At 44.7% G+C, this 1153433-nt stretch overlaps 3 protein-coding genes across 9 annotated transcripts in view; all 3 read right to left on the bottom strand.

Annotated features, from left to right (window-relative positions):
• Positions 1 to 7839, bottom strand: part of STXBP5 (syntaxin binding protein 5) — a 533536-nt gene extending 525697 nt beyond the window's left edge. For 5 of the 6 annotated variants that reach the window (XM_077283076.1, XM_077283078.1, XM_077283079.1 and 2 more), the window contains exon 1: positions 7032 to 7827. In XM_077283076.1, coding sequence (XP_077139191.1) covers positions 7032 to 7178 — 147 coding nt within the window. In that variant the 5' untranslated portion in view covers positions 7179 to 7827. Of the gene's footprint in view, positions 1 to 7031 lie in introns of all 6 variants that reach the window. The other variant, XM_077283080.1, reaches the window with a different exon arrangement.
• A 514194-nt stretch (positions 7840 to 522033) lies between these two features.
• ADGB (androglobin) lies at positions 522034 to 1031627 on the bottom strand. 2 transcript variants are annotated; one of them, XM_077283074.1, is made up of 36 exons: positions 1031459 to 1031627; positions 960503 to 960665; positions 959054 to 959146; positions 946394 to 946465; positions 946065 to 946268; positions 945088 to 945227; positions 933294 to 933380; positions 915851 to 916041; positions 913566 to 913688; positions 868733 to 868827; positions 867119 to 867293; positions 827338 to 827425; positions 825934 to 826072; positions 808060 to 808090; positions 805395 to 805542; positions 786802 to 786871; positions 780763 to 780871; positions 778487 to 778622; positions 776993 to 777107; positions 763656 to 763829; positions 737836 to 737971; positions 736021 to 736152; positions 718546 to 718639; positions 714375 to 714506; positions 711739 to 711892; positions 707814 to 708001; positions 706152 to 706336; positions 701691 to 701851; positions 694391 to 694526; positions 597676 to 597869; positions 585815 to 585979; positions 585594 to 585699; positions 568905 to 568970; positions 551810 to 551906; positions 537007 to 537190; positions 522050 to 522378 (listed from the first exon to the last, which is right to left on the bottom strand). In XM_077283074.1, exons 1-36 carry the CDS (start codon positions 1031530 to 1031532, stop codon positions 522190 to 522192), a joined length of 4746 nt encoding a protein of 1581 aa, XP_077139189.1. In that variant the 5' UTR covers positions 1031533 to 1031627; the 3' UTR covers positions 522050 to 522189. The 2 variants fall into 2 exon arrangements, with proteins under 2 accessions (XP_077139190.1, XP_077139189.1); XM_077283075.1 differs by lacking the exon at positions 568905 to 568970 and having other exon boundaries at positions 522034 to 522378; positions 1031459 to 1031626.
• A 14040-nt stretch (positions 1031628 to 1045667) lies between these two features.
• Positions 1045668 to 1153205, bottom strand: RAB32 (RAB32, member RAS oncogene family). The gene is made up of 3 exons (XM_077283073.1): positions 1152698 to 1153205; positions 1052363 to 1052643; positions 1045668 to 1046886 (listed from the first exon to the last, which is right to left on the bottom strand). The coding sequence occupies exons 1-3, from the start codon at positions 1152924 to 1152926 to the stop codon at positions 1046737 to 1046739; spliced, it is 660 nt and encodes a 219-aa protein (XP_077139188.1). The 5' UTR covers positions 1152927 to 1153205; the 3' UTR covers positions 1045668 to 1046736.
• Between the last annotated feature and the right edge of the window lie 228 nt (positions 1153206 to 1153433).

The following is a 1153433-nucleotide window of genomic DNA, read 5'->3' as shown; positions in this document are numbered from 1 at the left end:
ATCCTGTCCCTAGTGCTTGCTTTCTGCACATGGATCCAATTACAATGTACAGTTTTGTCGGCCTGTAACACATTTACTCCTGGAGTATCTCATTTACTGCTGTACAGGTATCAGATAACACAATATTGTGATGCAGGAGTTCATCAGGCAGCTCTCCACCTCCACATAACTACCTCCTATCTATGCTAGTGTGTGTTCTGCTCAACGAGGAGTGACAACTTATTGCAGATTTTCAGAGACATTTGGACTCCAAGGGTGTGCTGCATTTTTGGTTCAACAACAGATGTTTATAAAAAGCACATTAAAATTCAAGAATAACCACTAGAAAAAAAATCCCATTAATGAGAGCTTTACAGCGTTCAAAGTTCAGCAGAGTGAACGCCACCAATACAAAAATGTTTTGCTGGTACAGTGTGCACAGTCCCAAAGGGAGCGATAACGTGTGACACTAGAGACAACTGTAGACCGGCCACAAATGTCAGGATTTGCTACACAACTCGGTTTTTCATACATGGATACAATAATGCAGCCAGACTCCAAACCATGCGGCCTGTGGATTTAGTAGCAGTTGGCAGGTTTCTTATTAAGCACTATTCAAGAGTTTTTCTGGTGTCTTTTATCCCTTTGTTAGGGATCACATATATAAGTGTAACACATGTACAAGTGCTTCTCACTAAATTAGAATATCAAAAAGTTAATTTCAGTTCTTCAATACAAGTGAAACTCATTATATAGAGTCATTACAGAGTTCAAGCCTTAATTTTTGTTAATGTTGATGATTATGGCTTATAGCCAATGAAAACCCAAAAGTCATTATCTCAGTAAATTAGAATACTTTATACCAGCAGCCTGAAAAATGATTCTAAAATCAGAAATGTTGACCTACTGAAATGTATATTCAGTAAATGCACTCAATAATTGGACGGCGCTCCTTTTGCCTCAATTACTGCATCAATGCGGTGTGGCACGGAGGCGATCAGCCTGTAGCACTGCTGAGGTGTTATGGAAGCCCAGGTTGCTTTGATACCAGACTTCAGCTCGTTTGTATTGTTGGGTCTGATGTCTCATCTTCCTCTTGATAATACCACATAGATTCTCTATGGGGATAAGGTCAGGTGAGTTTGCTGGCCAATCAAGCACAGTGATACTGTTGTTTTTAAATCAGGTATTGTTACTTTTGGCAGTGTGGACAGGTGCCAAGTCCTGCTGGAGAATGAAATTCTCATTACCAAAAAGCTTGTCGGCAAAGGGAAGCATGCAGTGATCTAAAATTTCCTGGTAGATGGCTGTGCTGACTTTGGTCTTGAAGTGATGAGCGAGTATACTCGTTGCTCAGGTGGTCTTCGAGTATTTGTGAGTGCTCGGAGATTTAGTTTTTGTTGATGCAACTGCATGATTTACGGCTACTAGCCAGCCTGAGTCTAGCTGTCTAGCAGCCGCAAATCATGCAGCTGCGACAACAAAAACTAAATCTCCGAGCACACACAAATACTCGGAGACCACACGAGCAACGAGTATACTCACTCCTCACTAGTCTTAATAAAACACAGTGGACCTACACAAGCAGACGACATGGCTCTCGAAACCAAAACAGATTGTGGAAACTTCACACTAGACCTCAAGCAGCTTGGATTGTGTGCCTCTCTACTCTTCCCCCAGACTCTGGGACCTTGATTTTCAAATGAAATACAAAATTTATTTTCATCTGAAAACATCTTGGACCTCTGAGTAACAGTCCAGTTCTTTTTCTCCTTGGCCCAGGTAAGACACTTCTGGCGTTGTCTATTGGTCATGAGTAGCTTGACACAAGAAATGTGACGCTTGTAGCCCATGTCCTGGATTAAGCCATAATCATCAACATTAACAGAAATAACACTTGAAATAGATCACTGTTTCTAATGACTACCCTATTTTTCGGACTATAAGACGCACTTTTTCCTTATAGTGCGAACACAGGCTTACCGGGGGATTGCAGCAGTGGTGTAGCAGTGGCACCGCCGGCGGCAGAAATGTGATGATGCTGCGGCGGTGGGCGGTAGAGAGGGCACCTGAGCAGGGTCCCTTCCACAGGATCACGGCAGAAGAAATGTGGCGACGCCACAGCCCGGTGTCCACGGTGAGCAGAGCGGAGTGCATCACCGGTCATCTTCCTGAAGTTGTGGGCCGCCAGAGGCTTCAGGAAAATGGCCGCCGGAGGCCACGTGTGATCTCAAAATGGCCGCCGAGATCTCAATCTACGCCTCCGGCGGCCATTTTCCTCCGGAGATGCACTCGGCTCTGCTCATCGTGGACACCGGGCCGCGGCATCGCCACATTTCTGCCACCGGCATCCTGAGGAAGGGACCCTGCTCCATGCCGACACCGGACTAGAAGCATCGCACCCCGGGACTGCAGCATTGCCCCACTTCTGCTGCAGCCAGCTTCCTGAGGAAGGGACCCTGCCTTCTGTGAACCCACAGTACCAAGGCCGGCCAACAGGTAACATACCTTAAATTCATACAATAAGACGGACCCCCATCTTATAAAAATCTTTTTTTCTGCTTTTTTCCATCCCAAAATTTGGGAGCATCTTATGGTCCTGTGAGTCTTATAGTCCAAAAAATACGGTATATTTTATATGAGTTTCACTTTTTGCATTGATGAACTGAAATTAATTAACTTTTTGATGATATTCTACTTTTGTGAGAAGCATCCATAGGTGCACTGTACACATGACTACATTCTGAAAGTACCATCCACACTCCCGCTGAACTGCAAATGGTCAGTAACACTGAGTTGGTTACATCCAGACACTTCCATAAATGAATACAGCTCTGGCAAAAATTAAGAGACCACCACATCAAAACCCGGTCATGGGCAGCCCAATCTCCAGACCTGAACACCATTGAAAACCTCTGGAATGTAATCAAGAGGATGATGGATAGTCACAAGCCATCAAACAAAGAAGAACTGCTTACATTTTTGCCACAGGAGCAGTGTGAAAGACTGGTGGAAAGCATGCCAAGACGCATGAAAGCTGTGATTAAAAATCATGGTTATTGCACAAAATATTGATTTCTGAACTCTTCCTGAGTTAAAACATTAGTATTGTTGTTTCTAAATGATTATGAGCTTGTTTTCTTTGCATTATTTGGAGGTTTTAAATCACTGGGTTTTTTTTGTTTTTTTAATTTTGACCACTTTTCTTTGACAGAACAAAATACAAAATATATTGCTTGGAAATTCGGAGACATGTCAGAAGTTTATAGAATAAAAGAACAATTTACATTTTACTCAAAAATAAACCTATAAAGAGAAAAATCAGACAAACTGAACATTTTGCAGCGTTCTCTTAATTTTTTCCAGAAGCTGTATATGGTGGTCTTAGATTTGTGTGGCCCAGTCACTGCATTTGCCATCAACTTTTAATGTAAGAAAGCCACAATTATAAACAGGATATAGCAGTCCTGTTGGCTAAAGATGAACCATATTACATTTCTATGTCTCCTCAACCAGAAGAGTGGACATTTTAGCCCCGCTGGTCACACACATAGATGTGATCAGTCACAGCAGCCATTTTTGATAGGTTCACACACTATTGCATACTCATGGTATTCAATTTTTAAAATTGGATGGAGATTGTCTAGTAAGTTGGTGTACACGTCTTTATGGTGGGAGTACGATCTCAAGGTGCTCATTATATCACTGATGGATTGGAAGTTATAATTAGGCGTCATTCACATCAGGATTTTTTTTTTTTGGACACAAAAAGGTAAACATTTGTGTGTGCTGGTTCTTATTTGTATCCATTTTTGGTTCACGTGTCAGTTTTAACCATCAGAATAACATCTTTTAATAATGCACAAAAAGAAACCAACACCTAGCTTCTCCTACCCATTAGACATTAATAAACAGCACGATACACATACAATGATGGTGAAGATCTCCGTACACATCACATACATGGTGACAGTGTCACATGGAGGAGACTGCTACCTGTTTTTTTTTGTTTTGTTTTTTTTACATCAATTCACTTGAAGTTGAAAGTTTGATCGACAAATAAGATGGAAAAAAAGAAAAAAAAATGTCCCCATTTATTATTTTGCAATCATTCTGAAAACATGATGACAACATGACCATAGACTTTGATGGGTGCGTTTTCTATTTGTGAAAAAAATGGATAAAACACATAGGAGAAGACAGATCTTAATCAGGCCTTTCACTGAAGGAATAAGGGACGTACTGAAACATTACAACAGGCCTCACTTGGAGCCATTGTAACAAATATATTACAGAATTAACTTCTCAAAAAAGCCCTAAATTCATGTATTATGTATATCCCTCCCTCTACCATTGTAAGCAGTTTACATAATGAAGCCGGGCAGTCACTGAGTATTTCTATACCCCCTATGTTCTCTCCAGGCAGCACCTGCAGAATCCAGGTAGCCTTTCTGGGAACCTGTGAGGAGAGCTAGCACAGGGGCTCTTGTGATGGCTGTCACATCTTTACGACAGCCCTCGGCTCCATCCATTTACAGAATGGATGACCCCTTTTGTCACGGTGACGGCTGCTGTTAATGGTTATAGCATCCCAATGGGAGCTGGAGAAGACATGCATCTACTGACCTCCATTACCATGACTCAACTGTAAAAGGCAGCCGTGATGTTATGGCTGCCTTGGTTACCAGGCTCCTCGGATCTGTCAGTCCATTGATTAGATATACAGACAGATGCCCTGCACTGGAGGATCAGCTGTGTACACATTGCATTAGGGGCTCGAGACTGTCCAGACCCGATCTGCTTCACTGCTATATACATCAGTATCAAACAACCACAGCATGCAATATTACAGCTCTCACAAGTCTCCTCAGTAGAAACCACCGTAAGGTCATCAGCCAGAAGCCATCATTATATCAGCTGTGCCATCAGCCTGGCCTACCAGCACAGATGCCCATCTCCACCCTCGTTATACCTGACCAGACCAGATAAAGCGTCTACTACAGCTGCCTACACAACTGGCAGGAAAGCATCCGAGGACTGGGAACAACATCACCACAAATCCAGGGTACAACCTGGCAAGGGGTGAAAGGACATGTCCTGAGACTGGCAGGAGGATGGAGGACCAATGACTAAACATATCAACAAGAGCCAGCCTGACAACAGCTGACATTATGGCCATCACTAGGGGGAAATTGGCAGGAGGAGGAGGAGTGAGGGGGAGGCATTGACAAGGTGGGGGGAGCCTGATCTCAGCAAATACAGCCCAAAAAGAATTGTAAATGGTGCAGAGCTTTCCCATATGCCCTTCAAGCCACCCGAGGACAAGACCAGCACAAAATGCCACAAAGGACGATCAGATATTGGATATAGGGCGAAGAACACAGGACAGACAAGTGTCTACAGACAGACGCACACAGCTCACCTCATGCAATCAATATACATATTTATATTTTTATATTAGACATACAAGCAGAGTGCGTCACATATATATATATATTACACATCACAGACACATATATACACAGTGTGCTGCATCCTCATCCAGGGGTTGACGTCCAATGAGGCCCCTGTGCAGGAATATTGGTTTATCATAACGCACCTCTTTGTGTCTGTGAAAGAAGTTGCTTATCACTTTGAAGGTGGAAGTGGCCCCTTTACACCTGCACTAATGATATGTCTGCGCCAAAAGTATACAGTGAGCTTCCCCCTTATACCCTCACTGACCACTGATGTGGGGGCCACCATACACGGGCTGGCTATCACGCTGTGGGCCATCTGGGGAGCAATGTGGGGTCCCTCATGACTGATCATCCCAAGATGGGGTGGGGGAGGGCTCAAGGGGCACTCAGGTCTGGGCGGCTCCTGACTGGGCACCCCGAGGTGAAGGCGTGGGTGGCTTAATGGGCACCCAGAGGTGGTGGTGGGGAGTCGTGACACAGGCTGGCTATCAGGGGGGCGGGGTGGCATCCTGACTGGGCATCCCGAGGTGAGGGCAAGGGAGCAGCATCCTGACTGGGCACCCCGAGGTGAAAGCAGCATCCTGACTGGGCACCCCGAGGTGCGGGCAGCATCCTGACTGGGCACCCTGAGGTGAAGGTGGTGGGCGGCTTAATGGGCACCCAGAGGTGGTGGTGGGGAGTCCGTGACACAGGCTGGCTATCAGGCTGTGGGCTGTCTGGGGAGCAATGACTGAGCACCCAATAGTGGGGGGGCGGGGGGCATCCTGAGGTGAGGGCAAGGGGGCAGCATCCTGACTGGGCACCCCCGAGGTGAGAGCAGCATCCTGACTGGGCACCCCAAGGTGAGGGCAGCATCCTGACTGGGCACCCCGAGGTGAGGGCAGCATCCTGACTGGGCACCCCGAGGTGAGGGCAGCATCCTGACTGGGCACCCCGAGGTGAGGGCAGCATCCTGACTGGGCACCCCGAGGTGAGGGCAGCATCCTGACTGGGCACCCCGAGGTGAGGGCAGCATCCTGACTGGGCACCCCGAGGTGAGGGCAGCATCCTGACTGGGCACCCCGAGGTGAGGGCAGCATCCTGACTGGGCACCCCGAGGTGAGGGCAGCATCCTGACTGGGCACCCCGAGGTGAGGGCAGCATCCTGACTGGGCACCCCGAGGTGAGGGCAGCATCCTGACTGGGCACCCCGAGGTGAGGGCAGCATCCTGACTGGGCACCCCGAGGTGAGGGCAGCATCCTGACTGGGCACCCCGAGGTGAGGGCAGCATCCTGACTGGGCACCCCGAGGTGAGGGCAGCATCCTGACTGGCCACCCCGAGGTGAGGGCAGCATCCTGACTGGCCACCCCGAGGTGGGACGGCTCAATGGGTACCTGGAGGTAAGGGCAGGGTGCGTCCTGACTGGCAACCTAGAGGTAGAGGGTTGTGGGGGGGGGGGGACGGCTCAATGGGCACCCAGTTGTCGGGGCCTCCTGACTGGGCACCCCGAGGATGATGATGGAGGACAGTGCAGCGTGGCTGATGTGACACGGGGAGGGCCTCCTGCAGATGATGACAATGCCAGCAATAAATGGGGCTCATCACTATTCACCTTGCAGAGCTGGAAGTGCTCGGACTGGAGCGTCTCCTGGATGTCCACCTCCCTGGTCCCGGGCTGGGAGGAAGCAGTGGATGACGAGGAGGAGGACGCGGCCGTCAGCCCGTCCAGCACCTTCCTGAATTCCTTAAATTTCCACATGGTCACCGCTTCCCTTCTCTGCCTGTGGTTCCAGCACCTCCTCCTCCTCCAGATCCCTCTCTCCGCTCACCCCCCACCTTTCCTCCTCCTCCCTTCTTCCTCTGCTCGGTGTGCTGCTGTGGCTGATGGGCGCCCCACACACAGGAGGGTCCTGGCCCTGGGGCTGCAGGTGCTGAGTGTGACGGTGAGGAGGGGGCTGCTCCTGATGATTATCGGCCTCTCCACACGACACAACCCCGGAGTGAGCCGTACACCGGGAGCCTGGCGGGAAGAGGAAAGAATCCACTGGTGCCGGTCATGTAGAGATCCCGGGAGTGGGCAGAGGTGCCAGCCTCGGTGCTTGTGTACGAGGATCCCTGTCTCCTGCCTGTGCTGCACTGGAAGTGACAGCCGCTGCCGCCAGCAGCTCTTCCCGCCCCTTCCTTCCTCTCTTCTCCGGCTACTCCCCTCCCCTTCCCTCACGGTCACATTTTCCTGTTTGTCAGCGCTGCTGCCTCCATATTAGCGCCAGTCCCCGCTGTCCTCCGTGTAATGCACTGCTCCAGTGAGGTGCCGGCGGTGCTGCCTGTGCGCGGTGATCGCTGCAGCTCCGCGTCCCCGGTGTGATGAGCTGCACCTGCCGCCTGTGCACCCGCCCCGCCCTCCTGTCAGTGCAGAGCGCGCCCCCTCCGACTCCCCGCCCACCCCTGCCATGTCCACTCCGTCACCTGCGGCTCCTGCGCTCCTCCCCCGTCTATCGTTACCACAGCCCTTCTCTGTGTCACACAGCCCTTCTCTGTGTAATGCCACTGCCCTGCTCCATGTAGTAACACAGCCCGGCTCCGTGTCACACAGCCCTGCTCCATGTAGTAACACAGCCCTGCTCCATGTAGTAACACAGCCCGGCTCCATGTAGTAACACAGCCCGGCTCCATGTAGTAACAGCCCGGCTCCATGTAGTAACACAGCCCTGCTCCGTGTCACACAGCCCTGCTCCATGTAGTAACACAGCCCGGCTCCATGTAGTAACACAGCCCGGCTCCATGTAGTAACACAGCCCGGCTCCATGTAGTAACACAGCCCTGCTCCGTGTCACACAGCCCTGCTCCATGTAGTAACACAGCCCTGCTCCATGTAGTAACACAGCCCGGCTCCATGTAGTAACACAGCCCTGCTCCATGTAGTAACACAGCCCTGCTCCATGTAGTAACACAGCCCGGCTCCGTGTCACACTGCCCTGCTCCGTGTAGTAACACAGCCCTGCTCCATGTAGTAACACAGCCCTGCTCCATGTAGTAACACAGCCCTGCTCCATGTAGTAACACAGCCCTGCTCCATGTAGTAACAGCCCGGCTCCGTGTCACACAGCCCTGCTCCATGTAGTAACACAGCCCGGCTCCGTGTCACACAGCCCTGCTCCATGTAGTAACACAGCCCGGCTCCGTGTCACACAGCCCTGCTCCATGTAGTAACACAGCCCTGCTCCATGTAGTAACACAGCCCGGCTCCGTGTCACACAGCCCTGCTCCGTGTAGTAACAGCCCTGCTTCATGTAGTAACACAGCCCTGCTCCATGTAGTAACACAGCCCTGCTCCATGTAGTAACACAGCCCTGCTCCATGTAGTAACACAGCCCGGCTCCGTGTCACACAGCCCTGCTCCATGTAGTAACACAGCCCTACTCCGTGTAGTAACAGCCCTTCTCCTTGTAGTGCCACAGCCCTTCTCTGTGTAGTGCCACAGCCCTGCTTTGTGTAGTAACACAGCTCTGCTCCGTGTGCCCTGCTTCGTGTAGTAACACAGCCCTGCTCCATGTAGTAACACAGCCCTGCTCCATGTAGTAACACAGCCCGGCTCCGTGTCACACAGCCCTGCTCCATGTAGTAACACAGCCCTACTCCGTGTAGTAACAGCCCTTCTCCTTGTAGTGCCACAGCCCTGCTTTGTGTAGTAACACAGCTCTGCTCCGTGTGCCCTGCTTCGTGTAGTAACACAGCTCTGCTTCGTGTAGTAACACAGCTCTGCTCCGTGTAGTAACACAGTCCTGCTCCGTGTGCCCTGCTTCGTGTAGTAACACAGCCCTGCTTCATGTAGTAACACAGCCCTGCTTCGTGTAGTAACACAGCCCTGCTTCATGTAGTAACACAGCTCTGCTTCGTGTAGAGCCACAGCTCTGCTCCGTGTAGTAACACAGCCCTGCTCCATGTAGTAACACAGCTCTGCTCCGTGTCACACAGCCCTGCTCCGTGTAGTAACACAGCCCTGCTTCGTGTAGTAACACAGCTCTGCTCCGTGTAGAGCCACATCCCTGCTCCGTGTAGTGCTACAGCCTTGCTTTGTGTAGAACCACAGCCCTGCTCCGTGTAGTAACAGCTCTGCTCCGTGTAGTGCCACAGCCCTTCTCTCTGTAGTGCCACAGCCCTGCTTCATATAGTGCCACAGCCCTGCTCCGTGTAGTGCCACAGCCCTGCTCCGTGTAGTGCCACAGCCCTGCTCCGTGTAGTGCCACAGCCCTGCTTTGTATAGTGCCACAGCCCTGCTTCATATAGTGCCACAGCCCTGCTCCGTGTAGTAACACAGCCCTTCTCCGTGTAGTGCCACAGCCCTGCTTCGTGTAGTGCCACAGCCTTTCTCCGTGTATTACCACAGCCCTGCTTCGTGTAGTGCCACAGCCCTGCTTCGTGTACTGCCATAGCCCTTCTCTGTGTAGTGCCACAGCCCTGCTTCATATAGTGCCACAGCCCTGCTCCGTGTAGTGCCACAGCCCTGCTTCGTGTAGTGCCACAGCCCTGCTTCGTGTAGTGCCACAGCCCTGCTTTGTATAGTGCCACAGCCCTGCTTCATATAGTGCCACAGCCCTGCTCCGTGTAGTGCCACAGCCCTTCTCCGTGTAGTGCCACAGCCCTGCTTCGTGTAGTGCCACAGCCTTTCTCTGTGTAGTACCACAGCCCTGCTTCGTGTAGTGTCACAGCCTTTTTCCTTGTAGTACCACAGCCCTGATTCGTGTAGTGCCACAGCCCTGCTCCATGTCACACAGCCCTGCTCCGAGTAGTGCCACAGCCCTGCTTCGTGTAGTACCACAGCCCTGCTTCGTGTAGTGCCACAGCCTTTCTCCTTGTAGTACCACAGCCCTGATTCGTGTAGTGCCACAGCCCTGCTCCATGTCACACAGCCCTGCTCCGTGTAGTGGGACAGCCTTGCTCTGGGTCACACAGCCCTGTTCCATGTAATACCCTGTGTTGTGGCCCTGAACAATGATTCGCTCATCGCTTCCACAGTGCAATTGCTAGTTGGCTTGAGCCATTTCCTCCCTTGTGGGTGCAGCATAGCTGCACTGGCACAATTGTTATTAAATGTAATACAACCACAACCACTGAAAATTTAAAAAATGGCAGACCCAGGGGCGTAACTATAATATAGTTGCAGGGGTTGCTATCGCACCCGGGCTCCGGAGACTAGAGCGCCCAAAAGTTCCCTTCGGTCCATATGAAAAGACTATTAATATTAACCCCTTCCCGACCTGTGACACAGCATATGCGTCATAAAAGTTGGTGCCAATCCGAACTGTGATGCATATGCTGCGTCACAGAATGATCGCGTTCCTGCAGGTCGGGTGAAAGGGTTAACTCAAATTTCACCCGACCCGCAGGAACAGGGGGAGCCGCACATCAGCCCCCCCCCCCCCCCCCCCTACCGTGGCTACGATCGCTCTGATTGGCTGTTGAAAGTGAAACAGCCAATCAGCAATTTGTAATATTTCACCAATGAAACTTGGTGAAATATTACAATCCAGCCATGGCCGATGCTGCAATATCATAGGCCACGGCTGGAGACCGCGATCTGTCCCTGCCACCGACTGACGGCGACGCAGTGCGTTTTTCCTGCGGATTTTTCAAAAACGGTGCGGAAAAATCCACACACGAATCTGCAATGTGGGCACATACCGTTAGGGTTAGAATTAGAGTTAGGGTTGGGGTTGGAATTAGGGTTAAGATTAGGGTTAGGGGTGTGTTGGGGTTAGGGTTAGGCTTGTGGTTAGGGTTATGGTTAGGGTTGGGATTAGGGTTAGGGGTGTGTTGGGGTTAGGGTTAGGGGTGTGTTGGGGTGAGGGTTGTGATTAGGGTTATGGTTAGGGTTGGGATTAGGGTGTTGTGAATTTACTTTTTGCTCCCTCTAGTGGTTACTAGTTTTTTGACTCTGGTTTTTCTGTCATTCCTTTTATCCGCACCTGGGTCGTTAGTTAAGGGTGTTGCTATTTAAGCTCCCTGGACCTTCAGTTCAATGCCTGGCAACGTAGTTATCAGAGCTAGTCTGCTGTGCTCTTGTCTACTGATCCTGGTTCCAGTTATATCAGCTAAGTCCGCTTTTTGCTTTTTGCTATTTTGTTTTGGTTTTGTATTTTTGTCCAGCTTGTTCCAAATATATATCCTGACCTTTGCTGGAAGCTCTAGGGGGCTGGTGTTCTCCCCCCGGACCGTTAGACGGTTCGGGGGTTCTTGAATTTCCAGTGTGGATTTTGATAGGGTTTTTGTTGACCATATAAGTTACCTTTCTTTATTCTGCTATCAGTAAGCGGGCCTCTCTGTGCTAAACCTGGTTCATTTCTGTGTTTGTCATTTCCTCTTACCTCACCGTTATTATTTGTGGGGGGCTTCTATCCAGCTTTGGGGTCCCCTTCTCTGGAGGCAAGAAAGGTCTTTTGTTTTCCTCTACTAGGGGTAGCTAGATTCTCCGGCTGGAGCGTGTCATCTAGAATCAACGTAGGAATGATCCCCGGCTACTTCTAGTGTTGGCGTTAGGAGTAGATATATGGTCAACCCAGCTACCACTGCCCTATGAGCGGCATTTTTGTATTCTGCAGACTTCCACGTTCCTCTGAGACCCTCGCCATTGGGGTCATAACAGTTTGCCAGGCCAGTATTAAATGTTTAATGCATTGCAGAAGAGGGATTATAAGAAAGAAGATTCTGAGTTTTTTTTTTTTCTTCTTCCCCTTTACCTCAGAGTGGCTATGCTTGCTGCAGACATGAATGTCCAGACCTTGATTACAAGTGTGGACCAGCTGGCTACTCGTGTGCAGGGCATACAAGACTATGTTATCAGTAATCCTAGGTCAGAACCTAAAATACCGATTCCTGAACTGTTTTCCGGAGACAGGTTTAAGTTTAGGAATTTTGTGAATAATTGTAAATTGTTTTTGTCCCTGAGACCCTGTTCATCTGGAGACTCTGCTCAGCAAGTAAAAATTGTTATTTCGTTCTTACGGGGCGACCCTCAGGATTGGGCTTTTTTGCTGGCGCCAGGAGATCCGGCATTGGCTGATATTAATGCGTTTTTTCTGGCGCTCGGTTTACTTTATGAGGAACCCAATCTTGAGATTCAGGCAGAAAAGGCCTTGCTGGCTATGTCTCAGGGGCAGGACGAGGCTGAAGTGTACTGCCAAAAATTTCGGAAATGGTCCGTGCTGACACATTGGAACGAGTGTGCACTGGCCGCTAATTTTAGAAATGGCCTTTCTGAAGCCATTAAGAATGTTATGGTGGGTTTTCCCATTCCCACAGGTCTGAATGATACTATGGCACTGGCTATTCAAATTGACCGGCGGTTGCGGGAGCGCAAAACCGCAAATTCCCTCATGGTGTTGTCTGAACAGACACCTAATTCGGTGCAATGTGATAGAAAAATCGCAAATTCCCTCATGGTGTTGTCTGAACAGACACCTGATTTAATGCAATGTGATAGAATCCTGACTAGAAATGAGCGGAAAATTCATAGACGCCGGAATGGCTTGTGCTACTACTGTGGTGATTCTACACATATTATCTCAGCATGCTCTAAACGTATAGCTAAGGTTGTTAGTCCTGTCACCGTTGGTAATTTGCAACCTAAATTTATTCTGTCTGTAACTTTGATTTGCTCACTGTCGTCTTTTCCTGTCATGGCGTTTGTAGATTCAGGTGCTGCCCTGAGTCTTATGGATCTGTCATTTGCTAAGCACTGTGGTTTTACTCTTGAACCATTAGAAAATCCTATTCCTCTAAGGGGTATTGATGCTACGCCATTGGCAGCAAATAAACCGCAGTATTGGACACAGGTTACCATGTGCATGACTCCTGAACACCGCGAGGTGATACGTTTCCTGGTTTTACATAAAATGCATGATTTGGTTGTTTTAGGGCTGCCATGGTTACAGACCCATAATCCAGTCCTGGACTGGAAGGCTATGTCAGTCTCAAGTTGGGGCTGTCGTGGTATTCATGGGGATTCCCTGCCTGTGTCTATTGCTTCTTCTACGCCTTCGGAAGTTCCGGAGTATTTGTCTGATTATCAGGATGTCTTCAGTGAGTCTGAGTCCAGTGCACTGCCTCCTCATAGGGACTGTGACTGTGCTATAGATTTGATCCCAGGCAGTAAATTTCCTAAGGGAAGACTGTTTAATCTGTCGGTACCTGAACATACCGCTATGCGTTCATATATCAAGGAGTCTCTAGAGAAAGGACATATTCGTCCGTCTTCTTCCCCTCTTGGTGCGGGATTCTTTTTTGTGGCAAAAAAGGACGGATCTTTGAGACCTTGTATTGATTATCGGCTTTTAAATAAGATCACTGTCAAATTTCAGTATCCTTTACCGCTGTTGTCTGACTTGTTTGCCCGGATTAAAGGTGCCAAGTGGTTCACCAAGATAGATCTTCGTGGTGCGTACAACCTTGTGCGCATTAAGCAAGGTGATGAATGGAAAACCGCATTCAATACGCCCGAAGGTCATTTTGAGTACTTGGTGATGCCTTTTGGGCTCTCCAATGCGCCTTCAGTTTTTCAGTCCTTTATGCATGACATTTTCCGGAAGTATCTGGATAAATTTTTGATTGTTTATCTGGATGATATTTTGGTTTTTTCTGATAATTGGGATTCGCATGTGGAGCAGGTCAGGTTGGTCTTTAAAATTTTGCGTGAAAATTCTTTGTTTGTCAAGGGCTCAAAGTGTCTCTTTGGTGTACAGAAGGTTCCCTTTTTGGGGTTCATTTTTTCCCCTTCTGCTGTGGAGATGGACCCAGTCAAGGTCCGAGCTATTCTTGATTGGACTCAGCCCTCGTCAGTTAAGAGTCTACAGAAGTTCTTGGGTTTCGCTAACTTCTACCATCGTTTTATCGCTAATTTTTCTAGCATTGTGAAACCTTTGACGGATATGACCAAGAAGGGCTCCGATGTAGCTAACTGGGCTCCTGCTGCCGTGGAGGCTTTCCAGGAGTTGAAACGCCGGTTTACTTCGGCGCCTGTTTTGTGCCAGCCCGATGTCTCACTTCCCTTTCAGGTTGAGGTGGATGCTTCAGAGATTGGAGCAGGGGCCGTTTTGTCGCAGAGAGGCCCTGGTTGCTCTGTTATGAAACCTTGTGCCTTTTTCTCTAGGAAGTTTTCGCCTGCCGAGCGAAATTATGATGTGGGCAATCGGGAGTTGTTGGCCATGAAATGGGCATTTGAGGAGTGGCGTCATTGGCTCGAGGGTGCTAAGCATCGTGTGGTGGTCTTGACTGATCACAAAAATCTGATGTATCTCGAGTCTGCTAAATGCCTTAATCCGAGACAGGCCCGCTGGTCATTGTTTTTCTCCCGCTTTGATTTTGTTGTCTCGTATTTACCAGGTTCAAAGAATGTGAAGGCCGATGCTCTTTCTAGGAGCTTTGTGCCTGATGCTCCTGGAGTCGCTGATCCTGTTGGTATTCTTAAAGATGGAGTTATCTTGTCAGCTATTTCTCCGGATCTGCGACGTGTGTTGCAGAGATTTCAGGCTGATAGGCCTGAGTCTTGTCCACCTGACAGACTGTTTGTCCCGGATAAGTGGACCAGCAGAGTCATTTCCGAGGTTCATTCCTCGGTGTTGGCAGGTCACCCGGGAATTTTTGGCACCAGAGATCTGGTGGCCAGGTCCTTTTGGTGGCCTTCCTTGTCAAGGGATGTGCGGTCATTTGTGCAGTCCTGTGGGACTTGTGCTCGAGCTAAGCCTTGCTGTTCTCGTGCCAGCGGTTTGCTCTTGCCCTTGCCTGTCCCGAAGAGACCTTGGACACATATCTCCATGGATTTCATTTCTGATCTTCCGCTATCCCAGGGCATGTCCGTTATCTGGGTGATATGTGATCGCTTCTCCAAGATGGTCCATTTGGTTCCTTTGCCTAAGCTGCCTTCCTCTTCCGATCTGGTTCCTGTGTTTTTCCAGAACGTGGTTCGTTTGCACGGCATCCCTGAGAATATTGTGTCAGACAGAGGATCCCAGTTCGTTTCCAGATTCTGGCGATCCTTTTGTAGTAGGATGGGCATTGATTTGTCGTTTTCGTCTGCTTTCCATCCTCAGACTAATGGACAGACGGAGCGAACCAATCAGACTTTGGAGGCTTATTTGAGGTGTTTTGTCTCTGCTGATCAGGACGATTGGGTGACATTCTTGCCGTTGGCTGAGTTTGCCCTTAATAATCGGGCTAGTTCCGCCACCTTGGTTTCGCCTTTTTTCTGCAACTCTGGTTTCCATCCTCGCTTTTCTTCGGGTCATGTGGAGCCTTCTGACTGTCCTGGGGTGGATTCTGTGGTGGATAGGTTGCAGCGGATCTGGAATCATGTGGTGGACAACTTGAAGTTGTCACAGGAGAGGGCTCAGCGCTTTGCCAACCGCCGCCGCGGTGTGGGTCCCCGACTACGCGTTGGGGATTTGGTATGGCTTTCTTCCCGCTTTGTTCCTATGAAGGTCTCCTCTCCCAAATTTAAACCTCGTTTTATTGGGCCTTACAAGATATTGGAAATCCTTAATCCTGTATCTTTTCGTCTGGATCTTCCTGTGTCGTTTGCTATTCACAATGTATTTCATAGGTCCTTGTTGCGGCGGTACATTGTGCCTATAGTTCCTTCTGCTGAGCCTCCTGCTCCGGTGTTGGTTGAGGGCGAGTTGGAGTATGTGGTGGAGAAGATCTTGGATTCTCGCCTCTCCAGGCGGAGGCTTCAGTACCTGGTCAAGTGGAAGGGCTATGGTCAGGAGGATAATTCCTGGGTGGTCGCCTCTGATGTTCATGCGGCCGATTTAGTTCGTGCCTTTCATGCCGCTCATCCTGATCGCCCTGGTGGTCGTGGTGAGGGTTCGGTGACCCCTCACTAAGGGGGGGGTACTGTTGTGAATTTACTTTTTGCTCCCTCTAGTGGTTACTAGTTTTTTGACTCTGGTTTTTCTGTCATTCCTTTTATCCGCACCTGGGTCGTTAGTTAAGGGTGTTGCTATTTAAGCTCCCTGGACCTTCAGTTCAATGCCTGGCAACGTAGTTATCAGAGCTAGTCTGCTGTGCTCTTGTCTACTGATCCTTGTTCCAGTTATATCAGCTAAGTCCGCTTTTTGCTTTTTGCTATTTTGTTTTGGTTTTGTATTTTTGTCCAGCTTGTTCCAAATATATATCCTGACCTTTGCTGGAAGCTCTAGGGGGCTGGTTTTCTGCCCCCGGACCGTTAGACGGTTCGGGGGTTCTTGAATTTCCAGTGTGGATTTTGATAGGGTTTTTGTTGACCATATAAGTTACCTTTCTTTATTCTGCTATCAGTAAGCGGGCCTCTCTGTGCTAAACCTGGTTCATTTCTGTGTTTGTCATTTCCTCTTACCTCACCGTTATTATTTGTGGGGGGCTTCTATCCAGCTTTGGGGTCCCCTTCTCTGGAGGCAAGAAAGGTCTTTTGTTTTCCTCTACTAGGGGTAGCTAGATTCTCCGGCTGGAGCGTGTCATCTAGAATCAACGTAGGAATGATCCCCGGCTACTTCTAGTGTTGGCGTTAGGAGTAGATATATGGTCAACCCAGCTACCACTGCCCTATGAGCGGGATTTTTGTATTCTGCAGACTTCCACGTTCCTCTGAGACCCTCGCCATTGGGGTCATAACATAGGGTTAGGGGCGTGTTGTGGTTAGTGTTTAGGTTAGAACTGAGGGGATTCCACTGTTTAGGCACATCAGGGGGTCCAATCTTGCGTTCAAAAAGTCAAATGGTGCTGCCTCCCTTCCGAGCCCCAACGTGCGCCCAAACAGTGGTTTACTCAAATAAATGGGGCATAAGCATACTCAGGAAAAATTGCACAACAACTTTGGGGGTCTCATTTCTCCTGTTACCCTTGGGAAAATAAAAAATTGGGGGCTAAAATTTTATTTTTGTGGGACAAAAATTATTTTTTATTTTCACGGCTCTGCGTTATAAACTTCTGTGAAGCACTTGGGGGTAAAAAGTGCTCACCACACATCTAGATAAGTTCCTTGGGGGGTCTAGTTTCCAAAATGGGGTCACTTTTGGGGGAGATCCAATGTTTAGGAACACAGGGGCTCTCCAAACGCGACATGGTGTCCGCTAATGATTGGAGCTAATTTTCATTCAAAAAGTCATATGACGCTCCTTCCCTTCCGAGCCTTGCTGTGCGCCCAAACAGTGGTTTACCCCCACACATGAGGTATCAGTGTACTCAGGAGAAACTGGCCAACAAATTTTAGAATCCATTTTATCCTGTTGCCCATGTGAAAATGAAAAAATTGAGGCTAAAAGAAATTTTTTGTGAAAAAGAAAGTACTTTTTTATTTTTTACGGATCAATTTGTGAAGTACCTGGGGGTTCAAAGTGCTCACTATGCATCTAGATAAGTTCCTTGGGGGGTCTAGTTTCTAAAATGGGTTCATTTTTGGAGGAGCTCCAATCTTTAGGCACACAGGGGCTCTCCAAACGCGACATGGTGTCCGCTAAAGATTAGAGCCAATTTTTCATTCAAAAAGTCAAATGGCGCTCCTTCCCTTCCGAGCCCTGTCGTGCGCCGAAACAGTGGTTCCCCCACATATGTGGTTTCAGCGCATTCAGGACAAATTGGACAACTTTTGGGGTCCACTTTCTCCTTTTACCCTTGGGAAAATAAAAAGATAGTTGCTAAAAGATCATTTATGTGACTAAAAAGTTAAATGTTCATTGTTTCCTTCCATGTTCCTTCTGCTGTGAAGCACCTGAAGGGTTAATAAACTTCTTGAATGTGGTTTTGAGCACCTTGAGGGGTGCAGTTTTTAGAATGGTGTCACTTTTGGGTATTTTCAGCCATACAGATCCCTCAAACTGACTTCAAATGTGAGGTGGTCCCTGAAAAAAATGGTTTTGTAAATTTTGTTGTAAAAATGAGAAATCGCTGGTCAAATTTTAACCCTTAGAACTTCCTAGCAAAAAAAAAATGTTTCCAAGATTGTGCTGATGTAAAGTAGACATGTGGGAAATGTTATTTATTAACTATATTGTGTCACATAACTCTCTGGTTTAACAGAATAAAAATTAAAAATTTTAAAATTGTGAAATTTTCAAAATTTTCCCCAAATTTCCGATTTTTTCACAAGTAAGCACAAAAATTATGGACCTAAATTTACTACTAACATGAAGCCCAATACGTCAACGAAAAAACAATTTCAGAAACCCTAGGATCCGTTGAAGCGTTCCTGAATTATTACCTCATAAAGGGACACTGGTCAGACTCAGAATTGCAAAAAATGGCCAGGTCATTAAGGTCAAAATAGGCTGGGTCATGAAGGGGTTAAACATCTGCCATAGTTGGGGCTCTGTTGGAGATTTTGTATTGGGCCTGCGAGCTGCAAGTTTCGCCACTGGCCAGACCTAGTTAATCATAAGGGCTTGCTCAGATGAGTGTTTCGGTTCGTGTGCAAAGCTAGTAGTACCGGCAGCACAGGGACTAATGGAAATCCATCTAGTTGTTCATGTGAACAGTTTAGTTAGATTGTTAGTGGATGGTAGCCCTGATTAAAAAAAGTTTTTTTGTGGTGACCAAGGTGTTTGTCTCTATCTATGGGGTTGGAACATACACGATTGTATCTGATGGCTTGGCTGTAGACAATAGAGTTTTTATGTGTTTTGGATGGAAACTGTCCCATTTAAGGTATCTTGGACAGTCGATTGGCTTCTGATACAGGGATGTCTCTATTTCATTGTTCTGTAGCTTAATGATGGTGTCCGAAAAGTTAATTTCATTGCTGGAGTAGTTGAGTGTTAAGTAGATGGTGGGATGAAGTTGATTAAACTGTTCGTGGAACGTCTTAAGCTGTTGCTCAGACTCCGTCCAGATAATTAAAATATCACCAATGTAGCGTAGTAGGCCAGAGGCCTGATGGGACATGAGGACAAAAACTTGCTTTCAAGCTTGGCCATGAAAAGATTTGCATACTGTGGAGCCACTTTACTTCCCATAGCTGTACCAGTCTCCTGTAGATAAATCTTGTCAAATTCAAAGTAATTGTGGGCGAGGATGAATTTTGTGAGTTTCACCACAGAATCAGCATCATTCCATGTGTTGTGTTTTCCATGAAGAATTTGCAGTCATTTCATCATTCCTGGTGTGGGATATTGGAGTACAAAGATTCCACATCCATGGTGGCCAGGATGGCATCAGGTTATCAGCTCTTAAGGATTCGTCAGGCAGAAAAGATACCAACTCTTATTTTACAGAGTATAAATAACTTTTCCTAGAATAAAACTTTCCTATAACATACTATGAAATGGCAACTACCCTTTACGGGTATACTATCTTTTAAGACCTTCTTCAATCAAAGTGCAAAAACTTCAGCTTTACTTTCACTAGAATTCTCAACACTAGCTGCATATTTTATCTTGCATATAAAACACTATTTACGTCCCTTACAGGGTAACTTCTCTGATTGCATTAAACACTATCACTTCTATAAAGTGCAACAATATTTAAAGGTGCAAACATTTTTCAAGTCATTCAATATTATAACAGCAGCAACGATGCTGGGGGCCCGTCATAAACCCCCAACGTAGGTCTTGTAAGGGTGGGCTACAAGGCGTAACATCCAGACCCGGTGTCCAGCCTCTCCAGACGTTTTTTCTTCAGGTCACTGTAAAACAAATCAACTTATAAGGCAAACATTAGCAACAGTTTCATTAAAGGTTCCACGTAAAACCAGTATTAAGCACCTAGAGAGGTGCCAACTATATACAATGGTGAGTTTGTGGACCATTCACCGTCCATGGCCTCAGTGTCTTTAACCCCTTAACGACCGCCGATACGCCTTTTAACGGCGGCCGCTAAGGGTACTTAAACCACAGCGCCGTTAATTAACGGCGCTGTGGAAAAAGTGAATAGCGCCCCCCAGAGTCGGATTTTCTCTGGGGTCTCGGTTGCCGAGGGTAGCCGAGACCCCAGAGAACATGATTCGGGGGGTTTTTACCGACCCCCGAGTTGCGATCGCCGGTAATTAACCGTTTACCGGCGGTCGCAACAAAAAACAAACAAACGCGATTTGCCGTTTAATTTCTCTGTCCTCCGATGTGATCGCACATCGGAGGACAGAGAAATGTGGTCCCCGATGGCCCCCAATAGCCCCCCAATACTTACCTACCTCCCCCGGTGCTCCTCGTGTCTCCCCATGGGCGCCGCCATCTTTTTTTCCGGGAAAAAATGGCGGGCGCACGCGCACTGCGCCCGCCGCCCGGCACCCGGATGTTCTTTGGGGTCTCGGCTGCCGGGGGTAGCCGAGACCCCAAAGAACATGATCGGGGTCGGTTTGCACCGACCCCTGCTTTGCGATCGCCGGTAATTAACAGTTTACCGGCGACCGCAAAAAAAAAAAAAAAAAAAGCGATCAGAAATCTCTGTCCTCTGATGTGATCGCACATCAGAGGACAGAGAAATAGGGGGATTCGGGGACCCTATCATACTCACCCGGGGTCCCTGGGTCCTCTTCTGTCTTCTCCTGCCAGCCGGCTTTTTCATCATGGCGGGCGCATGCGCAGTGCGCCCGCCATCTGCTGCCATCTGCAGGCCGGCAGGAGAAGACAAGTTGGGGCTAAAATTAGGGTTAGGGTTAGGGTTAGGGTTAGAGTTAGGGTTAGGGTTAGGGTTAGGGTTAGAGTTAGGGTTAGGGTTAGAGTTAGGGTTAGGGTTAGGGTTAGGGTTAGAGTTAGGGTTAGGGTTAGAGTTAGGGTTAGGGTTGGGGCTAAATTTAGGGTTAGGGTTAGGGCTAGGGTTAGGGTTAGGCTACTTTCACACTAGCGTTTTTTGGCTTCCGTCGCAATGCGTCGTTGGAGAAAAAACGCATCCTGCAAAAGTGCTAGCAGGATGCGTTTTTTCTCCATTGGCTTGCATTAGCGACGCATTGTGACGGATTGCCACATGTCGCATCCATCGTGCGACGGATGCGTCGTGCTTCGGCGGACCGTCGACACAAAAAAAACTACATGTAACTTTTTTGTGCGACGTGTCCGCCATTTCCGACCGCGCATGCGTGGCCGGAACTCCGCCCCCGCCTCCCCGCACCTCACAATGGGGCAGCGGATGCGTTGAAAAAACAGCATCCGCTGCACCCGTTGTGCGGCGCTTACAACGCTAGCCTCGGTACGTCGGCCCGACACACTGCGATGGGCCGAGTACGACGCTAGTGTGAAAGTAGCCTTAGGCTTCTTTCACACTTGCGTCGGTACGGGGCGGTCGCAATGCGTCGGCCCGATGTACCGACGCACGTTGTGAAAATTGTGCACAACGTGGGCAGCGGATGCAGTTTTTCAATGCATCCGCTGCCCAGTCTATGTCCTGGGGAGGAGGGGGCAGAGTTACGGCCACGCATCCGCGGAAATGGCGGACGCGACGTACAAAAAAAATGTTACATTGAACTTTTTTTGTGACGACGGGGGCTAAAGTTATGGTTAGGGTTGGGGCTAAAGTTAGGGTTGGGGCTAAAGTTAGGGTTAGAGTTGGGATTAGGGTTAGGGTTTGGATTAGGGTTGGGATTAGTGTTACGTTTGGGATTAGGGTTGGGATTAGGGTTAGGGTTGGGATTAGGGTTAGGGGTGTGTTGGATTTAGGGTTTTGATTAGGGTTATGGTTAGGGTTGAGATTAGGGCTGTTTTGGGGTTAGGGTTGTGATTATCGTTAGGGTTGTGATTAGGATTATGGATTGGGTTGAGATTAGGGTTAGGGGTGTGTTGGGGTTAGGGTTGGAGTTAGAATTGGGGGGTTTCCACTGTTTAGGTACATCAGGGGGTCTCCAAACACGACAGCCAATTTTGCGCTAAAAAAGTCAAATGGTACTCCCTCCCTTCTGAGCTCTGCCGTGCGCCCAAACAGTGGTTTACCCCCACATATGGGGCATCAGCGTACTCAGGATAAATTGGACAACAACTTTTGGGGTCCAATTTCTCCTGTTACCCTTGTGAAAATAAAAACTTGGGGGCTAAAAATCTTTTTTGTTGGAAAAAAATATATTTTTTTATTTTCACTACTCTGCATTATAAATTTCTGTGAAGCACTTGAGCTTTCAAAGTTCTCATCACATATCTAGATAAGTTCCTTAGGGGGTCTAGTTTCCAAAATTTGGTCACTTGTGGGGGTTTCTACTGTTTAGGTACATTAGGGGTCTGCAAACGCAACATAACGCCCGCAGACAATTCTATCAAAGTCTGCATTCCAAAATGGCGCTCCTTCCCTTCCGAGCTCTGCCGTGCGCCCAAACAGTGGTTTACCCCCACATATGGGGTACCAGCATACTCAGGACAAATTGGACAACAACTTTTGGGGTCCAATTTCTCTTGTTACCCTTGTGAAAATAAAAATTTGGGGGCTAAAAAAATCTTTTTTGTGGGAAAAAAAATATTTTTTATTTTCACTACTCTGCATTATAAACTTCTGTGAAGCACTTGGGCATTCAAAGTTCTCACCACATATCTAGATAAGTTCCTTGGGGGGTCTATTTTCCAAAATGGGGTCACTTGTAGGGGGTTTCTACTGTTTAGGTACATTAGTGGTCTGCAAACGCAACATAACGCCCGCAGACAATTCTATCAAAGTCTGCATTCCAAAATGGCGCTCCTTCCCTTCTGAGCTCTGCCGTGCGCCCAAACAGTGGTTTACCCCCACATATGGGGTACCAGCATACTCAGGACAAATTGGACAACAACTTTTGGGGTCCAATTTCTCTTGTTACCCTTGTGAAAATAAAAATTTGGGGGCTAAAAAAATCTTTTTTGTGGGAAAAAAAATATTTTTTATTTTCACTACTCTGCATTATAAACTTCTGTGAAGCACTTGGGCATTCAAAGTTCTCACCACATATCTAGATAAGTTCCTTGGGGGGTCTATTTTCCAAAATGGGGTCACTTGTTGGGGGTTTCTACTGTTTAGGTACATTAGGGGTCTGCAAAGGCAACATAACGCCCGCAGACAATTCTATCAAAGTCTGCATTCCAAAATGGCACTCCTTCCCTTCCGAGCTCTGCCGTGCGCCCAAACAGTGGTTTACCCCCACATATGGGGTACCAGCATACTCAGGACAAATTGGACAACAACTTTTGGGGTCCAATTTCTCTTGTTACCCTTGTGAAAATAAAAACTTGGGGGCTAAAAATCTTTATTGTTAAAAAATATATATTTTTTATTTTCACGACTCTGCATTATAAACTTCTGTGATGCACTTGGGCATTCAAAGTTCTCACTACACATCTAGATAAGTTCCATGGGGGGTCTAGTTTCCAAAATGGGGTCACTTTTGGGGGGTTTCTGCTGTTTAGGCACATCAGGGGCTCTCCAAACGCGACATGGCGTCCGATCTCAATTCCAGTCAATTTTGCATTGAAAAGTCAAATGGCGCTCCTTTGCTTCCGAGCTCAGCCATGCGCCCAAACAGTGGTTTACCCCCACATATGGGGTGTCGGCGTACTCAAGACAAATTGTACAACAGCTTCTGGGGTCCATTTTCTCCTATTACCCTTGGTAAAATAAAAATTTGGAGGCAAAAAGATCATTTTTGTAGAAAAAATTTGATTTTTTTATTTTCACGGCTCTACGTTATAAACTTCTGTGAAGCACCTGGGGGTTTAAAGTGCTCACCACACATCTAGATAAGTTCCTTAAGGGGTCTAGTTTCCAAAATGGTGTCATATGTGGGGGGTCTCTACTGTTTAGGCACATCAGCGGCTCTCCAAACGTGACATGGCGTCCGATCTCAATTCCAGCCAATTCTACATTGAAAAAGTAAAACGACACTCCTTCTCTTCCAAGCTCTGCGGTGCGCCCAAACAGTGGTTTACCCCCATATATGGGGTATCGACGTACTCAGGAGAAATTGTACAACAACTTTTGTGGTCTAATTTCTCCTGTTACCATGTTAAAATAAAAATTTGGGGGCAAAAAGATTATTTTTGTAGAAAAAATGAGATTTTTTATTTTCACGGCTCTACGTTATAAACTTCTGTGAAGCACTTGGGGGTTCAAAGTGCTCACCACACATCTAGATAAGTTCCTTAAGGGGTCTAGTTTCCAAAATGGTATCACTTGTGGGGGGTTTCCACTGTTTAGGCACATCAGGGACTCTCCAAACGCGACATGGCATCCGATCTCAATTCCAGCCAATTCTGCATTGAAAAAGTCAAACGGTGCTCCTTCACTTCCAAGCTCTGCGGTGCGCCCAAACAGTGGTTTACCTCCACATATGGGGTATCGACGTACTCAGGAGAAATTGCACAACAACTTTTGTGGTCTAATTTCTCCTGTTACCCTTGTGAAAATAAGAATTTGTGGGCGAAAAAATCATTTTTGTGAAAACAAATGCGATTTTTTATTTTCACGGCTCTACGTTATAAACTTCTGTGAAGCACTTGGGGGTTCAAAGTGCTCACCACACATCTAGATAAGTTCCTTGGGGGGTCTAGTTTCCAAAATGGTGTCACTTGTGGGGGGTTTCCACTGTTTAGGCACATTAGGGGCTCTCCAAACGCGACATGGCGTCCGATCTCAATTCCAGCCAATTCTGCATTGAAACAGTCAAACGGTGCTCCTTCACTTCCAAGCTCTGCGGTGCGCCCAAACAGTGGTTTACCTCCACATATGGGGTATCGGCGTACTCAGGAAAAATTGCACAACAAAATTTGTGGTTAAATTTCTGTTTTTACACTTGTGAAAATTAAAAAAAATGGTTCTGAAGTAAAATGTTTGCAAAAAAAAGTAAAATGTTCATTTTTTTCTTCCACATTGTTTTAGTTCCTGTGAAGTACGTAAAGGGTTAATAAACTTCTTGAATGTGGTTTTGAGCAGCTTGAGGGGTGCAGTTTTTAGAATGGTGTCACACTTGGTTATTTTCTATCATATAGACCCCTCAAAATCACTTCAAAGGTGATGTGGTCCCTAAAAAAAACATGGTGTTGTAAAAATGAGAAATTGCTGGTCAACTTTTAACCCTTATAACTCCCTAACAAAAAAAAAAATTGTTTCCAAAATTGTGCTGATGTAAAGTAGACATGTGAGAAATGTTATTTATTAACTATTTTTTGTGACATATCTCTCTGATTGAAGGGCATAAAAATACAAAGTTTGAAAATTGCAAAATTTTAAAAATTTTCGCCATATTTCCATTTTTTTTCATAAATAATCGCAAGTAATATCGAAGAAATGTTACCACTAACTTGAAGTACAACATGTCACGAAAAAACAATCTCAGAATCAGCGGGATCCGATAAAGCGTTCCAGAGTTATAACCTCATAAAGTGACACTGGTCAGAATTGTAAAAATTGGCTCGGTCATTAAGTACCAAATTGGCTCTGTCACTAAGGGGTTAAACAAATAAATGAACTGTTAACGGAAACCTGGCCATGTTAAATGAAACTGTTAAGCTTTTAACTATTCTCAGTCATGTTTTCTTTCAGTACTAATTTACTGCTGCTTCCATGGGCACACTTGAACATTACCGTCTCCTTGATGAGAGTGCAGACGTATACCACGTATGACATACAGCTGATCAGTACCCACGATGGGAACCTCGGTGCTCTTTGAATGTAGTTCTGCTGTAGTTTGTGTAGCCTTGGAACACATGGTAGTTAATTCTCTGCTGGGAGCAGGTGCAAGGGTTACCTTGCCATGTAATGATGCTGGTGACTTAGGTGTGGTTACTGGCGGTGGCTCTGGGTCACTTGCGGGTGACCTGGGTCCTGCTCGCTTTGGGGCATATTTGTGTACATGCAGTGCGTACCACCCTTTTTCTCCCCAGTGCCTGGTGTAAGTTATGCAGTCTCCGGGGTAGAGGTCCCTATCCGGGTGTCCCTCTAATAGATGGGGTTCTACATCACGCCTTGTGACGAATACCTCCAGCTGCAGGCCAGGTTCTTTAATAAAGCCTCAGCCGGACTTGAAGCGAAATGCTACTACAGTACCATGTCTCCGTGGGCCCCTGTACTCATGATTTATCCTCCTGGCCTGAGCTTTAGCCTGCAAATCTCTCTCTTTTGCGGCCCTGCGTCGGAGGTCCCGCTCTCGGTCCTCCTGCTCCTGTTTGAGCGCTTGTTGCCAGCAGTATTCTTTCTTGCTGATAACCTCTAGACGTTCTCCCCCAGCCTGGGCCTCCCCTTGGAACCCCATCAAGTTGGTGCCGGAGTGTTCCCACCAGAAGGTCACCCATTCTCCGTGTTCTTCCTGGGCCTCTCTCGTTGGCTGCAATGGGACTTCAGAGGTATGCACGATCTCCGAGGACTGCTCCTAATCAATCATTCTGCACACCTGGCCGGGAGGTAGGGGTGGCGGAGCATCTACGGGCCCTATCAGGGTGTCCTCGGCTACCGGGGCAGGGTGGGTCTTCTTACCTGTCACTGCGGTTTCTCCGGTGCTGGACTCCTCCGTCGCAGGCTGGGATCCCGGAAGCTGGCTCCACTGCTGCTCCCATGCTTTTGCGGTTGCGCGGAACCACGACTGCCGGAGCTGACAGCACAGCTCTTCCACTTCTGCTCCAAGAACCTCCAGGTTCATCGCTGATGGCAGGTGTTCTCCTTTCTTCCATTGGCTGGGGCAGCTTCCTGCTTCCTCCCCTTCCTTCGGGTGACCTCCGCTCGCCATCTTGCCAGCTGGGTTTTGGGTCGCATCTTCCTGCTATTCCTTCCACGTCCTCTTCCGTGGGCGGTTCTTTCTCTTCTCTTCCCTGCCATCCCAGACTAGCAGGCGGACTTCTCCTACTGATGGACAGATCTCTTGGACATAGTTATATTGATGAGGGGCCACCATAACTTTTGCGCCATTCCTCCAGGCTCCGCCCACGACAACATGTCCCACTCCTCCTGCACACCACATGGTGCTGTAATGGCGGCGGTTTTGGTGGCAATTCACAGTTCACAGTCTCACAGTTAAGCACAGTCTCTTAGGCACACAAGACTGACTTCAAAGGGTCGGTCAATCCTGTTTGTGACGCCAAGTTGAGTCGCCCGCCAGGGCCGTGGGGTACTCAGTACCGGGTCCAGTACTTAAAGGGGATGTCATGGTGGCGATGACCCGGTCCGTGGCCCTGTGCTCCCAAGTTAAAGGGAATGTCCTTAAAGGGGTTTTGAATAATGTTTGTGTTCGTGACGCCACCTGTGGTATTCTGTCAGTGGGGACCGTCACTGTTTAAAGGGGTCCTCTGGGGTGATGTTATGGTAGCTAAGATGGTATAACTTCCCACAGGTGAAGATGGGTCTCCAGGGCTCCCGGTGTGTAGATGAAGATGGTGGGTGGTGCGGTAAGAAATGGAGGACACAGGTTTGCAGTCTCTTTACCTGGTTTACTGAAGACTTCAGGCAGCCGCAGTCGAGGGCACCAGATCACGGGTACAGGCAGTGTCCAGCCTGCTTGGAAGTGAGCTCAGAGTCCCTTTTACCAGGTGGAATTGAAAGCCTTCCTACCAGCGCTGTGGTGTAGTCCCTTGCTTCCTGTGGCTTCTGTCAAGGTCCTCACTGTTCTCTCTGTCCTCCATAAAGGTGGGACACTAACCCGTATGACATTTGGCTCGAGCCTTTTTACAGGGTCTCTATCACGACCCGGGCTCTATGTGCCACTGTGTCTCCTGGGTATTATGGCGGACAGGTGATGTGTAGTCCAGCTGTTCTGCCGGTTTCTGCTGTGCCTCTTAGAGTCCGACAGAACCTCGGTCTTCTGGCTACCGGAATCTGCGCTCTGTAGAGAGGTAGCCCAGTTTCAGCTGTCCTCCCCAATTGTCACTCTCCTGTGCTTCGCTCTCCTGCACGCTCCCTACAAGTTGTTCTTCCTTCTGTGTTATCTCTGTCCAGGAGCTGCAGCACCCTCGTGGCTGCATGGCCCCTCTGCTTCTTTCTCCTCTCTGCCTCAGACTGCTCTAGTCTGCTGTCTGGCACTCTCTGATTCACTGACTACTTTACCTCCAGATCAGAATATATATATAGGGGAGCCACCCATAAGCTGGATCAGAGCTCCCCCTTCTGGCCTGGAGTGTGAACATGTTGTATGTTTGTGGCTACCTGATAAAGAAGATCCTCCTTCGCTTCCAAGCGTGACATCACTCTCCCCATGAAGAAAGCAATGTCACTGTGGCAGCCTAGGACCCTGGGGTGTCACATATTTAATTATTTGTACTAAATGTCCAACTGGGGGTCTGTATGTGGGGGAGACAGGGAAAAAACTTAGAACAAGAATGAATTCTCATCGCCACACAATAAGAGAAAAAAGAATGGACCTACCGGTAGCAAAACATTTTTGTATCTCTGGTCATAGCATCATGGACATGAAATTACTTGTTTTAAAAGGAAATTTCAAATCTCAGAGAGACAGAAGAATCTGTGAGTATAAACTCATGAGAACCTTTCACACACTCAGTGCAGGAATGAATGTTTCGCATAGAACCAGACCCATTCAGAGGACCATAAAACATTAAGACTTCCTTATCTATGAACTGTTCCAATATCTATGTCTATCTCACATAATGACAATTCTGCTTCACCTCACTTGTCTTATCTATTGCCTTCTTTCTCTCTGTGCTGTGTTGTGTATAAGTATGTGATTCTTCAGAATGTGAGATAGTTTTTGCCTGATGAAGGGACCTGCGTAGTCTCGAAAGCTTGCAATTTGTTACCATCTTCTCAGTTAGCCATTAAAAGGTATCAACAACTGAGGACTCTCACGTCTAAATATTTCTTCATATCTATGTCATGTTTTTTTCATGGATCCATTACAATTATTAACATAGAAACTGTTCGGCCTTTTGTTATTTATGAAATTGTTTATAATTGTTCATACCAGAAAACCTCTGGTTGTACAATCATGCCTATCCTTAAGAAAAATCCCTCGAACCAACCACTATGTCCAGCTATCGCTGCTCCCATTCACTTCCAAAGTCCCGAACCAGCAGGTCCACACTGAACTTTCCTCCCACCTCTCATCTAGCTTGCTCTTTGACAAGCTACAATATGGTTTCCGTACCCATCATTCCTGTAACGCCGCTGGGTTTATACCTTGTTTCTTCAGCGTTACTTTTGCATGTCTCTGCTTTAACCCTTGCTCCTCTCTCCCTAATTTGCAGGGATACTGTAGTCTGTTACCTCCTATGGGTGTGGCTCAGTTCCTTGTACTGCTGCATAGCTGTACATGTGCTGTGATGTCTTTGCCCTGCTGCATGACCACCCGCATGTGCTGTCCCTGGTTGCGGCTGTGGAAGCTGTCCGCAGCTTGCAAGGTCCTCTGCAGCTGGCGCACGACTTTCCACGTGTGTTCAGGCTAGCAGTCACTGCCAGGTGCCCTAAGCCAAAGTTCCTGTGCTATCTGTGCTGTAATGGTTTCTGTTTGTGCTTAGGGTGCGCGCGGCCACACCTACCCTGCTTTTATCAGGGTTTGAGTGTGCACCTGTGTTGCTTTCCTCAGTCTATCGCTGAGGGTCAGCTTCTACAGTATATAAACTCCCTCTTTCCTGTTGGGCGTTGCCAGAGCATTGCATTGTGTTTCTGTGTCTTGCCTTGTGAGTTAGGTATCCAGCTCCCGTTCTGTCTGCAGTATGTTCTGGGAGAGCTGATACCTGTCTTCTGCCTGTTCTGGGGGCAGAGTACCCAGATCCGCCTATCCTGGAGGCTGCATATCCAGATCTGTTTGTGTTTTGTTTTTCCGCCTATCCTGGAGGCTGCATATCCAGATCCGTTTGTGTTCTGTTTTTCCGCCTAATACTGGGGGCAGAGTACCCAGACCCACCTATCCTGGAGGCTGCATATCCAGTACCTGATCCTGTCTGAACTGTGTCCATTGTGTTATGTTCCTGAAGTCCTTTTGTGTCTGTAACCCCGCACCCAGTGACTGAACTTTCAGGGCTTATCTTTTAAAGATGGAGTCCAGTGTTCTTGCTGAGCTCTTACTATGCTGTGCTCAGCCTTCCATGCGGTGCTAACCCCGTCTGGCCCAGTTCCAGTCTGGCGGTGCTTGCACCATCACGCTTGAGTTCCATCCTAGGTCCGATGCCCAGAGCCTGACGGCCGTAGCTAGGAACCGGATGACCACCGCTACCTGGTCCTGTACCATCCGTGTCCCAGCCGATGACCTGGGCTTCCACGCCAGTGTCCCAGATGTCTATCCGGTATTCCTGATGTCCAGTCTGTGTCTGATGTCCTGATGTCCTTCCTGTGTCCGATGACCTGATGCCCTGGGCTGCCACGCCAGTGTCCAGCCGATGACCTGGGCTGCCACGCCAGTGTCCCTGATGTCTATCCGGTATTCCTGATGTCCAGCCTGTGTCTGATGTCCTTCCTGTGTGCTGTGTCCGATGACCCGATGCCCTGGGCTGCCACGTCAGTGTCCCAGCCGATGACCTGGATGCCACGCCAGTGTCCCAGATGTCTATCCGGTATTCCTGATGTCCAGCCTGTGTCTGATGTCCTGATGTCCTTCCTGTGTCCGATGTCCTGATGCCCTGGGCTGCCACGCCAGTGTCCCAGCCGATGACCTGGGCTGCCACGCCAGTGTCCCAGATGTCTATCCTGTGTCAGATGACCTGATGTCCTGCCTGTGTCCAATGTCCTGATGTCCAGCCTGTGTCTGATGTCCTGATGTCCTGCCTGTGACCCGATGTTCCACCGGTTCCCTGGGGTCCCCCCTGTGATGATGTCTGTTCCGGGTCTGTGTCTGATGTTCTCCTGCTGAGCCTGTGCTGCGCCTGAGGCCTGAGAGAGAGGCCATCCTAGTAAGCCCGTGCCAGATGACCCTGGACTGCATCAACCCGTGATGACCCTTGCCATCATCAGAAGTCCGTCTGAGGTCGGTACCAAAGTTGCAATGAAGGACAGCATCAAATCCGGGTGAAATATCCAAAAAGAAGTTCCTTTATTATGCCAAGTAAAATGTGACGTTTCGACCAAATAGGTCTTTTTCAAGCATACATAACATCAATAATGGCGGACTTATATAGGAAGTGGAATACATAGGAAAGACAGCTCACAGACACACAACTGTGTCCATGGCTACTGTCAACCAATCCCTGTGACTGTCCTATTTAACACACCATTATCTAACAAATGAGGTTTCACATATCACCTTAAAACCCCACATGCTCAGCTCACACCAATAAGCACCGTATATATACTCTCCAATCAAAATACTTTAATCATGGTATCACATGTATTTAATGTGCCAATCACATGAGCCATCCCATATTGTGTTTGTAAACAACCCACAGGACCAATAGATGAGCGGCCAAGCAGCCACGCCAATCACCACATGTTCAATCACCAATGAAAAATTGCGAAGTAGTCACAATCTTACCGTCATCAAAGGGAGGCGTCTCATGCTGAACGCTCAGCGCTCGGGCACGCAGGCGCACAAACACCCCCGTCACGCCGGCATGTGAAAGCACCGGCCGGAGGGTAGTACACGCCCATGTCCCATGCGCCACTGCGTCCAGGTGTCACAATTGCGCATGCGCATGGACGCCTAAGTCTTTTGCAGAATGACATCTGGGTATCGCAATTACGCAAGCGCATGGATAAGTACTAACTAAACCAAATGACACTAATACAGTGACGGAGGTCAGTGAATGCCCATCCGTACGTCACCGCCTCAAAGCGCAACCATATCCATGGAAGTAAATGTACGCCACCATATTTAATTCATATGCAAGTAGCGAAATTCAAATAGTAAAACTTCCCATAAATCAACTATCTACATGCAAAGGACGGCTCAATATAGGGAAATATTGGCTAAACAATTTTATATCTCTTTTATATTAATCTTATTATAACTGTGCCATTAACAGGCACAGCATAAACCTACACACACCAGGTCCATACTGGAAAAAGGAAAAGTATGTACAAAAAATCAAAAAGACAAGTCACCCAACCAAATCCAGGATACATAATCCTCTTGTGTCTTGATCCTCTTATATGTACAAAATCTGAAATGGAAAAGCACACACATTTAAAATCAATTAAAAAACATTTATACTCAAGAAAGACCATAGGAAAAACTCAGGAATTATCATCAGACACATACTTGCAAGTTATACTCTATATTAAGACCCCTGGGCTGCAATGAGCCCAATGTGGAGATCCACTTCAATTCTTTCTGCTTTAACAACCTAACTCGATCTCCACCCCTCCTAAGTACTGGTACACTATCAATAACCCTGAATCTTAATTGGCTAGCAGTATGTTTATTCTCACAAAAATGTTTAAGGATGGTAACTCCAGCATCTTTGTCCTAATTGTACTCTTGTGTTTCCCCTTTGATTTCCATTGTCGTCTCCCCCACATATGTCAACCCACAAGGGCAAACTATCATATAGACAACAAAACTAGAAGTACAGGTGTATCTCTCTCTAATTACAATTTTTTTACCGGTAAGTGGATGATGAAAAAAATCACCCTTTAACATGTTACCACAACAGGCACATCCCAGGCAGGGAAAATTCCCCATCCTTGGAGGACCAAGAGTTTTCTGTATGGAAACTTTCTCCGAAAGTATATCGGAATGGACTAGTTTGTCTTTCAAGTTGCGTCCTCGTTTATAGGAAAAAATAGGGGCCTGATTAAACTCTACAGTATTGGGAAAACCTTTACTAAGCAAATGCCAATGTCTCATAAAGATTGTATTGACTTGTTTGCTAGCTGTACTGAATGTAGATACAAAAGGAATGCGTTTGTCCTCATTCCTAACTTTTTTTAGTCCTAACATCAAATTGTGTCAAATCCTTTACTTTATTCTTGCAATGCATTACATTTTTGCTAGGGTAACCCCTGTCAATACATTTTTTACACATACCCTCTAATCTAGGGTTCAGTAGGGCGTCATCAGATACTATTCTATGAACTCTGATCATTTGACTCCAGGGTAATGATTCAACCATATTTCTGGGGTGATGACTATCAAAACGCTAAAGACTGTTCCTGTCTGTATTTTTCACAAACAAGTCTGTTTTCAAAAGCGACCCTTCTTTATAAACCATTGTGTCCAAAAATTGAACCCTTTCAGTAGAATATGTCAAGGTAAAATCCAGCTCAGTATAGATAGTATTCAATTCTTCATGGAATTCAAGGAGCTTACTCTCACCACCATCCCAAATCACAAAGATGTTGTCAATGTAGCACCACCAGGCCCGGACATGGGGCCAAAACCTTGACCTATACACGTGCCGGTCTTCGAGTACCGCCATATAGATGTTAGCATATGTGGGGGCCACATTGGACCCCATGGCGGTGCCCCTCAGCTGCAAGTAGTAATCATCCCCAAAGAGGAAATAATTCCTCCTGAGGATGAACTCAAACAGCATGAGGACCAGCCGTGTACAGTCCGTCCCCATGTCCGAGCCCGACAGCACCACATCAACGGCCTCCAAACCCATGTTGTGCTCAATCGACGTGTATAGGGACACTGTTGTGAATTCCGTTCTCGGACTCCCTCCTGTGGTCACGAATGGTACTTCGGTGAGTTCTGTTCTTGGACTCCCTCTAGTGGCTTTGAGTGGAACTGCTGGTCCTTGAGGTTGGCTTTCTCAGCTGCCCTCGTTTATGGCTAGGCTGGCTTTTCTATTTAACTCCACTCAGATCGTTACTTCATGCCAGCTGTCAATGTCTCAGTATTGGTTCAGATCTCTCTTGGACTTCTCAGGTGACCTGTTGACTCCAGCAGAAGCTAAGTTCCTGCTAGTTCATTGTTGTTACTGCTAATTCTAGTCCAGCTTGCTATCATGATATTTCCTTGCTAGCTGGAAGCTCTGGGGGTGCAGAGTTGCACCTCCACACCGTGAGTCGGTGTGGAGGTCTTTTTGCATACTCTGCGTGGTTTTTGTAGTTTTTTGTGCTGACCGCATAGTTCCCTTTTCTATCCTCTGACTATTTAGTGAAGACTGGCCTCCTTTGCTAAAACCTGTTTCATTCCTGTGTTTGTGACTTTCCTCTAAATTCACCGTCAATATATGTGGGGGCTGCCTTTTCCTTTGGGGAATTTCTCTGAGGCAAGGTAAGGCTTCCATTTTTATCTTTAGGGGTAGTTAGCTCTTAGGCTGTGAAGAGGCGTCTAGGGAGAGTTAGGTACGCTCCACGGCTATTTCTAGTGTGTGTGATAGGAGTAGGGTTTGCGGTCAGCAGAGTTTCCACTTCCCCAGAGCTTGTCCCGATTCCTAGTTTAACCATCAGGTCATTCCGGGTGCACCTAACCACCAGGTCCATAACAGTACAGCTGGCCCACAAAGTGTTAATGCATCTCAAAAGAGGGATAAGAGAAGTTCTGAACCCATTTTGTTTTCTTTGCAGTGTGTTTTGTCTCTCTTTTCCCCTTAACCTCTGGGTGGTTCAGGACTCAGGTGTAAATATGGATATACAAGGTCTTTCCTCTTGTGTGGATCAACTCACTGCAAGGGTACAAAGCATTCAAGATTATGTAGTTCAGAATCCGATGTTAGAGCCTAGAATTGCAATGCCTGATTTGTTTTCTGGGAATAGATCTAAGTTTCTGAATTTCAAAAATAATTGTAGACTGTTTCTTGCTTTGAAACCCCGCTCCTCTGGTGACCTCATTCAGCAAGTAAAAATTATTATTTCTTTGTTACGTGGCGACCCTCAAGACTGGGCATCCTCCCTTGCGCCAGGAGATCCTGTGTTGTGAACTCTGTTTTCGGGCTCCCTCTTGTGGTCACAGGTGGTATTGTGTGAGTTTTATTTTTGGGCTCCCCCTGGTGGCTTTGTTTGTTATCTTTCGGGTCTGTGGCTGGATCAGCTGCCTCGTTATTCACTAGGGAGGTTCCTATTTAGCTCTGCTTCACCTCCACTTGTTGCCGGCTGTCAATGTATTCAGTGCTATTCTGATTACTCCTGACTATCTTCGTTTTCTGTCTCTTCATGAGAAGCTAAGTTCTGTTTGATTATTTTTTGGCCATCTGTCTGCAATATGATTTCTGTTTATGATGAGTTTAGTCCAGCTTGCTAATATGTGATTTCTTGCTGCTGGTAAGCTCTGGGGTACGGAGTTGCTTCCCCCGCACCGTTAGTTGGTGCAGGGGCTCGAGCAATCTCTGCGTGGATATTTTGAATAGGGTTTTTTGTTGACCGCACAGTTCCCTTCCTATTTTCTGCTATCTAGTGTTAGTGGGCCTCATTTGCTAAATCTATTTCATCTCTGCGTATGTGCTTTCCCCTTAACTCACCGTTAATATTTGTGGGGGGCTTTTCTATATCTTTGTGGTCATTTCTCTGAGGCAAGTGAGGACTTACTTTCTCTCTAGGAATAGTCAGTTTCTCAGGCCGTGACGAGACGTCTAGGATTTCCAGGTAACGTTCCACGGCTACCTATAGTTGTGTGCGGATAGGATCAGGTTGCGGTCAATCCAGTTACCACTTCCCCAGAGCTAGTCGTTGGTTCAGTTTCTTAGCTAGTCAGATTTGCGATCCTTGCCACTAGGATCATAACAATCCTGCATTGCTTAATGTAGATGCGTTTTTTCTGGCACTTGGATTGCTTTATGACGAACCGAATTCAGTGGATCAGGCAGAGAAAATCTTGCTGGCTTTGTGTCAGGGTCAGGATGAAGCGGAGGTATATTGCCAGAAGTTTAGAAAATGGTCTGTGCTTACTCAATGGAATGAGTGTGCCCTGGCAGCAATTTTTAGAAAGGGTCTTTCTGAAACCCTTAAGGATGTTATGGTGGGGTTCCCCACGCCTGCTGGTTTGAATGATTCAATGTCCTTGGCCATTCAAATTGATCGGCGTTTGCGCGAGCGCAATGTTGTGCACCATTTGGCGGTGTCCTCTGAGCGGAGGCCTGAGCCTATGCAATGTGATAGGACTTTGATCAGAGCTGAACGGCAAGAACACAGGCATCAGAATGGGCTGTGTTTTTACTGTGGTGACTCCAGTCATGCTATCTCTGATTGCCTTAAGCGCACTAAGCGATTTGCTAGGTCTGTCACCATTGGTACTGTACAGCCTAAATTTCTTTTGTCTGTTACTCTGATTTGCTCTTTGTCGTCCTACTCAGTTATGGCATTTGTGGATTCGGGTGCTGCCCTGAATTTGATGGACTTGGAGTTTGCCAGGCGCTGCAGTTTTCCCTTGGAGCCTTTGCTCTGGGTTGGCCAGAAATACGTCACCATCATAGGCCTCCCTGCACTCCTTCCACAAGTCCTGATCGTGGATAACTCCGATGAAATTTGCGTCAGATAGAATGGTCTTGGATGGGGCTCCAGGTACAGAATCCGCAGCATGGATTCAGGATAAAGCATCAGCCTTCCCATTACGAGAACCTGGACGGTACGAGATAACAAAGTTAAATTGATTTAAAAATAAGTTCCAATGAGCCTGATGAGGAGAAAGACATCTAGCGGATCTAAGGAATTCTAAATTGGAATGGTCAGTTAGCACTATGATCTGTTGTGCAGCTCCTTGCAGATGATGCCTCCATTCTTTGAAAGCCGCAATAATAGCCAGCAATTCCTTGTCTCCCACGTCGTAATTCTTCTCTGCTGAGGTTAGTCTATGGGAAAAGAAAGCACAAGGATGTAGCAGACCCTTCTCTCCAGTTCTTTGGGAGAGAATAGACCCCAAAGCATTATCAGAAGCGTCCACCTCCACAATTAAAGAAAGTGTTGGATCTGGGGGTATTAACAGCGGTGCTGATGTGAAACAGATCTTAAGCTGAGCAAAAGCTTCTTGAGCCCGTGATGACCACTTAAAGGGCTTTTCCTTCTTTGTCAAGGAAGTAATGGGACGGACAATATCAGAAAAATTTCGAATGAAGCGTCTGTAGAAGTTTGCAAAACCAATAAAACGTTGGACCTCCTTAACGTTCTTGGGTACCGGCCAGTCAAGGATAGCCTGAATCTTACCAGATTCCATGTTCAGCCCCTGGGGACAGATGATATAACCTAAGAACTGTATCTCAGAACGATGGAACTCACATTTCTCTGGCTTAATATATAGATGGTTCTCTTTCAGACGTCTTAAAACAGTTTTGACATGTTCTTCATGTTCCTGTAGAGAGTCAGAAAAGATTAGCATATCATCCAAATAGAACACTACAAACTGGTCCAACAAATCTCTGAAAATGTCATTAGCAAGGTGTTGAAACGTTGCAGGGGCGTTACAAAGCCCGAAGGGCATCACAAGAGATTTAAAGTGTCCATACCGGCATCTGAATGCTGTCTTCCACTCATCCCCTGGACGAATACGCACCAAATTACAAGCCCCACGAAGATCCAGTTTAGAGAACACCTTAGCATGGTGGACTCTTTCCAGTAATTTGGGAATCAGAGGCAAAGGGTAACAGTTTAGTACGGTTACCTTATTGAGGTCCCGATAGTCAACACAGGGTCTCAGGGTCCCATCCTTCTTTGCAAAAAAGATAGGTGCCCCTGCTGGTGAGGAAGAAGGACGTATGAAGCCTTTGGTCAGATTTTCATCAATATACTCCTTGTCAGGACTCTGAACATTTTTTACCTTTTGTGCATTACTGCCCTTTTCCAACATGGCGTCTTTGGTCTCATGTGCACTTGTCTTCCTACTATAAAACTCCACCTCAGCCTCCAGTCTGTGCTAGATTATTCTGCTTTGCATATAGCTCCTGATTACTCCCTGGCCTTGCACCTGCACCTGCTCCTGTGAACCTGTGTTGGAGATCCTGCCACTCTGAGTTCCTGCTGCATACACCAGTGTTCAGTAATCCTCCTTCATCTGCTGCTCGTGTTACTTCCATTTGCATTTGCTGGACATGTAAGCTGTTTCTGCTCTGCAAAACCTGAGACATTTAACCAGGCCTCCCTGGTTGAGCTAAGATATGATTTGAACTGCCTAATAGCATATCTATCTGTGTCTGGACTAAGTCAAGGATCTATTCGTGTCAAGTTTCCTCAAGAATAACTGTGCTTCATAGACTTTCGGTTTGTTTGCATCTACCTCTGAAGTTTCCTATTGACTGCTAAGCTGCGTTTATTATTTGCACCAAGTGTTGTGGACTTGAGTTTCTCTCTGCACCTGCTTGAATCACCGTGTGATAATATAAACTTTACCACTTATAAAACTGTGTCCTGTTGTCTTGTTCCACGCAAAGAGTCTCCTGAATTATCCCCTATAATTATTACACTCCTTTAAGGCTTGAAGCTCAGGTGCCGCCAAAGGATATATGTTACCAAAAGGAATAGCTGCCCCAGGAAGAAACTCAATGGGACAGTCATAATGCCTCTGTGGAGGAAGCTAGTCTGCATTCTTCTTGTCACAAATGTCAGAGAACTCTTTATATGCTGGAGGCAAAGAAAATACCTGTACATGTGGTTCCATAGCCGTGGACTCAGGGACAGCTTCTGTTAATGCTGAGTTGCTCCTTGTTGGAAAGATAATCTCCTTTGTCTCCCAGTTGATAATTGGGTTCTGAGAACGCAACCAAGGAATGCCTAAAATCACAGGAAAATGAGAAGAAATTAGCAAGAAAGAAAGTTGCTCCTGATGATTAATCTCCAACAAAATTTCAAGGGGTAAGGTCTCCTGATCCACAGGCCCAGAGATTAAAGGTGACCCATCCACTGTTTCCATGGTAATTGGAGAGGCTCTTTGCTGAATTTCAATACCATGTTCCTTGGCAAATGCGATATCCATGAAATTGCCACCTGCACCAGAGTCAATCATAGCTGCACTGGAAATCCACTGTCCTGAACACAGGATCTTAATAGGGAGAGAACAGTGAGAGTTCTTTTCCTTAAGCTCCTTGGGGGGTGAAGTTATAGAAAGTGAATAGAATACAGCGTTTAAAGGAAGGCAACATTCAGAGATGTCAGATTCATCATCACAGTTGTCATACTCCCCTACTGCTGCTAGCACCTTGTTAGGCCGTCTAGGACACTTAAAACAATTGATCAAGAAGTGGTCAGACTGGCCGTAATAGAAACATAGACTTTCACGAAGGCGATGCTCCCGGCGCTCATTGATCTCGCGCCTCTGAACGGAATCAATTTGCATGGGCACCTCCTCCACCTCCCGAGATGTTTTACCTGCAGGCTCTTTGGAATGAAGGGAAAAGTTAGAAATACGGTTATATGCAGCAAACTTCTCCTGCCTACGCTCAGTAAGGCGAATGTCAATGCGCACACAATGCTGTATAAATGTCTCTAGCTCTTGTGGTGACTCAGAGCAAGCTAGTTCATCTTTTACAATACTAGACAGACCCCTTTTAAAAATAGGCAATTGTGCATAACTGTCCCAATTGGTATCTACCGCTAATCTCCTGAATTCAGTAGCATACTCAATAACAGAACATTTTGCCTGGCGTAAAGACAATAAAGCAAATTCAGTGGTTGCACAGCGATTAGGATCATCAAACATTAATGCCATAGCGGCCAAGAAATCATCCAAGTTATTTAACCGTGGGTCATGAGACTCAATCATCGGATTCGCCCAGGCGAGCGCTCGTGCGATCAGCAGCATTATTACACACAATACTTTGGATCTATCATTAGAAGAGAGGACGGGAAGAAAAACATTAGACTCGAACAAAGAAGACCCAGGAAAACATACTCAGAAGGGAGGTAAGAACATTTCTAAAACAATCCACAGCGAGGAGATTGGAACAAAACAAAATCCTCTAAACTGCATGCTCGCAAATGCCAGAAGCCTGACAAACAAGATGGAAGAACTAGAAGCAGAAATATCTACAGGTAACTTTGACATAGTGGGAATAACCGAGACATGGTTAGATGAAAGCTATGACTGGGCAGTTAACTTACAGGGTTACAGTCTGTTTAGAAAGGATCGTAAAAATCGGAGAGGAGGAGGGGTTTGTCTCTATGTAAAGTCTTGTCTAAAGTCCACTTTAAGGGAGGATATTAGCGAAGGTAATGAGGATGTCGAGTCCATATGGGTCGAAATTCATGGAGGGAAAAATGGTTACAAAATTCTCATTGGGGTCTGTTACAAACCCCCAAATATAACAGAAATCATGGAAAGTCTACTTCTAAAGCAGATAGATGAAGCTGCAACCCATAATGAGGTCCTGGTTATGGGGGACTTTAACTACCCGGATATTAACTGGGAAACAGAAACCTGTGAAACCCATAAAGGCAACAGGTTTCTGCTAATAACCAAGAAAAATTATCTTTCACAATTGGTGCAGAATCCAACCAGAGGAGCAGCACTTTTAGACCTAATACTATCTAATAGACCTGACAGAATAACAAATCTGCAGGTGGTCGGGCATCTAGGAAATAGCGACCACAATATTGTACAGTTTCACCTGTCTTTCACTAGGGGGACTTGTCAGGGAGTCACAAAAACACTGAACTTTAGGAAGGCAAAGTTTGACCAGCTTAGAGATGCCCTTAATTTGGTAGACTGGGACAATATCCTCAGAAATAAGAATACAGATAATAAATGGAAAATGTTTAAGAACATCCTAAATAGGCACTGTAAGCGGTTTATACCTTGTGGGAATAAAAGGACTAGAAATAGGAAAAACCCAATGTGGCTAAACAAAGAAGTAAGATAGGCAATTAAGAGTAAAAAGAAAGCATTTGCACTACTAAAGCAGGATGGCACCATTGAAGCTCTAAAAAACTATAGGGAGAAAAATACTTTATCTAAAAAACTAATTAAAGCTGCCAAAAAGGAAGCAGAGAAGCACATTGCTAAGGAGAGTAAAACTAATCCCAAACTGTTCTTCAACTATATCAATAGTAAAAGAATAAAAACTGAAAATGTAGGCCCCTTAAAAAATAGTGAGGAAAGAATGGTTGTAGATGATGAGGAAAAGGCTAACATATTAAACACCTTCTTCTCCACGGTATTCACGGTGGAAAATGAAATGCTAGGTGAAATCCCAAGAAACAATGAAAACCCTATATTAAGGGTCACCAATCTAACCCAAGAAGAGGTGCGAAACCGGCTAAATAAGATTAAAATAGATAAATCTCCGGGTCCGGATGGCATACACCCACGAGTACTAAGAGAACTAAGTAATGTAATAGATAAACCATTATTTCTTATTTTTAGGGACTCTATAGCGACGGGGTCTGTTCCGCAGGACTGGCGCATAGCAAATGTGGTGCCAATATTCAAAAAGGGCTCTAAAAGTGAACCTGGAAATTATAGGCCAGTAAGTCTAACCTCTACTGTTGGTAAAATATTTGAAGGGTTTCTGAAGGATGTTATTCTGGATTATCTCAATGAGAATAACTGTTTAACTCCATATCAGCATGGGTTTATGAGAAATCGCTCATGTCAAACCAATCTAATCAGTTTTTATGAAGAGGTAAGCTATAGGCTGGACCACGGTGAGTCATTGGACGTGGTATATCTCGATTTTTCCAAAGCGTTTGATACCGTGCCGCACAAGAGGTTGGTACACAAAATGAGAATGCTTGGTCTGGGGGAAAATGTGTGTAAATGGGTTAGTAACTGGCTTAGTGATAGAAAGCAGAGGGTGGTTATAAATGGTATAGTCTCTAACTGGGTCGCTGTGACCAGTGGGGTACCGCAGGGGTCGGTATTGGGACCTGTTCTCTTCAACATATTCATTAATGATCTGGTAGAAGGTTTACACAGTAAAATATTGATATTTGCAGATGATACAAAACTATGTAAAGCAGTTAATACAAGAGAAGATAGTATTCTGCTACAGATGGATCTGGATAAGTTGGAAACTTGGGCTGAAAGGTGGCAGATGAGGTTTAACAATGATAAATGTAAGGTTATACACATGGGAAGAAGGAATCAATATCACCATTACACACTGAACGGGAAACCACTGGGTAAATCTGACAGGGAGAAGGACTTGGGGATCCTAGTTAATGATAAACGTACCTGGAGCAGCCAGTGCCAGGCAGCAGCTGCCAAGGCAAACAGGATCATGGGGTGCATTAAAAGAGGTCTGGATACACATGATGAGAGCATTATACTGCCTCTGTACAAATCCCTAGTTAGACCGCACATGGAGTACTGTGTCCAGTTTTGGGCACCGGTGCTCAGGAAGGATATAATGGAACTAGAGAGAGTACAAAGGAGGGCAACAAAGTTAATAAAGGGGATGGGAGAACTACAATACCCAGATAGATTAGCGAAATTAGGATTATTTAGTCTAGAAAAAAGACGACTGAGGGGCGATCTAATAACCATGTATAAGTATATAAGGGGACAATACAAATATCTCGCTGAGGATCTGTTTATACCAAGGAAGGTGACGGGCACAAGGGGGCATTCTTTGCGTCTGGAGGAGAGAAGGTTTTTCCACCAACATAGAAGAGGATTCTTTACTGTTAGGGCAGTGAGAATCTGGAATTGCTTGCCTGAGGAGGTGGTGATGGCGAACTCAGTCGAGGGGTTCAAGAGAGGCCTGGATGTCTTCCTGGAGCAGAACAATATTGTATCATACAATTATTAGGTTCTGTAGAAGGATGTAGATCTGGGGATTTATTATGATAAAATATATGAATATAGGCTGAACTGGATGGACAAATGTCTTTTTTCGGCCTTACTAACTATGTTACTATGTTACTATGTTAGAAAAACAGTCAGCATGCACATCAAAATATAGCATACATTGATTCACAAAGCCACGAAATTTGTCACGATCACCATTAAATCTGAATGGGGGCAACTTAGGTGGGCTAGCTGGTGGCGGTTGCCCAGAGGGAAAAGTCGCTTGTGCAGCTATTTGCGTGCTTATGTCCTGAAAAGCCCGTCCATACTGGGACTCTATGCCAGCAAGTTTGTTTTCCTGGGCTGCCATGAGGGTGCTTAAGTCCTGCAAAGTCTGTCCAAACACTTATTGATTGTGTTCAAAGCTTCCAAACTTCTTTTGCAGACCTTTCACATCATTCTGCAGTGATCTAATTATGGAAAACACCTGCTCTAGTCTGCTTTCTGCATTCATTGTTCCAGCAGTCTCCTTTTTTTTTTAGGCTAGAGTATCCTGTAATAATTATAGGGGATAACTCAGGAGACTCTTTGCTTGGAACAAGACAACCACAGGACACAGCTCTAAGTGGTAAAGTCTATATTATCACACGGTGATTCAAACCGGTGCAGAGAGAAACTCAAGTCCACAACACTTGGAGTAAATATTATATGCAGCTTAGTAGTCTATAGGAAACTTCAGAGGAAAATGCAATCACGCAGAAAGTCTATGAATCACAATTATTCTTGAGGATACTTGACACGAATAAGTCCTTGCTTAGTCCAAAACACAGATAGATATGCTTATAAGGCAGTTCAAATAATATCTTAGCTCAACCAGGGAGGCCTGGGTAATAGTCTCAGGTTCTTGCAGAGCAGAAACAGCTTACATGTCCAGCAAATGCAGATGGAAGAAAACACGAGCAGCAGATGAAGGAGGATTACTGGAACTGGTGTATGAAGCAGGAACTCAGAGCAGAGTAGCAGGATAACCCCACAGGTTCACAGGAGCAGGTATATAGCCAGGGAGTCATCAGAGATCAGGAGCTGGATGCAAGGCAGAATACTCTAGCACAGACTGAAGGCTGGGGTGGAGTTTCATAGCAGGAAGACACAGCGCACATGAGACCAAAGACACCATCTTGGAAAAGGGTAGCAATGCACAAAAGGTAATAAAAAATGTTCAGAGTCCTGACAGACAAACTAGTCCATTCCGATATAGGTTCGGAGAAGGTTTCCATACAGAAAACTCTTGGTCCTCCAAGGATGGGGAATTTTCCCTGCCTGGGATGTGCCTGTTGTGGTAACATGTTAAAGGGTGATTTTTTTCATCATCCACATACCGGTAAAAAAATTGTAATTAGAGAGAGATACACCTGTACTTCTAGTTTTGTTGTCTATATAATAGTTTGCCCTTGTGGATTGACATATGTGGGGGAGACGACAATGGAAATCAAAGCACGTATTGGGAAACACAAGAGTACAATTAGGACAAAGATGCTGGAGTTACCCATCCCTAAATATTTTTGTGAGAATAAACATACTGCTAGCCAATTAAGATTCAGGGTTATTGATAGTGTACCAGTACTTAGGAGGGGTGGAGATCGAGTTAGGTTGTTAAAGCAGAAAGAATTGAAGTGGATCTCCAGATTGGGCTCATTGCAGTCCAGGGGACTTAATATAGAGTATAACTTGCAAGTATGTGTCTGATGATAATTCCTGAGTTTTTCCTATGGTCTTTCTTGAGTATAAATATGTTTTTTTAATTGATTTTAAATGTGTGTGCTTTTCCATTTCAGATTTTGTACATATAAGAGGATCAAGACACAAGAGGATTATGTATCCTGGATTTGGTTGGGTGACTTGTCTTTTTGATTTTTTTGACATACTTTTTCCTTTTTCCATTATGGACCTGGTGTGTGTAGGTTTATGCTGTGCCTGTTAATGGCACAGTTATAATAAGATTAATATAAAAGAGATCTAAAATTGTTTAGCCAATATTTCCCTATATTGAGCCGTCCTTTGCATGTAGATAGTTGATTTATGGGAAGTTTTACTATTTGAATTTCGCTACTTGCGTATGAATTAAATATGGTGGCGTACATTTACTTCCATGGATATGGTTGCGCTTTGAGGCGGTGGCGTACGGATGGGCATTCACTGACCTCCGTCACTGTATTGGTGTCATTTGGTTTAGTTAGTACTTATCCATGCGCTTGCGCAATTGCAATACCCAGATGTGATTCTGCAAGAGACTTAGGCTTCAATGCGCGTGCGCAATTGTGACACCTGGACGAATTGGCGCATGGGACATGGGCGTGTACTACCCTCCGGCCGGCGCCTTCACATGACAGCGTGCCAGGGGTTTTTGTGCGCCTGCATGCCCGAGCGCTGAGCTTTCAGGATGAGACGCCTCCCTTTGATGGCGGGTAAGATTGTGAATACTTCGCAATTTTTCATTGGTGATTGAACATGTGCACTCTTTGGCGTGGCTGCTTGGCCGCTCATCTATTGGTCCTGTGGGTTGTTTACAAACACAATATGGGATGTCTCATGTGATTGGCACATTAAATACATGTGATACCATGATTAAAGTATTTTGATTGGAGAGTATATATATGGTGCTTATTGGTGTGAGCTGAGCATGTGGGGTTTTAAGCTGATATGTGAAACCTCATTTGTTGGATAGTGGTGTGTTAAATAGGACAGTCACAGGGATTGGTTGACAGTTGCCATGGACACAGTTGTGTGTCTGTGAGCTGTCTTACCTATAAGAAATCTGAGTATTTTTAATGGATTATATGTATAAGTTATAATGTGTGATATGTATATGATATGACTTATATATAGATGTATTTATGTGGTGATTTTGCACTATGTTTAATGTATGGGTGGGCTTTGTGTGGGGATTGGTTGCTGGTATTCCACTTCCCATATAAGTCCGCCATTATTGATATTATGTATGCTTGAAAAAGACCTATTTGGTCGAAACGTCGCATTTTACTTGGCATAATAAAGGAACTTCTTTTTGGATATTTCACCCGGATTTGATGCTGTCCTTCATTGCAACTTTGGTATGTACATTCTCCATATGGTCCAGTGGAATTAGGACTTACATCACCATATCTGATGTGCTGTCGGCATTTCTCTTAATTTTTGGACTGTGTTTGGGCCTACATTGACGTGCATCGGATATATGATGACTGAAATTGTTGTGAATCCAGAAATGGGTGAACTTAATGTTGCCACTACCTTCTCTTATACAGAAGCTCATGCCATACGGATAATCTCAGGTGCACAGAATGATGTTGCGTTTCTTAGTACCCCTTCAAGCGATATGCTGAGGAAGAAATTTGAAAGTGAAAAGAGGAGACTCATTTCGTTTGAACTGCATGCAATGACATTGACTGAGTATTATAAAGCACGTAGAATACCTCTTGGGCTGTGGCCCCATCTGCGTCCCACATTGATGGCTGATAATACGCAATTCTGTGCAAAATTTGAATCAATTACAAATAAGTACTGTTTTGATTTAATGCTTCTTAATATTGAATTTCTACGGATAGAAGCAGAGACTATTAAGAAAAATATCAGCGATTTGGAACAACAATCGGCCACACAGCTGACAGCACAGGATATGAGTTCCTGTAAGACCTTACTGAAAGAAAATCTGGTGAAATTCCGTAAGGATATTGAAAGTACGAAAATGACTAAATGGTTCCGTGACACTGAAGATTATAAAAATGGTCGTGTTTTTTCATGGCAGTCAGGACAACACTCATCTTTTTTTTAAAGTAAGAAGAATAAGAGTTTCCAAGCCCGGAGAAGAAAGCGAGTGACGGAGAGGAATCAACAATTTGGCTTCACTACAGGAGAATCAGATTCAACAGATGATTCAAACATGGGAGCTGCAGTGTCGACACATTTTTCAGGGAGGGGTCCGATCGAGAATGCCACCCAAAAAGGAGGAATCGGAGAGGTGGTAGAAAACACAAGAGGAAAAAGACCAATACAAGAACAGAGGATGACACGCAACACCACGCTGAAGATGAAGAACGTAGAGGAGAAACAGAGGATCAACAAGTAACGGATAGAACATTGGTGGTAAATATATCGTCTACTGTATTGACTGAGTTTGAAATGAGAGTATTAGAGAAAGGACTGTCATTCTGCCCAACCAATCAACCAGACTGGTTTGAACTTGAGACTGATCTTTTTTTCTTTCTTTAGGAGATGTTGTTTGACTTCCTTTTTTTCAGATAAAAAACATGATAATCTGAATCTATCTAATGATACTGTGACAGGTTTTTCCCTCCAGGGGGTAGGTTTATATAATAAGAGCAATTTTCAACCTCCCATTAGAAATCATTTTGTGGAGGCTTATGTGCAATTGATGGAGAGGGATTTTGAAATGTTGAGAAAGAAATTCAATAGTCGTGATCAGCATAATTCAACATCTGAGGAAAAGAAGGCAATAGATAGTCTTTCTAGGAACACTGCCATCACTATAACATCTGCCGACAAAGGTGGTGCGGTGGTTGTGATGGACAGTGTTAAATATAAGGCAGAGATATTACGCCAATTGGCTGATGAAGAGGTGTACTGTAAATTGTCTAGTGATCCCACAAACCGTTTCCAAAGAGAATTACAGCTTCTTGTCGGTGATGCCTTGATTGAGGGCATCATCGACTTGAAGCTTTCGAAATACCTTATGGTTGATTGTCCTGTTGAACCTCTGATGTATATCTTACCTAAAATACATAAGGATTGTTTGAATCCCCCAGGACGCCCTATTGTGTCCGGCAGAGGCTCCATTTTTAACAAAGTGGCCATTTTTCTTGATAAAGTACTTCGTAAATTCACAATGTCAGCTCGGTCCTATATTAAGGACACTAATGATTTCTTGGACAAAAATGAATGCATAACTGACTTCTGATACTTTATTAGTATCGTTTGATGTGGTGTCCCTATACACGTCCATTGAGCACACCAGGGGTTTGGAGGCCGTTGATGTGGTGCTCTTGGGCTCGGACATGGGGAGGGATTTGATTAAACCATATTTCTGGGGTGATGACTATCAAAACGCAAAAGACTGTTCCTGTCTGTATTTTTCACAAACAAGTCTGTTTTCAAAAGCATGAAGAATCAAGAATAGGTTGCCAACATTCCCTCCCCTTTTTGCTTTCTGTGATGTTGGTGTCACCCTCCCAGATTGAGCCCCCCTGTCTCGCCAGTGAAAGCTCTGCTTCTTTGCTCTTAGGAGACGCTGTGCTGAATAGGAGTTCATTGTTGCTAATGGAGATTTGTCTTCCTGTGCTGTGTGCTTAAGCTAAGTGTTTGGAGAAAAGTTGTGGAGGTGTTCTGTACTACGTGTGCGTTTATTTCCTGGTCCCTGTTCCAGTTTAGCTTATTACTCCCTGTCCCTATCCTACTCCCTATTGTTGGTTTGTACTTTTGTATGATAGAGGGTTTCTTTTATCCCTCTTTTATCTTTTGTGTTTTGTTCACATTACATTTTTGTCACATTTTTGATTAACAGGAGCATAATAAGGTCGGAGGTTCGAGCCTCTCTACCATCAAGAGTACCTCCGGGATAGGAATAGTTAGGGTCCCAGTTCCAGGGACAGTTTGAGACCTCCATCCCCTACCTAAGACCATCACAGCGTGATATTTTCACTGGCCACCCATTTTTTATCTTGGTATGGACCCCATTGTAGTCCTTGCTAAACAATTGCATGGCTTGTCGCTTGAACTGTCAGACCTGAAATCTAGGGTCTTACAGCAGCAGACCATTGGTCTGGCCGGCAGTCAGGTGAACCGTAACCTAAGGTGGGCCTCCCAGGTAGGTTTTCTGGGGGATGGGATAAATTTATGGTGTTCCATAAAGCCTGCAAGCTATATTTTAGGTTTCATCCTTGTTCATCTTGGATCGAGGAACAACGGGTTGGGATTGTTATTTCTCTTCTTCCAGGAGATCCTCAATCCTGGGCCTTTTTACTTCTGTCAGACTCACTGTCTCTCCGGTCAGTTGATGTTTTTCTTTGAGGCTCTAGTCCTTGTGTAACATGATATGGATTGTGTCTCCCTTACTGAGTCTAAGCTACGCAAGCTCCAGTAGGGAGACTGATCGGTAGAGGAATTTTCTGCTCAGAGTTTCATAGATGGGCCACTGACACCCGGTGGAACAATCCTGCTTTTGGGAGTCAGTTTTGTCAGGGCCTGTCTGAAAGACTAAAAGATGCACTAGCGCTTTACGAGACTCTTGAGTCATTAGAGGCCACCAATCCTATGATAGTGTCACAAGTTTGTCATGCCAACCTGGGAAATCTGAGGGTAGAAGATCACTGTATTGTGAATCGCAGATCTTAAATATAGCCTGTGTGTTTGGATCCCATATTAAATTAATTTGGTTTCCTTTGATGCTGTACAGGTTAATGACCCTTGCTATGCTGGTCAAAAACATGCAGTTCTATTTTAGCTGCTTCTGATCTGGCCATTAACTCTCCCTATAAAACCTGGCCCTGATCCTGTCTTGCAAGTGAAAGCTCTGCTTCCTTGCTCTGGATAGAAGCTCATTGTTGATATTGGAGATTCATGTTTCTGTGCAGTGTGCTTAAGCTAAGTGAAGAGAAGTTGTTGTGGAAGTGTTGTGGTATGTGTGTGTTTATCTCCTGGTCCCTGTTCCCGTTTAGTTTATTCCTTCCTGTCCCTATCCTTCTCCTTATTGTTGGTTTGTGCTTTTGCATGATAGAGGGTTTCTGTTATCTTTGTTTTGTTCTGTGTGTCTTGTTCACATTACATTTCTGTCCCAGGCTCCATGGGGTGGTGGAAAGCGCAGACCATGGATTAACACTAGCATAGTAAGGTCGGAGGTTTGGGCCTCTCTACCATCAAGAGTACCCCCTGTTCCAGGAATAGTTTAAGGCACCCCCCTCTTCACTAAGACCATCACAGCATGACAGACTGGCAGAAACCGGAGGTGGTAAAGTGGAGCGAGTATTGTTAAGGACACTGCTTGGGCACCAAGGGTACTAGCCAGGGTGGGTAACCAATCTCTGCACGAATACCTGTCTGACTTCTGGATGTGTTTTCAGAGCAGGGGTGTCAAGAACTTCATCCCCATCGCCATTATGATTGCACTGTTAATTTTATACCGGGGCCAAGCTGCCTAAAAGAAAGGCTATATAATATCTCTGGTCCAGAGAGGCAGGCCATGGAGGACTATACCGCTGAAAGTCTGGCAAAAGGGCATATCAGACTTTCTTCATCTCCTGTTGCAGCAGGATTTTTCTTTGTCAAGAAAATAGATGGGGGATTATGCCCATGCCTAGATTTTTGCAAACTTAATCGGATCATGGTCCAGGATCCATTTTCTCTCCCTCTCATCCTGGACCTCTTTAACCAGATCGTAGGAACCAAATGGTTTTCTAAATTGGATCTCAGGAGGCTTATAATCTTATTTGAGTTAAGGAGGGAGATGAGTGAAAAACAGCCTTCAATACACCCGAGAGACACTATGAAAACATTGTGATGCAATTTGGGTTGACTAATGCTCCTGCCGTCTTTCAGCACTTTGTACATGACATTTTTAGTTACCCGGCAGGAAGATTTGTTGTGATCTATCTTCTATCTTGATGATGCATTGATTTATTCGCCTGACCTCGAGTCACATTAGGTACATGTCAGGCAGGTCTTATACTGTAGATACTCAGAGACAATAAATTATTTATGAAACTAGAGAAATGTATGTTCTCAGTTCAGGAGATCTCTTTTCTGGGTTATTTTTTATCATCCACCTGTTTTCGCATGGATCCGGCGAAAGTCAGGGCATTACTGGATTGGAAGTGTCCTGAAGACTTAAAGCCCTTACAAAGGTGTTGGGATTCGGGTATCCTAAGATGACACCTGTACCTTTATACTCAAGTGCCATCCCGCTCCACCACTCGCCATCCGAACTCCTGGACTACGCTAAAGGTGCTGGAGTCAGCTTCCTCCCATCTACCTGGGATCTGACTTCCCTCACCAGAGCCATCTTCATATCTCATACCCGATGTCTGCCGGTCAGCTCCATCATATCTTTTATATCTGTTTTTCCATTTGTCCCACTGGGACAGCTGCCACGTGTCTGGGGTCTAACTGGAGGTAGCACCTGTGTCCCCCAGGTATTCCATTCTTGTCCTGTTCGAAGGATCTTACTACTGATACCTGGGGCTCACTAGTTACGCCCCCTTTCGGAGCCCCCCTCCACTCAAAAATTAAAAAAGACGAATGTGAACTTCATCACCTGTGCCTTCCATTCATTACACTATGACATCGATAATAGGGAACTCTTGGTAATTAAGTGGGCTTTTGAAGAATGGGGACATTTTCTGGAGGGGCAGTTCATCCAGTCATAGTAATCACTGGTCATAAAAATCTTTTATATTTAGAGTCTACTAATCATCTGACACCTAGACAGGCAATATGGCTGTTGTACTTCACCAGATTTAACTTTTTTGTGACATATAGGCTGATGAATAAGAATATTAAGGGTACCGTCACACAGTGCAATTTTGATCGCTACAACGGCACGATTCGTGACGTTCCAGCGATGCATTTACGATATCGCTATGTCTGACACGCTACTGCGATCCGGATCCCCGCTGAGAATCGTACGTCGTAGCAGATCGTTTGAAACTTTCTTTCGTCGTCTAGTGTCCCGCTGTGGCGGCATGATTGCATTGTGTGACACAGGTTGTATACGATGTGCGCACAGTAACCAACGGCTTCTACATCGCAAATACGTCATGAAATTATCGCTCCAGCGCCGTGTATTGCAACGTGTGACCGCAGTATACGACGCTGGAGCGATACTTATACGACGCTGCAACGTCACGAATCGTGCCGTCGTAGCGATGAAAATGGCACTGTGTGACGGTACCCTAAGTCAAATGCCTTATCTCATTGTTTTCCTGGAGTTGGACATAATTGTGAACTGTCCCTATGCTACAGAAAGGGGTGGTTATCACATCTATATCTTCTTGTCTTGAGAAGGAGGTGATAAAGGCTCAGGGGGATGCCTCTACTGCCTGTCCATTAGATAACCTGTTTGTACCATTGAATCTCCATCTTACAGTTTTAATTGAACGTCATGATTCAGGCTTGGCTGGACACTCTGTTAGTAAAACCACCACAGATCTAATTACTCCGTGTTTTTGGTGGTGTGGGATACACTATGTTTGGGAGTATGTAGCTGCCTGCAGTGTTTGTGCACCTTCTAAGACCCCTCATACTTGTCCATCTGGGTCTCTCTAACCATTGGCGATTCCCAGTAGACCTTGGACTTATTTATCTGTAGATTTCATCACTGATCTACCCGCATCTGCAGGTAATACAGCTATTTTGGTGGTGGTGGACAGATTCAGCAAGATGTCTCATTTCATTGCGCTACCCGTTTTACCCAACGCCAAGACCTTGGTGCAAATTTTTATCAAAGGAATTGTGAAAATACATGGGATTCTTACCGATATTGTTTCTGATGGGGGGTGCAATTTATTTACAAATTTTGGAAAGCGTTTTGCGTTCCTTTGAGGATCAATCTGTTGTTTTCTTCAGCCCTTCATCCACAGTCTAATGGGCAAAGGGAACTTATCTTTGGTGACTTATCTTCGGTGTTTAACTGTGAATAACAGTTGTTATGAGTCTACTGGTATGTACTCGTTCTTCGGGGCATATGGGTTTCATCCTCAGTTCTGCTCTTTTACTAGGAATCATTCTTCAGGAATACCTGAAGAGGAACATTTTTTTTCATCTGTTACTTCACTGTGGCAAGAAGTTCTGAATAATTTGAAGATGATGGGGTCCTAATATAAGTGTGTGGCTGATGTTCAGTGGGTCCAGACCTGTGTGTTGGTGATTTGGTGTGATTGTCCTCGAGGAATATTAAGTTAAAGGTTCCTTCTTGGAAACTGCGAACTGGGTTCATTGGTCCTTATAAGATTGTTGCCATCATCAATCCTGTAGCATTCTGTCTTACTTTGCCACCCACTTTAGGATTCATAATGTGTTTCACCCGTCTCTTCTCAAAAAATACATTGCGTCCTCTGAGCCATCACCACCAGCTCCATCCCCGTTCATTGTTGATGGGAACTTGGAATTTCAGATTGCTGAGATAATTGATTCTCACTTGGTTCGTCGGTCTCTTCAATATCTGGTATACTGGAAGGGTTACGGTCCTGAAGCGAGAATGTAGGTACAAGCATTTGATGTCCATGTGGTCAGGTTAATTTTTTTTTTTTTCACACAGCACACCATGGAAGACCCTGCCCTGAGCTTTGCACTGATTAAAAGCACTTCACCTTCATATTAAACATTACAGGTGCCTGCTAGCAGTGCAGGGGTTAATATTTTCAGTTGAGAGCTCCTGGAGCTTTCCTGCTTTAACCCCTATACCCCAAAGGGTGGTTTGCACGTTAATGACCAGGCCAATTTTTACAATTCTGACCACTGTCATTTATGAGGTAATAACTTTGGAACGCTTCCATGGATCCCGGTGATTCTGAGAATGTTTTCTCATGATATATTGTACTTCATGACAGTGGTAAAATTCCTTTGATATGACTTGCGTTTATTTGTGAAAAAAAATCGCAAATTTGGTGAAAATTTTGCAATTTTCCAGCTTTGAATTTTCAGGCCCTTAAATCACAGAGATACAGTATGTCACTCAAAATACTTAATAAGTATCATTTTAAAACAAAAAAAAACATTTAACTTGTTTTCACAAATAAATTTAATTCAGATCCAATTTTTTTATTTTACCAAGGGTAACTAGAGAAATTGGACCCCAAAAGTTGTTGTGCAATTTGTTCTGAGAACGATGATATCCCATATGTGCAGGTAAACCACTGTTTCGTGCATGGCAGAGCTCAGAAGGGAAGGAGCACCGTTTGACTTTTCAATGCAAAATTAGCTGGAATTGAGATTGGATGCCATGTCGCGTTTGGAGAGCCCCTGATGTGCCTAAACAGTGGAAAACCCCCAACAGTGACACCAATTTGGAAACTAGTGTGGCGCCCCTGAGGTCTGGTTGCCACAGAGGTACTGCACCTCATCCAGAGGTGTGGGACTCTGCTCTTGGGTAAGGAGGGGGCACAAACCAGGATTCCATACCAGCATCCAACACCACAACACTCCAGTCAGGGCAAGACACCTTAGTGGACCACCGTCTAAACTCAGAACAATACCGTTCAGCAGTGAGTTTACTTTGGGAGAGACCCATGATCACGTTCTCTGCCACCCTGATCGGTCTGGTTCACCATAAATCAGTCCTAAAGCCTCAAAGAACTTATCTACTGATGTTCGTGCATGGGCAGTAGCAGGTAAAAAAAACGCCCAGTCCACCACGCCCTTCACGCCACACACCTGCGGCGGCCTAATACATACTTAACCTCGATACAGACCAGGGAAACCATACTCCCTTGCTCACATGGGCTTACACCCATCAAAAACACCACTTACTATACGTAACTGATGAAGGTCAGACTAACGACCGAAACGTTTCGTTGCTGATAAATAAATTCGCTTTCACTATATAAGTTGAGTGCCAGGTTTTCTTATACAACATCCTTTTCTGACTAACTCAAATCTTGCCACGTCATAACGGTTAGCTCCTCCCCATAACATGTGACTTTCCAAGAAGCAGTCATTAGTTGACTGCACTATCAATACTCCTTCCCATAAAACTCACTAAAACCTTTACTGATGTTGTCCCTATAAGAAAATTCACAATTAAGTAAGACAAGCAAATAAATGGGAATAACATAGGAAAAACCACATACATTGAAAATGCAGAAATAACGTAATAACAAAAATACTTCTATCTCAGAAACTTTAAGTGATATAGCAAAACTAAGCATATTTTTGGAATCAGCACATCAAACTCCGTAAAACAGACATACTGTATTACCTTTGCTGATGATTTTTTTGTGTTGACCAGTGTAATTTTTTGGGAACACTGTGTGTTTTCTACACTGCGTGCAGAATTATTAGGCAAGTTGCATTTTTGATCGCATGACACTTTTTATACATGTTGTCCTACTCCAAGCTGTTCAGGCTTAAGAGCCAACTACCAATTAAGTAAATCAGGTGATTTGCATCTCTGTAATGAGGAGGGGTGTTGTCTAATGACATCAACACCCTATATAAGGTGTGCTTAATTATTAGGCAACTTCCTTTCCTTTGGTAAAATGGGTCAGAAGAGAGATTTGACGGGCTCTGAAAAGTCCAAAATTGTGAGATGTCTTGCAGACCTATGCAGCAGTCTTGAAATTGCCAAACTTTTGAAGCTTGAGCACCAAACAATCAAGCTATTCATGGCCAATAGCCAACAGGGTCACAAGAAGCGTGTTGGGCAAAAAAGGCGCAAAATAACTGCCCATGAATTGAGGAAAATCAAGCGTGAAGCTGACAAGATGCCATTTGTCACCAGTTTTGCCATATATCAGAGCTGCAACGTTACTGGAGTATCAAAAAGCACAAGGTGTGCGATACTCAGGGACATGGTTAAGGTAAGGAAGGCTGAAAAACGACCACTTTTGAAAAAGAAGCGTAAGATGAAACGTCAAGACTGGGCCAAGAAATATCTTAAGACTGACTTTTCAAAGGTTTTATGGACTGATGAAATGAGAGTGACTCTTGATGGGCCAGATGGATGGGCCAGAGGCTGGATCAGTAAAGGGCAGAGAGCTCCACTCCGACTCAGACGCCAGCAAGTTGGAGGTGGGGTACTGGTATGGGCTGGTATCATCAAAGATGAACTTGTGGGACCTTTTCGGGTTGAGGATGGAGTAAAGATCAACTCCCAGACCTACTGCCAGGTTCTGGAAGACAACTTCTTCAAGCAGTGGTACAGGAAGAAGTCAGTATAGTTCAAGGAAAACATGATTTTCATGCAGGACAATGCTCCATCACATGCCTCCAACTACTCCACAGCGTGGCTGGCCAGTAAAGGTCTCAAAGAAGAAAAAAGAATGACATGGCCCCCTTGTTCACCTGATCTGAACCCCATAGAGAACCTGTGGTCCCTCATAAAATGTGAGATCTACAGGGAGGGAAAACAGTCCACCTCTAGGAACAGTGTCTGGGAGGCTGTGGTGGCTGCTGCACCCGATGTTGATTGTAAACAGATCAAGCAACTGACAGAATCTATGGATGGAAGGCTGTTGAGTGTCATTATAAAGAAAGGTGGCTATATTGGTCACTAATTTTTTTTGGATTTTGTTTTTGCATGTCAGAAATGTTTATTTCTATGTTTTGTGCAGTTATATTGATTTACCTGGTGAAAATAAACAAGTGAGATGTTAATATATTTGGTTTTTATTAAGTTGCCTAATAATTCTGCACAGTAATAGTTACCTGCACAAACAGATATCCTCCTAAGATAGCCAAATCTAAAAAAAAAACACTCCAACTTTCAAAAATATTAAGCTCTGATATTTATGGGTCTTTTGGGTTGATTGAGAATATAGTTGTTGATCAATAATAAAAATAATCCTCTAAAATATAGCTAGCCTAATAATTCTGCACGCAGTGTAGTTGTGCTGCAAATAAATAATTGGTATCAGCCATCTTGCTGCCATTTACCGGCCAAAGAAAGAAATAAGTTTTCAGGACCGCTGTGCGTTTTCTAGTATTGCTGCAAATGAATAATTGGCATCAGCCATCTTGTTGAAATTTATAAACCAAAGAAATACATTTTCAGTACCGCTATTTCATTTCTAGTAGTGTTGTAAAAAAATGATTGGCATCAGCCATCTTGTTGCCATTTATAGGCCAAAGAAATAATTTTTCAGTATGGCTGTGTGTTTTCTAGTAGTGATGCAAATAAATAATTGGCATCAGCCATCTTGTTGCCATTTCTAAGCCAAATAAATAATTTTTCAGGACCGCTGTGTGTTTTCTAGTAGTGTTGCAAACAAATAATTGGCATTAGCCATCTAGTTGCCATTTATTAGACAAATAAATAATTTTTCAGTATAGCTGTGTGTTTTCTAGTAGTGATGCAAATAAATAATTGGCATCAGCCATCTCGTTGCCATTTATAGGCCAAATAAATACTCAGGACCACTATGTGTTTTCTAGTAGTACCCTAGTAACCCTAGGGATCCTAACCCTAACCCTAACCCTAGGGATCCTAACCCTAACCCTTAGGGTTAGGGTTAGGATCCTAACCCTTAGGGTTAGGATCCCTAGGGTTAGCGTTAGGGTTAGGATCCCTAGGGTTATAGTTAGAGTTAGGGTTAGGGGTAGGGATAGGGTTAGGGTTTGGATCCCTAGGGTTATAGTTAGGGTTAGGGGTTGGGTTAGGGGTAGGGTTAGGGTTAGGGTTTGGATCCCTTTATCACCTTGATGGTGGGGGGTGGCTTATCAGTGACCTGGTGACCAGGACATTCTTCTAATAAAAAGCTACCCCTAACCCTAACCATAGGGATCCTAACCCTAACCCTAACCCTAGCTAATTCTATTAATAGTGGGTTTTCTAGTTGATTTTGATGATTGGCAGCTGTCACACACTTCTCAGCATGCGTTTCAAAAACCCGAACGCAGGAAAAAACGCACGTAAACGCGTCAAAATGCCGCGTTTTTTTTCTGCATGCAAAAAACACATGCGTCTAAAAAACGCAGCGTTTGCATGCGTTTACATGCGTTTTTTCACCACTTGCGATTTTTTAAAAAACGCTGCAGATCAAAACGCAAGTGTGAAAGCAGCCTAAGCCAAATAATTTTTCAGGACTGCTGTGTGTTTTCTAGTAGTACTTTCTAGTAGTGTTGCAAATAAATAATTGACATCAGCCATCTTTTTGTCATTTATTGACCAAACAAATAATTTTTCTGGACCGATGTGTGTTTTCTAGTACTTTTGAAAATAAATAAATATACTCTTCCGCCTTCTTTTTGCGAATAATGTACAGAAAAAATACTTCAAAAAATGAGGACAGCATCAAATAGAGAACGTGGATGTGGCCGTTGTGGTGATGGTGTAGCTGATGCAGGGAGAGGACGAGGTTGTTCTGCACCTGCTACATGCCCAAATTCAGCACCTTCTCATGGTGCACATAGGCAACAGGATGTTATGCGTCCCTTCATAGGTCCAAATACTGCTGTACGAATGGTGAGGCCACAATATGTTGAAAAGGTGTTAAATTGAATGACTGAGAGTGACTCCAGTTTCTGCTCAATATCTTCCACCCTGTATACTGCATAATGTGCACGATTGGCACCTGAGGACTATGGTCTTCCGGCTTCCAATTCACCCCCTTGCAAATCAGCCAAGCAGTCTGAGCGCCCAGTTATGATGCAGTCTATTCTGCTTTTTGTTGACTCCACTGGTTTGGGTTCTGTGACCCATCCACCTGGCCCTGTCCAGAAGTGAAAGAGACTGAGTGCACTGATGCTCAACCACTTGTTATGTTGGAGGATGAGTATGTGGGAGAGCTAGTGCACATGGGCAGTGGAACATGTCAGATGATGACAAAACTCAGTTGAAAACTGCAGCGTCTTTCTGCAGTGTGCAGACAGGCAAGGAGGGCAGTGTTGAATAGACAGTGGAAGATCATTCAGGATGATGATGGGATCCTAGCCCTCACATGGAGCAGAGGCCATCCGAGTGACGTGTGCAGTTCGGAGAAAGAGGAAGTGGCCATGCTGCCCCAGCAACACAGCAAAAGAGGGAGCAGGGTGCAAAGGCAGACCCTAGCCAGAACATCAGCTGTTACTGACCACTGCGCCATTTAAATCAGCACACCAAAGACAGCCCCAAAGACGTCCCTGGAGTGGCGTTTCTGGAGTGGCGTTTCTTCAGGGAATGTGCTGATGAGAATCAACGGATGCTTTGCATGCTGTGTTGTTGGAATGCCCGCCAGGGCCGTGGGGTACTCGATACTGGGTCCGGGATGTGTCACGGCAGTGACAACCCGGTCCGTGGCCCTGGGCGCCTATGTTAAAGGGACGGTCTTTAAAGGGGTTAGTTGAATAATAAAAGTTTGTGACGCCACCTGTGGTATTCGGTCAGGGGTGAACGACACTGCTTAAAGGGGTCCACTGGGGTGATGTTATGGCAGCAGAGATGGTATGGCTTTCCACAGGTGAAGCTGGGTCCCCAGAGCTCCCGGTGTAATAGATGAAGATGGTGATACGTGGTGTAGTAAGAAACGGAGGACACAGGTTTGCAGTCTCTTTACCTCTTTACTTGGTTCAAGGCAGCCACAGTCCAGGGTATCGGATCACAGATGCTGGTGTGGTCCGGCCGGCTTGGAAGAGAATTGGGAATAACTCTAAGCCTTCCTTCTAGCGCTGTGGTGTTGTAGTCCCTTGCTGCCTTAGGCCTCACACAAGATCCTCACGTTTTCTCTCTGTCTCCCTTGTTGGTAAGACACTACCCGTACGACAGGTAGCTTGAGCCTTTTTACAGGATCTCTATCACGACCCGGGCTTTATTTTTTACTGTGTCCTCAGGTGTCAATGGTGGACAGGAAACTTGCAATCAGCTGTCCGCCGGTTTCTGCCTTGGGGCATGAAGTTACCCCCACAACCTCGGTCTTCTGGCTACCGGTATCTGCGCTCAGCATGGAGGAAGCCCAATTGCAGCTTCTCTCTTTTGCCCTTTACTCTCCTTTGCTTCTTCTCCCTCTCAGTCTCCTACAGACTGCTCTGCTTTCTTTTCCCTTTCTAGGAGCTGCAGAATCACTCGTCTCCACGGCCCCAGCATTCCTATCTGTCTCCTCGCTCTCCTCTCACCAACTGTCTAACTCCAAAACAAGCAAAAAAAGACAAACAAGACCCTATCCACGCTGGCAATGTGGGTAGAACCAATAGGATGCACCTTAAGAGGTGCCAACTATTTACAGTAAAGTTTTTGGGCAATTCCCCGTCCATTACTCCATTGTCGTTTAAAAGATTTTCAATTAGCATAACTAAACATTTTTAAATAGGTAACAACAATTATTGACATCTTATATTTTAGTCCCTGTAATGGGCTGGTATCTGACCTCTGGTACTATGGGTAGATCTACGCAGTACAGGGATTGATAGTGACCTGCCAAGATTCACTATTCTTCCTACTGCTGGTGTAGTGCACTCTCTCATGGCTACACTTCTAGTGACTCTACATAGCACAGGTATACTTGATCTCTGTCGGCATGACAGATTCACCGATAGCAGGGGGTGGATTCTCTTGTTCCACTGCTGGTGTGGTATCTGCAGCTTGAGCCCATTGGTGTTCAGGTGGGTCCTGAGTCACATTTCTTTCTGGCATGACTAATTGGGGAAAAGTCAAGACAGGCACTATGGAGGCTTGGTTCACTTGTGTCCAGGACTGGGGAAAGTCTCCAAGAATGGTATGGATTTTCTTTTCTTCTTCTTGTTCCTTAGGTTGAAAGATATCTTGTTTGTTTCCAGTTTTTTTTAACAGATTAGAGCATACCTTCAGATGATCTCTTGACACCGCTGTTGAGGTTTCTCCTCCATCTTGACTTATGAGGCACACCTTGGTGTTATCAAAGTTTGACGGTAAGACGGTGTATGGTTCCATCTCCCACTGATCATCAAGTTTGTGGACTCTTCTTTTTCGCTTTAGGACTTGTTCTCTAAGTGACAAGGGAATTGCAGGGGCATGTTGATTATAGTTTCTCTCTTGCCTCTGTCTTGTTTGAGACAAACTTCTTTCTACAGACTCTTGCACTTTGCAGTATCGCTGTTGCCGCTCTGTATCCCAGTCTGCATCTGGTGATGTGACTTCAGGTGTTAAGACTTCCATGTCCAAGTCAATAGGTAGTTTGCCAGGTCTGGCTCTCACTAGGTAGGCTGGAGTGCAGTTGGTAGAATTCACCGGGATATGATTGTACAGATCTACCAAGTCTGGCAACTTCTCTGGCCATAAACTTCTTTCTTTCTTTCTTCCAGGGGCAAAGTCTTCAGTAAGTCAATTACCACCTGATTCATCTTCTCACACATACGGTTTGTCTGTGGATGGTATGGCATTGTTCTGATTTTTTTTGCATCAGTACAGATTACAGAACTCCTGGAACACTTCTGCTTCAAAGGATGGGCCTTGGTCGGTGAGTACCCTTTCAGGGTAACCATGTGGTCGACAAAAGTGTAGTTGGAATGCCTTGGCTGCCGTCTTCGCTGTTTGTTCCTTGACAGGCATGACTACCAGGAATCTGGAGTAATGGTCCACTATGGTCAAGGCATAGACATAGCCTGACCAACTTGGGGTTAGCTTCATGTGGTCTAAGGCCTCAAGTGGCTGTTTCTTGACTATGGGATGTAGGGGAGCCCTCTGGCTGTTGCGATCCTTTCTGCGCAGGTTGCATGGGCCACACTCTTGGCACCACTTTTCAATGGCTCTTCTCATGCCACTCCAGTAGAATCTCTCACAAAGTAGGACTTCCAACTTCTTCCATCCGAAGTGTCCCGCTCCATCTTGGTACACTTCTAAGACCATTGGTGCATTCCGCTTCGGGACTACCACTTGCTAGATCAGTTCATGGGTGCGTGAGTTGATTTTCCTCCGACACAGCTTTCCCTCGTAAATGAACAACCTGCCCTTCTCCTTCCACAACTGTTGCGTTTCCTGTGGAGCATCTGGGCCAGGGTGTGAATCAGCCTGTGTCAGCAGCTCTTTTACCAGGTGGACTGCTGGGTTTCTATCTTGTGTCTTGTGGGAATGTTGGGCCGCAACTGGGCAATGGAAGGCTGGTAACTCGATTTCTTCGAGTACGTCTGGATCTCCTCCCTCTTCTGGTGAATTGGGCATCCAGGACAGTGCATCAGCATTTGCGTTCTTGTGTCCCGCTCGGTAGTTGATAGTAAACTCGCAGTTGGACAACCGAGCCATCCATCGTTGTTCCAATGCACCTAACTTTGCTGTCTCCAGGTGAGTTAGCGGATTGTTGTCCGTGAAGACGGTGAACTTTGCTGAAGCGAGGTAGTGCTTGAATCGCTCTGTTACTGCCCAGACTATGGCGAGGAACTCCAGCTTAAAGGAACTGTAGTTGCCGGGGTTCCTTTCAGTGGGACGAAGCTTCCTGCTGGCGTAGGCAATCACTCTTTCTCTGCCTTTCTGTACTTGGGACAGCACAGCTCCTAATCCCATGTTGCTGGAATCTGTGTAGAGCACAAACGGTTGGTCATAGTCAGCGAAGACCAGTACTTAATCTCCCATGAGAGCCAACTTCAACCAAGTGAAGGATCCTTCTAGCCTGTCATTCCACTCAAACGGAGGACCCCTGTTCTTGGTCTTCTTGGATTGGCTGTTATGATCCGGTGACCCTGGAGCCGCATGAGACGTTCTCTGGAGTAGGTGGAACCTGTACTGACCGCAATCCCTGAACTGACACCGCAACTAGAAGTAGCCGTGGGATGTACCTAACATGTCCTAGACACCTCGACACAGCCGGAGGACTAAATACCCCTATAGATGGAAAAGGGAATTCTATCTTGCCTCACAGCAGAACCCCAAAGGATAGGCAGCCCCCCACAAATATTGACTGTGAGTATAAGAGGAAGGACATACGCAGGCAGAAAGCAGGATTTAGCAAAAGAGGCACTTCTAGCTAAATAGAAAAGGATAGGACAGAATTCTAAGCGGTCAGTATTAAAACCCTAAAAATATCCACAGCAGAAAATACTAAATATTCTACATCTAACTAAAGACATAGAATGTATATCTGCCTCTCCAGAGAATCCAGCATGACTGAAAAATCCAAACAAAGTCTAAGCTGGACAAAAACACAATGAATTGCACTGAGATGTAAAGCACACTGCAAGTGTGCTACAGAGACCAAGAAAACAGACACTTATCTTAGCTGAATTGACAGCAGGGCATGAGGAGCCAGACAGAGATGCAATCCCTCCAAGTACAGTGGACAACTGGCAGGGAATCAAGCATCCTGCACACCTAAATACCTAGCAGAGCTGCAATCAGCAGAAACACCTGCCCTGGATTACAACCCAGAGACAACTGCACTACCACCAAGAACCACCGGAGGGAGCCCAAGAGCAGAATTCACAACAGTACCCCCCCTTGAAGAGGGGTCACCGAACCCTCACCAGAGCCCCCAGGCCGCTCAGGAGGAGCCAGATGAAAGGCACGGACCAAATCAGCAGCATGGACATCAGAGGCAAAAACCCAAGAATTATCCTCCTGGCCGTAACCCTTCCATTTGACAAGGTACTGAAGCTTCCATCTCGAAAAACGAGAATCCAAAATCTTCTCAACCACATACTCCAACTCCCCATCAACCAACACAGGAGCTGGAGGATCAAAAGAGGGAAGAACGGGCACCACATATTTCTGCAATAAAATCTATGGAAAACATTATGGATGGCAAAAGAGGCCGGAAGGGCCAAACGAAAAGAAACCGGATTGATAATCTCAGAAATCCTATAAGGACCAATAAACCAAGGCTTAAACTTAGGGGAAGAAACCTTCATAGGAACATGACGGGAAGACAACCAGACCAAGTCCCCAACCCGAAGCCGGGAACCAACACACCGACGACGATTAGCAAAACGTTGCGCCTCCTCCTGAGACAACACCAAATTGTCCACCACATGAGCCCAAATTTGCTGCAACCTGTCAACCACAGAATCCACACCAGGACAATCAGAAGGCTCAACCTGCCCTGAAGAAAAACGAGGATGAAAACCAAAATTACAAAAGAAGGGCGAAACCAAGGTAGCCGAACTAGCCCGATTATTAAGGGCAAACTCGGCCAATGGCAAGAAAGCTACCCAATCATCCTGATCAGCAGACACGAAGCATCTCAAATAAGTTTCCAAAGTCTGATTAGTTCGCTCGGTTTGGCCATTTGTCTGAGGATGAAATGCAGAAGAAAAAGACAAATCAATGCCCAGCCTAGCACAAAAGGCTCGCCAAAACCTAGAAACAAACTGGGAGCCTCTGTCGGACACAATATTCTCCGGAATACCATGCAAACAAACCACATGCTGAAAAAACAATGGAACCAAATCAGAAGAGGAAGGCAATTTAGGCAAAGGCACCAAATGAACCATCATAGAAAACCGGTCACAAACCACCCAGATAACCGACATCCTCTGGGAAACCAGAAGGTCTGAAATAAAATCCATAGAAATATGCGTCCAAGGCCTCTCAGGGACCGGCAAAGGCAAAAGCAACCCACTAGCGCGGGAACAACAAGGCTTAGCCCGCACACAAGTCGCACAGGACTGCACAAAAGAACGCACATCCCGCGACAAAGAAGGCCACCAAAAAGACCTACCAACCAAATCTCTGGTACCAAAAATACCAGGATGACCAGCCAACACAGAACAATGAACCTCTGAAATCACTCTACTAGTCCATTTATCAGGAACGAACAGTTTCCCCACTGGACAGCGGTCAGGTTTGTCAGCCTGAAATTCCTGAAGAACCCGTCGCAAATCAGGGGAGATGGCAGAAAGGACCACCCCTTCTGTTAGAATGCCGATCGGTTCAAGGACCTCCGGAGAATCAGGCAAAAAGCTCCTAGAGAGGGCATCAGCCTTAACATTCTTAGAACCCGGAAGATACGAGACCACGAAATCAAAACGGGAGAAAAACAAAGACCATCGAGCCTGTCTAGGATTCAGCCACTTGGCAGACTCGAGGTAAATCAGATTTTTATGATCGGTCAAGACCACAATACGGTGCTTGGCTCCCTCAAGCCAATGTCGCCATTCCTCGAACGCCCACTTCATAGCCAACAATTCCCGATTGCCGACATCATAATTACGTTCAGCAGGCGAAAACTTTCGGGAAAAGAAGGCACATGGCCTCATCAAGGAACCATCAGAATTCCTCTGAGACAAAACGGCCCCTGCCCCAATCTCAGAAGCGTCAACCTCAACCTGAAATGGAAGATAAACATCTGGCTGACGCAACACCGGGGCAGAAGTAAATCGGCGTTTAAGCTCCTGAAAGGCAGAGACAGCCGCAGAGGACCAATTCGTCACATCAGCGCCCTTTTTCGTCAAATCGGTCAGGGGTTTAACCACACTGGAGAGGTTAGCAATGAAACGGCGATAAAAATTAGCAAAGCCCAAAAATTTCTGAAGACTCTTCACGGACGTGGGCTGAATCCAATCATGAATGGCCTGAACCTTAACCGGATCCATCTCTATAGATGAGGGAGAAAAAATAAAGCCCAAAAAAGAAACCTTCTGCACTCCAAAGAGACACTTAGACCCCTTCACAAATAAAGCATTATCACGAAGGATCTGAAATACCATCCTGACCTGTTTCACATGAGACTCCCAATCATCGGAAAAAATCAAAATGTCATCCAAATATACAATCATGAATTTATCAAGATAATTCCGGAAAATATCATGCATGAAGGACTGAAAAACAGATGGAGCATTAGAGAGCCCGAAAGGCATCACAAGGTATTCAAAATGGCCCTCGGGCGTATTAAACGCAGTTTTCCATTCGTCACCCTGCTTAATACGAACAAGATTATATGCCCCTCGAAGGTCAATCTTAGTAAACCAACTAGCCCCCTTAATCCTAGCAAACAAATCGGAAAGCAAAGGCAAAGGGTATTGAAATTTGACCGTAATCTTATTCAAGAGGCGATAATCAATACAGGGTCTCAAGGAGCCATCCTTCTTGGCAACAAAAAAAAATCCCGCTCCCAATGGTGAAGAAGATAGCCGAATATGCCCTTTCTCCAAAGACTCCTTAATATAACTCCGCATGGTGGTATGTTCAGGCACAGACAGATTGAAAAGTCAGCCCTTAGGAAACTTACAACCTGGAATGAAGTCAATAGCACAATCAAAGTCCCTATGCGGTGGAAGGGAACTGGACTTGGGCTCATCGAACACATCCTGAAAATCAGACAAGAACTCTGGAATTTCAGAAGGGGGGGAAGAGGAGATTGACATCAAAGGAACGTCACCATGAACTCCCTGACAACCCCAACTAGTCACAGACATAGATTTCTAATCCAACACAGGATTATGTACCTGCAACCATGGAAACCCCAGCACAATAGCATCATGCAAATTATGCAACACCAGAAAGCGACAATCCTCCCGATGGGCTGGTGCCATGCACATGGTCACCTGTGTCCAAAACTGGGGTTTATTTTTAGCCAAAGGTGAAGCATCAATGCCCCTTAAAGAAATAGGGTTCTCCAAAGACTGCAAGGGGAAACCACAACGTCTAGCAAATTCAAGGTCCATTAAGTTCAAAGCGGCGCCAGAATCTACAAACGCCATGACAGAAAATGACGACAATGAGCAGATCAATGTCACAGATAACAGAAATTTAGGTTGTACGGTACCAATGGTAACTGAACTAGCGATCCTCTTAGTACGCTTAGGGCAGAACAAAATAACATGAGAAGCATCACCACAGTAAAAACACAACCCATTCTGACATCTGAATCCCCGTTGTTCCGCTCCAGACAGAATCCTATCACACTGCATAGGCTCAGGTGTCTGTTCTGAGGACAACGCCACAGCGCACACAGCTCTGCGCTCACGCAGGCGCCGATCAATCTGAATGGCCAGAGACATAGAATCGCTCAGACCAATAGGCGTGGGAAACCCCACCATAACATCTTTAACAGATTCAGAAAGACCCTTTCTGAAAATTGCCGCCAAAGCATCCTCATTCCACTTAGTCAGCACAGACCATTTTCTAAATTTCTGATAATACAATTCTGCCGCTTCTTGACCCTGAAACAGGGTCAACAAGGTCTTCTCAGCATGATCCACAGCATTTGGTTCATCATACAATAACCCTAGAGCCTGAAAAAAGGCTTCTACATTAAGCAAGGCAGGATTCCCAGATTCCAGGGAAAATGCCCAATCCTGAGGATCGCCACGCAGCAGGGAGATGACAATTTTAACCTGCTGAATGGGATCACCAGAAGAACGAGGTTTCAGAGCAAAAAACAGTTTACAGTTATTTTTAAAACTCAAAAATTTAGACCTGTCCCCAAAAAATAAATCAGGAGTAGGAATCCTAGGCTCTAAAACCGGAGTCTGAACAATATAATCGGAAATACCCTGTACCCTAGCAGCCAATTGGTCTACACGAGAAGCTAATCCCTGAACATCCATGCTAGCACACAGCTCTTCAGTCACCCAGAGGAAAAGAGGGAAGGAAAGACAAAACAGACTACAGATAAAAAAAATAGCTCAACACCTTTCTTCCCTTCTTCTGAGATGCATTTAACTCATTGTTGGCCAGTTGTACTGTTATGATCCGGTGACCCTGGAGCCGCATGAGACGTTCTCTGGAGTAGGTGGAACCTGTACTGACCGCAATCCCTGAACTGACACCGCAACTACAAGTAGCCGTGGGATGTACCTAACACGTCCTAGACACCTCGACACAGCCGGAGGACTAAATACCCCTATAGATGGAAAAGGGAATTCTATCTTGCCTCACAGCAGAACCCCAAAGGATAGGCAGCCCCCCACAAATATTGACTGTGAGTATAAGAGGAAGGACATACGCAGGCAGAAAGCAGGATTTAGCAAAAGAGGCACCTCTAGCTAAATAGAAAAGGATAGGACAGAATTCTAAGCGGTCAGTATTAAAACCCTAAAAATATCCACAGCAGAAAATACTAAATATTCTACATCTAACTAAAGACATAGAATGTATATCTGCCTCTCCAGAGAATCCAGCATGACTGAAAAATCCAAACAAAGTCTAAGCTGGACAAAAACACAATGAATTGCACTGAGATGTAAAGCACACTGCAAGTGTGCTACAGAGACCAAGAAAACAGACACTTATCTTAGCTGAATTGACAGCAGGGCATGAGGAGCCAGACAGATGCAATCCCTCCAAGTACAATGGACAACTGGCAGGGAATCAAGCATCCTGCACACCTAAATACCTAGCAGAGCTGCAATCAGCAGAAACACCTGCCCTGGATTACAACCCAGAGACAACTGCACTACCACCAAGAACCACCGGAGGGAGCCCAAGAGCAGAATTCACAAAAATTGGCCCACTAATAGGTCTTGCAGGGGTGTGGCTTTCTTAGTGAATTCCTTGATAAATCTTCGGTAGTAGCCTACCAACCTGAGGAACTTCAAGACTTCGTGGATGTTGCTGGGTTTTGTCCAGTCCCTGATCATGGTGACTTTGTCAGGGTCTGGTGTCACACCTTCGGCGCTTACCACATAGCCCAGGTACTGCACTTTGGGCTATAACAAATGGCACTTGGACGGCTTTACTTTCAGGCCAAAGTTAGACAGAGCTTCTGAGATCTAAGGTGGAGAAATAGTTAGCAGATTTCAAAGCAGCTAATGACTCTTCAATTCTGGGTAATGGGTTGGCATCCTTACGTGTAATGCTGTTAATCTGCCTGTACTCCACACACATCCTTATTGTACCATCCTTCTTTCTAATGAGGACTAATGGAGCTACCCGGGGGCTACAACTGTCTTTGATTACCCCAGCCTCCTTCATCTCTCGTAACATACTCTTGGCACATTGGTAGTGAGCTGGAGGTACAGGCCTAACAGTGACTAGTTTAGCAAGTGTGGCATATCTGGGTAAATGGACTTCTTTCTCCCCACAATTAAGGACATGTACAGGTACCTACCCTCCCCTTGCGGACATCAACCACCCCTCTGGCTGTCAGGATGGTGGGCCTACTCTTGGAATACACAGGTTCTTCCAGGGCCTGGTAGTCTTTACCTCTGAGGCCTATTGCTGCCCAACACCAGATTAACATTTCACTCCTGGGGGGTTTTGCAATGGGGATCGGATCACTCACTGTGACACTGGCAACTTCTCCACCAGACAGTTCTACCTGTTGTCTGTGCATCGGGGCTCTGATTTCTTTCTGTAGGCTACTCACTGGAGCCAGCAGTTTCAGCCACCTGTTGTAAGAAGCCAATAACCTTGCCAAGACAGTTTTCTATGACATTAGTACCTAAGGTCATCATTGGGTTTTATTCTCGCCGATCAATATCTACAATCACCTGTCCTTGGGTTTTCAATTCTACCTGTCCCACCTTAATGGTCACCTCCTTATACCCCACTTGTGGCAAAGGCTGGCCATTGCTGGCTACTATTGTCAGGTCATTATCTGGGCCACAAGAAATATCAGAGTCAGCCCAGTACTGCTTGTACAGAATGTAAGGAATAGTCATCACCTGAGAGCCAGAGTCCAGTAAAGCGTTCATCGGGATGCCGTCGATCACATTGGGGGGACCGGTCGTCCTCCGACGTACTTGATGCCCCAGCTTTGTGGGCCTCCTGGTCATCTTACTCCTGGGGGTTGGCCCTCTGCCCCAGGGGTCACTCGTTTAAATGGCAGAACCTTGTGATGTGCCCCACCTGGTAGCAGCAGCGACAAATGTGTTGTCCATCCTGATTATAGCGGTCATTGTCTCTTCCTCTGGTCGATGGGATCCACTTCTGCCATCGCCAGGGGACGTCATCTTGACTGGAAGCCAGCTGGATCTTTCCTTTTGGGGACTCTTGTAGGGACTGCATGGTTTTGGATAGTGCAGCTACACTTATGGTCAGTTTCTGAACCTGGAGGCGCAGTCCTGTGGAGAGGGTCATCATTTGATGTCTGTGGGTCAGCCTCAACAGAGATGTAATGGAAGGATGCTGCTTCCTCATGGTAGTTGATTGCTGGACGCCTAGGGGACGCTATGCAGCTGGGATTAGGATCATGCAGCACCCGGATGGCCCTGTCCTTGAATTGTGCAAAGTCCAGTTCAGGGTTTTGCAGGGCCAGGATGCGTTCGGTGGGTGCCAGACAAAAGTCCTTTAAAAAATTGCTCCTTTAACAGTTTGTCCCCATCCTGCACGCTGTTCAGGTCAACTTGTTTAACAGCTCGCAGTGCCTCCTGGAGATTGAGGGCATAGTCCCTTATATTGTCCTGCGCCCGTTGTTTGCACCTGAAAAACCTCATCTTTATTTCTGCAGTAGTGCGGGTGTCAAAATTATTTTTCAGTTTGGCTAATATTTGCCCAACAGTTCCTTTTTCAATATCTGGCCAGGATTTTACTTCTTTTTGTGCTGCACCAATTAATTGGCTAGTTAGGATGCTGACTTTTTGTTGTTCCAACAGGGGGTACACCTGAAATAAGCAGCAGTCTTTCTTTAAAGTCACTGAGGGTGTGGTACTCCCCTGAATATTGTGGTAACCAGACGGCTCCTGGTATATAGAGCATGGATAATGGCTTTATGGGAGCTGTAGCTGCGGGTGTTCCAGCCGATTTATAAGCACTGCGGCCACCGCGGGTCTGGTGGCATCATGGGGGCTGAGGCTGCGTCTGCCGCCGGCGCTGCTTCTCCACCCGGGCTGGACATATCCCTTCCCCCATGCTAACCTCAGCCAGGCCGTCGTCTGGTTACTGTCATCTGCAGCTGTCTCGCCGGTGCTCTGTTCGGTGCTCCTTCCGGTTCTCTTGTCGGAGCTTCCGGCTTCTTCTCTTGCACAAGGCTGAGCATAGAGTTCAGCACCCTTTGCGCTCTTTCTTCAGGATCCACCCATGATGGCACGCCCCTCTTCTCCTGCACTCCTCACGGCGCTCTTTATGGCGACTGTTTTTGGCGGCAATTATGAACATTTTATCGCGCGCACTGTGTGACGCAGTTATGGAGATGTTTTGATGGCTATGTTTTAAAAGCTCATTAAAGTCTCTGGCACACGATTTAATAAAATCTCTCTTTTAAGTACAGTCTCTTAGATGCACAACACCCAGTTTGCTGGGTCGGTCTGATCCTGTTCGTGACGCCAAAATGGAACACCTGTCAGTGCCGTGGGGTACTCGGTATTGGGTCACGGTGGCGGTGACCTGGTCCATGGCCCTGGGTGCCCATGTTAAATGGACAGTCTTTAAAGGGGTTAGTTGAATAATAAAAGTTTGTAACGCCACCTGTGGTATTCAGTCAGGGGTGACAGACACTGCTTAAAGGGGTCCACTGGGGTGATGTTATGGCAGCAGAGATGGTATGGCTTCCCACAGGTGAAGCTGGGTCCCCAGGGCTCCCTGTGTAATAGATGAAGATGGTGATAGGTGGTGTAGTAAGAAAGGGAGGACACAGGTTTGCAGTCTCTTTACCTCTTTACTTGGTTCAAGGCAGCCACAGTCCAGGGTATCGGATCACGGATGATGGTGTGGTCTGGCCGGCTTGGAATCGATGTGGGAATCCCTCTAACCAGGTGGGGTTGGAAGCCTTTCTTCTAGCGCTGTGGTGTTGTAGTCCCTTGCTGCCTTAGGCCTCACACAAGGTCCTCATGTTTTTTCTCTGTCCCCTTTGTTGGTAAGACACTACCCGTACGACAGGTAGCTCAAGCCTTTTTACAGGATCTCTATCACGACCCAGGCTTTATTTGCTTCTGTGTCCTCAGGTGTCAATGGTGGACAGGAAACTTGCAATCAGCTGTCTGCCTTGGGGCATGAAGTTACCTCCACAACCTTGGTCTTCTGGCTAATCTGCGCTCAGCATGGAGTAAGCCCATTCGCAGCTTCTCTCTCCGGCTCTTCATTTTCCTTCCTTCTTCTCCCTCTCAGTCTCCTACAGACTGCTCTGCTTTCTTTTCCCTTCCTAGGAGATGCAGAATCACTTGTTTCCATGGCTCCAGCTTTCCTTCCTCTCTTCTCGCTCTCCTCTCACCAACTGTCTAACTCCAACTGCCCAGCAACTTACTCCTCCTCCCAACCAGAGAGAGAGGCTCCCCTGAAGTCGGGTGTAGAGCTCCCCCTTCTGGCCTTGAGTCAGGACAGTATTTTATGTTCTGAATACCTGTCAAAGGTGTTATGATCCTGATGGCAAGGATCACTAAAACTGACCTGCTAAGTAAAAGGACAAGCTCTGGGGATGTGGGAGCTGTACTGACCACAACCCTGATCCTATCCACACATACTATAGGCAGCCGTGGAGCGTTTCCTAAAATCCTAGACGCCTCTTCACAGCCTGAGAAACTAGCTACCCCTAGAGAGAAAACAAAGCCTCACTTGCCTCAGAGAAAATACCCCAAAGTTTAGACAGCCCCCCACAAATAATAACGGTGAGTTAAGGGGAAACCACAAACGTAGAAATGAAAACAGATTTAGCAAATGAGGCCTGCTAACTCTAAATAGTCAGAAGATAGCAAGGAATCTGTGCGGTCAGTATTAAAATGCTATAAAAAATAATCCACGCAGAGATTACAAGAACCCCCACACCGACTCACGATGTGAGGGGCGCAACTCTGCACCCCAGAACTTCCAGCAAGCAAGAAAATCACATATAAGCAAGCTGGACTAAACTCATCATATACTGAGAAACATTTTCAAGGAAATAATGAGCAAACATGAACTAGCAAGACTTAGCTTCTCCAGAAGGAGAGAGGTCACAAGCGAAGTCCAGAGAGATCAGAACCAGTACTGAATACAACGAAAGCAGGCAACCAGTAAAGGTCCAGGTGAATTAAATAGGAACCAGAATAGCAGGAAACGAGACAGCTGAGCCACCTACAAACCAGCCGTATCGCTAAAGGCCACAAGAGGGAGCCTGAGAATGGAATTCACAACAGTACCCCCCCTTGAGGAGGGGTCACCGAACCCTCACCAGAGCCCCCAGGCCGATCAGGACGAGCCAAATGAAAGGCACGAACCAAATCGGCCGCATGGACATCAGAGGCGACAACCCAGGAATTATCCTCCTGACCATAGCCCTTCCATTTGACTAAGTACTGAAGCTTCCGTCTTGAAACACTAGAATCCAAGATCTTCTCCACCACATACTCCAATTCTCCCTCGACCAAGACCGGAGCAGGAGGATCAACAGAAGGAACCACTGGCACCACATACCTCCACAACAAAGACCTATGGAACACATTATGAATGGCAAACGATGCTGGGAGGTCCAAACGAAATGACACAGGGTTGAGGATTTCGAGAATCTTATAAGGACCGATGAACCGAGGCTTGAACTTAGGAGAGGAAACCTTCATAGGAACATAACGAGATGACAACCATACCAAATCCCCCACACGAAGTCGGGGACCCACACAGCGACGGCGGTTGGCAAAGCGCTGAGCCTTCTCTTGTGACAGCGTCAAATTGTCCACCACGTGGTTCCAAATCTGCTGCAACCTATCTACCACAGAATCCACCCCAGGACAGTCAGAAGGCTCAACCTGACCTGAGGAAAAACGAGGATGAAAACCAGAATTGCAAAAAAAGGCGAAACCAAAGTAGCAGAACTAGCCCGATTATTGAGGGCGAACTCAGCCAAAGGCAAAAAAGTCACCCAATCATCCTGATCAGCAGAAACAAAACATCTCAGATAAGTTTCCAAGGTCTGATTAGTTCGTTCGGTTTGGCCATTCGTCTGAGGATGGAAGGCCGACGAAAAAGATAATTCAATGCCCATCTTAGCACAAAAGGACCGCCAAAATCTGGACACAAACTGGGATCCTCTGTCAGACACAATGTTCTCCGGAATACCATGCAAACGAACCACATTCTGAAAAAACAGTGGAACCAAATCGGAGGAGGAAGGCAGCTTAGGCAAGGGCACCAAATGGGACCATTTTAGAAAAACGATCACAAACTACCCAGATGACAGACATTCTCTGAGAGACTGGAAGATCCGAAATAAAATCCATGGAAATATGCGTCCAGGGCCTCCTCGGGACAGGCAAGGGCAAAAGCAATCCACTGGCACGAGAACAGCAAGGCTTGGCCCGAGCACAAATCCCACTGGACTGCACAAAGGAACGCACATCCCACGACAAAGAAGGCCACCAAAAGGACCTAGCCACCAAATCCCTGGTACCAAAAATCCCAGGATGACCCGCCAACACCGAAGAATGAACCTCGGAAATGACTCTACTGGTCCATCTATCCGGGACAAACAGTCTCTCCGGTGGACAACGGTCAGGTCTATTGGCCTGAAATTCCTGCAGCACCCGTCGCAAGTCAGGGGAGATGGCAGACAAAATCACCCCCTCTCTGAGGATACCAGCCGGTTCCGAAACTCCCGGAGAGTCAGGCACAAAACTCCTAGAAAGGGCATCAGCCTTCACGTTCTTCGAACCCGGAAGGTATGAAACCACAAAATTGAAACAAGAGAAAAACAGCGACCAACGAGCCTGTCTAGGATTTAGCCGCTTGGCAGACTCGAGATAAGTCAAATTCTTGTGATCCGTCAAGACCACCACACGATGCTTGGCTCCCTCAAGCCAATGTCGCCACTCCTCAAATGCCCACTTCATTGCCAACAACTCCCGATTACCAACATCATAATTCCGCTCGGCAGGCGAAAACTTTCTTGAAAAGAAAGCACATGGTCTCATCACAGAGCCATCAGAGCTTCTCTGCGACAAGACAGCCCCTGCTCCAATCTCAGAAGCATTAACCTCGACCTGGAAAGGAAGAGAGACATCCAGCTGACGCAAAACAGGAGCCGAAGAAAACCGACGTTTCAGCTCCTGAAAGGCCTCCACGGCCACAGGAGACCAATTCGTCACATCAGAACCCTTCTTGGTCAAATCCGTCAAAGGCTTAACCACACTAGAAAAATTAGTGATGAAGCGACGGTAAAAATTAGCAAAACCCAAGAACTTCTGAAGACTCTTCACCGATAAAGGTTGAGTCCAGTCATGAATAGCCTGGACCTTGACTGGATCCATCTCAATAGTAGAAGGAGAAAAAATAAAGCCCAAAAAGGAAAACTTCTGGACTCCAAAGAGACATTTAGAGCCCTTCACAAACAAGGCATTGGCTCGCAGGACCTGAAATACCATCCTGACCTGCTTCACATGAGATTCCCAGTCATCAGAAAAGACCAAAATATCATCCAGGTACACAATCATAAATCTATCCAGATACTCTCGGAAGATGTCGTGAATGAAGGACTGGAACACAGAAGGGGCATTAGAAAGCCCAAAAGGCATCACCAAGTACTCAAAATGGCCTTCGGGCGTATTAAATGCTGTTTTCCATTCATCGCCCTGCTTTATACGCACAAGATTATACGCTCCACGAAGATCTATCTTGGTGAACCAACTGGCACCCCTAATCCGAGCAAACAAATCGGACAACAGTGGCAAAGGATACTGAAATTTGACCGTGATGTTATTTAGAAGGCGATAATCTATACAGGGTCTCAGAGAACCATCCTTCTTGGCCACAAAAATGAACCCCGCACCCAAAGGGGACGAGGACGGGCGAATATGCCCCTTCTCCAAAGACTCCTTTATATAACTCCGCATAGCGGCATGTTCTGGTACAGATAAATTAAAAAGTCGTCCCTTAGGGAACTTACTACCAGGAATCAAATTTATAGCGCAATCACAATCCCTATGAGGAGGTAGGGCACTGGATTTGGGCTCATCAAATACATCCTGGTAGTCCGACAAAAATTCAGGGACTTCAGAAGGAGAAGAAGAAGCAATTGACACCAAAGGAGCATCGCCATGAATCCCCTGGCAACCCCAACTTGACACAGACATTGCTTTCCAATCCAGGACTGGATTATAAGCCTGCAGCCATGGCAGACCCAACACGACAACGTCATGCAAATTATACAACACAAGAAAGCGAATCACCTCCTGATGTGCAGGAGTCATGCACATGGTCACTTGAGTCCAGTACTGAGGTTTATTCTTGGTCAATGGAGTAGCATCAATTCCCTTTAGTGGAATAGGGAATTGCAAAGGCTCCAAGATAAAACCACAGCGCCTGGCAAAAGACAAATCCATCAAATTCAGGGCAGCACCTGAATCCACAAAAGCCATAACTGAGTAGGATGACAGAGAGCAAATCAAAGTAACAGACAAAATGAATTTAGGCTGTACAGTACCAATGGTGACAGACTTAGCGAAGTTTTTTGTGCGCTTAGAGCATGCTGAGATAACATGAGCAGAATCACCACAGTAAAAGCACAACCCATTCTGACGTCTGTGATTTTGCCATTCAATTCTGGTCAGAATCCTGTCACATTGCATAGACTCAGGCTTCTGTTCAGAAAATACCGCCAGATGGTGCACAGGTTTGCGCTCTCGCAAACGCCGATCAACCTGAATGGCCAAAGACATTGACTCATTCAGACCCGCAGGCGTGGGGAACCCCACCATAACATCCTTAAGGGCTTCAGAAAGACCCTTTCTGAAAATCGCTGCCAGGGCACACTCATTCCACTGAGTGAGCACAGACCATTTTCTAAACTTCTGACAGTAAACCTCTGTTTTATCCTGACCCTGAGAAAGAGACAGCAAAACCTTTTCTGCTTGGTCTACCAGATTTGGTTCCTCATAGAGCAATCCGAGCGCCAGAAAAAACGCATCCACATTTAGCAATGCAGGATCTCCCGGCGCCAGAGAGAATGCCCAGTCTTGAGGGTCACCACGCAACAAAGAAATAATAATTTTAACTTGCTGAACAGGGTCACCAGAGGAACGAGGTCTCAGAGAAAGAAATAACTTGCAATTATTTTTAAAGTTCAAAAACCTAGATCGATCTCCAGAGAATAACTCAGGAATCGGTATTTTAGGCTCGGACATAGGACTGTGAATTACATAGTCCTGAATGCTTTGTACCCTTGCAGAGAGATGATCCACACTAGAGGACCGACTCTGAATGTCCATATCTGCAGCTGAATTCTGAACCACCCAGAGATTAAGGGGAGGAGAGAAGCAAAACACACTGCAGAGAAAAAAAAATGAACTCAGGATTTCTCTTATCCCTCTTCTGCGATGCATTAACACTTTAAAGGCCTGCTGTACTGTTATGATCCTGATGGCAAGGATCACTAAAGCTGACCTGCTAAGTAAAAGGACAAGCTCTGGGGATGTGGGAGCTGTACTGACCGCAACCCTGATCCTATCCACACACACCATAGGCAGCCGTGGAGCGTTTCCTAAAATCCTAGACGCCTCTTCACAGCCTGAGAAACTAGCTACCCCTAGAGAGAAAACAAAGCCTCACTTGCCTCAGAGAAAATACCCCAAAGTTTAGACAGCCCCCCACAAATAATAACGGTGAGTTAAGGGGAAACCACAAACGTAGAAATGAAAACAGATTTAGTAAATGAGGCCTGCTAACTCTAAATAGTCAGAAGATAGCAAGGAATCTGTGCGGTTAGTATTAAAATGCTATCAAAAATAATCCACGCAGAGATTACAAGAACCCCCACACCGACTCACGATGTGAGGGGCGCAACTCTGCACCCCAGAACTTCCAGCAAGCAAGAAAATCACATATAAGTAAGCTGGACTAAACTCATCATATACTGAGAAACATTTTCAAGGAAATAATGAGCAAACATGAACTAGCAAGACTTAGCTTCTCCAGGAGGAGACAGGTCACAAGCGAAGTCCAGAGAGATCAGAACCAGTACTGAATACAACGACAGCAGGCAACCAGTGAAGGTCCAGGTGAATTAAATAGGAACCAGAATAGCAGGAAACGAGACAGCTGAGCCACCTACAAACCAGCCGTATCGCTAAAGGCCACAAGAGGGAGCCCAAGAACAGAACTCACACAGTACCACTCATGACCACAGGAGGGAGCCTGAGAACGGAATTCACAACACAAAGGGATCCTTCATTGCTTACAAGCGTGACATCACTCTCCCCATGAGGAAAGCAATACCACTGCAACAACTGGTTACCTGGGGTGTTACACCGTCAGACCCTGAAGCAAGGCATAAATCTTCTGAATCTGAGCAGCACCCGTATAATGAGGCATCTGAATTCCAAGCACAAGGTGCAGTGGAGTTCACACCTTAAAAAGCATGACAGATCTGAGCCTCCTCCTACTCCCTCTTCTGCTGTAGTGTCAGCTTTTTCCTCATGCTCATGATCAACAGGGCCACCAGCCTCCACGCAAAGAAAGGATGTGACAGCATCATCACCACCACCAATGTCACCGAGCATCTCCATACCGTCCTATCGAAGTGTTCAGCTTTCCATCCCCCAAACCCTTGAGAAAAACTGGGAATACCCCCCTAGCCACCCACAAACCCTGGTCCTAAATGACAGCATTTCCAAATTACTGACCTTTAAAATGCTGCCATTATGGTTGGTGGAGATTGATAGTTTAAAAAACTGATGGCGGTGGATGTCCCACAGTATGTTGCTCCCAGCTGCCACTACTATTCCAGGTGTGCAATTTCAGCCTTGCACACAAATGTTGTGCACTGCGCAACATCATCACTGGCAATCACCATCACCAATGTGTAGACCAATAAGCATGACCAGGAACATTACATCTCCTTAACTGCCCACTGGATAAATATAGCGGGCAGTTAGGGAGATGTTATGCTCCTGGCTATGCATACTGGTTCATGTATTGGTGGTTATATGGACCATGCCAGTGATGGTTTTGCATAGTGCACACCTTATTTTGTCCGCAACATGTGTGTGCAAGGCTGAGATGGCACAGAGGCAGAAGGTGTTCTAGCTCATGTCCTACCACCACCTATGATTGCTGGACATCTATCTGTCCAGGTTGCCTCTTCTGTCCCTGGTTGTGCTTACTGGTCCATGTATTGATGATTATATGGACCGTGCCAGTGATGATGTTGCGTAGTACACACCTTATTTTGTCCACAACATGTGTGTGTAAGGCTGAGATGCACAGAGGCAGAAGGTGTTCTAACTCATATCCTACCACCACCTATGATTGCTGGATGTCTACCTGTCATCTGGTTACAGTAAGACCTGCACTGCCAACTTCAGCACAGCCAGGGGGAAATGACAGCAGGCTGTTCTTAAACTCCCCTGTTTGGGGGACAAATCCCACCTTTCATATGCTGGAGAGATACAAGCAGCAGCAGATAATAGTGAATTTTCAGTTGCATCATGCGTGGTTGAGTTGCACTGCAGAACAACGCCATTTCCCTACCAATGGGATATGGGCCGTGTAGTGCTGCACCACCAATATGGCCAGAGCTGATGACGCCATCATCAGCGTTACTATACCACTTAAATGCCTGTTGGAAAAAAAAATGAAGGCCATGATGGATGAGATGGTGGCACAGGAGGCAGGACCATTTCACACTGTTTTCAGGCTTGTCGTCCACACATGACTCGGAGAGTGGGTTACTGCCCCAACAGCGGCCAGGTACCCAATTGTACATCCTGGGGACAGTTTGGAAGGATGAGGAGGACGAAGATGAACATAGTCCCCAACTGGACTGCAACCTCCATGGCAGCATATACAGCTCTGGCAAAAATTAAGAGACCACTGCAAAATATTCACTTTGTCTGATTTTTCTCTTTATTGGTATATTTTTGAGTAAAATGTAAATTGTTCTTTTAGTCTACAAACTTCTGACAACATGTTTCTGAATATCCAAGCAATAAATTTTGTATTTTTGTCTGAAAAAGAAAAATGGTCAAAATAAAAAAAAAACCAATGCTTACAGACCTCAAATAATGTAAAGAAAACAAGTTCATAATCATTTAGAAATTACAGTACTAATGGTTTAACTCAGGAAGAGTTCAGAAATCAATATTTTGTGGAATAACCATGATATTTAATCACAGCTTTCATGCGTCTTGGCATGCTTGACACCAGTTTTTCACACTGCTTTTGGTGCAAAAATGTAAGCATTTCTTCTTTGTTTGATGCATTGTGACTATCCATCATCCTCTTGATTACATTCCAGAGGTTTTCAATGGGGTTCAGGTCTGGGGATTCAGCTGCCCATGACAGGGTTTTAATGTGGTGGTCTCTTAATTTTTGCCAGAGCTGTAGAAGTGAGTTTTCTTGTAGGAAATACAATTCATACAGATAAACAATTTATTAAGATTTCTTGGAAAAAATGAAGCATTTACTTTGACCTTATCAACTGTTTCTAGACTTTTGAAGATAAATTATAGTAAGTTACAAGAAAAAGCATAATCTCATTGAACCTTTATTGTATTAGGTACCAATTTAATTCTTTATAAGAACACAGTTGCCTTATTCAAAATAGTGTTCATACATTTGTCACAAATGTAGAACAGGAACAAAATAAGTATGAACTTCAAAGAAACTGATTATTATAAAAGCCTACATTTTCTTTCCACACAGCAGTTACTCCTACTAATCAGCAGGAATTACATTTCAGCCCACATGGCAGTTAAAAAAACCAAAACAAACCCTTTCACAGAGCCTCAAAACAAGAAATGAGATGTAAAGCTCTTTTTCCATGATCTTACCCTTATATAATATTTCTAAACACTCTTTTTCGGTGATTGCTTTGTATCTCTGTTCATACTGCACCCACACACACACAAATGATATACAATTTGAAAGGTAAACTTGCCCCCTTCAGCAAGAAAATAGCCAAACAAACCATACATCCACGATGTGATCACAAAATACAGTTTAAACATTAATTTTCATAAACCTGCAGTAAGGAAAAATGACCTGCAGATGGCACCACACTACCCCAAAGGACACTACCACAAAGCTGCTCACAGACTTCACAAACAAATCCTAACATTTGCCTTTGGGGCTTTCCAGCTTGCCGAACTCCTTGCCCAGCCGATTTCAGGCACATTGGAGGATTGCACACTTCATTGCAGGTTAGTCACATATGCAAACACATTTGTCAACATGCACTGCCTATTCAATTGCACAGTCACATATGCAAACACATTTGTTAGCATGCACTGTCTATTCAATTGCACACTTGCTCCGTTTATTCTCCACTGACACAGACAAATGATACACCATTTCAAAGTCAAATTACTTGTAGGTGGCATTTGCCTTGGGGTCTTTCCAGCTTGCCGAAGTGCTTGCCCAGCCTATTTCAGGCAAATTCAAGGATTGCACACTTCACTGCAGGTGAGTCACATATGGAAACACATTTGTAAATATGCACTGCTTTTTCAGTGATTACTTCGCCCCAGACACACAAATGGTGAGTGACATATGCAAACACATTTGTAAACCTTGCACTGCTTTTTCGGTAATTACTTCGCCCCACACACACAAATAATACGCCATTTGAAAGGTAAACTTTCCCCCTTCAGCAAGAAAAGACACAAACCACACATTCACAATTTGATCAATAAATACAGTTTAAACATTAATTTTCAGAAACCTGCAGAAAAAAACAATAACCTGCAGGTGGCACCACAACCTCAAGACATTTTTTTGCCTCTATTTAGCAAACCAATTTATTGTACTGTATTACCAATCTACATACACAAATACCTCTCTGTGTTCATCATCTCATTAAATACATTAACATTTGACCAGCTTGATTTTCCTGAAATTGCCTGCGCCCACGACAACCAATGTGCGAAAATTTCGCACTGGCCAACTAGTCTTCATCTACAGTGCCTTGCGAAAGTATTTGGCCCCCTGGAACTTTTCAACCTTTTCCCACATATCAGGCTTCAAAGATAAAGATACCAAATGTAAATTTTTGGTGAAGAATCAACAAGTGGAATACTATTGTGAAGTTGAACTAAATTTATTGGTTATTTTAAATTTTTGTGGAAATTCTAAAACTGAAAAGTGGAGCGTGCAATATTATTCGCCCCTTTATTTTCAGTGCAGCAAACTCACTCCAGAAGTTCATCGTGGATCTCTGAATGATCCAATGTTGTTCTAAATGCCTAATGATGATCAATATAATCCACCTGTGTGTAATCAAGTCTCCGTATAAATGCACCTGCTCTGTGATAGTCTCAGGATTTTGTTTGAAGCACAGAGAGAATCATGAAGACCAAGGAACACAACAGGCAGGTCCGTGATACTGTTGTAGAGAAGTTTAAAGCCGGATTTGGATACAAAATGATTTCCAAAACTTTAAACATCCCAAGGAGCACTGTGCAAGCGATCATATTGAAATGGAAGGAGTATCATACTACTGCAAATCTCCCTCTAAACTTTCATCTCAAACAAGGAGAAGACTGATCAGAGATGCAGCCAAGAGGCCCATGATCACTCTGGATGAACTGCAGAAATCTACAGCTGAGGTGGGACAGTCTGTCCATAGGTCAACAATCAGTCATACTCTGCACAAATCTGGCCTTTATGGAAGAGTGGAAAGAAGAAAGCCATTTCTCAAAGATATCCATAAAAAGTGTCTTTAAAGATTGCAACAAGCCACCTGGGAGACACACCAAACATGTGGAAGAAGGTGCTCTGGTCAGATGAAACTAAAATCGAATTTTTTGGCAACAATGCCAAACGATATGGTTAGCATAAAGGCCACACAGCTCATCACCCTAAACACACCATTCCCACTGTCAAGCATGGTGGTGGCAGCATCATGGTTTGCGCCTGCTTTTCTTCAGCAGGGACAGGGAAGATGGTTAAAATTGATGGAAGGATGGATTGAGCCAAATACAGGACAATTCTTGAAGAAAATCTGTTGGAGTCTGCAAAAGACCTGAGACTGGGACGCAGATTTGTCTTCCAACAAGACAATGATCCCAAACATAAAGCAAAATCTACAATGGAATGGTTCACAAATAAACGTATCCAGGTGTTAGAATGGCCAAGTCAAAGACCAGCCCTCAATCCAATCAAGAATCTGTGGAAAGAGCTGAAAACTGCTGTTCACAAACGATCTCAATCAAACCTCTCTGAGCTCAAGCTGTTTGCCAAGGAAGAATGGGCAAAAATTTCAGTCTCTCGATGTACAAAACTGATAGAGACATACCCCAAGCGACTTGCAGCTGTAATTGCAGCAAAAGGTGGAGAACAAAGTATTAAGTTAAAGGGGCTGAATAATATTGAACCCCCCACTTTTCAGTTTTTGATTTTCCGCAAAAATTTAAAATAACCAATAAATTTAGTTTAACTTCACAATTGTGTTCCACATGTTGTTGATTCTTCACCAAAAATTAACATTTGTTATCTTTATGTTTGAAGCATGATATGTGGGAAAAGGTTGAAAAGTTCCAGGGAGCCGAATACTTTCGCAAGACACTGTATTTCTTTTACTTTATTGCTAAAGTAAAAAGGGGTCAGTAAAAATATACAAAGGCTGTCAATGTCAATGCACATGACTGAATTGTTATGTGTCAGGGACATAAACATTTTTCAAATGGCAAATCATTTTACATCTGCTTTCATAATGGCAGTGGGGTGTGGTATGCATATCAGTTTGTCTTATATGTAATGGTCATTATCGAATAATCTAAGATAAGCATGGTGCAAATATATTGGTGATCCCTGACTTTAGATTCAGTAGACTGAGCAATTTCTCTAAGTTATAAAATGATGTATGTTGAATGTAAACACACAGCTCAGATCATCTTTGGCTGCCTCTTTTACATGATAGAAGCAGTCTGGAACTGGAACTTGGAAAGCTACTAAAATAAATTGTAAACTGTTCACAATATTTATGGTGAATATAAAAAGTGTACACACCCCTGTTAAAATAGTAAAAGTAAAAAAAGTCTTACCGAGAAGAATCATTTCAGGCTGCCTTTTGGTTGGTGGTTTTGAGTCATATGGAAGGTGCGTATAGATGCAAGGTACCGAGGGATCCATTGGTGTGTTTGTTGGGATATGTGGATGAGATTGGAGTGGATAACACCCAGAAGATAGCAGTTGCCAGATTGTTGTATATGGCCCGAAAGGTAATAGCACAAAACTGGATTAAGGTTGAACCGCCTACAAGAAGAGAATTTCTCCAATATGTGAAGCAGCGTCTGACATTGGAAAAAGGGATCTATAAGAAAAGAGAGAAAATAGAAATGTTTGATAAGCTGTGGTCTCCGTGGCTAGAAATGGGATAGGTAGGTATGTGGGATGGGAGAGTCTAAGACCTGACTTGGCAAGAAGAAACTAAGAGGTCTGCGGTCCTACATGGGATGACATCCATTCAGTATTATTGTGGGTGGTGATATTGGGAGAGATGGGCTGTCTTCTTGGGCAGGGGTGGGAAAAGTTGGGAATGATGGGGTTTGGTTAAGGCGGAAAGTTTGTATTGAAAACATGAATATAAAATGTAATTTGTGCTGATATTCTTAATAAAAATTAACTTGAGTTAAAAAAAAAGAATCATTTCAGAACTTTATCCACATTCAATGTCATTTTTTTATTTTCTTTTTAACTCCCCTTTAACACGTACAATTGCCTCTCACTAAATTAGAATATCATCAAAAAGTTAATTTATTTAAGTTATTCAATACAAAATATTCAATATTATATAGAGTCATTACAAGCAGTGTGATCTATTACAAGTATTTATTTCTGTTAATGTTGATGATTATGGCTAATGGATAACTATAACTATGGATAATTAGCCAATGAAAACGCGAAAGTCATTATCTCAGTAAACACAAGCTTGAAAATTATTTTAAAATCCAAAATGTTGGCCTACTGAAATGTATGTTCAGTAAATGTACGCAGTACTTGGTCGGGACTCCTTTTTCATCAATTACTGCATCAATGTGGCATAGTATGGAGGCGATTAGCCTGTGGCATTGCTGGGGTGTTATGGAAGCCCAGGTTGCTTTGATAGCAGCCTTTAACTCATCTGCATTGTTAGGTCTGGTGTTTCTCATCTTCCTCTTTCCAATACCCCATAGAGAATTATGGGGTTAAGGTCAGGCAAGTTTGCTGGCCAATCAAGTACAGTGATACTATTGTTTTTAAATCAGATATTAGTTCTTTTGGGAGTGTGGACAGGTGCCAGGTGTCGAGTTCCCGCCGTTGCACAGGGGGAATCTCAAACCATGTCCGCTGGGGTCTCCCATCCTCCTCGAGCTGCAGTGGAGTTTGCTCAGCAGAGACATCAATCTCAGCGCCTGGCTCACGCAGATACTGTGCATTTGGTTACAGCTGCCTTTCCAGGCTCAGCCTTTGTAACCAGCATTGATCAGCGGCGAGCAGACATTCCAGGGACTAAGTCCTGCTTGCCTTCTACTGAGCATGCCCACGGAACGACCTCTCATTGGAGGTCCGGGGTCACATGCTCAGGTCCTCTGATTGGATCACTAGGAAGGTCCTGGAAGGCTACAGCTATAAAAGGTTTGCATAGCAGTATAAAACTGAAATTGTGTGTGTGTGGATGTATGACTGAATCTGGTGAAAGCTCCTTAATCATTCCCATCCCTAGTGTTGTTGAAAGTACTTGGGTGATTGAGCTACCTAGCACCAGACTATACCATCCAGCACTAGGCACAAGCTACAGCGTCTATTAGCAGCGACTGCCAGTGCAGCGCCGTGCGCAATCAGTGCGCTTTCCTGACCCTAGTTAGGGTGGTTAGTGGCATCCGCCAGAACGGCGCTGTACGCACTCAGTGCGGTAAATGTTTTAGTTAGTCCTGTCCTCACAACCGGTCAGTCTTGGGTGGGAATTCCTGCTTGGACTCAGCATCTGACTCAGGTCATCCTCAGGCATGGGCTCAAAATCCACAGAGGGTCAGAGCGAGTCCAAACACCAGTTTAGTGGGGGTGATTCTTAGGGATCCCACTAGCATCTTTCAGCTGCACCCTCTGACTGCTAACAGGGCGCAGCGTATATTTGGTGACTCTGTGAAGCAACAGAGGTCGCTTTCATTCACACTGGGTGAGGTCTAAACCTATGTGTGAGCAAGCGTCCATCCGCCATTACTCAGCAGCAGGTTCCATCTCTGCATGGTGGACCCCGGGCTGCGAATGCACCTCTTAGCTCCCTTTATATTATTTGGTGCGTTGCGCTAGCCCTAACATTATACTAGCGATTTCCTCTCTATCAAGTCCCACTTTACTAGCGCTCCCATTCTACATCGCCCTGATGTAGATAAACCGTTTATAATGGAGGTGGATGCCTCATCCGTAGGTGCTGGAGCAGTCCTATTCCAAAAGGATGCTCAAGGTCGGAAGCATCCTTGCTTCTTTTCTCTAAGACCTTAACACCAACTGAGAGGAATTATTCCATCCAGGACAGCGAGTTGCTTGCTATGAAGTTAGCCTTTTCGGAGTGCAGACACCTCCTGGAGGGGGCTCGTTTTCCCTTCCAAGTGTACACCGACCACAAAAATTTGGTTTATTTACAGACAGCCCAGAGGCTAAACTCTCGCCAGGCTAGATGGTCCTTGTTCTTCTCCCGCTTCCACTTCACCATCCATTATCTATCCGGGGAGAAGAACATCCGTGCCGATGCTCTCTCCCGCTCCGTAGTGTCATCAGTGGAGGAGGAGCCTCGTCTAATTGTTCCCTCAGAGAGCCTGAGAACTGTGGCACCGGTCTCCTTAGAGTCTGTGCCTCCGGGCAAGACTTTTGTTCCACCTACTTTGCGACCAGAGGTTCTCTCTTGGGCTCACTCATCCAGGGTGGGTGGAAATTTTGGGACCAAGAGGGCATCTGAGCTCCTGGCGAGGACGTACTGGTGGCTGCATGTGGCCTGTGATGTCGGAGACTATATTCGGGCGTGTGTCTGCTGCGCCAAGAATCGGTCTCCTCGGCAATGGCCTACTGGGCTACTTTATCCCCTGCCGGTGGTGGACAGGCCCTGGGAAATGGTCAGGATGGAATTTCTGGTGGGCTTACCCAATTCTCATAGCTGCACCATTATCTGGGTAGTCACAGACTATTCTTCCAAAATGGTGCACTTGGTGCATCTTCCACGGTTACCTTCTGCACGGGCCTTGTTGGCATTGTTCATTAAGCATATTTTTCGCCTACACGGTATGCCTGACAAAATTGTAAGTGGCCGGGGTCCCCAGTTTGTGTCTCGGTTCTGGAGAGAGCTCTGTCCTTTACTCAGCATTGAGCTGAATCTCTCTTCAGCATATCATCCCAAGACGAATGGGTTGATAGAGAGGGCCAACCAGACTCTGGTCACATACCTGCGACATTTTGTCTCCGCCAGGCAGGATGACTGGACATCTTTGCTATCTTGGGTGGAATTTACATTGAACAACGCCATAGCCAACTTCAGACCCCATTCCTCCTTAACTATGGCCAGCATGTCCCTGTGCCCATACCCGTGTAATCCACGATTCTAGGGTGGCAGACTGGGCGGTGGAGGCATGTGACATTTGGAACCACACACAGGATGCCATCCGGGCCTCCAAGGAGAGAATGAGGGTTTTTGCCGATGCACACCGGCGCCCCGCTCTGACTTAGTGTGGCTCTCCACCCGTAACATCAGGCTGCGAGTTGAGTCCACTAAGTTTGTGCTTCGATACATAGGCCCCTTCAAGATCCTGGAACAAGTTAATCCTGTGGTTTACCGGTTGGCTCTTCTTCCACGCCTAGGTATCATCGTCACCTTTCATGTGTCCCTCCTAAAACCTGTTCACATGTCCTGGTTTTCTGAGTCATTTGCTGGGACATCTGTTGTGAACTCTGTTTTCAGGCTCCCTCTTGTGGTCACTGGTGGTATGGTGTGACTTTTGCTTTGGGCTCCCCCTGGTGGCTTGGTTTGTTATCCTGCTGGTCTCTGGCTATCAGCTGGTTCGTTATCCTCTGGGAGGTTCCTATATAGCTCTGTTTTACTTTCACTTGTTGCCGGCTGTCGATGTAATCAGTGCTACTCAGATTCCTTCTGACTACCTTGCTCCCAGTCCATCCAGGACAAGCTAAGTTTTGTTTGCTCATTTTTTGATCAGCAGTGTTTATCATGTTTTCTTGTCCAGCTTGCTAAAATGTGATTCCCTCACTTGCTGGATGCTCTAGTGGACTGAGTTTCTCCCCACACATCATTAGTTGGTGCATGGGTTCTTGAAATCTCAGGATGGATATTTTGTAAGGGTTTTTTATTGATCGCATAGACCTCTGCTCTATTTTCTGCTTTCTAGTACTAGTGGGCCTCTTTTGCTGAATCTGATTTCATCCCTACGTATGTGCCTTCTTCTTACTTCACCGTTAATATTTGTTGGGGGCTTCTAAATCTTTGGGGATTATTTCTCTGGAGGCAAGCGAGGTCTTTCTTTCTCGTTAGGGGTAGCTAGTTCCTCAGGCTGGCTCGAGACGTCTAGGAATTTTTTAGGCACGTTCACCGGCTACCTCTAGTTGTGTTGGATAGGTTCAGATTTGCGATCAGTCCAGTTACCATCTCCCTAGAGCTTGTCCTTAGTTTATTCACTTGCTGGTCTATTCGTGATCCTCAGCCACTAAGGATCATAACAGTACAGCCGGCCTGTAAAGTGTTAATTGCATGGCAGAAGCAGGAGAAAAGAAGCCTTGAGAAATTTTTTTGTTGTTGTTGTTGTTGCCGTGTGTCTAGCTGCTGTGGCTAGTTTCTCTCCTCCTCTTAATCTTGGTGTGGCTCTGAGTTCAGCTGCTGACATGGATGTCCAGAGCTTGGCTTCCAGTCTGGATCATCTTGCTGCTAGGGTTCAAAGTATTCAGGATTTTGTTGTTCACAGTCCTATGTCAGAGCCTAGAATACCTATTCCGGAGTTGTTTTCTGGAGATAGATCTAGGTTCCTGAATTTTAGGAACAATTGTAAGTTGTTTCTTTCTTTGAAACCTCGTTCCTCTGGTGATGCCGTTCAGCAAGTTAAGATTATCATTTCCTTTTTGCGCGGTGACCCTCAAGATTGGGCCTTCGCATTGGCGCCAGGGGATCCTGCATTGCTTAGTGTAGATGCGTTTTTTTTAGCCCTTGGATTGCTCTATGAGGAACCTAATCTTGAGAACCAGGCTGAAAAAACGTTATTGGCCCTCTCGCAGGGGCAAGATGAAGCAGAGGTGTACTGCCAGAAATTTCGGAAATGGTCTGTGCTTACTCAGTGGAATGAGTGTGCCCTGGCTGCAAATTTCAGAGAAGGTCTTTCTGAAGCCATTAAGAATGTCATGGTGGGGTTCCCTACGCCTGCAGGTCTGAATGAGTCAATGACTCTGGCCATTCAGATTGATCGGCGTTTGCGGGAGCGCAAACCTGTGCACCATTTGGCGGTGTCTTCTGAACAGACACCTGAATCTATGCAATGTGACAGAATTCTGACCAGAAGTGAACGGCAAAATTATAGACGGCAAAATGGGTTGTGCTTTTACTGTGGTGACTCAGCTCATGTTATCTCAGCATGCTCTAAGCGCAAAAAAAAAGGTTGATAAATCTGTCACCATTGGTACTTTACAGCCTAAGTTCATTTTGTCTGTTACCCTGATTTGTTCCCTGTCATCTTACCCGGTTAATGCTTTTGTAGATTCAGGTGCCGCCCTGAGTCTGATGGATTGGTCATTTGCCAGGCGCTGTGGTTTTGATTTGGAGCCTTTAAAATTCCCTATTCCACTAAGGGGAATTGATTCTACACCTTTGGCTACGAATAGACCTCAGTACTGGACACAAGTGACCATGTGCATGACTCCTGTTCATCAGGAGGTGATTCGCTTTCTTGTACTGCATAATTTGCATGATGTCGTCGTGTTGGGTCTACCATGGTTGCAGACTCATAATCCAGTCCTGGATTGGAAAGCTATGTCGGTGTCAAGTTGGGGTTGTCAGGGAATTCATGGTGACGCTCCTGTGGTGTCAATTGCTTCATCCACTCCTTCTGAAGTCCCTACGTTTTTGTCAGACTACCAGGATGTATTTGAGGAGCCCAAACTCAATTCTCTACCTCCTCATAGGGACTGTGATTGTGCTATAAATTTGATTCCTGGTAGTAAGTTTCCTAAGGGACGACTTTTCAATTTATCTGTGCTGGAGCATGCTGCCATGCGGAGTTATATAAAGGAGTCTTTAGAGAAGGGACATATTCGCCCGTCCTCATCCCCTCTTGGTGCAGGATTCTTTTTTGTGGCTAAAAAGGATGGTTCCCTGAGACCCTGTATTGATTATCGCCTTTTGAATAAAATCACGGTCAAATTTCAGTATCCTTTGCCATTGTTAACTGATTTGTTTGCTCGCATTAGGGGGTCTAGTTGGTTCACCAAGATAGATCTTCGTGGTGCGTATAACCTTGTGCGTATAAAACAGGGTGATGAATGGAAAACTGCATTTAATACGCCTGAAGGCCATTTTGAGTACTTGGTGATGCCTTTTGGACTTTCTAATGCTCCTTCAGTCTTTCAGTCCTTTATGCATGACATCTTCCGTGAGTATCTGGATAAGTTTATGATTGTGTATCTGGATGATATTCTGTTTTTTTCGGATGATTGGGAGTCTCATGTTAAGCAGGTCAGGATGGTCTTTCAGGTCCTGCGTGACAATGCTTTATTTGTGAAGGGCTCAAAATGTCTTTTTGGAGTCCAGAAGATTTCTTTTTTGGGTTTCATTTTTTCTCCTTCTACTATTGAGATGGACCCAGTCAAGGTTCAGGCTATTCATGACTGGACGCAGCCTACATCTGTTAAGAGTCTTCAGAAGTTCTTGGGTTTTGCTAATTTTTACCGTCGCTTCATAGCTAATTTTTCTGGCATTGTTAAGCCTTTGACGGATTTGACCAAGAAGGGTTGTGATGTGACTAATTGGTCTTCTGCGGCTGTGGAGGCCTTTCGGGAGCTGAAGCGTCGGTTTTCTTCGGCTCCGGTCTTATGTCAGCCAGATGTCTCACTTTCCTTCCAGGTGGAGGTTGATGCTTCCGAGATTGGAGCGGGGGCTGTTTTGTCGCAGAGAAGCCCCGATGGCTCTGTGATGAAGCCATGTGCTTTCTTTTCAAGAAAGCTTTCGCCTGCCGAGCGGAATTATGATGTCGGTAATCGGGAGCTGTTGGCTATGAAGTGGGCATTTGAGGAGTGGCGACATTGGCTCGAGGGAGCTAAACATCGTGTGGTGGTCTTGACTGATCACAAGAATTTGATTTATCTCGAGTCGGCCAAGCGGCTGAATCCCAGACAGGCTCGTTGGTCGTTGTTTTTCTCTCGTTTTGATTTCATGGTCTCGTACCTGCCGGGTTCGAAGAATGTGAAGGCTGATGCTCTTTCTAGGAGTTTTGTGCCTGACTCTCCTGGAGATTCAGAGCCGGCTGGTATCCTTAGAGAAGGGGTGATTTTGTCTGCCATCTCCCCAGATTTGCGACGTGTGCTGCAAAAGTTTCAGGCGGATAGACCTGACCGCTGTCCACTGGAGAGACTGTTTGTCCCGGATAGATGGACCAACAGAGTCATCTCCGAGGTTCATTCTTCGGTGTTGGCGGGCCATCCTGGAATATTTGGTACCAGAGACTTGGTGGCCAGGTCTTTTTGGTGGCCTTCCTTGTCGCGGGATGTGCGTTCCTTTGTGCAGTCTTGTGGAATTTGTGCTCGGGCGAAGCCTTGCTGTTCTCGTGCCAGTGGTTTGCTGTTACCTTTGCCTGTCCCGAAGAGGCCTTGGACGCACATTTCCATGGATTTTATTTCAGATCTCCCTGTCTCTCAGAGAATGTCTGTCATCTGGGTGGTGTGTGATCGTTTTTCTAAGATGGTCCATTTGGTGCCCTTGCCTAAGTTGCCTTCCTCCTCCGAGTTGGTTCCACTGTTTTTTCAAAATGTGGTTCGTTTGCACGGGATTCCTGAGAACATTGTTTCTGACAGAGGATCCCAGTTTGTGTCTAGATTTTGGCGGACCTTTTGTGCTAAGTTGGGCATTGAATTGTCTTTTTCGTTGGCCTTCCATCCTCAGACGAATGGCCAAACCGAGCGAACTAATCAGACCTTGGAGACTTATTTAAGATGTTTTGTTTCTGCTGACCAGGACGACTGGGTTACTTTTTTGCCGTTGGCCGAGTTTGCCCTTAATAATCGGGCTAGTTCTGCTACTTTGGTTTCTCCTTTTTTTTGTAATTCGGGGTTTCATCCTCGTTTTTCCTCGGGTCAGGTGGAGCCTTCTGACTGTCCTGGAGTGGATGTTGTGGTGGATAGGTTGCATCAGATTTGGAATCATGTGGTGGACAATTTGAAGTTGTCACAAGAGAAGGCTCAGCTCTTTGCCAACCGCCGTCGCTGTGTGGGTCCCCGACTTCGCGTTGGGGACTTGGTGTGGTTGTCTTCTCACTTCGTTCCTATGAAGGTCTCCTCTCCTAAGTTCAAGCCTCGGTTTATCGGTCCTTATGAGATTCTGGAAGTCCTTGGCCCTGTGTCATTCCGTCTGGACCTCCCGGCATCATTTGCTATTCATAATGTGTTCCATCGCTCGTTGTTGCGGAGGTATGTGGTACCTGTGGTTCCTCCGGTTGAGCCTCCTGCCCCGGTGCTGGTTGAGGGCGAATTGGAATACGTGGTGGAGAAGATCTTGGATTCTCGTGTTTCTAGACGGAGGCTCCAGTATTTGGTCAAGTGGAAGGGCTATGGTCAGGAGGATAATTCTTGGGTTGTCGCCTCTGATGTTCATGCGGCCGATTTGGTTTGTGCCTTCCATGTGGCTCATCCTGATCGCCCTGGGGGTTTTAATTAGGGTTCGGTGACCCCTCCTTAAGGGGGGGTACTGTTGTGAACTCTGTTTTCAGGCTCCCTCTTGTGGTCACTGGTGGTATGGTGTGACTTTTGCTTTGGGCTCCCCCTGGTGGCTTGGTTTGTTATCCTGCTGGTCTCTGGCTATCAGCTGGTTCGTTATCCTCTGGGAGGTTCCTATATAGCTCTGTTTTACTTTCACTTGTTGCCGGCTGTCGATGTAATCAGTGCTACTCAGATTCTTTCTGACTACCTTGCTCCCAGTCCATCCAGGACAAGCTAAGTTTTGTTTGCTCATTTTTTGATCAGCAGTGTTTATCATGTTTTCTTGTCCAGCTTGCTAAAATGTGATTCCCTCGCTTGCTGGATGCTCTAGTGGACTGAGTTTCTCCCCACACACCATTAGTTGGTACGTGGGTTCTTGAAATCTCAGGATGGATATTTTGTAAGGGTTTTTTATTGATCGCATAGACCCCTGCTCTATTTTCTGCTTTCTAGTACTAGTGGGCCTCTTTTGCTGAACCTGATTTCATCCCTACGTATGTGCCTTCTTCTTACTTCACCGTTAATATTTGTTGGGGGCTTCTAAATCTTTGGGGATTATTTCTCTGGAGGCAAGCAAGGTCTTTCTTTCTCGTTAGGGGTAGCTAGTTCCTCAGGCTGGCTCGAGACGTCTAGGAATTTTTTAGGCACGTTCACCGGCTACCTCTAGTTGTGTTGGATAGGTTCAGATTTGCGATCAGTCCAGTTACCATCTCCCTAGAGCTTGTCCTTAGTTTATTCACTTGCTGGTCTATTTGTGATCCTCAGCCACTAAGGATCATAACAGACATCGTCCACAGATGATTACGAGGTGAACGCTATCATTGTTTGTAAGGTGGTACGTGGCAAAAAATTCTATCTAGTGGATTGGAAGGGTCATGGCCCAGAGGACAGGTCCTGGGAGCCTATTGAGCACATTTAGGCTCCTCAGCTCATTGCTGCCTTCGAGCATAGTGAGGCCCAAGGAGGGGGGTAATGTTAGGTGTTGAGTTCCCGCCGCTGCACGGGGAATCTCGAACCATTTCCACTGCGGTCTCTCCTGCTTTTCTTCTACTGAGCATGCCCACGGGACGACCTCTCATTGGAGGTCGGGGGTCACATGCTCAGGTCCTGTAGCAGCTACGATTGGATCACTAGGAAGATCCTGGAAGTCTACAGCTATAAAAGGTACGCATGGCCGCCCGACCATGCGATAGTATAAAACTGAAATTGTGTGTGTGGATGTATGACTGAATCTGGTGAAAGCTCCTTAATCATTCCCATCCCTAGTGTTGTTGAAAGTACTTGGGTGATTGAGCTACCTAGTGCCAGACTGGGCCATCCAGCACTAGGCACAAGCTACAGCGTCTATTAGCAGCGACTGCCAGTGCAGCGCCATGTGCAATCAGTGCGCTTTGCTGACCCTAGTTAGGGTGATTAGTGGCATCCACCAGAGCGGCGTCCTCAGGCGCGGGCTCAAAAGCCACCGAGGGTCAGAGAGAGTCCAATCACCAGTTTAGTGGTGTTGATTCATAGGTATCCCACTAGCGTCTTTCAGCTGCACCCTATGACTGCTAACAGGTCAGCGTATATTTGGCGACTCTGTGAAGCAACAGAGTTTGCTTCCTTTCACACTGGGTGAGGTCTAAACCCACGTGTGAGCAAGCGTCCATCCGCCATTACTCAGCAGCAGGTTCCATCTCTGCACGGTGGACCCCGGGCTGCGAACACACCTCTTATCTCCCTTTATATTATTTGGTGAGTTCCGCTAGCCCTAACACCAGGTCCTGATAGAGAATGAAATTCCTATCTCCAAAAAGCTTGTCGGTAGGGGGAAGCATGAAATGCTCTAAAATTTCCTGGCAGATGGCTGCCCTGACTTTTGTCTTGATAAAACACAGTGGACCCACACCAGCAGATGACATGGCTCTCCAAACCATCACTGATTGTGTAAACTTCACACTAGACCTCAAGCAGCTTGGATTGTGTACCTCTCCACTCTTCCTCCAGACTCTGGGACCTTGATTTCTTAATGAAATGCAAAATTTACTTTCAACTGAAAACACCACCTTGAACAAACAAGTCCAGTTCTTTTTCTCCTTGACCCAGGTAAGACGCTTCTGGCATTGTCAATTGGTCATGTGTGGCTTGAAACAAGGAATAAGACACTTGTAGCCCATTTCCTGGATATGTCTGTGTGTGGTGGCTCTTAAAGCAATAACTCCAGCAGCAGTCCACTCCTTGTGAATCTCCCCCAGATTTTTGAATGGTCTTTTCTTAACAATCCTTTCAAGGTTGCGGTTATCCCGGTTGCTTGTGCACCTTTTTTTAACCCCTTCATGACCCAGCCTATTTTGGCCTTAATGACCTTGCCGTTTTTTGCAATTCTGACCAGTGTCCCTTTATGAGGTAATAACTCAGGAACGCTTCAACGGATCCTAGCGATTCTGAGATTGTTTTTTCGTGACATATTGGGCTTCATGTTAGTGGTAAATTTAGGTCGATAATTTCTGAGTTTATTTGTGAAAAAAACGGAAATTTGGCAAAAAATTTGAAAATTTCGCAATTTTTACATTTTGAATTTTTATTCTGTTAAACCAGAGAGTTATGTGACACAAAATAGTTAATAAATAACGTTTCCCACATGTCTACTTTACATCAGCACAATTTTGGAAACAATTTTTTTTTTTGCTAGGAAGTTATAAGGGTTAAAATTTGACCAGTGATTTCTCATTTTTACAACAAAATTTACAAAACCATTTTTTTTAGGGACCACCTCACATTTGAAGTCATTTTGAGGGTTCTATATGGCTGAAAATACCAAAAAGTGACACCATTCTAAAAACTGCACCCCTCAAGGTGCTCAAAACCACATTCAAGAAGTTTATTAACCCTTCAGGTGTTTCACAGCAGCAGAAGCAACATGGAAGTAAAAAATGAACATTTAACTTTTTAGTCACAAAAATGATCTTTTAGCAACAATTTTTTTATTTTCCCAGCGGTAAAAGGAGAAACTGGACCACGGACGTTGTTGTCCAATTTGTCCTGAGTACGCTGATACCTCATATGTGGGGGTAAACCACTGTTTGGGCGCACGGCAGGGCTCGGAAGGGAAGGAGCGCCATTTGACTTTTTGAATGAAAAATTGGCTCCAATCTTTAGCGGACACCATGTCACGTTTGGAGAGCCCCCGTGTGCCTAAACATTGGAGCTCCCCCACAAGTGACCCCATTTTGGAAACTAGACCCCCCAAGGAACTTATCTAGAAGCATAGTGAGCACTTTAAACCCCCAGGTGCTTCACAAATTGATCCGTAAAAATGAAAAAGTACTTTTTTTTCACAAAAAAATTATTTTAGTCTCAATTTTTTCATTTTCACATGGGCAACAGGATAAAATGGATCCTAAATTTTGTTGGGCAATTTCTCCTGAGTACACCAATACCTCACATGTGGGGGTAAACCACTGTTTGGGCACATGGTAAGGCTCGGAAGGGAAGGAGCGCCATTTGACTTTTTGAATGAAAAATTATCTCCATCGTTAGCGGACACCATGTCGCGTTTGGAAAGCCCCTGTGTGCCTAAACATTGGAGCTCCTCCACAAGTGACCCCATTTTGGAAACTAGACCCCCCAAGGAACTCATCTAGAGGCATAGTGAGCACTTTAAACCCCCAGGTGCTTCACAAATTGATCCGCAAAAATGAAAAAGTACTTTTTTTTCACACAAAATTTCTTTTAGCCTCAATTCTTTCATTTTCACATGGGCAACAGGATAAAATGGATCCTAAAATTTGTTGGGCAATTTCTCCTGAGTATGCCGATACCTCATATGTGGGGGTAAACCACTTTTTGGGTGCACGGCAAGGCTCGGAAGGGGAGGCGTGCCATTTGACTTTTTGAATGGAAAATTAGCTCCAATCGTTAGCGGACACCATGTCGCGTTTGGAGAGCCCCTGTGTGCCTAAACATTGGAGCTCCCCTACAAGTGACCCCATTTTGGAAACTAGACCCCCCAAGGAACTAATCTAGATGCATAGTGAGCACTTATAACCCCCAGGTGCTTCACAGAAGTTTATAACGCAGAGCCGTGAAAATAAAAAAATAATTTTTCTTTCCTCAAAAATGATTTTTAGCCCAGAATTTTTTATTTTCCCAAGGGTAATAGGAGAAATTGGACCCCAAATTTTGTTGTCCAGTTTGTCCTGAGTACGGTGATACCCCATATGTGGGGGTAAACCACTGTTTGGGCGCACGGCAGGGCTCGGAAGGGAAGGCACGCCATTTGGCTTTTTGAATGGAAAATTAGCTCCAATCATTAGCGGACACCATGTCGCGTTTGGAGAGCCCCTGTGTGCCTAAACATTGGAGCTCCCGCACAAGTGACCCCATTTTGGAAACTAGACCTCCCAAGGAACTAATCTAGATGTGTGGTGAGCACTTTGAACCCCCAAGTGCTTCACAGAAGTTTATAACGCAGAGCCGTGAAAATAAAAAATGTGTTTCCTTTCCTCAAAAATATTTTTTAGCCCAGAATTTTTTTATTTTTGCAAGAGTAACAGGAGAAATTGGACCCCAAAAGTTGTTGTCCAGTTTCTGCTGAGTACGCTGATACCCCATATGTGGGGGTAAACCACTGTTTTGGCACACGTCGGGGTTCGGAAGGGAAGTAGTGACGTTTTGAAATGCAGACTTTGATGGAATGCTCTGCGGGCATCAGGTTGCGTTTGCAGAGCCCCTGATGTGCCTAAACAGTAGGAACTCCCCACAATTGACTCCATTTTGGAAACTAGACCCCCAAGGGAACTTATCTAGATGTGTGGTGAGCACTTTGAACCCCCAAATGCTTCACAGAAGTTTATAACGCAGAGCCGTGAAAATAATAAATGTGTTTCCTTTCCTCAAAAATATTTTTTTAGCCCAGAATTTTTTATTTTTGCAAGAGTAACAGGAGAAATTGGACCCCAAAAGTTGTTGTCCAGTTTCTCCTGAGTACGCTGATACCCCATATGTGGGGGTAAACCACTGTTTGGGCACATGCCGGGGCTCGGAAGGGAAGTAGTGATGTTTTGGAATGCAGACTTTGATGGAATGGTCTGCGGGCATCATGTTACGTTTGCAGAGCCCCTGATATGCCTAAACAGTAGAAACCCCCCACAAGTGACCCCATTTTGGAAACTAGACCCCCCAAGGAACTTATCTAGATGTGTGGTGAGCACGTTCAACCCCCAAGTGCTTCACAGAAGTTTACAACGCAGAGCCGTGAAAATAAAAAATCATTTTTCTTTCCTCAAAAAAGATGTTTTAGCAAGCAATTTTTTATTTTCACAAGGGTAACAGGAGAATTTGGACCCCAATATTTGTTGCCCAGTTTGTTGTGAGTATGCTGATACCCCATATGTGAGGGTAAACCACTGTTTGGGCGCACGTCAGGGCTCGGAAGGGAAGTAGTGACATTTGAAATGCAGACTTTGATGGAATGGTCTGCGGGCGTCACATTGCATTTGCAGAGCCCCTGATGTGCCTAAACAGTAGAAACACCCCACAAGTGACCCCATTTTGGAAACTAGACCCCCGAAGGAACTTATCTAGATGTGTGGTGAGCACTTTCAACCCCCAAGTGCTTCACAGAAGTTTATAACGCAGAGCCGTGAAAATAAAAAATAATTGTTCTTTCCTCAAAAATTATGTTTTAGCAAGTAATTTTTTATTTTTGCAAGGGTAACAGGAGAAATTGGACCCCAACAGTTGTTGCCCAGTTTGTCCTGAGTACGCTGGTACCCCAAATGTGGGGGTAAACCACTGTTTGGGCGCACGTCGGGGCTTGGAAGGGAGGGAGCACCATTTGACTTTTTGAATGCAAGATTGGCTGGAATCAATGGTGGCGCCATGTTGCGTTTGGAGACCCCTGATGTGCCTAAACAGTGGAAACCCCTCAATTCTAACTTCAACACTAACCCCAACACACCCCTAATCCTAATCCCAACTGTAGCCGTAACCCTAATCACAACCCTAACCACAACACACCCCTAACCACAACCCTAACCGCAACACACCCGTAACCCTAATTCCAACCCTAATCCTAACCCTAATCCCAACCGTAGCCCTAATCCCAACCCTAACCACAACTGTAACCCCAACACACCCCTAACCCTATCCGTAACCCTAACCACAAGCCTAATCTTAACCCTATTTCAAACCCTAGCCCTAATTCCAACCCTAACTCTAATTCCAACCCTAACCCTAAGGCTATGTGCCCACGTTGCGGATTCGTGTGAGATTTTTCCGCACGATTTTTGAAAAATCTGCAGGTAAAAGGCACTGCGTTTTACCTGCGGATTTACAGCAGATTTCCAGTGTTTTTTTGTGCGGATTTCACCTGCGGATTCCTATTGAGGAACAGGTGTAAAACGCTGCGGAATCCGCACAAAGAATTGACATGCTGCGGAAAATACAACGCAGCGTTTCTGCACGGAATTTTCCGCACCATGGGCACAGCGGATTTGGTTTTCCTTAGGTGTACATGGTACTGTAAACCTGATGGAAAACTGCTTCGAATTCGCAGCGGCCAATCCGCTGCGGATCCGCGGCCAATCCGCTGCGGATCCGCGGCCAATCCGCTGCGGATCCGCGGCCAATCCGCTGCGGATCCGCGGCCAATCCGCTGCCGATCCGCTGCCAATCCGCGGCCGATCCGCTGCCGATCCGCTGCCGATCCGCGGCCGATCCGCGGCGGATCCGCTGCCGATCCGCTGCGGATCCGCGGCCGATCCGCTCTGTGTGCACATGCCATAACCCTACCCCTAACCCTACCCGTAACCCTAACCCTACCCCTAACCCTACCCCTAGTTCTAACCCTACCCCTAACCCTACCCCTAGTTCTAACCCTAATTCTAACCCTAACCCTAGTGGAAAAAAAAAAAAAAATTCTTTATTTTATTATTGTCCCTATGGGGGTGATAAAGGGGGGGGGGGTTATTTATTTTTTTTTTTATTTTGATCGCTGTGATAGAACCTACCACAGCGATCAAAATGTACCTGTAAGGAATCTGCCGACTGGCAGATTCGGCGGGCGCACTGAGCATGCGCCCGCCATTTTCCAAGATGGCGGCGCCCAGCGAGGAGACGGCCGGACACCGGGAGGATCGGTAAGTATGAAGGGGTGGTGGGGGGGTGGATCGGAGCACGGGGGGGGGGGGAACGGAGCACAGGGGGGGTGGGTCTGAGCAAGGAGGGAGCGGACAGGAGGACGGGGGAGCCGGCAGGCGGACGGAGGGGACCGGACCCCATAACGGAGGACGGGGGGGCGATCGGTGGGCGTGGGGGGGGACACTTCAGTATTTCCAGCCATGGCCGATGATATTGCAGCATCGGCCATGGCTGGATTGTAATATTTCACCAGTTTTTTAGGTGAAATATTACAAATCGCTCTGATTGGCAGTTTCACTTTCAACAGCCAATCAGAGCGATCGTAGCCACGGGGGGGTGAAGCCACCCCCCCTGGGCTGAAGTACCACTCCCCCTGTCTCTGCAGATCGGGTAAAATAGGAGTTAACCCCTTCACCCGATCTGCAGGGACACGATCATTCCATGACGCCACATAGGCGTCATGGGTCGGATTGGCACGGGTTTTCATGACGCCTACGTGACGTCATGGGTCGGGAAGGGGTTAACCACACTTTTTCCTCTCAACTTTCCATTAATATGCTTGGATACAGCACTCTGTGACTAGCCAGCTTCTTTAGCAATGACCTTTTGTGGCTTACTCTCCTTGTGGAGCGTGTCAATTACTGCCTTCTGGACATCTGTCAAGTCAGCAGTCTTCCCCATGATTGTGGAGCCTACTGAAACAGACTAAGGGACCTTTTTAAACACTTAGGAAGCCTTTGCAGATGTTTTTTGTTATTCTAATTTACTGAGATAAAAACTTTTGGGTTTTCGTTGGCTGTAATCCATGATAATCAACATTAACATAAATAAACACTTGAAATAGATCACTCTGTTTGTAATGACTCTATATAATATATTTGTATTGGAGAACTGGAAAAATATAACTTTTTGATGATATTCTAATTTAGTGACAAGCACTTGTACGTTATGTCCCTGACTTTGGCACGGACTCACATGCCGAGCCTGCATTTGCCTGGAAAATGATGGCTGATTTAATTAGCCATCATGGACATTTAACAGTTGCGGGGATAGTAGAGCTGTTAAATCTTAACCTGTTAAATGCCACTGTCAATCTCTGACAGTGGCACTTAACACGCACGTCATTCCACCCGCCCGTAAGATGATCTGGGGATGCCAATGGGTTGCCAGTCTGCTGATGACTCCCGTGCCTGTCATTACAAATCTGTTGTGAAAGCTAGCTTGTAGCTGGCGTTCATAGGAGATTGTGCTTTTCACTATACATAGCAGTGTATAGTTTTTAAAAATATGAAAAAAATAAAAATACACCAAAATTCAACTTATTCCCCTATTGTCCCTTTAAAAATAAAACAATGAAAAAAATAAATAAAAGTACACATATTTGGTATTCCAGCATTCGTAAAAGCCCGATCAATCAAAATATAAAGTAAATTAATATGTTCGGTAAACAGCGTAATGAGAAAAAAATCAAAATGCCAGAATTACGGTTTTTGGCCATTGCAATAAAATGCAATAAGAGGCGATCAAAACATCATATCTAACTCAAAATGGTATCAGTGAAAACATCAGTTCATGATGCAAAAAATAAGCCCTCACACAGCACTATATCCTGAAAAAGGAAAAAACATTACGGGTCTAAGAAAATCATATTGCCAGGTCAGTTTTACCATATATGGTAAATAAAAAACCCAAAACACAATTGTTTAATTGCACTTTTTTTACTATTTCAATGCATTTGGAATTTTTTTCCTTCTTTCCAGTGCATCACATAATAAAATTAATGGTGTCATTCAAAAGTACAATTCATCTCGCAAAAAAAAGTACAGCTACATTGACTAAAAAATAAAAAGCTATGGCTCTTGGAAGAAGGGGAGGAAAAATCTAAAACAAAAAAAAAATGAAAATTTGCCTGGGTGCAAAGGGGTTAACCGTGAAGGTCAACTAGAATCTGAACAAGTACAGCGGTGACCAAAAGTTATTATTTTTTTTTTAAATTGTGATGTCTTCTGTCTGGTTGTTGTGATGCCATTTTCCTGGTGATTTTAGTAAACCGGAAACAAATTGTTGTCAGCTATAAAGATGAAATTGGTGTTTGACATTGTTTTATCCCTTTATGTTATAGTTTTCAACATTTGCTGGGTGAAACGTTTTGCATATTTTGTAATGGGTAGTCGAATTTCACATAACTTTTTTTGTTTCTGTGTTTTTTGGTTAAAATATGGCAAAGACAAAGCCAAATTTATCACAAGATGTCAGGAAGCTTATTATTCTGAGAGTGAAGTCAGGCAAAAGCCAAAAAGAGGAAGCTATGGAATTCAACTGCTCTTAGGGTTAAGTGTCACTTATAATAAAGAAAGAAAAAAGGCTATGGAACAGCTGACAAACATACAAGCAAACAACCAAGGAAAAATTCATCCAAAGTAGATAACATTATTAAGAAATATTAACGAAGACTATCGAGTCAAGAACTATGGGGTGCATTATACTATGGGAAGTGAATTGTACCAAATGGATGACAATGGCGGAGCATTATACTATATGGAGCACTATGAGGAATGCATTATACTATTTGGAAGACTGAGGAGTGTATTATACTATATGGAGGACTGTGGCAGTACATTTTACTATATGGAGGACTGAGGAGTATATTACACTATATGGAGGACCGAGGAGTGGATTATACTATATGGAGGAATTGCAGTGTATTTTAATATATGGAGGATTATGAGGAGTGTATTATACTATATGGAGGACTATGGGGAGTGCATTATACTATATGGAGGACTGAGGAGTGTATTATACTATATGGAGGACTGAGGAGTGTATTACAATATATGGTGGACTGAGGAGTGTATTATACTATATGGAGGACTGAGGAGTGTATTATACTATATGGAGGACTGAGGAGTGTATTACAATATATGGTGGACTGAGGAGTGTATTATACTATATGGAGGACTGAGGAGTGTATTATACTATATGGAGGACTGAGGAGTGTATTATACTATATGGTAATGCAGCACAGACGCCATGGAATGTAATGCAGCACAGCTCCCATAGAATATAATGCAGTACAGCCCCCATAGAATGTAATGGATCACAGCCCCCATCGAATGTAATGCAGCACAGCCCCCATAGAATGTAATGCAGCACAACCCCCATAGAATGTAATTCAGCACAGCCCCCATAGAATGTAATGCAACCAGCCCCAATAGAATGTAATGCAGCCAGTCCCCATAGAATGTAATGCAGCCAGCCCCCATAGAATGTAATGCAGCACAGCCCCCATAGAATGTAATGCAGCCAGCCCCCATAGAATGTAATGCAGCCAGCCCCCATAGAATGTAATGCAGCCAGTCCCCATAGAAGGTAATGCAGCCAGCCCCCATAGAATGTAATGCAGCACAGCCCCCATAGAATGTAATGCAGCCAACCCCGATAGAATGTAATGCAGCCAGCCCCCATAGAATGTAATGCATCCAGCCCCCCATAGAATGTAATAAATCCCCCCATAGAATGTAATGCAGCCCCCCAATAGCCCCACATTCCAGTTATCACTCATTGATATGGGGGCTGGCTGCATTACATTCTATAGGGGCTGGATGCATTACATTCTATGGGGGATGGCTGCATTACATTCTATGGGGGGGCTGTATTACATTCTATGGGGGAGGGCTGTATTACATTCTATGAGGGGGCTGTATTACATTCTATGGGCGCTACATTATATTCTATGGGGGTTCTATTATATTCTATGGGGAGGTAGGCTGTATTACATTCTATGGGGTGCTGTATTACATTCTATGGGGTGCTGTATTATATTCTATGGAGGGGCTACATTATATTCTATGGGGGCTGCATTATGCTCTATGATGGGGCTACCATATATTATATGTGCAGGGGCTGCATTATACTATATGAGGGGCTGCATTATATTCTCTGGGGTTACATTATACTGGGGGGCTGCAATATATTCTGTGGGGTGGCTGCATTATACTCTGGGGTGGCATCATTATACTATATGTGGGCTGCATTATACTGTATCGAGGACTATAGGGAATACATTATACTATATGAAGAACTATGGGGTGCATTATACTATGGAAAGTGAATTGTACTACATGGATGACAATGGCAGGGCATTATACTATTTGGAGCACTATGAGGAATGTATTATACTATTTGGAGGACTGAGGAGTGTATTATACTATATGGAGGACTGAGGAGTGTATTACACTATATGGAGGAATTGCAGTGTATTTTAATATATGGAGGACTATGAGGAGTGTATTATACTATATGGAGGACTATGGGGAGTGTATTATACTGTATGGAGGACTGAGCAGTGTATTATACTATATGGAGGACTGAGGAGTGTATTATACTATATGGAGGACTGAGGAGTGTATTATACTATATGGAGGACTAAGGCGTGTATTATACTATATGGAGGACTGAGGTGCACATTATAATATATGGAGGACTATGAGGTGTGTTATACTAAACAAGCAAAATGCTGCCTATTCATCGAGTGATTGGATTGTTTATGTGGGAACAGAAATCCTTGTTCTCAGCAGCACATCGCCGGTGTAAACTGTAGATGTGCTGCTGATAACATGATACTGTATGGGGACAGATTGATCTAATTGTGATTGTTCTGTTCTCTTCATTCTTTCTCATTTGGTGTAAAGAGACCGGGAAACAAGCGAACGACTTCAGTATTGTCGATCACACTCATTTAGCGGCCTGAGATTAGCACATGTAAATACAGCAGAGAGAGGAAGACCAGGCAAGGATGATGACAGTTGCAGTTAGCACCCGGAGCCTGGGAATAGCGCTAACTCTACTGCTTTTCCCAGCCGCCAGAGCATTTAATTCTGGTATGTGTAATGATTTTTAGGGTTGATGTCAGCTGCATAATGTCAGCTGCTATCAATCCTTGGTGTAAGTAATGGAGAGGTGTCTATCATACACCCCCACTACTAGCCCAGACCTGGTGAGATCCAGCGACTCTGAAGAGCGGTGACGGTAGTAACAGTACCGCTCTTCAGAGTCGCCAAGCTCAGCGCAAGACCCGGAATATCTAAAGAGCGGTGACATTACTGATGTCACCACTCTTCAGAGTCACAGTGTCTCGTGCTGCGCAGCAGAACCAAAAAAGTGGCTGTAGGCAACATTTATGGAGTATCAGAATGAGGTTCCATAGCCTTTGGTCGTCTCATCCCTTCATTATCTACGAGATCCAGTTATGTAGGTAAAGTAGCGTTTTTTCTTGGTACTGCAACTAAAAGCAATAAATAGGACTGAGCTGAAATGCTGGATACAGCTGTGATTATATGTTATATAGTCGTGTTACACTCCCCTCACTTCTTGTAACCTACAAGTGTGCAAAGATATTATACAGTCACCATGTGACAAGTGGGCCTGTGTAACTTCAAATGCCAGGGCTGAATTTTAGTCCCAGTCCGGCCCTGCTAGCTGGCCATGTGGTGTGTGACACATAAGCAGACCCATCTTGTTTCATTTATGAAGGATGGACTCTTAAAATCACAGAGCCTATTTTTACTGGTGCATCAGGCGGCATTAATCTTCTTAAAGGGCCATTATTAAACTGTGGGTCTCCTAAGCTGTTGTAGCCTGGGCTGTGAGTGGATGGGCTGCCAAGAATTACGACGCACCACAATACCCCTTTAATAAGATGTCCAGGGGGACTCCTTAAAAAGTGTTTAATTGAATTCAAGGCCTGCCCTGCTAGCAATTAATATGCACCCCATTACACCTTTGAACCCACATACTGGATTTGGCCAGGAAAATCCACTTCACAATATGCATTTTGTACTCTCGTACTCCTTTGTTTTACACACTGGCAGCAAGGCCAGCCCTGCTGCATAGTCATATGCACCCCATTACACCTTGGAACCCACATACTGGATGGGCCCAGGAAAATCCACTTCACAATATGCATTTTGTACTCCCGTACTCCTTTGTTTTACACATTGGCAGCAAGGCCAGCCCTGCTGCATAATCATATGCACCCCATTACTCCTTGGAACCCACATATTGGATGGGCCCTGGAAAATCCACTTCACATTATGCATTTTGTACTCCTTTACTCCTTTGTTTTACACATTGGCAGCAAGGCCAGCCCTGCTGCATAGTCATATTCACCCCATTACACCTTGGAACCCACATACTGGATGGGCCCAGGAAAATCCACTTCACAATATGCATTTTGTACTCCCGTACTCCTTTGTTTTACACATTGGCAGCAAGGCCAGCCCTGCTGCATAATCATATGCACCCCATTACTCCTTGGAACCCACATATTGGATGGGCCCTGGAAAATCCACTTCACATTATGCGTTTTATACTCCTTTACTCCTTTGTTTTACACATTGGCAGCAAGGCCAGCCCTGCTGCATAGTCATGTGCACCCCATTACGCCTTGGAATCCACATACTGGATTGGCCCAGGAAAATCCACTTCACAATATGCATTTTGTACTCCCATACTCCTTTGTTTTACACATTGGCAGCAAGGCCTGCCCTGCTGCATAGTCATATGCACCCTATTACGCCTTGGAACCCACATACTGGATGGGCCCAGGAAAATCCACTTCACAATATGCACTTTGTACTCCTGTACCCCTTTGTTTTACACATTGACAGCAAGGCCAGCCCTGCTGCATAATCATATACACCCCATTACACCTTGGAACCCACATACTGGATGGGCCCAGGAAAATCCACTTCACATTATGCATTTTGTACTCCCATACTCCTTTGTTTTACACATTGGCAGCAAGGCCAGCCCTGCTGCATAGTCAGTCATATGCACCCCATTACGCCTTGGAACCCACATACTGGATGAGCCCAGGAAAATCCACTTCACAATATGCATTTTGTACTCCCGTACTCCTTTATTTTACACATTGGCAGCAAGGGCAGCCCTGCTGCATAGTCATATGCACCCCATCACGCCTTGGAACCCACATACTGGATGGGCCCAGGAAAATCCACTTCACAATATGCATTTTGTACTCCCGTACTCCTTTGTTTTACACATTGGCAGCAAGGCCAGCCATGCTGCATAGTCAGTCATATGCACCCCAATACACCTTGGAACCCACATACTGGATGGGCCCATGAAAATCCACTCTATTTTTTAATGGTATGATGGTTCCCTCTTTGCATAATTACTTACAGGAGAATTTGGCAATTTTATTTTCCATGTTTTTAACACTAAGGTTCAGATACGGCTTTAAAAAAGGCTAATACTTACAATACAACGCAATTTTATTGCAAACTACAAAATTCAAGGAATAGTATGATTCAATAGTGTAAGTGCGTACACTTTTGTATATGTTAACATACAAAGGATAATAAGCACATATAAGGATTAAATAAATATAGTGATTACGTATATATGAAGATTAACTACATACTTAGATCATCACCAAGAGGCCTTTAAACATCATCCTTCTGGAATATCAGAGAAGCAACACCAAGACAGAAAGACAGAGAACCCCTGGGAGATTACCTACACTGCATCGGCATCCCCAATTATGCAGGTATCGGCACACTGTACATGTACAGGTACCCCAGTTTTGGCATCTGTCTTAGTCATGTCTCTCTGGTTTTATATAGTGATTTACACTATGTAGTAACTCTAGTTTCACCCAGACCTTCAAGTGGCCACTTTTCAAGGTTGGATGAAACTGAGATATCATGGAGTCATCAGACGAGGGGCCATAAACCCCTAGAAAATAAAAGCCATAAGGATTTAGATCAAACCACCACAGGCATAGTTTCAATAAACCTTAATGTTTTACAATGACAAACAGCAAACATATAGAGGCTTAGAACTGTTTATGAAGTGAATAAACAAACATTTATCAAGATTGTGTCACTATGAGCATTGTCTGTCATATCTGTAAATCTTTTACAAGAAATGCAGCTATGTGATTGTCTGAATGCATTTGGTATACAGTATTTCAATCTAGTTTACAAATCGCCATTTGTATATTTGCCATTTGTACATTTGAGGCAGCCAAAGTTATGGCTCTCAAGGAGATAATCTAATATAGTGGACAAAGCTGTATTTTTAATGAACTACTGAGCCAAACTAACAGCATTGCTTTATCAAATTTATTTGAAGTGTATTGTGTCCAATGTGAGCAACCAGGCAACACAAAAAGGAGCTTTTTAAGGGAGCTCTTTAAGGTACACAAAAGTTATGAAGTCTTTGCCAACAAGAATGTGGTTTCACCAATGTGCGGTACCTTTTTTAAAAATATACTATTGCCATCACAGCCCCCCTTGCCCAAACTTCACCGGCCTATAAAAGTACAAAGCACGTTCACCCTGGTGATCTAGTGGCAGTTAAAGAAGAGACATTGCAGGAGACAGAGTTAAGAATTAGGCTCAATGTAGTGGTGTGTGTCTCTGAGACTTGTAATGCAGTGCATGATCTGCCAAACAATTCCCCAATGGGGGTACCTTTTTAAAAAATAGACTAGCGCCATCGCAGGCCCCTTGCCCAAACTTCACCGGCCTATAACAGTACAGAGCACGTTCACCCTGATGATCTAGTTGCAGGTAAAGGACACATTGCAGGAGACAGACTTAAGAAGTAGGCCCAATGTAATGTAATGCCCAATTCCCCAATGTGGGGTCCTGTTTTTACTAAATAAAATAGTGCCATCATAGCCCCCGTGCCCAAAATTCACCATACAGGGCACGCTCACCCTGGTGATCTAGTGGCAGCTGTTATGATCTGGTGGTTTAGGAGCAACATGGGACGTGCTCTGGAGGTGGTGGTACCTGTACTGACCGCAGTTCCTGAGCTTAACACAACACTAGAAGTAGCCGTGGGATGTTCATGTCACTCCCTAGACACCTCGTCACAGCCGGAGGACTAACTACTCCTAAAGATAGAAACAGGAAAGCTATCTTGCCTCAGAGAAAATTCCCAAAGGACAGACAGCCCCCCACAAATATTGACTGTGAGTGGAGAGGGAAATGACATACACAGAATGAAACCAGGATGTAGCAAAGGAGGCCAGACTAACTAGATAGATAGAACAGGAAGGAATACTGTGCGGTCAGTATTAAAAACTAGAAAAATCCACCACAGAGTTTACAAAAATCTCCACACCTGACTAAAGGTGTGGTGGGTAAATCTGCTTCCCAGAGCTTCCAGCTTAACTGAATAAATCCATACTGACAAGCTGGACAGAAAAAAACATAGAAAGTGCAGAACGATTAAGTCCACGACAAGTGGACTGCAAAAAGAACAAGAAAGGACTTATCTTTGCTGAACTGGTCAGAATATCAGAGAAATCCAAGAAGAGATGTGAATCCAACCAGGAGCCATTGACAACTGGCCCAGGCTGAAGGATAGAACCAGGCTAAATAGCCGAGCCAGAAAGACAATCAGTGGAAGCAGCTGCTGACTACTAAATCCAAGGAGCAGCAGTACCACTTAAAACCACCGGAGGGAGCCCAAGAGCAGAACTCGCAAAATTGCCACTTACAACCACCGGAGGGAGCCCAAGAGCGGAATTCACAACAGTACCCCCCCTTGAGGAGGGGTCACCGAACCCTCAACAGAGCCCCCAGGCCGATCAGGACGAGCCAAGTGAAAAGCATGAACCAAATCGGCGGCATGGACATCGGAGGCAACAACCCAAGAATTATCCTCCTGGCCATAACCCTTCCACTTCACAAGATACTGAAGCCTCCGCCTCGAAAAACAAGAATCCAAAATTTTCTCCACCACATATTCCAACTCCCCATCAACCAACACCGGGGCAGGAGGATCAACAGAGGGAACAACGGGCACCACATATCTCCGCAACAAAGATCTATGGAAAACATTATGGATGGCAAAAGAGGCTGGAAGGGCCAAACGAACAGATACCGGATTGATAATCTCAGAAATCTTATAAGGACCAATAAACCAAGGCTTGAACTTAGGGGAAGAAACCTTCATAGGAACATGACGAGAAGATAACCAGACTAAATCCCCCACCCGAAGCCGGGGACCAACACACCGACGGCGGTTAGCAAAACGTTGAGCCTTTTCCTGAGACAACGTCAAATTGTCTACCACATGAGTCCAAATCTGCTATAACCTGTCCATTACAGAATCCACACCAGGACAATCAGACGGCTCAACCTGCCCCGAAGAAAAACGAGGATGAAAACCAAAATTACAAAAGAAAGGCGAAACCAAAGGAGCCGAACTAGCCCGATTATTAAGGGCAAACTCGGCCAACGGCAAGAAAGCCACCCAATCATCCTGATCAGCAGACACAAAGCATCTCAAATAGGTTTCTAAGGTCTGATTAGTTCGCTCAGTTTGGCCATTTGTCTGTGGATGAAATGCCGAAGAAAAAGACAAATCAATGCCCATCCTAGCACAAAAGGCCCGCCAAAACCTAGAAACAAACTGGGAACCTCTGTCAGACACAATATTCTCCGGAATGCCATGCAAACGAACCACATGCTGAAAAAACAATAGAACCAAGTCAGAGGAGGAAGGCAATTTAGGCAAAGGTGCCAAATGGACCATTTTAGAGAACCGGTCACAAACCACCCAGATAACAGACATCTTCTGGGAAACAGGAAGATCCAAAATAAAATCCATGGAAATATGCGTCCAGGGCCTCTCAGGGACTGGCAAAGGCAAAAGCAACCCACTAGCGTGGGAACAGCAAGGCTTGGCCCGGGCACAAGTCCCACAGGACTGCACAAAAGAACGCACATCCCGCGACAAGGAAGGCCACCAAAAGGACCTAGCAACCAAATCTCTGGTACCAAAAATCCCAGGATGACCAGCCAACACCGAACAATGAACCTCAGAAATTACCTTACTTGTCCATCTATCAGGAACAAACAGCTTCCCCACTGGACAGCGGTCAGGTTTATCAGCCTGAAATTCCTGAAGCACCCGCCGTAAATCAGGGGAGATGGCAGAAAGAATCACCCCTTCCTTAAGAATGCCAACCAGCTCAAGGACTCCAGGAGAATCAGGCAAAAAACTCCTAGAGAGGGCATCAGCCTTAACATTCTTAGATCCCGGAAGATACGAGACCACAAAATCAAAATGGGAGAAAAACAGGGACCATCGAGCCTGTCTAGGGTTCAGCCGCTTGGCCGACTCGAGGTAAATCAGATTCTTATGATCGGTCAAGACCACAACACGGTGCTTGGCTCCCTCAAGCCAATGTCGCCACTCCTCAAATGCCCACTTCATGGCCAACAACTCCTGATTGCCGACATCATAATTGCGCTCCGCAGGCGAAAACTTTCTGGAAAAAAGGCACACGGTTTCATCAAAGAACCATCAGAACTCCTCTGAGACAAAACGGCCCCTGCCCCAATCTCAGAAGCGTCAACCTCAACCTGAAAAGGAAGAGAAACATCCGGCTGACGCAACACAGGGGCAGAAGTAAATCGGCGTTTAAGCTCCTGAAAGGCAGAGACAGCCGCAGAGGACCAATTCGTCACATCAGCGCCTTTCTTCGTCAAATCGGTCAGGGGCTTAACCACACTGGAAAAGTTGGCAATGAAACGGCGATAAAAATTAGCAAAGCCCAAAAATTTCTGAAGACTCTTCACAGATGTGGGTTGAATCCAGTCATGAATGGCTTGGACCTTAACAGGATCCATTTCTATAGACGAGGGAGAAAAAATAAAACCCAAAAAAGAGACCTTCTGAACTCCAAATAGGCACTTAGACCCCTTCACAAATAAAGCATTATCACGAAGGATCTGGAATACCATCCTGACCTGCTTCACATGAGACTCCCAATCGTCGGAAAAAATCAAAATATCATCCAAATACACAATCATGAATTTATCAAGATAATTGCGGAAAATATCATGCATGAAGGACTGAAAAACAGATGGAGCATTAGAGAGCCCGAAAGGCATCACAAGGTATTCAAAATGGCCTTCGGGCGTTTTAAATGCAGTTTTCCATTCATCACCCTGTTTAATACGAACAAGATTATATGCCCCTCGAAGGTCAATCTTAGTAAACCAACTAGCCCCCTTGATCCGAGCAAACAAATCAGAAAGCAAAGGTAAAGGGTATTGGAATTTGACCGTGATCTTATTAGGAAGGCGATAATCAATACAGGGTCTCAAGGAGCCATCCTTCTTGGCAACAAAAAAGAATCACGCTCCCAATGGTGACGAAGACGGCCGAATATGCCCCTTCTCTAAAGACTCCTTAACATAACTCCGCATGGCGGCATGCTCTGGCACAGACAGATTGAAAAGTCGGCCCTTAGGGAACTTACAGCCAGGAATCAAGTTAATAGCACAATCACAGTCCCTATGTGGAGGAAGGGAACTGGACTTGGGCTCATCAAAAACATTCTGGAAATCCGACAAAAACTCAGGAACTTCAGAAGAGGGGGAAGAGGAAATTGACATCAAAGGAATGTCACTATGAACCCCTTGACAACCCCAACTAGTCACAGACATAGATTTCCAATCCAGCACCGGATTATGTCCCTGTAACCATGGAAAACCCAGTACAACAACATCATGCAAATTATGCAACACCAGAAAACGGCAATCTTCCTGATGTGCTGGAGCCATGCACATGGTCAGCTGAGTCCAATACTGAGATTTATCCTTGGCCAACGGCATAGCATCAATGCCCCTCAAAGGAATTGGGCTCTGCAAAGGCTGCAAGGAAAAACCACAGCGCCTGGCGAAATCCAAGTCCATTAAGTTCAGGGCAGCACCTGAATCCACAAATGCCATGACAGAAAAGGACGATAATGAGCAAATCAGGGTCACAGATAAGAGAAATCTTAGTACGCTTAGGGCAATCAGAAATAACATGAGCAGAATCACCACAGTAAAAACACAACCTATTCTGGCGTCTGAATCCCTGCCGTTCTGCTCTAGTCAAAATCCTATCACATTGCATAGGCTCAGGACTCTGCTCAGAGGATACTGCCATATGATGCACAACTCTGCGCTCGCACAGGCGCCGATCAATCTGAATGGCTAGAGACATAGATTCGCTCAAACCAGCAGGCGTGGGGAACCCCACCATAACATCTTTAAGGGCTTCAGAAAGACCCTTTCTGAAAATTGCTGCCAGAGCCTCCTCATTCCATTTAGTGAGCACAGACCATTTCCTAAATTTCTGGCAGTATAATTCTGCCGCTTCCTGACCCTGACACAGGGCCAACAAGGTCTTTTCTGCATGATCCACAGAATTAGGTTCGTCATACAACAATCCGAGCGCTTGAAAAAATGCGTCTACATTAAGCAATGCCGGATCCCCTGATTCAAGGGAGAATGCCCAGTCCTGAGGGTCACCACGCAGCAGAGAGATGACAATTTTAACCTGCTGAATGGGATCACCAGAGGAACGGGGTTTCAAGGCAAAAAACTATTTGCAGTTATTTTTAAAGTTCAAAAACTTGGATCTGTCCCCAAAAAACAAATCAGGAGTTGGAATTCTAGGTTCTAAAGCCGGAGTCTGGACAACATAATCTTGGATACTCTGTACTCTTGCAGCAAGTTGATCCACATGAGAAAACAAACCCTGAACATACATGCCAGCGCCAAAATCCTGAACCACCCAGAGATTAAGAGGAAAAAAAAGACAAAACAGACTGCAGAAAAAAAAATGGCTCAGAACTTTTTTTTCCTTCTTTTGAGATGCATTTATTTCATTTTCGGCCAGTTGTACTGTTATGATCTGGTGGTTTAGGAGCAACATGGGACGTGCTCTGGAGGATGTGGTACCTGTACTGACCGCAGTTCCTGAGCTTAACACAACACTAGAAGTAGCCGTGGGATGTTCCTGTCACTCCCTAGACACCTCGTCACAGCCGGAGGACTAACTACTCCTAAAGATAGAAACAGGAAAGCTATCTTGCCTCAGAGAAAATTCCCAAAGGACAGACAGCCCCCCACAAATATTGACTGTGAGTGGAGAGGGAAATGACATACACAGAATGAAACCAGGATGTAGCAAAGGAGGCCAGTCTAACTAGATAGATAGAACAGGAAGGAATACTGTGCGGTCAGTATTAAAAACTAGAAAAATCCACCACAGAGTTTACAAAAATCTCCACACCTGACTAAAGGTGTGGAGGGTAAATCTGCTTCCCAGAGCTTCCAGCTTAACTGAATAAATCCATACTGACAAGCTGGACAGAAAAAAACATAGAAAGTGCAGAACGATTAAGTCCACGACAAGTGGACTGCAAAAGAACAAGCAAGGACTTATCTTTGCTGAACTGGTCAGAATATCAGAGAAATCCAAGAAGAGATGTGAATCCAACCAGGAACCATTGACAACTGGCCCAGGCTGAAGGATAGAACCAGGCTAAATAGCCGAGCCAGAAAGACAATCAGTGGAAGCAGCTGCTGACTACTAAATCCAAGGAGCAGCAGTACCACTTAAAACCACCGGAGGGAGCCCAAGAGCAGAACTCGCAAAAATGCCACTTACAACCACCGGAGGGAGCCCAAGAGCGGAATTCACAACAGGCAGCTAAAGAAGAGACATTGCAGGAGACAGAGTTAAGAATTAGGCCCAATGTGTCATGGTTTGTCTGGGTCGGTTCTTCTAGGGATAATTCCTGTAGCCTCACATTGATCCTGGGTGGACTTTTTATAGCCTCCATCTGGGAGTTTCCTTTGTCAGTGATACTTCCGCCCTTGGCTAAGTGTATTGACCCCTGACTGTGTTTTGTGCTGTGTGCTCGTTTGCTTGATCCCTTGGCTTTTTGACTCGGTCTGTTCTCTGGATACTGTTTGTTGGATTCCGTTTCTGTACTGTCTTTGTCCTTTTGGTATTGACCTCTGCTTGGCCGATACTATCCTTTCTGTCTAGTCCCTTGGTACTGTTACGCTATCCCGTGCTCTGACCCTGGCCTGATCTGTTTATGTATCTGTCTGTTCCCCTTGGTAGCTTTGTTCTTTAGTTACCTTTCTAGGAGTTTTCCTTCAGCTCCTAGCTCCCTGGAGCTTAGGCCATGCCCTCCAGCAGTCAGGTGATTCAGGTCCTGTCAGGCCTGAAGCAATCTCTCTCCAGCCTCACTTGCCCTGCTGTCATGGGGGAACTGGGCAGACTAAGGTTGGTTACCCGGGCCCCTGCGATATCCCTCAGGCTAGGGAAACCCTGTCTGTCCCTTTCCCAGAAGTTACACTAAAGGTGTGCATGTCTGGGCTGCCAGGCCTGACCCTGACTCCTGTTTCAGCCCTAAGCTGAAACCACCACCCGCCACCCAGTGAAGAGACCACACACCAATCCCCACAGAAAGCACAGACAGGGAAAACTGAAAAACGCACCACGCCGCAGACACACAGGAATACACTATAATGTGCACAGGGCAAAACAAACACAAATAGGAAGGATGAATATGACAAAGGATTATACACCACCAGATACGATATTCCTGCAACAAGACCACCACTCCAGACCGGAATCACCAGGCATAAAGCACAAGCTATAATCGGCGACGCCCAAAGTCCAGCGCGACTATTTAAAGACCGTGGGCGTGACCCAGCCTCCAACCTGATTACCAGCTAGATTAACCCCGAGCAAGCTGGATAAAATCTAGCCGACACCACTGAGCGTGTAGTGGACGTAAGTGGAATTACTGCTGTCTGTTGGATGCCCTAGTGTGAACAGCGTCCGACATGACAGTACCCCGCCTTCTGCGAGGGACCCCAGGGCCCTCACGACTTATAGGACCCGGCTTGTCCGGATGGCGGTGGTGAAACATACCGACCAGCCGGTCTCATGTATGTCCAAGGCTGGTACCCAGGACCTCTCTTCCAGCCCATAACCACGCCAGTGTACCAGGTACTGTAATGTGCGGTGCACTACACGAGAGTCAACCACCTTGGAGACTTCAAACTCCAAATTGCCATCCACCAAGACAGGAGGTGGCATAGGCACCGTGTCCACAGAACTCACCACCTTTTTTAATAAAGATCTGTGGAACACGTTGTGTATTTTATATACCGTAGGGAGCGCCAAACGGTAGGCTACCGGGTTAATGATGGCGGCAACCCTAAATGGACCAATAAACCTTGGACCCAATTTCAAGGATGGAATCTTGAGTTTTATGTTTTTTGTGGACAACCACACCCAGTCACCCACACTCAGGTCCGGACATGTCACACGTTTACTGTCAGTCACTCGTTTGTACCTTGCACCTATGCTTAGCAAGCACTGTTTCACTCTCCTCCAAACGGATGACAGTTGTGCTCCTAACTGGTCCTCCTCCGGGACGCCAGTAGAGCCCCCCTGACGCAGAGTACAAAACTGAGGATGGAGCCCATAAACACAAAAGAACGGGGACTCCCCAGACGATTCCTGACGGTGATTATTTATAGCAAACTCAGCCAAAGGAAGGAACGTCGACCACTCCTCCTGATTGTCAGAAACAAAACAGCGTAAGTACTGCTCCAAATTCTGGTTGATACGCTCGGTCTGACCATTTGACTGAGGATGAAACGCAGAAGAATGCGACAACTTGATCCCCAGCCGTGAGCAAAAAGCTTTCCAAAATTTTGCCAGAAACTGAGTACCCCTATCAGACACGATGTCAGACGGGACCCCGTGAAGTCTGACCACCTCCTGCACAAAAACCTGAGCCAGAGTCTTAGCGTTAGGCAACGAAGGCAAAGACACAAAGTGCGACATCTTTGAGAACCGATCAACAACCACCAGAATGACCATGTTCCCAGCAGAGGAGGGCAAATCTGTGATAAAATCCATGGAAATCTCCATCCATGGCCTACTTGGTACCCCGAGAGGATGTAGTGTGCCAGCAGGACGAGAGCGGGACATCTTAGCCCTAGCGCACGTGGTACATGCTGATACATATGAGACCACGTCCTGTCGGATTTTGGGCCACCAAAACCGACGTGACACCAACTCCAAGGTACCCCTAACCACTGGATGGCCAGCCAGGACAGCATCATGATGCTCACCCAACACCTTTAGGTGAAGATGGAGTGGTACAAACGATTTGTTAATGGGAAGCTCTGGTGGTACCTCCACCTGAGCTTCGGCACTCTCAGCCTCAACCTCGGTAGTGAGAGCCGAGACCACTACACCCTTTTGGAGGATGGGTACCGGATCTTCCCGAGGTTCTCCCCCCGGAAAACACCTGGACAAAGCATCCACCTTAGTGTTCTTAGACCTCGGTCGGTACGTAACAAAAAAGTTGAACCGTGTGAAAACCAATGCCCAGCGAGCCTGCCTGAGGGACAGACGCTTGGCTGACTCCAAATACAGCAGATTTTTATGGTCGGTGATAGCTGTAACCTGATGGACCGAGCCCTCCAAAAAGTGTCGCCACTCCTCAAAAGCCAACTTGATAGCCAACAACTCCCTGTTGCCGATATCGTAATTACGTTCGGCAGATGACAACTTCTTGGAAAAGTAGGCGCAAGGACGCAACTCTGTTATGAACTGGTGGCCTAGGAGCAACATGAGACGTACTCTAGAGAAGGTGGTATCTATACTGACCGCGGACCCTGAACTTAACACCGCAACTAGAAGTAGCCGTGGGATGTACCTACTGATCCTAGACACCTCGACACAGCCGGAGAACTAACTAACCCTATAGATAGAAAAGGGAAAGCTATCTCGCCTCAGAGAAAATCCCCAAAGGATAGGCAGCCCCCCACAAATATTGACTGTGAGAGGAGAGGAAAAAACATACACAGGATGAAAACAGGATTTAGCAAAGGAGGCCAATATAGCTAGATAGAAAAGATAGGACGGAGTACTATGCGGTCAGTAATAAAATACTATGAGATATCCACCACAGAAAGTACAAAAACTTCACATCTAACTAAAGACATGAAGGGTATATCTGCCTCTCCAGAGATTCCAGCTGGACTGCATAAATCCTTACACAGATTAAGCTGGACAGGAAAAAACATGAAATGCACTGAACAATAAGGCCCACAAAATGTGGGCTGCAAAACAAGCAGGACTTATCTTGGTGAAAAGACCAGGAAGCAAGAGAGACCATGAAGAGATGTGAATCCTCCAGATACGATGGACAACTGGCACTCATTAAAGGGTGAAGCCAGACTAAATAGCCCAGTCCAGAGTGAACACACCTGATAACTGCTGTGAAGGACAGACAGCAGCGCTACCACTGATAACCACCGGAGGGAGCCCAAGAACAGAATTCACAACACAACTCGCCCAAGGATGAGCCTTGTGACAGCACCAACCCCACTCCAACCTCAGACGCATCGACTTCCACGGTAAATGGTTTTGATATGTCCGGTTGCACCAGAATGGGGGCCAAAGCAAAACTGTTCTTCAGAAATGCAAATGCGCGCACAGCAGCCTGAGGCCAGGCAGAGAAATTGGTACCCTTTTTCGTCATGTCAGTAAGCGGTTTAGCAATGGTGGAAAAATCTTTGATAAACTTTCTATAATAGTTGGAAAACCCAAGGAACCGCTGGAGTGCTTTTAGGTTATCAGGCTGTTCCCAATGCAGCACCGCTTGCACCTTAGCAGCGTCCATTTTAAACCCTGAAGCAGACACAATATAACCCAAGAAAGGCAACTCCTGAACCGAAAATACACATTTCTCAAGTTTTGCATAGAGCTTATTTTCCCTGAGAAGCTGTAATACCTGCCTCACATGCTCTAAATGAGTATCACGTCGCATGAATAAATGAGAATGTCATCTAGGTACACAATAATGAATTTCCCCAGAACATGCGAGAATACATCATTTATGAAATGTTGAAAAACTGCAGACGTGTTTGTCAACCCAAATCGCATCACCAAATTTTCAAAATGACCATCAGGAGTATTAAAAGCCGTCTTCCACTCATCACCTTGACGGACTCTAATGAGGTTGTAAGCCCCCCGGAGGTCAAGCTTGGAAAACCACTTAGCACCAGCCACCTGGTTGAACAAATCAGGAATCAGTGGCATAGGGTATGGATCACGAACCGTAATCTGGTTTAACTCCCTGAAATCTAGACACGGGCGTAGTCCACCATGTTTCTTTTTAATAAAGAAGAACCACACTGCCACCGGCGAGGACGAAGGCCTGATGTGCCCTTTGCTCAGACTCTCAGCAATTTAATCTTTTAAAGCTTGCCTCTCGGGACCAGTGATGTTGAACATCCTTGCTTTCGGCAATTTAGCCCCTGGTTTAAACCTAATAGTACAGTCATAGGGGCGATGTGATGGCAATTCTGAGCAACTCTTCTCTGAGAACACATCCGCGAAATCCAGCAGTGGCTCAGGAATGCTTGGAGTCACAGCGGACACACATGTGGCCAGGCAATTCTCCTGGCAAAATCCACTCCACTGAATTATGGCCTGAGTTTTCCAGTCAATAACCGGGTTGTGCATAGATAACCATGGAAAACCTAGAACCATTTGTGCAGGAAGATTACTGAACACCCTACATGTAACCTGCTCAGAATGTAGGACCCCAATGTGGAGTTTAACCTCAGCCACAAACTCAGAAATCTCCCCCTGTGGGAGAGGGGTAGCATTGATGGTGACCACCCGGATAGGATGAGGCAATTTTTCGACCTTGAACCCGGCCGTGCGCGCAAACTCCTCATCAATGAGATTAGTGGCTGAACCACTATCCACAAAAACAGTGATTGGCAGCTCTCTGCCAGCGACCATAACTCTGGCAGGGAGCATACATTGAGAGACCACCATGGAGGATATGCCTAAGCTCAAATTGGCCTCCTCCACACCCTCTGAGCTTAGTAGATTTCCGCCGTTGCGCTTTTTTTTTAGAAAACAGAGGACAAGCATTTACATAATGCCCCTTTTTACCAAAGCAAAAACAGAGTCCCTGCTTCCTGAGCGAGGGGGCTTGATGACGTGACACCCCTGCGATTTATATTGGCTCCGTGGGCTCACCTGCAGCAACCTCACGTGCACCTACAACCTCCCACATAGGCGGCGTCTCTAATGCCCCCTGACGCAAACGGTGATCAATGCGGACAACAAGACTCATGGCAGACTCTAGAGAAGCAGGAGTCTCATACATCAGAAGGGCTTGTGTCATGTCGGACGCTGTTCAGACCAGGTCGTTCGACAGACAGCGGTAATTCCGCTTTCGACCACTATTTGCTCATTGGCGTCGGCTAGGTTTTGTCCAGCTGTTCCAGGGTTAATTTACCTGATCCTCGGATTGGAAGCTGGGCCATGCCCATGGCCTTTAAATAGTTCTCCGGATCATTGGGCGTTGCCGATTATAGCTTCTGTCTTGCGTTGTTATCTCGGTCTGGAGTGGAGAGCTGGTTGTTGGAGAATCGTTGCTGGTGGTGTATTTTCCTTTGTCTTATTTACTCCTTCCTATATTTGTGTTTATTTTGCCCTGCACATTTATAGTGTATTCCTGAGTGACTGCGGCGTGGTGTATATTTTCCTTTATCCTTGTCTGTGCTAACTGTGGGTATTGGGGTATTACATTCACTGGGTGGAGGGCGAAGGTTTTCAGCTTAGGGTTGTAACAGGAGGCAGGGTGAGGTTCGAGGCCTGGACATGCACACCATCAGTGTAAACTTCAGGTAGAGGGTCAGTCAGCATTTCCCTAGTCTGGGGGAAATTGCAGGGGCCCGGGTTATTAGCTCTCACCCACCTAGTCTCCCCATGACATTATAATCGGCCCAACAACAAAAAAAAAAAAAGGGGGTTCTTTTTTTTGTGTGTTTTGTCATGGATCCCATGACTTCCATAACCCGCCAGTTGGAGGCGCTGTCCCTACAGGTCACGGAGTTGAGGGGGGCAGTACAGCAACAGGGACTAGCAGTATCTAATGTGCAAGCTAGAGTGACAGAAAGAGTTGCTGAGCCTAAATTTCCTTTGCCTGAAAAATTTGCTGGGGAACGCAGTAAATTTGTTTCTTTTCGTGAAGCTTGCAAACTATATTTCCGTATGCGCCCAATCTCCTCGGGTAATGAGGCTCAGCGTGTGGGCCTGGTGTTGTCATTGTTAAGCGGGGATCCCCAAGCATGGGCGTTTTCTTTGCCATCTGATTCTACTGCATTTGACTCTGTGGAGAGTTTTTTTTCTTCTCTTGGGAAAATCTATGATGAACCTGACAGAATGGCTCTGGTAGAATGTAAGATATGCTCCATTCGCCAGGGGGAGCGAGTAGCAGAGGATTACTGTTCTGAATTCCGCCACTGGGCGATCGATACCCAATGGAATGATCCAGCATTGCGGAGTCAGTTTATTCATGGGGTTTCTGGAAGTGTTAAAAAAGCCCTTCTGATGTACGAGACTCCTGCTTCTCTAGATTCCGCTATGAGTCTGGTTGTCCGCATTGATCGCCGTCTGCATCAGGGGGAGCATGAGACACCGCCTGTGGGTGAAGGTTTAGGTTCACGTGAGGTTGCTGCAGGTGAGCCCATGGAGCCTATGCAAATCGCAGGGGTGTCACATGTAAAGCGTCGAGTCCCAGAGATCAGGAAGCAGGGAGCCTGTTTTTACTGTGGTAAAATTGGTTATTTTATTAACATCTGTCCTCTGCTGTCTAAGAAAAACGCAACGGCGGAAAACTTCTAAGCTCAGATGGTGTGGAGGAGACCAATCTGAGCTTATGTATATCCTCCATTGTGGTTTCTCAATGCATGCTCCTTGCTGTTTTTATCGCTGGCAGTGAGCTGCCAATTACTGTTTTTGTGGATAGTGGTTCAGCCACAAATCTCATTGATGAGGAGTTTGCACGCACAGCAGGTTTTAGGTTTTAGGATTGAAAAACTGTCTCATCCTATCCGTGTGGTCACCATCAATGCTGCTCCTCTCTCTCAGGGGGAGATTACTGAATTTGTGGCTGAGGTGAAACTCCACATTGGGGTTCTACATTCCAAGCGGGTTACATGTAAGGTGCTCAGGAATCTAACTGCTCAGGTGGTTTTGGGTTTTCCTTGGTTGTCCGTGCACAACCCGGTAATTGACTGTAAAACTCAGGACATAATTCAGTGGAGCGAGTTCTGCCAGGAGAATTGCCTGGCTACATGTGTGGCTGGGGTGACTTCAAGCGTTCCGGAGTCACTTCTCGATTTTGTGGATGTGTTCTCTGAAAAGGGTTGCTCAGAGTTGCCGCCACATCGTCCCTATGACTGTTCTATCAGGTTTAAACCAGGGGCCAAGTTGACTAAAGCAAGGATGTTTAACATCTCCGGTCCGGAGAGACAAGCGTTAAAAGATTATATTGCTGAAAGCTTGAGCAAAGGACACATCAGGCCGTCATCCTCGCCGGTGGCAGCAGGGTTCTTCTTCGTGAAGAAGAAAGATGGCGGATTACGCCCGTGTTTGGATTTCAGGGAGTTGAACCAGATTACGGTTCGTGATCCATACCCGATGCCACTGATACCAGATTTGTTCAACCAGGTGGCTGGTGCTAAGTGGTTTACCAAGCTTGACCTCAGGGGGGCGTACAACCTCATAAGAGTCCGTCAAGGTGATGAGTGGAAGACAGCTTTTAATACCCCTGAGGGTCATTTTGAAAGTTTGGTGATGCCTTTTGGGTTGACTAACGCACCTGAAGTGTTCCAACATTTCATCAATGATGTGTTCTCGCATGTTTTGGGGAAATTCGTTATCGTGTACCTAGATGACATCCTCATATATTCTTGTGACCGTGATGCTCATTTAGATCATGTCAGGCAGGTGTTACAGCTTCTCAGAGAGAATAAGCTGTATGCTAAACTTGAGAAATGTGTATTTTCTGTTCAAGAGTTGCCTTTCTTGGGTTATATTGTGTCTGCTTCTGGTTTTAAAATGGATGCCGCTAAGGTGCAAGCGGTGCTGCATTGGGAACGTCCTGATAACCTCAAAGCACTTCAGCGGTTCCTTGGGTTTTCTAACTACTATAGGAAATTTATCAAGGATTTTTCCATCATTGCTAAACTGCTAACTGACATGACTAAAAAGGGTACCAATTTCTCCGTTTGGCCTGAGGCTGCTGTGCGCGCATTTGAATTTCTTAAGAACAGTTTTGTTTCAGCCCCCATTCTTGTGCAGCCAGACGTATCAAAACCCTTTGTTGTGGAAGTCGATGTGTCTGAGGTTGGTGTGGGGGCGGTACTATCTCAAGGCTCATCTTTGAGTGGTTTGCGTCCGTGCGCCTATTTCTCCAAGAAACTGTCGTCCGCCGAATGTAACTACGATATCAGCAACAGGGAGTTGCTGGCAATCAAGTTGGCCTTTGAGGAATGGCGACACTTCTTGGAGGGGTCGGTACATTAGGTTACTGTTATTACCGATCATAAGAATCTGCTGTATTTGGAGTCAGCCAAGCGTCTGTCCCCCAGGCAGGCTCACTGGGCATTGTTTTTCACGCGGTTCAATTTTGTTGTCACTTACAGGCTGGGGTCTAAAAACACTAAGGCGGATGCTCTGTCAAGGTGTTTTCCGGGGGGTGAGCCTCGGGAGGGTCCAGTACCCATCCTCCAAAAGGGTGTTGTGGTTTTGTCTCTCACTACCGAGGTTGAGGCTGAGATTGCCGAGGCTCAGGAGGAGGTACCATCTGAGCTTCCCATCAACAAATCTTTTGTACCGCTTCATCTCCACCTAAAGGTTTTGGCGAAGCATCATGATGCTGTCCTGGCTGGTCACCCAGGGGTTAGAGGTACCTTGGAGGTGGTGTCACGTCGGTTTTGGTGGCCCAAGATCCGACAGGATGTGTGTTGTGAATTCTGCTCTTGGGTTCCCCCCGGTGGTTGCTGGTGGTAATGCAGTTGTCCCTGGGTTGCAATCCTGGTCAGGTGTTCCTGCTGATTGCATCTCTGACTGGGGTATTTAGGTGTGCAGGATTCCTTAGCCCGTGCCAGTTGTCCATTGTTCTTGGAGGTTATGCATCTCTGTCTGGTTCCTCCTGCCCTGCTGCCAAATCAGTCAAGATAAGTGTCTGGTTTTGTTTCTGCTGCACACATGCGGTGTGCTTTATAATTCAGTGCTATTCATTGTTTTTTCTTGTCCAGCTTAGACTGTGTTTGGATATTTTCACCCAAGTTGGATTCTCAGGAGATGCAGAGATACATTCGGTTGTCTTTAGTTAGATGGTGGAATTTTTGTATTATCTGCTGTGGATATTTTTAGGGTTTTAATACTGACCGCTTAGTTTTCTGTCCTATCCTTTCCTATTTAGTTAGCATGGCCTCTTTTGCTAAATCCTGATGTCTGCCTGCGTTTGTCTTTCCTCTTATACTCACAGTCAATATTTGTGGGGGGCTGCCTATCCTTTGGGGTTCTGCTCTGAGGCAAGTTAGAATTCCAATTTCCATCTATAGGGGTATTTAGTCCTCCGGCTGTGTCGAGGTGTCTAGGATGTGTTAGGTACACCCCACGGCTACTTCTAGTTGCGGTGTCAGTTTAGGGTTTGCGGTCAGTACAGGTTCCACCTTCTCCTGAGAAAGTCTCATGCGGCTCCAAGGTCACCGGATCATAACAGTACAACTGGCCAACAATGAGTTAAATGCATCTCAGAAGAAGGGAAGAAAGGTGTTGAGCCATTTTTTTTCTGTAGTCTGCTTGGTCTCTTCTTCCCTCTTTTTCTCTGGGTGGCTGAGGAGTCTTGTGCTAGCATGGATGTTCAGGGATTAGCTTCTCGTGCGGACCAGCTTGCTGCTAGGGTACAGGATATTTCTGATTATATTGCTCAGACTCCAGTTTTGGAGCCTAGGATTCCTACTCCTGATTTGTTTTTTGGGGACAGGTCCAAGTTTTTGAGTTTTAAAAACAACTGTAAACTGTTTTTTGCTCTGAAACCTCGATCCTCTGGTGATTCCATTCAGCAGGTTAAAATTGTCATCTCCCTGCTGCGTGGCAATCCTCAGGATTGGGCATTTTCCCTGGAATCTGGGAATCCGGCCTTGCTTAATGTAGACGCCTTTTTTCAGGCTTTAGGATTATTATATGATGAGCCAAATTCGGTGGATCAAGCAGAGAAGACCTTGTTGGCCCTGGTTCAGGGTCAAGAAGCAGCAGAGTTGTATTGTCAGAAATTTAGAAAATGGTTTGTGTTGACTAAATGGAATGATGATGCTTTGGCGGCAATTTTCAGAAAGGGTCTTTCTGAATCCGTCAAAGATGTTATGGTGGGGTTTCCCACGCCTTTCGGTCTGAATGATTCTATGTCTCTGGCCATTCAGATTGATCGGCGCTTGCGGGAGTGGAGAACTGTGTGCGCTGTGGCGTTGTCCTCAGAGCAGGTGCCTAAGCCAATGCAGTGTGATAGGATTCGGTCTAGAACGGAACAACATGGATTCAGACGTCAGAATAGGTTGTGTTTTTATTGTGGCGATGCTTCTCATGTCATTTCAGTCTGCCCTTTGCGTACAAAGAGGATCGCTACTTCATTTACCATCAGTACTGTACAACCTAAATTTCTGTTATCTGTGTCCTTGATATGCTCATTGTCATCATTTTCTGTCATGGCGTTTGTGGATTCAGGCGCCGCCTTGAACTTAATGGACTTTGAGTTTGCCAGGCGTTGTGGTTTTCCTTTGCAGTCTTTGCAGAACCCTATTCCTTTAAGGGGCATTGATGCTACACCTTTGGCTAAAAATAAGCCCCAGTTCTGGACACAGGTGACCATGTGCATGGCGCCAGCCCATCAGGAAGATTGTCGATTTCTGGTGTTGCATAATTTGCATGATGCTATCGTGCTGGGTTTTCCGTGGTTGCAGGTACATAATCCTGTGTTGGATTGGAAGTCTATGTCTGTGACTAGTTGGGGATGTCAGGGGGTTCATAATGATGTTCCTTTGATGTCAATCTCCTCTTCTCCCTCTTCTGAAATTCCAGAGTTTTTGTCTGACTTTCACGATGTATTTGATGAGCCCAGGTCCAGTTCCCTCCCACCGCATAGGGACTGTGATTGTGCGATTGACTTGATTCCAGGATGTAAGTTTCCTAAGGGCCGGCTTTTCAACCTGTCTGTGCCTGAACATACCGCCATGCGGAGTTATGTTAAGGAGTCTTTGGAGAAAGGGCATATTCGGCCATCTTCTTCACCGTTGGGAGCGGGTTTTTTTTTTGTTGCTAAGAAGGATGGCTCCTTGAGACCCTGTATTGATTATCGCCTCTTGAATAAGATCACGGTCGTTTCAATACCCTTTACCTCTGCTTTCCGATTTGTTTGCTAGGATTAAGGGGGCTAGTTGGTTTACGAAGATTGACCTTCGGGGGGCATATAATCTTGTTCGTATTAAGCAGGGTGATGAATGGAAAACTGCGTTTAATACGCCCAAAGGCCATTTTGAATTCCTTGTGATGCCATTCGGGCTCTCTAATGCTCCATCTGTTTTTCAGTCCTTCATGCACAATATCTTCCGGACTTATCTTGATAAATTCATGATTGTATATTTGGATGACATTTTAATTTTGTCCGATGATTGGGAGTCCCATGTGGAACAGGTCAGGATGGTATTTCAGATCCTTCGCGATAATGCCTTGTTTGTGAAGGGGTCTAAGTGTCTCTTTGGAGTGTTAGAAGGTTTCTTTTTTGGGCTTCATTTTTTCTCCCTCATCTATAGAGATGGATCCGGTTAAGGTTCAGGCCATTCATGATTGTATTCAACCCACATCCGTGAAGAGCCTTCAGAAATTTTTGGGCTTTGCTAATTTTTATCGCCTTTTCATTGCTAACTTCTCCAGTGTGGTTAAACCCTTGACCGATTTGACGAAGAAAGGCGCTGATGTGACGAATTGGTCCTCTGTGGCTGTCTCTGCCTTTCAGGAGCTTAAACGCCGATTTACTTCTGCCCCGATGTTGCGTCAACCGGATGTTTCTCTTCCGTTTCAGGTTGAGGTTGACGCTTCTGAGATTGGGGCAGGGGCCGTTTTGTCTCAGAGGGAACCTGTTAGTTCCTTGATGAAACCGTGTGCATTCATTTCCCATAAATTTTCGCCTGCTGAATGCAATTATGATGTCGGCAATCGGGAGTTGTTGGCTATGAAGTGGGCATTTGAGGAGTGGCGACATTGGCTTGAGGGAGCTAAGCACCGTATTGTGGTCTTGACTGATCATAAAAATCTGTTTTACCTCGAGTCTGCCAAGCGGCTGAATCCTAGACAGGCTCGATGGTCCTTGTTTTTTTCCCGTTTTGATTTCGTGGTCTCTTATCTTCCGGGTTCTAAGAACATTAAGGCTGATGCCCTCTCTAGGAGTTTTTTTCCCGATTCTCCTGAGGTCCTTGAACCGGTCGCAATTCTGAAAGAAGGGGTGGTTCTTTCTGCCATTTCCCCTGATTCACGACGGGTTCTTCAGGAATTTCAGGCTGACAAACCTGACCGCTGTCCAGCGGGGAAACTGTTTGTTCCTGATAGATGGACTAGTAGAGTGATTTCTGAGGTTCATTGTTCTGTGTTGGCTGGCCATCCTGGTATTTTTGGTACCAGAGATTTGGTGGGTAGGTCCTTTTGGTGGCCTTCTTTGTCACGTGATGTGCGTTCTTTTGTGCAGTCCTGTGGGACTTGTGCGCGGGCCAAGCCTTGTTGTTCCCGTGCTAGCGGGTTGCTTTTGCCTTTGCCGGTCCCTGAGAGGCCTTGGACGCATATTTCTATGGATTTTATTTCTGATCTTCCGGTTTCCCAGAGGATGTCTGTTATCTGGGTTGTTTGTGACCGGTTCTCTAAGATGGTTCATTTGGTGCCTTTGCCTAAATTGCCTTCCTCTTCTGATTTGGTTTTGTTGTTTTTTCAGCATGTGGTTCGTTTGCATGGTATTCCGGAGAATATTGTGTCTGACAGAGGGTCCCAGTTTGTTTCTAGGTTTTGGCGGGCCTTTTGTGCTAGGCTGGGCATTGATTTGTCTTTTTCTTCCGCATTTCATCCTCAGACAAATGGCCAGACCGAGCGAACTAATCAGACTTTGGAAACTTATTTGAGATGCTTTGTGTCTGCTGATCAGGATGATTGGGTGGCTTTCTTGCCATTGGCCGAGTTTGCCCTTAATAATCGGGCTAGTTCGGCTACCTTGGTTTCGCCCTTCTTTTGTAATTTTGGTTTTCATCCTCGTTTTTCTTCGGGGCAGGTTGAGCCTTCGGACTGTCCTGGTGTGGATTCTGTGGTTGACAGGCTGCAGCAGATTTGGGCTCATGTGGTGGACTATTTGGTGTTGTCCCAGGAGGAGGCTCAACGTTTTGCTAATCGTCGTCGGTGTGTTGGTTCCCGGCTTCGTGTGGGGGATCTCGTTTGGTTGTCTTCCTGTCATGTTCCTATGAAGGTTTCTTCCCCTAAGTTTAAGCCCTGGTTTATTGGTCCTTATAGGATTTCTGAGATTATTAATCCGGTGTCTTTTCGATTGGCCCTTCCGGCCTCTTTTGCTATCCATAATGTCTTCCATAGATCTTTATTGCGGAAATATGTGGTGCCCGTTGTTCCCTCTGTTGATCCTCAGGCCCCTGTGTTGGTTGATGGGGAGTTGGAGTATGTGGTTGAGAAAATTTTGGATTCTCACTTTTCGAGGCGGAGGCTTCAGTACCTTGTCAAATGGAAGGGTTATGGCCAGGAGGATAATTCTTGGGTTTTTGCCTCTGATGTCCATGCTGCTGATTTGGTCTGTGCCTTTCATCTGGCTCGTCCTGATCGGCCTGGGGGCTCTGGTGAGGGTTCGGTGACCCCTCCTCAAGGGGGGGTACTGTTGTGAATTCTGCTCTTGGGTTCCCCCCGGTGGTTGCTGGTGGTAATGCAGTTGTCCCTGGGTTGCAATCCTGGTCAGGTGTTCCTGCTGATTGCAGCTCTGACTGGGGTATTTAGGTGTGCAGGATTCATAAGCCCGTGCCAGTTGTCCATTGTTCTTGGAGGTTATGCATCTCTGTCTGGTTCCTCCTGCCCTGCTGCCAAATCAGTCAAGATAAGTGTCTGGTTTTGTTTCTGCTGCACACATGCGGTGTGCTTTATAATTCAGTGCTATTCATTGTTTTTTCTTGTCCAGCTTAGACTGTGTTTGGATATTTTCACTCAAGTTGGATTCTCAGGAGATGCAGAGATACATTCTGTTGTCTTTAGTTAGATGGTGGAATTTTTGTATTATCTGCTGTGGATATTTTTAGGGTTTTAATACTGACCGCTTAGTTTTCTGTCCTATCATTTCCTATTTAGCTAGCATGGCCTCTTTTGCTAAATCCTGATTTCTGCCTGCGTTTGTCTTTCCTCTTATACTCACAGTCAATATTTGTGGGGGGCTGCCTATCCTTTGGGGTTCTGCTCTGAGGCAAGTTAGAATTCCCATTTCCATCTATAGGGGTATTTAGTCCTCCGGCTGTGTCGAGGTGTCTAGGATGTGTTAGGTACACCCCGCTGCTACTTCTAGTTGCGGTGTCAGTTTAGGGTTTGCGGTCAGTACAGGTTCCACCTTCTCCTGAGAAAGTCTCATGCGGCTCCAAGGTCACCGGATCATAACAGATGTGGTCTCATACGTGTCAGCTTGTACCACGTGCGCTAGGGCTAAGACGCCCCGCTCCCGTCCTGTTGGCACACTACTTCCTCTTGAAGTATCTAGTAAGCCATGGATGGAAATCTCCATGGATTTTATCACTGATTCGCCCTCATCAACTGGGAACACGGTCATCTTGGTGATTGTTGATCGGTTTTCAAAAATGTCGCACTTTGTGCCTTTGCCTTCATTGCCTAACGCTAAGACTCTGGCTCAGGTATTTGTGCAGGAGGTGGTTAGACTTCATGGGGTTCCATCTGACATCATGTCTGATAGGGGGTCTCAGTTTGTGGCAAAATTTTGGAGAGCATTTTGCTCACGCCTGGGGATCAAGTTGTCTCATTCTTTGGCGTTCCATCCTCAGTCAAATGGTCAGACTGAGCGTATGAACCAAAATTTGGAACAGTACTTACGCTGCTTTGTCTCTGATAACCAGGAGGAGTGGTCTATTTTTCTTCCTTTGGCTGAGTTTGCCATCAATAATGACTGCCAGGAGTCGTCTGGGGAGTCTCCGTTTTTTTGTGTTTATGGGCTACATCCTCAATTTTGTACCTTGAGTCAGAGGGGCTCTTCCGGCGTTCCGGAGGAGGATCAGTTAGGAGCACAATTATCATCAGTCTGGAGGAGAGTTAAACAGCGTCTGTTGAGTGTGGGTGCTAGGTACAAACGTGTGGCTGACAGTAGGCGTGTGCCAGGTCCGGACCTGAGTGTGGATGACTGGGTGTGGTTATCCACAAAAAGCATAAGACTCAAAATACCATCCCTTAAATTGGGTCCATGGTTTATTGGTCCATTTAGGGTCACCGCCGTCATTAACCCAGTAGCGTACCGATTGGAGCTCCCTACAGTGTATAAGATACACAACGTGTTCCACAGGTCTCTTCTAAAGAAAGTGGTGGGTTCTGTGGACGCGGCGCCTATGCCACCTCCAGGCTTGGTGGATGGTAATTTGGAGTTTGAAGTCTCCAAGGTGGTTGACTCTCGTGTAGTGCATCGTACTTTACAGTACTTGGTACACTGGCGTGGTTATGGGCCTGAGGAGAGGTCCTGGGTACCAGCCTCGGATATTCATGCGGATCGGCTGGTCAGGTTTTTTCATCGTTGCCATCCAGACAAGCCGGGTCCTATAAGCCGTGAGGGCCCTGGGGTCCCTTGTAGAAGGCGGGGTACTGTCATGTCGGATGCTGTTCAGACCAGGTCGTTCGACAGACAGCGGTAATTCCGCTTTCGACCACTATTTGCTCATTGGCGTCGGCTAGGTTTTGTCCAGCTGTTCCAGGGTTAATTTACCTGATCCTCGGATTGGAAGCTGGGCCATGCCCATGGCCTTTAAATAGTTCTCCGGATCATTGGGCGTCGCCGATTATAGCTTCTGTCTTGCGTTGTTATCTCGGTCTGGAGTGGAGAGCTGGTTGTTGGAGAATCGTTGCTGGTGGTGTATTTTCCTTTGTCTTATTTACTCCTTCCTATATTTGTGTTTATTTTGCCCTGCACATTTATAGTGTATTCCTCAGTGACTGCGGCGTGGTGTATATTTTCCTTTATCCTTGTCTGTGCTAACTGTGGGTATTGGGGTATTACATTCACTGGGTGGAGGGCGAAGGTTTTCAGCTTAGGGTTGTAACAGGAGGCAGGGTGAGGTTCGAGGCCTGGACATGCACACCATCAGTGTAAACTTCAGGTAGAGGGTCAGTCAGCATTTTCCTAGTCTGAGGGAAATTGTAGGGGCCCGGGTTATTAGCTCTCACCCACCTAGTCTCCCCGTGACAGCTTGTTTAACCCTTCTTGAAACCCCACATACAAACTGACTTAGCAGCGCCGGGTCATTCCATTGTGTGTCCACCGCCCAGCAGCGAAATTCAGCACAGTAATCCTCCGCCATTCACTCCCCCTGGCAGAGAGCGCATATCTTAGATTCTGCTAGAGCCAATCTGTCAGGATCATCAAACATGAGTCCAAGAGCAGAAAAAAAACTCTCTACTGAGTTAAATGCAGCTGAATCAGAAGGTAATGAAAACGCCCATGCTTGGGGGTCTCCGTTCAGTAATGACAAAACCAAGCCCACACGCTGAGCCTCATTACCTGAGGAAAGTGGGCGCATATACAATACAATTTGCAAGCTTCACGGAAAACAACAAATTTACTGCGTTCCCCAGCAAACCTCTCAGGTAAAGGGATTTTTGGCTCTGCAACTCTACCTGCAGTTTCCACTTGCACATTAGATACCACAAGACCCTGTTGCTGAACTGCCCCTTCAATTTAGTGACCTGTAAGAACAGCGCCCTCAACTGGTGGTTTGTGGAAGTCATGGGATCCATGACATACAAAAAAAAAAATATATATATTTTTTTTTTGGGGCCGATTATAATGTCACGGGGGAACTGGGTAGACTAAGGTTGATTACCCGGGCCCCTGTGATATCCCTCAGGCTAGGGAAACCCTGTCTGTCCCTTTCCCAGAAGTTACACTAAAGGTGTGCATGTCTGGGCCGCCAGGCCTGACCCTGACTCCTGTTTCAGCCCTAAGCTGAAACCACCACCCGCCACCCAGTGAAGAGACCACACACCAATCCCCACAGAAAGCACAGACAGGGAAAACTGAAAAACGCACCACGCCGCAGACACACAGGAATACACTATAATGTGCACAGGGCAAAACAAATACAAATAGGAAGGAGGAATATGACAAAGGATTATACACCACCAGATACGATATTCCTGCAACAAGACCACCACTCCAGACCGGAATCACCAGGCATAAAGCACAAGCTATAATCGGCGACGCCCAAAGTCCAGGGCGACTATTTAAAGGCCGTGGGCGTGACCCAGCCTCCAACCTGATTACCAGCTAGATTAACCCCGAGCAAGCTGGATAAAATCTAGCCGACGCAACTGAGCGTGTAGTGGACTTAAGTGGAATTACGAAAAAATAATTACATTTATGCCATCAAAATTTTCGATTAGCTTCGGATTTTACATTTTCACACTGGGAAATGGCTGATAATGTAACAAAATTTGTCCCACAGTTTCTGCTGAATGTGGAAATGCCCCATCTGTGGCTGCACAGTACTGCTTAGCAAAATCAATGAGACTCGGGAGGTCCAGAGCGCTATTTTCCTCCTGAAGTGCAGACTAAATAGCTTGCTAAATAGTTTGTGGACTCCATATGCAAAGCCCCTAAGTTCTAGAATAGCAGAATTCCCCCTCAATTGACCCCATTTTGGAAGTTATACTACTTTGAGAATTTATCTACAGGTGACAATTTTGTAGCGCCCTGTATGTTGTGGTGCCCAGCTCATGCTTCTGGAGACATGCACCTGTAAATTAGACGGGCTGTCATCGCTATAGAAATGCCAAACCTGAGGACGCTAAATGTGGTTTAGGCACACTGGGGCTCAGGAGGGAGGGGAGCATTTGAATTTGGAAGTGCAGAATTTCCTGAATTTATTTGGGGGGGGCGACGACCTATAGCCCTTTTCCACAGCGTTTGTACTACCAGTAACATGGAAGCCCCTTATATTTCTGTTAACAGATGATGGAGCTGAGCGGGAACTTGTTTTTTTTGTGGATTTAGTTGAAGCTTTTGTTAGGAACATTTTACATAACATTTGGAATCATATTTATCTGGTACTGAACGCTGAGCATTTACTTTGAAGTTTCCATCTAAATCTCTGAGTGACGTGATTCAGAAGAAACCCCCAGGGATCTATTCATTATAATGCAGTGGCATAGTTACTCTGGTCTCTGTCTGGCCTCTGTTTAGTGTTTTCCTTCTTTTCAGAAGTGCACAAAACTGTGGTGGACTGTGCTTTTATTCACATCTAAAATGACCAACACTGCCGGATCATAAGTGGCCAGACGGTGACTACAGTTCCTCCATCTGCCTTATAAGGAATCTTCCATTGGCTGTTCCGTCTGAATTACGTATTTCAGAGATTTACACGGAAAACCCGATGTAAGCGCTCAGCGAAGAGCACAGGATAAATGTGAGCCAAGCCTTACTGCGTTCTTTGGGAGACAGGTGAAGAATTGGTTTTATTTATTTTTACTCTGTTCCTTGTGCGGTATAAGTGATCAGTCGACTTTATTCTTCGGGTCGCTGCAATTACAACAATACCAGATTTATGTCGGGTTTTAATGTGTGGCTGCTGTCACACACTTAAAGACTCTTTTTATTGTAAAAACAAATTTTAGCATCGCCATATTTTGATAGCTATAATTTTTCCATATTTCGGCTGACAGAGTCATGTGAGGGTTTGATATTTGTGGGACAAATTGATGTTTTTATTGGTACCATCTTTGGGCACATGACTTTTTTGATCACTTTCTATTCTGATTTTCGGAAGGCAGAATGAATAAAAACCAGCAATTCAGGAAATTCGTTTTTATGCAGTTCCGCATAAAAATTGATAAGGCAGTTTTAGGCTATGTGCCCACATTGAAACAGAAAAAAATGGAGTAAAACAGTCCCAAACAACATACTTAAAAAGCAAATACAAAATGTATTATTCAAATACAAATAAATACCAACAACATATGTATATCTGCTGTATGCAGTATACTCGTATATCAAACAGGAGAGTAGAACAGAGGAAACATGACGGTACGTCAGGTTACATGTGGTTTAGCAGAAATTCATTCCTAAAAGATGCACAAAGTATATAACTATATCAATAGGTCCAGGAAATAGCCAGGAGCTCAACAGAGCATCAATAACATATCAAACTATTCCCATAAAAAGTGACCATAGAGCGCATAATCGCACTTTCAATTGTGCATGCTTGCCCATGAATCAAAGGGAAATCCGACCACACTTCACCTGACTGCCCCGGACGCGCGTTTCGCGGTGAGCTTTTTCAACAGACCCCTGTCTTCCAGATGTGCCTTTTCTGGGGTGGCTGGGGGCAGATGTTTTTAGCCAGGGGGGGTCCTATAAACATGGTCCCTCTCTAGGCTATTACTATCTGCCCTCAGTCACTGGCTTTCCCACTCTGGCAGAGAAAATTGCGCGGGAGCCCACGGCAATTTTTTCCGGGATTTAACCCTTTAATTTAATAGCTAGAGACCCCAAATTTTACAAAGAGACACTTCTTACATTAGTAAAGAGGAATATGTAATAAAAGAAGGGATATGAGATGGTTTACTGTATGCAATCAATGTCTCATATCCTGTCGGGTTTGTGAAGGAGAGAGCAAAAGCCGGCAATTGAATTACCGGCTTTTCTGCTATCTAGCGCTGAATTAAATATAAATATATATATATATATGTGTGTGTCTCACTAACATATATATATACCTATACTATGTGTAGACATTTATTCTGCCTATTCTATTCTATTCTATTCTGTCAGTGTGATTTTACTGTACACCGCACTGAATTACCGGCTTTTCACTAACACCGCTGCGTATTTCTCGCAAGTCACACGCATGGTCCGTGTGTAATCTGTAATTTTCTCGCCCCCATAGACTTTCATTGGCAGATTTTTTGCGCAATACGCTGACAAACGCAGCATGCTGCGATTGTCTACGGCCGTAACATACCGTATATTACGGATGCGTATTATACAGCAGATAGGAGCTGCCCCATAGAGAATCATTGGGCCATGTGCAATGCGTATTTTCTGGACGTATTTTCTGCGCTCATACGTCCATAAAACTCGCTAGTGTGACGCCGGCCTCATAGCACCATATATGTATGGCGATTTTCGGTGCATGTCAGGAAGAGGTTAAAAAACTGAATACTCCATTGATGGAAGGATTATGACTGTTACTGAAAAGTAGAGCAACTAGATTGGACACTGATATACAGAAATGTATTGATTGTTTGGTTATTATTCTCACTTTAACAGATGAAAAGTGAGATGGGAAATTGTTATTTATTTATTTAGTTGCATAATAATTCTGCACACTAATAGTTGCCCAATAATTCTGGACACATAGATCTTCTACGAATGACAAAACCTAATTTTTCCTTTGAATTGACAAACAGCCATATAGATGTTCAATAATAAAATTAATTATCAAAAATGCAAATTGCCTAATAATTGGGCACACACTGTATGAATAGCAAGACGTCTTTTCACAGAAATTAATAGATTCTTTTGCGCTTTTTGTGAGTCTTTTACTGGCGATGTTCAGAGATCAGCTAAAAAATTTGTGGGGAAAAAATTACCGTATATACTCGAGTATAAGCCGAGATTTTCAGCCCAAATTTTTGGGCTGAAAGTGCCCCCTCGGCTTATACTCGAGTCACGGTCTGTGGCTGGGTCGGCGGGTGAGGGGGAGAGGGCGCTGAGGCATACTTACCTAGTCCCGGCGTTCCTGACGCTCCCCCTGCCCGTCCCACGGTCTCCGGGTGCAGCAGCTCTTCCCCTGTTCAGCGGTCACGTGGGACCGCTCATTAGAGAAATGAATAGGCTGCTCCACCTCCCATAGGGGCGGAGCCGCCTATTCATTTCTCTAATGAAGCGGTGCCGGTGACCGCTGACAGAGGAAGAGGCTGCGGCACCCGGAGACCAGCTGTCCGGGAGAAGGAGCCAGGGACGCCGGGAGCAGGTAAGTATCGCATATTTACCTTCCCTCGTTCCACACGCCGGGCGTCGCGCCATCTTCCCGGCGTCTCTCTCTGCTCACTGACTGTGCAGGTCAGAGGGCGCGATGACGCATATAGTGTGCGCGCCGCCCTCTGCCTGATCAGTCAGTGCGGAGAGACGCCGGGACGGGACGCTGAGGAGCTGCAAGCAAGAGGGGTGAGTATGTATGTCTTTTATTATTTTTATTGCAGCAGCAGCACAGCTATGGGGCAATAATGGATGGTGCAGAGCACTATATGGCACAGCTATGGGGCAATAATGGTGCAGAGCACTATATGGCACAGCTATGGGGCAATAATGGTGCAGAGCACTATATGGCACAGCTATGGGGCAATTATGAACGGTGCAGAGCACTATATGGCACAGCTATGGGGCAATAATGGTGCAGAGCACTATATGGCACAGCTATGGGGAAATAATGAACGGTGCAGAGCACTATATGGCACAGCTATGGGGCAATTATGAACGGTGCAGAGCACTATATGGCACAGCTATGGGGCAATAATGGTGCAGAGCACTATATGGCACAGCTATGGGGCAATAATGAATGGTGCAGAGCACTGTATGGCACAGCTATGGGACAATAATGGTGCAGAGCACTATATGGCACAGCTATGAGGCAATTATGAACGGTGCAGAGCACTATATGGCACAGCTATGGGGCAATTATGAACGGTGCAGAGCACTATATGGCACAGCTATGGGGCCATAATGAACGGTATGGAGCATCTATTTTTATTTTTGAAATTCACCGGTAGCTGCTGCATTTTCCACCCTAGGCTTATACTCGAGTCAATAAGTTTTCCCAGTTTTTTGTGGCAAAATTAGGGGGGTCGGCTTATACTCGAGTATATACGGTATGTAGTGTGAACATACCCATACTGTGTGGGGAAGTGTGAGGGGAAAGTAATGCTCTACTCTTATTTTTCTTAACTAGAGAGAATAAACACTGACTGGTCTCAGCATGGATTATCACTTAGTTGAGCGCTTCTGCTATTTCTAGAGCTGCACACCTGCGCACTCTTATTGCAGACAGCCTGTTGCATGTTGTGGCTATTTTGTGAGCAGTTTTAGGCTATGTGCGCACGTTGTGGATTGGCCTTAGGAATTTCTGGTGCGGATTCTGCCTCTCTTGGCAGAAAACGCAGCTGCAGATTTGTCGCGTTTTTGGTGCGGTTTTGCTGTGGATTTTTTGCGGATTTTCAGCGTTTTTTACCTCTGTGGATTTCTATAATGGAATGGGTACAAATACGCTGCAGATCCGCAAAAAAGAAGTGACATGCTACTTCTTTTAATCCGCAACGTTTCCGCACCTAATTTTCCGCACCGTCTGCACAGCGTTTTTTTTTCTCATTGATTTACATTGTACTGTAAATCAATTGCGGATCTGCAGGAAATCCGCAACGTGTGCACATACCCTTAGGCTACTTTCACACATCAGGTTTTTTCATTCCGGCTGATTACGGCTCTTTTGTGAAAAAATGGAACCGGCAAAAATAAAAAACGGAACCGGTTTTTCCCCATTGACTTGTATTAGCGTCGGATTGCGCCGCATGGCCCAGCTTTCCTTCCGTTTTTTTCCGGATCCGGAGAAAATTTCAACTCCAGCGTCTGGAAAAAACATCTACAGTAAAGTTTTTTGTCTGCGGCGAAAAAGCCAGAAGGGCCGGATCCGGCTCTTCCGTCTTTTCGATACAATGCATTACTATGGACGCCGGAATGTGCCGGATCCAGATCCGGCGGCCTGATCCGGTTTATTAATCCCTCTGTCTAGCTCTCTCTCTGTCTAGCTCTCTCTCAGTCTACATATATTAATGTATTTCACCATCTTTCATTTTTGTAGGAAGCTACTGCTGCAGCAGAAGAGGTGCTTCCAGAAGAAGACCGAAGGGGTGGAGAAAGACCTGGAGCGGGATCACAATTGGTATGTTTCTTTCATGCATCGCAGAACCACAAACCACACACTACACCCAACACATAAAAACAAAAGATCCTTACAGAAAGAACAATGCACACAACACATAGAAACAGATCATTGGACATATCACACAACATAAACAGAATGATCATTATAGATATAAAAATGTACACAACACATAAAAAGGCTAACTACAAGCACATCATTTTTATGTTATTTTTCTTCTAGAGTTCGGATTCTGGTGCTTGATCCAGAGGTCCTCCAAGTGGCTCCCAGGGTCGTCGGTGTGAGAGTCGTGGCGGCCGTCATCGTGTAAACAGCATTTTTTTTTTCTTTTCTTTATGTTGTTTTGAATCTAATTTTTTTTTTTTGTCCTTTTTTATAACAGGCTTCACAGCGTGCTCCTGATTCGGACGGTGAGGAGGTCGGCCTCAATATTGACCTCCTCATCGATCTGATCCGAGACAGGGAGCCGCTGAGGAACATGGGTGACCGCCACCATGCTCATGTCATAGTGACCCGTCGGCTCTGGGAGCAAGTATGCCAACAGCTAGTAGAGAACTGGGAGGACCTTGATGTTCGGGCCCAGAATCAAGAATGTAAGAATACACAGTTCAGTTATGTTGATGCATTCTAAGTGTTGTATCTTAACCAATTTGTGTTTCTCCTTTTTTACAGGTGAGAGGATTGTGAAACGGTGGCAGTCTATCAGGGATCGCTTTAAGAAGGAGATCAACAAAGAGATGCGGGCCCCGAGTGGTTCTGGAGGACGCAGGAGCAGATACAAATATGCCCAAGCCCTGTCGTTCCTCAGGACAACGATGGTGACCCGAAGGTAAATATTACCCACAACATTTAATAACCAATGTTTTACATATCTAACCCTCTTTTGCTGTTTCAGCCAAGGCCATGCAATATCAGTATATTAATTATATTTTTTTCTCTTTGTTCCACAGCACTGTCGGGAGCACTTGGGAGCCTGCAGCTGAGTTGAACCCTTCTGGGGCGATCCCTCAGGAGTCCGCCACCGAGGGACACTTCGACAGCCCCAGCCCCTCTGCACCTTCCCACTCTGCACCTTCCCAGCCTTCCCACCCATCTGATCCCTCGGTCCCATCCACCAGCGCTGGAGCATCCTGGCCGGTTCCATTGCATGAATCTGCTGGTGAGGATATAGCTTTTCCTGTACCCCACCCCTCTGCTGCTGCCACCTCTAGTACACCTGTGGCTTCGGGGCGCCAGTGGCAGAGGGGTCAGGTACAGAGCTATGCGCCCGAGTTCTTGCACCTGAACGCATCCTTCCAGAACGGTCTCAAAGCTTTGTCAGAGCAAATGGCTGCAGGTTTCAATTTAATAAATAAAAGCATACTCGAGTTGCATACACTTCTGCTAATGATGCGTTCAGAGGCAAGTCAGTCACTGAACCACACTTATTTCCCGTCGGTACTCGAGCAAATGGAGAAGCTATCTACTGATTAGCAGATGCAAGTAATGGAAGCCTGCCAGTCTACTCTAGCGCTCATTGCCTCCAAAGCCACCACACTTGCCACCCCTCCTACACCTGCCCCCCCTTCAATCACTGTCCTTAACTACAGCCACTACCATCCTCCTGACCCGTACCAGCAACCTGCGCGTGCCCCGTCCCAGCAACCTCACCATTACCCACATCGTGCCCGTACCCCGTCCCACCATCCAGACCAATACCAGCATCCTGTCCGTGTCCCGTCCCACCGTCCAGACAACTACCAGCGCCCCGCCCATGCACCTTCCCACCATCCAGACCAGTATGAACATCCCTCCCCATACCAGTTCCCAACAACATCTTCTGCGTCTCCTCTCACTGCCCACTTCCACCAGCCTCCTTCACCCATCATGTCCCAACCCTCTTCTCCACCCATCACCGCTTCTGCCTCCCAATCATCCCAAACCATCAGCTACACCCCTCCATCATACCAAATTCCTAACCCAACTCCCAGTTTCTTGTCCACCCGTTCACTTGCTTTCTCCACCCCTTCTCCACTACCTATTGATCCTTCCCCACCACCACATTCCTCTCTCCACACTCCCACTGTCGAAATGTCCCTATCTGACAGCCCCTCCAGCACTATCTCCACCCCGACTTATTCAAACCTTTACGTTTTTGGCGCAGCCAAATAAAGTTTATTTTTGTGTTGCCAAAGAGAAGTTTATTTTTGTTTTGTTAAAAAATGTTGTAATAAAACTATGTTTTTAAAGCAAATTTGTATTTTCTTTATAAGGTATAGTTAACACTTGGGTTAAACATGGTTTATTGGTTAGAGGTAAAATACTTTGGGTAGAACCCAAACAGGTACACAACTTTGGTAAAAGAAGGTAATATACTTTGTGTAGAACCCAAACAGGTACACAACTTGGGTAATTAAAGGTGTAATACTTTGGTGTGAACCAGGGCCGTATTTAGAGTTTCTGCTGCCCTGGGCACTTTTCGTGCTGCCTCCCCCATTGGTGAGTATGACTAATGCAGACACTGTCGGCAGTGACTTAGGCTACTTTCATATCAGTGATTTTTACCATTTGCGGCAGATCCGGCAGTTTTTCTGCATCTGCCACGTAACGCATCACTTACGGCAACACTGCGTTCGGTCTCATTCATTCCCTGTGGGACTTGCGGACATGTGTGGCACTTGCAGTTTTGCAGCAATCCAGTAAAAGCGGTACTTGCAGCAACGAAAAAAAACGCTGGTAGCTGTGTTTTTTTGTCTCATCGTAAGTGCAAAACCGCAAGTGCTGCACATGTTCGCAAGTCCCATAGGGTATGATTAAGGTGTCCAAATCTATGTATATGCCCATGTAGCTCTTTCAAAGACAATTCCAACAATATTTTTACATGTTCAGTCCATTCATCTGAAATCGGTTTGCATACCTATGCAAATGAGGGAGTAGATCTGTTACTCCAGCTCTATACCCCCTCAGTGCCGTATTATATAGTATATAACACAGACACGTAGTATATAGCACAGCCACATAGTATATAGGAGCCACGTAGTATATAGGAGCCACATAGTATATAGCAGCCACGTAGTATATAACAGCCCACGTAATATATAGCACAGCCCACGTAGTATATAGCACAGCCCATGCAGTATATAACACAGTCCACGTGATATATAGCACAGCCAAGTAGTATATAGCACAGCCCATGCAGTATATAACACAGCCCACGTAATATATAACACAGCCCACGTAGTATATAGCACAGCCACGCAGTATATAGCACAGCCACGTAGTATATAGGAGCCACCTAGTATATAGCAGCCACGTAGTATATAGCACAGCCACGCAGTATATACCACAGCCCACGCAGTATATAACAGCCCACGTAGTATATAACACAGCCCACGTAGTATATAACACAGCCCACGTACTATATAGCAGTGTGGGCACCATATACCTGTTAAAAAAAAGAATTAAAATAAAAAATAGTTATGTACTCACCCTCCGGCGTCCACCAAAGCTGTCCTGATGCGCACGACCCTGCCGCCAGCTTCTGTTCCCAGTGATGCATTGCGAAATTACCCACATGACTTAGCGGTCTCGTGACCGCCAAGTCCTCTGGGTAATTTCGCAATGCATCACTGGGAACAGAAGCTGGCGGCAGCATCGCACGCATCGGTGGACTACAGAAGGTGAGAATAGCATGATTTTTAAATTTTTTAATATTATATATTTTTACTATTGATGCTGCATAGGCAAAATCAATAGTAAACAGTTTGTCCGGGATGGGGTGACACACTGGCACTGACAGCTCTGCACACACATATAGCTCCACACACACACATACAGCACCCCACAGACACACACATACATACAGCTTCACACACACACACACACACACACAGCGCCGCACACACACACACAGCTCCACACGCATGCAGTGCCACACACACACATACAGCTCTGCACGCACACACATACAGCTCCAAACACACATACAGCACCACACAGCCACACACATACATACAGCTCCACGCACACACACACACATACAGCTCCGCACACAAACACACACAGCTCCGCACACACAGCCCCACACACACATACAGTTCCGCGCACACACACAGCTCTGCGCACACACACGCATACAGCTCCGCTACCTGCACACACACACACACACACACACACATACAGCTTCACACACATACAGCTCCACACACACACACACATACAGCACCGCACAGACACATACATACAGCTCCGCGCACGCACACACACACACATACAGCACTGCACAGACACACGCATACATACAGCTCTGCACACACACATACAGTGACACACACACAAGCACTGGCAATGTTTGCTCCCAGGACCCAGATAGAGTGAGTGGGGGTGTATTATACCCCACCCCCACCACTCACTCTCTGGGTCCATCTGCCGGGAGCAAAGATCAAACAAACATCAAACATTTAAGGGCTGCTGTGTTTTCACTGCTCCTCCAGCCTCAGGCACTACAGGCAGAAATGAGGCTGAGGAATGTGAGGGAAGGGGTGAGGACCATGAGTTGAGTCATGGAAAGAGCCATGCAGCAGGCAGCGCGCGGGCAGGAGCCAGGAGGGAGATCATTACAGACAGAGACAGTACACTACTTACAGTGTATGTACTGCTCTACTGCGGGTCCTCCAGGCCAGCAATGAGTGAGTCCAGGACAGGACCCAGGGTCGGGACACAGGGCGCCACCGCTCCACCTCAGCAGTCACAGTCATATTCCGGCCGGGCACTAGTGAGGCTGTGAGCAGGGGCGTCACTGTGTCTCAGCAGGGGGAGTAGGGAGAGTCGGCACCAGCACCACGTGTTCTGGCTGCCGCTCTGCTGCCCCCTGTATTCAGGAAGGGACACACAGGACTAGTATATATATAAAAAAACCTTGCTCAGGTGCCGCCCCCCGCCTGTTCCTGTCCTAGGCACGTGCCCTCAAGTGCCTAGTGGCAAATACGGCTCTGGTGTGAACACAAACAGGTACACAACTTGGGTGCAGTATGGTAAAATACGGTTACAAGGTCAAAGACAAATTGTTCGAACTCTCTCATCCTGCCAGTCTATTCTACCTTACGGTAAAATAAAGTATTCTGCGAATTGGTCCCTAATTCGGGAAACTGCCACAGAACTTCTATACGTAATGTTGTTATAATCAGCCAAGGTGGTTTCTTCAGAGTGGTCCTCAATGGAAATCTGTTCCTTGGATATCACATAATTGTGCAGGACAGCACATGCTTTCACCACCTCGTCAACAGTGTCTGTCTTCAAGTTTATAGATGTCAGTAGAACTCTCCATTTGGCGGTCAAAATCCCAAAAGCGGACTCCACCATTCTCCGTGCACGTGTGAGGCGGTAGTTAAAAATTCTTTTAGTTTCGGTTAATCCATGACTGGAGTAGGGTTTCAGCAGATGTTCTGACAGCTGGAAGGCTTCATCCCCAACACAAACAAATGGCATTGGTGGCCCAGAGGATGGAGGCAGTGGTCTTGGGGGGGTTATTGAAAGGTGTTTCCATACAAATGACGCCCCATTGCAGACAGTTTGAAAACTTGGGAATCATTTGAGCAGCCATACGCCCCAATATCCACCGCTACAAATTTGTAATCTGCATCGGCAATGGCCATCAGCACAATGGAAAAGTACTTTTTGTAGTTAAAATATTCTGATCCAGAACCAGCTGGTTTCACGATATGGATAAGTTTCACATCCACCGCGCCCAAGCAATTGGTAAACTGACATGCTGGAATTTCTCAGCTACTTCCAACCATCTCTCCATTGTGGAATGTGGCATAAAACCATTATGCAAAGAGTCCCACAGTGCACGGCAAGTGAGTGTGTTTTACAATTCCGGAGATGGTGGAAATTCCCAGCCTGAACTGGAAATGTAGTGATGAAAGGGATTCTCCAGTAGCAAGGAATCTGTGAACAAAAGCAAGGCAGAAATTACTACAAAATCAAATTACAATCAATGAAGCTGTGCTACAGGAGTACATACAATAAAAATGGCTTACCGAAGAGTGACCATCAGACGCTCGGCCGGTGAAATAGAGAATCGGCAATATGTATCACTCCTTCGGATGAGATGTTCAATTCGGTCTCCTCATAGCTCCATGTGCAATGTAGAAAACACCCCATGTGTCATTCTCTGCGGTGATGGGGTGGATCCACAAATGGCGTCGGCGCAGACGCATGATGCGTTGTCTCTCTCGCTTTCAAGCGATTCGCCGCCACAATGAAATCCACATTGTTCTGCTGAATATTCGCAATAACAACATCCATCTTTCTCTCCAAACACTTGCTCCTCTCCAACCTGTCACTGATGGGCTGTAGGAAGACTGTATATATATAGTTTTCAGGGGGCCAATCACATTTTGGAGCCTCCCAGAGGCATTCTTAAAAACCGGATCCGGATCCGTCAAAAACCAGATGGAAAAACGGACGAAACGGATGCCAACCGGATGGGACAGATCCGTTTTACCGCTTGATCCGGACATCAGATCCGGCAGAAAACCGGATCCATCCTATCCGGTTTTCACAAATTACGCCAGATCCGGCACTGCGGCGCAACTCCGGAATCGGCATGGTACGAAAAACCTGATGTGTGAAAGTAGCCTTACTCTGTTGGCAGAAAGCTCATCAGCATGCTGTGCTGGGATTATAGAATTTAATTTTTACAACACCATGTCAGAGCCTAATGTTTAGGTAGTTGAATGGTCAAAAGTTTTGTAGACTGTGATAGTGAAAAAGAGCTCAATAAAAAGCAGCCATTAAAGGGAATCAGACACTTCGGAAAGCTCTATTGACAGCCGTGTATCAAAGGGCCGTGGTGTGAGACTCTCAGTGTTGTGAGCAGTGCTGTGAGTGGTGACTGTAGTTGCTCCGTTCATTCCACTATGAGTGAAAGTCGGTGGCTTCCAAGAGGAAATAACATAATTTTCATCCAGCACACGCACTTTCAGTAAGATGCCTGTGAAGCATTGTAATGCTATTTACCTGAAGATTACTTCTATATCTACAGGCAAATAACGTTTTCAGAGGTGATAGCTGTTAACCCTTTCACGACATGCTCCGTACTAGTCCAGCGCATGCCGTGTCTCCCCCTTTGATGTGGCTCCGGCGCTGAGCCCACATCAAAGTCGCAACATGTCAGCTGTTTTGTACAGCTGACATGTGCGCGCAATAGTGGCAGGTGGAATCGCGATCCATCTGCCGCTATTAACTAGTTAAATGCCACTGTCAAACGCTGACAGCAGCATTTAACTACGGCTTCCGGCCATCGGGCCGGAAATGCGCGCATCGCCGACCCTCGTCACATGATCGGGGGTCAACGATGCGTCAGCATGAAAACCTGAGGTCTCCTTCAGACCTCTATGGTTGTTGATGCCGGCTTGCTGTGAGCGCCACTCTGTGGTCGGCGCTCATAGCAAGCCTGTAATTCAGCTACATAGGAGTGATCTGATGATCGCTGGTATGTAGCAGAGCCGATCAGGCTATGCCAGCTTCTAGCCTCCCATGGAGGCTATTGAAGCAATGCAAAAGTAAAAAAAAAAATGTTTTAAAAAATATGAAAAAAATAAAAAAAATATAACAGTTTAAATCACCCCCTTTCGCCCCATTCAAAATAATACAATAAAAAAATCAAACATACACTTTTTTGGCATCACCGTGTTCAGAATTGCCTGATCTATCAATTAAAAAAAAGGATTAACCTGATGTCTAAACGGCGTTGCGAGAAAAAAAAATTCAAATGCCAGAATTACGTTTTTTTGGTCTCCGCGACATTGCATTGAAATGCAATAATGGGCGATCAAAAGAACGTATCTGCACAAAAACGTCAGCTTGGCACGCAAAAAATAAGCCCTCACCTGACCCGAGATCCCGAAAAATGGAAACGCTACTGGTATCGGTATTTTTTTTTTTAGCAAAGTTTGGAATTTTTTCTCACCACTTAGATAAAAAATAACCTAGACATTTTTGGTGTCTATGAACTCGTAATCATGTTGAAAATCACAGTGGCAGGTCAGTTTTAGCATTTAGTGAACCTAGCAAAAAAGCCAAACAAAATACAAGTGTGGGATTGCAATTTTTTGGCAATTTCACCACACTTGGAATTTTTTTCCCATTTTCTAGTACAAGACATGGTACAACCAATGGTGTCGTTCAAAAGTACAACTCGTCCCACAAAAAATAAGCCCTCATATGGCCATATTGACAGAAAAATAAAAAAGTTATGGCTCTGGGAAGGAGGGGAGCGAAAAACGAAAACACAAAAACGAAAAAGGGCTGCGTCTTGAAGGGGGTAAGCTCCATTTCCCTTCTACTGGCTGGATATATTACCTATACAAATTCCATTCCTACCATACTATTCATTAATGCAAGTGGTCATAGCTAAGATTTTTATGGTAAATCAGCAATCCTAATAAGGGGGAGAAAGGCTCCTCAGGGTAATTACTTTATGCTTTCTCCAGCCTTGCATGACAAATTACAAAATACTTGTCATGTCTGTGCCGAAAGCGTTGGTATTTTGCTATGCATTGTGCAAAACTCTAATGTCTCAGTGTATGGAATAGAATAAAAATACAATACTACATCATGTGTCAGAATAAGAAATGGCAAAATTTTTCAAAAAGCAAGCTTGTTGGGCTGCAGCACATCATAATGAGAACTGACTGACAGCACTCATAAAGAACACATCAATATAACTAGCTAAGGAACTGGGAGATCTCTATAGTGCTTGATTTAGTTGCTGGAAAAGTATGTACTGTAAGTAATGTAATATGTGAAATTTGCTCAAGTGCACATATCGGTGTATGATTAGGTAATTATTCCAAAGCTTTGAATAGCTCTTAAACCTCTCTTGGCACAACAAAGTAGTCTATTTTTACCTTGCTAGAGAGATGCTGCCAGTTGAGTTCATTTTCTGTGAAGAAGCTATTTATGCTTATAAGGTTTTCTATAAGAAGTTATAATGGGCAATTATATATAGATTTTTGTGGGTTCCTAAAAATAAAAACAGGTCCCTAGTTTAAAAACAAAATTAGATTTCTTTTCATCTTTTACATGTATATACAAAATTTAAATACACAACCAAGGACAGAAATTTCTAAGGGTCACCTACATATTGCATCTTACCTGCATGCGTAGTGGCGACTCAAGCTTTTTTTTCCAAATTCTCCAAAAATACTCAATTAGGACACAAGCGTGCTCGTATAATACCTCATCACATTTGTGATTCAATTTACATGAATTGTTAAAAAATAGAGCAACAGAAATAGGGAGAGAAAGCCCTAAAACGTTGACAAATTCTCCAGAGTGTGTTCTTAAGTGGAATCACTGAAGATGGTTGAAGTAGTCTGCAAATAAGGCCGGGATCACACATGAGCGAGATACGTCCTAGTCTCGCATTGTAATCCCCGACCCTGCCGCCTGCACTCCGGAGTGGAGCGTGCAGCCGCATAGCAATACATGGAGCCGCACGCTCCACTCCGGAGTGCAGGCGGCAGGGCCGGGGATTACAATGCGAGACTAGGATGTATCTCGCTCATGTGTGATCCTGGCCTAATACAGAGACTAAATTGACAGGGGGGAGGAATATAAAGGAGAGTACCATCATCAGTGCTAGTAGATCTGAATAACTAGGAATTACATAGTTAAATTAAGATGATATTCATTAGCAATCTAATATTCAAGTAAATGGTACATACAACATTAGATCAATAATTTAGACCTTTTTCAGATAGACGGATTGCATTTAAAAAAAGCTGTAGTGGTGAGGCACAGAAGAGTTGTCCTGAGTGTGATGAATAAGCAATGAGCCAGAAGTAAAACTACACTCTGTGCACAATTATTAGATAATTTGTATTTTTGAATATAAATTTTATTATTGAACAACTACAGTGCTGTCGCTCAATTCAAACGTTTAATAAACATGAAACCTGAATATTTAAGAATGTAAGAGTGAGGTTTCATCTTTCTTAGGCCGGGGTCACACTAGCAATGAATACGGACAAGTGCTATGCGATAGAACATTGTATAGCACTTGGACCAGTGTCCATCTATGGGGCAGCTCACTTCAGCATTTTTTTTTTCTCGTCCGTTTTCAAAGTGTGAGTGAAATCGCAGCATGCTACGATTGACACTCAGCCGAGTCTCTGCTCACTCACACCGATATAAGCCTATGGGTGCGAGTGAGACAACGCACATCACTGAGAAATCATCCGAGTGATGTGCGATATACTCTGACCCAGGCAATGGAGGAGATGGAGAAATTCATCTCTCCGCCTCCTCCGTACTTGTGCTCTGATCCTCTCTGTGTGAGAGGCTCGGAGCACAGACGCATGACCCTCAACTCCCGCTCGCAGCAGAGCAGGAGCCGAGGGTCATTAGCATATTGCATCCCATGCTCTTGCATCACATGCCATACACTAGTGTGACCCCGGCCTTAGGAGAACATCTGTGTGTGAATTTTCATTGGACGACTATTAGGCTGCCGTCACACTAGCAGTATTTGGTCAGTATTTTACATCAGTGTTTGTAAGCCAAAACCAGGAGTGGAACAATTAGAGGAAAAGTATAACAGAAACATATGCTCCACTTCTGCATTTATCACCCACTCCTGGTTTTGGCTTACAAATACTGAGGTAAAATACTGACCAAATACTGCTAGTGTGACGGCAGCCTAAGTGTGCAGAACTATTATCCACTAAATGAAAAACGTGTATGAAAAGTGTATGTGTGACAGAGCTGAGTTTGTGTTTGTGTGGTAGAACGAGTGAGCGTATAGTAGGGCTTAACGTGTGTATGGCAGAGGTGAGTGAGTCTATAGCAGAGATGACTGTTTTGTGCATAGAAGAGCTGAGTGTCTGTGCATGTAACAGAACTGAGTGTGTGCGTATATATAGCAGAGCTGAGTGTGTGCGTATATATAGCAGAGCTGAGTGTGTGTGGATAGTTTATATTTCTGTGTGTTTTCACCGTGGGGGGAATCATACTATGTGATTTGGTGCATCATACTGTTTGGTGGGCAGTGTCGAGGCATTATATTATGCGTGACGAACTTAAGGGGCATCTTACTGTATAAGGAGCACTGTTGGGCACATGAAAGTAGTAAGATATTGTGTGATAACCCTAATGAGCTTCACTAGGAATAATATTTCTGTTTGGGCAAAAAGGACTGGTTGATGTTAGGGTACTGTTTAAGCAAAAAATAAAAATTACTGTGGTGTAGTATATGTCCCTCTTTCTTTATTTTTAGATGTTGGGAGGTTTGTATGGTATGTGTATATGTTTTTGATGATGTAGCTGAGTTGATTGTGTTGTGGCTGAGCAATATGTGTTTGATGATGTAGTTTAGCTGCATGTGTTATAGCTGAGCTCTGTGTGTCTTGATGATGTAACTGAGCTGTGTGTGTTGTAGCTGAGCTCTGTATGTTTTGATAATGTAGCTAAGTATTGATACTGAGCTGAATGTGCATTGAAGCTGAGCTCTGTCTATGTGTACTGTACATGCAGCAACGTTGTGTATATGTCTGCATTGCAGAGAGAACATAAATATAATACACACGCATCAGAGTAACACTAAAAATAAATCTATAGAATCTGTTTGTGCGTTAAAATAATTGGTATTAACCCCTCCACTTCTTAACAATGACAGGGAAGCTTTTATTACAGAAAATATTTTTTTTCTGCAGTCTAAACTTGGGGTGCATCTAATAGTAAGGTGAGTCCTATAGTCCAAAAAATATGGTAATAATTTCTAACAGATACGATAGTACTATTAAATGGCTGGGCTACAAGAGATAGTTTTAATTGACCACTTGTGGGTGTTTGGAACTGACTAACCAGGAGTGCATTAACCCCTTAACGACCGCCGATACGCCTTTTAACGGCAGCAGTTAAGGGTACTTAAACCACAGCGCCGTTAATTAACGGCGCTGTGGAAAAAGTGAATAGTGCCCCCCAGAGTCGGATTTTCTCTGGGGTCTCGGTTGCCGAGGGTAGCCGAGACCCCAGAGAACATGATTCGGAGGGTTTTTACCGACCCCCGAGTTGCGATCGCCAGTAATTAACCGTTTACCGGCGGTCGCAAAAAAAAAACAACACGATTTGCCATTTAATTTCTCTGTCCTCCGATGTGATCGCACATCGGAGGACAGAGAAATGGGGTCTCCGATAGCCCCCCAATACTCACCTATCTCCCCCGGTGCTCCTCGTGGCTCCCGATGAGCGCCGCCATCTTTTTCCGGGGAAAAAATGGCAGGCGCATGCGCAGTGCGCCCGCCGCCCAGCACCCGGAAGATCTTTGGGGTCTCGGCTGCCGAGACCCCAAAGAACCGACCCCTGTTTTGCGATTGCCGGTAATTAACTGTTTACCGGCGACCGCAAAAAAAAAAAGAAAAAAAGCGATGTCATTCTCTGTCCTCTGATGTGATCGCACATCAGAGGACAGAGAAATAGGGGGATTCGGGGAACCTGTTATACTTACCGGTGTCCCTAGGTGCTCCTGCTTCTTCTGCTGGCCGCCGGCTTCTTGCTTCGGTAAGAAAATGGTGGGCGCATGCGCAATGCGCCCACCATGATCTGCCGGCCGGCAGAGGAAGATTCTTCCACTTGTTTTATTTTGGTCACTGTGAGATCCTATCACAGTGATCAAAATAAAAAAAATAGTAAATAACCCCCCCTTTATCACCCCCTTAGTAAGGAAAAAATAATAAAATTTAAAAAATGTATGAATTTCTATTTTCCAATTAGGGTTAGGGGTAGGGTTAGGGGTAGGGTTAGGGGTAGGGGTAGGGTTAGGGGTAGGGTTAGGGGTAGGGGTAGGGGTAGGGGTAGGGGTAGGGTTAGGATGTGTGCACACGTAGAATGGTTCTTTGATAAATCTGCTGGGCCAAAACGCTGCGTTTTTCCTGCGGATTTATCGCGGATGTACTGCGGTTTTTGTACGGATTCTCCTGCGGTTTTACACCTGCGGTTTTCTATTATAGAGCAGGTGTAAAACCGCTGCGGAATCCGCAGAAAGAATTGACATGCTGCGGAATTTAAACCGCTGCGTTTTCCGCAACATGGGCACAGCGTTTTATGTTTCCCATAGGTTTACATTGTACTGTAAACTCATGGGAAACTGCTGCGGACCCGCAGCTGCAGAAACGCTGCGGATCCGCAGTAAAATCCGCAACGTGTGCACATAGCCTTAGGGTTAGGGCTAGGGACAGGGCTTGGGTTAGGGTTAGGGTTAGAGCTAGGATTAGGGTTAGAGCTAGGGTTAGGGTTGGGGCTAAAGTTAGGGTTAGAGTTGGGATTAGGGTTTGGATTAGGGTTGGCATTAGGGTTACATTTGGGATTAGGGTTAGGTTTGGGATTAGGGTTAAGGCTAGGGTTGGGATTAGGGATAGGGGTGTATTGGGATTAGGGTTAGGTTTTGAGGTTAGGGTTGAGATTAGGATTAGGGGTGTGTTGGGATTAGGCTTTTGATTAGGGTTATGGTTAGCCTTTGGATTAGGGTTAGGGGTGTTTTGGGGGTTAGGGATGTGATTAGGATTATGGATCGGGTTGGGATTAGGGTTAGGGGTGTGTTGGGGTTAGGGTTGGAGTTAGAATTGGGGGTTTCCACTGTTTAGGTACATCAGGGGTCTCTAAACGCCACAGCCAATTTTGCGCTCAAAAAGTCAAATGGTGCTCCCTCCCTTCTGAGCTCTGCTGTGCGCCCAAACAGTGGTTTACCCCCACATATGGGGCATCAACGTACTCGGGATAAATTGGACAACAACTTCTGGGGTCCAATTTCTCCTGTTGCCCTTGTGAAAATAAAAACTTGGGGGCTGAAAAATCTTTTTTGTGGAAAAATTTTTTTTTTGATTTTCACGACTCTGCATTATAAACTTCTGTGAAGCACTTGGGCATTCAAAGTTCTCACCACAGATCTAGATAAGTTCCTTGGGGGGTCTAGTTTCTAAAATGGGGTCACTTGTGGGGGGTTTCTACTGTTTAGGTACATCAGGGGCTCTGCAAATGTAACATAACGCCCACAGACCATTCTATCAAAGTCTGCATTCCAAAACGGTGCTCCTTCCCTTCCGAGCTCAGCCATGCGCCCAAACAGTGGTCCCCCCACATATGGGGTATCAGTGTACTCAGGACAAATTGGACAACAACTTTTGGGGTCCAATTCCTCTTGTTACCCTTGTGAAAATAAAAATTTGGGGGTTAAAAAAATCTTTTTTGTGGAAAAAATATATTTTTTTATTTTCACGACTCTGCATTATAAACTTCTGTGAAGCACTTGGGCATTCAAAGTTCTCACAACACATCTAGATAAGTTCCCTGGGGGGTCTAGTTTCCAAAATGAGGTCACTTGTGGGGGGTTTCTACTGTTTAGGTACATCGGGGCTCTGCAAACGAAACATAATGCCCGCAGACCATTCTATCAAAGTCTGCATTCCAAAACGGCGCTCCTTCCCTTCCGAGCTCTGCCATGCGCCCAAACAGTGGTTTATCCCCCACATATAGGGTATCAGCCTACTCAGCATAAATTGCACAATGAATTTTGGGGTCCAATTTCTCCTGTTACCCTTGTGAAAGTAAAAATTTGGGGGTGAAAAAATCATTTTTGTGGAAAAAATATGATTTTTTTTATTTTCATGGCTCTACATTATAAACTTTTGTGAAGCAGTTGGGGGTTCATGGTGCTCACCACACATCTAGATAAGCTCTTTGGGGGGTCTAGTTTCCAAAATGGGGTCACTTGTGGGGGGTTTCTACTGTTTAGGTACATCAGGAGCTCTGCAAATGCAACATGACACCCGCAGACCATCCCATTAAAGTCTGCATTCCAAGCGGCGCTCCTTCCCTTCCGAGCCCTGATGGGTGCCCAAACAGTGCCCCCCCCACATATGGGGTATCAGCGTACTCAGGACAAACTGGTCAACAGATTTTGGGGTCCAATGTCTCCTGTTAGCCTTGAGAAAATAAAAAATTGCAGGCTAAAAAAATCGTTTTTGAGGGAAAAAAAAGGATTTTTTATTTTCACGGCTCTACGTTATAAATTTCTGTGAAGCACTTGGGGGTTTAAAGTGCTCACCACACATCTAGATAAGTTCCTTAAGGGTAGAAGAAGTTACAAAAGAACAACCCCCCAAAAATTGTAAAAAGCTATATATAATTAATCATATATATAAAATGACATAAGCTCACCCGGGTGTCTTTTGAATAAAGCAAAAAGTCGAAACCACTTAAACTAAGAACCAAAACCAAACACCAAAGCAACGGATGCACCGAGAAGACCAAATTGGATCAATTATATTCCTTTATTAATTTAATACCTAGCAGCGATACAAAATATAAAAAATATTTAATATTAAAATACAAAAATTGCAATATCTCATACAAAAAAAGTGTGCAGTACGGATGGCATATAGCAGTAAATATACGGATACCCACATGCACACTGAAATCACATATGTATCTGTGCAAGGTAAATGTTCCCCCTTCCCCCCCGTATAGGGGTATAATAATTCCCTGGGAGATAAGTGAATGCATTCAAGACCTGAAATTACGTCACGGCTTGCTGTGATTGGTCGCGTCGCGGTCACATGGGCGGCACGCAACCAATCACAAGCCGTGACGTAATTTTAAAATGCGCGCGTTTCCTGCCTCCCATGACGTCACGGCTTGTGATTGGTCGTGTCGCCCATGTGACCGCGACGCGACCAATCACAAGCCGGAATGTAATTTTAAAATCCTGAATGCCTAGAATTAGGCATTGAGGACCTGAAAATTACGTCACAGCTTGCTGTGATTGGTCGCGTCGCGGCCACATGGGCGGCACGCGAACAATCACAAGCCGTGACATCACGGAAGGAAGTAAACGCGCGCATTTTAAGCAAAGAACGCTGCTGGTTCCCTCGGTGAGGTCCAGGCTGCGTCGGAGAGGTGAGTATAGCAATATTTTTTATTTTAATTCTTTATTTTACACATTAATATGGATCCCAGGGCCTGAAGGAGAGTTTCCTCTCCTTCAGACCCTGGGAACCATCAGGGATACCGTCCGATACTTGAGTCCCATTGACTTGTATTGGTATCGGGTATCGGTATCGGATTAGATCCGATACTTTGCCGGTATCGGCCGATACTTTCCGATACCGATACTTTCAAGTATCGGACAGTATCGCTCAACACTAGTCATACAGTATTAGTATGTTTCCATAGTTACCATGGACAGCAAAATGCTCCAGTACTTTATTCAATTTTAGTGCGAAAAAAATTGTTGTAATAGCAGAAAAATGTAGCAAATTCTTTTCTTTTACAACTGTTAAAATAATGCTGAATTTACTATTTTGGTAAAAGAATTAATAGTATAAATAATAATAATAATAAAAATAATAATAATAATAATAATTATTATTATTATATGGAGACTTTTTAACCAAAAAAAGTATAAAAGTAATATATTCAAGTTATTTAAGTTATATCTCTCCTTCTATCTCTATCAAACCACCCTGAGCATAAGAAATGAGCTGTAACATAAGGTTGTACAGTGACATGTAAAAGTTTGGGCACCCCTGGTCAAAATTGCTGTTATTGTAAACAATTAATCACGCTAAAGATGAAATTATCTCTAAAAGGCCTAAAGTTAAAGATGACACATTTCCTTTGTATTTTAGCAAAAGAAGAAATATTGTCATTTTTTTTACATTTAAAAAATTGCAAAAAGGAAAATGGGCAGATGCAAAAGTTTGGGCACCCTTGTAGATTTGTGTGCTCAGATAACTTTGACCAAGTTTTTAGACCTTAATTTGCCTGTTAGGATTATGGCTTGTTCACTATCATCATTATGAAAGGACAGGTGATACAAATTTCTCATCTTTCTAAAAACTCAGTCTTCTCTAATCTTGTGCCAAAAAACAACAGCCATTGGTTCTTCTAAACAGCTGCCTATCACTCTGAAAATGAATATGGTGAAGACCCGCAAAGAAGGAGAAGACCATAAGAAGATAGCAAAGCGCTTTCAAGTGGCCCTTTCACGAGTTTGATATGTAATTAAGAAATGGCAGTTAATAGGAACAGTGAAGGACAAGATAAGGTCTGGAAGACCAAGCAATATTTTAGTGAGAGCTGCTTGTAGGATTGTTAGGCAAATCAGAACCCCGGTTGACTGTAAAATACCTTCAGATAGATTTAGCAGACACTGGAGTTGTGGTACATTGTTCTACTGTTCAGAGACACCTGCAGAAATATGGTCTTCATGGAAGAGTCATTGGAAGAAAACCTCTCCTACGTCCTCACCATAAAATTCAGCATCAGAATTATGCAAAGGAACATCTAAACAAGCTTAATATATTTTGGAAACAAGTCATGTTTACCGATGAGGTTAAAGTAGAACTCTTTGGTCATAATCATCAAAGGTATGTGTGGAGAAAAAAGGGCACATAAATACAGGAAAAAACATCTTGCCTAGAGATAATTTTATCTTCATCTTGCTTAACTGTTCACAATAACAGTAATTTTGTCCAAACTTTTACATGCAACTGTATATGTTGGTAGAAGTATAAATCTATGAAATGGCCACAGTGTGACTGTGCTCTTGCACAATACATGTATACTAACTTATTCAACGGCTTATTTATTTGGTTTTGCTGTAGTTTTTTTGTACTTTGTACAAACAGGAGAGTGATCACACTTTTATTTTTTATCAAAATAGTGTTAAACAAGTACCCTATATTATTTACATGTACTATTACAATTTACTCACTTACTTACTAAAGGGCACATGCTAATTTTTTCTTAAGAAATAAATGTTGCAGTAATTTAGGTCTCTTAACAATCTGCGATATCTTGAAATAAATCCAGTGTGCTACCTGCAATTAAATGTGACTAATACATAGCAGAGAACACTCATTTCTTACTGTAATTCTAAATTAAAAACTTGAATTACACAAATACCCGAGATTGTAAATGTGTCACAAAGGTAAGCTTCAATCCTCTATGCCAACATTTTACCAACCTAAGCACCAAAAATATACATAAAGTCCTGTAGAAAAACACCGACAGAAAAAGAGGTCTACAATTTAAGTAGTTTTGCTACTATTTTAATTTTTGATAGTGCTATAAAGTCATAATTATATGTATGGTAATTTTTTCCTCGCACGCTCTATGTACTTTACGGTAGTGTTTAAAAGTTTGGGAACCCACTAGAATTTTCCATATTGCTGCATAAATTGGACCTACATCAGATATTCATACATAAAACTAAATAAAGAGATACAAATCTAAAAGAGGCAAAAATAAAAAAACTGTCTTTTTTAACTGAAAAAAGATCCAATATCACATGTCTGTGAGTGGCAAAATTATGTAAACCATTAGGATTAGCAGATAATTGGAAGGTAAAATTAGAATCTAATGTTTTCGATGCATTGGATGACAATCAGGTGTGAGTGGAAGAAATGTTTTATTTAAAGAGCTGGAATTTAGCAAAGTCTTCGAGTGCAAGGTAGGATTGCAAGGAGAAAGCCATTGCTCTCTGAAAAGAATATTTCTGCCTGTTTGCAGTTTGTTAAAGATCACCAGGACCATCCAGGAGCATTGTTTTGTGGACAAATGAGACCAACATGGAGCTTTTTTTTTTTTTTTTTAAATCTGTGTATTACAGCATAAAAACCCCATACCATCTGTTAAATCTGTTAAAGATGTTGGTAGTAGTATCATAGTTTGCTACAGCTAGGTCAGGATGGCATGGGATCATTGATGGAACAATGCATTCTGAGTTATACAAGCAATTGTCAGGACATCGTTCCATGAGCTGAATCTCAAGAGAACATGGGTCATGCAACAAGACAAATGACCCAAAGCACTAAGGCTAGTTTCACACTAGCGTTTACCTGATCTGCGGCAGGCTGCGGACTTCCTCTGTGAAGCCCCGCCCTCGGCCGCACCTCCGCCGCTAGCTCCGCCTACTTCTGCATGCGGCCCTGTAGCATTTTTTTTTCACATCGTCAAAATGACTCATGCGGCAGCATCCGCATACAGCCGCACGACCTGCGCACTAATGCTTTTCGGCTTTGCCCGCAGTTGGGCAAAGCATACTGCGCGTGCGCAAGGCAAGATTGCCTTGCGCAGGCGTATTCTACGGAGGACAGCGAATCAACTTCAAGCCAATATTGCAGCCAGCGTGCAGCCAGCAGGAAAGGAAGAGGTGAATAAAACACCCGAAAACATCACCATCGGACCGAAAAAAGGTCCAGCTAAATTCAGGTGACAGGTTCCCTTTAAATGATTAATACAATATTTGTCATCTTGATTTGGCCATTAGCCCACATTTAATAAGTCTGTGGACAGTTTAGCAGGTTATTTTGTGGTTAAACTCAGAGCAATTTACAAGTAATGCAGTGGTCTCAGCACATGCCTGTAGTAAGCTAAGTAGTGTAGCAATAGAACAAAATTTAGAACAATGACACTTTACCACCTATGGTGCCAGAGCTGTGAGCAGCACAGATGTTCCACAAGTTACCATTTTTAAATAGCGGCTCTTTTATGGTATCAGGGAGCAATCTTTCCATGCCTGTATAACATCCTGTGGCTGAAACAATTAAAAAATGATCAGTGACTTGGAAACATCTGTATGCGTTATCTAATGTGTCTTCAGTTGATTTTGTACATGAGTTAAGATGTGACAGTAAAAGTAAAAAAAAAAGTAGGTAAACTATTACAAATATTTAGACCCCAATTCATCATTGTCTCTGCACCTGTTTTTTGTTTAGTCTTACCTTTTTTGTCTGCACCCAATTTATTATTCTATTTGCGCCTTTTTTTTTTAAAGTATATTTTGTATGTGCTCGCTTGTTTTTTTAAATTTTGTTTTACATTTTATGGATAGAGTCTAGCAATTCCAGATATTTTAGCCTAATTCATCAATTGCGTCTTTATAAAAAGAATCAAAATTTTGCACAATATCATTCCAGTCCCCCTAGTGTATTTTTTAGTAAGACAGTATTTTGGCTCAATTTCTTTTACTTTTGTCTCTAATGTGCAACGTTTGGCCACAAAAATCTCAAAAACAATTCAAGACGGGAAGATAACTCATTTTTGACTTTGTGTCAAATTCATGAATCAGTTTCACAATTTTGATAAATTTTGTGTAAAAAATGTAAACTAATACCACAAGACAAAAAAGAAAAGTAACTTAAAAAGAAAGTGCAAATTATAAATCGGGGTAAGAGAATACTGAACAATTAACTCTTCTAAACTATAGCATTTTTGTATAAGAGCTGGGACTTCATCCAGAAGTTTGCTAGCACTTCTATCATGGGTAGAACAAACCAGCATCAATTTCTTGACCATGGAATGAAAACGTATGTCCCCATTCATCAAAACTTTTACACCAGAACTCTAGCTTAAAAAGCTTTAAAAAGTCGAAAAAATATTGGGACAACTTCAGCCTGCGCTAAAATCTTATGACTTTTGGCATTCTCAAGCCGTTTTTGACCAACTCTGACAATATGGGCTGAACTGTGGTGGGATGAGGGCATCGCCAATGCCGCTCTTCCAATTCATAATGAGTGTCACCGTTCAATACTCCACAAAAGTTACTCCAGATTCCTAAGATTGCTGACAAGGTGCACACCCCTTAACAGATGATCCTGATTAATTAAGAGTTGTACACCTCTTAATGAATCAGGAGCCTCGCACTCCACCACACTCCCTTCTCAAGATCGGCGTGAAGATCACCAGTCTTCATAAATCGGGGCTTTCATTTTTCTTGCAAACATTAGACAACTTATATTCGTTCAAACAACATTAAACTGCTTCACGACCATCAACTGTAAATTTAACAGCAAAAAGTCTACACTTAGGTAGAAAGAGCAAATGAGCTTAGGTAGAAAATAAAAGCATTTTTAGCCCCTTTTCATCTTTGTGTTATTCCCCACAAATGTAGTAAATGTAAATTAAATAACTGCAGCGCCACAGTTTTTATTCTTTAGATATGGGTTCATATATTATGGCCACAACTGAAGTACTTCCGCCATACTGCCATAAATGGCGACATGCTGATACATGTGGCTTTCAAAGTGATTGCACCTAAAAGCAGTTTGATGGCTAATGGCCAAGTAGTAATCTGTTGTTTAGCTGCCCAACAGCTTAGCTGCAATCGATCTGAAAATATCAGTGGTTCAGCTCACCTTAGCCATTCAGACAGAACATGTAAACTCAATCTGTTTATGCATTGTATCTTTAAAAATTAGGCAGAAATATAAATTATAGATGTAGCTCACAACCATGCATGTATTAAATAAAATGGGAGCTAGCAGGATTATTTTATTGTCCCATGCGGGAGTGAACATATTTTACCCTGCAGAAAAATATTTAGCATCAAATTTCAGCATTTTTTTTTTTACTTTACACCATGACAACTAACTACATAACTCTGATTCTTGTTAAACTAAAGACTTGCCAAGCAAAACAGACATCCATTCCTTATACAAAAGAGGAAACAGAAATTGAATGCTTAGTCATGCAACTGTTAAGCAGTTTTCATACTTTTTCATATCATAAATCATATATCAGTGCATATTATATTGGTAGTGTTGGATAAATTGATGCTACAATTACTATGAATTGACAGAGTGCCTGAGTCATTGTGAACATTTTCCAGAACATGATGAAATATATAACTGTTGTGATGGTTAAATACTTCTAAATAAGAAGCTCCTCTATTAGGAGCTGCATGAATCATCAATCCTAACAAAAAATGCTTAGACGTAAGCTGACAAAAGTTTTAGTGGTCATTGAAAGTATTTGGAATTTTAATATGCTATCATTGTTATTGCTATTGTCCAAGAAGAATCTAATATATGAAGTTAAAAAGGATAATATGGGAAAACACGTTGGCTTGTTGTTATCGTAAAATATATTTTTTATGCACACTTGTCAAACTAAGCATAACATTAGAGTAATTAAACATGTGTAAGTATATATGTAAGGAAAAATTCCAACATCAGCTGAATAACATTGGTTTAAGTCTGCCATCCATTTGACTCACACTATACAAAGGGCATAACCTCTTTCACTGTTGTTACTGGAGCTCAGAACCATGGGGTGGGGGGGGTCCAGAGGGTGTCATTCCTGACATCTTGCCCTGGTGAGTCTAAGCTTCAAAGCTTGAACAGATTTTCTATTTACTGTATTAAGAGAGGTAGTTTGCAGAAACAAGGTATTTACTAGGAATTGTGCTCATCCATAATTAGGCCATGGTCCAGTTATAGACAAACAATTTCAATATTACAATCTAGCCCATCCTGGAAACTTGAGCTCAGGAGGATCAGGCATATAAAAGATGGGTTACACTATGGAAAGTTTTTCGTATGTGGGGGTCAGTTTCTGATGGATGTTATCCAAAATCCATTTCTCCTTCCCTCAAGGAAACAGAAGAATGACTTTAGGTGGAAACGTTTAGGCATTTGTTGTGAACTGTGTTTCTGGGCTCCCTCTGGTGGTCACTAACGGTATTGTGTTAGGCATGTCTTGTTGCAGGCCTGAGCTCCATCTGTATCGTTAAGCAGCGGGTGTTCCCTATTTAAGTCTCTTCTGGACTCAGTCTCTTGCCTGGCATCGTTGTATCCAGACCTATATGGTCTCCTCCGGATTCCTTTCAGTCTGTCTCATGCAAGAAAAGCTAAGTCCGTTTTGTACTTTTGATCATTTGCATTTTCCAGTATTTTTGTCCAGCTTGCTTACATTTGATTTTCTGGCTCCCTGGAAGCTCTAGGGGGCTGATATTCTCCCCCCGCACCATCAGTCGGTGTGGGGGTTCTTGAATATTCAGCGTGGATGTTTTTGTAGGGTTTTCTGCTGACCGCATAGTCCACTATCTATTTTCTGCCTATCTAGACTAGTGGGCCTCACTTTGCTGAATCTAGTTCATCTCTACGTTTGTGTTTTCCTCTTGCCTCACCGTTATTATCTGTTGGGGGCTTTCTATCTCTTTGGGGTTCAATTTCTCTGGAGGCAAGTGAGGTCTTATTTTCCCTCTAGGGGTAGTCAGTTCTCCGGCTGGCTCGAGACGTCTAGAACCAACGTAGGCACGTTCACCGGCTGCTTTTAGTTGTGTGTGTTAGGATCAGGTATGCGGTTAGCCCAGTTTCCACCTCCCTAGAGCAGTATTTAGGTTTTTGCTATCTTGCCGGAATATCAGAGATCCTCTACCACTGGGATCATAACAGTATGCCAGGCCTAAAAGAAAATGTTTAATGCATCGCAGAAGCGGGATTAAAAAGAAGTTCTGAGTTTTTTGGGTTTTTTTTTGCTGCAGTTTGCCTAGCTTCTTCCATCCCCTTTTACTCTGAGTGGTTGGAGTTCTGCTGCAGACATGAATGTCCAGACTCTGACTTCTAGTGTGGATCAGCTTGCTGCTAGGGTGCAAAGCATTCAGGATTTTGTTATCCATAACCCTATGTCTGAACCTAAAATACCTATTCCTGAGCCGTTTTTTGGAGATAGATCTAAGTTCCTGAATTTTAGGAATAATTGCAGATTGTTTCTGTCTCTGAAACCTCGTTCCTCTGGTGATTCCGCTCAGCAAGTTAAGATTGTTATTTCCTTCTTGCGCGGCGACCCTCAAGATTGGGCCTTCTCTCTGGCGCCAGGAGATCCTGCATTGATAAATGTTGATGCGTTTTTTCTGGCACTTGGTTTGCTTTATGAGGAGCCTAATCTTGAAAATCAGGCTGAAAAGATGTTGCTGGCTATCTCTCAGGGTCAGGACGAAGCTGAGGTGTATTGTCAGAAATTTCGGAAATGGTCCGTGCTTACTCAATGGAATGAGTGTGCTCTGGCCGCAAATTTCAGAAATGGTCTTTCTGAAGCCATTAAAGATGTGATGGTGGGGTTTCCTATCCCTACAGGTCTGAATGATTCAATGGCTCTGGCCATTCAAATTTATCGACGTTTGCGGGAGCGCAAATCTGTTAATCCTTTGGCGGTGCTGTCTGAACGGTCACCTGATTCTATGCAATGTGACAGAATTCTGACCAGAGCCGAGCGACAAAATCATAGACGTCAAAATGGGTTGTGTTTTTACTGTGGTGATTCAACACATGTTATCTCAGCATGCTCTAAACGCTTAAAAATTTTTTTTAATCCTGTCGCTATTGGTACTTTTCAGCCTAAGTTTATTCTGTCTGTGACTTTAATTTGTTCATTATCTTCTTACTCAGTTATGGCTTTTGTGGATTCTGGTGCTGCTTTAAGTCTGATGGATTTGTTGTTTGCCAAGCGCTGTGGTTTTGTCCTGGAGCCTTTGGAAAATCCTATTCCTCTTAGAGGAATTGATTCTACGCCATTGGCAGAGAATAAACCTCAGTATTGGACGCAAGTGACCATGTGCATGACTCCTGTACATCAGGAGGTGATTCGTTTTCTGGTACTGCATAAAATGCATGATGTTGTCGTTTTGGGTCTGCCATGGTTACAGGCCCATAATCCAGTTTTAGATTGGAAAGCTATGACTGTGTCTAGTTGGGGGTGTCAGGGGATTCATGGCGATTCTCCATTGGTGTCTATTGCTTCTTCTACTCCTTCTGAGATCCCTGAGTTTTTGTCAGACTTTCAGGATGTATTTAATGAGGCCAGTTCCAGTGCCCTTCCCCCTCATAGGGACTGCGATTGTGCTATAGATTTGATTCCTGGTAGTAAATTTCCTAAGGGACGACTCTTTAATTTATCTGTGCCAGAGCATGCCGCGATGCGGAGCTATATAAAGGAGTCTTTGGAGAAGGGACATATTCGCCCATCCTCTTCTCCCCTTGGTGCAGGATTCTTTTTTGTGGGCAAGAAAGACGGGTCTTTGAGACCTTGTATAGATTATCGTCTTCTAAATAAGATCACGGTTAAATTTCAGTATCCTTTGCCATTGTTGTCTGATTTGTTTGCTCGGATTAAGGGTGCCAGTTGGTTCACCTAGATCTTCGTGGTGCGTATAACCTTGTGCGTATAAAGCAGGGAGATGAATGGAAAACGGCATTTAATACGCCCGAGGGTCATTTTGAGTACCTGGTGATGCCTTTTGGACTATCTAATGCCCCTTCTGTGTTTCAGTCCTTCATGCATGACATCTTCCGGAAATATCTGGATAAATTTATGATTATTTATCTGGATGATATTTGGTTTTTTCTGATGATTGGGAGTCCCATGTGAACCAGGTCAGGATGGTGTTTCAGGTTCTGCGTGAAAACGCTCTATTTGTGAAGGGCTCAAAGTGTATCTTTGGGGTACAGAAGGTTTCTTTTTTGGGTTTTATTTTTTCCCCTTCAACTGTGGAGATGGACCCAGTCAAGGTCCGTGCCATTCATGACTGGACTCAGCCCACGTCTGTTAAGAGCCTGCAGAAGTTCTTGGGCTTTGCTAATTTTTACCGTCGTTTTATCGCTAACTTTTCTAGCGTGGTTAAACCTTTGACGGATGTGACCAAGAAGGGTTCTGATGTTGCTAATTGGTCTCCTGCGGCCGTGGAGGCCTTTCGGGAGCTGAAGCGTCGGTTTACTTCAGCGCCAGTCTTGTGCCAGCCGGATGTCTCTCTTCCCTTCCAGGTTGAAGTTGATGCTTCTGAGATTGGTGCAGGGGCCGTTTTGTCGCAAAAAAGTTCTGATGGCTCCGTGATGAAGCCATGCGCCTTCTTTTCAAGAAAATTTTCGCCTGCTGAGCGGAACTATGATGTTGGTAATCGGGAGTTATTGGCTATGAAGTGGGCATTTGAGGAGTGGCGTCATTGGCTCGAGGGAGCTAGACATCGTGTGGTGGTCTTGACTGATCATAAAAATCTAATTTACCTCGAGTCTGCCAAGCACCTGAATCCTAGACAGGCTCGTTGGTCGTTGTTTTTCTCCCATTTTGACTTTGTGGTCTCGTTCCTGCCTGGTTCAAAGAACGTGAAGGCTGATGCACTTTCTAGGAGTTTTGTGCCTGACTCTCCGGGAGTCTCGGAGCCGGCTGGTATTCTCAGAGAGGGAGTGATTTTGTCTGCCATTTCCCCAGATTTGCGACGAGTGCTGCAGAAGTTTCAGGCTGATAGACCTGATCGTTGCCCACCGGAGAGACTGTTTGTCCCTGACAGATGGACCAGCAGAGTTATTTCTGAGGTTCATTCTTCAGTGTTGGCGGGGCATCCTGGGATTTTCGGTACCAGAGATTTGGTGGCTAGGTCCTTTTGGTGGCCTTCCTTGTCGCGGGATGTGCGTTCCTTTGTGCAGTCCTGTGGGATTTGTGCTCGGGCTAAGCCTTGTTGTTCTCGTGCCAGCGGGTTGCTTTTGCCCTTGCCTATCCCGAAGAGGCCTTGGACGCACATTTCCATGGATTTCATTTCGGATCTTCCGGTATCTCGGAAGATGTCTGTCATCTGGGTGGTGTGCGACCGTTTCTCTAAAATGGTCCATTTGGTGCCCTTGCCTAAGCTGCCTTCTTCCTCTGATTTGGTTCCTTTGTTCTTTCAGAATGTGGTTCGTTTGCACGGCATCCCTGAGAATATTGTGTCTGACAGAGGATCCCAGTTTGTATCCAGATTCTGGCGATCCTTTTGTGCTAAGATGGGTATTGATTTGTCCTTTTCGTCGGCTTTTCATCCTCAGACTAATGGCCAGACCGAGCGAACTAATCAGACGTTGGAGACCTATTTGAGATGTTTTGTTTCTGCTGATCAGGACGATTGGGTTACCTTTTTGCCACTGGCCGAGTTTGCCCTTAATAATCGGGCTAGTTCTGCCACTTTGGTTTCGCCCTTTTTCTGCAACTCTGGTTTTCATCCTCGTTTCTCCTCGGGCCAGGTTGAACCTTCTGACTGTCCTGGGGTTGATCCTGTGGTGGATAGGTTGCAGCGGATTTGGAACCATGTGGTGGACAATTTGAAATTGTCACAAGACAAGGCCCAGCGTTTTGCCAACCGCCGCCGCGGTGTGGGTCCCCGACTTCGTGTTGGGGATTTGGTTTGGTTGTCTTCTCGGCATGTTCCTTTGAAGGTCTCCTCTCCTAAGTTCAAGCCTCGCTTTATCGGTCCTTATAAGATTTTGGAAATCCTTAACCCGGTGTATTTCCGCTTGGACCTTCCAGCGTCATTCGCCATTCATAATGTGTTCCATAGGTCCTTGTTGCGGCGGTACGTGGTGCCTGTGGTTCCTGCTGTTGAGCCTCCTGCCCCGGTTTTGGTTGAGGGCGAGTTGGAGTACGTGGTGGAGAAGATTTTGGATTCTCGTATCTCTAGACGGAAACTCCAGTATTTAGTTAAGTGGAAAGGCTATGGTCAGGAGGATAATTCCTGGGTTGTCGCCTCTGATGTTCATGCGGCTGATTTGGTTCATGCCTTTCACGCTGCTCATCCTGATCGCCCTGGGGGTCTTGGTGAGGGTTCGGTGACCCCTCCTCAAGGGGGGGGTACTGTTGTGAACTGTGTTTCTGGGCTCCCTCTGGTGGTCACTAACGGTATTGTGTTAGGCATGTCTTGTTGCAGGCCTGAGCTCCAGCTGTATCGTTAAGCAGCGGGTGTTCCCTATTTAAGTCTCTTCTGGACTCAGTCTCTTGCCTGGCATCGTTGTATCCAGACCTATATGGTCTCCTCCGGATTCCTTTCAGTCTGTCTCACGCAAGAAAAGCTAAGTCCGTTTTGTACTTTTGATCATTTGCATTTTCCAGTATTTTTGTCCAGCTTGCTTACATTTGATTTTCTGGCTCGCTGGAAGCTCTAGGGGGTTGATATTCTCCCCCCGCACCGTCAGTCGGTGTGGGGGTTCTTGAATATTCAGCGTGGATGTTTTTGTAGGGTTTTCTGCTGACCGCATAGTCCACTATCTATTTTCTGCCTATCTAGACTAGTGGGCCTCACTTTGCTGAATCTAGTTAATCTCTATGTTTGTGTTTTCCTCTTGCCTCACCGTTATTATCTGTTGGGGGCTTTCTATCTCTTTGGGGTTCAATTTCTCTGGAGGCAAGTGAGGTCTTATTTTCCCTCTAGGGGTAGTCAGTTCTCCGGCTGGCTCGAGACGTCTAGAACCAACGTAGGCACGTTCACCGGCTGCTTTTAGTTGTGTGTGTTAGGATCAGGTATGCGGTTAGCCCAGTTTCCACCTCCCTAGAGCAGTATTTAGGTTTTTGCTATCTTGCCGGAATATCAGAGATCCTCTACCACTGGGATCATAACAGGCATTTTTCTTACTCCTTCATTTTTATTTCATAACTGTTTTGCATATTTGTGTGTCACTTTATTTTCCAATTTATGCCTTTTCTTGCAAGGAATGTATTTTTCTTATTAAAGTTTAAACTATAATTAGTTTGGTCCTTGTATGCTCTAATACATCCAAAGCCTATCAGAGAGTTTGTGGCGATTTGACTGTCAAACAGTGGTATGTATTTCATGGACTGATCACTCCATGTGTTTGAGTGGTGGCGGCGCTTTGTGCATCCGAGGTGTGTAGACTGTGGTGACTTGTGATTTATACTCACTCTGTGACCTATAACAGGTTTTTTAGGCAATTTTTATTACTGCACAAATCGGTATGGCTATCATACCACGCATACTGTACTCTAGCTAGAATATACTCTAAGAAGTAAGTACACAAGTACACCCCTAGTGTGCTACTAGTATTCACAGATCGGAACTGCCTTTCTAGCTGCACGGCCAAGCGCTTGTGCAGCTTATAAACTCCATCCTGGCACAGAGATGTTCACATTGGTCAGTGGAGTGGAGAAAGACCTGGGATAATGTCACAATCATGTGACTTGAGGGGGTGGGGCTTGTGTGCAGAGGCTAGCAAAGAAATTGAATCAGACCATCTCCTGATGTAGTTAGTGCTCTCTGAACCTCGGGAATTCTGGGAGACAGTTGCAGTTCTAGTCAGTATATAACCTCCCTGTAATATCACTGTCACATAGACTGGACATGCTGGGAATTGAGTTCTCCACACGCCTCCTCTCTCCCTGTTAAACCTACAGAGCCTAGGGAAATGTCTGCAATACAGTTCCAGAACTGAATATCATGCATCAGAGTTTGTCTTCAACTTGTATTTTTTTTCATGTGAGGCTGGACTGAATTTATGTATGCACTGGCAGAGGCTGTCTTGGCAGGCTTTAGTTTTGTACTTCACAAAAAAGTGCCGATAGCTTTTGCTATGGTCTCCTGAAAATTGTCTGCATGGAGAATAACTGGAGATTCTTGGCATTTCTGGACAATGTACTGTCAGTCTTCTGCAGGTATCAGAAAGTACTTCAGTCAAATTCTACCAATATTGTTGACATGGCTACATTGACTGAATCTGTGATGTCAAAACTATAATTTTTGCTTGACGATCCAATCTTGAGAGTTTGGACATCAACACTCGCAGAAAGTATTACTGTACTCCCATGTGATTTGAGACAGCTGAAGGGCGTTGATCTGACTTCTGGATCTGGTTGCGGCTCTGGGTCATCACAATCAAAAATAAGTGACACAATCTCTATGTTACTGATAAGAGGGACTTAACCACCATATTCCTGGATGTGAAGAAGGGCCTCATAACTTTCTTAAGCAAAAGTCTAGATGAAAAGATGATTGACATTTTTAAACCATTTTGCGATCTGTCCAAGGATGCAGATTTAAAGGCTGTCTTTAATACCACTGGTGATCTCGATTTATCAGTAATAGACCTTGAGTATCGAGATCTTAATGGTTTGCAAAATATAGACATTCTCCACAGTAACAGACTTGCAGATAAAGTAAAATATTTTGCCTCTTCAGCGAACTACAAAAATCTAGCAACTCTTTTTTGTCTTATCCATGTAACTAAGCCTCACAGTGCAGATGAGAATGGCTCGTGAGCTCAGATGCCTCCTTGAACAGCACAAAATGTGCCACAATAAGTACTGAAATGGAGAATCTTTCTTTCTTTGTTCACTACAACATGCTACCTCTGGCTGAATGGAATCCTCAGGAAGCAGTAGTGTTCTGGCTCCGGATGTGTGAACGACGTGCCAGCGGTCATCCAAAGCTGTTACAACAAGGGTACTTCACTGGCATATTTAGCCATCCTGAGAAATGTCAAAGAGACAGCCCACAGGAGGATAATGCCACAAAATCAAAGAAAAAGACATTCTAAGATATTGTTGGCTGTTATGAGTTAATTTTGCATAATTATGCCACAATTGTTTACATTACTTAAACTCCTTTTCTGTAATTGTAACTGTAACTTATACAATGCAAGTTTCCATGAATGCAAGGCTATTGATCTCAACTTGGTATTTGTAGTTCTCTTTTAATTTTTATTACTGCATATTTTTGGTTTATTACTGCACAAATTGTGTATTATTGCTCACTAAAAATACTCTGAGTGGTTGTGTAAAAGATTGAGTGAGAGGAGATAAATTAACCTGTGTAGATGCACGCCACATCACGTGCTGAGAAGTGTGTACATGACATTATGACATAGCTTTAAATCAGGTGCAGACAAAGACAGAAGACTTCTCCTGTGCAAAAACAATATATGGGCCCATGCAGTCCAAGAACTCATCATAATGCACAATTCGTCCTGCTTTGGAGGTGAAAGTAGGCCTTCTTACCTCCTGAGCACCTGTGTGGCTGCACAATTTGCACCAATGGTACAGTTAGGTCCAGAAATATTTGGATTGTGACTAGGGATGAGCGAATATACTCGTTACTGGAGATTTCCAGAACACGCTCGGGTGTCCTCCGAGTATTTTTTACTGCTCGGAGATTTAGTTTTCTTCGCCTCAGCTGAATGATTTACAGCTATTAGCCAGCTTGATTACATGTGGGGATTCCCTAGCAACCAGGCAACCCCTACATGTACTTATGCTGGCTAACAGATGTAAATCATTCAGCAGCAGCAATGAAAACTAAATCTCCGAGCACTAAAAAATACTCGGGGGTCATCCGAGCGTGCTTGGGAAATCTCGAGTAACGAGTATATTCGCTCATCACTAATAGTGAGTAAATCTTTGTGATTTGGGCTCTGCATGCCTCTAATTTTTATTTAAAATGAAACAATTAAGATGGAATTGAACTGTAGACTTTCAGGTTTAATTAAAGGGGTTGAACAAAGCCATCCTGTGAAACATTTAGGAATTTCAACCATTTCATGGGCTCAAAAGTAATTGGACAAATTAACTTTAAATTAAATAAAAGGTTCATTTGTAAAGATTCCTTTGCATGCAATGACTGCCTGAAGTCTTGTGGTGCTTTGCCAAGCCTTTACTTCAGTTGTTGCTTGTCTGTGGGTATTTCTACCTTACATTTTGAAAAAAAGTGACTTATACCCTACTGTAATTAAGTAAATAAATTGTATCAGTACATATACACTGAAGAGCAAAAGGGTAACAATGTTTTGAACTTTTGACTTTCAGGCCACATATCTCACCATCCACTACTTCTTTGAACGTGAGACTACCATTATTTTATAGACAATGATCTTGGCTATCTGATAGATAAATTTGACTTGCAACTATTTAGCATATGATTAGTTATGCAGATTCTGGTCATGTCACTGTATTGTTACTGTTTTGCCCCTAAAAATATATTTTTTTTTGCTGCATACTGGTTGACTCGCTTGGGTATGTATACAGATTTGTATTCAACTCTACCCACTAGTGTTTTATTGGGTTGAGGTCTGGGGACTGTGGAAGCCAATACAGCACCTCTACTTCATTGCCATTGAATTATTTCTGCAGCAATCTCAACTTCTGCTTCGGGTCATTGTCTTGCTGTCCTTTTCACACCCATATTACTCGAGTGAACCAAGTCTTGCAGGATGCTCACATAAAGCTCAGCATTGAGACCATCATCGATCATGGTGAAGTATCCAATGCTCTTGGCTGTGAAACAACCCCACATCATCAGGCTTCCTCCACCTAACTTGACAGTTTCTTCTATTTATCTATCTGTTAGCCCATTTTTCCACTTGCACCCATCAAAGCCTAGTCCATTGACTTTTGTCTCATTATGCCAAATCACCCGTTTCCAGTCTCCTACTGTCCTCTTTTCATACTTATTTGCAAACTCAAGCTGACGCTTCCTATGACGATATTGAATTTGAGGCTTCTTCGCCTTTTTTCAAGCCACCATTCCAGATTTTTGTAACATGCATCGCACGGTGCTTGAGTGGATATCTGTGATCTCACTATTACAAAGCATACGAGTCCCTTCAAATGCCGTGTTTGTTGATCTATTACTGATAGACCTTGTGATAAATCAACTAGTTGACGCCGTTCTCTTTTGAATGGATGGACAGACTTCATTTTTGTATTCTTCCTACTGTAATTGCACTTGTGACAAGTAGAAACTGCACTGATTATTAAAAGTCATCCAGCAAGGAGATTTGAAAGTTGTTTTCTGGTTCTGCACGAGGAAGCAGTGTAAGGGTACCGTCTCACATTGGCACTTTGATCGCTACGACGGTACGATCCATAAGATATCGCTGTGTCTGACACGCAGCGGTGATCAGGGACCCTGCTGAGAATCGTACGTCGTAGCAGATCGTTTGAAACTTTATTTCGTCGCTGGATCTCCCGCTGTCATCGCTGGATCGGTGTGTGTGACACCGATCCAGCGATGCGTTTGCTTGTAACCAGGGTAAACATCGGGTTACTAAGTGCAGGGCCACGCTTAGTAACCCGATGTTTACCCTGGTTACCATCGTAAATGTAAAAAAAACCAAACAGTACATACTTACATTCCAGTGTCCGTCAGGTCCCTGGCCGTCTGCTTCCCTGCACTGACTGTGAGCGCCGGCCGTAAAGTGAAAGCAGAGCACAGCGGTGATGTCACCGCTCTGCTTTGGCCGGCGCTTACACAGGATGCAGGAGGAGTGCAGGGAAGCGGACGCCGGGCACCGGAATGTGAGTATGTGTTTTTTTTATTTTACGTTTACGCTGGTAACCAGGGTAAACATCGGGTTACTAAGCACGGCCCTGCGCTTAGTAACCCGATGTTTACCCTGGTTACCCGGGGACTTCGGCATCGTTGGTCGCTGGAGAGCCGTCTGTGTGACAGCTCTCCAGCGACCACACAACGACTTACCAACGATCACGGCCAGGTCGTATCGCTGGTCGTGATCGTTGGTAAATCATTTTGTGTAACGGTACTGTTGTGAACTCTATTTCTGGGCTCCCTCTTGTGGCCACAAGTGGTACTGTGTGAGTGCTGTCTTTCTGCAGGTTTGTGACTGGCATCAGCTGTCTCGTTATCTGTTGGCTGGTTTTCTATTTAAGCTCACTTGGACTCTCAGTCTATGCCTGCTGTCGTTGTATTCAGTGCTATTCTGATTGCTCCTGTCTACATCCGTTTTCAGTCTCTCCATGAGAAGCTAAGTTCTGTTTGCTTATTCTTGCTCATCTATGTTCAATATGTTTCCTAGAATATTATGAGTTTTTGTCGGACTACCAGGATGTATTTGATGAGCCCAGATCCGGTGCCCTGCCTCCTCACAGGGATTGTGATTGTGCTATCAATTTGATTCCTGGTAGTAAGTTCCCTAAGGGACGACTTTTTAATTTGTCTGTACCAGAACATGCCGCAATGCGGAGTTATATAAAGGAGTCTTTAGAGAAGGGACATATTCGCCCGTCCTCCTCCCCTCTTGGTGCAGGATTCTTTTTTGTGGCCAAGAAGGATGGTTCTCTGAGACCTTGTATAAATTATCGTCTTCTAAATAAAATCACGGTCAAATTTCAGTATCCTTTGCCATTATTATCTGATCTGTTTGCTTGGATTAAGGGGTCCAGTTGGTTCACCAAGATAGATCTTCGTGGTGCGTATAACCTTGTGCGTATTAAGCAGGGGGATGAATGGAAAACAGCATTTAATACGCCCGAGGGCCATTTTGAGTACTTGGTGATGCCTTTTGGACTCTCTAATGCTCCTTCTGTGTACCAGTCCTTCATGCATGACATCTTCCGAGAATATCTGGATAAATTTATGATTGTGTATCTGGATGACATTTTGGTCTTTTCTAAGGACTGGGAGTCCCATGTGAAGCAGGTCAGGATGGTATTTCAGGTCCTGCGTGCTAATGCCTTATTTGTGAAGGGCTCAAAATGTCTCTTCGGAGTACAGAAGGTTTCCTTTTTGGGTTTTATTTTTTCTCCTTCTACTATTGAGATGGACCCAGTCAAGGTCCAGGCTATTCATGACTGGACTCAGCCTACATCTGTTAAGAGTCTTCAGAAGTTCTTGGGTTTTGCTAATTTTTACCGTCGCTTCATCGCTAATTTTTCTGGCGTGGTTAAGCCCTTGACGGATTTGACCAAGAAAGGTTCTGATGTGACTAATTGGTCTCCTGCGGCAGTGGAAGCCTTTCGGGAGCTGAAACGCCGGTTTTCTTCAGCTCCAGTATTATGTCAGCCTGATATCTCTCTTCCTTTCCAGGTCGAGGTGGATGCTTCTGAGATTGGAGCAGGGGCTGTTTTGTCGCAGAGAAGCTCTGATGGCTCTGTGATGAAGCCTTGTGCCTTCTTTTCAAGAAAGTTTTCGCCTGCCGAGTGGAATTATGATGTTGGTAATCGGGAATTGTTGGCTATGAAGTGGGCATTTGAGGAGTGGCAACATTGGCTCGAGGGAGCTAGGCATCGTGTGGTGGTCTTAACTGATCACAAAAATCTGATTTATCTCGAGTCTGCCAAGCGCATGAATCCTAGACAGGCTCGTTGGTCGTTGTTTTTCTCCCGTTTCGATTTCGTGGTCTCGTACCTGCCTGGTTCGAAGAACGTGAAGGCTGATGCCCTTTCTAGGAGTTTTGTGCCTGACTCTCCGGGAGTTTCAGAGCCGGCTGGTATCCTCAAAGAGGGAGTGATTTTGTCTGCCATTTCCCCAGATTTGCGACGAGTGCTGCAGAAATTTCAGGCTGATAGACCTGACCGTTGCCCACCAGAGAGACTGTTTGTCCCAGATAGATGGACCAGCAGAGTTATTTCCGAGGTTCATTCTTCGGTGTTGGCAGGTCATCCTGGGATTTTTGGTACCAGAGATTTGGTGGCTAGGTCCTTCTGGTGGCCTTCCTTGTCGCGGGATGTGCGTTCCTTTGTGCAGTCCTGTGGGATTTGTGCTCGGGCTAAGCCTTGCTGTTCTCGTGCTAGCGGTTTGCTTTTGCCTTTGCCTGTCCCAAAGAGGCCTTGGACGCACATTTCCATGGATTTTATTTCAGATCTTCCAGTATCTCAGAGAATGTCTGTCATCTGGGTGGTGTGTGATCATTTTTCCAAAATGGTCCATTTGGTGCCCTTGCCTAAGTTGCCTTCCTCCTCCGATTTGGTTCCTTTATTTTTTCAGAATGTGGTTCGCTTGCACGGCATCCCTGAAAATATTGTGTCTGACAGAGGATCCCAGTTTGTGTCCAGATTTTGGCGGATTTTTTGTGCTAAGATGGGCATTGATTTGTCTTTTTCGTCGGCCTTCCATCCTCAGACGAATGGCCAAACCGAGCGAACTAATCAGACGTTGGAAACTTATTTAAGATGTTTTGTTTCTGCTGATCAGGATGATTGGGTGACTTTTTTGCCATTGGCCGAGTTTGCCCTTAATAATCGGGCTAGTTCTGCTACTTTGGTTTCGCCTTTTTTCTGCAATTCTGGTTTTCATCCTCGTTTTTCCTCGGGTCAGGTTGAGCCTTCTGACTGTCCAGGGGTGGATTCTGTGGTGGATAGGTTGCAGCAGATTTGGAACCATGTGGTGGACAATTTGAAGTTGTCACAGGAGAAGGCTCAGCGCTTTGCCAACCGCCGTCGCGGTGTTGGTCCCCGACTTCGTGTTGGGGATTTGGTATGGCTGTCTTTTCGGTATGTTCCTATGAAGGTTTCCTCTCCTAAATTCAAGCCTCGCTTCATCAGTCCTTATAAGATTTTGGAAATCCTTAACCCGGTGTCTTTTCGTTTGGATCTCCCAGCATCGTTTGCCATTCATAATGTGTTCCATAGGTCTTTGTTGCGGAGGTATGTGGTGCCTGTGGTTCCTTCTGTTGAGCCTCCTGCTCCGGTGCTGGTTGAGGGCGATTTGGAGTACGTGGTGGAGAAGATCTTGGATTCTCGTATTTCCAGATGGAGGCTTCAGTATTTAGTTAAGTGGAAGGGCTATGGTCAGGAGGATAATTCCTGGGTTGTCGCCTCTGATGTTCATGCGGCCGATTTGGTTCGTGCCTTCCATGCGGCTCATCCTGATCGCCCTGGGGGTCTTGATGAGGGTTCGGTGACCCCTCCTCAAGGGGGGTACTGTTGTGAACTCTATTTCTGGGCTCCCTCTTGTGGTCACAAGTGGTACTGTGTGAGTGCTGTCTTTCTGCAGGTTTGTGACTGGCATCAGCTGTCTCGTTATCTGTGGGCTGATTTTCTATTTAAGCATACTTGGACTCTCAGTCTATGCCTGCTGTCATTGTATTCAGTGCTATTCTGATTGCTCCTGTCTACATCCGTTATCAGTCTCTCCATGAGAAGCTAAGTTCTGTTTGCTTATTCTTGCTCATCTATGTGCAGCGCCCCAGAGTCCTGGTCGTTGCAGTACTGTGGCTCCACCGCTAAGGGGGGCTATGGTACGTCTGATGGCACTGAAGGAGTTCATCTGACCAGGTATCACAGACACCAATACATTTCACAGTCTGGCCTCCAGGGGTAGCTAAGGGTACTATTCATTAGGCCACTCCTCACAGTCTGGTAAAACTGGGGGTTAGGCAGGAAGTTAGAGAGAACGCTGACTAGGTTGGAACCAGGCAACACCTTGTGGCAGAGGGTGTTGTAGGGGAAGATTCGGTAGGGACCCTGTCAGGGTTGGGATCCTGACAGAGGCCTGGCAATCAGAGAGAAAGCTACGGGACCGCGCCTGCACTTCATAGCGGCGGTGCCCTAAGAAAGGACAAGAAGCGAGATTTAGTGTGCTGAGTGAGAAACGAGATCAAAGCAAGAAGGAGAATACCAGTAGGAGTCGTGCTGTAAGATCGAGGCAACATCCTACTGAGGTGCAAACAACCGGCGTCCGGAACGCCAAGGAGGTACAGAGCTCTAAGCCATACTTCAAACCAACGGCAGGACAGTCAGTCACAGGCAGGCTGTCTCACCTAAATCACCTACGCAGACATAGGGGGCAACCTTTGGAGAGGGGCGACTCTAGGGTCCCGGAAGAGCTCCGAGCCTACCCGTCATACGGGTGCGTCCCAACCATAACACCAGGGAGGGACGGAGGATTAGCAGAAGATCATCTAATCGAGTTGTGAGGGAACACGAGAAACAGACACAACAGTTGTGGGGACTATCCCGTAAGCTCAGCAGGGGAGGACCACAACACATAGCGCTAGTAGGAAGGCACAGATTTCCACCTGCAAAGGGAACTCTGGAGGTGCCATCGGACCGGCCGGACTTGCGCAGCCTGGTTAACCGTATTCCGGATTGAGGACTTTGAGACCTTCAGTAAAGAGGTAAAGAGACTGCAACCTGGTGTCCTCGTTATTAACTGCGACCGGCACTACACCGCACTACCAACACCATTTACACCTATTATTTATTTGGAGCGCCCCTCAGCAGGGTCACGGACCGGGCCTAGCCACCGTGACAACCCCAGAGCAGAGACTCAGAGGCCCGGTACCGGGTACCCCTCGGCCCTGCGGCAGTGGGGGCGCTGCAAAACTTGGCATCACGAACAGGATCTACTTAAGCCTGAAGAATCGGGTCATGTGTGCCTTGGAACTGTGATTTACTGTGCTTGGACTGTACTTTATTGCAAAGACTGTGTGTTGTCGCTTGCCGCCAAAAAGTTCCCGCCAAAAGTCGCCGCCATTGCAGCGCCACAGGGAGCGCAGAGGGAGAAGAAGGGCGTGCCATGGGAGGAGACTACCAGAGCGGCGCCAGAAGTGGCGACCGCCCCCTCCGACTCCTGCTGCGAGAGGACGACCTACCCAGCAGCAGAGGAGAACCGCCCCCTGATTTGCAACGGCGGGAACGAGGTGAAGAAGGAGCCCGACCTCGGAGAAATAGCGGAGCCAGGTGCATGCGTTGCCACCAAATGCCAGACAGCGACGATGAGCAGCAAGTGCCCGAGCAACGGCTAGGTGATCCCGGCTTGCCCTCACCCATCAGAGGCGGACTCACGTCCACCGCCGGTGAAGGACCTGAACTCCTTGGAGCCGCCAGTGGAAGAGCCGAGCCTACCTATCCCAGCCACGGAGCCATGGAGGGCGGAGCCACATCAAGAGGCCACTCCGGAAGAGTCGCGGTCCGGGCTGCAGCCGATTCCAGTGTCCTCGTCAACGGAACAGATCGACATCGGTGGAATCACATCAGGCGCAGGTATGGACGGCACCCCTACTCTCCCGACCGATCCGGCTCCCCTGACCGATCCTGCTCCTGTGACCACTCCTCACCCCAGCAACAATAACCATTTCCTCTCAGTGGAGCGGGTAGTCCTCACCCCCGACGAGATGGGGAAGCTGGTACCTCCACTACCGACCAAGATGGGGGAACCCATAGATGTAGACCCGGACGGGGTGATCCTCCAGTGGGACACCCTCTGGAACGAGCCGTATGGAGCTCCGGGGGAGAGCCTCACCCTTGCTGTGCTCACTTGGGAACAGTATAGACAATGTCTGATCCAACACTGGAAAAACCGAGATGGAACAGAACAATCTGATATGCCGAAGACGCAACTCAGGAAGCCTGCGCACAACAGGAACGACGTGGTAAAGCGGGGGACTGTGCTAGCCTTCCACCCGAAGAGGGGCTGGGGCTCCATACAGGAACCGGGACTACCAACTGACGTCTTCATTACTAGCTACAACGTAAAAACTCCCTGCTGCAGTCGAGATGGTGACCCATTGCAACGGGGGGGTTCAGGTGACCTACACTCGCCGCCGGAATGCACAAGGATGGTGCGCTCGGAACGTCCACCGATGTGAACCTGAGGGAGCGTCACCTGTTGCAGTGGCCCCGATTGATCCAGATTTGACAGATCTGGTTACTATCACCACCGTCCGCCTTGTAGCAGCCGCCGAGCTTGCAAGCAGGGTTAGCCTTCAAATCCAGACACCGGCTGATCTGATGGCACCTGAGAGACCAACTACCAGCACAGGTGCTGCCTCGGTCGGGGATCAAAGACCACCCCCTGCTCAGCCACCATCAGAGTAAGCAAAAATGCTTTAATGATTGTAAATAGTTCATTGTTTTCCTCCACTGTTTTGCTGCTAAAACCCATCTAGGGTTATTCTTAAAGGGATCCCTTTGTTGACCCGGGATCCCTATTGTTTCTTATTTTTGTTTGTTTTCTACTTTTTGCACAAGTTATCCAGAACTGCTGAATCATGAACAATGCATGATACAAACTCCTTGTATATAGTTTGCACCTTCTTAAAGGTGCTCTCTACTGGTTTTATATAAAAGACGGACTCTTTGCGAAGATACGGTTCTTGGAACTTGTACTGGAGTCCTTGCTGCATACGGACTTGCAGCTTGAGAAGTTGCACTACCTCATAGAGACTTGGTCCCCTCTTAAAGGGGATGTTCACATCCTGCACTTATGAACAGTGTTGCCTTAAGATGGTTGAATGGCAATAATGTCCTGAAAAGAAAGTATTGATGATGTTGATATGTGAAAGTTAAATGTAACCAATTAGTTGATTGTAAGAAATGTTCAATAATGTTAATAGAGGAATGAGGACAGGAAGTGAACCCGTAGGGGTTAGTAGTGAGTCCTCCTAGGAGCCATATAGAGATGGCTCAGTGCTCTTAAACTGAAAGAAAAATGATATGTTCTATACTGTGTATAGTAGTGGAAGGACAGTAGGCTCGGGCGGAAAGGAGCGGTCCTGTAACAGAAAGGAGAGGCAGTAGGTCTGGAGCGGTTAGGACAGGCGGTCCTGCAGATTTGAAGAAGGAGAATGCATAAAAGTTAATTAGCCTTATATGTGATATAAGAAGGTCTTTAGTGGATTTAGCGAGTACGTCCTTAAAGGCAATGTTAAATTATTGTTCAAAATTTTGCACTTAGTAGAATACCCGGTTGGGAAAGAAAAGTTATTTATAGTCAAGTTATTTAAAAGTATTTAACCATGTTTGTAACGTTCAAGTGTCCTCACCTCCCATAAAGGGAAGCTCTGTTAAAAAGTTGACTTGTACTTGCATTTTCAAAATTGTATGTCTTTTTGCTGACATGTATTGTTGTTTTCTTCCCAGTCCAGGAGTACTGGATTTAACCGGGGGGGGGGGGAGTGCAGCGCCCCAGAGTCCTGGTCGTTGCAGTACTGTGGCTCCGCCGCTAAGGGGGGCTATGGTACGTCTGATGGCACTGAAGGAGTTCATCTGACCAGGTATCACAGACACCAATACATTTCACAGTCTGGCCTCCAGGGGGAGCTAAGGGTACTATTCATTAGGCCACTCCTCACAGTCTGGTAAAACTGGGGGTTAGGCAGGAAGTTAGAGAGAACGCTGACTGGGTTGGAACCAGGCAACACCTTGTGGCAGAGGGTGTTGTAGGGGAAGATTCGGTAGGGTCCCTGTCAGGGGTGGGATCCTGACAGAGGCCTGGCAATCAGAGAGAAAGCTACGGGACCGCGCCTGCACTTCATAGCGGCGGTGCCCTAAGAAAGGACAAGAAGCGAGATTTATTGTGCTGAGTGAGAAACGAGATCAAAGCAAGAAGGAGAATACCAGTAGGAGTCGTGCTGTAAGATCGAGGCAACATCCTACTGAGGTGCAAACAACCGGCGGCCGGAACGCCGAGGAGGTACAGAGCTCTAAACCATACTTCAAACCAACGGCAGGACAGTCAGTCACAGGCAGGCTGTCTCACCTAAATCACCTACGCCGACATAGGGGGCAACCTTTGGAGAGGGGCGACTCTAGGGTCCCGGAAGAGCTCCGAGCCTACCCGTCATACGGGTGCGTCCCAACCATAATACCAGGGAGGGACGGAGGATTAGCAGAAGATCATCTAATCGAGTTGTGAGGGAACACGAGAAACAGACACAACAGTTGTGGGGACTATCCCGTAAGCTCAGCAGGGGAGGACCACAACACATAGCGCTAGTAGGAAGGCACAGATTTCCACCTGCAAAGGGAACTCTGGAGGTGCCATCGGACCGGCCGGACTTGCGCAGCCTGGTTAACCGTATTCCGGATTGAGGACTTTGAGACCTTCAGTAAAGAGGTAAAGAGACTGCAACCTGGTGTCCTCGTTATTAACTGCGACCGGCACTACACCGCACTACCAACACCATTTACACCTATTATTTATTTGGAGCGCCCCTCAGCAGGGTCACGGACCGGGCCTAGCCACCGTGACAACCCCAGAGCAGAGACTCAGAGGCCCGGTACCGGGTACCCCTCGGCCCCGCGGCAGTGGGGGCGCTGCAAAACTTGGCGTCACGAACAGGATCTACTTAAGCCTGAAGAATTGGGTCATGTGTGCCTTGGAACTGTGATTTACTGTGCTTGGACTGTACTTTATTGCAAAGACTGTGTGTTGTCGCTTGCCGCCAAAAAGTTCCCGCCAAAAGTCGCCGCCATTGCAGCGCCACAGGGAGCGCAGAGGGAGAAGAAGGGCGTGCCATGGGAGGAGACTACCAGAGCGGCGCCAGAAGTGGCGACCGCCCCCTCCGACTCCTGCTGCGAGAGGACGACCTACCCAGCAGCAGAGGAGAACCGCCCCCTGATTTGCAACGGCGGGAACGAGGTGAAGAAGGAGCCCGACCTCGGAGAAATAGTGGAGCCAGGTGCATGCGTTGCCACCGAATGCCAGACAGCGACGATGAGCAGCAAGTGCCCGAGTAACGGCGAGGTGATCCCGGCTTGCCCTCACCCATCAGAGGCGGACTCGCGTCCACCGCCGGTGAAGGACCTGAACTCCTTGGAGCCGCCAGTGGAGGAGCCGAGCCTACCTATCCCAGCCACGGAGCCATGGAGGGTGGAGCCACATCAAGAGGCCACTCCGGAAGAGTCGCGGTCCGGGCTGCAGCCGATTCCAGTGTCCTCGTCAACGGAACAGATCGACATCGGTGGAATCACATCAGGCGCAGGTATGGAAGGCACCCCTACTCTCCCGACCGATCCGGCTCCCCTGACTGATCCCGCTCCTGTGACCACTCCTCACCCCAGCAACAATAACCGTTTCCTCTCAGTGGAGCGGGTAGTCCTCACCCCCGACGAGATGGGGAAGCTGGTACCTCCTCTACCGACCAAGATGGGGGAACCCATAGATGTAGACCCGGACGGGGTGATCCTCCGGTGGGACACCCTCTGGAACGAGCCGTATGGAGCTCCGGGGGAGAGCCTCACCCTTGCTGTGCTCACTTGGGAACAGTATAGACAATGTCTGATCCAACACTGGAAAAACCGAGATGGAACAGAACAATCTGATATGCCGAAGACGCAACGCAGGAAGCCTGCGCACAACAGGAACGACGTGGTAAAGCGGGGGACTGTGCTAGCCTTCCACCCGAAGAGGGGCTGGGGCTCCATACAGGAACCGGGACTACCAACTGATGTCTTCGTTACTAGCTACAACGTAAAAACTCCCTGCTGCAGTCGAGATGGTGACCCATTGCAAAGGGGGGATCAGGTGACCTACACTCGCCGCCGGAATGCACAAGGATGGTGCGCTCGGAACGTCCACCGGTGTGAACCTGAGGGAGCGTCACCTGTTGCCGTGGCCCCGATTGATCCAGATTTGACAGATCTGGTTACTATCACCACCGTCCGCCTTGTAGCAGCCGCCGAGCTTGCAAGCAGGGTTAGCCTTCAAATCCAGACACCGGCTGATCTGATGGCACCTGAGAGACCAACTACCAGCACAGGTGCTGCCTCGGTCGGGGATCGAAGACCACCCCCTGCTCAGCCACCATCAGAGTAAGCAAAAATGCTTTAATGATTGTAAATAGTTCATTGTTTTCCTCCACTGTTTTGCTGCTAAAACCCATCTAGGGTTATTCTTAAAGGGATCCCTTTGTTGACCCGGGATCCCTATTGTTTCTTATTTTTGTTTGTTTTCTACTTTTTGCACAAGTTATCCAGAACTGCTGAATCATGAACAATGCATGATACAAACTCCTTGTATATAGTTTGCACCTTCTTAAAGGTGCTCTCTACTGGTTTTATATAAAAGACGGACTCTATGCGAAGATACGGTTCTTGGAACTTGTACTGGAGTCCTTGCTGCATGCGGACTTGCAGCTTGAGAAGTTGCACTACCTCATAGAGACTTGGTCCCCTCTTAAAGGGGATGTTCACATCCTGCACTTATGAACATTGTTGCCTTAAGATGGTTGAATGGCAATAATGTCCTGAAAAGAAAGTATTGATGATGTTGATATGTGAAAGTTAAATGTAACCAATTAGTTGATTGTAAGAAATGTTCAATAATGTTAATAGAGGAATGAGGACAGGAAGTGAACCCATAGGGGTTAGTAGTGAGTCCTCCTAGGAGCCATATAGAGATGGCTCAGTGCTCTTAAACTGAAAGAAAAATGATATGTTCTATACTGTGTATAGTAGTGGAAGGACAGTAGGCTCGGGCGGAAAGGAGTGGTCCTGTAACAGAAAGGAGAGGCAGTAGGTCTGGAGCGGTTAGGACAGGCGGTCCTGCAGATTTGAAGAAGGAGAATGCATAAAAGTTAATTAGCCTTATATGTGATATAAGAAGGTCTTTAGTGGATTTAGCGAGTACGTCCTTAAAGGCAATGTTAAATTATTGTTCAAAATTTTGCACTTAGTAGAATACCCGGTTGGGAAAGAAAAGTTATTTATAGTCAAGTTATTTAAAAGTATTTAACCATGTTTGTAACGTTCAAGTGTCCTCACCTCCCATAAAGGGAAGCTCTGTTAAAAAGTTGACTTGTACTTGCATTTTCAAAATTGTATGTCTTTTTGCTGACATGTATTGTTGTTTTCTTCCCAGTCCAGGAGTACTGGATTTAACCGGGGGGGAGTGCAGCGCCCCAGAGTCCTGGTCGTTGCAGTACTGTGGCTCCGCCGCTAAGGGGGGCTATGGTACGTCTGATGGCACTGAAGGAGTTCATCTGACCAGGTATCACAGACACCAATACATTTCACAGTCTGGCCTCCAGGGGGAGCTAAGGGTACTATTCATTAGGCCACTCCTCACAGTCTGGTAAAACTGGGGGTTAGGCAAGAAGTTAGAGAGAACGCTGACTGGGTTGGAACCAGGCAACACCTTGTGGCAGAGGGTGTTGTAGGGGAAGATTCGGTAGGGTCCCTGTCAGGGGTGGGATCCTGACAGAGGCCTGGCAATCAGAGAGAAAGCTACGGGACCGTGCCTGCACTTCATAGCGGCGGTGCCCTAAGAAAGGACAAGAAGCGAGATTTTTTTGTGCTGAGTGAGAAACGAGATCAAAGCAAGAAGGAGAATACCAGTAGGAGTCGTGCTGTAAGATCGAGGCAACATCCTACTGAGGTGCAAACAACCGGCGGCCGGAACGCCGAGGAGGTACAGAGCTCTAAGCCATACTTCAAACCAACGGCAGGACAGTCAGTCACAGGCGGGCTGTCTCACCTAAATCACCTACGCAGACATAGGGGGCAACCTTTGGAGAGGGGCGACTCTAGGGTCCCGGAAGAGCTCCGAGCCTACCCGTCATACGGGTGCGTCCCAACCATAACACCAGGGAGGGATGGAGGATTAGCAGAAGATCATCTAATCGAGTTGTGAGGGAACACGAGAAACAGACACAACAGTTGTGGGGACTATCCCGTAAGCTCAGCAGGGGAGGACCACAACACATAGCGCTAGTAGGAAGGCACAGATTTCCACCTGCAAAGGGAACTCTGGAGGTGCCATCGGACCGGTCGGACTTGCGCAGCCTGGTTAACCGTATTCCGGATTGAGGACTTTGAGACCTTCAGTAAAGAGGTAAAGAGACTGCAACCTGGTGTCCTCGTTATTAACTGCGACCGGCACTACACCGCACTACCAACACCATTTACACCTATTATTTATTTGGAGCGCCCCTCAGCAGGGTCACGGACCGGGCCTAGCCACCGTGACAACCCCAGAGCAGAGACTCAGAGGCCCGGTAGCGGGTACCCCTCGGCCCCGCGGCAGTGGGGGCGCTGCAAAACTTGGCGTCACGAACAGGATCTACTTAAGCCTGAAGAATCGGGTCATGTGTGCCTTGGAACTGTGATTTACTGTGCTTGGACTGTACTTTATTGCAAAGACTGTGTGTTGTCGCTTGCCGCCAAAAAGTTCCCGCCAAAAGTCGCCGCCATTGCAGCGCCACAGGGAACGCAGAGGGAGAAGAAGGGCGTGCCATGGGAGGAGACTACCAGAGCGGCGCCAGAAGTGGCGACCGCCCCCTCCGACTCCTGCTGCGAGAGGACGACCTACCCAGCAGCAGAGGAGAACCGCCCCCTGATTTGCAACGGCGGCGGGAACGAGGTGAAGAAGGAGCCCGACCTCGGAGAAATAGCGGAGCCAGGTGCATGCGTTGCCACCGAATGCCAGACAGCGACGATGAGCAGCAAGTGCCCGAGTAACGGCGAGGTGATCCCGGCTTGCCCTCACCCATCAGAGGCGGACTCGCGTCCACCGCCGGTGAAGGACCTGAACTCCTTGGAGCCGCCAGTGGAGGAGCCGAGCCTACCTATCCCAGCCACGGAGCCATGGAGGGCGGAGCCACATCAAGAGGCCACTCCGGAAGAGTCGCGGTCCGGGCTGCAGCCGATTCCAGTGTCCTCGTCAACGGAACAGATCGACATCGGTGGAATCACATCAGGCGCAGGTATGGAAGGCACCCCTACTCTCCCGACCGATCCGGCTCCCCTGACCGATCCCGCTCCTGTGACCACTCCTCACCCCAGCAACAATAACCGTTTCCTCTCAGTGGAGCGGGTAGTCCTCACCCCCGACGAGATGGGGAAGCTGGTACCTCCTCTACCGACCAAGATGGGGGAACCCATAGATGTAGACCCGGACGGGGTGATCCTCCGGTGGGATACCCTCTGGAACGAGCCGTATGGAGCTTCGGGGGAGAGCCTCACCCTTGCTGTGCTCACTTGGGAACAGTATAGACAATGTCTGATCCAACACTGGAAAAACCGAGATGGAACAGAACAATCTGATATGCCGAAGACGCAACGCAGGAAGCCTGCGCACAACAGGAACGACGTGGTAAAGCGGGGGACTGTGCTAGCCTTCCACCCGAAGAGGGGCTGGGGCTCCATACAGGAAACGGGACTACCAACTGACGTCTTCGTTACTAGCTACAACGTAAAAACTCCCTGCTGCAGTCGAGATGGTGACCCATTGCAAAGGGGGGATCAGGTGACCTACACTCGCCGCCGGAATGCACAAGGATGGTGCGCTCGGAACGTCCACCGGTGTGAACCTGAGGGAGCGTCACCTGTTGCCGTGGCCCCGATTGATCCAGATTTGACAGATCTCGTTACTATCACCACCGTCCGCCTTGTAGCAGCCGCCGAGCTTGCAAGCAGGGTTAGCCTTCAAATCCAGACACCGGCTGATCTGATGGCACCTGAGAGACCAACTACCAGCACAGGTGCTGCCTCGGTCGGGGATCGAAGACCACCCCCTGCTCAGCCACCATCAGAGTAAGCAAAAATGCTTTAATGATTGTAAATAGTTCATTGTTTTCCTCCACTGTTTTGCTGCTAAAACCCATCTAGGGTTATTCTTAAAGGGATCCCTTTGTTGACCCGGGATCCCTATTGTTTCTTATTTTTGTTTGTTTTCTACTTTTTGCACAAGTTATCCAGAACTGCTGAATCATGAACAATGCATGATACAAACTCCTTGTATATAGTTTGCACCTTCTTAAAGGTGCTCTCTACTGGTTTTATATAAAAGACGGACTCTTTGCGAAGATACGGTTCTTGGAACTTGTACTGGAGTCCTTGCTGCATATGGACTTGCAGCTTGAGAAGTTGCACTACCTCATAGAGACTTGGTCCCCTCTTAAAGGGGATGTTCACATCCTGCACTTATGAACAGTGTTGCCTTAAGATGGTTGAATGGCAATAATGTCCTGAAAAGAAAGTATTGATGATGTTGATATGTGAAAGTTAAATGTAACCAATTAGTTGATTGTAAGAAATGTTCAATAATGTTAATAGAGGAATGAGGACAGGAAGTGAACCCGTAGGGGTTAGTAGTGAGTCCTCCTAGGAGCCATATAGAGATGGCTCAGTGCTCTTAAACTGAAAGAAAAATGATATGTTCTATACTGTGTATAGTAGTGGAAGGACAGTAGGCTCGGGTGGAAAGGAGCGGTCCTGTAACAGAAAGGAGAGGCAGTAGGTCTGGAGCGGTTAGGACAGGCGGTCCTGCAGATTTGAAGAAGGAGAATGCATAAAAGTTAATTAGCCTTATATGTGATATAAGAAGGTCTTTAGTGGATTTAGCGAGTACGTCCTTAAAGGCAATGTTAAATTATTGTTCAAAATTTTGCACTTAGTAGAATACCCGGTTGGGAAAGAAAAGTTATTTATAGTCAAGTTATTTAAAAGTATTTAACCATGTTTGTAACGTTCAAGTGTCCTCACCTCCCATAAAGGGAAGCTCTGTTAAAAAGTTGACTTGTACTTGCATTTTCAAAATTGTATGTCTTTTTGCTGACATGTATTGTTGTTTTCTTCCCAGTCCAGGAGTACTGGATTTAACCGGGGGGGAGTGCAGCGCCCCAGAGTCCTGGTCGTTGCAGTACTGTGGCTCCGCCGCTAAGGGGGGCTATGGTACGTCTGATGGCACTGAAGGAGTTCATCTGACCAGGTATCACAGACACCAATACATTTCACAGTCTGGCCTCCAGGGGGAGCTAAGGGTACTATTCATTAGGCCACTCCTCACAGTCTGGTAAAACTGGGGGTTAGGCAAGAAGTTAGAGAGAACGCTGACTGGGTTGGAACCAGGCAACACCTTGTGGCAGAGGGTGTTGTAGGGGAAGATTCGGTAGGGTCCCTGTCAGGGGTGGGATCCTGACAGAGGCCTGGCAATCAGAGAGAAAGCTACGGGACCGCGCCTGCACTTCATAGCGGCGGTGCCCTAAGAAAGGACAAGAAGCGAGATTTATTGTGCTGAGTGAGAAACGAGATCAAAGCAAGAAGGAGAATACCAGTAGGAGTCGTGCTGTAAGATCGAGGCAACATCCTACTGAGGTGCAAACAACCGGCGGCCGGAACGCCGAGGAGGTACAGAGCTCTAAGCCATACTTCAAACCAACGGCAGGACAGTCAGTCACAGGCGGGCTGTCTCACCTAAATCACCTACGCAGACATAGGGGGCAACCTTTGGAGAGGGGCGACTCTAGGGTCCCGGAAGAGCTCCGAGCCTACCCGTCATACGGGTGCGTCCCAACCATAACACCAGGGAGGGACGGAGGACTAGCAGAAGATCATCTAATCGAGTTGTGAGGGAACACGAGAAACAGACACAACAGTTGTGGGGACTATCCCGTAAGCTCAGCAGGGGAGGACCACAACACATAGCGCTAGTAGGAAGGCACAGATTTCCACCTGCAAAGGGAACTCTGGAGGTGCCATCGGACCGGCCGGACTTGCGCAGCCTGGTTAACCGTATTCCAGATTGAGGACTTTGAGACCTTCAGTAAAGAGGTAAAGAGACTGCAACCTGGTGTCCTCGTTATTAACTGCGACCGGCACTACACCGCACTACCAACACCATTTACACCTATTATTTATTTGGAGCGCCCCTCAGCAGGGTCACGGACCGGGCCTAGCCACCGTGACAACCCCAGAGCAGAGACTCAGAGGCCCGGTACCGGGTACCCCTCGGCCCTGCGGCAGTGGGGGCGCTGCATATGTTCAATGTGTTTCCTAGAATATTATGAGTTTTGCCCAGCTTGCTAATATGTGATTTCTCTGCTTGCTGGTAGCTCTGGGGTGCTGAGTTGCTCCCCCCACATCGTTAGTTGGTGTGGGTGTTCTCGCATTCTCTGCGTGGATATTTTTGTATAGGGTTTTTTACTGACCGCACAGATCCCTTGCTATTTCCTGCTATCTAGTGTTAGCGGGCCTCATTTGCTTAACCTGTTTCATCTCTGCGTTTGTCTTTTCCTCTTAACTCACCGTTATTATTTGTGGGGGGCTGTTCTATATCTTTGGGGTTATTTCTCTGAGGCAAGTGAGGTCTTACATTATCTCTAGGGGTAGTCAGTTTCTCAGGCCGTGAAGAGACGTCTAGGATTTCAGGAAACGTTCCACGGCTACCTTTAGTGTGTTTGGTTAGGATCAGGTTTGCGGTCAGTCCAGTTACCACATCCCCAGAGCTTGTCCTATTATCTCTGACTTAGCTGGTTAGATTTGTGATCCTAAGCCACTGGGATCATAACACGGTACCCTTAGAGAAGGTCTCCTGTCAGACTGAACTAAGATAAGCTGCCAAGACCAGTTCTTTCAGGGAAGTGACTGCTGAAAGCATAGAGGCAGTCAGAAGCTATCTTTAGTGCCTCAAGATAAGAGAATGAGAGAGCTGACAGTGGACTCATTCACCTTTCTCCCTCCTCTTCGCTGCAGGAGAAGGTATAGTGCTACTCTGTATAAAGACACTATGTGTGAAGACTAGAGAAATTGCCTGTGAAGAGGTTTTCATACAGTTAGGTCCATATATATTTGGACAGAGACAACATTTTTCTAATTTTGGTTATAGACTTTACCACAATGAATTTTAAACAAAACAATTCAGATGTAGTTGAAGTTCAGACTTTCAGCTTTCATTTGAGGGTATCCACATTAAAATTGGATGAAGGGTTTAGGAGTTTCAGATCCTTAACATGTACTACCCTGTTTTTAAAGGGACCAAAAGTAATTGGACAGAATCAATAATTTTAAATAAAATGTTCATTTCTAGTACTTGGTTGAAAACCCTTTGTTGGCAATGACTGCCTGAAGTCTTGAACTCATGGACATCACCAGACGCTGTGTTTCCTCCTTTTTGATGCTCTGCCAGGCCTTGACTGCGGTGGTCTTCAGTTGCTGTTTGTTTGTGGGCCTTTCTGTCTGAAGTTTAGTCTTAACAAGTGAAATGCATGCTCAATTGGGTTGAGATCGGGTGACTGACTTGGCCATTCAAAATATTCCACTTCTTTGCTTTAAAAAACTCCTGGATTGCTTTGGCTTTATGTTTTGGGTCATTGTCCATCTGTAGTATGAAACGATGACCAATCAGTTTTGCTGCAGTTGGCTGGATCTGAGCACACAGTATGTCTCTGAATACCTTAGAATTAATTTGGCTGCTTCTGTCCTGTGTCACATCATCAATAAACACTAGTGACCCAGTGCCACTGGCAGCCATTTATGCCCAAGCCATCATACTGCCTCCGCCATGTTTTACAGATGATGTGGTATGCTTTGGATCATGAGCTGTACCACACCTTCGCCATACTTTTCTCTTTCCATCATTCTGGTAGAGGTTGATCTTGGTTTAATCTGTCCAAAGAATGTTCTTCCAGAACTGTGTTGGCTTTTTTAGATGTTTTTTAGCAAAGTCCAGTCTAGACTTTTTATTCTTGATGCTTATGAGTGGCTTGCACCGTGCAGTGAACCCTCTGTATTTACTTTCATGCAGTCTTCTCTTTATGGTAGATTTGGATATTGATACGCCGACCTCCTGGAGAGTGTTGTTCACTTGGTTGGCTGTTGTGAAGGGGTTTCTCTTCACCATGGAGATTATTCTGCGATCATCCACCACTGTTATCTTCCGTGGGCGCCCAGGTCTTTTTGCATTGATGAGTTCACCAGTGCTTTCTTTCTTTCTCAGGATGTACCAAACTGTAGATTTTGCCACTCCTAATATTGTAGCAATTCCTCAGATGGGATTTTTCTGTTTTCGCGGCTTAAGGATGGCTTGCTTCACCTGCAGGGAGAGCTCCTTTGACCGCATGTATACGTCACAGCAAAACCTTCCAAATGCAAGTACCACACCTCAAATCAACTCCAGGCCTTTTATCTGCTTAATTGAGAATGACATAACGAAGGGATTGCCCACACCTGTCCATGAAATAGCCTTGGAGTCAATTGTCCAATTACTTTTGGTCCCTTTAAAAACAGGGTGGCCCATGTTAAGGAACTGAAACTTCTAAACCCTTCATCCAATTTTAATGTGGATACCCTCAAATGAAAGCTGAAAGTCTGAACTTCAACTGCATCTGAATTGTTTTGTTTAAAATTCATTGTGGTAATGTCTATAACCAAAATTAGAAAAATGTTGTCTCTGTCCAAATATATATGGACCTAACTGTATATGTTAGCTGGAAGCACTGTATAAAGAGAAGTGATTCTGTGTGATGGAAAGAAGCTTAATTAAAACCTTATAATTAACCTCTGCCTGGAAACTGTTACCTCACATGATTGTGAAAGATTCTGGTTAATGGTCACCCTAAATAAAATCCCTTCAAGATTACCAAGAACTCATGTTCCTTTGTCCTGCTTCCATATACTGAGTGGCGGACATACAACATTGGTGGCCTGTATGGGGAATCCTAAGAGGGAATAAGACTGTATTGAGCAGAGGCATAGATATTAAAACATACAGCAGCACAGCACCTCAACTCTTCTCTGCTATATAAATTAAGGGGGACCAGCACAACAGCAGAACAAAGCAGCTATGGATGTGGAAATACAGATTAACATTGTCAGTGAGTTGCTTATTCAGTTAACATATGAAGAACTGAGTGCAGTAGCTGGACATGAAATATTGTCAGAAGAACAGATCTCTAAGGCACGCACCCGCAGACATCTCTTAACAGCCATTAATGAACAGATGAATGAGCTGGGAGAGAGAAGATGAAGACATCATGAGAACACTACTTCAAGAATTAACTCAGTTTATTACTGCATTGAGGATGAAGGATGGAGGGCAGTGCCAATCATCAAGAGCGGGAAACTACTTACACAGCCAGAGCTAGAGGAAGTGAAAGAATATCTGCAAGACCTAATTAACAGAGGTTAGGTAAAAAAATCTAAGTCGCTCTACTCCTCTCCTATTGTCTGTGTCGGGAAGAAGGACAGCTTGTTGAGGCTTTGTAGAGATAACTGGGAACTAAACAGGAAGTCAATCCCTGATCTACACCTGATACTAAAGATTTAGGACATGCTGGATAGTTTGTTAGGAAGTGCCTGGTTCTCTGTCCTTGACCAGGGTAAGGTGTACCACCAAGGTTTTGGAAGAATCCAGTAGACTCTTGACAGCATTCATCACTCCATGGGGATTGTATGAGTGATTCCGTATATCATTTGGGCTCAATCCTGCCCCGGCAGAATTCTAGAGGAGCATGGAAGCATGTCTAGAGGGGTTAAGGGTTAATATCTGCCAGACATACCTAGATGACAATGTGGTACACAGCAAGACCTTCGCCAAGCATGTTGAACATGTGAAGCCCATACTCCATCAGCAACATGGAGTCACGCTAACCCCCCAAAAGTGTGAACTGTTTAAGAGACAAGTTCGATTCCTGGGAAAAATCATGTCCATAGATTGATACACCATGGACCTAGCGGAATTCGCCCTGGTAATGGTTTTAAAAGATAAGAATCTATCTACCGTGAGTGAAGTGAGGAAGATCCTAGGATTCCTCTACTAATACAGAACTTACATCCAGAACTTTTCCCGGTTTGCCAATCAATTATACCACTTCTTAGGGGGAAACAACAAATTCAGCAAATTCATTGGAGAAGAGAAGAACACAGGCAGGATTCAGCCCAAAGTAAGAAACACCATTTCTGCTCAGCAACCAATTATCTGGACGTTGGGGCACCAGGACATATTGGAAAAACTAGTGAATTACCTTATAAAACCACCCATAGTGGGATATTATGACTTCAACCAACCATTTGTCCTTCATTGTGATGCTTCTACAGTGGGACTTGGAGCTGACCTGTATCAGCATCAAAATGACAAATTTAGACTCATTGGCTATGGTTCCAGAACACTGACAGACGCTGAGAAGAATTACCATCTACATTCTGAAAAACTAGAGTTCCTGGCATTGAAATGGGCTATCTGTAAATTATTTAGAGATTATATCTACCTCCCTGGTTGTGAAGCCCTGAACGATGTGTGAAAACAACAGTCCCATGCAGCTCCCTCGGTTCCACCGGGCTGAGTAGTATCCCACCACTGCCACCATAATGTGGAGAGACAGGGGGTCAGTGGACGCCCTGGTCCCCTAGACGAAACTGCATGGATCAGGGATCGTCCTACCGAATGCCCGCTCTTCTTTTAATGTGGGCATAGCGCTACTCAGACAACTCCGGGTGAGGGTAAAACAGTGTTACACACGAAGAAAAAAGTATCACTCCCAGAGATGCACACCACGTATAAGAATAAGAGGCATGATACTGAATAAGATCATGCCTCTTATTCTTATACGTGGTGTGCATCTCTGGGAGTGATACTTTTTTCTTCGTGTGTACTACTAGTGATTCATCACTCAATTGCACCCCGTATTGTATTTTCATATTGTGGATATAATGTGCTCATATTGGTGTGGTGCGCCTTGGTTTTTTTGCTTACTCATTTAGGGTAAAACAGTGTGGCAATACTTTATTGAACCACAAAACAGGCAGATAACCCATAGAACAGTCCCAGCACAGTACCCAAGATGGTGCACATTACAGAGTCTCACCCTTCCACTGACTCACCAAGTTAATAGCAGCTGTTACTTCAGATCTTCCAAATACCAATTACCCCACCTGTAGCGCGCACACAGAGTGGAGGTAACAAGCATAGGAAGATGACAGTCCATCCAGGTACAAGGCCAATTGACCAGAGGGTCACAACCTGGCTACTCCAAACATCTCCATGGAGCCAGACGACCAGCAGGTCCCAATCCTGGCTTTTTCCAAACGTATCCATGGATTTGCAATGGTCATTTGAGAAGATCTGAATTTTTCCAACCGGGGCTGAGGTCCCTTTGGTTGGCAGCCTGTAGAAGATAAGTCTGTGTCCCTCGTGACGGAGCCATAATGTCTTGGCTGCTGTCATGTCTCTGGTCCTTTGGATATTTGGATGTCTTGGCTGAATCACTTTATCTCCTTACAGCGGTCTATAACCTCTTTTTATAGTTAGCAATTGTCCTTCATCCAGTATTCACAAATAAAAGGGGAAGAATGGAGATCTATTTACATAGTTTTTCCCTCATCTATTTTAAAAGTCAACAAACTAGCTGGCCTAGACAATGCGTAATTAGCATATCAGCAAACATCACTAGTCATCAAGGATGAGAGCACAATATGGTAGCTTGTTGTGAGAAGAATAATCACTTAACTTTCATATACAGACTGGCCACTAGATGGCAGCAAAGCACATTTATGAGTCGTTGGCATACAATGCAATGTATTACATTTTCTAACTTACAGTACCCAAACTAATTCTGACACACTGGAACAAATCTACTGCCACACAACAACTGCCTCATTCAGCAGCAGTAGAACGGGTACTAGGATACCACACACACATGCCCCCTTTAACATTTTTTCTACTTAAATACATGTAGTAATAATTTAAACCAGGGGGCATATACAGTTAGGTCAAAAAATATTTTGACAGTGACACAAGTTTTGGCATTTTAGCTGTTTATATACAGCAATTTTCCTGAAGCCCAACTGTTAGGATATTAAGCAGAGGGGTGGACACTTCCACAAGTTCAGTATGCTCTTGTTCCAGGCATTATTCAGTTTTTACTTTAAATATGGATAACTTCTGAAAATCTTCTTATGGCCTTAAATATCACTAATTTAGTAGTTGGCAGGGGTCAAAGGCAAAAACAAGCTCCCTCTAATAGCTCTATATACTATAGGATCTATAGTAGGAGGTTATCTTTATAATAAATGATATACAGGTTTATATTTGTATTCATGTATTATTAATGTCCTTGCTAGTGAGTAGTTTGATCTTCACCATCATGAATATATTAATAAACTGCAATGACTCCAGGTGGCTATGTTTTTAAAATATGCCACAAAAAGAAAAGGATGGATTTTTATAACATATTATGTTAGATAACATTACATTTTGGGACAAATTAAAAAAGTATGTTCTGTTTCTCCTGGCACTCATTAGCTTACTTAGCTCTAGGTAACAATTTGTAACAATCAAGGAACATATCCTTATAGTCAATAAGATAATTAATGGCAGAAAACTATTCATTAGCATTAAGAAGTCTTTAGATTGAAAGTATTGCAGTATTGTTGGGAAACTATTTAATTACATCTAGGAAGGTATTAGTGTTAAAAAGTCATTCATTTTCTTTAACAGGGTGCCATTCACTACCACAGAGAGCAACAATGTATAAGCATATTATTTGTTAGGTGGCTATTATGCTACTACATAGCTTACACTGTCTGTAACTGCTTATTTATTCACACTTTCAGATTTTAGTCTAAAGCCTTAGAATGGTCAAAATTAATTATAAATCAATTTTCACATTATCAACAGAATTTGGCATTGTCCTCCAAATTTTAACAGTGATTTCTTCCCTCAATCTGTCAAATTGTAAAATTTATATTTAGTAATTTATTTTATTTCATAGTCCTTCTGCTATTTCAACTCACTTTTTCTACTCTTGAGTAGACATGAGCGAATATCGTCGGCTCCCTGCTTATTTTACTCCCTAATAGAGCTTACCGAATCACTGCAGCGGGAACCCGGATACCTGGATCGCTCATGATAATCAGGTGTTCGCCGCTGCAGCTGCATGTGTCGTGGCTGTGACAGTCACAACATACAGGCTCTCCATACATGTGTTATGACTGTCACACAGCCAGGACATATGCAGCTGTGGCGCCGAACAGCTGATTATTGGGAGCACTCCTGGTATCCGGGTTCTCGATGAAGCTTTTTCGTTAAGTGATCTAGCTTGCCGAATAAGGAGGGAGCCAATGATGTTCGCTCATCTCTACTGATGTGAAGCCAACCAGTATCATTTGTTACTACTTTGCTGGAGTGTTAGGACCTGCATCCCTACTAGCATATATATAAAAAAGAGACAAAAATAACACTAAAGAAAGATCACTCAAAAGATAAAGGACAGAGTTCCTCTTTGTCCTGGAGCAATTTTATTAACAGTGAATATGATACTAGACATCCCTTCTAAGATACTTTTTTCCAAGCAGACAATGTAGTGAGAAAATAAATTATTTAACATTTGACCAGATCCTGAATGGTATATGGAAACTAACTGATGATTTGATATTTTATACTGAGCAACTACAACCAATACTTCTATTTCCCTACATTGCAAATGCTCTTCTTCAAGTCAAACTTCCTATATTCCAGCCAATTCACAAAATTCATTCCACGCTATTCCTATTGGTTAATCGTACTAGAAGAAACTATAGAAACGTGACACCAATATAAAAAATTTTTTACCAGTCCCCATTGGTAAATATACGCTTATAGTATTAAAACACATGGTACATCGATGTTAGTCAAAGAATATTTCTTGTACCAAAAAAGAGGACTATATTGCATCATATCATCAACTAGATAAACATAACAACAAAACAGATGACAGAAGATGCCATTAAAGTATAAAAAGTAATGCTTTATTGATTAAAACATAATAGACCATGCTGTTTAGAGATGACTATATAAATAACAGGGCTGAGTAGTCACAAGAACGATGACAGTGGACAGACTGGGGAAGGATCCCAAAGGAAAGTATGCAAAAATGAATAGATACGTACCAATATAGTTAGCTGCTACCCCTGCGGAAGCAGCACTCATATATCTATTGCCAACAGGTCACTAGGGCTGCAGCACCATGTCCACCAATAGAGACAATCGGATATATTATCCACAGGGAAAGTATAAATACCCGCACAATTAAACTGCCTCAGCGTGCGCTGACCGCGCCGCCACCCGCATAACCATTAAGTAATAAATAGCATAGCCAATAATGAAACAAGTAGATGGCAATGAGGCTTACATACCGCAGTGAGGGGATCCTCCACGAGCCTGTCCAACGCCCCAACGCGCGTTTCGGCACAAACACCTTCGTCAGGGGGCAGCGCACGCTGAGGCAGTTTAATTGTGCGGGTATTTATACTTTCCCTGTGGATAATATATCCGATTGTCTCTATTGGTGGACATGGTGCTGCAGCCCTAGTGACCTGTTGGCAATAGATATATGAGTGCTGCTTCCGCAGGGGTAGCAGTCCCCATTGGTGTAGGCAGTGACAGTATATCCTCTGGCATCTCTTCCGACAAAAGCTCACAAACCTTGTGCCAAAGGCAACTAAAAAAAGTCAAAACTTATGCTGTTTCTACTGGGTACATGACAGGAGCCAAATTAAAGTGGTGGTCCACTACAATATATTTTGTGCACATCGATTTAAAAGATTTAAATAAGTATTTTTCCAAATACATTCTATTTTTTTTATTTGCCTGTCAGAGGTGCTATCTCTGCTCGCTCAGTGCCAATCATGAGACAACTGGCGGCAGCTGCCAGAGATATCCAGTGGTGTCACGTCAACTTCCCGACTCTGGAATTTGAGGTTGCATCACCAAGGCATGAACCAGTCTCACACAGACTGTAGCTATTCCCTCGTCAAGGGCTTTTATTTTTGGATGGTAGTGGGGCAGTTCGCTCCCGCCGGGCTGGGTTTTACATGTGGCCTTTTGGAAGTCCATTGAACAGCAAGGTGGATTGCTGCTGAGTGGAAAAAGAAAAAAATAAATCTCTTTAACTCTTCAGCTTAGTGAGTGTGAATGAGCTAAGTGTGACCTGAGCGTAAGTGTGAACGGCGGTAAGTGTGTGACTTGTGATTCAGTGACTTTGGATTCAGGGAGTTTCCAAGGGAGGAATTACTGAATTGCTATCTGTATTTTATTAATACTTTGTATTTATTTTTTATTTAATGTTTCTGTCTGGTGGAATCCCCATTGGAAATGTGCTCCACTATTATTAATGCCATCCAGTGCACATCTTGCCACATGTATGCAATCCTTGATCAGCCCGTCGAGGGTGCATACTGCCGTGCGAGATGTGAGCAGTTGTACATTTGGAAGCCCAGATTCTGGATCTAAATTTGCAGCTGGCAACACTGAGATCCATTGAAAATATGGAAAGGAGTCTTCTGCTCACTGAGCAGAAGCTCAATGGGATAGATGAGGGGGGATGGCAGGATGGATCTGCAGGACAGTGGAGCAGCAAGCTGGGTGACAGTTAGAAGGCCAGGTAGAGGGAAGAGTGCCAGGGAGGCTAGTCCTGATATGGCACACCCCAATACGTTTGCTAAGTTGGCAGATGAGGGGGGTGCCAGTACAGGGGTAGCACTGCTGCAGCCAGGCATGTCCTCTGAAAGCCGGAGGAGTGACTGCTACAGTAAGGAGGGAAATAGGAGAGCAGTGTAGGCCAGACAGGTGCTGGTAGTGGGGGACTATTGTTTGGGGAACAGATAGGGCAATCTGTCACAAAGACAGAGATCGTCGAACGGTGTGCTGCCTACCTGGTGCTCGAGTCCGACACATCGCTGATCGGGTTGACAGATTACTGGGAGGGGCTGGTGACAACCCAGAGGTCATGGTGCACATTGGCACAAATGACAAAGTTAGAGGTAGGTGGAAGGTCCTTAAAGATGATTTCAGGGAATTAGCCTGCAAGCTGAAAGCAAGGACCTCCAACGTGGTATTTTCCGAAATACTGCCTGTACCACGTGTCACGCCAGAGAGGCAATGGGAGATTAGGGAGGTTAATAAGTGGCTCAAGAATTGGTGTAGGAAGGAGGGGTTTGGGTTCCTGCAGAACTGGGCCGACTTCTTAGTTGGCTACAGGTTCTACGCTAGGGACGGGCTACACCTCAATGGGGAAGGTGCAGCTGTGCTGGGGAGAAAATGGCTAGAAGGTTGGAGGAGTGTTTAAACTAGGGATTGGGGTGAGGGTTTTCATTTTATAGGAGGGGAATACAGTACAGATAGAGACCTGGGCACAAATAAGGAAGTTGGGGGTGGCATGGGGGGTGGGGTTAGAACAATTAATAATTTAAGAAAGAATAGAGGTACAGAGAGATACAGAAAGTGCATGTATACTAATTAGAATTAATGTAGTTGGAGCATAATTATGACATGGTGGGGATATCTGAAACATGGCTGGATGAGAGCCATGACTGGGCTGTTAACTTACAGGGCTATAGTCTGTTCAGAAATGACCGAACGGATTAGCGAGGGTGAGGCGTCTCTCTATATGTAAAATCATCCTTAAAACCCATCCTGCGTGATAATATAGGTGAATCTAATGATAATGCAGAGTCCCTGTGGGTGGAGATAAGGGGAGGGGGGAAAAATAATAAATTACTGATAGGGGTTTGTTATAAGTCTCCAAAAATAATGGAAGCAACGGAGAATATCCTCGTAAAGCAAATAGATGAAGCTGCGACTCAAGGAGTCATTATTATGGGGGACTTCAAATACCCTGAAAAAGATTGGGGAACAGAAACCTGCAGTTCCAGCAAAGGTAATCAGTTTTTGACAACTATGAGAGACAACTGCCTTTTACAAGTGGTTCAGAACCCAACAAGAAGGGGGCACTGCTAGACCTAATATTAACCGACAGGCCAGACTGCATAGCAAATATAAGGGTTGGGGGTCACTTGGGGAATAGTGATCACAAAATAATAAGTTTTCATGTCTCCTTTAATAAGATGTGTAGTAGAGGGGTTACAAGGACACTAAACTTCAGGAGGGCAAATTTCCAACGCATGAGAGATGATCTTGGTGCAATTAACTGGGACGATATCCTGAGACATAAAAATGCATAAAGAAAATGGGAGACATTCATTAGCATCCTGGATAGGACCTGTGCACAGTATATACCATATGGGAATAAACATACTAGAAATAGGAGGAAACCAATATGGCTAAATAGAGCTGTAAGGGGCGCAATAAGTGACAAAAAGAAAGCATTTAGAGAATTAAAGGAAGTAGGTAGTGATGAGGCATTAAATAAATACTGAAAATTAAATAAATTGTATAAAAAGCAAATCAAGGCAGCAAAAATTGAGACAGAGAGACTCATTGCCAGAGAGAGTAAAAATAATACCAAAATATTCTTTAACTACGTAAAGTAAACTTAAAAATTATAATGTTGGCCCCCTTAAAAATAGTCTGGGTGAAATGGTGGATGAGGATGAGGAAAAAGCCAATATGCTAAATGACTTTTTTTCATCAGTATTTACACAAGAAAATCCCATGGCAGACAATATGATCAGTGATAACAAAAATTCCCCATTAAGTGTCACCTGCTTAACCCAGCAGGAAGTACAGCGGCGTCTAAAAATCTCTAAAATTGACAAATCTCCGGGCCCGGATGGGACAACCCCCCCCCCGAGTACTGCAGGAATTAAGTACAGTCATTGATAGACCATTATTTTTAATTTTTTAAAGACTCCATAATAACAGGGTCTGTACCACAGGACTGGCGTATAGCAAATGTGGTGCCAATATTCAAAAAGGGGACAAAAACTGAACTCGGAAATTATAGGCCAGTAAGCTTAACCTCTACTGTGGGTAAAATCCTGGAGGGCATTCTAAGGGATGCTATGCTGGAGTATCTGAGGAGGAATTACTCCATTAAGTGGGTTAAGAGCTGGCTCAGGGATAGGAAACAAAGGGTGGTTATTAAAGGAGCACACTCAGACTGGGTCGCGGTTAGCAGTGGGGTACCACAGGGGTCAGTATTGGGCCCTCTTCTTTTTAACATATTTATTAATGACCTTGTAGGGGGCATACAGAGTAGAATTTCAATATTTGCAGATGACACTAAACTCTGCAGGGTAATCAATACAGAGGAGGACAATTTTATATTACAGGATGATTTATGTAAACTAGAAGCTTGGGCTGATAAATGGCAAATGAGCTTTAATGGGGATAAATGTAAGGTCATGCACTGGGGTAGAAGTAATACAAAGTATAACTATGTGCTTAATTCTAAAACTCTGGGCAAAACCATCAATGAAAAAGACCTGGGTGTATGGGTGGATGACAAACTCACATTTAGTGGCCAGTGTCAGGCAGCTGCTACAAAGGCAAATAAATTAATGGGATGCATTAAAAGAGGCATAGATGCTATTGAGGAGAACATAATTTTACCTCTATACAAGTCACTAGGATACTGTGTACAGTTCTGGTCTCCGATGTATAAGAAAGACATAGCTGAACTAGAGCAGGTGCAGAGAAGAGCGACCAAGGTTATTAGAGACTGGGGGGTCTGTAATACCAAGATAAGTTACTACACTTCGGGCTATTTAGTTTGGAAAAACGAAGGCTAAGGGGTGATCTTATTTTAATGTATAAATATATGAGGGGACAGTACAAAGACCTTTCTGATGATCTTTTTAATCATAGACCTGAGACAGGGATAAGGGGGCATCCTCTACGTCTGGAGGAAAGAAGGTTTAAGCATAATAACAGACGCGGATTCTTTACTGTAAGAGCAGTGAGACTATGGAACTCTCTGGTGTATGATGTTGTAATGAGAGATTCATTACTTAAATTTAAGAGGCGACTGGATGCCTTTCTTGAAAAGTATAATGTTATTGGTTATATATACTAGATTCCTTGATAGGGAACTAGTCTGATTGCCGTATGTGGAGTCGGGAAGGAATTTTTTTCCCCAATATGGAGCTTACTCTTTGCCACATGGGTTTTTTTTTTCCTTCCTCTGGATCATCATGTTAGGGCATGTTAGGATATAGGTTGAACTAGATGGACTTAAAGTCTTCCTTCAACCTTAATAACTATTACTATTACTATTACTAACACCACGGCACTACATATGGTGGAGAATGTGGGCGGTGTGAACTGAGGCATACCCAAAGCCCACTGCATATCGGTTATTAGGCCTGCAACGCTGCAGCACAAGCCTGCCAACAAGATGGAGAAGCTTTTGAAGCAGTTGGTCCTCACGCAGCAGCAGCAGGTGTAGTTTCAGCGGCAACAAGAGCAATGGCAGCAGGAGTCTCAGCAAGAGAAGCACAAAAAATAGCCTGTTGATGCAGCGTATAGTGGCTATGTGAGATGTGGCCCCACCAGCGACCTCAATCCATTCAGAGGCCTGGTACAAAGTCTGGTCAGCACTGAGGAAGATGGGTCCTGAGGACGACATGGAAGCCTTCCTCACCATCTTTGAGCGCACTGCAGAGTGGGAGAGCTTGGCATTTTCGCAATGGGCTGAAGTGGTGGCCCCCTTCCTGATGGGAGATGCCCAGAAAGCCAACTTGGACCTCAGTCGGGATGATGCCCTGGACTATGTGAAATGGAAAAGTGAGATCCTTGCCTGACTTGGGGTTAACACATATGTATGTGCACAAAGGGTATTGCAATGATCTTTTGTGGAGACTTGACCTGGCAGGTCTAAGGCATATGACTTGTTGCAGCTGGTAAAAAGATGGCTTCAGCCTGAGCCTTATTCTGGGTGCGGAACCTGAAGATCCCGAGTCACCAGCCTAGGGGCAGAGTATAACCCTAATAGGTTTCCCCTAGAGGTATTGGCAGGAGAGGTTGAGGAGACCACGACAATCCCCAAGCTGTAAGTGTCCCCTGATACGTTTGGGTCAGTGCAACTCCAGGATTCCACCCTGGCACGGGCACTAGGTGGAAAAAAATGGAGTGGCTCAGCATCCTGGTGCAGAAACGGTTTTTCCCCACATGGCTGTCAACCAAGACTTATTGTATAGGGTTGAGGTTGATGAAATGCGAGATGAAGTAGTAGAATAGCTTGTGGTGCCCCAGTCGTACCATTAGGCCATGCTAGAGATGACACACACACACATGCTGGGAGGACACTTAGGCTACTTTCACACTAGCGTCGGGCTCGGCCCGTCGCTGTGCATCGGGCCGACGTTCCCGACGCTAGCGTTGTCTCCGCCGCACAATGGGGGCAGCGGATGCATTTTTCCAGCGCATCTGCTGCCCCATTGTGAGGTGCGGGGAAGTGCGGGGAGGTGGGGGCGGAGGTCCGGCCGCGCATGCGCGGTCGGAAAAAGCGGACCCGGACCGTTGTGAGCAAAAAACGTTACATGTAGCGTTTTTTGCTCCCGACGGTCCGCCACTGCACGACGCATCCGTCGCACGACGGGTGCGACGTGTGGCAATCCTTCACAATGCGTCGCTTCATGTTAATCAATGGTAAAAAAAAACTTTTGCAGGATGCGTTTTTTCGGCAAAACTACGCATTGTGACGGATTGCAGTTAACGCTAGTGTGAAAGTAGCCTTAGGGGTAAATAAAACCCAAGAACGCATACTGCAGCAGTTCTTTTGGCCCAGAGTGTATGCGGAGGTACAATGGTATTGTGAGTCATGTCCCAAGTGGCAACTAGCCACACCCAGTGCGATGTTCCGGAGTCCATTGGTGCCTCTACCCATCATAGAGGTACCCATTGAGTAGATAGCAATGGATTTGGTGGACCCTATAGTGAAATCGCAGGCATCCAAGGGGGTTGCTGGATGTAGCCAAGGAGATATGGGTACAGGAGCCAACTTTGCATAAGAATGTCATTGAGCACGTGGCAAACATGCAGGACTGGATTTCGGCAGGCCAGCCCATAATAAAGGAGCATCTGATGGATGCCCGGCAGTGGAGAGCCGCACGTATAATAAAAGAGCCATGTTCAGAACCTTTAAAGAAGGGGACCGGTTGTTGGTACTAGTGTCCACCACAGAGAGCAAGCTCATGGCCAAGTGGCAAGGGCCATATGAGATATGGGGAAAGTAGGAAAAGTGAATTATAGAGTGTACCAGCCTGGGAAAAGAAAACCAGAAGAACTGTACCATGTAAACCTGCTAAAAGCCTGGAAGGATCGGGAATGTTTGGTCATAGAGGCGACTCCAGTTGTACCAATGGGGAATCCTCTGCCACTGGTCAAGGATGGGGTCTGGGTTGAGGTTAACATAAATGACACTCTCACAAAACAGCAACGATGAGAGGCTCGGGCTCTGGTGCAACGGAATACGGATGTTTTCTCAGAGCTCCCAGGGGCTGACCTCGGTGATTCAGCATGACATTGTCACCGAGCCTCGGGTAAGGGTACGGATGAAACCATACCAAGTGCCAAAAGCCCAGACGCAAGCCATCACAGCAGAAGTGAAGCAAATGCTCCAGTTAGGAGTCATCGAGGAATCCCGGAGTGAGTGTGCTAGCCCCATTGTGCTAATTCCAAAGCCAGATGGGTGGTTACGCTTTTGTAATGACTTCAGGAGATTGAATGAGGTATCAAAGTTTGACCTCTACCCCATGCCCAGGGTGGACGAGCTAATTGAGAGACTGGGTGAGGCCCTGAACTTCACCACGCTCAATCTCACCAAAGGTTACTGGCAGGTCCCACTGAAAGAATCGGTGAAAGAAAAGACCGCCTTTATAACACCAGAGGGCCTCTATCACTATATCGTCTTGCCTTTTGGATTACATGGGGCTCCATCCACATTCAAGAGGCTGATGGACATAGTATTAGAGCCTCATCGGAAGTACGTGTTGGCATATTTAGATGGCATTGTCATCTTTAGTCCCAACTGGAATACCCACCTGTCCCATTTACAAGCAGTGCTGGATTCTCTCAGAATTGCTGGGTTAACAGTGAACCCAAGAAAATGTGCTGTGGGACTCAGGGAAGCAAAGGTACTTAGGATATGTGATTGGCTGCGGGGTTATCAAACACAAAGGTTTTGAGGCCATCCAAACAAGGTTTGGATAAACAAGGTTGAGGCCATCCAAAACTGGCCCAAGCTGTTTAGTACCAAACAGGTGAGGGCGTTCCTCAGCATTATTGGGTACTACCATCAGTTTATACCTAATTTTGCTGGGAGATCGGCACCCCGAACTGATTAAAAGGTAAGAAATCGGGTATGGTCCAGTGGAATCCTCAAGCAGAGGAAGCATTCCAGTCCCTGAAGTCGGCATTGTGCGGACAGCTGGTCCTCATCAGCACCAACTTCAAGGGAACATTTTTTGTGCAGACAGATGCCTCAGAGGTAGGTCTAGGAGCAATGCTGTCACAACAGGTGAACGGGGATGAACACCCAATCACCTACTTGAGCAGGAAACTTACTCCGGCAGAGAAAAATTATAGCATAGTGGAAAATGAGTACCTAGCGATTAAGTGGGCCTTGGAGTCCCTACGCTACTATTTGCTCGGGCATCAGTTTCGTTTGATAACTGACTACTCACCTCACCCCTCATCTGGATGAGCAATGCAAAAGAGAGGAATGCTCAGGTCACCAGATGATTCCTGTCCCTACAAAATGTTAGTTTCTCAGTGGAACATTGGGTGGGGAAGTCACAGAGAAATGTGGATGCCCTGTCACGGGCCCCTGTAAAATGACAAATGTTCAACCCCACAAGTTTGAACAGAGGGGGCGTATGTGAGGCAGTGACAGGTATTATATGCAAGGGTTGCTGTTGTGAATTTGCTTTTTGCTCCCTCTAGTGGTTACTAGTTTTTTGACTCTGGTTTTTCTGTCATTCCTTTTATCCGCACCTGGGTCGTTAGTTAGGGGTGTTGCTATAAAAGCTCCCTAGACCTTCAGTTCAATGCCTGGCAACGTAGTTATCAGAGCTAGTCTGCTGTGCTCTTGTCTACTGATCCTGGTTCCAGTTATATCAGCTAAGTCTGCCTTTTGCTTTTTGCTATTTGTTTTGGTTTTGTATTTTTGTCCAGCTTGTTCCAAATCTATATCCTGACCTTTGCTGGAAGCTCTAGGGGGCTGGTGTTCTCCCCCCGGACCGTTAGACGGTTCGGGGGTTCTTGAATTTCCAGTGTGGATTTTGATAGGGTTTTTGTTGACCATATAAGTTACCTTTCTTTATTCTGCTATCAGTAAGCGGGCCTCTCTGTGCTAAACCTGGTTCATTTCTGTGTTTGTCATTTCCTCTTACCTCACCGTTATTATTTGTGGGGGGCTTCTATCCAGCTTTGGGGTCCCCTTCTCTGGAGGCAAGAAAGGTCTTTTGTTTTCCTCTACTAGGGGTAGCTAGATTCTCCGGCTGGAGCGTGTCATCTAGAATCAACGTAGGAATGATCCCCGGCTACTTCTAGTGTTGGCGTTAGGAGTAGATATATGGTCAACCCAGTTACCACTGCCCTATGAGCTGGATTTTTGTATTCTGCAGACTTCCACGTACCTCTGAGACCCTCGCCATTGGGGTCATAACAGTTTGCCAGGCCTGTATTAAATGTTTAATGCGTTGCAGAAGAGGGATTATAAGAAAGAAGATTCTGAGTTTTTTTTTTTTTTTTTCTTCTTCCCCTTTACCTCAGAGTGGCTATGCTTGCTGCAGACATGAATGTCCAGACCTTGATTACAAGTGTGGACCAGCTGGCTACTCGTGTGCAGGGCATACAAGACTATGTTATCAGAAATCCTAGGTCAGAACCTAAAATACCGATTCCTGAACTGTTTTCCGGAGACAGGTTTAAGTTTAGGAATTTTGTGAATAATTGTAAATTGTTTTTGTCCCTGAGACCCTGTTCATCTGGAGACTCTGCTCAGCAAGTAAAAATAGTTATTTCGTTCTTACGGGGCGACCCTCAGGATTGGGCTTTTTCGCTGGCGCCAGGAGATCCGGCATTGGCTGATATTGATGCGTTTTTTCTGGCGCTCGGTTTACTTTATGAGGAACCCAATCTTGAGATTCAGGCAGAAAAGGCCTTGCTGGCTATGTCTCAGGGGCAGGACGAGGCTGAAGTGTATTGCCAAAAATTTCGGAAATGGTCCGTGCTGACACATTGGAACGAGTGTGCACTGGCCGCTAATTTTAGAAATGGCCTTTCTGAAGCCATTAAGAATGTTATGGTGGGTTTTCCCATTCCCACAGGTCTCAATGATACTATGGCACTGGCTATTCAAATTGACCGGCGGTTGCGGGAGCGCAAAACCGCAAATTCCCTCATGGTGTTGTCTGAACAGACACCTAATTCGGTGCAATGTGATAGAAAAACCGCAAATTCCCTCATGGTGTTGTCTGAACAGACACCTGATTTAATGCAATGTGATAGAATCCTGACTAGAAATGAGCGGAAAATTCATAGACGCCGGAATGGCTTGTGCTACTACTGTGGTGATTCTACACATGTTATCTCAGCATGCTCTAAACGTATAGCTAAGGTTGTTAGTCCTGTCACCGTTGGTAATTTGCAACCTAAATTTATTCTGTCTGTAACTTTGATTTGCTCACTGTCGTCTTATCCTGTCATGGCGTTTGTAGATTCAGGTGCTGCCCTGAGTCTTATGGATCTGTCATTTGCTAAGCACTGTGGTTTTACTCTTGAACCATTAGAAAATCCTATTCCTCTTAGGGGTATTGATGCTACGCCATTGGCAGCAAATAAACCGCAGTATTGGACACAGGTTATCATGTGCATGACTCCTGAACACCGCGAGGTGATACGTTTCCTGGTTTTACATAAAATGCATGATTTGGTTGTTTTAGGGCTGCCATGGTTACAGACCCATAATCCAGTCCTGGACTGGAAGGCTATGTCAGTCTCAAGTTGGGGCTGTCGTGGTATTCATGGGGATTCCCTGCCTGTGTCTATTGCTTCTTCTACGCCTTCGGAAGTTCCGGAGTATTTGTCTGATTATCAGGATGTCTTCAGTGAGTCTGAGTCCAGTGCACTGCCTCCTCATAGGGACTGTGACTGTGCTATAGATTTGATCCCAGGCAGTAAGTTTCCTAAGGGAAGACTGTTTAATCTGTCGGTACCTGAACATACCGCTATGCGTTCATATATCAAGGAGTCTCTGGAGAAAGGACATATTCGTCCGTCTTCTTCCCCCCTTGGTGCGGGATTCTTTTTTGTGGCAAAAAAGGACGGATCTTTGAGACCTTGTATTGATTATCGGCTTTTAAATAAGATCACTGTCAAATTTCAGTATCCTTTACCGCTGTTGTCTGACTTGTTTGCCCGGATTAAAGGTGCCAAGTGGTTCACCAAGATAGACCTTCGTGGTGCGTACAACCTTGTGCGCATTAAGCAAGGTGATGAATGGAAAACCGCATTCAATACGCCCGAAGGTCATTTTGAGTACTTGGTGATGCCTTTTGGGCTCTCCAATGCGCCTTCAGTTTTTCAGTCCTTTATGCATGACATTTTCCGGAAGTATCTGGATAAATTTTTGATTGTTTATCTGGATGATATTTTGGTTTTTTCTGATGATTGGGATTCGCATGTGGAGCAGGTCAGGTTGGTCTTTAAAATTTTGCGTGAAAATTCTTTGTTTGTCAAGGGCTCAAAGTGTCTCTTTGGTGTACAGAAGGTTCCCTTTTTGGGGTTCATTTTTTCCCCTTCTGCTGTGGAGATGGACCCAGTCAAGGTCCGAGCTATTCTTGATTGGACTCAGCCCTCGTCGGTTAAGAGTCTTCAGAAGTTCTTGGGTTTCGCTAACTTCTACCGTCGTTTTATCGCTAATTTTTCTAGCATTGTGAAACCGTTGACGGATATGACCAAGAAGGGCTCCGATGTAGCTAACTGGGCTCCTGCTGCCGTGGAGGCTTTCCAGGAGTTGAAGCGCCGGTTTACTTCGGCGCCTGTTTTGTGCCAGCCCGATGTCTCACTTCCCTTTCAGGTTGAGGTGGATGCTTCAGAGATTGGAGCAGGGGCCGTTTTGTCGCAGAGAGGCCCTGGTTGCTCTGTTATGAAACCTTGTGCCTTTTTCTCCAGGAAGTTTTCGCCTGCCGAGCGAAATTATGATGTGGGCAATCGGGAGTTGTTGGCCATGAAATGGGCATTTGAGGAGTGGCGTCATTGGCTCGAGGGTGCTAAGCATCGTGTGGTGGTCTTGACTGATCACAAAAATCTGATGTATCTCGAGTCTGCTAAACGCCTTAATCCGAGACAGGCCCGCTGGTCATTGTTTTTCTCCCGCTTTGATTTTGTTGTCTCGTATTTACCAGGTTCAAAGAATGTGAAGGCCGATGCTCTTTCTAGGAGCTTTGTGCCTGATGCTCCTGGAGTCGCTGATCCTGTTGGTATTCTTAAAGATGGAGTTATCTTGTCAGCTATTTCTCCGGATCTGCGACGTGTGTTGCAGAGATTTCAGGCTGATAGGCCTGAGTCTTGTCCACCTGACAGACTGTTTGTCCCGGATAAATGGACCAGCAGAGTCATTTCCGAGGTTCATTCCTCGGTGTTGGCAGGTCACCCGGGAATTTTTGGCACCAGAGATCTGGTGGCCAGGTCCTTTTGGTGGCCTTCCTTGTCAAGGGATGTGCGGTCATTTGTGCAGTCCTGTGGGACTTGTGCTCGAGCTAAGCCTTGCTGTTCTCGTGCCAGCGGTTTGCTCTTGCCCTTGCCTGTCCCGAAGAGACCTTGGACACATATCTCCATGGATTTCATTTCTGATCTTCCGCTATCTCAGGGCATGTCCGTTATCTGGGTGATATGTGATCGCTTCTCCAAGATGGTCCATTTGGTTCCTTTGCCTAAGCTGCCTTCCTCTTCCGATCTGGTTCCTGTGTTTTTCCAGAACGTGGTTCGTTTGCACGGCATCCCTGAGAATATTGTGTCAGACAGAGGATCCCAGTTCGTTTCTAGGTTCTGGCGATCCTTTTGTAGTAGGATGGGCATTGATTTGTCGTTTTCATCTGCTTTCCATCCTCAGACTAATGGACAGACGGAGCGAACCAATCAGACTTTGGAGGCTTATTTGAGGTGTTTTGTCTCTGCTGATCAGGACGATTGGGTGACATTCTTGCCGTTGGCTGAGTTTGCCCTTAATAATCGGGCTAGTTCCGCCACCTTGGTTTCGCCTTTTTTCTGCAACTCTGGTTTCCATCCTCGCTTTTCTTCGGGTCATGTGGAGCCTTCTGACTGTCCTGGGGTGGATTCTGTGGTAGATAGGTTGCAGCGGATCTGGAATCATGTGGTGGACAACTTGAAGTTGTCACAGGAGAGGGCTCAGCGCTTTGCCAACCGCCGCCGCGGTGTGGGTCCCCGACTACGCGTTGGGGATTTGGTATGGCTTTCTTCCCGCTTTGTTCCTATGAAGGTCTCCTCTCCCAAATTTAAACCTCGTTTTATTGGGCCTTACAAGATATTGGAAATCCTTAATCCTGTATCTTTTCGTCTGGATCTTCCTGTGTCGTTTGCTATTCACAATGTATTTCATAGGTCCTTGTTGCGGCGGTACATTGTGCCTGTAGTTCCTTCTGCTGAGCCTCCTGCTCCGGTGTTGGTTGAGGGCGAGTTGGAGTACGTGGTGGAGAAGATCTTGGATTCTCGCCTCTCCAGGCGGAGGCTTAAGTACCTGGTCAAGTGGAAGGGCTATGGTCAGGAGGATAATTCCTGGGTGGTCGCCTCTGATGTTCATGCGGCCGATTTAGTTCGTGCCTTTCATGCCGCTCATCCTGATCGCCCTGGTGGTCGTGGTGAGGGTTCGGTGACCCCTCACTAAGGGGGGGGTACTGTTGTGAATTTGCTTTTTGCTCCCTCTAGTGGTTACTAGTTTTTTGACTCTGGTTTTTCTGTCATTCCTTTTATCCGCACCTGGGTCGTTAGTTAGGGGTGTTGCTATATAAGCTCCCTAGACCTTCAGTTCAATGCCTGGCAACGTAGTTATCAGAGCTAGTCTGCTGTGCTCTTGTCTACTGATCCTGGTTCCAGTTATATCAGCTAAGTCTGCCTTTTGCTTTTTGCTATTTGTTTTGGTTTTGTATTTTTGTCCAGCTTGTTCCAAATCTATATCCTGACCTTTGCTGGAAGCTCTAGGGGGCTGGTGTTCTCCCCCCGGACCGTTAGACGGTTCGGGGGTTCTTGAATTTCCAGTGTGGATTTTGATAGGGTTTTTGTTGACCATATAAGTTACCTTTCTTTATTCTGCTATCAGTAAGCGGGCCTCTCTGTGCTAAACCTGGTTCATTTCTGTGTTTGTCATTTCCTCTTACCTCACCGTTATTATTTGTGGGGGGCTTCTATCCAGCTTTGGGGTCCCCTTCTCTGGAGGCAAGAAAGGTCTTTTGTTTTCCTCTACTAGGGGTAGCTAGATTCTCCGGCTGGAGCGTGTCATCTAGAATCAACGTAGGAATGATCCCCGGCTACTTCTAGTGTTGGCGTTAGGAGTAGATATATGGTCAACCCAGTTACCACTGCCCTATGAGCTGGATTTTTGTATTCTGCAGACTTCCACGTACCTCTGAGACCCTCGCCATTGGGGTCATAACAGGTTGCTATGTATCTCCCAGGATACGCATAGAAGATAATTAAACCACTGGAGTGCATTGCAGTCACAGGCATAGCTGTGGCTGCAGTGCAAAATAAAAGTAAGTGCGGACCTGGTCAAGCTATTTGACCAAGGCAATGTTTAGGAAAACCCGTTAAGGGCTTTTATTTTTGGAGCGAACTACAGGATGGTAGTGGGGTAGTTTGCTCCTTCCGGTCCAAGTTTTACAAGTGTATATATATATTTGTCGCCATAAAAGGAGGGGGTTCCAGACTAATTTTTTGCACAGGGACCCCAAGCTGTCAGTATCCGCCCCTGAAAGAACATAAGCAACAGAAGGATAAACTCTAGCTGATCTTTCACTGACTGGCTTAAACTACAGCTGTATGACTTCACACCCAAATGAGACTTTCACCAGCTGGAAATAAAAGCTGGGGAAAAGTATAAAAAGTCACCTAGGTCTATTTGCAACCTATTTAACTATGCAACACCACAAAGGTGAGAGGGCAGACATTTGAGTAAATAAAAACACCTGTAAGGCTAGTTTCACACTAGCGTTTTGAGGAGCTGCGGATTCTCTCCGTGAAGCCCCGCCCTTGGCCGCACCTCCGCCTCTAGCTCCGCCTACTTCTGCATGTGGCCTGCATGCAGCCTGCGTACCTATCTTTAACATTAGGTACGCAGGTCATGCCGCTTTATGCGGATGCTTCCGAATGCGTTGTTTTGACGATGCGGCGACCAGCGTAGAACGCAGCTTGTAGCAATTTTTTTATTCTCCGCATCATGAAAACGACGCATGCAGAAGCATCCGCATACAGCGGCACGACATGCGTACCTAATGTTAGATAGGTACGCAGGCCGCATGCAGAAGTAGGCAGAGCTTGCGGACTAGGGCGGGGCTTCACGGAGGAAGTCCACAGCCCTCCGCAGCTCCTCAAAACGCTAGTGTGAAACTAGCCTAACCCTAAAAAAGACTGAAGCAAAGATAACAGAAACTTAACAGGAAGAGAAAAGGTGTATCTGCTGTTGCTCAGCAGACAGAGAAACTGGCCAAAAAGCACAGACTCATGGGTTCAAACCCAGATGCATGAGATCAGTACTGCATCTGGTGCACATCAGAATTGCTTAATTTTAAGGTCCTTCCGTGAGTATGCAAATCATTGAAGCGCAGAAATAGAGAGAAAGGTGCAGCTGTAAAGCAATGCTAAATTCTATCAGACAGATCAGTACCAGAAAGAAACAAATGTGCAGCTATGAACAGCTGCATAATCCCCTTGACGATCAGGTAGAACACTTTATGGGCGCTCTGCTCAATCAGTAAGAGATGTTGACGTTTTCACAATTTTTTTGGCTCCAAAAATCATGTCTATTAGTATGAAAAATAAAGTAATTGCAAATCCTTTAAATTTCTCTGGAGGAGTGAATTATCCCCATTAGATGTCTTCAGCTCTATTCACTTAAATGGTTTAGATTAGTTTATTAGATTTTTGTGGGAAATACCCATTCTGTTCTGGATGATTGAATAGAATGTGATTAGAAAGAAAATGTTTGTAAATTATGGTACATATGTTGATCTTATTGTCAAGAAAACAGAGAAAATCTCTCTGTCCGATCTGTATAAAATATTCATAAAACAAACACTAGATGGGCAAACTGCTAGCATGTCTACATGGGAGCTATTTGTCATAACGTCAATATTTATAGTTTCTTACAATACTTTTGACACTTTTAGGACTAATAAAAATGATCAATAACACTCATTACAATGAGCTATCCTCCCAAAGACTCATTTGTCTGCCTGCTCTTAACATCAGATTTTTGTGTATTGGCGGCTAAGCAATTTTATATAAAGCTTTTTGCTATACAATAAGAGAGTTTCATACTCATTACAGAGTATTACATTAGTATTAAACACATTTTTTTGTGAAATATCATGTCTTTTCCCATTTAAAAATATTCTCTTTTTGTGCTGCTTTTTATCTAAGTTTATGTTAGCTTTCTGAGCTACTTTATAGATGTGTTATAATTCACCATGGTTCATTTCTGGTTGTCTAATTTGTTCATAAAAAAATTACCAGCCCATAATATATTACCCACCACAAGTTGTATCCTATTTTAAATGAATGTATTACTGGAAGTGTCTATGTTTTTACTGTTTAGCATTGAAGGGAAAAATAAGAGTAAAACTTAAAAGTAGAAAAGGGTAACTTAACTACAGAAAGATTGAATTTGCCTCTTTATCTTGTGTAATGTCGCTGTGTTCACACCGTGCAGTAATGAGGCAGTGACCCAGAAAAGTTCATAACAAATGTATTTAATGTCCAAACAGCTCACAAAATGAACAGCACACGGAATCCTACGGGTTGCAACCGGGTGTCAAAGCAGTCTGTATCCAAGACTGGTTGCCGAGGGCGACTTCGCTACCGTATCACTCTGCAGGGTGCCAGACGTTCGCTGCTCTTGACTCTGCGTTACCCCACACGAGCTGGATGCTGCCATACACACGCATGCATGTATATATATTACATAGTCTCCTTTATTATTATTGCATACCGTCCTGTCTTGTTAGATATATAATGTAATGACGGCTGATGGAGCATGGGAAAGCTTCTTTTCTAATGGAGGAGCTGATGGACTGGTCTTCTGGTCACCGGCTCATCCATCAGCAGTCATTTTATATCTAACAAGAGGGGGGACTATGCAATAAAAGAGGGCGCTGTGAATAACAAAAGCAACAAGAATACACTATGTAAGACACAGAACTGTACATAACAGCAGAGGAAGCTATATAATAAGGGTCGGCACCATATATAACCATGAAGGATGATACGTAATAAGGGACGGTGTTATACATAATAAAAGAGGAAACTATGTAACTAAAGACACCGCTATACATAATAAGCTTTTAACCATATACTAAGGGACTCTGCTATACATACTATGTGAGTACACTATATACTAAGGGACTGTGCTATACATAATAAGTGAGTACACTAAATACTAAGGGACTGTGTACAGTGTCGGTGTGCTGCGAGCTTTTACAGATGCATTGATCAAGTCCTATTCTAATCCTAAAAATCGAATCAGAACAGAACATTCTCTGACCCTCACAGATCTCATTCTCCGATCCATGATTTTCATATATGTGTGAATGGACCTATAAAACTCTGTGAGTCCGTGTGCCATCGATAAAAAAAACCTGTAAGCACACGGATATTTCACACAAATATGTGAGACTGTAGAATAAGGGATTTTACAAAAAAACATTATCACTCCTCGTCACACAGTGCAGATACAGAATAATATTTACATCCTGGCACTTACTGATGACATCTTGACTGATTAGAGCAGCTTTCTCCTGTTTCTGGTCAGACCTTCATGTCGACATTTCCCACCAGAACTCATCTTGTCATGATGATCATTGCAACCCTGAAAATAACAAGCCCTGAAAATAACAAGGTCACATACATTACAGTATTTACATACATGTGTATACCCCTGAATACAGATATGTACCCCATCCACTATGCTGTAGCATCTGGCTGCTGTGGGTTGGAAGTTGTGTCCAACCTGCAGCATTTACTGATTGTGTGCACATACCCTTACAGAGAAAACATAGTTTTAAGAACTGGTATATGCCTTCAGGGACAGACGTGTCTAGTTTGGTTACTGGTTGGCTTCTCACCATGCCACTCCAGTTGATTGACAAATCTCTCCCCCACATGAATACATAGGGAGAGACGTGTCAATCAACTAAAGTGGAGTAGGGATAAGCTTTCCTAGGGTGAAGCTGGATTAGTCTCATCTCTTTCAATATTTCCTGTCTAGATCTTTAAATTATGTTTTCTTCGAAATTCCAGAGCACCTCAGAGAGAAACATACCTAGCTACAATCATACAGGCACTGATTCATGATGCTCATGGTTTGTGCGAGATGAATTGACTGACAGGTTCAGCTTTACTCTTGAGGTCCAACCAATGTGTTCTCCACCAATTCCAAGAATTGGGGTCTATAATGCCCCATTAGAATTGAATGGCGGCTGCTTTACTCAGCTGTCTCTGGCAGTGCCCCACTCTCATGATTAGTGGGAGACCCAGCAATTATAGAAAACTTTTGTGCTCCCTGGTCTTTTTGACATCTTACAATAATTATACACTTCTAGAATGAACCCCCAATTTTACCCTTATATTCTAGACAATAATGTAATAAAGTTTTATTCCCCATTGAGTGACAAAAATGGAGCAACTATCTTAGACTACTAAATTTTGTGATCTTACCCACTCCATTTCCTTAGAGGAAACGTTTAATTAGTTTGACACCTTTTGGAGACATGGGGGTTTGGCGGGTGCTCCGGTCCACTAGCTGAAACCGCAGGGACCGGGGATCATTCCATCGAACTCCCGCTCTCCCTTTAAAGGGAACCTGTCACCCCCAAAATGGAAGTTGAGCTAAGCCCACCGGCATCAGGGGCTTATCTATAGCATTCTGAAATGCTGTAGATTAGCCCCCGATGTGTCCTGAAAGATGAGAAAAAGAGGTTATATTATACTCACCCAGGGGCGTTCCAGCTGCGGTCCGGTCCCATGGGCGTCGTGGTCTGGGGCCTCCCATCTTCATAGGATGACGTCCTCTTCTTGACCTTCACGCTGTGGCTTCGGCGCAGGCGTACTTTTTCTGATCTGTTGAGGGCAGAGCAAAGTACTGCAGTGTGCAGGCGCTGGATCTCTCTGAGCTTTCCCGGCGCCTGCGCACTGCAGTACTTTGCTCTGCCCTCTACAGGGCAGACAAAGTACACCTGCGCCGGAGCTGCGGCATGAAGACAAGAATAGGATGTGATCGTAAGAAGATGGGAGGCTGTAATAATTGTAGGGGATAACTCAGGAGACTCTTTGCGTGGAACAAGACAACTACAGGACACAGTTTTATAAGTGGTAAAGTCTATATTATCACACGGTGATTCAAACAGGTGCAGAGAGAAACTCAAGTCCACAACACTTGGTGCAAATATCAAATGCAGCTCAGCAGTCTATAGGAAACTTCAGAGGAAAATGCAATCACGCAGAAAGTCTATGAAGCACAATTACTCTTGAGGATACTTGACATGAATAAGTCCTTGCTTAGTCCAAAACACAGATAGATATGCTTATAAGGCAGTTCAAATAATATCTTAGCTCAACCAGGGAGGTCTGGGTAATAGTCTCAGGTTCTTGCAGAACAGAAACAGCTTACATGTCCAGCAAATGCAGATGGAAGTAAACATGAGCAGCAGATGAAGGAGGATTACTGGAACTGGTGTATGCAGCAGGAACTCAGAGCAGAGTAGCAGGATAACCCCACAGGTTCACATGAGCAGGTATATAGCAAGGGAGTCACCAGAGGTCAGGAGCTGGATGTAAGGCAGAATACTCTAGCACAGACTGAAGGCTGGGGTTGAGTTTTATAGCAGGAAGACACAGTGCACATGAGACCAAAGACGCCATCTTGGAAAAGGGCAGTAATGCACAAAAAGGTAATAAAAAATGTTCAGAGTCCTGATATTACTCCCTCCTTAGAAGCGGCCTCAGGGAATCTCTGATGAAAATGAGAAATCTTCTGTTGGGCATTGATGTTTTCCACAGGTTCCCAAGAGTCTTCCTCATTCGGAACCCCATGCAAAAGAAATACATTCTGTATAACCAAGTTCACTGTATCTTTAACTGAGGGGAGGCCGGTGCACGGAACAAAATGAGCAGCTTTAGTCAGGCGATCAACTACCACCATGATTGTATTCATGCCCCCCGATGTAGGCAGCTCCACAATAAAGTCCATTGATATAGACCCCCAAGGGCGGGACGGAACAGGTAATGGTTGTAGAAGACCCGTAGGTGCCACATGAGGAGTCTTGTAACAAGCACATACCTCATAAGAGAGAACATAGTTCTTGGTATCCTTCAGGCAAGTTGGCCACCAGAAGAATCAGCTCAAGAACTCTTGTGTCTTCTGTACCCCCCTGTGACCAGCCAACTTGGAGTCATGTACCAACTTGAGGATCTGCAGACGGATGACCTCAGGGATGTAGATACGTCGATCTCTGAACCACATGCCAACCTTAAAGACAAGATTAATATCCACAGGTGGGTTGGCCAGAAATACATCACCATCATAGGCCTCCCTACACTCCTTCCACAAGTCCTGATCGTGGGTAACTCAGATGAAATTGGCATCAGATAGAATGGTCTTGGATGGGGCTCCAGGTACGGAATCCGCAGCATGGATTCGGGATAAAGCATCAGCATTCCCATTACGAGAACCTGGACGGTACGAGATAACAAAATTAAATTGATTTAAAAATAAGTTCCAACGAGCCTGACGAGGAGAAAGACATCTAGCGGATCTAAGTAACTCTAAATTGCGATGGTGAGTTAGTACTATGATCTGTTGTGCAGCTCCTTGCAGATGATGCCTCCATTCTTTGAAAGCCGCAATAATAGCCAGCAATTCCTTGTCTCCCACATCGTAATTCTTCTCTGCTGAGGTTAGTCTATGGGAAAAGAAAGCACAAGGATGTAGCAGACCCTTCTCTCCAGTTCTTTGGGAGAGAATAGTCCCCAAAGCATTATCAGAAGCGTCCACCTCCACAATGAAAGAAAGTCTTGGATCTGGGTGTATCAACAGCAGTGCTGATGTGAAACAGATCTTAAGCCGATCAAAAGCTTTGATGACCACTTAAAGGGCTTTTCCTTCTTTGTCAAGGAAGTAATGGGACGGCTATCTTGGAAAATGGCAGTATGCAATGCACAAAAAGGTAATAAAAAATGTTCAGAGTCCTGACAGAGGCCCTGAACCGGACCGTGACACCCACCGGAGCGGGACCGCCCCTGGGTGAGTATAATCTAACCTCTTTTTCTCATCTTTCAGGTTATCTACAGCGTTCCAGAATGCCCCTGATGCCGGTTGGCTTAGCTCAACTTCCATTTTGGAGGTGACAGGTTCCCTTTAACATGGGCATAACGCTATTCAGACAACACAGGGTGAGGATAAAACAGTGTGACAATACTTTATTGAACCACAAAACAGGCAGATAACACATGGAACAGTCCCAGCAAAATACCCCAAGATGGGGCACATTACAGAGTTTCACCCTTCCGCTGACTTGCCGGGATAAGAACAGCTCTTACTTCAATGCTTCCAGGGTTGACTACCCCAGCTGTTACATGCACACATAGAGTAGGTAAAGACAAGCTTAGGAAGAAATCAGTTCATTGAGGTACAAGGCCAATTGACCGGAGGGTCACAACCTGGCTTCTCCGAACATCTCCATAGTGCCAAGTGACCAGATGGTCCAAACCTGGTTTCTCCAAATGTATCCATGGTGCAAGGTGACCGGATGGTTGCAACCTGGTTTGCCCAAATGTATCCATGGTGCCAGGTGACTTGATGGTTCTAATATGGTTTCTAGATTCCAGGTGACTGGATGTTCCCAATCTGTTTTTAGCAAACATCTCCATGGAGTCAGGTGACCGGTGGGTCTCAATCCTGGCTTTCACAAATGTATCCATGGTTCTGCGATGGTCAATGGAGCAGATCTGTATTCTTCCAGCTGGGGCCGAGGTCCCATAAGCTGGCATCCTGTAAAATGATAAATCTTTGTCCCCTGTGATGGAGCCATGAGGTTTTGGCTGCTGCCCTGTCTCTGGTTCTTTGGATGTTTGGATGTCTTGGCTGACTCTCTTTATATTCTTATGGAGGTATATAACCTCCTTTTGTAGTTAGCAACTGTCCTTCATGCAGTATTCACAAATAAAAAGAATGGAGAACTATTTGCATAATTTTTCCTCCTCTATTTTAAAAGTCAACAAACTAGCTGGCCTACACAATGCGTAATTAGCATATCAGCAAACATCACTACTCATCCAGGATAAGAGCACAATATGTTACATCAAATGTCAACTTACATTTACAAGTCAATATTACAAGCTTACACAAGCAAAAGTCTGTTTTCTTGACTAACCAGAAAGAAATACATACATTCAAAAGTCAACATATAGATAACAGTCTATTCATGGCTTGTTAAAAATAGACGTCTGGTTAATTAAGATAAAATGCTGTATTATCACACACTCTTTCCATGAATTTTCTGTTTTCTAAAAACTCTTTATAGCCCAATTATAGTCTAATTAAAAATATTAAGCTTTGAAGCTTAGAGAAGGGAGGCCAGACAGTGTCCAAAGGCATTCAACTTCATTGAAATGAACAGCTCCATCAGGGCTCTGTCGGGGTTTCGGTCTGAAGCCTATTTTATACGGATTATGGCTGTAATTCTATATATCAGGAGAAAAAAAGATGTAGTAAAAAAATAAAAGTGGATGTCAGTGAAACAATTTCTGAATGTATGAATGTCTGTAACTACTATAATTTCTATACACCAGCAGAAAAGATCTGTAGTAAAAAAAAAAAGTACCACAGTACATTTACTCTAAAACTAAGAAACTAATCTGAATGAAATTTTCTAAGTTGACGTAGGAAAAACAATTACTGAACGCCCACAACTAACTGATGGTAACTGTTAATATGTGTTTGCAAAAATTACTGTATTTACTGCAGTAAATTTTTTTACTACAGATTTTCTTGTCCCTAAATTTAACTCTTTCAACTAATCTAAATTATATGTTGATGTTGTATTTTATCTACACTGTATTGAAAAAAATCGTGGAACAAAATTCTAACAAAGACTCTGATCGGTGATGGAAAATATTTATCAAAGCACAGCGGCTGAAGGTTGATGACACAAAGATGTTGCACATAAAATTTCAAAAATGTGATAAGAATGTAAAATCCTGCACCAAAAATTTAACAGGGATAGCGATCAGTGATCAAACTGCAGATTGTAAACAGGGAGGTGCTGCGAAAGTTTAAAAATCAAAAAGTGACAGAAAAAAACATTTTGGGTCACAAGTGAGCAAGTATGCCAATTAGAGGTGTGCATAACTAATCAGTACTCAGTGGCCACAGGATGTATGCATAGAGGTGACACAAAGAATAAAAATGTAAAAAAAAAATGTGTTTAAAACTGAGCACAAATGAGCACAAATGCTATCAGTGACTTACACCACCGATCAGTAGTGATGAGTGGACCCGTGGATGTTCGGGTTAGTCAAATCTCAGTGAAAAGTTTGTTTTGGGACCAAAATTGACCTCAAACTTGACCCTGAATCCAAAACCAATAGATGACAATGGAGACCTGAACTTCAGTGCTTTAAAATGGCTGTTTTTTTAAATTAATTAATTTTTTGGTGGTACTCAGAAAAGTTTCAGTGTAATAATCTGCTTGCCACACTCTCTGTATACAGGCATTGTAGTACTCTGCAGTTTATGGGGTTGGAAACAATGAAGACAGCATAAAATAGGGGATGTGGCCATGTTCCTGTTGGTGGTGATGTAGCTGTTACAGGGAGAGAGAGGGCATGGTCGATCTATGTCTGCTAGGTTCCCAAATGAAACACCTTCCTCTGCTGCAAGCAGGCAACAGGACGTTCTGTGTAATTTATTAGGCCTGAGTACCACTGGATCAATGGTGAGGCCAGAACAAGTAGATGTGGTTTTAGATTGGTAGGCTGAGAGTAGCATTATTCGCTTTGCTTTGTCTTCCACCCGATCCCCTTTGCAAATAAAGCAAGCAGTCTGAGCCCCTAGGCATGCAACAGTCACATCTGCTTTTTTATGACTCTGATGGCTGTGGTTCTGAGGCCATCCACCTGGCCCTACCTCACAATTTGCATAGATTGAGTGCATTGATACCCAACCACTTGTTCTGTTGGAAGATTACATGGGAGGGGTAGTGCAAATGGTTAACGGCCCACCGTAACACATCTCCCATGATATTGATGATGAAACACAGATGCCAACAGCTGCAGCTCTCTGCTGTGTGGTGGAGGGCAGAGGTGAAGAGTGGGTGGAACATCATGCGGGGAATTAGTATTATTTATTTTTATAGTAACCTTGATTCCATGGTGCTGTACATGAAGAGGGTTTACATAAAAACACAAATAGAAATTACAATTGTAATAGTGACAGACAGGTACAGAGGGAGAGGACTCTACCCTTGTGGCCATACATTCTACAGCTTAATGGGGAAGGAGATAGTAGGTTCGGGGGTTGTAGCAGTTCTGTTGTTGGTGAGGTGGCAGCGTTGTCATTGCAGGATGTAAGCTGTTCTGAAGACATGGGATTTCAAGTTCTGCTTGAAAGTTATGAATTTAGGGGATAATCAGTATTGTTGGGCCAATGAATTCTGCAGGATGGGGGATACTTGAAAGAAATCTTGCAGGAGACTAGATGAGGAACATACGATTGTGGAGGAGAGGAGGTCTTCGGAGGACAAGAGATTCCATGGTTGGATATATCAGAAGATAAGTTCATAGTTACAGTGTATATTGGGCAGACAGATTATGGACAGCTTTGTAGGTCAATGATATTAGCTTGACGTGGATACATTGTGGAATTGGGAGACAATGATTGGATTTGCAGAGGGGAGAAGAGGAGGAGTAGCGAGGACAGAAGTGGATTAGTAGGGCAGCAGAGTTACAGACAAACAGGAGAGGTGTGATTATACAATGGGGGGTGATGAGGTCCTAGACCCCAAATGGAGTCAAGGACAACCGAGTGACTTGGGCAGTTTGGAGAAAGAGATGTTGGTCACACTCCCTCAGCTATATAACAAACAAGGGAGCAGGGTGCAAAAGTACCGCTCCTGGTTCCTAGCCATTAAGTTGGCTGAAACTGCACACGATGGCTGTCCCTTAGCTTTTTCAATATTGCCTTCTCCTCTTACTCCGCTTCCACCACCATCTAATCATCCAGTCAGAAAGTGAGAGCAGCGTATGGAATTGAAATGGCTACTGTCCAATCTCTTCAAGACTTGTGTTGTAAGTTAGTCTTGCAGAGGAAAAATCAGATAAGCCACCACACTACTTTGATGGCTTAAACTTTGATAAGTCCACTGGGTTAATGTAGTGGCGGCTGGGGCTTAGGTGGAAAGTGTTTTGGCGCATGTCCTTACACCATTGAGTATTGATGGATCTTTCTCTGTCCATGTTGCTTCCTCTTCCTCCACTGCCTCCTCATCCGCCTCCTCATCTTGTCAACATAACACCTGCATGACCAACTTCAGCATAGCCAGGGGGAAAAAACAGCAGGCTGTTCTGAAACTCTTCTGTTTGGGGAAAAAAATCCCACACCACGCAGGAATTGTGGATCTGCCTCTTCATACAGTCAACTTAACACCTGCATAACCAACTTCAGAGCAGCCAGGGGGAAACTCCAGTAGGTTTTTTTGAAAATCATATGTCTGTGGGAAAGTCCTACATCATGCAGGAGCTGTGAATAGGGATCAAAATAACAGACAGATATATAGTTGGTGCTGATAAACCTCAAGCCCGGCCTGGTGATGTGTGATAACAGGCGACATCTCATAGCAGCTCTGGGCATAGCAGGTTTGATGCATATCCCTTGCCTGCCACATGTACTGAATTTGGTGGTGAACAGTTTCCTTAAAAATTACAGAGATATGTCAGAGCTGCTGCTGAAAGTGTGGGCCATCTGTGCGAGCTTTTGGCTTTCTCACCCTGATGCTGCTCGCCTGTCTGTGCTGCAGCTTCACTTCTGCCATTCCGCTCACTGCTTCATATGCAGCATACCCCACCTTGCATATGCTGGAAAGACTGTGAGAGCAGCAGCACATGATAGTGAACTTTGAGCTACAGCACGTAAAAGTGAGTTGCTCTGCATAACACCACCAATGAGTAGGCCTCCATATGGTATGTGTGTGTTCTGTGTTGTGCTGCTTTGAGTACTCCACGAACATTGCCAGCACTGATGATGCGATCATCAGCATTACTATCCCACTTCTATGTCTCCTAGAAAAACAAAGCTTCAGGCAATGATTTATGAGGTGGTGGAGAAAGAGGAGGAACAGGGACCATTCACACCATTATCATACTTCTGCACATGTCTTGGAGGATGGGTTCCTGTACCAAAAGCGGCCAGATATACAAATGTCCAGCCAGGGGATAATTTTGGAGGATGAGTAGGAGTATGGTGAGGAGGATGAGATACAACTGTGTTTACAACATTGTGGCACTCAAACCAGATCACGGGATCACTGAAGTGTGGCTGGGGGAATACAGAGGATATAGACTATACAGAGGACCCACACGATACACCTCCCACCAAGAACAGCTTGTTGTTGCCTCTGGGCAGCCTGGTACACATGAGGCTATGCATGATGCTGTGTCTGCACGACTGCTTAGGTGCCCAGATTGGGCATTAGGTACCCAGCGTGCCATCTTTACTTCCATCACTTGAGCGACATCAGAAAATGCAGGAATACAAGCGCACACTAGTAGATGCACTGCTGAAGGCGTCCTCCCCTGACTGAGGGGGCTCGGTAAAAATCATAAGGCAGAGGAGGATTTAGTCACCATATGGACATTTTTGGAGGAAAAAAGTGTGTCTTATAATCCAAAAAAATACGGTATTTCTTTGGCCTAGAAATGGCAAGGAGATGGCTGACTCTAATCATTTATTTACCAGACTACTAAAAAGCACACAGTGGCTTAAAGGCACAGAACTCCCACAGGCGGGGGGATGCAGAGTACACTCAGCAGCTTAAAGGCGCAGCACTCCCACTGTTTCGGGGCTGAGTACACACAGCCGTTTAAAGGCACAGTACTCCCACAGGCTTGGGGGGCAAAGTAAACACAGACGCTTAAAGGCACAGTTCTCCTACAGGCAAAAGGTGCAGAGTACACAAGGCAGCTAACCCCTTCATGACATGTGCCATACATGCACCAATGTTGGGTCACCCCATTGATGATGTATACTCCGACGCTAAGTCCACATCTTTTCCAGCAAAAGAAATTTGTTACTATTCATTATTGTCGCAACAAAAGCCTTGTTTTTTATTGGCTCCAATAAAGACTTTGTAATTTTACCTGCTGAAGCAGGATCTTTTTCTACACACACACAATCAGAATCTGTTTCTCACTCCAGCTGCGTCCAATCCCTACCCTAATAAGAGCAGTAAGGCAGGTACTCATGATTCGGCCTTTATACAAGCTGGGTCACATGGTGTTCCAGCCAATCACTGAAAAGTGTAAAGGAAATGATACATGGTTTTCTAAATATTTAAAAAATATAAATCTGAAAATTGTGACCTGAATTTGTATTCAGTCCCCTTGTAGACTGATACCCATAAATAAAATCCTGAGTTAAATTGTCACTGTAAGTCAAATAATTAGTAAACTGAGTCCACCTGTGTGTAATTTCTTCTGAGTATAATTACACCTGTTCTGTAAAGGCCTCAGAAGTTTGTTTAAACAGAAAAATGTCAGCTGATACATGTTGCCTAAACCCTGGCTGCCCCTAAAAATAGGACATGCTCTGAGTCTCAGGCCATGTTCACACATTCAGTATTTGAACAGTATTTTACATCAGTATTTTTAAGCCAAAACCAGGAGTGGAAGGAAAAGTATAATAGAAACATGTTGTCACAGGGAGAAATAAAGTGCACAACAACATAACTATGGGGAGAGAAAGAGGAAGCCCAGACACTAGGGAGGGAGGGAGTGGAGACCACTTTGCACACTGTCTGCCCTAAACGTCCCTAGGTTCTGCACCTATCACCGAGCAGGAATTTAATCCCTGCCTGACTCTAGCGATAGGCCCTGGATATGGAGGGGACGGAGTGAGCACTAGTCAGCCCCCACTACACCTAAAGACAAAGAGGGTGGACGAACGAAGCTTGAGAAGACCATTAAGATGTCACGCCAGCAATCATCCAAGGGTACTCTGAGAAGATCCTAACCGAATGCTAGTACTTCCAACAAGACAGAGGGAGATTTGAGCTAACACCAGCACCATGCTGCAGCAATTGAATTTATTTAAACCTAAAGCACAGGTGTGTAATTAGCAACAAAAGGTGGAGGTAACTGTTGAGTCCTAGAGGGAGAAGGATATCGATTCATAACAGAGATGCAAAAATCAAGAAGGCTCTTGAGCTAATCGCAAAGACCTTCTACAGCCAGATCCAGGATTACTGTCTGTCACATCTGACAGCTGCCAGCTTGTCCTTAGAATCAGTGAGGGAGTCAACCCCACTGGGACCGAGGCATAAGGTAGGAACCCGAGCCGCCACCAGACAGCTCATACAAGAATTCCATGAGGTGAACTATGGGCCCACCCAAATGGGCTGTGGAAACGCAGCCGCCATAGAGGAAGACCCTGGTCCAGAGAAGTTTTCAGAGCAGCCATGGTGATGGAAGGGACCACCATCTCCCAATTCTTGGGCTGCTTTTTTGGAGCAGAGGAGGAAGGCTCGAGCCATGCCCTCATCGGACAGCTGGGCAAGTGGTCTCTTTTGTGGCAGAGTTGGAGGAAGCTGCTGTAAGTTGTCAATTGCAGCTTACCTCTGTGTCCCATCTTGAATAATGACTGTTCATGACGGTTTTCAGTTAAATCACATAAAGGTACTGTTCCTTTTCCCTTTTGGCCAGAGGAGGCTGAACTTTTAATGAGTGTTTTAAATACCGTTTTTCTTTGTTTTGTTGTGCCTTTTTCTGCTGGAATAGTGGAAGCTGGCACTCTCAGGATTGTACCACTCTGGACTGTGTCGCAACTGGAGGCTATTGATGTGTTGGCCCAAGGGCCTTATTGATACAAATGGACATGGACACTTTGTTCTGGGATCCTTACCGAGAAGGACCAGTATTACTAAAGAGGTTAATAGAATATGGACTGTCACATCTGCTGTTCCAGGGCCCTTAACTGGGAAGGGCCAGTTCTAAGAAGGAGACATCGAGAACAACTTGCCATCTGTTGTTTATAAAGTTTATGATGTTTATAATGCCTTGTCTCTACACTTATGTTTCTTTTAAAGTCTGACATGGTCAGGGACGTCCATAATTAAAGTGTGGGGAATGTAACGGTGGTGGAAGCTCATGGATTGCTCCCAGACATCCAAGGGTTAAATGTATTTTTATGCAGAGCAGAAGTAAGTGGAAAGCAGCACATACTTTGCAGCACACGAGGACTGAGAAGCACCTTGCCTTTAGGATGCCAGAGTGAGTGGGGACCGAAGCTCGCCCACAACTACCTTGTTTGGGTATCAGTAACACAATAAATTATATCATGCTCCCCCTGTACTACAAGTCCACTGCCTCAGAATAACCCTCGACTCTGCCCTGTCCTCCAAACAGCACATCCATGTTCTTTCCACATCCTGCCACCTCTAACTAAAAAACATTTCCAGAATCCATCCTTTCCTCCACCCTGAATCTACAAAAATGTTACTGCATGCCTTCATCATCTCCAGCCTCGACTACTGCAAAATCCTCCACTGTGGCCTCCCTGCTTGCATTCTCTCACCTCTCCAGTCAATCCTTAACTCTGCTGCATGACTAATCCATCGCTCGCCTCCCTATTCTTTGGCCTCTCCCCTCTGCAAATCCCTTCATTGGCTCCCAATTCCACAACGTATCCAATTCAAATTATTATCATTGACCTACAAAGCCATCGATAATCTATCTCCTCCATATATCTCTGAACTAATCTCCCGTTGCCTTCCAACATGTGATCTCCGGTCATCTCAAGACCTTCTTCTCTAATCCACACTTATGCGTTCCTCACCCAATCGCCTCAAAGATTTCACCCGAGCCTCCCTCATACTCTGGAACTCTGTGCCCCCATATGTCTGATTATCCACCAGTTTTGGAACTTTCAGACAGAACTTAAAAGAATATCTCTTCAAGCAAGCTGTCAGCCTGCAATAACACTGATGCCACCTCACCACCACTGGAACTGACGCACCCCCCAACCTACTGTCACCATCCCCATTATCGGTAGACTTTAAGTGTAACACCCCAGGCAAGGAAGGTGCCCACTTGTGGGAAGCCATACCATCCCTGCTGCCATAACATCACCCCAGTGGACCCCTTTAAGCAGCGTCAGACATCTCTGTCCGAATACCACAGGTGGCATCATGACCAAACTTTATTCTTTATTTTACAACCCCTATAAAGTCCTTCCCTTTTACTTTACCAGGGACACGGACCGGGTCACTGCCACCGTAACCACCCCTTTAACGCCCACCAGACAGAATGCTGTAGATAAGCCCCTAATGGAGCTGGCTGCAGCTTATATGCGAAAAATGAGGTGACAGATTCCCTTTAAGTATCTTATATTCTTTATTTTCTTTTTGTTATTCTCATGATTTGCCCTTAACCACATGAGATAACATTTAACAGCAACCTCCCATCAAGAACATTACCTTTTTATTTTGATCATATGCAAAAACAATATACTAAATATGAGTTTATCTCTCCCTTCATATTTATGTATTTACTATTTAAGTGATTATATATTTTTAATAAATGCTAACAAATATTATACATATGTTGTGAAAGAAAAAAGAGAAAAGAAAGGAAAGCAGATCATACTAGACAAAAATGAATCACAGTGTTGAAGGTTCTCACTTGAGCCTGTAGTATAAGAGAAAGCACAACGTTGAGGAAAACTGTGGTTAATCCTGATGGCTGCTGTTCCTTTCACTGGACACAATTGAAATCCAGATAGAATTCAAGGAAGGGATATAAACATTAGAGACATCAGACACTCCTGATCAAAACAGCTCTGACTGAGGCCTGTTTCACACGTCAGTGGCTCCGGTACGTGTGGTGACAGTTTTCTCTCGTACCGGAGACACTGACTCACATAGACACATTATAATAAATGTGTCTCTGCACATGTCAGCGTGTTTTCACGGACCGTGTGTCCGTTTGAAAAACACGGAGACATGTCCATGTTCATGGGAGCGCACGGATCACACAGACCCATTAAAGTCAATGGGTCAGTGTAAACATGTACTGCGCACGGATGCTGTCCGTGTGCCGACTGAGTACCACACGGACCATGCAGGAGACCTCCCTATGGGAGGTGGAGCCGCATATTCATCACTGTAATGAGCGGCACCACATGACCGCTCATACAGGACAAGCTGCTGGCACTGAGAGGAAGCATCACGGGAGCTGGGTGAGTATTTTAATGCCAGCGGGCGGGCGAGCGCACAGTGGGTGGGAGGCGGCAGGTGTTTTATTTTAAACACAAAAATAATAAAAAAATTGATTTTTCATTCCTTCTCTCCAGCGAACACTGCTGGAGAGAAGGAATGAATGGCGGCTTCAGCACCACACGCTGGGGGGACAGCGCTTACTGTAGCACTGTCTCCTGCACGGTCCGTGTGGTACTCAGTCGGCACACAGGCGGCACATGGCTGCCGCACGTGTGCCACACTGATGTGCCACGTGAGCACACGGACACATGGACACGGATAACTCTGATACCGATTTTTCCGGTACCGGAATTATCTGGACATGTGAGACTGGCCTTAAGGAAAGTGTTACCCACCACTATTCCACATGTGAAAAGCATTTATGACCTGGTAATGGAGGTCCTAAATCAGGTGACTGTCTGGAGATCCCTTTACTTGACAAGTCTACAATAAGGTCTTCAGAAACCGTTTTTAGACTTTAGACATGCTTGTTTGCAGAGTCAAGATATTGAGAGCCCTACTCTCTTCTTATGTTTAACGCCTCCAAATGTTTATACGTTAAAATCCCTTTTGGAGGGTGCTGTATGTAAATGTGGGAGTAATTTCTGTAACAATAGTCTTCACTTTCACCGCACAGAGCACTCCCAGAAGTAAAACCACGCTTATAGTTATCTTGTCTCTTTTCACAATCTTTCACATTGTAATCTTCAGCTTAATTACATACTTTCTTCAGTATTTAATGGCTGCACTTAAATGAAATACTCTCGTTCTATAGTGACATTGTCAAACATTCTTGAAATATGCCTATAATTAAATTAATCATCAAAAATACAAATTGCCCAATGCAAATTGTGCACACAGTGTATAATTATTGAACAGCTACAGCGCATTGGTCAATCCAAAAGGTTAATAGACCTCAAATCTGGATATTTATGAAAGTAAAAGTGAGGTTTTGTCTATTTTAGGATAATGTCTAAGTGTACATCATTATTGGGCATCTATTAGTGTGCAGTTTTCCATCTCAATTATTTATTTTCATCTGTTAAATTGAATAATAACCAAACAACTCAAAATATGTAAAATAAATTTTAGACCTTTTTTAAAAAAGATATCTTTGATCAATATAGTCACCTTTCTTTGCAAAAACAGACATAAGCCTTCCATCCATGGAGTCTGTCAGTTTCTTAATCTGTTGACAACGGTAGCATAGCAATTGAGGAGGGGGCTGTCGCCCCGGGCCCTGTCATATGAAGGGGCCCACCTGGAGCCTCAGCCGCTCCTGTCATCAGGCAGCACTGTGGGAGAGCGCGGCAAATTGCCTGCTCCCCTATCTTGAGACTCTGCACACTGGCTAGTACAGTGGCAGATTCTGGTGTAGTGTGCTGCTGGAGCTGAGCTGATTAGTTTCTGACAGGCTGGCCTATCAGTGCTACAGTCAGCTCCGCTCCCTGCCTGCTCTGGTTCATGCATGCTGAACCTCCCCTGGGTCCTAGTGACCACCCTTGATTTCCCTCAGACACTGCCTGGGCCTGGCCTCATCTCGTGCTCTTTGCTCGTCTGCAGCACTTGGATCAGAAATCACCAGTACCATCTATTAACTATCTTCCTGCAAACGTCATCTGCTAGTGGCCAGAATTTATTAGGTTAATTAAATTCAGGTATGTCAAGGTCACTGTGGGGGTGTATGTGAGAGGATGAGGGCAGGGTGGGAACTGAACGGGTGGTGGAGAAGGACAAGGCCCCACCTTATTATTATAATTATTATTACAGTGTTTAGCGTTCTGCACTACATTGCAGTAAAAGATACATAACCATAGAAAAGAAACGATCAAACACCCAAGACTATTAGATGAAAAGTAATATTTTATTAAATATACATACAACAAGGTATACAGGGAAGGCCAGGGGGGGAAAGATTGAAAACACTCAGGTCACAGTGTGCAACATGAAACGGCCAGGGGTGCAGGCATGTGGACCATGCAGCAATATAGCTAATCAATAACTAGGTTCCAACAAAGGACTCCTACATAGTGCCATAGCAGGAAAGTAAAGAATATATAAAAGACACAAAATCCATTTACTAAAGACCAGGTGCACCATAATCAATAGCTACTATATATGGAAAACATATATTTACCTGCAAGGGCACAATGGATAATCACGGTCCACCGCGCGCACCCACCCCAACGCACGTTTCGGCGTATGAGCCTTTTTCAAGGGGTGATGGGTAAGGGGAAATGGGAACCTTAAAATAGCAAACGCCCGCCAATCACCGCTCAGAGTATCAGCTGAATCACATCCCGACAATCAAAAAGATACTGGAAAGGTGACGTAGTAGAAGCACACATTGAAATCATCATAGCCGCTCACGTTTCCCTGTGCCGCCATTAGCACATGTTAAGGTATCACCGCTGTAGTCTTATCCCATCATCAGCTACACTCGAATTGTACCCGCCCACCTATAGTGACGCGACTATCATCATGGGAACCAAAAGACGCCGAGCAGTGCCGGCGTACCACGTGAGGGAGGAGGAGGCCAATGGACCTACCAATCGCTACCAATGCCCGCCCACCTCGAGTGACGCGTACGTAGCCGAGGCAACCAGGGATGCCGAGCGGCGCCGGCGTCAACAAGCCGGGAGGGAGGAAACCACCTCACTCCACAACATGCAAGACGCCGGAAGCCGGACGGCGGGCCAGGCGCCGCAGCGCGCACGCGTCAAGGTGGCAGGCAGTGGGGGCGAAGTCATGACAGCGGCAGCACAGGAATATGTGAGAAAAAGGAAAAATCACCAACAAATAATTATCAATACTATAAAATTGCCTAACTGCTCCCTTGCAATCACACATATTCCAGGTAAAATAGCATGTTACAAATAATCGTGTTAGCATGTATAAAAGAGAACGACAACACAGTATGGATATACAAGATGATAAAAAATAAATCCAGATGTTCTTGTGGTCACATATGTTCAATCCACGTGACATCACATCCTTCCAGCATAGACCAGAATATCCAGATATTGTCAGCAATAAATAACTGAGAGGCCGAGAGTCGGATGATTGCTAAATAAAACAAATATATATACAAAGGTTAAAACCAATGAACCGCCTAAGTATGCACACAACAGGAGAAAGAATATACAACATGAATTCAGGCCCGGAGAGAGAAGACTACCTCATAAGAAAGAAACAAAACTAATAGTCTCATTTAGCCCCTTGGGCTGGACAGTGTCCAAAGCCCAAATCCACCTCGTTTCGCAACGGGCCAATTTCTGGCTCAAATTGCCTCCACGGATTCCAGGAATGATGGTATCGATACCCCTAACCCTAAGCAGGGAACTGTCACAGTCATGGTGAAGTTTAAAATGGCGTGGTATCGTCCTGAGCGTGGTCATGTCATCATGGCCGGCCGCCTCCTGTATCCCCAACACATGTTCGCGCACCCGCACCTTAAATTGGCGAGTAGTCATGCCGACATAGATGAGATTACAGGGGCACGTAGCAAAATACACCACATACCGTGAGGTACATGTAATGCGTCTCCTGATCTCATATGTCCTAGTGCCAGCAGAATTAAAGAAGGTACGGGTGCGCTCAACATTCGGGCAGGCGACGCACCGACCACAAGGAACACAGCCACACACAGGACGACCCCCATCAAGAAACGTAGATTTAACTTCACCCTGGTAGTGACTGTGCACAAGATGGTCTCTTAAATTACGTGAACGTCTCACCGTAATGCTCGGGACATCGGGCAGTAGTTGGTTCAACACTGGATCAGTTTGCAAGATCGGCCATGCCTTTTGGAGACAACTCCGCATCCGCGAAAATTGAGCGTGGTAGTTCGTGATAAACCTGATCTTTTGGTTACTCTTAGGGGTTTTATTCTTGTAAAGCAACGATTGCCTAGTTGAGTGTAAAGCTCTATTATATGCTCTCTTTATGGAGCGTCCACTATATCCCCTTTCACGAAATCTCACGCTCAACTCATGGGCTTTACATTTGAAATCACTCTCGTCAGAACAAATCCTGCGAAGACGCAGGAATTGTCCGACCAGTATAGAGTTGATGAGAGGCTTGGGGTGGGCAGAGGAGGCATGCAGCAACATATTAGATGAGGTTTCCTTTCTAAAGATGGTGGTTTGTAAGGTATCCTCCAAATCCCTCCATACCTTGACATCAAGGAAATCAATACTAGTGATATCATAATGATAGGTGATGTGAATATTCCTATCATTATGATTAACTGCCTCCATGAATTCTGATAATTGAATCTGATTCCCCTGCCAGATCAGGAAGATGTCATCGATGTACCGCACCCAAAATGGGATACGGTCCATCCACATCCCCTGATCTGACAGGGGGAGGTCCCTCTCCCACAGCCCCAGGAACAAATTAGCATATGCCGGGGCAAAAGCCGCACCCATAGCAGTGCCCTGGAGCTGTAGGAAGAAGGACCCCTTAAAAATGAAAAAGCTATGAGTAAGAGCAAACTGGAGGAGTTCCATAATCAGGTGGATGATCCCCATATGTAAATTGGACATATCCAGAAAAAATTTAGTTGCGGCCAGACCATCGTCATGTTTGATATTTGTGTACAGGGATTCAACATCACCTGTTACAAGTATGGTTTCTGGCCCAATATGGAGACCATCCACCCTCTTAAGGAACTCACCAGTATCTAATAAAAATGAAGGGAGGCTTTCAACAAGAGGTTGAAGTTTGGAATCTAACCATAGATTAACCTTCTCAAGATAATTGCCTGAACCCGAGATGATCGGACGCCCCGGGGGAGCCTCACAGTTCTTGTGTATCTTTGGTAACAGATACATGGTGGAAATAGTGGGTTCGTCCACCAATAGTGCCAAAGCCAGCTCTTTTGTAATGACCTCATTACTAACAGCAGTTTTGATGATTTTCTTAAGCTGCTCAGAAAAGGACGACAGAGGATTGAATGTCAACCGCCTGTAGCATGTCTTATTCCCCAATTGGCGGAAAGCCTCAGTTTCATAGGACGATTTAGGCCAAATGACAATATTGCCGCCTTTATCAGCTGGCTTTAGCACTATGTCCGGAAGCTCCCGCAAGGCCTCCAATCTCTCACGTTCAGTACGGGTAAGGTTGTCTCTACCAATACCTCTAGGAATCCTATCAAATTCCCTTGTAACAACTTGCACAAATAGATCAATTGCTGCACAAGTAGATAGCGGAGGAAATTTCTTAGACTTGACTCTGATGGATGGCGGGATCTTACCTCCTTCCCCAGTATGATGCTCCAAAGCCAATTCCTCAAGATCTTGCAGTGCTATTTGTTCCTTCTCTGTAGGAAACAAAGATTGCAAATGGGGATCAAAGAAGTGTCTTTTAAATAACAATGTTCTAGCGAACAGGTGTAAGTCCTTGATCGCTGTGAACATGTCAAATCTTGATTTTGGCGAGAAGGTAAGACCCCTACCCAACAAAGTCAAGTCAGTATCGGTAAGTGGATGGGAACTAAGATTGATTACCTGGTTGTTATTCTTTTTTCGTTCAGGTGATCATGACATTGTCAAACAATCTTGAAATATGCCTATAATTAAATTAATCATCAAAAATACAAATTGCCCAATGCAAATTGTGCACACAGTGTATAATTATTGAACAGCTACAGCGCATTGGTCAATCCAAAAGGTTAATAGACCTCAAATCTGAATATTTATGAAAGTAAAAGTGAGGTTTTGTCTATTTTAGGATAATGTCTAAGTGTACATCATTATTGGGCATCTATTAGTGTGCAGTTTTCCATCTCAATTATTTATTTTCATCTGTTAAATTGAATAATAACCAAACAACTCAAAATATGTAAAATAAATTTTAGACCTTTTTTAAAAAAGATATCTTTGATCAATATAGTCACCTTTCTTTGCAAAAACAGACATAAGCCTTCCATCCATGGAGTCTGTCAGTTTCTTAATCTGTTGACAACGGTAGCATAGCAATTGAGGAGGGGGCTGTCGCCCCGGGCCCTGTCATATGAAGGGGCCCACCTGGAGCCTCAGCCGCTCCTGTCATCAGGCAGCACTGTGGGAGAGCGCGGCAAATTGCCTGCTCCCCTATCTTGAGACTCTGCACACTGGCTAGTACAGTGGCAGATTCTGGTGTAGTGTGCTGCTGGAGCTGAGCTGATTAGTTTCTGACAGGCTGGCCTATCAGTGCTACAGTCAGCTCCGCTCCCTGCCTGCTCTGGTTCATGCATGCTGAACCTCCCCTGGGTCCTAGTGACCACCCTTGATTTCCCTCAGACACTGCCTGGGCCTGGCCTCATCTCGTGCTCTTTGCTCGTCTGCAGCACTTGGATCAGAAATCACCAGTACCATCTATTAACTATCTTCCTGCAAACGTCATCTGATAGTGGCCAGAATTTATTAGGTTAATTAAATTCAGGTATGTCAAGGTCACTGTGGGGGTGTATGTGAGAGGATGAGGGCAGGGTGGGAACTGAACGGGTGGTGGAGAAGGACAAGGCCCCACCTTATTATTATAATTATTATTACAGTGTTTAGCGTTCTGCACTACATTGCAGTAAAAGATGCTGTTTGGGGAGGAGGTAGGGGGCTTATTATTCTTACAGCCGGGGTCTTATTATAAGCCCAGCCTGTTAGTATAACAAGCCCCCATACAGTAACCATAACATGAGCTGTGTTATACTTATTATTGTTATAGCGTTATTAAAGGGAGCCTGACATGTGATACAGGCTCATGGGTTGTGCAGTGCACTGGCTGTAGTGTCTCAGCCGGGCATGTTTATATCTGTAAAGCTGTGGCGTTTCAGAGAAATACATACCTTTAACAGCTGCTGAGGAGCGAGCTGCGCTGTGCAATAGTCCTACAGACTGGTCCCCGGCGGCTTCTCCCCGCCCGCTGACAGTGACTGACAGCTCTCTGCTATACACGCACATAGGAAGACACTTGTCAGTCACTGTCAGTGGGCGGGGAGAAGCCGCCAGGGACCTGTCTATAGGACTAGTGCACAGCGCTGCTTGGTCCCATTGGTCACATGTGTCCACTCACACTTCGTCAGGATCCTGAAGTAGGTGGAGTATATGATGTTTTTATTTCAGTTAAAACTTGTAGTGTGACATTTGGGGCATCATAAACATTGTAGGTACTATTGTAGGGGCACTCATATTGTGTGGGTCCTCATAAAGTGTAGGGGCTATTATACAGTGTGGGGACTACTCTTGGGGCCAGTATACAGTTTGGGAGCTAATTAATTAGAGGGCCATTATACAGCTTGTGGGTTAGTATCGTGACTACTGTGAGGGACTCTCATACAGTGTGGGAGCAAATATAAAGTGTGGGGACTACTGTGAGGCCATTATAGAGTGTGAGAGCTTATGTGAGGACCATCATACAGTGTGAAGACTACTGTGGAGGCTAATATAAAGTATGAGGGCAATTTATAGCATTGGGGCTACTGCGGGAGCCATTAAGCAGTGTGGAGGCAATTATATAGTGATATAGTGTGGGTGTCACTGTAGGGGCCATTATACCCTTTTTAGGACTACTGTGGGGGTCATTATATTGTATTTTGAAGGAGATGTGGGCACATTATACTGTAAATAGGGTAGCTGTGGGCCCCTCACACTGTGCATTGGGGAGTTGTGGACCCATCTTGCTATGTGTAGGGCAGCTGTGAGCCCCTCATACTGTGCATATAAGAGCTGTAGACCCATCCTGCGATGTATAGGGCAGCTGTGGGCCCCTCATACTGTGCATTGAAGAGCTGTGGACCAGTCATACTGTGTGTAGTAAAGCTGTGTGTCCCTCATAATGTGTATTGGGGAGCTGTACATGGGGGAACTCAGGGTACATTATTAAATGTTAAATAGGCACTTAAGAATCATTATTGTTATAGGGGCACTCAAAGTTTTGTGCCTGTCAAAGGTGGCATTATTTCTTTCTACGGAATAAATGTGAACACTCTTTTCACAGTGGCACATGGGCATAGTGGTGCCATTACTATGTATGGTAGTAAGAGGAGCCCTGTTTCTGTACAGCAGGTGCATTCATAGGGACACATACAACAGAAACGGTTCAGTATTGGGGTATCATTAGAATTAGGAGTTTTTGCAGGCAGGGAATAGATGGGAATGGTGCTGTAAACGTGAGAACTCATATATGTCTTTGTTATAATATCTGCAGACAAGTCTTGGCTGGAGAAGTGGTTGTGTTGGTCTGTTCCAGATGGTAAAGAAGGGAAAAGTGAGGAACTCCATCAGAAAGAACGTCAGCTGTAAGTCACTATCTGTAACTGTACTGTAATCTCCTATAGGTTCTGCAGTAGTGGTATCTACCAAACCATATAGGGGTAATATCAGTCCTTTTTTATAGAGATTTATTTTCAGTAATACCATGGTCATCGGCTGAGGTTCCCCTATGAACACAATTAGGGTGTGCCATGATAGCAGCAATCGGGTTACCTGGATAGGAGCCCACTCAGATGGTTCGCCCTCCCTGAGCTAAACCCCTTGCTATGTCAGTGGTTGATGATAAACTTTTTTGGGCAGCACCAACCCCAGTCAGACACTGTTCAGGGATGTGTACTGTTTTCCTACACTGTAAATCAATTTGTTTAACAAATGCCTACAATTTCTCAGTAGGGTTTAGGTCAGGTGAAGAAGTACAGTACGCCATGTCATACTTCAGTGGATGCGATGGACCATTGTCCTGCAGATAAATCACTGTTTTCTTGAAAGATGTAGACTTTTTCCTGTTCTTCTACATGTTGAAATTGTCTTCTTAAAATTGGCAGTACGTTGGGGAGTTGATTTTGAGTCCATATTTAACCATAAAAGGTCCAACTATCTAATCTTTAATAATACCAGCCCATAGCAGTACATCATCTGCACCTTGCTGGATTCTCAGTTAAAGTAATGGTTTGTGCCCTTTACTAATCCTATCATGAGCCCATCCATCAGGTCTGTCAAGAGTCACTCTCATCTCATCAGTCCATAACACTTTTGAAAAATTTGTCTTCAGATATTTCTTTGCTTGGTCTAGATGTTTCACCTTCTGTGTCTTGTTCAGTGGTGTTCGGGTTTCAGCCTCCTGTACCTTGGCAATGTCTCTGAGCATTGAGCACCTTGTACTTCTGGGCACTCCAGGGAGGTTGCAGTTCTGTAAGATGACAGCACTGGGGGATAATGGGTTCCTGGTCGCTGCACGTTTGATTCTTCTCAAATCTTTGGCAGTTAATTTTTTTCAACATGTTTTTTTCAACCTTGCTCACTATTTGCAACAAAAGTTATGATATTTCTGTGACTGATCACGCAACAATATCTCAACGTCCTTCATCTCTTGATCAGACTTACTTTGGTGCAGCATTTCGGACAGGTCCCTTCTTCACATACATCATTGCACAAAGAGGAAACAGCGGTTGATGTTGGATCAGGAGCTTGCAGCTTCCCACCATGCTTTGGGGCAGGGTTAGATGCTTCTGAAAGTTGTGAATTGTGACAAGCTGGTGTTGGATGCGTAGCTGTAACATGTTTGTCGCTGCAGCATTCTGTGCACTTAATGACAGCCTTAGCAATGTGGACTGAGGAGGCACAACACTTGTAACATATCCCAAGCTCTTTGAGAGTATCTCTGCTCACTTACAGTACAGACCAAAAGTTTGGACACACCTTCTCATTTAAAGATTTTTCTGTATTTTCATGACTATGAAAATTGTACATTCACACTGAAGGCATCAAAACTATAAATTAACACATGTGGAATTATATACTTAACAAAAAAGTGTGAAACAACTGAAAATATGTCTTATATTCTAGGATCTTCCATGTAGCCACCTTTTGCTTTGATGACTGCTTTGCACACTCTTGGCATTCTCTTGTTGAGCTTCAAGAGGTAGTCACCGGGAATGGTTTTCACTTCACAGGTGTGCCCTGTCAGGTTTAATAAGTGGGATTTCTTGCCTTATAAATGGGGTTGGGACCATCAGTTGTGTTGTGCAGAAGTCTGGTGGATACACAGCTGATAGTCATACTGAATAGACTGTTAGAATTTGTATTATGGCAAGAAAAAAGCAGCTAAGTAAAGAAAAACAAGTGGCCATCATTACTTTAAGAAATGATGGTCAGTCAGTCCGAAAAATTGGGAAAACTTTGAAAGTGTCTCCAAGTGCAGTAGCAAAAACCATCAAGCGCTACAAAGAAACTGGCTCACATGAGGACCGCCCCAGGAAAGGAAGACCAAGAGTCACCTCTGCTTCTGAGGATAAGTTTATCCGAGTCACCAGCCTCAGAAATCACAGGTTAACAGCAGCTCAGATTAGAGACCAGGTCAATGCCACACAGAGTTCTAGCAGCAGACACATCTCTACAACAACTGTTAAGAGGAGACTTTGTGCAGCAGGCCTTCATGGTAAAATAGCTGCTAGGAAACCACTGCTAAGGACAGGCAACAAGCAGAAGAGACTTGTTTGGGCTAAAGAACACAAGGAATGGACATTAGACCAGTGGGAATCTGTGCTTTGGTCTGATGAGTCCAATTTTGAGATCTTTGGTTCCAACCACTGTGTCTTTGTGCGATGCAGAAAAGGTGAATGGATGGACTCTTCATGCCTGGTTCCCACCGTGAAGCATGGAGGAGGAGGTGTGATGGTGTGGGAGTGCTTTGCTGGTGACACTGTTGGGGATTTATTCAAAATTGAAGGCATACTGAACCAGCATGGCTACCACAGAATTTTGCAGCGGCATGTTGTTCCATCCGGTTTGCGTTTAGTTGGACCATCATTTATTTTTCAACAGGACAATGACCTCAAACACACCTCCAGGCTGTGTAAGTTCTCTTGGAACTCCTTTGAGACTGTTGGAAGACCATTCCCGGTGACTACCTCTTGAAGCTCATCAAGAGAATGCTAAGAGTGTGCAAAGCAGTCATGAAAGCAAAAGGTGGCTACTTTGAAGAACCTAGAATGTAAGACATAATTTCAGTTGTTTCACACTTTTTTGTTAAGTATATAATTCCACATGTGTTAATTCATAGTTTTGATGCCTTCAGTGTGAATGTACAATTTTCATAGTTATGAAAATACAGAAAAAACTTTAAATGAGAATCTGTGTCCAAACTTTTGGTCTGTACTGTACAAAGTCTTTGCCCTGAGTCCACACATTCCTTAAGTGGGGGAGGCCTTTATTGAGTAGGGCACATATGGCTGGTGTGCATATCTTTAGAAGCAAGAGCATTTGGCTTAGTGAAGAAGTGTGCATTAAAGGGAACCTGTCACCTGAATTTGGCGGGTCCTTTTTTGGGTCATATGGGCTGTGTTTTCGGGTCTTTTATTAACCCCTTTCTTTCCTGCTGGCCGCACGCTGGTCGCGAAATTGACTTGACGTTGATTCGCTTTCCTCCCTAGTTAACGCGTGCGCAAAGCAATCTTGCCTTGCGCACGTGCAGTATGCTTTGCCCAACTGTGGGCAAAGCCAAAAACCATTAGTGCGCATGCGCCGGCGCACTATGTCCCGGAAGTATTTTGCTGTGTTCCGGGACATAGTGCGCCGGCGCATGCGAACTAATAGTTTTTGGCTTTGCCCGCAGTTGGGCACGCGTTAACTAGGGAGGAAAGCGAATCAACATCAAGTCAATTTTGCGACCAGCGTGCGGCCAGTAGGAAAGAAAGGGGTTAATAAAAGACCCGAAAACACCGCCCATATGACCCGAAAAAGGACCCACCAAATTCAGGTGACAGGTTCCCTTTAAGTGGAATGTCAGTCTTCCTAACAGGCACTCTGCCCTTAACTCTCTATGTTAGGTGGTAGTGTTATCATTGGTGGAAAGTGCAAGACTCCTGCTATCTGTCTCCTTAAATCCATGTTCCAGCTCCTCCCTACTCCTAATTGTACATTTGGAAAGGAATGATTCCAGCGAGACAATGTGAGGAAGGTAAAATAAAAATCGACAATTATTGATTCATTTTGATGCATACCATATCTAACTGTATTTTTGGCGCACTCTTTCGGCGCCTTTTCCGTGTGCGTGGCGTCCTGCTCTGAGCATTTGTGCTCTTCCCATGGCCGCAGAGTTCTGATCAGTAGGGTTGAGCGACTTTCATTTTTTTAAGATCGAGTCGGGTTTTGCGAAACCCGACTTTGTCCAAAGTCGAGTCGAGTGCAGTCGGCCGATTATCGCTAAAAGTCGGGGATCGACCGAAACACGAAATCCAATGCGTCAATGGGGAAGCATAGTCGGCAGTGAGTGGAGGCCAGGAAAACACCTACAGTGCCCATTTTAATGCCAAAAACATCCATTCTTGTTTCTGAAGCTTGTCAATCTTAATTAACTTTATAATAATAGTTGGGCATTGGAAATTGGGGGTCATTTGGCAAAAGTTGTGGGGGGTAGGGCTGGTTCAAGGTTTTAGTGGGCCCAGGAAACGTGGACTACGTCACGGCGGTGGAGCAGTAAGAGGTAAGTATGTCAAGTTTGCAAGTGCTGTGATCCTAAGCAAGCAGGGGGGGCCCACTCGTTGGCATTGGCACTGGCACAGGGCCCCTCAAAGTACAGCGGTGTGTTTGCACGGCGGGGGCGCCTCCCACCAGCAGCGACACTTTTGCGTACTCTGAGGGGCCCTGTGCCAGTGACGTCGCCAACGAGTATGCCCCCCCACCTGATGAAGGAACCTGCACTTTCATCTGCACCTTCCTCTTTGTCCCTGTGTAAGGTGGTATAACATACGGGAAGGGGAACCTTACTTTCAGCAGGGTCAGATTCTGGCTGTGTAGAGTGCAAGGGGAATGTAGTGGTCTAGGTCAATGTACCAGCAGACTCATCTAGCAGTGGCTGGGCAATGGGCAGGATGAGGAGGAAACACAGATATAGGGCCAAAGAATAAAGTAGGCTAAATGCAGTTCAAAATTGGTAACAGGACTAAACAGGCGGCATTGCTTTGTTCAGTGGAGTAGCAAACCCGGGAGCAGCAGACACTGTTTTAAGGGCCCAACCACACTAGTAGGCCAAATGCAGTTTAATATCTGCTACTATAGGCCAAAAGCCTAAAGACTGAAGCTAAGCTTTATACAGTGGAGGACAACACCATGGAGCGGCAGACACCGTTAGTAGGCCGTAACCACCAATTTTTTTTAAAAAAGCACTTAATGAGAGCCAGAAGGTTGAAGCTCAGATTTATTCAGTTGAGGACAACACCAGGGAGCGGCAAATAGAGTTATTAGGCCCCAACCACCAATTTTTGTAAAAAAGCACTTAATGAGAGCCAGAAGGTTGAAGCTCAGATTTATTCAGTTGAGGACAACACCAGATAGCGGCAAATAGAGTTATTAGGCCCCAACCACCAATTTTTTTAAAAAAAGCACTTAATGAGAGCCAGAAGGTTGAAGCTCAGATTTATTCAGTTGAGGACAACACCAGGGAGCGGCAAACAGAGTTATTAGGCCCCAACCACCAATTTTTTTTAAAAAAAGCACTTAATGAGAGCCAGAAGGTTGAAGCTCAGATTTATTCAGTTGAGGACAACACCAGGGAGCGGCAGAGTTATTAGGCCCCAACCACCAATTTTTTTTAAAAAAGCACTTAATGAGAGCCAGAAGGTTGAAGCTCAGACAAGGCAACCTGGAGGAGAACACCAAGGAGGAGGAGAACAACACCAGGGAGCAGCAAACAGAGTTATTAGGCCCCTACCACCAATTTTTTTAAAAAAAGCACTTAATGAGAGCCAGAAGGTTGAAGCTCAGACAAGGCAACCTGGAGGAGAACACCAAGGAGGAGGAGAACACTCAGGAGGAGGACAACACCAGGGAGCGGCAAACAGAGTTATTAGGCCCCAACCACCAATTTTTTTTAAAAAAGCACTTAATGAGAGCCAGAAGGTTGAAGCTCAGATTTATTCAGTTGAGGACAACACCAGGGAGCGGCAAACAGAGTTATTAGGCCCCAACCACCAATTTTTTTTAAAAAAGCACTTAATGAGAGCCAGAAGGTTGAAGCTCAGATTTATTCAGTTGAGGACAACACCAGGGAGCGGCACACAGAGTTATTAGGCCCCAACCACCAATTTTTTTTAAAAAAGCACTTAATGAGAGCCAGAAGGTTGAAGCTCAGACAAGGCAACCTGGAGGAGAACACCAAGGAGGAGCAGAACACTCAGGAGGAGGACAACACCAGGGAGCGGCAAATAGAGTTATTAGGCCCCAACCACCAATTTTTTTAAAAAAAGCACTTAATGAGAGCCAGAAGGTTGAAGCTCAGATTTAGACAGTGGAGGAAAATTTGAATTAGGGACTGCAGACAAACTTAGTAGGCTGTCCCCTGTGGACCATGCATCCACCACATTAACCCATTGCGCCGTAATGGACACGTAACCTTCCGTGGCCATGCCTACAGGTCCATGCGTCTGTTGTCAGGTGCACCTTTGTACTCACAGATTGCCAGAGTGCATGGACAATGGAGGTGGTGCTGGTGGAGGGCTGGGATGGCTTTTCTTGCAAAAGAAGTGTCGACTGGGTAGCTCGTAGCGTGGGACAGCGTAGTTCATCATGGCTTTTTTAATATTACATAAAATAAAGAAATAGGCTCTATGCACTTTAAAATAGGTTCCAGGGGTACACGGGCAGCATTGGTGTGGTCAGCGGAGGAGGAGGATTGCAAGGAGGGACCGCAGACAGGCTTACTAGGCCTAAAATAACTAAAAATTGGCTCAAGGCAGTTTTAAATCGGTTACATGGATACACAGGCAGCATTGTGGTCAGCGGAGGAGGAGGATTGCAAGGAGGGACCGCATACAGGCTTACTAGGCCTAAAATAACTAAAAATAGGCTCAAGGCAGTTTTAAATCGGTTACATGGATACACAGGAAGCATTGTGGTCAGGGGAGGAGGAGGATTGCAAGGAGGGACCGCAGACAGGCTTACTAGGCCTAAAATAAATAAAAATAGGCTCAAGGCAGTTTTAAATCGGTTACATGGATACACAGGCAGCATTGTGGTCAGCGGAGGAGGAGGATTGCAAGGAGGGACCGCAGACAGGCGTAGTACGCCTACAATTTCAAAAAGTGGCTCTATGCTCTTTAAAATAGGTTCCAGGGGTACACGGGCAGCATTGGTGTGGTCAGCGGAGGAGGAGGATTGCAAGGAGGGACCGCAGACAGGCGTAGTACGCCTAAAATAACTAAAAGTAGGCTCAAGGCAGTTTTACATCGGTTACATGGATACACAGGCAGCATTGTGGTCAGCGGAGGAGGAGGATTGCAAGGAGAGACCGCAGACAGGCTTACTAGGCCTAAAATAAATAAAAATAGGCTCAAGGCAGTTTTAAATAGGTTACATGGATACACAGGCAGCATTGTGGTCAGCGGAGGAGGAGGATTGCAAGGAGGGACCGCAGACAGGCTTACTAGGCCTAAAATAACTAAAAATAGGCTCAAGGCAGTTTTAAATCGGTTACATGGATACACAGGCAGCATTGTGGTCAGCGGAGGAGGAGGATTGCAAGGAGGGACCGCAGACAGGCTTACTAGGCCTAAAATAAATATAAATAGGCTCAAGGCAGTTTTAAATCGGTTACATGGATATGCAGCGCTCCAGAGTCCTGGTCGTTGCAGTACTGTGGCTCCGCCACTCTGGGGAGCTATGGTGCGTCTGATGGCACTGAAGGAGTTCATCTGATCAGGTATCACAGACACCAATACATTTCACAGTCGGGCCTCCGGGGGGAGCTAAGGGTTCTATTCACTAGGCCACTCCCCACCATAGTGGGTAAACTGGGGGTCAGGCAGGAAGTTAGATGAGAAAGCTGACTGGGTTGGAACCAGGCAACACCTTGTGGCAGAGGATGTTGTGGGGGAAGATACAGTAGGGTCTCTGTCAGGGGTGGGATCCTGACAGAGGCTTGGCAACTTGAACGAACGTAACGGGACCGCGCCTGCTCCGGGTAGCGGCGGTGCCCAAGGAAGGATTAGAAGCGAGATAGATTGTGCTGAGTGAGAAACGAGATCACGCAAAAGGAGAAACACCAGTAGGAGTCGTGCTGTAAAACCGAAGCAACATCCTACTGAGGCGCACTACCGGTGGCCGGAACGCCGAGGGAGTATCATAACATTCAGCTTCAAGCAATACTCCAAACAGCGGCAGGACAGTCAGTCTAAGGCGGGCTGTCTAACTTCAATCACCTATGCAGTCTTGGGGGGCAACTTGTGGAGAGGGGCGACTCTAGGGTCCCGGAAGAGCTCCGAGCCTACCCGTCAAATGGGTGCCGTCCCAACCAGAACATCAGGGAGGGACGGAGGATTAGCAGAACATCATCTAATCGAGTTGTGAGGGAACTTAAGAAACAGACACAACAGTTGTGGGGGACTTTCCGTAAGCACAGCAGGGAAGGACCACAACACATAGCGCTAGAAGGAAGGCACCGATTTCCACCTGTGAAGAGAACTCTGGAGGTGCCATTGGACCGGCCGGACTTGCGCAGCCTGGTGAACCGTGTTCCGGACTGAGGACCCAGAGATCTTCAGTAAAGAGGTAAAGAGACTGCAACCTGGTGTCCTCGTTATTTATTGCACCACACCACTACAGCATCACTAATATCATTCATCCATCACATCCTTCACTACGCACCCCACGGCAGGGTCACGGACCGGGGCCTAGCCGCCGTTACAACCCCTGAGCAGAGACTCACAGGCCCGGTACCGGGTACCCCTCGGCCCTGCGGCAGTGGGGGCGCTACAACTTGGCGTCACGAACAGGATCTACTTAAGCCTGAAGAATCAGGTCATGTGTGCCTTGGAACTGTGATTACTAGTGTTTGGACTGTACTTTATTGTAAAGACTGTGCTGCGCCATTTACCGCCAAAATCCGCCACCATTACAGCGCTGAGGAGAGCGCAGGAAGAGAAGAGGGGCGTGGAGTAGGCGTGGACAAACTGAAGAGCGCGAAGGACAATGGCCGCCCAGTCTAAATATTTCTGTGTCCTGCGGACGTGTCCGTCAACAGCCGAAGTCCGCCTCCTGATCCTGTTTGGAGGGTGGAGACCATGGAGACGGGGCCGCCCACGAAAGAGACCGCGGGAAGAGGACATTGGAGAAGGAGAAAAGATGGCGACACCGAGAACACCGCGTGGGACTGACCCGATCCAGCCTGAGGCTGCGCCACTCGACATAGCCCCAGACGCGCCAACGTTGCGGGGATTGACCCTCACGGGGCCACCGATGGGCCAACCCCCCTTGCCACTGTCTGAGGAGTGTGTGGCCGCAGCCGAGGCCCGACAAATAGCATGCCGCTTGGAGGCTGATGCCCGCGTGCTCGCTCGGCTGGGTTGGCCCACGGAGATCCGTCTGTCTCCAGTGTCCCCGACTCCTCCCAACCCGGCCGCGACTGAAGGTACGCTGCAAGCAGAGGGCATGAGGATCTTGCTGGAGGCCGAACACCTGCGGCACCTGATGACGGCGTGGCGGAGCCGGCCCCAGCCTGCAGTTCAGATTGATCTGACCAGCGTTGCGGAGATCCCATCGTCCCACTGGGGTGTAGTGGTCTCCTTTAACCCCCGATATGGAAGAGGGGTTATACAGGAGATCGGGGAGCCGCTACAAATTCACGTGGACCGAGAGGAGGTGGAACATTGCGGTGGGAGGTTCGCTCGCGACCTGGAGCCGGGTGATGCCGTAACTTATACCAGGTGGAGGAGAGCAACAGGTGAAGCTGGCTGGATGGCGCGGGGCATCCAGTGGTGTGTCGCGCTCCAGGCCGCCGCTGCAAACCCCGAAGATGAACCTCCCGCTGAAAAGACAACGGAACCTGACCTTGCGGAGCAGCGGGGGACCCGGACCCACCATGTACCCTGGGGGCGTGTCGGATCCTCGGTAAAAAGAACATCCCGGCGAGGGGTCCTGTCGTTGTTGGGGCGGGACCCGATCCTTGAACCAGCAGGACGACCCGTTGGTCTGGTGAGGCCTGGGAGGAAGCCACCTTCCTCCCCGAAGAACAAGTAAGCATGACCGCTTTAAATATGTAAATAGTTCTTTGACTGTTTGTTGGTTTCCTGTTTTGCTGCAAAACCCGTCCAGGGTTAACTCTCAAAGGGATCCTTCTGTTGATCCGGGATCCCTATTGTTTTGTTTTTTTCATTTTTCTGAAGTTTTTGCACAAGTTTATAGTTGAAAAGAACTGCTGAAATCATGAACAGTGCATGATGCGAACTTTTTGTATATAGTTTGCACCTTATTAAAGGTGCTCCCTACTGGTTTTACTTAAAGAAGGACTCTTTGTGAAGATACCACACTGGAACCTTTACTGAGTATGGACTGGTAGCTTGAGAAGACACGCTACCTCATAGAGACTTGGTCCTCTCTTAAAGGGGATGTTCATTTGTCGCACTTAAACGATGATATTGCTTTAAGACAGGTAGCAATAATGTTTTGACGAAAGAAAGTGATGATAAGGTTTACATGAGAAAGTTATATGTATCCAACTAGTTAATTGTGAAGAAATGCTGATAATGTTCCCTGAAAGAAAGTGAAAGCTAGAAGAAGGATGCAGTGGGCCCGTAGGGGTAGACATAGTGTCCTGCATACGTGTTAGTAAGAAGGTAATGAGAAGGTTTAATGTTATGTAAAGAAAATGTTTGATAATGTTGATAGACAATGGGGATAGAAGGTGAACCCTGAGTCCTCCTAGGAGTCATGTAGAGATGGCTCGGTGCTCTTAAACTGAAGGTAATGTTATGCTCTATACTGTGTATAGTAGTTGAAAAGGCAGTAGGCCCGGGCTGAACGGGGCGGTCCTGTAACAGAAAGGAGAGGCAGTAGGTCTGGTGCCGTTAGGACAGGCGGTCCTGCAGATTTTAAGAAGGAGAATGCAAAAGTTAAACTGCCTTATAATGTGATTATAAGAAGGTCTTTAGTGGATGCAGAGTGTATGTCCTTAAAGGCAATGTTAAATTATTGTTCAACAATTTTGCACTTAGTAGAATACCCGGTTGGGTAAAAAGAAAGTTAATTGTAGCATGTTGCTATGATATTTAACTATGTTTGTAACGTTCAAGTGTTCTCACCTCCCATAAAGGGAAGCCTGTTTAAATATGCTTACTGTTATTGCACTCAACAAAACTGTATGTCTTTTTGCTAACTTGTATTGTTGTTTTCTTCCCAGTCCCGGAGTACTGTGTTTAACCAGGGGGGAGTGCAGCGCCCCAGAGTCCTGGTCGTTGCAGTACTGTGGCTCCGCCACTATGGGGAGCTATGGTGCGTCTGATGGCACTGAAGGAGTTCATCTGATCAGGTATCACAGACACCAATACATTTCACAGTCGGGCCTCCGGGGGGAGCTAAGGGTTCTATTCACTAGGCCACTCCCCACCATAGTGGGTAAACTGGGGGTCAGGCAGGAAGTTAGATGAGAAAGCTGACTGGGTTGGAACCAGGCAACACCTTGTGGCAGAGGATGTTGTGGGGGAAGATACAGTAGGGTCTCTGTCAGGGGTGGGATCCTGACAGAGGCTTGGCAACTTGAACGAACGTAACGGGACCGCGCCTGCTCCGGGTAGCGGCGGTGCCCAAGGAAGGATTAGAAGCGAGATAGATTGTACTGAGTGAGAAACGAGATCACGCAAAAGGAGAAACACCAGTAGGAGTCGTGCTGTAAAACCGAAGCAACATCCTACTGAGGCGCACTACCGGTGGCCGGAACGCCGAGGGAGTATCATAACATTCAGCTTCAAGCAATACTCCAAACAGCGGCAGGACAGTCAGTCTAAGGCGGGCTGTCTAACTTCAATCACCTATGCAGTCTTGGGGGGCAACTTGTGGAGAGGGGCGACTCTAGGGTCCCGGAAGAGCTCCGAGCCTACCCGTCAAACGGGTGCCGTCCCAACCAGAACATCAGGGAGGGACGGAGGATTAGCAGAAGATCATCTAATCGAGTTGTGAGGGAACTTAAGAAACAGACACAACAGTTGTGGGGGACTTTCCGTAAGCACAGCAGGGAAGGACCACAACACATAGCGCTAGAAGGAAGGCACCGATTTCCACCTGTGAAGAGAACTCTGGAGGTGCCATTGGACCGGCCGGACTTGCGCAGCCTGGTGAACCGTGCTCCGGACTGAGGACCCAGAGATCTTCAGTAAAGAGGTAAGGAGACTGCAACCTGGTGTCCTCGTTATTTATTGCACCACACCACTACAGCATCACTAATATCATTCATCCATCACATCCTTCACTACGCGCCCCACGGCAGGGTCACGGACCGGGGCCTAACCGCCGTGACAACCCCTGAGCAGAGACTCACAGGCCTGGTACCGGGTACCCCTCGGCCCTGCGGCAGTGGGGGCGCTACAGATACACAGGCAGCATTGTGGTCAGCGGAGGAGGAGGATTGCAAGGAGGGACCGCAGACAGGCTTACTAGGCCTAAAATAAATAAAAATAGGCTCAAGGCAGTTTTAAATCGGTTACATGGATACACAGGCAGCATTGTGGTCAGCGGAGGAGGAGGATTGCAAGGAGGGACCGCAGACAGGCTTACTAGGCCTAAAATAAATAAAAATAGGCTCTATGCAGTTTTAAATAGGTTACATGGGTACACAGGCAGCATTGTTGTGGTAAGTGGAGGAGGATTGCAAGGAGGGACCGCAGACAGGCTTACTAGGCCTAAAATAAATAAAAATAGGCTCAAGGCACTTAGAGTTATCTCGCAGGGGTACACAGGCAGCATTGGTGTGGTCAGCGGAGGACGATTGCAAGGAGTGTCTGACACAGTTAGTACTCACAAAAAATAAATAGATGTTAATGTCTCGCCAAAAAAAAAAAAAAATTGTGGCATACTTAGGTACAGGGGTGGGCTCATCTGCTGAGTTTCTGACATAGTAATTTGGCAGTAAGTAATTACTGGTGTCAATATAGGACACTGACCCAGACTATTTTAACTAGCATCATAGATGTCAACAAATTGGTATTATCAGTGCCAGGCATTGAATGATGTCAGCGCATAGACTAAACATTGGTGGAGCTGTGAGAGATAATTTTGCACGTGGTAGAGCACAGTTTGAGCTGGGGGGGTGAACTCTCTTGTGGCTGGCGGTACCGTCCCAGGGCCCCTCATGTTACAACGGTGTGTCTGACGTTGGGTGCGCGCCACCACCGCCAGAGACACTTTATTGTACTATGAGGGACCCAGTGGGAGTGCCGTCGACCAAACGTGGGCACACCCACCTCTTCAGACAAACGGCACTCTAACGGGTGCTTGCGCCAAGTGGCGAGACCACGGCCCCGTGGGGGGAGTTTTCCCATTGAGGGAGGTGTAAACATGTCGTATGCTGGACAAAAAGCTGCTGCAAATTAAGAGATTGGAACAATCAGTAAGACCAGTCCACAAGCAAGACCTTTTTATAGGAAAGCTAGGTGTCAGCCGGGAAAGGTGGGGCAAAATAATTTGAAATCCAGGAGTGGTTCATTTTAATGAAGGTTAGATCATCCACATTTTGGGTAGCCAGACGAGTCCTTTTTTCGGTTAATTTTGAACCAGCAGCACTGAATACTCTTTCTGATAGCACACTTGCTGCTGGGCAAGCAAGCTCCTGCAATGCATATTCTGCCAATTCAGGCCAGGTGTCTAATTTGGATGCCCAGTAATCAAATGGGAATGACGGTTGAGGGAGAACATCGATAAGGGATGAAAAATAGTTAGTAACCATACTGGACAAATGTTGTCTCCTGTCACTTTGAATAGATGCTGCAGTACCTGTCCTGTCTGCGGTCATTGCGAAATCGCTCCACAACCTGGTCAGAAAACCCCTCTGTCCAACGCCACTTCTGATTTGTGCACCTCTAACACCTCTGCCCTGTAGCCCCCTGCAGCTCGTGTGAGAACCATCACCAGCGCTGTGTGCTGGGAATGCCTGAATCATACGGTCTACAAGAGTAGCTTGTTTGGTTGCTAATATTTGTTCGAGGTTCTCATGTGGCATATTTTGCAATTTGCCTTTATAGCGAGGGTCAAGGATGCAGGCCAACCAGTAATCGTCATCGCTCATCATTTTAATAATGCGTGGGTCCCTTTTGAGGTCACGTAAGGCATAATCCGCCTTGTGGGCCAAAGTTCCAGTTGTCAAATCTGTGGTTGTACTGGTTTGAGGGGCAGTTACAGGCAAATCTACGTCACTTGTCTCCCTTAAAAAAACAGAACCCGGCCTTGCAACGCCACTAATTTCGGTTGGCCCAGGAGAAGCTTCCTCATTAAAAAAGTACTCATCCCCATCATCCTCCTCATCCTCCTCCTCCTCTTCACCCGCTACCGCGTCCTCTACACGGCCCTGACCAGACAATGGCTGACTGTCATCAAGGCTTTCCTCTTCCTCGGCTGCAGACGCCTGCTCCTTTATGTGCGTCAAACTTTGCATCAGCAGACGCATTAGGGGGATGCTCATGCTTATTATGGCGTTGTCTGCACTAACCAGCCGTGTGCATTCCTCAAAACACTGAAGGACTTGACACAGGTCTTGTAGCTTCGACCACTGCACACCTGACAACTCCATGTCTGCCATCCAACTGCCTGCCCGTGTATGTGTATCCTCCCACAAAAACATAACAGCACGCCTCTGTTCGCACAGTCTCTGAAGCATGTGCAGTGTGGAGTTCCACCTTGTTGCAACATCGATGATTAGGCGATGCTGGGGAAGGTTCAAAGACCGCTGATAGTTCTGCATACGGCTGGAGTGTACGGGCGAACGGCGGATATGCAAGCAAAGTCTGCGCACTTTGAGGAGCAGGTCGGGTAACCCCGGATAACTTTTCAGGAAGCACTGCACCACCAGGTTTAAGGTGTGAGCCAGGCAAGGAATGTGTTTCAGTTGGGAAAGGGCTATGGCAGCCATGAAATTCCTTCCGTTATCACTCACTACCTTGCCTGCCTCAAGATGTACAGTGCCCAGCCATGACTGAGTTTCTTGCTGCAAGAACTCGGACAAAACTTCCGTGGTGTGTCTGTTGTCGCCCAAACACTTCATTGCCAATACAGCCTGCTGACGCTTGCCACTAGCTGTCCCATAATGGGACACCTCATGTGCAACAGGGCCAGCTGCGGATGGAGTGGTCGTGCGACTGCGGTCTGTGGACGAGCTCTCGCTTCTGCTGGAGGACAAGGAGGAAGAGGAGGGGGGACAAACGCCTACAGCCAACTATTTCCTAGACCATGGGCTAGGAAGAACTGTCCCAATATTGCTGTCCCCTGTGGACCCTGCATCCACCACATTAACCTAGTGTGCCGTGATGGAGACGTAACGCCCCTGGCCATGCCTACTGGTCCATGCATCTGTTGTCAGGTGCACCTTTCTACTCACAGATTGCCTGAGTGCATGGACAATGCGGTCTTTTACATGCTGGTGGAGGGCTGGTATGGCTTTTCTCGAAAAGAAGTGTCGACTGGGTAGCTCGTAGCGTGGTACAGCGTAGTCCATCAGGGCTTTGAAAGCTTAGGTTTCAACTAACCGGTAGGGCATCATCTCTAAGGAGATTAGTCTAGCAATGTGGGCGTTCAAACCCTGTGTACGCGGATGCGAGGATGAGTACTTCCTTTTCCTAATGAGAGTCTCATGTAGGGTGAGCTGGACTGGAGAGCTGCATAGGGTGGAACTAGCGGGGGTGCCGGTGAACATGGCAGACTGAGAGAGGGTTGGTGATGGTATTCTTGCTGTTGCCCTACATACAGTGTTTCCTACCATGAACCTGGTGATTCCCTTACTGTTTTGGCCTTGCGACGAAACCGCCACATTTACTGCAGGTGGTGTGGTAAACGGTGGGCTTACAGTGAGGGAAGGGATGTAGCGTTGCTGACTAGCTTCATTGTGAGAGGGTGCTACAACGTTAAGGGACGTTTGGTAGTTAGTCCAGGCTTGCAAGTGCATGGTGGTTAAATGTCTACGCATGCAACTTGTATTTAGATTTTTAACATTCTGACCTCTGCTGAAGGTCCTTGAGCATTTCTTACAGATGACTTTGCACTGATCATTTGGATCTTGGTTAAAAAAATGCCAGACTGCACTCTTCCTACTATCGGATACCTTTTCAGGCATTGCACACTGAGCTACTTTAACCGGATGGCCACGCTGTCCTACAACTGGTTTTGGTTTTTGCCACACGTTTTTGACCAGATACGGGCCTGCCAGATGGAACCTGTTGCGATGTTGATGCCTGCTGCGGCTCCTCCTCCTCCGCTTCAGAGCTACTGCCGCCTGCACCCTGTTCCCCCAATGGCTGCCAATCGGGGTCAACAACTGTGTCATCTATGACCTCCTCTTCTATGTCCTGGGCACCTTCCTCTGGGTCACCGTGTAAGCTGGTGCTATAGCGTTCCTGACGGGGCTTAATAGTCTCATCAGGGTCAGATTCTGGATCAGTACACTGCGAGGGCAATGTTCTGATCTGAGTCAAAGGAACAGCATAATAATCTGGCTGTGGCTGTGCATCTGTGCACTCCATGTCCGATTCATCTTGTAATGGGCATGGCCTGTTAACAATTTCCCTTTCTAACCCAGGAACGGTATGTGTAAAGAGCTCCATGGAGTAACCTGTTGTGTCGCCTGACGCATCTTTCTCTGTTGCTCTGGGTGAAGAACACAAGGAAGCGACTTGTCCCTGACCGGGAACATCCACTGACGACGCGCTGCTTTTACATTTTGCTCTTTCCGAGGAGGAGGCGAAAGAGCTAGAGGCAGAGTCAGCAAGGAAAGACAAAACTTGTTCCTGCTGCTCCGGCTTTAAAAGCGGTTTTCCTACTCCCAGAAAAGGGAGCGTTTGAGGCTTTGTGTAGCCAGATGATGACACGGGCTCAACAACTCGAGACTTAGGGTCTATATTGCTTTTCCCATGACCACCTGATGCTCCACGACCACCACCACTACCATCATTACCAGCTGGCAATGACCGCCCACGGCCATGACCTCTTCCACCAGACTTCCTCATTCTTGGAAAAATGAAACCAAACTAACAACCGTTATGTGGTCCTGTACAAGCAGGTAGAAGGTGTACGTAAACTTGTTGTGAATTTAAATCTCCCTTTTTATGTGTGGGAGAATGCAGGAAAAAATCAGGCCCACTGTATTACACTACACAGTTTGATTGGCAGAAAGAGGCTGGCAGATATGCCACGAACAGGACTGATGCACGCAGATGCACACACTGGCAATAGAAATCTCCCTCTTTATGTGTGGGAGAATGCAGGGAAAAATCAGGCCCACTTGATTACACTACACAGTTTGATTGGCAGAAAGAGGCTGGCAGAAATGCCACTAACAGGAGTGACGCAGATGCACACACTGGCAATAGAAATCTCCCTCTTTATGTGTTGGAGAATGCAGGGAAAAATCAGGCCCACTGGATTACACTACACAGTTTGATTGGCAGAAAGAGGCTGGCAGATATGCCACTAACAGGACTGACGCACGCAGATGCACACACTGGCAATAGAAATCTCCCTCTTTATGTGTGGGAGAATGCAGGGAAAAATCAGGCCCACTATATCACAGTATAGTTTCTGTGGCACAAAATGACTGCCAGATACCACAGTACAGCACTGGCACAGATGCACAGATTTGGCAATATTATTCTCCCTTTATTTAATTTTTTTTTTTGTGATATGGGAGACAAGTGATTTAATCAAGCCCACTATATCACAGTATAGTTTCTGTGGCACAAAATGAATGACAGATACCACAGACAGCACTGGCACAGATTTGGCAAGATTATTATCCCTTTATTTTTATTTTTTTATATGGGAGACAAGTTATTTAATCAGGCCCACTATATCACAGTATAGTTTCTGTGGCACAAAATGAATGATAGATACCACAGACAGCACTGGCACAGATGCACAGATTTGGCAATATTATTCTCCCTTTATTTTAATTTTTTGTATTTATGTGGGAGACAAGTGATTTAATCAGGCCCACTATATCACAGTATATTTTTGTGGCACAGAATGAATGACAGATACCACAGACAGCACTGGCACAGATGCACAGATTTAGCAAGATTATTCTCCCTTTATTTTAATTTTTTTTTTGTGATATGGGAGACAAGTGATTTAATCAGGCCCACTATATCACAGTATAGTTTCTGTGGCACAAAATGAATGACAGATACCACAGACAGCACTGGCACAGATTTGGCAAGATTATTCTCCCTTTATTTTTTATTTTTTTTATGGGAGACAAGTGATTTAATCAGGCCCACTATATCACAGTATAGTTTCTGTGGCACAAAATGAATGACAGATACCACAGACAGCGCTGGCACAGATGCACAGATTTGGCAATATTATTCTCCCTTTATTTTAATTTTTTTATTTATATGGGAGACAAGTGATTTAATCAGGCCCACTATATCACAGTATATTTTCTGTGGCACAAAATGAATGACAGATACCACAGACAGCACTGGCACAGATTTGGCAAGATTATTCTCCCGTTATTTTTTTTTTATGGGAGACAAGTGATTTAATCAGGCCCACTATATCACAGTATAGTTTCTGCGGCACAAAATGAATGACAGATACCACAGACAGCACTGGCACAGATTTGGCAAGATTATTCTCCCGTTATTTTTTTTTTTTATGGGAGACAAGTGATTTAATGAGGCCCACTATATCACAGTATAGTTTCTGTGGTACAAAATGAATGACAGATACCACAGACAGCACTGACACAGATGCACAGATTTGGCAATATTATTCTCCCTTTATTTTAATTTTTTTTATTTATATGGGAGACAAGTGATTTAATCAGGCCCACTATATCACAGTATATTTTCTGTGGCACAGAATGAATGACAGATACCACAGACAGCACTGGCACAGATGCACAGATTTAGCAAGATAATTCTCCCTTTATTTTAATTTTTTTTTTCGTGATATGGGAGACAAGTGATTTAATCAGGCCCACTATATCACAGTATAGTTTCTGTGGCACAAAATGAATGACAGATACCACAGACAGCACTGGCACAGATGTACAGATTTAGCAAGATTATTCTCCCTTTATTTTAATTTTTTTTTTGTGATATGGGAGACAAGTGATTTAATCAGGCCCACTATATCACAGTATAGTTTCTGTGGCACAAAATGAATGACAGATACCACAGACAGCACTGGCACAGATGCACAGATTTGGCAAGATTATTCTCCCTTTATTTTATTTTTTTTTATGGGAGACAAGTGATTTAATCAGGCCCACTATATCACAGTATAGTTTCTGTGACACAAAATGAATGACAGATACCACAGACAGCACTGGCACAGATGCACTGATTGGCAATATAAATCTCCCTTCTTAGGTGTGGGACAGTGCAGAAAAATACAGGCCCACTGTTTTACACAACACAGTTTCAGGGGCTGAAAGTGGCTGGAAGATATTTAGAAAAAAAAAAAAAAAAGGACTGTACTACAATTACTATCTCCCTACAATAGTCTCTGAAAAGTATGGCAGGCAGCAATAAAAAGGACTGCTACACACAAAGAATGAGGACAAACAAACAAGATAGCTGTGCAGAAAGGAAGGAGCAACAGAATTTTTGCTTTTAAAAAAGCAGTTGGTTTGCACAGCGGCGTACACACAGCAACACAGCGATCAGGGAGCCTTATAAGCTACAGAGCTGTTGCACAGAAATCTTGCCTCCACTGTCCCTGCAAAGAAAAGGTGGTGTTGGACAGTGGAAATCGCTACAGCACAAGCGGTTTGGGGGTTAATTTACCCTGCCTAACGCTATCCCTGCTTCTGACGAAGCGGCAGCATCCTCTCCCTATGCTCAGATCAGCAGCAGTAAGATGGCGGTCGGCGGGAACGCCCCTTTATAGCCCCTGTGATGCCGCAGAAAGCAAGCCAATCACTGCCATGCCCTTCTCTAAGATGGTGGGGACCAGGACCTATGTCATCACGCTGCCCACACTCTGCGTGCACCTTCATTGGCTGAGAAATGGCGCTTTAAGCGTCATATGAAACGCGACTTTGGCGCGAAGATCGTGTACCGCATGGCCGATCCCACACTGGGATCGGGTCGGGTTTCATGAAACCCGGCTTTGCCAAAAGTCGGCGACTTATGAAAATGACCGATCCGTTTCGCTCAATCCTAGTACTGAGTACACACTGACACATTGTGAATGACTAGAGATGATGGTGCACGAGTATCTTGAGCTCAATATAAATGCCATCAGGGGGAATTTGAACCCTTTTGCATTTTGGTCTTCGAAAATGGAACAGTGGCCTGAGCTCGCCTATGAAGCCTTGGAGGTTTTGTTATACACACCAGCCAGTGTTCTTTTAGAACGTGTCTTCAGCGCTGCTGGTGGTGTCCTGATAGATAAGCACATCCGGCTGTCCCCTGAAAGTATAGACTGCCTAACTTTCATCAAGATGAACAATTCTTGGATCTCCAATTACTTTTGCACCCCAGTCACAGACTGGGCAGATTAGGCAATGGTGTAGTTTTTAGTGTGCTGCATTGATCTCACGTTATTTCAGTCTGTGACACCTATATCGTGGCTTCTGTGCATGCTGTTGCAAGTGCTGCTGATGTTGGAAACAATTTTTTGAAATGTGGAGACTCCAAGTTAGGTCTCCATCTGGTGTGTTGCCTGTAGTGGAAGGGGTGTCAGAGCCCATTATATTATTTCTACTCTGTGGAAATTGATGGCAGTTTGGTGGTGTGTGGCAATATTTTTTGGAAATGTGGAGACTCCAAGTTCGGTCTCCATCTGGTAGGTTGCCTATAGTGGAAGGGGTGTCAGAGCCCCATTATACAATTTTTACTATGGGGAAATTGATGGCACTTTAGTGGTGTGTGGAGATATTTTTTTTAAATGCTTGGACTCTAAGTTGGGTCTCCTTCCTGTGTGTTGCCTGTAGCAGTAGAGCTCCCAGACTATACTTTTAGCCAACTGTGTCACTAGCCTTTAAATGTTTCTAACAATAGCAGTCTACGAAGCTGATATTTGTGCCACCTGAGTGTGACCGAACAGAAAAGCAGTTTGAGCTTTAGCATGAGGCATCAGGGCTCCCAGCACAGCAGGTTTACACTGGTCCCTCACCCACCTAATCTTAACTTAAACTTAAATTCAAAGCTGTAAATGCTGGCCCAGACTATGATACCTCGTGCATGACACATGGCTGACTGCTGGTATGCCATTATCAAATTTCTACTGTGATTGAATTGATCAGTCAACTACCTGTGTTACTATCCTTAAATGTTTCTACCAATAGTAGTCTACATAGCTGATGTTTATGGCACCTGAGTGTAGCTGAGCAGAAAAGCAGTTTGAGCTGTTGCATGATGTATCAGGGGGCTCCCAGCACAGTAGGCTTATACCGGTTCCTCACCCATCTCATCTTAATTTAAACTTAAATTCAAAGCTGTAAATGCAAGCCCAGACTCTGATGCCTCATGCATGGCCCATGGCTGACTGCTGCTGTGCTATTATCAAATTTCTACTGTGAATCAATTGGTGGCACTTTTCCTGGTGTCTGACCCTAATTTTTTTAAATGTTTGGACTCCAAGTTGGGTCTCCTTTATGTGTGTTGCCAGAATTTGGCAGGGCTATCAGAGCAACACGCCTACACCTGTCACTCATCCAACTGTTATTGGCCAATGATTAAGCTAGAAATGCTGGTCGAAGCCCTGTCCCATGCATCCATGCTGTTCAATTATACTATTTGTACTCTGGGTCAATTTATGTCACTTTTCCTGGTGTCTACCCCTAATTTGAACTGTTTTGCCAGATTTTTGGACACCGTTAAGGTGTTGTCTATATGTCTGGTTTTGCCTCCAATTGAATTCAATCGGGCTCAGGTATGTGTGACGAACTGTTCGACCAACATCAGAATGTTCGTCAATCTGAACTGAGCCAAACCTTGAAAGGTTCGCTCATTTCTAATAATAATGTTGTGGACACCATTCCCTCAATATAATTTTTCTTAGCACCTGAGTCTGGGTGAGACCCATCTGAAAATATAATAAAAGATCATTATCATTGCAATTAGTTTTAAGTTCATTTTCGTTTGCATAACCTTGAAACCTTGTATTTTTCAAGTAGTTGAAAGATTTATTTTACGCTTAAAAACCTGAGTTGGTTACTTAAATAATATGATTAGTGAAATATATTTAGATATTTCATTTTTTTATGATAGATCTTAAACAGGTCATATCTAATTTTGCCTTGTATATCAACCAAAGGTTAAAATCTTAAAAGGTTAATATATCTTTGTGTGGAAACTTCCTGAAGAAGAAGCCATGAGCTTCGAAACGCGTTGAATAAACCACCTGATCACCTTACAACTATATCTGGATCCATTATTTGTCACAGCAGCGCGGATTTTATCCACATTCATCTATTATAACGTCTCTAAGAGGTCGCAGCGCCGACTTGTGGATCTGCAGCAGCTGACAAACTACACGCCTTTACTTTGTACCACCAGGTGAGCAGTTCTCTCATAATTGATTAGAAGCAATCCTGGGGATAAGACCCTATTTGCGCTTTTTTTGTCTCCTATTTTTTTATACTAAAAAAGGTTAAAATCTGACAGGACATCTTTTACAACATTTGAATTTGTACGTTATCCTGATGTGTATATGGGTTTGTTTGGGTTTATCCAATATTAACTTACACAGAAAAAACTAACTAATAGGTGAACTAATTTTCATTTTAATTTGCTCTGAAATGTTTGTTTTTGTGCAAAGATTGAGTTTCCCTGTGATCAGGGAATGATGAAAATACATCCATCGCTTGGAAATAAATTGGTGCTATATAAATAATGAAAATCAAATTTTTATAAAACATGTATTTTAGTGTCTCTTTATTGTAAAATAATCATTTTGATTAATTCATTGAATCACAATAATTATGGCCAGATACTTCAATCATGCTGATCCGCTGATTACAAATCACACTGGAAGTACTTCCGCTAAGACTAGAATTGACATATAGAATTTTCACATACTGAGTATATCATCCACATAACTGACATTTTTGATAGTATGTATACACAAAACACTTTAACAGCTAACAAGTCTGTCCACTTTGCCCACTTTGTATGCTAAGCACCTTCCCATTTTCGTTCTGACCTTCTCTGACATGTTTTGATAGGTTGGGAATCTTATAGAACTTTGAAAATAGATAGTAGGAAATTCACTGTGTAATAAAATGAAATGCTCGAGAGCACAGCATAGTACGTGTCTTGCTGGAAGAAATACAACTGGTTTCCTTAACTTTTATAATTGCTGCTTTCTTAAGTCGAAACATACATTTACATAGAAATTGAAAGTGATGGCTGAAAAGTCCACCTGACCAGCCCATTTACTTAATTTTCTCTAAAATAGTAGCTCTTGTATAACTTTGGCCTGTTTATATAAAAGGGTACACCTGTCCACAGTTCAGTTCATTTTCTGAACAAGTGTTTTTTTTTACCTTTGCTGACAGTTAGTTTGCTTAATAAATCAAACACATATTTTTTTGGATTCTACTGTATTTTGTGACATTTTACAGGCCATGTTGTCAATACAGGTTGAATCTTTGTGGTTCTTCTGATGAAGAAGTGAGATAATTTCAAAACACATCTAGACTAAACCTCACTGTTAAGGTACCGTCACATTAAGCGACGCTGCAGCGATATAGACAACGATGCCGATCGCTGCAGCGTCGCTGTTTCGTCGTTGTGTGGTCGCTGGAGAGCTGTCACACAGACAGCTCTCCAGCAACCAACGATGCCGAAGTCCCTGGGTAACCAGGGTAAACATCGGGTTACTAAGCGCAGGGCCGCGCTTAGTAACCCGATGTTTACCCTGGTTACCAGTGTAATGTAAAAAAACCCAAACACTACATACTTACATTCCGGTGTCTGTCGCGTCCCCCGGCATCCGGTTCCCTGCACTGTGTAAGCGCCGGCCCTAAAGCAGAGCGGTGACATCACCGCTGTGCTTTGCTTTACGGCTGGCGCTGACACATTCAGTGCAGGACGCTCTGAGCAGCAGCGCGGACGCCGGGAGAAGTGACAGACATCAGAAGGTGAGTATGTACTGTTTTTTTTTTACTTTTACAATGGTAACCAGGGTAAATATCGCGTTACTAAGCGCGGCCCTGCACTTAGTAACCCGATATTTACCCTGGTTACCATTGTTGTTATGGACCTGGTGGTTAGGAGCACCCGGAATGACCTGATGAGTAAACTAGTAATCGGAACAAGCTCTGGGAAAGTGGGAACTCTGCTGACCGCAAACCCTACTCCTCTCACACACACTAGAAATAGCCGTGGAGCGTACCTAACTCTCCCTAGACGCCTCTTCACAGCCTAAGAGCTAACTACCCCTAAAGATAGAAATAGAAGCCTAACCTTGCCTCAGAGAAATTTCCGAAAGGTAAAGGCAGCCCCCCACATATATTGACTGTGAGTTAAGAGGAAAGTCACAAACACAGGAATGAAACAGGTTTTAGCAAAGGAGGCCAGACTTCACTAAATAGTCAGAGGAAAGAAAAGGAAACTATGCGGTCAGCACAAAAACTACCAAAACCACGCAGAGTATGCAAAAAAAAACCCACACCGACTCACGGTGTGGAGGTGCAACACTGCACCCCAGAGCTTCCAGCTAGCAAGGAAATATCATGATAGCAAGCTGGACTAGAATTTAGCAGTACTAAGAAATATATTCAGGCAGCAGTAACAACAAATGAACTAGCAGGGACTTAGCTTCTGCTGGAGTAGACAGGTCCTCAGAGAAGTCCAAGAGAGATCTGAACCAATACTGAAACATTGACAGCTGGCATGAAGTAACGATCTGAGTAGAGTTAAATAGAGAAGCCAGCATAACAATAAACGAGGGCAGCTGAGAAAGCAAACCTCAGCGACCAGCAGTTCCGCTCAAAGCCACCAGAGGGAGTCCAAGAGCTGAATTCACAACAGTACCCCCCCCCTTGAGGAGGGGTCACCGAACCCTCACCAGGGCCCCCAGGACGATCAGGACGAGCCAAATGAAAGGCACGAACTAAATCGGCAGCATGGACATCGGAGGCAACAACCCAGGAATTATCCTCCTGACCATAGCCCTTCCACTTGACCAGGTACTGGAGCTTCCATCTCGAAATACGAGAATCCAAAATTTTTTCCACCACATACTCCAACTCCCCCTCAACCAACACCGGAGCAGGAGGATCAACGGAGGGAACCATAGGCGCCACATACCTCCGCAACAACGACCTATGGAACACATTATGGATGGCAAAGGACGCTGGAAGGACCAAACGAAATGACACAGGGTTGAGAATTTCAGAAATCTTATAAGGACCAATGAAACGAGGCTTAAACTTAGGAGAAGAAACCTTCATAGGAACATAACGAGAAGATAACCAAACCAAATCCCCAACACGAAGTCGAGGACCAACACAACGATGGCGGTTAGCGAAACGTTGAGCCTTCTCCTGGGACAACGTCAGATTGTCCACTACGTGAGTCCAAATTTGCTGCAATCTGTCCACCACAGAATCCACACCACGACAGTCAGAAGGCTCAACCTGCACTGAAGAAAAACGAGGATGAAAACCAGAATTGCAAAAAAAAGGTGAAACCAAAGTAGCCGAACTAGCCCGATTATTAAGGGCGAACTCAGCCAATGGCAAAAAGGTCACCCAATCATCCTGATCAGCAGAAACAAAACATCTCAGATAGGCCTCCAAAGTCTGGTTGGTTCGTTCGGTTTGGCCATTTGTCTGAGGATGGAAAGCCGAAGAAAAAGACAAATCAATGCCCATCTTAGCACAAAAGGACCGCCAAAACCTAGAGACAAACTGGGACCCTCTGTCCGACACAATGTTCTCCGGAATGCCATGCAAACGAACCACATGCTGAAAGAACAATGGCACCAAATCAGAGGAGGAAGGTAATTTAGGCAAGGGTACCAAATGGACCATCTTAGAAAAGCGATCACAAACCACCCAGATGACAGACATCCTTTGAGAGACAGGAAGATCTGAAATAAAATCCATGGAAACATGCATCCAGGGCCTTTTCGGGACCGGCAAGGGCAAAAGCAACCCACTGGCACGAGAACAGCAGGGCTTGGCCCGAGCACAAGTCCCCCAAGACTGCACAAAAGAACACACATCCCGTGACAAGGAAGGCCACCAAAAGGACCTAGCCACCAAATCCCTGGTACCAAAAATCCCAGGATGACCAGCCAACACCGAGCAATGAACCTCAGAAATAACTCTGCTAGTCCATCTATCAGGGACAAACAGTTTCTCCGCTGGACAATGGTCAGGTCTATCAGCCTGAAACTCCTGCAGCACCCGCCGCAAATCAGGGGAGATGGCAGACAGAATTACCCCCTCTTTGAGAATACCAGCCGGCTCAGGGACTCCCGGAGAATCAGGCACAAAACTCCTAGAAAGGGCATCAGCCTTCACATTCTTAGAACCCGGAAGGTATGAAACCACAAAATCAAAACGGGAGAAAAACAGTGACCATCGAGCCTGTCTAGGATTCAACCGCTTGGCAGACTCGAGATAAGTCAAATTCTTGTGATCCGTCAAGACCACCACGCGGTGCTTGGCTCCCTCAAGCCAATGTCGCCACTCCTCGAATGCCCACTTCATAGCCAGCAGCTCCCAATTGCCAACATCATAATTACGCTCCGCAGGCGAAAATTTTCTAGAAAAGAAGGCACATGGCTTCATCACAGAGCCATCAGAACTTCTTTGAGACAAAACAGCCCCTGCTCCAATCTCAGAAGCATCAACCTCAACCTGAAAAGGGAGCGAAACATCTGGCTGACGCAACACAGGGGCCGAAGAAAAATGACGTTTCAGCTCCTGAAAAGCCTCCACGGCAGCAGAGGACCAATTCACCACATCAGCACCTTTCTTTGTCAAATCAGTCAAAGGTTTAACCACACAAGAAAAATTAGCGATGAAGCGACGGTAAAAATTAGCAAAGCCCAGGAATTTCTGAAGACTCTTAACAGATGTAGGTTGAGTCCAATCATAAATGGCCTGAACTTTAACAGGATCCATCTCGATAGTAGAAGGGGAAAAAATGAAGCCCAAAAAGGAAACCTTCTGAACTCCGAAGAGACATTTAGACCCCTTCACAAACAAGGAATTAGCACGAAGGACCTGGAATACCATTCTGACCTGCTTCACATGAGACTCCCAATCATCTGAAAAGACCAAAATATCATCCAAATATACAATCATGAATCTATCCAGATACTTTCGGAAGATGTCATGCATAAAGGACTGAAACACAGATGGAGCGTTAGAAAGCCCGAATGGCATCACAGGTACTCAAAATGGCCCTCGGGAGTATTAAATGCTGTTTTCCATTCATCGCCCTGTTTAATACGCACAAGGTTATACGCCCCTCGAAGATCTATCTTGGTGAACCAACTAGCCCCCTTAATCCGAGCAAACAAATCAGACAGCAGAGGCAGAGGGTACTGAAATTTAACCGTGATTTTATTGAGAAGGCAGTAGTCTATACAGGGTCTCAGAGAACCATCCTTCTTGGCCACAAAAAAGAACCCTGCTCCCAACGGTGATGAAGACGGGCGAATACGCCCTTTCTCCAAGGACTCCTTTATATAACTCCGCATAGCGGCGTGTTCTGGCACGGATAAATTGAAAAGTCAGCCCTTAGGAAACTTACTACCAGGGATCATATTTATAGCACAATCACAATCCCTATGAGGGGGTAGGATACTGGATTTGGGCTCATCAAATACATCCCGGTAATCCGACAGAAACTCAGGGACATCAGAAGGAATGGATGAAGAAATTGACATCATCGGAACATCGCCATGTACCCCTTGACAACCCCAACTAGACACAGACATTGATTTCCAATCCAATACTGGATTATGAACCTGTAGCCATGGCAAACCCAACACGACCACATCATGCAAATTATGCAACACCAAAAAGCGAATATCTTCCTGATGTGCAGGAGCCATGCACATGGTCAACTGAGTCCAGTACTGCGGTTTATTCCTGGCCAAAGGCGTAGCATCAATTCCCCTTAATGGAATAGGATACTGCAAAGGCTCCAGGAAAAAACCACAGCGCCTGGCAAACTCCAAGTCCATCAAATTCAGGGCATATCCACAATGCCATAACCGAGTAGGACGACAGAGAGCAAATCAAAGTAACAGACAAAAGAAATTTAGGCTGTACAGTAGCAATGGTGACAGACCTAGCGAACCGCTTAGTGCGCTTAGGACAATCAGAAATAGCTTGAGTAGGGTCACCACAGTAAAAACACAGCCGATTCTGACGTCTGTGTTCTTGCCGTTCAGTTCTGGTCAAAGTTCTATCACATTGCATAAGCTCAGGCCTCTGCTCAGAGGACACCACCAAATGGTGCACAACTTTGCGCCCACGCAAACGCCGTTCAATTTGAATGGCCAAGGACATTGATTCATTCAGACCAGCAGGCGTGGGGAAGCCCACCATAACATCCTTAAGGGCCTCAGAGAGACCCTTTCTAAAAATTGCTGCCAGGGCACACTCATTCCATTGAGTAAGCACAGACCACTTTCTAAACTTCTGACAATATACCTCCACTTCATCCTGACCCTGACACAAAGCCAGCAAGGTTTTCTCTGCCTGATCCACTGAATTCGGTTCGTCATAAAGCAATCCAAGCTCCAGAAAAAACGCATCTGCATTAAGCAATGCGGGATCTCCTGGCGCAAGGGAGAATGCGCAGTCTTGAGGGTCGCCACGTAACAAAGAAATAATAATTTTTACTTGCTGAATGGGGTCACCAGAGGAGCGGGGTTTCAAAGCAAGAAACAGTCTACAATTATTTTTGAAATTCAGAAACTTAGATCTATCCCCAGAAAACAAATCAGGAATTGGAATTCTAGGCTCTAACATCGGATTCTGATCGACATAATCTTGAATGCTTTGGACCCTTGCAGCGAGTTGATCCACACAAGAGGACAGACTTTGAATATCCATATCTACACCTGAGTCCTGAACCACCCAGAGATTAGGGGGAAAAGAGAGACAAAACACACTGCAAAGAAAAAAAAATGGGTTCAGAACTTCTCTTATCCCTCTTTTGAGATGCATTAACACTTTGTGGGCCAGCTGTACTGTTATGGACCTGGTGGTTAGGAACACCTGGAATGACCTGATGAGTAAACTAGTAATCGGAACAAGCTCTGGGAAAGTGGGAACTCTGCTGACCGCAAACCCTACTCCTCTCACACACACTAGAAATAGCCGTGGAGCGTACCTAACTCTCCCTAGACGCCTCTTCACAGCCTAAGAGCTAACTACCCCTAAAGATAGAAATAGAAGCCTAACCTTGCCTCAGAGAAATTTCCCAAAGGTAAAGGCAGCCCCCCACATATATTGACTGTGAGTTAAGAGGAAAGTCACAAACACAGGAATGAAACAGGTTTTAGCAAAGGAGGCCAGACTTCACTAAATAGTCAGAGGAAAGAAAAGGAAACTATGAGGTCAGCACAAAAACTACAAAAACCACGCAGCGTATGCAAAAAGACCCCCACACCGACTCACGGTGTGGAGGTGCAACACTGCACCCCAGAGCTTCCAGCTAGCAAGGAAATATCATGATAGCAAGCTGGACTAGAATTTAGCAGTACTAAGAAATATATTCAGGCAGCAGTAACAACAAATGAACTAGCAGGGACTTAGCTTCTGCTGGAGTAGACAGGTCCTCAGAGAATTCCAAGAGAGATCTGAACCAATACTGAAACATTGACAGCTGGCATGAAGTAACGATCTGAGTAGAGTTAAATAGAGAAGCCAGCATAACAATAAACGAGGGCAGCTGAGAAAGCAAACCTCAGCGACCAGCAGTTCCGCTCAAAGCCACCAGAGGGAGTCCAAGAGCGGAATTCACAACACATTGTAAAACATTGCTGGCATCGTTGCTTTTGCTGTCAAACACAACGATACACGCCGATCTGACGACCAAATAAAGTTCTGGACTTCTAGCTCCGACCAGCGATATCACAGCAGGATCCAGATCGCTGCTGCGTGTCAAACACAACGATATCGCTATCCAGGAAGCTGCAACGTCACGGATCGCTATAGTTATCGTTGTTAAGTTGTTCAGTGTGAAGGTACCTTTAGACCTGGGTCCCACTAACGAATCATATCTGATGCAAGAGCATTGAATGTGATATGCTAATGACCTTTGGCTCCTGCTCTGAGTGAGCCAAGTGTCAGTGCTCTGTGCTACGATCCTCTTGCATGAGAGGATCGCAGCACAGCTGTGGAGGAGACAGAGAAAGTAATTTCTCCATCTCCTCTCCTGCCAGTGTCAGCGGGAATCGCATTGCACTCAGGTGATATTTGAGTGCAGTGCGATGTTTCACACGCACCCATAGACTTATATGGGTGCCTGTGATCCAAATATGCATGCGTGCAATCTGAATTCAGCATGCAATCGCAGCAATCCACTTGATGCAGGAAAAACAAATGCAATTGAGAACAGAACAATATGTTTAAATTGGCACAAATGCAATCCGATTTTTGATCGGATTGCATTCGTCTGATTTAATCGCAAGTGGGAGCCAGCCCTTACCCTCTATGTTGTTTATCGGACTCTTCTATAGATGCACTCCCAGCAGCACAGGTTACACGCCTCTCCTAATATTCAAATAATATGTTGGATCTGCCAACCTGTGGTGCTGCAGCAGCTGGAAACTTCTACTCTGAAACTTAATTTGTGTCTCATACAACTGCATCAGGTGGGCAGTACTGCTTTTCCTTCTATGCTGTTGGCTAGATGATACCTTATTCCTCTTCTTTGTCCCAGCAGCCATTTCTCAATATTAGTGGAATAGCACGCAGGATTGGTGACAAAGTGGAGCCGTGGGGAAAAGTTAAAAGTGGGGCCTCAAATACTAACTTATTTCACCATTATACAAAAACATTTAGGTTGTGTTTACATGAGCTGAATTCACTGAGTTCACATGGAAATGGCTGAGGCCTGCAGCCTGCAAGTCGATGTGACGCACTCCACATATGACAGCACATTGGGTCTGGGACACTATTTCCCTCTAAAGTGCCAGGGTGACATCCAGCAGCATCACCTTGCACCTTACAATAAATCAACCTGTCCCCATACAGTATGATGATATCAGATGCACATCATCTGTTTACTGTTTTGGGCATTGTGCTGCTGAGAACAATGATTTTTGTTCTGACATAAGGAGTCCAATCACCCGATGAATGAGCATCATGTTGCTCTTTCATTGGGTGATTGCTGACTTGTTTATACCTATGAATACTTCACTAAGCTGCTGATATTTATAAATGTGGATGCTATATAAACACACCATTTGTGACAAAAAAAACTGTATGTTACACACTAAGTGTGTAAGTTTTGTGGTTTTCAGTAGTTTAGAAATTATTCTGTAACCAATGCCATCAGCAAGTTTTTCACAATAAGGTTGTGAAGGTCTTGAGACAGCTCACTGGTTTTACACATGATGCTTCTTGTGTGGCACCTTTGTAATGAGACACCTGTTTATAGGCCATCAGTTGTACCAGCTGATATTAGATTTCACTGATTGCTTTCTAGTGACTGATAGCTTTCAGCTGGTGTCATGATTTTTCATTGCATTTTGCACCTCTCTTTCTTCATGTGTTCAATACTTTTTCCCTGTATCATTTGTCATTATTACACACAACTTAATTTATAGTCATTTATAGTTTGATTTTGTTACCTGTGTGGATTGGATGGGTTGTTACTGACATCTGGTGAGAATTTCAAGTCAATAGCACCTTTAGAAATATATTTCGATAACTTGTATTGTGTTCAATGCGTATTTCACCCACTGTATGTACAGACACATGTATACACAGAGCACATACATACAGGCATATATACACTGCTCAAAAAAATAAAGGGAACACTTAAACAACAGAATATAACTCCAAGTAAATCAAACTTCTGTGAAATCAAACTGTCCACTTAGGAAGCAACACTGTTTGACAATCAATTCCACATGCTGTTGTGTAAATGGAATAGACAACAGATGGAATTTATTGGCAATTATCAAGACACACTCAATAAAGGAGTGGCTCTGCAGGTGGGGACCACAGACCACATCCCAGTACCAATGCTTTCTGGCTGATATTTTGGTCACTTTTGAATGTTGGTTGTGCTTTCACACTCTTGGTAGCATGAGACGGACTCTACAACCCACACAAGTGGCTCAGGTAGTGCAGCTCATCCAGGATGGCATATCATTGCAAGCTGTGGCAATAAGTTTTGCTGTGTCTGTCAGCGTAGTGTCCAGAGGCTGAAGGCACTACCAGGAGACAGGCCAGTACACCAGGAGACGTGGAGGAGGCCGTAGGAGGGCAACAATGCAGCAGCAGGACCACTACCTCAGCCTTTGTGCAAGGAGGAACAGGAGGAGCACTGCATGGGCCCTGCAAAATGACCTCCAGCAGGCCACAAATGTTCATGTGTCTGCACAAATGGTTAGAAACCGACTCCATGAGGATGGGCTGAGTGCCCGACGTCCACAGATTGTAGTTGTGCTCAAAACCCAACACCGTACAGGACGCTTGGCATTTGCAACAGAACACCAGGATTGGCAAAATTGCCACTGGTGCCCTGTGCTCTTCACAGATGAAAGCAGGTTCACACTGAGCACATGTGACTGACGTGACAGAGTCTGGAGACGCTGTGGAAAGCTATCTGCTGCCTGCAACATACTTCAGCATGAGCAGCTTGGCAGTGTGTCAGCAATGGTGTGGGGTGGCATTTCTTTGGAGGGCCGAACAGCCCTCCATGTGCTCACCAGAGGTAGCCTGACTGCCATTAGGTACCGAGATAAGATTCTCAGACCCCTTGTGAGACCATATGCTGGTGCAGTTGGCCCTAGGTTGCTCCAAATGCAGGACAATGCCAGACCTCATGTGGCTGGAGTGTGTCAGCAGTTCCTGCAAGATGAAGATATTGAAGCTATGGACTGGTCCGCCCGTTCCCCAGACCTGAATCCGATTGAACACATCTGGGATATAATGTCTCGCACCATCCACCAACGTCACATTGCACCACAGACTGTCCAGGAGTTGGTGGATGCTTTAGTCCAGGTCTGGGAGGAGATCTCCCAGGAGACCATTCGCCACCTCATCAGAAGCATGCCCAGGCATTGTAGGGAGGTCATACAGGTATGTGGAGGCCAGACACACACAACAGAACATCATTTCCTTGTCTTGAGGCATTTCCACTGAAGTCTGACCAGCCTGGAATTTGATTTTCCACTTTGATTTTGAGTATCATTCCAAATCCAGACCTCCATGGGATAATAATTTTGATTTACATTGATCATTTTTATGTTTTATTGTTCTCAACGCATTCCACTATGTAATGAATAAAGATTTGCAACTGAAATATTTAATTCAATGATATCTAGGATGTGTTATTTTAGTGTTCCCTTTATTTTTTGAGCAGTGTATATATATTAAGATAGAAGCACCCTTGATACACATTGAGCTCACGTACACTCTAGAAGAGACATTCCCACATGAGAAAATCTGACTAAGCTGCAAGCTACATATTAGGAGGTCTGAAAATGAATGAAGGAATGAAGGTTGCAGACTGAAATTTTATTAACTAGAGGTAACCACTGACATTTGTAAAATAATATTTTCCATGTCAAATATGTCTACAGTTTTTGGGGACCAGAGTGGTAAAGGAATTACAGAAATTTCTGTAGTGTTTTAGAAGGATTCTGTAAAAATACTGAAGGCTTAAATAGGACATAGATTAACATTATTAACTGCAAATGAATGGGGACTAGGGCATCAAAGGGCTCAAACATACAAAAAAATTTATTTTATTTTATTTAAACGGAATTATAGAATCATAGAATTGTAGAGTTTGAAAGGACCTCCTGGGTCATCTGGTCCAACCACATGCTCAATGCAGGATTCACTAAATCATCCCAGACAATATCTGTCCAGACTCTGTTTGAAGGCTTCCATTGAAGGAGAATTCACCACTTCTCATGGCAGCCTGTTCCACTCGTTGATGACCCTCACTATTAAAAAGTTTTTTTTATAATATCTGATCCGTGTCTTCTCCCATTCAGTTTCATCTCATTGCTTCTAGCCTTTCCTTGTGCAAATGAGAATGAAGCTGATCCCTCTAAAGTGCGACAGCCCTTGAGATATTTGTAGACAGCTATTAAGTCTTCTCTCAGTCTTCTCATTTGCAAGTTAAACATTTCCAAATCCTCTAACCGTTCCTCATAGAACATTGTTTGTAGACTGGTAACTATTCTGGTCTCTGTTCCTTGAACTTGCTCCAATTTGTTCATGTATTTTTTAATATGTGGTGCCCAGAACTGGACGCAGTATTCCAAATGGGGTCTGGCCAAAGAGGAGTAGAGGGGGATAATTACTTAAGGTGATCTAGACTGTATTCGTCTATTAATGCAACCTGGAATTGTGTTTGCCTTTTTTGCTGCTGCATCACACTGTTGACTGATTTGCGGTCTGTGTTCTATAAGTATATCCAAGTTTTTTTCACATGTGCTATTGTTTAACCATATTCTGCCAATGTTGTATTTGCTTTTTCAGTTTTCTTCCCCAGATGTATGTCTTTGCATTTCTCCCTATTAAAAACTATTCTTTTAGTTATTGCCCACAGTTCCAGTTTGTTTAGATCTTTTTGAATGCTCTCTTCTCCAGTATTAGCTATCCCTCCTAACTTTATGTCATGAGCAAATTTAATCAGTTTACCCTCAATTCCTTTGTGTAAATAATTGATAAAGATGTTGAACAACACAGGGCCCAGGATAGAGCCCTGTGGTAGCCCTCTTGAGACGTCTTCTAACTGGATGTTCATTTATGATTACTCTTTATGTCTGAACACTAAGCTAGTTATGAATCCACCTAACATTTGCCTTGTCTATTCCATACTTGGTCAGTTTTTCAATAAGGATGGTATGAGATACTTTGTGAAATGCTTTGCTGAAGTCAAGATATACTACATCTACTGCGTTTCCCTGATCCACCCAGTCAGTCATTCTGTCATAGAAGGAAATTAAGTTACTCTGATGATTTATTACTTACAAACCCACTCTGGCTCTGGTTAATCAAGAATTCTGCACTGATTTATTCTGTAAGGTCAGAACTCTGTTTCTTCTTTTACAGCGCTCCTTATTAAACTACTTAATTGCATTAATAGTGAATGATTAACTTCTTCCCATCTTTGTCCAACACTAGGTGGTGCCTCTTCATGAATCAGGAGCGTCGGTCAAGTTGCGTATACCTCTGTGCTTACCTCGCCACAAATCCTACTCCAGGCCATGCTGGAGTAAGATTTGTGATGTAATGAATGCCATCTCTCATCATGAATTCGACACCCGCAGCCACACCCGTTCCACACAGCTATGCCTATTTTGGTGGAGCTGTGAGAAACTGGGGTGAAGGAGCCAGAAGTTGCAAAATTTAGGCGCCGCTCCAGTCCTTGCATAAATTTTGAAAGTTTTCAAAGATTTTATGCCAGAATTCTGAATCAGACCCACATTTTACTTTTATTTCCTTGTGCTTTGTGTAATTCTTTGTTATGCGCTTTGCTTTTTTTTATTTTTCAGCATTTATGCAGGCATCATTAACACATCTTAAATTCCTTTTAATTGATCAATAGATCATTTTCTAATTATCTTTTTAAATTTCTGCCTTTGGTGTAGTCTATGCAAACCACAATATGAGACGAGTGCCAGATATATCAACCTACTTGATTGTAAATACAATTTGTAAGCAATGTCATATTTTGTGATTGTTCATATCCTTCAACTATTTTTATGATCTCCGACATTTGTTTGTACTTTATTTTTTTATTTTCAACCTCTAGATTTTTATATGCAAAATCATAATTAAAAATATCTTGCTGACACTACTATTAGTAAGACAGCTTTAAACAGGAAAAATACGGAGTATAATGATTAAAATGCTAATTTTTATTACTGGACAAAATAGCCAAAATATATAAAAAAATGTATATAAACAAGACAAACAGACAGGTATAGCAATCAGAAACTCATCTCCAATTTATGATGCTCATACACCAGAAAAAACAAGGCAGCGTCATTAATCAAAAAGAGATTATGAATCTACTGACCAGTGGGAAATCACACAAGGGATCCCTGAGTAGGTAATTGTAACCAATACATAAAGGAAGGCTGACAGCACTCACTATATTGGGGTGCCTGTTGCAAACCAAGGAACCCTCCTGGATAGTCCTAACAATTAAACAAGTAGATGAACAGTGCTCCATCCAGGAGTAGTGGTTTTAAAAGAAGAATTTTATTTTGCCATAGTAGAGCAACGTTTCAACCACCAATAGGTCTTTGTCATGCATGTTCAGCTCCTTGTTTAATTAGGTAATTGTAACCAACACGGGGCAGGACGGGAGACACAGGAGACAGGATGGAGACACAGAGGGCAGGATGGAGACACAGGTGGCAGAATGGGAGACACAGGTGACAGGATGGGAGACACAAGTGGCACAATGGGAAACACAGGTGTCAGGATGGGAGACACGGGTGTCAGGATGGGAGACATAAGTGGCAGGATGGGAGACACTGGGGGCAGGATGGGAGACACACGGGGCAGGATAGGTGCACAGGGGGCAGTATGGAGACACAGAGGACAGGATGGAGACACAGTGGGCAGGATAGAGACACAGGGGGCAGTATGGAGACACAGGGGACAGGATGGAGACACAGTGGGCAGGATAGAGACACGGGCAGGATGGGAGACACAGGTGGCAGGATGGGAGACACATGGGGCAGGATAGAGAAACAGGGGGCAGTATGGAGACACAGAGGACAGGATGGAGACACAGTGGGCAGGATAGAGACACAGGGGCAGGATGGGAGAAACAGGTGGCAGGATGGGAGACATGGTGGCAGGATGGAGACACAGGGAAGGATGGAGACATGGGGCAGGATGGGAGACACGGGGCAGGATGGGAGACACAGGTGGCAGGATGGGAGACATGGGGCAGGATGGGAGACACAGGGGGCAGGATGGAGAAACAGGGGGCAGGATGGAGACACAGAGGGCAGGATGGGAAACACGGTGGCAGGATGGGAGACATGGTGGGAGGATGGAAGATACGGTGGCAGGAGTGGAGACACGGTGGCAGGATAGGAGACACAGGTGGCAGGATGGAGACACAGGGAAGGATGGAGACATGGGACAGGATGGGAGACATGGGGCAGGAAGGGAGACACAAGGGGCAGGATAGAGACACAGGGGGCAGGATGGAGACACAGGGGACAGGATGGAGACACAGTGGGCAGGATGGAGACACATGGGGCAGGATCATGGGGCAGGATGGAGACAGATGGGGCAGGATCACGGGGCAGCATGGAGACAGATGGGCAGGATCACTGGACAGGATGGAGACAGATGGGGCAGGATCATGGGGCAGTATGGAAACACATAGTGAAGGATCATGGGGCAGGATCATGGGCAGGATGGTTAAAATGGAGACAGATGGGGCAGGATCATGGGGCAGATGGGGCAGGATCACGGGACAGATGGAGCAGGATCACGGGACAGATGGGGCAGGATCATGGGGCAGTATGGAGACACATGGTGCAGGATCATGGGGCAGGATTATGGGCAGGATGGATAAAATGGAGACAGATGGGGCAGGATCACGGGACAGATGGGGCAGGATCACGGGACAGAATGGAGACAGATTGGGCAGGATCACGGGACAGGATGGAGACAGATGTGGCAGGGTCATGGGGCAGTATGGAAACACATAGTGAAGGATCATGGGGCAGGATCATGGGCAGGACGGTTAAAATGGAGACAGATGGGACAGGATCATGGGGCAGATGGGGCAGGATGATGGGATAGATGGAGCAGGATCACGGGACAGATGGGGCAGGATCATGGGGCAGTATGGAGACATGGTGCAGGATCATGGGGCAGGATTATGGGCAGGATGGATAAAATGGAGACAGATGGGGCAGGATCACGGGACAGATGGGGCAGGATCACGGGACAGATGGGGCAGGATCTCCTGTGTATAAAGACACCTATAGTGATATTAGTATTGTGGGTTTTTTTATTAATGATCAGTTTTGTAGTATTCAGTCACTATGTGGTTGTAATATGTTGTCTGCCCATGGTGTGGCAGTATTTGTTCCTTGTATGTGCTACTTGGTCACTATGTGGTGTTAATATGTGGTCTGGTCATGGTGTGGTGGTATTTGTTCATTGTATGTGGTATTATTGGTCACCATGTGGTGGTAATATGTGATCTGAACATGGTGCGATGGTATTTGTCCCTTGTATGTGATATTATTCGGTCACTGTGGTGGTAATATGTGGTCTGGACATGGTGTGGTGGTATTTGTTCATTCTCTGTGGTATTATTGGTCACCATGTGGTGGTAAAATGTGGTGTGGACATTGTGCGGTGGTAGTTGTCCCTTGTATGTGATATTATTCAGTCACTGTGGTGGTAATATGTGGTTTGGACATGGTGTGGCGGTATTTGTTCCTTGCATGTGGTATTATAGGTGACTGTGTGGTGGTAATATGGTGTCTGGTCATGGTACGGTGGTATTTGTCCCTTGTATGTGATATTATTGGTCATTTTAAAAATTGAAAAATAAATAAAAATATACCTAAATTGTATTGGATATCTTAACAAATGATTAATAAGATACAGTAGAGTAGAGCTCTTCCAAAAGAGTCTACCTTGTAATTTTGGCGGCTTGAAAAATATTTTTGCCAAAGCAAAATCTGCTGGCTATGTGTGTGATCTGGTGATGGGAACTGTTAATGTGTGATTGATGAGAAGTGGAGTTTTTCCAAGACAGAGCGGTGGGGCTGTGCACAGTTCGAGAGGTGGAGCCTATGCGGAGTCTCAAGGGGGCCCCGAAAATGTTGCCAGTATGGGGCCTTGAAATTCCTAGTGGCAGCCCTGCCCTAAGGAGTCAGCTGTGCTGTGCCGTGTGCCTTTAATTAAATGTGAGTGCAGCCGTCACTCTGCATTTGGCTCCTCCTAACTCCTCCTAACTCCTCCTTTCTAGTCCTGCACTGCTCCCCGCTGAACTCTCTGGCTGGATTTGCATAAAGATGCCACACCTCCTGGCTGACGTAGCTTTCCAGCGAGAAAGAGCAGTGTTTGCTGGGCCCAGCCGGAAGTAGTGCACATGCAGGGGTGACACTGCACTTTTAATTGTGCTTGTGTGTCGCCCCGGTCACGTCATTACTAGCAGACACAGCCGCACTGCGCGCCCCCATGTCTGTTGATGTTGAAGTGACCGCATTCAAACACTGGGGGAGCGGCCCGGGCCCCAATGGCGTGTGAGCCCCTCTGATGGTCCAGGGTCGTGTCTGTGACTGTGGCAGTCCTGCAGTACCACATGCCCGAGGAGCAGGAACAGACACGCACGCGCTAGGGGCAGGTGAGCGAAGCTTGTTGCAAGCTTCCTCAATCCCCATATTAAAAATATTTCTAATGTGTGTGTGCATGATAATATCTGTGTATGTCAGTGTGTATGACTGTGTTCAAATATGTGTGTACGTATGTCTGTATGTACACGTATCTGTGTATATGTCTTCTCTTTCAAGGCAATCTCTTTCTTGAACAATGTTTGGCCTATATCTGTAACATGCATGCTTGGAGTTAAGAGCACCTGTTGATTATTTTATTTATTTACTTTGGGGGGGGGGGGTCATTCAGACTTTTGCTATGGTGCCCCATGATTTCTATGTGTGGAGAGCTCTGCTTTTCTAACTTGATAAATTATAAAAGTTGTCACATACAGCCATCACTAATGGGAGCTAAGCGCTAATTGATTTATACCACTAATGTGAGTTTTATGAAGCTGTATGCAGGGAGCATCTCCTAGTGTTGACTGACAATAGCTTTTTAGTAGCATGCCACCTCTCAATGCCCAATCTTTATTGGAGGTATATGCAGGGCCGCCATCAGGGCATTACTGGCATATGGGGCCCAGTGGCAGAGGGGGCCCCAGCGGCAGGCTTCTATCGGCAACTGAACCTGCATCCGAGACGCAGGTACAGTTGCTCTATTGCAGCCTTGCAGACCCACACTGCAATGATTAAAGCCGCCAGCCAATCGGAGGCTGGCAGCTGATGTCAGCGCGCATCGCCAGTGTATGACGTCATTGTCATTTGCCGGCGAGTAAGCGCTGAAACGCTGGGAGGGATCTTCGCTTCGCCGCTGGAGTTATTTTTTTTAACTGAAAGCGGCAAGCTGCAATGTGGACCATGTGTCTCCATCCAGCCCTGCACAGAAGGGAGACAGGGAGCAGAATGGAGACAAGGGGGCAGAATGAGACAAGGGGCAGAATGGAGACAAGGGAGCAGAATGGAGACAAGAGGGCAGAATGGATATAAGGGGGCAGAATGGAGACACTGGGGCAGAATGGAGACAAGGGGGCAGAATGAGACAAGGGGGCAGAATGGAGACAAGGGGGCAGAATGGAGACAAGGGAGCAGAATGGAGACAAGAGGGCAGAATGGATATAAGGGGGCAGAATGGAGACACTGGGGCAGAATGAGACAAGGGGGCAGAATGGAGACAAGGGGGCAGACTGGGACAAGGGGGCAGAATGGGACAAAGGGGCAGAATTGGACAAGGGGTCAGAATGGAGACACGGGGCAGAATGCAGACACGGGGCAGAATGGAGACACGGGGCAGAATGGAGACAAGGGGGCAGAATGGAGACTGTTATGATCCTTAGTGGTTGAGGATCACGAATTACTCCAGCTAAGTAACAAACATAGGACAAGCTCTAGGGAGGTGGCAAACTGGACTAACCGCAAATCTGAACCTATCCAAACACACTAGAAGTAGCCGGTGAACGTGCCTAAAAAATCCTAGACGTCTCGAGCCAGCCTGAGGAACTAACTACCCCTAGAGAGAAAGAAAGACCTCTCTTGCCTCCAGAGAAATAATCCCCAAAGATATAGAAGCCCCCAACAAATAATAACGGTGAGGTAAGAGGAAGGCACATACACAGGGGTGAAAACAGATTCAGCAAATGAGGCCCACTAATACTAGATAGCAGAAAATAGTAAGGGGTCTGTGCGGTCAGTAAAAAACCCTAACAAAATATCCACACTGAGATTTCAAGAACCCCCGCACCAACTAACGGTGTGGGGGGAGAAACTCAGTCCCCTAGAGCAACCAGCAAGCGAGGAGATCACATCTTAGCAAGCTGGACAAGAAACATGATGAATGCTGATAATCAAAAAATGAACGGACAAAAACTTAGCTTGTCTTGGAGAGGCTGGGAGCAAGGTAATCACAAGGAATCTGAAGAGCACTGAATACATCGATAGCAGGCAAGGAACTGAGTATCCAGGTGAGTTAAATAGAAAACGAACCAAGGATAACGAACCAGCTGATGCAGCCAACCTGCAGAAGACAACACTACACAGTACCGCTTGTGACCACTAGAGGGAGCCTAAAAATAGAGTTCACAACAGTACCCCCCCCTTGAGGAGGGGTCACCGAACCCTCATCAAGACCCCCAGGGCGATCAGGATGAGCTGCGTGGAAGGCACGAACCAAATCGGCCGCATGAACATCAGAGGCGACAACCCAGGAATTATCCTCCTGACCATAGTCCTTCCACTTCACCAAATACTGAAGCCTCCGTCTAGAGATACGAGAATCCAAAATCTTCTCCACCACGTACTCCAATTCACCCTCGACCAGCACCGGAGCAGGAGGGTCAACAGAAGGAACCACAGGTACCACATACCTCCGCAACAAAGACCTATGGAACACATTATGAATGGCAAACGATGCTGGGAGATCCAAACGAAAAGACACCGGGTTAAGGATTTCCAAGATCTTATAAGGACCGATGAAGCGAGGCTTGAATTTAGGAGAGGAGACCTTCATAGGAACATACCGAGAAGACAGCCACACCAAATCCCCAACACGAAGTCAGGGACCCACACCGCGGCGGCGGTTGGCAAAGCGCTGAGCCTTCTCCTGTGACAACCTCAAATTGTCCACCACATGATTCCAAATCTGCTGCAACCTATCCACCACAGAATCCACCCCAGGACAGTCAGAAGACTCAACCTGACCCGAGGAAAAACGAGGATGGAAACCAGAATTGCAGAAAAAAGGCGAAACCAAAGTAGCAGAACTAGCCCGATTATTAAGGGCAAACTCGGCCAATGGCAAAAAAGTCACCCAATCATCCTGATCAGCAGAAACAAAACATCTCAAATAAGTTTCCAACGTCTGATTAGTTTGCTCGGTTTGGCCATTAGTCTGAGGATGGAAGGCCGACGAAAAAGATATATCAATGCCCATCTTAGCACAAAAAGTCCGCCAAAACCTGGACACAAACTGGGATCCTCTATCAGACACAATATTTTCAGGAATGCCGTGCAAGCGAACCACATTCTGAAAAAATAGAGGAACCAAATCGGAGGAGGAAGGCAACTTAGGCAAGGGCACCAAATGGACCATCTTGGAAAAACGATCACACACCACCCAGATGACAGACATTTTCTGAGATACTGGAAGATCCGAAATAAAATCCATGGAAATGTGCGTCCAAGGCCTCTTCGGGACAGGCAAAGGCAAAAGTAAACCGCTGGCACGAGAACAGCAAGGCTTAGCCCAAGCACAAATCCCACAAGACTGCACAAAGGATTGCACATCCCGCGACAAGGAAGACCACCAGAAGGACCTAACCACCAAATCTCTGGTACCAAAAATCCCAGGATGACCCGCCAACACCGAAGAATGAACCTCGGAAATAACTCTGCTGGTCCATCTATCCGGAACAAACAGTCTCTCTGGTGGACAACGGTCAGGTCTATCCGCCTGAAATTTCTGCAGCACTCGTCGCAAATCTGGGGAAATGGCAGACAAAATCACTCCCTCTCTGAGAATACCAGCCGGCTCAGAAACTCCCGGAGAGTCAGGCACAAAACTCCTAGAAAGTGCATCAGCCTTCACGTTCTTCGAACCAGGCAGGTATGAGACCACAAAGTTGAAACGGGAGAAAACAGCGACCAACGAGCCTGTCTAGGATTCAGGCGCTTGGCAGATTCGAGGTAAATCAGGTTTTTGTGATCAGTCAAGACCACCACACGATGTTTAGCTCCTTCGAGCCAATGTCGCCACTCCTCAAATGCCCACTTCATAGCCAACAACTCCCGATTACCAACATCATAATTCCGCTCGGCAGGCGAAAACTTTCTTGAAAAGAAAGCACATGGCTTCATCACAGAGCCATCAGAGCTTCTCTGCGACAAAACAGCCCCTGCTCCAATCTCAGAAGCATCAACCTCGACCTGGAAGGGGAGAGAGACATCTGGTTGACATAAGACTGGAGCTGAAGAAAAACGGTGCTTCAGTTCCCGAAAGGCCTCCACGGCCGCAGGAGACCAATTAGTCACATCAGAACCCTTCTTGGTCAAATCCGTCAAAGGTTTAACCACGCTAGAAAAATTAGCGATGAAACGACGGTAAAAATTAGCAAAACCCAAGAACTTCTGAAGACCTTTAACAGACGTAGGCTGAGTCCAGTCATGAATAGCCTGGACCTTGACTGGGTCCATCTCCACAGTAGAAGGAGAAAAAATAAAACCCAAAAAGGAGACCTTCTGTACTCCGAAGAGGCATTTTGAGCCCTTCACAAATAAAGCATTAGCACGCAGGACCTGAAACACCATCCTGACCTGCTTCACATGGGACTCCCAATCATCAGAAAAGACCAAAATGTCATCCAGATAAACAATCATAAATTTATCCAGATATTCTCGGAAGATGTCATGCATGAAGGACTGAAACACAGAAGGAGCATTAGAGAGTCCAAAAGGCATCACCAAGTACTCAAAATGGCCTTCGGGCGTATTAAATGCTGTTTTCCATTCATCTCCCTGCTTAATGCGCACAAGGTTATACGCACCACGGAGATCTATCTTAGTGAACCAACTGGCCCCCTTAATCCGAGCAAACAAATCAGACAATAGTGGCAAAGGATACTGAAATTTGACTGTGATTTTATTCAGAAGACGATAATCTATACAAGGTCTCAAAGAACCGTCCTTCTTGGCCACAAAAAAAAATCCTGCACCAAGAGGGGAAGAGGATGGGCGAATATGTCCCTTCTCCAAAGACTCCTTTATATAACTCCGCATCGCGGCATGCTCTGGTATAGACAAATTAAAAAGTCGTCCCTTAGGGAATTTACTACCAGGAATTAAATTTATAGCACAGTCACAATCCCTATGAGGGGGCAGGGCACTGGACCTGGGCTCATTAAATACATCCTGGTAGTCAGACAAAAACTCAGGGACCTCAGAAGGAGTGGAAGAAGCAATAGACACCAACGGAGTATCTAGAATACCCCCCACAAAGATGATTAGAAGGCAATATATAATAATCAAAAATTTAATTTTATTGAAGTATTACAAAATTTAAAAACCATATCGACAGCTTTGGGGAATAGGACAATATCCCTCTCCCATTACCAATGTTGACGTGCAGCAACAGGTGACAAACAGGGTACATCCCATATCGGATGTTACAATAGGAAACATTCACGTCATTAATAATTTAATCCATAATAACACCATATAATTCATCTATGACAGATATGCATCCATATATTTGTACACCCTATCTCGCCCCACTCAGTAAAAAGTCTACACCGCTACCATGGATTAAGCACCAACTGTGTAAGATGTTACCATGCAAATAATAAGCAGTCAGTGGACCGGTATAATTACCTATTCAGAGTTAGAGACTGGGATATGGGCTCCCCGCTGTCACTTGGACCAGCACGTCTGCCCCGACGCGCGTTTCGGACTCCTTTTTCAAGGGGCCTGTCGTTTGCATGGTTACTAATTTTTGACATACATGTATTTTACCATGCTTCGTTGTCATCTGTGTATATTTATTACCAACGGAGTATCGCCATGAATTCCCTGACAACCCCAACTTGACACAGACATAGCTTTCCAATCTAAAACTGGATTATGAGCCTGCAGCCATGGCAGACCCAAAACGACAACATCATGCAAATTATGCAGAACGAGAAAACGAATCACCTCCTGATGTACGGGAGTCATGCACATGGTCATTTGCGTCCAATACTGAGGCTTATTCTCAGCCAATGGCGTAGCATCAATTCCCCTCAGAGGAATAGGAAATTCCAAAGGCTCCAGGACAAAACCACAGCGCCTGGCAAACGACAAATCCATCAGATTCAGGGCAGCACCTGAATCCACAAAAGCCATAACCGGGTAGGATGACAAAGAACAAATCAAAGTAACAGACAAAATAAATTTAGGCTGTATCGTACCAATGGTGACAGGTTTAGCGATTTTTTTTAAACGTTTAGAGCATGCTGAGATAACATGAGTAGAACCACCACAGTAAAAGCACAGCCCATTTTGACGTCTATGACTTTGTCGCTCAATTCTGGTCAGAGTTCGGTCACATTGCATAGACTCAGGTCTCTGTTCAGAAAATACCGCCAAAGGATGAACAGATTTGCGCTCCCACAAACGCCGATCAACCTGAATGGCTAAAGCCATAGAATCACTCAGACTTGTAGGGGTGGGAAACCCCACCATAACATTCTTAACGGCCTCAGAAAGACCTTCTCTGAAATTTGCAGCCAGGGCGCACTCATTCCATTGAGTAAGCACTGACCATTTCCGAAATTTTTGACAATACACCTCTGCTTCATCCAGACCTTGAGAGATAGCCAGCAACGCTTTTTCTGCCTGATTCTCAAGATTAGGCTCCTCATAAAGCAGTCCAAGAGCCAGAAAAAAATGCATCTACATTAAGCAATGCAGGATCTCCTGGTGCCAGAGAGAAGGCCCAATCTTGAGGGTCGCCGCGCAACAAGGAGATAACAATTTTAACTTGCTGAGCGGAATCACCAGAGGAACGAGGTCTCAGAGACAGAAATAACTTACAATTATTTTTAAAATTCTGAAACCTAGATCTATTTCCAGAAAACAACTCAGGAATGGGTATCTTTGGTTCTGACATAGGGCTATGAATAACAAAATCCTGAATACTTTGCACCCGTGCAGTAAGATGATCCACACTAGAAGTCAGAGTCTGAATATTCATGTCTGCAGCTGAGCTCAAAACCACCCAGAGTTCAAGGGGATGAAAGAAACTAAACAGACTGCAGCAAAGGAAAAGCGGGAAAAAAAAAATGTACTCAGGTCTTCTTTTTATCCCACTTCTGCGATGCATTAAACACTTTTTTGGCCTGCTATACTGTTATGATTCTTAGTGGTTGAGGATCACGAATTACTCCAGCTAAGTAACAAACATAGGACAAGCTCTAGGGAGGTGGCAAACTGGACTAACCGCAAATCTGAACCTATCCAAACACACTAGAAGTAGCCGGTGAACGTGCCTAAAAAATCCTAGACGTCTCGAGCCAGCCTGAGGAACTAACTACCCCTAGAGAGAAAGAAAGACCTCTCTTGCCTCCAGAGAAATAATCCCCAAAGATATAGAAGCCCCCAACAAATAATAACGGTGAGGTAAGAGGAAGGCACATACACAGGGGTGAAAACAGATTCAGCAAATGAGGCCCACTAATACTAGATAGCAGAAAATAGTAAGGGGTCTGTGCGGTCAGTAAAAAACCCTAACAAAATATCCACACTGAGATTTCAAGAACCCTGGCACCAACTAACGGTGTGGGGGGAGAAACTCAGTCCCCTAGAGCAACCAGCAAGCGAGGAGATCACATCTTAGCAAGCTGGACAAGAAACATGATGAATGCTGATAATCAAAAAATGAATGGACAAAAACTTAGCTTGTCTTGGAGAGGCTGGGAGCAAGGTAATCACAAGGAATCTGAAGAGCACTGAATACATCGATAGCAGGCAAGGAACTGAGTATCCAGGTGAGTTAAATAGGAAACGAACCAAGGATAACGAACCAGCTGATGCAGCCAACCTGCAGAAGACAAACTACACAGTACCGCTTGTGACCACTAGAGGGAGCCTAAAAATAGAGTTCACAACAGGAGACACAAAGGCAGAATGCAGATACGGGGGCAGAATGGAGACATGGGGCAGAATGGAGACACTGGGGCAGAATGCAGACACTGGGGCAGAATGCAGACATGGGGCAGAATGCAGACACGGGGCAGAATGGAGATACTGGGGCAGAATGGAGACACTGGGGCAGAATGGAGACACAGGGGGCAGAAAGGAGACAAGGGGGCAGAATGCAGACACGGGGCAGAATGCAGACACGGGGCAGAATGGAGATACTGGGGCAGAATGGAGACACTGGGGCAGAATGGAGATACTGGGGCAGAATGGAGACAAGGGGGCAGAATGGAGACACTGGGGCAGAATGGAGATACTGGGGCAGAATAGAGACAGGTTGGGCAGGATGGAGGCAGATGGGGCAGGATCATGGAACAGATGGGGCAGGATGGAGACAGATGGTGTAGGATCATGGGGTAGGATGGATACAATGGAGACAGATGGGGCAGGATCATGGGACAGATGGGAGATCATATGGGGCAGGATGGAACATCACATGGGGCAGGATAGGACAACATATGGCTGGAGAGAGGGATGAGACACACGGGGGCCAGGATGGGGAATATTGTTACCATAGGGGCTAATTAAGGGATATTATTACTGCAGTAATGTATTTATTTTATTTTTTGAGGATACTGTTTTAAATGGGGGTGGGGCGGTCTTGTTACTGTGCAGACCAACACTGTCGCTTTTTTCTTCATCTGTTGTAGTTTAGAATTTGGGAAAAAATAAGTAATGTGTTCTGCAAGCGGTGCTCTAGATAACTGTTATTTCCTGCAGAGACGAGCCCTGGCTGGATGGAGTGACAGCGGTCTGTGCTGGATGAAGATTAAAAGCAAAGATGAAGGACTTCACTTAGAGATGTCACTGGTGAGTCAGTGTGTTACACTGATGCTATACACTGTATACTATATACAGTGGTCCTGTGCATAATGTTGCCGGTGATCACTGTATTACCTGTACACTGACACTATATACAGTGGTCCTGTGTACAATGTCACCAGTGATCACTGAATTACCTTTACATTATACACTATATACAGAGCACCAGTGTATAATGTCACCGGTGATCACTGTATTACCTGTACACAGACACTGCATACTAAGTACAGATCTCCTGTGAATATTGGCACTTATGGTGATATTAGTATTGTGGGCTTTTTTTTTTTATTACTGATCAGTATTGTAGTATTCAGTCACTATGTGGTGGTAATATGTTGTCCGGCCATGGTGTGGCGGTATTTGTTCCTTATATGTGCTATTATTTGGTCACTATGTGGTGGTAATATGTGGTGGTAATATGTGGTCTGGTCATGGTGCAGTGGTATTTGTCCCCTGTATGTGGTATTATTGGTGATCATATGGTGGTAATATGTGGCCTGGTCATGGTGCTGTGGTATTTGTCCCCTGTATGTGGTATTGGTCATTTTAAAAATTGAAAAATAAATAAAAATATACCTAAATTGTATTGGATAGTTTAACAAATGTTTAATAGGTTAGAGTAGGATAGGGCCCGACCTTGTCGTGGTGGCGGCTTTAAAAATCTTTTGACTGTGGACAGATCAAGGGGTGGAGGCAGGGCTGGGATGGGGCCTGGGCAGAGTCTCAAGGGGGCCCCGGAAATTTTGCCAGTATGGGGCCACGAAATTCCTAGTGGCAGCCCTGGGTATATGACTGTTAGTACTAGCTTTTTGTATGATGGTATGGAAATAAATAATTAGACATTAAAAAAGCAGAAACTACAATATGTTAAAATTCATGATGCACAGTAATATTTTGTAAAAATAAAACTATAATTTTAGTAGCCTCCTTCCTGTACAATAACTCTTTTTCAGTAATCTATAATAGATGACAGTAATAAAGATAACTACTAGTGATGAGCGAATATACTTGTTACTCGAGATTTCCTGAGCACGCTTGGGTATCCTCCGAGTATTTTTTAGTGGTCAGAGATTTAATTTTTTTTGCTGCAGCTGCATGATTTACAGCTACTAGCCTGCTTGATTACATGTGGGGATTTCCTAGCAACCAGGCAACCCCCCCATGTACTTAGCCTGGCTAATAGCTGTAAATCATTCAGCTGAGGCGATGAAAACTAAATCTCCGAGCACTAAAAAATACTCGGTGGACACCCGAGCGTGCTCGAGAAATCTCGAGTAACGAGTATATTCGCTCATCACTAATAACTACGTCATGATATCATATTAGACTAATCTCTCCATACTGCCTAAATTTATCAATTTAATATGCAGAGATAAATCTAAGGGCCCAATCAAGTACCTTTTATCTGTTTTTCAAGGATAGTGTTACACAACTGTTCCGGGTGTCCCTGGTTCCGCTTCCTTACCCTAGGTCCGTATGCCTACCTGTACCAGAGGCTTAGAGAATCCATTTCACCAGGTGAGCCTTACAGATAGAAGATGTACCAATTTATAGTCTATAAAACTGGTCACATGTCCTTACTGTATGATTTCATGCGGACCATATGCCTGAAAATAAAGTCAAGGAGACGTGTCCGAATCACAGATCAAAATTACCCATACAAGTCTATATAAAAATCATGGACCGCGCACATTGCCATCCATGTGCCATCTGTGTGCAGTCCGATTTTAACATTGCAATGGATATGAGAAGCTTTGTAAATGTATCTATTGTTTCATAGAAGAAAATCGCTGATGAAACACTAGTGGTAAAAACTGAGACGCAGACCATTTACTGATGAAACTCAGATCCAAAACACTGATGAAAATAAGGCCACGTTTTGGTTTAGCAGGAAGATCACTGATGTCTGAAAGAGGCTTTATTTGGCATAGCATAGGAAATAATACAGTACACTAGAGATATTTTTTCATCTGAAACCATGTGAAATAGTGGTATCTGAATAGAAAGAATGCTGCATGTTTTTTTCTGAAGAAAAATAATTACACTTATATATCTTAATTTCTATCAAAAATAATAGGAAAGACTAATACATATTTTCATTCAAGCCTTCTTACTATACCATTTAATAATCTTATTTCTCTGTAGTTAAAATATAATTCAAACATAATTTAATTTGCATATAAATTACAAGCGCCTGTACAACATAATTATCACTTGCAAACCGAAAAAAGTCCCTTTTGGTTGAGTATTAAAAGTGAAACGTAGAAACAAGTAATTCTAGAATTACCAATTAAAGAGAACTTTTGTACTGAAAATTATTGGTTGCAGACACTCATCTCATAGGATGTATTGTGTTCTTAAAAGATAGAGAACCACCTCATTTCCTCAACATGTCAATTGTTCCCCCACGCAGCTGCAGCTCGGAGTCATTTAAGCATATTCAAGATGTTCTTTTTAAAGGCATTTCACAAATTCTGTGTAGTCGCTTGAATAATCTTGTCAGAGTCTCAACTACTAACAATGGAAAGAACGTTTAAAAAAAAGTAGAATGCCACTCTATTAGTGATTTGCCAAGATACCTGACTAATTCAGTCATCAAGCTCCTTTATTTTATACCCAGTTCGAAAACTTGGTATAAAATACAGAGAGCAGATCTTACCTAGAGAACTTAGATACTAAAAGCAATGCTATAGAGAAATCTAACACGGACATGAAATCATACATTTTGTTAAAGGGCTAAACAACCAAGTGGCTTATGTTAGTATAATCCATGACAAACTTTAATTTTTTGGCCTTGTGACTAAATCTAGTTAAACTTAGGGAGGCTTTGCATGGTCATGGACCTGCATGGTTGTTGAAGAGTGGGAATACAGCAATCAGTCAGTTTAATACTATATTTACACTTCACTACTAGTGTTGAGCGATACCGTCCGATACTTGAAAGTATCGGTATCGGAAAGTATCGGCCGATACCCGATACTTGCGGTATCGGAATGCTCAACACTATTCACTACATATACATTTAAACAGGTATAACAAAGACAAATTTTAATGGAAGTGCTTCTTTATGTGGCCCATTGAGTCACTAAGGTATTATCTGTTTGGAAGACAGTTCAGGTTTGTTACAGATCACTCTCTAGTAAAATGGATTGCCCAAAATAAAGAGAAGAATGCAAGAAAGACTAGGTGTTCTTGCTCTTACAAAACTATGTAGAACATCGCTCAAGTAAGGGTACCTTCACACTGAGCAACTTAACAACGATATCGCTAGCGATCCGTGACGTTGCAGCGTCCTGGATAGCGATATCGTTGTGTTTGACACGCAGCAGCGATCAGGATCCCGCTGTGACATCGTTGGTCGAAGCTAGAAGGTCAGCACCTTATTTCGTCGCTGGATCACCCGCTGACATCGCTGGATCGGTGTGTGTGACACCGATCCAGCGATGTCTTCACTGGTAACCAGGGTAAACATCGGGTTACTAAGCGCAGGGCCGTGCTTAGTAACCCGATGTTTACCCTGGTTACCATTGTAAATGTAAAAAAAAACAAACACTACATACTTACATTCCAGTGTCTGTCCCCTCGCCGTCAGCTTCCCGCACTGACTGTGAGCGCTGGCCGGCCGTAAAGTACAGCGGTGACGTCACCGCTGTGCTTTCCGGCCGGCGCTCACAGTCAGTGCAGGAAAGCACAGCGCCGGGGGACAGACACCGGAATGTAAGTATGTACTGTTTGTTTTTTTTTACATTTACACTGGTAACCAGGGTAAACATCAGGTTACTAAGCGCGGCCCTGCGCTTAGTAACCCGATGTTTACCCTGGATACCCCGGGACTTCGGCATCGTTGGTCGCTGGAGAGCTGTCTGTGTGACAGCTCTCCAGCAACCACACAGCGACGAAACAGCGACACTGCAGCGATCGGCATCGTTGTCTATATCGCTGCAGCGTCGCTTAATGTGACGGTACCTTTACATTTGCAGAACCCCTAAGGTGCCAAAACAACAGAATCCCTCACAAGCGATTCCATTTTTAATTTACCCCCCTTTGGGAATTCATCTATAGTTGACTGTTTTGACCCCACAGATGTTTTCCAGAAAGCAAACATACCATTTAACCCTTTAGTGACAGAGCCAATTTTGTACTTAATGACCATGCCAATTTTTTACAATTCAGACCACTGTCACTTAATGAGGTTACAGCTCTGGAATGCTTCAACGGATTTCACTAACTCTCAGAATATTTTTTTTTCTCGTGACATATTGTACTTCATGTTAGTGGTAAAATTTCTTTGATATGTCTTGCATTTATTTATGAAAAAACAGAAATTTGGCAACAATTGTGAAAATTTTGCAATTTTCAAAATGAAATTTTTGAACCCTTAAATCAGTGAGTCATATTGCACAAAAAAAGTTATAAAATAACATTTTCCACATGTCTACTTTACATCAGCACAATTTTGGATACATAATTTTTTTGTTAGGACATTATAATGGTTAAAAGTTGACCAGCGATTTCTCATTTTTCCAACAAAATTTACAAAACAATTTTTTTAGGGACCACCTCAAATTTGAAGTGAGTTTGGGGGGTCAATATAACAGAAAATACCCCAAAATGACACCATTCTAAAAACTGCACCCCTCAAGTTGCGCAAAACCACATTCAAGAAGTTTTATTAACCCTTCAGGTGCTTCACGAGAACTAAAGCAATGTGGAAGGAAAAATGCACATTTTACTTTTTTCACAAAAAATTTACTTTGGAACCAAACTTTTCATTTTTGCAAGGGTATCAGGAGAAAATGGACCACAAAATTAGTTGTATAATTTCTCCAGAGTATGCCAATACCTTGTATATGGGGGAAAGCCACTGTTTGGATGCATGGTAGGGCTCAGAAGGGAGGGAGCACCGTTTGACTTTTTGAATGCAAAATTGGCTGGAATCAATGGTGGGCGCCACATCGCGTTTGGAGACCGCCCTGATGTACCTAAACAGTGGAAACCCCCCAATTCAAACTCCAACCCTTACACAGCATTAACCCCAACCTTAACCCCAACACACCCCTAACCCTAATCCCAACCCTAACCACAAGCCTAACCCCAACACCACCGTAACCACAACATCATAACCCTGACCCCAACACAGCCCTAACCTCAACCCTAGCCCCTACCCTAACCCTATCCCAACCCTAACCCTAGCTCTAACCCCAACCCTAACCCTAGCCCCAACCCTAATCCTAGTCCAACCCTAACGCTAGCCCAACCCTAACCCTAGCTTTAACCCTAGCTCCAAACCTAACCCTAGCTATAACATCAACCCTAACCCTAGCTCTAACCCCAACTCTAACCCTAACTCTAGCCCCAACCCTATCCTTAATGGCAAATAGAAAAAAATATATTTTTTATTTTATTATTTTTACCTAACTATAGGAGTGATAAAGTGGGGTTTGATTTTATTTTTTTATTTTGATCACTGATAGGGTTTATCACAGTGATCAAAATTAACTAATAGGAAAAATTTCCTATTGTTGCCGGGTGCCAACTAGCAGATCTCAGCAGGGTGCACTGCGCATGTGCCCACCATTTTCTTCCCGGAAAACGCCGAGGGCCAGGTGACAGGACCGGGGAATGCAGGAGGTGCCGGAGGTACCGGGAGGGGCTTGGAGGACCCCATTTCTCTCTCCTCTGATGTGCTAGATCATTTCAGAAGAGAGAGAAATAAATGAGAAATTGGACTATTTTTTGTGATCGCCATTATTCCATGAATAACGGCAATCGCAACACTGGGGACGGTGAAAACCAACCCGAATCATGTTCTCCAGGGTCTCGCCTACCTGGGGTAAGCGAGACACCGGAGATTTTCTGATGCTGGGGGGCGCTATAACTTTATTTCTCAGTGCCATTTAAAAACGTCGCTGAAGAATAAGTACCCTTAACCGCTGCCGTTAAAAAGCATATCTGCGGTTGTTAAGGGGTTAATAGAGACGAGTGCAGGTTTGTTTTTTCTGGCATGAGTGGAAGTTTCTATTGGTAACATTTTGAAGTAGATAACATATTTTTGTTGCTCTTAATCCTGTGCATTGTGCTGAGCACGTATATAGGGTTTATGTCTAAATCTGTGAAAAGACATGATTCAGACAGGCCCCCTGACAGAACCATTCACTATAACGAGGCAGGCCAAGTTACTCTCAACTCTATCTCTACTCTGTTTTCTGTGGTGCCCATCTTTTTTAGAGGTGCATAAAAGTGTAGCCTACTGGGCTTTTTGTGAATGCCTAAAAATCACAAGACACTGCCGGAACAGAGGCAAATGGAGCGCACAGAAGCCATACAGAGTTGAAAATGACTCAGTCTGACTGATTCTAGTGAATAATTGCGCCAGGGGATTAGACAGAATCCTGTGTTTTGGACAGAAATTATCTAAACCCCAAACTAAGTGCTCTACATAGTAAAACTAGCCCCACTTCAATTTTGGGAAATCAAAATGAACAAATAAACTGCAGTTTAGGAATTAGTTTTTATTTTTTATGCTTTTTTTTTATATATTATTCACCATGTAGTATAACTCATAGGCAAATGTTATTTTTCATGTCTGTGTAATTGCGAAGATATTATAGTTAGGTATATAGTTTTTTCTATGTTCTGCTACTTATACACATAAATTACGTTTTTAATGCAAATAAGACATTTTTGCCATGTTTTGAAAACTAACTGTTATTTTTTGGACAAGAGAGCTGTGTGAGGAATTGTGCTTTTGTGGGATGATTTGAAGCTCTATTGGAACCATTTGGTATAAATAACATTTTTTGATCACATTTTATTACAATTTTTGAGATGCAAAATAAACAAACATCAATTCTGTTCATCATATGGTAAAAGTGATAAGACAACTTTAATCTTTGATCAGTATGATTACAGCGATACCATATTTATATAGGGTTTTTTATACTTTTCGACTTTTGCACACTAAAAATGTGAAGGATAAAAAAATTGCTTTAGTAGCACTATATTGTGAGAACTGTTACCTTTTTTGGTATGCATGGTCCCCTCATCCCTATCCTGGTATGTATGGTACCCTCATCCCTATCCTGGTATGCATGGCTCCCTCATCCCTATACTGGTATGCATGGCCCCCTCATCCCCATCCTGGTTTGCATGGCCCTGGCATCCCTTTTCTAGTATTCATGGTGCCCATCTCCATCCCTATCTTGATATTCATGGTGTCGATTCCCATCCCTATCCTGGTATGCATGGCCCTCTCATCTCCATTCTGGGTATGCATGGTCCCCTCATCTCCATCCTGGTATGCATGGCCCTCTCATCTCCATTCTGGGTATGCATGGTCTCCTCATCCCTATCATGGTATGCTTGGCCCTCTAATCCCTATCCTGGTATGCATGGTTCCCTCATCCCTATTCTGGTTTGCATGACCCCTTCATCCCTATCCTGGTATGCATGATCCCCTCATCCATGACCTTCTCACCCCCATCATAGTATGCATGGCCTCCTCATCCCTATCCTCTATCCTGGTATGCATGGCCTCCTCATCCTTATCTTGGTATGCATGACCCCTTTATCCCTATCCTGAAATGCATGGCACCTCATGCCTACACTGGTATGCATGGCCTCTTCATCACTATCGTAGTATGCATGGCACCCTCATCCATATAATGGTATGCATGACCTCCTCATCCCCATCGTGGTATGCATGGCTTCCTCATCCCCATCCTGGTATGCATAAACCCCTCAGCCCTATCCTGGTATGCATGGCCTCCTCATCCCTATCCTGGTATGCATGGCCCACTAATCACTATCTTGATATGCATGGTCCCCTCATCCCTATCCTGGTATGCATGGCCCCTGTTCCCTATCCTGGTATGCATGGTCCCCTCATCCCCATCCTGGCATCCATGGCCTCCTCATCCCTATCCTGGCATACATGGCCCCCTCATTCCTATCCTGGTATTCATGGCTCCCTCACATGGCTCCTGTCCTGGTGTGCATGGTCCCCTCATCCCTATCCTGGTATGCATGGCCCGCATTCCCTATCCTGGTATGCATGGCATCTTCATCCCTATTCTGCTATGGATGGTCCCCTCATCCCCATCCTGGTATCCATGGCCCCCTCATCCCTATCCTGGTATGCATGGCCCCTCATTCCTATCCTTGTATACATGGCTCCCTCATCCCTGTCCCGGTATGCATGGCCCCCTAATCCCTATCCGGGTATGCATGGACCCCTCATCGCTATCATGGTATGCATGGAACCCTCATACCTATCCTGGTATACATGGCCCCCATCAGAAAAACATAAAAAAACATAATTCATTATACTTACCTTCCCTGCGCTCCCTTGCAGTGACTTTTCTGATGCCAGCAGCTGATTTATGTTTGTAAGCAGCACATGACAGTGACATCATGAGCTACTTACAAGCAAAGGATAGCTGCCAGACAACTCACTGCTCTCCACGCTGGGACTAAAGGAGAGGAGAGCAGTGAATATTCATTGATCTTTAAAAGCGGGCACAGTAGCTGGCTTCCTGCAGCCAGGCGATCACGTGTGCCCACTACTTAAGGGAATGAAAATTCACTGCTCTCCACTCCCCTAGGTGTGGAGAGCAGTGAATATTCATTCCTTTTAGTAGCGGGCAGATGCGATTGCCCAGCCACTGCAGGAAACCGGCGGCTGCGCTTACTGTGCCCGCTATTGAATCAAAATGAATATTCACTGCTCTCCACTCCCATTGTAATGGAGAGTCATGAATATTCATTTCTCTTTAGCAGCGGGCACATGGGTTAGCCATCTCAGCCGACTCTTGCCTCCTGTGATATGCAGCTCCGCTGCTGCCGCTCTCCCACCTCCCCACCACACACAGCAGGTACATCATTTCAATTGAATGTGCATCTAAGGACGCACATTCAGCTGAGATAAAATGCTGCTGTTGGCAGATCCCCTGAACCAGGTAGGGATGCCAAGGGGTCTACAGTGCCTGAGGGCCGCATACAGTAGCCTCAGAGGCCCCATGTTTGAGAACCCTCACCTAAGTGGTGTAAAAATTTGGGGGTCCTGTACCAGTGAAATAGTATTTTGTTAGCGTTTTCTTGTAAAAGTGCGAATCAAGAGAAACCATGCGAATTGGAAAGAATGCTCTTGATTTCAGGATTGGTTAAATTAATATTCAGATCTTTTTCGCACAAAGTCCAAAATACCGGTTGTTAAGGTATTGTGGGGGAGGTTAGATGAGTATATATTTTAGAGATCATCTTGGGGAAGGGGAAGAGGAACCTGGAGAGCAAGTGTAACCATGACTAGTTTTTTACAGTCGGGAAACTTAGTTTGAATTGTTCAAAAATGTGTTTAACATGTATTTGTTGCAGGAAATAAGTAGGGTGTTTCTTGGCTTTTTTGTCCATGAGTTTTCCATGGGGACCTTAGGTCAAAAAAATCAATATATTTTGAGTCGAGAAGGTATATAGTGGTGCAAATGGAATGAGAAGTTAGTGTGGATAGTGATTTAACCAGATCCCATCTTATTTTTGGGGTTCTGGTGGTGATGCAATCTAGTTAAGTATTTGCTGGGGTTGAGTTATTAGTCCAAATATTTTGGTATGCTTGTCTGCCAAGTAGAAGTAGTTCTAGATTACATTTACTATCTTGTTTTTGTGAAAAAACTAATTTCAATCATCTACCAAGATTAATTGCTTTGCAATAGGAATGGATAACTAGCATTCCCAGACATCCTAATGATTTGGGGTGGGTAAGAAGTTTGTGTGGTAATCTTGCTTTTTCATATTTCCAAATGTAGAAAAATAAGTTCTTTGATAGCTGAAAAAAAAATAAGAGAAGACTGATAGGCAGCATGATCAGGAGTATGTTGGATTCAATTATGCTTTTTCTACCGATCCAGTATATGTAAGGTAGGTCATATGATTTTAGAATGGTTTTTATAGAGTTGATGAAGGGGAGGAGGTTGCTTTGGTATAAGTCTCTTGGGTCTCTGGTAATTTGAACACCGAAGTATTTGATATGTTTTGATGGACATTTAAATGGGCTATTTCCATGGAGGGATGCAACATCACTTTTTGGGGTTGAAATGTTGAGGGCTTCTGATTTATCTGGATTGATTTTAAAATTTGATATTTCCCTGAATTGTTCAAAAAGTTCTGTGAGTTTAGGGAGGGATTGTTTGGGGTTTGCAAGCAGAAGCAACAGGTCATTGGCGAAGGCTACCGTTTTTAGTTCCAAATGGCCTATATTTAGGCCCTGAATGGTTTGGTCTTGTCTGATATTTTGTGTAAGAGTTTCCATAACTAATATAAAAAAAGAGGGGAAGAGAGGATAACCCTGCCTGGTTCCGTTATGGATATTTTCATACTCAAAGTACGTGAACGAAGTAACTCATCTTGTAGGATATTCACATATAGCTCAGCATTGAGACCACCATCGATCATGGTCAACTATCCAAAGGCTGTAAAATGACCCCATACCATCAGACTTCCTCAACCGATTGCTACAGTGTCAGAACCCCTTTAAAGTAATTTACCTATCCACCTTTGTTTGAAGTGCAATTGTCCTGCTCTTACATCCATTTAGCTTCCTTTGGCAGCCTCTTAGCCATGCCTATGACCATTTTACAGCCATTTTAAAGCACCAAATTTCAGGTCCCCATTGACTTCTACTGGGTTCAGGTCCGGGGTCAAATCGAGGTCAAGTTCGGACTAGAACCAGACTTTTTTGTGTAAATCAGGTTTATTAAGTAAACTCGCATATAATGATACATTTCAAGTTGAAATAGTAGCAAATAGAAACAGCATGAGATAACATTTGGCATTTCTTAATACTATAACCAGAAGAAAATACAATAAACTTTTTCATACAATCCTATATAATGACTCCTTCGTCTCTTTTAGTATAAAGAAGCTATTCTGGTAATTATTCAAAGAGAATCAGGGATCAGAAGTAGATTTTTGAGCGTACACTCAAGAGCGCTCTACCCGCTAACCCTGTGATAGATTATTACTATTGGTGACGGAATGCATGGTAATTAAGAATCCAATTCTCCGGAATCCGTACTATTAACTAATTTTGAATGTAGTGCTGGAGTAGGGTATCCAAACAGTATCCTATTTATAACCATAATATGATTTTAACCAGTTTTATGATTAATAAAAGAAAAATAGAAAGTGAGAGAGAACAGAGAAGAAGAAGAGATAGGAGGGGAAGGGAGGGTACGGCTTCCGCTAACCTGTCCAACCTAGCCTCTAGTTAGTATTAATGCATATTTGTTTACTGCCCAAGAGATACATGTCCAAAGGTAACGATAGTATATTCCATAAATTAGCTAAGCCAAGTAGTTAGCTCTGTGGTTTCTCTAAACACTATCCAAGGGGTCCATATGTTCAGCACTTTGTCCAAAGTTCCTGTGTCCTGACCAACCAGTTGTTCCATTCTGAAGAGATGGTTTAGTTCTGCTACAAGTTCAGCCCTTGAAGGGAAATTCGATTGCTTCCAGTAGCGGGGTATTAAATTGCATGCAGCTGTCAGAAAATGTCTGAGTAGGCCTTTCTTAAACTTGGCTATGGAGAGATCACAGATAGACAGTAAAGCCACCTCCATTGTAGGTCGAACCTTATGAAGAGATAATGTATTATGGAGATCAAAAACATCCTTCCAAAAACCCTTTATGGGTGGGCAAGACCACCAAATATGTGTATATGATCTCCTCTCCTTCCAACATCTCCAACACGTATCTGGGGTATCTGGGAACATAATATGAATGCTGTCTGGACATCTGTACCAACGAGACAAGAGTCTATAACTTCTCTCTTGATAATTTGCACATAATGAGGATCTGAACGTGTGGAGAAGACTCTTATTCCTGTCTTCAAGCGTCAATGGTTTATTCAGGTCCTTTTCCCATTTCAAAAAGAAAACTGGAGGATCAGCTGTAGACATCTGATGCCCCTGGAACATTTTATATAAAAGTGATACTGTGTGTGATGGAGGATCCCCATCCAAGCAAGCCGACTCAAAAGAGGTAAGTGGTCGGAATAGATCAACCTGTCTGGATATCTTGCGAATATAACCTCTGATTTGTTCATAAAAAACCATACCCCAGGGGGATCTCTGCTCCTCCAAAGAGAGACTGCAAGTGTTTTATAGAAGATTGGGTAATGTAATCATAGACTATTGGGTGGTTAGAACCAGACTTTTTATGGTATATTCGGTGAACCCGGGCATCCACAGTTTTGCTCATCACTAGTTGTATGCATTGCATATAACAGTTTAGGATCAATGGCTTCCAGCTTTTCTTATATTTGCAAGGTTAGTTTAATATGGCTCTGACAGTATGTACTATAGAAGATTCTTTGGCACAAGTTTTTAGGTACCATGCCCACTACTTATAGAATGGGCTAAGACCAATAATTATTACATTTTCATATGCAAATTGCCTCTTCAGAGAAAAAGAGGACTTAAACTCATATTGATTTTGCTAATATATCCCTTTAATAGTATACAGGTATATAAATAGAACTTGTGATACCTCTGACTTAATCAAAGATGTTTTTTTCATATCATGTTATGTTCCAGAATGTAGTCTCCTTTGTAGAGATCCAGCAAATGATGGTCAGACATAGTCTTCTAGACAACATAATCCTTGTAAATTGTACACGTTAATTGTACTAATTTTTTGATTTGTTGGTTTATTGTTATGACTGCTCCCTTATGGCATGTGGGCAGATATTTCACTTATAGAAGTTATCTCATTTTGATAAATTGGTAACATTGCAAACCTCTTGTAAAGATAAGCAAGTTTGCAATTCACCTCTAATTAAAAATCGCCTCCATTCTCAGGAACAGAGAATGTTCAATTCTATTATATATAGCTCGTTGTTTAGGTTACCAGCCATCTTTTGAGTCTATTAGAGGTGGTTGGTTTCCTATGCCAATTTCAGTCCCCCTCTACTTTTCCTATACTGAGGAGGTAAGGTGGTCTCTGCTTGCAATATAGAAGAACATACAGTTTGGACCAACACCACGACCATGCACCTGTTTCTACCTGTCAATCACAAAGGGTTCTCCTGGAGAAGAAAGATGATACAACCCTTTTAATAGCCAATTACACTGGTTTTGCTTCCAGATCTCTGCTTGCTGCCATCCTGTTAAAGGGAACCAGTCACCTGAATTTGGCGGGACCTGTTGTGGGTCATATGGGCGGGGTTTTCGGGTGTTTGATTCACCCTTTCCTTACCCGCTGGCTGCATGCTGGCCGCAATATTGGATTGAAGTTCATTCTCTGTCCTCCATAGTACACGCCTGCGTAAGGCAATATTGCCTTGCACTGGTGTGTACTCCGGAGGACAGAGAATGAACTTCAATCCACAGGTGACAGGTTTCCTTTAAGATTTCACATGGCCATGTTTCTTTTAAGCACCCTTTACTGTAATCTCACTCCTTTATAAACTTTCAATTTAATTTCACTGTGAGTCAGTTCTCTTTTCTTTATAAATTCCAGGTAGAATACCAGGACAACAGTGTAATGAAGAGTTATAAAAAGTATTCTCAAGAATTGCTGTTTTATAGCGAATGCGAGTATTTCCAAATTTACTTCTATAAGGAAAACCGACAACTCTTCTCTATTATACTGTGCTGCCTAAATAAAGATTATACAATCTGTTTGACATTAAATATGCTACAATTTATCTTACTGCCACCAGTTGAAGTGTTGTAAAATAATATGCCATTGCCTAGAGCTATTGAAATACTTCATTATTTATTATGGCTAGAGTTGGCAGGCATCACTTGGATAGCGCAAAATAAATGAGTGAATTGATTCACTGAGTTACAGATTTGGCTTGGAGTCGTTTGGGCCAGGTTACAATTTTGTAGGTAAACATAAATTACATTTTGTTAAGTTAAAATTTTATGGCTAGAAAAAGGCAAAGACAGTGAGATTCTAAGAGGAAGACCCCTAAGGGATTACTACTCAATAACCTTAACCAGAGGGTCACAACTCAAAAGATAGCTGACAAATAGCTGCACAGTAGCTGACAAAATTTTACACAAATATTCACTCATGTCTATTAAATTAGATTTTGATTGCAATTAGTAAATCAATTTCATGTCCACAATTTAGACTAGTTGTTGACTCTCTGGGATACATTGCCGGGAGCTACACCCTCCTCCTTCTTCTGGCTCTTTCTGTTTCTCAGTATGGCCTGCTATGGCAAACCAAGGCAAACCTGTAATGTCACCTTTGTAGGTGTTACAAATCAGCTTAAGTAGAGAGACACCACAGGAGTATTCAGGTGGTTATTGTCCATCCCGCTACCATTATTATTATTATTTATTGTTATAGCGCCATTTATTCCATGGCGCTTTACATGTGAGGAGGGGTATACATAATAAAAACAAGTACAATATTCTTAAACAATACAAGTCATAACTGGTACAGGAGGAGAGAGGACCCTGCCCACGAAGGCTCACAATCTACAAGGGATGGGTGAGAATACAGTAGGTGAGGATAGAGCTGGTCATGCAGCGGTTTGGTTGATCGGTGGTTACTGCAGGTTGTAGGCTTGTCGGAAGAGGTGGGTCTTCAGGTTCTTTTTGAAGATTTCGATGATAGGCGAGAGTCTGATGTGTTGTGGTAGAAGGTTCCAGAGTAGGGGTGATACGCGAGAGAAATCTTGTATACGATTGTGGGAAGAGGAGATAAGAGGGGAGTAGAGAAGGAGATCTTGTGAGGATCGGAGGTTGCGTGTAGGTAAGTACCGGGAGACGAGGTCACAGATGTATGGAGGAGACAGGTTGTGGATGGCTTTGTACGTCATGGTTAGGGTTTTATACTGGAGTCTCTGGGCAATGGACCATGAACTACATTTCCGATCTGTCGCTTTTACAAATCTATCTGTGATACCATGTTAGGTATATACCCATGCCCAGCTCTGCATTGGAGTTTGTGTTACAAGCCCAGCTCTACTGCTTCTGCTATATTGCTGGACCATGGCCTTCGCGGTGGAACATAACACTAGAAAATACATAATGGTAGAGAAATAACTGCAAAAGATCTACTAGGTTCAGATGATTTTCTCTGGTTCTATTAAACTGGTTGTTAAAATTACTACTGGATTGTAGGGTTGCTGAGAAGAATAAATCCAACCTTTGACAACAACTTCCTGCCAAGATGAGAGCACATATGAAAAAACATTATGTAACCAATACACAGGGTTGCCAACCTGATTTATTTATCTTTTCTAGTCAGCTTATTGAAAAATCACTGTCTACTAATTTATGGGGAGAGGCATCACAAATCCATAATAAATCAAAAGGATTCTATATTATGAATGTTTACAGCTTAGAATACTGCCATGAATACTTTAGCAGCAGTCACAAAAATGTAAAATGTTGACAATTGCAATCATAATAATCTGTGCAGGTTCTGCCAGCTTAAAGGGAACCTGTCACCTCCCCCAGGTGTTTTTAACTAAAAGAGCCATCTTGTGCAGCACTAATGCTGCATTCTGTCAAGGTGGCTCTTTTAGTTTGGGTCCCTGCAAACGCTGCAATAATCGCTTTTATAATTTGTCCCTGATACCTTGAAATAGACCTGGGGCATGTCTTTTCCCCCAGACAGAAATGCCTCCCAGCCGTCACTCATGGCCTCCGTGCACCGGGCGCCACCTCCTCTTCCTTCATTAGCGTCCCCGGCACCTGCGCTGTAAGTTCAAAGGGCAGCGCAACTGTGCATGCCCGAAAAAAACTTACAGTGCAGGTGCCGGGGACGCTAATGAATGAAAGGAGGCGGCACCTGGTGCGCAGAGGCCCTGAGTTACGGCTGGGAGGCGTCTCTGTCCGGGGAAAAGACATGCCCCAGGTCTATTTGAAGGTATCAGGGACAAATTATAAAAGCGATTATTGCAGCTTTTGCAGGGACCCAAACTAAAAGAGCCACCTTGACAGAATGCAACATTAGTGCTGCACAAGATGGCTCTTTTAGTTAAAAACGCCTGGGGGGGTGACAGGTTCCCTTTAAAAAAAATCATGAATTGTTTTTTGCAGACAAAGAGAAAAAGTGCCTTATTATTATATATTGTTCAAGAATTTTTGCACAGTTGGCAATTCTGCCAGTGTGGCATACTGCTGTAAGTGCTATGTTTGTGCTGAAGTGTAGGGTTGAGCGACTTTCATTTTTTTAAGATCGAGTAGGGTTTTGGGAAACCCGATTTTGTCCAGAGTCGAGTCGAGTGCAGTCGGCCGATTATCGCTAAAAGTCGGGGATCGACCGAAACACGAAACCCAATGCAAGTCAATGGGGAAGCATAGTCGGCAGTGAGTGGAGGCCAGGAAAACACCTACAGTGCCCATTTTAATGCCAAAAACATCCATTCTTGTTTCTGAAGCTTGTCAATCTTAATTAACTTTATAATAATAGTTGGGCATAGGGAATTGGGGGTCATTTGGCAAAAGTTGTGGGGGGAGTAGGGCCGGCTCAAGTTTTTCGTGGGCCCAGGAAATGCGGACTACGTCACGGCGGTGTTGCAGGGAAAGGTAAGTATTTAAAAGTTGCAAGTGCTGTGATCCTGAGCAAGCAGGGGGGGGGCCCACTCGTTCGCATTGCCACTGGCACAGGGCCCCTCAAAGTACGGCGGTGTGTTTGCATGGCGGGGGCGCCTCCCACCAGCAGCGACACTTTTGCGTACTCTGAGGGGCCCTGTGCCAGTGACGTCGCCAACGAGTATGCCCCCCCACCTGATGAAGGAACCTGCACTTTCATCTGCACCTTCCTCTTTGTCCCTGTGTAAGGTGGTATAACATGCGGGAAGGGGAACCTTACTTTCAGCAGGGACAGATTCTGGCTGTGTAGAGTACAAGGGGAATGTAGTGGTCTAGGTCAATGTACCAGCAGACTCATTTAGCAGTGGCTGGGCAATGGGCAGGATGAGGAGGAAACAGATATAGGGCCAAAGAATAAAGTAGGCTACATGCAGTTCAAAATTGGTAACAGGACTAAACAGGCGGCATTGCTTTGTTCAGTGGAGTAGCAAACCCAAGAGCAGCAGACACTGTTTCAAGGGCCTAACCACACTAGTAGGCCAAATGCAGTTTAATATCTGATAGTATAGGGCGAAAGCCAGAATGTGGAAGCTCAGCTTTGTTCAGTTGAGGACAACACCAGGGAGTGGCAGACACCTTTAGTAGGCCGGAAAAGCCTATTGCATTTTTTAAAATGGTAATTTGGAGCAGAAGGTTGAAGCTCAGCTTTATTTAGTTGAGGGCAACACCAGGGAGGGGCAGAAGCCGTTAGTAGGCCCTAACCACCATTTTTTTTTTAAAACCACTTAATGAGAGCCGGAAGGTTGAAGCTCAGCTTTATTTAGTTGAGGACAACACCAGGGAGGGGCAGAAGCCGTTAGTAGGCCCTAACCACCATTTTTTTTTTTTAAAACCACATAATGAGAGCCGGAAGGTTGAAGCTCAGCTTTATTTAGTTGAGGACAACACCAGGGAGGGGCAGAAGCCGTTAGTAGGCCCTAACCACCATTTTTTTTTTAAAACCACTTAATGAGAGCCGGAAGGTTGAAGCTCAGCTTTATTTAGTTGAGGACAACACCAGGGAGGGGCAGAAGCCGTTAGTAGGCCCTAACCACCATTTTTTTTTTTAAAACCACATAATGAGAGCCGGAAGGTTGAAGCTCAGCTTTATTTAGTTGAGGACAACACCAGGGAGGGGCAGAAGCCGTTAGTAGGCCCTAACCACCATTTTTTTTTTAAAACCACTTAATGAGAGCCGGAAGGTTGAAGCTCAGCTTTATTTAGTTGAGGACAACACCAGGGAGGGGCAGAAGCCGTTAGTAGGCCCTAACCACCATTTTTTTTTTTAAAACCACATAATGAGAGCCGGAAGGTTGAAGCTCAGCTTTATTTAGTTGAGGACAACACCAGGGAGGGGCAGAAGCCGTTAGTAGGCCCTAACCACCATTTTTGTTTTAAAACCACTTAATGAGAGCCGGAAGGTTGAAGCTCAGCTTTATTTAGTTGAGGACAACACCAGGGAGGGGCAGAAGCCGTTAGTAGGCCCTAACCACCATTTTTTTTTTTAAAACCACATAATGAGAGCCGGAAGGTTGAAGCTCAGCTTTATTTAGTTGAGGACAACACCAGGGAGGGGCAGAAGCCGTTAGTAGGCCCTAACCACCATTTTTGTTTTAAAACCACTTAATGAGAGCCGGAAGGTTGAAGCTCAGCTTTATTTAGTTGAGGACAACACCAGGGAGGGGCAGAAGCCGTTAGTAGGCCCTAACCACCATTTTTGTTTTAAAACCACTTAATGAGAGCCGGAAGGTTGAAGCTCAGCTTTATTTAGTTGAGGACAACACCAGGGAGGGGCAGAAGCCGTTAGTAGGCCCTAACCACCATTTTTGTTTTAAAACCACTTAATGAGAGCCGGAAGGTTGAAGCTCAGCTTTATTTAGTTGAGGACAACACCAGGGAGGGGCAGAAGCCGTTAGTAGGCCCTAACCACCATTTTTTTTTTAAAACCACTTAATGAGAGCCGGAAGGTTGAAGCTCAGCTTTATTTAGTTGAGGACAACACCAGGGAGGGGCAGAAGCCGTTAGTAGGCCCTAACCACCATTTTTTTTTTTAAAACCACATAATGAGAGCCGGAAGGTTGAAGCTCAGCTTTATTTAGTTGAGGACAACACCAGGGAGGGGCAGAAGCCGTTAGTAGGCCCTAACCACCATTTTTGTTTTAAAACCACTTAATGAGAGCCGGAAGGTTGAAGCTCAGCTTTATTTAGTTGAGGACAACACCAGGGAGGGGCAGAAGCCGTTAGTAGGCCCTAACCACCATTTTTTTTTTTAAAACCACATAATGAGAGCCGGAAGGTTGAAGCTCAGCTTTATTTAGTTGAGGACAACACCAGGGAGGGGCAGAAGCCGTTAGTAGGCCCTAACCACCATTTTTGTTTTAAAACCACTTAATGAGAGCCGGAAGGTTGAAGCTCAGCTTTATTTAGTTGAGGACAACACCAGGGAGGGGCAGAAGCCGTTAGTAGGCCCTAACCACCATTTTTGTTTTAAAACCACTTAATGAGAGCCGGAAGGTTGAAGCTCAGCTTTATTTAGTTGAGGACAACACCAGGGAGGGGCAGAAGCCGTTAGTAGGCCCTAACCACCATTTTTGTTTTAAAACCACTTAATGAGAGCCGGAAGGTTGAAGCTCAGCTTTATTTAGTTGAGGACAACACCAGGGAGGGGCAGAAGCCGTTAGTAGGCCCTAACCACCATTTTTGTTTTAAAACCACTTAATGAGAGCCGGAAGGTTGAAGCTCAGCTTTATTTAGTTGAGGACAACACCAGGGAGGGGCAGAAGCCGTTAGTAGGCCCTAACCACCATTTTTGTTTTAAAACCACTTAATGAGAGCCGGAAGGTTGAAGCTCAGCTTTATTTAGTTGAGGACAACACCAGGGAGGGGCAGAAGCCGTTAGTAGGCCCTAACCACCATTTTTGTTTTAAAACCACTTAATGAGAGCCGGAAGGTTGAAGCTCAGCTTTATTTAGTTGAGGACAACACCAGGGAGGGGCAGAAGCCGTTAGTAGGCCCTAACCACCATTTTTTTTTTTAAAACCACATAATGAGAGCCGGAAGGTTGAAGCTCAGCTTTATTTAGTTGAGGACAACACCAGGGAGGGGCAGAAGCCGTTAGTAGGCCCTAACCACCATTTTTGTTTTAAAACCACTTAATGAGAGCCGGAAGGTTGAAGCTCAGCTTTATTTAGTTGAGGACAACACCAGGGAGGGGCAGAAGCCGTTAGTAGGCCCTAACCACCATTTTTGTTTTAAAACCACTTAATGAGAGCCGGAAGGTTGAAGCTCAGCTTTATTTAGTTGAGGACAACACCAGGGAGGGGCAGAAGCCGTTAGTAGGCCCTAACCACCATTTTTTTTTTTAAAACCACATAATGAGAGCCGGAAGGTTGAAGCTCAGCTTTATTTAGTTGAGGACAACACCAGGGAGGGGCAGAAGCCGTTAGTAGGCCCTAACCACCATTTTTGTTTTAAAACCACTTAATGAGAGCCGGAAGGTTGAAGCTCAGCTTTATTTAGTTGAGGACAACACCAGGGAGGGGCAGAAGCCGTTAGTAGGCCCTAACCACCATTTTTGTTTTAAAACCACTTAATGAGAGCCGGAAGGTTGAAGCTCAGCTTTATTTAGTTGAGGACAACACCAGGGAGGGGCAGAAGCCGTTAGTAGGCCCTAACCACCATTTTTTTTTTTAAAACCACATAATGAGAGCCGGAAGGTTGAAGCTCAGCTTTATTTAGTTGAGGACAACACCAGGGAGGGGCAGAAGCCGTTAGTAGGCCCTAACCACCATTTTTTTTTTAAAACCACTTAATGAGAGCCGGAAGGTTGAAGCTCAGCTTTATTTAGTTGAGGACAACACCAGGGAGGGGCAGAAGCCGTTAGTAGGCCCTAACCACCATTTTTTTTTTTAAAACCACATAATGAGAGCCGGAAGGTTGAAGCTCAGCTTTATTTAGTTGAGGACAACACCAGGGAGGGGCAGAAGCCGTTAGTAGGCCCTAACCACCATTTTTTTTTTAAAACCACTTAATGAGAGCCGGAAGGTTGAAGCTCAGCTTTATTTAGTTGAGGACAACACCAGGGAGGGGCAGAAGCCGTTAGTAGGCCCTAACCACCATTTTTTTTTTTAAAACCACATAATGAGAGCCGGAAGGTTGAAGCTCAGCTTTATTTAGTTGAGGACAACACCAGGGAGGGGCAGAAGCCGTTAGTAGGCCCTAACCAAAGTTGAAGGCCAAATGCAGTTTAATTTCTGATACTATAGGCCGAAAGCCAGAAGGTGGAAGTTCCGATTTAGACAGTGGAGGACAATTTGAATTAGGGACTGCAGACAGACTTAGTAGGCTGTCCCCTGTGGACCATGCATCCACCACATTAACCCATTGCGCCGTAATGGACACGTAATCTTCCGTGGCCATGCCTACAGGTCCATGCGTCTGTTGTCAGGTGCACCTTTGTACTCACAGATTGCCAGAGTGCATGGACAATGCGGTCTTCTACATGCTGGTGGAGGGTTGGGATGGCTTTTCTCGCAAAAGAAGTGTCGACTGGTTAGCTTGTAGCGTGGTACAGCGTAGTCCATCATGGCCTTATTAATAGTAAATAAAATATATAACTAGGCTCTATGAACTTTTAAATAGGTTCCAGGGGTACACGGGCAGCAGTGGTCTGGTCAGTGGAGGAGTATTTAAAGTAGGGACCGCAGACAGGCTATCAAAGGCCTAACATAACAAACAATAGGCTCATGGCAGTTTCACAGCGGTTACATGGATACACGGGCAGGCAGCTTGGTGGTCAGTGGAGGAGTATTTAAAGTAGGGACCGCAGACAGGCTATCAAAGGCCTAAAATAACAAACAATAGGCTCATGGCAGTTTTACAGCGGTTACATGGATACACAGGCAGCTTGGTGGTGAGTGGAGGAGTATTTAAAGTAGGGACCGCAGACAGGCTATCAAAGGCCTAAAATAACAAACAATAGGCTCATGGCAGTTTCACAGCGGTTACATGGATACACGGGCAGGCAGCTTGGTGGTGGTGAGTGGAGGAGTATTTAAAGTAGGGACCGCAGACAGGCTTCAAAGGCCTAACATAAGAAAATGGGCTGGCTGTAGGCACTTTATAATTGGTTCCAGGGGTACACGGGCAGCAGTGGTCTGGTCAGTGGAGGAGTATTTAAAGTAGGGACCGCAGACAGGCTTCAAAGGCCTAACATAAGAAAATGGGCTGGCTGTAGGCACTTTATAATTGGTTCCAGGGGTACACGGGCAGCAGTGGTCTGGTCAGTGGAGGAGTATTTAAAGTAGGGACCGCAGACAGGCTTCAAAGGCCTAACATAAGAAAATGGGCTGGCTGTAGGCACTTTATAATTGGTTCCAGGGGTACACGGGCAGCAGTGGTCTGGTCAGTGGAGGAGTATTTAAAGTAGGGACCGCAGACAGGCTATCAAAGGCCTAAAATAACAAACAATAGGCTCATGGCAGTTTTACAGCGGTTACATGGATACACAGGCAGCTTGGTGGTGAGTGGAGGAGTATTTAAAGTAGGGACCGCAGACAGGCTATCAAAGGCCTAAAATAACAAACAATAGGCTCATGGCAGTTTCACAGCGGTTACATGGATACACGGGCAGGCAGCTTGGTGGTGGTGAGTGGAGGAGTATTTAAAGTAGGGACCGCAGACAGGCTTCAAAGGCCTAACATAAGAAAATGGGCTGGCTGTAGGCACTTTATAATTGGTTCCAGGGGTACACGGGCAGCAGTGGTCTGGTCAGTGGAGGAGTATTTAAAGTAGGGACCGCAGACAGGCTTCAAAGGCCTAACATAAGAAAATGGGCTGGCTGTAGGCACTTTATAATTGGTTCCAGGGGTACACGGGCAGCAGTGGTCTGGTCAGTGGAGGAGTATTTAAAGTAGGGACCGCAGACAGGCTATCAAAGGCCTAACATAACAAACAATAGGCTCATGGCAGTTTCACAGCGGTTACATGGATACACGGGCAGGCAGCTTGGTGGTCAGTGGAGGAGTATTTAAAGTAGGGACCGCAGACAGGCTATCAAAGGCCTAAAATAACAAACAATAGGCTCATGGCAGTTTCACAGCGGTTACATGGATACACGGGCAGGCAGCTTGGTGGTCAGTGGAGGAGTATTTAAAGTAGGGACCGCAGACAGGCTATCAAAGGCCTAACATAACAAACAATAGGCTCATGGCAGTTTCACAGCGGTTACATGGATACACGGGCAGGCAGCTTGGTGGTCAGTGGAGGAGTATTTAAAGTAGGGACCGCAGACAGGCTATCAAAGGCCTAAAATAACAAACAATAGGCTCATGGCAGTTTTACAGCGGTTACATGGATACACAGGCAGCTTGGTGGTGAGTGGAGGAGTATTTAAAGTAGGGACCGCAGACAGGCTATCAAAGGCCTAAAATAACAAACAATAGGCTCATGGCAGTTTCACAGCGGTTACATGGATACACGGGCAGGCAGCTTGGTGGTGGTGAGTGGAGGAGTATTTAAAGTAGGGACCGCAGACAGGCTTCAAAGGCCTAACATAAGAAAATGGGCTGGCTGTAGGCACTTTATAATTGGTTCCAGGGGTACACGGGCAGCAGTGGTCTGGTCAGTGGAGGAGTATTTAAAGTAGGGACCGCAGACAGGCTTCAAAGGCCTAACATAAGAAAATGGGCTGGCTGTAGGCACTTTATAATTGGTTCCAGGGGTACACGGGCAGCAGTGGTCTGGTCAGTGGAGGAGTATTTAAAGTAGGGACCGCAGACAGGCTTCAAAGGCCTAACATAAGAAAATGGGCTGGCTGTAGGCACTTTATAATTGGTTCCAGGGGTACACGGGCAGCAGTGGTCTGGTCAGTGGAGGAGTATTTAAAGTAGGGACCGCAGACAGGCTATCAAAGGCCTAAAATAACAAACAATAGGCTCATGGCAGTTTTACAGCGGTTACATGGATACACAGGCAGCTTGGTGGTGAGTGGAGGAGTATTTAAAGTAGGGACCGCAGACAGGCTATCAAAGGCCTAAAATAACAAACAATAGGCTCATGGCAGTTTCACAGCGGTTACATGGATACACGGGCAGGCAGCTTGGTGGTGGTGAGTGGAGGAGTATTTAAAGTAGGGACCGCAGACAGGCTTCAAAGGCCTAACATAAGAAAATGGGCTGGCTGTAGGCACTTTATAATTGGTTCCAGGGGTACACGGGCAGCAGTGGTCTGGTCAGTGGAGGAGTATTTAAAGTAGGGACCGCAGACAGGCTATCAAAGGCCTAACATAACAAACAATAGGCTCATGGCAGTTTCACAGCGGTTACATGGATACACGGGCAGGCAGCTTGGTGGTCAGTGGAGGAGTATTTAAAGTAGGGACCGCAGACAGGCTATCAAAGGCCTAAAATAACAAACAATAGGCTCATGGCAGTTTTACAGCGGTTACATGGATACACAGGCAGCTTGGTGGTGAGTGGAGGAGTAGTGCAAGGAGTGTCTGTCCCAGTACTCCCAAAATATAAATAGATGTTAATGTCTCGCAAAACAACCAAAACAAAAAAAAAAGGTGGCATACTTAGGTACAGGGGTGGGCTCATCTACTGAGTTTCTGACATAGTAATTTGGCAGTAACTATTTAATGGTGCCAATATAGGACACAGACACAGACTACTTTAAGTTGCATCATAGATGTCTACAAATTTGTATTGTCAGTGCCAGACATTGAATGATGTCAGCGAATAGACTAAAGATTGGTGGAGCTGTGCGACATAATTTTGCACGTGGTAGAGCACATTTTGAGCTGGGGTAGGGGGGAACTCTCTTGAGGCCGGCGGGACCGCCCCAGGGCCCCTCATGTTACAACGGTGTGTCTGACGTTGGGTGCGCACCACCACCGCCAGAGACACTACATTGTACTATGAGGGACCCAGTAGCAATGCCGTCAACCAAAAGCGAGCACACCCACCTCTTCAGACAAACAGCAGTCTCACGGGTGCTTGCGCCAAGTCGCGATACCACGGCCCCGTGTGGGGAGTTTTGCCATTTAGGGAGGTGTAAACATGTCGTATGCTGTACAATCAGCTGCAGCAAATTAGACATTAGAAAAGTAATTCACAGGCAAGAGCTTTTCATAGGAAAGCTAGGTGTCGGCCGGGCAAGGTGGGGCAAAAGATTTCGAAATCCAGTTGTGGTTCATTTTAATGAATGTTAGATCGTCAACATTTTGGGTAGCCAGACGAGTCCTTTTTTCGGTTAATATTGAACCTGCAGCACTGAATACTCTTTCTGATAGGACACTTGCTGCCGGGCAAGCAAGCTCCTGCAATGCATATTCTGCCAATTCTGGCCAGGTGTCTAATTTGGAGGCCCAGTAATCAAATGGGAATGACGGTTGAGGGAGAACATCGATAAGGGATGAAAAATAGTTAGTAACCATACTGGACAAATGTTGTCTCCTGTCACTTTCAATTGATGCAGCAGTACCTGTCCTGTCTGCGGTCATAGCAAAATCACTCCACAACCTGGTCAGAAAACCCCTCTGTCCAACGCCACTTCTGATGTGTGCACCCCTAACACTCCTAGTCTGCTGCCCCCTGGAGCTTGTGTGAGAACGATCACGTGCGCTGTGTGCTGGGAATGCCTGAAGCAAACGGTCAACAAGAGTTGATTGTTTGGTTGCTAATATTAGTTCCAAGTTCTCATGTGGCATAATATTTTGCAATTTGCCTTTATAGCGTGGATCAAGGAGGCAGGCCAACCAGTAATCGTCATCGTTCATCATTTTCGTAATGCGTGTGTCCCTTTTTAGGATACGTAAGGCATAATCCGCCATGTGGGCCAAAGTTCCAGTTGTCAAATCTCCGGTTGTGATTGGTTGAGGGGCAGTTGCAGGCAAATCTACGTCACTTGTGTCCCTCAAAAAACCAGAACCCGGCCGTGACACGCAACCAATTTCCTGTGCCCCCGTGAAAGTTTCCGCATTAAAAATATACTCATCCCCATCATCCTCCTCGTCCTCCACCTCCTCTTCGCCCGCTACCTCGTCCTGTACACTGCCCTGACCAGACAATGGCTGACTGTCATCAAGGCTTCCCTCTTCCTCTGGTGCAGACGCCTGCTCCTTTATGTGCGTCAAACTTTGCATCAGCAGACGCATTAGGGGGATGCTCATGCTTATTACGGCGTTGTCTGCACTAACCAGCCGTGTGCATTCCTCAAAACACTGAAGGACTTGACACATGTCTTGTATCTTCGACCACTGCACACCTGACAACTCCATGTCTGCCATCCTACTGCCTGCCCGTGTATCCTCCCACAAATAAATAACAGCACGCCTCTGTTCGCACAGTCTCTGAAGCATGTGCAGTGTTGAGTTCCACCTTGTTGCAACGTCTATGATTAGGCGATGCTGGGGAAGGTTCAAAGACCGCTGATAGGTCTGCATACGGCTGGCGTGTACAGGCGAACGTCGGATATGTGAGCAAAGTGCACGCACTTTGAGGAGCAGGTCGGAGAACCCAGGATAAGTTTTCAATAAGCACTGCACCACCAGGTTTAAGGTGTGAGCCAGGCAAGGAATGTGTTTCAGTTGGGAAAGGGAGATGGCAGCCATGAAATTCCTTCCGTTATCACTCACTACCTTGCCTGCCTCAAGATCTACTGTGCCCAGCCACGACTGCGTTTCTTGTTGCAAGAACTCGGACAGAACTTCCGCGGTGTGTCTGTTGTCGCCCAAACACTTCATAGCCAATACAGCCTGCTGACGCTTGGCAGTAGCTGGCCCATAATGGGACAACTGGTGTGCAACAGTGTCATCTGCCGATGGAGTGGTTGGCCGACTGCGTTCTGTGGAAGAGCTGTAGCTTCTGCAGGAGGACGAGGAGGAGGAGGAGGGGGTGCGAACGCCTACAGCCAACTGTTTCCTAGACCGTGGGCTAGGCACAACTGTCCCTAAATTGATGTCGCCTGTGGACCCTGCATCCACCACATTCACCCAGTGTGCCGTGATGGACACATAACGTCCCTGGCCATGCCTACTGGTCCATGCATCTGTAGTCAGGTGCACCTTTGTACTCACAGATTGCCTAAGTGCATGGACGATGCGCTGTTTAACATGCTGGTGCAGGGCTGGGATGGCTTTTCTGGAAAAAAAGTGTCGACTAGGTAGCTCGTATCGTGGTTCAGCGTACTCCATCAGGGCTTTAAAAGCTTCGCTTTCAACTAAACGGTAGGGCATCATCTCTAACGAGATTAGTCTAGCTATGTGGGCGTTAAAACCCTGTGTACGCGGATGCGAGGATAAGTACTTCCTTTTTCTAACCAGAGTCTCATGTAGGGTGAGCTGGACTGGAGAGCAGGAGATCGTGGAACTTTCGGGTGTGCCGGTGTACATGGCAGACTGAGAGACGGTTGGAGACGGTATTGTTTCCGCCGGTGCCCTAGATGCAATATTTCCTCCTACTAAACTGGTGATTCCCTGACCCTGACTGCTTTTGGCTGGCAAAGAAACCTGCACAGATACTGCCGGTGGTGCGGAAAATGGTGGCCTTACAGTGACGGAAGGGATGTTGCGTTGCTGACTAGCTTCATTGGCCGAGGGTGCTACAACCTTAAGGGACGTTTGGTAGTTAGTCCAGGCTTGAAAATGCATGGTGGTTAAGTGTCTATGCATGCAACTAGTATTTAGACTTTTCAGATTCTGACCTCTGCTTAAGCTAGTTGAACATTTTTGACAGATGACTTTGCACTGATCAGTTGGATGTTGTTTAAAAAAATGCCAGACTGCACTCTTCCTAGACTCGGATCCCTTTTCAGGGATTGCAGACTGAGCTTTAACCGGATGGCCACGCTGTCCTCCAACAGGTTTTGGCTTTGACACGCGTTTTGGGCCAGATACGGGCCCGGCAGATGGAACCTGTTGCGATGTTGATGCCTGCTGCGGCCCCTCCTCCACCTCCGCTTCTGAACTACTGCCGCCTGCACCCTGTTCCCCCAATGGCTGCCAATCGGGGTCAATAACTGGGTCATCTATTACCTCCTCTTCGAGCTCGTGTGCAACTTCGTCTGTGTCACTGTGTCGGTCGGTGGTATAGCGTTCGTGGCGGGGCAACATAGTCTCATCAGGGTCTGATTGTGGATCTGTACCCTGAGAGGGCAATGTGGTGGTCTGAGTCAAAGGAGCAGCATAGTACTCTGGCTGTGGCTGTGCATCAGTGCACTCCATGTCAGAATCTACTTGTAATGGGCATGGCCTGTTAAATGTTTCACTTTCTAAGCCAGGGACGGTATGTGTAAAGAGCTCCATGGAGTGACCCGTTGTGTCGCCTGCTGCATCCTTCTCTCTTGTTGTAGTTTTTGCTGAGGAGGACAAGGAAGCGACTTGTCCCTGACCGTGAACATCCACAAGCGACGCGCTGCTTTTACATTTACCAGTTTCGGAAGAGGAGGCAAAAGAGCTAGAGGCTGAGTCTGCAATGTAAGCCAAAACTTGCTGTTGCTGCTCAGCCTTTAAAAGCGGTTTTCCTACTCCCAGAAAAGAGAGCGTTCGAGGCCTTGTGTAGCCTGACGACGAAACTGGCTCCACAGCTCCAGACTTAGGTGGAATATTTTTATCCCCACGACCACCTGATGCTCCACTACCACTACCATCATTACCAGCTGACAATGAACGCCCACGACGACCTCTTGCACCAGACTTCCTCATTGTTTAAAAATCGTAACCAAACTAACTTTATTTGTTGCTGTCAAACAACTTACACGGTGAGCTATAACTTCAGTATGATTTCAATATCCCTTAACAGGTTGGTGAGACCACAAGGAAAATCAGGCACAATGTTACACACTCTGTTTTCTGTGACACCAAATCACAGAGATGACACACACGCAGGACTGTCACTCAAGCACTAATGTCAATATTAATCTCCCACCTAATTTTTTTTTTTTTTTTTCTCTGTGAGACTTTAGAAACCAAATAATATTTAAAAAAAAACAAAAAAACAAGGCTTTCTATGGCCCACTGAATGAGAGATGGCACGCACAGGAGTGGCACACAAGCCCTGACTGAGGCCAATATTTTTCTCCCACTGATTGATGTAGTGTTTTTGTGTTGAGGTTGATTTTAAAACACAAATGAAGGAAAAAAATAAAAAGGCTTTCTATGGCCCACAATTAGAGAGAGAGGTGGCACACCCAGGAGTCAAGACTGGCACACAAGCTGAAATGGCAATATTACTCTCCCACTGTTTTTTTATGTATTTTTTTTTTATTTTCAGGGAGACTTTAGAAACCAAATAATATTAAAAAAAAAACAAAAAAACAAGGCTTTCTATGGCCCACTGAATGAGAGGGACAGAGGTGGCACACCCAGGAGTCAAGACTGGCACACAAGCTGAAATGGCAATATTACTCTCCCACTGTTTTTTTATGTATTTTTTTTTTATTTTCAGGGAGACTTTAGAAACCAAATAATATTAAAAAAAAAACAAAAAAACAAGGCTTTCTATGGCCCACTGAATGAGAGGGACAGAGGTGGCACACCCAGGAGTCAAGACTGGCACACAAGCTGAAATGGCAATATTACTCTCCCACTGTTTTTTTATGTATTTTTTTTTTATTTTCAGGGAGACTTTAGAAACCAAATAATATTAAAAAAAAAAAAAAAAACAAGGCTTTCTATGGCCCACTGAATGAGAGGGACAGAGGTGGCACACCCAGGAGTCAAGACTGGCACACAAGCTGAAAGGGCAATATTACTCTCCCACTGTTTTTTTATGTTTTTTTTTTTTTTATTTTCAGGGAGACTTTAGAAACCAAATAATATTAAAAAAAAAACAAAAAAACAAGGCTTTCTATGGCCCACTGAATGAGAGGGACAGAGGTGGCACACCCAGGAGTCAAGACTGGCACACAAGCTGAAATGGCAATATTACTCTCCCACTGTTTTTTTATGTATTTTTTTTTTATTTTCAGGGAGACTTTAGAAACCAAATAATATTAAAAAAAAAAAAAAAAACAAGGCTTTCTATGGCCCACTGAATGAGAGGGACAGAGGTGGCACACCCAGGAGTCAAGACTGGCACACAAGCTGAAAGGGCAATATTACTCTCCCACTGTTTTTTTAGGTTTTTTTTTTTTTTTTCAGGGAGAATTAGAAACCCAATAATATTAAAAAAAAAAAATAAATAGGCTTTCTATGGCCCACTGAATGAAAGGGAGAGAGGTGGCACACCCAGGAGTCAAGACTGGCACACAAGCTGAAAGGGCAATATTACTCTCCCACTGTTTTTTTATGTATTTTTTGTTTTTTCAGGGAGACTTTAGAAACCCAATAATATTTAAAAAAATAAATAAATAGGCTTTCTATGGCCCACTGAATGAGAGGGAGAGAGGTGGCACACCCAGGAGTCAAGACTGGCACACAAGCTGAAAGGGCAATATTACTCTCCCACTGTTTTTTTATGTATTTTTTGTTTTTTCAGGGAGACTTTAGAAACCCAATAATATTTAAAAAAAAAAATAAATAGGCTTTCTATGGCCCACTGAATGAGAGGGAGAGAGGTGGCACACCCAGGAGTCAAGACTGGCACACAAGCTGAAAGGGCAATATTACTCTCCCACTGTTTTTTTAGGTTTTTTTTTTTTTTCAGGGAGACTTTAGAAACCAAATAATATTAAAAAAAAACAAAAAAACAAAAAATAGGCTTGCTATAGCCCACTGAATGAGAGATAGCACACACAGCAGTGGCACACAAGCCCTGACTGAGGCCAATATTTTTCTCCCACTGATTGATGTAGTGTTTTTGTGTTGAGGTAGATTTTAGAACACAAATCACGGAAAAAATAAATAGGCTTTCTATGGCCCACTGAATGAAAGGGAGAGAGGAGGCACACCCAGGAGTCAAGACTGGCACACAAGCTGAAAGGGCAATATTACTCTCCCACTGTTTTTTTATGTATTTTTTGTTTTTTCAGGGAGACTTTAGAAACCCAATAATATTAAAAAAAAAAAATAAATAGGCTTTCTATGGCCCACTGAATGAGAGGGAGAGAGGTGGCACACCCAGGAGTCAAGACTGGCACACAAGCTGAAAGGGCAATATTATTCTCCCACTGTTTTTTTAGGTTTTTTTTTTTTTTTTCAGGGAGAATTAGAAACCAAATAATATTAAAAAAAAAAAAAAAAAAAAAAAAAATAGGCTTGCTATAGCCCACTGAATGAGAGATAGCACACACAGCAGTGGCACACAAGCCCTGACTGAGGCCAATATTTTTCTCCCACTGATTGATGTAGTGTTTTTGTGTTGAGGTAGATTTTAGAACACAAATCACGGAAAAAATAAATAGGCTTTCTATGGCCCACTCAGTGAGAGATGGCACACACAGGGATGGCACTGTAGCAGAAATGCCAATCTTAATCTCCCACAAAAAAAAAACAAAAAAAAAAAAAAAACTGTCCTACAATTACTATCTCCCTGCAGTAATGTAAGCCAGGTATGGCAGGCAGCAATAGGAGTGGACTGATGCACAAATTAAATAAAAAGTGTGGACAAACAGAAAAGATAGCTGTGCAGAAAGGAAGGAACAAGAGGATATGTGCTTTGAAAAAAGCAGTTGGTTTCCACAGTGGCGTACACACAGCAATACAGCTATCACGGAGCCTTCTAGGGCAGCCCAATGAGCTACAGCGCTGAGGGGAAAAAAAAAAAAAAATAGCTTCCACAGTCCCTGCACACCGAAGGTGGTGTTGGACAGTGGAAATCGCTGCAGCACAAGCGGTTTGGTGGTTAGTGGACCCTGCCTAACGCTCTCCCTGCTTCTGATGAAGCGGCAGCAACCTGTCCCTAAGCTCAGATCAGCAGCAGTAAGATGGCGGTCGGCGGGAACGCCCCTTTATAGCCCCTGTGACGCCGCAGACAGCAAGCCAATCACTGCAATGCCCTTCTCTAAGATGGTGGGGACCAGGATCTATGTCATCACGCTGCCCACACTCTGCGTTCACCTTCATTGGCTGAGAAATGGCGCTTTTCGCGTCATTGAAACGCGACTTTGGCGCGAAAGTCGCGTACCGCATGGCCGACAAGCACAGGGGTCGGATCGGGTTTCATGAGACGCCGACTTAGCCAAAAGTCGGCGACTTTTGAAAATGATCGACCCGTTTCGCTCAACCCTACTGAAGTGCACTTCCTGACGCTTGTCTAACTTTTACATCGAACCAGCTGTGTACAGTACCTTGAAAAAGTATTCATATCCCGTGAGCTTTTCAACATTTTTTCATGTGACACCCACCAACTTAGAGGTATTTTTAGGGGATTTTATGTAATGTACAAATACAAATACAAAGTGTAAGGAGTAGTGTTGAGCGATACCTTCCGATACTCAAAGGTATCGGTATCGGATGGTATCGGCCGATATCCAAAAAATATCGGATATCGCCGATACCGATACCCGATACCAATGCAAGTCAATGGGACACAAGTATCGGAAGGTATCCTGGATGGTTCCCAGGGTCTGAAGGAGAGGAAACTCCGCGACGTCATCGCAGGTCCTAAACTCCTCATTCTTAGGAATGGAGGCTGCCGGTTACATCGGTAAGGTCCAGGGGCCACCGGACGGGTGAGTATATCCATATTTTTTATTTTAATTCTTTATTTTTTACATGAATATGGATCCCAGGGCCTGAAGGAGAGTTTCCAGACCCTGGGAACCATACACTGGGAACTTCCGATTGCGATTTCCGATATCACAAAAATATCGGAACTCGATATCGGAATTCCGATACAGCAAATATCAGCCGATACCCGATACTTACGGTATCGGAATGCTCAACACTAGTAAGGAGAAAAAGCGCAAAATATGGCCTTATCAGGGTAGCAATATTAACAGAAATGCACAAATTGTGCTCACCTGGTTGGGTAGTGTGCAAACAACCACTATTAGCGCGTTAGGCTGCTGCAGACCCACGAGGAGATAAATACATAAAAAGGAAGAGCAATTGGGTTGTTCTTCACTGCCCTGAAAGGTTGGAAGGTGCCAATCCAGTTTCAAAGTATACAATTCCTTCATCAGGACAATCACGACAGGACAAAGTATTAAGCATTTATAAAGCATAAAGGAAATGATTCATGGTTTTCTAATTATTCTAAAAATTGAAATCTGAAAATTATGATGTGCATTTGTATTTAGACCCCTGTTGTCTGATACCCCTAAATAAAATCCTGATTGACCAATTGCCTCCAGAAGTCACATCATTTGTAAAGTGAGTTCACATGTGTGTATTTATTGCCAGTATACCTTCAATTGTTTTGTGAAAGCCTCAGAGGTTTGTTTGAGAAAATTAGGCATCAAACTGCATCATAAGCACTAAGGAACACACTAGATAGGTCAAAGATAAAGTTGTGGAGAAGAGTAAAGAAGGGTTAGGTTATAGGAAAAAATAACTTAAGCTCTGAACATTTTAAGAACTGTTCAACCCATCATCTAAAAATGGAACGAGCATTGCACAACTACCAAGATATGGCCGTTCATCTATACTGACATCCCAAGCAAGGAAAGCACTAATTAGAGAAGCAACCAAGAGGCCCAAGGTCAATCTGGAGGAATTGCAGAGATCCACACCTTAGGTGAGAGAATCTGTAAACAGGACAACTATTCATCTTATACTCCACAAATCTGGTCGTTATGGAACAGTGGTAAGATGAAAGACATTTTTGAAAGCCAAAAACTAACAATACACATCACCCTGAAAACACTATCCTCAAAGTCAAAAACAGTGGTGGCAGCATCATGCTGTGGTGATGTTTTTCTTCAGCAGGGACAGGGAAGCTGGTCAGACTTGATGGGAAGATAGATGAAGCTAAATATAGGGCAATGCTGGAGGAAAACCTGCTTGAGGCTGCAAAAGACTTGACACTGGGGTGTAGGTTTACCTTCCAGCAGTTCAACAATCCCTAAACATACTGCCAGAGCTACCATGGCACGGCTTAGATCAAAGCATATTCATATGTTTGAAGAACAGCCCAGATATAAAGCCCATTGAGTAAATGTGGCAAGACTTGAAAATTGCTGCTCACAGACCCCCAAAGACTTTAAGCAGTAAATGCTGTGAAAGGTGGTCTTACAAAGTATTGACTCAAGGGAGCTGAATACAAATGCACATCACAATTTTCAGATTTATATTTTTATAATATTTAGAATACTATGTATTGTTTCCTTTACAGTTCACAAATACCAGTTACTTAGTGTTGACACTTAAGTTTGTGTGTGTAACTTGAAAAAATGTTTTAAAGGTCACATTGTATGAATACGTTTTCAAGTCACTGTACTGAATCTCAGTCCTTCTCCGATATCAATAGCAGAAGATACTGTATGTACTACACCTTTCTCCAGTGCTGGGCTTTGCTCCCTTTTCTTATGGATGGCTCCCTTTGCGCTTGTCCTTGCTGAGTCACTAGAGTAACTTGGAAAACACTGCTGAGGTCATCATCCAAGATCTTTTAAGACCAGCTCAGGCAGCTATGCAATGTTTAAGTATTCAGTAAGTAGAGCACCCTGCTACCACAAACTTTTCTAGGAGTTTGCCTCATCTTCCTCTTGACTCTGTTCCAGCCAGATGTATAATTATTTTCGTAGTTACTTCTGACTTCAATCCTGCTAGAAACTTAAAAGTTGCTACTTAAAAACTCAGTCTAGTTAATACTAGTGCTATTGCTAGTGCACTCTCAGGTTCGCTGCCCCAAGTTATAGATTAAACATGTTTGACTCTGCTATCAAGGTACTTGATGACTCTTTTCTACTATCCCGGTGCTATCTTACACATACAACTCTGCTATTCTTGTGTGTAACCACCCTTTAACTAGCAAGATACAATTTTGTGAATGTACCGCTGCTACTCTTGTGTGCATCCATACTTCTTCTAGCAGTGGAATAACTAGAATCCGATGAGCCCTGATGCAAGATCTGGACCTGCTTCCCCCCCCCACCCCTCTCCAGTGTTTTGGTCAGATATATGGGCTCTCCCCTTAATTTAAAAACAGAATTTTGTTTTTACTTGTGTTATCTTTGTCTAATATTTAAATTTATTTGGCAATATGAAACATTTAAGTGTGAGAAACATGCAAAACAATAGGAAATCAGGAAGGGGACAAACACTTTTTTACACATCTGTAAATTGTTTTTAAATAACAAAGCAGGAACAATCAGGTATTACATAAATAAAGCCAAGTAAACACATATTGCAAGACAATGTGAAGACTTTATGAATCCTATTGCACACAATTGAAGTCTGATTGGTGCCTTGTTGTCAATCATCTGATATATTCAGTACTGCAACTATTATAATTTTTCTTTTCTTATAATGGACTAAAAAACTGATTTCATTGCATTCAGCCTCAATTTATGTTAATCAATATTTGCTAGAAAGTAATAATAAATAGAGATAAAAAATCTATCTAAGTAACTACTAAGTTACTACTACTAAGTAAGACACTGGGGCATATACATCACAGGAGATGCCGGGACATATACATTACAGTAGAGGCAGGGGCACATACTGTACATCATAAGAGGTGCTGGGTGTGCATACATCACATGAGATGCTGGGCACGTACATTGCAGGAGGTGCTGGGACCAAATGCATCACAGGAAGGGCTGGTGGCATACATATCACAGGGAGGGCCGAGAGCACATACATCACATGAGATGACGGCGCACATACATTACAAGAGGGACCTGGGTCACGTACATCACAGAAGATATGGTGGGCATATACATCACAGGAGGGGTTGTGACGTATACATAAAAGGAAGGGTTGGGGTACATACATCATAGGAGACGCAGGGTGCACACATATTAGAGAATATGCTGAGGCATATACATAGCAGGAGACATTGAGGGTGCTTACATCACAGGCAATGCTGTGGGCACAAACATCACAGGAGATACTGGGGGCACATACATCACATGAGATGCTGGTGCATATATATCACAGGAGATGCTGGGGCATTTACATCACAGGAGATGCTGGGGCATATACATTATTGGATTTGCTCAGGTATGTACATCACAGGAAATGCTGGGGAATATACATTACAGGAGGGACTGGGAGCACATACTGTACATCATTGGAGATGCTGGGGACACATACATCATAGGAGATGCTGGGGCACATACATCGCATGAGATGCTAGAGCATATGCATCACAGGAGACACTGAGCATATACATCGCAGGAGATGCTCAAGCATATATATCACAGGAGACGCTGGGGCATATATATTGCTGGATATGCTTAGGTATATACATCACAGGAAATGCTGGGGAATATACATCACATGAGATGCTAGAGCATATACATGACAGGAGTCACTGAGGCATATACATCACATGAGATGCTCAAGCATATACAACACAGGAGATGCCAGGGCATATGCATTACAGGAGGAGCTGGGGGCACATACATCATAGAAGATGCTGGAAGCAAATACATCACATGAGATGCGGGGGCACATACATCACAGGAGGTCCTGGAGTCATATACATCACAGGAAAGGCTGGGGGGGCATATACTTAAAGGAAGGACAGATAGCACATACATCACATGAGATGCCAGTGCACATAAATTACAGGTGTTAAAGGTTTACTGCAAAATGCCATTGGTCAGAAGATGTGGTTTTTGATTCCACATACTCCTGTACTGATTAGAAGCACTTCACCATCATATTAAATGGTGTAAGTTTCTGCTAGCAGTGCAGGGGTTAAATTTGTTTAGTTGAGAATCTCTGAAGCTTTCCTTCTTTGATAATCTCAGCTGTTCAGTATTGGCCACTCCCCACTGCTATAAATACTCACCGCCTGCAATCAGAATTATGAGTGTTATTTTTAAAGTGCTTGGGGTGGAGTTGGAGGTGTTTTTAGAGGAAACGCTTGGAATGTTGTTCTACATACTGTTACTTGGTGATTTGTCTGTATGCATATCCTCATCCTCTCCTATTTGGTTGTTATTTCTTTTACTTCCTGATGTTCCATTCTGTTGTTTGTGAGTGCATATTTGTATGATAGGTATTTTCATATATCCCTGTATGTCTTCCCTTGTTAGTCTGGCTCGTATATTCTTACATACAACTACTCCCACTTCCCTGGGTAGAGGAGGGGACAGATAAGGGCTGATTCAGGAGCTCAGCAAGGTACGTGGCCCCGGCATCTTCATCATTAGAAGTAATCCTGGGAGCAAGGATAGCTAAGGCACCCATAGCTTTAGTGATAAAGAAGGAGCTATACAAAGAAAAAAGTTTTGTTTCAGCTCACCCTTGTAGATCACATCCAATGTGGTTTAAAGATCAGTCCGAGCACGGAAAAGGCGTTACTGCCAACGTCTATAACTTGAGTAGAAAAAAGAATGAATTCCAGCTCCGGAGTTAAAATGAAAAAAATAATTTTTTATTAGAACATATTAAAATTGGAAAGCTGCTTGCTAAAGATCAACAGAATCGTAGGAGAGAAACAGCCATGACCCACTGAACGCGTTTCGAACACCTTGCGTGTTCTTAATCCTCAGTGCAATGGTAAAGAAGATGCATTACCCATAAAACCATTCCTAACAGGTGAGTGCAATTGCACGTGATTACATAGTCGTTACTAACTAAGATGTACGAAACATACAGGAAGATGTAACAAAAACACAGAAATTCAGGTGAAGAAATCACAATCAAGAATTGGCAAATATGAAATGATTCCGCAAGAAAAGAAAAAAGAAAAAGAAACAAAAAACCAGATTATTAATAATGTAACATGATTTCCCTTCTTAGGTTTAATCCTGAAGGTGCCCTGGTATTTAAACGGTAAATCCAAAAGGCTTCTCTATCCCGCAATCTTCTTTCCCTGTCTCCACCCCGTATGTTCTTATAAATTTGTTCTATAGCATAAACTTTCAAATGTGTCGTTTGTCCATTATGATTTTTTATGAAATTGTTAGATGCACTGGAGACATGATGAAAAGTGGGTTGTAATATGTCATAAAGATGTTCTCTGAACCTGTCTTTGAGTTTTCTTATAGTGGAACCTAAATAAAGTAAGTTACATTCAGAACATTCAAAGATATAAACTATACTAGCTGTTTCCAGCCAGCTAACGCTCGGCACGCTCATTGCTATCTAATTTAACGCTGCTGGTGATTATGCAATTAAATGTACGTTTACCTTGGCTGAAGTGGTTAAATTACATAGAAAGGAAGTGCTGTGTGTGGTAATGTGGGGGGGGAGCCTTGTGTGGTAATGTGTGGGGACGGAGCATCCTGTGGTAATATGTGGGGACGGAGCCTCGTGTGGTAATGTGTGGGGATGGAGCCTCGTGTGGTAATGTGGGGGGAGGAGCTTCGTGTGGTAATGTGTGGGGACGCAGCCTCATGTGGTAATGTGTGGGGACGGAGCCTCATGTGGTAATGTGTGGGGACGGAGCCTCGTGTGGTAATGTAGGGGCTTGCAGCCTCATGTGGTAATGTGTGGGGACGAAGCGTCGTGTAGTAATGTGGGGGGCGGAGCCTCGTGTGGTAATGTGGGGGGACGGAGCCTCGTGTGGTAATGTGTGGGGACAGAGCCTTGTGTGGTAATGTGGGTGGATGGAGCCTTGTGTGGTAATGTGTGGGGGACAGAGCATCGTGTGGTAATGTGTGGGGACGGAGCCTCATGTGGTAATGTGTGGGGACGGAGCCTTGTGTAGTAATGTGGGTGGATGGAGCCTCGTGTGGTAATGTGGGGGAACGGAGTCTCGTGTGGTAATGTGGTGGGACGGAGCATCGTGTGGTAATGTGTGGGGACGGAGCCTCGTGTGGTAATGTGTGGGGACGGAGCCTCATGTGGTAATGTGCGGGGGCGGAGCCTCATGTGGTAATGTGGGGGGCAGAGCCTCATGCGGTAATGTGTGGGGGACAGAGCCTCGTGCGGTTATGTGTGGGGGACAGAGCCTCGTGTGGTAATGTGTGTGGATGGAGCCTTGTGTGGTAATGTGTGTGGACAGAGCATCGTGTGGTAATGTGTGGGGATGGAGCCTCGTGTGGTAATGTGGGGGGACGGAGCCTCGTGTGGTAATGTGTGGGGACGGAGCATCGTGTGGTAATGTGTGGGAACGGAGCATCGTGTGGTAATGTGGGGGGTGGGATTATGGTGGTATTGTGGCGGGAGGGCGGGATTATGTGTGGTAATGTGGTGGGGGGTGGGATTATGTGTGGCGATGTGGTGGGGGCGGGATTATGTGTGGTAATGTGGTGTGGGGGCAGGATTATGTGTGGTACTGTGGTGGGGGGGATTATGTGTGGTATTGTGGTGGGGGGGCAGGATTATGTGTGGTGGTGTGGTGGGGGGTGGGATTATGTGTGGTGATTAGGTGGGGGGTGGGATTATGTGTGGTAATGTGATGGGGGCGGAATTATGTGTGATAATGTGGTGGGGGGCAGGATTATCTGTGGTAATGTGGTGGGGGGTGGGATTATGTGGTGATTAGGTGGGGGGGTGGGAATATGTGTGGTGATGTGATGGGAGGGTGGGATTATGTGTGGTGATGTGGTGGGAGGGCAGGATTATGTGTGGTGATGTGGTGGGGGGCAGGATTATCTGTGGTAATGTCGTGGGGGCGGGATTATGTGTGGTGATTTGGTGGGAGGCGGGATCATGTGTGGTAATGTGGGGGGCGGGATTATGTGTGGTGATGTGGTGGGGGGCAGGATTATGTGTGGTAATGTGGTGGGGGTGGGATTATGTGTGGTAATGTGGTGGTGGGGCAAGATTATGTGTGGTGATGTGGTGGGGGGCGGGATTACGTGTGGTGGTGGTGGGGCGGTATTATGTGTGATAATGTGGTGGGGGCAGGATTCTCTGTGGTAATGCGGTGGGGCGGGATTATGTGTTGTGATGTGGTGGGGGGCGGGATTATGTGTGGTGATGTGGTGGGTGGGCGGAATTATGTGTGGTGATGTGGAGGGGGGTGGGATTATGTGTGGTGATGTGGTGGGGGGCGGGTTTATGTGTGGTGATGTGGTGGGGGGGCGGGATTATCTGTGGTAATGTTGTGGGGACAGGATTATGTGTGGTGATGTGGTGGGGGGCGGGATTATGTGTGGTGATGTGGTGGGGGGCGGGATTATGTGTGGTGATGTGGTGGGTGGGCGGGATTATGTGTGGAGATGTGGTGGGTGAGCAGGATTATGTGTGGTGATGTGATGGGGGTGGGATTATGTGTGGTGATGTGGTGGGGGGCGGTATTATCTGTGGTAATGTCGTGGGGGCAGGATTATGTGTGGTGATGTGGTGGGGGTGGGATTATGTGTGGTAATGTGGTGGGGGATGAGATTATGTGTGGTAATGGGGTGGGGGGGTGGGATTATGTGTGGCGATGTGGTGGGGGGCGGGATTATGTGTGGTAATGTGGTGGGGGGCAGGATTATGTGTGGTAATGTGGTGGGGGCGGGATTATGTGTGGTGATGTGGTGGGTGGCAGGATTATGTGTGATGATGTGGTGGGGGCGGGATTATGTTTGGTAATGTGGTGGGGGGGTGGGATAATTTGTGGTAATGTGGTGTGGGGCGGGATTATCTGTATTAACCCCTTACTGACCTCGGATGGGATAGTACGTCCGAGGTCAGCTCCCCTGCTTCGATGCAGGGCTCCGCGGTGAGCCCGCATCAAAGCCGGGACATGTCAGCTGTTTTGAAATCGCGATTCACCCGCCGCTATTAACTAGTTAAATGCCGCTGTCACACGCAGACAGCGGCATTTAACTACCGCATCCGGCCGGGCGGTTGGATATGAGCGCATCGCCGACCCCCGTCACGTGATCCGAGGTCGGCGATGCTTCTCCATTGTAACCATAGAGGTCCTTGAGACCTCTATGGTTACTGATCACCGGTAGCTGTGAGCACCACCCTGTGGTCGGCGCTCACAGCACACCTGATTTTCTACTACATAGCAGAGAACAGCAGATGTAGCAGAGGCGATCGGGTTGTGCCTGCTTCTAGCCTCTCATGGAGGCTATTGAAGCATGGCAAAAGTTTAAAAAAAAAGTTAAAAAAAATGTGAAAAAAATAAAAAAAATATAAAAGTTTAAATCACCCCCCTTTCGATCCAATCAAAATAAATCAATAAAAAAAATCAAACCTACACATATTTGGTATCGCCACGTTCAGAATCGCCCGATCTATCAATAAAAAAAGCATTAACCTGATCGCTAAACGGCGTAATGAGAAAAAAATCAAAACGCCAGAATTACGTTTTTTTGGTCGCCGTGACATTGAATTAAAATGCAATAACGGGCGATCAAAAGAACGCATCTGCACTGAATTGGAATAATTAAAAACGCCAGCTTGGCACACAAAAAATAAGCCCTCAACCGACCCCAGATCATAAAAAATGGAGACGCTACGAGTATCGGAAAATGGCGCATTTTTTTTTTAGCAAAGTTTGGAATTTTTTTTCACCACTTAGGTAAAAAGTAACCTAGTCATGTTAGGTGTCTATGAACTCATAGTGACCTGGAGAATCATAATGGCAGGTCAGTGTTAGCATTTAGTGAACCTAGCAAAAAAGCCAAGCAAAAAACCAGCGTGGGATTGCACTTTTTTTGCAATTTCACCGCACTTGGAATTTTTTTCCCGTTTTCTAGTACACAACATGGTAAAACCAATGATATCGTTCAAAAGTACAACTCGTCCCGCAAAAAATAAGCCCTCACATGGCCAAATTAAAGGAAAAATAAAAAAGTTATGGCTCTGGAAATAGGGGAGTGAAAAACGAACACGGAAAAACGAAAAATCCCAAGGTCATGAAGGGGTTAATGTGGTGGGGGGCGGGATTATGTGTGGTGATGTGGTGGAGGGGTGGGATTATGTGTGGTAATGTGGTGGGGGGCGGGATTATCTGTGCTAATGCGGTGGGGGCGGGTTTATGTGTGTGTTGATGTGTTGGCGGGGCGGGATTATGCATGGTGATGTGGTGGGGGGTGGGATTATGTGTGGTGATGTGGTGGGAAGTGGGATTATGTGTGGGGATGTGGTGGGGGCAGGATTATGTGTGGTGATGTGGTGGGGGGTGGGATTTTGTGTGGAAATGGGGTGGGGGGCGGAATTATTTGTGGTGATGTGTTGGGGGCGGGATTATGTGTGGTGATGTGTTGGCGGCGCGGGATTATGCATGGTGATGTGTTGGGTGGTGGGATTATGTTTGGTGATGTGGTGGGGGGCGGGATTATGTGTGGTGATGTGTGGGTGGGCGGTATTATGTGTGGTGATGTGTTGGGGGCGGGAATATGCGTGGTGATGTGTTTGGTGGCGGGATTATGTGTGGTGATGAGGTGGGGGGCGGGATTATGCGTGGTGATGTGTTTGATGGCGGGATTATGTGTGGTGATGTGGTGGGGGGCAGGATTATGTGTGGTGATGTGTTGGGGGGCAGGATTATGTGTGGTGATGTGTTGGTGGGCGGGATTATGTGTGGTGATGTGGTGGGTGGGTGGGATTATGTGTGGTGATGTGTTGGGGGCGGGATTATGCGTGGTGATGTGTTTGGTGGCAGGATTATGTGTGGTGATGTGGTCGGCGGGCGGGATTATGTGTGGTGATGTGTTGGGGGGTGGGGTTATGTGTGGTGATGTGGTGGGGGGGCGGCATTATGTGTGGTGATGTGGTGGGGGGGCGGGATTATGTGTGGTTGATGTGGTGGGCCGGCGGGATTATGTGTGGTGATGTGGTGGGGGCGGGATTGTGTGTGGTAATGTGGTGGGGGGCGGGATTGTGTGTGGTAATGTGGTGGGGGGGCGAGATTGTGTGTGGTAATGTGGGGGCGGGATTGTGTGTGGTAGTGGGGTGGAGGGCGGGATTATGTGGTGGGGGTGGAGCTACTGTGCAGGGGGTGGGATTAGCGAGTGTGATGTGGTGGGGGGCGGGATTATGTGTGGTGATGTGGTGGGGGTGGAGCTACTGTGCAGGGGGCGGGATTAGCGAGTGTGATATTTATGTGTGGTGATGTGGTGGGGGGGTGGGATTATGTGTGGTAATGTGGTGGGGGGCGGGATTGTGTGTGGTAATGTGGTGGGGGAGCGGGATTGTGTGTGGTAATGTGGTTGGGGCGGGATTGTGTGTGGTAATGGGGTGGGGGGCGGGATTCTGTGTGGTGATGAGTTGGGGGCGGAGCTACTGTGCAGGGGGCTGGATTAGAGAGTAATCACTATGCCTCTTATATATATAGATGATCTGAACTGCAGTTTAAAAAACTTTTTATAGAAAATTTTTTCTGATTTTTTGAACAGCGCTTTTTTTTAGTGTAAGAACATGTTTTACATGGGTGTGATCCACATTTGAAAAAGCCTGTAATTGATAACCAGTTTAAAGGATTTTTTAATTTGTTAGAATCCAAAAAGCTTGGGGATAAAAAATTGCCAAGAGTAGGGGCCCGTCTGGCTGTTTCTCTCCAACGATTCTGTTGATCTTTAGCAAGCAGCTTTCCAATTTTAATATGTTCTAATAAAAAATTATTTTTTTCATTTTAACTCCGGAGCTGGAATTCTTCTTTTTTCTACATAGGGAAGGAGCCCCTAGCCCCAGGATATCAAACTATAGTCACATGACAACAGGAGGGGTTGGGGCATATGCATCACAGAAGAAGGCCGGGGACACACACAACGTATACAAAAACGGTCCGTTTTTCACGGACGAGAATCGCACAAATGTTTCCAAAACAGTGATCCGTGTGCAGTGCGAGGATGCGATTTCCTCGCAACAAATGATCCCTTTGACATCCATGTGACATCCGTATGGCATCCGTATGCCGAGATTTTCTCGCAGGCTTGCAAAACCGACATCTAAGGCCGGTTTCACACGTCAGTGGCTCCGGTACGTGAGGTGACAGTTTCCTCACGTACCGGAGACTCTGACACACGTAGACCCATAAAAATCAATGCATCTGTTCAGATGTCATTGATTTTTTGCGGACCGTGTCTCCGTGTGCCAAACACGGAGACATGTCAGTGTTCGTGGGAGCGCACGGATTACACGGTCCCAATAGAGTCAATGGGTCCGTGTAAAACACGGACCTCACACGGACGTTCTCCGTCTGGCGTCCGTGTGCATGCAGGAGACAGCGTTACAGTAAGCGCTGTCCCCCCCACATGACGCTGAAGCCGCGATTCATATGTTCCCTGCAGCAGCGTTTGCTGCAGAGAAAATATGAATAATAGTGTTTAAAATAAAGATCTATGTGTCCGCCGCCCCCTCACCCCCTGTGCGCCCCCCGCTGTTCTGAAAATACTCACCCGCTCCCACGTTGGCTGTCACTCCTTCCTCTCTGCCCCGCGCCTCCAACTGTATGCGGTCACGTGGGGCCACTCATTTACAATCATGAATAGTCGGCTCCGCCCCTATGGGAGCTGGAGCCACATATTCATGACTGTAAATGATCGGCCCCACGTGACCGCATACAGGAGAAGATGGGGCCAGACCAGGAAGCCGCGACAGCCAACGTGGGAGCGGGTGAGTATTTTCAGAACAGCGGGGGGGGGGCGCACAGGGGTTGGGAGGGCGGCGGACACATAGATCTTTATTTTAAACACTATTATTCATATTTTCTCTGCAGCAAACGCTGCTGCAGGGAACATATGAATCGCGGATTCAGCACGATGCAGGGTACCACACGCGTGGGTACCACACGCTCCGTGTGGTACCCACTCGCCATACGGGCGGCACACGTGTGCCGCACGTATGGCCTACGTGAGTTCCCAGGCACACGGACACGGATAACTCCGGTACCGATTTATTCCGGTACCGGAATTATCTGGACGTGTGGGACAGCCCTAATGGATTTATGTGCTCAAATGTTCGTTAAAACATATATACAGTATACATATATATATATATATATATATATATGTCATTGAGACACACATATATATATATATATATATATATATATATATATTCTGTATTTATATTTAATTCAGCACGAGATATGTTAAAAGCCGGTAATTCAATTGCCGGCTTTTCATTACTCCTGCCTAAACCCGACATGATATGAGACATGATTTACATACAGTAAACCATCTCATATCCCCCTTTTTTTTGCATATTCCACACTACTAACGTTAGTAGTGTGTATGTGCAAAATGTGGGCGCTGTAGCGTGTAAAATAAAGGGTTAAATCGCGGAAAAAATTGGCGTGGGCTCCCGCGCAATTTTCTCCGCCAGAGTGGTAAAGCCAGTGACTGAGGGCAGATATTAATAGCCTAGAGAGGGTCCATGGTTATTGGCCCCCCCTGGCTACAAACATCTGCCCCCAGCCACCCCAGAAAAGGCACATCTGGAAGATGCGCCTACTCTGGCACTTGGCCACTCTCTTCCCACTCCCGTGTAGCGGTGGGATATGGGGTAATGAAGGGTTAATGCCACCTTGCTATTGTAAGGTGACATTAAGCCAGATTAATAATGGAGAGGCGTCAATTATGTCACCTATCCATTATTAATCCAATTGTCTGAAAGGGTTAAAAAACACACACATTATTAAAAATTATTTTAATGAAATAAACAGAAATTGAATTACCGGCTTTTCTCTAACACCGCTGCGTATTTCTCGCAATGCACACGCATGGTCCGTGTGTAATCCGATTTTTTCTCGCCCCCATAGACTTGCATTGGCGAGTCTCGGCCGAGATATGCTGACAATCGCAGCATGCTGCGATTTCACTCGGATCCTGAATACGGTGGAGAAAATATCGGATGATGGGAGCTGCGCCATAGATTAACATTGGGCCGAGTGCTATGCGATTTTTATCGCATAGCACTCGTCTGTATTACGGTCTAGTGTGACCCCGGCCGAAGGGAGACCTCGGTGGCCACTCAACTGGCCCACGACCACCAATCGACTTTCCACGAAACTGTTCATGTATGAAAGCTCGGACCTGACACACATAATGTGGTGGTGCACCATCTTGGGTGTCAGGTCACAGCATTCCTACATGTACAGTTTCCTGGAAAGTGGATTGGTCATTTTGGGCCAGTTGAATGGCCACCAAGGCCTCCCGATCTGATCCCCTTAGACTTTTATCTTTGGGGTAATCTGAAGGCAATTGTCTATGCTGTGAAGATATGAGTTATGCAGCATCTGAAACAATGGATACTGGAAGCCTGTGCTAGCATTTCTTCTGCGGTGTTGCTTTCAGTGTGTCAAGAGTGGAAGAAGAGGGTTGCATTGACAATCCAACACAATGGGCAGCACTTTGAACACATTTTATAAATTGTCATAAACTTGTAAATAACTCATGAAAGAATAAAGTTACATTAAATCAATCACACCATTGCTTTTCTTGTGAAATTCTCAATAAGTTTGATGTGTCACATGGCCCTCTTCCCAAAACAAAGAATATTGGGCGCACTGCTGTATACCATATCAAAAAATCCTGAGGGTGCAATAACAGTAATAAAAACTAAACTAATACCAAAAGAGAAAGCATTACTGCAAAAAAATCGCACACCATCAAATAAATAAATGTGTATAAAATAACACAGGCTGATTTTATTAACAGATCAAAAAAACACACAACATAGACAATAAAAACATAATTAAAAACATATAGGCGCCATCAAGAACACACAGGAAACACAGGTTATGGCTCAGTGTAATAAGGTGACCCAAGATAGACCTAATGGCTCATGGGGTGTTGTTATGGTTCTCAATGGCAAGAGAACATAGCCCAGCAAACATAAGTACTAGCTCTTGGAAGGATGGAAACTAAACTGACCATGAACTAAACCTGCCGCACAACTAACAGTAGCCGGGTAGCGTTGCCTACGTTTTTTATCCCTAGACGCCCAGCGCCGGCCGGAGGACTAACTAATCCTGGCAGAGGAAAATATAGTCCTGGCTCACCTCTAGAGAAATTTCCCCGATAGGCAGACAGAGGCCCCCACATATATTGGCGGTGATTTTAGATGAAATGACAAACGTAGTATGAAAATAGGTTTAGCAAAATTGAGGTCCGCTTACTAGATAGCAGGAAGACAGAAAGGGCACTTTCATGGTCAGCTGAAAACCCTATCAAAATACCATCCTGAAATTACTTTAAGACTCTAGTATTAACTCATAACATCAGAGTGGCAATTTCAGATCACAAGAGCTTTCCAGACACAGAAACGAAACTACAGCTGTGAACTGGAACAAAATGCAAAAACAAACGAGGACTAAAGTCCAACTTAGCTGGGAGTTGTCTAGCAGCAGGAACATGCACAGAAAGGCTTCTGATTACAATGTTGACCGGCATGGAAGTGACAGAGGAGCAAGGTTAAATAGCGACTCCCACATCCTGATGGAAACAGGTGAACAGAGGGGATGATGCACACCAGTACAATTCCACCAGTGGCCACCGGGGGAGCCCAAAATCCAATTTCACAACAGTACCCCCCCTCAAGGAGGGGGCACCGAACCCTCACCAGAACCACCAGGGCGATCAGGATGAGCCCTATGAAAGCACGGACCAGATCGGAGGCATGAACATCAGAGGCAGTCACCCAAGAATTATCCTCCTGACCGTATCCCTTCCATTTGACCAGATACTGGAGTTTCCGTCTGGAAACACGGGAGTCCAAGATTTTTTCCACAACGTACTCCAACTCGCCCTCAACCAACACCGGAGCAGGAGGCTCAACGGAAGGCACAACCGGTACCTCATACCTGCGCAACAATGACCGATGAAAAACATTATGAATAGAAAAAGATGCAGGGAGGTCCAAACGGAAGGACACAGGGTTAAGAATCTCCAATATCCTGTACGGGCCGATGAACCGAGGCTTAAACTTAGGAGAAGAAACCCTCATAGGGACAAAACGAGAAGACAACCACACCAAGTCCCCAACACAAAGCCGAGGACCAACCCGACGCCGGCGGTTGGCAAAAAGCTGAGTCTTCTCCTGGGACAACTTCAAATTGTCCACTACCTGCCCCCAAATCTGATGCAACCTCTCCACCACAGCATCCACTCCAGGACAATCCGAAGATTCCACCTGACCAGAAGAAAATCGAGGATGAAACCCCGAATTACAGAAAAAAGGAGACACCAAGGTGGCAGAGCTGGCCCGATTATTGAGGGCAAACTCCGCTAAAGGCAAAAAAGCAACCCAATCATCCTGATCTGCAGACACAAAACACCTCAAATATGTCTCCAAGGTCTGATTCGTCCGCTCGGTCTGGCCATTAGTCTGAGGATGGAAAGCAGACGAGAAAGACAAATCTATGCCCATCCTAGCACAGAATGCTCGCCAAAATCTAGACACGAATTGGGTTCCTCTGTCAGAAACGATATTCTCCGGAATACCATGCAAACGGACCACATTTTGAAAAAACAGAGGAACCAACTCGGAAGAAGAAGGCAACTTAGGCAGGGGAACCAAATGGACCATCTTAGAGAAACGGTCACACACCACCCAGATGACAGACATCTTCTGAGAAACAGGAAGATCCGAAATAAAATCCATCGAGATGTGCATCCAGGGCCTCTTCGGGATAGGCAAAGGCAACAACAATCCACTAGCCCGAGAACAACAAGGCTTGGCCCGAGCACAAACGTCACAAGACTGCACAAAGCCTCGCACATCTCGAGACAGGGAAGGCCACCAGAAGGACCTTGCCACCAAATCCCTGGTACCAAAGATTCCAGGATGACCTGTCAACGCAGAAGAATGAACCTCAGAAATGACTTTACTGGTCCAATCATCAGGAACAAACAGTCTACCAGGTGGGCAACGATCAGGTCTATCCGCCTGAAACTCCTGCAAGGCCCGCCGCAGGTCTGGAGAAACGGCAGACAATATCACTCCATCCTTAAGGATACCTGTAGGTTCAGAGTTACCAGGGGAGTCAGGCTCAAAACTCCTAGAAAGGGCATCCGCCTTAACATTCTTAGAACCCGGCAGGTAGGACACCACAAAATTAAACCGAGAGAAAAACAACGACCAGCGCGCCTGTCTAGGATTCAGGCGTCTGGCGGACTCAAGATAAATTAGATTTTTGTGGTCAGTCAATACCACCACCTGATGTCTAGCCCCCTCAAGCCAATGACGCCACTCCTCAAAAGCCCACTTCATGGCCAAAAGCTCCCGATTCCCAACATCATAATTCCGCTCGGCGGGCGAAAATTTACGTGAGAAAAAGGCACAAGGTCTCATCACGGAACAATCGGAACTTCTCTGCGACAAAACTGCCCCAGCTCCTATTTCAGAAGCGTCGACCTCAACCTGAAAAGGAAGAGCAACATCAGGCTGACGCAACACAGGGGCGGAAGAAAAGCGGCGCTTAAGCTCCCGAAAGGCCTCCACAGCAGCAGGGGACCAATCAGCAACATCAGCACCCTTCTTAGTCAAATCAGTCAATGGTTTAACAACATCAGAAAAACCAGCAATAAATCGACGATAAAAGTTAGCAAAGCCCAAAAATTTCTGAAGACTCTTAAGAGAAGAGGGTTGCGTCCAATCACAAATAGCCTGAACCTTGACAGGATCCATCTCGATGGAAGAGGGGGAAAAAATATATCCCAAAAAGGAAATCTTTTGAACCCCAAAAACGCACTTAGAACCCTTCACACACAAGGAATTAGACCGCAAAACCTGAAAAACCCTCCTGACCTGCTGGACATGAGAGTCCCAGTCATCCGAAAAAATCAAAATATCATCCAGATACACAATCATAAATTTATCCAAATAATCACGGAAAATGTCATGCATAAAGGACTGAAAGACTGAAGGGGCATTTGAAAGACCAAAAGGCATCACCAAATACTCAAAGTGGCCCTCGGGCGTATTAAATGCGGTCTTCCACTCATCCCCCTGCTTAATTCGCACCAAATTATACGCCCCACGGAGATCTATCTTAGAGAACCACTTGGCCCCCTTTATGCGAGCAAACAAATCAGTCAGCAGTGGCAACGGATATTGATATTTAACCGTGATTTTATTCAAAAGCCGATAATCAATACACGGTCTCAAAGAGCCATCTTTCATAGCCACAAAGAAAAAACCGGCTCCTAAGGGAGATGACGAAGGACGAATATGTCCCTTTTCCAATGACTCCTTTATATATTCTCGCATAGCAGCATGTTCAGGCACAGACAGATTAAATAAACGACCCTTAGGGTATTTACTACCCGGAATCAAATCTATGGCACAATCGCACTCCCGGTGCGGAGGTAATGAACCAAGCTTAGGTTCTTCAAAAACGTCACGATATTCAGTCAAGAATTCAGGAATCTCAGAGGGAATAGATGATGAAATGGAAACCACAGGTACGTCCCCATGCGTCCCCTTACATCCCCAGCTTAACACAGACATAGCTTTCCAGTCAAGGACTGGGTTATGAGATTGCAGCCATGGCAATCCAAGCACCAACACATCATGTAGGTTATACAGCACAAGAAAGCGAATAATCTCCTGATGATCCGGATTAATCCGCATAGTTACTTGTGTCCAGTATTGTGGTTTATTACTAGCCAATGGGGTGGAGTCAATCCCCTTCAGGGGTATAGGAGTTTCAAGAGGCTCCAAATCATACCCACAGCGTTTGGCAAAGGACCAATCCATAAGACTCAAAGCGGCGCCAGAGTCGACATAGGCATGTCAATAGATGATAAAGAACAAATCAGGGTCACAGATAGAATAAACTTAGACTGTAAAGTGCCAATTGAAACAGACTTATCAAGCTTCTTAGTACGCTTAGAGCATGCTGATATAACATGAGTTGAATCACCGCAATAGAAGCACAACCCATTTTTTCGTCTTAAATTCTGCCGTTCACTTCTGGACAGAATTCTATCACATTGCATATTCTCTGGCGTCTTCTCAGTAGACACCGCCAAATGGTGCACAGGTTTGCGCTCCCGCAGACGCCTATCGATCTGGATAGCCATTGTCATGGACTCATTCAGACCCGCAGGCACAGGGAACCCCACCATAACATCCTTAATAGCATCAGAGAGACCCTCTCTGAAATTCGCCGCCAGGGCGCACTCATTCCACTGAGTAAGCACAGCCCATTTACGGAATTTCTGGCAGTATATTTCAGCTTCGTCTTGCCCCTGAGATAGGGACATCAAGGCCTTTTCCGCCTGAAGCTCTAACTGAGGTTCCTCATAAAGCAACCCCAAGGCCAGAAAAAACGCATCCACATTGAGCAACGCAGGATCCCCTGGAGCCAATGCAAAAGCCCAATCCTGAGGGTCGCCCCGGAGCAAGGAAATCACAATCCTGACCTGCTGAGCAGGATCTCCAGCAGAGCGAGATTTCAGGGACAAAAACAACTTGCAATTATTTTTGAAATTTTGAAAGCAAGATCTATTCCCCGAGAAAAATTCAGGCAAAGGAATTCTAGGTTCAGATATAGGAACATGAACAACAAAATCTTGTAAATTTTGAACTTTCGTGGTGAGATTATTCAAACCTGCAGCTAAACTCTGAATATCCATTTTAAACAGGTGAACACAGAGCCATTCCAGGATTAGAAGGAGAGAGAGAGAGAGAAAGGCTGCAATATAGGCAGACTTGCAAGAAATTCAATTACAAGCACACTCAGAACTGAAGGGAAGGGAAAAAAAAAAAAAATCTTCAGCAGACTTCTCTTTTCTCTCCTTTCTCTGTCAATTAATTTAACCCTTTTTGGGCCGGTCAAACTGTTATGGTTCTCAATGGCAAGAGAACATAGCCCAGCAAACATAAGTACTAGCTCTTGGAAGGATGGAAACTAAACTGACCATGAACTAAACCTGCCGCACAACTAACAGTAGCCGGGTAGCGTTGCCTACGTTTTTTATCCCTAGACGCCCAGCGCCGGCCGGAGGACTAACTAATCCTGGCAGAGGAAAATATAGTCCTGGCTCACCTCTAGAGAAATTTCCCCGATAGGCAGACAGAGGCCCCCACATATATTGGCGGTGATTTTAGATGAAATGACAAACGTAGTATGAAAATAGGTTTAGCAAAATTGAGGTCCGCTTACTAGATAGCAGGAAGACAGAAAGGGCACTTTCATGGTCAGCTGAAAACCCTATCAAAATACCATCCTGAAATTACTTTAAGACTCTAGTATTAACTCATAACATCAGAGTGGCAATTTCAGATCACAAGAGCTTTCCAGACACAGAAACGAAACTACAGCTGTGAACTGGAACAAAATGCAAAAACAAACGAGGACTAAAGTCCAACTTAGCTGGGAGTTGTCTAGCAGCAGGAACATGCACAGAAAGGCTTCTGATTACAATGTTGACCGGCATGGAAGTGACAGAGGAGCAAGGTTAAATAGCGACTCCCACATCCTGATGGAAACAGGTGAACAGAGGGGATGATGCACACCAGTACAATTCCACCAGTGGCCACCGGGGGAGCCCAAAATCCAATTTCACAACAGGGTGTTACGCAAAACTATTAGTAGTAGGACAGTGCCAAAATAGCTCGCAAGGCCGCAAGCACGGTACCAAGCAAACAAACGATAACAGGCACAAAGAATTGTCCAAAGAATAATAAATAGCAACGGGCCAAAAGGCAGGCTGATAGGTCACCTATATATAATAATATCACTGGGTCACAAAACATAAACGGGAGAAACCTCCCATACAAGTACAACCTGGTGACGTGATGCCCCACACGTATTGCCCGGCGGACCAGGCTTCGTCAAGGAAGAAGATCTTATTTATTTGATGGTGTGCGATTTTTTTGCAGTAATGCTTTCTCTTTTGGTATTAGTATGGCCCTCTTCCCATTGAAAAAAATAAAGTTAGATCCAAAATGGCTGACTTCAAAATGGCCACCATGGTCATCACCCATCTTGAAAAGTTTTCCCCCTCCCATATACTAATGTGCCACAAACAGGAAGTTGATATCACCAACTATTCCCATTTTATTTAGGTGTATCCATATAAATGGCCCACCCTGTACATTACAGGATGGGCAGGGGGCACATATGTAAGGAGGAGAACCGGGCCGTGGGTATCTGTCCTATGCCGGGTCTGGAACTGTTGGGGCTGTCTCCTCTATTGTCCGGGGGAAAGAGTAAGAGAACAGACAGACCGTTGCACTCGGACACAGGGGGTGTGGCTAAGCGGCTACAGCCACAGCGCGTGGAAGCAGTTAGTTTTGGCGAGAACAGGCAGCATGCAGCACAGAGAGAAGTGCTCTGTCCCTTGAGTACCAGGGCTGCGCCGGCCCACGTCCGTGTACTCCCGCCATGACCAGCAGGGATTGCATAGAGAGAAGTGCAGTGCACCTGGTAACAGGCAGAGAACGAGGTGCCGTGCGCTTTGTGACCATGAGTACAGCACATGTGCCGCAAAGAGAGGACTAGTAGTTACTGGACAGATGTTTGCAACCCACCTTACCAGCCTATACCATCCCACCCACGGGGGGCCCTGATTTTGCTGTGGCCTTATTTGCTCCTGCCGCATATGTTCATGGACTAGGGGCTCAGCAGAAGGTACTTACCGCCGCCGCCAGAAGACGGACCACCGTTACCAGCTGAATCACCTTCGACAAACACCGCACCAGCTGGTGTCGGCGCTACCAACCCCCAAGTGGTACCTGCATTGTGAAGAACTCTTGACACGATAAGTGCACAACAGAACTACTGTCACTTTGTTAATTAAGCCTTCGTAATTGGACTGCTATTCCCTCATTTAACCCTTCATCTACCTGCAAGGAGTTAATCCCCTTATTAAATTAAAATTGTTAAATTTGTTAACCCTTGCTCTGCCTTCTGTCTGTCACTGCACTGCACTGGGGGCATAAATGCATTACAGGAGGAGCTGGGACCTATACATCACAGGAGATGCTGGGGCTGCCGCTGCCGTTGCTGCCAGAGGGATTGGAGCTCGGAGCACAGAGCAGCTGACTCTGCCAACAAAGTACGTCCTGACGCAGAACTTAATCGTTTATTCCACGCTCTGCAGTGTTCAGTAGTGAACAATGCATGTGTGTGCACGCAGTGTCAGGAACAATTAATGGGCTGGCGTTTTGCTGGCCACCAGCCCAAGCACTATGATCCCTGTCCCGAACACTGTGGTCCCAGGGAGTCTACACAGGGGCCAGAGAAGGACATCATGTGCCATAAACGACCTGCGGGACAGAGATTCCCCACCCCTACAGTAGACACAGATTCTAATCAAGTGGCTATATACTAGAAAATACTAACATCCTATAAGTAAGATTAATAAATGAAAAATGAAAATACATAGAAGTCAATATTTGCTACTGGTTACATACAAGAGCAAAGTAAAAGAAGTGAGTAGGGACATAGGTTGGTATATGTGCAATGTGTAAGAGCAGGTTCACACTGTGGCCATTTCACAAAATGAGCATATACTCTATAGTACATAAATAAGTAAATAGTAATAGTACAGGCAAATAACATAGGGCACTTAGTTAACACTATTTTGATCAAAAGAGAGTGAAAGCCACCTCACCAAGGTGTACCCAATCAGATTGGCACTATCCGGTCACCTTGTGTTAGCTGACCTCAATGTAAGGGCAGTGCAGGACAAGGGCCTGACTTTGCAGACACCTGTCCATGGGAAGCTATATAAATTAAATTCCTAGCCTAGAAAGGGGGGCCATGCCCATGTTTGTACAAAGTGCAAGAAACTACAGCAACATCAAAGAAATGAAACAGAGCATCTGTTTATATAAGTGCAATATGTAAGAGCGCGTTCACACTGTGGCCATTTAACAGACACAATCCAAGAAGAAAGCAAAATGACCATATATCCTGTGAGGAGCTGTCCACTTACAAAAGAATATTGGACCAATGCACATAGAGCGGAGTCCACGGCTCTAAGGGATGCAGACTTTTTACACCACGGAGCACTGGATACGTCGATATTATTGCTGTGTTTTACTAGAGATTTGCTTATTCTGTATCATGGGGTTACCGCAAGAGTGTGGAGCCAGAAGACAGCAACATCTGATTGCTCCTTCTCCAGTGCTTAGAAGAATCACTTCTCTTTCATTTTAATGGTATTTATTCCTTCTGGCAGAACAGGGGTTAATCGGCCATGTTGGAAATCTCTGTGCTCGCAGCTGAGCTTGGTTAGCCACTCCTTTCCCCTTTATAATCTGGGCTCTGATACAAATCCTTGTCAGAGCTAGCATTTGCTGCATGGCTAACGGAGGGAGAGCAGTTCACATGAGAAGTAGAGTTGGAGGAGTTATCAGTGACTGTTGCTTGGTTTGTATCTGTGGCAATTCCCTATCATCTCTATTTTGGTTCACTCCCCTACCTCCACGACGCGGTACATTCCTCTGTGTATGTGAGTGAATATTTTGTATGCCTGGAGTTTTCCTTTAACCCTTGTGTGTGTTGCCTTGTTTGTCGGGTTGGTGTACTACAGTGCACAGTAGTGCCCCTCTTCTCTGGATGGGGAGAACAGACAGACGGCAAACTCTTCACCTTCAGAAGCATCCCAGGGAGTAGAGCAAGCTAGGGCGCCCCCTAATGTTAGGGACAGGGACGGAGTCCCGGGTCACCAGACAGCTGTGTCATAACATTCTGTTCAATTAAAGATTTGCTTGCTCATCAGTTCAGCCTTAAGGTACCGTCACATTAAGCGACGCTGCAGCGATATAGACAACGATGCCGATCGCTGCAGCGTCGCTGTTTCGTCGTTGTGTGGTCGCTGGAGAGCTGTCACACAGACAGCTCTCCAGCGACCAAACGATGCCGAAGTCCCCGGGTAACCAGGGTAAACATCGGGTTACTAAGCGCAGGGCCGCGCTTAGTAACCCAATGTTTACCCTGGTTACCAGTGTAAATGTAAAAAAAAACAAACACTACATACTTACATTCCGGTGTCTGTCGCATTCCCCGGCGTCTGCTTCCCTGCACTGTGTAAGCGCCAGCCGTAAAGCAGAGCGGTGACGTCACCGCTGTGCTCTGCTTTACGGCCGGCCGGCGCTGACACAGTGCAGGGAAGCGGACGCCGGGGGATGCCACAGACACCGGAATGTAAGTATGTAGTGTTTGGTTTTTTTTACATTTATAATGGTAACCAGGGTAAATATCGGGTTACTAAGCGCGGCCCTGCGCTTAGTAACCTGATGTTTACCCTGGTTACCAGTGAAGACATCGCTGAATCAGCGTCACACACGCCGACTCAGCGATGTCAGCGGGTGATCCAGCGACGAAATAAGGTGCTGGCCTTCTAGCTCCGACCAACGATGTCACAGCAGGATCCTGATCGCTGCTGCGTGTCAAACACAACGATATTGCTATCCAGGACGCACCAACGTCACGGATCGCTATCGTTATCGTTGTTAAGTTGTTCAATGTGAAGGTACCTTTAGGAATCAATGTTTACATATAGTGAGAGCAAGCAGAGGAAGACATGCTGGTTGGATCTTATGTATACATAAGGCCAAATAGTAGATTGCTAAAGGTAAATGTAAAGCAATCATTCTATTAATCTCATCAGTAGCTCAGGGGTCTCAAGCCATTTTTCAGACAGCCACTAGGCCCATTGTGTGGATGGGGATAGTAGACCCAGGGGAGCCATCACCACAGGGGGTCTCACATGCAATCCCAGGTGATGAGCTTCTAGAATTATTCTTCATTCTTTGAGCTAAAAGCAAATGTTTAAGGGATAGGGTGTTAACACTTCTGCCCATTCAGGGGTCTTATTCCAGGGAGGGAGGAAGAAGCCACATGTATAGTCAGGGAGTAGGAGGTGAGTGTCATTGAAGGGAGAAGATATAGGATGAGGTCTTGGAGCACCTGGATAGATGGCCTATGGAGTTTGGAGATCCGTTGCTGGCTGGGCTGGACACATGTGCTACTGTTGAGGGATTTGTCATCTGGATTTCAGGAACTTTCTTAAGGAATGTTGCTGCTGAGCACATGGGTTTCGGTTGTGTTACCTGTCCTCTAGAGGAGCGTGTACTGTGACTACAGCCTGTACTGGTGGGAAACTGTCACAGGGAAACTAGGTGGGCAAGAGCTAATAACCTGGGCCCCTGCAATTTCCCTCAGACTAGGGAAATCCTGACTGACCCTCTACCTAGAGTTTACACTGATGGTGTGCATGTCTAGGCCTCGACCCTTGCCTTGTCTCCTGTTTCAACGCTAGGCTGAAACCACTGCCCACCACCCAGTGAAAAGATCATACACCAATACCCACAGTTAGAACAGACAAGGATAACGGAAAATATACACCACGCCGCAGTCACTCAGGAATACACTATAAATGCGCAGGGCAAAATAAATACAAATATAGGAAGGAGTAAATAAGACAAAGGGAAATACACCACCAGCAACGATACTCCAACTACTAGCTCACCACTCCAGACCGAGATAACAACGCACAAGACAGAAGCTATAATCGGCGACGTCCAATGTTCAGTAGAACTATTTAAAGGCAATGGGCATGGCCCAGCTTCCAATCCGAGCATCAGGTAAATTAACCCCGGACCAGCTAGATAAAATCTAGCCGACGCCAATGAGCACATAGTGGTCAAAAGCGGAATTACCGCTGTCAGTCGAACGACCTGGTCTGAACAGCGTCCGACATGACAGAGACACGGAATCTGTGGTCCAACCAAATGTTGGGAGACAGTGAGTATCGCCTGGCATGGGGCAGTGGGGCTACCAGCCCCGGGGAGATGATTTTGTGGACAGAGGGCAATGAATTTTGGCCATGTTCCCGGATTTAAGGAATAAAAAATAGTTGCATTGTTAACCTGCCTAGGTGATTATTCTAACCTCAGATCTTCACATAAAATATAGTGAGTAAGTAGTAATAGTACATGTAAATAACATAGTAAATAACATTGTTTTAGATACATACAACAATATAATACATATTACAAGTAATTAAAAAAATATATAATGTATGCTGTGTTTATGTCAAGACAAAAATGACATTTTATGATCAAAACTACAACCTTGAAAAATACTGCTAAATACATACTGCATACTTGAACATTGCAGTTAATCATCACTCTACAGCAATAGACATGTGTGACATGTTGTGTGATGTGACGTGTTGATCGTCACTGTCATGCTGTGGCTGTAGTAGTCCAACGCTTAACCTGATGGTACACAAAATATAAACACCTGCCAGGGCTCAGACTGCATTGAATCAGGAGAAAAAAAATAAAAATAAAATGAGCTCTACTTGGCTGAAATCTAAATGTGAGATATGATCTTATTAACCCCTTCACGCCATTGCCATTTTCAGTATTTTTTGTTTCCCTTCTTTCTCCCCTTCTAACAAGAGCCATAACTTTTAGATTTTTCATATAGCCATATGAGAGCTTATTTTTTGCTTGACAAGACATACTTTTGAATGACACCATTGATTCTACCATGTAATGTACTGGAAAACGAGAAAAAAAAATTTCAAGCGTGTTCAAATTGCAAAAAAGTTTCAATTATAATTCTTTTTGGGATTTTTTATTTACTCAGATACCAAACATATATAGTTCTTTTTTTTTAATTGAAGTGTTGAAAGAAAATAAAAAAATTGTAAGAAAAATCCTTTTTACTTTTGTTACCATTTTCCGAGACCCGTAACATTTTAACTTTTTGGGGTATGGAGCTGTGTGAGGGGTTTTTTTTTTTTGCACCCTGTGATGACTTTTTTTCTTCATACCATTTGTGGGTAGATATGATGTTTTGATTGCCTCCTTTTGCAATGTTCCAGCAGCAAAAAAAAAATGTCATCTTGGCGTTTTGACTTTTTCCATTATGCCATTTACTGATAAGATTAATTTATTTTATATTTTGATAGTTCGCACTTTTACGAATGCAGCGATACTAAATATGTGTGTTTTTTTTTTAAATGTTCTTATTTTTAATGAGACATAAGGGGGTTGATTTGAATTTTTGCGTTTTTTTATTTATTTTCATATTTTAAAAAAAAATTACAACCAATCGGCGCCCTGCGATCACGTCATGGGCAAATGTTAAATGCCACTGCCAGAGATGGACAGCGGGATTTAACTGGCTAACAGCCATTGGTGGTGCTCCACCCCACACCATGGCTGTTAGAGGCACATGATGGCTGACTAAATCAGCCATCATTTGTGAGGAAAGATGCGGACTTGGCGTTCGAGCCTGTATCAAAGTCAGGGAGTCGGCAAATGACGTAAGTTTGCATTATATGTTACAAAGGGTCGAAGGGAATCTATCACGAGGTTTTTGATACCCCATCTGAGAGGAGATAGGCAGAGATCCTGATTCCAGCAATGTGTCACTTAGGCCAGGTTCACATTTGCGTATCTGTGTGCAGCGTTTCATCCACATAGATCCGCGTGCATCATGCGCACATATCTTTAACATGGTGTATGCAGGGACATGCGTTTGCATGTGGATGCGTACACATGTGTCGTTTCGCGGTATGCAACGGTGTCCGGCGAACGCAACATGTTGTATTTTTTTGACGCATCAAATATTGCACAGTCATGAGCATGCGGATGAGTGCATCAAAAAAATGTATTACTGTCTATGGGAACGAATTGGTATGCAAGGACATGCGTACGCATGCGTTCGATATGCATGCGTACTTCAGACTGAACATGTCCAAGAACTGGTTTCAGCCACTCCTAAAGCAAAGGGTTATAAAAGGGGGTGAGGACACAGCAATTTCATTACTCTCAAGACTCTGGATGCAACCACAAGACTTTGATGTAAGTATAGAAGCTTTGAAAATGTCTGTTTGTCTTTGCAGTCTGTACTCTACTATTTTTTTCTGTTCCTTGTAGACTGCTTGCTGCTCTGGTCCTGGTCCTGCCTTCCTGGTGCTGCCTACCTGCTGCTGCCGTCCTGGTGCTACCCTCTTGGTGCTGTTTTCATGGTGCTGCCTTCCTGGTGCTGCATTCCTGGTGCTGCCATCCTAGTGCTGTGGAGCGCCCCCATAGGACCGTGGGGCACTCGGTACCGGGTCCTTCGGTTCTCTCGGCAGGGGATGTCATGGTGGCTGACCCGGTCCGTGGCCCTAGGGGAACGTCCGTTGTAAAATAAGGGAAAGGTCTTTAACCCCTTAGTGACATGCGCCGTACTAGTACTGCGCTGCCGGCACTGTATTTTTGCCAGCCGCAGTACTAGTACGGCGCACCGATCACCGCGGTCTCGCGCTGAGCGCCGCGGTAATCGGGTGCGGGTGTCAGCTGTATATGACAGCTGACACCCCGCAGCAATGCCCACGATCGGTGCTAGCGGCGATTGCGGGCATTTAACCCCTCTGATGCCACTGTCAGTAGTGACAGCGGCATAGAGGGGGATCGCGCAGGGACGGGGGCTCCCTGCGTTCTCCCACCGGAGAAACGCGATGAGATTGCGTTGCTCCGGTGATCCGGAAGGAGTCCCCGGATTCAAGATGGCCACGGGACTCCTTCCGGGTCATGAAATGACCTGGCTAGCCGGCGCCTGCTGAGAGTTGCTGAGAGCAGGCGCTGGAAAGCCTCCTGAACTTGCCTGTCAGATCGCTGATCTGTCAGAGTGCTATGCACACTGTCAGATCAATGATCTGATCTAATACAGTGATGTCCCACCCTGGGACAATGGTGGAAAGTAAAAAAAAAAATTGAATGTATAAAAAAAAAAAAAATCCCCAAAATAAAGAAAAAAAAAACCCATTTCCCAGTAAATCCATTTATTTATGTAAATTAAAAAAAACAATAAAAGTACACATATTTGGTATCGCCACGTCCGTAACGACCCGCTTTATAAAACTATCCCACTAGTTAACCCCTTCAGTGAACAAAGCAAAAAAAAAAAAAACAAGGCAAAAAACAACGCTTTATTATCATACAGGCGAACAAAAAGTGGAATAACACGCGATCAAAAAGACGGATATAAATAACCATGGTATCGCTGAAAACGACATCTTGTCCCGCAAAAAAAAAGCCACCACACAGCATCATCAGCAGAAAAATAAAAAAGTTATAGCTCTCAGAATAAAGCGATGCAAAAACAATTATTTTTTAATATAAAATAGTTTTTATTGTGTAAAATCGCCAAATCGCCAAAAATTTTAAAATGCGCGCATGTCCAGCCTCCCGGCTTGTGATTGGTTGACCGCGACGCAACCAATCACAAGCCGGGACGTCACGGGAGGCTGGACAAGCGCGCATTTTAAAATGCGCGCGTGTCCAGCCTCCCGGCTTGTGATTGGTTGACCGCGACGCAACCAATCACAAGCCGGGACGTCACGGGAGGCTGGACAAGCGCGCATTTTAAAATGCGCGCGTGTCCAGCCTCCCGTGACGTCACGGCTTGTGATTGGTTGCGTCGCCCATGTGACTGCGACGCAACCAATCACAAAGCCGGGACGTAATTTTAAAATCCTTAAGGGTCTGAAATTACGTCACGGCTTGCTGTGATTGGTTGCGTCACCCATGTGACTGCGACGCAACCAATCACAAAGCCGGGACGTAATTTTAAAATCCTTAAGGACCTGAAATTACGTCACGGCTTGCTGTGATTGGTTGCGTTGCCCATGTGACTGCGACGCAACCAATCACAAAGCCGGGACTTCACGTAAGGAAAGAAAAGCGCAAATTTTAAGCAAACAACGCTGCCGGTTCCCTCGGAGAGGTGAGTATAGCAATATTTTTTATTTTAATTCTTTCTTTTACACATTAATATGGTTCCCAGGGCCTGAAGGAGAGTTTCCTCTCCTTCAGACCCTGGGAACCATCAGGATACCGTCCGATACATGAGTCCCATTGACTTGTATTGGTATCGGGTATCGGTATCGGATTGGATCCGATACTTTGCCGGTATCGGCCGATACTTTCCGATACCGATACTTTCAAGTATCGGACGGTATCGCTCAACACTAGTTATGACCTCATAAATTGACAGTGGTCAGAATTGTAAAAATTGGCCCTGTCACTTAGGTGAAAACAGGCTTCGGGGTGAAGGGGTTAAAGGGGAAATGTTCGTGACGCCACCTGTGGTATTCGGTCAGGGTGACCGACGCTGCTTAGGGGTCCGCTGGTGTGATGTTATGGCAGCTTGATGGTATACCTTCCCACAGGTGAAGTGTGTCCCCAGGGCTTCCCAGAGTGTAGATGGTGAATGGTGTGAGGCGCAGTGAATAACGAGGACACCAGGTTGCAGTCTCTTTACCTTTACTGAAGGCTTCAGTGTCCACTGTCCTGGGTACGGACCACAGGGTAGGCAGGGTCCGGCCGGTCCGAAGGCAAATCCAGAGTCCCCTTATCCAGGTGGAAATCAATAGCCTTCCTCTAGCGCCTGGGTGTTGTAGTACCTCCCTGCTGAGCTTCTCGGTAAGGTCCTCACAACTATTCTGGATGTTAAGTCTCTTTCTCTCTGTCCCCCTGATGGATAGGATAGGACAAACCCGTATGTCTGGTGGCCTGAGGCTTTTTACAGCGACTCTACCACGCCCTGGCCCCCACAAGTTGCCACCTTGCCTCCTGGGTATAAGGTCGGGCAGCTAACATGGAATTAACTGTCCCTGCGAGTCTCTGAAGTAAAGCGTAGAGATCCTTACTCCCTCGGTATGCTGGCCACCAGATTCTTGTGCCTCAGAAGGAGGCAGCCTTTCACAGGGCAGAACTCCTTCAGGTTTCCTCTCCTTTTTGCTATGACTTCGTTTCTCACCCTCTGCAATACACTTCTCTTCTAATGTCTCTTTCCTGGGATGCTGCCGCACGTGGGGCAGGCGCAGCTCTGTGGACCCTCATCCTCCTCAGACCGCAGTCTGGATCTGGCTGGAACTCGCTCCAGCCAGGTTCTGCCAAACCCTGTCTGGTTCTGCCTAACTTTCTATCCAGACCACCAGTTTTACCTAATTGTGAGGAGTGCCCTAGTAGATAGAAGCATAGCTCCCCCTGGTGGCCTGGAGTGTGAAGTGTGTTGTGTGGTTTGTGATACCTGGTAAAGAGATCTCCTTTATTGCCTTCAGAAGTAACATCACTCCCCCTGGTGGAAGAATTATGCTACTGCAACGACCAGGACTCTGGGGCGCTGCAGCTGCATTCCTGGTGCTGCCCGACTGCTGCTGCCTTCCTGGTGCTGCCTTCCTGGTGCTGCCTAACTGCTGCTGCTTTCCTCGTGCTGCCTTCCTGATGCTGCCTTCCTGGTGCTGCCTGACTGCTGTACTGTTGGACTTCTGCCTGTAATTTAAGTATTGGTGTCCATTGTTATTTTTTTTTTTTTTTTTTTTGGGGGGGGCTACATTGTGTATGGCTTTTAACAAGTTAAATTTTTCTTATCTGTTCTTTTCTCTAGTGTTTCACTTGACTGCTGCCTGCTATTCCACCATGTCCTCCACTGAAGCTTCCGAAAGTGGGCATGACACGGATTATGTAATCACATTTAATTTACTGATTGGTATGTATTGACTGGCAATGCTATACATGTGGCAAATCATGTATTTTCTTTACAGGTACCCTCCAGTGTGGAAGAGCAGGAGCAGTCGAGTGGAGGAGTGGAAATGATTGTTCCCAGTGTTGTCTGCCTCAAGTTTTTGAGGAGGAAAGATGGGGTGTAAGTAGCCTTTATCAGAGTTGTAATTGAATTTGTTTTCAGTTTTACTTACAAAATCTTTTTTTTTGTATTTCATCTATAGGTTCCACAATGTGAGGAAGGACAACGTGACATAGACAACAACCTACTTATTCAAGCTGTGCAAGAGCGAGCAGCATTGTGGGACCCCCGTGACTCTGGAAAGAAGTGGCAACATCGCTGCTGGCTGATTGGGACCGTGCTACGCCACATGCCAGAAAGGATTTTCATAAGTATTGCAATGTTGTCTGATGCGGCAGTGAACCTGTTAATGTAGGTGCATTGTTTTACAATTAATTTTTTCCTTTTTTTCCCCCCTTCACAGTGAAGAGAATAAAAGTTTGTTGGCATTCGATGAAGGACAGCTTCAATAAGGACATGAGAGAGGAGATACGGGTTCAAAGTGGTGCCGCTCGAAAAATCTGAAAATATAAGTATCATCATCAGCTTTCTGAAGCCTGCGGTTGCTAAACAAATGTGAGTATCTTTTGTGTTCTCTTACTATTATTTAAACTTTTTATTTTTTTTCTTACTAATGTTTTTCATTTATTTTCCACACAGAACTTGGTGCAGCAACACACAACCTGAATCGACCTCTGTTGGAGCAGCCCCTCATCGACCAGCCAACAAACAGGCACAATCCCAATCATCCACCAGCGATGGAGCAACCAGGCAGGCTTCACAGGCTGAGGAACAGGAAGCTGGTCCATCTGGTTTTCCCCTCTCCCAGCCCTCTGCCACTAGTTTTCTTGGCTCTGCTTGCAGCAGCAGAGGGCCTGAGAGAGCACAGTCATGCCCGAGTTTGTTCACTTAGACTCGATCTTCCAGGATGGGATGAAGGCAGTTGTAGAAAGGCTGAATAGTGGGTTCACTCAGGTGAACACACTTTTCCAGGAAGTCCACAGATGCCTTGACCGCCTGCAAGCTGAACTTAACATTATTTTTCCTTAGTCCTGATCTCCAGCTCTATGTGATGAAGGCCTGTCAGGCTGCTTACACGAGGCCATGCAGCAGTCCCGATGTCAGCAGCAGGCACAAACTTCATTCCCTACAGGGCATAGCTCTAGCATAGCATCAGTGGCAGAATCCGCCAGCACCTTTCCCAACATCACAAGGACTTGGATACCAGTAAGCTCATTGAGTGACCTATCATCCACCACCACCGCTGGACATTAGGACTGTTCCAACAGTACCCAGCTACACCATGCAGCCTAGCCTTCCCCTTCCACCACACAGCTGAGTGCAGCAGCCCAGCCTTCCTCTTCAACCATGCAGCTGAGTGCAGCAGCCCAGCCTTCCTCTTCAACCATGAAGCCGAGTGCAGCAGCTCAGCCTTCCACTCCCACCACGCAGTACCAGGAGCCAGAAGGCCGAGGAAGCAGCAAAACAATGGCCTGGAAGAGAAAAGGAAAGAGACATTACCCACGCCCTGTACCCTCACCTCCAAATGTGTCTTATTTTCAAGTTTGTCCACTCCTTCCTTAGTTCTCCCCCTTGTAATGTGTCAATCCTTTCCAACTTGTTTCCACTCCTAATTTGTCCTCTTTCCCCAATGTGTCTGACCCAATCCTCCAATTAACTGCCACTTCCCCTGTAACAACTTCCCCAACCACTCCTAGCCTACCTTCACAGCCCGACACCCCCAGGTCCACAATGTAACTCCCTCCCACAGACCCCGAAAGTAAATCACATTGTTTTCCTTTTTTATTTATTTATTTGTTTGTTATATTTCCAATTGTTTTTATTTTTGTTAGTAAAAATTCTTTTCTTTCGCAATGCCTGTTGTTATGGACCTGGTGGTTAGGAGCACCTGGAATGACCTGATGAGTAAACTCAAATTGGGACAAGCTCTGGGGAGTGGGAACTCTGCTGACCGCAAACCCTACTCCTATCACACACACTAGAAATAGCCGTGGAGCGTACCTAACTCTCCCTAGATGCCTCTTCACAGCCTAAGAGCTAACTACACCTAAAGATAGAAATAGAAGCCTTACCTTGCCTCAGAGAAATTCCCCAAAGGTAAAGGCAGCCCCCCACATATATTGACTGTGAGTTAAGAGGAAAGTCACAAACACAGGAATGAAACTGAGGTTTTAGCAAAGGAGGCCAGATTTCACTAAATAGTCAGAGGATAGAAAAAGGATAGAAAAGGGAACTATGCGGTCAGCACAAAAGACTACAAAAAACCACGCAGAGTAAGCCAAAAGACTCCCCACACCGACTCACGGTGTGAAGGTTGTTATGATCCCAGTGGCTGGGGATTACAGGAAATACTAGCTAAGTAACTAAACATAGACACGAGCTCTAGGGAGGTGGTAACTGGACTGACCGCAAAACCTGATCCTATCCAAACACACTAAAGGTAGCCGGTGAACGTGCCTAAAATCCTGGACGTCTCGACGCAGCCTGAGAAACTGACTACCCCTAAAGAGAAAGCAAGACCTCACTTGCCTCAAGAGAAATAACCCCAAAGATATAGGAAGCCCCCAACAAATAATAACGGTGAGGTAAGGAGAAAAGACACACGTAGGAATGAAAACAGATTCAGCAAATGAGGCCCGCTAATACTAGATAGCAGAAGACAGATAGCGAACTGTGCGGTCAGTAAAAAACCCTACCAAAATATCCACGCTGAGAAATCAAGAACCCCCACACCAACTAACGGTGTGGGGGGAGAAACTCAGCCCCCCAGAGCTACCAGCAAACTGGGAAATCACATATTAGCAAGCTGGACAAGAAACATATAGAACACTGATGATCAAAAAATGAACAAAACGGAAACTTAGCTTCTCTTGAAGAGACTGGGAGCAAGGTAGTCAGAAGGAATCAGAATAGCACTGAATACATTGACAGCAGGCATAGACTGAGAGTCCAAGTGAGCTTAAATAGAAAACCAGCCCACAGATAACGAGACAGCTGATGCCAGTCACAAACCTGCAGAAAGACAGCACTCACACAGTACCACTTGTGACCACAAGAGGGAGCCCAGAAATAGAGTTCACAACAGTATCCCCCCCTTGAGGAGGGGTCACCGAACCCTCATCAAGACCCCCAGGGCGATCAGGATGAGCCGCATGGAAGGCACGAACCAAATCGGCCGCATGGACATCAGAGGCGACAACCCAGGAATTATCCTCCTGACCATAGCCCTTCCACTTAACTAAATACTGAAGCCTCCGTCTGGAAATACGAGAATCCAAGATCTTCTCCACCACGTACTCCAATTCGCCCTCAACCAGCACCGGAGCAGGAGGCTCAACAGAAGGAACCACAGGCACCACATACCTCCGCAACAAAGACCTATGGAACACATTATGAATGGCAAACGATGCTGGGAGGTCCAAACGAAAAGACGCCGGGTTAAGGATTTCCAAAATCTTATAAGGACCGATGAAGCAAGGCTTGAATTTAGGAGAGGAAACCTTCATAGGAACATACCGAGAAGACAGCCATACCAAATCCCCAACACGAAGTCGGGGACCAACACCGCGACGGCGGTTGGCAAAGCGCTGAGCCTTCTCCTGTGACAACTTCAAATTGTCCACCACATGGTTCCAAATCTGCTGCAACCTATCCACCACAGAATCCACCCCCGGACAGTCAGAAGGCTCAACCTGACCTGAGGAAAAACGAGGATGAAAACCAGAATTGCAGAAAAAAGGCGAAACCAAAGTAGCAGAACTAGCCCGATTATTAAGGGCAAACTCGGCCAATGGCAAAAAAGTCACCCAATCATCCTGATCAGCAGAAACAAAACATCTTAAATAAGTTTCCAACGTCTGATTAGTTCGCTCGGTTTGGCCATTCGTCTGAGGATGGAAGGCCGACGAAAAAGACAAATCAATGCCCATCTTAGCACAAAAAATCCGCCAAAATCTGGACACAAACTGGGATCCTCTGTCAGACACAATATTTTCAGGGATGCCGTGCAAGCGAACCACATTCTGAAAAAATAAAGGAACCAAATCAGAGGAGGAAGGCAACTTAGGCAAGGGCACCAAATGGACCATTTTGGAAAAACGATCACACACCACCCAGATGACAGACATTCTCTGAGATACTGGAAGATCTGAAATAAAATCCATGGAAATGTGCGTCCAAGGCCTCTTTGGGACAGGCAAAGGCAAAAGCAAACCGCTGGCACGAGAACAGCAAGGCTTAGCCCGAGCACAAATCCCACAGGACTGCACAAAGGAACGCACATCCCGCGACAAGGAAGGCCACCAGAAGGACCTAGCCACCAAATCTCTGGTACCAAAAATCCCAGGATGACCTGCCAACACCGAAGAATGAACCTCGGAAATAACTCTGCTGGTCCATCTATCTGGGACAAACAGTCTCTCTGGTGGGCAACGGTCAGGTCTATCAGCCTGAAATTTCTGCAGCACTCGTCGCAAATCTGGGGAAATGGCAGACAAAATCACTCCCTCTTTGAGGATACCAGCCGGCTCTGAAACTCCCGGAGAGTCAGGCACAAAACTCCTAGAAAGGGCATCAGCCTTCACGTTCTTCGAACCAGGCAGGTACGAGACCACGAAATCAAAACGGGAGAAAAACAACGACTAACGAGCCTGTCTAGGATTCAGGCGCTTGGCAGACTCGAGATAAATCAGATTTTTGTGATCAGTCAAGACCACCACACGATGCCTAGCTCCCTCGAGCCAATGTCGCCACTCCTCAAATGCCCACTTCATAGCCAACAACTCCCGATTACCAACATCATAATTCCGCTCGGCAGGCGAAAACTTTCTTGAAAAGAAGGCACAAGTCTTCATCACAGAGCCATCAGAGCTTCTCTGCGACAAAACAGCCCCTGCTCCAATCTCAGAAGCATCCACCTCGACCTGGAAAGGAAGAGAGACATCAGGCTGACATAAGACTGGAGCTGAAGAAAACCGGCGCTTCAGCTCCCGAAAGGCTTCCACTGCCGCAGGAGACCAATTAGTCACATCAGAACCTTTCTTGGTCAAATCCGTCAAGGGCTTAACCACGCCAGAAAAATTAGCGATGAAGCGACGGTAAAAATTAGCAAAACCCAAGAACTTCTGAAGACTCTTAACAGATGTAGGCTGAGTCCAGTCATGAATAGCCTGGACCTTGACTGGGTCCATCTCAATAGTAGAAGGAGAAAAAATAAAACCCAAAAAGGAAACCTTCTGTACTCCGAAGAGACATTTTGAGCCCTTCACAAATAAAGCATTAGCACGCAGGACCTGAAACACCATCCTGACCTGCTTCACATGGGACTTCCAATCATTAGAAAAGACCAAAATGTCATCCAGATACACAATCATAAATTTATCCAGATATTCTCGGAAAATGTCATGCATAAAGGACTGAAACACAGAAGGAGCATTAGAGAGTCCAAAAGGCATCACCAAGTACTCAAAATGGCCTTCGGGCGTATTAAATGCTGTTTTTCATTCGTCCCCCTGCTTGATACGCACAAGGTTATACGCACCACGAAGATCTATCTTGGTGAACCAACTGGATCCCTTAATCCGAGCAAACAGATCAGACAATAATGGCAAAGGATACTGAAAATTGACCGTGATTTTATTTAGAAGACGATAATCTATACAAGGTCTCAGAGAACCATCCTTCTTGGCCACAAAAAAGAATCCTGCACCAAGAGGGGAGGAGGATGGGCGAATATGTCCCTTCGCCAAAGACTCCTTTATATAACTCTGCATCGCGGCATGTTCTGGTATAGACAAATTAAAAAGTCGTCCCTTAGGGAACTTACTGCCAGGAATCAAATTTATAGCACAATCACAATCCCTATGAGGAGGCAGGGCACCGGATCTGGGCTCATCAAATACATCCTGGTAGTCCGACAAAAACTCAGGGACCTCAGAAGGAGTGGAAGAAGCAATTGACACCAAAGGGACATCGCCATGAATCCCCTGACAACCCCAACTTGACACAGACATAGCTTTCCAATCCAGAACTGGATTATGGGCCTGCAGCCATGGCAGACCCAAAACTACAACATCATGCAAATTATGCAGCACAAGAAAGCGAATCACCTCCTGATGTACAGGAGTCATGCACATGGTCACTTGAGTCCAATACTGAGGCTTATTCTCAGCCAATGGCATAGCATCTATTCCCCTCAGTGGAATAGGAAATTCCAAAGGCTCCAGAACAAAACCACAGCGCTTGGCAAACGACAAATCCATAAGATTCAGGGCAGCACCTGAATCCACAAAAGCCATAACCGAGTAGGATGACAAAGAACAGATTAAAGTAACAGACAAAATTAACTTAGGCTGTATAGTACCAATGGTGACAGGTTTAGCGATTTTTTTTAAGCGCTTAGAGCATGCTGAGATAACATGAGTAGAATCACCACAGTAAAAGCACAACCCATTTTGACGTCTATGACTTTGTCGCTCAATTCTAGTCAGAATTCTGTCACATTGCATTGACTCAGGTCTCTGTTCAGAGAACACCGCCAGAGGATGCGCAGATTTGCGCTCCCGCAAACGCCGATCAATCTGAATGGCCAAAGCCATTGAATCACTCAGACTTGCAGGCGTGGGGAACCCCACCATAACATTCTTAATGGCTTCAGAAAGACCCTCTCTGAAATTTGCAGCCAGGGCACACTCATTCCATTGAGTAAGCACTGACCATTTCCGAAATTTTTGACAGTACACCTCAGCTTCATCCTGACCTTGAGAGATAGCCAGCAAAGCCTTTTCTGCCTGGTTCTCAAGATTAGGTTCCTCATAAAGCAGTCCAAGCACCAGAAAAAACGCATCCACATTCAGCAATGCAGGATCTCCTGGCACCAGAGAGAAAGCCCAATCTTGAGGGTCGCCGGCGTAACAAGGAGATAACAATTTTAACTTGCTGAGCGGAATCACCAGAGGAACGAGGTCTCAAAGATAGAAACAATTTACAATTATTCCTAAAATTCAGAAACCTAGATCTATCTCCAGAAAACAACTCAGGAATAGGTATCTTTGGCTCAGACATAGGGCTATGAACAACAAAATCCTGAATATTTTGCACCTTTGCAGCAAGATGATCCACACTAGAAGTCAGACTCTGAATATCCATGTCTGCAGCTGAGCTCAAAACCACCCAGAGATTAAGGGGATGAGAGAAGCTAGACAGACTGCAGCAAAGGAGGAAAAAAAAAAAAATTGTACTCAGGACTTCTTTTATCCCACTTCATGCGATGCATTAAACACTTTTTTGGCCTGCTGTACTGTTATGATCCCAGTGGCTGGGGATCACAGGAAATACTAGCTAAGTAACTAAACATAGACACGAGCTCTAGGGAGGTGGTAACTGGACTGACCGCAAAACCTGATCCTATCCAAACACACTAAAGGTAGCCGGTGAACGTGCCTAAAATCCTGGACGTCTCGACGCAGCCTGAGAAACTGACTACCCCTAAAGAGAAAGCAAGACCTCACTTGCCTCAAGAGAAATAACCCCAAAGATATAGGAAGCCCCCAACAAATAATAACGGTGAGGTAAGGAGAAAAGACACACGTAGGAATGAAAACAGATTCAGCAAATGAGGCCCGCTAATACTAGATAGCAGAAGACAGATAGCGAACTGTGCGGTCAGTAAAAAACCCTACCAAAATATCCACGCTGAGAAATCAAGAACCCCCACACCAACTAACGGTGTGGGGGGAGAAACTCAGCCCCCCAGAGCTACCAGCAAACTGGGAAATCACATATTAGCAAGCTGGACAAGAAACATATAGAACACTGATGATCAAAAAATGAACAAAACGGAAACTTAGCTTCTCTTGAAGAGACTGGGAGCAAGGTAGTCAGAAGGAATCAGAATAGCACTGAATACATTGACAGCAGGCATAGACTGAGAGTCCAAGTGAGCTTAAATAGAAAACCAGCCCACAGATAACGAGACAGCTGATGCCAGTCACAAACCTGCAGAAAGACAGCACTCACACAGTACCACTTGTGACCACAAGAGGGAGCCCAGAAATAGAGTTCACAACAGGAGGTGTCACTCTGCACCCCCAGAGCTTCCAGCTAGCAAGGGAATATCATGATAGCAAGCTGGACTAGAAATTAGCAGTACTAAGAAATATATTCAGGAAGCAGTAACAACAAATGAACTAGCAAAGACTTAGCTTCTGCTGGAGTAGACAGGTCCTCAGAGAAGTCAAAGAGAGATCTGAACCAATACTGAAACATTGACAGCTGGCATGAAGTAACGATCTGAGTGGAGTTAAATAGGGAAGCCAGCATAGCAATAAACGAGAGCAGCTGATAAAGCCAACCTCAGTGACCAGCAGTTCCGCTCGAAGCCACCAGAGGGAGTCCAAGAGCAGAACTAACCAAAGTACCATTCATGACCACAGGAGGGAGTCCGAGAATGGAATTCCCAACAGTACCCCCCCTTGAGGAGGGGTCACCGAACCCTCACCAGGGCCCCCAGGCCGATCAGGACGAGCCAAATGAAAGGCACGAACTAAATCGGCAGCATGGACATCGGAGGCAACAACCCAGGAATTATCCTCCTGACCATAGCCCTTCCACTTAACCAGGTACTGAAGCTTCCGTCTCGAAATATGAGAATCCAAAATTTTTTCCACCACATACTCCAACTCCCGCTCGACCAACACCGGAGCAGGAGGGTCAACGGAGGGAACCATAGGCGCAGCCTCAACCCCCCCAGAGTCATCTCATCCAGGAATGGATGAGATATATTGATGACATGATGGTTTGTGTGGGAGGGGAGCATTATAGATCTTAATGCCCTCATGGCCTACCTGAATTGGAACAATGTCAACATTAAGCTCACCTTTAAATATGGGAGATCAGTGGATTTTCTGGACCTGCAGATACGTGCCCGCCCTGAGGGGGAGATTACTACCAATGTTTTCTGCAAGGAAACAGCAACAAATTCTCTGCTGCACGCTCAGTCTGCACATTTGCGCTCTACTATTAGGGGAATCCCCATCGGACAATTTTTACGGGTCCGCCGCATTTGTTTGAATGAGGCGGACTTTGAGGCGCAATCGGAAGAATTGGCTGGGAGGTTTTTGCAACGTGGTTATGGCCAAAAGACAATCAGGACGGGATTGGTGAGAGCGAGGAACATACCTCGAAATGCTTTACTATATAATAATAATCCAAAAAAGAAGAAATGAAAGGAGGGACCAGGTACGTCTGATTACGGGATACCACAATAAATGGTTCGAATTCAAGCAGATTGTGGAAAAGCATTGGGCTGTTCTACATACTGACCCAGTCCTCAAGCGGATTTTACCCGCCAAACCTGCCTTAGTTGCTAAAAGGTCAAGAAATATTTGTGACATTTTGGTACATAGCCATTATGAGCCTAATAAGCGGCAAGGCACTGGTAACGATCTAATGGGCTTTTTTCCGTGTGGGTTTGCAAAGCTTGCGCCAATTGTGTCAAAAGTAAGAAGTTCACTAATTTCGATGGATCTAAAACCTTCAAAATTAGAAAATACTTTTCATGCAAGTCTAAAGGGGTGATCTATCACTCGACTTGTCCGTGTGGCAAGATATACACTCACCGGCCACTTTATTAGGTACACCTGTCCAACTTCTTGTTAACACTTAATTTCTAATCAGCCAATCACATGGCGGCAACTCAGTGCATTTAGGCATGTAGACATGGTCAAGACAATCTCCTGCAGTTCAAACCGAGCATCAGTATGGGGAAGAAAGGTGATTTGAGTGCCTTTGAACGTGGCATGGTTGTTGGTGCCAGAAGGGCTGGTCTGAGTATTTCAGAAACTGCTGATCTACTGGGATTTTCACGCACAACCATCTCTAGGGTTTACAGAGAATGGTCCGAAAAAGAAAAAAAATCCAGTGAGCGGCAGTTCTGTGGGCGGAAATGCCTTGTTGATGCCAGAGGTCAGAGGAGAATGGGCAGACTGGTTCGAGCTGATAGAAAGGCAACAGTGACTCAAATCGCCACCCGTTACAACCAAGGTAGGCCTAAGAGCATCTCTGAACGAACAGTGCGTCGAACTTTGAGGCAGATGGGCTACAGCAGCAGAAGACCACACCGGGTACCACTCCTTTCAGCTAAGAACAGGAAACTGAGGCTACAATTTGTACAAGCTCATCGAAATTGGACAGTAGAAGATTGGAAAAACGTTGCTTGGTCTGATGAGTCTCGATTTCTGCTGCGACATTCGGATGGTAGGGTCAGAATTTGGCGTAAACAACATGAAAGCATGGATCCATCCTGCCTTGTATGGAGCATCTTTGGGATGTGCAGCCGACAAATCTGCGGCAACTGTGTGATGCCATCATGTCAATATGGACCAAAATCTCTGAGGAATGCTTCCACCACCTTGTTGAATCTATGCCACGAAGAATTGAGGCAGTTCTGAAGGCAAAAGGGGGTCCAACCCGTTACTAGCATGGTGTACCTAATAAAGTGGCCGGTGAGTGTATATTGGTCTCCCTACTAGGGAGTTAAGGGTTCGTGTCCGAGAACATATGTCGGACATTGAGAGGGCTAGAACGGTGGAGGATATTTCGAGTCTCAAGACAATTCCGAGACACTACAAAAAATTCCATGATTGCAACCCCGGTTTATGAGAGTGAAGGGGATAGATCTTGTCAGTCTGGGCCCCAGGGGAGGAGATCTGGGAAAAATTCTGGCCCAAGTCGAAAGCCGATGTATCTATCGGTTAGGTACCCTGGCGCAGCAGAGATTGAATGAGAATTTAGGATTTGGATCCTTCCTGTGAGATTCTTTGGTCCTATTTTTGTCTTACTTGTGTACAAAAAAATGTCCTATTTGTGTACATATAGATATGTGTTATGGTCGGTCGTTTTAATCTATTTCATGTTTTTTGGTGGAGGTTTTTTAAAATGATTTTATATTTCTGTAGCTTGTTTTTAATTTTTGTGCATTATTTTTCAGGTTTTCGTACATGTATTCTCTTTGGGTTATATATTGCTAACCAGGTGATGTGATTCAGAAACAACATCAGGAGGCTATTATGATTTGTGATTCGGAGACAGCATTAGAAGGCTGCTATGATCCCGGTGGTGTTATCCATTTGTTTGATTGGATTAAAGCTATCATCAGTCAAGGGACGCCTTCCAGCTTACAGCTGTAAATATAATGGACTTCATTCCCAGTTTGAAATGAATGACACAAATGGACTCATCTGCAAACTACAAATGTGGATTAATCTGGACACTGATGAAAAACTGGCCCCTCTGTTTAGTGATTGGACACTATTGGTGTCGATTTACAATGATGGGTCGGTCTATGTGGGGAAGAACCAGGAGATACTGGCCAGAATTGTATTGGATTAACGCAAGCCATCATGTTTTATGGAGGCTCTTCGATTGAACAATGGACTCATTGGTGTCTCCTTTTCAAATTGGTTTTGAAGGTTTGCTTGATGTTATTTTTGTGGATGGGGGGTGGCTGTTGGGGCAGTTAGCCGTGTTCTATGCTAGCCTCACTTTGGCTGTGAGTGTGGTTGTCCTCTGTGGTTCAATGAGGAATAAGGTCCTCTTTTCCTCGGGGCGTATTACCCTGGATCACACAGGAGGTGATGGTGTTTTTGGCATCCCCTTCTGCAGGGGGGTCCCGGATGCACCTCACTGATCCTTTGTGTGATCGGGACTTAGGTGCTGTCCCGTTATATGCTGCCTCCAATAGGGGTCTATATACCATTCATATCCCTGTTTGGTTGTGCCTTCTTTGCCATTCTGTGCAGTATAATATGTAGGAAAGGTTGTGTTAGGGTGATTTCACTCATAACCCATCACAATCACAGGGATGGCACTGGGTATGAGATGTTCATTCATTTTCCGGGAAGGAGGCATCTATCGTTTTAACGTCAGGTTATTGTAATAGAGTTTATATCTGGGGGTTGTGTTTTCTCACAAACCTTGGGAGGTGGCGTCGGGAGGGAGCGACTGGTCATCTCCACGCCTTGGCAAATTTAGGTCAGGTTTGTGTTGGAAGGGGGTGTACCTCCGCTTTGGGTGGCCAAGAGTTGTGCCCGGTGTGTTGTGCGGTGAGTACGGGGATGTACGGCGATTGCTGACTAACAGCTGTTTGGTGATGTGCCGGGGACCTCCCCTTGTTTTGGACTGATGGATAGATGGAGGGTGTCTCCAGGGGATGTGCCGGGGACAGCCCCATGCACTGGAGTGGTGGACAGGTGGAGGACATTTTCCGGGTGACGTGCCGGGGACAGCCCCCTGTATTTGATTGGTGGGCAAACGTATGGTGTTCCTCCCTGAATGACGCACCTGGGATATCCCCGTACGAATAACCTGATTGGTGAGATTAAACTTCAAGTAGTCTACGATGCCTGACCTTAGACACGCCCTCAGGAGGAAGCGGATGCGAAACGCGTGTCAGGGTAGTCAAGGTGTAGCATGCCACGAGGCAGGGGAACAGCGAACCTATTCAGGTAATATGTATCGGGCAGTTTTGCTTACAATTTTGTGAGATGCTTCAGATATGGCTGGGGTGTCACTTGTACGGCAGATGCAGTGATCGGCAATTTTGTTTGGAGAGATTACTGTGTTGGTGGGATCTCTTGCCCTAGGCTTCATTGATGCAGTATGAGGCCATGGGATATGGATTTTGTGCAATAGTCCCATTTTGAATATCTGATGAAAGGGTCAGCTTTGGGCTGTGAGATATCCCCTATGTGTATGATTATCTGGGGAGTAACAACCACCCATTTTTCTTGCACTGTCACTTTAAAATTTGGAGCATTCATTGTGGGAATAGATGTAGATGTATTAGCAATTTTGCGATGTCACTATTTAATTATGATATAGACTATAAGGAAATGTCCGTTTGGTGACCATCTATAATCGTCTCATTAATTATAGTTGATACATTTGGTGTTTCCGTCGCTTACCTTTGACATCTTAGTTTGATCTGATTTTGAGGCACTGTTTTAATGTTTGTATTATTTATATGTTAATAAAGGTTTATTTTTAGTATTTAACACTTCGTGACTAAGTATGGTTTAATAACTCTACAGTCAATATGTTTATATGGAATTTGGAGTGTGGCCCATCCGCTATCTAAAGAAATAGGTTGGTGCGTTATGTTCAAAAAAATATAATGAATAAGTGGTATTCAACTATGTGTACATCAATGGAGAATATAATTTCAATATGAAAAAGATTTATAAAAGAAATTACAATACATCCTGTATAATGCATAGTAGAACATTATGGTTGATCATTGGTATGTGGCAATTGAAATTGTTCATGAACATTTAATTTGCTAAATTGCTAAAAATATATTAGCCACTTTTCATTTTAATGATAAAGTAAATACCATGCATAATTCTCGCCCTTGAAAATGAGTAATGGGTTTAATAAGAAACGTTGTTTCTACCCAGCAATTTAGAATTTGCTGGGGGGGAAAATCCAGACACACATTATAATTCATTGCTTTGTGTTGGGGAGAGTTTGCCTTTTAAAATCCTCTAAACAACCCCTCCCTCGCCCCCAAATTAACAGAACCAGAACATGTCCTTCATCTCAATTACATATGGAGAGGTAAGCGAGGTGCAATATTTTTGCCATGGAAACTAAAATTTCAGAACATGGATATACTGAACCCTGAAATTAATTCCTAAAATCTATTTAGTGAGCAGTGATTTTAGAACACATGCTAAACCCTAACATTTACCACCTATCAGTTGTATTCATTTCAATTTGTTTGTGAACTTTACAAATCCTTTGTTGAGACACTTAGTTTGTTATAAAAGCCATGTTCTTAGTAAATCAGTGTAACTATATCTCATTATATCTAGAAAGTAATACGATAGCTGGCATAGCATTTTAAGCAAATCTTTTGGGGGATATTTATCAAGCTACAGTGGCATGTAAAAGTTTGGGCACCCCTGGTCAAAATTATTGTTATTGTGAACAGCTAAACTAGTTGAAGATGAAATGACCTCTAGAAGGGTTAAAGTTAAAGATGACACATTTCCTTTGTATTTTAGGCAGCATAAAATAATTATATGCTGTCACTTGTCACTTTTTACAGTTTAAAAATTGCAAAAAAGGAAAATGGGCCAATGCAAAATGTTGGGAACCCTTAACCTGTGTGCTCAGATTTAACCAAGGTTTCAGACCTTTACTAGTCTGTTGGGGTTGTGGCTTGTTCACTATCATCGTTAGGAAAGGCCAGGTGATGCAAATGTCCCTGCTTTATAGAAACCCAGCCTCCTCTAACCTTGTGCCAAAAACCAGCAGCCATGGGTTCTTCTCAGCACCTGCCTAGCACTGTGAAAATGTAAATGGTGGAGGCTAGGGTTGAGCGACTTTTACTTTTTCAGGACCGAGTCAGGTTTCGCGAAACCCGACTTTGTCAAAAGTCGGGTCGGGTGAAATCGGCTGATTATTTCAAAAAGTCGGGGATCCGACAGAAACACGAAACCCAATGCAAGTCAATGGAGAATCAAAGTCGGCAGTGAGTGGAGGACAGGAAAACACCAACAGAGCCCATTTTAATGCCAAAAACATCAATTCTTGTTACTTAAGCTTGTCAATCTTAATTTACCTTATAATAATAGTTAGCCATTGAAAATTTGGGGGTCATTTGGCAACAGTTGTGGGGGGAGTAGGGCTGGCTCAAGTTTTTCGTGGGCCCAGGAAACGCGGACTACATCATGGCGGTGGAGCAGGGAGAGGTAAGTATTTCAACTTTGCAAGTGCTGTGATCCTGAGCAAGCAGGGGGGGGCACACTCGTTCGCATTGCCACTGGCACAGGGCCCCTCAAAGTACGGCGTTGTGATTGATGGCGGGGGCGCCTCCCACCGGTAGAGACACTTTTGCGTACTATGAGGGGCCCTGTGCCAGTGATGTCGCCAATGAGTATGCCCCCCCCACCTGTTGAAGGAACCTGCACTTTCATCTGCACCTTCCTCTTTGTCCCCATGTAAGGTGGTATAGTATGCGGGAAGGGGAACCTGAGTTTCAGCAGGGTCAGATTCAGGCTGTGTAGAGTGCAAAGGGAATGTAGTGGTCTGTGTCAATGTACCAGCAGACTCATCTAGCAGTGGCTGGGCAATGGGCAGGAATGAGGAGGAAACACAGATATAGGCCCAAAATAAAAAAAAGTAGGCTAAAAGCTGTTAAAAATTGGTAACAGGAGTAAACAGGCGGCATTGGTTTGTTCAGTGGAGGAGAACAACAATCAGCGGCAGACACCGTTAGTAGGCCCAACCAAACAAGTAGGCCAAATGCAGTTTCATATTCTAAATATAGGCCGAAAGCCTGAAGATTGAAGCTCAGCTTTGTGTAGTAGAGAAAAACAAGAGGCAGCAGCAGACAACGTTACTAGGCCCAAACCAAGAACTAGGCCAAATGTAGTTTCATATTGTTGTTACAGGCCGAAAGCCTAAAGCTTCAAGCTCAGCTTTGTTTAGTAGAGGAAAACAATGTTACTAGGCCCAACCCAACAAGTAGGCCAAATGCAGTTTAATATAAAAAATATTTAAACGAAAGCCTGAAGATTGAAGCGCAAGAAAAATAAACCAGGAGAACACCAAGGAGCGGCAGACACCGTTAGTAGGCCCCAACCCAACAAGTAGGCCAAATGCAGTTTAATATTTGAAACGGGACAACAGTTGAAGTTCAGCTTTGTTCAGTGAAGGAAAATAAAGAAGGAGCGGCAGACACCGTTATTTCGCCCAAATAATAAAGACAGTGGTAGTAGGCGCAAAGTATTAAATGGAGGCCAGGGCCCCTGTATATTTTAACTATCATCTATCATTTCAAATAATTCGTATTGGCAGTGCCATTTAAGGTTTTAACCGCACAGACTACACAGTGGTGGAGCTGGGAGAGGTAGTATTGCAAGTGGTAGAGCACTGTTCAAGCTGGGGGGGAACACTCTTTCGTGGGCGGCGGTACTGGCACAGGGCCCCTCATATTATGACAGTGTAATATGAGTTGTGGTTCAGTGTCTCCCCCCAAAACATGAGGAAGTCTGGTGGAAGAGGCCGTGGGCGGGGGTTGCCAGCTGATACTGATGGTGCTGGTGGTGCTGCATCTCATGGTAGTGGCAAAAGCACAGTAGCACCTAAGGCTGGAGGTGTTCAGCCTGCGTCATCGTCTGGCTACACAAGGCCTCGAAGGCTCCCTTACCTGGGAGTAGGAAAACAGCTTTTAAAGCCGGAGAAGCAGGAAAAAGTGTTGTCTTTCCTTGCTGACTCACCCTCTAGCTCTTTCGCCTCCTCTTCCCAAAGTTCTAAATGTAAGAGCAGCCAGTCGTCAGTGGATGCTCCCGGTCAGGAAAAAGACGTTTCCTTGTGTCCTTCTCCCAAACCAAAAGTGAAGGATGCATCAGGCGACACTACAGGTTACTCCATGGAGCTCTTTACACATACCGTGCCTGGGTTAGAAAGGGAAATTGTACACTGCCAATTACAAGAAGAATCAGACATGGAGTGCACTAATGCACAGCCACAGCTAGATTGTGATGCTGTTCCATTGACTCTGATCACTACATTGCCCTCGCAGTTTACTGAGCCAGAATGTGACCCTGATGAGACTATGGTGCCCTGTCCCGAACGCTATAGCACCTTACACGGTGACACTGAGGAAGGTGCACATGACATTGAGGAGGAGGTGATAGATGACCCAGTTGTTGACCAGATTGGCAGCCATTGGGGGAAGAGGGTGCCGCTGCCACTAGCTCAGAAGCGGAGGAGGATGATCCGCAGCAGCCATCTACATTGCAACAGCTGTCATCTGGCAGGCCCGTATCAGGGCCAAAAACGTTTGTGAAAAACAAAAACAGTTTTAGGAGAGCGTGGCCATTCGGTGAAAGTAGCACAGCGCACAATGCCTGAAAAGGTTTTCGATAGTAGGAGGAGTGTAGTGTAGCAATTTTTTAACCAAGATCAGAATGATCAGTCAAAAGTTATCTGTAAGAAATGCTCAAAGACCTTTAGCAGAGAGAAGAATCTTCAAAATTTAAATACAACGTGCATGCTTAGACATTTAACCATCATGCACTTGCAAGCCTGGACTAACTACCAAACGTCCCGTACCGTTGGTGCACCTGCTCGGAATGAAGGTAGTCAGCAATGCTACATTGCTTCCCTCACTGTAAGCCCACCGGTTAGGACACCACCAGCAGCAAATGTGGAGGTATCGTCGTAAGGCCAAAGCAGTCAGGGAATCACAAGGTTATTGGTAGGAAAGATTGTATGTAGGCCAACAACAAGAATACCATAACAAACTCTCTCTCAATCCGCCATGTCCACCACCACCACCGCTAGTTCCACCATATGCAACTCTCCAGTCCAGCTCACCCTACAAGAGACTCTCATTAGGAAAAGAAAGTACTCATCCTCTCATCCGCATACACAGGATTTGAACGCCCACATTGCTATACTAATCTCATTACAGATGATGCCCTACCGTTTGGTTGAAAGTGAAGCTTTCAAAGACCTGATGGCCCATGCAGTACCATGCTATGACCTACCCAGTCGCCACTTCTTTGCGAGAAAAGCCATCCCAACCCTCCACCAGCATGTCAAAGACCGCATTGTCCATGCCTTGAGGCAATCAGTCAGTGGAAAGGTGCACCTCTCAACAGATGCATGGACCAGTAGGCATGGCTGGGGACATTACGTGTTCATCACAGCGCACTGGGTTAATGTGTAGGATGCAGGGTGCACAGGGGGCAGCCATAGTGGGACAGTTCAGCCTATCCCACAGGCTAAGGAAACAGTTGGCATAAGGCGTTCGCCACTCCTCCTCCTCCTCCTCCTCCAGAAGCGAAAGCTCGTGCACAGAACGCAGTCGCCCTACCACTCCATCCGCAGCTGCCAGTGTTGCACACGGGGTGTCCCATTATCGAACAGCTAGTTGTAAGCGTCAGCAGGTTGTGTTTCAAATAAAGTGTTTGGGCGACAACAGACACACCGCGGAAGTACTGGTGGAGTACTTGCAGCAACAAACTCAGTCATGGCTGGGCAGTGTACATCTTGAGGCAGGCAAGTTATTCAGTGATAACAGAAGGAATTTTATTTCTGCCATAGCCCTTTCAGAACTGAAACACATACCTTGCCTGGCTCACACCTTTAACCTGGTGGTGCAGGGCTTCCTCAAAAATTATCCAAAGTTACCAGCCCTCCTCCTGAAGGTGCGAAGACTTTGCTCGCACATCCGCCAGATGCCCATACACACCATCCGTATGCTGAACCATCAGCGATCGCTGAATCTTCCCCAGCACCGCCTAATAATCGACGTTGCAACAAGGTGGAACTCCACACTGCACATGATTCAGAGGCTGTGCGAACATCATAAGCATTAACATCCCACTTATGCGTCTGCTGATGCAAAGTTTGAAGCACATTAAGGAGCAGGTGTCTGCAGCCGAGGAGGAGGGAAGCCTTGATGACAGTCAGCCATTGTCTGCTCAGGGAACTGTCCAGGATGAATTGGTGGACGAAGAGGATGAGGAGGAGGATGATGGGGATGAATATGTATGGGAGGAGGATGATTCTCAGGTGGCAATAGAAACTGGTGGCATTGCAAGGTCTGGTACAGGTTTATTGCGGGACACTTATGATGTTGATTTGCAAGAAAGTGGTCCTCAACCCAGCAGAAACAGTTAATTGACACCTGGAACATTGGCCCACATGGCTGAGTATGCCTTGCGTATCCTAAAAAGGGACCCCCGCATTGTTAAAATGATGACCGATGACGACAACTGGTTGGCCTGCCTCCTGGATACAAGATATAAAGGAAAGCTGCAAAATATCATGCCACATGAGAACCTAGGTCAAATATTGGCTACCAAACAAGCAACTCTTGTAGACTGTTTGGTTCAGGCATTCCCAGCACACAGCGGCAGTTATGGTTCTCACACGAGCTGCAGGGGGCAACATGGCAGAGGTGCTAGAGGTGCAGAAATCCGAAGTGGCGTTGGACAGAGGGGTTTTATGACAAGGTTGTGGAATGATTTCGCAATGACCGCTGACACGACAGGGACAGCTGCATCGATTCAAAGTGACAGGAGACAGCATTTGTCCAGTATGGTTACAAACTTACTTTTCCGCCCTTATCGATGTTCTCCCTCACAGGTCATTCCCCTTTGATTACTGGGCATCTAAACTAGACACCTGGCCTGAATTGCCAGAATATGGATTACAGGACCTCGATTGCCCTGCTGTCAGTGTGCTTTCAGAAAGAGTGTTCAGTGCTGCTGGTTCAATACTGACCGAAAAAAGGACACGTCTGGCTACCAAAAATGTTGATTAGCTAACCTTCATTTAAATTAACCAATCATGGATTTCACATTCTTTTGCCCCACCTTCCCCTGCAGACACGTAGCTTGCCTGTAAGATGACTTGCTTTTGGGGGGAGACACAGAACCCCAACTCTGGCCCTGTGGTATAACACAACACTATGAATGCGGCAGAAAGTGGCTGCCTGATATACGACGCACTAGCAGTACAGCTGAATATACACTGTGTGAGAATTTGAATCTCCATTTTTTGGGGGGAGACACTGAACCCTAAATCTGGCCCTGTGGTATAACACAGCACTATGAACGTGGCAGAAAGTGGCTGCCTGATATACGACGCACTAGCAGTACAGCTGAATGAACACTGTGTGAGAATTTGAATCTCCATTTTTTTGTGGGAGACACTGAACCCTAACTCTGGCCCTGTGGTATAACACAACACTATGAACGTGGCAGAAAGTGGCTGCCTGACATACGACGCACTAGCAGTACAGCTGAATGAACACTGTGTGAGAATTTGAATCTCCATTTTTTGGGGGGAGACACTGAACCCTAACTCTGGCCCTGTAGTATATCACAACACTATGAACGTGGCACAAAGTGGCTGCCTGATATACGACGCACTAGCAGTACAGCTGAATATACACTGTGTGATAATTTGAATCTCCATTTTTTGGGGGGAGACACTGAACCCTAACTCTGGCCCTGTGGTATAACACAACACTATGAACGTGGCAGAAAGTGGCTGCCTGATATACGACGCACTAGCAGTACAGCTGAATATACACTGTGTGAGAATTTGAATCTCCATTTTGTGGGGGGAGACACTGAACCCTAACTCTGGCCCTGTGGTATAACACAACACTATGAACGTGGCAGAAAGTGGCTGCCTGATATACGACGCACTAGCAGTACAGCTGAATATACACTGTGTGAGAATTTGAATCTCCATTTTTTGGGGGGAGACACTGAACCCTAACTCTGGCCCTGTGGTATAACACAACACTATGAACGTGGCAGAAAATGGCTGGAATTATTATGAAGAAAAAAAAAAGGTACTGCAATAACACGCTCCCTAGTCCCTACAATGATCTCAGGACAAGTATGGCAGCAATAAAAAGGGCTTCAGAACAAAAAAGTGTGGACAAATAAACAAGACAGGTAACTGTGCAGAAAGGAGCAACAGGATTTTTGCTTTCAAAAAAGCAGTTGGTTTGCACAGCACCATGCACACAGCTATGCAGCTGATGCACTAAAATACGACCTCCACTGTCCCTGGACAAAAAGGTGGTGTTGGACAGTGGAAATCGCTACAGCACAAGCGGTTTTGGGGTTAATCTTCCCTCCCTAACTATATCCCTTCTTCTGATAAAGCTGCAGCAACCTCTCCCTATGCTAAGATCGGCAGAAGTAAGATGGCGGTCAGCGTGCACGCCCCTTTATAGCCCCTGTGACGCCGCAGAAAGCAAGCCAATCACTGTCATGCCCTTCTCTAAGATGGTGGGGACCGAGACCTATGTCATCACGCTGCCCACACTCTGCGTTCTCCTTCATTAGATGAAAAACGGCGGTAACAGCGTCATACGAAACGCGACTTTGGCGCTCTGATCGCTGACCGAGTGGCCGATCCCACACTAGGATCAGTTCAGGTTTCATGAAACCCGACTTTGCCTAAAAGTCGTCGATTTATGAAAATGACCGATCCGTTTCGCTCAACGCTAGTGGAGGCCCACAAAACAGGAGAAGGCTATATGAAGATAGCAAAGCATTTTCAAATTGCCCTTTCCCTATTTTGAAATGTAATTAAGAAATGACAGTTAACAGGAACAGTGGAGGTCATGATAAGGTCTGGAAGACCACGCACAATTTCAGTGAGAGCTGCTTGTAGGGTTGCTAGAGTGGCAAAAAAAGAATCCTCACTTGACTGAAAAAGACCTTCAGAAAGATTTAGCCTACTCTGGAGTTGTGGTACATAGTTCTATTGTTTAGAGACACCAGCACAAATATGATATCACTCTATGACTGTATGAGATTAGGTAAAGGGGCCCTGCTCCATCCCTGGAGCAGGCACCCTAACTATTCCTGCTCCCAAAGGTACTTCTAAAGGTGAGGAGGTTTGGGCTACCAGCCTCAATGTTCTCCTGTGATACCCTAAGCTATCCCCTCCCCCAGGACACCAGAGACAGAAATGCTAGTGTTTAAACACGTACAACAAACAGGGATAACAAAAAGCAACTAACCTACAAAACACTCACTAACGGTAGAGATAGGGGATAGATAGAGGTAGGGGTAAGAATGTACAATCCAAATGGTAATAGGACAATGAGGAAAGCATACACTCAAAAACCGCATACAACAATCTCCAGCAGCAACAATGATCTCCAACTTCAGCACAGCAACTCCAGCAAATGAGGAAGTAAACATTCACTGGCGAGGAATAGAAGGTCTGTCCAAATTTTATATAGCGAGAAAATGAGCAGATCAGGAGCAGCTGTGAGATGGAGCTGCATGACCCTAACCAGCATAGAAAGGGTCATTAACCTTTTCAGCACCAAAGGAAATGAAATCCATTTAATATGGGGAGCACATGTTAAATGCAAGACTTGCAATTCAAAATACATGATTTCCTAACTCCAGATCTCCCAGAAGGATGTGACACACTTGTGAAATGCTCGTCTGCACTGCACCATTGAATATTATTGGTCCAAGAGCAGTTTGGTTTTTTACGGGCCGCACTTGGACCAAAAATAAGGCCATATGAACAAGTTATTGGAGTCTCTTGCGTTGAACATTATTGTGCATACCTATAATGTAGTGCACTTATTGTTGAAGCATGTGTTGGTGAAGCCTTTGTCTGGTGGACACCCAAACAGCTTATCCATTTCCATTCCTTGAATTTACTAAAGATAAATACATATAAAAACTTTGCATCAACTTTTGGGGCACTGTTTACACTTTTTTTTAAATCAAAGACTTGAAATGTGTCCGTAAAAGGGAAGGAAGGCTGAGCAATCCTCATAGTTCTGCCCTTTGGGATACAGTCTTGGCTTTATATAATATGGTAGATATCATCATAGCACCATACTACATTCAATCAATATCTTGGGAAGCATAGTTTACTACTATTTTTGCAGCTGGTGTGTCAGGGGTTGAAAGAAGAACAACTCAGCACCCAACAACTTAAGTTATCCTCTTTTTATGGGGTTGGTGATTCTTTGCAAGAACCCATCAGTCATTTTGCAATGGCACATGGCCCTGCTGAAGATTTACCATGCATATGATCACATGACAGAATACTGGATGCTGACTAGGCTGACCATAATGTCCACCGGAGTTTTATAATAGAGTAATACATAGTTTTATCTTTCCATAGCCTACAATCTGCAATACAATATGCAATGGTATTTCATTAAAGGGGTTATCCGATATTATTTTATTTTTGTTTAATGAGCTTAAGAACTTACAGGCAGGTAGCTGCTAACTTCTTGCCTGTTGTACCTCGTGACGATCTCTGCAGGACCAGAGCGGTTACGGAACTCCTGCCGTGAATTCTGCAGCATTCGGTGATGCCATGTTGATAGAGCAGCTGCTTCTCTTCCGCTCTGCTATGTTGACAGGGTGTGACTGCCAATATCAAGCTCAGCTCTTGTGAAGGGGCATGTCTGGCACCTCAGGCTGATTGTCCCCTTGCTCCTTTCCTCACAACTATGGTGAGTCAGCTGTCAGTCAGCAGGATGTCAGCAGTCACGCCCTCAACATAGACTCCCAGAAGAGGAAAACATGAAGAAGCAGAATCGCTGGCAGGAGGGGTCTGTGACCATTCTGAGCCGGCGCCGGGCAGAACAGGCTGGTAGTTAGAAACTATCTGCCTGTCAGTTCTTAGCTCCATGAGAAAAAAATAAAAAGTCCCAGATTGTGCCTTTAAATATAAGAACATCAAGTATGAGCCACATGTCTAAGGATAGTAACTGTCTGAAGTCTCTCAAATTGACACATTGTAGAAAAATATGACTCCATTTGTCTGGAGCTATATATAATGTAATGACGATTCTGACTCCATTCTAATTATTTTGCAACTTGGAATTTAAAAGTTTCCTTCTCACTGTTTTAAATCCAGGAAGTTTTCCCAGCTGAGAATGTATTTGGAAGGATGGCATTTTTCATTTTCCACCCCATTAAATCCTGCACATACAGCTGTGCTGAGTCAGAAGAAGACAAAGATAGGGAGTCTGACAGGTGATTTCATAGGACTGCATCTCTAAACAGTTTCCAAAAATGCCATCAAAAGACAGCATGATGCCTGGCACATGGTTTGATTAAATATTCCAGTGCATCAATGCTTCTATATAATAAACTTACATATATTACAATACTGAAGAGTATGACTGGCTGCCTCTTAAAGTAAGCCTCATCATTACACATATATCTAAGCAAAAGTGAAGTATTGTAGCATCAATTTCCCACCTGTATACTATATTTTAATGCATATATAAAGCTGGAAACTTATGTACTGTAGACACCTACTGTATGCAGTTGTATCGGCACTGTGGCAGTGGCAATGTGATTTTGGTATTCTATAGTTCTATTAGTTTTTAATTTATTTTTTAATTATATGATAAATTTTCGGAAAATATTAATATTTAACCCCTTCATGACCCAGCCTATTTTGGCATTAATGACCTTGCCGTTTTTTGCAATTCTGACCAGTGTCCCTTTATGAGGTAATAACTCGGGAACGCTTCAACGGATCGTAGCGATTCTGAGATTGTTTTTTCGTGACATATTGGGCTTCATGTTAGTGGTAAATTTAGGTCGATAATTTCTGTGTTTATTTGTGAAAAAAAATGGAAATTTGGCGAAAATTTTGAAAATTTTGCAATTTTCACATTTTTTATTTTTATTCTGTTAAACCAGAGAGATATGTGACACAAAATAGTTAATAAATAACATTTCCCACATGTCTACTTTATATCAGCACAATTTTGGAAACAACATTTTTTTTTGCTAGGAAGTTATAAGGGTTAAAATTTGACCAGTGATTTCTCATTTTTACAACAAAATTTACAAAACCATTTTTTTTAGGGACCACCTCACATTTGAAGTCAATTTGAGGGTTCTATATGGCTGAAAATACCCAAAAGTGACACCATTCTAAAAACTGCACCCCTCAAGGTGCTCAAAACCACATTCAAGAAGTTTATTAACCCTTCAGGTGTTTCACAGCAGCAGAAGCAACATGGAAGGAAAAAATGAACATTTAACTTTTTAGTCACAAAAATGATCTTTTAGCAACAATTTTTTTATTTTCCCAAGGGTAAAAGGAGAAACTGGACCATAAAAGTTGTTGTCCAATTTTTTCTGAGTACACTGATACCTCATATGTGGGGGTAAACCACTGTTTGGGCGCACGGCAGAACTCGGAAGGGAAGGAGCGCCATTTGACTTTTTGAATGAAAAATTGGCTCCAATCTTTAGCGGACACTATGTCACGTTTGGAGAGCCCCCGTGTGCCTAAACATTGGAGCTCCCCCACAAGTGACCCCATTTTGGAAACTAGACGCCCCAAGGAACTTATCTAGATGCATAGTGAGCACTTTAAACCCCCAGGTGCTTCACGAATTGATCCGTAAAAATGAAAAAGTACTTTTTTTTCACAAAAAAATTATTTTAGCCTCAATTTTTTAATTTTCACATGGGCAACATGATAAAATGGATCCTAAAATTTGTTGGGCAATTTCTCTTGAGTACACTGATACCTCACATGTGGGGGTAAACCACTGTTTGGGCACATGGTAAGTCTCGGAAGGGAAGGAGCGCCATTTGACTTTTTGAATGAAAAATTATCTCCATCGTTAGCGGACACTATGTCGCGTTTGGAGAGCCCCTGTGTGCCTAAACATTGGAGCTTCCCCACAAGTGACCCCATTTTGGAAAGGAGACCCCCCAAGGAACTTATCTAGATGCATAGTGAGCACTTTAAACCCTCAGGTGCTTCACAAATTGATCCGTAAAAATGAAAAAGTACTTTTTTTTCACAAAAAAATTCTTTTAGCCTCAATTTTTTAATTTTCACATGGGCGACAGGATAAAATGGATCCTAAAATTTGTTGGGCAATTTCTCCTGAGTACGCCGATACCTCATATGTGGGGGTAAACCACTGTTTGGGCGCATGGCAAGGCTCGGAAGGGAAGGCGCGCCATTTGACTTTTTGAATGGAAAAGTAGCTCCAATCATTAGCGGACACCATGTCGCGTTTGGAGAGCCCCTGTGTGCCTAAACATTGGAGCTCCCCCACAAGTGACCCCATTTTGGAAACTAGACCCCCCAAGGAACTTATCTAGATGCATAGTGAGCACTTTAAACCAACAAGTGCTTCACAGAAGTTTATAACGCAGAGCCGTGAAAATAAAAAAAAATTTTTCTTTCCTCAAAAATGATTTTTAGCCCAGAATTTTTTATTTTCCCAAGGGTAACAGGAGAAATTGGACCCCAAATGTTGTTGTCCAGTTTGTCCTGAGTACGATGATACCCCATATGTGGGGGTAAACCACTGTTTGGGTGCACGGCAGGGCTTGGAAGGGAAGGCACGCCATTTGGCTTTTTGAATGGAAAATTAGCTCCAATCATTAGCGGACACCATGTCACGTTTGGAGAGCCCCTGTGTGCCTAAACATTGGAGCTTCCCCATAAGTGACCCCATTTTGGAAACTAGACCTCCCAAGGAACTAATCTAGATGTGTGGTGAGCACTTTGAACCCCCAAGTGCTTCACAGAAGTTTATAACGCAGAGCCATGAAAATAAAAAATAATTTTTCTTTCCTCAAAAAAATTTTTTTAGCCCTGAATTTTTTATTTTCCCAAGGGTAACAGGGGAAATTTGACCCCAATAGTTGTTGTCCAGTTTCTCCTGAGTACGCTGATACCCCATATGTGGGGGTAAACCACTGTTTGGGCACACGTCGGGGTTCGGAAGGGAAGTAGTGACGTTTTGAAATGCAGACTTTGATGGAATGCTCTGCGGGCATCACGTTGCGTTTGCAGAGCCCCTGATGTGCCTAAACAGTAGAAACCCCCCACAAGTGACCCCATTTTGGAAACTAGACCCCCAAATGAACTTATCTAGATGTGTGGTGAGCACTTTGAACCCCTAAGTGCTTCACAGAAGTTTATAACGCAGAGCCGTGAAAATAATAAATACATTTTCTTTCCTCAAAAAAATTTTTTTTAGCCCTGATTTTTTTATTTTCCCAAGGGTAACAGGAGAAATTTGACCCCAAGAGTTGTTGTCCAGTTTCCCCTGAGTGCTTCACAGAAGTTTATAATGCAGAGCCGTGAAAATAAAAAATCATTTTTCTTTCCTCAAAAATAATTTTTTAGCCCGCAATTTTTTATTTTCCCAAGGGTTACAGGAGAAATTGGATCCCAAAAGTTGTTGATCAGTTTCTCCTGAGTACGCTGGTACCCCATATGTGGGAGTAAAGCACTGTTTGGGCACACGTCAGGGCTCGGAAGGGAGAGAGCACCATTTTACTTTTTCAACGCAAGATTGGCTGGAATCAATGGTGGCGCCGTGTCTCGTTTGGAGACCCCCTGAGGTGCCTAAAAAGTGGAAACCCCTCAATTCTAACTCCAACACTAACCCCAACACACCCCTAACTCTAATCCCAACCCTAACCACAACCCTAACCCCAACACACCCCTAACCCTAGTCTTACCCCTAATTCCAACCCTAAGGCTATGTGCTCACATTGCGGATTTGTGTGGATAAAACGCACTGCGCTTTACCTGCGGATATACCGCGGATTTCCAGTGTTTTTTGTGTGGATTTCACTTGCGGATTCCTATTATGGAGCAGGTGTAAAACGCTGCGGAATTGCACAAAGAATTGACATGCTGCGGAAAATACAACGCAGCGTTTCCGTGCTGTATTTTCCGCACCATGGGCACAGCAGATTTGGTTTTCCATAGGTTTACGTGGTACTGTAAACGTGATGGAAAACTGATACGAATCCGCAGCGACCAATCCGCTGCGGATCCGCAGCCAAATCCGCACCGTGTGCACATAGCCTAATTCTAACCCTAATTCCAACCCTAACCCTAATTCTAACCCTAATTCTAACCCTAGCCCTAAGTGTAACCCTAGCCCTAAGTGCAACCCTAGCCCTAAGTGCAACCCTAGCCCTAAGTGCAACCCTAAGTGCAACCCTAAGTGCAACCCTAAGTGCAACCCTAAGTGCAACCCTAGCCCTAAGTGCAACCCTAAGTGCAACCCTAAGTGCAACCCTAAGTGCAACCCTAGCCCTAAGTGCAACCCTAAGTGCAACCCTAGCCCTAAGTGCAACCCTAAGTGCAACCCTAAGTGCAACCCTAAGTGCAACCCTAGCCCTAAGTGCAACCCTAAGTGCAACCCTAGCCCTAAGTGCAACCCTAAGTGCAACCCTAAGTGCAACCCTAGCCCTAAGTGCAACCCTAAGTGCAACCCTAACCCTACCCCTAACCCTACCCCTAACCGTACCCCTAACCCTACCCCTAACCCTAACCCTAACCCTAACCCTAATGGAAAAACAAAAATAATTATATTTTCTGTATTTTATTATTGTCCCTACCTATGGGGGTGATAAAGGGGGTGATTTATTTACTATTTTTTTTATTTTGATCGCTGTGATAGAACTTATCACAGCGACCAAAATGTGCAGGAACGAATCTGCCGGCTGGCAGATTCGGGGGGCGCACTGCGCATGCGCCCGCCATTTTCCAAGATGGCGGCGCCCATGAAGCAGACGGCCGGACACCGGGAGGGACATCGGAGCTAGGTAAGTATGGGGGGGTGGGACCGGAACACGGGGGGGGGGATCGGAGGACCTGGGGAGCGGACAGGAGGACCGGGGGAGCTGACAGGAGGGAGGAGGGGAGCGGAACGGAGATCGGGGCAAAAAGGACGACTGGGGAGGCGATCGGTGGGGTGGGGTGGGGGCAGATCGGAGTCTCCAGCCATGGCAGATGCTATTGCAGCATCGGTCATGGCTGGATTGTAATATTTCACCATTTTCATAGGTGAAATATTACAAATCGCTCTGATTGGCAGTTTCACTTTCAACAGCCAATCAGAGCGATCGTAGCCACGGGGGGGGGGTGAAGCCACCCCCCCTGGGCTGAAGTACCACTCCCCCTGTCTCTGCAGATCGGGTAAAATGGGAGTTAACCCCTTCACCCGATCTGCAGGGACGTGATCATTCTGTGACACAGCATATGCGTCACAGGTCGGATTGGCACTGACTTTCATGACGCATACGCTGTGTCACAGGTCGGGAAGGGGTTAAAGGACCTGTTGCATTAAGACTGGCGTTTTGTCCATGCATGGGTTACGAAAAACAAAATTAAGACTTTATAGTGGCCTAGTCAAAGTCCTGACCTTAATCTGATTGAGAAGTTGTGGAATGACCTTAAAAAGGCCCAACCAGTTATTAGGTTTAGGGGGCAATCCTTTTTTCACAAATGGCCTTGTAGGTTTGGATTTCTTTTCCCTTAATAATAAAGATCTTCATTTAAAAACTGCATTTTGTATTTACTTGTGTTATCTTTGTCTAAAATGTAAATTTGTTTGGTGATCTGAAACTTTTAAGTGTGAGAAACATGGAAAAGAATATGAAATCAAAGAGGGGGCAAACACTTTTTCACACAACTGTAGCTCCTCAGCACATGCATCCCCACAGATGGTCACTGCCACTACTTCACTGTAGGCATTATGCAGTTTTCTTTGTACTCCTCACCTTTACGATGACATACAGTTTTGAAACCATCAGTTCCAAAAACATTTACCTTGTCACTCCAAAGTATAAAGTCCCATAGTTTTCATATTTTTCACCATGGGCTTTGGCAATTTGTAGGTGTGGTTTTTTGTATATGGGTTTTAGGAGAATCTTCCTTCATGGATGACATGCGTGCATGTCATTCATCTGCAGTGTGCACAATATTATACACTGAAACCACAAAGTAAATGTCCAGAACATATTTATATGTAAAAATACAAATTTATTGAAATCACAGAAACATAATAATATACACGTAAAAACAACAGGTAGAACAGTATCAGAGTAAATTAGAACAGCAGGTTCAGGGAGACATCAGCATGTACATCACTAACTACATCTGAGGAAATTAGGATTCAAAGAAAAGTGCATAGGGCTAATCAGAAAATACCAAAGATAGGATGGTGGGGGAGAGCAGAGATGTTCTGTTTTAAAGCCTATGCTTGGTATTGGGTCTCATGTAAACCCATCCCACCATGTCTATATAGGCTCTTAGCCATGATCAGTTGTGAGTGATGCCATGCGCCTAGTCCCAACACACGTTTCGCGTCAACTTCTTCATTGCCACAGGAATCTCTCAGCTCGGTTTGGCTTTCTACTTCTTAAGCTAATTGCAGTAAATATGTATGTAAACTTTCTTCAACCCTTCTCTTCAAAAGGCGCTCCTGGTTAGGTGCTAACTTCCATGGTCTGCCTGGACATCTCTGGCTTGGTTCACATTAGCGTTTGAATCGGCAGCATATCATCTGTATGCGCAAATGCATGCAAAAACGCATGTAAGCACATGCTTACGCAGCATTTTTTATCCACATCATCTTACGCATGATGGCAAAAAAAGGCTGCGTGTGCACGCGTTTGCATTGTTTATGCGCATGCGTTCGATATTTCTAATGTTTTCCAGTAGCTTTTACTTGACATCAGACACCCAATGGGTGTGTCTCATGGGATTTCTATATATAGACACACTGCACTGAAGAAATCCTTGTCTTTGGCAGATATATCCTGCTACAAGATGGATCTTGACATGGAGAGCTTACTATGCTAATCTGGATTTTCAATTGAAATTGGCTGTTGCCTTTGCTTTTGCTTGTCAAGAAGAAAGAAGAAGACAAAGACTGAGAAGACATCATCATTAGTGTTGAGCGATACCTTCCGATACTCAAAGGTATCGGTATCGGATGGTATCGGCCGATATCCAAAAAGTATCGGATATCGCCGATACCGATACCCGATACCAATGCAAGTCAATGGGACACAAGTATCGGAAGGTATCCAGGATGGTTCCCAGGGTCTGAAGGAGAGGAAACTCTCCTTCAGGCCCTGGGATGCATATTCATGTAAAAAATAAAGAATTAAAATAAAAAATATGGATATACTCACCTCTCCGGCGGCCCCTGGACCTTACCGATGTAACCGGCAGCCTCCGTTCCTAAGAATGAGTGCGTGAAGGGCCTTCGATGACGTCGCGGCTTCTGATTGGTCGCGTGACCGCTCATGCGACCAATCACAAGCCGCGACGTCATCGCAGGTCCTTCATGCACTCATTCTTAGGAACGGAGGCTGCCGGTTACAGCAGTAAGGTCCAGGGGCCGCCGGAGAGGTGAGTATATCCATATTTTTTATTTTAATTCTTTATTTTTTACATGAATATGGATCCGATTCCGATTTCTGATATCACAAAAGTATCGGAACTCGGTATCGGAATTCCGATACCGCAAGTATCGGGCGATACCTGATACTTGCGGTATCAGAATGCTCAACACTAATCATCATTGCTACTGGCAACTCCCCATCCTTGAACTCCGAGAGAGCTGTGGAGCCTACCACTCATTATACACCGAGCTGCGTGCAAACCCTCAGACACGAGGATGTCTGAAAGGAGTTTTCATGACTTTCTGCAATGTGTCCGAGGATCCATAACCAGGCATGACACACAACTCCGTAGAGCAATTCCTGCTGAGGAACGTCTGTTGGTGACTGTGAGGTATGTAATTGTGAAAAACAAACACATGTTCATAGTATTATTGTTAGAAAAGCCATGTATTAATTTTTTTATTTTCATTTTCTGTTCAGCAGATTCCTAGCTAACGGAGGGACCTTATCATCTCTCCATGTCCAGTTCCGGATTGGAGTGTTCACTGTTTCTGGGATTGTTGGAGACACCTGCAGGGCTTTATGTGATGTTCTGCATCAAGAATTCCTCCCACAACCCACAACTGAACTCTGGCTTGAAAATGCTGAAAAATTCCAGGACATTTGAAATTTTCCTAACTGTGTGGGGGCTGTGGATGGCAAACACATTCAGAAACCTGCTGGAAGTGGAACTAAGTATTTTAATTACAAAAACGACTTTTCTATTGTTCTCATGGAGATTGCAGATGCTGAATGTCAATTTGTCACCTTGGACGTTGGCTTACTTGGACGAGGAAATGACTCTCAGACTTTCAAAAAATCTGACATGGGCCAACGTTTGTATCATAAAAATTTCAATTTTTCGCAGCCACAACCTCTTCCCAACACTGAATGCCTGCCAATGCCGTTTGTTGTGATTGGGGATGAGGCCTTTCAAATGTGTGCCAACCTCCTAAAACCTTACTCAAGTAGGGACTTGAATCACACCAAACGGATTTTCAACTACCATCTGACAAGGGCATGAAGAACTGTGGAGTGTGCCTTTGGCTTGCTGGTATCTAAATGGTGCATTTAGCCATAAATCTAAAAATTGAGACAATTGATGAGGTTGTGAAAGCGTGTGTTGTTATGCACAATTACATCCTGGCAAAAGAGCGACCCAACTTAGAACCTGAGGAACCTGCTACATTGCATCATTACCAAGATCACCCTCTGAGGACTACAGTGTAAGTTGCCCAGATGAGGGATAAGTTTGCTGCATACTTCTTTTCCAATAATGGATGTGTGGCATGGCAAGACAGAAGTATGTAACTGCAATGTAAAAATGTACCTGTGATCTAAAAATATACTTGTAATGTTTGCTGAATTAAATAATAAAATATCGGTACTAAAATACCCATTACAAGTTACCTCAACAATACAATACACACGTGTGTGTTTGCTGCGGCGGTGCTTAAAGAGACAAAGAAAACTCAGATATTGTGCAAAGAAAACAAAACATTTATCTAAGAAAAAAATGGGTTTAGGATCGGGGTCTTTCTGAGGGTGAGATGTGGTGGACCTAGGAGGTGTGGAGCTGTGAGGATTGGGTGGTAGTTGATGAGGAAGGGTTACAGGGGAAAGGGCAACAAATTGAAGGATTGGATCATGGATACACCTAAATAACATGGGATTGGTGACAGTTTTCTTGCGTAGGGTGTCTTGCAGTGAAATCTGCTTCAATGACCCGGGTACTGTGTTCACCAGACATCAACACAATTTCTATCCACTCCTCATGTGTTAACCTCTGCGACATGTCAATGGCTGTAAACAAAGAGAAACTTGTAAATAACTCATGAAAGAATAAAGTTACATTAAAGCCAAGCACACCATTGTTTTTCTTGTGAAATTCTCAGTAAGTTTAATGTGTCACATCATCCTCTTCCCATTGGAAAAAATAAAGTTGGATCCAAAATGGCAGACTTCAAAATGGCCACCATGGTCACCACCCATCTTGAAAAGTTTTCCCCCTCCCATATACTAATGTGCCACAAACAGGAAGTTGATATCACCAAACATTCCCATTTTATTTAGGTGTATCCAAATGCTTGGACCACCATGTACATCGCCTTCTGTTCTTCGGTGTGACAGTTATCGATAATTACTGCAATCTAGGAGGAACAAATTTCTTGAACTGAGAAACCTTGGTTTATCACAATCAGTGTGGTAGATGGCTACATGCTTGAGCTGAGTTTTCAGCACTGTTCCTTGTTGTGTGTCCTAGTGCTTGGGAGAACAACGAAGAACTGGAGATGCAGCAAAAAGTCCACAGAGGCAAAACTTTTCAGGGACAGATTGTCACATTTGATGAAGGACGCCTAGTGATCCACTGTGTACTGCAAGTGAAACTGAATGACATTGGGAGATGAGCCAGATGTCCAGCTACATGTGTTCCATTGACATCATACCACCACTCTTAAAACCTATCATTGTACAATGCTAATGGACACTGGAATAGAGGTCTATCCTGTTCACTGATGAGTCTGTCATTTTTCTTGGATTCAGTAATGGGATTGAAAACCATGTGGGCTCAACCATAAAACGTACATCCTACTCCATGGATCAGTAGCTGATACAGAAGAGGGCTCATGTGCAAGAATAATATACGGGCCATTTGCAGTCCAAAATCTTATCACATTGCACGGTTCTACTGATTTGGAGGTGGCGTTGGCCAGCATCTCTTAGGCCCTTTCGTGGCTGTACAAGTTGCACCAATATTTCCACACTTGCCTGGGATTATGCCATAGGGTGGCATAATGTATGGTAAGTAGTGTTGAGCATTCCGATACCGCAAGTATCGGGTATCGGCCGATACTTGCGGTATCGGAATTCCGATACCGAGTTCCGATACTTTTGTGATATCGGGAATCGGTATCGGAACCATATTCATGTGTAAAATAAAGAATTAAAATAAAAAATATGGATATACTCACCTCTCCGGCAGCCCCTGGATCTTACCGCTGTAACCGGCAGCCTCCGTTCCTAAGAATGAGCGCGTGAAGGGCCTTCGATGATGTCGCGGCTTCTGATTGGTCGCGTGAGCGCTCACGTGACCGCTCACGTGACCAATCAGAAGCCGCGACGTCATCGCAGGTCCTTCAGGTGCTCATTCTTAGGAACGGAGGCTGCCGGTTACAGCGGTATGGTCCAGGGGCCGCCGGAGAGGTGAGTATATGGATATATATATATATATGGATAAACTCACCTCTCCGGCGGCCCCTGGACCTTACCGCCATAACCGGCAGCCTCCGTTCCTAAGAATGAGCGCCTGAAGGACCTGTGATGACATCGCGGCTTGTGATTGGTCACGTGAGCGGTCACGTGAGTGCTCACGCGACCAATCAGAAGCCGCGACATCATCGAAGGCCCTTCACGCGCTCATTCTTAGGAACGGAGGCTCCTGGTTACATCGGTAAAGTCCAGGGGCCGCCAGAGAGGTGAATATATCCATATTTTTTATTTTAATTCTTTATTTTACACATGAATATGGATCCCAGGGCCTGAAGGAGAGTTTCCTCTCCTTCAGACCCTGGGAACCATTCCGATACTTTGCGTCCCATTGAAATGCATTGGTATCGGGTATCGGTATTGGCGAGATCCGATATTTTGCCGGTATCGGCCGATACTATCCCATACCGATACCAATGCATATCGGAAGGTATCGCTCAACACTAAGGGTAAGCAGACCACTCTAATCTTCGTTTCAGGTATACATACAGCTGGGAATTACATCGATTTGGTTGTGAACTAGTCATATGGCCATTTCTCCTAAGTGACACAGGAGCCTTTTTCCAAATGACAATGCCAGACAGCATCATTTGCAGACATTGCAGAGAGTTGCAAGTTCTATTGCAGCTAAAGAAAAAGTGTATTTAAATCATATGATATAGTGAGTGAGAAAGAGCTTGAAAGTAATTGTTTTAAGTGTGATTTGCCTTAAGTGTGTGACTTGTGATTCGGTGACTTTGTATACAGGAAGTTTAGAAGGGATTAACTTGTACTGAATCACTGTACGTATTTAATTGGTTATTTACTTATTAGTATTTCTCTCTTGTGCAACTCCCATTAGGAAAATGTGCTCCATTATTGACAGTCCAATCCAGTGTAAATATTGTTGCAGTATGCAATCCTTTAACAATAGTTTGAGAGTGCATATTGCTGTGTGAGATGTGTACATTTGAAAGCCCAGGTACTGGATCTAAATGAACAGCTGGCAACACTGAAAGCATAGAAAATATGTAAAGGAGTTTGCTGATCACGCAGGAAGTACTCGCAGGGGTAGATGTGGAGGATGATCGTGGTGTAGAGCTTCAGGACAGTGAGGCAGCTGGCTGAGTAACAATTAAAAGGCACAGTAGAAGGAAGAGTGTCAGTGAGGCTGGACCTGATCTGGTGCAGCCCAACAAGTTTGCTAAGTTAGCAGATGAGGGGGTGTCAGTACAGGGGTAGCACTGCTGTAGCAAGACATGACCTCTCAAAGCCAGGGTAGTGTCTGCTCAGGTAAGGAGAGAAATAGGAAAGCAGGGCAGGCCAGACAGGTGCCGTAATAGGGGACTTCGTTATTGGTGGAACATATAGGGCAATCTGTCATAAAGACAGAGATCACTGAACGGTGTCTTATCTTTCTGGTGCTCGAGTTTGGCACATCGCTGATTGGGTTCACAGTTAGTGGGATTAGCTGGGGAAAACCCAGCAGTCATGATGCACATTGGTAGCAAAGACAAAGTTAGTGGTACATGGAAGGTCCTTAAAGATGATTTCAGGAAATTAAGCTGTAAGCTTATAACTTTAAGAGTAATATTTTCTGAAAAATTGCCTGGACAACGTGCCATGCCAGAGAGGCATCGGAAGATTAGGGAGGTGAATAATTGGCTCAACAATCAGTGTAGGAAGGAGAGTTTGGGGTTTATGGAGAACTGAGACAATTTCTCTGTTGGCTAAAGGCTCAACGCTAGAGATGGGCTGCAGCACCTGAATGGGGAGGGAGCAGCTGTGCTGGGTGAAAAATGGCTAGAAGGTTGGAGGAGTGTGTTAGACTGGGTGAAGGGCAATTACTGTACAGCTGAGGGTAGATGGTGTAGTTACCTGGGCATAAGTAATAAAATTGTGGGTGACATGGGGGAAGGGATTAGGACAGTAAACACATTAAGCAGGAATAGGGGTACATAGAAATTCATAAAGTGCATGCAAACTAATGCCAGAAGCCTCACCAACAAAATGCAGGAATTTGAATTAATATTGTTGGAAGAAAATTATAATATATGGTATAATATATGGTGAGGATAATGGAGACATGCTAGATGAAAGCTATGACTGTGCTTTTAATTTAGAGGGCTCATAGTCTGTTCATGAATAACCAAACAAATAAGTGAGGGGGTTGTTTATATGTGAAATCATGCCTAAAACCCAGCCTGTATGATAATATGTGTGAGGCTAATGAAAATGTAGAGTCCCTGTGCGCCTAGATAAGGGGAGAGAGAAAGAGTAACAAAATACTGATAAGGGTATGGTAAGTGTATGTTCTACAGTGCAAAAATTTAAAATAACCAATAAATTTCATTCAACTTCACAATTGTGTTCCACTTGTTGTTGATTCTTCACCAAAAATTTACATTTGTTATCTTTATGTTTGAACCATGATATGAGGTAAAAGGTTGAAAAGTTCCAGGAAGCCGAATACTTTCTCAAGGCACTGTACCTCTCTCCTTCCCTAGCCTAACTGCAGATTATTAATACTTATTAGTCCATCACAAAATAAATTGCCCAAAAGGACACTCAACATAGGATTAATCAAAAATATCCATATGGGTGCAATTACCCAGGATAATGAGTGATGTAGGCCAAAACAATTATATTAAAATTTTATCTTTATTAGAAGAATTATGTATAACAAATATATTTGTTAAACAGGGCTAAAAAAACCTCCTTAGAGAGGGAAATGGATGCAGACACAAATAGTACATATGCAAAAAATATATATTGTATAGTATAAATGCACTAATTAATGGTGGCAAGGCTATAATGTTAACAAATGATGCACATAAGAATACTGCTGTAATAATACCATTATATCAAGACAAGAATATCGTCTGCAATATATATAGGGGTCCAGCAGGATACTAATATATGTATAAATATATGCACAAATTATGCACAAATATGTTGGCAATAGTAGATGACACACCAAATGTGCAGATATTAATACAACCGGTACCGCACAATAAGGCAATCCTAAAAAAGGGGGAAGCTGAACCTATTAAAGGGGACCAAAAACGCTATATATATATATGCCCCAATTGGCCACATGTACTAAACAGCGGTGTCCCATAAATAGAGTACTAACCAGGGATAAGTCAGCAACCCTGTTGTTGCCTACAAGTGGAATATGCTGTCTGTATAAAGCGCTTCCACTTACCACCAAAAGGTATGTGTCTGGCGTCCTCCCTCCCGCCCAACGGGCACTGTTTCGCTGATCGCTTCTTCCGGGGGCGTGTACGGTGAGGGGTATCGATGCGGTATAAGAAGGCCGTGCTGGGATGTGATAGGTCGTGTCTCCAGTATCAATGGCGCATGCGTCGGGACTACGTTCTCCTAATAAAGTGACTTCCGGGAGCTGCCCGTTGGAACGCAGTGGAACGCACCGCGATCACTATATAGGCACACCCGGAAGTCATAGGGAATCTGACCCCACGCATGCGCACCTAGAGACAGGAGGATGAGGCGAAAAGAAGATTTACGCAAGACTTAATGGTAAGATCAGTACCACCGCAAAAGTGAACCGAAGTGTTCTAAATAATAATGCAAGTACTAAAATACATAAAATGTTACGTGTAACAAAAGTGCTTTAATATAAAGTGCCCGTAGTGCCGACATAAAATTAATAAATATGCTAATAACTGCAGATTATATCTGATGCAAACAGAAATGAACACAATTACCCTTTAAAGGACTGTTAGTATGATGGCTCAGCTTCAGCTTCAGTATAAACACTACAGGATTCTAATTTGTTAAACTGTGCACACACGCCTGGACAAGCACAGTAATGCCACTGCCAAAATGGTTACGGCATTATAGAAACGTGCAGGAAATCCTTGCATGCATATTGTTTGTGTAACAGGTGTCAAACATGCGGGGCAGAGATTCACATTTGAAACTGAGCACCAGCTAATGCTCTCTGCATAACGGGAACATCCGATCACCCAGATACCCGAGTGATATCCGAGTATCACTGAGCACGTTCACTCATCCCTATATGGGATCAATTGTGTAGGAGTTGCCTGGGTCCTAGGGCGCCATGCTGGGGGTCCCTCCTCACAAGATGAGGAGGAAGAGAAATAGAGGAGTGTGGGATCTTCCTCACTGCCTGAACCTTTATCAGAGGCAAGGAAGGAATATGCCTCGTCTGGTGAATAGCATGCTCTTGGCAAATTTTATTTTATTCTTCAAAACACTGGGCATGTGTGTGTAAGACTGGGTTAACATTAGCATTTCCGTGTGCAGCGTATGATCCGCATAGATCCGCATGCGTCATGCATACATATGTTTAACAGTGTGTATGCAGGGACATGCGTGTGCATGCGTTCGCATGCGTATGCATGCGTCGTTTCGCGGTGTCCGGCGAACGCAGCATGTTGCATTTTTTGAGGCGTCAAGTATTGCGCAATCTTATGCATGTGGATGATTGCGGATGAGTGCATAAAAAACGCATTACTGTCTATGCGAACGCATTGGTACACAAGGACACGAGTATGCATGCGTTCAATACGCATGCGTACTTCAGACTGAAAATGTCCAGGAACTGGTTTCAGCCACTCCTAAGGCTACTTTCACACTGGCGTTAACTGCAATACGTCGCAATGCGTCGTTTTGCCGAAAAAACGCATCCTGCAAAAGTGCTTGCCGGATGCGTTTTTTCTGCATTGACTAACATTAGCGACGCATTTGCGACGCATTGACACATGTCGCAACCGTCGTGCGACGGTTGCGCCGTGTTGTGGCGGACCATCGGGAGCAAAAAACGTTACATGTAACGTTTTTTGCTCACGACGGTCCGCTTTTTCCGACCGCGCATGCGCGGCCGGAACTCTGCCGCCACCTCCCCGCACTTCCCCGCACCTCACAATGGGGCAGCGGATGCGCTGGAAAAATGCATCCGCTGCCCCCGTTGTGCGGCGGAGACAACGCTAGCGTCGGTGACCTCGGCCCGACGCACTGCGACGGACCGAGCCCGACGCTAGTGTGAAAGTAGCCTAAAACAAAGGGGTATAAAATGGGGTGAGGACACAGCAATGTCATTACTCTCTAGACTCTGGATGCAAGCACAAGACTTTTTATGTAAGTATAGAAGCTTTGAAAATGTCTTTTTGTCTTTGCAGTCTGTATTCTGTACTAATTTTTTTCTGTTCACTGTAAATCTCCAAATATAATGGAAGTGGCAGAAAATATCCTCACAAAACAAATACGTAAATACTTACCCCGCTTATCATTTTTCATGGTTTTTCTACCTCACAACCTGGAATTTCACAGTTTTTTTGAGGGTTTGCATCAGTTCAAGTAAAGAACATGCCTACAACTGTGAATGTTTAGTGTTCTTTTTATTCTGAAGCAAACTGCCAATTAGGCAAAATAACTGAAAACTTCAGTGTGCATAACTATTCACCCTCCTAAAGTCCGTACTTTGGAGAGCCTCCTTTCGTGGCAATTATAGCTGCAAGTTGCTTTGGATAAATCTCTATGAGCTTTCCATATCTTGTCACTGGGATTTTTGCCCAGTCCTCAAGGCAAAATTGCTCCAGCTCCTTCAAGTTTGATAGTTTCCTCTGGTGAACAGCAATATTCAAGTATGACCACAGATTGTCAATTGGATTCAGGTTTAGGCTTTGACTAGGCCACTCCAAAACATGTACATGTTTTCTCTTAACCCCTTAAGCCCCGAGGGTGGTTTGCACGTTAATGACCGGGCCAATTTTTACAATTCTGACCACTGTCCCTTTACGAGGTTATAACTCTGGAACGCTTCAACGGATCTTGGCAATTCTGACACTGTTTTCTCGAGACATATTGTACTTCATGATAGTGGTAAAATTTATTCGATATAACTTGCGTTTATTTGTGAAAAAAATGGAAATTTGCTGAAAATTTGGAAAATTTCGCAATTTTCGAACTTTGAATTTTTATGCCCTTAAACCACAGAGATATGTCACACAAAATACTTAATAAGTAACATTTCCCACATGTCTACTTTACATCAGCACAATTTTGGAACCAAAATTTTTTTTTGTTAGGGAGTTATAAGGGTTAAAAGTTGACCAGCAATTTCTCATTTTTACAACACCATTTTTTTTAGGGACCACATCTCATTTGAAGTCATTTTGAGGGGTCTATATGATAAGATGAAAATACCCAAGTGTGACACCATTCTAAAAACTGCACCCCACAAGGTGCTCAAAACCACATTCAAGAAGTTTATTAACCCTTCAGGTGTTTCACAGGAATTTTTGGAATGTTGAAATAAAAATGAACATTTAACTTTTTTCACACAAAATTTATTTCAGCTCCAATTTGTCTTATTTTACCAAGGGTAACAGGAGAAAATGGACCCCAAAAGTTGTTGTACAATTTGTCCTGAGTACGCTGATACCCCATATGTGGGGGTAAACCACTGTTTGGGCGCATGGCAGAGCTCAGAAGGAAAGGAGCGCCATTTTACTTTTCAATGCAAAATTGACTGGAATTGAGATTTGACGCCATGTTGCATTTGGGGAGCCCCTGATGTGCGTAAACATTGAAAGCCCCCACAAGTGACACCATTTTGGAAAGTAGACCCCCTAAGGAACTTATCTAGACGTCTGGTGAGCACTTTGACCCACCAAGTGCTTCACAGAAGTTTATAATGCAGAGCCATAAAAATAAAAAATCATATTTTTTCACAAAAATGATCTTTTCACCCCCAATTTTTTATTTTCCCAAGGGTAAGAGAAGAAATTGGACCCCAAAAATTGTTGTGCAATTTGTCCTGAGTATGCTGATACTCCATATATGGGTGTAAACCATTGTTTGGGCGCATGGCAGACCTCGGAAGGGAAGGAGCGCCATTTGACTTTTCAATGCAAAATTGACTGGAATTGAGATGGGACGCCATGTTGCGTTTGGAGAGCCCCTGATGTGCCTAAACATTGAAACCCCCCACAAGTGACACCATTTTGGAAAGTAGACCCCTTAGGGAACTTATCTAGATGTAGGGTGAGCACTGTGACCCAACAAGTGCTTCACAGAAGTTTATAATGCAGAGCCGTAAAAATAAAAAATCATATTTTTTCACAAAAATGATCTTTTCACCCCCAATTTTTTATTTTTCCAAGGGTAAGAGAATAAATTATACCACAAAAGTTGTTGTGCAATTTGTCCTAAGTACGACGATACCCCATATGAGGGGGTAAACGACTGTTTGGGCGCATGGCAGAGCTCGGAAGGGAAGGAGAGCCGATTGACTTTTCAATGTAAAATTGACTGGAATTGAGATGGGACACCATGTCACGTTTGGAGAGCCCCTGATGTGCCTAAACATTAAAACCCCCCACAAGTGACACCATTTTGGAAAGTAGACCCCCTAAGGAACTTATCTAGATGTGTTTTGAGAGCTTTGAACCCCCAAGTGTTTCACTACAGTTTATTACGCAGAGCCGTAAAAATATTTTTTTTTTCCACAAAAATGATGTTTTAGCCCCCAGTTTTGTATTTTCACAAGGGTAACAGGATAAATTGGACCCCAATAGTTGTTGTCCAATTTGTTCTGAGTACGCTGATACCCCATATGTGGGGGAACCACTGTTTGGGTGCATGGCAGAGTTCGGAAGGGAAGGAGTGCCATTTGGAATGCAGACTTAGATGGATTGGTCTGCAGGCGTCACGTTGCATTTGCAGAGCCCCTGATGTACCCAAACAGTAGAAACCCCCAACAAGTGACCCCATATTGGAAACTAGACTTCCCAAGGAACTTATCTAGATGTGTTGTGAGAACTTTGAACCCCCAAGTGTTTCACAACAGTTTATAACGCAGAGCCATGAAAATAAACATTATTATTTTTTCCACAAAAATTATTCATTAGCCCCCAGTTTTGTATTTTCCCAAGGGTAACAGGAGAAATTGGACCCGAAAAGTTGTTGTCCAATTTGTTCTGAGTACGCTGATACCCCGTATTTGGGGGAAACACTGTTTGGGCGCATGGCAGAGCTCGGAAGGGAAGGAGCGCCGTTTGACTTTTCAATACAAAATTGACTGGAATTGAGATGGGACACCATGTAGCGTTTTGAGAGCCCCTGATGTGCCTAAACATTGAAACCCCCCACAAGTGACACCATTTTGGAAAGTAGACCCCCTAAGGAACTTACCTAGATGTGTTTTGAGAGCTTTGAACCCCCAAGTGTTTCACTACAGTTTATAACGCAGAGCCGTGAAAATAAAAATTCCTTTTTTTTTTCACAAAATAGATTTTTTAGCCCCCAGTTTTGTATTTTCACAAGGGTAACAGGATAAATTGGACCCCAGAAGTTGTTGTACAATTTGTCCTGAGTACGCTGATACCCCATATGTGGGGGGGGACCACCGTTTGGGCGCATGGCAGAGCTCAGAAGGGAAGGAGCGCCATTTGGAATGCAGACTTAGATGGATTGGTCTGCAGGCGTCACGTTGCATTTGCAGAGCCCCTGATGTACCCAAACAGTACAAACCCCCACAAGTGACCCCATATTGGAAACTAGACCTCCCAAGGAACTTATCTAGATGTGTTGTGAGAAGTTTTAACCCCCAAGTGTTTCACTACAGTTTATAACGCAGAGCCGTGAAAATAATTTTTTTTTTTTTTTAGCAAAAATGATTTTTTATCCCCCAGTTTTGTATTTTCACAAGGGTATCAGCATAAATTGGACCCCAAACGTTGTTGTCCAATTTGTCCCGAGTACGCTGATACCCCATAGGTTGGGGTAAACCCCTGTTTGGGCGCACGGGAGAGCTTGGAAGGGAAGGAGCACTGTTTTACTTTTTCAACGCAGAATTGGCTGGAATTGAGATCGGATACCATGTCGCGTTTGGAGAGCCCCTGATGTGCCTGAACAGTGGAAACTCCCCAATTCTACCTGAAACCCTAATCCAAACACACCCCTTACCCTAATCCGAACGGTAACCCTAACCACACCCCTAACCCTGACACACCCCTAACTCTAATCCCAACCCTAATCCCAACCGTAAATGTAATCCAAACCCTAACCCTAACTTTAGCCCCAACCCTTACCCTAACTTTAGCCCTAACCCTAACTTTAGCCCCAATCCTAACCCTAACTTTAGCCCCAACCCTAACCCTAACTTTAGCTCCAACCCTAGCCCCAACCCTAAACCTAGCCCTAACCCTAGCCCTAACCCTAACCCTAGCCCTAACCCCAACCCTAGCCCTAACCCTAACCCTAGCCCTAACCCTAGCCTTAACCCTAGCCCTAATGGGAAAATGGAAATAAATACATTTTTTTTTTAATTTTTTAATTTTTCACTAACTAAGGGGGTGATGAAGGGGGGTTTGATTTACTATTGTAGCGGGTTTTTTAGCGTTTTTTTATGATTGGCAGCCGTCACACACTGAAAGACGCTTTTTTATTGCAAAAAATATTTTTTGCGTTACCACATTTTGAGAGCTATAATTTTTCCATATTTTGGTCCACAGAGTCATGTGAGGTCTTGTTTTTTGCGGGACGAGTTGACATTTTTATTTGTTACACTTTTGGGCACGTGACATTTTTTGATCGCTTTTTATTCCGATTTTTGTGAGGCAGAATGACCAAAAACCAGCTATTCATGAATTTCTTTTGGGGGAGGCGTTTATACCGTTCTGCGTTTATACCGTTCTGCGTTTGGTAAAATGGATAAAGCAGTTTTATTCTTTGGGTCAGTGCGATTACAGCGATATCTCATTTATATTTTTTTTATGTTTTGGTGCTTTTATATGATAAAATTATAAATATATATATATATAAAATAGAAAAAATTATTATTTTTGCATCACTTTATTCTGAGGACTATCACTTTTTTATTTTTTCTTTGATAATGCTGTGTGGTGGCTCGTTTTGTGCGGGACAAGATGAAGTTTTCAGCGGTACCATGGTTATTTATATCCATCTTTTTGATCGCGTGTTATTCCACTTTTTATTTGGCGGTATTATAATAAAGCGTTTTTTGCCTCTTTTTTTTTTTACGGTGTTCACTGAAGGGGTTAACTAGTGGGACAGTTTTATAGGTCGAGTCGCTACGGACACGGCGATACTAAATATGTGTACTTTTATTGTTTTTTTTTATTATTTAGGTAAAGAAATGTATTTATAGGAACAATATATATATATATTTTTTTGCATTTTTTTGGGAATTTTTTTTTTTTTTTTACACATGTGAATTTTTTTTTTTGCACTATAACATTGCCCCAGGGGGCATGATGTTATAGTGTAAGATCGCCGATCTGACACTTTGCTGTGCACTGTGTCAGATCGGCGATCTGACGTGCACAGCTCCTGGGGGCTTCCCGGCGCCTGTTCTGAGCAGGCGCAGTGTTCCACCTCCCTGCAGGACCCGGATGCCGCGGCCATCTTGGATCTGGGCCTGCTGTAGTGAGGAGGAGGTAAGAGACCCCCGGAGCAATGCGATGTAATCAGCCCTCTCCCTGCCCGATGCTTCCCTATACTGCCGGAACACTGCTATCATGTTTAATCGCAGTGTGGCGGGGGTTAATGTGTCTGGGGCGGTCCGTGACCGCTCCTGGCACATAGTGCCGGATGTCAGCTGCGATAGTCAGCTGACACCCAGCCGCGATCGCATATGATGTACTATCCCGTCACTGGGAATTAAGTGCCAGGTCACCTTGACGGGATAGTACGTCATATGGGATTAAGGGGTTAAAGAGAACCTGTCACCCCCAAAATCGAAGGTGTGCTAAGGCCACCAGCATCATGGGCTTATCTACAGCATTTTGTAATGCTGCAGATAAGCCCCCAATGTATCCTGAAAGATGAGAAAAAGAGGTTAGATTATACTCACCTGAGCGGGCGGTCTGATCCAATGGGCATCGCGGTCCGGTCCGGGGCCTCCCATCTTCATAGGATGACGTCCTCTTCTTGTCTTGACGCTGCGGCTCCTCTCTGACCTTTCCCGGCGCCTGCGTGAAGACAGGAAGAGGACGTCATCGTAAGAAGATGGGAGGCCCTGGACTGGACTGCGATGCCCATTGGACCGGACTGCAGCGGGACCAACCCTGGGTGAGTATAATCTAACCTCTTTTTCTCATCTTTCAGGATACATCGGGGGCTTATCTACAGCACTACAGAATGCTGTAGGTAAGCCCCTGATGCTGGTGGGCTTAGCTCACCTTCGATTTTGGGGGTGACAGGTTCCCTTTAAACCACTTGAGTATTGCTTTAGCAGTATACTTTGGATCATTGGCTTGTTGGAAGGTGCACCTCCATCCCATTCTAAAATCACTGACTTATTAGAAAAAAAGACAAGGCATTTCTGGAATAGAGGAGGTGCACAAGTAGGATACCAAATCCGTCATCAATATCGTAAGAAATTTGGCACTCTGATTGATGTATTCAACAAAAGCATTTATTGACAGTGGCAAAATCCATAAAAAATAGAGATTTTGGTCACTAAAGACCTTCATGTGTTGTCAGGATTGCAGAAAGCTAAGAACTGCAGTGCCAGGTGTGGGTCTGCGGTGTACACTGGTTAGACAGGAACGGTCTATTGGCTATTATTAGGTCTAGCAGTGCACCTCCTTCATGTTTGGTCCTGAACCAAGTTTTGAAAGGTAATTGTCTTTCATTGTTGTCAAAAACCTGTTTCTTTTGCTGAACCTGCAGATTTCTGCTCCCAAATTTATATAAGAATAGCTGAAGTCCCCCATAATTCTTCTCCCTGATTTACTGCCTCATCTACAGTGGCTTGTGAAAGTATTCACCTCCTTGGCCTTTTACTTATTTTGTTTCTTTACAACCTGTTTAAATTGATGAAGTGAAGGGAGAAAAATATGAGCATAAATAAAATGTATGTGATGAAATAACTAAAAATTTGACTGTGCATATGTATTCACTAGAGTTGAGCGACTTTTATTTTTTTCGGATCGAGTCGGGTTTCGCGAAACCTGACTTTGTCAAAAGTCGGGTCGGGTGAAATCGGCCGATTATTACGAAAAGTCGGGGGGCCGACTGAAACACGAAACCCAATGCAAGTCAATGGGGAATCAAAGTCGGCAGTGAGTGGAGGACAGGAAAACACCTACAGTGCCCATTTTAATGCCAAAAACATCAATTCGTAATACTGAAGCTTGTCAATCTTAATTTACTTTATAATAATAGTTAGGCATTGAAAACTGGGGGTCATTTGGCTAAAGTTGTGGGGGGGTAGGGCTGGCTCAAGATTTTCGTGGGCCCCGGAAACGCGGAATACGTCACGGCGGTGGAGCAGGGAGAGATAAGTATTTCAACTTTGCAAGTGCTGTGATCCTGAGCAAGCAGTGGTGGCCCACTCGTTGGCATTGGCACTGGCACAGGGCCCCTCATAGTATGGCGGTGTGTTTGACGGCGGGTGGCGCCTCCCACCGGCAGAGACACTTTTACGTACTATGAGGGGCCCTGTGCCAGTGACATCACCAACGAGTATGCCCCTCCCCACCTGATGAAGGAACCTGCACTTTCATCTGCACCTTCCTCTGTGTCCCCATGTAAGGTGGTATGGTATGCGGGAAGGGGAACCTGACTTTCAGCAGGGTCAGATTCTGGCTGTGTAGAGTGCAAGGGGAATGTAGTGGTCTGGGTCAATGTACCAGCAGACTCATCTAGCAGTGGCTGGGCAATGGGCAGGATGAGGAGGAAACACAGATATAGGCCCAAATAATAAAGTGGGCTAAATGCAGTTCAAAATTGGTAACAGGACTAAACAGGCGGCATTGCTTTGTTCAGTAGAGGACAACTGTAATGAGCGGCATACACAGTTAGTAGGCCCAAATAATAAAGTGGGCTAAATGCAGTTCAAAATTGGTAACAGGAATAACCAGGCGGCATTGCTTGGTTCAGCGGAGGACAATCGTAAGGAGTGGCTGACACAGTGAGTAGGCCCAAATAAGTAAGTGGGCTAAATGCAGTTCAAAATTGGTAACAGGAATAACCAGGCGGCATTGCTTGGTTCAGCAGAGGACAATTGTAAGGAGTGGCTGACACAGTGAGTAGGCCCAAATAAGTAAGTAGGCTAAATGCAGTTCAAAATTGGTAACAGGAATAACCAGGCGGCATTGCTTGGTTCAGAGGAGGACAATTGTAAGGAGTGGCTGACACAGTGAGTAGGCCCAAATAAGTAAGTGGGCTAAATGTAGTTCAAAATTGGTAACAGGAATAACCAGGCGGCATTGCTTGGTTCAGCGGAGGACAATTGTAAGGAGTGGCTGACACAGTGAGTAGGCCCAAATAAGTAAGTGGGCAAAATGCAGTTCAAATTTGGTAACAGGAATAACCAGGCGGCATTGCTTGGTTCAGAGGAGGACAATTGTAAGGAGTGGCTGACACAGTGAGTAGGCCCAAATAAGTAAGTGGGCTAAATGCAGTTCAAAATTGGTAACAGGAATAACCAGGCGGCATTGCTTGGTTCAGCGGAGGACAATTGTAAGGAGTGGCTCACACAGTGAGTAGGCCCAAATAAGTAAGTGGGATAAATGCAGTTCAAAATTGGTAACAGGAATAACCAGGCGGCATTGCTTGGTTCAGCGGAGGACAATTGTAAGGAGTGGCTGACACAGTGAGTAGGCCCTAATAATAAAGTAGGCTAAATGTCTGCCAAATATTTTTTTTCAGAAATAACCAGGTGGCATAGCTAGGTACAGGGGTGGGCTCCTCTGCTGAGTGGCAGACAGTGGTAGTAGGCGCAAAGTATTAACTGGTCTAAATGGAGGCCAGGGCCCCTGTATATTTTAACTATCATCTATCATTTCAACAAATTTGAATTGGCAGTGCCATTGAACGATTTAACAGCACAGTGGTGGAGCAGGGAGAGGTAAGTATTGCAAGTGGTAGAGCACTGTTTGAGCTGGGGGGGAACACTCTCTCGTGGGCGGCGGTACTGGCACAGGGCCCCTCATATTACGACGGTGTGTCTGACGTTGGTTGTGCACCACCACCGTCAGAGACACTTCATTGTACTATGAGGGACCCTGTGCCAGTGCCGTCGCCCAAGAGTGGGCACACCCACCTGTCCAGGCAAACGACACTCGCACAGGTGCTTGCGCCAGGTGGTGACCACGGCCCTGTGGGGGGAGTCAGCCCATTTAGGGAGGTATATAAATGGCCTATGGTGGACATTCAGCAGCTGCAAATGGAGGAATTGGAGAAGTCAGTAAGAGGAGGCCAAAAGCAAGACATTTTTCAGGCAAGCTACGTGTCAGCAGGGGAAGGTGGGGCCAAATAATTTGAAATCCATGATTGGTTCATTTTAATGAAGGTTAGATCATCAACATTTCGGGTAGCCAGACGTGTCCTTTTTTCAGTCAGTATTGAACCAGCAGCACTGAATACTCTTTCTGATAGCACACTAGCAGCAAGGCATGCGAGCTCCTGTAATGCATATTCTGCCAATTCAGGCCAGGTGTCTATTTTAGATGCCCAGTAATCAAAGGGGAATGACCTGTGAGGGAGAACATCGATAAGGGTGGAAAAGTAGTTCGTAACCATACTGGACAAATGCTGTCTCCTGTCACTTTGAATCGATGCAGCAGTACCTGTCGTGTCAGCGGTCATTGCAAAATCACTCCATAACCTGGTCATAAAACCCCTCTGTCCAACGCCACTTTGGATTTGTGCACCTCTGACACCTCTGCCATGTTGCCCACTACAGCTCGTGTGAGAACCATCACCGCCGCTGCGTGCTGGGAATGCCTGAACCAAACGGTTTACAAGAGTTGCTTGTTTGGTAGCCAATATTTGCTCAAGGTTTTCATGTGGCATGATATTTTGTAATTTTCCTTTATATCGTGGATTCAGGAGGCAGGCCAACCAGTAATCGTCATTGGCCATCATTTTGATAATGCGGGGGTCCCTTTTTAGGATACGCAAGGCATACTCAGCCATGTGGGCCAATGTTCCAGGTGTCAATTCACTGCTTGTGCTGGGTTGAGCAGCACTTTCTTGCAAATCAACATCACTTGTGTCCCGCAAAAACCCTGTAACTGACCTTGCAACGCCACCAGTTTCTATTGCCCCCTGAGAAGCATCCTCCTCCCATAAATATTCATCCCCATCATCCTCCTCCTCCTCCTCTTCATCCGCCACCTCGTCCAGGAGAGTTCCCTGAGCTGTCATCAAGGCTTCCCTCGTCCTCGGCTGCAGATGCCTGCTCCTTAATGTGCGTCACACTTTGCATGAGCAGACACATTAGTGGGATGCTCATGCTTATGATGGCGTCGTCTGCACTTACCAGCCGTGTGCATTCCTCAAAACACTGAAGGACTTGACAGAGGTCTTGCAGCTTCGACCACTGCACACCAGACAACTCCATGTCTGCCATCCAAGTGCCTGCCCGTGTATGTGTATGCTCCCACAAATTAATTATAGCACGCCTCTGTTCGCACAGCCTCTGAACCATGTGCAGTGTGGAGTTCCACCTTGTTGCAACGTCGAATATTAGGCGGTGCTGTGGAAGATTCAGTGATCGCTGATAGTTCAGCATACGGCTGGAGTGTACGGGCGACCGGCTAATGTGCGAGCAAAGTCTTCGCACCTTCAGGAGCAGGGCTGGTATCTCTGGATAATTTTTGAGGAAGCACTGCACCACCAGGTTCAAGGTGTGAGCCAGGCAAGGTATGTGTTTCAGTTCTGAAAGGGCTATGGCAGCCATAAAATTCCTTCCATTATCACTGACTACCTTGCCTGCCTCAAGATGTACACTGCCCAGCCATGACTGAGTTTGTTGCTGCATGTACTCGGCCAGTACTTCCGTGGTGTGTCTGTTGTCGCCCAAACACTTCATTTGTAACACAGCCTGCTGACGCTTACCACTAGTTGTTCGATAATGGGACACCTCGTGTTCAACACTGGCAGCTGCGGATGGAGTGGTCGTGCGACTGCGCTCTGTGGACGAGCTTTCGCTTCTGGAGTAGGAGGAGGAGGGGTGGTGAACGCCTACAGCCAACTGTCTCCTAGACCGTGGGCTAGGCAGAACTGTCCCACTATGGCTGTCCCCTGTGGACCCTGCATCCACCACATTAACCCAGTGCACCGTGATGAACACGTAACGTCCCTGGCCATGCCTACTGGTCCATGCATCTGTTGAGAGGTGCACCTTTCCACTGTCTGATTGCCTCAGTGCATGGACAATGCGGTCTTTGACATGCTGGTGGAGGGCTGGGATGGCTTTTCTCGCAAAGAAGTGCCAACTGGGTAGGTCATAGCATGGTACTGCGTAGGCCATCAGGTCTTTGAAAGCTTTGCTTTCAACCAACCGGTAGGGCATCATCTCTAACGAGATTAGTATAGCAATGTGGGCATTCAAACCCTGTGTACGCGGATGAGAGGATGAGTACTTTCTTTTCCTAACGAGAGTCTCTTGTAGGGTGAGCTGGACTGGAGAGCTGCATATGGTGGAACTAGCGGTGGTAGTGGTGGACATGGTTGATTGAGAGAGGGTTGGTGATGGTATTCTTGATGTTGGCCTACATACAGTGTTTCCTACCAATAACTTTGTGATTCCCTGACTGCTTTGGCCTTACGACGATACCTCCACATTTGCTGCTGGTGGTGTCCTAACCAGTGGGCTTACAGTGAGGGACGCAATGTAGCGTTGCTGACTACCTTCATTCTGAGCAGGTGCACCAACGGTACGGGGCGTTTGGTAGTTAGTCCAGGCTTGCAAGTGCATGCTGGTTAAATGTCTAAGCATGCACGTTGTGTTTAACTTTTGAAGATTCTTCCCTCTGCTAAAGCTCTATGAGCATTTCTTACAGATAACTTTTGACTAATCATTTGGATCTTGGTTAAAGAATTGTCACACTACACTCTTCCTACTATGGAATACCTTTTCAGGCAATGCACGCTATGCTACTTTCACCAGATGGCCACGCTGTCCTAAAACTGTTTTTGTTTTTGACAAATGTTTTTGGCCTGATATGGGCCTGCCAGATGGCAGCTGTTGCGATGTAGATGGCTGCTGTGGATCATCCTCCTCCGCTTCTGAGCTACTGGCAGCGGCACCCTCTTCCCCAAATGGCTGCCATTCTGGGTCAACAACTGGGTCATCTATCACCTCCTCTTCAATGTCATGTGCACCTTCCTCTGTGTCACCATGTAAGGTGCTATAGTGTTCGGTATGGGGCACCATAGTCTCATCAGGGTCAGATTCTGGCTCAGTACACTGCGAGGGCACTGTAGTGATCTGAGTCAATGGAACAGCATAATAATCTAGCTGTGGCTGTGCATCAGTGTGCTCCATGTCCGATTCATCTTGTAATGGCCAGTTAACAATTTGCCTTTCTAACCCAGGCGCGGTATGTGTAAAGAGCTCCATGGAGTAACCTGTAGTGTCGCCTGACGCATCCTTCACTTTTCGTTTGGGTGAAGGACACAAGGAAACGTCTTGTTCCTGACCGGGAGCATCCACTGACAACTCGCTGCTTTTATATTTGGAACTTTCTGAAGAGGAGGCGAAAGAGCTAGAGGCTGAGTCAGCAAAGAAAGCCAAAACTTTTTCCTGCTGCTCCGGCTTTAAAAGCTGTTTTCCTACTCCCAGATAAGGGAGCCTTCAAGGCCTTGTGTAGCCAGATGATGACGCTGGCTCAACACCTCCAGCCTTAGATGCTATTGTGCTTTTGCCACTACCACCAGATGCACCACCACCACCATCAGTACCAGCTGGCAACCACCGCCCACGGGCTCTTCCACCAGACTTCCTCATTTTTTGGAAAATCTAACCAAAATAACAACTGTTATATGGTACTGTAAAACAAGGTAGAAGGTGTATATAAACTTGTTGAGAATTTAAATCTCCCTTTTTTTTGGGTGACTGAACCAAAACTCAGACCCTGTGTATTAAACAACACAATGTAAGTGTCAGAAAGTGGCTGGCTGATATACGACAAACTAACAGGACTGAAGTATATCCACTTTCTGAGAATTTGAATCTCACTTTTTTTCTGAGAGACTGAACAAAAACTCAGGCCCAGTGTATATAACAATGCAATCTAAGTGGCAGAAAGTGGCTGGCTGACATACGACAAACTAACAGGACTGAAGTATATCCACTTTGTGAGAATTTGAATCTCACTTTTTTTTTTGGAGACTGAACCAAAACTCAGGCCCAGTGTATAAAACAACACAATGTAAGTGGCAGAAAGTGGCTGGAAGATATATGAAAAAATACAAGGACTGTAGTAGAATTTCAGGACAAGTATAGCAGCAATAAAAAGGACTGCTGCACACAAAAGTGTGGACAAATAAACAAGATAACTGTACAGAAACGAGCAACAGGATTTTTGCTTTTAAAAAAGCAGTTGGTTTGCACAGCAGCGTGCAAACAGCAATGCAGCTATCAGGGAGCCTTATAAGGCAGCCTAATAAGCTACAGAGCTGATGCACAAAAATATAGCCTCCACTGTCCCTGCAAAAAAAATGTGGTGTTGGACAGTGGAAATCGCTACAGCACAAGCAGTTTGGGGGTTAATCTTCCCTCCCTAACTATATCCCTTCTTCTGATGAAGCTGCAGCAACCTCTCCCTATGCTAAGATTGGCAGAAGTAAGATGGCGGTCTGCGTGCACGCCCCTTTATAGCCCCTGTGACTCCGCAGAAAGCAAGCCAATCACTGTCATGCCCTTCTCTAAGATGGTGGGGACCGAGACCTATGTCATCACGCTGCTCACACTCTGCATCCTCCTTCATTGGCTGAAAAATGGCGCTGAAAGCGTCATATGAAACGCGACTTTTGCGCGCGCACCTCATGGCCGATCCCACACTAGAATTGGGTCGGGTTTCATGAAACCCGACTGCCAAAAGTCGGTGATTTTTTAATTTGTCCGATCCGTTTCGCTCAACCCTAGTAAACAAGTTCTGTCAGTCACAGTGTGATGTAGTTCAGTCATGTTTACTGGACAAGTTCTGTCAGTCACAGTGCCACGTAGTTCAGTCACATTTACTGAAAAAGTTCTGTCCGTTACAATGCCATGTAGTTCAGTCACGTTTACTGAACAAGTTCTGTCAGTCACAGTGTGATGTAGTTCAGTCACGTTTACTGAACATGTTCTGGCAGTAACAGTGCCACGTAGTTCAGTCACGTTTAGTGAACAAGTTCTGTCAGTCACAGTGTGATGTAGTTCAGTCATGTTTACTGGACAAGTTCTGTCAGTCACAGTGCCACGTAGTTCAGTCACATTTACTGAACAAGTTCTGTCAGTCACAGTGTGATGTAGTTCAGTCACGTTTACTGAACAAATTCTGTCTGTCACAGTGCCACGTAGTTCAGTCACGTTTACTGAACAAGTTCTGTCAGTCACAGTGCCACGTAGTTTAGTCACGTTTACTGAACAAGTTCTGTCAGTCACAATGCCTTGTAGTTCAGTCACGTTTAATGAACAAGTTCTGTCAGTCACAGTGTGTAGTTCAGTCATGCTTACTGAACAAGTTCTGTCAGTAACAGTGCCACGTAGTTCAGTCACGTTTAGTGAACAAGTTCTATCAGTCACAGTGTGATGTAGTTCAGTCATATATACTGGACAAGTTCTTTCAGTCACAGTGCCACGTAGTTCAGTCACATTTAATGAACAAGTTCTGTCAGTCACAGTGCCATGTACTTCAGTCACATTTACTGAACAAGTTCTGTCAGTCACAGTGCCACGTAGTTCAGTCACGTTTACTGAACAAGTTCTGTCAGTCACAGTGCCATGTAGTTCAGTCATGTTTACTGAACAAGTCCTGTCAGTCACAGTGTGACATAGTTCTCTTCACGTTTACTGAATAATTTCTGTCAGTCAGTGTGATGAAGCTCACTCATGTTTACTGAACAAGTTCTGTCAGTCACAGTGCCACGTAGTTCAGACACGTTTACTGAATAAGTTCTGTCAGTCACAGTGTGATGTAGTTCACTCATATTTGCTGAACAAGTTTCGTCAGTCACAGTGCCACGCAGTTCAGTCACATTTGCTGAACAAGTTCTGTCAGTCACAGTGCCACATAGTTCAGTCATGTTTACTGAACAAGTTCTGTCAGTCACAGTGCCACGTAGTTCAGCCACGTTTACTGAACAAGTTCTGTCAGTCAGAGTGTCACATAGTTCAGTCACATTTACTGAACAAGTTCTGTCAGTCACTGTGTGATGTAGTTCAGTCATGTTTACTGGACAAGTTCTGTCAGTCACAGTGCCACGCAGTTCAGTCACATTTGCTGAACAAGTTCTGTCAGTCACAGTGCCACGTAGTTCAGTCACGTTTACTGAACAAGTTCTGTCAGTCACAGTGCCACGTAGTTCAGTCACGTTTACTGAACAAGTTCTGTCAGTCACAGTGCCACATAGTTCTGTCACGTTTACTGAACACGTTCTGTCAGTCACAGTGTGACATAGTTCACTCACGTTTACTGAACATGTGGTGTACAAAAATATTTTGGGTTGATATTGTTAACAAATATATTATAGTGTCAATGTGCTTCTTTCATCCGATGATTTATTTAAATACAGTTAGATATTCATGTAATGGTTTATATATTTTGATGATCTGTTTAATAATTTCGTTCAGTTGTATTAAGTTCTATGAGCAATAAAATTTAATGATAATGTATATATTTTACCACGAAAATCATGTGTATTCATTGCATTATTCTTAAATCTTCATAAATAAACTACATACATATTCTAGAATACCCAATGCATTAGAATTGGGCCACCATCTAGTATAATATAATATCACAGTATCAATAAAGTTTTGTCAAAGACAAATAAAAGGTTGTATCGAAAATAAACCAAAAAGAGACAAATACTGAAGCGTCAAAAATCTACTATATAATTGTGTAAGGGTCACTTCCGTCTGTCCTTCTGTCTGTCCTTCTGTCTGTCTGTCTGTCCTTTCTTTCTGTCTGTCAGGGATATTCATTGGTCGCGGCCTCTGTCTCTCATGGAATCCAAGTCGCTGATTGGTCTCGCCAGCTGCCTGTCATGGCTGCCGTGACCAATCAGCAACGGCCACAGTCCGATTAGTCCCTCCACTCCCCGCAGTCACCGCTCACACAGGGTTAACGGACCGCGTTATGCCGCGGGTATCTCACTCCGTTACCGCCGCTAATAACCCTGTGTGACCAAGTTTTTACTATTAATGCTGCCTATGCAGCGTCAATAGTAAAAACATCTAATGTTAAAAATAATTTAAAAAATAAAAAATCATTATATACTCACCTACGCCGCCTTTCCCACTCCTCGCGACGCTCCGGTGACCGCTCCATGCAAGCGGCAGGTTCCGGTGGCAAAGATCTTCCATGACGAGAAGGACCTTCCATGACATCACGGTCATGTGACCGGGATGTCATCACAGGTCCTGCGCGCCTGCGCGAGAAGGACCTGCCATGACGTCACGGTCATGTGACCGCGACGTCATCACACCCTGGGACCGGAAGCTGCCGCCTGCAGCGGCCGCCTGCACCGAACACAGGCGACAGAACTACAAGGGGTGAGTATATGTTTATTTTTTATTTTTTAACCTGTGACATACATGGCTGGGCAATATACTACGTAGCTGGGCAATATACTACGTGGCTGGGCAATATACTACGTGGCTGGGCAATATACTACGTGGCTCTGTTCTGTATACTACATCGCTGGGCAATATACTACGTGGCTCTGTGCTGAATACTACGTCACTGGGCAATATACTACATCACTGGGCAATATACTACGTGGCTGGGCAATATACTACGTCACTGGGCAATATACTATGTGGCTGGGCAATATACTACGTCACTGGGCAATATACTACGTCACTGGGCAATATACTACGTAACTGGGCAATATACTACGTGGCTGGGCAATATACTATGTGGCTCTGTGCTGCATACTACGTCGCTGTACAATATACTACGTGGCTCTGTGCTGTATACTACGTCACTGGGCAATATACTACGTGGGCTGTGCAATATACTACGTGGACATGCATATTCTAGAATACCCGATGCGTTAGAATCGGGCCACCATCTAGTGTGATATAAAAGTGTAAGTAATCTGATTTCAACTCCCCAAATACTCATCGTGGCATGAAAGAAAAAGTTTGCAAATCTCTGTGCAGAACGTTTTGTGTTGGTGTGTGCTGATATTTGCTGATATTTGAAAGAACTGAACCTTTCCTTTGGCTTTTGCACTCTACATTATGTCAGAATTAAGAGTTGCCAACATCTATTGTTCATTTGTAGAAATTTCTTTTTAAACATTATCTCCAGAAAACAACAAGTTTCTTGAGGGGAGATAAGGTTTTTCTTTTTGACAACATGAAGAATGTGCTTCTGTAGCTACTACATCCTTATCAGTGAGAATTCTCTTGCTTTCATTAGCATTTATTCCTTCAATGATTACAAGAGGGGGCTCTTTCATTTTCCAAGGCTCAAATGTAACAGGCTTCAGATTGTTAAGGGAAATTGCTCATTGTGTGAGGACTTGCTAACATCTCCTACTTGGCACATTAGCTGTGTGTTTCTTTTGCTGATTAAAAATTAAGGTCCAATCATGTTTAAACAGTGTTTTCAAACTATAAATTGGTTCAGTGATTAGCAAGCACACCAAGGGTTCATTCACATGCAGGTGGAGTATGTTATTTCCATAGGTTTGTTAGTGGCAGATTGATAATGAGAAGGTTAGGAAGAAGGTGACGGAGTAGAATGGGAATTTAGCGCCCCCCTGTGGTGAACACTATCACATTGCAAGAATGATGGAGCAGCATGGAAACAAATAGCAAAGACTTAAAAAAAATCTACTATGGGCATGTGAAGCCTGCTGAGGCCAAGCTGACGGTGAAAATAATTTGCATGACTTACTAGTCAATGAATTAACATATTTTTTGTGTCTTACAAATATTATATTTGACCTTAACAAATATCATATATGTGGTGTAAAGGAGTCTGAAGTATTCCCTCCAAATGTAGGGATTTCTATTACCTTTTGATCCTGATTTTTCTTGTTCCACCTGTGTGACATCACCTTACCATCTTGCCGCAATTCCAGGGGAGGATAAAGACAGAAGAGGCCCTTGTAGAAGAGCGATATATGTGCCCATTGCAGACCAATAGTACATCATTTATGTGTCTTTAATCTTTATTTTTTATATAGCGCTAACATATTACGCAGTGCTTTACAGACATTATCATCACTGTCCCCAATGGGGCTCACAATCTAAATTCCCTATCAGTATGTCTTTGGAATGTGGGAGGAAACCGGAGTGCCCAGAGGAAACCCACGCAAACACGGAGAGAACATACAAACTCTTTGCAGATGTTGTCCAAGGTGGGATTTGAACCCAGGACTCTAGTGCTGCAAGGCTGTAGTGCTAACCACTACGCCACCATGCTGCCCTGTTATATTATGTTATTATGTGCATTATTCTGTCTTTGACAGAAGCTGCATTGCTGCTTTGGAGGGGCAGTGGCCCCCTTCTTGGGCTTCTGTGCGACTGCACAGGTTGCACCAATGGTATATCTGCCCCTGCACAATCAGTAGTCACTTAACATAGAAAGTCAGAACTGACAATCCAATCGTGGTAACAGGACGAAATACCTATAATAAAATTGTGGCTTTCGGAGGAGCAGGATGGTTATGCAGGTGGAGGATTTCATGGAATCTCTAAAGGAGACCCATGATAAATCCTGGTATGATTGGATTTCAGCTTTGGAAACTCTTAAATACCAGATTTTCTATAATAAAGTGCACTTGACTAGACAAGACTAAGCTTCTTCCCACCTTGCCATCATTCACCTGCTGAAACCCCCTTTTTTATTTACTTTTTATTTACTTTTTTAATTATTTTTGCTCTAGCTATTTTTTTAGGCCTTAATTTTAACCTGAGAATGTTTGAACATACAATCATACAATTCTCACCTCATATTTATCTGTCACTATATGGTTTCTCTCATTGTGTTTTAATGTAAAATTCTGATCACGTGTTTGACATTGCTATTAATAGAGGTGGCATTTATGCTGTACTGTAACTAATATATTGTAATGTAATAATGTAATGAAGAATATATGAGAAAAGAACACATTCTTTAAAGAGAATACCTATTTTAGAAAATCTCTAAAACCATGCTACACTTGTCCAATAATTATATTGGTTTTGCTTCAAAGCCTCATTCACTTTGACTGCAATAATAGACAAGCCAAGGGCAAGTATGGCACGTTTTCTTAATCAGCTCCACCACACTAGTCCTCAAGACCATCACTTTCCTCACCGGTCTTGATGAGGGGGCGTATAAGAGTCAGATGCTCCTGATTGATTAAGAGTGGCGTGCACCTGACCATGTAGCGTGCTATTGGATTAATTATTTCTTATGACTATCAGAAGGATGCTTGCACTTCCTGCCTGAACTATTTCCATGTTTTAAAGTAAGCGCTAAGTAATTAATGATGGAAAATCTTAATGGTATACCTTATATTTTATATAGTCCTTTACTTGTTTACATAGTTTTCCACTAGGTACAAGTACTATTTATTCCTTCTATTCTTCAAAAACTTATTGTTACACCCAACTGCAAACATATTATGTGTAGCCTGTGGACAGACACAGGGTCCCTGTACCTTGTAGGCAAGGGGATAAGCCTTTACTTTAAAACGAAAAAAAAACAGTACTATTACAGTATAGTGTTTTTTTGGCTGTACTGTAGTAAGTCTTCAATGGGAGACGAGAGAAAGGTGCTCTATGAATAAACTGAAGGAGATCAATATCTCAAATTCTGTCAAATAGTTACAAAATTAACCTGGATTTTCCCTGAATATGGAGCATCATGCAACCCAGTGCTTTACTTTTATAGGTAAAATCACTGGTATCTCTCTCTTCCAAAAAATTAATAAAATATTTTCTTGTAATCTACTGATGTACTCTATTCAAGTAAGTCATAGAAGTATTCTGTAAAGTGCTGCTTTAAGCTGCAGACAATGGTGAGTAAGTAAGTTCCCCTGATTTAGCAAACACAGCAGTTTCTTGGCAAAGTGTCTCTGCATTCATGTTTGTGTTAGAATAGTGGAGGAAACTGATATAATAGTCAATCAATACCTGAGTATAAGACAAAAGAAAGCCCAATGAACATTTATGGCGCAAGAGTATTAAGTAGCATTGTAAGCAAAAAAATATATTTCTGTAAGCCCAGCATTACTGTTATACTCACGGGAAGATTATGCATTCCATCACCACAGATATTGTTACTGAAAGGGAATTTCAACCATCAAAGAATTCAAGAATTCCTAACAATATGACTTCATTTGACTTATATTGGCCCGAATAAACATTTTGCAAGTACCGTATTTGTTCAGTACTCAAATAGTTATTAACATCACTTAATGTATTTTCTCACACAATCATATAAGATCATATAAGAAATCATGTTTGTAGATTGTGAGCCTTCGCGGGTAGGGCCCTCTCTCCTCCTGTACCAGTCGATCACTTGGATTGTTTAAGATTACTGGACTCTTTTTTTTATTATGTATACCCCTTTTCACATGTAAAGTGCCATGGAATAAATGGCACTATAACATTAAATTACAATAATGTTGATCCAGAAAAGTAGGACGAGTGTCATGTGTCATGCGAGTACAATACAATTTTTCTCATTTAGCATACTGTATGTATGCAATCCGTATGCAATGTGTTTTTAACATCATGTTTTACATACTGTAATTCTCTGTAGTTTAAAGTTAGTTTACAAACTAATAAAGCAATCTTATATACAGATATAGATAGAATAGATGGCTATATAGAAAAGATATATAGAATAGATACAATAGATAGATCTCCTGCAGATATTTAGAAAAATACTAAGATTTGAGTTTCCTCAGTAGTTGATACCTTTTATTGGCTAACTGAAAAGATGTAAACAAATTGCAAGCTTTCGAGACTACTAAGGTCTCTTCATCAGCCATAGACTAATACAAAATATGAAGAGTCACATATTTTTACGCCACAGGGATATTGCAATAGATAAGACAAGTGACGTCAAGCAGAACTATCATTTTGGGAGAGGGATAAACAGTTGTGGCCGTATATAATGGAACAGTTCATAGAAGAGGAGTGTGAAAGAATAATTGTCCTGTGATTGAGGTCTGGTCAGGTTGAAATGCCACCAGAAGGTCTGAGGAGCTGGAGCACATTCCTTAGTTGATATAAAAAGACATAAATCGATGTGACACATGCAAACAGACAACTGATGGGCATACGCTATTACATAAAATTGGAATCTGACCCTAAACAACACAATTACAAAAAACTAAACAAGTTGGTATCTTGTCTACCTTACAAATCCATAAGAGCCGATTACCTGATACCAGAGAGTCCAAGATTAAGGACATTTTACATGCTTCCCCAAATCCACAAACCTTGAAATCCAGGAAGACCAATTATTTAATGTGTGGGCACCCTAACTGAGCAGGTTTCTGGATGGATACAGGGTATTTTTAAACCACTGGTAAAAAATACACCCTGCTACATTCAGGACACAACTGACCTATTGAAGAAACTAGTAGAATTAGGTTCTCTACCAGAAGGAACCATCTTGGCCTCCATGGATGTGAAATCTTTGTACTCTAATATGCCACACCAGGATGGATTAACTACCTGCAAAGTCTTCATGGAAAATACAAGAATTGATGCTGATTCTGTAATTAATCTTACGAAATTCATCCTCACCCACAAATACTTTGAATTTGATAACAAGATATAGCTACAGGAGATTGGTACAGCTATGGGAAGTAAAATCGCTCCATAGTACACAAATCTTTTCATGGCCAAAATGAAAGTGACTTTTTGTCCTCATGTCCCATCAGTTCTCTGGCCTATTACCATTACATTAACAATATTTTATTCATCTGGGCGGAGTCTAAGCTACAGTTAAAGAAGTTTCATGAACATTTTACTCAATTTAATCCCACTATAAGCTTAACACTCAACTACTCCTCTACTGAAATTAACTTTTTGGACACCATCACTAAGCTACAGAACAATGAAATAGAATTATCCCTGTACCAGAAGCCAATCGACCATCTAACACACCTTAAATGGGTCAGATTCCATCCAAAACACATAAAAAACTCTACTGTCTACAGCCAAGCCATCAGATACAAACTGATATGCTCCAACCCTATGGATATGTAGAAATCGCAGGAACATGAGATGTCGTCATGGACAGGAGGCAGATCAAGAGTTAACAGGTTTATTAACAACATGAATACTTCGCACAAGGAGTGCAAGGACTCGGGACGTGTGTAAGGGAGTAGGGCAGAACTGGGAGCTAGGAAGGGACAGGGATGAATGATAGTTCGATAGATAGAAACAAAGGCAATAAAACGTATCAGTCTGTAGTTTTCTTGATTGCAGCATCTTGGTTCTCCAATGGTGACACCGACAACAGCGGCACACGAAGTCTCAGAGATGTCTGTAGAGGATGTGTTCCAATCCAGGGAGCAGGAGACGGTCTTTGAAGGATTCGGAGTGCTCCTGCACTTCCGAACAACAAACGCTGTGTTCAGTCTAGTACATAGTACCGCTGGAACAAAGCCTTGCTCCACGGTGTACACAGTTACCTGACTAAGGGGCTCTGGCTTAGTCACCTGCTTCTCATTGCGCTGCGCTCACGTTGCAGTCACTGGTCTTAACTCAGAGTCACCTCCAGGCGTTGAGGTTAGATGGAAACTGGCAGCCTGTCGTCCACTTACAGTAGACCGGTACGCAAGGGATCTGATTAGTAGGCCTGCGCTCAAGGGGTGCTCTGCAGTCTCTGCTAACAATGCACCCGACTGTCCACTTTGCTTTTCCACGTCGACTTTCACTCTTTTCAGGCGCACAGTGCTTTTTAATCTGGCCCTGCCTACCGCAGTCACATGCAAGGGTCGGTCCTTGTCTGAAAGTCTTCCTCCCTGCAACATTGGTGACAGTCCCTGTAGTTCCGGAACCGGTGTGAGAAAGGTATACCCGATCTTGTTCTTCCTCTTTCATTCCCCATCTCTGTTAGCTCGCCAGTTCATGCTGATACTCTTCCAGTCCTTGAACTATTTGCCGCCAAACAAACTGATTCTGACTGTATCAGTTAGGGGGTACGACTGCTGTAGATCTTTCGGAGCGCCGTAGGATAGAAGAAGCAGTAGATTCCACGGGAGCCACTGAATCAGATTGTCCTCAGGGACTGGAAGACACATTTTCCCTGACTGAACCATCCGCGTCGTACTCTTCCTCTTCATATTCAGCAAGGACTGGCGGAACTACATTTGGAGCATCCAGTGTCTCCTGTTTTTGGTCGGGATCTCTTGATAAACAGGGTCGTAATATGTTTCGATGGACTATGTGAGTGGGGGCACTTTTCACTCCCTCAGGCTGAATATCATGGATGGGTCCGTTGACGCCGACTCTACGATTCACCCGATACAGGTCCTTTTCCCACCGGGACTATAGCTTATCTCAAGGGTGCCTCTCTCATACCAAGACAAGTTCTCCCGCCTGGAGAGCTGTCCCATGCAGAGGAGCGGTCCTGGGATGTTTCAATTCTTGAAACTTGATCCATACCAGACAATGCAAAGTGTGCAACCGATGTCGATGTTCTCGAACCCAAGTGGACACCCCCGTTGGTGGGTAGTCTTCAAGGGCTCTAGCTTTAGTTCAGCAATTTTTTTCCCTGAATGACCAAACAGGAGAGTGTACGCTGTGGTAACTGGTGGTGCTGTGTTTTCGATTGTTATACACCCATACCAACTTGGGCATGTACTCAGGCCATTGGGTCTTTCTATCCTCTTCCAAGGTCCTCAACATCTGGATTAGAGTATGGAACAGTTCGCAGGCCCCATTTCCCTGGGGGTGCTAGGGCATCATCCAAGACTTCCCGATCTGGTAAAACCGATGTAACTCTTCCATCACCCTTCCAAGAAAACAGGCGTCTTGATCTGAGTGTATGCACTTTGGACACCCATACACCTGGATGAAGTTCTTAGAGATGGTGTATGCCGCGAATTCGGCAGTCTGATCTCACGTCGGAGTCACAACCGCAAACTTCATGAAGTGATCCGTCATCACCAAGCAATGTTCATATCCCTGATGGGCTGGGCCAACGGTCAGATCATTTATCATTAGCAACTCTAGAGGAGCAGACGTCACTATGGTCTATGTGGGGGCCCTTTGTTCAGGTGGCTTGGCCAACTTGCAGCTCCGACATAATTGACAGATTTCCTCCACTACAGTTTTTAATTGAGGATGATAATTTAGTCATTGTAGCCACTGGAAGGTCTTTTCCTGTACAAAGTGAGCTCCTCTTTCATGTGCCTCTGTAGCCATCTGGGGCAGCAATGATTTAGAGACCACCATTTGCCAGGTGACGCCCAGCTCCCGTGGCAGTAGAATCTTCCGGTACAGAACTCCATCACGCAGCTGTAGTTTCTCCCACTGTCATAGCATCCGCAGAGCACCAAGGGACAGAGTATCTCTTTTTTGCTGACTGGGAAGTTTGGATGGCACCCACTGCCTCAATCGTGCCAATTCATCGTCCTCCTGTTGTATCCTGTTGACCCAGTAGACACGCATGAGTTGCTGTCTGTACTCGCTCCAGCATGGCTGCCAATGTCCTTACAGAGTCCCTGAATATAGGAGCCTCTTCAGTCTCCAGTTCCTCATTACGGTTTGGCCCTGGGTCCCCGTAGTTCACTCATGTCAAAGCATCGGCATGGGTATTCTCTGCTCCTCTCTTGTAGGTGATTTTATAACGAAACTTTGCCATCCGTGCTACCCAGCATTGTTCTAGCATCTCAAGCTTTGCTCTTTCCAGATGAGTCAACAGATTGTTACCGGACAGATATTCAGCAAGCTTCTCCGTCATGGCTCACACCAGTGCCAACAACTCCAGCTTAAAAGAACTGTAGTTATCTGGGTTCTTCTCAAAGTCATGAAGAGATCAACTTGCATAAGCGATTACTTGATCCTCTGCTTTCTGAAACTGGGACAGCACTGTTCCGAGTCCATGCAAACTTCCATCCGTATGTAGAATGAACGGCTGCATAAAGTCAGCATAGGCCAGCACTGGTGCCTCCTCAAGGCCAATTTCAGGGCTTGAAATGCTTCCTCTTGTCTCTCGCCCCATTGTACAGTTCTGTTTCTAGCACTAGATGGTACCCCCTTCAACAGTTCCAGCGGCGGGTTCACGATGTGGGTAAAGTTCTTTACAAAAGTCTGAAATACCCATGAGTCCCAGGAAAGACTGCACATCTTTCACGGTCTTCGGGGTAGGCCAATCTTGCACCGCAGCAATCTTTTCTTGAGATGGTCTCACTCCTTCTGCAGAGACAACATGTCCCAGATACTCTTTTCGAGTGCGAAACAGATAACACTTCTGAGGTTTCACTTTTAGACCATATTGTTGTTGATGACTCAAAACCTGTTCCAGTCTTCAGAGATGTTCCTCAAACGAGGGAGCAAAGACAATGATGTCATCCAGATAGATCAGAGTGGCCTCGAAGTTTAAATTCCCCAAACACCTCTCAATGAGTTGCTGAAACATACCTGGGGTGTTGGCCAGGCCGAATGGCATCTAATCAAACTCGAATTATCCCATGGGGAGCATGAAGGCTGTTTTGGCTTGGTCTTGCTTGGACATCGAAACTTGTCACTAGCCACTGGCGAGGTCCAACGTGGAAAAGTATTTAGCATTTCCCAGGGCAGATAGGGACTCCTCAATCCTCAGCAGCGGATAAGAATCCCATACTGTACAGGCAGTGAGCTTGCGGTAATCCACACAGAAGCGTAACGTTCCATCCTTCTTCTGCACCAACCTGATAGGGGCAGTCCATGGGCTCTGATTCTGTCGAATTACCCCCTTCTGGGTCAGTGTGCCTTTCATCTCCTGGTACATTTGGGGAGGAATTTGATGGTAATGCTCTCTTATGGGCACAGCATTTCCAGTCGGAATATCATGTGTGATTGCTGTTGTACTGCCAAAGTTGTCCTCGTGTCTCGCGAACACATCCTGGTATCTTCCCAATAATGCCTCTACCTGCTGTACCTGTTGTTGTGTGAGTTCAGTAAGCTCAGCTCTCATCTGTTCCAGGATTCGGCATCCCTCCTTCAAATGTCGACGGTCGGGTGACAAGGCAGTGTCCAAGGTCACATCCAAGGATCCCCTTGTTTGGCAGTCAACTGTACAGCCTGAGGTGATATCAGCTCTTCTGGCATACCCTGGACATGAGCCACTTCACTTTTGGGGGGTAGTATGACATAAATTTCCCCCAAATTCACACAGTGTACATGAACTGCTCCATCTAGCACTGTAGCTAATGTCTGAGTCACAAGAATTCCTGGCTGTAACTGGTCAGCATTACTCGACTTGATCTGAACCTCGACATCTCCCAGGGGTGTAAATGCTCGGATGGGCAGGGTAAGCAATGTTTGACCCGGCGGTAGGACACTATTGGTTGAAGTTGGGGTAATTACTTTCCCCAGTGTCTTTCCACCGCTGGAGGCCTTTTGGGCTTGGGCTGCCCTGATCAGCTGTTGGAAGACTCTCATCTGTGGTGTACGGGTACTCTATTGTTTAAGGAACCTGTCTGGGGACTCATTAATAACAAGACTTCCGAACTCTCTCAACACATTCATGCCTAGTGTGACAGTATGTCCATTACTCGCCTCTCTAGCTGTTAGCACCACTTCCTTTCATCCTAAGTCTTTCCTACAGACCACTATATTCATCCAGACCACACCTGTGACCGGGATAAGCAATTGATTGGCGGTCGTGAGCTTGATCACTGGTCTTCATTCAGGCCGCATTGCTTCAGAAAAAGTGCTTGCAGAAGTTTACTTCGGGCATTGTGGTCACCTCTGCCCAGACCAGGGGGAACATGGAAACAAGATTTGTGGGACTTCTAGTACTCCTTCTTAATGGTACAGGTTCTGGGCGGCGGCCCACAGGCTCGGAGCCCCCTAGTATAACGGACGCCGCTGGAGAGGATTACCCCGTCGGGTGCACCACCGGGCTACATCTCCTACTTCTCCACAGTTATAGCACATGGGGGGGTCTTTCTCTGTAGGACATTCTCATCTCACAGCGGGGGTCAGGCCCACGACAATTTTCAGGCGGGCTTGCTGCTACCATGGGTACTTTCTTTGAATCAGCCAACTCTTCATGTATCTACTGTATCTCCTTTTGCAACTCTTCTACCCATTGGGGTGCAGTAACCGTAGTTGCAGTCACCTTCCCCACCGGAACTGTCACCCCCTGCTCTTGCTCGTGTATGCGCGCTTCACTCCCTATTTAAGAGAAAGTCATGCTGGGTTTTACTCTCAAGAGCTCCCGCAGAGCCTGCTTTAGCAGCACATCCCGTAGGCCCTTCACCAATTGGTCTTGCAGCACTACGTCAATAGACCCAATGCCTAGGCCATCTTTGCAAGAAATAGCAGTATGAAGTTCCTGCAGCGCATTCATAAACTGGGTGACCATCTCCTCCTCTCTGTGAACCCGGCTGAACAGGTACATACGTAACACCCCTACATCCGTGTGGTCCCCATGCGTCTCTTTATGTATTAGTAAAACTTTATCCAGGGTATCTTTTGCCTGTGGGGGCCGAAGCATGACAGAGTCCCTGGCCTCCCCATCTAGTGCTATCATAGCCATCTCTGCTTCTAGGGCCGGAGTCATGGAATCCATCCTCATCATCCCCCTTATACCTTTAATCCAACTCCAAAGCATCTTGTTATTCCCAGTGAACTTCAGGAGATTATTCAACATGGCCCCCAGGGAGATACTAGATCTAGGACCCCCTCCAACTGCTTGATCTGCCGCCTCCACACCATTGATCGACATCCTGCCGACTATGACAAATGTAGAAATCGCAGGAATGTGAGATGTCGTCACGGACAGGAGGCAGATCAAGAGTTAACAGGTTTATTAACAACACGAATGCTCGCTCAGGGAGTATAAGGACTTGGAATGTGTGTAAGGGAGTAGGGCAGAACTGGGAGCTAGGAAGGGACAGCAGCACGTGAAGTCTCTGTGGCATCTGTAGAGGATGGGGTTTCAATCCACGGATTGGGAGATGGGTCTTTGAAAGATGCGGAGTGCTCCTACACTCCCGAATGCCAAATGCTGTGCTCAGTCCAGTACGTAGTACCGCTGAAACAAAGCCTCGCTCTGCGGTGTACACAGGTATCTGACTAAGGTGCTCTGGCTTTGTCACCTGCTTCTCACTGCGCAGGGCTCACGTTACAGTCACTGGTCTTAACTCAGAGTTACCTCCAGGCGTTGAGGTTAGCGGGAAACTGTCAGCCTGTCGTCCACTTACAGTAGACTGATACGCAGGGGATCTGAGTAGTCGGCCTGCGCTCAAGGGATGCTCTGCAGTCTCTGCTAACACTGCACCCGACTGTCTGCTTAGCTTTCCCGCCTCAACTCTCACTCTTTTCCCACGTGCAACGCTTTTTAACCTGGCCCCGCCTACCTCAGTCACATGCAAGGGTCGGTCCTTGTCTGAAAGTCTTCCCCCCTGCAACATGGGTGACATTACCGGTAGTTCTGGAACCGGTGTGAGAAAGGTATACCCGATCATCCTCTTACAGATAGATACAAACACCAAGGTTACCATCCAAGAACAATTGAAAACCAGATTACATGAGCCACCAGAATATAAAGAAAGAACCTCCTACATTGCAAAACTAAAGAATGAAGCAACCGGGTGTCTCTAGTAGTCACCTACAATCCAGATCTGGAGGTACTAAGGGGAGCGGCACAGAAACTACAACCTTTACTACAAAAAGATGCCCGATTACAATCCATATTTTTAGGCTGGGAAGGGCCAGATATCTATGGACCTTCCCAACCTATTAACCTCTTCATGACTCCAGCTTCTTTTGGTTTTGCGTTTAAGTTTTTCGCTCCCCTCCTTACCAGAGCCATAACTTTTTAATTTTTCCATCAATATGCCCATGTAAGGACTTATTTTTTGCAGAACAAGGTGTACTTATGAAAGACATCATTGGTTTTTGCATGTCATTTAATAGAAAACAGGAAACAAATTCCAAGTGCGGTGAAATTGCAAAAAAAAGTGCAATCCCACACTGGTTGTTTGATTGGCTTTTTTGCTAGGTTCACTAAATGCTAAAACTGACCTTCCATTATGATTCTCCAAGTCATTATGAGTTCATAGATACCAAACATGTCTAGGTTATTTTTTATGTACGTGGTAAAAAAAAATTCCAAACTTTGCTAAAAAAAAAAAAAATAAATTGTGCAATTTTCCAATACCCGTAGCGTCGCCATGTAGACTCAAGGAGTCTATATATTTATCCAGGTGGAGGTGTCCAGTCTGACCTCTTCTTGGTTGTTCAATTTTCCTTCAGTCCGAGTGTTTTCTGAATCTTCTGTATCATTGAAATATTCCCTCATGAAATATTCCCGCAGGCGCAATCTCCTAAAATAATGTTCCATATCACTGCAGAGTTCAGTTTTATCTAGGGCCTTAGTAGGACAAAATGAGAATCCTCTAGAAAGAAACTCTGAGGAAACTCTGAGAAAAACACAGAAAGCACAGAGCAAAAATTACAACAATACTACAACAAACTACGGACCTTTCTGATTCGAAACAAGGAAAAGAAACTATACAGATTGCGCCTCAATTCAGGACTCTATACAAACAGATACAAAACAAAGCCAAAACATGACAACTTAGACAACCACCCCATTCCAGACACAAAAGCATCTAACTGTGTCCTCAATCTCTCAGAATATAAACTCAACAAAGTGGAGCTGGCTGTGCTTTCTAGAGGACTCTCATTTTGTCCTACAAAGGCCCTAGATAAAACTGAAATCTGCAGTGATATGGAGCATTATTTTAGGAGATTGCGCCTGAGGGAATATTTCAATGATACCGAAGAGTCAGAAAACACTCGGACTGAAGGAAAAAGGATCCTAACAACCAAGAAGAGATCAGACTGGACACCTCCACCTGGACACAACCCTCATTTGGATAAATATATAGACTCCTTCAGACATTTGATAACATCCACCATCATAGACACCAATAGGAGACAAGCATCCAACATCAGTGCCCAGAGAGAAAGGCCATACAGTCTCTGAAAACCAACAAAGAAATCATCATCACACCTGCTGGCAAGGGAGGTGCAATAGTCATGATGAACACATCAGATTATATGAAAGAAGCAAACAGACAACTTATGGACACACACTACTACAAAAAATTGGAGTTGGATCCTACACAGGACTATTACAAGGAACTAAACAAGTTGGTATCTTGTCTGCCTAACGAATCCATAAGAGCTGATGACCTGATACCAGAGAGTCCAAGATTAAGGACATTTTACGTGCTTCCCAAAATCCACAAATCTGGAAATCTAGGGAGGCCAATTATCTCATGTGTGGGCACCCTTACTGAGCAGGTATCTGGATGGGTAGAGGGTATTCTTAAACTCCTGGTAAAGGATGCACCCAGCTATATTCAGGACACAACTGACCTATTGAATAAACTAGGAGCAATAGGTCCTCTACCAGAAGGAACCATCCTGGCCATCATGGATGTGGAATCTTTGTACTCCAATATCCCACACCAGGATGGATTAATTGCCTGCAAATTCTTCATGGAAAACACAGGGAATGATGCTGATTCAAGGTGAAACACACCAAATTCATCCACACCCACAACTACTTTGAATTTGACAACAAGATTTATCTACAGGAGAGTGTACAGCTATGGGAAGTAAAATGGCTCCACGGTATGCAAATCTTTTCATGGCCAAGCTTGAAAGCAAATTTTTGTCCCATAAGGCCTCTGGCCTACTACTGCTACATTGATTAAATTTAATTATCAGGACAGAGTCTAAACAACAGCTAAAGACGTTCCACGAACAGTTTAATCAATTTCATCCCACCACCAACTTAACACTCAACTACTCCAGCAATGAAATTAACTTTTTGGACACCTTCATTAAGCTAAACAACAATGAAATAGAGACATCCCTGTATCAGAAGCCAATCGACTGTCCAACATACCTTAAATGGGACAGTCTCCATCCAAAACACATAAAAAACTCTACTGTCTACAGCCAAGCCATCAGATACAATCGTATATGTTCCAACTCCATGGATAGAGACAAACACCTTGGTCGCCTCAAAAAGACTTTTCTGAATCAGGGCTACCATCCAAGAACAATTGAAAACCAAATTACTAGAGCAACTAGAATATCAAGGAACCACCTGCCACATTACAAAGCTAAAGAAGAAAATAACTGGGCGCCTTTAGTAGTCACCTACAATCCAAATCTGGAGGTGCTAAGGGGAGCTGCATGGAAATTACAACCTTTACTGCAAAAAGATGCCCGATTACAATCCATTTTTCCAGACCCCCCACTACTGTGTTTTAGGCAGCCCACAAATTTAAGAAGCATCATTGTCAGAAGCTCCCCTGTCCTCTCAAACAGCGGCAGGAACCATTCCTTGCAACCAGAAAAAATGTAAAACTTGTCCATTTATAATGACCATGGACAAGATAAAGATCTCCAACTCACTTCAGAACTACAGGATCCAGGTACTTTCAGCTGCATCACATCTAATGTGATGTATTTCACTATTTCACAGGTCTGCAAAAAAAAATTTTTCAAGAGCTGTTTTGGTTATTCCATGTAATCTTTATGTTTTTAAGTGCGCTGAATCCGAAAATAACCTCCGTTTTGTCATAGGACATCACGTTTTCTGACAATTTAAGTAACTATGTTAAATAAGACAATACCTCGAAATAAATGAAAATAGACTCATAAAATTAATTTTTTATTACAAATGCTTCATGAAAATAGTTTTTTTAACTGCAATGAGCTCACTAACACACACTAAAATCGATTCTTCTTCCCTGTGAGGCTTCTCTTGGTACATTTACGCTTGTGAGTAGTGCAGCGCCCCAGAGTCCTTGTCGTTGCAGTAATGTCGCTCTGCCACTAAGGGGAGTGATGTTACGTCTGATTGCACTCAAGGAGTTCACCTGACCAGGTATCACAGTCACACATTACACTTCACACTCTGGCCACCACGGGGAGCAAAGGGTTCTATGTATTAGGCCACTCCTCACACTCTGGTAAAACTGTGGGTTGGATAGGAAGTTAGGGAGAAGCTGACTGGGTTTTGCCCAGGCAACATCCTGTGAGAGAGGGAGTTCCTGGGAAGATTCAGGGGGGTCTCTGTCAGGGGTGGGATCCTGACAGTGGCCTAGCGAAAAGGACAGATCGTTACGGAGCTGCGCCTGCACCCGTTGCGGTGGCATCTTAAGAAAGGACACGAAGCGAGGTTTATTGTGGAGAAGTGAGAAATGAGATCACAGCACAAAGGAGAATAGAACCAGTAGGAGTCGTGCCTTAAGATTGTGGCAACATCCTACTGAGGCGCGTAGCCGGTGGCCGGAACGCCGAGGAAGTATTGGGCTCCAAGCATTATTTCAAACCAACGGCAGGACAGTTAACTTTAGGTCAGCTGTCTCACCTAATTCACCTAAGCAGACAACGGAGGCAATTGTGGGAGAGGGGCGTCTCTAGGGTCCCTATAAAATAACTCCAGGCCTACCCCATCATACAGGTGCGTCCTAGCCATATCATCTGGGGGATGGAGAGAGAAAGAACATCAGAAACAGACACAACAGTTGTGAGGACTATCCCGTGGTGCTCAGCAGGGAAGTACTACAACACACAGGCGTTAGTAGGTAGGCACTGATTTCCACCTGCAAAGGGAACTCTGGATGTGCCTTCGGACCGGCCGGTCTCAGCCAGCCCTGATAGCAGTGGTCTGGATTGCGGATCCCGAAGCCTTCAGTAAAGAGGTAAAGAGACTGCAACCCTGTGTCTTCGTTATTCATCGCGCCTTGCACCAAGCACCATCATCACCCCTTTCATTGGACGCCCCTTAGCAGGGTCACGGACTGGGTCTAGCCCCCGTGACAACCCCAGGACCGAGACAGAGAGGCCCGATACCGAGTACCCCGTGGCCCTGCATCTGGGGGCGCTCCAATAGCATCTGGAATGTCTCTCTGAAGCGTCCAACAGTAGTCTGCCATCATTGTAATGATCCATCTTCCCAGGTATCTTCTTTCCATCTTTTTAATGTCCTGGTGGAATCATTCACCTTGCTCTTCACTCACAGCTCCCAAATTTTCAGGAAAGTTGTCAAGATTGTCTTACCGCTGTCTCTAACATCATGTCCTCCCTCTATCTGAAACTGAACCTGTCAAAAACTGAACTCCTCGTGTTCTCTCCCTCTACTAACCTACCTTTGCCTGACATTGCCATCTCCGTGTGCGGTTCAATCATTACTCCAAAGCAACATGCCCGCTGCCTTGGGGTCATCCTTGATTCCGAGCTTTCATTCACCCCCCACATCCGATCACTGGCTCGCTCTTCTTATCTGCATCTCAAAAACATTTCTAGAATTCGCCCTTTTCTTACTTTCGACTCTGCAAAAACTCTTATTGTTTTTCTTATTCATTCCCGTCTGGACTATTGTAACTCTCTACTAATCGGCCTCCCTCTTACCAAACTCTCCCCGCTCCAATCTGTCCTGAATGCTGCTGCCAGGATCATATTCCTCACCAACCGTTACACCGATGCCTCTACCTTGTGCCAGTCATTACACTGGCTACCCATCCACTCCAGAATCCAGTACAAAACTTCTACCCTCATCCACAAAGCACTCCATGGCTCAGCACCACTCTACATCTCCTCTCTGGTCTCAGTCTACCACCCTACCCGTGCCCTCCACTCCGCTAATGACCTCAGGTTAGCATCCTCAATAATCAGAACCTCCCACTCCCGTCTCCAAGACTTTACACGTGCTGCGCCGATTCTTTGGAATGCACTACCTAGGTTAATACGATTAATCCCCAATCCCCACAGTTTTAAGCGTGCCCTAAAAACGCATTTGTTCAGACTGGCCTACAGCCTCAACTCATCAACCTAACTATCCCTGTGTGGCCTATTAAAAATAGAAAAAACAAAACAAAACACATAATCAGGTTCCTTGCATCGTGTTCTCATACACTTTATGCAGTTAATAGCACTCTGTGTCTGTACTGCTACATACTTAGGCTGTTAACTGGTTCATGCAGCTTTACATGAACACCCGAGCCTTACACTATGGCTGGTCCAAATAACTAAAGCAATTGTTACCATCCACCTCTCGTGTCTCCCCTTTTCCTCATAGTTTGTAAGCTTGCGAGCAGGGCCCTCATTCCTCCTGGTATCTGTTTTGAACTGTGATTTCTGTTATGCTGTAATGTCTATTGTCTGTACAAGTCCCCTCTATAAGTTGTAAAGCGCTGCGGAATATGTTGGCGCTATATAAATAAAAAAATTATTATTATTAAGGTGGGAATGGAGGAAATGCACTTTCAAACTCATCAGGCAACCTAAAGCTTGAAATGCTTTCAGCATTCGTCCGACGATTTTTTTGTAGTCAGGGTCTTTGTTATTGCCTAAAAATTTCTCTACGACCTCTTTAAATGCAAACCACCCTTCTTTTTAAGGATGCGCCATGGTATTGATAAACTCTTGATCAGCTATAAACCTTCTAATGTCTGGTCCGACGAACACACCTTCCTTCAATTTTGCCTCCGAGAGGCCTGGAAACTTGGTGACCAAGTATTTGAAGCATTCTCCATCTTTTGGAAGTGATTTTACAAATTGCTTCATCAATCCCAATTTTATGTAGAGAGGTGGTAGAAGAACTTTATGGAGAGGAACCAAAGTTTCTCGGAGGACATTTTTTTCACCAACTGTGAGCACCCTCGGCTGCCAATTCTTCTTGGTCCAGTGATTTTGTCAGTCTCAACTGTCCCATAGACACAGAAAACAAGGGTATTTGGTATACCCAGCTTGTTGCCCGAGCAGCAAGACTAATACATAATACTAAATTTGCAGAGAATTTTGCATTTTGTGGCAAATCCTGACATCCAGGATTTTACCAATATTTTTTTTGTTTTCAGCACACCAAAATACATGGAAATTAGATGAAAATAATCAAACAGCTTTTTTGTCACAGACCTGTGTTATTTGTACTAAGTGTCCAACTGGGGGTCTGTATGTGGGGGAGACAGGGCAAAACTTAGAACAAGAATTAATTCTCATCGCCGCACAATAAGAGAAAAAAGAATGGACCTACCGGTAGCAAAACATTTTTGTATCCCCGGTCATAGCATCATGGACATGAAATTACTTGTTTTAAAAGGTAATTTCAAATCTCAGAAAGCCAGAAGAGTCTGTGAGTATAAACTCATTAGGCCTTTTAATAATAATAATAATAATAATAATAATAATAATCTTTATTTATATACCTTTGACACACTCAGTGCAGGAATGAATGTTTTGCATGGATTTATGTCTTTTTATATCAATTAAGAAATTTGCTCTTCAGACCTTCTAGGATCATCACAACATAGAACCAGACCCATTCAGAGGACCATAAAACATTAAGACTTTCTTATCTATGAACTGTTCCAAAATGTATGGCTATCCCTCTCACAAAATGATAATTCTGCTTCACCTCACTTGTCTTATCTATTGCCTTCTTTCTCTCTGTGCTGTGTTGTATATAAGTATGTGATTCTTCAAACCTGCTTTAGTCTTTGCTTGATGAACGGACCTGCGTAGTCTCGAAAGCTTGCAATTTGTTACCATCTTTTCAGTTAGCCATTAAAAAGTATCAACCACTGAGGACTCTCACGTCAAAATAATTTTCTATCTACTGGCTAACACGGTACAAAGATATAACTCTTTCCTGTATGGAAAGGTAAGAAGTTTTATTACACCCTAAGGCCATATTTACACTTTCAGAATTTGGTCGGTATTTTACATCAGTATTTGTAAGCCTAAATCAGGAGTGGAAAAATAAGAGAAAAGGTATAATAGAAACACGTCACCACTTCTGCATTTTTTGCATTTTTAAATTTATTTATTTTACTCACTTTTATAGTGCCATTAATTCCACAACACTTTATAGACCTGGTTTTAGCTTACAAATACTGATGTAAAACACTGACCAAATACTGAATGTGCGAACATGGCCCTAGTATATGTGCACATGAAGTCTGGAAACCACCTGAAAAAGAGTTCAATAAAAATGTGAAATTATGAATATATGCACAGCATCTTCAAATCCACTTGCTGTGCATATATTCCATCTTTTTAACTTCTTTTAGCATCCTCATAGCTTTAGAAACTTGAAGATGTGAATTGGCCATTTGTCACGCAGCTTCTGCTTGGATGTCACCACTGTTCTATTTACAAAATGTATGCAAAAAAACGACACAGGCAGCAAAATCGACAAAAAAGACAACAAAGAAGATACTTCAGAAAAAATACTGTTGGCGTTTTCCTTAAAGGGAACTTGCTCATTATGCTCAGCAACCTACAGACAGTATCAGGTAGGCACCGTTAGCCTGGTTTCACACGTTCTGATATTTCCGGTACTGGAAAAACGGGTACCACAGATGTCAGTGTCCATGTGTGTAATATTTGCAGCAAGCGTGTGGCAAACATATGCTGCATCAATACCACAGGGAAGAAGTGCTACAGTAAGTGCTGTTCCCTGGTACCGGGTGCTGAAGATGGCTCTCATCATTCTTCTCTGCTATGCCGGCGATCAGCGCGAACAGGGGAGAATGATGAGAGTTATATTCAAGTGATAACAATGACAGTAGGTGGCAGCTGATGGGAGCATTCATCAGCACTCTCCTGTGCTGTAAGTAAAGAAAATTAAAAAACAAAAGCGGTGTGGGTTCCGTTTTATTTTCTACTAGCTGTACTACCCGGCTTCGCCCGGGTTAATGACTGCTGTTAGCAAAATAGAATGTGTTAACAAAAATTTATTCTGCACACAAAAACCACAAAACAAATAGATAGAAATGTAATTATTAAAAGGCAAAAACTAAGCAAATAGAAGCATTTCACAACATATATTAGCTTTGTTATACTGAGAATGTCTTTGTTGCCTATATTAACCAATCAGAGCTCAGGTTAATTAACTGTAGCAAAATAGAAGCTGAGCTGTGATTGGTTGCTATTGGCAGCCTGATAAATCCCCAGCCAACAGGAAGCCCTCCCCCCTGGCAGTATATATTAGCTCACACATACACATAATAGACAGGTCATGTGACTGACAGCTGCCGTATTTCCTATATGGTACATTTGTTGCTCTTGTAGTTTGCTTATTAATCAGATTTTTATTTTTGAAGGACAATACCAGACTTGTGTGTGTTTTAGGGCGAGTTTTATGTGTCAAGTTGTGTGTGTTGAGTTGCGTGTGGCGACATGCATGTAGCGACTTTTGTGAGATGAGTTTTGTGTGGCGACATGCGTGTAGCAACATTTTGTGTGTTGAGTTGCATGTGACAGGTTAGTGTAGCAAGTTGTGTGCAGCAAGATTTGTGCATGGCGAGTTTTGCGCGTGGCGAGTTTTATGTGTGGTGCATTTTGAGTATGTGCAAGTTTTGTGTGAGGCAACTTTTGCATGTGGTGCAACTTTTGTACATGTGGCAATTTTTCTGTGTGTGCAAGTTTTGCATGAGGTGAGTTTTCCATGAGGTGAGTTTTGCACGTGTGGCGAGTTTTGCGTGAGCCTAGTTTTGCATATGGCGAGTTTTGCATGTAGCGAGTTTTGAGTGGTGACTTTTGTGTTTCGACTTTTATGTGGCGAGGTTGGTGTGTGTGTGTGGTGAAATGTGTGCTGAGGGTGGTATATGTGTTCAAGCACGTGGTAGTGTGTGGCGCATTTTGTGTTTGTGTTCATATCCCCGTGTGTGGTGAGTATCCCATGTCGGGGCCCCACCTTAGCAACTGTACGGTATATACTCTTTGTCGCCATCGCTCTCATTCTTTAAGTCCTCATTGTTCACATCTGGCAGCTGTCAATTTTCCTCCAACACTTTTCCCTTCACTTTTTCCCCATTATGTAGATAGGAGCAAAATTGTTTGGTGAATTGGAACGCGCGGGGTTAAAATTTCACCTCACAACATAGCCTATGACGCTCTCGGGGTCCAGACGTGTGACTGTGCAAAATTTTGTGGCTGTAGCTGCGACGGTACAGATGCCAATCCCGGACATACACACATACATACATACACACATTCAGCTTTATATATTAGATATACCTGTATGTAATCTCCTGTATATAGTATATACCTGTGTGTCATCTCACCTATATATAGTATATATCTGTGTGTCATCTCCTGTATATAGTATATACCTGTATGTCATCTCCTCCTATACATAGCATATACCTGTGTCATCTCCTCCTGTATATACTATATACCTGTAGGTAATCTGCTCCTGTATATAGTATATACCTGTGTGTCATCTCCTCCTGTATATAGTATATACCTGTATGTCATCTCCTCCTGTATGTAGTATGTACCTGTATGTCATCTCCTCCTCTATATAGTATATACCTGTGTGTCATCTCTCCTGTATATAGTATATATCTGTGTGTCATCTCCTCCTGTATATAGTATATACCTGTGTGTCATCTCCCCTGTAAATAGTATATACCTGTGTGTCATCTCCTGTATATAGTATATAGCTGTATGCCATCTCCTCCTGTATTAGCCCTCGTTCACACGTTATTTGGTCAGTATTTTTACCTCAGTATTTGTAAGCTAAAATGGCAGCCTGATAAATCCCCAGCCAACAGTAAGCCCACCCCCTGGCAGTATATATTAGCTCACACATACACATAATAGACTGGTCATGTGACTGACAGCTGCCGGATTCCTATATGGTACATTTGTTGCTCTTGTAGTTTGTCTGCTTATTAATCAGATTTTTATTTTTGAAGGATACCAGACTTGTGTGTGTTTTAGGGCGAGTTTCGTGTGTCAAGTTGTGTGTGTTGAGTTGCGTGTGGCGACATGCATGTAGGGACTTTTGTGAGATGAGTTTTGTGTGGCGACATGCGTGTAGCAACTTTTTGTGTGTCGAGTTGCATGTGACAGGTTAGTGTAGCAAGTTGTGTGCAGCAAGTTTTGCGCATGGCGAGTTTTGCGCGTGGCGAGTTTTATGTGTGGTGCCTTTTGAGTATGTGCAAGTTTTGTGTGAGGCAACTTTTGCATGTGTTGCAACTTTTGTGCATGTGGCAATTTTTCTGCGTGTGGCAATTTTTCTGCGTGTGCAAGTTTTGCGTGTGGCGAGTTTTGCACGTGTGGCGAGTTTTGCATGTGGAGAGTTTTGCGCGTGGCGAGTTTTGAGCGGCGACTTTTGTGTTTCTACTTTTATGTGGCGAGGTTGGTGTATGTGTGGTGAAATGTGCACTGAGGGTGGTATATGTGTTCGAGCACGTGGTAGTGTGTGGCGCATTTTGTGTGTGTGTTCATATCCCCGTGGTGGTGTGATTATCCCATGTTGGGGCCCCACCTTAGCAACTGTACAGTATATACTCTTTGGTGCCATCGCTGTCATTCTTTAAGTCCCCCTTGTTCACATCTGGCAGCTGTTAATTTGCCTCCAACACTTTTCCTTTCATTTTTTCCCCATTATGTAGATAGGGGCAAAATTGTTTGGTGACTTGGAAAGCGCGGGGTTAAAATTTCACCTCACAATATAGCTTTGACGCTCTCAGGGTCCAGACGTGTGACTGTGCAAAATTTTGTGCCTGTAGCTGCGACGCCTCCAACACTTTTCCTTTCACTTTTTCCCCATTATGTAGATAGGGGCAAAATTGTTTGGTGAATTGGAAAGCGCGGGGTTAAAATTTCACCTCACAACATAGCCTATGACGCTCTCGGGGTCCAGACGTGTGACTGTGCAAAATTTTGTGGCTGTAGCTGCTACGGTTCAGATGCCAATCCCGGACATACATACATACATACATACATACACACACACACACATTCAGCTTTATATATTAGATAACCAGCCAGGCAAAACTTACAGCTGGGGGCTGCAACCTTCAACTGTCAGCTTCAACAAGGCTGGTTATCAAGAATAGAGGGGTCCCCACTTTGTTTTTTTAAATATTTAAATAAAAATTTTGTAGAAAACGGCATGGAGTTCCCCCCATTTTTGATAACCAGGCTTGTTAAAGCAGACAGCTGTGGGCTGGTATTCTCAGGCTAGTAAGGGGCCATTGATATATTCTTCCCCTGCCTAAAAATAGCAGCCCACAGCTGCCCAGGAAAGGCACATCTATTAAATGCGCTAATTCTGGTGCTTTGTCCGGCTCTTCCCACTTGCCTTGTAGCGGTGGCAAGTGGGGTTCATGTCACCTTTGTATTTTCAGGTGACATCAAGCCCACGTTTTAGTAATGGAGAGGTGTCTATGAGACACCTCTCCATTACTAATCCTATAGTTAAATGGTAAATAAAGACACAGCCAGAATCAAAGATAATGATATGCTCGTGTTTCGGGGCGGCCTGTGGGGAGATCTTCATGTGGTGCTCATATGCATAGGTTCTGACAGGTCACTAATCCCTCAGTGACCTGCCCCTAGTTTATAAGTAATGTATATATATATATATAATTGTTTCATGTAATCCTGATATTCATTTATAAAAACTGTTTGAAAATGGCACCCGCGGCGTCTGTGCAGTAGCAGCTATCGGCGATCCGTTAGCTGCTATTGCGCAGGCGCTGGCAGCACCATTTTGCTAGAGAAAAAAAAAATTCCTTCTCCAAGATGGTGCCACCGGCGCCAGTACGGTAGCAGTTGCCATTTTCAAATGGATATTTGTTTTGTTTTATGAATATCAGGATTACATCAAACAAATTGATTATATACACATTACATATGAGGTCAAACTGCAGCGCAGGAGCCAGGGCCTGCGCCTGCCTGCATAAGGGTTTGTTTTTTCCAAGCTATATATCATATTTTTCGGATTATAAGACGCACTTTTGTTCCCCCAAATTTGGGGGGAAAGTGGGGGGTGCGTCTTATAATCCGAATCTGTGTGCTGTAAAGGAGGGGAGGCGGCTCTGAAGTGTTGTCAGGGGGCTGGAGTGGGCTGGCTGTAGGCTGCAGAGACAGCAGCAGGTCCTGTGCTCCCTCTCATTAGCCTCATCTAATATTCACTGCACCCACTGTCCTTCACCTTGGTGCTGAAGCTGTGGCTGAGTTGGTTGACGGGGAGCAGTGCATATTACATGTGCCTGCACTCCTCCCCCTCCCATCATGAATATGCCCCCCTGCAGGCACACACATAGTCCCCCCAGTCACTACATGCCCCCTGCTGGCACGCACATGATAAAATAACAAACACTTAACTCACCTTCTGATGATGGCTCCGTGCTTCCAGTTCCCCCATGGCTCTTTCTGTGTCTTTACCGACATCTGATCATGTGATCGGCACAGCACAGTGATGTCATCACTGTGTGCCCAGGTCACATGATCTGATGCCTAGGAAACAGGAAGTGCAACCGAGGAGCTGGGAGCATGGAGCCATCATCAGAGGGTGAGTTAAGTGTTTGTTATTTTATCATGTGTGTGCCAGCAGGGGGGCATATAGTGACTGGGGGGGGCATGTGTGTGCCTGCAGGGGGCATGTAGTGACTGGGGGGCCATGTGCATGCCTGCAGGGGGCATGTAGTGACTGGGGGGACTATGTGCGTGCCATATAGAGAGAGTGGGGCCATGTGCGTGCCAGGAGGGGGGCATATAGAGAGAGGGGGGCCATGTGCATGCCAGCAGGGGGGCTTATAGTGACGGGGGGCAATATCCAGGATGAGATGGGGCAGTGTGCCAGCAGCACAGGGGGGCAGTGTGCCAGCAGCACAGGGGGGCAATGTGCCAGCACAGGGGGTCCATATGCCAAGATGGGGGTTATATAGATACCTGGAGACATATATATGATTTGTAAGACGGACACTGGCATTATAAGACAGACCCCCATTTAACATATAATTATTTTTTTCTCTTTTTCTTCACCAAATTTGGGGGTGCGTATTATAATCAGGTGCGTCTTATAAAGAGAAAAATACGGTATATAATATTCGTTATGTAAACTAGGGAGCAGGTCACTAAGGGATCAGTGACCTGTCAGAAATCAGACTGATGCATATGTAATAAGAGCACCTCATGAAGACCTCTCCACAGGCCGCCCCGGGGCACGAGCATATTATTAACTCAAAACTGAAAATAAAGATTAAACAACCACAAGACGGATTTCATTAACCAAGGTATCATTTTAATCAGTATGATGGTGTCGACTTCACACTGTGTGTTGGTTACTGTGCATAATCCTGCTGAGAAATTCCCTTTAGGCCACGTGCACACGTTGCGGAAAGTGGTGCAAATTTTTCCGGACTGATTTTGGTAAATCTGCAGGTAAACCGGACTGCGGATTTCCTGTGGAATTACCGCGGATTTACCACGATTTTTTTGTGGATTTTGTGGGGATTCCACCTGCAGTTTTACGCCTGCGGATTCCTATTATGGAGCAGGTGTAAACCGCTCAAAGAATTGACATGCTGCGGAATAAACAACGCTATGTTTCCGCGCGTTTTTTTTCCGCAGCATGTGCACTGCGGTTTTTGTTTTCCATAGGTTTACATGGTACTGTAAACTCATGGAAACCAGCTGCGAATCCACAGCGGCCAATCCGCTGCAGATCCGCATCAAAATCTGCAACGTGTGCACATACCCTCAAGCGTCTTTTATTCAAAACCAAGCTCTGTATGCCTACACAGTATAAGACGTTGTGCACATACCCTAAGAAACTGGTACTACTACTAATCTTGATTACTAATTTGAAGTGCGATGAGATGTATTAAATGTCAATTTTAGAGAAATTATCGTATGTCCTGTATGTCTATAATGTGCAGGAAGGAACTGGCTGCAAATCTATGTCCTCCATCTGTCAAGTAATACACTCAATTAACACTATGTAGTGGGTAGTGAATACATGCCTTGGCACTGCCAGTGATTATATTGAACCCAGCTAGCACATGATTGCCATGTATCTGCTAGGAATCGAAGAGCTGCTGGGTCTTAGCAGGCCCAGATTAGTTCTGCATGTGTGGCAGAGCAGGAGGGGGCTTTTTTTCTGTTAATGAGACTCTTATGGATGCCTCTCCTGTGAAAAAGTGATCAATAAAAAGAAATATACATAACATCCAACAGAGGTATTTTTTCAGCTATTGGGGGCATATTATGTAACAAATACATGTACATTGAAATATGTATTAAAAAAATAAAAATAAGCCTTCTTTAAAATAATTGAAGAAATGCTATATAGTATGAAACACATTTCATTGCATATACTACTGTATCTACTGTATCCTCACCCATCCCTTGTAGATTGTGATCTCAAAAAAATGTATTTGTACTATGTATGTGTGTTTAGTGTGTATGTAATGTATTTGCATGTGCATATTTTATATATGTGTGCCTAATGTGAATATGTAACTAAGTGTATGTGTGTATAAACCGGTATGGAGTGACTTCACTGTTGGGCTTGTGTACACGTTGCACATTTGGTGCATCTTTGGTGTGTTTTTTGCCATGAAGAGTTACTAGCAAAACCTTAAGCAATCATCATGCGAGCAAAGTGAATGAGAAACCTGAACAGTCATGCACACGTCGCTTAGGCCACTTTCACATTAGCGTAGCGCACTGCACGTTGCAATGCGACGTTGCGGCGCACCGACGCATAATGTGGAAGCGCCGCACAACGGGGGCAGTGGATGCTGTTTTTCAACGCATCCGCTGCCCCATTGTGAGGTGCGGGGAGGCGGGGACGGAGTTCCGGCCGCGCATGCACGGTCGGAAAAGACGGGAACGACGCACCAAAAAACGTTACAAGCAACGTTTTTTGGTGGTGACGGTCCGACGCAACCGTCGCACGACGGTTGCGACGTGTGGCAATGCGTCGCACTGCGTCGCTAATGCAAGTCAATGGAGAAAAAACGCATCCTGCAAGCACTTTTGCAGGATGTGTTTTTTTTACTAAACGACGCATAGCGACGTGCAGTCCACGACGCTAGTGTGAAAGTAGCCTTATTTGTGACTTGCAGATTTGGTGCAGAAAATAATCTTCAACATGTCCATTCTCTGTGCGTTTTTCATCCTTGACTTCACTCAAATCAGTCAAAAATGCAGGCAAAAATGCACAAAAAATGTGCCTTTTTGAAGCTGCGGTTTTCCTTGCAAGAGCTACAGAAATGGTGGGGAAATTTCTGCATCCATTTACTCAACGTGTGCACATAGACTTATAGTGTCTACACCTGAATTGATTAAAAGGATTTCCCAGGCTTATAAAATGTATGACCAATGTTCAGTATAGATTATTAAAATAAGATTGATGGGGGTCCAGCTTACAAGTACTACAAAGGTGTGTTAAGAAATTATTAAACAGATAATTTTGGACCTACTGCATGTAGAATCAAAAATGAAATGATGTTTTTAAGTTAATATTCAGAAAGAGCTGAATAATTAAAAAAGGGTGTTAATTGTATGTATTCAGCTATACCTAAGGCCAGTCTCACACGTCCAGATAATTCCGGTACCGGAAAAATCGGTACCGGAGTTATCCGTGTCCGTGTGTCCGTGAGCTCACGTAGGCCATCCGAGAGATAAGCGCTGTCCCCTGCATCTGGTGCTGAAGCCGCCATTCATATCTTCTCTCCAGCAGCGTTCGCTGGAGAGAAGATATGAAAAATCCTTTTTTTTTTTTGTTTTTCGTGTTTAAAATAAAGATCCCTGTCCCCTCCCACCTCCCACCCCCTGTGCGCCCGCCCGCTGTTACTAAAATACTCACCAGGCTCCCTCGCTGCATCCTCTCCTCCGGCTTCTTCTGTATGAGCGGTCATGTGGTGCCGCCCATTACAGTCATGAATATGCGGCTCCACCTCCCATAGTGGTGGAGCAGCATATTCATGACTGTAATGGGCGGCACCACGTGACCGCTCATACAGGAGAAGCTGTGGCACGGAGAGGAGCAGCGAGGGAGCCGGGTGAGTATTTTAGTAACAGCGGGCGGGCGCACAGGGGGTGGGAGGTGGGAGGGGACAGGGATCTTTATTTTAAACACGAAAAAAAAAAAAAAAAAAAAGGATTTTTCATATCTTCTCTCCAGCGAATGCTGCTGGAGAGAAGATATGAATGGCGGCTTCAGCACCACGTTGGGGGGACAGCGCTTACTGTAGCGCTGTCTCCTGCAGGGCACACGGACAGCATCCGTGTGCGGTACGTGTTTTACATGGACCCATTGACTTTAATGGGTCCGTGTAATCCGTGCGCTCCCACGAAAACTGATATGTCTCCGTGTTTTGCACACGGACACACGGTCCGTGAAAACACGCTGACATGTGCAGAGACACATTGATTTTAATGTGTCTACGTGTGTCAGTGTCTCCGGTACGTTAGGAAACTGTCACCTCACGTACCAGAGCCACTGACGTGTGAAACCGGCCTAACAAACCTAAAGTCCTGTGGAAGCATGGAGAATGGAAACGTGTTCAATCTTCATCTCCCAGAAATTGCGTTCAAGTAAGTCTACAGTATAAACAGCAGCTTTGTTGGGTTGGAGCAGATTATACTCACAGCTAATAACACATTTAATCGTTACTACATGTTATGTTTTTATTTACCTCCTTTGTACACATAAATACAAATATTTTGTTAGCATTTTTCACTAGTGCCAGCCTTCTCCATGCTGACTGCTGTGAGATGTGTTAAATGTTAATTTCAGAGAAATTATCATATTTTATGTGTCTGTAATGTGCAGGAAGGAACTGGATTCAAATCCATGTCCTCCATCTGTCAAGTAGCAAGCACTATGTGAGTCACTGGCTTCTCTTCTTCTAAATGTCATTGATCATATGCAGAGCTAATTATGTCATGGTATATTAAGAAAATGCAGAAAGATAATTCACCCCCAGCAATCACTTTTAGGCTGGAGTCACATATAACGTATAAAAAAATTAGGCTGTTTTTCATGGCCGAGAATCGCACAAATGTTCCCTGAAAAGTGATCCGTATGTCAACCCTTCAACTTTTGGAGCGCAAAATATAAAAAAATAGTTGCCATGTCATGTTTGCAGAGCCTATTAGATGCCTACACAGTATATTGAAAATGTAAAAATATATTTTTCCTGCAAAAACATTGCTTCAGCCCCCAATTTTTCATTTTTACAAGGGTAACAGGAGAAAGTGGACAATAGAATTTGTTGTGCAGATTCTAGTGCGTACGTCAACAGCCCATATGAGGTGGAAAACTACTGTTTGGGTGCGCAGCAGGGCTCGAAAGGGATCCATCAACTTTTGGAGCTCAAAATAAAATCATAGAATTTGAGACGCAATTTCTCCTGAGTACGCCGATATCCCATATGTCGTCAAAAACTACTTGAGGCACAGTGAAAAGCTCCACAGGGAAGGAGCACCATATTAGGCTGGAGTCACACCAATGTATAGCATCTGATGCGAGAACTTCGCTTGCGATAAGCTAATGTCCCTCAGCTCCAGCTCTGCTGCGAGCATGAGCCGAGTGTCATGCTACAATGCTGATTGCAGCACAGGTGCGGAGAAGATGCAGAAAGTTATTTCTCCATGTCCTCCATTACCTGTCTCAGTGTATATCGGACTGCACTGAGGTGACACCGGAGTGCAGTGTGATGTTTCACTCGCACCCATAAACTTATATGTGTGTGAGTAAGCCGAATCTTGCTGCAAATTACAGCATGCTGCGATTGTTCTCTCATGCCGAATCAGCATGGTAAAATAATCAAAGATCTGAGCTACCCCATAGAATAACACTGGGCAGAGGGCTATGCCATGTTTTATCGCATACCACTCCGTCGTGTTATACGGTAGTGTGACTCAGCCTCAGAGTTCAGATTTTGATGGAGTGGCTTGAGGGTGCCATGTCACATTGGCAGAGCTCCTGAGGTGCAAGAACAGCAGAATCCACCATAAGTGACTCCATTTTACAGCCTACACCTCTCTATGAATTCATCTAGGGGTGCAGTGAGCATATTAACACCACATGTACCTCACAGCATTTTATAATTTGGGGCAGTGAAGAAAGAATAATTAATTTTTTACCATTAAAATGGTTTTTTAGTCCCAGGTTTTAATTTTTATAAGGGCTAGAAGGAAAAAATTGACATAATAGTTTGTTGTGCAATTTCTCCTGAGTGAACCAATACCCTACATGTATTCAGGAACTACTTTATGGCACAGTAGAAAGCTCTGAAGGGAAGGAGCGCAATATTGTAGTGCAGATTTGGCTGTAATGGTTTGCGGGTGCCATGACCCACTGGAAGAGCCCCTGAGGTACAACAGCAGACTACACCTCTCAATGAATTTTTCTAAGGGAGCAATGATCATATTGACACCACGATTGTGTCACTCACAACATTTTATACCATCGTGCAGTGAAGAAAAAATAATTATATTTTTGCCACAAAAATTTTTATCAGCCCCATATTTGACATTTTCACACTGGGAAATGAGTAACACTGGCAACAAAATTTGTCACAAAATTTCTGCTGAATGTGGCAATACGCCATATGTGTCTGTAGAGTACTGCTTAACCATAAGGTGAGATTCGGGAGTGAAGGAGCACTATTTGACTCATGGAGAACAAATTATCATAGAATTGTTTGCTGAATCTATATACAGAGTGCCTAAGTGCCAGCCCCCATGTGCTCGGCTGTACTTTTATGCACGCTTAAGGCCGGGGTCACACTAGACCGTAATACGGACGAGTGCTATGCGATAAAAAATCGCATAGCACTCGGCCCAATGTTAATCTATGGTGCAGCTCCCATCATCCGATATTTTCTCCACCGTATTCAGGATCCGAGTGAAATCGCAGCATGCTGCGATTGTCAGCGTATCTCGGCCGAGACTCGCCAATGCAAGTCTATGGGTGCGAGAAAAAATCGGATTACACACGGACCATGCGTGTGCATTGCGAGAAATACGCACCGGTGTTAGAGAAAAGCCGGCAATTCAATTGCCGGCTTTTCATTTCTCCTTCCCAAACCCGACAGGATATGAGACATGATTACATACAGTAAACCATCTCATATCCCCTTTTTTTTTTGCATATTCCACACTACTAATGTTAGTAGTGTGTATGTGCAGCGCCCCAGAGTCCTGGTCGTTACAGTACTGATGCTCCGCCGCTAAGGGGGGCTATGGTACGTCTGATGGCACTGAAGGAGTTCACCTGACCAGGTATCACAGACACCAATACACTTCACAGTCTGGCCTCCAGGGGGAGCTAAGGGTGCTATGTATTAGGCCACTCCTCACAATCTGGTAAAACTGGGGGTTGGATAGGAAGTTAGTCAGAAGCTGACTGGGAATCGAACAGGCAACACCCTGTGGCAGAGACTCGGAGGGGTCCCTGTCAGGGGTGGGATCCTGACAGAGGCCTAGCAAACAGAGAGAACGTTACGGGACCGCGCCTGCACGAGATAGCGGCAGTGCCCTAAGAAAGGACAAGAAGCGAGGTTTATTGTGCTGAGTGAGAAACGAGATCAACGCAACAAGGAGAAATACCAGTAAGAGTCGTGCTGTAAGATGAGGCAACATCCTACTGAGGCGCGTAGCCGGTGGCCGGAACGCCGAGGAAGTACTAGGCTCCAAGCAATACTTCAAACCTACGGCAGGACAGTCAGCTATAGGCGGGCTGTCTCACACTAATCACCTACGAAGACATAGGGGGCAACAATAGGAGAGGGGCGACACTAGGGTCCCGGAAGAGCTCCGAGCCTACCTGTCATACGGGTGCGTCCTAGCCATATCATCTGGGGGACGAGGAAGAACATCAGAATCGAGTTGTGAGGGAACACGAGAAACAGACACAACAGTTGTGGGGACTATCCCGTAAGCATAGCAGGGAAGGACCACAACACACCAGCGCTAGAAGGTAGGCACAGATTTCCACCTGCAAAGGGAACCCTGGAGGTGCCATCGGACCGGCCAGACTTGCGCAGCCTGGTTAACCGTATTCCGGACTGAGGATCCGATTGAGACGCGCCTCACCGCGACTCAATGTAAGTACAGATCACCCAGCTTTCCTTTCAGCACCCAGGGTTTACAGGTACGAGCGAGTGCTTTAGCGCAGCTCCTGCCTGTAAATTGATTTAACCCCTTCAGATGGATTTACTTCGTGGGACCTGACAGTTCATCAGAGGGTATGTATATTGTGGGTTTATTATTTTGCCAAGCGAGGGTCTTCAGGTGGATTGAGAGAGCAATAAAATATTAAAACAACCTGTGTGTTTATTTCATTAAAATAATTTTTAATAATGTGTGTGTTTTATTAACCATTTCATACAATTGTATTAATAATGGATAGGTGTCATAATTGACGCCTCTCCATTATTAATCTGGCTTAATGTCACCTTACAATAGCAAGGTGCCATTAACCCTTCATTACCCCATATCCCAGCGCTACACGGGAGTGGGAAGAGAGAGGCCAAGTGCCAGAATAGGCGCATCTTCCAGATGTGCCTTTTCTGGGGTGGCTGGGGGCAGATGTTTGTAGCCAGGGGGGCCAATAACCATGGTCCCTCTCTAGGCTATTAATATCTGCCCTCAGTCACTGGCTTTACCACTCTGGCGGCGAAAATTGCGCTGGAGCCCACGCCAATTTTTTCCGCAATTTAACCCTTTATTTGACACGCTACAGTGCCTACATTTTGCACATACACACTGCTAACATTAGTAGTGTGGAATATGCAAAAACAATAGGGATATGAGATGGTTTACTGTATGTAAACCATGTTTCATATCCTGTCGGGTTTGTGAAGGAGAAATGAGAAGCCGGCAATTGAATTACCGGCTTTTCACATATATCGCGCTGAACTGAATATAAATACAGAATATATATATTTATGTGTGTCTCAATGACATATATATATATATATATACATACTGTAGATATGTTTTAATGAACATTTGAGCACATAACATCCATTAGATGTCGGTTTTGCAAGCCTGAGAGAAAATCTCGGCATACGAATGCCATACGGATGTCACACGGATGTCAAATGGATCATTTGATGCGAGGAAATCGCATCCTCGCACTGCGCACGGATCACTGTTTTGGAAACATTTGTGCGATTCTCGTCCGTGAAAAACTGACCTTTTTTTATACGTTGTGTGTGTCCCCGGCCTAAGAAGAAGGACACCGCATTATCCTAGGACAGACAGTGCCTCCATCTGCCTCATTATAGGGAATCTTCCATCTGGATTCCATCTAAATCATGTGTTTCAGAGATTTACACAGAAACCCAGGTGAAAGCGCTCAGCGTAGAGCACAGGATAAATGTGAGCCGAGCCTTGCTTCAATGTTTGAGCAGCATAAAGAATAAATCAACAGCAGGTGAAGAATTGGTTTTATTTTTTGCGCCGTTCCTCGCACGGTATAAGTGATTAGGAGACTTTATTCTTCGGGTCGGTGTCATTACAGCGATACCAGATTTATATCGGGTTTTTATGTTTGGCTCCTGTCACACATTAAAAACACTTTTATTGCAAAAACGCATTGCCATATTTAGAGCTATAATTTTTCCATATATCTGCTGATAGAGTCATGTGAGGGCTTGTTTTCTGTGGGACAAGTTGACGTTGGAACCATCTTCGGACACATACCATTTTTTGATCGCTTTCTCTTTCGATTTTTGTGAGGCAAAATTAACAAAATTCAGCAATTCAGGAATAGTTTAATCTTTGTTTTTTATGCCATTCATTGTGTGGTAAAAGTGATAAGACAACTTTATTATTTTTCGGGTCAGTACAATTACAGCGATACCACATTTATATTTTGTAATGTTTTTCCAATTTTACACAAAAACTATTTTATAGAAAAAATAATTGTTTTCGCATTTCTATATTTTGAGAGCTATAACTTTTATATTTCTCCACTGATGGAGCTGTGGACAATATAGCATTTTCAGCTATACCATTTTTATTTCCATTTGACTTTTTGATCGCATTTTATTCCACTTTTTGTGCAGCAGTATGATGAAATGATATGAAACGGTATGAACATGTTATAGTTTTTAGCCACATTTTTAATGTAATTTTTTACAGTGCTCACTGAAGGGGTTAATTAGTGTGAGAGTTTCATAGGTCGGGTCGTTCTCTGGTCCCCTCTCTCCCAGCCTTTTAAATGCTGGTCAAAATTACTGTTATTGTGAACAGTTAAGCTAGCTGAATATGAAATGGTCTCTAAAAGGCCTAAAGTTAATGACACATTTCCTTTGTATTTTATTTATCAAAAAATATATATTTTTTTATCTTTTACATCTTACAAATTACAAAAAGGAAAATGGGCCAATGCAAAAGTTTGGGCACCCTTGGAGATTTGTGCGCTCAGATAAATTTGACAAAAGTTTTCGGACACTAATTAGCCTGTTAGAATTATGGCTTGTTCACTATTATCGTTAGGAAGGGCTAGGTGATGCAAATTTCCCAGCTTTATAAAACCCTGAAAGAGGTGCAGAGTTCTCAATCAGAGACTGGAGTATCTGTCCATACGGCTGTAGCAAGGTGGCATGAGGTGGTAGTCGCGGGCGAGTCTACTTAAAGCAACAGTCCATAAACACTCCGGCCCCTTGCACATGAATCACAGACAGGACAGATGCAACCCCAGATGAGTTACCTCTTCTCCACAGTCACTGCAGTCCAGGCAATCAGGATCCATGAACACAGTTCAGTTCAGGACTGGACCAACGGAACCCAGTGGACATAGTGTACATGGACTTTTCAAAAGCTTTTGATACGGTGCCACACAAAAGGTTGATACATAAAATGAGAATAATAGGGATAGGGGAAAATATGTGTAAGTTGGTTAAGAGCTGGTTCAGGGATAGGAAACAAAGGGTGGTTATTAATGGAGCACACTCGGACTGGGTCACAAAGCAGTGGGGTACCACAGGGGTCAGTATTGGGCCCTCATCTTTTTAACATATTTATTAATGACCTTGTAGAGGGCATACAGAGCAGAATTTCAATATTTGCACATGACACTAAACTCTGCAGGGTAATCAATACAGAGGAGGACAATTTTATATAACAGAATGATTTATGTAAACTAGAAACTTTGGTTGATAAATGGCAAATGAGCTTTAATGGGGATAAATATATAGTCATGCACTTGGGTAGAAGTAATAAGATGTATAACTATGTGCTTAATTCAAAAACTCTGGGCAAAACCATTAATGAAAAAGACCTGGGAGTATGGCTGGATGACAAACTCACATTTAGTGGCCAGTGTCAGGCAGCTGCTACAAAGGCAAATAAAATAATGGGATGCATTAAAAGAGTCATAGATGCTCATGAGGAGAACATAATTTTACCTTTATACAAGTCACTAGTTCGACCACACATAGAATACTGTGTACAGTTCTGGTCTCCGGTTTATAAGAAAGACATAGCTGAACTAGAGCGGGTGCAGAGAAGAGCGACCAAGGTTATTAGAGGACTGAGGGGTCTGCAATACCAAGATAGGTTATTACACTTGGGGCTATTTAGTTTGGAAAAACGAAGGCTAAGGGGTGATCTTTTTTTAATGTATAAATATATGAGGGGACAGTACAAAGACCTTTCTGATGATCTTTTTAATCTTAGACCTGAGACAGGGACAAGGGGGCATCATCTACGTCTGGAGGAAAGAAGGTTTAAGCATAATAACAGACGCGGATTCCTTACTGTAAGAGCAGTGAGACTATGGAACTCTCTGCCATATGATGTTGTAATGAGGGATTTACTACTTAAATTTAAGAGGGGACTGGATGCCTTTCTTGAAAAGTATAATGTTGCAGGTTATATATACTAGATTCCTTGATAGGACATTGATCCAGGGAACTAGTCTGATTGCCGTATGTGGAGTCGGGAAGGAATTTTTTTCCCCAATGTGGAGTTTACTCTTTGCCACATGGTTTTTTTTGCCTTCCTCTGGATCAACATGTTAGGGCATGTTAGGTTAGGCTATGGGTTGATCTAGATGGACTTAAAGTCTTCCTTCAACCTTAATAACTATGTTACTATGTTACAGTTATAATCCAACAGGGAAACTATTTATTTTTGGGATAAACGAGGTAGAAAAGGGTAGAAAAGGTAGTTGCAGTAAATATGGTAAAACGCCCTGCTCTTTCCCTATTACTTTTCACTACCATATCAGCGGCAGCAATAGCGACAGTCCACAGTGACAGTTCCCAGTCCAATTTCTGAGTGCTGATAGTCCTTAGCAGGGCACCACACAGTCCTGTGCCCACATCAATGCATGTAGGTCCTGGGAACTCTCTGTTCCCTCCAGGAGTCCGGACAGCTCCCAACAGGGGAGCACATCCTGGTATGGGCACACTTGCCCAGTCTCTGACCAGGAAGCAGGAGCTTCCTGCTCCCTTGAGGCGGCAAGTCCAGCCCCTTCTTTAATGCCTTACTTTCCCTAAGCTAAACACACAGTCATACAATACAAGTTAAGACAGTACAGAATAAAAGGGATATTACACATTACATTAACACATATAGGAAACATTGCAAACACAGCACATTAATATGTTTATTGTCAAACTACTGTGTTTTCTCTTTTTAAATCATAATGACAGCGTAAAACATCAAAATGACCCTGATAAAAAGTTTACATACCCTGGTGATTTTGGTCTGATAACATGCACAGAAGTTGACACAAATGGATTTGAATGGCTACTTAAGGTAACATCCTGGTCTGTGACCTGTTTGCTTGTAATCAGTGTGTGTGCATAAAAGCTGAGTAAGTTTCTGGGATCCAGATAGACTCTTGCATCTTTCATCCAGCCACTGACATTTCTGGATTGTGGGTCATAGGGAAAGCAAAAAAATTGTCAACAGATCTATGGGAAAAGGTAGTTAAACTGTACAAAACAGGAAAGGGATACAAAAAGATAACTGCCAGGAAAAATGTTCTGGATGCAAAGAAAAACACGCAAATAACATCAGCTAAAATACAGGACTCTATGAAAACTAGCGAGGTGGCTGTTTCAAGATGCACAATAAGGAGACACTTGAAGAAAAATGGGCTGCATGGACAAATCGCAAGAAGAAACCCATTACTGCACAAATACCACAAAGTATCTCACCTACAATACTACAATACGCAAAACAGCACAGAGACAAGCCTCAAAACTTCTGGAACAAGGTAATTTGGAGTGATGAGACCAAAATTGAACTTTTTGGCCACAACCATAAACGTTACATTTGGAGAGAGGTCAACAAGTCCTATGATGAAAGGAACACCGTTCCTACTGTAAAGCACGGAGTTACTCAATGGAATACATGGTCTGTTTAGTCACTCCGTTATTTTGATGTAATCATCATATTTACTAAAACAGACTAGGACCATATTTGGACAACTGCACATATACAATAAATATACTTAAAGCACCAAAAAAGCAGTCTAGAAGTCCCAATTAATTCAAACATACAAAGACTTTATTCATAAATATAGATAAAACACAGGTATGCAGCATGGCAGGCAAACGAATCCCCTCTACAAAACCCACACACACATCAAACAGGGACCGGATAGGGTGCACATAAATAATCCTAGACGGCGACTACAAAGTACATATTAAACATACGACTGCATCATGTATATCAATTGAAATGTAAAAACGCCTGTCATAGGTAAAGTGGGGCAAAAAAGTATTTAGTCAGTCAGCAATAGTGCAAGTTCCACCACTTAGAAAGATGAGAGGCGTCTGTAATTTACATCATAGGTAGACCTCAACTATGGGAGACAAACTGAGAAAAAAAAATCCAAAAAATCACATTGTCTGTTTTTTTATCATTTTATTTGCATATTATGGTGGAAAATAAGTATTTGGTCAGAAACAAAATTTCATCTCAATACTTTGTAATATATCCTTTGTTGGCAATGACAGAGGTCAAACGTTTTCTGTAAGTCTTCACAAGGTTGCCACACACTGTTGTTGGTATGTTGGCCCATTCCTCCATGCAGATCTCCTCTAGAGCAGTGATGTTTTTGGCTTTTCGCTTGGCAACACGGACTTTCAACTCCCTCCAAAGGTTTTCTATAGGGTTGAGATCTGGAGACTGGCTAGGCCACTCCAGGACCTTGAAATGCTTCTTACGAAGCCACTCCTTCGTTGCCCTGGCGGTGTGCTTTGGATCATTGTCATGTTGAAAGACCCAGCCACGTTTCATCTTCAATGCCCTTGCTGATGGAAGGAGGTTTGCACTCAAAATCTCACGATACATGGCCCCATTGATTCTTTCATGTACCCGGATCAGTCGTCCTGGCCCCTTTGCAGAGAAACAGCCCCAAAGCATGATGTTTCCACCACCATGCTTTACAGTAGGTATGGTGTTTGATGGATGCAACTCAGTATTCTTTTTCCTCCAAACACGACAAGTTGTGTTTGTACCAAACAGTTCCAGTTTGGTTTCATCAGACCATAGGACATTCTCCCAAAACTCCTCTGGATCATCCAAATGCTCTCTAGCAAACTTCAGACTGGCCCGGACATGTACTGGCTTAAGCAGTGGGACACGTCTGGCACTGCAGGATCTGAGTCCATGGTGGCGTAGTGTGTTACTTATGGTAGGCCTTGTTACATTGTTCCCAGCTCTCTGCAGTTCATTCACTAGGTCCCCTCGCGTGGTTCTGGCACTGGCACAGGGCCCCTCAAAGTACGGCGGTGTGTTTGCATGGCGGGGGCGCCTCCCACCAGCAGCAACACTTTTGCGTACTCTGAGGGGCCCTGTGCCAGTGACGTCGCCAACGAGTATGCACCCCACCTGATGAAGGAACCTGCACTTTCATCTGCACCTTCCTCTTTGTCCCTGTGTAAGGTGGTATAACATGCGGGAAGGGGAACCTTACTTTCAGCAGGGTCAGATTCTGGCTGTGTAGAGTATAAGGGGAATGTAGTGGTCTAGGTCAATGTACCAGCAGACTCATCTAGCAGTGGCTGGGCAATGGGCAGGATGAGGAGGAAACAGATATAGGGCCAAAGAATAAAGTAGGCTAAATGCAGTTCAAAATTGGTAACAGGACTAAACAGGCGGCATTGCTTTGTTCAGTGGAGTAGCAAACCCAAGAGCAGCAGACACTGTTTCAAGGGCCTAACCACACTAGTAGGCCAAATGCAGTTTAATATCTGATAGTATAGGGCGAAAGCCAGAATGTGGAAGCTCAGCTTTGTTCAGTTGAGGACAACACCAGGGAGGGGCAGACACCTTTAGTAGGCCGCAACAGCCAATTTTTTAAAAAAACAGCAGTTAATAAGAGGCAGAAGGTAGAAGCTCAGCTTTATTCAGTTGAGGACAACACCAGGCAGGGACAGACCCCTTTAGTAGGCCGGAACAGCCAATTGCATTTTTAAAAATGGTAATTTGGAACAGAAGGTTGAAGCTCAGCTTTATTCAGTTGAGGACAACACCAGGCAAGGACAGACACCTTTAGTAGGCCGGAACAGCCAATTGCATTTTTAAAAATGGTAATTTGGAACAGAAGGTAGAATCTCAGCTTTATTCAGTTGAGGACAACACCAGGCAGGGGCAGACAGACCCCTTTAGTAGGCCGGAACAGCCAATTGCATTTTTAAAAATGGTAATTTGGAACAGAAGGTTGAAGCTCAGCTTTATTCAGTTGAGGACAACACCAGGCAGGGGCAGACAGACACCTTTAGTAGGCCGGAACAGCCAATTGCATTTTTAAAAATGGTAATTTGGAACAGAAGGTTGAAGCTCAGCTTTATTCAGTTGCAGCTTCTTGGCAATAATATAAAGAAGACGAGACAGGACAACACTCGTTGGATGCCATATCTGTGTTTTCACTGGTAAAAAAACTGTCAGTTAACTACTTGTAGGAGAAAGTTTTTGTAGCTGGAGGCCACTTTTTGTATTGTACCAGTTTTTTGTTGTATGTTTGGAACTGAAGGTTGAAGCTCAGCTTTATTCAGTTGAGGACAACACCAGGCAGGGGCAGACAGACCCCTTTAGTAGGCCGGAACAGCCAATTGCATTTTTAAAAATGGTAATTTGGAACAGAAGGTTGAAGCTCAGCTTTATTCAGTTGAGGACAACACTAGGCAGGGACAGACCCCTTTAGTAGGCCGGAACAGCCAATTGCATTTTTAAAAATGGTAATTTGGAACAGAAGGTTGAAGCTCAGCTTTATTCAGTTGAGGACAACACCAGGCAGGGGCAGACAGACCCCTTTAGTAGGCCGGAACAGCCAATTGCATTTTTAAAAATGGTAATTTGGAACAGAAGGTTGAAGCTCAGCTTTATTCAGTTGAGGACAACACCAGGCAGGGACAGACACCTTTAGTAGGCCGGAACAGCCAATTGCATTTTTAAAAATGGTAATTTGGAACAGAAGGTTGAAGCTCAACTTTATTCAGTTGAGGACAACTTGAATTAGGGACTGCAGACAGACTTTGCAGGCTGTCCCCTGTGTGGACCATGCATCCAATACATTAACCCATTGAGCCACAAAGGACACGTAACCTTCCGTGGCCAGGCCTACAGGTCCATGTGTCTGTTGTCAGGTATACCTTTGGACTGACAAATTGACAGAATGCAAGGACAATGCGGTCTTTAACATGCAGGTGGAGGGGTGGGATGGCTTTTCTCGCAAAAGAATTGTCAACTGGGTAGCTCATAGCGTGGTATATCGTAGTTCATCCTGGCTTTATTAATATTAAATTATATAAAAAAATAGGCTCTAGGCACTTTATAATTGGTTCCAGGGGAACACGGGCAGCAGTGGTCTGGTCAGTGGAGGCCTAGTGGAAGGAGGGACCGCAGACAGGCTTCGAAGGCCTAACATAATAAAATGGGCTGGCTGTAGGCACTTTATTATTGGTTCCAGGGGTACACGGGCAACAGTGGTCTGGTCAGTGGAGGCCTAGTGGAAGGAGGGACCGCAGACAGGCTTCAAAGGCCTAACATAATAAAATGGGCTGGCTGTAGGCACTTTATAATTGGTTCCAGGGGAACACGGGCAGCAGTGGTCTGGTCAGTGGAGGCCTAGTGGAAGGAGGGACCGCAGACAGGCTTCGAAGGCCTAACATAATAAAATGGGCTGGCTGTAGGCACTTTATTATTGGTTCCAGGGGTACACGGGCAACAGTGGTCTGGTCAGTGGAGGCCTAGTGGAAGGAGGGACCGCAGTGTTGTGAATTTGCTTTTTGCTCCCTCTAGTGGTTACTAGTTTTTTGACTCTGGTTTTTTCTGTCATTCCTTTTATCCGCACCTGGGTCGTTAGTTAGGGGTGTTGCTATATAAGCTCCCTGGACCTTCAGTTCAATGCCTGGCAACGTAGTTATCAGAGCTAGTCTGCTGTGCTCTTGTCTACTGATCCTGGTTCCAGTTATATCAGCTAAGTCTGCCTTTTGCTTTTTGCTATTTGTTTTGGTTTTGTATTTTTGTCCAGCTTGTTCCAAATCTATATCCTGACCTTTGCTGGAAGCTCTAGGGGGCTGGTGTTCTCCCCCCGGACCGTTAGACGGTTCGGGGGTTCTTGAATTTCCAGTGTGGATTTTGATAGGGTTTTTGTTGACCATATAAGTTACCTTTCTTTATTCTGCTATCAGTAAGCGGGCCTCTCTGTGCTAAACCTGGTTCATTTCTGTGTTTGTCATTTCCTCTTACCTAACCGTCATTATTTGTGGGGGGCTTCTATCCAGCTTTGGGGTCCCCTTCTCTGGAGGCAAGAAAGGTCTTTGTTTTCCTCTACTAGGGGTAGCTAGATTCTCCGGCTGGCGCGTGTCATCTAGAATCAACGTAGGAATGATCCCCGGCTACTTCTAGTGTTGGCGTTAGGAGTAGATATATGGTCAACCCAGTTACCACTGCCCTATGAGCTGGATTTTTGTACTCTGCAGACTTCCACGTTCCTCTGAGACCCTCGCCATTGGGGTCATAACAGTTTGCCAGGCCAGTATTAAATGTTTAATGCATTGCAGAAGAGGGATTATAAGAAAGAAGATTCTGAGTTTTTTTTTTTTTTTTTTTTTTCTTCTTCCCCTTTACCTCAGAGTGGCTATGCTTGCTGCAGACATGAATGTCCAGACCTTGATTACAAGTGTGGACCAGCTGGCTACTCGTGTGCAGGGCATACAAGACTATGTTATCAGAAATCCTAGGTCAGAACCTAAAATACCGATTCCTGAACTGTTTTCCGGAGACAGGTTTAAGTTTAGGAATTTCGTGAATAATTGTAAATTGTTTTTGTCCCTGAGACCCTGTTCATCTGGAGATTCTGCTCAGCAAGTAAAAATTGTTATTTCGTTCTTACGGGGCGACCCTCAGGATTGGGCTTTTTCGCTGGCGCCAGGAGATCCGGCATTGGCTGATCTTGATGCGTTTTTTCTGGCGCTCGGTTTACTTTATGAGGAACCCAATCTTGAGATTCAGGCAGAAAAGGCCTTGCTGGCTATGTCTCAGGGGCAGGACGAGGCTGAAGTGTATTGCCAAAAATTTCGGAAATGGTCCGTGCTGACACATTGGAACGAGTGTGCACTGGCCGCTAATTTTAGAAATGGCCTTTCTGAAGCCATTAAGAATGTTATGGTGGGTTTTCCCATTCCCACAGGTCTGAATGATACTATGGCACTGGCTATTCAAATTGACCGGCGGTTGCGGGAGCGCAAAACCGCAAATTCCCTCATGGTGTTGTCTGAACAGACACCTAATTCGGTGCAATGTGATAGAAAAACCACAAATTCCCTCATGGTGTTGTCTGAACAGACACCTGATTTAATGCAATGTGATAGAATCCTGACTAGAAATGAGCGGAAAATTCATAGACGCCGGAATGGCTTGTGCTACTACTGTGGTGATTCTACACATGTTATCTCAGCATGCTCTAAACGTATAGCTAAGGTTGTTAGTCCTGTCACCGTTGGTAATTTGCAACCTAAATTTATTCTGTCTGTAACTTTGATTTGCTCACTGTCATCTTATCCTGTCATGGCGTTTGTAGATTCAGGTGCTGCCCTGAGTCTCATGGATCTCTCATTTGCTAAGCGCTGTGGTTTTACTCTTGAACCATTAGAAAATCCTATTCCTCTTAGGGGTATTGATGCTACACCATTGGCAGCAAATAAACCGCAGTATTGGACACAGGTTACCATGTGCATGACTCCTGAACACCGCGAGGTGATACGTTTCCTGGTTTTACATAAAATGCATGATTTGGTTGTTTTAGGGCTGCCATGGTTACAGACCCATAATCCAGTCCTGGACTGGAAGGCTATGTCAGTCTCAAGTTGGGGCTGTCGTGGTATTCATGGGGATTCCCTGCCTGTGTCTATTGCTTCTTCTACGCCTTCGGAAGTTCCGGAGTATTTGTCTGATTATCAGGATGTCTTCAGTGAGTCTGAGTCCAGTGCACTGCCTCCTCATAGGGACTGTGACTGTGCTATAGATTTGATCCCAGGCAGTAAATTTCCTAAGGGAAGACTGTTTAATCTGTCGGTACCTGAACATACCGCTATGCGTTCATATATCAAGGAGTCTCTGGAGAAAGGACATATTCGTCCGTCTTCTTCCCCTCTTGGTGCGGGATTCTTTTTTGTGGCAAAAAAGGAGGGATCTTTGAGACCTTGTATTGATTATCGGCTTTTAAATAAGATTACTGTCAAATTTCAGTATCCTTTACCGCTGTTGTCTGACTTGTTTGCCCGGATTAAGGGTGCCAAGTGGTTCACCAAGATAGACCTTCGTGGTGCGTACAACCTTGTGCGCATTAAGCAAGGTGATGAATGGAAAACCGCATTCAATACGCCCGAAGGTCATTTTGAGTACTTGGTGATGCCTTTTGGGCTCTCCAATGCGCCTTCAGTTTTTCAGTCCTTTATGCATGACATTTTCCGGAAGTATCTGGATAAATTTTTGATTGTTTATCTGGATGATATTTTGGTTTTTTCTGATAATTGGGATTCGCATGTGGAGCAGGTCAGGTTGGTCTTTAAAATTTTGCGTGAAAATTCTTTGTTTGTCAAGGGCTCAAAGTGTCTCTTTGGTGTACAGAAGGTTCCCTTTTTGGGGTTCATTTTTTCCCCTTCTGCTGTGGAGATGGACCCAGTCAAGGTCCGAGCTATTCTTGATTGGACTCAGCCCTCGTCAGTTAAGAGTCTTCAGAAGTTCTTGGGCTTCGCTAACTTCTACCGTCGTTTTATCGCTAATTTTTCTAGCATTGTGAAACCTTTGACGGATATGACCAAGAAGGGCTCCGATGTAGCTAACTGGGCTCCTGCTGCCGTGGAGGCTTTCCAGGAGTTGAAACGCCGGTTTACTTCGGTGCCTGTTTTGTGCCAGCCTGACGTCTCACTTCCCTTTCAGGTTGAGGTGGATGCTTCGGAGATTGGGGCAGGGGCTGTTTTGTCGCAGAGAGGCCCTGGTTGCTCTGTTATGAAACCTTGTGCCTTTTTCTCTAGGAAGTTTTCGCCTGCCGAGCGAAATTATGATGTGGGCAATCGGGAGTTGTTGGCCATGAAATGGGCATTTGAGGAGTGGTGTCATTGGCTCGAGGGTGCTAAGCATCGTGTGGTGGTCTTGACTGATCACAAAAATCTGATGTATCTCGAGTCTGCTAAACGCCTTAATCCGAGACAGGCCCGCTGGTCATTGTTTTTCTCCCGCTTTGATTTTGTTGTCTCGTATTTACCAGGTTCAAAGAATGTGAAGGCCGATGCTCTTTCTAGGAGCTTTGTGCCTGATGCTCCTGGAGTCGCTGATCCTGTTGGTATTCTTAAAGATGGAGTTATCTTGTCAGCTATTTCTCCGGATCTGCGACGTGTGTTGCAGAGATTTCAGGCTGATAGGCCTGAGTCTTGTCCACCTGACAGACTGTTTGTCCCGGATAACTGGACCAGCAGAGTCATTTCCGAGGTTCATTTCTCGGTGTTGGCAGGTCACCCGGGAATTTTTGGCACCAGAGATCTGGTGGCCAGGTCCTTTTGGTGGCCTTCCTTGTCAAGGGATGTGCGGTCATTTGTGCAGTCCTGTGGGACTTGTGCTCGAGCTAAGCCTTGCTGTTCTCGTGCCAGCGGTTTGCTCTTGCCCTTGCCTGTCCCGAAGAGACCTTGGACACATATCTCCATGGATTTCATTTCTGATCTTCCGCTATCTCAGGGCATGTCCGTTATCTGGGTGATATGTGATCGCTTCTCCAAGATGGTCCATTTGGTTCCTTTGCCTAAGCTGCCTTCCTCTTCCGATCTGGTTCCTGTGTTTTTCCAGAACGTGGTTCGTTTGCACGGCATCCCTGAGAATATTGTGTCAGACAGAGGATCCCAGTTCGTTTCCAGGTTCTGGCGATCCTTTTGTAGTAGGATGGGCATTGATTTGTCGTTTTCGTCTGCTTTCCATCCTCAGACTAATGGACAGACGGAGCGAACCAATCAGACTTTGGAGGCTTATTTGAGGTGTTTTGTCTCTGCTGATCAGGACGATTGGGTGACATTCTTGCCGTTGGCTGAGTTTGCCCTTAATAATCGGGCTAGTTCTGCCACCTTGGTTTCGCCTTTTTTCTGCAACTCTGGTTTCCATCCTCGCTTTTCTTCGGGTCATGTGGAGCCTTCTGACTGTCCTGGGGTGGATTCTGTGGTGGATAGGTTGCAGCAGATCTGGAATCATGTGGTGGACAACTTGAAGTTGTCACAGGAGAAGGCTCAGCGCTTTGCCAACCGCCGCCGCGGTGTGGGTCCCCGACTACGCGTTGGGGATTTGGTATGGCTTTCTTCCCGCTTTGTTCCTATGAAGGTCTCCTCTCCCAAATTTAAACCTCGTTTTATTGGGCCTTACAAGATATTGGAAATCCTTAATCCTGTGTCTTTTCGTCTGGATCTTCCTGTGTCGTTTGCTATTCACAATGTATTTCATAGGTCCTTGTTGCGGCGGTACATTGTGCCTGTAGTTCCTTCTGCTGAGCCTCCTGCTCCGGTGTTGGTTGAGGGCGAGTTGGAGTACGTGGTGGAGAAGATCTTGGATTCTCGCCTCTCCAGGCGGAGGCTTCAGTACCTGGTCAAGTGGAAGGGCTATGGTCAGGAGGATAATTCCTGGGTGGTCGCCTCTGATGTTCATGCGGCCGATTTAGTTCGTGCCTTTCATGCCGCTCATCCTGATCGCCCTGGTGGTCGTGGTGAGGGTTCGGTGACCCCTCACTAAGGGGGGGGTACTGTTGTGAATTTGCTTTTTGCTCCCTCTAGTGGTTACTAGTTTTTTGACTCTGGTTTTTTCTGTCATTCCTTTTATCCGCACCTGGGTCGTTAGTTAGGGGTGTTGCTATATAAGCTCCCTGGACCTTCAGTTCAATGCCTGGCAACGTAGTTATCAGAGCTAGTCTGCTGTGCTCTTGTCTACTGATCCTGGTTCCAGTTATATCAGCTAAGTCTGCCTTTTGCTTTTTGCTATTTGTTTTGGTTTTGTATTTTTGTCCAGCTTGTTCCAAATCTATATCCTGACCTTTGCTGGAAGCTCTAGGGGGCTGGTGTTCTCCCCCCGGACCGTTAGACGGTTCGGGGGTTCTTGAATTTCCAGTGTGGATTTTGATAGGGTTTTTGTTGACCATATAAGTTACCTTTCTTTATTCTGCTATCAGTAAGCGGGCCTCTCTGTGCTAAACCTGGTTCATTTCTGTGTTTGTCATTTCCTCTTACCTAACCGTCATTATTTGTGGGGGGCTTCTATCCAGCTTTGGGGTCCCCTTCTCTGGAGGCAAGAAAGGTCTTTGTTTTCCTCTACTAGGGGTAGCTAGATTCTCCGGCTGGCGCGTGTCATCTAGAATCAACGTAGGAATGATCCCCGGCTACTTCTAGTGTTGGCGTTAGGAGTAGATATATGGTCAACCCAGTTACCACTGCCCTATGAGCTGGATTTTTGTACTCTGCAGACTTCCACGTTCCTCTGAGACCCTCGCCATTGGGGTCATAACACGCAGACAGGCTTCAAAGGCCTAACATAATAAAATGGGCTGGCTGTAGGCACTTTATTATTGGTTCCAGGGGTACACGGGCAACAGTGGTCTGGTCAGTGGAGGCCTAGTGGAAGGAGGGACCGCAGACAGGCTTCAAAGGCCTAACATAATAAAATGGGCTGGCTGTAGGCACTTTATAATTGGTTCCAGGGGAACACGGGCAGCAGTGGTCTGGTCAGTGGAGGCCTAGTGGAAGGAGGGACCGCAGACAGGCTTCGAAGGCCTAACATAAAAAAATGGGCTGGCTGTAGGCACTTTATAATTGGTTCCAGGGGAACACGGGCAGCAGTGGTATGGTCAGTGGAGGCCTAGTGGAAGGAGGGACCTTAGACAGGCTTCGAAGGCCTAACATAAAAAAATGGGCTGGCTGTAGGCACTTTATTATTGGTTCCAGGGGTACACGGGCAACAGTGGTCTGGTCAGTGGAGGCCTAGTGGAAGGAGGGACCGCAGACAGGCTTCAAAGGCCTAACATAATAAAATGGGCTGGCTGTAGGCACTTTATTATTGGTTCCAGGGGTACACGGGCAACAGTGGTCTGGTCAGTGGAGGCCTAGTGGAAGGAGGGACCGCAGACAGGCTTCAAAGGCCTAACATAATAAAATGGGCTGGCTGTAGGCACTTTATTATTGGTTCCAGGGGTACACGGGCAACAGTGGTCTGGTCAGTGGAGGCCTAGTGGAAGGAGGGACCGCAGACAGGCTTCAAAGGCCTAACATAATAAAATGGGCTGGCTGTAGGCACTTTATAATTGGTTCCAGGGGAACACGGGCAGCAGTGGTCTGGTCAGTGGAGGCCTAGTGGAAGGAGGGACCGCAGACAGGCTTCGAAGGCCTAACATAATAAAATGGGCTGGCTGTAGGCACTTTATTATTGGTTCCAGGGGTACACGGGCAACAGTGGTCTGGTCAGTGGAGGCCTAGTGGAAGGAGGGACCGCAGACAGGCTTCAAAGGCCTAACATAATAAAATGGGCTGGCTGTAGGCACTTTATAATTGGTTCCAGGGGAACACGGGCAGCAGTGGTCTGGTCAGTGGAGGCCTAGTGGAAGGAGGGACCGCAGACAGGCTTCGAAGGCCTAACATAAAAAAATGGGCTGGCTGTAGGCACTTTATAATTGGTTCCAGGGGAACACGGGCAGCAGTGGTCTGGTCAGTGGAGGCCTAGTGGAAGGAGGGACCTTAGACAGGCTTCGAAGGCCTAACATAAAAAAATGGGCTGGCTGTAGGCACTTTATTATTGGTTCCAGGGGTACACGGGCAGCAGTGGTCTGGTCAACGGAGGCCGATTGTAATGAGTGTCTGCCAGTTGTAGTCCAAAACAACAACTAAATGTGAATGTCTCGCATTAAAACAAAACAAAAACACTAAAGGGTGCAATCATTAGGTTCAGGGGTGGGATCCTCTGCGTTGTTTCAGACCTACTAATTTTGCGCAAAGTATTTACTGTGGTAAATAGAGGACACTGCCCCTGACTATGTTAAGTACCATCATACATGTCAACACAATGGTATTGTCAGTGGCAGGTATGGAAGGATGTCAGCGCATAGACTTAACATTGGTGGAAGTGTGAGAGATAACTGTGGAAGTGGTAGAGCAATGTTTGACCTGGGGGTGGGTGAACTCTCTTGTGGCCGGCGTTACAGGCCCAAGGCCCCTCATGTTACAACAGTGTGTCTGACGTTGGGTGGCCACCACCACCGCCAGAGACACTTTATTGTACTATGAGGAACCCAGTAGCAATGCCGTCGACCAAAAGCGAGTACACCCACCTCTTCAGACAAACAGCAGTCTCACGGGTGCTTGCGCCAAGTCGCGATACCACGGCCCCGTGTGGGGAGTTTGGCCATTTAGGGAGGTGTAAACATGTCGTATGCTGGACAATCAGCTGCAGTAAATTAGACATTAGAAAAGTAATTCACAGTAGTCCACAGGCAAGAGCTTTTCATTGGAAAGCTAGGTGTCGGCCGGGCAAGGTGGGGCAAAAGATTTCGAAATCCAGTTGTGGTTCATTTTAATGAATGTTAGATCGTCAACATTTTGGGTAGCCAGACGAGTCCTTTTTTCGGTTAATATTGAACCTGCAGCACTGAATACTCTTTCTGATAGGACACTTGCTGCCGGGCAAGCAAGCTCCTGCAATGCATATTCTGCCAATTCTGGCCAGGTGTCTAATTTTGATGCCCAGTAATCAAATGGGAATGACGGTTGAGGGAGAACATCGATAAGGGATGAAAAATAGTTAGTAACCATACTGGACAAATGTTGTCTCCTGTCACTTTCAATTGATGCAGCAGTACCTGTCCTGTCTGCGGTCATAGCAAAATCACTCCACAACCTGGTCAGAAAACCCCTCTGTCCAACGCCACTTCTGATGTGTGCACCCCTAACACTCCTAGTCTGCTGCCCCCTTGAGCTCGTGTGAGAACGATCACGTGCGCTGTGTGCTGGGAATGCCTGAAGCAAACGGTCAACAAGAGTTGATTGTTTGGTTGCTAATATTAGTTCCAAGTTCTCATGTGGCATAATATTTTGCAATTTGCCTTTATAGCGTGGATCAAGGAGGCAGGCCAACCAGTAATCGTCATCGTTCATCATTTTTGTAATGCGTGTGTCCCTTTTTAGGATACGTAAGGCATAATCCGCCATGTGGGCCAAAGTTCCAGTTGTCAAATCTCCGGTTGTGATTGGGTGAGGGGCAGTTGCAGGCAAATCTACGTCACTTGTGTCCCTCAAAAAACCAGAACCCGGCCTTGACACGCAACCAATTTCCAGTGCCCCCGGGAAAGGTTCCGCATTAAAAATATACTCATCCCCATCATCCTCCTCGTCCTCCACCGCCTCTTCGCCCGCTACCTCGTCCTGTACACTGCCCTGACCAGACAATGGCTGACTGTCATCAAGGCTTTCCTCTTCCTCTGGTGCAGACGCCTGCTCCTTTATGTGCGTCAAACTTTGCATCAGCAGACGCATTAGGGGGATGCTCATGCTTATTACGGCGTTGTCTGCACTAACCAGCCGTGTGCATTCCTCAAAACACTGAAGGACTTGACACATGTCTTGTATCTTCGACCACTGCACACCTGACAACTCCATGTCTGCCATCCTACTGCCTGCCAGTGTATGTGTATCCTCCCACAAAAACATAACAGCCCGCCTCTGTTGGCACAGTCTCTGAAGCATGTGCAGTGTTGAGTTCCACCTTGTTGCAACGTCTATGATTAGGCGATGCTGGGGAAGGTTCAAAGACCGCTGATAGTTCTGCATACGGCTGGCGTGTACAGGCGAACGTCGGATATGTGAGCAAAGTCCACGCACTTTGAGGAGCAGGTCGGAGAACCCAGGATAAGTTTTCAATAAGCACTGCACCACCAGGTTTAAGGTGTGAGCCAGGCAAGGAATGTGTTTCAGTTGGGAAAGGGAGATGGCAGCCATGAAATTCCTTCCGTTATCACTAACTACCTTGCCTGCCTCAAGATCTACTGTGCCCAGCCACGACTGCGTTTCTTGTTGCAAGAACTCGGACAGAACTTCCGCGGTGTGTCTGTTGTCGCCCAAACACTTCATAGCCAATACAGCCTGCTGACGCTTGCCAGTAGCTGGCCCATAATGGGACAACTGGTGTGCAACAGTGTCATCTGCCGATGGAGTGGTTGGCCGACTGCGGTCTGTGGAAGAGCTGTAGCTTCTGCAGGAGGACGAGGAGGAGGAGGAGGAGGGGGTGCGAACGCCTACAGTCAACTGTTTCCTAGACCGTGGGCTAGGCACAACTGTCCCTAAATTGATGTCCCCTGTGGACCCTGCATCCACCACATTCACCCAGTGTGCCGTGATGGACACATAACGTCCCTGGCCATGCCTACTGGTCCATGCATCTGTAGTCAGGTGCACCTTTGTACTCACAGATTGCCTGAGTGCATGGACGATGCGCTGTTTAACATGCTGGTGCAGGGCTGGGATGGCTTTTCTGGAAAAAAAGTGTCGACTGGGTAGCTCGTATCGTGGTTCAGCGTACTCCATTAGGGCTTTGAAAGCTTCGCTTTCAACTAACCGGTAGGGCATCATCTCTAACGAGATTAGTCTAGCTATGTGGGCGTTAAAAGCCTGTGTACGCGGATGCGAGGATAAGTACTTCCTTTTTCTAACCAGAGTCTCATGTAGTGTGAGCTGAACTGGAGAGATGGAGATCGTGGAACTTGCGGGTGTGCCGGTGGACATGGCAGACTGAGAGACGGTTGGAGACGGTATTGTTTCCGCCGGTGCCCTAGATGCAATATTTCCTCCTACAAAACTGGTGATTCCCTGACCCTGACTGCTTTTTGCTGTCAAAGAAACCTGCACAGATACTGCCGGTGGTGCGGAAAATGGTGGCCTTACAGTGACGGAAGGGATGTTGCGTTGATGACTAGCTTCATTGGCCGAGGGTGCTACAACCTTAAGGGACGTTTGGTAGTTAGTCCAGGCTTGAAAATGCATGGTGGTTAAGTGTCTATGCATGCAACTAGTATTGAGACTTTTCAGATTCTGACCTCTGCTTAAGCTAGTTGAACATTTTTGACAGATGACTTTGCGCTGATCAATTGGATGTTGTTTAAAAAAAATGCCAGACTGCACTCTTCCTAGCATCGGATCCCTTTTCAGGGATTGCAGACTGAGCTGTAACCGGATGGCAACGCTGTGCTCCAACAGGTTTTGGCTTTGACACGCGTTTTGGGCCAGATAGGGGCCCGGCAGATGGAACCTGTTGCGATGTTGATGCCTGCTGCGGCCCCTCCTCCACCTCCGCTTCTGAACTACTGCTGCCTGCACCCTGTTCCCCCAATGGCTGCCAATCGGGGTCAACAACCGGGTCATCTATTACCTCCTCTTCGAGCTCGTGTGCAACTTCGTCTGTGTCACTGTGTCGGTCTGTGGTATAGCGTTCGTGGCGGGGCAACATGGTCTCATCAGGGTCTGATTGTGGATCTGTACCCTGAGAGGGCAATGTGGTGGTCTGAGTCAAAGGAGCAGCATAGTACTCTGGCTGTGGCTGTGCATCAGTGCACTCCATGTCAGATTCTACTTGTAATGGGCATGGCCTGTTAAGTGTTTCACTTTCTAAGCCAGGGACGGTATGTGTAAAGAGCTCCATGGAGTGACCCGTTGTGTCGCCTGCTGCATCCTTCTCTCTTGTTGTAGTTTTTGCTGAGGAGGACAAGGAAGCGACTTGTCCCTGACCGTGAACATCCACAAGCGACGCGCTGCTTTTACATTTACCAGTTTCAGAAGAGGAGGCAAAAGAGCTAGAGGCTGAGTCTGCAATGTAAGCCAAAACTTGCTGTTGCTGCTCCGGCTTTAAAAGCGTTTTTCCTACTCCCAGAAAAGAGAGCGTTCGAGGCCTTGTGTAGCCAGACGACGAAACTGGCTCCACAGCTCCAGACTTAGGTGGAATATTTTTATCCCCACGACCACCTGATGCTCCACTACCACTACCATCATTACAAGCTGACAATGAACGCCCACGGCCACGACCTCTTGCACCAGACTTCCTCATTGTTTTAAAAAATTAACCAAAGTAACTTTATTTGTTGCTGTCAAACAACTTACACGGTGAGCTATAACTTCAGTATGATTTCTATATCCCTTAACAGGTTGGTGAGACCACAAGGAAAATCAGGCACAATGTTACACACTCTGTTTTCTGTGGCACAAAATCACAGAGATGACACACACGCAGGACTGTCACTCAAGCACTAATGTCAATATTATTCTCCCACCTAATTTTTTTTTTTTTTTCTCAGGGAGACTTTAGAAACCAAATAAGATAAAATGTTTTTTTCAGGGACAATTTAGAAACCAAATACTAATAAAAAAAAAAATAAAATAAAAAAATAAACAGGCTTTCTATGGCCCACTGAATGAGAGAGAGAGAGGTGGCACACCCAGGAGTCAAGACTGGCACACAAGCTGAAAGGGCAATATTACTCTCCCACTGTTTTTTTATGTATTTTTTTTTTTCAGGGAGACTTTAGAAACCCAATAATATTAAAAAAAACAAAAAAATAAATAGGCTTTCTATGGCCCACTGAATGAGAGATGGCACACACAGGGATGGCACTGTAGCAGAAATGCCAATCTTAATCTCCCACAAAAAAAAAAAAAAAAAATGTCCTACAATTACTATCTCCCCTGCAGTAATCTCAGCCAGGTATGGCAGGCAGCAATAGGAGTGGACTGATGCACAAATTAAATAAAAAGTGTGGACAAACAAAAAAGATAGCTGTGCAGAAAGGAAGGAACAAGAGGATATGTGCTTTGAAAAAAGCAGTTGGTTTCCACAGTGGCGTACACACAGCAATACAGCTATCACGGAGCCTTCTAGGGCAGCCCAATGAGCTACAGCGCTGAGATTAAAAAAAAAAAAAAAAAATAGCTTCCACTGTCCCTGCACACCGAAGGTGGTGTTGGACAGTGGAAATCGCTACAGCACAAGCGGTTTGGTGGTTAGTGGACCCTGCCTAACGCTCTCCCTGCTTCTGACGAAGCGGCAGCAACCTCTCCCTAAGCTCAGATCAGCAGCAGTGAGATGGCGGTCGGCGGGAACGCCCCTTTATAGCCCCTGTGACGCCGCAGACAGCAAGCCAATCACTGCAATGCCCTTCTCTAAGATGGTGGGGACCAGGACCTATGTCATCACGCTGTCCACACTCTGCGTTCACCTTCATTGGCTGAGAAATGGCGCTTTTTGCGTCATTGAAACGCGACTTTGGCGCGAAAGTCGCGTACCGCATGGCCGACAAGCACAGGGGTCGGATCAGGTTTCATGAGACGCCGACTTAGCCAAAAGTCGGCGACTTTTGAAAATGAACGACCCGTTTCGCTCAACCCTACTCGTGGGTGTATGCCATCCGGACCCGGAGATTTATCTATTTTCATCTTATTTAGCCGGTATCGCACCTCTTCTTGGGTTAGATTGGTAACTCTTAATATAGGGTTTTCATTGTTTCTTGGGATTTCACCTAGCATTTCATTTTCCACCGTGAATACCGTGGAGAAGAAGGTGTTTAATATGTTAGCCTTTTCCTCGTCATCTACAACCATTCTTTCCTCACTGTTTTTTAAGGGGCCTACATTTTCAGTTTTTATTCTTTTACTATTGATATAGTTGAAGAACAGTTTGGGATTACCGTATTTTCCGGCGTATAAGACGACTTTTTAACCCCCGAAAATCTTCTTAAAAGTCGGGGGTCGTCTTATACGCCGGGAATCGTCTTGTACGCCGGTGTATATGGTGGGTGGGGAGGGGGAGTGATCCTGATGACGAGGGGGCGTCTCACAGGAAAGTGAGTAATCCCCATTACCTTATCCTAGCGGTGCAGCGTGGGGGTGTCAGTGCTGGGAGCGGCTGTGTTCTGGTGCGGCGGCTCCTCTTCTGTGTGGGGCCTCTGTGCTGTGAGGTGGCGGTGGCGGCGGCATATTTTTATCCAGTTGGGGCTCCTCCGGCATCTCCTTAGCCCTGGAGGCCCCGCCGCAACTCCATCGGTGCAATGTGGTGGCCTCCGGGAAAATGGCCGCTGCTCAGATTCAGATCTCGTGTCCCGAGATTTCGGGACGAGATCTGAATCTGAGCAGCGGCCATTTTCCCGGAGGCCACCGCATCGCACCTATTGAGCTGCCTCCGGGAAAATGGCCGCTGCATTGCACCGATGGAGTTGCGGCGGGGCCTCCAGGGCTAAGGAGATGCCGGAGGAGCCCCAACTGGATAAAGATATGCCACCGCCACCTCACAGCACAGAGGCCCCACACAGAAGAGGAGCCGCCGCACCAGAGCACAGCAGCCGCCGCACCAGAGCACAGCAGCCGCCGCCGCCACTCCCAGCACTGAGACCCCCACGCTGCACCGCTACGATAAGGTAATGGGGGATACTCACTTTCCTGTGAGACGCCCCCTCGTCATCAGGATCACTCCCCCCCCCCCAAAAGGCACATATTCACCGGCCCTATAAGACGACATAGGGTGTATAAGAAGACCCCCGACTTTTAAGAAGATTTTATATTTTAACTGGTAAAGTTGGGGGGTCGTCTTATACGCCCAGTCGTCTTATACGCCGGAAAATACGGTAGTTTTACTCTCATTAGCAATGTGCTTCTCTGTTTCCTTTTTGGCAGCTTTAATCAGTTTTTTAGATAAAGTATTTTTCTCCCTATAGTTTTTTAGAGCTTCAATGGTGCCATCCTGCTTTAGTAGTGCAAATGCTTTCTTTTTACTGTTAATTGCCTGTCTTACTTCTTTGTTTAGCCACATTGGGTTTTTCCTATTTCTAGTCCTTTTATTCCCACAAGGTATAAACTGCTTACAGTGCCTATTTAGGATGTTCTTAAACATTTTCCATTTATTATCTGTATTCTTATTTCTGAGGATATTGTCCCAGTCTACCAGATTAAGGGCATCTCGAAGCTGGTCAAACTTTGCCTTCCTAAAGTTCAGTGTTTTTGTGACTCCCTGACAGGTCCCCCTAGTGACTATACTTACGATACACGTATCGTTTAAATACATACCACAGTAGGGGGTCACAGTATATGTGCACACCAATCCCGTCCACCCCGACGCGTGTTTCGGCGACTACCTTCCTCAGGGGGTGTTCGTTTGCCTGCCATGCTGCATACCTGTGTTTTATCTATATTTATGAATAAAGTCTTTGTATGTTTGAATTAATTGGGACTTCTAGACTGCTTTTTTGGTGCTTTAAGTATATTTATTGTAAAGCACGGAGGTGGATCGCTGATGTTTTGGGGGATGTGTGAGCTACAAAGGCTCAGGAAACTTGGTCAAAGTTGAAGGAAAGACGAATGCAGCACGCTATCAGCAAATACTGGAGGCACATTTGCACTCATCAGCCCGGAAGCTTCGCATGGGATATTCTTGGACATTCCAACATGACAATGATCCAAAACACAAAGCCAAGTCGACCTGTCATTGGCTACAGCAGAACAAAGTGAAGGTTCTGGAGTGGCCATCTCAGTCTCCTGACCTCAATATCATTGAGCCACTCTGGGGAGATCTCAATCACACAGTTCATGCTAGACAGCCCAAGAATTTACAGGAACTGGAGGTTTTTTGCCAAGAAGAGTGGACAGCTTTAGCATCTGAAAAAATAAACAAGCTCATCCACAACTACCACAAAAGACTTCAAGCTGTCATTGATGTTAGAGGGGGCAATACACGGTATTAAGAAATTGAGTATGTAAACTTTTGATCAGAGTCATTTGAATGTTTTGGGTTGTCATTATGATTTTAAAAGAGAAAACACAGTAGTTTGACAATAAATGGCTTCACCAAAACACCAGCCATGAATGGAGAAAAGAGAAAAAGTTTTGGTATTATGATTCATATTCTCTGAAAAAAGGCCAAGAAAGCAAAAATTCTGTGGGGTATGTAAACTTTTGAGCACAACTGTATAAATTACGAGGTACATAACTGTTCTTGAAAATAAGAGAAATTGAGGATGGTCGAGGGCAATTGGCCACTACACCTGGTTTCTGTTTGGAAGTGACGGTAAGTCTTTTGCTACCTTTGTGGGTCTCTGACTGAGCACTCCACACCTCAGTCTCTGATGGTTTTAATCATTGCAGGATCTTTTCTACCCACATAAAGGCAGGTTTCAGCCAAGGAGAGGCTTTACATTAGATAGATTCCCAGCAACGAGAATCGCCTTATTGTGGCTGCTGGGTACACATGAATTGGCCAATTTATGCACTAAACATTCTTAATTTTTCCTATTTTCTAGAGCAGTAATGCAATTAATATTTCACGTTTTCATGCAATAGCACTGCAGAGTGCAATTATATTTGTTGGCTATACATAGAGATGGCTACTTTTAGTTTGCACCTGTACACAACTAATTTCTATTGTGAAATGACAGTCTTTTGTTATTTGTCAGTGATTTGAGACAGGGATGGAGGTTAACCTTCCAACAAGACAACGACCCAAGCATACTGCTAAAGCAACACTCGAGTGGTTCAAGGGGAAAGGAGTAAATGTTTTGGAGTGGCCTAGTTAAAGTTCAGACCTTAAACCAATTGAGAATCTGTGGTCAGAGTTGAAGATTGCTGTTCACAAGAAGAAACCATCTAACTTGAAGGAGCTGGAGCAGTTTTGCCTTGAAGAATGGGCAAAAATCCCAGTATCAAGATGTGGAACGCTCATAGAGACCTATCCAAATTGACTTGCAGTTGTAATTGCCGCAAAAGGAGGCTCTACAAAGTACTAACTTTAGGGGGGTAAATAGTTATACACACTTAAGTTTTCAGTAATTTTGTGCTATTTGCTTGCTAAGCAATGATAAGAACACCAAATGTTCACAGTTGTAGGTATGGTCTTTAGATGAATTGATGCAAACCCTAAAAAATTCTGTTAAATTACAGTTTGTGAGGTAATAAAACATGAAAACTGACAAGGGGTGAATATTTTTGCAAGCCACTGTATAATTGACAAAATACTACAGCTTTTCAGCATTATGTTACAGCATGGCCATTTATAAAACTGACCCTGTAATCTTGAGCAGTATCCAACAGCGATGACATACAGTTTGTTATTACACATAGGCGTGAAATCATCCAGTCACTAGTCCTACTGGTTTCTAAAATATGATGTACTTCTATATAATTTAATTGTGGACAGATCTCGAGGGATGCACTTAGCTAGATTTATTATGTCTCATATGGCCAGAAGCCTGAACACTGTGCAAACTTGCGGTAAATATCTATTTATAAAGAAGCTATTGCATTGTGTTCAAGACAGACATTTAATGAAGACGATCCATATTTATTTAAGGGATAAACTTGTAAAGTACATTATATACTTGGCTAATGCAGCATCTACAGCAAATTACATTAAGATGTACTGGCAGGAATGTTAACATCTACTGAAGAGTACTGGGTCTAACCTTGTTGGAATCAATTGAAAATCAATCAATGCATATAAACTACTACCATTATTATGACTAATTCAGCGATGGACCTGCCGTCAGTTACATGCACAAGAGCATAAAAAAGTGGAAATTAGTGTTCATTAACAAAGAATAATTGCAATCTATAGTATCTATCATTTGGTGGGATCTTTAATAACTGCACAGTGTGTAAAATCATATATCAGTGATGCCAAAAAGAAAAAAATTAGACAAGTATTTATATTAACTTGAAAGTCTGCGGTTGAAGGATGCCGCTTTTTGGTATGCATCATAGGCATTTGTTAAAAGTGGTACATCATAAGCTTTTTACAATGTGTCAGTTAAACGAATGCTAGTACAGACAATGGATGACGGATGTATTAAACTGCAATCAGTGGAATCCATCATGCATAGACTATAATGGTATAAGTCAACTGATATTTTGGGGGAAAAAATAACTGAAAAGATCATATGAGTTAAAGGGTTTTTTTTGGCCAGGGCTAATTTTTGGCAGGCACTATATCATGCCGAATCCTAAGGGTATGTGTCCAAGAGCTGAATTACATCTGGATTAGCTGCGGATTGAATGCTGCGTACAACTGCAACGTTTAACCCGCAGCGTCCAGATGCTACAGCATAGTGGATCGGATTTTATGAAATCCCGTCTCCACTATGCATGCGAACACGCATCCGGCAGCCCCGCGTTTCCAGACATGCGGCGCGTCTTTTTTGAACGCAGCATGTCTGTTTACCGTGTGGCGACGCTCAGTCATCACAAGGTAAATAACAGGGTCCTATGTATGGGGTGCGGAGATTCCGGATGTGTGCAATGAACACATCCGGAATCACTGTGCATACAGAAGGGGCGGCGCTTTGGGCGGAGCGGGTTTTCCGCTCTGTCCAAAGCGCCGTCAATCCAGACAGTGGACACGCACCCTAACACTGTGTATTGTACAAACTGTTAGGATTCAGCTCTGCCCACCATTTTGAGCAGTTGTCATGTGATGGCTCATATGTGATCTGGAAACTAGCTTCCAATGTCCCAGTGAGAGAAACAAGAAGTCAAGGTAGTTGGCACATGGCCACAATTATTTAAACCTCATATAAGTAGTCATGTGAGAACTCATACGGCTAAGCAGAGCAGAATCCTAACAGTGTGTGTATTACATAGTGTTGGAAATTTGTTTTATACAGTCCCTGAATCAGAAAAACCCTTTAGATATATACCCATATTCTATGGGTGACACAATCCACAGGTGTATGACACTACATTTAATGTATTTTTCAGGATCTTTTCCAAGCAAACATGTTAAAAATCTTAAAAGAAAATGTGATGTGAACAGGGTCTTAATTCATTCCCTGCTATCTAGGCAATTTTAAAATTTCTTAATTAACCTTTTAAATAGATTGCTCAACACTGTAATATTGATGAACTTTTACTATAAATTGGTAGAAGTCTAACACCGCGCACCTGGCAATGATCAGCAGTTTCCAGTCTCTACAGGTGCTGAAAGTACACCGAGTATGGAACCAGAAAACGAGAGCTCCTTCCCTGGTGTGGTGGCAGCTCTGCTCCTGTTGAAATGAATGGTTCTCCATTACCTTTTCTTCAGATTGGCTAAGGCTATGTTCACACGTTGCGGATTTTGCTGCAGATCCGCAGCGGTTTTGACGCTGCTGATCCGCAGCAGTTTTCCCTAAGTTTACAGTACCATGTAAACCTATGGGGAAAAAAACCCGCTGTGCACATGCTGGGGAAAAAAACACGCGGAAACGCAGCGGATTATTTTCCGCAGCATGTCAATTCTTTGTGCGGATTCCGCAGCGGTTTTACACCTGCACCAATAGGAAACTGCAGATGTAAAACCGCAGTGGAATCCACAGAAGAAACCGCTATAAAATCCGCAGTGAAAACCACAGTGGTTTTGCACTGCGGATTTTCCAAATCCGCTGCGGAAAAATCCGCAGCAGAATCCGCAACGTGTGCACATACCCTAAAGAGTTTCACAAAAAAAAGCAATACTTTATATTGACATGCTAGCAAGGCCCTTTGTATGCTGCATTTCACATCATAAACACGTGATGGAGGCACATTGACAAATATATCATAGACATTTTGTTTATCGAACAAATCATGTGGTTTTGGAAATCTAGTGATTGAGCCCTGGAGTAGATCTACTAAGCACAGAAGTATACAGTGCCTACAAGTAGTATTCAACCCCCTGCAGATTTAGCAGGTTTACACATTTGGAATTAACTTGGCATTGTGACATTTGGACTGTAGATCAGCCTGGAAGTGTGAAATGCACTGCAGCAAAAAAGAATGTTATTTCTTTGTTTATTTTTTTTTTAAATTGTGAAAAGTCTTTTCAGAGGGTCATTTATTATTCAACCCCTCAACCCACCAGAATTCTGTTTGGTTCCCCTAAAGTATTAAGAAGTAGTTCAGGCACAAAGAACAATGAGCTTCACATGTTGGGATTAATTATCTCTTTTTCCAGCCTTTTCTGACTATTTAAGACCCTCCACAAACTTGTGAACAGCACTCAAACATGGTCAACATGGGAAAGACAAAGGAGCATTCCAAGGCCATCAGAGACAAGATCGTGGAGGGTCACAAGGCTGGCAAGGGGTACAAAACCCTTTCCAAGGAGTTGGGCCTTCCTGTCTCCACTGTTGGGAGCATCATCTGGAAGTGGAAGGCTTATGGAACTACTGTTAGCCTTCCACGGCCTGGACAGCCTTTGAAAGTTTCCTCCTGTGCCGAGGCCAGGCTTGTCCGAAGAGTCAAGGCTAACCCAAGGACAACAAGGAAGGAGCTCCGGGAAGATCTCATGGCAGTGGGGACATTGGTTTCAGTCAATACCATAAGTAACGTACTCCACCGCAATGGTCTCCGTTCCAGACGAGCCCGTAAGGTACCTTTACTTTCAAAGCGTCATGTCAAGGCTCGTCTACAGTTTGCTCATGATCACTTGGAGGACTCTGAGACTGACTGGTTCAAGGTTCTCTGGTCTGATGAGACCAAGATCGAGATCTTTGGTGCCAACCACACACGTGACGTTTGGAGACTGGATGGCACTGCATACGACCCCAAGAATACCATCCCTACAGTCAAGCATGGTGGTGGCAGCATCATGCTGTGGGGCTGTTTCTCAGCCAAGGGGCCTGGCCATCTGGTCTGCATCCATGGGAAGATGGATAGCACGGCCTACCTGGAGATTTTGACCAAGAACCTCCGCTCCTCCATCAAGGATCTTAAGATGGGTCGTCATTTCATCTTCCAACAAGACAACGACCCAAAGCACACAGCCAAGAAAACCAAGGCCTGGTTCAAGAGGGAAAAAATCAAGGTGTTGCAGTGGCCTAGTCAGTCTCCTGACCTTAACCCAATTGAAAACTTGTGGAAGGAGCTCAAGATTAAAGTCCACATGAGACACCCAAAGAACCTAGATAACTTGGAGAAGATCTGCATGGAGGAGTGGGCCAAGATAACTCCAGAGACCTGTGCCGGCCTGATCAGGTCTTATAAAAGACGATTATTAGCTGGAATTGCTAACAAAGGTTATTCCACAAAATATTAAACCTAGGGGTTGAATAATAATTGACCCACACTTTTATGTTTAAAATTTATAAAAATTTAACTGAGCAACAAAACTTTTTGGTTTGTAAGATTTATGCATCTGTTAATAAATCCTGCTCTTGTTTGAAGATTGAAGGCTCTAACTTATTTGCATCTTATTAAACCTGCTAAATCTGCAGGGGGTTGAATACTACTTGTAGGCACTGTATATGTAGCATAGTGGCTCAGTGGTTAGCACTGGAGATGAGTGAATTTGATCGCAAAACGTTCGCCAATCTCAAATTCGGCACAAATGTAGCACATTCAAATTCGTGTTCGCTTTCACGAGCATTTTTACTCAAAGTTAGCAAAATTCGGTCACAGTTTGGTAAATCATCGCGTTTCCACTAATGCTTTGGCTATTACTTTGGCTAGGATATTAGTGCTGTATGATGACCGGGAGGGACGTATTTGATGAGCGGAGGGAGTGTGTTTAGGTCAGAGGAGCTGCGGAGTGTAAGTTTTTTTTAATTTTTTTTCTTTAATAAATCAATGTGTGCAACTTCTGACAGCCAACCAGGGCAAAGAAATCATCCACAAAATAATGACACAAGGTCTTCTGTGATTAGCTGCCGAAGTGACATGTCCCTGGCCATATAAAAAGCAGACATATTGTTTTGCTGGTGCCATTTTCTCAGTGTCCCAGTGCAGCGAAGCCGCTCCTGCTAGTTTTGCTATTGATCTAGTCAGTTAGCTAGATAGGATCCTGTCCTGTGTGAAATCGATCTTCCAGTATATAACTTGATTGTACAAAAACTGTGTTGCAGACTCAGGAGGCCCCACTTTCTAATCCAAATCATTTGTGAAACAACTGTGATTCAGTAAGAATTCCGGACGCCAGACTTCCACTTAAAAATCGTTAGGCCTAATATTGGGATGCAGCCAGGAGGCTGAATTTGCTAATCCAAATCATTTATGATAAAACTGTGTTTCAGTGTGAAATCAGAAGCCAGATTTCCACTTAAAGGGAACCTATCACCCCGTTTTTTAAAGATTAGATAAAAATAGTGTGAAATAGGGGCAGAGCTGGGCTTTACATTACTGCCTTTTTGGTGCCTTTACACCCCCGTTAAGCTGCCCAAATACCTTTGTGAAGTGGCCGTTTTCTGCTGTCACTCAAGTTGGTCAGGTCGGATGGGCGTGGTCACAGCGCTGTTTGTCCCCCAGGATCCTGCTCATCATTACGTTGGTGGCGTAGTGGTGTGCGCATGTCCAGCAGGCGAATCCACTGCCCAGGAGATGAATAACAGCGCGGTCTTCGCTATTCAGCCGTTTACCGGTGGGCGCGGCCATCTTTCCTGTGGCCGCGCCTGCGCAGATGGAGCGCTCTGCTGCCCGGGGCTTCAGGAAAATGGCCGCGGGATTCCGCGCGTGCGCAGATGGAGATCGCGGCGGCCATTTTCCTGAAGCCCCGGGCAGCAGAGCGCTCCATCTGCGCAGGCGCGGCCACAGGAAAGATGGCCGCGCCCACCGGTAAACAGCTGAATAGCGAAGACCGCGCTGTTATTCATCTCCTGGGCAGTGGATTCGCTTGCTGGACATGCGCACACCACTACGCCACCAACGTAATGATGAGCAGGATCCTGGGGGACAAACAGCGCTGTGACCACGCCCATCCGACCTGACCAACTTGAGTGACAGCAGAAAACGGCCACTTCACACAGGTATTTGGGCAGCTTAACGGGGGTGTAAAGGCACCAAAAAGGCAGTAATGTAAAGCCCAGCTCTGCCCCTATTTCACACTATTTTTATCTAATCTTTAAAAAACGGGGTGATAGGTTCCCTTTAAAGGTCATTAGGACTAATATTGAGATGCAGCCACGAGGGCCAATTTGCTAATCCAAATAGTTTGGGATACAACTGTGTTTCGGTGAAAAATCAGAAGGCCAGATTTCCACTTAAAAATCATGAAGCTTAATATTGAGGTTCAGCCAGGAGGCCCAATTTGATCATCCAAATCGTTTGTGACAAAACTGTGTTTTAGTGAGAAATCAGAAGTCCAGATTTCTTCTTAAAAATCGTTAGGTATAACTGTTGTTCAGGTACACTATCTAATAAAATAGTGATTCTTTATTTAGTGACAGGTGGCCGACAGGTGTGGACCTAAGGTTGTGAAATAGCAGGTTATAAGAGGGGAAGGGTACATACAACATGAGTGGGAAAAGTGTGATCATGGTGGAAGGGGGAATAGGCTTGGTGTTAGACTTGTACATGGGTTAGGTGTAGACATGAGCCACCTCCCTAGTGTTCGGGTTCGGTTCGGTTCGTCGAACAGGGAGATGTTCGACGAACTGTTCGTTGAACGTTCGATGAACACCATCGAACCCCATTGAAACCAATGGCAGGCAAACACAAACACATACAAACATGGAAAACACATAGAAAACACCTTAAAGGGAGCCTGTCACCCCGTTTTTTCCGTATGAGATAAAAATACCGTTAAATAGGGCCTGAGCTGTGCATTACAATAGTGTATTTTGTGGACCCTGATTTCCCACCTATGCTGCCGAAATACGTTACCAAAGTCGCCGTTTTCGCCTGTCAATCAGGCTGGTCTGGTCAAATGGGCATGGTGACATCGCTGTTCCTTCCCCCAGATCTTGCTTAGTTTTCCGTTGGTGGCGTAGTGGTTTGCGCATGCCCAAGGCCCGAATCCACTTCATAGGTGTGGAAAAAGAGCGTGATCTGCGCTATTCCCCTGGTGATCGGTGGGGGCGGCCATCTTCCTGTGGCCGCGCGTGCGCAGATGGAGTGCTCTGCTGCCCGGGGCTTCAGGAAAATGGCCGCGGGATGCCGCGCGTGCGCAGATGGAGATCGCGGCGGCCATTTTCCTGAAGCAGAGGTCGCATCTCGGCTTCAGGAAAATGGCCGCCACGATCTCCATCTGCGCACGCGTGGCATCCTGCGGCCATTTTCCTGAAGCCCCGGGCAGCAGAGCACTCCATCTGCGCACGTGTGGCCACAGGAAGATGGCCGCCCCCACCGATCACCAGGGGAATAGCGCAGATCGCGCTCTTTTTCCACACCTATGAAGTGGATTCGGGCCTTGGGCATGCGCAAACCACTACGCCACCAACGGAAAACTAAGCAAGATCTGGGGGAAGAAACAGCGATGTCACCACGCCCATTTGACCAGACCAGCCTGATTGACAGGCGAAAACGGCGACTTTGGTAATGTATTTCGGCAGCATAGGTGGGGAATCAGGGTCCACAAAATACACTATTGTAATGCACAGCTGAGGCCCTATTTAACGGTATTTTTATCTCATACGGAAAAAACGGGGTGACAGGTTCCCTTTAAAAGATGTCCAAAAGCTGACAAACTGCTCAGAAGACACAACAAACACATGGAAAAGTCACAACTACATATAGTCATGTGAAAAGAAAAGAGGTGGAGGAGTAAAAGGAGGAGGAGACACAGATATAGGCATGTCATGCCCTTCTAAAATCAAGAAAGGCTGGAGTAAAAATCTAAACTCACTCTACCAACACCTATACGTCTTGACAAAAAAAATAAAAAAAGAAATATCTTTAGGTAGAATGGCGGCAGGTCCATTCAGAACACTTTCCTTAGAAGACGTAGTGGTACCCCCGTTGGGAGTTGTTCCAAAAAATGAACCCAATACATTCAGACTAATCCACCATTTGTCATATCCAAGGGGCAGGTCACTAAACGACAACATCGACGCGGAACCTCCTTTGACGAGGCAATCAGGCGGGTCAAGAAGTTGGCAAAGGGCACCCTAATGGCCAAAACAGACATTGAGGGGGCGTTCCGGTTACTACCTGTGCCTCCGAATAGTGTCCTCCCATTGGGCTGCTTCTGTGAAGGAGCATACTACATAGATTGCTGTTTGCCCATGGGGTGCTCCATATCCTGCTCACTATTTGAGGCATTTAGTTGCTTCCTCGAATGTGTGGTCATGGACATTTGTAAGGTGGCCCATATTATCCATTACCTCGACGACTTCTTATGCCTGGGCCCAAAAGATTTGCCACAGTGTGAAAACATGTGGTAGTCCACCTGTGAGAAGGAGAGAGCTGGAGGGAGAGTGGACACCTCAGAGCCGAGGGGTTAGATTGAGAAAGAAAGAAGGTGGTGTAGCTTGCTTCATGGGTGGGGTACTCTGCTGAGTAGCAGAAATTGCTTCTAGGCCCAAAAGGATTTTCTGGGCCAGATGCCGTTACAAAATAGTAGTTAGGTAAGCAGGCGGTGTAGCTTGCTTCATGGGTGGGGTACGCTGCTGAATAGCACTAAATTCTACTAGGCCCAAAAGGATTTCCCGGGCTAGATGCCGTTACAAAATAGTAGTTAGGTAAACAGGCGGTGTAGCTTGCTTCATGGGTGGGGTACGCTGCTGAGTAGCACTAAATTCTACTAGGCCTAAAAGGATTTCCTGTGCTAGATGCCATTAAAAAATAGTACTTAGGTAAACAGGCGGTGTAGCTTGCTTCATGGGTGGGGTACGCTGCTGAGTAGCACCAAATTTTACTAGGCCCAAAAGGATTTCCTGGGCCAGATGCCATTAAAAATAGTACTTACAGGCAGTGTAGCTTGCTTCATGGGTGGGGTACGCTGCTGAGTAGCACTAAATTCTACTAGGCCCAAAAGGATTTCCTTGGCTAGATGCCGTTAAAAATAGTACTTAGGTAAACAGGCGGTGTAGCTTGCTTCATGGGTGGGGTACGTGTTGTGAATTTGGATTCTGGGCTCCCCCGGTGGCCGCTTGTGGAATTGGACTTGTCATCCTCTTTCCTGTTTCACCTGGTTCCATCAGTAGTGGGTGTCGCTATTTAAGCTCATTTCTCTGGTGGTTTCTTGCCGGTCATCAATGTTATCTGATGCCTCTCAGTGCTTGTTCCTGCTTCTGACAACTACTAGATAAGTTGGACTTTTGTCCATGTTTCGTTTGCCTATTTGTTCCAGTTCACAGCTGAAGTTTTGTTACTGTGTCTGGAAAGCTCTCGTTGATCAGGGATTGCTACTCTGGTGTTATGAGTTAATGCCAGAGTTTAAGGTAATCTCTGGATGGTGTTTTGTTAGTGTTTTTCTGCTGACCATGAAAGTATACTATCTGTCTTCTGCTATCTAGTAAGCGGACCTCAAATTTGCTAAGACTATTTTCCTGCTGCGTTTGTTGTTTCATCTGAACTCACCGTCATTATATGTGGGGGGCTACTGTCTTCTTTGGAATATTTCTCTAGAGGTGAGCCAGGTCTTATATTTCCCTCTGCTAGCTATTTAGGTCTTAGGCCAGAGCTGGGCATCTAGCAATAAATAGGAAATGCTACCTGGCTATTTCTAGTTGCGCGGCAGGCTTAGTTCATGGTCAGTATAGTTCCATCTTCCGAGAGCTTGTCCCTCTATAGGCTTGCTATGATCTCTGCTTGCAGAGATCATGACAGTTTGACCGGCCCTTAAAGTGTTAAAGACCCAGGTTGAGAAAGGAGAGTTATAAGAAGTCTGCTGGAATTTTTTTTTTTTTTTTTTTCCCTCCAGTTTGCCTTGCTGCAGTCTTTTTTCTCTCTCTCCTCCTCATCTCTGTATGGCTCTGTGTGCACCTGACAATAATGGATCTTCAGAGTGTAACTGCGGGTTTGAATAATCTCATCACGAAAGTACAAAATTTACAAGATTTTGTGGTACATGCTCCAGTATCTGAGCCGAGAATTCCTTTGCCGGAGTTCTTCACAGGGAATAGAGCTAGCTTCCAGAATTTCCGAAATAATTGTAAGCTTTATTTGTCCCTGAAGTCTCGTTCAGCTGGAGACCCTGCTCAGCAGGTTAGGATTGTGATTTCCTTGCTCAGGGGTGACCCTCAAGATTGGGCCTTCTCATTGCCAGCAGGGGATCCTGCGTTGCGCGATGTGGATGCGTTTTTTCTGGCCTTGGGCTTGCTTTATGAGGAACCTCATTTGGAACTTCAGGCAGAAAAAACTTTGATGGCACTATCTCAGGGGCAAGACGAAGCTGAGGTTTACTGCCAAAAATTCCGTAAATGGTCTGTGCTTACTCAGTGGAATGAGTGCGCCTTGGCGGCAACTTTCAGAGAGGGTCTCTCTGATGCCGTTAAGGATGTTATGGTGGGGTTCCCTGTGCCTGCAGGTCTGAATGAGTCCATGACAATGGCTATTCAGATTGATAGGCGTCTGCGGGAGCGCAAACCGGTGCACCATCTGGCGGTGTCTATGGAAAAGACGCCAGAAAGTATGCAGTGTGATAGAATTCTGTCCAGGAGCGAGCGACAGAATTTTAGACGGAAGAATGGATTGTGCTTCTATTGTGGGGATTCTACTCATGTTATATCAGCATGCTCTAGGCGTACAAAGAAGCTTGATAAGTCTGTTTCCATTGGCACCATTCAGTCTAAGTTTATTTTGTCTGTAACCCTGATTTGCTCTTTGTCATCCATTGCCACGGACGCCTATGTTGACTCTGGCGCCGCTCTGAGTCTTATGGATTGGTCCTTTGCCAATCGTTGTGGTTTTGATTTAGAGCCTTTGGAGACTCTTATTCCTCTGAAGGGGATTGACTCCACCCCATTGGCTAATAATAAACCACAATACTGGACACAAGTAACCATGCGTATCAATCCGGATCACCAGGAGATTATTCGTTTCCTGGTGCTGTATAATTTACATGACGATTTGGTACTGGGATTGCCATGGTTGCAGTCTCACAATCCAGTCTTGGACTGGAGAGCAATGTCTGTGTTGAGCTGGGGATGTAAGGGTATTCATGGGGACTTACCTTTGGTTTCTATTTCGTCGTCCATTCCCTCTGAAGTCCCTGAGTTCCTCTCAGATTATCAAGACGTCTTTGACGAACCCAAGCTTGGGTCGTTACCTCCGCACCGTGAGTGCGATTGTGCCATAGATTTGATACCGGGTTGCAAATATCCAAAGGGTCGTTTGTTTAATTTGTCCGTGCCGGAACATGCTGCTATGCGGGAATATATAAAGGAGTCTTTGGAAAAGGGACATATTCGTCCATCTTCTTCTCCCTTGGGAGCTGGGTTTTTCTTTGTCTCAAAAAAGGACGGCTCTTTGAGACCATGTATTGATTATCGGCTTCTGAATAAGATCACTGTTAAGTACCAATACCCATTGCCATTGCTTACTGATTTGTTTGCTCGTATAGAGGGTGCTAAGTGGTTCTCTAAAATTGATCTTCGTGGGGCGTATAATTTGGTGCGGATCAGGCAGGGGGATGAGTGGAAGACCGCATTTAATACGCCCGAGGGCCACTTTGAGTATTTGGTCATGCCTTTTGGTCTTTCTAATGCCCCTTCAGTTTTCCAGTCTTTTATGCATGATATTTTCCGCGATTTTCTGGATAAATTTATGATAATATATCTGGATGATATTCTGATTTTTTCTGATGACTGGGACTCTCATGTCCAGCAGGTCAGGAGAGTTTTTCAGGTTCTGCGGTCTAATTCTTTATGTGTGAAGGGGTCTAAGTGCGTTTTTGGGGTCCAGAAAATTTCCTTTTTGGGGTATATTTTTTCTCCCTCTTCCATTGAGATGGATCCCGTCAAGGTGCAAGCTATTTGTGACTGGACTCAGCCCTCCTCTCTTAAGGGTCTTCAGAGATTTTTGGGCTTTGCCAACTTTTACCGCCGATTTATTGCTGGTTTTTCGGATGTCGTTAAACCACTGACTGATTTGACCAGACATGGCGCTGATGTTGCTAATTGGTCCCCTCATGCTGTAGAGGCCTTTCAGGAGCTTAAGCACCGTTTTGCCTCTGCCCCTGTGTTGCGTCAGCCTGATGTGAATCTGCCTTTTCAGGTTGAGGTTGACGCTTCGGAGATCGGAGCTGGGGCAGTGTTGTCGCAGAAAGGTTCCGACTGCTCCGTCATTAGACCTTGTGCCTTCTTTTCTCGCAAATTTTCGCCCGCAGAGCGGAATTATGATGTTGGGAATAGGGAGCTTTTGGCCATGAAGTGGGCGTTTGAGGAGTGGCGCCATTGGCTAGAGGGGGCTAAGCATCAGGTGGTGGTATTGACTGACCACAAAAATTTGATTTATCTTGAGACTGCCAGGCGCCTGAATCCTAGACAGGCGCGCTGGTCTTTATTTTTTTCTCGCTTTAATTTTGTGGTGTCATACCTACCGGGTTCTAAGAATGTTAAGGCAGATGCCCTTTCTAGGAGTTTTGACCCGGACTCTCCTGGTAATACTGAACCCACAGGTATCCTTAGGGAGGGAGTAATTTTGTCGGCCGTTTCTCCTGATCTGCGGCGGTCCTTGCAAGAGTTTCAGGCGGATAGACCGGATCGTTGTCCGCCTGATAGACTGTTTGTTCCGGATGATTGGACCAGTAGAGTCATCTCTGAGGTACATTCTTCTGCATTGGCAGGTCATCCCGGAATTTTTGGTACCAGGGATTTGGTGGCAAGATCCTTCTGGTGGCCTTCCCTGTCACGAGATGTGCGAGTCTTTGTGCAGTCATGTGACATTTGTGCTCGGGCCAAGTCTTGTAGTTCTCGGGCTAGCGGACTGCTGTTGCCCTTGCCTATTCCTAAGAGGCCTTGGACACACATCTCGATGGATTTTATTTCAGATCTGCCTGTTTCCCAGAAGATGTCTGTCATCTGGGTGGTCTGTGACCGTTTCTCTAAAATGGTCCATTTGGTTCCTCTGCCCAAGTTGCCTTCTTCTTCTGAGTTGGTTCCTCTGTTTTTTCAGAATGTTGTCCGATTGCACGGTATTCCTGAGAATATTGTTTCTGACAGAGGTACCCAATTTGTGTCTAGATTTTGGCGGGCATTCTGTGCTAGGATGGGCATAGATTTGTCTTTTTCATCTGCTTTTCACCCTCAGACTAATGGCCAGACCGAGCGGACTAATCAGACCCTGGAGACATATCTGAGGTGTTTTGTCTCTGCTGACCAGGATGATTGGGTTGCTTTTTTGCCATTGGCAGAGTTCGCCCTCAATAATCGGGCCAGCTCTTCCACCTTGGTGTCCCCGTTTTTCTGTAATTCGGGGTTTCACCCTCGATTTTCCTCCGGTCAGGTGGAGTCCTCGGATTGTCCTGGAGTGGATGCGGTGGTGGAGAGATTGCATCACATCTGGGGGCAGGTTATGGACAATTTGAAGTTGTCCCAGGAGAAGACTCAGCGTTTTGCCAACCGTCATCGTCGTGTTGGTTCTCGGCTTTGTGTTGGAGATTTGGTCTGGTTGTCTTCTCGTTTTGTCCCTATGAGGGTCTCTTCTCCTAAGTTTAAACCTCGGTTCATCGGCCCTTATAGAATATTGGAGATTCTTAATCCTGTTTCTTTCCGTTTGGACCTCCCTGCGTCCTTTTCCATTCATAACGTTTTTCATCGGTCGTTATTGCGCAGGTATGAGGTGCCTGTTGTACCTTCAGTTGAGCCTCCTGCTCCGGTGTTGGTTGAGGGTGAGTTGGAGTACGTTGTGGAGAAAATTTTGGACTCTCGTGTTTCCAGACGGAGACTCCAGTATCTGGTCAACTGGAAGGGTTACGGCCAGGAGGATAATTCTTGGGTCAATGCATCTGATGTTCATGCTTCTGATCTTGTTCGTGCCTTCCATAGGGCTCATCCTGGTCGCCCTGGTGGATCTGGTGAGGGTTCGGTGCCCCCTCCTTGAGGGGGGGGTACTGTTGTGAATTTGGATTCTGGGCTCCCCCGGTGGCCGCTTGTGGAATTGGACTTGTCATCCTCTTTCCTGTTTCACCTGGTTCCATCAGTAGTGGGTGTCGCTATTTAAGCTCATTTCTCTGGTGGTTTCTTGCCGGTCATCAATGTTATCTGATGCCTCTCAGTGCTTGTTCCTGCTTCTGACAACTACTAGATAAGTTGGACTTTTGTCCATGTTTCGTTTGCCTATTTGTTCCAGTTCACAGCTGAAGTTTTGTTACTGTGTCTGGAAAGCTCTCGTTGATCAGGGATTGCTACTCTGGTGTTATGAGTTAATGCCAGAGTTTAAGGTAATCTCTGGATGGTGTTTTGTTAGTGTTTTTCTGCTGACCATGAAAGTATACTATCTGTCTTCTGCTATCTAGTAAGCGGACCTCAAATTTGCTAAGACTATTTTCCTGCTGCGTTTGTTGTTTCATCTGAACTCACCGTCATTATATGTGGGGGGCTACTGTCTTCTTTGGAATATTTCTCTAGAGGTGAGCCAGGTCTTATATTTCCCTCTGCTAGCTATTTAGGTCTTAGGCCAGAGCTGGGCATCTAGCAATAAATAGGAAATGCTACCTGGCTATTTCTAGTTGCGCGGCAGGCTTAGTTCATGGTCAGTATAGTTCCATCTTCCGAGAGCTTGTCCCTCTATAGGCTTGCTATGATCTCTGCTTGCAGAGATCATGACAGGTACGCTGCTAAATAGCACCAAATTCTACTAGGCCCAAAACGATTTCCTGGGCCAGATGCCTGTTAAAGGGCCACTGTCACCCCCCCCCCAGCCGTTATAAACTAAAAGAGCCACCTTGTGCAGCAGTAATGCTGCAGTCTAACAAGGTGGCTCTTTTAGTTTTTGATTCATTTATTACCTCAAAAAAGCGTTTTAAAAATTGGCCACACATACCAGATATTATACCTGGAGGCGGTCCGAAGCGTCCTGTATGAATCCCCCAACTGCCGTCACTCTTCTCTTCAGGGCCGATGGTACCCGCCCCCTGAGCGCTGTTATCTTCTGAAATCCGGCGCCTGCGCTGTGCGTGCCTGCCTGGGGCCTGCGCAGTGTTCATTGTCAGTGCGGCCACACTGTTGCTGAATCCCCCGCTCCACACTGTTATTCATTATGCACAGTGCGGGGCTGGGGTTCCTGGGAAGGCGGGGGAGCTGGGGAGCGTCGGAGCTGAGGAGCGTCTAAACAGCGCAGTGCGCATGCCCAGGAACCCCAGCCCCGCACTGTGCATAATGAATAACACAGTGCGGGGCGGGGATTCAGTAACAGGGTGGCCGCACTGACAATGAACACTGCGCAGGCCCCAGGCAGGCACGCACAGCGCAGGCGCCGGATTTCAGACGATAACAGCGCTCAGGGGGCGGGGACCATCGGCCCTGAAGAGATGAGTGATGGCAGTTGGGGGATTCATACAGGACGCTTCGGACCGCCTCCAGGTATAATATCTGGTGTCATGGATCCCAATGGCAAGGGAACGTCAGAAACATATAAATAACGGACGAGCTCTCGGGTGATGGAAACTCGAGCTGACTGTGAGCTAAATCTACCACACAACTAATAGTAGCCAGGGAGCATACCTACGACTTCCTAGATGCCACGCGCCAGCCGGAGAACTAACTACGCCTGGTAGAGGAAGGAACAGACCTGGCTTACCTCTAGTGAAATTCCCCAAAGATGATAGCAGCCCCCCACATATATTAACGGTGATTTCAGAGGAAAAGACATACACAGTATGAAAGTAGATTTAGCAAAGAGAGGTCCACTTACTAGATAGCAGAAGGATACAAAAGAGGACTTCACGGTCAACTGAAAACCCTTTCAAAAACCATCCTGAAATTACTTTAAGACTCCTGTGTCAACTCATCACACAGGAGTGGCAATTTCAGCCCACAAGAGCTTCCAGCAACAGAAAATGACAAAACTGTAAACTGGACAAAAGTACAAAAATGATAGGACTAAAAGTCCACTTAGCTGATCAGCAGACTAGAAGCAGGAACATGCAACCGAAAGGCTCTGGTTACAATGATGACCGGCAAGGAAATGACTGGAGAGCAAGGTTAAATAGGAAACTCCCAAATACTGATGGGAGCAGGTGAACTGAGACAGAAAAGCACACACAAGTCACCAGTACCACCAGCAACCACCGGGGGAGCCCAAAAGCAGATTCACAACAGTACCCCCCCTTAAGGAGGGGGCACCGAACCCTCACGAGAACCACCAGGGCGAACTGGATGAGCCCTATGAAAGGCACGAACCAAATCCGAGGCATGAACATCAGAGGCAGTTACCCAAGAATTATCTTCTTGACCATAGCCCTTCCATTTAACCAGATATTGAAGCCTCCGTCTGGAAACACGGGAGTCCAAGATCTTTTCCACAACGTACTCCAATTCACCCTCAACCAGCACAGGAGCAGGAGGTTCAGTAGAAGGAACCACCGGTACCTCATACCTCCGCAACAACGACCGATGGAAGACATTATGGATAGCGAAGGATGCCGGGAGGTCCAAACGAAAGGACACAGGGTTAAGAATCTCCAAAATCTTATAAGGACCGATGAACCGAGGCTTAAACTTAGGAGAAGAAACCCTCATAGGGACAAAACGGGAAGACAACCACACCAAGTCCCCAACACGAAGGCGAGGGCCAACACGACGACGGCGGTTAGCAAAATGCTGAGTCCTTTCCTGGGACAACTTCAAATTGTCCACCACCTGTCCCCAAATCCGATGCAACCGATCCACCATAGTATCCACTCCCGGACAATCCGAAGATTCCACCTGACCAGATGAGAAACGAGGGTGAAACCCCGAATTGCAAAAGAAAGGGGAGACCAAAGTGGCAGAACTAGCCCGATTATTAAGAGCAAATTCTGCCAACGGCAGAAAGGCAACCCAATCATCCTGATCCGCAGACACAAAACACCTCAAATAAGTCTCCAAAGTTTGATTAGTTCGCTCCGTCTGGCCATTGGTCTGAGGATGGAACGCAGACGAAAAAGACAAATCAATGCCCAACCTGGCACAGACTGCCCGCCAAAATCTAGACACGAACTGGGTACCCCTGTCAGAAACGATGTTTTCCGGAATACCATGCAAGCGAACCACATTTTGAAAAAACAGAGGGACCAACTCAGATGAGGAAGGCAACTTAGGCAATGGCACCAAATGAACCATTTTAGAAAAACGGTCACACACAACCCAGATAACAGACATCTTCTGAGAAACAGGGAGATCCGAGATAAAGTCCATAGAGATGTGCGTCCAAGGCCTCTTCGGAATAGGCAAGGGCAACAACAACCCACTAGCCCTAGAACAACAAAGCTTGGCCCGAGCACACACATCGCAAGACTGCACAAAAACACGCACATCTCGAGACAGGGAAGGCCACCAGAAGGATCTAGCCACCAAATCTCTGGTGCCAAAAATTCCCGGATGACCTGCCAGAGTAGAAGAATGAACTTCCGAGATGACTCTACTGGTCCAATCGTCAGGAACAAACAGTCTACCAGACGGACAACGATCAGGTCTATCCGCCTGAAATTCTTGCAAAGCACGTCGCAGATCTGGGGAGACAGCAGACAAAACCACCCCATCCTTAAGGACACCAGCAGGTTCAGAATTCCCAGGAGAGTCAGGCTCAAAACTCCTAGAAAGAGCATCTGCCTTGACATTCCTAGAACCCGGTAAGTACGAGACCACAAAATTAAACCGAGAAAAGAACAACGACCAACGTGCTTGTCTAGGATTCAGGCGCCTGGCAGACTCCAAATAAATAAGATTCTTGTGATCGGTCAAAACTACCACCTGATGTCTGGCACCCTCAAGCCAATGACGCCACTCCTCAAATGCCCACTTCATGGCCAAAAGCTCCCGATTACCAACATCATAGTTTCGCTCGGCGGCCAAAAATTTTCGCGAAAAGAACGCACAAGGTCTCATCACTGAGCAGTCGGAACTTTTCTGCGACAAAACCGCCCCCGCTCCGATCTCGGAAGCATCGACCTCAACCTGAAAGGGAAGAGAAACATCAGGCTGGCGCAACACAGGGGCAGACAAAAAGCGGCGCTTAAGCTCCCGAAAGGCCTCCACAGCAGCAGGGGACCAATTGGCAACATCAGCACCCTTTTTAGTCAAATCCGTCAGAGGTTTAGCAACGCCAGAAAAACCAGCTATAAATCGACGATAAAAATTAGCAAAGCCCAAGAATTTCTGAAGACTCTTCAGAGAAGTAGGCTGCGTCCAGTGATAAATAGCCCGAACCTTGACAGGGTCCATCTCAATAGAAGAAGGGGAAAAAATATACCCCAAAAAGGAAATCTTTTGAACCCCAAAAACACACTTTGAACCCTTTACACACAAAGAATTCTCCCGCAAAACCTGAAAAACCCTCCTGACCTGCTGAACATGAGACTCCCAGTCATCAGAAAAAATCAAAATATCGTCCAAATACACAATCATAAATTTATCCAAATATTCACGGAAAATATCATGCATTAAGGACTGAAAGACCGAAGGTGCATTAGAAAGGCCGAAAGGCATTACTAAATACTCAAAATGGCCCTCAGGCGTATTAAATGCGGTTTTCCACTCATCCCCCTGCTTAATTCGCACCAAATTATACGCCCCACGAAGATCAATCTTAGAGAACCACTTAGCCCCCCTTATGCGAGCAAACAAATCAGTCAGCAAAGGCAACGGATACTGATATTTGACTGTAATTTTATTCAGGAGTCGATAATCAATACAAGGCCTCAAAGAGCCATCCTTTTTAGAGACAAAGAAAAAACCGGCTCCTAAAGGTAATGAAGAAGGACGAATATGTCCCTTTTCCAGGGACTCCTTAATATACTCGCGCATAGCAGCATGTTCAGGTACAGATAGGTTAAACAAACGACCCTTTGGAAATTTACTGCCAGGAATCAGATCTATGGCGCAATCACAATCCCTGTGGGGAGGGAGTGAACCAATCTTAGGCTCTTCAAAAATATCACGATAATCAGACAAAAATGCCGGAATCTCAGAGGGAATAGATGACGAAATGGACACCAAAGGTATGTCCCCATGAGCCCCCCGACATCCCCAGCTTAACACAGACATAGCTTTCCAGTCAAGAACTGGGTTATGAGATTGTAACCATGGTAATCCAAGCACCAAAACATCATGTAAATTGTACAACACAAGGAAGCGAATCACCTCCTGATGGTCTGGAGTCATACGCATAGTCACTTGCGTCCAGAACTGTGGTTTATTACAAGCCAAAGGTGTAGAATCAATACCCTTCAGAGGTATAGGGACTTCCAGAGGCTCTAAATCAAACCCACAGCGCCTGGCAAAGGACCAGTCCATAAGACTCAGAGCGGCGCCAGAATCCACATAGGCATCCACGGTAATAACTGATAATGAACAAATCAAGGTTACAGACAAAATAAATTTGGACTGCAAAGTACCAATTGAAATAGACTTGTCAACCTTCCTCGTACGTTTAGAGCATGCTGATATAACATGAGCAGAATCACCACAATAGAAGCATAACCCATTTTTACGCCTATAATTCTGCCGCTCGCTTCTGGACATAATTCTGTCACATTGCATTTTCTCTGGCGTCTCTTCAGAAGATACCGCCAAATGGTGCACAGGTTTGCGCTCCCGCAAACGCCGATCAATCTGAATAGCCATTGTCATGGACTCATTCAGACCTGTAGGCTCAGGGAACCCGACCATAACATCTTTAACGGCATCAGAAAGGCCCTCTCTGAAATTTGCCGCTAGGGCGCACTCATTCCACTGAGTAAGCACAGACCATTTACGAAATTTTTTGCAGTATATCTCAGCTTCATCTTGCCCCTGAGAGAGGGCTATCAAGGCCTTTTCAGCTTGAATCTCCAAATTAGGTTCCTCATAAAGCAACCCTAAAGCCAGGAAAAACGCATCCACATTGAGCAACGCAGGATCCCCTGGTGCCAATGAAAATGCCCAATTTTGAGGGTCAACTCGCAGCAAAGAGATTACAATCTTAACCTGCTGGACAGGATCTCCTGAGGAGTGAGGTCTGAGAGAAAGGAATAATTTACAATTATATTTGAAATTCAGAAACCGAGATCTATCTCCGGAAAACACCTCTGGTGTAGGGATTTTAGGTTCCGAAATAGGAGTATGTATAACAAAATCTTGTAAATTTTGAACCTTCGTAGCAAGATTATTTAAACCTGCAGCCAAACTCTGAGGATCCATCTTTAAACAGGTGAGCTCAGAGCCATTCAAGGATTATAAGGAGAGAAAGGCAAAGGCTGTAATTAGAGCTGAAATACAACTGATCCAACTATGGAGCAAGCATAGGGAAAAAAAAAAAAAAATTTACAGACTTCTTTTTTCTCTCCTTTCTTCTGCCAATAAGTTTAACACATGGCCGGTCATACTGTCATGGTTCCCAATGGCAAGGGAACGTCAGAAACATATAAATAACGGACGAGCTCTCGGGTGATGGAAACTCGAGCTGACCGTGAGCTAAATCTACCACACAACTAATAGTAGCCAGGGAGCATACCTACGACTTCCTAGATGCCACGCGCCAGCCGGAGAACTAACTACACCTGGTAGAGGAAGGAACAGACCTGGCTTACCTCTAGTGAAATTCCCCAAAGATGATAGCAGCCCCCCACATATATTAACGGTGATTTCAGAGGAAAAGACATACACAGTATGAAAGTAGATTTAGCAAAGAGAGGTCCACTTACTAGATAGCAGAAGGATACAAAAGAGGACTTCACGGTCAACTGAAAACCCTTTCAAAAACCATCCTGAAATTACTTTAAGACTCCTGTGTCAACTCATCACACAGGAGTGGCAATTTCAGCCCACAAGAGCTTCCAGCAACAGAAAATGACAAAACTGTAAACTGGACAAAAGTACAAAAACGATAGGACTAAAAGTCCACTTAGCTGATCAGCAGACTAGAAGCAGGAACATGCAACCGAAAGGCTCTGGTTACAATGATGACCGGCAAGGAAATGACTGGAGAGCAAGGTTAAATAGGAAACTCCCAAATACTGATGGGAGCAGGTGAACTGAGACAGAAAAGCACACACAAGTCACCAGTACCACCAGCAACCACCGGGGGAGCCCAAAAGCAGATTCACAACAATCTGGTATGTGTGGCCAATTTTTAAAACGCTTTTTTGAGGTAATAAATGAATCAAAAACTAAAAGAGCCACCTTGTTAGACTGCAGCATTACTGCTGCACAAGGTGGCTCTTTTAGTTTATAACGGCTGGGGGGGGGGTGACAGTGGCCCTTTAAAAATAGTACTTAGGTAAACAGGTGGTGGGTGGCTGGGCTACTCTGCTGACTAGCAGACACTGAAGCTTTGAAGTAGACCTCTGAATCCCAGGCCATAGTATGAGTAAACAACTCTGCAGACGACCCCACCCACCTGGAATTGACGATGGCAACGTCATGTAAAACTCAGCAAGGGGACTAAATAAAAGTCTTCATTTTTTCCAAAAATTCGGCCACAGACACCACTTAAGTGGTATCAATTTCGCCAGAGTTTTTTTAAAACGGTTGGTGAGGTGATTTTTAAAAATCATCAAGCTTTTAGTTTCCCCAAGATGACAAAGGGGTAGAAAAGTCCTTGCGGATCCAGGATTTGTTCATCTTGATGAACGTTAGTCTGTCTACATTGTCACTGGATAGCCGTGTGTGCTTATCTGTCAGCACACCACCAGCAGCGCTGAACACACGTTCAGAGAGAATGCTGGCTGCGGGGCACGACAAGATCTCCAAGGCGTGAGTGGCAAGCTCAGGCCATTTTTCAAGATTGGAAGCCCAAAATGAGCAAGGGTCCAGTTCCACAGTCATGGCATCGATGTTAACTTGGAGATACTCTTGTACCATCCTCTGTAGGCGTTGGCTGTGCGTCAGACTTCTTGTCTCCTGTGGCCTTGCAAAGGATGGTCTAAAAAAAATCTTGAAATGATTGGAAAAAATTGCTGTTACCACCAGATACAATGTTACTGTTACGGTTAGAGTGATGACTCGATAGTCCCATGGTTGGCAAGTTAGAACTCAGAGATTGACTACGTGCACCACTGGTGTTTTGTGGAAAAGCAGATGTTAGATTCTGTAACAGTCTCTGCTGATTCTCCTGCATGCGTGCCATCTTTCTATGGCAAGAATTATTTTGCCAAATTTGCTTTTGTACCGGGGATCTAAGAGTGTGGCAACCCAGTAGTTGGCATTACTTTGGATTCTGACAATCCGAGGGTCATGTTGCAGGTAGTGCAGCAAGAAGGCACTCATGTGTCTTGTGCATCCAGGAGGACCAAGTCCTTGTTGTCTTGGTGGTGGTGAGGTGAGAATCATGTTTCCTTCGTCTGCCCTCTCCCCCCAACCTCGCACAACAGAAATTTGATCAAGGTCTCCATCATCTGATGAGTCTTCCATGCCCAGCGCCAGTTCATCCTCCACTTCTTCCTCACCTCCTGCACCTTCCTTAACAGTTTGGCTGCTACCATGCGCCCTCGGTAATCCCTCTCCCCCAGCCTCCAATGCGAGCCGCCTTGGTGCTGCCAACCTTCTTGACCTTGGAGATATGATCCCTTCCGCATACGACTCCTGTTCCTCCTCCTCCTCCTCCTCTTGTTCCACCACCTGACTTCGAACACTGTGTAAGGTGTGCTCCAGCATGTAAATCACCGGAATGGTCATGCTGATAATGGCATCGTCAGCACTAAACATCTTCGTTGCTATTTCAAAACTGTGCAGAAGGGTGCATAGGTCCCTGATCTGAGACCACTCCTGCAGCGTGATTTGCCCCACCTCTTGATCTCGTTGGCCCAGGCTATACATCATAACATATTGCACCAGGGCTCGTCGGTGCTGCCACAGTCGCTGCAACATGTGCAGAGTTGAATTCCACCATGTGGGCACATCGCATTTCAGCCGGTGAACTGGCAGGCCCAACGACTTCTGTAGAGATGCAAGTCGTCAAGCTGCGGGATGCGAACGGCGGAAGTGAGCACACAGCGACCGTGCCCTCTGCAGAAGCCCATCTAGTCTGGGATAGTGGGATAAAAATTGCTGGACAACCAGGTTCAAAACGTGAGCCATACAAGGCACGTGTGTGACATTGCCCCGGTGAAGGGCCGCACCCAGGTTTGCAGCATTGTCGCACACAGCCTTCCCTGGCTGCAGGTTGAGTGAAGACAACCATTGATGGAACTCGGTCTCCAGAGCTGACCACAACTCCTCAGCTGTGTGACTCACATTTCCCAGACATTTCAATGTAAACACTGCCTGATGCCATTGAGCCCTGGTGACAGCATAGTGAGGAGGTGTGCAGGATTCCTTCTGAGCAGTTACAACGCGGGTGGCATTACCAGACAGGCTTTGGGTGCAGGTGGAGGACCGAGAGGAGGTTAAGGAGGCAGAAGCAGTGGAGGAACTTCTAGATGCAGAGGATCGATGAGCAACTCGTGGGGACGGTAAGACTTGGACAGCAGCCCCTTCTCCTGATGTCACCGTAGTTACCCAGTGCCCAGTCACCGACATGTAACGCCCCTGTCCATGTCTACTCATCCAAGTGTCTGGGGTGAAATGCACCCTGTCACACACAGAGTTTCTCAAGGAAGCAGTGATGTTGTGTGCGACATGCCGGTGTACCGCAGGCACAGCTTTCTTTGAGAAGTGGTGACTGGGCATCTGGTACTGGGGCACTGCGACGGACATAAGGTCTCGAAAATCCTCTGTGTCCACCAGGCAGAAAGGCAGCATTTCTGTAGCCAACAGCTTGCAGATGGAGAAATTCAACCTCTTAGCTTTGTCATGGCTAGGAGGAAATGGTCTTTTACTTGTCCACATCTGAGGGACTGAGGGCTGGCTGCCATGCTTAGACGGAGTTGAGTAGGGTGTCCCCGTCAAACTGCTGGTCTGTGAGGTAGGTGCAGGCAAAGATGTTATGTTGCCTTGATCAAAATATGGTGTCGATGTCGGAGAGTGCTCAACACCAGCAGGTGTTTCCACTTGCAAATGTCCTGACGACCTGCCAATCACACTGGCTGTTGCGGGTAAAGAGGTGGAAGGTCTGCATCCAAAACCAAGTGAGACTGTTGTCCCCGCAGTCACAGAGGATGAAGAGGATGCGGATGCACTTGATGGGGCAGAAGGTGGTTGATCTGGCCCACTAGGCCGCATTGTAGCACAGTGAGCTTCCCACTGCAACTTATGACTCATATCCATGTGATGGTTCATGCATGAAGTACTCAAGCTAGTGATTTTTTGGCCTCTACTGAGATTTTGTTGACAAATCTTACAGAAAACATGAGTTGGGTCATCCTTTGCGATGTCAAAAAATGCCCAGGCTATGCATGACTTAGAGCCCGTGCGACCTGAAGAGCCACCATGACTTCTGGTCTGAGGCACAGTTGGGGTTGAGGATGCAGTTGATAACGTGCTTCCAGTACTCCATCTCTGTCCAGGAAGGCGCACCGTTGCCTCATCCTCAGACTCGTCACTAGCATCCTCCTCCACCTCCTCTGCTGACCTCATGGACTGGCGGACTGGGGGTTGACAGTAAGTGGGGTCTACAACCTCGTCATCATCATCCTGTGTGTTCTCACACCCGTCGTCCTCAGAGCCAACCTCTTCCTGCCCCGACTGAAAAGTAAAGTTTTCGTTCCAATCAGGTATCTCAGTCTCATCATCATCTTCCTCATTGTCTCCATGAACAGGAGTTACAGTTTGGGAACGAGGGTCTACAGTATGCTCAGAACCTTCTTTATCTGGGCCTGGATCCGACTCACAAAGATTCTGGGCATCAGTGCAGATCATTTCCTCGTCTGGATTCACAGAAGCTCTGGAGCAGACCTCTGATTCCCAGACTATAGTATGCGTAAACAGCTATACAGACTCAACCATGTGTGTTACCCCATGCTCAGACGGGCAGTTGGAGACTTGGGAGCTGTGAGGAAGCAAGTGCATTTGGGGTGACAACTCTGAGGACTGGAGTAGTTGTGATGTTGAAGTTGACATAGAGGAGAGCCCACTTGAACGAGCACTTGATATCAAGCACCTGCTGTTTTTGTGCCTCATCTGGAATTTTTGGCGATGGTCGTAAGAAAGGGATCATATCAGATTGTCCACGAAAAGAAGTAGACATCTTACTTTGGCTGGAAGATGGTCTTTCTTCTGCAGATGTTACTGTTGCTTTACCACCTACCCCATGGGCACAACCTTTTTTCCCCTTTCCAACATGCCTATTCCCCATTCCACCAGCAGCAGGCCTTTTGCCACTCATTTTAGTGCTTAACTAATTGGCAACTCTGTATCTGTAGTTGTTGGCACAACAACCGATGGATGAAAACCGAGCAGAACTGAGTGGCCAAACTGTGGTACTAGGCCCAAAGCTATTAACTGGATTAGATGCAGTAATAATTGAGATACACAGGCTGTATAGTTTGTTTCACAGGCGGGCTACTCTGCTGAGGTGCAGACACTGCTCCTAGGCCCAAAACTATTAACTGGATTAGATGCAGGAAAAATTGAGATACACAGGCGGTATAGTTTGTTTCACAGGTGGGCTACTCTGCTGATGTGCAGACACTGCTCCTAGGCCCAAAACTATTAACTGGATTAGATGCAGTAAAAATTGAGATACACAGGCAGTATAGTTTGTTTCACAGGCGGGCTACTCTGCTGAGGTGCAGACACTGCTCCTAGGCCCAAAGCTATTAACTGGATTAGATGCAGTAAAAATTGAGATACACAGGCAGTATAGTTTGTTTCACAGGTGGGCTACTCTGCTGAGGTGCAGACACTGCTCCTAGGCCCAAAACTATTAGCTGGATTAGATGCAGTAAAAATTGAGATACACAGGCGGTATAGTTTGTTTCACAGGCGGGCTACTCTGCTGACGTGCAGACACTGCTCCTAGGCCCAAAACTATTAACTGGATTAGATGCAGTAAAAATTGAGATACACAGGCGGTATAGTTTGTTTCACAGGCGGGCTACTCTGCTGAGGTGCAGACACTGCTCCTAGGCCCAAAACTATTAACTGGATTAGATGCAGTAAAAATTGAGATACACAGTCGGTATAGTTAGTTTCACAGGCGGGCTACTTTGCTGAGGTGCAGACACTGCTCCTAGGTCCAAAACTATTAACTGGATTAGATGCAGTAAAAATTGAGTTACACAGGGGGATAGTTTGTTTCACAGGCGGGCTACTCTGTTGACGTGCAGACACTGCTCCCAGGCCTAAAACTGTTAACTGGATTAGATGCAGTGAAAATAGAGATACACAGGCGGTGTAGTTAGTTTCACAGGCGGGCTACTCTGCTGACGTGCAAACACTGCTACTAAGCCCAAAACCCCAAAACTATTAACTGGATTAGATGCAGTAAAAATTGAGATACACAGGCAGTATAGTTTGTTTCACAGGCGGGCTACTCTGCTGAGGTGCAGACACTGCTCCTAGGCCCAAAACTATTAACTGGATTAGATGCAGTAAAAATTGAGATACACAGGCAGTATAGTTTGTTTCACAGGCGGGCTACTCTGCTGAGGTGCAGACACTGCTCCTAGGCCCAAAACTATTAACTGGATTAGATGCAGTAAAAATTGAGATACACAGGCAGTATAGTTTGTTTCACAGGTGGGCTACTCTGCTGAGGTGCAGACACTGCTCCTAGGCCCAAAACTATTAACTGGATTAGATGCAGTAAAAATTGAGATACACAGGCGGTATAGTTTGTTTCACAGGCGGGCTACTCTGCTGACGTGCAGACACTGCTCCTAGGCCCAAAACTATTAACTGGATTAGATGCAGTAAAAATTGAGATACACAGGCGGTATAGTTTGTTTCACAGGCGGGCTACTCTGCTGAGGTGCAGACACTGCTCCTAGGCCCAAAACTATTAACTGGATTAGATGCAGTAAAAATTGAGATACACAGTCGGTATAGTTAGTTTCACAGGCGGGCTACTTTGCTGAGGTGCAGACACTGCTCCTAGGTCCAAAACTATTAACTGGATTAGATGCAGTAAAAATTGAGTTACACAGGGGGATAGTTTGTTTCACAGGCGGGCTACTCTGTTGACGTGCAGACACTGCTCCCAGGCCTAAAACTGTTAACTGGATTAGATGCAGTGAAAATAGAGATACACAGGCGGTGTAGTTAGTTTCACAGGCGGGCTACTCTGCTGACGTGCAAACACTGCTACTAAGCCCAAAACCCCAAAACTATTAACTGGATTAGATGCAGTAAAAATTGAGATACACAGGCGGTATAGTTTGTTTCACAGGCGGGCTACTCTGCTGACGTGCAGACACTGCTCCTAGGCCCAAAACTATTAACTGGATTAGATGCAGTAAAAATTGAGATACACAGGTGGTATAGTTTGTTTCACAGGCGGGCTACTCTGCTGACGTGCAGACACTGCTCCTAGGCCCAAACTATTAACTGGATTAGATGCAGTAAAAATTGAGATACACAGGCGGTATAGTTTGTTTCACAGGCGGGCTCGTCTAGGGGACAAGATCTTTTCTTTTGGACACTAGCCAGTTTTTGGGTGTTATAAGAAATATCCGACAAATACCTGAGTCCAGCCTACTAGTCACCTTGGATGTACAAAGTCTGTACACATCCATTTCACACGAAAGAGGTATCCTAGCAACCAAGGACCTATTAGATAAATCTGATTTGTCACGTAATTCCATCAATTTCTGCCTAGATCTACTCAGGGTAGTACTCTATGAGAACTACTTCCTATATGAGGATTCGTACTATGTCCAGGCACGTGGGACCGCCATGGGCTCAAACGTGGCCCCGGCGTACGCCAATGCCTATATGCATTCCTTCGAGGAACAATTTATCTACAACAATGAATCTTTTCTCCAGTATGCGATTGAATATCATCGTTACATAGATGATATTTTCATGATCTGGACAGGTACCCCAGACACACTTAGTGACTTCCATGGATATCTCAATTCCATTTTTCAAGAACTTCAGTTTACATTAAACTCCAGTGCTACGCATATAGCCTTTCTCGACACCATGGTCCTGAAGGACCCCCAGGGTAGACTGAGCACAGATCTCCACACCAAACCCACTGACTGTAACAGTCTATTGTTGTATTCAAGCTGTCATCCTAGGTCCACAAAAGACAGCCTTCCCCGCTCGCAATTTAAAAGAGTGTCACGAATAGTGTCGGATCCGGAAACACTCCATACTAGACTTGACCTTATGTCTGAGAAATTCAGGGATAGAGAATACCCCTCCACACTATTACATCAAGAACGGTTACTGTCCTCTGCTCCAGTGGGAGACCAACCACCTAAACTATAACAGGAGCGGCTACCTTTTGTACATACTCACCACCCGTTCATGCCGAAAGTCCACTCAGCCATCAGAAGACATTGGCCTCTTTTGGGCAAAGCTTATCCAAGTATTCCCTCTTTTCAAACACCAGCTCTGATGAGCACTAGACGACCCCCAAACATCAGGGATCAGATCGTAAGGGCTGACATACGGAGTGCACGCACGGAACTTACCCAACAACTCCTCGGTACACGCCGTCATGGTACGTTTCCATGCCTCCATTGCGCTGCCTGTTCTAACATAATCAGAACAGACAGTATCACGCACCCAAGAACTGGGAAGTCCTTTCCAATACGGGGTTTTTTCACCTGCGAATCCAACTTCGTACTGTACCTAATCAAGTGCCCATGTGGCCTTCTGTATGTTGGCAAAACCATACAACATGTAAGGGATCGCGTGGCAAGCCACAAATCCACAATTAGGTGTGGTAAAACATGGCCCCCCCTGCCAGCCCATTTTGCTGCTGCCAGACACACGGTAGCACAACTCAAGTTCCAGGTTATAGAGCAGGTACCTAGACCAAGGCGGGGGGGTGACCACATCAAATTACTTCGATCCAGGGAGGCGTACTGGATCTACACACTTGATACGCTTGCACCAAAGGGCCTGAATAGGGAAATTGACTGGCTGCCCTAAATTTTGATATTGACATGTTTTCTTTCTTTCCTTATAGACCCGCTGACGTGGTGGTGAGTCTAATCTCCATTCGGTATGACTACCCTCTTCCCCGCTAAGGGGGTTATCATCTATTTTTCATTTTAATTTTATTTTTATTTTTATTTTTATTTTTACTATCATTATTTTTATCTCTTTTACTTTTGCTTTTATTTTTATTTTTATTTTATTTTATTTTTTTCCCATCAAGGTGCATGCATTGTCCAGACCCTTTATCTATATTAAAACATTTTTATTTTCCAAAAATCTCCGTTTTGTCCCCATTTATCTCAATTTATTTACTTTTTTCATTGTTTTTTCATTGTTTTTTCATTTTAATTCATTTTCATTTCATTTTAATTCATTTTTATTCTACTATATTTTATTGTTATTTATTTTTTATTTTTTATTTTTATTTTTACCATCATTCTTTTCCATTGTTCCACAATTAAGGTTCCTATATGTACCAGGGGGTTTGCCCCTCCGATTCAGAGCAGTTAACCAATACCATATTTATAATCTGTTTGGACATTTAACCATTATGTCACACCTACTCCACATATACCTAAGTCCAGCGGTCATCCTAGAGCGCAGGCGCTATCACTATAGGTAACATATAGCGCTTTGTCCCCCTGACCACGTTCGCACCTGCGCAGTGCATTCCAGCGGTTACCCTACAGCGCAGGCGCTATTACTATAACCAGTATACAGCGCTTTGTTCCCCTGACAACGCCTGCACCTGCGCAGTTGACTCCAGAGGCCAGGCGGCGGGACTTCCGGTACCGGATGACGCACTTCCGGTGCCGCAGGTCCCACCGCGCTTAAATACAAAGCACAGGACGCCATTCAGCACCTGCTCATACAGCAAGGCGCAGGAGCGCCGCTGATATCCAAGCATCACCAGGTAATACCCTGACCCACCAATGTATTTGCAGCCCATTGTTCTTTATGGTGTATGACCCTGGTATTTTCCAGGGTGCCGGCTCATAGTATGCATTTTTCTGCAGAGGCCCCTTACCTCCAGCCGCTTTGCAAACTGTGCAATCCTGTCCCTGCTACGGCCAGAGAACTCTCAGGTGGAGTCTCCTACTAGGTACATTATAACTTATAAGGTAACATTTCATGATGCCTTTCCCTATGCACTACTTATATATGCCTTAAACTTGATAGCACTCAGATATTTAAATTGCACTATATATCTCTTCACAGAGGTCTTCCACCTGCAGCCTCATTGTAGCTAATGCTACCTATTTACCTGTATTGCCAGAGAAATCTTACAATAGTCCCACATTAACAGCAGCGCAAGGTAATACCCTTTATAACCATTTCCTACTTTCACCCTTGTACTATGCATACACAGTCTAACTTGGTGCATCTATAACAGAGTGCACCTGTAATACTACGGACCCACCAACCGATGAGCATTCCCTACGAGGATAATATTTCTCACTATCTACTGACCTTATCAGGTAATACCACATAGTACTGCCTATTACATCTCCATGCTGGCAATCCCCTAATCCGGTGCATCCTCAACAGGTTCCATCCTGCGGCACAATAGGACTATTGCAATTTGTTCTGGGCCACTACTATACCAATTAGTACCCTTACCAGCTCCGACAGGTACAAGTTCCGGCACCATTACTGTACATGACCCTCCATGTGTCTTGCTTTACCATACATCCATTTCCTCCTATATATTCCTGACAGATTATATCTACGGTACCACTAAGCAGGGCTACCCGCCTATTATAAATAAAATATTATGCAAGGTAATTTTCTCAATATTTGGCATTAGGTTGTCTTACATCTACGGTCCCTACTAACACTCTTTATTCTTTATAGATTTTCTATATGCTACAAGGATACTATTCGTGCTATACCACTATTCACCTTGCTAAGGTAAACCTCACCCCGGTATCTTCTCGTGCCTACCGTCCTTTGAACTATTACACTGGTCAACAGCATTTTTGGTGCCAAAGATATTTCATCGAATTTAGGGTATTTTTGGGGTGCTGATTCTGAATATGTCATCAGTTTTGCCAGATTGGCTCAAGTTTTTGAGATTTTTGGTATCTTATTTATAGCACTTGTTGGTAAATGCGACGCATCATCTCATTAATTTCTTTGGATTAGTACTTGAACTGAGCAGTTCTCAATATAGTTTTGTGTTAATTAGTGTTCTAAAAGTTTGTTCATAGCTTGATTTTTGCACTAACTTTATGTTGTTGTCTGTTTTCCAGTGAAAAGCATGAACTCATCAACAAGAAGTTGTCTTAACGATCCAGACTCATTCTGTTACATTTGTGGTGAATACACACTGCCAAAACATAGAAGAAACATAACAGACTTCGTAAAAAAAGTGTATTTTGCCTATTTTGGGGTTATGCTTGGGGACCAAGACAAGTTTTGGGCACCACACATAGTGTGCAAAGCATGTATCGAATTATTACGAAAATGGAGCAAAGGACAAAGAAAAAGCATCAAATTTGGTGTTCCAATGGTGTGGAGAGAGCCAAAAAATCATCATGATGACTGTTATTTATGGTAAACACAGGTACAGGCACATCTTCACAATGAGGGACAGGCCTTCTTGCAGATTCCATGTTACTCCCATTTTCGTTTCTTATGCTTATTGAATCCTTGCACTTGCACTGCACAGAAATAACAGTCATCATGATGATTTTTTGGCTCTCTCCACACCATTGGAACACCAAATTTGAAGCTTTTTCTTTGTCCTTTGCTCCATTTTTGTAATAATTCGATACATGCTTTGCACACTATGTGTGGTGCCCAAAACTTGTCTTGGTCCCCAAGCATAACCCCAAAATAGGCAAAATACACTTCTTTTACGAAGTCTGTTATGTTTCTTCTATGTTTTGGCAGTGTGTATTCACCACAAATGTAACAGAATGAGTCTGGATCGTTAAGACAACTTCTTCTTGATGAGTTCATGCTTTTCACTGGAAAACAGACAACAACATAAAGTTAGTGCAAAAATCAAGCTATGAACAAACTTTTAGAACACTAATTAACACAAAACTATATTGAGAACTGCTCAGTTCAAGTACTAATCCAAAGAAATTAATGAGATGATGCGTCGCATTTACCAACAAGTGCTATAAATAAGATACCAAAAATGTCAAAAACTTGAGCCAATCTGGCAAAACTGATAGCATATTCAGAATCAGCACCCCAAAAATACCCCAAATTCATTAAAATATTTTGGACACCAGAAAAAAAATTTTTTTTTGTTGACCTGTGTTATGAGATCACCTCCAATCACGCGGAACGCCACTCTCACCTTGTCATGAATCCCAATGGCTAGGGATAGCACAGGACAAGCAAAGTACAAATATATAACGGACGAGCTCTAGGGTGATGGAACCTGGGCTGACCGCTGCCCTACGCCTGACAAACGCAACTAGAGATAGCCAGGGAGCGTGCCTACGTTGGTTCTAGACGCCACGCACCAGCCTAAGAGCTAACTAGCACTGCAGAGAAAATAAAGACCTCACTTGCCTCCAGAGGAATGAACCCCAAAAGATATAGTTGCCCCCTCACATGTATTGACGGTGAAATGAGAGGAAGGCACACACATAGAGATGATATATATAGTTTAGCAAATTGAGGCCCGCTGTAAACTAGAAAGCAGAACGATACAAAAGGGGACTGAGCGGTCAGCAAAAAACCCTAATCAAAAAAACCATCCTGAGATTACAAGAACCCATGTGCCAACTCATGGCACATGGGGAGAACCTCAGTCCACTAGAGCTACCAGCTAGCATAGAGACATAATAAGCAAGCTGGACAAAAAAAACCAAACAACTGAAAATCAGCACTTAGCTTATCTTGAAAGATCTGGGAGCAGGTAGGCAGGAACCAAACAGAGCACATCTGAATACATTGATAGCCGGCAAGGAAATGACAGAAAGGCCAGGTAAAATAGGAAACACCCAGCCTCTGATGGACAGGTGGAAACCAAAGGCCGCAACCCACCAAAGTCACCCAGTACCAGCAGTAACCACCAGAGGGAGCCCACAAACAGAATCCACAACAGTACCCCCCCTTGAGGAGTGGTCACCGAACCCTCACGAGAACCCCCAGGGCGATCAGGGTGAGCTCTATGGAAGGCGCGGACCAAATCAGTCGCATGAACATCGGAGGCGACCACCCAGGAATTATCCTCCTGACCATAACCCTTCCACTTAACCAAATACTGGAGTTTGCGTCTGGAAACACGAGAATCCAAGATCTTCTCAACAACATACTCCAATTCTCCCTCCACCAGCACCGGAGCAGGAGGCTCAACCGAAGGAACAACGGGCACCTCATACCTCCGCAACAACGACCGATGGAACACATTATGAATAGCAAACGATGCTGGGAGATCCAAACGAAAAGATACAGGGTTAAGAATCTCCGAGATCCTATAAGGACCGATGAACCGAGGCTTGAACTTAGGAGAAGAGACCTTCATAGGGACAAAACGAGAAGACAACCACACCAAATCCCCAACAAGAAGTCGGGGACCCACGCGGCGACGGCGATTAGCAAACTGCTGAGTCTTCTCCTGAGATAACTTCAAATTGTCCACCACCTGATTCCAAATCTGATGTAGCCTGTCCACCACCACGTCCACTCCAGGACAATCCGAAGGCTCCACCTGACCAGAGGAAAAACGAGGATGAAACCCCGAATTACAAAAAAAAGGAGAGACCAACGTGGCAGAACTAGCCCGATTATTAAGAGCAAATTCGGCCAGTGGCAAAAAAGCAACCCAGTCATCTTGATCAGCAGAAACAAAACACCTCAAATAAGTTTCCAAGGTCTGATTAGTTCGCTCCGTCTGGCCATTCGTCTGAGGATGGAATGCAGACGAGAAAGACAAATCAATGCCCATCTTGGCACAAAACGTCCGCCAAAATCTAGACACAAACTGGGATCCCCTGTCAGAAACGATATTCTCCGGAATCCCATGCAAACGAACCACGTTCTGAAAAAATAAAGGGACCAACTCAGAGGAGGAAGGCAACTTAGGCAAGGGCACCAAATGAACCATCTTAGAAAAGCGGTCACACACAACCCAGATAATGGACATTTTCTGTGAAACCGGGAGATCAGAAATAAAATCCATGGAAATGTGCGTCCAAGGCCTCTTCGGGATGGGCAAGGATAACAACAACCCACTGGCCCGAGAACAGCAAGGCTTAGCTTGAGCACACACTTCACAAGACTGCACAAAGGTACGCACATCCCTAGACAAGGAAGGCCACCAAAAAGACCTGGCCACCAAGTCTCTAGTACCAAATATTCCAGGATGACCAGCCAACACAGAAGAATGGACCTCGGAGATGACTCTACTGGTCCAATCATCCGGAACAAACAGTCTTTCTGGTGGACAACGATCCGGTTTATCCACCTGAAACTCCTGCAATGCACGTCGCAAGTCTGGGGATACGGCGGACAATATTACCCCATCCCTAAGGATACCAGTAGGCCCAGAGTCTCCAGGAGAGTCAGGCACAAAACTCCTGGAAAGAGCATCTGCCTTCACATTCTTTGAACCTGGTAGGTATGAAACCACGAAATTGAAACGAAAAAAAAACAACGACCAACGAGCCTGTCTAGGATTCAAACGCCTGGCAGACTCAAGGTAAATGAGATTCTTGTGATCAGTCAAGACCACCACACGATGTTTAGCACCCTCAAGCCAATGACGCCACTCCTCAAATGCCCACTTCATGGCCAAAAGCTCCCGATTACCCACATCATAATTGCGCTCGGCGGGCGAGAATTTTCTAGAGAAGAATGCACATGGCTTCATCACCGAGCCATTAGAACTTCTCTGTGACAAAACCGCCCCCGCTCCAATCTCGGAAGCATCAACCTCAACCTGAAAAGGAAGTGAAACATGTGGTTGACACAACACAGGAGCAGAAGAAAACCGGCGCTTAAGTTCCTGAAAGGCCTCCACGGCCGCAGGAGACCAATCAGCAACATCAGCACCCTTTTTAGTCAAATCAGTCAAAGGTTTAACAATACTGGAAAAATTAGCAATGAACCGACGATAAAAATTAGCAAACCCCAAGAACTTCTGAAGGCTCTTAACAGATGTAGGTTGTGTCCAGTCACAAATCGCCTGAACCTTGACGGGATCCATCTCAATAGTAGAAGGAGAAAAAATGTACCCCAAAAAAGAAATCTTCTGGACTCCGAAGAGACACTTTGAGCCCTTCACAAACAGAGAATTGGCCCGCAGAACCTGAAACACCTTCCTGACCTGTAGAACATGAGACTCCCAGTCATCAGAAAACACCAAAATATCATCCAAATACACAATCATAAACTTATCCAGATATTCACGGAAAATATTGTGCATAAAGGACTGAAAGACTGACGGAGCATTGGAGAGTCCAAACGGCATTACCAAATACTCAAAATGGCCCTCAGGCGTATTAAATGCGGTTTTCCACTCATCACCCTGTTTTATCCGCACCAGATTATACGCACCGCGAAGATCTATCTTAGTGAACCACCTAGCCCCCTTAATGCGAGCAAACAAATCAGTCAATAATGGCAATGGATACTGATATTTGACTGTAATCTTATTCAGAAGGCGATAATCTATACAAGGCCTCAGGGAACCATCTTTTTTTGCCACGAAAAAAAAACCTGCTCCCAGAGGGGACGAAGATGGACGAATATGTCCCTTTTCCAAGGACTCCTTAATATAATTCCGCATAGCAGTATGCTCTGGCAGTGACAGATTAAATAAACGACCCTTAGGGAACTTACTGCCAGGAATCAATTCTATAGCACAGTCACAATCTCTATGAGGAGGGAGCGAATTGAGCTTAGGCTCCTCAAAAACATCCCTATAGTCAGACAAAAACGCAGGGATCTCAGAAGGAGTAGATGAAGCGATTGAAATCGGAGGTGCATCATCATGAACCCCCTGACATCCCCAGCTTAACACAGACATTGTTTTCCAGTCCAGGACAGGATTATGAGTTTGTAACCATGGCAGACCAAGCACTAGTACATCATGTAAATTATACAGTACAAGGAAGCGAATCACCTCCTGATGAACGGGAGTCATGCGCATGGTCACTTGTGTCCAATACTGCGGTTTATTCATAGCCAATGGTGTAGAGTCAATTCCCTTCAGAGGAATAGGAACTTCCAGAGGTTCCAGACTAAAACCGCAGCGTTTAGCAAATGACCAATCCATAAGACTCAGGGCAGCGCCCGAATCCACATAGGCATCAACGGAAATGGAAGACAGTGACAAAAATCAGAGTCACAGACAAAATGAACTTAGGCTGCAGAGTACCAATGGCAAAAGATTTATCAACCCTTTTTGTGCGTTTAGAGCATGCTGATATAACATGAGCTGAATCACCACAATAAAAACACAATCCATTTTTCCGCCTATAATTTTGCCGTTCACTTCTGGACTGAATTCTATCACATTGCATAGTCTCAGGTGCCTGTTCAGAAGACACCGCCAACTGGTGCACGGGTCTGCGCTCCCGTAAACGCCGATCAATCTGAATGGCCATAGCCATAGACTCATTCAGACCTGTAGGCGTAGGGAACCCCACCATAATATCCTTAATGGCCTCAGAAAGACCATTTCTGAAGTTTGCAGCCAGGGCGCACTCATTCCACTGAGTAAGCACCGACCATTTCCGAAATTTTTGACAATATATTTCCGCTTCATCATGCCCCTGAGAGAGGGCTAATAAAGCCTTTTCAGCCTGAATCTCCAGGTTAGGTTCCTCATAGAGCAATCCCAATGCCAGAAAAAACGCATCCACACTGAGCAATGCAGGATCCCCTGGTGCCAATGCAAATGCCCAATTCTGAGGGTCGCCCCGCAGGAAAGATATTACAATCTTGACCTGTTGAGCAGGGTCTCCAGAGGAGCGAGATTTTAAAGAAAGAAACAATTTACAATTGTTCCTGAAATTCAGGAAGGTAGATCTATCTCCAGAAAAGAACTCTGGAATAGGAATTCTAGGTTCAGACATGGGAGTGTGAACAACAAAATCCTGTATGTTTTGAACTTTTGCCGCGAGATTACTCAGGCTGGAAGCCAAACTCTGGACATCCATGTTAAACAGCTAAGATCAGAGCCATTCAAGGGTTAAGAGGAGGTAAGAAGCAGCTAGACAGCAATTAAGGGCTAGGCAGCAAAACTCTGAAGGGAAAAAAAAAAAAAAAAAAAAATTCCCTTAAACACTTCTTTTTCTCCTGCTTCAGCCCAAACAATTAACACTTTGTGGGCCAGCTATACTGTCATGAATCCCAATGGCTAGGGATAGCACAGGACAAGCAAAGTACAAATATATAACGGACGAGCTCTAGGGTGATGGAACTTGGGCTGACCGCTGCCCTACGCCTGACAAACGCAACTAGAGATAGCCAGGGAGCGTGCCTACATTGGTTCTAGACGCCACGCACCAGCCTAAGAGCTAACTAGCACTGTAGAGAAAATAAAGACCTCACTTGCCTCCAGAGGAATGAACCCCAAAAGATATAGTTGCCCCCTCACATGTATTGATGGTGAAATGAGAGGAAGGCACACACATAGAGATGATATATATAGTTTAGCAAATTGAGGCCCGCTGTAAACTAGAAAGCAGAACGATACAAAAGGGGACTGAGCGGTCAGCAAAAAACCCTAATCAAAAAAACCATCCTGAGATTACAAGAACCCATGTGCCAACTCATGGCACATGGGGAGAACCTCAGTCCACTAGAGCTACCAGCTAGCATAGAGACATAATATGCAAGCTGGACAAAAAACCAAACAACTGAAAATCAGCACTTAGCTTATCTTGAAAGATCTGGGAGCAGGTAGGCAGGAACCAAACAGAGCACATCTGAATACATTGATAGCCGGCAAGGAAATGACAGAAAGGCCAGGTAAAATAGGAAACAACCAGCCTCTGATGGACAGGTGGAAACCAAAGGCCGCAACCCACCAAAGTCACCCAGTACCAGCAGTAACCACCAGAGGGAGCCCACAAACAGAATCCACAACACACCTACAACAAGGGGGGATTCTTCTCACCCGCGACAGGAGGAAATACCTGTAAAATGCTATGTCTTGTATATATATATATATATATATATATATATATATGTTTATGTTTATGTTTTTCTCTCCTTCGGGTTTTGTGTGCTACAATTGTGAACAGAATGATCTTTGCATGTATACTCTTGTTGTACAGTTGTTTATATATGTTTTGTTCTTTTCAGCGACCACTTGATAAAGACTCGGGAAGAGTCGAAACGTTGTCAGTTTGACCTCTGGTCGCATTTTTGCACTGTTGAATAATAAATCTATAGCACTTCAATAAATTCAAAAAATTTTTCATATGATACCCTTAGAGTGTGCGGTGTATTAAATTTAATCTTAGTTTGTTTCACAGGCGGGCTACTCTGCTAATGTGCAAACACTGCTACTAAGCACAAAACCCCAAAACTATTAACTGGATTAGATGCAGTAAAAATTGAGATACACAGGCGGTATAGTTTGTTTCACAGGCGGGCTACTCTGCTGATGTGCAGACACTGCGACTAAGCCCAAAACCCCAAAACGATTTCCTGGGTTAGATGCAGTAAAAATTAAGATACACAGGCGGTGTAGCTAGCTTCACAGGCAGGCTACTCTGCTGACGTGCAGACACTGCTACTAAGCCCCAAACCCCAAAACGATTTACTGGGTTAGATGCAGTAAAAATTGATACACAGGCGGTGTAGCTAGCTTCACAGGCGGGCTACTCAGATGACTATCAGACAATGCTACTAGCCCAAAAGGATTGGCTGAGCTAGATTACACCAAATGCTGTGACTAACACTTGCACAGCACTGGCTCAGACCTGCCTGGCAAACAGTGCTATGAACTGCTGTAACCTACCCTGAAAAGGGCTGATATTACAACTAGTCCCAACTCCTTACTCTCTAAACCTATCTCTCAGAAAATTTGCTGGCAAAAAAAGACTCTTTGACTGTAAAGGGCCCACAGCAGCAGTGGTGCCGTCTAACACTAAGCTGCAGCAGTGAGGAAATGGTGGCGACGGGGCAAATGGCAGGTTCTTATAGGGCAAGGACATGTGACATACACAGCCAATGACACATGCCCTTGCTTGTCTGCATCACATGCACATTGCTGTGTGTGCGCACTGCTGATAGGCTGAGAGACTGCACCGCCCCTCTGTAAATGCGGAAAAAAAAAAAAAATGGAGATCGGCATTATTTCAGCACAGATCTATCCCCCACCCCCCACCGCCCAATATACACTGAAACAGTCCATTAACAATGATAAACAGTTTCAATGTGCAAATCAAGCTGGGCTTTTGGTGAATGAACAGTTATTGAACAGAGACTTGAACAGCCGAATTTTAAGCAAATTGTTCGGGTTCGTCGAATGACTCGAACACCGCCCAAAACAGCTCGAATTTGAAATTGGCGAACAGTTCGACTCGAACACCCCTCATCTCTAGTTAGGTGTTAATGTTAATGAAAGCTTAACTGAATAAACACCGTCTCATCCTATCCAAAGAACACTGAGAACATCTGTTACTGGATGGGCTACTCCACTCCCTTTCTTTGGCAGGTGAGGTGAGGGCCAGATAGAGCATGTGCTCCAGTGGATGGCAAGTGGCCTCTCCTCCTCTTCCTCCACCTTTACTTCACACACAGTACTATCCTCAGAGGTGGCATCCCAATCACCCTTGTTTACCACCGAGTCACAAATTTCCAAATGCCCAACTGACTGTGGGGAACCACAGAAGGGACATTCTGCAGAGCTGTTCACAAACTCTATATCATCGGCATCAGAGGTCTGCTCTAAAGATTCACAGAATCCAGAGGAGGAAAGCATCTGCACTGATGCTCAAAATCTTTTCATGCTGGATCAGGTTGGAGGACGATAAGGTTGTAGATCCTATTTGATGTGAACCCATACACAGCTGAGTAGTTTAGTAGAGGAGTAGGAGGAAGATGAAGAGGTTACATTGCAGCTTCCTACAAAGTCCTGAAGTGATGCAACCACAACAAGTACTGTATCCTCAGTCTAAACTCTGGCTGTGGCCAGCTCCAGTCGCAAGTGTGCAGATTACAAGGGCGGCAAAGGTTGCCTAGACTGGGCCTTTTTTGAGATAGCAAAAGATGACCCAACTCATGCTATCTGCCAAATTTGCAAACAAAAGCTAAGTAGAAGCAAAATTTGCAATCATTTGACAACCGCATGCATGAACCGGCACATGCGCAATCAACATGCCTTAGTGTAGAAATCTCACTGCACTAAAATGCCGACTAGTGGGCCTCACCAACCACTGGCCATCCAATCAACCAATTTGCTGCTTCTTACTCCTCCGTTACCATGCCAAGTCTTCTCACACAGGTCTCCAGCTGCAGAGGCTCCATTTGTTTACCCCCTACAGTCGGGGTGAGTGAGAGCCCGTCAGCCGTTATGGAAGTGGAGATGCCTGCTGTTTTTGTGTCACCTAGCACAACACATCTTTCTCAATCCACTATAACATCTCTCCCACCCCCTCAATCACAGTCCAGCAGTTTGTCCGGTTCTCCATACTCTGCGAACTCTCAGCACAGCTGGCAACCTTCGGTCCCGCAGTTCTGGTCATGCAAAAGAATGTTTCCTTCTACACAGGCCAAAGTAAAGGGCATGAACTCCACCATCTCTAAACTGTTGCCCATGGAAATGCTGCTTTTCCACCTGGTGGATACAGACAGTTTCAGAAAGTTGAAAGCTGTCGCAGTCCCCCAGTACCAGTTGCCCAGTCACCATTACTTCTCTAAGAACGCTGTGCCTGCACTACACCAGCATGTTGAAAACAACTTCACCATTTCCCTGAAAAAATCTATATCTGCCAGGGTTCATTTCACCACTGACACCTGGACAAGCAAACATGGGCAGGGGCATTACATCTCGCTGACTAGGCACTGGGTGACCCTGGAGGCTGTGAGGAAAGGAGGTCAAGAGATTATTCCACAAGTCTTTGAATCCCCAAGGCTTGTGGGACAAACCTTTGTATCTAACACTTCCTCCACTGCTTCTGGCTCCTCAACCTCATCTAGGGCCTCCACCTGGGCCCTTATGCTCTCCCTTAATCACACGCGTTTCAACAGTGCAGATGGAATCCTCCCCACCTCCATACTGCACAGCCATGGCTCACTGCAATCAGGCAGTGTTTAAATTAATATTTCTTAGAGATCACAATCACATAGCTCAAGAGTTGTGGACAGTAATCCAGGTCAAGTGAGAACAATGGCTGTCTCCACTGTACCTGGAGCCAGGAAAGGTTGTGTGCGATAACGGTGCAATCCTGGTGGTGGCCCTACACCATGGAAACATCACACATGTGCCGTGCATGGCTCACATCCTCAACCTGGTGGTACAGCAATATCTCCACCACTATCCTGGCCTGCATGTGCTGCTGCAGAAAGTATTGTTGCTGTGTGCTCACTTACTATGATCGCACCCCGCAGGTCAAAGACTTGCATTGCAACAGAGGTCTTTCAGCCTACCAGTTAACTGTTTGATTTGTGATGTTCCAACATGGTGGAATTATACTCTGCACATGTTGCAGCGACTGTGGTAGCAGCGAAGAGCCCTGGTGTAGTATGTCCTTTTGCACAGTCTGGGCCAACACAGGATGGACATGGTGCAAATCATGCTTGAGGAGTGGGCACAGATGAAGCACCCCTGCACCGTTCTGTACAGTTTTCAAATGGCTACTAAGATGGTTAGTGCTGACGATGACATCATCATCAGCATTATTATTCCGGTCATCTACATGCTGGAGCACACTTTGAATAGTCTGTGTGAGGAGGTGGTGGTCCCAGAGGAAGAGGTTGAAGTAGAGGAGGATGCAGAAAGGATAACAATATCTCAAATTTCCAGACTGTCGTCTCACAGGTAGGTGCCATGGGAAGGTGGCTTACAGCAATCGAGGGGGGATCAAGGAACTAGACAAACTGTTAGCGAAGTGCAGGAGCCAAAGAACAAATGAAGGAGAACAGGGAAGAAGAGGCGATGGACGCACAACAGTCAGTAGATGAATTGGATAATCACCCCTTCTCTGTTGTCCGTGGTTGGTGGGAGGGGATGGATGAAGCAACCTTGAGTGCTATCTCGCCACCAACATACCATGGACTTGGACCTCATAGAATCGCCTGACACATGAGCGCCTTCTTGCTGCACTATCTTCAACATGATGCCCATATTCTTAGGGTTAGAAATAGTACTGACTACTGGGTTTCCACTCTGTTAGATGCATGGTACAAAAGTAAATTTATCAGCCTTCCCTGGAAAAGGAAGCGTGCATTTTGGTCTTCAAAAACAGAAGAGTGGCCTGAGCTCACCTGTCACACCTTGGAGGTTTGGCCATGCCCAGCAACCAGTGTTCTCTCAGAAAGTGTCTTCAGCGCTGCAGGTGGTGGCCTGATGGATAAGCAAATCTGGCTGTCCCCTGAAAGTGTAGACTGCCTAACTTTCATCAAAACGAACAAGTCATGGTTCTCCAATGACTTTTGCACCCCAGTCGCAGACTGTGCAGACTAGGCGCTGGTGTCTTTTTTAGTGTCATGCATTGATCTTGCGTTATTGCAATTCATTGTCATGGCTACTGTGCATGCTGTTGCTACTGCTGCTGATGTTACAAACAATTTTTTGAAATGTGGATACTCCAAGTTGGGTCTCCATCTGCTGGGTTGCCTGTAGTGGTGTGTGACAATAATTGTTTTAAATAAGGAGACTCAAAGTTGGGTCTTTATCTGGTGGGTTGCCTAAGTAGGGCTCCCAGACAGTCAGGCTTGCACTTACTTTGAATCAACTACCAGTGTTACTTTCCTTACATTTTTCTACCAATAGTACTGTATGAAACTGATGTTTGTGCCATCTGAGTGAGGCTGGAAAAAAAAATTGGAGGTGTTGCCTGAGGTATCAGGGCTCCCAGTTAAGAAGGCTTACACCACTCCCTTAACCACCAGGTACTCATTGAAACTTCAGTTCAGAGCTGTAAATGCTGGCCCAGATCCTGATACCTCATGCATGGTCCATGGCTGACTGCATCTGTGCCATTAGAAAAGGTTCTACAGTGGGTCAAGTGATCAGTCAACTACCTGTTAGTTTCCTTACATTCTTCTACCAATTGTACTGTATGAAACTGTTGTTTGTGACAGTGTACTGAGGTGTACCGAGTCAACGGTCCCTCTCGCGTGTCTGGGCCGGAACTGTCGGCACTGTCACCAATATTCCAGGGAAAAGAGGTTCCTGACTGCCAACAGTTCTGAACACCTGACTGGTGGGGGGGGTCCGATTTAAATAGCGGTGTAAGTGAGAAGACGGGACACTTGGCAGAGAACGAGCTTGTGAGCAGTGAGACAGTTGACTCCCTCTCGATGGACCCACGCCAGCTAGCTGTGCCTGTATTCCCAGTTAGCAAGACTGCTGTCGTGGGCTATCCTCAGCCCAGATAGACAAATGCACTGGTTAGTGACCAGGATAGAGTGCATACCTGGGCTCTGCTTACCACTGCGGAGGCACCGTTTAGTCACATTATTGCGGTGCCTGATGAGGACCGGACCATGCCTGTGTCTGTGTCCGCTGAATTGTGTGCTTCTACTGCGGCCTTGTCTACTGAACTTTCTGCTTCTTCTATTGTGCTGCTGACCTTCATCTCTACCCCACCGTGTGCCCGGATCAGGAGGTCACGTGCCGAAGGACCAGGAGGAGTCATCACCACCAGGAGACAGTGCATTGCCCTTCTGCGGGACCGGGTGGGAGACATCTCACGCCGCCTGCTGTGCCACCAAGGGATCTTCCAGCCGCCTTCTTCTAGCGCACAGAGACTGATAAGTTAACCTTTTATTATCTTCTGCATTTGACTTTCCCCCATCCGTAAGTTCATATCCTTTACCCCCCTGCTTGTACCATCACTGTTTTATATAAAGAATCTGTTAACCCTTGCTCTGTCTCCCGGGTGTCACTGCATCCTATGCACCTGCTAGCATTCTACACCATCTGAGTGTGGCAGGAAAAAAAAAAATTAAGGCGCTGCATGAGGTATCAGGGCATCTAGAAAAAAGAGCTTACACTGCTCCCTTAACCATCAGGTCCTCATTGAAACTTGAATTCAAAGCTGTAAATGTTGGACCAGACTCTTATACATGCATGACTGCTACTGTGTCATTTGCAAATTTCTACTGTGGGTCAATTGATGCCACTTTTCATGGTGTCTGCCCCTAATTTTAGCTGTTTGGGAAGCTTTTTGTCCCCTCTTAAGGTGTTGTTTATATGTTTGGTTTGGACTCCCATTGAATTTAATGGGGTTCGGTTACATTCGTTGAACTGTTCAGCGAACATGTTTGTCGAGCTTCTAAACGTTCGTGAATCGAACCGAACTGAAACTTGAATGGTTCGCATATCTCTAGACAGCACTGTTATTTTGCAGTATTGTGGTCCTAGGTTAAATCCCACCAATGACAACATCTGCGAGGCGTTTGTATGTTCTCCCCATGTTTGTGTGAGTTTCATCTCACATTCTAAGACATAATGATATGGGATTTAGATTGTGAGCCCCAAATGGGACAGTGATGATAATGTTTGTAAAGCGCTGTAGAATTAATTGTGCTGTATAAGTGAGTAAAATAAATAAATGTATATATATATACAGTATACATACTTATCAACATTGAAATTGCAACACCAAGAAGGGAAAGGCATAGAATTATGGAGATCACTGGATCCATAGCCATGTTAATAAAATACAAATAACATATTAACATAGTTAGTAAGGCCGAAAAAAGACATTTGTCCATCCAGTTCAGCCTATATTCCATCATAATAAATCCCCAGATCTACGTCCTTTCAACGAACCTAATAATTGTATGATACAATATTGTTCTGCTCCAGGAAGACAATGATGAACTAATGGAAACTTTTTTTTTTAAACATCTCGATATACAACCCATGGCAAAAATTATGGAATCACCTGCTGCTTGGTAATGACAGACTACAGTATATGGCGGTATTATGTGACTACACACACGAGTTAGCTTCACCCGGTATGAAAGAAGCGAACCCTGTTACGTCACAGGGCCGCAATACCGCACAGAGAGCGCAAGCAAGGCGACACAGAACTCTGCACTCGACACCGCTACTGTGGTGCCAGGGAATCAACTAAACTAAACATTTACCACACAAGAGTGCGTGCAGCGCCACTCTGGCGGACGCCATTAACCACCCTAACTAGGGCCAGGAAAGCGCACTATCTGTGCACGGCGCCACTCTGGCGGTCACTTCTAAATAGATTCAGTATCTTGTGCTAAAGTGCTGGATAGCACTGTCAGGCGCTAGGTAGCTCCACCATTCGCGAGCAGGCAACAACTCTAGGGATGGGAATGATTTGGAGCTTTCAACCATTGACAGGCATACATCCACACACAAGTTTACACTAGCGCATGGCCAAGCGGCCATGCGAACCTTTTATAGTAGCAGTGCTCTGGGACCTTCCTGATGGTCCAATAGGAGCTGCAACAGGACCTGAGCATGTGACCCCCGACCTCCAAAGAACGCTGCCGGTTCCCTCGGTGAGGTCCAGGCTGCGTCGGAGAGGTGAGTATAGCAATATTTTTTATTTTAATTCTTAATTTTACACATTAATATGGATCCCAGGGCCTGAAGGAGAGTTTCCTCTCCTTCAGACCCTGGGAACCATCAGGGATACCGTCCGATACTTGAGTCCCATTGACTTGTATTGGTATCGGGTATCGGTATCGGATTAGATCCGATACTTTGCCGGTATCGGCCGATACTTTCCGATACCGATACTTTCAAGTATCGGACGGTATCGCTCAACACTAGTGGGGAGTGGTAACACAACCAAGGTACCCCTAGTAGAATCTCACCTATTCCCTCAGGAATGACAAGAAGGGAAATGGGATAACGTAAACAGGGTAGTCTGGTGAATAATTTGTAATTTGTTGACCCATTCACCATTCTTACAGTTACTGGTTTGGCTAGCATAACCAGGGGTATTACGTGCCGTTGGGCAAAGGCTGAGGACAAGAAATTTCCCTACACTGGGCTCGTTCCAACCCTTGCTCATGAAAAGGGAGGTCAATGCGAGTAGATATAGCTATCAGCTTCTCCAGTGTGGCAGGAATCTCCTTAGTGGCCAAGGCATCCTTCATACTTCAGGACTTTATCCGGCCACTCCAGCTCAGATGCCAAAGTCCAGAAGTGGACGGAAAAGTGACTGATCATGGACGAACCCTGTGTCAATGCCAGAAGTTGGAGCGCCGAATTATGGTTGACAAGAGGTCCCAAAAAGACCTGTCTCAGAGAGTCCAGAAACCTTGGAGCACTCTGCACCACATGATCGTCACGCTCCCACAGCAGCGTTGCCCACTCCAATGCCCTGCCCGACAACAGGGATACAATAAATCCCACCTTCGCCTGCTCCGTGGGTGGGAAAACGTGCAGCCAGGAGCTCAAGGTGTATGGCACACTGACTCACGAATCCCCGACACAGCTTACTGTCACCAGTAAACTTATCAGGTAGCGGGAGATGGGATAAGGTAGGAGCAGGGGTGGCAGTGGACAAACTGGCTGCAGCTATGCTAGCAGCCTGAACAGCGACTGCTGTAACATCCACAGATGAGGTTGTACGCTCTAGAGCCGCCAATCTACCCTCCAGCTGCTGGATGTAGCGGTGTAGACGCTGTTCGTCCGCCATTACAAGCCAGACTCTGGTGCTAGTGTAATGTTAGGACTGGCGAAACGCACCAAATAATAGAGATGATATAAGGTGCGTTCTCAGTCTGGGGTCCACCGTGCAGCTAAGACACCTACTGCTTGGTAATGACAGACTATATGGCGGTATTATGTGAGTACACACACGGGTTAGCTTTACCCAGTATGAAGGACCTTTTATAGTAGTAGTAGTATACTTCCTGATGGTCCAATAGGAGCCGTAACAGGACCTGAGCATGTGACCCCCGACCTCCAATGAAAGGTCGTCCCGTGGGCATGCTCAAAGTGGGAAAAGCAGGACTTAGTCCCTGAAATGCCTGCTCGCTGCTGATCAGTGCTGGCAGCAAAGGCAGAGCCTGGAAAAGCAGCAGTAACCACAGTTCCACTGTGGCTGGAGGAGAATGGGAGACCGCAGTGGACATTGTTTGAGATTCCCCATGTGTGGTGGCTGGAACTCAACACCTAACAGTCTGTGATCTGCTTTTTTTTCTACAAAATTAAACAACTGAATGAACATCCTCCAAGGCCGGTGATTCCATAATTTTTGCCAGGGGTTGTATTAAAGTGTGAGAGTCATATGCAGAAACACAGACACTTACACTCAATGGCACACTATTATTGAGGTTATTAATGGTTGTCTGAGGAATGTTCTGCCACAGTGAATGCACTGGGGCACGCAAATCATCAGAATCCACTGCTGTCAGCTCCCTTTGCTGTTGCCAACAAATGATGTCCCTGATGTGTTCAATGAGAGGCAAGTCCAGAGAAGCTGTAGGCCATTGTAAGGCTGGTTTCAATTTTCCGCATACGTCGTGTATTCCTATCTTTAACATTAGGGACGCCGGTGTCTGCGATTGGTTGCGTTTTGCAGCGTTTAACAATGCATGCGGTGTTTCGTCGTCTGCGGTTTGGCGCTGTAAACGTTACATGTAGTAATTTTAGAGGCGTCAATTTGCCGCCTAGAAACATATGCGGTTGTTAGCGGAAGGAAAAAACACATTATGGTCTATGTGAACGCATGCGTTCGCAAGCATATGCATTTGCTTGCGTTTGTGAACGCATGCGTTGCACCACAGGAAAACATGTCTAGACACTGATTAGCCACCTCCACATACAAATTGATAAAAGGAAGGAGTGGGTATTGGCAGGTCACTATACAGCAAACTGGGAAGCAGACCAGACAGAGGAAAGCACCTTGGAGGAAACAAGACTCTGAACAATGTGAGTATATCAAAGCCAATGCCTTTATTTTCTATTTTCTGTCTCTATATGTCCTAATTTCTGTCATTTTTTTCTTTCTGCATGCATCAGAATGTCATCTTCTTCTGAGGAGGAGCAACGGCCTGGGCCTGCACAAGCAGAACATGTCACTGAAGTGAGTACTCACCTCTTCAGATTGGTAAGTATTCAATGTCACATCTACACGTGTCAAATTTTTTTTCTTCCTTTTTTTAGAGCAGTTCTTCCACTGTGGCAGAGGCTGAGCAGGAGCAGCGTGGAGATGCTCGGGTGGCAAGGTGGCAGCGTGTAAGTATACCTGACTGACTATTGTATCCTGACTTTACTATTCTTCAATAGTAGTTCATTTCTTTACTTTCCTCTTTCTTTACCTTTTTCTTCTTGCCTCCTTTTTTTTCTTGACTTTCAATATTCATGCCAGTTTTCTGTCTCTGTCTTCTTTCTTTTCCTTATGTTAATCTCTCCAACATTAATGTCTTTATTTATTTTTTAGGTTCCAGAATGGGATGAGGACCTCATTGAAAATGACCTCCTCATCTCCTTTGTCAATGAGCGAGTCCTGTTGTGGGACACCCAGGTTCCGCAGCACTCGGACAACGTGACGATCCGGCAGGTATGGAATGAGGTGGCCAAAGTGATGTGGGATGGCTGGGACAATGCCCAGACTCGGGTCTGAAATGCATTTTGTAAGTATTGCAATGTGGTGTGCTGCAGCAGTGACCTTGGCCGGGATCACACAACTGTGTGTGATTTCTCTCATCACACACAGTTGTGTGATCACGGTCAAAAGTGCATTGTCTAACCATTATTTATATTTTTCAACAGTGCTCAAAGTCAAAACACGTTGGTGTTCGATGAAGGATCGCTTCAACAAGGACCTTCATCAAGAGAGCCGGGTTCCTAGTGGTTCTGGAGCAAGGATCCGCAAATACAAGTATGACTGCATCCTTGCATTTTTGAGACCAGTCCTTGCCCAGACTAATACATACTAATATATTTTTTTTGTGGTGTAATGGGTTGTGTTGGATTGCCTAATCTGTATTTTTCTATTCCACAGGAGTTGGCGCTTTACTATTGTAAATGTTTGGTAGTAATGTGTTTTTTTCTTCTTTTTTCACAGCACATGGAGCAGCACTCTTGACCCTGGTTCTGGAGTGGTCCTTCATCGAACAGCCATGGACCCGTCCCAGCCTTCCAGCAGTGCTGCAGCAAGTGGGTCTGCCACACAGACTGGAGACCAGGAAGCTGGTCCATCAGGTGTTCCCCTGTCCCAGTCTTGGACAGGTCACTTATGCCCGAGTTTTTGCACTTGAGCTCGGTCTTTCATGATGTACTCAAGGCGATGGGTGTCCGACTGGAAAGTGCCATAAACCATATGAATACACGTATCCAGGAGGTCACCAAAAGCCTTGACCAAGTGAAAGCCGACCTCCAGAGGCCAGCACATCATTTTTTTAATCAAATTGAACAGGGCATGTCAGAACACCTTACTCCTGATCTCCAGCTTAGTGTCATGCAGGCCTGCAATGCTGCTTACGTGCAGGCTATGCAGCCGAGTCGGTATTTTCAGCAGACAGTGGCGACATATCAACCTGTGCCAACACTGTCATGCTTGACCTCAATGCCGAGCTCTGCTGCATACCACTGCACGGCCACCTCCATTCCAAGCACTGCCGGACACCACTACAGCACCACCACCATGCCAAGTGCTGTTGGACAGCGCACCGCCACCACCATGACAACTGCTGCTCCTGGTTGGACCTCCTCCACTGCCTCCACCATGCAGCAGCAGGACCCAGGCATGGCCTTCTGCTTTACCACCACCATGATGCAGCAGGACCCTGGCATGGCCTCTCGCTCCACCACCACCACGATGCAGCAGGACCCAGGCATGGCCTTTCCCACCATCATGCAGCAGCAGGACCCAGGCATGGCCTTCCCAACCACCATGCAGCAGCAGGATTCTGGCATGGCTGTCTGCTCTATGAGCATAATGCAGCAGCTGTACCCTGACGGGTCGCCCACCATGACCAGGCCGCAACAAATGAGCCCACTGAGGCTCCCCAGACTTGCACGTAGATTCCAAAAAGGGAAAAAAATAAAAAGCAGTGGACTATCTGTATTCCTCCCCCTCACCTCCCAATGTGTCTGTAATGTCAGATTTGTCTCACCCTTCCAGTGTGTCTCAGCCCTCTCATGCGTCAAGCCCCATTCCCCGGACTCCCAGATCCCACTACTTTGTTTGCCCCTTCTCCTGCCACCCCTGCGTCTTCCACACTTAGCCAGGCCTCACAGCTACACACCCCCCAGTTCCATCACTCTACCCCAAGCAGGCGCAGTTAAATTTTTTTTTGTTAAAAAATAAATAATAATGTTTTTTGCCCCCAATAATGTTTGGTTATTTGTGAATTTCGCCGCTGGCAACACACACTGCGCGCCTAATAAAACACTGCGCCGCACACTATATTTTTTTGCCAACTCATAGCTCCAGTAGTTATTAAGTACAAGACTGCAGCTTTGTGTGTTTGGTATAGAGCTATGAGGTGGCAAAAAATAAATATAACTTGTATTTTCTCCATAATCTCTTCAGTCTGATTAATCTGTGTCACAGACTGAAGAGAAAATGGCGGTAATACAAAGCAGAACTATACACAACAGGTCAGGTGTCATAAATAGTGAGTTCAGGATGCACAAAACTCTGCGTCTTGAACTCATTATTTATGACACCTGACGTGGTGAGTAGAGAACTGCCTTGTATAGCATCCATTTTTTCTTCAGTGTACGTAATCTATTTCACACAAAACGAAGAGACGATGGAGGTCATACAAGGCATATCTATACTCACCTGGACAGGTGTCAGAAATAGTGAATTCATGAAGCTGTTATTTGTGCATCATGAATTCATTATTTATGACACCTGACTTGATGAGTGTAGATCTATTTTGTATTATACCTCCATCGTCTCTTCAGTCTGGGTCTGTTATGATCTGGTGGTTTGGGAGCAACATGGGACATGCTCTGGAGGAGGTGGTACCTGTACTGACCGCAGTTCCTGAGCTCAACACAACACTAGAAGTAGCCGTGGGATGTTCCTGTCACTCCCTAGACACCTCATCACAGCCGGAGGACTAACTACCCCTAAAGATAGAAACAGGAAAGCTATCTTGCCTCAGAGAAAATTCCCAAAGGACAGACAGCCCCCCACAAATATTGACTGTGAGTAGAGAGGGAAATGACATACACAGAATGAAACTAGGATGTAGCAAAGGAGACCAATCTAGCTAGATAGATAGAACAGGACAGAATACTGTGCGGTCAGTATTAAAAACTAGAAAAATCCACCACAGAGTTAACAAAAATCTCCACACCTGACTAAAGGTGCAGAGGGTAAATCTGCTTCCCAGAGCTTCCAGCTTAACTGAATAAATCCATACTGACAAGCTGGACTAGAAAAAACATAGAATGTGCTGAACGATTAAGTCCACAACAAGTGGAAAGCAAAAGAACAAAGCAAGGACTTATCTTTGCTGAACTGGTCAGAATATCAGGGAAATCCAAGAGAGATGTGAATCCAAGCAGGAACCATTGACAACTGGCACTAGCTGAAGGATAGAGCCAGGATAAATAGCCGAGCCAGAATAGACGATCAGTGGAAGCAGCTGCTGACTGCTAAATCCAAGGAGCAGCAGTTCCACTTAAATCCACCGGAGGGAGCCCAAGAGCAGAACTCACAAAAGTGTCACTTACAACCACCAGAGGGAGCCCAAGAGCGGAATTCACAACAGTACCCCCCCCCCTTGAGGAGGGGTCACCGAACCCACACCAGAGCCCCCAGGCCGATCAGGACGAGCCAAGTGAAAGGCATGAACCAAATCGGCGGCATGGACATCGGAGGCAGCAACCCAAGAATTATCCTCCTGGCCATAACCCTTCCACTTGACAAGATACTGAAGCCTCCGCCTCGAAAAACGAGAATCCAAAATTTTCTCCACCACATATTCCAACTCCCCATCAACCAACACCGGGGCAGGAGGATCCACAGAGGGAACAACGGGCACCACATATCTCCACAACAAAGATCTATGGAAAACATTATGGATGGCAAAAGAGGCTGGAAGGGCCAAACGAAAAGATACCGGATTGATAATCTCAGAAATCTTATAAGGACCAATAAACCGAGGTTTGAACTTAGGGGAAGAAACCTTCATAGGAACATGACGAGAAGATAACCAGACTAAATCCCCCACCCGAAGCCGGGGACCAACACACCGACAGCGGTTAGCAAAACGTTGAGCCTTTTCCTGAGACAACGTCAAATTGTCTACCACATGAGTCCAAATCTGCTGTAACCTGTCCACCACAGAATCCACACCAGGACAATCAGAAGGCTCAACCTGCCCCGAAGAAAAACAAGGATGAAAACCAAAATTACAAAAGAAAGGCGAAACCAAAGTAGCCAAACTAGCCCGATTATTAAGGGCAAACTCGGCCAACGGCAAGAAAACCACCCAATCATCCTGATCAGCAGACACAAAGCATCTCAAATAGGTTTCCAAGGTCTGATTAGTTCACTCAGTTTGGCCATTTGTCTGAGGATGGAACGCCGAAGAAAAAGACAATCAATGCCCATCCTAGCACAAAAGGCCCGCCAAAACCTAGAAACAAACTGGGAAGACACAATATTCTCCGGAATGCCATGCAAACGAACCACATGCTGAAAAAACAATGGAACCAAATCAGTGGAGGAAGGCAATTTAGGCAAAGGTACCAAATGGACCATTTTAGAGAACCGGTCACAAACCACCCAGATAACAGACATCTGGGAAACAGGAAGATCCGAAATAAAATCCATGGAAATATGCGTCCAGGGCCTCTCAGGGACTGGCAAAGGCAAAAGCAACCCACTAGCGCGGGAACAGCAAGGCTTGGCCCGAGCACAAGTCCCACAAATGAACGCACATCCCGTGACAAGAAAGGCCACCAAAAGGACCTAGCAACCAAATCTCTGGTACCAAAAATCCCAGGATGACCAGCCAACACTGAACAATGAACCTCAGAAATTACCTTACTAGTCCATCTATCAGGAACAAACAGCTTCCCCACTGGACAGCGGCAGGTTTATCAGCCTGAAATTCCTGAAGCACCCGCCGCAAATCAGGGGAGATGGCAGAAAGAATCACCCCTTCTTTAAGAATGCCAACCGGCTCAAGGACTCCAGGAGAATCAGGCAAAAAACTCCTAGAGAGGGCATCAGCCTTATCATTCTTAGATCCCGGAAGATACGAGACCACAAAATCAAAACGGGAGAAAAACAGGGACCATCGAGCCTGTCTAGGGTTCAGCCGCTTGGCCGACTCGAGGTAAATCAGATTCTTATGATCGGTCAAGACCACAACGCGGTGCTTGGCTCCCTCAAGCCAATGTCGCCACTCCTCAAATGCCCACTTCATAGCCAACAACTCCCGATTGCCAACGTCATAATTGTGCTCCGCAGGCGAAAACTTTCTGGAAAAAAAGGCACATGGTTTCATCAAAGAACTCTGAGACAAAACGGCCCCTGCCCCAATCTCAGAAGCGTCAACCTCAACCTGAAAAGGAAGAGAAACATCCAGCTGACGCAACACAGGGGCAGAAGTAAATCGGCGTTTAAGCTCCAGAAAGGCCTCAACAGCCGCAGAGGACCAATTCGTCACATCAGCGCCTTTCTTCGTCAAATCGGTCAGGGGCTTAACCACACTGGAAAAGTTGGCAATGAAACGGCGATAAAAATTAGCAAAGCCCAAAAATTTCTGAAGGCTCTTCACCGATGTGGGTTGAATCCAGTCATGAATGGCTTGGACCTTAACAGGATCCATTTCTATAGACGAGGGAGAAAAAATAAACCCCAAAAAAGAGACCTTCTGAACACCAAATAGGCACTTAGACCCCTTCACAAATAAAGCATTATCACGAAGGATCTGGAATACCATCCTGACCTGCTTCACATGAGACTCCCAATCATCGGAAAAAATCAAAATATCATCCAAATACACAATCATGAATTTATCAAGATAATTGCGGAAAATATCATGCGTGAAGGACTGAAATACAGAAGGAGCATTAGAAAGCCCGAAAGGCATCACAAGGTATTCAAAATGGCCTTCGGGCGTATTAAATGCAGTTTTCCATTCGTCACCCTGTTTAATACGAACAAGATTATATGCCCCTCGAAGGTCAATCTTAGTAAACCAACTAGCCCCCTTAATCCGAGCAAACAAATCAGAAAGCAAAGGTAAAGGGTATTGGAATTTGACCGTGATCTTATTAAGAAGGCGATAATCAATACAGGGTCTCAAGGAGCCATCCTTCTTGGCAACAAAAAAGAATCCCGCTCCCAATGGTGACGAGGACGGCCGAATATGCCCCTTCTCCAAAGACTCCTTGACATAACTCCGCATGGCGGCATGCTCTGGCACAGACAGATTGAAAAGTCGGCCCTTAGGGAACTTACAGCCAGGAATCAAGTTAATAGCACAATCACAGTCCCTATGTGGAGGAAGGGAACTGGACTTGGGCTCATCAAATACATCCTGGAAATCCGACAAAAACTCAGGGACTTCAGAAAAGGGGGAAGAGGAAATTGACATCAAAGGAACGTCACAATGTACCCCTTGACAACCCCAACTAGTCACAGACATAGATTTCCAATCCAGCACCGGATTATGTTCCTGTAACCATGGAAAACCCAGTACAACAGCATCATGTAAGTTATGCAACACCAGAAAACGGCAATCTTCCTGATGTGCTGGAGCCATGCACATGGTCAGCTGAGTCCAATACTGAGGTTTATTCTTGGCCAATGGTGTAGCATCAATCCCCCTCAAAGGAATAGGGCTCTGCAAAGGCTGCAAGGAAAAACCACAGCGCCTGGCGAATTCCAAGTCCATTAAGTTCAGGGCAGCGCCTGAATCCACAAATGCCATGACAGAAAAGGACGATAATGAGCAAATCAGGGTCACAGATAAGAGAAATTTAGGCTGTACAGTACTGGTGTTAACAGACCTAGCGACCCTCTTAGTACGCTTAGGGCAATCAGAAATAACATGAGCAGAATCACCACAGTAAAAACACAGCCCATTCTGACGTCTGAATCCCTGCCGTTCTGCTCTAGTCAAAATCCTGTCACATTGCATAGGCTAAGGACTCTGCTCAGAGGATACCGCCATATGGTGCACAACTTTGCGCTCACGCAGACGCCGATCAATCTGAATGGCTAGAGACATAGATTCACTCAAACCAGCCGGCGTGGGGAACCCCACCATAACATCTTTAACCCCTTCCTGACATCAGACGTACTATCCCGTCGAGGTGGGGTGGGCCCGTATGACCGCCGACGGGATAGTACGTCCAGCACGATCGGCGGCGCTCACGGGGGGAGCGCGGCCGATCGCGGCCGATCGCGGCCGGGTGTCAGCTGCCTATCGCAGCTGACATCCGGCACTATGTCCCAGGAGCGGTCACGGACCGCCCCCGGCACATTAACCCCCGGCACACCGCGATCAAACATGATCGCGATGTGCCGGCGGTGCAGGGAAGCATCGCGCAGGGAGGGGGCTCCCTGCGGGCTTCCCTGAGCCCCCCGCAGCAACGCGATATGATCGCGTTGCTGCGAGGGTCTTACCTCCCTCCCTGCCTGCTCCAGACCCGGATCCAAGATGGCCGCGGATCCGGGTCCTGCAGGGAGGGAGGTGGCTTCACAGAAGCCTGCTCAGAGCAGGCACTGTGAAGCAGCCTGCAGTTCTCGCAGATCGGTGATCTGTCAGAGTGCTATGCAAACTGACAGATCACCGATCTGTATTGTCCCCCCCTGGGGCAAAGTAAAAAAGTAAAAAAAAAATTTTCCAAATGTGTAACAAACAAAAACAAAAAAATATTCCAAAATAATGAAAAAAATATATATATATTATTCCCATAAATACATTTCTTTATCTAAATAAAATAAAAAAACAATAAAAGTACACATATTTAGTATTGCCGCGTCCGTAACGACCTGACCTATAAAACTGGCCCACTAGTTAACCCCTTCAGTAAACACCGTAAGAAAAAAAAAAAAAAAACGAGGCAAAAAACAACGCTTTATTATCATACCGCCGAACAAAAAGTGGAATAACATGCGATCAAAAAGACTGATATAAATAACCATGGTACCGCTGAAAACGTCATCTTGTCCCGCAAAAAACGAGCCACCATACAGCATCATCAGCAAAAAAATAAAAAAGTTATAGTCCTGAGAATAAAGCAATACCAAAATAATTATTTTTTCTATAAAATAGTTTTTATCGTATAAAAGCGCCAAAACACAAAAAAATGATATAAATGAGATATCGCTGTAATCGTACTGACCCGACGAATAAAACTGCTTTATCAATTTTACCAAACGCGGAACGGTATAAACGCCTCCCCAAAAAGAAATTCATGAATAGCTGGTTTTTGATCACTCTGCCTCACAAAAATCGGAATAAAAAGCGATCAAAAAATGTCACGTGTCCGAAAATGTTACCAATAAAAACGTCAACGCATCCTGCAAAAAACAAGATCTCACATGACTCTGTGGACTCAAATATGGAAAAATTACAGCTCTCAAAATGTGGTAACGCAAAAAATATTTTTTGCAATGAAAAGCGTCTTTCAGTGTGTGACGGCTGCCAATCATAAAAATCCGCTAAAAAACACGCTATAAAAGTAAATCAAACCCCCCTTCATCACCCCCTTAGTTAGGGAAAAATAAAAAAATAAAAAAATGTATTTATTTCCATTTTCCCATTAGGGTTAGGGTTAGGGCTAGAGTTAGGACTAGAGTTAGGGCTAGGGTTATTGCTAGGGTTAGGGCTAGGGTTGGGGCTAGGGTTGGGGCTACAGTTAGGGTTGGGGCTAAAGATAGGGTTAGGGTTTGGATTACATTTACGGTTGGGAATAGGGTTGGGTGTGTCTGGGTTAGAGGAGTGGTTAGGGTTACTGTTGGGATTAGGGTAAGGGGTGTGTTTGGATTAGGGTTTCAGTTATAATTGGGGGGTTTCCACTGTTCGGGCACATCAGGGGCTTTCCAAACGGGATATGGCATCCGATCTGAATTCCAGCCAATTCTGCGTTGAAAAAGGAAAACAGTGCTCCTTCCCTTCCGAGCTCTCCCGTGTGCCCAAACAGGGGTTTACCCCAACATATGGGGTATCAGCGTACTCAGGACAAATTGGACATCATCTTTTGGGGTCCAATTTCTCCTGCTACTCTTGTGAAAATACAAAACTGGGGGCCAAAAAATAAGTTTTGTGGGAAAAAAAAGATTTTTTATTTTCACGGCTCTGCGTTGTAAACTGTAGTGAAACACTTGGGGGTTCAAAGTTCTCACAACACATCTAGATAAGTTCCTTGGGGGGTCTAGTTTCCGATATGGGGTCACTTGTGGGGGGTTTGTACTGTTTGGGTACATCAGGGGCTCTGCAAATGCAACGTGATGCCTGCAGACCAATCCATTTAAGTCTGCATTCCAAATGGCGCTCCTTCCCTTCCGAGCTCTGTCATGCGCCCAAACAGTGGTTCCCCCCCACATATGGGGTATCAGCATACTCAGGACAAATTGGACAACAACTTTTTGGGTCCAATTTATCCTGATACCCTTGTGAAAATACAAAACTGGGGGCTAAAAAAATCATTTTTGTGAAAAAAAAAGAATTTTTATTTTCACGGCTCTGCATTATAAACTGTAGTGAAACACTTGGGGGTTCAAAGTTCTCACAACACATCTAGATAAGTTCCTTGGGGGGTCTAGTTTCCAATATGAGGTCACTTGTGGGGGGTTTGTACTGTTTGGGTACATCAGGGGCTCTGCAAATGCAACGTGACGCCTGCAGACCAATCCATTTAAGTCTGCATTCCAAATGGCGCTCCTTCCCTTCCGAGCTCTGTCATGCGCCCAAACAGTGGTTCCCCCCCACATATCGGGTATCAGCATACTCAGGACAAATTGGACAACAAATTTTGGGGTCCAATTTATCCTGTTACCCTTGTGAAAATACAAAACTGGGGGCTAAAAAATCATTTTTGTGAAAAAAAAAAAGAATTTATTTTCACGGCTCTGCGTTATAAACTGTAGTGAAACACTTGGGGGTTCAAAGTTCTCACAACACATCTAGATAAGTTCCTTGGGGGGTCTAGTTTCCAATATGGGGTCACTTGTGGGGGGTTTGTACTGTTTGGGTACATCAGGGGCTCTGCAAATGCAACGTGACGCCTGCAGACCAATCCATTTAAGTCTGCATTCCAAATGGCGCTCCTTCCCTTCCGAGCTCTGTCATGCGCCCAAACAGTGGTTCCCCCCCACATATGGGGTATCAGCATACTCAGGACAAATTGGACAACAACTTTTGAGGTCCAATTTATCCTGATACCCTTGTGAAAATACAAAACTGGGGGCTAAAAAATCATTTTTGTGAAAAAAAAAATAATTTTTATTTTCACGGCTCTGCGTTATAAACTGTAGTGAAACACTTGGGGGTTCAAAGCTCTCAAAACACATCTAGATAAGTTCCTTAGGGGGTCTACTTTCCAAAATGGTGTCACTTGTGGGGGTTTTTAATGTTTAGGCACATCAGGGGCTCTGCAAACGCAACATGGCATCCCATCTTAATTCCAGTCAATTTTGCATTGAAAAGTAAAATAGCGCTCCTTCCCTTCCGAGCTCTGCTATGCGCCCAAACAGTGGTTTACCCCCACATATGGGGTATCGTCGTACTCAGGACAAATTGCACAACAACTTTTGTGCTCTAATTTCTTCTCTTACCCTTGGGGAAATAAAAAAATGGGGGTGAAAAGATCATTTTTGTGAAAAAATATGATTTTTTATTTTTACGGCTCTGCATTATAAACTTCTGTGAAGCACTTGTTGGGTCAAAGTGCTCACCACACATCTAGATAAGTTCCTTAGGGGGTCTACTTTCCAAAATGGTGTCACTTGTGGGGGGTTTCAATGTTTAGGCACATCAGGGGCTCTCCAAATGCAACATGGCGTCCCATCTCAATTCCAGTCAATTTTGCATTGAAAAGTCAAATGGCGCTCCTTCCCTTCCGAGCTCTGCCCTGCGCCCAAACAATGGTTTACACCCACATATGGGGTATCAGCGTACTCAGGACAAATTGCACAACAATTTTTGGGGTCCAATTTCTTCTCTTACCCTTGGGAAAATAAAAAATTGGGGGCGAAAAGATCATTTTTGTGAAAAAATATGATTTTTTATTTTTACCGCTCTGCATTATAAACTTCTGTGAAGCACTTGTTGGGTCAAAGTGCTCACCACACATCTAGATAAGTTCCTTAGGGGGTCTACTTTTCAAAATGGTGTCACTTGTGGGGGGTTTCAATGTTTAGGCACATCAGGGGCTCTCCAAATGCAACATGGCGTCCCATCTCAATTCCAGTCAATTTTGCATTGAAAAGTCAAATGGCGCTCCTTCCCTTCCGAGCTCTGCCATGCGCCCAAACAGTGGATTACCCCCACATATGGGGTATCAGCGTACTCAGGACAAATTGTACAACAACTTTTGCGGTCCATTTTCTCCTGTTACCCTTGGTAAAATAAAACAAATTGGATCTGAAATAAATTTTGTGTGAAAAAAAGTTAAATGTTCATTTTTATTTAAACATTCCAAAAATTCCTGTGAAACACCTGAAGGGTTAATAAACTTCTTGAAAGTGGTTTTGAGTACCTTGAGGGGTGCAGTTTTTAGAATGGTGTCACACTTGGGTATTTTCTATCATATAGACCCCTCAAAATGACTTCAAATGAGATGTGGTCCCTAAAAAAAAATGGTGTTGTAAAAATAAGAAATTGCTGGTCAACTTTTAACCCTTATAACTCCGTCACAAAAAAAAATTTTGGTTCCAAAATTGTGCTGATGTAAAGTAGACATGTGGGAAATGTTACTTATTAAGTATTTTGCGTGACATATGTCTGTGATTTAAGGGCATAAAAATTAAAAGTTGGAAAATTGCGAAATTTTCAAAATTTTCGCCAAATATTCGTTTTTTTCACAAATAAACGCAACTTATATCGAAGAAATTTTACCACTATCATGAAGTACAATATGTCATGAGAAAACAGTGTCAGAATCGCCAAGATCCGTTGAAGCGTTCCAGAGTTATAACCTCATAAAGGGACAGTGGTCAGAATTGTAAAAATTGGCCCGGTCATTAACGTGCAAACCACCCTTGGGGGTGAAGGGGTTAAGGGCTTCAGAAAGACCCTTTCTGAAAATTGCTGCCAGAGCATCCTCATTCCATTTAGTGAGCACAGACCATTTTCTAAATTTCTGGCAGTATAATTCTGCCGCTTCCTGACCCTGACACAGGGCCAACAGGGTTTTTTCGGCATGATCCACAGAATTAGGTTCGTCATACAATAATCCGAGCGCTTGAAAAAATGCGTCTACATTCAGCAATGCCGGATCCCCTGATTCAAGGGAGAATGCCCAGTCCTGAGGGTCACCATGCAGCAGAGAGATGACAATTTTAACCTGCTGAATGGGATCACCAGAGGAACGGGGTTTCAAAGCAAAAAACAATTTGCAGTTATTTTTAAAGTTCAAAAACTTGGATCTATCCCCAAAAAACAAATCAGGAGTAGGAATTTTAGACTCTAAAGCCGGAGTCTGGACAACATAATCTTGGATATTCTGTACTCTTATAGCAAGTTGATCCACACGAGAAAACAAACCCTGAACATCCATGCCAGCGCCAAAATCCTGAACCACCCAGAGATTAAGAGGAAAAAAAAGACAAAACAGAATGCAGAAAAAAAAATGACTCAGAACTTTTTTTTCCTTCTTTTGACATGCATTTAACTCATTTGTGGCCATTTGTACTGTTATGATCTGGTGGTTTAGGAGCAACATGGGACGTGCTCTGGAGGAGGTGGTACCTGTACTGACCGCAGTTCCTGAGCTCAACACAACACTAGAAGTAGCCGTGGGATGTTCCTGTCACTCCCTAGACACCTCATCACAGCCGGAGGACTAACTACCCCTAAAGATAGAAACAGGAAAGCTATCTTGCCTCAGAGAAAATTCCCAAAGGACAGACAGCCCCCCACAAATATTGACTGTGAGTAGAGAGGGAAATGACATACACAGAATGAAACTAGGATGTAGCAAAGGAGGCCAATCTAGCTAGATAGATAGAACAGGACAGAATACTGTGCGGTCAGTATTAAAAACTAGAAAAATCCACCACAGAGTTTACAAAAATCTCCACACCTGACTAAAGGTGCGGAGGGTAAATCTGTTTCCCAGAGCTTCCAGCTTAACTGAATAAATCCATACTGACAAGCTGGACTAGAAAAAACATAGAATGTGCTGAACGATTAAGTCCACAACAAGTGGAAAGCAAAAGAACAAAGCAAGGACTTATCTTTGCTGAACTGGTCAGAATATCAGGGAAATCCAAGAGAGATGTGAATCCAAGCAGGAACCATTGACAACTGGCACTAGCTGAAGGATAGAGCCAGGATAAATAGCCGAGCCAGAATAGACGATCAGTGGAAGCAGCTGCTGACTGCTAAATCCAAGGAGCAGCAGTTCCACTTAAATCCACCGGAGGGACCCCAAGAGCAGAACTCACAAAAGTGCCACTTACAAACACCAGAGGGAGCCCAAGAGCGGAATTCACAACAGTGTCCAATAGATACTGCAGAACAGAATCAGGACGTAATGACGTCAACTACCTTACCACTAACAACATAAGTGGTTTTGAGAGGAAATACATAGGAGACTCGGTCAAGATATCAAAACACAAATTTTATTAACAAAAAATATTTTTAACATTTAAAACATAACTGGTACAGACCCAAACCCAACAGGACATTTTACACAATATAGTCTTACCATGCCACACATCCAATATCAGAATCAAAATAGGCAGCAAATTGGTTCCGCATGTGGCCAACTTCAACAGTTGATCGCAGCGGGTGATGCTGGTAATCTGGCAATGGGTTTGCAACTTGTTCATCCAGTTCAATGTTCGGTCGCTCCTTAGCCATTATGTAATTGTGGAGAACCACACAGGCTTTGACCACCTCATCGACTGTCTCTATTTTTAGGTTAATGGCTGTCGCAAGAATGCTCCATTTTGAGACTAGAATCCCAAAGGTACACTCTACTGTTTTTCGGGCCCTGGTCAGTCTGTAGTTATAAATCCTTTTAGTGTGGTTCAAGTCCCAACTGGAATATGGCTTCAGTAGGTTTTCACACATCTGAAAGGCCTCATCCCCAACCATAACAAATGGCATCGGTGGGCCTTGAGTGTTGGGGAGAGGTCATGGCAGTGGAAAATTAACATTTTTGCCATACACACGTCGGCCCGTATCCGAGTTCTTGAAAGCCTGTGAGTCATTGCCACGGCTAAAAGCTCCAATGTCCACGGCGATGAAGCAACAGTCCGCATCTGCTATTGCCATGAGCACAACAGAAAAATATTTTTTGTAGTTGAAGTACTCAGATCCAGTTCTGGCTGTTTGATAATGCGTATGTGCTTTCCATCCACCGCTCCCAAACAGTTGGGGAAATCACACACACTCCAGAATTTTTCTGCAATTTCAATCCACATGTCCTCAGTGGGTAGCGGTATAAACTCATCCCGGAGAACATTCCACAAAGCCCAGCAGGTGTCCGCAACTATTGCAGACAGGGTGGAAATTCCAAGTCGATACTGAAAGTGGAGGGATAAGCTCTCTCCGGTTGCCAGAAATCTGAAATAAAATAAAAAAATAAAATTACAGTCAATTCCATTTACGGTGGTGTTTAGCTAAAGACATAAAGGAAAATACAAATAATACATGGCAGACCAACAATAATTATGACTGGCATTTGTTTAGAATTATTATGTACCTTAATGTAACCAGGAGATGTTCCTCTGCTGGAATCGCTCTACGGAGCTGGGTATCCTGTCTCCGGATGGCTCCTTGGACACGACGAAGCAATTCCCGGAAAGAGTCTTGAGACATCCTGGTATATTCCGGGAATTTGTCCGGGTTGGCATTAAGCTCGCCATATAGCGTGTGATAGGCTCTAAGGCCGTGTCCTTCTCTGTCTGTCGTTCTCTATTTCTTTGTTGCTCCCAATCAAACGCACAGGCAAGAAACAGCTTGATGCTTATATCTAGGTTGAAATAAAAGCTCTCCATGCAAAGATCCATCATGACACAGGATACAGTAGCAAACTGTTAAGATTTTAGCAGTCCAAGGGTTTATATATAGATATCCCATAATACACGCCCACTGTAGTCCCTTTGGCGGTGTCTGTTTATCTAGATTTTTCTCCTGTTAAATTTTCCACCATGTGCACAGAAAACACAAACGCATGCAAAACGCATGAAAAAGAGTGTAAACGCCACGTTTTTTAAACCGCATGCGTTACCTTATGCGTCTAAAAAATGCTGCATTTGTACGTGTTTGCATGTGGTTTTTCGTGCGTTTGAGGTTGCGGATTAAACGCTGCGGATTGTAACGCAAATGTGAAACTAGCCTAAAACATTAATTGTGTTATAAAATGATTCCTTCCTGGAGAAATGGCGCTACCATGATCATAGCAATGTAATGCTGCCGAGCTACTGTAGTGCAGAGGTGTCAAACTGCATTCCTCGAGGGCCGCCAACAGGTCATGTTTTCAGGATTTCCTTGTATTGCACAGGTGATAATTTAATCACCTGCACAGAATGATTCCAGCACCTTGTGCAATGCTGAGGAAATCCTGAAAACATGACCTGTTGACGGCCCTCGAGGAATGCAGTTTGACACCTCTGCTGTAGTGTGTCATCCAATTGTCTGTTTTTTATCATTAGTGTTTTTCACGATAAATAAATTACAAAGCTTCTAGTATACTTTGCAACTTTAAACACTTAAAGCACACGGATGGCACATGGATGCCACCCGTGTGCTCTACGTGTCTTTCATGGACCCATAGACTTGTTTTGGATCTTGTCATCTGTGCTGCCGGAAAAAAAACCAGACATTTCTCTGTGTGTTTTACATGGACACACAATCCTTGAAAAAACACTGACATGTAGATAGTGCTATAGTTTATAAGGGGTACTGTTGTATCCATGAAAAAAAAAACAGATACATGTCTATGCAAAACGGACATCTGAATGAGGTCTACTGGAGAATATCTCTGTAGTACTGCAGTACAGAGGTGCCATAGGATGGCATAAAACCTCCTTACATTTCTCAAGGCCAGAGCCGAAGTGATTTTGTTTTAGCCATAAAGACACCATGCTCAGGACTCTGCACATACATGAAATGAAAACATTGTAAAGAAAACTTTTTATTTTGCATATTAAATGGTAATCTTGTCAAATTGCTGTGTATCATAGTTTTTACAGTTACCAGTAGTTACAATTATTGATGTTAACAGAATATACCAATGGTAACCGGGAAGCATCTGAAAGGGATGGAAAATTTGGCCAAGTTATTTCTTTTTTCCACTTTTTGCACTTTTTCTCTTCTGGGCTGATGGAGTTTTCTTTTCTTCTTGTAAGTGACTAATCCCTACTTCAGCAGCAGGAATGTCCTGCTTTCCTTTCTCAGCTTCTAGAAGTTTTTTTCTATATGCTTCCTGGCTACTGAGGATCTGCTCTCTGGCTCCATCAAGTGATATCTGCAAGGAAATTAAATAATATATTGTAATAAACAGCTAATTCCCAGGCTGCTATGACATAGACCAGAGGTGTCAAACTGCATTCCTCGAGGGCCGCCAACAGGTCATGTTTTCAGGATTTCCTTAGCATTCCACAAGGTGCTGGAATCATTCTGTGCAGGTGATTAAATTATCACCTGTGCAATACAAGGAAATCCTGAAAACATGACCTGTTGGCGGCCCTCGAGGAATTCAGTTTGACACCTCTGACATAGACAACATTCTCAGAAGTCAATCCCACTATGACAGCTACACTATTGTGTGACGCGTGCCCATTCAATGTGACTATGACAAATCACGTCATGAAGTACAATTCTTTAAAAATCCATCATTGCAACCTACAAATAGGTCCAGCTGCTTCAGGTGTCCATATTGGTCCTTCAGTTCTTGTGCAGCTTAAATAATATACAAGTGTTATTAGTGCTTACTGCTAACAATACTTCCAAGCCTCCTAATGATTCCCTATAAGATTGCTTAATCCTAAAAAAAAAAAATAATAATAACAGGGCACCCCATAGGGCAGTTATTGAATAAAAAAAGAAGAGACACTAGTTACTGAGGGACAATAGAGAATTTGCCCATCTAAGATCCTTTTCATACAGTGCCTTGCGAAAGTATTCGACCCCCTGGAACTTTTCAACCTTCTCCCACATATCATGCGTCAAACATAAAGGTACCAAATGTACATTTTTGGAGAAGAATCAACAACAAGTGGAACACAATTGTGAACGAAATTTATTGGTTATTTTTAATTTTTTATGGAAATTCAAAAACTGAAAAGTGGGGCGTGCAATATTATTCGTCCCCTTTACTTTACAGTGCAGCAAACTCACTCCAGAAGTTCATTGTGGATCTCTGAATGATCCAATGTTGTCCTAAATGCCTAATGATGATAAATATAATCCACCTGTGTGTAATCAAGTCTCCGTATAAATGCACCTGCTTTGTGATAGTCTCAGGGTTTAAAGCACAGAGAGCATCATGAAGACCAAGGAACACAACAGTCTGTCAGATCATTTGGATCTCCTAAAAGTGAACCCGCAGAACCACGACAACGAACCTCCCAAGGGTGAGCTGGCCTGGCGGACCACCCCCAATACAGGGAGCATTAAGGGCAGACCCAAGGGAGGCTATTGCCGCAGAAGCTGATACCGGGGAACAGGAAGTAGGAGAGGAAAGACGCAGAAGTGGCTAAGGCGGAGATACAGGACAGAGTAACAGTGACTGAAACACAGAATGGACTGGATATGGCGGACGTCCAGGACAGACAGGGTATGGCGGAGACACAGGACGGGCAGGATATGGCGGACAGACTGGATATGGTGGAAACACAGGACAAGCAGGATATGGCGGAGACACTGGACAAGCAAGATATGGCGAACACCCAGGACATACAAGATATGGTGAAGACACAGGACGGACAGGGTATGGTGGACAGACTGGATATGGCGGAGACACTGAACAAGCAGGATATGGTGGATGCCCAGGACTGACAGGATAAGGCGTAGACACAAGACGGACAGAGTATCGCACTGGAAAGAACAAAGCACAGAGGGACCTGGGTCAAGTAAGGACAAATGACAATCAGGCAAGGAGCTGAGGAACGAGATAACTTAAATAGTGCTGCAGAACTTCCGGGTCGAGAGCCTCCAGAGTCATAGAGAGGAGGAACGGAGCGTCTGCAGAGCAGAGGAAGGAAGTGCACGTGCACAGAAGGAGTTGGAGAGAGGAGTGCATACGCGCACCCGATGGGAGCCAGGGACCGGTGGCGAGACTGGAGGAGTAGAGACCGGAAGGCGTGCGCACACCGCAGGAGCGCGCCGGGTCGCGTAAGTATGTCGGCGAACAGAAAGGTGAGTGGCAGGTGCGGCAGCAGGAGCGGCGGCAGATGTGGCGGCGCGTAGAGGCGGCGTGACACAGTCAGGTCCGTCATACTGTTGTGGAGAAGTTTAAAGCCGGATTTGGATACAAAATGATTTCCAAAACTTTAAACATCCCAAGGAGCACTGTGCAAGCGATCATATTGAAATGGAAAGAGTATCATACCATTGCAAATCTACCAAGACCCAGCAGTCCCTCTAAACTTTCATCTCAAACAAGGAGATGACTGATCAGAGATGCAACCAAGAGACCCATGATCACTCTGGATGAACTGCAAAGATCTACAGATGAGGTGGGACAGTCAGTCCATAGGACAACAATCAGTCGTACACTTCACAAATCTGGCCTTTATGGAAGAGTGGCAAGAAGAAAGCCATTTCTCAAAGATGTCCATAAAAAGCGTAGTTTAAAGTTTGCAACAAGCCACGAGGGAGACACACCAAACATGTTGAAGAAGGTGCTGTGGTCAGATGAAACCAAAATCGAGCTTTTTGGCAACAATGCCAAACGATATATTTGGCGTAAAGGCAACACAGCTCATCACCCTGAGCACACCATCCCAACTGTCAAACATGGTGGTGGCAGCATCATAGTTTGGGCCCGCTTTTCTTCAGCAGGGACAGGGAAGATGGTTAAAATTGATGGGAAGATGGATGGAGCCAAATACAGGACCATTCTTGAAGAAAACTTGTTGGAGTCTGCAAAAGACCTGAGACTGGGATGGAGATTTGTCTTCCAACAAGACAATGATCCCAAACATAAAGCAAAATCTACAGTGGAATGGCTCACAAATAAACATATCCAGGTGTTAGAATGGCCAAGTCAAATTCCAGACCTCAATCCAATCGAGAATCTGTGGAAAGAGCTGAAAACTGCTGTTCACAAAAGATCTCCATCAAACCTCACCGAGCTCGAGCTGTTTGCCAAGGAAGAATGGGCAAGAATTTCAGTCTCTCGATGTACAAATCTGATAGAGACATACCCCAAGCGACTTGCAGCTGTAATCGCAGCAAAAGGTGGCACAACAAAGTATTAAGTTAAAGGGGATGAATAATATTGCACGCTCCACTTTTCAGTTTTTGAATTTCCACAAAAATTTAAAATAACCAATAAATTTCGTTCAACTTCACAATTGTGTTCCACTTGTTGTTGATTCTTCACCAAAAATTTACATTTGGTATCTTTATGTTTGAAGCATGATATGTGGGAAAAGGTTGAAAGTTCCAGGGAGCCAAATACTTTCGCAAGGCACTGCAAATATCCTGTGCTGTCTTATTAATTGGGTTGTTCCCTTTCAATGAAGTTTTCCCAGCTGCAGTTTTTTATAAAAAAATAAACCGCACTGTTTGTGGCACCTGGCATTGGTTGTGGTGCTGACATCTTGACCAGTCACTAAGCTTAGCAGCTTTAAAGAGTGCATTGTATCAGAGTCGCTGAGTCGAGTGGTTTGTTGCCATGCTGTCAACGTGACATCAGTGACGTAGCTAATGCCTGGCAACAGGAGCAGCGACAGATTCTCACCGTTGGACCCAAGGAAGGTGAGTACAGTGCGGCCTGATAAACTGCAGTCAGGGTAAAACCTTGTTACTAAGAATATGCAATGTAACTAGCAGGCATCATGTTATGGAGCCGGACAAGCTGAGTGGATTGATTTATAATTTTGTGCAAAAAATTCAGTATAACCTGTGATTTAACAATTTATACCTTTGCTCTTAGGCTGCCGTCACACTAGCAGTATTTGGTCAGTATTTTACATCAGTATTTGTAAGCCAAAACCAGGAGTGGGTGATAAATGCAGAAGTGGTGCATATGTTTCTATTATACTTTTCCTCTAATTGTCCCACTAATGGTTTTGGCTTACAAATACTTATGTAAAATACTGAAAGAATACTGCTAGTGTGACGGCAGCCTTACTGTGAAAGATATAGTCATAAAAAAGTGTGATGAAATGTTACCTTGGGACATTGTGGGTACCAGCTACAGAGATGGTGACACCTCCTGACAAAGCTGAAAGCGGTGACACGTGCGTCAAGGCTTCCGCGTGTCTCACTGGCATCTCTGTAGACGGTACCCACAATGTCCCAAGGTAACATTTCATCACACTTTTTTTGATGTCTATATCTTTCACTCTTAGGGGATTGTCTGTTCAAGGAAAATCTCAGTGTTCATCTATGACTGGTTGGCAATGGCTATTTATATTTAGAGCTACACTTACCATATATCTAGACTCATCTGGCTTTAGCCTTGTCATTAGGATTAGATCTTTATACTTTATCATCGTCAAATGGTCATTCCTAGCGAACTAAGTTATACAATTCCTGTAATTATACTTGATGCGGTTATGCCATTTGAGACACTTGTGTTTCTTTGTCCGATGTATCACCAATTTTTGCAATTACTTCCATCTGAACACTGGTTACTTTAGCTGCTTTTTTCTCACCTATATACCCTTGTATTTTGTCTGCTGTGTAATATGTGCAATAAAATGTATATGATTTTTTTATTATAAAATCCCTTCCACTCTTTATTTGGATCTTTAATATATCTCATCTCATAGCATGGTCTGATGATTCCTTTGGGATTATCCTTGCCTTCAGATCCTTCTTTTTCCCCTTTTTGGTATTATGTTTTGGCCTGAGGGGTGAGTCCAGTTGGGCCACGGTGACGTTTTCATAGGTTATATAAGTTGGGGCATCTATAGACATTCACATTAATCCTTGTGACCATGTACTGGGAATATGGAGGTCCCCTGTTCTTCTACTGTTACATTCCTCACAAGTTATGTGCTGCTGCTCACATCCGAAATGTTTGTGCCTCTGTCATATACAGACATGGAAGAAAGTATTGGCATCCTTGAAATACAGTAGTTCCAAGAAAATGAAGTACTGTATTTCTCCAAGAAAATTATTGCAATTACGCATTTTGTTATACACTTTTATTTCCTTTGTGTATATTGGAACAACATTAAAAAAAAAAAACAGAAAAGAAAATTTGACATAATTTCACACTAAACCCCAAAAATGGGCCAAATAAAATTGTTGGCACCTTTCCAAAAATGCGGGTAAACAAGTAAGGGCAATATGAAAATCACATGTGACACCAGACAAAAAAGTGAGAAGTTGACTCAATTATTGCAAAATATCAACAATATCAAGGTTACAAGTCCATCTCCAGACATTTTGATGTTTCTTTGTTCACAGCGCGCAACATAATCAATTAGTTTACAACCCATGGCAATGTAGCTAATCTCCCTGGACGTTGATGGCCAGTAGAAATGTCTGAAAGGTTGCAACATAGGATAGTCCGGATGGTGGATAAGCAGCCCCAATCAAGGTCCAAAGAAATTCAAGCTGTCCTGCAGGCTCAGGGTGCGTCAGTGTCAGCACGAACCATCCATCGACATTTGAATGAAATGAACACTTGTGGAGAGATCTTAACATTGCTGTTGGGAGAAGGCACCATTCAAATATGAGACATGGAGCAGTTTGCAAAAGAAAAGAGGTCCAAAATTCCAGTTGAGAAGTGAAAGAAGCTTGTTGATGGTTATAGGAAGCGACTGATTGCAGTTATTTATTTCAAAGGGTATGCAACCAAATATTAAGTTGAGGGTACCAACAATTTTTTCTGGCCCACTTTGGTGTTTAGTGTGAAATTATATCCAATTTGTCTTGTTTTCTCTTGTTGTTCCAAAATACACAGATGAAATAAACATGTGTATAACAAAACATGTGTAATTTCAATAATTTTCAGGTAGAAATACTTCATTTTCTGGAACAATTTCAAGGGTGCCAACACTTTCAGCCATGACTGTATATAAGAAATAATACAGATACTAAGGATTACACCCAGTATACAGGACAGGAGAAGTGGAAGTGTTCAGTGTATATATATATAAAATAATGCAATTACTGAGGCCATGACTGTAATACAGATGAAGAATTCAAGTATTTTACCTACTACTTATTGTACATAGTTTAAGACCAAGTAACAAAAATGTATTTGGTTAATAACGCCTGGCTCATTCTTCATGACAAGAAAGGGTCACAACTTGCTCGAAGATACGGCAGCATGCAGTCTGAGAAGACAGCAACTCAAACGGACACATAGGTGCACACGCCAGGGACACCTGAATAGGGTGCATTGTTCTTACCCCAGCGATGCTGTTGCTCTTCAAGAGTCTCATGTGCCCTTTGTTGTCTTCGAAGTTGTGCCTTTGCTGCTTTCCTTTCATTGTCATTGGCGTACTTTTTAGAAGGAGCCATGTTGGCGTTGATATTTGATTTTTAAAGGGGTTTTCCAAATAACAGAAGTTCATTTTAAAAATTTTCTGTTTCTGACCGTGTACCGAACATACCACAGCTTCTGGGCACGGGAGGAAGCAAAAGACAATACTGACATTACAGCAGGAGATTGCAGATGATACATTTTGAGGGGTAAAATATTTTTTAAAAACAGTCAGTGAAATATTTTAACTCACAAAATGAATCCATTGTGATCCCTTGCTGTAATATCAGTATTGTCTTTTGTTTCCTCCCCTGCCCAGGAGATGTGGTATGCTCTGTACATGGTCAGACACAGTCAATTTTTAAAATGAACTTTCGTTGGTGGGAAAACCCTTTTATTGTAACCAGCTTCCTCTGCCTGTAGTAGTCGCGCATCTGCCGCCAGGATCAGCCGAATGATTCACTACACCTGCGCGTAATTTGCGCAGGCACAGTAAATCAGACCACCGCCATCTTTGTGCAGACAGATAGCGGCGGTCACATTAAAACTGCGCATGCGCTCCTCCTGTACAAAGATGGCGGCAGTTAGTGAATCATTCGGCTGATCTCGGTGGCGGCGTGTTCGTGACAGTGTTCTGCTGGTGGTATCACGCAAGAGGCTGCGTGAGTGTGTGAGTGTGATTGTGAGAGTGTAAGTGTGAATGTGAGTGTGTGAATGTGTGTGTGTGAGTGTGAGAGTGTGTGACTGTGTGTGAGTGTGTGTGTGGTGCGTACAGCGTATAGAATGTGTGTGTGTGTGTGGTGCGACGGTGTACCGCTGGTGGTACCGTGCAATAGGTTGGTACCAGCAGCAGTTTCCATATTGAGACGCCCATCACTTGGGTGACCCAATATGGCGGTCGGTGAACATCCTCCACTTGGAATTTTAGGATACGGTGACATCTGCAGAACAGGAAATGAAAACATTACAAGGCAATTATGGAAATAGATAAGTTAGGGTCAGGAGATCAGTGGTCAATCCCAGCATTGTGGTGCGTAAACAGACCATGAAATAAGCTTATGTGAACTCGGCGCTAGATATACACCTCTGGCTACAATTAAAAGACCACCACATCAAATCGCTGTCACGGGCAGCCCAATGTCCAGACCTGAACCCCACTGAAAACCTCTGGAATGTAATCAAGAGGATGATGGATAGTCACAAGCCATCAAACAAAGAAGAACTGCTTACATTTTTGCGCCAGCAGCAGTGTGAAAGACAGGTGGAAAGCATGCCAAGACGCATGAAAGCTGTGATTAGAAATCATGGCTATTCCACAAAATATTGATTTCTGAACTCTTCCTGAGTTAAAACATTAGTATTATTGTTTCTATATGATTATGAGCTTGTTTTCTTTGCATTACTTGAGGTCTGAAAGCACTGAGGTTTTTTTTGTAATTTTGACCACTTCTCCTTTTCAGAAAAAAAATACAAAATTTATTGCTTGGAAATTCGGAGACATATTGTCAGAAGTTTATAGAATAAATGAAAAATTTACGTTTTACTCAAAAATATACCTATAAAGAGAAAAATCAGACAAACTGAACACTTTGCAGTGGTCTCTTAATTTTTGCAAGAACTGCATGTCCTAATGCCAGGCACAATTCTGTTTTATAGCAAGTAGAAATCAAAGTCATCATTGGAATTAGAATCAGTTGTTCCTCCATGGTTCCTGCAAATTTTAATCCCAATAAACACATACATGTGCTTCTCACTAAATATAGATAAGAATATCATCAAAAAGTTAATTTATTTCATTTCTTCAATACAAAAAGCAACTCAAATATTAAAGAGTTATTACAAACACAGTGATGTATTTCAAGTGTTTATTTCTGTTAATGTTGATGATTATGGCTTACAGCCAATGAAAACCCAAAAGTCATTATCTCAGTAAATTAGAATTAACAAAAACACCTGCAAATGCTTCCTAAGAGTTTAAAAAGGTCCCTTAGTCTGTTTCAGTAGGCTCCACAATCATGGGGAAGACTGCTGACTTGACAGATGTCCAGAAGGCAGTCATTGACACACTCCACGAGGAGGGTCAGCCACAAAAGGTCATTGCTAAAGAAGCTGGCTTTTCAGAGTGCTGTGTCATGATTCTCAATGGCGAGAGAACATAGCCCAGCATATATGAGAACTAGCTCTTGGAAGATGGAAACTATACTGACCATGAACTAAACCTGCCGCACAACTAGAAGTGGCCGGGTAGCATGCCTACGTTTTTTAACCCTAGATGCCCAGCGCCAGCCGGAGAACTACCTAATCCTAGCAGAGGAAAAGACAGTCCTGGCTCACCTCTAGAGAAATTTTCCCAAAAGGCAGACAGAGGCCCCCACATATATTGGCGGTGATTTCAGATGAAATGACAAACGTAGTATGAAAATAGGATTAGCAAAATCGAGGTCCGCTTTCTAGATAGCAGGAAGACAGAAAGGACACTTTCATGGTCAGCAGAAAACCCTATCAAAACACCATCCAGAAATTCCTTTAAGACTCTAGCATTAACTCATAACACCAGAGTGGCAATTTCCGATCACAAGAGCTTTCCAGACACAGTAACGAAACAGCAGCTGTGAACAGGAACAAAATGCAAAAACACAAAAGGACAAAAGTCCAACTTAGCTGGGAGTTGTCTAGTAGCAGGAACAAGCACAGAAGGCTTCTGATTACATTGTTGACCGGCAAGAAACTGACAGAGGAGCAAGGTTATATAGCGACTCCCACATCCTGATAGGAGCAGGTGAACAGAGGGGATGATGCACACAAGTTCAATTCCACAAGTGGCCACCGGGGGAGCCCAGAATCCAATTTCACAACAGTACCCCCCCCTCAAGGAGGGGGCACCGAACCCTCACCAGAACCACCAGGGCGATCAGGATGAGCCCTATGAAAGGCACGGACAAGATCGGAGGCATGAACATCAGAGGCAGTGACCCAAGAATTATCCTCCTGACCGTATCCCTTCCATTTGACCAGATACTGGAGTCTCCGTCTGGAAACACGAGAGTCTAAGATCTTTTCCACAACGTACTCCAACTCACCCTCAACCAACACCGGAGCAGGAGGCTCAACGGATGGCACAACCGGTACCTCATACCTGCGCAACAATGACCGATGAAAAACATTATGAATCGAAAAGGATGCAGGGAGGTCCAAACGGAAGGACACAGGGTTAAGAATCTCCAATATCTTGTACGGGCCGATGAACCGAGGCTTAAACTTAGGAGAAGAAACCCTCACAGGGACAAAACGAGAAGACAACCACACCAAGTCCCCAACACAAAGCTGAGGACCAACACGACGACGGCGGTTGGCAAAAAGCTGAGTCTTCTCCTGGGACAACTTCAAATTGTCCACCACCTGCCCCCAAATCTGATGCAACCTCTCCACCACAGCATCCACTCCAGGACAATCCGAAGATTCCACTTGACCGGAGGAAAATCGAGGATGAAACCCCAAATTACAGAAAAACGGGGACACCAAGGTGGCAGAGCTGGCCCGATTATTGAGGGCGAACTCCGCCAAAGGCAAAAAAGCAACCCAATCATCCTGATCCGCAGACACAAAACACCTCAAATATGTCTCCAAGGTCTGATTAGTCCGCTCGGTCTGGCCATTAGTCTGAGGATGGAAAGCAGACGAAAAAGACAAATCTATGCCCATCCTAGCACAGAATGCCCGCCAAAATCTAGACACGAATTGGGTCCCTCTGTCAGAAACGATATTCTCAGGAATACCATGCAAACGAACAACATTTTGAAAAAACAGAGGAACCAACTCGGAAGAAGAAGGCAACTTAGGCAAGGGAACCAGATGGACCATCTTAGAGAAACGGTCACACACCACCCAGATGACAGACATCTTCTGAGAAACAGGCAGATCCGAAATAAAATCCATCGAGATGTGCGTCCAAGGCCTCTTCGGGATAGGCAAGGGCAACAACAATCCACTAGCCCGAGAACAACAAGGCTTGGCCCGAGCACAAACGTCACAAGACTGCACAAAGCCTCGCACATCTCGTGACAGGGAAGGCCACCAGAAGGACCTTGCCACCAAATCCCTGGTACCAAAGATTCCAGGATGACCTGCCAACGCAGAAGAATGAACCTCAGAGATGACTCTACTGGTCCAATCATCAGGAACAAACAGTCTACCAGGTGGGCAATGATCAGGTCTATCCGCCTGAAACTCCTGCAAGGCCCGCCGCAGGTCTGGAGAAACGGCAGACAATATCACTCCATCTTTAAGGATACCTGTGGGCTCAGAATTACCAGGGGAGTCAGGCTCAAAACTCCTAGAAAGGGCATCCGCCTTAACATTCTTAGAACCCGGTAGGTACGACACCACAAAATTAAACCGAGAGAAAAACAACGACCAGCGCGCCTGTCTAGGATTCAGGCGCCTGGCAGACTCAAGGTAAATTAAATTTTTGTGGTCAGTCAATACCACCACCTGATGTCTGGCCCCCTCAAGCCAGTGACGCCACTCCTCAAAAGCCCACTTCATGGCCAAAAGCTCCCGATTCCCAATATCATAATTCCGCTCGGCGGGCGAAAATTTACGGGAAAAAAAAGCACAAGGTCTCATCACGGAGCAGTCGGAACTTCTCTGCGACAACACCGCCCCAGCTCCGATTTCAGAAGCGTCGACCTCAACCTGAAAAGGAAGAGCAACATCAGGCTGACGCAACACTGGGGCGGAAGAAAAGCGGCGCTTGAGCTCCCGAAAGGCCTCCACAGCATCAGGGGACCAATCAGCAACATCAGCACCCTTCTTAGTCAAATCAGTCAATGGTTTTACAACATCAGAAAAACCAGCAATAAATCGACGATAAAAGTTAGCAAAGCCCAAAAATTTCTGAAGACTCTTAAGAGAAGAGGGTTGCGTCCAATCACCAATAGCCTGAACCTTGACAGGATCCATCTCGATGGAAGAGGGGGAAAAAATGTATCCCAAGAAAGAAATCTTTTGAACCCCAAAAACACACTTAGAACCCTTCACACACAAGAAATTAGACCGCAAAACCTGAAAAACCCTCCTGACCTGCTGGACATGAGAGTCCCAGTCATCCGAAAAAATCAGAATATCATCCAGATACACAATCATAAATTTATCCAAATAATCGCGGAAAATGTCATGCATAAAGGACTGGAAGACTGAAGGGGCATTGGAAAGACCAAAAGGCATCACCAAATACTCAAAATGGCCCTCGGGCGTATTAAATGCGGTTTTCCACTAATCCCCCTGCTTGATTCGCACCAAATTATACGCCCCACGGAGATCAATCTTAGAGAACCACTTGGCCCCCTTTATACGAGCAAACAAATCAGTAAGCAGTGGTAACGGATATTGATATTTAACCGTGATTTTATTCAAAAGTCGATAATCAATACACGGCCTCAAAGAGCCGTCTTTCTTAGACACAAAGAAAAAACCGGCTCCTAAGGGAGATGACGAAGGACGAATATGTCCCTTTTCCAAGGACTCCTTTATATATTCTCGCATAGCAGCGTGTTCAGGCACAGACAGATTAAATAAACGACCCTTAGGGTATTTACTACCCGGAATCAAGTCTATGGCACAATCGCACTCCCGGTGCGGAGGTAGTGAACCAACCTTGGGTTCTTCAAAAACGTCACGAAAGTCAGACAAGAATTCAGGAATCTCAGAGGGAATAGATGATGAAATGGAAACCAAAGGTACGTCCCCATGAGTTCCTTTACATCCCCAGCTTAACACAGACATAGCTCTCCAGTCGAGGACTGGGTTATGAGATTGCAGCCATGGCAATCCCAGCACCAAAACATCATGTAGATTATACAGCACCAGAAAGCGAATAACCTCCTGGTGATCCGGATTAACACGCATAGTCACTTGTGTCCAGTATTGTGGTTTATTACTAGCCAATGGGGTGGAGTCAATCCCTTTCAGAGGTATCGGAGCCTCCAGTGGCTCCAAATCATACCCACAGCGTTTGGCAAAGGACCAATCCATAAGACTCAAAGCAGCGCCAGAGTCGACATAGGCGTCCGCGGTAATAGATGACAAAGAACAAATCAGGGTCACAGATAGAATAAACTTAGACTGTAAAGTGCTAATTGAAACAGACTTGTCAGGCTTCTTAGTACGCTTAAAGCATGCTGATATAACATGAGTTGAATCACCACAATAGAAGCACAACCCATTTTTTCGTCTAAAATTCTGCCGCTCGCTTCTGGACAGAATTCTATCACTGCATATTTTCTGGCGTTTTCTCAGTAGACACCGCCAAATGGTGCACAGGTTTGCGCTCCCGCAGACGCCTATCGATCTGAATAGCCATCGTCATGGACTCATTCAGACTCGCAGGCACAGGGAACCCCACCATAACATCCTTAATGGCATCAGAGAGACCTTCTCTGAAAATCGCCGCCAGGGCGCACTCATTCCACTGAGTAAGCACAGACCATTTGCGGAATTTTTGGCAGTATATTTCAGCTTCATCTTGCCCCTGAGACAAGGACATCAAGGCCTTTTCCGCCTGAAGCTCTAAATGAGGTTCCTCATAAAGCAACCCCAAGGCCAGAAAAAACGCATCCACATTGAGCAACGCAGGATCCCCTGGTGCCAATGCAAAAGCCCAGTCTTGAGGGTCGCCCCGGAGCAAGGAAATTACAATCCTGACCTGCAGTGCAGGGTCTCCGGCAGAGCGAGACTTCAGGGACAAAAACAATTTGCAATTATTTTTAAAATTTTGAAAGTGAGATCTATTCCCCGAGAAGAATTCAGGCAAAGGAATTCTAGGCTCAGACATAGGTGCATGAACAACAAAATCTTGCAAATTTTGTACCTTTGTGGCGAGATTATTCAAACCTGTAGCTACACTCTGAAGATCCATTTGAAACAGGTGAACACAGAGCCATTCAAGGATTAGAAGGAGAGAAAGAGAGGAAGGCTGCAGTATAGGCAGACTAGCAAGTGATTCAATTAAGAGCACACTCAGAACTAGAGGAAAAAAAAAATTGTAGCAGACTTCTTTTTTCTCTCCTTTCTCAGCCAGTAATTTAACCCTTTTTTGGGCCGGTCAAACTGTCATGATTCTCAATGGCGAGAGAACATAGCCCAGCATATATGAGAACTAGCTCTTGGAAGATGGAAACTATACTGACCATGAACTAAACCTGCCGCACAACTAGAAGTGGCCGGGTAGCATGCCTACGTTTTTTAACCCTAGATGCCCAGCGCCAGCCGGAGAACTACCTAATCCTAGCAGAGGAAAAGACAGTCCTGGCTCACCTCTAGAGAAATTTTCCCAAAAGGCAGACAGAGGCCCCCACATATATTGGCGGTGATTTCAGATGAAATGACAAACGTAGTATGAAAATAGGATTAGCAAAATCGAGGTCCGCTTTCTAGATAGCAGGAAGACAGAAAGGACACTTTCATGGTCAGCAGAAAACCCTATCAAAACACCATCCAGAAATTCCTTTAAGACTCTAGCGTTAACTCATAACACCAGAGTGGCAATTTCCGATCACAAGAGCTTTCCAGACACAGTAACGAAACAGCAGCTGTGAACAGGAACAAAATGCAAAAACACAAAAGGACAAAAGTCCAACTTAGCTGGGAGTTGTCTAGTAGCAGGAACAAGCACAGAAGGCTTCTGATTACATTGTTGACCGGCAAGAAACTGACAGAGGAGCAAGGTTATATAGCGACTCCCACATCCTGATAGGAGCAGGTGAACAGAGGGGATGATGCACACAAGTTCAATTCCACAAGTGGCCACCGGGGGAGCCCAGAATCCAATTTCACAACAGTGCTGTATCTAAGCATGTGTCGTAGAAAAAAGATGCACAAGCAACTGGGATTACTGCAGCCTTGAAAGGATCGTTAAGAAAAGGCCATTCAAAAATTTGTAAGAGATTCACAAGGAGTGGACTGCTGCTGGAGTCATCGCTTCAAGAGCCACCACACACAGACGTATCCAGGACATGGGCTACAAGTGACACATTCCTTGTGTCAAGCCACTCATGACCAATTGACCACGCCAGGAGCCTCTTTCCATGGCCAAGGAGAAAAAGAACTGGACTGTTGCTCAGTGGTCCAAGGTGGTGTTTTCAGATGAAAGTAAATTTTGCATTTCATTTGGAAATCAAGGTTCTGGACGAAGAGTGGAGAGGCACACAATCAATGCTACTTGAGGTCTAGTGTGAAGTTTCCACAATCAGTGATGGGTTTTCAGGGGCTGTAAGCCATAATCATCAACATTAACAGAAATAAACACTTGAAATAGATCACTCTGTTTGTAATGACTATATAATATATGAGCTTCACTTTTTGTATTGAAGAACAGAAATAAAGTAAGTTTTGATGATTTTCTAATCTAGTGAGAAGCACTTGTACAACTGCAAAGTTACAATTTACTGTAACAAAATCATTCATTCTGAAAGACATGGTTTTTACCTGCAAATCTTCATACGTTTGTAGAACTTTCTGTTTTTGCAAGTTTCTGGAATTTTGTTCTTGTTCTCTTTGCTTCAAAATCTCTTCTTTAAGCTGCCGGAATAGTCGGATTTCCTCTGCTTTCTGCATGGCCTGCTGCTGAATGACATGCTCATCTCGGAGAACTGGTTCTGACTGTCTGCTTCTGATAGAGTAGCATGATATTAGTATCACAACTGTGTATATCAGAAGGATTCAGTATAGCTACACAGGCTTATTACAATTTCTTGCAATAACAGCTTTAATTTAACATGAAAATATACAATTATCTTATGTATCAATTAAACAATACTTTGCTAAGATTTGCACTATGTTTACTAATAATTTATCTAATCACATATTGTACTGGAACACTTTCCTATGATATATAGTATATCACAGGTAGAATAGAGAGATCCTACTGGAGTAGTGTGTGATATCTACCTGTAATAGATTTCCATAATGAAATAACATATTATAGCAATGAAACACTTGTAATTATTGAGAATGGGAATCTGACATAACATTGAACACCGTGCCAGTGTGGATAGGATTTTGTTTGACTTCATCTTCTCACACATTTTTATTTGTGTAGTGAAACCTCCTTAAAATACCATCTCTTAAAGAATACAAGCTGCAAGCTACAAAAGTTTGTCTCAGATTGTTTAATTTCCCATTCATTGTATATATAAGCCTCTGATTTGAGAAATAAGCACTTAGAAGACATACAGTTGAAACCAGAAGTTTACATACACTATATAAAAAGACACATATGCATGTTTTTCTCAAGATCTGACATGAAATCAGAATAAGGGTAAGTTCACACAGGGCATTTTTGCTGCTAATTTTCAGCTGCTTTTTACAGTACCAGCAAAGCCTATGAGATTTCAGAAATCTCATGCACACACATTGGGCTTTTGTGTGATCAGTATTTTGTGCTTTGCAGTGTTTTTTTGACATAGGGCAAGTCACTTCTTTCAGCGTTTTTTCAGCGTTTTTAACCCATTGACTTGAATAGGTGGTGAAAAAATGCTGCAAATACGCTAGGTTGACTTTTCTTGCAGTGTATTTGCTGCAGAAAAGTCAAGGAGAGCCAGATGTGACGTCACGTTTAGCTCTGCTACATCTAGATAGCAGGCTGCATGTCGCGTCCATACAGCCTGTCATCCAGCAGAAGACCCCCCTTTCACTAGGAATGGAGGGTCTGACATTAGTGTTATATGCATGACAGTGCGGCAAACACCGCTTCTGATTGGCGGGGAAATCATCCCCGCCGGTCAGAGAGCTGCGGCTCCCCACTGTCAGAAGACAGCGGGGAGCGCTCAGCTGTGATCGGAGGTGTAAACTCACCTCCAATCACTGGTGTCAGCTGATAGTACTACTGATCCCATCATCTGACACCTACAGCCTCTAATTACAGTGAGAGCAGGAGCGGCGGATGGGAATTTTCATCTGACGCTCCTGTTTTATAAATATTTTTTTTTTAAAACGGCTTGGGTTCCCCCTAATTTTGATAACCTGCCAGACAAAACTCACAGCTGGGGTCTGCAACCCCCAGCTGTCAGCTTCAGCAAGGCTAGTTATCAAGAATAGAGGGGTCCTCACGCTTTTTTTAAAAAAATTATTTAAATAAATAATTTTAAAAAATGGCGTGGGGTCCCCCCCATTTTTTACAACCAGCCTTGCTAAAGCTCACAGCTGGGGGCTGGTATTCTCAGGCTGGTAAGGGGCCATTGATATAGGCCCCCCAGCCTAAAAAATTGCAGCCTGCAGCTGCCTAGAAAAGGCGCATCTATTAGATGCGCCAATTCTGGCACTTTGCCCGACTCTTTCCACTTGCCCTGTAGTGGTGGCAAGCAGGGTAATAAGGGGTTAATGTCACCTTGCTATTGTAAGGTGACATTAAGCCAGCTTAGTAATGGAGAGGTGTCAATAAGACACCTATAGTAGTTAAAGGGTTAAATAAACACAGAAAAAGTCTTTTAATGAAATAAAATACCACACAGTTTCGACCATATTTTTATTGCTCTGCCATTCCAAGGCGAAGCCCTCGATCTTCTGAAATAAAAATAAAATAAAAAAGCAAAAGTATACTCCCTGATCCGTCGTAGTCCAATATAACGAGTGTTCCACGCAGTTAAAAGGGCTGCTGTAACGCAAGTGCCAACTTGGCACCATCGCTAGCGCAGATAGAGCATCTGCTAGCTCTATCTGCGCTAGCAGTGACGGACCCGGAAACGCTGCAGCCCGTGTCTCAGGGTCCGTCACTCAAAGACGGCACATCCCTAGCGCACGCCCATTGTGGGCGTGCGCTAGTGATGCGTCCGACATAGGAATTAATGGTGGCCGTTAAGGACTACGTTACACCGCGTTTATGCCACGGTGTAACGTAGTCAGTCTAACGGACGGGTTCAACGCAGTGTGAACCCAGACTTAGTTCTAAAAATGCCTTAAAACATTATGATACAGGAAAGATATATATCTTGGTACCATGTTAGCCAGTAGATAGAAAAATATTTAGAATTGAAAGTCCTCAGTGGTTGATACCTTTTAACCCCTTTCTGTCATTGGACGTACTATTCCGTCCATGTGGGGTGGGCCCTACTTCCCAAGGACGGAATAGTACGTCCAGCACGATCGGCCGCGCTCACGGGGGGAGCGCGGCCGATCGCGGCCGGGTGTCAGCTGCATATCGCAGCTGACATCCGGCACTATGTGCCAGGAGCGGTCACGGACCGCCCCCGGCACATTAACCCCCGGCACATCGCGATCAAACATGATCGCGGTGTACCGGCAGTATAGGGAAGCATCGCGCAGGGAGTGGGCTCCCTGCGGGCTTCCCTGAGACCCCCGGAGCAACGCGATGTGATCGCGTTGCTCCGAGGGTCTCCTACCTCCTTCCTCGCTGCAGGTCCCGGATCCAAGATGGCCGCGGCATCCGGGTCCTGCAGGGAGGGAGGTGGCTTACCGAGTGCCTGCTCAGAGCAGACGCTGGTAAGCCTGCACCGATGTAAGTGAGATCGGTGATCTGACAGAGTGCTGTGCACACTGTCAAATCACCGATCTGTGATGTCCCCCCCTGGGACAAAGTAAAAAAGTTAAAAAAAAATTCCCCACATGTGTGTAAAAAAAAAATAAAAAAAATATCCTAAATAAATAAATTAAAAAAAAAAAATATTCCCATAAATACATTCCTTTATCTAAATTAAAAAAAATCAAACAATAAAAGTACACATATTTAGTATCGCCGCGTCCGTAACGACCCCACCTATAAAACTACATAACTAGTTAACCCCTTCAGTGAACACCGTAAAAAAAACAAAAAACAAAAAGGAGGCAAAAAACAACGCTTTATTCTCATACCGCCAAACAAAAAGTGGAATAACACGCGATCAAAAAGACGGATATAAATAACCATGGTACCGCTGAAAACGACATCTTGTCCCTCAAAAAACGAGCCGCCATACACCATCATCAGCGAAAAAATAAAAAAGTTATAGTCCTCAGAATAAAGCGATGCCAAAATAATTATTTTTTCTATAAAATAGCTTTTATCGTATAAAAGCGCCAAAACATAAAAAAATGATATAAATGAGATATCGCTGTAATCGTACTGACCCGAAGAATAAAACTGCTTTATCAATTTTACCAAACGCGGAACGGTATAAACGCCTCCCCCAAAAGAAATTAATGAATAGCTGGTTTTTGGTCATTCTGCCTCACAAAAATCGGAATAAAAAGCGATCAAAAAATCTCCCGTGCCCGAACATGTTACCAATAAAAACGTCAACTCGTCCCGCAAAAAACAAGACCTCACATGACTCTGTGGACTCAAATATGGAAAAATTATAGCTCTCAAAATGTGGTAACGCAAAAAATATTTTTTGCAATAAAAAGCGTCTTTCAGTGTGTGACGGCTGCCAATCATAAAAATCCGCTAAAAAACCAGCTATAAAAGTAAATCAAACCCCCCTTCATCACCCGCTTAGGCTACGTTTACATTTGCGTTGTTTGCCGCAGCGTCGGCGACGCAACGCACAACGCAGGAACAATGCATGCACAATGCATGCACAACGCTGCGTTTTGCGATGCATGCGTCCTTTTTTTGCTTGATTTTGGGCGCACAAAAAATGCAACTTGCTGCGTCCTCTGCGCCATGACGCGTGCGCCGCAGTGACGCATGCGTCGCAAAACGCAAGTGCAACGCATGTCCATGCGCCCCCATGTTAAATATAGGGGCGCATGACGCATGCGGCGACGCTGCGGCGCCAGACGCTGCGGCGCAGAACGCTAATGTGAATGTAGCCTTAGTTAGGGAAAAATTTAAAAAATTAAAAAAATGTATTTATTTCCATTTTCCCATTAGGGTTAGGGCTAGGGTTAGGGCTAGGGTTAGGGTTAGGGCTAGAGCTAGGGTTAGGGCTATGGTTAGGGTTAGGGTTGGGGCTAGGGTTGGGGCTAGGGTTAAGGCTACATTTAGGGTTGGGGCTAAAGTTAGGGTTAGGGTTGGGGCTAAAGTTAGGGTTTGGATTACATTTACGGTTGGGAATAGGGTTGGGATTAGGGTTAGGGGTGTGTCTGGGTTAGAGGTGTGGTTAGGGTTACCGTTGGGATTAGGGTTAGGGGTGTGTGTAGATTAGGGTTTCAGTAATAATTGGGGGGTTTCCACTGTTTAGGCACATCAGGGGCTCTCCAAACGTGACATGGCGTCCGATTTCAATTCCAGCTAATTCTGCGTTGAAAAAGTAAAACAGTGCTCCTTCCCTTCCAAGCTCTCCTGTGCGCCCAAACAGGAGTTTACCCCAACATATGGGGTATCAGCGTACTCGGAACACATTGGAGAACAACTTTTGGGGTCCAATTTCTCCTGTTACCCTTGGGAAAATACAAAACTAGGGGCTAAAAAATAATTTTTGTGGAAAAAAAAAATTTTTTTATTTGCATGGCTCTGCGTTATAAACTGTAGTGAAACACTTAGGGGTTCAAAGCTCTCACAACACATCTAGATGAGTTCCTTAGGGGGTCTACTTTCCAAAATGGTGTCACTTGTGGGGGGTTTCTACTGTTTAGGTACATTAGGGGCTCTGCAAACGCAATGTGACGCCTGCAGACCGTTCCATCTAAGTCTGCATTCCAAATGGTGCTCCTTCCCTTCCGAGCCCTCCCATGCGCCCAAACGGTGGTTCCCCCCACATATGGGGTATCAGCGTACTCAAGACAAATTGGACAACAAATTTTGGGGTCCAATTTCTCCTGTTACCCTCGGGAAAATACAAAACTGGGGGCTAAAATATAATTTTTGTGTGAAAAAATTTTTGTTTTATTTTTACGGCTCTACATTATAAACTTCTGTGAAGCACTTGGTGGGTCAAAGTGCTCACCACACCTCTAGATAAGTTCCTTAGGGGGTCTACTTTCCAAAATGGTGTGACTTTTGGGGGGGTTTCAATGTTTAGGCACATCAGTGGCTCTCCAAACGCAACATGGCGTCCCATCTCAATTCCTGTCAATTTTGCAGTGAAAAGTCAAACGGCATTCCTTCCCTTCCGAGCTCTCCCATGCGCCCAAACAGTGGTTTACCCCCACATATGGGGTATCAGCGTACTCAGGACAAATTGCACAACAACTTTTGTGGTCCAATTTCTTCTCTTACCTGTTGTGAAATTGGATTTTGGGCTCCCCCGGTGGCCACTGGTGGAATTGAACTGGTGTGCATCATCCTCTCTGTTCACCTGTTTCCATCAGGATGTGGGAGTCGCTATTTAGCCTTGCTCCTCTGTCACTTCCATGCCGGTCAACATTGTAATCAGAAGCCTTTCTGTGCATGTTCCTGCTGCTAGACAACTCCCAGCTAAGTTGGACTTTAGTCCTTGTTTGTTTTTGCATTTTGTTCCAGTTCACAGCTGTAGTTTCGTTTCTGTGTCTGGAAAGCTCTTGTGATCTGAAATTGCCACTCTGATGTTATGAGTTAATACTAGAGTCTTAAAGTAATTTCAGGATGGTTTTTGATAGGGTTTTCAGCTGACCATGAAAGTGCCCTTTCTGTCTTTCTGCTATCTAGTAAGCGGACCTCAATTTTGCTAAACCTATTTTCATACTACGTTTGTCATTTCTTCTAAAATCACCGCCAATATTTGTGGGGGCCTCTGTCTGCCTTTCGGGGAAATTTCTCTAGAGGTGAGCCAGGACTATATTTTCCTCTGCCAGGATTAGTTAGTCCTCCGGCCGGCGCTGGGCGTCTAGGGATAAAACGCAGGCTACGCTACCCGGCTACTGTTAGTTGTGCGGCAGGTTTAGTTCATGGTCAGTTTAGTTTCCATCCTTCCAAGAGCTAGTTCTTATGTTTGCTGGGCTATGTTCTCTTGCCATTGAGAACCATAACAGTTTGACCGGCCAAAAAGGGTTAAATTAATTGACAGAGAAAGGAGAGAAAAGAGAAGTCTGCTGAAGATTTTTTTTTTTTTTCCTTCAGTTCTGAGTGTGCTTGTAATTGAATCTCTTGCAAGTCTGCCTATATTGCAGCCTTTCTCTCTCTCTCTCCTTCTAATCCTGGAATGGCTCTGTGTTCACATGTTTAAAATGGATATTCAGAGTTTAGCTGCAGGTTTGAATAATCTCACCACGAAAGTTCAATATTTACAAGATTTTGTTGTTCATGTTCCTATATCTGAACCTAGAATTCCTTTGCCTGAATTTTTCTCGGGGAATAGATCTTGCTTTCAAAATTTCAAAAATAATTGCAAGTTGTTTTTGTCCCTGAAATCTCGCTCTGCTGGAGATCCTGCTCAGCAGGTCAGGATTGTGATTTCCTTGCTCCGGGGCGACCCTCAGGATTGGGCTTTTGCATTGGCTCCAGGGGATCCTGCGTTGCTCAATGTGGATGCGTTTTTTCTGGCCTTGGGGTTGCTTTATGAGGAACCTCAGTTAGAACTTCAGGCGGAAAAGGCCTTGATGTCCCTATCTCAGGGGCAAGACGAAGCTGAAATATACTGCCAGAAATTCCGTAAATGGGCTGTGCTTACTCAGTGGAATGAGTGCGCCCTGGCGGCGAATTTCAGAGAGGGTCTCTCTGATGCCATTAAGGATGTTATGGTGGGGTTCCCTGTGCCTGCGGGTCTGAATGAGTCCATGACAATGGCTATCCAGATCGATAGGCGTCTGCGGGAGCGCAAACCTGTGCACCATTTGGCGGTGTCTACTGAGAAGACGCCAGAGAATATGCAATGTGATAGAATTCTGTCCAGAAGTGAACGGCAGAATTTTAGACGAAAAAATGGGTTGTGCTTCTATTGCGGTGATTCAACTCATGTTATATCAGCATGCTCTAAGCGTACTAAGAAGCTTGATAAGTCTGTTTCAATTGGCACTTTACAGTCTAAGTTTATTCTATCTGTGACCCTGATTTGTTCTTTATCATCTATTACCGCGGATGCCTATGTCGACTCTGGCGCCGCTTTGAGTCTTATGGATTGGTCCTTTGCCAAACGCTGTGGGTATGATTTGGAGCCTCTTGAAACTCCTATACCCCTGAAGGGGATTGACTCCACCCCATTGGCTAGCAATAAACCACAATACTGGACACAAGTAACTATGCGGATTAATCCGGATCACCAGGAGATTATTCGCTTTCTTGTGCTGTATAACCTACATGATGTGTTGGTGCTTGGATTGCCATGGCTGCAATCTCATAACCCAGTCCTTGACTGGAAAGCTATGTCTGTGTTAAGCTGGGGATGTAAGGGGACGCATGGGGACGTACCTGTGGTTTCCATTTCATCATCTATTCCCTCTGAGATTCCTGAATTCTTGACTGAATATCGTGACGTTTTTGAAGAACCTAAGCTTGGTTCATTACCTCCGCACCGGGAGTGCGATTGTGCCATAGATTTGATTCCGGGTAGTAAATACCCTAAGGGTCGTTTATTTAATCTGTCTGTGCCTGAACATGCTGCTATGCGAGAATATATAAAGGAGTCCTTGGAAAAGGGACATATTCGTCCTTCGTCATCTCCCTTAGGAGCCGGTTTTTTCTTTGTGGCTAAGAAAGATGGCTCTTTGAGGCCGTGCATTGATTATCGGCTTTTGAATAAAATCACGGTTAAATATCAATATCCGTTGCCACTGCTGACTGATTTGTTTGCTCGCATAAAGGGGGCCAAGTGGTTCTCTAAGATAGATCTCCGTGGGGCGTATAATTTGGTGCGAATTAAGCAGGGGGATGAGTGGAAAACCGCATTTAATACGCCCGAGGGCCACTTTGAGTATTTGGTGATGCCTTTTGGTCTTTCAAATGCCCCTTCAGTCTTTCAGTCCTTTATGCATGACATTTTCCGTGATTATTTGGATAAATTTATGATTGTGTATCTGGATGATATTTTGATTTTTTCGGATGACTGGGACTCTCATGTCCAGCAGGTCAGGAGGGTTTTTCAGGTTTTGCGGTCTAATTCCTTGTGTGTGAAGGGTTCTAAGTGCGTTTTTGGGGTTCAAAAGATTTCCTTTTTGGGATATATTTTTTCCCCCTCTTCCATCGAGATGGATCCTGTCAAGGTTCAGGCTATTTGTGATTGGACGCAACCCTCTTCTCTTAAGAGTCTTCAGAAATTTTTGGGCTTTGCTAACTTTTATCGTCGATTTATTGCTGGTTTTTCTGATGTTGTTAAACCATTGACTGATTTGACTAAGAAGGGTGCTGATGTTGCTGATTGGTCCCCTGCTGCTGTGGAGGCCTTTCGGGAGCTTAAGCGCCGCTTTTCTTCCGCCCCTGTGTTGCGTCAGCCTGATGTTGCTCTTCCTTTTCAGGTTGAGGTCGACGCTTCTGAAATCGGAGCTGGGGCGGTTTTGTCGCAGAGAAGTTCCGATTGCTCCGTGATGAGACCTTGTGCTTTTTTCTCGCGTAAATTTTCGCCCGCCGAGCGGAATTATGATGTTGGGAATCGGGAGCTTTTGGCCATGAAGTGGGCTTTTGAGGAGTGGCGTCATTGGCTTGAGGGAGCTAGACATCAGGTGGTGGTATTGACTGACCACAAAAATCTAATTTATCTTGAGTCCGCCAGACGCCTGAATCCTAGACAGGCGCGCTGGTCGTTGTTTTTCTCTCGGTTTGATTTTGTGGTGTCCTACCTGCCGGGTTCTAAGAATGTTAAGGCGGATGCCCTTTCTAGGAGTTTTGAGCCTGACTCCCCTGGTAATTCTGAACCTACAGGTATCCTTAAGGATGGAGTGATATTGTCTGCCGTTTCTCCAGACCTGCGGCGGGCCTTGCAGGAGTTTCAGGCGGATAGACCTGATCGTTGCCCACCTGGTAGACTGTTTGTTCCTGATGATTGGACCAGTAAAGTCATTTCTGAGGTTCATTCTTCTGCGTTGGCAGGTCATCCTGGAATCTTTGGTACCAGGGATTTGGTGGCAAGGTCCTTCTGGTGGCCTTCCCTGTCTCGAGATGTGCGAGGCTTCGTGCAGTCTTGTGACGTTTGTGCTCGGGCCAAGCCTTGTTGTTCTCGGGCTAGTGGATTGTTGTTGCCCTTGCCTATCCCGAAGAGGCCCTGGACGCACATCTCGATGGATTTTATTTCGGATCTTCCTGTTTCTCAGAAGATGTCTGTCATCTGGGTGGTGTGTGATCGTTTCTCTAAGATGGTCCATTTGGTTCCCCTGCCTAAGTTGCCTTCTTCTTCCGAGTTGGTTCCTCTGTTTTTTCAAAATGTGGTCCGTTTGCATGGTATTCCGGAGAATATCATTTCTGACAGAGGTACCCAATTCGTGTCTAGATTTTGGCGAGCATTCTGTGCTAGGATGGGCATAGATTTGTCTTTCTCTTCTGCTTTCCATCCTCAGACTAATGGCCAGACCGAGCGGACGAATCAGACCTTGGAGACATATTTGAGGTGTTTTGTGTCTGCAGATCAGGATGATTGGGTTGCTTTTTTGCCTTTAGCGGAGTTTGCCCTCAATAATCGGGCCAGCTCTGCCACCTTGGTGTCTCCCTTTTTCTGTAATTCGGGGTTTCATCCTCGATTTTCTTCTGGTCAGGTGGAATCTTCGGATTGTCCTGGAGTGGATGCTGTGGTGGAGAGGTTGCATCAGATTTGGGGGCAGGTAGTGGACAATTTGAAGTTGTCCCAGGAGAAGACTCAGCTTTTTGCCAACCGCCGGCGTCGGGTTGGTCCTCGGCTTTGTGTTGGGGACTTGGTGTGGTTGTCTTCTCGTTTTGTCCCTATGAGGGTTTCTTCTCCCAAGTTTAAGCCTCGGTTCATCGGCCCGTACAAGATATTGGAGATTCTTAACCCTGTGTCCTTCCGTTTGGACCTCCCTGCATCTTTTTCTATTCATAATGTTTTTCATCGGTCATTGTTGCGCAGGTATGAGGTACCGGTTGTGCCTTCCGTTGAGCCTCCTGCTCCGGTGTTGGTTGAGGGCGAGTTGGAGTACGTTGTGGAAAAAATCTTGGACTCCCGTGTTTCCAGACGGAAACTCCAGTATCTGGTCAAATGGAAGGGATACGGTCAGGAGGATAATTCTTGGGTGACTGCCTCTGATGTTCATGCCTCCGATTTGGTCCGTGCCTTTCATAGGGCTCATCCTGATCGCCCTGGTGGTTCTGGTGAGGATTCGGTGCCCCCTCCTTGAGGGGGGGGTACTGTTGTGAAATTGGATTTTGGGCTCCCCCGGTGGCCACTGGTGGAATTGAACTGGTGTGCATCATCCTCTCTGTTCACCTGTTTCCATCAGGATGTGGGAGTCGCTATTTAGCCTTGCTCCTCTGTCACTTCCATGCCGGTCAACATTGTAATCAGAAGCCTTTCTGTGCATGTTCCTGCTGCTAGACAACTCCCAGCTAAGTTGGACTTTAGTCCTTGTTTGTTTTTGCATTTTGTTCCAGTTCACAGCTGTAGTTTCGTTTCTGTGTCTGGAAAGCTCTTGTGATCTGAAATTGCCACTCTGATGTTATGAGTTAATACTAGAGTCTTAAAGTAATTTCAGGATGGTTTTTGATAGGGTTTTCAGCTGACCATGAAAGTGCCCTTTCTGTCTTTCTGCTATCTAGTAAGCGGACCTCAATTTTGCTAAACCTATTTTCATACTACGTTTGTCATTTCTTCTAAAATCACCGCCAATATTTGTGGGGGCCTCTGTCTGCCTTTCGGGGAAATTTCTCTAGAGGTGAGCCAGGACTATATTTTCCTCTGCCAGGATTAGTTAGTCCTCCGGCCGGCGCTGGGCGTCTAGGGATAAAACGCAGGCTACGCTACCCGGCTACTGTTAGTTGTGCGGCAGGTTTAGTTCATGGTCAGTTTAGTTTCCATCCTTCCAAGAGCTAGTTCTTATGTTTGCTGGGCTATGTTCTCTTGCCATTGAGAACCATAACACTTACCCTTGCGAAAATAAAAAATTGGGGGAGAAAAGATCGTTTTTGTGAAAAAATATGATTTTTTATTTTTACGGTCCTGCATTATAAACTTCTGTGAAGCACTTGGTGGGTCAAAGTGCTCACCACACATCTAGATAAGTTCCTTAGGGGGTCTACTTTCCAAAATGGTGTCACTTGTGGGGGGGTTTCAATGTTTAGGCACATCAGTGGCTCTCCAAACGCAACATGGCATCCCATCTCAATTCCTGTCAATTTTGCAGTGAAAAGTCAAACGGCGTTCCTTCCCTTCCGAGCTCTCCCATGCGCCCAAACAGTGGTTTACCCCATTTAGGGTATCAGCGTACTCAGGACAAATTGCACAACAACTTTTGAGGTCCAATCTCTTCTCTTACCCTTGGGAAAATAAAAAATTGGGGGCGAAAAGATCATTTTTGTGAAAAAATATGATTTTTTATTTTTACGGTCCTGCATTATAAACTTCTGTGAAGCACTTGGTGGGTCAAAATGCTCACCACACATCTAGATAAGTTCCTTAGGGGGTCTACTTTCCAAAATGGTGTCACTTGTGGGGGGTTTCAATGTTTAGGCACATCAGTAGCTCTTCAAACGCAACATGGCGTCCCATCTCAATTCAAGTCAATTTTGCATTGAAAAGTCAAATGGCGCTCCTTCGCTTCCGGGCTCTGTCATGCGCCCAAACAGTGGTTTACCCCCACATATGGGGTATCGGCGTACTCAGGACAAATTGTATAACATCTTTTGTGGTCCATTTTCTCCTGTTACCCTTGGTAAAATAAAACAAATTGGAGCTGAAGTAAATTTTGTGTGAAAAAAAGTTAAATGTTCATTTTTATTTAAACATTCCAAAAATTCCTGTGAAACACCTGAAGGGTTAATAAACTTTTTGAATGTGGTTTTGAGCACCTTGAGGGGTGCAGTTTTTAGAATGGTGTCACACTTGGGTATTTTCTATCATATAGACCCCTCAAAATGACTTCAAATGAGATGTGGTCCCTAAAAAAAAATGGTGTTGTAAAAATGAGAAATTGCTGGTCAACTTTTAACCCTTATAACTCCCTAACAAAAAAAAAATTTTGGTTCCAAAATGGTGCTGATGTAAAGTAGACATGTGGGAAATGTTACTTATTAAGTATTTTGTGTGACATATCACTGTGATTTAATTGCATAAAAATTCAAATTTGGAAAATTGCGAAATTTTCAAAATTTTCACCAAATTTCCATTTTTTTCACAAATAAACGCAGGTAATATCAAAGAAATTTTACCACTATCATGAAGTACAATATGTCACGAGAAAACTTTGTCAGAATCACCAGGATCCATTGAAGCGTTCCAGAGTTATAACCTCATAAAGGGACAGTGGTCAGAATCGTAAAAATTGGCCCGGTCATTAACGTGCAAACCACCCTTGGGGGTGAAGGGGTTAATGGCTAACTGAAAAGATGGTAACAAATTGCAAGCTTTCGAGACTACTCAGGCCTCTTCATCAGGCATAGACTAAAAGAAATTCTGGAGAATCACATATTTATGCACAAAAGATCACGAAAAAAAACCCCCAAAAAACATGGATAAGACAGGTGACATGAAGCTGAAGTACCATGGGTGATAAATAGTGTTGAGCGATACCGTCCGATACTTGAAAGTATCGGTATCGGAAAGTATCGGCCGATACCGGCAAAATATCGGATCCAATCCGATACCGATACCCGATACCAATACAAGTCAATGGGACTCATGTATCGGACGGTATTCCTGATGGTTCCCAGGGTCTGAAGGAGAGGAAACTCTCCTTCAGGCCCTGGGAACCATATAAATGTGTAAAAGAAAGAATTAAAATAAAAAATATCGCTATACTCACCTCTCCGACGCAGCCGGGACTTCAGCGAGGGAACCGGCAGCGTTGTTTGTTTAAAATTCGCGCTATTACTTGGTTACGTGAATTCCCGGCTTGTGATTGGTCAGGTCGGCCATGTTGCCGGGACGCGGACCAATCACAGCAAGCCGTGACGAAATTACGTCACGGCTTGCTGTGATTGGTCCGCGTCCCGGCAATATGGCCGCCCTGACCAATCACAAGCCGTGACGTCACGGGAGGCTGGACACGCGCTCATTTTAAAATGGGCGCGTGTCCAGCCTCCCGTGACGTCACGGCTTGTGATTGGTTGCGCCGCGGTCAACCAATCACAAGCCGGGAGGCTGGACGCGCTCATTTTAAAATGGGCGCGTGTCCAGCCTCCCGTGACGTCACGGCTTGTGATTGGTCAGGGCGGCCATATTGCCGGGACGCGGACCAATCACAGCAAGCCGTGACGTAATTTCGTCACGGCTTGCTGTGATTGGTCCGCGTCCCGGCAACGTGGCCGACCTGACCAATCACAAGCCGGGAATTCACGTAACCAAGTAATAGCGCGAATTTTAAACAAACAACGCTGCCGGTTCCCTCGCTGAAGTCCCGGCTGCGTCGGAGAGGTGAGTATAGCGATATTTTTTATTTTAATTCTCTCTTTTACACATTTTAACATTAATGTTGTTGCGATACCCGATACCCGATACCACAAGAGTATCGGAATCCCGGTATCGGAATTCCGATACAGCAAGTATCGGCCGATACCCGATACTTGCAGCATCGGAATGCTCAACACTAGTGATAAACAGTTATGTCCATAAATATTGGACCAGTTCTTTAGATAGGGAATGTTTTAGTGTCCTCTGATTGGGGTCTGGTTCTGACCATGTGGGGTCATCACAACAGAAATGTGCATAAATATGTGATTCTCCAGAATTTCTTTTAGTCTATGCCTGATGAAGAGGCCTGAGTTGTCTCGAAAGCTTGCAATTTGTTACCATCTTTTCAATTAGCCATTAAAAGGTATCAACCACTGAGGACTCTCAATTCTAAATATTTTTAAAACATTATGTCTCTTATTATTGTGGCATTTGGCAAATATTAAGAATTATGGTAATCCCAACTTACCTAAGACGGGAAAGGTTTATTCTGATTTCATTTCAGATATTGAGAAAAACATGCATCCTCTAGAATGTAAGCCTGCAATGTATCAGTCTGTAATTGTTAGTTTGCTTACTGTAAGCGATATCTGTAATTTGCATGTAACCCCTTCTCATATACAGTACCATGGAATCAATGGTGCTATATAAATAAATAATAATAATAACAATAATAATAATATGTTTTGTTTATATAGTGTATGTAAAGTTGTGATTTCAAATGTATGTTTACTGTGTTGTAGGTCATCATAAATCACTGTGTTTTATAAATGTTTCAAGGGTTTTGTTCTTGTTTATTATCTGCACCCTACTATGGATATTGGTTGGATATTACCAGTTACTCTGCGTAATGCCTCTAGTAACTGTAGTATAAATACTCTGCTGCTTACCTAATAAAAGGAGATAAATCCAAAGGCTCCAATTCTCCTTTCAATGTCAGCCTTTGTTGTTTAGATGACTGAGCGTCTTGGATTTTTGAAGTCAAACCTGCAAGAAAGAGAAATGTGTAATTTATCATTATCAGAGTGATAATATACCGTATACTGTGTTTAACAAACTAATAATATACTATGCAGACATACAAATAATAATAAAAAAAGAATTAAGAACCAGGACACATATATGGAAATAATTTCTAAAATAAAAGAAAAATGTTTAGAAACTGCAATACTTTTAGGAAAAACGAGGAGAAATCTTCTGCAGGATAGAACAGTATAAAGAGGGGCTGAGACAACAATATATCGCAGGATGGGGCTGAGAAGAGTGTTGTTCTGAAAGATTAGCCTGAATGTACAGGGGCTGAGATGAGAAATGTATTACAGGATGGGAATGAGAGGAATCATGTACTACAAGATGGGTCTAACCTCCAAGGGTGGACCGAAGTGCCAAACAGCAGGCAACTGAGGAAAAGAGACAATAACTGTATTGGAACCACAATCTAAATTAGCAGAAGACAATTGCTGATCCTCACATACAATATGCAGAGGCAAGAAACAGGGCTGCACTTGCTCTGAAATAGGAACACAGAGGAGGAGCTATGGGGTGGGGTTAGATGAAAGAAAAATAAGACTAACAGGAAGTGTAGTTTTTGACATGGGTCTTGGAAAACCACTTTAGTAGAGTATTCAGTGTTATGTGATGTTATCAAGTTAACATTAAAATATGAATTCACACAAATACATGTAAAAAGGATTCAGGTACAACAAAGACATACAAAAGATTATTTTGGTTCATTATGGTACCATGGTGACTATACGTGATTAGGGAAAGGGGTCCTGAACCGTACCTAGGTCTGGGGCCCCAACTATCCCTGCTCCCTTTAAAGGTGAGGAGTTTTAGGCCACCAGCCTTACTGTTCCCCTTTTATTCACTAAGCTGTCCCCTCCCCCTCCTCCAGGAGGCCTGGGACAGAAATGCTAGTGTATTAACACTTAAAACAGACAGGGATAACAGAAAGCAACAAACATGTAAAAACACTCATCAAATGTAGAGCGGAATATAGGGAGGGATTGGAATGTACCAACAAATTAGGAATAGGACAATGAAGAAAGCATACACCCAAAAACAGTACGCAACTATCTCCAATAGAAACAACGATCTCCAATTCAGCAGAGCATTTCCATAGAGCTAGGAAGCAAAGCTTTCACTGGCAAGGAAGAAAAGGTAAGGCCAGATTTTATAGAGAGAGGAAATGACCAGGTCAGAAACAGCTGTGAGATGGAGCTGCAAGTTTCTAACCAGCATAGAAAGGGTCGATAACCTCTTCAGCACCAAAGGAAACTAAATCCATTTAATATGAAACACAAACACACAGGGTAAATGTAAGATATGCAATTCACAATAGAAAGTGACTTTCAAACTCCAGATCTCCCAGTGTCTCTGAAGAAATTTATAAAAACAATTTCAGCTGTATTATATTTTGGATTTGATAGATTTTGAAGCAGTCTCCAGAACTGAAAATGGAGCTGTTAGGCAAAAAGGTAGACCAGCACAAAAACAACAGTATTGTTTTCACCATCATTTTTAAGTAGTAAACAGAATGACACTTTGACTACTTCATGTGTGGTTTCCTGTTGTGAATCCGCTTTTTGGGCTCCCCTGGTGGTTGCTGGTGGTACTGGTGACTTGTGAGTGCTTTGCTGTCTCAGTTCACCTGCTCCCATCAGTGTTTGGGAGTTTCCTATTTAGCCTTGCTCTCCAGTCATTTCCTTGCCGGTCATCATTGTAACCAGAGCCTTCGGTTGCATGTTCCTGCTACTAGTCTGCTGATCAGCTAAGTGGACTTTGTCCTTTTGTTTTCTATCTTTTGTCCAGTTTGCAGTTTTGTTATTCTCTGTAGCTGGAAGCTCTTGCGGGCTGAAATTGCCACTCCTGTGTCATGAGTTGACACAGGAGTCTTAAAGTAATTTCAGGATGGTTTTTTGAAAGGGTTTTCAGTTGACCGTGAAGTCCTCTTTTGTATCCTTCTGCTATCTAGTAAGTGGACCTCTCTTTGCTAAATCTACTTTCATACTGTGTATGTCTTTTCCTCTTAACTCACCGTTATTACATGTGGGGGGCTGCTTACATCTTTTGGGGTATTTCCCTAGAGGTAAGCCAGGTCTGTTCCTTCCTCTACCAGGCGTAGTTAGTCCTCCGGCTGGCGCGTGGCATTTAGGAAGTCGTAGGTATGCTCCCTGGCTACTATTAGTTGTGTGGTAGATTTAGCTCACGGTCAGCTCGAGATTCCATCACCCAGAGCTCGTCCGTTATTTTTGTGTTCTGATGTTTCCCTGCCATTGGGAATCATGACAGTATGACCGGCCCGTGTTAAAGTTACTGGCAGAAGAAAGGAGAGAAAAAGAAGTCTGTAGAGTTTTTTTTTTTTTTCCCTATGTTTGCTCCATAGTTGGATCAGTTGTATTTCAGCTCTAATTACAGCCTTTGCCTTTCTCTCCTTCTAATCCTTGAATGGCTCTGATCTCACCTGTTTAAAGATGGATCCTCAGAGTTTGGCTGTAGGTTTAAATAATCTTGCTACCAAGGTTCAAAATTTACAAGATTTTGTTATACATACTCCGATGTCTGAACCTAAAATTCCTACACCAGAGGTGTTTTCCGGAGATAGATCTCGGTTCCTGAATTTCAAATATAATTGTAAATTGTTCCTTTCTCTCAGACCTCACTCCTCTGGAGATCCTGTCCAGCAGGTTAAGATTGTAATCTCTTTGCTGCGAGGTGACCCTCAAAATTGGGCATTTTCATTGACACCAGGGGATCCTGCGTTGCTCAATGTGGATGCGTTTTTTCTGGCTTTAGGGTTGCTTTATGAGGAACCTAATTTGGAGATTCAAGCTGAAAAAGCTTTGATAGCCCTATCTCAAGGGCAAGATGAAGCTGAGATATACTGCCAAAAATTTCGTAGATGGTCTGTGCTTACTCAGTGGAATGAGTGCGCCCTAGCGGCAAATTTCAGAGAGGGCCTTTCTGATGCCGTTAAAGATGTTATGGTCGGGTTCCCTGCACCCACAGGTCTGAATGAGTCCATGACAATGGCTATTCAGATTGATCGGCGTTTGCGGGAGCGCAAACCCGTGCACCATTTGGCGGTATCTTCTGAAGAGACGCCAGAGAAAATGCAATGTGACAGAATTCTGTCCAGAAGCGAGCGGCAGAATTATAGGCGTAAAAATGGGTTATGCTTCTATTGTGGTGATTCTGCTCATGTTATATCAGCATGCTCTAAACGTACAAGGAAGGTTGACAAGTCTATTTCAATTGGCACTTTACAGTCTAAATTTGTTCTGTCTGTAACCTTGATTTGTTCATTATCAGTTATTACCGTGGATGCCTATGTGGACTCTGGCGCCGCTCTGAGTCTTATGGATTGGTCCTTTGCCAGGCGCTGTGGGTTTGATTTAGAGCCTCTGGAAGTCCCTATACCTCTGAAGGGTATTGATTCTACGCCTTTGGCTTATAATAAACCACAATTCTGGACGCAAGTGACTATGCGTATGACTCCAGACCATCAGGAGGTGATTCACTTCCTTGTGTTGTACAATTTGCATGATGTTTTGGTGCTTGGATTACCATGGTTACAATCTCATAACCCAGTCCTTGACTGGAAAACAATGTCTGTGTTAAGCTGGGGATGTCGGGGGGCTCATGGGGACATAACTTTGGTTTCCATTTCGTCATCTATTCCCTCTGAGATTCCGGCATTTTTGTCTGATTATCGTGATATTTTTGAGGAGCCGAAAATTGGTTCACTCCCTCCCCACAGAGATTGTGATTGCGCCATAGATCTGATTCCTGGCAGTAAATTTCCAAAGGGTCGTTTGTTTAACTTATCTGTACCTGAACATGCTGCTATGCGAGAGTATATTAAGGAGTCCCTGGAAAAGGGACACATTCGTCCTTCTTCATCTCCTTTAGGAGCTGGTTTTTTCTTTGTATCTAAAAAGGATGGCTCTCTGAGGCCTTGTATTGATTATCGACTCCTGAATAAAATTACAGTCAAATATCAGTATCCGTTGCCTTTGTTGACTGATTTGTTTGCTCGCATAAGGGGGGCTAAGTGGTTCTCTAAGATTGATCTTCGTGGGGCGTATAATTTGGTGCGAATTAAGCAGGGGGATGAGTGGAAAACCACATTTAATACGCCTGAGGGCCATTTTGAGTATTTAGTAATGCCTTTCGGCCTTTCTAATGCACCTTCAGTCTTTCAGTCTTTAATGCATGATATTTTCCGTGAATATTTGGATAAATTTATGATTGTGTATTTGGATGATATTTTGATTTTTTCTGATGACTGGGAGTCTCATGTTCAACAGGTCAGGAGGGTTTTTCAGGTTTTGCGGGAGAATTCTTTGTGTGTAAAGGGTTCAAAGTGTGTTTTTGGGGTTCAAAAGATTTCCTTTTTGGGGTATATTTTTTCCCCTTCTTCTATTGAGATGGACCCTGTCAAGGTTCGGGCTATTTGTGACTGGACGCAGCTTACTTCTCTTAAGAGTCTTCAGAAATTCTTGGGCTTTGCTAATTTTTATCGTCGATTTATAACTGGTTTTTCTGGCGTTGCTAAACCTCTGACGGATTTGACCAAAAAGGGTGCTGATGTTGCCAATTGGTCCCCTGCTGCTGTGGAGGCCTTTCGGGAGCTTAAGCGCCGCTTTTTGTCTGCCCCTGTGTTGTGCCAGCCTGATGTTTCTCTTCCCTTTCAGGTTGAGGTCGATGCTTCCGAGATCGGAGCGGGGGCGGTTTTGTCGCAGAAAAGTTCCGACTGCTCAGTGATGAGACCTTGTGCGTTCTTTTCTCGAAAATGTTCGGCCGCCGAGCGAAACTATGATGTTGGTAATCGGGAGCTTTTGGCCATGAAGTGGGCATTTGAGGAGTGGCGTCATTGGCTTGAGGGTGCCAGACATCAGGTGGTAGTTTTGACGGATCACAAGAATCTGATTTATCTAGAGTCTGCCAGGCGCCTGAATCCTAGACAGGCACGATGGTTGTTGTTTTTTTCTCGGTTTAATTTTGTGGTTTCATACTTACCGGGTTCTAAAAATGTTAAGGCAGATGCTCTTTCTAGGAGTTTTGAGCCTGACTCTCCTGGGGATTCTGAGCCTGCTGGTGTCCTTAAGGATGGGGTGGTTTTGTCTGCTGTCTCCCCGGATCTGCGACGTGCTTTGCGGGAATTTCAGGCGGATAGACCTGATCGTTGTCCGCCTGGTAGACTGTTTGTTCCTGATGATTGGACCAGTAGAGTCATCTCGGAAGTTCATTCTTCTTCGCTGGCAGGTCATCCTGGAATTTTTGGTACCAGAGATTTGGTGGCTAGATCCTTCTGGTGGCCTTCCCTGTCTCGGGATGTGCGTGTTTTTGTGCAGTCTTGTGATGTGTGTGCTCGGGCCAAGCCTTGTTGTTCTAGGGCTAGTGGGTTATTGTTGCCCTTGCCTGTTCCGAAGAGGCCTTGGACGCACATCTCTATGGACTTTATTTCTGATCTCCCTGCTTCTCAGAAGATGTCTGTCATCTGGGTGGTGTGTGACCGTTTTTCTAAAATGGTTCATTTGGTACCATTGCCTAAGTTGCCTTCCTCATCTGAGTTGGTCCCTCTATTTTTTCAAAATGTGGTTCGCTTGCATGGTATTCCGGAAACCATCGTTTCTGACAGGGGAACCCAGTTCGTGTCTAGATTTTGGCGGGCATTCTGTGCCAGGTTGGGCATTGATTTGTCTTTTTCGTCTGCATTCCATCCTCAGACTAATGGCCAGACGGAGCGAACTAATCAAACCTTGGAGACTTATTTGAGGTGTTTTGTGTCTGCTGATCAGGATGACTGGGTTGCCTTTTTGCCGTTGGCAGAATTTGCTCTTAATAATCGGGCTAGTTCTGCCACTTTGGTTTCTCCTTTCTTTTGCAATTCAGGGTTTCATCCTCGTTTTTCATCTGGTCAGGTGGAATCTTCGGATTGTCCTGGAGTGGATGCGGTGGTGGATCGGTTGCATCAGATTTGGGGACAAGTGGTGGACAATTTGAAGTTGTCCCAGGAGAGGACTCAGCAGTTTGCTAACCGCCGTCGTCGTGTTGGCCCTGCCTTCGTGTTGGGGACTTGGTGTGGTTGTCTTCCCGTTTTGTCCCTATGAGGGTTTCTTCTCCTAAGTTTAAGCCTCGGTTCATCGGTCCTTACAGGATTTTGGAGATACTTAACCCTGTGTCCTTTCGTTTGGACCTCCCAGCATCTTTCGCTATCCATAATGTATTCCATCGGTCGTTGTTGCGGAGATATGAGGTACCGGTGGTTCCTTCTACTGAACCTCCTGCTCCTGTGCTGGTGGAGGGTGAATTGGAGTACGCTGTAGAGAAGATCTTGGATTCCCGTATTTCCAGACGGAGACTTCAGTATCTGGTTAAATGGAAGGGCTATGGTCAGGAAGATAATTCTTGGGTAACTGCCTCTGATGTTCATGCCTCGGATTTGGTTCGTGCCTTTCATAGGGCTCATCCAGATCGCCCTGGCGGTTCTCGTGAGGGTTCGGTGCCCCCTCCTTAAGGGGGGGGTACTGTTGTGAATCCGCTTTTTGGGCTCCCCTGGTGGTTGCTGGTGGTACTGGTGACTTGTGTGTGCTTTGCTGTCTCAGTTCACCTGCTCCCATCAGTGTTTGGGAGTTTCCTATTTAGCCTTGCTCTCCAGTCATTTCCTTGCCGGTCATCATTGTAACCAGAGTCTTCGGTTGCATGTTCCTGCTACTAGTCTGCTGATCAGCTAAGTGGACTTTGTCCTTTTGTTTTCTATCTTTTGTCCAGTTTGCAGTTTTGTTATTCTCTGTAGCTGGAAGCTCTTGCGGGCTGAAATTGCCACTCCTGTGTCATGAGTTGACACAGGAGTCTTAAAGTAATTTCAGGATGGTTTTTTGAAAGGGTTTTCAGTTGACCGTGAAGTCCTCTTTTGTATCCTTCTGCTATCTAGTAAGTGGACCTCTCTTTGCTAAATCTACTTTCATACTGTGTATGTCTTTTCCTCTTAACTCACCGTTATTACATGTGGGGGGCTGCTATCATCTTTTGGGGTATTTCCCTAGAGGTAAGCCAGGTCTGTTCCTTCCTCTACCAGACGTAGTTAGTCCTCCGGCTGGCGCGTGGCATTTAGGAAGTCGTAGGTATGCTCCCTGGCTACTATTAGTTGTGTGGTAGATTTAGCTCACGGTCAGCTCGAGATTCCATCACCCAGAGCTCGTCCGTTATTTTTGTGTTCTGATGTTTCCCTGCCATTGGTAATCATGACAGTTTCCTGGATTTCGCACTCACACTATACACAGAGACAGCGTGGCGCTCATCTGCTGTGTCAGGCACAACAGGCTTTGCTGCGCGCATCTGTCATATTGTGATTGTATCTTTATATACTAGGAGACAAAGGGATATTAATGATTATTATATTAAACTAAGATTTTTCATTGTTCAATACTGAATGAAGCTACTACTTTAACGTGCAACAGCTATGAGTCATATTCTTCTGAATCTGTAGGATAAGAGCCTGTTTGCCTGTGACAAATGCCAATGATTTCTTTATAGTCTTCAAAGCTAAGAAAATCAGCTTTCATCAACAGACCAATTTAAACCATGAAAGCGTGTTCTTTCTAGGTCATAAAAATAACATTTCTACAGGAGCTCACTCAGCCTGAGCAACAGGAAACATGATGTAAAAAGATCATTTTCTTTATTATTACGGCCTTACTCCATTGAAATACATCTCAGATGCATGTAGGTGCAGGGGCAAATTTATTTAAACTGTCTGGTTTTTACATAGTGCAAACTTAAACTAGACAGGTTTAAATATATCACTATGGCGCCTGTTGGATGATAAATTTGGTGCATTTTCTAGTCTGCGTTTATACAACTTATTACTTTGTGCCAGAAATTTAATTCAAAATTTGCATTTTAGGCCATCACCCTTTCCCAAGAAAGTACACACCTTTTCCGCAGTCATGCTCCAATGTTGGTTGAACTACAGAAAGTGTCTACAATATGTAATACATGCGGTACAAGGTATGTACGTTTTTTTGTGAGTCAAATTGCGCTTGAATGCTGTCACAGTTAGTATGCTAAAGAATGTCTGGTGCCCGAGACTTCACACATCAAATACACCATATCCTAATTCACAAGTAAATTTAGATATACTCCTGGCAAAAAAAATAAAACTGAGATCTATGCATTTTGTCTAAACCAAACCCTCCATACAGCTGTGATAGTTTGGTCTGATAGGCTTACAGCAAATGTCTTCAATTCACCTACCGTTCTATTGTTTACATGCAATAGGAAGGCTAAAGAAACCTCACATTAAACCTACTGTTACAAGGGATAGGAAGGTGCTATTTGAAGGAGTAAAATGGCATTTTGGTTCCTTTCCTTTCTTCTTACTGTCTACTTTAGGTTAGGATTGTCCAATATTTAATTCTGGAAACTAATGGATTCCAGTCTTTGCACTAATGAAAGCTAATATGTCTTCAACAGCTTTATTAAAGTTGAAATAAAGGGCATCAATCTGCACCTATTAGGCTATATATGTTCTATGCACTAACAGCTTTGGCTCCATAGTGGGAAATAGGGTCAGAAATGAACATTATGCACCTATTATTGCAGAATGAGGAATCATTCCCGTCTGTTGTTGATGTGTGTGGACATTTGTTTTCAGCAGGCCCTGTTGTATGCCAAATAGACAACAGTGATTTTCATTGGGGGGGAGAGTTATGATAAAAAGGTATGTGGAGAAAGAGGTAAGGTTTCTCCTTCTGGAGAGTGACATACCAGCTCTGGCTTGTCAAGGTAAGGAGGCTTATTCGCCCTGCAATGCTCCTCTGGGAAATTTTATATGCAAATTGCCTCGTCAGATCGCTACTTCCAACAGGTGGTGCTATAGGGTTCAAATCCTCTTTCTCTCTGAAGAGGCAATTTGCGTGGAGAAAGTTATTCTTTTTAACAAGGTATATAAGAATATGGCTATTAATGATACACATGGTTTACATAGATCTATGCTCATTACCAGTTTCACAGATTATTACATTTTTAACACGGTGTTCCAAAAGCCAAATGCTTGTACATAGTACTACAATGCTGTTGGTCAGATGAAAAGGTTAATAAACCTAAATATTTAAGAAATTAAAAGTGATTTTTTGCCTTTCTTAGGGGAATATCTATGTGTGGATCATTATTGTTCAACTATTAGTATGCAGAATTATTATGAAAAGCATATATGTTCCCATCGTACGTGTTCATTTTCATCTGTTAAAGTGAGAATAATAACCAAACAGCTCAAAAAAGAACAAAAATACATTTCTGGCATTTAAACAATATATATCCGTGATCAACAGAGCCACCATTCTTTTCAATAACACACATAAGCCATCCAAGCATGGAATCTGTTAGTTTCTTAATCTGTTGATGATCAACTTTTTCGGCGACACCAGCCACAGCCTCACAGACACTGTTCAGAGAGGTGTACTGTTTTTCTTCACTGTAAATCTCCTGTTTAAGAAGGGACCACAAGTTTTAAATATGGTATAGCTCAGGTGTGGAAGAGGCCATGTCTTTATCCTTTAATTTTAAAGCCTTTACTGGCTAGTCGAACAGTGAAGACTTTGATGCATGCGATGAAGCATTATCCTGCATAAAACTCATAATTTACTTGAAAAATGCAAACATTTTTCTTTACCACTGCTTGAAGAAAGTGTCTTCTATAACCTGGTAGTAGATTTGGGAGTTGATTTTGACTCCGTCTTTAACACAAAAAGGTCTAACTAGCTCCTCTTTAATAATACTGGAACATAGCAACACCCTGCCTCCAACTTGCTGGCATATGAATCGACGTGCAAGTCTATGCCTGTTATTGATCCATCCACGGTCCCATCCATCTGGTCCGTCAAGAGTCACTCTCATCTCTTCAGTCCATAAAACCTTTGAAAAAGCTGTCTTTAGATATTTCTTGGCACAGTCTTGATGTTTCAACTTCTGTGTCTTGTTCAGTGGTGGTTGCGTTTCAGTCTTTCTTAACTTGGCCATGTCTCTGAACATGTAACACATTGTACATCTGGGAACTCCAGGGTGGTTGCAGTTCTGGAATATGACAACACCGGAGGATAATAGACTCTTGGACACTATGTTTGATTCTTCTCATATATTTTGCAATTAATTTGCATCTTTTTTCCCTCAATACCCTGTTAACTATTTGTAACAAAACTTTTGATGGCTCTGTGATCAATATCTCTTTTAGGCCCATCAGTAAACTTCATGGTTATATTATAATCCATTGTTTTTCTCTCCTGTTTTTGTCTTGTGATTTTTTATTTATATTTATCTGGAAGGATCAGTATATGAGTAATTCTGCACAATACAATGGGGAAAATTCGTATTTGATACACTGCTAATTTTGCAAGTTTTTCCACCTACAAAGAATGGAGAGGTCTGTAATTTTTATCATAGGTATATTTCAACTGTGACAGGCAGAATCTAAAAAAAAAATCAAGAAAATCACATTGTATGATTTTACATAATTAATTTGCATTTTAATGCAGGAAATAAGTATTTGATACAATAAAAAAATATAACTTAATAATTGGTATGCGTTTACAATTTGATTGCATTTACAGAAGTTAGACGTTTCCTGTAGTTCTTGACCAAGTTTGCACACACTGCAGCAGGGATTTTGGTCCACTCCCCCATACAGATCTTCTCCAGATCTTTCAGTTTTTGGGGCAGTCACTGGGCAACTTTGAGTTTCATCTTCCTCCAAAGATTTTCTATTGGGTTCAGGTCTGGAGACTGCCTAGGCTTACTGAACCACTCCTCAGTTGCACTGGCTGTGTGCTTCGGGTCATTGTCATGCTGGAAGACCCAGCCACCAGGGAAGGAGATTGGCCAAAATCTCACAATACATGACCTCATCCATCCTCCTTCAATACAGTGCAGTCGTCCTGTACCCTTTGCAGAAAAGCACCCCCAAAATATGTTGTTTCTCCCACCATGCTTCACGGTTAGGATGGTGTTCTTAGGGTTGTACTCATCCTTACTCTTCCTCCAAACATGACGAGTGGAGTTGATACTAAAAAGTTCTATTTTGGTCTCATCTGACCATATAACCTTCTCCCATGCCTCCTCTGTCCTCTGCATCATCCAGATGGTCATTGGGACTGGACATGTGCTGCCTTGAGCAGGTGGACCTTGCGTGCCCTGCAGGATTTTAATCCATGTAGTGTGTTACTAACGGTAATGTTTGAGACTGTGGTCCCAACTCTCTTCAGGGAACTGAGGAACTGAGGAAGAAAGCAGCACGCTTTTGATACAAGTTGGATTTGGTTCAGCTCAGATCTTTGCGACATCAGGCATCCTCCCAATCTTTTAAAATCAAGACCTCCCAACAATTTCTTTGCACACAGCAAAATGCTATATTTCTAGGATTCCATTATGCACTAATGTCCTTAAAGGAGACAAAATGTATCATCCGGACTTTTATACTTACCTATACATACATTTATTTACAATTTTTCACATTTGTTTTTTCACGCTACTTAAAACACGAGTTTGTCAATGGTCACCTTGCAACTCTAAAATTGGCTACCACTAACATATTTAGCACAAGCCACCATCACTACCAGATCCCTGGGGTTGCCCTGGCCTTCACCTTTAAGCCCTGTAAAGGGATCAAGACTTAGTTCAGTCAAGGTACAAAATGTGAGGTTAATGTACAAAATCAGAAAATGGAAAAGTTTCACAGCCTTCCAAGTTTTTACGCAAATGCTATTTTCTCTGATTTTTCTAAATGGTTGATGTAAATTAGTTAGTATAAAGCTCAAATCATCAAATGCTGGCGTATAAATCAAATTTTATTGAACAAACCTCCCAGTGATAAAGGTATTTTTTTAACCCCTTAATGACCACCGATACGCCTTTTAACAGTGGTAGTTAAGGGCACGTATTCCTCAGCGCAGCTTTTTAACGGCGCTGAGAAATAAGGTTATAGCGTACCTCAGCGTAGAAAAATCTCCAGGGTCTCAGCTACAGGGGGTAGCTGAGACCCCGGAGAACATGATTCGGGTCGGTTTTTACTGTCGCCAGTGTTGCGATCACCGTTATTCATGGAAACGGCAACTGCAAAAAAAAGTCAGATTTCGCATTTATTTCTCTCTCCTCTGACATGATCTAACACATCAGAGGAGAGTGAAATGGGTCCCCCGAGCCACCTTGGTACCTCTGCTACATACGGCACCTCCTGCATCAACCAGTCCTCTCCCCCGTCATCTTCTTCCGGGAAGAAAATGGCGGGCTCACGCGCCGTGCGCCCACCGAGATCTGTCGGCCGGCACCAATAGAAGATTTTTCCTATTGGTTCATTTTGATCACTGTGATAGACCCTATCACAGTGATCAAAATTAAAAAAAATAGTAAATCAAACCCCCTTTATCACCCCCTTAGTTACCGTATATACTTGTGCATAAGCTGAGTTTTTCAGCCCGTTTTTGGCTGAAAAAGGCCCCCCTCGGCTTATACATGAGTCATGGTCCCAGTGCGGAGGTCCCCAGTGTCTCTGGAACATGTCTGCGCTCCGCTGCAGCCTCGGTAAGTGTTTCGGTGGTTGCTGACAGGGACAGCGGTCGGCTTTGGCACTTGGACAAGTTCCGGGGTCCTGAGCAGGCGGGGACACTGGCATGCTATCGTGGCCCGGTACCTGTGCTGCCGCTTCCTCAGGACACCGGCACTTGCGATATTCATCTGTCCCCGTTCCTCCGCCGCGCTGTGTCTTCCGCATCCTCTGGTTGTGACGTTCAGGTCAGAGGGCGCGATGACGTGATTAGTGGGCACCCTCTGTCTGAACAGTCACTGTAGAGAGCCGGCGACGCTGAGGAGCAGCGGGCAGTGACAAGAGGTGAGTATGTCATTTTTCTTTTTATTGCAGCAGCAGATATACAGTAATCATATAAGCATAAACTGCACTAATATGATGAGCATTATATGGGGCAAATTAACTATGGAGCATTTTATAGGACCATAATCAACCTTTATGCAGCATTATATGGGGCAAATTCTCTATGAAGCATCTTATAGGGCTATAATCAACCTTTATGCAATATATGGGGCATATTTTCTATGGAGCATCTTATGGGACCATAATCAACCTATATGCAGCATTATATGGGGCAAATTTTCTATGGAGCATCTTATGGGGCCATCATCAACCTTTATGCAGCGTTATATGGGGCAAATTTTCTATGGAGCATGTTATGGGGCCATAATCAACCTATATGCAGCATTATATGGGGCAAATTTTCTATGGAGCATCTTATGGGACCATAATCAACCTATATGCAGCATTATATGGGGCAAATTTTTCTATGAAGCATCTTATGGAGCTACAGTCAACTTATATGCAGCATTATATGGGGCACATTTTTCTATGGAGCATCTTATGGGGCCATAATCAACCTGTATGCAGCATTATATGTGGCAAATTTTTCTATGGATCATCTTATGGGGCCATCATTAACCTTTATGGAGCATTACATGGGGCATATTTTTGTATGGAGCATCTTATGGGGCTCCTGATTCAATAAGGATATTGAAAAACATTTAAGCTGCTGATGTCTCAATTAATTTTACTTTTATTGGTATCTATTTTTATTTTTGAAAGTTACCAATAGCTGTTGCATTTCCCAACCTAAGCTTATACAAGAGTCAATAAGTTTTCCCAGTTTTTTGTGGCAAAATTAGGTACCTCAGCTTATTCTCGGGTCGGCTTATACTCGAGTATATATGGTAAGTGAAAATAATAAAAGAAAAAAAATGTATTTTTTTCCATTTTTCCATTAGGGTTGGGGCTAGGGTTAGGGTTGGGTATAGAGCTAGGGTTAGGGTTGGGGCTATGGTTGGGGATAGAGCTAGGGTTAGAGTTGGGGCTATGGTTGGGGATAGAGCTAGGGTTAGAGTTGGGCTAGGGTTAGGGTTGGTCTAGGGTTAGGGTTGGGGCTAGGGTTGGGGTTAAAGCTAGGGTTAGGGTTGGAGCTAGGGTTAGAGCTAAGGTTGGGCTAGGGTTAGGGCTAGAGTTAGGTTTAAAGTTAGGGTTGGGGTTAGAGTTAGGGTTGGGTAGGATTAAGGCTAGGGTTAGAGCTAGGGTTAGGGTTGGGCTAGGGTTGGGGCTAGGGTTAAAACTAGGGTTAGGGTTGGGGCTAAGGTTGGGGTTAAACCTAGGGTTAGGGTTTTGGCTAGGGTTAGGGTTGGGGCTAAGGTTGGGGTTAAACCTAGGGTTAGGGTTTTGGCTAGGGTTAGGGTTGGGGCTAAGGTTAGGGTTGGGGCTAGGGTTTTGGTTGTGTTGGGGTTAGGGTTGTGTTGGGCTTAGGGTTGTATTGGGGTTAGGGTTGTGGTGTTGGGGTTAAGGTAGTGTTGAAAATAGGGTTGTGGTTAGGGTTATGGTTGGGATTAGGGATAGAGATGTGTTGGGGTTAGGGTTGGGGTTAGTGCTGTGTTAAGATTGTAGTTAGAATTGGGGGGTTTCCACTGTTTAGGTACATCAGGGGATCTCCAAAGGTGACATGGGTCCCGCCATTGATTCCAGCCAATTTTGTGTTCAAAAAGTCAAACAGTGCTCCCTCCCTTCTGAGCCCTCCATGTGCCCAAATAGTGGCTTTCCCCCACATACAGAGTATCGGCGTACTCAGGAGAAATTGTACATCAAATATGTGGTCCATTTTCTCCTGATACAATTGTGAAAGTAAAAAAGTTGGGTTCCAAAGCACATTTTTTGTGCAAATAGTAAAATGTTCATTCTTTCCTTCCACATTGCTTTAGTTCTCGTGAAGCATCTGAAGGGTTAATAAACTTCTTGAATGTAGTTTAGCACACCATGAGGGGTGTAGTTTTTAGAATGGTGTCACGTTTGGGTATTTTCTGTCACAGTGACCCCCCAAACTTACTGTAAACATGAGGTGGTCCCTAAAAAAATAGTTTTGTAAATTTTGTTAGAAAAATGAGAAATCGCTGGTCAACTTTCAACCCTTATAATGTCCTTGTTAAAAAAATGTTTCCAAAATTGTGCTGATGTAATGTAGACATGTGGGAAATGTTATTTATCAACTATTTTGTGTAATATGACTCTGATTTAAGGACACAAAAATTAAAATTTTGAAAATTGCAAAATTTTCAACATTTTTGGCATATTTCTGTTTTTTTCATAAATAAACGCAAGTCATATCAAAGAAATTGAAATTTTACCATTAACATGAAGTACAATATGTCACGAATGAACATTCTCAGAATCAGAAGTGGGATCAGTTGAAGCGTTTCAGAGCTATAACTTCATAAAGTATCAGTGGTCAGAATTCTAAAGATTGGCTTGGTCATTAAGTTCAAAATTGGCTCTGCCAGTTAAGCTTAAAAAAAAAGCAAAATGCAATGTTCTAAACTATTATGCACAACAAAGTTTCCAAACATTTTATAGGTTGTAAAGAAGTGAAGGATCATTTGTTGAATATGCAGCATTAAGGGGTCACATTTACTGAAAATATCAATCAAAAACATCTTAACAGGCCAAATTAAATGTTAACATAGCATCCCTTCTTTGATATTACATTCACAACCCGTCGAACATTGGAGTTTTTATATAGTTTCTGCTTGAACTTCTTTGCAGGATTTCAGAATAGCCCCCAGAGCTGCTGTTTAATGTGAACTGCTTCTCACCTGCAAAGATCTTTTGCTTGAGAATACTACAAATGTTCTCAATACGGTTGAGGTCAGTGAACGATGGTGATCACACCATGAGTTTCTCTCCTTTTATGCCCATAGCAGCCAATGACTCAGAGCCAGAGGTATTCTTTGCAGCATGAGATGGGGCACTGTCATACTTGAAGATGATTTTGCTATTGATGGCACAGTTCTTCTTTTTGTACCATGGAAAAAAGTGGTCAGTCAGAAACTCTATACTTTGCTGAGGTCGTTTTCACACCTTCAGGGACCTTAAAGGGGCCTACCAGCTTTCTCTCTCTGGCCCAAATCATGACTCTGCCACCTCTTTGCTGACGTTGCATCCTTGTTGGAATATGGTGGCCATCCATCAACCATCCACTACTCCATCCATATGGACCATCAAGGGTTGTATGGCACTCATCATTAAACAAGACTATTCTTCAGGTACGTCTTGGCAAACGGCAACCATTTCTGCTTGTGAGTACTGTTTAGGGGTTGCCGAATTGTAGCTTTATAAACAATTGCAAGCCTCTGGAGGATCCTACATCAAGAGGTTCACACGACTCCTGAAGCGCCAGCAGATTCAAATACCTGTTTGCTGCTTTGTGATGGTATTTTATTAGTTACTCTCTTAATCCAATTAATTTGTCTGGCAGAAACCTTCCTCATTATGCCTTTATTTGCTCAAAACCGTTTGTGCACTGTATCAGCCACAAATCTCTTCACAGTATAATGATCACGCGTAAGGTTTTCATGAAATATCTAATGTTTTCATACCTTCTCCAAGGCATTGCACTATTTGACGCTGTTCGACAGCAGAGAGATCCATTTTCTTTCCCATATTGCTTGAAACCTGTGGCCTGCTGAATAGTGTGGAACGTCCTTCTTAAGTAGTTTTCCTTTAATTGGGTACACCTGGCAAGCTAATTATCACAAGTGTTTGAGATTGATTTCAGTGATCCAAAGATCCTTGAGACACAATATCATCCATGAGTTTAATTGAAAAAACAAAAAAAATTACATCTTTATGACACTTAAATACACTTTGCATAATAATTTGGAACTCGGTGTAGTCAGGAAGTGGGCAAAGGTCCAAGTAAAAAGCTCTAAATCAGGCAAGTAGAACAATAACTAGCAGTGGGAGTATTAGTAAGGTGTGGTGCTCTCTTATTAGCCAAGGCAGGGAGCTGGATACTGCAGCTGTACAGCACACGCTCCTACACGGCCAGAGTGGATGGCACTACTGGTCCCAGCCATCCTTGTCTCAGTGAATGGAGTCTGCCTTACCCAGAGCTTCTAGTTCTGATGTCTCCTCCACTATCAGCGCAGCATGCAGAATGAATATAGCGGCACCTGGTGACAGAAGCAGACATTGCAATAGCAGGTACTGGAGGAGATATGACTCTACCAATACATTGTCCATATGCACTCTCGAACATTATCAGTTGTATACCATGTAGTTGGATATTTATACCATCTGTACAAAATCATCCATTTGAAAATTATCCTGCTATATTTGGTCAAACATTTACTGTAATTATCTCACCCCTAATGTGATGGGATCGCTGGAACTGCTTCTCTTTCCTGCGGCTCTGATGTTAGGCTACTTTCACACTAGCGTTAACTTCATTACGTCTCAAAACGTCTTTTTTCAGAAAAAACGCATCCAGCAAAACTTTTTGCTGGATGCGTTTTTTTCCCATAGACTTGTATTGGCGACGTATGGCGACGGATTGGCATACGTCGTGTACGTTTTACGACGGATGCGTCGAAATTTGGCGACACGTCGTCTCAAAAAAACGTAGATTGTAACGTTTTTTGTCTCCGCCTAAAAAACGTGTCGCGACGCATCCTGCGGCATACGTCGTTGGCTGCAATGGAAGCCTATGAGCGACGGATGCGTCGGGACACGTCGTACGACGCAATACAGCGCTGCAATACGTTTTTTTTACACTGAGCATGCTCAGAAGAAGTATTTTGTTGCCAATTGGTCAGACACCCCCAAATCTATATAAACCTGGCCTGGGCCTTCAACCCCACATATGCCAGCAAGAAGACAAAAGAGAGAAGCCTGCCAGCAAGAGCCCAGCCAGCAACAGGACCCCAGCCAGCCACAAGACCCCAGCCAGCCACAGGAGCCAGCCACAGGAGCCAGCCACCATAGAGCCAGCCACAGGAGACAGACACAGGACCCCAGCCAGCCATAAGACCCGAGCCAGCCACAGGACTCCAGCCACAGGAGCCAGCCATAGGACTCCAGCCACAGGACTCCAGCCACCATAGAGCCAGTGTGAGTATTGCAATTTTTGTGTGCATCTGTGTGCCTGTGCATTTGTGTGTGTATATGAGGTACTGACTACAGAAAGAGCTTAAAACCTGAAGAGAACCTGAGGCCTGCCATCGTCCTGCACCAGCCAGTGCCATGCTAGAGTCCAGATGCAGCCTGATTCCAGCCACTGTGAAGACCTGCTGCTTCAGCCAAAGGATTGTCAGCCTTTTGTATGTGTGTGTGTGTATGCGTCTTCTGATTGGGTTCACCTTTCTGCCTTTGTTGTACATATGTGTATTTGCATAAAGCTATGTGCGTGCATGTGTATGTGTGTATTTTTGGACGGTTGTGTGCTTTTGTATCATGTGCCTGCACCTTATTGTGCCTTTGCCAATTTTATGCCTGTTCATGTGGGAGGGTATGTGTCCATGTGCAGGATTGCATCAGGATTTGGTCAGGATTTTCCATCAGTATTTGTACGCCAAAACCAGGAGTGGGTGATAAAAGCAAAAGTGTGCCTGTTTTCGTATTATACTTTACCTAATTTTTACACTCCTGGTTTTGGCTTACAAATACTGATGGGAAATCCTGACCAAATTCTGATGCGATCCGGAATGTGGACACATACCATGCATGTTTTTTGTGTGCGTCTTGTTGATAGCATGTGCATTTGTCCATGCTGTAATTGGTTATTTGCCTTTTTCTGATGTATTGACTGTATAGTGGTCTGTGCAGCATGTGGTTTAACCCCTTCCCGACCTTTGACGCATACGCTGCGTCATGAAAGTCGGTGCCTTCCCGACCTGTGACGCAGCGTATGGAGGGATCGCGCTCCTGCAGATCGGGTGAAAGGGTTAACTCCAATTTCACCCGATCTCCAGGAACAGGGGGAGTGGTGCTTCAGCCCAGGGGGGGTGGCTTCACCCCCCCGTGGCTACGATCGCTCTGATTGGCTGTTGAAAGTGAAACTGCCAATCAGAGCGATTTGTAATATTTCACCCAAAAAAACGGTGAAATATTACAATCCAGCCATGGCCGATGCTGCAATATCATCGGCCATGGCTGGAAAACCTAATCTGCCCCCACCCCACCCCACCGATCGCCCCCCCAGTGCTCCGGTGCGCGGTCCGCCCCCCTAATTCGTTCTGTCCGCTCCTCCGTCCTCCTGTCCGCTGCCCCCGTGCTCCGGTGCCCCCTCCCTGTGCTCCGGTCTCCCCCCCCCTGTGCTCCGGTCCCCCCCCCCGTGATCCGATCACCCCCCCTTCATACTTACCGGGCCTCCCGATGTCCGTCCGGCTTCTCCATGGGCGCCGCCATCTTCCAACATGGCGGGCGCATGCGCACTGCGCCCGCAGAGTCTGCCGGCTGGCAGATTCATTTCAGAAGTATTTTGATCACTGCGATATAGCCTATCGCAGTGATCAAAATGAAAAAAAAGTAAATGACCCCCCTTTATCACCCCCATAGGGACAATAATAAAAATAAATAAAATATATATATTTTTTTTCTGTTAGGGTTAGGGTTAGAACTAGGGTTAGAATTAGGGTTAGAATTAGGGGTAGGGTTAGGGTTAGGGGTAGGGTTAGGGCATGTGCACACAGTGCGGATTTGGCCGCGAATCCGCAGCGGATCGGCCGCGGATCCGCAGCGGATCGGCCGCGGATTCGCAGCGGATTGGCCGCGGATCCGCAGCGGATTGGCCGCTGCGAATTCGTAGCAGTTTTCCATCAGGTTTACAGTACCATGTACACCTATGGAAAACCAAATCTGCTGTGCCCATGGTGCGGAAAATACCGTGCGGAAATGCTGTGTATTTTCCACAGCATGTCAATCTTGTGCGGATTCCGCAGCGTTTTACACCTGTTCCTCAATAGGAATCCGCAGGTGAAATCCGCACAAAAAAACACTGGAAAATCCGCTGTAAATCCGTAGGTAAAACGCAGTGCCTTTTACCTGCGGATTTTTCAAAAATGGTGCGGAAAAATCTCACACGAATCCGCAAAGTGGGCACATAGCCTTAGGGTTAGGGTTGGAATTAGAGTTAGGGTACCGTCTCACAGTGGCACTTTGATCGCTACGACGGCACGATCTGTGACGTTCCAGGGATATCCATACGATATCGCTGTGTCTGACACGCAGCAGCGATCAGGGACCCTGCTGAGAATCGTACGTCGTAGCAGATCGTTTGGAACTTTCTTTCGTCGCTGGATCTCCCGCTGTCATCGCTGGATCGTTGTGTGTGACAGCTATCCAGCGATGCGTTCACTTGTAACCAGGGTAAACATCGGGTTACTAAGCGCAGGGCCGCGCTTAGTAACTCGATGTTTACCGTGGTTACCAGCGTAAAAGTAAAAAAAAAAAAAAAAACGTACATACTCACATTTCGGTCTCCTTCAGGTCCCTTGCCGTCTGCTTCCCGCTCTGACTGTCTGCCGGCCGGCAAGTGAGAGCAGAGCGCAGCGGTGACGTCACCGCTGTGCTGTGCTCTCACTGTACGGCGGCGCTCAGTCAGAGCGGGAAGCAGACGGCAAGGGACCTGAAGGACACCAAAATGTGAGTATGTACGTTTTTTTTTTTTACTTTTACGCTGGTAACCACGGTAAACATCGGGTTACTAAGTGCGGCCCTGCGCTTAGTAACCCAATGTTTACCCTGGTTACCCGGGACCTTGGCATCGTTGGTCGCTGGAGAGCGGTCTGTGTGACAGCTCCCCAGCGACCACACAATGACTTTCCAACGATCACGGCCAGGTCGTATCGCTGGTCGTGATCGTTGGTAAATCGTTATGTGAGACGGTACCCTTAGGGTTGGAATTAGGGCTAGGGTTGGAAATAGGGTTAAGATTAGGCTTGTGGTTAGGGTTAAGGATAGGGTTAGGGTTGTGTTGGGGTTACAGTTGTGGGTAGGGTTGGGATTAGGGTTGGATTTAGGGTTACGGGTGTGTTGGGGTTAGGGTTGTGGTTAGGGGTGTGTTGGGGTTAGGGTTGTGATTAGGGTTATGGCTACAGTTGGGATTAGGGTTAGGGGTGTGTTGGGGTTAGTGTTGAAGTTAGAATTGAGGGGTTTCCACTGTTTAGGCACATCAGGGGTCTCCAAACGCAACATGGCGCCACCAATGATTCCAGCCAATCTTGCGTTCAAAAAGTCAAATGGTGCGCCCTCCCTTCCAAGCCCCGACGTGCGCCCAAACAGTGGTTTACCCCCACATATGGGATACCAGCATACTCAGGACAAACTGGGCAACAACTATTGGGGTCCAATTTCTCCTGTTACCCTTGCAAAAATAAAAAATTACTTGCTAAAACATAATTTTGAGGAAAGAACAATTATTTTTTATTTTCACGGCTCTACGTTATAAACTTATGTGAAACACTTGGGGGTTGAAAGTGCTCACCACACATCTAGATAAGATCCTTTTGGGGTCTAGTTTCCAAAATGGGGTCACTTGTGGGGTGTTTCTACTGTTTAGGCACATCAGGGGCTCTGCAAATGCAACGTGACGCCCGCAGACCATTCCATCAAAGTCTGCATTTCAAATGTCACTACTTCCCTTCCGAGCCCTGACGTGCGCCCAAACAGTGGTTTACCCCCACATATGGGGTACCAGCGTACTCACAACAAACTGGGCAACAAATGTTGGGGTCCAATTTCTCCTGTTACCCTTGTGAAAATAAACAATTGCTTGCTAAAACATCTTTTTTGAGGAAAGAAAAATGATTTTTTATTTTCACGGCTCTACGTTATAAACTTATGTGAAACACTTGGGGGTTGAAAGTGCTCACCACACATCTAGATAAGATCCTTTTGGGGTCTAGTTTCCAAAATGGGGTCACTTGTGGGGTGTTTCTACTGTTTAGGCACATCAGGGGCTCTGCAAATGCAACGTGACGCCCGCAGACCATTCCATCAAAGTCTGCATTTCAAATGTCACTACTTCCCTTCCGAGCCCTGACGTGCGCCCAAACAGTGGTTTACCCCCACATATGGGGTACCAGCGTACTCACAACAAACTGGGCAACAAATGTTGGGGTCCAATTTCTCCTGTTACCCTTGTGAAAATAAACAATTGCTTGCTAAAACATCTTTTTTGAGGAAAGAAAAATGATTTTTTATTTTCACGGCTCTGCGTTGTAAACTTCTGTGAAGCACTTGGGGGTTGAACATGCTCACCACACATCTAGATAAGTTCCTTGGGGGGTCTAGTTTCCAAAATGGGGTCACTGTTGGGGGGTTTCTACTGTTTAGGCACATCAGGGGCTCTGCAAACATAACATGATTCCCGCAGACCATTCCATCAAAGTCTGCATTCCAAATCGTCACTACTTCCCTTCCGAGCCCCGCCATGTGCCCAAACAGTGGTTTACCCCCACATATGGGGTATCAGCGTACTCAGGAGAAACTGTACAATAACTTTTGGGGTCAAATTTTTCCTGTTACCCTTGGGAAAATTAAAAAATTCTGGGCTAAAAAAATATTTTTGAGGAAAGAAAACACATTTTTTATTTTCACGTCTCTGCGTTATAAACTTCTGTGAAGCACTTGGGGGTTCAAAGTGCTCACCACACATCTAGATAAGTTCCCTTGGGGGTCTAGTTTCCAAAGTGGGGTCAATTGTGGGGAGTTCCTACTGTTTAGGCACATCAGGGGCTCTGCAAACGCAACGTGACGCCCGCAGAGAATTCCATTAAAGTCTGCATTTCAAAACGTCACTACTTCCCTTCCGCTCCCCGACGTGTGCCAAAACAAAACAGTGGTTTACCCCCACATATGGGGTATCAGCGTACTCAGGAGAAACTGCACAACGACTTTTGGGGTCCAATTTCTCCTGTTACCCTTGGGAAAATAAAAAATTGTGGGTTAAAAAATAATTTTTGAGGAAAGAAAAATAATTTTATATTTTCATGGCTCTGCGTTATAAACTTCTGTGAAGCACTTGAGGGTTCAAAGTGCTCACCACACATCTAGATTAGTTCCTTGGGAGGTCTAGTTTCCAAAATGGGGTCACTTGTGTGGGAGCTCCAATGTTTAGGCACACAGGGGCTCTCCAAACGCGACATGGTGTCCGCTAATGATTGGAGCTAATTTTCCATTCAAAAAGCCAAATGGCGTGCCTTCCCTTCCGAGTCCTGCCGTGCGCCCAAACAGTGGTTTACCCCCACATATGGGGTATCATCGTACTCAGGACAAACTGGACAACAACATTTGGGGTCCAATTTCTCCTATTATCCTTGGGAAAATAAAAAACTCCGGGCTAAAAATCATTTTTGAGGAAAGAAAAATATTTTTTTATTTTCATGGCTCTGCGTTATAAACTTCTGTGAAGCACCTGGGGGTTTTAAGTGCTCACTATACATCTAGATTAGTTCCTTGGGGGGGTCTAGTTTCCAAAATGGGGTCACTTGTAGGGGAGCTCTAATGTTTAGGCACACAGGGGCTCTCCGAACGCAACATGGTGTCCACTAACGATTGGAGCCAATTTTCCATTGAAAAAGTCAAATGGCGCGCCTTCCCTTCCAAGCCTTGCCGTGCACCCAAACAGTGGTTTACCCCCACATATGAGGTATCGGCGTACTCAAGAGAAATTGCCCAACAAATTTTAGGATCCATTTTATCCTGTTGCCCATGTGAAAATGAAAAAATTGAGGCTAAAAAAATTTTTTTGTGAAAAAAAAGTACTTTTTCATTTTTTACGGATCAATTTGTGAAGCACCTGAGAGTTTAAAGTGCTCACTATGCATCTAGATAAGTTCCTTGGGGGGTCTAGTTTCCAAAATGGGGTCACATGTGGGGGAGCTTCAATGTTTAGGCACACAGGGTCTCTCCAAACGCGACATGGTGTCCGCTAACGATGGAGATAATTTTTCATTCAAAAAGTCAAATGGCGCGCCTTCCCTTCCGAGCCTTGCCGTGCACCCAAACAGTGGTTTACCCCCACATATGAGGTATCGGCGTACTCAGGAGAAATTGCCCAACAAATTTTAGGATCCATTTTATCCTGTTGCCCATGTGAAAATGAAAAAATTGAGGCTAAAAAAATTTTTTGTGAAAAAAAAGTACTTTTTCATTTTTACGGATCAATTTGTGAAGCACCTGGGGGATTAAAGTGCTCACTATGCATCTAGATAAGTTCCTTGGGGCGTCTAGTTTCCAAAATGGGGTCACTTGTGGGGGAGCTCCAATGTTTAGGCACACGGGGGCTCTCCAAACGCGACATGGTGTCCGCTAAAGATTGGAGCCAATTTTTCATTGAAAAAGTCAAATGGCGCTCCTTCGCTTCCGAGCCCTGCCGTGCCCACAAACAGTGGTTTACCCCCACATATGAGGTATCAACGTACTCAGGACAAATTGGACAACAACTTTTGTGGTCCAGTTTCTCCTTTTACCCTTGGGAAAATAAAAAAAATTGTTGCTAAAAGATCATTTTTGTGACTAAAAAGTTAAATGTTCACTTTTTCCTTCCATGTTGCTTCTGCTGTTTGTGAAACACCTGAAGGGTTAATAAACTTCTTGAATGTGGTTTTGAGCACCTTGAGGGGTGCAGTTTTTAGAATGGTGTCACTTTTGGGTATTTTCAGCCATATAGAACCCTCAAACTGACTTCAAATGTGAGGTGGTCCCTAAAAAAAATGGTTTTGTAAATTTTGTTGTAAAAATGAGAAATCACTGGTCAAATTTTAACCCTTATAACTTCCTAGCAAAAAAAAAATTTATTTCCAAAATTGTGCTGATGTAAAGTAGACATGTGGGAAATGTTATTTATTAACTATTTTGTGTCACATAACTCTCTGGTTTAACAGAATAAAAATTCAAAATGTGAAAATTGCAAAATGTTCAAAATTTTCGCCAAATTTCCGTTTTTTTCACAAATAAACTCAGAAATTATCGACCTAAATTTACCACTAACATGAAGCCCAATATGTCACGAAAAAACAATCTCAGAACCGCAAGGATCCGTTGAAGCGTTCCTGAGTTATTACCTCATAAAGGGACACTGGTCAGAATTGCAAAAAATGGCAAGGTCATTAAGGCCAAAATAGGCTGGGTCATGAAGGGGTTAAATGTGGTTTTTTGTTTGTTTTTTTCAGTCTGATGTGTTTTTTAAAAAAAGTCTAGCGGTCTGCAGCTTGTGGTTTGAATGTGTGAGTGTGGGTTTTTTCTATTTAATAAAAGTGTTGATTTTATTTTAATTACAGTTATAACCATTTGCAGTTGAAGTACTTGTATTTAAAATAAAGAGCATGTCAGCTCCTAATTGTGATTTTTAAAAAAAGAGAGAAAAAAAAAAAATAATAAAATGTTTTTTTAAAAAATGTCCATAGTATTATTTCATAAAGGTAAATTTAAAACTGGTGTATGTACCAATGGTTACACATGCAATACAGGGTTGGTTGAGGGCTCATTTTTTTAATAAAGGTTAACCTGTAAAGTTTTTTTTTTTTTTTGGGGGGGGGGGGAGGTTATTTTTTTTAAATAAAATGTGTCAAATATATTTTTTCATTGTGTTAACATTTAAAAATTTAATTTTTTGGGACATGGAAATGAATGGTATAACGTGCAACTTTTTGGGGGGTTTTTGGTGTTCACCTGTATGAACATTTCTGACATCATTTTAGTAGGGTGTTTATCGTTGAACATTACCTAGTTCAGGGGGTGGTCTAACTATAGATCCATTATACATATTAACAGATAAACCAGGACCGCAGCCGCTGCCCACCAGGACCACAGCCGCTGCCCACCAGGACCACAGCTAAGAAGTGTTAGAAGTAAGTTTTGAAGACCCCCAATCTGCTACTTCAATGTGTCGAGCAGATTGCAAGTGTCTCTTTAACTTACAGAAACACCAGGACCACAGCCGCTGCCCACCAGGACCACAGCCACTGCCCACCAGGACCACAGCTAAGAAGTGTTAGAAGTAAGTTTTGAAGACCCCCAATCTGCTACTTCAATGTGTCGAGCAGATTGCAAGTGTCTCTTTAACTTACAGAAACACCAGGACCACAGCCGCTGCCCACCAGGACCACAGCCGCTGCCCACCAGGACCACAGCCGCTGCCCACCAGGACCACAGCTAAGAAGTGTTAGAAGTAAGTTTTGAAGACCCCCAATCTGCTACTTCAATGTGTCGAGCAGATTGCAAGTGTCTCTTTAACTTACAGAAACACCAGGACCACAGCCGCTGCCCACCAGGACCACAGCCGCTGCCCACCAGGACCACAGCCGCTGCCCACCAGGACCACAAAACAATGTCCTCTTCTGACAGCCCTCCTCCACAGCAACAGCGTGTATCGGTAAGTTAACACAAAAAATGGGTTTATTTTTTTTCGCTTTTTAAAATTACATTTTGATGTCTAACCACATGCATAAATTATGTTTCAACAGGAAGCTGAATCAGATGAGGAGCTGTCAGAAGGGGGCGAGATGGGTGGAGAGATGCAAGTGGAGGAGGAACCAAGTGTAAGTAGTGGTGAAACAGTTGCTTCGCACATCACACTGGACCATACACAAAACAGATTACTAAACACCTGCCTACCTTAACTGAGAATTTGTTTACTTAATTTCAGGCTGCTGCTGCTGCCGCTGAAGGCTCTCCCAGACACTCCCAGAGTCGGCGGACTCGTCGCCGCGGTCGGCCATCAGTGAGTTTTTTTTGGGGGGGAGGGGGATTCTATTGGTACTTTAGTATTTCAGTGTACTAATTTGTTTGTTTTCCTTTTTTTTTTTTGACACAGGCTTCACAGCGTGCTCCCGCAGAAGAGGATGATGATGATGACATTGACATCGATTGTCTCATCGAGGAGGTTCGCGAGCGGGAGCCGCTGTGGAACATGGCTGACCGCAGGCATGCTGATACCGGTGTCACCCGTCGGCTCTGGGACGAAGTGTGTCGCAACCTGTTTCCAAGGCGGGAGAGCCTTCATCCTCAGCAGCAGAGCAAACTAGGTAAGTATTCACTTTCCAGTGATGTTTTGAGATGACTGTAATGTATTGCATTTACCAATTTTTTGTTTTTTCTATTGATTCTTGTCTTCACAGTTGGAAAGGTTAGGAAGCGGTGGCGGTCACTGAGGGATCGCTTTAAGAGGGAATTCAACGATGAGATGAAGGCCCCGAGTGGCTCTGCAGGAAGGAAGAGGAGCAAATACAAATATGGCCAGGCCCTCTCCTTCCTGAGGCGAACCATGCTGAGCAGAGTGTAAGTATTCTACAGCCCACTAATAACCATGTTAACCTGTCTACTTAGTTTGCTTTCAGTCAGGGCTTTTTCATTCCAATGTATTAATTTCTTTTGTTTTTTCTTTCACAGCACCTTCTCCAGCCACTGGGCGCCTGCATCTTCCTCTGCGCCCTCTGGAGCGATCCCTCCTGAGTCCGCCACTGAGGGCCACGTCGGTAGGCCCCACACCTCTGTCCCCTCCTCTGACCTCTCTGTCCCCTCCACTTCATCCGCCCCAAGCAGTGGAGCATTATTGCAGGCTTCATTGCTCGCATCTGATGCTGAACAGTTAGCGTTCCCTTTACCCCACCCCTCTGATCCTGCCACCTCGAGAACACCATTAGGTTCGTGGCGGCAGCGACAGAGGGGTCAGGAAAGGAGCTATGCTCCTGAATTCTTACACCTGAATGCATCCTTCCAAGGCTCTTTCAAAATTTTGGGAGAGCAAGTGACTGCTGGTTTCAACATGGTGCAGTCACGCATCAGTGAAACAAGCCGTGAAACCAGCAGTCGCTTGGATAGGCTGCATTCAGCTGTAAGTCCCGATCCGGCCAATCTTTTTTTCCAATCCATGCTCATGAGCATGGAGAAGCTTTCTTTTGAGCAACAGATGCGGGTAATGAATACCTGCCATAATGCTGCACTGCAGGCCATTAATGAATCTACCCACACACCTCCCCACACCTCCACTCCAATTCCACCCCAGGCCCCATTTCCACACCATACCCCCCATTACCAAACTCAGCCCCAATACCCACACCAGCACCATTACCAAACCCAGCTCCAATCCCCACACCAGCACCATTACCAAACCCCACGCCAGCCCCATTACCCAACCCAGTCCCACTACCCTACCCAGTCACAATACCCGACCCAGTCCCCACAACAATCCCGGCCCCCAGACCAAATTACTTCCCCAATGTTTTCTTTACCCAGCTTTTCTCTTCCCCCTACCCCAACACCACCCCCCTCTGGTCAGCCTCTTGGTTTAACCCCCCCTTCCACTGCACCCCAAACAAGTAGGGTTTCCCCACCTATCGACGTGGTCCAACCTTCCTGCCCCTCCTCCTCTCATATCTCCACCCAAAACTTTGAAGACTTGTAAATATGTTTTTAAAATGTTTATGTCAAAAATTTTTTGCAGTTTTCCAAAAAAAAAAATTGGAAAATAAAAAAAAAAATTTTTTTTGGCAAAAGAAAAAAAAAAAAAAAAAGATTTAAAATAAAATTCTGATTATTATTGTACTCTTTGTGTGTGTGTGGATTTATTAAGGTAATATAATAAAAAAGGTTTAATAAAAACAAACACCAGACATGTTAAGGGTATAACATAATGGTTTTACTAGCAAGAAAACCACGCTTTTTGGCCTTTTTTTTTTGGGGGGGGCAGAAACACATTTTTTACATAAACAAAACACATGGGAAACTGGTTACACAATCATGTCTTGCCACGGGATCCGCCCGACAGGTGAGACAAAATAATCGGCAAACTGGTCCCTCATCCTTGTAACTGAACTTGTAGAGCGAACCGAGCTGCTGCGGTAGTCCCACAAGGTGGTCTCCAAATCTTCATCATCCAAGGAAACGGGCTCCTTTGAAAGGACAAAGTTGTGGAGCACCACACAGGCTTTAACTACCTCGTCTATAGTTGTTGTTTTCAGTTTGATAGCCGTCAGCAGAACTCGCCACTTCGCCGTCAATATGCCAAAGGAACACTCCACTACTCTTCGTGCTCTAGTAAGCCGGTAATTAAAGACCCGCTTGGTATGGTTTAAGTTCCGGCTACTGTACGGTTTCAGTAGGTGCGGCGACAGTTGAAAGGCTTCATCACCTACAAAAACATATTCCAGGGCTGGGTCATTTGTTCCTGGCAGTGGTCTGGCTGGCGGTAAATCGTAGCTCTCTCCATAAAGGCAACGACCCATCGGAGAGTTTTTAAGAACTTGCGAATCGTTGGACCGTCCATATGCTCCGATGTCCACGGCAAGGAACCTGCAGTTGGCATCTGCAATAGCCATAAGGACGATGGAGAAATACTTCTTATAATTATAATACTCCGATCCTGTTCCTGCCGGTTTCGCAATCCTTATATGTTTCCCGTCAACTGCACCCACACAATTAGGGAAATTGCAAATTTGCTGAAACTCTTCAGCACTTCGCAACCAGATTTCCATGGATGGTTGGGGGATATACTCTGGTTGCAAAGTGGTCCAAACAGCCCGACATGTGTCCTTCACTATTCCAGAGATAGTTGAAATGCCCAGCCTGAACTGATAATGGAGCGAAGTCATAGATTCACCCGTAGCTAGGAAACTTTAAAAAAAAAAAAAAATGTTAGAAAAAATTGCACAGACCAACAAGTTTTAATATGGCACTGTTAATTTTTTTTTAAGGACGGGACACCCAATAAAACCAGCATGAAACCGGTGTAAAAAAACAGTGGAATGTCCGCCAAGAAAACCAAAATTACATGCTGCAGAAAATAGTGCGCAATATGTCAGCGCAGTATTGTCTGCAGCATGTAATATAACATTCAAAATGACCAATGACAGAAAAAAAAGCAGTTGCATGTCATCAAACCCAAAGAACAAAAAAAAAAAAAAAAACACTGCAGAAAATGCAACGCAATATTTCAGCGCAGTATTTTCTGCAGTCTGTTATCTAACATTCAATATCAGCAATGACATTTAAATAAAGCAGTTGAATGTCCGCCAAGAAAAACAAAATTACATGCTGCAGAAAATAGTGCGCAATATGTCAGCGCAGTATTGTCTGTAGCATGTAATATAACATTCAATATCAGCAATGAAATAAAAAAAGAGGCTTACCGCAGGGTCACCATCAGCCGCTCCGCCGGTGTGATGGCAAGCCTCATCCTTGTATCCTGTCTTCGGATGACATCCTCCAGTTTTGCAAGCAAAAAATCGAAATGTTCAATCCTCATCCGCACGTAATTGTAGAATTTGTGTGGATTGTGCCGCAACTCCAGGTACAGAGTGGACTGGACACCCCGGGTCATCCGTAGTTGATTAATCGGATGAATCCACAGTCGCCTCCGTCTCCGTTGCTGCAGAAGCATCCTACGCCTTTCCGCTGCCGCCTCCTTCTCCCGTACTATGATATCCAGGCGATTTGTCTCAAAGATAACGTCGGTAACCAAACTAGCAATCCTCCCAAGAACACCTTCCATCGCTGCCACAAAACTAAAACCCACAAAGATGGGCTGTAAAAACAGTACTATATAGTTTTTCAAATTTTCCAGTAGCCAATCAAATTTGGGAGCCTCCCATTTTAAAAACGGATCCGTCGGAAAAACGTATGCAACGGATGGTAAAACGTATGCAACGTATGCAACGCATCCAATATTTTCGACGGAAACGTTTAGCGGATTTGCGACGTATCCGTCGAAATGCTGGATGCGTGGCATACGTTTGTCACCGTTTTTCACTTTTTTGACGCATCCGTTTTTTCGGCAAAAAAACGGATTTGCGACGTTATGCAGTTAACGCTAGTGTGAAACTAGCCTTAGTTGGAAAGGATGATGTTCCAGATTTGCGTCAGTCTGGAGCACAGGTGACTCTTAGCTATGATAAGTTCTGTAAAGAACTCGCAGTAAAGTTGTACAGAACACAAATGTATATCAGACTGCAGGTCTCCTAACAGTGAGAAATTCATGTGATAGAGAAACGTGTGCACAACAACCTAGCGGTGCCGGGTAGGTTCCCAAACTCTAGTGATAAATAACGCATAACCCGGCACTCAACTTAGCGGTGAAATATTGAGAAGATTTATTGATCCCAATGTATGACAAAGACGTTTCGGTCCCAGTTCAGGACCTTCATCAATAACTGTAAAGATGTATACAGACATGTACAGTATATCAAAAACTACATGAATGGGATAACAAAAGAAAAAAATGGAAAAAAAAGTATATACAAGAGAATATCAAAAGATAAGCTCATCCAAATATATGGTGGCTGAATACAAGATGTATGCGAGAGAACTATGGGGAAGGCAAACACTTCTCAAGGCATAATACAACATTATATCTAAATGCAAAAACATACCGTATAAGGGGATATGCTGTGATAAGAGATGGCCTACAGGAAAGAAAATACTGATGGTGGTTTTGGAGTGCCTATAAGTGAGGTGATATGAGTAGAATCTTACCAGTAATGAGGGCAAAAGTTATTTGGAAGGATTTCCAATTATGATTAGGACGTAGCCTGCATAAAGGTATATATGACGATTAGGACATAGCCTGCATGGAGGTATGTATGTGATGTCACAGGAGCAGAGCGCGCTTACAGGGTTGAAATATATAGTATCTAGTGGAAACCGGATGGTTGAAATACCTGTGTACAGAGAGCTGCCGCGGCGTCCACCGCTGTAGTGTGAGCACGAGGAGGTGTGCTCCTATTTATGTCTAAATACAAAGGACATGGCCGGCGTGTAGTTCCGGTTACGTGTAAGAGGACCGGATGGCTCTGCGCATAAGCGTAAGTGCGAAATTCATCTCTGCTTTATAGAACTCAAACAGTGGGAGATCTGCAGTATATACATCTGCAAACTACACCCACAAAGTACGTCCTGATGCTTGCAGGACGTAATCTTTAAGAGCACATGGCACGGTGTTCAGTAGTGAGCAATGTGTGCAAGTGCTCGCAGAGCAAGAAGGAATTAAAGGGCTGTCAGCTGTCAGAATGTAGCCCGAACACTGTGATCCCTGGGAATCTGTCCAGAGGCAGGAGAAAAGGTTATGGGCCGAGGGCTCGAGGTTCCCCATCCCTGCTTTAGATAATGAGTGGAGCAGTGCTCGGTCATGGACTGCTGCTACATTCTAATGGGGATAAAAGGGCTCTGTCTGGGATAAATCTACCTCATTGTGCCAATTTGTGTGGGCCCCAGCAGTTAGACGCTCACCAATCAATAAAATATTACCTACCCATGGATAACTGATAACTTGTTTTCACCGGAGAACCCCATTAACCTGTGAGGGATGTCTGAAATAAAACCATTTTCACTGCATTCTACATGTTTGGAGTGATGAGTAACTGTTCATACTGTGTATTACGTAGTGGAATCCTACTCTGACAGCCTACCACAAGTTATAGGTTTTATTTGAAGAGGCCTAACTTTTTTATTTTTGTTATTTGGCAGCACGAAATGTGTTTTTTTGCACCATTTTGGGATACATGTAACTTTTAGTATGCAGCAAGACAGCTTAATAGGCAATGATAGACAATAAGAAAAACTGCAATATAAAATTTAAAGCGAACCTGTCATTAGAATTTTGCTAAGTAATGTCTACAGACAATGTCAAGTCGGCGCTGTTATACTGATTATAATGTTACACTGGTTGATGAAATCTGTCCTGTGGTTGTTGTTTAATCTGTATTTGCAGTTTTCAGTTAATGAGATTCTTGTGCTCCGGAGCGGCTTGTGGGGAGGTATTTATGTGGTGCTCTGCTTACATATGCATCTGTATGGCTTCTGACAGGTCACTGAACCTTCAGTCACATGCCTCCTAGTTTACATAATGCTTATAATATTGTGGGCTTAGAAAAAAAAGTTCCATCCAGCAAAATGACGCCGGCAGCAGCCCCTATGCAGCAGCATTTATCTCTTACAGATGCTACTGAACAAGCACTGCCACCGGCACCATTTAGCTGCAGCCAATTTTTTTTTCCAGTAGCATCTGGTGCTCTCCGATAGACGCTACTGCGCTTATGCCACCTCCATTTTGCTGGAGAAAAAAAAATTGCTGCAGCTAATCGGCGCCGGCACATGTGTAGTAGCATCTGGCGCTTGCCAATAAATGCTACTGCGCAAGTTCTGCTGCCATTTTGCTGGAGGAAAAACATTTGGCTGCAGACTACCACCTCAACGCATTATCCTAACTATCCCTATGTGGCCCATTCAAAAAACTTAAACCATAATCCGATTCCTCACATCATGTTCTCATACACTTTATGCAGTCAATAGCCTCTGTGTCTGTACTGCTACATACTTAGGCAGTTAACTGGTTCACGCAGCTTTACATGAGCACCCGAGCCTTACACTATGGCTGGTCCGAACAACGAAAGCAATTGTTACCATCCCCCTCTCGTGTCTCCCCTTTTCCTCATAGTTTGTAAGCTTGCGAGCAGGGCCCTCATTCCTCCTGGTATCTATTTCGAACTGATCTTTGTTATGCTGTAATGTCCATTGTCTGTACAAGTCCCGTTTATAATTTGTAAAGAGCTGCGGAATATGTTGGCGCTATAAAAATAAAATTATTATTATTATTAATGGCTCCAGCAGTGGCGCCTGTGCAGTAGCATCTATCAGTAAGAGATAGAGGCGTCGACGCCAGTGCCATTTTGCTGGATGTATTTTTTTCCTAAGCCTACAATATTATATGCATTATGTAAAATAGGAGGCATACTTTACTTAGCAAAAACCCGATGTCGGGTTCGCTTTAAACTTAATTCTGTTCTTGCATTGGTTTTTACCTTCTTCCCCAGCAGAAACCTGGCCATCTTGAGGGCTATTCTCTGTTTCTTCTGTGGAAGCCTTCTGCTCATACTTGTTCACAAACTGAAGTCGTGACTGTAACGCCTGCATGTACAGTTTTTAGTTGTTTAGTAAATGATAAAGAATGGACATACCGTAGAAATATTTTCTCGCTAATACATTTCACTGGTCTAATATCTGGAGACTTATATTAAGTTACCTTGACAGCACGGCCTGGTTCTGCCAACTCCCAAGCTTGTTTTAGGGCTCTTATCTCGTCTATACGCTCAGTGTCTTTTTTCACCTCTAGTGCATCCGCCTCACTAGTTTCACTGACAATTCGCAGGATCCAGAAAGGTTTGTTGGGATCAACTTGAGGTTGGGTCTGGAACAAAATGACACCAATGTTGAATTTAAGTACAAGGCAACAGCTTTGAAAGAAGGATATTTGAAAAAACTTAAAATGTTTTTTTGTTTTATAATAAAAAAAAAAAACCATGGTATGTTGTACAGACACATAAGAAGTTTTTATCACTGGGGATCCTGAGGCATTATGACCTCCACAAATCAGTGTATTAAAGGCTCTCTTATCACTGGTAAATCTCCATCTGCCCTAAACCTGTGGATCAAGAACTGTCTACACTGGTCTGCAGCACAAAGGGAAGTAATGAGGTCCAATTCTTCAGTTACCTGACCGCATAGGTCAGTGATTGGCTGCAGAGGTCAGATGACTTGAATAGGCATCATTGAAAGTGCCTCTGATGATGCGATGTTCCAATCCTGCTGCAGCCAATCACAGGCCGCAGTAGTCAGATGACTGATGTGTGAGACGTCATCGCTTCCTGGTACACTGCTTTTGATCCACAGGTTTAGAGCTGGTGATTTGTCTAACTATTTTTGCTGCCTGCACATTTTGTGTAAAGACTGGAATAACCCAATAAATAAGAATGAAAAGAAACTTAAAATTCTGATTATCACAGCCAATTATCCGGCATTAATTGGTCTAAGGCAGAACAAGAACTAATCCGATGAAATGTTAATCTTACATGTTGTATTTTGCCTGTCATAAGTTGGTCATTTGGAATATAAATTGATTTTGATTTTTTCTGTCCTTTTCCCTTTGCTGCTTTAGAAATATACATAGACTGTGGGCAAAATTATTAGGCTAGTGAGAATTTTGTCCATATGATCATTATTATACAGATTTTCCAACTTCAAGCTATATAAACATGAATGCTTATTGGATGAAGCAGATCAGGTGATGAGCATTTGTGTAATGAAAGCGGGTGAGGCCTAAGGACATATACAACCTTTATCAAGGTGTGCAGAATTACTAGGTTTGCTAGGCTTGCTGTTCTCAGGTAAAATGTGCCAAAAAAGAGATTCTACTGGTTTTGAAAAGTTAAGGGTCTTACAGAGGGATTAAGCACTCTTGAAATTGCTAAGATATTCTGGCGTCAGAGAATCATCAAAAGTTTTGTTGCAAATAGTCAAAAAGGTTAGAAAAATAGGTTTGGGAGATGATTTTGAGTCCACCCATAATCCGGTCAAACTACTTAATCGTTTAATAATGCCAGCCCATAGCAGTACCCCACCTCCAACTTGCTGCCATCTGAGTAGAGGTTTGTGCCCGCTACTGATCCAGAGTTTTCATAGGTCAAAAGGTTAGAAAAACATGTTAAGAAAAAAAGGACTGGGAAGCCATTATCCTCCAAGGCTATCATATTTCAGAACAGCAACCTCCTTGGAGTGCCTAGAAGTACAAGGTGTTCACTGCTCAGAGACCAGGCCAATGTGAGGAGGACTGAAATCCAACCACCACTGAACAAGACACACAAATTGAAATGTCAAGACTGGGCCAAGAAACACCTGAAGACAGATTTTTCATAGTTTTTTCGGACCGATATGATGCGAGTGCTTCCTGGCAGACCAGATGAATGGGGTTGCAGTTCTGAAATATGATAGCAAAGGAAGATAATGACTTCCCAGTCCTTTTTTTCTCAACATGTTTTTCTAACCTTTTTGACCTATGAAAACTCTGGATCAGTAGTGGGCACAAACCTCTACTCAGATAGCAGCAAGTTGGAGGTGGGGTACTGCTATGGTCTGGCATTAACGATTAAGTAGTTGGACAGTTTTGGATTATGGATGGACTCAAAATCAACTCCCAAACCTACAGCCAGTTTTTAGAAGACACTTTCTTCAAGTAGTGGTACAAGAAAGTCTGAGAGAAATAGTTGATAAATCCAGCAACAGCAAAAAAATATTTTTTATATATAACACATCATATTTATTTGGATATAGCTAATGAAAAATGAAAATGAAAGAGAGAAAATGAAGATAGCATAAAAAACCATGGTGGACATCGGATCTACGTGTTTAGAGCCTTACAGACTTCTTAGTCAGCTCTTACAGCTCTAACTAAGACTAAGAGACTGTAAGGCTCGAAACGCGTAGACCCAGTGTCCACCATGTTATTTCATACTATGTTCATTTTTTCTTTGATTTTAAACATATCAAAATAAATGTGGTGTTTTAAATATAAAAAATATTTTTTAGCGGTTGCTGGATTTTTCAACTATTTCTTCCATGGTTTCAGCTCAGGAGCCAGCTTGATCCCTCCGTGCACTGCACCCTGCTTCAATATATCTTCTACACAGGTGAGCTCATGAACTGTTTGCTTTTCTCACATGAAAAAGTCTGCATCTTTCAAGAAAACCATGTTTTTTATGAAGGACAATGCTCTATACTAAGGAAATCCTGAAAACATGACCTGTTGGTGGCTCTTGAGGACTGGAGTTGGGGAACACTGTGAGACCAGCACATGCTTCAAAGTACTGCAAAGTAAATTAAGACTATGTGCACACATTCAGGATTTTTAGCTTTTTTTTGTGCATTTTCTTCGGCCGTTTTCCGCCGAAAAATTGCTAAAAAAAAGCTTACATAAGCATCACATCATTTTTAATGCATTCTGCATTTTTTGTGCACATGCTGCGTTTTTTTCCGTGGCGGAATCGCATTCCGGAAAAAAGTGCAGCATGTTCATTCTTTGTGCGGAATCGCAGCAATTCTGCACACATAGGAATGCATTGATCCATTTACTTCCTGCATGGGGCTATGCCCACCATGCGGGAAGTAAGCGGATCATGTGCGGTTGGTACCCGGGGTGGAGGAGAGGAGACTCTCCTCCAGGCCCTGGGAACCATATACAGTCATATGAAAAAGTTTGGGCACCCCTATTAATCTTAAGCTTAATGTTTTATAAAAATTGTTTTTTTGCAACAGCTATTTCAGTTTCATATATCTAATAACTGTTGGACACAGTAATGTTTCTGCCTTGAAATGAGGTTTATTGTACTAACAGAAAATGTGCAATCTGCATTCAAACAAAATTTGACAGGTGCATAAGTATGGGCACCCTTATCATTTTCTTGTTTAAAATACTCCTACCTACTTTTTACTGACTTACTAAAGCACTTTTTTTGGTTTTGTAACCTCATTCAGCTTTGAACTTCATAGCCAGGTGTATGCAATCATGAGAAAAGCTACTTAAAGTGGCCACTTGCAAGTTGTTCTCCTGTTTGAATCTCCTCTGAAGAGTGGCATCATGGGCTCCTCAAAACAACTGTCAAATGATCTGAAAACAAAGATTATTCAACATAGTTGTTCAGGGGAAGGATACAAAAAGCTGTCTCAGAGATTTAACCTGTCAATTTCCACTGTGAGGAACATAGTAAGGAAATGGAAGAACACAGGTACAGTTTTTGTTAAGGCCAGAAGTGGCAGGCCAAGAAAAACATCAGAAAGGCAGAGAAGAAGAATGGTGAGATCAGTCAAGGACAATCCTCAGACCACCTCCAGAGAGCTGCAGCATCAACTTGCTGCAGATGGTGTCACTGTGCATCGGTCAACTATACAACGCACTTTGCACAAGGAGAAGCTGTATGGGAGAGTGATGCGAAAGAAGCCTTTCTGCAAGCACGCCACAAACAGAGTCGGCTGAGGTATGCAAAAGCTCATTTGGAGAAGCCAATTTCTTTTTGGAAGAAGGTCCTGTGGACTGATGAAACCAAGATTGAGTTGTTTGGTCATACAAAAAGGCGTTATGCATGGCGGCAAAAAAACAGTGCGTTGTATAGTTGACAGATGCACAGTGACACCATCTGCAGCAAGTTGATGCTGCAGCTCTCTGGAGGTGGTCTGAGGATTGTCCTTGACTGATCTCACCATTCTTCTCTGCCTTTCTGATGTTTTTCTTGGCCTGTCACTTCTGGCCTTAACAAGAACTGTACCTGTGTTCTTCCATTTCCTTACTATGTTCCTCACAATGGAAATTGACAGGTTAAATCTCTGAGACAGCTTTTTGTATCCTTCCCCTGAACAACTATGTTGAATAATCTTTGTTTTCAGATCATTTGACAGTAGTTTTGAGGAGCCCATGATGCCACTCGTCAGAGGAGATTCAAACAGGAGAACAACTTGCAAGTGGCCACTTTAAGTAGCTTTTCTCATGATTGCATACACCTGGCTATGAAGTTCAAAGCTCAATGAGGATACAAAACCAAAAAAAGTGCTTTAGTAAGTCAGTAAAAAGTAGGTAGGAGTATTTTAAACAAGAAAATGATAAGGGTGCCCATACTTATGCACCTGTCAAATTTTGTTTGAATGCAGATTGTACATTTTCTGTTAGTACAATAAAGCTCATTTCAAGGCAGAAACATTACTGTGTCCAACAGTTATTAGATATATGAAACTGAAATAGCTGTTGAAAAAAAAACTATTTTTTATAAAACATTAAGCTTAAGATTAATAGTGGTGCCCAAACTTTTTCATATGACTGTACCTGTAAAAAAAAAAAAAGAATTAAAATAAAAAATCGTGATATTCTCACCTTCCGGCGGCCCCCGCAGCCTTCCCGCTCCTCGCGATGCTCCCGTTCCCAGTAATGCCTTGCGACAATGACTTGTGATGATGTAGCGGTCTCGCGGGATGCTACGTCATCTGGGGTCATTGCCGCGAGGCATTACTGGGGAAGAGAGCTGCTGGGAGCATCGTGAGGAGAGGGAAGGCTGCGGGAAAGGTTATTTTTTTATTATTTTTAATATTAGATCTTTTACTATTGATGCTGCATAGGCCAATTCCGCATGCGTTATGCCCGCGGCAGGGAGTTGCAGAACTTCCGCGGAAATTTCCGCGGCAATTCTGCAACGTGTGCACATAGCCTTATAGTTGTTTGGCTATTATTCTCACTTTAACAGATGAAAATAAACATTTGAGATGGGAAAATTTATGTTTTTCATTTACTTGCATAATAATTCTGCACACTAATAGATGCCAATAATTCTGCACACACAGACATTCTCCTAAGAAAGACAAAAACTCACGTTTAACCTTTTGGATTGACCAACAGCATGGAAAATTCTACATATTAAAAAGGCAAGGGACTCTTACGAGATTTGAAAAATGGGTGAAAAATAAATTCAGGTGTATTTCATGTTTCAAAAGAACCCCTCAGAATTAGAGGTCAAAATATTCTCATTACATTGTGATAGAGATTTCTTGATTTTAGCATGCGTTTAACAGTTATTGCTGCTTACTATGTGTATTGTATGATACTGCTAGAACACTTGGTGGCAGCATTTGCTCAAGAATTACCCAGCATGCAAATGACCTCGTAGGTAATAAAACTGCTGCAGTGATTTTATGCTAGAAGTAATTTTCATGTTCACTAATTTTTTTTATGAAGCGTATGTTTTGCAACAAGAAACCCAATAAATATGAATTATAAACTATTTTGTGTCAATCATACACAATATAACACATCAAATTCATTGGAGAAATCCATTAGAAGCACGTGCTATAAATGTAAAATGTAAATCCACTTAGAATTGCGAACGCTAATTAAACCTGATGCAAATGCAGTAAACATGTATTTATGAGCTGCCTGTAACAGAACTGTCGTACTTTACCATATCATTAGCTTTCACAACTAGATTAATGGCATATATAAAAAAAGCTTTTTTTTTAATAAATCCTACTCTTTTTACAGTCTTCTCGTATATTCTGAGTCACATTTTAATGGGCAATTTTGCCTTCAAGTGGATCTGCCACCAGATTATGCAATACAGACTGACGGCATACAACAATAAACAGCCCTTTAAAATCTGATAAGGCTGGTGTACTTGCATCTACAATCCATGTTAATGGCAGTATAATTATTTTCATTAAGCTTCACCTAGGCTGATTTACAACTCCTCAATGTCCTTCCTCCTGCTGCTGAGCTCTCACCCTGCTTTGTATAAGCTGCAGCTGTCAGTCAGGGAGTGGCGATTGAATGCACTAGGACCCATGATCGCTCTCATTCTTTAGCTGGCATCATGAAATAATCATTTTACTATGAACATTAAACAGACATTCTGATATGGATTTTCAAAGTTAATATCTCAGCCTCTTCAGATCTAAAATATCTGTTTACTAAAGTTTTAAGTTAGTATTATGAAATCTGGTGAAAGTATATCACTAGGCTGTCATATAACTCCGTGAGTGGGTGACAGCTGGCACCAAGGGACCCCATTGGCATTGATGAGCTGGTCACCTAGAACTTACATTCCTTTTTCTACTCAGGATCCAGTTAAACTCATTAGTTTACCAATTGGGTAGTGTTATTTAGGCAACTGTTTGGCAATGTTTATTTGGCCACCTTACAACATTGCACCTCAGAACATCCAAAAGAGGGCCAGGTAGCATTGCGGTCCATTCATTTTGAGGGTGCTAAGGAAATTAGCATTTCGACTTCCACCGTGATGGCATTAATGCTATAAGACATTCACGTGGGAAAAAGCCTTTAAGAGGTCAGAAGAGAGAATCTAAGAAAAAGTATCACTTTTATTACCTTAATCGCTCAACATCATAAGAAGTAATTTAAGAATCGGAAGTACAGATTTCAGTATTTTAAATTTGCTAGTACTGTGATTTCCTAACATATAAGTAAAAGCTCAACAGAGTGGTTTATTCACTTAAAGGGAACCTGTCAGTAGCACTACCCTGTACAAACAATGGTAGTGACCGATAGGGTAGTGTAAAACGTGAAAAATACCTAATAATGTTCCTACACTGGTGACACTGGCTCCAGCATCAGGGTGTTACAGAGAGAGGACACTACCAGCAGATGCCACCAGATCTCTTAAGAGGCAGGTGCTCAAAAACCCTTGAGTGACTGCAAAAGACCTGCAGCACGAATTGGTGGCAGTAGACACTGTAGTTTCCATTTTCACAGTAAGATGCCATGTAAACTATGAAGGAGAATCTGTCAGCACGTTTTGGTAATGTAAATCAAAAACATGGCTGTAATGTATTTGGTGAAGAAATCTGCGTTTTGGTTTTTCTTTAATCATCATTAGAAGTTTTCTGCTAATTAAATTTTAGTGCACTGGGGTCGGACTGTGCACTGGGTCTTCTCCTCCCTGTATGTGATTCCCTGACCCCTCCATTTTGCCTTCAGTTTTTAAATGACAGGTCACGACTGGGATTTCAAACAGAGGAGGCCGGTCATTCATAGACTTTAGAGTAGAGTAGGTATTGGTGTGCACTCAAGGTCACTGTAGAAGCGAGGTGCTGGTAGAACGGACCGTGGTGGTCCCTGAAATAAATAGCAAAAATTCACTGCACGCTCTAATGGAATGATTTGCAACCACCTGTGGAATTTTATTTTAGACAAAGAAAATAAGTGCCAAGTTACAAAAATTGGTCTAAAACCCAGTAAAGTAGAGACACCCGACGTTTCGTCCTTCCCAAGTCTTAATCATGATGTCTACTTGGGTTCAAATGGAATGGGAGCCAGGGTTAGGGAATAGCCGTATATAAGCTTCCATGCGGATAATGGCAGGCTGTAAATAAATGGTAACCTTTGGAGGATATGAAATGTACCAGGTAATGATAATAGGTGAGAGGCAACCTTAAGAGGCTTTGAATGGAGGCCCGGTAGAGCCTTGTGCAATAAAAAGCGTTGCTTTTTCTATGTGATATATTTTCCGTATCTGGTATGATAAGATATACGTGTTGTTTCGTACTTATAGTCAGAATAGTGCCAATCATTGTTGGCCAATGGTGGTAACTGCGTCCTGAGGCTGTAGAACCGTCCTCGATATGCTTGCACCCTGCTCCCTTGGCTGGAGTCTCACAGACTTTAGGCAGGCAGAGAGGCTGGACAATCCCAGACATGGAGAAGACCCAATGTACAGCCTGGCCCCTGTGCATGGAAATCTAAGCAGCAGAAAACTTCAAATGGTGATTACCCCCTTCCCGACATGTGCCATACGTTTCCGTAAACAGCAGTACAGGCATGGCGCACCGATCGTGCAGCCTCATGCTGAGCGCCGTGGCGATTGGATGCTGGTGTCAGCTCTGTGTGAGGGTTGACATCCTGCGGCAACACTCTCAAGCGCAGACATTTAACCCATCTGATGCCGCTGTCACTACTGATAGATGAGCATCGCGCAGGGAATCACGATCACGTTGTCCTGATGGTCTCCATGGAGACCCCAAGCCTCAAGATGGCTGCGGTGTCCTTGATGTCTTAGGATGGGACAATGTAAAAAAAGACAAAAATAAATTAAAAAGTGTAAAAAAATTAAAAAAATCTCCAAATAAAGAAAAAAAAAAATCAAAAATAAGCAATAAGAGTACACATATTTGGTATCACCATGTCCATAAAGACCCGCTCTATAAAACTGTCCCACTAGTTAAAGCCTTCAGTGAACACCGTAAAAAAAAAATTAAAAACGAGGCCAAAAAAATGCTTTATCATCAAACTGCCGAACAAAAAGTGCAATAAAACGCGATCAAAAAGACAAATGTAAATAAAAATGGTACCACTGAAAACGTCAGCTTGTCCCGCAAAAACTAGACGCCATACAGCTCCCTCAGCAGAAAAATGAAAAAGTTATAGCTCTCAGAATAAAGAGATGCAAAAATAATAATTTTTTCTATAAAATAGTTGTTATTGTGTAAAAGCGCCAAAACATAACAAAATATAAATTGGGTATCACGGTAATCGTACTGACCCAAACAATAAAGCTGCCTTACCAATTTTAACACATGCAGAATGGTATAAAAAAAAGCAATTCCTGAATTGCTGGTTTTTGTTCATTCTGTCTCGCAAAAATCGGAATAGAAAGAGATCAAAAAATGTCACGTGCCCAAAAATGGTACCAATAAAAATGTCAGCTCGTCCTGCAAAAACAAACCATAACATGACTCTGCCGGACAAAATATGGAAATATTATAGCTCTCAGAATATGGAAATGCAAAAACTAGTTTTCCCAATAAAAATTGTATTTTATTGTGTGTCAGAAGCCAAACATAAAAAAACCATATAAATCCAATATCGCTGCAATCACTTATACTGCATGAGGAACTACGTAAAAAATAAATAAAACCAATTCTACACATGCTATTGATTTTTTCATTCTGCCTCCCAAAATATCGCAGTAAGGCCTAATGCACATTTATCCTGTGCTCTGTGCTGGGCGCTTACACTGGGGTTTACGTGTAAATCTCTGAAATACGTGATTCAGATGGAACCTCTGGCAGAAGATTCCCTATAATGAGGCAGATGGAGGCACTGTGGCCGCCATAGGACCTGTGATCCAGCGGTGTCCGTCTTTTTAGGATTGCATAAAAGTGATGTCGGCCATAGTTATGTGCACTTCTGAAAAGAAGGAGACCGCTGAAGAGACGCCAAATGGAGTCTAGAGTAACTCTGTTCTGCCTCATTATTGTGAATGCATCCATCGGGGGGTTTCATCTGTTACGTCACTCAGAGATTTAGATGGATATCCCGATGTAAGTACTCAGAGTAGAGCGCCGGAAAAATGTGATCATAAATGTTGTGTAAAATGTTCCCAATAAAAGCTTCAAAAATTCAACTCACTCCATAAAAAAGCAAGTCCCCATTCAGGTCTGTCATCTGTTAATGAAAATATAGGGGATTCCATGTTACTGGTAGCACAAAGGCTCTGGAAAAGTGAAATGGCCCCTCGCTCCCCAAAAGAAATTCAGCAAATTCTCCGCTGCCAAATCCAAATGCCCCCCCTCCCTGCTGAGCCCCAGTGTGCCTAAACCACATTTAGAGCCCACATATTTGGCATTTCTGTAGTGATAATGGGAGCCCGCCTAAGTTACAGATGCGTGTCTCCAGAAGCATGAGGTGGGCATAACGTACTGGTCACTATAAAGGCAGTTTGCAATTTTCACTCCGCAATATCCACTGCTGCTTGTTTCTGGAAAACACCCATGGAGTCAACATCATCACTACACCTGTAGATAAATTCCTAAAGAGGTATAATTTCCAAATTGGGGCCACTTGAGGGGGGATTCTGCTTTTCTAGCACTAAGGGCTCATTTCCACATGCGAGGCACACATCCGTATCTCGCATGTGGAAACCAAGCTCTGGCGCCGGCACTTTGGAGCGGAGCTGTGCAGCTCCATGTGTTCCTATGCGGCCGCACGCTCCGCTCTGGAGTGCAGGCTCCACAGCTTGGTTTCCACATGCGAGATACGGACGTGTGCCTCGCATGTGGAAATGAGCCCTTAGGGGCTCTGTATATGGAGTCCGCAAACTGTTCTAGGAAAATCTGCGCTCCAGGAGGCAAATAGCACTATGTCTCTCCATATGGGTAAGCAGTGCTGTACAGCCACATATGGGGTATTTCTACATTCAGGAGAAATTGTGGAACAAATTTTGGTGCCATTTTTACAGTTTTCCCGTTGTTTCCAAAATGTGGTCACTTGTGGTGGGCTTCTGCTGTTATGACACTTAGGCGTTCTGTATATGGAGTCCGCAAATTATTCGATGAAAAGTTTTTCTTCAAGAGTCAAATGGCTCTCCTTCCCATCCAATTCTCGCTGGGTGGGTAAGCAGAACTGTACAGTCACATCTGGGATATCGACATGTTCCGCAGAAATTGTGAGAAAAATTTTGGTTCCAATTTTATCCAATTCCCTGAGTGAAAATGTAAAATTTGGGGCTAAAACTAAATTTTTGTGGTAGAAATGTAATTATTTTTGCTTCACTGCCCAATGGTATAACAGTCTGTGGCACAGTTGTGGTGTCAATATGATCACTGCACCCTTAAATAAATTCATTGAGAGGGGTAGTTTGTAAAGTGGGTCACTTATGATGGATTATACTGTTCTGGCACCTCAGAGGCTCTGACAATGGTTCATGGCACCCTCAAACCATAACAGCAACATCAGTACCATACTATGGTGCTCCTTCCCTTCTGGGCTTTCCACTGTGCCTGAAAGCAGTTCCCGATTACATGTAGGATATTGGCGCACTCAGGAGAAACTGCACAACAAACTGTGAGGTCCATTTTTTCCTATTAGTGCTTATAGAAACTAAAAACTTTGGGTTAAAACAACATTTTAATGGTAAAAATTTAATTATTCATTCTTCAAGCAATTGTATAAAATTCTGCGAGACACATGTGGTGTGAACATGCTGACTTCACCCCTAGATGAATTAATTGTGGGGCGTAGTTTGTAAAATGGTGTCACTAATGGAGGGGCTCTGCTGTTCTAGCACCTCAGGGGTTCTGCCAATGTGACATGGCAATCTCAAATCACTCCAGCAAAATCTATACCTCAATATGGCGCTCCTTCCCATCTGAGCTTTACAATGTGCCTCAACAGTAGTTTTGACTACATAAGGGATATTGGCGTACTCAGGAGAAACTGTGTAACAAATTATACCATTTGTTTTCTCCTGTTATCCATTTTGAAAATTAAAATTAAAAACTTGGGGCCAAAGCAACATTTTAGTGGAAAAAAAAATTAATTTTTCATTTACTCAGCCCAATGTTATATCAGTCAATGTTGACTGATATGTGGAACTATAAAGGAGGTGCACAGCACTCTTGTAGTAATAATAATAATAGGGTGCACAAGAAAGGTTTCAATCTGTATAAATGATGATAATCAGGTACTTAGCACTCCACATATATGATGCAAATAGACAGTTTGAAATAGGACAAAATTCAACCCAGAGGTGGATCTGAAGGTACTACAAAGTTACCTACCTGAGATTCAGGTCTTGAGGTAGGGGTTGACTGCAATCTCTCTCTATCTTTGTCCTTGCCAGACTTTTCTTTTTCGGATTTCTCTGCTGTTTTTTCTTTACCCTTTCTGGCTGTCTTTGGAGTGCTTGCAGATTTCAGGCTTTCTGAGCTATTTTGTGTCTCTGTTGTAATTTCCTCATTCTTTTCTGGATATACTACAAAATAGGAAAAAAAATCATGTTTGAAGTGGGAGGCACGGTTACTCAGTAGATAGAGCCTTAAAGTTATGGGGTCTTGGGTCCAAGTCCCACAAAGAACAACATCTGCAAGGAGTTTGTAGATTCGCCTTGAGTCTGTGTGGGCTTCCTCCCACGCTACAAATATATAGTGATAGGTAAGTTAGATTGTGAGACCTAACTGAGACAGTGATGATGTCTGTAAAGCGCTGTGGAAATTAATGGCATCACATAAGTGAGTACAATAAATAAAGTTAAATACACAAAATATATAAAATGGACATTAAATTAATTATATGCACTAGACTTCATTTTCATTATATTTAACCTCTTAATGAGTGCAGAGATTTTAGGCAGCTGCTTTAGAAACAACTCCACATTCTGTGTGACATTTTCCTTAAAGGCTTTTCCTCAAGTTCTTAAATTGTTCTAATTAGTTAGACAGCATGAAAATAAGCAAGTTTGCAATTGGCTTGCTTTTTCCTATCTGCTGTCATTCTCTTGCAATAACAGCTTTTATCTTCTATAGTGTAAAGCTGGTTTTGATGGAGCTTTGCCTCCAGACACTGGATGTGAGGGGTTAATTCTTAACATCCAAAAAACTCTCTCGAGCCCATTGATTTCTATACAACAGTTATTTGCCCACCTCCCTGTCTCCCTCTCATCTTCTGATGGAATGAGGTGACAAATCAGCAGCCTGCAGCTTTCAGAGCAGGTTTCCTAATCATGCTTCTCAGTGCTCACTCTTGTGCTCAGCTGTGTGCTTGTTCAAATGGCCGGTGTGTAACTGCAGTGATAGCAGTGTACTGTCCAGATCAAACCACTGACAGCTGAATGTGTTATAGCACAACTTTTGATCTTTATAGTGCTACTAATACTACAGTTCTACTGTTCACCAGAACCGTCACTCAAGGATGAGTGCCCGTCCTGTCAAAAGCCAAGAATTAAGGAAGCTAGAGAGACTGCAGAGTTGTGTGCTGCTCAAGAGGCAACTTGAGAGTACCCCTTTAAGTAAAGCGTATACATTATAGACAACGGCAGATCAATCTTTTTCTTGCTTATATAGACAATAATACAGAGAAGGTATCTACTGACCCAACACACTGCATTCCCTTTGATATAGACCTCTTGCCTGAAACAAAACCATTTTCAGTATGCCAAAGGCCGCAACCAAAAAGGACCCAAGAAAGCCCAAATCCACAGATTGTTTTTAACAATTATCTTCTATTGATCAGTGTAAGGAAAAAACAATTTGGCAGGTAATTATTGCAGAATGTGTGTAATGTGGAGAGTGGGTGTGCAACTTCTCTCCAGACAAAAGCAGGGTTTTCAGCTTTATCCCGAAGAGCCATTCAAAACATAATAAAAAGTTAATTGGCTTCTTGTGAAATTGATTCTAGCGTGTCTGGTTTAAATAGGAAATTAAATTCACACCACTAATAAGTTACAACTATATATTGTAAAATGATAAAAAAGAAATGAAATTTACTCTTCTAACTTGTTTATTGTGAATACTTTTTCTTTTTAATTAAAAATTCTAAAAAGTATTTGCTCTAAAATGTATGGGCACAGTAGGTGGCACTGTTACATAATTTACTTCCATCTTGTCAAAGGTAAAAATAAACATTTGTGTTTATTATTTTTATAATGCTATATGTACATGGTAAAATGTATCTTACTAATATATTGATGACATTGTTCTATTATTATAAGAATGTTTTTTATATAATGTCAGTATAAATTATATTCTGTTTTATTATATATCTATTTATATACATACTGTTAGGAGTCGAGTTTCCTCTGCTGCACAGGGGGAATCTCGAGCTGCTGCGGTCTCCCATTCTCCTTCGGCCACAGTGGAGCCTGCTCGGCGGAGACGTCGGTCCCAGCGTCTCACTGAGTCTGATTCAGTGCAAAGGGGTTTTGCTGCCTCTCCAGGCTCTGCTATTGTACCCTGCACTGATCTACGGCGAACAGGCTTTTCTGGGACTAAGTCCTGCTTTGCACATACTGAGCATGCCCAGGGTAAGATCTCTCAGTGGAGATCGAGGGTCACATGTTCAGGTACTGCAGCCAAGTCTATTGGTCTTTCTAGGAAGGTCCTGTAGGTACGCAGACTCAGTAGCAATCTCTCATTGGTCCTCTTCTTTAAGGTCCTGTACGTGCTGCAGCTATTTAAGACTCGCATGGCCGCACGGCCATGCGCTAGTATCTTCTAAAGTTACATGCTTTGCGCCACTGTGGTCATATGCGTGAATGTGTTCAGGGACCCGGCTGAAATAAGCCCTTAGAATGCTGGCATCTCCAGCGAGGAGTGTTGTGTGCATCCATGACCACTGACTGCTCTCTTCTAGGTAGTTAGCCTGTGTCTCCGTGAGAGTTAACAGGGCACAGAGCTTTGCTTTCTCGGCCGCTCTGTGAAGCTAACAGAGCTGGTTAATACCGCCATATAGTGCCGCCATTTACTTAGCGTCAGGATATTTCCTGCACGGTGGATCCCGGGTTGCGAACGCACCAATCACATCAATAAATATATTTGGTGCGTTCCGCAAACCCTAACAGTATACTAGCGCCAGGATGTGGCTAAGTAATGGCGGACGAACAGCGATTGCAGGGGTACATCCAGCTGCTGGAGGGCCAGTTGGCGTCTCTCGAGCGTGCAACCTCGGCGGTGGATGTTACCGCAATTGCTGTTCAGGCTGCTAGCGTGGCTGCTGCAGCTTTACCCACTGCCACCTCTGTTCCGACCTTATCCCACCTTCCGTTGCCTGAAAAATTCTCTGGGGACAGTAAGTCCTGTAGGGGATTCGTGAGCCAGTGCGGTATACATCTCGAGCTCCTGGCTGCAAGTTTTCCCACAGAGCGGGCAAAGGTGGGATTTGTAATTTCTCTCCTGTCGGACAGAGCTTTGGAGTGGGCTACGCCGCTGTGGGAGCGCAACGATCATGTGGTGCAGAGTGTTCCTCGGTTTCTGGGCACTCTGAAGCAGGTCTTCGTAGGACCTCAAGTCACCCATGATACGGCGCTCCAACTGCTGGCATTGAATCAGGGTTCGACCATGGTCAGCCAATTTGCCATTCTCTTCTGGACTTTAGCGTCTGAGTTGGAGTGGTCAGATAAAACCCTCATCCCAGTATTTTGGAGGGGGCTGGCTGACCATGTGAAGGACGCTTTGGCCACTAGGGAGATTCCCGCTACACTGGAGGCGCTCATATCTATATCAACTCGCATAGGCCTTCGTTTTCATGAGCGAGGGTTGGAGCGAGCCCAGTGTAAGCAGAGGTTTCGGCTGGCTCCCACCTTCGCCAGACCTTTGGAATCTCCGGTCCAGGCGCCCGAGTCACATGAGGCCATAGAGGGGTCGGGAGCGGGGTCTAAGTCCCAGGCCGCTCGTGCCCTTAAGGTCTGTCATGTTTGCCGGCAGTCCGGACATTTTGCCTCCAAGTGTCCGCAGCGGTCGAGGAAACGTCAGCGTCTAGTGGCAGTTCGAGGAGGTACATTAGACACAGCGACGTTTACCTCAAAATTGTCCTTCAAGGGGACAATTACCATAGGCCCATCCACTCTTATGGTAGAGCTTTGCGTGGACTCTGGGGCGAAGGGTAATTTTATGTCATCCGCTTTCGCTCAGCGACACGCAATACCCCTGGTGATGCTTGCCAAGCCAATAACCATTCGAGTGGTAAATGGGTCGACACTACCTTCACAGATTACACACCAAACCATCCCTTTCACTCTTTCTGTATCTCCATCACATCAGGAGATTATTTCTCTTTTGGTCCTTCCTGAGGGAGTTGATGAGGTCCTGTTGGGCATACCCTGGCTTCGTTTTCATTCTCCTCATATAGAGTGGTCCTCAGGGAAAATTTTGGGATGGAGTAAATCCTGTGAGGGTAGATGTCAGAGGGAGTGCGTTCAGGTTGCTACAACTGAGGTACCCGCAGATCTTTCCTCTCTCCCCAAGCACTATTGGCCTTATGTGGACGTGTTCTCCAAAAGGGCTGTGGAGACCCTTCCGCCTCACCGCCCCTATGACTGTCCTATCGATCTCTTGCCTGGTGCTGAGCCTCCCCGGGGTCGAGTCTATCCGTTATCTCTCCCGGAGACGGAGGCAATGTCTCAGTATATCCAAGAGAATCTGGCAAGAGGTTTTATTAGGAAGTCAGTGTCACCTGCAGGGGCTGGGTTCTTCTTCGTGCAGAAGAAGAGTGGAGAATTACGTCCATGCATTGACTACAGGGGTCTTAACGCCATCACCGTTAAAAACAAGTACCCACTACCCCTGGTATCTGAGCTCTTTGATAGGTTACGGGGAGCAAGGGTGTTTACTAAATTAGATTTGCAGGGTGCTTATAACCCGATTCGCATACGTGAGGGGGACGAGTGGAAGACGGCTTTTAACACCAGAGATGGGCACTATGTATATCTGGTGATGCCCTTCGGGCTCTGTAATGCCCCAGCCATTTTCCAAGACTTTGTGAACGACATCTTCCGGGAGATGCTCACCACCTCGGTCGTAGTCTATCTGGATGATATTCTCATCTACTCTCCAGATATTGACTCCCACCGGAGAGATGTTCGCAAAGTCTTCGACCTCTTACGGGCAAACTCTCTCTACGCCAAGTTGGAGAAGTGTGTGTTTGAGCAGGAGTCCTTGCCATTCCTTGGTTATATCATCTCTGCCCAGGGTTTGGCTATGGATCCTGCCAAACTACAGGCTGTGATGTACTGGCAGGAACCCCATTCTCTTAAAGCGGTGCAGCGCTTTATGGGGTTCATCAATTACTATCGCCAGTTCATTCCACACTTTTCAACTTTGGTAGCTCCCTTGGTTGCCCTCACCAAGAAGGGAGCAAATCCCAAGTTGTGGTCGGAGGATGTCTCCAAGGCATTCCTTTCGATTAAGTCACACTTCGCTAGCGCTCCTATTCTACATTGCCCCGATGTAGATAAGCCATTTATAATGGAGGTGGATGCCTCATCCGTTGGTGCTGGAGCAGTCATTTTCCAAAAGGATGCTCAAGGTCGGAAGCATCCTTGCTTCCTCTTCTCTAAGACCTTCACACCAGCGGAGAGGAATTATTCCATCAGGGACAGGGAGTTGCTAGCAATGAAGTTAGCTTTTTCTGAGTGGAGACACCTCTTAGAGGGAGCTCGCTTTCCATTCCAAGTATTCACTGACCACAAAAACTTGGTGTACATACAGACGGCCCAGCGGCTGAATTCTCGCCAGGCCAGATGGTCCCTGTTCTTCTCCCGGTTCCATATTACTCTCCATTTTCTCTCTGGGGAGAAGAACATTCGTGCCGACGCTCTCTCCCGCTCCCTAGTGTCATCTGAGGAGGAGGATGAGGAGCCTCGGCTTATTGTCCCCTCTGAGAGCCTGAGAACTGTGGCCCCGGTTTCGCTAGAGTCCGTGCCCCCGGGCAAGACTTTCGTACCAGCGAATTTGCGACCGGAGGTTCTCTCTTGGGCTCACTCATCCAGAGTGGGTGGACATTTTGGAACCAAGAGGACATCTGAGCTTTTAGCGAGGACGTACTGGTGGCCGCATATGGCCCGTGACATCGTGGACTATATTCGGGCGTGTGTCTCCTGCACCCAGAATCGGTCTTCATGGCAACGGCCTGCTGGGTTACTTTACCTCATGCCGGTGGCAGACAGGCCCTGGGAGATGGTCGCGATGGACTTTGTGGTTGGTTTGCCCAAGTCTCGCGGCTGTACCATCATATGGGTCATCACCGATCATTTCTCGAAAATGGTGCATTTGGTGCCGCTACCACGGTTACCATCTGCAAGGGCCTTGGCGGCATTGTTCATCAAACATATTTTCCGCTTACATGGAATGCCTGATAAAGTTGTCAGCGACCGGGGTCCCCAGTTTGCGTCTCGGTTTTGGAGAGAGCTCTGCCGTTTACTCAGCATAGAGCTGAATCTCTCCTCTGCATATCATCCCGAGACGAATGGGTTGGTAGAGAGAACCAATCAGACTCTGGTGACATAATTACGACATTTTGTCTCTGCTAGGCAGGATGACTGGGCATCTTTGCTACCTTGGGCGGAATTTGCCTTGAACAACGCCGTAGCCGATTCCACTGGTCAGACTCCTTTTCTCCTTAATTACGGCCAGCATCCGCGTGTCCCTGTGCCCATGCCCGTGTCATCCACCGATTCTAGGTTGGCAGACTGGGCAGTGGAGGCACGTGACATCTGGGACCGCACACAGGATGCTATCCGGGCCTCCAAGGAGAGAATGAGGGTCTCGGCTGATACACACCGGCGCCCCGCTTCGACCTTTGCTCCTGGCGACTTAGTGTGGTTCTCCGCCCGTAACATCAGGCTGCGAGTTGAGTCCACTAAGTTTGCACCTCGCTACATTGGCCCGTTAAAGGTTCTGGAACAGGTGAACCCTGTGGTCTACCGTTTGGCTATTCCTCTACGCCTTGGTATCACCGATACCTTTCACGTTTCCCTCTTAAAGCCCGTTCATTTGTCCCGGTTTTCTGAGTCATCTGCCAGGACATCGGGTTCATCCACGGATGAGTTTGAGGTGAATGCTATCGTGGGGTGCAAGGTGGTACGTGGCAAGAAATTTTATCTGGTGGATTGGAAGGGTCACGGTCCAGAGGATAGAACCTGGGAGCCTGTGGAGCACATTCGGGCTCCGCTGCTCATTGCAGCTTTTGAGCGTAGCGAGGCTCAAGGAGGGGGGGCCCTAGGAGGGGGGTAATGTTTGGAGTCGAGTTTCCTCTGCTGCACAGGGGGAATCTCGATCCGTCCCTGCTGCGGTCTCCCATTCTCCTTCGGCCGCAGTGGAGCCTGCTCAGCAGAGACGTCGGTCCCAGCGTCTCACTGAGTCTGATTCAGTGCAAAGGGGTTTTGCTGCCTCTCCAGGCTCTGCTATTTGTACCCTGCACTGATCTACGGCGAACAGGCTTTTCTGGGACTAAGTCCTGCTTTGCACATACTGAGCATGCCCAGGGTAAGATCTCTCAGTGGAGATCGAGGGTCACATGTTCAGGTACTGCAGCCAAGTCTATTGGTCTTTCTAGGAAGGTCCTGTAGGTACGGAGACTCAGTAGCAATCTCTCATTGGTCCTCTTCTTTAAGGTCCTGTACGTGCTGCAGCTATTTAAGACTCGCATGGCCGCACGGCCATGCGCTAGTATCTTCTAAAGTTACATGCTTTGCGCCACTGTGGTCATATGCGTGAATGTGTTCAGGGACCCGGCTGAAATAAGCCCCTAGAATGCTGGCACCTCCGGCGAGGAGATTGTGTATGAGAGTATTCAGGGACCCGGCTGAAATAAGCCCTTAGAATGCTGGCACCTCCGGCGAGGAGTGTTGTGTGCATCCATGACCACTGACTGCTCTCTTCTGGGTAGTTAGCCTGTGTCTCTGTGAGAGTTAACAGGGCACAGAGCTTTGCTTTCTCGGCCGCTCTGTGAAGCTAACAGAGCTGGTTAATACCGCCATATAGTGCCGCCATTTACTTAGCGGCAGGATATTTACTGCACGGTGGATCCCGGGTTGCGAACGCACCAATCACATCAATAAATATATTCGGTGCGTTCCGCAAACCCTAACAGTATACTAGCGCCAGGATCTGGCTAAGTAATGGCGGATGAACAGCGATTGCAGGGGTACATCCAGCTGCTGGAGGGCCAGTTGGCGTCTCTCGAGCGTGCAACCTCGGCGGTGGATGTTACCGCAATTGCTGTTCAGGCTGCTAGCGTGGCTGCTGCAGCTTTACCCACTGCCACCTCTGTTCCGACCTTATCCCACCTTCCGTTGCCTGAAAAATTCTCTGGGGACAGTAAGTCCTGTAGGGGATTCGTGAGCCAGTGCGGTATACATCTCGAGCTCCTGGCTGCAAGTATTCCCACAGAGCGGGCAAAGGTGGGATTTGTAATTTCTCTCCTGTCGGACAGAGCTTTGGAGTGGGCTACGCCGCTGTGGGAGCGCAACGATCATGTGGTGCAGAGTGTTCCTCGGTTTCTGGGCACTCTGAAGCAGGTCTTCGTAGGACCTCAAGTCACCCATGATACGGCGCTCCAACTGCTGGCATTGAATCAGGGTTCGACCATGGTCAGCCAATTTGCCATTCTCTTCTGGACTTTAGCGTCTGAGTTGGAGTGGTCAGATAAAACCCTCATCCCAGTATTTTGGAGGGGGCTGGCTGACCATGTGAAGGACGCTTTGGCCACTAGGGAGATTCCCGCTATACTGGAGGAGCTCATATCTATATCAACTCGCATAGGCCTTCGTTTTCATGAGCGAGGGTTGGAGCGAGCCCAGTGTAAGCAGAGGTTTCGGCTGGCTCCCACCTTCGCCAGACCTTTGGAATCTCCGGTCCAGGCGCCCGAGTCACATGATATACCAAAGGAGAACACCTCATATATATAAATGAAGAAAAAACATCAGGAGGGATAATACCTTCACTCAAGCATGTATACCAAAAAGATAGAGATACCAGAAGGAGCAGTTCCCAATATAACAATTTTTATTAATTACAAAAATAGTGATAACACATAACACGTATCATATAAAGACCATCATCAGAGATACAAATCAGGTGGTAAAGCCACCCATGGCACGGTGGATGCTAAGATAAAAAGGCAGAAGCGACGGGACCCAATAACTAGACCACAGATCAAATGGCACACAATATTATGCTTCAAACAAAAGGCCTAGATAAATCCATTTGTGTAGATAAGCCTAAAAGATCACACAGGTAATGGGATAGGCCTATAATAAGATAATGGGGCTCACACCCACTATTGCACAAATCCCTAAGGCCTAAAATAGCAGAACTGATCACAGTAAAATACAACTAATCTAATCAACACACATTACCTGCAGTCATAATGGTCTAGATGTGATCCCGTCACGTTGGAAACCTCGACGCGCGTTTCACCACTCCGCCGGTGGTTTCGTCAGGAGTTTCCTGACGAAACCACCGGCGGAGTGGTGAAACACGCGTCGAGGTTTCCAACGTGACGGGATCACATCTAGACCATTATGACTGCAGGTAATGTGTGTTGATTAGATTAGTTGTATTTTACTGTGATCAGTTCTGCTATTTTAGGCCTTAGGGATTTGTGCAATAGTGGGTGTGAGCCCCATTATCTTATTATAGGCCTATCCCATTACCTGTGTGATCTTTTAGGCTTATCTACACAAATGGATTTATCTAGGCCTTTTGTTTGAAGCATAATATTGTGTGCCATTTGATCTGTGGTCTAGTTATTGGGTCCCGTCGCTTCTGCCTTTTTATCTTAGCATCCACCGTGCCATGGGTGGCTTTACCACCTGATTTGTATCTCTGATGATGGTCTTTATACGATACGTGTTATGTGTTATCACTATTTTTGTAATTAATAAAAATTGTTATATTGGGAACTGCTCCTTCTGGTATCTCTATCTTTTTGGCCCGAGTCACATGAGGCCATAGAGGGGTCGGGAGCGGGGTCTAAGTCCCAGGCCGCTCGTGCCCTTAAGGTCTGTCATGTTTGCCGGCAGTCCGGACATTTTGCCTCCAAGTGTCCGCAGCGGTCGAGGAAACGTCAGCGTCTAGTGGCAGTTCGAGGAGGTACATTAGACACAGCGACGTTTACCTCAAAATTGTCCTTCAAGGGGACAATTACCATAGGCCCATCCACTCTTATGGTAGAGCTTTGCATGGACTCTGGGGCGAAGGGTAATTTTAGGTCATCCGCTTTCGCTCAGCGACACGCAATACCCCTGGTGATGCTTGCCAAGCCAATAACCATTCGAGTGGTAAATGGGTTGACACTACCTTCACAGATTACACACCAAACCATCCCTTTCACTCTTTCTGTATCTCCATCACATCAGGAGATTATTTCTCTTTTGGTCCTTCCTGAGGGAGTTGATGAGGTCCTGTTGGGCATACCCTGGCTTCGTTTTCATTCTCCTCATATAGAGTGGTCCTCAGGGAAAATTTTGGGATGGAGTAAATCCTGTGAGGGTAGATGTCAGAGGGAGTGCGTTCAGGTTGCTACAACTGAGGTACCCGCAGATCTTTCCTCTCTCCCCAAGCACTATTGGCCTTATGTGGACGTGTTCTCCAAAAGGGCTGCGGAGACCCTTCCGCCTCACCGCCCCTATGACTGTCCTATCGATCTCTTGCCTGGTGCTGAGCCTCCCCGGGGTCGAGTCTATCCGTTATCTCTCCCGGAGACGGAGGCAATGTCTCAGTATATCCAAGAGAATCTGGCAAGAGGTTTTATTAGGAAGTCAGTGTCACCTGCAGGGGCTGGGTTCTTCTTCGTGCAGAAGAAGAGTGGAGAATTACGTCCATGCATTGACTACAGGGGTCTTAACGCCATCACCGTTAAAAACAAGTACCCACTACCCCTGGTATCTGAGCTCTTTGATAGGTTACGGGGAGCAAGGGTGTTTACTAAATTAGATTTGCGGGGTGCTTATAACCTGATTCGCATCCGTGAGGGGGACGAGTGGAAGACGGCTTTTAACACCAGAGATGGGCACTATGTATATCTGGTGATGCCCTTCGGGCTCTGTAATGCCCCAGCCATTTTCCAAGACTTTGTGAACGACATCTTCCGGGAGATGCTCACCACCTCGGTCGTAGTCTATCTGGATGATATTCTCATCTACTCTCCAGATATTGACTCCCACCGGAGAGATGTTTGCAAAGTCTTCGACCTCTTACGGGCAAACTCTCTCTACGCCAAGTTGGAGAAGTGTGTGTTTGAGCAGGAGTCCTTGCCATTCCTTGGTTATATCATCTCTGCCCAGGGTTTGGCTATGGATCCTGCCAAACTACAGGCTGTGATGTACTGGCAGGAACCCCATTCTCTTAAAGCGGTGCAGCGCTTTATGGGGTTCATCAATTACTATCGCCAGTTCATTCCACACTTTTCAACTTTGGTAGCTCCCTTGGTTGCCCTCACCAAGAAGGGAGCAAATCCCAAGTTGTGGTCGGAGGATGTCTCCAAGGCATTCCTTTCGATTAAGTCACACTTCGCTAGCGCTCCTATTCTACATTGCCCCGATGTAGATAAGCCATTTATAATGGAGGTGGATGCCTCATCCGTTGGTGCTGGAGCAGTCATTTTCCAAAAGGATGCTCAAGGTCGGAAGCATCCTTGCTTCTTCTTCTCTAAGACCTTCACACCAGCGGAGAGGAATTATTCCATCAGGGACAGGGAGTTGCTAGCAATGAAGTTAGCTTTTTCTGAGTGGAGACACCTCTTAGAGGGAGCTCGCTTTCCATTCCAAGTATTCACCGACCACAAAAACTTGGTGTACATACAGACGGCCCAGCGGCTGAATTCTCGCCAGGCCAGATGGTCCCTGTTCTTCTCCCGGTTCCATATTACTCTCCATTTTCTCTCTGGGGAGAAGAACATTCATGCCGACGCTCTCTCCCGCTCCCTAGTGTCATCTGAGGAGGAGGATGAGGAGCCTCGGCTTATTGTCCCCTCTGTGACCCTGAGAACTGTGGCCCCGGTTTCGCTAGAGTCCGTGCCCCCGGGCAAGACTTTCGTACCAGCGAATTTGCGACCGGAGGTTCTCTCTTGGGCTCACTCGTCCAGAGTGGGTGGACATTTTGGAACCAAGAGGACATCTGAGCTTTTGGCGAGGACGTACTGGTGGCCGCATATGGCCCGTGACGTCGGGGACTATATTCGGGCGTGTGTCTCCTGCACCCAGAATCGGTCTTCACGGCAACGGTCTGCTGGGTTACTTTACCTCATGCCGGTGGCAGACAGGCCCTGGGAGATGGTCGCGATGGACTTTGTGGTGGGTTTGCCCAAGTCTCGCGGCTGTACCATCATTTGGGTCATCACCGATCATTTCTCGAAAATGGTGCATTTGGTGCCGCTACCACGGTTACCTTCTGCAAGGGCCTTGGCGGCATTGTTCATCAAACATATTTTCCACTTACATGGAATGCCTGATAAAGTTGTCAGCGACCGGGGTCCCCAGTTTGCGTCTCGGTTTTGGAGAGAGCTCTGCCGTTTACTCAGCATAGAACTGAATCTCTCCTCTGCATATCATCCCGAGACGAATGGGTTGGTAGAGAGAACCAATCAGACTCTGGTGACATACTTACGACATTTTGTCTCTGCTAGGCAGGATGACTGGGCATCTTTGCTACCTTGGGCGGAATTTGCCTTGAACAACGCCGTAGCCGATTCCACTGGTCAGACTCCTTTTCTCCTTAATTACGGCCAGCATCCGCGTGTCCCTGTGCCCATGCCCGTGCCATCCACCGATTCTAGGGTGGCAGACTGGGCAGTGGAGGCACGTGACATCTGGGACCGCACACAGGATGCTATCCGGGCCTCCAAGGAGAGAATGAGGGTCTCGGCTGATACACACCGGCGCCCCGCTTCGACCTTTGCTCCTGGCGACTTAGTGTGGTTCTCCGCCCGTAACATCAGGCTGCGAGTTGAGTCCACTAAGTTTGCGCCTCGCTACATTGGCCTGTTAAAGGTTCTGGAACAGGTGAACCCTGTGGTCTACCGTTTGGCTATTCCTCTACGCCTTGGTATCACCGATACCTTTCACGTTTCCCTCTTAAAGCCCGTTCATTTGTCCCGGTTTTCTGAGTCATCTGCCGGGACATTGGGTTCATCCACGGATGAGTTTGAGGTGAATGCTATCGTGGGGTGCAAGGTGGTACGTGGCAAGAAATTTTATCTGGTGGATTGGAAGGGTCACGGTCCAGAGGATAGAACCTGGGAGCCTGTGGAGCACATTCGGGCTCCGCTGCTCATTGCAGCTTTTGAGCGTAGCGAGGCTCAAGGAGGGGGGGGGCCCTAGGAGGGGGGTAATGTTCGGAGTCGAGTTTCCTCTGCTGCACAGGGGGAATCTCGATCCGTCCCTGCTGCGGTCTCCCATTCTCCTTCGGCCGCAGTGGAGCCTGCTCAGCAGAGACGTCGGTCCCAGCGTCTCACTGAGTCTGATTCAGTGCAAAGGGGTTTTGCTGCCTCTCCAGGCTCTGCTATTGTACCCTGCACTGATCTACGGCGAGCAGGCTTTTCTGGGACTAAGTCCTGCTTTGCACACACTGAGCATGCCCAGGGTAAGATCTCTCAGTGGAGATCGAGGGTCACATGTTCAGGTACTGCAGCCAAGTCTATTGGTCTTTCTAGGAAGGTCCTGTAGGTACGCAGACTCAGTAGCAATCTCTCATTGGTCCTCTTCTTTAAGGTCCTGTACGTGCTGCAGCTATTTAAGACTTGCATGGCCGCACGGCCATGCGCTAGTATCTTCTAAAGTTACATGCTTTGCGCCACTGTGGTCATATGCGTGAATGTGTTCAGGGACCTGGCTGAAATAAGCCCTTAGAATGCTGGCACCTCCGGCGAGGAGTGTTGTGTGCATCCATGACCACTGACTGCTCTCTTCTGGGTACTTAGCCTGTGTCTCTGTGAGAGTTAACAGGGCACAGAGCTTTGCTTTCTCGGCCGCTCTGTGAAGCTAACAGAGCTGGTTAATACCGCCATATAGTGCCGCCATTTACTTAGCGGCAGGATATTTCCTGCACGGTGGATCCCGGGTTGCGAACGCACCAATCACATCAATAAATATATTCGGTGCATTCCGCAAACCCTAACACATACATACATCTATTTTTATATATATATTATATTTCTATTTTATATTCATTATATTCATAGTCACCTAAGAAAAAGTAAGATGGAAAACATATATACAAAATATTTGTCTCTTTGTACTATACTGTGTTTTGTTAAGGAAAAGGAAAGCAGACAAAAAAAGATGACCTGGGACCTGCTAGCAGAAGCTCCACCACCATTACCAGCCGTCCGGTCAGTAGTGTTAATGAAGGTCACAATCGGTCTTCTTTCCCTCTGGCATGCATTAGTGAAGAAGAAGAAGAGCAGGTGTTGTGGAATTTACAACTATTGGCGACATCACTTCCCTCCCATATTCATGACTCTTCACATATTATCCATCAATTGGAGGGTCTTACTGTGCCTGAAAATACTCTTTTATTCACTCTTGATGTTGAGTTACTATACTCAAAGGTGGCACATTGTGATGAATTTCAAGCTGTTTTCCATTTTTTGAGCTTTCATGAACCAGACAAGAATATGTTGCATTCATTCATTATCAACTTATCTTACTTTCATTTGTTCTTCATTATAATTATTTGGTCTTTGATCGTTCTTTTATCAACAAGTCTCTGGTACTGTCATGAGTGCACGGTGTGCCCCCTCTTATATTCTTTTTTAAAGTTGGTGGGAGGAGGTCTCTGTGAACCCCTATAGTCTCTTTCAGCCTTATATGCTTAAAGGGAACCTGTCACCCCCCCCCCCCCCAGGCGGCTGGCGCTGCCCTTCGTCTCCCATCACATGATGGGAACTTACAGCGCAGGCGTCGGAGACGTTAATGAAGGAAGTGGAGGTGGCGCCCAGAGGCCCTGAGTGATGGCTGGGAGGCATTTGTGTCAGGGGGGGAAAAAACATGCCCCTCCTGTCAAACTGCAGGTATGAGGGGCAAATTCTAAAAACGAATAGTTCAGCTTTGGCAGGGACCCCAACTAAAAGAGCCACCTTGACAGAATGCAGCATTAGTGCTGCACAAGATGGCTTTTTTAGTTAAAAACGCCTGGGGGGGTGACAGGTTCCCTTTAAGTGGTTTAGGTATATAGATGATGCCTTCTTCCTTTGGACAGAATCATTGGAAGAATGCCATGAATGTATTACTTACCTGAATAGTAATTATCTTAACCCCTTCACCCCGGAGCTTTTTTTGTTTTTTCATTTTCGTTTTTCGCTCCCCTCCTTCCCAGAGCCATAACTTTTTTATTTTTCTGTAAATATGGCCATGTGAGGGCTTATTTTTTGCGGGACAAGATGTACTTTTGAATGATACCATTGGTTTTACCATGTCGTGTATTACAAAACAGGAAAAAAATTAAAGTCCGATGAAATTGCAAAAAAAGTGCAATCTCACACTTGTTTTTTGTTTGGCTTTTTTGCTAGGTTCACCAAATGCTAAAACTAACCTGCCATTATGATTCTCCAGGTCATTACAAGTTCATAGACAGCAAACATGTCTAGGTTCTCTTTTATCTAAGTGGTAAAAATAAATTCCAAAGTTTGCTAAAAAAAAAATAAAAAAAAGTTGCGCCATTTTCCGATACCTGTAGCGTCTCCATTTTTCATGATCTGGGGTCGGTTGAGGGCTTATTTTTTGCGTGCTGAGCTGGCGTTTTTAATGGTATCATTTTGGTGCAGATACGTTCTTTTGATCGCCTGTTATTGCCTTTTAATGCAATGTCGCAGCGACCAAAAAAATGTAATTTTGGAGTTTTGATTTTTTTTCTCGCTACGCCATTTAGCGATCAGGTTAATCCTTTGTTTTTATTGATAGATCGGGCGATTCTGAACGCGGCAATACCAAATATGTCTAGGTTTCATTTTTTTTTATTTTGATTGGGGCGAAATGGGGGTGATTTGAACTAACTTTTATATATTTTTTATACTTTTAAACACTTTTTTTTATTTTGGCATGCTTTGGCGTACTATTCCGTCAGCTGGCAGACAGGGGTTAATATACATCTTACTGCTCATATTTATGAGATTATGATTGCATTTTTGGATTTGCAGATACAAAATAAACAATGGCTGAAATTCTACTAATCATTTTTGGGAGGATGCAGCTACCAATTAAATTTACTTCATTTTTCAAGTTTCCTTCCGCCACATCAGGTAGGAAGTGCTATACCTACTGGCCAGTTCTTGAGACAAATTGGTTCTTTCTGAAATTATTTCTATCTAGAAGCACTATATCTAACCAGACGACTAACAGATAGAAATGTCTTCCGCAATTAGTGGCATCTCAAGCCTGTATACAAGTAAAGAGGAAGGACTAAACATCATAATTTGTTACAAAAATACATTCGTGGACAAGACTGTAAAGTGTGACTCATCACCTCTTTGATCAGTGTTCTGACATCAAATGATGAAAAATCGTTGGGACATCCTTAAATCTTATCTCAGGTTCAAAAACAGGATATTTCGGATTTCCCTCAAATAACAGCACATCATGCACCAAATTTTAAAAATAGACATATTTATATTAACTTTATGAAACCCACTTTTGCATTGTAAATAGGCATTACATTGGAGGATTCTTTATAATGGAATATTTTTCAATATATGCCATCAGTTTCTACAACATCCCAATAAGTACAGTATCAGAGCTGCCAATAAAATCATACATGAATTGTCAATGTAAGAATGTCATTTATGTGTTGATATGTTCTTGCCCTAAGATCTAAGTAGGTCACACCATGCAGGAATTAAGAAAACAAATCCCACACCATATTTCTACTACTGGACTGGCCTCTAAACACAAAGCTGCTGATACTGCACTTTCTTTTGTGGCTGCTCATTTTTCAGTTAGTGAGGTTCTCATGCTTCGTGGTGTGGAGGGGGCTTTATGTGGTGCTCTGCTTCGCTTTTCATACTGATGGCTCATAACAGGTCACTAATCCCTCTTTGACCTGCCCCCTATTTTACATAATGAAAATTATATGTGTTGAACAAAAAAAATTACATTCAGCAGGCAGGCACCGGCAGCGCTGCAGCATGAACCGTTCATTGTCCTTAGGGATAGGACCATAACTATCCCTGCTCTCAAAGGTACCTCTAAAGGTGAGGAGGTCTGGGCCACTAGTCTAACTGTTCTACTGTTAAACTTTTATACTCTAAGCTGTCTCCTCCTCTCCAGGAGGCATGGGACAGAAATGCTATTATATAATCACGTAAGACAAACAGGCATAGAGGTATATAAGGAAAGCTAGGAATGTACAATATTTTACCCTGATAACAGCAACAACAAAAAATATAATAATTATAATGTAAAAATGAAGACCCATATATCCCCAAAAAGAGCCATTTTTTTAATACGTGAACAAGAAAATTCACAGTCATTTATAGTCATTAAAAGTGCATGAATGATAAAACCGATAAATGTGCCCGTTCAGAAACTGGGGTCGATGGCCTGGTCATAAACTGGCTAATGTTGGTAAATATAAAGTAATGCGACTAGGCCGCAGTAATTGTATTGATATTAAAAAAAACAAAAGATTTTACAAAATTATTTTTGCAGGTGGTAATAATTACAGATGTGCGGACCACTGGATGTTTGTGGACCTCATTCGCATGAATGGGGGGCCGAACATCCAGTGTTTGCCACGCTATCATGTGCATGACAGCGTGGCAAACACTTATTCTGATCGGCGGTAATATCTGTTATGATCCTTAGTGGCTGAGGATCACGAATAGACCAGCAAGTGAATAAACTAAGGACAAGCTCTAGGGAGATGGTAACTGGACTGATCGCAAATCTGAACCTATCCAACTCAACTAGAGGTAGCCGGTGAACGTGCCTAAAAAATTCCTAGACGTCTCGAGCCAGCCTGAGGAACTAGCTACCCCTAAAGAGAAAGAAAGACCTCGCTTGCCTCCAGAGAAATAATCCCCAAAGATATAGAAGCCCCCAACAAATATTAACGGTGAAGTAAGAAGAAGGCACATACGTAGGAATGAAATCAGATTCAGCAAAAGAGGCCCACTAGTACTAGAAAGCAGAAAATAGAGCAGGGGTCTATGCGATCAATAAAAAACCCTTACAAAATATCCATCCTGAGATTTCAAGAACCCACGCACCAACTAATGGTGTGTGGGGAGAAACTCAGTCCACTAGAGCATCCAGCAAGCGAGGGAATCATATTTTAGCAAGCTGGACAAGAAAACATGATAAACACTGCTGATCAAAAAATGAGCAAACAAAACTTAGCTTGTCCTGGATGGACTGGGAGCGAGGTAGTCAGAAGGAATCTGAGTAGCACTGATTACATCGACAGCCGGCAACAAGTGGAAGTGAAACAGAGCTATATAGGAACCTCCCAGAGGATAACGAACCAGCTGATCGCCAGAGACCAGCAGGATAACAAACAAAGCCACCAGGGGGAGCCCAAAGCAAAAGTCACACCATACCACCAGTGACCACAAGAGGGAGCCTGAAAACAGAGTTCACAACAGTACCCCCCCTTAAGGAGGGGTCACCAAACCCTCATGAAAACCCCCAGGGCGATCAGGATGAGCCACATGGAAGGCACGAACCAAATCGGCCGCATGAACATCAGAGGCGACAACCCAAGAATTATCCTCCTGACCATAGCCCTTCCACTTGACCAAATACTGGAGCCTCCGTCTAGAAATATGAGAATCCAAGATCTTCTCCACCACGTATTCCAATTCTCCCTCAACCAGCACCGGGGCAGGAGGCTCAACCGGAGGAACCACAGGTACCACATACCTCAGCAACAACGAGCGATGGAACACATTATGAATAGCAAATGATGCCGGGAGGTCCAGACGGAATGACACAGGGCCAAGGACTTCCAGAATCTTATAAGGACCGATAAACCGAGGCATGAACTTAGGAGAGGAGACCTTCATAGGAACGAAGCGAGAAGACAACCACACCAAGTCCCCATCGCGAAGTCGGGGACCCACACAGCGACGGCGGTTGGCAAAGAGCTGAGCCTTCTCTTGTGACAACTTCAAATTGTCCACCACATGATTCCAAATCTGATGCAACCTATCCACCACAACATCCACTCCAGGACAGTCAGAAGGCTCCACCTGACCCGAGGAAAAACGAGGATGAAACCCCGAATTACAAAAAAAAGGAGAAACCAAAGTAGCAGAACTAGCCCGATTATTAAGGGCAAACTCGGCCAACGGCAAAAAAGTAACCCAGTCTTCCTGGTCAGCAGAAACAAAACATCTTAAATAAGTCTCCAAGGTCTGATTAGTTCGCTCGGTTTGGCCATTCGTCTGAGGATGGAAGGCCGACGAAAAAGACAATTCAATGCCCAACTTAGCACAAAAGGTCCGCCAAAATCTAGACACAAACTGGGATCCTCTGTCAGAAACAATGTTCTCAGGAATCCCGTGCAAACGAACCACATTTTGAAAAAACAGTGGAACCAACTCGGAGGAGGAAGGCAACTTAGGCAAGGGCACCAAATGGACCATCTTAGAAAAACGATCACACACCACCCAGATGACAGACATTCTCTGAGAGACAGGGAGATCTGAAATGAAATCCATGGAAATGTGCGTCTAAGGCCTCTTCGGGACAGGCAAAGGTAACAGCAAACCACTGGCACTAGAACAGCAAGGCTTAGCCCGAGCACAAATTCCACAAGACTGCACAAAGGAACGCACATCCCGCGACAAGGAAGGCCACCAAAAAGACCTTGCCACCAAGTCTCTGGTACCAAATATTCCAGGATGGCCCGCCAACACCGAAGAATGAACCTCGGAGATAACTCTATTGGTCCATCTATCCGGGACAAACAGTCTCTCCGGTGGACAGCGGTCAGGTCTATCCGCCTGAAACTCTTGCAGCACACGTCGCAAATCTGGGGAGATGGCAGACAAAATCACCCCTTCTCTAAGGATACCAGCCGGCTCTGAATCTCCAGGAGAGTCAGGCACAAAACTCCTAGAAAAAGCATCAGCCTTCACATTCTTCGAACCCGGCAGGTACGAGACCATGAAATCAAAACGAGAGAAAAACAATGACCAACGAGCCTGTCTGGGATTCAGCCGCTTGGCCGACTCGAGATAAATCAAATTCTTGTGATCAGTCAAGACCACCACACGATGTTTAGCTCCCTCGAGCCAATGTCGCCACTCCTCAAATGCCCACTTCATAGCCAACAGCTCCCGATTATCGACATCATAATTCCGCTCGGCAGGCGAAAACTTTCTTGAAAAGAAAGCACATGGCTTCATCACAGAGCCATCGGGGCTTCTCTGCGACAAAACAGCCCCCGCTCCAATCTCGGAAGCATCAACCTCCACCTGGAAGGGAAGTGAGACATCTGGCTGACATAAGACCGGAGCCGAAGAAAACCGAAGCTTCAGCTCCCGAAAGGCCTCCACAGCCGCAGAAGACCAATTAGTCACATCAGAACCCTTCTTGGTCAAATCCGTCAAAGGCTTAACAACGCCAGAAAAATTAGCTATGAAGCGACGGTAAAAATTAGCAAAACCCAAGAACTTCTGAAGACTCTTAACAGATGTAGGCTGCGTCCAGTCATGAATAGCCTGAACCTTGACTGGGTCCATCTCAATAGTAGAAGGAGAAAAAATGAAACCCAAAAAAGAAATCTTCTGGACTCCAAAAAGACATTTTGAGCCCTTTCACAAATAAAGCATTGTCACGCAGGACCTGAAAGACCATCCTGACCTGCTTAACATGAGACTCCCAATCATCCGAAAAAACCAGAATATCATCCAGATACACAATCATAAACTTATCCAGATATTCACGGAAGATGTCATGCATAAAGGACTGAAAGACTGAAGGAGCATTAGAAAGTCCAAAAGGCATCACCGAGTACTCAAAATGGCCTTCAGGCGTATTAAATGCAGTTTTCCATTCATCACCCTGTTTTATACGCACAAGGTTATACGCACCACGAAGATCTATCTTGGTGAACCAACTAGACCCCCTAATGCGAGCAAACAAATCAGTTAACAATGGCAAAGGATACTGAAATTTGACCGTGATTTTATTCAAAAGGCGATAATCAATACAGGGTCTCAGGGAACCATCCTTTTTAGCCACAAAAAAGAATCCTGCACCAAGAGGGGATGAGGACGGGCGAATATGTCCCTTCTCTAAAGACTCCTTTATATAACTCCGCATGGCAGCATGCTCCGGCACAGATAAATTGAAAAGTCGTCCCTTAGGAAACTTACTACCAGGAATCAAATTTATAGCACAATCACAGTCCCTATGAGGAGGTAGAGAATTGAGTTTAGGCTCCTCAAATACATCCTGGTAGTCTGACAAAAACGTAGGGACTTCAGAAGGAGTGGACGAAGCAATTGACACCACAGGAGCATCACCATGAATTCCCTGACAACCCCAACTTGACACCGACATAGCTTTCCAATGCAGGACTGGATTATGAGTCTGCAACCATGGTAGACCCAACACGACGACATCATGCAAATTATGCAGTACAAGAAAGCGAATCACCTCCTGATGAACAGGAGTCATGCACATGGTCACTTGTGTCCAGTACTGAGGTCTATTCGTAGCCAATGGTGTAGAATCAATTCCCCTTAGTGGAATAACGAATTTTAAAGGCTCCAAATCAAAACCACAGCGCCTGGCAAATGACCAATCCATCAGACTCAGGGCGGCACCTGAATCTACAAAAGCATTAACCGGGTAAGATGACAGGGAAGAAATCAGGGTAACAGACAAAATGAACTTAGGCTGTAAAGTACCAATGGTGACAGATTTATCAACCTTTTTTTTGCGCTTAGAGCATGCTGAGATAACATGAGCTGAGTCACCACAGTAAAAGCACAACCCATTTTGCCGTCTATAATTTTGCCGTTCACTTCTGGTCAGAATTCTGTCACATTGCATAGATTCAGGTGTCTGTTCAGAAGACACCGCCAAATGGTGCACAGGTTTGCGCTCCCGCAAACGCCGATCAATCTGAATGGCCAGAGTCATTGACTCATTCAGACCTGCAGGCGTAGGGAACCCCACCATGACATTCTTAATGGCTTCAGAAAGACCTTCTCTGAAATTTGCAGCCAGGGCACACTCATTCCACTGAGAAAGCACCGACCATTTCCGAAATTTCTGGCAGTACACCTCTGCTTCATCTTGCCCCTGCGAGAGGGCCAATAACGTTTTTTCAGCCTGGTTCTCAAGATTAGGTTCCTCATAGAGCAATCCAAGGGCTAGAAAAAACGCATCTACACTAAGCAATGCAGGATCCCCTGGCGCCAATGCGAAGGCCCAATCTTGAGGGTCACCACGCAAAAAGGAAATGATAATCTTAACTTGCTGAACGGCATCACCAGAGGAACGAGGTTTCAAAGAAAGAAACAACTTACAATTGTTCCTAAAATTCAGGAACCTAGATCTATCTCCAGAAAACAGCTCCGGAATAGGTATTCTAGGCTCTGACATAGGACTGTGAACAACAAAATCCTGAATACTTTGAACCCTAGCAGCAAGATGATCCAGACTGGAAGCCAAGCTCTGGACATCCATGTCAGCAGCTGAACTCAGAGCCACACCAAGATTAAGAGGAGAGAAGCTAGCCACAGCAGCTAGACACACGGCAACAACAACAAAAAAAAAAAATTCTCAAGGCTTCTTTTCTCCTGCTTCTGCCATGCAATTAACACTTTATGGGCCGGCTGTACTGTTATGATCCTTAGTGGCTGAGGATCACGAATAGACCAGCAAGTGAATAAACTAAGGACAAGCTCTAGGGAGATGGTAACTGGACTGATCGCAAATCTGAACCTATCCAACTCAACTAGAGGTAGCCGGTGAACGTGCCTAAAAAATTCCTAGACGTCTCGAGCCAGCCTGAGGAACTAGCTACCCCTAAAGAGAAAGAAAGACCTCGCTTGCCTCCAGAGAAATAATCCCCAAAGATATAGAAGCCCCCAACAAATATTAACGGTGAAGTAAGAAGAAGGCACATACGTAGGAATGAAATCAGATTCAGCAAAAGAGGCCCACTAGTACTAGAAAGCAGAAAATAGAGCAGGGGTCTATGCGATCAATAAAAAACCCTTACAAAATATCCATCCTGAGATTTCAAGAACCCACGCACCAACTAATGGTGTGTGGGGAGAAACTCAGTCCACTAGAGCATCCAGCAAGCGAGGGAATCATATTTTAGCAAGCTGGACAAGAAAACATGATAAACACTGCTGATCAAAAAATGAGCAAACAAAACTTAGCTTGTCCTGGATGGACTGGGAGCGAGGTAGTCAGAAGGAATCTGAGTAGCACTGATTACATCGACAGCCGGCAACAAGTGGAAGTGAAACAGAGCTATATAGGAACCTCCCAGAGGATAACGAACCAGCTGATCGCCAGAGACCAGCAGGATAACAAACAAAGCCACCAGGGGGAGCCCAAAGCAAAAGTCACACCATACCACCAGTGACCACAAGAGGGACCCTGAAAACAGAGTTCACAACAAATATCATTACCACCGGTCAGACAGCCGCAGTTCCCATGTCAAATGACAGCGTGAGCCTGCAGCTGTGATCGGAGGTATAAAGTTTACCTCCAGTCACTGGTGGAATAGAGGGGTACCCACGCTGATTTTTTTAAATGATTAAAATAATTTTAAAAAACGACGCGGGGTCCCCTCCATTTTTGACAAGCAGCCTTACTAAATCAGACAGCTGGGGGCTGGTATTCTCAGGCTGGTAAGGAGCAATTGATATTGTCCCACATCCTAAAAGCAGTAGCCTGCAGCTGCCCAGAAAAAGCGCATCTATTAGATGCGCCAATTTTGGCACTTTGGCTGGTTCTTCCCACTTGCCTTGTTGCAAGTGAGGTTCATATTTGTGGAGTTGATGTCACCTTTGTATTTTCCAGTGACATCAAGCCCACCACTTAGTAATAGAGAGGCGTCTATAAGACACCTATCCATTACTAATCCTATAGTTATATTGTAAATAAACACACAGAATAAAGTAATTTAATTGAAAGAATGACACAGACTCCTTTAATGATTCTAAATTAAATCATACTCACGTCACCGTCCTTTCCATTGAAGCCATCGTCTCCTGTAAAAAAACAAAAATAAAAAACAACCACATCCCTCACCTGTCCGTCGTTCTGTCCCACGCCGCAATTTATGTCTGGGGAAAAATAGTTTTCATCCTGGACAGTGCCAAGATGCAACCGTCCCGGCTGAGAACCAATGGGAGAATTAACTGCTGCGAGAGCAGCATCAATGACTAGCGTTGATGTAATTGAGGTTACCGCAGGTTAATGAGGATGCATTCCCAGCCAGGCCCCTGAACTGCGGAGACCTCGGTGAGATCCCCACTAGCACAGTGAGAAAGTCTCATGGTGCAGTGCTGAGCTCAGAGAGTTCACAACAGTTCACTTTGAGAAATTTCTCCCAGTGAACTGTGGTGAACTCACCGCTGCAACATGAGGCTTTTTCTCACTGTGCTGGCAAGGATCTCACTGAGGTCACTGCAGTTGAGGTGCCTGGCTGGGAACTCAGCCTCAGGGACATGCAGTAGCCTCGATGACATCACTGTTAATCTCTGATACTGTGATTATGGAGACAATGACTTCAATGAAATGAGCGATGACGTGAGTATGGTTTAATTTAGAATCATTAAAGAAGTCTGTGTCATTCTTTCAATTAAAGGCCTTTATTCTGGCTGTGTGTTTATTTACAATATAACTATAGGATTAGTAATGGATAGGTGTCTGCTATAGGGCAAGTGGGAAGAGCCGGGCAAAGCTTCAGAATTGGCGTATCTAATAGATGCGCATTTTTCCGGCGGCTGCAGGCTGCTGTTTTTAGGCTGGGGGCCAATAATAATGGCCTGCCTGAGAATACCAGCCCTCAGCTGTCTGCTTTAGCAAGGCTGGTTTTCAAAAATGGGGGGCACCCATGTCATTTTTAAAAAATTACTTATTTAAATAATTTAAAAGAACAGCATTGGGATCCCTCTATTCTTGATAATCAAGCTTGCTAACGCTGACAGCTGAGGATTGCAGCCTCTAACTGTCAGTTTTGCCTGGCTGGTTATCAAAAATACAGGGGACCCACGCCTGTTTTATTTTTTAATTATTTATTTAGAGCGCAGGCTGAAGAATACTCCCATCAGCATCTGCCTACTCTCACTATTGTTAGCAGCAGCAGGCGTAGGCTTATGGGAGCAGTAGATTGTAGGTAAACTTTTCATCTCTGATCACAGCTGAAGGCTCATGCTGTCATTTGACTGCATGGGAATCGTGTCAGTCTGACTGACAGTAATGGTTTTATGGCCGATCAGAAGCAGTGTTTGCTGCACTGTCATGCACTTGACCGCGCGACAAATATCCAGTGTATGGAGGGCTGAATACGAACAGTAACATGGACTTCCTGGTGAAGTCTGTGTTCCTTGTCCTTGCCTGAAAGTAGGTGTTCGGTACGGACACCGAACTTTACTGTTCGGGTTTGCCCATCTCTAGTAATCGTTTTTTCTTATGATAAATTTGCATACACTCATTGTATGGAGTTCATAGACCCGAGCGAATCTTCTGAAATTCAAATTCGCCAGCTTCACTGAATTTTACCTGAAGATTTGATTTGCAACTAATTGAAAGTACTTCAAACCTACAATTGCCGTTTAATGACATGTATGACATGTGATGACATGTATGACCCTTTCAAGCAGTTTAACGCAAAGACAGTTTTAGGCCTCAATCACATGTCCATGTTTAAACACATAAGGGAAAAAGTGGTACCTGTGTCATTAGTGTGTCCGTTTTACTATAAGTATGTTTCACGGATAAATAAATAATTTACAAAGCTTCTCCAATCCTTTGTCATGTTACATAGTAACATACATAGTAACATAGTTAGTAAGGCCGAAAAAAGACATTTGTCCATCCAGTTCAGCCTATATTCCTATATTCCATCATAATAAATCCCCAGATCTACATCCTTCTACAGAACCTAATAATTGTATGATACAATATTGTTCTGCTCCAGGAAGACATCCAGGCCTCTCTTGAACCCCTCGACTGAGTTCGCCATCACCACCTCCTCAGGCAAGCAATTCCAGATTCTCACTGCCCTAACAGTAAAGAATCCTCTTCTATGTTGGTGGAAAAACCTTCTCTCTTCCAGACGCAAAGAATGCCCCCTTGTGCCCGTCACCTTCCTTGGTATAAACAGATCCTCAGCGAGATATTTGTATTGTCCCCTTATATACTTATACATGGTTATTAGATCGCCCCTCAGTCGTCTTTTTTCTAGACTAAATAATCCTAATTTCGCTAATCTATCTGGGTATTGTAGTTCTCCCATCCCCTTTATTAACTTTGTTGCCCTCCTTTGTACTCTCTCTAGTTCCATTATATCCTTCCTGAGCACCGGTGCCCAAAACTGGACACAGTACTCCATGTGCGGTCTAACTAGGGATTTGTACAGAGGCAGTATAATGCTCTCATCATGTGTATCCAGACCTCTTTTAATGCACCCCATGATCCTGTTTGCCTTGGCAGCTGCTGCCTGGCACTGGCTGCTCCAGGTAAGTTTATCATTAACTAGGATCCCCAAGTCCTTCTCCCTGTCAGATTTACCCAGTGGTTTCCCGTTCAGTGTGTAATGGTGATATTGATTCCTTCTTCCCATGTGTATAACCTTACATTTATCATTGTTAAACCTCATCTGCCACCTTTCAGCCCAAGTTTCCAACTTATCCAGATCCATCTGTAGCAGAATACTATCTTCTCTTGTATTAGCTGCTTTACATAGTTTTGTATCATCTGCAAATATCAATATTTTACTGTGTAAACCTTCTACCAGATCATTAATGAATATGTTGAAGAGAACAGGTCCCAATACCGACCCCTGCGGTACCCCACTGGTCACAGTGACCCAGTTAGAGACTATACCATTTATAACCACCCTCTGCTTTCTATCACTAAGCCAGTTACTAACCCATTTACACACATTTTCCCCCAGACCAAGCATTCTCATTTTGTGTACCAACCTCTTGTGCGGCACGGTATCAAACGCTTTGGAAAAATCGAGATATACCATGTCCAATGACTCACCGTGGTCTAGCCTATAGCTTACCTCTTCATAAAAACTGATTAGATTGGTTTGACATGAGCGATTTCTCATAAACCCATGCTGATATGGAGTTAAACAGTTATTCTCATTGAGATAATCCAGAATAACATCCTTCAGAAACCCTTCAAATATTTTACCAACAGTAGAGGTTAGACTTACTGGCCTATAATTTCCAGGTTCACTTTTAGAGCCCTTTTTGAATATTGGCACCACATTTGCTATGCGCCAGTCCTGCGGAACAGACCCCGTCGCTATAGAGTCCCTAAAAATAAGAAATAATGGTTTATCTATTACATTACTTAGTTCTCTTAGTACTCGTGGGTGTATGCCATCCGGACCCGGAGATTTATCTATTTTAATCTTATTTAGCCGGTTTCGCACCTCTTCTTGGGTTAGATTGGTGACCCTTAATATAGGGTTTTCATTGTTTCTTGGGATTTCACCTAGCATTTCATTTTCCACCGTGAATACCGTGGAGAAGAAGGTGTTTAATATGTTAGCCTTTTCCTCGTCATCTACAACCATTCTTTCCTCACTATTTTTTAAGGGGCCTACATTTTCAGTTTTTATTCTTTTACTATTGATATAGTTGAAGAACAGTTTGGGATTAGTTTTACTCTCCTTAGCAATGTGCTTCTCTGTTTGCTTTTTGGCAGCTTTAATTAGTTTTTTAGATAAAGTATTTTTCTCCCTATAGTTTTTTAGAGCTTCAATGGTGCCATCCTGCTTTAGTAGTGCAAATGCTTTCTTTTTACTGTTAATTGCCTGTCTTACTTCTTTGTTTAGCCACATTGGGTTTTTCCTATTTCTAGTCCTTTTATTCCCACAAGGTATAAACCGCTTACAGTGCCTATTTAGGATGTTCTTAAACATTTTCCATTTATTATCTGTATTCTTATTTCTGAGGATATTGTCCCAGTCTACCAGATTAAGGGCATCTCTAAGCTGGTCAAACTTTGCCTTCCTAAAGTTCAGTGTTTTTGTGACTCCCTGACAAGTCCCCCTAGTGAAAGACAGGTGAAACTGTACAATATTGTGGTCGCTATTTCCTAGATGCCCGACCACCTGCAGATTTGTTATTCTGTCAGGTCTATTAGATAGTATTAGGTCTAAAAGTGCTGCTCCTCTGGTTGGATATGTTAAATATGTACAGCACATAGAATGTACACAGATGCTATCCATGAGCTGTACGCGTTTTTCACGGACACATAGCCTTGTATTGTCACTTTTGAAACATGATACCAGAGGAAACTGCACACAGAGTTTGTGAAAAATTGCAAACATGTGAACAGCCCAAAAGGCTATTATGGGTATGTATTGTATCCGTGAAAAACATGGACAGATCATATACATTGTAAGATGGTCGTAAGACAGGTCCTTTCATGACCTTGCATTCATGACCCAGACTATTTTGACCTTAATGACCAGGCCGTTTTTTGCTATTCTGACCAGTGTCCCTTTATGAGGTAATAACTCAGGAACGCTTCAACGGATCCTAGCTGTTCTGAGAACGTTTTTTAGAGACATATTGGGCTTCATGATAGTGTTAAATTTAGGTCGATAATTTTTGCGTTTATTTGTGAAAAAACTGGAAATGTGGCGAAAATTTTGAAAATGTTGCAATTTTCAAATTTTTTATTTTTATTCTGTTAAATGAGTTATGTGACAAAAAATAGTTAATAAATAACATTACCCACATGTCTACTTTACATCAGCACAATTTTGTAAACACATTTTTTTTTGCTAGGAAGTTATAAGGGTTAAAATTTGACCAGCGATTTCTCATTTTTACAACGAAATTTACAAAACCATTTTTTTAGGGACCACCTCACATTTGAAGTCAGTTTGAGGGGTCTATATGGCTGAAAATACCCAATAGTGACACCATTCTAAAAACTGCACCCGTCAACGTGCTCAAAACCACATTCAAAAAGTTTATTAACCCTTCAGATGCTTCACAGCAGCAGAAGCAACATGGAAGGAAAAAATTAACATCTAACTTTTTAGTCACAAAAATGATTTTTAGCAACAATTTTTTTATATTCCGAAGGGTAAAAAGAGAAACTGGACCCCAAAAGTTATTGTACAATTTGTCCTGAGTACACCGATACTCCATATGGGGGGAACCACTGTTTGGGCGCACAACAGGGCTCGGAAGGGAAGGAGCACCATTTGACTTTTTCAATGAAAAATTTGGAGAGCCCCTGTGTACCTAAAGATTGGAGCTCCCCCACAAGTGACCCCATTTTGGAAACTAGATCCCCCAAGGAACTTAGCTAGATGCATAGTGAGCACTTTGAACCCCCCAAGTGCTTCACAAATTGATCCGTAAAAATGAAAAAGTACTTTTTTTTACAAAAAAATTCTTTTAGCCTCAATTTGCTCATTTCCACATGGGCAACAAGATAAAATGGATCCTAAAAGTTATTGAGCAATTTATCCTGAGTACACTGATACCTGATATGTGGGGGTAAACCACTGTTTGGGCACATGGCAGGGCTCGGAATGGAAGGAGCGCCATTTGACTTTTTGAATGAAAAATTAGCTCCAATCGTTAGCGGACACCATGTCACGTTTGGAGAGCCCGTGTGCCTAAACATTGGCGCTCCCCCACATGTGACCCCATTTTGGAAACTAGACCTCCCATGGAACTAATCTAGATGTGCGGTGACCACTTTAAACCCCCAAGTGCTTCACAGAAGTTTATAACGCAGAGCCGTGAAAATAAAAAAATAATTTTTCTTTCCTCAAAAATTATTTTTTAGCCCTTAATTTTTTATTTTCACAAGAGTAACAGGAGAAATTGGACCCCAAAAGTTGTTGTCCAGTTTGTCCTGAGTAAACTGATACCCCATATGTGGGGGGAACCACTGTTTGGGCACACATTGGGGCTCGGAAGGGAAGTAGTGCCATTTTTGGAATGCAGACTTTGATGGAATGGTCTGCGGGCATCATGTTACGTTTGCAGAGCCCCTGATGTGCCTAAACAGTAGAAACCCCCCCACAAGTGACCCCATTTTGGAAACTAGACCCCCCAAGGAACTTATCTAGATATGTGGTGAGCACTTTGAACCCCCAAGCGCTTCACAGAAGTTTACAACACAGAGCCGTGAAAATAAAAAATAATTTTTCTTGGAAACTAGACCCCCCAAGGAACTTATCTAGATATGTGGTGAGCACTTTGAACCCCCAAGTGCTTCACAGAAGTTTATAACGCAGAACATTGAAAATAAAAAATCATTTTTCTTTCCTCAAAAATTATGTTTTAGCAAGCAATTTTTTATTTTCGCAAGGGTAACAGGAGAAATTGGACCCCAAATGTTGTTTGTCCTGAGTATGCTGGTACCCCATATGTGGGGGTAAACCACTGTTTCGGCGCATGTTGGGGCTCGGAAAGAAGGGAGCACCATTTGACTTTTTGAACGCAAGATTGGCTGGAATCAATGGTGGCGCCATGTTGCGTTTGGAGACCCCTGATGTGCCTAAACAATGGAAACCCCTCAATTCTAACTCCAACACTAACCCCAACACACCCCTAACCCTCATCCCAACTCTAGCCATAACCCTAATCACAACCCTAACCCCAACACACCCCTAGCCACAACCCTAACCCCGACACACCCCTAACCCTAATCCCAACCCTAACCCTAATCCTAACCCTAATCCCAACCCTAACCACAACCCTAACCCCAACACACCCCTAACCCTAATCATAACCCTAACCACAAGCCTAATCTTAACCCTCTTTCCAACCCTAGCCCTAATTCCAACCCTAACTCTAATTTCAACCCTAACCCTAAGGCTATGTGCCCACATTGCGGATTCGTGTGAGATTTTTCCACACCATTTTTGCAAATCCGCAGATAAAATGCACTGCGTTTTACCTGCGGATTTACCGCGGATTTCCAGTGTTTTTTGTGCGGATTTCACGTGCGGATTCCTATTGAGGAACAGGTGTAAAACGCTGCAGAATCCGCACAAAGAATTGACATGCTGCAGAAAATACAATGCAGTGTTTCCGCGCTGTATTTTCCACACCATGGGCACAGCGGATTTGGTTTTCCATAGGTTTACATGGTACTGTAAACCTGATGGAAAACTGCTACGAATCCGCAGCGGCCAATCCGCCACAGATCCGCAGCCAAATCCACACCGTGTGCACATAGCCTAATTCTAACCCTAATTCTAACCCTAACCCTAATGCTAGCCCTAACCCTAGTTCTAACTCTAACCCTAGTTCTAACCCTAATCCTAGTGGAGAAATAAAAGTAAATATTTTTTCTTTATTTTATTATTGTCCCTACCTATGGGGGTAATAAAGGGGGGGTTCATTTACTATTTTTTCATTTTGATCACTGTGATAGGTTTTATCATAGTGATCAAAATGTACCTGGAACGAATCTGCTGGCCGGCAGATTCGGCGGGCGCACTGGCACTGCACATGCGCCTGCCATTTTGAAAGATGGTGGCGCCCATGGAGTAGATGGACAGACACCGGGAGGCTCGGTAAGTATGAGGGGGGGATCGGAGCTCGGGGGTGGGATCGGAGCACAGGGGTGGGATCGGAGCACAGGAGGACGGGGAAGTGGACAGGCGAGCAGAGCACAGGAAGGAGGACTGGGGAGGAGATCGGTGGTGGTGGCGGGGGCAGATCAGGGTTTCCAGCCATGGCCGATGATATTGCAGCATCGGCCATGGCTGGATTGTAATATTTCATCAGTTTTCATAGGTGAAATATTACAAATCGCTCTGATTGGCTGTTTCACTTTCAACAGCCAATCAGAGCGATCATAGCCACGGGGGGGGGTGAAGCCACCCCCCCCCCCCTGGGCTGAAGTACCACTCCCCCTGTCCCTGCAGATCTGGTGAAATTGGAGTTAACCCTTTCACCCGATCTGCAGGGACGCGATCCCTCCATGACGCATACGCTACGTCACAGGTCGGATTGGCAACAACTTTCATGACACTGCGTATGCGTCATAGGTCGGGAAGGGGTCAAGGGGAGACATGTTTTAGCGATGTTGGGTAGCTTCAGTGTTGTAAGCCCAGGAAAGCAGGCTCCAGCATGTATAGTTCTGAGAGAGTGAATAGGGCGCATCAGGGCTGTGTTTACGAACAGTGAAAGAGATGGGTGGGACTGGCTGCTCACATATCCTCATTGTATGCATGATATGGCAAATAAAATGGAGACCAGTTGTCTCATTCAGTGTGTGGGTCTGGAGGTGTGTAGATTACTATTCAGATTCGCCCATCTCTAAAGTTCGGGATCCGTACCGAGCATGTCTGTGCACGGACACCGAACACGGACTTCTCTATGAAGGGTTCGACACACCGAATATCCGTTGTTTGCCATGCTGTCATCTGTGTGACAGCGTGGCAAACAGGGGCTCTGATAGGCAGTGAGATCATTACCGCCGTCAGAGAGGAGCTCCGGTCACCTTCAAGGAGCTCCAGCCACCATCCAGGGAGCCATAGACTGGATCCTAGCTCCCCACAAGAACTATGCAGTGGCCTACCTGGATGACATCATGATCCTTAGCCAGAATTGGTGAAGCCATCTGAGCAAAGTCCAGGTGATACCTGATGCTCTAGGGAAGGCAGGGTTTTCTATAAACCCAAAGAAATGTGCCATGGGGATGGAGGAACCTAAATACTTGGGCTATGTCAAAGGCAGAGGCGGGAATATGCCCCAAATAAATAAATTGATGCAATCCAGATTTGGCCACAACCCATCTCACAGAAGCAGGTCAGAGCATTCCTGGGCCTCGTGGGCTACTACCGACGGTTTATCCATAACTTTACCCTGATAGCTGCCCCTATGATGGACTTCCTTAAAGAGATTAAGTTGGCAATGGCTAAGTGGTCTCCAGAAGCTGAGACAGCCTTCTAGGAATTTAATCTAGCCCTGTGTAAACAGGCAGTGTTGGTGGCACTGGATTTCTCTAAGGAGTTTGTATCTGAATGGGGTCCGGGTTCAGGTACCAGTCTGGCACCCAAACCGAACATTTTTTAGATCTTCAACCAACCTGTCGGACCCAAACATCCACTGGTTCACTTACCACTAGTGTAGATCTCCAGTGTGTTTGCTAAAGGACACTAACCTAAGTGGGCAAACCCGCACTACGGTATGGACTATTTTCTGTTTTTCACTTTGTACTGGAAAAGGTTGTCTTTTTTGTTTCTTTTTGTTGAGCGGTTTATGCTGAACGGTTTATGAACTTTTTATAATAAACTAACCTGAACATTTTGATGAAACCGCGTCTTGTGCCTACCTCAACTGCAGCTGAGTGAGTAAAACACTACAACATGCAACACAGACGTGTAGATGAGGCATTAGGGTACATTCACAGTTACAGTACATATTTTTGGTGTGATTACTGTCTATGTGTAAAAACAAACTACATTTGGACAGCATAGCATATTGTTCGTCAATATGTCAGTGTCTTTTCACACAAACCAATGATCTTAGGGAGAATTTTTTTTTATAAGACTCACCAATAAGTGAAAAAAATCTGATGCCATACATGTTTAATGGATCCTTTGCAATTGTTAACTATTTCCAGACTGCATGCAAACTATAAATGTCTAGGCAGTCCACATTCTAAAATGTTACTGTATCATAGAGGAACATTAAAATCCTTAAGACATCTCCAGGGAGGGGGCATACCCTCCCTCACATTGAACATATGGGGAACAGGGAATACAACCTATAACTGGAGAAGAGCTGACACTCAAACCTCGTTTTGAAGTGGTATTAATTATAGATAGGGAGAAAAAACTAATTAAAATAACCTTTTAAGCAAAGACCTCCTGATATGGATAGGTGATTAAAACAGGATATCTGCTGGGGAAAAGGAAGTAAGCCTTGAGATATTTACGCAGGGTAGGAGAAGTGCAGAGGCTGCCTTTGTTCCAAGGAAAAAGCATCTTAGGTTCAAATTATTTGGCTCAGAGTGTTCCAGCCTTTGCATCTCTATTGTCCAGATATGAATATTAGGAAATTGTATTGATCCAATATCTATGGTGTATAGATTTTCAGCGTTGTAACGACGGGACGGGAGTGAAGCAATCACTCACATCACCGTAGGGCAACTATAACCCCTCCAACTTAACAGACCAATGGATGATGCGAACCAGGCCATGTTTAACCCTTTAACCCCCGGAGCTTTTTTCGGTTAGACATTTCATTTTTATCGCTCCTCTCTTTCCCAGAGCCATAACTTTTTTACTTTTCTATCAATATGGCCATGTGAAGGCTTGTTTTTTGTGGGATGACTTGTACTTTTGAACGACATCATTGGTTTTACCATGTCATGTATTACAAAACAGGAAAAAAATTAAAGTGCAGAGAAATTGCAAAAAAGTGCAATCCCACACTTGATTTTTGTTTGGCTTTTTTACTAGGTTCACTAAATGCTAAAACTGACCTGATATTATGATTCTCCAGGTCATTATGAGTTCATAGACACCAAACATGTCTAGGTTCTTTTTTATCTAAGTGGTTAAAAAATTCCAAACTTTGTTAAAATAAAAAATTGCGCCATTTTCCAATACCCATAGTGTCTCCATTTTTTGGGATTTCGGGTTGGGTGAGGTCATATTTTTTGCATGCTGAGATGATGTTTTTATCTATACCATTTTGGTGTAGATACGATCTTTTGATTGCTCATTATTGCATTTTAATGCAATGTTGCGGCGACCAAAAAATGAGTTTTGACTTTTTTTCTCTCTACGCCGTTTAGCGATCACGTTAATCCTATTTTTTTATTGATAGATTAGGCGATTCTGAAAGCGTCGATACCAAATATGTGTATGTTTGATTTTATTTTTATTGTTTTATTTTGAATGGGGCGAAAGGGGGGTGATTTGAACTTTTATACTTTTTTATTTTTTTAAAAACATTTTTTTTACTTTTGGCATGCTTCAATTGTCTCCATGAGATACAGATTAGGATAATTGAGGTAAATTTCTGCGGTGCTGAATCACTAGAATTCCAGAATTATTAGTACATGTGGCTTTATTATTCTTCGCGTTTCAGAGTTCAAGACTCCTTCATCAGGAACCACCACAGGAACTTTTAGCGATTCAGCAGTGCAGAAATTTACCACAATTATCCCAATTTGTATCTAACGGCTGGTCCTTCCTGGACTCATGGATCTGCTGCAGCCAATCCTTTCAATGCTTCAACTCAGCTACATCTGGTGAGTGCAATCCTATGGATAAACCTTTTAACCTTCTCAGATAAGACACTATTTGCACTCTTTCCTCAACAGTTTTCATTCAATAGTCTCCATAGGAAACTAGAAGGTGCCACAATCTGATCAGCTCTGCTACATAGAGGCTATGTTCAGATCACCTCTATATAGCAAATTTACTTACTTTCTATGAACGCCGACCACTGAGTGGTGCTCACAGCAAGCCGACACTGACAACCATAGAGGTCACCAGGAGACCTCAGGTTGTCATGCCAACGCAAATGACCTGCGATCACGTGACGTGGGTCACCAGTGTGCGTATTTCTGGCGCGATTGCCGGAAGCGGGATTTAAATGCCGTTGTCAGAGTTTGACAGTGGCATTTAACTGGTAATAGCCACGGGTGGATCACGATTCCACCTGCGGCTATTGCGGGCACATGTCAGCTGAGGGGTTAATCTCTATGTAATGGTAAAATCATGATAACAAATATGATGTCAATATCTACCGCCTGGAACCTTCAGGGGTGAGATATCCTGTAACTTGGGGAAAAAATTGTATCAGACCCAGCACATCCCACAATCTGCCACCACATGAGCTAATCAAGGAGAGGTATGTGGGCGTAAGTTTGCACTAATAAAAAGCAGTATTTGGATCTCTGCCATTTGTCAGTCCTTGGAAGACATAGTTTGCTGTGGTTTTCTCCATTTTCCCAATTGGAGTTCTTCCCTCCACTAAGCTCTGAGCCATTTCTGATATCAGGTTTAGTCATTCACTTTCATTACACCTTTTAATTTTATGAAATTGTATATATCGTATTGTTTGTTCCCATTTTTTATCATCTTGTATATTTTTTAAACACTACCTATCTTTCTGGATTAAATATATAAATTGATTAGCTCTGTTCCTGTTGCTCTGTAAACTGCACCTCTGAAGCCATATGCTACCGGTAATGGGTGTCCAATTGGCCTGTATAAACAATTGGTGGTGGCAGCTAGTAGTTCTTTTGTTGTTGCAGAGCTGGCAGTGACTTACAGGGGGTAGATAAAATATTCCATGTGTTGGAATTAGAGGAGTTTACACCATATGCTCACTGCTAGTTTCCTAATAACCAGCCTAGTAGTGGAAGCAGCTGCAGTCTCGTTTATCACTCGACAGCCAATTGTGTAATTGTCCCGGCGATTGGTGGCAGCAGAGTTGAGATCTTTCTGGTGTAATGTTGTGAATTTGGATTCTGGGCTCCCCCGGTGGCCGCTTGTGGAATTGGACTTGTCATCCTCTTTCCTGTTTCACCTGGTTCCATCAGTAGTGGGTGTCGCTATTTAAGCTCATTTCTCTGGTGGTTTCTTGCCGGTCAACAATGTTATCTGATGCCTCTCAGTGCTTGTTCCTGCTTCTGACAACTACTAGATAAGTTGGACTTTTGTCCATGTTTCATTTTGCCTATTTGTTCCAGTTCACAGCTGAAGTTTTGTTACTGTGTCTGGAAAGCTCTCGTTGATCAGGGATTGCTACTCTGGCGTTATGAGTTAATGCCAGAGTTTAAGGTAATCTCTGGATGGTGTTTTGTTAGTGTTTTTCTGCTGACCATGAAAGTATACTATCTGTCTTCTGCTATCTAGTAAGCGGACCTCAAATTTGCTAAGACTATTTTCCTGCTGCGTTTGTTGTTTCATCTGAACTCACCGTCATTATATGTGGGGGGCTACTGTCTTCTTTGGAATATTTCTCTAGAGGTGAGCCAGGTCTTATATTTCCCTCTGCTAGCTATTTAGGTCTTAGGCCAGAGCTGGGCATCTAGCAATAAATAGGAAATGCTACCTGGCTATTTCTAGTTGCGCGGCAGGCTTAGTTCATGGTCAGTATAGTTCCATCTTCCGAGAGCTTGTCCCTCTATAGGCTTGCTATGATCTCTGCCCGCAGAGATCATGACAGTTTGACCGGCCAATAAAGTGTTAAAGACCCAGGTTGAGAAAGGAGAGTTATTAGAAGTCTGCTGGAATTTTTTTTTTTTTTTTTTTTTTTCCTCCAGTTTGCCTTGCTGCAGTCTTTTTTCTCTCTCTCCTCCTAATCTCTGTATTGCTCTGTGTGCACCTGACGATAATGGATCTTCAGAGTGTAACTGCGGGTTTGAATAATCTCATCACGAAAGTACAAAATTTACAAGATTTTGTGGTACATGCTCCAGTATCTGAGCCGAGAATTCCTTTGCCGGAGTTCTTCACAGGGAATAGAGCTAGCTTCCAGAATTTCCGAAATAATTGTAAGCTTTATTTGTCCCTGAAGTCTCGTTCAGCTGGAGACCCTGCTCAGCAGGTTAGGATTGTGATTTCCTTGCTCAGGGGTGACCCTCAAGATTGGGCCTTCTCATTGCCAGCAGGGGATCCTGCGTTGCGCGATGTGGATGCGTTTTTTCTGGCCTTGGGCTTGCTTTATGAGGAACCTCATTTGGAACTTCAGGCAGAAAAAACTTTGATGGCACTATCTCAGGGGCAAGACGAAGCTGAGGTTTACTGCCAAAAATTCCGTAAATGGTCTGTGCTTACTCAGTGGAATGAGTGCGCCTTGGCGGCAACTTTCAGAGAAGGTCTCTCTGATGCCGTTAAGGATGTTATGGTGGGGTTCCCTGTGCCTGCAGGTCTGAATGAGTCCATGACAATGGCTATTCAGATTGATAGGCGTCTGCGGGAGCGCAAACCGGTGCACCATCTGGCGGTGTCTATGGAAAAGACGCCAGAAAGTATGCAGTGTGATAGAATTCTGTCCAGGAGCGAGCGACAGAATTTTAGACGGAAGAATGGATTGTGCTTCTATTGTGGGGATTCTACTCATGTTATATCAGCATGCTCTAGGCGTACAAAGAAGCTTGATAAGTCTGTTTCCATTGGCACCATTCAGTCTAAGTTTATTTTGTCTGTAACCCTGATTTGCTCTTTGTCATCCATTGCCACGGACGCCTATGTTGACTCTGGCGCCGCTCTGAGTCTTATGGATTGGTCCTTTGCCAATCGTTGTGGTTTTGATTTAGAGCCTTTGGAGACTCTTATTCCTCTGAAGGGGATTGACTCCACCCCATTGGCTAATAATAAACCACAATACTGGACACAAGTAACCATGCGTATCAATCCGGATCACCAGGAGATTATTCGTTTCCTGGTGCTGTATAATTTACATGACGATTTGGTACTGGGATTGCCATGGTTGCAGTCTCACAATCCAGTCTTGGACTGGAGAGCAATGTCTGTGTTGAGCTGGGGATGTAAGGGTATTCATGGGGACTTACCTTTGGTTTCTATTTCGTCGTCCATTCCCTCTGAAGTCCCTGAGTTCCTCTCTGATTATCAAGACGTCTTTGACGAACCCAAGCTTGGGTCGTTACCTCCGCACCGTGAGTGCGATTGTGCCATAGATTTGATACCGGGTTGCAAATATCCAAAGGGTCGTTTGTTTAATCTGTCTGTGCCGGAACATGCTGCTATGCGGGAATATGTAAAGGAGTCTTTGGAAAAGGGACATATTCGTCCATCTTCTTCTCCCTTGGGAGCTGGGTTTTTCTTTGTCTCAAAAAAGGACGGCTCTTTGAGACCATGTATTGATTATCGGCTTCTGAATAAGATCACTGTTAAGTACCAATACCCATTGCCATTGCTTACTGATTTGTTTGCTCGTATAGAGGGTGCTAAGTGGTTCTCCAAAATTGATCTTCGTGGGGCGTATAATTTGGTGCGGATCAGGCAGGGGGATGAGTGGAAGACCGCATTTAATACGCCCGAGGGCCACTTTGAGTATTTGGTCATGCCTTTTGGTGTTTCTAATGCCCCTTCAGTTTTCCAGTCTTTTATGCATGATATTTTCCGCGATTTTCTGGATAAATTTATGATAATATATCTGGATGATATTCTGATTTTTTCTGATGACTGGGACTCTCATGTCCAGCAGGTCAGGAGAGTTTTTCAGGTTCTGCGGTCTAATTCTTTATGTGTGAAGGGGTCTAAGTGCGTTTTTGGGGTCCAGAAAATTTCCTTTTTGGGGTATATTTTTTCTCCCTCTTCCATTGAGATGGATCCCGTCAAGGTGCAAGCTATTTGTGACTGGACTCAGCCCTCCTCTCTTAAGGGTCTTCAGAGATTTTTGGGCTTTGCCAACTTTTACCGCCGATTTATTGCTGGTTTTTCGGATGTCGTTAAACCACTGACTGATTTGACCAGACATGGCGCTGATGTTGCTAATTGGTCCCCTCATGCTGTAGAGGCCTTTCAGGAGCTTAAGCACCGTTTTGCCTCTGCCCCTGTGTTACGTCAGCCTGATGTGAATCTGCCTTTTCAGGTTGAGGTTGACGCTTCGGAGATCGGAGCTGGGGCAGTGTTGTCGCAGAAAGGTTCCGACTGCTCCGTCATTAGGCCTTGTGCTTTCTTTTCTCGCAAATTTTCGCCCGCAGAGCGGAATTATGATGTTGGGAATAGGGAGCTTTTGGCCATGAAGTGGGCGTTTGAGGAGTGGCGCCATTGGCTAGAGGGGGCTAAGCATCAGGTGGTGGTATTGACTGACCACAAAAATTTGATTTATCTTGAGACTGCCAGGCGCCTGAATCCTAGACAGGCGCGCTGGTCTTTATTTTTTTCTCGCTTTAATTTTGTGGTGTCATACCTACCGGGTTCTAAGAATGTTAAGGCAGATGCCCTTTCTAGGAGTTTTGACCCGGATTCTCCTGGTAATGCTGAACCCACAGGTATCCTTAGGGAGGGAGTAATTTTGTCGGCCGTTTCTCCTGATCTGCGGCGGTCCTTGCAAGAGTTTCAGGCGGATAGACCGGATCGTTGTCCGCCTGATAGACTGTTTGTTCCGGATGATTGGACCAGTAGAGTCATCTCTGAGGTACATTCTTCTGCATTGGCAGGTCATCCCGGAATTTTTGGTACCAGGGATTTGGTGGCAAGATCCTTCTGGTGGCCTTCCCTGTCACGAGATGTGCGAGTCTTTGTGCAGTCATGTGACATTTGTGCTCGGGCCAAGTCTTGTAGTTCTCGGGCTAGCGGACTGCTGTTGCCCTTGCCTATTCCTAAGAGGCCTTGGACACACATCTCGATGGATTTTATTTCAGATCTGCCTGTTTCCCAGAAGATGTCTGTCATCTGGGTGGTCTGTGACCGTTTCTCTAAAATGGTCCATTTGGTTCCTCTGCCCAAGTTGCCTTCTTCTTCTGAGTTGGTTCCTCTGTTTTTTCAGAATGTTGTCCGATTGCACGGTATTCCTGAGAATATTGTTTCTGACAGAGGTACCCAATTTGTGTCTAGATTTTGGCGGGCATTCTGTGCTAGGATGGGCATAGATTTGTCTTTTTCATCTGCTTTTCACCCTCAGACTAATGGCCAGACCGAGCGGACTAATCAGACCCTGGAGACATATCTGAGGTGTTTTGTCTCTGCTGACCAGGATGATTGGGTTGCTTTTTTGCCATTGGCAGAGTTCGCCCTCAATAATCGGGCCAGCTCTTCCACCTTGGTGTCCCCGTTTTTCTGTAATTCGGGGTTTCACCCTCGATTTTCCTCCGGTCAGGTGGAATCCTCGGATTGTCCTGGAGTGGATGCGGTGGTGGAGAGATTGCATCACATCTGGGGGCAGGTTATGGACAATTTGAAGTTGTCCCAGGAGAAGACTCAGCGTTTTGCCAACCGTCATCGTCGTGTTGGTTCTCGGCTTTGTGTTGGAGATTTGGTGTGGTTGTCTTCTCGTTTTGTCCCTATGAGGGTCTCTTCTCCTAAGTTTAAACCTCGGTTCATCGGCCCTTATAGAATATTGGAGATTCTTAATCCTGTTTCTTTCCGTTTGGACCTCCCTGCGTCCTTTTCCATTCATAACGTTTTTCATCGGTCGTTATTGCGCAGGTATGAGGTACCTGTTGTACCTTCAGTTGAGCCTCCTGCTCCGGTGTTGGTTGAGGGTGAGTTGGAGTACGTTGTGGAGAAAATTTTGGACTCTCGTGTTTCCAGACGGAGACTCCAGTATCTGGTCAACTGGAAGGGTTACGGCCAGGAGGATAATTCTTGGGTCAATGCATCTGATGTTCATGCTTCTGATCTTGTTCGTGCCTTCCATAGGGCTCATCCTGGTCGCCCTGGTGGATCTGGTGAGGGTTCGGTGCCCCCTCCTTGAGGGGGGGGTACTGTTGTGAATTTGGATTCTGGGCTCCCCCGGTGGCCGCTTGTGGAATTGGACTTGTCATCCTCTTTCCTGTTTCACCTGGTTCCATCAGTAGTGGGTGTCGCTATTTAAGCTCATTTCTCTGGTGGTTTCTTGCCGGTCAACAATGTTATCTGATGCCTCTCAGTGCTTGTTCCTGCTTCTGACAACTACTAGATAAGTTGGACTTTTGTCCATGTTTCATTTTGCCTATTTGTTCCAGTTCACAGCTGAAGTTTTGTTACTGTGTCTGGAAAGCTCTCGTTGATCAGGGATTGCTACTCTGGCGTTATGAGTTAATGCCAGAGTTTAAGGTAATCTCTGGATGGTGTTTTGTTAGTGTTTTTCTGCTGACCATGAAAGTATACTATCTGTCTTCTGCTATCTAGTAAGCGGACCTCAAATTTGCTAAGACTATTTTCCTGCTGCGTTTGTTGTTTCATCTGAACTCACCGTCATTATATGTGGGGGGCTACTGTCTTCTTTGGAATATTTCTCTAGAGGTGAGCCAGGTCTTATATTTCCCTCTGCTAGCTATTTAGGTCTTAGGCCAGAGCTGGGCATCTAGCAATAAATAGGAAATGCTACCTGGCTATTTCTAGTTGCGCGGCAGGCTTAGTTCATGGTCAGTATAGTTCCATCTTCCGAGAGCTTGTCCCTCTATAGGCTTGCTATGATCTCTGCCCGCAGAGATCATGACAGTGTAATCTGTGACAAAGTTGTAACAGGGGTGGGATCAGCATGTCTCCCCAGCTGTGGATCCGTGACATATTGCATAATTTAGCAGATCAATGCGGCTGTGCGGCATTGAGAGCAGATAGCCAGCAGTCAGACACAGTCAAGCTCACCTTAGAGAAGGCACAAACTCTCTCTGTCTTCTCTATTCCTACAGTTGTGCTCAAAAGTTTACATACTCTGGCAGAGTATTTGCTTTTTTGGCTTTTTTCTGAGAATATGAATGATAACACCAAAACTTTTTCTCTACTCATGGTTAGTGGTTGGGTGAAGCCATTTATTGTCAAACTACTGTGTTTTCTCTTTTTAAATAATAATGACAACCCAGAAAACATCCAAATGACCCTGATGAAAAGTTCATATACCCTGGTGATTTTGGCCTGAGAACATGCACAGAAGTTGACACAAATGGGTTTGAATGGCTACTTAAGGTAACATGTGACCTGTTTGCTTGTAATCAGTGTGTGTGCATAAAAGCTGAGTGAGTTTCTGGGATCCAGACAGACTCATGAATCTTTCATCCAGCCACTGACGTTTCTGGATTTTGAGTCATGGGGAAAGCAAAATAATTGTTTTTCTTTTTTAATAAATTTGCAAAAATATCTAAATTTCTGGGCTTTTTGCAGTCAAGATGTGGTGCAGAGTGTACATGAATGAGAAAAAAAAGAACTTTTTTGAATTTACCAAAAGGTTGCAATGTAACAAAGAGTGAAAAATTTAAAGGAGTTTGAATACTTTCCGTACCCACTTTAGGTGGCCCTTAACCCCTTCGTGACATGCGCCGTACTAGTACGGCGCTGCCGGCACTGCATTAGTGCCAGCCGCAGTACTAGTACGGCGCCCCGATCACCGCGGTCTCGCGCTGAGCGCCGCGGTGATCGGGTGCGGGTGTCAGCTGTATATGACAGCTGACACCCCGCAGCAATGCCCACGATCGGCGCTGTCGCCGATCGCGGGCATTTAACCCCTCTGATGCCGCTGTCAATAGTGACAGCGGCATAGAGGGGGATCGCGCAGGGACGGGGGCTCCCTGCGCTCTCCCACCGGAGCAGCGCGATGAGATCGCGCTGCTCCGGTGACCTGGAAGGAGTCCCCGGATCCAATATGGCCGCGGGACTCCTTCCGGGTCATAAGATGACCCTGCTTGCCGGCGTCTGCTGAGAATCCTCATAGCAGGCGCCGGCAAGCCTGTGGAACGTGCCTGTCACATCGGTGATCAGACCGAGTGCTATGCACACGGTCTGATCACCGATCTGTGATGTCCCCTCCTGGGACAAAGTAAAAAAGTTAAAAAAAAATTTTTCCACATGTGTAAAAAAAAAATAAAAAAAAATTCCTAAATAAAGAAAAAAAATATATATATATTCCCATAAATACATTTCTTTATCTAAATAAAAAAACACCACACAATAAAAGTACACATATTTAGTATCGCCGCGTCCGTAACAACCCCACCTATAAAACTATATCACTAGTTAACCCCTTCAGTGAACACCGTAAAAAAAAAAAAAAAACGAGACAAAAAACAACGCTTTATTCTCATACCGCCAAACATAAAGTGGAATAACACGCGATCAAAAAGACGGATATAAATAACCATGGTACCGCTGAAAACGTCATCTTGTCCCGCAAAAAAAAAGCCACCATACAGCATCATCAGCAGAAAAATAAAAAAGTTATAGCTCTCAGAATAAAGCGATGCAAAAACAATTATTTTTTATATAAAATAGTTTTTATTGTGTAAAAGCGCCAAAACATAAAAAAATTATATAAATGAGTTATCGCTGTAATCGTACTGACCCGAAGAATAAAACTGCTTTATCCTTTTTACCAAACGCGGAACGGTATAAACGCCGCCCCCTAAAAGAATTTCAGGAATTGCTGGTTTTTGTTCATTCCGCCTCCCAAAAATCGGAATAAAAAGCGATCAAAAAATATCATGTACCCGAAAATGGTACCAATAAAAACGTCAACTCGTCCCGCAAAAAACAAGATCTCACATGACTCTGTGGACCAAAATATGGAAAAATTATAGCTCTCAAAATGTGGTGATGCAAAAACTATTGTTTGCAATAAAAAGCGTCTTTTAGTGTGTGACGGCTGCCAACCATAAAAATCCGCCCAAAAAACGCTATATAAGTAAATCAAATCCCCCTTCATCACCCCCTTAGTTAGGAAAAATAATAAAATTTTAAAAAATATATTTATTTCCATTTTCCCGTTAGGCTACTTTCACACTAGCGTCGGTACGGGGCCGTCGCGCTGCGTCGGCCCGACATACCGACGCATACTGTGCAAGCGCCGCACAACGGGGGCAGCGGATGCTGTTTTTCCACGCATCCGCTGCCCCATTGTGAGGTGCGGGGAGGTGGGGGCGGAGTTCCAGCCGCGCATGCGCGGTCGGAAATGGTGGACCGTCAGCACAAAAAAAGTTACATGTAACGTTTTTTGCTGCCGGCGGTCCGCCACAACACGACGCAACCGTCGCACGACGCTTGCGACGTGTGTCAATACGTCGCTAATGTTAGTCTATGGGGAAAAAACGCATCCTGCAGATGACTTTGCAGGATGCGTTTTTTCGCCAAAACGACGCATTGCGACGTATGCAAAAAAACGCTAGTGTGAAAGTAGCGCTAGGGTTAGGACTAGGGTTAGGGTTGGGGTTAGGGTTTCAGTTAGAATTGGGGAGTTTTCACTGTTTAGGCACATCAGGGGCTCTCCAAACGCGACATGGCGTCCGATCTCAACGCGTTTGTTTGCGTTAAAAACGCATGCGTTTTTATAGAAAAAAAACAGAACACACACTGAAAAGTCACCCACCACCATCAAGGTGATAAAGGGATCCAAACCCTAACCCTAAACTCATCCCTAACCGTTTAATGAACATTTTCTGACAGTCATAGTGCCACGTATTTCAGTGCCACGTATTTCAGTGCCACGTATTTCAGTGCCACGATATTTCAGTGCCACGATATTTCAGTGCCACGATATTTCAGTGCCACGTATTTCAGTGCCACGTATTTCAGTGCCACGGTATTTCAGTGAAATATCATGGCATTTACGTGAAATACGTGGCACTTATATACGTGGCACTTATATATGTGGCACTTATATGCGTGGCACTTATATGCGTGGCACTTATATGCGTGGCACTTATATGCGTGGCACTTATATACGTGGCACTTATATACGTGGCACTTATATACGTGGCACTTATATACGTGGTACTTATATACGTGGCACTTATATACGTGGCCACTGAAATATCGTGGCACTTATATACGTATATACGTATATAAACGTATTTCAGTGCCACGTATTTCAGTGCCACGTATTTCAGGTTAGGGGTAGGGGTAGGGTTAGGGTTAGGGTTTTTTGGTTTTTTCTTGTTTTCTTGTGTTTTTCTATAAAAACGCATGCGTTTTACCGCGATTACATGCGTTTTTTCACACATGCGTTTTTAAAAAAAACGCAAGTGTGAAACCAGCCTTACCCTTGGGAAAATAAAAACATGGGGGCTAAAATATAATTTTCGTGGAAAAAAATATATTTTTTATTTTCGCGGCTCTGCGTTATAAACTGTAGTGAAGCACTTGGGGGTTCAAAGTTCTCACAACACATCTAGATAAGTTCCGTGGGGGGTCTAGTTTCCAATATGGGGTCACTTGTGGGGGGTTTCTACTGTTTAGGTACATCAGGGGCTCTGCAAATGCAACATGACACCTGCAGACCAATCCATCTAAGTCTGCATTTCAAACGGCGCTCCTTCCCTTCCGAGCTCTGCCGTGCGCCCAAACAGTGGTTTATCCCCATATATGAAGTATCAGCGTACTCAGGACAAATTGGACAACAACTTTTTTTGTCCAATTTCTCCTGTTACCCTTGGGAAAATAAAAATGTGGGGGCTAAAATATAATTTTTGTGGAAAAAAAAATATTTTTTATTTTCACGGCTCTGCGTGATAAACTGTAGTGAAACACTTGTTGGTTCAAAGTTCTCACAACACATCTAGATAAGTTCCGTGGGGGGTCTAGTTTCCAATATGGGGTCACTTGTGGGGGGTTTCTACTGTTTAGGGACATCAGGGGCTCTGCAAATGCAACATGACACCTGCAGACCAATCCATCTAAGTCTGCATTTCAAACGGCGCTCCTTCCCTTCCGAGCTCTGCCGTGCGCCCAAACAGTGGTTCCCCCCAATGTATGGGGTATCAGCGTACTCAGGACAAATTGGACAATAACTTTTGTGGTCCAATTTCTCCTGTTACCCTTGGGGGAAAAAAAATTGCGGGCTAAAACATCATTTTGTGGAAAGAAAAAATGATTTTTTGATTTTCACAGCGCTACATTCTAAACTTTAGTGAAACAACTGGGGGTTAAAAGTGCTCACCACACATCTAAATAAGTTCCTTAGGGGGTCTTCTTTCCAAAATGGTGTCACTTGTGGGGGTTTCCACTGTTTAGGCACGTCAGGGGCTCTCCAAACACGACATGGGTTCCGATCTCAATTCCAGCCAATTTTGCATTGAAAAGTCAAATGGCGCTCCTTCCCTTCCGAGCTCTGCCATGCGCCCAAACAGTGGTTTATCCCCATATATGAAGTATCAGCGTACTCAGGACAAATTGCACAACAACTTTTGGGGTCCAATTTATCCTGCTACCCTTGGGAAAATAAAAAATTGGGGGCAAAAAGATCATTTTTTGTGAAAATTAATATTAATTTTTTTTTTACGGCTCTACATTATAAACTTCTGTGAAGCACTTGGAGGTTCAAAGTGCTCACCACACATCTAGATTAGTTCCTTAGAGGGTCTACTTTCCAAAATGGTGTCACTTCTGGGGGTTTCCACTGTTTAGGCACGTCAGGGGCTCTCCAAACACGACATGGGTTCCGATCTCAATTCCAGCCAATTTTGCATTGAAAAGTCAAATGGCGCTCCTTCCCTTCCGAGCTCTGCCATGCGCCCAAACAGTGGTTTATCCCCATATATGAAGTATCAGCGTACTCAGGACAAATTGCACAACAACTTTTGGGGTCCAATTTATCCTGCTACCCTTGGGAAAATAAAAAATTTGGGGCAAAAATATCATTTTTTGTGAAAATTAATATTAATTTTTTTTACGGCTCCACATTATAAACTTCTGTGAAGCACTTGGAGGTTCAAAGTGCTCACCACACATCTAGATTAGTTCCTTAGAGGGTCTACTTTCCAAAATGGTGTCACTTCTGGGGGTTTCCACTGTTTAGGCACGTCAGGGGCTCTCCAAACACGACATGGGTTCCGATCTCAATTCCAGCCAATTTTGCATTGAAAAGTCAAATGGCGCTCCTTCCCTTCCGAGCTCTGCCATGCGCCCAAACAGTGGTTTATCCCCATATATGAAGTATCAGCGTACTCAGGACAAATTGCACAACAACTTTTGGGGTCCAATTTATCCTGCTACCCTTGGGAAAATAAAAAATTTGGGGCAAAAATATCATTTTTTGTGAAAATTAATATTAATTTTTTTTACGGCTCCACATTATAAACTTCTGTGAAGCACTTGGAGGTTCAAAGTGCTCACCACACATCTAGATTAGTTCCTTAGAGGGTCTACTTTCCAAAATGGTGTCACTTCTGGGGGTTTCCACTGTTTAGGCACGTCAGGGGCTCTCCAAACACGACATGGGTTCCGATCTCAATTCCAGCCAATTTTGCATTGAAAAGTCAAATGGCGCTCCTTCCCTTCCGAGCTCTGCCATGTGCCCAATCAATGGTTTACCCCAACATGTGGGGTATCGGCGTACTCAGGACAAATTGTACAACAACTTTTTTGGTCCAATTTCTCCTGTTACCCTTGGTAAAATAAAACAAATTGGATCTGAAGTAAAAATTTTGTGAAAAAAAAGTTAAATGTTCAATTTTTTTTAAACATTCCAAAAATTCCTGTGAAGCACCTGAAGGGTTAATAAACTTTTTGAATGTGGTTTAGAGTACCTTGAGGGGTGCAGTTTTTAGAATGGTGTCACTTTTGGACATTTTCTGTCATATAGACTCCTCAAAGTCACTTCAAGTGTGAGGTGGTCCGTAAAAAAAATGGTTTTGCAAATTTTGTTGCAAAAATGAGAAATCGCTGGTCAACTTTTAACCCTTATAACTCCCTAACAAAAAAAAATTATGTGTCCAAAATTGTGCTGATGTAAAGCAGACATGTGGGAAATGTTGTTTATTAACTATATTATGTGATATAACTCTCTAATTTAAGGGCATAAAAACGAAAAATTTGAAAATTGCTAAATTTTCATAATTTTCGACAAATTTCTGTTTTTTTCACAAATAAATGCAAGTCATATCGAAGAAGTTTTACCACTATCATAAAGTACAATATGTCACGAGAAAACAATCTCAGAATCACCAGGATCCGTTGAAGCGTTTCAGAGTTATGACCTCATAAAGTGACAGTGGTCAGAATTGTAAAAATTGGCCGTGTCACTTAGGTGAAAACAGGCTTTGGGGTGAAGGGGTTAAAGGCCGTGCTTTACAGACTTGATCTGCACTCCTGTCTCTCAATTAAATCTGTATCTGTATCTCTTTGCCTCACAAACTTCATTGCTGTGCTGTCATACAGCATCTGTACAGTTTCTCCATTGTTTTATTTTTTTACTTCCCTTTCATAGTTTTTTAATCGTAATTTACACAATATCCTTCTTCCTTCAAAGGACCAACCATGGCATGGCAGAAAACTATGTAAAAAACTCTCTACTCTCACTTTGCAAGGCGGTCACAGAATAATTTATTTTTTGTTTAGTTTCAGCAATATTGATGGCCTGATACTGTATGAATGGCAAAAAAAATGTAATTGAAATGCAGCGTGCCAGCTAAACAATAACAATACAGATCAAGCGTTCAGCTGAAGCTGTCAGTTCTTCTTATCTCTCTCAATTAAATTGTTATATTATTCTCCTTCTTTCACACAGTAATATTCTTCATGGCTGTGCTCTCACACACACATGCTCTCACTGTACAATTGTTTCAGTGGGTTATGCTTTTTCTCTCCCAATCTCTATGGCTAAGCTATGAACTGTGACATTCTTTTCTGATCCAAGTTCACCACAAAATGGCTGCTGAATTCCATACTTCTGTTTTTATACAGGATTTATAGTCACTCCTGATTGGCTATGCTATACTATGTAATTTTAAAGCTGCAAGGCATTATTGGATAGCCCATCCGGCCGCACCCAAGTTCATGTTATCCTTCATTGGCTGATGCAATTTCCTGAAATGTGTAAAATGGACATTTTAGATGATTTGTGCAAAATGAACAGGAATTTGTTCGAATTTGCAGGATTCAGAAAATTCCTACAAATGCAACACAGATTTGTTCACCATTGTGACAGCAATGTCTGTTCACTAGTCTAATGTGATACATTACAAGCAGTACAATTCCCTTAGCCCATGTTCACACTTCCTGTCCTTGACACTAACTCTCAGTTCCCCCTCCCAAACTGGGCAGGCCATTACAGTTAACCCTGTCTAAGCTAACTGCAGCCCCGGTGAGTGTTATCCTTTTGCAACATACATGAACATCAAATACTTTGACCCTTTTAAAGTGTCAGGGATCAAACCATCAGCCCCCACCACTCCTACATACACATGGGCAAACACTAAGGATAAAATATATAACACATAAACAGTGTGTTGCCAATCCCGAAATAACAATAATAGTAATAATAAATATAGTAATAATTACACACATTTGCTTTCTTGGTGAACCTTAGACTATGAGATAAAAAATAAAGTGTGAAATATTTTATGTTAGTGATTAATTTGCAGGTTGATGTATCAAGCTGTTAATTAAAAAAATACCAATGCTCCTTTCTTGAAACCTAATTACTATAAATAATATTATACAGTTTGCCTCTCTCTAACTTCAGCACATGGAGCCACGCTGTTTTTTTCAAGCTGCATTTAAATTGAAGGATAATCATGAACAAGTCTTCTTAACCAGTTCAAGACCAGGCATATTTTTGGTGTTTTTTTGGTACATGATGTTTTAAGAAGATCTTTTACCAAATTTTTCATGATGAACTGGGCACATAAGGTAATAGTAGCAGCAGAGTGAAACAATTATTTTGTTTTTCTTTCACTTCTCTGTTGCAGAGATATTGGCAATCTAATCTTTTTTTCGTGATACCTGGGGCTTCATTGCTCATATGAAGCGACGTTTTAGAACTGGACCTCCTGAATGTTCAGAATCTATGGGAAGTCCGGAAGTGATTAACAATGCTTGTTTGACAATAACATTTTCGTGTTCACAGGCTGCGATCATGCGATGAACAAACAATTGTTTACTGGATGAAAGGATCTTTTGGGAAGTGCTAACGATCATCGTTATCAGCTGTGCATCATCCTGTGTAAACATGACTGGCACTACCGGAAACCATGGCAGCCAAAGTGCACCAGCAATCTAATACACATCACTCAGTGCACATTGTTTACTTTGGTCTTCCATTGTAAACAGGCTATTAACCACTTAGGCTACTTTCACACTAGTGTCGTGCACTGCACGTCGCTATGCGTCGATTTGGAGAAAAAACGCATCCTGCAAAAGTGCTTGTGTCATGTCGGACGCTGTTCAGACCAGGTCGTTCGACAGACAGCGGTAATTCTGCATTTGAACACTATTTGCTCATTGGGGTCGGCTAGATTTTATCTAGCTGTTCCGGGGTTAATTTACCTGATCCTCGGATTGGAAGCTGGGCCATGCCCATTGCCTTTAAATAGTTCTCCTGATCATTGGGCGTCGCTGATTATAGCTTCTGTCTTGTGCGTTGTTATCTCGGTCTGCAGTGGAGAGCTGGTTGTTGGAGATTCGTTGCTGGTGGGGTATTTTCCTTAGTCTTATTTACTCCTTCCTATATATGTATTTATTTTGCCCTGCACATTTATAGTGTATTTCTGAGTGACTGCGGCGTGGTGTATATTTTCCTTTATCCTTGTCTGTTCTAACTGTGGGTATTGGTTTTACCTCTTCACTGGGTGGTGGGCGAAGGTTTCAGCCTAGGGTTGAAATAGGAGACAGGGTGAGGTTCGAAGCCTGGACATGCACACCATCAGTGTAAACTCCAGGTAGAGGGTCAGTCAGGATTTCCCTAGTCTGAGGGAAATTGCAGGGGCCCGGGTTATTAGCTCTCACTCACCTAGTTCCCCCGTGACATTATAATCGGCCCAACAGAAAAAAAAAAAGGGGTTTCTTTTTTTCTTTTGTCATGGATCCCATGACTTCCATAACCCGCCAGTTGGAGGCGCTGTCCCTACAGGTCACTGAGTTGAGGGGGGCAGTTCAGCAACAGGGACTAGCAGTATCTAATGTGCAAGCTGGAGCGACAGGAAGAGTTGCTGAGCCTAAATTCCCTTTGCCTGAAAAATGTGCTGGGGAATGCAGTAAATTTGTTTCTTTTCGTGAAGCTTGCAAACTATATTTCCGTATGCACCCGATCTCCTCGGGTAATGAGGCTCAGCGTGTGGGCCTGGTGTTGTCATTGTTAAGCGGGGATCCCCAAGCATGGGCGTTTTCTTTGCCATTTGATTCTGCTGCATTTGACTCTGTGGAGAGTTTTTTTTCCTCTCTTGGAAAAATCTACGATGAACCTGACAGAATGGCTCTAGCAGAATCTAAGATACGCACTATTCGCCAGGGGGAGCGAGATGTAGAGGATTACTGTTCTGAATTTCATCACTGGGTGATCGATACGCAATGGAATGATCCAGCATTGCAGAGTCAGTTTATTCATGGGGTTTCTGGAAGGGTTAAAAAAGCTCTTCTGATGTACGAGACTCCTGCTTCTCTAGATTCCGCTATGAGTCTGGTTGTCCGCATTGATCGCCGTTTGCGTCAGGGGGAGCATGAGACACCGCCTATGGGAGAGGGTTTAGGTTCACGTGAGGTTGCTGCAGGTGAGCCCACGGAGCCTATGCAAATCGCAGGGGTGTCACATGTGATGCGTCGAGCCCCTGAGCTCAGGAAGCAGGGAGCCTGTTTTTACTGTGGTAAAACTGGTCATTTTATTAACATCTGTCCTCTGCTGTCTAAGAAAAACACAACAGCGGAAAACTTCTAAGCTCAGAGGGTGTGGAGGAGACTAATCTGAGCTTATATATATCCTCCATGGTGGTTTCTCAATGCATGCTCCCTGCTAAGGTTTTTATCGCTGGCAGTGAGCTGCTAATTACTGTTTTTGTGGATAGTGGTTCAGCCACAAATCTCATTGATGAGGAGTTTGTGCGCACAGCAGGTTTTAGGATTGAAAAACTGTCTCATCCTATCTGCGTGGTCACCATCAATGCTGCTCCTCTCTCTCAGGGGGAGAATACTGAATTTGTGGCTGAGGTGAAACTCCACATTGGGGTTCTACATTCCGAGCGGGTTACATGTAAGGTGCTCAGGAATCTTCCTGCTCAGGTGGTTTTGGGTTTTCCTTGGTTCTCCATGCACAACCCGGTAATTGACTGGAAAACTCAGGACATAATTCAGTGGAGCGAGTTCTGCCAGGAGAATTGCCTGGCCACATGTGTGGCTGCTGTGACTTCAAGCGTTCCGGAGTCACTTCTGGATTTTGTGGATGTGTTCTCCGAAAAGGGTTGTTCAGAGTTGCCGCCACATCGTCCCTATGACTGTTCTATCAGGTTTAAACCAGGGGCCAAGTTGCCTAAAGCAAGGATGTTTAACATCTCCGGTCCGGAGAGACAAGCGTTAAAAGATTATATTGCTGAAAGCTTGAGCAAAGGGCACATCAGGCCGTCATCCTCGCCGGTGGCAGCAGGGTTCTTCTTCGTGAAGAAGAAAGATGGCGGATTACGCCCATGTTTGGATTTCAGGGAGTTGAACCAGATTACGGTTCGTGATCCATACCCGATGCCACTGATACCAGATTTGTTTAACCAGGTGGCGGGTGCTAAGTGGTTTACCAAGCTTGACCTTAGGGGGGCGTACAACCTCATAAGAGTCCGTCAAGGTGATGAGTGGAAGACGGCTTTTAATACCCCTGAGGGTCATTTTGAAAATTTGGTGATGCCTTTTGGGTTGACTAACGCACCTGCAGTGTTCCAACATTTCATCAATGATGTGTTCTCGCATGTTTTGGGGAAATTCATTTTCGTGTACCTAGATGACATCCTCATATATTCTTGCGACTGTGATGCTCATTTAAATCATGTCAGGCAGGTGTTACAGCTTCTCAGAGAGAATAAGCTGTATGCTAAACTTGAGAAATGTGTATTTTCTGTTCAAGAGTTGCCTTTCTTGGGTTATATTGTGTCTGCTTCTGGTTTTAAAATGGACGCCGCTAAGGTGCAAGCGGTGCTGCATTGGGAACGTCCTGATAACCTGAAAGCACTTCAGCGGTTCCTTGGGTTTTCTAACTACTATAGGAAATTTATCAAGGATTTTTCCATCATTGCTAAACCGCTAACTGACATGACTAAAAAGGGTACCAATTTCTCCGTTTGGCCTGAGGCTGCTGTGAGCGCATTTGAATTTCTTAAGAACAGTTTTGTTTCAGCCCCCATTCTTGTGCAGCCAGAAGTATCAAAACCCTTTGTTGTGGAAGTCGATGCGTCTGAGGTTGGTGTGGGGGCGGTACTATCTCAAGGCTCATCTTTGAGTGGTTTGCATCCGTGCGCCTATTTCTCCAAGAAACTGTCGTCCGCCGAACGTAACTACGATATCGGCAACAGGGAGTTGTTGGCAATCAAGTTGGCCTTTGAGAAATGGCGACACTTCTTGGAGGGGTCGGTACATCAGGTTACTGTTATTACCGATCATAAGAATCTGCTGTATTTGGAGTCAGCCAAGCGTCTGTCCCCCAGGCAGGCTCGCTGGGCATTGTTTTTCACGCGGTTCAATTTTGTTGTCACTTACAGACCGGGGTCTAAAAACACTAAGGCGGATGCTCTGTCCAGGTGTTTTCCGGGGGGTGAACCTCGGGAAGCTCCAGTACCCATCCTCCAAAAGGGTGTTGTGGTTTCAGCTCTCACTACCGAGGTTGAGGCTGAGATTGCCGAGGCTCAGGAGGAGGTACCATCTGAGCTTCCCATCAACAAATCTTTTGTACCGCTTCATCTCCGCTTAAAGGTTTTGTCGGAGCATCATGATGCTGTCCTGGCTGGCCACCCAGGGGTTAGAGGTACCTTGGAGTTGGTGTCACGTCGGTTTTGGTGGCCCAAGATCCGACAGGACATGGTCTCATACGAGTCAGCTTGTACCACGTGCACTAGGGCTAAGACGCCCTGCTCCCGTCCTGTTGGCACACTACTTCCTCTTGAAGTACCTAGTAAGCCATGGACGGAAATCTCCATGGATTTCATCACTGATTTGCCCTCATCAGCTGGGAACATGGTCATCTTGGTGATTGTTGATCGGTTTTCTAAAATGTCGCACTTTGTGTCTTTGCCTTCATTGCCTAACGCTAAGACTCTGGCTCAGGTATAGGTGCAGGAGGTGGTCAGACTTCATGGGGTTCCATCTGACATCGTGTCTGATAGGGGGTCTCAGTTTGTGGCAAATTTTGGAAAGCATTTTGCTCACGGCTGGGGATCAAGTTGTCTCATTCTTCGGCGTTCCATCCTCAGTCAAATGGTCAGACTGAGCGTATGAACCAAAATTTGGAACAGTACCTACGCTGCTTTGTATCTAATAACTAGGAGGAGTGGTCTACCTTTCTTCCTTTGGCTGAGTTTGCCATCAATAATCACCGCCAGGAGTCGTCTGGGGAGTCTCCGTTTTTTTGTGTTTACGGGCTACATCCTCAATTTTGTACCTTGAGTCAGAGGGGCTCTTCCGGCGTTCCGGAGGAGGATCAGTTAGGAGCACAATTGTCATCAGTCTGGAGGAGAGTTAAACAGCGCCTGTTGAGTGTGGGTGCTAGGTACAAACGTGTGGCTGACTGTTGTGAATTCCGCTCTTGGGCTCCCTCCGGTGGTTGTAAGTAGCACTTTTGTGAATTCTGCTCTTGGGCTCCCTCCTGTGGTTTTGAGTGGTATAGCTGCTTCTTGGATTTAGCATTAGCAGCTGCTTCCACTGATCGTCTTTCTGGCTCGGCTATTTTAGTCTGGCCTTAGCCCTCAATCAATGCCAGTTGTCAATTGTTCCTGCTTGGAGCCAATGCTCTTTTGGATTTCCCTGACACTCTGTCCAGTTCAGCAAAGATAAGTCCTTGCTTGTCCTTTTGCAGTCCATTTGTTGTGGACTTTATTGTTCAGCACATTCTATGTTTTGCTCATTTGTCCAGCTTATCAGTATGGATCTATTTAGCTAAGCTGGAAGCTCTGGGCTGCAGATTTTGCCCTCCACACCTTTAGTCAGGTGTGGAGATTTTTGCATATCTCTGCGGTGGACTTTTTCTAGTTTTTATTACTGACCACACAGTGTTCTTTCCTTACTATGTATATAGCTAGAAGTGGCCTCCTTTGCTAAATCTTGTTTCATACTACGTATGTAATTTCCTTCTCCTCTCACAGTCAATATTTGTGGGGGGCTGTCCTATCCTTTGGGGATTTTCTCTGAGGCAAGATAGCTTTCCTGTTTCTACCTTTAGGAGTAGCTAGTTCTCCGGCTGTGACGAGGTGTCCAGGGAGTGACAGGAACATCCCACGGCTACTTCTAGTGTTGTGTTAAGATCAGGAACTGGGGTCTGTATAGTTACCACCTGCTCAGAGCTAGTCGCATGTCGCTCCTAAATTACCAGTCCATAACAGTACAACTGGCCAAAAATGAGTTGAATGCATCTCAAAAGAAGGAAAAGAAAAAGAGTTCTGAGCCATTTTTTTTTTCTCTAGTCTGTTTTGTCTTTTTCCTTCCTCTTAATCTCTGGGTGGATTTGGGCGTGGACATGGATGTTCAGGGTCTGTTTTCTCGTGTGGATCAGCTTGCTGCAAGAGTTCAGAGTATCCAAGATTGTTGTTCAGACTCCAGCCTTAGAACCTAGAATTCCTACTCCAGATTTGTTTTACGGGGATAGATCTAAGTTTTTGAACTTTAAAAATAACTGCAAATTGTTTTTTGCTCTGAAACCCCGTTCCTCTGGTGACCCCACTCAGCAAGTTAAAATAGTTATTTCTCTGCTGCATGGTGACCCTCAGGACTGAGCATTTTCCCTTGAGTCAGGGGATCCGGCATTGCTTAATGTAGATGCATTTTTTCAATCGCTCAGATTATTGTATGACGAACCTAACTCTGTGGATCATGCGGAAAAAACCTTGTTGGCTCTGTGCCAGGGTCAGGAAGCGGCAGAATTATACTGCCAGAAATTTAGAAAATGGTCTGTGCTCACTAAATGGAATGAGGACGCTCTGGCAGCAATTTTCAAAAAGGGTCTTTCTGAAGCCCTTAAAGATGTTATGGTGGGGTTCCCCACGCCTGTTGGTCTGAGCGAATCTATGTCTCTAGCCATTCAGATCGATCGGCGCCTGCGTGAGCGCAAAGTGGTGCACCATATGGCAGCATCCTCTGAGCGGAGTCCTGAGCCTATGCAATGTGATACGATTCTGACTAGAGCGGAACAGAGGGGATACAGACGTCAGAATGGGCTGTGTTTTTACTGTGGTGATTCAGCTCATACTATCTCTGATTGCCCTAAGCGTATTAAGAGGGTCGCTAGATCTGTTACCATTAGTACTGTACAGCCTAAGTTTCTCCTGTCTGTGACCCTGATTTGCTCATTGTCATCTTTCTCTGTCATGACATTTGTGGATTCAGGCGCTGCCCTGAACTTAATGGACTTAGAATTCGCCAGGCGCTGTGGTTTTTCTTTGCAACCTTTGCAGAGCCCTATTCCTTTGAGGGGCATTGATGCTACACCGTTGGCCAAGAATAAACCTCAGTATTGGACTCAGTTGACTATTATGGACCTGGTGGTTAGGTGCACCAGGAATGACCTGATAGTTAAACACAGAATCGGGACGAGCTCTGGGGAAATGGGAACTCTGCTGACCGCAAACCCTACTCCAATCAACACAACTAGAAATAGCCGTGGAGCGTGCCTGACTCTGCCTAGACGCCTCTTCACAGCCTAAGAGCTAACTACCCCTAAAGGAAGGAAACAAAGCCTCACTTGCCTCAGAGAAATTTCCCCAAAGGTAAAAGCAGCCCCCCACAAGTATTGACTGTGAGTTAAGAGGAAATCACAAACACAGGATGAAATAGGCTTTAGCAAAGAGAGGCCAGTCTAACTAAACAGATTGAGGATAGAAAAGGGATCTTTGCGGTCAACACAACAAACTACAAAAACCACGCAGAGTGTGCAAAAAATACCCCCGCACCGACTCATGGTGCGGTGGTGCCACTCTGCACCCCCAGAGCTTCCAGCTAGCCAGGCAGTTTCATGATAGCAACCTGGACTAGAACTTAGCAAGAAAAACCATAAGTAACAAATGAACAAGCCGGAACTTAGCTTTTGCTGGAGTAGACAGGTCCTCAGAAAGATCCAGGAGAGATCGGAACCAGTACTAGAACATTGACAGCTGGCATGGAGTAACGATCTGAGTGGAGTTAAATAGAGAATCCTAGCCTAGCCCTAAACGAGGGCAGTTGGGGAAGGAATCTCAGAACCAGCAGCTCCCCTCACAGCCACCAGAGGGAGTCCAAGAACAGAACTCACCGAAGTACCATTCATGACCACAGGAGGGAGTTCGAGAACGGAATTCACAACAGTTGACTATGTGCATGGCTACAGCACATCAGGAAGATTGTCGTTTTCTGGTGTTGCATAATTTACATGATGTTGTTGTACTGGGTTTTCCATGGTTTACAAGTACACAATCCAGTGTTGGATTGGAAATCGATGTCTGTGACTAGTTGGGGTTGTCAAGGGGTACATAGTGACGTTCCTTTAATGTCAATTTCCTCTTCCCCCTCTTCTGATGGTCCTGAATTTTGGTCAGATTTCCAGGATGTATTCGATGAGCCCAAGTCCAGTTCCCTTCCTCCACATAGGGACTGTGATTGTGCTATTGACTTGATTCCAGGCTCTAAGTTCCCTAAGGGCCGACTTTTCAACCTGTCTGTGCCAGAACATACCGCTATGCGGAGCTATGTTAGTCTACGTTCACATTTGCGGTCTGCGCCGCAGCGTCGGGCGCCGCAGCGTCGCCGCATGCGTCATGCTCCCCTATATTTAACATGGGGGCGCATGGACATGAGTTGCACTTGCGTTTTGCGACGCATGCGTCACTGCGGCGCACGTGTCTGGGCGCAGAGGACGCAGCAAGTTGCATTTTTGCTGCGTCCAAAATCAACCAAAAAAAGGACGCATGCGTCGCAAAACGTAGCGTTTTGCATGCGTTTTGCTGCGTTTTTGTTTGCGTTGTGCGTTGCGTCGCCGACGCTGCGGCGCATAACGCAAATGTGAACGTAGCCTAAAGGAGTCCTTGGAGAAGGGGCATATTCGGCCGTCTTCGTCACCATTGCGAGCGGGATTCTTTTTTGTTGCCAAGAAGGATGGCTCCTTGAGACCCTGTATTGATTATCGCCTTCTTAATAAGATCACGGTCAAATTCCAATACCCTTTACCTTTGCTCTCTGATTTGTTTGCTCGGATTAAGGGGGCTAGTTGGTTTACCAAGATTGACCTTCGAGGGGCATATAATCTTGTTCGTATTAAACAGGGTGACGAATGGAAAACTGCATTTAATACGCCCGAAGGCCATTTTGAATACCTGGTGATGCCTTTCGGGCTTTCTAATGCTCCTTCTGTATTTCAGTCCTTCATGCATGACATTTTCCGCAATTATCTTGATAAATTCTTGATTGTGTATTTGGATGATATTTTGATTTTTTCCAATGATTGGGAGTCTCATGTGAAGCAGGTCAGGATGGTATTCCATGTCCTTCGTGATAATGCTCTATTTGTGAAGGGGTCTAAGTGCCTATTTGGAGTTCAGAAGGTCTCTTTTTTGGGGTTTATTTTTTCTCCTTCGTCTATAGAAATGGATCCTGTTAAGGTCCAAGCCATTCATGACTGGATTCAACCCACATCTGTGAAGAGCCTTCAGAAATTTTTGGGCTTTGCTAATTTTTATCGCCGTTTCATTGCCAACTTCTCTAGTGTGGTTAAGCCCTTGACCGATTTGACGAAGAAAGGCGCTGATGTGACAAATTGGTCCTCTGAGGCTGTTGAGGCCTTTCAGGAGCTTAAGCGCCGATTTACTTCTGCCTCTGTCTTGCGTCAGCCGGATGTGTCTCTTCCTTTTCAGGTTGAGGTTGACGCTTCTGATATTGGGGCAGGGGCAGTTTTGTCACAGAGGAATTCTGATGGTTCCTTGATGAAACCATGTGCCTTCTTTTTCCGAAAGTTTTCGCCTGCGGAACGCAATTATGATGTCGGCAATCGGGAGTTGTTGGCTATGAAGTGGGCATTTGAGGAGTGGCGACATTGGCTTGAGGGGGCCAAGCACCGTATTGTGGTCTTGACCGATCATAAGAATCTGATTTACCTTGAGTCGGCCAAGCGGCTGAACCCTAGACAGGCTCGATGGTCCCTGTTTTTCTCCCATTTCGATTTTGTGGTTTCATATCTTCCGGGATCTAAGAATGTTAAAGCGGATGCCCTCTCTAGGAGTTTTTTGCCTGATTCTCCTGGAGTTCTTGAGCCGGTTGGCATTCTTAGGGAAGGGGTGATTCTTTCTGCCATCTCCCCTGATTTACGGCGGGTGCTTCAGGAATTTCAGGCTGATAAACCTGACCGCTGTCCTGTGGGGAAGCTGTTTGTTCCTGATAGATGGACAAGTAAGGTAATTTCTGAGGTCCATTGTTCGGTGTTGGCCGGTCATCCTGGGATTTTTGGTACCAGAGATATGGTAGCTAGGTCCTTTTGGTGGCCTTCCTTGTCGTGGGATGTGCATTCTTTTGTGCAGTCCTGTGGGACTTGTGCCCGGGCTAAGCCTTGCTGTTCCCGCGCTAGTGGGTTGCTTTTGCCTTTGCCTGTCCCTGAGAGGCCCTGGACGCATATTTCCATGGATTTTATTTCGGATCTTCCTGTGTCCCAGAGGATGTCTGTTATCTGGGTGGTTTGTGACCGGTTCTCTAAAAAGGTCCATTTGGTACCTTTGCCTAAATTGCCTTCCTCCTCTGATTTGGTTCCATTGTTTTTTCAGCACGTGGTTCGTTTGCATGGTATCCGGAAAATATTGTGTCTGACAGAGGTTCCCAGTTTGTTTCCAGGTTTTGGCGGGCCTTTTGTGCTAGGATGGGCATTAATTTGTCTTTTTCTTCGGCGTTCCATCCTCAGACAAATGGCCAAACTGAGCGAACTAATCAAACCTTGGAAACCTATTTGAGATGCTTTGTGTCTGCTGATCAGGATGATTGGGTGGCTTTCTTGCCGTTGGCCGAGTTTGCCCTTAATAATCGGGCCAGTTCGGCTACTTTGGTTTCGCCTTTTTTTTGTAATTTTGGTTTCCATCCTCGTTTTTCTTCAGGGCAGGTTGAGCCTTCTGATTGTACTGGTGTAGATTCTGTGATGGACAGGTTACAGCAGATTTGGACTCATGTGGTAGACAATTTGACGTTGTCTCAGGAAAAGGCTCAGCGTTTTGCTAACTGCCGTCGGTGTGTTGGTCCTCGGCTTCGTGTGGGGGATTTAGTCTGGTTATCTTCTCGTCATGTTCCTATGAAGGTTTCTTCCCCTAAGTTCAAGCCTCGGTTTATTGGTCCTTATAAGATCTCTGAGATTATCAATCCAGTGTCTTTTCGTTTGGCCCTTCCAGCCTCTTTTGTCATCCACAATGTTTTCCATAGATCTTTGTTGCGGAGATATGTGGTGACCGTTGTTCCCTCTGTTGATCCTCCTGCCCCGGTGTTGGTTGAGAGGGAGTTGGAATATGTGGTTGAGAAAATATTGGATTCTCGTTTTTCGAGGCGGAGGCTTCAGTATCTTGTTAAGTGGAAGGGTTATGGCCAGGAGGATAATTCTTGGGTGGTTGCCTCCGATGTCCATGCTGCCGATTTGGTTCGCACTTTTCACTTGGCTCGTCCTGATCGGCCTGGGGGCTCTGGTGAGGGTTCGGTGACCCCTCCTTAAGGGGGGGGTACTGTTGTGAATTCCACTCTTGGGCTCCCTCCGGTGGTTGTAAGTAGCACTTTTGTGAATTCTGCTCTTGGGCTCCCTCCTGTGGTTTTGACTGGTATAGCTGCTTCTTGGATTTAGCATTAGCAGCTGCTTCCACTGATCGTCTTTCTGGCTCGGCTATTTTAGTCTGGCCTTAGCCCTCAATCAATGCCAGTTGTCAATTGTTCCTGCTTGGAGCCCCTGCTCTTTTGGATTTCCCTGACACTTTGTCCAGTTCAGCAAACATAAGTCCTTGCTTGTCCTTTTGCAGTCCATTTGTTGTGGACTTTATTGTTCAGCACATTCTATGTTTTGCTCATTTGTCCAGCTTATCAGTATGGATCTATTTAGCTAAGCTGGAAGCTCTGGGCTGCAGATTTTGCCCTCCACACCTTTAGTCAGGTGTGGAGATTTTTGCATATCTCTGCGGTGGACTTTTTCTAGTTTTTATTACTGACCGCACAGTGTTCTTTCCTTACTATGTATATAGCTAGAAGTGGCCTCCTTTGCTAAATCTTGTTTCATACTACGTATGTCATTTCCTTCTCTCACAGTCAATATTTGTGGGGGGCTGTCCTATCCTTTGGGGATTTTCTCTGAGGCAAGATAGCTTTCCTGTTTCTACCTTTAGGGGTAGCTAGTTCTCCGGCTGTGACGAGGTGTCCAGGGAGTGACAGGAACATCCCACGGCTACTTCTAGTGTTGTGTTAAGATCAGGAACTGCGGTCTGTATAGTTACCACCTGCTCAGAGCTAGTCGCATGTCAATCCTAAATTACCAGTCCATAAAAGCTGACAGTAGGCGTGTGCCAGGTCTGGACCTGAGTGTGGATGACTGGGTGTGGTTATCCACAAAAAACATAAGACTCAAAATACCGTCCCTTAAATTGGGTCCACAGTTTATTGGTACATTAAGGTCACCGCCGTCATTAACCCAGTAGCGTACCGATTGGAGCTCCCTACGGTGTATAAGATACACAACGTGTTCCACAGGTCTCTTCTAAAGAAGGTGGTGGGTTCTGTGGATGCGGCGCCTATGCCACCTCCAGTCTTGGTGGATGGTAATTTGGAGTTTGAAGTCTCCAAGGTGGTTGACTCTCGTGTAGTGCGTCGCACTTTACAGTACTTGGTACACTGGCGTGGTTATGGGCCTGAGGAGAGGTCCTGGGTACCAGCCTCGGATATTAATGCGGATAGGCTGGTCAGGTTTTTTCATCGTCGCCATCCAGACAAGCCGGGTCCTATAAGCCGTGAGGGCCCTGGGTTCCCTCGTAGAAGGCGGGGTACTGTCATGTCGGTTGCTGTTCAGACCAGGTCATTCGACAGACAGCGGTAATTCCGCTTTTGACCACTATTTGCTCATTGGCGTTGGCTAGATTTTATCTAGCTGTTCCGGGGTTAATTTACCTGATCCTCGGATTGGAAGCTGGGCCATGCCCATTGCCTTTAAATAGTTCTCCTGATCATTGGGCGTCGCCGATTATAGCTTCTGTCTTGTGCGTTGTTATCTCGGTCTGCAGTGGAGAGCTGGTTGTTGGAGATTCATTGCTGGTGGGGTATTTTCCTTAGTCTTATTTACTCCTTCCTATATTTGTATTTATTTTGCCCTGCACATTTATAGTGTATTCCTGAGTGACTGCGGCGGGTGTATATTTTCCTTTATCCTTGTCTGTTCTAACTGTGGGTATTGGCTTTACCTCTTCACTGGGTGGTGGGCGAAGGTTTCAGCCTAGGGTTGAAACAGGAGACAGGGTGAGGTTCGAAGCCTGGACATGCACACCATCAGTGTAAACTCCAGGTAGAGGGTCAGTCAGGATTTCCCTAGTCTGAGGGAAATTGCAGGGGCCCGGGTTATTAGCGCTCGCTCACCTAGTTCCCCCGTGACAGCTTGCAGGGTGCGTTTTTTCTCCATAGACTTTTATCAACGACGCAGTGCGACGCATTGCCACACGTCGCAACCGTCGTGCGACGGTTGCGTCGTGTTGCGTCGGACCGTCGCCGCCAAAAAATGGCCGGAACTCCGCCCCCGCCTCCACGCACCTCACAATGGGGCAGCAGATGGGTTGAAAAACAGCATCCGCTGCCCCCATTGTGCGGCGCTTCCACAGCTAGCGTCGGTGCGCCGCAAAGTCTAGTGTGAAAGTAGCCTTAAGGACCGAGCCACTTTGTAGGTTAATGACCAGGCCTAAATTTTGAAATCTAACCAGTGTTACTTTATGAAGTTGTTACTCTTTATTACGCTTTAAGGGATCCCACTTATTCTGAGATTGTTTTTTTGTGACATATTGTATTTCATGATAGTCACAAAATTTCTTCAATAAGTCTTCTATTTTTTATGCCCTTAAATCAGAGAGATATGTCACACAAAATAATTAATAAATAACGTTTCTCACATGTCTACTTTACATCAGCACAATATTTGAAACATTTTTTTTTTGTTAGGAGGTTATACAAGTTAAAAGTTGACCAGCGATTTCTCATTTTTCCAACAAAATTTACAAAACCATTTTTTTAGGGACCACGTCACATTTGAAGTGAGTTTGAGGGGTTTATATGACAGAAAATACCCAAAAGTGACAACAATCTAAAAACTGCACCACTCAAGGTGCTCAACACCACATTTAAGAAGTTTATTAACCATTCAGGTGCTTCACAGGAACTGAAGCAATGTGGAAGGAAAATGAACATTTAACTTTTTTCACTAAAATTTTATTTTTTACCCAATTTTTTTTATTTTCACAAGGGTATCAGGAGAATCAAGGGTATCAGGAGAAAAAGAGCCCCAGTAATTGTTGAGCAATTTCTCCTATACTCTATTTTCCCATATGTGAAGGAAGACTACTGTTTGGTCACACATTTTGAATGTAATATTGGCTGGAATCGAGATCGGATGCCATGTCGAGTTTGGAGAGCCCCTGATGTGCCTAAGCAGTGGTAGCCCCCACAAGTGACTCCATTTTGGAAACCAGAACTTATCTATATGTTTGGTGAGCACCTTGAACCCCCAGGTACTTCACTTCACTACACTTCAGTGTATATCGTAGAGCTGTGAAAATGAAAAATCACATTTTTTCCACAATAATGATCTTTTAGCACCATTTTTTTTATTTTCATAAGGGTAACAGGAGAATATGAAGCCCAAAAATTGTTGTGCAATTTGCCCTGAGTATGCTGAAACTGCATTTGTGGAGGAAAACCACTGTTTGATTACACTGCAGGACACGGAAGGGATGGAGCACAGTTTGACTTTTTGACCACAAAATTGCCTTGAATCGAGGGTGGACGCCATATCACGTGTTTGGAGGGCCCCTAATGGGCCTAAACAGTGGAAACCCCCCATATCTGAAACCACATGGTAAACTAGACCCATCAATGTACTTATTTAGATGTGTAGTGAGCATCTTGAACCCTCAGGTGATTACAGAAGTTTATAACATAGAGCTAAAATTCCCACAAAATTTTTCGTATAACCCCAAATTTTTTATTTTCTCATGGGTAACAGGAGAAAATGGACCCCAAAATTTGTTGTGTGTGTGAAAACTACCGTATATACTCGAGTATAAGCTGAGATTTTCAGCCAATTTTTTTAGGCTGAAAGTGCCCCTCTCGGCTAATACTCGAGTCATTGTCCCAGGGGGAAAGGGAGCGGCGGCTGTCACATCATACTCACCTGCTCCCAGCGCGGCCCTGCTTCTCAGATTGTCTCTGACGACGGCAGCTTGTTCCTGTGTTCAGCGGTCAAGTGGTACCGCTTATTAAAGTAATGAATATGGACGCGACGCCCCTCTAGTAGGTGTGGAGCGCATATTCATTACTTTAATGAGCGTACCATTCATTTTGGGCTTTCCATCTAAATCTCAGAGTGACATGATTCAGATGAAACACCGAGGTATCCATTCACTATAAAGAGGCAACAGAGTTTCTCTGGAATCCATCTGGCCTCTGTTCAGCAGAGTCATTCTTTTCAAAAGGACAAAAAACTGTGTTGGACTGCGTTTTTATGCACGCCTAAAAAGACTATAGGCCACAGTGCCTTCATCTGCCTCATTATAGGGGATCTTCCACCACGGGTTCCATCTGAATCACGTATTTCAGAGATTTACATGGAAACCCCAGTGTAAACACTTAGCATAGAGCGCAGGCTAAATATGAGCTGAGCCTTACTGTTATGATCTGGTGACCTTGGAGCCGCATGAAACTTTCTCTGGAGTCGGTGGAACCTGTACTGACCGCAATCCTGAACTAACACCGCAACTAGAAGTAGCCGTGGTGTGTGCCTAACACTCCCTAGACACCTCAACACAGCCGGAGGACTAAATACCCCTATAGATGGAAATGGGAATGCTATCTTGCCTCAGAGCAGAACCCCAAAGGATAGGCAGCCCCCCACGAATAATGACTGTGAGTAGGAGAAGAATAGACACACGCAGGTAGAAAACAGGATTTAGCAAAAGAGGCCACTCTAGCTAAATAGGAAAGGATAGGACAGATAACTAGGCGGTCAGTATTAAAACCCTTCCAAAAATATCCACAGCAGATAATACAAAAAGTTCCACAATCTAACTAAAGACATGGAATGTATATCTGCCACTCCAGAGAATCCAGCAAGACTGAGAAAACACTGACACAATCTAAGCTGGACAAGAAAACACAAAGAATAGCACTGAATTGTGAAGCACACAACATGTGTGCCACAGGGAAAAACAACCACTTATCTTTGCTGATTTGGCAGAAAGGCAGGAGGAACCAGGCAGAGGTCCTACACCTCCCAACAACAATTGACAACTGGCAAGGACTAATGAATCCTGCACGCCTAAATACCCCAGTCAGATCTGCAATCAGCAGATACACCTGACCAGGACTGCAACTCAGGGGCAACTGCATTACCACCTACAACCACCGGAGGAAGCCCAAAAGCAGAATTCACAACAGTACCCCCCCCCTTGAGGAGGGGTCACCGAACCCTCACCAGAGCCCCCAGGCCGATCACGACGAGCCAGGTGAAAAGCATGAACCAAATCAGCAGCATGGACATCAGAAGCAAACACCCAAGAATTATCCTCCTGGCCATAACCCTTCCATTTGACAAGGTACTGAAGCCTCCGCCTCAAAAAACGAGAATCCAAAATCTTCTAAACCACATACTCCAACTCCCCATCAACCAACACGGGGGCCGGAGGATCAACAGAGGGAACAACGGGCACCACATATTTCTGCAATAAAGATCTATGGAAGACATTATGGATAGCAAAAGAGGCCGGAAGCGCCAATCAAAAAGACACCGGATTAATAATCTCAGAAATCCTATAAGGACCAATAAACCGAGGCTTAAACTTAGGAGAAGAGACCTTCATAGGAACATGACGGGAAGACAACCAAACCAAATCCCCAACCCAAAGCCGGGAACCAACACACCGACGACGGTTAGCAAAACGTTGAGCCTCCTCCTGAGACAACACCAAATTGTCCACCACATGAGCCCAAATCTGCTGCAACCTGTCAACCACAGAATCCACACCAGGACAGTCAGAAGGCTCAACCTGCCCAGAAGAAAAACAAGGATGAAAACCAAAATTACAAAAAAAAGGCGAAACCAAAGTAGCCGAACTAGCCCGATTATTAAGGGCAAACTCGGCCAATGGCAAAAAGGCCACCCAATCATCCTGATCGGCAGACACAAAGCATCTCAAATAAGTCTCCAAAGTCTGATTAGTTCGCTCGGTCTGGCCATTTGTCTGAGGATGGAATGCAGAAGAAAAAGACAAATCAATGCCCAGCCTAGCACAAAAGGCCTGCCAAAACCTAGAAACAAACTGGGAACCTCTGTCGGACACAATATTCTCCGGAACACCATGCAAACAAACCACATGCTGAAAAAACAACGAAACCAACTCTGAAGAGGAAGGCAATTTAGGCAAAGGCACCAAATGAACCATCTTAGAAAACCGGTCTCAAACAACCCAGATAACCGACATCCTCTGGGAAATCGGAAGATCAGAAATAAAATCCATAGAAATATGCGTCCAGGGCCTCTCAGGGACCGGCAATGGCAAAAGTAACCCACTAGCACGGGAACAACAAGGCTTGGCCCGCGCACAAGTCCCACAGGACTGCACAAAAGAACACACATCACGTGACAACGAAGGCCACCAAAAGGACCTACCAACCAAATCTCTGGTACCAAAAATACCAGGATGACCAGCCAACACAGAACAGTGAACCTCAGAAATCACTCTACTAGTCCATCTGTCAGGAACAAACAATTTCCCCACAGGACAGCGGTCAGGTCTATCAGCCTGAAATTCCTGAAGAACCCGCCGTAAATCAGGGGAAATGGCAGAAAGGACCACCCCTTCTTTCAGAATGCCGACCGGTTCAAGGGCCTCAGGAGAATCAGGCAAAAAACTCCTAGAAAGGGCATCAGCCTTAATATTCTTAGAACCCGGAAGATATGAAACCACGAAATCAAAACGGGAAAAAAACAAGGACCATCGAGCCTGTCTAGGACTCAGACGTTTGGCAGACTCGAGGTAAATCAAATTCTTATGATCGGTCAGGACCACAATACGGTGCTTAGCTCCCTCAAGCCAATGTCGCCACTCCTCAAACGCCCACTTCATGGCCAACAACTCCCGATTGCCGACATCATAATTGCGTTCAGCAGGCGAAAACTTGCGGGAGAAGAAGGCACACGGTTTCATCAAAGAACCAACAGAATCCCTCTGAGACAAAACGGCCCCTGCCCCAATCTCAGAAGCATCAATCTCAACCTGAAACGGAAGAGAAACATCTGGTTGGCGCAACACCAGAGCAGAAGTAAATCGGCGTTTAAGCTCCTGAAAGGCAGAGACAGCCGCAGAGGACCAATTCGCCACATCAGCGCCTTTTTTCGTCAAATCAGTCAAGGGTTTAACCACGCTGGAGAAGTTAGCAATGAAACGGCGATAAAAATGTGCAAAACCCAAAAATTTCTGAAGGCTCTTCACGGATGTGGGTTGAATCCAATCATGAATGGCCTGAACCTTAACCGGATCCATCTCCATAGATGAGGGAGAAAAAATAAAGCCCAAAAAAGAAACCTTCTGCACCCCAAAGAGACACTTAGACCCCTTCACAAACAAAGCATTGTCACGAAGGATCTGAAATACCATCCTGACCTGTTCCACATGAGACTTCCAATCATCGGAAAAAATCAAAATATCGTCCAAATATACAATCAAGAATTTATCAATATAAGTCCGGAAGATATCATGCATGAAGGATTGAAAAACAGATGGAGCGTTAGTAAGCCCGAATGGCATCACAAGGTATTCAAAATGGCCTTCGGGTGTATTAAACGCAGTTTTCCATTCATCACCCTGTTTAATACGAACAAGATTATATGCCCCCCGAAGGTCAATCTTAGTAAACCAACTAGCCCCCTTAATCCTAGCAAACAAATCGGAAAGCAAAGGTAAAGGGTATTGAAACTTGACCGTGATCTTATTCAAGAGGCGATAATCAATACAAGGTCCCAAGGAGCCATCCTTCTTAGCAACAAAAAAAAACCTGCTCCTAACGGTGAAGAAGATGGCCGAATATGCCCTTTCTCCAAAGACTCCTTAACATAACTCCGCATGGCAGTATGTTCAGGCACAGACAGGTTAAAAAGTCGACCCTTAGGAAACTTACTGCCAGGAATCAAGTCAATAGCACAATCACAGTCCCTGTGCGGTGGAAGGGAACTGGACTTGGGCTCATCGAATACATCCTGAAAATCAGACAAAAACTCTCAAATTTCAGAAGAGGAAGAAGAGGAGATTGACATCAAAGGAACATCATTATGAACCCCCTGACAACCACAACTAGTCACAGACATAGATTTCCAATCCAATACAGGATTATGTACCTGCAACCACAGGAAACCCAGCACGATAACATCATGCAAACTATGCAACACCAGAAATCGACAATCTTCCTGATGGGCTGGCGCCATGTGCATGGTCACCTGTGTCCAAAACTGAGGCTTATTTTTATCCAAAGGTGTAGCATCAATCCCCCTTAAAGGAATAGGGTTCTGCAAAGGCTGCAAGGGAAAACCACAATGCCTGGCAAACTCAAAATCCATTAAGTTCAAGGCGGCGCCTGAATCCACAAACGCCATGACAGAGAATGATGACAATGAGCAAATCAAGGACTCCGATAACAGAAATTTAGGTTGTACAGTACTGATGGTAGCGATCCTCTTAGTCCACTTAGGGCAGACTGAAATGACATGAGAAGCGTCGCCACAATAATAACACAACCCATTCTGACGTCTGAATCCTTGTCGTTCCGTTCTAGACAAAATCCTATCTGATGTGAATTCTGCTCTTGGGTTCCCTCCAGTGGTTGTTGGTAGTAATGCAGTTGTCCCTGGGTTGCAATCCTGGGCAGGTGTCCCTGCTGATTGCAGCTCTGACTGGGGTATTTAGGTGTGCAGGATTCATTAGCCCTTGCCAGTTGTCCATTGTTCTTGGAGGTTTTGCATCTCTGTCTGGTTCCTCCAGCCCTGCTGCTAAATCAGCAAAGATAAGTGTCGGGTTTTGTTTCTGCAGCACACATGCTGTATGCTTTACAATTCAGTACTATTCAATGTTTTTTCTTGTCCAGCTTAGACTGTGTTTGGATATTTCAGTCAAGTTGGATTCTCAGGAGATGCAGATATACATTCCATGTCTTTAGTTAGATGGTGGAATTTTTGTATCATCTGCTGTGGATATTTTTAGGGTTTTAATACTGACCGCTTAGTATTCTGTCCTATCCTTTTCTAGTTAGCTAGCGTGGCCTCTTTTGCTAAATCCTGATTTCTGCCTGCGTGTGTCTTTCCTCTAATACTCACAGTCAATATTTGTGGGGGGCTGCCTATCATTTGGGGTTCTGCTCTGTGGCAAGATAGAATTCCCATTTCCATCTATAGGGGTATTTAGTCCTCCGGCTGTGTCGAGGTGTCTAGGATGTGTTAGGTACACCCCACGGCTACTTCTAGTTGCAGTGACAGTTTAGGGTTTGCGGTCAGTACAGATTCCACCTACTCCTGAGAAAGTCTCATGCGGCTCCAAGGTCACCGGATCATAACACCTATCACACTGCATTGGCTCAGGACTTTGCTCTAAGGACGACGCCACAGCACGCACAGTTCTACGCTCCCGCAAGCGCCGATCAATCTGAATGGCCAGAGACATAGAATCACTCAGACCGGAAGGCGTGGGAAACCCCACCATAACATCTTTAACGGATTCAGAAAGACTCTTTCTGAAAATTGCCGCCAAAGCATCATCATTCCATTTAGTCAACACAGACCATTTTCTAAATTTCTGACAAAACAATTCTGCCGCCTCTTGACTCTGAGACAGGGCCCACAAGGTTTTCTCCGCTTGACCCACAGAATCAGGTTCATCATATAATAAACCTAAAGCCTGAAAAAAGGAATCTACATTAAGCAAGGCCGGATTCCCAGATTCCAGGGAAAATGCCCAATCCTGTGGATCACCACGCAGCAGGGAGATGACAATTTTAACCTGCTGAATGGAATCACCGGAGGATTGCGGTCTCAGAGCAAAAAACAATTTACAATTATTTTTAAACCCCAAAAATTTGGACCTATCACCAAAAAACAAATCAGGAGTAGGAATCTTCGGTTCTAAAGCTGGAGTCTGAACAATATAATCAGAAATACCCTGTACCCTAGCAGCAAGCTGGTCTACACGAGAAGCTAATTCCTGAACATCCATGCTGGAACAAGACTCCTCAGCCACCCATAAATAAAGAGGAAAAAAAAGACAAAACAGACTGCAGAAAAAAAAATGGCTCAACACTTTTCTTCCCTTCTTCTGAGATGCATTTAACTCATTATGGGCCAGTTGTGCTGTTATGATCTGGTGACCTTGGAGCCGCATGAAACTTTCTCTGGAGTCGGTGGAACCTGTACTGACCGCAATCCTGAACTAACACCGCAACTAGAAGTAGCCGTGGGGTGTGCCTAACACTCCCTAGACACCTCGACACAGCCGGAGGACTAAATACCCCTATAGATGGAAATGGGAATGCTATCTTGCCTCAGAGCAGACCCCCAAAGGATAGGCAGCCCCCACGAATAATGACTGTGAGTAGGAGAAGAATAGACACACGCAGGAAGAAAACAGGATTTAGCAAAAGAGGCCACTCTAGCTAAATAGGAAAGGATAGGACAGATAACTAGGCGGTCAGTATTAAAACCCTTCCAAAAATATCCACAGCAGATAATACAAAAAGTTCCACAATCTAACTAAAGACATGGAATGTATATCTGCCACTCCAGAGAATCCAGCAAGACTGAGAAAATACTGACACAATCTAAGTTGGACAAGAAAACACAAAGAATAGCACTGAATTGTGAAGCACACAACATGTGTGCCACAGGGAAAAAGAACCAGACACTTATCTTTGCTGATTTGGCAGAAAGGCAGGAGGAACCAGGCAGAGGTCCTACACCTCCCAACAACAATTGACAACTGGCAAGGACTAATGAATCCTGCACGCCTAAATACCCCAGTCAGATCTGCAATCAGCAGATACACCTGACCAGGACTGCAACTCAGGGGCAACTGCATTACCACCTACAACCACCGGAGGGAGCCCAAAAGCAGAATTCACAACACCTTACTGCGATCTTTGGGAGGGAGAATGAACAGATCCACAGCAGGTGAAGAATTGGTTTTATTTATTTTTCATGCTGTTTCTCATGTGGCATAAGTGATTAGATGACTTTATTCTATGGGTCAGTGCGATTACAGCGATACCAGATTTATATCCTTTTTTATGTTTGGCTGCTGTCACAAACTAAAAGACGCTTTTTATTGCAAAAACTTGTTTTTACATACCCATATTTTGAGAGCTATAATTTTTCCATATTTTGTCTGACAGTCATGTCAGGGATTGTTCTTTTGCAGGACCAGCTGACGTTTTGATTGGCACCATTTTCGGTCATGTGACATTTTTTGATCACTTTCTTTTCCAATTTTTGTGGACGCAGAATGAACAAAAATCAGCAATTCAGGAATTGTTTTTTTTTGCTTTTTTTTCCATTCTGCGTGTGGTAAAATTAATAAGGCAGCTTTATTCTTTGGGTCAGTACTATTACAGCGATGCTACATTTATATAGTTTTTTTAATGTTTTGGCGCTTTTACACAATGAAAACCTTTATGGAAAAAATAATTATTTTTGCATCACTTCATTCTGAGAGCTATAACTTTTTTATTTTTCCACTGATGGAGCTGTATGGCAGCTTGTTTTTTTGGGGACAAGATTATGTTTTCAGCTATACCATTTTTATTTACGTTTGTCTTTTTGATCGCATTTTATTCCACTTTTTCCAAGCAGAATAATGATAAAGCATAGTTTGCTACTTTTTTGTGTGTATTTTTTATGTCATTCACTGAAGAGGTTAACTAGTGTGACACTTTTATAGATCGGGTTGTTCAGGATGTGACGATACCAAACTTGTGTACTTTTTTTTTTTTTTTTTAACAAAAATATTGTATTTATTAGTGTAATCTTTTTATTATTATTTTGTATTTGTTTTTTATATATTTTGTAATTTATTTGAGCTTTTTTAAATCTTTTTTACTTAGTTCCTATATGGGACTTTCAATTTTTTACTTTGCAGGTATAATACATTGCAATGCACTAGCATTGCAATGCATTATAACTATACTGAAAGCTTCTGACAACATGCTGTAAGCATGGTCTTAGAAGTTTCCGTAGCTTGGTGACCCGGGGATCACCATGGCAACGATCGGGAGACGATCCGAAGTTAGCGGGAGCTCCCATTCCTCTGCATCCCTCCTGATGCTTGATTGGAGCATTTAGGGATTAACAGTCAGGGGCGGTGCTGACACCACTCCTGGCTGCACTGATCGGGCAGGAGGTGCTGATATTTCAGCATCTCCTGGACGATCATGCTGTGATCGGTCAGTTAGCAGCTCAGTGCAGAGTAGGAGGGTTTCTTAAAGAAAAACTAACAGTGAGAGCAAGAATTCTTGCTGGTTGGTAGGTGATCAAATACTTAATTTGTAAGGGGGACGACCAGACCACGGCTACCTATTTGCCGGGTCCAGAACTGAAAAGGCTGCATCCTCTGTTCCCAGGGGGAAGTGTTATGACCCCAGTGGACAGGGTCTCAGAGGAACGTGTAAGTCTGCAAGATACAAAAATCCAGCTCATAGGGCTGTGGTAACTGGGTTGACCAAATAGCTACTCCTAACGCCAACACTAGAAGTAGCCGGGGATCATGCCTACGGTGATCGCTAGATGACACGCGCCAGCCGGAGAATCTAACTACCCCTAGGAGAAGAAAACAAAGACCTCTCTTGCCTCCAGAGAAAGGGACCCCAAAGCAAGATACAAGCCCCCCACAAATAATAACGGTGAGGTAAGAGGAAATGACAAACACAGAAATGAACTAGGTTCAGCAAAGAGAGGCCAGCTTACTAATAGCAGAATATAGCAAGATAACTTATCTGGTCAACAAAAACCCTATAAAAATCCACGCTGGAGATTCAAGAACCCCCGAACCGTCTAACGGTCCGGGGGGAGAACACCAGCCCCCTAGAGCTTCCAGCAAAGGTCAGGATACAGATAGGAACAAGCTGGACAAAAATACCAAACAAAACAAAAGCAAAAAGCAAAGAAGCAGACTTAGCTTGGAAAACAGGAAACAGGATCAGAGGACAAGAGCACAACAGATTAGCTCTGATTTCAACGATGCCAGGCATTGAACTGAAGGTCCAGGGAGCTTATATAGCAACGCCCCTGAACTAACGGCCCAGGTGAGGATATAGAAAAAGACAGACGCTCCAGAGTCAAATCACTAATGACCACTAGAGGGAGCAAAAAGCAAAATCACAACAGTACCCCCCCCTTAGTGAGGGGTCACCGAACCCTCACCACGACCACCAGGGCGATCAGGATGAGCGGCGTGAAAGGCACGAACTAAATCGGCCGCATGAACATCAGAGGCGACCACCCAGGAATTATCTTCCTGACCATAGCCCTTCCAGTCAAGGACTGGATTATGGGTCTGTAACCATGGCAGCCCCAAAACAACCAAATCATGCATTTTATGTAGAACGAGAAAACGTATCACCTCGCGGTGTTCAGGAGTCATGCACATGGTAACCTGTGTCCAATACTGCGGCTTATTTTCTGCCAATGGCGTAGCATCAATACCCCTAAGAGGGATAGGATTTTCTAATGGTTCAAGAATAAAACCACAGCGCTTAGCAAATGAGAGATCCATAAGACTCAGGGCAGCACCTGAATCTACAAACGCCATGACAGGATAAGATGACAGTGAGCAAATCAAAGTTACAGACAGAATAAACTTAGGATGCAAATTACCAACGGTGACAGGACTAACAACCTTAGATATACGTTTAGAGCATGCTGAGATAACATGTGTAGAATCACCACAGTAGTAGCACAAGCCATTCCGGCGTCTATGAATTTTCCTCTCATTTCTAGTCAGGATTCTATCACATTTCATCAAATCAGGTGTCCGTTCAGACAACACCATGAGGGAATTTGCGGTTTTTCTATCACATTGCATCACATCAGGTGTCTGTTCAGACAACAACATGAGGGAATTTGCGGTTTTGCGCTCCCGCAACCGCCGGTCAATTTGAATAGCCAGGGACATGGTATCATTCAGACCTGTGGGAATGGGAAAACCCACCATAACATTCTTAATGGCCTCAGAAAGGCCATTTCTAAAATTAGCGGCCAGTGCACACTCGTTCCAATGTGTCAGCACGGACCATTTCCGAAATTTTTGGCAATACACCTCAGCCTCGTCCTGGCCCTGAGACATAGCCAGCAAGGCTTTCTCTGCCTAAATCTCAAGATTGGGTTCCTCATAAAGTAAACCGAGCGCCAGAAAAAACGCATCAATATCAGCCAATGCCGGATCTCCTGGCGCCAACGAAAAAGCCCAATCTTGAGGGTCACCCCGTAAGAATGAAATAACAATTTTTACTTGTTGAGCAGAGTCTCCAGACGAACAAGGTTTCAGGGACAAAAATAATTTACAATTATTCCTGAAATTCCTAAACTTAAATCGGTCTCCTGAAAACAGTTCAGGAATCGGAATCTTGGGTTCAGACCTAGGATTTCTGGTAACATAATCTTGTATACCCTGCACACGAGTGGCAAGCTGGTCCACACTTGTAATCAAGGTCTGGACATTCATGTCTGCAGCAAGCTTAAGCCACTCTGAGGTAAAGGGGAAAAGAAAAAAAAAAAAAATGAGAGAGAGAGAAAAAAAAACTCAAAATTTTCTTTCTTATAATCCCACTTCTGCAATGCATTAAACATTTAATACTGGCCTGGCATACTGTTATGACCCCAGTGGACAGGGTCTCAGAGGAACGTGTAAGTCTGCAAGATACAAAAATCCAGCTCATAGGGCTGTGGTAACTGGGTTGACCAAATAGCTACTCCTAACGCCAACACTAGAAGTAGCCGGGGATCATGCCTACGGTGATCGCTAGATGACACGCGCCAGCCGGAGAATCTAACTACAGCTAGGAGAAGAAAACAAAGACCTCTCTTGCCTCCAGAGAAAGGGACCCCAAAGCAAGATACAAGCCCCCCACAAATAATAACGGTGAGGTAAGAGGAAATGACAAACACAGAAATGAACTAGGTTCAGCAAAGAGAGGCCAGCTTACTAATAGCAGAATATAGCAAGATAACTTATCTGGTCAACAAAAACCCTATAAAAATCCACGCTGGAGATTCAAGAACCCCCGAACCGTCTAACGGTCCGGGGGGAGAACACCAGCCCCCTAGAGCTTCCAGCAAAGGTCAGGATACAGATAGGAACAAGCTGGACAAAAATACCAAACAAAACAAAAGCAAAAAGCAAAGAAGCAGACTTAGCTTGGAAAACAGGAACCAGGATCAGAGGACAAGAGCACAACAGATTAGCTCTGATTTCAACGATGCCAGGCATTGAACTGAAGGTCCAGGGAGCTTATATAGCAACGCCCCTGAACTAACAGCCCAGGTGAGGATATAGAAAAAGACAGACGCTCCAGAGTCAAATCACTAATGACCACTAGAGGGAGCAAAAAGCAAAATCACAACAGGGAAGCTTTATTGAGGTGGACCTTCCTCTGTTTCCTGGGAGAAGCTAGAGTGAGGGAGAACTTCCTCCTGACCGAGGGGGCGGAGCAGCATGGCAGCGCGCACAGAGGTGAGCAGCGTGCTCCGCTTCCCCTCCCCACCACAGAGTACCGGCCTGTTGTGAATTCTGCTCTTGGGTTCCCTCCGGTGGTTGTTGATAGTAATGCAGTTGTCCCTGGGTTGCAATCCTGGGCAGATGTCCCTGCTGATTGCAGCTCTGACTGGGATATTTAGGTGTGCAGGATTCATTAGCCTTTGCCAGTTGTCCATTGTTCTTGGAGGTTTTGCATCTCTGTCTGGTTCCTCCAGCCCTGCTGCCAAATCAGCAAAGATAAGTGTCTGGTTTTGTTTCTACAGCACACATGCTGTGTGCTTTACAATTCAGTACTATTCAATGTTTTTTCTTGTCCAGCTTAGACTGTGTTTGGATATTTCAGTCTAGTTGGATTCTCAGGAGATGCAGATTTACATTCCATGTCTTTAGTTAGATGGTGGAATTTTTGTATTATCTGCTGTGGATATTTTTAGGGTTTTAATACTGACCGCTTAGTATTCTGTCCTATCCTTTCCTATTTAGCTAGCGTGGCCTCTTTTGCTAAATCCTGATTTCTGCCTGCGTGTGTCTCTCCTCTAATACTCACAGTCAATATTTGTGGGGGGCTGCCTATCCTTTGGGGTTTTGCTCTGAGGCAAGATAGAATTCCCATTTCCATCTATAGGGGTATTTAGTCCTCCGGCTGTGTCGAGTTGTCTAGGATGTGTTAGGTACACCCCACGGCTACTTCTAGTTGCGGTGACAGTTTAGGGTTTGCGGTCAGTACAGGTTCCACCTACTCCTGAGAAAGTCTCATGCGGCTCCAAGGTCACCGGATCATAACAGTACAACTGGCCAACAATGAGTTAAATGCATCTCAGAAGAAGGGAAGAAAGAGCCATTTTTTTTTCTGTAGCCTGCTTTGTCTTTTCTTCCCTCTTTTTCTCTGGGTGGCTGAGGAGTCTTGTGCTAGCATGGATGTTCAGGGATTAGCTTCTCGTGTAGACCAGCTTGCTGCTAGGGTACAGGGTATTTCTGATTATATTGTTCAGACTCCAGTTTTAGAGCCTAAGATTCCTACTCCTGATTTGATTTTTGGGGACAGGTCCAAATTTTTGAGTTTTAAAAACAACTGTAAACTGTTTTTTGCTCTGAGACCTCGATCCTCTGGTGATTCCATTCAGCGGGTTAAAATTGTCATCTCCCTGCTGCGTGGTGATCCTCAGGATTGGGCATTTTCCCTGGAATCTGGGAATCCGGCCTTGCTTAATGTAGACGCCTTTTTTCAGGCTTTAGGATTATTATATCATGAACCAAATTCTGTGGATCAAGCGGAGAAGACCTTGTTGGTCCTGTCTCAGGGTCAAGAAGCGGCAGAATTGTATTGTCAGAAATTTAGAAAATGGTCTGTGTTGACTAAATGGAATGATGATGCTTTGGCGGCAATTTTCAGAAAGGGTCTTTCTGAATCCGTTAAAGATGTTATGGTGGGGTTTCCCACGCCTTTCGGTCTGAGTGATTCTATGTCTCTGGCCATTCAGATTGATCGGCGTTAGCGGGAGCGCAGAACTGTGCGCGCTGTGGCGTTGTCCTCAGAGCAGATGCCTGAGTCAATGCAGTGTGATAGGATTCTGTCTAGAATGGAACAACAGGGATTCAGACGTCAGAATAGGTTGTGTTTTTATTGTGGCGATGCTTCTCATGTCATTTCAGTCTGTCCTAGGCGTACAAAGAGGATCGCTAGTTCAATTACCATCAGTACTGTACATCCTAAATTTTTATTATCTGTTTCCTTGATCTGCTCATTATCATCATTTTCTGTCATGGCGTTTGTGGATTCAGGCACCGCCTTGAACTTAATGGACTTTGAGTTTGCCAGGCGTTGTGGTTTTCCCTTGCAGTCTTTGCAGAACCCTATTCCTTTAAGAGGCATTGATGCTACACCTTTGGCTAAAAATAAGCCCCAGTTCTGGACACAGGTGACCATGTGCATGGCGCCAGCCCATCAGGAAGATTGTCGATTTCTGGTGTTGCATAATTTACATGATGCTATCGTGCTGGGATTTCCGTGGTTGCAGGCACATAATCCTGTGTTGGATTGGAAGTCTATGTCTGTGATTAGTTGGGGATGTCAGGGGGTTCATAATGATGTTCCTTTGATGTCAATCTCCTCTTCTTCCACTTCTGAAATTCCAGAGTTTTTGTCTGATTTTCAGGATGTATTCGATGAGCCCAAGTCCAGTTCCCTTCCACCGCATAGGGACTGTGATTGTGCTATTGACTTGATTCCAGGCTGTAAGTTTCCTAAGGGCCGACTTTTCAACCTGTCTGTGCCTGAACATACCGCCATGCGGAGTTATGTTAAGGAGTCTTTGGAGAAAGGACATATTCGGCCATCTTCTTCACCGTTGGGAGCAGGATTTTTTTTGTTGCTAAGAAGGATGGCTCCTTGAGACCCTGTATTGATTATCGCCTCTTGAATAAGATCACGGTCAAGTTTCAATACCCTTTACCTCTGCTTTCCGATTTGTTTGCTAGGATTAAGGGGGCTAGTTGGTTTACTAAGATTGACCTTCGGGGGGCATATAATCTTGTTCGTATTAAGCAGGGTGATGAATGGAAAACTGCGTTTAATACGCCCGAAGGCCATTTTGAATACCTTGTGATGCCATTCGGGCTCTCTAATGCTCCATCTGTTTTTCAGTCATTCATGTACGATATCTTCCGGACTTATCTTGATAAATTCATGATTGTATATTTGGATGACATTTTAATTTTTTCCGATGATTGGGAGTCTCATGTGAAACAGGTCAGGATGGTATTTCAGATCCTTCGTGATAATGCTTTGTTTGTGAAGGGGTCTAAGTGTCTCTTTGGAGTGCAGAAGGTTTCTTTTTTGGGCTTTATTTTTTCTCCCTCATCTATAGAGATGGATCCAGTTAGGGTTCAGGCCATTCATGATTGGATTCAACCCACATCTGTGAAGAGCCTTCAGAAATTTTTGGGCTTTGCTAATTTTTATCGCCGTTTCATTGCTAACTTCTCCAGTGTGGTTAAACCCTTGACCGATTTGACGAAGAAAGGCGCTGATGTGACGAATTGGTCCTCTGCGGCTGTCTCTGCCTTTCAGGAGCTTAAACGCCAATTTACTTCTGCCCCGGTGTTGAGTCAACCAGATGTTTCGCTTCCGTTTCAGGTTGAGGTTGACGCTTCTGAGATTGGGGCAGGGGCCGTTTTGTCTCAGAGGGATCCTGTTGGTTCCTTGATGAAACCGTGTGCCTTCTTTTCATGTAAGTTTTCGCCCGCTGAACGCAATTATGATGTCGGCAGTCGAGAGTTGTTGGCTATGAAGTGGGCGTTTGAGGAGTGGCGACATTGGCTCGAGGGAGCTAAGCACCGTATTGTGGTCTTGACCGATCATAAAAATCTGATTTACCTCGAGTCTGCCAGGCGGCTGAATCCTAGACAGGCTCGATGGTCCTTGTTTTTTCCCCGTTTTGATTTCGTCGTCTCGTATCTTCCGGGTTCTAAGAATATTAAGGCTGATGCCCTCTCTAGGAGTTTTTTGCCTGATTCTCCTGAAGTCCTTGAACCGGTCGGCATTCTGAAAGAAGGGGTGGTCCTTTCTGCCTTTTCCCCTGATTTACGATGGGTTCTTCAGGAATTTCAGCTGATAAACCTGACCACTGTCCAGTGGGGAAACTGTTTGTTCCTGATATATGGACTAGTAGAGTGATTTCTGAGGTTCATTGTTCTGTGTTGGCTGGCCATCCTGGTATTTTTGGTACCAGAGATTTGGTTGGTAGGTCCTTTTGGTGGCCTTCGTTGTCACGTGATGTGCGTTCTTTTGTGCAGTCCTGTGGGACTTGTGCGCGGGCCAAGCCTTGTTGTTCCCGTGCTAGTGGGTTGCTTTTGCCTTTGCCGGTCCCTGAGAGGCCCTGGACGCATATTTCTATGGATTTTATTTCTGATCTTCCGGTTTCCCAGAAGATGTCTGTCATCTGGGTTGTTTGTGACCGGTTCTCTAAGATGGTCCATTTGGTGCCTTTGCCTAAATTGCCTTCCTCTTCTGATTTGGTTCTGTTGTTTTTTCAGCATGTGGTTCGTTTGCATGGTATTCCGGAGAATATTGTGTCCGACAGAGGGTCCCAGTTTGTTTCTCGGTTTTGACGGGCCTTTTGTGCTAAGCTGGGCATTGATTTGTCTTTTTCTTCCGCATTTCATCCTCAGACAAATGGCCAGACCGAGCGAACTAATCAGACTTTAGAAACTTATCTGAGATGCTTTGTGTCTGCTGATCAGGATGATTGGGTGGCTTTCTTGCCATTGGCCGAGTTTGCCCTTAATAATCGGGCTAGTTCGGCTACTTTGGTTTCGCCCTTCTTTTGTAATTTTGGTTTTCATCCTCATTTTTCTTCTGGGCAGGTTGAGCCTTCTGACTGTCCTGGTGTGGATTCTATGGTTGACAGGTTGCAGCAGATTTGGGCTCATGTTTGGACAATTTGGTAGTGTCTCAGGAGGAGGCTCAACGTTTTGCTAACCGTCGTCGGTGTGTTGGTTCCCTGCTTCGGGTTGGGGATCTGGTCTGGTTGCCTTCCCGTCATGTTCCTATGAAGGTTTCTTCCCTTAAGTTTAAGCCTCGCTTTATTGGTCCTTATAGAATTTCTGAGATTATTAATCCGGTGTCTTTTCGATTGGCCCTTCCGGCTTCTTTTGCTATCCATAATGTCTTCCATAGATCTTTATTGCGGAAATATGTGGTGCCCGTTGTTCCCTCTGTTGATCCTCCGGCCCCTGTGTTGGTTGATGCGGAGTTGGAGTATGTGGTTGAGAAGATTTTGGATTCTCGCTTTTCGAGGCGGAGGCTTCAGTACCTTGTTAAATGGAAGGGTTATGGCCAGGAGGATAATTCTTGGGTTTTTGCCTCTGATGTCCATGCTACTGATTTGGTCCGTGCCTTTCATCTGGCTCGTCCTGATCGGCCTAGGGGCTCTGGTGAGGGTTCGGTGACCCCTCTTCAAGGGGGGGTACTGTTGTGAATTCTGCTCTTGGGTTCTCTCCGGTGGTTGTTGGTAGTAATGCAGTTGTCCCTGGGTTGCAATCCTGGGCAGGTGTCCTTGCTGATTGCAGCTCTGACTGGGATATTTAGGTGTGCAGGATTCATTAGCCCTTGCCAGTTGTCCATTGTTCTTGGAGGTTTTGCATCTCTGTCTGGTTCCTCCAGCCCTGCTGCCAAATCAGCAAAGATAAGTGTCTGGTTTTGTTTCTACAGCACACATGCTGTGTGTTTTACAATTCAGTACTATTCAATGTTTTTTCTTGTCCAGCTTAGACTGTGTTTGGATATTTCAGTCTAGTTGGATTCTCAGGAGATGCAGATTTACATTCCATGTCTTTAGTTAGATGGTGGAATTTTTGTATTATCTGCTATGGATATTTTTAGGGTTTTAATACTGACCGCTTAGTATTCTGTCCTATCCTTTCCTATTTAGCTAGCGTGGCCTCTTTTGCTAATTCCTGATTTTTGCCTGCGTGTGTCTCTCCTCTAATACTCACAGTCAATATTTGTGGGGGGCTGCCTATCCTTTGGGGTTCTGCTCTGAGGCAAGATAGAATTCCCATTTCCATCTATAGGGGTATTTAGTCCTCCGGCTGTGTCGAGTTGTCTAGGATGTGTTAGGTACACCCCATGGCTACTTCTAGTTGCGGTGACAGTTTAGGGTTTGCGGTCAGTACAGGTTCCACATACTCCTGAGAAAGTCTCATGCGGCTCCAAGGTCACCGGATCATAACACAGGCCCTGCGGCAGGGCCCTACCGTCTGAAGAGGACAGCTGCACTGAGGGGAGCAGTGGACCCAGCAGCAATCCAAAGGGAGGGACCGCTGCAGAGAGTGCAGAGGCAGGTGTGTTCAACAACAGCCAAGGAGAGAAGTGCTCTGTCCTGGGCACACCAGCCACACACAAGTCAGCGTCCGCTGTCTCCCACTGCCAGCCCCAGGGACCAGTGAGTGTGGCGGTCCCAGAGCATCCGTATGGCGCAGCCCCGCGCTCAAGCACCCCACCGCCATCGCTGACAGAGACTGTGAGGAAAGACATGCAGGTTGCCCATTGATCACCACGCTGAAGGTTCCGGGCTAGTGAGTACTGTGTGCGTCTTGGAATAATTCTAAAAACTAACTCTTAATGGGTAATTATTTAAAAACACTAAACCCACCAAAAAAACAACAAAAAGAAACAAACACACATCATTAAACAATAGAGTGCCCATGTGAAAAAATTTCGGTACCATAAAAGATTAGCAGATTGCCACTAATATACCAAGGAACTTCAATCCAAGAAGCTTAATCCCATCTCAAAACTCAGCAGAGCATAAGTGCGAGTTATTTGGGATAAATACTTATCAACACATGTACTTTTATCGACCACTATAAAATGGCCTATAACCATGTGTCCAAAATTTAGCATAGAGGGGATTGGGGCATGAATCCTATGACCGGTAGCTCTCTCTGGGCATAGGATGCATGCCCCACTCCCCTGATTAATCTAATTTGAGGAAACGCGTCGGGAGAAGTGTTTTGTTTGAGTGAGACCAGTATGGGATCCAGTTAATGGTAATATCTCCTGGTCTATGGACAGAGAATGAGTCAGAAAACTGGAATGGATGAGATTGTTCCTAACTTCCTAAGTTTTATTGAACTATCTGCCTAACTTCCCTGGTTTATGTTTAATTGTATACTAGACTGATAAATTTTACATGAAATGAGATGGGCATAATGAGAGATTTGCTTTAAATTGACATGCAAAGTACTGCAGTGCGCAGGCGCCGGGAAAGGTCAGAGAGGCCTGGCGCCTGCGCACTGCAGTACTGTGCTCTGCCCTCAACAGGACAGATAAAGTACGCCTGCGCAGGAGCCACGGCAAGAAGACAAGAAGAGGACATCATCGTATGAAGATAGGAGGTGCCGGACCCGGACCGTGACGCCCATTGAACCGGACCGCAGCGGGACCGCCCCTGGGTAACTATAATATAACCTGTTTTTCTTATCTTTCAGGTTACATTGGGGGCTTATCTACAGCATTACCTATGATAAAAATTATAGACCTAAATGCTTATTTTCCCCACTGTATATTCATATAAAATAAGCAAAGATTAATAATGTGCTCATAACATGTGTAACTGTATAATTATCTCCATGTATATGCAAAATTAAATATTCGCTCCACAAGAAAACCAGGAAAGTAGACAATGCTTTGCAGTATAACCTAGTCACACTCATAACTGATGGGATGCTGGCCAATACTGCTAAACAAAATGATATACAAGTGTAACACAAATAAATGAGTATAGAATGTATATAAATCATCATCCAACCATTTGTTTCTTCGGCGTTTCTACTCTATGGGGACTGCAAGGCAAGGGTAAGAATTAATGATGTTTTGTCATTGGCGACTGCATATGGCAGGGTTTCCCCTATCTCTCTTTTTTTCTTTGCAAATGCCATTGTCGACTGGTGGCATATATTAGGTCACATACTGGGTGCTTTAGGCAGGTGATGGAAAAGAAACTGGCCTTATATGTTAATGACATGCTTTATTCTTGGCAGACCGGGGAACCTCTTTAAAGAATACTATGGAGACTATCACCAGGTTCTGGACCTTTTCGGTTTGATTATAATTTGTGATAAATCCGAAATCTTGCACAGATGATAGTTCCTTGCAGCTGGATGAAAATGAGATTCTCGCGAGGTGCAACTATAACTATAAAATATCTGGCATTTGGGTTCTCTGAATATTTCAGAATATGAAAATCTTAACCTCGATACTCTTTTGGCTAGATTTAAATTTAACAGGGAGTTCTGGCATAAATTACCCCTTACAATGGTGGGACGTGCCAACTTGATAAATATTATATGGATGCTCCAATTATTGTATATGCTACACAATTCTCCAATCTAGGTACCAAAGTACAGTTTATTTCTACATAAAGCATCTCTTCAGGGAGTTGATATGAGGGAGGACTCAAGTTTATTCACAAGGTAAGTTGATAATCTATCATTTTATGGAGGTAGACTTATTGATGGACAAGTTTAAAATTTAACACTCAGCAGTTCCCTACCCTACATATGACAAACATAAGTGGTTGACAATAGTGTAGCTAGACAATGCTCAGATGTATAGACTACTTTTGATTTAGCTTCAGATCAGTTTTATATTAACTTGCAACTGAGGCAGACTCTGACAATTGAGCTAGAGAAGAATAGATTCAATAGTCTGTTTCATGGAATGTACAGTAGCTTGCAAAAGTATTCACCCCCATGGCATTTTTCATGTTTTGCACCTCACACACTGGAATTTCACTGCTATTTTTGAGGGTTTGCACCAGTTCATGTAAAGAACATGCATGCCTTCAACTGTGAGGATTTGGTTTTCTTTTTTTTGTGAAGCAAACAACAAATAGGATGAAATAACTGAACACCCAGTATGCATAATTATTCACCCTCCTAAACTCAGCACTTTGTAGAGCCTCTTCTTGCGGCAATTACAGCTGCCAGTAGCTTTGAATAAGTCTCTATGAGCTTTCCACATTTGGCCATTGGGATTTTTGCCCATTCCTCAAGGCAAAACAACTCCAGATCCTTTAAATTAGAAGGTTTCACCGATGAACAATAATCTTCAAGTCAGACCACAGATTCTCAAATGGATTAAGGTCTTGGCTTTGACTATGTTACACCAAAGCATTTACACGTTTCCCCTTAAAACACTCAAGTTTTTCTTTAGCAGTATGCTTTGGGTCATTGTCTTTTTAGAAGGTGAACCTCCGTCCCAGTCTCAAATCACTGACAGAGTGAAACAGGTTTTGCTTGAGAATATCTATCCCTATACTGTGCTCCATCCATCTTTACCCTTGAATTGGACTATTTTCCTGTCCCACCATAATGTTGACACCACTATGTTTCACTGTGGGGATGGTATTCTTGGGTTGACAAACTATGTTGGTTTGGCACCAGACATAGCGTTTACCTTGGTGGCTGAAAAGTTTAATTTTGGTCTCATCTGACCACAGCACCTTCCTAACATATTTGGGGAGTCTCCCACATGTTTTTGGGAAACTCAAAATGAGCCTTACAATTTTTGTGTGTAAGTAAAGGCTTTTTTTCTGCCCACTCTTCCAGACAGGCCACCTCTATGAGGGTACAGTGTAAGGGGAGTTGTGGAACCACTGCGTCATGGTCCGAGGAGAGCCTTGAGGTCCTGATGGTGGGGTTCAGACATCTCTTGTCCATTTGTCTCTTCATCTGTTCAGAAGATTTAATTAAAGAGGTCTTGGTGTCCTCCTTGATCTTAGAGAAGCCCTTTAGGAGCTTTTCAGCAGAAGGAATGTCAGTGGTAGCAGACACAGAAAACAGAATATGGGGGTGTTGACCATACACCACAAAAAAACAGAGATTTAGCTGAGGATTCACTCACATGGTTGTTGTATGAGATTTCGGCTCAAGGCAAGAGTTCGGCCCACTCACTGTGGTGAGCATTGAAAAAGTGCTGCAGGTATTTGGTAAGGATCTGGTTAACTCGCTCTACCTGGCCACTGGACTGCGGATGGTAGGCTTAAGAGTAGTCCAAGGTGACATTCAGTAGTTTGCAGGTAGCCCTCCAGAAGCGAGATGTAAACTGGATCCCTCTATCAGAGACAATACGGAGAGGTAATCCATGGAGGCTAAAAATATGTTGAATAAACATCTCAGCAAACACAGGAGCAGATGGGAGGCCAGACAGTGGAGTAAATTGGGCCATCTTAGAGAAGCGATCCACAACGACCCAGATGACGGTACTTCCGGCCGATACTGGAAGATCGGTGATAAAGTCCATCGCGTTATGTTGCCAGGGAGCCGATGGTATGGTCAAGGGAAGAAACCGATCAGTCGGAAGCTGCTTTGGAGTCTTATTCTTGTTATGATAGGGCTAGAGGAACGCACCTAATGATTGTATATATTTTATTAGGATAGATGCGTTCGCAGCCCGGGGTCCACCGTGCAGGAGAACCTGCTGCTAGTAAATAGCGGAACAAATAGCAGTGTTAGCTAACTCTGTTACTTCACAGAGCAGCCGTGAACTCAAAGCGCTGCGCCCTGTTAGACTCCACAGAGGCACAGGCTAACTGTCTAAACAAGAGCAGTGGTTTTAATGTAAAAAGCCAAGGTGGTGAATCCTTTCACAAGCCACTGTAATATTTCATATTTTGGATTCTGCAGAGGGAACATGTGAGATCATCTCACAAAATAGAACAGAATATTGGAGTAACACCTAATGTAAAAGAGAAGTTGGAAGGGGATTGGGGCCCTATTATTATTATTATTTATTCCATGGCGCTTTACATGTGAGGAGGGGTATACATAATAAAAACAAGTACAATAATCTTAAACAATACAAGTCATAACTGGTACAGGAGGAGAGAGGACCCTGCCCCTGAAGGCTCACAATCTACAAGGGATGGGTGAGAATACAGTAGGTAAGGATAGAGCTGGTCATGCAGCGGTTTGGTCGATCGGTGGTTACTGCAGGTTGTAGGCTTGTCGGAAGAGGTGGGTCTTCAGGCTCTTTTTGAAGGTTTCGATGGTAGGCGAGAGTCTGATGTGTTGTGGTAGAGGGTTCCAGAGTAGAGGTGATACGCGAGAGAAATCTTGTATACGATTGTGGGAAGAGGAGATAAGAGGGGAGTAGAGAAGGAGATCTTGTGAGGATCGGAGGTTGCGTGTAGGTAAGTACCGGGAGACGAGGTCACAGATGTATGGGGGAGACAGGTTGTGGATGGCTTTGTACGTCATGGTTAGGGTTTTGTAGTGGAGTCTCAGGGCAATGGGGAGCCAGTGAAGGGATTGACAGAGGGGAGAGGCCGGGGAATAGCGGGGGGACAGGTGGATTAGTCGGGCAGCAGAGTTTAGAATAGATTGGAAGGGTGCGAGAGTGTTAGAGGGGAGGCCACAGAGCAGGAGGTTGCAGTAGTCAAGGCGAGAGATGATGAGGGCATGGACTAGGGTTTTTGCAGATTCTTGGTTGAGGAATGTACAGATTCGTGAAATATTTTTGAGTTGAAGTCGGCAGGAAGTGGAAAGGGCTTGGATATGTGGTTTGAAGGAGAGATCAGCGTCAAGGATTACCCCGAGGCAGCGAGCTTGTGGGACTGGGGAGAGTGGGCAGCCGTTTACTGTAATGGATAGGTTCGTTGGGGGGGTCGCGTGAGATGGGGGAAAGATGATGAATTCTGTTTTGTGTCATCAGCATAGAGGTGATACTGGAAGACATGAGATTCTATGAGCTGTCCCAGGCCAAAGGTGTAAATGGAGAAGAGCAGGGGCCCAAGGACTGAACCTTGTGGGACTCTGACAGATAGGAGGTGAGGAGGTGGTGTGTGAGTGGGAGACGCTGAAGGTCCGGTCTGTTAGGTATGATGAGATCCAGGATAGGGCCAAGTCTGTGATGCCAAGGGATGAGAGGGTCTGTAATAATAGGGAATGGTCCACTGTGTCAAAGGCAGCCGACAGGTCAAGGAGGAGGAGGACAGAGTAGTGTCGCTTGCTCTTGGCGGTTAAGAGGTCATTGGTGACCTTAGTTAGGGCAGTTTCAGTGGAATGGTGTGACCGGAAGCCAGATTGTAAGCGGTCAAAGAGGGAGCAAGAAGAGAGATGGGAGGACAGTTCAAGGTAGACGTGTTGTTCCTGTAGTTTGGAGGCATAAGGGAGAAGTGATATAGGGTGATAGCTAGATACAGAGGATGGGTCAAGAGAGGGCTTTTTGAGGATAGGTGTGATGGAGGCATGTTTAAAGCTTGAGGGGAAAACACCAGTTGTTAGTGATAGGTTGAAGAGATGGGTTAGGGTTGGGATGAAGACTGTGGTGAGGTTTGGGATGAAGTGGGATGGGAGCGGGTCAAGTACACAGGTGGTGAGATGCCCTATTGAGGAGAAGCAGTAGCAAGACACACTGGATAGGGCTCTGCAGTTTTCCCTTTGTTTCTGTAAAATATTGGGCTTCAAGACCCTCCCCTGTGTCAAAGAAGAAAAGTACATAGCGCAGATTTGCTCCATATGGTGTGGTTAGGTCCCAGATTGAAGAGCTTTTGGATTGCAGTGGTAATGCTGATCAATATCTACAGTCTGGGTGATGTCTACAGTAGCGACCAAAAGTTTAGCTTTTTTTTTAAAGTATGATTCCTTCTGTCTGGTTGTTGTGATGCCATTTTCCTGGTGGTGAATTGAAAGTGCATGAAGTTGTCATCATGCTAGACCTCATTTTTAACCAAAATGCTTTAGAATATAGGTATGGTCATAAGAAAACTAACTGCCAAAAGTTTTGCATATCTATTTATTGATCACAACATAGAGAGTAATTCATTGTTTACAAAGCCACAACTTAGTATTTTATAGCATAACCTCTTGCTTTAATTACTGCACCACACCGACGGGGCATTGAAGCCACTAGGGTATTCAAGACATCCTGAGGGATCTTGCTCCATTCCACTTGCAAATCTGCAAACAATTTATCTTTATTACTATGGGTAAAGGCCCCAACTTGTCACCGTAACTCATCTCAAAGGTGCTCCATAGCATAGCTCCTAGCCATTGCAACAGCCGTACATTTTTCTTTGCTAACAAATTTTTGACTAAATTTGATATGTGCTTAGGATCATTGTCTTGCTGGAATTTGCATCCCCTGCCTATTCTGGTTTTACCATGTGGCAGCATTACATTCTCCAGTATATCCTTGTACATGGTAGCATTCATATTTCCATCAATTCTATGGAGAGGGCCAATGGCAGATGCAGAAAAGCATCCCCAAACCATGACATTGCCACCATCATGTTTCAAAGTAGGTGTTTGCTACATTACATCATTACGGTTTCCAATTAGGAGGTGAGGAGTATACAGTGCTTGCCATCACTACCAAACAGATTGAACTTGGATTCATCCGACTACAGCACTTTAGACCAATCTGACTCTTTCCATTGGCTATGTTCTTTGGCAAACTCAAGTTGAACATTCCGGTTCTTTGCAGAGATGAAACTCTTGACTAGAACTCGTGCATTCAACCCTACTGCTCTTAATCGTTGCATCACAGTTTGGCGACTCACTTTGACCCCATATTCTTTGCTCATTTTGTGCAAAGTCTATACTGCACTCTTATGGACATCAGATACTGACTTTTTCTTGAAAATGTGATCAAATTTGGAGAAAGTTTTCTGTGTTCTTCCACTTCTAGGTTTGTCAGCTGTTCCATAACCTTCTTTTTCTTTCTTTATTATAAGTGACACTTGACTCCAAGAACAGTTGAATGCCATAGCTTTCTCTTTTTGGCTGTTGCCTGACTTCGCTCTCAGAATAATATGCTTCCTTCCTGACATCTGGTGATAAATTTGGTTTTGTCATTGCCATGTTTTAACCTAAAAACAGACAAACAAACTTTCGACTACTCATGACTAACCAAAAATTTGACTACCCATGACAAAATATGCAAAAGATTTGGAACAGCAAATGTTGAAAACTAACACATAAAGGGATAAAGCAATGTCAAACACAATTTTCATCCTTAAAGCTGACAACCATTTATTTCTAGTTTACTAAAATCACCAGGAAAATGGCATCACAACAACCAGATAGAAGTAATCACACTTTAAAAAAAAAAGCTAAACTTTTGGTTGCTAATGTATATCCCTTTGTTTGCATTTTGGGATATATTAAGGAGCTCTCTGCCTCTGAAACATGTAAGACTGCAGTCGCATGCATGCTATATATGCCTTGAAAGCTTATTGCACAACACTGGCTTTGAGAGCTTTCACTTACACGACAAGCATTTGGTAATAAGATTTGACAAGGATTTGGTAATAAGATTTGACTGGGTTAGCCCAATAAAAATGAATATCAATCGTAAAAGGAGCACAATTAGAAAAAGATCCATGGGATGTGTAGTTAGACGGTTTGGGACTTGCTCCCTTCCATTTGAACACATATTGCTCGACTAACTAGAACTGTATTTGACTGAATGGATTGGTGGGAGTTTAGCATAACACTTGGGTGGTTTCTGGTAGTATTTCTCTGGTCAAGTATTTTGTACAAGAATGCTTGTTCTTTTTTCTTATGTATGATAGCTATTTATAAGATGTGGTGGTAAATATATATATTATGATAAAGTTTCTTCTCATTCGGCAGCACTTAAGATATACATTGGAAGCAATTTCTTAAAAAATGTCCAGGCAGGTTAATGGCCCTCGGGCATCCAAATACAATGGCACATACTGTCCGTGTTGGTTCGGTTCACCCGAACAGAGCAAAAGACTCTTGCAGGAGATTTAACACAGGAGGACTTCTCACCTCCACTCTCAGTCACTGAATAAGACAACTAGTCTCCTTTTTATCTGCCATACCATGCCCCCGGGGTGGGGATATATGAGCAGCCAGTCCTACCAATCACTCTGACTGCTCGTAAACTTGGCCCTTGACAAGTCCTATTATTTGCTTAAGCCATATACCTGCTAGAGCCTGTTTTTCCGGGCTTACATCACCACATCACCAAGGCATCCAACCTTGATGATACATATGTCCCCTCCCCCCTATCAGGCAGCTATCTTACAACGTATATACAGTTAGGTCCATATATATTTGGACAGAGACAACATTTTTCTAATTTTGGTTATAGACATTACCACAATGAATTTTAACCAAAACAATTCAGATGCAGTTGAAGTTCAGACTTTCAGCTTTCATTTGAGGGTATCCACATTAAAATTGGATGAAGGGTTAAGGAGTTTCAGCTACTTAACAGGTGCCACCCTGTTTTTAAAGGGACCAAAAGTAATTGGACAGATTCAATAATTTTAAATGAAATGTTCATTTTTAATACTTGGTTGAAAACCCTTTGTTGGCAATGACTGCCTGAAGTCTTGAACTCATAGACATCACCAGATGCTGTGTTTCCTCCTTTTTGATGCTCTGCCAGGCCTTCACTGCGGTGGTTTTCAGTTGCTGTTTGTTTGTGGGCCTTTCTGTCTGAAGTTTAGTCTTTAACAAGTGAAATGCATGCTCAATTGGGTTGAGATCAGGTGACTGACTTGGCCATTCAAGAATATTCCACTTCTTTGCTTTAATTAACTCCTGGGTTGCTTTGGCTTTATGTTTTGGGTCATTGTCCATCTGTAGTATGAAACGACGACCAATCAGTTTGGCTGCATTTGGCTGGATCTGAGCACACAGTATGTCTCTGAATACCTCAGAATTCATTCGGCTGCTTCTGTCCTGTGTCACATCATCAATAAACACTAGTGACCCAGTGCCACTGGCAGCCATGCATGCCCAAGCCATCACACTGCCTCCACCATGTTTTACAGATGATGTGGTATGCTTTGGATCATGAGCTGTACCATGCCTTCGCCATACTTTTCTCTTTCCATCATTCTGGTAGAGGTTGATCTTGGTTTCATCTGTCCAAAGAATGTTATTCCAGAACTGTGCTGGCTTTTTTAGATGTTTTTTAGCAAAGTCCAGTCTAGGCTTTTTCTTCTTGATGCTTATGAGTGGCTTGCACCGTGCAGTGAACCCTCTGTATTTACTTTCATGCAGTCTTCTCTTTATGGTAGATTTGGATATTGATGCGCTGACCTCCTGGAGGGTGTTGTTCACTTGGTTGGCTGTTGTGAAGGGGTTTCTCTTCACCATGGAGATTATTCTGCGATCATCCACCACTGTTGTCTTCCGTGGGCGCCCAGGTCTTTTTGCAATGTTGAGTTCACCAGTGCTTTCTTTCTTTCTCAGGATGTACCAAACTATAGATTTTGCCACTCCTAATATTGTAGCAATTTCTCGGATGGGTTTTTTCTGTTTTCGCAGCTTAAGGATGGCTTGTTTCACCTGCATGGAGAGCTCCTTTGACCGCATGTTTACTTCACAGCAAAACCTTCCAAATGCAAGCACCACACCTCAAATCAGCTCCAGGCCTTTTATCTGCTTAATTAAGAATGACATAACGAAGGGATTGCCCACACCTGTCCATGAAATAGCCTTGGAGTCAATTGTCCAATTACTTTTGGTCCCTTTAAAAACAGGGTGGCACATGTTAAGTAGCTGAAACTCCTTAACCCTTCATCCAATTTTAATGTGGATACCCTCAAATGAAAGCTGAAAGTCTGAACTTCAACTGCATCTGAATTGTTTTGTTTAAAATTCATTGTGGTAATGTCCATAACCAAAATTAGAAAAATGTTGTCTCTGTCCAAATATATATGGACCTAACTGTATACACTGTTCAAAAAAATAAGGGAACACTTAAACAGCAGAATATAACTCCAAGTAAATCAAATTTCTGTGAAATCAAACTGTCCACTTAGGAAGCAACACTGTTTGACAATCAAGTTCATATGCTGTTGTGCAAATGGAATAGACAACAGATGGAAATTATTGGCAATTATCAAGACACTCAAGAAAGGAGTGGTTCTGCAGGTGTGGACCACAGACCACATCTCAGTACCAATGCTTTCTGGCTGATGTTTTAGTCACTTTTGAATGTTGGTTGTGCTTTCACACTTGTGGTAGCATGAGACAGACTACAACCCACACAAGTGGCTCAGGTAGTGCAGCTCATCCAGGATGGCACATCATTTGCCACAGAATACTAGGATTGGCAAATTCGCCACTGGCGCCCTGTGCTCTTCACAGATGAAAGCAGGTTCACACATGTAAATGTGACAGACGTGACAGAGTCTGGAGACACCGTAGAGAGCGATCTGCTGCCTGCAACATGGGTCAGTAATGGTGTGGGGTGGCATTTCTTTGGAGGGCCGGACAGCCCTCCATGTGATCGCCAGAGGTAGCCTGACTGCCATTAGGAACCGGGAGGACATCCTCAGACCCCTTGTGAGACCATAGGCTGGTGCGGTTGGTCCTGGGTTCCTCCTAATGCAGAACAATGCCAGACCTCATGTGGCTGGTATGTGTCAGCAGTTCCTGCAAGATGAAGGCATTGAAGCTATGGACTGGCCCGCCCATTCCCCAGACCTGAATCCGATTGAACACATCTGGGACATCATGTCTCGCGCCATCCACCAACATCACATTGCACCACAGACTGTCCAAGAGTTGGCAGATGCTTTAGTCTAGATCCAGGAGGAGATCCTTCAGGAGACCATCCGCCGCCTCATCTGGAGCATGCCCAAGCGTTATAGGGAGGTTATACAGGCACATTGAGGCAACACACACACAACTGAACATCATTTCCTTGTCTTGAGGCATTTCCACTGAAGTTGGATTAGCCTGTAATTTGATTTTCCACTTTGATTTTGAGTATCATTCCAAATCCAGATAAATATATAATTTTTTGGCTAAATGTACAGATGTAGCATTTATTAAGCACACAAGAAAGATTTCACAGCACAGAAAGATAAAACTTAAGGCTGTGTGCAAATGCTGCGTTTTTGATACATTTTTGCAGCTTTTTTCCACGTGGAAATGGGCCAAAAACGCTATGGAATCCTTATGCAAGCTAATTCAATGACAATCTTGAAGTGTTGTGCACATGATCAGTAAATTTCCTGTGAGTATTTGCAGTATGTTTTTTTCTGCAGCATGTCAATACTTTGTGCATTTCTGCAGCATTTTTCACCCATTGACTTCAATTGAGTCAGTCAAATCCACAGCAAAAACACAGGTGTAAAAATATTTGCGGATTTTCTGCAGATTTGCTGAGTTTTTTATTGCATTTTCACACACTTCCTATGGTGTTTCCCACGCTGTCATCTGTGTGACAGCGTGAAAAACACTGGCGCGGAGGTTCTTCTCAGCGGTAACACTACAGCCAGTAAGATCATCGATCAAAGCAGTGCAGGGTGATGCTGTCAGATGTCAGCGTCACCCCGCAGCTGTGACCGACGGTAATGCTACCTCCGGTAGAACCTTCGGTCAGAGCGCTGCGTGATCATACTGTTCGATAAAAAAGCTTACTGCAGGTCAGCAGGCGTGGGCTGATGGGACTACTGCTCCCATCGGGATACATCTGCTGTCACTGATAACAGTGACAGTAGGTGCCGCTGATGGGAGACGTAGTCTCATCAGTTAGCGCCTGTGCTCACAGTTAAAAAATAAAGTAAAATAATTACATACATATTCAAATATAATTAAAAACCCATTATACTCATCTTAACACCCAATCCACGATGCCCTCGTCTCCTACAAAAAATCAAAAATAATAAACCACCATATACTCACCTCTCTGCCATAATCCATGTAATCCCGAGTGTCCCACAGAGATCTCAGAATAAAATAGTCACATCGGGAGGTGTGACTGTTCTACCCGGTCGCCAGCGATACACTGACAGGAGCATCATAGCTCCCGCAGTGTATCACTGAGCTGCAGTGAGAGTTCACCGGAGTTCATCAGCTGATCAGCTCCGGTGCTCTCACGGCACCGCTGTGTGAGAACTTTCTCACGGCAGCTCAGTGCTATACACTGCGGGAGAGATTACCTCCTGTGCCAGTGTATAGCCGGCTGTCTTTGAGTGCAGTCACATCAGTGACTGCTCTAAAAGCGATCAGGATCGTCGTGGGACATTATGGATCATCTCCTCTACGGACAGATGAGGAATATTGAGGTTTATTATTATATTTTTGTTGCAGGAGATGTTGACTTTGGTGGATTAGAAGTTCGGTGAGTATGGTTTAATTAATATTCATTAAAGAATTCTGTGTCATTATTTCAAAAAAGGACTTTATTCTGGGGTATGTTTTTTATACAATATAATTATGGGGTTACTAATGGATAGGTGTCTTATAGACACCTCTCCATTACTAACCTGTGGGCTTGATGTCACCTGACAATACAAAGGTGACATCAACTCCACAAGTATGAACCCCATTTGCCACCACTACAGGGGAAGTGTAAAGAGTGATGCTAAGTGCCAAATTTGGGGCACCTTATAGATGCGCCTTTTCTGGGGCGGCTGAGAGCTGATGTTTTTAGTCTGGGATGGGGTTAATATCCATGGCCCCTTCCTAGGCTACTAATATCAGCCTGTAGTTGTCTGCCTAGCCTTTGCTGGTTAGACTATATAGCTGGACCCTACATCAATTTTTTTCTAGGTTCCCCTGTAACCTAGCCAGTAAAGGCTAAGCAAACAGCTGTGAGCTGATACTATTAGGCTGGGAAACTTTATGGCTATTGGCCCCTTCTCAGAATATTATCGTCAGCCCTCAGCCATCGGCTTTCCCTCTCCTGGTTATTAAAATTATGCGGGAACCCACAAAATTTTTTTATTAATTTTTTTTCTTTAAAATTAACAGTTGCTGTTTGGTTACAGCCTATGTACGTTTGTTCTGTTAACGCTCCTACATAGGATGGTGACAATGTGTGTGTGGGTTTGTGTTTACTTATTGGCATAGTAATGAGCTTGTCTGGCTGACACCTGTTCATTACTAAACCTAGGGCTTGGTGTCAATGACAGCTGCTGACACCAAGCCCTAATCCCATTACCTTGATGCCACTGCATCAGCATAAAAAAGGTGGTGTTGAATCAAGAAATCTCATCACACAGCTTTTTTTTAAATATCTTTATTTAGCTCAAAAAAGCCTTCATTGCTGTACAAAAACATGTGCAAAAAAACGCATACAAAAACACACCAAAAACATTACTTTTTGCAGCAGCGTTTTTCCTGCCAAGAGATGCAGAAACCTTGCAGAAATTTCTGAAAGCAAATACTCAGCGTAGCCTAACACTTAATACAAAAGTAATTACATTTGTATTGTTAGTTACACTTTTCTGCACCTGGATATCCTTTTGCACTGTGATATCTTTGTTATTTACAGAATATGTATTACCATGCTTTCAAGAAAATAAGACCTACCCCGAAAATAAGCTCTAGCATGATGTTACAAGATTTTTGGAGCTTACTTGCAAAATAAGCCCTACGCCAAAAATAAGCCCTAGTTATATTCAAGACACTATCTTAGAGGCCCCCAGATTTTCTATTTCGAGGCTAAAACTGCTGAAGGACCTTTGGTGACATCATGATCATGTGACCATGCTGTCTACAAAAGTTCTTTAACTGCAGGAGTCTAGAAGAACTAAGGAGCACAAAACTGATATAGGACTGGTGTTAGGTGGCAGGGGGATCAAACTGGGCAATTTCTCAAGGTCCCACTCTCTTAGGGACCCCAAACATTTCTATTCTGAGGTTAAGACTGCTTAACCCCTTAATGACCACCCATACATCTTTTCACTGACCTGAGATATAAGAGACTAGCATCCACCGATGGCGCAACAATCCAGCAGCTGTCGGCTGTTCAATATCTCTAATTTCACATAATGTTATTAAAAAAAAATAAAAATAGAGAAATAATGATGGTATGTTACCTTTCATTTCCTGCCTTTCCATCTCCTTTAGTGTTTGAACAAAGGCTGCTTGACTTTCTGTAAGTGCCCAACTTCTATACAACACAGTCGCTTGTACAATATATTTATGTGTCTGCACAGAAGCCACTGGATGGAACTGATAAAATAAAGATCATTGTTACTTTAAAAGACAGTGAGGCCTATGTATCATTTCAAAAGAAAAAACAAAGTGTAGCATCTGTTGTGGTTAACATTTTATATTAAAAGGAAAAATTCCAGCAATTTAAATCCTGAAACGTCAAATTATTAAATAGAAAAAATCCCCGAAAAAAATCCCCCCCAAAAAAACACCAATAAAAAATCAGATACATTTCAGTCACAGTCCTTACTAAATGAAGATTTATGTTGCTGGAGTTTTTCCTTTTTCGTGTTCAAGAGTTGGCATACTAAGAGGCTGCATGCTATCTAAATCTCTGTCTCCCAGGATAGTTGACATTCTCTTAGCTTTCTTTTAACATTTTATTTTATTAGATTTAATATTTTATATCTTGTATTGTAGATTGTAAGCTCTTACGGGCAGGGTCATCATTATCTTTGCTTTAAAGGGAACCTGTCAGCAGATTTTGCCGCTATAAGATGCGGCCACTGCCTTTCAGGGCTTATCTACAGCATTCTATAATGCTGTAGATAAGCCCCCAGTCCGACCTGCAAGTGAAGAAAAATAGGTTATATTATACTCACCCAGGGGGTCGGTCCTGTGCGGTCCGGTCCGATGGGTGTCGCAGGTCCGTGTCCAGCACCTCCCATCTTCTTGCAACGCAGCCCTCCTGCTTCTTCATCGCTGCCCAGCATTGGCGCTCCTGCGTGTGCAGGCGTACTTCTCTGCCCTGTTGAGGGCAGAATAAAGTACTGCAGTGCACAGGCACCGGGCCTCTCTGACCTTTCCCAGCGCCTGCGCACTGTAATACTTTACTCTGCCCTCAAAAGGGCAGAGAAGTATGCCTGCGCAGGAGCGCTGATGCCGGGCAGTGATGAAGAAGCAGGAGGGCGGCGTCGCAAGAAGATGGGAGGCGCCGGACCCAGACCTGTGACACTCGACAGATTTTTCTTCACTTGCAGGTTGGACCAGGGGCTTATCTACTGCATTATAGAATGCTGTAGATAAGCCCTGAAAGGCAGTGGCTGCATCTTATAGCAGTAAAATCTGTTGACAGGTTCCCTTTAATTATTGTATCACCTTCAACTTTGTTACCTATGACTGTTGTTGCATGAACTGTTGAATTGTAAAGCATTGCGGAATATGTTGCCTCTGTGTAAATAAAGATTATTATTAATATATGCCTAGCTCTAATAACCGTGTCTTTGTGTTAGCCACAGTATATATGTCTTGTTCAAAAAGGCAATGAGACAGGCTTTGTTTAAAATGGTTGTTACATTGAGAGATGGTTTTAGCTAGTTCTTGGTGGCAGCTAGCAGAATCCATGATTCATACGGCCTTTGTTCTTAAACTTACATATCCTTTCTAGGCAATGCACTGACCCATCTCCATTTTAGGGTATGTTGCCACGGTTCGTAATGGCAGCGCTTTAGATGCAGCTCCACCCAAAGTGCTGCCGGCTTTTGTACGCGCGGTGATTCAGCATGTGTTTATTGAACAGATGCGGAATCACGGCATCCTATACATAGACTATGTAATCTATGTACTATGCATCTATCTTTTGAACCTATCGGTCGGTTTATTCCAATAGACGCACTATTATCTGTAACTGAAGAAGGTCTGAAGTAAGACCGAAACGTTTTACTACTACAGTGGACAACAATAAATTACCACTTGATCATTTGAGTGCAGAGTTTCTTAATACACATTAACGGTTTGGGAACCTACTCGGGCACCCTTTCTAGTTGTGCGCACGGCTATCTATTTCACTCCACAAGATAAATAGACATGCTGCGGTCTGGAAAGACGCAGCACATGTCCGGTTAGGCAGGTCTTCCACCTGCGTCTTTGAACACATAGTGCAAATGGGATTTCATGAAATCCCCTCCACTATGCTGTAACATCTGGTCGCTGTGGATTGGACGCTGCGGCTGCACGCAGCGTCCAATCTGCAGTGTTTCCTGACCGTGGAAACATACCCCAACATGTGGGTGTAAAAAAATCCTGTCTTGGTACATGAGGCCAGACAAGCCTTGTACACTAACTGTTGCTGTGTGTATGTTCTTGCCTCCCATCAATTGAAAAGCTGATTTGGCCAACACTGGCAACATATGTGAATCTCTTTTGTTTCAAAATAATTTTATTAGATTTTGATCTTTAAACATAGGTAGGATGAGTTAGGGTGGGGAGGGGGGGGAGGGGGAAGAGGATAAGAAGCAAGGGGTAGGTGAATCCCCTGTAACATTTGGGGATTCTAAACAGGAACTATGTACAATTTTGAACAGTTCAGACTGACAACAATACTTTTATATATAACATTGTATAAAGTTTGTTAGTTCTGCATTTATTAATGACATTCATAGCTATAATGAATATTACGTGACGTTACATGGATAGAGATGGAAAACACAGTTTAACTAGTGAATCTCTAGTTTAACTGTGAATCTCTTTTGTCTCCCCTAAAGAGGAGCTTCCACAACACATCTTTTGGGGCTTCCGAGCACAAGAATCCAAAATCTTCTTTAGCTATGAGGTAGAATAGATTTCTGCTACATTTTTGTGTAAATGATAGTGATTTTGTTTTGCTGCATTTGACTATTCCCCCTTCCTCTAAGTCCACCCAATTTGTTTTCACCAAAAGTAGCACCAGTTTTCGGTTGCAAAAAAGAAATTGATACAATTTTCAAACTTTATTCCATACTCATAACAAAACTTTATACCATATTAATAACAAAATTAAAATTTCCACATGCTGGTGGTTTGAAAACACTATGATGTATTTCTGTCACTGTAGGTACCATAGAGCATAGCAAAGCATCATGAAAGTGCAAATTTATATGATAAAATGTATATTATTTTAGTTTTTTGTATTTTTCATAATTATGCATGTTGTTCTGGTGTAGATTTGCATTAATTGCAACGGATGTCTCTCACAAGTGGTGGATTTTTCTTTTAAATGTTCTCTTCTATGATGCTTTCTTATACACTATGACTAAGATCACTACCAGCACCAGAAACACGTCAGAGGGTTTTCTAACCTCCAGTTTGTGGAAAATTTTATTTTCTTATTATTATAGAATAAAATTTGAAGATTTTATTTATTTTTGGATGTGCCTATACATTTATTTTTTTTCATATGAATTCACTGCCGGTCAGCAGTTTTGGAACTGTACCCATTGTAATGACAACAGGATTCACTTCCAATACATGGTGAGTGATGTATATGCCTATTTGTAGTATTCTTTTCTAGTGTAAACTCTTTGACAAATCACCTTCTTTATGTTTTTAGTCTCTTTGAACTTTCAAAGCCGCACTGACATATGAATGAGATAATATATTGTATATAGCTGGCTAATGATTCATAGAGACTAAATTTTGATCTTAGAAATTTGACTAACTGGGTCTAACTGAAGTTCTGCAGAAGTTTTCGTAGGTTTGACAGGAGGAATAGAGCTTCATACTTGCTATCAAAAGAAACAGAAACCTAAGAACATAAGACATTAGAGGGAACCTGTTATGACCTCCAATGCTATTAAACTGCAGACTTTGGGTTAATCTGCAGAGTAATAGTGTTCTAAAGTTACCCATCCGCCGCACTGAAAAACTGGCTACCGGGCGGAAATGAACTTTCTTTGAAGTGATGAGAAATGTTTTCCAATTAAAAAAAGTGAATAAAAAGTAAAAAATTATTTATTTTGACTGCATAAATATAGTAGCATGGGTATAGAAACATATCTGCTATGTTATGAACTTTATTCCTCCCAGCATAAGCTATGAATTTCAGTACCAGAGGCGTGCCTGGCAGCTTCAGTCATTGCTCTGTACACGGAGATGGACAGCTGTAACCACGCCCTGTAATTATGACTGACAGGCGGCTCTGCACTGATACACTGCTGAGCCGGCTGTCAATCATATTGAAAAGGTGTGGTAACAGATGCCGCTCACTATGTACTAAGTGGAGGCTGAAGGCATTCTGACACGCCTCTGTGACTGAAAGCCAGCAATTCATTTCCTCCCAGTAGCTTTAGAATGCTATTTACCTGCAGATTAACCCCATATCTGCAGGTTACCAGCAGTGAAGAACATGACAAGTTCCCTCTGAAGGGAACACATCTCCAAGTTTTGCCTTTAAAAACTAAAGCCACCAAATTTAATGCCTCTTTTACAGCAGTCTAGCAACCTGTGTATAAGTCCCCAACTCCGTCTGCATATCCCAAAAAATACCTTTCAGCATGGTCCGGTCCGATTGGCATAGCTGGTTTTGTGTGGTGTCTCCTTTATCCCCGCAATCACCGTCCTCCTGCCCTCCTTCACAAGGATGATGAATTTTACATCATCGACATAGCACCCCTTCCAGGTCATCAGCGCTCTTTGGCCTCTCCCAGTGCCATCACATTACAGGTCAAGCGCCATGAAGCAGGGCAGGAGAACGGCAATTGTTGGAGAGTGGAGGTGCAGAGCAAGACCAGTTACGCCAATCAGATCGGACCACGCCGTATGGGGGAGGATTATAAAAGGTATTTTTGGGGGATATTCATAGGGTGATGGTGAGTTATATGAAGGTTTCTAGACTGCTGTAAAAGAGGCATTAAGAGTGGTGGCCGTACTTTATATTGGGAAAATCTGGTGACAAGTTCCCTTTAAGAAAACTTGTTGCAACCTTGTTTCATTTGCCCAGTATATAATGCTCACTGTACTGTATGTAATTTATCGCCAACACGTTTAGTCTGAAATATAAATATTGCCTTTGTACTAAGGGCTTAACTTCCCTTCTGAACTATCCTCACTTTCAGAGGGTGTCAGCCTCCCTAGCACTTTGGATCTAAATGAAAATGAATTGTCAGGTCATTACACATTACGCTTTTACATTTTGTATTATTCACAGAGAAAGATCAGAGGATGTCATTAAACCACTATGACCATTTTCTTAAAGATTTCCTATAACACAATTAATAACACCATTATGGTTATTAAGACAAAACGATCCTTTCTATCCCGAGCCTGTCGTCTCTTTCAAATTTTATTTAGTGTCAATTCAATGTAAGGCTCAAAGCGATTTTCTTGAATCATTAGTGCATGAGAACTGTTTCGTCAACAGTGTTCTAGGAAATCAATAATAAGCATGAAATACCTTGAAATTTAATAAACCGCATCACTTTGTCTCTGCTAACACATAGGAACAAAATGCTATTGGAATGTTTGAAGCATCAGACAACTGAGGAATCAAAAACCGATCATCAAGGTCTCAGAACTCCAATTATATTGTGAACTTGCATTGGCCTTATCTTTGGGTTGAACGTCCTTTCCTGCTCAAACACTATCGTCTGGTGGCTTCTATATTCTACTCTAGTCATCTATTAAAGTATTTTTATTTTGGGTATAAACACAATTCTAAATTATTTAAAATGTATAAAAAAAATTAAAATAAATGATAGGAATAGATGAAAGGGCATTATTAAAAAGAGCAAGTTCAATGTTTTTGCCTCACAGACATGGTTTTATATTTTTCACTCTCAGCCTGTATGTATATTTCCAATATCATAAAGATTCAATGCCGTTGGCTCTGTTTTGTACTAAACTCTTTATAGAAAACATAATTAATGTACTTAGCTTTAACGCTATAGGACCACACACCATTTTAAGCTTTGCGTTTATGCATTGCAACATTTTTTAATTTAATTTTTTTTTTACATCAATATAGATATATGAGGTCTTTTTTTGTGGGACAAGCTATATCATTTTGTGTTTTAACTCCTTCATGTACCCTGATGTAAATGTACACCAGCATCAGGGTGTGGGTGTGTGGAGCAGGCACAGCGTTCTGGCAACCATAAGCCACCCCACAATGAGATCTCAGGGTGTCAATGGGTTGACATGGCAGTTGTGGACCCACTGAAGGCCCCCATCAGCGTCATATCTGTACTCCTATGAAGCCTAGCCCAGTTTCAGTAAATACTGCAATATGCCATAAAGGAAGAAAATGGAAACGTCAGAATTACCATTTTTAAGTTGCAAGACAAAAACAAATCAAAGCATTGTACAGTATGTACCCCAACATGGTATCAGTTAAAACTATAGCTGAAGAAACATGCCTTCACACAGCTCCATCCATGGAAAAATGAAAAAGTTTTGGGTCTCAAAAAATGGTGAAACATACCATTATTTTTTGTTTTTGCGACAAAGCTCAGAATTTTTTTAACCTCTGAAATATAAAAAAATATACTAATTTGGTATCGTAGTAATCATACTGATCTACTGACCTGGAGAATCGTGTTGTTCGGTCACTTTTACCGCACGATTAACACCATAAAAACGATACCCAAAAGCAATCGCGAAATTGCTTTTATTTTTCACCATTTCAATCCATCTTGGAATTTTTAGTTACTTTTTTTTCAGTATATTATATGGCAAAGTGAGTGATGTCTTTCAAAGCTACAACTTGTCCCACAAAAAATAAGCCTTTGCTTGGCTAGGTCGAAAGAAAAATAATAAGTTATGGCTTTTAGAAATTGAGGAGGAAAAAAACAAAAGCTTAAAAACGAAAAATGTCTTGGCCCCAAAGAGGCTAAAGGGGCTATTCAGCTTTCTTAAAATTGAAGGACTATCCTTACTATAGGGAATTTAAATTAAATTGATGAAGGACGGACTCCCCACCCTACCTCCATCAGCTCAGATTGTAGGGGCTGTGTCCTTCTGCAAGCACTACAGCCTCAACAATGTCTATATCACTTTCCGGATGGTTTGAACTTGCAGATTACATATTTTTCATTGCAGTAGTGAGACATAATGTAGCATAGGATCATTTCAGAGATTCTTTTCTAGATAGCAGAAGGTGTGTTAAAATCATAAAATAAGGAATACTCATCCATTGATTCTCCAACCTGCAGCAATGACATCACATACATCTTTACCATGATTGCGGCTGCTTATTACCGGCCAGAGCACTGACATTGCTTGTTCGGCTTGGGAACACTGTGGCCAATGATCGGCTGGAGCATTTACGTGAATGATATACGTGACATCATCTCTGTAGGACTACCAGGAACGACAAGCACAGCGGTGAATATTGACTATTTTTCATCTCAACACGTTTCCTGCTCTCTGTCAATTTTGTTTAAATCCCAGACAACCCTTGTAATATGCATAATAAGGAATAACTGTTACCGGCTGCGGGGAGGAGACTTTTTCTTCTGGGGGTTCATTCTCTGCAGAATGTTGAATTTCACCAATGCTCCCCGGTCTTGAAGATGTCTTATTTTTCTGGCTTCCACCTGAACTAATTCTTCCTTTCTTTGTTACACTTGCAAGCACCTGACTTTTGCTTGCTGTTAAATAGTTAATCATGTATAATTATACATTTTACACCATGATGTAAGTCAAACAAACATTGCAATTAAAAGTAATCAATTTAAACATCACCTACATTTTTTATTTACTTAAATGTTTCTATTTTATATCTTTCTTTTTCTGACTTTTTTATACCATTTTTCTCTATAAGAGCAAGATAGATGATACATGTTAGCTCGTTGGGCGTTTCAGCAGTCACTACATTTCAGTCACAGATGAGGCCGTTCTTAAAACAACGCACAAAAAAGATTAAATCAGGTTTTCTTCTTCAAAGTATGTTTTAAAGATAATTTTGGAAATGTTTTTTATTCTCCATAATACAATCTGCATTAAAAGTAAAAATTAGACTGGCAAAATATGGCATACAGAAGATACTCTTTAATCTTCCTATGTAAAAACAGTTCAGGACTTGTGTTTCGGAAGGGATGGGAGGGAGATCTATCTTTTCTGTTTTTGTATGTGATTTATCAGGGGAGATGTTCCCCATGGTTGTTATTAATTGAAAAATGTTTAATAAAGAGAATCTGACTTAAAAAAAAATGTAAAAATTAGAATTCTTGCAATTTTCTCACTGGCTATACGGCTTTTTTAGACTCTAACTTCCTGTTGGTTCAGGAAACACCACATGGACATTAGCCACAATGGTCTGATCCCGACCCCATCATTTCTACTGAAGCATCAAATGAGCAGATGCAAAGGTCATTGTTAAAGGAGGGGGAACAGGGTCAGATGTGACATTACCGATTATGATCATCCTGTGTTATCAACTATGAACAGAGTTGTTAGCTGTCATTATAATCCCGCCTCTGATGGTAAGGAAAACCTACAAAAGAAGTAGGTGCCAAAAATATGCAAATTTATAATAGCCTGTGAATACAAAAACAAGTATAAGCCAACAAAATGTATTCAAAAATTAGGCAAATGTAATGTTTATACAAATCACTTTTATTAACCCCTTCACGATGTATGACATATATTTACGTCATATGTGGTGTCCCCAAAATTGATGCTGACACTGGCGCTGAAACTGCATATTAAACACACATGAGAGCTCCACTCGTGGCTGTTAACCAGTTACATCAGTGATTGACATTAGGATTTAACATGAGCCAGCCAGAAGAGCGTCACAAATCCCGCCCATCAGCATACCTGTCACGTGATCAGGGGACACTGATGGGTCGTCATGACTGCCGGGGATCTGTGGATGACCCATGTGCCTGTCATTACGAAACTCCTGTGAATGTCGACTTGTGGTTGTCATGCTGATTTCTGCTGTACATAGTAGGGCTGAAGCACTGCTATGCATAGCATGAGTGATTGGATGATCACAGCTTCAAGTCTCCTAAGGGGACTATAAAATAAAGTAAAGATTGAAAAAAAAATGTAAAAAAAAATATGAGAAAAAAAGTTCAAATCATCCCCTTTTGCCACATTGAAAATAAAACAGATAAAAAAAACACATACAAATACACTGCCCTGCTGGCTGCTGCCCCGACGAAGCGGTAGCGAAACGGGCATTGGAGTGGTGAGAGGGGGCTGTGGTTCTCCGTAAGGTCAGTATTATGCTCTAGCTTTCAGACCATTAACTGACATTATAAAATCCCTTTATCTCACTATGGCTTTTTGACATTCTGCTGTATTATGCAATATTTAATTATTTATCAGAAAAAATATTTTGTTACTCTTATTATTATTATTATTTATTATTATTATTATTATTATTATTATTATAGCGCCATTTATTCCATGGCGCTTTACATGTGAGAAGGGGTATACATAATAAAAACAGGTACAATAATCTTAAACAATACAAGTCTCGACATGGTTCATTAATCTATTTTGGCAAAGTGCACTTTCAGTAATAAAGTTTATGTATTTGCATAAAATGGGATTTACACTTGTCACTATATTCAATAATTAGCAATTATTTAATAAATTCCTTATCACTAGACATTTATATTGTTGAACAAGATTTTCTCATATATCACCTTTGACATATTGCATATAAATTATGAATATAAATTATAGCACATCCAACCCTCTCTTTGTAATTTTCTTTTTTATACAGCACGTTTTTAATATGACAATTAATTAATGCAAGTGATTTGTATAAACGTTACATTTGCCTAATTTTTAATACATTTTATTGATCTGCTGATAAGGAGCCTGCTGAAAACTCTTTCTGAAAGGACGGGAAGTTAAAGTCTAAAAAAGCTTCAGTGGCCAATGTGAAATTTGCAAGATTCCTTTTTTAAAAAAAAATAACACTTGCGACATGAAAAATAAACAACAAAAAAACTGGCAACATTTTAAGCCATAGGTCATTTTCTGATAGAATCCCACAAGAAAAGCCATTGAATAACATGGTCTCGAGCTGTACTCTTCTGGGCTGAAATTATAGGCTAAAATTATAATGCGAGCAATGGATTGTTTTTTGTATATTTCTTGTCATAGCAACAATTGTGATACATTTTGATGCTCGGCATTATGATTTCTGTATTTCCATGGAAGAAAATTATGATAGGACTATGCAGTGGAGAGGTGATGAATGCTCATGTTAGGAAAACTCCTTTAAGATGTCGGTGGTGGCACAAACTGCGATCTGTAGTCAGTATCTTTATGGCTTTACCATTACAGTGTTATTAGGATTAAGAAAACATTCAGATTTTACTGATATCACACTTTTTCAGATGCCTTGTAGCCATTTTCTAGTTTCTAATGCGGGTTCATATGATAGAGAAGTGTACAGTATATGGGCCCTGTTCTAATTAATCCCAAGAATAAAAGAAACACATTCTGAGCACATGCCGAACACTTCTGCTGCACGCTGTCACTAACATGCTCAGCAGCAGGTTTCTGCTATATAACCTGAGAGCAGTGTCATATAGGGCAGGAAAGTCTGATTCCAGTGATGTATCACTTACTGGGCTGCTTGGTGTAGTTTGGAGTAGTCTCTGGGGTTCTAGCATTTTTTCAGGCACATTGTGCACTTTAATCTGTATCATTGGTAAGCAAGCTTGGTCCTTTATAGCGGAACCTCTGATATGCCATTTATTGCCTTTTGTGTGTCTCTTACCCATGCACTTTTGTGATACAGGTTTCTATTTGCCCTGAGACACACAAGACCGAGTTACAATCTACCCTACCAGGTGCTAGTTTCCACACTGTTTTTGTATTGGACGGCTATTTGAACCCTTTATACCAGTTTGGGGACTTATTGCTGGGTTGAGCTTTTATTATTTATTATTATTATTCTTGCATTATTTTTTTGGCCTGTTTGTATGGGGGGGCTTACATCAATCAGGGAATTACTCTTGTGTGTTTTTAAATGTTTTTATACTATTGTTGGTCTGTGTGCACACTTTAATAAAGTTTTCATTGCTTATTATCTTGGTGATCTCCCTATAAGCATGTTCTTTTCTCTTCTTGTTTGAATCCACATGTCACAACAACCACACGAGAGCCCCAGGGACAGCGGGTGCAGACACCGCAGGAACGGCACCGGCACAAGAGGTGAGTATATGTTTTATTATTTTTGGGGGGGGCCAAACATTTCGATCAAGAAGGGGTTGTCCTAGCAGTGGACAACCTGTAAAGGGAAGCTCTCAGCAGATTTTTGCTATTTAGTCTGAGAGTAGGATAATATAGGGCACAAGAGCCTGATTCCAGGGATGTGTCACTTATTAGGCTATGTGTTGTCGTTTCAATATAATCAGTATGTTATCATCAGGAAATGAACTCAACAGGACTACAACTCCCATGCCAGGCAGTCAGGCCAGTCTTTGTGACCCCGCCGCCATCACTGATTAGCAGCTTTCTCACAGTGCACAGTGTACACAGAGAACTGCCAGTCATGGGTGTGAGGAAGAGGTTATACAAAGCAGAGGACTTAGTTCTGCTACATCTACATCATACAAACAATGATTCTATCATTCTATGAAAACTACACCAAGCAGTCCAGTAAGTGACACATCACTGGAGTCAGGCTTTCCTGCCCTATGTGATATTGCTCTCAGGTTACATAGCAAAGACCTGCTGACGGATTCCCTTTGAGAATATTGGTGACAAAGTGCGGAAGACGTACACAGCATGTGCTCAGGATGTGCTTCTTTTCCTGGAATTAATGGGAACAGGGCCCATAGACATACACTTCTTGCTCAGGGATTTGTGCTATCACTGTCCACCCCTGATTAAATATGCAAAATGTTTTACACTATATACAGAATTCTTGCTACAATACAGTGCAAAAAAAGACGCACAGAGAGCAAAAATACTTACAGTAAGAGCTTGAAGGCCTTTCAGTCGGCAAGAAACAAAATGCAGGTATAAGTGCGTGACCTTTGCCAGTAACGCTCACAACCTCTGCATCATTATCAAGGATCTGTAACTTGATGAATATGTCTGACTTAGAGGCTTGCACCTGAACGGTTGCGATGTGCTCTGCTGCTGCTTTTACAGTGTACCTTTGTCACAAGAGCAGAACAAGAAAACATTATGAGAAAATACAGAACAAACAGAAAAAGTCTTCTGACTGGAGACTTATGGTGGCATGAAGAAACGGAAGGAGGCATCAGTCACTTTTCACTTTTTGGCTGTAAATAATATGCAGCTTTGAAAAGCACATGTAACTGTTAAAGGGAGTCTGGTTTTGCCACCTTATGTTTGAGCAGCATAATGTAGAGACAGAGACCCTGATTCCAGTGATGTGTCACTTACTGGGCTGCTTGCTGTAGTTTGGACAAAATCACTGTTATATCAGCTGAAGATTATCATCAGTTAAGGACTAGTAAATCTGCTGCCATATATTCCAACCACAGTAAATAACTTCAAAATTAGCTAAATGACTTGACTTCTATGGTCGGGCTGTGATGGTCGCCTTGAAGGTTCAGTCTATCACTTTTATACCGAACTCATTACAATACTGTACAGTACTTAAAGGAATAGTTCAGTTTCAGCAAATAAATTATGTTCTGTATTTCTTTATTTACTTTTAACATCAATTCATTATAGCGATAAACCTTCATATTAAAGGCACCTATACAAATTATTCTAAAGTCGGCATAGTACACCAATATTAGAGAGATCGACCAACAGTCTAATACGTATGGTCGCCTCTAAACTCCGGCCCAACAGATAATGTCAGGGGAAAGAAGAATCCAGCCTGGTGAATTTCAGCAGCCGATCCTTTAGTTTCCTGGAACATGAGTGGCTGGCTTCGAAGGTTGGTAGCGGCTCCCTCATAGAGAACACAAGGGCACTCGGGCAAGTTGAGGAGATCGGGAGAGAGATGTTTCTTGAACACATCTGTCTAACGTGACTTCTAGAGTTTTACCCTAGTTATGTTAGTGTATGACCAGGAGCAAATACCATATTCACTATATAAAGAATATGGACACCTTTGGTGCAATGTATACTACCATCTGTGTATTTTGCCTGAAAAGCAATTTTCTAATAGGGTTTCATAACTAATTTTGGACAATTTGGCTTTTACAACCAAAAATTCACTTATATAAAGGGGTTGTCCTTCCCATCGGCTTTCACTAGGTTAAAATAATAAATCTACATTTCTCAGGATTAGTGTACATAACCCCTGCAGCCAATAAGTGGGCTCAGTGTCTATGGTAGGGGCCACTAAGACCAGTGATTGGCTGCAGCGGTTATGTTCACGGTAGTCAAAGATGGTGTTGTCTGTCAACACACACTAGAGCAGCGGTTGAGAGTGAGCACTAGCCCTGGTGAGGGGGAGTAACACTCAAATTTCATTATGCTAACCTAGTGAAAGTTGATGGGAATGGACAAGTCATTTCTGGAAAACCCTTTTAAGTAGAAAAGTATAAAAATAAAGTCCTGAAAGGTGTCCAAATGCTTTACTTTTAGATGAGTACTATACACAATAACCTTAAGAAACTACAAACTTATGACATTTGTATGGGAACTTACCTGAAGACAATTTCCTTCTTGTTGGGTAAATAATAGTCTCTGATTTCTTTAATAGAGAAGGCGTTATTTACAGCGTCACGTGAAAGTGACGGTAAAGGAGTACAGGCCCCAATGAGTCTTAGTCTCCACTTTCCAGATGCCGCAAAAAAATCACCAGCGTATGCTTCAGCCACAAATGTGTACCCTCTCTAAAAGGTGACATAGATAAAATGTGATTCCATATAACGTAACAGATGTATCTAATATTATATCTTATCTTAAATACTCACATATCAATATTAGACTAAGAGGACTAAGCATGAGCATTCATTCTCGTCTGGACTATTGTAACTCTCTACTAATCGGCCTCCCTCTTACCAAACTCTCCCTCTCCAATCTGTCCTGAATGCTACAGCCAGGATCATATTCCTCACCCAGGGGTGATCTTATTTTACTGTATAAATATATGAGGGGACAGTACAAAGACCTTTCTGATGATCTTTTTAATCATAGACCTGAGACGGGGACAAGGGGGCATCCTCTACGTCTGGAGGAAAGAAGGTTTACGCATAATAACAGACGCGGATTCTTTACTGTAAGAGCAGTGAGACTATGGAACTCTGCCGTATGATGTTGTAATGAGTGATTCATTAATTAAATTTAAGAGGGGACTGGATGCCTTTCTTCAAAAGTATAATGTTACAGGTTATATACACTAGATTCCTTGATAGGACGTTGATCCAGGGAACTAGTCTGATTGCCGTAGGTGGAGTCGGGAAGGAATTTTTTTCCCCAATGTGGAGCTTACTCTTTGCCATATGGGTTTTTTTGCCTTCCTCTGGATCAACATGTTAGGGCATGTTAGCTTAGGCTATGGGTTGAACTAGATAGACTTAAAGTCTTCCTTCAACCTTAATAACTATGTAACTATGTAACCGTTACACCAATGCCTCTAACTTGTGCCAGTCATTACACTGGTTACTAGGGTTGAGCGAAACGGGTCGTTCATTTTCATAAGTCGCCGACTTTTGGCAAAGTCGGCGTCTCATGAAACCCGACCCGATCCCTGTGTGGGGTCGGCCATGCGGTACGCGATCTTGGCGCCAAAGTCGCGTTTCGTATGACGCGATTAGCACCATTTTTTCAGCCAATGAATGAGCGTAGGCAGAGTGATGACATAGGTCTTAGGGGAGTGAACGCCTATCGTCATGTTATCGCTTGTGCGCAGTAGCGATTTGGAATGTGCAAATCGAAATTTTCTGTTCTGGGACGGAGGGGAGACAGAGAGAGAGAGAGAGAGAGAGAGAGAGAGAGAGGAGAGAGAGAGAGAGAGAGAGAGAGAGAGAGAGAGAGAGAGAGAGAGAGAGAGAGAGAAAAAAATAATATCTTCACTGGGTTTCGTGTTTCGGCCGAAACCCGACTTTTCACTGTGGTCGGCCGATTTCACTCGACTCGACTTTTAAGACAGTCGGGTTTCACAAAACCCGTTTCGACCCTAAAAAACTAAAGGTCGCTCAACCCTACTGGTTACCCATCCACTCCAGAATCCAGTACAAAACTACTACCCTCATCCACAAAGCACTCCATGGCTCAGCACCACCCTACATCTCCTCTCTGGTCTCGGTCTACCACCCTACCCGTGCCCTCCGCTCCGCTAATGACCTCAGGTTAGCATCCTCAATAATCAGAACCTCCCACTCCCGTCTCCAAGACTTTACACGTGCTGCGCCGTTTCTTTGGAATGCACTACCTAGGTTAATATGATTAATCCCCAATCCCCACAGTTTTAAGCGCGCCCTAAAAACTCATTTGTTCAGATTGGCCTATCGCCTCAATGCATTAACCTAACGATCCCTGTGTGGCCTATTAAAAAAAAAAAAACATAATCAGGTTCCTCTCATAATGTTCTCATACACTTTATGCAGTTAATAGCCCTCTGTGTCTGTACTGCTACATACTTAGGCAGTTAACTGGTTCGTGCAGCTTTACATGAACACCCGAGCCTTACACTATGGCTGGTCCAAATAACTAAAGCAATTGTTACCATCCACCTCTCGTGTCTCCCCTTTTCCTCATAGTTTGTAAGCTTGCGAGCAGGGCCCTCATTCCTCCTGGTATCTATTTTGAACTGTGATTTTTGTTATGCTGTTATGTCTATTGTCTGTACAAGTCCCCTCTATAATTTGTAAAGCGCTGCGGAATATGTTGGCACTATATAAATAAAATTATTATTATTATTATGAGCATCTATCACCCAACACAGGAGTATGTGATATACGTCTCTAGCAATGCTGTGGCTTTCCATGTCACTGACTTCTGCTGTGGCACTAATGGAAAGATTTATCAAGAAACCATTAGGTCAGAACCTGTGATATATGGGAACTGAAATTGGATTGGTTGGAACAGCAACTTCGACACTTTTCTCTTGAACTAATGCTAGGTGATCTGTCACTATGAGCGTAGTAATAGTCACAAGATGTTAGAAAACTGAGCAGTCAATTGACCAAGTACAAACCTGTACTGCCTTCATGGCAGAAATCACTGAAAATGTTCCCCTAGTATAAAATGTAACTTTTGTTCAAAATATTATAAAATGATAAGTACCAAAAAAAAAGTGTCTACTTTATTCAGTTAGCACCACAAATACATAAACAGCTCAGATGTGTTCTAGGAAATCATCCAACAGATACAATAGCTAAAGCAAGATATAATATCTCTCTCAGACTAGTAAATATGAACTTGCTATGACATTTCAGCCCTTAAGGACCACAAGTAGCATCTGAGACACGAAGGATAGTGAGACGTGCCATTGAAGTACTCCTTCTATAGGACAGTGTATGATGGATCTATGAGAACACATGTAAAGAACTCAAGACTAACATTGCTGGGTTCAGATCCCAAGGCTAGGGTCACACGACAATATGTTCTCCATCCGAGAAAAATGATCTGCTTTTGCTAATCAGAATCTGATCAGAGTATGATCAGAGTGGGATCCGTTTTTCTAGAGATTTAAAAAAAAAAAATCTCTTATCTTCTTCACTCTGTCCAAGGAAAAGAATCGGACATGTGCACATCCTCAATGAGAGAGGAAGAGAACTAGAACTCTAGTGCCACCTATTGGAAGTAGCAGTCCTACAAGTCAATATCTCCACAAGGAGAAACGATACTTCTTGGATATCGGTCGAATGCCTCTCACACAGCCAAACCAGATCTCACACTTTGCACTGATGAGGGGCAGTACCCCGAAACACAGTGTCTGCAAATTGAGAGTCTATTATCCTAAGTCATGTGACAAGGCTCGTTAAAGGGTCGACATTGACTTGTAGGATTGCTACTTCCAATAGGTGGCACTAGAGTTCTAGTTCTCTTCCTCTCTGAGGAGACAATTTGCATAATTAGCATATTTCCCAGAGGAGCATTGCGGCTTTAAGTCTCCTCATCCCTTTAGTAGCCATTCAAACCTATTTGTGTCAACTTCTGTGCATGTTATCAGGCCAAAATCACCAGGGTATGTGAACTTTTGATCAAGGTCATTTGGATGTTTTGGGTTGTCATTCTGATTTAAAAAGAGAAAAAAACAGTAGATTGACAATAAATGGCTTAACCCAACCACTAACCATGAGTGGAGAAAAAGTTTTGGTGCTATCATTCATATTCTCTGAAAAAAGGGCAAGAAAGCAAAAATTCTGCCGGGGTATGTAAACTTTTCAGCACCACTGTATATAAACACAGAAGTATGAGGAGAGAAGCATCAATAAGCATAAGCCATAAGAAAAAGGATAAGGTGTCAAAAGATCAGAGGGCTAAATAGCCATGATGAAGGAGATGCATACATGCACCCATCAAGAAACACACTTAATACACGTTTCGCTGATGCTTTGTCTGGAGTCATTGTGCAGCATTCAATTATAACAGTTAATACATGGATGAGTTACTCGTCACTTACTGCGTTTTTGGTGTATATAAATGGTTCTACTCTGTTACACACTCGAGGTACTTCTTCCAGTGTATCATTATTAATGACGTGAAGCGCAGAGGCTTGGAGGTTTGTGTACATCTTGGGTACTATGAGCATATCTTCAGTAACATGGAAAACTTCCCTAATTAAGTTGAAAAATTCAGTAACAAAAATCAAAATTATTATAACTGAATGTTGAATATTTGAATTTGACGTTTTTATATACAAAAGAAGTGGTATGACTGTGTAGGCACTTGTTCCCAATAAAAATAGTGGCGATCCGATGTGCCGTGAGAAATCTAGCATAGAAGCCATTATCGTAGAAGCCATTCGCAAATCAGGCTAGAAGTGGACTTAAAAGAAAAGAGTAAAACAATTTGAACTGCTTTGGTCCGGCATCTATATTGGTACTTTGTAGCAGTCAGACTAGTGCAGCGAACACTTACTTGGCCGGCACTTGATTGCTGCCATCCAGGCAGCCTCTTGCGATTACTAGGACTGGGGGCCTATCAGTGCTCTTGGAAGAAGCAGTCCAGGTACCCTGACACACCTCTATTGCTTTCCCAGTCTGATTTGTATATACTGTACATTTTTATATGAGATTTGCCATGACTGACATCAGATCTCTAGCAAAATGATATCATTTTTATTTGGGGACAAATATCTATATAGCCAAAACACTACTTTCATATGTAAAAACGTGCTGACAGGTTCTCTTTAATGAAAAAGAATGAGAAATTAAAAGAGACCCACTTGCACCCTTACTTCCTATTAACAAGAGTAGGATAAAGCATAGCAACTCGGAGATCCACAAAGCAAAGTTGAGTCTCAATCTTATCTTATTATCTAACAGCTGGCAATGTGAGCTAGCATCACTTCTATCAGATGATGTTCTGTTACCAAGCTGAATCCTAATCATTGTCGCTCGGAAATTATTCCTTAGGAAGTTTGAAAGTGCAGTGCATTAATTATATATGTAAAAGGCTATTCTGTGATAAAGTTTCCCTATTACAGTCTACGTGTCCCTGTTAGGCCATCTATTGGAAGGTGCTTGCATAAGGAGTGTTATGCATGTGAATAGCATTTTCCTGCAACAAATACTGTAGGGGCAATGTCTGACTGGCTGCCAGCAACATCAGCTGTTTGCCAGAAATTGTGCTGGCGTCCCCATTTTGAAAAGGGATTGAGTCTGATGACATAACACCTAGAAGTGTGTGCCCCTCTAGAGCTTACATAACAAGTGACATTACAACTGCTGTGATCCCAAGTAATTAAATTAACTGTTATTCCCATAGATGAAACTTCTCAGCATTCCATAGGAAAGGTAAAACTTGACAGTCGTTGGGGGTTCAACCACTAGGTCCCTTTCCAATCCCAAAAGGAAGTAACCACCGAACAAAGATTAAGAATAGTGGGACAAGAGATTAAGGTTAAAATACCATTATTAGTAATGCTGAAGTGTAGCACTGCAGACAAACGAGGTGCCTTCTAATCCCGACAACATGACTCTGGTCCCTGGGCATGTGCAGCACCATACAATTAATTCCCTATAGGACTGCAGGAAAAGTCTCCAGAAGTTCCACAGAGAATAAATGGAGTGGTGATGTGGATGTCCGTCAACCATTCAATTCAAACAGCGTACTAGAGAGCTCCATTCATGGAATTGTGAGAGTACCAGTAGGCGGTCCTTTACCAATAAGCAAGTCTTCACGAAACCTATGGATAGCTGATAACTTCTAAAGGTAAGAATAACCCTTGTGGAAGGTCAGCTCACTTAGCTGCTCCTGTAGGTAGACACAGTAACATGTTTGGTTAAAGTCTCTGGGTTGTATATTGCATCATAAACCAAAAAGCCCAAACTGGTAACAGAAAACAGCCTTTCTGGGTCAAATAAAAGTGAAAAGTTCATACAAAGTCCTTCCCAGTACAGCTTCCGCCTTCAGGGTCAATACACATGGCAGCTCTTGCAGGAGCTTCAGTCTGAAGGCTTCCTCCACACAACAGAAAAAAAAAACTGGCTGGACATTTAACATCCCAGCTACACCCTTGAGGTGGAGATTTGGTGAGTAGGCATCCTGCCCATCTCTTACCTACTCACCTTCAAACCCGCCCATAACATGGCCGCTTAACTCCTTCAGCACCTAGCATGCTGAAGAGAAACTTATGGGCTTCTAGATCCCGGAAGAAAGCAATATTTGTGACACATATCTCCCCTCATATACCGTGCCAATGACCCTGTCCCACCCTATATTCAATTACTGGAGATCACAACAGTTGTAATCTCAGAGATGACATGAACAGCACATCCTAGTAATAAGGCATCAATGTACTGTATATTACCTCACTCTTACAAAATAAAAATGAGTAGTGTCCAGGGCATTGACAGACCTTCTTGAGGCTCTGAAGAAGGCCTATGCAGAAAAGTACAGACTTCACCAGCATACAGAAGGCCAATGTTTGTAAAATAACGTATCATAAGACATTTCTATATTCCGTTAATAATTGGTGGTGAGAACCAGTAAAGAAAAAAAGAAACACAAATTTCAAAGGACTTTCAAGTCCTTATTGAGTCTAATACATACCCCTTAAAATAGATAACTATTAACCTATATTAAACATCTTACCTGAAAATCACAAACCATGAATTTACCAGTTGATCAGGGTAAGTAACCGCATAATCAGCAAATGTAATCCTGTATCGCTCATCTGCGTAGCAAGGATAGTTGTGGGAAGCAGCACTGTGCTTAAACATATACCTGAGACACATAGCAATGCTGGTGTTATTACATCCTGTACATCTAGGACTAGTGTATATATTGTTAGCACTAAACCAAAATTTACAGTAAGAAAACCGTATTTTCTCTACTAGATAAAATTTCCAAATGTGATATTTAAAACATTGGACTTAGATAAATACAAGCATAATCCATAGCTAAAGTATGGCATGCTGCAGATCTTTTTATAATGCATGTAAATGAGTTTGGATAAAGGAATTGACCTGCATTTTGTGTACTTTTCCATGAATTTCAGTGCCAAAGGTGTACCAGACATATGACATGTGACGTCACTTTCACAGCTGATACCACACAGTTGTCTAGGAATGTTCCTAGGATCTCTATAGTTGTGCTCAAAAGTTTACATATTCCTGCAGACTTTTTGCTTTCTTGGCCTTTTTTCAGAGAATATGAATGATAAGATAACACCAAAACTTTTTCTCCATTCATGGATAGTGGTTTGGTGAAGTCATTTATTGTCAAACTACTGTGTTTTCTCTATTTAAATCATAATGACAACCCAAAATACTAAAATGAACCTGATCAAAAGTTCACATACCCCATTTCTTAATACTGTGTATTGCCCTCTCTAACATCAATGACAGCGTGAAGATGGTAAAGCTGCCCACTCTTCTTGGCAAAAAGCCTCCAGTTCCTGTAAATTCCTGGGCTGTCTAGCATGAACCGTGGGATTGAGATCTCCCCAGAGTGGCTCAATGATATTGAGGTCAGGAGACTGAGATGGCCACTCCAAAACCTTCACTTTCTTCTTCTGTAGCCAATGACAGGCTGACTTAGCCTTGTGTTTTGGATCATTGTTATGTTGGAACGTCGAAGTACGTCCCCAACGCAGCTTTCGGGCTGATGACTGCAAATTTGCCTCCAGTATTTGCTGATGTGCTGCATTCATCTTTCCTTCAACTTTGACCAAGTTTCCTGTGCCTTTGTAGCTCACACATCCCCAAAACATCAGCGATCCACCTCTGTGCTTTACAGTAGGAATGGTGTTCTTTTTATCATAGGCCTTGTTGACCTCTCTCCAAATGTAACGTTTATGGTTGTGGCCAAAAATTCCATTTTGGTCTCATCACTCCAAATTACCTTGTTCCAGATGTTTGGAGGCTTGTCTCTGTGCTGTTTTGCGTACTGTAGGCGAGATACTTTGTGGCATTTGGTAGTAATGTCTTTCTTCTGGCGACTCGACCATGCAGCCCATTTTTCTTCAAATGCCTCCTTATTGTGCATCTTGAAACAGCCACACTGCTAGTTTTCAGAGAGTCCTGTATTTCAGCTGATCTTATTTGTGGGTTTTTCTTTGCATCCCAAATAATTTTCCTGGCAGTTGTGGAAGACATTTTTGTTGGTCTACCTGACCATGGTTTTGTTTTTACAGAGACCCTGATTTTCCATTTGTTAATCACAGTTTGAATGCTGCTGACTGGCATTATCAATTCCTTGGCTATCTTTTTGTATCCCTTTCCTGTTTTATACAGTTTAACTACCTTTTCCCATAGATCCGTTGACAATTCTTTTGCTTTCCCCATGACTCACAATCCAGAAACATCACTGGCTGGATGAAAGGTGCAAGAACCTGTCTGGATCCCAGAAACTCACTCAGCTTTTATGAAAACACACTGATTACAAGCAAACAGGTCACAGGTGAGGATGTTACCTTTAGAAGACATTCAAACCTATGTGTGTCACCTTCTGTGCATGTTATCAGGCCAAAATCACCAGGGTATGTGAACTTTTGATCAGGGTCACTTGGATGTTTTGGGTTGTCATTATGATTTAAAAAGAGAAAACACAGTAGTTTGACAATAAATGGCTTCACCTAACCATGAGTGGAGAAAAAGTTTTGGTGTTATCATTCATATTCTCTGAAAAAAGGCCAAGAAAGCAAAAATTCTGCCGGGGTATGTAAACTTTTGAGCAAAATTGTGTACTGAGCGAAAGTCACAATACTGTCAGCTAATGGAAGGACAAGTATTGTCCACAAAAGCTGATAACGCTCCAAGGAGAGTGTGGAACAGAAGAGAGTAAAAGAGGACAAATGAGGTTAAATCAGGGATTAATACAAAGTAAAGTTGGAAATTGTGGAGAACTTCTTAATTTATGAATATTTTAATAATATATACAGAGTGTATCATTTACACCAACTCCTGTCCACATTGGAGATTACAATCTAAATTCCAAATCAATTCAAATCCAGGAGGCCAGTGCTTCAAGGTAATGGTGTTAACCACTGAGCCATCCTTCAGCTTTCCCTAAGGGTACCGTCTCACATAACGATACCAACGATCACGACCAGCGATACGACCTGGCCGTGATCGTTGGTAAGTGGTTGTGTGGTCGCTGGGGAGCTGTCACACAGTCAGCTCTCCAGCGACCAACGATGCCGAAGTCCCCGGGTAACCAGGGTAAACATCGGGTTACTAAGCGCAGGGCCGCGCTTAGTAACCCGATGTTTACCATGGTTACCAGCGTAAAAGTAAAAAAAAACAAACAGTACATACTTACATTCCGGTGTCTGTCCCCCGGTGTTCTGCTTCTCTGCACTGTGTAAGCGCCAGCCGGAAAGCACAGCGGTGACGTCACCGCTGTGCTCGCTTTCCGGCTGGCCGGCGCTCACACTGCAGAGACGCAGAACGCCGGGGGACAGACACCGGAATGTAAGTATGTACTGTTTGTTTTTTTTTACTTTTACGCTGGTAACCACGGTAAACATCGGGTTACTAAGTGCGGCCCTGTGCTTAGTAACCCGATGTTTACCCTGGTTACAAGCGAACGCATCGCTGGATCGCTGTCACACACAACGATCCAGCGATGACAGTTGGAGATCCAGCGACGAAAGAAAGTTCCAAACGATCTGCTACGACGTACGATTCTCAGCAGGGTCCCTGATCGCTGCTGCGTGTCAGACACTGCGATATCGTATGGATATCGCTGGAACGTCACGGATCGTACCGTCGTAGCGACAAAAGTGCCACTGTGAGACGGTACCCTAACTCTTCCCACGGAGCTGTGATTATTACTCAAATCATATACAAATACACATATTTAACATGTGAATACAATATGTTTGATTTTCCTGCTAACAGCTGCCCTTTCTGCATGGTCACCTATAGGCATCAGGCCTACTAAGAACAGCTTCAACATCAGTCTTCAGGACTATGCTTCAAAACTAAGGATGTATTTAGTAGCGATAGACACATATGCCCCTTATCTGAGGAAGCCAGTCAGGTGAAACGGCGCTGTCAGGGGTGTTGGGGACAGTGCTTATCGGGACAGCTGATCATGTAAGTTCATGCTAACTTCACTTTATATGCCAGTTCCTTAATGAAGCTTCTGCGGGATGGTTGAGTGCATATATATATAGCATTATACTGAGGGTGTTTTTACCCCATTTTACTAGGCACTATGCACTTTTTTTCTATATAATGGCTCAGCTAACTTCACTTTATATGCCAGTTCCTTAATGAAGCCTCTGTGGGATGGTTGAGTGCATATATATATAGCATTATACTGAGGGTGCTTTTACCCCATTCTACTAGGCGCTATGCACTTTTTTGCTATATAATGGCTCAGCAATATATATATTTGTTCAGGCAGTTTATGTGCTAAACATGAAATTCGAGATTATGGTAAAATTAATTTACTACTTATAAATTGAGCCTTTGTACTAAATTTATTGGTCATTTAGAGCTGTATGGAATAGGCTTTACCCGATATAGTTTACTTACTGTTCCCAACCATATGTACTGTTTATTTTACCTTTGTTTTTTCGTTATTTGTGTATTTTAATTATATGTATTTATTAAAGATGATTTTAAATTTGAAAATCTAAATGTAGTCCACACCTTGTCTTTCCGGATCATTTTCTGGGGATTGTGGGTTTTTTTCTACTAAGAACAGCTTCAACATCAGTCTTCAGGACTATGCTTCAAAACTGTACATGCGAGTGTTCAATATAATCTACCCAGATGTTATGTGGAAAGCAATATGTTCATATCACACTTACCTCAATAAATTAGTACCATACTGTTCAGTATTTGGTTCAACAATTGCACTTATTTTATCCAGAATTCCTTTCACTGTGGTGTTTTCGTTGGTTCCTAGAATGTACAGTAAAGTAACTTTAGTAAAAGTATATGATACCAGGTTTGGCCACTCAGGATAGAAGGGTCTGGTCTTTGTGCAAGATAGGGACCACATTGCAGGAGTGGTTTTATCCGAGCCAAGAATCTCTAGACACTTCATTTTGGGTGAACTGGATCTCAACAATTCTTTCTTGTATCTGATCTATGTTTCCCTGCTCCAAGCCTTACTGAACTTCTATGATGGGGCGCATCCACCATCGAATGTCATTTTAACTAACTTGTCCAACAGAAGTCACTTGGTGTAGTGATGTAACCTGGCTGGTCAGCATATAATAAGGAAAGGTTTACAGGAGCAGCAGGAAGTTGGAGGAGATGTGGCAGATGGATTAGTTCAGAAGAGATGAGAGGTTGTGACAGAGAGTATCACTTTGTCAAGGTCATTTTACCAGTCACAGTGGGCACGGACAATAGGTGCACCTGTTCTCTGTACTCAGTACATGCTCTTTGAGGACTTTGCTGTATATAGCCACTCTTGCTTAATGGAAATACATTATCATCTGCTAAGGTGCATACTGGGGTGCTTATAACTAGAGATTAGTGAACATCGTCGGACTCAATGATGTTGATAACAGGGCTCGGTACACAGAAAATAGTTTTTGTTGATATTAGCTGTATGTTTGGGATTGTTGTCCTGCTGCAGAAAAAAATTGGAACCAATCAAATGCCTCCTAGGTATTGCACGATGGATAAGTATCTGCCTGTATTTCTCAGCATTGAGGACACCAAAAAATTGATTAATGTAGATTCAGTAGTCGGCCAAGGAAACTTATTGCAGTGGATGAAAGACACTAAATGCTTACTTCCTTTAAAAAACGGAAGATGTCCAGCAGTGCCATCAGGTTAGAACTGGCAGTAAGCAGTGGGACCCAGCTACACCCATCTACCATTTTCAGAAGTCTGCCCAGAAGTGGTCTTCATCAAAGAATTTCAGCCAAAAACTCAGCTTCAACATGGAATCAAGTCCAAATGACTCAACTATAAACAAAAACATAGGAGCTGGGGTGTAAAAAATGGAGGAATGTGCTCTGGACTGACGAGTCAAAATGGGAAATACTGTACAATATTAACAAGCAGGCATCTGATTTCAATTTTATTCTGAAGCAGGAGAACGACCCCAAGCATACAGCAGTCACTGTAATTGAAAACTATCTTCAGCATAAAGAAGAACAAGAAGTCCTGGAAGTGATGATATGGCATCCACAGAGCCATAATCTCAACATCAAGACTGTCAAGTATCATATGAGGAGAAAGAAAGACTTGCAGAACTCTACATCCACAAAAGATCTTCTCCAAGATGCTTGGAACAATTGCCCTGTCGGATTAATTTGATTTAGATTACCCTTTTGTTCATTCAATTTGCATTTTATTTATTGATATAAATAAAATAAATAAATAAAGTATTAACACTTCTATTTTTTAAAGAATTATTTTCCATGTCTAAAACTTTTGACTAATACTGAAGGTAGACACAGACGTCTGTGTACACGACCTATACCTAAAAAGTGTCCTTCCAGTATACTTTCACGGTTTGATATATCGTTTTATATGAGTTCAAAAGTATTATCTTCTTGTGTTATAGCTGACATGAAGCTGCTATTTTCAGTATTAATAATCTTCAGTTTACCACCAACAACGTTGTGGGTGGGGGATTTTTCACACTACAAAGGGGTTCTATGTATTTTAGGCCAACTCCTAGAATATTTAATATAAAAAAAACATCATTTTAATAGTTGCTACAAAGACATTGACATCAAAGAGGAATTTACGACCATAGTGACATCAAAATGAGAATTGTTGTGACATGACAATGGTACAATGGTTTATATGGCCCTCTATATATTATTGGGTGCCACAACAGGACTGGTATTATAAATGCTGCCACGGTAAGAATTACCATATATATTCGAGTATAAGCCGAGTTTTTCAGCACATTTTTTGTGCTGAAAAAGCCCTCCTCGGCGTATACTTGAATGAGTGTCCCAGAAGACGGAGCAGGAGCAGCAGCGGTGGGGCAGCGGTCACAGGAAGCACGAGCAGGCTGCTGCGGCTAAAGCCTGTGCCCACTGCTAAGGAGAAATGAATAATCACTGTGCTCGCAGTGAATATTCATTTCTATTTAATAGTGGGCACAGTAGTTGCAGCCACCGGCTTCATGCAGCAGCGGGGCAATCACGTGTGGCTGCTACTTAAGGGAATGAATATTCACTGCTCTCCGCGCCCATAGACGTGGAACGCAATGAATATTAATTTCTCTTTAGTAGTGGGCACACGTGATAGTCCCGCCGCTGCAGTTGCTGGCACCGGAACAAGATGCTGCGAGGAAGCGTAGGGACGGTAAGTAGGATGTTTGATTTTTTTTTATGTTTTTCTGATGGGGGCCATACACACCAGGATAAGGATGAAGAGTCATGCATACAAGGATAGGGATGAGGAGCCATGCATACAAGGATAGGGATGAGGAGCCATGCATACCAGGATAGGGATGAAAAGCCATACATACAAGGATAGGGATGAGGAGCCATGCATACCAGGATAGGGATGAGGAGCCATGCATACCAGGATAGGGATGAAAAGCCATACATACAAGGATAGGGATGAGCCATGCATACCAGGATAGGGATGAGGAGATATCGGTACAAGAATAGGGATGAGGAGGCCGTGCATACCAGGATGGGTATGAGGGGGCCATGCATACAAGGATGGGGATGTGGAGGCCGTGCATACCAGGATGGGGATGAGGGGACAATGCATAACTGGCTTATACTCAAGTCAATAAGTTTTCCTAGCTTTTTTGTGGTAAAATTAGGTGCCTAGGCTTATACTTGGGTCCGCTTATACTTGAGTATATATGGTATGTCTTCAAAGCTTAAAATAAATAACACTAAGTTTGTGGCCATGTTTACACATTCAGTATTTGGTCAGTTTTGGTCAGTATTTGTAAGCCAAAATCAGGCTTGAGAGAAAAATACAGAAGTGGTGAAGTGTTTCTATTATACTTTTCCTAAGGGAAATTATGACTTCATAACAGTTGTTATCACCACAGTAGGAAAGCCAGCAATGACAATATGATAAAAAGTAATAGTAATCATGATAACACCACTGATGTCACGACTCTGTTGCCGGGTGTCTGGGACCAGAGGCTCCTTCCCTGTCCCTAATGCTAGAGGCGCCCTAGCTTGCCCTGTTGCCCAAATTACTTCTGAAGGTGAAAATGCCGGTGCCATGTACCTTGCCTTTTTTCCTGAATATGTCCTCAGTCTGTATCCTTCCCCCACCCAGGGAAGAGGGGAGTCATAGTGTACCGTAGTACACCAATCAGACTAACAAGGTAATATGAACAAGGGTAAGGAAAAATACCAAACATACAAATATACACACACATATAACAGAGGAATGCACCAGTGAGTGGAGGATGGGGTTAAACCAAAGTAGGAGAAGAAAGGGAATTATCACACTCTAAAAACCTAGCAACAGTGACAGATAAATCCACCAAATGCCTTCTCAAATAACCACCACCAACACCCTCCAGCCATGCAGCATAAACTAGCTCTGACAATGAGTTCTAGCCAGGGCCCTGATTATACAGGGGATAGGAGTGGCTAACAGCGCAAAGCTGAGAGGCTAAATGCTCCAAGAGCTCTCAACAGAGCAGATTAACCCCTGCACTGCGAAAAGAATTTTACACTATTTAAAAAGAAGGTTAACTGATTCTAATCAGTGCAAGAGTAGGAGAAATCAGATGCTGCAATCTGCTGGCTCCTCCCGTGACAACTGACTTCACAAATAACATGACATTGATTGGCATGACAATGGCTGCAATATGATAAAATAAAGGCAGGTCTCTCCACGATGAAATCCTAATGGATGTCATCATCATATCATAATGACTTCTATACCAACAATGACCATGATGACAATGAAGTCACGATGGTGACATTATAGTGATGAAATCACACGAGCAAATACTGTAAATTACTGTAGTTTCTTGAAATGGTGAGAAAGATGCAATGGCTCTCATAACACTAGAAATACTATGATGACTAAGATAGTACTATCATACTGCTGCTATGATGGTATTGTAACCATGATGGCAGTATTAATGATGACAATAAAAATACTGCATGATATCAGAACGTTTGTCATCTCACATTAGGATTGCCATGACAACCGTGATTATTCCAATGCTGACCATCACAGCTCGGGAATTGTAATGGTTGCCTTGACAACCAATCCTACATTGTCGCCCGAAGGCTTACCAAAGCTAAAACAAATTATTAAAACTTTAAATCGTACTAGTTTATAATGTCTCTCATTTGTTATAAAATTACATTTGTTACACAGCTGTGAAGTGCATTCTTAAAGAACTCCTCCTACCAAAGCTTTTATCCTTTTAATATATTGCAGTCATCATATTATATAGCACTGTGTACTTACAATTGCTCACTTTGCCTTTCTACCCAGCTATTTCTTCTCTTTTCTCTGCTCTATGTAGAAACAAGAAGTCTCTTGTCCCTGTATTTATCATTCTCCTCTTCATCTCCTGATCCAACTGTTCCCTCCTTCCCCTGCCAGGGACATTTGCAGTGACTCATGACTCATACAGGGAAAATTGACCTCCTGTTTCTACACAAAGCTTAGAAGATTTCAGCTAGTCAGTTTTTAATCAAGTGATGTCATAGACCTAATGGAAAACAGAAGAATTAGCTGGGGAGAAGGGTAAAATCAGCAATTGTAAGTACACAGTGCTCTATAATATGATAATTACAATACATTAAGAGGATAACAATTTTGATGGGAATGCTTCTTTAAAGGGAATCTGCCTCCCGGTTTTGCTACCCCTCTGACAGCAGCATGATGGAGGGACAGACATCCTGAACCTAGCGATGTATCACTTAATGGGCTCCTTGCTGCACTTTTGAGAAAATCACTTTTATTTACTGCAGCTTTACCAGTGCTCTCCAATAAAACAGTGATTTTATCAAAACTATACCAAGCAGCCCAGTAAGTGACATATCATTGACTTTGTGCCTGTTTTTTGTCAAGTTTTGTGCCTTTTTTTGGTTTGTACCCATTTCATTATTTTATTTACCCCTTTTTAAGTCAATATTATATGTGCTCGCTTGTTTTCGTATTTTTTTTAGCTTTGTCGGCAGAGTCTAGCAATTCCAGATGTTTTAGCTTGACGCTTCAATTGCAACTTTTGAAAAAGTCACTAAAATTGGGACAATTTCACTCGAATCCCCCCAATGTAGTTTTGAGTACATCAATATTTTGGTGCAAAGTTTGTGACTTTTCACGCCAACATGCAACTTTTGGTGTAAAAATTCTCAAAAACAGCTTCATATAGGGAAAGTGAGCCATTTTTAATAATTTTGCGCCCAAAATGTCAACTAATACCAAAAAACAAAAACAGAAACTGACAAATGAAAAATCAGAAATGATGTATCATGGGCATTGTGTCTACATTATAATGCTTGTAGATTAGGTGGCAAAACTCTAGTGACAGAATTCCTATAAAAGTCTCAAACAAACAATAGCTTTAAAAACTTAAGCCTTGAATCATACCTTATATCAGTGTTCCCCAAATCCAGTCCTCAAGAGCCACCAACAGGTCGTGTTTTCAAGATTTCCTTAGTATGGCCCAGGTGATGGAATTGTTGCCTGTCTAGATGATGGAATTCTCACCTGGGCAATACTAAGGAAATCCTGAAAACATGACCCGTTGGTGGCTCTTGAGGACCGAACTTGGGGAACACCGCCTTATATTACAAAGTCATTGAATCATAAATTATGTTATAAAGTCTTTGAGTCAAATAAAGTCTTTGTGTCGCACTGACTGACACTTGTGAAAATGAAAATGAGCCTACTATAATATACACTACTCAAAAAAATAAAGGGAACACTTAAACAACACAATGTAACTCCAAGTCAATCACACTTCTGTGAAATCATCCTGTCCAGTTATGAAGCAACACTGATTTTGAATCAATTTCTCTTGCTGTTTCTCTTGCGTGCAAATGGAACAGACAGCAGGTACAAATTATAGGCAATTAGCAAGACTACCCCTATAAAGGAGTGCTTCTGCAGGCGGTAACCACAGACCATTTCTCTGTTCTTATCCTATTTGGCTGTTGTATTGGTCACTTTTGCATTTTGTCATTGCTCTCACTAGAGATACAGTAGCAACCCAAAGAAGTTGCTAAGGAAGTGCAGGTCATCCAGGATGGCACATCAATGTGAGCTGTGGCAAGAAGGGTAGCTGTGTCTGTCAGCACAGTGTCCAGAGCATGGAACAGATGCCAGGAGACAGGCCAGTACACCAGGACACGTGGAGGAGGAGGGGGCCGTAGGAGGGCAACAACCCAGCAGCAGGACCGCTACCTTAGCCTTTGTGCAAGGAGGAACAGGAGGAGCAATGACAGAGCCCTGCAAAATGACCTTCAGCAGGCCAATAACATCCATGTGTCTGCCCAAACTGTCAGAAACAGACTCCATGAGGGTAGTATGAGGACCCAACATCCATAAGAAGGTGTTATACTTACAGCAAAACACCATGCAGAGCGATTGGCATTTGCCAGAGAACAACAAGATTGGCAGATTCAACATTGGCACCCTGTGCTCTTCACAGATGAAAGCAGGTTCACAAATAGCACATGTGACAGACGTGACAGTCTGGAGATGCCATGGAGAACGTTCTGCTGCCTGCAACATCCTCCAGCATGACTGGTTTGGCAGTGGATCTGAGTCGCCCGCCAGGGCCGTGGGGTACTCGGTACCGGGTCCTGGGTTCACAGGGGGATGTCACGGTGGCAACCTGGTCCGTGGCCCTGGGGGCCCATGTAAAAGGGGAAGGTCTTTAAAGGGAATAAAGTTTATGTTGGTGATGCCACCTGTGGTATTCGGTCAGTGGGGACCGACGCTGCTTTAAGGGGTCCTCTGGGGTGATGTTATGGCAGCTAGATGGTATAACTTCCCACAGGGGAAGCATATCCCCAGGGCTCCTGGTGTATAGGTGGAAGATGGTGAATGGCGCAGTAAAGAATGAGGACACAGGTTTGCAGTCTCTTTACCTTGTTTACTGATTACTTCAGGCAGCCACATTCCAGGGCATCAGACCACAGGGCAGGCAGTGTCAGGCCAGCTTGGAGGCAAGTTAGAAGTCCCCTTATCCAGGTGGAAATCAAAGCCTTCCTCTAGCGTCGTGGTGTTGTAGTCTCTTACTGCCTATGGCTTCAGATAAGGTCCTCACAGATTTCTCTCTCTCTCTCTGTCCCCCATATAGGATAGGACATAACCCGTATGACTGGTGACTTGAGTCTGCTTATAGGGACTCTAGCATGCCCCGGACTCTAAAGTTGTCACTGTGTCTCCTGGGTATTAAGGCAGACAGGTAACGTGAAGTTCAGCTGTCCTGATGGTCACTGATGTAGGTCGTAGAGTGTCCTTACAACCTCGGTATTCCGGCTACCGGTTTCCGCGCCTCAGAAGGAGGCAGCCTGCTCGGGCTGGTTTCCCCCTGGTATCCTCTCCTGTGCTTTGCTCTCCTGCACGCTCTCTGCAATCTATTCAGCTTTCTGTATATCTCTTTCCAGGAACTGCTGCATTGCGGCTACACAGCTCCGTAAACCCTCTTCTGCCTCAGACTGATCCAGTCTGTTTCCTGGCAAGAACTGTTCTCTACGATGCTCTTTCCTTCTCAGTTTCCTCTTTCTGCAAGGAGCTGCTGACCCCCATGTCTGCTCAGCTATTCTCCTATCGTACCAGCTCCGCCTCAGCTGATGTTCCACGACAAGCTCCCTTCTGGCAATCTCTCTCTAGCACATCTTCCTGCTTCCTTCCCCTCTGTCTCTCTGACAGGAACTGACTCCTTTCCCTCCCAAAACTACCTTATATATGGGGAGTCACCTAGTAAATAGGATCAAAAGCTCCCCCTGGTGGCGTGGAGTGTGAATGTGTTGCATGCTTGTGTTTACCTGGTGACAGTTATTACTTCTTGCCTTCAAGCGTAACATCACTCTCCCCGGCAGGAAAGCAATGCTACTGTGATGACCAGGACCCTGGGGCACCAGAGATCAGTAACGGTGTAGGAGGCATTTCTTTAGAGGGCTGCACAGCTAGCCAGAAGTACCAGGATGAGATCCTCAGACCCATCATGAGACCATATGCAGGTGCACTGGGCCCTGGGTTTCCAATGATGAATGACAATGCTAGATCTCATGTGGCTGAAATATTTTAGCAGTTCCTGCATGATAAAGGCATTAATGCAATGGATTGGCTTGCCCGTTCCCCAGACCTGAATCCTATCGAGCACATCTGGGATATCATGACTCGTTCCATCCACCAATGTCATGTTGCACCACAGACTATCCAGGAGTTGACTCATGCTATAATCCAGGTCTGGGAGGAGATCCCTCAGAAGAACAACCGCTTCCTCATCAGGACCATACCCAGGCATTGTAGGGAGATCATACAGGCACGTGGAGGCCACACACACTACTGACCATCATTTTCACTGAAGTTGAATCAGCCTGTAATTTGATTTTCCTCTTTGATTTTGAATATCATTCCAAATCCATCCATGGGATATTAATTTTTATTTGCACTGATCATTTTTATGGTTTAATTGTTCTCAACGCATTCTAATGCATTATGTAATGAATAAAGATTTGCAACTCGAATATTTCATTAATTGATATCTAGGATGTGGTATTTTAGTGCTCCCTTTATTTTTTTGAGCAGTGTATATGCATATACAGTACATAAAATAAACAGAGAAATAAGTCAGCCCACAAATAAGGAATTTCCACCACATGAATAGGTGCCCAAATGATGTCAGAGGTTGAGCTGGCAGCTTAGCTCACAACAAGCCATGGATAGGCTACTGTTGTAAATTCCCTGTGCCCCTTACAGTTACAATTCAGGGGGGCCGAATTCGTCTCCTGGCAGAGATGGTGAGCTCTGCCTCTGCAATGCAAATGACAGTTTTACTAGCAAATTAGAAAGCCAATCGGACCAGTTGGAGACTTGTTAGAAGACACCACACACTCTAATGATTATATATGCCAAAAAGTGTACCTCGCCAAAATCAAGGTACCTGATCGTGGACCTTTGGAGTGATTACCACTGTTACCTTATGTTATGGGATACTAACCTTTACAATTTTGTTAAAATCTTCCACAGCATCACTTATACCTTTAACAAAGGACTTGCTTTGTATGTATATCACTAGTATATTAAGGTAAATAGAGACCTTTCTCTCTTTCGTCTCCTACTGACTTTATACCACCAGAATCTCCAGACCTCTTGCCTTATATTCTTATATACAAATACTAGTTTCATTCACCCTGGTGTACTCTTGGTGCCTATAAGGTTCTATGGTTGCTTGTCCATTGCTTAACAACTATCAAATGGATTTTGTTGTTTTCTGATTAATGCATGCAACTTGTACATAATGTACTGTATATACAATGTATGTATATATTTTGTGTTAATATTTACTTCTACTTTTGCTTTGTCTTTTAGCGATTATATGAGTAAGACTCAGGAGAGTCGAAACATCATACTATTTCAGTCGCTTAGTATATATTTGTCATTTGTTCCTATGTGATGTTCATGATTAATAAAATTACACTATTTGGCATATATAATCATTAGAGTGTGAGGTATCTTCTAACAATACTTGATTTCTAGGACTCTTATAGTCCATGACACCAGCACCTTGCTCTAGTTGACTGAGTGCACACCAATATACTCCTGAGTGGACCAATTAATAGATGGGGTCTGTGGCCAAGAAGTGGTACCAGAGCACTATTTAAAGCCTCCTACCCTTTTCCTTGTGCTGCTATTGTATTTAATTATACAGTACTAGTGCACTTTGGATTGCTATTCAGTATCCTGACCTGACTACTTCTCACTATGCTATTGATTAACCCCTGGGTGCCTTCTCTGGTTTGAACCTTGGATTGTCTGACCTCTTTGCTCAGTCACACGGCCTGATCTCCTGGACTACAGAGATCCCTGAGTACATATTTGGCTTTGATTTTGTCTGTGTGCTAATTATTTGGTTCTGGTCCCGCTATGTTTGGGTATTCCAAGAACTCATTCCACGGGTTAGAGGATACTCTGGAGATGCAAGGTGGAACACCACTTGCAGAAAAGGCCAGAGCACTCTACAGGGGTCTAATCTAGAGTTTTCAGCACCACTCATTTAAGTAAGCTGAGAAGCTTGAAATGCATAAGTCAAATTTGTTTTACAAGGAATAATCAAAGTGGAACGTACTTGAACCCCTTCCCAGAATTGATTAGGTAAATCACTGCTGGGACATGCATTTTTCTTGCACTACATGTTGCTAAGCAGGATTATTATACGGGAAGTCGTTGGCCAACTAAAGCCACCATACATATTAGAGTAGTTTTGGCCGACACGCTAATGTGCATGAGGGCGCCAGCTAACTGATTGTCAGAGGAGATGTTGATAGGACATATCTGATTTTAGCTTGCCGATGACGTTGTTCTCCAAAAAATCAGCCACCAAAGTTGTTTGTTGACGACTTTCTCATAGAGAACACATGAGCACTGGGTTGAACAAACGCTCCTGTGCATGAGTGAGACAGCTGAAATGGCTGTTAACCGTACGATTGGCCCAACCTTCTTTTGAAAATCAGCCATATTTTAGGATAGGCGCTTTAGGTTTCAGTCATGCAGTCAAAAAAACATGCTGTCTACAACATCCCAGTTAATGAAAAACTGCACGTAAAAACTGTACAGTGTTTGGACTGCATCAAATAATATTAGATTTAGAGTAGATCAGATACATACTGTATGTCAGTTAGTAGAAATCTGTTTCACACAGAGATGGGACATGCTGCTCGTGAAAAGCTGACATGGAAAATTATAGATAATACTGTTGAGTAAGATTAAACTTTGAAATGTATAATAAAGTGGAACATGTTGAACAGATTTGATAAGAGTGTCAGCATATAGCCATGGGCATGAAATTAAATTTCACGTTATTCCAAAAATCTACTAGAATATTGCAGGGGCCAGACTAAAGTACCTCACATAATTACACAGTTCATATGGTTGAGAAAGACATATATCCATCCAGGGGCAGACACTGACAGCTTGTGGCCCCTGTGCAAGAAATGTGTCTGGGCCCCCCTCCCTGCCGGGTACGCTGCTTATGATGAGGGCAATCTGGCAATGGGACATCTGGAGCCTCAGTCTCTGAGAAACAAGCCAGATCGCCCTCATTATTACTGCCCTGCAAGCAGGGGCATACATAGCAATCACTGGGCCCCATAGCAAAAGTTCTATTTGGGCCTCCCCACACCTCTAAAAATATATAATTTAAAAAAAAACATGTGCTTTCAGACCTCAAATAATGCAAAGAAAGCAAGTTCATAATCATTTAGAAAAAGTACTAATGTTTTAACTCAGGAAGAGTTCAGAAATCAATATTTTGTGGAATAACCATGATTTTTAATCACAGCTTTCATGCGTCTTGGCATGCTGTCCACCAGTTTTCACACTGCTTCTGGCGCAAAAATGTAAGCAGTTCTTCTTTGTTTGATGGCTTGTGAATATCGATCATCCTCCTGATTACATTCCAGAGGTTTCCAATGGGGTTCAGGTCTGGAGATTGGGCTGCCCATGACAGGGTTCTGATGTGGTGGTCTCTTAATTTTTGCCAGAGCCGTATATATATCCGTTAGCAGTCAGGTGACAACTAGTGTCCGCTGTGTCAGTGAATAGAACACTGCAGACGTGGCTGACTCTCTAGTTGGCACACGCCAGCAAGTGTGCAAAGCGCATCCTCATGGTTACGTGCTAACTGCTGGAAACGGCAGCCCACATATATATTACATTACATTATATGTCTGGTATCTGTATCATCTGGTATCTACTTTATTCATTGTCTATGGAACTGATGGAAATAGCTGAGCACACCGCTCAGCAGCTCTATAGATAATGGAGAGAGCAAAGGTCAAGCATCTGCTCCATCTAGGACCAGACTGCAGAGCCCAGTTCTCAGAATTACTGGGGAGGGGCCAGTGGTCGAATCCCCAGTGATCAGCAAGTTATCCACAATCCGATGGATCACATATACATTGTACATGCACACACATACACCGTACATACATATACCGTACATACACACATAGATACACATACATATACTGTAGAAACACACATACACCACACATACCATACATATACCGTACATACATACATACACACTTACAGTGGGTGCAGAAAGTATTCAGACCCCTTTAAATTTTTCATTCTTTGTTTCATTGCAGCCATTTGGTAAATTCAAAAAAGTTCATTTGTTTCACATTAACGTACACTCTTTACTTGACTGAAAAAAACAGAAATGTCGAAATTTTTGCAAATTTAATAAAAAAGAAAAACTGAAATATCACATGGTCATAAGTATTCTAACCCTTTACTCAGACACTCATATTTAAGTCACATGCTGTCCATTTCCTTGTGATCCTCCTTGAGATGGTTCTACTCCTTCATTGGAGTCCAACTGTGCTTAATTAAACTGATAAGACTTGACTTGGAAAGGCACACACCTGTCTATATAAGACCTCACAGCTCACTGTGCATGTCAGACCAAATGAAAATCATGAGGTCAAACTGGCCAAGGAGCTCAGAGACAGAATTGTGGCAAGGCACAGATATGGCCAAGGTTACAACAGAATTTCTGCAGTACTCAAGACCTAACCTAAGAGCAAACTGGCCTTCATAGTCCTTAAATGGAAGAAGATTGGGACCAACAGAAGTCTTCCAAGACCTGGCCGTCCAGCCAAATTGAGCAATCGTGGGAGAAGAGCCTTGGTGAGAGAGGTAAAGAAGAACCCAAAGATCACTGTGGCTGAGCTCCAGAGATGCATTAGGGAGATGGGAGAAAGTTCCACAAAGTCAACTATCACTGCAGACCTCCACCAGTCGGGCCTTTATGACAGAGTGGCCCGACGGAAGTCTCTCCTCAGTGCAAGGCATATGAAAGCCCACATAGAGTTCGCTAAGAAACACATGAAGGACTCCAAGACTATGAGAAATAAGATTCTCTGGTCTGATGAGAAGAAGATAGACCTTTTTGGTGATAATTCTAAGCGGTATGTGTGGAGAAAACCAGACACTGCTCATCACCTGCCAAATACAATCCCTACAGTGAAATATGGTGGTGGCAGCATCATGCTATGGGGGTGTTTTTCAGCTGCAGGGACAGGACGACTGGTTGTCATTAAAGGAAACATGAATGCGGCCAAGTACAGAAATATCCTGTATGAAAACCTCTTCCAGAGTGCTCTGGACCTCAGACTTGGCTGAAGGTTCACCTTCCAACAAGACAATGACTCTAAGCACACAGCTAAAATAATAAAGGAGTGGCTTCAGAACAACTCTGACCATTCTCGACTGGCCCAGCCAGAGCCCTGACCCAAACCCAATTGAGCATCTCTGAAGAGACCTGAAAATGGCTTTCCACCAACGTTCACCATCCAACCTGACAGAACTGGAGAGGATCTGAAAGGAAGAATGGCAGAGGATCCTCAAATCCAGGTGTGAAAAACTTGTTGCTTCATTCCCAAGAAGACTCATGGCTGTACTAGCTCAAACGGGTGTTTCTACTCAATACAGAGAAAAGAGTCTGCATACTTATGACCATGTGATATTTCAGTTTTTCTTTTTTAATAAATTTACAAAAAAATACTACATTTCTGATTTTTCAGTCCAAATGGGGTGCAGAGTGTACATTAATTAGAAAATAAAATAACATTTTTGAATTTACAAAATGGCTGCAATGAAACAAAGAGTGAAAAATTTAAAGGGGTCTGAATATTTTCCGCACCCACTATATATACACATATAGTATACACATGTACATACACATATACCGTATATACACACACATACACAGATGTACAAACACATACATACACACACATATACATATACTGTACATCTGCACATAGATACAAACACAGATACACGCACATACATACACACAAGTAGATACACATATACAGTACATATACTGTACATATATACACATACATAGATACTCACATACACAGATGCACATACACATAGATACACACATACATATATCGTACATACACACACATAGATACACATACATACACAGATGCACACACACATATACACATATACGGTGCCCACACATATGTACATATACAAACACACACATACTTATATATGACATTAGGTGTTCAGATGAGCTGTGGAGGAGGTCGGCGACATAGTGCAGAGATCAGCTGGAGAGGGCTGCAGACCCCACTGCACTGAGCACTGATATCAGCTTCCTGCTGTCCTATGCTGCCCCATTTAGTGAGCCTCCTCCCCCAACTGCTGCAGCCTGCTGGTAATAAAACAGTGGAGGGAGAAGAAGACACACCGTAAGTTCTGCTGCTCCTCCACTGTTGTGCCCTGAGTACTCACCATTGGTATACGCCATGCAGGACAGAGACGGCAGCCAGTGAGCGCTCTCATAAGTCTGGTGGGGAAAGCGTTCATTGGCCAGCATCTCACCCTGGATGACACGCCCACCGTTTTGAACTCCTGCACTCTGTGCACCGCTCTGAGTACTCGCAACTTGCATGATAACAGGAGGGAGTGAGAGGGGCCCGATGCTGCATGACACCGGGCTCCTCTCACTCCACCTGTAAACGTAACTCAGTGACTCCATAGCGGCTGCATACTCTGCTGCTATGGGAAGTACGCCCCTTCCAGCAGGGCCCCCCTCCACCTTCGGGCCCTGATGCAGTTGCCCCGGCTGCACCGGCGGTATGTCCACCTCTACATCCATCACATTCGCCCAGAGAATTATGCATAATCTATACATCCATATTGTATGATTCAGTACGATCTAAAGTGCAATTGTTTCCCTCCTTATCCTGAGTGTCAATCGACTGGGTCATCATTCAGAACAATAATTTTATGCATGTACATCATTATTTATGTTTGTTTTTTTCTATGAAAGCATCTAAACCTTTTATGAAACAATTGCCAATTCCCGCTGTGAGCAGCTCCTGAGGTAGATGAGACGATCCATCGATTAATAGTTCTCATGGTAAAGAAGCCTTGCCTCCTATGCAGACTGAACCTTTATTTTTCCAGGAAGAGGGAATGCCGCTGTCTTTTGAGGAGGTTTTACATTAAAAAGCTTTTGGCCATACTTTTTGAATAGACAATTTATTTATTTGTTCAGCAATCAGCATGTCTCCCCTTAGTCATCTGTTCTCAAGACTAAATACATTGAATTTTATTAATCTTTCCTTATGACCAAGATCCATGCCTCTTATTAGTGATGAGTGAATATACTCGTTACTCGAGATTTCTCGAGCACGCTCGGGGGTCCTCCGAGTATTTTTTAGTGCTCGGAGATTTAGTTTTTATTGCCGCAGCTGAATGATTTACATCTGTTAGCCAGCATAAGTACATGTGGGGATTCCCTAGCAACCAGGCAACCCCCACATGTACTTATGCTGGCTAACAGATGTAAACCATTCAGCTGCGGCAATAAAAACTAAAACTCCGAGGATACTCAGAGGACCCCCGAGCGTGCTCGGGAAATCTCGAGTAACGTGTATATTCGCTCATCACTACCCCTTATCAGTTTTATGGTTCTTTTTTTGCACTTTTTCTAACTCCAGGACATCCTATGAACTGGTGCCCGGAATTGAATTGCATCTCAAGATGAGGTTGCACTAACGCTTTGTAAAGTGGTGATATACTGACGTCCCTGCCCTATAAGCTCATTCATATCCTGCTGGCCTTAGTTTTAATCCCCTTCCTGACAAGGCAAATTTCCATTACTGCGTTTCCGTTCTTTTCATTGTTTTCCTTCCCTTCTTCCAAGACCCATAACTTTTGTATTTTTTAGTTCATATAAACATTGAGGGCTGGTGAAATTGTGAGAAAAAAAGCAATTCTGACATTGTTTTTTGGGAATTGTTTTTATGGTGTACATTGTGTGTTAAAAATGATTCTCCTCATCAGTAGGATTATGACAATAACAAAATTGGCCAGTTTTTTTTACTATTTTAGTGAAATAAAAAAAAAAATTTTGATTGTGTCGCTAGTTTCCAAAACTTATTTTTTCCGTTGTGAGATGATGTTTTATTGATACTATTTTGAGATAGATTTGACATTTTGATTGCTTCTTACAGCATTTTTTTTTTTTGCGCTAATGCAGCGACCAAAAAATGCAATTTTGGCATTTTGAAATTTTTTCTGTTTATAGTGTTTACTGATCAGGTTAATTATTTTTTATATTTTAAAAGATCAGACTTTTTGGCAATTTTTATTTTTGATTATCTTTATTTCTAAAGGGGGAAATGGGGAAGGGTGATTTTGAGCTTTTTTGTTTTATTGTGTATTTACTGTGATTGTCTGATCACTTGTACTATATATTGCAATACCACATTATTAATGCATTTAGTAAAAATCAGGCTCTACTTTGAAGCCTGGCATTTTAAGGAAGCTCTGTGATGACTTGCACAGGCATCTTCAACAGACTCCAGGCTGTCATAGCATAGAATGACTCCCCCCATGTTAGTGCGCTGTTAATGCCACTGTCAGAGGATGACAGCAGCATTTAACAGGTTAACAGTTATAGACGGAGCTGTTAGAGGTAGGTACTGGTTGCAACACACAGCCATTATCTGGCGAGTTTGGGGCAACCTAACCCCATTGCCAACTTTCCCCATACTTATACTGCAGAAAGTCGGTAAAAGGGTTAAATGCCATTGGTGACACCTTAGATTTGAGTATTCGAAATCCCATTTTTTGTCATTAACTGCTTTTCTAACAGAAGTTGTAAGCCAAGTCGGGTCTGCTGTCTCAGTTGCAGACGCTGAATGGTGGAAGAAGGAGCTATCAGCTCCCGATTCCTCCATTGTATTCACAGCTATGTGCATGTTGAGGAAGCAGATAGTGGTGACATTGGGATGTCAGCTAGGAGAGGGTGGCCACATAGTGCAGTCTGTGGGCCACTGTTTTCATCCATTCAATTGTCTCGGTCTATGGGCTGGACAGGAACAGCCAGAGGGCCGAATGTGGCTCAAGGACCACACTTTGCCCAGGTCTGGTCTATAGGTTTTGTGTTTTATTGAAGTTTATCCCTATTCACTTCAAATTACCTGATTACAATACCAGAGGCAGCCCATGGACACCTGTATCACTGTTTATGGAAGATAGCAGGTTTACGAATATCTTGCAGCCCACTTACTGCAATGCTGATAATCTAGTAGGTACAGTCTTTCTCAGCAGCCCAGAAAGTAAAGCATCGGTATAATATCTACCTGCTTTTCTGCCATTTAGACATTTCCTGCAGAAAAGTCCTCTCCACCAAGCTTGAAGTTTAGAAGATGCAGCTTCTTCAACATAGGTCGGGGTTCTATTTTGCCAGGGAGGGGGTGCTTCAGTTTTGGGATCTTAAAAACATAAAAAATGGTTATAAACATAAAAGTTAAATTGAAAATATGAACAACTTACCACTAGGGGCTGTTCTTATCGTGATATTTTTGGTCTCATGCTCTCGTCCGTGTTCATACAGAGCTCTAAAAAGAGTTGTGTGCTGTACTTTTGTAATAGGCTAGATGTATGCTTCATCTAGAAAGAATCTGGTGATACTAAAGGAAAGTGTGGCTTCATGGACAAGTATTGATAAAAATACCATTCCAAAGATTCTCATGTTGATATGAGAATTTGGGAGGGCATTTGTACCACATATGTGTAGTAAGGTTCCCAAACTCTGTGTGCATAGTCACAGTAGTTACATTGTATACCTTCGTCTAAGATACCTCACCAAAACTGTAACTTGTTTGTTTTTCTCTTGTCCATTAATTTTCTGTAAGAATGTTTACCAGATTACCATAATGTATGTTAGCACATCGTATTCATCCATTTTGGCCATGGTCACAGACAGTAGCCATGCAGAAGTTTGCCACGTTACTTATATTAAGAACTGGGTTCTGCTGATTTCTGCCTAATACTTTTATTAAGGGGTTCCTCATACAAATAAAAATATACAGAAGAAACATATACGGTACTTTTTTTTAACTGGTCCCGTCTCGACACAATGGAAATAGCCGGAATGCCCACTCAGCCAATCACTAGCAGAGGCGACACTGCTGCTACCAATGATTGGATGAACTTGTTCTTTTTTTCGCCATTTTGCATTGTTTGTTGAGTAAGTAGAAATCAGCAGGAAGCAGATAAGATGCAGACAGAGCAACGGAGGATCAGGGAGACAATCAATTCTTCTCTTATTTTATACAAGCATGGACCTTTATTCACTTGACAAGCCCTTTAAATGAGTCCTCCTGTTTCACAAAATCCTGATTCCCGGATGCAGTTTGTTTAAAAAACAAAGAAACAAACTGAGCCATACTCACACTTTCCTGGTCCACCGTAGAGTCTCCGCTGCTGCTCCCAGTGCCTGATATTGGCGGCTGCGCGGAAAACATTGCAGTAGCCAGTCAGTGAGCTCAAAGGCATCCCATCTACCCTGGCAGAGCCGCTAGGCTCAGTGATTGGCTGCCACTCTGTGACATCAGTGCAGCAGTCAATGCCAGATACTTGGAGTAACGGTGGACCTGGGGAGGGTAAACAGATTTGGGTTTTTTTTCATAACAAAATTCACCTGGGAACTGGGATTTTCTTAAAGGGGACAAATCCTTTAAATCTCTGAAATAGTTCCTCACTGTTTTTCTTGATATAATTTGTTTCAGAATTGAAAAGTATGACATTTTTCATCAAGAGAATCTATCAACCACAGGAGCAATACAAGGTTACAGCAGTTTACCTTCCAAGTACTCACTACAATTCCTATAACCTTGAAACCTTTAAACAACATTCTCCACAATTATATAGCTACTATCTGTGCTGTACGTGATAAAGGATTTGCGTTTCTTAGAGCCACAATAAAGCTTTCATTGCAATTGCAGTCATAATCTCTGGGTGTTTCTGATCCAAGCTTATAACATTTTACAATAGTAGAAATGAGAGCACAATTTATGGTTAAGGTCGTAGATCTTGAAGAATTTCTTAGCAAACTGAATCTGATTAGTTGGGATTACATTTCATATGCTTTGTCTGGAGATGGACACAGGTACCTTGCATGGAAGTAGATTCTGGTGTCAAATTAGCTGAGAAATCCAATGTGAAGACTCTATAAACGAACATCAAGTTTTGCGTAACTTTGTTCCCCGTGGCTTCAGTCATAAGATGCCACAAAGCAGTATGAAAAGTCTGAAATAGAACCAGAGCAAGACCTTACATGTATTCTGCAATATAGAACAATACCGGCCTGTTGTCCGCTCCATTACAAGTATGTGGTCTTCTGCTATTTATGTGGCGATGACCTGTCACATAGCCATAAGTGGCCACTGTTTGGTCTTATTTTACTCTTTTTTAAAAAAAATCCGCCATACGGTTCCAGAGATATGGGCCTTTTTACTTAGTGCAGTTATTTCTATGCTCTCAGGGTTCCTTGGGGGTGTATCTCTAGGCTGCTCTGCATTATTACCCTGTGAGCGCTGCCCACTTGGCAAAAACTATAACAGGTAGGACTATATAAAAAGGCCCATATTTCTGGAAACATATGTCAGCTTTTATAGAAATCCTAAATACTCATGGGAGCAGCAGGAATTAAGTATGAGCAAAAAGTTGCTGCAACTTCTGACCTGGTGACAGGTTCTTCTTAAATACGAAATAAATAATAATAAACATATTTAAGCTCAGTACATATAACTAATAATTCACATCTCTCATTGTCTAACTAAACAGAAGTGAGACCCAGCAACACAAAGGCGGACATATTATTTGGGCAACCTATAGCCCAAGACGTAAGATGGGCCATTTCCACCACCAAAGCAGAAAACTGCTTCAGAGACACAGCGATTTTTTTATAGTGTTGTAAGAAGCAAGACCGGACCGCGGGTAACTGTACAGAGCCGGGTCCGTAACTGTTGAGGCTGCCTCCCTTGTTGCCTGGAGGAAAGAAATGAGGAGCGGGATTGACCTTATGACCCGGGTAGGAGGGGCAGTTCAAAAATCAAAGTGTGCGCAGCCGCAGGCAGTTTGGCAAGAATCAGCAGCCGCGCGCAGCCGCGCGCAGCCGCGCGCAGCCGCGCGCAGCCGCGTTAGCAGCGTGCTCTGTCCTCTGAGCACTGGCGCCTGCGTTGTTTGGTCCCCGCTGCCTCCAGCGGGACAGCTGCAGAGAGAAGTGGCGTGCGTTCAGCAGCTGCCAGAAACAGAAGCGCCGTACGCTCCGTGACTGTGAGTACCGCGCACGTGCAGAGGAGAGAAGGCCGAGTACCGGAAAGACTTTTGCGGCCTAACTTGCCACTTGCTTTCCACCCATTTACATTTGACTCTGAGAGTGCAGCGGCTTTGTTTGTTTCGGCTGCATGCGCTTATGGACTAGGGGCTCAGCGGAAGGTACTGGAAACCGAACGCTGCCGCCAGAAGACGGACCATCGCTTAAAAGACCCCATCTGAGGACATCGCCAGGCCGCTGTCGGTCCTACAACCTTTCCTCCTGCGGAATCATCTGCTGCAGAGGACCACACAGGACACGATAAGTTCTTTCATTGGACTGCTATTGTTTTACAATTGCTACCCCTATTATCCCTCCTTTAACCATTAACCTCCCTGAATGAATTCCCTGTTTATTAAATTGTTATATCTTGTTAACCCTTGCTCTGCCTCTTGGCTGTCACTGCATCCCACAACCTGCTTACAGTGCCATTTTTTTCCTCCCATCCTCCAAGAAAAAAATATTTTTTTATTTTTCCGTTTCACATAGATGTATGCAAGATTGTTTTTTTTTTGTGGGACAAGTTGTAGTTTTGAATGAGATCATTAATTTTACCACTCAAAAGCACTGGAAAATTTGAAAAAAAAATTTCCAAAAGTGGTGAAAACACAATTCCACAATTTGGGATTTTGTTTTTATGGCCTTCAAAAATGACATGGCAACATTTTTCTCCACGTTACCAAGATTACAGCCATTGCAAACGTATATATTTTTTAATTATGATTATTTATGTGGTGATAAAAAATGCCAATTTGTAAACAATTTGACTGGGTCGCCATTTTCCGAAACCCGTAACAGTTTCATTTTTACGTTGAGCTGTGTGTGGAGTTTCATTTTTATGGCATTTACCAATCAGATTAATGAGTTTATATTCTCATAGATTGGACTTATACAGATTCAGTGATACCACATATGTTTCTTTTCTTTTCCTTCTTTACTTCATTATTTTTAATGTGGGGAAAAAAGGAGGATTCAAATTTTTTTCTTTTTAAACTTTTTTGCTTTACTTTCCTTTGTAGTCCCCTTAGAGGACTTGGACCTGTGTCTGATCGCTTGTACTATATACTGTAATACCACAGCATTGAAGTACAGTTAGGTCCAGAAATATTTTGACAGTGACACAAGTATTTGTGGAGCGCCCGCCAGGGACATGGAGATACTCGGTTCCAAGCAGTTTCGTCAAGGCAGCAGTGACCCGGTCAGTGGCCTTGGGCATCCAATAAAAGAGTCAATGAAATAAAAGGGGAATTGTAAATGTTTGTGACGCCACCTGTGGTATTCGGCTGTAAAGGTGATGTTAGCCGACGCTGCTTAAAGCGACCGCTGGGGCTGATGGTGATGCAGCAGAGTTGGTACAGCTCTCCACAGGCAGAGCTTTAGACCCAGGGCACTTAGGTTGTAAAAGATGAAGATGTTGATAGTGGATGTGATGCAGTGGGATGGTGCAGTTAGTAAGTGTGAGGACACAGCAGGGTGAAGTTTCCAATGCTTTACTTACAGTTCTTAGTTGCCCCAGCCAGGGTGCTGTGTCCTCCGAGTTTGTGGTCCAGCCAGCTCTCAAGCAAATTGTGTGCACTTTCCAGAACTTCCTTTCTTATGTCCTTGCCTGGCCGTCTCTCTGTGCTGGCGACGCCTCTCCTGCACCGCACCTGCCACACAGTGTCCCAAGCCAACAGCCATGGGTGGTGAGCTCTAGTCCCCCTGGTTCCTATCTGGCTGCCTTTTTAGCGCATGTGTGCAGATGTGGCTGTGTTTCTTGCAAAAGCCACAGCCTCCGGTTTTCTAGCTGAGTCCTTAGTTTTTCCACTAGAGTGGGGCTGGTCCCCTGACTGCGACCTGGTCCCTCCATATGACTATGGTCAGCGTGAATACGATCCCCACGGGTGGACTTCTCACTACTACTGCGGCCACTGCCATCAGTGGCTTATCTACAGCATTCTGTAATGCTGTAGATAAGCCCCCAATGTAACCTGAAAGATAAGAAAGACAAGTTAGATTATACTCCTCCAGGGGCGGTCCTAGTTCGGTTCGGGTCCGATGGGTGTTGCAGGTACGGGTCCAGCGCCTCCCATCTTCATACGATGTCATCATCCTCCTTGCTTCTGTTGCAGCTCCTGCGCAGGCGTACTGATTTGTTCTGTTGAGGGCAGCCTAAAGTACTGCAGTGTGCTGGGCCTCTCTGACCTTTCCCAGCGCCTGCGCACTGCAGTACTTTGCTCTGCCCTCAACAGGGCAGAGAATTACGCCTGTGCAGGAGCAGCGACAGAAGCAAGGAAGAGGACGTCATCACATGAAGATGGGAGGCGCCGGACCCGGACCGTGACGCCCATCGGACCTGGACCACACCGGACCGCCCCCCCTGGTGAGTATAATATAACTTGTTTTTCTTATCTTTAAGGTTACATCGGGGGCTTATCTACAGCATTACAGAAACAGAATGCTGTAGATAAGCCCCTAATGGCGGTGGCCGCAGTTTATAGGGCCAAAATGAGGTGACAGATTCCCTTTAATAAGCCTTAACTCCTTTATGAGCTTGTGATTTTCCGTTTTTGCATTTTCATTTTTGCTCCCTTTCTACCTAGAGACATAACTTTTTTATTTTTCCGCTAATATGGCACTGGTAGGGCTTGTTTTTTGCGGCACGAGTTGTATTTTTGAACGACACTATAAATTGTACCATATAGTGTACTGGACCTTTTTTTTTCATTAAATGCTAAAACTGACCTGCCATTTGGATTCTCCAGGCCATTATGAGTTCGTAGATACCAAACATGTATAGATTATTTTTTATTTAAATGGTGAAAAAAAAATCAAAATTTTGTAAAATAAAAAAATATATATATATATGCGCAATTTTTACAAGAATCATAGTGTCTCCATTTTTTGTGATCTGGGGCTGGGTGAGGGTTTATTTTTAGTGCGCTGAGCTGATGTTTTTATTGATACAGTTTTGGGGTAGATACGACATTTTGGTCACCTGTTATTGCATTTTATTGTTATTGCAATGTTGTGGAGATCAAAAAACTATAAGCCAGGCATTTTGATTTTTTTATCACTGCGCCATTTACCTATTGGATTAATTTTGTTTATATTTTGATAGATCGGGCGTTTGTGAATGCAGCGATACCAAATAAGTGTTGTTTTTTATTGTTTTATTTTGAATATGGCAAAAGGGAGGTGATTTCAACTTTTATATTGTTTTAATATGTTTTAAAAAAATAAGTTTCTACTTTTTACTGTCTTCAATAGTACCCTTAGGAGACTTGAATCTGCGATCATCTGATCACTTGTGCTACACATAGCATGGCTTCAGAAATCTGCAATGACAAGCACGGGAGTGTTCTGCAGACCCGCGGTTGTCATGCCAACCCATCAGTGCCCCGTGATCATGTGACAGGAGTGTCGATCGGGGGGATTTGTCAAATTAAATCAGCTGTCAAGTGCCTGAAATGATGTGGGCTCAGGGCTGGAGGCCGTATGAAATGCCAGGACATGGCCTATGACGTACTTATACGTCATAGCTAGTGTTGAGCATTCCGATACCGCAAGTATCGGGTATCGGCCGATACTTGCGGTATCGGAATTCCGATACCGGGATTCCGATACTTGCCGCGTATCGGATACCGGAATCGGAAGTTCCCAGATTCAAAATTCCGAAATTCAGCCAATGAGAATGATTCCAAGTGTGGGCACATCCTGTTTAGCATGGAGGGCATGAAACTACTGGCAAGGCTGTGATTGGCTGCTGAAATGATGTCATGATGCAGTTTAAAAGTCGCTGGCGCCATTTTCCGATCACTCTGCTGTGAATTCAGTTAGTGACAGGACGCTGTTTGCTGACTGAGGGACAGTTTAGAGATAGCGATTTGCTTCTTTGTGCTTTCCAAAGGCTAATTTAGCAACCGCTGTGTTCACCTACTATTCACCTTGCTTTTGCCTTGTAGCGCTGTTTTCACAGCGATCTGCAAGGTCTGTGTGTGTGTGTGTGTGTGAGTGCAGCCCACTCTCTAGTCTGAGTGCAGCCACATAGGCCATCCATAGCTGGTTGTATTCAGTTCAGGGAGGGTGGTTCATTGCCTCATACTGTTCTTTTTTTTTTTTTTTTTTCAAGTAGTGTAGTCTGCTGCTAATTTATTCAAAAAAATCCTATTAGTGTCTTTCCACCCGTCTCCAGCTAATTTGTGGAAAAACACTACATAGGATAAAGTAGAGGAGGGTTTTTGGGCCTTGCAGCGCCGTTTACGGCTGTCTGCACGGTCTCCGTGTGACTGCAGCTCGCCCTGTAGTCTGTGAGCAGCCGTAGCCTGGTTGTCTCCAGCTCAGGGTTGTTCACTGCGTCATACCGCCAAATCAATTTTAATTTTTTTTCAAGTAGTGTAGTCTGCTGCTAATTAATTTAAAAAAATCCTATTAGTGTCTTTCCACCCGTCTCCAGCTAATTTGTGGAAAAACACTACATAGGATAAAGTAGAGGAGGGTTTTTGGGCCTTGCAGCGCCGTTTACGGCTGTCTGCACGGTCTCCGTGTGACTGCAGCTCGCCCTGTAGTCTGTGAGCAGCCGTAGCCTGGTTGTCTCCAGCTCAGGGTTGTTCACTGCGTCATACCGCCAAATCAATTTTAATTTTTTTTCAAGTAGTGTAGTCTGCTGCTAATTAATTTAAAAAAATCCTATTAGTGTCTTTCCACCCGTCTCCAGCTAATTTGTGGAAAAACACTACATAGGATAAAGTAGAGGAGGGTTTTTGGGCCTTGCAGCGCCGTTTACGGCTGTCTGCACGGTCTCCGTGTGACTGCAGCTCGCCCTGTAGTCTGTGAGCAGCCGTAGCCTGGTTGTCTCCAGCTCAGGGTTGTTCACTGCGTCATACCGCCAAATCAATTTTAATTTTTTTTCAAGTAGTGTAGTCTGCTGCTAATTAATTTAAAAAAATCCTATTAGTGTCTTTCCACCCGTCTCCAGCTAATTTGTGGAAAAACACTACATAGGATAAAGTAGAGGAGGGTTTTTGGGCCTTGCAGCGCCGTTTACGGCTGTCTGCACGGTCTCCGTGTGACTGCAGCTCGCCCTGTAGTCTGTGAGCAGCCGTAGCCTGGTTGTCTCCAGCTCAGGGTTGTTCACTGCGTCATACCGCCAAATCAATTTTAAATTTTTTTTCAAGTAGTGTAGTCTGCTGCTAATTAATTTTAAAAAATCCTATTAGTGTCTTTCCACCCGTCTCCAGCTAATTTGTGGAAAAACACTACATAGGATAAAGTAGAGGAGGGTTTTTGGGCCTTGCAGCGCCGTTTACGTCTGTCTGCACGGTCTCTGTGTGACTGCAGCTCTATCTGTTGTCAGTTCAGCCCCCAAAAAAGAAATAAATAATAAAGTTCACCAAACACACCAGTGACACCACTTTACATTTCTGTAGGCCACATTAGCTCATATTAAAGTCTAGTCCACACTTTAGAAAATTAGTGTTTCTTATACCTGTTAGGAGGAGTTGCTCAGGAATAAGCACACAAATCCGTTAGTACTTTTCTGCTTATCTTTATCAGTCAACCAAGATGAAGAAGGCAGTGAGTAAGGCACGTGGGCGTGGGCGTGGGCGCGGAGCAGGGAGGGGACGTGGGGATTCTGTGCCTGCTGCGGGCACCGGTGACTCATCAGCACCCACTTTCACCAGGCAACAGTCGTTCATGCGCAGCTTTGTGTCAGAGCGTCGTACACCGCTGCTGCGTCAAGACCAAATTGAAGCTGTTGTCGGATGGATGGCAGCTAATGCATCAACTTCCATTAGTGCCACATCCTCTCAGACACAGAGCACTGGAGAGCAGCCATCTGTCTCTTCACCACCTGCCAAATTGCCCAGGCAGACAGAGAGCCCAGGACAGGAGCCGTCTCTACTTCTGTTCTCTGAATCTCTTGGCTTGGAAACAGGGGGCCAGCCAAGCAGCATTGGAGAAATGGAAGAAGAGGCAGGGTGCAGTGATGCCCAACAGCTTTTTCTGTCTTCCTCTGAAGAGGCGGGTGGGCCAGTGGCTCCGGTCACCACATCGCAGGCCGCATCAGCTGATGATGACACTCAGGTGCCACTTACTGGTGCGTGCTCTGCTGCTGAGACTACCCAGGAGGAGCAGTTGGGGGCAGAGGGTAGTGTAGATGATGAGGTCCTCGACCCATCTTGGCGTGAGGGACAGGAAGGTGGTGGGAGCAGCTCTGAGGAAGAGATTCCCCGTACGGCCCAAAGAGGGAGAGGGAGGGGGAAGACCGCGGATCCTGCAGCCTCCGCTTTGGCACCCGTTAGGAGCATGTCTCTTCCAAAAGCCAAAAAGGGCGCTCCCAAGACTTGCAGTGCCTGGTCCTTTTTTGACACAGTTGCAGATGACATTTGCTATGTCAGATGCAACGTGTGTCATCAAAAAGTCAAAAGAGGGAAAAATGTCAGCAACCTCAATACCTCCAACATGTGGAAACATGTGCGCAACAGGCACCTGGCGGAGTTAGAAAAACACACTGAAGAGGTAGGCCAACCAACAGCGGAAGCTACCACCTCTTCAGCTCGTGTTGCCTCTTCCTCTAGCTCACACGCAGCTGGTTCGGCTTCCTCCCAGGATCGCCGTGGAAGAACCTCTGGCCCTGTTGTCCAGAGACCCGCTGTAATTCCACCCGCAGCACCACTTTCCCAGTCATCCACACACTCCCAGCCCAGTCTACAGCCATCGGTAGTACAGGCATGGGAGAAAAGGCGGCCTTTCTCGTCAAACCACCCACGAGCACAGGCTCTGACTGCAGGCATTGCCAAACTGCTGTCACTGGAAATGCTGTCATTCAGGCTGGTGGAGACTGACAGCTTCCGTGACTTGATGTCATTGGCAGTCCCACAGTACAATGTGCCCAGCCGCTTTTACTTCAGCAGGCAAGCCGTCCCTGCCCTGCACAAGCATGTGGAGGGACACATAAAACACGCGCTTCTGAACGCCGTCAGTAGCAAGGTCCACCTCACCACCGATGCGTGGACCAGTCAACATGGACAGGGGCGATACCTTTCCCTCACTGCCCATTGGGTTAATGTCGTTGAGCCAGGTACAGACCGTGCGAGTGGCGCAGGACGTGTCCTGCCCACTCCAAGGATTGCAGGAATCCATTCTGTACGCATTGACTCCTCCTCTTACACCAGTTCCTCAGAATCATCGCTGCAGGAGCCGTCACAGTCCACCTCCACATGGACCCGTGATGAACGTGTACCTGTTACGACCGACATGAGCACAGCCGTGGCCAAACGTCAACAGGCCGTGTTGAAATTAATTTTTTTGGGGAATCGTAGCCACACAGCGCAGGAGCTCTGGAATGCCATCAAGCAGGAGAGCGATGTGTGGTTTGTGCCAGCGAATCTCCAGCCAGGCATGGTAGTGTGTGATAATGGCCGAAATCTGGTGGCAGCTCTGGGCCTCGGCAACCTCACTCACATCCCATGTCTGGCACATGTGCTCAATTTGGTCGTGCAGAGCTTTTTGAGGGACTATCCGGATCTTGATGCACTGCTGCACAAGGTCCGCCTAGAGTGTGCTCACTTGCGGCGTTCCAGCACGGCAAAAGCGCGCATTGCGGCTCTGCAGCGCCGACACCGCCTGCCGGAACATCGCATCATATGTGACCTACCTACCAGGTGGAATTCCACGTTACATATGTTGGAGCGGTTGTGTGAGCAGCAGCAAGCTGTAATGGAGTACCAGCTGCTTCAGGCGCAAAAAAGTCGCAGTCAGCGCCGTACAGACTTCACAACCACAGAGTGGGCCACTATGAATGACGTCTGCCAGGTTTTGCGTCCCTTTGATTATTCCACGCGGATGGCGAGTGCAGATGATGCACTAGTCAGCATGACTGTCCCCCTTATCTGCCTGCTTGAAAAATCACTGCAAGCGCTAAGGGATGATGTTGTGGAAGAGGTGGAGGATGAGGATTCACCATTTCCATCATCTTCTGGACAGTCAGCGCCACGTGGTTCCTCACAAACGCGTAGGCAGGGGACAATTTGTGAGGAGGATGAGGAGGAGTCAATGGAGGAGGAAGACGTCCGTCCAGAGGAGGGAGTTGCCGAATTGTCCAGTACTCAGTGTGTACAGCGAGGGTGGGGTGATGACGAGCAGGCAGAGATCACGCCTCCAGCAGGGGACAGCGTTTCTTGGGCAGTTGGCAGTCTGCAGCACATGGTGGATTACATGCTGCAGTGCCTGAGAAACGACCGCCGCATCGCCCACATTCTCAACATGTCTGATTATTGGGTGTTCACCCTCCTCGATCCTCGCTACCGGGACAACGTAGAAAGCCTCATCACACCGTTGAACCGGGAGCGAAAAATGCGGGAGTACCAAGACACACTGGTCAATTCCATCATCTTCTCCATTCCAACTGAGAGAAGTGCTGCTAGTGCATTACAAAGCAGCTCAGTGCGTCCAGGCAGTGGAGGAGGCTCTGCACAAAGAGGGAGCAGAAGCAGTGCCTCTGCCCAAGGCAAGACCAGTATGGCCCAACTGTGGCACAGTTTTCTGTGCCCCCCACAAAAGTCTACACCATCACAGACGGCTCCAGTCAGCAGGAGGCAACGGTTCCGTCAGATGGTGACAGACTACATATCTTGCCCTCTTGCTGTACTCCCAGACGGCTCTTCCCCTTTCAAGTTTTGGGTCTCAAAGCTGGATACATGGCCAGAGCTAAGCCAGTATGCATTGGAGGTGCTGTCTTGCCCTGCGGCCAGTGTATTATCGGAACGTGTCTTTAGTGCTGCAGGTGGTGTACTAACTGACCGTCGCATGCGACTATCCTCCGATAACGTTGACCGGCTTACTTTCCTGAAAATGAACAAGGCCTGGATCTCGCAGGAATTTGCCACTCCTCCTCCTGATTAAATAATTAGGTCACTGTATACGTTATCCAGGTCTCCTGTTGTGTTCATCTTTCTACCACCTGAACTTAAATTCCTGTGCTCCAACACCGCCAGTTGAGGCTCAGAAGTGCCGTCTGCACAGTCAAAACATACGACCCAGTGTTATTGGGTTTCAGTAACGTCAGCTGATCCCCAGCTGTGTAGCCGGCAATGTGTCATGCGACCGCCACGCTGACACAACAACTGAAATGTAAGGGAATCTGTCCCCCCCCCCCCAAGGCGTTTGTTACTGAAAGAGCCACCTTGTGCAGCAGTAATGCTGCACAAGGAAAAGGTAGCTATTTTTGTTTAGCTCCTTGCACACGCAGAACTTAACACTTATAAAATGTGTCCACTGATACCGTAAAACCGTCCCGGAGGTGGGACTTTCCTTCGTAATGTGACGCAGCACAGCCGTCATTCCTACCCCCACGGCGCCGCGCACCGGCTCCTCAGCGTTGTTTTATTCCGTCCCGGAGCCTGCGCTGTTATGTTATCCCGTGGCCAGGCACACTTAGCGCTGCCCGTCTTCTGGCATCATTTGGTGTCAGGATGGCTGCGCCTGTGCGGCCGCGCTGGCAGAGAGCCCGCCTCGCAGTGTCTTCTGATTTAATCCCACTGGGGGCCTGGGATCCATGGACATGCGCAGTGCATATCTGAACCTCCACCTCTCACTCATTTCCCTATGGCTTCTTCAGACTGTTCGGTGTCAGCTGGTCCCTAATAGCATGCCACGGCCGTGACACCGCACAGTCTTAAGAAGCCGTAGGGAGGGGAGTGAGAGGCGAGGATATGCACTGCGCATGTCCATGGATCCCAGGCCCCCAGTGGGATTAAATCAGAAGACACTGCGAGGCGGGCTCTCTGCCAGCGCGGCCGCACAGGCGCAGCCATCCTGACACCAAATGATGCCAGAAGACGGGCAGCGCTAAGTGTGCCTGGCCACGGGATAACATAACAGCGCAGGCTCCGGGACGGAATAAACCAACGCTGAGGAGCCGGTGCGCGGCGCCGGGGGGGTAGGAATGACGGCTGTGCTGCGTCACATTACGAAGGAAAGTCCCACCTCCGGGACGGTTTTACGGTTGCAGGGGACACATTTTATAAGTGTTTAGTTCTGTGTTTGCAAGGAGCATGATGAAAAGAGCCACCTTTTCCTTTTGCATCTTTTGTGCTGCACAAGCTGGCTCTTTCAGCTACAAACGCCTTGGGGGGGGTTAAAGGTTCCCTTTCGACTTTCTCAGGCTTCGGCCTACATTGTGTTCCTCTGCTTTTCCACCTGTCCCTGGGCTCCAACACCGCCAGTTGCCGTCCAGAAGTGCTGTACGCACAGTCAACAGTCCCTCCTCTGTTATTGGGGTTCAGTAACGTCAGCTGTTCCCCTGCTGTGTGTGTGGCAATCCCTCCTACCTCCTCCAACCTCCTCCAACCTCCTCCTCCTCCACCTGTCCCTGGGCTCCAACACCGCCAGTTGCCGTCCAGAAGTGCTGTACGCACAGTCAACAGTCCCTCCTCTGTTATTGGGGTTCAGTAACGTCAGCTGTTCCCCTGCTGTGTGTGTGGCAATCCCTCCTACCTCCTCCAACCTCCTCCAACCTCCTCCTCCTCCACCTGTCCCTGGGCTCCAACACCGCCAGTTGCCGTCCAGAAGTGCTGTACGCACAGTCAACAGTCCCTCCTCTGTTATTGGGGTTCAGTAACGTCAGCTGTTCCCCTGCTGTGTGTGTGGCAATCCCTCCTACCTCCTCCAACCTCCTCCAACCTCCTCCTCCTCCACCTGTCCCTGGGCTCCAACACCGCCAGTTGCCGTCCAGAAGTGCTGTACGCACAGTCAACAGTCCCTCCTCTGTTATTGGGGTTCAGTAACGTCAGCTGTTCCCCTGCTGTGTGTGTGGCAATCCCTCCTCCAACCTCCTCCAACCTCCTCCTCCTCCACCTGTCCCTGGGCTCCAACACCGCCAGTTGCCGTCCAGAAGTGCTGTACGCACAGTCAACAGTCCCTCCTCTGTTATTGGGGTTCAGTAACGTCAGCTGTTCCCCTGCTGTGTGTGTGGCAATCCCTCCTCCAACCTCCTCCAACCTCCTCCTCCTCCACCTGTCCCTGGGCTCCAACACCGCCAGTTGCCGTCCAGAAGTGCTGTACGCACAGTCAACAGTCCCTCCTCTGTTATTGGGGTTCAGTAACGTCAGCTGTTCCCCTGCTGTGTGTGTGGCAATCCCTCCTACCTCCTCCAACCTCCTCCAACCTCCTCCTCCTCCACCTGTCCCTGGGCTCCAACACCGCCAGTTGCCGTCCAGAAGTGCTGTACGCACAGTCAACAGTCCCTCCTCTGTTATTGGGGTTCAGTAACGTCAGCTGTTCCCCTGCTGTGTGTGTGGCAATCCCTCCTCCAACCTCCTCCAACCTCCTCCTCCTCCACCTGTCCCTGGGCTCCAACACCGCCAGTTGCCGTCCAGAAGTGCTGTACGCACAGTCAACAGTCCCTCCTCTGTTATTGGGGTTCAGTAACGTCAGCTGTTCCCCTGCTGTGTGTGTGGCAATCCCTCCTACCTCCTCCAACCTCCTCCAACCTCCTCCTCCTCCACCTGTCCCTGGGCTCCAACACCGCCAGTTGCCGTCCAGAAGTGCTGTGCGCACAGTCAACAGTCCCTCCTCTGTTATTGGGGTTCAGTAACGTCAGCTGTTCCCCAGCTGTGTGTGTGGCAATCCCTCCTACCTCCTCCTACCTCCTCCTCCACCTGTCCCTGGGCTCCAACACCGCCAGTTGCCGTCCAGAAGTGCTGTACGCACAGTCAACAGTCCCTCCTCTGTTATTGGGGTTCAGTAACGTCAGCTGTTCCCCTGCTGTGTGTGTGGCAATCCCTCCTACCTCCTCCAACCTCCTCCAACCTCCTCCTCCTCCACCTGTCCCTGGGCTCCAACACCGCCAGTTGCCGTCCAGAAGTGCTGTACGCACAGTCAACAGTCCCTCCTCTGCTATTGGGGTTCAGTAACGTCAGCTGTTCCCCTGCTGTGTGTGTGGCAATCCCTCCTACCTCCTCCAACCTCCTCCAACCTCCTCCTCCTCCACCTGTCCCTGGGCTCCAACACCGCCAGTTGCCGTCCAGAAGTGCTGTACGCACAGTCAACAGTCCCTCCTCTGTTATTGGGGTTCAGTAACATCAGCTGTTCCCCAGCTGTGTGTGTGGCAATCCCTCCTACCTCCTCCTACCTCCTCCTCCACCTGTCCCTGGGCTCCAACACCGCCAGTTGCCGTCCAGAAGTGCTGTACGCACAGTCAACAGTCCCTCCTCTGTTATTGGGGTTCAGTAACGTCAGCTGTTCCCCTGCTGTGTGTGTGGCAATCCCTCCTACCTCCTCCAACCTCCTCCAACCTCCTCCTCCTCCACCTGTCCCTGGGCTCCAACACCGCCAGTTGCCGTCCAGAAGTGCTGTACGCACAGTCAACAGTCCCTCCTCTGTTATTGGGGTTCAGTAACGTCAGCTGTTCCCCTGCTGTGTGTGTGGCAATCCCTCCTACCTCCTCCAACCTCCTCCAACCTCCTCCTCCTCCACCTGTCCCTAGGCTCCAACACCACTAGTTGCCGTCCAGAAGTGCTGTACGCACAGTCAACAGTCCCTCCTCTGTTATTGGGGTTCAGTAACGTCAGCTGTTCCCCTGCTGTGTGTGTGGCAATCCCTCCTACCTCCTCCAACCTCCTCCAACCTCCTCCTCCTCCACCTGTCCCTGGGCTCCAACACCGCCAGTTGCCGTCCAGAAGTGCTGTACGCACAGTCAACAGTCCCTCCTCTGTTATTGGGGTTCAGTAACGTCAGCTGTTCCCCTGCTGTGTGTGTGGCAATCCCTCCTACCTCCTCCAACCTCCTCCTCCTCCACCTGTCCCTGGGCTCCAACACCGCCAGTTGCCGTCCAGAAGTGCTGTACGCACAGTCAACAGTCCCTCCTCTGTTATTGGGGTTCAGTAACGTCAGCTGTTCCCCTGCTGTGTGTGTGGCAATCCCTCCTACCTCCTCCAACCTCCTCCTCCTCCACCTGCCCCTGGGCTCCAACACCGCCAGTTGCCGTCCAGAAGTGCTGTACGCACAGAGCCAAACACCTCGCCAATGTGTTAGTGGGGTTCAGCACCGCCAGCTGTTCCCCTGCTGTGTATACGGCAACGTGTACTGCGACCGCCATGCAGGCACAACAAGTTAAATTTAAGGGAACCTGTCCCCCCCCCCCCAGGCGTTTGTTACTGAAGGAGCCACCTTGTGCAGCAGTAATGATGCAAAGGGAAAAAGTGCCTCTTTTCGTGGTGCTCCTTGCAGATGCTGAACCTAACACTTATGAAATGTGTCCCCTCACAGCGTTCAACCGTCCGGTAGGTGGAACTTTCCTTTGTCATGTGACGCAGCACAGCCGTCATTTTTACCCCCTTGTCGCCGTGCGCCGCCTCCTCAGCGTTGTTTGAATCTGTCCCGGAGCCTGCGCTGTTAGGTTACCCCTTGGCCATGCACACATTTTGCGCTGCCCGTCTTCTGACATCATTTGCTGTCAGGCTGGCTGCGCCTGTGCGGGTGCGCTGTCCGAGATTCAGCCTCGCGGTGTCGTCTAATGTAATCCCACCGCGGGCCTGGGATCCGTGTCCATGCGCAGTGCATATCCTCGCCTCTCACTCCCCTCCCTACGGCTTCTTCAGACTGTTCGGTGTCAGCTGATCCCTAATAGCATGCCACGGCCGTGACACCGCACAGTCTTAAGAAGCCGTTGGGAGGGGTGTGAGAGGCGAGGATATGCACTGCGCATGGACACGGATCCCAGGCCCGCGGTGGGATTACATTAGACGACACCGCGAGGCTGAATCTCGGACAGCGCACCCGCACAGGCGCAGCCAGCCTGACAGCAAATGATGTCAGAAGACGGGCAGCGCAAAATGTGTGCATGGCCAAGGGGTAACCTAACAGCGCAGGCTCCGGGACAGATTCAAACAACGCTGAGGAGGCGGCGCACGGCGACAAGGGGGTAAAAATGACGGCTGTGCTGCGTCACATGACAAAGGAAAGTTCCACCTACCGGACGGTTGAACGCTGTGAGGGGACACATTTCATAAGTGTTAGGTTCAGCATCTGCAAGGACCATAATTAAAAGAGCTAAGTTTACCTTTTCCAGCATTAGTGCTGTACACGATGGCTCTTCCAGCTACAAACGCCTGGGGGGGGGTTAAAGGTTTCCTTTCAACTTGCTCCAGTGCAGGCTTCGGCCTACACTCTGCTCCCTCTGCAGAGCCCGGGCTCCAACACCGCCAGTTGGGGCCCGGTACTGCTAGCTGCACAGAGAAAAACACCTCGCCAATGTGTCAGTGGGGTTCAGCACCGCCAGCTGTTCCCCTGCTGTGCAGCCGGCAACGTGTCCTGCAACTGCCACGCAGGCACAACAGACCCAAAAGCTGCCGCCAGTGCAGGCTTCGGCCTACACTCTGCTCCATCTCCTCCTCCTGCTGACCCCGGGCTCCAACACCGCCAGTTGGGGCCCGGTACTGCTAGCTGCACAGAGAAAAACACCAGCCAATGTGTCAGTGGGGTTCAGCACCGCCAGCTGTTCCCCTGCTGTGCAGCCGGCATCGTGTCCTGCAAAAGCCACGCAGACACAAGAACTGAAATTGAAGGGAACCTGTCCCCCCTCCCCCAGGCGTTTGTACGTTTTTAAGGCCACCTTGTACAGCGGTAATGCTGCATGTGTGCAAGGTGGCTCATAAACGTATTCTCCTCGCACATGTGGAACGGAAAACACGTCTAAAATGTGTCCTCTGTGTGACCATTTAACCGTCCCGGTGGTGTGACTTTCCTTTGTAATGACACGCTGCAACCCCCTTGGTAGCGCTGCCCGTCTTCTGGCATCATTGTTTGGCTGCCTGCGCCTCTGCGGCCGCCCTGACCCACACAACGCCCCTCGGTGTCTTATTTCTTGGGACTGCGAGGGTGTGTTTGATGGGCATGAGCAGTGCATCAGTTCGCCTGTCCCTCATCTCCTTCCGCCTTCTTCAGACTGTGCGGCTTCATGGCCGTGGCATGCGATAAGGGATCAGATGACGCCGCACAGTCTGAAGCGGGTGTAAGGACCCGAGTGTGAGAGGCGAACATATGTGCTGCGCCAGGCCCTGCATCCCAGCCCCGCAGTGTTTTAACAATGTTAAGACACTGCGGGGCTGGGATTCATGGTCATCGCGAACCGCACCGGCCGACATTAAATGATGCCAGAACATGGGCAGCGCTAACAGCGCTAGGCCAGGGGATAACACGACAGCGCAGACTCCTGTACAGCAAATAACAACGCTCAGGAGGCTGCACCCAGCACCAAGGTGGGATTCTTGACATCTGTGCTGCGTCTCATTACAAAGGGAACTCGCGCCTCCAACACAGTTTGACTGTTTAAAGGGCTAAATGTTATACGTGTTTCATTCAGCGTGTGCAAGGAGCGAAATTAAAAGAGCAACCTTTGACTTGTGCAGCACTACTGCTGCATAAGCTGTGGCTCTTCTACTTTGTAACCCCTGAGGGGGGGTTAAAGGTTACCTTTGAAATTGGTTCGATTAGGCTTCGGCCTACACTCTGCTCCCCCTGCAGAGCCCTGGGCTCCAACACCGCCAGTTGGGGCCCGGTACTGCTAGCTGCACAGAGAAAAACACCAGCCAATGTGTCAGTGGGGTTCAGCACCGCCAGCTGTTCCCCTGCTGTGCAGCCGGCAACGTGTCCTGCAACTGCCACGCAGGCACAACAGACCCAAAAGCTGCCGCCAGTGCAGGCTTCGGCCTACACTCTGCTCCATCTCCTCCTCCTGCTGACCCCGGGCTCCAACACCGCCAGTTGGGGCCCGGTACTGCTAGCTGCACAGAGAAAAACACCAGCCAATGTGTCAGTGGGGTTCAGCACCGCCAGCTGTTCCCCTGCTGTGCAGCCGGCATTGTGTCCTGCAAAAGCCACGCAGACACAAGAACTGAAATTGAAGGGAACCTGTCCCCCCTCCCCCAGGCGTTTGTACGTTTTTAAGGCCACCTTGTACAGCGGTAATGCTGCATGTGTGCAAGGTGGCTCATAAACGTATTCTCCTCGCACATGTGGAACGGAAAACACGTCTAAAATGTGTCCTCTGTGTGACCATTTAACCGTCCCGGTGGTGTGACTTTCCTTTGTAATGACACGCTGCAACCCCCTTGGTAGCGCTGCCCGTCTTCTGGCATCATTGTTTGGCTGCCTGCGCCTCTGCGGCCGCCCTGACCCACACAACGCCCCTCGGTGTCTTATTTCTTGGGACTGCGAGGGTGTGTTTGATGGGCATGAGCAGTGCATCAGTTCACCTGTCCCTCATCTCCTTCCGCCTTCTTCAGACTGTGCGGCTTCATGGCCGTGGCATGCGATAAGGGATCAGATGACGCCGCACAGTCTGAAGCGGGTGTAAGGACCCGAGTGTGAGAGGCGAACATATGTGCTGCGCCAGGCCCTGCATCCCAGCCCCGCAGTGTTTTAACAATGTTAAGACACTGCGGGGCTGGGATTCATGGTCATCGCGAACCACACCGGCCGACATTAAATGATGCCAGAACATGGGCAGCGCTAACAGCGCTAGGCCAGGGGATAACACGACAGCGCAGACTCCTGTACAGCAAATAACAACGCTCAGGAGGCTGCACCCAGCACCAAGGTGGGATTCTTGACATCTGTGCTGCGTCTCATTACAAAGGGAACTCGCGCCTCCAACACAGTTTGACTGTTTAAAGGGCTAAATGTTATACGTGTTTCATTCAGCGTGTGCAAGGAGCGAAATTAAAAGAGCAACCTTTGACTTGTGCAGCACTACTGCTGCATAAGCTGTGGCTCTTCTACTTTGTAACCCCTGAGGGGGGGTTAAAGGTTACCTTTGAAATTGGTTCGATTAGGCTTCGGCCTACACTCTGCTCCCCCTGCAGAGCCCTGGGCTCCAACACCGCCAGTTGGGGCCCGGTACTGCTAGCTGCACAGAGAAAAACACCAGCCAATGTGTCAGTGGGGTTCAGCACCGCCAGCTGTTCCCCTGCTGTGCAGCCGGCAACGTGTCCTGCAACTGCCACGCAGGCACAACAGACCCAAAAGCTGCCGCCAGTGCAGGCTTCGGCCTACACTCTGCTCCATCTCCTCCTCCTGCTGACCCCGGGCTCCAACACCGCCAGTTGGGGCCCGGTACTGCTAGCTGCACAGAGAAAAACACCAGCCAATGTGTCAGTGGGGTTCAGCACCGCCAGCTGTTCCCCTGCTGTGCAGCCGGCATCGTGTCCTGCAAAAGCCACGCAGACACAAGAACTGAAATTGAAGGGAACCTGTCCCCCCTCCCCCAGGCGTTTGTACGTTTTTAAGGCCACCTTGTACAGCGGTAATGCTGCATGTGTGCAAGGTGGCTCATAAACGTATTCTCCTCGCACATGTGGAACGGAAAACACGTCTAAAATGTGTCCTCTGTGTGACCATTTAACCGTCCCGGTGGTGTGACTTTCCTTTGTAATGACACGCTGCAACCCCCTTGGTAGCGCTGCCCGTCTTCTGGCATCATTGTTTGGCTGCCTGCGCCTCTGCGGCCGCCCTGACCCACACAACGCCCCTCGGTGTCTTATTTCTTGGGACTGCGAGGGTGTGTTTGATGGGCATGAGCAGTGCATCAGTTCGCCTGTCCCTCATCTCCTTCCGCCTTCTTCAGACTGTGCGGCTTCATGGCCGTGGCATGCGATAAGGGATCAGATGACGCCGCACAGTCTGAAGCGGGTGTAAGGACCCGAGTGTGAGAGGCGAACATATGTGCTGCGCCAGGCCCTGCATCCCAGCCCCGCAGTGTTTTAACAATGTTAAGACACTGCGGGGCTGGGATTCATGGTCATCGCGAACCGCACCGGCCGACATTAAATGATGCCAGAACATGGGCAGCGCTAACAGCGCTAGGCCAGGGGATAACACGACAGCGCAGACTCCTGTACAGCAAATAACAACGCTCAGGAGGCTGCACCCAGCACCAAGGTGGGATTCTTGACATCTGTGCTGCGTCTCATTACAAAGGGAACTCGCGCCTCCAACACAGTTTGACTGTTTAAAGGGCTAAATGTTATACGTGTTTCATTCAGCGTGTGCAAGGAGCGAAATTAAAAGAGCAACCTTTGACTTGTGCAGCACTACTGCTGCATAAGCTGTGGCTCTTCTACTTTGTAACCCCTGAGGGGGGGTTAAAGGTTACCTTTGAAATTGGTTCGATTAGGCTTCGGCCTACACTCTGCTCCCCCTGCAGAGCCCTGGGCTCCAACACCGCCAGTTGGGGCCCGGTACTGCTAGCTGCACAGAGAAAAACACCAGCCAATGTGTCAGTGGGGTTCAGCACCGCCAGCTGTTCCCCTGCTGTGCAGCCGGCAACGTGTCCTGCAACTGCCACGCAGGCACAACAGACCCAAAAGCTGCCGCCAGTGCAGGCTTCGGCCTACACTCTGCTCCATCTCCTCCTCCTGCTGACCCCGGGCTCCAACACCGCCAGTTGGGGCCCGGTACTGCTAGCTGCACAGAGAAAAACACCAGCCAATGTGTCAGTGGGGTTCAGCACCGCCAGCTGTTCCCCTGCTGTGCAGCCGGCATTGTGTCCTGCAAAAGCCACGCAGACACAAGAACTGAAATTGAAGGGAACCTGTCCCCCCTCCCCCAGGCGTTTGTACGTTTTTAAGGCCACCTTGTACAGCGGTAATGCTGCATGTGTGCAAGGTGGCTCATAAACGTATTCTCCTCGCACATGTGGAACGGAAAACACGTCTAAAATGTGTCCTCTGTGTGACCATTTAACCGTCCCGGTGGTGTGACTTTCCTTTGTAATGACACGCTGCAACCCCCTTGGTAGCGCTGCCCGTCTTCTGGCATCATTGTTTGGCTGCCTGCGCCTCTGCGGCCGCCCTGACCCACACAACGCCCCTCGGTGTCTTATTTCTTGGGACTGCGAGGGTGTGTTTGATGGGCATGAGCAGTGCATCAGTTCGCCTGTCCCTCATCTCCTTCCGCCTTCTTCAGACTGTGCGGCTTCATGGCCGTGGCATGCGATAAGGGATCAGATGACGCCGCACAGTCTGAAGCGGGTGTAAGGACCCGAGTGTGAGAGGCGAACATATGTGCTGCGCCAGGCCCTGCATCCCAGCCCCGCAGTGTTTTAACAATGTTAAGACACTGCGGGGCTGGGATTCATGGTCATCGTGAACCGCACCGGCCGACATTAAATGATGCCAGAACATGGGCAGCGCTAACAGCGCTAGGCCAGGGGATAACACGACAGCGCAGACTCCTGTACAGCAAATAACAACGCTCAGGAGGCTGCACCCAGCACCAAGGTGGGATTCTTGACATCTGTGCTGCGTCTCATTACAAAGGGAACTCGCGCCTCCAACACAGTTTGACTGTTTAAAGGGCTAAATGTTATACGTGTTTCATTCAGCGTGTGCAAGGAGCGAAATTAAAAGAGCAACCTTTGACTTGTGCAGCACTACTGCTGCATAAGCTGTGGCTCTTCTACTTTGTAACCCCTGAGGGGGGGTTAAAGGTTACCTTTGAAATTGGTTCGATTAGGCTTCGGCCTACACTCTGCTCCCCCTGCAGAGCCCTGGGCTCCAACACCGCCAGTTGGAGCCCGGTACTGCTAGCTGCACAGAGAAAAACACCAGCCAATGTGTCAGTGGGGTTCAGCACCGCCAGCTGTTCCCCTGCTGTGCAGCCGGCAACGTGTCCTGCAACAGCCACGCAGGCACAACAGACCCAAAGCTGCCGCCAGTGCAGGCTTCGGCCTACACTCTGCTCCATCTCCTCCTCCTGCTGACCCCGGGCTCCAACACCGCCAGTTGGGGCCCGGTACTGCTAGCTGCACAGAGAAAAACACCAGCCAATGTGTCAGTGGGGTTCAGCACCGCCAGCTGTTCCCCTGCTGTGCAGCCGGCATCGTGTCCTGCAAAAGCCACGCAGACACAAGAACTGAAATTGAAGGGAACCTGTCCCCCCTCCCCCAGGCGTTTGTACGTTTTTAAGGCCACCTTGTACAGCGGTAATGCTGCATGTGTGCAAGGTGGCTCATAAACGTATTCTCCTCGCACATGTGGAACGGAAAACATGTCTAAAATGTGTCCTCTGTGTGACCATTTAACCGTCCCGGTGGTGTGACTTTCCTTTGTAATGACACGCTGCAACCCCCTTGGTAGCGCTGCCCGTCTTCTGGCATCATTGTTTGGCTGCCTGCGCCTCTGCGGCCGCCCTGACCCACACAACGCCCCTCGGTGTCTTATTTCTTGGGACTGCGAGGGTGTGTTTGATGGGCATGAGCAGTGCATCAGTTCGCCTGTCCCTCATCTCCTTCCGCCTTCTTCAGACTGTGCGGCTTCATGGCCGTGGCATGCGATAAGGGATCAGATGACGCCGCACAGTCTGAAGCGGGTGTAAGGACCCGAGTGTGAGAGGCGAACATATGTGCTGCGCCAGGCCCTGCATCCCAGCCCCGCAGTGTTTTAACAATGTTAAGACACTGCGGGGCTGGGATTCATGGTCATCGCGAACCGCACCGGCCGACATTAAATGATGCCAGAACATGGGCAGCGCTAACAGCGCTAGGCCAGGGGATAACACGACAGCGCAGACTCCTGTACAGCAAATAACAACGCTCAGGAGGCTGCACCCAGCACCAAGGTGGGATTCTTGACATCTGTGCTGCGTCTCATTACAAAGGGAACTCGCGCCTCCAACACAGTTTGACTGTTTAAAGGGCTAAATGTTATACGTGTTTCATTCAGCGTGTGCAAGGAGCGAAATTAAAAGAGCAACCTTTGACTTGTGCAGCACTACTGCTGCATAAGCTGTGGCTCTTCTACTTTGTAACCCCTGAGGGGGGGTTAAAGGTTACCTTTGAAATTGGTTCGATTAGGCTTCGGCCTACACTCTGCTCCCCCTGCAGAGCCCTGGGCTCCAACACCGCCAGTTGGGGCCCGGTACTGCTAGCTGCACAGAGAAAAACACCAGCCAATGTGTCAGTGGGGTTCAGCACCGCCAGCTGTTCCCCTGCTGTGCAGCCGGCAACGTGTCCTGCAACAGCCACGCAGGCACAACAGACCCAAAGCTGCCGCCAGTGCAGGCTTCGGCCTACACTCTGCTCCATCTCCTCCTCCTGCTGACCCCGGGCTCCAACACCGCCAGTTGGGGCCCGGTACTGCTAGCTGCACAGAGAAAAACACCAGCCAATGTGTCAGTGGGGTTCAGCACCGCCAGCTGTTCCCCTGCTGTGCAGCCGGCATCGTGTCCTGCAAAAGCCACGCAGACACTTGCTCTTGTACCTTCTGCTCCCCATCCTGGTTCCAGTACCGTCAGCTGGTTCCGGGCAGAGCCTTTGGCTTAGGTGCCTCCCTCTGGGTATCCGAGTTCCACCAACGTCAGGTGGTCCTTGGTAGTGCTTTCAGGCACGGGTACCTCCTGCTTAGTAACCGGGTTCCAGTAACGTCAGCTGGTCCTCGGTAGTTCCATTGGCTCTTGGACCTTCGGCTACCCATCCGGGTTCCAGCACCGTCAGCTGGTTCTCGGCAGTGTCTTTTGCTCTTGTACCTTCTGCTCCCCATCCTGGTTCCAGTACCGTCAGCTGGTTCCGGGCAGAGCCTTTGGCTTAGGTGCCTCCCTCTGGGTATCCGAGTTCCACCAACGTCAGGTGGTCCTTGGTAGTGCTTTCAGGCACGGGTACCTCCTGCTTAGTAACCGGGTTCCAGTAACGTCAGCTGGTCCTCGGTAGTTCCATTGGCTCTTGGACCTTCGGCTACCCATCCGGGTTCCAGCACCGTCAGCTGGTTCTCGGCAGTGTCTTTTGCTCTTGTACCTTCTGCTCCCCATCCTGGTTCCAGTACCGTCAGCTGGTTCCGGGCAGAGCCTTTGGCTTAGGTGCCTCCCTCTGGGTATCCGAGTTCCACCAACGTCAGGTGGTCCTTGGTAGTGCTTTCAGGCACGGGTACCTCCTGCTTAGTAACTGGGTTCCAGTAACGTCAGCTGGCCCTCGGTAGTTCCATTGGCTCTTGGACCTTCGGGTAGCCATCCGAGTTCCAGTTCCATCAGCTGGTTCTCGGCATTTTCTCAGCCTTCTTGTACCTTCTGCTACATTTCCAAGTTCAAGAGACTAAACACGATGACCCGGAAGACCACCCCTAAGATGACGACGACACCAGAGACGACAACCACCGTGATGACGACGACCCTGGAGACGATGACCCCGAAGACCACCCCGATGATGACGACCCCGGAGACGACGACCCTGAAGACCACCCCGATGACGACGACCCCGGAGACGACGACCCTGGAGACGACGACGACCTGGAAGACCGAGAAGCAGAAGAACAAGAGGCTGCAGAACAAAGAGCAGAAGAACATTAAGCATAACACTAAATATCAGAGCAAAAAATATTATCTAAATTATAAGCAGAAGAAGACTAAGCAGTGTATGGGGGTGAGTCCGTTCCTCCTCGTGGTGCCCCTGGATAAAGCCTGATGCTGCAGGCCAAACTGAACGCGGACAAATGTAACTCTTTTGTGACAGGCAGAACGGAAGGTGTAATCTTCAAAGTTTTATAGATAACAACTACGGGAATGCCTGTCACAAATAAGAATATGATGAAGAAGTAGAATATGATGAAGATAATAGTAAAATAAAAAGAATATGAACAATGTAACCAAAAAAATAATAGGTAGAAGATGAAGAAGAAGATGAATAAGGTGAAGAAGTTGATGTCAAAGAAGCTGATGATGAGGATAATGAAGAAGAAAGTGTGGGAGAAGTAAAAAAGAAGGTGAAGGGCGTGGAAGTAGTGAAACATCAATATCTGACAAAATAAAAAAAAAAATTAACATAGTCAAAATCTTTCTACCGCCGAACGTCATAAAAAAACCCCAAAATCCTGCTATTCTATTACATTGGGCTAAACCTCTGTGCCTTTAATGTCTCCGCCACGTCCCCCAATACATCCTACATTATTCTTAGTTGTTTTCCTTCATGTAGAATGAACCTACAAGTTTATAAAGGGTTTATTTTAATTCCGATATTTTCGTCCCATTGACTTGCATTGGGATCGGGTATCGGTATCGGATTGGATCCGATATTTTGACGGTATCGGCCGATACTTTCCGATACCGATACTTTCCGATATCGGAAAGTATCGCTCAACACTAGTCATAGCTCATGAAAGGGTTAACAATTGAAGGGCCAGATTAGACTATGGAGAAGGCTTGGAATGGCTTGTGATCCAAAGCATACCACATACTTTGTAAACATGGTGGAGGCCGTATGATGGTATGGGCATGCTTGGCTTCCAATGGCACTGGGACACTAGTGTTTATTGATGATGTGGCTGAGGACACAAGCAGGCTGATAAATTCTGAAGTGTATGGGGTGATACTTTCTGCTCAAAGTCAACCAAATGAAGCAAGGATGATTGGACGGCTCTTCACAGTATAGATGGACAATGACCCAAAACATACTGTGAAAGCAACCCAGGAGTTTTTTAAGGCAAAGAAGTGGAATATTCTGCAATGGCCGAGTCAATCAACAGATCTCAACTCCATTGAGAATCATTTCTCATGCTTAAGGCAACTCTTCACATGCTTAAGACAAGGCAGAAAGACCCACAAAAAAGCAACAACTGAAGTCAGCTGCAGTAAAGGCCTAGCAAAGCATCACAAAGAAGGAAACCCAGCGTTTGGTGAGGTCCATGGCTTCCAGACTTCAGGCAGACATTGCCGGAAAAGGATTCACTACAAAGTATCAAAAATGAGCATTTTATTCATGTTTAAGCTAATTTGTCCAATTACTTTTGAGTCCCTGAAATTAGAAGGCCCTTTTAGAAAAATAGTTGCAATTCCTAAACTTTCACAGGATATATTTGTTCCATCCTTTTAATTAAACTTGAAAGTCTACACTCCAATTGCAACTTGTTATTACCAAGACTCGGTCACTGTCCAAATATTTCTGGACCTATCTGTATATAATAAAAATCATGGTCTCCAATGAAACCCAACCACAGGAAGAAGGGTCTTCACCAGACATCTGGCTGTCATGGCGGGAGGGACTGATGGGTGTGTGGAAGCTTCGCGCTATCAGCTGCTGGTAGATGCAAATCCTGGTTGTATGACAAAGCCATTGTCTGACAACAATGATGGAAGCTTCAGTTTTTGAATTTGCATCAAAGAATAGGACCCGACATAGACGCAAATGTAATGTCATACAGTTGTATGTTGGGAATAGAGGTTAAGATCAACAAATGGGCTACAATGGCCCATATACTAATATTGCATAGAAGTCCATCCCTGGAACAACACTAGGATAAGAATGTCACAGAAATAAAAACTCAATAAATCAGGAATTTCTGCACCATCAACACTTGTTGGAATTCCTTTGGAATCACTGTGATTTGATAACTATTTTAGGAAGCTAATGTGAGACCCCTATCACTTGGCTGGCCATTTCCCTGACAGAAGGTAATAGCAACACTTGGTAACTAGCAGGCCCCTAGCAGCCCTACTCTGAGTGCAGAGATTGACCACGGAGGCCGAGTATGATGCATCCTTCTATTTCTTTTTCTGCCTCAGTAATTAAAAATACATCATAAATAACTAATCTGCACATTTAATTATTTAAAACATCATCAGATATTGTGCTAATAATAATATTTTTACCTTAAAATGTTCTGCTGTAAATCCCAAATCTTTTGCTCTTATTTGCTGTGGATAATGTGTGAGCTCCAAGTCTTTCAATGCCCTGGGTAGTTCATATTCATTACTAAAGTTCTGCATCACTTTGAGTACCGCTCTTACTATTTGTGTAGCCTGACCCATAAACCGATAGCTTTCCTGCATAAAGCAATAATTTAAAGAGAATTATTATAGTGAAAACAATTTGTCAAAATGTCTATTAAACGCGAAGATATTTTAAATTGTTGACAAAAACAAAATATAAAAAAATTATAAATTTTATATATATATATATACACACACACACACATGTATACATATACAGTATGTACTATATACATACACACAATATTGATTTCTGAACTGTTTCTGAGTTAAAACATTAGTACAGTATTGTTGTTTCTAAATGATTATGAACATGTTTTCTTTGCATTATTTGAGGTCCGAAAGCACTGTTTGTTTGTTTGTTTGTTTGCTTTTTTTTAATTTTGACCATTTCTCCTTTTCTGAAAAAAAAAAACCCAAATTTATTGCCTGGAAATTCGGAGACATGTTGTCAGAAGTTTATAAAATAAATGAACAATTTACGTTTTCCTCTAAAATCTACCTAAAAAGAGAAAAATCAGACAAACTGAACATTTTGCGGTGGCCTCATAATTTTAGCCTGAGCTGTATACACACACACACACACACACACACACACACACACAAATATATATAGGCCCATAGATGAGTACATATATCACAATGTGTACAATATATATGTCGTAACTTCTAGCTTGCCAGAGATTTAGTAGGTGACCTTAGTTACTTCTTACCCATATTACTTGGGGACTTACTGTTTGATACCTTGTTGGTTAATTTCATATAAATCTCACATAAAGGGATTATCCATTACTTACACAATCCCTTCTTAAATGAAATAGGGGGGAAACAAAAACATCATAAAATAATAACCTTCCACTTCTGCAGACACTTCTTCGCTATTTGCTCAAACTTCCATTGGACGATCGTAGTAGTTAGCACACGATGCGAACTCATGTCTGTACTCAGCCAAGCCACACAAGAAATCCCACTCCGCTATCACTAGGCTCTACTAGGTCAATGTGCCTGCTTCCTAATCTGGCTCTGCTGTTCCAATGTGCTATCCGCACACTTAGCTCTGCTACACCAAGGTACCGTACTTGTTCGCTAACCAAACTCTGCTGTTCCAAAGTGCCAGTCCGCATACCCTGATCCGCAGTTCCACATGGTTCCATGTGCCATTTGGTTTTCCTGCTCTGCTGTATCTCTGCACCAATGTCCAAGCTATCTATTAAGATGTATGGCTTAGCGAATCCACCTCACTAGATGAGGCATAACAATATTATTCTCACCCAAGAAACAATATTCTTATCAAGATTCTCTTTTGCGATATACTGGGATATGCAGTGCAAATAGGGGCAGAACTGTAACTATAGAGCCTGCTATGAGGCCCACCATTGTATGGGAGCCTGCGATTCCAGGCAGGTAAGACAAGCAGATGTGCGCACGTCACTGCCCGCTCCTCCTTCAGTGCTGTACGCTATCAAACGTCCCCACTCATCACTGCTGTGCACAAGTGCTGTCATGTTTGGCAGCATTGCAGGTGGGCCTGGGAATGATGAGCAGGGAGAGGTTTATGTGAGAATGGCCAGGGCTTAAAGAGGGCCTGATATTGCCACCCTAAATATCGGGGCAGGTGGGTTGTTAGACAGGGCAGCACAACAAGATGGCATAGCGATAATGAGCAGTAAGGGTGGGGGATGTCATTCAAAAGTTGGGGGAGATGGGCCCATTCAAAAGTTTTATGGAGCAGTGGTTCTTCTACTTATGACCCTCTCCCTGTCAAATATAAATTGTACAGAAGCTATACTATGTTGAGTTTTGGAAGAGTGTGCAAAGCAGTCATCAAAGCAAAAGGTGGCTACTTTGAAGAACCTAGAATATAAGACATAATTTCAGTTGTTTCACACTTTTTTGTTAAGTATATAATTCCACATGTGTTAATTCATAGTTTTGATGCCTTCAGTGTGAATGTACAATTTTCATAGTCATGAAAATACAGGAAAATCTTTAAATGAGAAGGTGTGTCCAAACTTTTGGTCTGTACTGTATATATATATATATATATATATATATATATATATATATATATATATTCTATCTATATTATTCTAACCTGTCAGTGTGATTATACTGTACACCACTTTTAATCTATCTATCTATCTATCTATCTATCTATCTATCTATCTATCTATCTATCCATCTGTGTATGTTTTGAAGAATATTTCATTTGAAAACGATGTGTAAATGACATAGAGAATTGCTGTATGTAAAAGCTCATGTTAAAATCACATTGCAATTGGATAGCAATCGCACTGCATTCTGATATAAATTGGATGCTAGGAGTGAAAAATAAGATTGTACTCGCATACAAAACGCATTACACTTGTCTGACTCTCCTGCATCAAAACCGGACAATTTTAAAATCGCTAGTGTTAGGAGTCGAGTTTCCTCTGCTGCACAGGGGGAATCTCGATCCGTGTCTGCTGCGGTCTCCCATTCTCCATCGGCCGCAGTGGAGCCTGCTGAGCGGAGACGTCGGTCCCAGTGTCTCACTAAGACTGATACTGTGCAAAGGGTTACTGCTGCCTCTCCAGGCTCTGCTATTGTACCCTGCACTGATCTGCGGCGAGCAGGCTTTTCTGCGACTAAGTCCTGCTTTGCACACACTGAGCATGCCCAGGGTAAGATCTCTCAGTGGAGATCGAGGGTCACATGCTCAGGTACTGCAGCCAAATCTATTGGTCCTTCTAGGAAGGTCCTGTACGTGCTGCAGCTATTTAAGGCTCGCATGGCCGCATGGCCATGCGCTAGTATCTTCCTAAGTTATGTGCTTTGCGCCAGTGTGGTCATGTGTTTGTGTGTGTTCAGGGACCCGGCTGAAATAAGCCCCTAGAATGCTGGCACCTCCGGCGAGGAGATTGTGTTTGTGTGTATTCAGGGCCTGGCTGTAATAAGCCCTTAGAATGCTGGCACCTCTGGCGAGGAGTGTTGTGTGCATGCATGACCACTGACTGCTCTCATCTGGGTAGTTAGCCTGTGCCTCTGTGAAAGTCTAACAGGCCACAGAGCTTTGCTTTCTCGGCCGCTCTGTGAAGCTAACAGAGCTGGTTCATAACGCCATATAGTGCTAGTAATTACTTAGCAGCAGGTTCTTTCCTGCACGGTGGATCCCGGGTTGCGAACGCACCAATCCCATCTAATAAATATATTCGGTGCGTTCCGCCAACCCTAACAGCTAGTGTGACTCCAGCCTTAAGGCTATGTTCCCACAATGAGTTTTTGATGTTGCAGATTTTATGCACCATTTCAGCCCTTATTTAGTAAATTAGGTTATTTGCGTTTTTTTCATGCATTTTTGAGTGCATTATGTCACATGTGTTTTTATTGCGTTTATGAAGCATTTTTTTGTCTCTTGTTGATATGTCATGTTTAACCCCTCAACAACTGCTGATATGCCTTTTAACGGCGGCAGTTAAGGGTACTTATTCCTCAGTCAATTTTTAACTGTGCTGAGAAATAAGGGCATAGCTCCCCCCAGGGATAGCTGAGACCCTGGAGAATATGATCAAGGCCGTCTTTTTAACGTTCCGTGTCACGTGATTGCCGTTGTTCACCGAATAACGGCAATCACAAAAAAAGTCTTATTTAACATTAATTTATTTCTCCTCTGATATGATCTAACATATCAGAGAAGAGAGAAATGGGGTCCCCCAACCCCCACCGATACCTCCGCCATCCCGCCGGTTCCTCCCAATCCATCAATCAGTTGTCCGTGTCATCTTCCTTGAAAATATAAGTTGACACATGTACAGTGCGCCTGGCGAGATCTGCTGGCTAGTACCTGGCAACAATAGCAAATTCTTCCTATTGGTTCTTATTATTCACTGTGATAGACCCTATCAAAATGAAAAAAATAGTAAATCAAATCCCCCTTTGTCACCCCCTTAGATAAAAATCATAAAGTTAGTTTTTTTTTATTTTTCCAATTCTTTGCAGTTAGGGTTGAGGTTCGGGTTTGGGTTAGTGTTAGAGTTGGGGTTGTGTCACGGTTGGGGCTGCAGTTGTGTTAGGGTTGTGTTAGGGTTAGGTTTGTGTTAGGGTTGGAGTTTGGATTAGGGTTGTGTTAGAGTTAGAATTAGAATTGGGGTTTTTTCAAAAGTTAAAAAAAAATGCCTAAATATAATATGTCTAAGTTTAAATACAATATGAAGCCAGCCCCTTAATAACATTATGTCACTGTTCTATCTTACTGAATAACAACACTATCCCCCTTAGTAACATTAATTTCTCCATTGTGCCCTTTAATAAAATTAATATGTCACTGTGCCCCCTAACTTAAATTAATATGCCACTGTGTCTCCTTCATAAAGTGATTATGATACTGTGACCCTTATTACCATCCATATGCCATTGGACCCCTTAATACAATATGCCACTGTGCCCCTTTAATATAATTACTATGTCACGGTGCCCCTTAGTAAGACCGTTCACTAGTTTGAGCAGTTTAAACAGGCCACATCATGGAATAGTGACTGCAGAACTGGGTAAAACTTTTTTTTATTTTTTAAGTTATCCTCACCTCATTGCAGACATGCAGTAGGGAAAATAAGTATTTGATACACTGCTGATTTTGCAAGTTTTCCCACCTACAAGGAATGGAGAGGTCTGTAATTTGGTAATTTGTATCGTAGGTACGCTTCAACTGTGAGAGACAGAATCTAAAAATAAAACCCATAATATCACATTGTATGATTTTTAAATAAATAAAAAGCATGTTATTGCATGAAATAAGTACCGTATTTTTTGGCATATAAGACGCACCGTCCTATAAGACGCACCCCAAATTTGGGGTGAAAAATGCAGAAAAAAAGATTTTTTATAAGATGGGGGTCTGTCTTATTGTCCGAATTTAAGATCTCTTACCTGAGGGCAGGCAGTGGCAGAGCAGGGTCACAGGAGGCATGGTGGTGGCAGAGGTGAGGTGATGCTGAGGTGCGGTGGGCGGAACGGCGTGCACCTGAGCAGGGTCCCATCCTGCTTAGGTGGGTGACGCCATGGCCTGGTGTCCATGGGGAGGTTGCTGTGGCGGTGGCAGACGTGCGGTCACTTCCTCAGGTGGCAGCGGCCAGGGTCCCTTCCACATTTGAGGTGACGCCACAGCAGTAGTGAAGGAGAGCAGCAGAGCTGGGTGGTTTTCCTGGTGGCGGTGGGCTTACCGGCATTGTGGCGGCGACAGAGGTGCGGGCGATCTCCATCTGCGCACGCGTGGCCTCCCGTGGCCATTTTCCTGAAGCCCTGGGACGCAGAGTAGTGAATCTGCGCACGCGCGGCCTCAGCAAGATGGCCGCCGCCACCGGAAAATACCGTAACTCACCAGCGCTGCTGCTCTCCATCAATACCGGGCCGCGGATTCACCTCAAATATGGATGGGACCTGCTCACGCCATACAGCTCACCGTGCCACATCATGCCCGCACCTCTGTCGCCGCCACAATGCCGGTAAGCCTGCGCTCCGAATAAAAGACGCACCCCCCATTTTCCTCACAATTTTTTTGGGGAAAAAGTGCGTCTTATATGCCAAAAAATACGGTATAACCTACCAACCAGCAAGAATTCTGGCTCTCACAGACCTTTTAGTTTTTCTTTAAGAAGCCCTCCTACTCTGCACTCATAGATGATGCATATTAAATGCACCTTTTTGAACTTGTTACCTGTCCACACACTCAGTCAATCACACTCCAACCTCTCCATCATGGCCAAGACTAAAGAGCTGTCTAAGGACACAATTGTACACCTGCATAATGCTTTGATGAGCTACAGGAATGTGGGCAAGCAGCTTGGTGAGAAGGCAACAACTGTTGGTGCAATTATAAGAAAATGGAAGACTCACAAGATGACTGTCAATCTTAATTTGTCTGGGCTCCATGCAAGATCTCGCCTCGTGGGGAAAGGTTCTGATACAGATCAGGAATCAGGCCAGAACTACACAGGAGGACCTGGTCAATGAGCTGAAGAGAGGTGGGACCCAGTCTCAAACATTACATTATGCTGTCATGGATTAAAATCCTGCAAAATCCTGCAGGGCATGCAAGTTCCCCCTGCTCACATTAGAACATATCTAGGTCCATTTGAGGTTTGCTAATGACCATCTGGATGAACCAGAGAAGGCATGGGAGAAGGTCATGAGGTCAGATGAGACTAAAATAGAATTTTTGGGTATCAACTCATCTCAAAGTGTTTGGAGAAAGAAGAAGGATGATTTCAACCACAAGAACACCATCCCAACAGTGAGACATGGTGGCGGAAACATCATACTTTGGGGATGCTTTTCTGCAAAAGGGACAGGACGACTGCTCCATATTTAACCCCTTCATGACCCAGCCTATTTTGGCCTTAATGACCTTGCCGTTTTTTGCAATTCTGACCAGTGTCCCTTTATGAGGTAATAACTCGGGAACGCTTCAACGGATTGTAGCGATTCTGAGATTGTTTTTTCGGGACATATTGGGCTTCATGTTAGTGGTAAATTTAGGTCGATAATTTCTGCGTTTATTTGTGAAAAAAATGGAAATTTGGCGAAAATTTTGAAAATTTTGCAATTTTCACATTTTGAATTTTCATTCTGTTAAACCAGAGAGTTATGTGACACAAAATAGTTAATAAATAACATTTACCACATGTTTACTTTACATCAGCACAATTATGGAAACAACATTTTTTTTTGCTAGGAAGTTATAAGGGTTAAAATTTGACCAGTGATTTCTCATTTTTACAACAAAATTTACAAAACCATTTTTTTTAGGGACCACCTCACATTTGAAGTCAATTTGAGGGTTCTATATGGCTGAAAATACCCAAAAGTGACACCATTCTAAAAACTGCACCCCTCAAGGTGCTCAAAACCACATTCAAGAAGTTTATTAACCCTTCAGGTGTTTCACAGCAGCAGAAGCAACATGGAAGGAAAAAATGAACATTTAACTTTTTAGTCACAAAAATGATCTTTTAGCAACAATTTTTTTATTTTCCCAAGGGTAAAAGGAGAAACTGGACCACGAACGTTGTTGTCCAATTTGTTCTGAGTACGCTGATACCTCATATGTGGGGGTAAACCACTGTTTGGGCGCACGGCAGAACTCGGAAGGGAAGGAGCGCCATTTGACTTTTTGAATGAAAAATTGGCTCCAATCTTTAGCGGACACCATGTCGCGTTTGGAGAGCCCCCGTGTGCCTAAACATTGGAGCTCCCCCACAAGTGACCCCATTTTGGAAACTAGACCCCCCAAGGAACTTATCTAGAAGCATAGTGAGCACTTTAAACCCCCAGGTGCTTCACAAATTGATCCGTAAAAATGAAAAAGTACTTTTTTTTCACAAAAAAAATATTTTAGCCTCAATTTTTTAATTTTCACATGGGCAACAGGATAAAATGGATCCTAAAATTTGTTGGGCAATTTCTCCTGAGTACACTGATACCTCACATGTGGGGGTAAACCACTGTTTGGGCACATGGTAAGTCTCGGAAGGGAAGGAGCGCAATTTGACTTTTTGAATGAAAAATTATCTCCATCGTTAGCGGACACCATGTCGCGTTTGGAGAGCCCCTGTGTGACTAAACATTGGAGCTTCCCCACAAGTGACCCCATTTTGGAAAGGAGACCCCCCAAGGAACTTATCTAGATGCATAGTGAGCACTTTAAACCCTCAGGTGCTTCACAAATTGATCCGTAAAAATGAAAAAGTACTTTTTTTTCACAAAAAAATTCTTTTAGCCTCAATTTTTTAATTTTCACATGGGCAACAGGATAAAATGGATCCTAAAATTTGTTGGGCAATTTCTCCTGAGTACGCCGATACCTCATATGTGGGGGTAAACCACTGTTTGGGTGCATGGCAAGGCTCGGAAGGGAAGGCGCGCCATTTGACTTTTTGAATGGAAAAGTAGCTCCAATCGTTAGCGGACACCATGTCGCGTTTGGAGAGCCCCTGTGTGCCTAAACATTGGAGCTCCCCCACAAGTGACCCCATTTTGGAAACTAGACCCCCCAAGGAACTTATCTAGATGCATAGTGAGCACTTTAAACCAACAAGTGCTTCACAGAAGTTTATAACGCAGAGCCGTGAAAATAAAAAATAATTTTTCTTTCCTCAAAAATGATTTTTAGCCCAGAATTTTTTATTTTCCCAAGGGTAACAGGAGAAATTGGACCCCAAATGTTGTTGTCCAGTTTGTCCTGAGTACGATGATACCCCATATGTGGGGGTAAACCACTGTTTGGGTGCACGGCAGGGCTTGGAAGGGAAGGCACGCCATTTGGCTTTTTGAATGGAAAATTAGCTCCAATCATTAGCGGACACCATGTCGCGTTTGGAGAGCCCCTGTGTGCCTAAACATTGGAGCTTCCCAATAAGTGACCCCATTTTGGAAACTAGACCTCCCAAGGAACTAATCTAGATGTGTGGTGAGCACTTTGAACCCCCAAGTGCTTCACAGAAGTTTATAACGCAGAGCCATGAAAATAAAAAATATTTTTTCTTTTCTCAAAAAATTTTTTTTAGCCCTGAATTTTTTATTTTCCCAAGGGTAACAGGGGAAATTTGACCCCAATAGTTGTTGTCCAGTTTCTCCTGAGTACGCTGATACTCCATATGTGGGGGTAAACCACTGCTTGGGCACACGTCGGGGTTCAGAAGGGAAGTAGTGACGTTTTGAAATGCAGACTTTGATGGAATGCTCTGCGGGCGTCACGTTGCGTTTGCAGAGCCCCTGATGTGCCTAAACAGTAGAAACCCCCAACAAGTGACCCCATTTTGGAAACTAGACCCCCAAATGAACTTATCTAGATGTGTGGTGAGCACTTTGAACCCCTAAGTGCTTCACAGAAGTTTATAACGCAGAGCCGTGAAAATAATAAATACGTTTTCTTTCCTCAAAAAAATTTTTTTTAGCCCTGATTTTTTTATTTTCCCAAGGGTAACAGGAGAAATTTGACCCCAAGATTTGTTGTCCAGTTTCTCCTGAGTATGCTGATACCCCATATGTGGGGGTAAACCACTGTTTGGGCACATGCCGGGGCTTGGAAGTGAAGTAGTGATGTTTTGAAATGCAGACTTTGATGGAATGCTCTGCGGGCATCACGTTGCGTTTGCAGAGCCCCTGATGTGCCTAAACAGTAGAAACCCCCCACAAGTGACCCCATTTTGGAAACTAAACCCCCAAGGGAACTTATCTAGATGTGTGGTGAGCACTTTGAACCTCTAAGTGCTTCACAGAAGTTTATAACGCAGAGCCGTGAAAATAATAAATACGTTTTCTTTCCTCAAAAAAATTTTTTTTGCCCTGATTTTTTTTATTTTCCCAAGGGTAACAGGAGAAATTTGACCCCAAGAGTTGTTGTCCAGTTTCTCCTGAGTACGGTGATACCCCATATGTGGGGGTAAACCACTGTTTGGGCACATGCCGGAGCTCGGAAGTGAAGTAGTGACGTTTTGAAATGCAGACTTTGATGGAATGCTCTGCGGGCATCACGTTGCGTTTGCAGAGCCCCTGATGTGCCTAAACAGTAGAAACTCCCCACAAGTGACCCCATTTTGGAAACTAAACCCCCAAGGGAACTTATCTAGATGTGTGTTTAGCACTTTGAACCCCCAAGTGCTTCACAGAAGTTTATAACGCAGAGCCGTGAAAATAAAAAATCATTTTTCTTTCCTCAAAAATAATTTTTTAGCCCGCAATTTTTTATTTTCCCAAGGGTTACAGGAGAAATTGGACCCCAAAAGTTGTTGATCAGTTTCTCCTGAGTACGCTGGTACCCCATATGTGGGGGTAAAGCACTGTTTGGGCACACGTCGGGGCTCGGAAGGGAGAGAGCACTATTTTACTTTTTCAACGCAAGATTGGCTGGAATCAATGGTGGCGCCGTGTCGCGTTTGGAGACCCCCTGATGTGCCTAAAAAGTGGAAACCCCTCAATTCTAACTCCAACACTAACCCCAACACACCCCTAACTCTAATCCCAACCCTAACCACAACCCTAACCCCAACACACCCCTAACCCTAGTCTTACCCCTAATTCCAACCCTAAGGCTATGTGCTCACGTTGCGGATTTGTGTGGATTTTTCTGCAGTTTTTGAAAAATCTGCAGGTAAAACGCACTGCGCTTTACCTGCGGATTTACCGCGGATTTCCAGTGTTTTTTGTGTGGATTTCACTTGCGGATTCCTATTATGGAGCAGGTGTAAAACGCTGCGGAATTGCACAAAGAATTGACATGCTGCGGAAAATACAACGCAGCGTTTCCGCGCTGTATTTTCCGCACCATGGGCACAGCGGATTTGGTTTTCCATAGGTTTACGTGGTACTGTAAACGTGATGGAAAACTGATACGAATCCGCAGCGACCAATCCGCTGCGGATCCGGAGCCAAATCCGCACCGTGTGCACATAGCCTAATTCTAACCCTAATTCTAACCCTAAGTGCAACCCTAGCCCTAAGTGCAACCCTAGCCCTAAGTGCAACCCTAAGTGCAACCCTAGCCCTAAGTGCAACCCTAAGTGCAACCCTAGCCCTAAGTGCAACCCTAAGTGCAACCCTAAGTGCAACCCTAAGTGCAACCCTAGCCCTAAGTGCAACCCTAAGTGCAACCCTAAGTGCAACCCTAAGTGCAACCCTAAGTGCAACCCTAGCCCTAAGTGCAACCCTAAGTGCAACCCTAAGTGCAACCCTAGCCCTAAGTGCAACCCTAAGTGCAACCCTAAGTGCAACCCTAAGTGCAACCCTAGCCCTAAGTGCAACCCTAGCCCTAAGTGCAACCCTAAGTGCAACCCTAAGTGCAACCCTAGCCCTAAGTGCAACCCTAAGTGCAATCCTAAGTGCAACCCTAGCCCTAAGTGCAACCCTAAGTGCAACCCTAAGTGCAACCCTAGCCCTAAGTGCAACCCTAAGTGCAACCCTAAGTGCAACCCTAGCCCTAAGTGCAACCCTAGCCCTAAGTGCAACCCTAAGTGCAACCCTAAGTGCAACCCTAAGTGCAACCCTAGCCCTAAGTGCAACCCTAAGTGCAACCCTAAGTGCAACCCTAGCCCTAAGTGCAACCCTAAGTGCAACCCTAAGTGCAACCCTAGCCCTAAGTGCAACCCTAGCCCTAAGTGCAACCCTAAGTGCAACCCTAAGTGCAACCCTAAGTGCAACCCTAAGTGCAACCCTACCCCTAACCCTAACCCTACCCCTAACCCTAACCGTACCCCTAACCCTACCCCTAACCCTAACCCTAATGGAAAAACTAAAATAATTATATTTTCTGTATTTTATTATTATCCCTACCTATGGGGGTGATAAAGGGGGTGATTTATTTACTATTTTTTTTATTTTGATCGCTGTGATAGAACTTATCACAGCGACCAAAATGTGCAGGAACGAATCTGCCGGCTGTCAGATTCGGCGGGCGTACTGCTCATGCGCCCGCCATTTTCCAAGATGGCGGCGCCCATGAAGCAGACGGCCGGACACCGGGAGGGACATCGGAGCTAGGTAAGTATGGGGGGGTGGGACCGGAACACGGGGGGGGGGATCGGAGGACCTGGGGAGCGGACAGGAGGACCGGGGGAGCCGACAGGAGGGAGGAGGGGAGCGGAACGGACATCGGGGCAAAAAGGACGACTGGGGGGGCGATCGGTGGGCTGGGGTGGGGGCAGATCGGGGTCTCCAGCCATGGCAGATGCTATTGCAGCATCGGCCATGGCTGGATTGTAATATTTCACCATTTTCATAGGTGAAATATTACAAATCGCTCTGATTGGCAGTTTCACTTTCAACAGCCAATCAGAGCGATCGTAGCCACGGGGGGGTTAAGCCACCCCCCTGGGCTGAAGTACCACTCCCCCTCTCCCTGCAGATCGGGTAAAATAGGAGTTAACCCCTTCACCCGATCTGCAGGGACGCGATCATTCTGTGACACAGCATATGCGTCACAGGTCGGGAAGGCACCGACTTTCATGACGCATACGCTGTGTCACAGGTCGGGAAGGGGTTAAGGAAGGAAGAATGGGGTCATGCATTGCCAGATTTTGGCCAACAACCTCCTTCCTTCAGTAAGAACATTAAAGATGGGTCTTCTAGCATGACAATGACCCAAAATACACAGCCAGGACAACTAAGTAGTGGCTCTGTAAGAAGCATTTCAAGGTCCTGGAGAGGCCTAGCCAGTCTCCAGATCTGACCCCAATAGAAAATCTTTGGAGGGAGATGAAACTCAATGTTGCCGAGCAACAGCCCCAAAACATGAAATATCTGGAGAAGATCTGTATGGAGGAGTAGGCAAAAATCCCTGCTGCAGTGTGTGCAAACTTCGTCAAGAACTGTAGGAAACATCTGACCTCTGTAATTCCAAACAAAGGTTTCTGTATCAAATATTAAGTTCTGTTTTTCTATTGTATCAAATACTTATTTCATGCAATAAAATGCAACTTTTATTATGTAAAAATCATATAATGTGATTTTCTGGATTCTTTTTAGATTCTGTCTCTCACAATTGAAGTGTCCCTACGATAAAAATTAGACCTTTCCATTCTTTGTGGGTGGGAAAACTTGCAAAATCGGCAGTGTGTCAATTACTTATTTTCCCCACTGTATTTGCTTTTAGAATTTAGGGTATCATTTATGTTATAGTTCAGAAATGTATTCCTGGGGACATATATTTCTTCTGCATGAGGTTGACCTATAATAAGCAGCCAGCATTATGCAGGGGAGAAAAGATCCTGCCCTCCTGTCCTCACTGATCTCTGCAGTGTCTGTGTAGAGATACAGCACAACTGAGCTACTTATCATGACAAACCTTTCCAGGTTTCATCTCACAGTGCTCTCATCTTTGTGCTAATTTGTGAATATTTAAAAGTTTATATGGAGTTTATTATACTTATCAGTTTGTCAGATGGTTTATACAGAAATGGACAATGTTATTTTTCACCTGTAATCCCACTGACTATATCATGCCAATGCTATAAAAATGTATGAGATTCTGTAATATGATGCATAATTGGAATACAATGTTCTCAGACAACGATATAATGATGTTTCTATTGATGTAGATTTAAAAAAAAAAACAAGGACATAAAAGAAAACTAGCAAACTCTAAAAAATTCTACAAATTCTCCATTAACGATGTAGAAATACAATAAGAATATCACAAATCATATACCATGACCTAGTAGTTCTCTAGTTTCCATGGGAACATGTACCTTGTCAAGATTTGGCATAACAGTTTCCTCATCACCAAAGACAAATGGCACTGTACTACACAGGTGGATGTGGTGCCCTAAGGGTGAACTTGCAGTGAAGCGTAAGACATGACGCCTGCAATGAAGACAGATAAAAGTATTGTCTAATAAAGGATTTAAAGAACAATGTCACATAGAACAATCTAATAAAGATCTACTAAAATAACCTTTCATAAAAATAGTATGAAAATGACTTCTTAAATGGAAAACTAAGTTTTAATCTCTTGGCACTGAGACTCTTTGTGCCCTGGGCTCTCTGAATGTTTCTCAGCTCCTTCCTCCAGATCTTGAGTGACAGTTGTAGCATCGAATCAGGAGACTACGACAGCTCTAATTCGAGAGAAGAGGGGAGGGATTGGGAAGCATCTGGTGCAGAAACCCCAAGGAGGGACAGCCACTCGGCGCATGCACCAGCGGGATTAAAACTTGCATCTCTTGATCGATACTTGATCGATACTATGCACATCCATATTTTCAGCCCCTATTCTCATCCCCTATATAGAACTGACAACAATTATGAGGGATCAGAACTGCTAACAGAATCCCCCAAAACTTGCATAAACTTTTCTCCCTTGAGAGTAACTGAAATTCCATTAGGTCAGCCTCACCATCATTCCTTCACTTAGGAATGGCAATCTGATATTATCAGGATCAAATTATATATATAAATACAGTGCTCAGCATAATTGAGTACACCCTCTTTTAAAAGTAACATTTTCCAAAATTTTAACAAGACTGAATTTCATACAGTATTTTTAAAGTCATAATAAGATGAAAGTTAGATCAATAATAAAACTTTCATTACAAAATCTTCATTTTTACTCAAAAATGAATACACTTCACATAAAAAACTACTACAACTAGTATTTTATATGACCTCCATGATTTTTAAGGACAGCACCAATTCTAGGCCTGGAATGAACAAATTAGCGACATATTGCAACATCTAGCTTTTTGCATTCTTCAAGAACGATCTCTTGTAGATCCTGGATTCTGGATGGAGAGTGATACTCATCTTGTCGCTCAGCTCAGGAGACATACTTGGCCACTGAATCACTTTCACCCTGCTCTTCTTCATAAATGCAACAGTAGCTTCATGATACCATCATTAAATGAAGCTCCCCATCACCAGCAGCATTCCTGCAGCTCCACATAAGGACACTGCTGTGACCATATTTTATTGTAGACATCATACATTTAGAAAAAAAAATGCATGTCTACTAAGGGCACGGAGTGATGGTAGCATCTCCTCTTTCAATATAGAGCAGTACATCTGTGAATTCAAACCATCAATGAAATATAACTTTCCGAAACCAGCCTCACATAAAGATGCTAAAACCATCATGTTTCACTATAGGCATTATGGATTTTTCTACCAAAAGTTGAAAATTTAAAACTGCAATCAAATTAGTTGCTATGGACAATTGTGCATATGAAATCAGTGAGAATACAAACCCTGCAGGCAGGCTTATCATAGCAGCCTTGGTCACAAAAGTATGGAGTTTTAATATAACTGGTCCATTCAGGAGACTTTTCCAAGAAAACAGTTCTGCAGTTAATATGCCCCTCTGAGATCCAGCATCCTGCTTCACTGTAACGACACACAGACAAGATCTGCTAAAACAATAAACTCTACATGCAGCAGTGTAAAATGTCAGGCAGTTTTCTGAACTATACCAGCATGGTAGCGCTGCAGCATTTGGGATAAAAATCTAGCAACGCTATCCCCAATATTTGTTTTGTGTCCTTTTCTGTATAATAGTGAAAATGAACATTTTCAGAGATCACAGTCTGGGGGTGATCGCATGGTTAGTGTGATATTCATTATGTAAATTAGAGGGCAGATCAGTGAGGGCTCAGTGACCTGTCAGCAGTCTGCATTATGAATATCTAATCAGAGCGCCACATACACCACCACCGCCTTAGGGCACGATAATTTCATTAACTACAAACTGAAAATAAAGATTAAAGAACAACCATAAGATGGATTTCATCAACCCAGGGGTCATTTTAATCAGTATAACGGTGCCGACCTGACACTGTGTGTAGGTTACTATGCACAATCCTGCTGACAGGTTCCCTTTAAAGAAGAACTCCAATGAAGATTTTTTTTTATATATCTGTGTCTATGTAGTGTAGTGTGTATCTGTTAATGTACCGTATATACTCGAGTATAAGTCAAGGCACCTAATTTTGCCACGGAAAACTGGGTAAGCTTATTGACTCAAGTATAAGTCAGATATGTATTGTCACCTCATCCCTGTCCTGCTATGCGTGGATCCCCGTCACTGTCCTGCTATGTGTGGCTACCCCCTTGGTGGTCCTGGTATGTGGCTCCCCGTCCTGTTCTGGTATGTGGCCACCCCGTTTGTACTGGGATTTGTGGCTCCCCCGGTCCTGTCCTTGTCCTAGTATGTGTGGCTCCCCCATCCTGTCCTGGTATGTGTGGCTCCCCCCATCCTGTCCTGCTATGTGTGGCTCCCGCCCGTCCTGTCCTGGTATGTGTGGCTCCCCCTGTTGTATACATGGCTCCCCCGGTCCCACATGGCTCACCCCCCATCCCATCATTGCATGGCTCACACCAACCTCCGTCCTACTCACCCTCCTCGCGCCATTGCTGCATCTCCTTTGCTGAGCAGTCATGTTGTACCGCTCATTAATGTTATGTATATGCGCTCCACGCCCATGGGAGTGGAGACGCGTGCATATTCATTACCTTAATGAGCAGTACCACGTGACTGCTCAGCACAGGAAGAGCTGCCGGCGCCAGGACTGAGATGCAGGGACGGAGATGCAGCGACGGCACGCGGAGGGTGAATATGATGTCTTCTGTTAGCCGGCTCCTGCCGCTGCTCCCCCACCGACTTTCTGGACAATGACTCATGCATAAGCCGAGGGGGGCATTTTCAGCACAAAAAAATGTGCTGAAAATCTGGGCTTATACACAAGTATATATGATACTCACCTACTGTCACCTTCTCCAGGATCCAGTGTCGCCCTGCTCCTCAGTGATGTCTGTACTCTTCAGACTCTCGGGATGCCTCTATGCTCCATGCGTGAACCGGAAGTCTCTTTTACAATGACGCACCATAGGCAGTAGGTGAGTATATTAACACATACACACTACACTAAATGCACATATACACAGATTTTGTAAAAAAAAAAAAAAGTCTTCATGGGAGAGCTTCTTTAAGTGCTTCCACTACTTTTGATAAAATGACACCAATTTCAGACTAAAAGATCTGAATCTTAGAACACATTCATATAAGATTACATAAATCCGCAAAAAGTAGTATGACACCTAAGACAGTAATTGTGCAATATTTTGCACATACTGCACAGTTTGGAGACTTAAGTAGCTTTTATGTACAATATAGAGTTGAATCATTTTATTACTTGACTGCCATAGGAGACTCAAGTGCTTTCCACCAAAGCTCATCCATTAGCATAGGAAATAAACTCTGAATGTGTGAGATTTTGATCCATGAAATTGGATCTTCTTTTTTAGTATACATTCAGTCCACAAATAAACAAGAACACATGAATCTCACCGGAGACAATAATGAGTACATGTATTCTACTGGTAAAAAACCCAGAACATATATGTGAAACATGGACGAATCATTTGGTTAGCCGAACAAATAATTTTAACCATTAAACTAGCACAATCATCAAAAACCGAATGGTGTGAAATACTGGAGCAATAAACGGTATCCAAAAAACAGACTCACCAAATGAATCTCCCCAGCGTGTCAGTGCTGAGAAGCTTACTAACATCTCTGTAGGCCTCAGGTTATCAACACATAAGAAATAGGTTCCTCTATCTCGATCATCTGTTGTCTGTGTAGTTAAAAAATAAAATTAAAACATTTGCCGAACTCCTAAATGATCCAAGACTAAGTAAGATGCAGGTCACCATAATAGTTATCTTTAATGACTTATTTATGTTTTGCAATTTGGCCAAACAAGTCAGGAATTATTTCACAGACTCCTCATCATCTGTTATCAATGTAGACATCTGAAGGTGTTAAATACAAAGCTGAAATGACATGAGCATTTGCAACAGTCAAGCGCCGATTCCATCCTAAATAATTCATTGTATGAAGGTTTACTGTTGACATAAGAGACAAGAGGCACGAGGGTGAAAAAGTTTGACAAAGTCTCAGGAGCAGCACTGTTTTCGCTGTCACTTTGTCCTCTCTTCCTGCCCTTCATCACTTGCAATCAATAATTTAAGCTATTTAGTTATTTATAGCCCTTTCACGCTATACTATTGTATTCACTCAACAGATGGAGAAGAAGGTTTTCATAGACAACTTTCTACTTAAGGAAGTCTTGTGCCACTTACATTGTAATAACATTTTGTAAAGAGATGTTAAGTTCATGCAATTTATAGAAAATGTCAAATTAATTCTATTATACATCCAAACATCTCGGGAGGTGAACCAATCTAATAATGCAAATCTTTATAATGAGTTCAAAGCCAAGAGAATTGACCAGGAAAGTGGGTTAGAAAGATCTGTTAAATGGAAGACTAAATATAACGAGGTTAACAAGGTGTACTCAGCTTGTCATCCGTTTCATTCTAGGATTAGTAATTGCTCGCCCATTAAAGACTTCATTTTGTTAGGCTGATCCATCAATTGTAACACGAAGAATATTTATGAGAAAACCCGATTGTTTGATGTAAGATCTTTCCACATAGGTTTAATTAGAATCACCTCACTCACTTCATTCATTCTACAAATCTATAATGCAGAAGCAGAAGAGGCTCGAAAAACAACTGGATCAGAATAATTCCGGCTATATGATCATGAAATCAACAGAATCTTAAAGGGGTTGTCCAGTCTTAAACTACAAATCTGCAGTCACTCTACGTGACTTCAGACTTGTGAATCCTCACAATGCGTGCACTGTGTGCTGTGAGGATTCTCCGATGCCGGCATCTGTACATACTTAATCAGTAGATTAAAAGTTTTGGAGGTCCCCATGCACATTAAACATTCAGCTGATGTTTGGCTAATGTGCACAGGGGGCCTTAAATTTAAAGAAGAATTAAAGGGAATCGGTCACGAGGTTGTTGTTACCGCATCTAATGTTCGTGAAGAGACACTAATTCCAGGGATATGTCACTTACTTTACTGGGTGCTATATTTTTTATTTAAAACTATTTTACAGTGGGTACGGAAAGTATTCAGACCCCTTTGAATTTTTCACTCTTTGTTTCATTACAGCCATTTGGTAAATTTAAAAAAAAGTTCATTTTTTTCTCATTAATGTACACTCTGCACCCTATATTGACTGAAAAAAACAGAAATGTAGACATTTTTGCAAATTTAATAAAAAAGAAAAACTGAAATATCACATGGTCATAAGTATTCAGACCCTTTGCTCAGACACTCATATTTAAGTCACATGCTGTCCATTACCTTGTGATCCACCTTGAGATGGTTCTACTCCTTCATTGGAGTCCAGCTGTGTTTAAGTAAACTGATAGGACTTGATTTGGAAAGGCACACATCTGTCTATATAAGACCTCACAGCTCACAGTGCATGTCAGACCAAATGAGAATCATGAGGTCAAAGGAACTGGCCAAGGAGCTCAGAGACAGAATTGTGGCAAGGCACAGATCTGGCCTAGGTTACAACAGAATTTCTGCCGTACTAAAGGTTCCTAAGAGCACAGTGGCCTCCATACTCCTTAAATGGAAGAAGTTTGGGACAACCAGAAGTCTTCCTAGACCTGGCCGTCCAGCCAAACTGAGCAATCATGGGAGAAGAGTCTTGGTGAGAGAGATATAGAAGAACCCCAAGATCACTGTGGCTGAACTCCAGAGATGTAGTAGGGAGATGGGAGAAAGTTCCACAAAGTCAACTATCACTGCAGTCCTCCACCAGTCGGGCCTTTATGGCTGAGTGGCCCGATGGAAGCCTCTCCTCAGTGCAGGACATATGAAAGCCTGCATAAGGTTTGCTAAAAAAGACATGAAGGACTCCCAGACTATCTAATATATAATTGCCTAGAATACTACTTCCTGCAATTTGTGCCAACTTCCGTGGCTTTGTCCGGAGATAATGTCCGGAGATAATGTCCGGAGCTAATGTCCGGAGATAATGTCCGGAGCTAATGTCCGGAGCTAATGTCCGGAGATAAGTGACGTCACCAGTGTCCTACACCCAGGCAGAGCACAGGGGCCCCAGGCAGCATATGGGGCCCCAGGCAGAGCACAGGGGCCCCAGGCAGAGCACAGGGGCCCCAGGCAGCATATGGGGCCCCAGGCAGAGCACAGTGGTCCCAGGCAGAGCACAGGGGCCCCAGGCAGCCTATGGGGCCCCAGGCAGAGCACAGTGGCCCCAGGCAGAGCACAGGGGCCCCAGGCAGCATATGGGGCCCCAGGCAGAGCACAGGGGCCCCAGGCAGCATATGGGGCCCCAGGCAGAGCACAGTGGCCCCATGCAGAGCACAGGGGCCCCAGGCAGAACATGGGGCCCCAGGCAGAGCACAGGGGCCCCAGGCAGAGCACAGGGGCCCCAGGCAGAGCACAGGGGCCCCAGGCAGCATATGGGGCCCCAGGCAGAGCACAGGGGCCCCAGGCAGAGCACAGGGGCCCCAGGCAGCATATGGGGCCCCAGGCAGAGCACAGGGGCCCCAGGCAGCATATGGGGCCCCAGGCAGAGCACAGTGGCCCCAGGCAGAGCACAGGGGCCCCAGGCAGAACATGGGGCCCCAGGCAGAGCACAGGGGCCCCAGGCAGCATATGGGGCCCCAGGCAGAGCACAGGGGCCCCAGACAGCATATGGGGCCCCAGGCAGAGCACAGTGGCCCCAGGCAGCATATGGGGCCCCAGGCAGAGCACAGTGGCCCCAGGCAGAGCACAGGGGCCCCAGGCAGCATATGGGGCCCCAGGCAGAGCACAGTGGTCCCAGGCAGAGCACAGGGGCCCCAGGCAGTTTATGGGGTCCCAGGCAGAGCACAGTGGCCCCAGGCAGAACATGGGGCCCCAGGCAGAGCACAGTGGCCCCAGGCAGAGCACAGGGGCCCCAGGCAGAACATGGGGCCCCAGGCAGAGCACAGGGGCCCCAGGCAGAGCACAGGGGCCCCAGGCAGCATATGGGGCCCCAGGCAGAGCACAGGTGCCCCAGGCAGCATATGGGGCCCCAGGCAGAGCACAGTGGCCCCAGGCAGAGCACAGGGGCCCCAGGCAGAACATGGGGCCCCAGGCAGAGCACAGGGGCCCCAGGCAGAGCACAGGGGCCCCAGGCAGAGCACAGGGGCCCCAGGCAGCATATGGGGCCCCAGGCAGATCACAGGGGCCCCAGGCAGCATATGGGGCCCCAGGCAGAGCACAGTGGCCCCAGGCAGAGCACAGGGGCCCCAGGCAGCATATGGGGCCCCAGGCAGAGCACAGTGGCCCCAGGCAGAGCACAGGGGCCCCAGGCAGAACATGGGGCCCCAGGCAGAGCACAGGGTCCCCAGGCAGAGCACAGGGGCCCCAGGCAGCATATGGGGCCCCAGGCAGAGCACAGTGGTCCCAGGTAGAGCACAGGGGCCCCAGGCAGCCTATGGGGCCCCAGGCAGAGCACAGGGGCCCCAGGCAGCATATGGGGCCCCAGGCAGAGCACAGGGGCCCCAGGCAGCATATGGGGCCCCAGGCAGAGCACAGTGGCCCCAGGCAGAGCACAGGGGCCCCAGGCAGAACATGGGGCCCCAGGCAGAGCACAGGGGCCCCAGGTAGCATATGGGGCCCCAGGCAGAGCACAGGGGCCCCAGGCAGCATATGGGGCCCCAGGCAGAGCACAGCGATATTTTGGACCACTGTGCGGTGTTTCAGATCCCCTGTGTGATGTCTGGGGCCCTGTTCTTAAGTATATTAAAGATTAAAGTAACGTATATTAAAGTATATTATAGATCAAATTTGACACGTTTATGAGCACCATTGAGTGATATACTCAAGAATGACATAATTTTTCAACATTTTATGGTTTCAAACTGTAAACACTCAGAGTTTTTTTTACTTCAACCAGAAAACCTTAACGGTTCATAAAAAACTTGACTGTTCACGATATGATAAAAGTCATAGTATTCTGAATCTTTAACTTATAAAGATACCTTTACATGGGGTGATTATTGGTTCCAGAGAGGCTTTCGGCCGATAATCGTACACATGGCTGGTGACAGGACAATACAATATAAACGTTCAAAGGTAAACACTGATAACATTAAAATCTAATATATAATTGCCTAGAATACTACTTCCGGCAATTTGTGCCAACTTCCGTGGCTTTGTCCGGAGATAATGTCCGGAGATAAGTGACGTCACCAGCGTCCTACACCCGCTCAGAGTGGACAAAGATATATGCCTTCGTGGTGCGCGGCACTTTTCTGATTGGTTGCCGCCTGCCGCGAGCGACCAATCAGAAATGTGCCGTACTGTCAAGAATTGTCAAGAGCTGGTGAGTGCAGCCATTTTTTGTTCTTTCTTACTATTATTTATTAATTGTATTATTCTTACATTTGAATAAATAAAGTATATATGGATTCTAGACTCCCGATTCTTTAGAATCGGGCTGCCATCTAGTGAGAAATAAGATTCTCTAGTCTGATGAGATGAAGATAGACCTTTTTGGTGATAATTCTAAGCGGTATGTGTGGAGAAAGCAAGGCACTGCTCATCACCTGCCGGATACAATCCCAACAGTGAAACATGGTGGTGGCAGCATCATGCTATGAGGGTGTTTTTCAGCTGCAGGGACAGGACAACCAGTTGTCATTGAAGAAAACAACATAAATGCAGCCAAGTACAGAGATATCCTGGATAAAAACCTCTCCCAGAGTGCTCGGGTCCTCAGACTTGGCCGAAGGTTCACCTTCCAACAAGACAATGACCCTAAGCAAACAGCTAAAATAACAAAGGAGTGGCTTCAGGACACCTCTGTGATCATTCTTGACTGGCCCAGCCAGAGCCCTGACCTAAACCCAATTGAGCATCTCTGGAGAGACCTGAAAATGGCTGTCCACCAACGTTCACCATCCCACCTGACGGAACTGGAGAGGATCTGCAAGGAAGAATGGCAGAGAATCCCCAAATCCAGGTGTGAAAAACTTGTTGCATCATTCCCAAGAAGACTAATGGCTGTACTAGCTCAAAAGGGTGCTTCTACTCAATACTGAGCAAAGGGTCTGAATACTTATGACCATGTGATATTTCAGTTTTTCTTTTTTATTAAATTTGCAAAAATTTCTACATTTCAGTTTTTTTCAGTCAAGATGGGGTGCAGAGTGTGCATTAAATTGAAAAAAAAATGAACTTTTTTGAATTTACCAAATGGCTGCAATGAAACAAAGAGTGAAAAATGTAAAGGGGTCTGAATACTTTCGTACCCACTGTATTTGCGGAAAATCTACCAGTTCTCTGAATGCTGAGCCCTGTATAACCCCGCCCCAACCGCTGATTGGCAGCTGTCTGTTCACAATCGGCCTAGGCAGAAATCAGCGAATCAGTAGCGAAGGCATGGTTGGACTAAATGAAATCAGGTTTACTAGAGCTGTAGTGATAATTTCCTGCTGATAAAACAGTGATATTATAAAAACTTAAGTAAGCAGCTCAGTAAGTGACACATCACAGGAATTAGGGTCTCTGTCCCTACATTCTGGGATTCTCAAATTAGATGGCAAAAACCTGGTGACAGATTCCCTTTAAATTGTATGAAGCTAAAAAGAGTTGTACCTGGCAAATCTAGGATTAGCTAAAACAATCAGAAATACAGACCTTTAACTTGAAATCTGCTTTCTGATATGTATACGGATATGTACTTGGTTTGTGGAAGATATACAATGTCCTGCAAATCAACATAGAGAAGTGTGTCATTAGATTCTCACTGAAATTGTTAGTGTCTACATAAATGTTACCATTTAATGGCTCTTCAATTAGCCAAAATGGCCAATAAATGCGAGCCCAGTAATTGACCAGCATTTGCGTTGTGAAAAGAAATAAAGTATATTTAAAAAAAAACACTATTAGGATAGACCTGAATAATAATAATAATAATAATAATAATAATAATAATACAATAGGGATATATTAGATGGGTAGTCTCTTTTTTGGTCATTTCCTTTTTAAAAGGCCTTTTTATTTATACCATTTTGGCTTAAAGCGCTTGTCCCATTTTAAACATTTTTAACCCATAGGCTCAGTGAGTGATATACTGTATAAAATAACAAACCGAGATTTACTTACCTTCCCAGCATCCAGGGTTCAGTCTTCGCCACTGTCCTGGTATTGTTGACAAGCTGCAGCAGTGAAGAATCACTGAGATCAGTGGGTCAGTCAATGTAGACGACAAGAGCAGCTCAGCTCAAGGATTGACTGCAGCCTATGAATAAACACTAGAGCAGTGGAAGAGATTCAGTGCTGGACCCAAGAAGGTTAATAAAGCTCAGCTTATACGTCGCTGGACCTATGGGTTAAAAATATTTCAAGTAGGACAACCCTTATAACGGGGAGGATGATCTGTCCCCCATGATTAAGGGCTGTATTGACAAATGACTTATATAGTTTAGCAATAATGATTGTTGTGTGGAGTGATCTCCCACCACATGGCTTTGCAACTATAGTTTAGTTTCTAGCATAGCTGAGCTGTTGCTCCCACTGCAGTCCAGCCCATGCTGTGCTGGTTAGCAATGTAAATATGGTGGAAAAAAGACAAGACTAAAGGCCCCGTCTCACTAAGCGATTTACCAACGATCACGACCAGCGATATGACCTGGCCGTGATCGTTGGTAAGTCGCTGTGTGGTCGCTGGGGAGCTGTCACACAGACAGCTCTCTCCAGCGACCAACGATCAGGGGAACGACTTCGGCATCGTTGAAACTGTCTTCAACGATGCCGAAGTCCCCCTGCAGCACCCGGGTAACCAGGGTAAACATCGGGTTACTAAGCGCAGGGCCGCGCTTAGTAACCCGATGTTTACCCTGGTTACCAGCGTAAATGTAAAAAAAAACAAACAGTACATACTCGCCTTTCGGTGTCCAGGTCCCTTGCCGTCTGCTTCCTGCTCTGGCTGAGATCCGGCCGTACAGTGAGAGCAGAGCGCAGCGGTGACGTCACTGCTGTGCTCTCACTTCTCACTGTACGGCCGGGAGTCAGTGAGAGCAGGAAGCAGACGGCAAGGGACCTGACGGACATCAGAAGGCGAGTATGTACTGTTTGTTTTTTTTTACATTTACGCTGGTAACCAGGGTAAACATCGGGTTACTAAGCGCGGCCCTGCGCTTAGTAACCCGATGTTTACCCTGGTTACCAGTGAAGACATCGCTGGATCGGTGTCACACACACCGATTCAGCAATGTCAGCGGGGCCTCAACGACCAAAAAAAGGTCCAGGCCATTCCGACACGACCAGCGATCTCGCAGCAGGGGCCTGATCGCTGGTACGTGTCACACATAGCGAGATCGCTATGGAGGTCGCTGTTGCGTCACAAAACTTGTGACTCAGCAGCGATCTCGCTAGCGATCTCGCTATGTGAGACGGGGCCTTAAATCAAGGTAAAATAAAAGTAGTATGGGTATGTGCACATGACCCCCATTTTCAGGCGGATTCTGCCTGTAACTCATCTTAAAAAGCACTACACAAAAGAACACCCAAAACTACTAGTTATGCATAACCTTCATGTTTTGTAACTTCTTTTAACCGCTTCAGGCTTTGAAAGCTGAAATAAAAAGCCCTGACTTTTTTTCAGGTGACTTCTGTTTGGAAACTGACACTATCTTATACAATACATGAAATAAAAAGACCAAGCAAGAGATGTCAAAGATGCTTCAAAATGCACATTTCTTCAGTATTTTACTGAAGCATCTTTTGCTTAAAAATTATGTGGGTACGCCAGCGTCTAAAAGACGCCGTGTTCCTATACCCTACAAGCTTCAATTTAGGCATTGTAGGGGTTGTACTCACTCAGGTGCAGAGGGTGGCAATCAGGAGGTACGATCCTTTAAGGCTAAGTGCACACGTCGCAGAATTTCCGCGGCAGTTCTGCAACTCCTGCCGCGGGTATATCGCATGCGGAATTGGCATGCATATTCCCGCTAAACACTAGCGTTTTTCAAGCGTAATTAGCTTGCAGAATGCTAGTGTTTTCCAAGTGATCTGCAGCGTTGCTTGGAAAACTGATTGACAGGTTGGTCACACTTGTCAAACATAGTGTTTGACAAGTGTGACCAACTTTTTACTATTGATCCTGACTATGCAGCATCAATAGTAAAAGATATAATGTTAAAAATAATTTAAAAAAATTAAAAAAATGGTTATACTCACCTTCTGATGGCCCCCGATCTCCTCAGCGGCTTCCGTTCCTATAAATGCTTTGTGTGCAGGACCTGCGATGACGTCACGGTCACGTCATCGCAGGTCCTTCACACACAGCATTCCTGGGAACGGAAGCGGTAGCGTGCACCGCTGAGAGGCGGGAAGACTCCGGAGAAATCAGAAGGTGAGTATATCAATATTTTTTATTTTAATTATTTTTTTTTAACAATTATATGGTGCCCAGTCCGTGGAGGAAAGTCTCCTCTCCTCCACCCTGGGTACCAACCGCACATGATCTGCTTACTTCCCGCATGGTGGGCATAGCCCCATGCGGGAAGTAAGCAGATCAATGCATTCCTAAGTGTGCGGAATCCCCGCGATTCCGCAAATTTAATGAACATGCTGCGTTTTTTTCTGGAATGCGATTCCGCTCAGGAAAACAACTCAGCATGTGCACAAAAAATGCAGATTGCATTCTATTAAATAGGATGCTTAATGTATGCGTTTTTTTTGTGGTTTTATAGCGAAAAACCGCAAAAAAACGCGAAGAATCTGCTACGTGTGCACACAGCCTAAAAGTTCACAGGGTTTATTGCTTCACAAACCCACAACACAAAACAGAGAAACAAATAGTAGCCTTAAGCTCAGGCAAAAAAAAGAATAAGTGTACAATACTTCAGGCTCAGTCCTGGAGCCTCAACACACACTGGAGGCTTCCGCCTCCCCACATACAGGTCCTCTGTTAAGCAGTAGCCTATATTATATAGCTATAACCACACCCAGGAACCTATCACATGATTAGTCACATGGTTGTGACATCACCGAAGGTCCTCAAACACACATAGAGGTATGGTGATCTCTCTACCCAGGGGTGAGGTATATGGCTAGCCAGACCCTCCCATCTCTCACAGCTGCCTGTAACCTGGACCCAAGTGTACTAAACGATCCCTTAGTGCTTATGTGCATTAAAGAAAACACTCCGGGTTACATCACAGAGACAAGCCATCTCTGTGACACATACCTCCCGTCAATTATACGACCCTTAGCCACGCTACATACCTCCCTCCTCTGCCTAAAGCTGTGGGGCTTGGCACTTTCCCCCACTAGACAAGAGATTCTTGAGAGGGCACCAGCATTACCATGTAGCTTCCTGCCCTATGTTCTACATGGAAGCTGAAATCCTGCAGGGCTAAGAACCAACGGGTGACCCTAGCATTTCTACCCTTCGTTTCCCTCATCCTTCTGAGTGGGGCATGGTCGGATATCAATCTAAACTTACGTCCCAGTAGATAGTACCTTAACGTGTGCACCGCCCACTTTATGGCCAAGCACTCCTTCTCTACGACTGAGTAATTCCTTTCACATGAAGATAACATCCTATTCAGGTAAAGAACAGGATGCTCCTCCCCATGTATCTCCTGGGAAAGGACTGCTCTTACCCCAGCATCAGTGGCATCTGTCTGAAGAATAAACTCTTTCTTATAGTCCAGGGCCATGAGAACGGGTTGCTTACACAGAGCTCCTTTCATTTCTTGGAAGGCTGACTCTGTCTCTTCGGACCATGCAACCATTACTGATTTTGTCCCCTTTAGAAGATCGGTCAGTGGCGCAGCCACCAAGGCGAAGTTTGGGATGAACTTCCTGTAATAACCCATGATCCCCAGGATGGCTCTAACTTGCTTTTTAGAGAGTGGTCTTGGCCATGAATTGCCTCCACTCTACTGATTTGGGGTTTTATTTCGCCACGACCCACTACATATCCCAGGTACTTGGCTTCTTCTTTACCCAAGGCACACTTCTTCGGGTTTATTGTAAGCCCCGCCTACCTTAGAGCATCAAACACTGCTTGGACCTTTTCCAGATGACTCTCCCAGTCCAGACCAAGATGACGATATCATCCAGGTACGCAGCAGCGTATGGCTTATGAGGTGCAAGGATTCTATGCATAGCCCTCTGGAAGGTTGCCAGAGCTCCCTGCAGGCCAAATGGCATCTGGACTTACTGGAAGCATCTGTCTGGTGTAGAAAACGCAGTCTTCTCCTTGGTTTCCTGTGCCATGGGGATCTGCCAATACCCCTTCGCCAAATCCAAGGTAGTTATGTACCTGGCGGGCCCAAGTCTTTCAATGAGCTCATCAACGCGTGGCATGGGATATGCGTTGAACTTGGAGACCTCATTCAGCTTCCGATAGTCATTGCAGAACCTCCATTCACCATCAGGTTTTGGGACCAGGACAATCGGGCTTGACCAGTGACCCCAAGCTTCAACAAACGCTCCACCTCTTTGTAAATTATTTCTCGATGGGCCTCAGGAGTTCAATAAGGCTTCACATTCACCCACACATGTGGCTCTGTCAGGACATCGTGCTCTACGACCTTCGTGCACCCCGGCAACTCTGGAAACAGGTCCCTATTTTTCTGGAGTAAATCCCGGCACAGCTGTTTCTGGGCCTTCGATAGCGTCTCTGCTATAGTAACCCCTCCAACCTCACCTTCTGGATTGCCCAGCAAGCACGGAGTTACCGCTGGCTCTCTATCTTGCCATGGCTTGATGAGGTTGACATGTTAAACTTGGATTGGTTTCCGTCGTCCTGGTTGGTGAATCTTATAGTTTATGTGGCACCCCAGGGTCCTGGTCATCACATTAGCATTGCTTTCCTCACGGGGAGAGTGATGTTACTCTTGAAGGCAAGAAGGGATAACTGTAACCAGGTACCACAAGCATGCAACACATTCACACTCCAGGTCACCAGGGGGAGCTTTTGATCCTATTTACTAGGTGACTCCCCATATAAATATATCTGGTAGTCTGTAGGGAGAGTTAGTTAGTTCTTGCCAGGAACCAGACTGGATCAGTCTGAGGCAGAGGAGGGTTTACGGAGCTGTGTAGCCGCAGTGCAGCAGTTCCTGGAAAGAGATCTACAGAAAGCCGAATTGATTGCAGAGAGCGTGCAGGAGAGCAAAGCACCGGAGAGGATACCAGGGGGAGACCAGCCCTGAGCAGGCTGCCTCCTTCTGAGGCACAGAGACCGGAAGCCGGAACACTGAGGATCATAAGGCTCTCCACGACTTAGATCAGAGAACGACAGGACAGCTGAACTCCATGTTCCCTATCCGCCTTAGTACCCAGGGGGCACGGTGACACCCTTAGAGGCTGGGGTGTGCTAAAGTCCCTATAAACCGCCTCAAGTCACCAGTCATGATGGTTGTGTCCTATCCTATATGGGGGACAGAGAGAGAACACCTGTGAGGACCTTATGTGAAGCCATAGGCAGTAAGGGACTACAACACCACAGCGCTAGAGGAAGGCTTTGATTTCCACCTGGATAAGGGAACTCCTAACTTGCCTCCAAGCCGGCCAGACCCTGCCTGCCCTGTGATCTGGTGCCCTGGACTGTAGCTGCCTGAAGTCGACAGTAAAGAAGGTAAAGAGACTGCAACCTTGTGTCCTCGTTCTTTACTGCACCATCCGCCATCTTCCATCTACACACCGGGAGCCCTGGGGATATATCACCTGTGGGAAGGTATACATCTAGCTGCCATAACATGACCCCAGAGGACCCCTTAAAGCAGCATCGGTCCCCATAGACCGAATACCACAGGTGGCTTCACGAACAAAAACTTTATTCAATTTAAAGACCTTCCCCTTTTACATGGGCGCCCAGGGCCATGGACCGGATCACCACCGTGACATCCCCCTGTGAACAGCAGGACCCGGTACCGAGTACCCCACGGCCCTGGTGGGCAACCCATTTACCTCACCAAGCTTCTCCACCACCTCATATGACCCTTGCCTTTTGGCCAAGAACTTGCTCTCCACCGTCGAACTAGCACAAGAACTAGGTCTCCTGGATTGAACTGCCTCACTCTTGCTGACCGGTTGTAGACCCTGTCCTGAGCTTCTTGTGCCTGGCGGAGGTGTTCTTTCATGATGGGCATCACCTTTGCAATACTTTGCTGCATCAGTGCCACATGCTCAATGACGCTTCTGTGGGGCATGACTTCGGCTTCCCAGGTTTCCTTGGCTATATCCAGGAGACCTCGCCGATGTCGGCCATACAGAAGCTCGAATAGCAAGAACCCCGTGGAGGCCTGTTGAACTTCACGGATCTAAAACAGCTGATACGGTAAGAGACAGTCCCGGTCTCTACCGTCTTTCTCTATGGCTTTTCTTAGCATGCTCTTCAGCATCTTGTTAAACCCTCAACAAGGCCATCTGACTGAGGATAGTACACTGAAGTCCTCAACTGGGAGATTTTCAGGACTTTGCACAACTCCCTCATCACCTTGCTCATAAAAGGTGTCCCCTGGTCGGTCAGGATCTCCTTTGGCAAACCTGTCCGGAAAAACACATGGACAAACTCGCGGGTTATACTCTTCGTGGAAAAATTTCTCAGGGGAATTGCCTCAGGATAGAGTCTGGCATAGTCCAGGATGACTAATACATACTGATGGCCCTGGGCTGATTTCACTAGGGGACCGACCAAGTCCATGGCAATTCTCTCGAATGTGATCTCAATAATGGGCAATGGCACAAGGGGGCTCCGGAAATGAGGGGTGGGGGCAGTTAACTGAGATGTAGGGCAGGACCTGCAATAGTTCACTATTTCCCGGTGACACCCAGGTCAATAGAACCTCTGCACAACCCGTTCCTGTGTTTTTGCCACCCCCAGGTGTCAGCCTAAGATGTGTAAATGGGCCATGTCCAAAACTTTCTGTCTATAGGGACCTGGCACTATCAATTGCTCTACCAACTCCTCCCTTATTTTTGTGACCCGGTACAACAACTCCCCACTCACCATAAAATAGGGAAATCTTGTGTCCGCCCCCGGCTCCTGTGCAACCCCATTAATGATGATGACATTGTTAAAGGTTTCCCTCAAAGTTGGGTCCCTATGTTGGGCAGTCCCAAAATTCTCACTGACAACCCCTAACTCTGGAATGTCAGATACAGAGGACACTTTCTCCTCATCCCCTACTAAGACACCAAAAGGAAACCGGTTTGCCGCTGGGTGTGGCGATACATTATTACGGTTCATTGGTTGCCTACTCTTGCTAGCGACCTCAGAACCCTTTCCCCACAGATCCCAAAACAAACAGAAATCTTGGCCTATGATTATAGGGTGCAATAAGTCCCGAATGACACCGAATTCATGGGACTCAGTGCCATGCACAATTTCAATGTCCATTCTGGCCATAGAGTAGTCTTTTGCATCACCATGTATGCATCGAATGCCAACCTTCTTCCCCGGGAGTGGGTTGAGAGGAAAAGTAGCCCTCACAAGGGTCACTAAGCTGCTGGAGTCTAGCAGCGCTGTTACTGCTCGACCATTCACCTTCAAGGGACACACTTGAGGCCCCTCGTTGGGTGGAAAGTTCACACTGCAGGCTGGATATGCATAGTATGAACTACGACGTCCCATGCTGCAGTCCATCTGCTCGATGGTCTAGAGACAACAGGCAGCTATATGTCCTGGCCTGAGGCACCTCCAGCAAATAACATCCCGTAGGGACCTTGCGAACCACCTCCCCCGCCCCTTTTGACCTTGGACACCTCACCCCTTTTTGGGACTCTGCCCCCTGCTGGGACCCCCAGTATGGAATGGGCTGCCTCCCCAAGGAGTCTTCTATCCCCTGGTGCCTCTCGACCAGTCCGATTAGTTCATCGGCATTCCAGGGATCACCATGGGCAACCCAAGTCTGTATTGGCCTCGGCAGGGAGCGTCATCATGGCGTCATCATCCAGACCTGGGGTTGGGGCACTCGTCCTGCCCTGGATGGTGGTTGCCTGAAGCTGCATCTGCTGCCCTTGCTCTTGCTGGCTCTGGTGTATCTGCTGCAATAACAGCCTGTTGTTCTCTTGCTGCTGTGACTGCGACTGGACCAAGTATTTTAGCAGGTCCTCCATTTTTTCCGGCAATGCTTGCTGGCTTGCTACAGACTTGACCCAGGACATGCAGTAACAGTCTCACGTCTCTGCTCGAAACGCTGCCCGCACGTCTAGCACCAATTGTAGGGGTTGTACTCGCTCAGGTGAAGCGCGTGACAATCAGGAGGCACATTCCTTTAAAAGTTCACAGGGTTTATAGCTTCACAAACCCACAACACAAAACAGAACAACAAATAGCCTTAATATTAGGCAAAAGAAAGTATAAGTGTCCAATACTTCAGGCTCAGTCCTGGAGCCTCAACACACACTGGAGGCTTCCACTTCCCCACATACAGGTCCTGTGTTAAGCAGTAGCCTACATTATATAGCTATAACCATACCCTGGAACCCATCACATAATTAGTCACGTGGTCTTGACATCACCGCAGGTCCTCAAACACATATAGAGGTATGGTGATGACCCTACCCAGGGGTGAGGTATATGGGTAGCCAGACCCTCCCATCTCTCACAGCTACCCATAACCCGGACCCAAGTGTACTAAACTTAGTGCTTAGTCCTTAGTGCTTATGCACATTAAAGAAAACACTCCGGGTTATATCACAGAGGCAAGCCATCTCTGTGACTCATACCTCCCGTCGATTATATGACCCTTAGCCATGCTACAGCACCCTTCACATGCCCATTCACAAAATTTTAAACACTGATGACACACGGATGACTTCCATGTTTCATCAACGTGACACATACCGGCACTTGGGAAGCAGCTGGCACAGTTCATGCTATTCCCAGGCGCCGGCTGCTGAAGGCTCTGAGGTCACCGCAGTTCATCGGGCCGCTCACAGTGAACTGCCAGTGGGAACACGACTTCAGTGACCTGTGGTAACCTCTATGACGTCACCGCTCGTCACTGAAGCTGCGCATGCAGCAGCTCATTGTATCCTGATTTTCATCGTGAACATAACATCGTGGCACCATTCATTTTGAAAATCAGATGTCGCAGAGATGGATTAAGGTTTTGGACAGTATGGATTACCGTATATACTCAAGTATAAGCCGAGATTTTCAGCCCACTTTTTGGGGCTGAAAGTAACCCTCTTGGCTTATACTCGAGTCATACGCAGGAGTCGGCAGGGGAGGGGGAGCTGTGTAATAACACTCACCTGCTCCTGGCGCGTTCCCTGCACGTCTTTTCCCCGGCACCGGCAGCTTCTTCCTGTAGTGAGCGGTCACATGGTATCGCTCTTTACAGTAATGAATATGCGGCTCCACCTCCCATAGAGGAACGCGGAGCAGGTGAATATAACAAGGGGCGGGGGCCTGAGAGGTATGTGATTTTTTTATTTTTTATTCGCAGCAACAGCATATGGGGCAAATATCTGTATGGGGCATCTTATGTGGCCATGTGCACCATTATATGGGGACAAATATCTGTATGGGGCATCTTATGTGGCCATGTGCACCATTATATGGGACAAATATCTGTATGGGGCCATGTGCAGCATTATATGGGGGCACATATCTGTATGGGGCATCTTATGTGGACATGTGCACCATTATATGGGGGCAAATATCTGTATGGGGCATCTTATGTGGCCATGTGCACCATTATATGGGGGCAAATATCTGTATGGGGCCATGTGCAGCATTATATGGGGCAAATGTCTGCATGGGGCATCTTATGTGGCCATGTGCACCATTATATGGGGGCAAATATCTGTATGGGGCATCTTATGTGGCCATGTGCAGCATCATATGGGACAAATATCTGTATGGAGCATCTTATGAGGCCATAATCAACATTTGTGCAGCATTATATGGGGCATATTTTAATATGGAGCATCTTATGGAGCCCATCATAAACTGTATGGAGCATTACATGGGGCTCCCGATTCAATATGGATATTCAAAAACACTTAAACTACTGATGTCTCAATTAATTTTACTTTTATTGGTATCTATTTCTATTTTTGAAATTTACCAGTAGCTGCTGCATTTTCCACCCTAGGCTTATACTCGAGTCATTAAGTTTTCCCAGTTTTTTGTGGCAAAATTAGGGGGGTCGGCTTATACTCGGGTCGGCTTATACTCGAGTATATACGGTATATTAATTTTGGCCAGGTAAAGGATATTTTTTTTATTTTGCTTGTTTTTTTTACAGGGTACATGGGCATCGGAGGATTATCTTCACGTCTGACAGGTGAAAGATATGGTTGTTTATTATTTTCATTTTTTTTACAGGGCACATGGGCTTCAATGGATTAGGAGTTAAGATGAATATAACTTTGTTGTTTATTTTTAAATAAATGTGTAAAACAGTTTTTTTTATTTAAAATAAAGAATTTTATTCTTGCAGAGTGTTTGTTTCCAAATTACCGTAACTATGGCGTTAGTTATAGGGGCATTTTATAGACACCTCTCCATTACTAACCCCTGGGATTGATGTCAGCTGACAATACAAAGCTGATATCAACCCCACAAATATTACCCCACTTGCCACCACGACAAGCCAAGTGGGAAGAGTAAGGCTAAGAGTCAGATTTGGTGCATCTGATGGATGCGCCATTTCTGGGGCTACTAAGGGCTGATTTTCGTAGCTTGGGAGGGGGACAAAATCTCTGGCCCCTTCTCAGGTTATTAATATCAACCCACAGCTGTCTGTTTAGCCTTTGCTAGTTTGAATTTATAGGGGGACTCTACGTCATTTCTGGGGTCCCCCATAAATTTATTAGTAAAGGCTAAGCAAACACCTGTGAGCTGTTAATAATAGCCTGGGAACTTTTTCAGAGATTGTCCCTTTTTCCACATTATTAATATCAGCCCCAGCCATGGACTTTCCCTCTGTTAGTTATGAAAGTTACGCAGGAGCAACCTTGATTTTTTTTTAATTTAATTCTTAATTTTACACAGGAGGTACACAGCTGGTGCTGAAGACAACTCCCATCATTGTCGCCTGGTTGTGCTAATCACAGGGACTCCAAGCTTAAATGATGAGAGCTGCTTTCAGCATCAGGCGCCTGGGATTAGCACGAACTGTACCGCAGATGTGACACACGGACAGCAAACGTACACACGAATGCCACATACAGATGGCACTGTCACGGGAGTACTGGGTAGACTAAGGCTGGTTACCCGGGCCGCTGCGATATCCCTCAGGCTAGGGAAACCCTGTCTGTCCCTTTCCCAGAAGTTACACTAAAGGTGTGCATGTCTGGGCCGCCAGGCCTGACCCTGTCTCCTGTTTCAGCCCTAAGCTGAAACCACCACCCGCCACCCAGTGAAGAGACCACACACCAATCCCCACAGAAAGCACAGACAGGGAAAACAGAAAAACGCACCTCGCCGCAGACACACAGGAATACACTATAATGTGCACAGGGCAAAACAAATACATATATAGGAAGGAGGAATATGACAAAGGATAATACACCACCAGATACGATATTTCTTCTCCTAGACCACCACTCCAGACCGAGATTAACCCCGAGCAAGCTGGAAAAAATCTAGCCGACGCCACTGAGCGTGTAGTGGACGTAAGAGGAATTACTGCTGTCTGTCGGATGCCCTAGTGTGAACAGCGTCCGACATGACAGTACCCCGCCTTCTACGAGGGACCCCAGGGCCCTCACGACTTATAGGACCCGGCTTGTCCGGATGGCGGCGGTGAAACATACTAACCAGCCGGTCCGCATGTATGTCCGAGGCTGGTAACCAGGACCTCTCTTCCAGACCATAACCACGCCAATGTACCAGGTACTCTAATGTGCGGCGCACTACTTGAGAGTCAACCACCTTGGAGACTTCAAACTCCAAATTGCTATCCACCAAGACTGGAGGTGGCATAGGCGCCGTGTCCACAGAACCCACCACCTTTTTTAATAAAGATCTGTGGAACACGTTGTGTATTTTATATACCGTAGGGAGCGCCAAACGGTAGGCTACCGGGATAATGATGGCGGCAACCCTAAATGGACCAATAAACCTTGGACCCAATTTCAAGGATGGAATCTTGAGTTTTATGTTTTTTGTGGACAACACACCCAGTCACCCACACTCAGGTCCGGACCTGTCACATGTTTACTGTCAGCCACTCGTTTGTACCTTGCACCTATGCTTAGCAAGCTCTGTGTCACTCTCCTCCACACGGATGCCAGTTGTGCTCCTAACTGGTCCTCCTCCAGGACGCCAGTAGAACCCCCCTGACGCAGAGTACAAAACTGAGGATGGAGCCCGTAAACACAAAAGAACGGGGACTCCCCAGACGATTCCTGATGGTGATTATTTATAGCAAACTCAGCCAAAGGAAGGAACGTCGACCACTCCTCCTGATTGTCAGAAACAAAACAGCGTAAGTACTGCTCCAAATTCTGGTTCATACGCTCGGTTTGACCATTTAACTGAGGATGAAACGCAGAAGAATGCGACAACTTGATCCCCAGCCGTGAGCAAATAGCTTTCCAAAATTTTGCCACAAACTGAGTACCCCTATCAGACACGATGTCAGACAGGACCCCATGAAGTCTGACCACCTCCTGCACAAATACCTGAGAAGAGTCTTAGCGTTGGGCAACGAAGGCAAAGACACAAAGTGCGACATCTTTGAGAACCGATCAACAACCACCAGAATGACCGTGTTCCCAGCAGAGGAGGGCAAATCTGTGATAAAATCCATGGAAATCTCCGTCCATGGCCTACTGGGTACCCCGAGAGGATGTAGTGTGCCAGCAGGATGAGAGCGGGACATCTTAGCCCTAGACCACGTGGTACATGCTGATACGTATGAGACCACGTCCTGTCGGATTTTGGGCCACCAAAACCGACGCGACACCAACTCCAAGGTACCCCTAACCCCTGGATGGCCAGCCAGGACAGCATCATGATGCTCTACCAACACCTTTAGGCGAAGATGGAGTGGTACAAATGATTTATTAATGGGAAGCTCTGGTGGTACCTCCTCCTGAGCCTCGGCAATCTCAGCCTCAACTTCGGTCGTGAGAGCCGAGACCACTACACCCTTTTGGAGGATGGGTATCGGATCTTCCCGAGGTTCTCCCCCCGGAAAACACCTGGACAAAGCATCCGCCTTAGTGTTCTTAGACCCAGGTCGGTACATAACAAAAAAGTTGAACCGCGTGAAAAACAATGCCCAGCGAGCCTGCCTGGGGGACAGACGCTTGGCTGACTCCAAATACAGCAGATTTTTATGGACGGTGATCACTGTAACCTGATGGACCGACCCCTCCAAGAAGTGTCACCATTCCTCAAAAGCCAACTTGATAGCCAACAACTCCCTGTTGCCAATATCGTAATTACGTTCGGCGGGCGACAACTTCTTAGTAAAGTAGGCACATGGACGCAACTCGCCCAAGGATGAGCCTTGTGACAGCACCGCCCCCACTCCAACCTCAGATGCATCAACTTCCACAGTAAATGGTTTTGATACGTCCGGTTGCACCACAATGGGGGCCGAAGCAAAACTGTTCTTCAGAAATTCAAATGCGCGCACAGCAGCCTGAGGCCAGGTGGAGAAATTGGTACCCTTTTTCGTCATGTCAGTAAGCGGTTTAGCAATGGTAGAAAAATCTTTGATAAACTTTCTATAATAGTTGGAAAACCCAAGGAACCGCTGGAGTGCTTTTAGGTTATCAGGCCGTTCCCAATGCAGCACCGCTTGCACCTTAGCGGCGTCTATTTTAAACCCTGAAGCAGACACAATATAACCCAAGAAAGGCAACTCCTGAACCGAAAATACACATTTCTCAAGTTTAGCATAGAGCTTATTTTCCCTGAGTAGCTGTAACACCAGCCTCACATGCTCTAAATGAGTATCACGATCGCATGAATAAATGAGAATGTCATCTAGGTACACAATAACAAATTTTCCCAGAACATGCGAGAATACATCATTTATGAAATGTTGAAAAACTGCAGGCGTGTTTGTCAACCCAAATGGCATCACCAAATTTTCAAAATGACCCTCAGGAGTATTAAAAGCCGTCTTCCACTCATCACCTTGACGGACTCTTATGAGGTTGTACGCCCCCCTGAGGTCAAGCTTGGAAAACAACTTAGCACCAGCCACCTGGTTGAACAAATCAGGTATCAGTGGCATAAGGTATGGATCACGAACCGTAATCTGGTTTAACTCCCTGAAATCCAGACACGGGCGTAGTCCGCCATCTTTCTTTTTAATGAAGAAGAACCCAGCTACCACCGGCGAGGACGAAGGCCTGATGTTCCCTTTGCTCAGACTCTCAGCAATGTAGTCTTTTAACGCTTGCCTCTCAGGACCAGAGATGTTGAACATCCTAGCTTTCGGCAATTTGGCCCCTGGTTTAAACCTAATAGTACAGTCATAGGGGCGATGTGGTGGCAATTCTGAGCAACCCTTCTCTGAGAACACATCCTCAAAATCCATAAGTGACTCAGGAATGCTTGGAGTCACAGCAGACACACATGTGGCCAGGCAATTCTCCTGGCAAAATCCGCTCCACTGAATTATGTCCTGAGTTTTCCAGTCAATAACTGGGTTGTGCATAGATAACCATGGAAAACCCAGAACTATTTGTGCAGGAAGATTACTGAGCACCCTACATGTAACCTGCTCAGAATGTAGGACCCTAATGTGGAGTTTCACCTCAGCCACAAACTCAGTAATCTCCTCCTGTGGGAGAGGGGTAGCATTGATGGTGACCACCTGGATAGGATGAGGCAATTTTTCGACCGTGAACCCGGCCGTGAGAGCAAATTCCTCATCAATGAGATTAGTGGCCAAACCACTATCCACAAAAATAGTGATTGGCAGCTCTCTGCCAGCGACCATAACTCTGGCAGGAAGCATACATTGAGAGACCACCATGGAGGATATGCATAAGCTCAGATTGGCCTTCTCCACACCCTCTGAGCTTAGTAGTTTTCCGCCGTTGCGCTTTTCTTAGAAAACAGAGGACAAGCATTTACATAATGCCCCTTTTTACCACAGCAAAAACAGGCTCCCTGCTTCCTGAGCGAGGGGGCTTGCTGACGTGACACCCCTGCGATTTGCATAGGCTCCGTGGGCTCACCTGCAGCAACTTCACGTGCACTTACGACCTCCCCTATAGGCGGCGTCTCTAGCGCCCCCTGACGCAAACGGCGATCAATGCGGACAACAAGACTCATGGCAGACTCTAGAGAAGCAGGAGTCTCATACATCAGAAGGGCTTGATTAACCCTTCTCGAAATCCCATGAACAAACTGACTCCGCAGCGCCGGGTCATTCCATTGTGTGTCCACCGCCCAGCGACGAAATTCAGAACAGTAATCCTCCGCCAATCGCTCCCCCTGGTGGAGAGCGCGTATTTTAGATTCTGCTAGAGCCAATCTGTCAGGATCATCATAGATGAGTCCAAGAGCAGAAAAAAAATTCTCCACTGAGTTAAATGCAGCTGAATCAGAAGGTAATGAAAACGCCCATGCTTGGGGATCTCCGTTCAGTAACGACAAAACCAAGCCCACACGCTGAACCTCATTACCTGAGGAAAGCGGGCGCATACGAAAATATAATTTGCAAGCTTCACGGAAAACAACAAATTTACTGTGTTCCCCAGCAAACCTCTCAGGTAAAGGGATTTTTGGCTCTGCAACTCTACCTGCAGTTTCCACTTGCACATTAGACACCACAAGACCCTGTTGCTGAACTGCCCCCTTCAATTCTGTGACCTGTAAGGACAGCGCCTCCAACTGGCGGGTTATGGAAGTCATGGGATCCATGACATAAAAAACCCCACCTTTTTTTTTTTTTTTTTTGGGCCGATTATAATGTCACAGGAGTACTGGGTAGACTAAGGCTGGTTACCCGGGCCCCTGCGATATCCCTCAGGCTAGGGAAACCCTGTCTGTCCCTTTCCCAGAAGTTACACTAAAGGTGTGCATGTCTGGGCCGCCAGGCCTGACCCTGTCTCCTGTTTCAGCCCTAAGCTGAAACCACCACCCGCCACCCAGTGAAGAGACCACACACCAATCCCCACAGAAAGCACAGACAGGGAAAACAGAAAAACGCACCTCGCCGCAGACACACAGGAATACACTATAATGTGCACAGGGCAAAACAAATACATATATAGGAAGGAGGAATATGACAAAGGATAATACACCACCAGATACGATATTTCTTCTCCTAGACCACCACTCCAGACCGAGATCACCAGGCACAAGACACAAGCTATAATCGGCGACGCCCAAAGTCCAGCACAACTATTTAAAGGCCGTGGGCGTGACCCAGCCTCCAACCAAATTACCAGCTAGATTAACCCTGAGCAAGCTGGATAAAGTCTAGCCAATGTCACTGAGCGTGTAGTGGACGTAAGAGGAATTACTGCTGTGTGTCGGACGCCCTAGTGTGAACAGCGTCCAACATGACAGGCACATGGACACAGACAACAAATTTCACCAGTACTGTTTTTTCCTGTACAAGAATCACCAAGAAATTATACATACAGTTAATTATAATAGCCCTCCCTCTTTAGGGGTTAGGTTTCACAAGTAACATAATAACAAGGCAGGAAAAAAAGAGCAAATTTCTCACGTTTACATTCAGTACATAACAACATTAGTTATGTATATGAACATATGAATTTTTTCCACCACTGAACTTCAAATAGGGAGGGCTCTTCATTTACCTGTATGTATCACAATGGATCTGAACTTCTAAGATGTTTCTTAATTGGAGGAACAGAACAATTTATTTTTGAAAAATTGACTAATGTACCGTATACACGCCTTCTGCTTACTTTTTCTGTACTTGTTATTTTGTAAGTGGTTTATTTTATGATTATAAATACGGTACTATAATTATGACAATGCTAATAAACACATTATAAGTGCTCTTGGGAAAAAGGTGAAAGATATAACTCTTTTAACATTCAAACATCACACTTCATTTTCAGCAATTACTTAATTTCAGATTTTACAGTAGCTTCTTCGTAACTGAGTCAATGAACTGTAACTGAAAGAATATCAGAGAAACTGACTCCTTTGTGTGCTCTGCTGTCCTGAGTATCTCTGTATTTCCAGTGAAAATCAGGTACTAGAACAATGAGTTCTGTCTTTTGGCTCTGCCTTTTGATCTTCCCTCCAATCTAATTTTTATTAAATAAAAATAATTACAGAATGGATGACAAAGGAGGGATCCCCACAAATAGGATCAGTGAAGACAGATACACTAGACATAATAAACATGGGCATTATTAAGTATCACTGGCAAGCCATTATTATTAGGAGGCATCTGTCAACACCCCCCCCCCCCCGGGACGTATATGACCTATTCATATGGGCATACAGGTAATAGAAATGTTACACTAGTCCTACCTGTATGCCTCATATTAATATTCTTGTTGTGGAGAAATGTTATATTCTTTCTTTATGATAATGATTTCTTTCAGACTGGGGTGTGTGAGGTGTCTGTAAGAAATCACTGCTTCCTGTCCTCATTGCAATACTACCCCCCACCTATGCATGTCAGTTATGGCCCAGGAATCCTGCGCCTGCACCCTTAACTCCCTCAGAAATACATACCTTATCCTCCATTCTATGGACACTGCATTCAGGGATCTTCTGCAGGCGAGTCACTGTGACCTCCGGTGTGCACGCTAAGAAAGTGCTATCCTCACTTTCTTCCTGAACAGTCATCGCTAGGAACTATGTGTACATAATGATGACTATGCAAGGAGGAAGTGGGGAGAGCACCTTATTGGCACGCCCACCAGAGGTCACTGGAGTGGAAGTTGCCTGTGCAGAAGATCCCTGAATGCAGTGCCCACAGAAGGGAGGATGAGTTACGTATTTCTGAGGGAGTGCAGGGCGCAGGTGCAGGATTCCAGGGCCATAACTGATGCTGATGGGAGGGTCTAGTATTACACTGAAGACAGGAGGCAGGGATTTCTTCCAGGCACCGTATGCCCCGGAGCCTGTAAGAAATAATTAACATAAAGACAGAATATAACATATCTCAGCAACAAAACCGCTAATATGAGGTATACAGGTAGGACTAGTGTAACATTTCTATTACCTGTATGCCCATATTAATAGGTCATATATGTCCCGAGGGTGACAGATTCCCTTTAACCATGACTGCTTACAAGAACAGGAAAGGAGTACATCACATTTATTAGTAAAGAAGCGAGCAACATACTGGAAACAACGGCCAAAGTCAGAAAACTCCATCCAAGTTTGCTTTGTGACTTTATTTATTTCCAACAGTTCTTTCTCAATGACATTGGGTGCTTGACCGAACCCATCTGTTGTGTGATCATCACCAGCCATAGCATCATTGGAGCCATCTAAGACAAAGACATTATTAAACACTTGTTTCCAAATATTCACAATCTGATGACGGATAACATTTAGGTCATGATCACATTCGTTGAGTTTTTTTCCTCAGTATGTGTAAGCCAAAACCAGGAGTGGAACAATCAGAGGAAAAGTATAATGGAAACACGTCACCCACTTCTGTATTTATCATCCACTCTTGGTGTTGATTTACAAATACTAAGTTAAATTACTAACCGAATACTGATCCTGTGAATGTTGCCTTTTACCTCAGTATTTGTTCGGTATTTTACCTCAGTATTTGTAAGCCAAAACCAGGAGTGGGCCATAAATATCAAAATGGTGACGTGTTTCTATTATACTTTTCCTCTATTTCTCACCCACTCCTGATTTTGGCTTGCAAATACTGATGTAAAATACTGACCAAATACTGAATGTGTGACCATGGCCAAACACTGACCAAATACTGAATGTGTGCCCATGGCCAAACACTGACCAAATACTGAATGTGTCCTTACTTATGAGGGTATGATACATCATTCTCAGACAGATTCTTCAGCAAATGTGCCAGCATTTGCTGCATTTTTTTAGCAAATTAAGAGCAGTTTTTTTACAGTACCAGAAAAAGCTATGAGAGGTCATATTTTTCTTGACTGAATTGGAAAACTTCTACATTTTTTTAAAAATCTGCAGCATGTCAATTCTTTCAATGTTTTTGCAGTGTTTTTTCACTCCTGGAAAGCAATGACTAAGTGCAAAAACGCAGCAAAAATGCTGCTATCAGGTACAGCAGGATGTGAAACCCATTTATTTTTTAGATTTCCCTAGGTATATACCATACTGTGTTAGTATCGTCACTTTTGTATCTTATTTTTTTTTATTGTAATGTAATTTTCACTTAATTTTTGTAAGCTTTCCTTTTGTTTCTTCACACTACAAGCATGATTTAATTACATTTGTGATAATTAAATTAATGACATGAGTTAAAAGTAAAAAAAAAAAAACCACCTAATACCTAATAAACATAAAAAAAACTTTGGCCCCCAAATAATTTGATCAAATTGCCCTTTTGTGTAAAAATATTAAAAAATGTTCATATACATCCAGCTTTGGTGGCCTAACACCTTGTATTGTTTATGCTTGTATGGTGGAAGCAAAGATGAACTTTAGGATTCTGGTTAATGCAGCAAAAAGTCAGCAAGGAATGCGGCAAAAAATGTGCAGGTTTTTTTTACTGCCAAGGGATCAGGCTTTGTCTGGAAATAAAAAAAAGCAGCAAAACTGCAACATGTGAACATATTTATCAGATAAGTGCACACAAAGTATAATGTAAGTTGTAGATTGTGAGCCCTCGTGGGCAGGGTCCTCTCTCCTCCTGTACCAGTTGTGACCTGTGTTGTTTAAGATTATTGTACTTGTTTTTATTATGTATACCCCTCCTCACATGTAAAGCGCCATGGAATAAATGGAGCTATAATAATAAATAATAATAATAATAATAATGTAACCTCATTGATAAAGACTCAACAAAAATCCCAACCAATAGACTTAGAGGGATACAGAGGCATAAATATGCGTATCATAAAATACAATATTTTATTAGGAATAAGTTAAAGGGAACCTGTCACCCCCCTCAGGCGTTTGTAACTAAAAGAGCCACCTTCTGCAGCACTAATGCTACATTCTGACAAGGTGGCTCTTTTAGTTATGCTCAATGCACACGCTGAGATAAACGCTTATAAAATGCGCCCCTCATACCGTGAAATCGTCCCGGGGTGGGTCTTTCCCCCCTAATCAGACGCAGCACAGCTGTCACTCCGGGCGCTGCCTCCTCTTCATTCATTAGCGTCCCCGGCAACTGCGCTGTAAGTTCGAAGGGTAGCGCAACTGCGCATGCCTGGAAAAAAATACTTACAGCGCAGGCGCCAGGGATGCTAATGAAGCAAGAGGAGGCGGCACGCACAGGCCCGGAGTGACGGCTGTGCTGCGTCTGATAAGGGGGAAAGACCCACCCCGGGAAGATTTCAGGGTATGAGGGGCAGCATTTTATAAGCGTTTATTTCAGCGTGTGCAGGGAGCATAACTAAAAGAGCCACCTTGTCAGAATGCAGCATTAGTGCTGCACAAGGTGGCTCTTTTAGTTACAAACGCCTGAGGTGGTGACAGGTTCCCTTTAAAAGGAATTCAATTAAAGTTTAAACAAAGGGTTTTCAATAGATGTAGCAAAGTGTAAACTATCACTAGCTGTGGCTTGGCAGTGCTATGAGGACTGGAGATAAATAACATTTACATGTGCTAATTAATATTACCAATTAACTTTGGGTTAAAACTGCCACATGCTTATGATGGTATATAACTGATATTCATGTTTATGCCTCTTTATCCCTCTAAGTCCATTGGTTGGGATTTTTGTTGAGACAATATGTGACATAGCCTAATGCAAAAACAACTTGAAGTAACCAAACCACATTACACCAGCACAAACAGCAGAACAAAGCTAAATAAACTCTATAGAAAAGTTCATTTACCTGTTATGTTTTCTTGAAGTGAAGAGTTTACCTGTGGGCATAAAATAGTTTTTATCTTTAAGCATCAACCATTATATAAGATCAACAGTGCCTGACAATTGAGAAAGTAATGAACAACACAGAAGATAACTTTGAAATACAGAATAAGGCTATGTTCATATGTTGCATTCTTGCTGCTTTTTTTCCGTAGGCAAAACCTGCCCTCTTGGCAGTAAAGAAGCTACTTACAAAATGCAGGTTTTGCTCCATATTTGCTGTGTTTTTGTTGTCTCCTGTGCATGCTGATAAACTTTAGTACCCCCAAAAGTTCATGAAACAACTTCCTTCAGGTTTTTGCCTCAAAAACACAGCACAGCCCGATACCTGTGTTTTTTGTTGCGTTTTTGCACCTACTCATTACTTTCCATGGGTGAAAAAAGCTGCAAAAACGCTGAATAAATGATGAAAGAAGCGACATACTGCAGTTTGCAAAAACTCAGCAGTTTTCCAAAACAGTCAGGAAAAAAACAATGTGTGTGCATGAGATTTCTGATACTGTATAGACTTTGCTGGTACTGTAAAACGCAGCTTAAAATTTGCAATAAAAAACACAACAAAAACGCAACATGTGAACTTAGCCTTAGTGTCCTGAATTCTTGAATTTCGGATTTTAAAATCATTTTTCAAGCTGATGTTATAAAGTATTCTAACTTACTGAGATAATGGCTTTTGGGTTTTTATTGGCTGTAAGCCATAATCATCAACATTAACAGAAATAAACACATGAAATAGATCACTCTATTTGTAATGATTATATAATATATTAGTTTCACTTTTCGTATTGAAGAACTAAAATAAATTAACTTGGTAATGATATTCTAATTTAGCGTCTCTGTATCTATCCATCTATCCTGTGATTTCCATAATTCCTCGCCTTTTACCTTTCTTTTGGACCCATTTTAGTTTGAGACCTCTGTTCGAAAGGAAGCATCTCATGCTAGAAACACACACATAGAATAGTTTTCACAATGTCTTACAAGCATTTATTGTTAGAAAAATACATTGTTAATGTGTATTTTGTTATTTACTCATTCTTTATTAAACCAATAATTATAATTTATGCATTCATATTTAATTTTATAACATTAATTCCTATATCATTTCAGCAATGTAATTAATTTAATGAAACTCAGTGGAAGCAAAAAATTGTCCCTTCCAGCTTGCCTGTGAGCATTTAATAAAATCTAAGTTATTTTTTCATTAATTATCAAATGAATCTAGCCTTCAGTGATGTAAAGGAAAAGAACAATTTGGGGATACCGTCTTTAGCTCTCATGTTAAATGAATATGTGACACAATGAAGTAGCAAGCGCAGCTTTGTCATTTACAAAACAAAGTGTCACCACATATGAGTCATAAAATTCAAGCAGCACATGAGTCATCTCTAATTCGACAAGGCACTAAGATTCAAACTACAAATTTCCATTTTAAAAAACATAATAAAATATATACGGTATATCCTCTTCATGTAGGGAAACACAGAGCTATCTTGCAAGTAACATATTCTGACTCAATGACAGCTCAAGGATGTAGTGTCTGTTGCAGAATAGAAATGATGAATGTCTGAATAGCATTAAGGATAAGAGATGGTTGTCTGGGCACATTATTCCTAGGATATAAGTGACGTATACAGAATTAGAGGAGACCTGCATATTATTTGATATGACTGGTAGCTTTCTGTTCTACTGTACATACTGCAGCTTAGATCTCGTATTAAATTTTTTTTATAACTGCACTTAAAGCTAATTAATCTCCTGTGAAAAATAAAAACTTTACGTTGCTGTTAAAGGGAATCTGTTACCAGTTTTTTACACCTAATCTGAGAGCAGCATAATGTAGAGACAGAGACCCTGATTCCAATAATATGTCACTTACTTGGCTGCTTCTTGTAGTTTTTAAAAATTCACATGAGCTCTGCATAACCATGCCAATACTACTGATTTGCAGCTTTCTGCCTAAGCACAGGTAAACAGAAAGCTGCCAATCAGTTATGTGGGCGAAGATGTACAGTGGTTAGCATTGAGCTGGTAGATGTAACGCTGAGTCACCTCTCACAGACAAGCCATGAGAAGGGACAGTCAGGGAGTCTAAGGTCACAGGCCAGGAGGGTACATCATAAACAGAAGGAAGACACAAAGGCATAGTCAGGTAACGTTCCGAGGTCAGAATAGCAGGAGATCACGGATCAGAGCAGAAGGGATTAAAAAGAGAGATGGTCAGAGCGAGTTGCAAGGTAAGGCAACGAAAGATCAACAAACAGAATGCAAGGCACAGAGAGAACAAACCACACAGTAGCTCAATGCACGTCTGTCAGAGGTCTAGGAGAAACATCCCAGTTAAGTACCCTGGCAATCACATCTGGAGACAGCCAGCGCCTCCCACTCACCATACCAAAAGTTCAGCACACCCCTGCACCAGACTGGACGACTGAGCTATCAATCAAAGTACTGACAGCTTCAACACGCCCTTGTAACAGATTGGATGGTTGAGATGTTAGTAATTGCATCCCATACACAGAGCTGGAACCTCCTCTTCTATGGGAGCCACCATATCCCCAGATTTCCCAGGAAACTTTACATGGAAGGTCCTGACTAACTGCTTAGCCTTCACATCTCGAGCTGGGACCCAGAATCTCTCTTCTGCTCCGTATCCCCTTCAGTGAATGAGGAATTGGAGGGAATTACGAACCCTATGAGTATTCAAAATCCTCTGAACCTCATACTCCAAGCCACTGCAGACGGAAACTGGAGGAGGAAGAGATGAGGGAGACAAGGCCGAAGGGACAACCTCCTTTAACAGGGATTTATGGAAAACATTAGTAATGCAAAGGGATGGAGAAAGCAGTAATATGAATGCCATCGGATTGACCATCTCTAAGATCTCATATGGACCAATAAACATTGGACCCAACTTCAGACGACACAACCAATCCTAAAACACAGGACCCACCGAACATCTTCTATCGACCTTTTGAGCAGTCCCAATATTTTTTGAAACCTCCCTCCAAACATCCCCAAGTCTCTGTATGGCGACACCCACCCTAAGATATTCATCATAACTAATCCTACAAAAAAATTCAGCAAAATGGGGATGAAAACCATAATTGTAGAAGAATGGTGAGGTGCTGGTAGATTGATTTATTTGACTGTTAAAAGCAAACTCCAAGAGATAAAAACGAAGACAAGTCCTCCTGTCGAGCTGCCACAAAGCACCTTAAATTTTGTTCCAAAGATTGATTTGTCCTCTCAGTCTGACCATTGGCTTCAGGTTAATAGGCAGCAGAAAATGACAAGTCAATCCCAAGTTTACTACAAAAAACTCTCCAGAATTTAGAGACAAATTGCACTCCCCTATCAGATTAAGAAGTATCCCATGTAACCTTACAATATGAGAAATTAACAACCTGGGGAGTGTCTCTGTGTAGTGCTGGCATCCCCGCACGCTGATCCTCTTCCCCGGCAGGGACACCGGCTCACTCACTGCACTACCTGCTTCTTTGGTGGTGGCTACTCAGGATACGTACATGGCACACAAATGCCCAGGCGCTGTGCTTAAGATTCGCTAACTCACTCTTAAAGTGGCCATGCCTATAGTGTCCCCAGCCAATAGCTGGGGGACCCTTACTATTTAAGTCACCTCCAACATGGAGATGCTTGAGCAACGTGTTAGTCTGCCCTTAGCATGCTTGCTAGTTGTCATGTTCCCCAGTACCAGTCAGTCAGTCTACCTTTCCAGTACCTGTCTGCCCACACTTGCTTGCCTATCTGTATTTCAGCTGTATCAGCCTGCACCTGCCAGTGCCCAACTGTATATCAGCTGGTCGACTCTGTTCCTGCCAGTGCTCATCTGTATACCAGCCGGTCCACTATGCACCTGCCACGACTCATCTGTATACCAGCCAGTCCATTCTGCAGCTGCCAGTGCCCAACTGTATACCAGCAGGTCCATTCCGCACCTGCCAATAGTGCTCATCTGTATACCAGCCGTACTAACTCGAACTTGCCACTACCTTTCTGTATACCAGCCATACCCATCAGCATCCATGGTCCCTATGCTCTTGCCTGTATCAGCTGTACCCTCCTACTGAGCCGTTCCAGCTTCCAGTCACCTGGGGGTCAGCCGCTATACGTGCGAGGTCTGTCCTGAAGTAGAACCTGGTGTTCATCGGAAGCCAAGTCTAACCCACCATCAGGGGCTCTAGTGAAAAGTCAGGTGCTCACCTAGTCATGCCACTCCAGGCTCTCCTCAGACCGTGACACAGTGGTCCCACCACTCCTGTTACAGTTTATTCAGGCCATGGAATCCTCTGGTTCTCAGGCCTCCTCTATTTCAGACCTGTACCAGGAGGTCTACCGCCAAAAGGAAAAGCAGGATAACATACATTCCTATCTGCGAACTGTGACCAACCACCTTGATATGATGATAAGCCCGGCCACGACCCTTCAGCCTGTGAGCTATGTTCCTGGACTCGGACACCATCTGTCTGATTCTCCATGCTATGACGGGAAACCTGACCTATGTCGGGGGTTCATCAATCAGTGCAAGCTGCACTTCGAACTCTTGGTTCATCAGTTTGTCTCGGATCGATCCAAAGTGGCTTTCTTCATGTTTCATCTCAATGGCGAGGCTCTGGCATGGCTTAATCCATTATGGGAGAGAGGAGATCCTCTTGTGTTGAACCTACAGTCCTTTCTAGAGGCCTTCAGTAAGATATTGAGATTTCACCATCTGCAACTAGGTCTGCCATGGCTGCAGAGACACCAATCTGTCTTGGACTGGAAATACCGAGAAGTACTCTGTTGGACCGGAATGGCATGAAAATTGCCTTGTTCCCATTTGTCACACCATATTGGACGTACGCTGACATCTTTGACAAGAAGGAAGCCGAGGCACTACAACCTCATAGGCTGTATGACTATCCTATCGATCTCCTTCCAGGTGCATCCCCTCCACAAAGTTGAATCTACCCCCTGTCGTAGGCTGAGACCTGACACATGTCCGAATATATTAAAGGGAATCTTGATATGGGATTCATCCAGATATCTTCCTCCCCAGCTGTAGCAGGATCCTTCTTTGTAAAAAAGGACGGTTCACTTCGACCCTGTATCGACTATAGGAGACTAAAATAAAGTTAAAAAAATACATATTCTATGCCTCTCATCTCCGAGCTGTTTGATCGTCTTAAAGGTTCCAGAGTCTTCACGAAATTCAACCTTCAGGGGCGTACAACCTGATCTGAATTCAACAGGGAGCTGGAAAATGGGCTTTAATACCTGTGATGGTCACTACGAGTATCGTGTTGTGCCGAACTCTGTAATGCAACTGCAGTCTTTTAGAAACTGGTGAACGACATCTTCTGGGATCTCATCTACTCATGTATAGTAGTGTACTTGGATGATATCTTGGTGTTCTCCTCCGATCTGTCTTCACATCGCAGAGATGTTAGCCATATTCTTCAGAGAGTAAGGAAAAACCATCTGTATGCCAAATATGAGTAGTGCATCTTTGAGCAGACTGCTCTTCAGTTTATTGGATACATTATCTCAGAGACTGGACTGAAAATAGATCCCAAGAAAGTCTTCACCTTCCTGAAGTGGCCTCATCCAGACGATATGAAAGCTATTCAGCAATTTCTCGGATTTGTGAATTACAACTGGCAGTACATCCCCCATTTCTCCTCCCGGACTGCTCCTATTTCTGCCCTGACCCGCAAGGGAGCCAATCCCAAGAAATGGACTCCGGAGGCTGAACGTGCCTTTGTATCATTAAAACAGGCTTTCTCCTCAGCTCCTGTGCTGCATTGTCCGGACAATTATTATTATTATTATTATGTATTAGTACATTTTTATAGCACCATTTATTCCATGGCGCTTTACATGTGAAAAGGGGGCAAATATAGACAAATACAACTAAACATGAGCAAAAAACAGGAGAAACAAGAAAGAGAAGTTCTTTCTGGAGGTAGATGCTTCATCCAAAGGGGCCGGAGTCTTTGCCCAGCCACATGGTGACCTCCGACTTCTTTCCCAAGATCTTCTCTGCTGCAGAATGTAATTACTCGATTGGCAATCGAGAACTGCTAGCAATCAAGAAGGGGCTATGCATCCAGTGGCTATCTATACTGGCACAAGAATCTAGCCTATCTGCAGTTCACACAATGGCTTAATCACGACAGGCCAGGTGGTCTTTGTTCTTCGACAGCTTCAAATTTACTCTCCATTTCCGGCCAGCTGATAAGAACCTCAAGGCAGGGGCACTCTCCAGATCGCTTCTGTCTTCCGATCAGGAGGAGGGGTCTCAACACATTATTGAGCCCTCCAAAATAATTACAGTAACTTCATTGGATTTGTCTCATCTCCCCTCTGGAAAGACTTACACACGTGGCCAAAATTGTTGGTACCCCTCGTTTAATGACAGAAAAACCCAAAATGGTCACAGAAATAACTTGAATCTGCCAAAAGTAATAATAAAAAAATCTATGAAAATGAACAAATGAAAGTCAGACATTGCTTTGCAACCATGCTTCCACAGAAGACTATTGTGGGTTTTTCTGTCATTAATTGAGGGGTACCACCAATTTTGGCCACGTGTGTACATTGCTGAACAGGATAGGAAGTGGGTCCTTCTCTGGGGTCACTCATCTAAGTTGGCTGGCCATGACAGACAAAAGAAAATGGCTCTCTTCATTTCCTGACACTATTAGTGGCCGACCTTGCGCAAGGATATTGCGGATTTTCTCTCTGCCTGTTCATCTCCTAAACAGCTTCGGACCAGTTAGATATTTTCTGCTCCATGGCAACATATTGCAATGGATTTCATCACTGATCTTCCACTATCGGCTAGTTGTACCGTCATCTGAATGATGGTGAATCGTTTCTCCAAGATGGCTTACTTCACTCCACTGCCCGGTCTACCATCCGTGCCAGTGCTTGCAGAGAAGTTTATTCCACAAATTTTCTGCCTCCATGGTCTACTCCATATCATCTTGGATAGCAACATTCAGTTTACTTCTTGCTTCTGGAGGGCCAACTGCAAGCTATTGGATGTCACTTTGGATTTCTCATCAGCCTACCATCCTCAATCCAATGACCTGGTAGAGGGGGTCAATCAGCTCCTGACTAGTGTTGAGCGATACCGTCCGATACTTGAAAGTATCGGTATCGGAAAGTATCGGCCGATACCGGCAAAGTATCGGATCTAATCCGATACCGATACCCGATACCAATACAAGTCAATGGGACTCAAGTATCGGACGGTATTCCTGATGGTTCCCAGGGTCTGAAGGAGAGGAAACTCTCCTTCAGGCCCTGGGATCCATATTAATGTGTAAAATAAAGAATTAAAATAAAAAATATTGCTATACTCACCTCTCCGACGCAGCCTGGACCTCACCGAGGGAACCGGCAGCGTTGTTTGCTTAAAATGCGCGCGTTTCCTGCCTCCCGTGACGTCACGGCTTCTGATTGGTCGTGTGGCGCCCATGTGGCCGCGACGCGACCAATCACAGCAAGCCGTGACGTAATTTTGAGGTCCTGGAAGCCTAATTCTAGGCATTCAGGATTTTAAAATTACGTTCCGGCTTGTGATTGGTCGCGTCGCGGTCACATGGGTGACGCGACCAATCACAAGCCGTGACGTCACGGGAGGCAGGACACGCGCGCATTTTAAAAATACGTCACGGCTTGTGATTGGTTGCGTGCCGCCCATGTGGCCGCGACGCGACCAATCACAGCAAGCCGTGACGTAATTTCAGGTCCTGAATGCAGAAATAGGCATTCAGGACCTGAAATTACGTCACGGCTTGCTGTGATTGGTCGCGTCGCGGCCACATGGGCGGCACGCAACCAATCACAAGCCGTGACGTAATTTTTAAAATGCGCGCGTGTCCTGCCTCCCGTGACGTCACGGCTTGTGATTGGTCGCGTCGCCCATGTGACCGCGACGCGACCAATCACAAGCCGGAACGTAATTTTAAAATCCTGAATGCCTAGAATTAAGCTTCCAGGACCTCAAAATTACGTCACGGCTTGCTGTGATTGGTCGCGTCGCGGCCACATGGGCGGCACGCGACCAATCAGATGCCGTGACGTCGCGGGAGGCAGGAAACGCACGCATTTTAAGCAAACAACGCTGCCGGTTCCCTCGGTGAGGTCCAGGCTGCATCGGAGAGGTGAGTATAGCAATATTTTTTATTTTAATTCTTTATTTTACACATTAATGTTGTTTCGATACCGATACCCGATACCACAAAAGTATCGGATCTCGGTATCGGAATTCCGATACCCGCAAGTATCGGCCGATACCCGATACTTGCGGTATCGGAATGCTCAACACTACTCCTGACTAACTTTGTCCGGCACTTCGTCAATGCCCACCACAGTGACTGGTCCGAACTCTTACCTTTGGTTGAATTCTCATACAATAACCATGTGAACGAATCCTCTGCCAAATCTCCATTCTTTGTGGTCTGCGGTCAACATCCCAATATTCCATTCCCTGTTTCTACCACTTCTGATATTACTGCTGTTGAATTCCACGTGAGGTGTTTTTCTGAAATCTGGGAGGAAACCAAGTTCCCAATACCATTCTTGTGCCTCTCCTCAAGCCTGTTGCCCTCAGTCCTTTTTTCAAAGATCCTGATACCATTCCTGCTCCAGTTAGCACTGAAGACATTTTCGAGGTAGAGAACATTCTGGCCACCAAGAGGTTAAGAGGAAAAACCTTTTTTTTATTGTGGATTGGAAAGGGTTTGGTCCTGAGGAGAGGTCCTGGGGGCCTAGGGAAAACATCCATGCCCCTCTCCTCCTGGAGAGATTTCTTGTGAGCTTGAAAAAGAGGGGATATATAGGGGGGTACTGTAGCACAGGCACCGGGCCTCTCTGACCTTTCTGGCGGCTGCGCACTGCAGTATTTTGCTCTGCCCTCAACAGGGCAGACAAAGTACGCCTGCGCTGGAGCCGCGGCATAAAGACCCGAAGAGGACGTCATGGAACGAAGATGGGAGGCGCCGGACCGGACCGCAGCGGGACCGCCCCTGGGTGAGTATAATCTAACTTCTTTTTCTCCTCTTTCAGGTAACATCGGGGGCTTATCTACAGCATTACAGAATGCTGTAGATAAGCCCCTGATGCCGGTGAGCTTACCTCACCAGCCATTTTGGGGGTGACAGGTTCCCTTTAAGAACACAGGCAAAAATAATTTGGACTCTTGGAATAGCAGAAGGAGCCAATGACTGGACTTTACAGATCTCCTCTTCCAATTCCGAGGTTACCATGGAAACAATAATATCCAGAGGAATAATGGAATGTGGAGGTTCTGGAGGAGAAACTAAACCGAGACTACAAGATAATGCATCAGCTTTTAAATTTTTAAACCTCAGCCTGAACATAATCAAAAAATTAAACCTATAGAAAATCAAGGACCATCTGTCCTGTCTAGGAGTTAACCTTTTAACTTATTCAATGTAAGCTAGATTCTTGTGATCAGTGACAACAGTAACTGGATGAACAAACCCCTCCAAAAAATGCCTCCATTACCCAAAGCCAAATTTGACAGCAAGTAACTGCCGATTCTCAACACCATAATTTCTTTCCGCAGATGGACATTTAAAAAAAAAAAAAAAAAAAAAAAAAAAAAAAAAAGCAAATAGATGCAGGTTAGTCTGGATGCAGGTTAGAGATTTGGGCCCCTGCGATAAAACTGCCCCTACTCCGACCTCTGAAGCATTCACTTCCGCAATGAACGGTTCTTGGAGATCAGATTGGATCAGAATGGGAGCAGACATGAAACACTCTTTTAATATTTTGAAAGCCCTGATAGCACCCGGTGACCAAACCTGGAAATTCGCCCTCGAAATACGAGAATCTAAAATCTACGAGAATTATCCTCCTGACCATAGCCCTTCCATTTGACCAGGTACTGAAGTTTCCGTCTCGAAATACGAGAATCTAAAATCTTCTCCACCACATACTTCAACTCCCCCTCGACCAACACCGGAGTCCAACCAAATCCCCAACACGAAGTCGGGGACCAACACAGCGACGGCGGTTGGCGAAACGTTGAGCCTTCTCCTGGGACAATGTCAAATTGTCCACTTCATGAGTCCAAATTTGCTGCAACCTGTCCACCACAGAATCCACACCAGGACAGTCCGAAGGCTCAACCTGCCCAGAAGAAAAACGAGGATGAAAACCAGAATTACAAAAAAAAGGCGAAACCAAAGTAGCCGAACTGGCCCGATTATTAAGGGCGAACTCAGCCAATGGCAAGAAAGTCACCCAATCATCCTGATCAGCAGAAACAAAGCATCTCAGATAGGTCTCCAAAGTCTGATTAGTTCGTTCGGTTTGGCCATTTGTCTGAGGATGGAAAGCCGAAGAGAAAGACAAATCAATGCCCATCTTAGCACAAAAGGACCGCCAACCTTGAAACAAACTGGGAACCTCTGTCCGACACGATGTTCTCCGGAATGCCATGCAAACGAACCACATGCTGGAAAAATAGTGGAACCAAATCAGAGGAGGAAGGTAACTTAGGCAAGGGTACCAAATGGACCATCTTAGAGAAGCGATCACAAACCACCCAGATGACCGACATCCTTTGAGAGACAGGGAGATCTGAAATAAAATCCATGAAAACATGCGTCCAAGGCCTTTTCGGGACTGGCAAGGGCAAAAGTAACCCACTGGCACGAGAACAGCAGGGCTTTGCCCGAGCACAAGTCCCACAAGACTGCACAAAAGAACGCACATCCCGTGACAAGGAAGGCCACCAAAAGGACCTAGCCACCAAATCTCTGGTACCAAAAATCCCAGGATGACCAGCCAACACCGAACAATGAACCTCAGAGATAACTCTACTAGTCCATCTATCAGGGACAAACAGTTTTTCTGCTGGACAACGGTCAGGTCTATCAGCCTGAAACTCCTGCAGCGCCCGCCGCAAATCAGGTGAGATGGCAGACAGAATTACCCCCTCTTGGAGAATACCAGCCGGCTCAGGAACTCCCGGGGAATCAGGCACAAAACTCCTTGAAAGGGCATCGGCCTTCACATTCTTAGAACCCGGAAGGTATGAAACCACAAAATTGAAATGGGAGAAAAACAGCGACCATCGAGCCTGTCTAGGATTCAACCGCTTAGCAGACTCGAGATAAGTCAGATTTTTGTGATCCGTTAAGACCACTACGCGATGCTTGGCTCCCTCAAGCCAATGTCGCCACTCCTCGAACGCCCACTTCATAGCCAACAACTCCCGATTGCCAACATCATAATTACGCTCAGCAGACGAAAACTTTCTAGAAAAGAAAGCACATGGCTTCATCACAGAGCCATCAGAAGATCTTTGAGACAAAACAGCCCCTGCTCCAATCTCAGAAGCATCAACCTCGACCTGAAAAGGGAGCGAAATATCTGGCTGACACAACACAGGGGCCGAAGAGAAACGACGTTTCAACTCCCGAAAAGCCTCAACGGCCGCAGTGGACCAATTCACCACATCAGCACCTTTCTTTGTCAAATCAGTCAACGGTTTAACAACACTAGAAAAATTAGCGATGAAGCGACGGTAAAAATTAGCAAAGCCCAAGAATTTCTGAAGGCTCTTCACAGATGTAGGCTGAGTCCAATCATAAATGGCCTGAACTTTAACAGGATCCATCTCGATAGTAGAAGGGGAAAAAATGAAACCCAAAAAGAAAATCTTCTGAACTCCGAAGAGACATTTAGACCCCTTCACAAACAAAGAATTAGCACGAAGAACCTGGAACACCATTCTGACCTGCTTCACATGAGACTCTCAATCATCCGAAAAGACCAAAATATCATCCAAATATACAATAATGAATCTATCCAAATACTTTCGGAAGATGTCATGTATAAAGGACTGAAACACAGATGGAGCATTAGAAAGCCCGAATGGCATCACCAGGTACTCAAAATGGCCCTCGAGCGTATTAAATGCTGTTTTCCATTCATCGCCCTGTTTAATACGCACAAGATTATATGCCCCTCAAAGATCAATCTTGGTGAACCAACTAGCTCCCTTAATCCGAGCAAACAAATCAGACAGTAGCGGCAAAGGGTACTGAAATTTGACGGTGATTTTATTGAGAAGGCGGTAATCTATACAAGGTCTCAGATAACCATCCTTCTTGGCCACAAAAAAGAAGCCTGCTCCCAACGGTGACGACGACGGGCGAATATGCCCTTTCTCCAAGGACTCCTTTATATAACTCCGCATAGCGGCGTGTTCCGGCACAGATAAATTGAAAAGTCGTCCCTTAGGAAATTTACTACCAGGAATCAAATTAATAGCACAATCACAATCCCTATGAGGAGGTAGGGCACTGGATTTGGGCTCATCGAATACATCTCGGTAATCCGACAAAAACTCAGGGACTTCAGAAGGAGTAGAAGGAGAAATTGACAACAACGGAACGTCACCATGTACCCCCTGACAACCCCAACTGGACACAGACATTGATTTCCAATCCAATACTGGATTATGGACCTGTAGCCATGGCAAACCCAACACGACCACATCATGCAAATTATGCAACACCAAAAAGCGAACATCTTCCTGATGTGCAGGAGCCATGCACATGGTCAACTGAGTCCAGTACTGAGGCTTATTCTTGGCCAAAGGCGTAGCATCAATTCCCCTTAATGGAATAGGATACTGCAAGGGCTCCAAGAAAAAACCACAGCGCCTGGCAAACTCCAAGTCCATCAAATTCAGGGCAGCGCCTGAGTCCACAAATGCCATAACAGAGTAGGACGACAAAGAGCAAATCAGAGTAACGGACAAAAGAAATTTAGGCTGTACAGTACCAATGGTGACAGACCTAGCGAACCGCTTAGTGCGCTTAGGACAATCAGAGATAGCATGAGTGGGGTCACCACAGTAAAAACACAGCCCATTCTGACGTCTGTATTCTTGCCGTTCAGCTCTGGTCAAAGTCCTATCACATTGCATAGGCTCAGGCCTCTGCTCAGAGGACACCGCCAAATGGCGCACAACCTTGCGTTCACGCAAGCGCCGATCGATCTGAATGGCCAAGGACATTGATTCATTCACGCCAGCAGGCGTGGGAAACCCCACCATAACATCCTTAAGGGCTTCAGAAAGACCTTTTCTGAAAATTGCTGCAAGGGCACACTCATTCCATTGAGTAAGCACAGACCACTTTCTAAACTTCTGGCAATATACCTCCGCTTCATCCTGACCTTGACACAAAGCTAGCAAGATTTTCTCTGCCTGATCCACAGAGTTAGGTTCGTCATAAAGCAATCCAAGCGCCAGAAAAAACGCATCTACATTAAGCAATGCAGGATCTCCTGGCGCAAGGGAGAATGCCCAGTCTTGTGGGTCGCCACGTAACAAAGAAATAATGATTTTTACTTGCTGAATGGGGTCACCAGAGGAGCGAGGTTTCAAAGCAAGAAACAGTTTACAATTATTTTTGAAATTCAGAAATTTAGATCTATCTCCAAAAAACAAATCAGGACTTGGAATTCTAGGCTCTAACATAGGATTCTGAACTACATAATCTTGAATGCTTTGTACCCTCGTAGTGAGGTGATCAACACAAGAGGACAGACCTTGAATGTCCATATCTACACCTGAGTCCTGAACCACCCAGAGGTTAAGGGGAAAAGAAAGACAAAACACACTGCAGAGAAAAAAAATGGTCTCAGAACTTCTCTTATCCCTCTATTGAGATGCATTAACACTTTGTGGGTCAGCTGTACTGTTATGGACCTGGTGGTTAGGTGCACCTGGAATGACCTGATGGTTAAACTAGAAGACAGGACGAGCTCTGGGAAGTGGGAACTCTGCTGACCGCAAATCCTAATCCTATAACACAAACACTAGAAATAGCTGTGGAGCGTACCTAACTCTCCCTAGACGCCTCTTCACAGCCTAAGAGCTAACTACCCCTAAAGATAGGAAAATAAGCCTTACCTTGCCTCAGAGAAATTCCCCAAAAGGTAAAGGCAGCCCCCCACATATATTAACTGTGAGTTAAGAGGAAAGTCACAAACACAGGGATGAAACAGGTTTCAGCAAAGGAGGCCAGACTTACTAGATAGACAGAGGATAGGAAAGGGATCTATGCGGTCAGCACAAAAAGCTACAAAAAGCCACGCAGAGTGTGCAAAAAGACCCCCGCACTGACTCGCGGTGCGGAGGTGCCACTCTGCAACCCAGAGCTTCCAGCTAGCAAGGAAATATCATGTTAGCAAGCTGGACTAGAACTTAGCAAGTACTAAGAAATAAATTCAGTACAAAATGAACAACAAAATGAACTAGCAGGGACTTAGCTTCGCTGGAGTAGACAGGTCATCAGAAAGATCCGAGAGAGATCTGAACCAGTGCTAATACATTGACAGCTGGCATGGAGTAACGATCTGAGTGGAGTTAAATAGAGAAGCCAGCCAAGCCGCAAACGAGGGCAGCTGAGGGAGAAACCTCAGAACCAGCAGTTCCATTCACAGCCACCAGAGGGAGTCCACGGATAGAACTCGCCGAAGTATCATTCATGACCACAGGAGGGAGTTCAAGAATGGAATTCACAACAACGCGGCACATGAATTACCGGCTTTTATTCTACCGTTTACCGAATGTTACCGACTTTTTCAGATTTTAAGAAAAATGCTTGTGTTACTGATCACAAATCCGAATCTACCATATTCGTGCTGAATTAATGTTTGGCGATCGTTTCCGAACATATTCGTTCATCTTTAATCAATAGCACAATCATAAGGAAGATGGGAGATAGTATCTCCGACACTTTTATCGAGAACACATCTCTGAAGTCCTTCAGATACCTCAGCAGACCTTTCTAACTAGCGGAGCATATTTGTACAGTTTTTAGATATTTCTTGCAATAATTGGGGCTCCATTTAATAATCTCCTTTGACACCAATCAATAACAGGATTGTAAATCTGCAACCATGAAAGCTCCAGTACCAATCCATCAGGTAAAATCTTCAAAACAAAACAAGAGATGGATTCAGAGTCGAGTGCTCCCACTTGGAGCGTGAAATCCACCGTTACCCTCTTAACGAAGTGCTGTAGTCAGACAGTCCTGATTAATTAAGAAGAGCACGCATGAGAATGCCAAAAGTTGCAAAATGTAAATGCAGCCCAACGTTGCGCCAAAATTTGGTGACTTTTCAGAGCTTGTTACAGAAGAATTCTGACGTAAAAGCTTTGATGCATTAGGCCCTATTTTTTAAAATGTTATTTTGCAAAACTTGAATTTACACTCTGGGGTGCATATCCTAAGAGACAAATAGATAAATATACAGGTACAGTAAGTTTTCACCTTAAGTAACGAGTCAAGGTTTTAATTCACTCACACACTGATGAACAGACTACATTGTTCTACTAAAGAAAGATCAGCTATAAATAAGAAGATGCAGTGAATTATTTTAAGCTTTAAACTTGCAACAAACCCACCATTGAAATATGTCAACCCCAGGTTTACCATATTTTGCCACTAGAGTAGCTGACTGATATATTTTTGCTGTATTTTAAAAGTGTTGTCCACTACTTTTATACAGTTAACAAATGAGCCCTCGGTGGTCCTAACAAATGCAAAAAAATCTCAAGACTCACTTACTGGACCCCAAACTCATTTCTTGCACCTGTCACAACCTGTCTGAGACAGAAAAAGAGTTTCTGGCTCAGACGGAATGTAACCGCTGCAGTCAGTGTATGCCGATTGGTTGCAATGGTCACCTGATGTTGTGCATGGAAGAAACCAGTGAGGAACACTGGCATCAGTACAGAGGAGAATTGGGTCTGGTAGGTGAATATAAGGTTTTCTCATGCTAAATCCACTACATGCCCATTTTTATACTATGAAAACAGTATATTATACAATAGTGGACAACTCTGTTAATCAGATAAATCTTTATTAATTATTTGATTTCAACAAAAAACATATGTCTGGAAAATTATCAAACCCTTCCTGCCCATACAAACTCTGTGCAGGTGAGTGTCAGAGACAGTAGATTCAAACCGTACCATAAAAATCACCATGTGAAAAGAAATAGCAGGACATGAGTAGTATCAGAGAAGAAGAAAAGTAAGGTGAGGTTTACATTGCATATATGTAATAAACTTGGCACTCAAATTAGTTGTAAGGTGAAGTTAGTTATCTTTATTGCACGTCCCAGACACAGTTTCAACAGTTAGTTAAACGTTTTCAGTCCTACTGGACCTTCTTCAGAACAATTTCCAATTATCTGGTTTGCTGGTTAAGACGTGTAGAAGGTAAAATCACCTTCTAAAGAGTAACTGTGGAGCGATGCAACAAACGAGAGAATGAGGGGGCTCTAGGCGAACTAAGCCGCTAATGGAGACTGTGGCCCATGATCAAGATAAGGAGACCTTGTCTGTGTGGCGCTGAACCGCCAGTGAGGGACGCGCTCACTCACTGGCGGTTCAGCGCCACACAGACTAGGTCTCCTTATCTTGATCATGGGCCACAGTCTCCATTAGCGGCTTAGTTCGCCTAGAGCCCCCTCATTCTCTCATTTGCTGCATCGCTCCACAGTTACTCTTTAGAAGGTGATTTTACCTTCTACACGTCTTAACCAGCAAACCAGATAATTGGAAATTGTTCTGAAGAAGGTCCAGTAGGACCGAAAACGTTTAACTAACTGTTGAAACTGTGTCTGGGACGTGCAATAAAGATAACTAACTTCACCTTACAACTAATTTGAGTGCCAAGTTTATTACATATATTGATTGACGGGTTGGATACCCTACTTGAGCACCAAACCTCACCATCCTGCAGAGTGCGGTGTTCTGTACAATATTTGAGGTTTACATTGCATTACCCGACAAAACAGAAATAAAGTAATAATTAGTAATAATTAGTAGCAAAACAAATAAAGAAGTGATGACAAATACATAGTTAGTCTTATATGTACATGTGATATACAATCGTTTTATAGACAAGTGCTTTCCAAACCTGGAGAGTCATTTGTCCTGTTAACAATGCAAGAGTCAATAAAAAGCATGAAGTTACACTATAAATATGATAAGAAATATATAATGGATCGGCCTTCTATTATACCATTGCCTCTCTTTGTAATAGTGCTTTTAAATGACCAGCAATGCCGGACACAGGCTATGAACAAGTGGCACTGGTTCTGAAAAAAAAACCCTTTCTCTAATCCTAGAAATCCAAGAAAACTATATTATACAGTAGTATGTGTATATACTATACATACAGCTCTGGCAAAAATTAAGAGACCACTGCAAAATGTTCAGTTTGTCTGATTTTTCTCTTTATAGGTATATTTTTTAGTAAAATGTAAATTGTTAATTTATTCAATAAACTTCATGTCTCCGAATTTATAAGCAATACATTTTGTATTTTTTTTTTCTGAAAAGGAGAAATGGTCAAATAATGCAAAGAAAACAAGTTCATAATCATTAGAAACAACAATACTAATGTTCTAACTCTGGAAGAGTTCAGAAATCAATATTTTGTGGAATAACCATGATTTTTAATCACAGCTTTCATGCGTCTTGGCATGCTTTCCACCAGCCTTTCACACTGCTCCTGGCGCTAAAATGTAAGTAGTTATTCTTTGTTTGATGGCTGGTGACTATCGATCATCCTCTTTATTACATTCCAGAAGTTTTCAATGGGGTTCAGGTCTGAGGATTGGGATTTGGGTTTTAATGTGGTGGTCTCTTAATTTTTGACAGAGCTGTAAATACAATCACATATTTTTTTCACATTTTTTACAGTGATTTGCATATGTCTTGTTTAAAAATTCTAAATATTTATTTTAGGAAAATTATTATTACCCGAGTTTCACTTGTAGCATTTATTCCAACATGTTCTATGTCTGTGTTATTTTTCTGGGTCATCTCTTCTGCTTCATCAACAGATGCTAAGCTTGATGTCACGAGAGAACTACTTCTTAAGGTTGTACTTAGGATTTGTCTAAATCGTGAAATACAATGGAAAAAACAGATATGAGGTTTATAGTAAGGAAATGAAGCTCATACACACATCCAGGAGATGAAAAGGAATTTTCACATTTCATTAAGCGATGGCATATGGCTAGTATATGAAATCCAGAGACATACTGATAGGGAATCTAGATGGTGAGTGCCGATGGGGACAATGATGACGATTTCTGTAAAGCGCTGTGGAATTAATAGTACTATTTAAGTGATAAAAATAAATAAAAACGTACTGACCACTGGGTGCTTGACCTCTGAGATCCCCCTGATCCTGAGAAAGAAGGGGCCGGGGGGGCTGCTTCCCAGCTTTTCATCTGCACATTCCCATTTATCTCGCTTTAGTGTAGCTCCATTAAAGTGAAAGAGGTCAGCTGTGAGAGTGCTGCTGTTCAGGGAAAACTGTGAGGTCGGTGGGGTCCCAGAGGTCGGACCCACTAAGCGATGCAATAAAATATACATGGCTGCAATAATGGAGCAAAACTCTACATTTTGCAGGGAAATAGTGAATTTGTATGGACATAAGTTATGTCTATTTTGAAGGTGACAGACAGCTTTAATATCAACTTGATTTTCATTAAACTAAAGCATTAATTTTTATTTCATAAATCGATAGTACACATGAAAATAAGCAACTTTGTAATATATCTTATCCCAGAAATCTGCTTCTTTGCCAAAATTGATCAGTCATTAACAAAATTCCTAATTCTGATGTATAATCTATATTCAGTGAAGATAGAATCTCCCATTACTGAGATAGGAGATGGCAGCGGCTACTGATGAGATTCTATGTAGATAGGAGGAAGAGGAGGAGGGAAGAGCTCTGTCTCTAGCGCCTCTTTCATCCCATCTACATTTTGGCAGCGAAAGAAGCAAATTTTTCTAATATGAAAAATTACAAAGTTTCTTATTTTTCACGTGAACTTTTAATTTATGAAATAAAAATGAGGACAATGGTTACACTTTAAGTATATTATGTAATTTAGTGCACCATTCAAAAAATATTACAAAGTTTACCCAAATAGACTGACATGCTGAATCTCACATTTCTTAAATAAACTTTCTCAAAAGAATAATAATGTGATTTGTTGGCCTTACTGCATGTACAGTTAAGTTTATATAAAAGGATACGACATGGGAAAACATATTTTTAGAACACTGCGTAATAACATGTAGAAGGAGAGAAATCATGTCATAGAGTTTAGGTTTTGACAGTGTGACAAGAAGACAAAGTTTTGCACGTACCCTTCGGACTGTACAGAGAGTGGATTCATTCGAAAGTTAAGAAATGGTGTGGTGATCTCCACAAACTCAGCTTTCTTCTCAACAGGTTCTGTGATTGAAAATAATTTACAAATAGAATTTGGTGTTATTTAAATCGCTTTATATATATATAAATCTATCTCATATCTATCGTTCCCATATCTATCTATCTATCTATCTATCTATCTATCTATCTATCTATCTATCTATCTATCTATCTATCTCTCTATTATCTATCATCTAGCTATCTATTATCTATATATCTCATATCTATCTATCTATCTATCTATCTATCTATCTATCTATCTATTTATCTATCTCATAACTATCCATCTCACATCTATATATCTATCTATCTATCTAATATCTCACATATATCTATGCATCTATCTAATAATCTATCTATCTCATATCTATCATTCCCGTATCTATCTATCTATCTATCTATCTATCTATCTATCTATCTATCTATCTATCTATCTATGTATCTGTCTGTCTATCTAGCTGTCTGTCTATCCCCAACATTGAAATTGCAACAAAAAAGGAGGAAAAGTAATGGAATTAATAAAAGAGATGAAAAAATGAAGAGAACAAGAAATTTCTAAATATTTTGGTTTACTATTTAGTATGAGCACCATGTATAGAAATATAAGTTTGAGATCTCATTTGGCTGGGCAAGGGGCGTTTGACAGGGATCCAAGGGGTTAACATTTTCCCTTGTGTAGACTAACATGTCAAGCATGTCAAGTTGTAAACCAGTGATATAACTGTGACATTATTGGTTTGAATTGCAGCGACCTAAGTGCAGGAAAGAAGCCTCCTGCATTTCGGCCACAGTACTAAACCAGATGCTCAGTATCAACACTGTGTTCAGCTTTTTGCGTTTTTGACTTTTTGAAGGCAAAAATGACTGGTTTCAATAGCATACATCATGTTGCGTTTGGAGAGCCTCTGATGTGGTATAGTGAGGATTAGTGAGGTTTTTTAACCAAAAGTTACCACACAGAATTTGATAATATTAGGTTGTCATATCCAATGTGTTGTCATTAGTGTTGAGTGCGAGTGCTCACTACTCGATTTTGCATTGGGGTGATCTGGTATGCACAAAACATCATGGGTGATAGAGCGACCCCGATGCAAACTTGAATAGCAAGTACTTGTGCTCAACCCTAGTCGCAACATAGTCAACATTTTTTTACTTTTGAAAAACCCTAACCCCATTGCTAACCCTAGCCCAACCCTAACCCTAGCCCAACTCTAACACTAGCCCAACCCTAACCCAACCATAACCCTAGCGCAACCCTCACCCTAGCCCAAACCTAACCGTAAGTCCAACCCTAACCATATCCTGAACCCAAGCCTATCCCCAACCATAACACTAACTGCAAAGAATGAAAGAAATAAAAATAATAAAATTAAAAAAAAAAAATCTGACAAAGGGTGGGTGGGGATGACACAACGTGGAAGGGGGTGACATACTAATTATTGGCTTTTGTTCATTGTGATAGGGTCTATCACAGTGATCAAAATGAACCAATAGGAAATATCCCTGCTGTTGTCAGGTGTTGGCCAGCAGATCTTGGAGAGCACACTGAGCATGCACCACCATTTTTTTCAGAAAGGGGAGGTGGAGGGTCATGGGATGGAGTTGGAGGGACCCAGGGATGGTGGAGATAACAGTGAACGGCTTGGGGACCTCATTATGTATATCATGTAACATAAAGACGTTTTTAATAGCTGACACACTTTTTTTACATGATCGCAGTTATTCATTGAAAAATGGTGATCATGTGATTGGGGACTGCATGATCGTGTTCTCCAGGGTCTCAGTTACTTGTGGTAGCTGAAACTCCTGAGATCTTCCGACACTGGGGGATATTATAGGCGTATTCCTGATTGCTGTTTTAAAATGGTAATGAGGGAATAAGGCCCTTAAACGGCCGCCGTTTTAACGCGCAGTCGTTAAGACGTTAATAGAAATCATTATTCAGGAATACCTGAAAAAGAACGGTTTTTATCATCTATTACTTCTGTGTGGCAAGGGGCTCTTAATAATTTGAAGGAGATGGGATCTAAATACAAGAGTGTGGATGATCAAAGACGTTTAGTGGGTCCGTACTGGTGTGTTGGTGATTTGGTGCAGTTGTCATCAAGGAACATTAATTTGAAGGTCCCTTCTTGGAAACTGGGTCCCAGGTTCATCAGTCCTAAGATTGTGGCTGTCATCAAGCATTGAAATGCCACCTACTTTTAGAATTCATAATTGTTTCACCTGTCTCGACTCAAAAAAATACGCTGTGTTCTCTGAACCATCACCATCACCTCTGGTCATTTCAGATTGCTAAGATCATTGATTCGCCAGTCTCTTCAGTATCTGGTACAGTGGAAGGGTTACGGTCCTGAAGAGAGAATATGGGTACTAGCATCTGATGTAAAGGCGGCCAGGTTGATCAGATCTTTTCACATGACACACCCTGATAGACCCAACCCTAAGGTTCACGACGTCTGTCTTAGAAGGGAGGGTACTGTCTTGAGTTTACCATGACAGAGAGGTGCCAGAAGATGGCAGGGTCTGATTTCCCACACTCCTGCACTAATTAGATGCACCTGACCATCATATTAAATGGTGCAGGTTTCTGCTAGCAGTGCAGAGGTTAAACTGTTCAATTGAGAGTTTCTGGAAGCTTTCCAGCATTGATGGTCTCAGCTGTTCAGTGTTGACCACTCTCCTCTGATCAGAGATGCCAGTGTTAGTCTTAAATTGTCTGGTGTGGAGTGGAGGTGTCGGTTGTTCGTAGAGGCATTTGGAGTGTTGCACTGTGACTGTTGCTTAAAGTTTCAGAAGTGTGCAAAATCCTCATCCTCCCCTATTTGGTTTTCCTTCCTTTTAACCTCAGTGTTTCCCTCTGTTGTCTGTGAGTGTATATTTGTAGGTTTGGTATTTTCATTTATCCCTGTATGTCCTTCCTTGTTAGTCTGGTTTGTGTATGTACATTCACTATTCCTCCCCACTTCCCTGGGTGTGGGGGGTGGGGACAGATATAGAGCTTATTTAGGAGTTCACCAAGGTGCGTGGCCCCGGTGTCTTCACCATCAGAAGTAATCTGGGGAACAGATATAGCTAGGGTGCCCCTAGCTTTAGAGACAGGGAAAGAGTCCCTGGCCCCGAGTATTCTGACATCAGAGTTGTGATATCAACTGTCTACTTTACCTTGGCTAGTTATCAAAAATAAGGGGACCCCAATTCATTTTTTAAATTATTTATTTATTTATTTAATAGGTTTAAAAAAGGTTAAACACACACTTTAGTGCCAATTAAAGGCACTAAAGAGTGCAACTTTATAATATGTAGGGGGGCGAACATTAATCTAACTTCTCTCTTCTATGACAACTGTTATGGTTTCCAATGGCAAGGAAACATCAGAAGCATAGAATAAACGGACAAGCTCTCGGGTGATGGAAACTAGAGCTGACCGCGATGCTAAACCTACACACCACACTAGAAGTAGCCAGGGGGCATTCCTGCGTTGTCTCTAGATGCCGCGCGCCAGCCGGAGAACTAACTACCCCTGGTAGAAGAAAACACAGTCCTGGCTTGCCTCCAGAGAATGTCCCCACAGGAGATAGCAGCCCCCCACATATAATAACGGTGAGAGCAGATGAAAAGACACACGTAGTATGAAAGCAGATTTAGCACAGAGAGGCCCGCTAACTAAATAGCAGAAAGATACAACAGAGGACTTCGCGGTCAGCTGCAAAACCCTTCAAAACACCATCCTGAAATTACCTTAACTCATGTGACAACTCATGTCACTGGAGTGGTAATTTCAGCCCAACAAGAGCTTCCAGCTGCAGAGATTCACATAAGTGCAAACTGGACAAAACATACAAAAATAGACTTAAGGACTAAAGTGTCCAACTTAGCTGAGCAGAAAACTGGGAGCAGGAACATGCAACAGAATCACTCTGGATACATTGATGGCCAGCATTAGAATGACTGAGGAGCAAGGTTAAATAGGATACTCCCACATCCTGATAGGAACAGGTGAACGGAAGGCAAAGCTTGCAGGACACCAGTACCACAAGAGACCACCGGGGGAGCCCACGAACTGAATCACAACAGTACCCCCCCCTTAAGGAGGGGGCACCGAACCCTCACAAGAACCACCAGGGCGATCTGGATGAGCCCTATGAAAGGCACAGACCAAATCAGAAGCATGAACATCAGAAGCTGTAACCCAAGAATTATCCTCTTGACCGTAGCCCTTCCATTTCACCAGATATTGAAGTCTCCGTCTGGAAACACGGGAGTCCAAGATTTTCTCCACCACGTACTCCAATTCACCCTCAACCAGCACAGGAGCAGGAGGCTCAACAGAAGGCACAAGTGGTACCTCATACCTCCGCAATAATGACCGATGGAAGACATTATGGATAGCAAAGGATGCTGGGAGGTCCAAACGAAAAGACACAGGGTTAAGAATTTCCAAAATCTTATAAGGACCGATGAACCGAGGCTTAAACTTAGGAGAAGAGACCCTCATAGGGACAAAACGGGAGGACAACCACACCAAGTCCCCAACACGAAGACGAGGACCAACACGACGATGGCGATTAGCAAAACGCTGAGTCTTCTCCTGGGACAACTCCAAATTGTCCACCACCTGCCCCCAAATGCGATGCAACCTATCCACCATGGTATCCACTCCAGGACAATCCGAAGACTCCACCTGACCAGATGAAAAACGAGGATGGAACCCTGAATTGCAAAAGAAAGGGGAGACCAAAGTGGCAGAACTGGCCCGATTATTAAGGGCAAACTCAGCCAACGGCAAAAAGGAGACCCAGTCATCCTGATCAGCAGACACGAAACACCTCAAATAAGTCTCCAAGGTCTGATTAGTACGTTCCGTCTGACCATTTGTCTGGGGATGAAATGCAGACGAAAAAGACAAATCAATGCCCATCCTGGCACAAAACGCCCGCCAAAATCTGGACACAAACTGGGATCCCCTGTCGGAAACGATATTCTCCGGAATACCATGCAGCCGAACCACATTCTGAAAAAACAGGGGCACCAACTCAGATGAGGAAGGCAGCTTGGGCAAGGGCACCAAATGAACCATCTTAGAAAAGCGGTCACACACCACCCAAATGACAGACATCTTCTGAGAAACAGGGAGATCAGAAATAAAATCCATAGAGATGTGTGTCCAAGGCCTCCTAGGAACAGGCAAGGGCAACAACAACCCACTAGCCCGAGAACAACAAGGCTTGGCCCGAGCACAAACATCGCAAGACTGCACAAAAGTACGCACGTCCCGAGACAGGGAAGGCCACCAGAAGGACCTAGCCACCAAATCTCTGGTACCAAAAATTCCCGGATGACCTGCCAACGCAGAAGAATGAACCTCCGAGATGACTCTATTGGTCCACTCATCCGGCACAAACAATCTACCAGGCGGACAACGATCAGGCCGATCCGCCTGAAACTCTTGTAAAGCACGTCGCAGGTCTGGGAAGACAGCAGACAATATCACCCCATCCTTAAGTACACCCGTAGGTTTAGAATCACCAGGGGAATCAGGTTCAAAACTCCTAGAAAGGGCATCCGCCTTCACATTCTTAGTACCTGGCAGATACGAAACCACAAAATTAAACCGGGAGAAAAACAACGACCAGCGCGCCTGTCTAGGATTCAGACATCTGGCCGACTCAAGATAAATCAAATTTTTGTGATCAGTCAAGACCACCACCTAATGTTTAGCACCCTCAAGCCAATGACGCCACTCCTCGAATGCCCACTTCATCGCCAAAAGCTCCCGATTACCGACGTCATAATTTCGCTCGGCGGGCGAAAATTTTCGAGAAAAGAACGCACAAGGTCTCATCACCGAACAATCCGAACTTTTCTGCGACAAAACCGCCCCCGCTCCGATCTCGGAAGCATCAACTTCCACCTGAAAAGGAAGAGAAACATCAGGCTGGCACAACACCGGAGCAGAAGAAAAACGGCGCTTAAGCTCCCGAAAGGCCTCCACAGCAGCAGGAGACCAATCTGCAACATCAGCACCCTTTTTAGTCAAATCAGTCAAAGGCCTGACAACGCTAGAAAAACCAGTTATGAATCGACGATAAAAGTTAGCAAAGCCCAAAAATTTCTGAAGGCCCTTAAGAGAAGTCGGTTGCGTCCAGTCACAAATAGCCCGAACCTTCACAGGATCCATCTCAATAGAAGAGGGGGAAAAAATGTACCCCAAAAAAGAAATCTTCTGAACCCCAAAAACACACTTTGAACCTTTAACAAACAGAGAATTGGTCCGCAAAACCTGAAAAACCCTCCTAACTTGTTGAACATGAGATTCCCAGTCATCCGAAAAAATCAAGATATCGTCCAAATACACAATCATAAATTTATTCAGATATTCACGGAAAATATTGTGCATAAAAGACTGAAAGACCGAAGGGGCATTTGACAGACCAAAAGGCATCACCAAATACTCAAAATGGCCCTCGGGCGTATTAAATGCGGTTTTCCACTCATCCCCCTGCTTAATTCGCACCAAATTATACGCACCGCGAAGATCAATCTTAGAGAACCACTTCGCCCCCTCAATGCGAGCAAATAAATCTGTCAGCAATGGCAAAGGATATTGATACTTGACTGTGATCTTATTCAAGAGTCTATAATCAATACAAGGTCTCAAAGAACCATCACTTTTAGCTACGAAAAAGAACCCCGCTCCAAGAGGAGACGAAGAAGGACGAATATGTCCCTTTTCCAAGGACTCCCTAATATACTCTCGCATGGCAGCATGTTCAGGTACAGACAGATTGAATAGACGACCCTTAGGAAATTTACTGCCAGGGATCAAATCTATGGCGCAATCGCAATCTCTGTGAGGAGGAAGAGAATTAAGAGTAGATTCCTCAAAAACCTCACGATAATCAGACAAAAACTCAGGAATTTCAGAGGGAATAGATGAAGCAATGGAGACCAAAGGTGTGTCCCCATGATTTCCCTGACATCCCCAGCTTAATACAGACATTGTTTTCCAGTCAAGGACTGGGTTATGAGTTTGCAACCATGGCAATCCCAGCACCAACACATCATGTAGATTATACAGTACAAGGAAGCGAATCACCTCTTGATGGTCTGGAGTCATACGCATAGTCACTTGTGTCCAGTATTGTGGTTTATTACTAGCCAATGGTGTAGAATCAATACCCTTTAAAGGTATAGGAACTTCCAGAGGCTCTAGATCAAACCCACAGCGCCTGGCAAAGGACCAATCCATAAGACTCAAAGCGGCGCCAGAATCCACATACGCATCCGCAACAATAGAAGATAACGAACAAATTAGAGTTACAGACAAAATAAACTTGGACTGCAAAGTGCCAATAGCAGAGGATTTATCAACTTTCTTTGTTCGTTTAGAGCATGCTGATATAACATGAGTAGAATTTCCACAATAGAAGCACAAATGATTTTTGCGCCTGTAAATCTGTCGTTCGCTTCTGGACAGAAAGCTATCACATTGCATACTCTGTGGTGCCTCTTCAGAAGACACCGCCAACTGGTGCACAGGTTTGCGTTCCCGTAAACGCCGATCAATCTGAATTGCCATTGTCATGGACTCATTCAGACCAGTAGGCGCAGGAAACCCCACCATGACGTCTTTTACAGCATCAGAGAGACCTTCTCTGAAAATTGCCGCCAGAGCGCACTCATTCCACTGAGTAAGCACAGACCATTTTCGAAATTTTTGGCAATATATTTCGGCTTCATCTTGCCCCTGAGAGAGGGCCATTAGGGCTTTCTCAGCCTGAATCTCCAAATTTGGTTCCTCATAAAGCAACCCCAAAGCCAGAAAAAACGCATCCACATTGAGCAACGCAGGATCCCCTGGTGCCAATGAAAATGCCCAATTTTGGGGGTCACCCCGCAGTAAAGAAATAACAATTTTTACTTGCTGGGCAGGATCTCCAGCAGAACGAGATCTCAGCGAAAGAAACAATTTACAATTGTATTTAAAATTTAGAAAACAAGATCGATCTCCAGAAAAAAACTCCGGTATAGGAATTTTAGGTTCAGACCGAGGAGCATGTAACAAAAAATCTTGTATATTCTGAACTTTATAGGCAAGATTATTCAAATTGGTAGCCAGACTCTGGGGATCCATATTTCAACAGATAAAGTCTGAGCCATTCAGGGGTTAAGAGGAGAGGAAAACAGGAGACTGCAATTAGAGCTGGAGTACAACTTCAGAGAAAGGAGAAAAAAAAAAAAAAGGTTTCACACAGTTCCTTTTCTCTCCTGCTTCAGCCTATAGATTAAACATTTGGGCTGGCCATACTGTTATGGTTTCCAATGGCAAGGAAACATCAGAAGCATAGAATAAACGGACAAGCTCTCGGGTGATGGAAACTAGAGCTGACCGCGATGCTAAACCTACACACCACACTAGAAGTAGCCAGGGGGCATTCCTGCGTTGTCTCTAGATGCCGCGCGCCAGCCGGAGAACTAACTACCCCTGGTAGAAGAAAACACAGTCCTGGCTTGCCTCCAGAGAATGTCCCCACAGGAGATAGCAGCCCCCCACATATAATAACGGTGAGAGCAGATGAAAAGACACACGTAGTATGAAAGCAGATTTAGCACAGAGAGGCCCGCTAACTAAATAGCAGAAAGATACAACAGAGGACTTCGCGGTCAGCTGCAAAACCCTTCAAAACACCATCCTGAAATTACCTTAACTCATGTGACAACTCATGTCACTGGAGTGGTAATTTCAGCCCAACAAGAGCTTCCAGCTGCAGAGATTCACATAAGTGCAAACTGGACAAAACATACAAAAATAGACTTAAGGACTAAAGTGTCCAACTTAGCTGAGCAGAAAACTGGGAGCAGGAACATGCAACAGAATCACTCTGGATACATTGATGGCCAGCATTAGAATGACTGAGGAGCAAGGTTAAATAGGATACTCCCACATCCTGATAGGAACAGGTGAACGGAAGGCAAAGCTTGCAGGACACCAGTACCACAAGAGACCACCGGGGGAGCCCACGAACCGAATCACAACAGACAACTCTATCTGTACTGCTTCCTGAGGACAGTGTGCCAAGCATCAAGTCGGCGGGTCCTATAAAAGACCACAGTAAGCGATGCGGCCGGCCAATCACAGTAATGCCATTACTGTGTATGGGGTCATTCACCGAATGTTTATTGGCTGTCTAACAGCCCCGAAACATGCAGGGCGGTGACTCGAGAATGGCTCTTGAGCAGCTGTGATACTCGATTGAGTAAAGAGCGTGCCCAAGTACCCGGATGCTCGATCAAGTATCAAACAGTGGTGAGTTGTTGGCTGTCCCATCAGAATGCACTTACATTCTCAGTTAACTCATTCTACAGTCAGCAACAGACTGTACTACACAAATATTTATAGAAGGCAAACTGTGGAAACAAAAATAATAGAAAAAAAAATAAAACCCCATTCCAAAAATGTATTCATTATTTTGCTGTATCCTTTAACTTACACTCTAGAGCACAGCGATCCTTAGTTCATCTTCTAAGTTTTGCATAGTCCTCCTACATGTATGTTAATTGACATAATCAGTGAGTTGCTATGAGTCAACCCACATATGTACTGTCTGGAAATATTTTGCAAACTCAAAATACAGTCATTAACTTACCCTTTGTTAAATTCAAAACAAGAACCATAGTGTTTATGACTAAAAGACAGGTAATTTAGTTGATTGCTAAAATAACCTTAAAACAGATTTTCTTTTTGCAAGGCATGTTTTCAGACCAGCACTCAAAGATGCTAAAGAAAGAACATATGAATTTCCCTGATGTACCAATTGGAACATGACAAATGAATATTGTGCAGCTAAATTTAGTCCCTTGTAGTCTCTTATTATGATCAACGACATGTATTTTGAATCACAGTATTAATGTCCTCAAAGTCAATATTGCCACAGAAAATCCTCTGGCAAAGTAAGTGCACTGTTCATCTAGTCTGGTAATAAGTTGACCAAAATTAATGACTAGGCTCCAAAAACACACAATTAAGCTTGTGGTTGAAACCAATTTATAGCTATGTGCACACATTGCAAATTTAGATTTTTAGAGCGTTTTTGGCTGCACGGATTTGCATCAAATCTGCAGTGTAGTGTACAGTCAATGTTAATCTATGTGAAATGGAGATTTGTTGTGCACATGCTGCGGGAAAATCCGCGCAGAAAGGCAGCGTTTTTTCCGCAGCATGTCAATTCTTTTTATGGATCTGCAGCGTTTCTGCACCCCTTGACTTCCTTTGAATCAGGCACATCCAAAGCAAAACCGCAGATGTAAAAAAGATCTGCGGATTTGCTGCACTTGTGGGTGCTAGAAACGCTGCAGATCGGGAAGAGGGAAGTGTGTGGGCGGAGTGTGGGCGGAGCTATGTGCGTGCATGTGTGTGTGTGTGCTGGTGTCTGCGTGAATCTGTGTCTGTGTGTAGGTGTGTGCGGGGCTGTCCGTGTATGTGTCTGTGTGTAGGCAGGCATCGTCCGATGTGGCTACTAATCCCATCTGGCTATGCCTGCTACAGTGACACCTTTAGCCAATGATAGGAAAGTAGTCCCATCATCCACTGTGTTGAATATTACAAAAAAAAAAAAAACATACAGTATACATATAGTACATACATACCATATACACCTAATCCCCGAAGCCATCGATCATCTGCAAATAAATGAAAATAATAAACAAACAATATACTTTCTGTGTCCGACGCAATCCAATAAATAACGACTCTCCCACAACGATCTCCCATGGAGAGCTGTCACATCAGTAGATGCGAAATCTCTCCAGGGGCTCTGGTGATACGACGGAGATAATCCTCCGCACTGTATCACTCCACCTCTGAAAGGTCACCTGAGTTCACCTGTCATTTGCGGCACTACAGCGCGAAAATTTTCTCATGGCTGTAGTGCCATAAAGTGAACTCCGATGGTACACTGCGGGAGGGTTATCTCCGGTCAGTGTGTCATCGGAGGCCCTATAGAGCAGTCACATCTGCTGCTGTGACCACCCTATTAGGGAGATCGTCGTGGGACACTTATTATTAAAGAGGGACTACGTCAGAACAGGGAGTATTTGTGTTTGTGTTTTTAAATTTTTTTGCAGATGATCGATGGCTTCGATTGGATTAGGCGTGGAATAAAAATTATGGAAAAATGTGTAATGACATTAACCCCTTATTACTGCATATGCCACCGCTACACGGCAGTGGGAAAAGAGAGGCTAAATGTCAGAATTGGCGCATCATACAGATGTGTCAATTCTGGGGCGGCTGGGTGCTGGTATTTTTAGCCAGGGAGCGGCCAATATCCATGGCCCCTTTCTAGGCTATGAATATCAGCCCGTAGCTGTCTGCGTAGCCTTTCTGGCTATAAATTATAGGGGGACCCCATGTTGTATTTTAATAGCCAGTAAAGGCTAAATATACAGCTGTGAGCTGATATTCATAGCCTGGGAAACTCCATGCGTATTAACCCCTTCCCAGGCTAGAAATATTGACCCCCGGCGGTCGGCTTTCTCTCTCTGGCGCAGAAAATTGCGTTGGAGCAAATCATTTTTTTTTTATTAAAGATATTGCGGGCAGATTTTGTGTGTGTGTCTTTAACTATTTATGTACCATTTTATTAGGTTCATTACTAAACATCGGCCTTGGTATTGTCTATCTATCTATCTATCTATCTATCTATCTATCTATCTATTATCTATTTATTATCTATCCATCTATCTATCTATCTATCTATCTATTATCTATCTTCTATCTATCTATCTATAGATGTGTCTGTGTGTGTGTGTGTGTGTGTGTAAACATTATTCTTCAATGGAGTATATAAATGAAGAGGTTGGACAAGAAATGGCACAATTCTTTTTTTTTGTTGTTAAATAATAGATCTTTACTTAGCTGACAAAAACGTATACAAATCTGCATGAAAAAAAAAGCACGAAAATCCGCATCAAAAACGTATCAAATCCACACCTGCGTTTTCTGCCAAGAGAGGAAGAATCTGCTCAGAAAAATCCACAGACAAATCTGCAATGTGTGCACATACCCTAAAGATGTCTTGCAGTTTCTTCTAATTTATGTTTTTTTAATTTTCTGATTTTTTTTTTTTTTTTTTAAACTCAAAGGAGTTCAAAGATTACCCACTCAGGGAGGCAAAAAACAAACAAACTGAGCTGCTACTCTCGAGGTCCACTGCTGATTCTTGCAGCTGCTCCGGTGACTGTGTAAAGGCTGCGGCGGTGACATATTTCATGTTTGTCTACTTGGTCCTCAATAGATTATCTCCAATGGTCAAGACTGTTGCTGCTTTCACCTCTGACCCAGACACAGAATATGAGTTTAACCAATTACTGACCTGTAAGAACATATGGCAGAATCTAATCTACTTAATACACTATAAGGCAGAGGTGTCAAACTGCATTCCTCGAGGGCCGCCAACAGGTCATGTTTTCAGGATATCATTGTATTGCACAGGTGATAATTTAATCACCTGCACAGAACGATTCCAGCACCTTGTGGAATGCTAAGGAAATCCTGAAAACATGACCTGTTGGCGGCCCTCGAGGAATGCAGTTTGACACCTCTGCTATAAGGGATACATTCCTGAGGAGAGATGCTGGGTCCAAGGAACATCAATGCACCAATACTGCTCAAGAAGCTTCATGCTAAACATCCTCTTGTTTTATCCTGACTCATCTAGGAGGGGTCCTAAAAGGAGGGGTACTATAATGCAACTGTCCCAGATTAGCAGGGCTCCGCTTGCATCCCTTTCCCTCTGCTGTGCTTCACATGGGGTTTTATAGTGGCCTGGTGTGCCCCCATGACATTACCTCCCTAGGCCATTTAAGGCCCATTTGGACAAACCCCTGAGCGTTAAACCAGAACTGTGTCCTACAAACAAGTCCTCTGTTCCTGTTATCTCCTCAAACTTCTTTTAATTATTCTTCATTCCAACAGGTTAACAAATCCCTTGCCATATGCTTCTTGAACTATTATTATTGAAGTCAGTTTGCAATACCTGCGCCTGCTGCCATTTAATCTATTCCCTGCTATGAGCATCCTGAACTGTTGCGGAAGGCTGTTCGCATTACCTACACCTTAGGACCTGCTGTCTTCCTGCTTCGGTCCTCCTGATTCTGTGGCTTCCAGAGGGTCCTGCACTGCTACTTTGTTTGCTTACATTGCCAGCTTTCTCAGTCTTCATCATATTATATGCACAAGAGCCGCTGAGCTGACACATGAGGTCCGTGTGTCCACCAAGACCTGTGGCTTCATGGATCCTCCTCACCAGGTGAGCCTAACAGCAGCTCTGTTGATGTGGACGGCACAAGCTGCTGAGAAACAGATTTGCTTTGTTTTGCCTCACTGAGCCTCTGGAGCAATAATAGTTGAAAGCAGACAACCTTTTTAAAGATGATAAGTCAAATCTATTGACATGGCATTTTTGTAAATTGTTGTCACAATATTCTAATTGAAACTGTGCATTGTACTGTTCCATTGTTGTTTCTCCTGGAAATGTATAAATTAATTGCCAATTATGGGTTACCATTTTCCTTATCAATGTTGACAAGTCTCTACAAACTCTGGCCCTATCCAGACAGTTCCTGACAAGAAAGTTGTCAATCCGCTGTGAATTCAGATACTGTGCAACTGAGGTGAGCATTTTGTGCTGCAAATTAGCAGAAATGTAAATCACAATGTATGTAGATGGGGCTTTGAAAACACTCTCCACATTTACAAAAAAAAAAAAGTGCCGAAAAAATGAGCCTGCTGCAAATTGTATAATCCACAACCTACTCATTATATTAATACACAGTATTATCCATTCAAAAATTTGCGGCAGAATTGTAGTGGTTTTGTGCCAAATCCAAACAAGAATCTTTATTAATTTAGCCTAATTCATAGAAATCCAGAATTTGTTTTTAAGAAAACAGAAGTTTTTACTAAAACAGGAGAGGTCACTGATCCTTTATAGAGAGACTAAACACCAAAACATGGTTATAAAGTGTGAGCCCATGGTAGTGTATATACCTTGTTAAAGTTTGCCACTGCAGGTTGCTTCCCAGAAGGTGGTACACAGCGAGAATGGGAAGTCTCTTTACTTAATTTGCTGGTCAAGTGCGTACATGAACCCTAGTAATGTAGATGTACGGAGGCCGTGAGCTATCACTATATGAAACAAGTGGAAGTCGTGAGCATGCTTCATGCAGCACAGACATAGCTGGGAAACGAAATTAATATGCGATCGTAGTCACTATTTTGGCTATTATCTTATAGTGGTTATTTTATTACTCTGTTCGTTAGGCGATTCCTACATGTGTTGCGGCTGTCTAACAGCCTCTAGACCTGCAGCTGCGGAAACTCAAAATATTTTTCAAGCACGCCGAAGACACTCGGATAACACTCGAGCAGGCCTGAATAACACCTTATCCCAGCACGTTCGCTCATCACTAGTATATAGCTAAGGGCAGTGTGCAATACCCCTGTATTAAATGGATTAGGGATTCAGCACAGAAATATAAATTCGGGAAAAGTACACATGAATTATCAGCATTCACTAAGTGTTTTGATATTCATGATTGTGCGAAGAGCAATTAAATAATCACTATAAGGTAACAGCCAAAATACCGATTATGATGTAATTGAGGAGAAATAATACTGTGAAAGTGTATATAACAGACATATTAGTAAAATCAGTGTATGTGTCATGAGGGGAATTTATCTACTATCTCAGACCTATATAATGAAATATAAGAAATATAAATTAGTCTGATAAACAAAAACAAAGAGAGACACAGTTGTTAATTCTATTATATTAGTATCCAGACCTGGATGCATTTTTGAAAGGCCATAGTGATTATTTTTTGCGCCCTGAGCTGACGTTTTTACTGATACCATTTTGTTTTAGATACAACGTTTTGATCGCCTCTTAGTGCATTTTATTGCAATGTTGCAGCACCCAAAAAACACATAATTCTGGCGTTTTGATTTTTTTTCTTGTCACGCCATTTACAGATCAAACTAATTTTTTTCCTATTTTGATAGATCGGACTGTTATGAACGCAGCTATACAAAATGTGTTTATTTTTTTTATTTTTAAAAGCCAGCACTGACTTTTACAGGCGAATCATCATGACAAGCACAGGGGGTCTTCCGCAAACCCTCGGCTCTCATGGCCGCCCACCAGTGCCCCACAATCATGTCCCAGGCGCTCCGACGGGCGCATGGAATAATGTGCCCCCCTGTTGACACCTGTTTAACAGGTTAACAGCTGCAGGCGGAGCTCCGCTTTACCCACAGCTGTTAAAAGAACATGATGGAATCAGCCACAATCAGCCGGGAAAGACAAGGACACGACATATGACGTAAATATAAGTGGGTTAAAGTATAAATATAGAGGGATAAAATTATAAATTAGGCACCTTTTCCCCAAACATCTTACTAGTTGTAGTGTGAACATAAAAATGGATATATTGAGTCCATATTCAAACATACAGAATGCTTTCAGACCACGACAGAGCAGCATTACTGGTCATACACTTACAGACAGACTATGTTCATAATGACACAATCTTGAGAACTGTTTATTTACTGTCTGAAAGCTTTTACCTCACAAATAGTTCTATGTTTTTAGATGTTTGTTGTTTGTTATTGTAAAACATTGAGGTTCATTTAACCTCTGTCTGTTGTGAAATTATGTGATCCATTGGAGTTTTTATATTCTGTGGTTTATTGCCCCATTGTCTGATGTCTGCCTAGTATCTCTGAACCAGAGTTACTATATAGTGTAAATCACTATATAAGGCCAGAGAAACATGACTAACATAGAAGCAGAAAATTGGGTAGCTGTACTTATAAGTGTACAGTGTTGTGATACCTGCATAAGTGGGGACGCCAATGTAGTGTTGTGAATTTTCCAGGGGTTCTTTGTCTTGCTTCTCTGATATTCTAGACGGATTATGTTTAAAAGCTCCTGGGTGATAATGTTGAGTATATGTACTTAATCTTTATATGTACTTAATCTTTATATGTACTGAAACCTTTATAGGTATTTAATCTTTATATGTACTTAACCTTTGTATGTTAAAATATAAAAAAGTGTACACAATCATACTATTCCTTTAATTTAGTTCTTTGAAATAAAAATGCGTTATATTATCATTATTATTTATTATTATAGCGCAATTTATTCCATGGCGCTTTACATGTGAGGAGGGGAACACATAAAAACAGGTACAATAATCTTGGACAATACAAGTCACAACTGGTACAGGAGGAGAGAGGACCCTGCCCACGATGGCTCACAATCTACAAATATTGCATGTAGTAGCCTTCTTTAAAGCCGTATCCAAGGCTTAGGCTGGTGTCACACTACCGTAGAATATGGGCGAGTGCTATGCGAGAAAACATAGCATAGCACTCGGACCAGTGTTAATCTATGGGACAGCTCACTTCACCGTTTATTTTCTCTGGCGTATTCAGCGTGCGTGTAAAAACGCAGCATGGTGTGTGTTACGGCTAGCGGAACGCACCGAATAAATAGAGATGTTTTTATTGATATTGGTGCGTTCGCAGCCCGGGGTCCACCGTGCAGGAGTACCTGCTGCTAGCAACGGCGGCACGATATGGCGGAATGGACTAACTCAGTTACTTCACCGAGTAGTCGTGAAAGAAAAGCACTGTGCCCTGTTAGGCTTCACAGAGGCACAGGCTAACTGCCCACACAGAGAGCAGTCAGTGGTCACGCATGCACACAAAACTCCTCGCCGGAGGTGCCAGCATTCTAGGGGCTTATTTCAGCCGGGTCCCTGAATACTTTCAAACACAAACTCCTCACCGGAGGTGCCAGCATTCTAGGGGCTTATTTCAGCCGGGTCCCTGAACACATACTCTCGTGACCACACTGGCGCAAAACACTTAACAAAGAACAATACTAGCGCATGGCCGTGCGGTCATGCGAACCTTAAATAGTTGCAGCACGTACAGGACCTTCCTAGAAGGACCAATGAGAAGCTACACCAGAGCGTGAGCACCTACAGGACCTTCCTGAAGAAGCCAATGACCTTAGCTGCAGTATCAGATCATGTGACCCTCGATCTCCACTGAGAAATCTTACTCTGGGCATGCTCAGAATGAGCAAAGCAGGACTTAGACCCAGAAGCGTCTGCTCGCCGCTGCCCAGCACCGACTTCAATGGCAGAAGCAGGAAAGGCAGCAGTAACTCTTAGCACAGAGTCAGACTGAGCGAGACACTGGGACTGACGTCTCCGCTGAGCAGGCTCCACTGCGGCAGGAGAAGAATGGGAGACCGCAGCGGAGATGGACCGAGATTCCCCCTGTGCAGAGGAGGGAACTCAACCCCTAACATTACTCCCCCTCCTGGGCCCCCCCCTCCTTGGGCCTCGCTACATTCGAAGGCAGCAATGAGCTGCGGAGCCCGAATTTGCTAAGCAGGCTCCCAGGACCTATCCTCAGGACCGTAACCCTTCCAGTCCACCAAATAAAATTTTTTGCCACGAACCACCTTGTACCCCAAAATAGCGTTCACCTCGTAATCGTCCGCAGACGAACCCGATGTCCCGGCAGATGACTCAGAAAACCAGGACATGTATACGGGTTTAAGGAGGGACACATGAAAGGTGTCGGTGATACCTAGGCATGGAGGAAGAGCTAGACAGTAGACCACAGGATTAACCTGTTCGAGGACCTTGAAGGGACCCAAGTAGCGAGGAGCAAACTTAGTGGACTCAACACGCAGCCTGATGTTACGGGCAGAGAGCCACACTAAATCGCTGGGAGCAAAGGTTGGAGCGGGGCGCCGATGTGCATCTGCGGAAGACCTCATTCTCTCCTTGGAGGCCCGAATGGCATCCTGAGTGCGGTCCCAATTGTCCCGTGCCTCCACAGCCCAGTCTGCCATCCTGGAGTCGGCGGAAGACACGGGCATGGGCACAGGTACCCACGGATGCTGACCATAATTAAGGAGGAATGGTGTCTGTCCAGTGGAGTCGGCTACAGCGTTGTTCAGTGCAAACTCTGCCCACGATAGCAAGGATGCCCAGACATCCTGCCTGGCTGAGACAAAATGTTGCAGATATGTGACCAAGGTCTGGTTGGCCCTCTCTACCAACCTATTCGTCTCGGGATAAGCAGAAGAGAGATTTAACTCAATACTGAGAAGATGACAAAGCTCTCTCCAGAACCGAGACGCAAACTGGGGACCCCGGTCATTGACAATTTTGTCTGGCATACCGTGTAGGCGGAAGATGTGTTTAATAAACAACGCTGCCAAGGCCCGTGCAGAAGGTAGCCGTGGAAGCGGCACCAAGTGCACCATTTTAGAAAAATGATCGGTGATAACTCAAATGATGGTACAGCCACGAGACTTAGGCAAACCCACCACAAAGTCCATCCCGACCATCTCCCAGGGCCTATCTGCCACCGGCAGAGGATATAATAACCCAGCTGGCCGTTGTCGAGGAGACTTATTTTTGGCGCAGGAGACACACGCCCGAACATAGTCTGCGACATCACGAGCCATATGCGGCCACCAGTATGTCCTCGCCAGTAACTCAGATGTCCTTTTGGAACCAAAATGTCCACCCACCCTGGACGAGTGTGCCCAAGAGAGAACCTCCGGTCGCAAACCGGATGGTACAAAAGTCTTGCCCGGAGGCACAGACTCTAGCGAAACCAGGGCCACAGTTCTCAGGCTCTCGGTGGGGACAATAAGCCGAGGCTCCTCTTCTTCCTCCACAGATGACACAACGGAGCGAGAGAGAGCATCGGCACAAATGTTCTTCTCCCCAGAAAGAAAATTGAGGGTGAAATGGAACGGGGAGAAGAACAAGGACCATCTGGCCTGGCAAGAATTTAACTGCTGGGCTGTCTGCAGGTACACCAAATTTTTATGATCTGTGAAGACTTGGAAAGGAAAACTAGCTCCCTCCAAGAGATGTCTCCACTCCGAGAAAGCCAACTTCATGGCTAGCAACTCCCTGTCCCCGATGGAATAATTCCTCTCTGCTGGTGAGAAGGTCTTAGAAAAGAAGAAGCAAAGATGCTTCTGACCTTGAGCATCCTTTTGGAAGAGGACTGCTCCAGCACCAACAGATGAGGCATCCACCTCCATGAAAAATGGCCTATCTACATCGGGGCGATGTAGGATGGGAGGCTAGCGAAGTGAGACTTTATGGAGTTAAAGGCCTTGGAGACCTCCACAGACCACAATTTGGGATTTGCTCCCTTCTTGGTGAGGGCAACCAAGGGAGCTACCAAAGTCGAGAAGTGCGGAATAAACTGACGATAATAATTTATGAACCCCATAAAGTGCTGAAACCGCTTTAAGAGAATGGGGTTCCTGCCAGTCCATCACAGCCTGTAGTTTGGCAGGATCCATGGCCAATCCCTGGGCGGAGATGATATATCCCAGGAAAGGTAAGGACTCCTGCTCAAACACACACTTCTCCAACTTGGCATAGAGGAAGTTTGCCCGTAGGAGGTCGAAGACTTTGCAAACATCTCTTCGGTGGGAGTCAATATCTGGAGAGTAGATGAGACTATCATCCAGATAGACTACGACCAAGGTGGTGAGCATATCCCGGAAGATGTCGTTCACAAAGTCTTGGAAAATGGCTGGGGCATTACAGAGACCGAAGGGCATCACCAGATATTCATAGTGCCCATCCCTGGTTTTAAAAGCCGTCTTCCATTCGTCCCCCTCACGGATGCGAATCAGGTTGTAAGCACCCCGCAGATCTAGTTTAGTAAACACCCTTGCTCCCCGAAGCCTATCGAAGAGCTCAGATATCAAGGGCAAAGGGTACTTATTCTTAACGGTGATGGCGTTAAGACCCCTGTAGTCTATGCATGGACGCAGTTCCCCATTCTTCTGCACGAAGAAGAACCCAGCCCCAGCAGGTGACACTGACTTCCTGATGAACCCTCTTGCCAGATTCTCTTGAATGTACTGAGACATTGCCTCCGTCTCCAAGAGAGATAATGGATAAACTCGACCCCGAGGAGGCTCAGCACCAGGCAAGAGATCAATAGGACAGTCATAGGGGCGATGGGGAGGAAGGGTCTCCGCCGCCTTTTTGGAGAACATGTCCGCATAAGACCAATACTGCTTGGGGAGAGAGGATAGATCTGCGGGTACCTCTGTAGTAGCAACCTGAACGCACTCCCTCTGACACCTACCCCCACAAGATTCACCCCATCCCAAAATTCTGCCTGAGGACCACTCGATATGAGGAGAGTGGTACCGTAACCAAGGTATCCCCAACAGGACCTCATCAATTCCCTCAGGAATGACGAGCAGAGATATAATCTCCTGATGGGATGGCGACATGGACAGAGTAAAAGGGATGGTCTGGTGTGTTATCTGTGAGGGCAGTGTCGACCCATTCACCACTCGTGCCGTCACTGGTTGAGCAAGCATAACCAGGGGTATTGCGTGACATTGGGTGAAGGCAGAAGACATAAAATTGCCCTCCACCCCAGAATCCACGCTGAGCTCTACCGAGTGGGAGGATGAGCCAATAATAATTGTCCCCTTAAAGGACAATTCGGAGGCAAACGTCGCCGTGTCTAGTGTACCTCCACCTACTACCACTAGACACTGACGTTTCCTCGACCGCTGAGAACATCTGGTGGCAAGATGTCCTGACTGCTGGCAAACATGACAAACCTGGAGTGCATGAGCAGTCCGGGACTTAGAACCCGCTCGTGACACTTCCATGGCCTCATGTGACTCAGGTACCATGACCGGAGATTCCAGAGGTTTGGCGAAGGTGGGAGCCAGCTGAAACCTCTGCCTACACTGGGCTCGCTCTAACCTCCGCTCATTAAAACGGAGGTCAATTCGAGTAGAGACCGATATTAACTCCTCCAGTGTGGCAGGAATCTCCCTAGTGGCCAGAGCGTCCTTAACGTGATCAGCCAGGCCCCTCCAAAATATGGGGATAAGGGCTTTATCCGACCACTCCAGCTCAGAAGCCTGAGTCCGAAATCGGATGGCAAAATGGCTGACCATGGACTCACCCTGAGTTAATGCCAGCAGTTGGAGCGCCGTGTCATGGGTGACTTAAGGTCCTAAAAAGACCTGTTTCAGAGTGCTCAGGAACCGCGGAGCACTCTGCACCACATGATCGCCACGCTCCCACAGCGGCGTAGCCCACTCCAACGCCCTGTCTGACAAGAGAGACAGAATAAATCCCACCTTAGCCCGCTCAGTAGGGAATCATGCAGCCAGGAGCTCGAGATGAATAGAGCACTGACTCACGAAACCCCTACAAGATTTGCTGTCTCCAGAAATTTTTTCTGGCAGCGGGAGGCGAGATAATGTCGGAACAGGGGTGGCAGTGGACAAGGTAGCTGCAGCCACGCTAGCAGCCTGTACAGCAACTGCAGTAACATCCACAGCTGGGGTTGAGCTTTCGAGAGCCGCCAACCTACCCTCCAGCTGCTGGATATACCGCAAAGTTTGCTGAATGTCCGCCATTTACTAGCCAGACCCTGGCACTAGTATTATGTTACGGCTAGCGGAACGCACCGAATAAATAGAGATGTTTTTGTTGATATTCGCAGCCCGGGGTCCACCGTGCAGGAGTACCTGCTGCTAGCAATGGCGACACGATATGGCGGAATGGACTAACTCAGTTACTTCACCGAGTAGTCGTGAAAGAAAAGCACTGTGCCCTGTTAGGCTTCACAGAGGCACAGGTTAACAGCCCACACAGAGAGCAATCAGTGGTCACGCATGCACACAAAACTGCTCGCCGGAGGTGCCAGCATTCTAGGGGCTTATTTCAACCGGGTCCCTGAACACTTTCAAACACACACTCCTCGCCGGAGGTGCCAGCATTCTAGGGGCTTATTTCAGCCGGGTCCCTGAACACATACTCTCATGACCACACTGGCGCAAAGCACTTAACAAAGAACAATACTAGCGCATGGCCGTGCGGTCATGCGAACCTTAAATAGCTGCAGCACGTACAGGACCTTCCTAGAAGGACCAATGAGAAGCTACACCAGAGCGTGAGCACCTACAGGACCTTCCTGAAGGAGCCAATGACCTTAGCTGCAGTATCAGATCATGTGACCCTCAATCTCCACTGAGAGATCTTACTCTGGGCATGCTCAGAACGAGCAAAGCAGGACTTAGACCCAGAAGCGTCTGCTCGCCGCTGCCCAGCACCGACTTCAATGGCAGAAGCAGGAAAGGCAGCAGTTACTCTTAGCACAGAGTCAGACTGAGCGAGACGCTGGGACCGACGTCTCCGCTGAGCAGGCTCCACTGCGGCAGGAGAAGAATGGGAGACCGCAGCAGAGATGGACCGAGATTCCCCCTGTGCAGAGGAGGGAACTCGACCCCTAACAGTGTGATTGTCACCAAGACTCGCCATTGCAAGCCTATGGGTTAGAGAAAAAATCGCACAGCACTCGAACCATGCGAGTGCTGTCCGATTTTTACGCACCGGTGTCCTTTGAAAAGCCGGCAATTCATGTGCCACATACAGTAAAATGACACTGACAGGTTACAACCCCTGGCAAAAATTATGGAATCACCGGCCTTGGAGGATGTTCATTCAGTTGTTTAATTTTGTAGAAAAAAAGCAGATCAAAAACAGCAAAACTAAAGTCATTTCAAATGGCAACTTTCTGGCTTTAAGCAACACTAAAAGAAATCAAGAACAAAAAATGTGGTAGTCAGTAATGGTTACTTTGTTTAACCAAGCATAGGGAAAAAAATTATGGACTATACAGATGTCAGTGACAAATACAATTAGTACAGTGTGTGTGCAGCTTACTGTACATGTATTTCATCAATAAAAGATTATTTTTGGGAAAAAAATGATGTGGGCTCCCGCCCAATTTTTGTAACCAGCACAGGGAAAGCCGACAGCTGGGGGCAGATATAGCCTGGGAAGGATGTAGTACCTAGAGGTGAGGTATGTGGGTAGCTAGACCCACCCATCTCTCACAGCTACCTGCAACCCGGTCCCAGGTGCAACAAACGAACCTCTTAGGCTGGTTTCACATTTGCGTTTTTTTGCCGCTGCGTTTTTCCGCAAAAAAAGCATGCTTTTTTTTCCTATGTTTAACAATAAAAACGCATGCTTTTTTTTGCATGCGTTTTGCCGTGTTTGACAACGCATGCGTTTTTTCCATGCTTGCGTTTGGTTGCAGAAATGCAACATGTAGTAATTTCTAGAGGCGTTTTTTTGCCGCAAAAAACGCATGCGTTTTTTTGCGGCAAAAAAACGTATTGCTGTCTATGTAAACGCATGCGTTTTTAAGCACATGCGTTTTTTTGCGTTAAAAACGCATGCGTTTTTATAGAAAAAAACAAGAATACACACTTATAAGCCACCCCCGACCATCAAGGTGATAAAGGGATCCAAACCCTAACCCTACCCCTAACCCTACCCCTAACCCTACCCCTAACCCTACCCCTAACCCTAGGAATCCTAACCCTAACCCTACCCCTAACCCTACCCCTAACCCTAGGGATCCTAACCCTAACCCTAACCCTACCCCTAACCCTAACCCTAACCATAACCCTAGGGATCCTAACCCTAACCCTACCCCTAACCCTAGCTATTTCTATTTATAGTGGGTTTTATTGTTGATTTTGATGATTGGCAGCTGTCACACACTTCTCAGCATGCGTTTCAAAAACGCAAACGCAGGAAAAAACGCATGTAAACGCGGCAAAACGCCGCGTTTTTTTTTCTGCATGCAAAAACGCATGCGTCTAAAAAACGCAGCGTTTGCACGCGTTTTTTCACCACATGCGTTTGCATTAAAAACGCTGCGTTTTTAAACGCAAATGTGAAACTAGCCTTAGTGCTTTCATGCACTAGAGAAAATACTTCTGGTTACATCACAGAGACAAGCCATCTCTGTGACACATACCTCCCATCGACTATGTGATCATTAGCCACACTACAATAATATATATATATTTATACGTATATATATCTTTGTGTGTTTTGACGAATATTTCCTTTGAAAACGATGTGTAAAGGAAATAGAGAATTGCTGTATGTAAAATCTCATGTTAAAATCGCATTGCAATCGGATAGCAATCGCACTGCATTTGGATGTAAATCGGATGCTAATCGGATGCTCGGATGTAAATCGAATTGTACTCGCATTACACTCGTGCGACTCTCGGTAGGGAGACTTGGACCCATTTTTCATACATTTAGAGTGACTCCGGCCATAGTGTTAAAAACTTGGCAATACACTAGTGAAATAGAAAAAATAATATTTTTTCCAGTGCTATGTATGTAATTGCCCAAACTAATAAAATATAAAATTTATCACACAAAGTGAACAGTAAAAACTCCAGCATGAATTATTTTTAATCATTAAAATATTTTGCATTACTGAAATCTTACTGACCTGGAACTCGCTGTACAGGGTCATTTTTACCACACAATGAATACTGAAAAACAACCCCAACCCCTTACCCCCCAAAATACTTAGTGAGTTTTTGATGTTGCAGGTTTTCTGCCTAATTCTGCACTAAGGCCACATTCATGCATTCAGTATTTGGTCAGTATTTTACATCAGTATTTGTAAACCAAAACCAGAAGTGGAAAAGTATATTAAAAACACATCACCATTTCTGAATTTATCACCCACTCCTGGTTTTGGCTTATCAATACTAATGTAAAATACTGACCAAATAAATACTGAACATGTGAACATGGCCTAATTAGGTGAATTAGGTTACTTGCATTTTTTCATTGCGTGTTTCAGTGCGTTTCTTTTACATGCATTTGTATCACATTTTAGACGCAGTGGTATTTGTCTCTTGTTGGGATGTCATGTTTTATTTAAAGCTGCTTTTTTTATTATACTTCCTGATATTTGGCTTAGACAAAACTTCATTGATACAGTCATGTACAATTTTAATGCGATTCTGCAGTGACGATGCACTAAAAATGTACCGTATATGCATTTTTCACCTGGGGATTTTCCACATCTATTGCTATTCTACCGTGGAAATCTGCACATAAAACTCAGCATTCACGCAAGAGAAATTGACATATTGCGGATTTCAAACACGCATCGCAGGACAGTTTCTGTTGAGTAAAAAAAAAATCACAGTGGGCAAGAGAGTTCTATAAATCCCATCCACTTTGCTGGAACTCTAAGACGCTGCGTTTGTGACACTGTGAAAATACACAGCATCAAAAACTCATTGTGGGAACACAGCATTACAATCTTTGTTCCTGTTGCTGAGTACATTTATGGTGAAATGAATGGTGTCATTCAAAACTACGACTTGTCCTTCAAAAAAAGTTATGGATTTTGAAAAAAGGGGAGGAAAAATAAAAGTGCTGAAATGAAAAATTACCAGGGACTTAACGGGTTAAAACCAGATGTTGTGTAGCATAGGGACATATTTCACAGGGAATTCAGATTGTGAGCCCCAAGGGATATAGAAATGGTAATGTCCGTTAAGCGTAGCGGAATATTTTGGCGTTATATAAAATAATAATAATAACATAAATAGATTTACATAAAGGAAACATATACAGTTGGTGTAATTACAATTGTGAGGAAGTGACAGGTGTCATATGCAAGGGTCGCTATGTGTCCCCCAGGATGCGCATAGAAGTGTATTAAGACCACTAGATCACATTGCAGTCACAGATATAGCCTGAATTGCAGTGCAAAATAAAAGTAAGTTTGCTCTTAGGCAAGCTATGTGCCCAAGGCAGATTAAAAAAAAAAAATGGCATGTGCTTTTATTTTTGGAGCAAACAACAGGATGGTAGTGGGGCAGTTTGCTCTCTCCAGGCCGGTCTTACAAGTGGCCCATGGCCACAGATTCCATTTAAAAACCCTGCAGCAAATGGTTGGGTGTGTCAGTCTCGGTTTGCAAACTGCAGAGCAGGTGGCTAGATTCTGCCTGGGTGAAGTGACACGGAGCCCAGCAGAGCCAAAAGGCCTGGCACCTCTCAGTGTGACACGGCGGTGCAGTTGCCCACGGCAATCAGTCTCAGACATGGACTGTCTTGTTTCCCAGCTGCAATCCGGAGGATACCTTTTCTTTTGTTTGTACATGGGACATTAAAGAGACTTTGTTTTGAACTTTCCTGGGTCACTGCCTGTCTGTCACACTGCACCAACCCTGCTGTACTACATAGTACACTAAAATAATGTTAGTCTTTTTAACAGGATAAAGTATTTATTGGTAACACAGGCCAAAGCTCTTAATAGAAAATGTCAAAATTCTAGTGAGAGCCAAAAAATCCAGATTACAAATGTCAAGGTGAGGTGTTGTGAATTCCACTCTTGGGCTCCCTCCGGTGGTTTTGAGTGGTATGGCTGCTTCTTGGATTTAGCATCAGCAGCTGCTTCCACTGATCGTCTTTCTGGCTTGGCTATTTTAGTCTGGCCTTTTCCCTCAATCAATGCCAGTTGTCAATTGTTCCTGCTTGGAGTCACGGCTCTTTTGGATTTCCCTGACACTCTGACCTGTTCAGCAAAGATAAGTCCTTGCTTGTCCTTTTGCAGTCCTCTTGTTGTGGACTTTATTGTTCAGCACATTCTATGTTTTGCTCATTTGTCCAGCTTATCAGCATGGATCTATTCAGCTAAGCTGGAAGCTCTGGGAAGCAGATTTTGCCCTCCACATCTTTAGTCAGGTGTGGAGATTTTTGCATATCTCTGCGGTGGACTTTTTCTAGTTTTTATTATTGACCGCACAGTGTTCTTTCCTGTACTATCTATCTAGCTAGAAGTGGCCTCCTTTGCTAAATCCTGTTTCATTCTACGTGTGTCATTTCCTTCTCCACTCACAGTCAATATTTGTGGGGGGCTGTCTGTCCTTTGGGAATTTTGCAGCGCCCCAGAGTCCTGGTCGTTGCAGTACTGTGGCTCAGCCACTAAGGGGAGCCATGGTACGTTCGATGGCACTGAAGGAGTTCCTCCAATCAGGTATCACAGACACCAATATGTTTCACAGCAGGGCCTCCGGGGGGAGCTAAGGGTGCTATTCATTAGGCCACTCCCCACCATAGTGGATAAACTGGGGGTCAGGCAGGAAGTTAGAGAGAACGCTGACGGGATTGAACAGAGCAACACCCTGTGGCAGAGGGTGTTGTGAAGGGAGAGACTGTAGGGTCTCTGCCAGGGGTGGGATCCTGGCAGAGGCTTGGCATTGAGAGAACGTAACGGGACCGTGCCTGCTCAGCTTAGCGGCGGTGCCCAAGAAAGGACTAGAAGCGAGGCAGATTGTGCTGAGTGAGAAACGAGATCAAGCAGAAGGAGAATACCAGCAGGGGTTTTGTTGAAAGAGGCAGCACCCTGCTGAGGCGCAATACCGGTGGCCGGAACGCCGAGGGAGTGGATTAGAATACAGCTTCAAGCCATACTCCAAACAGCGGCAGGACAGTCGGTCTCAGGCGGGCTGTCTACCACATATCACCTATGAAGTCTTGGGGGGCAATTGCGGGAGAGGGGCGTCTCTAGGGTCCCGGAAGAACTCCAGGCCTACCTGACAAACGGGTGCCATTCCAACCTGAATACAGGGAGGGGTGGATTACAGAGGAACATCAAATCGAGTTGTGAGGGAACTTAAGAAACAGACACAACCGTTGTGGGGTCACTTTCCGTGAGCACAGCAGGGAAGGACTACAACACATAGCGCTAGAAGGAAGGCACAGATTTCCACCTGAGAGGAGGACTCTGGAGGTGCCATTGGACCGGCTGGACTTGCGTAGCCTGGTGAACCGTGTTCTGGACTGAGGACTCAGAGATCTCCAGTAAAGAGGTAAAGAGACTGCAACCTGGTGTCCTCGTTATTTATCGCGGCCTGCACCCCACAACTGCACCGCTACATCGCTATCATCACCACCAACACCCACACCTCGCATTCTACTGTGCGCCCCCACGGCAGGGTCACGGACCGGGGCCTAGCCGCCGTGACAACCCCAGAAGCAGAAACTCGGAGGCCCGGTACCGGGTACCCCTCGGCCCTGCGGCGGTGGAGGGGGCGCGACAGAACTTGGCGTCACGAACAGGATCTACTTAAGCCTGAAGAATCAGGTCATGTGTGCCTAGAGACTGTGATTTACTGTGCTTGGACTGTACTTTATTGTAAGACTGTGCTGCGCCATTAGCCGCCAAAAGTTCCCGCCAAAAGGCGCCGCCATTGCTACATCCAAGGGGAAGGAGGGCGTGTTATGGGCGGAGACTCCCAGTGTGGCGCGAGAAATGGCTACCGCCCCCTGCACTTCTGGTTGCAGAGGAATGACCCACCCCAAAACGGAAGAGAAACACCCCTTGATATGCAACAGCGAGGGGCTGGGGACGGAGAAGCCCGACCTCGGAGAAATGGCGGAGTTAGGTGCATGCACTGCCACCGACTATCGGGCAGCGATGATGAACAGCGAGTGCCTGAGCGAGGAGGAAGCGATTCCGGCTTGTCCTCCTTCACCAACGATGGACCGGAAGCCTGCGGACCCGACAGCGGGGCTACGTCCACCAATCCTGACTTCGGAGTTAGAGGAGGAGGAACTACAGCAAGCGGAGCCGAATCCGAGAATCCTATTGGAGGAGCCGCAGTCCGGGCTGCAGCCGACTCCAGCACCCTTGTTAATGGACCGGAGCGACACCGATGGAACCACATTAGGCGCAGGTATGGCCGACGTCCCTGCTCCCCTTCACGAGCCCGATTCCATGACCCACCTCCGTCTCAGTAGGGAGCGACTTATCTCGGCAGGGCTAATGGTGCTATCCCCCGATGACCTGGGGAGGATGGTGCCACCGCTGTCGACTGGAGTGGGGGAGCCCGTGGATGTGAGCTTAGATGGAGTGGTTCTTCGGTGGGACACCCCCTGGTTTAGAGCAGATGGATCCCGGGAGAACGGGTCCACTCTTGCGGTGCTTACATGGGAACAATATAGACAGTGCTTGATTCTGCAGTGGAAAGGACGGAAAGGGACTGAGTCGATGGGCCCATCGAAAGTACGACAACCCCCCCCGACAGGGGATGACAGAGACGCGGTAAGGCGGGGCACTGTGTTGGCCTACCATGTAAAAAGGGGGTGGGGCCTCATACACGAGCCGGGACTGGATACTGATGTTTTCGTTGCGCATTGTAACGTGAGGGCTCCCTGTTGTGGCCGAAGCGGAGAACCCTTACAAAAGGGGGATCCAGTGACCTACAGCCGCCACTTGAACCCACTCGGGTGGTATGCACGGAATGTTCGGCGGTGTATGTCTGGAGCCGCGGCACTAGCTACCCCAGACCTGGTCCCGGGAGTACCCGAACTTGTCACCATCGCAACGGTACGCCTAGTGGCAGCCCCAGAGTTGGCCAATCGAGTTCATCTGCATGTTCGAACCGCGGACACTGACGCTACAGTGGCCGGGGTCCCGGAACCAAAGCCACCTGAAGAAGAATAAACCTCGGAAACCTGAAAAATGTAAATAGTTTTCCTTTAACTGTTCCTGATTGTTTGTTGCTAAACCCGTCCAGGGTAAACTTTAAAAGGTGACCCCTTTGTTGACCCGGGGTCACTATTGTTGTTTTCCAGAAGTTTTACACAAACTGCAGTAATCATGGACTGTGCATGATTCGAACTTCCTTGTAAATAGTTGCACCTTCTTAAGGGTGCCTCCTACTGGTTTTAGTTAAAAGACACTTTGCGAAGATACCTTTCCTACTGGTTTTAGTTAAAAGACACTTTGCGAAGATGCCATTCCGGAGCCTTTGCGTGGACTGGTAGGCTGAGAAGACGAGCTACCTCAGAAAGGCTTGGTTCCCTCTTAAAGGGGATGCGTGGAATTGAACTTGAAAGCGATACTGTTTTAGAACAGTAATATGATGATGCTTTGAAAAGAATGTAACTGTTTTACACGAAAAGTTATATGTGTTTAAATTGTTTGAATTGTGAGATCTGAAAATAATGTTTTGTGAAAGGAAGAGATGCAGAGAGCCCGCAGGGGTAGAAGTAGAGATCTGCATAGTTGAAAGTAAAGAAGTAATGATGAAGGTGAGGATAGAAGGTAAACCCTGCGTCCCCATAGAAAGTTACTTTGTTACTAAGGACAGAAAGCGAACCCGTAGGGGTTAGAGAGTGAGTCCTTAAAGGAGCCGAGTAGAGCTGGCTCAGAGTTCTTTAAACGAAAGGAATGTTATGTCTATACTATGTATAGTAGCGAAAGGCAGTAGGCCCTGGCTGAACGGGGCGGTCCTGTAAAAGAAAGGAGAGGCAGTAGGTCTGGTGCCATAGGGACAGGCGGTCCTGCAGGTTCAAAGTAGGAGAATGTGAAGTTACCCTACCCTGTAATGTGATTATAGGAAGGCCTTTGGTAAACTAAGAGTGTATGTTTCTTAAAGGCAATGTTAATTTATTGTTCCAGAATTTGCACTAAGTAGAATACCCGGTTGGGTAACAGGAGTTATGTATAGCCTGTAATTTATAATGTTGACTATGTTTGTAACGTTAAAAGTGTCCTCACCTCCCATAAAGGGAAGCCTGTTCAAGTATACTTATTGTTTTGCACTCAACAAAATTGTATGTCTGTTTACTAATCTGTATTGTTGTTTTTCTTCCCAGTCCCGGAGTACTGTGTTTAACCAGGGGGGAGTGCAGCACCCCAGAGTCCTGGTCGTTGCAGTACTGTGGCTCAGCCACTAAGGGGAGCCATGGTACGTTCGATGGCACTGAAGGAGTTCCTCCAATCAGGTATCACAGACACCAATATGTTTCACAGCAGGGCCTCCGGGGGGAGCTAAGGGTGCTATTCATTAGGCCACTCCCCACCATAGTGGATAAACTGGGGGTCAGGCAGGAAGTTAGAGAGAACGCTGACGGGATTGAACAGAGCAACACCCTGTGGCAGAGGGTGTTGTGAAGGGAGAGACTGTAGGGTCTCTGCCAGGGGTGGGATCCTGGCAGAGGCTTGGCATTGAGAGAACGTAACGGGACCGTGCCTGCTCAGCTTAGCGGCGGTGCCCAAGAAAGGACTAGAAGCGAGGCAGATTGTGCTGAGTGAGAAACGAGATCAAGCAGAAGGAGAATACCAGCAGGGGTTTTGTTGAAAGAGGCAGCACCCTGCTGAGGCGCAATACCGGTGGCCGGAACGCCGAGGGAGTGGATTAGAATACAGCTTCAAGCCATACTCCAAACAGCGGCAGGACAGTCGGTCTCAGGCGGGCTGTCTACCACATATCACCTATGAAGTCTTGGGGGGCAATTGCGGGAGAGGGGCGTCTCTAGGGTCCCGGAAGAACTCCAGGCCTACCTGACAAACGGGTGCCATTCCAACCTGAATACAGGGAGGGGTGGATTACAGAGGAACATCAAATCGAGTTGTGAGGGAACTTAAGAAACAGACACAACCGTTGTGGGGTCACTTTCCGTGAGCACAGCAGGGAAGGACTACAACACATAGCGCTAGAAGGAAGGCACAGATTTCCACCTGAGAGGAGGACTCTGGAGGTGCCATTGGACCGGCTGGACTTGCGTAGCCTGGTGAACCGTGTTCTGGACTGAGGACTCAGAGATCTCCAGTAAAGAGGTAAAGAGACTGCAACCTGGTGTCCTCGTTATTTATCGCGGCCTGCACCCCACAACTGCACCGCTACATCGCTATCATCACCACCAACACCCACACCTCGCATTCTACTGTGCGCCCCCACGGCAGGGTCACGGACCGGGGCCTAGCCGCCGTGACAACCCCAGAAGCAGAAACTCGGAGGCCCGGTACCGGGTACCCCTCGGCCCTGCGGCGGTGGAGGGGGCGCGACAATTTTCTCTGAGGCAAGATAGCTTTCCTGTTTCTACCTTTAGGGGTAGCTAGTTCTCCGGCTGTGACGAGGTGTCAGGGAGTGACAGGAACATCCCACGGCTACTTCTAGTGTTGTGTTAAGATCAGGAACTGCGGTCAGTATAGTTACCACCTGCTCAGAGCTAGTCGCATGTCGCTCCTAAATTACCAGTCCATAACAGTGAGGATCATCAAGAGAAGCTTTAGAAATGTGCATTTTCATGCAATATTTTTTTAAAGGTAATATAATATTTATATTTTCTTTATTTAGTTGCCTTACCTCCAGTTATTCCACATTTACCCCAAGTTTATAATTTATAGTGGGAACCAAAGTAAAGGGGTGGGGTTTAGTAAACCACCTACCAAAAATGATCGGCATGAGATTCATTCCCCTGTTCAGGAATAGGCAGAAAAAGTTACAGACTGAGACAAAGAGGGCAACTATATTTGCTGTTTACTTTTAGTCTTTGATTACAGGTTTATTATTTCTAAGTTTTAAGTGACTTTTCATAAAGTGCTCGTCCATATATAACTTATATCCAGAATTTTTGATCAGTTTTTCCCTGTGAACTATATCTTTAATTTTTAGTTTGTTTCTTTTTTCTGAGCTAGTGAGTAGAGACCAGCTGGTATGTTTTCTATACACCACACACCCACATGAGACATTCCTGCTTTCCTTTGTCTATGTAGTAGAGATGAGCGGTGTTCGAGTCGAACTGTTCGCCAATTTCAAATTCGAGTTGTTTTGGTCGGTGTTCGAGTCGTTCGACAAACCCGAACAATTTGCTTAAAATTCGGCTGTTCGAGTTTCTGTACGATAACTGTTCATTCACCAAAAGCCTAGCTTGATTTGCACATTAAAACTGTTTATCATTGTTAATGGACTGTTTCAGTGTATAGTGGGCGGGGGGGGGGCGGGGGATAGATCTGTGCTGAAATAACGCCGATCTCATTTTTTTTTTCTTTCCAGCATTTACAGTGGGGTGGTGCAGTCTCTCAGCCTATCAGCAGTGCACACACACACAGCAATGTGCATGTGCTGCACACAAGCAAGGGCATGTGTCATTGGCTGTGTATATCACATGTACTTGCCCTATAAGAGCCAGCCATTTTCCCTGTCGCCACCATTTCCTCACTGCTGCAGCATAGTGTTAGACGGCACCGCTGCGCTATACAGACAAATAATCTTTTTTGGGAGCAAATTTTCTGAGAGATAGGTTTAGGGAGTCGGGAGTTGGGACTAGTTGTAATATCAGCCCTTTTCAGGGTAGGTTACAGCAGTTCATAGCACTGTTTGCCAGGCAGGTCTGTGCCAGTGCTGTGCAAATGTTTGTCACAGCATTTGGTGTAATCTAGCTCAGCCAATTCTTTTTGGCTAGTAGCATTGTCTGATAGTCATCTGAGTAGCCCGCCTGTGAAGCTAGCTACACCGCCTGTGTATCTAAATTTTTACTGCATCTAACCCAGTAAATCATTTGGGCCTAGGAGCAGTGTCTGCACGTCAGCGGAGTAGCCCGCCTGTGAAGCTACACCGCCTGTGTATCTAAATTTTTACTGCATCTAACCCAGTAAATCGTTTTGGGCTTAGTAGCAGTGTCTGCACGTCAGCGGAGTAGCCCGCCTGTGAAGCTAACTACACCGCCTGTGTATCTAAATTTTTAATGCATCTAACCCAGTAAATCGTTTTGGGCCTAGGAGAAGTGTCTGCACATCAGCTGAGTAGCCCGCCTGTGAAGCTACACCGCCTGTGTATCTAAATTTTACTGCATCTAACCCAGTAAATCGTTTTGGGCCTAGGAGCAGTGTCTGCACGTTAGCGGAGTAGCCCGCCTGTGAAGCTAACTACACCGCCTGTGTATCTAAATTTTTACTGCATCTAACCCAGTAAATCGTTTTGGGGTTTTGGAGCAGTGTCTGCACATCAGCGGAGTAGCCCGCCTGTGAAGCTAACTACACCGCCTGTGTATCTAAATTTTTACTGCATCTAACCCAGCAAATCGTTTTGGGCCTAGGAGAAGTGTCTGCACGTCAGCGGAGTATTCCGCCTGTGAAGCTACACCGCCTGTGTATCTAAATTTTTACTGCATCTAACCCAGTAAATCGTTTTGGGCCTAGTAGCAGTGTCTGCACGTTAGCGGAGTAGCCCGCCTGTGAAGCTAACTGCACCGCCTGTGTATCTAAATTTTTACTGCATCTAACCCAGTAAATCGTTTTGGGCCTAGGAGCAGTGTCTGCAAGTCAGCGGAGTAGCCCACCTGTGAAGCTAACTACACCGCCTGTGTATCTAAATTTTTACTGCATCTAACCCAGTAAATCGTTTTGGGCCTAGGAGCAGTGTCTGCAAGTCAGCGGAGTAGCCCGCCTGTGAAGCTAACTACACTGTCTGTGTATCTAAATTTTTACTGCATCTAACCCAGTAAATCGTTTTGGGCCTAGTAGCATTTTGTGCTACTCAGCAGAGTACCCCACCTATGAAGCAAGCTACACTGCCTGTTTATCTAATTACTAATTTTTAACTGCATCTAGCCCAGGCAATACTTTGGGCCTAGTGGCAGTTTCTGCTACTCAGCAGAGTACCCCACCGATGAAGCAAGCTACACCGCCTTTTTCCTTTCTCAATCTAACCCCTCGGCTCTGGGTTGTCCGCTCTCCCTCCAGCTCTCTCCTTCTCACAGGTGGACTACCGCGTGTATTCACACTGTTGCGAATCTTTTGGGCCCAGGCATAAGAAGTCGTCGAGGTAATGGATAATATGTGCCCCCTTAGAAATGTCCATGACGACCCATTCGAGGAAGCAACTAAACGCCTCAAATAGTGAGCAGGATATGGAGAACCCCATGGGCAAACAGCGATCTATGTAGTATGCTCCTTCACAGAAGCAGCCGAATAAGCGGACACTATTCGGAGGCACAGGTAGTAACCGGAACGCCCTCTCAATGTCTGTTTGGGCCATTAGGGTGCCCCTTCCCAACTTCTTGACCTGCCTGATTGCCTCGTCAAAGGAAGTACAGTATATAGTACTGTACTTTGTTCTGCATTGATGTTGTCGTTTACTGACCTGCCCCTTGGATATGACAAATGGTGGATTAGTCTGAATGTATTGGGTTCCTTTTTTGGCAGGACTCCCAATGGGGGTACCACTACGTCTTCTAAAGAAAGTGTTCGGAAAGGACCCACAGCCATTCTACCTAAAGATATTTCTTTTTTACATTTTTTGTCATGACGTCTGGGTGTTGGTAGGCTGATTTTAGATTTTTACTCTATCCTTTCTTGATTTTAGAACGGCATGACATGCCTATATCTGTGTCTCCTCCTCCTTTTACTCCTCCAGCTCTTTTCTTTTTGCATGACTTTATGTACTTGTGACTTTTCCATGTGTTTGTTGTGTCTTCTGAGCAGTTTGTCAGCTTTTGGACACCTTTTAAGGTGTTTTCTATGTGTATTCTATGTGTTTATATGTGTTTGTGCTTACCTGCCTTTGGTTTCAATGGGGTTCGACGGTGTTCGTCGAACGTTTGACGAACATTCATCGAATAAGCCCCAATTCGAACATGCACATTCCAACGATGGGGTGAGATAAGACCCTTATTAGTGAGCAGTAGCACCATTTCTGTGCTCCTTCCTCTTCCTCCCCTTGCCTCATAATAGATTTAAACAGCTGTAAGTTCAGGGAGCTGGCATTGAGTATTTTTTAACCAAGGTGCATTTAATATATATTTTTTTCGAAGTGAATGATAGTTTAGGTCAGGTGTGGGGAGCAGGAGGATGGAGAAAAAGTTCATACAGTGGGGAAAAAAGATTTAGTCAGCCACTAATTATGCAAGTTCTCCCACTTAAAAAGATGAGAGAGGCCTGTAATTGACATCATGGGTAGACCACAACTATTAGAGTCAAAACTGAGAAAACAAATCCAGAAAATCACCTTGTCTGATTTGGCAAGATTTATTTTTAAAATTATGGTGGAAAATAAGTATTTGGTCATCTAATAACATGCAAGTTTTCCGGCTGTCACAGACCTGTAACTTCTTATTTAAGATGCCCCACTCTCCTCCACTCATTATCTGTAGTAATGGCACCTGTTTGAACTTGTTATCAGTATAAAAGACACCTATCCACAACCTCAAACAGTCACACTTCAAACTCCACTATGGTGAAGACCAAAGAGCTGTCGAAGGACACCAGAAACAAAATTGTAGCCCTGCACCAGGCTGGGAAGACTGAATCTGCAATAGGCAAGCAGCTTGGTGTGATGAAATCAACTGTGGGAGTAATAATAAGAAAATGGAAGACATACAAGACCACTGATAATTTCCCTCGATCTGGGACTCCACGCATGATCTCACCTCATGGGGTCAAAATGATCAGAAGAACGGTGAGCAAAAATCCCAGTACCACACAAGGGGACTTAGTGAATGACCTGCATAGAGCTGGGACCACCGTAACAAAGGCTACCATCAGTAACACACTACACTGCTAGGGACTCAAATTCTGCAGTGCCAGACGTGTCCCGCTGCTTAAGCCAGTACATGTCCAGCCTGTCTGAAGTTTGCTAGAGAGCATTTGGATTATCCAGATGAGTACTGGGAGAATGACATATGGTCTGATGAAACCAAAGTAGAACTGCTTGGTAGAAACAAAACTCGTTGTGTTTGGAGGAGATAGAATGCTGAGTTGAATCCAAAGAACACCATACCTACTATGAAGGATGGGGTTGGCAACATCATGCTTTGGGGCTGTTTCTCTGCTAGGGGACCAGGATGACTGATCCGTGTACATGAAAGAATGAATGGGGCCATGTATCGTGAGATTTTAAGTGCAAACCTCCTTCCATCAGCAAGGGCATTGAAGATGAAACGTGGATGGGTCTTTCAGCATGATAATGATCCCAAGCACACCGCCAGGGCGATGAAGGAGTGGCATCGTAAGAAGCATATGAAGGTCCTGCAGTGGCCTAGCCAGTCTCCAGATCTCCACCCCATAGAAAACCTTTGAAGGGAGCTTAAAGTCCGTGTTGCCCAGCGACATGTCCAAAACATCACTGCTCTAGAGGAGATCTGCATGGAGGAATGGGCCAACATACCACCAACAGTGTGTGCCAACCTTGTGAAGACTTACAGAACACGTTTGACCTCTGTCATTGCCAACAAAGAATATATAACAAAATATTGAGATGAACTTTTGTTAATAATCAAATACTTATTTTCCACTATTATTTGAAAAATAAATCTTGCCAAATCAGACAAGGTGATTTTCTGGATTTGTTTTCTCAATTTTGACTCTCATAGTTGTGGTCTACCTATGATGTCAATTACAGGCCTCTCTCATCTTTTTAAGTGGGAGAACTTGCACAATTGGTGGCTGACTAAATACTTTTTTCCCCACTGTAGGTAGAGAAAGGAGCAGAGTTCTCTATTAAGATATTTTACATATTTTCTTATTTTTGCTTACACTATTCATTTATGTACAGTTTTTCTGAAAAACAGTGAACATTTAAGTACACATTTTACTACAGGCAGTGTTTTAAAAAAGAAAACATCTATACAGTATGTTAGGGGTCGAGTTCCCACCTCTGCACAGGGGGAATCTCGGGCCATCTCCGCTGCGGTCTCCCATTCTTCTCCTGCCGCAGTGGAGCCTGCTCAGCAGAGGTGTCAGTCCCAGCGTCTTGCTCGGTCCCACTCTGTACAAAGAGTTACTGCTGCTTTTCCTGCTTCTGCCATTGAAGTCAGTGCTGGGCAGCGGCGAGTAGACGCTTCTTGGACTAAGTCCTGCTCTTCTCATTCTGAGCATGCCCTGAGTAAGATCTCTCAGTGGAGATCGAGGGTCACATGGTCAGATACTGCAGCTAAGTCCATTGGTCCTTTCAGGAAGGTCCTGTAGGTGCTAGGACTAAGTCCTGCTTGGCACACACTGAGCATGCCCAGGGCAAGATCTCTCAGTGAAGATTTAGGGTCACATGCTCAGGTATGTCAGCCTCTCATTGGTCCTTCTGGGAAGGTCTTTTACTTGCTGCAGCTATATAAGGCTCGCATGGCCGCACGGCCATGTGCTAGTATTGCTTTCATTTCTGTACTTTGCACCAGTGTGGTCTTGTATGAGTGTGTTCAGGGACCCGGCTGAAATAAGCCCCTAGAATGCTGGCACCTCCGGCGAGGAGTTCGTATGCTTGTGTGTTCAGGGACCTGGCCGAAATAAGCCCCTAGAATGCTGGCGAGGAGTTTCGTGTGCGTGCAAGACCACTGACTGCTCTTGATTAGACAGTTAGCCTGTGCCTCTGTGGAGTCTAACAGGGCGCAGTGCTTTGAGTTCACGGCTGCTCTGTGAAGTAACAGAGTTAGCTAACACTGCCATTAGTTCCGCTATTTACTAGCAGCAGGTTCTCCTGCACGGTGGACCCCGGGCTGCGAACGCATCTATCCTAATAAAATATATACTTTCATTAGGTGCGTTCCGCTAGCCCTATCATAACACAGTAGATGCTGACCAGGAATGATGCTATGATAGCCTATGAGGCAGAACCCAGGTGACTTCTCCCTGCTCTATTTCCCTAAATGAAAAGGTCTCTATCAGTCACATGCAGTAAGGCATGGGAAATCCTCTCGGGACCTTCGTCTTGGACTAGTCATCCTAGTTGCATCATAACTAGCTGGCTCGTAAAAGTATGTGCTCTTTGTAACACTATAGTAAAACATACATGGCTGTAAAAAATCTCCAATTTATGCTGCCATACTGCAATTTAAATATACTCTAAAAACATTTATTTAATTAAAAATGCTATATTTTAAATATTAAATATGCTACAAATCTACCTTAAAAGCAATAAACCTCATAGGATTATTGCATAATAACAACACATGGCCATATACATTACAAATTTGTATTGGAGATGAGATGTCCATTGCTCAGGTCTACTAAGACATGGAAGAAAAGAAAGGTAACACTTAGTGTTGAGCGATACCGTCCGATACTTGAAAGTATCGGTATCGGAAAGTATCGGCCGATACCGGCAAAGTATCGGATCTAATCCGATACCGATACCCGATACCAATACAAGTCAATGGGACTCAAGTATCGGACGGTATCCCTGATGGTTCCCAGGGTCTGAAGGAGAGGAAACTCTCCTTCAGGCCCTGGGATCCATATTACTGTGTAAAATAAAGAATTAAAATAAAAAATATTGCTATACTCACCTCTCCGACGCAGCCTGGACCTTACGGAGGGAACCGGGAGCCTTCTTTGCTTAAAATGCGCGCGTTTACTGCCTTCCGTGACGTCACGGCTTCTGATTGGTCGCGTGCCGCCCATGTGACGGCGACGCGACCAATCACAACAAGCCGTGACGTAATTTCAGGTCCTGAATGCCTAATTCTAGGCATTCAGGATTTGAAAATTACGTCACGGCTTGTGATTGGTCGCGCCGCGGTCACATGGGCGGCACGCGACCAATCACAAGCCGTGACGTAATTTTCAAATCCTGAATGCCTAGAATTAGGCATTCAGGACCTAAAATTACGTCACGGCATGTTGTGATTGGTCGCGTCGCCGTCACATGGGCGGCACGCGACCAATCAGAAGCCGTGACGTCATGGAAGGCAGTAAACGCGCGCATTTTAAGCAAAGAAGGCTCCCGGTTCCCTCGGTAAGGTCCAGGCTGCGTCGGAGAGGTGAGTATAGCAATATTTTTTATTTTAATTCTTTATTTTACACATTGATATTAATCCCGATACCGATTCCCGATATCACAAAAGTATCGGATCTCGGTATCGGAATTCCGATACCCGCAAGTATCGGCCGATACCCGATACTTGCGGTATCGGAATGCTCAACACTAGTGTTACTAACACTACATTTTCTCTGCAGCATTAAGAAATCATATACGAACACAATTTCACCTTTAGCTTCATCTGTAATATTAACTTCTTTTTTCTGCCTTATAAGTTTCCAACGTGGCATAGGAGGTGGTTTTGGTGGTGCAACTAAAGGGCACGATCTAGTTCGAGACACAAGTACTGGGTGGTTGTGAATGTGAGATAATCCATATTGTCTCAGCTTTTCTGATGAGTTTGCCTTGTAATAAAAATATAGAAGTTAATTTCCTTAGTTCATTCAGAATATGATATCATATCACATGGATACATACAGCAAAGAATGAATGTAGGACTCTCTTGGACAGATTTACTAAGGCTCTGCTTCTGGAGTCTGGTACTAGTTGAGTCATTGAGGTCACGTCAACATTATGGTAGCAAATCATTGAGCTCCGTGATTCTGCCCATGTAAATGGAATGCCCGTCTCAGAGCCACTAGGCTCAGTCACTGGCTGTCGACTTGAAGTCAGCTCCACAGTCAATACCGGACAGGGGAGGAGAAGAGACTCAGCACTGGACCAGGGACGGTGAGTAATTGTATATATAACAAACAAAGATTTTCTGTGAGGGGACAACTTCTTTAATATGTAGACAAGGTGTACTTAATCTGAATACGCTGATGAATTTTGCAGAATACAATCTTTAGACACTTTTGTCTAACTTATCCAACAACACCTCTTAGTTGGCTTACATATAAAACAATTTTTGAACCAAAATTGTGGTGCATATACATCAAAGTGATGCCTGACCCCCACACCTCTGGTGAGGCCATGTCTCCTTTTGAGTGTTAAGCACAAAAGTGTTTTAAACATCAAATAAATTGGTCTAATATTAAATGTAAAAATATGTGCAAAAAGGGTCAAAAAGTCAAGGCCAACTCTCAACAGTAATTATACAATTAGCAATAATAGGAAACATCAGATAAGAGGATTTTAGGATTTTTAGTTCAATGTCACATTCATTGCAGGAGAACTATATTCAGTAAATTATGAATGCTGATGGACACTTGATAATATGCTTCTGTGAGTACTGAAAAACAGGTACTGATAAGTGAAACATATTTTCTAAAATAAAATTGAGGTCAAGGAGGATTGCTCCACATTAATGACCGGCTGAAACAAGGCAATAGCTCAAAATGGAAGTTAACCTGATTCTTAGATTAAAAAAGAAAAGTATTTAACGACTGAATGCATTAAAAGCCAATTTTCCTCCTCTCACTAACAAGCCATAAGGGACTTGCAGGTGTAAAGCTGAAGCAGATGCCTCCTGGGGTCAAGGCCAGGATTACATGCAAACATGCATATTAAAAATGCAGCAAAGTGTCAGAAGTCTACAGCTAGAAATCTCTGGAGCACTACAAGTAATATAGCCTACTGCCACGACATATGGTAAACGGAGACAGGGCTTTACTAGATGTAGAGGGAGACAATACTCCAGGTATGCAGGAATTTGTAAGGAAAGCTTGAGCACTTGACACATTTGCCCCTCTGAATCTATAAATCTTTTTTCACCATAAAATCAATGAAAATACAGTATGATTTGAAATTGCTCTATTAGATTAGACTTGGTAAATAAAAATGAAATTCACAAGACGTTCGAAATGTTCTGTTTATAAGGCTGAATGCGGCTAAAAGATCTTACCATCTGCCCAAGTATGGAAATCTTCTGCTCACTCAAATGGAGTGGTAAGTAGCTTGCGTACACAACCATCTGGGGCACCGGGGTTACAGATGTGACTGCAGAAAAACACACAGCGAGAATGTTATTCTGCTTGAAAGACTCTACGCTGGAAAAAGTAGCCAAACCAAAGTTATATAAGAAGTCAAGTGAAGTTTCTCATCATAATTTGTGCTACATTTTATGATGCAAATAAGAACCCCTTTTGGCATCTGGAGACTGATAACTTGCATGTCCCCCTGACATACCAAGCAAGGCCAGTGTAATTTAGGAATGTGTGAAAAAGATAATTACATTTTTTGCAGATACATTCTCTAAGGAGAGCCATATAAAAATAAAGCCGGTACAAACTTCATGCTAAGCTGTGCTAATAAATAAAATCCCTTAGGTTTCTTCTATATGTTCTATTTTAGTTGAAGGGTTGAGTGCAAAAGATATAATTAGGTCAAAGCCATTATAAAATGAGAAAAAAAAGGCAAGCTTTGAGAGTTACAGGTCTCTTCAGGTCACCGAGCTTTAGGTGCGTAAAAATAGGCAGGAATAAATGTGAAAAATATGTTCTTGTTAGAATATACCTCATCTAATATGGTAAGATGTTACTCACCTGCCCTTGCTCTAGCGTTGGGCCTTGCTCTCTTCTGCTGTGGCCGGCTCCCTTTGCAGTAGTCCATGATTGTTTCTCAGGTAGCCCAGTGAACGTCTCTGACATTATCACCCTAGCCCCTTTCAGACCGGCTCAGACTGAACTCGGGCACTAGGGTATCAAATAGCATTGTCCACAATTGTCATTGTCTACAGTTTGTCGGTTTTGCTTCTGCTAAACTTAGCTCAGTTCCAGCCAGGTGGTTAATCTTAAATCTCTGCTATCCCTTACTTTCTTACTAAAGCCAGAGTTATTTCCGAGCTCTGTCTGACTTGCTAGGTGCTGTCCACATCTACATACCTCAATACACAAGTTACCAACTCCTCACAACTGTTCCTGATCCTGTACACACCGAGCCTCTGCAATCAAAGTAAGGTATCTCTTTGAATGAACCTTTATTTCGCCTACACCTCACTGCAATTAACTATTCCCCTGTTGGAAAATACCAGACTGCATTCCTGTGATTAACCTTGTCACTGTCGGATTATACCAATTTCCTATTTTGTTACTTTTACAGACTATATCCATATAACTGGTTCAGCTTAACCTGTGCTATCTGCTCCATGCGTTTGCCTGACATCCTGCCTATCTTGCTGTCCTGGCTCTCACTGATCTTCATGTGATCCATCAAGATCTGCTCTGCTACACCACCTCCTCTGGTCCATACTGCGCACCATCGTCTACAGATTAAAATAGGGGTGAACAACCTTTTTAGGGTCAAGGGCCCCAATGTTCGATCGAACTAGCCCTATGGGCTGCAATTTTACCAAAGTAATACCTTCTGAAACATTTCCTGCTTATTGAAGATATGTGCTGTTACAGAACCCCCCAGCACTCAGAATATGTTATGCAGTTATTTGTATATATAATAGGTTCCATGTGAGATATATGTCCCTAATGCATCAGCCCACAGGCAGCGCCCCTGGGCAGAGGAGACAAGATATCCCCCTTCTCACCTCCCCCACCTTTGTAATTTCCCCAGTAAATATCAGCAGGCTCCGGCCACCTGCGGCTATTGTAATGTATGTCTGGCCTGCCGCTTTTGAATGGGCCTGCCCTCTGTATCTATGGTGATATATATTCTGTGTTCTGTGAGTAAAGGGTTGTCACATTGGAAATACGTGGAGAAGCAGTGATATTTTATATGCGCCCATGTAATCAAGGAATTCCAGTCAGCGTCCTTCATTCAGAATCCAGCCAAAGCAGAGTGGACCTCCTAAAACACGGGGTGGTACTGAAGAGGTACTCCAGCATAGCAGACCCCGTTACATGTGCCATAAATATTTAATAGATGATGGTTTCAGTTATAGAGCTCCCACCTATCAGGAGGGTAGAGGTACCCCTCTCATGGGTTTGCAGTCCAGAGAGGAAGAGGCCATGTAATCAGCTCTCTACATTGTTGTATATGCCGATGCTGAAACAGTGGAGTGTTTCCCTTGGCCACTTTTTTACCTCATCTATTCCTTTTCTGTGCTACGGGAGTCAAAACTCACCCATTCTGGCAAAATATGGCTGGCCCAGAAGTGACCACACAGCAAACTATTCATAATTACCTATCCCTACAGTGCTATGCACCACTGGTTTTATTCATGACAAGGAAAATACATGAGACCAGACACTATGCAGATGGTTGAGTGCCACACAGAAGGGTATGGCGTGCCACATATGGCCCCCAAGATGCCGGTTGTACACCAATGCCTTAGAAAGTCTACCACACCAGGTGAGCCATTAACATTAAGGATCAATGCATTTAAAAAGCTTTACAAGTGAATGTCTTATGTATGTATTTTTCAATTAATTGTCTTATGTAAAAGCTAGAGCAAAAATTGCAAAAAGATGCTATTAATGCGAATAGCTTAAAAAAATAAATTACTTGATCAGTTGCACACAGAAGACTGACTATTCATGAATAAGAAAAAATAAATCCGACGGGTACACACTTAGCTTATAAGTATAGCCATTAAAGTTAAATGAAAGACACATAGCCATTAAATCAAAAACATTAGCCACTCTAAAAAGATTTTATACATTTAAAAAGAAAGCAGTTTATAGCTAAAATAATTTCTTTCATTGGAATTGCATACTTCAAAAGTTAATTAGTAATTAAAAGACCACATACATATGACAATTTCCAGCATGTTGGTACAATAAATGTATCAAGTTACAAGGAAATACACACTAGTCAGAAAGCATACAATAAAGACATATGCCCATTCACAGATATATGGCAGAGAGTGCCGTTACCAACAGTATAGCAGGATTACCAGAGATGCATAATCCTCAACACGCGTATAATGATCTCCCTTGCTCAGGGGGTGTACATTATACATCAGGGGCAAGATCATAATATGCAAAATGCGTGTTGGGGAGTATGCAACTGTGGTAACCCTGCTTTATGGACTATACTACGGGTAAGGGCGTTCTATGCCAAATACATGTGAATGGGCACATGTCTTTAATGCAGGCTTTCTGACTATTGGGTCTATTACTTGTAAATTGATACATTTATTGTCCTGTCTTATCTTGCTATATACACTGCTCTGTGGCCAATGTGCTGGAAAATGTCATCTTGCAAGTGTTTTTAGAATTACTAAACTTTTGATGTATGTAATTCCAATAGAATATATTCTTTTAGCTAAAAACTCCCCTCTACGTTATTGATTATTCAAGAAGTATGGAATTTTGGTCAATTAGACCACTTATTGAAGTCTAAATACACAGCCTAAAAAAAGTGCTCAGAGTATGGGACTCTTACTCCAGGTCAGCTAACCTGCAGCCAGGTCAGGTATTGCGGTTCAAGCGCGGCTTGAATAATACAGATGTGTGAATTCGGCCTAAGCTGTGTCTTCAGCCAAAGCAGCGCCTTCAAATTAATCGTCCACAAAAAAAGAAAAAAAGAAAAAAATAGAACAGCACTAGGTAAGGCGATATTCGATGGATGGTAGGACAAAATGCTGCACAGGCCAATATCTCATGTGACTATGAAGCGGTGGTGGTTTCAACTCGCACTGCGGTGCTCAACCAAAAAGTAATCCATAATGAGAAATATGAAGAAAAAAAAATAGTGGCACTCACCAAGCGATGCGTTTAAAAGTCCTTTTATTCTCCCACTTAGTGGGGTGAGGACATACCTCTAGGGCGGCAGGTGTACACGAAGGTGCAAGGAGCAAACAGGACGACGGCCGTTTTGCGCCGACTGCGCTTCAACAGGTCCAGGTGTCAAATTAATGCATACAAACCAAATCTGACAATTTTATAAGCATCCTGAATGGGTCTTGTACACAATATATATTCTATCACAGCAAATAAGTTAAAAGGAGGAAAAAATACAAAACCACTATGCCTAAATAAAACTATATGGGACACTCTGACAAAAAAAGTTTAGGGTTTAGTGTTCAGTATACTAAAACTGTGGAGTAATGACAAAGCCTTACAAAATGTGTGCAAAAAAACAAAAAAAATAAAAGCAGTGAAGATTGAGACAGAAATTATTACTTTGTATGGTAATTATTCTATTCTAAAAATATTCTTTAATTACATTATCATTTATCAATAAAAGACTTAACCCCTTTGAGACAAAGCCCATTTTCGCTTTTGCGTTTCTGTTTTTCACTCCCCTTCTTCCCAGAGCCATAACTTTTTTATTTTTCCGTCAATATGGCCATGTGAGGGCTTGTTTTTTGGCTGGACAAGTTGTACTTTTGAACAACACCATTGGTTTTACCATATTGTGTACTCAAAAGCGGGAAAAAAATTCCAAGCGCGGTGCAATTCCACAACTTATTTGGGATTTTTTTTATCACGTTCACTCAGTGCTAAAACTGACAAGCCATTATGATTTCCCATGTAATTACGAGTTCATAGATAGCAAACACGTCTAGGTTCTTTATTATTTAAGTGGTGAAAACAAATCCAAAGTTTGTTAAAAAAAAAATTTGCACCATTTTCCAAGACCCGTAGTGTCTCCACTTTTCGTCATCTAGGGTTAGGTGAGGGCTTATTTTTTGTACGCCGAGCTGACATATTTATTGATACAATTTTGGTGCAGGTACAATTTTTTTGATCGCCCATTATTGCATTTTAATGCAATGTTGTGGCGACCAAAAAAATGTAATTCTAGCATTTTGGCTTTTTTCTCACTACGCCGTTTAGCGATCAGGTTAATTATTGATAGATCAGGCGATTCTGAAATCGGCGTTACAAGATATGCATATGTTTGATTTTTTTAATTGTTTTATTTTGAATGGGGGGGTGATTTAATTTTTTTTTTTTTTTTTTTTTTTTAATATTTTTAAAAACATTTTTTTTTACTTTGGCATGCTTCAATAGTCTCCATGGGAGACTAGAAGCTACCATAACCCGATTGGCTCTGCTACATACAGGCGATGATCAGATCACCTGTATGTAGCAGAATTACTCAGTTGCTATTAGCGCCGACCACCAGGCGGCACTTACAGCAAGCCGGCAGTGACAACCATAGAGGTCTCCAGGAGAACTCTGGTTTTCATGCCAACCAATTGGTGACCCATGATCATGTGATTGGCATCACCCATGGGCAGATTTCCAGCCCGATGGCCGGAAGCGCACATTAAATGCCGCTGTCAGCATTTGACAGAGGCATTTAATGGGTTAATAGCTGTGGGTTGATCGCGATTCCACCTGGAAAACAGCTGACATGTGTCGGGAAAGATGTGGGCTCACCGCCGGAGCCCACATCAAAGGGAGAGAAGTAACATGCCCAGTACTAGTACCGCGCATGTCGCAAAGGGGTTAATGATAGTGTTAGCACCTTAAAAAATAATCTGGGTGAAATGATGGAAGAAGATGAGGGAATCTATCAACCCCATCCTGATATTGGATGTATTGGTACATCCAATGCCAGGTCCCTGTCTCAGCAACCTGAGCCCTGATCACTGTCGGCAGATGATGGCTATGTTATTCAGTAATCATCTTCCTAAAATGAATGCTATAGCTGAGATCAGCCTGCTGCTGTCAACTTTTTAAATGCCGGTGTGCATCTCTAACAGCAGCACTTATAGTTCACTGCCCAGTGGGGCGAGCCGTTGCTTATGTTCATCGCCCCCATCCCCATGACATAATGCCAATATGTTGCTATGGCAGTTGGGTGTCTTTTGAAGACAGCCATGTGCATGATTCATTCAAGTTCAGCCAGTGGTTGGGCTTCATGGGAGACTGTCATTTTTTATATATTCTGCAATGCTGTAGCACTGCTGTATATATAATAAGTGATCGGGCAATCATAGGATCAAATCTCTTAAAGGGACCAAAAAATACAGTAAAAGTAAAAAAATAGGCTTTTAAGAATCATGAAAAAAAGTAAGAATTATAAAAATTTAAATCATTACCTTTTCCTCCATTAAACATAAATAGTAAAAGACATACACATATATGGCATTGCCGTGTCCATGAAACTCTGAGGTCTCACAATATAAAATTAATTATTCCAATCGGTAAATATTCTAAAATGAGAAAAATCAAAACGCCAGAATTGCAGTTTTGCGGCCACCACAAAACAGAAAATAATGCAATAAAAAAAGGAATCCAAATTGATCTACCCCAGACTGGTATTAATAAAAATGACAGCTTGCAACCTAAAAAAAGAAGCCCTCACACAACTCCATGGACAGTAAAAATGAAAATGTTACAGGTCTTGGAAAATGGCAACACAAGTAAAGTTTCTTTTTCACTACTTAAAGGGAACCTGTCACCCCGTTTTTTGAAGATGAGCTAAAAAAAGCATTAAATAGGGGCAGAGCTGGGCGTTACATTAGTGTCTTTTGTGTGCCTTTATTACCCACCTATGCTGCTGAAATACCTTTGTAAAGTCGCTGTTTTCTGCTGTCACTCACGCTGGTCTGGTCCTATGGGCGTGGAGACAGCGCTGCAGATCATGTCTATCTGGACTTTCCACAGACAGTGGATACAGTGCCAAATAAAAGATTGGTGCAATAAATGAGATGGGACTAAGGAATATTTGTAAAAATGAATTCATAACTGGAAAAAGACTGCATATTGGTGGATAAAATACTCACTTTCAGCAACCAGTGCTAGGCAACTGCCGCCAAGGCAAATACAATTTTGAAAAGCATTAAAAGAGGCATTAATGCTTATGACAAGAACATATTTCTGACTCTGAACAAAAAGTCATGGCCACATGTAAATACTGTGTACAATATTGCTCATCGCTGTAAATGAAGGACATAGCTGAACTAAAGTGAGTGCAGAGAAGAGTAATCAAGGTTATTAACGAAATGGGTGGACTGCAAAATCAAATGGGTGGAGATGAGTGAATCGATTTGCAGAAACGTAGTCATAGCCTAGACATGTCTGTAGACCATGGCAGCTGGAGGAGAGCCCCGTGAACCAATTCCTACCTGCTGGTTCTCAGTGCCTCTTCTGAATAGTAGGTGCAACATGACAGCAGGCGTGTGTCTTGCAACAATGCTGTGCTTACAAATCAGAAGTAGCGCTGGGGACTCTGGAAGGATAAAGGTGGTTTGCAGGGCTCCTGTCTGGTAGCCACAGTCTACTAATGTGGTTGCTGGACTATAGTCCTACGCATCGATTCACTCCTCAATTACAATTACAGGTACTAGATTCTGTGATGGAAATCTTGATCAAGGGAACTAGTTGATGGCCATATGTGGAGTCGAAAATACATTTTTCTCCTATTATACTGCAATTAGCTTTGCTTCTAAGCCCACTCCAGACATTCTGACACCCTCCATCATGGATATATCCATAATTGGGGTGTTAATGGGTTAAACGGGCAATTTATGCTGGAAAACCCCTCCAATGAAGCCAAATCAATTCAACCAAGAAGAGTAAGCCAGAATTTCACCACTGCAATGAAACAGACTAATCACAAGTTATCACAAATGTTTAATTGCAATGGTAGCTTCCAAGGGGGAGGGCACAACAATTTGGTTTAGGTAGGAGGGGGATTTCTTATTCACATGGGTGATATAGATTTTGAATTAATCATTTTCTTCAATAAATGGAATGATCATTTGAAAATTACATTTTGTGTTTTCAGTTTTATTCATGTTGTATTTATCGTATACTAAACTTAGTTGAATGATCTAAAACAGTAAAAAGTAGCAAATTAGTATAAATAGAAAAATAGGGAGAGGGAGAAATACATTTTCATAGCACTAGTTCATTACAGGTGACTGCTTTGTGCAATAATCAGTGCAAGACGACCAGCTGATGACTACATTTTGTTGGACTTATGAGACTCATTTTGGGCAGGTCTATCGTCTAGACAACCATCGCTCAACTCCGCAAAGAATGAGGTCTCTGGACAGGAGGCACGAATCTGAAATGGACTATAATACACACACCTGTTGGTAACAATGAACAAATGGTACTAATGGAGAAATGGAAATATGACATGTTTTGTGCCAATTTTAGTAGTATTTTTTGTGACAATTTTAATTTAATTTTACAAGAATTATGATGCCTCAAAATTTAGGGCAAATATTCCCACTCTTCTCCCTATTCATCAGGACTGGTGTTGTTCAGACAGGTCGATGAGGGGGCACAATTGAGTCAGAGGCACCTGATTCATAAAGAGGTGCAACACTTAACGATTTAGGCACTTAAGCCTGATGAAGAGACTTAAGTAGTATCGAAAGCTTGCTTTGTAACAGCAATTATTTTATTATTGTTAGCTATTAAAAGGTATTATAACTACAAGATTATTATTTTGTTTCTCCGACTGAGAACAATCTTTGTAGGTCACACCTGTATACCATACATTGTATACAGAACTTCTGTGTATAATGTCACCAGTGCAAATATTACTTTTATTAGTATTGTGGTTTTCATTAATAATCAGCACAGTGTAATTCGGTCAAGATGTGGTGGTAATATGTGGTCTTGTCATGGAATGGTGGTATTTCTCCCTTGTATTATTCGGTCATTATGTGGTGATCATAAGTGGTGTTGTCATGTTGTGATGGTATTTGTCCCTTGTATGTGGAATTATTTGGTCACTATGTAGTGATAATATGTGGTTTGATCATGATGTGATGGTATTTGTCAATTCTATGTGGTATTATTGGTATCTTGGTCTTTGTATAATGGATTGTGTTGTTGAGGTAATATGTGGTCTGGTCCTGGTGTGGTGGTATTTTTCTCTTGTATGTGGTATTACTCAATGGAAAATGTGGTTTGGTCAAGGTGTGTAGTGCTATTTGTCCCTTGTATATGCTATTATTTGGTCACTATGTGGTGGTAATATGTGGTCTGATCATCGTGTGGTGGTATTTCTCTCTTGCATGTGGTATTACTGAGTAGTAATATTTGGTCTGGTCAAGGTATGTAGCAGTATTCGTCCGTTATGTGTGGTATTATTTGGTTACTATGTAGTGAGAATATGTGGTACGGTCATGATGTAATGGTATTTGTCCCTTCTATGTGGTATTATTGGTATATTGGTCTTGGTTTAGTGGATTGTGCTCTTTATGAAGATCACTTGTATACTCTGATATTAATACAAACAAGATTCTTTCTTTCTATTAGAGATTAAATGCTTGGACGTTTAGCAAAGATGGGACTTTAGCAAAGATGCAATTAAAGGGGTTATCTGTTGAAAACAAGTCATCATATCTCCACAGGATAAGTGATTTTGATTGGTGAGGGTCACACTGATGGTCCCTTGGGTCAGTGATTATGTAAACTTCCCTAATCGCAGATGACAGTCAAAGTACATATGCAAGAGCCACCTGTATTTTCCAGTCGAGGCTCCACTATAACATGGATAATGACTAACAGTTAATTGTATATAGCTGTAGTGTGGGCCCCTAGAGTTAATTCCTCTTGTGGGCCCCAGAAATCCCAGTCAGACTCTCTACAAAGCAGTACTGTAGTATTCTTGTGTATAGTACTAGCGATGAGACAATCGTAGATTCAAGGCACCTAATGGGATTAACAAATACATTGAAAATATTTAAAAAAAATGTAAAAATAAAAAATATATAAACGTTCACATCCCTAATTATCTTAGGCAAAATGAAGACCGTGCTCACGGGATATATTTTAGATAGTTTATTTTTTATTTTTAAGTTTTATTTTTTTCCTTTTCACATCCCTAATTAAAAATAAAGAAATAAAAGATACACGTGTGGTATTGCTACATGTGTAAAATTCTGATCTATCAAAATATGAAATTAATTAATCCAATCTGTAAAGTCTGTAATGACAAAAGAAATTCAGAAAGCCAGAATTACCTTCTTTCACCGGCCGCAAAACCACAAAACATTGTGTCTCCATCAAAATTGTATTAATATAAACATCAGCTCAGCGCAAAAAAACTAGACCTTGCACAGCCCCACAGCCCCATCAACTGAAAATTGAAAAGGTTACAGATTTTGGAATCTGGTAACACAAACAAATTTTTTATTTAAACTTTTACATTATTTTTCACCACTTAAAAAAAAGAAAACTTTGTATGTTTGCAATCTTCAGATCATTTTGACCTACACAATCATTTTGCCAGGTAAATTTTACCGTATGAAAAATACTGTAAATAGGACAGAAACAATTGTAGAATTGCACTTTTTTTTGCAATTTCGTCACACTTGGAATTTTGTTCCCGCTTTCCAGTGCATCATATAACAAAATGAATGGTGGTAACATTTAGAAGTTCAACTCGTCCTGCAATAGACAAGCCCTTGTATCGCTATGTTGATGGAAAACTTAAAAAAGTTAAGGCCCTTGGAAGCAGAGGAAAAAACAAAAATGCAAAAATGGAAAATCGCACTGACACGACGGTGTAAAGAGAATAAGACTGTCTAGATTAAGTTTGATTAATATGCCCCAGAATATGTAGTGCATTTTACATCACAATAAGACTTCAAAGTCACATGGGGCCACTGAAAAACGAACACAAAACTATTGAAAAACATCATAAAATTGCTCTGTGTGAATCCAACCGAAAATGTATTTGTGCAGTATTATTTAACTGTATCTCACCATAAATTAATTATACAACGATTCAGTGAGTCGTAGGTGCTGCTTGCAAGATGTTCCATCCCTTCTTTTGCCACAAGCAAAAAATCTGTTATTTTTTATAAAGATTACTAGCATTTTGTAATAATAAAATAAAAAAGATGATACATTTTTAATGCTAAACTCAGTACTGCCACGCACAGCCACCTCCTCCCTTAAAAAAAATAATTATATCCAATTGTATAGTGTATAAGCAATATACATTTCAGGCATGAAGATGAAAAAACATGACTAATCTATATTTATGGTTGCCAAGCACCATTTAAGTGTTAGTACAAGATACATTGCCCGGTTAACATGTACCTATCATGTTGTGCGTGCCATCTGTTTTCTTCCAGATATTCCCAGTGCACTGCCTCTGGCATTGTGTCAATCTGTGTTTAGCCAATTGCTTAAGAAGCATCTGACAATACTGTTACGGGTTTTTTGCATAATGTTGCTTGGTAGAATATAAGCCATGCCTGTACATAAAAGACCACCAGACATTATAGAGTGTGTATGCAGTCTTTTTCAATTGGAAATAGATTTAAATGGATTTACCTCCATCTAACCATATGTTAGAGCAGGAAATGCCTTATAGTAGATTACAGCTACTCGCAGCAAAGACTTACAGACCTTAGTTTAAAGAGGACTCATAAATTATTGCGAGGCTGTATGGCATAGAAAGAGAACAAAGTACATAACCTTTCTCAAATTTAGTGATAGCTCTGACCTGTTAATCTCTTTCTGATATTGGACGTAATAGTACACCTACATCGGAGTCCCCCTATTTGGTGCCGGCTCCGGCACTAAGCCCGCACCTTTCTGGGCACATGACAGCAGATCTATACAGCTGACATGTGCCCGCAACAGCCGTGCGTGGAATCGTGCTCCACCTGCTGCTGTTAACTAGTTAAATGCCGCTGTCAGTTTCTGACAGCGGCATTTAACTTGCGCTTACCGGAAGAGCATCGCTAGTCCTGCCTATCGGTGACCCCGTCACATAATCACAGGTCACCAATGGGTCAGCATGACAACCAGAGGTCTGCAGCAAACCTCTATGGTTGTCATTGCCAGATTGCTTATGAGCACCACCCCGAGGTCGCACTCATGGCAAGTAAGCATTTAGGCTACACACAGGTGATCTGATCATCGCCTGTATGTAGCAGAGGCTATCAAACTATTACAGCTTCTAGTCTCCCATGGAGACTATTGAAGCATACAAAAAGTAAAAAAAAGTTTTTAAAAATATTAAAATAAACAATATATAAAAGTTCAAATCACTCCCCTTTCTCCCCATTCAAAATAAAACAAAAAAAATATATACACATATTTGGTATCACCATGTTTAGAATCGCCTGATTTATCAATATAAAAAAATTACCCCAATCACTGAATGGTGTAACGAGAAACAAATTTAAAATGTCAGAATTACCTTTTTTTGGTACATTAAAATAAAATGCAATAACGGGTGATCAAAAGCTTGTATCTGCACCAAAATTGTATAATTAAAAACATCAGCTCGGCGCGCAAAAAATAGGCTCTCAGCCAACCCAAGATCACAAAAAATGGAGATGCTACAGACTACAGATCTTGGAAATGGCGCCATGTTTTAAAACAAATTTTATAATGTTTTTTCACCACTTAGGCTACTTTCACACTAGCGTCGTTTGGCCTCTGTCGCAATGCGTTGTTTTGGAGAAAAAAACGCATCCTGCAAAAGTGCTTGCAGGATGCGTTTTTTTCTCCATTGACTTGCATTAGCGACGCATTGCGACGGATTCCCACACGTCGCATCCGTCGTGTGACGGATGCGTCGTGTTTTGGCGGACCGTCGGCACAAAAAATCGCTACATGTAACTTTTTTATGCGTCGTGTCCGCCATTTCCGACCGCGCATGCGTGGCCGGAACTCCGCCCCCTCCTCCCCGGACCTTACAATGGGGCAGAGGATGCGTTGAAAAACTGCATCCGCTGCCCCCGTTGTGCGGCGCTTTCAACGCTAGCGTCGTTGCGTCGGCACGTCGCATTGCGACATGCAGTGCACGACGCTAGTGAAAGTACCCTTACATAAAAAAGAACCTAGACATGTTTGGTGTCTATGAAGTCGCAATGGTATAGAAAATGTTCAGCACAGCCTAAAAGGGGAGGTGCACAGATATAGGTTCCCAAACCTTAATATGTGGAATATTAACAACTAGCACACTCCAATGGATGTGTTGCCAAAAAGTGGGTTTGTTTAACCCCTTAAGCCCCGAGGGTGGTTTGCATGTTAATGACCGGGCCAATTTTTACAATTCTGACCACTGTCCCTTTATGAGGTTATAACTCTGGAACGCTTCAACAGATCTTGGCGATTCTGACACTGTTTTCTCATGACATATTGTACTTCATGATAGTGGTAAAATTTATTTGATATAACTTGTGTTTATTTGTGAAAAAATGGAAATTTGGCGAAAATTTTGAAAATTTCACAATTTTCCAACTTTGAATTTTTATGCCTTTAAATCACAGAGATATGTCACGCAAAATACTTAATAAGTAACATTTCCCACATGTCTACTTTACATCAGCACAATTTTGGAACCAAATTTTTTTTTTGTTAGGGAGTTATAAGGGTTAAAAGTTGACCAGCAATTTCTCATTTTTACAACACCATTTTTATTTAGGGACCACATCTCATTTGAAGTCATTTTGAGGGGACTATATGATGGAAAATACCCAAGTGTGACACCATTCTAAAAACTGCACCCCTCAAGGTGCTCAAAACCACATTCAAGAATTTTATTAACCCATCAGGTGTTTTCACAGAAATTTTTGGAATGTTTAAATAAAAATGAACATTTAACTTTTTTTCACACAAAATTTATTTCAGCTCCAATTTGTCTTATTTTACCAAAGGTAACAGGAGAAAATAGACCCCAAAAGTTGTTGTTCAATTTGTCCTGAGTACGCTGATACCCCATATGTGGGGGTAAACCACTGTTTGGGCGCATTGCAGAGCTCGGAAGGAAAGGAGAACCATTTTACTTTTCAATGCAAAATTGACTGGAATTGAGATGGGACGCCATGTTGCGTTTGGAGAGCCCCTTATGTGCGTAAACATTGAAACCCCCCACAAGTTACACCATTTTGGAAAGTAGACCCCCTAAGGAACTTATCTAGATGTGTGGTGAGCACTTTGACCCACCAAGTGCTTCACAGAAGTTTATAATGCAGAGCCCTAAAAATAAAAAATTATATTTTTTCACAAAAATGATCTTTTTGCCCCCAATTTTGTATTTTCCCAAGGGTAAGAGAAGAAATTGGACCCCAAAAATTGTTGTGCAATTTGTCCTGAGTATGCTGATACCCCATATGTGGGTGTAAACCATTGTTTGGGAGCATGGCAGAGCTCGGAAGGGAAGGAGCGCAATTTGACTTTTCAATGCAAAATTGACTGGAATTGAGATGGGACGTGTTATGATCTGGTAACCTTGGAGCCGCATGAAAGACTTTCTCAGGAGTAGGTGGTACCTGTACTGACCGCAAACCCTAAACTAACACCGCAACTAGAAGTAGCCGTGGGATGTACCTAACACGTCCTAGACATCTCGACACAGCCGGAGAACTAAATACCCCTATAGATAGAAATGGGAATTCTATCTTGCCACAGAGCAGAACCCCAAAGGATAGGCAGCCCCCCACAAATATTGACTGTGAGTATAAGAGGAAAGACACACGCAGGCAGAAAAACAGGATTTAGCAAAAGAGGCACTTCCAGCTAAATAGAAAAGGATAGGACAGAATTCTAAGCGGTCAGTATTAAAATCCTAAAAATATCCACAGCAGATAATACAAATATTCCACATCTAACTAAAGACATAGAAAGTATATCTGCATCTCCTGAGAATCCAGCATGACTGAAAAATCCAAAGAAAGTCTAAGCTGGACAAAAACACAATAAATTGCACTGAATTGCAAAGCACACTGCATGTGTGCACAGAGACAAAAAACAGACACTTATCTTATCTGAATTGGCAACATGGCATGAGGAGCCAGAGAGAGATGCAATCCCTCCAAATACAATGGACAACTGGCACTGACTCATGGAGCCTGCACACCTAAATACCTAATAGAGCTGCAATCAGCAAAAACACCTGCCCGGATTACAACCCCAAGACAACTGCACTACCACCAACAACCACAGGAGGGAGCCCAAGAGCAGAATTCACAACAGGGACGCCATGTTGCGTTTGGAGAGCCCCTGATGTGCCTAAACATTGAAACCCCCCACAAGTGACACCATTTTGGAAAGTAGACCCCTTAAGGAACTTATCTAGATGTGTGGTGAGCACTTTGACCCAACAAGTGCTTCACAGAAGTTTATAATGCAGAGCCGTAAAAATAAAAAAATCATATTTTTTCACAAAAATGATCTTTTCGCCCCCAATTTTTTATTTTCCCAAGCGTAAAAGAAGAAATTGGACCCCAAAAGTTCTTGTGCAATTTGTCCTGAGTACGCTAATACCCTATATGTGGGGGTAAATGACCATTTGGGCGCATGGCAGAGCTCGGAAGGGAAGGAGCGCCATTTGACTTTTCAATGCAAAATTGACTGGAATTGAGATGGAACACCATGTCGCGTTTGGAGAGCCCCTGATGTGCCTAAACATTAAAACCCCCCACAAGTGACACCAGTTTGGAAAGTAGACCCCATAAGGAACATATCTAGATGTGTTTTGAGAGCCTTAAACCCCCAAGTGTTTCACTACAGTTTATAACGCAGAGCCGTGAAAATACATTTTTTTTTCACAAAAATGATTTATTAGCCCCCAGTTTTGTATTTTTCCAAGGGTAACAGGAGAAATTGGACCCCAAATGTTGTTGTCCAATTTGTCCTGAGTACGCTGATACCCCGTATGTGGGGGGAACCACTGTTTGGGAGCATGTCAGAGCTCGGAAGGGAAGGAGCGCCATTTGGAATGCAGACTTAGATGGATTGGTCTACAGGCATCACGTTGCATTTGTAGAGCCCCTGATGTACCCACACAGTAGAAACCCCCCACAAGTGACCCCATATTGGAAACTAGACCTCCCAAGGAACTTATCTAGATATGTTGTGAGAACTTTGAACCCCCAAGTGTTTCACTACAGTTTACAACGCAGAGCCGTGAAAATAAAAAATCTTTTTTTTCCCACAAAAATGATTTTTAGCCCCCCCAAATTTTTATTTTCCCCAGGATAACAAGAGAACTTGGACCCCAAAAGTTGTTGTCCAATTTGTCCCGAGTACGCTGATACCCCATATGTTGGGGTAAACCCCTGTTTGGGTGCATGGGAGAGCTCGGAAGGGAAGGAGCACTGTTTTACTTTTTCAACGCAGAATTGGTTGGAATTGAGATCGGACGCCATGTCGCGTTTGGAGAGCCCCTGATGTGCCTGAACAGTGGAAACTCCCCAATTCTACCTGAAACCCTAATCCCAAAACACCTCTAACTCTAATCCCAACGGTAACCCTAACCACACCCCTAACCCTGACACACCCCTAACCCTAATCCCAACCGTAAATGTAATCCAAACCCTAACCCTAACTTTAGCCCCAACCCTAACCCTAACTTTAGCCCCAACCCTAACTTTAGCTCCAACCCTAGCCCTAACCCTAACCCTAGCCCTAACCCTAACCTTAACCCTAACCCTAGCCCTAATCCTAATGGGAAAATGGAAATAAATACATTTTTTTTATTTTATTATTGTTCCCTAACTAAGGGGGTGAAGAAGGGGGGTTTGATTTACTTTTATAGCTTTTTTTATATCGGATTTTTATGATTGGCACCTGTCACACATTAAAAGACGCTTTTTATAGCAAAAAAGCTTTTGCGTCTCCACATTTTGAGACCTATAATTTTTCCATATTTTGGTCCACAGAGTCTTGTGAGGTCTTGTTTTTTGTGGGACAAGTTGACGTTTTTATTGGTAACATTTTTGGGCACATGACATTTTTTGATCGCTTTTTATTCCGATTTTTGTGAGTCAGAATGACCAAAAACCAGCTATTCATGAATTTCTTTTGGGTGAGGCGTTTATACCGTTCCACGATTGGTAAAATTGATAAAGCAGTTTTATTCGTCGGGTCAGTACGATTACAGCGATATCTCATTTATATCATTTTTTTATGTTTTAGCGCTTTTATACGATAAAAGCTATTTTATAGAAAAAATAATTATTTTGGCATCGCTTTATTCTGAGGACTATAACTTTTTCATTTTTTTGCTTATGATGCTGTATGGCGGCTTGTTTTTTGCGGGACAAGATGACGTTTTCAGCGGTTTTGATCGCATATTATTCCACTTTTTGTTCAGTGGTATGATAATAAAGCGTTGTTTTTGGGCTCGTTTTTTTTTTTTCTTACGGTGTTCACTGAAGGGGTTAACTAGTGGGACAGTTTTATAGGTTGGGTCGCTACGGACGCGGCGATACTAAATATGTGTACTTTTATTGTTTTTTTTAATTTATTTAGATAAAGAAATGTATTTATGGGAATAATATTTTTTTTTCTTCATTTAGGAATTTTTTTTAATTTTTTTTTAACACATGTGGAATTTTTTTTTTGACTTTTTTACTTTGTCCCAGGGAGGGACATCACAGATCGCTGATCTGACAGTTTGCACAGCACTCAGTAAGCTGCAGGCTTACCTGCGCCTGCTGTGGACCCGAATGCAGCCCCGTGACCATTTTGGATCCGGGGACTGCAGGGAGGAGACGCTCTGTACAAGGTGAGTACATCGCCTTGTACCGATCGTCTCAGGGAAGCACGCAGGGAGCCCCCTCCCTGCGCGATGCTTCCCTGTACCGCCGGTACACTGCGATCATGTTAATGTGCCGGATGTCAGCTGCGATAGTCAGCTGACACCCGGCCGCGATCGGCCGCGCTCCCCCCGTGAGCGCGGCCGATCGCATATGATGTACTATCCCGTCACTGGGGATTAAGTCCCAGGTCACCTTGATGGGATAGTACGTCATATGGGATTAAGGGGTTAATATACATACAGTAGTCACAAACGTTTCGGTCTGCAATGGACCTTCATCAGTGTGCTAAATGTAATGGTACAAATGGTAGGACCCCGGTGGTAATTAGTTAATTTGCATCTACCCAAATAAAAAGAGCTGGGAATGTATATGCCGGTATTGAGAGGCAGGTCAGTCCGACAAGCGGGAGAAAAAGGAAGCACAGAAGTTACGCGGTATCCACTTTACTTGCGGTGGATACCGCGTAACTTCCGTGCTTCCTTTTTCTCCTGCTAGTCGGACTGACCTGCCTCTCAATACTGGCATATACATTCCCAGCAAAGTTCTTTTTATTTGGGTAGATGCAAATTAACTAATTACCACCGGGGTCCTACCATTTGTACCATTACATTTAGCACACTGATGAAGGTCCATTGCAGACCGAAACGTTTGTGACTACTGTATGTATATTAAACAAACCCCCTTTTTTGCATCACATCCATTGGAGTGTGCTAATTGTTAATATTCCACTTATGAAGTTGCAATGACCTGGAGAATCATAATAGCAGGTCCGTTTTTGCACTTAGTTAATGTGGTAAGAAAACAACAACCAAAACACAACTGTGGAATTGCACTTTTTTGCAATTTCACCACACTTGGAATTTTTTCCCCATTTTCCAGTACACAATATGTTACAATCAATGGTATCGTTCAATAGGACAACTCGTCCCGCAAAAAACAAGCCCTCAAACGGCCATATTGACGGAAAAATAAAAAAGTTATGGCTCTGAGAAAAAGGGGAGCTAAAAACAAAAACGCAAAACCGAAAAAAGCTCTAGGGGTTAAGGGGTTAACACAAATATAGGGGGCTTCCACGTTACTGGTACTACCTCTCCAAACAAACCTATTACAACACCCTCATCACCTCACTATCCAATAAACTTAAATGTCTTTTGGACACTTTTCATTCCCTACTCAACCCAAGAGTGCAGGCCCCAACCACGGATCTCCACGCCGACGATCTGGCCAATTATTTGAAAGAAAAAATTGACCATATCTGACAGGAAATTTTCTCCCAATCCCCTCATACCATGCACAATCCTCCCTCCCCCACTGCATCCTGCTCACTCTCTGATTTTGAACCAGCCACAGAAGATGTAGTAATCAGGCTCCTTGCATCTTCTCGCCCTACTACTTGCACCAGTGACCCTATTCCATCACATCTCCTCCAGTCCCTTTTCCCTGCTGTCACCACTCACCTAACAAAAATATTTAACCTCTCTCTCTTCCGGTATCTTTCCTTCCTCATTTAAGCATGCCATCATACACCCATTATTTAAAAAAAATCCCTTGACCAAAACTGCGCTGCTAACTATAGACCTGTCTCTAATCTTCCCTTCCAAGACTTGTAGTGTGTCTTCTCTTTGTATACTGCCCCTATTGGACAAACAATCAGTAGATTTGGTTTCCAGTACCATCTCTATGCTTATGACACCCAATTATACACCACTTCTCCTGACATCACGCCTGCCTTTTTAGAAAACACCAGTGTTTATCTTACCACTGTCTCTAACATCATGTCTTCCTTCTATCTGAAATTGAACCTGTCAAAAACTGAACTCCTTGTTTCCTCCCTCTACTAACCTACCTATGCCCGACATTGCCATTTCCGTGTGTGATTCCACCATTACTCCCCAGCAACATGCCCGCTGTCTTGGGGTCAAACTTGATTCTGAGCTTTCACTCACCCCCCACATTGATCACTGGCTTGCTCTTGTTATCTGCACCTCAAAAATATTTATAGAATTCGACCTTTTCTTACTTTCGACTCTGCAAAAACTCTAACTGTTTCTCTTATTCATTCTCATCTGGACAATTGTAACTCTGTACTAAGCGGTCTTCCTCTTATCAAACTCTCCCCTCTCCAATCTGTCTGCAGCCAGGATCATATTCCTCACGAACCATTACACCGATGCCTCTACAGTGCCTTGTGAAAGTATTCGGCTCCCTGGAACTTTCAGTCTCTCGATGTACAAAACTGATAGAGACATACCCCAAGCAACTTGCAGCCGTAATCGCAGTAAAAGGTGGAGCAACAAAGTATTAAGTTAAAGAGACCAAATAATATTGCACGCCCCACTTTTCAGTTTTTGAATTTCCAAAAAAATTTAAAATAACCAATAAATTTCGTTCAACTTAACAATTATGTTCCACTTGTTGTTGATTCTTAACCACAAATTTACATTTGGTATCTGTATGTTTGAAGAATGATATGTGGGAAAAGGTTGAAAAGTTCCAGGGAGCCGAATACTTTCGCAAGGCATTGTACCTTGTGCCAGTCATAAAGGCCCCGTCTCACATAGCGAGATCGCTAGCGAGATCGCTGCTGAGTCACAAGTTTTGTGACGCAACAGCGACCTCCATAGCGATCTCGCTATGTGTGACACGTACCAGCGATCAGGCCCCTGCTGCGAGATCGCTGGTCGTGTCGGAATGGCCTGGACCTTTTTTTGGTCGTTGAGGCCCCGCTGACATTGCTGAATCGGTGTGTGTGACACCGATCCAGCGATGTCTTCACTGGTAACCAGGGTAAACATCGGGTTACTAAGCGCAGGGCCGCGCTTAGTAACCCGATGTTTACCCTGGTTACCAGCGTAAATGTAAAAAAAAACAAACAATACATACTCGCCTTCTGATGTCCGTCAGGTCCCTTGGCGTCTGCTTCCTGCTCTCACTGACTGCCGGCCGTACAGTGAGAAGTGAGAGCACAGCAGTGACGTCACCGCTGCGCTCTGCTCTCAGTGTACGGCGGCTCAGTCAGAGCAGGAAGCAGACGGCAAGGGACCTGGACACCGAAAGGCGAGTATGTACTGTTTGTTTTTTTTGGTAACCAGGGTAAACATCGGGTTACTAAGCGCGGCCCTGCGCTTAGTAACCCGATGTTTACCCTGGTTACCCGGGTGCTGCAGGGGGACTTCGGCATCGTTGAAGACAGTTTCAACGATGCCGAACTCGTTCCCCTGATCGTTGGTCGCTGGGGAGAGCGGTCTGTGTGACAGCTCCCCAGCGACCACACAGCGACTTACCAACGATCACGGCCAGGTCATATCGCTGGTCGTGATCGTTGGTAAATCGCTAAGTGAGACGGGGCCTTTACACTAGTTACCCATCCACTCCAGAATCCAGTATAAACTTATTACTCTCACCCACAAAGCACTCCATGGCTCAGCACCACCCTACATCTCCTACCTTGTCTCAATCTACTACCCTACCAATGCCCTCCGTTCTGCTAATGACTTGAGGTTAACATCCTCAATAATCAGAACCTCCCACTCCCGTCTCCAAGACTTTTCACATGCTGTGCCAATTGTTTGTAATGCACTACCCAGGTTAATTTGATTAATCACCAGTACCCACAGTTTTAAGAGTGCCCTAAAAACGCATTTCTTCAGACTGGCCTACCGCCTCAATGCATTAACCTAACTATTCCTGTGTTGCCCATTCCAAATTTTTACCATAACCAGGTTCCTCGTATCATGTTCTCACATGCTTTATGCATTTACTAGCCCTCTGTGTCTATACTGTTACATACTTAGGCTGATAACCAGTTCATGCAGCATTACATGAACACCTGATTTCTTTCACTATGCTGGTCCGAACAATGAATGCAATTGTTACCATCCATCTTTCGTGTCTCCCCTTTTTCATCATAGATTGTAAGCATGCGAGCAGGGCCCTTATTCCTCTTGGAATATGTTTTGATCTGTGTGCTTAATGTTATGCTGTAATGTCTATTGTATGTACAAGTCACCTCTAACATGTAAAGTTCTGCGGAATATGTTGGCGTTATAAAAATAAAATTATTATTATTATTATTATAGTACAAAGGCTCTAGAAAAGCGCTATAACTCCTCACCTCCCAAAAGAAATCCAGGGAATTCTGCACTCCCAAATCCAAGTGCCCCTACCTTCTGAGCCCCACAGTCTGCCTAAACCACATTTAGCGTCCATATGTTTGGTAAGGGTATAATTTCCAAAATGGGTTATTCTGCTCTTCTAATACTTAGGGGCTCTGCATATGGAGTCTTCAAACTAGTTTAGGAAAATCTGAGTTCCAGGAGGAAAATAGTGCTCTGTCCCTCCCAAGTCTCACCATGTGGCTAAGCAGTACTGTACAGCCACATAACCGGTATTGTAACATTCAGTAGAAATTGTGTGACAAACTTTGGTCCCATTTTTCTATGAAAATACTAAATCTGGAGCTAAAACAATTTTTTTGTGGTAATAATATAATTATTTTTTCTTCACTGGTCAATAGTATAAAATTCTGTGACACACCTGTGGTCTCAATATGATCACTGCACTCCTAGAAAAATTCATTGAGGTGTAGTTTGTAAAATAGGGTTACCTTTGGGGGGTTCTGCTTTTATAGCACCTTTAGGAGCTCTTCCAGTGGGTCATGGCCACAACCATAACAATGAGATCTGCACTATAATATCGCCCTCCTTCCCTTCTGAGCTTTGTACTGTGCCTGAAAAGTAGTTCCTAATTACATATAGGGTATTAGCACAATCAGAGGAAATTGCACAATAAACTGTGAGGTCCATTTCTCCTGTCAGCCTTTCTTTATAAAAATTAAAAATTTGGGGCCAAAACAACATTTTAGAGGTAAAAATGTAATTATTCTTCACCGTCCAATGGTATAACTTTCTGAGGCACATTTGGTGTCAACATGCTCACTGCACCTCTAGATGAATTCATTGAGAGGAGTACTTTGTAAAATGAGTTTACTTATGGGGAGTTTCTGATGTTCGTGCACCTCAGGGGCTCTGCCAAGATGACTTTGCACTCTCAAACCATTCCAAAAAAATCTGAACTCCAATATAGCGCTTCTTCCCTTCTGATCTTTGCACTGTACCTCAAAAGTAGTTTTTGACCACATACAGGGCATTGGCGCAATTAGGAGGAATTGTACAAAAAAAAAAATGTATGGTGCAGTTTCTCCTGTTACCTTTGTGAAAAAAAATTGAACATTTTTTGGGGAAAAATGTGATTTTTTTCTTTTTTTCACGGCTCTACTTCTGTGAAGCAACTGGGGGTTCAAGGTGCTCTCCACACATCTAGATACATTCATTAAGTTCCTTGAGGGGTCTAATTTCCAAAACAGGGTCACTTGTAGGGGGTTTCGACTGTTAAGACACACCAGGGGCTCTCCAAACGTGACATGGAGTCTGCTCTTGATGCAAGCCATTTTTTTGTTAAAAAATTCAAACTGTGCTCCTTCCCTTCCAGCCCAGCAGTGCGCCAAAACAGTAGTTTTTGCTCACATAAGGGGTATTGGCTTACTCAGGAGAAATAGCATTTTTGTGAGAAAAACAAAATGTTAATTTTTACCTTCCACATTGCATTAATTCCTGTGAAGCACCATAAGGGTTAATCAACTTCTAGAATGTGGTTTTGAGTACTTTGAGGTGTGCAGTTTTTAGAATGGTGTCACTTTTCGGTATTTTCTGTTATATTGGTCCTCCAAAGTAACTTCAAGTGTGAGGTGGTCCCTAAAAAAATGGTTTTGTCAATTTTGTTGGAAAAATTTGAAATTGCTGGTCAAATTTTAACCCTTCAAACTTCCTAACAAAAAAAATATGTTTCAAAAATTGTGCTGATGTAAACTAGACATGTGATAAACGTTATTTATTAACAATTTTGCGTGACATAACTCTCTGGTTTAAGGGCATAAGAATTAAAAGTTTGAAAATTGTGAAATTTTCAAAATTTTTGCTAAATTTCTGCTTTTTTTTTAACAAGTAAATGCTAGTCATATCGAAGAAATTTAACCACTATCATAAAGTACGATGTGTCACAAATAGTGTTGAGCATTCCGATACCGCAAGTATCGGGTATCGGCCGATACTTGCGGTATCGGAATTCCGATACCGGGATTCCGATACTTGCCGCGTATCGGATACCGGAATCGGAAGTTCTAAGATTCAAAAAGCAGAAATTCAGCCAATGAGATTGATTCCAAGTGTGGGCACATCCTGTTTAGCATGGAGGGCATGAAACTACTGGCAAGGCTGTGATTGGCTGGTGTAATGATGTCATGATGCAGTTTAAAAGTCGCTGGCGCCATTTTGCGATCACTCTGCTGTGAATTCAGTTAGTGACAGGACGCTGTTTGCTGACTGAGGGACAGTTTAGAGATAGCGATTTGCTTCTTTGTGCTTTCCAAAGGCTAATTTAGCAACCGCTGTGTTCACCTACTATTCACCTTGCTTTTGCCTTGTAGCGCTGTTTTCACAGCGATCTGCAGGGTCTGTGTGTGTGTGTGTGTGAGTGCAGCCCAGTCTCCAGTCTGAGTGCAGCCACATAGGCCATCCATAGTTGGTTGTATTCAGTTCAGGGAGGGTGGTTCATTGCCTCATACTGTTCCTTTTTTTTTTTTTTTTCCCAAGTAGTGTAGTCTGCTGCTAATTTATTCAAAAAAATCCTATTAGTGTCTTTCCACCCGTCTCCAGCTAATTTGTGGAAAAACACTACATAGGATAAAGTAGAGGAGGGTTTTTGGGCCTTGCAGCGCCGTTTACGGCTGTCTGCACGGTCTCCGTGTGACTGCAGCTCGCCCTGTAATCTGTGAGCAGCTGTAGCCTGGTTGTCTCCAGCTCAGGGTTTTTCACTGCGTCATACCGCCAAATCAATTTTCTTTTTTTTCAAAGTAGTGTAGTCTGCTGCTAATTAATTTAAAAAAATCCTATTAGTGTCTTTCCACCCGTCTCCAGCTAATTTGTGGAAAAACACTACATAGGATAAAGTAGAGGAGGGTTTTTGGGCCTTGCAGCGCCGTTTACGGCTGTCTGCACGGTCTCCGTGTGACTGCAGCTCGCCCTGTAATCTGTGAGCAGCTGTAGCCTGGTTGTCTCCAGCTCAGGGTTTTTCACTGCGTCATACCGCCAAATCAATTTTCTTTTTTTTCAAAGTAGTGTAGTCTGCTGCTAATTAATTTAAAAAAATCCTATTAGTGTCTTTCCACCCGTCTCCAGCTAATTTGTGGAAAAACACTACATAGGATAAAGTAGAGGAGGGTTTTTGGGCCTTGCAGCGCCGTTTACGGCTGTCTGCACGGTCTCCGTGTGACTGCAGCTCGCCCTGTAATCTGTGAGCAGCTATAGCCTGGTTGTCTCCAGCTCAGGGTTTTTCACTGCGTCATACCGCCAAATCAATTTTCTTTTTTTTCAAAGTAGTGTAGTCTGCTGCTAATTAATTTAAAAAAATCCTATTAGTGTCTTTCCACCCGTCTCCAGCTAATTTGTGGAAAAACACTACATAGGATAAAGTAGAGGAGGGTTTTTGGGCCTTGCAGCGCCGTTTACGGCTGTCTGCACGGTCTCCGTGTGACTGCAGCTCGCCCTGTAATCTGTGAGCAGCTATAGCCTGGTTGTCTCCAGCTCAGGGTTTTTCACTGCGTCATACCGCCAAATCAATTTTCTTTTTTTTCAAAATAGTGTAGTCTGCTGCTAATTTATTCAAAAAAATCCTATTAGTGTCTTTCCACCCGTCTCCAGCTAATTTGTGGAAAAACACTACATAGGATAAAGTAGAGGAGGGTTTTTGGGCCTTGTAGCGCCGTTTACGTCTGTCTGCACGGTCTCCGTGTGACTGCAGCTCTATCTGTTGTCAGTTCAGCCCCCAAAAAATAAATAAATAATAAAGTTCACCAAACACACCAGTTACACCACTTTACATTTCTGTAGGCCACATTAGCTCATATTTGTGTCTAGTCCACACTTTAGATAATTAGTGCTTCTTATACCTGTTAGGAGGAGTTGCTCAGGAATAAGCACACAAATCCGTTAGTACTTTTCTGCTTATCTTTATCAGTCAACCAAGATGAAGAAGGCAGTGAGTAAGGCACGGGGGCGTGGGAGCCGTCGCGGAGCAGGGAGGGGACGTGGGGATTCTGTGCCTGCTGCGGGCACCGGTGACTCATCAGCACCCACTTTCACCAGGCAACAGTCGTTCATGCGAAGCTTTGTGTCCGAGCGCCGTACACCGCTGCTGCGTGAAGAACAAATTGAAGCTGTTGTCGGATGGATGGCAGCTAATGCATCAACTTCCATTAGTGCCACATCCTCTCAGACACAGAGCACTGGAGAGCAGCCATCTGTCTCTTCACCACCTGCCAAATTGCCCAGGCAGACAGAGAGCCCAGGACAGGAGCCGTCTCTACTTCTGTTCTCTGAATCTCTTGGCTTGGAAACAGGGGGCCAGCCAAGCAGCATTGGAGAAATGGAAGAAGAGGCAGGGTGCAGTGATGCCCAACAGCTTTTTCTGTCTTCCTCTGAAGAGGCGGGTGGGCCAGTGGCTCCGGTCACCACATCGCAGGCCGCATCAGCTGATGATGACACTCAGGTGCCACTTACTGGTGCGTGCTCTGCTGCTGAGACTACCCAGGAGGAGCAGTTGGGGGCAGAGGGTAGTGTAGATGATGAGGTCCTCGACCCATCTTGGCGTGAGGGACAGGAAGGTGGTGGGAGCAGCTCTGAGGAAGAGATTCCCCGTACGGCCCAAAGAGGGAGAGGGAGGGGGAAGACTGCGGATCCTGCAGCCTCCGCTTTGGCACCCGTTAGGAGCATGTCTCTTCCAAAAGCCAAAAAGGGCGCTCCCAAGACTTGCAGTGCCTGGTCCTTTTTTGACACAGTTGCAGATGACATTTGCTATGTCAGATGCAACGTGTGTCATCAAAAAGTCAAAAGAGGTCGAAATGTCAGCAACCTCAATACCTCCAACATGTGGAAACATGTGCGCAACAGGCACCCGGCGGAGTTAGAAAAACACACTGAAGAGGTAGGCCAACCAACAGCGGCAGCTACCACCTCTTCAGCTCGTGTTGCCTCTTCCTCTACCTCACACGCAGCTGGTTCGGCGTCCTCCCAGGATCGCCGTGGAAGAACCTCTGCCCCTGTTGTCCAGAGACCCGCTGTAATTCCACCCGCAGCGCCACTTTCCCAGTCATCCACACACTCCCAGCCCAGTCTACAGCCATCAGTAGTACAGGCATGGGAGAAAAGGCGGCCTTTCTCGTCAAACCACCCACGAGCACAGGCTCTGACTGCAGGCATTGCCAAACTTCTGTCACTGGAAATGCTGTCATTCAGGCTGGTGGAGACTGACAGCTTCCGTGACTTCATGTCATTGGCAGTCCCACAGTACAAAGTGCCCAGCCGCTTTTACTTCAGCAGGCAAGCCGTCCCTGCCCTGCAGAAGCATGTGGAGGGACACATAAAACACGCGCTACTGAACGCCGTCAGTAGCAAGGTCCACCTCACCACCGATGCGTGGACCAGTCAACATGGACAGGGGCGATACCTTTCCCTCACTGCCCATTGGGTTAATGTCGTTGAGCCGGGTACAGACCGTGCGAGTGGCGCAGGACGTGTCCTGCCCACTCCAAGGATTGCAGGAATCCATTCTGTACGCATTGACTCCTCCTCTTACACCAGTTCCTCAGAATCATCGCTGCAGGAGCCGTCACAGTCCACCTCCACATGGACCCGTGATGAACGTGTACCTGTTACGACCGACATGAGCACAGCCGTGGCCAAACGTCAACAGGCCGTCTTGAAATTAATTTTCTTGGGGAATCGTAGCCACACAGCGCAGGAGCTCTGGAATGCCATCAAGCAGGAGAGCGATGTGTGGTTTGTGCCAGCGAATCTCCAGCCAGGCATGGTAGTGTGTGATAATGGCCGAAATCTGGTGGCAGCTCTGGGCCTCGGCAACCTCACTCACATCCCATGTCTGGCACATGTGCTCAATTTGGTCGTGCAGAGCTTTTTGAGGGACTATCCGGATCTTGATGCACTGCTGCACAAGGTCCGCCTAGAGTGTGCTCACTTGCGGCGTTCCAGCACGGCAAAAGCGCGCATTGCGGCTCTGCAGCGCCGACACCGCCTGCCGGAACATCGCATCATATGTGACCTACCTACCAGGTGGAATTCCACGTTACATATGTTGGAGCGGTTGTGTGAGCAGCAGCAAGCTGTAATGGAGTACCAGCTGCTTCAGGCGCAAAAAAGTCGCAGTCAGCGCCGTACAGACTTCACAACCACAGAGTGGGCCACTATGAATGACGTCTGCCAGGTTTTGCGTCCCTTTGATTATTCCACGCGGATGGCGAGTGCAGATGATGCACTAGTCAGCATGACTGTCCCCCTTATCTGCCTGCTTGAAAAATCACTGCAAGCGCTAAGGGATGATGTTGTGGAAGAGGTGGAGGATGAGGATTCACCATTTCCATCATCTTCTGGACAGTCAGCGCCACGTGGTTCCTCACAAACGCGTAGGCAGGGGACCGTTTGTGAGGAGGATGAGGAGGAGTCAATGGAGGAGGAAGACATCCGTCCAGAGGAGGGAGTTACACAATTGTCCAGTACTCAGTGTGTACAGCGAGGGTGGGGTGATGACGAGCGGGCAGAGATCACGCCTCCAGCAGGGGACAGCGTTTCTTGGGCAGTTGGCAGTCTGCAGCACATGGTGGATTACATGCTGCAGTGCCTGAGAAACGACCGCCGCATCGCCCACATTCTCAACATGTCTGATTATTGGGTGTTCACCCTCCTCGATCCTCGCTACCGGGACAACGTAGAAAGCCTCATCACACCGTTGAACCGGGAGCGAAAAATGCGGGAGTACCAAGACACACTGGTCAATTCCATCATCTTCTCCATTCCAACTGAGAGAAGTGCTGCTAGTGCATTCCAAAGCAGCTCAGTGCGTCCAGGCAGTGGTGGAGGCTCTGCACAAAGAGGGAGCAGAAGCAGTGCCTCTGCCCAAGGCAAGACCAGTATGGCCGAACTGTGGCACAGTTTTCTGTGCCCGCCACAAAAGTCTACACCATCACAGACGGCTCCAGTCAGCAGGAGGCAACGGTTCCGTCAGATGGTGACAGACTACATGTCTTGCCCTCTTGCTGTACTCCCAGACGGCTCTTCCCCTTTCAAGTTTTGGGTCTCAAAGCTGGATACATGGCCAGAGCTAAGCCAGTATGCATTGGAGGTGCTGTCTTGCCCTGCGGCCAGTGTATTATCGGAACGTGTCTTTAGTGCTGCAGGTGGTGTACTAACTGACCGTCGCATGCGACTATCCTCCGATAACGTTGACCGGCTTACTTTCCTGAAAATGAACAAGGCCTGGATCTCGCCGGAATTTGCCACTCCTCCTCCTGATTGAATAATTAGGTCACTGTATACGTTATCCAGGTCTCCTGTTGTGTTCATCTTTCTACCACCTGAACTTAAATTCCTGGGCTCCAACACCGCCAGTTGAGGCTCAGACGTGCCGTCTGCACAGTCAAAACATACGACCCAGTGTTATTGGGTTTCAGTAATGTCAGCTGATCCCCAGCTGTGTAGCCGGCAATGTGTCATGCGACCGCCACGCTGACACAACAACTGAAATGTAAGGGAATCTGTCCCCCCCCCCCAAGGCGTTTGTTACTGAAAGAGCCACCTTGTGCAGCAGTAATGCTGCCCAAGGAAAAGGTAGCTATTTTTGTTTAGCTCCTTGCACACGCAGAACTTAACACTTATAAAATGTGTCCACTGATACCGTAAAACCGTCCCGGAGGTGGGACTTTACTTCGTAATGTGACGCAGCCCAGCCGTCATTCCTACCCCCCCGGCGCCGCGCACCGGCTCCTCAGCGTTGTTTTATTCCGTCCTGGAGCCTGCGCTGTTATGTTATCCCGTGGCCAGGCACACTTAGCGCTGCCCGTCTTCTGGCATCATTTGGTGTCTGGATGGCTGCGCCTGTGCGGCCGCGCTGGCAGAGAGCCCGCCTCGCAGTGTCTTCTGATTTAATCCCACTGGGGGCCTGGGATCCATGGACATGCGCAGTGCATATCTGAACCTCCACCTCTCACTCATTTCCCTATGGCTTCTTCAGACTGTTCGGTGTCAGCTGGTCCCTAACAGCATGCCACGGCCGTGACACCGCACAGTCTGAAGAAGCCATAGGGAGATGAGTGAGAGGTGGAGGTTCAGATATGCAGTGCGCATGTCCATGGATCCCAGGCCCCCAGTGGGATTAAATCAGAAGACACTGCGAGGCGGGCTCTCTGCCAGCGCGGCCGCACAGGCGCAGCCATCCAGACACCAAATGATGCCAGAAGACGGGCAGCGCTAAGTGTGCCTGGCCACGGGATAACATAACAGCGCAGGCTCCTTGACGGAATAAAACAACGCTGAGGAGCCGGTGCGCGGCGCCGGGGGGGTAGGAATGACGGCTGGGCTGCGTCACATTACGAAGGAAAGTCCCACCTCCGGGACGGTTTTACGGTTGCAGGGGACACATTTTATAAGTGTTTAGTTCTGTGTTTGCAAGGAGCATGATGAAAAGAGCCACCTTTTCCTTTTGCATCTTTTGTGCTGCACAAGCTGGCTCTTTCAGCTACAAACGCCTTGGGGGGGGGTTAAAGGTTCCCTTTCGACTTTCTCAGGCTTCGGCCTACATTGTGTTCCTCTGCTTTTCCACCTGTCCCTGGGCTCCAACACCGCCAGTTGCCGTCCAGAAGTGCTGTACGCACAGTCAACAGTCCCTCCTCTGTTATTGGGGTTCAGTAACGTCAGCTGTTCCCCTGCTGTGTGTGTGGCAATCCCTCCTACCTCCTCCAACCTCCTCCTCCTCCACCCGTCCCTGGGCTCCAACACCGCCAGTTGCCGTCCAGAAGTGCTGTACGCACAGTCAACAGTCCCTCCTCTGTTATTGGGGTTCAGTAACGTCAGCTGTTCCCCTGCTGTGTGTGTGGCAATCCCTCCTACCTCCTCCTACCTCCTCCAACCTCCTCCTCCTCCACCTGCCCCTGGGCTCCAACACCGCCAGTTGCCGTCCAGAAGTGCTGTACGCACAGTCAACAGTCCCTCCTCTGTTATTGGGGTTCAGTAACGTCAGCTGTTCCCCTGCTGTGTGTGTGGCAATCCCTCCTACCTCCTCCAACCTCCTCCTCCTCCACCCGTCCCTGGGCTCCAACACCGCCAGTTGCCGTCCAGAAGTGCTGTACGCACAGTCAACAGTCCCTCCTCTGTTATTGGGGTTCAGTAACGTCAGCTGTTCCCCTGCTGTGTGTGTGGCAATCCCTCCTACCTCCTCCTACCTCCTCCAACCTCCTCCTCCTCCACCTGCCCCTGGGCTCCAACACCGCCAGTTGCCGTCCAGAAGTGCTGTACGCACAGTCAACAGTCCCTCCTCTGTTATTGGGGTTCAGTAACGTCAGCTGTTCCCCTGCTGTGTGTGTGGCAATCCCTCCTACCTCCTCCAACCTCCTCCTCCTCCACCCGTCCCTGGGCTCCAACACCGCCAGTTGCCGTCCAGAAGTGCTGTACGCACAGTCAACAGTCCCTCCTCTGTTATTGGGGTTCAGTAACGTCAGCTGTTCCCCTGCTGTGTGTGTGGCAATCCCTCCTACCTCCTCCTACCTCCTCCAACCTCCTCCTCCTCCACCTGCCCCTGGGCTCCAACACCGCCAGTTGCCGTCCAGAAGTGCTGTACGCACAGTCAACAGTCCCTCCTCTGTTATTGGGGTTCAGTAACGTCAGCTGTTCCCCTGCTGTGTGTGTGGCAATCCCTCCTACCTCCTCCAACCTCCTCCTCCTCCACCCGTCCCTGGGCTCCAACACCGCCAGTTGCCGTCCAGAAGTGCTGTACGCACAGTCAACAGTCCCTCCTCTGTTATTGGGGTTCAGTAACGTCAGCTGTTCCCCTGCTGTGTGTGTGGCAATCCCTCCTACCTCCTCCTACCTCCTCCTCCTCCACCCGTCCCTGGGCTCCAACACCGCCAGTTGCCGTCCAGAAGTGCTGTACGCACAGTCAACAGTCCCTCCTCTGTTATTGGGGTTCAGTAACGTCAGCTGTTCCCCTGCTGTGTGTGTGGCAATCCCTCCTACCTCCTCCTACCTCCTCCTCCTCCACCCGTCCCTGGGCTCCAACACCGCCAGTTGCCGTCCAGAAGTGCTGTACGCACAGTCAACAGTCCCTCCTCTGTTATTGGGGTTCAGTAACGTCAGCTGTTCCCCTGCTGTGTGTGTGGCAATCCCTCCTACCTCCTCCTACCTCCTCCAACCTCCTCCTCCTCCACCTGCCCCTGGGCTCCAACACCGCCAGTTGCCGTCCAGAAGTGCTGTACGCACAGAGCCAAACACCTCGCCAATGTGTTAGTGGGGTTCAGCACCGCCAGCTGTTCCCCTGCTGTGTATACGGCAACGTGTACTGCGACCGCCACGCAGGCACAACAAGTTAAATGTAAGGGAACCTGACCCCCCCCCCCCCCCCCACAGGCGTTTGTTACTGAAGGAGCCACCTTGTGCAGCAGTAATGATGCAAAGGGAAAAAGTGCCTCTTTTCGTGATGCTCCTTGCACATGCTGAACCAAACACTTATGAAATGTGTCCCCACACAGCGTTAAACCGTCCGGTAGGTGGAACTTTCCTTTGTCATGTGACGCAGCACAGCCATCATTTTTACCCCCTTGGCGCCGTGCGCCGCCTCCTCAGCGTTGTTTTAATCTGTCCCGGAGCCTGCGCTGTTAGGTTAGCCCTTGGCCATGCACACATGTTGCGCTGCCCGTCTTCTGACCTCATTTGGTGTCAGGCTGGCTGCGCCTGTGCGGGTGCGCTGGCCGAGATCCCGCCTCGCAGTGTCGTCTAATGTAATCCCACCGCGGGCCTGTGATCCGTGCCCGTGCGCAGTGCATATCCTCTCCTCTCACTCCCCTCCCTACGGCTTCTTCAGACTGTGCGATGTCAGCTGGTCCCTAATAGCATGCCACGGCCGTGACACCGCACAGTCTGAAAAAGCCGTAGGGAGGGGAGTGAGAGGAGAGGATATGCACTGCGCACGGGCACGGATCACAGGCCCGCGGTGGGATTACATTAGACGACACTGCGAGGCGGGATCTCGGCCAGCGCACCCGCACAGGCGCAGCCAGCCTGACACCAAATGATGTCAGAAGACGGGCAGCGCAAAATGTGTGCATGGCCAAGGGCTAACCTAACAGCCCAGGCTCCGGGACAGATTAAAACAACGCTGAGGAGGCGGCGCACGGCGCCAAGGGGGTAAAAATGATGGCTGTGCTGCGTCACACGACAAAGGAAAGTTCCACCTACCGGACGGTTTAACGCTGTGAGGGGACACATTTCATAACTGTTAGGTTCCGCATGTGCAAGGACCATAATTAAAAGAGCTAAGTTTACCTTTTCCAGCATTAGTGCTGTACACAATGGCTCTTTCAGCTACAAACGCCTGGGGGGGGGGGGGTTAAAGGTTTCCTTTCAACTTGCTCGAGTGCAGGCTTCGGCCTACACTCCGCTCCCCCTGCTCCTCCTGCTGACCCTGGGCTCCAACACCGCCAGTTGGGGCCCGGTACTGCTAGCTGCACAGAGAAAAACACCTCGCCAATGTGTCAGTGGGGTCCAGCACCGCCAGCTGTTCCCCTGCTGTGTAGCCGGCAACGTGTCCTGCAAAAGTCACGCAGACACAACACACCCAAAGCTGCCGCCTGTGCAGGCTTCGGCCTACACTCCCCTCCCCCTGCTCCTCCTCCTCCTGCTCCTCCTCCTGCTGTCCCTGGGCTCTAACACACCGCCAGTTTTTGCCCAGATGTGCTAGCTGCACAGAGAAAAACACCAGCCAATGTGTCAGTGGGGTCCAGCACCGCCAGCTGTTCCCCTGCTGTGCAGCCGGCAACGTGTCCTGCAAAAGCCACGCAGACACAAGAACTGAAATTGAAGGGAACCTGTCCCCCCTCCCCCAGGCGTTTTTACGTTATCCAGCCACCTTGTACAGCGGTAATGCTGCATGTGTGCAAGGTGGCTCAGAAACGTATTCTCCTCGCACATGTGGAACTGAAAACACGTCTGCAATGTGTCCTCTGTGTGACCATTTAACCGTCCCGGTGGTGTGACTTTCCTTTGTAATGACACGCTGCAACCCCCTTGGTAGCGCTGCCCGTCTTCTGGCATCATGGTTTGGCTGCCTGCGCCTCTGCGGCCGCCCTGACCCACACAACGCCCCTCGGTGTCTTATTTATTGGGACTGCGAGGGTGTGATTGATGGGCAGGATCAGTGCATCAGTTCGCCTGTCCCTCCTCTCCTTCCGCCTTCTTCGGACTGTGCGGCTTCATGGCCGTGGCATGCGATAAGGGATCAGATGACGCCGCATAGTCTGAAGCGGGTGTAAGAACCCAAGCGAGAGGCGAACATATGTACTGCGCCAGGCCATGAATCCCAGCCCCGCAGTGTTTAAACTATGTCAATACACTGCGGGGCTGTGATTCATGGGCATCGCGAACCGCACCGGCCAACATTAAATGAGGTCAGAAGATGGGCAGCGCTAACGGCGCTAGGCCAGGGGATAACACGACAGCGCAGACTCCTGTACAGCAAATAACAACGCTCGGGAGGCTGCACCCAGCACCAAGGTGGGATTCTTGACACCTGTGCTGCGTCTCATTACAAAGGGAACTCTCGCCTCCATTACACAGTTTGACTGTCTAAAGGGCTGAATGTTATACGTGTTCCATTCAGCGTGTGCAAGGAGAAAAATTACAAGAGCAACCTTTGACTTGCGCAGCACTGCTGCTGCATAAGCTGTGGCTCTTCTACTTTGTAACCCCTGAGGGGGGGTTAAAGGTGACTTTTGAAATCGGTTCAATTAGGCTTCGGCCTACACTCTGCTCCACCTGCAGAGCCCGGGCTCCAACAACGCTAGTTGCTGTCCGGAAGTGCTGGCTGCACAGAGCCAAACACCTCGCCAATGTGTCAGTGGGGTCCAGCACCGCCAGCTGTTCCCCTGCTGTGTAGCCGGCAACGTGTCCTGCAAAAGTCACGCAGACACAACACACCCAAAGCTGCCGCCTGTGCAGGCTTCGGCCTACACTCCCCTCCCCCTGCTCCTCCTCCTCCTGCTCCTCCTCCTGCTGTCCCTGGGCTCTAACACACCGCCAGTTTTTGCCCAGATGTGCTAGCTGCACAGAGAAAAACACCAGCCAATGTGTCAGTGGGGTCCAGCACCGCCAGCTGTTCCCCTGCTGTGCAGCCGGCAACGTGTCCTGCAAAAGCCACGCAGACACAAGAACTGAAATTGAAGGGAACCTGTCCCCCCTCCCCCAGGCGTTTTTACGTTATCCAGCCACCTTGTACAGCGGTAATGCTGCATGTGTGCAAGGTGGCTCAGAAACGTATTCTCCTCGCACATGTGGAACTGAAAACACGTCTGCAATGTGTCCTCTGTGTGACCATTTAACCGTCCCGGTGGTGTGACTTTCCTTTGTAATGACACGCTGCAACCCCCTTGGTAGCGCTGCCCGTCTTCTGGCATCATGGTTTGGCTGCCTGCGCCTCTGCGGCCGCCCTGACCCACACAACGCCCCTCGGTGTCTTATTTATTGGGACTGCGAGGGTGTGATTGATGGGCAGGATCAGTGCATCAGTTCGCCTGTCCCTCCTCTCCTTCCGCCTTCTTCGGACTGTGCGGCTTCATGGCCGTGGCATGCGATAAGGGATCAGATGACGCCGCATAGTCTGAAGCGGGTGTAAGAACCCAAGCGAGAGGCGAACATATGTACTGCGCCAGGCCATGAATCCCAGCCCCGCAGTGTTTAAACTATGTCAATACACTGCGGGGCTGTGATTCATGGGCATCGCGAACCGCACCGGCCAACATTAAATGAGGTCAGAAGATGGGCAGCGCTAACGGCGCTAGGCCAGGGGATAACACGACAGCGCAGACTCCTGTACAGCAAATAACAACGCTCGGGAGGCTGCACCCAGCACCAAGGTGGGATTCTTGACACCTGTGCTGCGTCTCATTACAAAGGGAACTCTCGCCTCCATTACACAGTTTGACTGTCTAAAGGGCTGAATGTTATACGTGTTCCATTCAGCGTGTGCAAGGAGAAAAATTACAAGAGCAACCTTTGACTTGCGCAGCACTGCTGCTGCATAAGCTGTGGCTCTTCTACTTTGTAACCCCTGAGGGGGGGTTAAAGGTGACTTTTGAAATCGGTTCAATTAGGCTTCGGCCTACACTCTGCTCCACCTGCAGAGCCCGGGCTCCAACAACGCTAGTTGCTGTCCGGAAGTGCTGGCTGCACAGAGCCAAACACCTCGCCAATGTGTCAGTGGGGTCCAGCACCGCCAGCTGTTCCCCTGCTGTGTAGCCGGCAACGTGTCCTGCAAAAGTCACGCAGACACAACACACCCAAAGCTGCCGCCTGTGCAGGCTTCGGCCTACACTCCCCTCCCCCTGCTCCTCCTCCTCCTGCTCCTCCTCCTGCTGTCCCTGGGCTCTAACACACCGCCAGTTTTTGCCCAGATGTGCTAGCTGCACAGAGAAAAACACCAGCCAATGTGTTAGTGGGGTCCAGCACCGCCAGCTGTTCCCCTGCTGTGCAGCCGGCAACGTGTCCTGCAAAAGCCACGCAGACACAAGAACTGAAATTGAAGGGAACCTGTCCCCCCTCCCCCAGGCGTTTTTACGTTATCCAGCCACCTTGTACAGCGGTAATGCTGCATGTGTGCAAGGTGGCTCAGAAACGTATTCTCCTCGCACATGTGGAACTGAAAACACGTCTGCAATGTGTCCTCTGTGTGACCATTTAACCGTCCCGGTGGTGTGACTTTCCTTTGTAATGACACGCTGCAACCCCCTTGGTAGCGCTGCCCGTCTTCTGGCATCATGGTTTGGCTGCCTGCGCCTCTGCGGCCGCCCTGACCCACACAACGCCCCTCGGTGTCTTATTTATTGGGACTGCGAGGGTGTGATTGATGGGCAGGATCAGTGCATCAGTTCGCCTGTCCCTCCTCTCCTTCCGCCTTCTTCGGACTGTGCGGCTTCATGGCCGTGGCATGCGATAAGGGATCAGATGACGCCGCATAGTCTGAAGCGGGTGTAAGAACCCAAGCGAGAGGCGAACATATGTACTGCGCCAGGCCATGAATCCCAGCCCCGCAGTGTTTAAACTATGTCAATACACTGCGGGGCTGTGATTCATGGGCATCGCGAACCGCACCGGCCAACATTAAATGAGGTCAGAAGATGGGCAGCGCTAACGGCGCTAGGCCAGGGGATAACACGACAGCGCAGACTCCTGTACAGCAAATAACAACGCTCGGGAGGCTGCACCCAGCACCAAGGTGGGATTCTTGACACCTGTGCTGCGTCTCATTACAAAGGGAACTCTCGCCTCCATTACACAGTTTGACTGTCTAAAGGGCTGAATGTTATACGTGTTCCATTCAGCGTGTGCAAGGAGAAGAATTACAAGAGCAACCTTTGACTTGCGCAGCACTGCTGCTGCATAAGCTGTGGCTCTTCTACTTTGTAACCCCTGAGGGGGGGTTAAAGGTGACTTTTGAAATCGGTTCAATTAGGCTTCGGCCTACACTCTGCTCCACCTGCAGAGCCCGGGCTCCAACAACGCTAGTTGCTGTCCGGAAGTGCTGGCTGCACAGAGCCAAACACCTCGCCAATGTGTCAGTGGGGTCCAGCACCGCCAGCTGTTCCCCTGCTGTGTAGCCGGCAACGTGTCCTGCAAAAGTCACGCAGACACAACACACCCAAAGCTGCCGCCTGTGCAGGCTTCGGCCTACACTCCCCTCCCCCTGCTCCTCCTCCTCCTGCTCCTCCTCCTGCTGTCCCTGGGCTCTAACACACCGCCAGTTTTTGCCCAGATGTGCTAGCTGCACAGAGAAAAACACCAGCCAATGTGTCAGTGGGGTCCAGCACCGCCAGCTGTTCCCCTGCTGTGCAGCCGGCAACGTGTCCTGCAAAAGCCACGCAGACACAAGAACTGAAATTGAAGGGAACCTGTCCCCCCTCCCCCAGGCGTTTTTACGTTATCCAGCCACCTTGTACAGCGGTAATGCTGCATGTGTGCAAGGTGGCTCAGAAACGTATTCTCCTCGCACATGTGGAACTGAAAACACGTCTGCAATGTGTCCTCTGTGTGACCATTTAACCGTCCCGGTGGTGTGACTTTCCTTTGTAATGACACGCTGCAACCCCCTTGGTAGCGCTGCCCGTCTTCTGGCATCATGGTTTGGCTGCCTGCGCCTCTGCGGCCGCCCTGACCCACACAACGCCCCTCGGTGTCTTATTTATTGGGACTGCGAGGGTGTGATTGATGGGCAGGATCAGTGCATCAGTTCGCCTGTCCCTCCTCTCCTTCCGCCTTCTTCGGACTGTGCGGCTTCATGGCCGTGGCATGCGATAAGGGATCAGATGACGCCGCATAGTCTGAAGCGGGTGTAAGAACCCAAGCGAGAGGCGAACATATGTACTGCGCCAGGCCATGAATCCCAGCCCCGCAGTGTTTAAACTATGTCAATACACTGCGGGGCTGTGATTCATGGGCATCGCGAACCGCACCGGCCAACATTAAATGAGGTCAGAAGATGGGCAGCGCTAACGGCGCTAGGCCAGGGGATAACACGACAGCGCAGACTCCTGTACAGCAAATAACAACGCTCAGGAGGCTGCACCCAGCACCAAGGTGGGATTCTTGACATCTGTGCTGCGTCTCATTACAAAGGGAACTCGCGCCTCCAACACAGTTTGACTGTATAAAGGGCTAAATGTTATACGTGTTTCATTCAGCGTGTGCAAGGAGCGAAATTAAAAGAGCAACCTTTGACTTGTGCAGCACTACTGCTGCATAAGCTGTGGCTCTTCTACTTTCTAACCCCTGAGGGGGGGTTAAAGGTTACCTTTGAAATTGGTTCAAGTAGGCTTCGGCCTACACTCTGCTCCCCCTGCAGAGCCCGGGCTACAACACCGCTCGTTGCTGTCCGGAAGTGCTGGCTGCACAGAGCCAAACACCTCGCCAATGTGTCAGTGGGGTCCAGCACCGCCAGCTGTTCCCCTGCTGTGCAGCCGGCAACGTGTCCTGCAAAAGCCACGCAGACACTTGCTCTTGTACCTTCTGCTCCACATCCTGGTTCCAGTACCGTCAGCTGGTTCCGGGCAGAGCCTTTGGCTTAGGTGCCTCCCTCTGGGTATCCGAGTTCCACCAACGTCAGGTGGTCCTTGGTAGTGCTTTCAGGCACGGGTACCTCCTGCTTAGTAACCGGGTTCCAGTAACGTCAGCTGGTCCTCGGTAGTTCCATTGGCTCTTGGACCTTCGGCTACCCATCCGGGTTCCAGCACCGTCAGCTGGTTCTCGGCAGTGTCTTTTGCTCTTGTACCTTCTGCTCCCCATCCTGGTTCCAGTACCGTCAGCTGGTTCCGGGCAGAGCCTTTGGCTTAGGTGCCTCCCTCTGGGTATCCGAGTTCCACCAACGTCAGGTGGTCCTTGGTAGTGCTTTCAGGCACGGGTACCTCCTGCTTAGTAACCGGGTTCCAGTAACGTCAGCTGGTCCTCGGTAGTTCCATTGGCTCTTGGACCTTCGGGTAGCCATCCGAGTTCCAGTTCCATCAGCTGGTTCTCGGCATTTTCTCAGCCTTCTTGTACCTTCTGCTACATTTCCAAGTTCAAGAGACTAAACACGATGACCCGGAAGAACACCCCTAAGATGACGACGACACCAGAGACGACAACCACCGTGATGACGACGACCCTGGAGACGATGACCCTGAAGACCACCCCGATGACGACGACCCCGGAGACCACCCCGATGACGACGACCCCGGAGACGACGACCCTGGAGACGACGACGACCTGGAAGACCGAGAAGCAGAAGAACAAGAGGCTGCAGAACAAAGAGCAGAAGGACATTAAGCATAACACAAAATATCAGAGCAAAAAAATATTATGTAAATTATAAGCAGAAGAAGACTAAGCAGTGTATGGGGGTGAGTCCGTTCCTCCTCGTGGTGCCCCTGGATAAAGCCTGATGCTGCAGGCCAAACTGAACGCGGACAAATGTAACTGGTTTGTGACAGGCAGAACGGAAGGTGTAATCTTCAAACTTTTATAGATAACAACTACGGGAATGCCTGTCACAAATAAGAATATGATGAAGAAGTTGAATATGATGAAGATAATAGTAAAATAAAAAGAATATGAACAATGTAACCCAAAAAATAATAGGTAGAAGATGAAGAAGAAGATGAATAAGGTGAAGAAGTTGATGTCAAAGAAGCTGATGATGAGGATAATTAAGAAGAAAGCGTGGGAGAAGTAAAAAAGAAGGTGAAGGGCGTGGAAGTAGTGAAACATCAATATCTGACATAAAAAAAAAAAAAAATAACATAGTCAAATTCTTTCTAACGCCGAACTTCATAAAAAAAAATAAAAAATCCTGCTATTCTATTACATTGGGCTAAACCTCTGTCCCTTTAATATCTCCGCCACGTCCCCCAATACATCCTACATTATTCTTAGTTGTTTTCCTTCATGTAGAATGAACCTACAAGTTTATTAAGGGTTTATTTTAATTCCGATATTTTCGTCCCATTGACTTGCATTGGGATCGGGTATCGGTATCGGATTGGATCCGATATTTTGACGGTATCGGCCGATACTTTCCGATACCGATACTTTCCGATATCGGAAAGTATCGCTCAACACTAGTCACAAAATAAGAGTCTCAGAATCAGTGGGATCAGTTGAAGCGTTCCAGAGTTATTACTTCATGAATTGACAGTGGTCAGAATTGTAAAATTTGGCCTGTAATAAAGGTGAAAACAGGCTTGAGGTGGTGGGAGGAGGCAAAAAGGGTTAAAGGGTTAAGTTGAAGATGTTCTCTTCCTGGTATAAACACAACTTGGAAAATTGAAAATGAATTTGTGTCAAGAACACTGCCCAATCTCTGTACATGTGACTCAGATGTGACTGCAAAGTAAAACTCTGCTTCTTACACTCATTCGTCCACTCACCTATCGCAATAGGCTGACAATGAGCTAAGGGCGCCCCACAGTCAGTTCACACATCCACATCACAATTCTTGCTGTCACCACTCATTATTTTGTTAGGCCAGATTTTATATCCTCTTATTAGAGGACATTCACACAGATGTAAACCTGGTTCAATTCAATATTTACAAATACAATGGCTTATAAATCTGGAAAGTGCCAATAGTACCTATACTTTAGTGCACCCATAGAATTCTACGGGCAAGAGGCATAACAAAAAGATTTGTCTTAGGCTGCTATCACACTAGCAGTATTTGGTCAGTATTTTACATCAGTGTTTGTAAGCCAAAATCAGGAGTGGAAAAATTAGAGGAAAAGTATAACAGAAACATATGCACCACTTCTGTATTTATCACCCACTCCTGGTTTTGGCTACAAATACTGATGTAAAATACTGACCAAATACTGCTAGTGTGACGGCAGCCTAATAACATTTAGGTACTGGAGAAGTAGAATAAAAGATTCAAAAGTACCCTCTAGACATGAGTGGATTGCTCTGTTGAAGATCGAATTTGAGTAGACTTTCCTGAAATTCACAGTTTCACATGAATTCGAACACTTTGAAATTTGATTCGCGGTTCACAAACGAGAGAAATACCATACTGCTGAAGCATTCCAGGGTGGGCTAGTATCTTTTTGCGTTGCTGCTATGACATCTAATGGATTATCATACCTTGCACAGTGATGGTCAATATCGGGGCCATCATAGATAAGCAGTTCCCAACGGAGCATAGATTGTACAGGAAAATCATGTTCCATCTCCAGAGTTACTGGGTAAGCCTAGTTTCACATTTGTGGACGAGGGCTTTGGGGAGAGCTGCGTAGTTCCTCCGTTAAGCCCTGCCCACTGCTGCGCCTCTTCCTTCAGCTCCGCCTACGTCGGCATACGTCCTGCGTACCCTATCTTTAACATTGGGTACGCAGGCCATGCGGATGTATGCGGAAGCCTCCACATGCGTCCTTTTGATTCTGCGCCGACAGCAACAAAATGCAAGAGCGAAGAGCGGGAAGACTGTGGGGGATATCACGATTTTTTATTTTTGTTTATTATTTTTTACATTATATCTTTTTACTATTGATGCTGCATAGGCAGCATCAATAGTAAAAAGAGAGAGAACAGGGCATGCACAGTTTGGAGGCCGGACTCCAGCGCCTTATATCGTTATGTGGCGCATACGGCTCCCATAGGCATCCATTATCTGAAAAGCAGGATGGCGCCGATTCCAGCGCCATCAGGTTTTTCACTGCAACAAAAAAATCTTCCTCTGGACGTTTTCTCCATCCGCCGGACCGGCAAAAAACGTGTGAAACTTTGGGACATCAGGCCCAATCCAGTACTAATACAACTCTATGAGAAAAAACGGATCCGGCGGAAAAAAAAACGGATCTGTTTTTTTGAAAATTCGCCAGATTGTGCCTGATGCAAAAAACCTGATGCGTGAAAGTAGCCTTACAGATCCACAAAGCTAATTAGGGAAATTACATGTTTTGCAGTGATGATGAAAGTTTGAATTCAAAAGGTTTCATGCAGTAATAATTCTGTCCAACTACTGTATAAAGTCCAAAACATATACAAAACTCTTACTAATGAAACTGTTGCTATGAACATTTTTTTTACTGTAAAACATGTTTTGAAACAAAGTAGCTTTATGAACTTGTATAAAATGATCCTATCTCTGAAAATCAAGCTATAGTAATTTATCAGGCTTTTACACCAAGTAAACAAGCCCACAACACCGACCTGTGCAGCTGCCTCATTATAGCTGTCATTTCCTTACACAAACAGCTTTAAATAAAGCACAGCTGCTGGTTGAGTTTTCGAAAAAAGGAAAAGTGTCCTTTAGCAGAATAATAGGGCGTTTCTGATACATTTTCTGCTGGAAATGTAATATTGTGTCACAAAATGCTACAAGATCAACAGCATAATTTCATTTAAAGTAAAAATAACTATACATAATCTCTGTTCCAGATGCGTTGTAAGTCTCATATCATAACAGCACATTTATTTATCACTACAAACATTGCAATTAGCAAAACCCAACAGAGTAAATGTAACACATACTTGTCACATATGGTTCATAATATTTATATGGAATGAATAAGAACAGCTGAGTACCAGTAGATGACGTATATCCTTGGTTAGCAAATTCTATCATATTTTTCAAAGCACTGACAGCATTGTTAAATGAGATCTGGAAGTGGTTGTAATTATACATATCATTATAAATCATTACAAACACTTGCAGATCTGATCTCATAGTGTTGTTACTCTCTTCCTACTCTCACTAACTGCTGTGAGATGAAACCTGAAAGTGTTTGTAATGATACATACAGTAACTCAGCTCTGCTGTACCTCTACACAGTTGCTGCAGAGATAAGTGAGGAGAGGAGGGCATGTTCTTTTTCTCCTGTGTTTTGTTGCCTGCTTATGATTGGTCAAACTCAAGCAGAGTAAGAAGTACACGTACCTAAAAGCAAGTCTCTGGTAACGCAAAGTTACCAGAACTATAACATAAATGATATCCCAAATTTAACAAGCAAAAAATCTCCATAATAGAGTGTAGAAATTAAGAAAATAAAAGCTACATTTTACACAGTTCTGCAGCCACTATTATATAATATGGTAAATTTAACAAGCTCAAACTTTTGGAAGGTCCTTTTTTAATATGCTATGTTATTATATGTCACGGGGATAGACAGAGAGGAGTCAAAAGATGGCACCATGTGGCTACACGTGTCCCTGCGCTGAATGGATTTGCTTTGCCTTCCAGTTAGCTGTGCAGATTTCCCTTGTTCTGGTGTTGCAACTGTTAAGAGGTGTAGATTTCCCTTGCTCTGCTGTTGCAAGGGTTAAACAATTCTATTTGCCTCCTAGAGCTCTCCTCCTCAGTTGTCCTGAGTTTGCCACTCCCCTCTGGTATAAATGATCACCTCTTAGTATTTGCCAGTGATAGCTTGCTATACCTTGCAGTTGGTATAGGAGCTGTGAGTTGTGAAAGAGAAGCTGTTTAGGATTCGTCACTGGAGACTGCTGTTTGGAAGTTTGTTTGGTGTTATCCTTATCTCCCTTTTTGGACTTCCTTATCCTTCCTCTCTCGTTATATACCATTCCTAAGTCTGGGTGCCCCAAGAGTGATTGCTGTTTTCTTTACCCTTGTCTGTCTCCATTTGTGTCTTTATTACAGAGCAGGACTAGTTTTCCTGCTGTTCTATGCACTAGCCAGGGCAGTGCTTAGGGCAAGACAGGGAATAAGAACATGATCACCGCTCAGGTTGAAAGAACCTGTCTACGGACGTCATGGAGCTCAGGGTTGCCCCTTTCCCTAGTTGCAGTGCTTCCCTTCCGATCCCATCTCGCCATCAGCCGCCTGGCTCCTTAGTGGAGCGTGACACTGATAAACATGAATAAAAAAGAACTATTCAATACTTTAGAGAAAGGCAAATGTAGTTTTCCAGGTCGCATTATGGCCCTGATTCATTAAAGAGTTAATTGCAGAAAACTGGTGTAAACACTTTGAAAAGTCACAAAGTTTTGGCGCAACACAGGGTTGCACAAAAATGTAGCGACTTTTGCAGTTTTCTTGCCAGTTTTGACCAGCTCTACAAAAATGGGTGGAAGTGGGATTAGAAGAGGGTGGAATGGGGTGTGGAGATGATCCACTTGGAGGCATTTATCTTTTAATGAATCAGGGGTCTCTGACTCCACCACACTCCATCAAAACTGGTGTGAACAATTACGGTCTCGATGAATCGGGGCCCATATGTTTGCCGGGATACATGATAACTATTGTATGTTAAGACTGCAATTTTGTAATTAGGGGAATTTTTTAATTGTCCCTACTTCAGTTTCCTGCTGTAAAAAGTCACAATTAATGGTGCACACCATAGTTACGCAATCATGTGCAACTATTTTTACATTTCTATGCCACTCACATTGGGTCGCAAGGGACCCATTAAATTTACTATAGTTGAAACCAAATTTCATTATCTGGCATACAGTATATATGCACAGCAAGAAATGTCCCTTATTTATTAAGAGGCATGTGGCTCCGAATAAATTAGGTGCATCTTAATCTTGCAACTTTTTATTAAGACAGGCTGGGCTTAATAATTTTACCCCCAAGAGTCTGAACACAAAATGGGTGAAACTATGGGCAGCAAACCAAGAAGTCGCATGTGTAAGAAACGCGCACAGACATATTAAAAGAAAAATATATCTAATGTCTAGCATCTAGGTGGCTAATTACTTACCTTCCTGATGAGATTGCTGAAGAGGGTTTGATAACTCTGATGGAGGACGTGCAGAATGAGTGGCTGACCTGGTTTTCTCTTTGTCTCCTTTCTTTTTCCCAGCATCCTTTAAGTCTGATTTGTCTGTGGCAAAAAAAATGGAAAACATTGGATGGTTGAAAAATCTGCCAAGCTAGATGATATAAATGTTTGAGGTCCTATGTTTAAGACTGGTGGTGCTCACTATCAGTCTATTCGAATAAAGAGCTTGGCTTTGTAGGATACTTGTGTGACTGATGGTGGTGGTGGTGGACCCCAGCAATCATACATTTTTCATCTGTTCTGTGGTGATACATGTTTTTGAGTGTTAACCCGTTCAATAAAAGAGACTATTTTACAGGGATCACTCCCCCAAACCACCAGGACATAATCTATGTAGTGTAAGTATTAGGATATTTATGTATACCTACGCTACATAGATGATTTCCTGGTGGTTTGGAGGAGTGATCCCTGTAAAATAGTCTCTTTTGTTGAATATCTTAACAATAGCCCCTGTAATATGTCATTCACCTTTTTCAGAAATCCATTAACCATTTTGTTCCTGGGTCTTAGTTTAACAGGTGATCCAGATAAAAAAAGTGTTACTTGTAGTTTATTTAGAAACTCTAACTCTGGTAACTCTCTGCTGTATGCCACCAGTAAGAATCGCAGGCATATTATTGATAACATCCCAACTGGGGAATATATTAGGGCAAAGCGTTGTTGTTCATCAGAGGTATTTTATGATATGGAATGCAAGAAAATTCAAAAAAGGTTTTTTAACAGGGGTTACAAAAACTCTCACCTTTAAATAGTCATATCACGCATCAGCGGCTCATCAGTAATAGAGTTCTAATATTCAAACCAGCTAGGGGTTTGGAGCTCTCCTGTTTCGGTGGTGCTGCTGTTGTGGGTGTGCAGATTCCTAATGCCATATTCTCTGTAGCTTTGGAGCTTAGCAGCAAAGCCTGAAGCTGAGTATTTCTTCATTTTTTTTCTTTTCTCCCTTGTTTGTCACTTCCCCTGTGTTTTACCATTTGCAGTGGTGAGGCTAGCATCCTTGCTGACCAGTGCACTAGCCAGGTTATACTGAGGTGACAATCAGGCACTAGGCACGTGATGGTGGCTGGGGGAAGGACCCACATAGTATGTTAGGGGAGCTTACGGGCAGGCACATGTTTGTGTCATGAGGTATCCCATGCCTCGTTCCCTACTGTTAGGGCCTTCCTCTCCCTTTTCCATGTCATTTTTGTATGCTGGATTGTCCTCCGGACTTACCCGTGTCCGAGTGTGACATTATGAGACCAAAACTGAACTCTTTGAATGACATAATACACACCATGTTTGGATGCCAAAAGGCACTGCATATCACCCCAAAAACAACATACCAACAGTGAATCTTGGTGGTGGGAATGTCAGGATATGGGGCTGTTTTTCAGCATATTGCACTGCAAACTTCATACTACTGAAGGAAGGATGAGTAGACAAGTGTATCGAGACATTATTGATAAAAATCTGCTGCCATCTACCAGGGTGATGAAGATGAAACCAGGGTGGACATTTCAGCAAGACAATGATTCCAAACACACAGGCAAGGAAACTCTCAATGGGTTTCAGTGAAAAAAAAAAATAAAGCTGCTTGTATGGGCCAGCCAATCACCTGACCTGAATGCATTAGAAAATTTGTGGAAGTAACTAAAGCTCAGAGTTCATAGCAGAATCCCACAAAAACTTCAGGATTTGAAGAATGTTTGGCCGGGGTCACATTTGCGAGTGCAATGCGAGAAACTTGCACTAGTCGCTCGCATCATTACCCGGCACTGCCGCCAGCACTCGGGACTGGAACGTGCGGCCGCATGTATTTCTATGCAGCTGAACGCTCCGTTCCGAGTGCCGGCGGCAGTGCCAGGTATTGATGCGAGAGACTGTTGTAAGAAAAAAGGTTGATAGGCATATTGTTCAATGGCAAAGACAAAACAGTCTTCTTGTTTTTAGAAACAAATGGCTGAAGCTCAGGACACTTTTAATTGTGCCTACTTTAGTGTATAAAACCTGCCTAGAGTGTCTCATTTAAAATAAGATATCAATCCTGCCATGTCAAGGCTTTCATTAGCCTAAAGAGGATTTTAACCAACAGTCTTAATTAGCATGAAAAGCTAAGTGCATGAAATGTGTTCTATCATCCTCTTCAATTAAAATACAGAGAAACAGGTTGCAACATTTCAGCGACACTTGATTTCCTGCATAAACACTGAAAGTAAAATTACCTTTGCCGCTCTTTTCTGAGGGCTTAATTATGACGGGCACAGGGATATCTGGTTTGACGTCTGATAGCTTGCTGTCTCTGGATTTGTCTTCTACTCCATTGGGTTTGGGTTCTTGTACTTCATCGCTAGGTAACTTGAATTCAGGAACAATTCTTTTTAAGAGCTCCCATACTTCTTCAAGACAGTCATTTCTGAAATATGGGAATAATTACAGTAAGAAGGAATATGACATCAGAAGTAACCTGTTTACATTGAGTTTCTCTGGTATTTTTCCAAACCACTCTTTATTTACATAAAATCCTAAAATCTTCCAGTTTTCACTTTGGCCACAGAGTTTCACATTAGGTAGAAATTCTCTATTTTGTAGAGATCACTTTGTCATTATCATCACAGACAGTATTGCAATGAAAGATAATACCTATGCATAGATAACATAATAACTGATCACTGAGCAAAACTCAGGTATAGACGTCAAGGAACATCTCCACTATATGAAAAAAAAAATATACACTACCGTTCAAACGTTTAGGGCTTGTTCACACTTTGCGGAATTAGCTGCAGATTTTTCCGCTGCGGATTTGGAAAAACCGCAGTGCAAAACCGCTGCGGTTTTCACTGCGGATTTTCCTGCGGTTTCTTCTGCGGATTCCTCTGCGGGTTTTCAACAGCACTTTCCTATTGGTGCATGTTGAAAACCGCTGCGGAATCCGCAGAAAGAAGTGACATGCTCCTTCTTTTTTTCCGCAGCAATTCCGCGCGTTTTTTTCAGGGATTTTCCGCAATGTGGGCACAGCGGCTTTTGTTTTCCATAGGGTAACATTGTACTGTACCCTGCATGGAAAACTGCTGCGGATCCGCAGAGTCAAATCCGCTGCGGATCCGCAGCAAAAACCGCAAAGTGTGAACATAGCCTTAGGGTCACCCAGACAATTTTGTGTTTTCCATGAAAACTCATACCTTTATTAATCAAATGAGTTGCCAAATGAATTTAAAATCTAGTCCAGACATTGACAAGGTTCGAAAAAAAGATTTTTATTTGAAATAATAATTTTCTCTTTCAAACTTTGCTTTCGTCAAAGAATGCTCCCTTTGCAGCAATTCCAGCATTACAGACCTTTGGCATTCTAGCAGTTAATTTGCTGAGGCAATCTGGAGAAGTCCCTCACACAAGTTGGTTTGGCTTGATGGGCACTTTTTGCGTACCATACGGTCAAGCTGCTCCCACAAACAGCTCAATGGGGTTGAGATCTGGTGACTGCGCTGGCCACTCCATTACAGATAGAATACCAGCTGTCTGCTTCTTCCCTAAATAGTTCTTGCATAATTTGGAGGTGTGCTTTGGGTCATTGTCCTGTTTTAGGATGAAATTGGCTCCAATCAAGCACTGTCCACAGGGTATGGCATGGCATTGCAAAATGGAGTAATGGCCTTCCTTATTCAATATCCCTTTTACCTTGTACAAATATCCCACTTTACCAGCACCAAAGCAACCCCAGACCATCACATTACCTCCTGTTGTGAATTCCGTTCTCGAACTCCCTCCGGTGGTCATGAATGGTACTTCGGCGAGTTCTGTCCGTGGACTCCCTCTGATGGCTGTGAGTGGAGCTGCTGGTTCTGAGACTCCTTCCTCAGCTGCCCTCGTTTATTGCTAGGCTGGCTTCTCTATTTAACTCCACTCAGATTGTTACTTCATGCCAGCTGTCAATGTCTTAGTACTGGTTCAGATCTCTCCTGGATCTTTCTGATGACCTGTCTACTCCAGCAGAAGCTAAGTCCCTGCTAGTTAATTTGTTGTTCATTGTTTTCTTGTCCAGCTTGCTATCATGATATTGCCTTGCTAGCTGGAAGCTCTGGGATGCAGAGTGGCACCTCCGCACCGTGAGTCGGTGCGGGGGTCTTTTTGCACACTCTGCGTGGTATTTTGTGGTGTCCTTCGTGCTAATTCCTTGTTTGTGAAGGGGTCTAAATGTCTCTTCGGAGTTCAGAAGGTTTCATTTTTGGGCTTCATTTTTTCCCCTTCTACTATTGAGATGGATCCTGTTAAAGTTCAGGCCATTTATGATTGGACTCAGCCTACATCTGTGAAGAGCCTTCAGAAATTCCTGGGCTTTGCTAATTTTTATCGTCGCTTCATCGCTAATTTTTCTAGTGTTGTTAAACCATTGACTGATTTGACTAAGAAAGGTGCGGATGTGGTGAATTGGTCCTCTGCGGCCATTGAGGCTTTTCAGGAGTTGAAACGTCGTTTCTCTTCAGCCCCGGTGTTGTGTCAGCCAGATGTTTCGCTCCCTTTTCAGGTCGAGGTAGATGCTTCTGAGATTGGAGCAGGGGCTGTTTTATCTCAAAGAAGTTCTGATGGCTCTGTGATGAAGCCATGTGCTTTCTTTTCTAGGAAGTTTTCGCCTGCTGAGCGTAATTATGATGTTGGCAATAGGGAGTTGTTGGCTATGAAGTGGGCATTCGAGGAGTGGCGACATTGGCTTGAAGGAGCCAAGCATCGCGTGGTGGTCTTGACGGATCACAAGAATCTGACTTATCTCGAGTCTGCCAAGCGGTTGAATCCTAGACAGGCTCGATGGTCGCTGTTTTTCTCCCATTTCGATTTTGTGGTTTCATACCTTTTGGGTTCTAAGAATGTGAAGGCTGATGCCCTTTCAAGGAGTTTTGTGCCTGATTCTCCGGGAGTTCCTGAGCCGGCTGGTATTCTCAAAGAGGGGGTAATTTTGTCTGCCATCTCCCCTGATTTGCGGCGGGTGCTGCAGGAGTTTCAGGCTGATAGACCTGACCATTGTCCAGCGGAGAAACTGTTTGTCCCTGATAGATGGACTAGTAGAGTTATCTCTGAAGTTCATTGTTCGGTGTTGGCCGGTCATCCTGGAATCTTTGGTACCAGGGATTTGGTGGCTAGGTCCTTTTGGTGGCCGTCCTTGTCGCGGGATGTGCGTTCCTTTGTGCAGTCCTGTAGGACTTGTGCTCGGGCTAAGCCCTGCTGTTCTCGTGCCAATGGGTTGCTTTTGCCCTTGCCAGTCCCGAAAAGGCCCTGGACGCATGTTTCCATGGATTTTATTTCAGATCTCCCTGTCTCTCAAAGGATGTCGGTCATCTGGGTGGTTTGTGATCGCTTCTCTAAGATGGTCCATTTGGTACCCTTGCCTAAATTGCCTTCCTCCTCTGATTTGATTCCATTATTTTTCCAGCATGTGGTTCGTTTGCACGGCATTCCGGAGAACATCGTGTCGGACAGAGGTTCCCAGTTTGTTTCAAGGTTTTGGCGGTCCTTTTGTGCTAAGATGGGCATTGATTTGTCTTTTTCTTCGGCTTTCCATCCTCAGACAAATGGCCAAACCGAACGAACCAATCAGACTTTGGAAACATATCTGAGATGCTTTGTTTCTGCTGATCAGGATGATTGGGTGACCTTCTTGCCTTTGGCTGAGTTCGCCCTTAATAATCGGGCCAGTTCGGCTACTTTGGTTTCGCCTTTTTTCTGTAATTCTGGTTTCCATCCTCGTTTTTCTTCAGGGCAGGTTGAGCCTTCGGACTGTCCTGGTGTGGATTCTGTGGTGGACAGGTTGCAGCAAATTTGGACTCACGTAGTGGACAATTTGACATTGTCCCAGGAGAAGGCTCAACGTTTCGCTAACCGCCGTCGCTGTGTTGGTCCCCGACTTCGTGTTGGGGATTTGGTTTGGTTGTCGTCTCGTTATGTTCCTATGAAGGTTTCTTCTCCTAAGTTTAAGCCTCGTTTCATTGGTCCTTATAAAATTCCTGAAATTCTCAATCCCGTGTCATTTCGTTTGGCCCTTCCAGCTTCTTTTGCCATCCATAATGTGTTCCATAGGTCGTTGTTGTGGAGATATGTGGCGCCTATGGTCCCCTCCGTTGACCCTCCTGCTCCGGTGTTGGTCGAGGGGGAGTTGGAGTATGTGGTGAAGATTTTAGATTCTCGTATTTCGAGATGGAAACTTCAGTACCTGGTCAAGTGGAAGGGCTATGGTCAGGAAGATAATTCCTGGGTTGTTGCCTCTGATGTCCATGCTGCCGATTTAGTTCGTGCCTTTCATTTGGCTCGTCCTGATCGGCCTGGGGGCTCTGGTCAGGGTTCGGTGACCCCTCCTCAAGGGGGGGGTACTGTTGTGAATTCCGTTCTCGAACTCCCTCTGGTGGTCATGAATGGTACTTCGGTGAGTTCTGTCCGTGGACTCCCTCTGGTGGCTGTGAGTGGAGCTGCTGGTTCTGAGACTCCTTCCTCAGCTGCCCTCGTTTATTGCTAGGCTGGCTTCTCTATTTAACTCCACTCAGATCGTTACTTCATGCCAGCTGTCAATGTCTTAGTACTGGTTCAGATCTCTCCTGGATCTTTCTGATGACCTGTCTACTCCAGCAGAAGCTAAGTCCCTGCTAGTTAATTTGTTGTTCATTGTTTTCTTGTCCAGCTTGCTATCATGATATTGCCTTGCTAGCTGGAAGCTCTGGGATGCAGAGTGGCACCTCCGCACCGTGAGTCGGTGCGGGGGTCTTTTTGCACACTCTGCGTGGTATTTTGTAGTTTTTTGTGCTGACCGCAAAGATACCTTTTCTATCCTCTGTCTGTTTAGTGAAGTCTGGCCTCCTTTGCTAAAACCTGTTTCATTCCTGTGTTTGTGACTTCCATCTTAACTCACAGTCAATATTTGTGGGGGGCAGCCTTTTCCTTTGGGGAATTTCTCTGAGGCAAGGTAAGGCTTTATTTCCTATCTTTAGGGGTAGTTAGCTCTTAGGCTGTGAAGAGGCATCTAGGCAGAGTTAGGTATGCTCCACGGCTATTTCTAGTGTGTGTGATAGGATTAGGGTTTGCGGTCAGCAGAGCTCCCACTTCCCAGAGCTTGTCCTGTCTCATAGTTTAACTATCAGGTCATTCCGGGTGCTCCTAACCACCAGGTCCATAACAACCTCCACCATGCTTGACAGATGGCGTCAGACACTCTTCCAACATCTTTTCAGTTGTTCTGCGTCTCACAAATGTTCTTCTGTGTGATCCAAACACCTAAAACTTGGATTCGTCTGTCCATAACACTTTTTTCCAATCTTCTTCTGTCCAATGTCTGTGTTCTTTTGCCCATATTAATCTTTTCCTTTTATTAGCCAGTCTCAGATATGGCTTTTTCTTTGCCACTCTGCCCTGAAGGCCAGCATCCCGGAGTCGCCTCTTCACTGTAGACGTTGACACTGGTGTTTTGCGTGTACAATTTAATGAAGCTGCCAGTTGAGGACTTGTGAGGCGTCGATTTCTCAAACTACAGACTCTAATGTACTTGTCTTGTTGCTCAGTTGTGCAGCGGGGCCTCCCACTTCTCTTTCTACTTTGGTTAGAGCCTGTTTGTGCTCTCCTCTGAAGGGAGTAGTACACACCATTGTAGAAAATCTTCAGTTTCTTGGCAATGTCTCACATGGAATAGCCTTAATTTCTAAGAACAAGAATAGACTGTCGAGTTTCACATGAAAGTTGATAGGGCCTCTATACACCTATGAAGATATTGCATTACAAACCAGATGTTTCCAGTTAGAATAGTAGTCATTTACCACATTAACAATGTATAGAGTGTATTTCTGAATCATTTAATGTTAGCTTCATTGGAAAAAACTGTGCTTTTCTTTCAAAAATATGGAAATTTCTAAGCGACCCTAAATTTTTGAACAGTATTGTATATGAACTAAAATAAATCTATGATTAGAAAAATAAAAACAGTTCAGATTTTTTTTTGCTGGCTTTCTGTCAAGCCTCTGGGTTCAAATCCATGAGTCTGAGCTTTGTGGTCGGTTTCTCTGTCCGCCGAGCCACAGCAGATACACCTTTTCTCTAGGTGTTTAGTTTCTGTAATCACTGCTTCAGTCTTTTTAGGGTAAGACATATTTTCTTTTACTCACTTGTCTGCCCTATCACCTTTGTAGTGTGGCTTTATATACTTCCCCCCCCCTCCGCTGGTATTTCCTGTTCCCTGCTGTAGGTAAATTGCACTCTGCTCTGCTCTCCAGTTCATGCTCTGTGAAGAACTCGACGGCCTTTCAGGCAGCATAGGTCCGAGTTGACATACTCTAGTCTGTGTTTAGGGCTATCTCAGCTCATGCAGGAACCATTAGGGACTGTGAGTTCAGGATCTCTAGTCTGTACCCGAACCAGCAGGGTCAATTGCAGTTTTTAGTGTGTTACCTATTTTCCTGAGTGAGTTGCTACATTATCATAACACTCTGGTTTTAATTAGTAAAAAAATATAGATGATACATTCCCATTAGGAGGAAATCTAAGGCTTCGCTCGTATTAACATTTAAGCTTTATGATTTATTTCCACAAATTATATAAACGCTTGACAAAGTATTAATTTTCAGAATGTTCCAAGGGGATCCAGTTACTTAAAATCTTAGAAATTCTGTTTTTCAATCAGTTAAAAAGTTCTGTCATGCGTTTCTTACTTAAAATTACATTATTGCTAACAGATAAAAATATTTTGTATTGTTACCCAGGTATGTATTGTACAATGTATTTGAAAAACAGACGTATGTTCAACATGTGATGTTTTTGCAACACTTTTGCTAAGTATTTCACTCAGAATATTTAGTGTGTAAAAATGCAGTGTTTTATAGTAGCAGCATAATTAATGAGATTTCTGAAATCTTATACAAATGCAGTATATTTTTTCCCCATATATTTTGAGCCCTTCTGCGTTTTTGCCAAGACACAGCATGTCAATTATTTCAATTACTTCAACATTTTTGCTGCACCTTTCACCAATTAAAATGAATGGGTGCAAAATGCAAGTAAATAGACTGCAAAAACGCTTGTAATAATGTTACAAAAATGCATGTATTTAACGCAGTGTTTTCCTGCCATCCTGCTTGTTAGCTGGCAAAAATATCAGCAAGCCTTAAGGTATGTTCACAAGTAGTGTTTTTCTGCACCAAAAACCAGATTGGTTTTTGGTGCAGAAAAACACTACTTGTGAACATACCTTAAGGCTTGCTGATATTTTTGCCAGCTAACATGTCTGTTTACAACAGTTAGGCCGAGGTCAGATCTAACGTATAAAAATACGGTCTGTTTTCTACGGGCCTAATACGCAGAAATGTTCCCTGAACAGTGATCCGTATTTAATCTGTTGGCAAGGTGTGGCTGCGTATTTTGCGCATGTAATCCTCCATATGGCATCCGTATTGCTTTTTTTCTTGCAACCTTCCAAAATGGACATTTAACAGTTTTGAGGCCTGCAATTAATTTAAATCATCATCAGCAACCCTATTTATTGCCTCTACAACAGGTGGCAGCCTCCAATCTGGCCATTTTGTTGCTGTGCTTCTGTTGGTGTGATGGTGGTTTGTTGGCAACATGTCAGACCTACTTCACTTCACCCCAACTGAGCGTGTCTTATATAACTGGGATTTGTCACGCCGCTTTGGCCAGCCATACCCAGTGATAGTGGATCCGAGGAGGAGGAGATGAATGTGGGTCCATTCGCTTTTGAGGCAATGCCTCACTAAAGGCCATTTCCACTGGCTATATGTATCTCTGCGGACACATCCCAACCTGGGATAACCTTTCAGGACACCAGGATGCGGAAATGTATATCTGCAGAGGAGCGTCTTCTCCTTACTTTATTGTATGTATTCCTCATCCTCACATACTCTATGTTCATGATGTGTCTCTAATAAATGTGTTATTTAGTTATGCTTAGCAGCTGATGTAAATTTATTATTAATATATGTACAAACTCTACTAAAATATTAGTAAGAATATGTAGTTAATGTTAAATTCACATAACCAGTGTTAATTTTTGAAGGTACTGTTAGCCTGGCTTGTTAGTTCCACACAGTACTTGCGTTGTATAGTAATGTTCTAAATCATTCAAACCTTGTAATTTTGATTTTTTTTCTGCTTTCAGCTTCCTGACAACTGGCCTTTCGTATGCTGCCCTACAACTGGAATTTTTGATTGGGAGGTCTACTATCTCCGGCATAGTCCAGGCTACCTGTGCAAAAATCTGGTCCAAACTACATCAAGTGGTTATGCCTGTGCCCAAGATGGAAGACTGGATGCGGATTGCGTGTGGCTTTCAGGAGCATTGCCAATTCCCAAATTGCATTGGAGCCCTTGATGGCAAACACATCCGTGTGCGTAAGCCGCCGAAATCAGGGTCCCAATTCTATAATTATAAACAATATTTTTTGGTAGTGTTGTTGGCTGTGGTTGACAGTCACTACAGGGTTTATAATTGTAGATATTTGGGCCTATGGGAGAACTGGAGACTCTAGAGTCTTCAATTCTTCCATTATGGGTTGGCGGCTTCGCAATAACCAGTTGGACCTACCACCACGTCAACTTCCAGGCTCCAATGTAGAAGCTGTGCCCTATGTCCTTGTGTCAGATGGGGCCTTCAAGTTAACAAGACATGTAATGAGGCCATATCCCCGTCGAAACCTGGACCACCGCGTCGGATATTTAACTTGCGTCTACCACGCGCACGGCGGCTGGTGTAGTGCGCCTTTGGCATTCTTTGTGCCAAATGGCGGGTCCTTTGTCAACTATTCAGCGGAGTGAAGCCAACGTCAATGAAGTAATCAAAGCTTGTGTAGTCCTACATAATTTTACCAGACTACATGAATGCTCCTCATCAGATGGTGCTGAAGGTGTGCTGGGCAATGTGGGTAGGCCTACACCACATCTCATCCCTCAGCGTCATCCACTTTCAGGACTGAAAGTCCGTGATATCTTTACAAATTATTTTGTTACACCTCAGGGTGCTACTCCCTGGCAAGAGCATGCTGTCTCTATGTTATACTTTTACAATTTTTGTCTATGTATAAATCACTTTTTCAGTTAACTTACTGTGTGTGTTATTTTTACTTATTTAAGAGATTGTTTTTAGTCTAATTTGGTATGGTGTATTAATTATTGTTAGAAGAAAGATAAATTGGCTTTTAAAACTTTTTTATATCGCCAAAAAAAATGTTGGTACTAATCAAAATCATATTAAACTCATATGGTTTTTGTGGCCATAGAACTTTGGCCATACATATTTGGAACAAATAATTTAATTTACAAAGCATAAAACAAAATACTTTTGCAACAGCAAAATACATAACAAAAACAAAATTAAAGATTTTGAAACGTTGGTGGAGGTGATGGCGGCAGTCCAGATTTAGTCTCTTGCTGCCTTTGTTGGCCAAATTCTCCTTCACCCTGTGTGGGTACATACTCTTGGCCATGCTGTTGATGTTGTCCATGGTCAGATTGGAGACTTGCCAAGTGACCATAGGGTTATTGTACATGTGACCCCTGGGGATTATAGAAGCCACGTGACTCATACCCCCCAACATGGCCATGTCGTCCAAACCCAGGTTGGGACCAGCCTCCAACACTGGGTCTGTACAAGTGGCCATATTGGGAAGGTTGGTGATAGGATGCCATTGGCTGTTGTGGCAATGGATGGTTTTGGGGGGGGAATGGGTTGAGGTGTAGGCACATGTGCAGGAGGTGCATCAGATCCCTGTTGAGCATGCACTTGTGGGTTTGTATGAACTCTCATGAGGTTACGGGGTAACAGCTGCCACCTCTCCAAGAATTCAAACACCTCATATGGGGTATTGGGGGTGTGTGCATGCATCCATAAGGATCTGAATGCTCCCTCTCACACGTAGCCTCACCTCACAGGGTAGGGGATGGAGATACTGGGCCAGGCTGCGGGAATATGCCTCCTCACCCTCATCCTGGGCAGCCCTGGACAGATAGTTCAGAACCCCCAAATCCACATGCCTCCTTGTATCATGGATCTCTCTTCTTTGTCGCCCATGGCGAGATATCACAGCGGGATGTGGGGAGGCCTCCAGCGGTACAGTAGGGCTGCTGCTGTTTCCTGGATATTCCAGGCTGATGGGTGCTGGTGCAGCTGTGGGTGCTGGGGCAGCTTATGGGCCTGTTGTTGGAGGAGCTTCTGGTGCTGGTGCAGAAGGACCTTCAGGGATGCAGTTGGAAGGCTCAGAAGATGGCCTCTGAATCTGACCTAGTCTCCCTCTCAGTGAGGTTGGACTGAGTTCTGTTATGAAAGTGTGAAATAAAAAAAAAGATTAAACATATGAGCATAAAATACATATGTGTAATGTGGTGTGATGTATGAACTTACGGTCTGAGATCCATACTGAGATCGAGAAACGACTGGCGGTCATAATAAATATATTTTCTCTTTTTAGGTGCGGAAGCACCACTCCTGGCCCGCTGCTGTCTTTCCCTTCTATACTGGTCGCGGATGCTGTACCAGCGTCTCATAACATCTTCCACTGCAATGACAGACAACAAAATTATGTATAAGGGCATTGCGCACAGTGGATCAACAAGTTTAGAGAGATTTTACATAGTCATGTGGCCTAGTAAGCTGGATTTTTTAAACATTATCTTCATTCATAATAATTTGATTTAAAACATCAGACTAGGATTTAAGGGGACAGTGTGAAAAACCTGTTATTTAGTGCAGTTCATAATATTATTTCAAAAACATGAGTCAACTTACTTAGTTGTTGCTGTCCCTCATGTGGCCGCTCTTCAAAATCCGAAAAAAGTAGCCCACATATCCTCCTCCTCCATGCCGCCTCTTTTCTGGCCCGGTTGGAGTAGTGGGCATCTCTCTGATCCCAGATTTCTAGCCTTTCTTGAACCAGAACAAGAAGCATCTCCACGTTTATGAAGGAGGACATGCTGCAGGACTCCGTGGAGGCATTCTTCCGGGATGTGTGGAGCTTTTTTTGAGCTAAGTAGCATGTCTAAGCTTCCTGATAATGGCTTGGCCCATTTCCTGTCACCTGGAAAAGTCTTGCGTATTTCTCGCAAGTCACACGCATGGTCCGTGGGTAATCCGTATTTTTCTCACCCCCATAGACTTTCATTGGTGTATTTTTTGCGTAAAACATTAACAATTGCAGCATGCTGCGATTTTCTCAGCCCGTAAAATACGGCTGAGAAATATACGGCTGATGGAAGCTGCCCCATAGAGAAACATTCGTTCGTTTGCAATGCGTTGATTTTGCGCCTAACCCTCGTCCGTATTCCTCTCTAGTGTGACGCCGGCCTTAGGGTATGTGCACACATTGTGGATTTTGCTGTGGGATCTGCAGCTGTTTTCCATGCGCTGTACAGTACCATGTAAACCTATGGAAAACATAATCTGCAGTGCACATGCTGCGGAAAAAAACGCGCGGAAATGCAGCAGTATTTTTTTCCGCAGCATGTCAATTCTTTGTGCGGATTCAGCAGCGGTTTACATCTGCTCCTCAATAGGAATATGTACAAAAACTGCACAAACACCGTGGTAAATCCGTTGGTAATCCGAAGTGCGGTTTACCTGCGGATTTTGCAGAAACAGTGCAGAAAAATGCACACACCAATCTGCAACGTGTGCACATAGCCTCAGATATGACGGTAAAGTCAGACCTTAGAAAGTCTGGTATCTGATTATCTCTTTGATACAATGGGCTCAATTCATGGGCCTCCTCTATCTCTAGTTGTCTTAATGGATGTTAAACGTACATCTGCAACCAGAACTGTATTGTAACATCTGCTCTTTATAGGGATCCCGTCTACACTGTGAGACAGTGACCACTGTTACATCTAGGGGGCACTGTTTGTTCTCCCCAGGATGCGCACAGAGGCGTAGTGAGGCCATGAGGGGGCGTTACAGTCGCAGGTGTGGCTGTGATGACAATTGTTAAAAGCCCTGTAGTATAGAGAGGTTTTAGAGCTGAGTGCTGAGGAGTCTCAGGTGTGTCAGGGCCAGAGTGAAGCCTGACAACCCACAGCATACACAGTGGTGCTGCTCTCCATGATGACTGGTCATGGATGTGGACAGGTCTGGTGCCCCGAGGTGAACCGGAGGTAGACTGTCCTGTTTCCGAAGGAAGGACCAACGTGTGTCACAGCTGCAGACAGGAGGATGTCAAGGTCTGTGTACAGCTGTGAGTAGAGACTGTGATACAGCGGTGCAGGACACCCATGGAACTAGTCAGAGGAGGAGTAGCATGTGTCGCATTAAAGAGACTTTTATGTTTGAACTTTGTGGGTCACTGCCTCTTCACTGCTACCAGTGCCTTACAACACAGATAAGCATATCAAAGCAAATGGATGGACAATGCCTGATTCCTTTGTTCTCAGTAGATAAAAGGCACCACCAGAAATGTCTGAAGAGAAACAATAGATGGGTCATCTGCGCTGCTGATGGGGATCCATAAGAATGGTTCAGATACAAAGTAGATTTGATGTGGTTTGATTATCAACGCATTTGGAAGTTTTCAGACTCCATCATCAGGATAACACCACATAAGGGCAGTTTCACACGTCCAGATATTTCTGGTATCGGAGCTATCCATGTCCGTGTGTACGTATGCTCACGTGGTACATCCATGTGGCACACGTGCAGCAGCCGTGTGCCGCATCAGGACCACACAGACGGCCGCTGGGAAGCAGCGCTACAGTAAGCTGCTGTCCCCTGTTTGTGGTGCTGAAGCCGGCTGTCATCCGCTCTCCCCTGCTCAGCCGAAAGCAGAGCGAGTAGGGGAGAAGGGATGAAAGAAAACCCGACGTGCGGTCCCCCCCTATATTTTCCAACCAACCCGGCAAAACTCACAGGTGCGGGCTGCTATTCTCAGGCTGGTAAGGGGCCATCGATATGGGCTGCCCAGCCTTAAAAAAGCAGCCCACAGCTGCCCAGGAAAGGCGCATCTATTAGATGCGCCAAATCTGGAGCTTTGCCCGGTTCTTCCCACTGCCCTGTGGCACTGGCATATGGACTAATAAGGGGTTAATGTCACCTTGCTATTGTAAGGTGACATTAAGCCGGCTCAGTAATGGAGAGATGTCAATAACTCTCCCAGGATTATATTCCTCACCAACCGTTACACTGATGCCTCTACCCTGTGCCAGTCATTACACTGGCTACCCATCCACTCAAGAATCCAGTACAAAACTATTACATTCATCCACAAAGCACTCCATGGCTCAGCACCACCCTACATCTCCTCCCTGGTCTCAGTCTACCACCCTACCCGTGCTCTCCGTTCTGCTATGACCTGAGGTTAGCATCCTCAATAATCAGAACCTCCCACTCCAGTCTCCAAGACTTTTCACGTGCTTCGCCAATTCTTTGGAATGCACTACCCAGGTTAGTAAGATTAATCCCCAATCCCCACAGTTTTAAGCGTGCCCTAAAAACGCATTTGTTCAGACTGGCCTACCGCCTCAACGCATTAACCTAATTATCCCTGTGTGGCCCATTCAAAGACAAAAAAAAACAAAAAAAAAACCTTAAAGGGAACCTGTCACCCCGTTTTTTCGGTATGAGATAAAAATACTGTTAAATAGGGCCTGAGCTGTGCATTACAATAGTGTAGTTTGTGTACCCCGATTCCCCACCTATGCTGCTGAAATACGTTACCAAAGTAGTCGTTTTCGCCTGTCAATCAGGCTGGTCTGGTCAAAAGGGCGTGTTGTCTTCCCCCAGATTTTGCGTAGTTTTCCGTTGGTGGCGTAGTGGTGTGCGCATGCCCAAGGTCCCGAATCCTCTGCCAGGGGATTTAAAAGAGCGCGCTGTTCGTTATTTCATTGGTGATCGGTGGGCGCGGCCATCTTCCTTTGGCCGCGCGTGCGCAGAAGCGGCGCTCTGCTGGCCGCGGCTTCAGGAAAATGGCCGTGGGATGCCGCGCGTGCGCAGATGGATATCGCGGCGGCCATTTTCCTGAAGCCGCGGCCAGCAGAGCGCCGCTTCTGCGCACGCGCGGCCAAAGGAAGATGGCCGCGCTCACCGATCACCAATGAAATAACGAACAGTGCGCTCTTTTAAATCCCCTGGCAGAGGATTCGGGACCTTGGGCATGCGCACACCACTACGCCACCAACGGAAAACTACGCAAAATCTGGGGGAAGACAACACGCCCTTTTGACCAGACCAGCCTGATTGACAGGCGAAAACGACTACTTTGGTAACGTATTTCGGCAGCATAGGTGGGGAATCGGGGTACACAAACTACACTATTGTAATGCTCAGCTCAGGCCCTATTTAACAGTATTTTTATCTCATACCGAAAAAACGGGGTGACAGGTTCCCTTTAAACCTTAATCAGGTTCCTTACATCATGTTCTTATACATTTCATGCAGTTAATAGCCCTCTGTGTCTGTACTGTTACATACTTAGGCTGTTAACTGGTTCATGCAGCTTTACATGAACACCCGATGCTTACACTATGGCTGGTCCAGACAAGGAAAGCAATTGTTATCATCCATCTCTCATGTCTCCCTTTTTCCTATAGATTGTAAGCTTGTGAGCAGGGTACTCATTCCTCTGGGTATCTATTTTGAACTGTGATTTTTGTTATGCTGTAATGTCTATTGTCTGTACAAATCCCCTCTATAATTTGTAAAGCGCTGCGGAATATGTTGGCGCTATATAAATAAAATTATTATTATTGTTATTATTACCTATCCATTACTAATTCCACAGTTGTGAAAGAGCTAATAAAACACACACACTAAGAAAAAAGTATTTTAATGAAATAATGAAACACACAGGTTTTTAATTTCCTTATTGCACTCTCAATCCAAGCAAAGCGCTCGTTCTCCTGTAAAAAATTCCAAAATAAAAAAGCAACAATATTCCATACCTGTCCACCATACAGTCAAGTTCCATGCTGTAAATCTATCTCAAGGGGTTAAATAGTTTACAACCGGGAACGCTGCTAATGTGGCCACTCCCGGCTGTAAACAACTGGGGAATGAATGAAATGCAGGGGGCGGAGCTACAGGCCGGCATTCATAGGAGGTTCACAATCACAGGCACAGAAGTCTTCTGCAGACCCAGGTGAAGTGGTTAATATCCTGTTTACACAGGCAGACTATAGTTAATGATGCACGATGGTTGCATAGGCTGCGATTGCTCTTGGCAGCACAAATCCTATTTACACAGAAGCATGTGTTGCCGAGAATCATGATCTTTTATGAAGCACAAAAGATAATTTCACCCAGGGAACAAGCATTCTTCTTGTTCATTGGGTGGAAGCATGTTAATATTGCAAGACTATCGTGAAGCAAACCTTCCTAGGAATGCTCGTTTGCAATAACCTTTCAGTGTAAATGCACTCTTAGGTCTCGTGCACATGTTGTGTATTTGGTCAGCTTTTTACCTCATTATTTCGAATCTAAAACCGGAAGTGGGTGAAAAATGCAGAAGTGGTGACGAGTTTCTATTATCCTTTTTTCTGATTATTTCACTCCTAGTTTTGGCTTACAATTACTGAGGTATTTATTACATGGATTTTTAGTACATTTTTTACCTGCAGATTTTCCGCATCTAAGGTTACATTCCCATGATGAGCCTTTATTACCTTTCGTGACACTGCGTGTTTTCCCTGCATCTAAAACGTAGCGTCTTATATTTCCAGCAAAGTGGAAGGGATTTCAGTGATCAAGAGCAATACATGCATCTGAGGTAGTCTTCATCTATCATCATGGATGTTTAATTGTTTGTTATGGAATAAAGACAATAAGATTTATGCATTTTGCTGGCACCAGAATTTTTTTCATGCTCACTGTGCTTCTTATTTACACAGCATAAACTGACCTGCGGTGCGCTTTTCAGATCTACAACATGTCAATTTCTCCTGCGGGTACACTGAGTTTTCTGTGCGGATTTTCCCCATAGAATTACATTAGATGCGGAAAATCTGCAGGTAAAAAACACATTCATGCTTACTTTTGGTGCGCCAGTTTTATTTAGTGAATGACACACCAAACAGGGACAAAAACCACACAGGTCAAAAACGCAATGAAAAAATGCAAGTTACCTAATCTAAATAATGGGTGGAGAAATTCTTCAACGTAAAAAAGGCACCAAAAGATCATTGTGGGAACATAGCCTAATGCAATTATATGGGGGGAAATCTGCACAGGTAACTCATCGTACCCGTAAAAGAAAAAGATTTATTGTGGATTTGAAATATGCACCACAGGTCAGGTTACACTGAATAAAAAAGAAGCGCAGTGGGCAGGAGATATCTATAAATCTCATCCACTTTGCTGGAACTGTAAGATGCTGCGTTTCTGACGGGGTAAAAATTTGCAGCGTCAAAAAATCACCAAAAAACTAATTGTGGGTACACAGCCTTATTCAGCTCTCCTCCTTCAGGACATGTCCACGCATGGAGTACACAGGTATATCATGGGAGATCAGGAGGAATATCGATATAGCGATATAAAATGGTATGTAATTAGTCACAGTACTGCAAGCAAATGTATTAATAGCTTCCATATAAAAGATAAATATTCAGTAGAGTTTAATGATAAATGAATGCATGCTTATTAGTGATGAGCGAATATACTCGTTACTCGAGATTTCTCGAGCATGCTCGATGGTCCTCCGAGTATTTTTTAGTGCTCGGAGATTTTGATTTTCTTGCCGCAGCTGAATGATTTACATCTGTTAACCAGCATAAGTACATGTGGGGATTCCCTAGCAACCAGGCAACCCCCACATGTACTTATGCTGGCTATCAGATGTAAATCATTCAGCTGCGGCGAGAAAATCGAAATCTCCGAGCACTAAAAAATACTCGGAGGACCCCCGAGCGTGCTCGAGAAATCTCGAGTAACGAGTATATTCGCTCATCACTAATGCTTATTCCTGGCAATCTACTTATGCTATAATAGTGGTGGTAATGGACCTGGACCATAGAATTACAGTGGGAAACCTACCCACAAGCAGGAGAGTACAGCAACAGGCAAGGATACTGTTCACATTTGTATTGTGACTTCTGTCTGTAACGGACATCACAACACCTTGCCTGATCTGTCGCCACATGGACCTTGATGGCGCCCAATGGACGCTACTGAATTATAATCTGATCCTGTATACTCCTTTAAGGTGTCTGCTGTTGTATGTAATCATCTGCCAGTGTCTCCCATCGTACAAAGAACATAGGTCAAGCCGTCTACATTTCTTTATGGGGTGCACTTTTTCAATGAAAGCATAGTGGACAATGATTTCAAAAACATTTCAAAACTAATGCCAACATATACCGAGCAGATATATGTCAGCAGTGTCAGACTGGGGAGCAGATATTACATCACCTTCATCACACATTTACCTATTCTTCTACATAATAATAACAGTTTGTATCTGAATTCTGAGATGCTGCCTCTGTCTGGTACTGTGCAACTACTGTGAGGGGCCCACCGGGGGATTTACCTGTTCTCCTGTGGGCCAGTCCTAAACTGTATGCCCAAAGGATATTTATTTGGCGTATTTCTTGTCCAATATAGTATATGGTTATATCTGTCGTATAAGTCAGAAGCATTTCCCAACATTTTAGTGTGTATTGCTGGCAGAGCCATTAATATAATCTTATGGTAGAGAAAAAGCGTGCACATTAACTTACTGTAGAGGTATAACCTCTGGTAGCCATCCAGTTAGTGCATGCAGAACAGTAAACTCTCCAAGCTCCAGCTTTGCAAATCCATTGGTACTTTGTAAAAAAAAAAAAGAAGCATGATTTAGGATGTAACTACATTTGCACTGAATATATATCATAGAGATGTGTCTGTCTTGTTAAATTGTAGTTATATTAATTGCAATATTCCTAATCCATCCACTTAAATTAAATAGAAAAAAAGGATTGGGCATATGAGTAAGGGGTGACGTCTCCTTTATTAATCCAAGCAGACACGAAGGTGACACTACAGAAGTAGCATGGGCGAGACTGAAATCAATGAGGAAAATGATGGAAGGCGTACAGATCAGTAAGAATTTTGTTTTATTGCATACATGCTCAGTAACCAGGTGACCGCAAACAGCTGACAATGTTTGTCACTTTAGGCCCCCAGTTACAGTTGGAGCAACAAATTACAGCTGAAACTGACCTTGTGGTGCCAGTCACCACTGCTCCCAACCTCCTGGATTATTACCACAGAAGTATTTATAGCTTTTCATAATCATCCAAATTAAGTTAAAATTAAAAATTAAGTGACTTAGCAACTAGTTCTCCTATTTTCCATAGTTTTTTATATGCTGCTCCTTTTCAGACCCATAAATTCTATGTTAATAGACTACAAAGCAAACCGTGGAAACATTAATTCTGTAGTTATACTTCTTCGGTCTATCCCGAATCTTGATTTTCTATAAAATGAAGATCTCATTGGCTTCGGATCATCTAAGGATTGTTTCTCCTACTCAGTACAATTTACTAATAAACTCCCACATCCAAACATGTGCTTTTTCTCTCTTCTTCACTTAGGATCAACACTCCCACCCAGGTATCATCTCCGACCCAGAAGGCATTCCACCCAATAAAAGATACCATTTCACCCTATATATTCAAGAAATTATCTACCTCTCCTTCTGTTGGTTTAAACCCCCTTAGGTATCAACTCTCCCTTCTCACTCCAAGTATTGACCACAAGGTGTCATGTTCTCGCCTCCCCACACACAAGATCTACTTTTTGAGTATGACAGGTATCACTTCTCCCTCCTCTCCCAGGTAAAAATTCTACTACTTCCCTAGGTATTATTTCCACAGCCAAAACCTGCCCGAGTACCATTTTCCCTAAGGTATCATCTCCCTTACCAAAATCATCTGTCATTTTACCCAAATATTATACATCCGGCATCATCTCTCACATTCCTCCAATATCATCTACACAATATCATCTGACACTCTGAGCATTTTCTCTTCCCTAATATCAACTCTTTACCATCCCATGTAACATTTTTACTCAGCTGTTTACAATGTCTTTCCGCTGCTTCTTTTCCTATATCTCTTTTTATACCCTCCAGTACCATCCCACCTGGTAACATCTCACTCCTCCAGTACCATCCCACCTGGTAACATCTCACTCCTCCAGTATCATCCCACCTGGTAACATCTCTCTCCTCCAGTATCATCCCACCTGGTAACATCTCACGCCTCCAGTATCATCCCACCTGGTAACATCTCACGCCTCCAGTATCATCCCATCCGGTAACATCTCACGCCTCCAGTATCATCCCACCCGGTAACATCTCACGCCTCCAGTATCATCCTACCCGGTAACATCTCTCTCCTCCAGTATCATCCCACCTGGTAACATCTCACGCCTCCAGTATCATCCCACCCGGTAACATCTCACGCCTCCAGTATCATCCCACCCGGTAACATCTCTCTCCTCCAGTATCATCCCACCTGGTAACATCTCACGCCTCCAGTATCATCCCACCCGGTAACATCTCACGCCTCCAGTATCATCCCTCCCGGTATCATCTCACGCCTCCAGTATCATCACATACCATCCCTGAGTCTAATATCTTCCATATCTCCAGTGTTCTCATCTGTGTACCCCTGTATCTCTATTGTCCTCTCTTCTATTTTAATCACTACCCTCCCCTCCAGTATTCTCTCTCCCCCTAGCAGCAGTATTTGTTCCTACCAATACTATCTATATTTTATTATTATTTTCCCTCAAGGATGCTTACTTAGATACAATTCTGGAATGAATTGAATAAAAATAAATATTAATCTCCATTAATACCTCCAAAATCCAAAGGAAAAACACTAGTTAACAATATTGTCAAATTCAAGCAGCAGAGTCAATAAGAACTTTACAGGGGAGGCTGGTGGGGGGGAATGGGGAGACTATTAAAGCTGCTTATATAACAAACTACTCTCTTGTATATTGCTCTTTTAGCTTAACATCTGTACCCTGACCGGGTGGGTGAATAGCTGACAATGCAGTTGTCAAGAGAACTATAATCTCCAAGGCAACTGCTGTTTCCTCCACACTTTGGACGCTATAACATTGAAGACCTGGTCAATGTAATGCACTTTTCAATGGGGTCAAAAAAAAGAAGTGTTGATTGAATATTGACACTTCTGTACTACAGCTTGATCTTGATAATCATGTCATCGCCAAAAAAGAAATTAGACATCTTACATTTTGTAAAATAAAACCCAAATCCCTTTTTACACCTCTCTCCTTTTATTCTGCTTATCATGAGCATTGCCTCCCCTGTACTTTACAGATATTGTCTGCCCATGATCAGATGACATCACTTACGTGTATTACTTTTCTCGGTGCAAAGCCATCGTCTGGCCGGTCCCAGAGCATTGAAAAGGGAAATCTACTACTAAATACTAAAAAATAGAATCTGACTGCTGCATTATTATTATTTTTTGCTTATATGTACCCCTATTAACTAAATACAGCGTTGCACTCGATATTTAAAGCTGATTTCTAGGAGCCAAATGTTAAGGAAAAGTTCCCAGCCTAATTGTAAAATCAGCTATTTAATATTGTTTTAATTATCAAGATATCCACATGACATATTAAGTATAAAGGCAAGGATCATACTGTACAGTGAATAAGTGACCCCCTTACAATTATATTCAATGACAGGAGGTGAAAACTCCTTAAAAATAATAATCTTTATTTTTATATAGCGCTAACATATTCCGCAGCGCTTTACAGGTTGCACACATTATCATCACTGTCCCCAATGGGACTCACAATCTAAATTCCCTATCAGTATGTCTTTGGAATGTGGGAGGAAACCGCAGAACCCAGAGGAAACCTGTTGTGAATTCTGCTCTTGGGCTCCCTCCGGTGGTTGTAAGTGGTAGTGCTGCTGTCTCTGAATCGCAGCATTTATCAGGTGTGTTCACTTTTTGCAATTTTGACTGGGCTATTTAGTCTTGCTTCACCCTTTAGTCAGTGCCAGTTGTCCATTGTTCCTGGAGGATTCACATCCCTGTCTGGTCTCTTCTGCTTTGCAGTTCATTTCAACAAAGATAAGTTCTGGCCTTGATTTTTGCTGTCCACATGCTGTGGCCTTATTGTTCAGTTCTTTTCCATGTTTTTGTCTTGTCCAGCTTGGTCTGTATAAGGATTTGTTTAGCCAAGCTGGTATCTCTGGAGATGCAGATATACCCTCCATATCTTTAGTTAGCTGTGGAGATTTTGTGTTTTCTGTGGTGGATATTTTCTAGTGTTTTAATACTGACCGCATAGTACTCTGTCCTATCCTTTCTATTTAGCTAGAAGTAGCCTCCTTTGCTAAATTCTCATTTCAGTCTGGGTATGTTTTTTCCCTCTCCTCTCACAGTCAATATTTGTGGGGGGCTGTGTATCCTTTGGGGATTTTCTCTGAGGCAAGATAGTTTTCCCTTTTCTACCTTTAGGGGTAATTAGTCCTCCGGCTGTGTCGAGATGTCTAGGGAGCGCTAGGTACATTCCACGGCTACTTCTAGTTGCGGTGTTAAGTTCAGGGTCTGCGGTCAGTACAGGTACCACCTTCTCCAGAGTACGTCTCATGCTGCTCTTAGGCCACCAGATCATAACAGTACAACTGGCCAACAATGAGTTAACCGCATCTCAGAAGAAGGGAAGGAAAGTGCTGAGCCATTTTTTTTTCTGTAGTCTGTTGTGTTTTTTTTTTTTTCTCTTCCCTCTTTACCTCTGGGTGGCTCAGGAGTTCGGCGCTGGTATGGATGTTCAGGGATTGGCTTCTCGTGTGGATCAATTTGCTGCTAGAGTACAGGGTATTTCCGATTATATCGTTCAGACTCCGGTTTTAGAGCCTAGAATTCCAACTCCTAATTTGTTTTTTGGGGATAGGTCCAAATTTCTGAGCTTTAAAAATAACTGTAAACTGTTTTTTGCTCTGAAACCCCGTTCCTCTGGTGATCCCATCCAGCAGGTTAAAATTGTTATATCTCTGCTGCGTGGTGACCCCCAGGATTGGGCATTTGCCCTGGAACCTCGGAATCTGGCGTTGCTTAATGTAGACACCTTTTTTCAGGCACTTGGGTTATTGTATGACGAACCTAATTCAGTGGATCATGCTGAGAAGACCTTGTTGGCCCTGTTTCAGGGTCAAGAAGCGGCAGAATCATATTGCCAGAAGTTTAGAAAATGGTCTGTACTGACTAAATGGAATGAGGATGCCTTGGCGGCAATCTTCAGAAAGGGTCTTTCTGAATTCGTTAAAGATGTTATGGTGGGGTTCCCCACGCCTGCTGGTCTGAGTCATTCTATGTCTCTGGCCATTCAGATTGATCGGCGCTTGCGCGAGCGCAGAGTTGTGCACACTATGGCATTGTCTTCCGAGCGGAGTCCTGAGCCTATGCAGTGTGATAGGATTGTGTCTAGAGCTGAACGACAAGGATTCAGACGTCAGAATAGGTTGTGTTTTTACTGCGGCGATTCTGCTCATGTTATTTCTGATTGCCCTAAGCGTACCAAGAGAATCGCTAGTTCTGTTACCATCAGTACTGTACAACCTAAATTTCTGTTATCTGTGACCCTGATCTGCTCAATATCGTCATTTTCTGTCATGGCATTTGTGGATTCAGGCGCCGCTCTAAACTTAATGGACAGAATATGCCAGACGTTGTGGTTTCCCCTTGCAGCCTTTGCAGAGTCCTATTCCTTTGAGGGGCATTGATGCTACACCGTTGGCTAAAAATAAACCTCAGTTTTGGACACAGCTGACCATGTGCATGGCGCCAGCCCATCAGAAAGATTGTCGTTTTCTGGTGTTGCATAATTTGCATGATGCTATTGTGCTGGGTTTCCCATGGTTACAGGTGCATAATCCGGTATTAGATTGGAAATCTATGTCTGTGACTAGTTGGGGTTGTCAGGGGGTTCATGGTGACGTTCTTTTGATGTCAATTGCCTCCTCCCCCTCTTCTGAAATTCCTGAGTTTTTGTCAGATTTCCAGGATGTATTCAATGAGCCCAAGTCCAGTTCCCTTCCACTGCATAGGGACTGTGATTGTGCTATTGATTTGATTCCAGGCAGTAAGTTCCCTAAGGGCCGACTTTTTAACCTGTCTGTGCCAGAACATACCGCCATGCGGAGCTATGTTAAGGAGTCCTTGGAGAAGGGGCATAATCGGCCATCTTCTTCACCATTGGGAGCAGGTTTTTTTTTTGTTGCCAAAAAAGATGGCTCCTTGAGACCCTGTATTGATTATCGCCTCTTGAATAAGATCACGGTCAAATTCCAATACCCTTTGCCTTTGCTTTCTGATCTGTTTGCTAGGATTAAGGGGGCTAGTTGGTTTACTAAGATTGACCTTCGAGGGGCATATAATCTTGTTCGTATTAAGCAGGGTGATGAATAGAAAACTGCGTTTAATACGCCCAAAGGCCATTTTGAATACCTTGTGATGCCATTTGGACTCTCTAATGCTCCATCTGTGTTTCAGTCCTTCATGCATGATATATTTCGGAATTATCTTGATAAATTCATGATTGTATATTTGGATGATATTTTGATTTTTTCAGATGATTGGGAGTCTCATGTGAAACAAGTCAGGATGGTATTTCAGATCCTTCGTGATAATGCCTTGTTTGTGAAGGGGTCTAAGTGCCTCTTTGGAGTACAGAAGATTTATTTTTTGGGCTTCATTTTTTCTCCCTCATCTATAGAAATGGATCCGGTTAAGGTTCAGGCTATTCATGATTGGATCCAGCCCACATCCGTGAAGAGCCTTCAGAAATTTTTGGGCTTTGCTAATTTTTATCGCCGTTTCATTGCCAACTTCTCCAGTGTGGTTAAACCCCTGACCGATTTGACGAAGAAAGGTGCTGATGTGACGAATTGGTCCACTGCGGCTGTTTCTGCCTTTCAGGAGCTTAAACGCCGATTTACTTCTGCCCCTGTGTTGCGTCAGCCGGATGTTTCTCTTCCTTTTCAGGTTGAGGTTGATGCTTCTGAGATTGGGGCAGGGGCCGTTTTGTCTCAGAGGAATTCTGATGGTTCCTTGATGAAACCGTGTGCCTTCTTTTTTCGAAAGTTTTCGCCTGCGGAACGCAATTATGATGTCGGCAATCGTGAGTGGTTGGCTATGAAGTGGGCATTTGAGGAGTGGCGACATTGGCTTTAGGGGGCCAAGCACCGTATTGTGGTCTTGACCGATCATAAGAATCTGATTTATCTCGAGTCTGCCAAACGGCTGAATCCTAGACAGGCCCGATGGTCCCTGTTTTTCTACCGTTTTGATTTTGTGGTCTCGTATCTTCCGGGTTCTAAGAATGTTAAGGCTGATGCCCTCTCTAGGAGCTTTTTGCCTGATTCTCCTGGGGTCCTTGAGCCGGTCGGTATTCTGAAGGAAGGGGTGATTCTTTCTGCCATCTCCCCTGATTTACGACGGGTTCTTCAGGAATTTCAGGCTGATAAACCTGACCGCTGTCCAGTGGGGAAATTGTTTGTTCCTGACAGATGGACTAGTAAAGTGATTTCGGAGGTTCATTGTTCTGTGTTAGCTGGTCATCCTTGGATTTTTGGTACCAGAGATTTGGTTGGTAGGTCCTTTTGGTGGCCTTCTTTGTCACGGGATGTGCGTTCTTTTGTGCAGTCCTGTGGGACTTGTGCGTGGGCCAAGCCTTGCTGTTCCCGCGCTAGTGGGTTGCTTTTGCCTTTGCCGGTCCCTGAGAGGCCTTGGACGCATATTTCTATGGATTTTATTTCGGATCTTCCGGTTTCCCAGAGGATGTCAGTTATCTGGGTGGTTTGTGACCGGTTTTCTAAAATGGTTCATTTGGTACCTTTGCCTAAATTGCCTTCCTCTTCTGATTTGGTTCCGATGTTTTTTCAGCATGTGGTTCGTTTGCATGGCATTCCAGAGAATATTGTGTCCGATAGAGGTTCCCAGTTTGTTTCTAGGTTTTGGCGGGCCTTTTGTGCTAGGCTGCGCATTGATTTGTCTTTTTCTTCCGCATTTCATCCTCAGACAAATGGCCAAACCGAGCGAACTAATCAGACTTTGGAAACTTATTTGAGATGCTTTGTGTCTGCTGATCAGGATGATTGGGTGGCTTTTTTGCCATTGGCCGAGTTTGCCCTTAATAATCGGGCTAGTTCTGCTACCTTGGTTTCACCCTTCTTTTGTAACTCTGGTTTTCATCCTCGTTTTCCTTCGGGGCAGGTTGAGCCTTCTGATTGTCCTGGGGTGGACTCTGTGGTTGACAGGTTGCAGCAAATTTGGGCTCATGTTGTTGACAATTTGGTGTTGTCTCAGGAGGGGGCTCAGCGTTTTGCTAACCGTCGTCGGTGTGTTGGTTCCCGGCTTTGGGTTGGGGATTTGGTCTGGTTGTCTTCCCGTCATGTCCCTATGAAGGTTTCTTCCCCTAAGTTTAAGCCTCGGTTTATTGGCCCTTATAGGATTTCTGAGATTATCAATCCAGTGTCTTTTCGTTTGGCCCTTCCAGCCTCTTTTTCCATCCATAATGTTTTTCATAGATCTTTGCTGCAGAAATATGTGGTGCCCGTTGTTCCCTCTGTTGATCCTCCTGCCCCGGTGTTGATTGATGGGGAGTTGGAGTATGTGGTTGAGAAGATTTTGGATTCTCGTTTTTCGAGGCGGAAGCTTCAGTATCTTGTCAAATGGAGGGGTTATGGCCAGGAGGATAATTCTTGGGTTGTTGCCTCCGATGTTCATGCTGATGATTTGGTTCGTGCCTTTCATTTGGCTCGTCCGGATCGGCCTGGGGGCTCTGGTGAGGGTTCAGTGACCCCTCCTCAAAGGGGGGGTACTGTTGTGAATTCTGCTCTTGGGCTCCCTCCGGTGGTTGTAAGTGGTAGCGCTGCTGTCTCTGAATCGCAGCATTTATCAGGTGTGTTCACTTTTTGCAATTTTGACTGAGCTATTTAGTCTTGCTTCACCCTTTAGTCAGTGCCAGTTGTCCATTGTTCCTGGAGGATTCACATCCCTGTCTGGTCTCTTCTGCTTTGCAGTTCATTTCAACAAAGATAAGTTCTGGCCTTGATTTTTGCTGTCCACATGCTGTGGCCTTATTGTTCAGTTCTTTTCCATGTTTTGTCTTGTCCAGCTTGGTCTGTATAAGGATTTGTTTAGCCAAGCTGGTATCTCTGGAGATGCAGATATACCCTCCATATCTTTAGTTAGCTGTGGAGATTTTGTGTTTTCTGTGGTGGATATTTTCTAGTGTTTTAATACTGACCGCATAGTACTCTGTCCTATCCTTTCTATTTAGCTAGAAGTGGTCTCCTTTGCTAAATTCTCATTTCAGTCTGTGTATGTTTTTTCCCTCTCCTCTCACAGTCAATATTTGTGGGGGGCTGTCTCTCCTTTGGGGATTTTCTCTGAGGCAAGATAGTTTTCCCTTTTCTACCTCTAGGGGTAATTAGTCCTCCGGCTGTGTCGAGATGTCTAGGGAGCGCTAGGTACATTCTACGGCTACTTCTAGTTGCGGTGTTAAGTTCAGGGTCTGCGGTCAGTACAGGTACCACCTTCTCCAGAGTACGTCTCATGCTGCTCTTAGGCCACCAGATCATAACAGAAACCCACAGAAACACGGAGAGAACATACAAACTCCTTGCAGATGTTGTCCTTGGTGGGATTTGAACCCAGGACTCCAGCGCTGCAATGCTAACCACTGAGCCACCGTGCTGATGGTGACTATGATGGGGGCTCGCAAGCCAAGCGATAGATGATGGCTCAATTATTCAACCATCATCAGCCTCACACAGGTAATTTACCTAATATCTAAGTGGCCATATCATGTTGATGATTACAGTTCTCTGAGCAGTATTCTGGCTTGGCTTTTTGGGATACTCTATCCCTGACTTTACCTTAATATATCAATTTATTTATGAGTTGAAAATGTTCGCTCATTGGGTTACATTCTGCTGTTGTGTTCCCTTTAAATGGAATTTGTTATCAGTGTTTAGCAATCTTTTCTGACTGTAAAAGCTGAATCTGTCACAAGGATTTTGCAGATTTCAGCGATTGTGTCACTTACTGTAGTCTTGATTAAATCAGTGTTTGATAAAATCAGTGTTTTATCAGCAGGAGATTATCACTAAATGATTAGCAAACCTGCTGCCAGGCAGTACTTCATATTCATGAGCTCTGTATCACACCACCCCATTACTGATTGGAAGCTTTCTGCCTATGCACAGTGTACACAGAAAGCTTCAATCAGTGATGTGTGTTGTGTTATACATATCTCATATGAAAAGACTTTCAGGTTGCTGCATTAGGCATCATTACACCTAAGGCCTGCGGTGTCCTGCATATACTGCAGGTTCTAGCACTGTATGTGGTCAGTGGTGGAAAATGAGCAGTATAAGCACTAAATATAAGAAGGTCATTTATGGCAAAATACAGGGAAATGTTTATTTTAAACAATTTAGTTAAATTTGTTCCATCTGTTGCTTCAACCTTCCTCAATCAATTACAGTCATGACCGAAAGTGTTGGCACCCTAGAAATTTTTCCAGAAAATGAAGTATATATTATGTATCAAGAGATTATTTATAGCCTACAATGCTATTTGTTATGAGGAAAGTATCCATCCCCATATTAAATATGCAATTGTTTTTTTCACTTGAAAAAGACGTTAGTTTAGCGTTGAAACGCATTGTGGAAATAAAAACCGTTCAACTTATCTTGGTCCCAAGGATTCTTTATTACAGCAGCGCAGCCTGATATCGTGTTACTATCCAAACAGGTCAGCTATCCTGGAGGAGATCATCCCCAGCCACGAGGCAGCGGCAGCTGGTATCATCAGGTGATCATAGGAGTTGTGTCTGCACACAACCTGCACCCAAAAGGGAATCACCCCATGGTCTTATGTGCGTTTGTTCCAACAGTTTTTCTACCTTTTTAAATATTGGTGTAGTGCAGGGGTCTGAAACATGCGACCCGTGGGCCACACAGGGCCCCTGAGGCTGCTTCATGTGGCCCTCAGGCACTGTAGACCCCTTGGATATCCCTGCCTGGTCCAGGGGGCCGCCGACAACAGTGTTGTATATCAGCTGACCTGCTGCCCCCTGGACTGGGAGTTGGCAGTTCTCTGTGCTAGCTGTTGGCGATTTGCATACATACAGTCACGTGCCGACTAGACATGTGTGGCCTCCCTCAATGACTATGAATTGCGCAATTCCAGGCACGTCTAGTCAGAATGTGACCAGAAGTATACAAATCACATACTTGTGCAAATGAGAATCCTAAAAGCGTGCAGTGCATGCACTGTGAGAACTCAGAAGCTGCTGTCATCTATGGTGACTGAAGACTTTCATCTTCAACCTGGACGAGCCCTGTAATTATAAAATGAAGCCCTGTAGCATGCTAACCCTAACAGCCTGTAATATCCTCACTGTCAGCATTCAGCTCTGCAGGTTCCAGCAGTCATCAAATGGCCGCGTCACTCATGCGATTTTCTTACTTACGTTCACGTGAGAACGAGCTTCTATTCCTGCTTCACTGTTTTTCACTGAACAATGAATTAGGAAGAGCAGCTCGTCAGCACGTGACTAAGTGTACACATCCCATATGTGCTTGGGGGGAGGGGCACCGAACTGAGTTCTTGCCCCGAGTGCCAGAAAACCTAGATACACCTCTGCTGTCATGCGCCAGCATGCAGATGTCAGCTGCTGGCCTCTGATTGGCCGGCGGCTTGCATTGGTATTACTGTGCAGAGTCTCTGTGTGGCAATACATTTCAACTGAATGTGCGTCCAATGGTACACATTCAACTGAAATAAAGTGTAAAAATGTCACTATGTCCTTCAAGGAATGCGGCCCCCCAAATAAAAATTTTTTTTATATGCGGCCTATACACCCTGTTGAGTTTGAGACCCATGGTGTAATACCTGCCATTTGGTAGGGCATCCCACAGTCTGACTACTCTAACTGCAAAGAATCCTTCCCTACGTGGCTGTTGGAATGACCTTTCCACCATATGCAATGACTGTCCCAGATTCCTTTATAAGTTCTTTGGAAGGAATAAATCATGTGTCAGCCCTCTGTAATTATACAAGAGAATGAGATCGCCTCTGGGGCGCACTTTTACGTTACCGAAATGCTCAATTCTTCTAACTTCTCATTATAAGAGGGATCCTCAATCTCAAGGAATAATCTAGTTGATTTTCCTTTTTAGAATATGGATCCCAAAATTGAAATGTGGCGTTACAAGGGATTTATGAGGGGTAACATGACATCGGGAACATAGGATTTTATCTTTTTTCATAAATCCTGAAATGTAATTTGCTTTTGTTATGTTGTTATCTATGACAGCAGTGCATAAGAATCACTGGTTACGTAGCAAGAGCTAGAAATAAAAAATCTCTACAGTGGGATTGAAGGAGAAGAATTCCCAGGGGAGTGATGACACGGAACACCAACAAAGCGAATAAAATATGAATCAAAAGAAAGGTAAATGTGCCATACTCTACACTGGCAAGCTTAATGATAGCCTTGGCCAGCAGCATTGGCCATAATTCAGCTTCAGCGGCCGAGGCGGGGAGCAGCAACTTGTCATCTTCGCTGAACGGTAGAGTATCATCCACGACAATTTTTCTCCAACACCCCTGAGAATAAAGCAGAAAGAGCACAGTAATGAAAACCCCGAGCAGGAATGAACGATGATTCAGGGCAAGTGATCCTTCTCGCCTACACAAAACACTTCCATTGTATTCGTGCCGTGGGCCGAGAAGAATCATTGAAGGCTTAAATGAAGAGAAGGCACCAAGATTGCAGCTTAGGCCCCACGCAGGCACGCTTCATGTGACAGCCACTGATAATCGGCCCTAATTTGGTACTCCGCTCACTTAACTTCCGACTGTGCCCCTTGTACTTCTGTATATAGAAATATCATTGCCGAGTGAATCCGCAACGTACTATTTATTCTAAACCATTGCACTAAAGCTTTAATTTGTCTCTCAAGCACATCTGCAAAATGTATTATTAAAAGGGGATTCACAAATTAAATACGGCATGCAGACGCACAAAACGAACGTCAGGAAGAAACGAAACAATAACATGCAACAGAAGTGGGCGAAAGTCACAATCTACGATGGCTCCAACTAATGGGACATTTCATGAACTTATCAGTGATTAATGGTTTATCACCTATACTGCCAAAGATTACCTGCAAGTCTAATATTTAAGGAGAGCTGTCTGTAGGTTTTTACTATGTAATCTGATAATAGCATGGTGTGGGGAATAAGAGTCTGATTCTTGCGATCTGTTTAAAAAAAATCAGCATTTTATCAGCAGGAGATTATCACTACAGGACTAGGTGTCTCATGCCTGATAGTCAACTGCTCTGTGCAACTATGACTTGGTAGAGAAATAAAGACATATATGTATGGCATACAGTACCAGGTAGACCAGAGAACTTTCAGAGCGTGCCTTCAATGACTTACCATCCAATACAGTTTCACAATGTATTTCCCATAGCTGTTGTACAGAGGCACGTGTCCTTTTCCAGCTTTACAGAGAGCGTAGATGTGTTCCCATGGCTTCCATGTTACCACTGGTGGTTCTGCGGATGTGGCTTCATTATCTGTCACATTTTCATTAGAGATTCTCCAGACAGCACTGACCTCGCTAATGATCCATCTCATGAGCTGAGCGGTAAGATGACAATATCAGAATACAACTAAATTATTATTATAGATTTTAAACCTAACAAATTTCAAATAAGTTTCCCGAAGTATCAGCTTAAATCCGCGGCAAGAACAGTTTCACATACCTCACTGCCGACCAAATGCTCGTTTGCTGATAGTAAATCACAGGAGGTTTCATCCTTAACAACCACAGGAGGCTACATCGAAATGGAAAAGACAAGAGATACCGGATTACTAGGCTCTAGAAGTCATTCTCCCATACAATCTGGAGAATGCGTCAAAGCTGTGTAGTAACAGCAAGAGAGTGTAAATTATGGAAGTTATTAGACAATTCAATGGCCCTGATTCATGAGGACTGGTGATGAACAATGTGCTGGCCTAAAATACGCCAAATCCATTAATCCGCCGTCTACAACCTTATGGCTTTAAAGAGGCAGCAGTGGCGTAGCTGGCCCTGGGCATCCCCAGTCACCGGAGGCAGGGGAGGGGGTACAGAAATGTTTTTAGTGTTACCACCCCTTTTAGCAATCATTTAACCTTCTGTTTGCCATACTTAGGGAGAGGATATCTTTTTCTATTAAAGATCATCATAAGACGTACAGAATATCTGATCACCCGCAGTATCATCTAATCTCCCAGCGTCATAACGAGGAACTACACTTTAGCCAATTGTCCAAGCACAGATAAGAAACTTTGTAATATATCTTACAAAAAAATGTTTCTTTTTTCACTTCTCTTCTGCACTAACCATTCATTCTTTAAAACTGCTCAAATCTGTCTACATGTTTGTCTTCAATGAGGGATCAAATGACAGCTGCTGCCTATAGAAATATAGGAAGAGGGTAGGTGGATGGACCTGGGAGACAGATAGGCAGAATAAGCAAAAAGAAGCTGTTTCAGGTTTTATTAAGTAGAGCCTGTGGGATATAACTCATATAATGGCCATAAATAGTGCTATCCCTTAGGTACGCAACCAACAGGTTATTCTGAAAAGTCATCTGAAAGGGCTGTTTATTTACTGGCATGTGGATTGCATATATTTTCTATTAATAGGGTTACTGATTTTCACAACATGTCTTTTTGTAGGCTGCAGTAAAAAACAAAACAAAAAAACAAATATTTCTCACCCTCCCTTTAAATTAGTTTTTGTGATATGTGACCGAAAACATAAACATAAATAAGTAATGTAGTCTGTACATCTTGTGCTTTCAAATGTTGGAGTCATTGTTCATCTCTGGCTTTGTTAGAGTCAGACGCATATTCACACAGATAAAGTATTCATGTAACTTTAACATATTGTTAGACTTTGATACAAAATTGTAAGAAGGTGCCAGAAAGTGTAAAGTGCTGTTTTGGAATTTTTACAATGCGCAAAGTTTCTACTTTCTCAAAATATAATAGTACGCTGTAGATTTCCATTTTATATTTTCTCTGTTTTTGTCTATACTAAGAACAGTGAAGCATAGATATCAAAAGTGTCTATTGCTTAGACCATGCAAACGTAGACTATACAGTCTTAAAATGTGATAAATTTATCAGTGATTCATGTAGTTTAATAAATATCCAAAGCACATATGCACTGTGTTCCAAATTATTATGCAAATTGGATTTAAGTGTCATAAAGATTTAATTGTTTTGTTTTTCAAATAAACTCGTGGATGGTATTGTGTCTCAGGGCTCAATGGATCACTGAAATCAATCTTAAACACATGTGATAATTAGTTTTCCAGGAGATTCTAGTTAAAGGAAAACTACTTAAAAATGATGTTCCACATTATTAAGCAGGCCACAGGTTTCAAGCAATATGGGAAATAAGAAGGATCTCTCTGCTGCTGAAAAGCGTTAAATAGTGTGCAATGCCTTGGACAAGGTATGAAAAAATTAGATATTTCCCGAGTGATCATCATACTCTGAAGAGATTTGTGACTGAAACAGAGCAAAGACAGAGTTCATGCAGATAAAGGCATAATGAGGAAGGTTTCTGCCAGACAAATGCATTGGATTAAGAGAGCAGCTGCCAAAATACCATTACAAAGCAGCAGTTATTCGAAGCTGCTGGTGCGTCTGGAGTCCCTCGACCCTCAAAGTGTAGGATCCTTCAAAGGCTTGTTGTGGTGCATAAACCTACTATTCGGCCACCCCTAAACAGTGTTCACAAGTAGAAACAGTTGCAGAGGGCGCAGGCATACATGAAGACTAATTTTCAAACAGTCTTGTTTACTGATGAGTGTCAATCAACCCTAGATGGTCCAGATGGATGGAGTAGTGGATGGTTGGTGGATGGCCACCATGTCCCAATAAGGCTGCGAAGTCAGCAAGAAGGTGGAGGAGTCATGTTTTGGGCCGGAATCATGGGGAAACAGCTGGAAGGCCCCTTTAAAGTTCCTGAAGGTATGAAAATGACCTCTGCAAAGTAAATAGTTTCTGACTGACAACTTTCTTCCATGGTATAAAAAGCAGAAAGGAGCAAAATCATCTTCATGCAGGACAGTGCACCATCTAATGCTGCAAAGAATACCTCTGATTCATTGGCTGCTATGGGCATAAAAGGAGATAAACTCATGGTGTGGCCACCATCTTCCCCTGACCTCAACCCTATAGGGAACCTTTGGAGTATCATCAAGCAAAAGATCTATGAGGGTGGGAGGCAGTTCACATCAAAATAGCATCTCTGGGAGGCTATTCTGACTTCATGCAAAGAAATACAAGCAGAAACTCTTCAAAAACTCACAAGTTCAATGGATGCAAGAATTGTGAAGGTGACATCAAAGAAGGGTTCCTATGTTAAGATGTAACTTGGCCTGTTAGGATGTTTTTGGAGTTAAATAGCTTTTTGTTCAGTGAATGTGACCTCCTAATGCTACAAATTCCACAAATGAGCATTTTCAGTTCTTTAAAACATATCAAATGTTTAGAAATTCTACTGTGCCTAATAATTTGGAACAGTGCATTTTGAGTTTTTATTCATTTTGGAGATTATACTGTTATCATTGGGAGGTTTCTTCAATAAAATTCGATGTATACTCTAAAGGGTGATTACTTATATTAGACTGACTCATTTGCACCGACCATTTAGGAAAATCTGAGAAAAATATCATTTGCATAATAATATGGTGTACAGCACCTAGTAACTAGCGTACGGCGTGCCAGACATGTGAGCCACAACTTTAGAGCAGATTTTTGCGCATTGTGTTGTACGTTAAGTCACACCGCTTTTCCCATAAGGCACATCCCTTTCAGAGAGGACATGTCCAGCAGTCTGACAAGTCATAAAAAAAGAGTCTACCACATATCATAAATATGGTGCAAGTCAATAAAGACAGGTTTTTTTTGAGTAAATTACGCCAAGATTCTGGCACCTATAGCATGATAAATATTCCCCTATATATTTTTTCTTTATATTATATGAAAATTGACGATTCTGTGCTTTATCTAACTCGGGTGCTCTCTCCATCAGCCACAAATCTTATATTTACTTACATTTTTTTGCTAATATTTTTGCTAAAAAAAAATTTTGATTGACACCTGTTGGAGTTTGGATAACTGCTGCATCTTTCTGGGTAATTGATTGTTAATGATTTTATATGCAATTATATTATAGATGAACTCAGGGGCGGCAATACCATTTGTGTAACCAGTGCAGCCACACAGGGGCCCAAGAGGTAAGATGGCCACTTACAGCTCCAAAGCGGCAAATGGCTTTTCTCACAGACACAAAGAGTGGCCCAAATACTGTTCTTGCACAGGGGCCATCTTCTGTCTGCCGGCACTGGATCAACTGTCATTCTCAATATAATGATATTAATCATGTTACATTGTGTTATTATGTTCATGTCTGGTATTATTTTTTTTTAATCTATTCATTCTGCACTATAATGCACTTTCATCTTTAATAATCAATTGAGACTTGATATGTATTTACATCTGTATCTGCGCACTTCATAAATCGTCTGAGAAAGGCTCATTGTTTTAGTGTATCCTATGTTCTTGACTCAGCAAGGTCTCAGTGTATCTTATGCGATGTATATACAGCAGTCCCAGTGGTACCTACGTAGGTGATGTACGTAGCAGAGTCTCACTGTATCCTGTGTAATGTATATATACCAGTCCCAGGGTGTCCTGTGTAATGTATATATACCAGTCCCAGGGTATCGTATGTGATGTATTTACAACAGTCCCAGTGTATCCTATGTGATGTATATACACTTTAGTCTCAATGTATACTGTGATGTATATTTACCTCAACAACAATGACTCTAATGTGATATATATCTATATACCAGTCCCAGTGTATTCTATGTAACATATATACCTTAGTCTCTATGTGTCCTATGTGATGTATATACAACAATCCCAGGGTATTCTATGTGATGGATATACACCAGTCCAAAATCTTATGGCTTCTGCAATGTGGACAGTCAAATAAAAAAAAGACTGGCGATTAAAGGGAACCATTCACCCTCCCCAAAACGCTATTAACCTGTCATTATAAACAGTAATCCTCATGTGCAAAGCATTTAAGTCATGTCCAGCAGTCTTACAGTGGCAGCGGCTACAAAGAGAAAATTAAGTTAGATTCTCCCTGCACCTGCCCACTTCGTCATTGCGATGGTGCATGGAGAAGTTAGAGTCAGTGATCACTAATTAGTAAGTGCGCTGTTATCCCTCCCCCTCCACTTTTAGTAACAGCCTGCTCTGCACACATACGTTTCACACATGCTGCAGAATGGGCTGTGAATCAGTGTGCTGGAGCATGATGACAGTGTGCTCACTCTATAGTAAGTGGTGACTGTAACAGCTCCCTGCACCGCACCAATGACTGCAGGGAGAATATAACATAATTTTCTTTATGTAACTTCTGTCCCAGTAAACCTGCCAGACATGATTTAAATGGTATTTACCGGTAGATTACCCCTATATTTGCAGGTATATAACGTTTTTGCAGCTGATAGGATCCCTGCGAGGCCTTTTCAGGGCTGGTCATTAAGGGGTTAATGAGATAGAACCCAAACAAACAGAATCTGCCTTAGTAAATCAGATTTGTTATTTGCTGCTCAGATGAATTTTGTGGTACAGTGCCACTAGATGGCAATGACATCATGTGCGCAAGAAAAAGAACAAAACCAAAAAGAACATGTTCCCTGGAACTTTCATCATTTCTCTGCATTAGCTTGAAAGCAAAGATCCTGAACACTGGTTTATGTAATTAATATCTGGACGTCATACTGTACATTCACCTGCTATTAATATTTCCTATTCTCCTAAGTACAGTTTATTATTACAGCTTTTACTGGTGATGGAGAGAAGAGGCCCCTGTGTAAGAACAGTATATGGGCCCTTTCCAGCCCAATAGCTCATTGTAATGCACAATTCCACCTGCTTTGGAGGTAGACGTGGACCCCCTTACCTCTTGGCCCGTGTATGGCTGCACAGGTTACACCCAATGGTATGTCCACCCCTGAGTCCACCCCTATCAAGTCACTGATTCAATATCAACATTTTTTTTCCAATCTGAATTGGTGACTAGTGACTTACAGGAAGGAGTGACCCCAGTAGCGTAGTTACCAGGGGCCAGAGGGGGCGGTGGTCCAGGGCCCCGCACTCTGAGGGGGCCCACCCAGAGCTACGCTACTGTAACTGTATCGGTGAGCACAGCGCACTGATACAGTTACATTCTGCAGCAGAGCAGGGAGACATGATCTCCCTGCTCTGCCGCTGTGCGACCCCTGAGGAGGCGTGGGGGGCTCTGTGACAGTAGTGGGCCCCCCGCCTGTCATCACAGGGTCAGCTTGATGAGAGAGGGAGCGTTACGCTCCTTCTCCCGTCATCCTCCTGTCAGCGTCTGACGTCACCGACGCCGACAATGACAGGTGGTCGCGATGTTGTCAGTACCTGGCGCCGCTGTCAGGAGATGAGCAGGTGCTCAGAGCACAGCAGGAACAAGGAGGAAGAAAGGTGAGTATTGTTTTTTAATTGGGTTCATTATACTATACAAGCTGACTAATGGGGGTGCATTATACTATACGGGCTGCCGAATGGGGGTGCATTATACTATACAGGCTGCCTAAAGGGGGTGCATTATACTATACAGGCTGCCTAATGGGGGTGCATTATACTATACAGGCTGCCTAATGGGAGTGCATTATACTATACAGGCTGCCTAATAGGTGTGCATTATACTATACAGGCTGCATAATGGGGGTGCATTATACTATACAGGCTGCCTAATGGGGGTGCATTATACTGTGCCAGCTGCCTAATGGGGGTGCATTATATTGTACTGGCTGCCTAATGGGGGTGCAATATACTACACAGACTGCCTAATGGTGGTGCATTATACTGTACAGACTGCCTAATGGGGGTGCATTATATTGTACTGGCTGCCTAATAGGGTGCAATATACTATACAGACTGCCTAATGGGGATGAATTATACTATACAGACTGCCTACTGGGGGTGCATTATACTATACAGGCTGCCTAATGGGGGTGCAATATATTTTACTGGCTGCCTAATGGGGGTGCAATATACTATACAGACTGCCTAATGGGGTGCATTATACTATATAGGCTGCTTAATGGGAGTGCATCATACTATACAGACTGCCTAATGGGGGTGCATTATACTGTACAGACTGCCTAATGGGGGTGCATTATACTGTACAGACTGCCTAATGGGGGTGCATTATATTGTACTGGCTTCCTAATGGGGGTTCATTATACTATACAGACTGCCTAATGAGGGTGCATTATACTGTACAGACTGCCTAATGGGGTGCATTATATTGTACTGGCTTCCTTATGGGGGTGCATTATACTATACAGACTGCCTAATGGGGGTGCATTATACAGAACTGGCTGCCTAATGGGGGGTGCATTATACTATACAGACTGCTTAATGGGGGTGCATTATACTATACAGACTGCCTAATGGGGGTGCATTATACAGTACTGGCTGCCTAATGGGGGATCATTATACTGTACTGGATGCTTATGGGGGTGCATTATACTGTACTGGCCTATGGGGAGTGCATTATACTATACAGGCCTATGGGGAATGTATTATACTATACAGGCCTATGGGGAGTGCATTATACTATACAGGCCTATGGAGAATGTATTATACTATATTGAGGACTATCTGGCACATTATACTATATGGAGGCTATCTAGGGGGCCATCATACAGTGTGGGGATTAAAGTGAAGGGGCTATCACACAGTGTAGGGGCCATCAAGCAGTTTGGGGGCTACTAAGGGGTCAGAGGAGGCATCATGTTATGTATAAGAGAGCATCATGCTGTACAGGGGGGAGACTCGGGACATTATTCAATGTTAAGTGGGCACTTATTGTTACAGAGGAACTCAGGTTACTGTGACTATCAAAGGGGTATACAGGGCAATATTACTTTCTAGGGAGCAAAATGTGGGCTCCATTTTCTAGGGCACTTGCACCATGTAATACTATATTCTAGAGGGTTGCTTTAGAATTTAGAGGGCACAGAGAACCACACAGCAGGTGCAGTAATAGGGACACATACGGCAGCAGTATTGGGGTACTAGTAGGATGATGAGTTTGTGCAGGTTGGCAATAGATGTTGATGGCTGAAAATATGAGAAGTGAAATGTGTCTTTGTTGTATTCTCTGCAGACGAGTCCTGGGTGGAAGAAGTTTTGTCGGTCTGGGACAGATGGAAAAGACCGGAAAAGTGGTCAACTCCATCAGAAAGAAAGTCAGCGGTAAATCACCATCTGTAACTGTACTGTGATCTCTTATATGTTCTGCAGGACTGGTATTTACCACTGACCATATGGGGGTAATATCAATATTGGTCTTTATGTAGAGATTATTTTCAGTAACAGCGCGGCCATCTGCTGAGGCTCTCCTCCACTATTCGGGTGCGTCACCCAGTTGTAATCAAAGTTACCTGGTTAGGGGTCCACTCAGAAGCTTCCAAAATCCTAACTACGCCTCTGAGTGACCCAGTCTGTAATTAGGGATTTTACACTATGCTTTGTATTAGCAGAGTGTTACATGTCTTATTACCATGTTATATGGGAATGCCGCCACCCATCAGTCGGCCATAAGAGGTGGAGATCTGGAGATAGACGAGCGCTGTTGTGCTATGGTGCTTCCTTCTATGGTAGTTCCGGGAATACTAAAGCTTAGCCACACACTTGGCTGTTTCCTTATATATCCACCACTGGTATATGGAGTTATTCCTGTCTCAGGTATGAAAGTCCCTTTAACTAACAGTCTGTTGGTAAAACCCTTATTGTGCCTGATACCTGCCTGGGATCAGATTGTTACCCCTGAAAATCTTCCTCGTGCCTCCAAACCCCCTGTTTACCTACTCTAGTTCCCTGCCTTCAGCTGCACTGAAATCAGAAGATACTCATTTGGAGCACAGAAGATGGCAGTGATGGCACCTGTCCCCTCCTCTGATTGATGTCCTTATCAGAACAATCTCCTGCAGCAGCTTACCCCTGTGCCCCACTGACCCTTTCACTGCCATCATCTGTACTCCAAATGACTACATTCTGATATCAATGCAGCTAAAGGCAGGCAAATCGACTAGGGAAAAGAAGGGGTTTGTAAGCCACTTAAAGGGGTTGTGCCACGAACAAAAATATATCTTAATCAACAGATCTTGGAATAAAAAACTTCATAATTGGATGAGTTAAAAAAAAATGTTCCTGTGCTGAGATAATCTCATAAATGATTTCTTGCTGTGTACTGTGTAATGGCCGTGTCTGACCGTGCAGGAACAGGTTGGTTCATACCATAGCTCATGGACAGGGGAGGAAGCGAAAGAGAGAATACAGATAGGACAGATAGGACAGCACGGGATCACAGCAGATTCATTCTTTGACGTAAAATACTGATTAAAAACAGACAGGGAAATGTTTTACTCACAAAAAGAGCTGCGATTCCGTGCTGTGCTGTCTGTATACTCTTTGCTTCCTCCCCTGCCCAGGAGCTGTGGTATGATCAGACCATGTCCCTGCACGGTCAGACACAGCCATTACACAGTACACAGCTGGGGCACATTTATAAGATTATCTCAGCACAGCAACATTTTATTTATACACATCCAATTGTTATTATTCCAAGATCTATTGATTAAAATCTACTTTTGTTAGTGACACAAACCCTTTAAGTGCAATTTTTTTTACAGAAATGAAGACAAATCTAACAAAATGATTTACAAAGGTTCATAACTTTCCATACTGGACAAAATTCTAAAAAAATAAATAAGTTTTTCTTTAACGTTACATATACACAAGAGCAGACAGTGTATGACGTGCAGCTACTAACAGACTAGTTATTTCTGTGTTGTTCTGCTTATTGCTTGTGTTATATATATATATATGACGTCTTCCATAAAAAAATCTATTTTTACGCTTGCAGAAGCTCACCTATATTATGTTATATCACAGAATACTGTAGTAAGCAAAGTAGTTCAGTCAAATGAAAAAATAAAGATACAGATAGCAGAAATTGTAGTGAACACCACGAATAAAAAAATGTAACAATTAAAGAAGTCCAGATCATAACCTGACTGCAGCCAGCCCGGCTTTACAGTGAATTTAGCTTTATTTGCTGTCAATGTGAATGGCAAAGTGAAATGCAGGACCCCCACAATGCTAATAACACTGTACGTCTTGGGAAATTGAAGTGGAGCCAATAGTTTTCTTTATTTCTTCACTTCCAAGTGTGAGTATGTGTACACGTCCACATTGTATGACTTTTATGAAGGACACAATTCTATATATAACACAGAGAAATTCTGAAAAGCCAACAGTGGCAGAAACCATTGATATTTGTTGAGGATGGCCGAACCAACAGCTCAAACGAAAATCTGATCAATATTAGGTGATAGATTTAATAGAAAATTATAATATTGAGCAGAATTAAGTATGCTGTCAAGCAACTAGTGCTGAAACGTCACGGCTTATTCTAACATGTTATTACCTATAGCAGCTAATCAACACATATCACTTACTGCTTATTCTACGGTTTATAAGAAGCAGAATATCCTACTGCTCCTGTTATTCAACCCTTATACCTTGATCAGCAGCTCCCCCCACACAGTATGATGCCCCCAGAAGCTCCCCATACACTATGATACTCCCACTGCTTCCCACACATATTTCAATACTCTCACAGCCTCCCACACACTGTGTGATGAACTTCACAGTCCCCAAACAATATGATGACCCCTTAGTACCCACACATTATCTTGGCTAAACAGCCTTCCACATAGTATAATGACCCTACAGCATGATGGCCCCACAGTCCCCTTACACAATATGATGTGCAAACAGTGTCCACACACACAATGCAATGACCCCACGGCCCCCTACACACAGCATGATGGCCAATAAATACACCATACTGCATGAAGGCCTGACATACACCCCCCCCACACAGTATGACTGCCCCAAAAACGTATGATACCCACACAGCCCCCACATAGTATGATGATCCCACAGTCTCCATATAGCATGATGGACTCGCAGTCCATTTTGACAATATGATGGGCAAACGACACACACACACACATGAAATTATGACCCCAAAGCCCTCTACTCACAGCATAATGGCCAATAAGAGCCCCACACTGCATAATGAAGGGCCCTACAGACCCTCCCACACAATATGATTGCCTCCAAAGCCCCTCACACAAATATAACAGGTAAAGTCAAAGGGCCGTCTATGGCCTGTAGGTCGCACATTGCCCAGGTCTGGTCTATATCAACAAAAAGAAATGTTTATTTCAGTGTTACATAACTGATAAGATCAAATTACTTTGCATCACAGTATTTTAAAAAAATAACTTGTATAAATATTTTAGCACTATTGCATTTAGGAAAGGGTTGTGCAAGTAGTGGACAACCACTCTAACATTAGGGTTAACATTTGTTAATATTAGTTAAGTCAAACTAAAAATAGATGAAGGGCTTTTCCTGTTTCAGAAAACCCTTATCCTCAGGTGCACATTGGTTTATAATAGTATAATACTGTAGTATAATACAGTATATAATATAATACAATAATAGTATAATAGTATGAGTACACCGATGTCGGACACCCTCCCTTTGATATGGGTTCCAGCACTGAGCCCACATCTTTCCTGGGACATGTCAGCTGTTTTGAACAGCTGACATGTGCTGGGCATAGCCGTGGGTGGAAGAGCGATACACCCACAGCTATTAACCCATTAAATGCCACTGTCTAACTCTGACAGCGGAATCTAGTGTGCTCTTCCGGCCGTCGGGCCGGAAATCCGCCCACCGGTGACCCCGTCACATGATCGCGGGTCATCGGTGGGTTGGCATGATAACCAGAGGTCTCCTAGAGTAAATCTCAGTAAATCTACTACATACAAGTGATCTGATCATCACCTGTATGTAGCAGAGGCAATCTGGTTATGGCAGTTCTAGTCTCCTATGGAGGCTATTGAAGCATGCCAAAAGTTAAAAAAAATGTTTTTAAAAATATAAAAATATATATATATATATATAAAAGTTCAAATCACCCCCCTTTTGCCCCACTCAAAATAGAACTATAAAAAAAAATAACACCTACACATATTTGGTATCACCGCGTTCAGAATCGCCCGATCTATCAATAAAATAAGGATTAACCTGATCACTAAATAACGTAGCAAGAAAAAAAGTCAAAGCACCCGAATTACGTTTTTTTGGTCACCGTGACATTGGATTAAAATGCAATAACGGGCGATCAAAAGATGGTATCATTAAAAACGTCAGCTCGACACACAAAAAATAAGCCCTCAACCGACCCGAGGTCACGAAAAATGGAGACGCTACGGGTATCAGAAAAAGGCGCATTTTTATTTTTTAACAAAGTTTGGAATGTTTTTTCACCACTTAGATAAAAAAAGAACCTAGACATGTTTGGTGTCTATGAACTCATAATGACCTGGAGAATCACAATGGCAGGTCAGTCTTAGCATTTATTGAACCTAGCAAAAAAACCTAACAAAAAACAAGTGTGGAATTGCACTTTTTTTGCAGTATCACCGCACTTAGAATTTTTTTCCTGTTTTCGAGTACACGATATGTTAAAACCAATGGTGTTGTTGAAAAGTACAACTCGTCCCACAAAAAACAAGCCCTCACATGGCCATTTTGACCAAAAAAATAAAAAAAGTTATGGCTCTGGGAAGAAGAGGAGCAAAAAATGAAAATGCAAAACTAAATATACCTGAGGTCATTAAGGGGTTGAAAAAAAATCATGTGCTTTATTCACCCTCCCCAGGTCTGGCGCTGAATCTCTGCCGCTGCTCTCGATTTCTGTTATTGCCAGGAGAGCAGGCTTCAATCGGTGAGCTCAGCCGCTCGGCCTGAGTAGACGACGCTAATTAGGATTCGTTAACGTTAAGGCCGGGATCACACATACAAGATGCGGCCGAGTCTCGCAGGTGAAAACCCAGCTCTGGCGCCGGCACTCCGGAGCGCAGCGTGCAGCCGCACAGCAATACATTGTGATTTTTGCAGTGCTAATATAATTAGTTATCGTTAATAATTTCTAACATTAGTGTTAACACTCACTTACATGTTTAGGTACATGGAGCGTTAACATAAGAGTTATTAATAATAAAATATTTGTAACAGTTTAATGCTTATTAGCAGCCATAAAGAGCACAGATCTCAATAACAAGAAGAAACAGTGCAGCACAATCCATTATATTCCTGCAGCACTTCACAAGAGAATTTATTGAAATTCAGTGTTTTCATTCAGGCACAATGATTCTTACCGCGCTTGTTATAAACTCATGGGGACGTTTCCATGAATGGATTTTTAGATTAGCTGGTAATTCAATTTTTCCTTCAGGATCATCAAAAAAATGCTGAAAACAAAACAAAAATAGATTTATAGAAATTCTACAAAGAAAAGTCCATAGAGTCTACATCCTACTGGGAGTTTCCAAATTGTGTAGAAAATGACAGAATGCCTCTTAAACAGGAATTTAGGAAATATTCCAAAAACATACTGAGGCTAATTGGCATCCTGTGTAACTGACCCTAGCATGTGTATGAAGGACATACTTATACAATGAAGATTATAAATCCCACTAGGAATAATAGGCGATCAATTCTGAGCAATTTAGAAGATTACGAAAATGGACAAGGATTTAGATTTAAAGGGATTGTTCATCTGTGAAGATTTTTCCTTATTTAAATGCAGGTAATTGGGGCCAAAAATCAGTTTTGTATGTGAGTTTTATTAAAAATGTTGAAACAGTCAACACTGGTGGGATCTTTGGTCATAAATCAACTGAGAGGAGTTTCAAAAGAGGCAAATAGGAAAAATGCAGATAGGAGACTTACATACATTTTGTGAAACTGTCATAGTGGGCTTACTGACAGATTCTCAGTTGACTCATATTGCAGCCAACAATAGGCTCAGCTAACAATATATGCATCATTGATGCCTCTAAAATACATTTTTACTCTTTAATAATCAGCTCTCATGTGTATATCTACGCATGAGAGTGAAGACTGAATGCTAAGCAGAAGCTGAGAGGTAGAACCATGGGGCACTTAATGAAGGTAGGAGATAATTAAGTTTTATTTAAAAGCAGATGCTCTGCACAGGGAGCAGGTATGCCACACTGAATGCTGCTAATAAATCTGTTAGGGCACAGTGAAGGGGGTGATCAGTGATAGAGGCCAGACTTTTCAGCGAAGCAGCAGTGTGGGGTCTGCTGCACATAGGATATACATATACTGCTCAGAATAAATGAGTACACCCATTTAAAAAGTACAATTTTAATCAATATCTCACTGAATACAACAGTTTGTCTAAATCACACTTATGTCTGCTCTACTCCAGGCAGTATGTAATCACACAGAGTTGAGCAATGAGATCAGTAAGAACAGACTGTCATTATATGTCTCACATTGCGGAAACCTGTTGTACACTATTGTGGGGGCGTTTTCTTCTTTCCCCTGCATGTTGCTGCCTTCCTATGATTGGACAACATCATACAGGAAGAAGAAGGATACGCCCCCAAGGTTGACACTAGGGAAGATCAATATCCTTATGGTGTAGATTATTCCAATTCAAATATTCTGTTTTACTCGATCAGACAGAGTAAATTAATATCATTATTAATTTCAGAATCATCGACAGAAATGAAATTAACATTTGGAAAACTCTAATTGCTATTCTGGTAGCCTTCAGTGCAATGTACTGTACTTACTAATGCTGGGCTTTTTCCGGTTTTGTCTTTTTCCTTTCCGCCTTTTCCTGTGTCCCATTTTTCTCCATTTACTTCTGCTTCATTCCATTCTGGCCACATTGAAGATCGTCCTTTCTTAAACTCAACTGAGGCAACCAATGTATTGGCAACGGCTGATGCCACACTAGAAATCAGAACATATTAATATGTTTCATTAGGAGGTAAAAATAAAGAAACTTGTTGATAAAAATGTATGTAAAATTATTTCTCATACAGTTATGTGGAAAATAATGGTGTGTTTCAACCCTTCACCCCCCAGTCTGTTTTCACTTTTCTGAACCAGTGTCACCTTATGTAGTAAAAACTCTGGAATGAGTCAATGTATTTCAGTGATTCTGAGATTATTTTTTCGTGACACATTGCACTTTATTTTTTTGATTTATTTGTGAAAATAACGGAATTTTGGCAAACATTTTGTAAATTTCACAATTTTCAAACTATGACCTTTTATACCCTTAAACCAGATAGTTATATCACACAAAATAGTTAAAAAATATCAGTAACCACATGTCTACTTTACATTAGCATCATATTTGAACATAATATTTTATTGTTAGGAAGTTAGGAGGGTTAAAAGGTTGATCAGCAATTTCTCAATTTTCCAACAAAATTTACAAAACCAATTTGTAGAGACCACATCACATTTTAAATGACTTTGAGGGGCCTATATGACAGAAAGTACCTAAAAGTGACACCATTTTAAAAATTCCACCCCTCAACGTGCTCAAAACCACATTCACAAAGTGTATTAACCCTTCAGGTGCTTAACAGGAATTAAAACAATGTGGAGGGAAAAAATTAAAATTTTACTTTTTCCCTCAAAAATGTTGATTTAGCCACAAATTTTGCGTTTTCAGAAGGGTAACAGGAGAAAATGGACCATACAATTTGTAGTGCAACTTCTACTGAGTATGCCAATACCTGATATGTGGTGGAAAACTACTGTTTGGGAGCACGGCAGGGCTCGAAAAGGAAGGAGCAACATTTTAGAGTGCAAAATTGCGTGGAATAGATAAGTGACACCATGTCGCGTTTGCAGAGCCCCTGGTAAGCCCAAACAATGGAAATCCCCCAAAAGTTACCTTATTTTGGAAACTACACCCCTCAAGGATCTTATATAGAGATGTGTTGAGCACCTTGAACCCCCAGGTGCTTCACAGAAGTTTATAATGTTGAGCAGTAAAAATGAAAAAATAAATTTTTCCCTCAAAAATGTTGATTTTGCCTCACCAACAGGTGAATATGGACAATACAATTTGTTGGGCACTTTCTCCTTAGTATGCCGATGCCCCATATGTGGTTGAAAACAACTGTTTGAGAGAACAGCAGGGCTACGAAGGGAAGGCGCGCCAACTGAATTCTGGAGCTCAGTTTTGGCTGGAATAGATTGCGGATGCCATGTCATTGAAGACATTTGAAGAGCTCTTGACATGCCAAAACAGCAGAAACATCCCACAAATGACCCCATTTTACAAACTACACCTCTCAATGAATTCACCTAAGAATGCAGTGATCATATTGACACCGTGGGTGTGTCACAGAATTTTCTGGGCAGTGAAGAAAAAATAATTAGATTTTAACCACAAAAATTTTGTTTTAGACCCAGATTTTACATTTTCAGATTGGGAAATGGGTAAAAATGGCACCCAAATTTGTCACACAATTTTTGCTGCATGTGGAAATACCACATATGTGGCTGTTCAGTACTGATTAGCCACACGGGGAGATTCAGGAGGGACGGAGTGCGATTTTCCTAGAATAGTTTGCTGACGCCATATACAGAGCCCCTAACTTCTATAAGAACAGAATCCCCCCTTCAAGGGGTCCCACTTTGGAAATTATAACCCTTTGGGCATTTATCTACAGCTGTAGTGATGATTTGGCTCCATGAATGTCTTCCAGAAACAAGCAGCAGTGGATGTTGCTGAGAGCAAATAGCAAATAGGCCATTGTCGAGCCCATACATTGTAGTGCCCAGTACATTATGTCCACCTCTTGCTTCTGGAGACATGCCTCCATAAATTAAGCGGGCTCTCATTGTTACAGAAATGCCAAATATGTGGATGCTAAATGTGGTTTTAGCACACTAGGGCTCAGAAGGGAGCCAAATTTGGATTTGGGAGGGCAGAATTTGCTGAATTTCTTTTGGGGGAGCAATTAAGTTTTTCCAGAGCCTTTGTACTACCAATAACATGGAAGCCCCCTATATTTCTGTTAATAGATGACAGACCTGACTGGGGATTTCCTTTTTTTCTGGACTGAGTTGAAGCTTTTATTAGGAATATTTTACATAAAATTTTGGATCACATTTATCCTGCGCTCTATGCTGAGCACTTACATCGGTGTTTCCATCTAAATATCAGAAAGAAGTGATTCAGCTGAAACCTCTGATAGATCCAATCACTATGATGAGGCAGCAGAGTTATTCTGAAATTTGTCTGGCCTCTGTTCAGCAGTGTCCTTCTTTTCAGAAGAGCACAAAACTGTGGCCGACCGCACTTTTATGCATGCTTAAAAAGACGTACACTGCCAGGTCAGAGGCCAGGCATAGTCCACAGTGTCTCTATCTGCCTCACTATAGGGAATGTTCCACCAGGGAATCTGTCTGAATCACGGATTTCAGAGATTTAAAGGGAAACCCAGGTATAAGTGCTCAGTGTAGAGCACAGGATAAATGTGAGCCGAGCCTTACCGCGATTTTTGGAAGGCAGAATGAACAAATCAAATGGGTCGTTCACCATGCAATATAAGTGATTAGATGACTTTATTCTTTGGGGCAGTGTGATTACAGCTATACCAGATTTATATAATGTCTTTCTATTTGGCTGCTGTCATACACTAAAAGACACTTTTTTATTTCAAATACAAGTTTTCGTGATATTTGAGAGCTATAATTATTACATATTTCTGCAGACAGAGTCATGTGAGGGCTCATTTTTTGCGGGACGAGTTGACATTTTTATTGGTACCATTTTCAGGCACAAAAATTTTTTTGATCGCTTTCTATTCTGATTTTTGTCAGTCAGAATGAAAAAAAACCAGCAATTCAGGAATTTTTTTTTTTGGGGGGTGATGGTTTATGCTTCTCTGCATGTGGCAAGATTGATAAGACAGCTTTATTCTTCAGATAAAGACAATGAACACGGGACTCGAGGTCCCTATATGGTGCACAAGTCAGGTTTCCAGCCCGTCAATAAGGTCATCACAAATCACTTGGCACTCCGAAAAATTTTTTTTTGCAAGCTGAAGATAAGTATTCCATTTATTTGTGCATCCAGTTCAAAGATTTAAAAGTTTTCGGTCCATACATAAGACCTTCATCAGAAATATCTTTAACAAAACTGGAAGCAATACACGTGGGGTGTGTATAAAGGCCGGACGGCCTGAGTTGGATGACCCGGGACAAAAAGAAAACCCCTGAAACATCTCTGGGATCCTGGAGAGATGCACTGAGGAAAGGCGAGAACCCGCCGCTATGAATGGCGCTAATTCATAGCGGCGGGTTCTCGCCTTTCCTCAGTGCATCTCTCCAGGATCCCAGAGACGTTTCAGGGGTTTTCTTTTTGTCCCGGGTCATCCAACTCAGGCCGTCCGTCCTTTATACACACCCCACGTGTATTTATTCTTCAGGTCAGTACAATTCCAGCGATACAACATTTTATATACTTATTTTATGTTTTGCTGCTTTTATAGAATAAAAACTTCTATAGAAAAAAGAATTGTTTTTGCATTGCTCTATTCTAAGAGCTTTTTTACAAGATGGTGTTTTCAGAGATACAAATTTTTATTTACATTCGTCTTTTTATCACGTTTTATTCCACTTTTTGTTCTGCATTTACGATGAAAAAGCATAGCTTTTTGGCCTCGTTTTTTACTTTTATTTTTTTACGTTGTTCACTCAAGGGGTTAACTAGTGTGACAGTTTTATAAGTTGGGTCATTCAGGACACAGCAATACCAAATATGTGTACTTTTTTTACATTTACATTTTAAACTTTTTTTTACTAAGTTTCTCTATGGGATATTAACTTTTATTCCTCTGATCGCTGGTATAATGCATTGCACCAGCATTGTAATGCTTTATACCTGTCAGTGCTGCACTGTCAGACTCTGAGCATGGTCTAACAGGCTTTCTGTAGCTGCGTGACCAGCGTGTCATCATAGTGATCTCAGGCTGCCATGACGTCGATCGAGCCCTTGCAATGACGACACCGGGGTGCCGATGGGATGGGAGAGGGAGTCCCCTTTCTCTCCCAGCCTCCTAAATGTTGAGACAGATATCGACTGCTGCACTTAGGGGGTTATACAGTGGTGCGGGCACCACTCCTGACTGAGAGGGCCATGTCTCGACTATCATGTAACCCGAGCTCTAGACAGGAATTGTGCGGGCACAGCTCCTGTGCCTGCACGATCTCCATGACGTAACCCTACGTCAAAGGTTGGGAACCCCTTCCCTTCTATGACTTATGGGTACCGTATGTCAAAGGTCCTGCAGGAGTTAAAACATCTCAGAAAATGGCTAATCCTCATAATAGCATGTATTTCCATATGCACAGGCACTGGGAAAACTGCACATTCAATTGTAAATGAAAACATGAACAAAATACCGGCATCAATTTTTAAACTAAAAATGAAGGAATTGCAAACAGACTGCTAAAAAATATAGCAGAGAAGCATTTCCATTTACAAACTGGAATATTTATAGTATAAACTGAAATTTGTTTGCAGACTTAGCTTTTCTGTTTATCACTGAACTAATATTTAGTTGCGTAACCGTTATTTCAGATAACTGCTTTACATCTCTGTGGCATGAAGTCAAGTAACGTGTGAAACCGGCGATCAGATATTCTAGCCCCAGCTGACTGGACTACATTCCATAGTTCTTTTGCATTTTTAGGTTTTGTATCAAAAACAGCATTTTAGATGTCACTCCACAAATTCTCAATCGGATTGAGGTCTGGGGATTGGGCTGGCCACTTCATAATATTAATCTTGTTGGTTTGGAACCAGGATCTTGCCTGCTTGTGGTGTGTTTGGGGCCGTTGTCCTGCCGAAATACCCATTTCAAGGATATTTCTTTTTCAGCATAAGGGAAAATTACTTCTTCCAGTATTCTGATTTATTCTCACTGGTCCATGGTGCCTGATATACAATAAATGGGCCCAACTCCATAGTATGAGAAGCATCCCCAAACCATTATGCTTGCACCTCCATGTTTTCAAGTCTTCACAGTGAACTGTGGCTTGAATTTAGCGTTTATGAGTCGTCTCACAAACTGTCTGTGGCCTTTAGACTCTGTAATAACAATCTTGCTCTCATCTGTCCATAGAATGTTGCACCTCTTCTCTTTAGGCCAATGTGCTCTTTGGCAAACTGTAACCTTTTCGATACCCGTCTTTTTTTCACCAATGGTACTTTACGAGGATTTATTGCATAGTTTGGCTTCATGTAGGCATCTTCTGAGGGTTGCAGGACTCACAGGTAACTGAAGATCTTATATGATATCCCCGGATTCTTCTTTGCCATTTTTGTGATTCTATGATCAATGCGGATGGTAGTATTTCTTTTCCCACATTGTGTTTTGGGTTGTGTTTGCCATTTTAAAGCATTGGAAAATCTTTTTAGCTGAGCAGTCAATATTTTTCTGTACTTCTTTATAGGTTTTCCCCTCTCCAATCATCTTCTTGATCAAAGTTCTTTCTCCTTCGGTACAATGCCTGGAACGACCCATTTTACTAATGTTGGAGAAATCAACCGAAGACAGTACAAAAAGGTAGTATACAAAGAGATTTGTTTCTTCTATCTACCTGGTTGTAGGAAGCTATAACGAGGTGTAATAGAAGATCCAATGCAAAAATTGGAACAGAGCCCACAACCTGCCATGTGCAGTTCCTTCTATTGGTGGCACCGGGGCCAGGTGTATCTGCTTCCGTCTGGTCACAGCCCATGTACTGATAGCTAGGCCAAATACCATTAAATAAGGAGCAGCAAAGAAGGCAATGATTATAATGAGCTCACATATCAGCAATGTTATACTGGTAGCTCGGCAGAGATGGAATAGAGCTGAACTATTCCAGTGCTACTCAGGAATCATCTTTCACAGACATTCGGCAAAGTGTCTGTAGTCACTGAAGCAAAAAAACACATTTATATTTATACTTTAAAGGCAGAGAAAACATTCGTGAGCTGAAATGGGGAAAGGAACACAATATTCTGCATTAACCAAACACATGGCTACAGGTCACAGTAACACCCTGTGACTAAATGTACTGAATACCCTAAAATTACGGGCAGCATGGTGGCGCAGTGGATAGCACAGCAGCCTTGCAGCGCTGGAGTCCTGGGCTCAAGCCCCACTAAGGACAACATCTGCAAAGAGTTTGTATGTTCTCTCCGTGTTTGCGTGGGTTTCCTCCGGGTACTCCGGTTTCCTCCCACATTTCAAGGACATACTGATAGGGAATTTAGATTGTGAGCCCCAACGGGGATAATGTGTGCAAACTGTAAAGCGCTATGTTAGCGCTATATAAAAATAAAGATTATTATTATTATTATTATTATATTATAAAATGGGCTGGATTTATAGTACGGGTAGCAGATATTGGCTATGTGGCTTTTATAATAAGTTATCCTGTATTTTTTATAGTAGATGATGTGTTACTCCTTATAAAACACAGTATATGATGCTGCAGAACATCTTTTTTGAAGAAAACGGGCATCTTCCTGTTCACTATTAATTGATGCGAATTCTATCATCTTCTCAGAAAGGGAGTCTGATTCACATAAGGGTTTGTGCAACCATGTTTTTTTTTATGGCCGCATCACCTATTTTTTATAGGGGAAGCCGCTCCGCGAAAATGCTGTCCATTTCTTTTCCTGAAGAGTGAAGAGGCTTCATTGGTGGCTTTGCAGTTGATTTTTGAGGCGTCTCTGTAATTGGGGTCTTTCCTCTGTGCTTTTCATTATAGTGAAGAATGAGAATGTCACTTCTTTTCATCGCTTTAAGATTTTTGAACCCTGAAGTCCTTAAAAGAAGTAAGAAAAGACTGAACATGAGCACTGCAATGCCAAGTTTACATTGATGTGCACTATGTTCATTTTTAGCAGCACTTTTGCAGCACTTTTTTAGGTGGATTCCAGGTGAAACTTGCCTGAAGACGTTATGAGCACATACCCAAACGTGTGTTTTAGAACATCTCACAACAGCAGACACACAACCATATAATACACAGTGCAGCTCTTCAATAACCCCTTCTTTCATTTCTTTATGACCACACAGTAGCGGTAAGCGTTCTTGGTCCACAGTGGCGTCTTTGAGCGCCACTGCAGTAGAGACCATAGAGCCCTTCTCTCAGGTCCCAGGCCAGCTTCCTGCTCTACAGCTAGTATTGGAGGGGCCACTGATCCTGGCCGTTTAGAGGGTGTCTGGGACTAAACAACTGATGACCTATACAAAAGATTAGGCCATTAATATGAGATCACCCAGTATCCCCATCAATCAATATCAGTAATCAAGGTATGGGGCGCAACACAGCAGCCCTGAAAACTGATTAGTGGTCGCTTCAGGGTACTGCACCTTATCTATGGCGGTACTTTTAGAACACTGCCACAGATTTTCACTGATTTAATCATTTGAATCATTAATCTGCTGATGTAATGCTCACACATGGTGTAGCAATATGTTATATGTTCATGTGGCCTCTAGGGGTCTCACTACTTTTATGTGTGTTCTATATTCTTTGTTTGCAACTTGTTGGATGTTGTTGTTCACTGGATTCATGTAATGGAGGTTGAGGCATGATGTGAATAAAGAGCCTGGAGATACTCAAAGAGTGTGATTCATGACAGAATTCATCAAACAGAACATGGTGGCAGCCGGGCACAGAACCTACAAATTCTCAGAGCTTATATGAGGCTGGAACTGCACAGATCACTGCAACTGTAAGTACAGATTCCCTGACAGTACAGCAAAATGGAGACTGGTCTGAAGCCCCCTCAGAGACTGGATGTCACTTCATGTAATCTGTCCCAGACCTGGAGACATTGGAAGGAAGAGTTTACACTGTATGTGGATCTGACTGTGGGCCCCACTGATGACAAACGGAAAGTAAAGCTGTTTTATTACCTAATTGGGGAAAATGGCAGAGAATTAGCCCACACCTTGCTCCCAGACACAGACAACCTCCTCCTAGCAGACATTGTGCAGGCATTTGATAAACACTGTGACCCAAAGAAGAATGAGACAGTGGAAAGATATAAGTTTTTCACAAGACATCAGGAGGATGGTGAAAATGTGGACAGATATCTGACAGAGCTGAGGAGACTGGCAGAAACATGTGGCTTTGGAGAGATCAGGGACAGTCTAATCAAGGACAGAATGGTATGTGGCATAACGGACAGTCATCTCAAAGAAAGATTACTGAGAGAGGAAGGCATGACTTTAGAGAAATGTATGCAAATCTGCAGGGCTGCTGAGCTCACAAAGCACAGCCTGAAGATGATGGCAGGCACCAGTGAGAATGATGATGACAAGGTACATGCAGTATCTATGAAAGGAAAGACAGGACCAGACTACCCTATAAACACTGTCCACTGCAAGTATTGTGGGAAAAGACATGAGAGAGACAAAACCAAGTGTCCAGCATATGGGGAAACCTGCAGGTCATGTGGCAAGAAGAATCATTACTCTGCTGTCTGCAGGCAGGGAAGAGGCAAACAGTACAGACAGCTCCACGCTGTGACACCAGACACTGACAGTGCAGAGGACATTACATGGCTACAAATGCAGTCTACAACAGAGAAAGTCAATGTAGTTGGGCAGTCAGTAGTGAAGGATGCCAAGCAGCTTTATGCAACATTCTTGTTGGATGAGAAGCCCATTAGATTTCAGCTGGATTGTGGAGCAAGCTGCAATGTAATTTCATTTGATCTGCTAAACAAACAGGTTTCTATTGAGCCAACTGACAAGGTACTGGTGATGTACAACAAAAGTGTTCTGAAAGCAATGGGGACATGTAAGCTACAAATACGAAACCCATGTAACAGAAAGAGTTATAGAGTTGAATTTACCGTGTTACGGGGTGGTAACCATGTACCATTACTGGGAGTAAAAGCAGTTCAGGCAATGGACTTAATAAAAGTACAGTCTCAGAACATTATGTCTGTTGAAGTTGCCCAGGATATACAAAATCCAAAACTAAATGCAGAGCACAACTTGGACATGCAGAAAATAAAAGCAGAGTATGCTGATGTATTTGAAGGTGATGGGTGCTTTGAAGGTAAATATAGGCTAGAAATTGACAACACAGTGCAGTCCACCAGATTACCCACAAGAAGAGTGCCTGTAGCTTTAATGCAACCGCTGAAAGTAGAACTGCAAGATCTACAGAGAAGAGGCATGATAGCACCAGTCCATAAGAGCACAGATTGGATCAGCAGTTTGGTCATAGTGCAGAAACCATCGGGCAAGTTAAGAATATGTATTGATCCTAAGCCGCTCAACAAGGCGCTGAAACGAAACCATTACCCAATGCCAACATTAGATGATGTCCTACCAGATTTATCAAAGGCTAAAATATTTTCTGTATGTGATGTAAAAAATGGATTCTGGCATGTGGCCCTGACTGAAGATTCAAGTTTATTGACAACATTTTCTTCACCATTTGGACGCTTTAAATGGCTGAAAATGCCCATGGGACTAAAACCTGCTCCAGAGATATTCCAACAGAAATTGATGCAGGCTTTGGAAGGACTTACTGGAGTGAAGACAATAGCGGATGATATCCTGATAGTGGGAGAAGGTGAAAATATGGAATCTGCAGTCAAGGATCACGATCAGAAGATGATACAATTTTTGGTCAGATGCAGAGAAAAAAACATAAAGCTGAATTTGGACAAATTCAAATTGAAAATGACAGAAGTGGCCTATATTGGTCATCGACTGACTTCAACTGGGGTCAGAGTGGATCCTGAAAAGGTGAGAGCAATACAAGATTTGCCTACCCCTACTGATGTTTCTGGAGTACAACGATTTTTGGGCATGGTGAATTATCTCTCAAAATTTTGCAGACATCTGTCAGACATGTGTGAGCCACTGAGACAGCTAACCCACAAAGATGTGCGCTGGGAATGGACAGAAAGCCAGGAGACTGCTTTCCGAGCAGTAAAGAATGCCATTGCAGATACAGCAACCCTAAAGTATTTCGATCCAGATCGAGAAGTGGTGGTACAATGTGATGCTTCGGAAAAAGGCCTTGGAGCCACATTAATGCAGAACAAACAGCCAATTACATTTGCAAGCAGAGCCCTTACAACAACAGAGCAGGGATATGCGCAGATTGAGAAGGAACTACTGGCTGTGGTATTTGGGATGGAGAAGTTTCACCAGTACACCTATGGTCGACAGGTAACAGTGCAGTCGGATCACAAACCATTGGAGAGCATTACAAAGAAACCATTACTAAATGCCCCAAAGAGACTACAGCGCATGCTGTTGCGACTTCAGAAATATGATGTTGACATCGGGTACTGTCCAGGAAGAGACTTACTGATTGCAGATACGCTAAGCAGAGCTTACCTTCCTAGCACAAAGGATGAGGAGGAAGACATTGAAACCATCAACATGTGTAACTACCTTGCAGTGTCAAAAGAAAAGGTCAAGCAAATCCAGATTTTTACAGAGAAGGATAAAAGTCTCCAGAGTTTAAAAACTGTCATCTTGCAGGGCTGGCCAAAATACAAGCAGCATGCTCCGAGGGAAGTCTCACCATTCTTCCACATAAGAGATGAATTGTCAGTGCAGCAAGGAATCATCTTTAAAGGAGACAGGGCTGTTATACCTGAAGTTCTCAGAAGAGACATATTGAAAACATTGCACTCTTCTCACTTAGGCATGGAAGGATGCCTACGTCGTGCACGAGAATCAGTTTATTGGCCAGGAATGAATGACCACATAAAAAATTACATAGCACAATGTGAAATATGTGCATCCTGCAATGATAAGCAACCAAAGGAGACATTGCAACCTCATGAAATTCCACATAGGCCTTGGTCAAAAATAGGAACAGACTTGTTCACATGGAATGACAAAGAATACCTGATTACAGTGGACTATTTCTCTAACTTCTGGGAGGTTGATTTGGTGCAGGACACAAGGGCGAGAACAGTGATTAAAAAACTCAAGGCCCATTTTGCCAGGTATGGCATTCCAGATATCGTTTTCTCTGACAATGCGGCGCAGTTTACGTCGGAAGAATTCAAAACTTTCAGTAAGAAGTGGGAATTTGAACACCAGACGTCTTCTCCGAGATATCCTCAGAGTAATGGGAAAGCAGAGTCAGCAGTAAAAACGGCCAAAAGACTCATGCAGAAAGCTAACCAGGCGGGTGCTGATGTATATCTGTCTATACTGGATCATAGAAACACACCCACCCAAGGCCTAGACAGCAGTCCGGCACAGAGGCTCATGAGTAGGCGTACAAAGACACTCGTACCAACTGCATGTCATCTGTTAGAGCCAAAGCTGCTGGGAAACATCGAAGCTAAATTACAGAAGAATCAAGCTAGGCAAGCTTTCTATTACAATAAATCTGCAAAGGATCTGCCTGAGCTCCAGAGAAATGACAACATTCGGCTGCAGCCAAGCAGCACATTTGACAAACACTGGCAAAAGGCAAAGATTGTCCAGAAACTGGGACCTCGGTCCTACGAAATTCTAACAGACGACGGAAGAAGACTAAGGAGGAATCGGAGACATTTGAGGAAAACGCGAGAAAGAGATGATTCATGGCCTTTTGAACAGTATCCAGATACCCAAGACAACGAGGCAGAAAGTACAAGTCAGGCACCAACAGTGACAGCTGACCATCAGGGTGAGGACTCTGGCCAGAGACAGACAATATCAGAAGAACTACCAGATGTACCAGATGTAGAAAGGGACACATCTTATATTACCAGAGCTGGCAGAATTAGCAAAAAGCCGGCGCACCTCAAAGATTATATCTAACTGGACGTACTAGGTTAATTTCTAACTTTGTCATAGTATACTTTAGTTTAGTATCTTTTATTGTTCCTCCAGTTAAAAGAGAAAGGATGTAGCAATATGTTATATGTTCATGTGGCCTCTAGGGGTCTCACTACTTTTATGTGTGTTCTATATTCTTTGTTTGCAACTTGTTGGATGTTGTTGTTCACTGGATTCATGTAATGGAGGTTGAGGCATGATGTGAATAAAGAGCCTGGAGATACTCAAAGAGTGTGATTCATGACAGAATTCATCAAACAGAACACATGGCATCATTGTTTTGGTCATTAGTCAGCAAATGTACTTGTAGAATGTTCCCAGCACACAAGTGTAACAGGCATATGAAAAGTTCGCTTTTAAGGTGAGTTCAGTGCAGTGGATATAAAAGTGTGACTTAAACCGATGCCAAACTAACACATCTTTCTTTCTGATTTGCAGAACTTGTTCACCCATTTCACTGTAGCAAAATTCTGTGAAGAATTCACAACAGAAGAGACATTCTGCAGACTGCCCTCTAATGTTATGTGGAGTGGATTTGTGAAGCCTCACTGAAAATCACAACAAATTCACCAGGACTGAATATGTACGCTCAGACAACACAATTTTCACATGAATTTTGAGGCACATTCAGCACTGAAATCTGCCTATCTGATCTTAATTTGCCTCCAAATGTTTTCTACATTATGGAAATAAAGGACACTGACATCTGGCTGATGGGATTCATTCATGCCCAGAACTAGAGCAATTTGAGGTAGAAACCCAAGATTTCTGTTGCATTGGATTTTTCCAACTATTTTTTTTCTCATTGGGCTAAGAACTAACAGGCAGGTTGTTGCTATCTGCCTGTTCTGCCCGGCACTGGCTCAGAACGATCACAGACTGCTCATGCTGGCAATTCTGCTGCTTCAAGTCAACAGAGCGCTCTTTTGGGCTGCTGTGTTGATGTCATGCTGATTGACACCCAGCTCACCACACTTATGCAGCTGGGAGACAGCTGTCATTCAGCATGACATCGACAGGCACAGCCCATCAACAGAGTGGAAGAGAATCAGTTTGTCACAGGTTTACCGCGACAGAAAGGAGTCAGAAGACCACAGCGTCTGATTTCTCCTCCTGCACAGATTAGATTCACTTCTTCTTACTATTAAATGGTTAAAATTTCTATTGGCAGTGCAGAGGTTAATCTGCTGTGTTGAGAGCTCCTGGAGCATTAAGGCTCTCAGCCATGCACTGTTAGCCACACCCATCTACTATAAAATTGTCTAAGGGTCACTTCCGTCTTCTGTCTGTCTGTCACGGAAATCCCAAGTCGCTGATTGGTCGCGGCCTTGAAAAAGCGAGTGCTGACAGCGGCGAAACGCGCGTCGGGGTACGTGCTGTGGGTCCCTCATGTTCGGGTGAGATATGCTTCCTTCTAGTATCACTGCTCAGACTTAGTTAGTTGAGCAGCTGTATTGTTTGGACGGTTCTTTATCATAGGTTATGTGCAGCATTCACACGCCCATATAGCATTCAATGGTATGGCTCTATGGTTTACATTTGGGGGCTATGTCTGCGTGTATATCCGGAGGGGTATTTGTGTCTCACCATATGTATAAAAAGCACGGATGCAGTAACATATGAGGGCCAGGCATATCTGGTGTATTTGCACATAGGCACTTTCATTATTATGTTTGTGTGTTTTTAAATGTTTTGTATTTGTTAATAAAAGCGTTGATGGATTTTATACACAAGAAAAGCTTCCGCCATTTTTCTCCGTTTTTTTAATTTTATATTACGTGGGCAGTGTTATATACTACGTGGGCAGTGTTATATACTACATGGGCTGTGCTATATATTACGTGGGCAGTGTTTTATACTACGTGGGCAGTGTTATATACTGCGCGGGCTGTGCTATATATTACGTGGGCAGTGTTATATACTACGTGGGCTGTGCTATATATTACGTGGGCAGTGTTAGATACTGCATGGCTGCTACATACTAAGTGGGCTGTGTTATATACTACGTGGGCTGTGCTACATATTACGTTGGCAGTATTATATACTACGTGGCCTGTGCTATATATTACGTGGGCAGTGTTATATATTACATGGGCTGTGCTATATATTACGTGGGCTGTGTTATATACTACATGGGCTGTGCTATATATAACGTGGAGACACAAAAGAGCACAGTGAGGTCAAAAATACTCTGTTGTAAAAAAAAAAAAAAAAATCACAGTAATCAGCAAGTGCTAGTCAAAAGATGTAAAGAAAACAGGGTATTTAGTTGATATGTTTTTTTGCAAAAAAATGTATACTAAGCTGCTCCACCAAATCGTCAAGGTATACCCTTATAGAGCAGTCCTAACTAATGTATAGAATCCCTATCTGATGTATTTAAAACCTGATCATCGGTATAGTACCTGTATAAGCAGGGTTCAGAGAAGGACTATCCATGTGGACATGCAGGATGGAACAGCTTAAATGCAAATGACCCACAGAGGAGTGGTGGACTCCCCAGTCTTGTAGAAACAAGAGAACAATTGTAGAACCAGAAACACATGGGCCACTTGCACATTGAACAAGTCTGTAGGAACCTGTTCACACCACCAGAAAACTTGAAGACACAAAAGAGCACAGTGAGGTCAAAAATACTCTGTTGTAAAAAAAAAAAAAAAAAAATCACAGTAATCAGCAAGTGCTAGTCAAAAGATGTAAAGAAAACAGGGTATTTAGTTGATACGTTTTTTTGCAAAAAAATGTATACTAAGCTGCTCCACCAAATCGTCAAGGTATACCCTTATAGAGCAGTCCTAACTAATGTATAGAATCCCTATCTGATGTATTTAAAACCTGATCATCGGTATAGTACCTGTATAAGCAGGGTTCAGAGAAGGACTATCCATGTGGACATGCAGGATGGAACAGCTTAACCCCTTCATGACCCAGCCTATTTTGGCCTTAATGACCTTGCCATTTTTTGCAATTCTGACCAGTGTCCCTTTATGAGGTAATAACTCAGGAACGCTTCAACGGATCCTTGCGGTTCTGAGATTGTTTTTTCGTGACATATTGGGCTTCATGTTAGTGGTAAATTTAGGTCGATAATTTCTGAGTTTATTTGTGAAAAAAAGGGAAATTTGGTGAAAATTTTGAAAATTTTGCAATTTTCACATTTTGAATTTTTATTCTGTTAAACCAGAGAGTTATGTGACACAAAATAGTTAATAAATAACATTTCCCACATGTCTACTTTACATCAGCACAATTTTGGAAACAAATTTTTTTTTTGCTAGGAAGTTATAAGGGTTAAAATTTGACCAGTGATTTCTCATTTTTACAACAAAATTTACAAAACCATTTTTTTTAGGGACCACCTCACATTTGAAGTCAGTTTGAGGGGTCTATATGGCTGAAAATACCCAAAAGTGACACCATTCTAAAAACTGCACCCCTCAAGGTGCTCAAAACCACATTCAAGAAGTTTATTAACCCTTCAGGTGTTTCAGAGCAGCAGAAGCAACAAATAGGGGAAAAATTAACATTTAACTTTTTAGTCACAAAAATGATCTTTTCGCAACAATTTTTTTATTTTCCCAAGGGTAAAAGGAGAAACTGGACCACGGATGTTGTTGTCCAATTTGTCCTGAGTACGCTGATGCCTCATATGTGGGGGTAAACCACTGTTTGGGCGCGCGGCAGGGCTCGGAAGGGAAGGAGCGCCATTTGACTTTTTGAATTAAAAATTGGCTCCAATCTTTAGCGGACACCATGTCGCGTTTGGAGAGCCCCCGTGTGCCTAAACATTGGAGCTCCCCCACAAGTGACCCCATTTTGGAAACTAGACCCCCCAAGGAACGTATCTAGAAGCATAGTGAGCACTTTAAACCCCCAGGTGCTTCACAAATTAATCCGTAAAAATGAAAAAGTACTTTTTTTTCACACAAATTTTCTTTTAGCCTCAATTTTTTCATTTTCACATGGGCAACAGAATAAAATGGATCCTAAAATTTGTTGGGCAATTTCTCCTGAGTACGCCAATACCTCATATGTGGGGGTAAACTACTGTTTGGGCACATGGTAAGGCTCGGAAGGGAAGGAGCGCCATTTGACTTTTTGAATGAAAAATTATCTCCATCGTTAGCGGACACCATGTCAGGTTTGGAGAGCCCCTGTGTGCCTAAACATTGGAGCTCCCCCACAAGTGACCCCATTTTGGAAACTAGACCCCCCAAGGAACTTATCTAGATGCATAGTGAGCACTTTAAACCCTCAGGTGCTTCACAAATTGATCCGTAAAAATGAAAAAGTACTTTTTTTTCACACAAAATTTTTTTTAGCCTCATTTTTTTCATTTTCACATGGGCAACAGGATAAAATGGATCCTAAAATTTGTTGGGCAATTTCTCCTGAGTACGCCGATACCTCATATGTGGGGGTAAACCACTGTTTGGGTGCACGGCAAGGCTTGGAAGGGAAGGCGCGCCATTTGACTTTTTCAATGGAAAATTAGCTCCAATCGTTAGTGGACACCATGTTGCGTTTGTAGAGCCCCTGTGTGCCTAAACATTGGAGCTCCCCTACAAGTGACCCCATTTTGGAAACTAGACCCCCCAAGGAACTAATCTAGATGTATAGTGAGCACTTAAAACCCCCAGGTGCTTCACAGAAGTTTATAACGCAGAGCCATGAAAATAAAAAAATGTTTTTCTTTCCTCAAAAATGATTTTTAGCCCGGAGTTTTTTATTTTCCCAAGGATAATAGGAGAAATTGGACCCCAAATGTTGTTGTCCAGTTTGTCCTGAGTACGATGATACCCCATATGTGGGGGTAAACCACTGTTTGGGCGCACGGCAGGGCTCGGAAGTAGTGTTGAGCGATACCGTCCGATACTTGAAAGTATCGGTATCGGAAAGTATCGGCCGATACCGGCAAAATATCGGATCCAATCCGATACCGATACCCGATACCAATACAAGTCAATGGGACTCAGGTATCGGACGGTATTCCTGATGGTTCCCAGGGTCTGAAGGAGAGGAAACTCTCCTTCAGGCCCTGGGAACCATATAAATGTGTAAAATAAAGAATTAAAATAAAAAATATCGCTATACTCACCTGTCCGACGCAGCCGGGACCTCGGCGATTGTAAGCGGCAGCGTTGTTTCTTTAAAATTCGCGCTTTTACTTGGTTACGTGAATTCCCGGCTTCTGATTGGTCAGGGCGGCCATGTTGCCGGGACTCGGACCAATCACAGCAAGCCGTGACGAAATTACGTCACGGCTTGCTGTGATTGGTCCGCGTCCCGGCAATATGGCGCCGTGACCAATCACAAGCCGTGACGTCACGGGAGGCTGGACACGCGCGCTTTTCAAAATAAGCGCGTGTCCAGCCTCCCGTGACGTCACGGCTTGTGATTGGTTAATGGCGGCCATGTTCCTGGGACGCGGACCAATCACAGCAAGCCGTGACGTAATTTCGTCACGGCTTGCTGTGATTGGTCCGCATCCCGGCAATATGGCGCCGTGACCAATCACAAGCCGTGACGTCACGGGAGGCTGGACACGCGCGCTTTTCAAAATAAGCGCGTGTCCAGCCTCCCGTGACGTCACGGCTTGTGATTGGTTAATGGCGGCCATGTTGCCGTGACGCGGACCAATCACAGCAAGCCGTGACGTAATTTCGTCACGGCTTGCTGTGATTGGTCCGCGTCCCGGCAACATGGCCGCCCTGACCAATCAGAAGCCGAGAATTCACGTAAGCAAGTAAAAGCGCGAATTTTAAACAAACAACGCTGCCGGTTCCTTCGCTGAGGTCCCGGCTGCGTCGGAGAGGTGAGTATAGCGATTTTTTTTATTTTAATTCTTTCTTTTACACCTTTTTACATTAATGTTGTTTCGATACCGATATCCGATATTACAAAAATATCGGATCTCGGTATCGGAAATTCCGATACAGCAAGTATCGGCCGATACCCGATACTTGCAGCATCGGAATGCTCAACACTACTCGGAAGGGAAGGCACGCCATTTGGCTTTTTGAATGGAAAATTAGCTTCAATCATTAGCGGACACCATGTCGCGTTTGGAGAGCCCCTGTGTGCCTAAACATTGGAGCTCCCCTACAAGTGACCCCATTTTGGAAACTAGACCCCCCAAGGAACTAATCTAGATGTATAGTGAGCACTTAAAACCCCCAGGTGCTTCACAGAAGTTTATAACGCAGAGCCATGAAAATAAAAAAATATTTTTCTTTCCTCAAAAATGATTTTTAGCCCGGAGTTTTTTATTTTCCCAAGGATAATAGGAGAAATTGGACCCCAAATGTTGTTGTCCAGTTTGTCCTGAGTACGATGATACCCCATATGTGGGGGTAAACCACTGTTTGGGCGCACGGCAGGGCTCGGAAGGGAAGGCACGCCATTTGGCTTTTTGAATGGAAAATTAGCTTCAATCATTAGCGGACACCATGTCGCGTTTGGAGAGCCCCTGTGTGCCTAAACATTGGAGCTCCCGCACAAGTGACCCCATATTGGAAACTAGACCTCCCAAGGAACTAATCTAGATGTGTGGTGAGCACTTTGATCCCTCAAGTGCTTCACAGAAGTTTATAACGCAGAGCCATGAAAATAAAAAATTATTTTTCTTTCCTCAAAAATGATTTTTTAACCCACAATTTTTTATTTTCCCAAGGGTAACAGGAGAAATTGGACCCCAAAAGTTGTTGTGCAGTTTCTCCTGAGTACGCTGATACCCCATATGTGGGGGTAAACCACTGTTTTGGCACACGTCGGGGAGCGGAAGGGAAGTAGTGACGTTTTGAAATGCAGACTTTAATGGAATGCTCTGCGGGCGTCACGTTGCATTTGCAGAGCCCCTGATGTGCCTAAACAGTAGGAACTCCCCACAATTGACCCCACTTTGGAAACTAGACCCACAAGGGAACTTATCTAGATGTGTGGTGAGCACTTTGAACCCCCAAGTGCTTCACAGAAGTTTATAACGCAGAGCCGTGAAAATAAAAAATGTGTTTTCTTTCCTCAAAAATATTTTTTTAGCCCAGAATTTTTTAATTTTCCCAAGGGTAACAGGAAAAATTTGATCCCAAAAGTTGTTGTCCAGTTTCTCCTGAGTACGCTGATACCCCATATGTGGGGGTAAACCACTGTTTGGGCACATGGCGGGGCTCGGAATGGAAGTAGTGACGATTTGGAATGCAGACTTTGATGGAATGGTCTGCGGGAATCATGTTACGTTTGCAGAGCCCCTGATGTGCCTAAACAGTAGAAACCCCCCACAAGTGACCCCATTTTGGAAACTAGACCCCCCAAGGAACTTATCTAGATGTGTGGTGAGCACGTTCAACCCCCAAGTGCTTCACAGAAGTTTACAACGCAGAGCCGTGAAAATAAAAAATAATTTTTCTTTCCTCAAAAAAGATGTTTTAGCAAGCAATTGTTTATTTTCACAAGGGTAACAGGAGAAATTGGACCCCAATATTTGTTGCTCAGTTTGTTGTGAGTACGCTGATACCTCATATGTGGGGGTAAACCACTGTTTGGGCGCACGTCAGGGATCGGAAGGGAAGTAGTGACATTTGAAATGCAGACTTTGATGGAATGGTCTGCGGGCGTCACGTTGCATTTGCAGAGCCCCTGATGTGCCTAAACAGTAGAAACACCCCACAAGTGACCCCATTTTGGAAACTAGACCCCAAAAGGATCTTATCTAGATGTGTGGTGAGCACTTTCAACCCCCAAGTGTTTCACATAAGTTTATAACGTAGAGCCGTGAAAATAAAAAAATAATTGTTCTTTCCTCAAAATTATGTTTTAGCAAGTAATTTTTTTTTTTGCAAGGGTAACAGGAGAAATTGGACCCCAATAGTTGTTGCCCAGTTTGTCCTGAGTACGCTGGTATCCCATATGTGGGGGTAAACCACTGTTTGGGCGCACGTCGGGGCTTGGAAGGGAGGGCGCACCATTTGACTTTTTGAACGCAAGATTGGCTGGAATCAATGGTGGCGCCATGTTGCATTTGGAGACCCCTGATGTGCCTAAACAGTGGAAACCCCTCAATTCTAACTTCAACACTAACCCCAACACACCCCTAACCCTAATCCCAACTGTAGCCATAACCATAATCACAACCCTAACCCCAACACACCCCTAACCACAACCCTAACCCCAACACACCCGTAACCCTAAATCCAACCCTAATCCTAACCCTAATCCCAACCCTACCCACAACTGTAACCCCAACACAACCCTAACCCTATCCTTAACCCTAACCACAAGCCTAATCTTAACCCTATTTCCAACCCTAGCCCTAATTCCAACCCTAAGGGTACCGTCTCACATAACGATTTACCAAAGATCACGACCAGCGATACGACCTGGCCGTGATCGTTGGAAAGTCATTGTGTGGTCGCTGGGGAGCTGTCACACAGACCGCTCTCCAGCGACCAACGATGCCAAGGTCCCAGGTAACCAGGGTAAACATCGGGTTACTAAGCACAGGGCCACGCTTAGTAACCCGATGTTTACCGTGGTTACCAGCGTAAAAGTAAAAAAAAAAAAAACGTACATACTCACATTTCGGTGTCCTTCAGGTCCCTTGCCGTCTGCTTCCCGCTCTGACTGAGTGCCGCCATACAGTGAGAGCAGAGCGCAGCGGTGACGTCACTGCTGTGCTGTGCTCTCACTTTCCGGCCGGCAGACAGTCAGAGCGGGAAGCAGACGGCAGACCTCACTGTGCTCTTTTGTGTCTTCAAGTTTTCTGGTGGTGTGAACAGGTTCCTACTGACTTGTTCAATGTGCAAGTGGCCCATGTGTTTCTGGTTCTACAATTGTTCTCTTGTTTCTACAAGACTGGGGAGTCCACCACTCCTCTGTGGGTCATTTGCATTTAAGCTGTTCCATCCTGCATGTCCACATGGATAGTCCTTCTCTGAACCCTGCTTATACAGGTACTATACCGATGATCAGGTTTTAAATACATCAGATAGGGATTCTATACATTAGTTAGGACTGCTCTTATAAGGGTATACCTTGACGATTTGGTGGAGCAGCTTAGTATACATTTTTTTGCAAAAAAACGTATCAACTAAATACCCTGTTTTCTTTACATCTTTTGACTAGCACTTGCTGATTACTGTGATTTTTTTTTTTTTTTACAACAGAGTATTTTTGACCTCACTGTGCTCTTTTGTGTCTTCAAGTTTTCTGGTGGTGTGAACAGGTTCCTACAGACTTGTTCAATGTGCAAGTGGCCCATGTGTTTCTGGTTCTATATATAACGTGGGCAGTGTTATATACGTGGGCTGTGCTATATATTATGTGGGCAGTGTTATATACTACGTGGGCAGTGTTATATACTGCGTGGGCTTTGCTATATATTATATGGGCAGTGTTATATACTGCGTGGGCAGTGTTATATACTGTGTGGGCTGTGCTATATATTACTTGGACAGTGTTATATACTACGTGGGCTATGCTATATATTATGTGGGCAGTGTTATAAACTAGGTGGCTGCTACATACTAGGTGGGCTGTGTTATATACTACAAGGGCTGTGCTATATATTACGTGGGCAGTGTTATATACTACGTGGGCTGTGCTATATATTACGTGGGCTGTGTTATATACTGCGTGGCTGCTACATACTACGTGGGCTGTGTTATATACTACGTGGGCTGTGCTATATATTACATGGGCAGTGTTATATGCTACATGGGCTGTGCTATATATTACGTGGGCAGTGTTATATACTACGTGGGCTGTGCTATATAATACATGGGCTGTGTTATATACTACATGAGCAGTGTTATATACTGCATGGGCTGTGCTATATATTACGTGGGCAGTGTTATAAACTACGTGGGCTGTGCTATATATTACGTGGGCAGTGCTATATACTACGTGGGCAGTGTTATATACTGTGTGGGCTGTGCTATATATTACGTGGGCAGTGTTATATACTACATGGGCTGTGCTATATATTATGTGGGCAGTGTTATATACTACATGGACAGTGTTATATACTGCGTGGGCTGTGTTATATACTATGTGGGCAGTGTTATATACAGCTTGGGCTGTGTTATATACTATGTGGGCAGTGCTATATACTACGTGGGCAGTGTTATATACTACGTGGGCTGTGCTATATAATACATGGGCTGTGTTATATACTACATGGTCAGTGTTATATACTGCATGGGCTGCTATATATTACGTGGACAGTGTTATATACTACGTGGGCTGTGCTATTTATTACGTGGGCAGTGTTATATACTACGTGGGCAGTGTTATATACTGCATGGGCTGTGCTATATATTACATGGGCTGTGCTATATACTACGTGGGCTGTGCTATATATTACGTGGGCAGTGTTATATACTACGTGGGCAGTGTTATATACCACGTGGGCAGTGTTATATAATACATGGGCTGTGTTATATACTGCGTGGGCAGTGTTATATACTGTGTGGACTGTGTTATATACTACGTGGGCAGTATTATATACTACGTGGGCAGTGTGATATACTATGTGGGCTGTTATATATTACGTGGGCTGTGCTATATATTACGTGGGCTGTGTTATATACTACACGGCTGTGCTATATACTATGTGGGCAGTGTTATATAATAAGTGGCTGCTATATAATAAGTGGCTGCTATATAATAAGTGGCTGCTATATACTAAGTGGCTGCTATATACTACGTGACTATGCTATATACTACGTGGCTGTGCTATATACTACGTGGCTGTGCTATATACTACGTGGCTGTCTGTGTTACGTGGGCTGTGTTATATCTGTGTGGGCAGTATTATATACTGCGTGGGCAGTGTTAAATACTGCGTGGGCTGTGTTATATACTATAAGGGCAGTATTATATACTATGTGGGCAATATTATATACTTCGTGGGCAGTGTTATATACTACGTGGGCAGTGTTATATACTACGTGGGCAGTGTTTTATACTACGTGGGCTGTGTTATATACTACATGCCTGTGTTATATACTACGTGGGCTGTGTTATATACTATGTGGGCTGTGTTATATATTACGTGGGCTGTGCTATATACTACCCGGCTGTGCTATATACTACGTGGGCAGTGTTATATACTAAGTGGCTGCTATATACTAAGTGGCTGCTATATACTAAGTGGCTGCTATATACTACGTGGCTATGCTATATACTATGTGGCTGTGCTATATACTACGTGGCTGTCTGTGTTACGTGGGCTGTGTTATATTCTGTGTGGGCTGTGCTATATACTGCATGGGCAGTGTTATATTCTGCATGGGCTGTGTTTTATACTACGTGGTCAGTGTTATATACTGCGTGGGCTGTGTTATACACTATGTGCCTGTGTTATATACTACGTGGGCTGTGTTATATACTATGTGGGCTGTGTTATATATTACGTGGGCTGTGCTATATATTACGTGGGCTGTGTTATATACTACGCGGCTGTGCTATATACTACATGGGCAGTATTATATACTAAGTGGCTGCTATATACTAAGTGGCTGCTATATACTAAGTGGCTGCTATATACTACGTGGCCATGCTACATACTACATGGCTGTGCTATATACTACATGGCTGTGCTATATACTACATGGCTGTGCTATATACTACATGGCTGTGCTATATACTACATGGCTGTGCTATATACTACATGGCTGTGCTATATACTACGTGGCTGTCTGTGTTACGTGGGCTGTGTTATATACTGCGTGGGCTGTGCTATATACTGCGTGGGCTGTGTTATATACTACGTGGCTGTGCTATATACTACGTGGCTCCTATATACTACATGGCTGTTATATACTACGTGGCTGCTATATATTACGTGGGCTGTTATATACTACGTGGCTGTTATATGCTACGTGGCTGTGTTATATACTACGTGGCTGCTATATACTACATGGCAGTGCTATATACTATGTGGCTGTGCTATATACTATGTGGCTGTGCTATATACTACGTGGCTGTGCTATATACTACATGGCTGTGTTATATACTACGTGGCTGTGCATACTACGTGGCTGTGCTATATACTACGTGGCTGTGCTAAATACTACGTGGCTGTGCTAAATACTACGTGGCTGTGCTATATACTACGTGGCTGCTATATTCTACGTGGCTCCTATATACTACGTGGCTGTGCTCTTTTTTGGTAGAGCATTGAACAGCAAGGTGGATTGTTGCTGAAGGGAAAAAGAGAAAAAAAATAAATAAAAATCTTTAAATCTTCAGCTTAGCGAGTGTGAGCTGAGCGTAAGTGTGAACGGCGGTAAGTGTGTGACTTGTGATTCAGTGAGGAGGTATTTGGAAGGCCTTTAACAAATACCTGTGTGAATTTGTGTGAATTGCTGAATTGGGAGTAGCTATATTCATAAGGAGTTAACTTAGGGTGGGGGCTCATAATTAAGGGGATATAAGGGGCAGCTGTTTGGGGCTCAAGTCCTTTTTGGAAGTGCATCTGAACAGCAAGGTGGATTGCTGTTGAGAGGAGATAGAGAGAAAAAAAAAAATCTATAAATCTTCAGCACAGCGAGTGTGAGCGAGCTGAGTGTGACCTGAGCGTAAGTGTGAACGGCGGTAAGTGTGTGACTTGTGATTCAGTGAAGAGGTATTTGGAAAGCCTTTAACAAATACCTGTGTGAATTGGTGTGAGTTGCTGAATTGGGAGTAGCTATATTCACAAGGGGTTAACTTAGGGTGGGGGCTCATAATTAAGGGGTTATAAGGGGCAGCTGTTTGGGACTCAAGTCCTTTTTGGTAGAGCATTGAACAGCAAGGTGGATTGTTGCTGAAGGGAAAAAGAAAAAAAAATCTTTAAATCTTCAGCTTAGCGAGTGTGAGCGAGCTGAGTGTGACCTGAGCGTAAGTGTGAACGGCGGTAAGTGTGTGACTTGTAATTCAGTGACTTTGGAATCAGGGAGGTTCCAGGGGAGGAATTGCTGTCTGTATTTTATTAATACTTTGTATTTATTTTTAATTAAAGTTTCTGTGTGGTGCAATCCCCATTAGGAAATGTGCTCCACAACTGTTAATGCCATCCAGTGTACATCTTGCCACATGTATGCAGTCCTTGACCAGCCGGTCGAGGGTGCATACTGCTGTGCGAGATGTGAGCACGTTGTGCATTTGGAAGCCCAGATTTTGGATCTAAATGTGCAGCTGGCAACACTGAGATCCATAGACAATATGGAGAGGAGTCTTCTGCTCACAGAGCAGACGCTCAATGGGATAGATGAGGAGGGGGATGGTAGGATGGAGCTGCAGGACAGTGTGGCAGTTAGCTGGGTGACATTCAGAAAGGGGGTAGAGGAAAGAGTGCCAGGGAGGCTAGTCCTGATCTGGCACACCCCAATAAGTTTGCTAAGTTGGCGGATGAGGGGTGTGCTAGTACAGGGGTAGCACTGCTGCAGCCATGCCTTGCCCTCTGAAAGCCGGAGGAGTGACTGCTACAGTAAGGAGGGAAATAGGAGAGCAGGGCAGGCCAGACAGGTGCTGGTAGTGGGGGACTCAATTATTAGGGGAACAGATAGGGCAATCTGTCACAAAGACAGGGATCGTCGGACGGTGTGCTGCCTACCTGGCGCTCGAGTCCGACACATCGCTGATCGGGTGGACAGATTACTGGGAGGGGCTGGTGAGGACCCAGCGGTCATGGTGCACATTGGCACAAATGACAAAGTTAGAGGTAGGTGGAAGGTCCTTAAAGATGATTTCAGGGAATTAGGCTGCAAGCTGAAAGCAAGGACCTCCAACGTGGTATTTTCCGAAATACTGCCTGTACCTTGTGCCACGCCAGAGAGGCAACAGGAGATTAGGGAGGTTAATAAGTGGCTCAAGAATTGGTGTAGGAAGGAGGGGTTTGGGTTCCTGCAGAACTGGGCCGACTTCTCAGTTGGCTACAGGCTCTATGCTAGGGACGGGCTGCACCTCAATGGGGAAGGTGCAGCTGTCCTGGGGGAGAAAATGGCTAGAAGGTAGGAGGAGTGTTTAAACTAGGGATTGGGGGGAGGGTATTCAATATATAGGAGGGGAAGATAGTGCAGATAGAGACCTGGGCACAAATAAGGAAGTTGGGGGTGGCGGTGGCATGGGGGGTGGGGTTAGAACAGTTAATAATTTAAGAAAGAATAGAGGTACAGAGAGGAACATCAAGTTCATGTATACTAATGCCAGAAGCCTCGCCAACAAAATGGACGAATTAGAACTAATGTTGTTGGAGCATAATTATGACGTGGTGGGGATATCTGAAACATGGCTGGATGAGAGCCATGACTGGGCTGTTAACTTGCAGGGCTATAGCCTTTTCAGAAATGACCGTACAGATAAGCGACGGGGTGGGGTGTGTTATGACCCCAATGGCGAGGGTCTCAGAGGAACGTGGAAGTCTGCAGAATACAAAAATCCAGCTCATAGGGCAGTGGTAACTGGGTTGACCATATATCTACTCCTAACGCCAACACTAGAAGTAGCCGGGGATCATTCCTACGTTGATTCTAGATGACACGCGCCAGCCGGAGAATCTAGCTACCCCTAGTAGAGGAAAACAAAGACCTTTCTTGCCTCCAGAGAAGGGGACCCCAAAGCTGGATAGAAGCCCCCCACAAATAATGACGGTGAGGTAAGAGGAAATGACAAACACAGAAATGAACCAGGTTTAGCACAGAGAGGCCCGCTTACTGATAGCAGAATAAAGAAAGGTAACTTATATGGTCAACAAAAACCCTATCAAAATCCACACTGGAAATTCAAGAGCCCCCGAACCGTCTAACGGTCCGGGGGGGGGAAACACCAGCCCCCTAGAGCTTCCAGCAAAGGTCAGGATATAGATTTGGAACAAGCTGGACAAAAATACAAAACCAAAACAAATAGCAAAAAGCAAAAGGCAGACTTAGCTGATATAACTGGAACCAGGATCAGTAGACAAGAGCACAGCAGACTAGCTCTGATTACTACGTTGCCAGGCATAGAACTGAAGGTCCAGGGAGCTTATATAGCAACACCCCTAACTAACGACCCAGGTGCGGATAAAAGGAATGACAGAAAAACCAGAGTCAAAAAACTAGTAACCACTAGAGGGAGCAAAAAGCAAATTCACAACAGTACCCCCCCCTTAGTGAGGGGTCACCGAACCCTCACCACGACCACCAGGGCGATCAGGATGAGCGGCATGAAAGGCACGAACTAAATCGGCCGCATGAACATCAGAGGCGACCACCCAGGAATTATCCTCCTGACCATAGCCCTTCCACTTGACCAGGTACTGAAGCCTCCGCCTGGAGAGGCGAGAATCCAAGATCTTCTCCACCACGTACTCCAACTCGCCCTCAACCAACACCGGAGCAGGAGGCTCAGCAGAAGGAACTACAGGCACAATGTACCGCCGCAACAAGGACCTATGAAATACATTGTGAATAGCAAACGACACAGGAAGATCCAGACGAAAAGATACAGGATTAAGGATTTCCAATATCTTGTAAGGCCCAATAAAACGAGGTTTAAATTTGGGAGAGGAGACCTTCATAGGAACAAAGCGGGAAGAAAGCCACACCAAATCCCCAACGCGTAGTCGGGGACCCACACCGCGGCGGCGGTTGGCAAAGCGCTGAGCCTTCTCCTGTGACAACTTTAAGTTGTCCACCACATGATTCCAGATCTGCTGCAACCTATCCACCACAGAATCCACCCCAGGACAGTCAGAAGGCTCCACATGACCCGAAGAAAAGCGAGGATGGAAACCAGAGTTGCAGAAAAAAGGCGAAACCAAGGTGGCGGAACTAGCCCGATTATTAAGGGCAAACTCAGCCAACGGCAAGAATGTCACCCAATCGTCCTGATCAGCAGAGACAAAACACCTCAAATAAGCCTCCAAAGTCTGATTGGTTCGCTCCGTCTGTCCATTAGTCTGAGGATGGAAAGCAGACGAAAACGACAAATCAATGCCCATCCTACTACAAAAGGATCGCCAGAACCTGGAAACGAACTGGGATCCTCTGTCTGACACAATATTCTCAGGGATGCCGTGCAAACGAACCACGTTCTGGAAAAACACAGGAACCAGATCGGAAGAGGAAGGCAGCTTAGGCAAAGGAACCAAATGGACCATCTTGGAGAAGCGATCACATATCACCCAGATAACGGACATGCCCTGAGATAGCGGAAGATCAGAAATGAAATCCATGGAGATATGTGTCCAAGGTCTCTTCGGGACAGGCAAGGGCAAGAGCAAACCGCTGGCACGAGAACAGCAAGGCTTAGCTCGAGCACAAGTCCCACAGGACTGCACAAATGACCGCACATCCCTTGACAAGGAAGGCCACCAAAAGGACCTGGCCACCAGATCTCTGGTGCCAAAAATTCCCGGGTGACCTGCCAACACCGAGGAATGAACCTCGGAAATGACTCTGCTGGTCCACTTATCCGGGACAAACAGTCTGTCAGGTGGACAAGACTCAGGCCTATCAGCCTGAAATCTCTGCAACACACGTCGCAGATCCGGAGAAATAGCTGACAAGATAACTCCATCTTTAAGAATACCAACAGGATCAGCGACTCCAGGAGCATCAGGCACAAAGCTCCTAGAAAGAGCATCGGCCTTCACATTCTTTGAACCTGGTAAATACGAGACAACAAAATCAAAGCGGGAGAAAAACAATGACCAGCGGGCCTGTCTCGGATTAAGGCGTTTAGCAGACTCGAGATACATCAGATTTTTGTGATCAGTCAAGACCACCACACGATGCTTAGCACCCTCGAGCCAATGACGCCACTCCTCAAATGCCCATTTCATGGCCAACAACTCCCGATTGCCCACATCATAATTTCGCTCGGCAGGCGAAAACTTCCTAGAGAAAAAGGCACAAGGCTTCATAACAGAGCAACCAGGGCCTCTCTGCGACAAAACGGCCCCTGCCCCAATCTCCGAAGCATCCACCTCAACCTGAAAGGGAAGTGAGACGTCAGGCTGGCACAAAACAGGCGCCGAAGTAAACCGGCGTTTCAACTCCTGGAAAGCCTCCACGGCAGCAGGAGCCCAGTTAGCTACATCGGAGCCCTTCTTGGTCATATCCGTCAAAGGTTTCACAATGCTAGAAAAATTAGCGATAAAACGACGGTAGAAGTTAGCGAAGCCCAAGAACTTCTGAAGACTCTTAACTGACGAGGGCTGAGTCCAATCAAGAATAGCTCGGACCTTGACTGGGTCCATCTCCACAGCAGAAGGGGAAAAAATGAACCCCAAAAAGGGAACCTTCTGTACACCAAAGAGACACTTTGAGCCCTTGACAAACAAAGAATTTTCACGCAAAATTTTAAAGACCAACCTGACCTGCTCCACATGCGAATCCCAATTATCAGAAAAAACCAAAATATCATCCAGATAAACAATCAAAAATTTATCCAGATACTTCCGGAAAATGTCATGCATAAAGGACTGAAAAACTGAAGGCGCATTGGAGAGCCCAAAAGGCATCACCAAGTACTCAAAATGACCTTCGGGCATATTGAATGCGGTTTTCCATTCATCACCTTGCTTAATGCGCACAAGGTTGTACGCACCACGAAGGTCTATCTTGGTGAACCACTTGGCACCCTTAATCCGGGCAAACAAGTCAGACAACAGCGGTAAAGGATACTGAAATTTGACAGTGATCTTATTTAAAAGCCGATAATCAATACAAGGTCTCAAAGATCCGTCCTTTTTTGCCACAAAAAAGAATCCCGCACCAAGAGGGGAAGAAGACGGACGAATATGTCCTTTTTCCAGAGACTCCTTGATATATGAACGCATAGCGGTATGTTCAGGTACCGACAGATTAAACAGTCTTCCCTTAGGAAATTTACTGCCTGGGATCAAATCTATAGCACAGTCACAGTCCCTATGAGGAGGCAGTGCACTGGACTCAGACTCACTGAAGACATCCTGATAATCAGACAAATACTCCGGAACTTCCGAAGGCGTAGAAGAAGCAATAGACACAGGCAGTGAATCCTCATGAATACCACGACAGCCCCAACTTGAGACTGACATAGCCTTCCAGTCCAGGACTGGATTATGGGTCTGTAACCATGGCAGCCCTAAAACGACCAAATCATGCATTTTATGTAAAACCAGGAAACGTATCACCTCGCGGTGTTCAGGAGTCATGCACATGGTAACCTGAGTCCAATACTGCGGTTTATTTGCTGCCAATGGTGTAGCATCAATACCCCTAAGAGGAATAGGATTTTCTAATGGTTCAAGAGTAAATCCACAGCGCTTAGCAAATGAGAGATCCATGAGACTCAGGGCAGCACCTGAATCTACAAACGCCATGACAGGATAAGATGACAGTGAGCAAATCAAAGTTACAGACAGAATAAATTTAGGTTGCAAATTACCAACGGTGACAGGACTAACAACCTTAGCTATACGTTTAGAGCATGCTGAGATAACATGTGTAGAATCACCACAGTAGTAGCACAAGCCATTCCGGCGTCTATGAATTTTCCGCTCATTTCTAGTCAGGATTCTATCACATTGCATTAAATCAGGTGTCTGTTCAGACAACACCATGAGGGAATTTGCGGTTTTTCTATCACATTGCACCGAATTAGGTGTCTGTTCAGACAACACCATGAGGGAATTTGCGGTTTTGCGCTCCCGCAACCGCCGGTCAATTTGAATAGCCAGTGCCATAGTATCATTCAGACCTGTGGGAATGGGAAAACCCACCATAACATTCTTAATGGCTTCAGAAAGGCCATTTCTAAAATTAGCAGCCAGTGCACACTCGTTCCAATGTGTCAGCACGGACCATTTCCGAAATTTTTGGCAATACACTTCAGCCTCGTCCTGCCCCTGAGACATAGACAGCAAGGCCTTTTCTGCCTGAATCTCAAGATTGGGTTCCTCATAAAGTAAACCGAGCGCCAGAAAAAACGCATCAAGATCAGCCAATGCCGGATCTCCTGGCGCCAGCGAAAAAGCCCAATCCTGAGGGTCGCCCCGTAAGAACGAAATAACAATTTTTACTTGCTGAGCAGAATCTCCTGATGAACAGGGTCTCAGGGACAAAAACAATTTACAATTATTCACGAAATTCCTAAACTTAAACCTGTCTCCGGAAAACAGTTCAGGAATCGGTATTTTAGGTTCTGACCTAGGATTTCTGATAACATAGTCTTGTATGCCCTGCACACGAGTAGCCAGCTGGTCCACACTTGTAATCAAGGTCTGGACATTCATGTCTGCAGCAAGCATAGCCACTCTGAGGTAAAGGGGAAGGAGAAAAAAAAAACTCAGAATCTTCTTTCTTATAATCCCTCTTCTGCAATGCATTTAATACTGGCCTGGCAAACTGTTATGACCCCAATGGCGAGGGTCTCAGAGGAACGTGGAAGTCTGCAGAATACAAAAATCCAGCTCATAGGGCAGTGGTAACTGGGTTGACCATATATCTACTCCTAACGCCAACACTAGAAGTAGCCGGGGATCATTCCTACGTTGATTCTAGATGACACGCGCCAGCCGGAGAATCTAGCTACCCCTAGTAGAGGAAAACAAAGACCTTTCTTGCCTCCAGAGAAGGGGACCCCAAAGCTGGATAGAAGCCCCCCACAAATAATGACGGTGAGGTAAGAGGAAATGACAAACACAGAAATGAACCAGGTTTAGCACAGAGAGGCCCGCTTACTGATAGCAGAATAAAGAAAGGTAACTTATATGGTCAACAAAAACCCTATCAAAATCCACACTGGAAATTCAAGAACCCCCGAACCGTCTAACGGTCCGGGGGGAGAACACCAGCCCCCTAGAGCTTCCAGCAAAGGTCAGGATATAGATTTGGAACAAGCTGGACAAAAATACAAAACCAAAACAAATAGCAAAAAGCAAAAGGCAGACTTAGCTGATATAACTGGAACCAGGATCAGTAGACAAGAGCACAGCAGACTAGCTCTGATTACTACGTTGCCAGGCATAGAACTGAAGGTCCAGGGAGCTTATATAGCAACACCCCTAACTAACGACCCAGGTGCGGATAAAAGGAATGACAGAAAAACCAGAGTCAAAAAACTAGTAACCACTAGAGGGAGCAAAAAGCAAATTCACAACAGGGGTGTGTCTGTATGTAAAATCGTCTTTAAAACCCATCCGGCGTGATATTATAGGTGAATTTAATGAAAATGTAGAGTCCCTGTGGGTGGAGATAAGGGGAGGGGGAAAAAATAATAAATTACTGATAGGGGTTTGTTATAAATCTCCAAAAATAATGGAATCAATGGAGAATATCCTCATAAAGCAAATAGATGAAGCTGCGACTCAAGGAGAAGTCATTATTATGGGGGACTTCAACTACCCTGAAATAGATTGGGGAACAGAAACCTGCAGTTCCAGTAAAGGTAATCGGTTTTTGACAACTATGAGAGACAACTGCCTTTCACAACTGGTTCAGGACCCAACAAGAAGGGGGGCACTGCTAGACCTAATATTAACCAACAGGCCAGACCGCATATCAAATATAAGGGTTGGGGTCACTTGGGGAATAGTGATCACAAAATAATAAGTTTTCATGTCTCCTCTAATAAGATGTGTAGTGGGTGACAAGGACACTAAACTTCAGGAGGGCAAATTTCCAACGGATGAGAGAGGATCTTGGTGCAATTAACTGGGACAATATCCTGAGACATAAAAATACACAAAGAAAATGGGAGACGTTTATTAGCATCCTGGATAGGACCTGTGCACAGTATATACCGTATGGGAATAAACATACTAGAAATAGGAGGAAACCAATATGGCTAAATAGAGCTGTAAGGGGCGCAATAAGTGACAAAAAGAAAGCATTTAGAGAATTAAAGGTAGTGATGAGGCATTAAATAAATACAAAAAATTAAATAAATTCTGTAAAAAGCAAATCAAGGCAGCAAAGATTGAGACAGAGAGACTCATTGCCAGAGAGAGTAAAAATGATCCCAAAATATTCTTTAACTACATAAATAGTAAGAAACTAAAAAATGAAAGCGTTGGCCCCCTTAAAAATAGTCTGGGGGAATTGGTGGATGAGGATGAGGAAAAAGCCAATATGCTAAATGACTTTTTTTCATCAGTATTTACACAAGAAAATCCCATGGCAGATAATATGATCAGTGATAACAAAAATTCCCCATTAAGTGTCACCTGCTTAACCCAGCAGGAAGTACGGAGGCGTCTAAAAATCACTAAAATTGACAAATCTCCGGGCCCGGATGGGATACACCCCCGAGTACTGCAGGAATTAAGTAGAGTCATTGATAGACCATTATTTTTAATCTTTAAAGAGTCCATAATAACAGAGTCTGTACCACAGGACTGGCGTATAGCAAATGTGGTGCCAATATTCAAAAAGGGGACAAAAACTGAACTCGGAAATTATAGGCCAGTAAGCTTAACCTCTACTGTGGGTAAAATCCTGGAGGGCATTCTAAGGGATGCTATACTGGAGTATCTGAAGAGGAATAACCTCATGACCCAGTATCAGCACGGGTTTACTAGGGACCGTTCCTGTCAGACTAATTTGATCAGCTTCTATGATGAGGTAAGTTCTGGACTGGACCAAGGGAACCCAGTAGATGTAGTGTATATGGACTTTTCAAAAGCTTTTGATACGGTGCCACACAAAAGGTTGATACATAAAATGAGAATAATGGGGATAGGGGAAAATATGTGTAAGTGGGTTGAGAGCTGGCTCAGGGATAGGAAACAAAGGGTGGTTATTAATGGAGCACACTCGGACTGGGTCGCGGTTAGCAGTGGGGTGCCACAGGGGTCAGTATTGGGCCCTCTTCTTTTTTACATATTTATTAATGACCTTGTAGGGGGCATTCAGAGTAGAATTTCAATATTTGCAGATGACACTAAACTCTGCAGGGTAATCAATACAGAGGAGGACAGATTTACATTATAGGATGAGTTATGTAAACTAGAAGCTTGGGCTGATAAATGGCAAATGAGCTTTAATGGGGATAAATGTAAGGTCATGCACTTGGGTAGAAGTAATAAGATGTATAACTACAGGTCCTTCTCAAAAAATTAGCATATAGTGTTAAATTTCATTATTTACCATAATGTAATGATTACAATTAAACTTTCATATATTATAGATTCATTATCCACCAACTGAAATTTGTCAGGTCTTTTATTGTTTTAATACTGATGATTTTGGCATACAACTCCTGATAACCCAAAAAACCTGTCTCAATAAATTAGCATATTTCACCCGTCCAATCAAATAAAAGTGTTTTTTAACCCTGCTGTTCTGTTTAGATTTCACATACACTTGTACTGTTCCCGGTCATTTTTGACCGTCCTTATAAAATAATCATTTTTAGCTAATCTAAGTGGTTTTTTTAAACAGTTTTTGCACTATTATATTGCTTGTGAAGATGGTTGTTCAAATACCAGAAAAAAAAATAAATACAAAGCTTGTTTTATATTTTTTTTATATCTTATATTTTTTATAGAAGTAATAAGATGTATAACTGTGTGCTTAATTCTAAAACTCTGGGCAAAACCATCAATGAAAAAGACCTGGGTGTATGGGTGGATGACAAACTCATATTCAGTGGCCAGTGTCAGGCAGCTGCTACAAAGGCAAATAAAATAATGGGATGTATTAAAAGAGGCATAGATGCTCATGAGGAGAACATAATTTTACCTCTATACAAGTCACTAGTTCGACCACACTTAGAATACTGTGCACAGTTCTGGTCTCCGGTGTATAAGAAAGACATAGCTGAACTAGAGCGGGTGCAGAGAAGAGTGACCAAGGTTATTAGAGGACTGGGGGGTCTGCAATACCAAGATAGGTTATTACACTTGGGGCTGTTTAGTTTGGAAAAACGAAGGCTAAGGGGTGATCTTATTTTAATGTATAAATATATGAGGGGACAGTACAAAGACCTTTCTGATGATCTTTTTAATCATAGACCTGAGACAGGGACAAGGGGGCATCCTCTACGTCTGGAGGAAAGAAGGTTTAAGCATAATAACAGACGCAGATTCTTTACTGTAAGAGCAGTGACACTATGGAACTCTCTGCCGTATGATGTTGTAATGAGTGATTCATTACTTAAATTTAAGAGGGGACTGGATGCCTTTCTTGAAAAGTATAATGTACAGGTTATATATACTAGATTCCTTGATAGGGCGTTGATCCAGGGAACTAGTCTGATTGCCGTATGTGGAGTCGGGAAGGATTTTTTTTCCCCAATGTGGAGTTTACTCTTTGCCACATGGGTTTTTTTTTGCCTTCCTCTGGATCAACATGTTAGGGCATGTTATGTTAGGCTATGGGTTGAACTAGATGGACTTAAAGTCTTCCTTCAACCTCAATAACTATGTACTATGTATATACTACGTGGCTGTCTGTGTTACGTGGGCTGTGCTATATATTATGTGGCTGCTCTATACATACATACATACATATTCTAGAATACCCGCTTTAGAATCGGGTCACCATCTAGTCTACTATATAATTGTCTAAGGGTCACTTCCGTCTTTCTGTCTGTCTGTCTGTCCTTCTGTCTGTCTTTCTGTCTGTCTGTCACGGAAATCCGAAGTCGCTGATTGGTCGTGGCTGGGCAATATACTACGTGGCTGGGCAATATACTACGTGTCTGTGCTATTTACTACGTAGGCTGTGCTATATACTACTTGGGCTGTGTTATACTCTACTAGGCTGTGCTCTATTTCTCTGCTGTATCTGTGCATCATGAATCGTGGTATGTGTTAAAGAGGGGGGCCCACTGAGACTCTTTCGCCCGGGGCCCTCAAAAACCTGGAGCCGGCCCTGGCTTCACTGATTGGTCACGCCCGGCCGCGAACAATCAGCGACAGTCGCAGTCCACCTGCGAATCGGTGCGGAATTTGAACCACGCTTCGCTAATTGGTCGCGGCCGGCCGAATCCTTTGTAAAAATTGCATTATTCTGAAAACTTCATAAATAAACTACATATATATTCTAGAATACCCGATGTGTTAGAATCGGGCCACCATCTAGTCTCCTATATAATCAGGGTCCTAGCTAGCACTCATTGTCAGAGAACTTATACGTCATGGCTGAAGGTGGTTGCTGGTTTATAGGAGAAGGCGGTTGGTGGATTTATCTGAGACACTTGCAAGGTTCTGAGTGTGTGATTAGTCCCCTTCTTCTCCTACTTTGGTTTAACCCCATCCTCCACTCCCCGATGTTTTCCTCTGCTACATGTGTGAGTATATTTGTATGTTTTGTATTTTTCGTTACTCCTGTTCATATTATCTTGTTAGTCTGGTTGGTGTATTACAGTACACTATTACTCCCCTCTTCCCTGGGTGGGGGAAGGGTACAGACTGAGGGCAGATTCAGGAGCTAAGGCAAGGTACGTGGCCCCGGCATCTTCACTATCAGAAGTAATTTAAAGTAATTTAGGGAACAGGGTGAGCTAGGATGCCCCTAGCATTAGGGAAAGGGAATGAGCCCCTGGTTCCGGGACACCTGACAACAGAGTCGTGTCACAGCTGCTCTGTCAACATGGTGTTGCTGGAAGCCACAGATTCACAGTCGGGAGCAGTCTGTGACCGCTTTGTGCCAGCAGAGATCAATGCTGGGCACAGCAGGTAGGTAGTAAGCAACTACATGCTTGTAAGTTTTTAGGCCCATAAGAAAAAAATAAAAAAGTTATGAATAATCACTCCACGTGAATGTAGCCTAAATATTTGTAATTGACACCATATATCATTCCACCATTGCAGTATATCCATACATACACAGAAGAAATAAAGAGTACATACACAGAAGCAAATGAAGTCTAACAACTGCACCCAGAAAAATAACGTGAAGCTCTTTGGCCCAAGTGCAGATTCTCTAACAGAGCCTTGCACCTGCCATGTGCCATCTCTAATACTGGTGTCTTCTTAGGAAACAGACTTACCCTGCCCTTGAGACATTAGGTCCCAGATGCCACAGCTATCACTACAAACCCCCCATGCATCTATACAACTGGCTGCACCAAGGCCCCGTCAAATAAGACAGAAATAGCATACATGGCACATGATGTTGGAGGGCTGCATTTCATTTCTCTACTATACTGCGCATTAGAGTCATCGAGTCATGCTGCCCTCTGTCGGCTACTCTAATGCGTGTTACTGATGTCACCTGTCTTCAGAGCCGACATGTCTCTTGGAATGCAGTGTGAGCAGGGAGTGGCTGTTGGAGACTCAGAACGAAGCGGGACCCTTGTTTTCTATAAATGGTGAATGGGGGAACAGTGTCTTGCTTTCATTTCTCTCTTTTTATGCTTTTCAGGTTTCCATTTGTGGATTACGTTGGATTCCCTGGACTACATTTGAGCTGCAAGGGGTTTTATTTTTTAGTAGTAATGGGGTGTCTGGTAGACGCTTCTCCATTAGTAACACCAGGGCTTCATATCTACTGTGATTTTGGAAAAATCAAAGCTGACATCAGCCCCAAGCCCTACTACCCCAATAGCCAAAGCACTGATATTTTTAAGCTGGGAAGGGCCCAATAACCAGAGACCTTCCCAGTCTGATAATATCAGTCCACAGCTGTCTGCTTTACCTTTGCTGGTTTTATAAAATGGGAACCACACATCCTTTTATTTATTTATGTATTTATTTATTTAATTGGTTACGTAATCCTAAAAACTGTAGAATAAACTCCACATGACAGGCACTAAAGGGTGCAAGTTTATAATATGTAGGGGGCTTGTGAAATTATATATCTACAGGACATCTATCTACAGTACTTGGCTGATGCAGTTTCCTGGTTCCTTTGAGATGTGTGCGTAAAAATTGGTCGGCATATACATGGTCCGTGTGCCATCCGTCTTTCTTTCTTGCACCCATTGACTTGCATTGGCAAGTATCGTCCGATATACACGGCTATATGTAGAATGCTGTGATTTTTTACTCAACCCGATTTCAGCTGAAGAAAAATTCACAGATCAGCATGAACTCATTGAATAACATTGGTCAGAGTATAATGCAATTTTTTTCTCGCATTTATACGCTAATGTGAGTGAATCTTAAAAGGCTTATATCTCTTGAAATATATAGATTTAAAAAAAAAACTAAACATCAGAATACCCAGGGAAGTAGTGGAAATGCAAAACTGACCACTTTTGATCTGTTGGCAGATCCTCTCTAAGCACTGCCCAATCATTTGCCTACTTGTAAGGTTACTATGTGTAGTCTTAGGGCTCCTTTTCACTTGCGTGAAATCCGGCCGAGTCTCGCAGGTTAAAACCTGGCTCTGCCGCCGGCACTCCAGAGCGGAGCGTGTGGCCGCACAGCAATACATGGAGCCGCACGCTCCGCTCTGGAGTGCCGACGGCAGAGCCGGGTTTTAACCTGCGAGACTCGGACGGATTTCACGCAAGTGAGAAGCCCTTATGTGTAGAATTGAATTTATAGTTAAGCAACTATCACTATGTCATTATTTCAGTTTTATGCTTCCACTAGGCAGAATGTGATTGATCATATTGACTTAATGATTTTGTGTTTCTTTTGTTGACAGCACCGTTACACAGGCATTACAACAATTAATGCTTGCACTGAGAAGTCGAAGACTTTGATTAATTTTTGCATATAATTTGGTTTTGTTCAGAACACCTTGTGCTCCCATCTGTTGCGGAGAAATATATCGCTGACTGCCTGCACTGCAGTCTGTCAGGTTGGCAATCTTTAAAATATGGCATCCCTGTTGAGACTTATATTAAATTTGCAAAAACAGCAAATTGCCTAAAAGGGCAGAAGAAAAGTGTAACGGCACGCATAAAGATGAGGGTAAACCTCCAACATGTCCAACCTTGCAATGTACTTGTACTGCAGAGGTTGAGCAATTTTATTGGGTATATTGGCTTAAAAGGATAAAATCATTGAACATATACATTTTTACCTGCGTGATTTTCATGCAGCTTTTTGGAAGAAGCGAAAATACAGTGAGTCCAAAGCGCGGCTACTTCCTGCTCGTGGTCATGTACCTGTCACGGGGAGACTAGGTGGGCAAGAGCTAATAACCCGGGCCCCTGCAATTTCCCTCAGACTAGGGAAATCCTGACTGACCCTCTACCTATAGTTTACACTGATGGTGTGCATGTCTAGGCCTCGACCCTCGCCCTGTCTCCTGTTTCAACCCTAGGCTGAAACCACCGCCCACCACCCAGTGAAAAGATCATACACCAATACCCACAGTTAGAACAGACAAGGATAACGGAAAATATACACCACGCCGCAGTCACTCAGGAATACACTATAAATGCGCAGGGCAAAATAAATACAAATATAGGAAGGAGTAAATAAGACAAAGGGAAATACACCACCAGCAACGATACTCCAACTTCTAGCTCACCACTCCAGACCGGGATAACAACGCACAAGACAGAAGCTATAATCGGCGACGCCCAATGTTCAGGAGAACTATTTAAAGGCAATGGGCATGGCCCAGCTTCCAATCCGAGCATCAGGTAAATTAACCCCGGAACAGCCAGATAAAATCAAGCCGACGCCAATGAGCACATAGTGGTCAAAAGCGGAATTACCACTGTCTGTCGAACGACCTGGTCTGAACAGCGTCCGACATGACAATACCCCGCCTTCTACGAGGGACCCCAGGGCCCTCACGGCTTATAGGACCCGGCTTGTCCAGATGGCGACGGTGAAAAAACCTGACCAGCCGATCCGCATGAATGTCCGAGGCTGGTACCCAGGACCTCTCCTCAGGTCCATAACCACGCCAGTGTACCAAGTACTGTAAAGTGCGGCGCACTACACGAGAGTCAACCACCTTGGAGACTTCAAACTCCAAATTACCATCCACCAAGACTGGAGGTGGCATAGGCGCCGCGTCCACAGAACCCACCACCTTCTTTAAAAGAGACCTGTGGAACACGTTGTGTATCTTATACACCGTAGGAAGCTCCAATCGGTACGCTACTGGGTTAATGACGGCGGTGACCCTAAATGGACCAATAAACCGTGGACCCAATTTAAGGGATGGTATTTTGAGTCTTATGTTTTTTGTGGATAACCACACCAAGTCATCCACACTCAGGTCCGGACCTGGCACACGCCTACTGTCAGCCACACGTTTGTACCTAGCACCCACACTCAACAGGCGCTGTTTAACTCTCCTCCAGACTGATGACAATTGTGCTCCTAACTGGTCCTCCTCCGGAACGCCGGAAGAGTCCCCCTGACTCAAAGTACAAAATTGAGGATGTAGCCCGTAAACACAAAAAAACGGAGACTCCCCAGACGACTCCTGGCGGTGATTATTGATGGCAAACTCAGCCAAAGGAAGGAACGTAGACCACTCCTCCTGGTTATCAGAGACAAAGCAGCGTAAGTACTGTTCCAAATTTTGGTTCATACGCTCAGTCTGACCATTTGACTGAGGATGAAACGCCGAAGAATGAGACAACTTGATCCCCAGCCGTGAGCAAAATGCTTTCCAAAATTTTGCCACAAACTGAGTACCCCTATCAGACACGATGTCAGATGGAACCCCATGAAGTCTGACCACCTCCTGCACGAATACCTGAGCCAGAGTCTTAGCATTAGGAAACGAAGGCAAAGACACAAAGTGCGTCATTTTTGAAAACCGATCAACAATCACCAAGATGACCGTGTTCCCAGCTGAGGAGGGCAAATCAGTGATGAAATCCATGGAGATTTCCATCCATGGCTTACTAGGTACCTCAAGAGGAAGTAGTGTGCCAACAGGACGGGAGCGGGGCGTCTTAGCCCTAGCGCACGTGGTACAAGCTGACACGTATGAGACCACGTCCTGTCGGATCTTGGGCCACCAAAACCGATGTGACACCAACTCCAAGGTACCTCTAACCCCTGGGTGGCCAGCCAGGACAGCATCATGATGCTCCGCCAAAACCTTTAGGCGGAGATGAAGCGGTACAAAAGATTTTTTGATGGGAAGCTTAGATGGTACCTCCTCCTGAGCCTCGGCAATCTCAGCCTCAACCTCGGTAGTGAGAGACGAAACCACAACACCCTTTTGGAGGATGGGTACTGGATCCTCCCGAGGTTCTCCCCCTGGAAAACACCTGGATAGAGCATCCGCCTTAGTGTTTTTAGACCCTGGTCTGTAAGTGACAACAAAATTGAACCGCGTGAAAAACAATGCCCAGCGAGCCTGCCTGGGGGACAGACGCTTGGCTGACTCCAAATACAGCAGATTCTTATGATCGGTAATAACAGTAACCTGATGTACCGACCCCTCCAAGAAGTGTCGCCATTCCTCAAAGGCCAACTTGATTGCCAACAACTCCCTGTTGCCGATATCGTAGTTACGTTCGGCGGACGACAGTTTCTTGGAGAAATAGGCGCATGGACGCAAATCACTCAAAGATGAGCCTTGTGACAGCACCACCCCCACACCAACCTCAGACGCATCGACCTCCACAACAAAAGGCTTCGACACATCTGGCTGCACAAGAATGGGGGCCGAAACAAAATTGTTCTTAAGAAATTCAAATGCGCGCACAGCAGCCTCAGGCCAAACGGAGAAATTGGTACCCTTTTTAGTCATGTCAGTTAGCGGTTTAGCAATGATGGAAAAATCTAATATATAAAGCTGAATGTGTGTATGTGTGTGTGTGTGTGTGTGTGTGTGTGTGTGTGTGTGTGTGTGTGTGTGTGTGTGTGTGTGTGTGTGTGTGTGTATGTCCGGGATTGGCATCTGAACCGTCGCAGGTACAGCCACAAAATTTTGCACAGTCACACGTCTGGACCCCGAGAGCATCATAGGCTATGTTGTGAGGTGAAATTTTAACCCCGTGCTTTCCAATTCACCAAACAATTTTGCCCCTATCTACATAATGGGGAAAAAGTGAAAGGAAAAGTGTTGGAGGCGTCGCAGCTACAGGCACAAAATTTTGCACAGTCACACGTCTGGACCCCGAGAGCGTCATAGGCTATGTTGTGAGGTGAAATTTTAACCCCGTGCTTTCCAATTCACCAAACAATTTTGCCCCTATCTACATAATGGGGAAAAAAGGAAAGGAAAAGTGTTGGAGGCAAATTAACAGCTGCCAGATGTGAACAAGGGGGACTTAAAGAATGAGAGCGATGGCGCCAAAGAGTATATACTATACAGTTGCTAAGGTGGGGCCCCAACACGTGCTCGAACACATATACCACCCTCAGCGCACATTTCACCACACATACACGAACCTCGCCACATAAAAGTCGAAACACAAAAGTCGCCGCTCAAAACTCGCCACGCGCAAACCTCTCCACATGCAAAACGCCACACGTGCAAAACTCACCTCATGGAAAACTCGCCACACGCAAAACTTGCACACGCGGAAAAATTGCCACATGCACAAAAGTTGCAACACATGCAAAAGTTGCCTCACACAAAACTTGCACATACTCAAAAGGCACCACACATAAAACTCGCCACGCGCAAAACTCGCCATGCGCAAAACTTGCTGCACACAACTTGCTACACTAACCTGTCACATGCAACTCGACACACAAAGTTTCTACACGCATGTCGCCACACAAAACTCATCTCACAAAAGTCGCTACATGCATGTCGCCACACGCAACTCAACACACACAACTTGACACACGAAACTCGCCCTAAAACACACACAAGTCTGGTATTATCCTTCAAAAATAAAAATCTGTTTAATAAGCAGACAAACTACAAGAGCAACAAATGTACCATATAGGAATCCGGCAGCTGTCAGTCACATGACCTGTCTATTATGTGTATGTGTGAGCTAATATATACTGCCAGGGGGTGGGCTTACTGTTGGCTGGGGATTTATCAGGCTGCCAATTTAGCTTACAAATACTGAGGTAAAAATACTGACCAAATAACGTGTGAACGAGGTCTAATAGAGGAGGAGATGACATACAGATATATACTATATACAGGAGGAGATGACACACAGGTATATACTATATACAGGAGGAGATGACACACAGATATATACTATATATAGGAGAGATGACACACAGGTATATACTATATAGAGGAGGAGATGACATACAGGTACATACTACATACAGCAGGAGATGACATACAGATATATACTATATGCAGGAGGAGATGACACACAGGTATATACTATATACAGGAGCAGATTACCAACAGGTATATAGTATATACAGGAGGAGATGACATACAGGTATATGCTATGTATAGGAGGAGATGACATACAGGTATATACTATATACAGGAGGAGATGACACACAGATATATACTATATATAGGTGAGATGACACACAGGTATATACTATATACAGGAGGAGATTACATACAGGTATATACTATATATAGGAGGAGATGACATACAGGTATATACTATATACAGGGGACATGACACACAGCAGGTATATACTATATACAGGGGAGATGACATACAGGTATATACTATATACAGGAGATGACATACAGGTGTATACTATATATAAGGGAGATGACAAACATGTATATACTGAGGTGAAAATGAGAGAGATAACCTGCAGTTCCAGCAAAGGTAATCGGTTTTTGACAACTATGAGAGACAATTACCTTTCACAACTGGTTCAGGACCCAACAAGGAGGGGGGCACTGCTAGACCTAATATTAACCAACAGGCCAGACCGCATATCAAATATAAGGGTTGGGGGTCACTTGGGGAATAGTGATCACAAAATAATAAGTTTTCATGTAACCTTTAATAAGATGGGTAGTAGGGGGGTGACAAGGACACTAAACTTCAGGAGGGCAAATTTCCAACGGATGAGAGAGGATCTTGGTGCAATTAACTGGGACGATATCCTGAGACACAAAAATACACAAAGAAAATGGGAGACATTTATTAGCATCCTGGATAGGACCTGTGCACAATATATACCGTATGGGAATAAACATACTAGAAATAGGAGGAAACCAATATGGCTAAATAGAGCTGTAAGGGGCGCAATAAGGGACAAAAAGAAAGCATTTAGAGAATTAAAGGAAGTAGGTAGTGAGGAGGCATTAAATAAATACAGAAAATTAAATAAATTCTGTAAAAAGCAAATCAAGGCAGCAAAGATTGAGACAGAGAGACTCATTGCCAGAGAGAGTAAAAATAATCCCAAAATATTCTTTAACTATATAAATAGTAAGAAACTAAAAAATGACAGTGTTGGCCCCCTTAAAAATAGTCTGGGTGAAATGGTGGATGAGGATGAGGAAAAAGCCAATATGCTAAATGACTTTTTTTCATCAGTATTGACAAAAGAAAATCCCATGGCAGACAAAATGACTAGCGATAAAAATTCCCCATTAAATGTCACCTGCTTAACCCAGCAGGAAGTACAGCGGCGTCTAAAAATAACTAAAATTGACAAATCTCCGTGCCCGGATGAGATATGTGGCGCCCCCACACCGCCGCAGGGCCGAGGGGTACCCGATACCGGGCCTACGAGTCTCTGCTTCTGGGGGTTGTCACGGCGGCTAGGCCCCGGTCCGTGACCCTGCCGTGGGGCGCACAGTAAATAATAGGTGTGGATGTTGGTGGTGCAGTTGTGGGGTGCAGGTCGCGGTAAATAACGAGGACACCAGGTTGCAGTCTCTTTACCTCTTTACTGGAGATCTCTGAGTCCTCAGTCCAGAATATGGTTCACCAGGCTGCGCAAGTCCGGCCGGTCCAATGGCACCTCCAGAGTTCACTTCACAGGTGGAAATCGGTGCCTTCCTTCTTAGCGCTATGTGTTGTAGTCCTTCCCTGCTATGCTTACGGAAAGTACCCCACAACCGTTGTGTCTGTTTCTTAAAGGGAACCTATCACCCCGTTTTTTTCGGTATGAGATAAAAATACTGTTAAATATGGCCTGAGCTGTGCATTACAGTAGTGTAGTTTGTGGACCCCGATTCCCCACCTATGCTGCCGAAATACGTTACCAAAGTAGTCATTTTCGCCTGTCAATCAGGCTGGTCAGGTCGGATGGGCGTGGCTTCTTCCCCCAGATATTGCGTAGTTTTCCGTTGGTGGCGTAGTGGTGTGCGCATGTCCAACGTCCCCAATCCTGCACGGGGGGGTGAAAATAGCAGCGATGTCCGTTATTCCATTGGTGGTCGGTGGGCGCGGCCATCTTCCTTTGGCCGCGCGTGCGCAGAAGCGGCGCTCTGCTGGCCGCGGCTTCAGGAAAATGGCCGCCGCGATCTCCATCTGCGCACGCGCGGCATCCCGCGGCCATTTTGTCCCGTTTGTCGGATAGGCCTGGAGTTCTTTCGGGACCCTAGAGACGCCCCTCTCCCGCAATTGCCTCCCAAGACTTCATAGGTGGTATGTGTTAGACAGCCCACCTTAAACTGACTGTCCTGCCGCTGTTTAGAGTATTGCTTGAAGCTGGTTATTGTAATACTCCCTCGGCGTTCCGGCCACCGGTAGTGCGCCTCAGTAGGATGTTGCTCCGGTCTTACAGCACGACCCCTACTGGTATTCTCCTATTGCTTGATCTCGTTTCTCACTCAGCACAATCTATCTCGCTTCTAGTCCTTTCTTGGGTCCCGCCGCTTCCCGGAGCTGGCGCGGACCCGTTACGTTCTTTTCAATGCCAAGCCTCTGTCAGGATCCCACCCCTGACAGAGACCCTACTGTCTCTTCCTCCACAACACCCTCTGCCACTAGGTGTTGCTTCGTCCAATCCAGTCAGCTTTCTCATCTAACTTCCTGCCTGACCCCCAGTTTACCCACTATGGTGGGGAGTGGCCTAATGAATAGCACCCTTAGCTCCCCCCGGAGGCCCGGCTGTGAAATGTATTGGTGTCTGTGATACCTGATCAGATGAACTCCCTCAGTGCCATCGGACGCACCGTAGCTCCCCATAGTGGCGGAGCCACAGTACTGCAACGACCAGGACTCTGGGGCGCTGCACTCCCCCCTGGTTAAACACAGTACTCCGGGACTGGGAAGAAAACAACAATACAAGTTAGCAAAAAGACATACAGTTTTGTTGAGTGCAATAACAATAAGCATATTTGAACAGAGCTTCCCTTTATGGGAGGTGAGGACACTTGAACGTTACAAACATGGTAAAATATCATAGCAACATGCTATAATTAACTTTTCTTACCCAACCGGGTATTCTACTAAGTGCAAAAATTGTTGAACAATAATTTAACTTTGCCTTTAAGGACATACACTCTGAATCCACTAAAGACCTTCCTATAATCACATTATAAGGTATTTTAACTTTTTCATTCTCCTTCTTTAAATCTGCAGGACCGCCTGTCCTATCGGCACCAGACCTACTGCCTCTCCTTTCAGTTACAGGACCGCCCCGTTCAGCCAGGGCCTACTGCCTTTTCAACTACTATACACAGTATAGAACATAACATTACTTTCAGTTTTAGAGCACTGAGCCATCTCTTCTTGACTCCTATGAGAACTCAGGGTTTACCTTCTATCCCCATTAACTATCCATCAGCATTATAAAAAAAAACATTTTCTATCGAACATTAGCCTTCTCATTATCTTTCTGTCTACTATGCATGCTGGACACCACGTCTATCTCTACGGGTCCACTGCATCCTTCTTCTATCTTTCACCTTTTTCTTCTCAGAGCACATTATCAATATTTCTTCACATTTAACCAGTTAAACACATATAACTTTTCTCATATAAACATTATCATCATTTCCTTTGGTCAAGACATTATTGCTACTCATCTTAAGCAATATTACTATCGAAGCGTGACAAATGAACATCCCCTTTAAGAGAGGACCAAGTCTCTGTGAGGTAGCGTATCTTCGCAAAGAGTCCTCCTTAAAGTAAAACCAGTAGGGAGCGCCTTTAATAAGGTGCAAACTATTTACAAGAAGTTCGGATCATGCACTGTTCATGATTTCAGCAGTTCTGTAAACTTTGTGCAAAAACTTGAAAGACAAACAAGAAAACAAAACAATAGGGATCCCGGGTCAACAAAAGGATCCCTTTAAAAGTTTACCCTGGACGGGTTTAGCAGAACACAGGAAAACAGCAACTATTTACAGATTCATGGTATCGAGGTTTATTCTCTTGGTAGGTTGCCAGACATCAGCTGATGGTGGACATCTCCCGACCGTGCAGGCTTCAGTCCTTGGTCCACGGCTGATGCGGCGGTAGTCTGTTCCCTCTCCTTCCAGTCCCTCCATTGTAGGATCAAGTACCGCTTGTATTGTTCCCAATTCAGCACGGCAATGGTGTGACCTTCTCGCCGGACTCCATCCAGCCCAATCTGGGGGGCCTCCCACCGGAGGATGACTCCCTCCGGGCTCACATCTACGAACTCCCCCGTCTGGGTCGGTGGCAGAGGTATCAGCCTCCCCATTGCACCGGGGGATAATACCCCTAGCCCCGCCAAGAGGAAACGGTTATTGCGAAGGCGAGGATCGATCGCAGGATCGGGATCGGTCGGGGGAGCAAGGGCGCTTTCTATACCTGCGTCTGATGTGATTCCACCGATGTCGATCTGTTTCATTAACGAGGACGCTGGAGTCGACTGCAACCCGGACCGCAGCCCCTCCTCGGCAGCCTCCGGATACGGCTCCGCTCCCCATAGCTCCTCCTCGGCTAGTTCCGAAGTCAGGATAGGTCGGCTCAGCTCCGCTACCGGCTCCGAGGAACTCAGGTCCTCCCGCTGCGGTGGACGCGGGTCCTCCTCTGATGGGTGAGGACAAGCCGGGATCACCTCGCCATTGTTCGAGCCCCTGCTGTTCATCGTCGCTGTCCGGCATTCGGCGGCAATGCATGCATCTAACTCTGCCATCTCTCCAAGGTCGAGGTCCTCCTTCACCTCGTTCCCGCCATCGCAAGTCAGGGGGCAGTTCTCTGCTTTGAGGCAGGTCATCGCTTTGCAACAAGAGGCGCAGGGGGCGATCACCGTTTCTGGCGCCACTTTGGTAGTCTCCTCCCATGGCACGCCCTCCTGCTTCTCTGGCGTAGCAATGGCGGCGGTTTTTGGCGGGAACTTTTGGCGGTAAATGGCGCAGCACAGTCTTTGCAATAAAGTACAGTCCAAGCACAACAAATCACAGTTCCAAGGCACACATGACCTGATTCTTCAGGCTTTAGTAGATCCTGTTTGTGACGCCAAGTTGTGGCGCCCCCACACCGCCGCAGGGCCGAGGGGTACCCGATACCGGGCCTACGAGTCTCTGCTTCTGGGGGTTGTCACGGCGGCTAGGCCCCGGTCCGTGACCCTGCCGTGGGGCGCACAGTAAATAATAGGTGTGGATGTTGGTGGTGCAGTTGTGGGGTGCAGGTCGCGGTAAATAACGAGGACACCAGGTTGCAGTCTCTTTACCTCTTTACTGGAGATCTCTGAGTCCTCAGTCCAGAATATGGTTCACCAGGCTGCGCAAGTCCGGCCGGTCCAATGGCACCTCCAGAGTTCACTTCACAGGTGGAAATCGGTGCCTTCCTTCTTAGCGCTATGTGTTGTAGTCCTTCCCTGCTATGCTTACGGAAAGTACCCCACAACCGTTGTGTCTGTTTCTTAAGTTCCCTCACAACTCGATTAAATGATGTTCTTCTAATCTTCCGTCCCTTCCTGATGTTACAGTTAGAACGGCACCCGTTTGTCGGATAGGCCTGGAGTTCTTTCGGGACCCTAGAGACGCCCCTCTCCCGCAATTGCCTCCCAAGACTTCATAGGTGGTATGTGTTAGACAGCCCACCTTAAACTGACTGTCCTGCCGCTGTTTAGAGTATTGCTTGAAGCTGGTTATTGTAATACTCCCTCGGCGTTCCGGCCACCGGTAGTGCGCCTCAGTAGGATGTTGCTCCGGTCTTACAGCACGACCCCTACTGGTATTCTCCTATTGCTTGATCTCGTTTCTCACTCAGCACAATCTATCTCGCTTCTAGTCCTTTCTTGGGTCCCGCCGCTTCCCGGAGCTGGCGCGGACCCGTTACGTTCTTTTCAATGCCAAGCCTCTGTCAGGATCCCACCCCTGACAGAGACCCTACTGTCTCTTCCTCCACAACACCCTCTGCCACTAGGTGTTGCTTCGTCCAATCCAGTCAGCTTTCTCATCTAACTTCCTGCCTGACCCCCAGTTTACCCACTATGGTGGGGAGTGGCCTAATGAATAGCACCCTTAGCTCCCCCCGGAGGCCCGGCTGTGAAATGTATTGGTGTCTGTGATACCTGATCAGATGAACTCCTTCAGTGCCATCGGACGCACCGTAGCTCCCCATAGTGGCGGAGCCACAGTACTGCAACGACCAGGACTCTGGGGTGCTGCAGATACACCCCCGAGTACTGCAGGAACTAAGTACAGTCATTGATAGACCATTATTTTTAATCTTTAAAGACTCCATAATAACAGGGTCTGTACCACAGGACTGGCGTATAGCAAATGTGGTGCCAATATTCAAAAAAGGGGCAAAAACTGAACTCGGTAATTATAGGCCAGTAAGCTTAACCTCTACTGTGGGTAAAATCCTGGAGGGCATTCTAAGGGAGGCTATGCTGGAGTATCTGAAGAGGAATAACCTCATGACCCAGTATCAGCACGGGTTTACTAGGGACCGTTCATGTCAGACTAATTTGAACAGCTTCTATGAAGAGGTAAGTTCCGGACTGGACCAAGGGAACCCAGTGGACGTAGTATATATGGACTTTTCCAAAGCTTTTGATACGGTGCCACACAAAAGGTTGTTACATAAAATGAGAGTAATGGGGATAGGGGAAAATATGTGTAAGTGGGTTGAGAGCTGGCTCAGGGATAGGAAACAAAGGGTGGTTATTAATGGAGCACACTCGGACTGGGTCACGGTTAGCAGTGGGGTACCACAGGGGTCAGTATTGGGCTCTCTTCTTTTTAACATATTTATTAATGACCTTGTAGGGGGCATTCAGAGTAGAATTTCAATATTTGCAGATGACACTAAACTCTGCAGGGTAATCAATACAGGGGAGGACAATTTTATATTACAGGATGATTTATGTAAACTAGAAGCTTGGGCTGATAAATGGCAAATGAGCTTTAATGGGGATAAATTTAAGGTCATGCACTTGGGTAGAAGTAATAAGATGTATAACTATGTGCTTAATTCTAAAACTCTGGGCAAAACCGTCAATGAAAAAGACCTGGGTGTATGGGTGGATGACAAACTCATATTCAGTGGCCAGTGTCAGGCAGCTGCTACAAAGGCAAATAAAATAATGGGATGTATTAAAAGAGGCATAGATGCTCATGAGGAGAACATAATTTTACCTCTATACAAGTCACTAGTTCGACCACACTTAGAATACTGTGCACAGTTCTGGTCTCCGGTGTATAAGAAAGACATAGCTGAACTGGAGCGGGTGCAGAGAAGAGCGACCAAGGTTATTAGAGGACTGGGGGGTCTGCCATACCAAGATAGGTTATTACACTTGGGGCTATTTAGTTTGGAAAAACGAAGACTAAGGGGTGATCTTATTTTAATGTATAAATATATGAGGGGACAGTACAAAGACCTTTCTGCTGATCTTTTTAATCATAGACCTGAGACATGGACAAGGGGGCATCCTCTACGTCTGGAGGAAAGAAGGTTTAAGCATAATAACAGGTGCAGATTCTTTACTGTAAGAGCAGTGAGACTATGGAACTCTCTGCCGTATGATGTTGTAATGAGTGATTCATTAATTAAATTTAAGAGGGGACTGGATACCTTTCTGGAAAAGTATAATGTTACAGGGTATACAGTGGGGCAAAAAAGTATTTAGTCAGTCAGCAATAGTGCAAGTTCCACCACTTAAAAAGATGAGAGGCGTCTGTAATTTACATCATAGGTAGACCTCAACTATGGGAGACAAACTGAGAAAAAAAAATCCAGAAAATCACATTGTCTGTTTTTTTATCATTTTATTTGCATATTATGGTGAAAAATAAGTATTTGGTCAGAAACAAAATTTCATCTCAATACTTTGTAATATATCCTTTGTTGGCAATGACAGAGGTCAAACGTTTTCTGTAAGTCTTCACAAGGTTGCCACACACTGTTGTTGGTATGTTGGCCCATTCCTCCATGCAGATCTCCTCTAGAGCAGTGATGTTTTTGGCTTTTCGCTTGGCAACACGGACTTTCAACTCCCTCCAAAGGTTTTCTATAGGGTTGAGATCTGGAGACTGGCTAGGCCACTCCAGGACCTTGAAATGCTTCTTGCGAAGCCACTCCTTCGTTGCCCTGGCGGTGTGCTTTGGATCATTGTCATGTTGAAAGACCCAGCCACGTTTCATCTTCAATGACCTTGCTGATGGAAGGAGGTTTGCACTCAAAATCTCACGATACATGGCCCCATTCATTCTTTCATGTACCCGGATCAGTCGTCCTGGCCCCGTTGCAGAGAAACAGCCCCAAAGCATGATGTTTCCACCACCATGCTTTACAGTAGGTATGGTGTTTGATGGATGCAACTCAGTATTCTTTTTCCTCCAAACACGACAAGTTGTGTTTCTACCAAATAGTTCCAGTTTGGTTTCATCAGACCATAGGACATTCTCCCAAAACTCCTCTGGATCATCCAAATGCTCTCTAGCAAACTTCAGACGGGCCCGGACATGTACTGGCTTAAGCAGTGGGACACGTCTGGCACTGCAGGATCTGAGTCCATGGTGGCGTAGTGTGTTACTTATGGTAGGCCTTGTTACATTGGTCCCAGCTCTCTGCAGTTCATTCACTAGGTCCCCCCGCGTGGTTCTGGGATTTTTGCTCACCGTTCTTGTGATCATTCTGACCCCACAGGGTGGGATTTTGCGTGGAGCCCCAGATCGAGGGAGATTATCAGTGGTCTTGAATGTCTTCCATTTTCTAATTATTGCTCCCACTGTTGATTTCTTCACTCCAAGCTGGTTGGCTATTGCTGATTCAGTCTTCCCAGCCTGGTGCAGGGCTACAATTTTGTTTCTGGTGTCCTTTGCCAGCTCTTTGGTCTTCACCATAGTGGAGTTTGGAGTCAGACTGTTTGAGGGTGTGCACAGGTGTCTTTTTATACTGATAACAAGTTTAAACAGGTGCCATTACTACAGGTAATGAGTGGAGGAAAGAGGAGACTCTTAAAGAAGAAGTTACAGGTCTGTGAGAGCCAGAAATCTTGATTGTTTGTTTCTGACCAAATACTTATTTTCAACCATAATATGCAAATAAAATGATAAAAAAACAGACAATGTGATTTTCTGGATTTTTTTTTCTCAGTTTGTCTCCCATAGTTGAGGTCTACCTATGATGTAAATTACAGACGCCTCTCATCTTTTTAAGTGGTGGAACTTGCACTATTGCTGACTGACTAAATACTTTTTTGCCCCACTGTATACACTAGATTCCTTGATAAGGCGTTGATCCAGGGAACTAGTCTGATTGCCGTATGTGGAGTCGGGAAGGAATTTTTTTCCCCATGGTGGAGTTACTCTTTGCCACATGGTTTTTTTTTGCCTTCCCCTGGATCAACATGTTAGGGCATGTTAGGTTAGGCTATGGGTTGAACTAGATGGACTTACAGTCTTCCTTCAACCTTAATAACTATGTACTATGTAACTATGTAAGGTGTGAGGTGAAAATGAAAAGGTGTGAGTGCAAAATGAGAGGAGTGAGGAAAAATAGTGGAGTGATCGGAAAATGACAGATGTGAGGTCGAAATGACAAGTGTTAGGGGGGAATGAGAGGAGTGAGGGGGAAAATAAGAGGAGTGAGGGGGAAAATGAGAGGTGTGAGGGGGAAAATGAGAGGTGTGAGGGAGAAAATGAGAGATGTGAGGGGGAAAATGAGAGGCGTGATAGGAAAATAAGAGAAGTGAGGTGCTATAACTAACCACAGATATTTACTATGCCCAGGCAATGCCGGGCTCTTCAGCTAGTCCTTGATAAATTTCCTATAGTAGTTAGAAACCCAAGGAACCGCTGAAGTGCTTTCAGGTTATCAGGCCGTTCCCAATGCAGCACCGCTTGCACCATTTTAAAACCACAAGCAGACACAATATAACCCAAGAAAGGCAACTCTTGAACACAAAATACACATTTCTGAAGTTTAGCATACAGCTTATTCTCTCTGAGAAGCTGTAACACCTGCCTGACATGATCTAAATGAGTATCACGGTCGCAAGAATATATGAGAATGTCATCTAGGTACACGATAACGAATTTCCCCAAAACATGCGAAAACACATCATTAATGAAATGTTGGAACACTGCAGGTGCGTTAGTCAACCCAAATGGCATCACCAAATTTTCAAAATGACCCTCAGGGGTATTAAAAGCCGTCTTCCACTCATCACCTTGACGGACTCTTATGAGGTTGTACGCCCCCCTGAGGTCAAGCTTGGTAAACCACTTAGCACCTGCCACCTGGTTGAACAAATCTGGTATTAGTGGCATAGGGTATGGATCACGAACCGTAATCTGGTCCAATTCCCTGAAATCAAACACGGGCGTAATCCGCCATCTTTCCTCTTCACGAAGAAGAACCCTGCTGCCACAGGCGAGGATGAAGGCCTGATGTGCCCTTTGCTCAAACTTTCAGCAATGTAATCCTTTAATGCTTGTCTCTCCGGACCGGAGATGTTAAACATCCTTGCTTTAGGCAATTTGGCCCCTGGTTTAAATCTAATAGTACAGTCATAGGGGCGATGTGGCGGCAACTCTGAACAACCCTTCTCAGAGAACACATCCACAAAATCCAGAAGTGACTCCGGAACGCTTGAAGTCACAGCAGACACACATGTGGCCAGGCAATTCTCCTGTCAGAATTCGCTTCACTGAATTATGTCTTGAGTTTTCCAGTCAATTACCGGGTTGTGCATAGACAACCATGGAAAACCCAAAACCACCTGAGCAGGAAGATTCCTGAGTACCTTACACGTAACCTGCTTGGAATGTAGAACCCCAATGTGGAGTTTCACCTCAGCCACAAATTCAGTAATCTCCCCCTGTGAGAGAGGAGCAGCATTGATGGTGACCACACGGATAGGATGAGGCAGTTTTTCAATCCTAAAACCTGCTGTGCGCGCAAACTCCTCATCAATGAGATTTGTGGCTGAACCACTATCCACAAACACAGTAATTGGCAGCTCACTGCCAGCGATTATAACCTTAGCAGGGAGCATGCATTGAGAAACCACCATGGAGGATATATATAAGCTCAGATTGGTCTCCTCCACACCCTCTAAGCTTAGAAGTTTTCCGCCATTGCGTCTTTCTTAGACAGTAGAGGACAGATGTTAATAAAATGACCAGTCTTACCGCAGTAAAAACAGGCTCCCTGCTTCCTGAGCTCAGGGGCTCGACGCTTCACATGTGACACCCCTGTGATTTGCATAGGCTCCGTGGGCTCACCTGCAGCAACCACACATGAACCTAAACCCTCTCCCATAGGCGGTGTCTCATGCTCCCCCTGACGCAAACTGCGATCATGCGGACAACCAGACTCATAGCGGAATCTAGAGAAGTAGGAGTCTCATACATCAAAAGGGCTTTTTTAACCCTTCCAGAAACCCCATGAATAAGCTGACTCCGCAGCGCTGGATCATTCCACTGTGTATCGATCGCCCAGCGACGAAATTCAGAACAGTAATCCTCTGCAACTCGCTCCCCCTGGCGAATAGTGCGTATCTTAGATTCTGCTAGAGCCATTCTGTCTGGCTCATCGTAAATATTTCCAAGAAAGGAAAAAAACTCTCCACAGAGTCAAATGCAGCAGAATCAGATGGCAAAGAAAACGCCCAGGCTTGGGGATCCCCGCTTAACAATGACAACACCAGGCCCACACGCTGAGCCTCATTACCTGAGGAGATCGGGCGCATACGGAAATATAGTTTGCAAGCTTCACGAAAAGAAACAAATTTACTGCGTTCCCCAGCAAATTTTTCAGGCAAAGGAAACTTAGGCTCAGCAACTCTACCTGTCGCTCCAGCTTGCACATTAGATACTGCTAGTCCCTGTTGCTGCACTGCCCCCCTCAACTCAGTGACCTGTGGGGACAGCGCCTCCAACTGGCAGGTTATGGAAGTCATGGGATCCATGACAAAACAGAAAAAAAAAGGAAACCCCCTTTTTTTTTTGTTTTAAAGGCCGATTATAATGTCACGGTGAGACTAGGTGGGCAAGAGCTAATAACCCGGGCCCCTGCAATTTCCCTCAGACTAGGGAAATCCTGACTGACCCTCTACCTAGAGTTTACACTGATGGTGTGCATGTCTAGGCCTCAACCCTCGCCCTGTCTCCTTTTTCAACCCTAGGCTGAAACCACCGCCCACCACCCAGTGAAAAGATCATACACCAATACCCACAGTTAGAACAGACAAGGATAACGGAAAATATACACCACACCGCAGTCACTCAGGAATACACTATAAATGCGCAGGGCAAAATAAATACAAATATAGGAAGGAGTAAATAAGACAAAGGGAAATACACCACCAGCAACGATACTCCAACTTCTAGCTCACCACTCCAGACCGAGATAACAACGCACAAGACAGAAGCTATAATCGGCAACGCCCAATGTTCAGGAGAACTATTTAAAGGCAATGGGCATGGCCCAGCTTCCAATCCGAGCATCAGGTAAATTAACCCCAGAACACCTAGATAAAATCTAGCTGACGCCAATGAGCACATAGTGGTCAAAAGCGGAATTACCGCTGTCTGTTGAACGACCTGGTCTGAACAGCGTCCGACATGACAGTACCTTACAGTCAGGGCCGGACTGGCCATCTGGCAATTCCGGCAAATGCCAGAAGGGCCTGTTGGGTCATGGGCTGCTTTGTCTGCTACGTTGCTAACAGAATCTGTGTTCTCAAGACACCCATACTGTTAAGAGTTGTGATGGAGCACAAAGTCGCTGACTCCGTAACTTACCCCAGCAGGCCACGGGTATCATTAGAAATATTGGTCTTGTAGTAAATCTCCCTTTCCTCCTTCCAGGGTAATATTAGTAATATATCCCATCTGGTTGATGGAGACGGGGACAGCATGGGCCTGTGTGATTACAAATGCCAGGACTGAATTTCAGGCACCGTCTGTACCTGCTTACAGTCCCTGCAAAGTGGATGGGATTTCTAGCAATCTCCTGCCCACCGTGCTTCTTTTTTACGCTGCGTAAGCTGACCTGCAGTGCATGTTTCAAATCTGCAACGTGTCAATTTCTCCTGCGGAGTACGCTGAGCTTGATGTGTAGATTTTCCCCATATACTCACATTAGATACGGAAATCAAGCAGGTAAAAAAATGCACATGTGTTCTTACTGCATTTACGGGCAGGAAACTCATCAAAACACATGTACTATCTATCTATAACATTTTATCAAAGCCAAATACCAAGAACTATCAAAAACAAAGCAACTTTTATTAAAATATGACATACCAACAAGAAACAAAAAAATGCAGCAGTAAAAACGAGATAAAAAGGCAATGAAAAAACTGCAAGAAATATAATTTATATAATCGATGAAGAAAATCTGCAACTTCAAAAACTCACCAAAATCTCACAGAGGGAACGTAGCCTCAAGGGGCAATGTCATTATTAATCATTTGGCATCAAATCAGTGGTGCAGGTGCAGTGAGCGCTGCCCGTCTGTCCTCATATGCAGTCCAGCTGACGGCGCCTGGGCGGCCGCCCTGCCTGTGAATCCCAGCCCCGTAGTATGAATAAATAAGAAGACACTGCGGGGCTGGGATTCACAGGCAGGGCGGCCGCACAGGCGCAGTCAGCTAGACTGCATATGAGCACAGAGGATGGGCAGCGCTCACTGCGCCTGCCCAAGGCAGGAGAAAAGAGCGCAGGCGCCGGCTCATTTCAAAACAGCGGTGAGGAGGCGGCGCCCGGCGCCAAGAAGGTTTGAGTGACGGCTGAGTGGCGTCTGCAGCAGGGGGGAAAGGCAAATTACAAAACTGATTATTTCGGCAGTTACAGCACCCAGAACTAAAAGAGCCACCTTGTCAGAATGCAGCATTACTGCTGCACAAGGTGGCTCTTTTAGTTTCAAACGCCTGGGGGGGTGACAGGTTCCCTTTAAAGGTCCGTTCACACAGAGTATTTGCAGCCAGAAATACTACAGAAAACACATTTTTGGGGGCATTTTATTGTGTTTCATTGTTTAATGCATTTTTTTCTGTATGGAGCATTTTTTTAGTCACTAGTCAAATTTAAACCATTTTGTTTCTTTTTCCAGCGTCACGTGAACTACAGGCATGTTTTTACATTGAAGTTATTACGAACCTTATTCAAAGAATACTTGAAGTGTTTTTCATATTAATCCGCTTCAAAAGCCATCTAAAAAATCTGTGTGAACATATCCTGAGGGTAACTTCACATGGATCAGACACTGTAAAAGTCCGAATCCAGATTTACATGTTATTACAGTGGCAGATAACTGGCTGATATATGGTAAAGTCCAATTTACATACTGTGGAATGTATTCAGAAATGTACATTTGGTGCAGGCTTTAAGCATATGTTCACATGTGTATTTGCTGCAGATTTTGTTGAGGAAAATTCTACAACTTTGCCATTCAACTGAAATAAACCCATTCAGATGAATAGAACTCATTGTCAGTGGCTGAAAATTGAGCAACACAATTTGCCTTATGGGCCCTCAGCTTTGGTATCAAAAGGAAAGTCGAAATCCACAGCGACCCCTGTTAATAAGTTGCCATAGATTTTGTTGCCAGAGGATAGACGCATAGCTTTTTTTAATTTATTTTTTGCATTTTTCCCTAAAATACAGACATATTTGTATTATAATCGTGTTTTGGAACTTTTTTCAAATGGCAGAGCTCTCTAATTATGGCATATTTTGCAAGTACTGTTCCATACACTTCATTATAGGAAAAAAAGAATGTCTATTAACAAGTGGGTGAACAAAGAAATGTATTTTTTAACATCAAAGACAAACACAATGAAAGTGTATGTGTTGTCTGTGTTGTGAATGGTGTGTGTGGTCTGTGTTAGTTTAGTGTGTGTTGTACAGTAAAGACCAAAAGTTTGGACACACCTTCTCATTTAAAGATTTTTCTGTATTTTCATGACTATGAAAACTGTAAATTCACACTGAAGGCATCAAAACTATGAATTAACACATGTGGAATTATATACTTAGCAAAGAAGTGTGAAACAACTGAAATTATGTCTCATATTCTAGGTTCTTCAAAGTAGCCACCTTTTGCTTTGATGACTGCTTTGCACACTCTTGGCATTCTCTTGATGAGCTTCAAGAGGTAGTCACCGGGAATGGTCTTCCAACAATCTTGAAGGAGTTCCCAGAGATGCTTAGCACTTGTTGGCCCTTTTGCCTTCACTCTGCAGTCCAGCTCACCCCAAACCATCTCAATTGGGTTCAGGTCTGGTGACTGGAGGCCAGGTCATCTGGTGTAGCACCCCATCACTGTCCTTCTTGGTCAAATAGCTCTTACACAGCCTGGAGGTGTGCTTGGGGTCATTGTCCTGTTGAAAAATAAATGATGGTCCAACTAAACGAAAACCAGATGGAATAGCATGCTGCTGCAAGATGCTGTGGTAGCCATGCTGGTTCAGTATGCCTTCAATTTTCAATAAATCCCCAACAGTGTCACCAGCAAAGCACCCCCACACCATCACACCTCCTCCTCCATGCTTCACGGTGGGAACCAGGCATGTAGAGTCCATCCGTTCACCTTTTCTGAGTCGCACAAAGACACGGTGGTTGGAACCAAAGATCTCGAATTTGGACTCATCAGACCAAAGCACAGATTTCCACTGGTCTAATGTCCATTCCTTGTGTTCTTTAGCCCAAACAAGACTCTTCTGCATGTTGCCTGTCCTTAGCAGTGGTTTCCTAGCAGCTATTTTACAATGAAGGCCTGCTGCACAAAGTCTCCTCTTAACAGTTGTAATAGAGATGTGTCTGCTGCTAGAACTCTGTGTGGCATTGACCTGGTCTATAATCTAAGCTGCTGTTAACCTGCAATTTCTGAGGCTGGTGGCTCGGATAAACTTATTCTCAGAAGCAGAGGTGACTCTTGGTCTTCCTTTCCTGGGGCGGTCCTCATGTGAGCCAGTTTCTTTGTAGCAATTGATGGTTTTTGCCACTGCACTTCGGGACACTTTCAAAGTTTGCCCAATTTTTCGGACTGACTGACCTTCATTTCTTAAAGTAATGATGGCCACTCGTTTTTCTTTACTTAGCTGCTTTTTCTTGCCATAATACAAATTCTAACAGTCTATTCAGTAGGACTATCAGCTGTGTATCCACCAGACTTCTGCACAACACAACTGATGGTCCCAACCCCATTTATAAGGCAAGAAATCCCACTTATTAAACCTGACAGGGCACACCTGTGAAGTGAAAACCATTCCCGGTGACTTTCTCTTGAAGCTCCATCAAGAGAATGCCAAGAGTGTGCAAAGCAGTCATCAAAGCAAAAGGTGGCTACTTTGAAGAACCTAGAATATAAGACATAATTTCAGTTGTTTCACACTTCTTTGCTAAGTATATCATTCCACATGTGTTAATTCATAGTTTTGATGCCTTCAGTGTGAATGTACAATTTTCATAGTCATGAAAATACAGAAAAATCTTTAAATGAGAAGGTGCGTCCAAACTTTTGGTCTGTACTGTATGTGAATGTTATGTGCATGCTGTGAGTGTTGTGTGTGTGGTATGTGTGTGTTGTATGTGAATGTTATGTGTGTGCTGTGAGTGTTGTGTGTGGCATGTGTTTGAGTTTTGTGTGTGTTGTATGTGAATGTTGTGGGTATTATATGTGAATATTATGTGTATTATCTGTGTGTGTGGTCTTTGTGAAATTTGTGTGTGGTCTTCATGTGTCTTGTATGTCAAGTTGTGTATATATTGTGAGTGTCGTGTATGGTTTGTTTTATATCTGAGTGTTGTGTGTGGTCTGTGTGTATTTTGTGTGCTGTATGTGAATATTGTATGTGTTGCGTATGTTAGCTGTATGTTGTGTGTGAACATTGTCTGTGTGTTGTGTGTGATCTTTGTGTGTTGTATGTGTATGTTGCCGGAGTGTTGTGTGTGACTTTTGTGTGTGTTGTATGTGAATATTGTATGTTTTGTGTGTGTGCTGTTTCTGAGTGTGTGTGGTCTGTGTGTTGCATAAGTTGTGTGTGTTTTATGTGTATGGAGTATGTTTCACTGAGGGTGTTAGATTTAATGACATCAACCTAAGAAAATGCTCCAGCACACTAAGTGCTGAATGGGGTTAATCAGCCAGTTAGGTTGAATGAACAGCTGTACAGTGGGTGGAGTGCAGAGGATAAATACCCAGCCTTCTAGAGCATTCAGTGTGGGGTGGACCTGGAGGTGCAAGCTCTGGAGTTGTGTTTTCATGTTAAGGAAAGCTGAACCTTTTTTTGTTTCTTAGGCTAGGAAGGCTGGGTTTGTTTTTTTTGTTAACACTGCTCTGCTTTTTGCAATATTGTTAAAAAAAAAACAGTGGAAGATTTAAAGAGACAGTGTTCCTGTGTCTATCGCTATGTGTAGCTAAGTGAGCAAAGTACCACAGTGGTCTTTTTGTGTGTTGTATGTGAATGTTGTGTGTTTATTGTGTGTGAGTGTTGGGTGTGTGGTCTTTGCGTGAGTTTTATGTGTATTTCATGTGAATGTTGTATGTGAGTGTGCGTGTTCTAAGTTTTTTGTGTGTTGTATGAGAATGTTGTGTGTGTTGCGTGTGAGTTTTGTGTATTGTGTGTGAGTTTTGTGAATGCTGTGTTTTTTGTATGTGAGTGTTGTATGTGTGTTGTATGTGAGTGTTGTGCGTGAGTGTAGTGTGTGAAGTAATTTTAAATTAAGCTATAAGTGTAACACCCCAGGAGGCCAGTTGTTACAGTGATGTTGCCTTCCTCACAAGGAGGGTGATCCCATGCCGGGAAGCGAGGAAGATCCCTTTAACAGGTGACATGTATACACAACACTGTTCTGACTCCAGGCCAGAAGGGGGAGCTCTGATCCAGTTTGTGGATGGCTTCCCTATTAGTGTTGAGCATTCCGATACCGCAAGTATCGGGTATCGGCCAATATTTGCGATATCGGAATTCCGATACCGAGTTCCGATATTTTTGTGATATCGGAAATCGGAATCGGAAGTTCCCAGTGTATGGTTCCCAGGGTCTGGAGGAGAGGAGACTCTCCTTCAGGCCCTGGGATCCATATTCATGTAAAAAATAAAGAATAAAAATAAAAAATATGGATATACTCACCCCTCCGACGGAGCCTGGACCTCAGACGTGCAACCGGCAGCCTCCGTTCCTAAGAATGAGCGAGTGAAGGACCTGCAATGACGTCGCGGCTTGTGATTGGTCGCGTGAGCGGTCACATGAGCGGTCACGCGACCAATCACAAGCCGCGACGTCATCGCAGGTCTTTCACTCGCTCATTCTTAGGAACAGAGGTTGCCGGTTACAGCGGTTACTACCAGGGCGCATCAGAGGGTGAGTATATCCCTATTTTTTATTTTTATTCTTTATTTTACACATGAATATGGATCCCAGGGCCTGAAGGAGAGTTTCCTCTCCTTCAGACCCTGGGAACCATCCAGGATACCTTCCGATACTTGTGTCCCATTGACTTGTATTGGTATCAGGTATCGGTATCGGCGATATCTGATATTTTTCGGATATCGGCCGATACCATCCGATACCGATACTTTCAAATATCAGAAGGTATCGCTCAACACTATTCCCTATATATTCTGGCTGGAGGAGGAGTTAGTAAGGCAGTCTTGAGGAAAGCTGGGGCAGTGCAGACATGAGGTTCTACAGCTCCTGGAAAGAGCAGAGAGAGAGACAGAGCAGATTGTGAGGGGACTGTGAGGGGATAAGAGGCAAAGGAGAGGAAAGATACTGGGAGAGGAGATGCAAGAGAGCTCACTCCAGGATCAGCGCAAGAAACTGGTGGCAGGAATTCCGAGATTGTGGGAGTAACTGTATGCCCAACAGCAGAAACTGTCGGGCAGGAGATTTCAAGTCGCCTGTCCACCATTACATCCGAAGGCACAGCAGCATATAGAGCCCAGAGTCACAGCAAGTACCTGTAAAAAGGCTCGAGTTGCCTGCCATACGGATATTACCCTACTAGTAGGACAGAGAGAAAGTGAGGACCTTGTGTGAAGTCTTAGGCAGCAAGGGACTACAACACAGCGCAGTAAGGAAGGCTTCCAACCCCATCTGGCTAGGGGGATTCTGAATCGCTTCCAGGCTGGCCGGACCTCACCATCACCTGTGATCCGTACCCTTGACTGTGGCTGCATACTACCAGTAAAAGGTAAAGAGACTTCAACCTTGTGTCCTCCAATTCTTCCCGGCACTACACCATCTGTCATCTTTGCCTACTACACCGGGAGCCCTGGGGACTAAGCTTCACCTGTGAGAAGTCATACCATCCCTGCTGCTATAACATCACCCCAGTGGACCCCTTTAAACAGCGTCGGTCATCCCTGACTGAATACCACAGGTGGCGTCACGAACATTCTTTATTCAAAACAACCCCTTTAAAGACCCTCCCTTTAACTTGGACATCCAGGGCCACGGACCGGGTCGCCGCCACTGTGACTACCCCTTTAACGACCACCGAACCCGGTACTGAGTATTCCCTAAGCCCTAGCGGGCCCCCCATAAGCTAAATCAGAAATTGGAAAATAGTCTAGCTTGTCAGTTACAATCTGAAAGTCTCAGCCAAAATCAGAAGTATGATGCCCAGCAGAAACTCTTATCTCAAGGGCTCATCTTTCTAAAATCACAAATACTTGGCAGATGGACAAAACTCACAGGAAAGGCTTTTGGACTTGGGTAGATACAAGCATGAATGTCATGTAGCCATTGTACTTCTGAAATACAATAGTGAAAGGCACAATACTGCGCGGAGCTAGCATCGTCTGCTGAAATGTAGCTGTTATGTGTACAACGTGTGTCACTTTACATCCAAATCAAGGTAAAGAAATCTACAAATAGATCAGGTTTTAGGTCAATCAATACGTCTACAGGAATTGTGCCCCCCGCCAATATGACTAATGACATCTTGTTAGTTGGAAGGTAATAGGTGATTAGCTTAAAAAAAACAAACAAGAAAAACAGTAAGAAAGGGATTATAATAAATATTAACAAATCCAGGCCAGCAATGTGAATGTTATCACATCTGTTCCTCTCATTCTGTAATGTGGCAGCAGGTTTACACGGAGTGTCCGGTCTACAGATGCCGGTGGAAGGCAAGAATCAAATGTTAGAGGCTGAAATGGCGTCTGTATGGCACGGCCAGACTGGTGTACATCAATGTGCCTTTTCATCACTCGGGGGAATAGGGTAGCTGACTATTATTCTGAAAAGAGGTCCTCGAGTAAATAAAACCATGTGGCCTATGGGCCACCTGCCCTCATATGACTATAGATCAGCATATGTATCCCCTTCACCCCCGGAGCTTTTTCCGTTTTTCCATTTTCGTTTTTCGCTACCCTCCTTCCCAGAGCCATAACTTTTTTATTTTTCCGTCAATTTGGCCATGTGAGGGCTTATTTTTTGCGGGACGAGTTGTACTTTTGAACGACATCATTGGTTTTAGCATGTCGTGTACTAGAAAACGGGAAAAAAATTCCAAGTGCAGTGAAATTGCAAAAAAAGTGCAATCCCACACTTGTTTTTTGCTTGCCTATTTTGCTAGGTTCACTAAATGCTAAAACTGACCTGCCATTATGATTCTCCAGGTCACTACGAGTTTATAGACACCTAACATGACTAGGTTATTTTTCACCTAAGTGGTGAAAAAAAATTCCAAACTTTGCAAAAAACAAAACAAAACAAAATTGCGCCATTTTCCGATACTCGTAGCGTCTCCATTTTTCGTGATCTGGGGTCAGGTGAGGGCTTATTTTTTGCGTGCCGAGCTGGCGTTTTTAATTATAGCATTTTGGTGTAGATACGTTCTTTTGATCGCCCGTTATTGCATTTTAATGCAATGTCGTGGCGACCAAAAAAACGTAAATCTGGCGTTTCGAATTTTTTTCTCATTACGCCATTTAGCGATCAGGTTAATTCTTTTTTTTTATTGATAGATCGGGCGATTCTGAACGCGGCGATACCAAATATGTGTAGGTTGGGTTTTTTTTTTATTGATTTATTTTGATTGGGGCGAAAGGGGGGTGATTTAAACTTTTATATTTTTTTTATTTTTTTCACATTTTTAAAAACTTTTTTTTTTTACTTTTGCCATGCTTCTATAGCCTCCATGGGAGGCTAGAAGCAGGCACAGCCCGATCGGCTCTGCTATGCAGCAGTGATCATAAGATCGCTGCTACACAGCAGATTTGCAGGTGTGCTGTGAGCGCCGACCACAGGGGGGCGCTCACAGCCACCGGCAATCAGTAACCATAGAGGTCTCAAGGACCTCTATGGTTACCTTCCTGACACATCGCCGACCCCCGATCATGTGACGGGGGTCGGCGATGCGCTCATATCCGGCCGCACGGCCGGATGCGGTAGTTAAATGCCGCTGTCTGAGTTTGACAGCGGCATTTAACTAGTTAATAGCGGCGGGTGATCGCGATTTCACCCGCCGCTATTGCGCGCACATGTCAGCTGTAAAAAACAGCTGACATGTCGCGACTTTGATGTGCGCTCACCGCCGGAGCGCACATCAAAGCGGGGGTCCCGACATGTGACGTACTATACCGTCACATGTCGGGAAGGGGGTATACCACTGACGTCCACTCCATAAGTACACCCTACTGAGACAGTGAGACAAGTCCTCCTCTTTTGCCCCTTTTCCTCCTAGTCAACATGAAGTGTTCGGCCGGTCACAGCATGGGCTCCTCGGGGTTTCTGTCTGAAGTCCTAAAATTTGTTCACCTGCTTCATCAACCCATGATTGGATCAGAAGTACAGTTTGTCTTGAGACACTTTTCAGTAAGTAATAAAAATGCCTTAAAACATTCTCTCTCATTATTCTGGCATTTGGCAAATATTAATAATTATGGTAATCCTAGCTGACCTAAAAACGGGAAAGGTTTATTCTGATTTCATGTCAGATATTGAGAAAAACATGCATATGTGTCTTTTATATTTTTATATAGTGTATTTAAAGTGTGTGTAAACTTCTGGTTTCAACTTTACGTGTCGGGAGGGTGAGAGATTCCCTTTAACCCCTTAGTGACAGAGCCAATTTTGACCTTAATGACCAGGCCACTTTTTACAATTCTGACCACTGTCACTTTATGTGGTTATAACTCTGGAATGCTTTAATGGATCCCGCTGATTCTGAGACAGTTTTTTTCCTGACATATTGTACTTCATGTTAGTGGTAAAATTTCTTCCATATGATTTGCGTTTATTTATGAAAAAAATGGAAATCTGGCAAAAATTAAAATAAATTAGCAATTTTCAAACTTTAATTTTTGTGTCTTTAAATCAGACAGTCATGTCACACAAAATACTTAATAAATAACATTTCTCACATGTCTACTTTACATCAGCACAATTTTGGAAACATAATTTTTTTTTTTCTTAGGATGTTACAGGGGTTAAAAGTTGATCAGCGATTTCTCATTTTTCTAACAACATTAACAAAACCATTTTTTAGGGACCACCGCACATTTGAAGTGACTTTGGGGAGCCAAAAGTGACACCATTCTAAAAACTGTGCAAAACCACATTCAAGAAGTTTATTAACCCTTCAGGTGCTTCACGAGAACTAAAGCAATGTGGAAGGAAAAAATTAACATTTAACTTTTTTCACAAATTTACTTTAGACTCAAACTTTTTTATTTTCACAAGGGTATCAGGAGAAAATAGACCAAAAAATTTGTTGTGCAATTTCTCCTGAGTACGCCAATACCCTGTACGTATGTCATGTTTGGAGACCCCATGATGTGCTTAAACAGTGGAATCCCCCCAATTCTAACTCCAACCCTAACACAACCCCTAACCCTAATCCCAACCCTAACCACAACCATAACCCCAACACAACCCTAACCCCAACACCCCAACCGTAACCTCAAAGCAACTCTAACCCCCAACACAACCCTAACACAAGTCTAACCCCAAACCTAGCATCAACCCTAACCCTAACTGCAAAGAATGGAAAAAATAAAAAAAAAGGATTTTATTATCTTTATCTAATTAAGGGGGTGACAAAGGGGAATTTGATTTACTATTTTTTATTTTGATCACTGTGATAGGGTCTATCACAGTGATCAAAATGAACCAATAGGAAAAATCTCCTATTGTTGCCGGGTACCGGCCGGCAGATCTCGGCAGGCGCACTGCGCATGCACCCGCCATTTTCTTCTAGGAAGATGATGCGGAGGGTCGGGGGACGGAGCAGGAGGGTTTGCGGATGGCGGAGGTAACGGGGGCCTCCTCAGAGGAGAGAGAAATTAATGGAAAATCAAACTTTTTTTTGTGATCGTCGTCATTCGGTGAATAACGGCAATCACGTGACTGGGGAGGGTAAAAACTGACCCGAATCAAGTTCTCCAGGGTCTCAGCTAACCCCAGAAGTTGAGACCCAAGAGATTTTCTGATGCTGGGGGGCACTATACATGTATTTCTCAGTGCCGTGAAAAAACGGTGCTGAAGAATAAGTACCCTTAACTGCCGTCATTTAAAAGGTGTATCGGCAGTCGGTAAGGGGTTAAATGTACAGTATATTGCCTATTGCAACCCAAACATGTCATCAGGGCTGTGGAGTTGGAGTCGGAGTCGTGGAGTCGGAGTCCATTTTGGTGGAGTCGGAGTTGGAGTGGCTAAAAAATGGACTGACTCCTAAAATATATAATAAATTGGGGTCAGTAGTTCAGTGCAGGATGTGCTGTAAATATTTTCATAATAATTTGGGAAAGTTATGAAATGTCTGTTCTGTTCCTGATCTAAGGATCTCAGCTTTTAGTTGATATGAATCTGTGCTGCTCTTTATGTACATGCTCAGTAGTGAGGCAGTGCTGTGGAGTCGGAGTGGAGATGAATCTGTGCTGTACTTTATGTACACGATCAGTAGTATTAGCAAGTGCTGTGGAGTCACAGTGGAGATGAATCTGTGTTGCACTTTATGTACATGCTCAGTAGTGAGGCCGTGCTGTGGAGTCAGAGTGGAGATGAATCTGTGCTGCACTTTATGTACATGCTCAGTAGTGAGGCAGTGCTGTGGGGTCGGAGTGGAGATGAATCTGTGCTGCACTTTATGTACATGCTCAGTAGAGAGGCAGTGCTGTGGGGTCGGAGTGGAGATGAATCTGTGCTGCACTTTATGTACACACTCAGTAGTGAGGCAGTGCTGAGGGGTTGGAGTCAGAGTCGAAGAAATTGAGGAGTCGGAGTCGGAGATTTGGCTTATCCACTCCACAGGCTTGCATGTCATATTACTTTAATTTAAAACCACAGTCTTAATGGTATATGTTCAGAGAGCTTTAAGGCCTCTATTACCATTTTGTGCACACATACAGTATAAACTATAGAAATCAGAATTCACAACAGTCTAAATTAAAAATAAGAACAACTTTACACTTCAGCCATTAATTGAAAGTGAGACAACAATATTTTAAGGAGCAGCAAATTAGAAAAAGCCGACTGTGGTAGGGGTAGTCAGTGTACCTAAGTGCCAGGGTGGTAAGTGTAGCTCAGTGCCAGGGGTAGTCAGTGTAGCTCGATGCCAGGGGTAGTCAGTGTAGCTTGGTGCCAGGGGTAGTCAGTGTAGCTCGGTGCCAGGGGTAGTCAGTGTAGCTCGGTGCCAGGGGTTGGTCAGTGTAACTCGGTGCCAGGGGTGGTCCGTGTAGCTCAGTGCCAGGGGTGGTCAGCATAGCTTGATGCCAGGGGTAGTCAGTGTAGCTTGGTGCCAGGGGGGGTCAGTATAGCTCAATGCCAGGGGTGGTTAGGGTAGCTCAGTGCCAGGGGTGGTCAGTGTAGCTCAGTGGTAGGGGTGGTCAGTGTAGCTCGGTGCCAGGGGTAGTCAGTGTAGCTCGGTGCCAGAGGTGGTCAGTGTAGCTCTGTGCCAGGGGTGGTCAGTGTAGCTCAGTGCCAGGGGTGGTCAGTGTAGCTCAGTGGTAGGGGTGGTCAGTGTAGCTTGGTGCCAGGGGTAGTCAGTGTAGCTCTGTGCCAGGGGTAGTAAGTGTAGCTCGGTGCCAAAGGTAGTAAGTGTAGCTCGGTGCCAGGGGTAGTCAGTGTAGCTCGGTGCCAGGGGTTGTCAGTGTAGCTCTGTGCCAGGGGTGGTCAGTGTAGCTCAGTGCCAGGGGTGGTCAGTGTAGCTCAGTGGTAGGGGTGGTCAGTGTAGCTCAGTGGTAGGGGTGGTCAGTGTAGCTCGGTGTCAGGGGTGGTCAGTGTAGCTCGGTGCCAGGGGTAGTAAGCGTAGCTCGGTGCCAGGGGTAGTAAGCGTAGCTCGGTGCCAGGGGTAGTCAGTGTAGCTCTGTGCCAGGGGTGGTCAGTGTAGCTCTGTGCCAGGGGTGGTCAGTGTAGCTCAGTGCCAGGGGTGGTCAGTGTAGCTCAGTGGTAGGGGTGGTCAGTGTAGCTCGGTGCCAGGGGCAGTCAGCGTAGCTCGGTGCCAGGGGTAGTAAGCGTAGCTCGGTGCCAGGGGTAGTCAGTGTAGCTCGGTGCCAGGGGTAGTCAGTGTAGCTCGGTGCCAGGGGTAGCCAGTGTAGCTTGGTGCCAGGGGGGGTAAGGATAGCTCAGTGCCAGGGGTGGTCAGTGTAGCTCAGTGCCAGGGGTGGTCAGTGTAGCTCAGTGGTAGGGGTGGTCAGTGTAGCTCAGTGGTAGGGGTGGTCAGTGTAGCTCGGTGCCAGGGGCAGTCAGCATAGCTCGGTGCCAGGGGTAGTCAGTGTAGCTCAGTGCCAGGGGTAGTCAGTGTAGCTCGGTGCCAGGGGTAGTCAGCGTAGCTCTGTGCCAGGGTGGTAAGTGTAGCTCAGTGCCAGGGGTAGTCAGTGTTGCTCAGTGCCAGGGGTAGTCAGTGTAGCTCGATGCCAGGGGTAGTCAGTGTAGCTTGGTGCCAGGGGTAGTCAGTGTAGCTCGGTGCCAGGGGTAGTCAGTGTAGCTCGGTGCCAGGGGTTGGTCAGTGTAACTCGGTGCCAGGGGTGGTCCGTGTAGCTCAGTGCCAGGGGTGGTCAGCATAGCTCGATGCCAGGGGTAGTCAGTGTAGCTTGGTGCCAGGGGGGGTCAGTATAGCTCAATGCCAGGGGTGGTTAGGGTAGCTCAGTGCCAGGGGTGGTCAGTGTAGCTCAGTGGTAGGGGTGGTCAGTGTAGCTCGGTGCCAGGGGTAGTCAGTGTAGCTCGGTGCCAGGGGTGGTCAGTGTAGCTCTGTGCCAGGGGTGGTCAGTGTAGCTCAGTGCCAGGGGTGGTCAGTGTAGCTCAGTGGTAGGGGTGGTCAGTGTAGCTTGGTGCCAGGGGTAGTCAGTGTAGCTCTGTGCCAGGGGTACTAAGTGTAGCTCGGTGCCAGGGGTAGTAAGTGTAGCTCGGTGCCAGGGGTAGTCAGTGTAGCTCGGTGCCAGGGGTTGTCAGTGTAGCTCTGTGCCAGGGGTGGTCAGTGTAGCTCAGTGCCAGGGGTGGTCAGTGTAGCTCAGTGCCAGGGGTGGTCAGTGTAGCTCAGTGGTAGGGGTGGTCAGTGTAGCTCAGTGGTAGGGGTGGTCAGTGTAGCTCGGTGTCAGGGGTGGTCAGTGTAGCTCGGTGCCAGGGGTAGTAAGCGTAGCTCGGTGCCAGGGGTAGTAAGCGTAGCTTGGTGCCAGGGGTAGTCAGTGTAGCTCTGTGCCAGGGGTGGTCAGTGTAGCTCTGTGCCAGGGGTGGTCAGTGTAGCTCAGTGCCAGGGGTGGTCAGTGTAGCTCGGTGCCAGGGGCAGTCAGCGTAGCTCGGTGCCAGGGGTAGTAAGCGTAGCTCGGTGCCAGGGGTAGTCAGTGTAGCTCGGTGCCAGGGGTAGTCAGTGTAGCTCTGTGCCAGGGGTGGTCAGTGTAGCTCAGTGGTAGGGGTGGTCAGTGTAGCTCGGTGCCAGGGGCAGTCAGCGTAGCTCGGTGCCAGGGGTAGTAAGCGTAGCTCGGTGCCAGGGGTAGTCAGTGTAGCTCGGTGCCAGGGGTAGTCAGTGTAGCTCGGTGCCAGGGGTAGCCAGTGTAGCTTGGTGCCAGGGGGGGTAAGGATAGCTCAGTGCCAGGGGTGGTCAGTGTAGCTCAGTGCCAGGGGTGGTCAGTGTAGCTCAGTGGTAGGGGTGGTCAGTGTAGCTCAGTGGTAGGGGTGGTCAGTGTAGCTCGGTGCCAGGGGCAGTCAGCATAGCTCGGTGCCAGGGGTAGTCAGTGTAGCTCAGTGCCAGGGGTAGTCAGTGTAGCTCGGTGCCAGGGGTAGTCAGCGTAGCTCTGTGCCAGGGGCAGTCAGTGTAGCTCAGTGCCAGGGGTAGTCAGCGTAGCTTGGTGCCAGGGGTGGCCAGTGTAGCTTGGTGCCAGGGGCGGTAAGGATAGCTCAGTGCCAGGGGGGGTCAGCGTAGCTTGGTGCCAGGGGGGTCAGTGTAGCTTGGTGCCAGGGGGGGTAAGGATAGCTCAGTGCCAGGGGGGTCAGTGTAGCTCGGTGCCAGGGGTAGTCAGCGTAGCTCGGTGCCAGGGGTGGTCAGTGTAGCTTGGTGCCAGGGGGGGTAAGGATAGCTTGGTGCCAGGGGTGGTCAGTGTAGCTCGGTGCCAGGGGGGTCAGTGTAGCTCACTATTAGACTGTGCCACATACTATGATGGCGCCATCACACCATAGTGCCACAGAATGCAGAGACCAGGGTCTCATAGCAGGACATAAGGGTCACATAACACCTGTGCAACTGAGGAGCCAGCTGTTCATAATAGTTATTTGTCAAGAACTAGGACACAGCCCATACATAATATATGGCCCCTGTAACAGTGCCAGTGCCTACTACAGCCGTCCATGACTCTCAGCGGGGGCGCCCTCCCTCTGCCCGCCCTGCCCACACTCACTCTCTAGGCGTCTGCCCCATTGCCGAGCTCAGGCGATGCCCAGACTCCTTCTTCTTGGCTTGTTTAGATGACATGGTGGCGGCTCCGGACCACTGTGCGCCACTACGGACTGTGCTGGGAGAGCCGCGTCCTTTGGTTGCTAGGAGACGATGGCTGCGCGTCCCTGGAGCTGAGGCGCGCACTGAGCCTCGGCCGCTGCACTCCTCTCTGTACCGCTGTCCGGGGCTCCTCTTCTGGAGAAGGCTCCTGAGTCCCGGGGCCCTCTTCTGGAGAAGGCTCCTGAGTCCTGGGGCCCCTCTTCTGGAGAAGGCTCCTGGGTCCCGGGGCCCCTCTTCTGGAGAAGGCTCCTGAGTCCTGGGGCCCCTCTTCTGGAGAAGGCTCCTGGGTCCCGGGGCCCCTCTTCTGGAGAAGGCTCCTGAGTCCCCGGGCCCCTCTTCTGGAGAAGGCTCCTGAGTCCCGGGGCCCCTCTTCTGGAGAAGGCTCCTGGGTCCTGGGGCCCGTCTTCTGGAGAAAGCTCCTACGTCCTGGGGCCCCTCTTCTGGAGAAGGCTCCTGAGTCCCCGGGCCCCTCTTCTGGAAAAGGCTCCTGAGTCCCGGGGCCCCTCTTCTGGAGAAGGCTCCTGAGTCCCGGGGCCCCTCTTCTGGAGAAGGCTCCTGAGTCCCGGGGCCCCTCTTCTGGAGAAGGCTCCTGAGTCCCGGGGCCCCTCTTCTGGAGAAGGCTCCTGGGTCCCGGGGCCCCTCTTCTGGAGAAGGCTCCTGAGTCCCCGGGCCCCTCTTCTGGAGAAGGCTCCTGAGTCCCCGGGCCCCTCTTCTGGAGAAGGCTCCTGAGTCCCGGGGCCCCTCTTCTGGAGAAGGCTCCTGAGTCCCGGGGCCCCTCTTCTGGAGAAGGCTCCTGAGTCCCCGGGCCCCTCTTCTGGAGAAGGCTCCTGAGTCCCGGGGCCCCTCTTCTGGAGAAGGCTCCTGAGTCCCGGGGCCCCTCTTCTGGAGAAGGCTCCTGAGTCCCGGGGCCCCTCTTCTGGAGAAGGCTCCTGAGTCCCGGGGCCCCTCTTCTGGAGAAGGCTCCTGAGTCCCGGGGCCCCTCTTCTGGAGAAGGCTCCTGAGTCCCGGGGCCCCTCTTCTGGAGAAGGCTCCTGGGTCCCGGGGCCCCTCTTCTGGAGAAGGCTCCTGAGTCCCGGGGCCCCTCTTCTGGAGAAGGCTCCTGAGTCCTGGGGCCCCTCTTCTGGAGAAGGCTCCTGAGTCCTGGGGCCCCTCTTCTGGAGAAGGCTCCTGAGTCCTGGGGCCCCTCTTCTGGAGAAGGCTCCTGAGTCCCGGGGCCCCTCTTCTGGAGAAGGCTCCTGAGTCCCGGGGCCCCTCTTCTGGAGAAGGCTCCTGAGTCCCGGGGCCCCTCTTCTGGAGAAGGCTCCTGAGTCCCGGGGCCCCTCTTCTGGAGAAGGCTCCTGAGTCCCGGGGCCCCTCTTCTGGAGAAGGCTCCTGAGTCCCGGGGCCCCTCTTCTGGAGAAGGCTCCTGAGTCCCGGGGCCCCTCTTCTGGAGAAGGCTCCTGGGTCCTGGGGCCCCTCTTCTGGAGAAGGCTCCTGAGTCCTGGGGCCCCTCTTCTGGAGAAGGCTCCTGAGTCCTGGGGCCCCTCTTCTGGAGAAGGCTCCTGAGTCCTAGGGCCCCTCTTCTGGAGAAGGCTCCCAGGGCTCCTCTGACACTTCTCACCATGTCCTGTAAGCAGCCCATCAGCTGCCCCACCGTACACAGGGTGCCATATGTGTACCGTGCTGAATCCCCTTCCCCAGCGCCGTGTGGGGGTCTTGCTTCTGGCAGGATGAGTGGTGGTTGTGAATGACACCGCTCCTTTTACCCTGTAATGTAAAAAACGGAGAAAAAATCCAAGTGGCTGAAATGTGACAAAAAGTGCGATTCTGCCATTGTGTTTTGAGGCGGCATCATTCTCCGCCGTCTGATCGCGCCAATACCAGACGGACGGCTTTTATATTTTACTTGTGAAAAAAGTTCTGAAATCTGTAAACACAAAATCCTTTTTGGGCTTCTGTCTCTATGAGACCAGTGACATTTTCATTCTTCCACTGTGTGACGGTGACGGTTTCTTTGTGCGCCACGCTGTAGTCATTGACATCATTTTGGCGCACACGTCACTGATCACTTTTTATTGAATTTTCTCAAGGAACTGCGGTGATGCAAATAATGCAAATCTGCCATTTAGATTTTTTTGGGTTTTCAGCATTAAACTTATCCTATAAATATTTTTTTAAAGTTCACAGTATTGCAGTATATAGTATTAATTACAATTTCCTTTGAAACTCAGAGAACTATCAAGATAACAGCTAAGTGGGCCTTCAGCAGACCCCCAGCTGCCATGGTAACCCATCAGTCCCCCAGGAACATGATGTTGGGGGTGGCATTGGCCCAGGTGGATGAGGCAGTTAAATGCCAGTGTCAGTGATTGACAGTGGCATTTATATAGTTAAAGGGTATGTGCCAAATTTGAACATGCCATTTACCTGTAGCTTTAATGTTACAATACCGCCCATTTGTTTTACTGAAAATGCAGCTACGTGGAGAAAATGGACTTCTTTCCTCCCGAAAGGCGCTGGCTTTCAGTCATGGGGTTTGCACGGAGCGTAGAGAGCTGTCAATCACAGTGCCAAGGCGTCCTTACAGCAGGCACAGTACAGCGCATGGTGACTGCAGCCCTCTGTGCTAACCCATGACTGAAAGCCTACGGCTCCCAAGAAGAGATAAGATCATTTTCTCAAGCCAGCCACACTTTCAGTAAGGCAACCAGGTAGCATTGCAACACTGTTTACCTGCAGATTAACCCTACAGCTACAGGTTTATAGCATTTTTCAAGGTGACAGGATCCCTTTAAACATCAGCAATCGCAGATTGAGCCAATCTCGCCTATGGGGCAGATTCAGCTCATGGGCCCACCCTATACACGTTCGCCCCGACCATGATGTCAGACATGCAAACAAGACAATGCCATTCAGCATGTGTGCATGGCTGCACGCTACCCAGTAGACACCAGAGAGGATGTCCCCGGTCAGCCACAAGAAACCCCGGACCTGATGACCAATGGAGGAGCTGGCCCGACGACTCCTGCGGACCCAGAGGACAGCCGTGGCTGCATGGAAGGAGTCCCTGATCAGGAGGATGGCGACCACACAGCCTCAGACCTCACCACCAGTGTTCACAACCCCGGCGGAGTCAGAAAGTGAAGCACTGTGGAAGAGGATGGCGGTGCAGACGAAAGTCTGGAGCCCCCACCCTTAGTCCCAGCAGAGCTGGAAAGAGAGATGCTGCTGGAGATGATAACATCGCAGCACCAGGCCCTGCGACCAGCGCACCTGACCCCAGTGGAGGCGGAAAAGGATACCGGCACCGGAGAGACAGGTATGCAAACTGCCCCAGTAGCTGAGGAAACCCTGGTGGGACCCTTAGAACCCCCGCCAATCCTAACGCCCAGCCAGGTAGCAACAACCGTCACCTGGGACTGCATAACAGACTTGGGGGGGAATACTTACTGACCAGATGGTGCCTGAATCCTCACCCATGAAAGCATGTAGACAAGAGACCATACATTAGAGGCACCCGAAGACAGACCTTATGGGATTCCCCATAGAGGCTCAAGCAGCAGCTAACAGTGTGGAAATAATAGAAAAAGAAGAACTTTTATTGCTTTACAACTCCCTTTAAAAATTATCCCTTTTACTTGGGTGCCCAGGGCCACGGACCGGGTCGCCGCCACCGTCACATCCCCTTTATCAATGACCGGACCAGGTAGCGAGTACCCCTAGGCCCTGGCGGGTGACTCACAAGCACATGTAGCCCTAGACATCAGAATTTCTTCAGCCTATGTATGGGCATGCTTAGTATATTGCTTATGTATGGGCATGCTTATTATATTGCTTATGTATGGGCATGCTTATTATATTGCTTATGTATGGGCATGCTTATTATATTGCTTATGTATGGGCATGCTTATTATATTGCTTATGTATTTGCATGTTTATTATATTGCTTATGTATGGGCATGCTTATTATATTGCTTATGTATGGGCATGCTTATTATATTGCTTATGTATTTGCATGTTTATTATATTGCTTATGTATGGGCATGCTTATTATATTGCTTATGTATGGGCATGCTTATTATATTGCTTATGTATTTGCATGTTTATTATATTGCTTATGTATGGGCATGCTTAGTATATTGCTTATATATGGGCATGCTTATTATATTGCCTATATATGGGCATGCTTATTATATTGCTTATGTATGGGCATGCTTATTATATTGCTTATGTATGGGCATGCTTATTATATTGCTTATGTATGGGCATGCTTATTATATTGCCTATATATGGGCATGCTTATTATATTGCTTATGTATGGGCATGCTTATTATATTGCTTATGTATGGGCATGCTTATTATATTGCTTAAGTATGGGCATGCTTATTATATTGCTTATGTATGGGCATGCTTTTTATATTGCGAATGTCTTGTATTTTCTTATTTGCAATGTAAAGGATAATATTCCCAACATAATTCAATGAAGAAGACTTAAAAATGCAGATATTCTCCTGGGGACATAACACGGACTGTTGACAACTGAACAAATAGGTCTGTTACCTACACTATGTTTTTGTGGTTCCTTTTCCGCCAGTTCCATAGGGGAAAAGGCGCTGAAATCTTACGCACATGCTACTTATTTCTTCCTTGTGGATTTGAACCATCAAAGCTTTTTTTCAATTCTTTCACCACTTCAAATTAACGAGGAAAAAAAGAATAAAAAAACTCAAGGAAAAATGCATCAAAAATGTGTATTTTACACAGCGGTTTTCCTGACAACGCTTTAGTTCTTGTTGCAGAAAAATTTGCTGCAAATATTCTATGTGTGCACGTAGCATTACAGTAGTTGCAGTCAATGTAGCACATTGAATTTCTTAAGCTTTTTTGTTCTTCATTTTTAGCCATTGACTGTATGTCAGCACGGACTCTGATGATGGAGCTTGGCCTGGTTCTAAATTCAGCTGCTATGTCTGCCAATGTCCTGTCTGTAACATATTTGTTGTCTGCACTGGGTGATCTCCCACAATATTTACAATGATCTCGATTTGTCGGCCATTGGGTGGTTTTCGAGACTTGGTGGCAGAATGTGGTCATCAATATTCCCATTCTTCCATTTGTTATGTGGTGTGGCTCATGTGCAGTTATGATTGATGCCTTTTCTGGGATTGATCTTTCTTTCATCGGTTATGAATTGTTTGATGCACTCTGGGCTGTAATTACTTTTTAATCTCGTGGATCTTCAGGCAAACAATCCTTTGTTTTATATTTTATGTTTCCATTATTGCATTTTAATTAGATTCTTCACCACAAAGAGAAAAACAACTTGGTTTCCCTAAAGATTAATTTACTTTCCAGCAGAACTGGATGTTAGTTGTTGTTCAGTCTTATTTCATTATTTTTTGGAAATACAGAAATATGCTTTGGATCTTATCATGCTATCCAACAAAATATTTTAAGGAATCATTAACCTATTCTCTGATCGGGCAGCGGCAGACATACCACCGATGCAACTTGTGCAGCTGCACAGGGGCTCAACTGGTTAGGGGTCTGTTATCATCTGTAATGCAGTTTCCTAATAAGAGCTAATCAGTTTCAAACCTCAGAACTACTGGTGGCAGGGCCGATTCAAGGTTTCCGTGGGCCCCTTTACCACAAACCACAATTCATGGTACACAGATAATATAGGTATAGCACAATGCCAAAGACTGCACTGACTTCTTACATTACATGAGTGACATCTATTGTAAATTCTACAATATCACGCAGCAGAGGGGATCTATGCAAGTCAACCCCTTAGTGCCAATTCTTCTGGCACTACCCCCTCCTTCAGTTCCAGTCAGCATTTTATTCTTTGCTGAACACCCTGCAAAGAAAAAAACTGCGCACATTGAATATGAACATTTTTTAATGGAAACTTTTTAAAGTAGACATCGGAAACCATTAACGAACATTTGTAAAAGTGAAAAAACTGTAGGTATTACAAAAAGTTTTGCAGCATCACATCAGTATTTGTTGTCTCATTTCTGTGTTCTGAATTCGCTCCAGGTTGGGTTTGTAATACTGATGCAAAACACTGACCCCAATAGTGCCATGTGGAAGAGCCATAACACAAAAAAAATAGATCATTTATTTTAAAATAGCTAAATAACTTAACTTTACTCCAGTTTTTTTTCTGCAGTATCCTTCACATACATCACCCCCCAATGCCCAGCCTGTCCCCTCATCCTTCATATATAGTAGCCCCCAGGGCCCAGCCTGCCCCTCATCCTTCACATGCATCACCCCCCAATGCCCAGCCTGTCCCCTCATCCTTCATATATAGTAGCCCCCAGGGCCCAGCCTGCCCCTCGTCCTTCACATACATCACCCCCCAATGCCCAGCCTGTCCCCTCATCCTTCATATATAGTAACCCCAGGGCCCAGCCTGCCCCTCATCCTTCACATACATCACCCCCCAATGCCCAGCCTGTCCCCTCATCCTTCATATATAGTAGCCCCCAGGGCCCAGCCTGCCCCTCGTCCTTCACATACATCACCCCCCAATGCCCAGCCTGTCCCCTCATCCTTCATATATAGTAGACCCCAGGGCCCAGCCTGCCCCTCATCCTTCACATACATCACCCCCCAATGCCCAGCCTGTCCCCTCATCCTTCATATATAGTAGACCCCAGGGCCCAGCCTGCCACCTCATCCTTCACATACATCACCCCCCAATGCCCAGCCTGTCCCCTCATCCTTCATATATAGTAGACCCCAGGGCCCAGCCTGCCCCCTCCTGATACATGGCTATTTTAATAAAGTATTGCACCACCCGATAAGGGTTACTACATATGCATTTCTGTAACGAGTATTAATTATAAAATGAAACTCTGTAGCATAGCAAATCCTAACAATGTGTAATATGCTGAGGGCTCATACTCACTTGCGCAAAACTCGGATGAGTCTCGCATGGCAATACCCAACACTGCACCTGGCACAGAGGAGCGGAGCGTGCGGCTCCATGTATTCCTATGCGGCCGCACGCTCCGATCTGAGTGCCGGCAGCAGCACCGGGTATTAACATGCGAGACTCATCCGAGTTTCGAGCAAGTGAGCATGAGCCCTTACAGTCAAGATTCAGCGCTGTTTGTCGATGTTAGTGCTCATCACTTGACCACTGATATGCAATTTTCCTAGTTACAATCACGTGCCAACTAGCTTCTCTCAATGAGCAGGGGCTGAAGGTCTTCACTGAACATTTAGAGAATTAGGAAGAAGCTAGTCGGCATGTGACTGTAAGATTGCAAATTGCATATGAGTGGTCACATGAAGATTGTTCAAACCACTTATACTGTACATAGGAGGGGACGCCAAACTGAGCTTCCAAAATAAGTGTACGGTTTTTTTGTGATGTAGATTCAAAGCACGCGCAAGGTTACCATTCATATTAAATAATAGGTACAGCAACCTGGTATGAAGTAAACCTTACCATTTTTCAAGGTGAAATATTTAGGTATTTTTAGGGTTAGGCCAGATGGCAATCTTGAGGTTTTTGTAATGATCTTAGTTTGGTTTAGTAGAACCACAATAGATCCAAACAGAATGGTCTAGTAATAGTAACATATGGTAGGCTTACAATCCAAGGAGAAGAATACATAGAACACATAGCCCTCGTCTCTATACACGTGCATGCCTCCTTCTGGTGAATGGAACTGATTTTTGGACATCACTTTAAACAATAGCCAACAGAAAAGTCTGCTTCTCTCTCCTCCTGCATAACGTATTCACAAGTCACCCAGCTCACTCAGGTATGAGAAGACAGCTGGGGCTTATAAAACTCTATAGGGAGGGAAGAGCTGGAAGGAGACAGACAAGTCAAAGAATGCAGCCTGAGACCATGCAACTCTTTCCAAAAGAAAAATAGAAAAGGAAAACTACTGAAGTGGATTTTAGACCTGTATAAACAAGTAGGGAATATAGAATAAAAGCTCTGCTCATGGTAGTCAGAAGTACGGATTATACGCTGGTCACTGCCTCAATAGAATAGTTTGGAATGAACTAACCAAGGTGAACACAACAGTCTGTTAACCACAAGGGGCAGGTTTTCCGTAAACTCCAGAAACAATTTAGGGTTGTACTTGTCTTATATGTGAGTGCTGGGATGTGGGCTGTGACATCGACAGCACGTTTTTTGCCTTGCCGGGGGTATTTGGATGTTATTAGGAGAACCCGCACTACACTTGGGTACCCGCCAAGAACTGGAGCTACTACATGGGAAGCAACAAGGTTACATAGGAACCATATATTTTTTTTTACCGCCATTGATGCCTACGATGCTCCATGGACCATGGCATTAAATCATAAATATATAAGTGAGTAAAATAAATAAAAAAATGGGTGAAACCTCACTTACCTATAAATGGCACAGTTATTATTTGTCACTTTGCCTGTTTCATTGTTTGTGGGACATTGTGTGAAATTCGCCTTTGAGCTTTTATGGTGTGGAACCGTGTCTCCCCATTGACCCATGCTTTTTAACTTGTGTGTATTTGGGCTAATCGCTGTATCTTTTATTTATATATTTAATTAAAAGTTATATTTTATGGTATTCTCTCCTTACTACTTAAATTGTAATTTTCAATTCCAAACCATAAAAACATGAATTCTCTATTCCGTACTGTAAAGTGACTTTTAAATTTACAACACAAACCATTATATTTTTTGCATGTTCTATATAGTGTTAAGTTAACAATGAGCTAAATAGCCAAGAGATAATTAATTACAGCATTGTGGTACTACTCTCTTATTGTAGTGATGATAGCAGTATACCTACATGATGCCACATGGGTGGCCTTTGTATTCAGCAACACTATTGAGGTCTCGGCAGCAGAAAATTGCAGTACAATGACAATAAGGGCATTATGACGCCAGCAAACTCAAGGGAGGACTTCAGTTGGAAAGGTTTTCAGATTGAATTAATCACTTTTTTTTGTGTCCTTTGTTATTTACAAAGAAGCAAATATGCAAGAAACAAACACAGAAGTGTGATCCTCTTCTATATTGTCCCAGAGTAATGAAGCAAGTTATGACCGTCCTGTAGAACATATACAAGGCATTATGGGTAGGCATTTATCCAATCTCTAAAGCTCTGTGCACACATTGTGATTTTGTTGCTTTTTTTCTGCACAAATTTGTCAAAAAACCTGAATGATTGTCTAGGAATGAGATTTCTGAGGTCTCATGCACACGTTGCTTATTTTCTTTCCTTGCAGATTTAAATTTACAGTGTCAATTCTGTGTTTTTCACCAATACTAATTACGGTAATGGTAAAAACATATGCCAAACACACACCTGATTAATACTTGGAGTAGATTTGCAGCAGGTTTTTCTGCTCCAACTACTGAATGTTTTCACATACACTAACATTCAATAACTATCCACCGACGTATAACTAAAGCTACGTTCACATTAGCGTTGCGTCAGGCGCCCCTATATTTAACATGGGGGGGCGCATGGACATGCGTTGCACTTGCGTTTTGTGACGCATGCGTCAGGGCGCAGAGGACGCTGCATGATGCAGCTTTTTCTGAGCCAAAAACCATGCAAAAGTGGACGCATGCGTCACAAAACGCTGCGTTGTGCATGCGTTTACACTTGCGTACGCTGCACCGCACAACGCAAATGTGAACGTAGCCTAAAGATGGCCATACACATTCAATTAATATCATCCAAGCCCCCTAATGTGCATGGAAGGGTCCGGACACTTCTAAAGCCGCAGTTGTCAAGGTAAAGAAGAATAGGACATGTTAGATTTTAGCATACCTAATCATTTGTTCTCACAGGGGATAATGTCGCCATCTAGCACAGGATTGTTGCTTCTTCTATGGAGTACATAGGCGTTATGTATAGGATGAATAGCTGTTCATCAAAGGAACTAAGGTGCTCGACCATTTTTGTCCAGTAGCAATACCAAGAGATAGCAGTGCAACAACAGCCGATCTGATTACCCAGTTCAAGACTTGACCATTTACCCTCATTCCCAACAAGAAACATTTTCAGTTGTTTGCATGTGATTTAAAAAGCCCTGCCTGTGAATCCCAGCCCTGCAGTGAGAATAAATCAGAAGACACTGCGGGGCTGGGATTCACAGGCCGGGTGGCCGCACAGGCGCAGTCAGCTAGACTGCATATGAGGACAGACGGCCAGCGCTCACTGCGCCTGCCCAAGGCAGGAGAAAAGAGCGCAGGCGCCAGCTCATTTCAAAACAGCGGTGAGGAGGCGGTGCCCGGCCCCAAGAAGATGTGAGTGACGGCTGTGTGGCGTCTGCAGCAGGGGGGAAACGCCGGCCTCCTTGACTGAAGACCAGGTATTTGGGACAAAGTACAAAACGGATTACTTCTGCAGTTACAGCACCAATAACTAAAAGAGCCACCTTGTCAGAATGCTGCATTACTGCTGCACAAGGTGGCTATTTTAGTTAAAAACGCCGGGGGGGGTGACAGGTTCTCTTTAAAGAGCCGATATTTGATTATACCTAAAATTCATTCACAAAAGCTATCAATTTAAAAGTTTCCAGTCTTGCTAGGTCTCCATCACACCACAGGAATGGCCACAGATCGTAAAGCTCGGTTACTCGAGAGGCCACTTCCATCATTTGCCCTTATCTACAGAACTATACATTCGTACAATCGGCTGGAGTGGCGGCAACTTCTGCATTTTTCAAAGTGATTGTTTTTCCTTTTTAATAAATCCAGTGTAATATTTTTGCCAACACCGACTAGTAAATGATTTAAAAATCTAGGGAAAGCTGGACAGATATAATCATATTTATGTGTGACAAGAATTGCTCTAGAAATGAATAATTAATCGTGACTAGAAACAGCAGTAATGTTACCAGTGTAATAGCCTAGGTTAATATGTGCCTTTTCCTTTAGGCAATATGTCAGTTTTGCACAACAGCTGCCCTTACCTGACATACAAAAAAAAAAAAAAAAAAGCATTAAAGCACAAACAAGTCAGATTCAATTACAGATGAAGGGTGATCACTTGGCACCATCTCTGTCAATTAATCCATTTTTAATTTTTAAGTTACATTTAGAGTGCTGCAGTTTTCACAATTTGCAATTGTGAAATTTATGGCAAGTCTGCAACATGTATGAAGTGATGCATCTGAATGTCCCCAGCATCTCCTAAAATTGGCATCAATTTTTTCTGCTTATTTGAATAAGCTTTTACAAGTACGGTATCTATTCACTAGCATTAAGCTGTAATTTTTAAAAGATTTTTTTGTGTCGACCTTGCATAAATGTAACCATATATGAATGTGGCAGAGTAAAGTGAAAGGAACCCCCACCACGACACCAGGGTTCCACATTATGAAGTTCCACTTTTTATGCGTTTTGATGAGATCTTAAGAATCTCAATATGCACAAAAATGATCTCCTGCTTTGTTTATGACAGAAAGAAGAGATAGTGGGGGATATATACACTGCGCAAAAAAAATTAAGGCAACACAAATAACACAAATGTAACTCCAAGTCAATCACACTTCTGTGAAATCAACCTGTCCACTTATGAAGCAACACTTCCATTTTTACAACAGCAGGAGAAATTGATTCACAGACAACACAAATATTCAATTAGCAAGACAATCCCTATAAAAGGAGTTCTGCAGGTGGTGGCCACAGGCTTTCTCTGTTCTCATACTTTTTGGCTGTTTTGGTTACTTTTGCATTTTGCCATTGCTCTCATCCCTAAATGAGGCGGTGTCTACAACCCACAGAAGATGCCCAGGTAGTGCAGCTCATCCAGGATGGCACATCCATGCAAGCTGTGACTAGAAGGGTAGCTGTGCAAAAATCCAACCAAAGGAATAGGTCAGACCGCACCCAATACCAACATTGTCTCCATGGACATCAGGGCGCACGTCCACACCAGGGGGTCCTCCCGGTCAAAGTCCACGATAAGAGTAAAAGCAGAGGACAGAGCCACATCAGGGAGTGTTAGGCATTAACACACTTTATTCTGCCTCCTGTGGCAACGTTTCGGTCGGTGCTTGATAAAGGTCCTCGGACCGAAACGTTGCCACAGGAGGCAGAATAAAGTGTGTTATTGCCTAACACTCCCTGATGTGGCGCGGTCCTCTGCTTTTACTCTTATCGTAGAAGGGTAGCTGTGTCTGTCAGCACAGTGTCCAGAGCATGGAGCACATACCAGGAGACATGGAGGGGGTCGTAGGAGGGTAACAACCCAGCAACAGGACCGCTACCACCTTTGTGCAAGGAGGAACAGTAGGAGCACTGGGGCAGAGCCCTGAAAAATGACTTCAAGCAGGCCACTAATATCCACGTGTCTCCTCAAACTGTCAGAAACAGAGGGTGGTATGGGGGCCCGCCGTCCACAAGTAGGCATTGTTTTTACAGCCCAACACCTTGCAGGATGATTGACATTTGCCAGAGAACACCCAGATTGGCAAATGAAACACTGCTGCGCTATGCTCTTCATGGATAAGCGCAGGTTTAGACTGAGCACATGTGACACACAAGACAGTCTGGAAATGCCATGGAGAATGTCCTGGTGCCTTCAACATCTTCCAGCATGACCAGTTTGGCTGTGGGTCAGCATTTCTTTGGAGGTCCATACAATCCTCCATGTGCTTGTCAGTGGTACCCGGACTGCCATTAGGTACCAGAATGAGATCCTGAGACCATATGTTAGGTGCACTGGGCCCTGGGTTCCTTCTGATGCATGACAATGCTAGGCCTCATGTGATGGAAGTGTATCAGCAGTTCCTTCATCATGAAGCCATTGATTGATGCTATGGACTGGCCTGTCCGTGCCCCAGACCTGAGAAAGGAGGGAAAAAAAAAGGGAACATCATGCCTCATTCCAAACCCCAATGCCATGCTGCACAACATACTGTCCAGGAGTTGACTGATGCTTTAAGCCAGGTCCAGGAGGAGATCCCTCAGGAGAGCAACTGCCCCCTCATCAGGACCATGTCCAGGAATTGTAGGCAGGTAATACAGTCACATGAAGGCCACACACACTACTGATCATTTCCTTGTCATCTGGCATTTCCACTGAAGTTGGAGCAGCCTGCAATTTGATTTTCCATTTTAATTTTGAGTATCATTCCAAATACAGACCTATACTGGATATTAATTTTGATTTACATTGATCTGTTTAGGTTTTATTGTTCTCAATGCAGTCAGCTGTGAATAAAGATTTGCAACTGGAATAATTTTCAGTGATGTTTTGGATGTGGTACTTTAGTGTTCCCTTTATTTTTTTGAGCAGTGTGCATGCATACACCCATCTGATACTTGCTTAAACTAGTCAGTCAGTCATACAAGACACTCAGCTACTATAAAAATCTTGTATTTATTGTATAAACCTGCTCCTGGTGTGCAAAAAGGCTCTTCATTCCCTTATGCAAAATAGGGTGCCAAGCTTCACGCTCTGAGCAATCCAACATCTCAGGAGAAAAGCATGTGCCTGTGCTCACGACTGCAGCTGCTCCACTATAGTACAGGCGCATTCAGACATCTGTGCAAATCGGTACACAATGCATTGACTGCCCGCAAACCCCCCGACCAGAATGCTACTGCTCCATAGAAATATATTAAGCTGTCACACAAAGTAGGAAGACCTGTGGCTAGTCCCTGCATTGTGGTTGGAACCTGGACTGATTTGCAAAAGTGTCTGAATGCACGCTATCAGCGAGTGAGCATAGACACCAACTTTCTCCTGATATAACAGACTCTGGGCAAGCCATCCCTGCTCATCAGAGAGGTAGGCAGGGGTGAACTTCCAATATATAGCTGCAAATGTTTGCAAGGAATTAAAGGGAGTCTATAGCATAAGATTTATATATTGAGCTGAAAAGCAGTAAAGCACGGCATCGGCTTGTGGCAGCCCAGAATTTGATTGGGTTTGCCAACCAAGCCACAGTTTGGGACCCATTTATATACCACAATTTAAAAGAAAATGTTTACTCAATCTCGACAATTTATTTGAAGTGCACCATTTAACTTATGCAATGCATCTGGAGTTTGCCAATGCCTGCACAGGCAAAAATGGAAAAGAAACCGATCCATCAAATGTTTAATTCATATTCACCTAATTCTGGAATAAACAAAACAATAGAATATATATTTGTAGCAGGTTTTAATACCTTGGAGATTTGATAATGTTACAAAAGAAAATGAAACATTGTTATTGGAAAAAACTTCTCTATGAGTAGAATGCAAGCTAGCTATTGGTTAGACAAAAATACACAGCTGTATAACAAAGGTCCCCAAAATTGGCTTCAGATATACATATTTGTTCAAACCTTCTTAAGTAAGGCATGGTTTACAAAAAGGGATTGGCACCATTCCTGTGATCCTAGAGTAGTGTCCTTGGTGGTCACATCACACTGCTATATCTTGTGACAGCTGCAGCTAATCAGCAAATGCTGATCGGTGGTAGCGGTCATGTGACATAGGAACAGCCACTGTCTGGGAGGCAAGTTTGAAGGTTTTTTTTTCCCCATGATGGGCAGTGAAGATATTAAGAACAACCTGTCCAGTGATTGACAACTCCTTTAATTTACAGTTATTGTCTTGTCTATTAAGGAAAGTTGACCAAAGCCATTTTATCAAACAAATCGCAACTAGTCAAATATCAGCCCTCCATGATTAAAACAGAAATATAAATGAACACTGGGTCATAACATACTTTTGTGATCCACCACTTCATACAGGTCCCATGTTACATTCTACCAATAAACTCTAGAACAGGATCATATAGGCCAAGTGTGGCAGACTGCACCATAAATACAACGGCTAACCAAATAAATAGGAGTGGCTAACAATACCAAGCACCAAGGCTGGCAGCAGTTTACAAACTGCATAAAATGCAGCAACAGATGACACAAACACGAGCAGTAACCTAAAGGTGTATACACAATTCAAAACATTGTTCTTCAAAATAGTAATATAAAACTGACATGGTGGGTATGGCTTTCAGATCATGGTTAGATATAAAACTGCCAAGGTTTAGCAGCAAACAGCTTTAAACTTGCAAGCCAGTATTTACACTATTAATACACAGTCATTAAACCCTACACAAAGAACAATCATGTAAACGGTATCATCCAGATATAAGAGCTGATCGACATCGGGGGCATTTTGCAGCAGTCTCGTCAGGTTTGGCTTCCTCCTTCGCTGCGTTCATCGTTAACAGCACTGGGATTTACTTTCTGCTGGCATGGTTTCTTGGTCAAGCTGCACACTGCTGACATCGTTTTCTTCCACAGGAAAGTTCTTGGAGTTTGTGAGAATGTTGTCTACCAAGCAGCGAGCAGCGTCATCAATGTTAACGTTATCCTGAAACAAAAACACAGAATTCATCATACGTAAGAATTATCTACAGATGAAACTAAGGAAAGGAGCTTTGATTGCTGGACTGGAAATTGTCCAAATGATGGGCAGATTCACAAACTAGTGATACTAAAGCCGGGTAAATCAATTTGTCCATTGTAGATTGTCTACTTCCTGTGTAAACCTCCACATACCAAATTGTTGGATGTTAAAAAATGCAGCAATAAAGGAATTCTTGAAGCCAAAAGCAGACAGGACTTGACCCTTCAAAAAGTAACAGACTATTTTTGAGGTGCAGGGTGTTGTGAAAAAAAAAAATATATATATATAATAAGGTCTTAGTATTTGTTAGTTTTACCCCTTACTGACCCCAACTGTCCTTTTTTCTGGGCATCAGAGGCATTTCTCCAGTCCAAGCAGCAACTCTGGCAAGCAGGGCAAAATCCTAAATGTGTATTTTACACAGACAGTATTCTGCCAAATCCGGCCAGTTTGAGCAATAGTCACGGGACCGATCATATGCGAGGTGGATGCTTGCAGTCACATGCCAGATGCCTTCTCTTCCCATTTCTCTCAGTGTAGCCTTGAGAAAAGCAGTAAGAGATGGTAGTCAGCTGGTGACCACAAGTATGCAAATCACATGAGTCCGCTGACTACCACGCAGCTGGAATCAGGAAAAGGCCATTGTTTACATTGAAATTTTTATTTTTTTTTCGTTTGACATATCAGTGTCTGGTGTTAAAAATGACAATTCGAAAGCTTCTCAAATTCTCACACTTGACACACTGGCTTTTTTTTTTTTTCTAAGGGTGTGTCCACGGTCAGTAAACGCTGCTTGTTTGACGCTGCAGCGTCAAACACGCAACGTCCAGATGTTCCAGCATAGTGGAGGGGATTTTTTGAAATCCCGTGTCCACTATGCGTGGAAACCCGCACGTGGCGGGCCTGCGACTCCGGACATGCTGCGCGTCTTTTCAGATCGCAGCATGTCCGTACACCTTGCGGGGACGCAGCGTCCCTGCAAGGCATAACACAGGGCCCTATGGGAGGGGGGCGATGATCCCGGATGTGTACAGTTAACACATCCGGCATCATCGCGTCCCAGAAGGGGGCAGGGCTTAGCGCCGAGCGGCTTTGCTGCTCCGGCGATACCGCCGGCCATCCTGAACGTGGACACGCAGCCTTAGACTCCATTCCTTTTGTGTCAGGAAACAAAACACATACATAGCCACAAAGGTTGTATCCCAACCCTATGTTTTTTATTAAACTATTCAATGAGCATGTGCAAATGTTAATGTGAAGGGAGGGGGAATAGGGTCAGATACACCATCTCCTAAATGTGGATCCTGTGCCATCAGCTGTGAATATTGGCGCTATCAGTCATTGTAATCCTGCCTCTGATAATATGGAATCTCGCTGAATAGTTATGAGCCTCAAACAGTCAATGTGTTCCAGCTGCCTAACAGCTTCAAGACATGCAGCCGCTGGGACTCAAATATATTCGAGCACGCCGAAGACAGTCAGTTAGCACCCGAGCATGTTCGTCTTCACAACTGCTGATCATTCTTCCAGAAAGCACAGGACACAGACTTACCAATTGGTGGTCATTCTATTTGCTGCTGTCTGACTGTGTAAGCAGGCAAACGATGCCCATAGAGTTATCTATACTAGATCGCTAAGAGCACATAGGCTGCCATCTTTCTCAGTAGTGCAAGTCCTGTTTACATAGGACGATGCACCACTGAGTGACAATCTCATGCTGCACAAAAGATCGTTTCACTCAATGATGAATGAAACCCTTCTTCAGGTTTAAGCCAGCCTTTCTACATGGCAAAATAATCTTATATCGAGCTTTTTTAACGTTTGCTTACAATTATCCTGTAGGGTAAAATGCCCCTTAGAATGCTAAAAGAAATCCTGTGTGGCCAGATTTAAGAAAATACATTTCATAAAGTAATAGTAAAATGAAAAAAATTAAATTAAATTCACGCAACACTAAAACCTGATTTAGATAGGTCACTTTCTTAGAACAAAGTAGGACGCAAATCACTTTACTCAAGAATGGGCCTGTTACCACTAGAAATACATCTACCGTAAATGATTTTCTTAAAAGCACAACTCCAGCATTTTTATTTTACCGATGGAGTAATGTCACTAATTTGGGTTCCCTGCCCCTAATATTTAACGCCACCAGATTGACCTGTTAAGGCCCCGTCTCACATAGCGAGATCGCAAGCGAGATCGCTGCTGAGTCACAAGTTTTGTGACGCAACAGCGACCTCAGTAGCGATCTCGCTATGTGTGACACGTACCAGCGATCAGGCCCCTGCTGCGAGATCGCTGGTCGTGTCAGAATGGCCTGGACCTTTTTTTGGTCGTTGAGGTCCCGCTGACATCGCTGAATCGGTGTGTGTGACACCGATCCAGCGATGTCTTCACTGGTAACCAGGGTAAACATCGGGTTACTAAGCGCAGGGCCGCGCTTAGTAACCCGATGTTTACCCTGGTTACCAGCGTAAATGTAAAAAAAAACAAACAGTACATACTCACCATCTGTTGCCCGTCAGGTCCCTTGGCGTCTGCTTCCTGCTCTGACTGAGCCGCCGTAAAGTGAGAGCACAGCAGTGACGTCACCGCTGCGCTCTGCTCTCACTGCAGCAGTCATCGGCAGATTGTGACCTGCCAGAAAGCTCCAGTGTTTGCTGGGTGAGCCGGAGGTCACTTCTTAATGCAAGTTTATGTGAGCCAGAAAGAGGCCCTCACAGACTTCCACTAAGAGCTTGTGACAGTAGTTACCTCTGACTCAAGAAAGGAGAGACGCCAGGAACAGGTGAAGAATACTGCTGGAAAGTTAGAAGACTAGGGGCAGGGAACTTACATTAGTGGCACCACTCCTGTGCTGGAATATACAAAAACAAACGCTGGAGTGGTGCTTTAATGGAATAAAACTTTTGTTTAATGGATGCCCAGGTGTCTGACAGATTTAGATCCCTACCCAACTTCACTAGACAGACAATACCTATATAGGTCAATGCAGAAGACGTTCTTTACAGATTTTGATTAAGGGGTTTATAAAATACACCAAGACAACAAAAGGCATACAAAGCTATCAAATCCATTATTCTCTGTGCAGGTTTCCCAAGATTTAATTAGTCATTTTCTCTGAGCAAATATTTATAATACATCATTCAATTATCCTGTAAGCGTTTACACATTACGGAGAAAATAAAAAAAAATATTCTACGCCACTTCCAGATTAAACGGCTTGTTTGTACAAATTAATAGAACGTTTCCTAATACAGATTGCCTACATCATTTATATAAACCAGAGCACATTTGTTTCATATCTTCAGATTGTAAAATTCATAAATAAAACAAAGCCTTTATCTTAACAGTAATACATTTAGTTAAGAAAACTGATGCCTGCTGTAGAAAAGGCCATATTAAAACCTACTTTTGTTACATGATTATTTTGCGTCAGATTTCACCCTTTGAAAAGAAACTGGTGAAATCCACAGCAAACAAGGAAGAAAGTCTGATTTCTAGGCCATGTTCACACGTTGTGTTTTTGCTGTTTTTTAATGCAAATTGTAAGCTGCGTTGTGCAGTACCAGCAAAGCCCTCAAGATTCCAGAAATCTCATGCACACACATTGGTTTTCTTTTCTTGATTTGGAAAACTGCTGCGTTTTTGCAAACTGCACCATGTCACCTCTTTCAGCGTTCTTGCAGCATTATTTCACCCACAGGAAGCAATGGGCAAGCGAAAAAAACACAGCAAAAAATGCAGGTATCAGATTTTGCTTAAGGAAGTTGCATCATGATTTTCAGGGAGCACTAAAAGTTATCAGCATGTACAAGAGAACAAAAACGCAGCAAATACACAGCAAAACCTGCTTTACTGTAGCGGCTTTGAGCAGGTTTTACCGGCAGAAAACAAAACATAGAAAAAAGCGCAATGTGTGAAAATACTTTTAAAGGGTTTGTTGTAACCAACTTATCCCCTATTGATAGGATAGTGAATAATTAATTGTGGATGATCTTCACCGATTGGAAACAGAGACATCTGAATGGGGCAGAGGTCGAACATATACACTTCACCTTCAGTCAGGATCTATGGGAATTGCAGAAATAGCTGCAAGCTGCCAGTCCATAAAGGAGCTGGAGTGTGCATGCCCAGCCCTTACGCCATATAAATGGGGCTCTATAGAGTTCTGCTATCCCTGCAGTTGGAACCCCATTGATAAATAGGTTCTCTATCCTCCAATCAAATTCTTAATCAAGTCAAGTTACTATTTATTAAGCAAGTTTTCAGACCCTTTTGAATGGAAATGGCTCGGAGACGGATTTCCCAAGGTTCTATCCATACCATGCTATATGCTATACACATTCAGTATACGAGTTCTCAAGCTCCCTGTGTATATGCTGAAAATCAGTACATACTGCGCAATAGAAAACTGCCCCCCCAACACGAATATCTATGAGTAACTGTGGCATACGTTAGCAGAATTGGGTATATCCATGTACAGCAGTAAGAATGATGGTATTAGGCTCTGTTCACACAGGGGTGTATGTCAGGAGGGTTTATCACGCTGTTGCTTCATTATGCAAGTTTAATGACCTTAAGTACAATGACGAGGTTAGGCTAGTTTCACACTAGCGTTTTGAGGAGCTGCAGAGGGCTGCGGACTCCTCCGTGAAGCCCTGCCCTCGGCCGCACCTCCGCCGCTAGCTCCACCTACTTCTGCATGCGGCCTGCGTACCTATCTTTAACATTAGGTACGCAGGTCGTGCCGCTTTATGCGGATGCTTCCGCATGCGTCGTTTTGACGTTGCAGCGACCAGCGTACAACGCAGCTTGTAGCAATTTTTTTTTTCTCTGAATCGTCAAAACGACGCATGCCGAAGCATCCGCATAAAGCGGCACAACCTGCGTACCTAATGTTAAAGATAGGTACTGAGGCCGCATGCAGATGTAGGTGGAGCTAGCAGCCGAGGGCGGGGCTTCACGGAGGAAATCCGCAGCTCCTCGAAATGCTAGTGTGAAACTAGCCTTAGTCTACGTTCACATTAGCGTTCGGCGCCGCAGCGTCGCCGCATGCGTCATGCGCCCCTATATTTAACATGGGGGTGCATGGACATGCGTTGTGCTGCGTTTTGCGACGCATGCGTTTTTTTGGCCGCAAGCGTTGGGCGCAGAGAACGCAGCAAGTTGCATTTTTTTTGCGTCCAACTTTCGGCAAAAAAGGACGCATGCGTCGCAAAACGCAGCGTTTTAGCGTGCGTTTTGTTGCGTTTTTGTTTGCGTTGTGCGTTGTGTCGCCGACGCAGCGGCACACAACGCAAATGTGAACGTAGCCTAACTGCTGATTTACTGAAAAATTCTGCCCCTGATCACTCCTAACTGGTATTCATTTAACAACCTCCTCTTATCTATCTTTGGAAGAAACTTTTACTTGAGGTAATTTGTTAAATGTAGTTACCTTTGCAGAGGTTTCAAACCAGGCAACAAAACCATTTTCTTTACAGAAGTGGTCCATCTGAGAGGGACTCTGTGTGCTGTTCTCTCTTTTTTGGTCACATTTATTTGCAAGAAGAATAGCAGGTATGGGACCACCATTCGGAAGGTGAACTTTGTTATCCAGGTCAGATTTCCACTTTGTGATGGCTTCAAAGGTGGAACCTCGGGTTACATCAAAAACTACAAAGGCACCCACTGCTTCCTTGTAGTACACTCTGGTCATGTTCCCAAACCTTTCTTGTCCTAGGAAAAAAAAAAAAAAATGATAACAATTTAGGAGAAAAATGGTATTAGTACCAAGCTGTACATTGCTATCTTAATTCAGTGTGATTTCACAAAATGCTGTTGCTAGAACTAAAGTGGAGAGAAATGTCGAGAGTATTTAGCAAGGTAAATACATTTCCACTAGAAAACTGCTTTTCCATTTGTGACCCACTAGTGATATCCTGAGATTGGATCAGTCAAGCTAGGGAAGGTACCAGTGCACACTAGGGTTGAGCGAAACGGATCGGACATTTTCAAAAGTCGCCGACTTTCAGCAAAGTCGGGTTTCATGAAACCCGACCCGATCCCACTGTGGGATCGGCCATGCGGTCGGCGATCTTCGCGCCAAAGTCGCGTTTCATATGACGCTTTCCCCGCCATTTTTTCAGCCAATGAAGAAGTGTGGGCAGCGTGATGACATAGGTTCCGGCTCGCTTTGTACGGCGTCACAGGGGGTAAAACCGCCATTTTAACGTTTGGTATATAGCGATGAGAGAGTGAGAGAGAGAGTGAGAGTGAGAGTGAGAGAGAGAGGGAGGGGGAGGGGGAGAGCGAGAGAAAAAAAAAACAAAAAAACCATTAACCTGCATTGGGTTTCGTGTTTCGGTTGGCCCCCGACTTTTCACAATAATCGGCCGATTTAACACGATCCGACTTTCGAGACAGTCGGGTTTCACGAGACCCGACTCGATCCTAAAAAAGCAAAGGTCGCTCAACCCTAGTGCACACTCCTAATTTCTTGTGCCAAAATACACCCAATTTCTTTTAGCTTTGCTTCACCAGCTAATGCGATCTTAAAATGTAAGCCACAAGTGACCTAAAGCATTGTTCCCTAACCACAGTCCTCAAGAGCCACCAAGAAATCAGGTTTTTTTAAGATGAGGACAGAGCTGTAGTTGTGGAACATGGACCAAAAGCAGCCTATTAAAAAAAATATATAAATATTTCTGGTTGCACAATATTTAACCTTTAATTTTTCATAAAAAGGTCTTATACTAGTTGCGCAAGCATCTTATCTTTTCTACTGTGTGCTCAGAGGGATCATAGGCTTCCTCTTCTTACAAATGGACTAAGGCTTCTTTCATATTTCCATCGGTAAGCGGCCGTCGCTAAGCGTCGGCGCGACGTACCGACGGACGTTGTTAAAAATTCTGCAAAACGTGGGCAGCGGATGCAGTTTTTCAACGCATCCGCTGCCCATTCTAAAGTCCCGGGGAGGAGGGCGCGGAGTTCCGGCCACACATGCGCAGTAGGAATTGCAGGACCCGACGTACGAAAAAAATGTTCCCTTGAACGTTTTTTTCGCTACGACGGTCCACCAAATACAGACGCATCCAGTGCACGACATATGGAACGTGTGTCCATATGTCGGGATGCGTCGGTAATACAAGTCTATGTGCAAAAAACGTATCCTGCGGGCAACTTTGCAGGATGCGTTTTTTGCACAGAACGACGTATTGCAACAGAAGCAAAAGCCGGAAATGTGAAAGTAGCCTAAGCCATCTGCCATCTCCTTCCATAGCTTATAGCAGGGGCATCTCCCTTCTGTTTGTTGATACTAATCTGGATTTTTTGGTGAATGAAAAGACTGGGGGGGGGGGGGGGTGACAGGTTCCCTTTAAAGAGGACCATTCACCAAAATTGTTCAATACAATAGTGGCCGAAGAGTGGAATAGGATTTTTTGTGCTTTGGAGGGGACCTGTCACCCCCAAAATCGAAGGTGAGCTAAGCCCACCGGCATCAGGGGCTTATCTACAGAATTCTGGAATGCTGTAGATAAGCCCCAGATGTATCCTGAAAGATGAGAAAGAGGTTAGATTATACTCACCCAGGGGCGGTCCCGCTGTGGTTCTGGGTCCGATGGGCATCGCGGTCCGGTCCCTCCCATCTTCTTACGATGACATCCTCTTCTTGCATTTAAGCCGCGGCTCCGGCGCAGGCGTACTTTGTCCTGTTGAGGGCAGAGCAAAGTACTGCAGTGCGCAGGCGCTGGGAAAGGTCAGAGAGGCCCGAAGCCTGCACACTTCAGTACTTTGCTCTGTCCTCAACAGGGCAGACAAAGTACACCTGCGCATGAGCCGCAGCGTGAAGATAAGAAGAGGACGTCATCGTAAGAAGATGGGAGGCGCTGGACCGGACCGCGACGCCCATCGTATGGGGACCGCCCCTGGGTGAGTATAATCTAATCTCATCTTTCAGGTTACATCGGGGGCTTATCTACAGCATTACAGAATGCTGTAGATAAGCCTCTGATGCCATTGGGCTTAGCTCACCTTCCATTTTGGGGGTGACAGGTTCCCTTTAAGTCGCCTTTCATTGTCGAAATATTAGCAAAGTATTTGGCACGTCTCTGGACAGGCAAATGATGCTGAATAGTTAGAAGTGCATGCCCGCAGCAAAAATCTCTGATAACTCACCAAGTGCCACACACCTTATTTACAGATATCTGTGATAGAAAGGTGAAGCTTAAAAAAGGGGGAAAATTTTATTCTGCTCTGCAGTTACTATTACATTTGGGAGTCTAGTTCAATGTGAAAAATCTGGTGTAAGGTCCTGTTTAAGACAACTAGAAAGTGACGCAAGTTTTTGAAGCAATATATTACAAGGCGTTAAAATTATGTTTTTGTGTGAAAATTTCTAGTATAGAAAAACGATCATGAGTTGCACTGTAAGGCTTTGTTTCCCAATCAGTATTTGGAGGGTTTTTGACATTGTAGAATTTCGGCATCTATTATGTAAATTAGATTACTTGCATTGTTTCATTGCATTTGTGTGCATCTTTTAAACAAGCGGTTTTTTGTTTGTTGTGTCATGTTTTAAATAAAGCAGTTTAATTTTTGAAGCTTCCTGGTATTTGACATTCTTAAGTGCAGATGCGCTTGTGATGCATTTCCGCAGAAGAACACACTAAAAACTCATTTGCGTTTTTTTTTTTACCTGAAGATTTTTTGCTTGTAATGCAAGTCTATGGAGACATTCCGTACAGAAAACTCAGCATTCCCGCAAGAGAATGATCAGAGTGTTGAACTAAGAACCTCATGTTCAGTAATATATATTTTGCCTAGCGGCATTATATCAACATATGAATTTTTGGAGGTGCGGTTCATGCTTTTTTGTATTTTGTGTGTATAGCATGTTGTTCCCCTTTCTTGGACCAGCACTCCTCCCATTTGGCACAGGTGATTTTAAATTAGCAGGAGACTGCAAGGAAATGGTTCCAGCCTATTTTTGCTCTCACTTGAGAGCTTGAAGAAGGCGAGTTTCAACGCTCCTTTCATTTGGCATTGGTGATGTGTGGCAGCCATGGTTGCTGTGGTCTGGAGTCATGAGGAATTAGTCTTGCAGCATGGGTGCTGGGAGGAGGCGCCAGGCTGCCCGCCCTGCTGGTACATTGTTGTTGAGGCAATGGCCAACACACAACTCCGCTCCGTTAGGGCGATAGGAACCCACTGAGAGGTTTGCCGTGACGCAACACAGTCTGATCAGAATGTTAAACTAAGAACCTCCTGTTCAGTAATGTATATTTTGCCTAGCAGCATTAGATCAACGTATGAATTTTTGGAGGTGCGGTCCATGCTATTTTTTGGTGTATTCTGGCAAGAGAAACAGACATGCTGCGGATTGGAAAACCGCACTGCAGGCGTGTTTCCGCAGCATAAAAGAAGTACCTAATTAGGATTTCTATAAATCCCATCTACAGTAGTTTGCTGGTACAGTCAGGCTATGTGCACACGCTGCGGATTTGCCGCTGTTTTCCATGTGTTGTACAGTACCACGTAAACATATGGAAAACAAAATCCGCAGTGCACATTCTGCGGGAAAAAAAAATGCGCGGAAACGCTGCAGTCTTTTTTCCGCAGCATGTCATTTCTTTGTGCGGATTCCGCAGCGGTGTACACCTGCTCCATAATAGAAATCCGCAGAAAAAACGCAGTAAATCCGCAGTGCGGTTTACCTGCGGATTTACCAAAAACAGTGCGGAAAAATCCGCACGCCTTTCCGCAACATGTGCACATACCCTAACACACGATAAAAGCTCATTGTGGGCACACAACCTAAGGGTATGTGCACAAAATCTTATATGTTGGCATACCCACATCGGTTTTTTTGGGCAGTTTTCCCTGAAGAGCTTTCTCTGATGCCTTTGGCAGCAGCTCTGCCACCGGCATGTACCGTATGTATTTTTTAATGCCATACATAACTTAGTAGAGGCATCTAAGCAAAAGTTACAAGAATAGTCAGAAAAAAAGAGGAAAGGCGCTCCAAGTGTGTTACACTCAATATACAGACAGCAAAAAAATTGAATATGCTCACTTGCCTGGGTTGTGATCTGGCACAAAATTTTGTGACTCACAAGCCAATGGGAAGAAACATTCAATATAAAACAGAAAGAAGTAGTAATTTCCATGCGCTGCCACAAAGTGAAGGCAAGGGGATATATTCTCTGGATCTTTCTTCATTCAAGGATTTCAAAATTGGTTTGGCTCCATCAGGTATAGTATGTTATACAGAGCCACATCCCTTATAAAGGGGTGGGAAGAAACTTGTTTACACCCCAAAACAGTAAATTAAAAACAATTTATGCAAATCCCATATGTAGAATTCACAGCAAGGAAGTTTGTTTTGTATAAATGGGAATTGTGTCGAGTACCTTATTTTGCGGACTATAAGACTGACATACCACAAGACGTCGTCTTATAGTCCAAATTTATGGTAACTTACCAGGAAAGGGGATGGGGGCGGCGCAGGATCACAGGAGGCATGGTCGCTGCTGCTGCTAGAAGCAGACGGTGAGTGGGATGATATCACCAGCCCCAGGCTGGAAGGAGGGGGTTGTTCTGCCGGTGTGAAGCTACGGGTCCTGGGCTTAAAAAAAAAAAAAAAAAAAAAAAAAAAAGATTTCGGCAGTGAGGTCTGAGAAGAGTCCTATGCTCTGCCCATTGATTTCCTGGCAGCAAGCTTCAGGAAAATGGCCGCCGGAGGCGACGCATACGAAAATTTAAATCTCGGCTTAATGACGAGCAGAGATCTAAATCTGCACATGCGTACCCTCCGGCAGCCATTTTAGAACTAGTTGAAACAGCACTCGCACTGATGTCCATTGGGTCTGAATGCACAGTGTGCGAACTTTCTCACGCTCACGGTGATGTCCGTGAGGTCAAAGGAGTTCATTGGACATGAACTCCGCTCAACTTTAGCATGTCACCGCAAGGTACTGAGGAAGCACGTGCAGCTCAGTGTCTCTGCTGGATGGCAGGCTGTATAGTCACATCAAGTAACAATTCAGCCTGCCATCTAGATGTAGCAGAGCTAGATGCGTTGCCAGTCAATTGGATTATCTTCTTGCAAAAAGACAGATAATACAAAGGTGACATCAACCCCAATACTATCACCCCACTTGCCACTGCACCAGGACAATCAGGAAAAGCGAGGTTAAGTGCCAGATTTGTGCCAGATTTGATTAATCTAATGGATGTGCCATTTGTAGAGCTGATGTTTTTAGTCTGCGAGGGGGCCAATATCCATGGTCCCTTAAAGGCTAAATATACAGACCTAAGCTGATATTAATAGCCTGGAAAGCTCCATGGGTATCACTCCCTTTCCAGGCTATAAACATCTGCCCATAGTGGTCCTCTTTCTCTCTGCTGGTTAATAAAACTTTGGGGGACCCCACGCGTTTTTTTTTTTTCTCAGAAAATAATGTAGTAATTAAAAACATGTACAGTAAGGTGCACAAAACTAACCAATATTAATATATATATATTCAGATATATGTCGTGTCATGCTGAGATTTTACTGTCGGAGATACAAGGACAATCGCAGCATGCTGCAATTTTTTTTTCTCAGCCCGATCTGAGCAGAAAAAAATAAAATAAAATAACGCAGGTGCGCAGGGACTCCGATTAACATTAGAGTGCAAAGGAGTATGAACCCTTATCAAGACTGATATGTAGATATTGTAGTGAATTGCTATATTATCTGGAGTATCAGGTTTTTACCTTGAAAAATTAATTCCGATTTGGAGTACTTGGTTGGTCAAACATCCTGAGATCTTTTTTTAAAGTGCAAACACATTACTTGTCCTGATATTGCCAACTATACACAGGATTTTTCCTACAACTGGTCATAAATGTGTAAGCCTAACCTCAAACTCATAGGACCAAATCCCTTATGAACCACGTGGAGGTCACAAGATATTGATATGATGAGAATATACCAGTTTCATTTAAAACACATCTTCGGTTCTATTCACACATCTAACATTTTTCACATTTGTAAAACTGATGAATGGTTAGTGATGAGCGAATATACTCGATACTCGAGATTTCTCGAGCATGCTCAGGGGTCCTCCGAGTATTTTTTAGTGCTCGGAGATTTAGTTTTCATCGCCTCAGCTGAATGATTTACAGCTATTAGCCAGGCTAAGTACATGTGGGGGTTGCCTGGTTGCTAGGGAATCCCCACATGTAATCAAGCTGGCTAATAGCTGTAAATCATTCAGCTGAGGCGATGAAAACTAAATCTCCGAGCACTAAAAAATACTCGGAGGACCCCTGAGCATGCTCGAGAAATCTCGAGTAACGAGTGTATATTCGCTCATCACTAATAATGGTGCATTTCTTTTTTGGCAAAAAATTATATATATATAATTTTATCCGGCTTCTTCATTGACTGTGGGTGCATGCACGAGGAGCAGCTTGACACTACGCAAGAGCGTGATTTTGGAGCAGCTTCCACTGACGTCGGCCAACCCCGGAGCATCAGAGTGCATGGGTGTCAAAAATATGACGACCTGAAAGAAAATGAAGAGCCACCCATGTGACCGAAAGAGAAGATACTATAACTATACAATGATTTTTGGAGATGATTACGGTGCCGTTTTGATTGAAAGCGTTAGTGAAGCACATTGCATCACTAACACACTGGGGACAGTTTAGTTGATAAAAATGACGTGATAAGTTACCTTTAAATGTATGATATTCTATAGCCATACATCTCTGGTAGGATGCCACACAAAAAAACACCAAACACACAATGTAACATAACAGCAGAATAATTGTATTCCATTCATAAAAGGTGTGGAAATGTATACCGCCACAACAAAGGCCACAATGACAATTGGCTTCTGTCCCCAGATTTAGTTAATTTCCACATTTACTATAACTGATAAAAAGCAATCAAAATTCACTGTGGTGAAATCTACTTGCCCTAACTAAAATACATCACAGAACATACAAAATGATTGCAATATTTCACTTTTATGCTGAAATGCTTTAAAAGTGGTTTAAAGAGGGAAGTGGAGTGGTGGGCATGTTTTTTTTTAAAAAAAAAACATTTAGAGAGGTAAGCCCTGCTTATGAATCAGAAAGAAACCATACTCGTTAGTCGTTGAAACCACCTTCCAGTGGTCTTAACTAGAGGGGGATAGAGAATGGAGAGTGGAGATGAGAAAAAAAATAAAAGGTATACCCCATCTGCAAGTGATAACTTTATATCTAGAGGTCTGACATCTGGGACCCCAAGGATCTAGAAATTTGGGCTGTGGACCCTCCAAAACTGGGCTCGGCAGTACTGTACTGAATGGAGATGTGGTGTGTTTGCTCAGCCTCTACTCCACTCATTGTCAACGGGACTGCCAACTGCAGCACTCTTATTTCCAGCAGCCCCATATGAAATTAATGGAGTAGAAGCAAAGTATGAGCACCTCCGCTCCATTCACGACAAAACTGCAGAGCCCTGTTCTTCAGGATCCAAACCCCAGATCTTGGGATCACTGAGGTGAAGATCATAGTAAGGGTAACTGGGGGTTTGATGTCTATGTATATATTACTCTTTAAAGGGCTTCGCCATTCCAGCACCGGTGGTGTTTCACTTCTTCTGTAGTGATGTGTTGTTCATGCATGTCCACTATTTCATCCTTCTTCTCCGCTAGATTTCTGAAACTTAACATGGACAAAACAGAATTCATCATCTTTCCCCCATCTCACGCGATCCCCCCAACGAACCTATCCATTACAGTGCATGGCTGCCCACTCTCCCCAGTCCCACAAGCTCGCTGCCTCGGGGTAATCCTTGACCCTGATCTCTCCTTCAAACCACATATCCAAGCCCTTTCCACTTCCTGCCGACTTCAACTCAAAAATATTTCACGAATCCGTACATTCCTCAACCAAGAATCTGCAAAAACCCTAGTCCATGCCCTCATCATCTCTCGCCTTGACTACTGCAACCTCCTGCTCTGTGGCCTCCCCTCTAACACTCTCGCACCCCTCGAATCTATTCTAAACTCTGCTGCCCGACTAATCCACCTGTCCCCCCGCTATTCCCCGGCCTCTCCCCTCTGTCAATCCCTTCACTGGCTCCCCATTGCCCAGAGACTCCAGTACAAAACCCTAACCATGACATACAAAGCCATCCACAACCTGTCTCCTCCATAAATCTGTGACCTCGTCTCCCGGTACTTACCTACACGCAACCTCCGATCCTCACCAGATCTCCTTCTCTACTCCTCTTATCTCCTCTTCCCACAATCGTATACAAGATTTCTCTCGCGTATCTCCCCTACTCTGGAACCTTCTACCACAACACATCAGACTCTCACCTACCATCGAAACCTTCAAAAAGAGCCTGAAGACCCACCTCTTCCGACAAGCCTACAACCTGCAGTAACCACCGATCAACCAAACCACTGCATGACCAGCTCTATCCTCACCTACTGTATTCTCACCCATCCCTTGTAGATTGTGAGCCTTCGCGGGCAGGGTCCTCTCTCCTCCTGAACCAGTTATGACTTGTATTGTTTAAGAATATTGTACTTGTTTTTATTATGCATACCCCTCCTCACATGTAAAGCGCCATGGAATAAATGGCGCTATAACAATAAATAATAATAATAATACATAAGAGGCAGCATTCAATATACATGGCACATCGTTCATGTCATCACTGTGGGGTAAGAAAAACCAGTGGAGCCCACCTGAGTAGCAGAGGTGATTGAATAAGAGAATAAACTATTTTTTTATTTTACAAATGTGTTTTTGTTTTTTTGTCCTTGACAGCTTCTTATACAAATTATATAAATTTCTTCAAGGTAGAATGTATGAGATATTGGAACACATGTCAAAACAATAATGGTTGCGTATTACACAAAGAAACCCCGCAATTGTTATAACATTCAACATCTTTGCTTCATTAATTCATTAGAAAAATATTTAAAAAATCTTTGCTATTCTGAGAACGTCTCTGAAGTCATGGAATGCACGTTAATCCATTTAGTGCATAACTTACATCTGTAGACCTCAATAAGGGTTAAGATGGGTCATGCACTATAATCGAGGATAACGTTTATTTTGAGAATGCTTGCCTACATTAGGTGCAGTGATCAGGGCACTTTACAGTTGGCAATATCTGATTATGCAAGGCCAAGATTTAATGCAATATAAAAAAAAAAAATTGCTCCATAGAAAGAAAAATATAAAAATTTGGGAGTCCTCAGTGGTCGATACCTAACTGAAAAGATGGTAACAAATTGCAAGGTCTCTAGACTACTAAGGTCTCTTCATGAGGCATACAATAATCTGAAGAGTCACATTTTTGTACACAACAGGACAAAGGAATAATGCAAAGATAGGACAAGTTACATGATACTGATAGTTCAGCATGGGAGAGGGAGTAGCAGTCGTGGTGTAAATATTGGAACACTTCATAGATAAGGAGTGTCAAAGTTGTATTGTCCTGTGATTGAGGTCTGGTCCATGGTTGTGATGCCCCCAAAGGGTCTGAGGAGCACATTCCTTAGATGCTGCAGAAAGACCTAATCCATAAAACACATTCTTTCCTTCTTTGACTGTGTCAAAGGTTGTCCAAGACTTGAAGTTACCTTTTAATACTAGCAATTTCATGTCAATGATGCAGTGTTCAGGGATAAAAAAAAATGTTTTGCCACAGGTAGATCTATTCTTTTTTCTTTTATTGTGTGGCGATTTGTGGAGAATTCTTCAGTTTTTGCACTGAATTGGATTTGTAATCGGGAATCCTCAACTGCTGATAACATTTTTTTCTATCTACTGGCTAACACGGTACAATGATTTGTATTTTTCATGTACCTCCATAGAAAGAGAAAAGTGTATGTCCTGCTGTTAGGTGAAAAGGTTAAAGTCACAGCACATACTGATGGAAAGGCCCTGAACTCAGAACTCATTTTCTTATAGGAATTTCCTCAAAGTATATGCTCATCTGGACCTGCTCAAATCACTTCTTGAACCGAAAACTCTGCTTGGAAAAGGTGATGATGGAATACATACTCTGGTAGCACCAAGTTCTAAGTGACAGCAGCCCTTCACAGATTCTCTTGCTTTTGGCTGACTCGACCATTCTAGAACACCAACTGATTTTACAAAAGAAATGGGCTTTAAAAAACAAAACAAAAAAGGGCACTGGAATGTGAGAGATCTATAGGTTTTTGTATAAATTGTAAGACAATAGTGTTCGTCTACTACCAAAATGTTTAGCCTGTGATCTCTAGAGGTCCGTGTAAGTCTTTGGGTATGTTCACAATGCTTTTTTCAGAGTTTTCAAATAAATGCCAAGTTTTGAATAGGATTTCACTTCTGTAGGAAAAGTTTTCTACAGTTCTGTTTTTTTTTTTTGTGGTGTTTGTTTTCCTGGTTAAGGAGGCTAAGCTGCATTGTACAATTCATACACCAAATTCAGCTTTACTTTTGATAAAAATGTTTATTTATTAATTTTTACCAAATATATATATATATCCCTATCAATCCCCTAACGGAAGGTCATCATAAATAGTTTATCACAAAGGCAGACTGCGCCTTGTGTCTGTAAAAAGGTAACCTCACAGTCACTGGCAGTATGATTTCAGTCATATACCGTACATTTAACTCTGAAACACGGCCACCAGATCCCTAGAGTGACATGTCTCTCCCTAAACACGCACGCAGGGAGAGAACTGTCACTCCAAGGCAGCGGGTGGGGAGAAGCCGCTGGGGACCAGTGTATCCGACTATTGTCCCATGCAGCCTGGTGCCTATTAAACTAGGTCTTCCACTGAAATGCGACAGCGTGGATTGGGCAGCATATATTAGCTGTCAGGTTCCCTGTAATTCCTACTCAGTGCTCAGTAATATGACCGGGGGTTACTTACTACGTGTAGGAATAATTGCCATTTATTATCGGTATAGCCATCCAACGCCAGCTCTACCCCCAACAGTTTTTCGTTTCAAGAACCTACAAAGGAATCTCCCTGTGTTAATTCTTTCTATCCCTACATGCTCATATGACCCAGTCATTCGTTATTCATATTACATAGGAGTAAAACCTCACAACATTATTTAAGGCAAACATACTAATACAAATATGCTCATTGTACAGAGCAAAGTACTTGCCGGACTTTCAGCATTTCATTCACAAGTCAGTCACAAGATGCAGCACAACGTTAATCCGAGTACAGAGGAATGCATGTCCGTGCCTTATACAAATCACACTCATTTTACAGTGCTGGAAACTTTGGAGCAAACCATCATTTCTCATCACTATCCAATAGGCCTATTTTGTAACCTTTTTACCAGTGATTCACTCCAAGAACCTCAAATCATGGTTGGCCCACAGAGTGACATTTGCAGACTTGTCTAGTGCTTGTATTATACACAATGGTATTGGTAGAGCATACTTACTAGTATTCTAATTTACAGGCGCTAAAACATCTCATGGCTTTTTACAAAGTTCTGAAAAATTTTTCACATGAAGACTATCCTAAATGGAGTAAAACTATGCGAATATGGTGTCTTTTAGATGCCAGATCAACTGCCGGGATTGTCAAAGTCAGAGCCACTTAAAGAAGTTGTCCACTACTATAACCTTTTTTTTTTTTTTTTTTCATAAATCTTGCTATTATGTGCCACTGAAAACATCTGTTTATTTTAGCAATATTACCTTTTATCATGCTGTAGCAGCACATCTTCAGTGCTGGATCCAGCTCTCATGGGGTTAATCGACAACTTCCTTTCTCCTGACTTACTGTGCTCTAATACTACAAGTTCCATGATGCATTGCACTCGCCTGTAACTCTGCACCTGGCACACCCACTCCAAAACACACCCCAACCCCTCCCTCCTCTCCCCCCTCTATCTTCAAAAAGATTTGTGATGTCATTTCTGTCCAACCTCCTCTTTTACATTTGTCCAACCCACACTCCATTACACACAGATAGAGGGAAAGACAGACAGACAGACAGATAGATAAATAGATAGATAATGGGATAGATAGACAGACAGATAGATGAATACATACAGATATATCTATGTCTATTTCCATAGATATGTCCATATCCATGTTTCTAAACCCCTTCACCCCTGCAGCTTTTTTGTTTTCGTTTATCGCTCCCCTTCTATCCAGAGCCATAATTTTTCCGTCAATATGGCCATGTGAGGGCTTGTCTTTTGCGGGACAAGTTCTACTTTTGAACGACATCATTGGTTTTACCATGTCGTGTAGCAGAAAATGTGAAAAAAAATTCAAAGTGCAATGAAATGGCAAAAAAAGTGCAATCCCACACTTGTTTTTTGCTTGGCTTTTTGGCTAGGTTCACTAAATGCTGAGGCTGTGTGCACACATTGTGGATTTGATTGCAGATCCGCAGCGTTTTTTGCCGCACTGAATTGCATCAAATCCGCAGTGTAGTGTACAACCAATGTAAGTCTATGGGAGCCGCAGACTTGTGCACATGCTGCGGAAAAGGCCGCACCGAAACGCAGCTTTTTTTTCTCGCAGCATGTCACTTCTTTTGTGCGGAACTGCAGCGTTTCTGCACCTTTAGGCTATGTGCACACTCTGCGGCGTGCTCTGCGGGTTCTCCCGCAGCGGATTTGATAAATCTGCAGGGCAAAACCGCTGCGGTTATCCCTGCAGATTTATCTCGGTTTGTTCCGCGGTTTCCGCTGCGGGATTACTCCTGTACTATTGATGCTGCATATGCAGCATCAATAGTAATGTAAAAAATAATAAAAATTGGCTATACTCACCCTCTGACGTCGCGATCTCCTCGGCGCTGCACCCGACAGTCCAGTTCCAAAGATGCTGTGCCGAGAAGGACCTTCGTGACGTCACGGTCATGTGACCCAGGCGTCATCCCAGTCAAGTGACCGCGACGTCACCACAGGCCCTGCTCGCACACCAACCCTGATACCGGACGGCCGCGTGCAGCGCTGAGAGGTGAGTATAGCATCATTTTTTATTTTAATTCTTTTTTTTTTTTACACTATTTATGCTTCCCAGGGCCTGAAGGAGAGTCTCCTCTCCTCCACCCCGGGTAGCAACCGCACATGATCTGCTTACTTCCCGCATCATGGGCACAGCCCCATGCGGGAAGTAAGCGGTTCAATCCATTCCTATAGGTGCAGAATCGCTGCGATTCTGCACAAAGAAGTGACATGCTGCGGGTTTTAAACCGCTGCGTTTCTGCGCGATTTTTCCCGCAGCATGTGCACAGCGGTTTGCGGTTTCCATAGGGTTTATATGTTAATGTAAACGCAATGGAAACTGCTGCGGACCCGCAGCATCAACATCGCCGCGGATCCGCGGTAAAAACCGCTATGTGTGAACATGGCCTTAGACTTTCATTGAGTTGGGCACATCCGCCGCAAAACCGCAGATGTAAAAAAGATCTGCAGTTTTGCTGCGGATGTGGGTCCGAGAAACGCAGCAGCTCGGGAGGATGGAAGTGTGTGGGCGGTGACGGTGTGCGTCTATGTGTGGGCGGGCGGGGTCTGCGGGCTGTTCGGATGTGTGCTGCGCTGTGCGGGACTGTTCAGGTGTGTGCGGGGTCTGTGGGCTGTTCGTGTGTGTGCGGGGCTGTGGGGGGGGTCTTTTGGGGTGTGTGTGCAGGCATCATCCGATGGAACTACAAGTACGCAGCATACAATCTGCAGCTCATTCGGATGTAATCCGGACAGTGGACACACACCCTACGCTATCCATACATCTATCAATAGATATCTATCCAGACACATCTATAGATAGATATAGGAATAGATAGATGTATGCATCTATAGATCTATCTATATGTAGATCTGTCTATCCATTTCATCCATCTGTCTATCTGTGTGTTTAAAGGAGTGTGGGTTGGACAAATGTAAAAGAGGAGGTTGGACAATAATGACATCACAAATCTTTTTTTTTGTTCAATAATACATCTTTATTTACCTTTCAAAAACGCACCAAAACGCCTAAAAACCGCGCAAAAACCGCAACAAAAGCGAATTAAAAAATGCATCAAAACCGTGCAAAAAACTGCATAAAAAATGCATCAAAACTGAAAAAAATCGCATCAAAACCGCACCATAATTGCATCAACACTGCACCAAAAACTGCATCAAAACTGCGCAAAAACCGCACCAAAAACTCCATCAAAACCACACCAAAACCACACTAAGAACTGCATCAAAACCGCACCAAGAACTGCATCAAAACCGCACCAAAAGCTGCATCAATACCGCACCAAAACTGCAAACTGCACCAAAACTGCAAAACTGCACCAGGTTTTGATGCAGTTTTTGGTGCAGTTTTGATGCAGTTTTTGGTGCAGTTTTGATGCTTTTTTTGGTGAGGTTTATGCGCGGTTTTAATGCCGTTTTTGGAAATAAGTAAATAAACGGAAAATGTGCATGATTTGAATGGAAACATGCATGAAAAAAAGGATTCCAAGGCCGTATTCATCATTTCACAGCTCAATTTCATAGTTTTTTTTTGCCGGATCCGTCGCTGTGCGTTTTTTCGCCGGACAGAAAAAACGTTCCTCTGTATGTGTTTTACATCCGGCGGAAACAGCTTTTTTGACGGATCCGGTAAAAATCGGATGAAACGTGTGGCCATCAGGCGCAATCCGGCGCAAATACAACTCAGAAAAAAACGGATCCGGCGGAAAAAAATTGATCCGTTTTTTTCAAAACTTGCCGGATTGTGCCTCACAGCAAAAACCTGATGTGTGAACGCAGCCAAATATATGGATAGATACATCTAGGTTTCTATAGATATATCTATCTATAAATATATCTATAGATAGATACAGTGCCTAAAAGTAGTATGCAACCCCCTGCAGATTTAGCAGGTTTAATAAGATGCAAATAAGTTAGAGCCTTCAAACTTCAAACAAGAGCAGGATTTATTAACAGATGCATAACTCTTACAAACCAAAAAGTTTTGTTGCTCAGTTAAATTTTTATAAATTTTAAACATAAAAGTGTGGGTCAATTATTATTCAACCCCTAGGTTTAATATTTTGTGGAATAACCTTTGTTTGCAATTACAGCTAATAATCGTCTTTTATAAGACCTGATCAGGCCGGCACAGGTCTCTGGAGTTATCTTGGCCCACTCCTCCATGCAGATCTTCTCCAAGTTATCTAGGTTCTTTGGGTGTCTCATGTGGACTTTAATCTTGAGCTCCTTCCACAAGTTTTCAATTGGGTTAAGGTCAGGAGACTGACTAGGCCACTGCAACACCTTGATTTTTTGCCTCTTGAACCAGGCCTTGGTTTTCTTGGCTGTGTGCTTTGGGTCGTTGTCTTGTTGGAAGATGAAATGACGACCCATCTTAAGATCCTTGATGGAGGAGCGGACGTTCTTGGCCAAAATCTCCAGGTAGGCCGTGCTATCCATCTTCCCATGGAATGCGGACCAGATGGCCAGGCCCCTTGGTTGAGAAACAGCCCCACAGCATGATGCTGCCACCACCATGCTTGACTGTAGGGATGGTATTCTTGGGGTCGTATGCAGTGCCATCCAGTCTCCAAACGTCACGTGTGTGGTTGGCACCAAAGATCTCGATCTTGGTCTCATCAGACCAGAGAACCTTGAACCAGTCAGTCTCAGTCCTCCAAGTGATCATGAGCAAACTTTAGACGAGCCTTGACATGACGCTTTGAAAGTAAAGGTACCTTACGGGCTCGTCTGGAACGGAGACCATTGCGGTGGAGTACGTTACTTATGGTATTGACTGAAACCAATGTCCCCACTGCCATGAGATCTTCCCGGAGCTCCTTCCTTGTTGTCCTTGGGTTAGCCTTGACTCTTCGGACAAGCCTGGCCTCGGCACGGGAGGAAACTTTCAAAGGCTGTCCAGGCCGTGGAAGGCTAACAGTAGTTCCATAAGCCTTCCACTTCCGGATGATGCTCCCAACAGTGGAGACAGGTAGGCCCAACTCCTTGGAAAGGGTTTTGTGCCCCTTGCCAGCCTTGTGACCCTCCACGATCTTGTCTCTGATGGCCTTGGAATGCTCCTTTGTCTTTCCCATGTTGACCATGTATGAGTGCTGTTCACAAGTTTGGGGAGGGTCTTAAATAGTCAGAAAAGGCTGGAAAAAGATAAATAATCCAAACATGTGAAGCTCATTGTTCTTTGTGCCTGAACTACTTCTTAATACTTTAGGGGAACCAAACAGAATTCTGGTGGGTTGAGGGGTTGAATAATAAATGACCCTCTGAAAAAACTTTTCCCAATTTTTTAAAAAAATAAACAAAGAAATAACATTCTTTTTTGCTGCAGTGCATTTCACACTTCCAGGCTGATCTACAGTCCAAATGTCACAATGCCAAGTTAATTCCAAATGTGTAAACCTGCTAAATCTGCAGGGGGTTGAATACTACTTGTAGGCACTGTATATCCATAGATATATAATAGAAAGGCCGATGTTTCTAAGGCCTCTTTCACACTAGCGCCGTGCACTGCACATCGCAATGCGTCGTTGTGGAGAAAAACGCGTCCTGCAAAGTTGTCTGCAGGATGCGTTTTTTTCTCCATAGACTTTTATTAGCGACACAGCCCCTTACCGATGCTAGTGTGAAAGCAGCCTAAGGCTACTTTCACACTTGCGTTTTTAGCAATCCGTCTTTTTGGGAAAAAAACGGATCCTGCAAATGTGCTCGCAGGATGCGTTTTTTACCCATAGACTTGTATTAGTGAGGGATTGCGATGGATTGCCACACGTCGCGTCAGTCGTGCAACAGATGCGTCGTGTTTTGGCGGACCGTTGGCACGTCCCTCGCGTCTGCCCCCTCCTCCCCGGACTTCAGAATGGGTAGCTGATGCGTTGAAAAACTGCATCCACTGCCCACGACGTGCACAAATTTCACAACATGCGTCAGTACGTAGGCCCGACGCATAGCGATGGACCCGTACCGACGCAAGTGTGAAACAGGCCTTAATGAGCGTTTAATTTAATAAAGAAACAGAAAAAAACGGCGTGGGCTCCCGCGCAATTTTCTGCGCCAGAGGGGGAAAGCCGACGGTCGGGGGCCAATATTTGTAGCCTGCTATGAATATCAGCCCGCAGCTGTCTGCGTAGCCTTTACTGGCTATTAAAATAGGGGGACCCCCCAAAAAAAAATTAACGTGGGGTCCCCCTATATTTTATAGCCAGAAAGGCTACGCAGACAGCTGATATTCATAGCCTAGAGAGGGGCCATGGATATTGGTCCCCCCCCGGCTACAAATACCAGTCCGCAGCCGCCCCGGAAATGGCGCGTCTGTAAGATGTACATGTAAGATGTAAGATGCGCCAATTCCGGCACTGAGGCTGGTTTCACACTTGCGTTTTTGGACGCTGCGTTTTAGCGCTAAGAAACGCATGCGTTTTTTTCCTATACTTAACATTAAAAACGCATGCGTTTTGACACGTTTTCGGCAACGCATGCGTTTTTGAACGCGCGCGTTCATTTGCAGAAATGCAACCTGTAGTAATTTTTAGCGGCGTTTTTTTGCCGCAAAAAAACGCATGCGTTTATTTGCGGCAAAAAAATGCATTGCTGTCTATGTAAACGCATGCGTTTTTAAGCACATGCGTTTGTTTGCGTTAAAAACGCATGCGTTTTTATAGAAAAAAAACAGAAAAAACACTGAAAAACCACCCACCACCATCAGGGTGATAAAGGGATCCAAACCCTAACCGTTTAATTAACATTTTCTGACATAGTGCCACGATATTTTAGTGCCACGTATGCAAGTGCCACGTATGCAAGTGCCACGTATTTAAGTGCCATGTATTTAAGTGCCATGTATTTCTGTCACGTTTGGGGCCTAACCCTACCCCTAGCTATTTCTATTTATAGTGGGTTTTCTTGTGGATTTTGATGATTGGCAGCTGTCACACTTCTCAGCATGCGTTTTAAAAACGCAAACGCATGAAAAAAACGCATGAAAAAACGCATGTAAACGTGGCAAAACGCCGCGTTTTTTTTCTACATGCAAAAACGCATGCGTCTAAAAAACGCAGCGTTTTACCGCGTTTACATGCGTTTTTTCACACATGCGGTTTTTTTAAAACGCATGCAGATAAAAACGCAAGTGTGAAACCAGCCTTAGCCCCTCTCTTCCCACTCCCGTGTAGCGGTGGGATATGGGGTAATAAGGGGTTAATGTCACCTTGCTATTGTAAGGTGACATTAAGCCGGGTGAATAACAGAGGCGTCAATAAGACGCCTATCCATTATTAATCCAATACTAAAAAAGGGTTAATAAAACACGCACACATTAGGAAAAAGTATTTTAATATTCTTCATTTAACCATACTTACCATAATTCAGTGCCTGCAAAAACGTAACATAATAAGCCGTATACTACCTGTCCGCCGTAGTCCAATTAATAACGAGTGTCCCACGACGACCTCCCCTATAGAACAGTGACATCGGGTGATGTCACTGCTCTATAGAACCCTCAGTGACACACTGACAGGAGGCAATGGCTCCTGCAGTGCATCACTGAGGTTACTATAGTTCACTGGTCTCACTTTATGGCAAAAAGCTGCGTGGGAACTTTCTCATACAGCATGCCATAAAGTGAGACTAGGGACTATTTTCTCACAGGGGCGTAGGAATACATTGTGGGGAATACATTGTGGAAGGATACCTTCCTCCCCTCATTGTGTTCCTGGAGCCCCTGGAGAGTGGTTGCATCAGCAGAGGCTCCTGCTCTCCACGGGAGATCGTCGTGGGACACTCGTTTTAATTGGATTTCTGCGGATCAGGGAGTATAGTGTTTGTTTATTATTTTAATATTTTTTACAGATGACACTGGCTTCGGGGATCAAAGTGACAAGTGATGGTGAGTATGTACTCTATGTTATATGTACTGTATGTCTATGTCTGTATTATGTATGTACTGTATGCGCATGTCATCGCATGCAGCATGTCGTCGCATGGCGTCGCATGCAGCAAGTCGTCGCATGCAGCAAGTCGTCGCATGCAGCAAGTCGTCGCATGGCGCATGTCGGCGCATGCTGCATGTCGTCGCATGGCGCATGTTGTCGCATGGCGCATGTCGTCGCATGGAGCATGTTCTGTATGTGTGTATGTACTGTATATGTGTGTTTTTTTTTTGTTTTTTTTTACATTCAACACATTAGCCGGATGATGGGACTACTACTGTCCCATCATTGGCTAATGTACACTGACTGTTACTGTAGCAGGCAGAGCCCGATGGGACTTGTAGTCCCATCGGACAATGCCTGCACACAGAGAGACACACACACACACACACACACACCAAAGACCACCCCACCCCCTGCAGCAGACCCAGCACATACCGGCAGCAGAGCCCCGGCGCCGCCCCCCACCCCCACATACCGGCGCAGAGCCCCGGCGCTGTACCCACATACCGGCGCTGGCACGCAGGGCACCGGCCCCCACATGCCGGCGCAGAGCCCCGGCGCCGTACCCACATTCCGGCGCCGGCACGAACATACAGACCCCAGCGCCCGCACCTTCATCATCCCTGCCTAGCCCCGCCCGCCCCCAGCACAGCCCCGCAGGCAGCCACCAGCCCCGCCCACAGCCCAGTCACTCTTGATGAGTGACTGCTCTGACTGTGCGGCTGGGACACGCCTGCTGCTGACGTCACGTCAATTTCCAGAGTCTGGAAATTGACGTGACGTCGGCGGAAATAAGCGGCGTCTGGAGCCTGGGGGTCACGTGACCCGGACTCAGCCGCCGCTACAGCGCCGCTCACAGGCGAAAACGGCAACAAAAGGTATTTGCACAATTCATCAGGGGCCCCGGGGGGATACATTGGGGGGTTAATTGAAAGTAGTGGACAACCCCTTTAAGGAACATGGCAGTTGCCTTTTACTGAGGCAGCGTCACCACTCTGCTGCCATCTTTCACTCATACTGAAAAAGCCACAAGAATGAGCATGTCACTTATCTGCTTCAGAGTTTCCCACCAAGGACAACATCTGCAAGGAGTTTGTATGCTCTCCCCACATTTGTGTGGGTTTCCTCCAGGGTCCTTCAGGTTCATTCCACACTCCAAGAACATAGGGAATTTAGATTGTGAGTCCAAATGGGGACAGTGATGATAATGTCTTTAAAGCACTGTTCAAATAATGGCATTATATAAAAAGGAGTAAAATAAATAGTTAAAAGTAGCGACAAGACGGAACGTGCACAGCAATATCATTTTGACATTGCTGTCCATTTTAAGGGGCACTTTTGTGGCTTTTTTTCCTGGCAAAATCTGCCTGAAAGACTCCACACAACCCAATGAGTGCGTTTACAATGACCTTTTTTTGGCTGAGTTTTTGGTGCATAAACTCTCCAAAATTCAAGAAGAGTTCAATATCGTTTGAATGGAAAGTTTCTGTCCTTAAAAACTCAGCGTATACACATTCATGGATCAAAACATAAGAAAAAGAAAGAAAAAAAGGTTGTTGCGTTGTTCAGTGAAAAGCCTTTGAAAGTTCTCTCACTCTAGTCCAGGGCTGTGTCATGGGGCTGTGTCAAGGTATAGCACCTCCGCAATAGTCCTCAGTCCTGTGTACCAGTATGAACATGGTCTGTTGAGATTTGAGATGAGAACTAAAGCTTCAGCTTCAATATTTTCAATCTTTTACCTGTTCAGTGTTTTTAGAGCATATGCTGGTTATTTCAGATAAACTACTATTTAGGTTGTGGACTGGCTATCAAGCAGTCCCACTATTTGCTGGACACCAACATGCCAAACTACTGGTTCAGCTCATAGCTGGTTAGGTTAGTAAACTAGAGTTAAGTTGCTAGAAAATCTCACTGTTCGAGAGATTGCAGAAGTCAAGAAATCCATACCTCAAGAAGCCAAAAGGACATTAGATGGCAAGCTATGCCCTATAGCCCCAGGACATATGTAGGTTAGTACTTTATTCATGAAAATATGTAGGCTGCTATAGTGCCTTGATCACAAAACATAGTTAGGCTATGTTTCCACGTGGCGTACCGACAGCGCTTTGAACGCAGCGGACACCCGCTCTGTCCAAAGCGCTGCCGGCTTTTGTACTTGCAGTGATACCGCATGTGTTAACTGAACACATGCGGAATCACTGCATCCTGTACATAGAATAGTGCTAGTTATCTTGCGGAGACTGAGCATCTCCGCAAGATAAATAGACATGCTGCGGTCTATAAAGACACGCCGCATGTGCGTAAACGCAGGTCTGCCACCAGCATCATTGTACGCATAGTGGAGATGGGATTTCATAAGATCCCCTCCACTATGCTACAACATCTGGCTGCTGCGGCTGTATGCAGCGTCCAATCCGCAGCAAATACGCCACGTGGAAACATACCCTCACATTATATAGTTAAAGGTAAGGTGCCACCCGTTTTCTTGTAGCTTGCTTTTTTGTGAAATTAAGCTTATAATAGTAATTAAAATGTATTAATGCAAACATTTCTATATGAAAATTATAGATTTTCTTGCAAATATATACATTTCTCAAAAAAATAAAGGGAACACTAAAATCCCACATCCTAGATATCACTGAATGAAATATTCCAGTTGTAAATCTTTATTCATTACATAGTGGAATGTGTTGAGAACAAGAAAAACCTAAAAATCATCAATATAAATCAACTAATCCCACGGAGGTCTGGAGTTGGAATGATGCTCAAAATCAAAGTGGAAAATGAAGTTACAGGCTGATCCAACTTCAGTGGAAATGCCTCAAGACAAGGAAATGATGCACAGTAGTGTGTGTGGCCTCCACGTGCCTGTATGACCTCCCTACAACACCTGGGCATGCTCCTGATGAGGCTGCGGATGGTCTCCTGAGGGATCTCCTGCCAGACCTGGACTAAAGCATCCGCCTACTCCTGGGCAGTCTGTGGTGCAACGTGACGTTGGTGGATGGTGCGAGACATGATGTCCCAGATGTGTTTAATCGGATTCAGGTTTGGGGAACGGGCGGGTCTGTCCATAGCTTCAATGCCTTCATCTTGCAGGAATGAGGTCTGGCATTGTACTGCATTAGGAAGAACCCAGTGCCAACCGCACCAGCATATGGTCACACAAGGGGTCAGAGGATCTCATCTCGGTACCCAACGACAGTCAGGCTACCTCTGGCGAGCACATGGAGGGCTGTGCGGCCCTCCAAAGAAATGCCACCCCCACTCCATTACTGACACACAGACAAACCGGTCATGCTGAAGGATGTTGCGGGCAGCAGATCACTTTCCACAACGTGTCCAGACTCTGTCACGTCTGTCACATGTGCTCAGTGTGTACCTGCTTTCATCTGTGAAGAGCACAGGGCGCCAGATGCAACTTTGCCAATCCTGGTGTTCTGTGTGCCAAGCATCCTGCACGGTGTTGGGCTGTGAGCACAACCCCTATCTGTGGATGTCAGGCATTCAGAAACAGACTCCATGAGGATGGTCTAACCGTTTGTGCAGACACATGCACATTTGTATCCTGCTGGAGGTCATTTTGCAGGGCTCTGGCAGTGCTCCTCCTTGCACAAAGGCGCAGGTCGCGATCCTGCTGCTGGGTTGTTGCCCTCCTACGGCCCCCTCCACATCTCCTAGTGTACTGGCCTGTCTCCTGGTAGTGCCTCCAGCCTCTGGACACTACACTGACAGACAACAAAATTTATTGCCACAGCTTGCATTCATGTGCCATCCTGGATGAGCTACACTACCTGAGCCACTTGTGTGGGTTGTAGAGTCAGTCTCATGCTACCACAAGTGTGAAAGCACAACCAACATTCAAAAGTGACCAAAATATCAGCCAGAAAGCATTGGTACAGAGATGAGGTCTGTGGTCCCCACCTACAGAACCACTCCTTTATTGAGTGTGTCTTGATAATTGGCAATAATTTCCATCTGTTGTCTATTCCATTTGCACAACAGCATGTGAAATTGATGGTCAAACAGTGTTGCTTCCTAAGTGGACAGTTTGATTTCACAGAAGTTTGATTTACTTTGAGTTATATTCTGTTTTAAGTGTTCCCTTTATTTTTTTGAACAGTGTATAATTACCACTAGGGGGAGCTTTTTCCATTTTAGACCTCAAGCAGCTATAGTAAGACTATTTCCCTCCCCTTTTGGGTAGTCTAGTATCTCTGGGGCATAATGAAGAGAAGCATCACAGGGCGGCACCATTTTCTGGGTGACTGCCCTGTGATCTGCTATCATCAGCAGTTAGGGTACCGTCTCACAGTGGCACTTTGGTCGCTACGACGGCACGATCCATGACGTTCCAGCAATATACATACGATCTCGCTGTGTCTGACACACAGCAGCGATCAGGGACCCCGCTGAGAATCGTACGTCGTAGCATATCGTTTGAAACTTTCTTTCGTCGCTGGATCTCCCGCTGTCATCGCTGGATCGCTTGTAACCAGGGTAAACATCGGGTTACTAAGTGCAGGGCCGCGCTTAGTAACCCGATGTTTACCCTGGTTACCATTGTAAATGTAAAAAAAAAAAAAAAACTCCATACTCACATTCCGGTGCCTGTCACGTCCCCCGCCGTCTGCTTCTCGCACTGACTGAGCGCCAGCCGTAAAGTAAAAGCAGAGCACAGCGGTGACGTCACCGCTGTGCTGTGCTTTACGGCCGGCACTGACAGTCAGTGCGGGAAGCCGGCGGCGGCGGACGTGACAGACATCAGAAGGTGAGTATGGAGTGGTGTTTTTTTTTACATTTACAATGGTAACCAGGGTAAACATCGGGTTACTAAGCGCGGCCCTGCGCTTAGTAACCCGATGTTTACCCTGGTTACCCGGGGACTTCGGCATCGTTGGTCGCTGGAGAGCTGTCTGTGTGACAGCTCTCCAGCGACCACACAACGACTTACCAACGATCACGGCCAGGTCGTATCGCTGGTCGTGATCGTTGGTAAATCGTTTAGTGTAACGGTACCCTTACTGTCTCCCTCTCTCCCATCAGTCTTCACATGTCTCTCTCACCTGGACTACCTGTATCTCACCCCCCTCCACAAGTTCACTGCAGACCCACAGCTCCTTAGCTTATCTGAGGGACTAGTCACAGGTCTTGCTGACAGCTCCTGCTGGGATAATGCTGATATACTATACTGTTCCTCCTTGATGTATTTGCAGTCTCTGATACTCTGCCCAAGCTTTTCTCCTGCATTTTACTCCTCTCAATCTAGTATCTGTTCTGAAGCATATCTAATAACAGGAGACAAAGCTACAGCCAAGGGCTCCATGAAAATGGCAGCAGAACACTTCCACTACTGTGAATTGTGCAGCCCACAGAGGCGTGCCCAATTCACAGCAGTGACTGCTCCATTACAACAGATAACAGACCACTATCACCTATGACCATGGGGTGCCGTATTATGAGACTGAATGTCCTGCTGCTGCTGCTGTGAAAGCAAGAGGTCAGCCTCCAGTGCCTTCTTTGAACTCCTATAACACAAAATATGTTTTAAATGCAATCAAATCTTGGTTATAACAGCATGTTATGCTACATTACATTGATTTATTAATGATCTACAAATGTAGTACCTTCTCTTCAACTTTGCAAGAAAAATCATAGTTATTTTCTTGTTTAATAAAAATGATGTGGCTACAATAGGGTGAGGCTCTGAATGCTTCTGATTAACAGGCGTGACAATCAGGTTTCACAAGGGAGGGTTAGGGTTAGGTCATGAGCGAGGCTTATGCAACATTATCGCTCACTTAATTTTAAACTAGCCTAGTTTCATTGAATTCTTTTACCACAGATTCATGAGTTACAAAAAAATGACGACAAAACTTCTAGAGAATATCTAACCTTCACGAGACCTATAACAAGATGACGTGCATAAATCTTTTTATTTTTTTTATTAAATAAAATGGTCACAGCAGGAATTTGACAAGGACTGCTAGTTGCAACATATCTATGAATACATGAAATACAAGTGCCTCAGTTTCCACCTATAGTCCATGAGCCGGGCCAGATATCGGTACCACCCGGAGTGACTAATTTTCTTTGGTATTTTTAGGTAGATGCATGTCTGTAGTTTATTTTTTGATATGATAGCCCTTACATATACGTAGCTTATTAACCCCTTCAGCCCTAGGCCTATTTGTACCCAAGTGCCTAAGCCAATCTGACCTGTGCCACTTCATGGGCTAATAACTTTGGAACGCTTTCACCTATCCAAGCCATTCTGAGATTGTTTTCTCGTGACATATTGTACTTCACGTCAGTGCTAAATGGGAGTCAATATATTTTACCTTTCTATATAAAAAAATGCTAAATATTCGGAAATTTTGGAAAAATCGGCAATTTTTTAACTTTGAAATTCTCTGCTTTTTACAAAAATACTGATACCCCCCATAATAGTTATTAATTTACACTCCCCACATGTTTACTTCATATTGGCATCATTTTGAAAATGAAACCTTATTGTTTTACGACGTAATAGGGCTTATAGTTTTATGCGCAATTTTTCACATTTACAGCAAAACCCACTTTTCAAAGGACCAAGTCACTTCTGAAGTCACTTTAAGGGGCTTACATAACAGAAACCACCCATAAATTACCCCATTTTGCAAACTACACCCCTCAAGCTGTTCAAAACTCATTTTTAAAAACTGTTAACCCTTTAGGTGTTCCACAGGAATTTTAGCATGAGCCAAGAACCAAATATGACGATATCGGTACCACCCGGAGTGACTAGATGTAGTATTTGTAACAAAATTTAATCCAAGTTATGTAAATACACACTGAACATGTCATGTGCATATATATATATATATATATATATATATATATATATATATATATATATATATATATATATATATATATATATATATATATATATATATATATATATATATATATATATATATATATGTTACTCCATAATATCTTCAACATCGGACTCTGAATCTGACTGTTGTTCTACTGGCTCGTCTTCAGTACCCTTGTTCTGGCATGTCTGTAATCTGCACATGTCTGTGCACTTCAGGCCATTGCTGAGGCAAGTACACTGAGGAAGTTCACATGACCGCACACACTTGCAGGACAGTAGCTGTATAATAGCTTCTGGTGCTGGTGCCCCTTGCATCCACTTGACAACAAGCTTTCCGTCGTTATCTATCATCCAACCGCAGTCTGTTGGGTTTGCAACCCATGGCTGGCTCTGCAGACTTCTCCTCCAGATCGCAGCCTGGTAGTTTGCACGCAGTGCATGCATGAAAAGGCAGTCCTGGCAAGGAGGGAGTTGACTTGACTCTACCACTCCACGTCTGGCACAGAACAGCTGATAACGGAGCCTGTTTACCTCAGTTGTTTGGGTAGTTGGCAGGTACATGTGGCAGGTGATTTCCTGTAACTTCTCAAAAAGTTCGGTAGACACTTCCCATGAACGACCAACTTCCTGAAAGGCATCCTGGTATGTCTTGTTCATCTTCAACTGCTTGAGTGTCGTCATCTTCCCACGGCCAGCGAATGCACTGACGGTGTCACAGCCTGTAAATGCATGCATACCAATCAATGAATCACATACGCTGCCTCCCAATGTTCGGCTCAGAGTGGTGATATCCAGGAATCTTGTCCGGTTCTGTGTACCGCATTTCTGGAACAGGTGGGATGGGATTTTGTGGCACATGCCCAGACACAGGACCATGACATCAGTATCCTCCGAAGTGATGATGACCGACTTGTAACCAGATTCTGCTGCATGAAGAGCATGGAGAAGGAGGCGTGTGTCTGCTTCTTCTTGATTTGACTTAAGGTCAGCAGCCTCTTCCCACTGTTCTTTGGTGATCTTAAAGCAGAGCTGCTCACATGTGACATACAGCTCCTTCTCCTCAAGCTTCTCCCTGTGGTGTTTCGCCTTCCATTCTTCTACCAGAAACTTTATGAGACTTGCCTTGTTGGAGGAACTACTTAGAAGCTTTTTCCACTGCTGGATGTTGTGCCCATGTTGAATGTTCTTGAAATGGATCCCTGTGCCTTCATATCTGTTGACTCTTTCTGTATCTTTGATGGATGTCTCCTTGTAGACGTCAAAGACAATATCAATGCGCTTGCTCTTAGCACCCTCATGGATAGCGCGACTCATTGCTGTGCCTGCTAGCTGGCCAAATGTTGCATTGTTTCCCTTCAGTTTCTGAACCAGGCTCATCCCATCAATGATGGTTGCAGAGGGCTCGGGGATCACTTCTGCAGGACGAGCATTCCTCTCCAACTCCCTTGCGAGGGCAGCCTTGTTGGTCTTGCGGATAGACCCATCACCATTGGCAAGTGCCCATGGCAATGGACCCAGGGGATGAGTCAAGACATCACTCATTTGTAGCTTTCTGTTCTCAGCTACAAGTATCATCTGGCCAAATAGGTTTCTGTCAGCCTTCAAAATTACCTCCTTGCCAAGACCTTGTCTGCGTGTCTTCATTTGGATGTTAGAGAACGTTTTAAGTTTGTTCTTCGTCATCTTGTCATGAAACAATGTAGTTGGCTTATCGGTACCCAAACGCTCATCCTTGAATGTTTGATATGCATCCTCTCCTATACTGTATGCCCCTTGAAGGTCTTTGGCTACATCTGGTGGTGCTACAGTCGCTGTTGACAAACTGATAAGTTCACCATTATGCTCTTTGTTGAAGGGGTTCACCCAACCTGTCTCCAGCAGTTGAACGAAAGATTGGACATCGGCTTCATCTCTTCTAATCCTAGACACCTGTAGGTCTGAATGGCTGAAGTCAGTATATTGTTGGCCTACCAGGGCCCTCAGCTGCCTCAAGTACATACTGCGGTACTCTGATGTCAGGTAGAACCTGGAAACAGCTCCAACTTTGAGGCTGAAGCCTTTTGTGCCCCCTGGTGTCTGGGTGTCTTTGTTGATTGTCTCTTCAATGGTCTGGTCCACAGGAATTCGTCCAAAAGGATTCTTGCTACCGATCTGGACCGAAAAGCCACCTTGCATGAAGTATTCATGGACCTCTGGGTGTTCTATGGGCAGCCGAGACATTGTGGCATAGTAATAGGTTAGGTATCGGGCATAGTTGACCTTGTCATAGGCAAAACACCATGGTATCATCTGTCGGATTGCTCCTAGGTGAAGCATCCAGTTGCCTTCTCTTGAAGCTCGAACCAGGGCCAGCATGGTCTCGACCATGTCCAAGTATGACATCCAGAATGCTGAGAGTTGTTCATTTCTGAGGGTCTCAAGATAAACTTGAAAGAGCTTCAGGGTAAGTGTGCAAGATTCATTATCCAAGAGCTTTTCGAAGGATCCCTGCGACACACTGATGCGAAAGTTTGTGATGTTCTTCAGTGTTTCATCCAGATGGTGAAGGTCCCTTGCATGGTTTTCTTCTAGCCATGGAAGGAAGTTTTTCCATGCAAGCCTCATAAGTGCTTCATAGACCAGCTTGTGTAGTCTCACTGCTCTGTTGTACCTCCGGCCGTCCATCACTCCAGACACTGATCCTTCAGCGATTACACCGGATTCAACACACAGATCTCTAAGGCCTGCATCCTGAAATCTGTTCCCTATGATAGAGAGGAGATTACAGATTGTGTGGAAGACACCCATTCTAATTATAATGTTCTTGAACTTCTCCTGTTTCCAGATAACCTCGGCAGCTTTGGCATAGAGTGCTTGATCAAACACACACACAATTCTGTTAAGCTTCAGGGTCTGCATGATGGCATGTGTTTGCTCCAAGACTTCATTCACAGTGGACATGGCTGTTGCAGGAGCATTGATAGTGGGCAGGTAGCTTACAGTGTCCTGGGCCACTACAATGTCGCTGCGGATTTTTATGTTGAACCCAGTCCAACTGCTGGTGGTCTGATCCTCATGGTCTGACATTCTAGCCAGAAGCCAGATATGGTTTTTGGTTTTTGAATCCTGGACCTCCTTGGTAGAGTCCTGTTCAGCACAGAACGTGTATGTGTCAGTGTGTGTGCGTGTGTTGGGGCACCTCAGGGTGTCTTCAAATGTGACATAGCCCCCTAGATTTCTTCCAGTAAAATTTGCACTCCAAAAGTCATTTGGCGCTCCTTCCCTTCCGAGGCCTGCCGTTCCCCAATACTGCAGTGTACGACAACATATCGGGTGTTGTTGTGTTCGGGAGAGATTGGTGAACAAATAGTGGGGTGCATTTTTTGCTGGTACACCTCTTAAAAATAAAAAAATGAGCCTAAAATGACACCTTCATGTAAAAAATGCACTTTTTCCATTTTCTCAACCAAGTGTTTCCAACTACTGTGAAACACTGGTTGGGTCAAAGTGGTCACTATACCCCCTAAAAGATTCCTTGGGGGTGTAGTTTCCAAAATAGGGTCACTTTTTGGGGTTTCCACTGTGGGGGTACCTCAGGCAGCCTTCAAATGTGACATGGCCCCCTAGATTTCTTCCAGTGAATCCGCCACCCAAAAACCACATAGCGCTCCTTCCGTGTTGAGCTGTGCTGTGTGCCCATACTTTAGTTTACGAGTACATGTGGGGTGTTTCTATAAACTGCAGAATTAGGGTAACCAAGTTTGGGTTTGCCGTTAACCCTTGCTAGGTTGCAGGTAAAATTGGATTACAATGTAATATCTGGAAAAAAAATGAAATTTTGAAATTTCGCCTTCATTCTGCTAAAATTCCTGTGGAACACCTAAAGGGTTAACAGTTTTTAAAAATGAGTTTTGAACAGCTTGAGGGGTGTAGTTTGCAAAATGGGGTAATTTATGGGTGGTTTCTGTTATGTAAGCCCCTTAAAGTGACTTCAGAAGTGACTTGGTCCTTTGAAAAGTGGGTTTTGCTGTAAATGTGAAAAATTGCGCATAAAACTATAAGCCCTATTACGTCGTAAAACAATAAGGTTTCATTTTCAAAATGATGCCAATATGAAGTAAACATGTGGGGAGTGTAAATTAATAACTATTATGGGGGGTATCAGTATTTTTGTAAAAAGCAGAGAATTTCAAAGTTAAAAAATTGCCGATTTTTCCAAAATTTCCGAATATTTAGCATTTTTTTATATAGAAAGGTAAAATATATTGACTCCCATTTAGCACTGACGTGAAGTACAATATGTCACGAGAAAACAATCTCAGAATGGCTTGGATAGGTGAAAGCGTTCCAAAGTTATTAGCCCATGAAGTGGCACAGGTCAGATTGGCTTAGGCACTTGGGTACAAATAGGCCTAGGGCTGAAGGGGTTAATAAGCTACGTATATGTAAGGGCTATCATATCAAAAAATAAACTACAGACATGCATCTACCTAAAAATACCAAAGAGAATTAGTCACTCCGCTTGGTACCGATATCGTCAAATTTGGTTCTTGGCTCATGGACTACTAGAGCAGAAAATTGTTTCTTATCAAAATCTGAACAATTAGGTTACAGGTATTCTGCAAAGAGCAGTAAGAAAAGATTTTAGTTGTTTCAAGGAGAAAAAAAAAGTATCACAACAAAGATACCCCATACACCCAACTTCAAAAAGTGTGCAGCAAAATTACCTTGAATGGGTTCTTCAGGATTCACAGATTTCTACAGACTACAAGTAGATGAACAGCGCTCCAGCCGGGTGTAGTAATATCCAAGTGAAAAATTTATTAAGCCATGGTACAGCAACGTTTCGACCAAAATGTGGTCTTTTTCATGCTTGAAAAAGACCACATTTTGGTCAAAACGTTGCTGTACCATGGCTTAATAAATTTTTCACTTGGATATTACTACACCCGGCTGGAGCGCTGTTCATCTACTTGTAGTCTGTTTGGAATATCCGGGATGGTTCCCTGGACATAGAACGGGCGCCCCATTGAGTGAGTGCTGTCAGCCCTTCCCTTCTTTATTTCACAGATTTCTACAGTCTCAGACTGCATATTGACACATCTCGACAGTGTGCAGCCTGGACAGGATTCATCTTTTGCCATCTTGAGCAGTCGTTATAGAAGCAGTCCCATCAAAGTTTTTGTTCTTTAACCCCTTCATGACCGTACCTTTTTTTTGGCTTTGCGTTTTTCACTCCTCTCCTTCCCAGAGCCAGCATAAGTAAATGTGGGGATTCCCTAGCAACCCCCACATGTACTTATGCTGGCTAACAGATGTAAATCATTCAGCTGCGGCAAGAAAAACTAAATCTCTGAACACAAAAATAGTCGGAGGACCCCTGAGCGTGCTCGAGAAATCTTGAGTAACGAGTATATTCGCTCATCACTAATGATAGATCGAGAAATAGGTGGATACATACACACAGCATTTTATACTCACCCATGTAGAAGCTTTTTCCTTCCCGGTATTCTGCAGTAGCTTATTGATTTTTCTTTCAGTCACAAGAAGAAGTCATGTGACCCTACGGTCCTGGCAGGATCTTCAGTCTTTGCGGAGATTGAACAGTGGAGGAAGGAGCTTTCAACTCTTTGATCCACTTTCAATTACTCAGTCAGTGCCTGCTAACCGATGACTGGACTGGTTAGTCCAATCAACCAAGTCCTGCCACTACTGGCTTACACTGTGCCGACACAGGGAGGCTGCTGGCAGAGACTGGGGGCAAGGTGTCTGTTGTGATGTTGCGTCCAGTCTCTACCAGACAAGGTGTGAGCAGCTCCTCCAGAATCAGGAGAGCGCTGGTTACATCCCCAAGCGTGGTATCTAGGCAACGGAACAGAATGCTCACAGGTAGTATATTACAAAACGGACAGCATTCTGTAGCCTAGATACACACAGTAGGATAAAAGCCTAGACAACCCCATTAATAAAATAATAAAGTAAGCACTTTAAACAGAAGAACCAGACAGATATATGGTGCCAAAAACAACCCACCCTTATTATATTGCCAAACACGGTACTTGACATTTTATCTTATGCGGTGTACCACATCCATAAAAATTTAGGTGAAAATGCTGCCAAGGAAAACTAAAAGTTGCAGTAGAAATATGATTTTTTGCCCTTGCAGCTAAAATTCCTTTAATATTGCCATTCTGAAATGAAGCCGCATTGTCAAATGTTACTACACAGAGTAAAGCTGATGTCGGGCTATTAATAGGACTTTTTTTTCGTAATTACAGTTACCATTTTTAATTCAATACAATCACTTATAATTTTTTTTTTTTTTTTTTTTTTTTTTTAAGATATAACTGGTGTAATTTATCCCCTACAGCTTACAAAAGCTTTACTTCTTTGTGTCACTGAAACGTCTGCAAATTCCTCTTTCAAGCACATGGTTCAGTTCTGCACACAAGACATGCTTCACCCCTATTCAGATATCAAGCACCATATAATTACACAGAATGATCCTTTTACTGATTAGATAGCAGCTGAAATTACTACATCAAACTGACTCATCATTTCTGCTATTCCCTCCCTTTATCCACTGCAAGTATAGTTAATAACAGGGGCTGCTTTAATTAAGTGCTGATCTACTGAGGCTTAACATACAAAAAGGTGCTGTTTAGAAGATCATGGCCCAGAGCCTGCAAAGCTCAAAAGGACCTACTTCATTCATGGACTAGTTTGTTTTTCCATCAGATTATTGGAAAATAAGTGCAGATAAAACAATTGACTTGCTTGGCAATAATATTATCAACTGTCCCCTTTTTCTAGGTTTTAATGCATTTCTCAGGCAAAGTCCACAATTACTGGCAAAATTAAGGACACAATAAGGCCTCCTTCACATGTCAGTGTTTCCGGTACGTGTGGTAAGTGGTGACAGTTTCCACAAGTACCGGAGACACTTACACATGTGGACCCATTCTCTGCACATGTCAGTGTGTCTCCACGGGCCATGTGTCTGTGTGCAAGACACGGTGACTAGGGTTGAGCGAAACGGATTGGACAAATTCCAAAATTGCTCACTTTTGGCAAAGTCGGGTTTCATGAAACCCGACCCGATCCTAGTGTGGGATCGGCCATGCGATCGGCAATCTTCGCGCCAAAGTCGCGTTTCATGACACATTCAGCGCCATTTTTCAGCCAATGAAGGAGGACGCAGAGTGTGGGCAGCGTGATGACATAGGTCTCGGTCCCCACCATCTTAGAGAAGGGCATGACAGTGATTGGCTTGCTTTCTGCGGCGTCACAGGGGCTATAAAGGGGCGTGCACGCCGACAGCCATCTTACGTCTGCCGATCTTAGTATAGGGAGAGGTTGCTGCAGCTTCATCAGAAGAAGGGATATAGTTAGGGAGGGAAGATTAACCCCCAAACTGCTTGTGCTGTAGCGATTTCCACTGTTCTACACCACCTTTTTTTTTGCAGGGACAGTGGAGGGTATATTTTTGTGCATCAGCTCTGTAGCTTATTAGGCTGCCTTATAAGGCTCCCTGATAGCTGCATTGCTGTTTGCACGCTGCTGTGCAAACCAACTGCTTTTTTAAAAGCAAAAATCCTGTTGCTCCTTTCTGCAGTTATCTTGTTTCTTTGTCCACACTTTTGTGTGCAGCAGTCCTTTGTATTGCTGCCATACTTGTCCTGAGATCATTGTAGGGAGATTGAAATTGTACTACAGTCCTTGTATTTTTTCATATATCTTCCAGCCACTTACATTGTGTTGTGTTATACACTGGGCCTGAGTTGTAGTGCAGTCTCCCCCCCAAAAAGGGGAGATTCAAATTGTCACAAAGTGGATATACGTCAGTTCTGTTAGTTTGTCGTATATCAGCCAGCCACATTCTGCCACTAACATTGTGTTGTGTTATACACTGAGCCTGAGTTTTGGTTCAGTCTCCCCCCCAAAAAAAGCGAGATTTAAATTCTCAACAAGTTTATATACACCTTCTACCTTGTTTTACAGTACCATATAACGGTTGTTATTTTGGTTACATTTTCCCAAAAATGAGGAAATCTGGTGGAAGAGGCTGTGGGCGGTTGTTGCCAGCTGGTACTAATGGTGGTGGAGCATCTGGTGGTAGTGGGAAAAGCAAAATAGCACCTAAGGCTGGAGGTGTTGAGCCAGCGTCATCATCTGGCTACCCAAGGCCTTGAAGGCTCCCTTATCTTGGAGTAAGAAAACCGCTTTTAAAGCCATAGCAGCAGGAAAAAGTTTTGGCTTTCCTTGCTGACTCAGCCTCTAGCTCTTTCGCCTCCTCTTCAGAAAGTTCCAAATATAAAAGCAGCGAGTCGTCAGTGGATGCTCCCGGTCAGGAATAAGACGTTTCCTTGTGTCCTTCACCCAAACCAAAAGTGAAGGATGCGTCAGGTGACACTACAGGTTACTCCATGGAGCTCTTTACACATACCGTGCCTGGGTTAGAAAGGGAAATTGTTAACTGCCCATTACAAGATGAATCGGACATGGAGTGCACTGATGCACAGCCACAGCTAGATTATTATGCTGTTCCATTGACTCAGATCACTACATTGCGCTCGCAGTGTACTGAGCCAGAATCTGACCCTGATGAGACTATGGTGCTCCATCCCGAACGCTATAGCACCTTACACTGTGACACAGAGGAAGATGCACATGACATTGAAGAGGAGGTGATAGATGACCCAGTTGTTGACCCAGATTGGCAGCCATTGGGGGAAGAGGGTGCCGCTGCCAGTAGCTCAGAAGCGGAGGTGGATGATCCGCAGCAGCCATCTACATCGCAACAGCTGTCATCTGGCAGGCCCGTATCAGGCCAAAAACGTGTGTCAAACACAAAAACAGTTTTAGGACAGCGTGGCCATCCGGTGAAAGTAGCACAGCGTGCAATGCCGGAAAAGGTATTCGATAGTAGGAAGAGTGCAGTGTGGCAATTTTTTTACCAAGATCCGAATGATCAGTCAAAAGTTATCTGTAAGAAATGCTCAAAGACCTTTAGCAGAGGGAAGAATCTTCAAAAGTTAAATACAACGTGCATGCTTAGACATTTAACCAGCATGCAATTGCAAGCCTGGACTAACTACCAAACATCACGTACCGTTGGTGCACCTGCTCAGAATGAAGGTAGTCAGCAACGCTACATTGCTTCCCCACCGGTTAGGACACCACCAGCAGCAAATGTGGAGGTATCGTCGCAAGGACAAAGCAGTCAGGGAATCACAAGGTTATTGGTAGGAAACACTGTATGTAGGCCAACATCGTGAATACCATCACCAACCCTCATTCAATCCGCCATGTCCACCACCGCTAGTTTCACCATATGCAGCTCTCCAGTCCAGCTCACCCTACAAGAGACTCTCGTAAGGAAAAGAAAGTACTCATCCTCTCATCCGCATACACAGGGTTTGAACGCCCACATTGCTAGACTAATCTCGTTAGAGATGATGCCCAACCGGTTGGTTGAAAGGGAAGCTTTCAAAGACCTGATGGCCTACGCAGTACCACGCTATGACCTACCCAGTTGGCACTTCTTTGCGAGAAAAGCCATCCCAGCCCTCCACCAGCATGTCAAAGACAGCATTGTCCATGCACTGAGGCAATCAGTCAGTGGAAAGGTGCACCTCACAACAGATGCATGGACCAGTAGGCATGGCCAGGGACGTTACGTGTCCATCACGGCGCACTGGGTTAATATGGTGGATGCAGGGTCCACAGGGGACAGCCATAGTGGGACAGTTCTGCCTAGCCCACGGTCTAGGAAACAGTTGGCTGTAGGCGTTCGCCACCCCTCCTCCTCCTACAGAAGCGAAAGCTCGTCCACAGAGCGCAGTAGCACGACCACTCCATCCGCAGCTGCCAGTGTTGCACACGAGGTGTCCCATTATCAAACAGCTAGTGGTAAGCGTCAGCAGGCTGTGTTGGAAATGAAGTGTTTGGGCGACAACAGACACCACGGAAGTACTGGCCGAGTACTTGCAGCAAATAACTCAGTCATGGCTGGGCAGTGTACATCTTGAGGCAGGCAAGGTAGTCAGTGATAATGGAAGGAATTTTATGGCTGCCATAGCCCTTTTAGAACTGAAACACATACCTTGCCTGGCTCACACCTTGAACCTGGTGGTGCAGTGCTTCCTCAAAAATTAACCGGAGTTACCAGCCCTGCTCCTGAAGGTGCGAAGACTTTGCTCGCACATCCGCCGGTCGCCCGTACACTCCAGCCGTATGCTGAACCATCAGCGATCGCTGAATCTTCCCCAGCACCACCTAATAATCGACGTTGCAACAAGGTGGAACTCCACATAGAGAGAGGGAAAAGCGGGCACCACTCCAATACAAAAGTTAGGGGTCAACCATTGCATATAAATAGTTACTGAACACAAAAAGAAAAGGATATGCAAACCAATGGGATCCACCTTAAATAATCAATTTTATTGTACAAAAATAGTAATCCACAAACAGAACCAGGCGAAACATACATTTAAAAACATTTAAAACACTAGTATGGCTAAATAGGCCATAAGTAATTTTACCCGAGGGAAATGAAGGAAGCTAATACTTCACAGCATATGTGAGACAGGAGAAATAACCAGAGAGAAAAAATTTTGCTAGGTATGTGGGTACACCAATCTTAGTCAAATATACATATAGGAAGCCTATTGTTTACTGCCAACTGACCCCCTGAGTACTATGACAGGTAACATATACTCCAGCCTAATATCAGGAAGAAATACGTCATGGATCCTATTTTGTTCAACACAGCATGCGTGCGCACAGTTGGTAAGCAAATGAAAGCAGACCCCTATAGAAAGTTAATCAGGGAAATAGATATACTGCAGTACTACAATATCCTAGTTATTTGGATAAATGTATGCATACAGACGCCTTGTGGAAATACAAAAAATGAGGATCCACTGTCCTAAGGCTTGGAAAAATGCCAGGCCATGCATGAAGTAAATAAATGTAATTCCATAGCAGTTGTGAAGATAAGTTACCCAGTCCTGTCCCTCGGGAAAAACAAAAGAAGCCCTGAACCCCACGCGTATCGACGCTACTAAAGCATCTTCATCAGGGGAAAAGTGTCAAAGGTGGAACTCCACACTGCACATGTTTCAGAGGCTGTGCGAACAGAGGCGTGCTGTAAATAATTTGTGGGAGGATACACATACACGGGCAGGCACTTGGATGGCAGACATGGAGTTGTCTGGTGTGCAGTGGTCGAAGCTACAAGACCTCAGTTAAGTCCTTCAGTGTTTTGAGGAATGCTCACGGCTGGTAAGTGCAAACGACGCCATCATAAGCATGAGCATCCCACTAATGTGTCTGCTGATGCAAAGTTTGACGCACATTAAGGAGCAGGCGTCTGCAGCCGAGGAGGAGGGAAGCCTTGATGACAGTCAGCTTTTGTCTGCTCAGGGAACTCTCCTGGACGAGGTGGTGGACGAAGAGGAGGAGGAGGAGGATGATGGGGATGAATATTTATGGGAGGAGGATGCTTCTCAGGGGGCAATAGAAACTGGTGGCGTTGCAAGGTCAGGTACAGGGTTTTTGAGGGACACAAGTGATGTTGATTTGCAAGAAAGTGCTCCTCAACCCAGCACAAGCAGTTAATTGACACCTGGAACATCGGTCCACATGGCTGAGTATGCCTTGCGTATCCTAAAAAGGGGCCCCCGCATTATCAAAATGATGACCGATGACGATTACTGGTTGGCCTGCCTCCTGGATCCACGCAATAAAGGGAAATTGCAAAATACCATGCCACATGAGAACCTTGAGCAAATATTGGCTACCAAACAAGCAACTCTTGTAGACCGTTTGGTTCAGGCATTCACAGCGGCGGTGATGGTTCTCACACGAGCCGTAGGGGGCAACAGGGCAGAGGTGTTCGAGGTGCACAAATCCGAAGTGGGATTGGACAGAGGGGTTTTATGACCAGGTTGTGGAGTGATTTCACAATGACCGCAGACATGACAGGTACCGCTGCATCAATTCAAAGTGACAGGAGACAACATTTGTCCAGTATGGTTACGAACTATTTTTCCTCCCTTATCGATGTTCTCCCTCACAGGTAATTCCCCTTTGATTACTGGGCATCTAAAATAGACACCTGGCCTGAATTGGCAGAATATGCATTACAGGAGCTCGCTTGCCCTGCTGCTAGTGTGCTATCAGAAAGTCTTCAGTGCTGCTGGTTCAATACTGACCGAAAAAAGGACACGTCTGGCTACCCGAAATGTTGATGATCTAACCTTCATTAAAATTAACCAATCATGGATTTCAAATTATTTGGCCCCACCTTCCCCTGCTGACATGTAGCTTGCCTGAAAAATGTCTTGCTTTTGGCCTCCTCTTACTGACTGCTCCAATTCCTCCATTTGCAGCTGCTGAATGTCCACCATAGGCCATTTTTATACCTCCCTAAATGGGCTCACTCCCCCCACAGGGCCGTGGTCACCACCTGGCGCAAGCACCCATGCGAGTGCCGTTTGCCTGGACAGGTGGGTGTACCCACTCTTGGGCGACAGCACTGGCACAGGGTCCCTCATAGTACAATGAAGTGAGTGTCTCTGACGGTGGTGCACAACCAACGTCAGACACACCGTCGTAATATGAGGGGCCCTGTGCCAGTACCGCCGCCCACGAGAGAGTGTCCCCCCCCCCCCCCCAGCTCGAACAGTGCTCTACCACTTGCAATACTTACCTCTCCCTGCTCTCCACCACTCTGTAGTCTGGGCTGTTAAATCCTTCAATGGCACTGCCAATACAAATGTGTTGAAGTGATAGATGATAGTTAAAATATACAGGGGCCCTGGCCTCCATTTAGACCAGTTAATACTTTGCGCCTACTACCACTGTCTGCTACTCAGCAGAGGAGCCCAACCCTGTACCTAGCTATGCCACCTGTTTATTTATGAACAATTTTTTGGCAGACATTTAGCCCACTTTATTATTAGGGCCTACTAACTGTCTGCAACTCATTAAAGTTGTCCTCCGCTGAACAAAGCAATGCCGCCTGTTTAGTCCTGTTACCAATTTTGAACTGCATTTAGCCTACTTTATTCTTTGGGTTTACTATCTGTTTCCTCCTCATCCTGCCCATTTCCCAGCCAGTGCTAGATGAGTCTGCTGGTACATTGACCCAGACCACTACATTCCCCTTGCACTCTACACAGCCAGAATCTGACCCTGCTGAAAGTCAGGTTCCCCTTCCCGCATACTATACCACCTTACACGGGAACAAAGAGGAAGGTGCAGATGAAAGTGCAGGTTCCTTCATCAGGTGGGGGGGCATACTCGTTGGCGACGTCACTGGCACAGGGCCCCTCATAGTACGCAAAAGTGTCTCTGCCGGTGGGAGGCGCCACCCGCCGTCAAACACACCGCCGTACTATGAGGGGCCCTGTGCCAGTGCCAATGCCAACGAGTGGGCCCCGCCTGCTTGCTCAGGATCACAGCACTTGCAAAGTTGAAATACTTACCTCTCCCTGCTCCACCGCCGTGACGTATTCCGCGTTTCCTGGGCCCACGAAAATCTTGAGCCAGCCCTACCCCCCAAAAACTTTAGCCAAATGACCCCCAGTTTTCAATGCCTAACTATTATTATAAAGTAAATTAAGATGGACAAGCTTCAGTAATAAGAATTGATGTTTTTGGCATTAAAATGGGCACTGTAGGTGTTTTCCTGTCCTCCACTCACTGCCGACTTTGATTCCTCATTGAATTGCATAGGGTTTCGTGTTTCAGTCGGCCCCCGACTTTTCGTAATAATCGGCCGATTTCACCCGACTCGATCCGAAAAAAGTAAAAGTCGCTCAACTCTAACATGTCCATTTTTTGCCAGCAGCACGGTCTCCTAAATGCTCCGCACACGTGTATACTGATGGCACGGATGACATCAGTGTGACATGTATCAGCGACTGGAAAAAGCAGCACAGTTAGCGCTGCTCCCAGGCGCTGAATGCAGTCCTCATTGTCACCTGGTCTCCCTGCGATCAGCGAGATCAGGCAATGCTGATGGGACTTTGAGTCAGCACCAGCTGCCTATGTATATTGTGCATTAAATAAATTAAAAAAAAAAAAAAAAAAAAAAGGCGCAGGGTCACTTCAGTTTCCTAAGCTGCTGAGGGAAAGCAGAGGGCTGATGTTATTATTCTGAGAAGGGACACTTAGCCAGAAAGGTTCCCAGGCTATTAATATTAGCTCAGAACGGTTTGCCTAGCCTTTACTGGTTAATATAAGAGAACCACCCCTTCAAAAAAATGTTTCCTCCCTCCACCCCCCCCCCCCCCCCTTTCAAAAAATTGCATGGGCCCACCCCCTGTATTTAATAACCAAAGGTTAAAGGGAACCTGTCACCCCCAAAATCAAAGAGGAGCTAAGCCCACCAGCATCAGGGGCTTATCTACATCATTCTGGAATGCTGTAGATAAGCCCCCGATGTAACCTGAAAGTTGAGAAAAAGTCACCCAGGGGCGGTTCTGATGCAGTCCGGTCTAATGGGCGTCGCGGTCCGGGGCCTCCCATCTTCTTACGATGACATCCTCCCCTTGTATTCACGCTGCGGCTCCGGCGTACTTTGTCTGCCCTATTGAGGGCAGAGCAAAGTACTGCATTGCGCAGGCACCGGGAAAGGCCCGGCACCTGTACTTTGCTCTGCTCTCAACAGGGCAGACAAAGTACGCCTGCGCCAGAGCTGTAGCGTGAAGACAAGAAGAGGACATCATCCTATGAAGATTGGAGGCCCCGGACCGCCCCCCAGGTGAGTATAATATAACCTCTTTTTCTCATCTTTCAGGATACATCGGGGCTTATCTACAGCATTACAGAATGCTGTAGATAAGCCCCTGATGCTGGTGGGCTTAACTCATCTTCCATTTTGGGGGTGACAGGTTCCCTTTAAAACAGACAGCTGCGTGCTCATATTAATAATCTAGTTGGAGGCCATAGATATGGACCCCCTCCCAGACTAAGAACACCAGCCCTCATTAGATGCACCAATTTTGGCGCTTAGCCTCTGTTCTTCCAACTTTCTGTGGTGCAGTGGTAAGTGGGGTAATAGTTGTGGGGTTGATGTCAGCTGTTTTATGTTTGCTGACATCAAGCCCAGGGTTTAGTAATGGAAAGGTTATTATAAGATACCCCTATTGCAAAGCCCAGAGTTAAATTTAATAAAGACAGATTAAAGCTCTTTAATTTAAATAAACACTCCCTGGCCATCTTTTACCCATTTATTCACCAAAAAAATCAAAAGGTATACTCACCATTCTGTCGATAATCCATTAATGCCTATGTCCCACGACGATCCGGATAGTTTGGTGAGCGGTCATATCAGTGATGCGACTGCTCACCACACCAGCCGGGACACACCGAGCCGAGTGAGAGAACATGTCTGTGTGTGTGACCGGCGGTGACATCATTAAGGTCACTGCCAGTCCCAGGCAGCAGATCATGAAACAGGCATTAATGGACTATTGGTGGAAAAGCATAAAACAGCTGACATTAACCTCACAACTATTAGCCCACTTGCCACTGCACCAGGGCAAGTGGGAAGAGTGGAGGCTAAGCACCAGAATTGGCGCAACTCATGGGGCTGCTGAGGGCTGCTGTTCTTAGTTTTGGAAGGGGCCATGGACATTGGCCCCCTCCCATACTATTAATATCAGCCCGCAGCTGTCTGTTTAGCCGTATCTGGTTAGTAAATATAAAGGGGACCCACAAATTTTTATTTTTTTTTGAGGGGGGCACATCTCCCCCACCAGGGGCGGACTGGGCCGGGTGGCAGGAATGCATATGCCCCCCGGGCCGATGCCTAAGCAGCTGCACAGGGCCCCTGGAGGAACGGCAGTGCAGTATGTGATGTGCAGGAACAGGAGGGCGGGACACGCAGCGTGCACCTGTTGCTGGAGCCATGGCCGGCTTCAGTAATGTGCACACTGCGGTGAGAGGGGGCAGCTCCGGGCACACAAGAAGTAGGAGGCTGCGTTACTTCCACAGTGATCACACGCAGCCTCTTCCTCTTCTGTGTGCTGATCTGTCTCCGATGTCTGCTCAGCCAGGCCTGGAGGGGGAGGAGCTACAGCGTGCAGAGCAGCAGCACAGGACATAGACAAGATGAGAGGAAGCTGCTCTGTGTGCCCACTGTCCAGCACACGCCAGGTAACCTCTCCAGCTGCTCATTTCAACGCTTGCTGTGCTAAGTGGCAGGGGGGAGTGGGCCATTTAACAAATTAAACATGTGTATGTGTGTTTTCCTGAGTGTGTGTGTTTTCGTGTGTGTGTTTTCCTCAGTGTGTGGGTGGGGGTGTGTGCGTAAGTTTTCCTGAGTGTGTGTGTGTGCGCGCGCGCGTGCCTGCACAGCAGCATTTAAAGCCGCAAGCCAATCAGAAGCTGGCAGCTGACATCAGCGCGCATGTCGCCAGTGTATGATGTCATTGTTATTTGCCGGCGAGTCTGCGCTGAAATGCCAGGGATGGACGTCGGCGCTCGACCGTGGCCAGGTAAGGAGAAAGGTGTTTTTTTTATTTTTATTGAATGCGGCAAGTCTGGGGCAGAATGGAGACACGGGGGCAGGAATGGAGACACAGGGCAGGATGGAGACACGGGGGCATGGGAGACATAGGGGCAGGATCATGGTGCAGGATGGAGACACATGGTGCAGGATCATGGGGCAGGATGGATACGATGGAGACAGATGGGGCAGGATCATGGGACAGATGGGGCAGGATGCAGAAATCATATGGGGGCAGAATGGATCCTTATGAGGGCAGAATGGGATAACATAAGGCTGGAACCAGGAATGAGATACACGGGGCCAGGATGGGGGATATTATTACCATAGGGGCTAATTAAGGGATATTATTACTGCAATGATGTATTTATTTTATTTTTTGAGGATACTGTTTTAAATGAGGGGGCGGTCCTGTTACTGTGCAGAGCGACATTATGTCGCCCTTTTTTCTTCATCTGGTGCAGTGTAGAAGTTGGGAAAAAATTAAGTAATGTGTTCTGCAAGCGGAGCTCTAGATAACTGTTATTTCCTGCAGAGACCCATCCTGGCTGGAAGATGTGATGGCGGTCTGTGCTGGTTGAGGATGAAAAGCGAAGCTGAAGGACTTCACCTAGAGACGTCATTGGTGAGTCAGTGTGTTACCTGTACACTGACACTATACACAGAGTTCCTGTGTACAATGTCACCAGTGATCACTGTATTACCTGTACACTGGCACTATATACAGAGCTCCTGTGTATAATGTCACCTGTGATCACTATTACCTGTACACAGACACTGCATACTAAGTACAGATCTCCTGTGCAAAGTGGCACTTTTGGTGATAGTATTGTTTTTTTTTTTGTTTTTTTTTTTATTAATGATCAGTATTGTAGTATTCAGTCACTATGTGGTGGTAATATGTGGTCCGGTCATGGTGTGGCGGTATTTGTCTCTTGTATGTGCTATTGTTTGGTAACTGTGGTGGTAATATATGGACTGGTCATGGTGTGGCAGTATTTGTTCCCTGTATTATTCCCGGTATTATTGGTCACATGTGGTGGTAATATGTGATCTTGATATGGTGCGGTTGTATTTGTCCCTTGTATGTGATATTGTTGGTTTACTGTGGTGGTAATATGGTGTCTGGTAATGGTACGGTGGCATTTGTCCCTTTGGATGTGATATTATTGGTCATTTAAAAAATTGAAAAATAAATAAAAATATACCTAAATTGTATTGCATATTTTAACAAATTTTTAATAGGTTAGCGTAGAGTAGGGCCCGGCCAAATGAGTCTACCTTGTCGTGGTGGCAGATTAGAAAAATCTTTTGGCCAAAACAAAAGCTGCTGGCTATATGCGTGATCTGGTGATGGGAACTGTTAATGTGTGATTGGTGAGAAGTGGAGTTTTTCCAAGAGAGCGGTGGGACTGTGGACAGTTCGAGAGGTGGAGGCGAGGCTGGGGTTGGAGCCTGGGTAGAGTCTCAATGGGCCCTGAAAATTTGGCCAGGATGGGGCCCCAAAATTCCTAGTGGCAGCCCTATTTGAAGGGTTCTGTATGGTGATGTTAAGGAGGTACTCTATGGTGGTGTTAAGGAGGTTTTGTATGGTGCCGTTATGGAGGTACGGCGAACAGCGGGAATGGTGAGCAGTGATCCACATATAAGCTGAAGATTACATGGCCTGACAAGGGGAGAGGAGGGAAGGGAGTATTGGGCAAAGTGTTTTACTGCTAGCACATTTCAAGGACTGTGGTGTGTGTGTGTGTGTGTGTGTGTGTGTGTGTGTGTGTGTGTGTGTGTGTGTGTGTGTGTGTGTGTGTGTCATTATACAGTGGGGCTGTACGTGTGTCATTGGTGCATTCACTCTGTCATTCTATGTGACTGCAGACTTGTGAATCCTCACATTGCTCGCAGTGCTGTGCTTATACAGCGGGTGTGTGACTGCAAGTTTGTGATTTGCATACATGCGGGCACATGCTGACTAGACTTGCATGGCCTAATGCAACTGTATTGAACAAGGCCAGAAACAGTCTTGTCGGAATGTGGCTGGGAATATATATATATATCTATCTTGTGGTCACAAGACCACCTGTTCCCGGCGCCAGCACCAGAGAATCTTCACAGCGCATAGTCCACACGATATGAGGATTCACACATAGTGACTGTAGACATGTAGCATAAGATCCGACAACCCCTTTAAGGACGGGCCGCTACTCTTGGGCCACTGCTGTGTGCTTGCCCCCCAGGCTAAAATTTGCCAGCCAGCCCCTGTCCCCCACAGTAACCAGCTTGGCTAAGCGAACAGCTGTGAACAGATTAATAACCTGGAAACCTTAATACACAGACAGTGGGTACCGACTCCAACTCTCGTCAGTGTCGCCTGGTTTTGCTGATCACAGGGAGACCAGGTGACTATGATGAGAGAGGTATTCAGCACCCGGGGCCTGGGAACAGCGCTAACTGTACTGCTTTTCCCAGGCACCGCTATGTGTCACACTGATGTGGCGGCAGACAGATGCCAGACATGTGTAACATACGGACACGGAAAGCAATGGTACTCGGTTTTCCAGTGCAAATAGTATCAGGATGTCTGAAGGGGGCCTAACAAAGGCTGTAGGGTAAATTACTTCAGACTGTGCAGTGAAATACAACACACCAAATTAGGAAGCATATGCCTCAAAAAATTTGGAGTATATTTTGACACTGCGCCTTAAAAGCAAATCCATATTTGCTTTGAGCAGGGTAGCATTGTACTACCTCAATTTCTGGCTTAAGCTAACTAACTGCCCACAGTCCCCTTTGATAGTCCAGTTCTCAACTTAATATTTTTGGTAAGATTTTTGAAACTGCTAACAAAAATAGATCCTTTATCAGGGTTTTTCAGGACTTTAAAGTGTTACTCCAGGTGAATTTGCAGCAGAATGTCTGTCTGCTTTAGGACTAGGAACGATTATCTACCATCTTAGATTTTAACACTGAACGGTCAATCCTTTTATATATCACTTGTGATATCTGATGAGGCTGGTGTACTTTGAAAATCCAATTCACAATGATTGTATAAGGAGCATTTCACAAGCCCAGCTATAGAATGAAACAGCTTGCAAGTCCAAGTGTATTCAGACTTTGCCCACCTAGCCTGGCAGCTGCAGTTTGTACTGAGCAATGAGATCTTAGCAGTAAGAGGGACACAGAGCTGTCAATCAGGCTAGATGGGCACAGATTGATTTAAAAAAAAAAAAAAATTATACAGCTGTTCCGACAGATTTTCATTTTTCTCATCAAATCCCTCCTTAGTTATATAAAACTTTTTTTTTTTTTTTCATTCTTTGCAGTTGGAGTTTGAATTAAGGTTTTTTCAAAAGTAAAAAAAAAAAAATGAGGATATGACAGCTGGGGTTGAGTGCAAGTGCTTGCTACTTGATTTTGCATTGGGTGCTCGGGTATGCATAGAGTATCGTGGATCCACAAATGTGTTTTTTTTGGGTGTCCAACATCCGCAAAACAGGGACTCAAGCAAGTCACATGAGCACCCGCGATATTCTGTGCATACCCGAGCAACTGATGCAAACTGGAGTAGCGAGAACTTTCACTCGACATTAATGACGACATATTCAATATGACGACCTAATCTTATCAAATTCTGTGTCATCTGTAGGTTCAAAATGCTCGCTATATCCCTGAATAAAATCTGTGAGGGGTGTGGTTTCCAAAATGAGGTCACTTGTGGGGGGTTTCCACTGTTTAGGCACATCAGGGGCTCTCCAAACGCGACATGGCGTCCACTAATTATGCCAGCAAATCTTGCATTCAAAAATAGCGCTCCTTCCCTTCTGAGTCCTGCCATGTGCCCAAACAGTAGATTTTCCCCACAAGCAAGGTATCGGCGTATTCAGGAGAACTTGCACAACAAATTTGAGAGTTTATTTTCTACTGTCAGCCCTGAAATGAAAATAAAAGTTTGGGTAAAGTAAAAATTTTTGAAAAAAAAATTAAATATTCATTTTTTTCCTTCCATATTGCTTCGGTTCTTGTAAAGCACCTGAAGGCTTAATAAACTTCTTGAATGTGGTTTTGAGCACCTTGAGGGGGTGTAGTTTTTAGAACGCTACCACTCACAGGGTATTTTTTTTTTTTATCATATAGATCAATAAAAGTTCCTTCAAATGCGATGTGGTCCCCAAAAAAAAAAAAAAAATTATATATATTTATATACATATTTTTTTTTTTGTAAATTTAGTTGGAAAAATGAAAAATCGATGGTCAACTTCTAACAAAAAAAAAATCTGTTTGAAAAAAATTGTGCTGATGTAAAAAGTATACGTGCAAAATGTTATATATTAACCATTTTGTGTGATATATCTCTGATTTAAGGGCATAATAAAAGTTTGAAAATTGTGAAATTTTTGCAAAATTTGTTTTTTGTCACAAATACGGTAAATGTACGGTAAGTCATATTGAAGAAATTTTACCACTACCATGAAGTACAATATGTCACGAAAAAAAAATACAGTCTCAGAATCAGCGGGATCCGTTGAAGCATTTCAGAGTTATATCTAGAGTGGAGATAATTTCTTCGGGTCCCCGCTTATTCGCCAAGCTATAGCGCTTACCGAATAAGCTGCAGAGGGAACCCAGATACCTGGAGCGCTCCGGCTGATCGGCGTTGCAGCTGCATGTGTCACGGTTGTGTCACTGTCACAGCACATGCATGGACAACCTGTGTGTTGGGCTCTCCATGCATGTGCTGTGACAGTGACACAGCCGCGACACATCCAGCTGCGGTGCCGATCAGCCGGTGCGCTCCATGTATCCAGTTCCCTCTGCAGCTTATTCGGTAAGCACTGTAGCTTGCCGAATAAGCGGGGACCCAAAGAAATTCGCTAAACTCTAGTTATAACCTCAAAGTGACACTGGTCAGAGTTGTAAAGTTTGTCTCGGTCATTAATGGGTAAAAAATGTATGTGAAAAAAAATTAAAAAAAATGGTACCCTGTCAATGTTTTGCATCAGTGTCAGTTTTACACAATCAGCGTTTTTTCACAGATGGACCAATAAATAAATGATAAAGCTCTTATTATGCGCCAAACCCAGGGCCTTCTGCAGACTGTCCAATAGTGAAGCATGACTCATTACACCCAATTTACACCAACTCAACAGGCAGCCCTCACATCAATATGCAAAAATGGAATGTGGACTTTATTCTAGTGCCGCAAAGCTTCAACATTTCTTTAGGCATTGGGGCCCTGTGGTCACTTGCATTGCAGTGTGTATATTCCATGTGCTATGGATGCTGCCCATTCCTACAGTGCCAGAAGACATCAAGATGTTCACTACAACACGTTATTGTAACTACACTTATGATTTGATATGGCCGAGTCGGCTATAATTACAAAAGATTAACACTGTCGATCATAAAGTACGAGTACAAAACACAAAGAAGTAGGCCAATTTGCAGAACACTATGGTTAAAAATGAACAGGAACAGAAATCATCTCTCTGTTAAACTTCCCTTTTTCCCCCACATTATGCAATATGCTTACAAAAATATATAACTATTATATTCTAAGAAATACACCAGACAAGTGAGGTTCACAATGTAGAATTGACGTTCCATCAGTTTTTCAAAGGCAAAAAAACCTACCATAGTCTGCAGCACTACTCTGTCAAATATAAAAAGAATCAACCATCTTTCACTTGGTCAATGGATTCGTTTGTAAAACAGACCACTCCTAACAGTCATGGCTTCCTTCTGGATGGAAACAATGAGTGAACAGAACATACCAAAAAAAAAAAAGGGGGGGGGGGTTTCCTCTGTGAAGTCAAGTCTTGGCATACGTCCCATGAGGACACATGGAAATCATAAGGACAGCTCAAATCGAAAAACAAAAGGATTATAGAAGAGGTGGACTGGAATTGCATTGCTTTTAAAAATAATCAAATCATAATCTTGCCTTCTCGCAGGCTTGGAACTTTTACCAATGTCTAAAAGACAGCTCCTTTTCCATCTTTGAATTCGCACAATAGTAAAAAATGTTGTGTAAAATGTGCATTTTTTTCCCATTCATTAAATTGTGTGAAAACCTCTGAAGGCATTGACATGCTGCAGACTTACTACTTGAAATCTGCAAGGAAAAGAATCACTGTGTGCATGAGGTTTCAGAAATATTCACTTAATTTTTTTTGTGGATATGTTTCAAAAATGCGATGTGTGAACATCGCGTCTAATACCGGTATATACATTTAGGCTATGAGGATTCGGCATGATGCAGTAACTGCTGAAGATGCTGCTTGGCCTGGAAGACATTAATAAAATGAAGCGTGAATAGATGAGCAGGTGCCCTTGATAGAATATAGTAGCGATTAACCAAATCAACTTGGGTGGCCAAAGTTTTTTTTTTTTATTACACATGCAACTTGAAAACCTGATTATACAAATAGGATGCTTCCCTTTAAAAGGGGTATCTCAGTCTACCAAAATCAGCACCTACCTACCCAAGACCGCGGCTATGGAGGCGAATGAAGCGGCCTTTTGTGCACATGTCCTTCTCCTTTATTCATGGCCTATGACGTCACTGACAAACAGCCGAGTGCTCTGCGCTGCTAAAAGCACTTATTGTTAAAAGCTGCAGTTACACAGCAAAAAAGCAATTCAGCATGACCAACAATGAAAGTGCTTTTAGCTGCTGTCATCTGCAGTCAATCTGTATGGTGGCCTCAAGGTGTGAACAGTGTCTTATCAAGAGGTGACTGAGTGGAGGGATGAGGAACAGCTGAGCAAACTTCACATCAGGCACAGCAAGATGGTGGAGACAAACTAGAGAGAAATCGCACCTGCTTATGAAAGGCTTACAGACTTCACAATTCTCATAAAGGACCCCATGTTAGAGAAGGCAATCACTGACTACACTTATTTTGGAGGGTGGGGTATCACTTCCATTGGGGACGTTCAGCAACAGTTCCAATTATGTGACAATGATAGATGAAAACCTCACACATACTGTGTAATACAGCGCTCATTTGGTTCAGTTATTGCGAAAAAAAAAAAAGTATATTACATTTAATGTCTATGCAAACTTATTTCAGAAGTCTTGTCTAACACGAACGCGCCACACATTCGGGTCACTTATTAAATTGTACACATGAAAGCAAACTAGCAATTACTGCTAGTCTTCAGATAGAAAGCAATAAAGCAGGACAGAATAAATCCCAGCTAATTTGCGTCTACTTGCCGTGGCCCTTGCACCCCGTTTTCTGTCAACAGAATAGCACTTTCATTTCAGACACTCCGCTTAATAGGGAAAAGGAAATTTGTCAAATCATCTGTAATTTTATCATCTCACTAGAAAACCTAAAAATGCAGGCGAAAGCTTTCCACACTAACTGGCCAGTAGCCACTGCAGTCAGGCGAGCACATCTGACCAGGCCGAGGCCATGATACAGTGCTCTCCGCCCTGATCTTTGGCTCCGGTGGGTGAGAACACATGCCCTGTATCCTAACCCCTTGTGCACAACCAGGTTTCATTTCAATATTTATTTATTTTTTTTAGGTCTTCCAAGAGCCTTTTTCCTACTGCCAAATAAGAGGGTTATTTTTGCAGAAGACAGGAAAATAAGGTGATAGAGGGGCCCAGGGCCGGAGGGAAAGGAAAAAAACAAAAAAAAAGCAGCCCTGCCACACAAATCCCACATACTATAACATTCCCCACCCCACCAGTGAATTTTTATTTACGTACTCCAGCGGTCAGAAGTTACGGTACATCACAAGCTCAACACAAGGTTATGAGAGCCAGAATGAGGTCAGAACGAGGCTCTCAGACTTGTACTGAAAAGTGACCTCCGCGCCACTCCATGAAGGACTAGAGCTGCAAGCAGGTCACTATTCACAGGAGACGAACCAGAGCAACGCTGGAAACCAATGAAAGCAGCGGAAGGCGAGAATGAAACAGGGGGCAGCGGACTTACATTTAAAAGCACCAATCCAGTGGTGCAATAAAAGAAAAAAAAAACACCACAATGGCGTCGCAGTGTGCAGGAATGACCACAGCTTTTTACACGGTGCTCTTCAGAGCTCCGATTCTCAGGATTATGGGGTCCCAGCAATTGTTCTGACCTACAAATACTGATGAAAAATACTGACCAAACAGTGAACGTTTACTGTACTGTACCAATACGTGGACTATATTGTAGTATATATTATGGAGCTGTGATATGGTTACTATAGTATGGTGCTGCACCTGTGTATACAATTTGTAGTGGGAGCTCCACACCATATACTGTGTTGTAAAGCATGGTATGGAGAGGTGTATATTATATAGTGTAGAGATATTCCTTTGTATATAATATAGAGTCCACACTAATATGCACACGGCACCTGACTATATGCGATATACACAAGTCCTCACTATATACTTGCATCCACCACATACACTACATTTGTAATATTTGAAAGTGAAGATATGGCCTGCACAAAACATGAAACACACAAGAAAAACACATACAAATGCACGCTCACACAGACACACAAACATTGAGAAACTACACACATGCACGCTCGCACACATTGCAAAAAAAAAAAGTGGAAAAGAGACACACATTGCAAATGTCCGAAAGGGCAGATTAGCAGTATGGGCCTGGAAGGGGCTGATGACCAGAGTTACTGGTGGATTTCAAGTTGTACAATATAGCTAGGACCTGTCATGTATGAAACAGAGCCGGCTCAATGCACATGCATTTGGCATATGCCGTACACATACAGTCAGATCCAGAAATATTTGGACAGGGACAAGTTTTGGCATTTTAGCAGTTTACCAAAACGTCTTCAAGATACAGTTGTTATAATCAATATGAGCTTAAGTGCAAACTCAACTTTAAGTCCAGGTGTGCAATTTACAATTGAAAGCCGTTACTGTGAACCCAAGTGCAGTCAAAGGAGCTCTCAGTGGAAGTGAAACAGACCATCATTAGGCTGGAAAAAATGGAAGAAAACCATCAGAGAAATAGCAACATTAGGAAAAGTCAAGTCAAAGGTTAGGCACAATCTGGGAAAAAAAAGGCACACTGGTGAGCTTGGGAATGCAAAAAGGCCTGGACGTGCATAGACGACAACAGTGATATGATTGCGGAACCCTAAGGGTATGTTTCCACGGTCCGTAGCAGCAGCGCTTTGGACACAGCACATGTCCGCTCTGTCCAATTATGTTCACCGCAAGGTACAAAACAGCCTTAAAAACAGAGAGCCCAGATTAGACTTTGCCAAAAAAAAAAAAACACATCTAAAGAAAGAACCTGGAAAGGCATTCTTTTGACAGATGAAAATAAGATCAACCCAGGGGTGTATCTGAGGGGCAGAAGGCTGTGCACGCAGCTATTAACCAGTTAAATCCCATTGTCAATCACTAACAGCAGGATTTAACATGCGTTGGCCGGGAGTCATTCACCTGGCCCATCAGCGCCCCTGTTACGTGATACGGGGAATGGATGTGTTGTCATGACAGCCATGGGATGACCCCCGTTCCTGTTATTACGACCCTCCTGTGAATGCTGGCCCAATGCATCAGCACTAGGGTTGAGCGAAACGGGTCGTGCATTTTCATAAGTTTTGGCAAAGTCGGCGAGAGAGAGAAAAAAAAAAAAAAAAAAATCCTGCATTGGGTTTCGTGTTTCGGCCGAAACCCGACTTTTCACGGTGGTCGGACGATTTCACTCGACTCGACTTTTAAGACAGTCGGGTTTCACAAAACCCGACTCGACCCTAAAAATATAAAGGTCGCTCAACCCTAATCAGCACTGCTGTGTTTAAAATAGGTGACCAGATGATTGCAGCTTCATGTCCCCCAAGAAGACTACCCAATACAGTAAAGAGTGAGAAAAAAAAAAGGTTTAATAAAATATGGGAAGAAAAAAAACAAAAAAACAGAACACCCTTTTGCCTCATTAAAAACAAAACCATTAAATAAAAAAACAAATGTTATTGCTGCGGTCGTAAAAGTCCGATCAAAATATAAAATAAATTAATCCGATAGGTAAACAATGAAAATAAATTCAAAACACCCAGAAATGATTTTTTTTTTTTTTTTTTTTGGGGGGGGGGGGCTAACTTAACATTGCAATAAAAAGGTTCTCAAAACAATGTATCTCTAAATACTGTAGGATACATCTCCTGACATCTAGGCAATGGAGTCTCTCCTCTTTCTTGTTACTAGGATTGGGACAGAAAGGTGGTAGGGTTATTTCCTGAGCCCTATGGAACCTCGATACCACTTTGGGAAGATATGCCGGATCTAATTTTAATACAACCCTATCGTCCATAATTTGTGTGTAAGGGGGGGGTCAGCTGACAACGCGTGTAAATCCCCAGCCCTACGGGACGATCAATGTGTGTAAGAAAAAGAGGGGAGAGACGGAGATAAGAGAAAAGAAAAGAACAGACATTAACGTGCAGGATAGTGTTGAGCATTCCGATACTGCAAATATCGGGTATCGGCCGATATTCGCTGTATCGGAATTCCGATACCGAGTTCCGATATTTTTGTGATATCGGAAATCGGAAGTTCCTATAAGTTCCCAGGCGTGTGCGGTGCGTATGGTTCCCAGGGTCTGGAGGAGAGGAGACTCTCCTTCAGGCCCTGGGATCCATATTCATGTAAAAAATAAAGAATAAAAAATATGGATATACTCACCCCTCCGGCGGACCCTGGACCTTAGCGGTGTAACCGGCAGCCTCCGTTCCTAAGAATGTAGTGAGTGTAGGACCTGCGATGACGTCGCGGCTTGTGATTGGTCGCGTGAGCGGTCACGCGACCAATCACAAGCCGCGACGTCATCGAAGGTCCTTCACTCTGCATTCTTAGGAACGGAGGCAGACGCTTGCAGCGGTGACAGCCGGAGCTCATCCGAGGGTGAGTATATCCATATTTTTTTATTTTTATTCTTTATTTTTTACATTTATATGGATCCCAGGGCCTGAAGGAGAGTTTCCTTTCCTTCAGACCCTGGGAACCATCCAGGATCACTTCCCATTGACTTGTATTGGTATCGGGTATCGGTATCGGTGATATCCGATATTTTTTGGATATCGGCCGATCCAGTCCGATACCGATACTTTCAAATATCGGAAGGTATCGCTCAACACTAGTGCTGGACTTTCTCGCAGTTCACTCACCACTTTCAAAGTACGGGTACCGGATCCGGAGGTTGGCTGGTTTTCTCCGTGTCTCCCAATGAGACTAGGGACCCCTCCTTGGTATGGCGATCCATCTGTACGCTGTCCGAGAGGCTTCTGCTGCTGCCATGGCAGACCTGGCTCTTCTCATTTGAGCGAGACCGCCTCTCCTGCACCTCTTGCTGTGGCATCAAATGTTCTGGTGAAAAGCTCTCCATCATACACACTACCACGTAACAAAAGTAGTCACCCTCAATCTGGCCTGGTTTAGTAACACAGGGCAGCACTTCTGGTTCGTTTAAATAGATTTACTTCCTCTTTTTTTTTTTAATGGATCACCTGGTTGATCCTGCCATTACTGGTCGCTTCAGTAGTCAGGTGCATGTGCGCACCTCTTATGATTTGATTACCTGGCTGATCGTGCCTGCACCACTTCCGGTGCTCATAGATGCAACCAATCACCTGGTTGATCCTGCATCAGCTGGCCGCTAGCGCAACGCCTGCGCTGTATAATTATGCCAGAGCACGCACCCGGCAACCACTTCCGGTGCGCGCTATTAAATCCACCATTCATCTGGTTGATCCTGCATCAGCTGGCTGCTAGCGCAACGCCTGCGCTGTATAATTATGCCAGAGCGCGCACCCGGCAACCACTTCCGGTGCACGCTATTAAATCCACCATTCACCTGGTTGATCCTGCCCCGAGTGCTGCCGCCGGGTCCTGCGCGTGCACACGGCTATTATTTCCGGTGCACGCTCCTTCAGCGCCTATGCGCGCTTTACTTCCAGTCGCGCACCCGGCCTTTGCTTTCGGTGCACGCCGAAGATTCTGGTCCCCCTGCCCCTTAGCTCGTGCACAAGGGTTCCGAGTGCTGCTGCCGGGTATTGTGCGCATGCGCGTACCCACCATTTCCGGTACCCGGCGCCGGCTGAGAAGGAGCTCGCAGCGCCGGGAATGTCCACGCCACGGAACTACAGGAGGCAGCGCAGCACTCACCCACAACGTCCGGATGCCAGTGTCCCGGACACCGCTCCATACTCCTTGTGCAGCCTCAGGTACCGACCAGGGAGGGAGGAGGGAGGAAGGGGGGAGACCTGCTTTCAAATGCTCAACAGGGAGGGCCCCAAAACCTCCGAGGAGCTTACCTAGCCTGGGCACCGATGTGCCTTACAGGCTGCATGGCCACCTTTGGTCAACAGGGGGGGCACCATAGAAGTGACCTGCGTGGACAGCAGGATTTTAAATCAACAGGGGGGGAAATGCTACCTGCGGCCCCCGAGGATAATTTTTTACCCGGGCATTGCCTCACGGGTTGTGGCCATGCTTCGCTCAGGGGGGGCATAGAATACATGGCCCCCGAGGCGACTACCGGTACCTGGTGACAGGTGCAGCAGACCAGCGCCTGCCCAAATCCACCCGATCCAGGTATCCTCTTCTGTCTTCATCAGAAGTCTTCATCTTGAGGGTTCCACTTCAAGGACTGGAAACCAACTGATGTGGAGAGGAGCCGCCCCTTTTATCTTGAAGGTTTCCTGTCCTTGATGAGCGGATCCCCTCTCTCGTGGTGCCGTCATGTATGATGGAAAAAAATAACATTTTTCCCTTCTGTCATGCCATTTTGTATTAGTTCTTGAAAAGCACCTGAATGGATAATAAACTACCTGACAGCAGTTTTGAATTCCTTGAAGGGTGCCATTTTTAAAATGGTCTCACTTTTGGGGATTTTACGACATAAGTTTTGACTACGGTGGACCTAATAGGTGCCTAACATGTAAGTTTTGTAAATTTCCTTAAGAAATGAAAAATTACTGCTACAGTTTTAAACTTTCTAACATCTTAACAAGATAAAAGGATATTTTAAAAGTGGTGCTGATGTAAAGCAGACATGAGGGAAATGTTATTTAATGACTTTTATGTGGTATGACTGTCTGGATTAAGGGATAATCATTTAAAGTTTGAAAATTGCTAATTTTGGGAATTTTACAAATTTCGGATATTTTTATAAACACAGAAAATATCAATATAAATTTACTATTAACAAACTACAATCTGTCCCAAAAAAACAAACAATCTCAAAATCAATTAGAGCTGTTGAAGCGTTCCAGACCGTGACAGTGGTCAGATTTGAAAAATTTGGTCCAGTCACTAAGGTTAAAAAACACCATAGATATATTTTTTGGTTAACAGTTACTCTGTGCAGCGGACGAAAAACAGGAATATTTGAGGAGACTCAAAAACTTGATGTGTTTTTACCGTCTACACTTTTTGAAATCATCCAATATTCTTCATCAGGATATAAAACACATCCGAAGAAATCAAATGATTTAAAAAGGTATAGGTTAAAAAAAAAAAAAAAAAGCGCCATTGAGTACTGGAATATTTGTGTTTCCATCAGCATCACAGAGGGAGTACCAGTTATCTTTTTTACATTATCTGTGTTCACAGACATGCAGAGAACTTACAGATCAGGTCTTCTGTGCATGCATACAAGCTGAAACAACAAAGGTCCCCAACACTTATAGAAAGAAACGCTTTCTATTATACAGTAGAAGAGGGCAGGTAATACCATGTTATGTGCTTGGCCACGCCACCCTGGCCATACCACCAAAAATATAATGGGAGGTGTAATGATAGAATCTGTACATTAGAGAGCTTTGTGCAGGAAGCTGAATATATGGTCACTACAGAGACAAATATATAGCTATAGATAAGGATAGAACAATGGCAGATCCATCAGTTTGCACCAGAAAACTGGCATACACCTGTTGCAAAACTTTGTGAATTGGCATGTTTATGGCCAATCCAGCAAATTTCTGGAGTGGGAGGAGCTCAGAGGAGGGCACGGTCCAACACCCGACAGGGGCGTTATAATTTGCATTAGAATACTGCACTGCAGTCCCTGACCAAAGGACATTTATTCTGGATCATGACAGATAAAAGATGCATCAAACTAGATTATCTCCCACCAGAAGATGCTGCATGAAGACTGGTGTTCTAGCAGAGCATGTTGTGAGACACACGCAGCATTACCACCACTGGTGTCTTACTTCTCCCATAGTCCACAAGTAATATTCTACAGTTTGCATACATTTTCCTGTACATGTCATACTGTGACTTTTGGTCCCTTTATTTCCTCTTATTTCATTTCCTGTGTAGCTGGCACAACATATGGTCAAGATTCATTAAGAATGGCTTTTTGTACACTTGCCTTAATAAGAGCCTTGTAGGAATAAGAGGTTTAGAATTCATTAAAAGGTGCATGTCATTTAATTAATATGGCGCAGGAGTGGCGCGTGCCTCGCCAAAAGTACTACAGTCAAGCAATGGAGTAACATTTCTGGAGTAGAAAACACTGGAACTTTCCATGAATTTGATTAACGGTCTTCTGCTCTGCAGCTCTGCCCATTATGGCAAAGAGGCTTCAGAACGTTATGGAAATGGCAAAAGTTGCAAACTTTTTGGTTAACTCCACATTGGAAGATTGTAACATTTTTGCGAAAAGTGTTTTAAAACAGTTTATTTGCAAAAAACAAAACACTGATGAATTGCCACCATCGTTTTTAATGTCTATTCTTATTTAAGGATGCAGATAATTTTGTTAATGATGTTGGTTCCGGTGATCTAAGTCACCAGATTTATAATCTGATGTACTGAATTTACCTATTGTACTGTTAGAGACATTGTAACACGGGTTGTTTATAGCCCATGTCTTATTTTCCTTTTATCTGATAGATTTTACTTTTATACAGGTTTTATTGCCTTTTATATAAAGCGCTGGTCACCACGATTGGCACCTATTCATTTTTTTCCACAGAATGTACAATATCTTCAGAAATAAATGGAAATGCACCAGAAGTTATATCCTCAGGATTTTTTAATTAGTGGTCCAAAGTAATACAACAATAATAATATTAATAATTTTATTTATATCACGCCAACATATTCCGCAGCTCTTTACAAATTATAGAGGGGACTTGTACAGACAATAGACATTACAGCATAACGGAAATCACAGTTCAAAACAGATACCAGGAGGAATGAGTACCCTGCTCGCAAGCTTACAAACTATGAGGAAAAGGGGAGACACGAGAGGTGGATGGTAACAATTGCTTTCGTTATTCAGACCAGCCATAGTGTAAGGCTCGTGTGTTCATGTAAAGCTGCATGAACCAGTTAACAGCCTAAGTATGTAGCAGTACAGACACAGAGGGCTATTAACTGCATAAAATGTATGAGAACATGATACGAGGAACCTGATTATTTTTTTATTTTTTTTATGATAGGCCACACAGGGATCGTTAGGTTAATGCATTGAGGCGGTAGGCCAAACTGAACAAATGAGTTTTTAGGGCACGCTTAAAACTGTGGGGATTGGGGATTAATCATATTAACCCCTTCCCGACCCATGACGCCACGTAGGCATCATGAAAGTCGGTGCCAATCCGACCCATGACGCCTATGTGGCGTCATGGAATGATCGCGTCCCTGCAGATCGGGTGAAAGGGTTAACTCCAATCTCACCAGATCTGCAGGGACAGGGGGAGTGGTACTTTAGCCCAGGGGGGGTGGCTTTGCCCCCACGTGGCTATGATTGCTCTGATTGGCTGTTGAAAGTGCAACAGCCAATCAGAGCAATTTGCAATATTTCACCTATGAAAATGGTGAAATATTGCAATCCAGCCATGGCCGATGCTGCAATATCATCGGCCATGGCTGGAAATCCAGATCTGCCCCCCCCCCCGCCACCGATCTGCTCCCCAGTCCTCCGTTCTGTCCCATACTCCCCTCCGTCCGCCTGTCTGCTCCCCCATCCTCCTGTCCGCTCCCCCCGTGCTCCGATCAATCCCCCCACCACCCCCTCATACTTACCGATCCTCCCGGTGTCCGTCCGACTTCTCCCTGGGCGCCGCCATCTTCCAAAATGGCGGGCGCATGCGCAGTGCGCCCGCCGAATCTGCCGGCCGGCAGATTCGTTCCATGTACATTTTGATCACTGTGATAGGTTTTATCAGTGATCAAAATAAAAAAAAAAAAAATAGTAAATGAACCCCCCCCCCCTTTATCACCCACACAGGTAGGGACAATAATGAAATAAAGAAAATATTTTTTTTTTTCCACTAGGGTTAGGGCTAGGGTATGTGCACACAGTGCGGATTTGGCTGCGGATCCGCAGCGGATTGGCCGCTGCGGATTCGTAGCAGTGTTCCATCAGGTTTACAGTACCATGTAAACCTATGGAAAACCAAATCCGCTGTGCCCATGGGGCGGAAAATACCGCGCGGAAATGCTGCGTTGTATTTTCCGCAGCATGTCAATTCTTTGTGCGGATTTCGCAGCGTTTTACAGCTGTTCCTCAATAGGAATCCGCAGGTGAAATCCGCATAAAAAACACTGGAAATGCGCTGTAAATCCGCAGGTAAAACGCAGTGCCTTTTACCTGCGGATTTTTCAAAAATGGTGCGGAAAAATCTCACACGAATCCGCAACGTGGGCACATAGCCTTAGGGTTGGAATTAAGGCTAATGTTGGAAATAGGGTTAAGAATAGGCTTGTGGTTAGGGTTAGGGGTGTGTTGGGGTTAAAGTTGTGGTTAGGGTTGGGATTAGGGGCGTGTTGGGGTTAGGGTTGTGATTAGGGTTATGGCTAGAGTTGGGATTAGGGTTAGGGGTGTGTTGGGGTTAGTGTTGGAGTTAGAATTGAGGGGTTTCCACTGTTTAGGCACATCAGGGGTCTTCAAACGCAACATGGCGCCACCATTGATTCCAGCCAATCTTGCGTTCAAAAAGTCAAATGGTGCTCCCTCCCTTCCGAGCCCCGACGTGCGCCCAAACAGTGGTTTACCCTGTTGTGAACTCTATTTCTGGGCTCCCTCTTGTGGTCACAAGTGGTACTGTGTGAGTGCTGTCTTTCTGCAGGTTTGTGACTGGCATCAGCTGTCTCGTTATCTGTGGGCTGGTTTTCTATTTAAGCTCACTTGGAATCTCAGTCTATGCCTGCTGTCGTTGTATTCAGTGCTATTCTGATTGCTCCTGTCTACATCCGTTACCAGTCTCTTCAAGAGAAGCTAAGTTCTGTTTGCTTATTCTTGCTCATCTGTGTTCAATATGTTCCTAGAATATTATGAGTTTTGTCCAGCTTGCTAATATGTGATTTCTCTGCTTGCTGGTAGCTCTGGGGTGCTGAGTTGCCCCCCCCCCACATCGTTAGTTGGTGTAGGGGTTCTCGCATTCTCTGCGTGGATATTTTTGTATAGGGTTTTTTACTGACCGCACAGATCCCTTGCTATTTTCTGCTATCTAGTGTTAGCGGGCCTCATTTGCTTAACCTGTTTCATCTCTGCGTTTGTCTTTTCCTCTTAACTCACCGTTATTATTTGTGGGGGGCTGTTCTATATCTTTGGGGTTATTTCTCTGAGGCAAGTGAGGTCTTACTTTCTCTTTAGGGGTAGTCAGTTTCTCAGGCCGTGAAGAGACGTCTAGGATTTCAGGAAACGTTCCACGGCTGCCTATAGTGTGTTTGGTTAGGATCAGCTTTGCGGTCAGTCCAGTTACCACATCCCCAGAGCTCGTCCTATTGTCTCTGACTTAGCTGGTTAGATTTGTGATCCTAAGCCACTGGGATCATAACATTACCCCCACATATGGGGTACCAGCATACTCAGGACAAACTGGGCAACAATTATTGGGGTCCAATTTCTCCTGTTACCCTTGCGAAAATAAAAAATTGCTTGCTAAAACAATTTTAGAGGAATGAAAAATTATATTTAATTTTCACGGCTCTGCGTTGTAAACTTCTGTGAAGCACTTGGGGGTTCAAAGTGCTCACCACACATCTAGATAAGTTCCTTGGGGGGTCTAGTTTCCAAAATGGGGTCACTTGTGGGGGGTTTCTACTGTTTAGGCACATCAGGGGCTCTGCAAATGCAACGTGACACCTGCAGACCATTCCATCAAAACCTGCATTTCAAAACGTCACTGCTTCCCTTCCGAGCCCCGATGTGTGCCCAAACAGTGGTTTACCCCCACATATGGGGTACCAGCGTACTCCGGACAAACTGGACAACAATTATTGGGGTCCAATTTCTCCTGTTACTCTTGCGAAAATAAAAAATTGCTTGCTAAAACAATTTTAGAGGAATAAAAAATTATTTTTTATTTTCACCGCTCTGCGTTGTAAACTTCTATGAAGCACTTGTGGGTTCTAAGTGCTCACTCCACATCTAGGCGAGTTCCTTGGGGGGGTCTAGTTTCCAAAATGGGGTCACTTGTGGGGTGTTTCCACTGTTTAGGCACATCAGGGGCTCTGCATATGGAATGTGACGCCCGTAGACCACTCCATCAAAGCCTGCATTTCAAAACTTCACTACCTCCCTTCCAAGCCCCGACTTGTGCCCAAACAGTGGTTTACCCCCACATATGGGGTATCATCGTACTCAGGACAAACTGGACAACAACATTTGGGGTCCAATTTCTCCTGTTACCCTTGGGAAAATAAAAAATTCCGGGCTAAAAATCATTTTTGAGGAAAGAAAAATTATTTTTTATTTTCACGGCTCTGCGGTAAACTTCTGTGAAGCACCTGGGGGTTTAAAGTGCTCACTATGCATCTAGATAAGTTCCTTGGGGGGTCTAGTTTCCAAAATGGGGTCACTTGTGGGGGAGCTCCAATGTTTAGGCACATGGGGGCTCTCCAAACGCCACATGGTGTCCGCTAAAGATTGGAGCCAATTTTTCATTCAAAAAGTCAAATGGCGCTCCTTCGCTTCCAAGCCCTGCCGTGCGCCCCAAACAGTGGTTGCCCCCACATATGGGGTATCGGCATACTCAGGACAAATTGGACAACAACGTTCGTGGTCCAGTTTCTCCTTTTACCCTTGGGAAAATAAAAAAATTGTTGCTAAAAGATCATTTTTGTGACTAAAAAGTTAAATGTTCATTTTTTTCCTTCCATGTTGCTTCTGCTGCTGTGAAACACCTGAAGGGTTAATAAACTTCTTGAATGTGGTTTTGATCACCTTGAGGGGTGCAGTTTTTAGAATGGTGTCACTTTGGGGTATTTTCAGCCATATAGACCCCTCAAACTGACTTCAAATGTGAGGTGGTCCCTAACAAAAATGGTTTTGTAAATTTTGTTGTAAAATGAGAAATCGCTGGTCAAATTTTAACCCTTATAACTTCCTAGCAAAAAAAAATTTTGTTTCCAAAATTATGCTGATGTAAAGTAGACATGTGGGAAATGTTATTTATTAACTATTTTGTGTCACATAACTCTCTGGTTTAACAGAATAAAAATTCAAAATGTGAAAATTGCGAAATTTTCAAAATTTTCGCCAAATTTCCGTTTTTTTTCACAAATAAACTCAGAAATTATCGACCTAAATTTACCACTAACATGAAGCCCAAAATGTCATGAAAAAACAATCTCAGAACCGCTAGGATCCGTTGAAACGTTCCCGAGTTATTACCTCATAAAGGGACACTGGTCAGAATTGCAAAAAACGGCCAGGTCATTAAGGTCAAAATAGGCTGGGTCATGAAGGGGTTAACCTGGGTAGTGCATTCCAAAGAATCAGCGCAGCACGTGTAAAGTCTTGGAGACGGAAGTGGGAGGTTCTGATTATTGAGGATGCTAACCTGAGGTCATTAGCGGAGGGCACGGGTACGGTGGTAGACTGAGACCAGAGAGGAGATGTAGGGTGGTGCTGAGCCATGGAGTGCTTTGTGGATGAATATAATAGTTTTGTACTGGATTCTGGAGTGGATGGGTAGCCAATGTAATGACTTGCACAGGGTAGAGGCATCGGTGTAACGGTTGGTGAGGAATATGATCCTGGCTGCAGCATTCAGGACAGATTGGAGAGGGGTCATTCCGTGTCAAGTGAACCAATGATTTTTACCACTATATTTTTAATTCTTTTGAGATTTTGTTATTTGGTAATAGTGTGTCAGAGAATGCAAAATGTGAAGAAGAAAAAAATGCTAGATTTTTTTGTTATTTTTTATTGATTTTCAAAGTTCGGAAAAAGTGCGAATTTCGGTGTTGCCTGCCATTACATTTCTCCCCATAACTCAGGCTAGAAAAGAGATAGAGAAACAAAATAAACACCATTCTACGCAGAACTGTACAGGCTTTCACCAGATATGTCACAAGAGTATCTTTGATAATATTTTACCTATGCAAACGCAAGCGCAAAACTTTAAAACGCATTTCGGAAAAAAAACGTTTAATTTAAAAATTTCAAAAACTGCACATGTGCCTGCTATGCTCCTATTCACATCTGTACCAAAATACAAGATGGGATCATGATGGGATCATATTTTAAAAAATAAAACTATTACAGTGTCAGTTCAAAAATCTTGATTTCAGGTCTGTTCAGCCTGTGGTGTAGAAGTGTGGGGTCCATATTTACCAAATAATCCATGATTTTTAGATATTTCTATATTTTATTATGTTAGAGCTTAGAAGCAGGAGAGGACAGAGGAGAAGCTTTGTTAGGGCTGAGAATGACCAGGGGTAGACAGTGCCTGCAGAGCAGATTACAGGCCGGCAGCTCGAGCCTCCAGAGGCCATATTCACACCAAATCTTATCACCCAGGCAACTCCTCAAATGGAGGGAGAAAAGTCGTAGTTACTCACCGATAACGGTGTTTCTCAGAGCCCATGACAGCACAACCAGAGAGATGGAGTCTGCCCTTCAGGGACAGGAAACCCTACCGAATAAAAGGGCGGTACCTCTCTCCTGCCTCAGTTTAGTTTAGGCTACGTTCACATTTGCGTTGTGCGCCGCAGCGTCGGCGCCGCAGCGCACAACGCAAACAAAAACGCGGCAAAACGCACGCTAAAACGCTGCGTTTTGCGCCGCATGCGTCGTTTTTGGCCGCAAGTTGGACGCAAAAAAAATGCAACTTGATGCGTTTCTTGCGTCCAACGCTTGCGGCCATGCGGCGCAAAACGCAGCACAACGCATGTCCATGCGCCCCCATGTTAAATATAGGGGCGCAGGACGCATGCGGCGCCGCTGCGGCGCCCGACGCTGCGGCGCTGACCGCAAATGTGAACGTAGCCTTACAGAGCATCAGAGGTCCTCCAGGTTAGTGACAACAAGAAATACACATATTTTTAGCAAAATACTTATGAAGATTACACCGTGTCTAAATCAAAACACACACTTTGTATAAGGTGCTCACCGCACACGTGATAAGGGGGGGAATAAGCAGGTGCTGTCATGGGCTCTGAGAAACACCGTTATCGGTGAGTAACTACGACTTTCTCAGTCGCCCATGACAGCACAACCAGAGAGAATTGCAGAGATTATTGCTTTAGGGAGGGACCACAGCCTGTAAGACCCTTCTTCCGAAGGTTAAGTCCGACGAAGAGGCTAAGTCCAAGCGATAGTGCCTAAAGAAGGTTGAAGGTGTTGACCAGGTGGCCGCTTTACAGATTTTATCTATTGGTACCTCCGACCTTTCGGCCCAGGAGGTCGCCATAGCCCTTGTAGAGTGTGCCTTGAGTCCTTCAGGAACTGCATTTCCCGTGGACGAGTATGCCAAGGCTATCGCATCAGTAACCCAACGAGCTATAGTGCCTTTGGAGGCTTTGAGTCCTTTTCTAGGCCCCTGAAAGCAGATAAAAAGACAGCCTTCCTTCCTACACTGACGGGAGGACTCTAGGTAGTGTATAAGACACCTTCTCACATCTAAGGTGTGGAATTTTTCCTCCTTTTGATTTTTTGGGTTTGGGCAGAAGGACGGAAGGATTATTTCCTGGGATCTATGGAAATTGGAAGCCATTTTGGGTAGATAAGCAGGATCTGTCCTCAATACTACCCTATCATCCATTATTTGTGTAAATGGGGGGTTCGCAGATAGAGCCTGAAGGTCACTAATCCTACGGGCAGATGTTAGAGCTGTAAGAAGGGCCATTTTAAGGGATAAGATTTTAAGCGGTATTGAATCTATAGGTTCAAATGGGGGTTCAGTCATAGCTGAAAGAACCAAATTTAAGTCCCAGGACGGAGGGCTTTTGATTTTTACTGGCCTAGAACGTGTTGCAGCTTTAATGAACCTTGCTACCCATGGGTTAGTGGCAATACTATCATTATATAATGCCCCTAAGGCCGCTACTTGTACCTTTAAGGTGCTCACTGCTAGACCCATATCCAAGCCTCTCTGTAGGAATTCTAATATTTTGTTTATTGGAACCCCATCTTGTAGTGTTACACCAGAGGTGGACAGAAACTTCTTCCAAGTTTTACTATAGATTCTAGTTGTTACTGTTTTCCTACTTTTTAATAGTGTGGACACTACATTATCTGAGAAGCCCTTTGCCCTTAGCAGTGACCTCTCAAGTTCCACGCTGTCAGGTGTAGATTTGTCGACTGAGGGTGGAACACCGGCCCTTGAGATAAGAGGTCCGGAATATCCGGAAGGACCCAGGGATCCGTGACCGATAGGATTCTCAGCCAGGAAAACCAGGCCCTTTTGGGCCAGAACGGGGCTATTAGAATGATTCTCGCCCTGTCCTGTCTTATCTTCCGTAGGACTGCTGGTATAAGTATATGAGGGGGAAAGGCATATGTCAGACCGTGAGTCCAGGGAATCGAGAATGCATCTAGTGCTCGGGGGTTCCCTCTGTGGTCTAGCGAACAATACTGTTTTACCTTCCTGTTCTCTGGAGTGGCGAAAAGGTCTATTGTCGGTACTCCCCAGATTTTTGTGATCTGATCGAAGACCCTTTGGTTCAGAGTCCATTCCCCCTGTTTCAGCTGGGTACGGCTTAGGAAGTCTGCCTTTTTGTTTACTATGCCCCTTATGTGTAACGCCGAGAGGGATAGGAAGTGATGTTCGGCTAGGGCGAAGATTTGGGAAGTAGTGTCCATCAGGGCTCGTGATCTGGTTCCCCCCTGGTGGTTCAGGTAGGCCACTACTACTTGATTGTCCGAGAAAACCCGGACATGCTGTCCCCTTAGTTGGGGAAGAAAAACTGATAGAGCGTGGCTTACTGCGCATAGTTCCTTTTGATTTGAGGATACCTGGTATTCTCGATCTGTCCAGACCCCCTGAGTAACACTGTTTCCCAGGTGAGCTCCCCACCCCGTGGGACTGGCGTCCGTGGTGACTACTCGATGTGTATCTATCACCCATGGAACTCCCTTTGATAGATTGTTGGGATCTAGCCACCAGTCTAGGGAACGAATAGTGTTTGAACTTAGAGTCATGCGACCTTCCAGGCTTCCCTTCAGTATGAGCTGATTTTTTAGGACATCCCACTGGAGGTCTCTCGTGTGGATCTGAGCCCACTGTACTGCCGGGAGACAGGCAGAAAGGGACCCCAGTAGTGACATTGCTCCCCTTAAGGTCATATGAGGGTTTGAACGAGCTGCTGACACAATGCTTAGTATTTTTTGTATCTTTAAGTTTGGAAGGCAACATTCCTGTAAAACCGAGTCGAGAGTTAGGCCCAGAAACTCTTGTACCATGGTTGGTTCTAGTTTCGACTTCTCGAGATTCAGGAGCCAACCTAATTCCGTTAGAGTTTTTATCACTCTGCTGCACTGTTGGCGGCAATGTTGGGCTGTGTTGCTGATAATCAGGAAGTCGTCTAGGTAAGGTATTATAATCACGTCTTCCTCCCTTATGTGTGCCATCATTTCTGCTACCACCTTGGTAAAAACACGGGGCGCTACTGAAATGCCAAACGGAAGGGCCTTGTACTGATATTCTCTCACTACTCCCTCCATGACCACTGCTAGTCTGAGGTATTTCTGTGAGTTTTTGTGGATGGGGACGTGATAGTACGCGTCGCTGAGATCCAACACTACCATGAAACAACTTGGAAACAGGTTTTTTATTGTGGATCTTATCGATTCCATTTTGAATGTTTGATTCCTTACATAGGTGTTTAATTTCCGGAGATTTATTATTGTACGGAAGGAACCGTCCGGCTTTGGAATCAGGAACAGTGGGGAAAAAAATCCTCTCCCTCTTTCCAGGAACGGAACTTCTCGGATCACATCTTTGGATATGAGTTTTGAGATTTCTATTTCCAGGGCTTGTTGTTGTCTCCCTGAGGGTTTCAATGGAGTGACCACGTAGTGTTGGGGAGGAAGGTTGGTAAAGTTTAATTGAAGTCCCATTTTTATTAGGTTTAGAATCCAAGAACTGGAGGAGATTTTTTCCCAGGCCGGAAGGTAATGAGACAGTCTCCCTCCCACCCTGGGTGAGGTGTCATTTAGGGGTTTTTTTATTTCTGGGGGAGTTGCCAAAGAGGAAGCCTCTATCTTTATTTCTCCCCTCCTCCCACCTGTTCTGTTCTCTAGGGGGGCGTCTGCGGAAAAATTTCCTGTTCCGAAAGGGCCGCCTGACATATGGAGCGGCCAGGTTAGGGAACCCCTTCTTCTTATCCCCAGCTTTTTGTAAGATGTCATCGAGGGTTTCTCCAAACAGAAATTTCCCCTCACATGGGATTGAGCAAAGTTTTTGTTTCGTTTGTAGATCACCTGGCCAGTTTTTCAGCCACAGCGTTCTACGCGCTGCATTGGACAGGGCTGCCGATTTCGAAGTCAGTTTTATAGAATCCGCCGAAGAGTCAGCCAAGAAGGCTGCCGCTCCTCTAATCATGGGAATTGACTCAATTATTTTTTGCCGGGATACTCCATCCCTTAGCTGTTTCTCCAGATTATCTAACCAAATCATCAGAGATCTGGAAGTACATGCGGCCGCTATGGCAGGTCTCAAACATCCCCCTGCTGACTCCCAAGCTCCTTTTAGGAAGGTGTCGGCTCTTTTATCAAGAGGGTCTTTTAGCGTACCCATGTCTTCAAAGGGCAGAGCAAACTTCTTTGACGCTTTAGCGACTGCCACGTCAAGTTTAGGGGCTTTATCCCATGCTATAGAATCATCTTCCGCAAAGGGATATTTCCTTTTAAGGGAGGGTACGGATGAATTTTTCCTTTCTGGCTTCTCCCACTCCTTTTTAATCAGGGCTTGCACGTTTTCATTAAGTGGAAAAACTCTGCGTTTTTTCTGGCCCAGGCCGCCAAACATAATGTCCTGTACCGTTTTATCAGGACGTGGGTCTTGAACCCCCATTGTAGATCTTACAGTCTTTACGAGGGCATCTATTTCGTCTAAGGGGAAACAGTGACGGCCTCCACTCTCAGTATCTGAGGAGAAGGAGGAACCTTCCTTGTCTGACACATCCTCATCAGAACTAGAAGGATCAGAACGAGACAGGGGGACAGGTGTTCTCTCCTTAACCCCCTCCCCTTTAAGGGATTTAAACGCCGTTTCTACCTCTGATCTAATTACCGAGCGTAATTCAGAGGCAAAACTAGGGGTTTCTTCACAGAGGACTTGACCTATACAGGAACCGCATAGTTTTTTATCCCAGCTCTGAGCTAGGGGTTCTCCACATAAGGGGCAGTCTCTATGTTTGGTTTTTTCCGTTTTTTTCCTTGCCTAAAAAACAAACGGAAAAGGGGGACCCTAATTATTTAGTGAACTTTCACGAAGATCACTCACCCATCTTGCGCAGCTACAAATACCAGTTCTGGAGGAGGCACGGGATCTTGAATGAGACCCGAAGTAGAAGGTGCCGGCTGGCTGGACATTTTGGAGGCTTTACTCTGCGGCGTAGAATGGCTCCTGGAACGGGAACTTCGGGTGCCTGCAGATGTCCTTCCGCCCGACTTGCGCTGGTGACGCTGTGGTAGCTGCACTGGCTGCAAGGGCTGTGCTGACTGGAGCTGCTCATCGCTGTCCGCCATAATGGGACTGTATGCAGCGACGAGCGCTCACACAGCTGTGGTTTTTAAAATGCGCGCCGAACTCCCCTCCTCCAGGCTGCGTTTGCAGGGAAGCGCTGGTCCCCAGTGCGCATGCGCATTCCCCAGGACCCGGAAGTGGATGTATCTATATCCGGTGCGGCGGCCATCTTGGTGCTCTCACACACCAGGCCGTCGCTCCGGAGCAGGCCTCTCTGCAGAGGCACGCCGGGTCCCTAAGCCCCTACCCCAATCTGGGGAGGCAGCGGCGCTTCCCTCCGCTCACTCTGCAGCCCCATCGGACCCAGAAGCGGCGGCGTCGGACACCGAGCCAGCGGTGACAGGGGCCTCCCCGCCGTCATACCCCCACTGGTCGGCTCCGGATCACAGGTACCGATCCTGAGGGTTCGCCTGTCAGGGACAGGAAACAAAACTGAGGCAGGAGAGAGGTACCGCCCTTTTATTCGGTAGGGTTTCCTGTCCCTGAAGGGCGGACTCCATCTCTCTGGTTGTGCTGTCATGGGCGACTGAGAAAATATTCTTACCATCCAGTTCATGTATTGTACAAACCAGGACTACGTGGGGGAGGAGGAGTTTGTTATAACATCGGTTACAGGAAGCAGAACCCATCACAGGGACTGAGCAATACCGGACTGTCATCCCATGTAGTGGAAATAAAGACAGTGACGTCCATGAAGTGGTAGAAGGCGGCACAAGATCGGCAATGGATGACAACTGGTTATGTGACCTGTGAATATGTTTGGCGCTGGCGGCTACTGGACTCTCCAAAGATTGTGAAAATGAAGATGTAGAAAGGACTTTTCTGCACCTTCTGGTCCAGCGCTGTCCTTTGTGTATCCAAGAAAATCAGACATTGTAAAAGTGAACAAAAATCAGATCTAACTCAGGTGGAGCCGAGCACCATGACAGCCGTACATACTCTGACACAGAAGGAAACGGCCATTGCTAGTTAGCGCTTATGGACCAGATAACATTTCACCCACTAGAAGGGACACATTGATGATAACAGGCCAGTGTAAAAACCTACTACTAATTGTTTGATTAGTTCATATTTTATAGAACGAGGATTTAACTACTGGACTATTCTTCTTAAACACTTCAGAAATGACATGTTTAGTGATATAGTAGAAAAAAATTGTTCCATGTATAAATAGGTGGTAGAAATATTGGTTCTTTTAATCTTGTTTTTAACATATAATTAGGACGAGACTGTATTTAGAAAATCACACTGGAGGATATGATCACGTTTTTTCTTTTGGCTTGTTCAATGCATTCAGGTTGAAAATGCTGGGCAAGTTGTGTTATGATGATTAACCCCTTCATGACCCAGCCTATTTTGGCCTTAATGACCTGGCCGTTTTTTGCAATTCTGACCAGTGTCCCTTTATGAGGTAATAACTCAGGAACGCTTCAACGGATCCTAGCGATTCTGAGATTGTTTTTTCGTGACATATTGGGCTTCATGTTAGTGGTAAATTTAGGTCGATAATTTTTGAGTTTATTTGTGAAAAAAACGGAAATTTGGCAAAAAAATTGAAAATTTCGCAATTTTCACATTTTGAATTTTTATTCTGTTAAACCAGAGAGTTATGTGACACAAAATAGTTAATAAATAACATTACCCACATGTCTACTTTACATCAGCACAATTTTGGAAACATTTTTTTTTTTGCTAGGAAGTTATAAGGGTTAAAATTTGACCAGTGATTTCTCATTTTTACAACAAAATTTACAAAACCATTTTTTTTAGGGACCACCTCACATTTGAAGTCATTTTGAGGGTTCTATATGGCTGAAAATACCCAAAAGTGACACCATTCTAAAAACTGCACCCCTCAAGGTGCTCAAAACCACATTCAAGAAGTTTATTAACCCTTCAGGTGTTTCACAGCAGCAGAAGCAACATGGAAGTAAAAAATGAACATTTAACTTTTTAGTCACAAAAATGATCTTTTAGCAACAATTTTTTTATTTTCCCAAGGGTAAAAGGAGAAACTGGACCAGGGACGTTGTTGTCCAATTTGTCCTGAGTACGCTGATACCTCATATGTGGGGGTAAACCACTGTTTGGGCGCACGGCAGGGCTCGGAAGGGAAGGAGCGCCATTTGACTTTTTTAATGAAAAATTGGCTCCAATCTTTAGCGGACACCATGTCGCGTTTGGAGAGCCCCCGTGTGCCTAAACATTGGAGCTCCCCCACAATTGACCACATTTTGGAAACTAGACCCCCCAAGGAACTTATCTAGAAGCATAGTGAGCACTTTAAACCCCCAGGTGCTTCACAAATTGATCCGTAAAAATGAAAAAGTACTTTTTTTTCACAAAAAAATTATTTTAGCCTCAATTTTTTCATTTTCACATGGGCAACAGGATAAAATGGATCCTAAATTTTGTTGGGCAATTTCTCCTGAGTACACCAATACCTCACATGTGGGGGTAAACCACTGTTTGGGCACATGGTAAGGCTCGGAAGGGAAGGAGCGCCATTTGACTTTTTGAATGGAAAATTATCTCCATCGTTAGCGGACACCATGTCGCGTTTGGAAAGCCCCTGTGTGCCTAAACATTGGAGCTCCTCCACAAGTGACCCCATTTTGGAAACTAGACCCCCCAAGGAACTCATCCAGAGGCATAGTGAGCACTTTAAACCCCCAGGTGCTTCACAAATTGATCCGCAAAAATGAAAAAGTACTTTTTTTTCACACAAAATTTCTTTTAGCCTCAATTCTTTCATTTTCACATGGGCAACAGGATAAAATGGATCCTAAAATTTGTTGGGCAATTTCTCCTGAGTATGCCGATACCTCATATGTGGGGGTAAACCACTGTTTGGGTGCACGGCAAGGCTCGGAAGGGGAGGCGTGCCATTTGACTTTTTGAATGGAAAATTAGCTCCAATCGTTAGCGGACACCATGTCACGTTTGGAGAGCCCCTGTGTGCCTAAACATTGGAGCTCCCCTACAAGTGACCCCATTTTGGAAACTAGACCCCCCAAGAAACTTATCTAGATGCATAGTGAGCACTTATAACCCCCAGGTGCTTCACAGAAGTTTATAACGCAGAGCCGTGAAAATAAAAAAATAATTTTTCTTTCCTCAAAAATGATTTTTAGCCCAGAATTTTTTATTTTCCCAAGGGTAATAGGAGAAATTGGACCCCAAATGTTGTTGTCCAGTTTGTTCTGAGTACGATGATACCCCATATGTGGGGGTAAACCACTGTTTGGGCGCACGGCAGGGCTCGGAAGGGAAGGCACGCCATTTGGCTTTTTGAATGGAAAATTAGCTCCAATCATTAGCGGACACCATGTCGCGTTTGGAGAGCCCCTGTGTGCCTAAACATTGGAGCTCCCGCACAAGTGACCCCATTTTGGAAACTAGACCTCCCAAGGAACTAATCTAGATGTGTGGTGAGCACTTTGAACCCCCAAGTGCTTCACAGAAGTTTATAACGCAGAGCCATGAAAATAAAAAATAATTTTTCTTTTCTCAAAAATGATTTTTTAGCCCACAATTTTTTATTTTCCCAAGGGTAACAGGAGAAATTGGACCCCAAAAGTTGTTGTCCAGTTTCTCCTGAGTACGCTGATACCCCATATGTGGGGGTAAACCACTGTTTTGGCACACGTCGGGGTTCGGAAGGGAAGTAGTGACGTTTTGAAATGCAGACTTTGATGGAATGCTCTGCGGGCGTCAGGTTGCGTTTGCAGAGCCCCTGATGTGCCTAAACAGTAGGAACTCCCCACAATTGACTCCATTTTGGAAACTAGACCCCCAAGGGAACTTATCTAGATGTGTAGTGAGCACTTTGAACCCCCAAGTGCTTCACAGAAGTTTATAACGCAGAGCCGTGAAAATAAAAAATGTGTTTCCTTTCCTCAAAAATATTTGTTTAGCCCAGAATTTTTTTATTTTTGCAAGAGTAACAGGAGAAATTGGACCCCAAAAGTTGTTGTCCAGTTTCTCCTGAGTACGCTGATACCCCATATGTGGGGGTAAACCACTGTTTTGGCACACGTCGGGGTTCGGAAGGGAAGTAGTGACGTTTTGAAATGCAGACTTTGATGGAATGCTCTGCGGGCGTCAGGTTGCGTTTGCAGAGCCCCTGATATGCCTAAACAGTAGAAATCCCCCACAAGTGACCCCATTTTGGAAACTAGACCCCCCAAGGAACTTATCTAGATGTGTGGTGAGCACGTTCAACCCCCAAGTGCTTCACAGAAGTTTACAACGCAGAGCCGTGAAAATAAAAAATCATTTTTCTTTCCTCAAAAAAGATGTTTTAGCAAGCAATTTTTTATTTTCACAAGGGTAACAGGAGAATTTGGACCCCAATGTTTGTTGCCCAGTTTGTTGTGAGTACGCTGATACCCCATATGTGGGGGTAAACCACTGTTTGGGCACACGTCAGGGCTCGGAAGGGAAGTAGTGACATTTGAAATGCAGACTTTGATGGAATGGTCTGCGGGCATCACATTGCATTTGCAGAGCCCCTGATGTGCCTAAACAGTAGAAACACCCCACAAGTGACCCCATTTTGGAAACTAGACCCCCGAAGGAACTTATCTAGATGTGTGGTGAGCACTTTCAACCCCCAAGTGCTTCACAGAAGTTTATAACGCAGAGCCGTGAAAATAAAAAATAATTGTTCTTTCCTCAAAAATTATGTTTTAGCAAGTAATTTTTTATTTTTGCAAGGGTAACAGGAGAAATTAGACCCCAACAGTTGTTGCCCAGTTTGTCCTGAGTACGCTGGTACCCCAAATGTGGGGGTAAACCACTGTTTGGGCGCACGTCGGGGCTTGGAAGGGCGGGAGCACCATTTGACTTTTTGAACGCAAGATTGGCTGGAATCAATGGTGGCGCCATGTTGCGTTTGGAGACCCCTGATGTGCCTAAACAGTGGAAACCCCTCAATTCTAACCAACACTAGCCCCAACACACCCCTAATCCTAATCCCAACTGTAGCCATAACCCTAATCACAACCTTAACCCCAACACACCCCTAACCGCAACACACCCGTAACCCTAATTCCAACCCTAATCCTAACCCTAATCCCAACCGTAACCCTAATCCCAACCCTAACCACAACTGTAACCCCAACACACCCCTAACCCTATCCGTAACCCTAACCACAAGCCTAATCTTAACCCTATTTCAAACCCTAGCCCTAATTCCAACCCTAACCCTAAGGCTATGTGCCCACGTTGCGGATTCGTGTGAGATTTTTCCGCATGATTTTTGAAAAATCTGCAGGTAAAAGGCACTGCGTTTTACCTGCGGATTTACAGCAGATTTCCAGTGTTTTTTTGTGCAGATTTCACCTGCGGATTCCTATTGAGGAACAGGTGTAAAACGCTGCGGAATCCGCACAAAGAATTGACATGCTGCGGAAAATACAACGCAGCGTTTCTGCACGGAATTTTCTGCACCATAGGCACAGCGGATTTGGTTTTCCTTAGGTGTACATGGTACTGTAAACCTGATGGAAAACTGCTTCGAATTCGCAGCGGCCAATCCGCTGCGGATCCGCGGCCGATCCGCTGCGGATCCGCGGCCGATCCGCTGCCGATCCGCGGCCGATCCGCTGCCGATCCGCGGCCGATCCGCTGCCGATCCGCTGCCGATCCGCGGCCGATCCGCTGCCGATCCGCTGCCGATCCGCTGCCGATCCGCTGCCGATCCGCTGCGGATCCGCTGCCGATCCGCTGCCGATCCGCTGCCAATCCGCTGCGGATCCGCTGCCAATCCGCTGCGGATCCGCGGCCGATCTGCTCTGTGTGCACATGCCATAACCCTACCCCTAACCCTACCCGTAACCCTAACCCTACCCCTAACCCTACCCCTAGTTCTAACCCTAGTTCTAACCCTAACCCTAGTGGAAAAAGAAAAAAATATATTTTCTTTATTTTATTATTGTCCCTACCTATGGGGGTGATAAAGGGGGGGGGGGGTTTATTTATTATTTTTTTATTTTGATCGCTGTGATAGAACCTACCACAGCGATCAAAATGTACCTCTATGAATCTGCCGGCTGGCGGGCGTACTGAGCATGCGCCCGCCATTTTGGAAGATGGCGGCGCCCATGATGGAGGCGGACGGGGACCGGGAGCCTCGGTAAGTATAAGGGGGGGGAGATCGGGGCACGGGGGGGCGTCGGAGCACGGGGGGGTGACATAGGAGCAGGGGGGGAGCGGGCAGGAGGACGGGAGAGCGGACAGCAGGACGGGGGAGCCGGCAGGCGGACGGAGGGGACCGGTCCTTATAACGGTGCACTGGGGGGCGATCGGTGGGGTGGGGGGGGGGTCACCTTAGTGTTTCCAGCCATGGCCGATGATATTGCAGCATCGGCCATGGCTGGATTGTAATATTTCACCATTTTTTTAGGTGAAATATTACAAATCGCTCTGATTGGCAGTTTCACTTTCAACAGCCAATCAGAGCGATCGTAGCCACGGGGGGGTGAAGCCACCCCCCCTGGGCTGAAGTACCACTCCCCCTCTCCCTGCAGATCGGGTGAAATAGGAGTTAACCCTTTCACCCGATCTGCAGGGACGCGATCATTCCATGACGCCACATAGGCGTCATGGGTCGGATTGGCACGGGTTTTCATGACGCCTACGTGGCGTCATGGGTCGGGAAGGGGTTAAGATGTATTTATTCTGGCACTTCGGTATTTGTTTTTTTGTGTTTCTTTATTGTTACATATAAATGTTGAATGCAATAAGTTGTAATTTTAAAAGAAAAAGGGAAGAAACTCACACAAACATAAAATCAGATGATTTAAGGCTTGAAAAAAAAATACAAATTTGATAGGTCCCAAGTTGAATCCCTGTACAAATATAAACAAGGACACAAGTAACACACATGCATGTTTTCACAAATTTAAAACATACTTTTTTTCAGAATTGCGCATCAAAATGTTTAATTTGATTTCACCAAAACAAAATATAAAGAAACATAGTCTTGTGGCATATCAAATGAAAGTCGGTACCGTTCTGAGAAAAATGATGCCTCTCCCACCTCTATATCTTAATTCTAGCCCGAGATATGATAAAAAATGTAAAGCCATACCAGGCCAAAATCTGTGCTTTTTTAAAACTTTAAAAATCTGTAAAAAATTAACTGATGATGAAAAAAAATTCTAAACTTTTAATTTGTAATTAACTAAAGTTGTACTTCATAAAAACAAAAAATAAAAAAAATCTAAAGACGTCAGGTAAAAAAAATATTCATATTTGGATCACTTGATATGGAATGACCCAGAGGGAGAGTTTGGTAAGAGGGAGGCCGATTAGTAGAGAGTTACAATAGTCCAGACGGGAATGAATAAGTGAAACAGTAAGAGTTTTTGCAGAGTCAAAAGTAAGAAATGGGCGAATTCTAGAAACATAAAACATTGTTCTTCAACTTACCATATTTTTCATATTATAAGACGCACTCCCCCCCCCCCCCCCCCCATTTTTTTTTTTTTTTTGGGGGGGGGGAAATGGGTGTGCATCTTTTAATGTGGATATACCTGTGGGTATACCTTACTGGCCTCGGTCGAGCAGTGTCCCAGGGTCGCTGCTGGAGAAGGCAAGAGTGGGGCGTTGCTGCGGGCTGGGATGAGGGGGATCTTGAGTGGCTTAGGCTAGTTTCACACTAGCGTCGGGAACAACCCGTCGCTGTGCGTCGGGCCGACGTTCCCGACGCTAGGGTGGTCTCCGCCGCACAACGGGGGCAGCGGATGCATTTTTCCCACGCATCCGCTGCCCCATTGTGAGGTGCGGGGAAGTGCGGGGAGGTGGGGCGGAGTTCCGGCCGCGCATGCGTGGTCGGAAAAAGTGGACCGTCGGGAGCAAAAAACGTTTTTTTCTCCCGACGGTCCGCTACCACACGCCCAAGCGTCGCAAAACGGACGCGACGTTTGGCAATGCGTCGCAAATGCGTCGCAAATGCGTCGATAATGTTAGTCTATGACGAAAAAACGTATCCAGCAAGAACTTTTGCTGGATGCGTATTTTCGGCAAAACGACGCATTTGCGACGTATTGCAGTTAACGCTAGTGTGAAACTAGCCTTAGCCAACATTTTGTGAAAGCCCAGAGGCCCTGCACTTACATGGTTTACTATGCGATAGGCTCCGGGAAAATGGCTGCCGGGGGCGGCACATGCGCAGATGGAGATATCGGCACCAAAATCTCGGGAGATGAAATTTCAGTGCCATAGACATCAGGTGACCGCATTGGCGCTGAAATGTTAACTGTCTGTCTATTTAAAGATCTGAGAAGCTTGTATTGACAATTTGTGGATGTTCCTGATGAAGGCGTCTTAGATCTCTGAATCGCGTTGAATAAAAAGCCACATTTACTAATACATTCGGACATTCAGTGATTTAGCAGCGCAGAACAAAACCACACTTTCTCCCATTACTTCTATTTAACGGCCGGTCTCGACTGGACCTGTGGATCTGCTGCAGCAAATTCTCTCAAAGCTTTATTTTAGCTATATCTGGTGAGTACAATTGTATCAACTGATTATATCCTGGATAAGACCCTATTTTTGGACTATCTCCTCCAACAGCACTCAATGAATCCACAAAATACGGTACATGTCGCGATTTCAAAGAAACAGAACAAACCGCATATGCAGGCACCCTAAATTAATACTTGGCAATGATGACAGCCTCCCAATGTTTCTTGTAGCCATCAATAAGCTTCTTGCACTTTTTCAGCAGGTATTTTCTCCCATTCTTCCTTTGCACTTTGTTAAAGCTCTTGAATGTTTCCAGGGTTCTTTTTACCCAATGGCTGATATCAGCTTACCCCAAAGACTTTCAATGGGATTCAGATCAGGACTCATTGCTGGACATTTTAAAAACAGCCCATTTTTTTCTTTTTCAACCATTGCTGTGTACTTTGAATGTGTGCTTTGGGTCATTGCATTGCTGAAGGATCCACGATTTTCGACTCAAATTAAGTTCTTACTCTGGACAGGACATTTCGCTCTATAATCTCTTGATATGTCTCATACCATTATTCCTGTGATACGGTCAAGGCCTCCATTACCAGATGCAGCAAAACAACCCCACCACATTATGGATCCTTCACCATGCTTAACTGTTGGTAGGGTGTTCTTTTCCTTATAAGCTACATTGTACAATCTATAAACAAACTTGCTTTGCATTGCCAAAAAGCTCTATTTTTGTTTCATCTGTCCACAGAATATTTTCCCAGAAGGATTGTGCTTTGTCAAGGTACTCTTTGACAAACATCAGTCGTTTCTTATTAAGTCTTTTCTTCAGCAATGGTTTCTTCCTTGGCCTTTGCCCATAAAGCTATGCTTGGTTTAGGTTATGTGCACACGCTGTGGATTTTGCTGCAGATAAGCAGCGGATTGGCCGCTGCAGATTCGCAGCAGTTTTCCAAGCGTTTACAGTACCATTCCGCACATGCTGCGGAAAAAAACACGCGGAAACGTAGCGTTGTTTATTCCGCAGCATGTCAATTCTTTGTGCGGATTACACAGCGGTTTACACCTGCTCCATAATAGGAATCCGCAGGTGTAAAACCGCAGGTGAAATCCGCGGAAAAACCACGGTAAATCCACAGAAATTCCGCAGGTAATCTGCAGTGCGGATTACCTGCAGATTTACCAAAATCAGTCCGAAAAATCTGCAGAGTAATCCGCAGCGTGTGCACATAGCCTTAGTGTGCAGCTTATGGTTCTTGTTTAAACTATCACCCCAGACTGTTCCCGGTTGGTCTTCGGTTCTTTGGATGTTTGACATGGTGCTTTTTTCCACCACTCGCTCCAACTTTCGAACACATATCTTGTCAATTTTCCTCTTTCCCTCATTTCCAGGGTGATTCTTGATGGTTCCATGCTTGGTACACTTCTTAAAACATTGCGCACTGTTGAAACTGCTATACCAAGGTCTTTGGAGATGGCCATATACCCTTTGGAAGTCTTGTGTTTTCTAATAATAGCAGTTTTGATGTCCTCAGACAGCTCCTTTGTCTTCACCATTGTAACAAAGGAATAGAGCCTACCATGTGGCTATTTAAAACATTGAAGTCATTCATTAGCCAATTCATGTCACATGGGCGCCACCGACCAGCACAGGCAATTCTCATTTGTGATTTACCACAGGCGAGTCAAAATGTGTTTCCATACTAATGTAATGTAAGGGGTGCCAATACCACTCACCACAAGATTTAGGTTTTTCTATTTTTCCCTCCAATTGTTCTGTGTTTAATTCCTTAGGCTATGTTCACACATTGCATTTTTTTCTGCAAGCAAAACCTGCTCTCTTGACAGTAAAAAAGCTGCTTACAAAGCCAATTTTGCTGTGTTTTTATTGTCATTTGTGCATGATGATAAATATACGATAATTGAGAGTAAAAGTGCAAGTCAGCAACAGGACCACTTCATACAAAATTATACACAGTAATCCTACTGCATGGCATACAAAACCCTCTGAACAAACTGAACATGGAGAACTGATGCCCATACCAACCATAAACCAATGCTGCAAAAAAAAACTAACACACTGTACAGTATTCAGACACGTTTTGTGTGGCTTAGAAAAGGGAGAATTAGGATTATTTGGCCTATATAATCACGACTAAGTAGAAACAGAATTTATGTGGAGGTGAGCGAAATACTGACATTTAGGATAAAAACAGTTTACATAAGTTTCACCAAGTGTTTCTCAACAGCTTCCTGCATAACTGCTGCAAGGTCCACAAAGTACCGTAACTATTAGCAGGACTGTCACTAAGCAAAACTAGGCCTCTCAAAAGACCAATGTAACCGAGCCCTTAACAAAGCATTCAGCTATACAAACTGCATGAAATCCACTCAAAATATACTCATAGGGAAGTTAGATTGTCAGCCCTAATGGGGACAGCGATGATGATGTCTGAAAAGTGCCCTAGAAGTAAAATAAATAAACAGTCTGCATAAAAAGTAAGCGCTCATGAATCCAAGACTATTCAACCTCCAAACACCCAGCCTGACAGCTGCAGCTTATACTGAGCAGTGATAGATCTCAGAAGCAGCAGGAGAGACACTGATGGGCTGTCAATAGTTGGTGGATATGAATTTTAACTTTAAGGCTATGTTCCCATGGTCAGGGATGGCTCAGTATTTGTTCAGGATTTGATGCAGGTGAAATCTGCATCTGAGGTCATTGGCAGGTCATCTGCGTTTTTTATGTGTTTTTTTTACATGCATTTTTGTCACTTGAAATAAAGCTAATTGAAAGTTAGGAAGTTGCAGATATATTAGGGTATGTTCCCACGGTCAGTAAATGCTGCGGGTTGGACGCTGCGTACATCCACTATGTCCAACCTGCAGAATATCCAGCTGTTACAGTTGGAAGTCAAGAAATCCCATGCCCACAGCTCACCCGCAGAGACAGACATGCGGCGCGTCTTCCCAGACCGCAGCATGTCAATTTATGTAGCAGAGACGCCTAGTCTCCGCTGCGTAAATTACCCATTCACTATCAATAGAGGCAGTAAAACCGCATTATCTTCCTAGTAACATGCGTATTAAGTGTGGGAACGCAGCTTACTATGCTTGTGTACTACATTACATAATGGTAAGTCTTGTGACACAGCTGTGAGTACATGACACAAAAAAGGAGGAAAGCAGAGAGAGGTCTCCTTTTTAATAAATACATTTTTTTTTTTTTTTTTTTTTTTAATGGCATGGGGCCCTCCTATATTTGTTATCCAGCCAGAGTGAATCAGACTACTGGGACTGGTATTTCAGGCTGGTATGGATCCAATATCCATGACCCTTACCAGCCTGATAATACCAGGCCGCAGCAGTCTGCTTAACTTGGATGGTTAGCAAAAGAAAAAAAAAAAAAGAAAGTGTGATCCCCCCAAAAAAAAAAAACAGCGTGGGGTCCCCCTATTTTTGTTAACCAGCCAAGAAAAAAAAAAGCAGACTGTCCTTTGTACTGTCAGGTGACATCAAGCCCACGGATTACTAATGGAGAAGTGTCAATAAGACACCTATCCATTACTAATCCTATAGTTATATGGTAAAAACACAGCCTGAATAAAGTCCTTTAACCCCCTTCCTGACATGCGCCATACTAGTACTGCAATACTAGTACGGCGCTGCTATTTCCAGTCATCGCGCGGTGACCGGGTGAGGATGGCTGTTTCTAACAGCAGACCACCCAGGCACGTCACCACGAGGGGCTGATCCGCCCCCCCGCGTCGGCGATCGCTGTGATTGGCTGGTGAACTCCCACCAGCCAATCACAGCAAAGCTGACAAAGTTCGAAAAAAAAAAAAGCATGTGACAGGCTGTGATTAGTGCTGTGTGACGTAGCACCAATCACAGCCGTCACAGTAGGTGGGATGATCGCCACGTCACCTCACCTGATTAACCCCTATGGTGCTGATTGGCTGAACAATAGCTTCTAGCCAATCAGCGCCAAAGGGTTCAATTCAAAATAGCGATCTAGCGATCACTGCCCTGCACGCCATCTCTCTTAGTCCATGAGCCGGGCCAGATATCGGTACCACCCGGAGTGACTAATTTTCTTTGGTATTTTTAGGTAGATGCATGTCTGTAGTTTATTTTTTGATATGATAGCCCTTACATATACGTAGCTTATTAACCCCTTCAGCCCTAGGCCTATTTGTACCCAAGTGCCTAAGCCAATCTGACCTGTGCCACTTCATGGGCTAATAACTTTGGAACGCTTTCACCTATCCAAGCCATTCTGAGATTGTTTTCTCGTGACATATTGTACTTCACGTCAGTGCTAAATGGGAGTCAATATATTTTACCTTTCTATATAAAAAAATGCTAAATATTCGGAAATTTTGGAAAAATCGGCAATTTTTTAACTTTGAAATTCTCTGCTTTTTACAAAAATACTGATACCCCCCATAATAGTTATTAATTTACACTCCCCACATGTTTACTTCATATTGGCATCATTTTGAAAATGAAACCTTATTGTTTTACGACGTAATAGGGCTTATAGTTTTATGCGCAATTTTTCACATTTACAGCAAAACCCACTTTTCAAAGGACCAAGTCACTTCTGAAGTCACTTTAAGGGGCTTACATAACAGAAACCACCCATAAATTACCCCATTTTGCAAACTACACCCCTCAAGCTGTTCAAAACTCATTTTTAAAAACTGTTAACCCTTTAGGTGTTCCACAGGAATTTTAGCAGAATGAAGGCGAAATTTCAAAATTTCATTTTTTTTCCAGATATTACATTGTAATCCAATTTTACCTGCAACCTAGCAAGGGTTAACGGCAAACCCAAACTTGGTTACCCTAATTCTGCAGTTTATAGAAACACCCCACATGTACTCGTAAACTAAAGTATGGGCACACAGCACAGCTCAACACGGAAGGAGCGCTATGTGGTTTTTGGGTGGCGGATTCACTGGAAGAAATCTAGGGGGCCATGTCACATTTGAAGGCTGCCTGAGGTACCCCCACAGTGGAAACCCCAAAAAGTGACCCTATTTTGGAAACTACACCCCCAAGGAATCTTTTAGGGGGTATAGTGACCACTTTGACCCAACCAGTGTTTCACAGTAGTTGGAAACACTTGGTTGAGAAAATGGAAAAAGTGCATTTTTTACATGAAGGTGTCATTTTAGGCTCATTTTTTTATTTTTAAGAGGTGTACCAGCAAAAAATGCACCCCACTATTTGTTCACCAATCTCTCCCGAACACAACAACACCCGATATGTTGTCGTACACTGCAGTATTGGGGAACGGCAGGCCTCGGAAGGGAAGGAGCGCCAAATGACTTTTGGAGTGCAAATTTTACTGGAAGAAATCTAGGGGGCTATGTCACATTTGAAGACACCCTGAGGTGCCCCAACACACGCACACACACTGACACATACACGTTCTGTGCTGAACAGGACTCTCCGGTCGGCATGGTGGACGGCCGGAGGTACAACAGAGCAGTGAGACTACACAAGCTGGTCTATGAAGCACTTATGAGGCTTGCATGGAAAAACTTCCTTCCATGGCTAGAAGAAAACCATGCAAGGGACCTTCACCATCTGGATGAAACACTGAAGAACATCACAAACTTTCGCATCAGTGTGTCGCAGGGATCCTTCGAAAAGCTCTTGGATAATGAATCTTGCACACTTACCCTGAAGCTCTTTCAAGTTTATCTTGAGACCCTCAGAAATGAACAACTCTCAGCATTCTGGATGTCATACTTGGACATGGTCGAGACCATGCTGGCCCTGGTTCGAGCTTCAAGAGAAGGCAACTGGATGCTTCACCTAGGAGCAATCCGACAGATGATACCATGGTGTTTTGCCTATGACAAGGTCAACTATGCCCGATACCTAACCTATTACTATGCCACAATGTCTCGGCTGCCCATAGAACACCCAGAGGTCCATGAATACTTCATGCAAGGTGGCTTTTCGGTCCAGATCGGTAGCAAGAATCCTTTTGGACGAATTCCTGTGGACCAGACCATTGAAGAGACAATCAACAAAGACACCCAGACACCAGGGGGCACAAAAGGCTTCAGCCTCAAAGTTGGAGCTGTTTCCAGGTTCTACCTGACATCAGAGTACCGCAGTATGTACTTGAGGCAGCTGAGGGCCCTGGTAGGCCAACAATATACTGACTTCAGCCATTCAGACCTACAGGTGTCTAGGATTAGAAGAGATGAAGCCGATGTCCAATCTTTCGTTCAACTGCTGGAGACAGGTTGGGTGAACCCCTTCAACAAAGAGCATAATGGTGAACTTATCAGTTTGTCAACAGCGACTGTAGCACCACCAGATGTAGCCAAAGACCTTCAAGGGGCATACAGTATAGGAGAGGATGCATATCAAACATTCAAGGATGAGCGTTTGGGTACCGATAAGCCAACTACATTGTTTCATGACAAGATGACGAAGAACAAACTTAAAACGTTCTCTAACATCCAAATGAAGACACGCAGAAAGCTGACAGAAACCTATTTGGCCAGATGATACTTGTAGCTGAGAACAGAAAGCTACAAATGAGTGATGTCTTGACTCATCCCCTGGGTCCATTGCCATGGGCACTTGCCAATGGTGATGGGTCTATCCGCAAGACCAACAAGGCTGCCCTCGCAAGGGAGTTGGAGAGGAATGCTCGTCCTGCAGAAGTGATCCCCGAGCCCTCTGCAACCATCATTGATGGGATGAGCCTGGTTCAGAAACTGAAGGGAAACAATGCAACATTTGGCCAGCTAGCAGGCACAGCAATGAGTCGCGCTATCCATGAGGGTGCTAAGAGCAAGCGCATTGATATTGTCTTTGACGTCTACAAGGAGACATCCATCAAAGATACAGAAAGAGTCAACAGATATGAAGGCACAGGGATCCATTTCAAGAACATTCAACATGGGCACAACATCCAGCAGTGGAAAAAGCTTCTAAGTAGTTCCTCCAACAAGGCAAGTCTCATAAAGTTTCTGGTAGAAGAATGGAAGGCGAAACACCACAGGGAGAAGCTTGAGGAGAAGGAGCTGTATGTCACATGTGAGCAGCTCTGCTTTAAGATCACCAAAGAACAGTGGGAAGAGGCTGCTGACCTTAAGTCAAATCAAGAAGAAGCAGACACACGCCTCCTTCTCCATGCTCTTCATGCAGCAGAATCTGGTTACAAGTCGGTCATCATCACTTCGGAGGATACTGATGTCATGGTCCTGTGTCTGGGCATGTGCCACAAAATCCCATCCCACCTGTTCCAGAAATGCGGTACACAGAACCGGACAAGATTCCTGGATATCACCACTCTGAGCCGAACATTGGGAGGCAGCGTATGTGATTCATTGATTGGTATGCATGCATTTACAGGCTGTGACACCGTCAGTGCATTCGCTGGCCGTGGGAAGATGACGACACTCAAGCAGTTGAAGATGAACAAGACATACCAGGATGCCTTTCAGGAAGTTGGTCGTTCATGGGAAGTGTCTACCGAACTTTTTGAGAAGTTACAGGAAATCACCTGCCACATGTACCTGCCAACTACCCAAACAACTGAGGTAAACAGGCTCCGTTATCAGCTGTTCTGTGCCAGACGTGGAGTGGTAGAGTCAAGTCAACTCCCTCCTTGCCAGGACTGCCTTTTCATGCATGCACTGCGTGCAAACTACCAGGCTGCGATCTGGAGGAGAAGTCTGCAGAGCCAGCCATGGGTTGCAAACCCAACAGACTGCGGTTGGATGATAGATAACGACGGAAAGCTTGTTGTCAAGTGGATGCAAGGGGCACCAGCACCAGAAGCTATTATACAGCTACTGTCCTGCAAGTGTGTGCGGTCATGTGAACTTCCTCAGTGTACTTGCCTCAGCAATGGCCTGAAGTGCACAGACATGTGCAGATTACAGACATGCCAGAACAAGGGTACTGAAGACGAGCCAGTAGAACAACAGTCAGATTCAGAGTCCGATGTTGAAGATATTATGGAGTAACATATATATATATATATATATATATATATATATATATATATATATATATATATATATATATATATGCACATGACATGTTCAGTGTGTATTTACATAACTTGGATTAAATTTTGTTACAAATACTACATCTAGTCACTCCGGGTGGTACCGATATCGTCATATTTGGTTCTTGGCTCATGCTAAAATTCCTGTGGAACACCTAAAGGGTTAACAGTTTTTAAAAATGAGTTTTGAACAGCTTGAGGGGTGTAGTTTGCAAAATGGGGTAATTTATGGGTGGTTTCTGTTATGTAAGCCCCTTAAAGTGACTTCAGAAGTGACTTGGTCCTTTGAAAAGTGGGTTTTGCTGTAAATGTGAAAAATTGCGCATAAAACTATAAGCCCTATTACGTCGTAAAACAATAAGGTTTCATTTTCAAAATGATGCCAATATGAAGTAAACATGTGGGGAGTGTAAATTAATAACTATTATGGGGGGTATCAGTATTTTTGTAAAAAGCAGAGAATTTCAAAGTTAAAAAATTGCCGATTTTTCCAAAATTTCCGAATATTTAGCATTTTTTTATATAGAAAGGTAAAATATATTGACTCCCATTTAGCACTGACGTGAAGTACAATATGTCACGAGAAAACAATCTCAGAATGGCTTGGATAGGTGAAAGCGTTCCAAAGTTATTAGCCCATGAAGTGGCACAGGTCAGATTGGCTTAGGCACTTGGGTACAAATAGGCCTAGGGCTGAAGGGGTTAATAAGCTACGTATATGTAAGGGCTATCATATCAAAAAATAAACTACAGACATGCATCTACCTAAAAATACCAAAGAGAATTAGTCACTCCGCTTGGTACCGATATCGTCAAATTTGGTTCTTGGCTCATGGACTATCTCTCAAGATTTGGCATGTTGTCCAAGCCCCTCTGAGTACCTGAGTGAAGGAATCCATTGGTGGCCAGTGCGATCGTCCCTGCGATCTCCTGCCTCCTGCTTCAGCGTCTTGATCCAGCTTCCTGCTCTGTGCTGTGCTCTCTGCTGCCATCTGCCTGCTGTGTGAGGCCTGTGATCACAGCAGCAGAACCTCCCCCACCCCTTTCCCATCCCTGTTCCAGTACCACCCTCCAATTGATTTTTTGCACACTTTTTTGAGCTTTTTTTCCTGTGCGCGGCATCCCGCGCAGAGAATTTGTGCTCTTCCTGTGTCCGCAGCGCTTTGATCAGTATCGCTGCTGATCAGAGACTGTGCCACGGGAATTTATCTTTTTTTTAGCTAGTTAGTGTAGCAGACTTCGCAGTCTAAACGACGTCCAAGTTTTTTTTTTTTTTTTTAGAAAAAAAAATAGTTAGTACAGCATAGTTTTAGACATAGCAAGGTAGCGTAGCCAGCGTTAGTGACGACCGATCTTGTTTTAGAAAAAAAAAAAAAAAGTACAGAGTAGTTTTATAGGTAGGTTAGCTTTTTTTCTTGCATAAAGAGTGCATTAGGGGAGTGTACGTATTCTTTTGTAAAAAAGAATTTGCGTTGGATAAATTTATAGGGAGGGCATTAGTGTAGTGAGCGTTTTTTTTTTTATACACTTTTTTTTATGTGATTTTTCTTTAAATTTTTTTCTTCTACATTTTACCTCTCTACTTCTTTTTTCTCTGTTTTGTTATAATAAATAGTACCCTATACACAAGCCCCACACATTACACGCGTAAAAGCACCACTTACACACACATCCCCAGGGATTGGGAAGAAAAAAAAAAAAAAAATCAGCCAGTGAGGAAGATCCCACATTCCTCTATTCCTACTCCTCCTCATCTGGAGAGGAAGGACCCACAACAAGGCGCCCTAGGACCCAGGCAACTCCTGCAGCAATCGATCCCGTATGGATTGCACCCCCCGAAAACTTTCAGCCCATCATTCCGGATTTCAGCAGCAGCTCGCGCATCCTGTTTGACACCACTGGCCTCACTGAAATTGACTTCTTCAAATTCTTTTTCAGTGAGGAAATAATAAATCTTATGGTGGCCCAGACAAACCTGTATGCCCAGCAATTTTTCACCCAAAATCCCACGTCATCATACGCCAGATGGACCCCCGTAAATGCAGCAGAGATGACATTTTGGGGAATTGTGCTGCATATGGGCATAATAAAGAAAAAAAAAAAAAACAAAACACAGAGATTCGTCAGTACTGGAGTACTGATATTCTCTACAGTACACTGGTATTCCGCATGGCCATGACAAGGACACGATTTGAAGGGATCCAAAGATTTTTGCATTATAGTGATAATGCGCATTGTCCTCCCCGAGACGATCCTAACGTTGATCGTCTATACAAAATTCCACCAGTGGTTGAACACTTCAACAGAAAAATTCGCTGAAGCGTACATACCCCAGAGGGACATCGCTATTGATGAATCTCTCGTTCACTTCAAAGGGAGGCTAAAATTCTGACAATACCTGCCCAGTAAGAGGTCTAGGTACGGAATAAAGCTGTACAAACTGTGCAAGAGTACCTCAGGGTACACCCACAGATTTAGGGTCTACGAGGGGAAGGACACCCAAATTAACCCCCCGTCCTGAGGGTGCGTGGGAAAGTTGTGTGGGAATTGCTGCACCCACTGCTGGAAAAGGGTTATCACCTCTACATTGATAACTTTTACACCAGCATCCCACTCTTCAAGGCCCTCTCTGCCAGAGGTAGAGCTGCATGTAGCACCGTGCAGAAAAAAACAAAAAAAAAAAAACAACGAGGCCTCCTTAACCCCTTAATGACAGCCAATACGTCTTTTAACTGACCTGACATATAAGAGAATAGCCTCCCCATACAGGTGACAATCCAGCAGCTGTCAGCTGTACACTATAGCTGACAACTTGCTGTATCAGACACGATCAGTGTTGGCACCGTACATATCTGTTTAACCCCTTAGATGCCGCTGTCAATAGTGACTACATCATTATAAATGGTTAACAGAGTGTGGGGGCTTCCTCTTTATCCCAATTGGTGACCTCAGATTATGATTGTGTGGTCCTGATGTTTGCGATGGCAATTCACGACCAAATAGCGACCTTAGAGTCTGACGGTTGTTGTAACCTGTTCAGAAGTTAGCGGAATTTAGGTGGTAAAAATACATATTTTCATTTCTGTCATGCCACTTTGCATTAATTCCTGTAAAGCACCTGAAGGGTTAATAAACTACCTGACAGCAGTTTTCTATATATCAGGGGGTGCCATTTTTAAAATGATATAACTTTTGGAAGTTTCCCAATATATGAGACCCCTAAAGTCACTTCAAACATGGATAGTTCCCTAAAAAAAAAATGTTGTGAATTTCCTTGAAAAAATGAAAAATTGCTGCTACATTTTTAAACTTCCTAAAATGCTAACAAAATAAAAGAACATTTTACAAATGGTGATGATGTAAAGCCGACATGAGGGAAATGTTATTTATTAATGGTTTGCTGTGGTATGACCATCTGGATTAAAGGGATGATCATTCAAATTTAGAAAATTGCTAATTTTTTAACATTTTTCTCAAATTTTTGATATTTTTTTATAAATAAACACAAAACATATTGACCTACATTTACCATTATCATAAAGAATAATGTGTCACGAAAAAACAAACTCAAAATCACTGCGATTTGTTGAAGCGTTACAGAGCTATTACCACATAAAGTGACACTGGTCAGATTTCAAAAATTTGGCTCCGTCACTAAGGGGGGTTAAGCCGCTATTTGGGCAAATGCTGAGAAAAGGGGAAAGCAGAGCCCAATGCAGCGACAACATGCTGGTGGTCAAGTATAAGGACAAAAGGGATGTCCTTATCCTGACCACCATACACTGACAACAGCACCCTTGTCACTGTTCGTGGGACCACAGAACAAGTCCAAAAGCCAGATTGTATCTTGGATTACAATCGATACATGGGGGGGTGTGGATCTTTCAGATCAGGTCCTCCAACCATACAGTGCCATGCGAAAAGCCAAAGTATGGTACAAAAAATTGGCCGTGCACATTGTACAGATGGCACTGTACAATGCTTTTGTGCTGTCCCGATCTGCAGGCAATACGGGGACCTTCCTTCAGTTTCACGAGTAAGTCATCAAGGCCTTAATGTTTGGCACTCGGGGAGGTGAGGGCCCCAGCACTTCTGATTCTGATAGTGCCCGTATTGTCCCAGGTCAACATTTCCCAGGACAGGTTCCCCAAGCAGCGAGGACAGGCCGATCACAAAAACAGTGCAGAGTATGCTCCAAGAGGGGAATCCGAAAGGACACAACTTACCATTGTGAAACCTGCCCTGAGAAACCTGGCCTTTGCACTAAGGATTGTTTCAAAGCGTACCACACGTCCACAAATTAATAAAATTAGTTTATACCCTTTTGACACAACACATCTATAATCTGATGTACCGAGCACATCTTACACATACCGCAACATTATAAAATTCATACACTAAAACCAAAAGCATTATAGTTATTACTATAAAACTATGCCTCTAGATAAATTCCTTCAGAGGTGTAGTTTCCAAAATGGAGTCAATTGTGGAGGATTTTCACTCTTAAGGTACATCAGGGGCTCTGCAAACCATTCCATCAAAGTCTGCAGTCCAAAAGTCACTCCTTCCATTCTGAGCCCTGCCGTGCGCACAAACAGTGGTTTTCCCCCACAAATGGGGTATCGGCGTATTCAGGAGAAAATGTGCAACAACTTTAGTGGTTTATTTTTTCCCCGTTCCCTTTGTGAAAATAAAAAAATTGGGGCTAAAAGATAGTTTTCGTGTAAAAAAAAAATGTGATTTTTTTTTTTTTTACGGCTCTACGTTATAAACTTCTGTGAAGCACCTGGGGGTTCAAAGTGCTCAACACAGCTACTTAAGTTCGTTAAAGGGTCTAGTTTCCAAAATGGGGTCACTTGTGGGGGTTTTCCAATGTATAGGCACATCAGGGGCTCTTCAAACGCAACATGGCATCCACTCAATTCCAGCCAATTTTGCGTTCAAAAAGTCAAAAGGCGCTCCTTCCCTTCCGAGCCCAAACATTGGTTTTCCCCCACATATGGGGTATCAGCGTATTCAGGAGAAATTGCTCACCAACTTTAGTGGATAATTTTCTCCTTTTACCCTTGTGAAAATAAACAAATTGTTGCCGAATGATCATTTTTGTAACTAAAAAGTCAAATGTTCATTTTTTCCTTCCACATTGCTTCAGCTCCCGTGAAGCACCCGAAGGGTTAATAAACTTCTTTAATGTGGTTTTGAGTACCTTGAGGGGTGCAGTTTTTGGAATGGTGTCACTTTTGGGTATTTTCTGTTATATAGACCCCTCAAAGTAACTTCAAGTGTGAGGTGGTCCCTAAAAAAAAAAAAAAAAAAAAAATGGTTTCCTAAATTTTATTGAAAAATCACAGGTCATCTTTTAACCCGTATAACTTCCTGACCAAAAAATATTTTGGTTCCGAAATTGTGCTGATGTATAGTACACGTGGGAAATGTTATTTATGAACTAATTTTTGTGACATATCTCTCTGATTTAAGGGCATAAAAATTCAGAAATTGCTAAATTTTCAAAATCTTCGCCAAAATTCAGTTTTTGTCACAAATAAACGCAAGTCAAATTGAATAAATTTTACCACTATCAAAGTACAATATGTCACGAGAAAACCTCAGAATCACCAGGATCCGTTGAAGTGTTTCAGAGTTATAACCTCAAAGTGACAGTAGTCAGAATTGAAAAAAATGGCCTGGTCAGGAAGTTGAAAACAGGCTTCGGGGTGAAGGGGTTAATTGAAATAATCACACAGACTCCTTTAATAGATCTTAAGGTACCGTCACACTAAACGATATCGCTAGCGATCCGTGATGTTGCAGCGTCCTGGATAGCGATATCGTTGTGTTTGACACGCAGCAGCGATCAGGATCCTGCTGTGATATCGCTGGTCGCTGGTTAAAGTTCAGAACTTATTTGGTCGTCAGATCGCCGTGTATCGTTGTGTTTGACAGCAAAAGCAACGATACCAGCGATGTTTTACACTGGTAACCAGGGTAAATATGGGGTTACTAAGCGCAGGGCCGTGCTTAGTAACCCGATGTTTACCCTGGTTACCAGTGTAAAATGTAAAAAAAACAAACAGTACATACTCACCCTCTGATGTCTGTCACACGTCCCTCGCCGTCCGCTTCCTGCACTTACTGAGCGGTGGCCGTAAAGTGAAAGCACAGCACAGCGGTGACGTCACCGCTCTGCTGTTAGGGCCGGCGCTCAGTCAGTGCAGGAAGCGGACGCCGGGGGACGCGAAGGTGAGTATGTAGTGTTTGTTTTTTTACATTTTACACTGGTAACCAGGGTAAACATCGGGTTACTAAGCGCGGCCCTGCGCTTAGCAACCCGATGTTTACCCTGGTTACCCAGGGACCTCGGCATAGTTGGTCGCTGGAGAGCGGTCTGTGTGACAGCTCTCCAGCGACCAAACAGCGACGCTACAGCGATTGGCATCGTTGTCTGTATCGCTGCAGCGTCGCTTAGTGTGACGGTACCTTTAGTTAAACCATACTTACTACATCACCTATTCCACCGAAGCCCTCGATCTCCTCTAAGAGAAATAAAATTAAAAAAAAAAGCAACAATATCCTTACCTGTCCGTCGAGAAGATATACATACTGTCCCACGACAAGTCCAGCTCTGCTACATCTGGATGCCTTTGGTTGGTGGCATTATCCAGCCTAACATCCAGACACAGCAGAGCTGGTAGATGACCACCGAAGAGAACTGTCTCCAGCGGTCCCCTGCACTGCAGTTCTCAGGATCAGCTGACTGAGAACTTTGCAAGGGACCGGAGATAACCCCATTCCCGAAGGTCACGTGCATGGCAGTTTTTGCGGTCAGGTGAGCTCATCGTGAGAACTGCAGTGGATGTGAACTTCCGGCTGTGTCACAAGGTAAAACATTATTGAAATTAGTTCAAATGCATAGTAAGCTGCGTTCCCACACTTAATACGCATGCGACTCTAAAGATAATGCGGTTTTACTACATGTAATGATAGTCTATGGGTAATTTACGCTGCAGAGACTGAGCATCTCCGCAACATAGGCCTCTTTCACACTTCCAACTTTTTGAAGACGTTGCAATGTGTCGTTCTGTGCAAAAAACGCATCCTGCAAAGTTGCCGCAGGATGCGTTTTTTGCACATAGACTTGTATTACCGACGCATCGCGATGTATGGACACATGTTCCATACGTCGTGCACTGGATGCGTCGGTAATTGGCAGACCGTCGTCACAAAAAAAACGTTCAATGTAACTTTTTTTGTGCGACGGGTCTGCCATTTTCAGCCGCGCATGCGCAGTTGAAACTCCGCCCCCTCCTCCCCGGACTGCAGAATGGGCAGCGGATGCGTCCATCCGCTGCCCACATCATGCAGAGAATTCACAACGTCCGTCGGTACGTCAGCCCGATGCATTGCGACGGGCCCGTACCGATGGAAATGTGAAAGAGGCCTTAAATAGACATGCTGCGGTCTGGAAAGACGAGCCGCATGTCCGTCTCAGCACGCATAGTGGAGATGGGATATCTTGAAATCCCATCCACTATGCTGTTACATCTGGCTGCTGCAGATGTATGCAACCACCAACACGCAGCGTTTAGTGACCGTGGGAACATACCCTAGAAGTTAATACAGCCATTCAGTCCTACATTACGAAAATAAGCACTAGCTTCATCAGAGGGGAGAACTATTTAGCAATGTATGCACCAGTAGTTTGTAAAATCTGGTGACAGATTCACTCCAACTGTAGGGATGGCCCAATTCCACTCCGTAAAACGTAAATCCATTAAGTGCTCTCCCCCAAGTAGTCACAGAAGTGGACACAATGACTCAGAAGTACCCTCCCACCCGTACACAATGTAGTGCTCTATATCTTCCTCCATCAGATGCACTGTTCTCCCACTTACCGCTAATGCCCCCCAAATCAATGCAGATGACCATCTGCGGGGAAGTTGCTTACTTACATGATGATATTTGGGGCATGGACATTATAAATAAAGACTGTGTATTTAACAAGGGCAACTGATAAAACTGATACATTGCCCCCTATAGGAGAGATCCATGGAGATGTACTCTTTGGTTCTATAGAGAACTCTTCTAAACCTGTGACAGACACGTATACTTTCAGTTTCATGATCAAAAAAAATGGGAATATTGAAATTCAACAGCTGACAATACTGTATTTAGGGGAGATAAGCAGCTTCCAGGAGTCTTTAGTGCCTTTCTCCCCTCTCTCCAAGGGAAACACATGAACGCTCAGGCACACCGAGTGCTCATGTGTATGAGATCAGTAGAGTATGGCCAGCTTTAGCTTCACTTAGGGAAATTCTGAACACAGCACCAGTTCCCGCTGTGTTAGAGGATGCTCACATGTTGCATTTTTGCAGCTTTTTTTTTCTGTATCAAACACCAGAGTGGCGTTAGAAAAGAAAAAAAACGCTGTGTACAATGAGTGTTTTTTACCCATTCATTTGAATGGCAAGCATAAGTTGTACTTGTAGCAAAATCATGGCAGGCTTCAAAATAAGCAACAATAAAACAATGAATTCAACATTTGTGAAATCTCACGCACACACATCTCAGATTATGTTGGTACTGTAACTCTGCGTATTTTACACACCAAATACGCTTTATAAAAGACGCCACATGTGAACATACCCCTAGAGGCACCACATCCTGACACCTACAAGTCATTTATTATCTCTCTGCACTTTCCTTTCGCTGTCAGTGTAGATTGTCAGTACCTGACAATGTATATTCATTGTGATGCTCATTCTGAAAGTGTAGTGACAAATCTCTTCTGCTTAGATTTTGGGTTTTTTCCTAGCAGCCGCCCTTCTGTCGGCTCAGAGTGAGATTAACACGGAATTCTTGTTTGCCAACATTTCTACTAACCTGTCCCATCTTAGTATGTGCTGAAATGTCTAGCAGCATATTTATTGTATTTGATCACGATCCAAAAGACTGCTACAGGCCATATGTTCTATAATATAAGCTACTTAGAAGTGCAACACATCGGTATAACGTGCCCAAGTAAATATTTATATGCAGAGTTTAAGAAAATTCCATAATTTGGGAGTAACGATCATTTCCTCAAATACAAATAAAATACCTGTGTAAGGGTGTTCTAGTAGCGTGGACACCACCGCCTAATGTATGGGCACTCCATATACATCTTACATTAACCAGACTGGCTCCAAGATGCATGAAATCACAATTTCTATGACCTCCTAGACTACCAAGGCCACATTCACATGTCTGTAAATCATGGATAGACAATAGATTTTTACTGACACACTGTAATACAAAACCATAATACATTATTATAAATGTCACGTCTACAGCCCATAACTCTGATAAGAAGACACCAGCTGTGCTCACTGTAAAATAATTAGTCAAAATAATCTGTAAAAAATTCTTTAGTATCAAAAAAGAAAAATAAAAAAAAATAAAAAAAATTGTGGACGCAATTTATTACTAGTGCGTTATTTTTACGGACTGTCCAGGAATTTCTGGAAGGTTGGCAACTACAATGCTTTTTTTTTCTTTTCTTGAGAGTATTTGGAACAAGGACTGGCATAGCTGAGCGGGGACAAATGTCTGTTCTGGCAGTCTCAGCATTCAAATCTTCATAGATTTAAAAATGGTCGCCGACTCTGCAAACAGGCAATAATGTATTCCTATCTGAATACCCCTTGAACTTGTGTTGCCTGTCAGAGGAGCAACTTCATGGCAGACAGGAACTTCCATGCTGTCTGTGAAGGTCCATGCTATGGCTGGAATCACACTAGTGTATGGCATCCGATGCGGTATGCTAATGACCCTCAGCTCCTGCTCTGCTGCGAGTAGGATCCGAGTGTCAGTGCTCTGTGCTGTGCTGCTCTCGCATGACATGATCGCAGTACAGCTGAGAGGAGATGGAGAAAGTAATTTCTCCATCTCTGCTGCCGGCGGGAATCGCACTGCACTTGGGCGATATCCGAGTGAAGTGCGATGTTACACGCACACCCACAGACTTGTATGGATGCGAGTGAGCCGAGCCTCGTTGCCAATCGTAGTGCAAAATCGGTTCGAAAAAATAATCGCAGATGTGATCTGCCCCATAGAGTAGCACTGGGCTGAGTGCTGAGCCCTATGCCATGTTTTATTGTGTTATACGGTAGTGTGGCTCCGGCCTATGGCCCCAACTCACCATTGTTGTTACTCCAGTTTTACTCTTCTGGAGTCATTTGCATTTTTTTTTTTTTTAATTGACTTTAACATATACGTCTTATTCGCTGTAAGAATTGAGACATTTTTTATGTTATGTTCTCTTTCAAGTCTTATTTTTCCTTGATAACTTGGTTATCCAGATGTTTTAGACAAAGATACAAAATGTTATTTTTATAAAAAAACTGTTGCCTTATTTTAGGTGCAACTCCCTTCCATCCCTGCCTTGCGGGCTTACATTCTACAGGATGATGGGGAAGAAGAGGTTAGGGAGTTTTAGTGGCTCCGGAGGAGTTGGAGGCAACGTTGTCATTGCAGGTTGTAAACTTTATTAAAGAGATGGGTTTTCAGGTTCCGTCTGAAGGATCCAAATGTGGTGGCTAATCGGACGTGTTGTGGAACAGAATTCCAGAGGATGGAGGATATTTGGGAGAAGTCTTGGGTGAGGAGCAAATAAGGTCATGCGAGGACCAGAGATTACATGATGGAAGCTATCAAGAGATTAGTTCTGTCTGAGAAGTGAGGCCGTACTGGGCCGCAGGCCATAAAAGGGAGGACGACATGACAGGGTTGAGAGGGATTGAAGAAGCTGAGGTTATAGTGACAGGGAAGTACTGCAGGGGTTAATTTATGAAAGTAAATGGGGCCGGGCTTAGGTTAGGGTGGGGTTATGGCTAGTAACTTAAATAACGGAAGCCATCTTAGCTGGGCATCCAATTTAGGTTCCCCTTCACAGTGACAAGAATCTCCCACCCACCCTTCCTTTTTTCTTTGTTTTTTCTCTTTTTCTTTTATCTACGTCGCTATTATACAAGGGCTCAACTGGTTTGGGTATCAATGTGCTGAGGGCTTTGAGGTAATAATGGCAATAGAAGTTTATTGGGTGTAAATTTTTCATATCCGTCACTTATTTCTCACGGCAGTAGGTGTGGGGGAGGTCCTCGAAGTTGGTGAGGCTGGCAGCTCTGAGGGGGGGGGGAGAAAGAAAAAAAAAAAAAAAAAAAAAAAAAAAAAAAAAAAAAAAAAAAAAAATCGCAAGAGGTCCTGGACCACCCCCCCCCCCCCTCCCCGAGTAGATTCATGCGGACTGGTGTTTAGTTATCCCGCGGAAGCGATTAAATGGTACCCGGTTTCAATGGTAGGCGAGTTGTTTCGATGTCTCTGAGCTGGTGCATAGCGGCTGGAGGCAAGACTCGACCCGGGGCCATGCTGGGAGTTTACTCATAATAATGGGTTCTAGTTTGGGGCTTCTAGGACTGACCCTCCTGGGGTGGTATTAAAAAATTGAATGTTTTGTATCTGTTAAATAAACGGCTGCTGTGGCCAATTTATCCAAATCGGTGTGGAATGTCTTTACTTGGGTCACAACGCGGAATGAGGGTTGGGGATCAAGAGTAAAGGGGTTTATCGTTAAGAAATGGAAGGTAGGGTAAAAGCGCTGACGAATCTCGAATACCCCGTTGCCATGTACGGAGGAGAAAGGTTATGGATGGCTTTGTAGATCAGTGTTTGCAGTTTGCTCTGGATACGCTGGGGAATTGGGAGCCAATGAAGGGATCTGTAAAGAGGGGAAGCAAAAGAGTAGCGAGGAGAGAGATGAATTTGTCGGGTAGCAGAGTTAAGGACGGACTGGAGAGGTGCAAGAGGGTTAGAAGGTAGGCCACAGAGGAGTATGTTGCAGTAGTCGAGGCAGGAGAGGAGGGCATGCACAAGAATTTTAGTAGATTGAGGGTTGAGGAAAGAACGGATTTTGGAAATATGTTTGAGCTGCAGGAGGCAGTGCAGTGCAAAATTAGAATATCAAAAAGTTAATTTCAATTCTTCAATACATAAAGTGAATCTTTTATAATATAGAGTCTTAGAAACAGTGATCTATTTTGAGTGTTTATTTCTGTTAATGTTGATTATGGCTTACAGCCAATGAAAACCCAAAAGTCACTATCTCAGTAAATTAGAATACTTTATAACACCAGTTTGAAAAAGGATTCTAAAATCTGAAATGTTGGGCTACTGAAATGTATGTTCAGTAAATGCACTCAATACTTGGTCGGGGCTCCTTTTGCAGCAATTACTGCATTCATGCGGTGTGGCATGGAGGCGATCAGCCTGTGGCACTGCTGAGGTGTTATGGAAGCCCAGGTTGCTTTGATAGCAGCCTTCAGCTGGTCTGCATTGTTGGGTCTGAGGTCTCATCTTCCTCTTGACAATACCACATAGATTGTCTAAGGGTTAATTCAGGCGAGTTTGCTGGCCAATAAAGCACAGTGATACTATTGGCTTTAAACCAGATATTGTTACTTTTGGCAGTGTGGACAGGTGCTAAGTCCAGCTGGAGAATGAAAATTCCATTTCCAAAAAGCTTGTCAGCAGAGGGAAGCATGAAGTGCTCTAAAATTTCCTAGTAGACGGCTGCGTTGACTTTGGTCTTCATAAAACACAGTGGACCTACACCAGCAGATGACATGGCTCCCCAAACCATCACTGATTGTGGAACCTTCACACTAGACCTCAAGCAGCTTGGATTGTGTGCCTCTCTACTCTTCCTCCAGACTCTGGGACCTTGATCTCTAAATGAAATGCAAAATTTACTTTCATCTGAAAACACCTTGGACCACTGAGCAACAGTCCTTTTCTTTTTCTCCTTGGCCCAGGTAAGAGGCTTCTGGGGTTGTCTATTGGTCATGAGTGGCTTGACACAAGGAATGCGATACTTGTAGCCATGTCCTGGATACCTCTGTGTGGTGGCTATTGAAGCAATGACTCCAGCAGCAGTCCACTCCTTCCGAATCTCCCCCAAAGTTTTGAATGGCCTTTTCTTAACAATCCTTTCAAGGATGCGGTTATCCCGATTGCTTGTGCACCTTTTTCTACCACACTTTTTCCTTACACTCAACTTCCAATGATATGCTTGGATACAGCACTCTGAACAGCAGCTTCTTAGCAATGACCTTTTGTTTGTTTGTTTACCCTCCTTGTAGAGTGTGTCAATGACTGCCTTCTGAACATCTGTCAAGTCAGCAGTCTTCCCCAGGATTGTGGAGCCTACTGAAACAGACCTTTTTAAACACTTAGGAAACCTTTGCAGGTGTTTTTTGTTAATTCAATTTATTGAGATAATGACTTTTCAGTTCTCATTGGCTATAAGCCATAATCAAAGAATAACAGAAATAAACACTTGAAATAGATCACTCTGTTTGTAATGACTATATACGAGTTTCACTTTTTGCATTGAGTAACTGAAACAAATTAACTTTTTGATTCTGTTCTAATTTAGTGAGAAGCACCTGTAGATCTGAGTGTCATCAGCATACGAATGGTACTGGAAGCCATAGGGTAAAGATTGAGAAGAGTATGGGTCCCAGGACAGAGCCTTGAAGGACCTAAAGAGAGGGCACGATGAGGAGGTAGTGTGGGAGTCTAAGATGCTAAATGTTCAGTTGGTAAGGTATGAGGAAATCCAGGATAGTGCAAAGTCTTTGACCCCAAAGGGAGAGAGGAGCTGTAGTAGGAGGCAGTGGTCAACTGTGTTGAAGGCAGAAGACAGGTCAAGGAGGAGTATAGAGAAGGGTCTTTTTGCTTTGGCTGTAAATAAGTAGTAAGTAGTTTTGGTCAGGGCAGTTTCAGTGGAGTGGTGTGGATGGAAGCCAGATTGTAGACTGTCAAACCTGAATTATTAAGGAGGTGCAGAGCACACCTCTTAACTCAGGAGAGGCACGAAATAGATGTCCAGGATTATAGGACCACAAAGCTCAGACTTTTAGCAGCTCTCCCGCCAGCCTCAGAAATCCATGGAGTGGTCATGCTTGGGTGACCCATGACCAGTCCTTATATTAGCAGTCAGAGCTCAAGTGTCTGAATGAGCCCTTTCTTCAATCATGAATTTGAAAAGCGGGGGTCAACCATGCCCTTGTTCAGCCCCAACCATCCAAATCCCAAATTAAGCCTCACATTGCTAAACATTTTGCTATCTAACTGCGAGAGTTGAAAAGGATTTCAAAAGTGTTGGATTTTCCATCACTTGTATGCCTCAACTGTCATATTAAAGTGCAAATCATACACAACATGTGACTCATGTGCAACTTATCTGCAACTCAGCGCTAAGGACAGTTACGGTACTCAACTACAAGTCAGAGAAGCTGCAGTTTTCGTGGCGCCACAAATCCAGACTAAGGCAGGGTTCACATTAGCGTTTGTGTGCAGCGTACGATCCGCATGCATCATGCGTACTTTAGACTGCGCATGTCCAGAAAATGATGCCACCACCTCCACCATGCGCATAAAAAAAAGCAACCACATGCACACGCTTTTTTGCGTCATGCGTAAGATGATACACTGCGCACAGAAACGCTTATGTGAACCTAGCCTCATTCCAGATGGCTGATTGTAGGCACCGTGCAGAGTCTCCAACCCCCAGCTTGGGCCCTCTCTGTGGGGACAACCAATGCAGCCCTCCCTGGTGATCACATGATTGATCAGGGTACAAATCCCACCCTGGAGATATCAGATGATCAGAGCGATCCCTATCATGGGGTTGCCCTGACCAACAAATTACTACCGTAGTTACATTCTTACAAGCGCCATCTCATACAAGCTATAGATTTTCTAGATAAGGTGTCATAAATGTCTGCTATAGGTCACATTGGGTTAAATATTAACTACTAGGTGCCAATTGGCCTGAAGGTGAAATCTTGCTACAAGCTTCCTAAATGAAGAGGATCAGGACATCTGAAGAGTGAAGCAGTCAGCTCCCTGCACAATAAAGACCCATATCGGGTCAGATCCCCAGAGGGGACAAGTCTGAGGAGAGTTTGGGAAACTACAGTGCTCTCTGAACCTTCTGCTGGAGTTCCCCTGAAAGCCATCAGCTGCCGCCCACCTACCTGCGATGTCCCATAGCTGCAGTCTGACCAGGGTCTTGCTGTCCCAGTTGATGACTTTGAGGGCGAAGTCGACCCCTATGGTGGCCCTGTAGTGCTGGGAGAAGAGCTGGTGCACGTAGCGCTTGATGATGCTGGTCTTCCCCACACCCAGCTCTCCGATCACCAGCACTTTGAAGAGGTGCTCTCTGCGCTCCGGGGCCCCGGCGGCTGCACCAGGCTCCCCGGCCATGTAGTCACTGTCCGCCGCCGCCGCCTGCTCGGGACGCCTAGCGCACAGCTCCTAACGCGTCCGCGCAGAGCGCTATGTCCGCATCCCCCGCTGCGTGCACGGAGGAGCCGCTCTGCTCACACTTCACTTTTCTGCACGCAAACTTTTTTTTTTCTCCACTTTTCTCTCCTCCCAGTTAGTCAGGGAACCAACCACCTGACTGCAAGTCACAGGACAGGAAGCGGCCGAGCTCGCTGCCGCCTCAGGCTTCGGGCGAGGAGGGAGGGGAGAGGGCGCGGTGAGAAGCGGCACAAGCTGCCGGCCCGGCCCGGCCCGGCCCGTCACTGTCCCATAACTGAAGGGTCCGGAGCTGTGCAGAACCCACAGGCCCCGCCCCAGACTCTGGCCCCGCCCCCCAGGTACAGGTACCTCATGCACAGTGGCGCTCACCGTCCCCATTGGGATCGTTCACACTGAGGTGTTTCTGGACAACCAGAATTTCAGGCGGAATCTGTTTCAGGAAACTCC

The sequence above is a fragment of the Ranitomeya variabilis genome, chromosome 2 (assembly GCF_051348905.1).
Source record: "Ranitomeya variabilis isolate aRanVar5 chromosome 2, aRanVar5.hap1, whole genome shotgun sequence".
Lineage (NCBI taxonomy): Eukaryota > Metazoa > Chordata > Amphibia > Anura > Dendrobatidae > Ranitomeya > Ranitomeya variabilis.
Note: the sequence above shows the minus strand (reverse complement) of the source record. Positions and strands in the feature narration are given on the sequence as shown.

Bases quoted from the DNA above. Each gene is read 5' to 3' on its own strand.
- ADGB (XM_077283074.1), bottom strand. From the start codon at position 1,031,532: ATGTCATCTAAACAAGCCAAGAAGAAGGAGTCTGGGCATCGCCTGAGC. The intron at 916,042-933,293 runs GTAAGTTAATGT...CCCATATTTCAG, and splicing joins CCAGAGGTTATACCTCTACA to AAATGACTGTCTTGAAGAAG. The intron at 826,073-827,337 runs GTACGTGCAAAA...TTCACGATTTAG, and splicing joins CTCTCTGTACAGTCCGAAGG to ACAAATCCTAAGTACAACCT.
- RAB32 (XM_077283073.1), bottom strand. From the start codon at position 1,152,926: ATGGCCGGGGAGCCTGGTGCAGCCGCCGGGGCCCCGGAGCGCAGAGAG. The intron at 1,052,644-1,152,697 runs GTAGGTGGGCGG...TTTTTTTCCTAG, and splicing joins GCAGCTATGGGACATCGCAG to GACAAGAAAGGTTTGGGAAC. The intron at 1,046,887-1,052,362 runs GTAACTACATTT...TTTTTGTTTCAG, and splicing joins GGTTTGAAACCTCTGCAAAG to GATAACGTTAACATTGATGA.